This window comes from Penicillium paradoxum, assembly GCF_028828445.1.
Source record: "Penicillium paradoxum strain IBT 22861 chromosome Unknown utg000005l_segment0_segment0, whole genome shotgun sequence".
Taxonomy (NCBI): Eukaryota; Fungi; Ascomycota; class Eurotiomycetes; order Eurotiales; family Aspergillaceae; genus Penicillium; species Penicillium paradoxum.
Window position 1 is genome coordinate 1 of NW_026643183.1, and position 1,085,623 is coordinate 1,085,623.

General features: G+C 47.5%; 367 protein-coding genes across 367 annotated transcripts in view; 170 read left to right on the top strand and 197 right to left on the bottom strand.

Moving 5' to 3' along the window:
• Positions 1-52,220: 52,220 nt before the first annotated feature.
• N7457_005066 (uncharacterized protein) lies at positions 52,221-52,619 on the top strand (the record flags this gene model as incomplete). The annotated part of the gene is made up of 1 exon (XM_057176111.1): positions 52,221-52,619. One exon carries the CDS (start codon positions 52,221-52,223, stop codon positions 52,617-52,619), a length of 399 nt encoding a protein of 132 aa, XP_057030413.1.
• A 953-nt stretch (positions 52,620-53,572) lies between these two features.
• N7457_005067 (Mitochondria protein Fmp29) lies at positions 53,573-55,316 on the top strand (the record flags this gene model as incomplete). The annotated part of the gene is made up of 3 exons (XM_057176112.1): positions 53,573-53,658; positions 53,709-54,307; positions 54,391-55,316. The coding sequence occupies 3 exons, from the start codon at positions 53,573-53,575 to the stop codon at positions 55,314-55,316; spliced, it is 1,611 nt and encodes a 536-aa protein (XP_057030414.1).
• A 7,537-nt stretch (positions 55,317-62,853) lies between these two features.
• Positions 62,854-64,043, bottom strand: N7457_005068 (uncharacterized protein; the record flags this gene model as incomplete). The annotated part of the gene is made up of 2 exons (XM_057176113.1): positions 62,854-63,032; positions 63,227-64,043. 2 exons carry the CDS (start codon positions 64,041-64,043, stop codon positions 62,854-62,856), a joined length of 996 nt encoding a protein of 331 aa, XP_057030415.1.
• A 5,797-nt stretch (positions 64,044-69,840) lies between these two features.
• Positions 69,841-71,498, top strand: N7457_005069 (CRAL-TRIO domain-containing protein; the record flags this gene model as incomplete). The annotated part of the gene is made up of 5 exons (XM_057176114.1): positions 69,841-70,044; positions 70,105-70,602; positions 70,655-70,696; positions 70,777-70,876; positions 70,957-71,498. The coding sequence occupies 5 exons, from the start codon at positions 69,841-69,843 to the stop codon at positions 71,496-71,498; spliced, it is 1,386 nt and encodes a 461-aa protein (XP_057030416.1).
• A 1,912-nt stretch (positions 71,499-73,410) lies between these two features.
• On the top strand, positions 73,411-75,692 carry N7457_005070 (uncharacterized protein; the record flags this gene model as incomplete). The annotated part of the gene is made up of 4 exons (XM_057176115.1): positions 73,411-74,419; positions 74,473-74,890; positions 74,945-75,239; positions 75,306-75,692. Coding segments are annotated over 4 exons (2,109 nt in total), but the record flags the coding sequence as incomplete, so codon positions are not given.
• A 1,728-nt stretch (positions 75,693-77,420) lies between these two features.
• Positions 77,421-78,538, top strand: N7457_005071 (transcription factor domain-containing protein; the record flags this gene model as incomplete). Its single annotated transcript, XM_057176116.1, has 3 exons — positions 77,421-77,824; positions 77,885-78,123; positions 78,174-78,538. 3 exons carry the CDS (start codon positions 77,421-77,423, stop codon positions 78,536-78,538), a joined length of 1,008 nt encoding a protein of 335 aa, XP_057030418.1.
• Positions 78,539-78,772: 234 nt separating this feature from the next.
• Positions 78,773-80,383, bottom strand: N7457_005072 (uncharacterized protein; the record flags this gene model as incomplete). The annotated part of the gene is made up of 3 exons (XM_057176117.1): positions 78,773-78,916; positions 78,977-79,978; positions 80,051-80,383. The coding sequence occupies 3 exons, from the start codon at positions 80,381-80,383 to the stop codon at positions 78,773-78,775; spliced, it is 1,479 nt and encodes a 492-aa protein (XP_057030419.1).
• A 2,431-nt stretch (positions 80,384-82,814) lies between these two features.
• On the bottom strand, positions 82,815-83,339 carry N7457_005073 (hydrophobin family protein; the record flags this gene model as incomplete). Its single annotated transcript, XM_057176118.1, has 3 exons — positions 82,815-82,871; positions 82,924-83,009; positions 83,060-83,339. The coding sequence occupies 3 exons, from the start codon at positions 83,337-83,339 to the stop codon at positions 82,815-82,817; spliced, it is 423 nt and encodes a 140-aa protein (XP_057030420.1).
• A 1,065-nt stretch (positions 83,340-84,404) lies between these two features.
• Positions 84,405-87,049, bottom strand: N7457_005074 (ferric reductase family protein; the record flags this gene model as incomplete). Its single annotated transcript, XM_057176119.1, has 7 exons — positions 84,405-85,503; positions 85,569-85,690; positions 85,749-85,801; positions 85,865-86,094; positions 86,147-86,488; positions 86,537-86,577; positions 86,633-87,049. 7 exons carry the CDS (start codon positions 87,047-87,049, stop codon positions 84,405-84,407), a joined length of 2,304 nt encoding a protein of 767 aa, XP_057030421.1.
• Positions 87,050-88,366: 1,317 nt separating this feature from the next.
• On the top strand, positions 88,367-90,218 carry N7457_005075 (putative transcription regulator (RTG2); the record flags this gene model as incomplete). The annotated part of the gene is made up of 2 exons (XM_057176120.1): positions 88,367-88,464; positions 88,529-90,218. The coding sequence occupies 2 exons, from the start codon at positions 88,367-88,369 to the stop codon at positions 90,216-90,218; spliced, it is 1,788 nt and encodes a 595-aa protein (XP_057030422.1).
• A 622-nt stretch (positions 90,219-90,840) lies between these two features.
• On the top strand, positions 90,841-93,480 carry N7457_005076 (uncharacterized protein; the record flags this gene model as incomplete). Its single annotated transcript, XM_057176121.1, has 9 exons — positions 90,841-90,928; positions 90,978-91,273; positions 91,325-91,596; positions 91,652-91,854; positions 91,904-92,062; positions 92,118-92,215; positions 92,277-92,609; positions 92,666-92,848; positions 92,899-93,480. The coding sequence occupies 9 exons, from the start codon at positions 90,841-90,843 to the stop codon at positions 93,478-93,480; spliced, it is 2,214 nt and encodes a 737-aa protein (XP_057030423.1).
• A 1,789-nt stretch (positions 93,481-95,269) lies between these two features.
• On the top strand, positions 95,270-97,261 carry sidI (putative long-chain-fatty-acid-CoA ligase; the record flags this gene model as incomplete). The annotated part of the gene is made up of 5 exons (XM_057176122.1): positions 95,270-95,678; positions 95,748-96,045; positions 96,104-96,483; positions 96,537-96,866; positions 96,927-97,261. 5 exons carry the CDS (start codon positions 95,270-95,272, stop codon positions 97,259-97,261), a joined length of 1,752 nt encoding a protein of 583 aa, XP_057030424.1.
• A 994-nt stretch (positions 97,262-98,255) lies between these two features.
• N7457_005078 (putative pyridine nucleotide-disulfide oxidoreductase AMID-like) lies at positions 98,256-99,745 on the top strand (the record flags this gene model as incomplete). The annotated part of the gene is made up of 5 exons (XM_057176123.1): positions 98,256-98,463; positions 98,520-98,861; positions 98,934-99,291; positions 99,348-99,655; positions 99,708-99,745. The coding sequence occupies 5 exons, from the start codon at positions 98,256-98,258 to the stop codon at positions 99,743-99,745; spliced, it is 1,254 nt and encodes a 417-aa protein (XP_057030425.1).
• Positions 99,746-100,112: 367 nt separating this feature from the next.
• Positions 100,113-100,830, top strand: N7457_005079 (glutathione S-transferase family protein; the record flags this gene model as incomplete). The annotated part of the gene is made up of 2 exons (XM_057176124.1): positions 100,113-100,166; positions 100,219-100,830. The coding sequence occupies 2 exons, from the start codon at positions 100,113-100,115 to the stop codon at positions 100,828-100,830; spliced, it is 666 nt and encodes a 221-aa protein (XP_057030426.1).
• Positions 100,831-101,077: 247 nt separating this feature from the next.
• Positions 101,078-103,386, bottom strand: N7457_005080 (GMC family oxidoreductase; the record flags this gene model as incomplete). The annotated part of the gene is made up of 2 exons (XM_057176125.1): positions 101,078-101,850; positions 101,904-103,386. The coding sequence occupies 2 exons, from the start codon at positions 103,384-103,386 to the stop codon at positions 101,078-101,080; spliced, it is 2,256 nt and encodes a 751-aa protein (XP_057030427.1).
• Positions 103,387-104,159: 773 nt separating this feature from the next.
• Positions 104,160-105,620, top strand: N7457_005081 (uncharacterized protein; the record flags this gene model as incomplete). Its single annotated transcript, XM_057176126.1, has 4 exons — positions 104,160-104,268; positions 104,317-104,442; positions 104,504-104,572; positions 104,638-105,620. The coding sequence occupies 4 exons, from the start codon at positions 104,160-104,162 to the stop codon at positions 105,618-105,620; spliced, it is 1,287 nt and encodes a 428-aa protein (XP_057030428.1).
• A 202-nt stretch (positions 105,621-105,822) lies between these two features.
• N7457_005082 (rRNA (cytosine-C5-)-methyltransferase RCM1) lies at positions 105,823-107,607 on the bottom strand (the record flags this gene model as incomplete). Its single annotated transcript, XM_057176127.1, has 2 exons — positions 105,823-107,346; positions 107,410-107,607. 2 exons carry the CDS (start codon positions 107,605-107,607, stop codon positions 105,823-105,825), a joined length of 1,722 nt encoding a protein of 573 aa, XP_057030429.1.
• A 6,705-nt stretch (positions 107,608-114,312) lies between these two features.
• N7457_005083 (GNAT family N-acetyltransferase) lies at positions 114,313-115,019 on the top strand (the record flags this gene model as incomplete). The annotated part of the gene is given in 2 exon segments (XM_057176128.1): positions 114,313-114,792; positions 114,810-115,019. The coding sequence occupies 2 exon segments, from the start codon at positions 114,313-114,315 to the stop codon at positions 115,017-115,019; spliced, it is 690 nt and encodes a 229-aa protein (XP_057030430.1).
• Positions 115,020-115,543: 524 nt separating this feature from the next.
• On the bottom strand, positions 115,544-116,577 carry N7457_005084 (FYVE zinc finger domain-containing protein; the record flags this gene model as incomplete). Its single annotated transcript, XM_057176129.1, has 2 exons — positions 115,544-115,930; positions 116,152-116,577. 2 exons carry the CDS (start codon positions 116,575-116,577, stop codon positions 115,544-115,546), a joined length of 813 nt encoding a protein of 270 aa, XP_057030431.1.
• A 1,828-nt stretch (positions 116,578-118,405) lies between these two features.
• N7457_005085 (2-hydroxyacid dehydrogenase) lies at positions 118,406-119,449 on the top strand (the record flags this gene model as incomplete). Its single annotated transcript, XM_057176130.1, has 1 exon — positions 118,406-119,449. One exon carries the CDS (start codon positions 118,406-118,408, stop codon positions 119,447-119,449), a length of 1,044 nt encoding a protein of 347 aa, XP_057030432.1.
• Positions 119,450-120,383: 934 nt separating this feature from the next.
• Positions 120,384-121,538, bottom strand: N7457_005086 (mRNA splicing protein PRP18; the record flags this gene model as incomplete). The annotated part of the gene is made up of 2 exons (XM_057176131.1): positions 120,384-120,576; positions 120,631-121,538. 2 exons carry the CDS (start codon positions 121,536-121,538, stop codon positions 120,384-120,386), a joined length of 1,101 nt encoding a protein of 366 aa, XP_057030433.1.
• Positions 121,539-121,881: 343 nt separating this feature from the next.
• N7457_005087 (SAP18 family protein) lies at positions 121,882-122,712 on the top strand (the record flags this gene model as incomplete). The annotated part of the gene is made up of 1 exon (XM_057176132.1): positions 121,882-122,712. The coding sequence occupies one exon, from the start codon at positions 121,882-121,884 to the stop codon at positions 122,710-122,712; it is 831 nt and encodes a 276-aa protein (XP_057030434.1).
• Positions 122,713-123,223: 511 nt separating this feature from the next.
• N7457_005088 (uncharacterized protein) lies at positions 123,224-123,747 on the bottom strand (the record flags this gene model as incomplete). Its single annotated transcript, XM_057176133.1, has 4 exons — positions 123,224-123,277; positions 123,354-123,469; positions 123,637-123,672; positions 123,729-123,747. 4 exons carry the CDS (start codon positions 123,745-123,747, stop codon positions 123,224-123,226), a joined length of 225 nt encoding a protein of 74 aa, XP_057030435.1.
• Positions 123,748-124,176: 429 nt separating this feature from the next.
• Positions 124,177-125,089, bottom strand: N7457_005089 (glutathione S-transferase; the record flags this gene model as incomplete). Its single annotated transcript, XM_057176134.1, has 3 exons — positions 124,177-124,532; positions 124,616-125,001; positions 125,049-125,089. The coding sequence occupies 3 exons, from the start codon at positions 125,087-125,089 to the stop codon at positions 124,177-124,179; spliced, it is 783 nt and encodes a 260-aa protein (XP_057030436.1).
• A 3,714-nt stretch (positions 125,090-128,803) lies between these two features.
• N7457_005090 (uncharacterized protein) lies at positions 128,804-130,529 on the bottom strand (the record flags this gene model as incomplete). The annotated part of the gene is made up of 2 exons (XM_057176135.1): positions 128,804-130,380; positions 130,505-130,529. The coding sequence occupies 2 exons, from the start codon at positions 130,527-130,529 to the stop codon at positions 128,804-128,806; spliced, it is 1,602 nt and encodes a 533-aa protein (XP_057030437.1).
• Positions 130,530-131,193: 664 nt separating this feature from the next.
• Positions 131,194-132,011, top strand: N7457_005091 (ADP-ribosylation factor family protein; the record flags this gene model as incomplete). Its single annotated transcript, XM_057176136.1, has 2 exons — positions 131,194-131,242; positions 131,299-132,011. 2 exons carry the CDS (start codon positions 131,194-131,196, stop codon positions 132,009-132,011), a joined length of 762 nt encoding a protein of 253 aa, XP_057030438.1.
• A 461-nt stretch (positions 132,012-132,472) lies between these two features.
• Positions 132,473-134,136, bottom strand: N7457_005092 (phosphatidylinositol N-acetylglucosaminyltransferase subunit A/GPI3; the record flags this gene model as incomplete). The annotated part of the gene is made up of 5 exons (XM_057176137.1): positions 132,473-133,460; positions 133,506-133,894; positions 133,947-133,981; positions 134,031-134,062; positions 134,120-134,136. 5 exons carry the CDS (start codon positions 134,134-134,136, stop codon positions 132,473-132,475), a joined length of 1,461 nt encoding a protein of 486 aa, XP_057030439.1.
• Positions 134,137-134,429: 293 nt separating this feature from the next.
• N7457_005093 (putative ATP-dependent RNA helicase DBP6) lies at positions 134,430-136,904 on the top strand (the record flags this gene model as incomplete). The annotated part of the gene is made up of 1 exon (XM_057176138.1): positions 134,430-136,904. One exon carries the CDS (start codon positions 134,430-134,432, stop codon positions 136,902-136,904), a length of 2,475 nt encoding a protein of 824 aa, XP_057030440.1.
• A 946-nt stretch (positions 136,905-137,850) lies between these two features.
• N7457_005094 (glycoside hydrolase family 76 protein) lies at positions 137,851-139,404 on the bottom strand (the record flags this gene model as incomplete). Its single annotated transcript, XM_057176139.1, has 3 exons — positions 137,851-138,701; positions 138,770-139,213; positions 139,287-139,404. 3 exons carry the CDS (start codon positions 139,402-139,404, stop codon positions 137,851-137,853), a joined length of 1,413 nt encoding a protein of 470 aa, XP_057030441.1.
• Positions 139,405-142,417: 3,013 nt separating this feature from the next.
• N7457_005095 (putative C6 transcription factor) lies at positions 142,418-146,118 on the top strand (the record flags this gene model as incomplete). Its single annotated transcript, XM_057176140.1, has 9 exons — positions 142,418-142,585; positions 142,653-143,191; positions 143,242-143,281; positions 143,339-144,356; positions 144,404-144,726; positions 144,778-144,848; positions 144,897-144,986; positions 145,039-145,065; positions 145,113-146,118. 9 exons carry the CDS (start codon positions 142,418-142,420, stop codon positions 146,116-146,118), a joined length of 3,282 nt encoding a protein of 1,093 aa, XP_057030442.1.
• A 452-nt stretch (positions 146,119-146,570) lies between these two features.
• N7457_005096 (translationally-controlled tumor protein) lies at positions 146,571-147,324 on the bottom strand (the record flags this gene model as incomplete). The annotated part of the gene is made up of 4 exons (XM_057176141.1): positions 146,571-146,655; positions 146,706-146,877; positions 146,945-147,230; positions 147,310-147,324. The coding sequence occupies 4 exons, from the start codon at positions 147,322-147,324 to the stop codon at positions 146,571-146,573; spliced, it is 558 nt and encodes a 185-aa protein (XP_057030443.1).
• Positions 147,325-148,135: 811 nt separating this feature from the next.
• On the top strand, positions 148,136-149,459 carry sur2 (sphingosine hydroxylase; the record flags this gene model as incomplete). The annotated part of the gene is made up of 2 exons (XM_057176142.1): positions 148,136-148,823; positions 148,876-149,459. The coding sequence occupies 2 exons, from the start codon at positions 148,136-148,138 to the stop codon at positions 149,457-149,459; spliced, it is 1,272 nt and encodes a 423-aa protein (XP_057030444.1).
• A 666-nt stretch (positions 149,460-150,125) lies between these two features.
• Positions 150,126-151,370, bottom strand: N7457_005098 (uncharacterized protein; the record flags this gene model as incomplete). Its single annotated transcript, XM_057176143.1, has 1 exon — positions 150,126-151,370. The coding sequence occupies one exon, from the start codon at positions 151,368-151,370 to the stop codon at positions 150,126-150,128; it is 1,245 nt and encodes a 414-aa protein (XP_057030445.1).
• A 491-nt stretch (positions 151,371-151,861) lies between these two features.
• Positions 151,862-152,296, top strand: N7457_005099 (uncharacterized protein; the record flags this gene model as incomplete). The annotated part of the gene is made up of 1 exon (XM_057176144.1): positions 151,862-152,296. The coding sequence occupies one exon, from the start codon at positions 151,862-151,864 to the stop codon at positions 152,294-152,296; it is 435 nt and encodes a 144-aa protein (XP_057030446.1).
• A 639-nt stretch (positions 152,297-152,935) lies between these two features.
• Positions 152,936-154,320, top strand: N7457_005100 (uncharacterized protein; the record flags this gene model as incomplete). Its single annotated transcript, XM_057176145.1, has 3 exons — positions 152,936-153,366; positions 153,423-153,500; positions 153,549-154,320. The coding sequence occupies 3 exons, from the start codon at positions 152,936-152,938 to the stop codon at positions 154,318-154,320; spliced, it is 1,281 nt and encodes a 426-aa protein (XP_057030447.1).
• A 422-nt stretch (positions 154,321-154,742) lies between these two features.
• On the bottom strand, positions 154,743-155,682 carry N7457_005101 (RNA-binding signal recognition particle subunit SEC65; the record flags this gene model as incomplete). The annotated part of the gene is made up of 2 exons (XM_057176146.1): positions 154,743-155,158; positions 155,229-155,682. 2 exons carry the CDS (start codon positions 155,680-155,682, stop codon positions 154,743-154,745), a joined length of 870 nt encoding a protein of 289 aa, XP_057030448.1.
• Positions 155,683-156,340: 658 nt separating this feature from the next.
• On the top strand, positions 156,341-157,881 carry N7457_005102 (aminotransferase, class III; the record flags this gene model as incomplete). Its single annotated transcript, XM_057176147.1, has 4 exons — positions 156,341-156,350; positions 156,411-157,057; positions 157,126-157,578; positions 157,633-157,881. 4 exons carry the CDS (start codon positions 156,341-156,343, stop codon positions 157,879-157,881), a joined length of 1,359 nt encoding a protein of 452 aa, XP_057030449.1.
• A 187-nt stretch (positions 157,882-158,068) lies between these two features.
• Positions 158,069-161,201, bottom strand: ysh1 (cleavage polyadenylation factor subunit YSH1; the record flags this gene model as incomplete). Its single annotated transcript, XM_057176148.1, has 6 exons — positions 158,069-158,613; positions 158,670-159,318; positions 159,369-160,180; positions 160,256-160,590; positions 160,892-160,989; positions 161,049-161,201. 6 exons carry the CDS (start codon positions 161,199-161,201, stop codon positions 158,069-158,071), a joined length of 2,592 nt encoding a protein of 863 aa, XP_057030450.1.
• A 630-nt stretch (positions 161,202-161,831) lies between these two features.
• Positions 161,832-163,603, top strand: N7457_005104 (uncharacterized protein; the record flags this gene model as incomplete). The annotated part of the gene is made up of 2 exons (XM_057176149.1): positions 161,832-162,906; positions 162,963-163,603. The coding sequence occupies 2 exons, from the start codon at positions 161,832-161,834 to the stop codon at positions 163,601-163,603; spliced, it is 1,716 nt and encodes a 571-aa protein (XP_057030451.1).
• A 2,837-nt stretch (positions 163,604-166,440) lies between these two features.
• N7457_005105 (putative protein kinase (Lkh1)) lies at positions 166,441-168,721 on the top strand (the record flags this gene model as incomplete). The annotated part of the gene is made up of 6 exons (XM_057176150.1): positions 166,441-167,244; positions 167,309-167,390; positions 167,444-167,791; positions 167,850-168,312; positions 168,369-168,456; positions 168,527-168,721. 6 exons carry the CDS (start codon positions 166,441-166,443, stop codon positions 168,719-168,721), a joined length of 1,980 nt encoding a protein of 659 aa, XP_057030452.1.
• An 884-nt stretch (positions 168,722-169,605) lies between these two features.
• On the top strand, positions 169,606-171,220 carry N7457_005106 (amidase; the record flags this gene model as incomplete). The annotated part of the gene is made up of 3 exons (XM_057176151.1): positions 169,606-170,142; positions 170,262-170,988; positions 171,057-171,220. 3 exons carry the CDS (start codon positions 169,606-169,608, stop codon positions 171,218-171,220), a joined length of 1,428 nt encoding a protein of 475 aa, XP_057030453.1.
• A 108-nt stretch (positions 171,221-171,328) lies between these two features.
• On the bottom strand, positions 171,329-172,517 carry N7457_005107 (sideroflexin family transporter; the record flags this gene model as incomplete). The annotated part of the gene is made up of 4 exons (XM_057176152.1): positions 171,329-172,015; positions 172,070-172,164; positions 172,220-172,353; positions 172,414-172,517. The coding sequence occupies 4 exons, from the start codon at positions 172,515-172,517 to the stop codon at positions 171,329-171,331; spliced, it is 1,020 nt and encodes a 339-aa protein (XP_057030454.1).
• Positions 172,518-173,195: 678 nt separating this feature from the next.
• Positions 173,196-175,624, bottom strand: N7457_005108 (PHD finger domain protein; the record flags this gene model as incomplete). The annotated part of the gene is made up of 3 exons (XM_057176153.1): positions 173,196-173,382; positions 173,450-175,546; positions 175,599-175,624. 3 exons carry the CDS (start codon positions 175,622-175,624, stop codon positions 173,196-173,198), a joined length of 2,310 nt encoding a protein of 769 aa, XP_057030455.1.
• A 1,825-nt stretch (positions 175,625-177,449) lies between these two features.
• N7457_005109 (DUF2293 domain-containing protein) lies at positions 177,450-178,359 on the top strand (the record flags this gene model as incomplete). The annotated part of the gene is made up of 3 exons (XM_057176154.1): positions 177,450-177,662; positions 177,716-177,838; positions 177,910-178,359. The coding sequence occupies 3 exons, from the start codon at positions 177,450-177,452 to the stop codon at positions 178,357-178,359; spliced, it is 786 nt and encodes a 261-aa protein (XP_057030456.1).
• Positions 178,360-179,902: 1,543 nt separating this feature from the next.
• Positions 179,903-181,188, top strand: N7457_005110 (uncharacterized protein; the record flags this gene model as incomplete). Its single annotated transcript, XM_057176155.1, has 2 exons — positions 179,903-180,265; positions 180,346-181,188. The coding sequence occupies 2 exons, from the start codon at positions 179,903-179,905 to the stop codon at positions 181,186-181,188; spliced, it is 1,206 nt and encodes a 401-aa protein (XP_057030457.1).
• Positions 181,189-181,798: 610 nt separating this feature from the next.
• On the top strand, positions 181,799-182,194 carry N7457_005111 (uncharacterized protein; the record flags this gene model as incomplete). Its single annotated transcript, XM_057176156.1, has 1 exon — positions 181,799-182,194. The coding sequence occupies one exon, from the start codon at positions 181,799-181,801 to the stop codon at positions 182,192-182,194; it is 396 nt and encodes a 131-aa protein (XP_057030458.1).
• A 308-nt stretch (positions 182,195-182,502) lies between these two features.
• N7457_005112 (uncharacterized protein) lies at positions 182,503-182,796 on the top strand (the record flags this gene model as incomplete). The annotated part of the gene is made up of 1 exon (XM_057176157.1): positions 182,503-182,796. One exon carries the CDS (start codon positions 182,503-182,505, stop codon positions 182,794-182,796), a length of 294 nt encoding a protein of 97 aa, XP_057030459.1.
• A 622-nt stretch (positions 182,797-183,418) lies between these two features.
• N7457_005113 (uncharacterized protein) lies at positions 183,419-184,162 on the bottom strand (the record flags this gene model as incomplete). Its single annotated transcript, XM_057176158.1, has 1 exon — positions 183,419-184,162. The coding sequence occupies one exon, from the start codon at positions 184,160-184,162 to the stop codon at positions 183,419-183,421; it is 744 nt and encodes a 247-aa protein (XP_057030460.1).
• A 496-nt stretch (positions 184,163-184,658) lies between these two features.
• Positions 184,659-187,114, bottom strand: N7457_005114 (SDA1 family protein; the record flags this gene model as incomplete). Its single annotated transcript, XM_057176159.1, has 4 exons — positions 184,659-186,534; positions 186,588-186,875; positions 186,950-186,985; positions 187,068-187,114. The coding sequence occupies 4 exons, from the start codon at positions 187,112-187,114 to the stop codon at positions 184,659-184,661; spliced, it is 2,247 nt and encodes a 748-aa protein (XP_057030461.1).
• A 509-nt stretch (positions 187,115-187,623) lies between these two features.
• On the bottom strand, positions 187,624-188,640 carry N7457_005115 (40S ribosomal protein uS7; the record flags this gene model as incomplete). The annotated part of the gene is made up of 4 exons (XM_057176160.1): positions 187,624-187,826; positions 187,893-188,007; positions 188,067-188,250; positions 188,507-188,640. The coding sequence occupies 4 exons, from the start codon at positions 188,638-188,640 to the stop codon at positions 187,624-187,626; spliced, it is 636 nt and encodes a 211-aa protein (XP_057030462.1).
• Positions 188,641-190,736: 2,096 nt separating this feature from the next.
• On the top strand, positions 190,737-196,800 carry N7457_005116 (putative AMP binding domain protein; the record flags this gene model as incomplete). Its single annotated transcript, XM_057176161.1, has 6 exons — positions 190,737-190,796; positions 190,853-190,875; positions 191,013-194,881; positions 194,932-195,141; positions 195,193-195,796; positions 195,855-196,800. The coding sequence occupies 6 exons, from the start codon at positions 190,737-190,739 to the stop codon at positions 196,798-196,800; spliced, it is 5,712 nt and encodes a 1,903-aa protein (XP_057030463.1).
• Positions 196,801-197,786: 986 nt separating this feature from the next.
• Positions 197,787-199,772, top strand: N7457_005117 (sulfatase family protein; the record flags this gene model as incomplete). The annotated part of the gene is made up of 5 exons (XM_057176162.1): positions 197,787-197,942; positions 198,011-198,860; positions 198,923-199,140; positions 199,198-199,359; positions 199,419-199,772. Coding segments are annotated over 5 exons (1,740 nt in total), but the record flags the coding sequence as incomplete, so codon positions are not given.
• Positions 199,773-199,994: 222 nt separating this feature from the next.
• N7457_005118 (2-isopropylmalate synthase) lies at positions 199,995-202,130 on the bottom strand (the record flags this gene model as incomplete). The annotated part of the gene is made up of 5 exons (XM_057176163.1): positions 199,995-200,177; positions 200,232-200,937; positions 200,997-201,871; positions 201,929-202,073; positions 202,123-202,130. 5 exons carry the CDS (start codon positions 202,128-202,130, stop codon positions 199,995-199,997), a joined length of 1,917 nt encoding a protein of 638 aa, XP_057030465.1.
• Positions 202,131-202,737: 607 nt separating this feature from the next.
• Positions 202,738-204,294, bottom strand: N7457_005119 (threonine--tRNA ligase MST1; the record flags this gene model as incomplete). Its single annotated transcript, XM_057176164.1, has 1 exon — positions 202,738-204,294. The coding sequence occupies one exon, from the start codon at positions 204,292-204,294 to the stop codon at positions 202,738-202,740; it is 1,557 nt and encodes a 518-aa protein (XP_057030466.1).
• Positions 204,295-204,494: 200 nt separating this feature from the next.
• On the top strand, positions 204,495-205,922 carry N7457_005120 (uncharacterized protein; the record flags this gene model as incomplete). The annotated part of the gene is made up of 1 exon (XM_057176165.1): positions 204,495-205,922. The coding sequence occupies one exon, from the start codon at positions 204,495-204,497 to the stop codon at positions 205,920-205,922; it is 1,428 nt and encodes a 475-aa protein (XP_057030467.1).
• Positions 205,923-207,082: 1,160 nt separating this feature from the next.
• Positions 207,083-208,434, bottom strand: N7457_005121 (glycoside hydrolase family 16 protein; the record flags this gene model as incomplete). Its single annotated transcript, XM_057176166.1, has 2 exons — positions 207,083-207,994; positions 208,063-208,434. 2 exons carry the CDS (start codon positions 208,432-208,434, stop codon positions 207,083-207,085), a joined length of 1,284 nt encoding a protein of 427 aa, XP_057030468.1.
• A 1,646-nt stretch (positions 208,435-210,080) lies between these two features.
• agdC (putative alpha-glucosidase) lies at positions 210,081-213,170 on the bottom strand (the record flags this gene model as incomplete). The annotated part of the gene is made up of 7 exons (XM_057176167.1): positions 210,081-211,008; positions 211,085-211,193; positions 211,246-211,770; positions 211,886-211,918; positions 211,978-212,221; positions 212,284-212,891; positions 212,960-213,170. The coding sequence occupies 7 exons, from the start codon at positions 213,168-213,170 to the stop codon at positions 210,081-210,083; spliced, it is 2,658 nt and encodes an 885-aa protein (XP_057030469.1).
• A 745-nt stretch (positions 213,171-213,915) lies between these two features.
• N7457_005123 (NAD(P)-dependent alcohol dehydrogenase) lies at positions 213,916-215,073 on the bottom strand (the record flags this gene model as incomplete). The annotated part of the gene is made up of 1 exon (XM_057176168.1): positions 213,916-215,073. One exon carries the CDS (start codon positions 215,071-215,073, stop codon positions 213,916-213,918), a length of 1,158 nt encoding a protein of 385 aa, XP_057030470.1.
• A 1,722-nt stretch (positions 215,074-216,795) lies between these two features.
• On the top strand, positions 216,796-217,614 carry N7457_005124 (F1F0 ATP synthase subunit g; the record flags this gene model as incomplete). The annotated part of the gene is made up of 3 exons (XM_057176169.1): positions 216,796-217,042; positions 217,243-217,327; positions 217,383-217,614. The coding sequence occupies 3 exons, from the start codon at positions 216,796-216,798 to the stop codon at positions 217,612-217,614; spliced, it is 564 nt and encodes a 187-aa protein (XP_057030471.1).
• Positions 217,615-218,096: 482 nt separating this feature from the next.
• On the top strand, positions 218,097-220,238 carry rok1 (RNA-dependent ATPase ROK1; the record flags this gene model as incomplete). The annotated part of the gene is made up of 1 exon (XM_057176170.1): positions 218,097-220,238. One exon carries the CDS (start codon positions 218,097-218,099, stop codon positions 220,236-220,238), a length of 2,142 nt encoding a protein of 713 aa, XP_057030472.1.
• A 124-nt stretch (positions 220,239-220,362) lies between these two features.
• Positions 220,363-221,195, bottom strand: N7457_005126 (uncharacterized protein; the record flags this gene model as incomplete). Its single annotated transcript, XM_057176171.1, has 2 exons — positions 220,363-220,890; positions 220,998-221,195. The coding sequence occupies 2 exons, from the start codon at positions 221,193-221,195 to the stop codon at positions 220,363-220,365; spliced, it is 726 nt and encodes a 241-aa protein (XP_057030473.1).
• A 705-nt stretch (positions 221,196-221,900) lies between these two features.
• On the bottom strand, positions 221,901-223,072 carry N7457_005127 (S-adenosylmethionine-dependent methyltransferase; the record flags this gene model as incomplete). Its single annotated transcript, XM_057176172.1, has 3 exons — positions 221,901-222,646; positions 222,714-222,971; positions 223,042-223,072. The coding sequence occupies 3 exons, from the start codon at positions 223,070-223,072 to the stop codon at positions 221,901-221,903; spliced, it is 1,035 nt and encodes a 344-aa protein (XP_057030474.1).
• A 363-nt stretch (positions 223,073-223,435) lies between these two features.
• On the bottom strand, positions 223,436-224,293 carry N7457_005128 (ESCRT-I subunit protein VPS28; the record flags this gene model as incomplete). The annotated part of the gene is made up of 3 exons (XM_057176173.1): positions 223,436-223,843; positions 223,912-224,148; positions 224,204-224,293. The coding sequence occupies 3 exons, from the start codon at positions 224,291-224,293 to the stop codon at positions 223,436-223,438; spliced, it is 735 nt and encodes a 244-aa protein (XP_057030475.1).
• A 221-nt stretch (positions 224,294-224,514) lies between these two features.
• Positions 224,515-226,803, top strand: N7457_005129 (mRNA-binding ribosome synthesis protein NOC2; the record flags this gene model as incomplete). Its single annotated transcript, XM_057176174.1, has 1 exon — positions 224,515-226,803. One exon carries the CDS (start codon positions 224,515-224,517, stop codon positions 226,801-226,803), a length of 2,289 nt encoding a protein of 762 aa, XP_057030476.1.
• A 252-nt stretch (positions 226,804-227,055) lies between these two features.
• On the bottom strand, positions 227,056-229,623 carry N7457_005130 (uncharacterized protein; the record flags this gene model as incomplete). Its single annotated transcript, XM_057176175.1, has 9 exons — positions 227,056-227,617; positions 227,680-227,714; positions 227,774-227,784; positions 227,844-227,912; positions 227,975-228,143; positions 228,204-228,369; positions 228,423-229,270; positions 229,330-229,538; positions 229,599-229,623. 9 exons carry the CDS (start codon positions 229,621-229,623, stop codon positions 227,056-227,058), a joined length of 2,094 nt encoding a protein of 697 aa, XP_057030477.1.
• A 594-nt stretch (positions 229,624-230,217) lies between these two features.
• Positions 230,218-230,928, bottom strand: N7457_005131 (uncharacterized protein; the record flags this gene model as incomplete). Its single annotated transcript, XM_057176176.1, has 1 exon — positions 230,218-230,928. The coding sequence occupies one exon, from the start codon at positions 230,926-230,928 to the stop codon at positions 230,218-230,220; it is 711 nt and encodes a 236-aa protein (XP_057030478.1).
• Positions 230,929-231,075: 147 nt separating this feature from the next.
• On the bottom strand, positions 231,076-232,386 carry N7457_005132 (uncharacterized protein; the record flags this gene model as incomplete). Its single annotated transcript, XM_057176177.1, has 1 exon — positions 231,076-232,386. The coding sequence occupies one exon, from the start codon at positions 232,384-232,386 to the stop codon at positions 231,076-231,078; it is 1,311 nt and encodes a 436-aa protein (XP_057030479.1).
• Positions 232,387-232,622: 236 nt separating this feature from the next.
• N7457_005133 (ABC-F family ATP-binding cassette domain-containing protein) lies at positions 232,623-234,764 on the bottom strand (the record flags this gene model as incomplete). Its single annotated transcript, XM_057176178.1, has 5 exons — positions 232,623-232,991; positions 233,054-234,148; positions 234,199-234,298; positions 234,347-234,526; positions 234,586-234,764. The coding sequence occupies 5 exons, from the start codon at positions 234,762-234,764 to the stop codon at positions 232,623-232,625; spliced, it is 1,923 nt and encodes a 640-aa protein (XP_057030480.1).
• A 3,618-nt stretch (positions 234,765-238,382) lies between these two features.
• Positions 238,383-240,225, top strand: N7457_005134 (bZIP transcription factor; the record flags this gene model as incomplete). The annotated part of the gene is made up of 2 exons (XM_057176179.1): positions 238,383-239,343; positions 239,405-240,225. 2 exons carry the CDS (start codon positions 238,383-238,385, stop codon positions 240,223-240,225), a joined length of 1,782 nt encoding a protein of 593 aa, XP_057030481.1.
• Positions 240,226-241,334: 1,109 nt separating this feature from the next.
• Positions 241,335-244,442, top strand: N7457_005135 (ribonuclease Z; the record flags this gene model as incomplete). The annotated part of the gene is made up of 1 exon (XM_057176180.1): positions 241,335-244,442. The coding sequence occupies one exon, from the start codon at positions 241,335-241,337 to the stop codon at positions 244,440-244,442; it is 3,108 nt and encodes a 1,035-aa protein (XP_057030482.1).
• A 440-nt stretch (positions 244,443-244,882) lies between these two features.
• N7457_005136 (putative acid phosphatase) lies at positions 244,883-246,804 on the top strand (the record flags this gene model as incomplete). The annotated part of the gene is made up of 6 exons (XM_057176181.1): positions 244,883-244,972; positions 245,020-245,032; positions 245,090-245,124; positions 245,309-245,436; positions 245,498-245,832; positions 245,891-246,804. 6 exons carry the CDS (start codon positions 244,883-244,885, stop codon positions 246,802-246,804), a joined length of 1,515 nt encoding a protein of 504 aa, XP_057030483.1.
• Positions 246,805-246,947: 143 nt separating this feature from the next.
• On the bottom strand, positions 246,948-247,913 carry N7457_005137 (putative short chain dehydrogenase/reductase; the record flags this gene model as incomplete). Its single annotated transcript, XM_057176182.1, has 1 exon — positions 246,948-247,913. The coding sequence occupies one exon, from the start codon at positions 247,911-247,913 to the stop codon at positions 246,948-246,950; it is 966 nt and encodes a 321-aa protein (XP_057030484.1).
• Positions 247,914-249,250: 1,337 nt separating this feature from the next.
• On the top strand, positions 249,251-249,589 carry N7457_005138 (uncharacterized protein; the record flags this gene model as incomplete). Its single annotated transcript, XM_057176183.1, has 2 exons — positions 249,251-249,319; positions 249,377-249,589. Coding segments are annotated over 2 exons (282 nt in total), but the record flags the coding sequence as incomplete, so codon positions are not given.
• Positions 249,590-250,555: 966 nt separating this feature from the next.
• Positions 250,556-252,171, top strand: N7457_005139 (Aminoglycoside phosphotransferase; the record flags this gene model as incomplete). Its single annotated transcript, XM_057176184.1, is given in 3 exon segments — positions 250,556-250,614; positions 250,673-251,258; positions 251,272-252,171. The coding sequence occupies 3 exon segments, from the start codon at positions 250,556-250,558 to the stop codon at positions 252,169-252,171; spliced, it is 1,545 nt and encodes a 514-aa protein (XP_057030486.1).
• A 422-nt stretch (positions 252,172-252,593) lies between these two features.
• Positions 252,594-253,151, top strand: N7457_005140 (40S ribosomal protein eS25; the record flags this gene model as incomplete). Its single annotated transcript, XM_057176185.1, has 4 exons — positions 252,594-252,596; positions 252,664-252,718; positions 252,859-253,068; positions 253,129-253,151. 4 exons carry the CDS (start codon positions 252,594-252,596, stop codon positions 253,149-253,151), a joined length of 291 nt encoding a protein of 96 aa, XP_057030487.1.
• Positions 253,152-253,452: 301 nt separating this feature from the next.
• Positions 253,453-254,306, bottom strand: N7457_005141 (putative heme/steroid binding domain protein; the record flags this gene model as incomplete). Its single annotated transcript, XM_057176186.1, has 2 exons — positions 253,453-253,947; positions 254,052-254,306. The coding sequence occupies 2 exons, from the start codon at positions 254,304-254,306 to the stop codon at positions 253,453-253,455; spliced, it is 750 nt and encodes a 249-aa protein (XP_057030488.1).
• A 336-nt stretch (positions 254,307-254,642) lies between these two features.
• N7457_005142 (GTR/RAG family Ras-related GTP-binding protein) lies at positions 254,643-255,800 on the bottom strand (the record flags this gene model as incomplete). Its single annotated transcript, XM_057176187.1, has 3 exons — positions 254,643-254,811; positions 254,868-255,551; positions 255,607-255,800. 3 exons carry the CDS (start codon positions 255,798-255,800, stop codon positions 254,643-254,645), a joined length of 1,047 nt encoding a protein of 348 aa, XP_057030489.1.
• Positions 255,801-258,146: 2,346 nt separating this feature from the next.
• On the bottom strand, positions 258,147-259,530 carry N7457_005143 (uncharacterized protein; the record flags this gene model as incomplete). Its single annotated transcript, XM_057176188.1, has 2 exons — positions 258,147-259,113; positions 259,175-259,530. The coding sequence occupies 2 exons, from the start codon at positions 259,528-259,530 to the stop codon at positions 258,147-258,149; spliced, it is 1,323 nt and encodes a 440-aa protein (XP_057030490.1).
• Positions 259,531-260,173: 643 nt separating this feature from the next.
• On the bottom strand, positions 260,174-264,668 carry N7457_005144 (glycoside hydrolase family 18 protein; the record flags this gene model as incomplete). Its single annotated transcript, XM_057176189.1, has 17 exons — positions 260,174-260,486; positions 260,553-260,622; positions 260,689-260,722; positions 260,814-260,967; positions 261,026-261,151; positions 261,213-261,394; positions 261,454-261,809; positions 261,866-262,105; positions 262,165-262,236; positions 262,285-263,296; positions 263,363-263,500; positions 263,553-263,595; positions 263,661-263,760; positions 263,825-263,898; positions 263,970-264,082; positions 264,149-264,307; positions 264,369-264,668. Coding segments are annotated over 17 exons (3,486 nt in total), but the record flags the coding sequence as incomplete, so codon positions are not given.
• An 864-nt stretch (positions 264,669-265,532) lies between these two features.
• Positions 265,533-266,247, top strand: N7457_005145 (uncharacterized protein; the record flags this gene model as incomplete). The annotated part of the gene is made up of 3 exons (XM_057176190.1): positions 265,533-265,593; positions 265,652-265,803; positions 265,990-266,247. The coding sequence occupies 3 exons, from the start codon at positions 265,533-265,535 to the stop codon at positions 266,245-266,247; spliced, it is 471 nt and encodes a 156-aa protein (XP_057030492.1).
• A 1,259-nt stretch (positions 266,248-267,506) lies between these two features.
• On the top strand, positions 267,507-267,928 carry N7457_005146 (uncharacterized protein; the record flags this gene model as incomplete). The annotated part of the gene is made up of 3 exons (XM_057176191.1): positions 267,507-267,558; positions 267,619-267,774; positions 267,831-267,928. 3 exons carry the CDS (start codon positions 267,507-267,509, stop codon positions 267,926-267,928), a joined length of 306 nt encoding a protein of 101 aa, XP_057030493.1.
• Positions 267,929-270,548: 2,620 nt separating this feature from the next.
• On the top strand, positions 270,549-271,055 carry N7457_005147 (DUF504 domain-containing protein; the record flags this gene model as incomplete). Its single annotated transcript, XM_057176192.1, has 2 exons — positions 270,549-270,717; positions 270,784-271,055. The coding sequence occupies 2 exons, from the start codon at positions 270,549-270,551 to the stop codon at positions 271,053-271,055; spliced, it is 441 nt and encodes a 146-aa protein (XP_057030494.1).
• Positions 271,056-271,188: 133 nt separating this feature from the next.
• N7457_005148 (MIF domain protein) lies at positions 271,189-272,368 on the top strand (the record flags this gene model as incomplete). The annotated part of the gene is made up of 2 exons (XM_057176193.1): positions 271,189-271,584; positions 271,640-272,368. The coding sequence occupies 2 exons, from the start codon at positions 271,189-271,191 to the stop codon at positions 272,366-272,368; spliced, it is 1,125 nt and encodes a 374-aa protein (XP_057030495.1).
• Positions 272,369-272,970: 602 nt separating this feature from the next.
• N7457_005149 (Appr-1-p processing) lies at positions 272,971-273,837 on the top strand (the record flags this gene model as incomplete). The annotated part of the gene is made up of 3 exons (XM_057176194.1): positions 272,971-273,127; positions 273,193-273,251; positions 273,322-273,837. The coding sequence occupies 3 exons, from the start codon at positions 272,971-272,973 to the stop codon at positions 273,835-273,837; spliced, it is 732 nt and encodes a 243-aa protein (XP_057030496.1).
• Positions 273,838-274,256: 419 nt separating this feature from the next.
• Positions 274,257-274,931, top strand: N7457_005150 (CENP-X/MHF2 family protein; the record flags this gene model as incomplete). Its single annotated transcript, XM_057176195.1, has 2 exons — positions 274,257-274,823; positions 274,884-274,931. 2 exons carry the CDS (start codon positions 274,257-274,259, stop codon positions 274,929-274,931), a joined length of 615 nt encoding a protein of 204 aa, XP_057030497.1.
• A 139-nt stretch (positions 274,932-275,070) lies between these two features.
• On the bottom strand, positions 275,071-275,547 carry N7457_005151 (uncharacterized protein; the record flags this gene model as incomplete). The annotated part of the gene is made up of 1 exon (XM_057176196.1): positions 275,071-275,547. One exon carries the CDS (start codon positions 275,545-275,547, stop codon positions 275,071-275,073), a length of 477 nt encoding a protein of 158 aa, XP_057030498.1.
• A 643-nt stretch (positions 275,548-276,190) lies between these two features.
• N7457_005152 (MIND complex subunit MTW1) lies at positions 276,191-277,337 on the top strand (the record flags this gene model as incomplete). The annotated part of the gene is made up of 3 exons (XM_057176197.1): positions 276,191-276,244; positions 276,344-276,670; positions 276,741-277,337. 3 exons carry the CDS (start codon positions 276,191-276,193, stop codon positions 277,335-277,337), a joined length of 978 nt encoding a protein of 325 aa, XP_057030499.1.
• A 68-nt stretch (positions 277,338-277,405) lies between these two features.
• N7457_005153 (dihydroorotase) lies at positions 277,406-278,603 on the bottom strand (the record flags this gene model as incomplete). The annotated part of the gene is made up of 3 exons (XM_057176198.1): positions 277,406-278,338; positions 278,406-278,485; positions 278,549-278,603. The coding sequence occupies 3 exons, from the start codon at positions 278,601-278,603 to the stop codon at positions 277,406-277,408; spliced, it is 1,068 nt and encodes a 355-aa protein (XP_057030500.1).
• Positions 278,604-279,776: 1,173 nt separating this feature from the next.
• Positions 279,777-280,553, top strand: N7457_005154 (uncharacterized protein; the record flags this gene model as incomplete). The annotated part of the gene is made up of 2 exons (XM_057176199.1): positions 279,777-280,097; positions 280,164-280,553. 2 exons carry the CDS (start codon positions 279,777-279,779, stop codon positions 280,551-280,553), a joined length of 711 nt encoding a protein of 236 aa, XP_057030501.1.
• A 282-nt stretch (positions 280,554-280,835) lies between these two features.
• N7457_005155 (GPI anchored serine-threonine rich protein) lies at positions 280,836-281,502 on the bottom strand (the record flags this gene model as incomplete). The annotated part of the gene is made up of 3 exons (XM_057176200.1): positions 280,836-281,145; positions 281,222-281,320; positions 281,381-281,502. 3 exons carry the CDS (start codon positions 281,500-281,502, stop codon positions 280,836-280,838), a joined length of 531 nt encoding a protein of 176 aa, XP_057030502.1.
• Positions 281,503-283,689: 2,187 nt separating this feature from the next.
• On the top strand, positions 283,690-284,845 carry swc5 (putative Swr1p complex component (Swc5); the record flags this gene model as incomplete). Its single annotated transcript, XM_057176201.1, has 2 exons — positions 283,690-284,063; positions 284,170-284,845. 2 exons carry the CDS (start codon positions 283,690-283,692, stop codon positions 284,843-284,845), a joined length of 1,050 nt encoding a protein of 349 aa, XP_057030503.1.
• A 545-nt stretch (positions 284,846-285,390) lies between these two features.
• On the bottom strand, positions 285,391-286,365 carry N7457_005157 (T2 family ribonuclease; the record flags this gene model as incomplete). Its single annotated transcript, XM_057176202.1, has 4 exons — positions 285,391-285,440; positions 285,498-285,690; positions 285,773-286,067; positions 286,133-286,365. The coding sequence occupies 4 exons, from the start codon at positions 286,363-286,365 to the stop codon at positions 285,391-285,393; spliced, it is 771 nt and encodes a 256-aa protein (XP_057030504.1).
• Positions 286,366-287,072: 707 nt separating this feature from the next.
• Positions 287,073-288,811, bottom strand: N7457_005158 (MFS transporter; the record flags this gene model as incomplete). The annotated part of the gene is made up of 5 exons (XM_057176203.1): positions 287,073-287,588; positions 287,638-288,067; positions 288,116-288,248; positions 288,305-288,418; positions 288,481-288,811. Coding segments are annotated over 5 exons (1,524 nt in total), but the record flags the coding sequence as incomplete, so codon positions are not given.
• A 2,423-nt stretch (positions 288,812-291,234) lies between these two features.
• N7457_005159 (uncharacterized protein) lies at positions 291,235-291,537 on the bottom strand (the record flags this gene model as incomplete). Its single annotated transcript, XM_057176204.1, has 1 exon — positions 291,235-291,537. The coding sequence occupies one exon, from the start codon at positions 291,535-291,537 to the stop codon at positions 291,235-291,237; it is 303 nt and encodes a 100-aa protein (XP_057030506.1).
• A 9,042-nt stretch (positions 291,538-300,579) lies between these two features.
• Positions 300,580-301,803, top strand: brlA (C2H2 type transcription factor BrlA; the record flags this gene model as incomplete). Its single annotated transcript, XM_057176205.1, has 1 exon — positions 300,580-301,803. One exon carries the CDS (start codon positions 300,580-300,582, stop codon positions 301,801-301,803), a length of 1,224 nt encoding a protein of 407 aa, XP_057030507.1.
• A 4,381-nt stretch (positions 301,804-306,184) lies between these two features.
• On the bottom strand, positions 306,185-309,070 carry N7457_005161 (uncharacterized protein; the record flags this gene model as incomplete). The annotated part of the gene is made up of 3 exons (XM_057176206.1): positions 306,185-308,397; positions 308,450-308,662; positions 308,725-309,070. The coding sequence occupies 3 exons, from the start codon at positions 309,068-309,070 to the stop codon at positions 306,185-306,187; spliced, it is 2,772 nt and encodes a 923-aa protein (XP_057030508.1).
• Positions 309,071-309,795: 725 nt separating this feature from the next.
• Positions 309,796-311,164, bottom strand: N7457_005162 (uncharacterized protein; the record flags this gene model as incomplete). Its single annotated transcript, XM_057176207.1, has 2 exons — positions 309,796-310,419; positions 310,472-311,164. The coding sequence occupies 2 exons, from the start codon at positions 311,162-311,164 to the stop codon at positions 309,796-309,798; spliced, it is 1,317 nt and encodes a 438-aa protein (XP_057030509.1).
• A 383-nt stretch (positions 311,165-311,547) lies between these two features.
• Positions 311,548-313,338, top strand: N7457_005163 (translation initiation factor eIF2B subunit gamma; the record flags this gene model as incomplete). The annotated part of the gene is made up of 3 exons (XM_057176208.1): positions 311,548-311,598; positions 311,657-311,786; positions 311,882-313,338. The coding sequence occupies 3 exons, from the start codon at positions 311,548-311,550 to the stop codon at positions 313,336-313,338; spliced, it is 1,638 nt and encodes a 545-aa protein (XP_057030510.1).
• Positions 313,339-316,543: 3,205 nt separating this feature from the next.
• On the top strand, positions 316,544-318,920 carry N7457_005164 (uncharacterized protein; the record flags this gene model as incomplete). Its single annotated transcript, XM_057176209.1, has 4 exons — positions 316,544-317,455; positions 317,518-318,385; positions 318,446-318,816; positions 318,873-318,920. 4 exons carry the CDS (start codon positions 316,544-316,546, stop codon positions 318,918-318,920), a joined length of 2,199 nt encoding a protein of 732 aa, XP_057030511.1.
• A 2,399-nt stretch (positions 318,921-321,319) lies between these two features.
• On the bottom strand, positions 321,320-321,535 carry N7457_005165 (uncharacterized protein; the record flags this gene model as incomplete). The annotated part of the gene is made up of 1 exon (XM_057176210.1): positions 321,320-321,535. The coding sequence occupies one exon, from the start codon at positions 321,533-321,535 to the stop codon at positions 321,320-321,322; it is 216 nt and encodes a 71-aa protein (XP_057030512.1).
• A 477-nt stretch (positions 321,536-322,012) lies between these two features.
• On the top strand, positions 322,013-323,576 carry N7457_005166 (putative MFS transporter; the record flags this gene model as incomplete). Its single annotated transcript, XM_057176211.1, has 2 exons — positions 322,013-323,360; positions 323,410-323,576. 2 exons carry the CDS (start codon positions 322,013-322,015, stop codon positions 323,574-323,576), a joined length of 1,515 nt encoding a protein of 504 aa, XP_057030513.1.
• Positions 323,577-324,413: 837 nt separating this feature from the next.
• Positions 324,414-327,651, bottom strand: N7457_005167 (glycoside hydrolase family 35 protein; the record flags this gene model as incomplete). Its single annotated transcript, XM_057176212.1, has 5 exons — positions 324,414-325,176; positions 325,226-325,385; positions 325,439-325,732; positions 325,790-326,786; positions 326,848-327,651. 5 exons carry the CDS (start codon positions 327,649-327,651, stop codon positions 324,414-324,416), a joined length of 3,018 nt encoding a protein of 1,005 aa, XP_057030514.1.
• Positions 327,652-328,388: 737 nt separating this feature from the next.
• N7457_005168 (elongation of very long chain fatty acids protein) lies at positions 328,389-330,088 on the bottom strand (the record flags this gene model as incomplete). The annotated part of the gene is made up of 2 exons (XM_057176213.1): positions 328,389-329,231; positions 329,300-330,088. The coding sequence occupies 2 exons, from the start codon at positions 330,086-330,088 to the stop codon at positions 328,389-328,391; spliced, it is 1,632 nt and encodes a 543-aa protein (XP_057030515.1).
• Positions 330,089-331,119: 1,031 nt separating this feature from the next.
• Positions 331,120-332,669, bottom strand: N7457_005169 (uncharacterized protein; the record flags this gene model as incomplete). Its single annotated transcript, XM_057176214.1, has 3 exons — positions 331,120-332,346; positions 332,408-332,497; positions 332,568-332,669. 3 exons carry the CDS (start codon positions 332,667-332,669, stop codon positions 331,120-331,122), a joined length of 1,419 nt encoding a protein of 472 aa, XP_057030516.1.
• A 366-nt stretch (positions 332,670-333,035) lies between these two features.
• Positions 333,036-334,463, top strand: N7457_005170 (uncharacterized protein; the record flags this gene model as incomplete). The annotated part of the gene is made up of 2 exons (XM_057176215.1): positions 333,036-333,039; positions 333,907-334,463. 2 exons carry the CDS (start codon positions 333,036-333,038, stop codon positions 334,461-334,463), a joined length of 561 nt encoding a protein of 186 aa, XP_057030517.1.
• Positions 334,464-335,970: 1,507 nt separating this feature from the next.
• N7457_005171 (FAD-binding type 2) lies at positions 335,971-336,336 on the top strand (the record flags this gene model as incomplete). The annotated part of the gene is made up of 1 exon (XM_057176216.1): positions 335,971-336,336. One exon carries the CDS (start codon positions 335,971-335,973, stop codon positions 336,334-336,336), a length of 366 nt encoding a protein of 121 aa, XP_057030518.1.
• Positions 336,337-337,903: 1,567 nt separating this feature from the next.
• On the bottom strand, positions 337,904-339,465 carry N7457_005172 (uncharacterized protein; the record flags this gene model as incomplete). The annotated part of the gene is made up of 2 exons (XM_057176217.1): positions 337,904-339,101; positions 339,176-339,465. Coding segments are annotated over 2 exons (1,488 nt in total), but the record flags the coding sequence as incomplete, so codon positions are not given.
• A 1,741-nt stretch (positions 339,466-341,206) lies between these two features.
• Positions 341,207-342,442, top strand: N7457_005173 (uncharacterized protein; the record flags this gene model as incomplete). Its single annotated transcript, XM_057176218.1, has 1 exon — positions 341,207-342,442. One exon carries the CDS (start codon positions 341,207-341,209, stop codon positions 342,440-342,442), a length of 1,236 nt encoding a protein of 411 aa, XP_057030520.1.
• Positions 342,443-342,738: 296 nt separating this feature from the next.
• Positions 342,739-344,975, bottom strand: N7457_005174 (pseudouridine synthase PUS7; the record flags this gene model as incomplete). The annotated part of the gene is made up of 2 exons (XM_057176219.1): positions 342,739-344,710; positions 344,764-344,975. The coding sequence occupies 2 exons, from the start codon at positions 344,973-344,975 to the stop codon at positions 342,739-342,741; spliced, it is 2,184 nt and encodes a 727-aa protein (XP_057030521.1).
• A 1,721-nt stretch (positions 344,976-346,696) lies between these two features.
• Positions 346,697-347,025, top strand: N7457_005175 (uncharacterized protein; the record flags this gene model as incomplete). Its single annotated transcript, XM_057176220.1, has 2 exons — positions 346,697-346,760; positions 346,832-347,025. 2 exons carry the CDS (start codon positions 346,697-346,699, stop codon positions 347,023-347,025), a joined length of 258 nt encoding a protein of 85 aa, XP_057030522.1.
• Positions 347,026-347,528: 503 nt separating this feature from the next.
• On the bottom strand, positions 347,529-350,486 carry N7457_005176 (Hsp70 family protein; the record flags this gene model as incomplete). The annotated part of the gene is made up of 1 exon (XM_057176221.1): positions 347,529-350,486. One exon carries the CDS (start codon positions 350,484-350,486, stop codon positions 347,529-347,531), a length of 2,958 nt encoding a protein of 985 aa, XP_057030523.1.
• An 822-nt stretch (positions 350,487-351,308) lies between these two features.
• Positions 351,309-353,106, bottom strand: N7457_005177 (uncharacterized protein; the record flags this gene model as incomplete). The annotated part of the gene is made up of 3 exons (XM_057176222.1): positions 351,309-351,817; positions 351,869-352,301; positions 352,336-353,106. 3 exons carry the CDS (start codon positions 353,104-353,106, stop codon positions 351,309-351,311), a joined length of 1,713 nt encoding a protein of 570 aa, XP_057030524.1.
• A 2,203-nt stretch (positions 353,107-355,309) lies between these two features.
• Positions 355,310-357,045, bottom strand: N7457_005178 (misato family protein; the record flags this gene model as incomplete). Its single annotated transcript, XM_057176223.1, has 5 exons — positions 355,310-355,571; positions 355,645-356,165; positions 356,235-356,673; positions 356,722-356,924; positions 356,974-357,045. 5 exons carry the CDS (start codon positions 357,043-357,045, stop codon positions 355,310-355,312), a joined length of 1,497 nt encoding a protein of 498 aa, XP_057030525.1.
• A 353-nt stretch (positions 357,046-357,398) lies between these two features.
• Positions 357,399-359,483, top strand: N7457_005179 (uncharacterized protein; the record flags this gene model as incomplete). Its single annotated transcript, XM_057176224.1, has 1 exon — positions 357,399-359,483. One exon carries the CDS (start codon positions 357,399-357,401, stop codon positions 359,481-359,483), a length of 2,085 nt encoding a protein of 694 aa, XP_057030526.1.
• Positions 359,484-360,021: 538 nt separating this feature from the next.
• Positions 360,022-362,169, bottom strand: N7457_005180 (uncharacterized protein; the record flags this gene model as incomplete). The annotated part of the gene is made up of 6 exons (XM_057176225.1): positions 360,022-361,127; positions 361,177-361,462; positions 361,537-361,753; positions 361,820-361,889; positions 361,950-361,984; positions 362,060-362,169. 6 exons carry the CDS (start codon positions 362,167-362,169, stop codon positions 360,022-360,024), a joined length of 1,824 nt encoding a protein of 607 aa, XP_057030527.1.
• Positions 362,170-368,280: 6,111 nt separating this feature from the next.
• N7457_005181 (EXPERA domain-containing protein) lies at positions 368,281-369,125 on the top strand (the record flags this gene model as incomplete). The annotated part of the gene is made up of 4 exons (XM_057176226.1): positions 368,281-368,485; positions 368,541-368,704; positions 368,761-368,995; positions 369,052-369,125. 4 exons carry the CDS (start codon positions 368,281-368,283, stop codon positions 369,123-369,125), a joined length of 678 nt encoding a protein of 225 aa, XP_057030528.1.
• A 730-nt stretch (positions 369,126-369,855) lies between these two features.
• Positions 369,856-375,243, top strand: N7457_005182 (uncharacterized protein; the record flags this gene model as incomplete). The annotated part of the gene is made up of 1 exon (XM_057176227.1): positions 369,856-375,243. One exon carries the CDS (start codon positions 369,856-369,858, stop codon positions 375,241-375,243), a length of 5,388 nt encoding a protein of 1,795 aa, XP_057030529.1.
• Positions 375,244-375,656: 413 nt separating this feature from the next.
• Positions 375,657-380,755, bottom strand: N7457_005183 (SNF2-related protein; the record flags this gene model as incomplete). The annotated part of the gene is made up of 5 exons (XM_057176228.1): positions 375,657-378,279; positions 378,341-378,568; positions 379,034-379,786; positions 379,846-380,421; positions 380,472-380,755. The coding sequence occupies 5 exons, from the start codon at positions 380,753-380,755 to the stop codon at positions 375,657-375,659; spliced, it is 4,464 nt and encodes a 1,487-aa protein (XP_057030530.1).
• Positions 380,756-383,512: 2,757 nt separating this feature from the next.
• On the top strand, positions 383,513-384,798 carry N7457_005184 (uncharacterized protein; the record flags this gene model as incomplete). The annotated part of the gene is made up of 3 exons (XM_057176229.1): positions 383,513-383,604; positions 383,654-383,935; positions 383,994-384,798. 3 exons carry the CDS (start codon positions 383,513-383,515, stop codon positions 384,796-384,798), a joined length of 1,179 nt encoding a protein of 392 aa, XP_057030531.1.
• Positions 384,799-387,905: 3,107 nt separating this feature from the next.
• N7457_005185 (uncharacterized protein) lies at positions 387,906-391,966 on the bottom strand (the record flags this gene model as incomplete). Its single annotated transcript, XM_057176230.1, has 4 exons — positions 387,906-391,312; positions 391,368-391,496; positions 391,550-391,770; positions 391,839-391,966. 4 exons carry the CDS (start codon positions 391,964-391,966, stop codon positions 387,906-387,908), a joined length of 3,885 nt encoding a protein of 1,294 aa, XP_057030532.1.
• A 1,055-nt stretch (positions 391,967-393,021) lies between these two features.
• On the top strand, positions 393,022-393,391 carry N7457_005186 (uncharacterized protein; the record flags this gene model as incomplete). Its single annotated transcript, XM_057176231.1, is given in 2 exon segments — positions 393,022-393,227; positions 393,247-393,391. The coding sequence occupies 2 exon segments, from the start codon at positions 393,022-393,024 to the stop codon at positions 393,389-393,391; spliced, it is 351 nt and encodes a 116-aa protein (XP_057030533.1).
• Positions 393,392-395,053: 1,662 nt separating this feature from the next.
• Positions 395,054-397,840, bottom strand: N7457_005187 (ATP-dependent Clp protease ATP-binding subunit; the record flags this gene model as incomplete). The annotated part of the gene is made up of 1 exon (XM_057176232.1): positions 395,054-397,840. One exon carries the CDS (start codon positions 397,838-397,840, stop codon positions 395,054-395,056), a length of 2,787 nt encoding a protein of 928 aa, XP_057030534.1.
• Positions 397,841-399,709: 1,869 nt separating this feature from the next.
• On the top strand, positions 399,710-401,392 carry N7457_005188 (uncharacterized protein; the record flags this gene model as incomplete). The annotated part of the gene is made up of 4 exons (XM_057176233.1): positions 399,710-399,772; positions 399,833-400,015; positions 400,312-401,190; positions 401,249-401,392. The coding sequence occupies 4 exons, from the start codon at positions 399,710-399,712 to the stop codon at positions 401,390-401,392; spliced, it is 1,269 nt and encodes a 422-aa protein (XP_057030535.1).
• Positions 401,393-402,631: 1,239 nt separating this feature from the next.
• N7457_005189 (autophagy-related protein 27) lies at positions 402,632-403,772 on the bottom strand (the record flags this gene model as incomplete). Its single annotated transcript, XM_057176234.1, has 3 exons — positions 402,632-402,827; positions 402,915-403,425; positions 403,511-403,772. The coding sequence occupies 3 exons, from the start codon at positions 403,770-403,772 to the stop codon at positions 402,632-402,634; spliced, it is 969 nt and encodes a 322-aa protein (XP_057030536.1).
• Positions 403,773-404,705: 933 nt separating this feature from the next.
• N7457_005190 (tubulin-binding prefolding complex subunit GIM3) lies at positions 404,706-405,379 on the top strand (the record flags this gene model as incomplete). The annotated part of the gene is made up of 4 exons (XM_057176235.1): positions 404,706-404,723; positions 404,798-404,929; positions 405,005-405,072; positions 405,187-405,379. 4 exons carry the CDS (start codon positions 404,706-404,708, stop codon positions 405,377-405,379), a joined length of 411 nt encoding a protein of 136 aa, XP_057030537.1.
• A 686-nt stretch (positions 405,380-406,065) lies between these two features.
• N7457_005191 (Hsp70 family protein) lies at positions 406,066-408,198 on the bottom strand (the record flags this gene model as incomplete). Its single annotated transcript, XM_057176236.1, has 4 exons — positions 406,066-406,265; positions 406,326-406,764; positions 406,815-407,747; positions 407,809-408,198. The coding sequence occupies 4 exons, from the start codon at positions 408,196-408,198 to the stop codon at positions 406,066-406,068; spliced, it is 1,962 nt and encodes a 653-aa protein (XP_057030538.1).
• Positions 408,199-409,046: 848 nt separating this feature from the next.
• On the bottom strand, positions 409,047-410,394 carry N7457_005192 (uncharacterized protein; the record flags this gene model as incomplete). Its single annotated transcript, XM_057176237.1, has 2 exons — positions 409,047-410,163; positions 410,276-410,394. 2 exons carry the CDS (start codon positions 410,392-410,394, stop codon positions 409,047-409,049), a joined length of 1,236 nt encoding a protein of 411 aa, XP_057030539.1.
• A 772-nt stretch (positions 410,395-411,166) lies between these two features.
• N7457_005193 (proteasome assembly chaperone 4 family protein) lies at positions 411,167-411,944 on the top strand (the record flags this gene model as incomplete). Its single annotated transcript, XM_057176238.1, has 2 exons — positions 411,167-411,391; positions 411,696-411,944. The coding sequence occupies 2 exons, from the start codon at positions 411,167-411,169 to the stop codon at positions 411,942-411,944; spliced, it is 474 nt and encodes a 157-aa protein (XP_057030540.1).
• A 4,929-nt stretch (positions 411,945-416,873) lies between these two features.
• On the top strand, positions 416,874-419,252 carry N7457_005194 (transcription factor domain-containing protein; the record flags this gene model as incomplete). The annotated part of the gene is made up of 1 exon (XM_057176239.1): positions 416,874-419,252. The coding sequence occupies one exon, from the start codon at positions 416,874-416,876 to the stop codon at positions 419,250-419,252; it is 2,379 nt and encodes a 792-aa protein (XP_057030541.1).
• A 691-nt stretch (positions 419,253-419,943) lies between these two features.
• Positions 419,944-420,839, bottom strand: N7457_005195 (putative isochorismatase family hydrolase; the record flags this gene model as incomplete). The annotated part of the gene is made up of 4 exons (XM_057176240.1): positions 419,944-420,034; positions 420,117-420,336; positions 420,392-420,704; positions 420,750-420,839. The coding sequence occupies 4 exons, from the start codon at positions 420,837-420,839 to the stop codon at positions 419,944-419,946; spliced, it is 714 nt and encodes a 237-aa protein (XP_057030542.1).
• A 4,104-nt stretch (positions 420,840-424,943) lies between these two features.
• Positions 424,944-425,697, top strand: N7457_005196 (uncharacterized protein; the record flags this gene model as incomplete). The annotated part of the gene is made up of 3 exons (XM_057176241.1): positions 424,944-425,071; positions 425,128-425,295; positions 425,343-425,697. The coding sequence occupies 3 exons, from the start codon at positions 424,944-424,946 to the stop codon at positions 425,695-425,697; spliced, it is 651 nt and encodes a 216-aa protein (XP_057030543.1).
• Positions 425,698-425,949: 252 nt separating this feature from the next.
• Positions 425,950-427,239, top strand: N7457_005197 (uncharacterized protein; the record flags this gene model as incomplete). The annotated part of the gene is made up of 4 exons (XM_057176242.1): positions 425,950-426,051; positions 426,129-426,558; positions 426,618-427,141; positions 427,192-427,239. 4 exons carry the CDS (start codon positions 425,950-425,952, stop codon positions 427,237-427,239), a joined length of 1,104 nt encoding a protein of 367 aa, XP_057030544.1.
• A 471-nt stretch (positions 427,240-427,710) lies between these two features.
• Positions 427,711-428,948, bottom strand: N7457_005198 (heme-dependent oxidative N-demethylase family protein; the record flags this gene model as incomplete). Its single annotated transcript, XM_057176243.1, has 3 exons — positions 427,711-428,131; positions 428,198-428,320; positions 428,374-428,948. 3 exons carry the CDS (start codon positions 428,946-428,948, stop codon positions 427,711-427,713), a joined length of 1,119 nt encoding a protein of 372 aa, XP_057030545.1.
• A 3,285-nt stretch (positions 428,949-432,233) lies between these two features.
• On the bottom strand, positions 432,234-432,716 carry N7457_005199 (uncharacterized protein; the record flags this gene model as incomplete). Its single annotated transcript, XM_057176244.1, has 1 exon — positions 432,234-432,716. One exon carries the CDS (start codon positions 432,714-432,716, stop codon positions 432,234-432,236), a length of 483 nt encoding a protein of 160 aa, XP_057030546.1.
• A 588-nt stretch (positions 432,717-433,304) lies between these two features.
• On the top strand, positions 433,305-433,824 carry N7457_005200 (uncharacterized protein; the record flags this gene model as incomplete). The annotated part of the gene is made up of 2 exons (XM_057176245.1): positions 433,305-433,345; positions 433,500-433,824. 2 exons carry the CDS (start codon positions 433,305-433,307, stop codon positions 433,822-433,824), a joined length of 366 nt encoding a protein of 121 aa, XP_057030547.1.
• Positions 433,825-434,298: 474 nt separating this feature from the next.
• On the bottom strand, positions 434,299-436,377 carry N7457_005201 (MFS transporter; the record flags this gene model as incomplete). The annotated part of the gene is made up of 6 exons (XM_057176246.1): positions 434,299-434,954; positions 435,018-435,065; positions 435,134-435,509; positions 435,572-435,985; positions 436,055-436,242; positions 436,323-436,377. 6 exons carry the CDS (start codon positions 436,375-436,377, stop codon positions 434,299-434,301), a joined length of 1,737 nt encoding a protein of 578 aa, XP_057030548.1.
• A 1,477-nt stretch (positions 436,378-437,854) lies between these two features.
• On the bottom strand, positions 437,855-439,706 carry N7457_005202 (alpha-amylase; the record flags this gene model as incomplete). Its single annotated transcript, XM_057176247.1, has 6 exons — positions 437,855-437,879; positions 437,958-438,210; positions 438,262-438,571; positions 438,622-438,645; positions 438,707-439,273; positions 439,329-439,706. The coding sequence occupies 6 exons, from the start codon at positions 439,704-439,706 to the stop codon at positions 437,855-437,857; spliced, it is 1,557 nt and encodes a 518-aa protein (XP_057030549.1).
• Positions 439,707-440,807: 1,101 nt separating this feature from the next.
• N7457_005203 (DUF3632 domain-containing protein) lies at positions 440,808-441,623 on the bottom strand (the record flags this gene model as incomplete). Its single annotated transcript, XM_057176248.1, has 1 exon — positions 440,808-441,623. One exon carries the CDS (start codon positions 441,621-441,623, stop codon positions 440,808-440,810), a length of 816 nt encoding a protein of 271 aa, XP_057030550.1.
• A 1,319-nt stretch (positions 441,624-442,942) lies between these two features.
• On the top strand, positions 442,943-444,039 carry N7457_005204 (putative mitochondrial phosphate carrier protein (Mir1); the record flags this gene model as incomplete). Its single annotated transcript, XM_057176249.1, has 4 exons — positions 442,943-442,990; positions 443,046-443,116; positions 443,175-443,594; positions 443,655-444,039. The coding sequence occupies 4 exons, from the start codon at positions 442,943-442,945 to the stop codon at positions 444,037-444,039; spliced, it is 924 nt and encodes a 307-aa protein (XP_057030551.1).
• A 994-nt stretch (positions 444,040-445,033) lies between these two features.
• Positions 445,034-446,326, bottom strand: N7457_005205 (putative proline racemase; the record flags this gene model as incomplete). The annotated part of the gene is made up of 1 exon (XM_057176250.1): positions 445,034-446,326. One exon carries the CDS (start codon positions 446,324-446,326, stop codon positions 445,034-445,036), a length of 1,293 nt encoding a protein of 430 aa, XP_057030552.1.
• Positions 446,327-451,184: 4,858 nt separating this feature from the next.
• Positions 451,185-453,458, bottom strand: N7457_005206 (polynucleotide adenylyltransferase; the record flags this gene model as incomplete). The annotated part of the gene is made up of 8 exons (XM_057176251.1): positions 451,185-451,238; positions 451,379-451,496; positions 451,551-451,665; positions 451,729-452,344; positions 452,399-452,610; positions 452,667-453,041; positions 453,105-453,253; positions 453,310-453,458. The coding sequence occupies 8 exons, from the start codon at positions 453,456-453,458 to the stop codon at positions 451,185-451,187; spliced, it is 1,788 nt and encodes a 595-aa protein (XP_057030553.1).
• Positions 453,459-453,884: 426 nt separating this feature from the next.
• On the bottom strand, positions 453,885-455,307 carry N7457_005207 (homoserine acetyltransferase family protein; the record flags this gene model as incomplete). Its single annotated transcript, XM_057176252.1, has 6 exons — positions 453,885-454,018; positions 454,073-454,152; positions 454,238-454,385; positions 454,443-454,552; positions 454,611-455,106; positions 455,163-455,307. The coding sequence occupies 6 exons, from the start codon at positions 455,305-455,307 to the stop codon at positions 453,885-453,887; spliced, it is 1,113 nt and encodes a 370-aa protein (XP_057030554.1).
• Positions 455,308-455,820: 513 nt separating this feature from the next.
• Positions 455,821-456,615, bottom strand: N7457_005208 (flavin reductase family protein; the record flags this gene model as incomplete). Its single annotated transcript, XM_057176253.1, has 1 exon — positions 455,821-456,615. One exon carries the CDS (start codon positions 456,613-456,615, stop codon positions 455,821-455,823), a length of 795 nt encoding a protein of 264 aa, XP_057030555.1.
• A 1,541-nt stretch (positions 456,616-458,156) lies between these two features.
• Positions 458,157-461,469, top strand: N7457_005209 (Zn(II)2Cys6 transcription factor; the record flags this gene model as incomplete). Its single annotated transcript, XM_057176254.1, has 3 exons — positions 458,157-458,272; positions 458,339-458,388; positions 458,447-461,469. The coding sequence occupies 3 exons, from the start codon at positions 458,157-458,159 to the stop codon at positions 461,467-461,469; spliced, it is 3,189 nt and encodes a 1,062-aa protein (XP_057030556.1).
• A 1,272-nt stretch (positions 461,470-462,741) lies between these two features.
• N7457_005210 (uncharacterized protein) lies at positions 462,742-465,531 on the top strand (the record flags this gene model as incomplete). Its single annotated transcript, XM_057176255.1, has 1 exon — positions 462,742-465,531. The coding sequence occupies one exon, from the start codon at positions 462,742-462,744 to the stop codon at positions 465,529-465,531; it is 2,790 nt and encodes a 929-aa protein (XP_057030557.1).
• A 691-nt stretch (positions 465,532-466,222) lies between these two features.
• N7457_005211 (RNA recognition motif domain-containing protein) lies at positions 466,223-466,883 on the bottom strand (the record flags this gene model as incomplete). The annotated part of the gene is made up of 4 exons (XM_057176256.1): positions 466,223-466,427; positions 466,562-466,668; positions 466,743-466,815; positions 466,864-466,883. The coding sequence occupies 4 exons, from the start codon at positions 466,881-466,883 to the stop codon at positions 466,223-466,225; spliced, it is 405 nt and encodes a 134-aa protein (XP_057030558.1).
• A 529-nt stretch (positions 466,884-467,412) lies between these two features.
• N7457_005212 (thioredoxin family protein) lies at positions 467,413-467,779 on the top strand (the record flags this gene model as incomplete). The annotated part of the gene is made up of 2 exons (XM_057176257.1): positions 467,413-467,435; positions 467,485-467,779. The coding sequence occupies 2 exons, from the start codon at positions 467,413-467,415 to the stop codon at positions 467,777-467,779; spliced, it is 318 nt and encodes a 105-aa protein (XP_057030559.1).
• A 367-nt stretch (positions 467,780-468,146) lies between these two features.
• Positions 468,147-470,070, bottom strand: N7457_005213 (multicopper oxidase; the record flags this gene model as incomplete). The annotated part of the gene is made up of 3 exons (XM_057176258.1): positions 468,147-469,203; positions 469,296-469,770; positions 469,827-470,070. The coding sequence occupies 3 exons, from the start codon at positions 470,068-470,070 to the stop codon at positions 468,147-468,149; spliced, it is 1,776 nt and encodes a 591-aa protein (XP_057030560.1).
• A 1,175-nt stretch (positions 470,071-471,245) lies between these two features.
• Positions 471,246-473,831, bottom strand: N7457_005214 (putative homeobox and C2H2 transcription factor; the record flags this gene model as incomplete). Its single annotated transcript, XM_057176259.1, has 1 exon — positions 471,246-473,831. The coding sequence occupies one exon, from the start codon at positions 473,829-473,831 to the stop codon at positions 471,246-471,248; it is 2,586 nt and encodes an 861-aa protein (XP_057030561.1).
• A 257-nt stretch (positions 473,832-474,088) lies between these two features.
• On the top strand, positions 474,089-474,289 carry N7457_005215 (uncharacterized protein; the record flags this gene model as incomplete). The annotated part of the gene is made up of 1 exon (XM_057176260.1): positions 474,089-474,289. One exon carries the CDS (start codon positions 474,089-474,091, stop codon positions 474,287-474,289), a length of 201 nt encoding a protein of 66 aa, XP_057030562.1.
• A 3,127-nt stretch (positions 474,290-477,416) lies between these two features.
• Positions 477,417-477,938, bottom strand: N7457_005216 (uncharacterized protein; the record flags this gene model as incomplete). Its single annotated transcript, XM_057176261.1, has 1 exon — positions 477,417-477,938. One exon carries the CDS (start codon positions 477,936-477,938, stop codon positions 477,417-477,419), a length of 522 nt encoding a protein of 173 aa, XP_057030563.1.
• A 132-nt stretch (positions 477,939-478,070) lies between these two features.
• N7457_005217 (uncharacterized protein) lies at positions 478,071-478,982 on the top strand (the record flags this gene model as incomplete). Its single annotated transcript, XM_057176262.1, has 3 exons — positions 478,071-478,630; positions 478,680-478,757; positions 478,811-478,982. The coding sequence occupies 3 exons, from the start codon at positions 478,071-478,073 to the stop codon at positions 478,980-478,982; spliced, it is 810 nt and encodes a 269-aa protein (XP_057030564.1).
• Positions 478,983-479,211: 229 nt separating this feature from the next.
• N7457_005218 (uncharacterized protein) lies at positions 479,212-479,864 on the bottom strand (the record flags this gene model as incomplete). The annotated part of the gene is made up of 2 exons (XM_057176263.1): positions 479,212-479,806; positions 479,833-479,864. 2 exons carry the CDS (start codon positions 479,862-479,864, stop codon positions 479,212-479,214), a joined length of 627 nt encoding a protein of 208 aa, XP_057030565.1.
• Positions 479,865-482,860: 2,996 nt separating this feature from the next.
• Positions 482,861-483,910, bottom strand: N7457_005219 (uncharacterized protein; the record flags this gene model as incomplete). Its single annotated transcript, XM_057176264.1, has 1 exon — positions 482,861-483,910. The coding sequence occupies one exon, from the start codon at positions 483,908-483,910 to the stop codon at positions 482,861-482,863; it is 1,050 nt and encodes a 349-aa protein (XP_057030566.1).
• A 1,686-nt stretch (positions 483,911-485,596) lies between these two features.
• On the bottom strand, positions 485,597-485,842 carry N7457_005220 (uncharacterized protein; the record flags this gene model as incomplete). Its single annotated transcript, XM_057176265.1, has 1 exon — positions 485,597-485,842. The coding sequence occupies one exon, from the start codon at positions 485,840-485,842 to the stop codon at positions 485,597-485,599; it is 246 nt and encodes an 81-aa protein (XP_057030567.1).
• A 5,448-nt stretch (positions 485,843-491,290) lies between these two features.
• Positions 491,291-492,213, top strand: N7457_005221 (fungal specific transcription factor domain-containing protein; the record flags this gene model as incomplete). Its single annotated transcript, XM_057176266.1, has 4 exons — positions 491,291-491,671; positions 491,739-491,943; positions 491,994-492,172; positions 492,193-492,213. 4 exons carry the CDS (start codon positions 491,291-491,293, stop codon positions 492,211-492,213), a joined length of 786 nt encoding a protein of 261 aa, XP_057030568.1.
• Positions 492,214-492,605: 392 nt separating this feature from the next.
• Positions 492,606-493,865, bottom strand: N7457_005222 (alpha/beta hydrolase; the record flags this gene model as incomplete). Its single annotated transcript, XM_057176267.1, has 4 exons — positions 492,606-493,160; positions 493,208-493,299; positions 493,352-493,462; positions 493,514-493,865. The coding sequence occupies 4 exons, from the start codon at positions 493,863-493,865 to the stop codon at positions 492,606-492,608; spliced, it is 1,110 nt and encodes a 369-aa protein (XP_057030569.1).
• Positions 493,866-494,172: 307 nt separating this feature from the next.
• On the top strand, positions 494,173-496,122 carry N7457_005223 (flavin-containing monooxygenase; the record flags this gene model as incomplete). The annotated part of the gene is made up of 7 exons (XM_057176268.1): positions 494,173-494,350; positions 494,399-494,800; positions 494,855-495,183; positions 495,233-495,570; positions 495,618-495,765; positions 495,818-495,922; positions 495,973-496,122. 7 exons carry the CDS (start codon positions 494,173-494,175, stop codon positions 496,120-496,122), a joined length of 1,650 nt encoding a protein of 549 aa, XP_057030570.1.
• Positions 496,123-496,738: 616 nt separating this feature from the next.
• N7457_005224 (uncharacterized protein) lies at positions 496,739-498,035 on the top strand (the record flags this gene model as incomplete). The annotated part of the gene is made up of 6 exons (XM_057176269.1): positions 496,739-496,853; positions 497,001-497,117; positions 497,169-497,273; positions 497,333-497,571; positions 497,634-497,864; positions 497,925-498,035. Exons 4-6 carry the CDS (start codon positions 497,455-497,457, stop codon positions 498,033-498,035), a joined length of 459 nt encoding a protein of 152 aa, XP_057030571.1. The 5' UTR covers positions 496,739-496,853; positions 497,001-497,117; positions 497,169-497,273; positions 497,333-497,454.
• A 1,055-nt stretch (positions 498,036-499,090) lies between these two features.
• Positions 499,091-499,434, top strand: N7457_005225 (serine palmitoyltransferase small subunit family protein; the record flags this gene model as incomplete). The annotated part of the gene is made up of 2 exons (XM_057176270.1): positions 499,091-499,168; positions 499,216-499,434. The coding sequence occupies 2 exons, from the start codon at positions 499,091-499,093 to the stop codon at positions 499,432-499,434; spliced, it is 297 nt and encodes a 98-aa protein (XP_057030572.1).
• A 1,001-nt stretch (positions 499,435-500,435) lies between these two features.
• Positions 500,436-502,146, bottom strand: N7457_005226 (cytochrome P450; the record flags this gene model as incomplete). Its single annotated transcript, XM_057176271.1, has 3 exons — positions 500,436-500,594; positions 500,652-501,845; positions 501,898-502,146. 3 exons carry the CDS (start codon positions 502,144-502,146, stop codon positions 500,436-500,438), a joined length of 1,602 nt encoding a protein of 533 aa, XP_057030573.1.
• Positions 502,147-502,386: 240 nt separating this feature from the next.
• On the top strand, positions 502,387-503,658 carry N7457_005227 (amidohydrolase family protein; the record flags this gene model as incomplete). Its single annotated transcript, XM_057176272.1, has 4 exons — positions 502,387-502,576; positions 502,631-502,648; positions 502,701-503,458; positions 503,518-503,658. The coding sequence occupies 4 exons, from the start codon at positions 502,387-502,389 to the stop codon at positions 503,656-503,658; spliced, it is 1,107 nt and encodes a 368-aa protein (XP_057030574.1).
• A 333-nt stretch (positions 503,659-503,991) lies between these two features.
• Positions 503,992-505,665, bottom strand: N7457_005228 (tRNA-dihydrouridine synthase family protein; the record flags this gene model as incomplete). The annotated part of the gene is made up of 2 exons (XM_057176273.1): positions 503,992-505,455; positions 505,516-505,665. The coding sequence occupies 2 exons, from the start codon at positions 505,663-505,665 to the stop codon at positions 503,992-503,994; spliced, it is 1,614 nt and encodes a 537-aa protein (XP_057030575.1).
• Positions 505,666-506,067: 402 nt separating this feature from the next.
• Positions 506,068-507,629, top strand: N7457_005229 (WD40 repeat domain-containing protein; the record flags this gene model as incomplete). The annotated part of the gene is made up of 3 exons (XM_057176274.1): positions 506,068-506,092; positions 506,148-506,959; positions 507,015-507,629. 3 exons carry the CDS (start codon positions 506,068-506,070, stop codon positions 507,627-507,629), a joined length of 1,452 nt encoding a protein of 483 aa, XP_057030576.1.
• A 224-nt stretch (positions 507,630-507,853) lies between these two features.
• On the bottom strand, positions 507,854-509,276 carry N7457_005230 (tyrosine--tRNA ligase TYS1; the record flags this gene model as incomplete). The annotated part of the gene is made up of 6 exons (XM_057176275.1): positions 507,854-508,075; positions 508,132-508,361; positions 508,414-508,480; positions 508,539-508,603; positions 508,656-509,087; positions 509,159-509,276. 6 exons carry the CDS (start codon positions 509,274-509,276, stop codon positions 507,854-507,856), a joined length of 1,134 nt encoding a protein of 377 aa, XP_057030577.1.
• Positions 509,277-511,896: 2,620 nt separating this feature from the next.
• Positions 511,897-512,699, bottom strand: N7457_005231 (F-box protein; the record flags this gene model as incomplete). The annotated part of the gene is made up of 2 exons (XM_057176276.1): positions 511,897-512,614; positions 512,677-512,699. 2 exons carry the CDS (start codon positions 512,697-512,699, stop codon positions 511,897-511,899), a joined length of 741 nt encoding a protein of 246 aa, XP_057030578.1.
• Positions 512,700-514,065: 1,366 nt separating this feature from the next.
• N7457_005232 (uncharacterized protein) lies at positions 514,066-515,524 on the bottom strand (the record flags this gene model as incomplete). Its single annotated transcript, XM_057176277.1, has 5 exons — positions 514,066-514,228; positions 514,285-514,811; positions 514,859-514,909; positions 514,960-515,238; positions 515,285-515,524. 5 exons carry the CDS (start codon positions 515,522-515,524, stop codon positions 514,066-514,068), a joined length of 1,260 nt encoding a protein of 419 aa, XP_057030579.1.
• A 1,721-nt stretch (positions 515,525-517,245) lies between these two features.
• Positions 517,246-517,662, top strand: N7457_005233 (uncharacterized protein; the record flags this gene model as incomplete). Its single annotated transcript, XM_057176278.1, has 1 exon — positions 517,246-517,662. One exon carries the CDS (start codon positions 517,246-517,248, stop codon positions 517,660-517,662), a length of 417 nt encoding a protein of 138 aa, XP_057030580.1.
• A 109-nt stretch (positions 517,663-517,771) lies between these two features.
• On the top strand, positions 517,772-518,342 carry N7457_005234 (Nitrite reductase copper-type; the record flags this gene model as incomplete). The annotated part of the gene is made up of 3 exons (XM_057176279.1): positions 517,772-518,058; positions 518,120-518,254; positions 518,300-518,342. The coding sequence occupies 3 exons, from the start codon at positions 517,772-517,774 to the stop codon at positions 518,340-518,342; spliced, it is 465 nt and encodes a 154-aa protein (XP_057030581.1).
• Positions 518,343-519,563: 1,221 nt separating this feature from the next.
• On the top strand, positions 519,564-521,174 carry N7457_005235 (sugar porter family MFS transporter; the record flags this gene model as incomplete). Its single annotated transcript, XM_057176280.1, has 2 exons — positions 519,564-519,774; positions 519,823-521,174. 2 exons carry the CDS (start codon positions 519,564-519,566, stop codon positions 521,172-521,174), a joined length of 1,563 nt encoding a protein of 520 aa, XP_057030582.1.
• A 1,033-nt stretch (positions 521,175-522,207) lies between these two features.
• N7457_005236 (prolyl hydroxylase family protein) lies at positions 522,208-523,721 on the bottom strand (the record flags this gene model as incomplete). The annotated part of the gene is made up of 2 exons (XM_057176281.1): positions 522,208-523,379; positions 523,439-523,721. The coding sequence occupies 2 exons, from the start codon at positions 523,719-523,721 to the stop codon at positions 522,208-522,210; spliced, it is 1,455 nt and encodes a 484-aa protein (XP_057030583.1).
• Positions 523,722-523,888: 167 nt separating this feature from the next.
• N7457_005237 (uncharacterized protein) lies at positions 523,889-526,108 on the bottom strand (the record flags this gene model as incomplete). The annotated part of the gene is made up of 1 exon (XM_057176282.1): positions 523,889-526,108. One exon carries the CDS (start codon positions 526,106-526,108, stop codon positions 523,889-523,891), a length of 2,220 nt encoding a protein of 739 aa, XP_057030584.1.
• Positions 526,109-526,910: 802 nt separating this feature from the next.
• On the bottom strand, positions 526,911-527,862 carry N7457_005238 (uncharacterized protein; the record flags this gene model as incomplete). The annotated part of the gene is given in 4 exon segments (XM_057176283.1): positions 526,911-527,118; positions 527,187-527,332; positions 527,385-527,711; positions 527,731-527,862. The coding sequence occupies 4 exon segments, from the start codon at positions 527,860-527,862 to the stop codon at positions 526,911-526,913; spliced, it is 813 nt and encodes a 270-aa protein (XP_057030585.1).
• A 2-nt stretch (positions 527,863-527,864) lies between these two features.
• N7457_005239 (IQ calmodulin-binding motif-containing protein) lies at positions 527,865-528,460 on the bottom strand (the record flags this gene model as incomplete). Its single annotated transcript, XM_057176284.1, has 3 exons — positions 527,865-528,203; positions 528,262-528,336; positions 528,386-528,460. The coding sequence occupies 3 exons, from the start codon at positions 528,458-528,460 to the stop codon at positions 527,865-527,867; spliced, it is 489 nt and encodes a 162-aa protein (XP_057030586.1).
• Positions 528,461-529,141: 681 nt separating this feature from the next.
• On the top strand, positions 529,142-529,717 carry N7457_005240 (S-(hydroxymethyl)glutathione synthase; the record flags this gene model as incomplete). Its single annotated transcript, XM_057176285.1, has 1 exon — positions 529,142-529,717. One exon carries the CDS (start codon positions 529,142-529,144, stop codon positions 529,715-529,717), a length of 576 nt encoding a protein of 191 aa, XP_057030587.1.
• A 581-nt stretch (positions 529,718-530,298) lies between these two features.
• N7457_005241 (uncharacterized protein) lies at positions 530,299-531,785 on the bottom strand (the record flags this gene model as incomplete). Its single annotated transcript, XM_057176286.1, has 3 exons — positions 530,299-531,184; positions 531,236-531,647; positions 531,716-531,785. The coding sequence occupies 3 exons, from the start codon at positions 531,783-531,785 to the stop codon at positions 530,299-530,301; spliced, it is 1,368 nt and encodes a 455-aa protein (XP_057030588.1).
• A 295-nt stretch (positions 531,786-532,080) lies between these two features.
• On the top strand, positions 532,081-532,976 carry N7457_005242 (enoyl-CoA hydratase/isomerase family protein; the record flags this gene model as incomplete). Its single annotated transcript, XM_057176287.1, has 2 exons — positions 532,081-532,478; positions 532,535-532,976. 2 exons carry the CDS (start codon positions 532,081-532,083, stop codon positions 532,974-532,976), a joined length of 840 nt encoding a protein of 279 aa, XP_057030589.1.
• A 359-nt stretch (positions 532,977-533,335) lies between these two features.
• Positions 533,336-536,923, top strand: N7457_005243 (uncharacterized protein; the record flags this gene model as incomplete). The annotated part of the gene is made up of 8 exons (XM_057176288.1): positions 533,336-533,705; positions 533,757-533,861; positions 533,915-534,154; positions 534,202-534,348; positions 534,413-534,524; positions 534,588-534,717; positions 534,781-534,999; positions 535,658-536,923. 8 exons carry the CDS (start codon positions 533,336-533,338, stop codon positions 536,921-536,923), a joined length of 2,589 nt encoding a protein of 862 aa, XP_057030590.1.
• Positions 536,924-537,258: 335 nt separating this feature from the next.
• N7457_005244 (CaiB/BaiF CoA transferase family protein) lies at positions 537,259-538,818 on the top strand (the record flags this gene model as incomplete). Its single annotated transcript, XM_057176289.1, has 6 exons — positions 537,259-537,393; positions 537,439-537,510; positions 537,569-537,744; positions 537,796-537,893; positions 537,946-538,620; positions 538,676-538,818. 6 exons carry the CDS (start codon positions 537,259-537,261, stop codon positions 538,816-538,818), a joined length of 1,299 nt encoding a protein of 432 aa, XP_057030591.1.
• A 1,056-nt stretch (positions 538,819-539,874) lies between these two features.
• Positions 539,875-542,891, top strand: tyr1 (uncharacterized protein; the record flags this gene model as incomplete). The annotated part of the gene is made up of 10 exons (XM_057176290.1): positions 539,875-540,103; positions 540,158-540,282; positions 540,332-540,634; positions 540,684-540,947; positions 540,998-541,011; positions 541,114-541,194; positions 541,253-541,681; positions 541,762-542,056; positions 542,124-542,326; positions 542,375-542,891. The coding sequence occupies 10 exons, from the start codon at positions 539,875-539,877 to the stop codon at positions 542,889-542,891; spliced, it is 2,460 nt and encodes an 819-aa protein (XP_057030592.1).
• A 575-nt stretch (positions 542,892-543,466) lies between these two features.
• N7457_005246 (Zn(II)2Cys6 transcription factor) lies at positions 543,467-545,303 on the bottom strand (the record flags this gene model as incomplete). Its single annotated transcript, XM_057176291.1, has 6 exons — positions 543,467-543,615; positions 543,670-543,769; positions 543,828-543,937; positions 543,993-544,686; positions 544,737-545,023; positions 545,072-545,303. 6 exons carry the CDS (start codon positions 545,301-545,303, stop codon positions 543,467-543,469), a joined length of 1,572 nt encoding a protein of 523 aa, XP_057030593.1.
• A 914-nt stretch (positions 545,304-546,217) lies between these two features.
• On the top strand, positions 546,218-547,309 carry N7457_005247 (uncharacterized protein; the record flags this gene model as incomplete). Its single annotated transcript, XM_057176292.1, has 3 exons — positions 546,218-546,284; positions 546,339-546,708; positions 546,772-547,309. 3 exons carry the CDS (start codon positions 546,218-546,220, stop codon positions 547,307-547,309), a joined length of 975 nt encoding a protein of 324 aa, XP_057030594.1.
• A 247-nt stretch (positions 547,310-547,556) lies between these two features.
• N7457_005248 (uncharacterized protein) lies at positions 547,557-548,432 on the top strand (the record flags this gene model as incomplete). Its single annotated transcript, XM_057176293.1, has 3 exons — positions 547,557-547,766; positions 547,838-548,074; positions 548,139-548,432. 3 exons carry the CDS (start codon positions 547,557-547,559, stop codon positions 548,430-548,432), a joined length of 741 nt encoding a protein of 246 aa, XP_057030595.1.
• Positions 548,433-561,848: 13,416 nt separating this feature from the next.
• Positions 561,849-563,446, bottom strand: akr1 (putative aldehyde reductase (AKR1); the record flags this gene model as incomplete). The annotated part of the gene is made up of 11 exons (XM_057176294.1): positions 561,849-562,092; positions 562,151-562,266; positions 562,325-562,453; positions 562,509-562,573; positions 562,622-562,751; positions 562,802-562,874; positions 562,930-562,949; positions 563,013-563,097; positions 563,172-563,185; positions 563,258-563,345; positions 563,400-563,446. The coding sequence occupies 11 exons, from the start codon at positions 563,444-563,446 to the stop codon at positions 561,849-561,851; spliced, it is 1,011 nt and encodes a 336-aa protein (XP_057030596.1).
• A 774-nt stretch (positions 563,447-564,220) lies between these two features.
• On the bottom strand, positions 564,221-566,373 carry N7457_005250 (S53 family peptidase; the record flags this gene model as incomplete). Its single annotated transcript, XM_057176295.1, has 5 exons — positions 564,221-565,340; positions 565,398-565,518; positions 565,573-565,790; positions 565,848-566,111; positions 566,168-566,373. 5 exons carry the CDS (start codon positions 566,371-566,373, stop codon positions 564,221-564,223), a joined length of 1,929 nt encoding a protein of 642 aa, XP_057030597.1.
• Positions 566,374-568,301: 1,928 nt separating this feature from the next.
• Positions 568,302-570,478, bottom strand: fos-1 (sensor histidine kinase/response regulator Fos-1/TcsA; the record flags this gene model as incomplete). The annotated part of the gene is made up of 2 exons (XM_057176296.1): positions 568,302-570,213; positions 570,291-570,478. 2 exons carry the CDS (start codon positions 570,476-570,478, stop codon positions 568,302-568,304), a joined length of 2,100 nt encoding a protein of 699 aa, XP_057030598.1.
• Positions 570,479-571,957: 1,479 nt separating this feature from the next.
• On the top strand, positions 571,958-574,536 carry optE (uncharacterized protein; the record flags this gene model as incomplete). Its single annotated transcript, XM_057176297.1, has 6 exons — positions 571,958-571,996; positions 572,123-572,308; positions 572,358-573,685; positions 573,736-573,950; positions 574,009-574,278; positions 574,337-574,536. 6 exons carry the CDS (start codon positions 571,958-571,960, stop codon positions 574,534-574,536), a joined length of 2,238 nt encoding a protein of 745 aa, XP_057030599.1.
• A 217-nt stretch (positions 574,537-574,753) lies between these two features.
• On the bottom strand, positions 574,754-576,145 carry N7457_005253 (putative guanine deaminase; the record flags this gene model as incomplete). Its single annotated transcript, XM_057176298.1, has 1 exon — positions 574,754-576,145. One exon carries the CDS (start codon positions 576,143-576,145, stop codon positions 574,754-574,756), a length of 1,392 nt encoding a protein of 463 aa, XP_057030600.1.
• A 366-nt stretch (positions 576,146-576,511) lies between these two features.
• Positions 576,512-578,635, bottom strand: N7457_005254 (putative C6 transcription factor; the record flags this gene model as incomplete). Its single annotated transcript, XM_057176299.1, has 2 exons — positions 576,512-577,320; positions 577,381-578,635. 2 exons carry the CDS (start codon positions 578,633-578,635, stop codon positions 576,512-576,514), a joined length of 2,064 nt encoding a protein of 687 aa, XP_057030601.1.
• Positions 578,636-579,439: 804 nt separating this feature from the next.
• Positions 579,440-580,177, top strand: N7457_005255 (lysozyme; the record flags this gene model as incomplete). The annotated part of the gene is made up of 2 exons (XM_057176300.1): positions 579,440-579,577; positions 579,638-580,177. The coding sequence occupies 2 exons, from the start codon at positions 579,440-579,442 to the stop codon at positions 580,175-580,177; spliced, it is 678 nt and encodes a 225-aa protein (XP_057030602.1).
• Positions 580,178-580,573: 396 nt separating this feature from the next.
• On the top strand, positions 580,574-581,287 carry N7457_005256 (GNAT family N-acetyltransferase; the record flags this gene model as incomplete). The annotated part of the gene is made up of 2 exons (XM_057176301.1): positions 580,574-580,976; positions 581,037-581,287. 2 exons carry the CDS (start codon positions 580,574-580,576, stop codon positions 581,285-581,287), a joined length of 654 nt encoding a protein of 217 aa, XP_057030603.1.
• A 275-nt stretch (positions 581,288-581,562) lies between these two features.
• N7457_005257 (D-2-hydroxyacid dehydrogenase family protein) lies at positions 581,563-582,594 on the top strand (the record flags this gene model as incomplete). The annotated part of the gene is made up of 1 exon (XM_057176302.1): positions 581,563-582,594. The coding sequence occupies one exon, from the start codon at positions 581,563-581,565 to the stop codon at positions 582,592-582,594; it is 1,032 nt and encodes a 343-aa protein (XP_057030604.1).
• A 543-nt stretch (positions 582,595-583,137) lies between these two features.
• Positions 583,138-583,659, top strand: N7457_005258 (uncharacterized protein; the record flags this gene model as incomplete). Its single annotated transcript, XM_057176303.1, has 1 exon — positions 583,138-583,659. One exon carries the CDS (start codon positions 583,138-583,140, stop codon positions 583,657-583,659), a length of 522 nt encoding a protein of 173 aa, XP_057030605.1.
• A 180-nt stretch (positions 583,660-583,839) lies between these two features.
• Positions 583,840-584,610, bottom strand: N7457_005259 (uncharacterized protein; the record flags this gene model as incomplete). Its single annotated transcript, XM_057176304.1, has 1 exon — positions 583,840-584,610. One exon carries the CDS (start codon positions 584,608-584,610, stop codon positions 583,840-583,842), a length of 771 nt encoding a protein of 256 aa, XP_057030606.1.
• A 1,320-nt stretch (positions 584,611-585,930) lies between these two features.
• Positions 585,931-586,281, bottom strand: N7457_005260 (PEX11 domain protein; the record flags this gene model as incomplete). The annotated part of the gene is made up of 1 exon (XM_057176305.1): positions 585,931-586,281. The coding sequence occupies one exon, from the start codon at positions 586,279-586,281 to the stop codon at positions 585,931-585,933; it is 351 nt and encodes a 116-aa protein (XP_057030607.1).
• Positions 586,282-587,218: 937 nt separating this feature from the next.
• On the bottom strand, positions 587,219-588,494 carry N7457_005261 (F-actin-capping protein subunit alpha; the record flags this gene model as incomplete). The annotated part of the gene is made up of 6 exons (XM_057176306.1): positions 587,219-587,570; positions 587,668-587,805; positions 587,858-587,910; positions 587,971-588,171; positions 588,262-588,345; positions 588,438-588,494. The coding sequence occupies 6 exons, from the start codon at positions 588,492-588,494 to the stop codon at positions 587,219-587,221; spliced, it is 885 nt and encodes a 294-aa protein (XP_057030608.1).
• Positions 588,495-588,927: 433 nt separating this feature from the next.
• On the bottom strand, positions 588,928-590,869 carry N7457_005262 (uncharacterized protein; the record flags this gene model as incomplete). The annotated part of the gene is made up of 2 exons (XM_057176307.1): positions 588,928-589,689; positions 589,742-590,869. The coding sequence occupies 2 exons, from the start codon at positions 590,867-590,869 to the stop codon at positions 588,928-588,930; spliced, it is 1,890 nt and encodes a 629-aa protein (XP_057030609.1).
• Positions 590,870-591,288: 419 nt separating this feature from the next.
• N7457_005263 (Zn(II)2Cys6 transcription factor) lies at positions 591,289-592,992 on the bottom strand (the record flags this gene model as incomplete). Its single annotated transcript, XM_057176308.1, has 1 exon — positions 591,289-592,992. The coding sequence occupies one exon, from the start codon at positions 592,990-592,992 to the stop codon at positions 591,289-591,291; it is 1,704 nt and encodes a 567-aa protein (XP_057030610.1).
• Positions 592,993-593,328: 336 nt separating this feature from the next.
• N7457_005264 (polysaccharide deacetylase family protein) lies at positions 593,329-594,343 on the bottom strand (the record flags this gene model as incomplete). The annotated part of the gene is made up of 2 exons (XM_057176309.1): positions 593,329-593,762; positions 593,869-594,343. 2 exons carry the CDS (start codon positions 594,341-594,343, stop codon positions 593,329-593,331), a joined length of 909 nt encoding a protein of 302 aa, XP_057030611.1.
• Positions 594,344-594,498: 155 nt separating this feature from the next.
• On the bottom strand, positions 594,499-596,667 carry N7457_005265 (amine oxidase; the record flags this gene model as incomplete). The annotated part of the gene is made up of 3 exons (XM_057176310.1): positions 594,499-596,052; positions 596,119-596,550; positions 596,617-596,667. The coding sequence occupies 3 exons, from the start codon at positions 596,665-596,667 to the stop codon at positions 594,499-594,501; spliced, it is 2,037 nt and encodes a 678-aa protein (XP_057030612.1).
• A 543-nt stretch (positions 596,668-597,210) lies between these two features.
• N7457_005266 (putative alanine--tRNA ligase) lies at positions 597,211-598,005 on the top strand (the record flags this gene model as incomplete). The annotated part of the gene is made up of 1 exon (XM_057176311.1): positions 597,211-598,005. The coding sequence occupies one exon, from the start codon at positions 597,211-597,213 to the stop codon at positions 598,003-598,005; it is 795 nt and encodes a 264-aa protein (XP_057030613.1).
• A 247-nt stretch (positions 598,006-598,252) lies between these two features.
• Positions 598,253-599,373, bottom strand: N7457_005267 (phosphatase PAP2 family protein; the record flags this gene model as incomplete). The annotated part of the gene is made up of 4 exons (XM_057176312.1): positions 598,253-598,625; positions 598,687-599,026; positions 599,084-599,177; positions 599,233-599,373. 4 exons carry the CDS (start codon positions 599,371-599,373, stop codon positions 598,253-598,255), a joined length of 948 nt encoding a protein of 315 aa, XP_057030614.1.
• A 196-nt stretch (positions 599,374-599,569) lies between these two features.
• med7 (mediator complex subunit MED7) lies at positions 599,570-600,390 on the top strand (the record flags this gene model as incomplete). Its single annotated transcript, XM_057176313.1, has 2 exons — positions 599,570-599,833; positions 599,887-600,390. 2 exons carry the CDS (start codon positions 599,570-599,572, stop codon positions 600,388-600,390), a joined length of 768 nt encoding a protein of 255 aa, XP_057030615.1.
• Positions 600,391-601,077: 687 nt separating this feature from the next.
• Positions 601,078-603,924, bottom strand: N7457_005269 (putative C6 transcription factor; the record flags this gene model as incomplete). Its single annotated transcript, XM_057176314.1, has 5 exons — positions 601,078-601,339; positions 601,398-602,140; positions 602,188-602,837; positions 602,896-602,981; positions 603,770-603,924. 5 exons carry the CDS (start codon positions 603,922-603,924, stop codon positions 601,078-601,080), a joined length of 1,896 nt encoding a protein of 631 aa, XP_057030616.1.
• A 629-nt stretch (positions 603,925-604,553) lies between these two features.
• Positions 604,554-608,090, bottom strand: N7457_005270 (putative importin beta-4 subunit; the record flags this gene model as incomplete). The annotated part of the gene is made up of 3 exons (XM_057176315.1): positions 604,554-605,469; positions 605,678-607,988; positions 608,045-608,090. The coding sequence occupies 3 exons, from the start codon at positions 608,088-608,090 to the stop codon at positions 604,554-604,556; spliced, it is 3,273 nt and encodes a 1,090-aa protein (XP_057030617.1).
• A 708-nt stretch (positions 608,091-608,798) lies between these two features.
• On the bottom strand, positions 608,799-612,775 carry ncr1 (sphingolipid transporter NCR1; the record flags this gene model as incomplete). The annotated part of the gene is made up of 3 exons (XM_057176316.1): positions 608,799-608,902; positions 608,965-612,421; positions 612,509-612,775. 3 exons carry the CDS (start codon positions 612,773-612,775, stop codon positions 608,799-608,801), a joined length of 3,828 nt encoding a protein of 1,275 aa, XP_057030618.1.
• Positions 612,776-613,683: 908 nt separating this feature from the next.
• N7457_005272 (tudor domain-containing protein) lies at positions 613,684-614,716 on the bottom strand (the record flags this gene model as incomplete). The annotated part of the gene is made up of 3 exons (XM_057176317.1): positions 613,684-613,772; positions 613,865-614,597; positions 614,666-614,716. The coding sequence occupies 3 exons, from the start codon at positions 614,714-614,716 to the stop codon at positions 613,684-613,686; spliced, it is 873 nt and encodes a 290-aa protein (XP_057030619.1).
• A 1,444-nt stretch (positions 614,717-616,160) lies between these two features.
• Positions 616,161-618,050, top strand: yap1 (putative bZIP transcription factor AP-1/Yap1; the record flags this gene model as incomplete). The annotated part of the gene is made up of 3 exons (XM_057176318.1): positions 616,161-616,613; positions 616,677-617,833; positions 617,900-618,050. The coding sequence occupies 3 exons, from the start codon at positions 616,161-616,163 to the stop codon at positions 618,048-618,050; spliced, it is 1,761 nt and encodes a 586-aa protein (XP_057030620.1).
• A 1,187-nt stretch (positions 618,051-619,237) lies between these two features.
• On the bottom strand, positions 619,238-621,616 carry N7457_005274 (uncharacterized protein; the record flags this gene model as incomplete). The annotated part of the gene is made up of 4 exons (XM_057176319.1): positions 619,238-621,044; positions 621,157-621,268; positions 621,331-621,478; positions 621,608-621,616. 4 exons carry the CDS (start codon positions 621,614-621,616, stop codon positions 619,238-619,240), a joined length of 2,076 nt encoding a protein of 691 aa, XP_057030621.1.
• Positions 621,617-622,609: 993 nt separating this feature from the next.
• N7457_005275 (putative glutaminase) lies at positions 622,610-623,260 on the bottom strand (the record flags this gene model as incomplete). Its single annotated transcript, XM_057176320.1, has 2 exons — positions 622,610-623,040; positions 623,128-623,260. 2 exons carry the CDS (start codon positions 623,258-623,260, stop codon positions 622,610-622,612), a joined length of 564 nt encoding a protein of 187 aa, XP_057030622.1.
• Positions 623,261-624,535: 1,275 nt separating this feature from the next.
• On the top strand, positions 624,536-624,841 carry N7457_005276 (uncharacterized protein; the record flags this gene model as incomplete). The annotated part of the gene is made up of 1 exon (XM_057176321.1): positions 624,536-624,841. The coding sequence occupies one exon, from the start codon at positions 624,536-624,538 to the stop codon at positions 624,839-624,841; it is 306 nt and encodes a 101-aa protein (XP_057030623.1).
• Positions 624,842-625,056: 215 nt separating this feature from the next.
• N7457_005277 (AATF family protein) lies at positions 625,057-626,753 on the bottom strand (the record flags this gene model as incomplete). Its single annotated transcript, XM_057176322.1, has 3 exons — positions 625,057-626,464; positions 626,515-626,617; positions 626,684-626,753. The coding sequence occupies 3 exons, from the start codon at positions 626,751-626,753 to the stop codon at positions 625,057-625,059; spliced, it is 1,581 nt and encodes a 526-aa protein (XP_057030624.1).
• A 284-nt stretch (positions 626,754-627,037) lies between these two features.
• On the top strand, positions 627,038-628,313 carry N7457_005278 (Mrp/NBP35 family ATP-binding protein; the record flags this gene model as incomplete). Its single annotated transcript, XM_057176323.1, has 4 exons — positions 627,038-627,121; positions 627,244-627,379; positions 627,475-627,594; positions 627,655-628,313. The coding sequence occupies 4 exons, from the start codon at positions 627,038-627,040 to the stop codon at positions 628,311-628,313; spliced, it is 999 nt and encodes a 332-aa protein (XP_057030625.1).
• A 460-nt stretch (positions 628,314-628,773) lies between these two features.
• N7457_005279 (uncharacterized protein) lies at positions 628,774-633,035 on the bottom strand (the record flags this gene model as incomplete). The annotated part of the gene is made up of 4 exons (XM_057176324.1): positions 628,774-631,419; positions 631,480-631,589; positions 631,903-631,914; positions 631,967-633,035. 4 exons carry the CDS (start codon positions 633,033-633,035, stop codon positions 628,774-628,776), a joined length of 3,837 nt encoding a protein of 1,278 aa, XP_057030626.1.
• A 3,455-nt stretch (positions 633,036-636,490) lies between these two features.
• N7457_005280 (flavin monoamine oxidase family protein) lies at positions 636,491-638,608 on the top strand (the record flags this gene model as incomplete). The annotated part of the gene is made up of 1 exon (XM_057176325.1): positions 636,491-638,608. One exon carries the CDS (start codon positions 636,491-636,493, stop codon positions 638,606-638,608), a length of 2,118 nt encoding a protein of 705 aa, XP_057030627.1.
• A 695-nt stretch (positions 638,609-639,303) lies between these two features.
• On the bottom strand, positions 639,304-640,074 carry N7457_005281 (SDR family oxidoreductase; the record flags this gene model as incomplete). The annotated part of the gene is made up of 1 exon (XM_057176326.1): positions 639,304-640,074. The coding sequence occupies one exon, from the start codon at positions 640,072-640,074 to the stop codon at positions 639,304-639,306; it is 771 nt and encodes a 256-aa protein (XP_057030628.1).
• Positions 640,075-640,658: 584 nt separating this feature from the next.
• Positions 640,659-642,919, top strand: N7457_005282 (uncharacterized protein; the record flags this gene model as incomplete). Its single annotated transcript, XM_057176327.1, has 7 exons — positions 640,659-640,968; positions 641,019-641,314; positions 641,365-641,439; positions 641,498-641,725; positions 641,775-642,257; positions 642,308-642,612; positions 642,664-642,919. The coding sequence occupies 7 exons, from the start codon at positions 640,659-640,661 to the stop codon at positions 642,917-642,919; spliced, it is 1,953 nt and encodes a 650-aa protein (XP_057030629.1).
• A 1,743-nt stretch (positions 642,920-644,662) lies between these two features.
• aspf13 (allergenic cerato-platanin Asp F13) lies at positions 644,663-645,163 on the top strand (the record flags this gene model as incomplete). The annotated part of the gene is made up of 1 exon (XM_057176328.1): positions 644,663-645,163. The coding sequence occupies one exon, from the start codon at positions 644,663-644,665 to the stop codon at positions 645,161-645,163; it is 501 nt and encodes a 166-aa protein (XP_057030630.1).
• A 183-nt stretch (positions 645,164-645,346) lies between these two features.
• N7457_005284 (NADPH-adrenodoxin reductase) lies at positions 645,347-647,085 on the bottom strand (the record flags this gene model as incomplete). Its single annotated transcript, XM_057176329.1, has 3 exons — positions 645,347-646,219; positions 646,275-646,706; positions 646,789-647,085. 3 exons carry the CDS (start codon positions 647,083-647,085, stop codon positions 645,347-645,349), a joined length of 1,602 nt encoding a protein of 533 aa, XP_057030631.1.
• A 211-nt stretch (positions 647,086-647,296) lies between these two features.
• Positions 647,297-649,579, top strand: N7457_005285 (uncharacterized protein; the record flags this gene model as incomplete). The annotated part of the gene is made up of 3 exons (XM_057176330.1): positions 647,297-647,470; positions 647,525-647,713; positions 647,765-649,579. The coding sequence occupies 3 exons, from the start codon at positions 647,297-647,299 to the stop codon at positions 649,577-649,579; spliced, it is 2,178 nt and encodes a 725-aa protein (XP_057030632.1).
• A 2,200-nt stretch (positions 649,580-651,779) lies between these two features.
• Positions 651,780-653,663, bottom strand: N7457_005286 (Lectin C-type domain protein; the record flags this gene model as incomplete). The annotated part of the gene is made up of 2 exons (XM_057176331.1): positions 651,780-653,546; positions 653,601-653,663. The coding sequence occupies 2 exons, from the start codon at positions 653,661-653,663 to the stop codon at positions 651,780-651,782; spliced, it is 1,830 nt and encodes a 609-aa protein (XP_057030633.1).
• A 243-nt stretch (positions 653,664-653,906) lies between these two features.
• On the top strand, positions 653,907-655,259 carry N7457_005287 (Sec62 family protein translocation protein; the record flags this gene model as incomplete). The annotated part of the gene is made up of 4 exons (XM_057176332.1): positions 653,907-654,251; positions 654,320-654,374; positions 654,521-654,999; positions 655,065-655,259. 4 exons carry the CDS (start codon positions 653,907-653,909, stop codon positions 655,257-655,259), a joined length of 1,074 nt encoding a protein of 357 aa, XP_057030634.1.
• An 855-nt stretch (positions 655,260-656,114) lies between these two features.
• Positions 656,115-658,538, bottom strand: N7457_005288 (peptidase family M20/M25/M40 protein; the record flags this gene model as incomplete). The annotated part of the gene is made up of 1 exon (XM_057176333.1): positions 656,115-658,538. The coding sequence occupies one exon, from the start codon at positions 658,536-658,538 to the stop codon at positions 656,115-656,117; it is 2,424 nt and encodes an 807-aa protein (XP_057030635.1).
• Positions 658,539-659,043: 505 nt separating this feature from the next.
• On the bottom strand, positions 659,044-659,683 carry N7457_005289 (4a-hydroxytetrahydrobiopterin dehydratase; the record flags this gene model as incomplete). Its single annotated transcript, XM_057176334.1, has 3 exons — positions 659,044-659,193; positions 659,271-659,333; positions 659,414-659,683. The coding sequence occupies 3 exons, from the start codon at positions 659,681-659,683 to the stop codon at positions 659,044-659,046; spliced, it is 483 nt and encodes a 160-aa protein (XP_057030636.1).
• Positions 659,684-661,050: 1,367 nt separating this feature from the next.
• N7457_005290 (uncharacterized protein) lies at positions 661,051-662,918 on the bottom strand (the record flags this gene model as incomplete). The annotated part of the gene is made up of 3 exons (XM_057176335.1): positions 661,051-661,331; positions 661,385-661,429; positions 661,499-662,918. The coding sequence occupies 3 exons, from the start codon at positions 662,916-662,918 to the stop codon at positions 661,051-661,053; spliced, it is 1,746 nt and encodes a 581-aa protein (XP_057030637.1).
• Positions 662,919-665,085: 2,167 nt separating this feature from the next.
• On the top strand, positions 665,086-666,200 carry N7457_005291 (uncharacterized protein; the record flags this gene model as incomplete). Its single annotated transcript, XM_057176336.1, has 3 exons — positions 665,086-665,505; positions 665,570-665,966; positions 666,064-666,200. The coding sequence occupies 3 exons, from the start codon at positions 665,086-665,088 to the stop codon at positions 666,198-666,200; spliced, it is 954 nt and encodes a 317-aa protein (XP_057030638.1).
• A 3,340-nt stretch (positions 666,201-669,540) lies between these two features.
• Positions 669,541-671,688, bottom strand: N7457_005292 (carnitine O-acetyltransferase CAT2; the record flags this gene model as incomplete). Its single annotated transcript, XM_057176337.1, has 4 exons — positions 669,541-669,673; positions 669,742-671,404; positions 671,497-671,542; positions 671,608-671,688. 4 exons carry the CDS (start codon positions 671,686-671,688, stop codon positions 669,541-669,543), a joined length of 1,923 nt encoding a protein of 640 aa, XP_057030639.1.
• A 929-nt stretch (positions 671,689-672,617) lies between these two features.
• On the bottom strand, positions 672,618-676,446 carry N7457_005293 (uncharacterized protein; the record flags this gene model as incomplete). Its single annotated transcript, XM_057176338.1, has 4 exons — positions 672,618-673,638; positions 673,695-674,301; positions 674,364-675,620; positions 676,071-676,446. 4 exons carry the CDS (start codon positions 676,444-676,446, stop codon positions 672,618-672,620), a joined length of 3,261 nt encoding a protein of 1,086 aa, XP_057030640.1.
• Positions 676,447-677,311: 865 nt separating this feature from the next.
• On the bottom strand, positions 677,312-679,125 carry N7457_005294 (uncharacterized protein; the record flags this gene model as incomplete). The annotated part of the gene is made up of 2 exons (XM_057176339.1): positions 677,312-679,036; positions 679,093-679,125. The coding sequence occupies 2 exons, from the start codon at positions 679,123-679,125 to the stop codon at positions 677,312-677,314; spliced, it is 1,758 nt and encodes a 585-aa protein (XP_057030641.1).
• Positions 679,126-680,300: 1,175 nt separating this feature from the next.
• Positions 680,301-681,219, bottom strand: N7457_005295 (uncharacterized protein; the record flags this gene model as incomplete). Its single annotated transcript, XM_057176340.1, has 2 exons — positions 680,301-680,922; positions 680,987-681,219. 2 exons carry the CDS (start codon positions 681,217-681,219, stop codon positions 680,301-680,303), a joined length of 855 nt encoding a protein of 284 aa, XP_057030642.1.
• A 2,130-nt stretch (positions 681,220-683,349) lies between these two features.
• N7457_005296 (putative 2-haloalkanoic acid dehalogenase) lies at positions 683,350-684,136 on the bottom strand (the record flags this gene model as incomplete). Its single annotated transcript, XM_057176341.1, has 2 exons — positions 683,350-683,479; positions 683,535-684,136. The coding sequence occupies 2 exons, from the start codon at positions 684,134-684,136 to the stop codon at positions 683,350-683,352; spliced, it is 732 nt and encodes a 243-aa protein (XP_057030643.1).
• A 621-nt stretch (positions 684,137-684,757) lies between these two features.
• Positions 684,758-686,027, bottom strand: N7457_005297 (uncharacterized protein; the record flags this gene model as incomplete). The annotated part of the gene is made up of 4 exons (XM_057176342.1): positions 684,758-685,181; positions 685,240-685,684; positions 685,742-685,778; positions 685,833-686,027. 4 exons carry the CDS (start codon positions 686,025-686,027, stop codon positions 684,758-684,760), a joined length of 1,101 nt encoding a protein of 366 aa, XP_057030644.1.
• A 15,406-nt stretch (positions 686,028-701,433) lies between these two features.
• N7457_005298 (Major facilitator superfamily domain general substrate transporter) lies at positions 701,434-702,185 on the top strand (the record flags this gene model as incomplete). The annotated part of the gene is made up of 2 exons (XM_057176343.1): positions 701,434-701,709; positions 701,745-702,185. 2 exons carry the CDS (start codon positions 701,434-701,436, stop codon positions 702,183-702,185), a joined length of 717 nt encoding a protein of 238 aa, XP_057030645.1.
• Positions 702,186-702,496: 311 nt separating this feature from the next.
• Positions 702,497-703,180, top strand: N7457_005299 (uncharacterized protein; the record flags this gene model as incomplete). Its single annotated transcript, XM_057176344.1, has 1 exon — positions 702,497-703,180. The coding sequence occupies one exon, from the start codon at positions 702,497-702,499 to the stop codon at positions 703,178-703,180; it is 684 nt and encodes a 227-aa protein (XP_057030646.1).
• Positions 703,181-703,494: 314 nt separating this feature from the next.
• Positions 703,495-704,518, bottom strand: N7457_005300 (sulfotransferase family protein; the record flags this gene model as incomplete). Its single annotated transcript, XM_057176345.1, has 4 exons — positions 703,495-703,789; positions 703,838-704,139; positions 704,190-704,385; positions 704,442-704,518. 4 exons carry the CDS (start codon positions 704,516-704,518, stop codon positions 703,495-703,497), a joined length of 870 nt encoding a protein of 289 aa, XP_057030647.1.
• Positions 704,519-705,705: 1,187 nt separating this feature from the next.
• Positions 705,706-710,057, bottom strand: N7457_005301 (uncharacterized protein; the record flags this gene model as incomplete). The annotated part of the gene is made up of 5 exons (XM_057176346.1): positions 705,706-707,926; positions 707,986-708,070; positions 708,632-709,068; positions 709,124-709,856; positions 709,913-710,057. The coding sequence occupies 5 exons, from the start codon at positions 710,055-710,057 to the stop codon at positions 705,706-705,708; spliced, it is 3,621 nt and encodes a 1,206-aa protein (XP_057030648.1).
• Positions 710,058-710,387: 330 nt separating this feature from the next.
• Positions 710,388-711,945, bottom strand: N7457_005302 (acetylornithine transaminase; the record flags this gene model as incomplete). Its single annotated transcript, XM_057176347.1, has 3 exons — positions 710,388-711,449; positions 711,512-711,751; positions 711,814-711,945. 3 exons carry the CDS (start codon positions 711,943-711,945, stop codon positions 710,388-710,390), a joined length of 1,434 nt encoding a protein of 477 aa, XP_057030649.1.
• A 246-nt stretch (positions 711,946-712,191) lies between these two features.
• Positions 712,192-712,614, top strand: N7457_005303 (succinate dehydrogenase assembly factor 4; the record flags this gene model as incomplete). Its single annotated transcript, XM_057176348.1, has 1 exon — positions 712,192-712,614. One exon carries the CDS (start codon positions 712,192-712,194, stop codon positions 712,612-712,614), a length of 423 nt encoding a protein of 140 aa, XP_057030650.1.
• Positions 712,615-712,621: 7 nt separating this feature from the next.
• On the bottom strand, positions 712,622-712,852 carry N7457_005304 (uncharacterized protein; the record flags this gene model as incomplete). Its single annotated transcript, XM_057176349.1, has 2 exons — positions 712,622-712,715; positions 712,764-712,852. 2 exons carry the CDS (start codon positions 712,850-712,852, stop codon positions 712,622-712,624), a joined length of 183 nt encoding a protein of 60 aa, XP_057030651.1.
• Positions 712,853-712,864: 12 nt separating this feature from the next.
• On the bottom strand, positions 712,865-714,017 carry N7457_005305 (hydroxymethylglutaryl-CoA lyase; the record flags this gene model as incomplete). Its single annotated transcript, XM_057176350.1, has 2 exons — positions 712,865-713,689; positions 713,763-714,017. The coding sequence occupies 2 exons, from the start codon at positions 714,015-714,017 to the stop codon at positions 712,865-712,867; spliced, it is 1,080 nt and encodes a 359-aa protein (XP_057030652.1).
• A 267-nt stretch (positions 714,018-714,284) lies between these two features.
• Positions 714,285-715,652, top strand: dph1 (2-(3-amino-3-carboxypropyl)histidine synthase; the record flags this gene model as incomplete). The annotated part of the gene is made up of 2 exons (XM_057176351.1): positions 714,285-714,447; positions 714,505-715,652. The coding sequence occupies 2 exons, from the start codon at positions 714,285-714,287 to the stop codon at positions 715,650-715,652; spliced, it is 1,311 nt and encodes a 436-aa protein (XP_057030653.1).
• Positions 715,653-716,161: 509 nt separating this feature from the next.
• N7457_005307 (uncharacterized protein) lies at positions 716,162-718,650 on the bottom strand (the record flags this gene model as incomplete). Its single annotated transcript, XM_057176352.1, has 2 exons — positions 716,162-717,156; positions 717,219-718,650. The coding sequence occupies 2 exons, from the start codon at positions 718,648-718,650 to the stop codon at positions 716,162-716,164; spliced, it is 2,427 nt and encodes an 808-aa protein (XP_057030654.1).
• Positions 718,651-720,051: 1,401 nt separating this feature from the next.
• N7457_005308 (uncharacterized protein) lies at positions 720,052-720,642 on the top strand (the record flags this gene model as incomplete). The annotated part of the gene is made up of 4 exons (XM_057176353.1): positions 720,052-720,098; positions 720,159-720,248; positions 720,351-720,493; positions 720,578-720,642. The coding sequence occupies 4 exons, from the start codon at positions 720,052-720,054 to the stop codon at positions 720,640-720,642; spliced, it is 345 nt and encodes a 114-aa protein (XP_057030655.1).
• Positions 720,643-721,722: 1,080 nt separating this feature from the next.
• N7457_005309 (uncharacterized protein) lies at positions 721,723-722,715 on the bottom strand (the record flags this gene model as incomplete). Its single annotated transcript, XM_057176354.1, has 2 exons — positions 721,723-722,352; positions 722,413-722,715. 2 exons carry the CDS (start codon positions 722,713-722,715, stop codon positions 721,723-721,725), a joined length of 933 nt encoding a protein of 310 aa, XP_057030656.1.
• Positions 722,716-724,103: 1,388 nt separating this feature from the next.
• Positions 724,104-727,562, top strand: N7457_005310 (uncharacterized protein; the record flags this gene model as incomplete). The annotated part of the gene is made up of 6 exons (XM_057176355.1): positions 724,104-724,187; positions 724,260-724,277; positions 724,355-724,376; positions 724,446-724,602; positions 724,672-724,771; positions 724,833-727,562. 6 exons carry the CDS (start codon positions 724,104-724,106, stop codon positions 727,560-727,562), a joined length of 3,111 nt encoding a protein of 1,036 aa, XP_057030657.1.
• Positions 727,563-728,041: 479 nt separating this feature from the next.
• On the bottom strand, positions 728,042-729,029 carry N7457_005311 (F1F0 ATP synthase subunit 5; the record flags this gene model as incomplete). Its single annotated transcript, XM_057176356.1, has 4 exons — positions 728,042-728,155; positions 728,221-728,310; positions 728,373-728,687; positions 728,868-729,029. 4 exons carry the CDS (start codon positions 729,027-729,029, stop codon positions 728,042-728,044), a joined length of 681 nt encoding a protein of 226 aa, XP_057030658.1.
• A 921-nt stretch (positions 729,030-729,950) lies between these two features.
• On the top strand, positions 729,951-732,174 carry N7457_005312 (Zn(II)2Cys6 transcription factor; the record flags this gene model as incomplete). The annotated part of the gene is made up of 6 exons (XM_057176357.1): positions 729,951-730,082; positions 730,140-730,688; positions 730,745-730,896; positions 730,951-731,124; positions 731,188-731,523; positions 731,580-732,174. 6 exons carry the CDS (start codon positions 729,951-729,953, stop codon positions 732,172-732,174), a joined length of 1,938 nt encoding a protein of 645 aa, XP_057030659.1.
• Positions 732,175-732,785: 611 nt separating this feature from the next.
• Positions 732,786-733,825, bottom strand: N7457_005313 (Mob1/phocein family protein; the record flags this gene model as incomplete). Its single annotated transcript, XM_057176358.1, has 3 exons — positions 732,786-733,221; positions 733,277-733,370; positions 733,432-733,825. 3 exons carry the CDS (start codon positions 733,823-733,825, stop codon positions 732,786-732,788), a joined length of 924 nt encoding a protein of 307 aa, XP_057030660.1.
• A 574-nt stretch (positions 733,826-734,399) lies between these two features.
• Positions 734,400-737,021, bottom strand: N7457_005314 (putative intracellular protein transport protein (Sat1); the record flags this gene model as incomplete). Its single annotated transcript, XM_057176359.1, has 3 exons — positions 734,400-735,280; positions 735,334-736,413; positions 736,478-737,021. The coding sequence occupies 3 exons, from the start codon at positions 737,019-737,021 to the stop codon at positions 734,400-734,402; spliced, it is 2,505 nt and encodes an 834-aa protein (XP_057030661.1).
• Positions 737,022-737,442: 421 nt separating this feature from the next.
• rrg9 (mitochondrial ribosome assembly protein RRG9) lies at positions 737,443-738,315 on the bottom strand (the record flags this gene model as incomplete). Its single annotated transcript, XM_057176360.1, has 1 exon — positions 737,443-738,315. The coding sequence occupies one exon, from the start codon at positions 738,313-738,315 to the stop codon at positions 737,443-737,445; it is 873 nt and encodes a 290-aa protein (XP_057030662.1).
• Positions 738,316-741,613: 3,298 nt separating this feature from the next.
• N7457_005316 (WD40 repeat domain-containing protein) lies at positions 741,614-744,976 on the top strand (the record flags this gene model as incomplete). The annotated part of the gene is made up of 4 exons (XM_057176361.1): positions 741,614-742,156; positions 742,221-742,492; positions 742,545-743,384; positions 743,440-744,976. 4 exons carry the CDS (start codon positions 741,614-741,616, stop codon positions 744,974-744,976), a joined length of 3,192 nt encoding a protein of 1,063 aa, XP_057030663.1.
• A 602-nt stretch (positions 744,977-745,578) lies between these two features.
• On the bottom strand, positions 745,579-749,476 carry N7457_005317 (SPO22/ZIP4 family meiosis protein; the record flags this gene model as incomplete). The annotated part of the gene is made up of 18 exons (XM_057176362.1): positions 745,579-746,106; positions 746,159-746,449; positions 746,523-746,660; positions 746,720-746,883; positions 746,938-747,023; positions 747,083-747,269; positions 747,321-747,466; positions 747,522-747,652; positions 747,710-747,935; positions 747,991-748,026; positions 748,087-748,138; positions 748,206-748,272; positions 748,319-748,392; positions 748,453-748,708; positions 748,770-748,912; positions 748,968-749,018; positions 749,072-749,365; positions 749,440-749,476. 18 exons carry the CDS (start codon positions 749,474-749,476, stop codon positions 745,579-745,581), a joined length of 2,907 nt encoding a protein of 968 aa, XP_057030664.1.
• Positions 749,477-749,905: 429 nt separating this feature from the next.
• On the bottom strand, positions 749,906-751,920 carry acuM (gluconeogenesis transcription factor RDS2; the record flags this gene model as incomplete). Its single annotated transcript, XM_057176363.1, has 6 exons — positions 749,906-749,948; positions 750,003-750,199; positions 750,270-751,021; positions 751,078-751,367; positions 751,629-751,651; positions 751,765-751,920. The coding sequence occupies 6 exons, from the start codon at positions 751,918-751,920 to the stop codon at positions 749,906-749,908; spliced, it is 1,461 nt and encodes a 486-aa protein (XP_057030665.1).
• A 677-nt stretch (positions 751,921-752,597) lies between these two features.
• On the bottom strand, positions 752,598-753,628 carry N7457_005319 (uncharacterized protein; the record flags this gene model as incomplete). The annotated part of the gene is made up of 5 exons (XM_057176364.1): positions 752,598-752,750; positions 752,814-752,921; positions 752,981-753,145; positions 753,200-753,284; positions 753,378-753,628. The coding sequence occupies 5 exons, from the start codon at positions 753,626-753,628 to the stop codon at positions 752,598-752,600; spliced, it is 762 nt and encodes a 253-aa protein (XP_057030666.1).
• Positions 753,629-754,430: 802 nt separating this feature from the next.
• Positions 754,431-755,766, bottom strand: N7457_005320 (basic helix-loop-helix domain-containing protein; the record flags this gene model as incomplete). Its single annotated transcript, XM_057176365.1, has 2 exons — positions 754,431-755,653; positions 755,703-755,766. 2 exons carry the CDS (start codon positions 755,764-755,766, stop codon positions 754,431-754,433), a joined length of 1,287 nt encoding a protein of 428 aa, XP_057030667.1.
• A 1,254-nt stretch (positions 755,767-757,020) lies between these two features.
• N7457_005321 (cytochrome c oxidase assembly protein) lies at positions 757,021-760,451 on the top strand (the record flags this gene model as incomplete). The annotated part of the gene is made up of 8 exons (XM_057176366.1): positions 757,021-757,094; positions 757,174-757,285; positions 757,395-758,573; positions 758,715-758,827; positions 759,508-759,711; positions 759,771-759,840; positions 759,912-760,353; positions 760,405-760,451. 8 exons carry the CDS (start codon positions 757,021-757,023, stop codon positions 760,449-760,451), a joined length of 2,241 nt encoding a protein of 746 aa, XP_057030668.1.
• Positions 760,452-760,877: 426 nt separating this feature from the next.
• N7457_005322 (replication factor C subunit 5) lies at positions 760,878-762,229 on the top strand (the record flags this gene model as incomplete). Its single annotated transcript, XM_057176367.1, has 6 exons — positions 760,878-760,964; positions 761,024-761,646; positions 761,713-761,881; positions 761,938-762,036; positions 762,097-762,152; positions 762,205-762,229. 6 exons carry the CDS (start codon positions 760,878-760,880, stop codon positions 762,227-762,229), a joined length of 1,059 nt encoding a protein of 352 aa, XP_057030669.1.
• A 554-nt stretch (positions 762,230-762,783) lies between these two features.
• On the top strand, positions 762,784-763,334 carry N7457_005323 (uncharacterized protein; the record flags this gene model as incomplete). Its single annotated transcript, XM_057176368.1, has 3 exons — positions 762,784-762,833; positions 762,893-763,109; positions 763,170-763,334. 3 exons carry the CDS (start codon positions 762,784-762,786, stop codon positions 763,332-763,334), a joined length of 432 nt encoding a protein of 143 aa, XP_057030670.1.
• Positions 763,335-763,405: 71 nt separating this feature from the next.
• On the bottom strand, positions 763,406-764,292 carry N7457_005324 (mitochondrial 54S ribosomal protein uL16m; the record flags this gene model as incomplete). The annotated part of the gene is made up of 3 exons (XM_057176369.1): positions 763,406-763,575; positions 763,647-764,108; positions 764,163-764,292. Coding segments are annotated over 3 exons (762 nt in total), but the record flags the coding sequence as incomplete, so codon positions are not given.
• Positions 764,293-765,016: 724 nt separating this feature from the next.
• Positions 765,017-768,454, top strand: N7457_005325 (replication factor C subunit 1; the record flags this gene model as incomplete). The annotated part of the gene is made up of 5 exons (XM_057176370.1): positions 765,017-765,097; positions 765,202-765,226; positions 765,279-765,369; positions 765,431-767,811; positions 767,871-768,454. 5 exons carry the CDS (start codon positions 765,017-765,019, stop codon positions 768,452-768,454), a joined length of 3,162 nt encoding a protein of 1,053 aa, XP_057030672.1.
• Positions 768,455-769,346: 892 nt separating this feature from the next.
• Positions 769,347-772,026, top strand: N7457_005326 (Sin1 family protein; the record flags this gene model as incomplete). The annotated part of the gene is made up of 3 exons (XM_057176371.1): positions 769,347-769,369; positions 769,456-769,929; positions 769,980-772,026. 3 exons carry the CDS (start codon positions 769,347-769,349, stop codon positions 772,024-772,026), a joined length of 2,544 nt encoding a protein of 847 aa, XP_057030673.1.
• A 1,002-nt stretch (positions 772,027-773,028) lies between these two features.
• N7457_005327 (uncharacterized protein) lies at positions 773,029-774,027 on the top strand (the record flags this gene model as incomplete). Its single annotated transcript, XM_057176372.1, has 1 exon — positions 773,029-774,027. One exon carries the CDS (start codon positions 773,029-773,031, stop codon positions 774,025-774,027), a length of 999 nt encoding a protein of 332 aa, XP_057030674.1.
• Positions 774,028-774,357: 330 nt separating this feature from the next.
• Positions 774,358-775,700, bottom strand: N7457_005328 (legume-like lectin family protein; the record flags this gene model as incomplete). The annotated part of the gene is made up of 6 exons (XM_057176373.1): positions 774,358-774,819; positions 774,875-775,135; positions 775,197-775,278; positions 775,350-775,420; positions 775,522-775,545; positions 775,605-775,700. The coding sequence occupies 6 exons, from the start codon at positions 775,698-775,700 to the stop codon at positions 774,358-774,360; spliced, it is 996 nt and encodes a 331-aa protein (XP_057030675.1).
• A 368-nt stretch (positions 775,701-776,068) lies between these two features.
• Positions 776,069-776,485, top strand: tim13 (protein translocase subunit TIM13; the record flags this gene model as incomplete). Its single annotated transcript, XM_057176374.1, has 2 exons — positions 776,069-776,191; positions 776,246-776,485. 2 exons carry the CDS (start codon positions 776,069-776,071, stop codon positions 776,483-776,485), a joined length of 363 nt encoding a protein of 120 aa, XP_057030676.1.
• Positions 776,486-778,972: 2,487 nt separating this feature from the next.
• Positions 778,973-780,163, top strand: N7457_005330 (PRCC domain-containing protein; the record flags this gene model as incomplete). The annotated part of the gene is made up of 1 exon (XM_057176375.1): positions 778,973-780,163. One exon carries the CDS (start codon positions 778,973-778,975, stop codon positions 780,161-780,163), a length of 1,191 nt encoding a protein of 396 aa, XP_057030677.1.
• A 248-nt stretch (positions 780,164-780,411) lies between these two features.
• N7457_005331 (AAA family ATPase midasin) lies at positions 780,412-795,239 on the bottom strand (the record flags this gene model as incomplete). Its single annotated transcript, XM_057176376.1, has 2 exons — positions 780,412-787,236; positions 787,287-795,239. 2 exons carry the CDS (start codon positions 795,237-795,239, stop codon positions 780,412-780,414), a joined length of 14,778 nt encoding a protein of 4,925 aa, XP_057030678.1.
• A 245-nt stretch (positions 795,240-795,484) lies between these two features.
• N7457_005332 (uncharacterized protein) lies at positions 795,485-799,564 on the top strand (the record flags this gene model as incomplete). Its single annotated transcript, XM_057176377.1, has 10 exons — positions 795,485-795,603; positions 795,656-796,185; positions 796,245-796,348; positions 796,399-796,551; positions 796,609-796,723; positions 796,773-796,864; positions 796,918-798,334; positions 798,533-798,616; positions 798,740-798,930; positions 798,986-799,564. The coding sequence occupies 10 exons, from the start codon at positions 795,485-795,487 to the stop codon at positions 799,562-799,564; spliced, it is 3,384 nt and encodes a 1,127-aa protein (XP_057030679.1).
• A 790-nt stretch (positions 799,565-800,354) lies between these two features.
• N7457_005333 (uncharacterized protein) lies at positions 800,355-801,416 on the top strand (the record flags this gene model as incomplete). Its single annotated transcript, XM_057176378.1, has 2 exons — positions 800,355-800,857; positions 800,912-801,416. The coding sequence occupies 2 exons, from the start codon at positions 800,355-800,357 to the stop codon at positions 801,414-801,416; spliced, it is 1,008 nt and encodes a 335-aa protein (XP_057030680.1).
• A 794-nt stretch (positions 801,417-802,210) lies between these two features.
• Positions 802,211-803,835, top strand: N7457_005334 (YagE family protein; the record flags this gene model as incomplete). Its single annotated transcript, XM_057176379.1, has 2 exons — positions 802,211-803,705; positions 803,759-803,835. 2 exons carry the CDS (start codon positions 802,211-802,213, stop codon positions 803,833-803,835), a joined length of 1,572 nt encoding a protein of 523 aa, XP_057030681.1.
• Positions 803,836-804,859: 1,024 nt separating this feature from the next.
• N7457_005335 (uncharacterized protein) lies at positions 804,860-805,672 on the bottom strand (the record flags this gene model as incomplete). Its single annotated transcript, XM_057176380.1, has 2 exons — positions 804,860-805,165; positions 805,307-805,672. 2 exons carry the CDS (start codon positions 805,670-805,672, stop codon positions 804,860-804,862), a joined length of 672 nt encoding a protein of 223 aa, XP_057030682.1.
• A 436-nt stretch (positions 805,673-806,108) lies between these two features.
• On the bottom strand, positions 806,109-807,256 carry N7457_005336 (putative mitochondrial phosphate transporter Pic2; the record flags this gene model as incomplete). The annotated part of the gene is made up of 5 exons (XM_057176381.1): positions 806,109-806,160; positions 806,216-806,339; positions 806,394-807,044; positions 807,104-807,109; positions 807,166-807,256. 5 exons carry the CDS (start codon positions 807,254-807,256, stop codon positions 806,109-806,111), a joined length of 924 nt encoding a protein of 307 aa, XP_057030683.1.
• A 1,024-nt stretch (positions 807,257-808,280) lies between these two features.
• On the bottom strand, positions 808,281-809,560 carry N7457_005337 (DUF3716 domain-containing protein; the record flags this gene model as incomplete). Its single annotated transcript, XM_057176382.1, has 3 exons — positions 808,281-808,759; positions 808,818-809,153; positions 809,215-809,560. 3 exons carry the CDS (start codon positions 809,558-809,560, stop codon positions 808,281-808,283), a joined length of 1,161 nt encoding a protein of 386 aa, XP_057030684.1.
• Positions 809,561-810,153: 593 nt separating this feature from the next.
• Positions 810,154-812,104, bottom strand: N7457_005338 (putative C6 transcription factor; the record flags this gene model as incomplete). The annotated part of the gene is made up of 4 exons (XM_057176383.1): positions 810,154-810,201; positions 810,303-811,130; positions 811,198-811,932; positions 812,045-812,104. Coding segments are annotated over 4 exons (1,671 nt in total), but the record flags the coding sequence as incomplete, so codon positions are not given.
• Positions 812,105-812,893: 789 nt separating this feature from the next.
• On the bottom strand, positions 812,894-815,070 carry N7457_005339 (F-box/WD repeat-containing protein; the record flags this gene model as incomplete). Its single annotated transcript, XM_057176384.1, has 4 exons — positions 812,894-813,091; positions 813,153-813,864; positions 813,916-814,556; positions 814,621-815,070. 4 exons carry the CDS (start codon positions 815,068-815,070, stop codon positions 812,894-812,896), a joined length of 2,001 nt encoding a protein of 666 aa, XP_057030686.1.
• A 1,345-nt stretch (positions 815,071-816,415) lies between these two features.
• Positions 816,416-817,288, bottom strand: N7457_005340 (Mn(2+) transporter ATX2; the record flags this gene model as incomplete). Its single annotated transcript, XM_057176385.1, has 1 exon — positions 816,416-817,288. The coding sequence occupies one exon, from the start codon at positions 817,286-817,288 to the stop codon at positions 816,416-816,418; it is 873 nt and encodes a 290-aa protein (XP_057030687.1).
• A 1,051-nt stretch (positions 817,289-818,339) lies between these two features.
• Positions 818,340-818,995, bottom strand: N7457_005341 (RTA-like protein; the record flags this gene model as incomplete). Its single annotated transcript, XM_057176386.1, has 2 exons — positions 818,340-818,926; positions 818,977-818,995. The coding sequence occupies 2 exons, from the start codon at positions 818,993-818,995 to the stop codon at positions 818,340-818,342; spliced, it is 606 nt and encodes a 201-aa protein (XP_057030688.1).
• A 2,301-nt stretch (positions 818,996-821,296) lies between these two features.
• Positions 821,297-822,981, top strand: hat1 (histone acetyltransferase catalytic subunit HAT1; the record flags this gene model as incomplete). Its single annotated transcript, XM_057176387.1, has 4 exons — positions 821,297-821,315; positions 821,382-821,657; positions 821,713-821,977; positions 822,033-822,981. 4 exons carry the CDS (start codon positions 821,297-821,299, stop codon positions 822,979-822,981), a joined length of 1,509 nt encoding a protein of 502 aa, XP_057030689.1.
• Positions 822,982-823,525: 544 nt separating this feature from the next.
• On the top strand, positions 823,526-824,013 carry N7457_005343 (U6 snRNA-associated Sm-like protein LSm4; the record flags this gene model as incomplete). Its single annotated transcript, XM_057176388.1, has 2 exons — positions 823,526-823,528; positions 823,591-824,013. 2 exons carry the CDS (start codon positions 823,526-823,528, stop codon positions 824,011-824,013), a joined length of 426 nt encoding a protein of 141 aa, XP_057030690.1.
• A 337-nt stretch (positions 824,014-824,350) lies between these two features.
• Positions 824,351-826,375, top strand: N7457_005344 (pentatricopeptide repeat protein; the record flags this gene model as incomplete). The annotated part of the gene is made up of 2 exons (XM_057176389.1): positions 824,351-824,968; positions 825,026-826,375. The coding sequence occupies 2 exons, from the start codon at positions 824,351-824,353 to the stop codon at positions 826,373-826,375; spliced, it is 1,968 nt and encodes a 655-aa protein (XP_057030691.1).
• Positions 826,376-827,107: 732 nt separating this feature from the next.
• On the top strand, positions 827,108-827,548 carry N7457_005345 (uncharacterized protein; the record flags this gene model as incomplete). Its single annotated transcript, XM_057176390.1, has 1 exon — positions 827,108-827,548. One exon carries the CDS (start codon positions 827,108-827,110, stop codon positions 827,546-827,548), a length of 441 nt encoding a protein of 146 aa, XP_057030692.1.
• Positions 827,549-827,994: 446 nt separating this feature from the next.
• N7457_005346 (putative phosphatidylinositol-3,4,5-trisphosphate 3-phosphatase) lies at positions 827,995-829,745 on the top strand (the record flags this gene model as incomplete). The annotated part of the gene is made up of 3 exons (XM_057176391.1): positions 827,995-827,997; positions 828,045-828,129; positions 828,187-829,745. 3 exons carry the CDS (start codon positions 827,995-827,997, stop codon positions 829,743-829,745), a joined length of 1,647 nt encoding a protein of 548 aa, XP_057030693.1.
• A 1,662-nt stretch (positions 829,746-831,407) lies between these two features.
• On the bottom strand, positions 831,408-833,756 carry N7457_005347 (putative phospholipase A2 (PlaA); the record flags this gene model as incomplete). The annotated part of the gene is made up of 1 exon (XM_057176392.1): positions 831,408-833,756. One exon carries the CDS (start codon positions 833,754-833,756, stop codon positions 831,408-831,410), a length of 2,349 nt encoding a protein of 782 aa, XP_057030694.1.
• Positions 833,757-834,084: 328 nt separating this feature from the next.
• On the top strand, positions 834,085-836,082 carry N7457_005348 (EXO70 family protein; the record flags this gene model as incomplete). The annotated part of the gene is made up of 3 exons (XM_057176393.1): positions 834,085-834,368; positions 834,430-834,647; positions 834,704-836,082. 3 exons carry the CDS (start codon positions 834,085-834,087, stop codon positions 836,080-836,082), a joined length of 1,881 nt encoding a protein of 626 aa, XP_057030695.1.
• Positions 836,083-836,373: 291 nt separating this feature from the next.
• ade13 (adenylosuccinase ADE13) lies at positions 836,374-838,255 on the top strand (the record flags this gene model as incomplete). Its single annotated transcript, XM_057176394.1, has 8 exons — positions 836,374-836,425; positions 836,510-836,596; positions 836,676-837,403; positions 837,457-837,573; positions 837,623-837,695; positions 837,746-837,824; positions 837,884-837,948; positions 838,005-838,255. 8 exons carry the CDS (start codon positions 836,374-836,376, stop codon positions 838,253-838,255), a joined length of 1,452 nt encoding a protein of 483 aa, XP_057030696.1.
• Positions 838,256-839,348: 1,093 nt separating this feature from the next.
• Positions 839,349-839,627, bottom strand: N7457_005350 (uncharacterized protein; the record flags this gene model as incomplete). Its single annotated transcript, XM_057176395.1, has 1 exon — positions 839,349-839,627. The coding sequence occupies one exon, from the start codon at positions 839,625-839,627 to the stop codon at positions 839,349-839,351; it is 279 nt and encodes a 92-aa protein (XP_057030697.1).
• Positions 839,628-842,284: 2,657 nt separating this feature from the next.
• N7457_005351 (PDK/BCKDK family protein kinase) lies at positions 842,285-843,790 on the top strand (the record flags this gene model as incomplete). Its single annotated transcript, XM_057176396.1, has 4 exons — positions 842,285-842,396; positions 842,448-842,596; positions 842,663-843,651; positions 843,727-843,790. 4 exons carry the CDS (start codon positions 842,285-842,287, stop codon positions 843,788-843,790), a joined length of 1,314 nt encoding a protein of 437 aa, XP_057030698.1.
• Positions 843,791-843,802: 12 nt separating this feature from the next.
• N7457_005352 (uncharacterized protein) lies at positions 843,803-844,027 on the top strand (the record flags this gene model as incomplete). The annotated part of the gene is made up of 1 exon (XM_057176397.1): positions 843,803-844,027. The coding sequence occupies one exon, from the start codon at positions 843,803-843,805 to the stop codon at positions 844,025-844,027; it is 225 nt and encodes a 74-aa protein (XP_057030699.1).
• Positions 844,028-844,852: 825 nt separating this feature from the next.
• On the bottom strand, positions 844,853-845,876 carry N7457_005353 (uncharacterized protein; the record flags this gene model as incomplete). Its single annotated transcript, XM_057176398.1, has 3 exons — positions 844,853-845,215; positions 845,272-845,462; positions 845,645-845,876. 3 exons carry the CDS (start codon positions 845,874-845,876, stop codon positions 844,853-844,855), a joined length of 786 nt encoding a protein of 261 aa, XP_057030700.1.
• Positions 845,877-846,727: 851 nt separating this feature from the next.
• On the bottom strand, positions 846,728-849,004 carry N7457_005354 (SKN1/KRE6 family beta-glucan synthesis-associated protein; the record flags this gene model as incomplete). Its single annotated transcript, XM_057176399.1, has 6 exons — positions 846,728-846,788; positions 846,848-847,325; positions 847,383-847,905; positions 847,956-848,057; positions 848,112-848,289; positions 848,346-849,004. 6 exons carry the CDS (start codon positions 849,002-849,004, stop codon positions 846,728-846,730), a joined length of 2,001 nt encoding a protein of 666 aa, XP_057030701.1.
• A 1,312-nt stretch (positions 849,005-850,316) lies between these two features.
• N7457_005355 (uncharacterized protein) lies at positions 850,317-851,234 on the bottom strand (the record flags this gene model as incomplete). Its single annotated transcript, XM_057176400.1, has 2 exons — positions 850,317-850,594; positions 850,721-851,234. 2 exons carry the CDS (start codon positions 851,232-851,234, stop codon positions 850,317-850,319), a joined length of 792 nt encoding a protein of 263 aa, XP_057030702.1.
• Positions 851,235-851,621: 387 nt separating this feature from the next.
• rpL3 (60S ribosomal uL3 domain-containing protein) lies at positions 851,622-853,975 on the bottom strand (the record flags this gene model as incomplete). Its single annotated transcript, XM_057176401.1, has 7 exons — positions 851,622-851,877; positions 851,931-852,604; positions 852,685-852,841; positions 852,908-852,965; positions 853,047-853,078; positions 853,153-853,238; positions 853,826-853,975. The coding sequence occupies 7 exons, from the start codon at positions 853,973-853,975 to the stop codon at positions 851,622-851,624; spliced, it is 1,413 nt and encodes a 470-aa protein (XP_057030703.1).
• Positions 853,976-854,009: 34 nt separating this feature from the next.
• On the bottom strand, positions 854,010-856,713 carry cyc8 (putative transcriptional corepressor Cyc8; the record flags this gene model as incomplete). Its single annotated transcript, XM_057176402.1, has 6 exons — positions 854,010-855,517; positions 855,578-855,734; positions 855,791-855,883; positions 855,936-856,115; positions 856,179-856,465; positions 856,521-856,713. The coding sequence occupies 6 exons, from the start codon at positions 856,711-856,713 to the stop codon at positions 854,010-854,012; spliced, it is 2,418 nt and encodes an 805-aa protein (XP_057030704.1).
• A 6,887-nt stretch (positions 856,714-863,600) lies between these two features.
• On the top strand, positions 863,601-864,645 carry N7457_005358 (uncharacterized protein; the record flags this gene model as incomplete). Its single annotated transcript, XM_057176403.1, has 2 exons — positions 863,601-864,071; positions 864,139-864,645. 2 exons carry the CDS (start codon positions 863,601-863,603, stop codon positions 864,643-864,645), a joined length of 978 nt encoding a protein of 325 aa, XP_057030705.1.
• A 1,571-nt stretch (positions 864,646-866,216) lies between these two features.
• Positions 866,217-867,464, top strand: N7457_005359 (uncharacterized protein; the record flags this gene model as incomplete). The annotated part of the gene is made up of 1 exon (XM_057176404.1): positions 866,217-867,464. The coding sequence occupies one exon, from the start codon at positions 866,217-866,219 to the stop codon at positions 867,462-867,464; it is 1,248 nt and encodes a 415-aa protein (XP_057030706.1).
• Positions 867,465-867,704: 240 nt separating this feature from the next.
• N7457_005360 (3'-5' exonuclease) lies at positions 867,705-869,435 on the bottom strand (the record flags this gene model as incomplete). Its single annotated transcript, XM_057176405.1, has 1 exon — positions 867,705-869,435. One exon carries the CDS (start codon positions 869,433-869,435, stop codon positions 867,705-867,707), a length of 1,731 nt encoding a protein of 576 aa, XP_057030707.1.
• An 816-nt stretch (positions 869,436-870,251) lies between these two features.
• On the bottom strand, positions 870,252-871,409 carry N7457_005361 (uncharacterized protein; the record flags this gene model as incomplete). Its single annotated transcript, XM_057176406.1, has 1 exon — positions 870,252-871,409. One exon carries the CDS (start codon positions 871,407-871,409, stop codon positions 870,252-870,254), a length of 1,158 nt encoding a protein of 385 aa, XP_057030708.1.
• Positions 871,410-872,537: 1,128 nt separating this feature from the next.
• Positions 872,538-873,509, bottom strand: N7457_005362 (uncharacterized protein; the record flags this gene model as incomplete). Its single annotated transcript, XM_057176407.1, has 1 exon — positions 872,538-873,509. The coding sequence occupies one exon, from the start codon at positions 873,507-873,509 to the stop codon at positions 872,538-872,540; it is 972 nt and encodes a 323-aa protein (XP_057030709.1).
• A 1,070-nt stretch (positions 873,510-874,579) lies between these two features.
• Positions 874,580-875,371, bottom strand: N7457_005363 (uncharacterized protein; the record flags this gene model as incomplete). The annotated part of the gene is made up of 1 exon (XM_057176408.1): positions 874,580-875,371. One exon carries the CDS (start codon positions 875,369-875,371, stop codon positions 874,580-874,582), a length of 792 nt encoding a protein of 263 aa, XP_057030710.1.
• Positions 875,372-876,111: 740 nt separating this feature from the next.
• N7457_005364 (cytochrome P450) lies at positions 876,112-878,022 on the bottom strand (the record flags this gene model as incomplete). Its single annotated transcript, XM_057176409.1, has 7 exons — positions 876,112-876,505; positions 876,565-876,836; positions 876,890-877,134; positions 877,185-877,333; positions 877,401-877,592; positions 877,642-877,771; positions 877,830-878,022. 7 exons carry the CDS (start codon positions 878,020-878,022, stop codon positions 876,112-876,114), a joined length of 1,575 nt encoding a protein of 524 aa, XP_057030711.1.
• A 2,127-nt stretch (positions 878,023-880,149) lies between these two features.
• On the bottom strand, positions 880,150-881,630 carry N7457_005365 (FAD-dependent oxidoreductase; the record flags this gene model as incomplete). The annotated part of the gene is made up of 2 exons (XM_057176410.1): positions 880,150-880,840; positions 880,933-881,630. The coding sequence occupies 2 exons, from the start codon at positions 881,628-881,630 to the stop codon at positions 880,150-880,152; spliced, it is 1,389 nt and encodes a 462-aa protein (XP_057030712.1).
• Positions 881,631-882,822: 1,192 nt separating this feature from the next.
• N7457_005366 (uncharacterized protein) lies at positions 882,823-883,032 on the bottom strand (the record flags this gene model as incomplete). The annotated part of the gene is made up of 1 exon (XM_057176411.1): positions 882,823-883,032. One exon carries the CDS (start codon positions 883,030-883,032, stop codon positions 882,823-882,825), a length of 210 nt encoding a protein of 69 aa, XP_057030713.1.
• Positions 883,033-883,437: 405 nt separating this feature from the next.
• N7457_005367 (glycoside hydrolase family 95 protein) lies at positions 883,438-886,441 on the top strand (the record flags this gene model as incomplete). Its single annotated transcript, XM_057176412.1, has 11 exons — positions 883,438-883,576; positions 883,630-883,712; positions 883,773-883,857; positions 883,909-884,080; positions 884,153-884,869; positions 884,953-885,117; positions 885,169-885,221; positions 885,289-885,467; positions 885,521-885,689; positions 885,762-885,993; positions 886,078-886,441. 11 exons carry the CDS (start codon positions 883,438-883,440, stop codon positions 886,439-886,441), a joined length of 2,358 nt encoding a protein of 785 aa, XP_057030714.1.
• A 1,164-nt stretch (positions 886,442-887,605) lies between these two features.
• On the top strand, positions 887,606-888,885 carry N7457_005368 (glycoside hydrolase family 16 protein; the record flags this gene model as incomplete). Its single annotated transcript, XM_057176413.1, has 3 exons — positions 887,606-887,961; positions 888,017-888,476; positions 888,547-888,885. The coding sequence occupies 3 exons, from the start codon at positions 887,606-887,608 to the stop codon at positions 888,883-888,885; spliced, it is 1,155 nt and encodes a 384-aa protein (XP_057030715.1).
• Positions 888,886-889,193: 308 nt separating this feature from the next.
• Positions 889,194-890,297, bottom strand: N7457_005369 (DSD1 family PLP-dependent enzyme; the record flags this gene model as incomplete). The annotated part of the gene is made up of 1 exon (XM_057176414.1): positions 889,194-890,297. One exon carries the CDS (start codon positions 890,295-890,297, stop codon positions 889,194-889,196), a length of 1,104 nt encoding a protein of 367 aa, XP_057030716.1.
• Positions 890,298-891,418: 1,121 nt separating this feature from the next.
• N7457_005370 (RTA1 domain-containing protein) lies at positions 891,419-892,695 on the bottom strand (the record flags this gene model as incomplete). Its single annotated transcript, XM_057176415.1, has 2 exons — positions 891,419-892,122; positions 892,185-892,695. The coding sequence occupies 2 exons, from the start codon at positions 892,693-892,695 to the stop codon at positions 891,419-891,421; spliced, it is 1,215 nt and encodes a 404-aa protein (XP_057030717.1).
• Positions 892,696-894,788: 2,093 nt separating this feature from the next.
• Positions 894,789-897,228, bottom strand: N7457_005371 (NAD(P)/FAD-dependent oxidoreductase; the record flags this gene model as incomplete). The annotated part of the gene is made up of 6 exons (XM_057176416.1): positions 894,789-894,944; positions 895,038-895,470; positions 895,692-895,920; positions 895,983-896,559; positions 896,615-896,904; positions 896,967-897,228. 6 exons carry the CDS (start codon positions 897,226-897,228, stop codon positions 894,789-894,791), a joined length of 1,947 nt encoding a protein of 648 aa, XP_057030718.1.
• Positions 897,229-897,500: 272 nt separating this feature from the next.
• On the bottom strand, positions 897,501-900,240 carry N7457_005372 (putative sterol glucosyltransferase; the record flags this gene model as incomplete). The annotated part of the gene is made up of 6 exons (XM_057176417.1): positions 897,501-897,742; positions 897,793-898,397; positions 898,458-898,811; positions 898,862-899,386; positions 899,437-900,115; positions 900,168-900,240. 6 exons carry the CDS (start codon positions 900,238-900,240, stop codon positions 897,501-897,503), a joined length of 2,478 nt encoding a protein of 825 aa, XP_057030719.1.
• Positions 900,241-901,945: 1,705 nt separating this feature from the next.
• On the top strand, positions 901,946-903,424 carry N7457_005373 (uncharacterized protein; the record flags this gene model as incomplete). The annotated part of the gene is made up of 1 exon (XM_057176418.1): positions 901,946-903,424. One exon carries the CDS (start codon positions 901,946-901,948, stop codon positions 903,422-903,424), a length of 1,479 nt encoding a protein of 492 aa, XP_057030720.1.
• A 769-nt stretch (positions 903,425-904,193) lies between these two features.
• Positions 904,194-905,708, bottom strand: N7457_005374 (Transferase; the record flags this gene model as incomplete). Its single annotated transcript, XM_057176419.1, has 1 exon — positions 904,194-905,708. One exon carries the CDS (start codon positions 905,706-905,708, stop codon positions 904,194-904,196), a length of 1,515 nt encoding a protein of 504 aa, XP_057030721.1.
• A 1,405-nt stretch (positions 905,709-907,113) lies between these two features.
• N7457_005375 (C2H2-type zinc finger protein) lies at positions 907,114-907,766 on the bottom strand (the record flags this gene model as incomplete). Its single annotated transcript, XM_057176420.1, has 2 exons — positions 907,114-907,324; positions 907,390-907,766. The coding sequence occupies 2 exons, from the start codon at positions 907,764-907,766 to the stop codon at positions 907,114-907,116; spliced, it is 588 nt and encodes a 195-aa protein (XP_057030722.1).
• Positions 907,767-908,771: 1,005 nt separating this feature from the next.
• Positions 908,772-908,969, bottom strand: N7457_005376 (uncharacterized protein; the record flags this gene model as incomplete). Its single annotated transcript, XM_057176421.1, has 1 exon — positions 908,772-908,969. One exon carries the CDS (start codon positions 908,967-908,969, stop codon positions 908,772-908,774), a length of 198 nt encoding a protein of 65 aa, XP_057030723.1.
• A 670-nt stretch (positions 908,970-909,639) lies between these two features.
• Positions 909,640-912,509, top strand: N7457_005377 (cytochrome P450; the record flags this gene model as incomplete). Its single annotated transcript, XM_057176422.1, has 4 exons — positions 909,640-910,043; positions 910,098-911,234; positions 912,069-912,159; positions 912,228-912,509. 4 exons carry the CDS (start codon positions 909,640-909,642, stop codon positions 912,507-912,509), a joined length of 1,914 nt encoding a protein of 637 aa, XP_057030724.1.
• A 402-nt stretch (positions 912,510-912,911) lies between these two features.
• N7457_005378 (DUF3632 domain-containing protein) lies at positions 912,912-913,931 on the top strand (the record flags this gene model as incomplete). Its single annotated transcript, XM_057176423.1, has 2 exons — positions 912,912-913,281; positions 913,480-913,931. 2 exons carry the CDS (start codon positions 912,912-912,914, stop codon positions 913,929-913,931), a joined length of 822 nt encoding a protein of 273 aa, XP_057030725.1.
• A 686-nt stretch (positions 913,932-914,617) lies between these two features.
• N7457_005379 (SDR family NAD(P)-dependent oxidoreductase) lies at positions 914,618-915,465 on the bottom strand (the record flags this gene model as incomplete). The annotated part of the gene is made up of 2 exons (XM_057176424.1): positions 914,618-914,821; positions 914,872-915,465. 2 exons carry the CDS (start codon positions 915,463-915,465, stop codon positions 914,618-914,620), a joined length of 798 nt encoding a protein of 265 aa, XP_057030726.1.
• Positions 915,466-916,212: 747 nt separating this feature from the next.
• Positions 916,213-917,775, bottom strand: N7457_005380 (F-box protein; the record flags this gene model as incomplete). Its single annotated transcript, XM_057176425.1, has 2 exons — positions 916,213-917,284; positions 917,339-917,775. 2 exons carry the CDS (start codon positions 917,773-917,775, stop codon positions 916,213-916,215), a joined length of 1,509 nt encoding a protein of 502 aa, XP_057030727.1.
• A 143-nt stretch (positions 917,776-917,918) lies between these two features.
• Positions 917,919-918,157, top strand: N7457_005381 (NAD-dependent epimerase/dehydratase; the record flags this gene model as incomplete). The annotated part of the gene is made up of 2 exons (XM_057176426.1): positions 917,919-917,960; positions 918,014-918,157. 2 exons carry the CDS (start codon positions 917,919-917,921, stop codon positions 918,155-918,157), a joined length of 186 nt encoding a protein of 61 aa, XP_057030728.1.
• Positions 918,158-918,323: 166 nt separating this feature from the next.
• Positions 918,324-918,842, top strand: N7457_005382 (uncharacterized protein; the record flags this gene model as incomplete). The annotated part of the gene is made up of 2 exons (XM_057176427.1): positions 918,324-918,484; positions 918,548-918,842. 2 exons carry the CDS (start codon positions 918,324-918,326, stop codon positions 918,840-918,842), a joined length of 456 nt encoding a protein of 151 aa, XP_057030729.1.
• Positions 918,843-919,255: 413 nt separating this feature from the next.
• N7457_005383 (mRNA-binding protein RRP12) lies at positions 919,256-923,144 on the top strand (the record flags this gene model as incomplete). Its single annotated transcript, XM_057176428.1, has 3 exons — positions 919,256-919,318; positions 919,370-921,277; positions 921,336-923,144. The coding sequence occupies 3 exons, from the start codon at positions 919,256-919,258 to the stop codon at positions 923,142-923,144; spliced, it is 3,780 nt and encodes a 1,259-aa protein (XP_057030730.1).
• Positions 923,145-924,033: 889 nt separating this feature from the next.
• Positions 924,034-924,965, bottom strand: N7457_005384 (U6 snRNA-associated Sm-like protein LSm1; the record flags this gene model as incomplete). The annotated part of the gene is made up of 4 exons (XM_057176429.1): positions 924,034-924,207; positions 924,314-924,429; positions 924,481-924,549; positions 924,596-924,965. The coding sequence occupies 4 exons, from the start codon at positions 924,963-924,965 to the stop codon at positions 924,034-924,036; spliced, it is 729 nt and encodes a 242-aa protein (XP_057030731.1).
• A 198-nt stretch (positions 924,966-925,163) lies between these two features.
• N7457_005385 (uncharacterized protein) lies at positions 925,164-926,195 on the bottom strand (the record flags this gene model as incomplete). The annotated part of the gene is made up of 1 exon (XM_057176430.1): positions 925,164-926,195. The coding sequence occupies one exon, from the start codon at positions 926,193-926,195 to the stop codon at positions 925,164-925,166; it is 1,032 nt and encodes a 343-aa protein (XP_057030732.1).
• A 1,699-nt stretch (positions 926,196-927,894) lies between these two features.
• N7457_005386 (C2H2-type zinc finger protein) lies at positions 927,895-929,124 on the bottom strand (the record flags this gene model as incomplete). Its single annotated transcript, XM_057176431.1, has 1 exon — positions 927,895-929,124. The coding sequence occupies one exon, from the start codon at positions 929,122-929,124 to the stop codon at positions 927,895-927,897; it is 1,230 nt and encodes a 409-aa protein (XP_057030733.1).
• A 9,130-nt stretch (positions 929,125-938,254) lies between these two features.
• N7457_005387 (uncharacterized protein) lies at positions 938,255-938,934 on the top strand (the record flags this gene model as incomplete). Its single annotated transcript, XM_057176432.1, has 2 exons — positions 938,255-938,431; positions 938,533-938,934. The coding sequence occupies 2 exons, from the start codon at positions 938,255-938,257 to the stop codon at positions 938,932-938,934; spliced, it is 579 nt and encodes a 192-aa protein (XP_057030734.1).
• Positions 938,935-940,021: 1,087 nt separating this feature from the next.
• bro1 (putative signal transduction protein BroA) lies at positions 940,022-943,138 on the bottom strand (the record flags this gene model as incomplete). The annotated part of the gene is made up of 3 exons (XM_057176433.1): positions 940,022-941,164; positions 941,220-942,807; positions 942,861-943,138. The coding sequence occupies 3 exons, from the start codon at positions 943,136-943,138 to the stop codon at positions 940,022-940,024; spliced, it is 3,009 nt and encodes a 1,002-aa protein (XP_057030735.1).
• Positions 943,139-943,739: 601 nt separating this feature from the next.
• N7457_005389 (putative mitochondrial DnaJ chaperone (Mdj1)) lies at positions 943,740-945,511 on the bottom strand (the record flags this gene model as incomplete). Its single annotated transcript, XM_057176434.1, has 3 exons — positions 943,740-943,920; positions 943,980-945,232; positions 945,302-945,511. The coding sequence occupies 3 exons, from the start codon at positions 945,509-945,511 to the stop codon at positions 943,740-943,742; spliced, it is 1,644 nt and encodes a 547-aa protein (XP_057030736.1).
• Positions 945,512-945,932: 421 nt separating this feature from the next.
• On the top strand, positions 945,933-949,395 carry N7457_005390 (endopeptidase La; the record flags this gene model as incomplete). Its single annotated transcript, XM_057176435.1, has 3 exons — positions 945,933-948,906; positions 948,972-949,189; positions 949,243-949,395. 3 exons carry the CDS (start codon positions 945,933-945,935, stop codon positions 949,393-949,395), a joined length of 3,345 nt encoding a protein of 1,114 aa, XP_057030737.1.
• An 890-nt stretch (positions 949,396-950,285) lies between these two features.
• On the top strand, positions 950,286-954,044 carry N7457_005391 (protein kinase family protein; the record flags this gene model as incomplete). Its single annotated transcript, XM_057176436.1, has 1 exon — positions 950,286-954,044. The coding sequence occupies one exon, from the start codon at positions 950,286-950,288 to the stop codon at positions 954,042-954,044; it is 3,759 nt and encodes a 1,252-aa protein (XP_057030738.1).
• Positions 954,045-954,745: 701 nt separating this feature from the next.
• Positions 954,746-956,171, bottom strand: N7457_005392 (CobW family GTP-binding protein; the record flags this gene model as incomplete). The annotated part of the gene is made up of 5 exons (XM_057176437.1): positions 954,746-955,105; positions 955,173-955,780; positions 955,836-955,847; positions 955,904-955,987; positions 956,048-956,171. The coding sequence occupies 5 exons, from the start codon at positions 956,169-956,171 to the stop codon at positions 954,746-954,748; spliced, it is 1,188 nt and encodes a 395-aa protein (XP_057030739.1).
• Positions 956,172-956,467: 296 nt separating this feature from the next.
• N7457_005393 (Mob1 family protein) lies at positions 956,468-958,005 on the top strand (the record flags this gene model as incomplete). The annotated part of the gene is made up of 2 exons (XM_057176438.1): positions 956,468-956,698; positions 956,746-958,005. The coding sequence occupies 2 exons, from the start codon at positions 956,468-956,470 to the stop codon at positions 958,003-958,005; spliced, it is 1,491 nt and encodes a 496-aa protein (XP_057030740.1).
• Positions 958,006-958,327: 322 nt separating this feature from the next.
• N7457_005394 (HIT family protein) lies at positions 958,328-959,010 on the top strand (the record flags this gene model as incomplete). Its single annotated transcript, XM_057176439.1, has 2 exons — positions 958,328-958,390; positions 958,507-959,010. The coding sequence occupies 2 exons, from the start codon at positions 958,328-958,330 to the stop codon at positions 959,008-959,010; spliced, it is 567 nt and encodes a 188-aa protein (XP_057030741.1).
• A 2,250-nt stretch (positions 959,011-961,260) lies between these two features.
• On the bottom strand, positions 961,261-961,954 carry N7457_005395 (HD domain-containing protein; the record flags this gene model as incomplete). The annotated part of the gene is made up of 2 exons (XM_057176440.1): positions 961,261-961,868; positions 961,918-961,954. 2 exons carry the CDS (start codon positions 961,952-961,954, stop codon positions 961,261-961,263), a joined length of 645 nt encoding a protein of 214 aa, XP_057030742.1.
• A 187-nt stretch (positions 961,955-962,141) lies between these two features.
• On the top strand, positions 962,142-964,034 carry N7457_005396 (uncharacterized protein; the record flags this gene model as incomplete). The annotated part of the gene is made up of 3 exons (XM_057176441.1): positions 962,142-962,375; positions 962,427-963,495; positions 963,541-964,034. 3 exons carry the CDS (start codon positions 962,142-962,144, stop codon positions 964,032-964,034), a joined length of 1,797 nt encoding a protein of 598 aa, XP_057030743.1.
• Positions 964,035-964,423: 389 nt separating this feature from the next.
• N7457_005397 (Rad4 family protein) lies at positions 964,424-967,159 on the bottom strand (the record flags this gene model as incomplete). Its single annotated transcript, XM_057176442.1, has 1 exon — positions 964,424-967,159. One exon carries the CDS (start codon positions 967,157-967,159, stop codon positions 964,424-964,426), a length of 2,736 nt encoding a protein of 911 aa, XP_057030744.1.
• Positions 967,160-967,361: 202 nt separating this feature from the next.
• Positions 967,362-967,883, top strand: N7457_005398 (CoA-binding protein; the record flags this gene model as incomplete). Its single annotated transcript, XM_057176443.1, has 2 exons — positions 967,362-967,446; positions 967,504-967,883. 2 exons carry the CDS (start codon positions 967,362-967,364, stop codon positions 967,881-967,883), a joined length of 465 nt encoding a protein of 154 aa, XP_057030745.1.
• Positions 967,884-968,091: 208 nt separating this feature from the next.
• N7457_005399 (uncharacterized protein) lies at positions 968,092-969,165 on the top strand (the record flags this gene model as incomplete). The annotated part of the gene is made up of 1 exon (XM_057176444.1): positions 968,092-969,165. One exon carries the CDS (start codon positions 968,092-968,094, stop codon positions 969,163-969,165), a length of 1,074 nt encoding a protein of 357 aa, XP_057030746.1.
• A 472-nt stretch (positions 969,166-969,637) lies between these two features.
• Positions 969,638-971,008, bottom strand: N7457_005400 (uncharacterized protein; the record flags this gene model as incomplete). Its single annotated transcript, XM_057176445.1, has 7 exons — positions 969,638-969,907; positions 969,961-970,173; positions 970,232-970,351; positions 970,416-970,502; positions 970,559-970,636; positions 970,701-970,784; positions 970,856-971,008. 7 exons carry the CDS (start codon positions 971,006-971,008, stop codon positions 969,638-969,640), a joined length of 1,005 nt encoding a protein of 334 aa, XP_057030747.1.
• Positions 971,009-973,021: 2,013 nt separating this feature from the next.
• N7457_005401 (uncharacterized protein) lies at positions 973,022-974,327 on the bottom strand (the record flags this gene model as incomplete). Its single annotated transcript, XM_057176446.1, has 4 exons — positions 973,022-973,436; positions 973,492-973,865; positions 973,933-974,052; positions 974,145-974,327. 4 exons carry the CDS (start codon positions 974,325-974,327, stop codon positions 973,022-973,024), a joined length of 1,092 nt encoding a protein of 363 aa, XP_057030748.1.
• Positions 974,328-1,018,104: 43,777 nt separating this feature from the next.
• On the bottom strand, positions 1,018,105-1,018,869 carry N7457_005402 (uncharacterized protein; the record flags this gene model as incomplete). Its single annotated transcript, XM_057176447.1, has 1 exon — positions 1,018,105-1,018,869. The coding sequence occupies one exon, from the start codon at positions 1,018,867-1,018,869 to the stop codon at positions 1,018,105-1,018,107; it is 765 nt and encodes a 254-aa protein (XP_057030749.1).
• Positions 1,018,870-1,019,408: 539 nt separating this feature from the next.
• On the top strand, positions 1,019,409-1,020,133 carry N7457_005403 (uncharacterized protein; the record flags this gene model as incomplete). The annotated part of the gene is made up of 2 exons (XM_057176448.1): positions 1,019,409-1,019,540; positions 1,019,588-1,020,133. The coding sequence occupies 2 exons, from the start codon at positions 1,019,409-1,019,411 to the stop codon at positions 1,020,131-1,020,133; spliced, it is 678 nt and encodes a 225-aa protein (XP_057030750.1).
• A 1,008-nt stretch (positions 1,020,134-1,021,141) lies between these two features.
• On the top strand, positions 1,021,142-1,022,482 carry N7457_005404 (aminoglycoside phosphotransferase family protein; the record flags this gene model as incomplete). The annotated part of the gene is made up of 1 exon (XM_057176449.1): positions 1,021,142-1,022,482. One exon carries the CDS (start codon positions 1,021,142-1,021,144, stop codon positions 1,022,480-1,022,482), a length of 1,341 nt encoding a protein of 446 aa, XP_057030751.1.
• A 142-nt stretch (positions 1,022,483-1,022,624) lies between these two features.
• On the bottom strand, positions 1,022,625-1,023,029 carry N7457_005405 (uncharacterized protein; the record flags this gene model as incomplete). The annotated part of the gene is made up of 1 exon (XM_057176450.1): positions 1,022,625-1,023,029. The coding sequence occupies one exon, from the start codon at positions 1,023,027-1,023,029 to the stop codon at positions 1,022,625-1,022,627; it is 405 nt and encodes a 134-aa protein (XP_057030752.1).
• A 1,211-nt stretch (positions 1,023,030-1,024,240) lies between these two features.
• On the top strand, positions 1,024,241-1,025,194 carry N7457_005406 (uncharacterized protein; the record flags this gene model as incomplete). Its single annotated transcript, XM_057176451.1, has 1 exon — positions 1,024,241-1,025,194. One exon carries the CDS (start codon positions 1,024,241-1,024,243, stop codon positions 1,025,192-1,025,194), a length of 954 nt encoding a protein of 317 aa, XP_057030753.1.
• A 357-nt stretch (positions 1,025,195-1,025,551) lies between these two features.
• Positions 1,025,552-1,027,319, bottom strand: N7457_005407 (Amino acid/polyamine transporter I; the record flags this gene model as incomplete). The annotated part of the gene is made up of 4 exons (XM_057176452.1): positions 1,025,552-1,026,339; positions 1,026,403-1,026,980; positions 1,027,049-1,027,119; positions 1,027,182-1,027,319. 4 exons carry the CDS (start codon positions 1,027,317-1,027,319, stop codon positions 1,025,552-1,025,554), a joined length of 1,575 nt encoding a protein of 524 aa, XP_057030754.1.
• Positions 1,027,320-1,028,514: 1,195 nt separating this feature from the next.
• Positions 1,028,515-1,029,853, top strand: N7457_005408 (uncharacterized protein; the record flags this gene model as incomplete). The annotated part of the gene is made up of 5 exons (XM_057176453.1): positions 1,028,515-1,028,715; positions 1,028,789-1,028,893; positions 1,028,943-1,029,164; positions 1,029,214-1,029,356; positions 1,029,418-1,029,853. The coding sequence occupies 5 exons, from the start codon at positions 1,028,515-1,028,517 to the stop codon at positions 1,029,851-1,029,853; spliced, it is 1,107 nt and encodes a 368-aa protein (XP_057030755.1).
• A 2,550-nt stretch (positions 1,029,854-1,032,403) lies between these two features.
• On the bottom strand, positions 1,032,404-1,033,879 carry N7457_005409 (uncharacterized protein; the record flags this gene model as incomplete). The annotated part of the gene is made up of 3 exons (XM_057176454.1): positions 1,032,404-1,032,680; positions 1,032,729-1,033,749; positions 1,033,819-1,033,879. The coding sequence occupies 3 exons, from the start codon at positions 1,033,877-1,033,879 to the stop codon at positions 1,032,404-1,032,406; spliced, it is 1,359 nt and encodes a 452-aa protein (XP_057030756.1).
• A 1,048-nt stretch (positions 1,033,880-1,034,927) lies between these two features.
• arg2 (acetyl-CoA:L-glutamate N-acetyltransferase) lies at positions 1,034,928-1,037,195 on the bottom strand (the record flags this gene model as incomplete). The annotated part of the gene is made up of 3 exons (XM_057176455.1): positions 1,034,928-1,036,877; positions 1,036,937-1,037,083; positions 1,037,142-1,037,195. The coding sequence occupies 3 exons, from the start codon at positions 1,037,193-1,037,195 to the stop codon at positions 1,034,928-1,034,930; spliced, it is 2,151 nt and encodes a 716-aa protein (XP_057030757.1).
• Positions 1,037,196-1,039,409: 2,214 nt separating this feature from the next.
• On the top strand, positions 1,039,410-1,040,400 carry N7457_005411 (polyamine acetyltransferase; the record flags this gene model as incomplete). Its single annotated transcript, XM_057176456.1, has 3 exons — positions 1,039,410-1,039,802; positions 1,039,861-1,040,313; positions 1,040,365-1,040,400. The coding sequence occupies 3 exons, from the start codon at positions 1,039,410-1,039,412 to the stop codon at positions 1,040,398-1,040,400; spliced, it is 882 nt and encodes a 293-aa protein (XP_057030758.1).
• A 552-nt stretch (positions 1,040,401-1,040,952) lies between these two features.
• On the top strand, positions 1,040,953-1,043,220 carry N7457_005412 (putative GTPase NOG1; the record flags this gene model as incomplete). The annotated part of the gene is made up of 5 exons (XM_057176457.1): positions 1,040,953-1,040,973; positions 1,041,050-1,041,158; positions 1,041,273-1,041,374; positions 1,041,432-1,043,119; positions 1,043,179-1,043,220. 5 exons carry the CDS (start codon positions 1,040,953-1,040,955, stop codon positions 1,043,218-1,043,220), a joined length of 1,962 nt encoding a protein of 653 aa, XP_057030759.1.
• A 2,272-nt stretch (positions 1,043,221-1,045,492) lies between these two features.
• Positions 1,045,493-1,045,690, top strand: N7457_005413 (uncharacterized protein; the record flags this gene model as incomplete). Its single annotated transcript, XM_057176458.1, has 1 exon — positions 1,045,493-1,045,690. One exon carries the CDS (start codon positions 1,045,493-1,045,495, stop codon positions 1,045,688-1,045,690), a length of 198 nt encoding a protein of 65 aa, XP_057030760.1.
• Positions 1,045,691-1,046,987: 1,297 nt separating this feature from the next.
• N7457_005414 (sugar porter family MFS transporter) lies at positions 1,046,988-1,048,796 on the top strand (the record flags this gene model as incomplete). The annotated part of the gene is made up of 3 exons (XM_057176459.1): positions 1,046,988-1,047,201; positions 1,047,252-1,047,367; positions 1,047,435-1,048,796. 3 exons carry the CDS (start codon positions 1,046,988-1,046,990, stop codon positions 1,048,794-1,048,796), a joined length of 1,692 nt encoding a protein of 563 aa, XP_057030761.1.
• A 281-nt stretch (positions 1,048,797-1,049,077) lies between these two features.
• Positions 1,049,078-1,050,061, bottom strand: N7457_005415 (NAD(P)-dependent oxidoreductase; the record flags this gene model as incomplete). Its single annotated transcript, XM_057176460.1, has 2 exons — positions 1,049,078-1,049,968; positions 1,050,014-1,050,061. The coding sequence occupies 2 exons, from the start codon at positions 1,050,059-1,050,061 to the stop codon at positions 1,049,078-1,049,080; spliced, it is 939 nt and encodes a 312-aa protein (XP_057030762.1).
• Positions 1,050,062-1,050,485: 424 nt separating this feature from the next.
• On the bottom strand, positions 1,050,486-1,052,993 carry N7457_005416 (uncharacterized protein; the record flags this gene model as incomplete). The annotated part of the gene is made up of 4 exons (XM_057176461.1): positions 1,050,486-1,051,284; positions 1,051,408-1,052,226; positions 1,052,285-1,052,448; positions 1,052,508-1,052,993. The coding sequence occupies 4 exons, from the start codon at positions 1,052,991-1,052,993 to the stop codon at positions 1,050,486-1,050,488; spliced, it is 2,268 nt and encodes a 755-aa protein (XP_057030763.1).
• A 593-nt stretch (positions 1,052,994-1,053,586) lies between these two features.
• Positions 1,053,587-1,054,564, bottom strand: N7457_005417 (putative DSBA family oxidoreductase; the record flags this gene model as incomplete). The annotated part of the gene is made up of 6 exons (XM_057176462.1): positions 1,053,587-1,053,665; positions 1,053,720-1,054,036; positions 1,054,095-1,054,222; positions 1,054,290-1,054,330; positions 1,054,381-1,054,459; positions 1,054,531-1,054,564. 6 exons carry the CDS (start codon positions 1,054,562-1,054,564, stop codon positions 1,053,587-1,053,589), a joined length of 678 nt encoding a protein of 225 aa, XP_057030764.1.
• Positions 1,054,565-1,055,122: 558 nt separating this feature from the next.
• Positions 1,055,123-1,056,314, top strand: N7457_005418 (MBL fold metallo-hydrolase; the record flags this gene model as incomplete). Its single annotated transcript, XM_057176463.1, has 3 exons — positions 1,055,123-1,055,472; positions 1,055,536-1,055,676; positions 1,055,735-1,056,314. 3 exons carry the CDS (start codon positions 1,055,123-1,055,125, stop codon positions 1,056,312-1,056,314), a joined length of 1,071 nt encoding a protein of 356 aa, XP_057030765.1.
• A 111-nt stretch (positions 1,056,315-1,056,425) lies between these two features.
• N7457_005419 (uncharacterized protein) lies at positions 1,056,426-1,057,565 on the bottom strand (the record flags this gene model as incomplete). Its single annotated transcript, XM_057176464.1, has 4 exons — positions 1,056,426-1,056,544; positions 1,056,590-1,056,991; positions 1,057,055-1,057,433; positions 1,057,518-1,057,565. The coding sequence occupies 4 exons, from the start codon at positions 1,057,563-1,057,565 to the stop codon at positions 1,056,426-1,056,428; spliced, it is 948 nt and encodes a 315-aa protein (XP_057030766.1).
• A 656-nt stretch (positions 1,057,566-1,058,221) lies between these two features.
• On the top strand, positions 1,058,222-1,059,486 carry N7457_005420 (UDP-glucose:hexose-1-phosphate uridylyltransferase; the record flags this gene model as incomplete). Its single annotated transcript, XM_057176465.1, has 3 exons — positions 1,058,222-1,058,319; positions 1,058,382-1,058,566; positions 1,058,615-1,059,486. The coding sequence occupies 3 exons, from the start codon at positions 1,058,222-1,058,224 to the stop codon at positions 1,059,484-1,059,486; spliced, it is 1,155 nt and encodes a 384-aa protein (XP_057030767.1).
• Positions 1,059,487-1,059,734: 248 nt separating this feature from the next.
• On the bottom strand, positions 1,059,735-1,060,253 carry N7457_005421 (Erg28 family protein; the record flags this gene model as incomplete). Its single annotated transcript, XM_057176466.1, has 2 exons — positions 1,059,735-1,060,079; positions 1,060,191-1,060,253. The coding sequence occupies 2 exons, from the start codon at positions 1,060,251-1,060,253 to the stop codon at positions 1,059,735-1,059,737; spliced, it is 408 nt and encodes a 135-aa protein (XP_057030768.1).
• A 361-nt stretch (positions 1,060,254-1,060,614) lies between these two features.
• N7457_005422 (ketoreductase) lies at positions 1,060,615-1,061,833 on the top strand (the record flags this gene model as incomplete). Its single annotated transcript, XM_057176467.1, has 2 exons — positions 1,060,615-1,060,905; positions 1,060,970-1,061,833. Coding segments are annotated over 2 exons (1,155 nt in total), but the record flags the coding sequence as incomplete, so codon positions are not given.
• Positions 1,061,834-1,062,749: 916 nt separating this feature from the next.
• Positions 1,062,750-1,063,502, top strand: N7457_005423 (putative flavoprotein; the record flags this gene model as incomplete). The annotated part of the gene is made up of 1 exon (XM_057176468.1): positions 1,062,750-1,063,502. The coding sequence occupies one exon, from the start codon at positions 1,062,750-1,062,752 to the stop codon at positions 1,063,500-1,063,502; it is 753 nt and encodes a 250-aa protein (XP_057030770.1).
• A 3,394-nt stretch (positions 1,063,503-1,066,896) lies between these two features.
• On the bottom strand, positions 1,066,897-1,067,142 carry N7457_005424 (uncharacterized protein; the record flags this gene model as incomplete). Its single annotated transcript, XM_057176469.1, has 1 exon — positions 1,066,897-1,067,142. One exon carries the CDS (start codon positions 1,067,140-1,067,142, stop codon positions 1,066,897-1,066,899), a length of 246 nt encoding a protein of 81 aa, XP_057030771.1.
• Positions 1,067,143-1,069,399: 2,257 nt separating this feature from the next.
• On the top strand, positions 1,069,400-1,071,007 carry N7457_005425 (phosphotransferase family protein; the record flags this gene model as incomplete). The annotated part of the gene is made up of 1 exon (XM_057176470.1): positions 1,069,400-1,071,007. One exon carries the CDS (start codon positions 1,069,400-1,069,402, stop codon positions 1,071,005-1,071,007), a length of 1,608 nt encoding a protein of 535 aa, XP_057030772.1.
• Positions 1,071,008-1,071,612: 605 nt separating this feature from the next.
• N7457_005426 (uncharacterized protein) lies at positions 1,071,613-1,072,695 on the bottom strand (the record flags this gene model as incomplete). The annotated part of the gene is made up of 1 exon (XM_057176471.1): positions 1,071,613-1,072,695. The coding sequence occupies one exon, from the start codon at positions 1,072,693-1,072,695 to the stop codon at positions 1,071,613-1,071,615; it is 1,083 nt and encodes a 360-aa protein (XP_057030773.1).
• A 657-nt stretch (positions 1,072,696-1,073,352) lies between these two features.
• N7457_005427 (uncharacterized protein) lies at positions 1,073,353-1,074,651 on the bottom strand (the record flags this gene model as incomplete). The annotated part of the gene is made up of 8 exons (XM_057176472.1): positions 1,073,353-1,073,401; positions 1,073,460-1,073,596; positions 1,073,669-1,073,844; positions 1,073,898-1,073,966; positions 1,074,034-1,074,087; positions 1,074,153-1,074,253; positions 1,074,305-1,074,394; positions 1,074,464-1,074,651. The coding sequence occupies 8 exons, from the start codon at positions 1,074,649-1,074,651 to the stop codon at positions 1,073,353-1,073,355; spliced, it is 864 nt and encodes a 287-aa protein (XP_057030774.1).
• A 1,150-nt stretch (positions 1,074,652-1,075,801) lies between these two features.
• On the top strand, positions 1,075,802-1,076,408 carry N7457_005428 (uncharacterized protein; the record flags this gene model as incomplete). The annotated part of the gene is made up of 2 exons (XM_057176473.1): positions 1,075,802-1,075,956; positions 1,076,063-1,076,408. 2 exons carry the CDS (start codon positions 1,075,802-1,075,804, stop codon positions 1,076,406-1,076,408), a joined length of 501 nt encoding a protein of 166 aa, XP_057030775.1.
• A 914-nt stretch (positions 1,076,409-1,077,322) lies between these two features.
• On the top strand, positions 1,077,323-1,078,501 carry N7457_005429 (zinc-dependent alcohol dehydrogenase; the record flags this gene model as incomplete). Its single annotated transcript, XM_057176474.1, has 3 exons — positions 1,077,323-1,077,973; positions 1,078,049-1,078,403; positions 1,078,455-1,078,501. 3 exons carry the CDS (start codon positions 1,077,323-1,077,325, stop codon positions 1,078,499-1,078,501), a joined length of 1,053 nt encoding a protein of 350 aa, XP_057030776.1.
• Positions 1,078,502-1,079,390: 889 nt separating this feature from the next.
• Positions 1,079,391-1,081,063, top strand: N7457_005430 (aldehyde dehydrogenase family protein; the record flags this gene model as incomplete). The annotated part of the gene is made up of 4 exons (XM_057176475.1): positions 1,079,391-1,079,449; positions 1,079,515-1,080,716; positions 1,080,782-1,080,851; positions 1,080,913-1,081,063. 4 exons carry the CDS (start codon positions 1,079,391-1,079,393, stop codon positions 1,081,061-1,081,063), a joined length of 1,482 nt encoding a protein of 493 aa, XP_057030777.1.
• Positions 1,081,064-1,082,176: 1,113 nt separating this feature from the next.
• Positions 1,082,177-1,084,135, top strand: N7457_005431 (uncharacterized protein; the record flags this gene model as incomplete). The annotated part of the gene is made up of 1 exon (XM_057176476.1): positions 1,082,177-1,084,135. One exon carries the CDS (start codon positions 1,082,177-1,082,179, stop codon positions 1,084,133-1,084,135), a length of 1,959 nt encoding a protein of 652 aa, XP_057030778.1.
• Positions 1,084,136-1,084,722: 587 nt separating this feature from the next.
• Positions 1,084,723-1,085,623, bottom strand: part of N7457_005432 (SDR family oxidoreductase) — a gene marked incomplete at both ends in the record, with an annotated part of 997 nt that continues 96 nt past the window's right edge. The window contains 3 exons of the mRNA XM_057176477.1: positions 1,084,723-1,084,913; positions 1,084,978-1,085,294; positions 1,085,359-1,085,623. The exon at positions 1,085,359-1,085,623 is cut by the window's right edge and continues 4 nt beyond it. Of these exons, the coding sequence (XP_057030779.1) occupies positions 1,084,723-1,084,913; positions 1,084,978-1,085,294; positions 1,085,359-1,085,623 (773 nt within the window). The remainder of the gene's footprint in view (positions 1,084,914-1,084,977; positions 1,085,295-1,085,358) is intronic.

Here is a 1,085,623-nt window from a genome sequence, read left to right on the forward strand (position 1 = left end):
ACTTTCTTTATTTCTTTATTTACTAGTTTTCTTTATTCTAGTAAATATTACTAAGCCTATTTAGGGTATATAGGTTTAATTAGTTTACATAAGGTAAAGGGTATAAAATCTATCGTTATCTCTAGATCTCTTCTTCCCCTTTTCCTATCTTTAGTTTTCTCGTTATTACGCTCGATTCTCTTATACGTCAGTCTAGTAGCTAACACGCGCTACTATTCCTACCCCGAGTAGTGCGACTAACTCTAGCCCTACTATTATCGGCCCGCTACTCCTCCGCTATTCCTAGTCCCTATTCTCCTTACTACCCTCACTACTAGTCCCCTTTTTAGTAGGCTAAGCCTCTATAACCACTCACTCTATTATTAGTACTAGCTCCGGTCTATATAGGTATACCCTACTAGCTTATTATTAGTACGCCGGCTACCTATAACTAATGCCTAGAGTCTATCTAGGGGATAGCGGCTTCCCGCCTCCCGCCTCCCGCTTCCGCTTACTCTTTCTTTCTCCCGCGCGCTACTATTATACCTAGCTCTACCTTTAGGTACGCTCTCGCCCTTCTAGCCCCGCTCGAAGTCACCCCGAGGGTACCGCTAATATTTATATAATAGCCCGCCTACTTCCTTTAGATATACGCTACTACGTGAATTAGCCCGAGTTCCCCTAGCTAGCCGCGCTCCTACTAAGTATATATTATCCCTATAATAAGCCTAACTCTCTATCGCTAACTATTAGTGTTATACTAGAATATCTAACCTAGCTACTACCTACTTTTACCTCGACTACCTAGAGTAGTGGTAGGACTCCTTTAATGGCCGCCGCCCGTTTACCCTCTAGTATACCTATAAGTTCCTAATTACTATTCGGGGTATATAGCTATAGTACGTAGTGGCTATAACCGACCTACTACTTAGCTACGCGTTCCGTAAAGGTAAGGGCTATACGTCTACTAGATCCTTATACTAACTAGCTTACTATCCTAGTCGACCGGCTTACGTTTAGGTTTATTATAGTAGCTCGTATTTATCTTACCGCGGTATATAGTAGTACATAGTAGATAAACTAATTTTTTACTACTTACGCCTAAACTATAGTAAGCTCCGCTACTCGATACCTTATTAGCCGTACCGCCGGTAACCTAGGTACTTATATTAGCCTTATACCTAACGACGCCGGCTTTACCCGCTAGCGGGACGCCCTAGTAGAGTTCCGCGCTAATATAGCCTAAGCTATTTAGGATTATAATAAGCTAAGCTATATAGAGTTTACGATTAGGCTATTTATAGATACCTTCCCTATACCTAATAGCGGATAGTAGGTATAGGCTCTCTTCTTTCCCTATCTTTAGCTTTAATATCTATCGTTCTCTATATTCTTTCTCTATATTCTTTCTCTTATAGACCGGCCTAGGTCCTACTAAGTAGGTCTATCGCCGGGCGGCTATTAGTACCTCCTATAAGTGCTATCTATATAGTATTATATTTTATACCTAGGGTTTATAGCTATACCCCCTTTATATTATTATACCTAGACTACGATATCGCCTATAGACGGGTAGGTAGGTAGTGCCTACGGGCCTTATATAAGCGGGCGATAGGCACTATTAATACGCCTATCGATAGGCCCTACCTTTAGGGCCTATTATCTATAGACACTATAGGCGCCTATAGGCCTTTTTAGTAAGCAAAATTAGCGTAATACGTAATTTTTATTAATAGATTTTAAAGTATTTTAACTAAATTTATATTTTTTATATATTTATAATTATAATTCCGGATTTTTAATAAGATATATATAAATATATCTACTATAATTTACTATATATCTAATTTTTATATATATTTAAGATAACTTTATATAATAGTAGGTATCGTAGGTATACCTATAGGCCGTAGGCCTTATAGACGGGCACTCGAAAATCTAAATAGCCTAAGGCCTACTATAGACGGGCGATATCGTAGTCTAATTATACCCCCTCCGGGCCCCTTTTTTTACCCCGCTTTCCTATATAGCGTGCTACCTATAGTCTACTATAGGCTATAGCCTATACTATTCGCCTAATTTATACCTTATAATATACGATCCGCTAACGCCCTTCCTACTAAGGAGATAGTAGCTATAGGCTAAGGAGCTAGCTTAGGCTATTTAAAAACGTAAGGGTAGGGGCTATATATTCCGCCGATTAAGAGCGTATAGGGCTAGTAGTCTTACCGTATAAAAAGGGGCCTTATAATCACGAGCTATAGGCGCTCTATTCCGCGGAATATACTCTTATTGGGTCTATAGGAGTATATTTTAATTTTTACCTATTTACCTAATTTACTTCTTTATTTATCTAGGCGTAGATAGAGTCATAGAGATAATATAACTTAGCCGGAAAGGGAGTCTAGGCTATAACCCCTATCCTCCTTAAAAAGAGACTAAATCTTAACTTTTAAAGGCCTCCTTTTCCTCCCTTCTCTCCTCGTTATAGGCCTTAGTTAAAATACACTTAGTAGATAACCTCCCTCTCCTCTTCTCCTCGACTCCTTTACTATACCTATATATATATCTAGCCGCCGCTTGAAGCTTCCCTCGATAATATATACGTCCTTATAGCTTATCACTAGGTAGAATCGCGTAAGGTATTCGATATAAATTTAAAGCTTATACTAGGTTAATAAAGAAGTATAGTCTAATCTTTTTAAGGTATAAAATTAATAGTTAGTCGGACCGTTCTAGAGTATATAACTATAGTAATAAAGGACGTAAGCGGAGCTATGAGGGGTTATAATAAGCTTTCTTATATTATAATTTTAGTAATTTTATAGTATAAGGGAAAAGCCTTATTTTTATACTAATAACTCGGTATAATAAACCCCGTTTTCGGTATAAAACCCCTCCTAGGATCGATTAATCTTATATTTTTATATTAGGATAGTAACTAGGAATAGCTTTATAAAATTAAATAATAATAGGGTTAGCTAATATTTATAAGGTTTTAGTATTAAAAACTAGGAATAACTTTATAAAATTAAGTAATAATAGGATCTACTATATTTATAAGATATTAGTATTAAAAGCTAGGATTATATTTAGTATTACTAGAGGATTAGAGGTAGCGGCCGGTATATAGAAATATTAAAAGTCGTACTCCGTATAGGCTAGTTAAAGGCGGTAAACTAAATAGTAGGCGGTAATAGAAAAAAAGGGGCGGTAATAAAAAAGGAAGGCGGACTACCCTAGTTAGCGGGATAGTCGTAAGTTACTACTAACCTAGCTAACGCGCCTCCGCCCTTTTAATAACTCTCGCTATCTAGTAACTCCGGATACCTAATATACCCTTCTAATAACTCCCTCGGTCTTTTATTAATACCCTTAGTCTATTAATAACTCCCTCGGTCTTTTAATAACTCTCGCTCTTCTAATAACTCTCGCTCTTTTAGTAACTCTCGCGCTTCCGCCGGCTAGCCCTTTTAGTAACTCCGAATACCTCGTAGAGTCGCCCGCCGCCCTTCTAATAACTCCCTTAGTCTATTAATAGCTCCCTCGGTCTTTTAATAACTCTCGCTCTTTTAGTAACTCTCGCTCTTCCGACGGCTAGCCCTTTTAGTAACTCCGGATACCCGGTAGAGTCGCCGCCGCCCTTTTAGTAACTCTCTCGGTCTTCCTATAACTCTCGGTCTTCCTATAACTCTTAGTCTTCCTATAACTCTCGCCCTTTCTATAACTCTCGCCCTTCCTATAACTCTCGGCCTTCCTATAACTCTCGGCCCTTTAGTAGCTCTCGCCCTTTTTAGTAGCTCTCGCCCTTTTAGTAGCTCTCGCCCTTTTAGTAGCTCTCGCCCTTTTAGTAACTCTCTCGGTCTTCTAACTCTCGCCCTTTAGTAGCTTTTAGTAGCTCTCGCCCTTTTAGTAGCTCTCGCCCTTTTAGTAGCTCTCGCCCTTTTAGTAACTCCGGATACCTAGTAGAGTCGCTACCGCCCTCTAGTAACTCTCTCGGTCTTCTAACTCTCGCCCTTTTAGTAGCTCTCGCCCTTTTAGTAGCTCTCGCCCTTTTAGTAGCTCTCGCCCTTTTAGTAGCTCTCGCCCTTTTAGTAGCTCTCGCCCTTTTAGTAGCTCTCGCCCTTTTAGTAGCTCTCGGTCTTCTAACTCTCGCCCTTTTAGTAGCTCTCACCCTTTTAGTAACTCTCTCGGTCTTCTAACTCTCGCCCTTTTAGTAGCTCTCGCCCTTTTAGTAGCTCTCGCCCTTTTAGTAACTCCGGATACCTAGTAGAGTCGCTACCGCCCTCTAGTAACTCTCTTAGTCTTCTAACTCTCACCTTTTTAGTAGCTCTCGCCCTTTTAGTAGCTCTCTCGCCCTTTTAGTAGCTCTCGCTCTTTTAGTAGCTCTCGCTCTTTTAGTAACTCGGATACCTAGTAAAGTCGCTACCCCCTCTAGTAACTCTCTTAGTCTTCTAACTCTCGCCCTTTTAGTAGCTCTCGCCCTTTTAGTAGCTCTCCCTTTAAGCTCTCGCCCTTTTAGTAACTCCGGATATCTAATAGAGTCGCTACCGCCCTCTAGTAACTCTCTTAGTCTTCTAACTCTCGCCCTTTTAGTAGCTCTCGCCCTTTTAGTAACTCCTTCCTTCTAATTTTAACCCTCTTTAATAACCTACCTAGCGCGCCTCCTCCTTTAAGGAGCGCTAGGCTAAAACTTAAACTATACTCGTAAGACTTACCTTTTATTTTTATAAGCTCTCTTAGTACGACTTAGGGATAACGAGCGTAGCCTTTAAGCTTTCTAGGTATTTTTATATATAGCGTATATATAGTTAGCGAGGTAGCCTTAGTAAGGGTCGGGTATAGAGAGGTACTATTTTTATACTACTTTTACGCCCTTTAGTAGCTAGAGGGAACCCTCCCGCTAATATATATAAGTACTCTTATAGTCGTCTATATCTCGGCTTAGTATATTATACCTTTACTTTACTACCTCCTTACCTTCGGTCTCTTACCTAGTAGTCTATATTTTTATAAGTTATTATTTAATTATTCGCTAGGATAGGTTTCACTAGCTTCTTCGGTCCGATAGCCCCTCCCGCGCTTAGCGCTCTTAGCCGCGGTCGAGGTACTCGGCTACGCGGTAGTAGTGAGGAAGAGGCGTAACGCTCTCCTAAGGGGAACTCTAAGATAGTAAAGTACTCCGCGCGCGCCCCTACCGCGCCTAAGACGCCTTTATAGTCTACTCGTCGGGCTATATAGCCTCCCCCGCCTAAGTCTTTAGATAGTAGGCCCGGTAGCTAGTTATACCGTCTATATAGTAATAAGGAGGCCTATAAGTTTCGCTTAGCCTAAAAGCTAGTAGGTAGGTATTATCTCGGCTACGATCGCGGCGCTTCTACTAACTATAAGCCTTATAGGAGTAGTATATAGGCTAGATACTAATAGGTATCCTCTAATAACTACCCTCTCTATAAGTTATACTAATCTCTATTAGGCCCGCGCTATACCTATACGCGACGAGGTAGACTAGAGAGGAGATAGGGTAATCCGCGCTAATATAGTGAATTATACTCGTACTATTATTAGCTATCTTATCGGATATAAGGCTAGGTAGGGTAGTAAGTACGCGTCCTATATTAGGAATTATAGGCCTTTCAGGACTTATTAAGTGGTCTACCTCGAAGGAGAGGGATTTATATAGGATTTAGCCTATACTAATTATAGCTATAGGGGTAATATAAGTCGGTATTCTTTCCGTAAGACCTAGCGCTTCTAGATTTAGCCTACCTCCGGATAATAACGCTAACTAGGACCTACTATACTAGGTACTAAGCTATCCGAAATAGCTAGCTAAGCTTATTAATAAGTTCGACCTAACTTAGTATTCGTATACGCCTACTATAGCGTATACGCCTACTATAGCGCGTACGCCTACTATAGCGTACGCTTACTATAGCGCGTACGCCTACTATAGCGCTCTCGTCTTTTATAGTATAGCTTAAGGCCGCTAAGGCCGCTAAGTAATAGGCCGAGGGTATAGCGCCTAACTTAGCGCTTTCGTCTTTTATAGTATAGCTTAAGGCCGCTTAGGCCGCTAAGTAGTAGGCTAAGGATACGGCGAGGGCTAGTCTATAACTTAAGGAGGGCCCTTAGGAGGCCTCCCCGATACCTATAGTACGGCGGAGGCGGCGGAGGGGCGCTTCTAGTATAATAGGTACTAGTATAGCGTAGGCTAAGTAATATAGTATCGCTACCTCCCCCTAGGCCTCTCCTACTACTATCCCTAAGACTCCGCTACTAAGGCGTATTAGCGCTAAGCGCCGCGCTACTAAGACTACCCCCGCCGGGTCCCCTATATCTACTCTAAGGAAGAAGAAGAAGACTCTTATAGCGACGGCTATACCCCCGCTCTATACTCCTACTATTCCCCGCTCCGGCCCGGCTTACGATAGCACTATATATACGTCTCTATTAGAGTGGCCGGCGATATACCGTCTATATAATAAGGTAGATATTATAGAAGTATAGGAGCGGCTCTAGGAGGTTCGTCGTTATATTACTTTCGATTACTAAAAGCTCTAGGAGGCTTTAATAAGAAGATAGTAGTAGAGTACGGCTAATAATATAGCCGATAAAAGTAAGGAGGAGGAAGAGGAGGGGGAAGAGGCGGAGGAAGAGGCGGAGGAAGAGGCGGAGGAAGAGGCGGAGGAAGAGGCGGAGGGAGAGGCGGAGGAAGAGGCGGAGGAAGAGGCGGAGGAAGAGGAGGAGGAAGAGGAGGAGGAAGAGGAGGAGGAAGAGAGGAGGAGGAAGAGGAGGAGGAAGAGGAGGAGGAAGAGGAGGAGGAAGAGGAAGAGGAAGAGGAGGAGGAAGAGGAGGGTAGTAGCGCTACCTCTAGTAACCTCCTAAATATCGCTTAGAGGCTAGAGCTCGTAGGTTAGCTTAGAGGCTCCGGGTAGGGCTTTTACCGATCTTTTCTTATTTCGCTAGGCGTACTAGCGCTTTTCCTTATAGTTTTAGGCGCTTTTTCCTATAGTACTAGTAGTATATTCCTTATATATTCCTCTACCTTTTTAATTTTATCTAGACCCTACTAGCTTCTATAGGGCTAAAGAAGCCCCGTTCTATAGCTACTAGTCGCGGTAATCTATCTCGTAATAGATAGAGTACTAGCCCTTCCTACTAATACTCGCTAGAAGTATTTAAAGGGTTCTTCGGGATAACCTTTCCTACCCTTCTCGTTATCTTAGAGTCTTAGCTAATATATACGCTTTTTAAAGACCTAGCTAGTAAGGATAGAGGTAGTAGACTACGATAGACTAGAAATATATATATATAACTTAGCTCTACTATAAGAGCCTAGCTAGGGAGCCTTAGCCGAGTACTAGAAAAGTACTAGCTATATAATAAGGGTAATAAGGGTAAGAAATTTATACCTATAGCCTTCTAGCCTAGTAGGTAGCTAAATTATACTAGCGTAGTTAGAGGTAGAGCCTAGTATACGGTATTCGAAGCTAGATTATATACCCGTTCGTAAACTAGATTATTCCGAGCGTATAGTCTATATAGGGGTTACTATTCCTAGAGTCTTAGACGTAGCGAAATTCGAACGGGGTCGAAAATCTATACTTATCGCTATCTACGAGCTAGGCCTTAACGTTTTCCGAAACGTAAGTAAGATAGAATAGGGTCTATAGGATATTAACCGAAAACCGCGCGCGGGAGTATTTACAGCGCTCTAATTTATAGGGGGTATTATATAATATAAAGCTATATAGAGAGCTATAGAAAGTTAGCTCTAAATATATTACTAGACTTACTTAAAAGCCCCTTTAGGTACTTAGTAGTACTAGCTAATATTATTCTAAGAAAAAGGGCCTAGTAAAAGGCTTACTTAATAAAGGAAGTCACTTACCCCGTAAGTAAAGAAGAAAAGACGAAAGAAGAAAGCGAGGCTAGTGACTTAGAAAGAGAGAGCTAGTAGCTAGTAAAAAGATAAAAGATAGAAGGAGATAGTAGAGTAGTATAAAGAAAGAAAGAGGAGGAAGAGGAAGTTTAAAAAGGAGCCTTAATTTATAGGTAGCGGCTAGTATTAAACTAAGGTAGCTACTAAGCTAGGTAGAGGCGAGGACTATAATAGGCGTAGCCTACTATATATTTAGATTACTTACCTCTTTAATCCGCCTTCTTAACTATATTATCCCGGAAGAATATATAGGGTCTCGTATAGCCTTAAGGGGGGGGGGGGGGGGGTTGGGGGAAGAGAGGGCGGCGGGTAAGCCAATTCTACGATTCCTAATCCTACTAACGGAATATAGGGTAGTAGGATAAGCTCTATAGAGGTATATTAGAGGGGTAGCTAGAGGTATATTAGTAGAGGTATATTAAGCTAGAGGTAGGGGATTCTACCAATTCCTAATCCTACTAACGGAATATAGGGTAGCTACGGATAAGCTCTATAGAGATATATTAGAGGGGTACTAGCTAGAGGTATATTAGTAGAGGTATATTAAGTAGAGGATAGGTAGTAAGCCCCCGATTCTACCGATTCCTAATCCTACTAACGGAATATAAGGTAGCTACGGATAAGCTCTATAGAGATATATTAGAGGGGTACTAGCTAGAGGTATATTAGTAGAGGTATATTAAGTAGAGGATAGGTAGTAAGCCCCCGATTCTACCGATTCCTAATCCTACTAACGGAATATAGGGTAGCTACGGATAAGATAGCTATAGAGATATATATTCTATAAAGTATATATATCTTTCTCTTTAAGGGCGTATTAGGGATCTTACCCCCCGCGGGCGATATTATAAGGCGCGGAATAATTAATATAGAGCTAAGCCTTTATACTATTTAAGTTTTATCTTTCGTTAATCCCCCTCTCCCCCTCCTCTTAGTCTCTCGGTCTCTTAGTTTAGTCCCTTAGTCTCTTCAGTTCAGTCCCTTAGTCTCTCAGTTCAGTCCCTTAGCTCAGTCCCTTAGCTCAGTCCCTTAGTCTTAGTCCCTTAGTCTCTTAGTTCAGTCCCTTAGTTCAGTCCCTTAGTTCAGTCTCTTAGTTTAGTCCCTTAGTCTAGTCTCTTAGTCTCTTAGTCTAGTCTAGTCCTCTCTTAGTTTTAGTTCAGTCCCTTAGTTCAGTCTCTTAGTCCTTCTTCAGTCCTTAGTCCCTTAGTCTAGTCTCTCAGTCTAGTCCCTCTCAGTCTAGTCCCTCAGTTCAGTCCCTCAGTTCAGTCCTTAGTCCAGTCCCTTAGTCCAGTCCCTCAGTCCAGTCCCTTAGTCCAGTCCCTCAGTTCAGTCCCTCAGTCTAGTCCCTCAGTCCAGTCCCTCAGTCCAGTCCCTCAGTCTAGTCCCTCAGTCTAGTCCCTCAGTCCAGTCCTTCAGTCCAGTCCCTTAGTCCAGTCCCTCAGTCAGTTCAGTCTCTCAGTCCAGTCCCTTAGTCTAGTCTCTTAGTTCAGTCCCTTAGTCTCTCAGTTCAGTCCCTTAGCTTAGTCCCTTAGCTTTAGTCCCTTAGTTTAGTCCCTTAGCTTAGTCCCTCAGTCTCTTAGTTTAGTCCCTTAGTTCAGTCCCTTAGTTCAGTCTCTTAGTCTAGTCCCTTAGTCTAGTCTCTCTCAGTCTCTTAGTCCCTTAGTCTAGTCCCTTAGTCTAGTCCCTTATCAGTTTAGTCCCTCAGTCTAGTCTCTTAGTCCCTTAGTCTAGTCCCTTAGTCTAGTCCCTTAGTCTAGTCCCTTAGTCTAGTCCCTTATCAGTTTAGTCCCTTAGTCCAGTCTCTCAGTCCCTTAGTCTAGTCCCTTATCAGTCTAGTCCCTTAGTCTAGCCTCTCTAGTCTCTCTACTCTCTACTCGCCTCTCTACTCTCGCCTCTCTACTCTCTACTCTCTACTCTCTACTCTCTACTCTCTACTCTCTACTCTCTACTCTCTACTCTCTCTACTCTCTACTCTCTACTCTCTACTCTCTACTCTACTCTCTACTCTCTACTCTCTACTCTCTACTCTCTACTCTCTACTCTCTACTCTACTCTCTACTCTCTACTCTCTACTCTCGGCTCTCTACTCTCTCTCTCTACTCTCTACTCTCGGCTCTCTACTCTCTCTCTACTCTCGGCTCTCTACTCTCTACTCTTAGCTCTCTACTCTCGTCTCTCTCTACTCTCAGCTCTCTACTCTTACTCTCTACTCTCGGCTCTCTACTCTCTACTCTCTATCTCTCTTACCTTTTACCCTTTATAACTACCTTAGGTATAATCTTTATCACGCTACTAAGGTATATACTACTTATCTACCTATATCTATCTTACCGAGTCTAACTTTATTAATTAGAAGTTACTACTATTAAGCCTTTCCGCTAATCTAAGTCCTAACTATTAAGTTTAGACTAAACCCTTACTATAGCTATAGTAAGTAAGATCCTCTATCCCTTAGACTATACGCTAATATACTAATCACTCTCTAGCTGAAATTCGGGAAGCTTATTACGTTATTTATTACGCTATCTGTTACGCTATTTACTATAGTACTTACTATAATACCTAATATGGCGTCCGCTATAGTATCCGCTATAATGTCCGCCTCTATAATAGATATCCTTACCTTTATTAAGCGTATTAAGGAAATTCTACTAGGAGTACTAGAGGTTATTATTACGGCGAAGAGTATTCTAAAGGAAGTTAAAGATCTACTAGTGGCTACTAAAGAGGCACTTACTAGCCTAGTAGAGCTAGTTACTACTATAAAAGGCTTCTTCTAATACGCCTAATAGGCGCTCTAACGGCCTTAATCGAGTTAGAATCTTATACGCTAATAAGATAATCGGCTATTCTTTACTAGTCTTTCTTCCTCCTAATATAGATCTATAATTAAGCTTAAATCCTTTAAATCTACTCTACTTCTAAAGACTTTTTAGAGTAATAATAGTAGTAAATAGGCGGGGAGTAGGCTATTTATAGGCTTCGATAGGCTTTAGATAGGCTATATCTACTTAATATATAAGATCTAGCTAATAATATTACTTTAGATCCGCTACTTATATCTATCGTTTATACTACCGGCTTATTTTTTAACTATTTCCTCCCTTATTACCGGACTAACTATAGCCTAGAACTACTCTCGGGTCTTCGCTCTATCCTTGAGGCCTCTCGGACTAGACCTCGAGTCGTCTTATACTATCCTCTAAGGGACTCGTGTTATCCTTACTTTATCTTAGGCTACTCTCGAGCTCCTAACTCTTACCCCTTAGTTAATATTTCGATAGTATACTAACTAGAGGTATAGTAGGAGAGGTATATTAGTAGAGGCGTTTTAAGCGGACTCTAGAGGATAGCGGTAATAAGCCCCCGATTCTACCGATTTCTAATCCTACTAATGGAATAGAGAGGTAGCTACGGATAAGCTCTAAAGGTACGTAGGCTAGAGGTATACTAGCTAGAGGTATACTAGCTAGAGGTATACTAGCTAGAGGTATACTAACTAGAGAGATATATTAGTAGAGGCGTATTAAGCGGAGGATAGCGGTAGTAAGCCCCCGATTCTACCGATTCCTAATCCTACTAATGGAATAAAGAGTAGCTATAGATAAGCTCTAAAGGCATATAGGCTAAAGATATACTATAGATTAGACGTTTAGCTTAGCGTAAGGGAATCCTTTTTAGTACCTAAAAACGGTATAGGAGTAGGATATTTAGCTTAATCTTAGCTTCAGTAGGCTACGTCCTACGTATTTTAAATACTCTACCTAATTTTTAGCTAAAAGGATAGAGTAGGGTAGCTATAGGAGGAGGTATAGTAGCCTCTCTTTTTATAGTACCTTAAAGGAGTCTCTTACTTAGAAGGCTAGCTAGGTGCTAAGTATAGCTTACTCCTTCCTAGTTAGGAAAGTTTACGCCCTCCTTACATTATAGCCCTATATATTACCTTTCTCCCTTCTTTCTTTTCTTTCTTCTTCTTTCTCGTAGTCTATTCCTTATTTCTTTTATATCTCTAGTACTACTATTTTAGCTACCTTCCTAGTTTATTTAGCTTACTTATTACTTCTTTAACTTATATATTATTTCTTTATCCCTCTATCTTATCTTATATCCTCGCTTTCTCCTATCTCTTTATCGTTACCTAGCTAGTTATTATATAGCCTATTAAATCTAAGCGCTTATAAAAGGTATACTAGTCGGTTATCCGGTAATATTCTATAGTTACCGTTCTATCTCCCTTATATTTCTAAGAGCTTATGGGTATAGCTCGAGAAGGGAGCGTTATCTAGCTTCTCTACTCTATTCGAGTTTTATTATATCTAGGATTCCTAAGATAGGAATACCTACGTAACCTACTATTAGAACTAATAGGTCTACGAGCGGGTATATTTCTCCCCTCGATATTCTTCGTTCTTAAAGCCTAGTTTAAGATCCGGTTAGTAATATAGTTATCCTTTAGCTACCCGCTAGCCTTAAAGGTCACTAATATAAATTCCTAGCTATTATCGCGTAGTTTACCTACTTTTAGTGTATTTCCGACGCGTTTCGCCTTAGTCTATCTAGTAGCTCTCTAAAGACTCGCCTATCTCTCCTAAACGACCTACTATCTATTCTCGGCTATAAGCTCGAGCGTCTTATTATCGCCTTCTATAGACTAATATAAAACTATATCTCTAAATATACGGCTTAATCTAGACTACCTTATAGGGCCCCTCTATAAGTAGCCCTAGTTTTATTAAACTATATACTTTGATTGTACGCTAACCGTAGAAATAAATAAAATTTAGTCTAAAGATCGAGCTATATATAGAGGATAGATTTAGAATCGATCTCCTTAGTCTTTCTTAGTAGTGTATAATTTAGATCTTTCTTAGATAGATAGCCTTATTATAATTTCTTAGATAAAGCTAAAGTCTATAGATACTAAGGACTACGTTTATCTTTAGTATAGCGCTATAAAGCTTCTAAGGTAGTATATAGTAAGATATTAAGTACCTTATAAGCTACCTTAGCGCCTCTTCTCGGTTCCTAGGTTACCTCTACTTATTCCCTACTAACCTTTTTCCTTAAGCCTCTTAGTAGACTAATCTAGGCGCCGGAACTCTCGATAGAAAGTACTATTTACTTTTAGCTTTCCTCTTTCTAGGTAGCCGAATAGTATATCTATTCTTAATCCCTTAGTTTCTTCTTTTTTAATATAGGCGCCCTAACCCTTCTAGAAAATTACTAATTCCTTATAGGTCGCTATACCCTAGGTAAAAAAAATATCGTAGGCGGTAGCTAAAGTAGGGATTTAGCCGAATATAATAAAGGAATATACCTAAAGCGTAGAGCTTAGTACTCGATCTTCGTATTAGAAGCCTAGCTAGATAGCGAGGACTCCCTATATAGAGTAAAACTTAGAAGAAAATATACTAACTAAGCCCCTTAGCTCGTAGTTTAATTTAATTTAAGTAATTTAGGAATACTACTAGGAAATTAAACTCCTAATACTTAATTTATAGTAAAAGAAATTAGCCCCTTGATCTCTCTACTCGCGGAATACCTAGCGATCGTCTCTTACCTTATCGCTTCCTACCTCTAAGCTCTAGGTGTTAGTGTCGTCCTCGGGAGGAAAGACTCTTACCGAGCTCCCGAATCTCGATATCGCTAGAACCTTTTTAACTGGTCTCTATCCGCCGCGCTATATCGCGAACCCGTACTAGAAGAGAACTAATAGAAGATCGGAGTACTATAGTAGTATACTATAATATATATTATAGTAGTATATTATAGTAGTATATTATAGTAGGGCGTACTAATAGTATATACTAGTAGTATATAGTAGTAGTATATAATAGTAGTATAGAGCGCGCTATATACCTTATAAAAAATTACTTACTTTAATTCTACGGAATCCCCTATCCCCGGTAGCGGTGTCTTTAGTAATATAGTAGGGTAGGGCGTAATAGTAGTATATAGTAGTAGTATATAATACTATATTATAGTAGTAAGTCGTAGTAGTACGTATTAGTAGTGCGTGCTAGTAGTATATACTAGTAGTCTAATATAGTAGTACGTACTAGTAGTACGTACTAGTAGTTTGCGTGTAGTAGTATATCGTAGTAGTCTAATATAGTAGTACGTACTAGTAGTACGTACTAGTAGTATATCGTAGTAGTCTAATATAGTAGTACATACTAGTAGTATATCGTAGTAGTCTAATATAGTAGTACGTACTAGTAGTACGTATATTATAGTAGTGCGTATCTAGTAGTATATAGTAGTAGTAGTAGTGCGTGCTAGTAGTACGTAATAGTACGTAGTAGTACGTACTAGTAGTACGTACTAGTAGTGCATACTAGTAGTATATTATAGTAGTCTAATATAGTAGTACGTACTAGTAGTACGTACTAGTAGTGCGTACTAGTAGTCTAATATAGTAGTAGTCTAATATAGTAGTACGTACTAGTAGTGTATCGTAGTAGTACGTAATACTAGTAGTATATACTAGTAGTATATCGTAGTAGTCTAATATAGTAGTATATACTAGTAGTATATCATAGTAGTCTAATATAGTAGTGCGTACTATAGTAGTGCGTACTAGTAGTATATCGTAGTAGTCTAATATAGTAGTAGTGCTAGTAGTAGTAGTACGTACTAGTAGTATATGTAGTAGTCTAATATAGTAGTATACGTACTAATAGTATATCGTAGTAGTCTAATATAGTAGTACGTACTAGTAGTACTAGTAGTGCTAATAGCGCTCCGTGGTAGTACTTAGTGCGGAGCCTAGTAATAGGTACTCAGGGGTAGAGTAACTTAGTAGAAGTATACTTAAAGAGGGGGAGTAATAGAGGGATTTCGCTAGTCGTAGCCGCCGAGTTAAAAGAAAAGCCGCGTAGTAGGTATACCGCGTATAATATAAGAGATAGAGGCGACGGGCGGAGGAAGAGAGAAAGAAAGAGAGGTAGTAGGACTACTATAGACTTCTTATAAAGAAGCGAGGAAGACCCTATAGTTATAGCGAAGACGCCTCTTTAGCTACCTTAGCCCTTTAGGCTTTAATACTATTCGGGTATAGGCTACTACCTCTTTTTTTAGCTCTTCTCTAATAGAGCGCTCTAGCTACCATTCTATAACTCCCTTATAAAGAAGATTTCCTACTACCTTTATTTAGCTCCTTTATAATAAGGCGCCCCGCTACCTATTTTAGCTCCTTTATAAAGAGGCGTCCCTATAGTGCCGCCTCGCTATTCTACTATATTCTACCTCTCCTACGCTATAATAAATAAGTAAGTCGATGGTAGAGACTATTTATACTCTTAGATAGCCTACTACGAATTTAGCTATAATCCTATTACTTTAGGCTAAAGCTCTTTTATCTTATACCTACTATGATAATATCGACCGGCCTAGTAGATAAGCGAGCGCTAGAGGCGATATAGTAGTCTTTAGTACCTCTAGTAAAACTTACCCCTATTTTATAGAGTATTATAGATACTATCGAGAGCTAGCCTAAGGAGGAGCGATACTATTAGTAGCTAGAGATCGGTAAGCGCCTACTAAAGCTATAGAGAGAGAATATAGAAGCTATTTCCTAGTAGTATAACTACGTACTCTAGAGCGGTATCTAGAAGGCCGAAAGAGATGAAGCTAGTTTTCGCGAGGATTAGTAGACGATAAAGAAAGTCTATAGTAAGCACTAGTAGAACCTCGCCTATATCGCTATAACTTTAAAGAAAGCCGTCTCTAAATAGGGCGGTATAGAAGCTATCTCGTTATTTAAGTCTATCTATATAAAGTCTACGGCTAAGTAGGTTAATAAGCTACTTAATTAGGGCTTATCCTTTAAGGAAGTAATATATAGCCTAAATTACGAGATAGTTCGGAGACTTAGTACGGTAGGCCTAGGTTATAGGAGAGCGAAGCACCTAACCTAAGGTAACTTTATAAAAGCTACTAACTCCGCTGGCGCTAGCTATCTTTCCGCCTCTTAGTTTAAGCGGTATAGCTTAACGATAAGCCTAATCGGTTTACTAGTTAAAAAGTAGGGTCCTCCCTCTCCAGATATTAGAGTATAGGGGTATAATAGTAAGGGTAGAAGTGACTATAGCGAATCTCCCTAGCGTATCTTAGCGGCCGCGTAGGAATCTACCGATTCTATAGACGGCGTAAGTTACTAGTAAAGTAGAGAGACTAACTATATAGCGGAGTCCCCGAGCACTATAGAGGGTCTAAGTTCTATAGAGAGTCTAAGTCCTATAGAGAGTCTAAGTCCTATAGAGAGTCTAAGTCCTATAGAGAGTCTTAGCGCGGGGAGTCTTAGTACTATAGAGAGTCTTAGTACTATAGAGAGTCCTAGTACTATAGAGAGTCCTAGTACTATAGAGAGTCCTAATACTATAGAGAGTCTAGTACTATAGAGAGTCCTAGTACTATAGAGAGTCCTAGTACTATAGAGAGTCCTAGTGCTATAGAGAGTCCTAGTGCTATAGAGAGTCCGAGTCCTATAGAGGGTCTACTAATACCTCCCTCTACTACCGTAAAGATAAGGAGATAAGGAAGAAGAAACTAAGATAGTAGGGCGTACTACCGCTACCGCTAGGACTAGTCCCTAAGCCCGGTATAGCCCTATATAGGACCCTAGTAGGCCGCTTATTACGCGCTTTCTAAGTCGCTAATCTAGTAGTTTAGCTTAGCTACTCCTAGACCTATAGATTATATAAAACTAATTATCCTAAGGAAAGTCGCTCGAGCTTTAACGATATTTTTAGCCGATAAGCTTTACTTTACGTACGTAAAGTCTCTTAGTGCCTACCTAGGACTATATATATAGTAATTTACCTACTCGGACTTACTAAGGCGCTTAGTATACGCTATAAGGTAGATCGGGAGTTAGAATAAGTTTAAAGAGCTTAAGTCTAAATAGTTTATACTAAGTAGCTTCTTAGAGAGAGTAATATGAACCTTATTCCGTTTTATAGCTAGGGCGCTAGTCCTAAGAGTTACTAGGTTCTCTAAGCTAGGCTTAGACCTTATAGACGTTTAGTCGTGTATTTATAGGAGAGAGGACTCTACGGCCTAGGCTAGGACGGAGGACTTCGCTTAGACTAGTAGTATAATCCTCCCGAAACTTTTCGGCTAGCTAGAGGAGGATATCTTAGAAATAGATAGGATAGTAGGCCTCTCTTAGGCCTTAGGTTATCTAGTGACCTCGATAATATAACTAATCTAGATTGAGTTTAATATATATAACTACTACTACCCCCTCTACGGTATCCTAACCGCGAATAGGGTAGAACTATAATATATTTTACTTACTAACTTAGTAGCTAATTCGCTAAGACGTTAGCTACTACGCTATATACGTTACCGCTCGCCCTAACTACGCCTAGAGGTTAATTTCCTTCCTATACTATACTAAAAGCGTATACCTTAGGGAAAATATAGGATTCGTTTATATTAACTTAAATATTAGCGACTATCTTACTATAGGTTGAGGTAGGAATACGGTCTAAGGGTCTATATCTCTTACGGATAAGGATAGGGATAACTATACGATTATCCTACTAAAAATATACCTATATCTTTAGGAGTAGTAGTTAAAGATTATAAGCTATCCTAACGCCTAGGTATCTGGCTATATGATTATAATTTACCCCTAGATATAGACTAAGGTAGACGAAGAAGCGGTTTAAGACTAAGTTTACTGGAGCGGTTTACTAGACTAAAGACGTAAGATTAACACTTCCTACGATCCCCTATAGGTCTATAGGACTAGCTACCCGCCTCTAACGTACTATTATACTATAGTTCGGGGTAATCTACGAGGATTATAAGCGGGTTAAGATAGCGGAGGTAGGTACCTAAAGTAATATTATAGACTCCTATTAGGACCTCCGTCTCGCTACGCGAAAACCTTTAGGAGAGTCTAGTTAGAAGCGCTTAGTAAGCCTATATACCTTCCCGGCTATATCCTATCTTATAGGCCTAGGTACTTTATCGGATATAATACTTAGAAGGATTAGGTACTTAGAGTGGTTAGTGATTAATAAGCTAGATAAGCTTTTCGGGGAGGATAAGGTAGCGGCTTATATCTAGATCCTATAATAGCGCTATCGCGTAGCTAGGTAGTTTATCGAGGCGTTTTAAAGAGTTATTTCTACCGAAACGCTCGCTTTTAGGGAGTAGTCTTTCTTTTCCCTTCTAAAGGAGGGGGGAGAAATCCCTAAGCCCTATTTATACTTTTAGAAGGACCTAGGACGGATAAGGAAATAAGGGAAGGGTCAAGTGATAAGAGCGAAGATAATAGTCTAGAGGACTAAGTACGCTTTACTTTTACTTTTACTTTTACTTTTACTTTTGCTTTTACTTTTAAGTCTAACCTCGCTTTATATCTTTTTATTTAGGTAGCTATATAGCTATCCTCTATTTATCTCCCTACTCTTCTCTAGTCTTCTATCTTATTCTAAAGTATTATCTAGTGACTTTTTTTTCCTAGGTCTACCTTCCTTTATAGATCTATATATATAAAATTATTAATATTAGAACCGCGTATTCTAGACCTATATAGACTCTTAGTATAGTATTTTAAGCGGTTTAGTCTAGCTTCTACCTAGTCGCCCTAGAGAGTATTTATAGGATTACCCTCTACCTAGTAGATCGCGTAGGAAATATATATATTTTCTCCGACCTCCTTAGTAGTAATTATATTATATATTTCCTAACTCTCCTAGGCGTATGCCCTTCTTATAATTCGTAAGCTAGCTTCTTTATAATATACTCTCGACTACGCAACTACTACTTAACGAAAAAAAAAAAAAAAAAAAAATAAATTATAAGAAAGAAGCACTAAAAAAGGCCTAAGTCCTTCTAAGTTTCGAACTCTAGACTTCTAGGATAGTTTATAGCGGCTCGAGCCGCTCTACTAGAGCCTCTTACTATTTTATAAATAGAATTCTTTTTAAATCTAAACTCGTTTTTAAGGTATATTTAAGGTACCCCTAACGTTTTAAGCTATACGCGCTAAGATATACTTCTAGGTACTACTAATAAACCCGTACTAATTATACTTAAACGCTTACTTAGTAGGCTATAAGCCTATAATCTCTAGAATAGCCTCCTTAGGTATAGGAATTTTAGATATCTTCTAAACCCGGCTAGGCTCTTACTTAAAGTACGCTAAAATATACTTAACTTTATAAGGAACTAACGTTTAGTAGAGGTCCGAATTTCTTTTATAGCTACTAATAAGGAGCTTAGGGACGGTAACCTAGTAAAAGGAGTAGATATAAACCCGTAAGGCTTCGTAGTATTAGAAGATCTCGCCGGGATATCTTACTATAGATCCTACGGGCTAGGGAGATATAGTAGGCTTAGTCGGAGATAGGCTTAAGGGCTACGAGTTATCTTAGGGGGCGCCCTCGCTAAGAGCGGCTTCTATAATATCGCTACTAACTAAAAAGTTAGCTTAGTGAGCCTCTAGTAGTATAGTAACGGTAATTAGTAAACTTATACGATAGTAGGTAAGACTAGGGGCTAAGCCTAGGCACTAAGCCTACGTACTAAGACTACGCACTAAGACTACGCACTAAGACCACGCACTAAGACTACGCACTAAGACACGACGCACTAAGCCTACGCACTAAGCCTACGTACTAAGACTACTATACTAAGACCACGCACTAAGACCACGTACTAAGACTACGCACTAAGACCACGTACTAAGACTACGTACTAAGACTACGCACTAAGACTACGTACTAAGACCACGTACTAAGACTAGGCACTAAGACTAGGCACTAAGACTACGCACTAAGACCACGCACTAAGACTAGGCACTAAGACACGCACTAAGACCTACGCACTAAGACTAGGCACTAAGACTACGCACTAAGACCAGCACTAAGACTAGAGCACTAAGACTAGGTACTAAGAAGACTAAGATAGGCACTAAGACTAGGCACTAAGACTAGGCACTAAGATCACGGATAGAGGTAATAGGCGAAGCCTAGGCACTAAGACTAGGCACTAAGACTACGCACTAAGATCACGCACTAAGATTAAGGATAGAGGTAATAGGCTAAGATAGGGACTAGTAAAGTATACTAAGAGCGGGTATAGCTATAACTACTATACTACTATACTACTACTACGTACTACTACGGCTCGCTACTATTATATACTACTACGACTAACTACCGTAATATACTACTACTACTTCCTACTACTAAGAGCTATACGACCGGCGATATAGAGTTAAAAGACTAAAGTGTATTTAATAAGAGCTATAAGTATAGAGGGAGATAGAAAGAGAAAAAGAAGGGCCTACCGATAAGCCCTCTATAGCGCCTATAGGAGGGCTACTAGCCCTACCTTATCTCTAAAAAGAACCCTAGCCTTAGTAATTCTCTCTAGGTCGCCCCTCCTATTTCCTAAGCTAAGCCTAGGAAGATAGAGAAATAAATAGACGAATAAGCTAAAGGACCTAAGGCCCGGAGCCGTTAGTCTTAGAGATAATACTATTAAGTAAGGCTAGGACACTTCGGGGCCTACTACTACTTAGTTAAAGGATACGTAGATCGTAGGCGATTAAAAGGGACTAGAGGATATACTCTAGCTATATAGGGCTAATATTAGCGTATATACCGATAATTACGGGTAGGATAAGGCCTTTAAACTTATAGGGCTTAAGAGCTAAGCCCTATAGATCTCCGCTATAGTATATAAACTCTAGTAGGAGGTAGTGCTTATAGTGACTAGTCTTTTCGCTAGAAGGGAGGGCTACGATAGCCTACTTAAGCTATAGGACGTTCTTTTATACTACTCTAGCGCCGTTAGTAGGGCACTAATTAAGAGTATACTAGGAGCCCTAGGAGCGAGGCGGGTTCTTCGAGCGGGATTTCTACGGTCGGTAGACTAGGTATTCTCCTTATTAGCTTAAAAGGATTACTAGGAGTCTATCCTTAAGGCTCTAGGCTTCTAAGGGGGGCTAAGTCTCTATAGCGGCTAAGGTTAGCTAGATCGGCTTTAAGCTACTAGTCGCTAGACTTTGCCCTAGTAATACTAACTGGGTATCTAGGGTAGGTAAGGGTAGCTATATAGGATTAGGCCTACTAGTCTCTAGAGCTAGCCCTAGAGGTAGCGGCTAGGAGTCTATAGTAGGTGAGGGTAGCTATATAGGTTCGGGCCTACTAGTCTCTAGAGCTAGCCCTAGAGGTAGCGGCTAGGAGTCTATAGTAGGTAAGGGTAGCTACGTAGGTTCGGGCCTACTAGTCTCTAGAGCTAGCCCTAGTAATACTAGCTAAGAGTCTAGCTTAAGGACTAGCTATATAGGATTAGGCCTACTAGTCTCTAGAGTTAGCCCTAGTAATACTAGCTAGGAGTCTAGCTCAAGGACTAGCTATATAGGACCGGGCCTATTAGTCTCTAGAGTTAGCCCTAGTAATACTAGCTAGGAGTCTAGCTCGAGGACTAGCTATATAGGATCGGGCCTACTAGTCTCTAGAGTTAGCCCTAGTAATACTAGCTAGGAGTCTAGCTCGAGGACTAGCTATATAGGATCGGGCCTACTAGTCTCTAGAGTTAGCCCTAGTAATACTAGCTAGGAGTCTAGCTCGAGGACTAGCTATATAGGATCGGGCCTACTAGTCTCTAGAGTTAGCCTTAGTAATACTAGCTAGGAGTCTAGCTCGAGGACTAGCTATATAGGATCGGGCCTACTAGTCTCTAGAGTTAGCCTTAGTAATACTAGCTAGGAGTCTAGCTCGAGGACTAGCTATATAGGATTAGGCCTACTAGTCTCTAGAGTTAGCCTTAGTAATACTAGCTAGGAGTCTAGCTTAAGGACTAGCTAGGGCTAGCCTAAGCTAGGTACCTAGTTATCTAGACCTATGACTATAGAGTATATAGTAGGTAGCTAAGATAGTATTATAGCTAAGCTAGGCACTATATAGGTAGCGTTCGGGTAAGACTAGACTAGTAATAGGACTATTACTATCGTTATCTACCTAGCGCGGTTAGCGGTAATAACCTTGAAGTACTATAACCCTTTACTATAGGTTATAAGACGCTACGCTAATACTAAGTACTAAGGACCCGGCGGCTTAGTACTAAGTAGGCTATAAGAATTTATAAACCTATAGCGTTACTTTATATACGCTAAGATATACTTCCGGGTACTACTAATAAACCTATACTAATTATACTTAAACGCTTACTTAGTAGGCTATAAGCCTATAATCTCTAGAATAGCCTCCTTAGGTATAGAAATTTTAGATATCTTCTAAACCCGGCTAGGCTCTTACTTAAAGTGCGCTAAAATATACTTAACTTTATAAGGAACTAACGTTTAGTAGAGGTCCGAATTTCTTTTATAGCTACTAATAAGGAGCTTAGGGATGGTAACCTAGTAAAAGGAGTAGATATAAACCCGTAAGGCTTCGTAGTATTAGAAGATCTCGCCGGGATATCTTACTATAGATCCTACGGGCTAGGGAGATATAGTAGGCTCGGTCGGAGATAGGCTTAAGGGCTACGAGTTATCCTAGGGGGCGCCCTTGCTAAGAGCGGCTTCTATAATATCGCTACCGACTAAAAAGTTAGCTTAGTATACCTCTAGTATATAGTAATAGTAATTAGTAAACTTATATGATAGTAGGTAAGAATAGGCACTAAGACTAGGTACTAAGACTAGACACTAAGATTATATACTAAGACTAGACACTAAGACTAGGCACTAAGACTAGGCACTAAGACTAGGCACTAAGATTAAGTACTAAGATTAAGCACTAAGATTAAGCGCTAAGACTAAGACTAAGTATAGAGGCGATATACTAAGTAAAAGACCGGAGATTAAGGACGGAGACTAAGTACTAAGATTAAGGACGGAGGTAATAGGCTAAGATAGGGACTAGTAAAGTACGCTAGGCGCGGGTATAGCGTCCTTTTATCGTATACTACTACTACGTACTACTATAGCTTACTACCGTAATATACCGCTACTACGTACTACTACTATATATATCTGTATACTACCGCTATATACTACTACGGCTTACTACTATAATATACTACTACTACGTACTACTATATATATATATTATCGTATACTACTATATACTACTACGGCTTACTACTATAATATACTACTACTATATACTACTATAACGTACTACTACTATATACTACTACTACGTACTACTACCGCTACTAAGCCCGGCGAGATAATTCGGTAGAATAAAAGCGCGAGGCGAGTTTTTTTAAGGCGCCTACTATACTAGGTTTCTCTCTATAACTCCCTTTTTCTCTCCCTCCCTAGCTATATAACTACCTAAGCTAAGTTTTTACGCTCGATTTAACCTATAGAGGAGAGGCTATCTACTCGGCGTAGGGCGAAGGACCCCTAACTAAAAGGGACCTCCCCTATAGACCGCGGGCCGTATCGGATACCGAATACCTCCGGCTAAGTCTAGGCGGGAGTAGGCGGTAGGGTAGCTATATATATAGCCGGTAAGACCGATACCGCGAGATAGGTAACCTTACGCTAGGCCTCTATACTAGCCGTATAAAAGCTATACCTACCGAGGTAAATAACCCGTATACTAGTAGACGTCGCGATATCCCTTAGGCACCTATACTACTCTATACCGGACCCTATACCAGCCGAAAATTATATAACGTAAAATTCTAAGAGCTAGCTCCCTAGCTCCTTATAGCTCTACTACTTACCCTAGCTCTTACTCTAGTCGCTTTAATATTTTTTTTTTTACCGCTGTTTTACTACTATAGCTAGCGCTAAAGGCCGGAGCCCTTCTAGCCTACTAAGCTAAAGGCGCTTATCCCTATAAAGGGCTATATCTAGCGTAGCGGGAGGTAGGGGGAGGCCGCTAAGCTTAGGAGGTACGCTACTACTCGCTTAGGGCACTTAGACTTGAGGATCTTAGTCTAAAGTAGGTACTAGGCCTCCTCTTAACGCTTTTTTACTACCTTAGTATAGGAAACTAACTATTATAATATACTAGGCTAAGCGCTAACGCGCTATACGCCTCCTAGCGCCTAGTCTACTCGGCTAGCTATATAGTAAGAGTAGTAAGCGTCTTAAGGTACCTAGGCGATAGCTTATACTACTGGTAGTAGGCCCGCCTAAACTATCTCTATAGTAGTGATATAGAGGTAAAATACCTCCCTTAGTAGTTAGGGCCTAGCTACTTAGCCCTTACCGTAGCTAGGAGACTAGACCCTTAGTATAGGTAAGCTAAGTAGTAGCCTAGCCTAGCCTTCCCCTTAGCTAAGGGATTAGACCCTTGAGGTAGATACCTCTAGTAATATACCTTCCCCTAGCGCTAAATTATAGCCGCTATAAGATACTATATACGCCTCGCGATACCCTTACCTAAGCCGCCCCCGCGCCTAGCTAGATAAGCCCGCTAGTAGACTAGGCGCTAATTCTTACGCGACGCCACTATAAAGGAGCTAGGATATCGGTTAAACGGAGTACGCTATAGACACTCCGTACCCTAGTAAGCGTACTTGAGATTTATTAGACTATAACCTATCTAGTATATTAGATCTCCCGCTACCGAGCTCGCCGCTAATAGTACTCTTACTATAAAGAGATACCTCCTAGTATCGCGCTCTAGAATATAGCTAAGGCTCGAAAAGGGGCGCGATTCTAGCGGCCTTCTAGCCGTCTACCCCTAACCTAAGGGTAAGGAGAGCTCGCTCCTATATACTACTTAGATAAATAACTTTACTATTCACTCTATTAAGATAAATATTAAGCTCCGACTAGGCGTCTTAGAGGCCTTAGGCCTCCCGAGAGACCCGGTAAGCTTAGTAGCTAGTATAGTAGCTAGACTAGTAAGCTAGTAGCGGTACCCCTTTTAGAGTACTTAGTATCGTATCTAGTAGCGGTATACCTACTAGTCTCTTTAGCCGGCCTAAGGAAGCCGATATACTAGGCCTATAACTATCTATAGAGTCGGCCTTATAGCTAGCTAAAGAGACTAGCTTTTAAAGTCGGCGTACCGATACTAACACTATTAGGACTACTAAAAGGGTAGACTTAGTCTACCTAAGTATAGAGGCGGTAGGCTTAGAGGGTTAGTCTAGTAGCTTAGGTATAAGCGAGGTAGAGGTAGAATTAGATGTAGTACGCCTTTATAAGGACTTACCCTTAGGTCTTTAAGAGTCTTCGTACTATAGTTAGCTAGTAATACTAGCCTAAGGGGCGATAGCGATACGTCTATAACTAACGTAGCGCTAACTAAGTAAGAGCGAGGGCTAAAGGACCGCGAGAGATAGAGAGCCGATAGTATACCTTTAGAAGAGAGGGCCGAGTCGCTATAAGACGAGAGCTAGCCTTAGGGGTATAACCGCTAAGCTTCTATCGCTCGAAGGGTTTAGGAAGCGCTTCTAGGCGTAAGTATTAACGCTCTTACCTAGCGCCGGTATAGGGGCGTATCTTAGGATCGGGGAAATTCTGATAAGCGCCGGATTCGTAAGGCGATACGTGAGCTTAAGAGGAACCTACGCTAGCGCTAGCGACCAAAGAAGTAAAAAGTAGCTACCCGCTACTAGTCCCCTACCGCGGCTAGGTAGCTACTAAATATATAGTTTAACGCTAGGGCGAATACGTAGTAGGCGTTTATTAACGAGGATCGGGAGCTCGTACGGCGTAGACCGGGGCGAGACCTTTATTTTATAGTCGGGATAGCGTTACCTTAAAGGATAAAATAAGGAATATTAAGCTTAAGCTACTTAGGTAAGGGCCCCTAAAAGTAAAAGGGAGGTAGGTAGGATACTTATATATCTCGGCCTAGGGAAAACGATTACTTAGAGCTTCTACCGGTCTTTAAGAATATCGGTATCGGCTACCGTATTAAGGGGGTTACGTAGTTAAGGGCTTAGGCGATAGCGGCGAGGCTAAGGAAGACGAAAATCTAGCGTACCTTACCCGAGCCTAGATAGGCGGCTAGGCCTAGCTAGGCTAGTTAATTTTATACCTATAGAAATTTTACGTTTAGAAAGAATAAAGTCATTATAGGGTATTATACGCGTAGGGCTAAAGGCGGTAGATACGTCTAGCGGTAGTAAGTATATACCTAGTAGCGGTATAGAATATAAGTACACTATAGTAGTACGCCGTATTAGTGCGCTATAGTAGTACGCTATAGTAGTACGCCGTATTAGTACGCCGTATTAGTACGCTATATTAGTACGCTATATTAGTGCGCTATATTAGTACGCTATATTAGTACGCCGTATTAGTACGCCGTATTAGTACGCCGTATTAGCGCGCTATATTAGTGCGCTATATTAGTACGCTATATTAGTATTAGCGCGCTATATTAGCGCGCTATATTAGTACGCTATATTAGTGCGCTATATTAGTACGCTATATTAGCGCGCTATATTAGTACGCGCCGTATTAGCGCGCCGTATTAGTACGCTATATTAGTACGCCGTATTAGCGCGCTATATTAGCGCGCCGTATTAGTACGCCGTATTAGTACGCCGTATTAGCGTACCCTAGTAGTGCCCCTATACTATAAGGTAGAACCCCCTCTCGTATTCTATGGAATTAAAAATTACGTAGAGGTAGCGCGCTATATTAGTATACTATATTAGTATACCCTAGTAGTATACCCTGGTAGTACCCTATAACCTAGTCTTTAATAGGGTATTATAAAATAGTTAAATAGCTAAGATAAGATAAAGTATTAAGAGCCTAAAGGTAGAATAGTTAATATAGAGCTATCTAGATATCGGTAGGCTCGAAATCGCCTAGAAGAGTGATAGATTTTATAATTATAATATATAAGTTTCGTAATTATCGTAAGTACGGAAAACGCTAGATAGTTATAATTAATACGAGGGTATTAGAAGCTTAAAGGAATAAAGATAAGAAGTCGAAGTAATAACTAAATACCTAAGAAAGACTAAATTATCGCGAGAGAGTAGCTAGTCACTAGGATAGTAGGCTATAAATAGTAGTAAAGGTAAAGTAAGGCGAAACTAAGGTTATAATCCCTAGCCCTTACGATTACTTAGCTATAACTATCTACGGTATTTAGTTTTACTATATAGATAGGGGACTATATTAGGGGCCGATCTTCTAGGGCGTAGTATTCTCCTTATATTAGCTATATCGAAAGTTAATTCGGCTAGGAGAGATATTATAGTAGGCGAAGGAAGCGAGATTATAGAGGTCTTCGTTAGTATAGATAGTAGTAGAAACGGGGATAATCTTATAATTAGGGCTATAAGACTAGCTTATAAATCGTACTACTAAGCCGAGCCGAGCTTACGGCTAATAATTACTTTTATATTAGCGTCTTTATTATTATCGTCCTTCTTTTATAGAGGTATTTATTAGTATAGCTAGTAAATATATATAGAGTATTTAGGATATATTATATACCTAAGACTAACTAGGTATATATAAGAGTTAAGTGAAGTTAAGTAGAGCTTAAAGTTAGAGACTAGAGTTTAGTACTAAGTAGCCGATACCTATACCGCCGTACTAGACTAGAATCCTCCTAATATAAGATATAAGTAGAGCTAGTAACCTAATTCCATCGACGTAACTACTATATCCTATACTAGCTCTCTAGGTATAAAAGCTCCTAGAAAGTAGTTACTCTTCTTCCTTCTCTTACTATATAAGTAAGCTATCGACTATTATAATCTTTATTTATATTATTAGTTCTATCCCGACTACTAGCCTAAGTAGTGACCTAATATATCTTACTCTAGATTAAGCTTAGTAGTATTCCCGTATTTCTAGTCAATTCCTCTATCGACTACGTACGCTATAAGTTTCTCGAATATAGGTTATATTCGCCTCTACTCCTATCGGCGCTATCTTTATTTTTCTTTAATTCTAGTTTACTGTCTAAGCCTTACTACCCTTTCTATACCCGCCTAAGTATATCTAAGCTATTCGACTACCTCGATCCGACTCTATAGGCCTAACCTACTATACCCTCCTACTCCTCTATATCCCCTTCCTATAGCCTCTCTCCTAGGTCCAGCTAATAGGTAGCTACTACTATACTAGCCGCCCTAGTCGCTAGGCGAAGAGGCGATATAGTAGTTATCCTACCGCCTCTCTACGTTATCTAGTATCGGAGCTTTTCGATATCGCTATTCTAATAGCGGAAGATCTATATTCTTACTCCAGAGTAAAGATCCTAAAGTTAAAGTAGTTAGTAGTAAAAGACCTATACCCGAGTACGTCTAGGTTATCGCGCGATACTAAGGCTACCTAGTTAACCTTATAGATTATCTCCATATTAGATTCCCCTTAGCGCTCCTAAGTCCCGAAATACGCTCTAACGCTTTTAGTAATATAGAAGTCTATTTATATTACGTTCTATAGGTAGTATATAGAGAAGTAGGACTACGCCTATACTATTAGCTAACTAACCGAGCTAGTAATAGTTATAAGTACTACGCCCGCGCCGGACTCTATTACTTTCGAATTCCTTATCCCTAGGGCCGAAGTATTACTAACCGTACCTACTAGTATATAATCACTAGTAGAAATATACCCGCGGAATTCTAGCGTAGTCTATATTACGATATCGCTAGCTTAATTCGGATTAGTAAGGTAACCTACTAGTATAAGATCTCCCCTGAGTAAGTATAGAGCCGACCTTAAATCACCTATATAATAATACCTTATATATATAGTTAGCCTAGCTTAGCGTGCTAATATCCGGTATAGCTAAGACCGGTTACCGGCGGTAGATAGCTAGTAGTTCGAGCTTATATCTTATTTTCTTTTTTAGTTTCGTTCTCTAGCTAAGTTCCTCTTCTCCTTTCGTATTAACTAGGCTTTATTCCGCCCTTAGTCGTAAAGATCTATATAGAATTAGAGAGTGGCTATAATTTAAGAGTATATAGTTCTTTTAAAGTCCTATACTTTAGAGACTACTAAAGATATTATAAGTATAGATATAATCGTAGGCCTATTATCTTAAGGCTTAAGGCCGCTATATAAATACTATACGGTAGACTACCTACCTAGCTAAAGTGGTAGCGTAGAGTATTAATACGCTATAGTAGTACGCTATAGTAGTACACTATATTAGTACGCTATAGTAGTATACTATAAGGTAGAAAATCCCCTCTCGTATTCTACGGAATTAAAAATTATATAGAGGTAGTACGCTATATTAGTACGCTATAGTAGTATATCCCGGTAGTATACCCTAGTAGTATACCCTATTAGTACACCCCGGTAGTATACCCCGGTAGTATACCCTATTAGTATACCCCGGTAGTATATCCTAGTAGTATATCCCGGTAGTATACCCTATTAGTATACCCCAGTAGTATACTATATTAGTACGCTATAGTAGTACGCTATAGTAGTACACTATATTATTAGTATACCCTAGTAGTATACTATATTAGTATACCCTAGTAGTGCACTATATTAGCACTATATTAGTACGCTATAGTAGTATACTATATTAGTAGGCTATAGTAGTACACTATAAGGTAGAAAATCCCCTCTCGTATTCTACGGAATTAAAAATTATACCCTATTAGTATACCCTATTAGTGTACCCTAGTAGTAGTATACCCCGGTAGTATACCCTATTAGTATACCCCAGTAGTACACTATATTAGTGCGCTATAGTAGTACGCTATAGTAGCGCACTATATTAGTAGGCTATAGTAGTATACTATAAGGAGAAAATCCCTCTTATATTCTATAGAATTAAAAATTATATAGAGGTAGTACGCTATATTAGTACGCTATAGTAATATATCTCCCAGTAGTATACCCTATTAGTGTACTATATTAGTACGCTATAGTAGTATACTATATTAGTACGCTATAGTAGTAGTATACTATAAGGTAGAAAATCCCCTCTCGTATTCTACGGAATTAAAAATTATATAGAGGTAGTACGCTATATTAGTGCGCTATAGTAGTATATCCCGGTAGTACACTATATTAGTGCACTATAGAGTATATAGTAGTAGTATATAGTAGTAGTATATAGTAGTAATACGTAGTAGTATATAGCGGCTTTACGCTATATTAGTACGTAGTAGTAGTGCGTGGTAGTAGTACGTAGTAGTAGTACGTAGTAGTAGTACGTAGTATTCCGCTCTTAATAGGGAAATACTTAAGCTATTACTACGCCCGCGGCTTTATCCTAGATACCCTATAAAGTTAATAGGAGGCTAATAGCTATACGGATTATCTATAGCCTAAGTTTAGCTTCCTTAGCTCTTAAGCTAGACGTTTAAAACGTATATTACGGTTATTCCTCTTTCGGTTAGACTATATCACGGTTATTCCGTTTTAGGAATTATACTAAGCCGCTAAGCTTACTCTTTAGGCTCGAATATCTCGGCTACCACTAGTCCTATTAAGACAAGCTATATATCGTTAGACTCGTAAGAGCTAGGGGAGTCGACTAATATTAAAGGTATTACTATATAATCTATATATATATCCTACTTTTACTATGATTTTGCCTTATAGATTAGACTATAACCTATCTAGTATATTAGATCTCCCGTTACCGAGCTTACCGCTAATAGCACTCTCGCTATAGAGGGATACCTCCTAATATCGCGCTCTAGGATATAGCTAAGGCTCGAAAAGGGGCGCGATTCTAGCGGCCTTCTAGCTATCTACCCCTAACCTAAGGGTAAGAAGAGCTCGCTCCTATACGCTACTTAGATAAATAACTTTACTATTTACTCTATTAAGATAAATATTAAGCTCTAACTAGGCGTCTTAGAGGCCTTAGGCCTCCCGAGAGACCTAGTAAGCTTAGTAGCTAGTATAGCGGCTAGACTAGCGAGCTAGTAGCGGTACCCCTCTTAGAGTATTTAGTATCGTATCTAATAGCGGTATATCTACTAGTCTCTTTAGCCGGCCTAAGGAAGCCGATATATTAGGTCTATAACTATCTATAAAGTTAGCCCTACGGCTAGCTAAAAAGACTAGCTTTTAGAGTCGACGTACCGATACTAATACTATTAGGACTACTAAAAGGGTAGACTTAGTCTACCTAAGTATAAAAGCGGTAGGCTTAGAGGGTTAGTCTAGTAGCTTAGGTATAAGTGAGGTAGAGGTAGAATTAGATATAGTACGCCTTATAAGGACTTACCCTTAGGTCTTTAAGAGTCTTCGTACTATAGTTAGCTAGTAATACTAGCTAAGGGGCGATAGCGATACGTCTATAACTAACGTAGCGCTAACCGAGTAAGAGTAAGGGCTAAGGGACCGCGAGAGATAGAGAGCTGATAGTATACTTTTAGAAGAGGGGACCGAGTCGCTATAAGGCGAGAGCTAGTCTTAGAGGCGTAACCGCTAAGCTTCTATCACTCGAAGGGTTTAGGAAGCGCTTCTAGGTGTAAGTATTAACGCTTTTACCTAGCGCCGGTATAAGGGCGTATCTTAGGATTAGGGAAATTCCGACGAGCGCCGGATTCGTAAGATAATACGCGAGCTTAAGAGGAACCTACGTTAGCGCTAGCGACTAAAGAAGTAAAAGTAGCTACCCGCTACTAGTCTCTTACCGCGGCTAGGTAGCTACTAAATATATAGTTTAACGCTAGGGCGAATATATAGTAGGCGTTTATTAATAAGGATCGGGAGCTCGCGGCGTAGACCGGGGCGAGACCTTTATTTTATAGTCGGGATAGCGTTACCTTAAAGGATAAAATAAAGAATATTAAGCTTAAGCTACTTAGGTAAGGGCCCCTAAAAGTAAAAGGGAGGTAGGTAGGATACTTATATATCTCGGCCTAGGGAAAACGATTACTTAGAGCTTCTACCGGTCTTTAAGAATATCGGTATTAGCTACTATATTAAGGGGGTTACGTAGTTAAGGGCTTAGGTGATAGCGGCGAGGCTAAGGAAGACGAAAATCTAGCGTGCCTTACCCGAGCCTAGATAGGCGGCTAGGCCTAGCTAGGCTAGTTAATTTTATACCTATAGAAATTTTACGTTTAGAAAGAATAAAGTTATTATAAAGTGTTATACGCGTAGGGCTAAAGGCGGTAGATACGTCTAGCGGTAGTAAGTATATACCTAGTAGCGGTATAGAATATAAGTGTACTATAGTAGTACGCCGTATTAGTGCGCTATAGTAGTACGCTATAGTAGTACACTATATTAATACGCTATATTAGTACGCCGTATTAGTACGCTATATTAGTACGCTATATTAGTACGCCGTATTAGCGCGCTATATTAGTGCGTTATATTAGTACGCCGTATTAGCGCGCTATATTAGCGCGCTATATTAGTACACTATATTAGTACGCCGTATTAGTGCGCTATATTAGCGCGCCGTATTAGTACGCTATATTAGTACGCCGTATTAGCGTACCCCGGTAGTGCCCCTATACTATAAGGTAGAACCCTCTCTCGTATTCTATAGAATTAAAAATTATATAGAGGTAGCGCGCTATATTAGTATACTATATTAGTATACCCCGGTAGTATACCCTAGTAGTACCCTATAATCTAGTCTTTAATAGGGTATTATAAAATAGTTAAATAACTAAGATAAGATAAAGTATTAAGAGTCTAAAGGTAGAATAGTTAATATAGAGCTATCTAGATATTAGTAGGCTCGAAATCGTCTAGAAGAGTAATAGATTTTATAATTATAATATATAAGTTTCGTAATTATCGTAAGTACGGAAAACGCTAGATAGTTATAATTAATACGAGGGTATCGGAAGCTTAAAGGAATAAAGATAAGAAGTCGAAGTGATAACTAAATACCTAAGAAAGACTAAATTATCGTAAGAGAGTAGTTAGTTACTAGGATAGTAGGCTATAAATAGTAGTAAAGGTAAAGTAAGGCGAAACTAAGGTTATAATCCCTAGCCCTTACGATTACTTAGCTATAACTATCTACGGTATTTAGTTTTACCGTATAGATAGAGGACTATATTAGGGGCCGATCTTCTAGGGTATAGTATTCTCCTTATATTAGCTATATCGAAAGTTAATTCGGCTAGGAGAGATATTATAGTAGGCGAAGGAAGCGAGATTATAGAGGTCTTTATTAGTATAGATAGTAGTAGAAACGGGGATAATCTTATAATTAGGGCTATAAGACTAGCTTATAAATCGTACTACTAAGCTAAGCCGAGCTTACGGCTAATAATCACTTTTATATTAGTATCTTTATTATTATTGTCCTTCTCTTATAGAGGTATTTATTAGTATAGCTAGTAAATATATATAGAGTATTTAGAATATATTATATACCTAAGACTAACTAGGTATATATAAGAGTTAAGTGAAGTTAAGTAGAGCTTAAAGTTAGAGACTAGAGTTTAGTACTAAGTAGCCGATACCTATAACGCTATACTAGACTAGAATCCTCCTAATATAAGATATAAGTAGAGCTAGTAACCTAATTCTATCGACGTAACTACTATATCCTATACTAGCTCTCTAAGTATAAAAGCTCCTAGAAAGTAGTTACTCTTCTTCCTTCTCTTACTATATAAGTAAGCTATCGACTATTATAATCTTTATTTATATTATTAGTTCTATCCCGACTACTAGCCTAAGTAGTGACCTAATATATCTTACTCTAGATTAAGCTTAGTAGTATTCCCGTATTTCTAGTCAATTCCTCTATCGACTACGTACGCTATAAGTTTCTCGAATATAGGTTATATTCGCCTCTACTCCTATTAGCGCTACCTTTATTTTTCTTTAATTCTAGTTTACCGTCTAAGCCTTACTACCTTTTCTATACCCGCCTAAGTATATCTAAGCTATTCGACTACCTCGATCCGACTCTATAGGCCTAATCTACTATACCCTTCTACTCCTCTATATCTCTTTCCTATAGCCTCTCTCCTAAGTCCGGCTAATAGGTAGCTACTACTATACTAGCCGTTTTAGTCGCTAGGCGAGAGGCGATATAATAGTCTTCTTACTACCTCTCTATATTATTTAGTGTCGGAGCTTTTCGATATTACTATTCTAATAGCGGAAGATCTATATTCTTACTCTAGAGTAAAGATCCTAAAGTTAAAGTAGTTAGTAGTAAAAGACCTATACCTAAGTACGTCTAGGTTATCGCGCGATACTAAGGCCGCCCGGTTAACTTTATAGATTATCTCCGTATTAGATTCCCCTTAGCGCTCCTAAGTCCCGAAATACGCTCTAACGCTTTTAGTAATATAGAAGTCTATTTATATTACGTTCTATAAGTAGTATATAGAGAAGTAGGACTATACCTATACTATTAGCTAACTAACTAAGCTAATAATAGTTATAAATACTACGCCCGCGCCGGACTCTATTACTTTCGAATTCCTTATCCCTAAGACCGAAGTATTACTAACCGTACCTACTAGTATATAATTACCGGTAGAAATATACCTACGGAATTTTAGTATAGTCTATATTATAATATCGCTAGCTTAATTCGGATTAGTAAGGTAACCTACTAGTATAAGATCTCCCCCGAGTAAGTATAGAGCTAACCTTAAATCACCTATATAATAATACCTTATATATATAGTTAGCCTAGCCTAGCGTACCGATATCTAGTATAGCTAAGACCGGTTACCGGCGGTAGATAGCTAGTAATTCGAGCTTATATCCTATTTTCTTTTTTAGTTTCGTTCTCTAGCCGAGTTCCTCTTCTCCTTTTATATTAACTAGGCTTTATTCCGCCCTTAGTCGTAAAGATCTATATAGAATTAGAGAGTGGCTATAATTTAAGAGTATATAGTTCTTTTAAAGTCCTATACTTTAGAGACTACTAAAGATATTATAAGTATAGATATAATCGTAGGCCTATTATCTTAAGGCTTAAGACCGCTATATAAATACTATACGGTAGACCACCTATCTAGCTAAAGTAGTAGTGTAGAGTATTAGTGCGCTATAGTAGTACGCCGTAGTAATATACTATATTAGTACGCTATAGTAGTATACTATAAGGTAGAAAATCCCCTCTTATATTCTACGGAATTAAAAATTATATAGAGATAGTACGCTATATTAGTGCTCTATAGTAGTATATCCTAGTAGTATACCCTATTAGTATACCCTAGTAGTATACCCCGGTAGTATATCCTATTAGTATACCCCGGTAGTATATCCCGGTAATATACCCTATTAGTATACCCTAGTAGTATACTATATTAGTACGCTATAGTAGTACGCTATAGTAGTATACTATATTATTAGTATACCCTAGTAGTATACTATATTAGTATACCCTAGTAGTGTACTATATTAGTACTATATTAGTACACTATAATAGTACACTATATTAATAGACTATAGTAGTACACTATAAGGTAGAAAATCCCCTCTCGTATTCTACGGAATTAAAAATTATACCCTATTAGTATACCCTATTAGTATACCCTAGTAATATACCCCGGTAGTATACCCTAGTAGTATACCCCGGTAGTATACCCCGGTAGTATACCCTATTAGTATACCCCGGTAGTATACTATATTAATACGCTATAGTAGTACGCTATAGTAGCGCACTATATTAGTAGGCTATAGTAGTATACTATAAAGTAGAAAATCCCCTCTCGTATTCTATAGAATTAAAAATTATATAGAGATAGTACGCTATATTAGTACGCTATAGTAGTATATCCCGGTAGTATACCCTATTAGTGTACTATATTAGTACGCTATAGTAGTATACTATATTAGTATACTATAGTAGTAGTATATTATAAGGTAGAAAATCCCCTCTCGTATTCTACGGAATTAAAAATTATATAGAGGTAGTACGCTATATTAGTACGCTATAGTAGTATATCCCGGTAGTGCACTATATTAGTATACTATAGTAGTATATAGTAGTAGTGTATAGTAGTAGTATATAGTAGTAATACGTAGTAGTATATAGCGGCTTTACGCTATATTAGTGCGTAGTAGTAGTGCGTAGTAGTAGTACGTAGTAGTAGTGCGTAGTAGTAGTGCGTAGTATTCCGCTCTTAATAGGGAAATACTTAAGCTATTACTACGCCCGCGGCTTTATCCTAGATACCCTATAAAGTTAATAGGAGGCTAATAGCTATACGGATTATCTATAGCCTAAGTTTAGCTTCCTTAGCTCTTAAGCTAGACGTTTAAAACGTATGTCACGGTTATTCCTCTTTCGGTTAGACTATATCACGGTTATTCCGTTTTAGGAATTATGCCAAGCCGCTAAGCTTACTCTTTAGGCTCGAATATCTCGGCCACCACTAGTCCTATTAAGATAAGCTATATATCGTTAGACTCGTAAGAGCTAGGGGAGTCGACTAATATTAAAGGTATTACTATATAATCTATATATATATCCTACTTTTACTATGATTTTGCCTTATAGATAGCTATATAGTAAGAGTAGCGAGCGTCTTAGGGTACCTAGGTAATAGCTTATACTACCGGTAGTAGGCCTACCTAAACTATCTCTATAGTAGTAATATAGAGGTAAAATACCTCCTTTAGTAGTTAGGGCCTAGCTACTTAGCCTTTACTATAGCTAAGAGACTAGACCCTCGGTATAGATAAGCTAAGTAGTAGCCTAGTCTAGCCTTCCTCTTAGCTAGGGGATTAGATCCTCGAGGTAGATACCTCTAGTAATATACCTTCCCCTAGCGCTAAATTATAGCCGCTATAAGATACTATATACGCCTCGCGATACCCTTACCCGAGCCGCCCTAGCACTTAGCTAGATAAGCCTACTAAGGACCTTACTAAAGGCCCCTTAAGCTACCCCCGCGCCTAGCTAGATAAGCCCGCCGGTAGACTAGGCGTTAATTCTTACGCGACGCTACTATAAAGGAGCTAGGATATCGGTTAAACGGAGTATACTATAAATACTCTATATCTTAGTAAGTATACTTAAGATTTATTAGACTATAACCTATCTAGTATATTAGATCTCCCGCTACTAAGCTCGCCGCTAATAGTACTCTCGCTATAGAGGGATACCTTCTAGTATCGCGCTTTAGGATATAGCTAAGGCTCGAAAAAGGGCGTAATTCTAGCGGCCTTCTAGCCGTCTACCCCTAACCTAAGGGTAAGAAGAGCTCGCTCTTATACGCTACTTAGATAAATAACTTTACTATTCACTCTATTAAGATAAATATTAAGCTCTAACTAGGCGTCTTAGAGGCCTTAGGCCTCCTAAGAGACCTAGTAAGCTTAGTAGCTAATATAATAGCTAGGCTAACGAGCTAGTAACAGTACTCCTCTTAGAGTATTTAGTATTATATCTAACGGCGGTATACCTATTAGTCTTTTTAGCTAGCCTAAGGAAGCTGATATATTAGGCTTATAACTATCTATAGAGTTAGTCTTATAGCTAGCTAAAGAGACTAGCTTCTAGAGTTAGCGTACTAATACTAATACTATTAGAACTACTAAAAAAGTAGACTTAGTCTATCTAAATATAGAAGCGGTAGACTTAGAGGGTTAGTCTAATAGCTTAGGTATAAGCGAGGTAAAGATAGAATTAGATATAGTACGTCTTATAAAGATTTATCCTTAGATCTTTAAGAGTTTTCGTACTATAGTTAGCTAGTAATACTAGCTAAGAGGCGATAGTAATATATCTATAACTAATATAGCGCCGACTAAATAAGAGCGAGGGCTAAAGGACCGTAAGAGATAGAGAGCTAATAGTATACCTTTAGAAGAGAGGGCCGAGTCGCTATAAGGCGAGAGCTAGCCTTAGGGGCGTAACCGCTAAGCTTCTATCGCTCGAAGGGTTTAGGAAGCGCTTCTAAGCGTAAGTATTAACGCTTTTACCTAGCGCCGGTATAGGGGTATATCTTAGAATTAGGGAAATTCCGACGAGCGCTAGATTCGTAAGGTAATACGCGAGCTTAAAAGGAACCTACGCTAGCGCTAACGACCGAAGAAGTAAAAAGTAGCTACCCGCTATTAGTCCTCTACTACGGCTAGGTAGCTACTAAATATATAGTTTAACGCTAGGGCGAATATATAGTAGGCGTTTATTAATAAGGATCGGGAGCTCGCGGCGTAGACCGGGATAAGACCTTTATTTTATAGTCGGGATAGCGTTACCTTAAAGGATAAAATAAGGAATATTAAGCTTAAGCTATTTAGGTAAGGGCCCCTAAAAGTAAAAGGGAGGTAGGTAGGATACTTATATATCTCGGCCTAGGGAAAACGATTATTTAGAGCTTCTACCGGTCTTTAAGAATATCGGTATCGGCTACTATATTAAGGGGGTTATATAGTTAAGGGCTTAGGCGATAGCGGCGAGGCTAAGGAAGACGAAAATCTAGCGTACCTTACCCGAGCCTAGATAGGCGGCTAAGCTTAGCTAGGCTAGTTAATTTTATACCTATAGAAATTTTACGTTTAGAAAGAATAAAGTTATTATAGGGTATTATACGCGTAGGGCTAAAGGCGGTAGATACGTCTAGCGGTAGTAAGTATATACCTAGTAGCGGTATAGAATATAAGTATACTATAGTAGTACGCTATATTAGTACGCTATATTAGTACGCTATAGTAGTACGCTATAGTAGTATACTATATTAGTACGCCGTATTAGTGCGCTATATTAGTATGCCGTATTAGTACGCCGTATTAGTACGCTATATTAGTATACTATATTAGCGCGCTATAGTAGTGCGTTATATTAGTATACCGTATTAGTGCGCCGTATTAGTACGCCGTATTAGTACGCCGTATTAGTGCGCCGTATTAATACACCGTATTAGTACGCTATATTAGTACGCTATATTAGCGCGCTATATTAGTACGCTATATTAGCGCGCTATATTAGTACGCTATATTAGCGCGTTATATTAGCGCGCTATATTAGCGCGCTATATTAGTACGCTATATTAGTACGCCGTATTAGCGTACCCTAGTAGTACCTCTATACTATAAGGTAGAACCCTCTCTCGTATTCTATAGAATTAAAAATTACGTAGAGATAGCGCGCTATATTAGTATACTATATTAGTATACCCCGGTAGTATACCCTAGTAGTGCCCTATAACCTAGTCTTTAATAGGGTATTATAAAATAGTTAAATAGCTAAAATAAGATAAAGTATTAAGAGCCTAAAGGTAGAATAGTTAATATAGAGCTATCTAGATATTAGTAGGCTCGAAATCGCCTAGAAGAGTGATAGATTTTATAATTATAATATATAAGTTTCGTAATTATCGTAAGTACGGAAAACGCTAGATAGTTATAATAAATACGAGGGTATCGGAAGCTTAAAGGAATAAAGATAAGAAGTCGAAGTGATAACTAAATACCTAAGAAAGACTAAATTATCGCGAGAGAGTAGCTAATTACTAGGATAGTAGGCTATAAATAGTAGTAAAGATAAAGTAAGGTAAAACTAAGGTTATAATCCTTAGCTTTTATAATTACTTAGCTATAACTACCTATAGTATTTAGTTTTACTATATAGATAGGGGACTATATTAGGGGCCGATCTTCTAGGGCGTAGTATTCTCCTTATATTAGCTATATCGAAAGTTAATTTAGCTAGAAGAGATATTACGGTAGGCGAAGGAAATAAGATTATAGAGGTTTTTATTAATATAGATAGTAGTAGAAATAGGGATAATCTTATAATTAGGGCTATAAGACTAGCTTATAAATTATACTACTAAGCTAAGCCGAGTTTACGGCTAATAGTTACTTTTATATTAACGTCTTTATTATTATCGTCCTTCTCTTATAGAGGTATTTATTAGTATAGCTAGTAAATATATATAGAGTATTTAGAATATATTATATATTTAAGACTAACTAGGTATATATAAGAGTTAAGTAAAGTTAAGTAAAGCTTAAAGTTAGAGACTAGAGTTTAGTACTAAGTAGCCGATACCTATACTACTATACTAGACTAGAATCCTCCTAATATAAGATATAAGTAGAGCTAGTAACCTAATTCTATCGACGTAACTACTATATCCTATACTAGCTCTCTAGATATAAAAGCTCTTAGAAAGTAGTTACTCTTCTTCCTTCTCTTACTATATAAGTAAGCTATCGACTATTATAATCTTTATTTATATTCTTAGTTCTATCTTAACTACTAGCCTAAGTAGTAACCTAATATATCTTACTCTAGATTAAGCTTAGTAGTATTCCCGTATTTCTAGTTAATTCCTTTATTAACTACGTACGCTATAAGTTTCTCGAATATAGGTTATATTCGCCTCTACTCCTATTAGCGCTACCTTTATTTTTCTTTAATTTTAGTTTACTATCTAAGCCTTACTACCCTTTCTATACCCGCTTAAGTATATCTAAGCTATTTAACCGCCTTAATCTAACTCTATAGGCCTAACTTACTATACCCTCCTACTCTTTTATATCCTCTTTTTATAGCCTCTCTTCTAGATCTAGCTAATAGATAGCTATTACTATACTAGCCGCCTTAGTTATTAGATAAGAGACGATATAGTAGTTATCTTACTATCTCTCTATATTATCTAGTATTAGAGCTTTTTAATATCGCTATTCTAATAGCGGAAGATCTATATTTTTACTCTAGAGTAAAGATCCTAAAGTTAAAGTAGTTAGTAGTAAAAGACCTATATCTAAATATATCTAGATTATCGCGTAATACTAAGGCCGTCTAATTAATTTTATAGATTATCTCTATATTAGATTCCCTTTAGCGCTCTTAAGTCCCGAAATATACTCTAACGCTTTTAGTAATATAAAAGTCTATTTATATTACGTTCTATAGGTAATATATAAAGAAATAGGACTATACCTATACTATTAGCTAACTAACCGAGCTAGTAATAGTTATAAATACTACGCCTACGCCGGACTCTATTATTTTCGAATTCCTTATCCCTAGGGCTAAAGTATTACTAACTATATCTACTAGTATATAATTACCGGTAGAAATATACCTATAGAATTCTAGCGTAGTCTATATTATAATATTGCTAGCTTAATTCGGATTAGTAAGATAACCTACTAATATAAGATCTCCTCTAAGTAAGTATAAAGCCGACCTTAAATTACCTATATAATAATATCTTATATACGTAGTTAGCCTAGCCTAGCGTACCGATATCCGGTATAGCTAAGACCGGTTACCGGCGGTAGATAGCTAGTAGTTCGAGCTTATATCCTATTTTCTTTTTTAGTTTTATTCTCTAGCCGAGTTCCTTTTCTCCTTTCGTATTAACTAGGCTTTATTCCGCCCTTAGTCGTAAAGATCTATATAGAATTAGAGAGTAGCTATAATTTAAGAGTATATAGTTCTTTTAAAGTCCTATACTTTAGAGACTACTAAAGATATTATAAGTATAGATATAATTATAGGCCTATTATCTTAAGGCTTAAGACCGCTATATAAATACTATATAGTAGACTACCTACTTAGCTAAAGTAGTAGCGTAGAGTATTAGTATACTATAGTAGTACGCTATAGTAGTACACTATATTAGTATACTATAGTAGTATACTATAAGGTAGAAAATCCCCTCTTATATTCTATAGAATTAAAGATTATATAGAGGTAGTGCGCTATATTAGTACGCTATAGTAGTATATCCCGGTAGTATACCCTATTAATGTACCCTAGTAGTATACCCTAGTAGTATACCCTATTAGTATACCTTAGTAGTATATCCCGGTAGTATACCCTATTAGTATACCCCGGTAGTATACTATATTAGTACGCTATAATAGTACGCTATAGTAGTATACTATATTATTAGTATACCTTAGTAGTATACTATATTAATATACCTTAGTAGTGTACTATATTAGTACTATATTAGTATACTATAGTAGTATACTATATTAGTAAGCTATAGTAGTATACTATAAGATAGAAAATCCCCTCTTATATTCTACGGAATTAAAAATTATACCCTATTAGTATACCCTATTAGTATACCCTAGTAGTATACCCCGGTAGTATACCCTATTAGTATACCCTAGTAGTACACTATATTAGTATACCCTAGTAGTATACTATATTAGTACGCTATAGTACTACGCTATAGTAGCGCACTATATTAGTAGGCTATAGTAGTATACTATAAAGTAGAAAATCCCCTCTTATATTCTATAGAATTAAAAATTATATAGAGGTAGTGCGCTATATTAGTACGCTATAGTAATATATCCCGGTAGTATACTTTATTAGTATACTATATTAGTATACTATAGTAGTATACTATAGTAGTAGTATACTATAAGGCAGAAAATCCCCTCTTATATTCTACGGAATTAAAAATTATATAGAGGTAGTACACTATATTAGTGCGCTATAATAGTATATCCCGGTAGTATACTATATTAGTATACTATAGTAGTATATAGTAGTAGTATATAGTAGTAGTATATAGTAGTAATACGTAGTAGTATATAGCGGCTTTACGCTATATTAGTACGTAGTAGTAGTACGTAGTAGTAGTGCGTAGTAGTAGTGCGTAGTAGTAGTACGTAGTATTCCGCTCTTAATAGGGAAATACTTAAGCTATTACTACGCCCGCGGCTTTATCCTAGATACCCTATAAAGTTAATAGGAGGCTAATAGCTACACGGATTATCTATAGCCTAAGTTTAGCTTCCTTAGCTCTTAAGCTAGACGTTTAAAACGTATATTACGGTTATTCCTCTTTCGGTTAGACTATGTCACGGTTATTCCGTTTTAGGAATTATACTAAGCCGCTAAGCTTACTCTTTAGGCTCGAATATCTCGGCCACCACTAGTCCTATTAAGATAAGCTATATATCGTTAGACTCGTAAGAGCTAGGGGAGTCGACTAATATTAAAGGTATTACTATATAATCTATATATATATCCTACTTTTACTATGATTTTGCCTTATAGACTTATATAGGCTTTAGTATTTAGTGCGCTATTAGATATTAATAACTTTTAATATAATTATAGTAATTATAAGATAATTTCGCTATAAGATAGTCCTTCTACTATATACTTCTAATATTTAATTAAATAACGTAGTATAGATAGGGCTAATATAGTAGAATTTACTAAAAAGACAAGGTATGAAAGTATAGAAATCCTCTTTTTAAATATTAGGGGGCTATAGACCGATTATAGGGAGATATACTAATAAGCGTACCCGTTCCTACCTATATAACGTAGGGTATATATACTAGGTATTTTATATATTATAATTCTACTACTTTATACTACGTTATAGCTCTATAAATTCGGGATTTAGAGGATAGCGAGTGAAGTAAGCCCCTATATAAATTTTAAACCTAATAGAGGTAAATTAGGAGGTAAACCTAGGGTATATTCTCCGCGATAATAGATTAATAAAAATATATACGCTAAGAATTACGTATTAGGCATTCTATTACTTTAGGCTAGATTATAATTCTATAATATTTAAAATTTAGATAATAGCGAGTTAAGTAACTCCCTATCTAAAATTTAAAGGAAATAGAGGTAAACTAAGAGGATAACCTAGAGTATATTCTCCGCGATAATAGGTTAATAAGTATACCCGTAACCGCCTATTCGAGGTATATATACTATATATTCTAAATCTTCTAATTCTACCACTTTATACTAGGTTACGACTCTATAAATTAGGGGCTATAAGGGCGGCGAGTTAAATAACTCCCTATATAAATTTTATACTAAATAGAGGCGAACTAAGAGGTAAACCTAGGGTATATTCTCTATAGTGATAGGTTAATAAGCGTACCGGTTCCTACCTATATAACTAAAGATATATATACTAGGTACTCTACCTATTAAAATTCTACTACTTTATACTAGGTTATAATTCTATAAATTATATATTTAGAGGATAGTAACTTAAATAAGTCCCTATATAAATTTAAAATCTAATAGAGGTAAATTAGGAGGTAAACCTAGGGTATATTCTCTATAGTAATAGGTTAATAAGCGTACCGGTTCCTCCCTACGTAACTAAGGGTATCTATACTAGGTATTCTACTTATTAAAATTCTACTACTTTATACTAGGTTATAATTCTATATATTATATATTTAGAGGATAGTAACTTAAATAAGTCCCTATATAAATTTTAAACCTAATAGAGGTAAATTAGGAGGTAAACCTAGGGTATATTCTACGTAGTAATAGGTTAATAAGCGTACTAATTCCTACCTACGTAACTAAGTATATATATACTATATATTCTAAATCTTCTAATTCTACTACTTTAGGCTAGGTTACGACTCTATAAATTAGGGGCTATAGGGATAGCGAGTTAAATAGCTCCCTATATAAATTTTAAACCTAATAGAGGTAAACTAGGAGGTAAACCTAGGGTATATTCTCCGTAATAATAGGTTAATAAGTATACCTATAACCGCCCGCTCGAGGTATATATATTATATATTCTAAATCTTCTAATTTCACTACTTTATATTAGGTTACGGCTCTATAAATTAGGGGCTATAGGTATAGTAAGTTAAATAACTCCCTATATAAATTTTAAACCTAATAGAGGTAAACTAAGAGGTAAACCTAGGGTATATTCTTCGCGATAATAGGTTAATAAGTATACCCGTAACCGCCCGCTCGAGATATATATACTATGTATTCTAAATCTTCTAATTCTACCACTTTATACTAGGTTACGACTCTATAAATTAGGGGCTATAAGGGCGGCGAGTTAAATAACTCCCTATATAAATTTTATACTAAATAGAGGCGAACTAAGAGGTAAATCTAGGGTATATTCTCTATAGTGATAGGTTAATAAGCGTACCGGTTCCTACCTATATAACTAAAGATATATATACTAGGTACTCTACCTATTAAAATTCTACTACTTTATACTAGGTTATAATTCTATAAATTATATATTTAGAGGATAGTAACTTAAATAAGTCCCTATATAAATTTAAAATCTAATAGAGGTAAATTAGGAGGTAAACCTAGGGTATATTCTCTATAGTAATAGGTTAATAAGCGTACCGGTTCCTCCCTACGTAACTAAGGGTATCTATACTAGGTATTCTACCTCTTCTAATTCTACTACTTTGTGCTAGGTTATAATTCTATAGATTTAGGATTTAGACGATAACGAGTTAAATAACTCCTTACATAAATTTTAAACCTAATAGAGGTAAACTAAGAGGTGAACCTAGTATATATTCTCCGCGATAATAGGTTAATAAGGGTATATACGCTAAGAATTACGTATTAGGTATTCTACTACTTTAGGCTAGGTTATAATTCTATAATATTTAAAATTTAGATAATAGTAAGTTAAGTAACTCCCTATCTAAAACTTAAGGGAAATAGAGGTAAACTAGGAGGAGAACCTAGGGTATATTCTACGCGATAATAGTGTTACAACCCAACGTACGGAGTACGAATACGGTGCGCATATCTTATAGCACATATCGGGTATTTAGGTTGGTAACCTGACATGACGACCAGTTGGTCGTCATAGTGGCTCTTTTGGTAAACGCTCTACCTTACCATTACTTCCTACGTTTTGCAGTGGTGTCAGGCCCACTTGCCTTAACAATATGACGACCAACTTCGGAGACCCTGGGTTCGAGACATGCAGATGTCGAATTCGAATCTACGGTCTTTGCAAGGAATATCATAGAAATAGCCCCGCGCTAGATCTAGATATACACTTGGGGGTCTACGACCTAAAATACATATACCGATATCTTATCAGCACGGTAATCATACCGTTCAAGCTGCCTGTGGATATTCTATGCCTCGGGGTCAAGGCATCAGAAAGAGGGGAGATAATGTTACAACCCAACGTACGGAGTACGAATACGGTGCGCATATCTTATAGCACATATCGGGTATTTAGGTTGGTAACCTGACATGACGACCAGTTGGTCGTCATAGTGGCTCTTTTGGTAAACGCTCTACCTTACCATTACTTCCTACGTTTTGCAGTGGTGTCAGGCCCACTTGCCTTAACAAATAGGTTAATAAGTATACCTATAACCGCCTACTCGAGGTATATATACTATATATTCTAAACCTTCTAATTCTACTACTTTATACTAGGTTACGACTCTATTAATTAGGAACTATAGAGATAGTAAGTTAAATAACTCTCTATATAAATTTTAAGCCTATTAGAGGTAAACCGGGAGGTAAACCTAGGGTATATTCTTCGCGATAATAGGTTAATAAGTATACCTATAACCGCCCGCTTAAGGTATATATACTACGTATTCTAAATCTTCTAATTCTACTACTTTATACTAGGTTACGACTCTATAAATTAGGGGCTATAGGGGCGGTAAGTCAAATAACTCTCTATATAAATTTTATACTAAATAGAGGCGAACTAAGAGGTAAACTTAGGGTATATTCTCTATATAGAGGCGCTAATAAGCGTACTAGTTCCTAGTTATATAACTTAAGGTATATATACTAGGTATTCTACCTATTAAAATTCTACTACTTTATACTAGGTTATAATTCTATATATTATATATTTAGAGGATAGTAACTTAAATAAGTCCCTATATAAATTTTAAACCTAATAGAGGTAAATTAAGAGGTAAACCTAGGGTATATTCTATATAGTAATAGGTTAATAAGCGTACCGGTTCCTACCTATATAACTAAGTATATATATACTACGTATTCTAAATCTTTTAATTCTACTACTTTAGGCTAGGTTATAATTCTATAATATTTAAAATTTAGATAATAGCGAGTTAAGTAACTCCCTATCTAAAACTTAAGGGAAATAGAGGTAAACTAAGAGGAGAACCTAAGGTATATTCTCTATAATAATAGGTTAATAAATATACCTATAACCGCCCGCTCGAGGTATATATACTATATATTCTAAATCTCCTAATTCTACTACTTTATATTAGGTTATAATTCTATAAATTAGGTATTCGGATAATAGCGAGTTAAGTAAGTTACTATATAAATTTTAAGCCTACTAGAGGTAAACCGGGAGGTAAATCTAGGGTATATTCTCCGTAATAATAGGCTAATAGGCGTACTAGTTTCTACTTATATAACTTAAAGTATATATATTAGGTATTCTATCTATTAGAATTCTACTACTTTAGGCTAGGTTACGATTCTATAGATTTAAAATTTAGATAATAGCTAGTTAAGGAACTCTCTATCTAATATTTAAGCTTAATAGGGGTAAACTAGGATCTAAACCTAGGGTATATTCTCTACGATAATAGATTAATAAGTATACCTATAACCGCCTAAAGGACTAAAGATATATACGTTATAAATTACGTATTAGGTATTCTACTACTTTAAGTTAGGTTATAATTCTATAAATTCGGAATTTAGAGAATAGTAAGTTAAATAACTTTTTATATAAATTATAAGCCTAATAGAGGCGAATTAGGATATAAATCTAGGGTATATTTCTTATAATAAGGGCTAAAGAAGCGTACCCGCTTTTACCCGGTTAAGCTATTCTTAATAGCTAGTAAGTTCTATAATAAAAATAAGTCTATCTTATTTTACTTTATATTCTCTTTATTATTATAATAACTATTATTTTACGAATTAGAGATAGAAATAGATTAGAGCCGATAGTAGGATATCCTTAATCTAAAAATACCTAATCGTTTATTAATATAGGGCTTTAGACTAAATCTAAATTATATATTTTAACTATAAGTACTTAATTTAAGGGTTAAGACTTAAGTTTATATAATTATATATTATAGTTAAAAGGCTTTTATATAAATATATATTAGGCGTTAGGGTAGGCTAGATACGATATAAATAATCGTACTACTAAGATATAGTCTATAATAGACTTATTATATCTAAATCTAATAATTTATAAGTAATAATACTAAATATTATAGTAAGAAGGGACTTACGAAATCTTTATAAAGATAATATACTAAGTTTAGATATTAAGAATAAGCCGGTTTATAAATATTAACTTAGATATAGAATAGATAAAATTTAATATATATCTACGGTTAATATTTACCTTAATTAAAGTTCGATTATATAAATAATATATTAAAGCTTTAGAACGATATATAGAATTATACTTAGAATCTATAGTATATAGGAGGATAGATTATATAAATTAATTTCGTATTATAATTCGGGCTAATATAGCCGGGTATATTACCTTTACGGTACTATATTCTATATAAGTAAATTAACCGGGTACTATACCTACGGTTATAGTTACCGTCTAGTAATTAAGAATATTAAACTTAATCGAATCTTCGCTCGCCCTTTATATAAGATCCTTAATAGTTACTAGCTTAAAATTATATTAAATTTAATAGGACTTATTAATATTTAATATTCTAAATTTTAGAATCTAATAGACCCGATTTACGCCGTAAACCTAAGATATAAAGTTTAATAGCTTCTAATTATAGTCTATTATAGATCTAATCTTATTTCGTATACTATAGGAACTCCCTAACTTAGTTTACGTATTTTACACTTTCTAAAAGGGTTTTAGGTCTATAAATTAGACTAGAGTAGGATAAGTATTTAACTAAGCAATACTAAGAATTTAATATACTTTAAGGCCCTATAGCGCTAAGGATTATATATTAAAGTTAGGGAGTTCTAATTAGAAGCTACCGGTCGGCGATCTAATTAGCCTTACCTAAAGTGCGATTTTTAACTTTAGTTCGAGCTACTACCCTTTTAATAAGGGTTCTAAGTCTAGGATTTAGACGATATATATTTAACTACTTAGAGAAAGCTCTATAGAAGTTTTAGCGCGAACGGAGTTAAATTACGAGGTGAACCCTAGGTTACTATTTAGCTAGTTTTAGGCTAATAAGCGTACCCGCTCCGCCCTACTTAAGCTTCCGAATAGCTACTATTTGACTTTCGGAATTTCCTCTATATCCTACTAGGTTATAATCCTAAAAATTAGTATTTAGATAGAGATCTATATTATATATAACCTTATAAGTTTCTAAATAGGTTTAATAAAAATTAACGGGGTAACCTAGGGTATAGGTTTTACCTAACCTAAGGGGGCCCCACTTAGGCTTCCGCGAATAAAATACTTTAAATACCGGTATGTTTCGTACTATTAGCCTAACCTAGCCTAGGTTAGGCTACCCCTATGGGATAGAGTCTTCTTTTAAGATAAAAGGAACCTATAAGTAGCTTAGTAACTATAGATTAACGCTAAAAAGTTAGAGATTAACTTATAGATCCTACTCTTAATAGTAGTCTAGATAGTAGGCCTATAAAAAAATCGGAATCTATTAACCCTATTTTATTTTATATAGTTAGGGCGATTTTTTAGCTTTTTAAAAAATTAGGTAGACTATTTAATAATTAAAGTTAGATTTATAGTATTATTAGTAATACTACTTAGAACCTATATAATTAGAGTCTAATATTAATAAGAAAGATAAATAAATCTATACTAAGTTATATATCTATCGTTTCTCTATATAATACTAATAAGAGATAGAATTAATAGTCTTAGATTTATATTTAATCTTAAAGGATTTATTAGTAATTTACTTCTTCTTAGCTATATATAAATAGATAATATACTAATTTAGGTAATATTAGATAGAACGATTTTATTTTAGATATATAAAAGAACTAGAGTTTTAAATATAATAAGTAGTCCTAATAGGATCTATATAAAAAGGAGTTAATAATAGGTTAATATTAGAAGGGTTATAAATCTTAGATATTACTTTAGAAGTAACTAAAAAAAGAGGGTATAGACTAGTCTATAGATAGATTATTAATAGGATTTATATTATAACCCTAACTATAATTATAATTATAACTGTAACTATAGCTATAATCTTTTACTATAATAAAAAAAGATTTATATAAAAATAAATAAGACTTATAAAAGATAAAATAATAAAATATAAAAGGATCGTTTATAAAATATATAAGAAACTATATATAAATAATAACGAAATAATATAAAGGAAGAAGGACTATAGTTAGAAAATTAAGATAAATTCCTTTTTTATTTTAGACTACCTTTATTATAAGGAAGAAACTATATATATAGTACTTTCCCTTTTATTAAGGAGAATAAGTTATAAACCTTATATACTTATTAATCCTAAAAGTATTAAGTAGAATTATTCCTATAGCTTCCCTAAATATAGCTATAAAAATATTAGAAATAGACTCTAAATATCTTTATTTCGTAATAGTCTAATAAATATATCCTATATCCTTAGGAAATAGACTTAAAAGTCTACCCCGATCTAACTAAGTTAAACTATAACTATTAAGTATAGTTTATATATTTACCTAATAACTATTTATAAATTTATTATAACTTATCTAAAATAGCTAGATTATTATTAGAAAGCGAATTATTAATAAAATAGTTATAAAATATTTATAGCTTATATTTTCTTTATATCTATTAAATTCTAATATAAATAGTAACTAATAATTACTATATTAAATATCTATACTAAATTATATAAACTTTTAGTAACTTCTATATAGATCTACTTTAATAACTCTATTTTATTATTTAGAAGAACTTTTAAAAATTTTAAGATAGTAGAAAAATCCTAAATATCTCTTATTATACTAATAGATACTTATATAGAATAAATATAGATCTATTATAATAAAGATCTAAAAATATACTATATTATAAGTCTTCTTATCTATATAATATTATTTATAAAGAATAGATACGATTATATTATACTAATAAAAAATAGAGAAAACCTCTCTCTTAATAATATTAAAGGACTTTAAGTTAGAACGTAAGTAGCCTAGGTACTAGACTAATCCTAGTTCTAGTACTAGATCGCTAGTATCCCGCCCGTTAGCTACTACTATAGCTATACTAATAAGACTCCGGAAGATAGAGAAAAAGATAAACTTAATAGAAACCCTTCTTACCTTATAACTTATACTTCCCTTTATTTAACCTAAAACCCTAGGATAGGTTTTATAGAGAAGAGGGGATAGTTATTACGGTATTTCTTTATTATACTATTTTTACCTTAGGCTCCCTTTCTCTTAGACGGAGGAGACCCCTCCGAATACCCCACGATAACGGGATAGAACTAAGATAATCCGGTCCCGAGAAGCGGGGAAACTAAATCATAAAAGGAAGACACCTATACAGATAGGGAAGGCAAGATTCAGTCTTATAACCAATATAGAATCGAATACCCTTCGTTCTAACTACGTATCCCTCTCGTATCATTATTCACCTAGTCAATAAGTACTGCCTTGATAAATAGTTACCTTAACACTAGAAATAAACTATACGAGGATTCGAGGTCTTAGTAGAGAGGACGAAGCTAAGTGGTATAGCCTAATTATTTATAAAATCTATTACTAGCTCTTTAGTAGTTCCGGGTGTAGTAGGGTCAAATGGGGGTATAGTATCGGTAAGAGATAGCTCTAGCTCGGGGGCTCGAGGGGCTTAATTTAGACGATTTCGGAGGGGGTCTATAGCTATAAAGAAGTAGAAAGGTATAAAAATAAGGTATAGATAGGAGCACTAGAGGTTAGGAGCGCGGTAGGCTAAGATCTATCGATTAAGCATATCTCCCAAAACAGAGGCTATTTTGTGATTATATGACTAGTCAAACCCTATATCACTAAACCCCCTTTTTCGGTAGAAAAAAACTCGATCAAATCAATATCTAGGAATAGCCTTATTTTTGTACTAGAACTCGGCGAAATTAGTATCTAGGAATAGCCTCATTTTTGCACCAAACCCTTTTTAGTAGAAAAAAACTCGATGAAATCAACATCTGGGAATAGCTTCATTTTTGCATGATAGTATAGATAGCGTGCAAGATTCTACATTCGCGATAGGGTGCCCAGATAAGATTCGGGTACTGTCCAAAATACTAGGGGAGTACCATATTAAATACGACAGCCTATGAATAAATTATGGCCAGCGGGAAATATCCCAAAACGGGTTAGTCAATAGTGTGCCGGTAGTAAAAACAGTGTGCTCGTAGTCGGTCTCATAGTAAATCTCGAAATAATCCACTTATTACTGTTAGCCGCGCGCTATATGAAACTCTATGTTACATCTATACCATGCATTGAGAAATAGCGACCTATCAACCACTGGAAACTAGGCGCTCTTGTGATCAGATCATGCATATTCAAGTGAATTTTTTCCCCTTATTTTCCAATCATACTGGTATTAGGATATAGATACCGAAAGAGATATAAAATAGAGCTCGTTCACCCTCCTGGGTTAAGGATTCAGCATGTTTCTAGCGGTCAGTCCTTGAAGTGCCCCGAAATTCCCTTACCTTATTATATATCACCTTTTGGCTAAGGCGAGTCTCATTGTGGGAGAGAGATTCTTTCCATTCAATTAAGCAAGCAGGGCTAACCAACCTAGTCTACGAGCCATGTCCGGGCTAAAAAACTCTGGAAAGAAGGCGGTCGATGCCATCTTGAATCCACAAAAAATCGATGTTGCTTTCCAAAAGTTTACCAGACCGACCGTTGGGGCTGGCAAGACTATATTCCCGACTTCTCAACGGGACTTGAAAAATATTGGGTTCCATTTCGACCTTGGCGACCACACCCGTCAAGTGCCCGACAGTAGACCCAATGCGAAACCAGGCACTACCCGAACCAGCAATGTTATCAACTGGCAAGCAGCTGCGCAAGCTGAGTCAAAGTCAATCAAGGACTGGATTAGAAAGAACGGATCGCACGCAGTGATTCAGACACTTGAGGTCCCAGAAGACGCCACCAAGGAGGAGTTCGAGGAAATCCTGAGAACGGCAGCAAACAACCTCTAAGCTACCTATCTTGTTCAGGTCTCAACAGTCAACTTTTGTGGGCCTGCTCACGATGTGCAATCTGACCACGCGATTCGAATATGAATGGTACCTAGGTATTATGGTACCATTTACTCGGCGCCTCTCTCTTTCCTTCCTGTTTTGATTTTTTCCACCTATGCAATGTCGCCTCAATTGAAGTGTCTTTTGTAAGCTAGACCTTTTGTTATCTAGAAGAATACATATGGATTACACCTTGGTTTAGCCAAAAGAGAACGACTACCGGCACACTATTGACTACCTACACTCTTTTTGAATATTTCCCGCTGGGCATATTCTATTCAAAGCCTGTCGTATTTATTATGATACTCCCTTACTCTGTAGTATTTCGGACAGTGAGGAGCTGGTCACGATGCAAAGGGAAAAATTACTCACCACCAGGGGAAGGCATTATTTTTATTCAGAGGAGTAACCCCACTGCTGTCTTTACCATCATCGAGAAGTTATCAAGAATATCAAGTTTATCATCAAGTTTCGTTTCCGTCTTCATCAGTAAGACCTTTTTTCTATCAAAATCGTATTTGAGCGTCCTGTGGAGAGAGAAAAATAACCAATTCGTGACCAGCCAGTCAGGCTGAAGCCCTTCCGTCCGGTCGAGACGCACGCTCTGGTTGGACAGGAGAGGGTGCCAAGGAAGTGGAGGCCCGTGATTTCCTCCAACAGGTCACAGACCAGTATCAGACATCACGTGAAAGTAGTTAGCGGCTATGGACCTTACCTCAATTCCTAGCAAGCGTCCACGGCGTCAACTGATAAAGTGAACCTCCATCAGGCAACATCTCCATGACTGAATGTTTTTTTGCTACTTTTGTTTTTGAACAATGGTGAATTCCTTCCAGAGACTCGCTATTACTCGAAGTATATCATCCGCTCCCTGTCTGCGGAAACCGTTGGTCTGTTCCAGGCGGCCTGCCATGTCTGCTTCCTCCCGCAATCACCTATCCACCAGTCCACCAACATTCCATGAGGAATTCTTTCAAAACACATCACGACGATGGATGTAGGTAAAGCCTAGTATTACTTTAATCGTGACCACTAAACTCCAGCTAGATTCAACGAGACCGACCGTTTGAACGAACGATACGTCAAGTTTCGACCAACAGAGCTCCAACGGATCGCCGGCGAAGCAGTACAACAAGAATATTGCCCTGATATTATTAAGTTTGCAGAGGGAGGCTTTAACAAAGTGTTTCTTTTGCGAGCAAAGAATGGCCGTGAAGTGATCGCGCGAATTCCGACTCCCCTTGCTGGGCCTCCTCATTATACAACCGCCAGTGAGGTGGCTACTATGAACTTTCTGCGATCCATCCTCAAAATTCCGGTACCGGAGGTCTTAGCTTATTCAGCATCATCGGACAATCCCATCGGAGCGGAGTACATTCTGATGGAGCGAGTGAAGGGAGAGAGTCTTTCTTCACGATGGTTATCTCTCACTACCGACGAGACGAAAGATATCATGACACAAATTGCAGATATAGAGAGGAAGATTTTTGATTTCCATTTTCCTGCGTATGGAAGCTTATATCACAAGAGGGATCTTGACTTGGAAACCCAGATACCAATCGTGGAGGATTTCTGTGTCGGCCCTGTGTCTGCTCGGCAATTTTGGCATGGTGAACGAAGGAAACCCGAAATTGACCGTGGACCCTGTACGTTCCTCCCTTCCCCCGTTCCCCCTCTGTTCTTGGATTTTAGAAAAGTAATCCCCATGACCCGGACTGATTATTGTCAGGGCTTTCACCCCAGGACTGTGTTACGTCTGCGGCTCGCCGAGAGATGGCTGTCATTCAGCACCACGCCAAAGCTCAGCCTCGCCAAACTTTTCTTTTACCGACTAACCATGACATTCTTCCCTCTGAGCACACCTCGTTACTTTCGCGATTTCTACAATTAGCGCCTCATATCATCCGTCCGGGTTCTTATAGCGTTCCGACGCTGAGACATCCCGATTTGAGTCTGAGCAACATTTTGTTAGCCCCCGGATCAACCAAAATCATCAGTATCATCGATTGGCAGGATGCTGTGATATTCCCTCGCTTCATGCAAGTGGGTTATCCCGCATTCTGTGAGCACGATTCTTCCCAACCTCAAAGTATGCATATTCCATCTCTTCCCGATAATTTCGACGAGATGGGAATCGAACAACAGAGACAATGTAAAGCCGTCTTTCGCTTGCAAGAGGCCAACCTTTACTACACAGCCGCGACAGGCGTACACAATGAGCAACACATGGATTTATTGAGACTTCCTCATCTCGGAATGCGGCAGTATCTCCTTCGCCAGACAGGGTACCCCTGGGACGCAGACATAATCAACTTACGTGCTGCCTTAGTAGGTATCACTACTCCATCGGTATGGAGCAGCATCTCCTCGGCCGCTTGTCCAGTTGTGTTCAGCGATGAAGAACGAGAGGCTGCCATGGTTGAATCGCAAGAATGGAACGAGTCTGAACAGCTATTGTCCCAGGTTAGAGAATACCTCGATATAGATCTAGAAGGCGGCACCGAGCCAGATAACTTTGAGAGAGCGGTGGAGGGCAATCAAAAATTTCGTATGGAAATGGTTCGGCAAGCAGAAGTGGACCAGCGGGAGTTATGTTGGCGAAACTGGCCGTATAAGGACGATAAGGATGATAGCATGCCTCCTGGGGATATCTAACTTTTGATACGAATAAACTATAGTCCCTCCGCGAAAGTTTCCATTCGACCCGCACCCTATCAAATATATAGGTATCTCCCATTTGAGATTTTAGCAAATCGAACCTACGAATTTTAATTGAATACTATGTTGAGAGCCATCCCTAAGGCATGATTCTCTTATCCGTAGGATCAGCAACGCTACACCTCTTCTATCTTTTCCGCCGAAAAGCTCACTTTAGGGGCCAAATGAGGACTCCGATACTCGGCGCATGAAGGGGCATAAATAATAGGAAAATTACGATATTATTTAGATCTTTAGACAATTCTATACTTTTATAAGAGATCCTACTTCTAGTATCATTTAAACCTAATGCTGAACCCTATATGCTATATCATACCTAGACTTCTGTAGAACCCAGAAAATCCCAACCTAACCCAGACCTAACCTAACTTAGGTTGGGTTTTAGGGCCATACCTTCGTACTAGGGTTAGATCCGGGTTATGGCCTTTAACCTAGCTAGGTTATTATGGCCCTAAGTTAGATTATAAATAATATAAATACCTTAAATTATAGGATTTATAACTTATATAGATTTTCTTTATATATTTAAGTATTTACTTTATAATCCCTAATAGATAGAGTTATTTTTATATAGAATTATTTTTTAATAGGTCTAAGATTATTAATATTATAATACTAATAGATAAATAGTATATTAATAATTAATATCTAATTTAAATATATATAATTATTATCCTCTTAAGTTTTCTATTTTCTTCTTAAGCTTTATATCTAGGTTATTTTAGTAAGTACTAATAAATTAGGCCTAGAATTAATATTAATATTAATTAAAAGGGTATTATCCTCTAAGATACTATTCTCTTACTTTTTTATATTATTAATTAGTTTAATCTTAATAACCTTAAGCTTTTTATCTCTCTTTTTCTTTATAATCTTAATTTCTTCTTAGGAAAAGAACTTCTCTAAAAGCTTTACTTCCTATTCTTTTATATTAAATCTAATTATATAGAGGAATAATATTAGATCTTTAATAGTATAGGGCTTTATTTTAGGGTGATCATATAAAAACCCCTCATTGGATTATACCACCCCTTATTGGATTATACTACCCCTTATCGGATAATAACACCCCTCGTACTTGATTTTTCAGGGCTGCCTTCCTAATTAGGTCACCGCCTTCCCTAATACCTCACTATATTACTAACCGCCTTCTAAATTTACCCTATATAAGCCCTATAGGCTCTTCTCTACTAAAATTATTCCTACTTCTATCCTAGGATTATCGCATTTTATCTTACTATAACTCTATTAAAATAACTTCTTTATAACTTAACTATCTACTTTCTAACGACGAAGAGCCTAAGATCGTTCCTAAGTCGTAGATTAGCGTCCCTAAGTCTCTACCCGTACTACTAAGCCTTACTAGTCCCTCTATAAGCCTACCTCCCCTTAATCGCGAGTACTATATACTAGAGGCTATAATTACTAAGATTAATAGCCTCTATCGCGCTTAGAGCTATATAGTATCCGTCCTATAGTCTAAGCGTACTAAGAAAGGTATTAAGAAGACTATATAGCTCTACTATAATCGGGGTCGCTCCTAACGAGATTAGAGCCGTATACGGTATGACGATCCACATCATATGTCTTATTTGCACCTTCCGATCTCCTAGCTTGTTTACTTATTTCCTTTATCTAGATTGTTTGCTAGTTTTCCTTTATTCTTCTAAATATTACTAAACCTATTTAGGATGTGTAGGTTTGATTAGTTTATATATGAGATAGGGTATAAAGCCTTACCTCCTACTAGATCTCTCTCTCTCTTCTTTCCCTATCTTTGGTTTTCTCGTTTTTATACTCGATTCTCTTGTAGGTCGACTAGTAGGTGATATAAAACTAAAGATCCTCTTTATAAAGGCCTATATTAAGAAGGATACTATTTCGCTTTATAATACCGTATAGAGAGTTTACGTATAATAAGCTTATTCTTAGTGGAAGCCCGCTTTTGATTTCTCCTTTAGATAGCTTAGTATCGTGCTTCGGACGAATAGAGACTAGGCTACTCCGGGTTAGTTTAGTAAGCTAAGGCGGAGACCGACTATTCCCTTCTTTTCTTAACTTCTTTTTCCTTAATTTTTCTTCTTTTTTTCTATTATTCTAGGTATAGGTCTAGTATAAGCTTTTACCTAGCTTCCTTCTCTCGATCCTTATTAAAATAGATTAATAACTTTAATAGCTTTATAGTAAGCTTTATACTAAGTTTATAGCTATTATCGATAACCTTTAGTAGTAGATTCGATAGTTCGAGGTCTAGTAAACTACCCCCTCTACCTCTTCTTCTTTAAAATACCTAAAAGCCTCCCTTCTAGATCTAGAAAAGTTTAGTAGTTAGTTATTTCGTTATAATACGTAGGACGCCTCTATTCGTATAAAGTTAGCTATTAACGGACTCGCTATTAGAGATTTAATAGCTTAGTTTTACTATATCTTTTTTAATCTCTCGAGTTAAGTCTAAGCTATAGTTCTTCCTTAACTTTTAACCGTATACGACTCCGGTATTTACGACTATAATACTATTCTTAATTAACTTCGACGCGTTTACGATAATCTAAATAAGACTTAAGAAGCTAAAGATCGACTTCTTTCAATTAAGTAGGATTCCGATACCTTTACCACTTATATTACTAAATTTAAAAGAGTTCTTTATAAAGCTCGAGGATAAGAGTAGCCCGACGTTATAAAAATCTCTACTTTCCGTAAAGGTCTTAATACTTCCCTACGTAATAGACTTTCTTAATAGCTTAATTTACCTCGTACCTATCCCGAATTCCTTAAGATCGTATAGTAGCTCGCTAGTTATAATTTCTAGTTAACTTCTTTAAATACCTATACTAATAAAATAGATATTTCCGGTATTAACGTTAGTATACTATAAAGGGATAAGGACGAAATAGATACCGCTATTAAAGAGCTTAAGGTTAAGGGTACTTTCGACTACGATACTTTTATTTCTAGTCTTTAAATATCTAGGGACTAGATATATTCTTTCGTGGGGAATATATAACGATCTACGTTATATATCTTATTTATACCTTCCGATCTCCTAGATTATTTACTTATTTCCTTTATCTAGATTATTTACTAGTTTTCCTTTATTCTTCTAAATATTACTAAACCTATTTAGGATATATAGGTTTAATTAGTTTATATAAGATAGGGTATAAAGCCTTATCTCCTACTAGATCTCTCTCTCTTCTTTCCCTATCTTTAGTTTTCTTATTATTATACTCGATTCTCTTATAGGTTAACTAGTAGGTAATATCTAGTTCCTAATAGATTCTACTCTTTAGGGGTCTATAGAGACGCCTTTTAAACCTACTATAAATCCTAGGAACTCTACCTCTTCCTAATAGAATATATACTTTAAGGCCTTTATATATAGGTTAGCCTTTTTAAGGTTTCTAAGGACTTTTCGGAGGTATTTCGTATAAGATTCCTTTATTAGAGAAAACACTAATATATCGTTAAGGTATATTATATAGATTATATTAAAGTAATCTCTTAGTATATTATAAATATAACTTTAGAATATAGTAGGGATATTAGTTAATCTAAACGGTATAACTATATACTTATAGTACCTATATTAAATATAAAATGTAGTCTTCTACTTATCTCTTTTCTTAATATAAATTTAGTAATATATATCTTTAATATTAACTTTACTAAACTATTTAGCTCCCGCTAATTAATCTAGAATTTCTAAGATAAGTAGTAATAAGTACCGGTTTTTAACTAAGATTTTATTTAGTCTTTAGTAATCTATATAGAGATATAATCCGCTATCTTTTTTTAGAATAAAGAAAATTAGTACTTTTATAGGACTTTTAGATAGTTAGATTTATTTATTTTCTAAATTCTTATTAATATATTCCTAAAGTTCTTTAAATTCCTTTTAGGATAAGAAATAGATTAGTCTATAAAAAGGATTTTCTTCTAGTAATATATTAATAATATAGTCTATAGTCTTATTTAAGAGAAGGGTTTATATATTTTTTATAGAAAAGATATTATAGAATCTTTATAATTCTAAAGATAAATTAAGAGATTCTTTTATATTCCTATCCTCTTTATATAAAAGCTATATTTCTTTAAGTATTTTTATTATAATATAAATATATATATAATTCTTATATTCTTTTATAAACTAATATAAGATTATAGTTTTATAATTTAAGATATTAAACTATTATTTTTAGTTTAGTAAAGAGAGATTAATTTTTTAGTCGACTAAAATTATTATTAATAATAATATTAGACTACCTAAAATCCTTAGATTTTTATTAATAATAATATAAGATTATATAAATATCCTAATAATTCCTTTACTATCTATAATAGTTATAAGAATATTCTATACCCTATATATAGCTACTTCTTTATATCTTATTACTTTAATAATAAGAGATATAAGTTTCGTTTTTTAAAGTTTTTAAATTTTTATAAACTTATAACTAATAAGATCGACTTCTATATAACTATCTAGATTTATATAGATTTTAATTTTTCCTACTAAGATTAGGGTATAAAAATATATTATTATTCTAATCTAAGAGATTAGAGTAAGAGAATCTACTCTAACCTACTTTTATTTCCCTATTATTTTATTAAGGATCCTTTTACTTTTACTAGTTATACTTTTATTTTCTTTATTAGGGAGTTATTTAGATATTTATTTAAAAGATAATCTTTATTTTAATAGATATAATAGATAAGTTTCTTTCTTATCTTTTTATTAATAGGGTTTCTATTATAGTATTTCTTTATTATATTATTTTTATCTTAGGCCCCTTTCTCTTAGATAGAGGAGACTCTTCTAAATACCCTATAATAATAGGATAGAACTAAGATAATCCGGTTCTAAGAAGTAGGGAAACTAAATTATAAAAGGAAGATACCTATATAGATAGAGAAGATAAGATTTAGTCTTATAATTAATATAGAATCGAATACCCTTTATTCTAACTATATATCCCTCTTATATTATTATTTACCTAGTTAATAAGTACTACCTTAATAAATAGTTACTTTAATAGTTTTCTTACCTTTTTAATCTTAAGTCTTTTAGATTTCTTTTTTTAGAGGAGTTTTCGTTTTTATTATATTTTTTAAATTTCTTTATTTTCTTCTTTATATCTAGATCTTCGTACCCTAATTCGGTCGCTTTTTATTTAGATTTTATCTTTTAGTTTTAAAGCTCCTAGAATTTTAATATAATAAAAACTATCTCCTCTTAAGTTTTTAGAAGAGTTAGATTATATTTATAGATATAGGCTTAGAGTCTATAATTAAGTTTTAAGAAGAAGATAAAGGCTCTTTATTTCTTATTTTTTTTAAAAAATATTTTTCTAAGAGATTTAATTTATAGTAAAAGTCTTTAAGATCTTAATTATTTCGCTAGATTATTCTTTATATTTAATTAGTAATAGTAGTTTATATATTTATAGAATTCTTTATTAAGAATAAAGTCTATTCTTTAAAGTAAACTTATAAATCTTATATAATTTAGCTTAAAGTTAAAGATATTTTATCTAAGTAGTTATACTAAAGTTATTAATAGTTCTTATTTATATAGAATAGAGTATTAAGAATCTTTTATTTTTTAGTATTATATTTTTTATTTACTTCTTTAAATTCTAGATATAATCTAAGTAATTAGTCTTCTTTTTTTAGATTAAGAATTCTTTTATAAAATTAAAGTTTTTAAAATAGATTTCTTAATTATATAAATTTAATAAATTATTATAAATCTAGCTATAATATATAAATATTTTAGCTATTCTTTTAAGCTATTTAACCTTTATTATAAAGACTTAGAAGGTTTCTTTTTTAAAGATTACTAAAGAATTATCCTTATTTCGCTAAAGATTTAAGATAGTTTTAAAGAGTTATTAGTTATCTCTACTAATAGTAATAGGTACTTCTAAGAGTCCTAATAAAGATTAAGTCTTTTCCTTCTTTATCTTATAAATAGTAGGGTTTTCTTATAAAAATATCTTTTTATTACCCTATTAGGATTATAAACTCTATTTTATTATTATTTCTTTAGATAGTTAAAGAAGAAGATTTAGAATTATTAAAGTAACTATTTATTAAGATAGTATTTATTAATTATATAAATAATAATATAAGAGGGATATATAGTTAGAACGAAGGGTATTCGATTCTATATTAGTTATAAGACTAAATCTTACCTTCCCTATCCCTATAGGTGTCTTCCTTTATAATTTAGTTTCCCCGCTTCTCGGAACCGGATCATCTTAGTTCTATCCCGTTATCGTGGGGTATTCGGAAGAGTCTCCTCCGTCTAAGAGAAAGGGAGCCTAAGGTAAAATGATATAATAAAGAAATACCGTAATAGATATTTTATTAAGTTTAACTTACTATGCTACTAAAAATCAAATTCTTTCTTAATATAACTAAAATAAGGAAAAATTATTGCGGAGCGAAGCGAAGCAATTAAATCATAGGCTTCGTATATCACGTGACTAGGCCCATCCACCTGCGGGTCCGAAATCCATAGTTCTAATGTTATCGGTGAGAATCGGCAGAATAATTATTAGCTATTACTATAGTAGGGGATAGAGAGGGCTAGGGTATATCGGGTCACGTGATCTACCTAGAGTAAGAGCTAGGGCGGGCTAAGTAGTAAGGCGTACTATAGCGCGGAACTACCCTAGAAACCCCCTACCCCTCCCCCCCCCCCCCGGGTAGGGGGGTATAATTTAAATGCCCTGACTAGGAAATACTAAGCTTATAAGAGAGGAAGAGAGGGAAATATATAAAGGAGAGCAGTTTGATTTACATTTCGTCTATATGACCTCGGACTTAGTCGCTTCGCTCCGCAACTATTATCCGACGGCCGTAGGCCGTCGGGATCGCTAGTAGTGGTTAATTTAGATGAGTAAGGCACTTTATATAGAGAATTATGCAAAAGTTGGGTCTAATTGGGTTTTTATTAGGTTATCCGGTGAACCTAACGTTGGGTCCGGTGTGGGCCCGGGTCGGGGGTTTGGCACCGGACCCAGGTTGGGTCCGGTGCCGGGAGGTTGGGTCCGGTGCCGGGTCGGGATATTCGACCCAATTCCGGTGCGTGCGGAAGTCTACTAGTATCTCTCTTAACTAAATTATCATGATTTAAACCTAAATCAAAAACATATATATGATATTAAATTGAATTTACTATTTAATACTACTAAAATTAAGAGTTTTTGATATTATTTATAAGTAGAATCAATAATACTATCGATAGTGCGGGTTCTAGGAATGGCTTCATAAAATAGAGAGGCAGGGGTATGACGCGATCCTTTTTTAGGGGGGGAGGGCGGTAATAGGTATTTCATCATATGACTATTGATTATCATACTAGGCGGAAACCAGACCTACTGATATAGTGACTTTGGTAATAGTGTCCACGACAGAATTAATTACTAAAGGTGTGCCCATAGTATTTCTCTTTAATGAGCCATTCCGCCTATTCCCTAATCCAAGGCACCTCCTCAGGACGGTACTTATAAGCCCGAAAAACCGCATTACTTGGGTGACTAGACTCAGCCTTCTTCAACTCCTCCAACTCCTCCGCAGGCATGACTCCCTTGAATTCTCCCAATTGCGGTACAACATACTCCCAAACTACCTCACCTCCCTCGGTAACTTCCACAATCCGCCCAGTCAGAGCCTCACAAACCAACATATTCCCATTCCCCAACTTCTGCGCAGACCCCATGATCGGGGTAAAAAATCCCAACCCCCCGTCGATCGATCTTTATACTCCCACTTGACAACCTTTTCCCGCGAAATGACAATTGCCCGTGAAAACGGCACAGAATGCCCTGGTCTGAAAGTACCATCATCAAAAACCAATATATCCCCAGCGGAATTAAGCTCCTCGACACAGTGCTGCTGGCTCACTATCGGAGCAGACACATACCACAGCACCGCCCCCGTATCACGACTGATAATGAACACAGTCGATGCATTGCGCGACGACGCGATGATGTTTCCCTCTGAGTTGAGCGCAACACTGTTGATAAGCGGCCAGTGTTGCCGTGAATAGTTCAGATAATTAGCAAAGAGCTTTGGATCCAGATGGTCTATTGCGCGCCACGACCACAGGAGCTTGGCGCCAGATTGACCATTGCCACTGAAGTCCGCCGAGGAGGAGACACTGTTGGTTGACCATGGCTGCACGAGCTTGATGCAGTCACCGTAGATGATACCATTTGGGGCCTCGCTACCTGGAATCCCGCCCTGCACGCGTGATGCTTCCTCTGTGCTGAGCGGTTCTAGCGTCGTGTATAGGATCGTGTCGTCATCCAGGTGGTTTTGGTCATGGTGGGCCAATGGATCAGAGTATTGACGCATGATTGTTCCGTCTGGGCTGACTTGCAACATCATGCCGCCATGATACTTTGCCCATAGCGGGAATAGGCTGGGAGCTTCCGGGTGGGCGCCGTTGAAGGCGAGGTTGCCGCCGGGAAGGATTCGGGCGTGTCTTCCTGCACGATACGGAAGATTCCATCGATGTACCTCTTTACCTGTCGTAGAGACTAGATGAGCTGTCTTCGATGTTAAAGGTGCATATAAAACGTATCCCGGTGAGACACGCCGGACGTCAACTCCACGGAGACCGAGACCATGGCGTCGCAATGTGTGCTGCTCCATTGAAGATGGGTGGGTTGAAAATGTTGTTCCAACGAGGAGAGGAGACGCCAACGATAGTCAAGAGGATTTGATCTCCAGCAACAATAGAGGCAATGGATAGAGGTCATTCTTCTTACGGGATGTCGGTCCGGTATGCCGAGGGAATATCTTCTACAATTGTTTTCACCATGAGGCAAGAGGCGATCACTATGACGTGAGAAAGATCCTAAAGGTATCTCAATGTGGGCATAGATATCTCTGCAGTGCAATAAGACAGTGTCACTGGTACGGGCGACCTTATATGCGGTATACGTCAACGAAGTGTATTTATTAGATAGGCATGAGGGAAATTAGGTCCGTATCCGTTACTAACCCAGTTGACCTAATCGACTTATTGAATCAGAGTGACCTTGAAATCCTTAGGAATATACGAAATGACCGACGAAGATGTGAACACGGAAGACCCCACCTAGGCGTATGCATGGAAGAGGAGTATCATGACGGAGGCTAGATTTAGGGGTTATGTATACAGACTCGACAAAGAAAGCACACACATATAGATGTGATGTTGTTCATAAACCCATGTTCATAATGCAATCAGATGCAATAAAATGCAATAAAATGCAATAAAATGCAATAAAATGCAATAAAATGCAATAAAATGCAATAAAATGCAATAAAATGCAATAAAATGCAATAAATTAGAATGGAATTGGAATTAGAATGTCGGAATAGGATACAAGGTCTCAACTTGGCTACCCTTTGGCGGTGCTTGGCGAAAAACACATGGATGGTCTCGCAGACTTCAACGATGACGTGGGACTCCACGGATTTCTAGCATTCCCACCACATGGGACATCCATTTGAACGCGATGCGAACCGAGGGTCCGAGGTATCCATCTCGGCGAAAAGCTAAAAACCTGGGGGACTGACATCTGGGTCATGTCTAGCTAGACCTCCGCACCAGCCCGCAAAGCCCAAAGCCTAACCCGCCCTAACCCGTAAATGGGCTGGGCTTTGGGCCCGGTCTCTGGGCCTATCGGTGGCTATGGGCCTAGGGTAGAAGCCTACTGGGCTTTTATGGGGGCCTAATGGGCTTTAGATAATATAAACATACTAATCGTGCCAGGCGCCCAACACTACTCCCGTGGGTTGGGCGCCTGGCACGATTAATGCTTAGCGGATATATAAGTAATGTAGATTTTTCTAGTATTTCTAGGTATTCAGATTACCCCCTATATAAATTGACTATAGGTGTCTAAATTAACCAAATTGACTGAATTGACTAAAGAGAGATACTATTTGCACACCCCCAAAATCCACCTTTTCGCTATTTGCACACCTGTTTAAACCCTTTTAGGTAAGGTGCCTCTTGGCAACTGATTTCCCTCTGATTTTGTATTTTACACTGTATCCGCGTAGTACTCTCTGCGCCCTATATACGATATCGACGCCCCCTAGCCACATTATATTTCATACCATATCATGATATCGCTGTTGTAAAAAATGAAGCTATTCCTAGTTGCTGATCCCATACAAAAAGGGCTGATTTGATCGAGTTTTTAGGGCAGAAATGGGGGTTTTCAGTACAGAAATGAGGCTATTTCTAGTTACTAATCCCATACAAAAAGGGCTGATTTGATCGAGCTTTCAGGGTAGAGATGAGGCTATTCCTAGTTACTGATCCCGTACAAAAAGGGCTAATTTAATCGAGTTTTCAGGGTAGAAATGGGGGTTTTTAGTGTAGAAATGAGGCTATTCCTAGTTACTAATCCCATATAAAAAGGGCTGATTTGATCGAGTTTTTAGGGTAGAAATAGGGGTTTTTAGTGCAGAAATAAGGCTATTCCTAGTTACTGATCCTATATAAAAAGGGCTGATTTAATCGAGTTTTTAGGGCAGAAATAGGGATATATAGAGTTTTTATAGGGTGGTTATATAACTCTAAAATAGGTGTTGATTTTTAAAAATGGTGCTAATCGACGATTTAGCCCTACTTCGTGCTCTATACTCCGTATCTTATCTCGATATCCTTATATCTTTATATCTTTATATCTTTATATACTATTACTAGTATAGAGTATACCGATGTATCTTTGTACCCTCGCTACTAAACTATACCCCCTTTCTAGTCTTTCGAGTGCCCTCTCTAAGGAATAAGTATACTTAATAAGTGGGCTAAACTAAAAAGATTCGAAGTTATAAGGTTAAGATCTAATATAAAAGTAGTATATTTCTACTATAGTATTAGTCGTAAATATAGAGATAATCTTACCCCTACTAATCGGTAGCGGAAGCGATATATTAAAGTACTTAGGTATATATTCTATAGTACTCTCCGCCGTCGACTACTTCTTAGAGGTTTATAGGAGCTTGTGATTAAGGACTCTTAGTATTAATATCCCCCTACCGACCTATCTACGCTAAAGATATACTAATATACGGAAATCTAGCGGATACTCCCTTCTATAACTAGCTAAGTCTAGTAAGAGGTACTAACTTAGTATATCGTCGGCGCTTTACGTTAAATAGCGGAGGATAGTAATACTATATTATATATACGGAGTAGGGATATTAAGAACCTATAAGTAGGAATATAGCTACGATATCTTAAGAGTCGTACGCCTATCTAAGCTCTCCTTAAGGATCTCCCCTATAATAGAAATTAGTATATCCGCTACTAAGTATATATAGTTAATAACTCGCTAAATATCTTTTTTATTATCTATAAAATTAGTATTACTCTTCTATATACCTATCTATATATCCTATAGATAGACTATATATATAAGATTAATAAATAAAAGATACCCCTCCTAAATATTATTAGTATATCTACTATTAATAGGACTTTTTACGCTATATAGGTATTCTTTAGTAGTGAAAAAGAGATTTTATACCGCTTAGTGCTTAGTTAGCTAAAGGATATTTATTTATCCTTTTAAACTAGTACTAAGCTCCTAAGACTAATTTATACTAATACTAATAGACTATTAGTCTTATAAGATCTAATTACTACTAATTAGATTAATCGCTCTTAAAGTAGTATAGTAAATACTACTAAGCTTACTAATACCTAGCTTACTAGTACCTAGTTTACTAGTACCTAGCTTATTAGTACCTAGCTTACTAGTACCTAGCTTATTAGTACTTAGCTTACTAATACTAAACTTACTAGTACTAAACTTATTAATTTATAGACTATCCTTATAGATAAAGAATAAGTTTTATAAAATATAATTAACTATATATAGTTCCTATATATCCTATTTCCTAGAAAAAAAGCTAATAATTAATAGACTTTCCTAAATATAGATACTATACTTTATATCTAATATATTACCTATAATATAGAGAGTTATACTAGGCCTTATATTTATTATTATATCCTCTGTTAGCCTTCCGAAACCCGCCTTACTAACGATATAGTATATATTAAGATTAATATATAGTAGATAGAGATAAAGGATAACTAGTATAGTATTATCTATACCTAGGATACTAATAGTAAAACTAGAATAGAGGGTTAGTAGCTCCGGTTCTAGGATAAATATACTTACTTTCCCGAACTACTATAGTATATAGATATTAAATAGATTCGAGGGTATAGTAGGGCTTTCTTACGGTATTATACTAAGTATTTCCTATACTTTAATTAGATCTCTATATCTCGTATTAAGTCTACGTATTACTATCTAAAGATCGACTTTAACGCCTTAACTAAGGATCTACTAGCTTTTACTAAAATATTTAAATCTACGATTAAGTAATAGGCTATAGAGATCTCCTAAGAACTTACTAAGTAGTAAGGTTAAAGACTTATTAGTAGCCTCTTTCTCTTTATACTTATTAAAATAGTAGTCTTAAAAGACGCTATTATAAAGGTATAGTATATTTTTAATTACTATCTACTATATAGTACTAATAAAAAGCCTATTCTATTAATATACTCTTAGTAGTTAATATTAATAAAAAGAATACTATATATTTACTATATTAACTAGGCCTAAGAGAGTAGTAAGAGTCTCTCCTAGGCTAATTTCTACCCTTAGTAGTAGATTTAACTAGTAGAGGCTTTACTAGCCGGGACCTAGGGGGTATATATATACTCTCTAGAGCGGATAGTATAAAACCCCTATATTATACGCCCCTATAGTCGACTATCTACGAGCTCTTAGCCCTAGCTTCTATTATCCTAGGTATCTTAAGCCTTTAAGCGGTTAACTTACCGAGAGCTATTACGATTTAAGTCTATACGTACTAAGGAAACTACGATAATCCGGCGGTTAGGAAAGACGAGGTAGCTAGCATAGAGGTACGAGGATTAGACTATATAAGGGGAGACTATAGAGTTATTAGATAATAAGATCGCTATTAGCTAGGTAATATCTAGGAGGGGGTGATTAGATCTTAGTCTTATATATATTATATTAAATAGCATCTTATTTCTATACCGTATAGTAAAAATATAATATTTTTAGTGTAAAACTCCGTATTAAACTAGCGGCTAAATCGTCGATTGGCACTATTTTTTAAAAATTAACACCTATTTTAGAGTTATATAACCACCCTATAAAAACTCTATATATCCCTATTTCTGCCCTAAAAACTCGATTAAATTAGCCCTTTTTATATAGGATTAGTAACTAGGAATAGCCTTATTTCTACACTGAAAACCCCTGTTTCTACCCTAAAAACTCGATTAAATCAGCCCTTTTTGTACGGGATTAGTAACTAGGAACAGCTTTATCTCTACCCTAAAAACTCGATTAAATTAGCCCTTTTTGTACGGGATTAGTAACTAGGAATAGCCTCATTTCTGCACTAAAAACCCCTATTTCTACCCTGAAACCTCGATCAAATCAGCCCTTTTTGTATAGGATCAGCAACTGGGAATAGCTTCATTTTTTATAACAGCGATATCATGATATAGTATGAAATATGATGTGGCTAGGGGGCGTCGATATCGTATATGGGGCGCAGAGAGTACTACGCGGATATAGCGTAAAATACAAAATCAGAGGGAAATCAGTTGCTAAGAGGCACCTTACCTAGAAAGGTTTAAATAGGTGTGCAAATAGCGAAAAGGTGGGTTTTGGGGGTGTGCAAATAGTATCTCTCTTGACTAAATTAACCGTACGGAGTATATAAGATCAATAAAATTAAGATTTATAAAATTTGAGAAAAATGTAAATTAATAGAAAGATACACTAACTTCTCTCGATGTGAGATATATATATTTATATATTGATTCTATATCACCTATTGAACCCCCGTATTGGGCTAGATTAGGGCCGGCGCCGAGATCTTCCGCGGTAAGTATACAGACTCAAACATATGTAAAGAACAGACATTAATCAGCAGGTTTATAAGCGCTAAGACTATATTTATACATACAAATAGGCTTTAATGGGGGCCTTATGGGCCCCTATAATGGGCCATGGGCTTGGTTGGGCTTCGAAGGTAGGGCCCAACTAGGCCCATTGCGGAGGTCTATGTCTAGCTGCTTCTATAACATAGCTTGCTGCGGGTGACAGCGATCGACAATGGGAAAATCAAAAACAAAAAGCCGTCGAGCATCACGCTTGTCCCATTTTCGATTGCTTTAGGGACCGAGGCAGAGTCCGGGTGATCCGCTGAGGGGTTTCATGTGGATTTGTGACGATCTGCGATATCAGAACCTTTGTAGCTCCATGCTTTGTCTCGGCTGTCCCTTTATATTCTTCATGGGCAACACCAAGTCTGAACTCCTTTGTGTCGCGATTGCATGACTTCACTCTCGATTCTTTTCAATAGCGTCTGATTGTCCGCGACCAATATGGCTGCCGACAGACCGAAGTCGGGCTTTCTGGGCAATATCACAAAGGCGCAGGAGGCAAAACTACAATCGCTGTGGTCTGTTTTGCTCAAAACAGGGGAGAACTCTTGGATCAATGGACCTGTCAGCGGCTGTGTAGAGGAACATGCCAGTCCACCGCCTCCTCAAATACGACTTTCGCTGCTTGGTCGCACCCAAAGCAACGTCTCGGAAAAGGCCATCCCTACATCCAACACACCGTACTAACGAAATATTATGACACAGCTTGAAGAACTCGGTACAGGGGTACAGGATTTGAACGTGATTAAGAAGGCTCTCGCTCAGATCGCACCGGCTGAGCTGCGTACGGGCATACTAGATACCCTGAAGCACGACCACCCCGATGCTGTACTTCTACGATTCCTCCGTGCTCGCAAATGGGATGTTCCTAAGGCATTCTCCATGCTGATGAATACAGTTGTTTGGCGAGTGAAGGAGATACATGTGGATGACGATATAATGGCAAAAGGAGAACTGCATGCCCTCAATCAGACTCAAGACATATCTAGCACAAGTGAACAAAAGGCTGGGAATGATTTCATGTCTCAAATGCGGATGGGAAAGAGTTACGTTCATGGTGTCGATCGGTCAGGTCGCCCAATTGTGGTGGTGAGGGTTCGCCTGCATCAGCCCGGCACTCAGAGCCAAGAATCCTTAGAGCGATACATCGTTCATGTGATTGAATCCGTACGATTGACATTGGCTCCTCCCGTTGAAACTGCAGTAAGATCACTTTCCAACGACCTTAGGAGAAGGTGTCACTGATTAAGACTAGGCTGTGCTGTTCGATATGACAGGGTTCGGATTGTCCAATATGGTTTGTCGCTATTTCCCTTCTTACAAACCCCTTGCCATTCTGTCGCTGACTCTTTTGGTTCTTTCTTTCCTTTCCTGTAGGACTATCCACCTGTGAAATTCATTCTAAGGTGTTTCGAGGCCAATTATCCCGAATCATTGGGAATTATCCTTATTCATAATTCTCCATGGGTGTTTTCAGGTTTGTTTACTCTTTCTCGTGACTTTTGTTCTTGATCAATGTCATTTTGTCCGTTGGATTACTGAAATTTCATGGTATAGGCATTTGGAGACTCATTCGAGGCTGGATGGATCCCGAAATTGCAGCCAAGGTTCAATTTACGAATAGTGTCGCCGATCTTGAGAAGTTCATTGCTCGAGATCAGATCGTGGAAGAATTAGGCGGCAACGAAAACTGGAGATATCAATACGCGGAGCCCAGTCCCAACGAGAACTCAAAGATGAATGACACTACAACACGGGACGCTCTGAAAGCCGAACGCCAGACTATTGGCGATGAGTTTTTGACTGCCACCTCTGGGTGGATCGATGCGAGTAGATCCAAAGACCCGAGCAAAATTCAATCCAGCGAAGGCGAACGAGCTTATCTGGCTGAGCGACTCCGAGTCAATCACTGGAGACTGGATCCTTATACCCGTGCCCGTACTCAGCTCGATCGAACCAAGGTCATTCAGGAAGGTGGCAAAATTGACTTTCACCCTAAGGATATATCCGTGGGCAGTCAGAATGAAAAGATCAAGACATCCCAGCATATGGAGCATTTAGAACGAGTCAACGGGACTGAAACTCGAACTGCTTCTTAGATGTTGATGACAGATATTTAGCTCCGAATAGGGTTGAATGTTGATATGGGATTATCTTTTTTCTTCCTCCTTCCTTTTCCTTTCTTTTCTTTTCTTTTCTTTTCTTCTCGCAATATATGGACAATTATGCTTGCCAGCGGCTTAATGCCCCTGATTTTCCAGGCAAACACGAAAATGGCACACGGATACCTATATACATAGGTATGTTTCTGGCAGTATAACAGAATCCTCGCACAGTTCTTGCTTCTAGTAACACCTTTGCAACCTGGATAGTAGAGCCACAGTGCATGTAACTCTGCCTTGAGTCCTTGGCAATTAGTTCAAGTAGCAATCTTGGAACGTGTAAGACCATCTCTCCATATATCAGCGTCCGATCGTACCATTTTCACTATCATAACACATATATATTTTATGAAATTCGACTTATTAATTCGAATCGAATAAGGACAAGTTACATATAAACAGTGAAGATCTGATGACTTCATACATTCAGACTCTAGCCCATTATTTCTTTTGCAGTAAAATCGCCAAACTACAAACAAATTGTTGATTATCCTGTAGTTTCGTTCGATTCTGTGCCCTTTCCGAAAAGAGAGAGAGAACAAAAGACCCATTTAAAGGAACAATCCCCTCACGAGAGTGATTCCATATCAAGTCCGGGGGTTCATGTAAGTCGCTGCTATCTTCCCATAAGTCACGAGCAAATTCTAGGGCTTCAGATAACGCACTCACAGTGTCGAGTCTGCATGATATCTAACTTGTGCAGATCTTTTTGACATACTCCAGTCCAACTATCATGCAGTCTCGGTTTGATCAAGAGATGTTTTGATCCATCCCCTACATCGCCGATTGTCTAATTTTTATTTAGTGCAAACGGGATGCCTAGTAGGGAAGGTATAACACACGCTGACCCATTTTAGCTTTATCCAAACATCTAGTTTGTTCAATGCTGAAGACTGGCCCTTGATTTGCAGCGTGTCGTTGATGCTGTCGGCAAGGTTTGGCCCCTAGGAACCATATGCTGAAAGTTCTGCTTTTGGGTTTTTTGGTGGCTCTCGGTGCCAGAGACAGCGGGGAGCGAAATCAGTGATCATCAGACCTCCGCACCAGCCCACGAAGCCCAACCCGCCCCAACCTACAAATGGGCTGGGCTTTGGACCCATTGATGGGCTGTGGGCCTAATGGGCCTTAAATAATATAGACATGCTAATTTCTGGTAGATATATAAGTAATGTGGATTTTTCTAGTATTTTTAGGTATTTAGATTATGATGAGGCTACTGAGAGAGGGAGAGAAGAAGGAAGAAGCTATGATTCTCTGAAGCTAGCATAAACTAGGGACCATACAGTCCATAAAGACTAAGAAACTAGCAAACTAGCAACTGAAAGAATCCATCTGTCAGAGCTCAGTGTGTCAAACTAAACTGCCTGAAAGGGCAGGCATCAAGATGTGATGCAGGAACAGATTACCCTCTAAGCCCTAAATTAACCGGTTTCTTCCGCGGTAAGCTTATAGACTCGAATATATGTAAAAATTAGACATTAATCAGTAGCTTTATGAGCGCTAAGACTATGTTTATATATATAAATCGGCTTTATTAGCGGCCTTGTAGGCCCCCACTACTGGGCTGTAGGCTTGGTTGGCTTCGAAGGTAGAGCCCCTAGCCTAGTGCTGGTTGGGCTATGGGCCTAAGATCCGGGCCCAACCAAGCCCATTGCGGAGGTCTAGTAATTATACTCGTAGGTCGTTGCGAAATCGATAATTGGAAGTTTAACCAGTACATGCATTTCTTTTCACGTTAATATGTACCTAAACTTGAGCTCCGAGATCCGATCTCTTGGTCGGCTTGACGCCGTACGGTTAGACATATCTCGAGCATTGAAGTCTCAGGTGTCTGTTGCGCTCTCCAGCCAGAAACCTCCGAGCTCCGAGCTCCGAGCTCCGAGTCCCGATAACCGCCATCCATCTCAATCCTTCCTTTGACCACCATCGTCTAGCGACTTACACCATGGCAACTCCTCGCCGTAATGGCCAACTATCCTCTTGCGAGCCATGTCGTACATCGAAATTGCGATGCGATCACATAAGTCCCGTTTGTGGGAGATGTGTACGCCGCAATCTTCGTTGCACTTATCATCCGGCTCCGTTGACGCAGTCAACTACCGAAATACGCAAAAGAAAACGCCGCTTGGTAGGTGAGGCAGAGATACCCGTCAATATTGGTCGACTAGACAGTGGATCCGATATCTGGACTCGGAAAAGGACATCTGTCTCGGCCCCAGGATTTTTGGGACAAACTAGCTACTCCGACGCCTTCGCGGATACCAGAAACGAGCCTCTCGTTGGGGCTCAATTCCTTGCAGGCGATGATGATCTCCCGGTTGACCAAAAGCGCATTCATCTCGGTGCTCGAGTCTTAGTACTTCTAGAAAACCTCCCATTATACCGAGACGTGGTCACTGCTCGATTCAAAATATGGACGGGCTGGAGCCTTGGCTGGCCAATCACGAACATGGTATTCACAGTCGTTGAGAATATGTGGAATTCCCTAGAGAATGACCGAAAAGACACAAATACACGTGCTCTCCTCATGTCTCAGAGACTATTTGAAACGCATAGTCGGGTGCTGGAAGTGCATCCCTCAATGACCTGGCAGGAGTTCCAGTCTGCGACTTCTGGAAGATGGGAGCTGGTTGGTCTACTTTTCACTCTGACTGGTCTGGCCACAGACTGGGTGCCTCATGACGACCCTGTCTTCAAGCGTCGGGATACCATGGATCCAAAAAGTCTGGCTATCACCGCGACCGCGGTCGGGGACATATGTCTGCAGTTTTGTGATATCAATGGAATTGTGAACGATCTTGTGAGCTGGCTGCTATTGCATCAGGTCATACTCCTCGGCATAGTCTATGGTGAAAGTGGTGTGTTGCTCCAGTCTTTGTTGCATAGCAAGATTATCTAACGGTTTGCTTAGACTTCCGGCCGTGGAGAAAGCTGGGAGATTTATCAACAACGGTATTTGCCCTCGGGCTTCATCAGGATTCCAGCACCAAGGCTCCGTTTTTTCTTTCTGAGATGCGAAAAAGAACCATGGTCGCGGCATATACGGTAGACAAAGGGCTCGCCACTTTCCTGGGTCGCCCGCCGCTCATCAGCTGGCGTTATTGTGATATTCAAATGCCACTTGACTTGAGCGTTGATGAGATCTTCGCTGATTTAGTGATTCGCGACACTGCAATCGCCCGGTTGGACGGAAAGAGCGGATGGAATCAAGAATCAAGCTTAAAGAAGGGGGCATGGCCTCGACTCGCTTTGATCAGTAGTGTCCTTCGCGAAAAAGTCTTGGAATTGTCACTGAGTTGGCAAACTGAGAACCTCAGCCAGAAGGTCCAGTAAGCTAACAATTCAATCTCCTGCCATATTGAGGGCATAGCTGACGTTCTTAGGGATCTCTCCCACGAATGCCGCCAACTCCGACAAGCCCTTCCAGAATTTCTTCATTGGACTCGTGATGATGGCAGTGCCACTTTTTCCAGATCTCGAGTTGAAGACGATATCCTTTTCGATATCTATATAGGCTTTCTTTATAACGACTTCTTGCTTTACCGAACTCTTGGGAAGCGGACCCAAGCTCAACCCGAAGCAATCATCGGCGTTTCACGGGAGATCCTCAACGCGTTGGTCATTATGATTGCTAGGAAAACTCGCTCCGGGCATCCCATCAAAGATCTTGGTTTTAATGTAGGTTTAGCAGACCTTCAATCATGGAACAAAGCAAGAATGCTAAGATTTCAAAACACAAATTAGGTATGCTTACCAGGTCTCCCTTCTGCCGGGGTCCTTTGTGCAGAACTACTGCGTCGATCTCGCTCAACAGTGTCAAATTCTGATCTGGGATTTCCTCGCTCGGAGATCATCCAGAATTTGACCCTTTTCGCGGCATATCTGGATATCATCATTAAGCCTCATGAAGGCAACTATCGTGTCGCACAGCACGGTCGGAAAGCTATCCGCCATGTCTTGGACCAAGTCCTCTCCATCGAAGATGACCACGGAACGAGTGACAAATCGGGTCGTGACGACAACTTGCTAGATGATGTGAATATTGATGATCATGAATTGTTTCTTGGTTGGTTTGATGAGAATATGCAACATGCGTCTGATTCCTGGCTTGCGTGGGTCAATTTTACCTAAAAACCCTAGAATCTAATTAGCATAGCCTGGCACTGCTGGGATATTGGTTTTGAAATCCTAACGGAAGGATATGATGGTTCTATACATGTATGTTATATGTATCCCTTGGGTACATAATGTAGGTATTTACATACAGCCTTTTTGAGTTTTGCTGCAGAGCGACAACCATGGTTCGGACCTGTGAGAAACGCTGGAACGTTGCAGGTGGAACCTTGGAACCTTGGAACTGTAACATGCTGACATAGGACAGTAGTGGTCACGTGATACCCTTTGTTTGGCACTTGAGGTCGCAATGGTCTCCTGTGGTCATTGGGCCTCCCGAGCCCGGATGGAATCCCGAGCTTTCCCATGCTCTTTGCCTATAACGCCCCATTATCGTTATGACTGACCATTCGCCGTCCGAGCTCCAGAACAGAACAAAACGTCGTAAAATTGCCATTGCATGTGATGATTGTCGTGCAAGAAAAGTTCGTTGTGATGGAATCCAACCGAGTATGTCCTCGTTATGTCATTCGGGATGCGACCCGTGCTAAAACAATGCAGCGTGTGGACCATGCAGGAAGAGGGCCGACCAGGGCCTGCACTGTGTCTACACCGGGGAGCTGGAGAAGAAGCGAGCGAGGCAAAAGTATGTTCCCTAAATTTAATGCCTAGATCAACTAATTCATGTTTTTGTAGTTATATATCTGAGCTAGAAACTCGAATTCAGCAACTCGAAAGCCCCCAACGTTTCGAAAGGACTCATGAATCAGAATGCACGCCGGTTGGTAGATCGCAATATTACGGTTTCTCTATCTAACAGGCTCGACGTGTGTAGCGAGCAAGTATGCTCTCTCCGATACCTGGTACTTTGCAGTCCGGAACGCCCCGAAAGTATACGCAAAGCATCCCCAGTCAGGGTGGAATGGCCACACCCAACGTTCACCATCAAGGAGATGGGGTCAATGCGATGATGGGTACTGTAGAGGAAGAGCGTGCCAGTCAAGGATTCTTTGGAAGCTCTAGTGCGGCAGGATTCATGCGCCAGATCCGGACAGCGGTTGATAGAAGAATCGCATCACCTCACCGACGTCCTTCTATTCCTCACCCCAATATCCCTTCGAGCCTAATGCCTTCGCGAAGTGACAGGCATCGGTCATCAGTGGCAAATTATGTGCTTCCCCCGCGAAAAATGGCGGATAGTCTCATGGAAGTTTACTGGGATTACGTTTTCCCTTTATATCCTTTTCTTGTCCCGGCTCATTTGAAGGCTGAGTATGCGAAAATTTGGTCTGGTGATAATCTTGAATATGACGAAAATATGCTGATGTGCACGTTGAATGTCATATTCGCCTTGGCTAGTCAGTTGGCTGATTTTGTCCCCCGAAAGAGCGAGAAACATCGGCAGATGCTTTTTTCTCCCGAGCGAAAGGTCTGTTCCAGTTCAATCTCTGGGATACTGGATCCGCTGGTTTGATTCAATGCCTACTTCTCATGGCTCAATATCTCCAAAGTACAGATTCCGCGCATCAATGTTGGATTGTCACTGGGCTTGCAATCCGCAATTCTCGGAGTTTGGGACTTCATCTGCCCCAAAATATTGCCCGTTTTCAAAGTTTCCAAGACCAACAGCTAGCTCGCAAAATATGGCACGGCTGTATATTGATGGATCGGTATGCTGACCTTAACTCCCGGCGCTGCTGGCAATTTATATGATTCTGATTTCAATCTTTTTCAAGGGTAATATCAATGACATTCGGTCGCCCTGCAATGATCTCAAAGGTCTCAAGTGGCGCAGTCCCTTTACCAGCCGCCGTTGACGATGAATATATTTCATCAGGTTCCAGTGCACAGGTCTCCCAGCCCTCGAATCGGCCCTCAATGATGGCATTCTACTCCAAGTCCTTGGAGCTTTACGAGATAATGCACGATGTGCTTCTTAGTCAATACAAACCGATTTCCGATGATAGTATGGAAGATATTCATGACTTCTGTTTTGACAACGTTGCAAGCGAGGGAGAACGGACTATCTTTGAGCTTGACCGCTCTCTCACTCGATGGACACGAAGCCTTCCTCTGCACTTGCGTGGAGACTCATCAGTTATACCTGCAACCCCTATATTCTACCGGCAAAGCATTGTCTTGCGTGCGAGGTCAGTTATTTGTATCGAGGATGGATAATCTTCATGCAGCTAATCGAGATATTCCTCAAGGTTTCTCCATGTTCGGATGCTTTTATTTCGGCCAACTCTTTCCAAATATTGCGCCGTGCGGGATAACGCGACAACAGACCCGTTAGTGTCCACGACTAATTCTTTTCCACATCTTGTTGCACTGCAGTGCTCTATCATTTGTGTCAAATCTGCCCAAGAGTCCATCGAACTTATTTACAACAATGTCCCCGCTGACGGCACTGGTGGCCCGCTACCGGCTTGGTGGTATAACATTCTTTGTGAGCACAGATCTTCCTCGCGCTTTTGCTTTCCGTTCTGATATATCTAGACGTTTATACATCTGCGACTGTGCTCATCGCTGGCCGTTTGTGCTCCACAATACTTGCTGAAGTTACAGAAAGTTCCCTCACGCAGTCCTGGAACCATGCCTTGGAGATTCTTCGGAAATACCAGACTTATAGCACATCCGCTCGTCGCTGTGTGGCGGCTCTTGAGATTCTTTACGAGCAGGTTGCTTCCGAAGGTCTGCTGCCGATCAATCATGCGCCCAGTCATGGAACAGGCACCATCGCAAGTGGATCAAATGAGCTGTCTTTTGGAGAAGAAATGAATGCTGCGATCCTGGATACATTTGAATTTCCAGATTTTCAGGACATGTCATGGCTAAATAGCGTTCCAAATAATCTTTTTTAGGGTTTTTTTAGCTTCAAGATCCCGGTTTAAACACACCTACCTAGGTATCTTTGGACGCCTATTTCAAAATATTCTCCGTTGGCTCTCATTTAAGCACAGTATGATACAATGTATATCTTGAATTGCTGTTTGTCCTGGCTGAGACACATAACTTGGAATCTCCTAGGTCTTATTTCAGGGAAAACTAGGTAGACGGAAAAGCCATGGCGGGTCAAAAGCAGGAGCAGTTGCCAATCAGCGCTTCTCTGTACGGGTTGAGACAACTTGGACTGCGATGATAGGAAGTAACGCACATCCTCCGACAAGCGCCGCCATCACCCCAGCAGCGCCACCGAGTCCTAAAGTAGTGAACATACCTGGGAAATAAAAGGGGCCGACCTAGGTAGAAAGAAGTATATTAGTTGAAGGAAAAGAACAACATTTTTGGAGGAATCTTACAAATCCATAGATCTGTCGGCATACGTTCACGAAGACACCAACTTGACTAGCCCGTGCTTGTTTACTCTCCACAGCAAACGTTGTCAAAATTGTCGTCTGCATCTGGTTACCGAAACTTGCAATGGCCGCACCAACACACGGAGAAACGTTCCATGTGGTCGCATTCTGTAGCTGAAACCCCCAGGTCAAAAGTCCGGCGATTACTGTGGCAAAAGCAATATAGGAGAGCCACAGACGATCCGCCGGGCAAGATGCTCCTCTTGATTTGCGAACATGCCCTAAGAACCAATCGCATATAGGGCCACTGATTTGTTCACCCAATACGCAGCCGATGATGATAGCAATGAACTGTAGCCCGATCTGCTGAGCATCAAAGTGGAACTTCTCGCCAAATGCGATAGGCATCTCAACAATCAAGACGATGTTACCATAACAAAAGGTAATAGCATGGGCGCATGCTACCACCAGGATCCGGGGATACTTTGCCAAAGAAAACGGCGCAATGAAGTCGAGAGGTCTGAGCGACTGAGAGCTGATCTTTCGTGGGATCAGCTTGCTCCAGAAGCCAGCTTTCTCGAGCTCGTTATCTGGATTGTAGATAGTTTCATCGCCAATGGCAAGATATACCACAAGTTGGCAGAAATTGATGATAGCAAAAATCCAAAAGATCCACTGAACACCAATGTGTTTGATCACGAATCCCATGCAGAATGGACCTGCGGGAGTGCCAATGGTAGTCATCAGAGTCCACCAGCCTAGCTTCTTCCCTCGATTTTCGGATTCAGAGAGCTCTATTACTACACCACTTCCATTGCCAATAGGGGGTGAGATCAGAAATGCGGTGAGGACTCGAGTAGCCATTTGTGCACCGTAGGAAGTACACCTTGCCCCACCAATATTGCATAACATACTCCCCAGGACCGATAGCAATGTGACATGGTATCGACCATAGACGGCGGTGATGGGATTCCATATCAGAGGGGATAACCCAAGAAGCAGGATCTAGATGAAGTTTTCGATCAGCAAGTCTGCCACAGCAAAGACGCGAAGGATTTCTGGAGCAACGAGACACACTTGAGCTGATGTTAAATAACTGGCCTCTGGTACAGTGACCTGGTATTCCTTCGCGAAGGCATCATACGCAGGTATGATACCAGCTGCCATGAAAGTTCCCATCATAGAATGAAACGCTACCATCAGGATCTGCGCATTCTTCTTCCAATGGGGCCAGTTGCGGGGATTATGCGGGGATTCGTTCTCCCAGATTCCGTGATGGGAGATTTTGCACTCTCGGAACCTGATCGGGACATTTTCCAGGTGAATTGGGTCCTCGGGGACGGTATTCTTGATGTCATTGCTTGTTCTAACTCCGTTTGGGCCAATATTATCGGCAAAGTCATTCGTCATTTTGAGGTAAATGAATTGAAAAAACGAAGAAAGTGCTCAGAGAGTAAGATATTGCACCTTCTGTAGGTCTGCACGGATTCGGCTTGAAGTCGAGGTCTATATCCAAAATGCGAGGATTTGATTCAATCAAAGCAAAACCCCGTCAAGAATGCCACAACCACAGTAGAGGATGGAGGAAAGGGGGGATCTTAAATTCCATCTATTCCCCCCAGGAATACTGGGACCCCATGGGGCGACGGGGTGCCGATGGGGTGTGGGGATTTACCGACGGAGTGAGACCGCACTCATTTTGATCCACCATGTCTCCTATAAAATAATCTTATTGGAGTATCAGCCGACCAGGAACCAGTACTGATGTATATCGACTCAATTCCGCATGGGAATTGCCGATCCAGTCCTCCCAGCAACCCGAGGTTAGAGAGACGTATGCGTCGGACCTTGACCCGGAAGGCAAGCGGGATGTGACCCGGAGGACCTCAGATCCCTGAACATCCGCAGTAAGTCGATTCCTCATCCCCGTGAAGTAGTTCATAGGTTGTATGAATCCCGAGGAAGTCTGGGTGGTCCACCCAGTGATGAAAGATCTGGGGCCATGAAAACTTCTGGGTTTCAGTGAGACGCTAATTTCCATGAGTGTTTGCCATCGGGAGATCTGTCGGCAGTTTTTCTGCTTTTACGCAATTGACGTCAAAGGATTAAAACAGCACCTTAATTCAACCCTTGTTAGTCGAATTCCAAGTCCAGTCCAAGAGAGCAGTAACAGCAGCAAGACTTTGGAAATGACTACGGCTTAGAAGAACCCTGGGAGTGGTGATCTGTGGCCTGAGGCCAAAGTCGGATGCCTGGCTGGTTGCCTAAGGTTACTGCGGACCTGAGGTCGGGCATGCATCGATGTCTAATATATCGGGCAATAAGCCCACTAGGTCCTATGGTATTCCTCTACCTTATATCTCCTACTTATGTATCGACCTTATGAACTTAAGAACTAAGCTAAGCTGTAGACTGAGAGAGAAGTCCAACACTTATATATGAAGAAACAGATACTGTATCAACGCCTATGCAGAAGGCATCTTTAGGGACTTTGTTCGCCGTGACGCTATCATTCGTGTAGGAAAGCAGACTATAATGTATGAGACTAGGCACCCGTAGTATCGGCCCTACAATTGACTAAGCCCTGCCCAAAGGTCTATCTTTAGCCTAGCTGCATAGATTTTTCACGTGGAGTATAACATAACGGATAACTAGAACATCCATTTCACGTTAAGTTCGAAATAGATGTACAGCTGTTACAACCGAACGTACGCGGAGTACGAATACGGTGTGCATATATCTTGTAGCACATATCGGGTATTTAGGTTGGTAACCTGACATGACGACCAGTTGGTCGTCATAGTGGCTCTTTTGGTAAACGCTCTACCTTACCATTACTTCCTAGTTTTGCAGTGGTGTCAGGCCCACTTGCCTTAACAACAGCAGGGAACTGCCACATTAACCCTACACTTAGAGGTTACAAAGACCGCAGCAGGCACTGCCGATATATGAAATCCTGCCAGGCTACTCCGTATATATCTATATATATACCTACGGACTTATAGATACGAACCCCACACTCGAAGGCCATTTCAACATTCGTGCTAGTCCCTCACCCTTTTCATGGGGTTTAATCAATGAAGCAGTAAAATCATACAGTCCGCCATAAGCTACTAATAGGTTAGGGTCAGAATAGAGTTCCTACATATTAGTTATATATTGGCTGTATCTATTGTACGCGATTATACTTACCTTTCATTATAACAGACACCTAGACCCCCGATAAAGTTTGTATACAATAAAATGCGATCTGGTCAGAGATACTATGATATTGTTTTGATATGAAGCTTATCGCTCTATAAATCGAATGTTTCATTTACTATCCCACTTCAGATTCTAACGTATACCGCATGTTCCTCCGGAATATCTACATAGTAGGAAAATCATAGGATGATAACATGAGAAGACAATCACCGGCTCTCTTCCTGTTGGGTTCTGCGAATTGCAAGTACCTATCAGGGAAATTACATACGTGGACTCGAACAAAACGAGGTGTGGAATCAGCATTCGCTAGACAAGATAGAGCTAAGACGCTCTCTTCGTATTAAATTAAAGCAAGGGCCTTCCATTTTCGATATAAATAAATACATATGGTTAAAAGTCCCAAAGACTAGTGACAAACAAAAGGCAAAGGAATGGCAAGATCCACTCTCGGAGACCCAAGTTCCACAATCAGGGAGATTCTGGCTTGGCGAGGGTGGAAAAGAGAGGCCCTTGATGATGTTGTAAGTGTACATTGAATGATGCTCATTCTGCTCCCTTCCCGCAGAGACCGCCATATTTGACAAGGTTGGTGGTCATTGATATGTCCATGGCGGAAAGGTTATCTATGATGTGCAATTTACAGCAAGCCGCCGAAGCTGACACAGGGGAGAGCAACACCGACAAGATTGCCGTTCTGTGTGAAGGTTAGTCTGGTGGTTGTTGTCTCAGAATAGGGAAGCACATACAGCCTGGGAGTTGGAGTTCTGGCAACAGGCAATGTTTTGTTGGCAGTTCTTCTTGAGGAAGTCGGTCAGACCGGCAGCACCGAGAACTAGGTGATGGTTAATTCTGTTCTTCGGTTCATGGAGATTTGTTACGCACCGGAGACGGGAATGTCAAGTTGAGTGCAACCCTGGCCAACACCAAGACCCTCGCTGCCAATGGCACCGAGGACGTTGGAGAGAACACCGATGTTGTTCTGGGTGACGCCCTCATTCTTGTTAATCTTGTTGCAGCAAGACATCTGAGCACCATCACCGCACTTGTTGACAGCGTTTTCGACCTCGTTCTCGGAAAGGGGAGCAACGCCAGCGGCAGAGCCGGAGCCAGGCAAAGCCATGGCGGTAGCAGCGAAAAGGAAAGCAGGGATGAAGAACTTCATTTTGTATTTTGGCAGGACCAAGGGTTGATTGAAAAAAAGAGAGTAAGTGTGATTAAAGGATTGAAATAGTTGGAATATGACCGAGTTGGATGGGGATGAACAGCCCTGGGATGCTCATGGCCTTTATAGGTTTTCTCAAGCTCACTATGTTGTATGAGCTCTACCTTCAACTCAGATTGCTCGTCAAACAGGCCTGAGTATTGGAGCATACCAGAGGCTCCCATTACTGCATGAGAGTGGGTGATGCCGAGGATGGTAAGTGACGGGCATGAATTATTGCTTCTGGGCGGCAAAGTAGGTCTTGGCCAACATGGATTATGCGCTCAGTGATCCATCTTCAGCTTCACGATGGATGTATCCAAGTGGTTCCCCCTGTCGATCCATGCACTCTGCCGTGATATCTCCCATAGGCAAATGGCAAAAGTTGACAGATGCATAAGGATACTCCGTACTCCGTACCCCGTGAAGATCACACAATCACATAATACAACTCTCCTAAAACCGGACGCCTTGCTACTAGAGTATGCTTTGCTAATGGCAGCACTACTCCGCACTCCGTATTTGGCTTTTGCTTTTGAATCTGAATCTGCGTGTGACGTCTGCGTTCCCCGGGTGGATGTCGATGTGATCTATCACTTCCCATCACACCGATCTTCGATTTGGTTGGGCCAATTTTTCTTCAGCCCCGAGAAGAATAAAATATCTACGGAGTACTCCGTACGGAGTACAATTTGCTTGTTCTTTAGTGGAAATCAATAGTCGCATGCACAGTGGTGTGGGAACCTCCTGCCTTGTGCATCACACAGCCCTGTCAGCCACATCTCCAGGCCGAATACGAACTACTCCGGAGAGAGTGATCTTCAAGTCCCCGAAGAATATTTGCAGGATAGACGAAACGCGTGAAAGTTCGGGTTGATCGTGCTTCATAGATCACTCCATATAATAAAATCGAATTCATTTGCTATTTGCCAAATGGTTCGAGGTCTTACCATAAATATCTTCAGATGTAATCTACATGCATGGTTGCCATATACCTATCATAAAGTCTCCTGCAGACTCCCTTGCCTACCATGTAAAACACTCTTCCACAAATTTAATAGAGCGGTAGCCTTGCCGCATTGCATCATGTGTCGCGGCGCGTGCCTCATTTGCCATTTCAGGTGGGCCACAGACGAGAATCGCAAGGTTCGAACCAGCTGAGCACGCATCGGAAGCCCGCGTCATGATCAAGGATTGAAGGTGAGGCCGGCCTGACTGGATCTCATATCCAACATCGCGAAGATCGTCGGAGCATACAATGGGATCACGAGTAGCGTAAAAGGACGCACGGAAGTCATCCCGTCCCAGCGCGGGCTTTAGTTCCCGGCTGGAAACATCTAGGATAAACGCTGCTTGTCTCGTGGTCCAAACAAGCTCCATTTCTCGGACTCTTGTTTTCTCATTTTCGGGGTTATCGTCCCATCCTTCGACAGACCGGCGTAGATGATCCTGAATATATGGCACCGCCGACGCAATTCCCGTCCCACCCACGACAATCAACACTGATTCATACCTCCATAGTGGGAATGTTTCTCCATATGGGCCTTCAAGGAGGATGGTTGTCTCAGTTATCTCGGCTGGTGAACTCAAACATTGTTGTCGCAACCTTTGGGTCCAACCGTCATAGGGGCGGATCCAGAAAGTCAATTTGAGCTTCATAAGTCCTTTCTGGCCCGAGGGGCCATCCTTTGGGAAGCCTTGGTAGTCTCTGTCGGAGGGTTCGGCTGCAAGCAGCGGCACATGCGAAATGTCAAGTTGTTTGACCAGCTTGGTCGAAGTTGATGTCAAAGATGTGCTATCCCCTAACTCGTAAGACCAAGCTCCAATGGTGAAAGGATGGCTCTCCCAGCCAGCGAGCCGAAAGGGCTGGTATAAAAAGTAGTACTGTCCTGGGGACGGTTGTAAGGAAGGCATGCCCTGCGTGACCTCCAACCGCACTACATCGCTTCCTACGTCGTAGGATATGCGACTCAGAGAGCCGCTCACCAGACTTTCGTTTGACTTCTTCACGTGAAGGTTGCAGTAACATAGCCGTACGATTCGAAGAAATCGATCGACGACCCATATAGCTACCGAAGGCCAGAGGTACTGCCAGTACGCGTTCCCTTCGAATATCACTGTGTGGCTATCAATAGTTAGAAGGAGGGGGTTGAAAGAGAAGAGAAAGATTTGTCGGACTGTAGCACTTACTAAAAGCACGCTACCAGGGTGATAATCGAAAGCACGACATGGGCGATCAGAAATAGCTCATATGTCGCAATTCGGATCCGATCCAATGAGGTGATCAACAACAAAACCATGATCAACGTGCCCTAAGACGTCGTTTAGTCACTCCCCTTGCAGTAAGACCGGGGGGGAATAGCAGCGTACTAAGATACCCCACAAAACATACGTTTTCGAAATACCCTTCCAGGCTTTGCCCGCTATGATTTGCAACATCTGTAAGTGTTTTAACCTGCATTGGTGGTGGATGAGCCCTCACTTACTTTGGATGAACATGAAGAAGTAGAGGATAGAATGCACGACTGCCTGTAAAGTCGCAATCCGCGCAACATGGCGATGGAATATATTAAACGACGCAAAGCTCCACCCGGTCGCCCACTGGAAGATATTATTCCGTCCGCCAAAAAGCCACAGAAGGGGAAAATTCGCGAACGACATGATTCCAGTGCGATCTGCTGAGTAACGCAAGATCTGACTTGGGATATCGGGCCAGCTTAATTATCTGTTAGCATGATTGATGTCTCATATTTAGTTTCGTCACGTACTAGATGTTTCCAGGGAAGATTTCGTAGCCCACAACACTCAGTACGATACTGATCATCCAAAATCCCATGACTATGAGTGCCTCGGCTCTCGTTGGGAATGTGCAGCCTAGCAGATATCGACGCTTTGTTGTTGCCAGAGGAGATGGAACTATCAGATGTGTGTCAATCCAGTGAAGCCCTGTCCCCACCCACGGGGTATTTTCTAACATCCTCGTCAAAGGATATATATTGGATTCTAGCGCGCGCTCTGTGTGACGTTGCCGGCGGTAGAACATCCAGTTACTCCATCGATACAGCATGCCCATAAACAGTATACCACCCCAATAGGCATAGCCAATATAGCTGAATGGTCAGTTTCTACGTTGTGCTTGACGGCTTGCACAGACTTACCCAAATGCATGATGCGACCAAACTTCAAACTCCCAAGATGTCTAGAATGTTCGTAAGTTTATCTCTTTGCAATTGAAGAGCGCCATAAGGACTCACAATTGTCTTGAACATCAGCTCAAAGTAAGATGCGGAGAGAAGGACTGGCATGATCACTGGTTCGGTTCCTGATAACTCCTGATAATCGATCGTTCTCATGTTCCGTATTGCATCCGCTGTCAAATGCTCGGCGACTGCTTCCCTGGATAGAAGCTCCTGGCTCACAAATTGCTCACATTGTTCAGCCAACTGAGCCAGGCCTATCGCCCGTTCTTGCTCATTGCAGTATATATCTGACGCGGCATATATTGATGCGACTTTCAATGGATTCCGACATCCAGCCTCCCAACCTTTCATGGGAAGGCCGGCAAATGAGATATAGTTGTATGCTGAGAAGACAGTCGTCACACACCGCTCCGTTGAACCGTTGGCCCAGGCACCCTGGAAAAGTGCGATAAACACCCAACGGGGTAGCATAATGAGCTCCTAACTCGCAGGGTAGTTCGAAAGTGAGAAAATGGTGGGAAAAGGGAAGGCGGAGCACCGGCAGTAAGCCGAAAATCGTACTGATCAGGTGGAGCCATGTGGATCAGAAGTCTCTTAATAGGTATTCTGGATACTTAGACCCTTGGGATCGTGTCGAAGAAGTTCCCAGATGATGCGAAGGGGAGAAAAGAGGGGATTCCTATCTCAGGATTACATCTAAAACAAATAAAGAAGAAAAGCAAGCGAAGGAAGAAAAAAAAGCTAGAGGTGAGTTTATTTCGAGGAGACTCGTCTCGCCAAAAAGACTGCAATGTCTTGACAGCAGAAAATCTGACCAATCCGATCCACCTCGGATTTCCCTGGTCCTTTCCGCGTACAATTAGGTCCTCGGGGACCCTCGTCGAGCGTTGTCCCTCTCGACGATGGAAATCTCAATGAAACTTGAAATAATAAGATGAAGTTCTTAGTGATGTATTTCTACCTGATGATTGTAAAGACTGAAAGGTTCTCTCCGAAGTTGAGTCCTCGAGACTTGGCGGTCTGACGAATTCGGCTAAAAGAAATACGTCGTCCCTCCCATGTCTTATCTGATCTGATTGATTAGGCAAGGGCCACGTGATACGCCGATTGGACAGCCACCGACGGACATAAGGGGCCTTAAACTTACAAGGTCACTCACTTTTTATAGCGTCGAATATGAAAATGGTCTCCTCTTGTTGTCTTGCACACGATTTTCGTTGTTAATAAACATATGACCGGTATGTTGCAAGTATCTGTAGTGGACGTGTACCCTACGGATTACATGTAGATACACCTACAACTGATCGTTGAAACGCCAGCTTGGCGTTTTAGAAGCCAAATCTCCTGTTATACCCGATCGCTTAATGTTACGACTAATCGTTGAACCATTCATCTATTGAGGCAATATAGGTATGTAGCCCTTTGGTCTTTTTAGGAAAAGTTGACCAAGAACACCGATCATGTGATTTTACCCCTCGTTTTGACACCTGAGGCACTAAGTAACAAATCTTCTCTTGCTGAAACATCCATGTGCTACTCCACTCATAATGGACAGCCATATACTCCCCACTGATATCTCTATCAATCCTTAAATCGTCAATATCAGACTATTGCTCTCCTTCCATTATGGTCTAGTCCACGGAGTAGACACAAGCGTATCTCTGGGAGATCCACCGGCAGAATACCGGGCGGTCGAGAATAATGATGTCATCCATTTCTTTTTCAGATCCATCGCGGGGGTGCAACAACTGTGCGACTGAACCCCAGATAATTGAACTAACAGCCACCATGGGGGGAGGGGACCGAATTCCAGCAATGAATAAACAAATGGCACCATCTGATCCGGGGCAAAATTTATATCTTCATGCCGTCGTCGATCTAGGCAGGTAGGTATACCGCATTCTCCGGGTATATTTGATGTGGGATTGTTTGCTGACATTCATACAACAGTAATGGCATTCGCTGTTCGATTTCCGATCTCTCACCTCCAAGCACTCGAGTCATCCCTACAGTACACTTTCATCGGGTCAATATCTCACTCTACGAGGCCCAAATTGACCCCGAGTCGGGCAGCCGAATTCCTATCCCACAGCAGGTTATCGACCGAATCGTCAGTGCCATAGTTCGATTCCAGATTGTTTGCACGGAACTCAGCGTGCCTGCACAAAATATTCGAATCATCGCTACGGAAGCAACTCGGACTGCCATTAATGCCTCTGCGTTCATCGATGCCATCTGCCACAAAACAGGGATTGTGGTGGAAGCCCTAAGAAAGGAGGAAGAAGGAGTTATTGGAGCTTGGGGAATCGCTAGTAGTTTCTCAGATGTGGAAGGACTTGCGCTGGATCTGGGGGGTGGGAGCATGCAGATGACCTGGATCACTTCTCACACAGGCAACGTGCGCATGAGTTCCCAAGGATCGGTCAGCTTTCCCTACGGGGCAGCTGCATTGACACAAAAGCTGGCAGAGCTAAAAAGACACAAAAATAAAGAGGAAGCGCGGAGAGCTCTTGAAAATTTCCGCAGGGAAATGGCTGACAATTTTTGCGCCGCGTTTGATACTCTTGGTGTCCCTGAGCAGCTCATTCGAAAGGCTCGCGAGCAGGGCGGCTTCCCTCTTTATCTCTCAGGTGGTGGGTTCCGGGGTTGGGGCTATCTTCTGTTATATCTCCACCAGACCAGAGGTCAAAGTTACCCCATCTCGATTATTAACGGATATTCCGCCCCCAAGAAGGATTTCGAGGACACCGAGACTCTCAAAGAGGTGGCTCGGACAGCACACGAGATCTTCCGGGTCTCTGACCGGCGACGCAAGCAGGTGCCCTCGGTCGCCTTCTTGGTCAACACGCTGGCCGACTCACTGCCCCATGGAATTAAAGAGGTCCATTTCTGCCAGGGAGGTGTACGAGAAGGAGTCTTGTTCCGTGAAATGCTCCCAGTTGTCCGCCAGCAGGATCCCTTGGAGGTTGCCACGGCTCGATATGCACCGCCCTCGGCCCAGGCGCTGGCCGCTTTATTGCTATCGGCCCTCCCGCGACCATCTGCCAGCCGATCGTTCCCATCTTCCATCAGTCTCCATCTTGTTCAGGCCTTTGCCAATTCACTCTACTATCACGCTACAATGTCCAAGGAACTCTCCTCTAGTGCAGCCTTATACAGCACTAGTACTGGTTTTTTGGCCTCTACGCATGGAATTCCACACGCCCATCGCGCTCTCCTGGCACTCATGCTCCAGGAGCGTTATGGTGGAGAATTACCACCCAGAGATATGGAGTTGAAAACACACCTCCAGGGGATATTAACCCAGGAGGAGGTTTGGTGGACTCGTTATTTGGGAAAGCTTGGCCTTGTCCTCAGTCAGCTGTACCCAACGGGCTCTATTGACACCTCTAAGCCTCGGATTCTTCCATCGGCGCAATGGAAAACCGATTTAGGGAAGAAAGGCAAGAAAGAGGGCATGGAATTGATAATTGCCATTCAAAAGGTTGCTTACGACCCGACCCACCTGAAGCAAGAGCTTGAGCATGATGTGCAGAAAATCCACAAGGTCGGAAAACGAAAGAATTGGATCGGCGGGCGAAATGGCTGGGGCATCAAATTAAGTGTCAGAGTGTTGGAAGAGGATTTATTAGCTCGGTGAGTCAAGAAACGCGCGCCACGGAATCTTCTTCCATTATAAGTGTCAGTAGGACCTGATTTCCATCATCTCTTGTCATTAGTCCTTGTAGTATAAGCTTGAAAGATCTACGGCAGATATTGAGGGAGATTCCAGCCAATGATTATACATAGTCCATCGTGATTCCCTTCTAAAATCCGTATCCATTCTTCTTGCACCCGTGGGTTTGTGAGCCTGACTAGGCTGACAACCTTTGGGTCTTTTCAAAGCTTCTTCGCGGGGGTTCCAGTACGAAGGCGAAGCGCAATGTGGGCGAATGACTCGCGGGATACTGGATCCTGGCATCTTTTTAAATCCTGGTAGGGGATAATCGACTTCACTCTGAACCAAAGGATCAAAGGCATCTGGTAAGTAGAAACATAACCGTTCAGATGAACTACGCAGTACTCGAGCCCAATGACCGTGGGAGACTCCCAAGGTTGCCCCTGCACTCTGTACCCGTGTAAAGCTGATGGCTTGTCCCACGGATTCAGTCCGATGTTGCATCCGAATGACACCTCGAGTTGTTGGTGGAATCTAATCTGATGGTGTCTTATTTATCTGATCCTTTCTCTCGCTTCCTTGCTTCCTCCTACTCCATCTCATCATGGCAGTCACCGCGAACAAAGATCTTGGTGCCCTGGCAGAAACTGTTCGGGAAACGGAGGTCCAAAAAGGGAATAATACGGATTCTGGTAATTCCTTTTTGCATGGACTTATCTTATGATTCTGACATCGCCGCAGATGCAGATTCACAGACCGATCTTTTGCGAGCTGCTGGCATAGGCCTTGCTGAAGATGATCCTGCGGAGCCCATTCTCACCTTGCGTATGTGGGTGCTAGGAATTGCTTTTTGCATAATTGTCAGCGGACTGAACACACTGTACACTCTCCGTACACCGTCCTTGACAATTTCGGGCGCCGTGGTTCTCTTGCTGGCCTATCCACTGGGAAAACTATGGGAGAAAGTCATCCCAACATGGACCCTCCCGCTAGGTCTGTGGTCGTTCGACCTCAACCCGGGACCTTTCAACACGAAGGTAAGTTCTCTCGACACAAGCTCCACATTCAATCTAAGATAACCCCTTCAGGAACATGTGTTGATCTACATCATGTCTAACCTCAGTATCTATGTTCGTCTGGGTGCCGATGTTCTGACAGAGCAGCAAATGTTTTACGGTTACAAGGCAGGATGGGGATTCCAAATTCTCATTACCCTCTCTACATTCCTTGTCGGATTCTGTCTGGCCGGGTTATTCCGAGCTGTGGTAGTTATTCCTAGGGAGTTGATCTGGCCTGGAGTTCTGGGAGTGACTGCCTTAACCACCACTCTTCATCATATCAATCAGAAACAAGTCCAACGGTAAAAGTAGCTCCTGAAATCGTGATTTTGTTCCACTAGGACTGATCAATGATAGGTACAATACCTGGAAAATCTCCCGTTATGCGTTCTTCGCCATGGCATGCTGCCTTTCGTTCTGTTGGTATTGGTTCCCAGACTTCCTCTTTCCGGCACTTAGTTATCTCAGCTTTCCGTGCTGGATCAAGCCAGAGAACAAGGTGGTCAATCAGATATTTGGAATGCGTTCAGGAATGGGCCTTTTGCCTCTGACTTTTGATTGTGAGGGCCCTCATGTTGCGAGCTAATCATTCCGCTGACGAGCTTGCAGGGAGTCAAATATCCTATGTTGGGTCTCCCTTGCTCATCCCCTGGTGGGCAATTCTCAACGTCTTCGTTTCTCTGGTGTTCTGGGTCTGGATTGTGGCGGTTGCTTGTTATTATGCCAATGTGTGGAACACGGGGTATCTTCCTTTCCAGAGCTCTCAAGGTACAGTTCATCCGTTTCAACTCTTGCGATCACCAGGCCTGACCGGCTTCCACAGTATTTGACAATACTGGCCAAATTTACAAGGTCAAAAAGATCGTCAATGCGGCTTCAGCCTATAAGCTCGATGTCAAGAAATACCTTTCATACTCACCGGTAGACTCCATATTCTCATAAGCCCCATATTGAACTTAGGCTGACTTGAGGGAATACATAGGTCTATATGCCAATCACCTACGCGCTGAACATGTTCGGGCTGTCATTTGCTACCCTAAGCGCTCTTCTTGTTTGGGTACTTCTCGAAAAGCGTCATATCATGGCCGACGCTGCCAGACGCGTCCCTCGACTGGTTATTGCGTCTCTTCCCGGCCGTTTCAAAGAGCATGCTGAGGACAAGAGGGAAGACTGCGATGTGCCCATGTGGTGGTACCTGATTTGCTGCGTTTTGGCCTTGTTCATGGCAATGTTTGCGATTGAATGGTGGAACGTGGAATTAAGATGGTACGGTGTTTTGCTGGCATGCGCTGTCGCGTTGGTATTCTACCCTCCGGTGAGTTGATCTAGAGTGAAGATTCACATCATTCATCTCCAACTCACGTGTCATAGTTGGCCCTAGTCTATGCAACATCTAATCTCAAGATCAATATCGACATTTTCTGTCGTATTGTGGCCGGTTTTGTCTTCGAAGGCAAGGTCCTAGCTAATATCTGGTTCTTTGACATCGGTTATATCACGACCATCAAGGGTCTTTACTTTGCACAGGATATGAAACTAGCATACTATTGCCATGCAAGTACCCACCCCTTCCGCTATGGGCGAGTTGTATTAATATGCTGAAGATTCCGCAACGAAAATTGTTTTTGGTCCAATGCGTTGGGATGATTGTGGGCACGCTCTCCTCACTCGGCGTCCTTAATTGGGCCATGAATCATATCGGTGGGATTTGCACCAGCGCTGCTGTCAATGGCTTCAGTTGTCCCTACTCGAGCACCCACTTTAACACTTCTCTGATCTGGGGTGCAGTGGGGCCTCGACGCTATTTCTCCAGCCAGGTTGGCTATTCCACTTTGCTTTATTTCTTCATCATTGGGGCCATATTGCCTCTACCCGTTTATTATCTGACTCGCCGCTACCCAAAATCGCTGTGGCGAAAGGTTCATGTCCCGCTGTTCCTCGGTGGGTTGAATTACCTGCCCCCTGCGACCGGGATGAATTACGGCAGTTGGGCAGTTATCGGGCTCATCTTTGGCTTGCTTATCCGGAAGCGTCTGCATAGCTGGTGGAGTAAGTACAACTTTGTCCTGAGCTCAGCCATGGACTCATCTGTGGGAATTGCTGGTGTGGTGATTTTCTTGACTATTTACTTCACTGGAGCTAGCAAACATTTCAACTGGTGGGGAACAGAGGTCCACAAGGTATGATAGGGCCTCCTCAGCTTGATCCCTCACACTAACTCGGATCAGAATACCTGCGACTGGAAAGGCTGTGCGCATCTCTCTCTGCCCAAAGGGGGAAGGTTTGACGCATAAACCTCACGTTTTGCTTCTCGGACGCCCCCCATCCGGCGTGCTCTGTGGTCGGTGCTTGAATTTTGGGGAGGTTCAAGAAAATGAGCATGTTTTGCACCGCACAAGGCATCTGGGTGGGATTATTGACCTGCAACCCTCGACCGGTCCACTTTCAACAGCTGGACAGCCCAATATGTCAATGAGATCGTAACTATACCTAGGTAATGATAATGATAATCACAGCGCAACGATCACTATTCTCCCTCCTCCTCGAGCTATGGGATCCACGAATGAACGGATTCATCAAATCCCACGGATACGGAGTAGAGTGGCTCAAATTTGTAATGCTGATGAGCCATAAGTAGGATACCTAAGATACCTGCATATCCATACATGTAGGCAAAGTGCAGCCGAGGATTGGATACATACATGTACTTCACATACCTATATATATGTACATGTACATGTACATAGGGTATGTATGTACCTGCATATAGGTATATCCTACCTCTACATACCTAATGCAAGGTAGCTCCAGTGCAGAGAACCAAAAATTACGAAACATCAAGAACCACGGGCAAGTCGTATTAGCACGTGTAATCCTATTGTTAGAATACGTGTATTTAACAGTGGGGCCACCGTATCCCGAGGTCGCCGATGACGCCGATGTCGGGATTGATTAGATCAGTCCGATTGATTAGATAGACAATTCTCGACATCATGTGGAGGTACATGTACATGTATATATGCTGTGCATGTACTCCCTACTTACCTGTAGGTTTAGATGCAGGTGACGATGTGCGCATATATAAAAACACCGGGTCTTTTAGGGCTGCAGTCTCTGACACAGACGATCCGGATTCACAACCCTTGCCCCGCTATCTATTTTTTTAAAAAAAAGAATTAAGACAAAAAAAAAGGAACGGCGTGTGGTACCAAGAACCATGTCAATCGGAACCAATGTCTCGACCAAAACCACCTGCCCTTTGCTCTTATAGACTCCACCTCAAGACACTGATTGATAACCGCAAATTCTGCAGGTTATCTGATCCTAAGTGGGGTCTGTGCCACGAGGTTTCTTCAGTGATCAAAAACATGGTGGGAACACCCTCGGACTCTGACAATCAGTTTAGGAATGTCTACTACCGTGACAGGAAACTACCTAGGTATATTGGTACAAGATGATCGGGGACAGAAACCCCCCTCTCCCACCCCCAATTTTGAAATAATAATAATTCAAAGGTTGTATCCCTTTCTTTTCACGGAGAATCGCCATATCCGTTGTCAGTCCACCCTCAAAAGCCAAAGTAGGAGATACCACCGGCGTCTGGAGCCAGCCTCTGACATCCTCCAACGATATGACCTTGGATCAACTTTGCCCCGACCTATCTGCATGTTTCCCCGGCGACATATTTGACCTGCCATGATGCAGGGACCAGACCACCTAACACCTCGGGGCTTGTGTATTGCCAAGATTCGCTTGAAGTCCAGAGTGGAGTGTAAAACGCCAAGATTCAGCATCAGAGCCCAAGCCCTGAAAGAACCGTGAAATTACCAAAACCTCCGAGATGTGGAGCCTTTTATCTGATGGAATTAATTTAGTGGATTTCGGGATTTTATGTGCGAAATTTGGCGGTATTGTCGGCTACATCTATAAACCCGGCCTTTCCCTGTTTTTCCCTCAATTTTCGTCAAACTCATCATGGCGGCCCCGAGAAGTGTACAGCGCTTGCAGCAGACGCTGTCGCATATTCAGCCTGCCAGTCCGCAGCTCTCTATTGTCGCCGGCCCAACGGAGCCAGCGTTGCTGGACATCACCTTGGGCGAACTGTTGACTCTCCAAGCATTGCAGTATGGAGGAATTGAGTGCTTGGTCTTCCCTTGGACTGGTGCGCGATGGACCTACGGCCAACTGAAAGATGAGACCGAACGTCTGGCTCGGGGAATGTTGGCCTCGGGAATTCAAAAGGGCGATCGCATCGGTATTATGGCCGGTAATTGTGAGCAGTACATCTCGGTATTCTTTGCGGCCGCCCGAGTTGGAGCTATCCTGGTGGTTTTAAACAACACGTACACCCCCTCCGAGCTATATTATGCTCTGAACCACAGTGGTGCGTGATACCCACTTTCCATATTACTGTCCCCATACTGATCTCTTGTGTTCTTTTCGGGCATTTCAGGATGCCGCATGCTTTTCATGACACCTCGCATTGGACGCCATAATCTTGAAGAAGTCCTGACTGAACTCGGCCCGAACCCCAAGCAAGCGGCAACTTCGGAATCACTGGAGGAGATTGTCATCCTCCGTGGAAGTCACAAAAACTTCGCTACCTACCAACATGTCGTCGAGCGCGGCTTGTCGCAAGCAGCACATGTGCTTCAGGATCGCGAGGCCGAATTACGGCCGAGTGATGTCTGCAATTTGCAGTTCACCAGTGGCTCAACGGGCAATCCTAAAGCTGCGATGTTGACACACCAGTATGTGGAACGAGTCAACCCAGTTCTTTTGGTTCAACAATCGCTAATCTCAGTGTAGTAACTTGGTTAACAATTCGCGATTTATCGGCGATCGTATGAACCTCTCGTCCTTCGATGTTTTATGCTGCCCGCCACCTCTGTTTCACTGCTTCGGGCTGGTCCTGGGCATGCTTGCGGTGGTCACGCATGGGTCCAAAATAGTCTTCCCCAGCGAAACATTCGATCCCAAAGCAGTTTTGCATGCTATCTCGGACGAAAAGTGCACCGCTCTCCACGGTGTGCCTACCATGTTTGAGGCGATTCTTGCAGTTCCCAAGCCCTCGAACTTTGATACCTCGAACCTCCGCACAGGTATCATTGCTGGAGCGCCAGTCCCGCGACCACTTATGAAGCGCCTCTTCGCAGAACTGAATATGACCGAATACACTAGTAGCTATGGTATTATCCCTTTCCATCCATCTGCCTCACAAGTGTGCTAACCCACCCTCCAGGTCTCACGGAGGCATCCCCTACTTGCTTTAATGCCTTCACCACCGACAGCATCCACACAAGATTGACCACGGTCGGAAAGGTTTTACCACATGCTCGCGCGAAGATCATTGATGCACAGGGTAATATTGTCCCCGTCGGCCAACGTGGTGAGCTCTGCATGGCTGGCTATCAGCTCACCAAGGGATACTGGCACAACCCAGAGAAGACAGCTGAGGCATTCATCACCGATGCCGAGGGTGTGAAATGGCTCAAGACCGGCGATGAAGCTTCCTTCAACGCGGAGGGATATTGCACTATCACTGGTCGCTTCAAGGATATCATCATTCGTGGTAAGTCAGAATTCCATGTGCATCTCGACCGGCACGTTTTCTGACTCTGAGATCTTATAGGCGGCGAGAACATCTATCCTCTCGAGATTGAAGAACGATTGGCCGCGCATCCCTCAATTGAGCTGGCATCTGTGATTGGTATCGCTGACCCAAAATACGGCGAGGTTGTTGGAGCGTTTATCGCACTCGCTTCGGGCGCCGGTCGCCCGACCGACGATGAGCTGCGCGCATGGACTCGCGAAACTTTGGGCCGACACAAAGCGCCGCAGTACGTGTTTGTATTTGGCGAAGAGGGGGCTTCCAGCACGGTTCCTGTAACGGGGAGCGGCAAAGTCCGCAAGGTGGAGCTACGTGATATGGCGATGGCAGTGCTGGCCGAGCGCGAGAAGGCATAAACGGGGGAACGAAAAAAAGAAGAAGAAAGAAAGAAGCACGTGTTGTACAGTCTTCGTGTTGATCTATAGGTAGAAACTCGATTTACATAAAGTTCGGAATAATACCCCAATCCCTTGAACAAGCCCTCGGCTGAAACGATTTAATTAAGTGGATATCTTATCAGATTTCATTTTGATTGGCTCAGTCCCTCGCTTGTACCCAAGTGAAAGCAAATAACGGTGACGAAAGGCGGGTCTTGCAGCGAACTTGCGCCATTTTCCTCGCCAATGATACTGTCAGGTCCGACCGCAGTCCATGTCCACCCGAGCACCTGCTGAAATCAGATTAGATGTCCATCTTGTCTGATCGATGATCGCTGCTCTTTTGGGCTGGTGGCTGTTTTGAACCATGGAAGCTGGAAAGTGTGGCTGTTATTTACCGTATCGGTATTACGTCCTTACGGCCCGAGGTCTTTTGTTATGTAGGTTAGGTAGGTACCAGATACATAGTCACCTAGGTACATGGTACGAAGTAGTATAGTCCATTATACATCATAGCACACTACCTACATGTAGTAGGTACTAGTATGTAGGCTGATGTAGGGCAGATAGGGAATGGCCGCGCAGACGAGAAAGCTTCTGACATGTATACCTAGCATCACGTCGGTGCATTCCTTGTGTTTGCCATCCGCACACACAGAGGTAACCTTCAAACACTCGGTTGTCGGCAATGAGAATGCAACAATCGAATACAAGGGATCTTTCATCCTAAGATCTGACAATACGAGCCAAGACGTGAACACGGGAACTGTATATCCGAGGTCGCCTTCCATCTGATAAGATCCGGACCCGCACCGCCCGACGATATGACGCGGTTCTTTTTCTTTCCTTTTCTTTGCTTGTTTTATATCACATTTTTTCGGTTCTCAGTTGCTTTCCTTGTGCTGGCGGTTGTACGGATACAAATCCTTGCTTCTTTTACTTGATCCCTATATTGTATCCTTCGATCGACACCATGCCTTCTAACGATTTTGTCCGAACTGTATCCCGCAACTTTAGGGTACTGGTGATCGGTGGCTCGTATGGCGGTCTAGCTGCTGCATTGGCCCTCATTGATCTTTCCCAGGCTCGCCTGCCCCGTTTCAACTGCAACTCCAATGCTAAAGCCCCGGCCCATCGCATGTCAATCCAGATAACCGTGGTTGATAAAAGAGATGGCTACTGTGAGCTCCCCAGAAGATTGGCATTTTCCCTATCATTCCCCCGCTCACATGTTCAGTTCATCTCATCGGATCTCCGAAAGCTCTGGCCTGTGAAGAATTTGCTTCTGAGGCATGGACTCGTTTCCAGGACATTCCCGGGCTCAAATATCCAAATCTCAAGTTCATCCAAGGAAGCGTCAGCTCGGTTGATTTCAACGCCAAAGTTGCCCATGTGGTCGATTCGAATACCAATAGCAATTGTGCTGAGTCCTATGACTACTTGATTGCAGGCTCTGGGCTGCGCCGAAACTTCCCCACCGTTCCACAATCCTTGCGCCGAAGTGAGTTCCTGAAGGAAGCCAAGAAACATATGTCAGATGTGAAGCATGCTCGGGGGGGCATCGTTGTTATTGGAGGAGGTACGTAGCTCGATGACTCTTTCTCTAGGATCATTATCCACATCCGCTGACTTTGTCCCTCCCCGTGAATAGGTGCCGTTGGCGTGGAAATGGCTGCCGAATTGAAGATCCTCAATCCAGAACAGAAGGTGACTTTAATCCATTCTCGAAACCGCTTGCTATCTTCGGAGCCGTTACCAGATGACTTTGCCCGGCGTGTGGAGTCTATACTGCGTGAAACCGGTGTTGATATCATCCTTGGACAACGTGTTATTGAGACTACGGCTGTGGACACAAAGAATGAGAGCCGAATCTGGAATCTTACTCTCAGTGACGGTCGACTCCTCAAGACAGGTCATGTTCTGAATGCTGTCTCACAAAGCATTCCAACATCAACATATCTCCCCAAGGAGGCATTGAACGACGACGGTTATATCAAAGTACACCGCTCGTAAGGCAGCTCCTCAACCCCCATCATTCAAAGACAAATCTAATGTATCTCTATAGGCTGCAATTCTCCGGCGCAGTGCCTAACGCAGAGCACCATTGGGCAGTAGGAGATCTGACGGCGTGGGAAGGTATCAAGCGCTGTGGTGGTGCAATGCATATGGGCCATTACGCCGCCGTAAACATCCATCGGCATATGATGGCAGAGTGCACTGGTGAAAAGCCAGATTATCACACTCTGCAGCCATTCCCCTCGGTGATGGGTCTGGCTATCGGCGAAAAGGCCGTCAGTTATACCCCGGACGAAGGCACTCGCGAGGGGGAAGACCTGATGAAGAGCTTATTTGGGAAGGATATGGGGCATACTAGTACGTCTAAGACATGCGGAATTTTGAATTGAAAAGCTGACAAGGGTTGCAGTTTGTTGGAATTATATGCGTCTCGGTGAGGTATACTAGGCTAGTTCTCGCTGGGATGTATAGATGTGGAGGGGAGGTGATAATTCCACATCGGAGTCGGGGCACTTTGGGGGTTTCCAAGGTGGACTTTCAAATTGTTTCATAGTTAAATACCTATACGTAATAGCATCTGTGCGGAATAATTCCTACATGAACTAATTGCTGAAAAAGCACGAATCTCAATGGAATCTGACGACTTTCCCCCCGGCGCTTAGAAATCCGGTTCCACTTGCTTCCGCTTTGTTCTCCCATCACCACCTGGGGATCTCCAGCCCCTCCGGCTCGCGCTGGAACAGGGATATTTAATCAACATACATTTCCACTTGGTATCTGCTTACTCTTCAGTTTCACCTCATTTTCAATCACAATGGCACCATTCGGTACAATCTACTCTTACACGCCCAGTCCTCGGGTCATGAAGGTATAGCCAACACCATTTTACGAGTCAAAGCTCTAGCTAACACCCCTCCTAGGCCCAGGCTGTGGCCAACCTGAACGGCCTGGAACTGACAGTTCCAGAGTTTGCCATGGGTAAAACCAACCGTACTCCGGATTTCTTGTCCAAGTTTCCTCTAGGCAAGGTGCCCGCCTTCGAGGGTGCCGATGGAACCACACTGTTTGAGTCGGACGCCATCACCCGGTACATTGCCGAAAGCGGGCCGGCCGCCGATCAGCTGCTCGGATCTACGCCTGCAACGCGCGCCACCGTCCAGCAGTGGATCAGCTATGCACAGGGTGAGATTCTAGACCCGGTGACGCACTTGATCAGATGGCGTTTTGGTTTGGTGCCCTACAATGAGCAGCTTGAGGAGGCCAACCTCGCACGTCTGGAACGCTCGCTAGATTGTCTGGAGACTCACCTCAAGGGTCGTACCTGGTTCCTTGATGGTGAGAAGCTCAGCTTGGCCGATATCACCGTTGCTTCTGCCCTGCTCTGGGGTTTCTCCGTGGCTATCGATGCGGAGATGCGCCAGAAATACCCCTCCGTCGTCACCTGGTATGAGCGGACTCTCGAGGCCGAAGGTATCAAGGGGGCCTTCGGTGAAAAGAAATTCATTGAGAAGCGCCAGGGTCCCCAGGCTTGAAATTTGGGGTGGAAAAAAAAAACTGAGTATTACGATATTAGCACCCTAGCAGAGCAAGTACAGAAGGTCGTGCCAGGCTGTCCTCAAACATCTGAATGATGACAACATGTAAATCAATGAATATAACGAGCTCGGGAAATAACCTGCATAGATGTAATGATATCATAAGTATCAATAGCTGGCTTTCGAGCGATCCAAGCCACACAGTATTGATAAGAAACAAGAACCAAAACCCATAGTCACCATATCACAGACGGGCCATCATGGTGCCCTCCCTCCGTGGATTGCCCATTGCCTGCGCAATGTTCTGGCTGGCCCAGTCGGCGATTGCCATGTTGGTAATCATGGGGTTCACGCCGCTAGCGCTAGGGAACACCGACGCATCCATAACATACAAGCCATCAGCGCCCCAGACGTGACAATCCGGGCTCACTACGCCTAGCTTGGGTGATTTGCTCATGCGGCAGGTACCCATCTGGTGGGCACTCGCAAACATGCCACGCTCTGGGTCCAAGGGGGACTTTCGACGAAGCTCTGCGATCCAACTCTGTAAGGCCGCATCATTGACGCCTTCGGGTGCCTCAGGGTCTGAGGTATCAGGCCGGATAAATGGAGGAAGGTCTCGATAGGTGGTACGGAACTCTTTCGCACCTGCGATATATGCAATCTTGGCGGTAGCAACCAGGGCCTCCACGAGATTTTTACTATCAAAAGCAGAAATCTTATAATCAACCCGGCAGCGTCCATCCACAGGATCGGGGTACACACGGCCAGGATCGCGATCTTTGAGCAGGGGGATGAAGCTTGTGCTATGCCTAAAGTTGGCCGCCCACAACTTGTAGTCCAATGCATCCCGCCAGGGGAACATGGGCATAACTACGGGGGGCAGCATTGAAACTGACTCGATCTTTGCGCCATGCCCATGTCCATCGAGATCCTCAAACTCGGTGACAGCCGTTGTCAGTGCAGAGCCTTCCCAGGGGTATGTCTCTTCGTCAAAGAGAGCCATACAACCCAGAACTATATAAGACAGTAAGTGTCTGCAGTTTGTGCGGTTGGAAGGAGTTTCTTACCAGGATGAAGATACAGATTTCGGCCAATATGTGAGTTCTTCAACCCACTCCGTAGGAGAAGAAGAGGACTTTGCAAAGTGCCAGCGGATACAATTACCTTCTTAGCCTTGATGATCACCTTCCGCTCCACAAGACCTGGACCATTGAGGCCCAAATATGAGTCTCGCGACTTCCAAATTCCCCGCACGCCACAAGCAACCTTTTTGCCATTGACTCTGGTGAAAAGCACTTTCTCGGCACAGAATCCCTCCATGAAAATGGCGCCGGCCCGAGCAGAATCGGCAAGATATGACTCTGTTGGACCCTTCTTCCCCCCGGAGCATCCCATCGTGCAATAACCACAATAGTGCTCGCCGTTGCCTGTGTTTTGAGGTACTGTTTTGACAGCATAGCCAAGTTTCCGTGCGCCTTCAAGGATGACTTGATTCTGGCGGTTATGCTCAACATGCTCCTCGTTGACACCCATATGATCACAGACGCGATCCAAACTCTTCTGGAAGGCAAGGGAGGTAAAGAAAGGCAGACCAGTATCGGCCCATTCCTGTCGGACGTAGGCCTGTGTCTGTAAAGAGGCTGACCAATTGACGGTGCCACCACCGCCCCATGTTGAGCCTGCTAGGACTGCCATCGAGCCATCATCGCTGACAATAGCACCGCCGTTCTCAAACATGTTGACAAAACCCCCATCCGGTTTCATAGGAAATGTGTTGGATGAATAGGAGTAGGACTTTTCCACAACCAGTACACGGTGGCCCGCTTCTGCTAGATTCTTCGCAGCCACGCTACCACCACAGCCACTACCTACAATAACGACGTCGGTTTCAATCGTCTCTGGCTGGTCCCCTGGAGGCAACTGCAAAAATTCATACTGGAAACTGTCGATCGGCTTGCCATGAACAGGGACACGTGGGAACCCCAGCACTGAGTTTATAGTCGGACTGCTCATGATCCAAGACTTCTTGACAATCGTCGTGAGTCCTCGGTAGATGGCGCGGAGAGGGGGCAATCGAGAGTTTTCCCATCCATGCAGAACCTTTTCCCGAAATTCCACCGGCTGGTCCTGAATCGGGGTGATCGAGCCCGTCATAAGCAGCGAGCCTGCGCGGGTGTTAAGTGCAGTCATGATCAATCCAAATCCATTCCTTCCTTCGCCATGCACATAGTTGCCCAGGACTCGTTCCACTATGGCCCGGAATTGCGGGTTTGCTGAAACATCCTCATGCAAGTACTGCGCGGCAATGTTTGCAGCGTCGGGTCCAGGAATGAGCCTAGACAAGCGCGACACTGCGGAATCCCATTCTGCATCTGTTATCACTCTCTCGTTCGATGACTTGGCAGAGCCCGCAGTATGGATGGAGGACACGACTGCGTCGGCCAATGCATATAGAGTCTTCCACTGCAATTCTGAGAAGAAACTAGATGAAGGTGCTGGCGGGAGAGGCACATCCTTTGGGATGTATGTAGACACAGCGAGGGTGGGCATGTTGCAAGAACCGGTGCAACTCGAGCTCTCATACAGCAAACTCCCGGGCAATGAGATTATGAAATCAGAAACAAGTGCGGAAAGAAAGGAGAAGAAGTTGGGTCACGGATGATTATAATATTAGTACAACATAGTACTAGCTCGACCAGGATCCCCACTGTAAAGAAAGAAGTCAAAGTGGTTCATCTTTAGCAGGAACAATCACAGCCTGGTGAGAAAGGTCCAATGAGCCTCGGAAGTCCCCGCCATCATGCAATGGTCATTTCCGAATGGGGTATCGGACCCTCGCAAGCCTCACTCGAAGAATACCATGCAGTCAGAATCTGGGGAGAAGAGAGGGGGCGGCCTCGGTTTAGGAGTAGATGTTAAGCATGGGCCTTGTGACGGTGGGGGTCATTGGGTCTCGAACCAGTGAAGAGCGAGTCTCTCCATCGACCATTGGCCTCTAAGAAGATCCTATTTCCCCAATGTGGGGGAAATGCCGAGCTTCAACGCCATGTGAAATCCCCCTGTTCGGCATTGGCTTCAACCTTCGAGTTTCGAGTTAATCCTAATTCTCTGCGTTCGAACACAGCTCACAACGGTACTCTGCAAATGAGGTAGTGTATCGAGTGTAATGTCTATGTCGGTACTCTGTAGTTGGTAGGTAGTTGGTAGTTGGTAGTTGGTAGTTGGCAGTTGGCAGTTGGCAGTTGGCAGAAGCCAAGTGACAGTCATTTCTCCGACCCGACCTTCTCTCCTCTCCTCTCAGCTTTCCAGCTTTTCGGTTCAAAATGGAGCGCACTCGCTCGAGCAAATGCGATCTGCCGACAGAAAAGGTGTTCTCAATACAAATTGGGTCTGAGGTCTTCCGTCTCTCGGGAGCTTCAATTGCCTCCGATGGTCAGTGAGCGAGTCTGCTTCCTAGGGCCTGAGCTGACCTCCTGACAGCTCCATCTTATTTTTCACGATTTTTTGAGGATCAATTACGGCAAAGTCAAGATGTCTCTAGTGTGAGGACCCTCTACATCGATCGCGATCCCACGACGTTCCGCGAAATCGCCAGGCATCTGCAGGGTACATGACCTCAGAAGAGTCCATGTACATAACAATGACCCAAACTGATGATCGCATCCAGGCTACCATATCCGGCCCCAGGATGGCGCGCAGTTCGTCAAATTATTTGCAGACGCGCAGTTCTATACATGTGAGCCTCCTGTCACCCGCCCGTCCAGGTCTAGGGGTGAGTTGCTGACCAGTACTCTGTAACAGTGCCCCGGCTGATGTCCCAATTATTCGAGGCGGAGTGCTTCGTCCAAATCGGCGACCGCCATTTTCAAATCCCTCGCGATATCTTTTCGAGTCCCGGCGATTCCCCTAATTTCTTTACCCTTGGGTTCGCGGCCTTCTTTGCTTCCCCATCCGAAGTCTTCCCCGGCCTAGACCGTCAAGGACTTTTGCGACCTCCAGCCATCATTCCCCCCAGCGTCCCGAACCGGTCCGCGGATGTCTTTGACGAGCTTTTACACATGCTGCGCGGGTATCCGCTACACATTAGAAATGAGGATCATCGAGCGTCGCTCCTGCGCGACTGTCGTTACTTCCACCTCCGCGGCTTAGAACAGAAGTTGATTCCGCATCAAATCGCGACAAACCCTTTCAGCCAATCTTTGGAAATTCTCATACGGCTGGAAGATGTACGGCCGTCTGGGATTCATTTCGCCTCTGGTACAGCCTCTGGATCGCCTGAAGCGGGCGGGATGGTCACATACGCGCGCCCCTTTGTAGACGAGAACGCCGCTGATTTGGTAGTCGAGATCGGCGACGAGTGCAGTCTAATACATAGAAACACCATGCAGATCGAGTTTTTGGGCCTTTCGAAGCAAAGAATTGCCAGTCTGTTACAAACGGTAGGCAAAAGGATGAACCTTTCTGATCTACAGCCGCCATTGGGCCAAGGCCCACTCGAGCTGCGCATCGATCGTGAAACTGATCTCACTGTCGATGGTGAGCAAGACCCTCTGCATTTGACGATACCTAAAGCCAATTCCGAAGCTGGAGCAAATAGTGCGCCTCCAGCTAAACGCCCACGATCCGAAGCTTGGGACGGCGGGCCCTGGGTTGTTCGGACAGGGCAATGGCGACTGCAGGTGCAGCCGGGGCCTACTGGGGCATATAAGGTTGTCTTTTTTGCTGTCAAACTGGATATTTATACCAGTTCGCAGGTCCGAAATCGATCACGGACATTTCTTTAGCCACATTTCAAAATAGACCGTCTTGGAACGAGAGGGAGAGAGGGAGGATTAATTATCTACGACGAGCTGGGCTAGCTGCGTTCAATAAGAAGCAGAGAGATGACTGGACATTGAGACGTCCATCTGAGTATTTCTGCATAATATGACAGAAGAAGCGAAGGCATGATATCGAACAAACATGCATACATTAATATGACCATGTCTAATCCGAAAATCCTCCCCATTCTTCGTCTTCATCTTCTTCGCCATCTTCACCTTTGTCACTCTTATTGTGTTTATCAGTTTCATTTTGGCTCTCGCGCTCCTTTGCTGGAAGGAGCGGAACAGCATGATCAGGATCGCGGATGAACCCAGCGACGAAAAATCCTCCCAGACCTTCTGCATCACCTTGCCAGGAGCGGATGCACGCTTCCAATGCCTCATCGGGGAGATCAACCGTGCCCGATGGCCCCGTGTCCCCCTCGGCCGGCCTTTCCTCCCGCACGCCACGTTTACTCCAGCGACGCAAGCCATCCGGCTGCTCGTCGCGCCGCATAAGGCGCCAGCCGTGCTCTTGAGCAACCCGAGAGCGCAAAATCCGGGCTACAACCCCCTCATTCTCGATCAGATGGATGGAACAGGTACTGTATGTTACATGGGTTGCATTTGGGAAACTCAACGCATGCTCAACGATCCGCGCTTGGATACTTGACAGCTTGGCGAGCCGCTCTGGGTCAATGGTCCCATCAGGGATGTCATTTTCATCCGTGGGGGCAGCCTGCGGAACTCCGGGGGTAGCTTTTGATTGTTCGCCGTCTGCTTCGTCCTCGTTATCCGGGCGCTTCCGTTTCTTTCCATGAGATTTGGGTGCTTTGGATGGTGCCGGAGTTGGGAGTGTGAATTGAGGGACATCGTCACGGCCGATGATTCCACTGCCAGAACAACTGGGATCCAACAATAATCCGGTCACATTCTCGAACCGCTCATCTTCTGGGTCGAGGGCAAGGAAATCCTGACCTTGCAGCACGGTGACCGAGTCGGCCCCAGCCAAGCCAACCATTTTCTGCAACGTTTTAGAGCGCATGGTTGATGCATCCATAGAAAAGATCCTTTGCTTTTTATTCGGGCTGTTCTTGTGCTGTTTAGCCATGAGCGAAGCCAAGTGTGTAGTCTTGTTCCCTGGAGCAGCACAGCCATCAACCAAATCGCCCTCCCATGGGTCGCTGGGTCCCCGATCACCTAGCAGGAGATATGCTGGGAAGCAGGACGCTTTGTCCTGGAGAATTATCTCCCCATTTTTGTAGGCAGAGGAGGCAGTGAAATCTGCGCCGAAAGGAACCGCTACCAAATCCGGGATGTTAGGATCAATGAACAATCGAGGCTCTGGCTTTTGGCTCTCTAGCTCGTCCTCTGGTGCCAATTCCGCGAGGCTGTCAACGCGACGGTAAGATTTGAACGTAGTGCTCAACTGCTCTTCCAAAGTAGTACGGATATTGTTGATGCGAACCCAGCGTGGGTAAACAAAATGGCTCGTTCCATCGGCCAGTCGTTTCTCGCGAATGACCACGGCCTTGAACTGCTCGACGGACGCGCAGCCACGACAGACACGAGCCTTGGTAAACTCAGCCCTGAGTCTAGCCTTGTGACGCTCCACAGTTTGACGAAGTGTGTGAGTGGCCGGTGCAGCAATTCCTTTCTTCGCGAGTAAATGATCGTGCACAAGCAGAAGGGCGAGGAGTGGAGAGAGCTAATTGAAATTCACTTTGTCAGTCAGTAGGTATCTCCAGCGGCCGCTGTTGTATTATCTCACCTTGCGCTCTAAGGCGAGGATGCCTGATTTGTCAATGACTTCTGCCAGGACTGTGTCCCATTTAGCAGCCTCGGTGGTCAACGCATAGATCTGCGCCGGGGATGCGCGCAGGTTGCGGGCGCTATAAATCCGGGACTTGAACGAGCCTCCCGTGGAAGGCGCGGTCAAAATCGCGACCGCATCAAAATAGAGAGACATTGGGAATTTGGGAAGGAAAATTCGATGTTTTTCGCGATCAAATCGACCTTTTGATGTTTGTTCTGTTTGCACTTGGTTGTATACACCCGGCTGCCGCAGGCTTGAATCGGGGGACCCGACACTGGCTTATATTGATTCTTTGTTGTAAATCAGACTAGCTATTCTTCATGAGTCTTTGCTATCTACTCAAATCAATAATGGCTGGGTTCAATGCCTTTCGTGGCTGATCTTGGCACGATCTATATATCTGAATCCACCTGCACCCCTCCATTGTGAATATGGAGTACTATCTTTTCCAATCTTCCAATCCCCCAATGTTCACGGTGTTGAAGATACAGAGGTATGATACAGCATGTAGGGTTTAACAATGGGTTCAAATGATACTAGGAATAGGATCTCTCATGGAAGTATTGAATTGTCTAAAGATCTAGATAATATCTGCCTTTTCCTACTATTTATACCCCTTTGTGTGCCGAGGATCGGAGTCCTCAATTTGGCCCCTAAAGGTGAGCTTTTCGGCAGAAAAGACAAAAAGGGCGTAGCGTTGATAATCTAGCGGATGAGAGAATCCTGCCTTAGGCATAGTTCTTAACACGCCCCCTTAACGTGCAGCCGTTATATATCGTAAGATCATGTTATTAGGGACTAAGATAAATGAGGTTTCTTAGTTAAAAGGTATAGCTTTTAGACTACGGGAAGGTGCAAAACTAGCAGTTTTACACTACGAAAGACGTAGTTTTGCACTACGAAAGACGTAGTTTTACACTAAAAAAGACGTAGGGGTTTATTCTACCGAAAGTCTATATGTTTTAGGGTCGAGGTTTAAACCTACGATAAACTCTATAAATTTAGGAGCCCCGAGGGGCTTTATTAGTCTATCTATAATATTTTTAGTCCCTTTTATATATATAAGCTTGATTTTTCCCCTTTTAACTTACTCGCGGATCTAGTGCTAGTGTATATCGATATATTTTAAACGTCCTAAAATAGTAGGGTTCTTCGTTATTATAATCGTAGACTAGCTATCGCTATATAAAGGGATAAGGGGGAGGTCTATACTTCCTTAGTAAAAATTAAGATCTTTTAGTAGTTTTCGTAGCTAAATTACCTCTCCGCTAGTAATTAAGAGGGCTATATATTTAGCTTCGGCGCTTAATTTTACTATACTAGTCTACTTTTAAGATTTCTATAATATTAGACCCCCTACGAGGAAGAAGATATACTTAGTCCTACTTTTACTTTCTAGGGCTAATCCGTATAAGACGTCGATATACCCCTAGAGGTCCTAATTAGGTCTAGATTAGTATATAATTACGTAATAGCTAGTATATCCTATATAAGTAATTACTCTTTATACTAGATCCTCGTATTTAGCGTTTAGGTTTATAGTAAACTACGAAAGTATACTTACTACGAGTAAGAGGTCTAGACGTATAACTATACTAGTATAGTTAATTAAGCCTATATTAGATTAGTACTATTTTACTACTTTACTTATAGCGGTAAAGGTCTCTTTCTTTATTAGGATAATAGATAAAGAGATTATAAGTCTTAAAGTTACGGTTTTTAAAAACCTTTTAACGTATATTTTTTACGAAATTATTATTTTTCCCGCCTCTCTATCGTATACTATTTTTATTAAAAGATAGTAGGATAGCTCGCTAAGGTCCGACGTAGACTATTTTATCGAAATAAGATCTTTTATAGTTTTAATAAGATCCGCTATAGAAGTTATAATTAAAAGATCGTCGACGTATATAAAAATATAGATAATCGTACCGGCGCCCCCTTAATTATATTACGTATAAAGATATAGGTCGGAAGTAGATCGTATAAAGCCTTTTATTAATAAGTAGTCCCCTAATATATTAAACTAGTTTACTACTAACTATTTTAGACTATAAAGACTCTTTTTTAGGAGGTAGACTTTACCTTAGATCTCTAAAAAATCGGTATTATCTTCGAAACCTTTAGAGTAGTATATTAAGAGTCTCTCCTTTAGCGTAGCGTTAAGATATATAACGTTTACGTTAATATAGGCGGTAAAAAGCTTCTTTTACGTGATTATAGCGAGAAGGATCTATAGCGTGACGTAGCTACCTATACTAGTAAAGGTCTCGGTATAGTCTAGATCTTCCTATTATTAGAAACCTCTCGCTACCTAGCGAGCCTTAAATTTTAGGGGGTTTCTATCCGTATCGAGTTTTAGTTTATATACCTACTTACCGGTAAGGATATATATATTCTTAGCGGGTACGGGGGTAGGGATTATCTCCTAAGCTTTAATTAAATTAAGCTATTTAAACTCGATTTTTATAACGCGGTACTACTAAGGCTAAAGGGGTAAGTTATATACTTATCGGACTAATTTAGGGTCTTCTATCTATTTAGGGTCTATATTTTTTAGGGTTATTAGTAGAGGTAAGATTAGGAGATCCTTAGATAATAAGGTTAGTCTAGCTTATATATATAGGATAGTAGTATATTATACTAGATCCTATATACGTTTTTTATCTACCCGAGATATAATAGTATAGAAAACCTTATTTTAGATCTTATAATTAAGGTTAGCGAGTTCTTCGGTAGATAGTCTTAGTAGGTTAGCTAATAGGACCGATTCGTTACTAGAACTCTCGTCGATAAGTCTAAGATCTCCCTCGGAGTCTAAAAAGAGGGTACTTTCTTCGGCGGAAGAAGTTATAGGGGTCTTTTCGGCGGAAGAAATTATAGGGGTCTTTTTAGCGGAAGAAATTATAAAGTTTATATTATTTATAGGGTTCTTAGGGTCTATAAGGTTCTTAGGGTCTATAAGGTCCCTAGAGTCTAGGAATAGGAACCTAGACTATTTTACCGACTATAGGGTTTCTAGTAGGACTAGGAGATTAGGATTATTATATAGGGTCTAGTTATCTCCTTCGTTAAAAATAACGTCTCTCCGAGTTATAATCTCTCCCCTATTTCTATCTACGTTTAGACGCTAGATATAGTATTATATACTATAGTAGCTACTATACCTAATAAGTCTACCTATCTAGGCGTAGGGCTATAAATATCTACTTATTAATATACTAACTATAGCCCTAATCTCTTCGGGGCTTCTTATAACGTAAGCCTTACTACTAGGTATCTATAGGAATAAGATATTAGGTTTTCTACTAAATCGTATTTTATATAGTATCTAGTTTAGGAAACTATCTCTTTTTCTACCGAAATAGATAGTAAGATTATAGGTTATTATTACTATTTTTATTAGTTCGGGCTATAGTATATCTAGGAGTCTAGTATCGTCGAGGATAGCTCTAGTACGTTCTTATACTATTCGTATTATTCTTTCGACTTTACTATTTTACCCGTATACGTATAGTGCTAAGAAATATAGACGGGTATTAGTATCCTTAGCCTATTTTTATAGGCGGAAGTTATTAAACTCTCCTCCGTAATCTAATTAGAAGGCTCCGATCTCTAGTCTATTAGGCGGTAGTATTTTACTTCCTACTACTAGTAGCGGGGGGAGATCGGGGGTTATAAAGATTTTAATTATTATTTCCCTTTCGGCGGAATATAGTTTTACTACTTTAATTATAAGGTCTAGGACGAAGTCTTTATACGAGGTAAACTATATTTCTCCCTATCCGTCGAAGTTATCGATACTAATTATCTAGTATTAGTAGCTATCTCCCTAACCTCTAGATATTTTGCCCCTACCCCCTAGATCGAGGTATATAAGATCTCCTATTTTACTAGATCTATATAAAACTAGGGTTCTACGGGGTACGAGCTAAGCCTTTCTAATTTAGTAGTAGCTATAAAGTCTTTTAGGGGTAGGTAGGCCTATAATATTAATACCTTCTATAATTTTTACCGTTTCCTATAGGGGTTTAATCCCTATATAGTATAGTCTATAGTACTAGGTATCGATATTAACCCTATCCTTTTTAAGCTTAGTAGGTAGCTCGCTAAGAGAAGTCGAGGTAATCTCTAAAGACTATTATTTTAAGCCACTAGACGAGTTTATCTTCTATATCTTTATTACTCTACGGGTAGCGAGTATTTCTACCTTTTCTACCTAAGAAAAGGGTCCCTTTTTCGGCGGAATAACGCCTTTCACTAGTTAGCTAGGTAAACTTATAGCGTTTTCTAATTTTTACGTGCTTAGGCCCCCTAGCTAGGGGTAGGGGTCTCTTAGGATAACCTCTATATTATTAACCTAAGAAATTAGGTATCCGTAGGTAGTTTTTTCGGCGGAAATAGGAGTATTAGCCTAAGTTTTTAGGTATCCGACGCCTCCTACTTCCTATACTATCGTTAAAACTAACGTTTCTAGATCTAGGGTCTAATATCGGTATACGTAGCGAATATTTAGTATCTAATTTTTACCCTTTTATAGTCCTTTTACGAGAATACTACTATCTAGTTTCCGGAAAATAACCTTATCTCCGTATATCGCTATAATCCTATAGTTAGCGAGCCTAGGCTACGAGATAAGGTTACTACGGAGTTTAGGGAGATATATAGTCCTAGTGAGAATAAGATCTCTCCCTTACTTAGTCCCGTTATCGACTATAATCTTAACGTCCCCGATTATACCTTAGACTAGCTAGTTTATTAGGGCTATTTTAATCGTAGTAGTTAATAGTTTTATAGTGCTTAGTATAAAATAGTCTAGCGAGCTAATTATATATTTATCGTAGGCTATATCGTAGATCTAGTTATTAATCGAGATACTAGTTAAGAAGTTTTATACCTTATAACTATATTCGATCTATATAATTAGGGTTTCTATAGTCTATTTAGGTGCTAAATTAGGGTTTTTTAGCTAGTATTTCTTAGCGGGGTACCTCTTTTTTTTATAGAAGGTATATACTAATCCTAGGGGTCCTTATTATATACGTAGTCCTTATAGTTTTATAGGTTTATTAGTTTCTATAGATAAGGTCCTTATAGCTACCTTTTTACTAGCGGTAAGGTTATCTTCTTCTCTTTATAGTTCGCTATATAGGCGATTAAAGAGGTATTAGTCTAGCTAGTTAGTTAATCTATTAACTATTTTATCGTAGTTAAGCTTCTACGGGTGCTATTCTAGGCTATCTAGGTATACTATAAGTTCTATATATTTTTCGAGTTCGTCTATTTCTTATAGCTTAATTAGTAGACTCTCGATCGGGGGATATATAATAGTCTTATTAGTCTATATAGTCTTAAATACCTTAATTAGGGTTCTAATATTATAGACGCGGGATACGTATAGTACTTTTATTATAATAGCGCCTTATTCGGCGGTAAAAATATCCTTTATATTGTATTAATTTTATAATTCCTACTAGATACGCTCGGGTTTTAGAGGGCTCGGCGGTATAATATTTTTCGCTAAGTCTAGATATATAGTATTTAGGATAGTAAGCTAGGCTACTCCCTTCTATATATTTAGTATATAGTACTTCTTATACGAAGGGGGTAATAATCCTATCTTACCGTCGATAACTTATTTAAGAAAGTTTTAGTTTAGCACTTACTATATATTAGCGGCCTAGGTACGGTAATTATTTAATCCTATAAGTTTTAGTCCTTTATATTCTTCTTTTCTTTTAAATATTTTTCTAAGGTCCTTAGTAAAACTAAGGTATCGAAGGGCGTTTTCTTCCTCTTCTCGGGTATTATTCTTTAGGGTAGCGTAGCGGTTACGTAGTAAGAATATAGAGCTATCTCGATTAAATCGGTTTAGGTTATTAATCTATATTAATAGGACTTATATATTAGTCTCGATAGACTCGGAGACTTTAGCGGGGGGTCTACCCGCTACGAGCTACCTAGTTAATCCTTAGGGCTACTAGGTATAGAGATACTCGGTCGACTCGAGTTCTCTAGCTAGTTAATCCGTAGGGTTTAGACGTTATAGGCCCTAGCCGGGGTCTATATTTCTAGTACTAGCGGGAGCTATAGAACTATTATTTCCTCCTTCGTTATCGCTACCCTCGCCTAAGGCGCTACTATAGTTATTATCGGACCCTAATTCGTCTAGTCGGTCGGCGTCGGAGTCGGAGGGTTCGTAGGGTATATAGGGTATACTAAGTGCACTAGATACCCCCCTATCTCGCTAGGACCGTCGGGTGATAGGGGTTATAATAAAATTAATAAAAAAATAGGTAGATCTACGAGAGATCGAGAGGTATAGGTATAAAAAGTAAGGTATAAAATAAGAGGTGAGATATATATAAGAAGGAGAGAGAGATCCTAGGGTAAGGACCTATATATATAGGTCTAGGCAAAGATTAGATAAAAAGGTATATAGGGGTAAGTAAATATTTGCTAGTAAATATAGTAAATGGACTATACTACGTAATTTAGGTATTCCGGCTATTAGAGATAGCCGGGCTTATAACCTATTGAAGATATAGAGGTATGATATAGCATGTAGGGTTCAATAATAGGTTCAAATGATACTAGGAATAGGATCTCTTATAGAAGTATTGAATTGTCTAAAGATCTGGATAATATCTGCCTTTTCCTACTATTTATACCCCTTTGTGTGCCGAGGATCGGAGTCCTCAATTTGGCCCCTAAAGGTGAGCTTTTCGGCAGAAAAGACAAAAAGGGCGTAGCGTTGATAATCCAGCGGATGAGAGAATCCTGCCTTAGGCATAGTTCTCAACACACGGGAATTACCTTCAAAGTCTCTTGGCCCTCAATATCCTTCGCTCAATTACAATGGCACCAGCCTATACATTCAGCACCTCAATACAAGCCCCCCCAGGACCCAGCGCAAAGTTGGTACTCCCATCCCAAGACGCCAACTCCGATACGAACCCCACTATCTTCAACGATGCAATGATAATCCGCAAGCACGTCTTCATCGACGAGCAACAATGCAATGCAGACGCTGAGATCGACAGCGACGATGCTCGCAGCTGGCACTGGGTGCTATACGAAACCTCCACCGCGAGTTCCACGCCCGTGGGGGTGATTCGCCTCGTTCCCCCACCGCAGGCGCCACATGCCCACCTCACGGAACCATCAATGGTAGACGCACAAGCACCTCCCCAATACGACTGGATGCATGAGCCCTGTATCAAACTGACTCGGGTGGCGATAATACCGGCCTTCCGCGGTCTCGGGCTTGGGCGACGATTAGTGGAGACAGCGCTAGAGTGGGCGGCTGTGCATGCATCGGAAATAGGCGAGGCCGCGGTACAGATCGCTACTAGGGGGCGTCACCTGTCACTCCGTTACCATGGCAGGGGTTGGTTCTTGTACATGCTCAGGTGGATGTGGAGGGGATGTATGCTGGCCTTGGGTTTGAAACCGATAAGTCGCTGGGTCGGTGGGACGAGGAGGGAATTGACCATGTGGGTATGTTCCGCCGCGTCGTTCTGGTTGAAGAGGAATCTGCAGTGACACGAGCAGCCCAAGATTGATACAAAAGCTACGACGGACGATGGAAATTCTACTGAACACCAAGATAGAAAATAAAAAGCGCAAGGTTCAATATCAATGGACTCAAACTAGATCGAATCAGATCGAACTAGATATCAGCTGGAAAAAAAGCTGCAAGACTATCGTATTCCCTCAAGGTGGATCAGGAACAAGATAAAGAATAAAAATCAAATGAGATCGCCGCTCAACGAAACGCGACGGGGTATCCTGATCAACGCAAAGCAAAAAGAAAAAAAAAGCAAGCAACCGGGTCTCTTAAGGACCAGAGAAAAACCGTCTAGACATAGTGCGAAGGCACCGCAGAAAACAAAGAAACAAAGCCCAGGGCACAGAGCCCGTGAAAACTCCAGAGCCATGATCGCCAGTAGAGGAAGGGAAAAAGAAAACCAGGTCACGCGTGGACATGACTCAAGAATCAAGAAGATTATGAAGGTAAGATCAAGTGAGACGCCAAGCTGCAGCAGTCCTGCTGGCCACAGGAACCCGAAGAAACAGGGCCATGCAATTAAAAGGTGCTCCAGTTCCAGTCGCGAGGAACAGAGGCAGCAACCTCACCAGTCTGGCCTTGAGACTCGGAATTTTCGTCGGCATTCATGCCCTCGGAATCGGGGACCGAGACTCCAACCTGCTGGGCGTCGATGGTGTTCTGGATCTTGTTCAGACGGTCGGAACGGTTCTCTTCCCAGCGCTGATGGGCGCTCCAGCACAAATCGCAGGCACGGGAAGGAAGACCATCGGGGTGGAAGCGAGCGTCCTGGTCAAGCGGAACGAGGTGAGGAGTGTGGGAGGCGCAGAAGACATGACCACAGTGACGGCAGTGGTGGCGACGCAGGAAGATACCGAAGGAGGAGCGACAAGTCGGGGAATCGCAGTTGGAGGAGGCAGAGTCGGCCTAAGGGGTTCAGGTTAGCCGCTGTGTCATGTATCAAGTGACCAATGCCGGTCAAGGGAAGTGTGGCTCGAATGCGGGAGGGTTGAGGCGGTGGATTGCAGCACGATAACGAGGAATGACGCGTTCACACGCGACAATTGCTTTTGCAACCACACGGGAACGGAATCCAATGCCGACAAAGGTGTCGATGGAAGAAGAGGATGGTTTATGTAGATACTCACTTTCCAGTGTTCACGGGTGGGAGGGCCCGTCACAGCACCCAGCTGCTCATTCTTCATCCACTCATGCTGGGCGACCTGGCTGATCTCGCTGGACTGACTCTCCATTGTCGAGCGACGACTGATGGGTTCGGAGGTATCCTCGTTCAAGCTGTCGAGCGAGCCATGCACGCTACGAGGCGGAGTAATGGGAGACGACTTCTGGGGTCGCTTAGTTGGTCGCAGAGCTGCTGGGACGTAAAGAGGGCCCTTGAGGGGACGCAGCTGGCGCGACTGCAAAGGCAGTTGGTGCAGTGTGGCGGTGGTCATGCGAGGGGAGGTAGGGGAATTGTTGGAAGGCGTGTTAGAGGCCGAGTTGGATGGGGACGGCTGACCATAAACCGAGATCTGGTTGGCAGCCGTAGTCGAGGTCATCACATGAGTCGCCATGATGACAAAAAGATAACTGAGAGGAGAGAGGAAAGAGAGGAGAGTAATGAAGGGAGATGGAAGAATAATAGGATAATAAAGTCGGGATCAAGTTGAGTTTCGGATTGAGCTCAGCGGCGAAATGGGCATCTCCCAAAACACCGAGGGGCAAAAAAGGAGCGGTAATTCAATTATCGGCGATCAGAGGCGTCAAGGCCGTTCAGCCGGGGAAGAGAAGGGAAAAAAAGGTCGGCTGTAAGTGGCCGAAAGCAGTGGAGACGGGAACGTTGGAGCTACCTGTAGGTGGATGGAGTGGAGGGAACGGGTGAACAGTGAGACAGGTTGGGGAGAAGGAGAAGAAGAGAGGAAGAGGTTGACAAAAGGAGCCAAGCAGCAAGAACGGAATTAGTGAAGATCTTGTCAACAGTAAAAGGAGGTGAAGACAGGATTGCACATCACATTGCGACAGTGATTCTGGTTACGGAGTCCAGGTCTGCGACCTGGAGTACGGAGTACTTTCGGGTACTTCGTGGCGAGTACTACCACGCCGCAGGGGCCAAGTAGCGCTAAGTACTCCTGGCCCGTGACCTGGAGTACATTTCCATACGAAGTACTTCATCGATCTGTACGTACTTTTGTTTTGTTTTTCCTTTTTGTTTTTTCGTAAATTGCGTTCTTCTCTCGCACAGACAATTCCTATGAAATCATAATCTGGACTATCTCGACTTTCTTTTGACCGCCGTTTGGAAACGTAACTAGGATTTAGACCGGATGCTATGAAGACATGAGGCGGATTTCCCTTTGCGGTCTCTCTCCTCTCTCCACTCTCCACCCGCTCCGCAACGGGTCTGCAGTGCAGTTCCGACTATAATTCTGTTTGCAATCGATACTTGGATGTACGACATAGAAATAACCTACCGTACATGTACGCGAAAATCGGATAGAATCATGTTGTCCCTCTCCGGAGTACGGAGTCGATAGATCTGATAGTTCTGATTACAAATGCGTAGAAGTGCCTTTGCCTCCAACACCTTGCATCGCGCACTCTGCAAAAAGGAAGGTGCAACGGACCTCAGGTCGCTCCCGAGGTCCTTCCTCGGGAAATCCTGCTAGCGCACGGTAGCAGCCAATCAGACGGCGTGTGGCGTCTCTCTCTTATCATCGAGCGCTGATTGGTGTGGTTGGATCTCCGATGTTCCTATTGGTCGGTTCTAGTCGCCCATGGCGGACGCGTCGGAGCCCCGCGGAAGCTCTTTATTTCCGAGATCCCATTTTTGAGGCCATTCGAAGAGTCTCAATTAGGAATGAGCAACAGAGTCTCCTCCGAACACCTATCATAAAAGCGACCTATTATTCTCTACGGAGTACGGAGTACATCTATGTATGGTGTGTAGGAGTACGGAGTACCGGAGTACTCCGGACTTATGGACCTACATGAATGTTGTACATCTCCTCTGTACTCTGGAGGACGGAGCACTCCCTACAACATAATATGTTGTACTCCGTACTCCGTACATGGATCTGTTCAAATCCCGATTCCAAGATCTCAGGATCGGTGGAAGATCTACGGAGTAACAATCCCTTGGAATGCGGGAGGTTACAGTCGATTGGACATCTGGGGATATGTACCACATCCCCCCGGACATGGCATGCTCTGTCCGGAGTACGGAGTGCTCCGTCCTCCATACGGTGTCTGGGTATTCGACGAAAATAGCTGCGTGCAGATGTCATACGAGGGGGGGAAACCACATGTCGTCATGACTTTGCAATAGACCCGAAATGCACCGTCATCTAGCTATCGAGAGGTGTACCGTAGTTCAAAAAAAAAGCAAAACGCAAACCTACAATCATGAAGCTGGCGGTTTTTAGCGCGAAATCCTACGATCGCACCTATTTGGATCAGGTACTGGAGCGGAAGTTTCCACAGCTATGCACCATCGACTACCATGCCTTTGCGCTGTCCGAGGAAACCGTGTCACTAGCCCAGAATTGTGATGCCGTATGCGTCTTCGTCAATGACACCCTGGACGAGCGCGTGCTGAGGGCTCTCCATACTTACGGGATTCGCGCCATCCTCCTCCGCTGTGCGGGATTCAACCATGTCCATCTGGCAACGGCCGAAGAGCTGGGCCTCTTTGTGGCGAATGTCCCCGCATACTCCCCCGAGGCCGTGGCGGAGTTCGCTGTCGCCCTGATACAAACCCTGAACCGCAAGACCCACCGCGCATATAATCGTGTACGGGAGGGCAATTTCAACATCGAGGGTCTCTTGGGGAATACTCTGCATGGCAAGACCGTAGGCATTGTCGGCGTGGGCCGTATCGGCCTGGCAGCCGCGCGCATCTTCCATGGCTTCGGATGCCGACTACTTGCGCACGACCCATTTGCCGGCGAGGAGATTCGTCAGTATGGGACGCTCGTCGACCTGGATACCTTGCTGCAGGAGAGCCATATTGTTAGTCTGCACTGCCCTCTCACGGAGAGCACGAAGCATCTTATCAATGAGGAGACGCTAGCGCGCATTCGACCGGGCTCAATGCTGGTCAATACCTCACGCGGTGGACTCATCGACAGTACGGCGGTCATCCAAGCGCTGAAGACAAAACAACTGGGGGGACTGGCGTTGGATGTCTATGAAGCTGAAGGCGAGCTTTTCTATAACGATCACTCGGGCGAGATCATTGAGGACGATGTCCTGATGCGCCTAATGTCTTTCCATAATGTCTTGATCTGTGGTCACCAGGGTTTCTTTACCCGCGAGGCACTTGAGGAAATTGCCGAGGTCACCCTCGGGAATTTATCTGACTTGGTGTCGGCACGTCCATGCAAGAACTCCCTGGTCACGGAGGGACATCAACTTGCCCGCCGTGACACGGAGCCAGTGAGGCTTTAAAGGAGGCCTGTGGAGCCCACTTGGACATGGGCCATTTGTCGATACTTGATTCAGATACATAATCGAACACTTTCCAACAAAGTTTCATCGATATTTAAGTAGTAGGTAAACTTTTATCAAGTTATATTTCAAGTACGCAACGAACGAGTGCCCTGGGATTGATACAGGCTCCCCGAATAGGCTGTCATGGAGAAAACTTACACTTACTTCTTGGTCTATCTTCTCCATGATATCGAAATAATCAGAGACAACTTAAGGGTTAGATGAGCTTTAAGTTCTTTGGAGGCTTACATACCACTCTCCTCTATAGCAGGATCAAATACCAGCACCCTCAAAAAGATCAGGCTGAGAGCGTCGCAGAAGCAGTCGTCCAGCATCATGATTTATATAACAAGGGTCAAATCATCTTTCTAGGCCAACTGCTTCAGCTAGCAACTATCCTTGATAAGTCCACAGTCATTGGAGTCGTGATTTTCGACAATTGCTTCAAGACTCACGAAGATATAAGATCGGCTAAATCGTTGGCAAAGCAGACAATACTGGCTCCCATGTGAGCTTGGTTCGTCCTTCCACTATTGCAGATGTTTCTACGCATTTTCCTCGTTTGAGATGGAGTGAATGCTTCGCTAGCGCCATTCATGAAGAGAATTGGCTTAAGCCTTGGGGCATACACAACTACACTGGATGAGGGAGAGTTTGCTACGAAGATCCTGGGTACAACTCTCATGGCACCCTATGAATGATTCCCTTGCCAAGATTAGTACAGGTGTTGCTGAAGCTGAATCGCAGGGAATACCGCGTTATTAGGGTCTCTGATATGTTGCAGAAGTCCAGTTAAATTGGTCACGAGATTTGGAATTGAATACCGCGGACTTTTTACTGAACACATCTTCCATTTTGAAACGCTATGGGTATATTTCGGGTCCTCAACACATTAGCCCATGATCTGCAATTGATCCTCCGGTGGCCAGCGAACCTGTGCAAAGCTCAAGCAGCGCTTGATGCTTTGCAGGTATTTGCGAGTAATCTCATCGCTCAGAATATGTGCTTGTTGGTCACTCTGGTGTAATTTCTCTCGTGCAGATCGCTCGTGAATACCAACCATGGTCACACCAATGGGCCACGCTCTAAAGAGACGTTAGTATCATTTTCAATATAATAGTGCAGTCCGATCAACCTACGCTTTACCAATGCTCACTCGTAGATAAGCATCATTGGCGTCAACATATCGCCGCTGTTGTGCTTTGTGGACGATCTCAACAATAGGTTCCAGCAGGCCATCCTCTAGCTCGGACTTTTCGAAGAGGCGGAACAGCGGTGTCATGTTTTCGCGTGACTGAGTCATGGCGCTGAAAGCCTGCCTTCCCTGGAAACTTTCTCGCACTGAGACATCACGCTTTGCCAGTGCCGTTTCCCATTCAGACAAAACCATGTTGAAGTAAGACCCCAACTGTCGGAAAAGGAACAGGCGATTCTCCTTATCTTTTGGAATCTTTGCTGGAATGATCATCTGTCCACCAGACACAGGCTCCAAGGTGGTGGGAATAGGCCCGTCAGTGATCTTTTGTTTGGGAACCGCAGCCCGTTGAACTAAACGACGGTATCGTCGAAGGCGTGCTCGATAGTCCTCCCCAAACAACTGTATTGGGGCATTCATTTCCCGTAGTTTTGTGATTAGCTCCTGCTCCTCGATGTCTTCCTCCTCATCCCCATCGGCGGAGGTATTTTCAGGCAGCTCAGGCAGTCCGAGCCTCTGTCGCCGTTCCCGTTCTTTGGCCTTTTCTTCCGCCTCTCTCTTCGCCTTGGACTCCTCCGCTAGCCGTCGCTTCTTTTCCTCGCGATCTCGGTTTCGCTCCGCTTCCTCGTCATCAAGTTTGCGTTTATTCGCCATGCGTTCGTCACGTTCGCGTGATAACTGCGCTTGTTCTTCATTATAAGCTTCAATGCGGGCAGCTTCGACATCGCCTCGTCGCATATATTTCTTTGTGGGCACTGTCGGGGAGCCTTTTGCAGTTTTTTTGGTTGGCTTGGAGGCTTCGCTACCCTTGGCTTTGGAAATCTCCTTGGACATCAATGCGGCGAAGTCCATGGTGGCAGGGAGACACAGCACGCTGTTGAAATGATGCGACTGTAGCTGAAATAAAAAGAGGCGAGGAAATGAACAGGTTAAAGGTGCGTCACGGGGAAGATAAGGTGTGGAGATGACGGAGGAAAATAATGTTCGGCTTTGCACGTCAGAACCCGCGACCTTCGACGCCGCGTTGGGGTTCATCTCTAGTCAACTCCCCTCAACCACCATACTCCGAGTATCTACCTCCAAGAACTTTTATCGGAGCTTTAACTTCTTGTTGGGACTCATCTCGTTTTTCATTTCCTTCTGTTTTCTGTCCATTCTTGCTCTGTGAGCTGTAACTGTCAGCCTCCCATCCAACATGGCCGCTCCGTCGCGAGAAGGCCCCAAGCCCTCGATCAACCGCCAAACCACTGCACCCTTTCACCTAAAACTCTTTTATCGTGTCAATACCTTCAATCCTTTATCCGACTACAGCCTCCCCGTGCCGCCTCGCCGTGGAGGACCAGTCAGCGGACCAAACTCCATCCGTCCAACATCGCCTGTCGCAAGTGCAGCACCGCTCCCACAACATCTGGAAATCTACACATGGCAATCATGTACACTACGCGAGCTCTCGCAGCTCCTTACTTCTGCGCTTCCGACATTACTTCCTGATCCGCCTGTTGGCACCCGCCTTTGCTTCCGACTAATTTATCCCGACGCGCGCGGTGCCGCAATGGGTGGTCTCGATGCGCGTGGCCGATACTTGAGTAGAGATCTAGGCAGTGTTGTTGTTGGACCGAGGGATAGTCCGTTGCGCACAGATGACGATGAAGATAAACAGGAGGCACGACCTCGCCCGGGCTCGCTCCGCTTCCAAGGCTCCGAGGCCGACAGACCCCTACAGGATGTCCGATTCATCGTCGGAGACTACATTGAATGCGCAATTCTGGCACCGCTCGAAGATGGTTCCGTTGCACCGCCACTGAACGGCGCTTCGGGTCCGATCATGGGACCCAGAGGTGGAGGTGGAGGCGGCATGCGCGCGTTCCGGGACAATGGTTATCCTCGTGGGCCTGGACGGGGTGGTCCTCGTGGAGCAGGTGGTGATCGTGGACCTCCCCATATGCCCCGAGGAGATTGGCACCGTGGAGAGCGATTGCCTGATGGTGGACGAGGCGGAAGTCGTCACGGATGGACACCGTATTGAAGAACCCAAGGATCATCCAAAGTCAAAAGCGAGTCTATCAAGGGGCAATTAATACCCATGTCAAGCCATTGTATCATTATCAGGTTTAGCACGAATGGAATCATCAGAATCTACATCCAGTACCTGGGACAAGGGGTTTGTCAAGCGATAAGCTGGCATAAGATGGCGGAATTTTTGGAATATTTCGTGCGAGACACTCCCGGGTTATACATTTAAGCTCTGCGGGTGTTCTTGGTGCATTTCCAAGTTCCCTCCCAGAGCGCAAGGTCGTGAACGAAAGCAACAAAATAAAAAAATCCATGCGGTATATGCTTGTAATAAAGTACACGGCCCAGGCGAGGGCATCGGCACAAAAAATCAAAAAAAAAAACAGTTATCGAGTCAAATCCCCTTGCCACATGATCATTTCCAACCTCCGTGTGTAATTCTTCATGTAGCGCCGTATCAGTCACCACTCGGCACAAACCTGATAAAAGGGCGGGGATTTGATTTTGAACCAGTCGCTGAGTGTTTACCACTCGGAGATTGTATCTCCTCTGCGCTTGCCACGGAGATCGAACTTGCCCTGCGTCATGTTAGCGCGTGTTCCGCCGCGAGATTAGACCTCGGTTGCAATCCGACCACAATCGGCAATTTCATACATCGTAATTGTAGGCAAAATAGCCCAGAACACCGGGGATCAGGCCCATGTAGACAAATGAGATCACGGCATGGCGCGGGGTCCAGCGCCAGTACTTGTAACGGTTGGCATTGAGTTCTATGGGAGAGCCGTTAGCAAATCTTCTCTCGAAGCAGATATGTCGTAGCACGAAGTAATGGTCTGAAGAAATTGCGACCAAAAGCTAGCTGCATTCTAGGCCAGGATAATGCGCGAGTTTCATCGGCAATCCTGTATCGGGGGAGACGAAGTTGAGGGCCATGTACCGTAATATTTCTGGAAGGCCGGATCAAGGATCAGGGCTGGACAATGAGTTAGCAATCTAATTTGCTGCAATTGTAGCACTCTCAAAACTTACACTTGCTAGGACCAGCCATTTTTGTGGAGAGCTTTGAAGCGTGGACACAGAATGGGCGATGCTCGCAAGCGTTCGGGACTGAAGTTGGAGGTCACATGATGACTCAGCTGACGTAATCAGGTTTGGGTTCCAAGTGGACTGGGCAGTTCTACGAAGCTGTATAGGTATGGTCTACAGAATTGCTCAATATTGTACTCCAAACAGACTATGATTTTCTTATGACTTTTTTCTTTTCCCTGTTTTCAAAGTAGTGACATTGTTGATCTCTGTTGTTGACCTGGGTACTCCGTACTGTACAGGGGACTCCGCAAGGCTACATGTATCCGAGATCATCCGCCAATCCAATGTCGTCCATATCTCAGCGACGCAATGGGGTATAAACCACCTTGAAGGACTTGATGACCATACTTTATTAGCCACAATCCATCTCTGGTTCACGGCACAGCCTTTACATAGAAGCTGAGAACTTCCCCTCAATCTCCTCAATCTTCTTCACGGCACGCTGGTACCCCTCACTGCTCTCGAGTCGGTTAGCGTACTCTACAAGAAGAGGGTACTTGTTTCTGTTCTCTTGATCTTTCAGCGTTCGCATGGTCACAGCAATTACTGGGAAACTGAGGAGAATATCGGCAACTGTCAGTTCCTTGCCGCAAATGTATTGACCACTGTCGGGAGATGTGCGAAGCTGTTCCTCAAGGAAGGCGAGGTTGCCCTCGACGTTGCGAGTGAGGAATTGGTTCTCAACTTGCGAGGCCACAAGGTTGGTAATAGGTCGAACAAAGAATGGGGGAGCATTCCGAATGGCTGTCGGCAATGTCAACGGTGCTGGGGCCATCGTCTCCATACGAGACTATACAGGGGGACGCTCGGGACCAAGAGTGACTTACAGTCATTTACTAAAGTCATCACCAGGAAGGGCATGAGACTGCCTTCCACGTAATGCATGAAGTAGCGATAACGCATCCACTCCTCGGTCTCTCCGCCCACTTTGCCCTCGGCGCCGGGCGTGTATCGTTGCGGTACCAGCGTCGGCCGCGCGCTGCTGAAGTGGTCGCAAAGATATTCCGCGATAGCACCAGACTCCGCCAGCACCAACGGTTTGGTGGCACCCGGTGCTTGAATGGTAATCACGGGCGACTTGCCCAGCGGGTGGATCTCCTTCAACTCGGCTGGAGCGAGCTTGTCAGGGCGACGCTTGAAGGTTTTGAGCTCATATTTCAGCTGCAGCTCTTCCAAAAGCCAGAGTATCCGATGACTTCGAGATTTCTCAAGCCTAGGTAGTAGGTTAGTACAATTCTGAAGAAACTAGCTGAGACTTACCAGAAGAGAGTAATCTTGCAACCTTGGTTGTTATCAGCCATGATAGGTGCAGGCAAATCGTGTGTCCGGGGGATTTATACGGAGTAGGAAAGACGGGTGTATATGTATATTTTGCCTAGGTAGAGTGGACGCCCGCACGTGGATGATGTCAACATGGCCCGGGGCTTCCCAAAGGGGAAAAGGGGCCGAGATTTGCAGATCTCGATCTCGTTCATGATCTGAGATTCTACCATTTTCTCGAGCCCCTCCACTGCAGCTGTTGCTTTGATGGCTCTTTGCTCTCCTGTCTTGCTCCTTGCAGCTATTTAAATCAAGAGGAGATATGTGTGTATCTCGGGCGATGCTTCTATTTCTTCCAGGGAAATTTATACTCTCACAAGGGTCTCGGTCTCAATTTGCTCTTCGTAGTCCATTTTATGGGACGAGGGCCACCTGCACATAGGTGCTTACATTATTTATGGATAGCAAGCGTATGTACCTCATATTTACATGTGTCCATAATTCACATCTCTGCATAGATTATCTTCACTCTCACAATGTCGCGCCATGACAGTTTTAAGGTAGGGATATCTTGAATACATATTTATACTAGTCAGCACGTCTCTCTGATTTTGTTATATTGGTATTACTTCTAGTCCAGGGTTGTGATATACATGTTATTATCAAATATGTCGAAAACTGAGGTTCTCACCTACTACTCCGTACACACTTACAGGACCTGTCCAAGTTGCGCGTAGTACAAACAACCTTAAATCCCCCATATATCTATCTATCACTAACGTCAGCATTCTATACGTTGCAGTCTACGAAAGGGCTGTTTTATATCGGAGATCGATCGTGTGTGTTACGGGGTATGATTCCGGGTGATGCTAGTCACCCTTGCAGCAGATGGAAACCCACGTTTGGTTTAAATCTGTTGACCGATAATATATCGGCGGTCGGAGGCGAGTAATGGAACAAATTAAGGGCCATTTTGTTAAGAGTGATGCAAAGTGATAGTGAAGTGACGGGAACAGGTGACCTCGAGTGTCAGCCATTATATATAATCCAGCGTATCAAGAGAGCAATTGTTGGATTTAAACGTGTATATCTTCCTGCCCGAAAAAAGAGTTAGCATTCGCTCTTGTGATTAGCCAATATGCAACATTCCTAGAGCTGCCAAGCTAGCCCTCCTCTGTGCCTACACGAAGTTGAGGGATCAGTGATAATGAGGAAATGCAAGTATTAGATATCTATGCATGTGGTTTTCCCCTAAGTATCTATGACAGGGCTGTCCTCCCACCCAATTAGCCCCTGTGGCGCAATTGGATAGCGCATGCGACTTCTACCATCCTGGTTGTTCATCGCAAGGCTGCGGGTTCGACCCCCGCCAGGGGTTTTCTCTTTTTGTCCTTTTCATTTCCGTTTCATTTCCGTTTCATTTCCGTTTCATGTTTCTTTTTCTTTTTTCCTATTTTCTCTCCTTTCTAGTATCAAATTTATTTTCTTTTTGTCCACCACGCCAGCAGGGCCGTTAAAAAGCTTGTTAGATCTAGTAAACCCTACTCCACATAGGTACCTACATGTTTCCTATCATTATAAAATAATGCACGGATAGTGGTCGGTAATCATCAAAGAAGAGCATTCGAGAACATTTTCAATCCCTATTACCATTTAAGATGCCGATTCATACCGACAGGCGAAGGGGTATGGTATACTAGACAGGGTCCACGACCTAGAGTCCTAGACATGCCTATAGTGCAACTACCACCGATATCGTAAGACCGAGGGGGACTTAGTTTCCTTACACACGCAAATGTGAATGCGTAGGGAGTTATTCAAGGGCGCTACTAGACCTCTTATCTTTTTGGGACACGTTCCTACTCCAAGCAAAGCTCCAAGGTCCGATCCGCTCCTAATATTATTTACTATATTTGCGCATTTTCATATTGAACCTACATACATTGCAAGGAGCATATGTGTAACTGCAGAAGAGATTGAGTTGAGGGATCCATCTTAATAGGATTCTCTCGCTATATGCCAATCAATACCCAAATGCGATGAACTAATATATATCCCCGAGAACCAAAAGACACTTAGAACACCTCGCCAGCAGATCGACGAATTGCTGCAGTACCTAGTCCCACCAGGTTTGCCGAGGAATGGGATGTGAGATGCATCCACAAACTCTGTTCTCATACTAGTCCCCATCGTTGTTCTTTTAACCACACTCTTTTGGACGAACAAGAGAATAGCAGAATCTTGATTGCGACAAAGGTAAGTATTGAGTACATCTTTCCACGTTGCATAGGTGCAAGGACTGCGAAGAGTCTGATAACTGTGCGGCTTCAGGGCTGCAAGGGAACTCTCAATTTGAGCGGCATCACAATCGTGGTAAAAGGTTTCCTGGGGATTGGCAGGATTGATTTTCAATTTATCGTCGCTGACCATGAACCAAGGCAAATCATTGCCACCGAAGGCACCAATGAGCGAATCTCCTTGATAACGAAAGCGCACAAAAGAAGAGATGGGCGACACCCCCGGGCAGACCATTCTGTTGGCGTGTCTTGAGATCTAGCCTCTCGGTTGCCTCGTTTGCAGGTAAAAAGCCGTAAGAGTGGACAACCAAGACGGCATTCTGCCCGGAATCTGCCGTACCTTCGATTTGTATGAAGATGTACAAAGAGAAAAGGAGCCAAATTACTCTAATGACAGCGCCAAGGCACTTCCATCGGGAACTAAAGAAGGGGGCTAAGAGGGGAAGACCGTTCGACCGTTAAGACCAATCCAGTTTGCGTTACTCCGTAGTGAATATGGAGAAGACTCCATTAAGCAAGGGAGCCAAGAGGAAACAGTGGCAAATGGCGGAGAACGGGAGGATGATTTTAATTTGGTTCTTATCTGAGTATAATTAGAATGGAGTCAACCGTGAAATAGTTCGGTAGATCAGCGTGTCGGAGTATAAGGAGTATGTAACTATATAGCACGGAGGACATAGTCTACTTCATACGAACAAGGATATATGCGCTTGGGCTGCGAACTACTGTATTGTGTAAAAAGCGGTTTATGATTAGGCTTGTACTCTGTACTCTGTACTCCGTATTCCGAGTTCATTCCTTCCATCAATTGTTCATTGGATGTTGTCGGTGGCGGAGATTGCAATGATCGTACAGGTAGAGCACTCTGAATGTGTTTTTTTCATGAGCCAATCACCCAACATGTTGTACCTTTCTCCTACCCAAAGATACATCATATTATTTCCTTCCTCCATACGGAGTAGATAATTATGTGTTCTACTTAGATACCTACAACATAGGTAGAGCTCACAGAGCAAGCAATAGGAATCAGACGTTCCCCGTTCCGCGCACTTCAGAGGACCAAGGCCCAGGACATGTAACGACCAACAAAATACAAACCCACGAGGCAGCCCATTTGAATAACGAGATGAGAAGTTCACAGCCAGTTAAGCCCCACATTTCACCACATATTGCGCTTTCTCCGGATGAGACGATCCAAGTAACTTCTTTGCGAATACCGATCAGGTTATCCACTGAAGACCTGCAGTGGCCTCGGGAACGGAAAGAAGTCAATCTAAGGTTCGGGATCTTCCACCGAGTCCGCCTTTCCCCCTCGGGACTAGCATATATCTCTTCTCTCGAAATCCGATCCCGAGAAAGGAGGGCTACGGGTACAGAATGCATCAATATATGTCTCACATTATGTCTAGAATTTTACATTTAGGTTCGTGCTATACATGCATGTCGTCACCAAGAGCCTCATCGTGTCAGATCATTCCACATGCGAGAGAGCGCCTTCCACCAACCGCGTACAGCAGGTTGATCAGTGACTGTTGAAATTTTGCTGAAAGTGTCCTCGCGGGTCAAGTCTGAGACATCGCAGTTCGGGTATATAAGATGACCATCCATGCCGTTCATCACAGAAAGTGAAGAGCCATGCAGTTTGGCAGAAGACACAAAACTACCGCAGACACTGCGGCTGTCCCGTTCGCTGGTTATCAGATGTCCGGCGGTGTAGACACAACCGCCGAATGAAAACCTGACAAGAGAATCTCCAGTCAGGCTACCAATGATGAAAACTCCAGGGGCGACCTCGAGGTCTTCGATTGCTTTCGCACGGAGAGTCTGGCCGGTGACCGCCAGATTCTCTTGATTGCCGTGCCCCAACACTTCACAGCGGAGCTCGGGATCAAGGTAATCCAGCGTGCCTCGTCGGCCAGCAGCGTAAACGAGACCACCGACAGGCCTCGAGAAGATTGTTCCATCCTGGCGGCGGAATGTGACCGTGGCTAAATCGCCGTGGACTTCCACAGATTTTATTTCAACGTTAGAGTGGCCCTCGTAAAGGCCCTCCCAATCCCGACTTTCAAGGAATGGTGTTGAAGTTGCGCGTCGGTATTTTGGCCGCCGATCTTTACTTGCAGCTTCGGCTGCAAGTACGGCCCGTTTCATTAGACGATAGACACCGGCATACTCAGGATATGCTTGCTGATGGCAGGCCCGAAGAGGCGAAGGACGGTCGTTCGGGGACCACTTATATATGTGCAAAATCCGTTGGTCGGGGGAGGCAGAAATGATGGAATCGGCCGCGGAGAAGCCGGATCCAACGACTAGTAAGGGAACATTAGGCGTAGGTTTGGTCGAAAGTAACGGGCGTAACATTGGCTCTGGTGGAAGGGTTTCGGAAAAGATCCCGCTTGCCAAGACCAGGCGTTTGCAGTGAAGATCATGGGAACGAACATAAAAGCCGTTTGCGGTACGAGTGATGCCCTTCACTTCTTCCCCGCACCGAAAGGAATCATTGATACGAGCAGCCTCCGGATAAGCACAGAAGTAATTGGCAATCTCACGCCGCGTAGGCCTCGTGTATGATGGTAAATCTTTGCCCGTGGTCTTCTTGTGGTGGTTGGCAAAGGAATAACCTGGCAAGGACAACATTGCCGCATAGCTCAACGTCTGGATATCCCAGCTAGCACCCAGGGGGTCTTCTGTCCATTGACCTCCAGGGTTCGTGGGTTTTCCAAAAACAAGATGAGACACAGCCTTCTCAGGCTGAGAGCGCCACTCAATATTTGAGATACTACCCGGCTCGTCGACATCAACACTTGGCCGTACAAGTGTGTCTAACAAGACGTTCACCGGAAGGGCCTGAGTCGAATATGATAGACGTGAGGCGTTAAAGTGCGCCGTAAGAGACTCGACATCGGCATTCAAGATCTCCGGTACTGCTCTTAATTTGGCGTCCAATAAATGATCGGGATGCGGAGGATCGGATGAGTAGAAAGGAATATGGCCATGAAGGATGTATGAAAGAATCATGGCCGATGGCCCATTACCTGAAGAAGGTGATTCATCAGTTGCAAATTCCCAGGGAGTTCTGATGGCGCGGGGTAGCAGGTGGGACTTCATCAGAGCCCACAATTTCGGATAGGCCCAACATAGACTTCAAGTTAAACATACCGACGATGACGGTATCAATCTCCATTGAGGGCATATCTCAAACCAGTGATTTAGCGTGGAGCATATTGGTAGACATGCGACAAGATAGAAAAAAAAGATCGGGAGGTCCACCGATCAGAGCAGGACGAAGTCCTTGTCACACTGTCTTCTTGCCTGAAGTCGACAAGGCCATTGGGAAATACGACATCCGAGGAAGTTGAGAAGCAAGACGAGGGGAAACTTCGTATGGGCAAGGTTTCCGCCGATCAATAATCAGGCTGACAAACCTTGGGAATCGGATGTGGGGATAGTCGCCATTCTCCATTCGCCGAAAATGGACGATTACGGTGACTTGAGAGAGTGATTCCCAAAGGATATCTTGTCGGGGAAAGCATGCCATGAGGGCGAACTTCATCACTGCATCATATAGTACAGAAATGTCAGATGTTGCACAACCAAGACAGGAACACGACATGGACGACAGTTGACACGATCTCGCTGAGATCGAAACCCATGATCCCCCACAAACCCTAAGCCCTACTTCCCGGAAATGGATGAGGCTGGAACGCGGGTGATGAGGTTCAACCTGGGAACGTCACAAGAGGTCTTGGCTACGATGTCACGATTCCCATGTTTTGATACCATTTCCACCTAATTGCATTAATTGCATCAATTGCGCTTGGCCTTGAGCTCCCCTAGGGATCGCGATCATGTATCACCTGGCCAAGTCGCTGTACTTAGCCGCCACAAGCAAAGAAGGTATGGCTGCTTTAGTCGGTCGCATCCTGCTCAGTACTGATGATGCAGCCCCACAGAGTATTCCGTTATTCTGCTTGGATTAGATAATGCCGGCAAAACAACTCTCCTCTCCCAAATCAAGGCGCTCTACCAGCCTCGTCCTGAGGGTGCCCCAGCACCCAACCCCGGAAAAACCGTCCCCACTGTCGGCCAGAATGTCGCAACGATAGCCTTGCATGACATGAACTTGAAGATTTGGGATGTGGGGGGTCAGATCTCAATGCGCGGTCTTTGGCAGAGCTACTATACCAGCTGCCACGCCATCATATTTGTGGTTGACAGTGCCGACGTGGGTCAAGACCCTGACATCACACGACTTGTTCGGCGCACAAGCTCGGTGGCAGGCCCAGTACGCAACAGCACGCGAGGGAGTGCAAGCACAGAGGCATTCTCAGAACAAAATGTCGGAATCAACGCAGCCAGCAGTGAGTTCGGGCGATTAGACGAGTGCCGTCAAGTCCTTGAGTCGGTTCTACAAAATGCAGATGTGGCTGGTGTTCCTATCTTGGTCCTCGCAAACAAACAGGATCGCGAAGATTGCGTGGAAGTGGTTCGCATCAAGGAAGGGCTTGTCCGAAAGGTTTTTGAAGGAGAGACAGGAAGCGGCGTCCGCGATAGCCGCGTGCTGCCGGTCAGCGCGCTGCTTGGGTCTGGGGTTCAGGCGGCTGTTGAATGGGTACAAAGTCGTGTTAAATGGAACAAAGAAGGCCGACCTCCAGTGATGCGTTAATTTGGACCTAAGGCTGCCAAGCATTCTCGTACATGACGTTGAGCGCAGCATATATGCATCAAAATGCATAATGGCGTTTGTTAATGATAATTACATTTCTGGTAATATACCAACGAAGTACCTATATTGAATATCGTATCGGATTGAGCATCAGCTCCAGAATCAACACATAGTCAGAACAGTGTAAAGAACCTGTTCGATATACAGCTGTTGTCATGCTTGATGAATCAAATGATTGCAAGTACAAGTTTATGTCAAAATTTCGATTTCGCTTAATAGACATTAGCACAAGATATTATAGATTAATGGTAAGTACATGTATGTACAAGTTGAATAGGTATACAAGAAAGTGCTCAAGTGGGGTGATGGATCGAGGGTATGGGGCATCCACAGTAGATAAAAAGAAGAAGGAGGAGGAGGCAAGGTCTTGATCGGAAGACATTCAAAGACCCATCTTCTTCTCATCCAGAACTTCGGGTAGTGTCATGAAGTTTACTGGCGGGTTGTTTTTTTGGCCAACTTCGTGCGATATCAATGTTGGCTCGGGGGAACCACATCTCAAGGAAGACATAGATCAGGAAGTCAATCACGACACAGAGGCAAAACAGCTTGCCAGCCCAGACACCACAGCCGTAGTAACGTTTGAGACGGTCAATGAGTGCAAAGCTGCGAACGCGATCTCCGCTCGCTTCCCAGCCCTGGCCTGGGTAGTAACCATAGAATTCCTCCGGGCTGATATCACCAATGATGCCTTCGTAGACGCGCTCAGTGCGAGCGGCCACGTCCCGCCATGAATACATCATTTTAACCTGGTCATGAAATCGGTCCGTTCGGACCTTGTTCGACCGCAATGCTGCAATCGCCTTGCTGGTTGCAAGCACAATATCGTCCTCCTCTGGCTTGGCGAATGTAGTCATATGCTGGGGTAGCACTTCGGGTATGCCTCCGACTCGGGTACAGACCACGTACAGACCACAACTAGCAGCTTCAACAATAACCGTCCCAAATGCTTCTGTGAGACTTGGATGAAGGTAGATATCACCTCGCACCATGACATCTCGGACTTCCTCATGTCGGACCGAACCTAGAAGCTCAACCTTATCTTGAAGCACGTTGCGTTCCAGCATTTGCTCCAGGTCGATTGCTTTGGGTCCAGATCCTGCGATGATGAAACGAGTGTTGGGATTGGAGGCAAGGATCCGCGGGATAGATGCGATGAGGAGATCGGTCCCCTTATTGTAGAAAAGTCGAGATATCACCACAATTGTTATTGGATCATCGGGACCAATTTGCCTCGGAGACATTGGAGCATCGGTGGGTGAGCTTGGAGGTTGATCAGATGCACGGGTGTTATGTGACAAAGGACAGAAATTCTCCGCTACCACAGCGTTTGGGATAACCGAGACCATCAATGGGTCCAATGAAGCTCGAAGTACTGTATTTTCCTTGCTGCAAGCTGTTAGTTGGGCCAATGTACATGTGTGAGAGACCTACCAAGTGTGACTAACACAAATTGCATGGTCAACATCACTCAAAGTAAACTTGAGCAACTTGTTGGTGAGAATTGATGCTGCATCGGCGAATCCGAAGAGGGAATGATCCGTAAAGACGGTTCGCAGACCCATGGTGCGCGCGTGAAGGATAGCTTCTCCGCAGAAACTACTCAGACTAGCATGGCCATGGACAATGTCAATCTCCTCCCGGATGACAATATTGCGGAATATGGGGAAGAAGGAGAAGACGGTAGGGAATGTTGTTTCGCGGTAGATGACGAAGAAGGGAACGTGGAAGATCTTCAATCCATTCGTGAGGTAACGCACCCCAGTGCGCCCCTTATACGCATGGGTGATCACAATAACTTTGTGACCTCGATCGATGAGTTTCTGAGACGCAATTAGGACGAGCGAAGGTCGAGGGACAAAGCGATATGCTTACGGACGACAGTTGATATATGTGACTTTCAATTCCACCTAGACAATCAGCAACTGCAAGAGCAGCACAGAAGAGACAATAGCGTACCTGACTGAGGGAAAAAGAAGTCACTGACCATACTAGATCCGCAGAGTTGTTAGCAAGTAACTACAACTAGTAGATTGAGCAACACTAACGCGATGTTATACGGCATCGTGGCTGTGATTCTCGGTATGAGAACTCCGAGATGTCAGATTTGCCCTTCGTGTCAACCTCCTTTCCATGGCTAACAGATCTGCTGTTGAGAACACCAGTCCATTCGAGCCAACATACGCAGGAGATACTTGGACACCCGTGGGTCTCTGGAAGCTGTCCCGATAAGAAGGGGCGGTGACCTAGGCGGTGACGCTATTTTATGTTCTGTCGGCATAAAAGATTCAGAGAAAAGGAATTTGATTTCCGCGAGGCATCCAGCGCCAATCTCGTCATTCGCAGAAGTCCGCAAGAATGGCTGGCAAGAATACAGAGATCGAGTCTCCAAAGAAGGTGGATGTGACTCCTAAATCTGCTCAGTCTCACAAGCGCAAGAGAGATCACCATGGCTCTCAACCTGCAACTACTCCTACGCCAACGAAGAAGCACAAGAAACGCGAAAGCTTGCCGATTGCAGAAGTCGCAGACGATGGAAGCACCAAGAAGCGCAAACGCCTCAAAAATGCGCCTCAAGGATCGAATTCCCCGGAAACGTCCCGGAAGGAAAGTACTCTCTCGCCAAACCGCAGCCAAGCGGCTGTTGCAGACTCGCATAACGCAGTCCACGAGACGACAAGGAAATCGACAAAGGACAAACGAAAGAGCACTGGAAAGGATGACGAATCGGATGATTCGGCTACATCTGTAATTCAAGAACAAGTTGATGAAGATGTTGAAGCGCCAGAAGCCGAAAAAAGCAAATCGAAAAACAAGCATTCGGGGATCATGTCGAAATTCGAGCGCACTAAAACAGTTTCCAGTGCGAAAGCTAAGAAAACGGAACCTAAGACCGTCAAAGATGACACACCCGTCGTGGAAGCTGTCTACGCACAGGGTCTTGAACGGCTCCCTCAGCCCGAGAACCCACCCGAGCCAGAGCAACTCCCAACATATTCATCTCTACCCGCCTGGCTGGCTAACCCGTTGCGCAAATCCGCCCACGACACGCAGAAGTTTTCCGAGCTTGGAATTAAGCCCGATCTTCTCAAGGTATTGGAACAACAGAACTACAAAGAAGCTTTTGCTGTTCAGTCAACTGTGATTCCCCTCCTTTTGCAAGGAGAAAAGAACCACCCCGGAGATCTTTGTATCTCTGCAGCGACCGGGTCTGGAAAAACCCTTTCCTACGTTCTCCCACTTGTCACTGCTCTACCACCGAGACCTGCCTCCAGACTTAGAGGTTTGATTGTAGTTCCCACACGAGAGCTGGTGAAACAAGCTCGCGAATCTTGTGAACTTTGTGCTTCTGGATCCCGGCTTCATATTGGAAGTGCGGTCGGTAATGTGGCTATCAAAGACGAGCAAAAACTATTGATGCGTGGGGATCAGGTATACAATCCAGCTATTCAACAGCAACAGTGTGATGGGCTGGAGGGAAATGACTGGATGAATTTGAGCCTAGAGGATTGTGTTAGCGAGGCACTCGACTCTAATGGATCTCTTCCTGGTCACATCCAACGATGCGAGCCTAATGTCGACATCCTCATCTGCACTCCTGGTCGGCTGGTGGACCACATTCGCTACACCAAGGGGTTTACTCTCAAATATCTTGAGTGGTTGGTGATTGACGAAGCTGATCGTCTCCTGAACGAAAGTTTTCAAGAGTGGGTTGACGTGGTCATGAATTCTTTGAACAGTCGACAAGCTCCCGAGACCTTCGGACCTGGTGGCGAGCTTCTGTCCAAACTTGGACTTGCGATTGATGCCAAGCCTCCTAGAAAGGTGATATTGAGTGCAACAATGACTCGTGATATCTCTAAACTCAACTCCTTACGCCTTGCCAATCCCAAGATGGTTATCATCGGTTCTGAGGATGCGGCCATTGAAGAAGATCCCTCTGCTATTCATCCAGATGCTCACTTCGCACTGCCCCCAACTCTTTCCGAGCACATTGTTCAAGTCGGGGACGGATCTCTCAAGCCACTCTATCTATTGCGTCTTCTTCTGTCTCACATTGAAATCAGTGGAGATCGAGCTCCTGCCGTGTCTGATTCATCCGACTCCAGCAGCTCTAGCTCAGACGACGACTCGAGCAGCGACGACGACACTAGTTCCGATGATGATACTAGCTCTGATGACGACACTTCGTCTTCTGGTTCGGACTCGGACTCAGACTCAGACTCGGACTCAGACTCAGACTCGGACTCAGACTCTTCATCTGATAGTTCTGGTTCTTCAGACTCATCTGATTCTGACTCCGATACTACGGATCTTGTTCCCGAGCCATCGCGCAAGACCGTTCTGATTTTCACCAAGTCATCCGAGTCTGCATCCCGACTTTCACGCCTCATCTCGCTTCTGCACCCTCCATTGGCCAAGCGCATGGGAACCATCATCAAATCCAACAAATCCTCCGCATCTCGTAAAACATTGACAGCGTATCGACATGGTCGCATCTCAGTCATTGTGGCTACTGATCGTGCTTCTCGTGGTCTTGATTTGCAATCTTTGACTCATGTCATCAACTACGATATCCCAACGAGTATCACTACCTACGTTCACCGAGTTGGACGTACTGCCCGCGCCGGCCGTGAAGGCTCTGCTTGGAATCTAGTCGCTCATCGCGAGGGCCGCTGGTTTGCCAACGAGATCGCAGCCAGTGTGGATGGCCGAATTACACGTACATCTAACATCGATCGCATCCAGATCAAGGCTGATGCACTGGACTCACTTAAGCCCAGATACGCGAAGGCTCTGGATAAGCTTGAGCAAGAGGTCAAGCGTGGATAGCCTGGCATGATCTATGTATGCGATTCAGTGTATTTTATGAATCTTTATGTCTTGCTCTGCCTTCATAGCGGTCGTATCTTTGTATCATATGTTGACAAGCCTTGCAGTCTTCACGTTCACGTACTTGCATTTCCTACATAAGCTTAAACCTGTTCCACTTCAAGCGACAAGACTCTAAATGTTACCATGGCGATTCCATCACTCGTTCCTACGGGGTTAGATTCTATCACCAGAGGTACTTCGGTCTAAATTGGCGTGCAATCTCCCCGTTTCTCGACTTCAGCGGATGGCTTGGATATGCACGTCTAGCTTGCTCTGGACATGAATGCTAATATACCCCAAATCATCTAAGATTAGCTGCGACAGCGAAGTATTATACTGGCTATGACCCCAAGTATTGCGATGAACATTCAAGGCAAGGGAATGAATAATATGAGAATCAGTTCATTCGATCCTGCTGGCCATTACACCCCTATTATGTACCCCCTGTGATATAGCCGATTACTTGATGTTTTATGATGTTCGAGATTCTTCTTCCAACTAATGATAGGTAGCTCTCAGCACCTCAATGTCATGAAGCCACTCTCCCCCTCACGCATATGTTACAACGTAGTTGGGCGACTATCACTCGTGAAATACACTGTGGAAGCTAGTAACACCGAAGTGAGGGTGTTAGCCGCATTGTCTACCTTGTCTACTCCGGCAAGTGTGAACTGGCGATTAAAAATGAACGGTTGGCCGTGCTGTCATTCGGAGTGACAATGTTATCATTGCCCCTTGGTCCAAAGAGCAGGAGCCCGTTCTTCCTTTGTAGGGTCATGAATGGACTTTTAGTCTAGATATTGGAATCTATTTGCCTTCGATCATTGTCTATTTGTATTATGTATGGTAAATGAACAAATACACATGAAATCTAGGTATAAAAAACAATACAAGAGCAATTTAATCAAGAAATCATCATATATACAGCACCACCGATAAGAGAAACAAAACAAAAGGTCAGAATCGCCGCCCCAGCTTTATCACCGTTACCAATATGTTTAGTTGGCGTGTCGGCACTGGTATCTTCTTCATCAGTGCCTGCAGCACTGTTTCCTACGCTGCTTCCACCAGTGGAAGAAGTCAAAGGACCGCCGACGTCTGCGGCAAGGAGCCCTTGGAGCACTTCGAGTACACCCATTTGCTCTCCAACTCCAGTTCTGCCGTCATATTTGCCAGAGCTCCATCTGAAACCGCAAAATGTGCCGGTATCACCACCCTGACACTGTGCCACTGCAGCTTCCGCCGTCGGCCGAAGCTTGGTTGACATTATGGTGTCATACGTGTAGGGGGCATATTGGGTTACCTCCGCAAGCCACCTGCTTAGATATCCCTTGAAACTCAACTGATCAACGTTGCACTTGTTGATAAACTCGCAGAGTGGCTCATACATGATGTTCTTTTTGGAGAAGAAGTGATCAGTGGCCTTCAGAAGGCCATCCGTGCGAGCTTGCCAGACCGCGGATGTATTTGAAGTGTCCTCAGAGATCGACGATGTCCAATTATACATAACAGAGGCGCCGTGGAGCCAGACCCCTGCGTTGTATGTCCATCGATTGTGATCATGACTGGTGCAGTTGTCGGTTTCTGTTGTGCCATCGAAGATTTCGTAATTAGGTCCCACCAGACCAATATCTTGTGACCAGTTCCAAGCCTTGGTGGCCCATTCTGCGTATGTCTTGTTTCCAGTGTAGCGAGCTAGTCTCGACGAGATGTCGAAGAAGCAGCCATTTGAAATGCTATTTTTATAGAAATACCCTGAAGGACAGCACCAGAGCGATCAGCCATAGCCCTCTCAGGCGAGATAATCTTATTTGCAAACCTACCAGCATTCCAAGAATAGATTTGCCATTTTAAACCACCCCCGCAAGTTGCACTGTGCCATCGATGAGCCTGCCCATTGAAGACCGCCTGCACCATGGCGAGCCAATCCGGTGTGGTGTCGGGTGGACTAGGGAAGTTTCGCTCGGCGGCAATCATAGCACTGAGGGCCCAAAAACATTGATCATCGTTTCCCTCTGTGTATGTTTGATTCTTGGGCATGAAGTCGCCCTTGACTCCTGCCTGATGAACCATTGCCTGCAGGATGACATCGTTATATGATTCATCACCGGTATATGACCAGTAGTTGATCAACGCACCAAAGAAGGCGCCTGCCTCCCACCAGTAGTAAGGATCAGGCAGATTTCCTGGTGTGTCGCCGGTGTTGTTGCCTGAATAGAAGCTTAGAAGGTCATACGCAACCGTGCTAGCAGCTGATTTGATTGAATCTAGTTATTCATATCAGTAATTGCATGTCATACAAAGTTATTGTCATTCTCGGGAGAGTCGGCGAGTGCATACCAGGACTTCCAAAGTCGACCGCAATACCAGCTGCAGTGGTGTGTGATACGAGGAATGTGATACATGTTGAAAGCAGCCATAACTTGGAAAGTATCGATTGGGAGGAATTGGGCAACATAGGTAAAGGAGAAAATTTCATAGCCGAGTCAAGTCAGTGAACTCCTCGTAATGTTTGATGCATGTAGTCGTAGAAGTATGTCTAAAGAATGGAATCAAAGAGAGACAGAAGAGAAGAGAATCACAATGGGGAACTTCGAATAGCTCCCTGAGGAAATAACAGTAATAACCTTGGGGAACCATTTGCCATGAAAGAGAGATGGAGATCCATTGTTAGGATCTTGGCGGTTAGAGTGTGAATCATACACGAAGGCTCAAGAGCATCCAAGAGAGTCCAAGACAATCCAAGGGCGGCTGTGTTCGGATGCTGAGCCCAAACAACCTGCGCGGAAGTGCCTCTGACAGCATCAGGGGAAAGACGCTGCGTTTTCATTGCCTTTTAGCCCCTCCTTGCCGAGTGCCAAGGGTGCCAAAATTAGGCTGCCTGCGAATAGCTTCGATTTTGACCGCTTCAGGGGATGGCGGATGCTCTACGGAGTACAGTGTGTACTCTGTATACTCCGTAGTCAAGAAAGCCGATATCTCAGAGCACATTCCATCGAATGTGCTCCGTAGAGACATCGATATGACTCGGATGATCTAATCCGTACCGATGTTGCAGAACGATCGATCACTCCGATCTCAAAACAAATGAAATCGATTGTGTCTCCTTGGCGCCTAGACTAGCTCAGCCCACCTTGGCAAATTGGCTTCTTTGCTTTTGATCTGGATCCTCTTCACAGATTATGTAGAGAACAACCGTCGCGTGTAGCAGCCGATGTAGGCTTTGCTAAGGAGTACTCTGTACATACATCTGTGTCGATTATGATTTCGCGGCCCGATCGAGACAATGTCTTGTGGTCAATCTATAAGGCTGCTTGCTAGCGCTCTATAGATATGACGTCAGTGCTATATGTTATAGAAGATGAGTCGATTGGCGGCAAACTCGGTTCTCTGGGGATCTAGCCTGGCCATACAACACCAATATCATAAAAAACAACCATGAATGCCCCAAAAAGGGTTTGGGGCTGTACCTTGAAGCGACACACCTATACTGGATCAGACGACAGATGTAGTCTCACAACCCTATCTGCTCTTTCTGGCTTATGAGAAGCGACACAACCTCCTGGGGACCTCTATTGACGGCTGCTTGAAGTGCCGTTTTGGAAACACCCGCACGCACGGTGCTGTCGGCTCCTGTTTCGAGTAGCATCTGCACGATTTGTGTGCTGCCAAAGTGGGCAGCTGCATGCAAGGCAGTGCCATGAACTCTGCCCCGTCCGCGAATGTTAGTGCCATTGTCAAGTAGCAATTTTACAACATCAGCGTTACCTTTTATTGCAGCAACAGTTAATGCTGGGCCAAGATAGGATTCCACATGGATGTTGGCACCGCCCTCTAGGAGCATTTGCCCTATTCGCTGGCTTCCGCTGGCTTCCGTTGGCTGAAGCTGCTACAATCGCGGTGCTGTTCCCCTCATGATTGAAGTCCGCGTGACCGTTGAGCAATACTTGCACAATATCTTCATAGCCTTGGGATGCTACTGCGTCCAATGCGATTAAATTCTCATAATTTTCAGGATTGGGGTTGGCACCCTTGTCAAGCAAGAAAGTGACTAGGCTCCCATGGCCCGCTGATGCAGCGGCCGTCAAAGGGCTGCTATGTATCTCGCTCTCAGAATTTATATCGACACCATTGTTAAGAACGATCTCCACAGTGTCAAGATGACCTTTAACACATGCTGCGACCAAAGCATCTCCATACCATTCACACGAGGCATCCATATTGGCTCCCCACTCCAGGAGCAGTCTGCTCATTGCTTCATTTCTATACTCAGGAGCCATTGTAAGTGGGACCAAATCCTCCTGACTGTTTCCGTTTGAATTAGCTCCATGGGAAAAAAGTAATTGGGCGATATTCAAATGATTCTGTAAAACACCCCATTGCAATGCTGTCCAATGACTCCCATAACGCATATCCACAGGCCGGTGTTGCAAAAAGTAAGATACTGCCTTTTTGATGGCAAAGCGTGCAGCAAAACGCAATCCCTCCATGGTTTTTGAAAATTCCTGACTCCAATTTTTACCGAGTGAATTGCGTCCAACAGCGGATGCTGGTTCTGATGCTTTGGCTTTTGCTGGTCTTCCAAGGACCCTATTGCATTAGGATGTAAGTCCTCGGGCGCTCTTGCATGTATAACCCAATGGCGCACTGTATAGAGATAGAATGGATTGGCTTGCAATCGTTCTTCGAAGGCCTCGGCACTTTTTGCAATACCCAGATCCAAATGTGTCAAAGGAGATATATGGGGGCAAACAACACAATGACTTCGTTTTCAGCATTAGGAAAAAAGAATTGCTTCTTGCGCCGTAAACCGAACCAATCGGATGATCTTGCTCTCAATCTCAGTCGTAACGAGCCCAGCGCACACGGCGAGAATGTCTTCGACTTGTGACAAGTTCTCTTCGCCAAGGCTGGCTTGCCCTTCCTCTATTGCAAGTGCATGCTGGGGCTCCAATGCAGTGAGCGATTGGCGTGCGCATGTCAACCGCGAGAGGGTTTCCATTGCCAACCCAGTCTTTTCTCTCATCTGTCCTTGAATACGGAGTACGGTTCATTGTATTCGCATACGCATCGTCATATGCCGAGTTATGGGACCCTTTAGAGAGACGGCATCCGGAACACATGTCCGCGTCCAACTCATTTCAAAAGTAAGTCTTCAACTTTCTGCATGCACAGTGAAGCTCAGGTATGCAGCGAAGTACGCTGAAAAAGCTTATTGAAAATGGATTCTGTCAACATTGAGGAGTGGAGGGATACAAGTGAGCAGTAACTACGGAGTAGTTAACGAGTGATGCCTGTAAAGTTAGGCCAACTTAGGCATCTCTGCTGACTGCATCGAATGATCTGATTGGCCGCCCCTGCGATCGCCCGATAACGTCAAGGAACCCCCGCAGTCGGGGCGCCCTTTTTTTTTGTTGGGCATGACGCTTTCATGCTAATAGCTATTCTATTTGTCTCTCTTGCCAGGGACTATGAAGCAGGGCCCCCCCAATATCCAGCCCGGATCGGGTCCCTCTAACCCTAGCAGCTCGTGCCCTCCATCTTTGAAGGGACCGTTGGCTGGAGGTCGTCAGATCACCCGGAACCGCACAAGTTACAGCTGTCACACGTGTCGGCGTCGGAAAGTAAAATGCGACAAGGTAGCTTGATCTTATGCTCGCTCATAAGGCTCATGTCAGCTAACGTACATTTATTTCCCCGTTTTAGATACATCCGATCTGCGGGAACTGCGTGAAGAACAACACCGAATGCACGTACGATGTTCTGTCGCAAAAAGACGACAATGGGCGCGATGTGTCGTCAGAGCCGCAAGGCACTAAACGAAGGAGAGAGGCATCTCGGACTTTAGAGGCAGATGTGGATGAGCTCCAGTCAATTTATGGGCACTTGAGGCGAGGAGAGCCGATGGGGGAGAAATCTGACACCAATGCTATTGAATCCCGGCTTGACAAGCTCATGTCGATGATTGAGCGCCTTGGTGGGAGGGATCAAGCTCTCGGAGCTGTGGGGATGCAGGCAATCAACTCAGATCCGAAAGTGGAACCCCCGCAATTGGATGACCCACGGCCGAGCAATAGTCCGAATGGAAACAAAGCATCGTCACGGCCTTCCAGTCCACACCGTGGTACTGCAGAGTCGAGCGCCGATGAATTTCCAATCCCATCTGGCCAGGCCACCGACCTGGTAGATCCAGTTGGGAGCCTGAACTTGGGCCATTTGAGCCTGGAGGACGGTGGAAGGTCCACGTCAGTCACAACGGGCTCCAATGAAAGATGAATTTGCTGACCCTAGCTAGCTATGTTGGTACCACGTATTGGGCTTATATCTCTGACGAGGTGTGTTGTCCCCTGGACTTTCCCTCAAATAGACCCGTTTAACTAACTCGGGCCTAGATCAATGACCTCAATCAGTTGTTGAGAGATCAGAATCGCTCCCATAACCAATCTACCCTTCATAACCACGACGATGACACGATAGATTCATCCCCGAACGATCGAAAGTCATGGAGAGAATCAACAGGCAGCTTGACACCTTCAATAACGCCTAGGTCCCATTCTTTCCAACAATCCATAATATACCCGTCCGGTGACTCTCCTTCGGTGAATGAAAAGGCGGTAGAGCCAGACATGCTCGACCACATCCCAACTAAACGACAAAGCCATATTCTATACAAAGGATTTATCTCGGGTGTACACGCCATCAGCCCCGTGATTCACCCCCCAACTATCCTGAAACTCTACAATTCATTCTGGGACTGGTATGACTACAGCAGTTACTCCGGAGAGTCATGTCCGAACCCCTCATTCATCCCACTTTTGTACGCCATGTGGTATGCCGGCTCAGTGACGGTCTCGATTCGAACAATCAAGGCTGAATTTGATGCGTCATCACGGTCTACCCTTTCAACGATGTATAGTGAAGAAGTCATTAGGTGGCTTACAAAGATCAAATTCCCGCGTAGCCCTTCACTTCAAGGTCTCGCTGCTTATCTCATTGTGCAGACTATCGTCACGAAGGAGGAAGAGCCTTTAACCAGCAGCATATTCGTCAGTTTGGCAATGAGGGTCGCACAAACCATGGGTCTGCATCGGGATCCAGCGAAGTTTGGCATCGAACCTTGTGAGGCTGAGTACAGGCGCCGATTATGGTGGCATATCATGCACATGGATTGCGTGGTTGCGATGTCAAGCGGCCTGCCTCCACTTGTCAGTGACGAGAATTATTGGGACGTGTGTGAGACGAGCGAAATCAAAGATACCTTGCTTGGTAGTCCTGCTGCTGAATCGTATGCGAAACTGGTCACTTCGCAGAACCGGGCGCCCGACAATCCAGATGATCCAACTGTTTGTGGAGGACCATCGATGGTCAACGTCTATTACCTCAACGCTAGAGGGAAATATATCATGGCTTGTGAGTATATCCCTCACGTTTCAAGATTAATAAACTGATTTTATCAGGTGCTATCCGCCGAATATTAAAGATTCAGCTAGGAACAAAGCCCCTCACCAGGCAGGACATGGAAGAACTCCGATCAATACTCCTAGACTTACAGCTGAAATTGAATTCCATAATAAACAGAATTCCAGAGGCAAAGCATGTTGACAATTTGTCAACGGCAGGCCACGCTTTTTATATGTCGGAATCGTCGACGGATGGCCGCTCATCTGGCCCTGATCTACCAGGTGAAGGTTCCACTGGATGTTCAGAGCAGTATCACTCGCCAGTTCTGGTTTGCTTTCATAAATGGGCAAAGATCATCCTCTCTTTATATATTGATAAGGTGCGCTTTCTGAATCCTTGGTGATCCACAGCTCAACTGATCTTTCTATAGGCCTTCTGCGTAGCCTACCAGCCTTTTCTAAAGAACGCCCGTAGCCGGATATGGCCAGCGGCACGCCAGAGGTTAGCAAAAAACATCACGCATTGAGTTCCCCACGCTGATATTCACAGTGCTCTCCGACATTGCCATGGATTCATGAAGAAGTTCATACAACTTGCCACTGACCCTGATTTCCAGCCTTTCCACTGGAGCTGGCCTGGGTAAGCTTTTCGCCGGCGTGCTATTCAAGAGTCACAGCTAATATTTCTTCAGAAACCATCAGCCAATGCATGCTACCATGTATGGTCCTGTTCTCAAGTATTGGCGATGACGCTAATAAGGCATAGGATTATGCTCATCGATTTATACGAGCGACCTTATAGTCCCGAAGCATCCAAGTCCCGCGCGTTTATTGACAGCATACTCGCACTCTCTGGTCCAGATGGAGGTGTTGTAGGTGGTGAAGACGGTGTCTCGACACAACGGCCGTTAAAGGACGGTGGCCGTGAAGCCTGGGATATGATCCGCCGCCTTCGCCAGAAAGCTTGGCAAAAGGCTGGGCTCGATCCCCAGATGCTCTGGTCTGAAAAAGACCAGATCCAGGCCGGGATCGCTTCGCCGGCTGACTCTTACAAAGATGAGTACTCTTCGTACTCGGATCCATCCCAACCTAGATCCCCGGGTTCAGCCACGGCCGGTCATCTCTTACCGCATAACCCTCAACCTAGCAATTCCAGCAGATCATTCAACAACATCCCTCGCTCCCACATGTCTAGTGAAGATGTTACTTCGGGTACTAGAACCCCCTTGCAACACCAATGCGAATTTCAACATCACGATAAACCCTTGCCTGTGGCCCAAAATTCCCAGTTTCGCCCTAATCTCACAGGCTGTCCTATACCTCCCCTCACTAAGCCACCTTCATCCAATCTGGTACTGACCAGGGACACGCAACCGTCGGCGCAATATCTTGCATCCCTGGTCCCTGCTGTATCTGCTCCACAGCTAGAGTCTGATCTTACTCCTTCCGGTGGCACGTCCTTCATGGAGACTATTTCTCATGGATTGCCCATGAATGTGCCTACACCGCCATCGATGGTTGATCCCAACCTCAACTTCGACTGGGACCAATGGGACGCTGTGTTCGGACAACATCTCCCCGTTGCAGATGATCTCATGGAATTGGATCCTGTTTCCGGTCTTGATTTCACCAGTGGAAATGTCTCGACATATCACGGCAACAATCCTATTGACTTACCTACTTCGTATGGCAATGGTCCTCCGGGATCCACTTCGGATGTGAATACGCCATCATGGAACAGGAGCAATGATGGTGAATCCAAGTGGGCTTAGTATTCTTGTCACTCAGCCCAAAGAGATATATAGTGTATAGTTGTTATGTACAAATCTATCAAACAAACAGTAAATAAAAACATATGCATGATACATGATGTTGTAGCTGGTCTATGAGAGTTCGTAAGATTGACCCTGGGGGTTCGAATTGAAGTAATCTACTGTAATCAAGGAATACAAGACCAATGATGGCGGAGAAAATCTACAAAGTATAAGTAGAACAGGAAGCGTGGAAGATGAAATGATTTCATGAAGCGTAACTCTTGACGATCAAGGGATCACTAACGTGAGGAATGAGAAATGTGAGAGCGCCATTGGAACAGAAGGGCCCAAGGGATGGGGAATAAACAGCCGTTCCGTCCGAACTTCCCCACAATTCATCCACCAAGGCATGTTTGTGCATGCAGCTTATGTTTTGCTGCTGCCTGTTTTAGGATGGCATGAATTGCTGTTTAAACCTTCACGGCCTTGAGACCGTCAGCCCAAACGGTAGCGTAGGGTGTGACACCATCATCACGGAAGTCAATGAGGACGTGCCTAGGAATAGTTAGTTTGGGTACCCGAAAGATAGGAATATTTGAACATACATGGCGTCGCCGTCCATAGACTGACCCATGAGGACGTCGTAGTTGTCCCAGTTCTTGATAATCTTCTTGGTGGCGGCACCACACTTCTTCCTGAACTCCTTTTCGGCCTCCTCGGGATCTTCAGCGGCGGCGAACTTGGGCGCAGCGTTTTCGCAGAGCTTCTTGAAGTAAGCTAGATTAAGGAAGAATAATCAATGATTTGCGCACACCAAGATACAAGGGACAGAGGGCAATCTTACACTTCATGTGAGCCATGTAGGCTTTGGCGGAGGGCTTAGCACCGTCCTCGACCTTGAGCCAGTGCAGACGGAACTGATCCTCGATATCGTGGACCATGACGGCCTCGCCATCGCCACCGTCCTCATCATCGCCACCCTCAGCAGAGGGGTTGGCACCCTCAAGCTGGAAGTCCTCATTGGAGCGCTTCAGGTACTTGCGGCAATCACACTCCCAGAGGACATCAAAGTCCTTGTTGGGGACAAGGTTGAAGGTATCGGAGACGATCTCGTCGCCGGAAACGATATCCTGGGCAATTGTCAATTAAGATTCCAGAAAACTATATGAAATAGAGAAAATAGGGGGGAAAGGTCATGATCAAACGTACAGTGTAGATAATCATCTTGAACGGTATTATATGAGAAGGTAAGGAGAAAGAAAGTAAGCACAGAAAGGAAAAACACTCTCGAGGGTGGGGGGAAGAGGGTTTTAAAAAAAAAAAAAAAAAAAAATTGAAGAGCGGGGTGATGTTTGTTCGGTTTGTATTGTCTACTCCGTACCCGACTAGTATCGGGGAGTCTGGGCCACCGCCACTGGCAACGCATTAGCGCCGTAGTCGATACTTCAGGGTACCTCGGAAGCACAATGCACTTGGTAAGCAGCCTGAGGCCATTCGAGAGGGAAGGAGATACTGGGGATGGATGAGAACAGTATGAAATGATCGTAGTAACGTTGATTTTGGTCGACCGTTTGTACTGTTCGTCTTCGGCGATCTATAAGTCTGACTCAGCATCTCTGGTTTACCATACCATACCGTATAGGACCACTATCTCTTGGGTGATCTCCACAGATACCGTCTCCGGAAGTATTGGATTGCCTGTTCTTGGTCTCGCGCCACCCGAATCCGGGCATCTCCTGATCTGAACGTTGATCTTTTATCTCCCCATTCCCTCGTTCATTATTATCAACATCTCGTTTCCTTTTTTCCCCCTTTTTCCTCCTTCCTTTTGTTATGTATCAGGAGAGGTACTGATCGAAATCCATCCTGTATCGTGCCTACCCGTCAGCATCCGGTCTCCGACGTGGTTGCTGACGTTCTTTCTCTTTTCTTTCCATCTCTGGCCTCGGTCTCCAATTTTCCAATTGGGAGATCCTTTTGATTGACACAATCAATTTCCTTATATTCGAGCTTGGTGCATTGCCATTCTCACACCATGGCCGTGAACGCATCCGTCGCGTTCGATCTCCCTCCCCTACCAACCTACACCTTGACCACACGAGAGGATCTGCTCGCTCCTATCCCCGATAATATTCTCTCGCTCATATTACCCGTTGTGGCTTACTGGGCCCTGTCGATGATCTATCACTTCCTGGATATCAACAATTACTTCGTCCAATACCGGCTTCACACCCCCGCGGAAGTCCTGAAAAGAAACAAAGTCACCCGGTGGGAAGTTGTTCGGGATGTTATCTTACAGCAAGTGATTCAAACTGTGGCCGGTCTTGCTTTTATGTACTTTGATGCGGAGGAAACTGCTGGAAAAGAGGAGTATGATGTGGCCGTGTGGGCGCAGCGGTTGCGCATCGCCCAAAAGGCTGTTCCGTCATTATTGGCTCTTGTTGGGGTTGATGCCGTTAGCCTAGGGAAATCCGTGTCACAAGCTGGTTATACCATGTTGGCTGGAGCTCTGGCTGGTGGATCTTACCCCGGTGTGACCCAATACATGACTCTCGGCGGAGCCGAGGTCGTGGTGCCCGCCTTCACAAGCTGGGAGGTTACAGTTGCTAGTTTCATCTACTGGTATTTTGTACCGGCGCTTCAGTTCATGCTAGCGATTTGTATCGTGGATACTTGGCAGTACTTCCTCCACCGGGCTATGCATATGAACCGGTGGCTCTACGGTATGTGTAGTCCTTCGAGCTTGACTGATGGATCTTGTACTAACCATCACAGCGACTTTCCATTCCCGCCATCACCGTCTCTACGTTCCTTACGCCTTTGGTGCCCTCTACAATCACCCGTTTGAGGGCTTCCTCTTGGATACGGCCGGCACTGGTGTTGGATTCCTACTCTCCGGCATGACCACTCGCCAGGCCATGTGGTTCTTCACAATGTCAACTATCAAGACTGTCGATGACCACTGTGGTTACGCCTTCCCCTGGGATCCATTGCAGCATTTTACATCCAATAATGCCGCCTATCACGACATCCATCACCAAAGCTGGGGTATCAAAACCAACTTCTCCCAGCCTTTCTTCATCTTCTGGGATCGCCTTCTTGGCACTCAGTGGACTGGTGAAGTTAAGCTACGCTACGAGCGAGCTCGCGAAAATGCCCAGAAACAGGTGGATCTGGATGTTGCCCAGGCGCTTGAAACAGCCGCACCTGTGACTATGACAGTTACAGAGGAACATGAACATGAGCGGGTGGTGCTCTCGCCTGAGGGACCTGCGACCCGCACTCGGTTGCGCCGAAAGACCGTGGATAGTCTCAAGGGTCCGAGTCATGGCGTTCCTGGAAGTGTCCTGCACAATTAAAGCCGTGATGAAATGAATCCTCTGAGAATGTGTCTTTTTTTTTAATACTTCACCCAATCCCGTCCCTGGAGCTGCTGGTCGTCTCCGCCAGGCCGTGGGGGTTTTCGACATTTTTCTTTTTGTGTATGGGCTAGTGACCCAATGTATTAATACTTCAGAATGCGCCAGTCGATGCTTTGTACATGGTTTTCTCTATGACTTACTGTTAATAATGTCTATTCATTTTCTCTTTATGTCTTGCTCTCATGGATACTCGGCGTGGATTCGATTCGTTTGCAAATACCATGATCTCTTCCCCCCAAGTCCCTTCTTCCACCAGATCCATACAGCAAGAATAACTCAAGTCAGAATCAAAGTCGCAATCAATGACGAGCAAGCGAGGGAACGAAAGACAGGCACAAAGCGCCAAACAAAATGCCGAAATAAAGGAATAAAAGCCAGCGGCTCGGACCAAGCGATCACACCATATTTGACTGTTCACAAACCTGACTCCATGTTGTCCTCGCTGTAGAGCTTTCTGGCTTCCCGATGTGGCCTTGATCACTCTACTCACTGCTTGTGGAGTAGATCGATGAGGATGAACCCTCTAAAGGGACTTTGCCCTTTGCTCCCATCTATTGTTGAGCACTCTGTGCCCTGCAAATAGGGATTTCCTCCCATATTCTTCTACATCTCCAGCATTCCGTTGGCTTCGTCTAAAGTTCCATAGACAGCAATTGCTGCACTAGGTGAACGGGGTTTTCCAAGAGACCCGTAGATAGTAGTCGCACTCCACCCTGCCGCCCTTATTCCCAGGCCTTGGTAGTTGTCATCAGCAAAATCCATGAACCTGGTGACACGATCTGGATTTGGAGACCACTGGTGATCTTCACTCATGTGGCACGGTGACGTTGAAGCTTTCCGGGAAACTCTCGACGTTGGGCGATACAAGCCGAGTCCTTTTGTGTCACTGTCAGCACGCCGCGCTGCAAACGAAGAAGAAGATTCGGGGACATACCTTTCTGCCGGGTGAGGTGTTTTGATCGGTCGTGGTGGTTGCACATGGTTCTTCCGTGGATTATACTCATTGGCGGAGGTATGGCTGCGTGCATTCTTTCTGCTCTTCTTGCTTCCATCATTCACCTCATGCTTCTCGCCCTTCTCACGATTACTGTGCTTGTTTTGCGGATGTCTCGAGTTCACATGAGCCGGATCCTTTAACCAGGCTTTGCTGCAGGCTTTGCGGGTATCCTTGAGGATATATGCAAATTGGCTCGATGTACCATAGAGTTCATCCACATCATCAGGGAACAGGTCAATGCAGGCGTCGACAAATTTCATAAGCCTGCGTGGGACATGATTTACACGAGTCTGCGTGCGAGCGAGCAACGCAACGCGAAGATTGCGCAGTGCGTTTTTGTCACTCGCAATTCGAGCCACCATGCACCCCTGGCAGTCGCTGATTTCGTAGCGCCATGCATTTGGAGCATCCGGGTCGTTCAAGCTGGGCTTCTTCCACATACCCTGTATAGCCCGCAGTTGCTTCAGAATCAAATTGTCTAGAGGCTTCAACAGGTGCGGGTATGCGTCAAACTTGCGGAGGTGGTAACCGACCTCCCTTCTGATGAGATTGAACAAATCGTATATGAGATCAGCACTCAGATCCTGATGGGCATTGCACAAATCTTTGTTTGTTCTCGACCAGCGGTCACGGCGCATATTCTTTGGTAGAGCGTGGATCAGACATTTGACGATCTCATCGGCGTGTCTCGCTCTTGTGATATCTAGGTGCAAGATGTCCGTTAGCCGTTTCATTTCGTTCCTTCTCAGGTCAGTGACAAACCGAGCGTCTCCACGTCCCGAGAAGAGTCTTGCATGTTCACCAAATGTGTTTTGCCGAATGAGTCCGAATCGCCCTCCATCTTTGCCCATCGTTTGTGGCCGTTATGGAGCAGAGAACGGCGTTGGGGGTTATGGCAGAGTTCAGATGTTCTATGCTTGTCACAAACTCGACTAGAATGTTCCCACTGTATGTGTATGCCAAGTTGGGCAAATTTCGAGCAAGTGTTGAGCTTGTAGATGTAATCCCGGCTTCAGAGAGATATTTTTATACTCTCTGAAAAGGGATGAAGAAGACCGTGCTTGGCATGCTTTCATGCTGCTAATCCCCATTGAAAGTGCCATGATCAAAGAGAACAAAAGAATTGTTGGTGTTGGATTGACATTCTGTGAACATCAAAGAGAATCGGTATGGCTCCATGACAATGAGCAATGTCTCTCACAAAGAACAATCAAGCTATCTATAGCTATGTTCCTTCAAGTCTCAGTATATAGACTGAGTATTCTCTCTCTACGTCTCAGCTTTCCGTCTCGGGTTCTTTTCTTATTTTCTCTTCAGTCTCACCCATCTCTTGTAGTTCCAAATGGAAAACCAAGTTTCAGCCGTTGGCTCCTCTCAGGTTACAAAGAAAGCAAAGCAGTGCATCAAGCATCGTCGGGGGATGTTCAATTATCCCAATGGATGCAATATACGCGAGAACTACACTCCGGACGATGCCAACCAATGGGTAACCGTCTTCTTCAACTGGGCTGATCGTCTTTACAGCGACGAGGAGCTGATGGATCTTGTGATAGCTCGCATCAACGCCCGGGATGGCACCATTTCGTCTCAGCCCGTTCACCACGATATTCGATGGTGCTTGTCGTTATGTGTGCCAGGAAGTTGGCATGCCAGCGATTTCTCTATTGCCGGCACAGCGAAGGCTGTTGCGCAATGGTACCAGAGTGAGATGCGCCATGCAGGGATATGCATCAATCGAGGATATATGTTCCGTGATAATCATCGAAAGAAACATTGACTGTCGGACCTTTTTCGAGGCGCTCGTAGCATCGTTTCTGATTTACCACGAGAGAAACCTTGGAAGCCCTGCATATACATGTAATTTAGACAAGTTAGCCGCTAATCTCTCAGAGTTGTTATTGAACAGGAATCCGAGCTTTAGGCTCAGCTTTGTCGGTACTATGTTCTGGGCTCACCGGGGCTATAGCTGTGAAAGAGAGGCTTTGACCTTTCTTTCAGCTCGTATTGAAGTACAAGTAAATTTCACAGGGCTAGACACGGAGATCTCACCGCGGTCCTACATCTAGTAAATCCATTCTTAGTTTTATTTTGCCCCAGAAGAGAGATGCAGGGACTATATACCTAGGCAGAATAACCACCTGGTTAGTCTCTTAGGCGCACAGAGAAATATTAGCTGGGCATCTCAATAAATGAGATCATAGAAGAACCTTGGAACCGACAAATCAAATATCAACTTGATCACCTCGTATCGGCTCAGCTGTTCAGCTCCGAGGTAAGAAGTGTGTCGGCAAAAAAGGAAAATACACTATATCACATGACAGACCAGGCTTCCCTTTGGTGCTGCTTCGTCATCTTCATCTTCATCTTTATCTGTTCCACCTTACGTGTCTGCTCCAGCAGATACCTACGTTTCACGATGACCCAAGGCGAGCAGGGTACCCCGTTGCCCTACACTGCATCACCAATCAAGTTACTTTGGAGCGATGTGGGCCTGTTCTTCTCAAAGATATGGGCTCTTCCTGGAATACTGCTACCTCTAAATTTAGGTCGCGCCCGTTCGTTGGATGAGCTATATCCGTCGTTACGCAACGGAGCGATTGTCATGGTCCATATGTTTCTCGTGGTCTATCAAGTGGCTTTCCTGCTCTCGCTACCAATTATGGGGTTCTGTCTGGTTCCAGGCATGTTAATACTGGCTTACACTGGTATTGTTTTAGCCGTCAATTATGCGATTGTCATGTTGATGTTAAATGGCTTTCAGCGGGTCCTGGTATCCCAAGTGCCCGTGGTCGAGCGGGCAGGCCATGACCGGGAATGTTGGCTGTATATAAATGGAATTGCAGCTGGGTAAAAGACCTCCCTAGGTTGATGTGCTTTCAGTCACTGACCTGAGATACATATAGTCGTCGGTGGGTGCAGATGAATGTTGATCAACTGTCATGGACCTTTGGCCGCAAAGTAACCGGTGTGCACAATCGCACGTAAGTGATATCCTGATACCTAAACCTACAAATATTAATCTGAAGTAGTGCAGGTATTGTCTTTGATCTGTTAGAATGTCTGATCCAACGGGACTTTGCGTACGCCACGGACGACATACGAAGGTCTTATGCCTTGGTCAAGAAAGCTCTCCTTGACCCAGAATGTGACAAGGTGGTTCTGATTCTTCACAGCCAAGGTGGGATTGAGGGAGGTCTTATTTTGGACTGGCTTTTAGATGAATTACCACACAACCTCCTCCGTCGCTTGGAAGTGTACACATTTGGCAATGCTGCCAATCACTTCAATAACCCCCGGTGGACAAAGCCAGCAAGATCAGGGGCGGTCTCGACATCTGATCTTATGAATCAATTTGGCCAATCTATCGGCCACATCGAACATTATGCCAATGCAGGGGATATCGTGGCCCTGGGAGGCGTGCTCCATTTTGTGGACATCCCAAACCGATATATGGGCCGGCTCTTCGTCCGCCCGAGTTCGGGCCACCTGCTCAACATGCATTATCTAGACAATATGTTTACATTAGGGCCTGATAGGAAGGCCCTTAACTCCAATCCATTTATGGACATGGAAGTCGAACCATGGGCAATGGCAGGTATGAATGGATATGAAGGCCCTCCGCATCGAGTCAGGTATAGTCCAACCATAACCCGAGACGAGGCATTCCTTCCTGCCAAACTGAGCCTGCAGCCCTCACAACCAAATGGTATCAACAGAGTGCTGCGCGTCAAAGACTTCAGTCGTCTTTGGCAGTATAGAAATGGTGGGTGTCCAAAACACACGGAATATACTGATCAATAACGAAACCCATAAACATCTTCTTCAGTCAGAATCCACCCTTGCTCTTTGTTCTCTCCGATACTACAAATGATCATAGACGCATCTCGGCCTGCAGATACTATGTTCCCATTAGATAAAAGCCGCAACACAGAAACCAAGTGGTCATACAGATACAACGTTAGCATGGTCATTTCTGGCGTCCCATGTTTTGATTGATCAGGTTATTTGAACGAATGCCATGATCCTATACAGCCGTTTTCTTTGTGCAACGGTGAATCTTGAACATATTTAGGGATGGATGTACAATGAGATCAATTCAGAGGCAGTCCCGTGATATCAGGGAGGTATTCCTCATCTGAATTGCAGTAGAAATTAAGTAGAAAAAAGAGCAACGCCCATCGCCATACAATGCAATTGGAACACAGAACAAGGACACGCTAATTTCACGCCTTGCCCTTCTTCTTTTCCTTCTTTTTCTTTTCCACGGCACCCCCTGAGGGCTCGCCGCCCATTCCGCCCATTCCACCCAAGCCGCCCAAACTACCAAGCATATTGCTCAGTCCGCCCATCCCACCCATTTGGCTCATCATTTCTGACATGTTAGGCATTCCCTCCATACCCTGCATGCCCTGCATCTCGGCCATCGCGTCCTTGAGGGGGTTGTCACTGACACCGCCACCGCTATAGGCGGGCGAATGGATTGGCAAGACTTTCCCGATCTTCCAACCCCGCGGGGCAGGAGGAGCTGCTGGAAGTTTCTCGGGCATGGGCAGGCCACGGATTCGTAGCCGGTAGGGTGATTGTTCGGTAGTGGGGTTTGCTTTCAAGTACTGTGCGACAAGAATATAAAGGTGATGCTCTGCACAATATGGTCAGTCTATCTCCAGCAAAGATAATCACCCACTCCATCATAGATATCAGCTACGTACTGTTTTTGATCTTGGGGTTGGCCAATTGGCCGTTCTCGTTCTTGACCTGCACACGCACACGGCCGGGATTCGCCCAATCCTTAGGATGCAGCTTCTCAGGCTCTAGTCCTGCATTCAAGCCAAGCAGCTGGACAGCATCGACGATATCTCTGGCAAGAGGGTTTTCCACTGCCAGCTCCGCACCTACTTTGCGGCCCTCGGCGCGCGATCGAGTCTTATCGAAATACACAGGGTATAGGCATGAAAAGTGTCGAGGGATCTCGCGCTGAGGCTCAGGGACTGGCATTGATGGCATAGGGGTCTGTTGTTGTTGGGGTTGAGGTGCAGCCCTGGTCGGAACATTGACAGGTGCGATAATGGCATTGCGGGGGAGTTCCTCGTCAGAGTCATAGGATGGGGCGACCTCTTCAGGGTCAGAGTCAGAGACTTCTTCAATTTGAGCGCGACGCGACATTATGGTGGGTTGGATTTGGTGAATGGGGGAGATGTCTGGGGAATGCGGAATTGTGGCCAAGTCAGAGGGGCAGAATGCAGTGTCTGTGCGGGCGGTGGGAAGTGGGACACAGCCATGTGTATGTAGGTGTTGATGTGCAACCTCTAAGTGTTCAACCAGAGCAAAGTTTTCGTAGGTAAGTACATGGATAATTTGAGCTCATCTGATGTGGTTCTCTTCAAAGTCTGCTTTCTGTAATATCCCTTTCATGCTGTGTAATATGTTACCTACTTGTAAATAGCTATCCAACCTTAGTTTCAAGTATACCGTAGTATATGCACATAGCACACTCACAGAACCATTTAAGCAACCTTAGATATGCAGTATGAGTCATTTTCAAAGACCCAAGATTTGACTAAAAACTATATATTAATTGTACCAAATAGGCATATCGGAGGAGACATCGGAGTCCTTGGGCACCCCACGTTCGGAGCTCAAAGGTCCGTGCTCGGCTTTTCAACCAATTGGATTCTCGGCATCTCTTGTTCGGCATGCCGAACCCACTCCACCCCGCAAGACAGGCATTGCCTCGGGTAAAACCTAAGTCTATGGCTATATAAGAGGCTTTGCTTCCCGTGAAGTTCTTTCCTTCCACCTTGCATATATCTAATCTTCAATTATGACAGCTAGTATGTAAGATCCATGCAACATGTTGGCTTATCTCTCGTTCTAATATACATCCATTTCAGACAAGACCAGTGCCATCCTCCATCGGGATACAAGCTTTATTCCCAAGAAAGCCATCGGCGGGAAGGGGAGCTACATCTTTCTAGAAGATGGAACTAAGTTCCTCGATGCTACAGGGGGTGCAGCTGTGTCTTGTCTCGGACACGGTAACGAGCAAGTCACCCAGATCATCAAAGATCAGATGGCCCAACTGTCCTACTGCCACTCTGCCTTTTTTGGGACTCAGGTAGCCGAAGACCTTGCCCAATTCTTAGTGGAGTCTACTGGCGGAAAGCTATCCAAGCTTTTTGTTATCAGCTCGGGATCTGAGGCTATTGAGGCTGCACTCAAGCTAGCTCGTCAATACTACTTGGAGCTTCCAACTCCTCAAGTCCAGCGTACACGATTTATTGCGCGTCTTCCCTCCTACCATGGAACCACATTGGGTGCTCTAGGTCTAGGTGGCCATGTTCAACGCCGGCAGCCATTTGAACCCCTTCTCTCCAAGAATGTATCCCATGTTTCTCCGTGCTACGCGTACCGTGGTAAGCGGGACGGCGAGTCGGATGCAGACTATGTGGCACGTCTTGCAGATGAACTAGAGGCTGAGTTTCAACGTGTCGGTCCCGAAACTGTGTGCGCATTTGTCGCAGAGCCGGTCGTGGGTGCGGTAGGTTTCCTTCCATTTACTCCTCCGCCCACCTCCGCCCACCGAGACATCCCACTGACACTCTTTAGGCTCTCGGTTGCGTTCCTGCAGTACCTGGGTACTTCCGTGCAATGAAAGCTGTCTGCGAGAAGCACGGTGCTCTTTTCATCCTTGACGAAATCATGAGCGGCATGGGCCGCTGCGGAACCTTGCATGCCTGGGAGCAAGAGGATGTTGTTCCTGACATCCAGACTATTGGAAAGGGTCTAGGCGGTGGCTATGCCCCGGTATCAGGTGTCTTGATAGGTGATTCTATTGTCCAAACAATGGACAAAGGTAGTGGAATGTTCCGCCATGGCCAAACATATCAAGGTCATCCAATCTCGTGTGCTGCTGCGTTGGCCGTGCAAAAGACTATCCAGGAACAATCTTTGCTGGAAAATGTCCGGACAATGGGAGCCTACCTTGAGGCACAATTGAAACAGCGATTCGAGAGCCATCCTCATGTCGGAGATATTCGCGGAAAAGGACTGTTTTGGGGTGTAAGTTGCCTGTATTCTAGTAGCCGATATTGGTATGATGCTAAACATTTACAGATGGAATTTGTCAAAGACAAGGCTACAAAGGAGCCATTTGATCCTAAGAGCCGTCTGTCTTTCCGCATCCAGGAAAAGGGGTTACAACCAGAATACAGTGTCTCATTGTACGGTTGTTCTGGCACTGTTGATGGAATTCGTGGAGATCATCTCGTCCTCGCGCCACCATACATCGTGTCGAAAGAGGAGATTGATATTCTCGTTGACACTCTTGAGAAGATTCTCGAAGATGTATTTTCCTCGCTATAGATCCACTTTGATAGTCCTGCCTAGTCTGTGCAATACTTCAACCAATACATGTACCATTTTGATAATCTGAAGACTACGGGAAGACAGGTTTGACAAAACGATTAGATAGAAATAGATAGACACCTCGTTCAAGGCAAACCATGTGATTGATGGCATATTGCGTTATTATACAAGTACATAAGAGAGATCAACCCTGTGCCTGGATAGCAACCGATTTCTTCCTGGCAGCCAGTTCGATCCCCTTTGGTCCATGGACAGGGCCTCTCTGTGCTGCATCCCGAGAAATCGAGCTCTCTGCCCAGAGGCCAGCCACAGTCTCAATTGCCCGCTCAACGACAACACGGATACGGTCTCGCAGGACAGGGTTCGCACATTCGACTTCCAAATCTTCCAGCCACACGCGGGCAATGTGCTTGTCTACCCTAATCTCAATACCAGGGACCGGGATGCCCATGGTGATAAGACGATCCAACTCTGCAGCCTCGATATCGGCAATTCTTTCTTCGTTCATCTCTTCCCCCTCTTGTTGAGGACCGAGTGCGAGGTCAGCAGGGACTCGGGGGCGCTCAATTGGACCGATATTGTCGCCACCGAATTGGGCTTCGAGCATCATTAGCATGCGAGCGAGACGCTCCTCGGGTCCACATTGAGAATGAGGATTCGGAAGTGAGGGAATTTCCAATTCGTCATCGTCGTCATGGTGGTGGTGGTGGTGTTTGTTTTTGGCCGATTCTAAAATCCTAGCAGTTAGCACGAGTAAACACAAAAGAGAAGATACGGGTTCATACGCTTTACGGAGGCTGGACTGCTCTCGACCGTCAGGAGAACAGCCATCACCGCATCTGCCACTCCGTCGTTCATCATGTTTCCTTCCCATTCTAGCTCAACCTCACGGCTGCGTGAGTGGTGACGGAGATACACACATCCCATGACAAGGAACACCTGTGTTTCATCAGATGGAATCTCCTCATCGGCATCTTCTGGTTTTGTGGTATCGTTGGTGTCTGTGTTATTCTGGCTGTTGGTTTTAGTCTTCTCGCTGTTTTCAACCTCTTCAATAGCCCCAAAGGTTCCCTCGAGGGCCCATCTGATCAGGTCCATGCTCGCGGAGCTGAGCGTAATGTGTTGTTTGCAAGTAATAGTCGTAGTAGTCAAACCTGCATACTCCTGTAGATCGTCGGGCGCCATTAAAGACAGGTTGAACCCATTCTGAACCAAGACCCCAGCCATGAGTTGGGTGTCATCATTCTCCGATGGAGGCGCAAGCTCTGCTAGCTTGCCGACCACCTTGGCAATCTTGTCCTTCTTGAATGGGATGCGCACTTCGTCGCAGTTTGCTGGTGTGTACACTTTCACCTTGACGGCCTTGTCTGCGTTAAGGCTAAGCAGTTTCGACTTCAACCTCATCATCTGGTGTTTTTCGCCATGAACAAGAATCTTAGGCCAATTAGTAGGAAGTTCAACTAAAGGGTGGACGTCACACTTACCACGACTGGAGCAGCTACTTCCTCTATGAAAGTACGATTTTCAACGCCATCAACGTGAGCTGCAAAGCTGACCTCATCAACAGTACAGCGTCGGGGAATCATCACTTTCTGATCCTCGTCACTCGCTCCAGGGACACGCCCTCGACCGTGCCCGGCGGAAACCTTGGACATGACGGCGGGAATCTGATCTGGTTCATTGAGCAGGCCCTTGGCCATGGTCCCTTCAACGCTATACCCGGTCATGACAACCCCGTTGCGATCACTTGGCGCCCATCTTTCTAGAAGCTCACGGCTTGTTCCCGTTTGCAGCATACCGGGGGAAGCAAGCATGACACATCCTCCAACATCATCGAAGCGCTCCAAACTGCGGAGACTTCGAACGAAGCGGAAATCCCACGGTCCGACACTGACGCTTTTATTGCCGCTGGCCTCGGCTTCGGCCATGCGCTGCCGGAAGAGCCGCTTTATATTGTCGTTCATGGCCCCAATATATGTCTGGTAAACGACCATGCAACGCCGCGCCATATTTCCGATGTAATAAATTGGAAACTTCTGAAGTTCGGGGTGGGTTTCCCAATATTCATCAAGAATAAGAAGCAGTTCTTGGGCGCGACCGAGAGCAAACACGGGCATCAAAACTCGACCTCCACGGTTGAGAACGCTTGTGATTGACTTCATCAACGCGGCCTCACGTTCCAGTCGAGGGGGATTGGATGATATGCCGAATGTAGATTCTGTGATGAGAACATCAATCTTCGTGCCCTTTGGTACCTCGGCAGGAATCAAGTGCCTATCCTCCTCGCGAGAGTAGTCTAATGATGTCATTGGTCAGCACTTCGATTGTGATACTCCAACATATAGAAAAAGCAGCGAGGAAACAAACTCACCTCCGGTAAACAAAGTCACCAATCCTGCAATATCGATTTTGAACATGGCTGCGCCGAGAACATGCCCGGCGGGATATGGAGTGATACGGATGCCATTGATAGTATGTGTGGTGTAAAAGTCGATAGTTTCAATCATTGGAAGAGTAGACAAGTGGTCACGCTCGGTATATAGCGTCGTCCGTTGATCAGAGGAAGAGGACGTGTTGCTAACCCGGACATTGTCTTGGATGAGCCATTTGTAAATTGCTCGGGTTGCCGGAGTCATGAAGACTCTTCCCTTGAAGTTCGTCTTGCTGAGAACATATGGCAGGGCGGAAGAATGATCAACGTGGAAACTATACAGATCAGGCTGTTAGTCAACTGTGCTAGCCATGAGGCGTGCCGAGATAGAAAGCATTCGAATTGGAGACTTGAGAGGGTACAGTGATACAAGGAATATATGCATGGCATTGAATTGTATTGGGCTTGTATATATGCAGGGGGGTCGCTGTTTTCTCCCATCGGAGCAGGTCCAACAGAAGACTGCTAGGCAATCTAGGTGCCGCACATAGAACATCGTGGAGAAGTGTGGAGGGGGGTCCAGTTGCATTGGGCATGCTTGTGCATAGTATGTAGATAGAATAAATATCAACGTACTGGCTGATTAGGAGAACATCCACGGTACTTAGATCGAACTCATCAAAAAAGGGAAGTGCGGAGAAGCCTTCTTTCGCCGGGTGCATGCCTGCATCAAGCTATAGAACCCAACCGTCAGTATTTACAGCTTCCCCGTGTGATTTCAGCACTGGCTTACCATCACCGTCTTGCCCTTGTATTCCAGAATGTGGCAACTACGGCCAACTTCATTGCCACCGCCGAGACAGTAGAAAGCGAGTTCGTCTGATGGGTCGACGGGTTCATCATCGACAGCTGTACCCATCGCTGAAGCTTTGCGCTTGGCCGCCATAGTGTCGCAAATTTTATGGATACACCCAGATGGTGTCAGGAGAATGAAATATCTTCTTTGGATCTGAGCAACCTTGTTGAAGAGCACTTATTCCCGTGTTGTGAGGTAAAGTCCCAAGATATCAATAAGGGCTCAGCACAACGCCCATGGCTCGCATAACATAAACTAGAGTGGATTCAGTTACTAAGAAGCGTGTTAGAGATGTCAATGGCCTTGCGAGACCTGAATGTGATTCAATAGAGGAGTAATTTCATTCATCGCAGGCGCAGGCACTGGCACGCCTGGGCAGATTTGGAGAGCTTAGTCAAGCTTAGTCACGTGTGTCGCGATCCGCGATCCGCGGAGCAGAGTTCGACCACCTGGAAAGCTCCTTACCACATCACACATCACTGTCTTCCCGGTTGTTATTGTTTTCACTCTTAAACCAACATTCATACGATTCAAATGGTCGCATCTATGGTTTGATTTCAGTATTGAGATGCCCAAAGCTGGTGGAAGCTGGTGGTGTGAGCAATACGCTCAGTTTAACGGCCACGCGTGGACCTCGATTTATCTGAAAAGCGCCCACAGCTCGGCGCAATAGCGCTCATCTCGTATCCAAATCAAACTTGCTCTTACTTGACAGTCATCATGGCGCAAGCTCGGCATCCACAGCAGCAGCCACCCCCGCCGCAATTTTCCTCGCAACCTTTCTCCCCGCCCGTCTCATCTCCATCTCCAAATTCAGTAGCATCTCCTGTGAACGGAGGCGCTATACCTCCTCCATCCAAACGACCTCGCCTTTCCCCTCTGCCACCTTCTCAAACTCAGTCTCCATACGGTTCCCCAAGCTTCAATGCGGTACAACTGCCACAAAACCCGTCCCCAATGAACGGAGCACCGATGAATATGAGCATGAATATGAACATGTCTGCAACGCCTGCTCCAGCCCCTCCTGGAACTATGGGACCTCCTTCTCGTCCAGTGGACAAAACAACAGATGCTGCTGAGCTGACGGATGTCCTGGCATCATCTGGAATTGATGTGAGGGAAGAGGAAGCATTCCTCACACAGAGTTTTTCAGGGCAGACTGCGCAGGCGCAACCACCCCAGAGAGGACCACAGACTCAATATCCGCCACCTATCAACACCTCCTTTACATCTCAAGGCTCTACTCCGGGAACTCCGTCAGCTTCGACCAGCTTTGGTGATTTGCCTCAGATCAAACCCGCGATCACGCACGAATCATTCACCGATCAGTCCTCTCAGGCATATGTTCCCTTTAAAGACCCCAATGAGCCAACTCGCGAGGACACTATCGCAGCAAGGCGGGCACAGTATCATATTCAGGAACCATTTTTGATCACGAAACTCCTAGAGCAGAAGCTCCAAAAGCGAGGCTTTGACCTCGGTGTTCGAATTCCTTCCGAGGGCCTCTTTCATCCCGTGCCTGGCCGCCCACAGCCAATCGAAGTTACTGGTCCTGATGGTTCTTCCGTGGTGCGTACTGGTCAGACTATTCTCAACCAGGAAGGTGCTCCTCTCGTAGACATACTGAATCTTCTGTCGATATCCACCGAAGAAAGATTTAGGGGCATCATAGACTATGCCTCAACTCTTGCTCGAAGTCGCCGGGCCCATTCTCATGGAGTAGTACCCAGTGAGTGGAAAGATGTTGCAAAACCTCTTGGACAGGTTACGGGTAATACTCAAACCCCTGTGAAACGTATGGTTCTACTAAACCTTTCCACTTGGTTGACCTAACACTAATTCTTCTGACAGGCTCACATGCTGCCATTGAATCCCTTAGCACGAAATCAAATGGGGCAAGATATCGAACATTTATCCACCGAGAGAATACGCAAGAAGAAAAGCGTGCAGCCAAGCGTGCCAAACGTAACAGCAATGCTATTCTTGACGAAGCTGGTCGAGCTGAGTCCGTCGATCCCACTGGATCTGCGCCTTCGACCCCCATTGGTGATCGGGCACCTATTCTTGATAAAAAGTCAATGACCAAGAAAGAAGCGAAGAAAATGCAAGATTCCAAGGCAACCGAAGCCCAACAACATGCGCAGTCGGTGGAGACAGCCCGTATGGCTTTGTCTGGCGGTGGCCGCAGCATGTTTGGTGCCAAAAAGTCATACTCCTGGTTGAAGCCTGGAGGTAAGGCCAGTGGATTCTCGTCTCCTTCACGTCCGACTCCTTCCACCCCCACAGCCGGTCCCGAAAAGGCCAGTGCTGGCGAACCGACACCCAGGCAGAGTCAACGTCGCCTTGGAATATGGCGCGAAGACCAAGAGAAAGGGGCCGGTATCCAGGTTAGGGATATCTTGTTCATGCTAGAGGCCGATGGACGAGCGACCAGGCATGTGCAGCGGGGCTACCTGAAGGATCCCAAAGAGGATCGGGATCGTGGAAATTGACCAGGGCATAAATGTTTGTAATCTTATCTTCTTGTGTTGTTAATTTCTTTTATGACCCATAGGGAGCCTTCTGGCACTGCCTGGGCTTAAGGAGTTCTTGCATTCTCTGCGTGTATGATGGCGTCGGCAGGCTTCTGGGGGTTGTCAGGCCATGATCTTTAATTTCATTCAACTACAGGTTGAGCATCTTTCATGAACGCAGGATAGAGAAACTACAATCTTGCTTGTTCCTCAATAGCTTAGACGTCTCTCACCTGCCCAGGTGGGCATGGCCCTCCGATATGCCAGTTGCTGTAGCTGCGCATATTTCATCGACCTACCTACCTTGTAATGACTTTCAGTGCGATATGTATGGGTCAAAGGCCCACTTTGAACTTGAGACTTGATTGATAATATCAAAATCACTTTCGATGCATTTTCTTTACATCCATTCGCCCTATAACCTCATGCACCCGAGCCATTTCAACCTCGGACGGCATATTAACAATGGCCAAGTAAAGCATTTTCTGTTCTAGCAGCTTTGCCATCGGTGTCAGAAGATCTCAATTTTGATTGTCTTCCCCGGTTGTCCTCGACAAGCGCTGTGGCATACGCAGCCGAGTCAGAGGAACCATTCTGCCTGGAGCTGCAGGAATCTCGAATATCTCTAATCCCGCCGATTATACTTTGGATATCCAGAGGTTTCTTATATGGCGCATAGGGCGCGGGATGGTTATACTGTGATCCGCTTCTCGGGTCATAGCTGTTATGGTCAGCGTATAGATCATGGATATATAGACCGCGTGTAGGGGCAAGAGGGGAGCGAATGCTTCTTAGGGAATACTAAAGGTGCAACTCGGAAAACATATTCCCATGTGTTTGCCCATCGGACGATTTGAATTTATATGCCGCAGACGTGCTAACATGCCTGTGGAATCTTTATCAGCAGACTTAAAGATCATATAATTCAAATCCACTGTCGTCACCGGTGCATCCAGCAACTCTGTGTTCCAGGTCATGACCAAGCAGAAAAGTCCCCAAGGCCGGAAGAAGTCTTGGTTGATTTTGTCCATAAAGGTATTGACTCATGATGGATTGTGCCAGACTTAAGATGGGCTGACCCTCAACTCTTCAAAGTGATTGTGACGCTGAAACCGACTCTTAGAAAAATAAGCGCAAGCATAGACACCAACCAAGAGATGCTAAGCATTCTAGATTGTCCACGGGACGATGGGGAAATACTAGGGATATGGGGGCCTCACAGCCTCGTAGCCCCACGCTAAACCCACCTACATCCAGGTTGCTATATTGGGCTAGGGAGTGATATTTTCGGCATTCCTTTGTAAACAGACTCGTGGAACACATGATACATGGACCATCCACGGATGTATGGCCGATTAGGCCATAGAAGGCCTGAACCTTGGCAGTTTCTAGCTTATGTATGCATATCCGCTTATATATAGGCGTCGTCTCCGTTAAATTTCTTACGCGGGCTATGATGTGTATTTAGGGATTGAATGAAGTCATTTCATTTTCAATTGTCTGTTACTTGATCATTTGAATTCAATCGTACCCTAGGGTTGAATATGGATTCAGTAGAGCTAGAACCTCGAGTAAATTAACCACCGGGGCATATATGAAGTCGATCCACAATGGATATTGGTGACCTATATATGCGCATATCCATAGATGGACCACCAGTTACAGCCCCAGGACACGATTCGACCAGGCGTATCTGGTACGATGCGTAACTCCGTTTCCCCTTATATGCAATCCCAATCCCTTTCGCCCTTTCTTCTCAAACTTATGACCCATGAGATCGAACGTCTTCATCCGATACTCTCTCAGATATATCCTCCAGGGCTACAGGTGCTACCTTACATGTAGGTACATGTAGGTACATGTACCTAACCTGGATGCTGAGTCAGTTGGAATGTCAGGTGCCTCCTACGGCAGACCATAGTCGCCCACCACGGTGATATGGACTCAGTATTCAGTCGAGATTCGGTCGAGACTCAGTCGAGACTCAGTCTCCAGTCGAAAAGATCCCCTGATGGTCTTCTCTCCTTCTGTGGACTGAATTCGGCTAAGCCAGGGCTTGGACGCGATGCTCCATCGGTCCTCAAAACGCCCCTCAAGGCCTCTAGATCTCTTTGATTTCATTCCGAGACGGTGTGCGATTGGAATGAAGACATCATATCCCGCTTTTCTCTCCCTAGAAGCGCATGGACCTCCGGGGTTCCAGAGAGATTCACGGTTTCCACTCTGTATACCACATAGATCTCGTAGAAGGCCCCTTAATGGGTACATTGGGGGTTGGGAGGGAATTAGGAACTTGAAACCGATCCCACATAAAGATGAGCAATTTGTTCTCCCATAGAAAAGCCCTGGGCGTAAACGCAAGGAAATCCCCAAGAGAAAATCAGTGTTCAGTTGATCGGCAACGGGAACTCTCCGACTCTTCCATCATCACCCATCTTTGCCTCTAGGCCCTTTTCTCCCCACCTCGTTTACTCCCCAGATGTCGCCCAAGTTCTTACTCAATGGTCCTTGGTTTTCTTCCTTGTCTTGAGAGTGTCGAGGAAATGCAACTCGCTTGAAACACTGTCTTCACTTCCCCCCCCCGACCGCCTCAGCCCGTCATCTTCACGTCTCCAAGCCAATCTCCTTCCGGGCACTCTTGCCAACCTCAATCTCTGTCGGCCTGGTTCCTCTCTGGCTGGCTCGTCCTGCCTTGAGACCCTATCTTCACTGAAGGAGTGACGCGCGACAGGCATCGACGCCCGGTCACACATTAGACCAATCTTCTCTCCATAACAACTTTCTACCGTTCGTGTGACGAGATACCTTCGTGCACAATGTCCACCCCGTCCACAGCGACTGCAACGCATCCTTCTCATCATCAGGCTTACGGATACCCTCACCACCCCTCGTACCAACCGAATTCTTCCTACCCGACTTCGACCACTGCCGCAGGAACTCGTCTTGCGAATCCCTACGCCATTTCCGTCCCCTCTCCGACAACGACCACCCTTCCCTACACCCAACCCCCGAGAATTCCTCCCGCGACAACAACCCCGTCGGCTATGACGCAACAGAGTGGCTCCAGCGCGGCTCCCTCCCTGGGGGGCCGCAAGAAGAAACCGGACTGGACTGAGTTCTACAAGAATGGCCTTCCCAAGGAAGTCATTGTGATCGATGACAGTCCCGGACCAGAGGAATCTAATGGAGCCCCGGCTCCTCCTGCACATGCTTCTGCCATACCACCTTCTTCGGCTCCTCAGCCCGCTGGGAAGAGGCGACGCACGGGAATCGAAACCGCCTATGACCTGGGCCATTATGATCGCCCGTCCTTCTCAATAAACCCTCAACATTACGGCGAGGAATCATCGGCCACGTCACTGTCCACCGACCGAACCGCATCTTTGCACACAACAGCTCCGACATCGCTTGGCTCCCAGGGCAGTTCGGGGGCCAGCAATGGTGTATACTACGAGGATACCACCGTCGGTCAAAAACGAAAGCGCACCACTCGGAAATCCACGCGTGACGAGCAGAAACGGCGAGAGTTGGAGACCACAGGGGATGCTTTTCTGAGCTATATTCCGCCTCCCCAGCCGCCCATCAAGGCAAAGGATGTCCACGTGCCTGTCATTCGCGATGTGAGTTTCTAATTTCCCCACATCTTCCTACCATGCAATTCACTGACCACTTTCATTTTATCAGTACACAAGCTCTCAAAACAAGAAGTTTGACGACGATGATGGCCATTATATTGTCACACCCGATACGCCACTGACCGATCGATGTGAGTAGAGATTCCCCCCTAGTATCTGCTTAACCACGCTGACTGGTCTGAAGACTCTGTGATCAAACTTCTAGGCCAAGGCACATTCGGCAAAGTAGTCGAAGCCTATGATAAACAGCGCAAGGCTCGCTGTGCAGTCAAGATCATCCGCTCAATTCAAAAGTACCGTGATGCATCTCGGATTGAACTGCGCGTCTTGTCAACTCTAGCTTCAAACGACAAAAGCAATCGCAACAAATGCATTCACCTTCGGGACTGCTTTGACTTCCGAAATCATATTTGCATTGTCACTGATCTACTAGGACAAAGTGTCTTTGATTTCCTCAAGGGAAATGGGTTTGTGCCATTCCCGAGCAGTCAAATCCAGCAGTTTGCTCGCCAGCTGTTCACAAGTGTCGCCTGTAAGTTTTCTCGATCTACCTCTATTTCATCTTTCAGATTGACTGATTGGCCTGTTAGTCCTTCACGACCTGAATCTCATACACACCGACCTCAAGCCCGAAAACATCCTCCTCGTCAGCAACGCATACCAAACCTTCACTTATAACCGCACCATCCCATCCTCGTCACATGCCACAGCTCGCAACGCGCGGCAGCGCCGTGTCCTACTTGATGGAGAAATTCGACTCATCGACTTCGGGTCAGCGACCTTCGATGACGAATACCACTCCTCTGTCGTCTCCACGCGCCACTACCGGGCCCCTGAAATCATACTGAACTTGGGCTGGAGCTTCCCATGCGACATATGGAGTATTGGGTGTATCCTGGTGGAATTCTTCACCGGAGATGCCCTTTTCCAGACGCATGATAATCTTGAACACTTGGCGATGATGGAGTCCGTCATCGGTACTCGAATCGACACTGCTTTGGTGAAGAAGGTCATGTCAGGTGGCCGAGGTGGTAGTAGCAATTCTGCTTCAAAGTAAATATACTACTGCCCCGAGAACGTTTTTTCATGACAGGCGCTAATCTGACCAGATATTTCAATCGAAGCAAGCTCGACTACCCTAACAATGAGACCACCCGTGCCTCGCGGAAGTATGTGCGCGCGATGAAGTCTTTAACAGTAAGTGCTCCCCCCCTCTCCCCCAATATCTCAACCTGTTGAACCTTCTGGCTGATTGCGTCAACTATAGGAGTTCATTCCAACCAACACTCCATTCAACCGTTCTTTCCTGGATCTACTGCAACAAATCTTTGTCTACGACCCTAAGAGTCGGATCACCGCTAAGGAGGCATTGAAGCATCCTTGGTTCAAGGAGACACTTGTTGATGATGGCACGGAAGCTTACCGTATCGGTCAGGGCTTGCATCGCCAAGGACGCACATAGGCATCAGCACCCTCACAAAAGGCCAATCCTTGGCTTCTTCAACGGCATCAGAAGGGAATTCACCGGCGTGAATAGGATCCAGTCATGGATAGACGGCTTCATATCTTGAGGGTAATCTTTTTTTCTATCGCGAATGGGACGGAATGGTGTTTGCACTTGGGAAAATCATGATCACGATGTTTTTTTTTTTTTTAATTTCTTCTACCCGGGTTTGCTCTGCTACTGCAGGTGGTATCTCATACAGCCTTCGGTTGTCCGAGTCCATGGCACCACATGGCAAGGATATCCTTGACCTTGAGCAATCGGGAGTACCGCATGTATCCACGAGGACTTATCTCCTGGTACTATCCGGTTCGACCTTATTTGTTTGATCTATCCTTCTATCCTTCTATTCTTAAAGGTGTCTGTTATATGTTATTGTGCTTCTTTCCCTACGTTTGCGTCCTGTCTATTATTGGAATCCGGCTTGGGAGGGAGGGGCTTAGGTCAAAGCCGGAGGATTATACCATTTTCTTGTTTGTGGCGTCCAATTGTTAGCCGTATGGTGTGTATATAAGACATGGATGTCTTTTTTATTCGAACGCAGGGGGGTTTCCCATTCTCCTACATTTCCTCCCTTACCTTCTCTTTCGCTTCTCTTTTTATACATCGGGGCGGAATAACCCCAACCCGGGTGTTCTATATGGAGTTATACGAGGCCACTTGTTCGTTATGCGCCAATCGAGGAGAACGGGACAGAGTGTGGAATATACGCATAAGTAAGACCAAGCCAATTAAACCGCACATCTGTGTAAGAGGTGCATGAATTGCGCCGATCTCAAATCGGATCAACATCCGTGGACTCTGTTAGTCCCTTTATCCAGCCCAAAATCCAGGCTAACGCCATGATGCCCTCCCTCGCATGGCATGCGGAAGAGATGACAATCATCGAATTCCATAAGCTACTCCGCATAGATCCCTCTATCGGCCCAGAACTGGTCAAAAGATATCTGGAGGCAATCGCACAGCACGACGGGACCCTCAAAGCCCTCATCACAATAAACAGCGATGCCATAAAGATCGCCAGAGACAAGGCCATCGAAACAAGCGCTTTCAATAAGAGAGACAAGCCATTCCCTCTTTTGCACAGCGTCCCGATAATCCTTAAGGACAACCTCAGTACATCAGATTTACCAACAAGTGCAGGCGTGAAAGCCCTACAGAACCTTTACACGAAAGATGACAGCGAAGTTGTATCACGTCTACGCGCCGCAGGCGCCATCATCCTGGCCAAATCCAACCTCCACGAATTTGCTCTGCAGGGAATAAGCCTATCTTCGCTGGGCGGGCAAACTCTGAACCCATACGATCTAACCCGCACACCGGGGGATCCTCAGGCGGGACAGGCGCAGCGCTGGCCGCGAACTTCGGCCTTGCCGGATGTGGGACCGACACGATGAACTCGCTACGGTCACCCGCATCCGCCTGCGGTATCGTAGGGTTTCGACCGTCGACGGGAAGGGTGCCGTGTGCGGGGATTGTGCCTGTTTCCAAGACGCAGGATACGGCGGGGCCGATGGGGAGAAGCGTTGGGGATGTGAGGGCCTTGTATCGTGTAATGAAGGAGCCAGTTGGGGCGAGCGAGGGATTGGTGGAAGATGTATCTGCCACGAAACGTCAACCCGGTCGTCAAATCCGAATTGGAGTCTTGGAGGCATATTTCCAGCCCGAGATACATGGTGATATCGGTGCAAACACGGAGACCGAGTATCTCACCGAGAATCAGACAGTGCAGGACATTGTCCGGACGAGTCTGAGCTTGATACAACAACGGGAGGAGGATATCGTCTTGGTGTCCATCCCCCCATCCAGTCACCCAGACTGGAGTTCGGAAACTCTCCTCATCAAGGCAGACACGCAGGCTTTCGAGTTCAAAGACTGTCTCAACGAATTCTTACAGTTGCCTCTGATCTCATCCACACCACACCGGACACTTGGATCTATTGCTCAGAGCGGCGAGTTTGATCCAACAGCTATGACAGATGTCTTTTTTGCGTCGCTGAGAGACCCTGAAACTTTCTCGACGACAAGCGAGGCATATCGAAGTCGGCTGGAGCATATCACAATCCTCAAAGAGTCTGTAAGGCAATGTTTCGATGATTTCGATATTGATGCACTGGTGTATCCGCACCAGAGACAGCTTCCCGTCAAGATTGGTGCGAAGAAGCAGTCTGGACGCAATGGCATTCTGGCCGCGTTGACGGGGAGGCCTGCTATTTGTATTCCTGGTGAGGATTTGTAAATTTCGAGCTTTGCTTATTCTTGATTCGACATTCAACTAACGAACAGAATATAGCTGGATGGAGCCCTCGGACGGAATCTGCTGTGCTAGGCCTTCCTGTTGGGATGGAGCTGATGGGCCGTCGTTGGAAAGATGATGAACTGTTGGATCTTGCAGAGCGGATCGAGAGCGTTCTGAAAGGTAGGAGAGAACCTGCTTTAATCTGGGGGAGTCGATAGAGAAACCAGTATTGGCATTTAGAGACTAAAGACGGGTCTATTCATGTTGTGCCCTATGCAAAGATAATGTAATGTGCACGCTGCGAAACGCCAAAGATTTAAAGAAAATTACATTCCACGGTTGAATTCAACCATACCCTGATCGCCACCACGGCCCTGGAACTCCTCCTCAAGGCTGGACACGTTGATAGACTGGCGGGATGGGAAAGCCGCGAGCGCGAGGGGCAGTGCAAACAGAGAAGTACCCAGAACAAGGGCAAGGTTAACAGGCATGATCATATGAGGACGGGCTCGCAGCCAGTTCGTCTTCTCCAGACGAACAAGGATAAGCGGCGGCAAGACCATGATGGGTGTAGCATTCAGGACACGGGAGATAGCCGTCTCACCGACGGCAATGGTAGCAGCCTTCTTGCTCTTGCCGAGGCTCTGGATGGGTTCTGCGTCCTCGTTGAGTTCACGCTTGGCACGGTCAGCCTCGGACAGGACGGGGTAGACGTCGATACCCTGGCGGATTTCTTCGCCGCGCATGAGGAAAACGTTCAGGGCAGAAGCACTTGCGACGGCGGCGAAGGGGACGAGGCGGGAAAGGATAAGGCGAGTATTCGGGGAGATGCTCTTGAGGCGGGGGACGAGAGCATTCAGGCCAACTGCGACGGAGCAGGAGGCAGAAACGGCCATCAGATAGGACTTGCCGATCTGGGACATGGAAAGAGGGGTGGATTTGTTGGCATTGGCGTTGTTGATAGCGACATTGAGGGACTGGTTACCGATTTGCCAGAGGAGTGTGCCGGTGGTCTATATTGTCAATGCCTTTCTTTCAGATGTATGCCATTGGAAAGAGGTACTCACTTGCAATCCTGGGGTCAGCATGCCTGCAGTGACAACCAGGTTCGAGAGCACGTAGCATGACATGCGGAAGGGCAAGAAAACGGGGGTGCCAGTATCTGATAGACCCTAGGTTAGCCAATGGCCGATATGCAATGTTCACGGAGCCCATACCAGGGTGTAATGTCGCATCGACCACCTTCTTCGCCGACCACAACTCCGGGGTCATGGTTGGGATGCGGTTCTGCTTGTAGGAAGTGATGAGGCTCTTGGCGCTCTCGAGACCAGCAGATGAAACGAACAGAGTGCTAGCATAATGAACATAGTCAGTATGTACCCCAAGATTCCCTGAACTACCACCAACTTACCGAGGATCAGCAATGTCGGCGGCATGGCGCACACGACCCCAATAGGTCTTCAGGTCATATTGCGATGCGGGCAAGTCCCGACTGCCAGGGAGAGAGGCAGACATTGAATTGAGGGAATGACAAAGCACAAAAGACTGCGAAAGGACCAAAGAGAGTGTGGCGCGTAGAAGATAGGAGATCGCCTATGACTCCGCGGGGAGAAAAAGTAACTTTTTTTTCGATAAAAAGGGCGGTGAGCCGATAAGTGTGCTTTGACCAATCAGATCGCAGCCGATCTATATCGCGAAAGCTTAAACACAGCGCCTTCTCGGAACACAGCGATGGTCCAACTACTAGGTACGAGACCTACCTAGGTAATGATTGAAGTGAAAGCTCAACGAAGGAAAAATGAGAGAAGACCCGGTGAGGGTAAATAAGGTGGGTGTTTTTACAATCATGCAGGCACTATGATCGGGTTCTATTCCGAGACCGGGTCGCCACCCCGATATGCGGGGCATTGCCGTAGGCTACATAATGGAGATTTTGGGGGTATAGAGATATTTTGTCATTCTGGCTTTAACCAAGATTGTGAGGGAATAGTACATAGGTATCATAAGGGGGTCAATGGGGTAAGGGAGCCTCAGAACGGGGTCTGAGAAGGGCGATTATGGAATGGGGCAGGGTGGCCCAACTTATGCAGAGTATAAAAGAGCCCTGGCGGGAAAGAATCACACAAATGAAAAAAGAGGCACTGGTCATTCCAAGACATGCATGCATCCAAAACAATAGTCACTGCTTCAGGATTACCGGAAGCGGAATGACTTATGGGCCAAAGGAGAGGGAGGGGCTTGCGTCGTAGGGACATAGGAGGTTCGTGTGCGGTTCTGCCGTGATGGTGTTGGGGCACAGAAGACACAAACATAGACAGAGGGCAAATTTGCGCGCTCCAGCCCAACACATCTAGTGTGTAACCAATGCGTACAAGATTCGCTGATACGGTTAGAACAATAAATTTTTGTCATCTTGGAGATGGATATCGATGGCAATTGCGACTCACCATTGAATCATAAGATGGCCACCGTTATCCATTGAGCGGCAGACACATCGTGTACCATTGCTGGGATTGCTATGACGGTCCGTGCTGGGGGTTGCAAGATCGGGGTCAGTCAAAGTCGTCGGAGAAGCATTATGTCGGGCATGAAGGTCAAAATCACTGCCAAGGCGAGGTGGCGATGAGCGGAGATGAGCAAAGGTGTGGGACCGAGAGAGCCGGTTGCCGAATCCATTTGTGGAGGGTCGGGGACCCCGGCCACGTTCTTTGAGGACCTGTCGGAGAGCGGATTGAGCATCGCCACTGTCCTCCTCCTCTCCGGGCAAGAAATCCGATGCTACACTACTCTGGGTGTAGGTCGAGTCCGAATGCAACAGGGACGAATGTCGTTTAGGTGTCCGTTTGATATCCGGGGATCCTCGATACGTTGCTCGTCCGCTACCCTTAGAAGAGCCAGTCCAGGGTGACATCCGCTCGGAGTGGGACGAGCCGACGGTGGAAGTATATGAACCCTTCGAGGGAGGTCGAGAGCCCGAGTCACTCCGGGAAAGTGCAGGCCTTGGGCCATCATAGAAGGGAAAGGACGACTGAGCGCGATGTAGCACGGGATATTCAGAGAACTCAGCTGGATCTGCCTCGCTTTCGGTTGTAGAGCCATCTAGATCTAGACCGGTGAGGGGATCGGTCAATCCTGTGGGTGCCTCGTTGACTGGCTCCATTTCAGCTTTTGCACGGCCATCTCGACCAATTCGAAGCACTACAGATGATGACCGGGTCAAAGACCCGGTGGCAGTAGAGTTGGCCCGCGTCAGTGGAGCAGGACGCATGGGTTTCGCGGGAGACGAACGCCCTTTAGAGGGGCTTTTTCGGATCCCACTTGTTGATGCCATCATACCACCGGCTTGACTGAACGGCCGGGATGAGCTAGATAGACCATGATGTGTTAGACTACGGGTCAAACCTGGTCGTACGCCCCTCGGTGTGAAGTCGTCATCTTCCTCTTCGCTGTCGCTCGGGAAGGCAGCGAAAGGATCACGTCGTTGTCCATCTGATGCCTGTGCACGCAGAAGTTCTTCGCGCCTTGATTCCTCCGCCTGGTGGTGATAGGGCTGTCTCAGGCCACGAAGAGACCGTGTCTGTGGTGTAAGCTGAAGTCCACCAAATCGTCTCGCAGGGGAGCTAAGAAACAAGGCCGGATCCTCCGTTTTAGTGACTGGGAGCCGGGGAGATGTCGAGAATGGCGCAGGAAAGAAGGCAGCGTCAGTTGGCGGTGCTGCTGAGATCCCAAAGCCATTGCCAAAATCAGGAAGATCAATTGTACCATCAATGGTAGGTAATTGGGGGATATGGTGTGCAATTGTAGCGACGGAGGTCTGACGGGTATTGAAACTGCTCCTGTTGTTCGGTAAAGGGATTTCACTGGCTGTGTTTTCTAGATCATGATCCCAGAAGAGTCGTTGCTGTGGGAAGAAAGGTGAGCCCGTGGGGTCCAATGAAGCCAGCTGGAACAAATCGGGCGACGATTGAAAGTTGCCAAACATTCGGGGGGATTCTCCAAGAAGACGACTGGGGGTTTCCAAATGGCCCCCCATCCCCGGTGTTGCGTCCTGTGTATATCCATCGGTCTGGCCAAACTCGGGGATTTTCCGTCTCGATGCACTTGTCGGCGGCGGCGTTTGCATCGAGGCTGCTGACTTGGCCGAGCCCACTGTCCGGGGGTAATCCTCGCTCACACTCGGAAGAGGCTTCATTGGACGGATCCGTCTGGCCGTATCCGTCTCATCTGATACCCTCCCCCTGTAGTCGCCCGTCTCTCCATTTTGGCCTTTCGCCGCATTCGACGAGCCTAGACCAAATTTCTGCGGTGTGCGGAGGAGCTCCGGGCTCGAAGCATATGGATCGGAGGTGTCCCAGGTTACCCGGGGGTCGAAAAAGCTAGATTCGAGCTTGGGGGTCTGAAACGAGTCACCGAAGGTATTCGGGGTCCTCGTGGGAGTTTGAGGTTCGCCGTTGGGATAGCTGAAACTGAACATAAATGAATCCATGAGCACGGTATTCCCATAGCATAGCATACATGACAGGTTCACAAAGCACCGAACCAGACTAGATATGACATCCCCGCACGGAAGGGGGCTCTGAAGGGAGATTGGCATACCTGTGAACGGGGCGATCCCAACTCATGTCAGCAACACAGACCCAGCAACCATTGAAGGTCAAGCTGCCAGGCAACTTTGAGCGAAGAGAATGTGGAGGACAGGGGGTTTGGAGAGAAGTAAGATCATAGAGTTAGTCCATTTGACTTCCTAGTAGTTGTAGTTTGGGGTGTAGAGTGAGTGATGATCAAGAAGGGGTAAAGGAGGAATGCCTCGGAGTGGGAAAGACTTGTTTTTCTTTTGCTCTGTTTGTCGTTCTTTTTTTTTTAAAAAAAAAGGAATTTCTTAACGATTTGGTCTATTTTTGATTTGATTCCTTTACGTCTTTTTTTTTTCTTTCTCTTTTTTTTCGCGTGGGGACTCGGCTTTTTCTTTTTCTAGGCCTCCACTGTGAAGGTATCCACTGAGAGCTTCCAGGGTCTTCTAACGTGAGATGGAGGGCATTGATGTCGATGGACGATAAGGACCTATATGGAGTGGTGTAGGTACTATATGTACGAAGTAGCATGTTGTACGGAGTACGGAGTACTTGAATGCTTCATGCAGGAACGGGAGAAGTGGGTATGAAGCATGCGAATCCGATATCTCCAACGTAATAACATAATCTCCTCCGGTCCGAACTAGTAGAATCAGCCCTTGGGCAGCTCAGACCCTGTCGAGAGGCGCCGATCCAGGCCCAGACGAGATCGAGTTGGTCGGGGAAGCCGGTCCAGCTCTCTCACCAATGACGACATGTGACGCTCGGATATTGGTAGCAATTGACTGTGTTTCTGAATCTCTGAATCTCTGAATCTTCAAGTCCCTGGACAACCGACCAAGTATGAAGATACAAATCCGATCCTCGAACGATGGACTGCGGGCGAAAGGGGGAAACTCAACCTTTGTGTCGAAGGGATTCGGAGTGCTTAACCCCTGGCGGTCCTCTTGGCGTCCTCTGGGTGCCCAAAGTGGCCTACAATGTACGGAGTACGGAGTACGGAGTACCTGGTAGAGAGCTACTCCGTCCTTCGTAGGGATATTGTAGATCTACATTGGGAGTATATCGGTGTAAGACCTCCTTCAGACTCCGAGGCCTCCTTACTTGGATTCTTCACCTGAGGGATTCAGTGAACCTCTGTCTTGCATCTCAAACTTTGACCGATCTCACCTTGAGAGCGGATGATCCTAATCTTATTCCATTGGATCTGTCTCTAGGGCGATGCATCCGGCCAATGAGCCGTGGATATTCCGTACTCCAGCGCCAATCTCGCGCCCCGTCCGGAGTACGGAGTATGGAGCACAACGTAAACCCTTGCAATAGGATGGACCTGTGGATTCATATCTGGTCTGGAACCAGATCCTCCGTACGGAGTACAATCAATAAAGCGGGAACCTGCTTGGTACTACATACTTATGGAAGGCAGTTCAGGATGTATCAAGTCCGTCCGAAACAATCCTATGGGAGCAAGATTGGGACATGGGAACTCATCAGGAACCACTTCTGACGCACTTCTCAAATATGTTGTACTTAGAATGATCACATAGGTACGGAGGAAAGCGTAAGCGATGGATTGCATTTCTTCCGAATCCAACGAAGCCAGATTATGACCTGTTGGATGGAGTTAATTCAGGAGCCCGATTCTTCAGGCACCACTTAATGAGCCACAGCGCCACACCACAGCCACCGTTCCTGATCTGCTTTGATCGCCAACTGTCGAAGTATCAAAGAGCATGGGATGTTTCAGGTCCCAAAATAAACAGTATGTCACTTTGATCTCTATGTTGCCGGTGTTCCCCAGTGGATTTGATGTGCAAGTCACATTCCAACGCCGTGTCAACCATCCATCAACCTCCTTGCTCTATTGACATCCAACATGGCAACAACTAAACCCAAACCCCGCAAGCATAAGCCGCGTGCCAGAAAAAGAAAACGGTGTGTGCGCACTCGTGATGGTCATTCACGTCCAGGAGATGGAGGTAGCCCGGCCCAACCGCTCGCCGAAGTACCCAACGAGACGAAGAAGCGTCGCAAACCCAAAAGAGCATGGGTGGAACTCATTCCAGTTTCCAATGATCCACTTGAAAAGGTGAGCTGAGACTCCAGCAAAATTTGAGTGCATCTTACTCAACATCCAACCAGAACATTGTCGAATATGTACCTATGCCAGATGACTACGTGCTAGTTCCCAAGGGTGATGTCTATGTCACTCGACACTGTCGCAGCAAGACCAAAGAGTCCGAGCGGACTGTCTATGTTGTCTATGTAAGTTACAATCAAAATTATCAGATAGGACCCTGGAAGCCTGGAAAGAGATCACTAATAGTTCCTCCCAGAACCGCGCGGGCAAAAGGACTCTAGGGATTCGCGTGCCCACAGACATCCACAAAGAGGTTCTTGAATCAGCTGCCGCAACAAAGGAATCACGCGCAAACGCAGTACAAGTCCGGGATGCTAGGGATCTCTCTAAATCTCGAGATCTCCTCAAAAAGGAGTTCCCACTCATGCCCAAGGAGACCCTCAAAACCGTCCTGGGGCATGCGTTCCTCAAGGGATCGGGGCGTGTAGGGCGCACGGCGATGATCAGTGATGAGCAGAAAACGCTTTTGGCTGTAGAGGCGCATATTCGGCATGTCCACACACCCTACGAAAAGTTACTTGAGGACGGTGTGAGTCGAAAGGATGCTCGTGAGCAGGTCTGGTCTACCATCCAAGCGGTTGAGCGGGCTTGGCAAGGATGCGAGAAAGTTGAGACTAAACTGGCGTTGCGTCCGGCGAAAGATTAAAGGCTAGCGCTTTCTTTCTAGTGGGAAAAGGTGGATTCGCATTGCGGGATCAACGCGACGGAGCTATGGGTTCTCTTGTCCTTTTCTTTGCTTCTTTCTTTTTACTACTTGAACTTTTATTGGCGACTCTTCCAACACACCCAGATATCTCGTTCCTGGTGTTACTCTCTCTTCTATTTCAACGACAAGTCGAAACTATCAATGGCTGAGAGAAAATATGTCACAATAGCTTATGACCATCTATGTAGTCAATAATCTTATGTAGACATAATCAGCTAGACAGCAGTAAGGAAGGCAGTAAGCAAACGAGGAAAATAAACGCGAGAAACAGAAAACTGCATATGTAAATGAATAAACTATATAGCCCATCAAAGTAATCAGTTCCTATTGAGGCCCATAACTTGGGGATTTCAAAGCCCCTGTCAAAAGTATGCCTAGTGAGCAAGGCCGCGCAAGAAGATACCCCGAGGTCATGAGATTGTTGTATGTCATATGGTCCAATGTGTCCAATGGACTGCCCATGGAAGAAACAAGGGGTTTCGTTGACCAAAGAACATCTCGATCTTGTCACTATCAGCACTTTGTGGCTAGGGCTGGCCCGCCTAGTCGGAATTCATTATATGAGTTGCTGTGACTGCTTGAGAACCTTACTACCTTGTGAGGGCTTAACCATAGTGCTGATTTCTTTGTCTGAATTTTCTCCTTGATATGAGCACAAACTCATATATTTATTAATTGTAGTCTCCAACGATCTAGTAGGTGAGGAGGTAGGAGGTTGAAAAAGAATTAGTTGAAAATAGAGTTGAGCGAAAAATGGAAAGGGGAGAAACATGATCTGAATACGATAGAAAATTAAAGGTCCTGCCTACATGTAGCATGTGGAATTGAGTATTTTTTCGTCTCGTTTTAGGGGATGGTGAATGATCAGAGGAATTGAAGTCCCCGGGTCTTCGTCAGTACGAGATAGTAAACATCATGATGGTACCTCGGTATGGTTAGAGCTCGATCTTGGCTTAAAACATCTTGAATTCCTCAATTCCATCTTTCAATGCTATAAAAACATAGGTCAGCGTATATTATCATTTTGTACGGAGTATGTACTCCGTACTCCGTACTCCGTATACATAGTTCTAGATTAAGACTCTGCCAAGATATTGCCAAGGAATTCTAATGATTATCAGCCCCACGTTGATCTGGCCCTATTCGCTCAGGACGATGCTGGTCCTCACAGCCAATATCATGTTGTTCAAGGTAGTTGAACGGGTCACCTGTATACTGCCTCTCAAAGAGTACCTGGATACCTTACCTTCCCCATTAGGCAGCGGAGTAAGCCGACGATCCCAGGACCGTTTATGGGCACTAGTACAAAAGGAGGACTAGTATCGGGATCGTGACACCAATCAGAGGGACCCAATCGAATGAAGCCTTTCCCGAGTGTCATGCTGACAGCCCAAAAAGCAAAAACGTTGCAGCCTCTGCGCCTCAGGGCTAGAGACTAACCATCGTTCATACGCATTATGACTCTTGCACCTCACCGCCCACCATGAGGAATCGCTCGTTCCTGGGGTCCCCAAACCGGCACAAGTATGTCCTGGTGGCCATAATACTGATTCTCTTCGTTGTTTTCAGCTTTCAGCCCCCAAAATCCAGGCGAGACACTCGCACTACGAGAATTTACGGAGACGGCCGACCGCAATATCTTCACCACTCTATCTTTCGTGCGAACCCGGACTATGAATATGAAATCCAGCTCTCAAATGCGCTACGCACTGTTGAAATAGAGGGGCAACTGCACCACGATGAGGATGCGACAGATACGCTGTGGCAGATCATGCTACCAGGAGTCGATAAGCGAAGTGAAGATTCTATGCAGTTTGAGGGAAGAAACCCGGATTGGGGATATAAAGTAAGCCAAATATTGATCAAGTCATGTCTCAGTGATTGCTCATGAAGGCGAGCCACAACTTCTAACATTGCATCCTACAGCTCGTTGAAACCGAATGGGCTGACCAATTCATCACCGAGACACTCGCATCTATCCCAGACATCGCCCGGCTCTACAAATCATACCCGCACTCCGTCCATCGTGGCGACCTTCTTCGTTACTTGATCCTGTGGTACTATGGCGGTTATTATGCAGATCTGGACGTTTATCCCGCGCGAAGCATCAGATCCTGCCCTTCATTGCGTGACACCATCTTTGGAGGCAACACAGCCAACGCCAATGTCTCACTAGTCGTCGGGATTGAGATCGACGAGCCCTTCGCTTCGCCACAAAAGATGCGTGAGTGGCATTGGGCCCGGCGGTATGGCTTCGTTCAGTACACAATCTATGCGCCGCAACGGTTCAGTCCGCTTCTGCGGGAGATCATCGTCCGAGTGCTGTCCCATACGAAGCGGCGCGTTGATGAGAGCCGTTTCTGGAAGGGTGGATACAACGAAATGGATACGCTGGAGATTACCGGCCCAGGCGTGTTCACAGATACAATCCTCGATGTATTATCGGATACATTGCCATCTACACACCCATTAGTCCAGCAGTCAGTGGATGCGGATAGTGGACTCATACCGTCCTCGGCTTCGCCTGTACCTCGTGTAACATGGGCGCCATTCCATGGGATTCAAGAGCCTCTCTGTATCAAAGGCTCTGAAGCCAGGCCTGGTAAGCTGCTGGGAGGACTGTGTGTCTTACCAGTCAATGCATGGGGTAATGGGCAGCGGCATTCGGGGTCGAAAGACTTCAGTAATGAGCATGCCTGTATCAATCATCGGTTTGGGGGAACCTGGAAGCCCTGGAAACAAAGCTGGCACAAGTATCTCTTTGGATGACAGGATATGACTTTACGTATGGCGTTCTAGGATGTACAAGGATAGTGCTCTTGATTGTCTCTCCCACTGGAAACGATGGCGGAATTGAATTGTTTCAATGATCTTACTTTACTTCAAGATTCTCTCTCTGGATCATTCTGTATTGTAGCATTATGGAGCATTCTACACTATGAAATCGCCCACCCATACTAATCTGCTTCCAGCAACCATCTTGGAAGATGGCTACAACATGCCGAGCGACAATGTAGGGTAAACGATACAGGATAGCAAAAGCAAGCCAACATCAAGGTAAGATTGCTCGAATGTCTATCTGACAGCCAATATTTTCAAGTTGGATGGCTGGAATGAAGCCTGATACGCCAGGCACCCCTACTCCAGGCAGCCATGCACGTCGGCTGCTGCAATTTCTTATTTTGTTTCAAATGGTCTCTTTGAATCCCCTGTCATCTTCAGGGTCGTATAATTGTTCGACCAGCTGGAGGGAGTTCTCAGTATCCTCTCACATCATTCCCATCCGACTTATTATCTCCAAGGAGCAAAAAGGGTAAGCAAGCCCCCATGGCCTTGGAAGGCCCCTTCTAGAACAAGCATACTGAGTTTCATAGCTAGGATGTCTGCAAAGCTATTTGTTGTGTTCTACCGACCACGTTATGGAAACTACCTGCACTGGGCGCTGCATATAGAGCATAGGCAAGAGCATCAGATTCTCGAAGTCGACGGCGAACATCCACACTTTGAACACAATACGTTCATGGAGGATCCGAAGACATCAAAGACCTTCCTCCGACAATTCTTCGTCGCTGTCCTCAGAGAGAGCGATGTCGGGCGAGTAAGGAGTGCTGCACAGAGTGTCCCTGTGGACAACGAGACTGTTGAATGGGATTGTCATGATTATGTGCTGGAGGTTCTAGAAAAACTACAGGAGGATTCGATTTTGGATCAAGATGACGCAGACTATGTGGAGGTGAGGGAGATACTGATGGAAGAGAGGGGCGGTATTCTATAACCCTCATTTGAATATGCTCAACTTAATAGGGATTTACCCATCTATATATACCTGTACGGAGTAGGTGCATGTACTATGTGATCCTACAGCTGAAACTCAATGGGCCGGTGCCCTAAATGGTCTAGGAACCAACGTCATAAGCTTAAAACCTAATCCTCCTGTCAACCAGGGACTCTCCTCAGACGAAGGAAATGGACTAAGCCAAGTTGGGACTTCAAGCACTTTCCGACTATCTATACTCCTGGGAACATATTGTCTTTGGCGTCCTATCTTCACACTCTCTTTTCCCGGAATAAGTACACTGCACCATGGCTTCCAACGACACCTGGATAAATCCACGGATTCGGTATCGAATGAACGAACATGCACTCAAGGAAGATATGCAAGATTGTCCAGATATCGATTTGGGACATTTCGATGATGTGGACGTGGATTTTGGCGCAATCTTGAAGGATACTATTACCATTCTCAACAATGACAAACATCGCGGCCGCACAACAAAGACAGTGGTCGTGCTATCGGACAATCATCCTCTTCCTCGGCGCCCAAGATTCTTGCGGCTTCGAGTTTACTGGGCAAGATTGCGGGGTTGGCGGTTTTGAATGTACGGAATAGCTCAGGTCCGTGTCAAATGATATGGGGATATATATGTTTGGCAACTCTTGGTTCTTTTCTTTTTTTTTCCATTTCTTTCAACACACATGCGAGGTCTCCTATCTTGCTTACATATATGGATGTGTGACTCAATCTTGTTTGCTTTAAGAACATGCTCATTTGATTAAAGGGTTATTCTAGCTCAAGGCTGATGTCTGATATCATTGACAAATATTAATTTCAAATGTTTGCAAGCTACTTCCCAAGTAATGCCACACAAGACTAGATAGCCACAAGGAAAAAGTATAGCATATATCACATACATCCTTCGTGGATGAGGCCCTTATGTTGTATACAAGCCTACACATAGGGGTTCTCTTTAATTTTACTACATGCACTCCGTAGTACATAGTATATATAGAAATTAATCTCTGGCAAAGATATATCTCATTCACACTCACTGCACTGCAGCTGGGAAGAATAATAATACAAGACAATATGGTACAACATAGAACAATCGTGGGTATAATACAAGCCTGGAAAATGGAACCCGCTTGATTCCAGACCCAAAGACAAGCAAGAATGCGGGCTGAGTCGTAGAGTAAAGGAGAATAGAGAAGAATCAATGGTTCAAGCCCCATACATCCGCACATCCTCTGCCTCAACTTCTTCACGGCGACGGAGGAAAGTGGCTTCCTCAAAATCATCCAACTCCATGGTTGGCCGTTCAACCTTGCTGGGACGCACAGAAAGTATCCTGCGGCCCTGGCCGAGAGTTGGAGAGAGAATAGTTCGTCCATATGTGCTTTCACTCCAGGGGCCGCTCAGGCTTTTGGATAATTCCTCGGCATCGTCATTGATAAGCATATCACCATCTAATTCTAGAGGGCGCTTTTGACCCCCCAAAGCAAACGATGCAGTCGAGTCTTGGCTGCTCGATGGGATCGAGTATGCATCACCATCGTCAGTGACAAGGTACTCATCATGACTGAACGAGGATTTACCAGCACCAGAGAATGGCGACAATTCCGAGGGTCGACTGCCGTAGTAGGGTTGAATAGTGGGGGTCTGAGCGTCAGCTGCAGCGAGCGGGGCCTTCTCTTCTAGCTTGGCCATGTGGGTTTTGTATCCGTCTGCGACAGATTTCCGGACCCGCATTCCGACCGATAAAAGAGAAGACTGCACTGGGGCAGGAACGAGAGGGGTGGCAGAGAAGGTTGCTGCGGCGTAATGGTGGTGATGCGACAATGCAGGTGTATCAGAAGACACCGGTTCTGTGGCGGATGTAAAGAAGGATGTGATAGGAGGTTGGAAGCGTCGGCGCTTCGACAGGTCGCTGCTGCTGGGTGGCATGGGGCGGCTGATAGAGGGCATTGTGGAAAAGGAGGTTGTGAAGAAAGACTCGTGAATGAGAAGCAAAAAGATATGAGATTTCGAAAATTAGGTAGTGGTGTGTGCGCAAATTGACCACGGGGAAGTGACGTAGGGGGAAGCAAGGACTTGAGGAAGAAGAAAAGAAAAGAGGGTGAGGCTGCTCAGGCAACGGGGCGCCACTTAACGCGGTACGCGTCAATGGACGCCCTCGAATTGCGGACAATCACGTGAAATCGCGTCGGCCAACTACTCCGTACCTATATATACTCCATAGAAGCACGGAGTATAGAGCTGGATTATATAGTTCGTGCGTAGAACACTGTAAGCCGTGTTTTTGATTTACAACATGTTTTACCTGGAAGTCTCCGAGTAGCTATAGTAGCCAAGATACAGGACACATGTGTCTATTGTGCAGGCTTTCGATGTATGTGATGACAAGAATGATGTATATAACGAGCAATCATTATTTTTGTAAAAGGTGGCCCCCAATATGAGATCAGTTACCCACATTTCCTCTCCTTCCGCCTCTCTTACTGCGATCGTGATGCGCTTTAAGAACAGCACGGGTCTCCACCAAACTCCTCTTGTTCTTGCTGCGCGCCTTGCCCAGGGTCATGAGGAAGTTCTTACGGCGAGCCTTCTCCTTGTTGGTGGAACTCTTTCCTTGCTCCTCCTTGCGTTCCTTGCGACGAGCCTCCTTGCTCATGTGCTCAGAGCGATCAGTCTTGCCTTCCCGAGCGTGGGCAATGCGCTCCTCACGAGTGGCCTTGGCAGCAGACAGAGCAGCAAGACCTTCAATCTCCTCAGCGGTCAATGGGTCGTCGGTATGGCGGGAGGTCCATGGGGCAGCAACACGACCCTTGTTGCCTGGAAGAACTGCCTCGGCTGCTGCCTGGGCGCGAAGCTCAGCCAGTTTGGCGAGATCGGCAGGCGTGAGAATGCGGGTGGTAGCCAATTTCATGAAATCGATGGCTTTTTCGTCTTCTTCCTCTTTTTCACCGTCCTTCTTGGCTTCCTCTTCCTGCTTAGCCTTCTTTGAGGGTCCGGGCTTGCCCTCATCCTCGGAATCGCTCAGTACAATGTCAACATCGTCCTCCACATTGATCCATTCACCGTCGACATCACTGTCCTCGTCGTCTTCGACGTTCCAGGCTGCCCAAGCGGCTTCCTCGTCCTCCTCTTCATCATCTTCAGCATCTGATGGCAGACCCTTCTCGATGTTTTTCTTGCGACGTTCCTCGTCCTTCCACTTGGCCAAGAGTTCCAAGCCCTCAATTTCACCGACGGCCTGCTCACCATAACGCCTCTCTTGCCTCTCACCAGCGCGCAAGCTCATTGAAGCTTCCTTGCCGCGATCACGCTTCTTGAGCATCTGTGCACCAACATCACGGTATAGACTGAGAAGACCCTTGGAGGCCATCATGACACCCTTATCCTTACTCTTTTTGTACATGACAAGATCCTGCAACAGGGTCTCGTCAATAGCCAAAGGTTGACGGACACAGATTTCACGAATGGCATTGAGACCGGCCGTAGCAACTTCACCTGCTGATGCTTCGGACACGAACTCATTTGCAATCTTCTGAACCAGAGGCTCGAGAACATCAGGCGGCACCAAGTCGTGAGAAGCTTGGGCCAGGGACGCAAGGAACGAGGTCACAGATGGTTGGCGGGGTGTAAGGAACTTTTGGAAGTAAGAGTAGAGTGGCATGATGTGCAACTTGTGCAAGCCAACCAGACGGGACACCAGCTGCAGCACTAGGAGCTTTTGCTCCAACTTCAAGTGAGACTTGCTGTTTTGGAGATGCTTGAAGAACATGTTATCCGCGAATCCTTGAGGGTCGTGCAGCAAATGAAGCGCCGAGAAGTTGAGAGAAATGGGGTTGCCCTTCTTGCGCTCCTTGTTTCTGACTGCCTTGATGGCCTTTTCAGCAACGCGAGCCTTCTTTCTAGTCTTCTTGTTGATAGTAAGTTGGTGCTTCACCTGGCCAACGTTGACTTCTTCATCACTGTCTTCGTCCTCCAATTCCTCGCGCTCTTTATCGCCACCAAGGAAGAAACGAACTCCGCCAATGATGACCTTTTCATTCTGTGACAAGGCTGCCTCCTTCATGACCTCGACAGCTTTAGCCTCAGTCCAAATTTGACGCTTCCATAGCTCTCTAGTGATCTTGATTGCCCACAGGCCTTTAGCCGATGTGCGATCCGATGTGACCAAGTTGAACAGGACAGTCTGCATAGTGCGGTTCAGCTTGTGATTCGTGGTCTTTGCATTTGCAGTTCTGAGCTCAGAAAGAATCTTTTGGAACAGCAGAGCCCGCAGGGTCTTGCTAGGTGTAGCGACAAGGATGGGGAAGAGAGTGTGCAACAGGCTATAAGTAACGGTTAGAATTGACAGTTGGAAAGAAGGAGTGAGCCATCATACGTTGCCGAGTCCACAAGATCTTTCTTCTTCAACAGCACCAGACTTCCGACGAGCTTCTCCCGCAGCTCTGTCTCCAAAACCAGGTGGTGTTGCATAAGCATGTCAATGAGTTGTTGCGGGAAGTCCTTGCAGATTCCAGGGTAACAGTCGGCCACATGGGAAATGAAGTCAATAAGATCCCGAAGAGAGATTATACCGGTATCTGTAGCGGATGAGGGCGCCGCCATGAAAATCTCGCGATGAGATTCATATTGGTAGTGCTGGGCGCGGAAATCTTCAATGTAAGATCTGAATGGCGCAAGGCGACAATTAGTCCCGGTCGAATGCAATGGACGATAGAAAAAACTGTGCAGATGACTTACTTGGGATCTCTCTTAATCTTGTGCTGCAAATTAGGCCTGCGAAGCGCCAAAGATGTTAGTCGGACTGAAGCCTCTAATTGACGAGCGCATCGGCCAAGTCCAGAGACGGTGTACGTACAGGTCAGCCTCGACCTTTTCCAAGGCTCCAAGCTTTCTTTTCACCATTTTGAGGTGGGAAATATGAAATGTGGTGGTTGGGAAAGGTGTGTTTGAAGTCCGAAACTTTTTTCTCCGTATTCTGCGTATCGATAAGCGATGGAAAATCTCAACCTTGGCATATCAACTGGCTAGAACTTCACCGCGTTCCTATCAAAATACATATCTACCAGATAGCTCTTCGCCATTTCAATTTCCATATAAATACAATACAATTATCTCATTCCATTTTCAGTCTGTCGTTACTATGCTTGATCCATTGAAAAACTGAAACAAAAGAATTTTTTTTTTTTTAGGAAATGGGCCTTTACGGCCCAAGGTCTTCATGATCGCATCTCAACTACAAAGAAAGCCGTCCGAATGTGTTCCCTTTTAAGATCGTGCTTCCTTCTTGACTGTATCACATTATGTACAGCCTTGCAGATGCATGCGAATCCATTGAATCCCGGTTAAAACCCCGTCCACTCCAGTATACGTAAACAGAGGACCAAACGGAGAACAAAGCCAACACAACCACTTTACCGGTTGCTCTTGGCGACACGCTCGAGCTCGTCCTTCTTCTTGATGGCGTAGGAGTTGGAAGAACCCTTGGCGGCGTTGATCAGCTCCTCAGCAAGGCACTCAGCAATGCTCTTGATGTTGCGGAAAGAGGCCTCGCGGGCACCGATGGTGAGCAGAGAGATGGACTGGTTGACGCGGCGGAGGGGAGAGACATCGACGGCTAGAGGCGAGTTAGTCATTTGACACTAGACGGGCCGAGATAAGAGAGATAAGACTGTGCACATACCCTGGCGACGGACGGTACCCTGGGAACCGATACGGGTGGAGTCCTCACGGGGACCGCAGTTGACAATGGCGTCAACGGCGACCTGGAGAGGGTTCTGGTCGGTCATGATGTGGATCTATAAAATCGAATGTTAGTGCCCGAGTTGATAGTCGATCTGGTCGAAGTGGCACATACGATCTCGAAAGCGTGAGCGACAATGCGCACAGCCAGGAGCTTCTTTCCGTTGTTGCGGCCGTTCATCATGAGCGAGTTGGTGAGACGCTCGATGATGGGGCACTGAGCCTTGCGGAAACGCTTGGCAGCATAGCGACCGGCAGAGTGGGAGAGGTAGACGGGGGAGCGGATCTGGATGTAATCGCTGTGATGGCAGGTCAGCACCTCTGTAAAACTGATAGTCGCGTGATTGCCGGTCCTCGCATCTGCTGCCGATGTCCTGCTTTGTGCGCTGAAGAAAACCAAGTTCCAATCCCATAGGGTGTTGTGTTCCTTCGATAAGGAATTTCGATATCCCCCTTATGTTGCCGAAAAGTCTTCCCATTCCACCAATTCGACTCGGATCCTCGCACAAAGCAGGAATTCACTCGGCGCATAGAGGACCTGATAGAAAGACTCACGTCAAGGAAATATCCCGGATCTCGACATCATCGTAGCTCCACTTGTTGAACAGCTTGATGCTGCCCTGCTCGGCCAGAACCTCCTTGGGCAGGACGTTGAAAGAGGCGACCTCGACGTCCCCGTTGTCGGACATGTTGACTGTGCGGGAGGGGTTCGTGGGAAAATGACCGGGTTGTCGTTTGGTGGTTGAACGTCGATATGAGGTTGCGATTTTCGAGAGGCAGAACTAGTCGGGCTCATAAGCGAGCGGGCCCCGGGGGGTTTGTGTGTGCTTATGTAATATTCTTTCGAATTAGGGCAGGTGACCTAGTGACCTGCTATTAGTGCCTGAGGCCAACATTCAAAGTTCTGGCTTGGCGCTTTCTGGTTTCTTGTTACTCCTTATACCTTCCTTCCTTACCCACTTGATGCGAAATGACCATCGTATTGAAGGACGAGAAATTTCGTGTGCAATATGGCATTGTTAGCGTACAAGGTACTAACAGAATGTTAGAACCTGTATAACGATAGTATGCGGATATAGAAGTCCCCTATGCTGCTTCTCATTCTTAATATAGAATGAAAAGGACTATGTCTCATAAAGCGAAACCCCAATGGTGGTATCGGCCTAAAGATGATATACTGTGGCATTGGATGAAATATGGACTCCCAGGATGCAGGCACCGGCAACTTGTCGCTATATTCTCGAGATGAGGCGATAAATGGGATGCCATTACCACAGCTTCGAGTAAACATGGTATATGTATGAAGGAATAAGATAGCGCAATGGGATTCGAAAACTTGCCGAAACCTGCATGAGAATTATTTGGGAAAGTGACATCAAGACAGACAAAGATCGATGCAAACCAACGGAGAAGGCAGATCAACAAACGCATTCACTACAGACTAGGTAACCCATCACTTCGTCCTGATCAAACATGTTATCGCATTTGACGAGATACTCCTGCCTGGCATGAGTGGCGTTCGTATATATGCGAGAGGCTAGATGGGGATTTTGAAAGCTGATAGCTTCTTCGCAGTGTGAGTATTCTGGATGGAGAAAGCTTTCGGGCAAACTGCAAGCGTAGCATCTATGCAAGGCGCAGTTCAAATAATATGGTATTGTAGAAAGTATGGCCGGAACCAGAACCGGGAGCATGATATTGGTCTTTAATGGGATCCATAGATAGCTAAAAGAAGTCTGCGTATATTGTTCCAGGCAAGTATTCCGTATGGTCGCGTAGATAAGGTCGAGGTACAACCTTGTAAGTCTTACTCTGATAGATCTAAGCAATATCCCGCTTGGCCCCTCTTTGTCTCCATACTTGGGACTTATTTTGAGAAAACCTAAGATCCTGGGAAGTCCTCACCTCCCGATACACATTTTTGGTGCCCTTGAGGATTTCGAAGTATGCAAATCGCAGTCATTCTATCCCTAGCTTGTTGAGGAAGCAGTCCAGAGGGCACTCTGTACTCCGTATCCCTACCTAGGTAGGAATTGATGTAAATCATAGAATCTTGATGATCATGTGCATGGCTTCAAATTGAAATCGAACATCTACGAAGTCCGAGGGAGGATATTCTCGACATTAGATAGCAACTAACACTACATACACTACGATGCCTTTTTCTGCTAGCTTTTTTGGAACATCTTAGATGCTCATGGCTTTCTTGATGCTTTTCACATCTTGTATGACTGTTGTGATGAGTATGATCATTGTCCCAGTGCAGTCAAAATGCACAAGCTACTGACAGTGTGCATACACAATAATACACGGTGTACGGAGTAGTCGGTGGCTCATCTCAAGTCCGAGTCTGGACCGTAACACGCGATAGACGGTACCTGAACAGCCACAATCCTTAATTGAACTCGATCTGCGGATTAGTAGGCTTTGTGCTATCAATGCTGTAAAAAGTTCCCCGACCTATCTCCATGAAATAAACCTGAATATAACAACCCGAACGTCTGAATGTCTCAGTTGGGCCCGGCTCGCTTGACCGCCCTAGGCAGGTGACGTTGCGGCTGTCTTGCGCGGAGTCCATTAAGACACGACTATTGACTGCTTGGTCGACTACACCCCGGTTTATCCAACCTGCGGCTATCAGGGCTGCACTTGGCAAACCCGCTACCCCTCTCCTGCGCCCTTGAGACGCTCATTGCGATGAGGTGTTCCTGACTGCGTGCTCCCATCCCTCCCCCGCGCTTTCGACACGCTCCCCCGAATCAAGGCTTTTCTACATTCTGTCCAAATGGCGGAAGAGTCTCCCCAGTTTCAGGCCGCTCTGCGGAGTCTGGACCGGGAATTGGAGGTATGTTTATTCTGTGCACTTGCGGATTCATTTCGCTTATACATAAGCTACAATAGGAGGGCGATATTACCGAGAAAGGGTAAGCGATTTGAGATGATATGTTACCCCTCGCCGCGAAGGAAACGACAAGCCAATCGCTCGGCAATAGATATGCTTGACTCGACGGATTCTGGACCAGCAGATATATTCAAGTTCCGGAGAACTAACAACAACAAGATACCAGAAGCGCCGTACGGTCTTACTCTCTCAATACTTCGGCCCCAACAAGCCCCTTGAGATCAATCCTCAAGCCACCCCCGGCTATGAAGCATCATCGACCAGCCCCGGAGTGGCCCCGCCGGCGATTTTGAACGTTCGCCCACCAACTGCTGAATCTTCGATGCCACATATCGCTTCCCCCACTTATGCCGACGGTTACAATGGCCCACGGGGTAGCGGGGGCGCCGGATATAGCCAAGGTGCTGGCATCAATACACAGGATCAGCCACAGGCATCACTAGGGTCTCATGATAGAGATGGAATGCTCCAAACCCATGAACGAGTGCCGTCAGCGAGCTCCTACGACTCCTTATTCCTTCCTCGGCCCCCAGTCCCAGGGCCACAGGGCTTAGATGGTTCTAGAACGGCAACTTTGATGAGTCAAAACTACGCATTCAACCCAAACTCCCAACCTGAGTATGCCTCCACGCCCGAGTACACACAAGCCGAGTATGCGCAGGCCGAGTATGCTCCAGTCGAATATGCTCAACCTGAATATGCTCAACCTGAATATGCAGACGACGGCATGGGATACTACGATCCTGCTTCTGGAGCACCGACGCGACAGTCCACAATGCTTGATTCTCAACAGGGCTACTTCTCCGACTTTGCGGGTCAACAGCATGATGATTACAGAGATAGCTATGGAGGTGGCTTCCATCGCTATTCTCAGTCCGGAGAAGCTTTCTCGCCAACAGCAAACATAGCCCCCCCATTGATGCAGAATGCGGAATTTCAGCATGGGCCAGCCATTGAGCATCTACTGCCCCTCGAGCCTCGAGAGATTCCCTTCGCATTGAATGACCCTCATGACAAGAATATTCCGATGTCGAACTTCGACAACCTACCAACGGTCCTGCGCCACCGTGCTCGTGCTCATCCTAAGCAGGCAGCATATTGGGTACTGGATGCAAAAGGCAAAGAAGTTGCATCGATTACCTGGGAAAAGCTGTCCAGCCGTGCGGAGAAAGTTGCTCAAGTTATTCGCGATAAAAGTAATCTTTACCGCGGAGACCGTGTTGCTCTCATCTACCGTGAGGCTGAGATTATTGAGTTCGCCGTCGCACTTCTGGGCTGCTTTATCGCAGGAGTCGTTGCAGTGCCTATCAATAGTTTGGATGATTACACAAGCCTAAATCTTGTGCTGACCTCGACCCAGGCACATCTGGCTTTGACGACTGAAAACAACCTGAAGAACTTCCAACGCGATATTACAACGCAGAAGCTCAGTTGGCCACGGGGAGTCGAATGGTGGAAGACGAATGAGTTCGGTAGTTTCCATCCAAAGAAGAAGGACGACACGCCTCCGCTGCAGGTTCCTGATTTAGCTTATATTGAATTTGCACGGGCTCCGACCGGGGATCTGCGCGGTGTTGTGATGAGCCACCGGACTATTATGCACCAGATGGCATGTCTTAGCGCGATCATCTCCACTGTTCCCACGGATTCGAACGCTAAGCAATACGGGACCAAAGGAGAAACCATTATCAGCTACCTAGACCCAAGACAAGGAATTGGCATGATCATGGCCATTCTATTCACCGTTTATGGTGGGCACACAACAGTTTGGCATGAGGATCGAGCGGTAGAGACACCCGGTCTCTATGCCCATCTTATCACTAAGTACAAGGCATCAGTCATGGCAACCGATTACTCCGGCTTGAAGATCGCCACCTATAACTACCAGCAAGATCCAATGTCAACGAGACATTTTAAAAAGAATTCGGAGCCCAATTTTAGCAGCGTTAAGATTTGTTTGATCGATACGCTTACTCTCGACCCTGAGTTCCATGAAATCCTGGCAGATAGATGGCTACGTCCAATGAGAAACCCACGGGCTAGGGAAATCGTGGCCCCGATGCTTTGCTTACCAGAACATGGAGGCATGGTCATCAGTATGCGCGATTGGCTCGGTGGTGAGGAGCGAATGGGATGTGCTCTGACCCATGAGATGGATCCAGCCATCCGTGACGAGTCTAAGAAGGAAGACGAGAGCCTCACCAAATCTGAGACCAAAACTGGGTTCGGCAGCAGTCTGCTAGGTGGCGGATCACGAGTCTCTACTATCAAGCAGAGTCCCAAGAATGAATTGAGCGAAGTACTTTTGGACAAAGAGGCCCTGAAGACCAATGAAGTGGTTGTGCTGGCCATGGGCGAGGACGCACGAAAATACGCCAGCAGTATGCCGCATGCTGTACGCGTTGGCGCTTTTGGATACCCTATTCCTGACGCAACGCTCGCCGTTGTTGACCCTGAGACTAATCTTCTCTGTACGCCAAATGTTGTTGGAGAAATTTGGGTCGATTCGCCTTCTCTTTCTGGTGGATTCTGGGCCTTGCCGAAACATACAGAGGCTATATTCCACGCTCGCCCCTATAAATTTGAAGACGCCAATCCAACCCCGATACTCGTGGAACCCGAGTTCTTGCGCACTGGTCTACTCGGATGCGTGATTGAGGGCAGGCTATTTGTGCTAGGTCTCTACGAAGACCGCCTCCGCCAAAAGGTGGAGTGGGTTGAGCACGGTCAAGAGATTGTCGAACACCGCTACTTCTTCGTTCAGCATTTGACTGTAAGCATCCTGAAGAAGGTGCCGAAAATTCATGATTGTACTGCGTTTGATGTGTTTGTCAATGAGGAACATCTCCCGGTTATCGTTTTGGAGTCTTACTCGGCCTCAACAGCGCCAACAACCTCTGGTGGCCCGCCAAGGCAGCTCGACTCGGTTCTTCTTGATTCGCTCGCTGAGAGGTGTATGGAGGTTCTTTATCAAGAGCATCATCTACGAGTATATTGTGTTCTCCTCACAGCCCCGAACACTTTGCCGCGCGTTACCAAGAATGGCAGACAAGAGATTGGCAACATGCTCTGTCGCAAGGATTTCGAGTCTGGTATGCTGCAGGCTGTGCATGTCAAGTTTGGAGTTGAACGGTCAATAATGAATTTGCCCGTCGGTGTTGATCCTGAGGGTGGTATTTGGTCCCCCACCGCTCTAGCTTCGAGACAAGACATGCTTGCCTACCAAGAAAAGCAGTACTCGGGCGTGGATTATCGTGATGTTGTGATGGATGATCGAACTTCCACGCCATTGAACAATTTCAACACAATTGTCGATCTTCTTCAATGGCGAGTCTCCCGTCAAGCTGAAGAATTGGCTTACTGCTCCATAGACGGCCGCGGAAAGGAAGGAAAGGGCGTCACCTGGAAGAAATTCGACCTGAAAGTTTCTGCAGTCGCAACCTACCTGAAGAACAAGGTGAAGGTGCGACCGGGAGATCATCTCGTGCTCATGTACACCCACTCAGAGGATTACATCTATGCCGTACATGCTTGTTTGTGCTTGGGTGCTGTTGTCATTCCAATGGCTCCTATCGATCAAAACCGTCTTTCGGAGGATGCGCCTGCGTTCTTGCATATAATTAGCGACTTCAACGTCAAAGCCATCATCGTCAATACCGAAGTTGACCATGTTATGAGACAGAAGCTTGTGTCCCAACACATCAAGCAGTCCGCCCAAGTGCTTCGCATTGGTGTTCCCGCTATCTACAATACCACAAAGCCTTCTAGGCAGTCCCACGGATGCCGTGAGCTCGGCTACACTGTGAAGGATGCTTGGCTACAGGGCAACCAGCCCGCTCTGGTATGGACTTACTGGACCCCGGATCAACGAAGAATCTCGGTCAGTATCTCCCATGAAACCATCATGGGCATGTGCAAGGTTCAGAAAGAAACATGTCAAATGACAAGTTCGAGACCAGTGCTTGGAAGTGTACGAAGTACTTTAGGTCTTGGGTTCCTACACACCTGCTTTATGGGTATTTTCGTCGGTAAGCTTTCTGTTCTTTTTGGGGGTCTTCTGTTCTAATGTGATATCTAGGTGCCCCTACATATCTTGTTTCGCCAGTCGACTTCGCTCAGAACCCAATGACCCTCTTCGTAACTCTCGCTCGATATAAGATCAAGGACACGTATGCCACCTATCAAATGTTAGATCATGCAATGAGTGCTATGGCTGGAAAGGGGTTCCAGCTCCAAGAACTGAAGAACCTCATGATTTCCGCAGACGGTCGACCGAGAGTGGATATCTGTGCGTGCCATCCCCATTATAGCATGAAAAGAAGCTAATTCAACTGTACAGATGGGAAGGTACGCCTGCATTTTGCCAACGCCAGCTTGGACCGTACTTCGATCAACATAGTCTACTCTCATGTTCTCAACCCCATGATTACCACCCGATCATACATGTGCATTGAACCAATCGAGCTCTACCTCGATCTACGAAGCCTTCGTCAAGGCCTTGTCTACCCGGTGGATCCTGATGCCGACCCTACCGCGCTTTTGCTACAAGATTCGGGTATGGTACCAGTCAACACACAGATTGCGATCGTGAACCCAGAGACTTGCACTCTCGCGCATGTAGGAGAGTACGGTGAGATCTGGGTTCAGTCCGACGCTTGCGCGCAAGGATTCTACAAATCAAAACAAGATTTTGACGCCGAGCGGTTGAACGGCAGAGTTGCAGATGGAGATCCTAGTGTGCCTTATGTCCGTACTGGTGATCTTGGTTTCCTTCATACGGTTACTCGCCCAATCGGTCCTGGCGGCCAGCCGGTCGAGATGCAAGTACTGTTCCTCCTTGGCAGCATTGGTGAGACTTTCGAAGTCAACGGACTCAACCACTTCCCTATGGACATCGAAAACTCTGTAGAGAGATGCCATCGCAACATTGTGAATGGAGGATGGTAAGTAAATAAAGAGTGTTCTTCGCAGATTGTTCAATGGCTAACGTGAGGTTAACAGTGCTATTTTCCAAGCCGGTGGTTTGGTTGTCACCGTTGTCGAGGTTACCCGAAAGGCGTACCTGGCTGCCCTTGTTCCCGTCATTGTTGATGCTATTCTCATGGAGCACCAGGTTGTTACGGATATTGTCGCATTTGTTTCTTACGGCGACTTCCCTCGCTCCCGTCTCGGTGAGAAACAGCGTGGAAAGGTACTCGCTTCATGGGTAACCCGCAAGCTGCGAACTATTGCCCAGTTCAGCATTCGCGATCTGGAAGGTGACAACCCATTCGCGGAAATGCCGCAGCATCGTATGAGCCGAGCTTCCAAACCTGGTAGCACCATGGGTACCAGCTTCAGACAATCGACAATGAATCCCGAAATTGACACAGGCGTGCCTCGCTCCCCAGCTGGAGTGACACTGGAAGAGACCATTCAGCCCCCGACTGCTTATAATACCGACGGGGCTGCGTCGACGCCGCATGAAATCGAGACAGCCACGGACAATAGCGTGGTTGCCACTCCTGTTCCGGAGCCTAGTCCCGCTGTGCCTCACATCAAAGAGCCACAGTCTGCCACGATTGTAACCGAGTTTGACGATCGTCACTACAATACTTTGGAGTCAGCCGAGGGAACTTCTAACGCCGACCGTGATTTCCGCTTCAGCTTTGATATGGGCACGCCTAACCAACCTCAATCGTATGGATATCCTCCGGGCGATGAACGGCGAGAGTCGCTTCCCAGCCAGCAGGGATGGAACCCAAGTAGCGGCCCAGTTATTGGCACCGCTCATGCAGAGCCACCACGTCCACGCACACAGGACAGCGGGGTGATCGATGACTGGCCCCAAGAAGCTCTCATGTATCAGTCGGCACTAGGTGCAGAGAACGGCCAGGAGTTCCACCGCACGGACAGTAACCACGCTGCAGGGCAAAATCGTTACGATGGCCGCGGTTACGAACGTTGAGCTTTGATCGAGCACGTACATCGGTGTCTAGGACCCTGGCTGATCTTTTGTTCTAAAGCTGCCTGAAACGTGTTTGCTGTACGCCGATTTAATTCCTTCCCCCAACATTGCGATCTATTCACTTCTCCTCCCCCCCTCCCCCCCCCCGTCCCCCCCAGTTGTTCTTCCTCAATACCAATTTTTCCCTGTTTGCGATTTGTACATAGCCAGTATATCTTTGAATTGTGTGTGTAGATAATTATCCAGTTTTGATTTACATTCAAATCCTTTCCTTTACAGTCGATTATCTTGATGCCACCAACGCCTCAAAGCCGTGATGTCGACCCACCCCTAATGTGATCGTCCTTGGGCTCGCAATCAACTCATTTACACGTACGTCGATATATAGGATCTACAATGTATGGGACAGCTCTGCGATAACATCTAATTTTGCTGCGAATAGCTATTACGACCAACTCCACGGCTCAACAACATACGGCGGTTAATACAAGTCGTGAAGCTTCTGGGTTTGGAAGATAGATTCTACTAGTCAGTATCTTAACTGTCTTGCGGTCATACTACTATTCCAACTGGAAAATACAAAAGTTAGTGGAAAACAGAGATGACTACAACGAGATTCGGTCGAAAAACGAAAGTATAGATGCCTGTGAGAGGCTATCTTGACTCCATCCGTGCAGTGCAACCCTAACTATTTCTAATTGACAACTTAGATCCCTCCGAATATCTTGATTCCGCCTGAAATCCTGTAAGCATTGCCATGATATTCCCGAGAGTCTGCCATAGACCGTCTTCCCACTCATCGCCGACTTATCGACCATCATTATGCTCTGACCGAGCCAAATGATCGGCGACTATTGACGTGCAATTCTGTGGAGAAATCACACAAGAGCTCAGTTTTCTGGTCTTTTTCTTTCTCCTCGGTGACTTACGAGTTAGAAAGGAGCTAAACTGGGCTATAAAGCTGTCTTCGGCTCCCAAATTGAAGATGTAACAACTCCAGTTCAGTACCAGCAACCATGAACTTGCTAGGACTCGTGTTATTGGCAACCATGACAGTTGCCAAACGGCCTAATATTCTCTTTGTTCTGACAGACGACCAGGGCAAATATGTCGGTGGTTTAGAGCACATGCCCAAGCTGCAGGTGAGTCCATTCCCATCTCAACGAAAGCCCTACTTTTGGAATCGACCTCAATCTGACACCCACACAAGGAAACTCTCGTCCAACAAGGAACAAGCTACTCAAAACACTTCTGCTCAATAGCACTATGCTGTCCCTCACGAGCCAATCTCTGGACAGGCCGCATGCCACACAACACCAACGTAACGGACGTGGGTCTTCCCTACGGCGGCTATCCCAAGGTAGTCTCCGCAGGATGGAACGACAACTACCTGCCACTATGGATGCAAGAAGCCGGCTACAACACATACTACGTAGGTAAGATGTGGAACGCGCACACAGAGGACAACTACAACGATCCCTACGTGCGAGGCTTTAATGGCTCCGACTTCCTACTGGACCCCTACACCTACCGATACTGGTACGCGCGAATGACTCGTAATGGTGCACCGCCCGTCAAATATGATGGGAAGTACTCGACCGATGTGATCGCCGAAAAGGCCGAAGGCTTCATCGACGAAGCGGTTAAGCATGACCAGCCATGGATGCTGACCGTAGCACCAAATGCACCGCACTCGAACGGATCGCATGATTCAACGCGGAACGCGAACTGGTTTGGAGAGCCGGAGTTTGCGCCCCGACATGCAGATTTATTCAAGGATACCAAGGCGCCACGGGATGAGAGCTTTAACGCCCTGATTGAGAATGCGGTTAGCTGGGTGCAGAATGTGCCTGAGCTGAACCAGACGCATATTGACTATATCGATGAGTTCCAGCGGTGTCGACTGCGAGCCTTGCAGGCTGTTGATGAGATGATTGGGAATTTGATTGACAAGTTGGACAAGCTTGGGGAGCTGGATAATACCTACATCTTCTTCTCGACAGATAATGGGTATCATCTGGGTCAGCACCGGTTGCAGCCTGGTAAGAACTGTGGTTATGGTGAGTGATTCTCAATTCTTTGGAGTGTACACCTTTCGTTTGGAACATACTGACACTTACAGAAACCGATATCAATGTCCCTCTCATCGTCCGTGGCCCTGGTATCGGCAAGAATCAGACCTTGGACGCTATCACTTCTCATACGGATCTGGCTCCTACCTTTTTGAACTTAGCCGGAGCGAGTCGAGAGGGACTGGATGGCAAAAAGATCCCTACCACCATCGCTGCAAACACAGCAGATAATAGGACCGAGCATGTGGCCATTGAGTACTGGGGACTGGTGAGAAATTCACAAATCGAAAGGTTTCTTCGCACAACTAGCTAACTTCTATTCCAGGCCGTACCAGAAGGGATCTATGGATATGCCAGCGACAAGCTCGACCAGCCACACAGCAGCTACCAGCAAAACACATACAAGGGCATCCGACTAGTTGCCGACGACTATAGTCTCTACTACTCAGTATGGTGCACCAACGAGAAAGAGTTCTATGATCTAAAGGTATAGTCAGAAACCAATTTCGTTCAGCGCATCCAACAAGCCCTAACACAAGGACACAGAGCGACCCCCATCAGACCGTGAATCTGGGCGCCAATCCAGCTAAACATCCTAATTACAAGATCGGAAACTGCAAGTTACCGCAGATAATAAGCCGTCTAGACGCGTTAATGCTCGTGCTCAAATCCTGCGAAGGCGATGCATGTCGATACCCCTGGCAACAACTGCACCCGGCTGGGAACGTGAATAGTCTTGCAGATGCGCTAGATTCTGAGTTTGACACTTTCTACAAGAACCAGCCGAAAGTGTCGTTCTCTTCGTGTGAAAATGGGTATATCATTTTGGCGGAGGGGCCACAAAAGTTCAATTATTACGGGGCTAGTGAGAAGAGAGGATGGAGATTGTTTGGATGGTGAACTGCGCTTGCAATAGCCTCAGCGATGCAAAGAGAAACGCCCTTGATATTCATTATTTGTTATGGTGACCATGACTGTCACTGTGGTGTATACATTATGTCCGGAGTTCGAGTTTCCAAAGTAAAAAGTAGCAGTTGGAAATAGATTCATTCAAATTGATCATGGTATATGAATTATTGCTATCACTTTTGGTGCTTCATCTTTCTTGTTTTTTTGTTACATTTACATACTTTCAGCCTGTTTTGTGAGCTGCTCGATGTTGACCTTGCTGCTCAGACCGCCGATAGAAGCGGCGGCCTCAGGGGTACTGGCCAGCTGCTCGAGAGCCTGCAGGTCATCGCTGGTGAGGGTGTTGGAGCGGATGGGACGGAAAGGAGCCGGGGAACCAGCGCGGGAGGTGAGGAACTATGAACAATATGTTAGTAGTGATACACAAACAAATCAACGATCGAATCTTACCGAGCTAGCGGCGCTAAGCAGCGCAATAAGAGAGGCCTGGACCACATCCTGGTGGATGCCAACACCCCATACTTGCTCATTGCTGCCGGCTGCTGTGCACTGAATGTATGTAGCGGCCTTCACGTCACGACCGCGACCAATGGAGTGTTCCTTGTAATCGCGGACATCCAGATCGATACCGAGAGTGGAAAGTGCAGTAGCCAGGGACGAGATAGCACCTGGGCCGACACCGGTGATGGCATGCTGGACATTGTCGATCTCGACGATACCGGTGAAGCGACGCTTGAGGTTCTTGGTGTTGAGGGCCTTGCCGGGTTGGGGAGGAGCAGGGGACCGCGAGCGATCGGTGGTGATGCTGTAATCGACGAGAGTGAAGCGAGGGTTTGACTTGAGGTGGTAAGCCTCCTCGAAGAGGTTCACGATCTCGGTGGGCTTCAGCTCCCGGCTGACACTCTCGGTCTTCACTTGCACGATTTTGCTGAACTCGACCTGCAGCGCGCGAGGGAGATCCAGCTCCAAGCTGCGCAGAATAATCCAGGCGGCGCCACCCTTTCCACTCTGGGAGTTGACGCGGATGACTGCCTCGTATGTACGGCCAATATCTTGCGGGTCCAGAGGCAGATATGGGACTTCCCACTTGGTTTCCTCGTCGGCACCCTCGCCATCTTCGCGGAGCTTGAAGCCCTTCTTGATTGCGTCTTGGTGACTAAGTTTCAGAAATAAGTTAGTAAGATAGATAATCCACGTGGGAACAGGAAATCGAACCTTCCAGAGAAAGCGCACACCACGAGCTGGCCACCATAGGGTGCGCGCTCGTTAACGGGAATCTTGTTGCACTCCTCAACCACCTTGATAACTGAGTTGATGTCCGAGAAGTCGACGTTTGGTGAGACACCTTGTGTGTACATGTTCAGGGCGAGAGTGACGAGATCTACATTTCCAGTGCGCTCGCCGTTTCCGAACAGAGTGCCCTCTACACGATCGGCACCAGCCATTTGTGCCAGCTCAGCCGCAGCAACAGCGCAGCCCCGATCGTTATGGGGGTGTACTGAAACAACAAACTTCTCGCGTTCAGTCATGTTTGTGCAGAAGTACTCAACCTGATCGGCGAAGACGTTGGGGGTGGCCATCTCTACTGTGGCGGGAAGGTTGAAAATGATAGGCTTCTCGGCAGTGGGCTCCCACGCAGCCTTGACAGCCTGGCAGACCTCCACAGCGAACTCGGGCTCGGTATCCGAGAAAGTCTCGGGGGAGAACTCAAATTGCCAATCTGTGCCAGCCTGGGAGGGGTCATCCTTGGTGATAGAGCGGGCGTACTTTGTGCATTTAACAGCGAGTTCCAGACTCTGCTTTCGGTCCATATTGAAGATGATGCGTCGGAAACAGGGGCTAGTTGCGAGGTAGATGTGGAGGATGGCCTTCTTGGCGCCCTTCAGAGAGTCAACGGTGCGACGGATGAGGTCCTCGCGGCAAGGAGCCAGGACTTGGAGAGCGACATCATCGGGGGTGAGGCCGGGCTCTTCGACCAGACGGCGGGTGAAGTCGAAATCAATTTGGGATGCGGACGGGAATGACACTTCAATTTCTTTATAACCAATATCCACAAGCATCTTGAAGAAACGATATTTTTGCTCGCCATCCTATTAAGGCAATTCAGTCAATCGAGGAACATCAATTAGCAGTCAAATATGCCATACCATTGGGTCGGGGAGAGACTGGTTGCCATCGCGCAGATCGGTGGCCAGCCAGCGAGGTGGCTTGTTGATAACTTTGTCAGGCCATTGGCGATTAGGCAGGTTAAGTGGCTTGTATGGCGTATATTTTTTTGAAGGATCCTTGAGCCTTCACGGGATTAGTACAGACAAACTGCAGGTCAGGAATCACCACATACATCGGCATGACGGCGATGGCGGGGTACCGCGGGGGAGAAGTGGATAAGATATAGAAGGGGGTATCGCAGTTGGACCAAGGTAGTCTCGGGATTGATCTGAAAAAGAGCAAGAACTAGCTTTTAGAATTTGGACCAGCGAGTTCCTTTATAAAGAAAAGAAGACCAATGAAGAAAGGGGTGTATCCTCTGACTCAAAATCCCTGATCGTCAATGACGCCGATTTTTCGGCGCCGACAGCGGAGTCACGTGACACGGCCACTGGTCGAGTCAGCGCACGATGATCTCCAAATCTCACTTGGGATCTTGAGACAGACTGTCTGTCGTCGTATTGCCCACTGCTAACTTGTATTCTTTTCACTCCATTTAATATCACTCTACGGCTATTTGCGACGGATATCTGCTCCTACTGGCCCCATAGACGGCCCCGAACATCGGAGGTGTTTCTGGCCTGAGGCATCTACTCCGAGGATAGCCGCTACCATCGTACAACACAACACATCGGTGTGTGTCAGTTGGGAGTCGAATTCGGGAAACAATCGGTCTAATATACAATAGTAGAAGTGAATTGGGAATATGGTGTGTAGTCAGGCACGCTCAAAGTGACAACACACATGGTTATACAAAGTTCTTCTCGAATTCAACCAATAATGGATGAACGTCGTCCACGCTAAGCTTGACGGCACGGGGATCCTTCAGCGCGTCATCACCTAGTCTGGATTTCATCAACGCCCGCAATTTTTGGCCATCCTTGTCCGTCTTGCTCTGCATCTGACCAGTCACATCGACAGTGATTGCACCGTCAGCTAGATCCCGTGAGCCGAGGATGAAGATGAGGTTATACTTCATCTGTTTGGCACGTTGGATCTTCTTGCCTAGAGTTTGTGGGCTGCTGTCGACATCAACCAAGAATGTGGAGTCGACTGAAGAGAGTGGACGGGGCGACTCGGCGGTGCCATCATTGAGTAATGCGCGGAATCCAGCGAACTTGGCTAACGCTTCCCGAGCCTGGCGCACAACAGCTTCATCCTGGTTTACCGTCAGGATAATAGCTTGGCGAGGGGAGAGCCAGAATGGCCAGTTGCCACCATGTTCTTCGATGAGCAACGCCAAAAACCGCTCCAATGAACCAAAGATAGCGCGGTGAACCAACACAGGAGTTGCAACTCCAGGTGTAGCTGGGTTGTAGTCTGGCTCACCCTCGGCAACCTGGTACTCTAGCTCGAATCGTTGAGGCAGATTCATGTCTAATTGAATAGTAGAGAGCTGGTGGAATTTGCCAGCTTTATCTTGAAGCTGAATGTCGATCTTAGGGCCGTAAAAGGCACCATCGCCCTCATTTAGCGCCCAATCGCGTCCAGTACTATCCAGCGCTTCGCGCAACTGCGTCTCGGCATTATCCCACATCTCTAAAGTTCCGATATAATCCGTTTCCGGTCGAGTCGAAAGGACCAATCGATACGGACCGAGTCCGAAGGTCTTCATGGCCATATCCACGAATCCGAGCGCCGATGCGATCTCTGACTTGATCTGCTGCGGGCGACAAAAAATATGCCCATCGTCTTGATGGAAACGGCGGACACGTGTCAGACCAGTCAGGGATCCTGACACTTCGTTGCGGTGCAATGGACTGAAGTCTGCATAGCGCACCGGCATGTCGCGGTAGGAGTGATTTTGTGACTTGAAGAGCAGGCAATGCCCAGGACAGTTCATTGGCTTCAGTCCGTATGATTCGTCCTCGCCTATTTCACCATCTGCCTCGCCACTAGCCCCACGGCCAGTAACCTCATACATATCATCCTTGTAGTTCTGCCAGTGGCCTGATATTTCCCATAGCGACTTTTTGTAGATGGTCGGGGTTAAGACTTCACGGAAGCCGTATTGTAGGTATTGGGTGCGGAGGAAGGAGATCAGTTTATTGACGACATGTGTGCCATTCGGGAGGAACAAGGGAGATCCAGGGCTATAGACTGAGGATGTAAAAAGCTCCTGAGCGGTGCCGAGAGCTCGGTGGTCGGTGATCGGTATCGTTGGAGCTTCCGGTTTTGCCCTGTCAGAACAGGAGCAATGGCGAATTGCTGTGTATGACAACGGGCGCGACCGTGCAAACCGCCATGGCAGAGACTTCACGCCAGGCGTCAAGGATCGCGGTCTGAGGCGAAGCAGTGGGCGCATGGTTGCTGAAGAATCTCGATTCTCGGCCGCCGCGGTTTCTCCGATCTTTCTTTCCCCACCGCTTTGCGCAATGCTCTGGCGCTTGCGCCAGTCGCATTCACAGCGTACAAGAGAACGTGCAACATTCTTAAGTGATTTTTTCTAACTGATATATCTACTAGTCCATAAACCTCATAATGCCTTGGTGATATGTTCACGTCATGTCTACAGAACAACCTCGTATTTTGGATCGCCCGCTTGGCGAATCCTGGGTGATGGCATCGACTGCTTCTCTCAAGGAAAATGACACAGACTCCAAAGAAACAAAGGATTTCCACCACAGCAAAGTTATCACAGAGCCAGTTGATCCGGTATCAGAGTCACCGGTATCCTCAACGTCCTCGTCATGGACTATATCAGGCCCGGAGCTTATCATGCCCTCTATCTACGAAACGCCTAGTCCCGAAGGGTCATGGGTCGAATATGTGCGCACCCCGAAGAAACCAGGTTCAGAAGGCATGAAAAAGCGACGCAAAGTCTCCTCGGGTGGCGCAAAGCTACAACAGCAGGATCGAACCGTCGAAGCTAGTGATGGAGATGCTGGTTCTACAGAAAAGGCCGTTGCAAAATTCGAATCCAGATTTCATGGATATACAACCATCTTCCGCAAAGCAATCAACGCAGTCTTGATCGCTATTATCTTGCACCTGTTGGTACTCCCAGAAGTAGTCTATCAAGCCAAAGACCTCTGCCGGCTCCCAAGCATCAAGATTCTTTACCCTAACAGCTGCGTCACCCTCCCCACAATATACCCATCTCGCGGCGCCTTCCAATCGCCTCCCTCCGCAGACGAAACCCTTGCAACCTCTCAGCGGGAACTAGAGTCCATATTCGACACGGCTCTCGAAACTCTCACACCTCTGTCCGCAATCCTAAAACAAAGCGAAAGCATGCTCGCCGACCTAGAATCCCAACTGAAGTCAACCTTCCCAGACGCCCGAAATGCGCTGGACCTTGAATTCACCGGCGGCAACCAAGCCGTGCAAACAGCAGTATGGCAATTCGACTCTCTGCGAGCGGACCTACGCTCCGCAATTGACAGCCTGTTAGCCTCCCCACCAACTCCAGAAACCGGCGGTAGTGTAGCTCTTGACGCCCGACTCGCCAACCAAATGCGACGGCGGTCAGAATACCTCGAGCGACTGCGTACGCAAATCCGCAGCAAAGCGGACTCGCTCAACACGCGATTCATAACTTTGGACGATCACCTCGAAGCAGTTGACGGGATCATAGCACGGGAAGAACGGCGGAGCCCAACATTCTATAAGTACGGATCGTCTAGCTCTGACGATAGTAGCGACCGGTTGCACTCGATGCTTGACTCGCTCCCGCTCGGGTCGTTCGGGGCATATTTATTCCGGGCGCGATCGTCAGGAGATGCCGATGCCAATATCGCTGCTGTGACGGAGTCGTCATCGTCTGTCGCGGCCTCCAGTACATCCACAGAACCCAAGACCCGACCCGCGGCCACTTTTGCCCTGCTCCGGGTGGCGGCCACGCACCACCGTCCCGTTGCTGACTCGGTATTACGTCTATCACGACAACTAAGGGATGTGCGCCGTGCGACTGGAGCCGGGTCCACTTGGTGAATAAAGAGTGGGGGGAAGGTCCCATATCAACGGGGCTGAACGCTCGGAGTTTGATCAGGGTCCGTTCACGTTCATGAAGATTGAAATTACGATGTTCCAATCTTTCAGAGGTGTTACCATAGTTACAGTCTGTTTTTTTTCCAGTTTTTTTTGTTCTATTTTTCGGGGATTTTTTTGATTTTTTGGCAAGGTTTTTGGGCGTTTCAATTGCGCACATGAGACGAGTTGAATGCACAATCACGAGCCACGACTTACAGTATCGTTACCATGATCATTACTTCAATTATTGACGTTGCTTTCCACATAAAATCAATACCCAGGCATGTCGGTGTTTTCCTGCGTCTTGGCGTACATGCCCAGTGCATATCCACACCTTCTCTAGGGCTTCATATCCACGGTTCGTCTATACCAAGTGCCCTGATCAGCCAATCCAACTAAACAGATCTAATTGCCGAATCGAAAAGCATCCACAGGCAATTCAGACTGACATCAATCAAAACTACCAAATCAAGTTTTTTTCCGTTCGGGGTACGGAGTAAAATTTCTGATATTACTTTCGAAGGTTATGCCCAGCTGTGCCTAAATGGGTCTTCTCGGTCCTAAGGGCGGCATGAGAGTTTGCCCAATGCTCCTCCGTACTTCGTACATAGTGGGAGATGCACATGGACATTATAGCCCGAAGGCTATCGAGGTACAATGCATATGATTGATATCAACGCCATCCGAATATCCACATATAAAGTAAAGTTTGGGGTATAGAATGCATGTAGGAAGTATAGACTGCAACAGCTAGAGACAATAAGCGGTGAAGATATAGGATAGTCAATTCCATGCAAGATACTCCGTAGTTGAAAAGTCAATTGATTATTATTCCATATTTGCTCAATAGTAGAGGCATGGGGCTGATAGATACATGATGTCCGCCCAGAGAGTGCCCATGCTACCAGACTGCCCGGAAGCACATTCTAGGCAGCCCAAAAATAGGTTGCAGGCACTTTGGGCCGAAAGGACCAAGAGAAAAAGGGTACATCAGAAAAGGAAAAAGAGTTCAAACGTTGCATCCATCAAACCATTACCATATCCGGTCCAGCCAGTATCCTCGATTCGAGGCGCGTTTCCATTAATGATGCGTCAAAAAGCCAAAGCGCTCAAAAGGACATTTACAGCTGGAGCATGGCGGTCAACAGACCCAGAAGGGACACAGGTCCCAGGTAGGTAGCACCGATAGATGCACCTGCGTTGAAGACAGGGCTCGCGCTAGCGCTAGCGCTGGAGCTGGCACTGGAGGATGAGCTAGGGGAGCTGGGGCTGGAGGTGGAGCTGGAGCTGGAGCCAGAATCCGACCCAGAGGTGCTGGGGCTGCTGGGGCTGCTGGGGCGGCTAGAGCCGCTGGGGGAAGCAGCAGAGCTGGAAGTGTCGGCAGCACTGGAGGTGGAGGTGGAGCTGGACACGACGGTAGACTCAGCAGCCGAAGAGGTGGAGGTTCGAGTAGCCAGAGTGGTGGCGGCAGAGGAAGAGCTCTCGGTGGTAGAAGGAGACTCGGTGGTGGTGGAAGGAGACTCAGAGGTGGTGGACAAGGCATCCTCGGAGCTGGTGGTAGCGTCGATGGTGGTGCTGCGGGTCTTGACGGCGTCAGATCCGGTGAACTTGATGCTGTCGGAGGAGCCAGACTTGTCGGTCCAAGTGTAGGAATCAGCGGGGTTGTAGTTCACGATGTTGACACTCTTGATGTACATGGAGTAGGGGCCCTTGGAGTAATCGGTTGGGCCACCAGCCCAGTCAATGGTACCCTGGGGGTTGGTGGGAGCACCACCAGCCCAGATACCCAGACGAACGTTCATAGGAGTCTGGGGGTAGCGAGCGCCACCCTGGGCCTGGCCATAGGTGACAGTACGAAGAGGCTGACCATCAATCATCCAAACAATGGCTTCCTTGCTCCATTTGATGGTGTAGGTGTGGTAGACATCATGAGGGGTTGCCACAGCTTCCCAGCTCTCGCGGTCCCAAGTAGTGGTATCACCCTTTCCGAAGTAATTGGTTTCAATGCTGTCGGTCCTAGTACCCAACGCTTCCTGCATTTCAGTTAGCCATTATTCTATAATCATTCGGAGCCATAGGTTTGATTTTGCAAATTACATACCCAATCAATCTCATCCTTGTCATCCGATTGCAAGAATGCGGAGCTGACAATGCCTTGACCATGGGAAGTCTTCATCTCGATGGAGACTTCGCCGTAGAAGAGATAGAAGTTGCTTGTCAGGGTAGGGGCATCACCCTCCTTTTCGATAGTAAACACGGCACCATCAGCGCCGGTGGGAACTTTGCCGCCCGTGATCTTAAAGTGGTCGAGAGCACTGGGCTTAGTGAAGTCAAAATGCAGGTTGGACTCGGTAGAACCTGGGTTCGCCGGGCAAGTCTTCTCCATGGGGTTGCAATCGGAGTAAGTCTGAGCAGAGACCAGAGGGGCAGCCATGGCGAGCGCCGCAGCGGCGAGCTTCATGAAAGACGGCATGGTAGATACGATACGCGTCAAACGAATGTGAGTAAACGAAAGAAGCACCGACACCGAGAGAGGAATTAAATATGAAGAAAGAGAGAACTCAGGGAAGGTGGGAGGCTGCACTTTATCTACTCTTCCACTAGGCTACGGTCCATACAGAACCAGATACCCCGTACTCCATCCTCCGTCCTCCGTACTAAGTACAGAGTACAGAGTACGGAGTATCTGGTAAGACACTATACACTGCCACGCTACTAAAAAAAAAATCAGGAGGCGGGGACCGATATGCAAAGAAGAACGCAGCTGATTGGAGGACAGGGAGCTGAGACAACAGGGTACGACTGGGCAAGTGGACCTTTGACTCTCCTCTTTGGGCTCTTTGGCCTCATGGAGAACGATATGAACCTAAAGCTTACCTGATATGAGACTGTGAGGCTGGACATATATCTGAGCATCCATATGCAGATACGAAATGCACCGTCCATGTATGGCGTATGCAGCGACATCGTGACCGGCTCCCTCGTTCACCACGCACACAGGGCTGATCGGCAGATCCGGCCGATCAGTTACATCTATTACATCTGTTACATCTCTTACAGGGTAATCGTGATCACATCGTGGACTCCATAACAATGGCGATATGCATGTATGGCTGACACCGTATTCCAGGTGCTATCGTACGCCATGCTCACTAGACTCCAAAGCCGAGCCGAAATAGGTGGCCTTGTTAAGCGACCGCCAAGGAACTGGTCTTTCGAGTTTCGGATGTCTTACGGAGGACTCCGTACTGCAACCATTATTACCTGACTCTGAACAGGTTAAATTAATATTTACCCACTTGAGCACAGTGCTACTGCGGCCGCCGTAGTCTGGAGTACAAGGCCTCCATAGATCCGGATATGTCCTTGCTCCTCCCACGCGCATAAAATTGCCTCTCAACCCCAAGTCAGCCTCTGCAATAAGACTCACAAGACCAATAAGACTAATAATAACCGTTTGATACGAAGTCCGATCCACGGGGCTCCTATCAGATGACTCAGGAGCCTGTGCCTGGACTAGTGAGACCGTTACCTTCCGGAGACTTTGATTTGCTCTAAAGGGCGCTAATGCCTGTCTGTTATAGAATACGGAGTATGGAGTACGGAGTACGGAGTACTAGCCGATGAACTCGGAACATCCGAGTTATTCTTGTCTCTCTAAGACTCTGTCTAAAACCCGATGTCACAAATCGCGGCAGGTTGTCTTTCTTTCCCAGATCCCTCACATCCATGCGAGAGTGCCATGCAAGGGATGATTATATTGTTTCTATAGGGCACCTCTGCTTCAAAGAATGCTCTTTGTGCTTTGATACATATCATTTCAATCTTGACTACTCCGTACATACTCCGTTCTCGGTGGGGCTCAGATGCAGGAACAAGCGCTACTGAATGATCCAATCACCGCTGTCGACTTTACCCCGAAAAGGCTCGCATAAGGAGATTAAATTAAATTGTACTCCGTACGGAGTACGGAGTAGAGGAAGTGAAAGAGGGGAAATATTCACATGGACGTGGCCCCAGACAAACCTCAGCCATCAAGTTAAACCTCACCAGCCTTCCGACCCTAATTCAACCAATCCCTAAAACATAAGATACACAGAGTCACCTCACAGAGTCACCTCACAGAGTCACCTCGGTAGGTCCAGTCAGTTGAATCTGGACCTTCTTCGTAATGCTCTGTCTCTGAGCATTATAGTCACCATCCCGAGGTTGATTCTTCTGCCCAAGCAGCGTAACAGCCTCAATCACCACATTCGGACGATAGCCAAACCGGCCCAGGATCTTAAGCTTGCCGTTCCGGAACTCAAACTGAATCTGCGCTGCACTGTCCGGCCGAATCGATTCGCCATCATCGAGATAGAGCTCGCCCTCAGCAGATCCATCCGCTCCCGGCGCGATGAGAATCTCAAAGCCGCGTTTCCGCAGCTCCTTTGTCGTCATCGCACTCTCCGTCCGGAGCGGGAGGATACTGCCGCCACGGATATGAATCGGGATATCCGTGACCGCAAGATCGCTGATCGTCTTCACGGCTCCCTCGCCCTGCACAACAGCACCGGTGAACCAATCGTAGAAGAGATCCTTGGGGAAATACGCATCGACCGAGGTAGCGCCCTCTTCCGAGACGGGCGAGACAAGAATCGAATCACCATAGAAGAACTGCAGCTCATTGCCAAAGGTCTGGCTATCCTCCGGATAGACGTAGAACAGCGGCTGGAGGAAGGGGCTACCGGTCACAGTCTGGTGATGGAAGGAAGTATAAAGGTAATCAAGAAGACGATAACGGATATCGATGATCTTCTTCGCGGCTTCTGTCACGGTCGGCCAGCGATAGAATTCCTGTGGAATGGCGCTGAACTCGTTGTGGTTGCGGTAGAATGGGTAGAAGCCCCCGAGCATTGCCCAACGCGCGCACAGCTCTTCGGTCGTGTTTCCGGCGAAACCGCAGACGTCGCTGCCGACCATGGGGACTTGGAAGAATGAAGCGAAGGCGAGCATCTGCGCAATTGAGATGCGGTACTTCTCCCAGTCGCTGACATTGTCGCCGAGCCTAGGGTGGAATGCATCAGTATTCGTGTACGGAGTATCAGGCAGTCTACTAGCATTGGATCTTTGGGTTATCTTACCAGTGGCCGACTTGGGTGCCTGCTCCGGCAAAGGTGCTGCGCGTGATGACCAACGGCCGCACATGAGGTCGGCGCTTCAACATTGCCTCGCGGGAAGCCGAGCTCATCACTAACGTCAGGGTTAGAGAGGTCAAAATAAGCAATCAAGGCAAAGAACTTACTGGTGCCATAAAGATTATGTGTGTCATACTCGGCATAGCCTTCGCCGGCATGGATGAGGTCAGTGTCAATGGTCTTATTGCTAATTGAACCAGCCTCATTTGCAATCTGATAAGGCGGGTTGATCAGGTCTCGGCCAGGCAAGCCGATCTTCTTTCCCTTTCTTCCGTGTTTCGGTTTCCCGTTGACACTACGTTCCTCGATCGTAGCATCGCCTCTCTTGATCCGGTGTGAAGGTTTGCCGGATGAGGATCCAGGCTGGAAGTCAGCTGGGAAACCGGGGATTTTGCGGGGAGGTGATCGGACTGGTGGAGGCGCCGGGGGCAGATCATTCTGCTCAGCGTACTCTGCTGGGTTCGCGCAAGGGTATGGGCAGAAATTGGCAGCTTCGTTCATGTCGATCCAGAGACCATCGATGTCGACGCCGTCTCTTGCGCTGAAGAACCGCCTGAATTCTGAGTTCCAGTAACTTTGTGTATCCGGATTGAACCAGTCTGGGAAGACGGTTACACCGGGCCAGACGGCGCCTGCAGATGCCAGAATAGCGTGTTAGTCACAGTACATATGCAGGTACTAAGCTTCCTCTGGGAGTCTTGCCTTCATAGAGCTCGTTCTGTTCATTATCACGATACAGGAACACACCTTGGTCGGAACCTCGGTTGAAAGCACCGTTGTCTGGGAATAGGACATACTGTTAAAACGGAACTGCAAGAGCGTATGGTCATCGAACTTACCTGAGTGACTGACGGCCGGGTCAACCATCACAATGTATTTCTGGTGATGCTTGTGAAGATAGGAAACCAACCCTCGCATTTTTTGGAGAGGGAATCGCTCATCGTCGAGAGTGAAAACCTTTCGGGCATCCATGTAGTCAATGTCAGTCCACATAGTCTCGAGAGGGATGCCGGCACGGCTGTAGTTGTAGACCACTTCAGCGACGTCAAAGACATCCTGGTAACCATATCGGCAGTTGTGGTACTATAAGAATGTCAGTCACAATGCAACGCCAAGGTTTTGATTTTGAACTGGACGAAATGTACCCCAAAACTCCAGTAGCTCTGCATCACAGGCAGACCAACAACTTCAGAATACTGCTCGCTAACTTCCTTGGGCGTCGGACCAGCCATGAAGTAAAAGTCCAAAACACCTCCGAGAGTGTTATATTCGAGGTACTGCTTGCCATCCTCGGTCTTATCAATCTTGATGTCCATGCCATTTGAATTCAAGAAGAAGACGCCATGCGTGCCCTTCTCTCCACGGTGGTCAATGTAAAGAGGGTGATCACCATAGAGATTCGACTTCTCGGGAACGGCATAAGCATCGCGGTTCCAAATCGTGCGCGTATATTTCTCCGTGGGCAGACGGAGCGAGTCAGTGTGTTCGCCCAAACCATATAGATTTGGTTCATTGGGGAGCCAAGTGCGCAAATTCAAGTACTGGGACTGGAAGACGATATTGGTGTCAGAGGTGTCGAAGAGTACTTCTTCCCCACGTAGGACCCGGAATGAGAAGGGATTCTCCTCGAAGTCAAAGCTGAGGGCAGACTTCTTATGGTGAGCTCTTCCGCTTTCAGGTCTCGGCAGGACATATTCTGGGACTTGGTAGACCTCCTCCTTGGCATCGTAGATCATCACATGGAGGCGGTTATCTAGTAAATAGGTGCATGTAAGCATACATCTATACTTCGGGAGGATGTATGAGGGTCTTGCAGCATACCAGTTTGGGTCTCTACGAGAAGCTTCAAATTCGGTAGATCCGTGCCATAGGTGTTACAGGCATCTCCAGCAAGTTCAAGGTCCGCAGTCAAGGTCTGACCCAACTGCTTCACGTTAGAAGCCGTGTAGCCGGGACAACCCTCGAGTGGCGATGTCGGTTTCACGACAGCAGCAGCCACAAGGGGAGCCAGGAGGAACAACGTGCCTCTCATGATGGAAATCAGGCAAACGTTGAAGTACAACAGGATACACTAGAGCTCTGGGTGGATTTACAAGGGAACCAGTGCACCCTTTTAAAGCAGGATGCACCGGTCCAGATCCCAATTGAGGGGAAGGAGGTGCGGGGATTGTGATGTCGCATAGACCAAGGAGATCCCTACAGGCAGGGAGCAATTGTTGCATGATGAGTAGTATTGCATAACCTTGCATTGATCATGCTTCCACTGCACCGGCGATGTGCGGAGAAACGGGCAATTATCGGTTTCTCCCTCTTGGCTGTGATCGGACATCGCGAACTTCCCACGTTGTACTCCGTACATCGAATATACATCGACGGAAATCAACGTCGTACGGCGTGGCTCCAGATTCATACTAGGACCACCTAGCTTTTACTGCATTGGGTATGGGGACTGTTAATTCCCCGGAGTTTGCCCGGGTTTAAGCCTAAAGCAATGACGTTGTGAGAGATAGAGGGTTCCACATCAGGTCCTTGTCGGACAGGGTCTCCCGGCTGTACATCACCCGATTCCTTGAAGGCCTATATTTTAGTTAAATTGGTAATCTTATTGATGAAACAGCCATCGAATAGGCTTTCTATTCAGCCCAAGGGCTTTCTCTAGACATCATTCGTCATGGATAAAAAAAAGAAAATCGTCAACGCCATTGGGCCCATGTGATCCTGACCAGAAACCCTCTGATGTTCTCAATTACCGCCGTTCGTCTTTTTCGTTCTTTCGCTCAAACCTTCTGTCCAGCAGTGGCGGCCTTGACATCCTCCTCCGAGCTCATGATCTGTACCTTGATGGCACCAGTCTTGGGGTCAGAGGCGGTCTCAAAGGCCTTGAGGGCATCCTCAAGGGCGTAACGGTGTGTAACCAGCTTGCTCAGGTCAATTACACCGTTCTGGACGAGACGAATGGCCCGGGGCCAAGTGTTGCAGTAGCGGTACTGGTACTGCAGGTCGATCTCCTGGGTGCTGAGACGCATGAAGGGAATGGTCATCTCGTTCTTGCCGACACCGATGACAAAGACCTTGCCACCGAACTTGACACTCCAGATAGCAGAGTTGACACTGCTCTCAACACCGGTGCACTCCAGGGCCAGCTTGGGGCGTAGAGCATCAGGGCCAGAGCCCTTGCCATCATTGAAAGCATTGATGATACCTTCAGCACACTCCTCGGCTGACTTGCCAATCTCCACCTTATACGTGCGTACTTCAGGGGCCAGGCTCTTCGCGAAGGCCAGACGACCCTCGTCAATGTCGGTGATAACAATGGGGCAGGCACCAGCAGCACGTGCGCTGAGCAAACTAATCAGACCGATAGGACCGGCACCGGTGATGAGGAGCGGGTCACCGAGACGCAGACCACTGCGCTCAATAGCTGCCAAGCTCACACTGAGAGGCTCCAACATAGCACCAGCCTCATAGCTCATATTGTCGATCTTGTGGCACCAGATGGCAGGGTGGTTGACGTACCGCCGGAGCAGGCCATCGACGGGCGGGGTGGACAGGAAAGCGACACTCTCGCACCCGTTGTAGCGGCCGGTCAGGCAGGGCTCGCAGGCGTTACAGATAACGTTGGGCTCAACGGCGACGCGGTCGCCGACCTTGAGGTGAGTGACATCAGGAGCTACCGCAAGAATCTGGCCGGCCGATTCATGGCCGAGGATGTGGTCGCCCGTGACAATCATAGGACCAATGCAACCAGCGTGCCAGAAGTGGACATCGGAGCCGCAAATACCTGTGCTGCGCACCTCAACTGTGACCTCGCCGGGCTTCAGGCCCTTACCAGCATTGATGTCCTCTGCGGTTGGGGTGGACTCGGCAATCCAGAGGTCATGTTTGGGGTTGGTGTACACACCGATATTGGTCTTGGTAACAGTTGCAGATGCCATTATTGTATAGTCAGGGAGGGGAGCAAATAGATAGGGAATCTATGCATGAATGCAAGGCGGGAATAGCTACTTTAATACCTCCGAATACCCGGTGTCCAGGTGATCTCATATATGCGACCAGCTGTCCATCCAACCCCACGGTGATATGTACAGAGAGTAACAAAAAGTGGAGCGGAGGGGCATTCGATTTAACCGCGCGGGGGTCATTTGCTCTCTCCGGCTCAATCAGGAAACCCTTGCCCGCTCTCAGTCTCGGGCCGAGTCATAGAGTCGGCTATCGGTTAATTTTCTGAAGCTGTATTCTTCGATTTCCAGATGCCTCATGTCCTGCTCTTAAGGTATGGAAAACCAAAAGCATCATTGCAACTATCAGAGAGAACCTCTTCTCTGGCAAGATCATCGTGAAAGGCAATTCTCCGGTGGAGGTGGATTTCAAGTGGAGGAAATGCCTTTTTCCGAGCCAAACAGTGCAAACCCCGGCTTTCTTTTGACGGAGAACTGCTCTCCCATGTTGAGGATCTATATAAGTTCCAACGTTGCCCTACGAAGATATGTAGGGATCCTATACCCCTTCTTTTGCTCTTCTTTGAAGCCTCCCAGGATTGAGCAACCTCATCCAAATCCACTCTCTACATAGTAGTTGTTCTACCCTTTTTTCAGTATAAGGGAGAACTGTGTAACTTATCTTGTCATCTGACGATCGTGGATGGGTGTGAGACGAGAATGGTCCAGTCGTCTGGCCAAGTCCTGCACGATCATGACCTGTGCATGAGACTGGTAGCAACGGTTCTTTAGAAGTGCCATGGCTGTGTTTGTTACCCACAGATTTACATCACATGGATATAACATAAAGAGACAAATGTTGGTATTGGTATCGTATCGTTGATTATACTATTCCATATAAAAGCTAGCAGAGACTCAGTTATCAGCGTTGAGAACTGGCACATTAAGCTATATATAATAATAAAAAAAAGCACTCAAGCAAATAATCCTGGGTAGCTTCTTTGCCGGGTTCAATATCGTCCGTAATCTCTTCGGCATGTACTTCCTTGCGTAGATTGCCAGCCACGTGTTCCTATCATCGTATTGGATCTCTTGGTGAAGCACCTCTTTTCTTGTTCTTCCGAGTTTGGGCTTGGGAAACTCGAAAATCTGGCCCAATTTTTGGAGGTAATGGCGGACCGGAACGATGTTTATATATCTCATACATAAACCTTCGAAGCAACTGGTTTTCTTTTAGTTTAAAACCCAACCCTTACTATGAACAAGATATACCCTCCTCATTCCTATCTTATACTCAGACAGAAAAAAGATCCCCAATTCTTCTATCCGGGGTATTGTTCCAGCTACCACTCTGGTGAATGGGGATGGACGCACGTACAATGCTCTAGCATCTGGGCAGAGAGGCACCAAAGTTCCCGGCCACTTTCCAAATCTATACTTTTGAGGAAAAACATCTCTATTTATCTGACCTGAAAAAACGAATTCGCTCTAAACCTCTAACCTCTCTATGGAACCCCATGATAATGTTCACTGTAGCTGGTGTGAAAAGTGCCTCACGTGACCGGCACAATTCCTAACGTTCCCGAGTCAAATCTTCATCCGTTTCTGCCGTTGCGCGAGACTCCAGATCATTAGATCATACTGTTTTCTATCAGCGACTGCTTCGGGTGTCTTTCGCTTACTTCTTCTTTCTCACTCCTTTCCTCCGCAGTATTAAAAATGCCCGCCGCCACCCGTGCCGTCCTGCGGCAATCGCAGTTCCTGACCCGGAGAACTGCCGTCAGACACGCCTCGTCCACCTCGGAGGCTGCCTCCAAGGCCAGTGAGACTGCTGCCTCTGCTGCCTCCAAGGCTTCTGAGGGTCTGTCCAAGGTCTCTGCCTCCGCTGGTCCTGCTCTCTCGAACGCCGCTGGTGCTCTGCGCAAGATTGGTGGTCCCGCCGGCAAGGTCATCTCTTTCGTCGATTGTAAGGGACACCCTTGATTTTTCTCCCATTTGAATGATCGGCACGGAGTGTTGGATATGGGGTACCAATTGAGGGCGAAAGTCAACGATTGACCTATTGGCCCCGTCGGAGTTGCGGCCACTCAATTCCAACCTCCTTGTTGACTTCAATACGCGGATTTCATTTGTACCACGTGCCCAGCTAACCAACAATCAATCTAGCTATGATCCCCCCTACCGTCTACTACTCCAAGGTCGGCATTGAGCTCGGCAGACTGGTGTTCCGTGGCCAGAACATGGCTCCTCCGTAAGTCCGACTTCGTATTCGATGCTTTCGCCCCAATCTAACAAATCCTTCACAGCAACCTGGCTACCTTCCAGTCCTACTTCCAGCCCTTCATCACCAACCCTGCCGCTCTCAAGACCCTCCCCTCGCCCTCAACCATCCTTGCCCGTATCCGCAACGCCAGCCCCAAGCAGCTTGCCCTTGCCGGTGTCACCGCTGCTGAGGTCATTGGCTTCTTCACCGTTGGTGAGATGATCGGTCGCATGAACATTGTTGGTTACCGTGGCGAGGTTGCCCACGCGCACTAAATGGATGTGGATAGAAGAGAATCGTCCTTTCCTTTTTCCCTATGTTAATCTTCCTGCGCGCTGTGTATGATAGACGATGGAATTTAAACTGTTGTCTGAGATAGACCTTGTTTTTGCAATTCATTACCCGTGTTGTTTGTTCCATGAAAGCGTAAAAGCCATTGGTGTTGATGACGACTTGGCAATAGTACTCCGTACAAACCATAGTGTTCCAGGATGCTAGATCCCACCTACCTATTCTATTTTTTCCCCCTAGACTTCTTTGTAGTAATGTTCTGGCTTTCTAGGCTTCGATTCTAAGTCCAATTTCATACTCTATCTCTCTTATGCACGAACAATCCAGCCCTTGCAAATAGGTATCTTGTTATGTTTCTGGAGATCATGGCGTGCACAACGCTGATTGGCCCGGGAGCAAAGTCGGCGGACCACTTTTTTTTTCTTTGCGAAATATCAACGACGTTTTCGACTCAACCCCAAAAAGAATGGATGCCTTCAGATTGTTGACCCGGTCGTCTAAATTAAAGCCCGCCTCGGCTTCAGACTCTCGTCTGCCGTCAACTGGGAAGGCAGCCAATCCGCAGCTTTTCCGGACTGCGGAGACCGACCAGCTCGAGTCTGCCAAGCATGGCAAAAAAAGAAAGAGAGCCGTTGCCGCCCAACAGGATGAAGAAGATGTCCCTGATCTCGACTTTTTCAGTTCCAACAAGCGCTCTGCAGCAAGTGCGGCGGAAACCGCGGTTGTGACCGAAGGCGACGATGAGGAAGCCCCTGCAGATGCTGAATCAGATGATGATTCCATGGACGAAGTGCAGCGTCGCACAATCTTGAACTCACATATGATCAAGGTCACAGATATGCGCGACCTGGAAGAGATCCAGGCACAATCTACCACTACCAAGGAATCTAAAAAGAAGAAGTCAAAGACAGCAGAGGCGCCTGTTCTTAGTAAGAAAGAGCAAAAGCGTGCCAGACGCTTGTTCCCGCAGCCTCTGCTCAACTTCAAGGAGCTTCGGTCTAAATACAAGATCTCCTCGCGACTTGCAGAGAACGTTGCGGATCAAGGCTTTACAGTACCTACAGAGGTTCAACTTGGAACACTTCCCTTGCTCCTTGAAGAGACTTCTGAGCCAGATCTCTTGGTTGTTGCTCCCACCGGCAGTGGCAAGACTCTGTCTTTCTTGATTCCCGTGATCAACAAAATTGTTCGACACCACCACTCAAAGCCAGACGAGCACGGCATCTTATCTGTCGTTGTAGCCCCTACCAAGGAGCTTGCAAGCCAGATCGTCAATGAAGGCCGCAAGTTAGTGGCTGGAACTGGTGTTAAGATCACTTTGATGAGAAAGGGTATGCGCGTTGGAGATGATGGTGAAGCCAATGTCCTTGATGAGGACAGTGAAGCGTCATCTGGGTCGGAAGACGAAGATGCCAACAGCAAGCCAGCAAAGGAGCGAGCCAGCATTCCCGTCACTAAAAGTGATATTCTTGTCACTACACCCCTGATGTTGGTTAATGCTTTGTCTGCGAACCGCACAACTACTATGGCAACGTTACCTCTAGTGCGCAGTTTGGTTCTGGACGAAGCTGATGTCCTCCTGGATCCCTTGTTCCGGGAACAGACGCTTGACATTTGGAAATCATGCTCACACCCTGACTTGCGTGTTGGGCTCTGGTCAGCCACTATGGGGTCTAACATCGAGGACCTCACTAAGTCGACCATCAAAGAGCGACTGGAAGACCTTGGACAAAAGCCAAGCGAGCCACATGCACTGCTTCGTCTAGTTGTGGGGTTGAAAGACTCTGCAATTCCCAACATTGAGCACAAACTTGTGTACGCAGCAACAGAGCAGGGTAAGCTGCTTGGACTTCGCCAACTTCTTCGCCCCGCTGCAGCCTCAGCATCAGACATCCGCCTTCGCCCCCCCTTCCTCATTTTCACACAGACCATCCCCCGTGCGGTGGCCCTGCACTCCGAACTCAAATATGATATCCCCGCTGAAGCAGGCGGATCATCACGTATTGCCGTTCTCCACTCCGATCTCTCTGACGACCAGCGATCCGAAATCATGCGCGATTTCCGCAAAGGCGAGATCTGGATCCTGGTTACAACCGACCTGCTAGCTCGCGGTGTCGACTTCCGCGGCATCAACGGCGTCGTCAACTATGATATCCCCAACTCAGCAGCCGTGTACGTCCACCGCGTGGGACGAACCGGTCGTGCTGGTCGCGAGGGCGGTATCGCTGTTACCTACTACACCAAGGAAGACATTCCCTATGTCAAGAGCATTGCCAACATCATCGACGTCAGCGAGAAGCTGCGTGGAAAAGAAGGCGACAAGTCCATCCAGAAATGGCTGCTCGATGCTCTGCCAAATTTGAGCAAAAACAGCAAGAAAGACATGAAGAAGTACGGTGTCAAGGCGCGCCAGACCCCGAGACTGAATGATAAGGAAGAGGACGGCAAGGGTGCTCGTGGTATGAGGATTAGCACCAAGAGTGGCTTCGAGCGCCGCCTGGAAAATAACAAAAGGGGTGCTATTGCAGCCAGCCGCATCAGGAAGGCAGCTGCGGCAGCTGAAGGCAATACTAGCGATGCTGGTAGCTGGGCTGGATTGGATGATTAAATGCTCGAGTTTTCTGTACAGTATACTATTGGTACTATGTTATTCCCATAATCAATCATGATCATTTCATAAACACATCAAGTCATCCCACGGCTTAAATCCACATAAAAGATCTTTATATCGATCATGACTTCTGTCCCGCTCCCCCATCCGCTGTCGGCCTCTGGGCCTGACTCTGAGCCTGAGGAGCAGCTTGAGCAGGAGGCGGCGGTTTCTCTTGCACAACTCTCCTCACTAGCGTAACTGGCACAAAAGCACAATCCAACATATCTTGCTCTTCAAGGACGCGAGCAAGCTCATCACCATCACGATCAAAATAAAGCGCCCATTCACCCTCCTCTTCCTCAACCGCAATAAACGCCTTATTCCTCCCCTCAAGCGAAATGATTCTTTCCTGTTTACACCAGTCCCACGGCTCGACCACCTGCTCTACGCTCTGCGATCGATTGCCATATCGCAATTCATGCGTTTCTACATCCGCATAGATCCAATTTAGCAGAGGTGGGTCGTCTTGAACGTAGGTTGGGAGGCCGAGGCCGCGTTCCCGCTTGAGGTATTTCAATTCTTCTGGCTCTGGATATTCGATATAGAAAGCCAAGGCCGTGAAGGCTGGGGGATTGCGCTTAGAGGGATCTGAGTCGGCGAGGTAGACCTACGGAAGGAAATGTCAGTCTAATCTGCAATCTGGGCTCGAAGAGGAATGATAGTTCTTCTTCTCAATGCTAGATCCTTGGATTACTCTGACTTCGGTTTCCGTACCTTTTCATTCCTAACAACAACATTCATCCCATTTAACTCGCGGTCGTCATCTGTGTCCCCGTCGCATTCTGCTACGATATTGAACTTCACCATGCGGCGGGCATCTTCTTTGCGCTGGTTTGCTTTGCGCTGCTCGCTGGAAGCGAGGGATATACCTGTCACCGTCGGAATAGCGGTGATAGCTAGCATTCCAATCATTTTGTAGGTCTTTGGTGGGGTATGTGCTGGAAGGACTTTTGCAATGAACGGTCCGTGGGATCGAGGGCGAAGGAGTGAATAGTAGTCGGTAGAGGATGATGAAATATGCTATTAGATCGGAACCAATGCCATGGAATCTGTTTGGATATGATTTGGTCTCATATATCGGGCTGTAGGAATTTCAGGCTTGTATCCATGCGGCGTGTTGACTTGAATTCAGGTCTGTTGTCGCGTTAGGTCAACTTGCTTGGAGTGTTGGCAAAATTGGGGATTTGACTGACCCAACAGAACAGTATAATATCTGTTTCTTGTAAACTATGTAGAAAAGGCAGACAAGTCATTCTCCTAGACAGGATCTATAGACCCTGAAGAAGGCAGCATATGACAGAAGCAAGTAATCAAAATGGTGACACCGACGTCATCGCCACGTGATGGCCCTGTTGCTCCTCTTTTCAGTCGACCAACGATGTTGCTCCATCAAATTGATTTGATCGGAAAAAATGAAACCAATTAGTTTCTATCATTGAGAACTATCATGCGCTCGCGCCTTAAAAGGGATAGCGATCTACTGTATCCAACGATCTTTGATTTAGATGCATTGCTCAATAACCAAAATCTAGGAATCCCTCCTCTAATCTATCGTGTATCGTTCATTATTCGTCATTTCGTTTGGTCGCAATCCAATACGACCTGGGAATTCTGCCTTCACACCTTCTCGCTCCATCCCCAAATCGACCACCAGCACTTGACGGCCAGCGCGCCTCCGTCCGCGCTCTCCCAGTCATCATAGCCGATCTCCTCACCCTCCTCAATGATAGAAAGACCCAGCTCACCCATCCGCTGCCGGAACTCTTTCACCTGCGGCAGATATGCATCTCGCAGCGGCATCTCCGTTACGACTCGCGCATCAAGCCCATGGCTAAGCCAAGGCTTGATGGTATCCACCAACCATTTAGGGTGTTTGGGCGAGTACAAGGGATCCGCGGCGAGAATCACATCAAACCGCTCTTCCGCCGTTGGAAGGGGCGATGGCGAGACCGACCAGTCCAGTAGGCCGGTGGTCACGGTTGCCCCAGTCCTGGTCAGGAGTTCTACGTTCAGGGCAGCGTTGTGGGCGAGATTCGGGACGATCTCAGGCAAGTCGGTGAGGTGGATTGTGGCAGACTTGCCATGCAGAGCGGCAAAGGAGAGTCCAACCAAGCCTGTTCCGGCACCTAGTTCGAGTGCTCGCAGGGGTTTCTGGGGGTTGTATGTGGAGGGCCCGGTCGATGCCGAGGGAACGAGTGCTGGCGGTGATTCGAGGTTGTGGAGCCGGCGTGAGAGAAGGTACGAAGATACCCAAGTCTTCATACCAAGATTGTCGGCCGTGAGCGAGGGTTCGTGAAGAGTCAGTGTGTATTCTTCGCCGGACGAGGTGGGAATGTTGAAGATTCGTGACATTGCTGGCATCGCTGGTGGCAAATGAGTCATGATCAGCGTTGAGGAAAAACAATGCGAAATTGATGGAAGAGAGCTTACCGGTTCGACCAGACCGTTCACTGAGTCGTGCGGCGGCTGAATCCCAGATCGCCTCCCGGAGTTCGTCGGTATCGAGCCATGAGAGCGGGCTCGCAATGATAGATGTGAGATACCGAGTCACCCCTGCAGGCTGGACGGCGGGGCCTTTGACGACATCAGCGGTCGTGCCAAATGTGCGAGGCTTCAGACTTAGAAGAGCCAAGGCTTTCACGAGCTCTGTCCCGGAGGGCTTCTGGTAGAGCTGGGGGAGGTCAAGCACTGCGCTTATCAGTTCCAATTCGAGGTTATCTTTTGTGGACCGACTGGATCAGAGGGGTTATGAACTAACCATGGAGTGGTTCGTCTGTGGCACTGATCATGATGATAAATGTTAGGCTGTCTTCCAAGTGGTTTCTAAGAGATATGCAAAAACAGATTCGCCTTATAACTGGGAGAATCGGAGGAAATGTGGCGGAGAAAAAGAAAATATTCCCAAAGAGGAAAGGCTGGCGCTGTGGTTCCGCGGATCGACTATTGCCTAAATTCTAAGGCATCAACATCTTCTATACAACCCGAGAAGGATTCTGGTTTGCTTGGAGCTTTGTGGGAAAGGTGAGTATCGTAGATTAACCAAGACCAACTAGAGTGGGTATAATCTTTTAGGGAACATGATGTAGGAAAACAAATGGTATCTTTACTCCAATTGAACGCCTTGCAGATGCACAAGAAAGCCATTTCTCGAATCAATTCAATGTCGCTTTGAAGCCTTGATAAGCCTGTTCGATATCGAATGCAAGCTCACGCGCTTGATCCTCACTCAATTCTTCGGTGGCTCGCATCTGGTTCAATGCGATCAACCACTGAATGATCTTGCCGCGGTCTTCGAAATCGCTATCTGTCACTTTGTTCACAGACTGGATCACCTCCGACAATAGCGGATGTAATGCATCCTTTGATACCATGTTGAGTTTCAATGCATCGAGGAAGGTGATGAAGTTCTCCGTTGCCGCCAAAATCAGACTGCCCGAGGCACCGCCAACCGGCCCTGTCGCCGCTGTGCCTATACTAGGGGTTGGTGCACCGTGGGAAGCTTGCTCAACTGTTGCAGGAAGACCAATGCGCAATCTCTCTGTGGCTCGTGGGCATTCTAACTGTGTTGTTTCACTCGACGTTAGAGATGCCTAGGCATTTGCGGGGTAAAGTGGAAAGGAACACTTACCCCCCATGTCCGCTTGAAGGTTTCCAGGTCCACAAACTCTCGCGATACTGTTTCATCGCCAAGACTGGACTTATACTGCTTCAAAAGCCGTATGCAGGTCTCGGTATATTCCACCTCAGTAACCACGTCCTTAATGTATGCCTTCTCAAGTCCATCAAGAGTGACAATTATGCTATAAATTTCTGCTAGTGATTCGTATAGATCGCGTTCGACCGAGCTAGATGCCAGTTTGACTTCCTAAAATAAGTAACATCAGTTGATTTGACTATTAATGCGGAGACAAGCATCATACTTCATCAAGGTTGATGGACGCCGAGCGGGCGGGATTTGGTGTGTAGCTGTAGGGGGTTGGCGCATAAGAAAGTGGGCGTTGTGAGTACATGGTGGGCAATAGTCGCTATGTACAATAATCGTCAGTCGTTCATGAGTTCAATGGTGTCTTCTCCAGATGTAGTTGGAGCTTGTAGATTGGACGTTATCGCCCGAGGCCAAAGGCGGTCTGAAAGGCGGACCCGCCGATTTTCTCCCCAAATTTTTTTTTGAACAGCGATTTCCCGACCAAAGATACAACTTGCAGACTCTTTTCTGCAGAACTATCTCAAAATGGCCGGAGCCAAGAAGTCTACTAAGAAGTTCGAGAAGAACCATCTTCAAGATGTCATTGAGAGACGCAAGGCGAATGCCAAAATTAAGCAGAGACACCACCTGAACGACAAGCGCAAGGAAAAAAGTGCTGCTCGACGCGCCGAAGCCGAAGCCGAAGCCGAGAAGAACCCTGAAGAATTGAAGAAGCAAAATGCCTTCGCCGAAATGAACGTCGACGACTTCTTTGCCGGCGGCTTCGACATTCCCGAAGAGAAGGGAAAGAAAGCCAGCAAGAAGGATACTACCCCCAAGATCGGCAAGCGCAAGCGCTCAGAAGACAAGGCACAGGCTGAAGCTGAGGCCTCCGAAGGCGACAATGATGAAGATGATGCCGACAGCGTTGATGCCTACGACGAGCACAAGGATCAGTTGGAGTCATTGAAGGAAAAGGACCCCGAGTTCTACAAATATTTGAAGGAGAACGATGCAGAGCTGCTCGATTTCGGCGATCAAGGCGATCTGTCAGAGGTTGATGCTTTGAGCGAAAGCGAAGAACCCGAAGATGAGGAGCCCGCCAAGAAGAAGAAGAAGAAGTCCAAGAAGGAGGAAGAGGAGCCCGAGGATGAGACCTTGACCATTGCGATGGTTAAGAAGTGGCAGAAGTTGATGGAGGAACAAAACTCAATCCGAGCTATGCGCCAGGTTGTACTCGCTTTCCGCGCCGCCGCATATGTCAACGACCCCGATGCCCCCGAGCAGAAGTACACCATCTCCGATAAGAATGTGTACCACCAGGTTCTTGTCACGGCCCTCAACACTGTTCCCAAGGTTCTTGCCCACCATCTTCCCGTCAAGGAGAGCGCTTCCGGCAAGATCAGAGTGTCATTGGATTCGAAGAAGTTCAAGACCCTTACGCCTCTGATCAAATCGCACACTGCCTCCGTTCACCAGCTTCTGATCAACTTGTCCGATGCATCCACACTTAAGTTGACCCTTGCGTCAATTGAGCCCATGCTGCCATACCTGCTCCAGTTCCGCAAAGTGCTGAAGACACTCGTTAAGATCGTTGTCGGAATTTGGGCCGACGTTTCCACGGCCGATGCTACTCGTATCACAGGTTTCTTGATTCTGCGCCGCCTTATGGTTCTGGGAGATGCTGGTATCAAGGAGACTGTCCTCAAGGCCACCTATGAGGGCGTTGTCAAGGGCAGCCGCAACACAACAGTGCACACACTTGCAGGCGTGAACTTGATGAAGAACTCTGCGGCCGAGATTTGGGGCATTGACCAGAACGTCTCATACACAGCCGGATTCTCCTTCATCCGTCAGCTGGCCATGCACCTGCGCAAGAGCATCACCAACACCTCAAAGGAGTCCTACAAGACCATCTACAACTGGCAATACGTGCACTCGCTGGACTTCTGGTCCCGAGTGCTTTCACAGCACTGCGATGGCCTCGTCGAGGCTCAAGCCGGCAAGCAGTCCGCTCTGCGTCCCCTTATCTACCCCGTTGTACAAATCACCCTGGGTGCCATGCGCCTCATCCCAACCGCCACGTACTTCCCCCTGCGCTTCCAAATGACGCGCTCCCTGCTCCGCATCTCCCGCGCCACGGGCACCTATATCCCGCTCTCAGCTTCCCTCCTTGAGGTCCTTACCTCTGCTGAGATGCGCAAGCACCCCAAATCTAGCACCCTCAAGCCTCTGGACTTCAACACAGCAATCCGCGCCCCGAAATCCTACCTACGCTCGCGCACCTACCAGGACGGCATTGGTGAGCAGGTCGCCGAGCTCCTCTCCGAGTTCTTTGTCCTGTGGTCCAAGCACATTGCATTCCCGGAACTGTCCGTTCCCGTCATTGTCTCCCTGAAGCGCTGGTTGAAGCAGGTCTCTGCCCGCAGCGGTGGAAACAAGAATGCCAAGGTTAACCAGATGATCCTGCTGCTCGTGCAGAAGGTTGAGGCCAATGCCCGCTGGATCGAGGAGCGCCGTATGAATGTCTCTTATACCCCCCGAAACCGCTCTGAAGTCGAGACCTTCCTCAAGGATGTTGACTGGGAGACTACTCCCGTCGGTGCGTTCGTCAAGACACAGCGCAAGCTGCGTGAGGAGCGTGCTGCGGTCCTTGAAGAAGGCCGTCGCGAGGAGGAGAAGCGAAGATTGGAGGCGAAGAAGAACGGTGGTGATGATGAAGCTATGGGTGGCGTTTCTGGCAGTGAAGAGGGCAGCGAGGATGAAGATGAGGAGGAATTGGAGAGCGAGGAGGAGATTGAGAGTGAAGATGAGATGGAGATGGAGGACGAGTAAATTCCTCCTTTTTTTTAATTTGTATATCTCCTTGTCCATGTCCACGTCCCATCTACTCTACACGGTTATTGCATATGTCTACTTTCAATGTTGTTTACCAGGATACACTTTGGGTAGTTAGTCCTACAAAAGAATCATTTATCTCAACAAAGTTCATGATCATCATTGGTCTCGTAATTAAGCACTCTATAATCTAAACAATTTCCGAAATCAATCAACGAGCAAAAAGGGGGTATTTTAAAAAATGACCATCTAAACAGCCCCAACAGGGCCACGCTCCTGCGCCCAAGACCTAGCCCTATCCCTCCGCAAAGCAGCATCCTCCTCCTCAGCCCACGCCAAAGACTCACTAGGCAACATAATAGCCTTGTCGATAGCAACCGGCAAACCACGATGCCTACCACGTAAACAAACAGCAGCAAGAATCAACTTGCTAATAGTATGCCACGCACCACAGAACGAGTAGTTCTTCCCGGGGAACCCAAGACTGACACCGACACACCCGTAGGCAGAAACAACCTCAAAGATGATATTGAATGTCGAGAACGCCACAGGCTGAGATTCATAGTGGTCCGACTCAGCGATGGCGATGAAGAACACCGCCAGCGCTATCCACCACAGATCATGGCTAAGCTGGGAGCGGAGCTGCTGGTGGACGAAGTAACCGCGTGAAGTCTCTGAGGGGCCTGGACGGCCGAGGTGGTTGCGGATGAGATCCATTGCTACGTTAATGCGGCTGGTGTTTGCTGGAGAATCAGAGGTTTCATCGTGCGCGTAGATTCCTAGCGAACGCTCCTCGTAGACATTTGTGTTGCTATGCGATTGTTAGATTTGAGGCTTTCTTGGGTGTGAGTTCATGCTGTACTTGGTACTTACCGCATAGTGAGCGTTACTGGGTACGCAGAGACGTACTGGGTGAGTTGTTAGTTCGGGGTTCACTATACTTTCTCGGAGACTTGAACTTTCTTACCATCATGAGCACTAGACATTCTCTTAGCATGAGGATATTTCAGTTTGGGAAAGATACTAGAAGCGCTTACCATAAAGAACCAAAAGTCCTTGGCGAAGATCGGCGATTGTGACAACGTAGAAACCACCAGCGCGTACCGCTTTACTCGAGATGATTTGTTAGCTCAATTCAAGAGAATGATCCTGATATTCGTTGACAAACCTAAGGCTTGAAACAGTCCGTCCAATACGCGATATCCAGTTGGGAGGCTCTCGATATCCTCGTTTCCAATTGATAGAAGTTCGAATGCTGCCCAGTCGATGCCATTCAGAATGATGATGGTGCCGAGTAGGTACCACGTATGGCGAGCAGGGAAGAGATTGGTGTAGACCTATATCCATGATGAGCGTCTATATTCTGTAAGTTGTTATAGTATTGCAATTTGACTCACCCTTCGGGGATGCTGCAGGATGAAATCGAGGGTTATGCGCCATGACTGCCATTTCGGTCGGTCCGGAAGCATGATCCTCATAGTCCAGATGATGAACCGCAGGAAACATGGGAACAGAGTATTTCCAGCCAGAATGAGCAATCCCATTGTAATAAGTGGATAAGCGCTGCGGAAAGTCAGCATGATGGAGTATCAAATGTCAGGGTTTCGGCCACCTACTTCAATTGCAAAGCAGTCATGTTAGCATCGAGAAGCGACATGCCACTGTTCACAAAAGCCGAAACAGCGAAGAAAGCCCCTGTCCAGAAAGGCGAAAGGCCGTTCGTGCGGGTTACGGCGGGATCATTGACCTCCAGCCAGCCACCGACACCGATCATACCGAAGAGAATAAACAAGATAAAGTAAAGGAACACGATCACGGACAGGAACGAAACAGCCTTGTACTCTACACCACCCAGTTCCTCGCGCTCGGCCGCAGTGAGGTCGTGGAACTGGGAGTTGCGGGAGACCAGCCCCTTTGAGGCCATGTACTTCTGTGTGCCGCGGAGAATACTCTTGAAGCCAGACACCGAGTCTTCTTCAAACGGCGGCACATTCGGCGCTGCGTCACGAGGATGATTATTGAGATCCGGTCTCGCCCCAATGCCGGCCATTGGGAAGACTCGGTGCTGGTGAAGGCGGGGGGAAGTGCCGCCCACGGTTATTTGATCATCATCAACCCATGTATGTTCTGGACGGCATGATGGTTCTCCCGAGGCTTCCTTGACCAGTACGGATGTTTTTGGGCGTGGTTTACAGCCCTGTCCTTCCGGGATTTCTGTCAGAACATCAGTCCCCGTGCTTCCCTGGGCGGGTTCCTGGTCCGCAGGCTGTAGTTCAATCTCAACAGCCGAGGTGCGACGAGTAGAGCGCTCTCTTTCGCGCTCATCGGAGACACCCTTGAACTTTGCCTCAAAGGCCCTCTTGCGTACTAGGAGTACCGTGAGGGAGATGAGAATGGCATGACCCAGGATAAGCAGCGAGAATAACACTGCTTGCTGGAAGGTGTTCAAAGTCGACAGATCCACCTGATGATCGGATCATTAGCTCTGTTCAAATATAGCCATTGATGGGTTCCAAGTCCTACCGTATTCAGCCCAGCACCGGTCATAGCGCTGACGCACATGAAAATTGCATCCACATAAGCGACGCTGCGCCATGGCGTGGATGTTAAATAGAAAATGACACTGGTGATGATACACGTAGCGATGAAATAAAAATAGTGTAGCGTCAGGAAGTTCAACGGCGGGAGCACCGCTGATATGATGCTCCCGGTCTTCCGTTGCCACTTACGAGCTGTATAAGTAGCGAATTAGCGAGATTTGTGCGATTTGCAAGAAGTCCCCGCGCACATACAAGTTACTGAGGCTTGCATCGTCATTTGCTTGAGCAGTAGCAAACTGCCCGGATAAATCGCAGATAATGTATCCCCGTTCAGGCGTTGGCGATGTAATGATGAGGCTAATTTTGATGGCAGGGTTTTCACCAAAACACACACGCCCCAGAGAGGCCAATCCGACCTCCAATGGCAATTTGGTGGGGGGGGGGATTAGTTCATTTTAATTGTGTGTTTGAGGTAAAAACAAGAGAGGCGCAAATCTTCAATGGCTGAACGGCTAGGCCGGTTTGAGGTTCAGGAATTTTCTTGTCGCGAGTCACATACCAAGGGGGAATGTGGCTAGGTAGAGAGATCAATCTGCAAGGTCGATCATCGCTTATCAACAGAACAGTGAGAATCGAAAAAACAAAGCCTTGGTCTCAAGAGGAAAAGAAAAGAGAAAAGACAGGAAAACACGGTGAGCGGTCAAATTAACCCCGGCCATAGGGCTGAAGGTACTGTATACTAAACAAGAACTCCCTCGGCCCCTGTACCTGGCTAATTATCCGAGGTCTTCATATAAAAACATAGGATCTGAATCTGATCTATCTAATGTAGTAGTTCTAGCTGAATTCACCAGACTCGACCTTGGTCATTCTATACCAAGCTTTGTGAATCATCCCGCACCCAATGCCCACTCTTCCCGCCCTTTTTCTCCAACAGCCTCACCGAACCAATGACCATCCCTTTATCCACAGCCTTGAGCATGTCATAGATCGTCAATGCTGCTCCTATGGTAGCCGTCATGGCCTCCATTTCAACGCCCGTGCGGCCAAAACAGCTGACCGACGCCACGACATGCATGGCACCGTGATCGCTCTTCGAAATAGGCCCGATCAGATCCACACTGACCTCGACCCCAGTGATACCGATGCCCGGGTGACAAAGAGGTACGAGGTCCGGCGTCCGCTTTGCCGCCATGATACCTGCGATCCGGGCAACGCTGAATACGTCACCTTTGTGGGTGCCTTGGCCTTCGCGAAGGATTTCCCAGGGTCGTCCGTTCGAGAAGGAGACTGTGCAGGCGGCTGTGGCAAGTCGCTTGGTCTCCGGTTTTTCGGTGATCTGTGTCATGTGCACAGTCTTGGAAGGTGTAAGATGGGGGAGGTCGGCATCTGAAGTGGTAGGTAAAGAGGGAGATGGGCGAGGGTGAGAGTCCTCGGTCTCAGGCTGGGAACGCCCATTGTGGTAGAGGCGCACTGGGGAAGCAACAGGGAGATTTGAAAGCATGTGTACGGGTATCTTTGACCAAGGGCGAGTTCCCGGCCTCAGTGGATTGGGTATATTATCTAGTCCATCTATCAGCATGATGATTCAATGAATAATGTCCAATACATGATTTGTGTGTACATGTCATCAAGCAAAGCTCGCCAATCCCAAACAAATTTAACAAATGGCCATCCAAGATGAGTTATAAGTCATAAAACGTTTCCAATCATGAAAAAAAGGACATGGCTACCCACCAATCAAAATCATGGGCCGGTTCTTCATGTCCTTCAACTGTGCCATGCCAGCGTGTTTGGCCTTCTTCCGTTTCACGGCCATGCCGATGACATCGAGAAGCTCCCGCTCTCGCTCATTTACCAACCCGTCCTCGTCATGAAGACGGGCCGCCGTCTGTACTGTTTCCAACAGCTGCAAATTGTTCATTGCTTCCACATCGATTGGACTCCCACCATTTTCCTTGCGGATGATATCCCGTAAGGACACCTCGGAGTTACCGAACAAGCAGACTTTGAGATTCCCATCGCTAGTGATGCGGAGCCGGTTGCAGGTACCACAAAAGTTGTGTGTCATGCTTGTGATGAAACCCACACGACCTTCAAACCCAGGCACACAGTACGTCTTGCTCGTGTCGTTCTTGTGATCGGCGACTTTTTCGAAAGACGGATATCGCTCGCGAATGACAGCCAACATCTCTTGATACGAGAACATCTTTCCCTGATTCCATTTGTTTCCACCGAAAGGCATATACTCGATGAAGCGCACTTCAATCGGCTTCTCACGGCCTAATTCCACAAACGGGAGGATCTCCCGTTCGTTCATTCCCCTCATAACGACGCAATTGATCTTCAGCTTGATCCCCGCACCGACCTTGTTCATTTCCAGAATCCGGTCGATGCTCTTCATCACAGCCTCGAAACCTTTGCGTCTCGTCATGATCTGGAACTGGAACGGATCTAACGTGTCAAGACTCAGGTTGACTCCCGTCAGTCCGGCTTCCACCATCGGATCCAGTTTTCGATGTAACGAGATTCCATTGGTCGTGAGACATAGCTCTCGAAGCCCATTCGGTCGCAACTTGCCAATATCCTGCATCAACGGTACAATGTCTTTTCGGACCGTTGGTTCCCCGCCCGTTAACCGGATCTTAGTCACACCTTGGGAGACGAATAACGAGGACAGATAAAGGATCTCCGGGGATGTGAGCAGCTTTGCCGAGGGCGAGAGATCTATGCCCTCTTCAGGCATGCAATATAAGCACCGAAGATTGCATCGCTCGGTGACACTAATGCGGAGATAGTCATGTTGACGATGAAAGGTATCGGTGAGGAACTCGGAGAAGGGCTTCGCAGACTTGAGGGTTGATAACCTGGATGTTTCCGTCGAGCGATGAGAAGGAGGTAATTCAGGGGATGTGGTGACAGTGGCGTTCGGTGTTGATGCAGCGTGAGTGCTCTGGGGCCGAGTCTGTAGTGCTACTCGTCCCCAGGACTTGCGAGCGATCCTGGGGCAAGAAAAGATCCGCTTGCACAAAGCAGCCATCATAAAGGGTGTTTAGGGAACAAAGTACGGCATATTGGGGGGCGATTATATCCAAGGAGTCCTCCGCGGAGGAATGAGGGGAAATGTCTCTTATCGCGATGTCTCTCGGCGGGCTCCGTGCTGAGTCACGATATCTCAGGCCTCCCGAGGTCGGGACCCCGTTGGGGTTGCGGACTTGTCGCGAACTTGCATTTTCCTTTGGTGAAATACTTTGGTCAACTATATGACTACCTTCTCTATAACGCTGGTAACAACTTCTGCACTCGTTTCACAAGGCTCTTCTCGAACTGTTCCACCCCATTCTTCTGCTCGTTTATCTTGCCTTGTTTGACCACATAAACCGACCGACGCCTGGGCGTTTCTTCGGTTTCTTCCTCCTGTAATCCCTCGAAATTCTCATCAAGTTTGTGATCGGTGTCTCGTTTGCCCTCGATTACAGACCGAACAAGGAACCGGTCATGTGAAATCAGAAGCACAGCGCCATTGAACGATGAGAGAGCCGTAGCTAATGCAGTGACAGTGTGGAAGTCCAAATGCGTGGTGATTTCATCAAGAATGAGAAGCTGCGGTGCGCTCCAGACAATCCGAGCCAACGCAAGGCGGACCTATATATGACAATATTAGCCTGTTTCAAACATTTCATGTTGATCTTTGTTGTGCTCCTCACCAATTGTCCACCTGATAGTTTGGAGATGGGGACATCAGATACAGTGCGACCTGCTAGCCCCATTGAAGCAAGTAGACCTCTGATAGCACCCTCATTCAAGGATCCCTCGGTCTCAGCCGTCAACAAGCCCAGCGCGGTCAGACTAGGCTCGCCTCGGCCTTTTTCTTGCAGCTCTTCCACCGAATGCTGGCTATAGTAGCCCATTTTCAGCCGGGAATGAGTTGACACCTTACCCTTGGAAGGAGATACCTGCCCCGTCAGCACGCGGAGCAAAGTGGTTTTCCCCGATCCGTTGAGACCCATGATTCCGACACGATCACCCAGGTGAACTACCAAATTCACGTTGTCCAAGATGATGCGATCGGATTTCTTATACTGGAAGGCAATTCCTTCGAGCGAAACCAGCGGTCCAGGGAACCGTAACTCCGTTGCATCAGGCAAACTCATAGTCGCGCCCTTCTCATCCGTCGGAACATCGATCTCAGACCGATTATGGAGATGCCATCCGACCAGATCACGGTTCAGCTTGAATCGCCCCCCGGTCGCGCTGACTTGAAGACCCATCCGATCATCAACCTTCTTCTGTCGTGACTTGGCCTGTCGCATTTTATTTTCGTCGTTAGTCTTCTTTCCGATCTTCATGTTCTCCCGGATACTGGCTTCCATATGAGCAACCTGTCGCTCCTGGGCCTCCTTCATCCGTCCTAGGTAGAGCTTCTGTGCCTCGAAATCTTCCTCGTATGCAGATAGATTTCCCTTGAAATATGTCAGTTTCTGATCTCGAAGGATCACAATCTCTTCGCAGACAGCATTGATGAAATCTCTGTCATGTGAAACCAAAACGATGGTTGTCTCTGATGTTTCTCGAAGCTGTTTCAGATAGCTTTCTAGCCATACTACTCCTAGAAGATCCAGATAGTTGGTTGGCTCGTCAAGTATCATGATGTCAGGGTCTTGGACCAAAACGCTGGCTAGCATGCATCGCATACGCCAGCCACCCGAGAGCGTGGAGATTTTCTTCTCGAACCCATCTTCGTTGAAACCGAGACCAATGAGAATCTGACGGGCTTGCTGCTCCATGTCCACAAGTTTCATCTTGTTCCACGTTAGCAAAATGAATGGACGATCACTGTATAAGGACCTACATCTTCAAGTTGCGATTGAAGATTTTGTAACATCTCAACAGCAGCTTGGGTATCTGACTGGACTGCCTCCGGGTCGATTGCATCTACACCCTGGGCCAGCCTGGCGAAAGTTAGCTACGGTTCCTCATGCAAATGAATTCATTCTTACAGTTCTGATGCAGCTTCGAGTTTTCCTTCAGCAGCTTTCAAGTCCTTTCTCGCTTGTAGACCCCGGGCGCCACTCTTCAGACTTGCATTCTTATGTGCTAGGAACAGATGCTTTTCTGCTTTCTGATGTCGGATCTTTCGAATCGCTCGCACAGGCTGCATCGGATCCTCGGTGTCGAAACTTTTTGATAGAACTTGGAAAACGGTCAACCAAGTACATTGTCAATTAGACAGACATACTCACAGTCCGCCATGCGAACAGTTTCATTTCTAGTTTCATCACTGGTGAGAACGGTTTCCAAAACAGACTTGTCCTGGTTAAGATCGAGTCCATATATGTTGTCATCTTGGTCGTCTGTTTGCTGCAAAATTGCAATGCGAGTTGGGTGTGGGATGCCCGGGATGAGTTTCTGGGCCATTGCTCGAAGGAGTGCTGGAGAAATCAATACACAGGGCTTTCCGGAATGTGGCTTGTGAAGATCTCACTTGACTTCCCGGTCCCATTACGACCTAGTAGTCCATAGTGTACGCCTGCCTTAAGTCGAAGGTGGCCATCTGAGATGAGCTCTTTCCCTGCGGCCTTGGCCTTTGATTTGCCCTTGATCTTTGATTTCGCATTTTCCGTGGTATCAGGCGCAGATGATGTGACTATGATGTTGAGTCCATCTACATCAACCTATCAATAGATCGACTCTCAGTCTTCGTGTTCATAGAACCATTTCCAGATTGGTGCAGCTATCCATACCTCCTTCGAAGGATTATCATCTAGTAGGTGAAATCCTGTCTGCTTGCACGTTGCCAGAATTGACGGGGCGGATGTCATGACTTCTGCGAGTATGATGGAGTGTTTGAATATCAATTTCTTCTTTCTCCTTTCTTGAGCTCCAGGTGTTGTTAAAAGGCAACCCCCAAGCGACAGATCTGAAATAGTTCGGATCCGATCGTTTTAAATATCCAGCAGCTCTAGCACTCAAATCCAGTTTAATAACGTGATCCACACCGTTATAGGCCCATTGAACCTCTGAATCATCGAATCAACCGTACAAAGTGTATGAACTAGAAGTCGCTGGACGATCTTTCCCAGGTCGGGGTCCGAAACAGGAATAGCTCGGTGCCTGAGGCAGCTCCTGTCATCCTGCATTGAGCGCCCGCGAGACAGGCCACTCGATGAAGCATTTGCCCTCGAATGTCACTCGAGTTGTATGGTAGAAATTGTTAAGCCACGCATTGTGAGAAGTACGGTCCCACTTTGAGTCATAATTCTTGGCTTCTTGCATATTCCAATCAGATGAACCAACTAATATATACATCACATACACACGATATATAGTTAGTTACATCTCTGTCTACGTTGAATATCAGCACATCACACCACCATGATGTACTTCCTACAACCAGGCTTTATCGGAGGGCGGGAATGAAAGTTGATATGTAATCAACCAGGATCAGATGTAGAAGTTTTGATTTTAGAGAATTCTACAATGGAAGAAAACCGAATTCTCGTATCAATAATGAGATGTGGTGTTGAGCGCTGTTCATTGAATTTCTCCTCAATTGGACAGTAGGGTTGAGATTTATTTGCTAAAATCGAATTATATCGAATGGAACATAGCTCCGCCTAGGGGCTGAGTATAGTAAATTGTAGTCAAGGCGTTTGTTAATATATGTTGTACTCGCGAATATGCCTGTATGGATATCAAGGCAGCTATCTGTCTGCAATAACCAAAGAGTATTCAATGCCAGCCTTTGTCAATGTAGCAAAAAAGACGCATATGTATATATAATTTTCGCATACCTTTGCCAAATAACATATCAAGGATCCCAATATCGTGCCCTTAATTTGGTCACCGAGGCACCCGCCACCTGGGGTGATGTAATGCCGAGTCTAAGAGGCTGATAGGTCGAAAAGATTACGGAGTAGAGATTCCGTTTTCTCGACAACGGTTAGTAAGTATCATGCCCACGTGCATGTACCGAATCGACAGGGTGAGTTCTGGAGAGTCGATAGAGATCGAGCCGTGCCCTAGATCCACCGATCGAAACTCGGAACGGTTTGATGAAGGATCCCCACAAGAGCCGCACTCACAGAAAATTTGGAAACCCGGGTCCATTCGCCCCAAACCCAGCATATTATCGGTTATGTATGGGCATAATCCACATTGTTGAACTGCTGTAGACATTTTCGGTGTCTATTTAAAGCATGAGAATATCATTAAGATTTTGTGCCTAGGTGGCATTGAGACGGATAATTAACTCAGCCTCGTGTTTGGATGCAGAATACTGACACGAGTACGGAGTACGGAGTAGCAATGACCGTAGCCCGCATCGGCTGTACCATCGATGTAGTGGACCTTGGCAACAAAAAAAGGGCCGCCTCAAAGTCAAGAGACTTAGAGCAAAGTCCGTGGGTTGAAAAAGCGGGTATGACCTCTAAGATTGCTCCGCTATGTTTGTTATGTATGTTGAGTAAAGGTGTTCTAGGGCGACACGTCTAGACCAAATTGCGGAACAAACCATCACTAGGATCAGCCATTTGAAAAAGCGAAGATATTAGCGCTCTATAAGGTCGGACAAGCTAGCCCTTTACGGAATGGTTTCATCAAAGTCGGCCGACGATGCCTTTGTTGCCGACTCGCTTCGATTCCAGAAAACCTAATCGCAAGTTGGAAACCCTCGGACGCATGAGATAACAGTCCGCAAACTTACCGTTGCAATCGATTTGCCGCGATTTAGCCAATACAGGAGGCCAGTGTTAGCCGTGCATGGCCTGGCTAGACGCCGACGTACGTGCATCCTGGGAGTGATGAAATAAACTCTTCCCATGGTTAACCCGTACATGTAGAAGGCCAAGTTAGAAAAACTGCACCCTTGATCACAGTGTGTGTACAATGCACGGAGTATGGAGTATCTGTATCTACCTACCTACATGTATACATGTACATATGTTAAGGTGGTATGAGCAGATAGGAATTCTTAGCAGGGGTTCGACAATCTTGCGGTGCATATGTATTCATGCTGTATGTACTCCGTATTCGTATAATGCTAGGAGACAGGCGTCCAAAGAATTCTGCAGCCTATTCGATATCATGTCCGAGTCGCTCAAAATAGTTGGCTCAGCCCCAGAAGCCGCTAAGTGCAGTGATCGCCTTTAGTCTGTACCAGGCTGGTAGGTTATTTGCTCGGAGTCCTAACGGTGATATCTGAATATCCGGGGGTCTGTATGTTGTATATGATTATTCGCGCATATTTGTAGTTGGAATGTGGTGTCAAGGCAATCTGCGATAAACAGAGACATGGCACAGCCACCTGCGTCATGAAGGGAGATGTACCAAAAGGTACTTCCAGGCACAATCTCATGACAATACGTGTAACTCCGAGCCCTAACTTCCCGAGGTCGTTTTCCGAAGGCCAATGGAATCGGATAGTTCCTGCCCAGAGATCGGCCCACTTCCAAGGCTTGGAGTAGCGCTACCTAAAGTATCGGAGTACATACTGTACATACTGTACATGGAGTGAATGTCATGAATGTTAGTGACACTCCACCGCTTGGATAATTGAGACTCTCACAATGGTAGCACCCACATGACGATATGTATAGCGAAATATATGTAAGCGAAGGAGTCCGCACATCCATGAAACCTGGGAAGGCACTTGTAGCTGTTTGATCGGACATTGAAATTTGAAACATGGAGTGTATCAAGCGATACGGTATGGTAATCAAAGCCCCATCGAGTGGCGATGCAGCCAATGGCGGGATCGCATTCCTGGGGCCCCGCTGAGTCAGAAAGGACGCGCAAGCCCCGTTGCTATTCCGGAACACTCGTCTCCTTCCCCTGTTCCCTTGGTTCTCTTTTCCCTCTTGTCCATCTAGATCCGAATCCATATTCCATTAGACCTTCGTTTTTCACTTCATTATTATCATTACATTTCCCTCTTTTTGATCTCTCGTTCATCTATTATCATACTGCTTACACACCACGTATATTTAAAACATAAGCCTATCCCTAAACAGTCGGGGGGACAGGCTTCACATCAACATGGCGACTCTCGCAGAACATCCCATGCAAACGGCACCGGCCAATTACGATCAGGATCTCGACTCATTTATCAACTTCGACCAACTCACCTACACTACCGACCCCTCCAGATCAAAGATCACCATGACAAGTCAACCGTCGGTCGCAAGCACCGAGTTCAGTGCCAGCGATGCTCGCAGTGCTAGCTTCGCCTCAAGTGGCCAGTCCCCTCTCGCTTTCCAGGCCCCAAGCCACCAATACGATGAGCATAGACAGCAGACTGGTCTCCCACCCGGTGCTTTGTCCATGTCCTACAACCAGGTCCCGATGGGTTTCAACAACAGCCAGGGATTCCCCGTGAATGCTGAGGTGTATGCTGGTCATCACATGAAGCGAGAGGATGCACAATTCAACTTCAACACCGCACCGGTCCGGAACCCGTCGGAAATGGAGATCGAGCCCGAACAAATGAACGCCTCGCCTTATTTCTACCCAGCAAACCCAGGAAACAAGAGCCAATATGTCGACCCCAACGCTCTGGGAGGCCATGAGCTGTCCCAGGCTGGTCCGTCCACGCAAGTTGGTCGTATGTATCCTGGTATGCATCAGCAGCAGGCTGCTATGGCCAAAGCCCAACAACAGAAGCAGAATGAGATGGTCCGCCATCAGATACAGCAGCGTCCGGATCAAGTGTCCGGTGCTGTGCCCCAGACACGCGGTCCCCGCAACCCAGATCCCGTGGTAGAGGAGCGTATCTCTCGCCTACTCCAACAGATGCGACAAAATGCCATGGCCAATGGCGAGGGCTCCCCCAGCCCCTCAAACGGTATGCCACAAATGGCCAAGGCCCGCAAGGACGAGGCCGATATGGATGAAGATGAGCGTCTCCTCGCTAGCGAAGAGGGCAAGAAGCTCAGCAGCAAAGAGCGCCGCCAATTGCGAAACAAGGTCTCCGCCCGCGCTTTCCGATCTCGCCGCAAGGGTATGATTTTATTCACATTTGGATATGAAAAGCGTTTCTCTTATGCTAATGATATTATTAGAATACATCGGTCAGCTCGAAAGCGAGGTGGCTGCCAGAACCAACGAGGCTCACGAGGTCCGTCTCCAGAACCGCGCTCTTTACGAAGAAAATGCCCGTTTGAACGACTTGGCCCGCATGCTTCTGGGATCCCCTCATTTCTCCAACTTTCTGAATGACATGGGTGACATTATGCCCGCCCAATCCCAACAGCAACCTCAGCCTCAATCTCAGCAACAACAACCCCAGCAGGCCGTACCCCAGCCTAATATGCAGGCTATGCCCAAGGATCTCAACGCAAACCGTGGCCAGGAGTTCCAGATGCAGCAGAATCCCCAACCCAACATGGTTATGGTTCCAAACCAGGGCTTGGATCCCTCCAGCATGGGCATGAGCAACACGAGCTGGAACTCGGGAATTGACATGAACTATGGTAACACTTCGGTTTTTGCTGTCATGGAGGTCCCCGAGGGCCCGGCCCTCGATGTCGAAGTTCTGTCGGGAAAATCGGCTGTGTCTTTCATCCCCGAGAGCTCCAAGAACGAGCCTCCTATTATCAACAGTCCCGCCATTGATTCATCGGACTCGTCTGACATCGGTATTGCCAACCCTGATGTCGAGATTGATGAATCTGATCCTGCCTTTGCTCTCTTTGTTGATACCCCTACTCCTACTACTCCCCTCACCTTCGAAGGTGTCTCGACCGAGAAGACTGTCCAGTTCGAACTTGTCGTTGACAACTCCGACGTTAGCGCCTCGGCTAAGAGAACCTTCAACGCTCTCTGCCACAGTATTGATGCCGCCTTCGAGCGTGTGTCAGCTGTCACATCCCACCTTCAGTGATTCCCCATTAGCGTCCTGCCTTTGCGGCCTCAATTTCTTTGTATATGTGATCGCTCTTTTCTCCGGCATTCTTGTCTCATTTGTTTTTCCGTCGTCTTGTGACTATCCACACTGGAATTTCCTGCCATATTTTGCGAGTGATGGACCTTTATTTCTCACATGTTCTGGGGTGTTTCAAGGCGTCTCATTTACTATATCGTGCACCTCCCACGATGGAATTTCTTGGTGGAACTTTGGTGCTTAACCTACTGGCGTCTATGAGGGATGGAGTAAAAGTCCAAAGCCTGAGATATATGGCCATATGATTGTCTTTTATTTATTGCATAGCCTGTACTCGGGATGTAGTTTAGCTAAATAGAATGGACTTCGCTTTATCTCCTTGTTCTCATCAAGTGGCTCACTCACAGTGTTTGATAACTGTATTGTTCTACCCAGGTCAAGAAACCCGAGCAGTCTGAAGCATGGCAACACTTACACTGAATGTGAAAATGGCCCTTGTAATTGAGCGAAGTCCAGTAAGTCGACATACTCAGTACCCCGTCCTCTCTATACATGTACGTTGAGGTATGTCTCTGTCCTTGGCGGAACTGGATTGCCGCTCCGGCCATCGCGCAAAATTCGACTACTTTTTTTTGGGGGGCTCCACCAAATCGATGGTTTCTTTGCTACACCGGGACTTGGATCATTAATTCTTTATATTAATATCCCACTTGTCCTCCTCTACTCCTTCCAAGTTGGCTTCATCACGTTTGCGCGTTGCTCTGTCAACCGCAGCCACTCGCGCAGTCGTCTGGACCGCGTTTCCTCGAGCCTCAATCTCGCTTTCGACCCTCCGATCGTACGGCAGTGCTAGAAGCCGTGACCCCTCAAAACCCTGGAAACCGAGTAACTCACGACTGGGCTGGAGGAAGACATACAGCAATAGTTTATTGGCATACCAAAACAAACCATCGCCACTCCGAATCAGACAGCCTGCTATCAACCCAGACGCAGTTGTCATTCCAAATACGTGCCTGAACAAACGACGTGGAGAATCCGACGATTACTTGATTTGCGAGCCATCCAAACTCGAAATTATTTCAAACCCCCCATCTGCAGGAGCTCACCCGATGAAGTTCTTCTACCAGGTCATCACGACCCCAACGGCCGATACCCCCGGCACGGCCATCTGCCTCAACTTCCCGGATAAACGATATTTTTTCGGACAGCCGTCAGAAGGGTTACAACGCGCATGTATAGAGCGTGGCGTTAGGCTTTCTTTGCTGAGCGATGTGTTTATCACTGGACGAACAGAATGGGCCAACACGGGCGGACTGATGGGAATCATCTTGACTCTGGCGGACACACTGTCGGTTTCCAATGCGGCTATTGAGGAGGAAAAACGAAAGAAGGCCATTCGCAAGGCGGAAACAGAAGTCAAGGGCAAAGGAAAGGGGAATCACAGGGACCAATCACACGCACAACGACACGGGAAGACCTCCGTAGAGCGCGATGGTGAGGCTGCCGATCAGGAAGGCACTCTGACGATTCATGGTGCTACCAATCTTGCACACACACTGGCTACGGCTCGGCGATTTGTGTTCCGAAAGGGAATGCCGGTATACTTGAAAGAATACACCTCAGAGACACTCGCCAAGCAAGCATCTATCGGTGCGGAAGATCCGTTCGAGAAGCCTTCGTGGGCCGACTCTAACATAAAGGTCTGGGCTCTGCCTCTGAAGCCTTACTCACCAACTATGTCTCGAGTTACGCGGTCACAAAGTCCACGGAAGCGGAGCTTGGACGAGTTCCGGGAGTCTGCTCCATCCGTAGATAATCTAGACCAGCGTGCGAAGGACCAGTTGGTCAGGCATTCAATTGTTCAGGATATGTTCAATTCAACATGGAAGATGGATGCGCTCCATGAAACACCATTGGCTGAGGTCCAAATGCCAGCGGCCATGTTCATTCGCAACCCAGAGACGAAGGACCTTGAGCCATACAAAGGGCCATTGCCAGGCGGCGATGCGCCACTCCCAGATATCAAGGTGCTTGTTCGGAAGCCCTGGCCTGGTGCAACTGTTGAGAGCCTTCCGCCCACTACTCCCTCGAAAGAGGCAATCTGCTATATTGTGCGGAACCACGACATTCGCGGAAAATTTGACCCGAAAAAGGCTCAGGAATTGAATGTCGAGAAGGGCGTCAAGTATGCAGCTCTGACGAAGGGCGAGAGCGTGCAATCTTCGGATGGCAAGACTGTCACCCCAGATATGGTCTTGGGACCAACGCGAGTGGGAAAAGGCATTGCCATTATGGAAGTGCCTTCCTCAGAGTATCTCGAGGACCTGATCAGCCGTCCTGAATGGAAGTCGCCCGCTGTCATGACCGAACTAAAGGCCTTCATCTGGATTCTCGGACCGGGTGTTGCTGAACACCCCAAGTTCCAGGAATTTGTTGCCAGCATGCCTCATTGCAAGCACACTGTGTCGAGTACGGATCACTGCCCTAACTACCTGGCGTTGACCAGCTCGGCTGGCTCAACTCTCCGACTTGCTCGTTTGAGAGGTGACACCTACGCAGTTCCTGTTCATGATAATGTGACACTTCCTCAACCTGGTGCTTCTAATGCTGGCTCAGAATCTGCAATTGCTGCCCGCAAGAACAACTCTGTGCTTGAGCCAATTGAACCAGGTTTCATCATCGATATGGAGCCCGAATTTAGATTCAAGAAGGACGAAGCGATGTCCCGCTTCAATCCTGCAAATGAATTGAATAGTATCCCGCGATCTGTTCAGAAACGGATGGAAGTCATTGGTAAACGTGTGGCTAAGCCTGCTTTCCAAAAGAAACTGCAGGCGCAGCGGGAACAATGGCCTGGAGCCGATGCCGAGATTATCGCACTGGGCACTGGCTCCTCTGTCCCATCCAAATACCGAAATGTCTCCGCCACACTGGTGAAGGTTCCTGGGTATGGCAACTATCTGCTCGACTGTGGCGAGAATACTCTCGGTCAGTTGAAGCGAATCTTCGAGCCTGAAGAACTTCGCGAAGTGTTCCAGAACATGCGAATGATCTGGATCAGCCATTTGCATGCTGATCACCATTTAGGTTCAGCCACTGTGATCAAGGCCTGGTATGAGGAGAACTTCCAGAATGGATCTCGCTCGATCGCCAGACCTGAAAATGACATCGCCAAGATCCTCCAAGAGAAGCGGCTGACCGTTGTGTCTGATGATGGAATGATTCGCTGGCTTGAAGAATATTCCCAAGTCGAGGATTTCGGATATGACAAACTTCTTACTCTTTCGGCGCATCCTGATTCTCAACTCACCACCGTGTTTTCTCATCGCCTACCCGGTGGTCCTCGGGCTCAATTATCCTTCAACGACCAATCATCTCCCCTCACTCCTCTCCTCAAGTCTGCTACTGGCCTTGAAGACTTGCTCACTTGCCGCGTCAAACACTGCAGGGGTGCGCTGGCGGTGTCCCTCGTCTTCCCGAATGGATTCAAGGTCTCCTACTCCGGCGACTGCCGGCCATCGGATAATTTTGCCACCATTGGAAAGGGCTCAACTGTGCTCATTCACGAGGCCACTTTCCAGCACGACATGGTCGGATCGGCTATTGCCAAGCGACACTCGACCGCCACCGAGGCAATTGAAGTTGGCCGCCGTATGGAGGCGCGCGCTATTCTTCTCACCCATTTCAGCCAACGCTACCAGAAACAAACCTTTGTTGAAAGTCGTCTCACCGGAAAACCGCAGTCTGATCGGGACGTGGCCACCAAGGAGCCCGTGGATGCAGATATTCCCTTCGATGATCCTCAAGACCAGCCAGTGGCCCCCAGAGATGGCCCGCTGTCCGATGACATCCGTGTCTTCAGTTCTGATAAAGTGTCTTACACTGGGCCTGTTGCTGGAGCGATGGACTACATGCGGATTAAGGTCGGAGACTTCTCCCTTGCGCAAGCCTATGCCCCGGCATTGGAGAAGCTCGTCGAGCTCATCGAGCGGGCGACATTCGAGGATGGCGAGCGCGTCAAGAAAATACGCCAAGAAGAGGAAAATGCTCGCAAGGCGAAGAATAACAAAAAGTGGGCCAAGCAACTTGCTACTGCCAGCGCTGCGGCAGCGCTCGCTGCCACCGAGGTTAGTGAGGCCCCTACGGAGCCCACTCGGTCTGTTTGGAGTGCCAGTGAAAGCGAGGAAGGCTGGGAAACAAGTGACTACGAGGAGTGATCTTATCAAACATTGTATATAATATTAAGCTGTCAATATGCATTGCAGCAATTTAAAGACCTTTTTTTTTCCCCTTCATTTTCTCCAATGTCAAAGGAACAAGTCCGAGGTACGAAGTATGCATCGGCAAACATTCCGAGATGCGGAGACCAGATTTCTGTCATGTTGGTGCATTCCTAGGCCACCTTAGATCTTTGATAGATGATGATTACCTAGGTAAGGGAGAATTCTCCGTATAGGTTCATTTTGTCACCTAAATAGATTGAATTAGGTCGAATTGGGAGTTCAGGATGCATAGATGCCCTATGCAGCTGGTATAGCCGTTTTACCCCAACACATGCTTGTCCCCTCACCGCCCTGTTGGGGACCGTCTATCGCCCGAGTCAATTTCACTTTTTATAGATTCCTGGATACTTCTGTCTCCTTGACTGGTCTGCAAGATGACCACTCTTATTCCCCGCGAGCCTTATACTAAGGACGAGCTCGCTCAACTGTACCCGCGAGGCCTGAAGTTGCAACTGGTGCAAGTGGTAAGTGTTCCGAACCCCAACTATTGACGTATGGCTGACCAAAACAGTTCCTTCGCCATGGTGAGAAACATGTCTCAGTCCAATGCTGCTCTCGGAGGCATTTCTAATTGACTCTAGGTGAACGCACACCCGTCTCATCGCGATTCACAAATGTATGGTGCAATTGACTTCGTCATCTCCCAAGTCCGCTCTCCGACGGTCTCCGCTAACACCCCCTAAAGACAGGTCTAAGTCCATGTATGACTATGTTTCAATACCGATATTGGCTGAGTGTATACTGACAGATTCCACTGAGAAGACTGGCCGTATTGCGGTGTCGCAAAACGCATGGTGCAGATGGCTTCCAACAGCGATGACCTCTCATCATGGAACGGATTCCAATGGCACCGGAAAATGGAGTCATTTGGCAATAATGACCAAGCGATCATTACTACAGGAGCGGGAGGAAAAGCCGAAGCAATGTGGTAAGTTGCTGCGGAGTGCTTACCTGTATGCGAAAAACAAGCTAAATTGTCCTTTCTGAAGCTTGCATGGGGAGCTCACCGATAAGGGCCGTGAAACGACATATGCGCTCGGGCAACGGCTGCGCCATCTCTACGTTGACCAACTCGGATTCATGCCGCAGATCAAGCCCGATTCCGAAGATATGTACCTGCGCGCCACGCCTATCCCTCGTGCTCTGGAGTCCCTCCAGCAGGCATTTTGGGGCATGTACCCAGCGAGCGCGCGCACGCTGGACTTCCCGCCGCCAGTTATTGTTGCCCGTCAGGTCAATGAAGAGACTCTGTTCCCCAATGAGGGGAATTGTAGACGGTTCCGACAGCTGGCGCGACTTTTTGCCGACCGCGCGGCAAGCCGATGTATGAGCTTATCAGTCGGTTATCAGGAGAAAGGTTATCGCTAATGTTTGATATTTAGGGAACGACTCTGAACAGATGATGTACTTGAACAGCCTCTGGTCAAAATACATGCCCGAGGAATCGCCCAAGGTTGCTGTCGATGCTCACCCTCGTCTTTCTGGAATCATGGATACTATCAACGCAACTGACGCCCATGGCCCTGCCACTAAGCTCCCATCCGAGTTCTATGACAAGAAGGGTCGTGCTGTTTTGGACCGTATTGCGGTCGAGGAATGGTTTGCCGGTTACGGTGAGAGCAGCGAGTACCGCAAACTGGGCATTGGTGCTCTCATGGGTGATGTGGTTGACCGCATGGTCAGCACTGCCGTGGAGGGAGGCTGGCGTAGTGAGACCTCTGCGTCTGGATCAGGCAATGCGCAAACTGGCAAGGCTATCAAGTTCGCCATGAGCGGTTGCCACGACACCACTCTCGCAGCGATCCTGTCCAGTGTCGGTGGATTCCAGGATGAGTCATGGCCACCATTCACTTCCTCGGTTGCAGTCGAACTATTCTCCCAGACTCCTCGCTCGGATTCCAGCGCTGGCGCAATGCTCGAGGAGTTCTCCAACCCTTCCATCGCAGCCAAGAAGCCCGGTGTCCTCTCCAAGCTGTTCGGTAAGTCCACACCGAAGGAACCCATCACGTCCGAGACTGCGCGCACACCTCTTGGAGCCCTCCATGAGGGCGCTCGCGAGTCTCTTCAGAAGCACTATGTCCGCATTCGCTATAATGATCGACCTGTCCGTATCCCCGGCTGTGCCGCTAAGCCCGAGAACCACTTGCCCGGTGATGAAACTTTCTGCACCTTGGACGCCTTCAAGGAGATTGTTGACAAGTTCACTCCCAAGGACTGGCAAAGCGAGTGCACTGCAAACCTTGGCGCTGGGCTTCATGGCCCTGACGATCGGGAAAAGTCCCCGGCCGGCTTTTAGATTTCTTATAGACCGTAATGCTGTTATCTTTAATGAACGCAGATATGTATGCTTGATGTACGCCCGCCTTGTAAAATATATCAGCAATAGGTAAGAAGTAAATGAAATATCAAATCCCAAAATGCAGTAGATCCGCAGCCATCTCAACTGCTCTTCGCCTTGGCGTCCATATCAGCCCTGATCGCCTTCATCTTCATGGCGGCAAACTTGATCAACATCCAACGAGGCAGATAATCAAACGACAAGCCCTGCAGCCAATGCCAGAAATAAGCCCATACAATCTCCTGCCCACAGCCAACCCGATCCAACGCCGCACTAGCCAGTACTCTCGCCTCAGGGACAAACAAGGTACTCTTCACATCATACGCAGCAGTCCTCACCTCAGCAACTCGCAACCCCATGACCTCAACATCCTTCCCCTCGGAAACAAACTCCGCATACAGCGACTTTGTAAACGAATCCACAAATCCCTTCGTAGAGCTATAAATACTGATATATGGCAACCCGAACCCCGCGACCGAAGAGACATTCAGCACCAGCCCAGGCGCATTCTCTTCCAGCTGCGCCGCAAGAACACGCGTAATCTGAATAGCAAACGTCGCATTCCGCGCAATGGTATCCTGGACATTTTCAAAGCTATACTCCTTCAGAAGCGTAGACGGTCTGGTCTCACCACCGACGTTATTAATAAGCACGGTCAAGGCGCCAACACCAGCAGCGCGAATAATCTCGCGCACCTCGCCATCCACGGCATCGATATCAGCAGTCAAATTCTGTGCATCACGCATGATTACGGCGACATGCGTGGCGGGGAATAGCTCTTGGAGTTCGCGACGGCGGCGGTCGAGTTTCTCGGCACTACGACCGTGCAGGATGACATTGAATCCTCGCTTACAGAGCTCTTGGCTAAACCCAAATCCGATTCCGTCTGTTGCGCCGGTGACTAGGGCCCAGTTTGATTGAGTGGGGTTGTAGCGTTCGCGGAGGGTGCTGGGCAGGAGGTAGGTTGTTGCTTGGCGGGTGATGGATAGGGCGGTTTTTCCGAGGGTGAAGAGACCTAAGTAGGCTAATGGTTTTGTGTAGTTTCCTAGATCGACAGAGAAGGACATTTTGAGTGGTTGAGAAGGTGTTTGGGTGGTTGTTGCAGGGAATGTTTGGTTATTTGGGGCCTTGTTATCGGGGATTATGATATCATCGGCGTGTTAGCTCGATGGTCGCAGGTGAGCGATTGCAATGGCAACTCGATGAACAGACTGAAAATGGATGGTTTTCTCTGGGAGTCATTCACGGTCAAGGAACCCCCTTTTTATAGGGGTTGTTCAAGGCTGAATCGCTTCTCATTTCTTGACTTCGAATCGGTGATTTGGCTGTCTTCGGGCCGCCTTTCAGGCCGAGCGCCGATTCCGAGACTGCGATGGTACCTCATTATATCTCTAGTCATTTTCACGGGAGAGTTAGAGAGTATCAAATTTATTGATCTTGTCCAACGCCACACTTCCCTCGCTCAACCCAGAAATTTCCTACGCGTGACCAATACCACACCCATCTCTAGAGAATTGTTGAGGAAGGTGCCTCCAGGAAACAACCCTCTATGGCCTCTATACTTGCAGGCCTATGATCAGGACGACTATGGAAGAAACATTCGGTGGAATTCGGGAGGGATCAAGCCGCTGGACCCAACAAGGTCTTAGGAGTATGTTGAGACTAGCTAAAATAGGCAAAGGTGGTTGTGCATATATATACGTACTACAACAATATAGTAATGCTTCTCATTGTAACTGTTAGATCTCTCCCTCCTTCCATAGCTCAGCTAGTCTTCTACTTCAATAAACCATCTTCATGGTGCATCTCGACGTCTCTCTCAGTAGACTCTGACAGTAATCAAACTGCCCAGGTGGATAGAGCACTCGAGCCCTAAGGTTTCCAACTTCTAACTCAGTAAGTCTGGGACCTGTCCCGACTCCCGAGGCCGTGATTCGGGATCCCGAGGTGAGCTCCCGAGATGTTTGCAGGGTTCGCATCCACCTGGACAGTACTGCTAGGCTTCGCAAGCACACACAAAGAAGGGATAATATTTAAGCAAACCTTAGAATATCTGGCGCTCATGCGATAGATTCTCAGTTCTGCATAACTATACGGAGTAGCTAAGTGGTAGCTTGCACTATCCAACAAAAACCACGTGATCCCTACAGAATCTCAGAGGCGAGAGGATCACGTGGGCGGATGATTTTCCCCGGACCCACTTCCACGTCGATCTCCGCCTCTTGAAGCTCAGCCATTTACATAGATCAACAGCCCTGAACTCATCTCATCAGTACGCTTTCACACGTCCTAACGGCTATTCTACCACGATCATCATACCTCAGCTTGGTAGGCAGCATCACTCGATTACCTATGAGTTTTGTACACACCACTAATCCAAGCCACGCTACCTATGTTTCCTTAGCCTCCAACACCTCTCAAATCCACCTTACCTGCTCGTTCGCCTATTAAGGCTACCACAGAAGTTCCTATCGTAGCACTAATAAGAAAATTTTGAAATCCCCCTAGCTGAAGTCAAATCACTTACAAGTATCATTTCGGGAAGTTCATCGTTCCCCCAGGCTGGACGACACGTCCCGGGAGCCCTAGTTTTGAATACGAGTGGGATGGTGTCGATTCAGCGGGTCAAAAGATTGCTCGAGGCTATGATCTTACATCGGGTCGACTAATATTAGAAAATGACGATGCCTCCACAATGAGTTTCCAATCTTGTGATAAACTCTACATCTGGGATGTGCTTTGATATATTTCTGATATCATGACGTGTATGAAATAGCATCTCAGGATGTTAACGAAGTCACTCGTGTTCTGTCTAAGGAAGTAGGTCATAAAAAGTTACAAAAATGCCTTCTTGATCCAGTTGAAGACATTGCTGTCTGAGTATGATAGTTGTGCCAGCTTACGAGGGGTTTTGAGGAGGATTGGAAGAGGTCGCCTGGCCACACGAGCGATATGTATCGCTTTGTTTTGAGCGGAGTTTTATTTCTCTTTGCTTTTATTCTTGTTCCTTCTTTGGCTTTAGATCTCGGAATATAATAACCATATATCATTTTTGGCAAGCCTGAACCGTCTCTTGTTCCCGCTCCAAAGTCGATGAGCTCTTTGCCGCTAGGGGCCGTAGCCCCCTGTTCGTTGGCCCAAACATAACGTCTCTCTACGCCGATCAATATTATACTATAATTTAGTCCGAGTCTACACCCGGGGCTTCTTTCAGTTGGCATTCCTTTGTGCGGACCTCTGGTGTTACTATGTACCCATGAATCCAGCGCCGTTTTACTCTCTCTCTCTCTCTCTCTCTATATACAATCCCCCTAGGCATCTCACCAATATATCACCTACAAGCTGTATATTATTGCCTATACATATCTCAAGCATAGAACGACACAGGGTTCGAAAGACGAAAGAGTTCAAAGATGGATCCGCCACCGACGATATCGCCATCTTTCCCTTGAGCACGTACGCACCAAGGAGTCAAGTCCAAAGAAACATTGAAGTTTTAATGTGGATGAAAGAAAGGCATCTACGATGTAGGTTTGATGACTTTTATTCCTGTTCTCAGTGGAGCTAATCTCGGAACTTATTCATTGAAAGGCACACAATACCCAGTTCTTTCAGAAAAAGCCCCATCCTTCAACTGGGGGATTGCACCTGAATGACTTGTATTAGTGAGAAGTGCACGAAGGTCTAGGGAAAAGAAACCTCCATATAAATGTCTAGATTTGTTGCGCATCCTCTACGCCCTCGGACTTCGTCTTCAAAGGTACCCAAGTAGTTCAATTACTTGGTGCAGATAAAAACTACATACGCATTTCCCGACATTTTCCAGGGATTTTCAAACGCTAGAAATCACGGCACGTCGTTCACGATTCTCTGAGCAACTTGGACGGCTTGCTCAGGCAATTGTTACCTTTCCATCAGCCCTAGTGGATCGTGCCATATATCGTGATTACCATGGACTCGACTATATCTACGACGACGATGAATATGAAGATTTCATTGCAGTACTGGAGAGGCTGAAAGTGAGTCGTATCGGCCGACATGTGCAAGCGATCCGGGCAAAGACCCGGCCAAAACAAGAGAAGATTCCGGTCGTCGAAGTTGCGGAGCCTTCGCCTGGCGTCTTTCATGTTTCCTATCAGGTGAAGTTTGCCGATGGGGTCACCTGGCTTCTCCAGATACCAGCCGAGGGAACTCCAGATCAATTTAACGATGAGGAGGCCGAAGGCCTTCGCTCGGAAGCCGTGACCATGATAATGCTCCGGCGGGAGACAACCATCCCAATCCCAAAAGTCTTTGCCTTCGACAATACCTGTGCGAACGAGCTCAAAGTTCCTTACATTCTTATGGAGTTTATCGATGCCAACTCTCTGCTGGACGTTTGGCATGACCGGGAACGAAAGCGGAAAGCTGAGGTTTGACAACCAGGAGCGCCTGGTGGTTGAAACTGGCAAGGGGACGGGGTCATACACGGACCCCAAGAAAGCTTACACTAATTTCTTGGACAGGTGGGAAGAGCAGGATTATCCAACCGATAGTGGCATGAAAAAGCTCCTTCAGATGTTCATTAACTGGCTTCCTTCAAACCCCAGTGACGGAAGGCCATTCGTGTTGGCCCATACCAATTCTGCAATCACGAACTTCCTTGTCGCGGAGGATGGTTCTTTACGCGCAATCCTCGATTGGCGTGGCGCACAAATCTTTCCGCGGAATATAGGGAGCGAGTCCTATACAGGCTGGCTAACGCACGACTGGGCACCCATCTATTACTGGAACGAAGAGATGGAACAAGGAATAAAGGACGAGAATGTGGAATGGGAAGATTCACCAGTCACACTGGACTTTTATCGAAGGTTCTATGCGCGATGCTTTGCAGACCTACTGCCGGGAAGCGAGGGCGCCACAATTACTCGACAGTCTCTTGTTTATGGCAATCTAATTCTTGCAGCGAACAACCCGAGAATAGCGTCGGGCTATATTAAGCAGATCCTAAGGAATGCCGAGGAGCATTTCCAAGAAAAAGAGCCTCAAAACACTCTGCCTGCTCCATTGAATCCATCTGGGCAGAAACAAGATGTCAATGGCAGCAAAGAACACATTAATTCCGAAGGGGAGAATGCGACAGGGACTGTCGAATCACCCAATGCCGAAAATGACGATAGTGATGATGGGAGTGATGATAAAAGCGATGGTAGCGAACCAGACATTCAAGCAGACGCACGCTTTGATCATGACACGATTGCCACCGCTTTGGACAACAATAATCTATCCAAGAAGCATGAAGACCTTTTGAAGGCCGCCTTTCTCGATCTGATTGATTCGCTTTGAGACTGACTTCACAGGCTGGGGAGCAGGTGATGGAGCATTACTGTTGATGTTGAACAAGTAACGAGGAAAGGGATTAGGAAAAACACGCAAAACCAGATGAATTCAAAATAGATTTCCTTTGTCTTCGCGCTTGATTTCTAAACCGTCGATGTTAGTCCCCAATATCATAAGCTTGCTCTGAACTCCGAGGTAGTATAACAGTTGTAGAGACACCTGAGGCAGGATCTATGAACCTTGGGACAGGTAGATCCGAGGATAATGTCAGCCTCCTTATATAATCAGGATCAGCCAATCAAACCCCGTTGACTAACCGATCTAGGGCTTAGGGTTGAGGCTTAGTAATTGACCCACCGCTTCTCCCACAACTTGAACAGCTGCTGGACGTGGCCCTCTTCCTTTGAACATCCACCTCATCCGACAAAATGGTGAGTTCATCAGCGCCTCCTATACCACACCGAAAGACACCCAAACTAATCGATATGTGACGAATAGGCGCCCGCAGCAACCGGAGGCAAGAAGCAAAAGAAGAAGTGGTCCAAGGGCAAGGGTACGCAATTCCCATTCATGCGACCGTGACGATTTTCCGCCGAGTTTCCACAAAGACACGAGAGAAATCGTTGAACGAGCTGGCAATACACAGGAGAGAAGAGGAGAACATCGTTCGCTGACATATGCTTCGACTTATAGTCAAGGACAAGGCCCAGCACGCCGTCGTTCTCGACAAGGCCACTGCTGAGAAGCTCCAGAAGGATGTCCAGTCCTACCGCCTGATCACCGTCGCCACCCTTGTCGATCGTCTCAAGATCAACGGCTCCCTTGCCCGCAAGGCCCTGAACGACCTTGAGGCTTCCGGCCAGGTCAAGAAGGTTGTTGGTCACTCCAGCATGAGCATCTACAGTGCGTTCCCCTCCAACATCCCCCACCACCCCGAACTGCATCACTGATAACTTGTTTTAGCCCGTGCCGTCACCGCCGAGTAAACGTCTCGTCTCTCGTCTTTTCTCGCGGTTTTCTTTTCCTTGCTACGAATGATATCATTTACCATGGGAAGCCCGGCTGGGCATTGATGCGATGTGGATTAACGTCTGACACTTGGAAGAGTGTGGAACATTCGCACTCTTGGTTCACCTCAGGTAGTGCGAACTGAATCAAAAAATCTACAAAACTTCATGAAAAGGAATACGTCATATCTCGTAGATTTCTCTCGATCTCGACCATCGACACTATCAACCCATCCATCCGCCACGACAAGAAAACAAACAGAACAAAAGCAAAGTAGTCTTACGACTTTTCCACCATCGAACTCCTCTTCGGTCGCTGTTTCTCCGCCCCCTCACAAAGCGGCCACGCCTCTCCTGTCACGCCATCTTCAACCACCACCTTTCCAGCTTCGAAATACTTCTGATGATTCGCAAAGAACCCACCCCACCGTCTCACAGTCCCCTCGACCTTTGCTCGAGCCGCCCGTAACTCCTTCTCACGACGAATCTTCTTCTGCGACGATGTAATAGTCTCGTTCTCGACATCCTCAACAGGCATGAACATGGTCTCCACGCCGCGCATGTCCGACGTAAGATCCTCCTTAAAGCACCCCGTGACGAAAGCGCGCGTGGCGTCCCGCCCGGCGAAGAAGTTGTAGCTACCGCCCGGTCCGTAGATCATACGGTTTGCCGAGACGTCGTAGATGGTCCCGTTGACGGCGAGATAGACGGGGAGACTGGTGTCTGTGCCGTTATAAAGAGATAGTTGACTCGGTGTCAGGGCAACAGGGCCTTGCTGTATTCGTTCACAAATGTAGATGTTAGTCTTGGTTCTTTTTGGCCGTTTGAAACTGGCTGTTTTATTGTGGGAAACTTGTCCATTCTTGGAGATTCACGTACCACCCATTGCTTCACCACCGGCCACCGCGTATACCACGGTCTGTACCCCCATAGCACGGACTCGGATGAAGTCATATAATATGAGAGACCGCATGAAGCGACGATCAGGACGACAACCACGCGAATTATGTCCAAAATACCGATCCCGTGGTCTTCATCTTCGCTGGAGCTGGATTTCTCTCTGGCACTCGGCTGCTCGTTGGGTCCATTGGTGGATTTCGCTGTGCCTGTTGATCGCTGACGGAGTTCCGACATTTCGCTCTTCTGAATTCGATTGTGTTGTAAGATCAGAGAATGTCGATTTGGATTTTTCTAATCGGAGCTGTTCAGGGAGAACTGACAGAATCTGGGGAACACGGCCACGTTACCCAGCCGAGTGGATCGGACGACTATCCGTAAATATACGCTCTCACAAATACGCGTTTACAAGGGGGCTTGTTCTTTGATTTGAATTATTTTTTTGGTCTTGTTTCTCTCCATCAAGGTGTGATTCTCGCTAAGAATACATGATGTCTGAATTAATGAGAATCCTGCCCAGAGATTCGCCCTTTGTTTGCCATTTGCAGTTTGGACGCCTCAATTTAGTTCTCGTCACTTGCTTCCAGCGGCAGATCCCCTTTGTTGTACCGCTGACCCTTCTTCCCAGCTGCGCGAGAACACTTCATTCAGAGCATCTTGGAAAGTACGGCAGTTCATGTCAATCAGACCCCGTTTGTCCTTGGCTTCGGGATTGCGGATCACCGAAACTAAACATAAGTACCTGTCAAGTAAAGTCAATAAGCATATCAAAGTAAATACCTCACTAGAAGTACATACTTGTTCATCTCCATCAAGTGAATCATGGTTTGATCATGGAGCACCACGTGGCTTTCGGCTTCTTGGATCTGGTCGCCTAATCGCTTGCGGTCTGGGTGATCCCATGAGTACAACTCGGAAATATCGACTATGACATCGATATAATCAGAGCACATCTCATAGCAAGCCATATCAACAGGACGGGTATCAGAGGCGATATAAATTTTACTCAACACATCAAAGAGATATGTCTTTTCGAATCCACAGTTGTTGGCGAGTGTGTTGATGAGATTCTCAAGTGTGGATAAGTTGGGTATCAGCTTCTGGATCACTTTGCTGAAGGCCTCAAAGACCGAGTAATCATAGATGGATGTGAGATAATAGTGCACGGGCGCGTTCTCATAACCTGCATCACTGAGCTCATCGGAGATGCGTTGCACAATGTCCTGGAACGTGTCCGTGCGATACTCATCCGACAGCCCATCGACTTTGTGGATGAAGACCTCTATGTTGATTCCGGGGTAAAACTGCTGGACAGTCAGGATAGTACGATTGAGCCGTGCCACCGAGTCCAGATAGTCATCCTGTGCGTCGATCACCCAAACTAGGGCACCTAAGCTCCCGAATATATCCTCGAGGTCAAAGGCAGACTCAAAGTACTCGAGCTGACCCGGGAAATCCCAGACTTGAAAGTCCATGAAAGAGCTATAGATCTCAAGTCAACTTCAGGCGCATCAAGAACTCAGTCTTTGGAACTTACTGGATCGAGTCCTTTTGAATTCGAGTGGTAGACTCCAAGAAGAGAGTCTCATTAGGCGGCATCTTATGGAACACCACACTGGCAATAGAGGATTTCCCACTCCTAGACCACCAGTCAATATCTCCATGATTTGAGAGAGCCGAGGGAGAACACTTGCCGGCGGAGCCCCATGAGAAGAAGACGAGGTTTAACATCAGGACCCTTGGTGTTGGGCACAGAGGCTGATTTGGCCTGATTTGGTGCAACCGCTTGGTTGTTTCCCTGTAAATTATCCAGAAGGCTTAGCTCGGCTTCGGTCTTATGGAATGGATATTCATGCTGTTGCTTCCAAGACTTGAACTCAAGTCCCATGAAAGGACCATGAGGCCGGCTCACGCGGGCCACCGGCAAGTCGGACATTTTAATCAAACGAAAGGGGTATGCATTCTGGGCAAAGTGTCTGAACAAGAACAAAAGCAGGTTGCGATGAATCAGGATGCAAGATTCATGAAGCAGAGACAGGACATAATAAATCAAGGCATCACATGTCAGGGATGGAAGAGGGTATTGGGCAGTCAGCGAACCTAGCTAGACTGGGATCGATTGGGGAACAAGAAAGGCCTGGGGCTGAAGACAGAGACCCATAGATCCAAGGAAGCACAATCTCACGATGGCCCATTGTGACGGCGACCATAAGAAATGCCTCCAAATTGGAAAAAGGAAACATGCTCCTTGCTTATTCCAAAGCACATCTGGCTGTCCAAGCAGGTATCTTGCCCTTTTTAATCCACGAAGAAATGAAGAAGGCCCGGAACCAAGCAGCTGTCTCACAGGGGCCCGTGCATAGATGCAGCAGGATACAGTAACTAACCGAGCTTCGCCATACGGCCCAGCCATAAATCAAGGCATTATAGGGAGTGAAAGTTCGTGGGGGTGGAATTTGTAAAGCGAAGAGTTTCTTACCTCCATTGTGCGAGAGGACATCTAAATATAATATGTCAAAACCTGTGATACATACTGAAAATGGAGTGGGTGTACTTACTACGTAGTTTGGTGTGTAGGAGACAGGGATACCCATTTAAGACTCCGTGATCAAGGAGAATGACGAAAAGAACTAGTTGGGCTCAATTTAACAGCAAAGAGCGGCTTGTTGACATCTGCATGTGCTAATCTCGCCTAGGATGAAAGCCGCCAGGATTCTAGTTTGTCTAGGATGGTGATACAGGATCGGATACCTGCAGTCAGGCCTGTATCATCGCCTCAGGGTTGACCCAAGGAGAATAGAGCTGGTTGGCGCGACCACTCAGTAATTGTGCCGTTGTACTGTGTGAGGAGTGCGGGGGTTGGAGTAGTTCGGAGCTGCGAGGCGAGGCGAGGCGTAAAGAAACTGACGTGTGATATACACAAATAGCTCAGGAACTAACTTGAAAGAGATTGTTCAAAAGCTCTAATGGGGTTCTTTGGTATAACAGACTATTTGCCATGAAATTGTGGTAAAGAAGAAGATGGGGAAAGAGAGGAGACAGAACCAAGGCGGAGCCGTTATCGTGAGCTCCTATCTTATCGCCAATCGGACATAGACCGCCTTTGTATTCTGCCAGTATAGCCATAGCCATAGCCCTACACATCCATGGATAGACCTCCGCAAAGCTCATAAATGGGCCCCACAACCCTGTCCGCAAGTAAGTTACATAGTATGCGTTATCTGTAATAGGAAATAAATGGGCTTCAGCTACAGATTCTCTATTTAATTGGTTCAATGCTAATGATTGGACTATCTGGGACGTTTGTCTCCCGAATTCAGAGTCACTTGAGAATAACTTTCTCGGACATTTCAATGGAATCATCAGAGTTCTCAAGCAATGTTTCCTGATTCTATTGTATCCTAGCATTGACTGCTTCGGCCTAATTATAATTGTTGAGACCAGAGGTCTCGTGATGTTGAGACTAGAGGTCTCGTGATGTGCAGGCATCACCTTCTTAGTTAGATAGTCGGGAGCCGAGCTTCTTTCCCAATACAACTCTCTCCCTCCTCCCTTTCCGAGCCCCACTTCGTAGGTCTCATCAGATAGGAGTAAGATACTGTTACGCCTGTTCGCTCTGCCCCTCCCAGGTCTACACTAAAGCCCTCGGAACATGCTAGAACTACGATTTTTACGTATAGTGCCGGGGCGGCGAAGCTAAATAGTTTACCTATAATTCCGATAAATCCAAACGTGCTCCGCGGAAACGGGCATCTGGGTGTAGCAGGACCCACTATAGCGATTTTAGGCTGTTATCGTGAGATAGAGGGGGAGAGAGAGAAGGAATATTGATTATCTACTACCACGAAGTAGCTAATGAGGAGCTGGGGAATTGGAAGATAAGGCAAACACCTGGGTGTTGCAACATGTTACGTATACTCGAGCTTCGGTAACTAACTCCTGCAACGAGTTCCCCTTTGCTAGTACGAAGGAGGTTAGGTCAGGAGCACGTCGACGGTCTGTGGATTCGACTAATAATACCAATCTTTCCATATGAACACTCCTTTCGGGAATGGCCGTAAACTCTAACAATGCTCTCTACCAAGATTGCGGAACCTGATACTTCTGCCAATGCTCCAGAGTGTCAGCCTCTTTGAACTTTTCAATTCCCCCTGCAACCCCATCCTCATTCACGTCCCAATCACCCGATTCAACGCGGTCCACCCAGTTCAGCAATACCTTATGAAGCTGCACACACCGTACCGTTGTTGGCAAAAATCCACTGAACTGATATACCTGATATAGCTCGCAGGATACATCTGGAGCAGAAGTTGAAGAGAAATGGGACAAGGGAACACCATTACTGCTGCGTGCATATTGCTTAGCACCAATACCAAACGGTAGTAGCAATCGGCTCTCGTTCCCAAAGCTATTCGGTAGATAATAGAGTGTGGCCTCAATGTACAAGCCAGCGGGAATCACCCGCGTAACCCCATCTAGAAACCACGGCCGTGTCCAGGGTGAGTAATTTGTCCCATCTGCTCGAAATAGAAGGGCTGGCTTTTCAAGTTCACTGAGCATCTGAAAATCATCATGAGGCTTAGTGAATGGTTGCGATACAAACTCAGCTTGGGGTTGTATCCGTATCCCTGGAGCTATATAGTGAAACTTTATGCGGCGGGGAGGAACGGCCAAGAGAAAAGATCGGATAAACGAATGCTCTGTAGGCATCGAATCATCTATCATTAAGTCTGAGTATGGAAGTCTGATTTCTTCATTACTAGTGGTTGGGGGCAGTCGGGATTCAATTGCATCGAGAAGACGAGTGAAAGCAGCGACGGCCTTTTCAAGATCCCGCCGAGTGTAGTGATGGATCTTCCAGGGGTAGAACTGTTCTGGTAATGTATTTTCCAGCTCTGAAGATGTTGTCACTTTGCCTTCATCGATCATTTCAAGATAAGCCTGAAGAATGTGCTGTAAAGGCCTCCACGGCCATGGCTTTTCAGCATAACTCACATCTTCCCAGGTTGGAAAGAAGGCAGCGAGTTCAGTTTCCTGGTCGAACCTATTCCTATGTGAGTATTATCTCAATCCATAAGAACAGCTGATAGCGGATCTAAACTAACAAAATCCCGACTTCATCCTCATCCGTGGAGCATGTGGCTGGATAAAGCCACACAAACCGATCTCCCCATGTGTCCAGAATGGAGAATCGAAGAAGATCACGACTCTCCTGCAGCCCGCGAAGAAAGTAGAAGAAATGGAAATCAGGGTGTGAAAAAGGAACGGATTTGGCTAAGCGTAGAAACTGAATGAGTTTAGGACTTAGGCGGGAAGCGAGGTCGAATGACACCGGGGAAGAATTCTCCCACCATGTCTCTGACGAAAGGGAAGATAGATCTCGACCGGCACCAATCCATGCGTACTCCAAGATCTTGTTGTGACATTTGGCAGATAACTGAGGATCAAAAGAGGGCTGCATTTTGGTACGCAAGTACGGAGTAGGGCGGGTGCGAACGGTTGGAGGTCATGAGACATCATGTGGGATAATCATACCAGTTTACGAAGGGGCATAGCGGCCAGGGGTTGTCAACTGATGTGGTATTCAGTATAGTAGGGGTCCAATCAAGGGAGTTGAAATCTCTGTATTTCTGTATCCACTATTCTAGCAGGAAATATGACTTTCTGACTAATATCAAAAATACTGCATAGGCAGGATAAACTAAACTTCCGGTATGCCGATCTCTTGCTCCGACAGGGGTTAAATGCCTTAAAACTGAGGCTCAATGCCTGAAGTATGCCTGATCTTAGACTGGCAGAAATCTAAAATACCTGAATTACTACCTACCTCATAATGACTCGAAAATGATGGATTATGTAAACAAAATTTACGAGGCTATCCGAGCTGGAACCCGTAAGTTTTCGATCTTGATGTTTTCCACCGGCTTTAATTGAGGCACCGTAGGTAATATTCAGACACCAATACTACCTAATACAGCATCCGACCCCTGGCCACTACACACCTGCGTACATAACCCAACGTCCACCAGACACTCGCCCTTTAAGATGATTTAATAATGCCACTTTCGGTGTCCATGGCCGTGCAGGTGTGTTCGCCCATACACACTTCCAGTTTCCTGAGGAATTTCACTATCAAGTGGTTGGTGACTTATCGCTTCTGACTCCCAGTTTATGTAGTCTGAATATGTGGCAGGATCCGTTGGATTCGGCTCTGGCGGATCATTCTTTGCATTGAGAGTATTGGCTGCTTCCTCTGTTTCGGCAATGGCTGATAGGGGAAGATCTTGTTGGAGGACAGAGCGGGCTATCTCGCGCTTCAACCATAGCACGGACACAATATTTGTTGGAAGATTATTGGACGAGGGTGAAATTTTAAAATTGTTGAAGGTAGGCCAGTCGAAAGGGTGGGCATACATTCTGGACAGCTGAATGTGAGTCCAAGACTAACCAAGAGCGAAAGATAGCAGAGATGTGTGCACTCACGGGTCATCTGGTAATGCGCGGAATCCTTGGTCTGAAGCGGTTGTGCTTCTTCCATTCACCTTGTAGGTTGCTGTTCAGGTCAAACTCAGCAACCTATATACTCCATTGGATATTGGTAAGACCTGGGTTGACTTACCGAAGCATTCGCTGTTTGATGTTTGAGAATCAAACTATAGTATGGGTTAGTTTCCAACAAGGTAGTTTGACTTGAAATCAGACCCAATTGGAAGAAACAAGACATAGAAAAATAGGATCACATACCCCGTACCGCTCGATGAAATGATTGGCATTTACCATCGCACCTCCTCGCTTGTCGTCGCCGGGAAAGGGAGAGAATTTCCAAGTCACAGGCAGCTTACCCTTTCCTTCGCCGCGCAAACGCACACATGGGTCATAGTAAGCCTGCTTCCACCAACTCCAGTCTTGGCCTGATATAGTTAGTTCACGAGGTTACCTGTCAGTTGGGGTAATACACCGAGTAGTGCCAAGTGATTGGGAGGAACAAACCATGTAAAGCATTGGCTGGGCCATTGACCAAACGCACTATCTGATAAGCATAGTTGTTTGACTCTTCCATAGATGCAAGAGGAAACTCGTCACTGCCCTAAGCCCTTAGTAAATTATTCATGGGGGATAGTAGGTCATTGAGCGTGTGCTTACACTTCGCAAACGGACCGAGATCTGAATTTCCCACTCCCACCAACTAAAGACTTGTCCTTGTACCAGCGGGCTCCTCTCGCGTTGTTCCAAGTGTCCTTCATGGTCATTCCTGATCTGCCCAAGTGAAATACATTCTTCCCATCAAGACCTTTTTCAATGGCCCACCGCTGGTTGTCGCATATCTGCAATCATTAGAAGATACGTGTGGTGAGAAACAGTGAAGAGAACAGATGGTGAGAACCCGGAGACGTACCTCGTCAAAACCCCACCCATAGTTACAGGTGTAAGTGACGGCGCAATTTGCCCCCTCTTCACTATATTTCTGCACTGTGTAAGGCCCACGCATGCTATTCGCCTGCGTTGCTTGAGCCGTGGCAGTAAGCTTGGGGCTTTGCATCTCGGTAATACCAGGCCCAACAGCGCCCTGGCCAAATGATGACACTGCGGAAGCCATGACACCATTGACACCCGCAGCCTTTTCGTGAGCAACAACCTCATTTGGTTTGGCACACGGGTTCACTTTAGCTATATTCCAGTGGAGGTTTAGACCGATGGAGATCTTGACAATCTTACTAAATGCCCAAACAATTTGACCTCCTGTTCGGCGAGTCAGGAAGGGATTACGGATCAAACCGAAGAGCGAGATAACATACCGAGAACCATGGCGCCCAAAGTTGCTAATGACTTACACAATGCATCATCAGAAGACGACAAGCCACGTTTGGCGATTCCTTTGCGACCAACCTTGTCAGGAAAGTCAGGATTGGTATCGGGGGATGTGATCAAGTCACCGTCACGTTTTGTGATGCCGTTTTGCCCAATCAATTTCAATGAATCAGTGTTGGAATAGGAGGATGGCACAAATCCGGAGCAGCAATAGGACTGTGAACCACCTGGACGACATGAATGAGCAACTCGTATTACCCCTTTAGATCGAAATAACAAGACTTACCGTTGCAGGTCAAGTCATAGATAGCTCCCATCTCTGAATTGTCGACATATGAATTGGCTAGGTTTTCGAACCCTCTTGTTAGAATTAAATATTGGAAACTGAATATCTCTTGACACTCACAGTTCACCGCGACAAGATCACTTCCATCCGGACAGTAGCCGGTGGCGCAGGGCAAGCCCACGCCACGCCATCCATACCAGTCACAAGTGCCGGTATTCGTTCCAGGAGCGCAGCAGAGCGTTTTGACCTCATCACCATCACAATTCATATCGAGGTCAATTCCTGCCACCTGGCCCTTGGCATAGGTTTCAGAAATGAATCCAGCTACACACATATCGCCACAGAAGGACCAGTAGCATGAGTTCTGTCTGGTAGCTGCTGCTTCTGCAGTTTTTTGGAGCCCACGGAGCTTGGTGGCATCGCTAGCGGACACCCCATTAGCGGTTCCAATGCCCATCAAGTCATTACTGCTCTTGCTGTCTTGACTGTCGTGATCAACCGCCCAGATCATTGTTCCTCCGAGGCAGAGGTTATTCGCAGCACTAATCTTCATCTGCATAGTTTCACCGTCATCATAGGAGACCCATTGATCAGAATCCCAGGTAATCCACTTTACCGCAGCTTCACGATCCAACGTGGGTGTGAGATCATTGGTAGCAATGACACGCTGGATCTCCGCATTAGATAGTGTTCCTGCTGATTTTGTACACTCCCCTGCGGCTCCACCTTCACTGAAGATACAACCAGGAGTATTGCAAGATGAGTCCTTAAGAGTGAAGGAGCGTCCATACCAACCGAGACCCAGGTTGACCTTAGAGGGCGAGATGCTGCTACGCCAAAGCAAATCTAGACCAAGTTTGATCTCAGTCATGTTGGTGTGCGGGCGCACATAAGGACCGGTGAACTTGCTCGATGAGTCCCATACACCATGAATATCGTAGGACATGATGTTGAAGAAGTCTACTGAATTCTCCATTTCCGTGAGGTCAAACCAGCGAAGATACCAGTAAGAAGACGGCAGTGTAACACTGATCCCATACCTGTCTCCAAATGCCGTCTTGAGATCGCGGAGAAGCAACACGAAGTTGGCGGTGTCAGAATTGACTCCACCACGGTCCTGGGCTCCTGGATACTAATAAATTCAGATCAATAACAGGTTCAACCCATTTGAAAACAGCCAAAACATTTTCATGCTTACCTCCCAGTCAATATCAACTCCATCAAAGCCATAAGTATTCATGAATTGAATCAAAGATGTGATAAAGACCTGTCGACTTTTCGCTGATGATGACATGTCGCTGAAGGCTGTCTGGGTGTTAGGGGAATTTGTCGCATCCTATGATCTGTTACTAAAGCTTTGGGGGATGGCGCAGATGTTAGGAGCTCACATTGAAGGCCCATCCGCCGATAGAAACCCATGTTTCTAAGGATCTGATTGTATTTGCATTAGACCATGCAAAACAGTATTTTTGGGGAAAAGGAGCCGGGGTAAGTACTGCTTCTTCTGCTTGAGCGCAGTGAACTGTGAGTATAACGCAACATCACCCGCATCCATGGGGATAATCTCGAATGTTGTAGGGTGAAAATATACAAAGGCTATATCACAAGGTTAGGATTGTTTCTTGGAGCGTACACACGAGTCAATGTGTATGATATGTACCAAAATTCATATGTGTCATAGCAGTCACGTCAATATCGGAAGGAAACCGTGTGTCGCACGATCGTTGGGAGGCCCTACAACAAGTATGTCAGGAGAGTCACGATGATAAGGCCTTTCGCCCGTCTTTTTCGAAGGACATACTTACCATCCTTCGTAATACCCAATCGTCCTTTTTGTAGAGCTGGAACCGGAGCATGAGGGCTCCGGCACCGAGCCACATGTTCCGAACCCAGCCTGGCATCCATCGGCACAGAAGTCCTGTACAGTCAAGAAAGAGATTTAGCAATACCCTGCATTGACCCAACATAAAGACGAACAACTTACGTCTGTCGTTCCACAAAATCCATATTTCGAACAGCAAACCTCCAATGGGCAAGACACAGAGCCGCCCTCCGAGTATTCCCCACATTCAGCTTTTGCATTGCAGTTGGAGAGACAGACATCCGGTGCACACTGGTCAGGCGCATAGCCACATACACCTGTCTACAAAGGCCTTAGCGTTCACAAGTCGACAACTGTAAACAGATGATAGAATTATTCTCACCTTGCTGCAACAAGCACCATTAGCGCATGGTGTACCTGGAGCGCAAGTTCCTGTAGGAAGCTCATTGTCGGCTCGTCTTTGCAAACCGGAAGAAGAAAAATTCACTGATTGTAAGGCTTTTACCATAGGGTTTGCTGAGATTCCAGTCAAATTCTCGTAGAGAGGGGTAGATGGGTCATGTATCGCAACTCTAGCTTCATAGATGCTGCTTCCATTTTGTGCGTGCCATATTGTCGCATTCGTCAATGGCAAAGCTACGAGAGCTGTAATATACAGCACCAAACAGCGAGGGTAGCCCATCGTTTGCGCAAAACCAAAGTACTCTGACAGTGCCGTGGGAAGCCACGGCTACTACCTAGGTATATTATGTTCAGAAACATCGCTTGTAAAAACTAGTTTGGTTACATTCGAAATCGAAAACTGCTTTCTGTCAGTGGTGGACCTCAAGAATAATCTCTCATTTCCCTCGAAAAATCAAGTCAAATGAGAAGGTCTTAACTGAGACAAAAAAATCTAGGCTTAACCAAAAAAGGCGTTGCTGTTACATTATCAACAATCTGATTCTCTACTAAGGCTCTTAAGCGAAGAAAAACCTCTCTAGTGTGCAATCTAGCTCGTCTTAGTCCATCGTCGGCATATCCCGTACAGATGAGGATAGTGGATATCTAATTTCTCACTCCGTTGCCTTCCCGACTTGGCAACGCACTAGACATCCCGCCATACTCATTTTCGCCCAGCGGGAGCAGATTATTCGAAATCCGCAACCTAGACCCAGGGTGAGGGGTTTATTTACGAAAATGGGTGGCAAAGATAGCTTCAGTTCATTATTGCCAAGAGTGGAACCTAATTTCGCTGGGTTTTCGAATCCTTGCTAGTGGCATGGGTGTCTTCGGCTGAGAGAATATATGGTTGTCTATGTTGTAGACAGAAAATTCCAGCAAAGTTGACAGTACACCATTGAGTGTTTTCAGCAGAAAAAATGTTTTTGCAGATTCTAGCCTTGGGGCTAAGTCTCAGTGCCTCAGCTCAGGCATCTTTCCGAATCTATGATAACTATGACAGTCGTGTGATTCAGGCCGCCTTTGGTCTATCAGACCAGTGCCTACAAGCCTTGTGAGTGATGGTCTATTTCCAAGGTGTTCGGGTAGTTGACGGTATAGAAACATGACCATTCTCTGTGACAAGGCCACCGGAAGTAATGCAGCCGGAGGACCGGACAGTCTCTGTGAGTGGTTTTGTTTGTCGTTCTTTCATTCATTTCTTCTAAAGGCATACTCGTATAGCTTGGAGCGAGCAGAATGTGACTACTCTCTGTACGTCAGAATGCGGCAAGTCGCTGTCCTCTTGGAACTCAGCCGTCGAAACCAGTTGTGAGGGCGAGACAATTTACAGCAGTGGGACATTTATGCTCGCCCAGGCAATTCCCGCTCTCTGGGTGAGTGGCTATGAACTAGTTTGTTTGCAAGATAGGTAAGTTCAGCTGTGTTGATTGAGGTCTTCAGGATGCACCTGCTAACAAATTTGCGGAAGCCTATCAAACTGGTGCTTTCTAGATTCTCAAACATGGCAGGGCAGTGACTACGTAAGGTGAGTACATTCTTGTGTTTATATCTTACTTGAGTATAATCGAGCTGATGAGATCACGCCAATTAGATGGTCACCGGATGCATGCTATAACCAAGACGAGTCTGCCATTCCCGCGGAATGCTCTGATCCAGACTGGTCCATCACAGATATTTCAGACAGTATGAAGGATGTGACTAGATTATATGATCGAAGTTTGGTAAAGGGAAAATCACCACCCACTATCACGAGACGAATGTTAACAAATCACAGCTATGCAGTGAATGTTTCATCACAATATGGCGACAACGTCTGATGTCTCCGTTGCTGCCAGATGGCCAGCAAACTGACTATCTGATCCAACAATATGATGCCATCCAAAGCAAATGTTCCACTACGTTTCCCGTGACAGCATATGGTACCACGCTCTCAGTCGCTGCGCCAACACCTACATCGCTAAATGCAGACGCAATTGGAAGTACCTTAATAAGTGCCTCTCCTGCCTCGACTACCTGTCTCGGACAAATAGTACAGCCGTTCAGTGACCATCGTACGTGCTACAACATCTCTGATACGTATAATGTCAGCACAGGTGCTATAGTCGCGGCTACGGGAGATTATCTTTGTGATTTTGACTCCCCCATCTGTCTTCCTCTTCCATGCACTTTGGACACGGTTTGGGACAACCCTACATGGTATGCTCAAATATTCTGCCTTCTCATTGATAATGACGTCCTAGATCCCTTGCACAATGACTGACTGGCATGACATGACTTCAGCCAAGAACTTGCAGATAGATATTCCACTGAACGCAGCAATGTCACCCTGACACAGTTTCTTACCTGGAATCCCAACGTTCTGGGCTCGTGCGGTTTTCTCAATCACGCCCAGCGAGTGTGTAAAAGGTCGGTTTGCTCAGATTCTTCTTCCTTCCCATCTCCTTTCTTTCTCTAAGTGTGAATTGTGATTCATTGCGGTTCCTGTATGCTTATATTCACACATCTCTAGCCCACCTGGGGATCATTTCACGGCAACTGGTGTTATCTATGCGCCTACCGCGGCAGGTTCATACTATTCTACTGGTAATTCTTCACAGTTCAGGTGAACGTAGTTTCACCATTATATTTGGTCATACATCCGAGTGGGGTTCTGATAAATTTCAATGTGCAGCGAGTCCCGCCAAGCCTACCCAGTCGGGAACCACATCCGAATGTGGCATCTTCTATGATGTTGTATCGGGAGACACTGTGAGTGAATAATGATAACCTCATTGCCGGAGTAGATGGAAGGCTAATCTATTATATAAAGTGCAACTCGATTGCCTTGCGATTGTAAGCTGCGATCTTTAGATTTTTCTCGTTTTTCATTATTCTCCCTGTGACCGGAGCTGATCAACGACTACAGCGGTGTTACCTTTTCAGAGCTTCAAACTTTGAACACCTTTGTCAGTATCCTCATGCCAGCAGACGAATTCATATCAGCTAACGCATGGCTAGATATGGAATAATTGCACCAATCTCTGGCTTGGTAACTCAATTTGCGTTGCGCCTGTAACCAAATCAGCTACTTCCACTGATGGTACCTGCGGTCCTTCGAACGGAAATACAGTCTGCCCAGGAGTGGACAGGTAATCAGCCTCCGATCCGCTCTTTTATTCCCATATCAACATTCTACTGACTATTAACAGTTGCTGTTCAATCAATGGATACTGTGGTACAACATCCGCTTACTGCAGTGCAGGGAATTGCATCTCCGGTGCATGTGAGACGAGTCTTGCTACCACTGATGGCACCTGCGGCCCCTCTTGGGGGGACACAACATGTACTAACCCTAGTTTTGGTTCGTAAGTTTTCCAGATACTCGTCTTAGAACTTGAATTTGATTAACACTCGTCTGCAGATGTTGTTCGATCTATGGATATTGCGGTACCGGGTCCGACTACTGTGGACCGGGCCATTGTTACTCGGGAGAATGTGATGGCGCTAATGGGGGTCTGAGTATTAACGGGGAATGTGGACCGAGCTTTGTAGGTAACAAGTCTTGTGTTGGCACCCAGTTTGGTGATTGCTGTTCTACTTCAGGCTACTGCGGAAGCACAGTCGATTATTGCGGTTCTGGGAGTTGCTTCTCCGGGGCTTGTCTTTAACCATAGAGAAGGGTTGTTAGATCACCTGTGCCGCGGATCTCTTTTTCCAATGCTCGCATGCTGAGACCTCGTCCCCGGAGACGCGGTTATGATTATACATGAGAGCCTCAAAAGAACACGACATTCCGTCTGTGTGGATATAATAAAAAAAAGCGAAGAAGAAAAAGATAAAGGGGGGCACATCAAGATATCCTGTATCTACTTCACTAAATGTCATTCGGATTAGCACTATACCTTCATCTCACTCTGCCCTGTTAAATCAAATACATAAAGTTTTGGCATTGATAATGCGCCAGCGAATAAGCTTGTGCTTTTGTTGTTTATATATGAATAGACCTGGCAGTGACCCTCCGGGTGGTCCATGATCTTGGACCCTCCACCCGCCCCTCCGAGGGTCAGGGTCGCTCATAAGCGACCCTGACCCTGACCCTGGTTCTATGAGGGTCGCATGCGGGTGACCCTCCATGACCCGCAGCGACCCTCGGATGCATAAATATACAGAGCTAAGCCAAATTGGGATGTATAAATCTGCTTATATAATAGGATTTTCATAATTATTTTCATAAAATTTATTTTTATCATAAAACTTGCTTGTTTGTCCTGTTTGACGACCCTCAGGGTCACCCGCGGGTGACCCTCCGAGGGTCCAACCTCTAGGTGGACTACCCTCCGGGTCGGAAGGTTGGACCCTCGAACCGCCCCAGTGGCGGGGCGGTTCGAGGGTCGTGAGGGTCACCCGCGGGTCACTGCCAGGTCTATATGAGGTTTAGCTTGGAGGCTCACGATTGGTTGACGTAATTCGGTGACCTCGGGAGTGACCTTGCAGGGCTATCTACTAGGTAGGTATGTATGGATTTCACTCCATCCCACTCCACTCCACCCACTCCACTCCACCCCCACTCCACTCCACCCCACTGCGGCTCACCCGAGCCAATCAGCCTACGCTCTCACCGAAGAGCCTCATCTCTAGATTTCACCTGGCCATCCTTGTTAGACGGAGACTTGGTAGCATCTACTTCTCTGTGTCGTCCTTGGGCTGGTTAAAACCTCCAATTCGGAGACCTGCTTCTCCCCGTTAACCCTCAGCGGCCCGGACTAATCGTCGGCCCCACACCTCATTCCGCTGAGTCTCACGATTTCGCACCCGTAGCTAGACGGAAACCCCACGATTCTGCCCTGCAAAACCACGCACAGCCATGGTGTTTCCGCCGTCACCTCGACTTACACCATATCGTATGCAGCTCCCGATAGAGCGGTTCATACGATATACCATATAGACCTTGCCCAGGCCCGCCAAGAAGCCCGCTCCATGGATAGCCCGGCCTACTTTCTCCAAAATTTCATACAGCTTACTGTATAGCAGTGTACCTTGATCTCCAACCGATGAACTTAAGGAATACTGGTTGCCAATTATCTAACTGCACAGAAGAGAAAAATGAAGACCTAGATCTCCATTAATATTCAACGCTGTGATATAGCTCTATTGCCTGCTTTATCACCCGTAGGCAGGAAATCGCGCAGGATATTATTCTGCGGCATTGTGGCAGCAGAAAAGTCAGAGGTGAGCTCAGTGAGCTAACGAAGGCCAATTTCATCAAAAGTACAGTCATTTGGGCTTACTTCCAATTGCCAATTATCCGGGAGGTTATCGAACCAAGATTCGATAAAAACTTTACCTTTGAAAATAATGCATGGAGGTAGCACCCACCCCAAAGCATTCAGACATTCCAAGGTTCAATTGCAGTTACCAACTCGCGATAGGGAACTGTTAGTTAGGAGGGGAGAGGTCGAGGCTTATATACTACCACGCACAGGAGCGCAAAGCGACCGACTACGCTAATCTTGAATTATTATACACTAAACCTAAATAAGTTTAACGTACCAGTCCGATATGGTGTAGTGGCTAACATCGCCGTCTCTCACACGGCAGCCGGGGGTTCGATTCCCCCTATCGGAGTTTCTTTTTGATTTTCTTTTCTTTTTGCAGCCAGGCGTTGACCACTGTTTTTTGGCCGAAATGAATTCATGATATATTTGGCCTATCTACCGTGGCTAGTCATTCTTGTCTTCTATCAATTTTGATGCGAAGAATCACATCTATGCCACTTGCCCGAGAGGGTTGTGAGTCATAAAGCACCATAATAGCCCGCACTTAGACCACCCTTGGAAGCCACGGTCGCATTCTGAGTCATTGTAATTTCGATTTTGGCCTGTCACGCTCGGAATTAACAGTCAACCCGTCTTGCCTATGGGATTATGACTGGGTATGAATCATTTGGTCCATGGCGTCACGAAGCTGACGTTCGAAAAAGCAAAACAATGCACCTTGGACAGGAGACACCGTACTCCATAGCATCATCATCCAAGGTATATTGTATCAACACAAAATGTATATATCCAGCCCATATCTACCCAAGATGTAACACACTATTTCCATTCGAAACTCCTAGATCCCTTCGCTGGATGACAATATGTCTTCAAACGACCCCACACAGAAGATAGACGCTAATGACACGATGGAGAGGGATGTACCATCTCTGCCATTAGAGTCTATGGCCTCATCCTCGAAGCAGAGGCAACGAAGTTCTTTGCCCGACTATGACCCCAAGGCCGGCGAAAATAAGCTGCGTCCAGCTGGCAGTAAGTGATAGCTAGCCTGGACAACTCCCACGTATATATGTCGCGAAGGCTGACCGGACCGAGCAGATATTATAAATCGTATCAACTGGGATTCAGCATTTGAATGTAACGACTACATTATTGGATTCGTGGACCGGTTTGAAGGCCAACTGGAAGTCACCATGGGCAGTTGGAAGAAGGAGACCACCGATGAGGAATTTATTCCACAGCACCGGGTGCTATACATCAGACACACCAACGGGGATGTCGTGTGGGACCGAAAGAGACGAATCGATAAGATCTTTTGGAGTGGCAACTCGGCTTTTAAGGAGTTGGCGTTTCTGACTGGAACGGGATAGGGTTGCACCTTCCCTGCTGTTTACTTCGTACCTGGGCACCTGATAGGGGCCATTGTGTCATCTCGGTCATCTCGGTCATCTCTGTCATCTTAACACTCTCATCATCTCAGGCTTTATGCAATCAATGTCTGAAATGGACCCATCCAAGAAAAAACCATCATTGCCGCGCCTAACCACCAGTATACCTCTTCTCGAGCAATCCCCCAATGCATCCTGCAATGCTTTACCATCAAAGGTCCCTCCAGATGCCAGCGCCCCACCTATCATTATCCCAGAAAAGCCAGCGAGAACTCCATCAATGTTTAAGGAGGAGAAGCACGACGAGGAAAACATAGCGCCAGCCACACGTTTTTCGTCAGATGCAATGCCCATCTATGTCTCTCAGAAAAATGTGGACGATTCACCGTTGACCAAGGCAAAGAAATTGTACTATGACGACGCATTTACAGCCCGTGGATCCCACAATTCACCAAAGGACCGTGTCATGTATGAATCTGTTGTTGTCGTTGAGCTCAAGACCAATACCAAAGTATGTGATCGATCACTCTTGCTCGGTGATTCCTCACTGCTAACCTACTGGGTAGGCGAAGGAAGACACTTCCAAGCTATTATCGAATTTGATCCACTCCATGGCCCAGTTTTATCAGCGTCCAGAGACATCAATACTGGTGACTATCGACCAAAACGCCGACCTAATTTTCGGCACTAACCCCGGCTCGGCGTATCTTCTGAAGATTAGTGCTCTCTCAAGTTTGATTGGATCCCTCACCAATCTACGCAACACCAATCTCATTCAAGCAGCTATCCAAGAACTGATTGGCATCGCTCCAGACAAAGGAGTTGTCATATATACTCCAGTAAGCGAGGACAATCTTGCAACGAATGGGACAACTGCCAGAGCTGAGATCGATCGCCTGGAGCAAATTGACAGCAACAGCCCTTCATTCTTCAAGACCATTTCACGATCTATGAGTCGTCGCATCAAATCGAGTAGCGGTAACAGTGCTCCACTGTCGCTCACTTCAGTCATGAGTCCTGATAGCGCCACCACCACTTCAACTTCTTCCGCCGCAGTTGCTTCAGCACCGGCTCCCACACTGCGACCACATCAAGGAGATAATAAAAAGCCAATCAATCAACCAAAGTCACCAAAGGAGGAATTGGTCCAGCAGGTATCATCCAAGGATGAGAAAAGTGAACGAACCTTGAAGAAAAGAAACAGCTTCCGAGGGTTTGTCACTCGTCGCTTGGGTGAACTAGGCGAGTTAGCATCGAGGAAACCACCCAATGACTCCAAGGGAAAACAGGACTAATTTCCGTTTGACAATCACAGACGAAAAGCGAGCTCAATGCCTAGTGTATAGTATTTTTAACGTTAGTATGCATTTATCTCATCATGGCAGAGGCTCAGACACTACCTTTATTCAGATGACAATAAAACAAAATGTTTTAGAGATATACTGGGTCGATCAAGCTCGATTCTCCTAAGGACCACATTCTAGCCATTCCAAAGCATGCTACCGCACTAGGTCAGCTAATCCGGGGCCTAAATATAGACGTTGATTTCTCTCCTGGTAGTTACCTCCAAATGAATTTGCACTTTGCTCTCTTTATTGCTTTCTGCTTTCTGCTTGTGTATGTCTATGTAATACTTTATACACCGTTATGAGAGAAAAAGGCGTCAGGCGTCCTTGGTCACATGGTACAAGTGTGGTGAAACTTGTGTGTTATTTTGTTTCCAAAGTGAGAGAAGCGTCTGAACTTTCGCGTTTAGATAACACCCTTACTCTCTTGCAACCTCTTTTGATCTGCCTTCTCTCCCTTTTCCATGAAGTTCCCCTAAAGTCTTCATTGAGAGCATGGTCACATTGAAATCTCTTTGTTTGCTTGTTTTATTGAACCTATTCTAGGTATCATGGCTGGCACCCGTGACGACAAGGTCACTGCTATTGGCCGGACTGACAGCAATGATTCGATCATCCTGATGACCTCGTCTGAGTCGGCGACGATGGAGCTTATTCGGGAGAGTCCTGGCGATCTCTTTGACGCGCCTAATGGCGCTGCCTTAATCCGTACGGACCCTTGTATAGTGAACTGTTTATTTATGAATGAGCCCTTACTGACCATGCCTTGCTAGATGCGTGCAACTGCCAGGGTCTTTGGGGTGCAGGGCTTGCTCGTAAATTCCGTGACCGCGTTAGTCGACAGTCGAGTCACCTCACTTAATGCGAGTGGAATCTAGGACTAACAAAACAATGTTGAATAGTACCCTGCCGCCTACGAGATCTACCGCAAGCACTGTCTTCAGGGCCTTGAGAAGCCTGTCACCCATCTGATTCCCAAATTGAGTGACGAGGAATCACACCCCTCGCTGATTGTCCAGCAACCCCTCGGTACCGCACTTATTATCCCGCCTCAGCAGAGTGACTTTGCCCTCCACCGACGTCGTCATTGGATAATTTGCCTTTTTGCGTCGAATCATTATGGTAGCCGTGTTGATTCGGAGGAAATGATTCTTAACAGCACTTTTGCTGCCCTACGCCACATGAGGGAGCAACTGCAGGGTTCTTTCTATTCATCTTCCCAACCCGATAACGACCGGCCTATGGGCTTCTATTCCAGCCGTTTCTGCACTGGTTTGTTCAATATTCCCTGGGAATGCATTCGCGATTTGATCGTTAGGGTCGGTGTGCCAATCAATGTGTACCACCCGTTTGAGCCCAACACTCGCCGCGCACGCCCTCTGCCTCTACAGCGACCTGCCGAGGCTCGCCAGAACTAAGGCAACACATCAATTGCCTTCTTCGGGGACTGGAAATTCCGGGTTGATGTTTTCTACTGGAGATGTCTACGGCGGATTGAGGGGAAGTATCTCATGCCTGGTTCATTGCGGTTGTTTCGATAGTTTTGACATGCCTCGCTTTGTTCTCATTTCGAAATGAAATTTGAGGCTATGGATGCCACCAATGGTGTGCTTAACTACAGCACGGAAAAAAAAAAAAAAAAAAAGAATGAAATCCGTTAAGGCGTGACTGTTGTTGAAATTAAGTAGGGCGCCCCTCATCACCTGATAACGCGTAGAACGCGCCCGCGTTGGGGTATCCCCATTATCTCCGACTGTCATGACACTTTTCTTATTTGCGATGCCACTCTATAAACACCACACACCTTTCACATTTCACAAACATCTAGACCAGCACGATGGCCGGTGAGCCTAAGCCAGCTCAAAAGCGCCCACGCCTCCCTTTCAAACCTCCCAGTCGCACAACCAGTGCGGGACCATCCAAAGCAAAGCCAAAACAACCCAGCACAAAAGCATCAGCATCTACAACGGCACCCAAAATAACAAAAAACAAACCTACAACCCAAAGCAAATCCACAAGCCTTGGGAAACGCCCCCGAGCTGAATCTCCAGCTGATGCCAATGCCGTCTCTGAATCTGGATCAGAGTCGGACTCTGATGGATCGAGCCGCAGTCGCTCGCGTTCACTCTCTCAAGAGCCGGACTACATCCTCGCTGAAATAACAACTACACATCAAGAAGAGGACGTGACGTTCAGCGACCCCAAAATACCATCCAAATTGCTTACACGATTGCTGCACCAGCATTTTCAGAATGAAAAGACGAAGGTTGCGAAGGACGCCAATAACGTTGTGGCTAAGTATGTCGATGTCTTTGTGAGGGAAGCCATCGCCCGGGCTGCTTATGAGAGGGCCGAGTCCGAAGGAACTGCTGGGGGAAGGGGTGTTAGGGGTGGGTTCCTCGAGGTAAGTCTTCAATTCTCTTTACTGTGAAATTGGACGCGCGCATACTGATTGATCCCAAAGGTCGAAGATCTCGAGAAAATGGCGCCGCAGCTCACGATGGATTTCTAGCATTTCCCTTGATCCTACAAGGGGTTATGGTTACGGCGTTGGTTCGGTTTCATCATGTCATATTGGCTATTGTTTATTTATTGAGATACCACAGCAGAAAGCATGCAAGACATTTTCGTTTCTCTCTCTCCGATATTTTTCAAGCACAAGAAGCCCTCAAAAGCGAGATGTCGCGTGGGTTCACATACTCAGGCGGCTTTCCGACGGTGTGATCCTCCACAAAAGGTGGAACTGCTCCGAAGCCATTGGCATTGTGAAATAGAGCAATATCTCTGTTGACTCTCTTCGACAGCCATGCATTCGCCGCATAGGCCGTGTTCTTCTTGCTGAGATGGACAACAGCGACGGGGAGTTTGTTCTGCTCGGGCAGATGGCCTAGCTTGGCGTCGTATGTTGTATGGCAGATATCGAAGACGAAGAAAACTCGCGTCTGCCACTTTTGTGCAGCTATCAGCCTTGTTGTTGGGTGCACTTCTTGTGGGATATAGAGATGACTCGACTTGAGGAGGCGGATGGCTTTGGGTAGAAGAGCCTCTGGGTTGTTATGCGCTTTCGATATCTGAGAGCTCCGGTGCGAGACGATGACTAGAACCCGGAGAGGGTTTCCGTGGGACATTGTAGGCTATCGTTGTGAATAGTCCCCTTCTGTCTCTTTGGATAGTCCTTCACCAGAACAACGAGAAGAATATGTGAATTGTCTCTATCTCTCTATTTTGTCTTTGCTAGACAGCACGCTACTACATGAAAATAACTCAGGGTCTTTGACCGGTGTTTAAATATTTTTCCCCTGCTGATACACGGGGGGCAAAGTTCGGTGTCTTAGTTGGACTGAATGCTAACCTTCCAATGCCCGATAGTCTGGGTCGTTGGAACCGAAATGTTTACCAGGAAATGGTCGTCTGCCATTGCCTCAAATTCCATGTAATGCTGACAGCCACGTATAAAGGACTCGAGGTTCAGCTGGACATCAACGCTGCTGGGTACCTGGTGACTGGGTTGTAAGTCGGGATGGCACTCGTAGGCCAGTCTGACATGGAATTGTGTACCACGTAACAAAACCGTATACATCGGAGATGGTAAAACATTCCAGAATCAAAAAGCGCAGAGTCTCAGTACGATTTAAACCAAGGCCCGTCAGCAAGAATGTCTATCGCCGAGGTCGTGTGTAATTGCTCGAAGGCGGTGGCTCGTGGATTTTCTCCCCCGTGTTTTGCTTCTTCAACGCGTCAAGCCCGCCTCAGAAGACAAATCTTTTCGCGATGAATGATGAGACGACCTCCTTGCTCACTGAGCATTTCAGTTACACACCCCTAGTAAGTCAATCTAGCCCGATCCGCATTGAATGCTGTACGCGCGACCTGCAACTTAGGACCCACCCCTTGCGACTAGGCACATCGCTGACAGCTCCGTAGTCTCTTATAGACGACATTATCAATTCGATCAACAATTTGATTTACCAAGCCATCTCGAGCTTGGAAGCTGGACTGCTCAATACTCCCCCGGAACGGCTTGGCTTCTCCCATGACAGCAGCGGTCCCAGCATCGCGGAAACAGACGAGGACGGCAATGTGGTTTATCCCGAGGCGAAGCTAGAGATCGAGAATGGATTGCATCAGCTCGAGACGTTGCTTGAGGCCAATGTCGATAAGGCCTTCGACAAGTTCGAGATCTATGTGCTGCGCAATATTCTCACGGTGCCTGGCGATTTGCTCTCCTGGGTGCGGTTGAAGCATTACGAGGTATGTCGGGTTACTTCCGAATCTGTTCAAATAAATATGAACGGGAAAGTGTTAATGCACCTTGCTCTAGGGTCTCTCCTTCGAATCCTCACCGGACACGCCGACACCGGAAACCATCCACGCGCAACGCAAGAAATTGTTCGAGACGAAGAAACTGAACCGGTCGCTCAAAGAGGAACGCGCCCGAAACGATGCAGTCATCTCACAATTGCAATCTATCCTGTCAACAGTCAAGACGGCGAAGGTGAATGGCGTGCCCGTGGCGACCGAAAACAAGCCACTGGATTTGTCCTTCTTGACATCCAACCCAGCCGCACGCCAGCTTCGTGTCGGCGTCGATGCTGGGCCAAATGCCAAACCCACGCCTCTCACGACGAACACCACTTTCATTCTCTCGCAGCTACCCGCGCTGCAGACGACACTCGAACAGCTCCGGCCGAAATTGGCATCCCTGCCCAATGCAACGGTGCCAATGGAGACCAAGTCGAAGCGCGACGAGAGGAAGGAATACATTGAGAGCAGGATTCGACTACATCTCGAGCGAGCCGGTCAGCTTGCTATGGGTGACGACGGTAACCCAGTCGTCGCAGGCCGCAGAATCGACATTAGAGAGGCTCATGCCCTGGAGAGCGTGGCCAACATGCTTACGCAAGACAAGTCTGTGTAAGAGGACGTGCATGTGAGAAATGTTTGGATCTACAACTCTATTTTTGAATATGTACTGGTCGCTTTTTTTTAAGACCAAGAGATGCTCCATGTCTCCTGGGTCTTTCTGAAGGGAACAACGTCAATCTTGTCTGACTGAAGGATCTCCGAGATCTTCTCGCCCTTCTTATCGATGGTGATGAATTCCTTCTGCTCCTCAGGGAGACCATAGAAGGCCCGTCCGAACTTGCTCATAAAGCCCTCGACGATTTCTGGCGTGATATCTTCCTCCTTGAGGACACCGTTGTCGCAGGCCTGCTCGAAGGCATCGACGACAACCTGTGTGGTGTATGGCTGAGTGAAAACACCGGCAGCAATCTTCTCGCCACCACGCTTGGAGGCAGACGGGTGCGGGGCACTATCGGAGCCAAAGAAGAACTTGGGGTTACCTGAAACAGCGGCACGGAGAAGGGCGTCGCGATCGGCCGGGGTCTTGGCAACGGGCTTGCAGAAGCAGAATGGGTCACCAGCCCAGGAGTCGATGATGATGGATAGATGATGAGCTGTGATAGTACCGGAAACAGTGGGGCCGCACTTCTTCACAGCCTCCACAGCCGCGGCTGTGGTGCAGTGCTCCAAGATAATGCGCAGCTTGGGGAACTTGGAGTGCAGCTCGAAGAGCTTGGGAAGGAACCGCTCCTCCGCAGACAGGACCGTCACGTCGCCTCCGGAGGGGCTTTCTCCGTGCAGGTTCAGAATCATGTTTTGCCGCTCCATCTCCTCGAACACGGGATAGAACTGCGTGTAGTCAACCACACCGGAGGAGGAGTTGGTCGTCACACCAGCCGGGTAACTCTTGACACCGGTGATGCCGCGCTTCTTAGCTTCGATAATGGTCTCCGGGGTCACAGTCTCGTGGAGGTACAGCGACATCAGGAAGTTGACGTTTGGCTCGAGGGCTTGCAGGCGCTTCTGGTAGTCCAATGCACGGTCGACGGTCGTGATGGGTGGCACAAGGTTGGGCTATTGAGGTTGTTAGACATAGCTCAGAAAGACCCATTTTCCCGAGCAAAACAAAATATCCCCTTACCATAACGAAAACGGTGTTCACACCTCCCTGTCGGATAGTGGGAGTCACCAAATCCATCATTGGACCCTCACGAAGATGGACTATATTTGGTCAGCTTGCTGCATCTATCATGCATCAGTTCTCTCCCCGGAATTGTTTAGTACCATGGAAGTCGGCCGAGGCGGGGAGCTTGACTCCCTGTAGCTTAGAGAGAGGCATTCTGTGTATTTGATAACTCGTCAGTCCAGATATTTGAATTGAGTCTAATTGCAAAGCCTGGAGTATCCTTGCAGTTATGTTCAAAGGCGGGAGTCGATCTTCACTTTTGCCCCGCGGTTTTTCCCAGGTTCTGCCGGGGGGCGGTGGCAACCCCGGTTCCCCGCCATCGACTCCATTTTCCCTCAAAAGAGATCAACATGTTCATCAGCGAAATTGTCTTTGGGATTATGAGAAATAGATCCGGGAATAAGGATTTTCTCATCTCACCCGCAGCATTCCCTCTGCAGGGATGTTTTATCTCAAACTCCCTACAGAGTACGGGGTACTCTGTACTATGTGCAGTGGCACCTCTGGGGTAGTACTCGGAGAGGGACATGATATACAAGAGAACGAGGCCTAGATCTATTCATCAGATGCATGGGTTCCCCGAATAAGCACGACCAGGATGTGTGTTCCTGAATCCCCGTTGCCGCTGGTGGCCCCTGCTACATACAATGCTCGGCGCTTCGCCGCCGCCTATCAGAGGCCATAACCGTCACGCCCCCACACAAGATTTGGATATCTAGGAAACGAATCAGATCTATCTCTCCGTTGTTGGTCTGATGCAGATCCGGCTCAGATTCTATATTTGGGTCTGCTAGGCGCTTCGACGGTGTCCGTCCAACGATATCTCTGCCAAGTCTGCATGTTGGCGCCGAGACATTTTATGCTTCGATGTACTCCGTCCAACCCCAGTCCCAAGACCATCGTTTTACACTGCTGGGTGGTCCTGGAAATCTAAATTATGAGCCTAGGGCGAATCAGCACGGTCGCCTTCCCACCGAGGCGCCCTGCCTGTCTTTATCCAGTAATTTGGGCTGAATATCGTCTTCAGGGCACGCGCTCATTCGGCATTCTCAATTGTGATGGCAGGGCGCTCGCTAAGCCAGTAGCTAAAGCAAATTTAGGATCATCTTTTGACGAACATACATATCCCACCTGATCTCCGGTATCGATTATTCAAGATCAAGTTGGTTGAAAATAATACCTTCCCTTGTCTTTTTATCGCCCCTGAGGGGATTCTTCGTTCTTTCATATTCACTCCTGGGGGTATCCTTGCCGGGCAAGGTCGTTACACACAATTTCTCGACTATTGTTTCTCAGCTCACGCCCAACGACATTCTTTCTCTCATCATGACCTCAAACTCGTCCCTTGCCGGATCAGGCACCGCTTATTCTTCAGACATGGAAGAATCATCATTTCTGAAACGTAGTCGTGTCATTCACTTTGCACGGCTCGGTTTATCCTTCTTGACCTTCAGCATCGCTATTGCTGTCGTAGCATGCGAAGCCCCACCCTTGCGGCATTACAAAAATACCTCCCAATGGGCGAGTGCTGGTCTCGCACTGTGGCCTTTGAACTTCGATCTCCGCCCCACAGTTGCAGCCATTGCCTGTGGATGCATAATTGCCTTCTTGAACCTGGCTTACATTGCCGCTGCGCTCCTACCATCTGTGAGTTCCACCTCTCCTACTGGATATGTGACTACATTTGATATCATCTACTAACCCACATTCAAGCCGCACTCCCGCATCAAGTCTATCAACATCTACGCATCAGCCTCAGCCTTTGCTGGATTTGTAACCGCCCTAGTCGGCATCCTGTTTATCATCTACCTACCCTCTTCGGAATATCCCGCAGGTTTCAGCAAGAATGAAACTCTCCACAGCTGGACTTGCAGGTGGCAGAACGGGACAAGTAGTACCAAGAGTCCCCGTCACTTTAATCGTGACTGTATCAATACTCGTGCCGGGTTTGTCTTGCTGTGTGTACTTGTTGGAATGGAGGTCCTGATGGGCCTTGTTGCTGCTGCAGGAATGTGGTTGCAGCGGGATGTTTCTCGTCGTCGTGAAGCGCAGTTCCAACTTGAGAAATTGGAGGTTGCCACCAAGCATGTGTACCGGAATTGATGGGAGGCTGTGGTTGAAGATTGCCCGAGGATCTAGGGCCTTGTGAGCGTGGCGTTGGTGTCTTGATCTACCTGTATGAAATGATTTGTTACTACTATGTTGAATGGGAAGCATGTATTTGTGGATATCTATGCTGGGCATAGACTGATTGCGAATTGAATTTCCACCATTTTCATAATTGGAGGCTGGTCTCATTCTATGGTTATATCGCAAAAGCTTCAATGAAAATATGTAAAGAGCCGCTCTCAGCTTAAATATGACTTTGTTTTGGAGCCCGCATCTTCAAAATGCAATCCCTAATCCCAACCCCACGAGAGCCAACCAACTGCCAGCTGAATTCGCCGCCGCTGCCCCCTCCGATGGACTCGTCGACTTCTCGTGGGCACTTAAAGTTGGTGTCGGTGTAGCAGTAGTGGTAGCTATAGTATAATCTGTCTCGGTCGGTTGTGCGGCATTAGAGCCAGGACGAGTCCATGAGGGTGCAACGGTGGTCAATCCCACATCGTATGCATTCGCAGTGGCGCAATCATTCATGCTGAGGACTTGAGCGGCAGACCGTGCTGGGTCATCATCGGAGCAGTCTACATAACAACTATTTAGTTATGTCAGCACTCTGAGTTCAATCTTTGTATGGGATAACTCGTTGAAAGGTAGGGTCAGTCACTTACTTGGCGATATTTGCAGCGCCTGAACATTTGCAATCCCAGTCACTTTCGGAACATTGCGTGAATTTTACTTTCATGGCTGCGACGCATGAATCTACAAGTCTATTGCTGGTAAGTACCCACTCTTTAGGATCAAATATCATTGGGGGCTGAGAAGCTTACTTCTGAGAAGCACAATATGAGTTGCTGTTTGTGTTTGCAGATGTGGGCGTGCCATCTTGAGCGGCGACAAGGGTAGCTGATACAGCGAGGAGGAGAGAAATCTGAGTGGTAAGGAGATGCATCTTGAAGAAAGAAACGTATGTCTTAGTAGGTGGTGTAGGTCAAATCTGGGGATTTAGACTTCCAACAAGTATATTATACCCTCTAGGGGCGAAAGCCCAGGTTTTACACGTTACATCATCGAGTACAATGGAACCATTCGTCTTTCACGTTGTATCTATCTATTCCTGGCTGACAGGTGGAGTCTGAGGAAAGTCCCCACGTGGAAAAGTGCCTTGATTCAGGCTCTGTCCGCGCAGGCACTATACATGAGGTCAAGCCCAAGTGCTTGAACTCTACCTGTATAAACTTACATGAGATACACAGATCATACCGTTAGTTAGTTCATGTTGTAGAGACTTATATTCATAAAACGGAGTGTGTTGGGCTAATATGCTACCCCCACAGGCAATACGGTATCCTAAGGAGGATCTTCAACCCAGAGGATTCTAGCCCAAAACGGTGTCTCTGGGCCCAGTTAAACTTGCAAGTAACCATATAAATAGATGACAAGATGCTCTGTCGACATCATGACTTTTTTCGACGTCGCATTCCGGATCGGGATTACATTCCTTGATTCCCCTGGTTTTGTTGGCCAATGGCCGACTCCATAGAGCCGCATTAGGAATGTTCGAAGCGTGTACCTGAGAAGATCCAGGGCCATTGATTGGGCTACATAAAGATATGCATCAGATTGATTTCATAATAAATGACATATAAAGATGTTGAAATACGCATTATGGCTGATACTCGCCTTTACGGATATGATTAGCGAAGACCACCTCCCGAACTCACTAAGTGACCGTAAGTAGAGCACTTATATCCTCGTAGGGCAAATTTCATCGAGGCACCAGATGAATGGGTCTTACATGTTCATGCTCACAACGATTGTTATCAAAAATCTTCATCGTCTCCCACCAGGGTCACTGGCGATTTGTGATTATATCGAGCATAGCTCATGTGCTCGACGTACTGGCCCCACCAACCCCAATCATATCAACCTTGGAACGTAACCAACCCTCACTCAAAGTGTCATCCTCGACTGCCCGCGGTAATGAGAATGAAGAACAAATCCACTTGAAGATAAAGAATCACGAAGTACATTTAGGGTGTTGCCGGGTGATCTGCGGAAATCGGGTTTCCCTCGATGCCGAGCCGATTCGGGCTGCCTCCGGTGGAGCCGAACCAAAAAGATTCTGTTCCAGTGGAGTAGAACTGGCAAAAAATGATGACCGACGCAGGGATCGAACCTGCAATCTCTTGATTCGTAGTCAAGCGCCTTGCCATTGGGCCAGCCGGCCTTGTTGTATTCAGTTGCCATAATGTGTACTAAGTTCGGCAACCCAGTCTCTCCGAGTCTCAGGCATAATGGTATCATCGCCAGCCATCGCCAGCCACTTGAAGGCGGCGTGGAGGTCATGATATAACCCTGAATAGATATCGTTGAGGGGGACTCAAGATAAATGATCGGAAACTCATAGCCTGATATTTGTCGGGGGAAAGAAACCCTGGAACAGAAGTCGAAACAAAGTGTCGCCCAGACGGCGCTAAGACCTCTAGGGCTCATGCAAGGGACTTGAACACGACTATCACGTTGAGATACAGTACCATGGGGGACTTTTTGGAAGTAGTCATTGCAGCGAATGGGCTCGTTATTCCTCGGCCTTGAATCAGAGGTGTTGCTTAGTGCTAGTGAGGGAGGGAATTGAATGTAGGTATGTTAAGTAGACTTTGGCTATCTGCCGATGTGAGCATCATTGTAACTTGTGAAGCCGTGGATGCAAAGAGTTGGGTTGCGTTAAACAACAGCGATATGTCATCAGGCGGCTGTACAATATAGAAGTGAATACATGTAATAAATATATGTAGCATGTATGCAATGCAAAACTCAATCGAGTGTTGATAACAGAAGCTACAATGGCTGAGGGAATAGTCTCAATACAACCAATCACTAGCCAAGAAGTAGTCATAAGAAACAGGCACAGCAATTTCAAAATACCACCGACATAAGGCGGGGAAGATACCTACGTGTCTACATGTAGGAAAGTGATGTTCTGCACGTGATTGCATTTTCGTTATGTCGCAGCCAATGAACTCCCCTTCTCCGATAACGACCACACCGCCTCTGGCAGAACCTTATCGCCCTTCGAGACGCGCCGTCATTTGAGATCTTCTCTTGTCAAAACCATCCACAGCAAAACACATTGAAAATGGCAAAGGCTGCTGTGCCAATTACTGAGGATCCTGATGAGGAGGCCTATGATTCTGCTGAAGATGAGGATTTTGAGCTAGACGCCGCACAGGATGACTCCGATTTATCTTCCGACGCCGATGAGGCCGTGGAACCCGCAAAGAAGAAGCGCAAGACAGTCACTCAGCCACAAATCCCGGAAGCGGAGGAGCTTGACTCTGGAGATGAGGCCACTATCACGAAAGCGAGAGAGAAGAAAGACAAGAAGCGCAAGGGAAAGAAACCGAAGGGCAAACACGCCCGCGACAGCGACTCAGACGAGGACATCGACATTGACGATGAAGAAGGAGGGGCCGGGGGATTCGTGCGAACACGCGCAATGAGACAGCACATGTGAGTTTTCTTCATCGCAAAGCAGTTTTGCGATCAACACAATTCCCTTCTCCACATAATCTCTCATTTGCTTGCTATCTGATGCTAATATAGATTTCCCCCGCAGACAAGAAGAACGGCGCAAACCGCTAGCCAAAATTGATGGCGCAACCGTGGATGTCGACGCTTTATGGGAGCAGATGAATGCCCCTCAAAGCTACACCGGCCTGCAGACACCCCAAACCCAGCAGCCAACCGAACCCACTGCAGCTGAACCAACAGGCGAATTGAAAGCACAGGAACAGGTTGCCGGAGATGCCGAACACAAGACGGGACCCGCCGATGAGATGATCAAAATTAAGCGCACCTACAAGTTTGCCGGAGAGTGGACTACCGAAGAGAAGCTAGTGTCCAAACACTCGGCAGAGGCCAAGGTGTTTTTGGCAAGCGGGGAGAACGTCGAGTACACAAAGGAGGATGCTGCGGCTGCAACTCGTGCGCGTGGCCTGCAGCGACCGCTCCGCAAGTACTCCCGATTTGACCCCAACCCGCCCGGTTCAATTAAGAAAAGCTGGGAGAAGCAGCCTGTGTCGGATGACAAGGACGCGCGCGGACCCAAGATCAATACCGTGGAGAAATCTCGACTCGACTGGGCCGAGTATGTCGACCAAGCCGGTATCAAAGACGAGTTGCGCACGCACAGCAAAGCCAAGGAGGGCTACATCGGTCGTATGGACTTCCTGGGTCGCATGGAAGACAAGAGGGAAGAAGAGAGACGATCTGCACGACGCAAGGGAATCTGAAAAGCAGCTCTCGTATGGAGTGCACTTGCTATCCAAAACCCTTCTACCGTTTGAGATCCCTTTCCCTCACTGTGTGCTCAAAGGACCTGGTTCCTTCCGATATTGTGGTATGAGGGAACCCCCCTGTGTCATATGAACAACCCCAGCAGCGATATCTTTCTTCGGTCAACAGCTTGATCGATTCCGCTTGAAAGGATGGCATCTGCCTCACCGACCCTCAACGCATGATGTGTTCTACATCCACTACATGGAAATATCAATGGCCGAAATGCATTCATAAAGATCGCTGGCATCTTGCCATCAAGACTTCTTGCTTCCAAAGGAGCAGATAATCTACGGGCCTGCCGCAGAACCACCGGTCTACATCTATATCCATTGAAACATCTGCAATCAATGCCATCGGCAATTGTTTCAGATTAACGAGAATTCGAATTTGCACTACCCACATGTACTTTAGCAATAATCCAGAGATACCATTCCAGCCCAAATTGCATATGCAAATTAAGAAACATAATCATGACTGAAACAGCAACCCCATTGTATATTTACTTGGGCACATACTTGATGCCACTGCTAGAGCAACCGGAGTTGGCAACTAAAAGGGACCAACTGTCAGAAAAGCACAAATCAAATAATCCGATGGTAAACTTACGCGAAGCAGCAGCCTTGTACGTCCCATCAACAGCATTGCCCTGGACGTTATAGAAATACCAAACCTGGTTCAACTTGCCACTCGAGCAGCCGAGGTAAACCTCCGCGCCGTGCATCTTCGTAAGGGCAGCCTGAATCTCCTTGGAAGTGTAGGTAACGGAGTTACTGGGGGTAATGCCAGCATCGGCAAGAGCCTGAAAGAGCCGTCAGCATCCCGACAGAAACGGATATCAAAACCCCATCACACGAAGGGTAAAGCGGGAAGGGGGAGCCTACCTGGTATGTATCCAGTCCCTGGAACAAATCAACCACCTTCTCAAAGTAATCACCCACTTCTTCCTGCGCCGAGTAGCCGGAATAGCAGCTCGGCTCGATAGTGTTGATACAAGTACCGTGCTTGTTCCACTCGTGCGCCCAGAATGACTGGTTGTCCCCGTCGATATCCACCCAGTACTCGTCCATGTAGTCGACGAGCTGACTGCGGCCTTGCGCCTGCAGGATCGCTGTGATGTTGCTGTACGACCGCGACGAGTCGCAGCTTGACTCGTATGTGCCGTCGCAGTTGTCAGGCCTGGGGGTGGGTTTAGTTCCCTTGTATATTCTCTTGTGAGGGATGTGGGATATCACTATACGTACCACAGACCGTGGATGGTCCATGAGTCGTCGGGTCCAGTTGATGGGCTGGTGTCCCAGAATTGAGTCAATAGGAGGGCGCCGCCTGGATAGTTGAAGCAGCAGGTGGGGGTTGTCGAGGAGCTCACGCAGCTGTACGCGGTGTCGGTCCCGCAGGCTTCCAGGGAGGCGGTTGTGCCGCTGACCAGGGTCATTGCTGCCAGAGCGAGCATGCCCGCTGAGGGTTTGGGGGACATGTTGGGATATATATTGGAATAGTAAGAATTGATGAATTGGAGAGAAATGGAAGAGGACGATCCACGAGTTTATAGTTTTTTTTCCTCACCCTATGTTAAAAGCAGCCATGTTTCGACATCAAACATAGGTGTAGGAGACATAATGCACATGCACCAGATAGCATGCTGATTTGGTTTCGGACGTCGCCGCGTATGCCTATCGTCTGAAGATGAAGTGACGTGAAGTACAGTAGTGCCGCTAGAAACGGGAGACGATCATCGGGCGGGGCATGTCGAGTACGGACTCTTCGCCAATGATGAAACAGAGACGCACAACGGGCTCTAGCGCTGAATCAGAGGCCGACGGTCTTCGTCTGAAGAAGACCGATGGGATGTTGAGGTTGCATTGTCCGCGGGCTGCTCCTTCGGATCTCCGACTGTCGATTTCAACCCCGCAAGATTGAACCTGCAGATCGCTCCAATCCTGGCAAACCAGAACACTAAGCCCGGGATACCGCAAGGGGGATACTCGTTTTATCTGAACTCTGGCGTTGCTTCGCTTAAAGACATGGTGTGAGAATTTCCCGAAGGTGGGATGACACGCTACTGGGTAGATTCTACGGGGTTTCTCTTCTGCGCCACTTCTGCAGGACGACAGTGCGTTCTCCACATAAGAAAACCCGTGCCAAATCGCTTGGATGGGAATGAAATTGAGGGAAATCTAGAAGCTATTCAGATAACAGAGGTTCCTGCTCGTCATCGGCCGGGGGAGGTCCTAGGCGAACGTGCCAAACGCCGATGACAGCAACAACAAAGAAGAGAGCGGCTTGCAAGAATGGGAGGCCTGTCCACGCATACCCAAGATGCATGCCTAGCCGGAACAGGTTGGCAAACAACGGACCCGAAATGAGTGTCCCTACGCCCTGCGCAATAGCAATTGCCGAGTACAAGGTGCCAACGTGATTGGGTGGTACCAGCGAAGTGGCCAGACTGCGTGTGTTGACCGAAAATGCCGAGCCGATAGATAAAAACACCACACCACCGATCAGGATGGCCGGTGTTGGGGCCGCAAAGACAACAGTGAACCCGATGATGGATAATACACCGGTGCCTTTGCTCATGAACTTGTCGCTATATTTCCCGTGGATATTCAGATGTTTAGCAGCTAGAACGGTTAGAGAGGGCATGATAAGCAAGTATGTCGCGAGCGCAATGATCCCACGCAGTGAGATCAAGAGACTGGCCTGTGCAATTGTTAGTATCTGGGGATGAAGTGAGAGAAAGGGCACATACACGACCAATGCTCCAGTCGAACTTCTTCGATACATATTGTAGAAGCAGGTTTGTGCACAGTCGGCTCATGATTGTGACAAACAGCACGAGGACCATTATACAGACGTTGGAATCACCCCAAATACAGCGTGTTGACTCGATGAAATCACGAACTTGTTGGGTAAGCTCTTGCAAGATCGGTTTCTTACTCGGGGACTGTGACTGCCCGTTTTCATCATTTTGCTCTGAGCTGTCTAGGTTGACCCGCGGCGATTTTCTGGTTGGGAGGGTTTCCGGGAGGAACAAGATTGGAATACTTCCCACCAAGATCATGCATAGTGATAGTATATAGGGGAGCATTGGACCAAATGTCATCAGGTAGGCACTCAATGGTGTGGCCAAGACCTCTGCAATCTGGACGCAAGACTGTAACCGGAACAATGCAGTTGCTCTGTAGATGGGTTAGATTTGCACAGAAAGGCTCGCGACATGACAGTACCTTTCATCTTCGGAAAAAACATCGGTGACTATGACCAAGGAAATGGCTGTGACCACTTGTTCGCCACCGCCAATGATTTTGAAGACAGATGATAACCAGACCATCCGAAGAGGCAGGACATTGGAAAACAGACCTAACAGAGAGGCAATCAGTAAAGCATCCAAGGCAACCCCGGAATAATCCACCCACAAACTATTCTCATCCAAACCTCCGCAAGCAGTATGCCAATGATACAAAGATATAAGATAGGTTTCCGCCCCCACCTATCCGAGAGAATACCGTATGGAAGTGCGAGCAGAAGACCTGCGTTGGCAAAGCATCAGCCTCCACGCATCACTATATCGTATATTGTAGAGTTCCCATACCAGGCAGCACATCAAAAGTCTCGCGGTATCCTATCACGAGGGCCAATTCGCCCTGCACGGCCTCTGATTTACATGGATTGGACCCCGGAGGCCCCAGAGTGCCGTTCCCCGCCTTGTGGAGATCGGCCTGGTAGTTTCGACAGATGATATCTTCAAACACCGCCAGCTGCGGTGCAGCCGACATGTAGAACCCAAAATCGGCAGTGAGCAAGAATATAGCACACACGATAGAGATAAAGAATTTCCTCGGGTGCTGGGCTCGTGGTCTGGCGTGTGAGCCCAATAGGGGCTCTGTTTCGGCAGGCATCGTGTCCGCCGTGAAAGGAGTTGGGCTATTATATTTCAGCGCAGACGGGGGATCCCTCGTGGTTAAGAAGGAGGGTTCCTAGACATCAGGGATGAAATGTAGAGAAAAGGAATTGCCCCGTAAATTGCTGCCTTTGCTTATGCGAATGTCCCAGTCCAATGGCCGTTGGAGACCGTTGGCGTCCTTCGGCCCCCCGCTAATTTCCTTTGTTGAGCAATCGTCTATACATCCTTCCCTTCTTTTCTAAAGACGGATCCTCAATTTCGATTTTACCATTGTTCTCGGTTTCTTATTCCGATTGTTCTTTTTGGAAAATCCTGTCCCATTCTGCTGGTGTTCTGGAGGAAGATGCTCGGCATTCGTTATCTCTAGAGTCGGGGCTCGGAGCTCGGGTTCGGAGTTCGGGGCTCGAACTGACTCTCCAATGGACATGTAAGACGCCTTGATTTTCCTGTCATTTTCAGCCTCACAGGAATTGATCTCATTGCGCAGAGATCCGTGGCACAATATCCTGGAGCAGCGTCAACCTTCAGGTCCTGCCCGAGATCGTGCGAGGGCTGTTGTGCACCCGAATCAGCATGAACACTTGGCCCAAAAACAACCTGGCGTGCAGTGCAACCAGCCACATGACCTGTCTGCGGCTCTCGTTTAAGTCCGAGGTGCATCTGTCCATCCAGAGCACATAGTGAAACAGGCATCTTCCCAACAGGAACACACCCCTTCATGATACTTACCATCGGCCTGATAACGCATGAGCCAGTCTGTCCTTCAATACATTGACTCTTGACATTCATTAGCGCATGCATATTCTCTCTCCGTCATGAACTACCGGTACAGGGAAAATGTTCGATTACAAATTGCGACGCCACCCGAAGCTTCAATCGTCACCTCGCAGGACAAAAGTACCTATCGAGTTTTGTTGATTTGAATACGAAGTCCTCCGTACTCCGTACTCTGTGCATGTGCCCAATCTGCAATTTCCCGTCGCGCCTTCTGCGTGTGCCCGAAACTTCTCCTTGGGATTCCAAAGCCAGCCGCCGTGTTAGAGAGGGACCGAGTCTGCATCAAAATCAGGAGACATATCCAGACCCCGGGGAGTTTCTTCGGGGAATTAACTTTGGTTTCATTTTTTTCACTTTTCTTTATGTTCGCTGTTCTGGTGCATAACCCGAGTGGGCAATGGAGGTCCCTCTGTTCGAACCTAACCACGCAAACCAACCGAAAGGGACATGTACTGGAATTCAATCAGTGTATCTTCGCCGGGTGGGTTTACTGCACGCCGCATTGTACTGATCGAGTGAATTCATTGGAAGTAAACTCTAGGGCTAATGTTTCGTACTCCGTATGACAAACCAAAATCATAGGAAGCTCGCGGAGCTCATTCGACCTGGGACTCTTAACTCAATGCGATCCTACTAACTCAGGAGCGCTCGGTTTGGTTTCAATTCGACTAGGTGTACAGATCAAATGGAATCAACAGTAAACGCGACATAAAAAGTCCATTCTCGTGAAGCTGCCTAGGTGGTTATGGTTGGTGAACGAGCTAATCTTGAATATCCGAGTAGAATGGATAAGCTCCGTTTTACCATCTCATTCCGTCTGAACTCTCCATTTAAAGCTGTTCCTTCGTTCTGAGTTGTCAAAGGTTCCAAATTCCCCCAGATTCTTGAATTATCTTGATATAGAATCAAGAATTTCCTCACCCAGGAGTGGTGCAGGCTACTTGTCGATCTTGTCACTTATCCCTTCTCCGCTGACTTATTCGTCATCCTTCAACAACCATGCCGGGACTTGAATTGGGCTAGCATCGGATCCCAAGGAGTGAATAGATTTCTTGTCAAGGCTGGGGTTGTTTCGCAGGAAAGATTCCAAAGCCTATGCACCGGGTTTCCAGCCACCCGCTTGCCAAATCTTGCTTTGCGGAGTGTAAGTCAATGTTCCTAGCAGTTGCTTTGTGGCTCGAAGTTCACCAGTTAGCGACTCGGTCCAGGTCTTGGTCCATTGGAGGGTTCTAAGGGTTCTCTTAAGGGCTCGGTCCTGTTCGTCTCGAACTGATTCGGGGGAGCATGTGTCTGTTTGGTGTTGCTTCAAATCCTCGGATTCTGTTTTGTTTTACCGAAGCCCATGTGATATGCTAAAACTACATGAACAACCCGAAAGGTCTTTTAGAGCTCTAGCAGTCCTAATTCCACGCACTGAGATATGTCTGCTTTTCTGTTGAATATATCCATATGAAGCGAGGCGTGCTTATTGAGGCCCCGTTGCTCAAATCTCAAGATGGTAGGCGAGCAAGATGGAGCTGGCAGGCTAAGGGGCCTTCGTTTGCGGCTGACCTTTGAACGCGAGCCTCATTGATGTGGGAAAGCATAGGCAAGCAGTAGATCGAGCGTCCAACGAATGCTGGCTTCATTAAGTGAACTTTTGGAACGAGTGGCATCAGCTTTCGTTTAGACCCTCTTAAGCTCGGTCGGGGTCGGAATAGAAGGGACATGCGCAAGCTCATCGTCTTCTTGGGTTGCTCTTAGATGAAGTATCTCCTCGACTTGCTTAGTATCAAGGTCGCCGACGGCGAGGGTTGGCAGCTTCTGAGGTTTCCTTCGTGAGCCATAATACTTTTCTCTAAGTTCGTCTTGAGTCAGGCGACCGTCAAGGAAGTCTTGTGTCATGGTCAACACCTGCTGAAGTTCATTGTGCTGGGCCTTGAAAATGAGAATGAAGACCTTTTGTCGAACGTTGAATCTTGACGGCATGATGGTTTGACTTGGAGGATTAGGTGAATGGGAAATATACCGCCGTTTAAACAGGACACTGTCGCATTCAATAGATCATTGTTTGTAATGGTGAAAATGTGTCCACCCGTGTGACAAACCTCTTTACCCCAGAGCGAGATGTGGATTGTTTCCACCGAGATATGAATGCTTGATTATAGGCATTCGAATCTCTACATGGTGAAACTGGTTGATGTGTCCACAATTACCACGGGGGTGGTAATTGAAGTGTTTTTGGAAGCGTGGTCTTAAGATATCATGCGGAGGCCGGTGGTGGAGTGACAGACAATGACATCGATCTAAATTGAGTCAGTTGATTGTGCTCCCACGGTACTAGGTCTGAGTGTTCACCTTGGGTCATATCAAGTATTTGTGATTCGAGATTTGTAATCGGCAGTCTTCAAAAGTGATGTGAGATTCAACCACATTAGAATGCCACCCGACATCATGTCGTGACTCCCAAGCATATGGGCAATGGGTGAGAAGCAACGGTCACAAAGACCTGCCCGCCTTTTTTGTGCCCAAGCACGTCAAAGAATATTGATGGAAATGAGGAAAGCGAGGTTAACAATGATAGTCGATTGTTGTGGTTGGATGAAGAGAGGAGACCAGTGGGATGAGACAAGCCCGATGGACTTGGTGGCTGGGGGCTGGGGGCTGGGGGCTGAGGGCTGGGGGCCGGAGTCACCGCCCCGACGACCGCCCCGACAAACGTTGACAGACTTCCAAGGCGCTCCATTTCCTCTATACAATTCCTACTTCTGCCATTTATCTAAGGAATACCTAGGCCGTTATCATTAAAGTCTGATGATATATCGTATATACTGAGCACCTTACTTGAACACCCTACTATCGTTTCTGGCTAACAGTGTTTAGACTATCAAAATCCGGACAAGGCCTCATTCTTCATCCGTTGTGCATCTGCCAGGGACATGCTAGCAGAGCCATGATGGTAATAAGAGATTCTACCTCTGTTACCCTCGAATTCAAAGGAATACATCTATCTTTTGAGGTAGAACAGTCCCCATGCAAACCGGGTGTGATTGATCTGGGACTCAACTATCGAAAATCTCGGCCAGTTGGCCCGCTAGCCACCACGTCCTGGATAGGTTCAACCAGTTCCACCGTAAAGTGGACAACTCGAGAGATATTAAGCGAGAATATCACTCCAAAATCATCTTGCGAGCTCGTATTATCTCTGGATAGCGAGCTTGGGTGTGGCATAATCCCCATCGATGAGAATTGACAATCACTTCGACACCTATATCAAACGACATATAACGATCCAAGGCGCGATGTGGTCTTTCGGTCGAGTCTTCTGAGGCGAATAGATCATCAACTCTTGGAGTATAATGGATCTCTGGGCCATTCAGGGTCCAGTGATTTTCCTCGGATCTTATTGAAGATGATCGAAGAGATGTCGAGGCTAGGGCTGGCAGTCTCTGGGATATATTCGATGGACGACGGTGTATTGGTGATGATAGCTGACTCGTTTGTATCCTTCGGACTGGAAGTTGCGGAAACATAGTGGACAGTTGCATTAAGAGCAGGTAGAAATTACTATATTAAAAACGAGGTTCCAACCATGGCATGTCAGAAGATATACCATGTTTGTTGAGGTAGTCACAGCCTATCAGTTGTGTAGTCCTACAGACTCCCTGGTCATTCTCCGTATTGCTGGGGTTTCTTCGATCTCAAATCTTCAGACATTGGTGCCTAGTTATATCAAATGATACCTTGGTCACCAGCAATGAGCTCAACAGACAGTCATGAGTTGGAGCATATTCTTTGACGTCTCTTAATGTCTTGACTGAAGCCACATCCCACGTATTCGTCGGAAGTTCAGGCTTTCGAGGCAGTTTTAGTAGACGCGGCTGATGCCGGCAAAGCAAATGCTGGCCTGCGGGAAATGAACTGAAGCTTGTGCGTTTACCGTTCAAAACTTCTCCTAAAGCTTCGTCCTTGATACCTACGTCGGTCATTTTCGTGTCTGTGGACCGTGAAAACCTATGTATTAAATGAATAATGGTGAAGAGCTGTGTCGAAAAATGTAGACCGAAGATAAAACCTCTGTGTCTACGGGTTATGTGTTTGTGGATCACCGAATATATATCTACGTTCAAGGCTAACATAAGTTCATATATGAAAAGAGAATAGACAAAGACGTTGGTTAACGAGTAATATGAATGTGTCTACTGCTACACATAGATAATCACTCCCTGTGCAAGCGCTATCAAGTCCTGACGAACTAGTTCTGTCGATAGTTCCCAACCCAGTGGATGCCGTAGCAACCGGCACACCACATACACATCTACGGAATCAACAATAAACACCTGTAAGGCCTGAGTCACTCTAGCATTGCCGATAGACTCTCCACCAAGCCCACCAAGTACCACACTGACCCTTACTACCCAACTCAGCTGATACTGATGTCATCGCATTAGAGTTACGCACTATAGCTTCCTCAGGCCAATCTAGCCCAGGCCAACATCTCTGCCTAGAAACCTACACCAACCGCTTACTCCCAAGAACTCTCGTCGGCGACCGTGCCCAGCCCAAAGATACACAGACCGCGATAATCAAGACATGAACAATATAGCGCAACCCTCGCGAGTCAATGATCCGCGTCACAGGGCATTCATCCCAAGCTCGCGTCATGACCCTGTCTCAATTTAACCCGACAATCGCGAATCTAATACGGAGTGCACAGTATGAATACTCAACACGACCCATGCTTCCACGGAGTTCGCGGCTTTGGCAATATGTGGGTTCAAATGAACTGAAACCAAATAACAGCATGTAGGTTTCTCACGGTCGACGAGGTACCTTTGGCCAGGCGCAAGGGCCCAAATATATGATATCATCCAAGATTCCCAGCGATCAGCCCCCTCCCACTACCACCAATCAGAACTCGATCGACCCCCACGGCACCAGGTTAGACATGGTAGGTGCTCTGCAGGGCTGCTGCAAATCACCCATGCCTGACATTCTCCAGATAGTTCGATGTGCAGGGCCGATCCGGTGCTAATTGGAGGCACCTTGAGTCTAGCTCTTGGGAGATCATGGCCCACCATCCTGTATTAGGTGCTTCACTAGTATGGTTACATAAGATTGTGCGAGCGGCGATGCATAGTTCATCTAGAATCCAATTTGGAACCAAGCAGGTCGGTGTAATTGCGCTGGTATGTGATACAGGCAGCATTATTGCACCGCTGCATCTTTGGGACACTGTATGGAGCAAGGCTTTCCTTGTTTTTCCTTGTTTTTTCCTTGGTTTTGTTTTTTGTTTTTTTTTTAGGCTTTGTGAGTTGGATGTTGAATGTGCTCATTTGGTCTCAGTCGCGACTCGCGACTCGCGAGATTGCGGTAATGAGTACCTCGGTACCATCGTGGTACTATCGTGGTACTGCTCCATCACGACTCACATCATGCTGGGAGTAGGCAGGGACAGCCACACGAGGATGCTGGGGAACCCCCTGAAGGGTATCCGGGCTAAAAAAGAAGGTACACGGTCGAGCACCAATCAAAGACCGAAGCCAGGCAGATCGCTGGGAGTTGGTTCCTGGAAACGGGGAACAATCTATGCAAGGCAATGCAATGCAAGTCAGCGAGTATTCACAAATAGGAAAAGTCGAATGTTTTTTTTTTTTCGAATGCCGTCTGGAAGCGCCGTTGAAGAGGACAGCAAAACAAAACAAGCAAGGGATGGACAACGGGGTTCGTCCGAGAGACCCCCGAATGACCTCCGACTGCCGGGCGAGCAAGTACCCTTTTGGGCCTGGTGCATACATCCGGCCAGGCACGTACTATTGATCGCTTTTTGCAGCTTCCGATCTATCATCCTCACTTCCCATAGGCCGCCCCAATTTGGCCCTGCATCCGTTCTGGCCAGACAAATCATTGCCTGCAGTTTGCCAATTTCAGATTCGCTTGTCCACTGGGGCATTAATAGAATCTATGCCAGGGAACCCGGAGTAACGAGTCCCGGGTCGCTTCGCCGCCAAATAATCCTACGTCGTCACATTCTGAGTTCCATTGCTGCACCAGGGGATTACTTTATCTGGAGGGAAAGACATCTGATACCCAGATCCCATTCCAGCACGGTCCTCGATAATATGAGTGCCTCAGCGCTTTGGCACTGAATAACGATACCCTTTATTGGCAAATGGATATCGAACCTAACTTGGAGTATTGGTACGAGATAATAATCACAGCAAAACTATTCTAAAAAAGAAAAAGAAAAAGAAATCCCTCCAAACTATCCAAAGCGTACTCCGTAAACGATTCATGATTCGCGCTCGAAGCCGAACGGCGAACGCCGAGTGATAGACATTCGCAGTGCCATCAGCGGCGTTAAACGGACCTGCAGCACTTGCAGTACGCCGGCATAAACCGGATCTCAGCCTACAGAGCCGAGGGGAAAGCACCATGCATACCGCAGAATGTGAACGTCAATCAATGAGCAGGAAATGGAGGTGCAGACACAATAGTACACCCTACGTGACACAAGAGGGTATGCTGGCCCACAGCCTAGTGACAGCTCCGCATGAACGAGCCGAGGAAAGAAGTTCTTGCCAATAGGACAGTAAGGCAGGATAGGATGAATGGTGGGTGGGGGTGGGGGCTTGCATGTCATGTTCCAAGGTTGATCACCAGGGGTATGTGTCTGGGATGGAGTACTCCGTAATCGTACTTTGTACTTGAGCGGAATGGGTAATCCTCTGCGCTCTTCGAAGAATAAACAAGGATCTGAGAAGCTTGTGCAACTGATAGGTCCATTTTGGCTCCCGAGTACCTGGTTCCTGAGACCTCGGAATCGTGCTAATGCAGCTATTTGGGCGATCCCAGATAGAGTTCGCCAGTTCGGGGTTTGCATTGTGTGGGTTAGTTGGTCTATCATCTTCTTCCGTTTTATGGGAGATGGCAGTAGTTTGGAGTCTCGAACACGCAGTATACCCTGTACATGTGTGTCCCGTTTCGTGCCGGCCTATCTTAGGATCCACGAGGGTACGTAATGTGATCCTATCTTCCATGTCATTCTACGGGAAGGTTGGGAACTTGGCTGCACCTAGGAGAAAATTGTAACATCCCAGTCGGCACAATTGACACACGTCTGAAACCTAGCAATGCGATCAACAGGAGATTGGACATTGTTGAGAGCCATGAGTCGCAGCCGTCTCGAGGATCTACGCGGCCCGTTCAAACCAGCGTGGACGATCAGGAGCGAAAATCCCGCAGTCAGACTTGGTGGCGAGCTGATTGATGTAGATCTCGTTGGCACAGACAAGGCATGTACGAAATCCCGAATCGCCGGCTGATCACCCCAGATAAGCCACATCCCATCGACCGCGCCACTGTTGATCCCCGTGGCGCGACCGGAGGCCTGAATTACGCCTTTGCACGCTAAGGGTAACTGTGCACTATATGAGTCGATGCGAAGCGCAGCTACTATCGAAACCTTCCAGTTTTGGCGCCGCATTGAGAGTGGATTGGATGGAGATTTCGGCAGTGACTTGGGCTCGCGCCCGTATGGATCCTGGTTCCAAATACCGAACGGTCTGCAGATAGATCTGTAGTTCATCATAGTAGTTTCTAGCGTCGATAGGGCTACATATCGACCCAGTGGGTTCGTGGTGAAAGGAAGCCACGTATGTTGGAAGCTATCCGGTCAGACGCAGGGGCTGAGGGATCTGGGGGTTGGTTGGATTTCGGGATTCGGTCGCCCTTACTGCACCTGGATTAGTGCATTAGGGAAATTGGCCAGAAGCTCGGAGTAAGAATTATCAAGGTGGTTCTCCCTGGCTATTGACCGATATTTGCCTCAAAGTTTGTTAGATGGAGAGGTCGGACTCAGATCCAAGGAACCTAAAAAGGACAAAAAAAGAAATGACCAAAAAATCCCCCCAAAAAATCAAAAATTTCGGAGAAGCCGACTGAATAGAAGAATCAGCCAAGTCCTTGGGTATAATTCTCTTTCAAATTCTCGGGATTCGCAAGTACGATAGTTTTGGAATAATTGCAGGAACAAGACGCATCTTATCAATAGGAATGTGAAGAAGCACGTCAAACCGGTTTTCGAGCTCATGGGACGCGGAAAAGTATGCAGGTATATCAATAAAGCATGGCGAAGAAGGGCAGAAATAGCGATGCAAGAAATAGGGTAAATCGAGAAATTGATGTGGGGTGCTTGTCGAAGTGAGATCTGACAGTAGACACAGAACAATATAACTGAATAAGGATCGACCAGAAAACGACAACGATCGACAGAGAGTGCGGGGCCGCGCGAGGAAGAAAAAGGAAAGGAAGAAGCCGACAAAGCCATTATGGCCTAGTTCGAACCTAATTCTCAGGGTTGCATCATTTTCATTGCGGCACAATACGGAGTACCGAGTACCGAGTACCGATCAGTATTCTAAGATTGGGATGCCCACTTATCTTCAAAGCTCATATCAACCTGGGAAGCCCTCGATATACATCAGACAAAGTACCCCGTACTCCGTACAACCTCCTCAAATCCTGTTTCATCCCGACCCGCTAGATGGACCATGCAAGTATGATGTGATACACAGACGAACGACCAAGAAAAAGAAAAGAAAAAAAAACATGGCAGAATTGCAGGATTAACCGAATTCATAAGCCCAGTCGAGCCTGGCCGCCATTTCGCACGCCTGCAGAGACAAACATTCGAGGCCGATCGCTATCTGGACGGTTGAAAGGAAAACCAGCCATGGCATGGCACATCCAAGAATGCGAAACTTTGCCTGTGATTGTTAGCCACGGCAGGTGAACTGAGAAACAGATGCTCTCCAACCAGCACTCCCGTTCAGGTCTCAACTGACGCGTGATGGGTCAGACGCAGGTGCAGCTCAGGCTGATACCATCCGAACCGTTGGGGCGGATGGGCGGTTTGGCGTTTTCTCACGCCCAGCGGGCTGGATATTAGTTGTTCCCCGAGGCTTGCGTTCTTTGTGTTCTTTTGGTGCTTTTTTTTTTTGCTTTTTACTTCTTCTCACATTCCAATGAGGCCTGATGATGACTTGCAAGGTTCGGGATGAAGTAATGATTTGTCACCGGGGGCCCATAGGTAGCCCGTAGCGCCGGCTAAGACCCGATGGGCCGGGGAACTAGACCCGGTTCGGACTAGACTCTATCAGACCAAACAGAAACAAATATAACCAGACCGTCGGATCCAAGGAATTAATGTGAAGAGGGGGAATGCGGAGGTGGAAGCTCTGGAATCTGAGATTGCTACGCCGTACCAGAGTACGGAGTACGGAAGGTCCTGCAGTGTCAACTGGCTTTGCACTGGCAGTGGGCAACGTCTGACCTGTCGCAAAAGTACGGATGAGATCGATCGAAGCCTCCACACTGCACGTCCGAGCGAGCTCATATTTTTAATTTTTAATTTTTCATTCTTTTTTTAAGAAACCCCCATTTTGGTGCTTTCTTTTCTTTCCCAGGCGGAGATTACTCCCACAGAATCCGAACAACCTCATAGAGACGCCAGGGTATCATCCCCCTAGTGATTTTCAAAGTTTGCCTCATCTGAGACTCCGAGTGGAGAGGAAGATCAGGGTCTCAGATGGTTCGTGCTGGATGATCGACACGGCCAGAAAGTCCGGGGACACGATCGACCTGCATGTCCAAATAGACTCTGCTCACATTCCACGGAAGCTCAGAGGTACAGCCCAGACATTCCAATGTAGAGCATGCTTGAGTGCTGGACGGGATTGGCTGTAGGGAGTGGAGAGAAGGTTCGGGATGCATGATCGAAACCAAGGAAATGCGAATGAAAATAATGGACGGCGCAGCAGAGGCGAAAAGCCAAAATATCTCGAAAATGCCCAAAGAGGAATTAATCGAGGAATTAACGAAAGGATAAACCGAATTGGAATTAGAATCCGAATTAGAATTCGAATTAAATAATAAAAAGTAAAAAACCAGTAAAAACCAGAAACCAACAATAGAAATTCAAAAAAGAATTCAGAATTCCAAAAAAAATTCAACCAAATTAAAAAAAGAAAAGGTGAGGGATGGCAATCAATCCGCCGATCCAAGTCTCGCTCTGCCTCACCAGCACCTTCAGCCCAAAAAGGTACCAGGAACAAGCTTCCCACCTCCCCGTGGATCATTGCGTTCCATTGTCTTTTCCCTATAAACCCTTTGAGACACCCTCAACTTCCTCCTTGCCGTGTCCAGTTCATATAATCTCACCTTCTCCCCCTTCTGTCTGAGACCAACCTCCCCTTAGTACTCAACCATAGGTGCGCGTCGAAGGGTTTCTGACACCAATAACGCCTATCTTGTTCCTGGGACTCCATACCAGCCCATCCTATTGTCCCACTTCGGCAATTGTGGTTCATATTGACGCGAAACATCGCGCAAAAAGGCTCCAGCCCTCGAGGAACTCCAGCCGATCCCAGCCCACATCCAGCCGTTCGAGCCTTTGCCGCGGTAACGGAGGATCCCATAGTCTACATTCCTAGCCTTGCTTTACACCTCAAGCACGCGACGCGCCTCTAATTTTGTTCCAAACTTCTCATCCGGGCTTAGACCATGGCATATAGCTGTAAGTCCGATCTCCACCCTTCGGGATTCTATGCTGGACCAATTTGTTTATTTCTGCTCGTTTGTCCTCCATTCCCTTCATCATTTTGACATTCTTTCCTTTCCCAATACTCCGGGAACTAATCCACACTCTCTTGTCTTGTGCCTTGGCTTTCCTTTTTCATATCTCCTTCCATCCCTTGTACTTTCCTTTTTTTCTTCCGTCATATCCTTCCTTCAGTTCTTTCTTTACCTCGCTGTCGACCCTCATTCCACCTACTGCTTGCCTTGGGCTTGTGTTGAACACCGATAAACCAACCAGTTACTAAGACAAGTGCCCTGGACAGGTGATACCATCGACCCAGTTGCACCTCGATCTTTCAAGACAGAGGACTTAGACGACATGAGATCGCACGGACAGCAAATTTCCGATCGTTTGACTGTTGAAGTTGACTGCCACTCTCTGGGCTCCAGTGAATGCCCCTCGATGACTTCGAGCTTTTCTCCTTTGGACTCTCCACCCCCACCCCCACCAGTCTTTACAGTCAGGGCTCAATGGCCTCCCCCGTGTGGCACGAACACGGCCACTATCACAGTATGCCAATGGAGCGCCGTACCTCTGCGACGCCACTGCGGAGTGCATTCAGAATGGCCGATATCACTTCGGGCGAAGGCATGATGAACATGCCCTGCGGCAACATGGATCGACCTGAACAGATGTCTATCCCAGACTATCTTCCTGCGTATGAGGACCATGTCGACCAGCTCTGGATCCCTCAAGATATGCCAAAGACATACCAAGAGCCCCACTTCCCTTACCAGGCATCGGTACCCCAATACAGCCAGATGGCTCGCAACTACTACCATCGCCCGCAGCAAGCTGGATACCTACCCGAATCCGCATCCAATCCTTGCCTGTCACGTCCAATCTTCAACCACCCCAATGAACGGATACCTAACTCGGCCTCGATGTCCAACATGTTCCACTGGATGCCATCCCAGGAGTCAATGGTACCGCAAACCATCACTCCCGCCCAGGTCCAGCCCTTCCCTTCTGTCCCCGTGACGCCTCCTTCATCTTCGTATTCCGATTTCCCCACCAACATCCCAACCTTCAAGTCCCACACTCCTTCTACCCCGCACCGCTCTGTATCTATGGGTACACCCTCAGGGTCCGATACTCCCGTCAGCCGGATGTCTGCACACAACGATTACCAGGAGGAGTTCCAACTTTCTCCGGTCTACCGTGATAGCTTGATGCAACGTCATCGTCAGCCCTCACGCAAACCTTCCAAGAAGCAACTTCTTCGGTCCAACTTGAGCTTGGAAAACCTTCCGTCAATCATTAAGCAAGTGCAATTCAAGTGCAAGGAGCCCGGCTGCAAGGGTCGCTTCAAGCGCCAGGAGCACCTCAAGCGTCACATGAAGAGCCATTCCAAGGAAAAACCTCATGTCTGCTGGGTTCCCGGTTGCCACCGTGCCTTCTCCCGCAGTGACAACCTCAACGCTCATTACACCAAGACCCACAGCAAACGGGGCGGTCGCAACCGATATGTGGCAACCCTCGACGAGACCAGCCAAGATTTCGATCCCGACTTCCGTGGCCAGCTTACTCCTGACGGTCGCCCCATCTATGGCAGCAAACTTGAAGAAACCGTCCCCGATTGCGGTGAGCTGAACGTGGATAGTTGGGATGACTAGTCGCACCGCCGCCTCAACCAGAAAAAAGCAAAAACACCAATCCAAAAACGAAGAAAAAGACTCGAAAAAAAAAACACAACCAAAACCAATTCCATGCGACTTTCCAAAAGAAAATATGGAATTATAGAAACACCGAAATGTGGCCCTCATCGGGCCTGGATCTTGATACCCGCCTCTGGAGGATCGACTGCCCATATGAACATGGCAGAGGCACGGGCCAGACTGGCCGTTCTGGCGTTGTACATGTCTCTTGGAGGATCGGAGACTTTGATTTATTTATTCTCTTTCTATTGCATAATTTGTTTGGAGCCAGTGGGGGTTCTTGAATGGGATTTATCCGGCGTTGCACATGTTTGGGAGAGGATCGCCAAGATAATGAATTTGGGAGGAAGCCCTCAGGGGGTCGGCGGTCGTGTACAATTCGCTCCAACGTGTTGTTTTTATTTCTTATTTCGCATGTACTACCACCTACGATCGCACATTGGCATAATATACTCCAAAATCGAGACCAATTCACACTGCCCCACTCCCTCTGTACACCGTCAGCATCTCACTGGGGATCCTTCGACGTTGATCACAGGTCCTGGTGACGTCTTGGGCTGAATTCGCCTTCGTGATTCAAAACTTCGCCTCACTCAGGGCTCCTGTTTCCCGTCATGTCCGAATGTTACAGATCACACTTGGCCTCCCGATCGTGAGTTCCTGGATCTCTCCAAACCGATCTATCTGGTCGATTTCCGAGTGGATCAATGCGTCCTCAACAAATCGGGCCTCCTGCAGACATGAGCATGGCTGCACTGTGCGTCCTACTCGCCTCTTCCACTCCCACCTCTCCACATCTCACTCCTAACGATCTTCTTAAAGTGACATCGCCTGTTTCAGAAAGGCCATGTCATCACCTCTTCACCGCGGCTCTGAGTTATCCACTTTGTGTTCCCCTTTCCCTTCTGTATGTGGAACACAGCACCCCGAACACGCCGTGCACACGACTCCCAGCAACACACTCCACCTCACGACCCGCACCGCTTCCAATGTAATTCACATCGCTAGTATCATGTATCAAACCGCCATGTGGAGTCATGACCCGTTCTCTGAACTACCTAAACCCACAACCCAGAAACCTTGAATCTCCCATGAGTTCTATGTATAGCCTAAAAAGCAAAGATACGGCAATCAGAGCCTAAATACGGAGGAGGAACGAACCAAATACACGCCCAAACATGCCAGCATGCATGACCAAGGAGCCCACGGTCAAGAGCCGCGCTTCGTGTCTGGGCCTTCGCCACCGTAGGTCGTGCGTCACTCATTCCACATTCCCAATCTCCTCCTCCACGGGGCGTTGTTAGCGTGGGAAAAATCGACCCCAAAAAAAGAAAGGAGGCGATCCACCAATGCCCTATGGCTACGGAATATCGACCCGGTCTTTATACGGCCGAACGGCATCTTTGCTTTTTTGGCTAATGGATTCTTTGCGCATGGAACCCTCTGGTCCCCTTCTAAGCCTATCCCAGGGGTTTGGGTACGTCCTTTTGTTTTGCACATCATTGACTACCGGCATATTCCACTTTGACCTCCCTCATACTCTTCGACATCTATAGACCCTTGACGAGAGATTGTCGATAATAGAGACCAACCTGCCTCACCACCCAGAGTGATCCGATTCCCACTGGAAATCGCAAATCCCATGTCCACCGCTACACCGGTTCTTACATTTTGCGGTGTGGTCTCCAGACCCGACGTCAAATTAGTCCGATGCCCATGCCATGCTGCATGCTGCATGCTGTTACACGACGCTATGTATATGCCATGCCGAACAAATTGGGAAAGGGGGATGAGCGGGACTGAGGTCCGCGGTCTGTCGCATTTTTATAATTGGTGCTTCGACTTTGTATTTCCCCCCTGGGTCTCCTGGTAGGCCATGTATAAGACCCTCAGATTAACGTCCGGAACATGCATTCCCTAGGTTATGGAGCTATTGATCCCAAACCTTCTTCTTTGTGGATTTTCTTTGCTTTTTATCGTCTCGGCTCCTCAATCGTGCTGGACCGATCGGTCGGTGAAGTTCTTGGAGATGCCATGCAGAGAGATCTGACTGCACTCGAATCGAATCGGGAATTGGAGGATTCCTTTTTTTTTCTATTTTTTTTCTGCCTATTGATTTTAGTGACTCTTGTTTGGGAATAAACTAATATGCCCATTATCGATGCAGCATGTCCTTTCCACATTCTTAGGAGAAACATATCCAACCAGTTAGAAGATGCAACTACCACACCGTATCGCTTGGTCTGCGCGAACATCGACATGGATCTCACTGCGTGAAACATTAGTCAAAGTTTGTCAGATAGTCTCTAGCCAGAATGGTTCTCCTATTACAATGCCCAGTACTTGGTGCTAGTTACTCCGTACATCCTATGGAGAACGCGATCTACATCACAACTTCCGTAGTCCTGTGCCGGGATCCATGCCCTGGAATGTGACATTGAGTCTATCCAGCCAGTTCCAGGCATCATGATTGGGGTCTTGGTGGCTATGCGTGATTTCTTTTCTTTCATTTCCAAGCTTCTTGATTGCTGCAATGTAACGCCAGATATCGTCACAGCCGTTTTACGTCGAATCACCCGGGGGTCCCTGCTATTTGCTCGGCGGGGTCTCGGATGATCTACCCTACAGAATACACAACATAGACCTGCGTCGATCACTATCCCTGGTTTCGGGAGTTAGCGGTGACCTTCCTGGTGCCTGGGTCCCGCCTTGCTTGGGGTTCATTTGACATGCGTGACCATTAATCTCGCGTATGCTGACCCGGTTTGATGCACAGCTTGGCTACATATCGTGTGAGTCTAGATGGCATCATGGATTCTGGCTCGTGCGGACTTGGAACTCCTAACGACGCTTGGATGCTCTCATCCTGTATTTCCCTATGTCACTTGACATAGTGTTCCCCTGCCTTAGCACTTTCCGGTGCATCCACGACTCTCTCGCGCTCCGTGAGATGTATACCATACCCACTTACACTTGGTTGACCTAACCGGGAATATCCTTAGTCAGCATGGATCCCGTGCCCATGTGAAAAGGCTGACTCATCTCTTATGTAACCCCCGAGCTATAAAAACTCCGCGCACCCAATTCCCCCGTCTCCTCCCCGTACATTCTACCATATTGTGTCTTCCACATGGCAGGCCAAAGCCATTGCTCAACAGGATTAATGTCATCCATTGACCAAGGGCTTTAGCCTTGCTTCTATACACAAGACACCTCTGGTCTTCCTGTCACGACAGGGACTCAAGCCGTCCCGAGCAAGCACCACCGACCAGAGCCACAGTTTTTTTTTTTTTTTCTCCCCCAACACCAACCGGTCACTACCATATCCCTTCCCCTATACAGTCTCCCGTAGCACGGATGTCAAATTGCGATCCGGCCCTTTCATGGCCGAGGTCGTGCCGAAGAAGTGCTTATATTGAAATGGAGATTCGTCTCCCTAGCCAGTGAGTACTAGATTTTTGTCCTACGGTTCGCCCGAGGTGGCAAACATCCATTGAAGATCTGGGACATCTCGTCGCCGTAGAGTTTATAGCTTGGAATTGAAGTTCTCGTTTGCAATATTTGAATACCTACACGTAGACTTCCCCTGTAGCGATGATTAAGTCCGGGTTTAGGTCGGTTATTCGGTCAATGTTGCATCTGACACCCGCTGGGGAGTCGACATGCAGGTTTGATCGCACCTTATGTATGTTGTAGGTACGGAGTACTCCGTACATGTACGGGGTACCTACACCATAGCTATGATCAAGTGTTCCACTCCGGCACCATAACACCATAACACCGAGTAAGAAGAGAATCCAGTTCTTGCATTTTGTGTGATCAAATTCAGAGTATTTCCACAATTCAAAAGTCGACCCCCAAACCCCATGTTCGCGTCGTGATATCAAGAAAAAAAAAAGGAAAGAAAACTCCTGTACAGAATGGTATCGAGTCTGATAAATCCCAGGTTCCCACCGAAAGCCATGCCCAGATAGTACAATCGAAATAAAAAGAAGAATAAAGGGGGAAAATGACCATGGCAAAAATAACGCCGACCTCTCCGATCTCCACAATGTCTGGTCCCTGTACAAAACCCCGGGATTCAGAAAAAAACGGCAAAGTAAAACGAAGAAAAAAGAAGAGGGAAAAAACTTCAAAAAAAAAAAAACAGTCAGAAGCAGAGTGAGCTGCCCCTAACCAATGACCCACTGCCGTTGCGTAAATGCTCATCGTAAATTGACCTTTGGCCAGAGTTTATACTGGTGAAATGGTAAATGTGGGCAAGAGTGCCTGTCCAAACAGGCTTATCATCGATCTCGTACGTTGTTGGGTTATGTTAGTGTCGGCGAACGAATTCACATCAGTTGTTCATGCCACCCATGCTGTGCATTGAGCCCTGAGCTTGCATTTGCTGTGCTTGTAACGCAGCACGCTGTTGCTGCTGCTGTTGGCCACCATCTCGCTCGCGTCGCATGACCTCGGAGACCCAGGCTTTGGCGGTCTTTTCCAATCCTGGCCCATATTGCTGTGCAATGTTGGAAGGATATTGGTTTGGCGGGCCGTACTGTGCCATATATCGCGCCGACATATCGTGTCGCATGCGAAGCAGTCGTTGTTGGTAGAGCTGTGTGTATCTCTGGGCCTGATTCATGGGCTGCCCATTCGGACCCATTTGGCCACCATTCGCTTGGGCGGCTGCCATAAGCATCTGCTGCTGGGCCGTCAATTGCTGATTGCCTTGGTGAGGCTGATTCTGCTGGCCCTGCATCTGCGGGTGTTGCTGTCCTTGTTGTTGCTGCTTCACAATCTGCATCTGTGCATATTGAGCACGCATAAGCTGAGCCTGATATGCTTGCTGGCCTTGTTGAGGAACCTTTGGAACACCTTGATGACCTTGTTGCTGCTGCTGATGCTGCTGCTGCTGTTGTTGCTGAAGGAGTTGCTGTTGATGGGATTGAATATTCTGCTGAGCATGAACATTGGCCTGCAACTGGGCTAGCTGCTGCGGCGTGAACTGGTTGTGCTGAATTCCTTGCTGAGCCTGAAGAATTGCTTGCTGTCGCTGTTGCAGCATAATCTGCTGCTGGGGCGTGAAAGGCATGCCTCCGTTCATCTGCTGGTTGGTTGCCATGCCCTGGTTCATGACTGGAGTCTGACCCATCGAGTGGTTCGGACTGCCATGACCCATCCGCTGAGTAGGCGTAACGTTGCGCATAATCGGTGTGGCATGCGACATAGCCGGTGTTCCCTGAGTCATCTGCGGAGTACCGTGTCGACTTGGTCCTTGCTGACTCCTCGAAGGCGCCATTGGGTGGCTCATAACATTCGGGTGTGCATGCTGCAAGGCAGATGGAGGTCGCGGCGGACTTCCAGATCCAGATGCGGTCATGGTCATCGGAACCGCCTGCATCGGCATAGTATTACCAACAAGTGGTGATGAAATGGCATGCGGGGTCTGGGTACGTACAACAGGCGAAGACTGTTGGCCCTGGCTAACGCCGTTGGACTGAACCATGACATGACGATTCTGCTGTTGCGCGGCAAGCTGAGCCTGCGCCTGCTGGGCGGCAATTTGCTGTCTCCGAGATTCCTCTTTCGCGTGGTCCTCGGCTTGGCGCTGCTCAATCGCACGGCGGCGTTCTCTCTCCTGTTCCTGCTGCTGTCTCTTGGCCAGCTCTTGTTTCAGCTTCATCTCATGTTCGCGTTTAGCCTTCTCCTCGTGTTGCATGCGAATCGTTTCAAGGGTCTTGAATCGAGAAAATCGGGGTTCGAATGGTACCACACCACCAGATTCGTCCACACCAGCAGCCTTTGCAGCACCGCCAGGACCAGAAGCTGTCGGCTCCAGACGTTCGTCCATGATAAGCATGAACCTCTCCTCTTCGGCCGCCAAGGCTTCATCCGCCGCAAGCTCGGCAACAGTTCTCTTGCGGCGCTTGGGCAAGGGCGGCGGATCGCAATGCAGTGGGCTTTCCAGGTGCTTCAACAATTCCTGGGCAGCTTCGAAACTATGCACAGGATCCAGGAAGAGAGGAGGGGCCAATGCGTGTATCATTTTAGATTCACATTGCAAAAGATTTTCTGGCTCAACCAGCATTTTCTGTCTTTTTGCTGGTTGTCCACGGTCCAGTTGATTGCTTCCAGGGGCAGTTGGGGAACCAGAGGAGCTTGGCTGAGCAGGCGCTTTGTTTGCTCTTGGGTCCGGTGTGGTAACCAACAGTGTCAATTCTGCCTGCAAAGTCCGAGCAGTAGGGTGAAGCACCGTGGTGAATATCCGAGGCTTGACAGGAGCATTCTTTTGGTTTACATCGCTGCTTTGGCCATCTTTCTTTTCGCTCGTCGCCTGTCCATCCGGCTGTTGATTTGCAACCGGTGTCCCATCAGCCTTCGTGCTCTGCGTGGCTGACGTGAGCTGGTTTTGCTTTGGGTATGGAACATGAGCTGAAGGTGTAACATGTTCATTGTAGTTGTGGAGGGAGAATGGTGTATTGTTCTCGTTTGACGACTTTGCGGATGTCTTTCTTGCTTGCGCCGAGGCGGATTTGTGATCGATGACACGGACGATGAGGCAACCTGACTCTGTTAGTCAACAGTTATGGGATTATTTGCGAAATCTGGCACCTACCTTCGTAGAATTGCACACCGCCTCGCAAAAGCTCCTCAATCAGGTCATGCGGAACAGTCCCGGCGCGGATATGCTCGATGATGACTTTCATCTCGGAGTTGTAGGGAAAGCTACCATCTTGCTGCTCGAATCGAAAATGTGTGGGATGTAAATGCACGATGAGGGATGGGGGGCATTTTGCATATTTCTTGAGGATATAGGAGGTAGTTTTCACTGTAGAAACAAGGGAGTCAGTAATCGCGCATTGGCATTGCAAATGCCGCAGGACTCAATACCATATGGTTCTGGTGCCTTTTTCCCAACTCGATGTGCCTGATCCGTCACAGCAGTCCTCGTTACTGGCCGGCCAGAGCGCGAGGACTGATCCATGGGCCTTTGAGACTGGTTCCTCGTCCGATTAAGGGGGCCTTTGGTCATGGGATTTGCCCCATGAGTCACGCCATTTGTGAAATTGGAGCTTGTGTTGTGGGCAGCACTCGTAGGAAGAGGTTTTGTAATGGATGGGGGTGAGGAAGAAAGTTGCTGGCCTTTGGCCCCATTGACCGCGGCCTGGCCGAAAGGCGGGGGCGGCCGCTTCATCTTCTGGGTATGGGAGGCCGGCTTGGAAATTGCGGTCGCCATAATATCTGCGCCGATCGCGCAATCTCGGCGTGGCCAATGAGCTAAAAATGCGACTTAGCGGGATACCGATCTGATGATGTTGAATGAAAGCCGTGCTCGGGAAATGAATGAGATGGCCGATGCGCGAGACATGTGGGGATAGGTAGGGCGGCACCGGTCCCCAGCACAGCTGGAATCAATGCGAAAAATCGGCGGAAGATAGCCGAGGGAGCGTAAAGAATGAAAGAAAGAAAGCGCCCGTCCAATAAATCTACTGGGAAGGGGTGAATCGGGAAGCCGCTGGGCGAGGTCTTGCAGAGGTAGGTCAACTGATGATGCCAAGCCGTGGGTCAGCGTGAGGTAGGTCAGGTGACCATTACTCTTTTAGGACTAGTGTGAGGCCCCGGACAATGGGGATAAGACGACCAGACTGATGGAAAGGTAGCATATAGTAGAGGTAGCTGTTGTCTACCTATTCTATAAGAACGCACAATCTAATTCAATAGAGATATCAGACCTAAGTGACTCAACAATAAGAGTTATTTCTAGGGTTATGTTGTCAATAAGCGCAACGTGCGCCAGAAGGCATTATTCTGTCAACGATAAACTGTATCAAAACAAAGCAGGGACTCAGTAAACAGGGGAATAGGGTCAATCAATCATCATGGGGTAAAAAAAAACAGGTATAGACATGCAAGGAATCAAATATCAACATCAAAATCATCGGGGTCACAGCTTGATGGGGGCTAGTCCATACCACGCACTCGGCGTCGCCAGTCATCTCCGACCCGCACAACGTCAACAACGTCGATGCGCTTGCCGAGTCCAGTGACACCCTCCTTCTGCCACCATTTCTCTCCCTTTTCACCAAGTGCGGACTCGTCATCACTATCGATAAGCCCGCCACGGCCACCCTCGTCACCGACCACGACCATGACCTGGCGAACCCAACCAGCGATATGCTGGACAGCTTCACCTTGCTCCCCAGTCAAAGACTCCTGGACATAGACAAGGTCGGGGGACAGGTGGCGGACGAGGTGTACATAGCTACCAACGGTACTGAAAGGCATGATCATGGTATCCTTCTCGACTAGGGCTTGCGCCTGTGTGTATAACGTTCTGAAGAAGCGAGTTGTGCCCTCCAATTCGTCGTCTTGGCGCGGTTCCACTGCGGACAGATCGCCAGGAGTCAATTCTCCCGGAGAAGTTGCTTCCTCTGTGCCAATGTTTGAATAGGACGAGGCAATCGAAAGCGTAGGGCGAGATGAGCCTCCTTTCTTGATAGCATGCTTCAAGTCGGGGGCATATATCAACACAAAGATTTTAGAGGTTTCCATATCGACGTGTTCTGGGAGGTGAGAGAGAATCGACTGCGATTGTTAGAAAAGCAAGAAGTAAATATCAAAGGGAGGAACTGCCTACTGCATGCTCGGAAGTAAATTCGTCAGAGTCAGCTGATGAAACAGAGGAGACCACAATCGCAACAGTCTTCTTCTTCTTCTTGTCCAAGGAAGACTGGCCTGCATTTGCTGGGCGACCCGGCAATCCACCACTCATAGTCGGTTGCATGGTAGCTTGTTGGCTCCTCTCCTGAGCTCTGTTTTGAGCTTCCTCGGACCATCTCGAGTGGTCTTCGAAGTCACCTTCACCTTTGTTGTCTTCACGGATAGAGGTGAGAGCGCCGCCAACGAAAGCTCCAGCAGCGGTGACGCCGGCCACAACCCTTTTGCTGGCGCCGTCAAAGATCTGTTGAGGGCTAGGTGTGCGGCGCAAAGCACCTTGCATGCGAGCCATCATGCCATGATCATAGGGAGCATCTCCGGGCATAGCTTCTGCGCCTGCGCTTCGGGCATAATCTCCGGTAGCATAGGAAGGTTGAGGGTAGTCACTTCCAGGTCCGACAGGAGGTGGGTAAGTGCCATTACCCCCGTGAGGTTGGTCGTCATCGTCATCGTCATTTCTTTCACTCCAAATCCAAGCAGCAATGCTGATAGTGGCAATTCCAGCGGTCAAGGCCAAGGGGATCCAGTATCCCATGGCAGTTCGTCCACCGGTTGAGCTGAAACCAGTACCGGCTCCGCCGCGACGGCGCCGAGGATCTTGAGGGAAGGACATTGCGATCGCGGGTATTCAATTAAAGGTGGCGCATTTATTACTTATGAATCGCGGTCGCAATGACTCGCAGGTCGCATCTGACTTGTCAATTTGCAAAAGAAGGGGTTGGGAAAAGGGAAAGGAGGGAAAGGAGGCAAGCTGAGTCTCCCCTCGGATCCTAGAAACATGTGGCTGGTGATTGCCGCGGGTGTTTACTTCTGTTTGTCCTGTTTGCGTCTCCTGAATCTGGAGGCGGGTCAATCGATTATCACGTGAAAATGGGTCTCCTTGGTTACCTAAGCAGTTTTTTTGACTCAGGACTGAGGTCCGAAGCCTTATCGGTTTTCTTGTAGAAATAAATATACGACTAGGTGTGACTTGCCAGCATATTGCCAGTTTATACTATGCCTCACTCAGTACCTGTGCCCCCAACAGGCCTACAGGCCCTAATTCTTGTGAGAACATGGCGCCCCAAGACATGTGTCTGGAAAGAAAAGCTAACAAGCAAACAAGTGTGGCCCTGGTGTATCGCTAAATACATTCACTTCGAACCCCGAGGAATACCCCAAATGTCTTATCCCTGTGGCCAATCGGCCGATGCTTTGGTATGCCCTGGACTGGTCGAAAAGGATGGGCATTACCGGTAAGCGCACCTTCACTGTCGAGATAGCATGCGGGGCATTCCATGACGCCATCTGCTATATCGCAACGCATCGGATGGAGGGCTAACTTTCATAGATGTTACATTGGTCACTCCTCCATCTTCGCTCGCTCCCCTCCAGGCCGCGCTACGACAAAACCCGCACCTTACCTCGCTCTCCACACCGTCAGTTATCGCGCCGGCGGAACTTGAAATGACCACCGGCACAGCAGAGCTTCTTCGTCTTCCTGAGGTACAAGCCTGTATCAAATCCGATTTCCTCCTTCTGCCTTGTGATCTCGTTTGCGAACTGCCCGGGGAGTCTCTTCTTGAAGCCTGGATGGTGTCTGGCGGTGAAAAGAACCGCCGCAATGGACTCAGCATGTACTATCAAACCCAGGGCCGAGAGGAGAGTGTCAAGGGCGAAGCAACAGACTTTATTGCAGTTGCACCACTGGAACAAAATGAGGCTCCCGTCGTTTCCCACGCCGCACCTCGTTCATCACTCAGCAAACTCGTCCTCTCTATGCCCATGGACACATTGAAGGAAAAATTAGAAAACGACAAGGGCTTCCTTGTGCGCCACTCCCTGGTGGATGCGCATGCACAAGTGAAATTGCTGACCACCTACCGGGATGCGCACATCTACCTCCTTCCTTACTGGGTCAAGGATATGGCTCGGTTGAATGAACAATTCCAGTCCGTCAGTGAAGATCTGATCGGGTGGTGGGCTAAGTCTGAGTGGCAACAAGGCCTCAGCGATAAGCTGCAAATCAACAAAATCTTCCAGCAGAAGAGCCGCAGTCTAAGCCACAGCCACACACTAGGCGAGAGCGAGAGCCACGACGGCGAATCTCTCGACGGCGAATCGCTTGAGGAGGAGATTGATCTACAAAACATGAGCACCACCAAAGCCACCCCCGCCAAATTCAACACAGCCGCTTCCGAGACCCAATTCGCATCGCGTGTCACGACCCCAAGTTCGCAAACCGTCAAAAGCCCCAAGTCAAATCTGCCACCGATGCTCGCTTACGTGCAGAAAGACACCACGCCTTTCGTTAGGCGGGTGGATTCATCTGCCGTCCTTCTGTCCACCTCGCTCCGTCTTGCGAAGCTGGAGTCCATTGAAGAGGTTGGTCGGGTTGCTTCATCGGCATTCGCCCACACCTCGAAGGTGGCCAACACCGCCAGCATCGCACAACGCTGTACCGTTACAAGGGGCGACTGCCTGGTCGATAGTAACTCGACGGTCGAGGAGAAGTGTGTCATCAAAGAGACCATCATTGGTGCCAACTGCCACATTGCCAGCGGTGCCCGATTGACTCGCTGTTTGATCATGGACGGTGCCGTCGTTGGCGAACGCTGTCAATTGACGGGTACCATCGTTGGACGCCGCAGCAAGATCGGCCGTGAATCGGTGCTGAAGGACTGCGAGGTTCAAGATGGAAACGTCGTTCCTGACGATACGGATGCCAAGAACGAGAAGTTCATGGTCTTCGAGGGTCTTGACGATGAAGATGCTATGGATGCGTCGGAGGATGACCAGGACTATTGATCCAAGTTTGAAAGTATATTTATCCTGGCTAACACGTTTATGAGATAGGATCCATGACCTCACGGACATGAAAAAAATAGAATTTTATACCCCTGCGTCCATCAAGTTGTGAAACATCGGAACTTGCCTACCTAGTCTTTAGTTTCGGAAGGGAGAGTTATATGCCAAACGGGCCTGGTAATTCCTCACAAGTAGTATTCCGTACGGAGTTCCAAGTACAACTTCCAAGCCAATTCGACCAAGATAGACTGAACGATCCCTCAATCCTATAGTCCGTAGCTACCAGTGCAATCGAATGACCAATCTGCTCCACCCTGTGCTTCCCCGGACGCATGGCGGCGAACTAAAAGTTAGTGCTCCTGCCCACGCAAGCACTGATGCAAGTACGGGATCTCTTAGGACGTTAGCTTGGCAGTGGAGATGCGAGTGCATTAGCAGCTTGACCGGCGGACTAGTATCTGCTTTAGTCCATTGGCATATTGCAAGTCACTATACTCCGCACGAATGAAAAGCCCGGATGAACTTTTTCTACCAGTTCGATCAACCCATCCAACATCAGACCACAACATTCGGGATTTGGAACAACTTGATCCCGTGGAGTCTAGGAGGGCGGATACCGAAGAATCAAAAGGGATCATCGAAAGAAGTGACATCTCCGCATTTTCTTTTTTTTTTCCTGGGATGGCCCCTGATCAGCCACCAGACACCGTGCTTATGTCTAGCATTGAGCGTCGCACCGTTGGGATTAGGGGGGGTGCGTCTGAGACGGTCAATCCTCAATTAAGCATCCTATCGCACCCCCGTTTCATTTACCCCAGGGCTCTGTGCGCTGAAAATCGAATTCCTCCTGGGCAATCTAAAATGCACGCTAAATCCGTCCGGGAAAGGTCAGTGCCAGCCCCGTTAAGAGAACGGGGTGTCTCGGGGATTTTCTTTTTCTTTTTCTTTTTTCCATAAGAGAAGCAAGTGTAAGTGCTAGTTGGACGTTCCGAAGGCCATTCACTTCGATCAGGAATCCCATCGACCTGACTCCTGCTCAATTGGCTGCCGATCACGCGGGAACTCCGGTGGATCGACGAATTGGGTGGTTTGCAGCAAGTGGAGGCGCACGAAAGCGGGACAATTTTTGGCGTGGAGCTTTCGGATCCAAGATAAGAATGCCCTGGACTGGAACCAGACAGAAGTACTCCGTACTTCTGGAAACAAAGGGAGAGAGAAACAAAGAGGGGCAAATTCGTATTCTTCAAAGGACCCCCGAAGTGGCGCCGAGCAGGAAGCAGGACTCACGCATATGACAGGAACTCCCACGTCAAAAATGGACTTGAGGGCATCTTAGCGAGGACTTCGTCATTGTACATGACCCTTGGAAGTTAAACCACATAGGTACCTAGGTACTCCGTATGCCGTCCAAGGTGTCGCTTTCGATCGGAATAAATTAAGTCTGGATTCCCAATGGGGTTTGGGACTCGGCCATGAAATAACACGACAGGAGGGGATTCAGCCTCATCAGTGTGACCGTCGTCAAAGATGGAGATCCAACGATACATACGGTACGACAATTCGATTAGGTTCAGTGGAGGACCACCCTCAACCAGGGAACCAGCAACTTCCTTAAAGCTCGGTTACAGCTTGTTCTCTTTTTTCTTTTCCTTGAATCCCCTTGAGATGAGAGCGCAAAGCGTGCTATGTTACCTAGGTAATTGCCAAGGTACGGAATCCTCGGAGATAAATTGGTATACGTTTCCGGAAGCAGGTGAATGGATTATGCATTAAGTACGGAGTATGGAGTACATTAGTATAGTACCGTACATAGCAGAGTTCTGCCGAGTGCATGTGGATTCGTGGACCAGGATGGCGTCGTGACTTGACCGTGCAGTCGCAAATCGCGGGATGTCAGGGCCGATCAGATCCTACCTGAGTCAGGTTCAGATTGGGGGACATTCTGGACAGTCAGGTACCCGACATGGTACAAGAGACCAGAGTACAGGAACATCCACTACGTGTCGAGAGGACGGAGTGCTCCGTATTCCGTATTCCGTACTCCGTACAACGTGACAAGTTCCAGAAGATATCCAAGAAATCTAAAACCTCCCAAAAATATGCGAGGAATATGGAGACTGGTCAACGTTGAGTGGCTATGGCAATGTCTAAGAATATCAAGATGGAGCATTAAGGGGAAGACCCGCAGGTGTATGATTGGCACGTAACGGTGGTGTATGGTCGGGCCCCTTTTTATGAACGGCTTCAGGAGGTGTGGGAAAGCCTCGGATTTCAGATAAAATGAAAGACTGGAATCTCGGAGGGAGATTGAAGGGCCCGTTTAGAGCAGCGTAAATAGTAGAAGAAGTGTACGGCAGATGAAGCTCCAACTTCAGTTACGTACCATCGTGTTCCCTGCAGACGCATAATTCCCCTCAGGAGATTTCGGGTTTTTTTTTCTTTTTTTTTTTTTTTTTTTCCTTCTCAATTTCTCTTTGAATTGTCAATTTCACGGTGATTCCGGATCTCCCCCTAATCGCCTTCCCCGTCTCCTCCGTACAAGCGTGTTTACCGTGTCGTGATCTGCTCCGGAAACCCCTCCTATTTTCCCTTTTCCATCTCCCTCCTCTTCAGTGATCGCATTCACGTGTGCTGTCATTTGAAGGTCCTGGGGTTCTGACTTGTGGACTCTCTCTTTTCTCTCTTTTTTTCCTTCTTGTACATGGCTCTCCTATTCTAGAGGCGTCTATCCTGGAGATCTCTCCCTTCTTTCGTCTTACCTCCTTCGTTTCTTCCCACTCGCCTGGTTTCGAGTTTCATTCTTCTGGCATCGAGCGTGCTTTTTCTTTCTCTTTTTTTTAATCGTTGTACCACTATAGTTTATGTCCACGTTACTTAGAACAGGTATGGTTGCACCCCCTGGCTGACGCGGTCCCTGATCCCCCAACGTGCAAGGAAAAGGAAAAAAAAAGAAAAGCAAAGCACCGCCCCCTTTCCTGGCAAACTCCACCCTCCATACCCCATTGATGACGAGGAAGAATCTTATTTTGATGATGGATGACTGACAGCTCGCCTTGGACAACAGCATCCCGTTTCCTTCCTCGGATCCCTATTTGACGTGAACACACCTTGGGCTCGTATCCGATTGTTTTGCAAGCCTAGATCACGACCTCCCCAGACATTCGTGATTTCCATCCTTTTGACAATTTGCCCCGGAGAGAACAATATGGCTGCGTTGGTCCAAACGATTCCACAACAGAGTGGCACGGTACCTGTGCTTCAGACGCGCCCTTCATCCTCATCGGGCACCTTTTCCTCTCCACCCCAGAATCACGGCTCTCGTGTCCAGACTATGTCTTGGACAACGTTCAATGCTGGCAACTCTGGCAGCTATCGAGCGGGCCACCCGGTTGTGGCTCCCTACGGCTACAATCCGAACGTCGGCCATTCCAACGTCCAGAATCGCCAGTCGTGGACACCACACCTACGCCCCGAGAATCGCACCTTTTCCGCACCTACTACCCCACAGGTGCCGGTGAATCCGACATACACCGGTGCCAGCCCCCGATCCCCCCATCTTGCAGCTGGTTCTGTATCCAATTCTTCATCAAACTCTTCCTCCCGATCATATGTCTCCAAGGACGACAGCGCACTGCCTTCACGGCAACCGAGAAGCGACCAGCCGCTTCGTCCCCTATCCACGGCCAATCTCCCCTCCCCCTCTATTATGAACATCAATTCCCCGAAACCCTCCCCAAATCGGTATCGTCGTACGTCCCAACGAGCAGAAACCACCGCACCATCGCCCGCGGGGGCTTTGGCTCCAATCCCGACCGTGATTGTTGATGATTTAGGTGGCTCCCGACCGGTTCGATCGAACGCTCATAACCGGGTCTCCAGTGTGGATGATTCATCCCATGGTGAAAGGACACAGCCTGAGCGGTATCGACGACGAAGCCTCGGCAATATGGATGCGGCGGCATATCCAAACCTACAACTGGATTTCCCCACTTCCTCTCCTGCTCAATCGGGATCCTACGACTTCATCTCATTTGAGACCAATCCGAATCCCGTTTCGGCGCACTCTCACCGGGACAGCGTGGGAAGCGTTCAGTCAGCACACTCTTCGGCCTCATCGGTACGATCACTCCCCCTCGGACTCATAGAGATACCCCTCGGCTAACAATGTTGAACTCACAGGCACGAGAAGGAACACTACCTGACTCGAACCCTGTCACTGGCAAGACCGGCAAGCCCGAAGAAAAGCGCACGAGCAAACCCTCGCCATTATCCCAACCGGCATCGACGCAACCCGCAGCCCCTGAATCCAAGCCTCGAGCCGAACCCCAGAGCAAGCCCAAACCGCCCCAGCTGGATTCCCCCGCTGCCAAGCGTCTTACTGATTTGAAAAATGACCCACCGCGCCCGGGGAAATCGCGCTTGAGACGAGCTTTCTCTTTCGGCAGTGCCTCGGAGCTCCTGAAGACATCTGGACAGAGCAATGCTGCCAAGCGGGAAGCAATTGCCGCGGAACATGCCCGGCGTGAAGCCTTGAGGGAACAGCTGGGGCCAGAACAGGCTGCCATTGCCGAACAGCAGGAACGAAGCGGGCTGGGTGAAAGCATCTACTCCAACCAAGGCCACTTCTTCACCGGATCTAACGATAATCTGTCAGTATCATCGACGGCCTCCTCGGCATCGATGATGCTTCGCAAGATGGGTAAGGGCATGAAACGCTCTACTCGCTCACTGGTTGGCATGTTCCGTCCTAAATCAGTGGCGAGCATCAATTCCATTGAGGGTGCGGGTGTCGAGGCGTCAGCTCCACAGATCACTGTCGTGAATGTTGAGGCAGAACGGGAAAGCGTTGCTGTCAAACCCGAGCCTTCCGATCTCCCACGTGGTGCCACGGTTTTCCCCAAGGTCGACAATGCTGCGGATATCAGAAGATCCACTTCAATCCGAGAAAGAGCTGCATCGGAGAACTCCCAATCGCGTAAGAGCATTGTGGGAGGAGAACGGGAACGAGCGGAGATTCTCGCGGCGGTCCGGAAGGGCATTCTGAAGAGTATGTATCCCCATGCCACAAATCCTTTCATTCATGGCAACAAGTCACTGACCTTGTTAGAAACCCATCCGGAGCTTGGTATCTCATCGCCTGCAAATGCACTTGCCGGTGGTGACTCCCCTCACTCTAGTGCTCCCCCAACACCTGATGAGTCGTCACGATCTCCAGCTCACCAGAATGACTCGGTCAAGATTGCCGGTGAGGATTACTTCCTTTCGGCCGCAGGACGCTTTTCCTCCTCCGATGCGAAAAGTGCACCCCTTACCCCGTCAACTGTTGGTGGTAGAAATATCGTCTTCAGTCCTCGCATCCAGTTCCACGAAACCTGGCCCAGCGGCGAGTATGATCGGCGAGGAGAGATTGCGACTTGCAACCGTCTCACTCCCCTGCTCGCGCAGCAGATTCGTGAGGAGATTAACAATTTCAAAATGGTGAGTCGCTGCAACTCTCCCACACTTGGCTTGGGCCCCTACTAACAACGATATAGGAGATGGAGGTTCATGAGAATTCTAAGATCTACACACACTTCATTTAATTTTTGGGCGGGAGTATCTTGCATCGCTCAGTGATCTGAACCTGGCCAGCTGTGTCCAGGGCTCAATTCACCCAGCCTGCATTCTTGTCTAGACATGCATCAATTGCGGCGAAATAGGGTGTTTGATGATTTCTTTTTTCCTTTTCATCGCATGAACGGGGGATCTACTGTCCGACCGGTCTTAGTTGATTCACTGGATCAAGGTAGCCCTCTCTTCATGGCGATTTTGACCAATACAATCGTGCTTCTGGCGGTTATCCCCGCCAATTCAAAACTGGTGCGGCTATTATCGAAAATTCTTTGGTGGTCTCTAGACAGGCGCTGCTGGCGCCAGTCCACCAAAAAGCCTGGGATATTTCCCCTCTACCTTAGAGGATCTTGTCATGGGTGTCGATCTAATGAATGTTCCTCCTACCATCTAATCGGGGTGACGGTTCGAGTTCACTGCTTCTTGTTTGCTGCCTTTTGTTTCTAATCCTTCCCTTCTTCTTTTCTGCATCGTGCATCTGAGTCATTGTCATTGAGTACTGGAAGCGTGGGTTACTGGACTGTTCTTTCATTTTATTTCCATTTTCTCCTCTTCATCTTCCTCTTGTCCTTCTAGCACATTGTTTCGTCATGGTCATCACTAGGCCCTTTCATATCTATCACTCCCTAAGCTCCTCTGAATACAATGTCTGAGCCTTTTTTCCATCCTGCCTTGGTCTTTCAATTTGCATTGCTTGTATCTTTTGTGTGTTATATGAATGTGTTAAATGCATGATGTCTGCACATATTCAATACCTGTCATTACTCTATTCTGCTTTGGCTATTTGCTACCTACTTCTAACCAGGTGATATCGTAAGGTAATATTACCCGTAGAGGAAGCTACTTACGTATTGTCCAGCGCCACTAGTAGACCCAGTCTCTAAAAGAATGAGATGGCCGTTGCATTACTACCCGAGACTTGCTTATATGTGCCATATGGTGTCTAGGGCCTTTGATCAAGCCAAAGTGGAAGAAACCGCCTGTAGTGATAGTCCTTACATACAACGTAGAGTCAACCATTGCAATGTAAAAGATGCAATGATGAGATCGCCCTGGTAAATATAGGCAAGTCAACCGCCTATTAGATGATCAATGCCCTCTCTCTTTCAGAGGCTATCTGCAGACGGGGTGTTTGATAGTGCTGAAGGATATGAATTCCCTGATCCCAGAGATACGCATACTTCTTTCTTCTTTCCCCCTTCCATATATTCTCTATAAAACCAAAACTATCTTCCTGATTACTTCAGTAGCATCGCTATATACATACCTCTCTTCCTATTCACCTGCCACGCCCAAAATCCCCACACCGCTTGGTCCATCGCCCAAGATATCGGCGCCGGCTGCGGAATCATCTCCTCCATTGTCGCCCCCTGGCTTCAACAAAGTCCTCGTCCAGTATATACTATGTACACTCCTCAATGCTCATAGCGGAAACAGAGGCGGACGACGGCTGCTTCCATGATGCCGAAGCTACCACAGATACCCTTCGGACTGTCTGCTCTTTGTTATCCTGTGCTTTCTCATGGAGTGCACCTTTTTGGCATCTCTGAAGATGCTGACTTCTCGATGCACAACGAAATCATCGACCCCTACCACCACAAATAAGAAGGTGGTGGACAACCCCGTCCCCACTCGGGGTATTGGTGCTAGCATCCGGATAAACAAAGCAGAAAAAAAGAAAAGAAAAGACCGACGATCACGGAGGGACATGCGATATGAGGTACCGGGCACCGACGAAGCTAGCTCTTCAGCTCCATCCCCACATTTGCTATCCTGTTATGCATTCTACACATCGTTGTTAACGGTTCCTTCCACTTTACTCAACACCCTCCACGTCTATGGTATCTTGGGGGGGGGGGGGGTTCTCTTGGTTCATTCATGCGGGTTGCGTCTGGTGGATGTGTGTTTTCTTTGTCTTCGTCATCTCTTCTTTTTTGCGGTTTTCGGTCGAGTGGCTCCCTTCAAAGCTGCTTTATCTCCGCGAGAAGATACCTATGGAATTGAGTGGTTGTGCTAGAGATTATCTGGGAGGACTTTGGGGGCTGAGAAGATCGGCGTCTGATGGTAGAGCTTGAGGAGACGAGAGGATCAAAACCAGTGACATGTGGATGACTGTGTGTATAAGTAGGGAAGAAACTATCTCTGGAAATCCAATGTATGCAGCCTGTTTGTCTCAGCCCTGAGACTATAAAGATACTGGTTTATATACAGGATTCTGAGTCTGGAGGCATCAACGGATCTTCATATAAGCAATCGTAGAACCCTTTACATGGGCATCCAACCGGTATATATGACAATGCAGGATACACACATATGTAGTTTGGCTGTGATGTCTGTACTTTCTATCCATTGCTTGGCATTCCAGTTCTCTTCACCTATCTTCATCGCTTCGAGATGCCAGAAACGCACCCATGCTCCTGGACTGTTCGAATCCACCCCCACGCTGGCTGGAGGAATCCAAAGACCAGTCATAGCAACCCCCACGCGGGTGATCCTTTCTGCAATGCAACCTCCTGTTGCGGCATTCGCCCGTTCGAATGAGGATGTCCTCGGGCGCAGGTGTCCGTGAATCCGGGGTGATGGACATGATGGATGCCTCTTTGGTCTCGTCCAAGTTGACCCCCCGCATATCCACACCAATGGCTGCTTCTCCATCTCGCCTATCAACCGGGGTTTCTGCGGGGAAGACACGGCTTTATCCCGTCTAATGTGCCGTCTTGGAATCTCACCAAGCCTGGTTTTGGGATCGAAGTGGCATGTACCAGTCCAGTCTCGTGCTCGCAGTGCTCTCGGGCCACTGAGTATCAACGCCACATATTTCTTGTTCTGCAGAAGGGATTTACTTGTACGGAGTAAATGGGCTGTTAGATCCCACTTGCGCGTTTTTTTCTTGTTCTCGTCTCCCCTTCCATATATCCCTTGCTTGTTCGGGGTATCTTACTATCCACTTTGCCATATACTCACATCAGTACTCATATCTTCAGCTGGCTGGTTCGCCGTGTCATCCCAGCTCTCTCTTTGTCTTCTCATTTCTCCGATTGTTATACCCAAAGTCCCCACCAAGATGTCTCCGAGAAATGCAGACATCCAAGTGGAGGACGTTGACAAGTTCCGCACTGACAACGAAACAGTCGCCAACGCCGACAGACCAAATGCCCGGAAAGAAGCACCGGCCTATGTGGCCAACTTGACTCCCGAGGAACGTACAGAAGCTGAGAAAGCTCTTGTTCGCAAAATAGACATACGCCTCCTACCGATGATCATCATCATGTACATCCTCAACTACCTCGACCGAAACAACATCGCCTCAGCCCGACTAGCAGGCCTCGAAGAGGACCTAGGTCTGGAGGGCAACCAGTTCGCAACCTGCGTCAGCATCTTATTCGTCGGATACCTGTTGATGCAGATCCCATCCAATCTACTACTAAACAAATTCGGCAAACCAGCCCTCTACCTCCCCACCGCAATGATCCTGTGGGGAATTATTTCCACCGCGACAGCTGCCGCGAAAAACTACGCCGGTCTCGTCGTCATCCGCTTTTTCCTTGGTTTCGTCGAAGCCGCCTACTTCCCCGGCTGTCTGTATTTCCTGAGCGCCTGGTACACCCGCAAAGAGCTGGGTTTCCGCACAGCAGCGCTGTACTCGGGATCCTTACTCTCGGGCGCGTTCTCCGGTCTCATCGCCGCCGGCATCACCAGCAACATGGACAACGTGCTCGGCCTACGTGCCTGGCGATGGCTATTCATCATCGAAGGCGCCATCACCATCGCCATAGCCTTCATCGCCGTCTTCGTCCTCCCCAACTTCCCGCGCACCACAAGCTGGCTCTCCGAGGAAGAAAAACAACTAGCCGTCTGGCGGCTGGAAGAAGACATCGGCGAAGACGACTGGGTAGACAGCGAACAGCAAACCTTCTTCCACGGAGCCAAGCTCGCCTTCACCGATGTCAAAACCTGGATCCTGATGCTCATGATCCTCTGCATCGTTTCCTCCGCTTCAGTCACCAACTTCTTCCCAACCGTCGTCAAAACCCTCAACTACGGCGACATCGAAACCCTCTGTCTAACCGCCCCGCCCTATTGTCTCGCCGTGATAAGCGCCTTCGCCAACGCCTGGCACGCAGACCGCACAGGGGAACGATACTTCCACATCACCGCCCCGCTGTACATTTCCGTCGTGGCATTCATCATCGCCGCCACGACGACAGCCACCGCACCGCGCTATGTCGCAATGATGCTCATGGTGCCGTCTTTCTACGCCGGCTACGTCGTCGCCCTAGGCTGGATCTCGAATACCCTCCCCCGTCCGGCGGCGAAGCGTGCCGCTGCTCTGGCGGCGATTAACTGCGTCAGTAACGCCAGCAGTATCTACGCTAGCTATATGTATCCGGATTCCCATGCTCCAAGGTTTGGTATGTAGGTCTCGTTGCTGTGGGGGGTTTTCCAAACTGACGACTTTAGTGCCTGCGATGTCTGTGAACTGTGCCACGGCGTTTATCGCTATCGTTTCTGCTACGGTGCTTCGCTTTATGCTTGTGCGGCTTAATAAGAAGCTTGATCGGGGCGAGGAGGTGCTGGGCGCTGTCCCTGGTGAGGGGAGTCGGCGTGGTTTCCGCTTCCTGGTGTAGGATTTTATTACTTCTATTAGGATATATGGTAGGTAAAGAGATGGTAGAGAGAGCATAATATCATTGTAAGAAAATAAGCCCTAAAGAGATGCTGCAATATCTTGATGACTGGACAGGTAACTATGACTACCTTCCGCCTAGGGCAAGTCCTAGCCTAATACATACATGATATCCTGAGTAACTAGGCCCAGTTCCGCTGTACAGAGCCCTGTTACTCGGGTATACTTAAGGATACTTGTGCTAATGCTTGCGAGTTGAGGAGTACACGAACCCATTACAGAGAAAGGCATGTAAAGAAGTTCAACATCAAGATCTTGTATTATAATTCCCTAATCTAAACACAACCAAGAGCATCCCCATGACATCCTCCGAATCCACCTCCATTCCCACAGCTATCCCGGTGTCCAACGACGCAATCTTAGCCCTGAATCTGACTCTGGATCTGACTCACACCAGGATCCGAACCAACCGAATCCAAGCTACTCAAAAGGCCACGCAAGACCCCTTCAGCAATTTAGATCCAGTCGATTCGAGTTCCCAAGTACGAGTCAGATCCGGAGCCGGATCTAGGGCTAACACGGTGTGATTGAAACCAACGGGTCTAACCATAGAATGAGACGTGAGGCTACCAAAGCCACAGCTCAAAGCCACCAGCTCGAAAGCCTCTGGAAGAAAAAGATGAAGAGAGAAAGAAAGAAGAGCCCAAAAAATTCTCTTCTCTCCACTTTATACGCGAGGATCCACTAGCGCGGGCCGACACTGTGCCGTTGGAGATAAGTGTAGGGCCTCTCCGTACGGAGTCTCACGATACTATCAGGGCCCCCCTTTTTGATTGGATTAGGCAAACTTCAACCTCTCCTCCGTCCAGCCGGGTCTTAACCCCTCGGTATTCATAGATGCAACATCCAACGAGCTATCGGCAACGTAGTTAACCCGCCAATCAACCCGGAGACTAGCACCGTCTTCGCTCTGCGCCCAGATAGCTACGCCAATCGTGTTCTCGCCCGTGTAATCTAATATCCCCACCGGGACGGGGTATACAACCTGGTTCCCGATGTACGGGTTATACCGACCGTACTGATACCCATTGACGAACAGCTGTGCCCGGTACTGCGTCGTACCAGAGGTGGATAATACGAAGGAGATAGAGATGTCCGTGTGTGCAGGTAGAGAGAGGGGGATTGTAGTGCGGAAGAAGCGGACAGTCGCGCCCTGGAAGCTGAGCACGGATGTATCGGTATCTGTCCACGTTGAGTCATCGTATCCGGGTAGATGCCACCCGACTCGCTCGGCGAAGAGTCCGTCTTCGTTGTACACGCCGCGCACGGGGTCGAGGTTTGTTTCGCCGCCGGCGGTGCCGGCTAGACGCCAGTGTGTGAAGCCGGCGGAGCCGAGGAGGGTTGCGTCCAGGATGCCGCGCGGGTTTAGGGCGCCGGTGGTTTGGTCGTGGCCTGTGTCGTCGTGGAGGATGAGGAGGATGTTCGGGGTTGTTGTGCTGAGGGTTGCGTTTTCGAAGGAGAGGGTTAGGTTTGCTTGGGAGGTGGAGGCGTCGCCGAGGTGTGAGGCGAGGAAGACTCCGTTGAGCCAGGCGGACCAGCCGCTATGATGATCGTCAGTTTTATGATATTAGGATATTGGGTCGCGCTTACAAGGCGGATCCTCCTTGGACATTGATGAAAGCTCCGGTTGCTGTTCCGTTGAAGTAGCCGCGCCAGAGACGGACGCCGTTGTGGAATCCGTATTCGTCTGCGTATAGCACTGGGAGACTTGTTGGGGTCCGCGGGTTGAGCGTTGTCATGTGGTTGGCATCTATTGAAGATCAGCTGGTTCGTCTCTTGGAATCGGATAGTGGACAAACTTACCAACCCACGCTACACCGGAGTCATCGTACGTCGTGAACCGCTCTGGAAGACTGTCCTTTGATTTCCATGAAGTGAGAGCTGGCAGTTGGATGGCCTTTGGGCCACTGAGCGAGCCTTTGAGACTGCCATATTCAGTCGAATGAGTGTGAACCTTCTTTCCATTCCAAGTGACAGACTGGACTACCCTTGGGGCGAAGATATCTAGCGTTGTTGCATTGACAACATCTCCGGTGATTGCAAGCTTGGAACCGGACAATTTAGCACTACGGACAAGGTACGGGCCATGGACAAGAACTGCGAATGCAAATTAGCTTTCGCATCATCGGCAGAAATTGTGAGCAGCAGACATACCACTTTCTGTTTCCGGTACGAAGGGATCGTTGGTGATGGCTGGAGCCCAGAATTTATATGCAGACGTTCTATCCAACACAATGACTCGAATAGCATCGTCGAATTCGAGAACGGTCGTGCCAGCGAATTGCGTGAATGAGGTCGTTAATCCGCCATGTTCTTTATTGAACTTGACCCGTGCACAACCCTGGCACTTCTTGAGAGAACCTCTCTTGGCATCCTTGATAGCGAACTCGACAGACTCACCAGTCGGGACCCAGAGAACGAGTGTGGGCTTATTATCAAACACAACATAAGTTAAGACCTCGGCTGTGGAATACAGCAGCGTTTTCGAGCCGAAGTTGAAATCCGTCACAATGATCTTGGACTGATGTCCATTCAAGCGAATGGAACTCGCATGTTTGGGAATAGTCAAAGCACCCGCTGAAGTATTTACCTTCAAATGGAACGGCTCATTTGTCGCGATCGAAGTGTTCGTATGGAAGGTAGCATAGAACGCGGCATCCGTTTCAGGATTCCGAAGTTCATAAGCCCTCACAGCCGGGTTATCAGTATACTGCGTCCCATTACCAATCAACTCGGTCATGGTCAAGTCTTTTGCGGAACGAGTAAACAGCGCTAGCAGTTTAGTCTCGTGGTATTTCGACCAGATGGACCGGTCCTCTGAGATCGGCGCCGAGTAATCGTAACTAGTCGCCGTCACTGGCGCAGCCATAGCGCCGGGATTCTGTCCACCGAACATCATGTACAATGACATTGCCGTCACACGCTGTCCGATATTCCATCTGTAGAACAGGTTGGCGAAGTCGTCGCCGATGTCACCCGGACAGCCGCCTTCGGGTCCGCCCCAGGGGTTGTAAGAGCCGCCTTGGAACTCGGGCATGAAGCCGGGCATGTTGGGCTGGGACTCTTGGAAGTAGTCGGAGTAGTCCATGACTTGGAAGGGGACGTAGGCGCCATTCGTGGAGGTGCATTGGCTAAGATCGCAGGTCCAGCACTAAACCAGATCAGTTCTTCCGTGGGTTTTCATCTCTCCCCCAGATAAACGAGACACATACCGAAGGGTATGAATCAACACCAGCGACATCAACATTCCCACCCTCATCTGACCAATCCTTCCCCCACGAGTGGGTATTCATATTCGGATCATTGACAGTAAGCGGCACAGTAATACCATTTGTGCGAGCATTTGCCTCCAAGAGCTCCATATAAGCAATAGCAGTCTCATTCGGCACCCGTAGAGTCGGATCCCCGATCCACTGATTCCCATACTCATTCTCAATCTGATAGCAGATCGAGTTCTGGCCATCAGTCACCTGGTAACGGCTCGTGATCTCAGTCATTTCAGTAAAATACGGCGTCCAAGCATTCGTATAGCGAGTATCATCATTTCGCAACGTTCCATACTCACCCGTTGTGAGCCACAGCGGGAAACCGCCGGCATTGGCTTCGGCATTGACGTATGGACCGGGTCGGACGATGATGTACAGACCCAGTTCCTTGGCGAGCTCGAAAATCGGGGTTATATCGTGTGCGCCGGTGGTGAAGTCCACAGTTGCATTGTTGGGGGCGTGGTAGGCCCAGCTGGAGTAGAAGGCGAAGGCTGTGAAGCCGGCGGCTTTGATTTTCTCGAGGATATCGCGCCATAGGCCTGGGACTGGGATGCGCCAGTAGTGGAATTCACCGGAGAAGATGAAGAGGCGTTGGCCATGTACTTGGAAGCTGTAGTGGTCCCATTGGACGATGGTGTTGAGGCCGTTATCTTGTAGAGGCCATTGTGTGATGGCGTGGTTCTCTGCTTTGATTGAGGGCCCGAGGCAGGCGAGGAGGACTAATAGGCAGTTGAAGATGCGCGTCATCATCGTGGGCCGCGTTTGCAACTGCGGATGCTTTGAGGCATCATCGGGGCGACCAGGATCAATTTATAGCTGGTTAGATGGAGATTCTTTCGTCTGACCTCCGCATTGGCATGTAGAGGGGTACCCTCTGCACAAAAGGAGCCATAGGAGATTCGAGTACGGAGTACTCCGTACATCGGCATCAAACAGGGATCTAAGCTAGACACCGGTGTCTATTTTCCCTTTTCGTGTGCTGGATTTGTCGAATCTCCGGCGTTGAGTCGATGTTTTTCCTCCATTCACATTGCAGGATTCAGATTATTCCGGAGTATAGAGAGCGAAGTAGTAAGAATAATCAGCGTTGGACTTTTCAGCTATAATATAATACACCGAATTCCCCCATTACACAATAAACGGGTAATAAAGATATACAGAAAAAAAAAGAGAGAGATGCTTGTGCAGCAAAAAGCTCCGAATAACATCAAAGCAAGACGCTGGAAAAGCAATCAAAACAAAAGCCGTCGCCCAAGACACCTCCAAGTCTATCTGGAAGAAGACTTTCCCCCCATACAACCATGACTCGAATATGTTCCATCGGGAACTGCAGAAGCCAAAAACTTGCAGGGAAGAGCTGAACGGCGGGGGAAGACACCAAAGCAAAGCCATCAATTTCCACAGCCGAGCATCAAATCATAAATATTTTTTTAAACCCCCCAAAACTCCAAAATCTATGCGGTAGAGGACCATGCCGAGGTTGACGCTCAAGCATTGTTATCCAATACCCCGAAACGGTTCTCGTCCTTGGTGCTTGGGCTGGAGGATGTCTCCTTCTCAGCCTTTGGTTTCTTGGCGCCCTTCTTCACGGGGACCTTAGAAAAGCCCTCTTCAGACACCGATCGGCTGGAAGAAGCAGAAGCAGTCTTCGCCTTTGTAGCAGCAGCCGAGCGAGTGCGGATCGGCGAATCAGGAGCAATGGTCTTGTTCGCGATCTTCTGGACCTGGGCCTTGATGACCTCATCATCGGTGGTCACCTCGCTGTTCTCGCCCTCGATAGCAGCCTTGCGGATCTCGCGGCTCAGGCTCTTCAGAGCATCCATGCCGGCCTTCTCGGCGGCCTCCATGTGGGTGGGCTGCTTCACACCGGGGTCCTTACGGTTCAGGTAGGATCGGACAAAGAAGCGCGCGAAGAGGTAGGTGAGGGGAAGGAGGTAAGAGACGTTCAACCAGACGGCGAAGGCTTGGCCGGTGGTATCCATACAGGTAACCATCTGGTGAGAGTAGCCGGATTGCTGAACGGGAGCGACGTTGAAAGTAGTGCCAACGTTCTCGGCAATTCCTTCAGCGCCCGCAGCCCGGAAGGCCATCTTCTTCAACCAGGCGACGGAACCAGCCTCGGCGGTGGCAGTGGCAGCGATGGAGGCAGCCTTGGACAGCTGGTTGAGGGCTGCGCTGCCGGAGGGGTAGGGGATGGTGTAGTGGACGAACAGGTAAGCAGCAGCCATGTTCGTTCCGAAGACGAACTGGGTGATCTGCATGGTAGTCAAGCTGCGCTTAATGGCATTGGGGACACGAATGCGAAGAGCGGTAAGGGTATAGTAGGTATACTACAGCGAGGCAGGAGTTAGTATCAGCCCCTCGGGGTTCTGGAAGCAATGCGAATTAGCCGACTTACCATCATAGCGTGAATAGCCGAGTTAACCAGACAGAAGATCCAAATGGGAGCAGCCATGTAGCGGATACCAGCCCACATGCACATCATGGCACCTGCGTGGTGGTAGGTCTGCAGAGTCGAGCTCTTCTTGCCCTTGGCCAGAATGATTGCGGTGTCGACAACCTCGTAGAACTTGGACAGATAGAAGAACCAGCCGAAGTAGGCGAGGCCCTGGTTCCAAAGACGGCCGGCATCCGTAGGGTCGGGCATGCCGTTGGTCAACTGGAAGGCGGGGTTGGGAATGGACCATTCGTCGGTGATCGCGTTGTAGGTGGCGGCATTACCGTAACCACGGGGTCCATTGATCTTGCAGAGCGAGTCCACAACTCCAGCCAGGCCATTGGTATCATCGCTATCGGGGAAAGAGCCGCTGAAGGCCTGGAACATACCCACGAAGGTCCATGCGGAGTAAACAGCCAGGAACACATTGTGGAGAACCACGAACAGCTTGAACAGGGGGCTGTGACTGAACCCATAGGGCTTATAGCCGCGACGCTTGTTAATGCGATTGATCAAAACCACGGTGAGCGCATAGACAGTCGCGATGGTGATTGGTACCCGGACGTCCAGCACCTGGTTATAGAGATCGTTCGGGATGTTGAAGGGCTGCTTCCAGGTCGGGGTGTCGACGTGAGGCGCCGGAATGGTCACAGGGAGCTCATTGGGAGGAAAGCTGAGAAGAGAGGCCGGAGGAAAGGCAATGCGAACAACTGCCTGGCCAAACTCGGTGGGCACATTGAAATCGTGCATGATGAGAACGACGCCGAGTCAACGCGTGCACTCGTATAGGAGATAGAAGAGGTCTAAAGAAGATAAGAAAAAAAGTATAGAAGAAAAAAAAAGTAGGTAGAAGAGCAGTGGATCCCATTGATCAAATGGCCTTGAAATTTCTCAACAAGGGCAATGGCCGCCGATCTCGATCGCCCCGGTCTCGAGTTTGTTGGGATTTCCAAGTCTTGGCTCGTCAACGTGCCGAGGCATCTTTTCTCCAGATTTGCATTGCCTTTACATGACAGGTTTCGTTAGGTTTCTCTAGCTTTCTCTAGGATTCTTTCTTTTTTTTTTTTTTTTCTATGAGTTCATCTTGGCCTTGGTAGGTTGAGCTCGGCTCGTACCTACGTAGATATACTCCGAACTGCAGGTATAAATAGGGTGCAGGCAACGCCACTATCTTCCAGGATTGCCCCTCCAAACCGGATATCCCCGGACGACTCAGGAGCCAGTTGCACGGCGTCTAGATGACGCCGCCAGGATCTAACCTCCAGGGATCTGCTGCTGACTCATCGCCAGGTGAACGTCAAAACCAGGACGAGCGATTACGGAGTACATCTTCAGGTCATGGCCTTCAGCTGCTTGTTGGGATTAGCTGGAATCGTCCCAATATGTTGGGAATATGCAAATATACCATCACATGCAGCCTCGGTCATGTTGGGTAGGGCTGTACACCTCCGCTCGAGATAATAAGATGAGTACGGAGTATTCCGTGCCTTTCCGCATACTATTTTTGTACTCCGTATCCTCGATAACATAGGAGGTGGACAGTAACTACAAAGCTACAGGTAGTCGGGAGGCTTGAAAAGGGACCTGAACATCTCTATGGTGACAAAATCGTACAATGATCCATTCGTCCGGTCAACATGGTAAAGAGAATCCACCCAACGCCAGAAATGTACACAGAATATAGCTACAAGTACAGTTCTCAGCGGGGTTTAGTGCTGTGAGGGATAGGAGGAGGTGCTGGAGATGAGGGCGATGGAGCCTCAACGGCAGACGCCCGGAATTCAGCCCGCTTGGGCGGAGGCGGGGGGAGGGGCCTTCTTGCGTTGAACTTGACTCTGGAGATCCGGCTCGGTAAGTGATACCACCGAAGAGTTCGATTGGACGGGAGGTGAGACCGCGGGAGAGGTCGATGGGGCCATAGAGATGGGACGAGCAGGTGGCCGTGGAATGCGTTTATTGGCATTGGCAGAGAACTTGCGGTCCTCGACAAACGTGTTGAAGCGCGATGTGACACCACCCCACTTTTCTTTGCCCATTTCGATCTTGTCAGCATGGCGCTCACGGAAATTTTGCACCGAGGATGTGCCCCGCGCGGGCTCCGCCGGTTCTAAGTTCATACTAGAATGATTCGATGCGGGCCGGGCCGGAGGGCTAGGCGCTGGAGCAGAACCCGTGAACCGCGATGTAACATCACTCAACTTCTGTTTGCCGGAATCGATCGAATCGGCATGGCGTTCGCGGAAGTCACCGTACTTCTGTTTCCCCGAATCAATTTTGTCGGCATGGCGCTCGCGGAAGTTCTGGATAGAAGATGTGCCGCTCGCTGATTGCGGCTCAATGTTCGTCGAGGACCGAGTAGGTGGGGGTGGTGCCGATGGAGAACCCGAGGTATTCATTTGGGAGAAGCGAGACTGCAGCTCATTGATAGGCGTATGGGCAGGTGACTGAGCCTTCTCCTGTCCGATCCCAAAGGCAGGGACCGAGACGCCCGCGTTCGCCAGGCGAGATGTAGCATCTTGGTTGATGTAATCGTGGGAGAGTACCGGTGTAGGGGAATAGGCTGGAGGCGGATCGGAGCTGGGAGACCCGTTGCGGGCGGGAAGACGTGGCGGAGGCTTTGGTGGCTTAGGCTTTGAGATCGAGCTCGTTGAGGCGGGACTTGCGGAGTCCAATCGCCGCGGTGGTGGAGGGAGATTGTTTGTAGACAGGCCGGTTGTGTCCACGCGGTATGGGACGGGAGGCGGAGGGGGCTTACGTGCCTCTTCCTCTTCTGCTTCAACTTCTTCCTGTTGAAGTCTCTCCTGAGCACCGATTTGTTCCTTGCTCAATGGAGCCCCTAGACCGCGGCGGTCGGGTGTTGTTTGATTTGGCACTGCTGCCGCTCCATGGTAATTGATGTGTTTGGGAGGGGGCCCAAACGCCGATGGGTCTTTGAGAGATGACAATGGTTGGGAGACGTGATTAGCGCGATCGGGTTCGGAATTGTCGCCTTTGCCCATCCAGCCAGCCTGATAGCGAGAAAAGTCAACCTCAATGGCCGAGTCGCAAGTCCGAGCGAGGTGAGCTTACTACTTGGCCTCTGATGCCCCCCTGTGACGAGGAAGACTGTCCAGAGCCAGAGCCAGAACCGGTCTCCTTACCCTTTCCCATCCATCCGGCCTTCACGCAAGCATAAGTTAGCGACAAGGGTCGAGTTGGAAATCTGAGAGAGGGGTGAGGATGGGCTTACTACTGTATTGATTCCTTTGAAATCACCGCGCCAGCTCTCCTTGCTACCATCTTTGCCTTCAGGGTGCCAGCCACCCTTCATAGTATTGCGAAAACCACTCATGATGCCACAGAGTGCGGGGATGAGAGTTTCTCGATGGTCGGGAACGGGGAAGCTGTGACGACAATATCCCCACCGGATCACGTGTAATCAAATCGGGTAATTTACACGACACGAGCGCATCTCTCTCGAAGACATCAAAGTTGGAGAAATCCAAGAGTTCAGAGTGGAATGAATTTAAACTGACCGCGGCAGTTGCTAACAATCGATATGAACATTTAATTGTAAATCAAGTAGGCGGTCTGGCCCCATTCTGTTATGTACGGTACCTGGATGATGCAGTTATAAAACCACATGGATTTGTTGATCGATGAGTCAATGGACTTTGATGTACGGAGTATGCTTCTTTTGATACACATCATAGAAGCGATGAGTACGTGCCTTTTGAAGGATCATGCACTTTTCTCGGTTCTGAAAATGTCCTGGCAAGTTATTGCTCTATCTCATGGTACCTAGATGTAGGTAGAATACTCGGCAGTAACGATTCCTATAATCATCTTAACTTGACTTTAATCTAGGAGCTTCAAAGGATAGTTAGCTCGAAGTTATCTAACAGTCAGGGTACTCACTATCAAAATCATCCCTAGACTCGGTGCCCTCAAAATGGTGCATCGGTGTATGTATATTACCCCGTATAGGTCCTGGATCTACATAACTTGCTCTTAAACCGGGTGCATGGCACTATTGATTCGTACAGGTATGTTCTGGCATATGGGGTAGTTGGAATTTCAATCATAATAAAACCCCGGGAGAGAGTCAGCCCAACTACTTACTGGGGACTCCCTATATATCTTTATCACGGTTCTGAGTCCTCTCTCTTATACTTCAATCTGCAATTACCGTACCTCGAGCGGCCTAGGGGCGTTCAACCACCAAGCAAGCGTCAATCTCACACCTTGCCCACATGGGAAACTGGGTCCTGCTCAAGGGTTTTGCCCTCCAGCTCAGCATTCTATTTCTCATTGCCTCGTCCAGTGCTGCCCAACAATGTTACTTCCCCAACGGGGACCCAAGCAACGATGTGCCCTGCTTTCCTGACAGTTCTGCCTCGCATTGTTGCTCATCAAATGCCATATGTCTTACCAACAAACTATGCTTGTCTATGAAGCGGCCATATCACCTTTCGCGTGGGAGCTGCACCGATCAAAATTGGATGAGCGAGAGTTGCCCAAGGGATATCTGCGGTAAGTTTGGAAGCTTCTAACATAGCACCTGGTATATGCTAATCCTTCATTCACAGAGAAAGCTCAACGATCTTCTGGCGCAGCTATTATTCCGATTAACGGCACTGGCACGGACTGGTTATACTGTTGCAACGCCGTGCATGGCAATGGAGATGGCTTGGTTTGCAGTACTACCCAACGCGAGCCGCAAGACCCCTTCGAGGTCTTCAACAGTTACGTTATCCCTGGTGTCGCAGCGCTATCGAACCTAGTGAGGGACCCCGAGCATACGTCTTCTATTGTAGCGAACGGTACCATTACCGGTACTATGAAGAGCAACTGCACCAACGATGAGGCAAACAATGTCACTACTAGCAGCCTGAGTAGCAGCCCGAGTAGCAGCAGCTGCCACGACGTGGCAATCGGTGCAGGTGTTGGCGTCCCTCTGGGTGTCATTGCTCTACTCTCTATCGCCTGGGCGCTTTGGGAAAGGATGAAAAGAAAGAGTATGTCTCTTCAATCAGTCCAGCCAACTCAGTCTGCCAGTAATAAGTGCCGCAACTCGGAGCCGACTGAACTACAAACATTTTCATATGAGCCAAATGAACTGGATGGAAGCTCGCGCGGTGGGTAGCTTATACCACAAACACCAAGACATCAAAAGTGTTTGGTTAGAGGGAGAGGGGATTGAAATGTGATATTTGAATACCCTTCGAATATAGTGTCTATGTGCATCTAGCCTTCAACTTTGAGCGAATTCTATCGGTATCGAGTTTTATTTTTAAGACCTCGCCAAAGAGCGCGATATATTGGATGATAGCGCCTAAAACACCGTCCAGATCAGCAACTGAAATATCAACTGCTCACTCCATATCAGAACAATAAGATATGAAATAACCGACTCTCTCGTTCCAGCCCGGCCCTCGCCGTTAGCATTGCGAGCCACACGAATACCCCAGTGTAATAGATTTAGCGAATAAGAAGCTGGCCAGATGCTCTCTTGCAAATATCTCAAAATATATACATGAGGTTCGAACCCCATCACAACATATGCTGCGCTGAGAATCGACAGATTCCTACGAGCCACATCGCTGCACCTAAGGCAGCCCAATATGCAAGCGCTCTCCACTGGCCTTCATCTATTGGCCTTGGGGGTTAGGGATCGCCGATATCTCTGCCTCTCAAGATATCCGAAAGGAAAGGGAGCCCTGCAAAGTTGAAGGTGTATCTATCATCATTCTGCAAAATCGCTGAAATATCCAAGCTTCTAGCAATTCTCCAGCTTCCTGAATTATCAACCAGTATCGAATTAGCCCTTAATGAATTCCTTGTCCTAAACGACCCTGACAAGGCTAGTCTTCGCTTGCGTACGGCGGAGAAGATATTCCCACTTGTCTTTGGAGAAGATGCCGTAGTACGAAGCGACGTTAACTTCTCCCAGCGGAATGAAACAACTTGGTAAACGAAGCTGCCCGACGTCTCGATCTTGCACGTATTTGACTTGCGTCATATTGAAAGGTCTACCAACTGCCAGCTCAATCCCGGTATTATTCTGACGCCTCAAACACCCCAGGATGTGGGAAAGGGGCTTGCTCTCTGTCGTTTCCTTGACATTAAGTTCTCCATCCGCAGCGGTGGTCACCTGCATAACCCCGGATTTACGAGTAATGATGGGGGCGTGGTGTTCTCGATGAAGAAGTTCAACGCCGTTACGCTCTCTGGGGATCGTTCAACGACACAGATTGGTGTTGGTCAAACCTGGTTCGATGTCTACAAAGCCCTAGAAGAACATGGGCTGACAGTGACCGGGGGACGGCAGCCTACGGTGGGTGTTGCTGGTCTCCTTCTTGGGAGAGGTTTGGCTTTTCAGAACAGTGAGCGGGGATTGGCCTCTCACGGTGTCATTGAATGTGAGGTAAGTATTGAATCACGGGTCTTGATCCTGTGTGATGAGAATGCTGATGATACTGGAGATTGTTTTGGCAGACTCGACTATTGCTAAGGTTAATGCTACCAATAACAAGGATCTCTTTTGGGCCTTGAAGGGCGGGGGTCCTAATTTTGGTGAGACTACAGATCTTTCTGAACAAAATGTACCTAATTCTCATGTTTATATATCAGGTATTGTGACGAACCTCACCATGTCGACCATTTCCAACAAATTCTGGTGTGAAGGCCGAATCTACACACCTAAGGATAATGACAGCCTTTTCAAATCAGTCATGGAGTACCACGAAGCAAACGAGAAAGTCTCTAAGGCAGCTCTCATATGCCACTTCATCGAGGATATGACACTCGTGATTCTCATTTACGCTGACCCAGTCGAAGAGAAGCCCGCTGTCCTCATCGCCTTTGATAAGCTTGAGTGTGTCTCCCAGATGGTGCCACCCAAAGTGTCCACAATCTTTGACATTGTCAATATCTTCGCAAATATCACTGCTTCTGAATCTAAGAGTTATGACTCGTTCCTATCATACTCACAAACATGCCGCCTAATCCTTGCTTAAATAGCCATAATATGCGAACAATGTCAAGTTTTTTTGGCCTGGTTCTACTTTTATCTTTGGCTGACTCTAGCTAGGGGTCGTGATCATGATGGACTGGTCTCATCTCGAAGATGAGAGCACTATGCTGGAAGCATGTCGCAAGATTATCGACTCAGCAGAGGCCGTTGCGAAGAAGAACGGGACTTACCTTGATTTCAAATATTCGAATTATGCTTCGCGAGACCAGGATCCGCTCGCCACGTATGGATCTGAAAACTTGAAAGGCTGTCCCCGATAAAAGCATGTCTCGCAGCATTCCATGAGGCGTACCCAGCTTCCCCATGACGAACGAAATCACGAACTGAAACATCATACTCTTTTCGTTGCGCTTTCGTGGAGAGGAGTCCAGGATAAGACAGAGCAGTCAAACCACGAGAACAGAAAAATCTCTCGTATGCGTTAGCGATATCATACCAAATCGTTAGCGAAGCTCCAAAGTAGACCAACTTTTACACTCTCTTTGCTCCCTGAGGCGGGAAGAACAAATATTGGCAGGGAGTGTCCCCCGCAAGCTTCATACTCGCTGTTCAATCCGGCCGATTCTTGATAGATTGGAGTAGATGGCGGAGGCCACGCGCGCGAGCAATGACTGCTTGTGTCGTGAGCCCACGGCAGCCCCTCCAATGGGGAGACGCTTGAATTGACTCGTTTGTTTGTGATGATGAAACTCTGTCCGAGGCGGGTGACAGAGTCAATCTCTATTGGTGACTTTGAGGGTAAGTTGATGACATATTACACGCCAGAGCTCCGAAGCATAGGGAGTTATTGGGGAAAAACCTCTTGACTGATTGTCCTTGGTGATTGTAATTGGTCGAGCACCACGTGAACCTTCCACAGAACAAAAGCAGATGAAACAGGCCAAGAAAATAAGGACCGACAAGACAGAGAGGATGACAGGCTCCGCACCACGAGGAACGGAGTTTCTGGTCCTGGTGGGACATGGTTGGTGCATAAGCTGAATTTGAGATTTGGAAATCCCAGATGAGCCACAAGTGCGTGGGAAATGAGCTGAATTGGAGATGCCTCACTCGAAGTGAAAGAAACGGAGGTTATCATCCTTCTGAGGCAATCCGAGGCAATCTGAGGCAGCCTCCAGACATTGTGGCCTGTTGCTCGGAGCCTACTCGGACTCGTAACTTCCCCGATGACTGGCTAGAAGGACCGAGCACTCTGGATTTTTGGGTGTGGTCATAGTGGTTTCGGTCATGGCGACAGTGTTAGAGAATAAAAGAGGTAGCCTAGATATCCTAGCATTCCATGGGGTTGGGTTACCCGGGTATGGCAAGGATGCATAGGTAGATGTAAGAGGAAGAAGCAACCTCAGGACGGGAGGTGTGCTTAAGTACAAAGGCTGTCTCCGCCGTAGGAAGGCACGATCTAGGAAAAGGACAGAGCGATGGAGACTGTGAAGTGAGCGAGTATAGCTCCCGCGGGCGTTAGCAACTAATGGGGATAAAATATGATATTGATGAAAATGTGAGAAATATATGTGCCCCTCTAGTTGAAAACAGTATTGATTTACAATTGTCTAATCAAGGTTTTCTTGAAGAAACCGTCGACTGAGATCATTCTCAATCCATTGCTCAATTAGACCAACGCTATCCCCCACGAGATGGTCATAATTTTCACCCTGGGGGATAAACATAGACTGATGAGCCATCACTTCGTCCATATCTTCCATTAATATGGGCTGCCAATGGGAATTGTCATTGTATTTCCAATGATGCGACGGTAAAAGGATGAATTTGCGAAGTTGTTGTTTAGAAAGGTCCGTGGATTCTGATATTGAAATGGAGCCGCTTTCCTCTGAGAGGGAAACGCTTCCTGGGAGGGACGGGCTTTCTATGTGGTCAACTGAAGCTGCAGTAGACGTTGCAATACCTTTCTCTTCAGTTGAAAGGGGTTCATTCTCATCATTGACTTTTGCAGTAGTCAAGGAAGAATGAGAAGTGACGGACTTTAGAGTCTGCTCTTCCATTGACAATTTGCTCATTGAGGAGGTCGTTTCAGTTTCTTCACAAGGATCTAGCGTTTTTGAATATTCTTGTAAGTCGGTTCTCATTGTATCATTGGTCTGATCAATGTCTTCGGCTTCCTTTATGTGCTCTTCATCTTTTTGTGACTTCTTGGATTTCTTCTCTGATTTTTCCTTCGACTTCCGTGGCTTTGGTTTGCGACCAGTGCTCGCGGTATAGTAGTTGATAAAACGCACCCTCTCCGGGCTGGACTCAGCATTTTCCATCTCCATTAGGTGGCGATATCGCTGGCGAAGTTCTGAGTAATTATTAACGCAGCCAGCGAATTTCAAGGGCGACATGAGGCGATCAAAGATAGATCGTGAGAGATTATCCGTGTTCTTGTTCACAAAATGCATGATACCTTTCAGGAAGCCACGCTCAACCAAACGCACATCGTTCATGAACGGAGGGTCGAAATTGGGATTGGGAGGGGGAGGTTTGAAGGCTGGTTGCAAGCCTAAAGATTCTTGTTCTCCGGCGAGCTTCTCTTCAGCTGCTGGGTTTCTCTTTGGCATCGATCCCATGGTCCCAGTGGGTATCACGCGAGGATGGATCCCCAGGAAGGGGACATCAAATCCCACAATCCCTAAAATTCGATGCTTTGGGCGCCCGCTTTGTTGCAGACGTGCAACGTCGGCGGCTAAAATTCCACCAAGACTATGTCCTAGCAGGATGACGTCCAGATCATGCGCCTCATGTGGCGATATCCTAGAATTTCTCGATTAGCATACCTGGTTGCTGAATGTGTCCAGACAGAAGAATGTCGTCTCGTGATCACATACCAGGCGCTGAATTGGTCGACTGCTGTTTGTATCTCGCCCTGGGATTTGTATCGTGGATACATCCGAGTGTATACCACGTGTGATTCGCTCAGCGAGCCCGTTAAAAGGTCATGAACATGGAGGGGAAGGTCATGGAAGCTAGCTTCCGAGCCCATGAAGCCGTGGATGTAGACCAATAATAGCCTGCGCTTTTCTGTAACCTGGGATCCTCCGGGCCGTGATAGCGACAGGCTGGAATGAGAATCGTCGGTGCATAGATGAATATTCCCCTCCATCTCCACAGCTTCAAGCTCCCCAAGTACAAATGAACAGTAAGTATAGACAAACAGACTTCCTTTCCTGGACTTTGAAATGCGGGGGGGTTCCTGAGGAGGAGGTCGCCACCAGGGCTTACTAAGACGTCCAGTTGGCCCCGGGCTCCGGGGCGATCTTCACCACATGGAGATGGCAAAATAGTAAAGCCTGACAATGATCTCAAGCTGGTTTCCGCATTCTGTGTTAAAGCCCTTACTCCCTGGCGACTGAAAGAGAATGAGCCTTACATCATTTGCCTAAGAGTCGATACCAAGGGTCGCGGGCGTCCTGCGACTGCTTCATCATCAGATTCCAGATTCCAGAACTCCCGAGATCTCTCAAAGAATCTAACCCGGCCCATGATCCGTTAACTAAACCTCATCCTTGAGTGTTTTTAAAATCCCCTCTCAACTTTTTGAGATGACTGATTACACTGCATGGCTCTCGCACCGCTCCATGCTGCGAACATTACTCTCTCATAGAGGGGGAGCTGACTACAACATCCTAACGCTGTTAGGCCACCAAGGGAACTATCAAGGAGAGAAGCAAAATTCAAATATCCTTTTCCAAATAGAACTGGTGGCTTTGAAGCCTCCCAAGCGAGGTCTGACCTTCCACTGGGAGGCCTGAGCTGCCAGGCACTATCTCAATACTCCTAACCCCCGAGTCGTCCTTATACTAATACACCTTGATGGACCTGACTGGAGCTGACCTTCAGTTAATTTTGGGGGTGTTTAGGTATGTTGAGTGGATGTTTCTCGGCTTTCAGCAGTCCATATACTACAATAACCCGTGCGATAATGAATTAGGGCCTGTACTATTTGAGATAAGCTAGTTCATAGCCTAAACGCTGGCTTACACGGACTTTAAGGCATCCACTTGTTTCTCTGCACAATTTTATGACGCTAGAATAGAAGGCATGTTAAATAGACAATGAATGCTATGCCCAATTCGAAGGAATCTTTGTCTGCCAAAGATAGCCATCTACGATTGGCCCCCTACCCATTCGTATGCAGGGGGGAAGGACAACAACATTAAAGCAATAATCCAATAATGAAAATCCCCATTGAGGATATCCCTCGTAAGCCCGTCATTCTTCGGACCCCGACTAAACGCAAAGGAGTTAGGGTTCGCGCTGATCCTACGTGGCCCCATATTAGCGCGAACGTCCCGAGGTCGTAAAAATAGCATTCATGAGGCTCGTAGGGATTTGAATTCCAATGTTTCCTGTCTCCAGATAATTGATTCTGTAGTTATGTGGTGTTTGGTTTCTTCTCTCTGAGGAAACATGCTACGTGTGTCAGTTGAAAGAGACCAGATGAATAGGCGAGGGTTATTGACGCCGGATCTAGCGCCGCATATCCAAGCGCTTCTTTGTTGGCCTCATCTCGAGGGCAGTGCTTCACCCCACCATGGAGCTGATAGGCTGTACGTTGCCAGGTGTACATGTTGTCTTCTATTTCTCGGGTTGTAAGAATACTTTTGTATTCTTAACTTATTCATGCATTCGCTGCTTTTCTGACCATTTCTGATGCTTCCAAGCACGAGCATATAACGAATCTTATACAAAGAAATCGGAGGCGTCCTAAACCTGGCACTTAACAGAAGTATTCCTTTTTAGCGCCAGTTGTCTCTTTCGGGTGATCTTTTGTGGCACTTCTTTGTCTTCGCTTTGAAACCTTCGCATAAGACTTGGGTGCCCCGAAAAGCTGCACTCTTCAACTCAACATACCCACGATGGTGATGCTGTTTCCTTTCGCCATGGAGCCTGTGATCGACGAGGCAGGTGCATCAGGGCTTATGCCACCGGAAGAATTCGATACAGTGTCGGTGGACTCAGCGGGCCTTGATGGAGTGGTGTTCACGACGGTCGTCGAGGGACAAAACAAGAACTATGCACCAGCTCCAACAACATATGAAGATCCAACAGTCACGCAAATCCTTCCAACGGATCCATGGCCATCAGTCAGCGAGTTGACTGCATATTCAGCATCAAGCAAGACTCCAGTGGAAGTCGACACTTCGATCTATAACGCAGCAACTTCATATTCTCCACCTGCATCGCCGTCGCCGTCGCCTTCACCGTCACCCTCCAACTCACATCCACCAAAATCATCAACACTTCCATCCCCTACCCCCACATCAGCGTCAACGTCAACATCAACATCAACATCAACATCAACATCAGAATCAAAATCAGCATCAACATCAACCGAAACCCCCGCAGCAGCAACAACCTCATCAATAGACCCAACCACCTTCTCCGGCGGCACATCAACATCCACAAAAATCGCAATCATAGTGCCAGTCGTAATCGTCACCGCACTAATCTGTGCCCTGATATTCTTCCTCATCCGCCGGAGAAGACGCAGGATGGAACGCAACTCACTCCCCCCGCCATACGATATAGCAACGCGCCAGAACCCCGCCCTATCAGCGCAGGAACTGATGATTTCTCCAAAGTCGTCGACCCCAGAACCAAGGGGCTCGCTGTCACTCGCGGCAATGACGTCGCAGCCCATCCCGATTATCAATATCTCGCCGTCGACGGAGGAGCGGGGGCTGACGCCCAGTCCTAGTCCGAGCCATAGTCCGAGTCATCGCTCGGACTCGGGGAATCATGGGTCCCATGGGCCTGGTGGTTCGGAGGCGGAGCTTGGGGTTGCGGTTGCGGTGCCGGTTCCGATGGATCGGGGGCAAAGTACCACGGAGCAGGAGGTGAGGGGGCGAGTTGGATCGGAGACTTCGTCTAGGGCTCCTTCGCGGTTGGCGAGGATGCCATTTGAGGATTTCGAGGATGATGAGGTTGGGATTGGTGTTGCTGTTGGTGGTGAAGATGATGATGCTGTTTCTGATGTTTCGGATTCGGAGATACGTAGGGGAGGACGGAGGGAGTATGATGAGATTTCGATGGTCTCGTCGTTTGATGGAGTGTCGCCGATAAGCCAGCAGGAGAGAGCGCGGTTTCGGTGATTATATCGAGAAGTCTGGGGATTAAAAAGACGATGTGATATAACGAAGCTAATACCGGGACTGGAAGTTTCTTGTCTGTGGTTTTATTTGGGCTCTACGGCGTTTGATTCATTTTAGGGATGTTGTTTTGTTTGTAGGATTTCATGATCTATTTCTTTTCAGCGTATGTACTCGATCATGACTGAAATGACATGCTGACCATGTCGGTACATATCCAGTCAGAGGATTGGGAAGCTCAGTGCGATATAAGATGTAGAGATAACCACAAAGCCTGCTGGTAACCTAGCGAGTCTTGTTTATCTTCCGCTCCCGAAATCAGCCTGGTGAGCCGTGGCCCTTCCATGCGTCAATTCCCGAATGGCCATGGTGGCGTACTGGCTCGATCCCAACTGGAACTTCAGCACAACCGCCAGTTTATCAGGCGTGGCCTCGGTAGCCATAACAGTATCGACATCCTTCTTCTCAGCCTTCAGCTTTTCCAAGTCTGTCTCAACAAACTGCTCCTCATCCTTTGAATAAAGCTTCACGTCGAAAGAGTAATCATCTCCCACCATGCGACTGAAAATCTTGCGGTAGCTGCCGCTAAGACTGCTGTCCTTCCACTTGCGACGCATGTTGAACGCATCAAGGCCACCGCCCTGCTCGCTATTCATGAAGCGGCGATAGAATTCCTTCATTTCGTTCTCGGGGTAGATGATATCATATCCAGGCTGGGGAAGCACCAGGTCAAAGATAGTATATTTGCCGCTGGCTGCCTCTTCGGCAGTCAGGGCACGTGCCCGCATAAACATGTCCTCGGCCGCAACGGCACTGTCTTCGCCCTGAGGAATAACAATGATTTCACCATCGGCATCGACGGTTTCGGCAGCCTCGACGGCAGAGGCAGTTTCCTTCTCGCGATGCTCCTGAATAATGACGAGATCGCCTTCCACGACCCGGTCACCATAAAGGCGCCAACGCTCACTTGCAGCGAAATTCCAGACAAGGGACTGGTATGCGTGCACGTACATCAACCGCAGATTCCGGGGGATAGTCTGCAATGCACCCAAGTAATCATTTCGGCTCCTGCCAAGGTGGCGGATCAGATTGCTTTCGGCAGTGAACTTGCGGGGGATCTTTTGCAGAGCATCCGCGATGCTACCACCAGACTTGAACATGTTGATAGCCATGGCACGATCCTTATCATCAGTGCTAATGTTTGCGGTAGAGGAAGCACCCTCCATTGCGGCCTGAAGAGATGCAGGGTTATATTCCAAAATAGCATCGCACGCGCCCTTGTAATCTTCCTGCAGCATCTTGACACCGATTGTATCCGTTCGAGTGGCGAAGGTTCCAAATCGCTGGAGACCAAAGTAGTTGAAGTATCCCCGCTTGTAGAGGTTCTTCAAGGAGGTACCGACGACCTCGGAGGCCTTGGCAATCGCAGCCTGAGGATCGCTCAGGTCCAAACCGGGAATTTGAGTGTCGCGAAGAGTAATGTGGAACTCATTGCCCTGCAAATCTCCAAGCTCCAGACCGTGCTTGCGATACTCAAAGTCTCCGACGCGAGCGTTGCGAAGAGTCGAGTTCAACCGTGCAAGCCGATCGGCATGGACGCGCAGAGCACAGGCGCGCTGCGCGGTCGCACCTCGCCTATCCTTGGTTCCAGCAAACTGGAAAGACTTTGCGTTCATCTTCAGTGAGCGAGCGATGAAAGCAATAACTTCCATGGTGTCCTTGTTCTCCTTGTAGATGGTGAAATGGAGGTATGGGCCGCCAAGTTCTTCCCAGTTTGTTCGGTTGCCCTGGGTTCGGCCATTGTTGCCTCGTCCTCCGTTGGAGTCGCGCTTGAAACGGTTGTTCGCAGCGGTAATTGCCATCACTCCCTCTGCATCAGTAGTTGACTCCAGCTGAGAGCTGAAGATGCGACGAATGGCCTGGTGGATCTTGGTGCGAAGGTCGCGATCAGACACGCCAACGTTGATTTTTCCGAATTCACTAGGGCGACTCTTCGGCTTGGACATGGCATTTTTGTGGAGCGCGATGATTTCGGTCGCATGCTGAGCGCCAAAGTATTCGACCAAAAGAGCGTGGTCCTCTTCCGAAACCTGGAACTCAACTGGGGCTGCTTCCTGCTTAGCCGGGGTTTCCGCCTCGGGGGCTTTGGGCGCAGCCGCAGGCTCTGTCGCAGCAGGCGCAGGCTTGTTGGAACTGTTGGGCGCATTCGTGTTTCGGAGGTGAACAACTTCGCCGGTAGTCGTGATCTCATTGACCAGGAAATCTGTGTATCTGCGCGTCCGTTCTTAGCGCGATCCCCACAGGTGTATAATTGAATAACTCACCTCTTTTTCAAGATACCCGAGAATCCTTCAGTGTCGTTGCTCACAAACTCCGTGATTCCGACCTCGACTTCCTTCAGAGCTTGAGCATCTGAGACTGCGGCGGTGCTCGGGGTCTCGATTGCGCCATCGCCGACAATGGCGACCTCCGCGGAACCAGCATCCTCGGTCTTCTGTCGCTTGCGCGGAGACTCCATAATCTCTGGCTTCTCCATTTTGTATATCGTAATGGGTGGGGTTGACTGGAGGAGGACGTTGAGCTCCTGGAACTTTTCTTGACCAATTGGGTATAGCGCCAACAGGGCCAATGCGGAGAAGCCCTACTTACTGTATTTGGATGGAAAGTATATACTTCACTTCGAGTTCTACTTTATTGATCGATTGGCTCTTTTAATATGCAATCCTCCCGACCTGGTCTCTTATATAGGTAGCCCTGCTAGAACCTGTGGTTCATCTTCTTCATCAGACTTCCACGGAACTCATAGGCAGTCGATGATTCCTTCCTTTTCTCTCGTTCCTGCCCTCCTTCCTTTGCAACCCCCATTCTTTCCGCCAACCAACACGTACCTAAATAGAGGGAGCGATTAGGGAAATAGCATATATTATATGCACCTTATGTACATACATGTAGATGGCCTACATACATGTATTGGTACCTCCGGTACCATCTTGATCACTTCCCTCTAAGGGGAAGTGCGTTGACCTCTTGCGAATTCCATCGCATAGACCCGGTCTAAGGAAATACATCAGCACTAGATGGCAGGATCAGCTCAATTCTCTTTAGATATTCCGATTTCTGACTCAGTCTTCAATTCACAGTTGTGTCTTTACTCAAAGCCCAAGGACATCCCTAATAATTCTGTCCACTTTCTTGAGAAATCGGCCAAACCCTTACAGCAGTGTGACAATCTATTAATATAGAATACTAAACAGCCTATACACCACATCTACCCAAGTACCAGAGCAAATGATTGCGAGCAATTGTAAAAGCATCCCAGCCAGACACCGCTGATGCAACGACTATCACTTCGATCGAGTCTCAGATGTCAACGTGATACTCAACTAGACCATTGTCATTATGCAACGTTCCGTTGCTCAAATTTACCCATGTCTCACACTATTAGCAAGCGATATCCAGTTAATGAGGAGATTAGCTTTATTCCAGAACTGCAAGTTCTCCAAGCCTAGCCAAGACTAGATATGGGCCCGCTTTGAGCTTCAAAGTATCATACCTAGGTATTGGCCATAATGCAAAATGCTTGATTAAGGATATAACTACTAATTCTCCATCAGCCATCGTATCTCCACCGGTCAAACCGCTATGGACTTGCTCACCTCAGATCGAGAAGCGTAGTTTGCAAAGCAGCCGGACTAATTTGAAAACAAATACTTTATGGGATTCGAGGTGATCTATATTTAATCATTCAGTGATAACTCCGAGTGCGCCAATCCATGCTTGATATAGCCCGGAAAAGAATAAAGCAAGACAGATCTAATACTCGGGATGCATTGTATCCTGCCAGTATAGAATAACGTCCCTATTGCTTCTATACAGTGCCAAATCCTTACATCCAGGATAAATTCCATAGCAACGTGTATCAAAACCAAGACACTCACAAATTCCAAATCCAACGCTCCAGCCGCGCAAATGACTGGATATCACACATGCACCGTCAACTCGACCGAATGGATATGGTCAATCTCCGAACCGAGCTGAGAAGTCTCGTTCTATCGGTCTTGCACTCCGAAGGGAAACCAAAGCCGAACCTCGAGGTATAAAATGGGATATACGTCCTGCTATTCCGGTCAGTTCGACAGCAATCTAAACCATCATCAAAAGCATACTTCCATATTCCTTGTAAGAACCACTGCTCTTTCATGTTTACATATGGAAATCTAGCTAATGATTGACTGTGAGGAATAGCTCAATTCCAACATGAAGTCAAACTTCCTCCTCGTGCTCCTCGGCATGGCTCTTGCTGCTGTCGCTGCTCCTACCAGTAAGAGTCATCCCTACAATCCTGGCTGATGCTTCTTTTATGCTGCAGTATCTCTAATTGAATTCGAACAGGCAAAGACGGTGGTGTTGGTAAGGGCAGCGGTCTTGGCGGCGGTGGTGGTGACGGCTCTGGCCTAGGCGGCGGCGGTGGCGGCGGTGGTTCCATCGGCGGGGGTTTCGGGGGTGGCTTTGGGGGCGGCTTTGGCGCTGGTTCTGGGGCTGGCATTGGTGCTGGGGCTGGGGAGGGTAAGGGTGAAGGCTGGTAGAGTTGATCTAAAAGAAAGTTTGGATCTGGATTGATATGCTCGAGATTGGCTAGTCTGTTGAATACCTCGGGCAGTCGGCAACTAAGATTGGGAAAGAAATGTTTCGGCCTTGCTTGTTGTGTATCCATGATTTGATAGTGTCAGGGTCTACTGAGAGAGACGTCGAAATGCATCATGAAGATGTTGATTGAGGAAGAAGACTAAACTAAGCTATGGAAAGAGGGAGAGATCTGACATAGATGGTCAGAGGATGTGCTAGTATGGGATTACGGGTAGGAAAAGGTCTCTACATGAGAAGAAGACGGAATAAAAGATAATAAAACTGCTAACGCTCAGCCCAAACTCCATTGTAATTCTTTTTTTCTATCTTCCAGCATGTGGTGTGTGCATTGATACATGGGTTGCGTTAGAATGAGATGCTCTGTACGGCTCACGATTGGAAATATGAAAAGGGAAAGCCAGATGCAAAATATGTGGGCAAAAACAAAGGACAACAGGATACTTTACAGCTCATCTTTAGGAAGATCTCCGTTCTCCTTCTTGGGCTTATCCTGGCCCTTGTCTTTCTTCTTCTCGGCCTCGGGCTTCTTATCCTTCGATCCCTTCTTGCCATTGCTGCTCTTCTTCTGTTGTCCAGCGGCGGCAGTCATTCTCTCGTACATGCGGTTGAGGATGCGCTCGAACTCGCGTAGCCGTGAGTCAACCTCCACAACGGTCAGAGCTGGGTCATCAGACTCGGTAAGCTGCTCTTGCAGACCCAACTGGGTTTCCAGCCAGGGCTGGGTGGACTCATAGGCCTGGGTGATGGCTGTGAGATCGGCGGGCGTAAAGAGGGTGTACTTGGGGCCTGTAGGCTTCGCCGTCACAGCACTCTTGGTCGAGGTGGTTGAAGACGAAGAAGTGGAGTAGGGATCTTCGTCGAGATCATTGAGGCCTTCGTCCGAAGCAGACGGGGCCGGGGTCGATGAGCTTGTCTCAGATTCTGTTGAGGTGGAGGAGGCGCTTGAGGCTGAAATGGAAGATGAGTAGATCTGCTCGTCGTTTTCGATCTGGTTCTTGATCAATTCCTTCATTGACTCGGCGTTCTTGAGCATGTCCTGAAGCAGCTGTACACGTGCTGGGCGAGAAGAGCTTTCCTTCATCCGCTTTAGTGCAGGGCTGACGATAGCCTTCAGCTCCTTGAGCTTCGACTGGAAATCGGCAGTCTTAGCGTTGTCGCTTTCGTCAGATAGCCAGTCACCAGCCTCTGAAACCATCTCGGAAAGAACGGTCAGTTGATCCGGCTTGAGCGCCTTAACGAACTCCTCGTTATCTGTGAGGTCTCGGCTACGGTAGATGAAGGACTCTAGTTCATTAAGAGCCTCCTCGCGCAGGAAACGATCACGGTCTGATCTATCAAAGGCCACAAGGCGGGTGTTGATACGGCTGAGTTCTGCGGCTGATGGCGCTGGAGTTCCGAGAGCCACAGACTTCAAGCTAATCGGGATAACTTCCAATTTGACCTGGGGTGTAGCCTTTGCATCCTTGGTAGATGTAGTGGTGGTCTTGGAGCTGGCAGAAGAGGCAGTAGAGGACTCTGTCTCAGGCTCGAGGGTGATCGATTCACGAGGCTCGCCATCTTCGCCCAGCGGCTCCTGCTCATCCTTCTTGCCAAGACCGAAGAAGCCCTTGACATCTTCCACAATCCCCTTCTTCTCAGATTCAACCTCACAGCTGACAGTACCAGCCATGACCTCGGGAAGACCGTTCACAGGGCTAAGGCGGATAGTAAATTTGGTAGTAATGTTCGCATTAGTGCAGCCAAAGGTATCCTTCAGTTTGGCGACAGATGCGGTGAGGTTTTGGGTCTGGACACTAAGGATAGGCTGTTCTTCACTTTGGCCAACCTGCTGAGCGAAGCTAAATTCGAAATCCTCCAGGTTCTTCACAGTGACCTGCTTTTCGGGACCAACCTGGGAAGTGGCGGTGAACAGCTTCTGGTTTCTTTGCTTCCCATCAGAGGTCCACTTCAAGGAGATGGGGTATGAAGCGGCGTCACCAGCGCGAATGTCCTTGACACGGAAGCTGGGGCTCAGGGCAGCTCCCTTGAAGGCAGCACCAAAGACAGCCGCCTCATCGGCGTTGACGTTGGTTCTGATCTTCTTAGAAGAGCCAGCAAGGGTTTCCAATTGCTTTTGAACGAATGGAGTCCGAATGGCGCCACCGTGGAGCACAATGGATTCAATATCGTTCAACTGAAGGCCAGCAGCTGTCAGAGCCTGCTCAACCGGTGTTCCGATGCGAGCGACGTGCTCAGCAGCCATCTTCTCAAAGTTGGCACGGCTCAACTTGTACTTGAAGTTAACATTCTCGTCATACAGTCCCTCAAAGCTTGTCGAAGTTTCGGTGTTAGCGCTCAGAACCTGTCGGAGCTTCTCCGAATCCTTCCAGAGTCTAGACATGGTCTTTCCATGCGCCTTAACTTCAGCAGCGGTCACCTTGCCCTTGAGCTTCTTGTCCTCAACCAAGTGGGCGATCATATCGTTGACAATAAGATCGTTCAGGGAGTCACCTCCGAGTGACTTGTCCCAGCCAGATCCGACGACGTGAACTTCCTGGATAGTCTTGTTGAACTTGCCAATATCCTTGACCTTACGGCTCTGGAACCGCAAAACACTTGCGGTGGTAGATCCGGCACCCATGTCGTAGACAATGTGGTATTCGGGCTTCTCGCCATCGGAAACGCTGGGGAAAGTGCGGCTGGTTGCGTAATTCAAGCCAACAGCTAACCCATCACTGACAAGCGCTTGGATCTTCAGACCCGCCAGCTCAGCCGCCAATTCAAGGCTGCGCTTTTCCTCCGCGGTGTAGAACACAGGGTATGTAATGACCACATCACGGACATCGGATCCTTTTCCGGCCAAAGTATCAGCATTGGCCTTGATCTGCTTCAACTGCATAGCCAGAATCTCCTCCACCAAGAAGGCCTCTTTCTTCTGTGCCTCTCCCAACCGGTTGCTGCGGAGAGCGACAGAGCCACGACCCTCGGGGGCGGTCTCCAATTTCAAAGCAGGGAACCGGTTCCAATAGGTCTTGACTGCCTCATCATCTCCATCGTTAAATGAAACGCCCAAAAGCGTCTTCAAGTTGATGTAGACATCGTCCGGGTACCGAGCCGCAAAGGCGAGCGCATCACCACCATAAAAACGTTCGGGGAAAGACGCATCACTCTCTCTTGTAGGCTTAAATGCGATAGCAGCGGACTCCTTGCGCTTTGAATCTTTTGTGAGGACGATCTCGAGGGGGATGCCGGGTTTCACGAGGGCTGCCTTGAAATATTCGGTGCCGATATCGATGCCCAGAACGGCCGATCCGGCGGCCGAGGCTGGCCCAGCAAAACTGAGGAGAAATATGAGGAAGGGGAGGACCACGAAAGATAGCATTGGAGAGCTAGATAATTGTCGGCGATTTAAGAACGCCATGGTTTATGTTTATGCTCCGGACTGGGAAAGTCAGCCAAATCACCGATTCAGGTCTTAGTGGCAATCCCAACAACGCAAACTGACCCTCGTTCACAGTTATATAGGTAAACTAGAAAATCGATGCCAAATCGCTCCACCGTCTGGCCGAATGGTGTGTTGGGTGGAACCTTGGCTTTGCGCCAGACTGTAAATCGAAGGAAGCTATGGGATAGCTCGATGTTGGCGTTAGTGTAGGGGATGGGGGGTGCAAGAGAATGAAAGGAAAAGAACACTCGGAGATATGACTCAAAATCAAGCCATTTGGAAGCAAAGGGATACTGTGGCCACTTGGCGGTAACTTGAAGCTTGGAAGAGCTGTCGGATGAGGACACGGGTCATCATGCAAACATATAGCATTGTTTGATGTTTGCACTGCTTATCGTTATCGCCCTTATGTCATAGCCCTAGTTGGCTGCTAAAGTTGGAACAGGGCTGAACTATACCAGACGACATAATAACACTACCTAGACAGAATCTTGGGGTTTCGCTATGATAAAGAAAATATACAATCATTGAATATTTCACTAACTTGTATATATATGACTAGAATTAGGGTTCCGTAATCATGGATAAGGAGCGTCAAGTCGTCAAGAAAACCTATTAACAACCAACACCTTGCCTGGATCCAAGGTGTAAATTAAAAGAAAAACCGAGGCATCCTCCAAAACTGGATATTTCGAACGTTTTTTTTAGATATTTTTGTGATGTGTCTTTCGTGACTCAAATCCATCTTCTGGTTTGATATCATACTTTGCCTGACAGATCAATTTCCGGATGGGCCAATTAGAACAGAGCAAACAAAAGAGCGAGGCCAGGAATGAAGGCCGCTGCAGACTTCTGGAGAGTTGGGGCGCTGTTAAAGACAGGCGAGGAGGAAGCAGGAGGAGCGGAGGTTGAAGAAGGGATGGGGTTGGGCTCTTCTGTGGCGGGCTCAGTAGCAGCGGGCTCAGTAGCAGCGGGCTCAGTAGCAGCGGGCTCAGTGGCAGCGGGCTCAGTAGCAGCGGGCTCAGTAGCAGCGGGCTCAGTGGCAGCGGGCTCAGTAGCAGCGGGCTCAGTAGCAGCGGGCTCAGTAGCAGCGGGCTCAGTAGCAGCAGGCTCAGTAGCAGAAGGCTCCACGACAGAAGTTGTGGGAACAACGGGAGTAGAAGTTGGCATAATAGGGAGGATCGTGACCATGCCAGGGGGAACGCAACCCTCAGTACAGGTGGAGATAGACGTCACGGTAATCGTGCTAGTCTGGGTCACCGGGTGGGTGTAGGTTGACGAGCCGCTTGTGACAGTAGTCCAGGTCACTGGTTTTATTAGCATCTACAATTGACAGATCCGTCGGGGTTTTAACATACCTGGGCAAGTGGTGGTGGTGAATGTAGTAGTCACAATAACCGGAGGCGGAGTACTAGTTTCGGTCTCCCAAGGAGTGGTAGGGAGGGGCAAGGTGGGAGGAGGTGGGGTTGTAGTCGCCGGAGGAGGAGTCTCGGTATCAGTCTCGCAAGGGGTAGTGGTCGCCGGAGGAGGAGTCTCGGTATCGGTCTCGCAAGGAGTAGTAGTCGCCGGAGGAGGAGTCTCGGTATCGGTCTCGCAAGGAGTAGTAGTCGCCGGAGGGGGGGTTTCAGTATCGGTCTCGCAAGGAGTAGTAGTCGCCGGAGGGGGGGTTTCAGTATCGGTCTCGCAAGGAGTAGTGGTCGCCGGAGGGGGAGTCTCGGTATCAGTCTCGCAGGGAGTAGTGGACGCCGGGGGAGGAGTGGTGGTCGTATCAGTCTCGCATGGAGTAGTGGTCTCAACAGGCGGGGGGAGGAGTGGTGGTCTCGACAGGCGGGGGAGGAGTAGTGGTCGTATCAGTCTCGCAGGGAGTAGTAGACGCCGGGGGAGGAGTGGTGGTCGTGTCAGTCTCGCATGGAGTAGTGGTCTCAACAGGCGGGGGAGGAGTGGTGGTCTCGACAGGCGGGGGAGGAGTAGTGGTCGTATCAGTCTCGCAGGGAGTAGTGGGCTCGACAGGCGGGTGAGGAGTGGTGGTCTCGACAGGCGGGGGAGGAGTGGTGGTCGTGTCAGTCTCGCATGGAGTAGTGGGCTCGACAGGCGGGTGAGGAGTGGTGGTCTCAACAGGCGGGGGAGGAGTGGTGGTCTCGACAGGCGGGGGAGGAGTGGTAGTTATATCGGTCTCGCAGGGAGTAGTAGACGCCGGGGGAGGAGTGGTGGTCGTGTCAGTCTCGCATGGAGTAGTGGGCTCGACAGGCGGGTGAGTCTCAACAGGAGCCGTTTCAGTCTCGCATGGAGTAGTCTCTCCTGGTGGGCCACCACCATGGCCACCACCTCCGTGACCACCGCCGCCGTGACCACCGCCGCCGCCGCCATGACCACCACCACCGCCGTGACCACCACCGCCGTGGCCGCCGTCAAAGCCATCATGATCTCCGTCGTCTCCATCACCTCCATGATCACCGCCCCACCAAGGGTCACCGCCGTTGTGATCTTCACCACCGCCACGGACGGCAAGATGAGCCTCACCAGGGTTTCTGGGAGCAATGACTATGCCCGACGCCAGGGTCGCGGCGTAGAGCAGAACGATTGGAGCGCCCCTCATATTGGCAATTAATTGGTCGATGTATACTGAGGTAAAGTAATCGCGTTTGCAAATCAAGTAGAATATATTTGAAGCGAAGGACCACGAGGAACCGTAGCGAGAGAGTTCCTAATCGGGAAATATGGATTATCAAAAGTGTTCTAAGATCGGGGCCGGAAGGGAGGGGAAAAGGAGCAGTTTATATATCCCGCAAGCTTCAGGCCTTTTCAGAGCCCCAATTCCTGTTTGCCCGACCTAATGGCTCCGCTCTTGTGGCCATTGTCCTGGTGTGAGCCAATTAGTACAAGATTGGGCACTCAAAAAGACTAGAGTCAGAAAAAGTGGCGCTTTTTCTTCCAAAGCCAACTAGACCCGGCATGGACGATAGGTATCGATCAAGCAGCCGACCCGCATATTTCCAGCAAAGAGGCTGGTCATGATGTTGGATAAACCAGGGTCCGGATGTAGAGGTGACAGTTAGTGCATGTATTTCCGTACACAGACCAGGTACGGGGGGTTGAACCAATGATAATTGGCCAGGGTCTCAGATATTGTGGCGTGGTTCGCTGCGAGAGAGACGAAAGATACCAAAAAAAAAACATCAGCACCCGAGGGTTCATCGGCCAATTGACCCCGATGATGTAGGTTTCTTCTTGGCGTGCGATGCAGGAGATAGCTCTGGGATTGTCGTGGTATCGATGTTTAGGCATCCGTGGTGGGTCTGTGTTTTTTGTCTCTCATTCTCGTCACAGAGTACGGAGTACTCCGTACTCCATACCTCTCTGTCCTCCGTTCGGAGTACTCCCCACGGATTATAGAGTACATGGAGATATCCCAAAGCTATTCCGGTGTCATGAGACGAAGAACTCGTGAAGGTGAAGTCGCATAGCCCATGTGTTAAGATAAGATAAGTGTTTGTGGGGAAACCTCACGAATGGCAGGCGTGGAAATTGGGAATCTGGGCACTCGGGGAACAAGGCTTTGAAATAATACCGTCCCAAAGTGGGAAATTGGTATCGTTGATCAAGGGTCTGGAATCGTGTGTGATCGGAGAAAATTCAAGTTTCCGCCATGATGTTAGTACCTGTCGATTTCAATGCGTGGACAACATGGACATGGAGTGCGTTGGAGGTGCCCCTGAGGCCGCCTGCAGGTGAGGTTACATGCGATGAGAGTCCCCCGTGGGCCCATGTCGACCCTGTCGCCCTGAAATGTTGTTGGGGCGTGGCACTATGGTGATGTCAACGGCTGGCCCTGTTTTCTTCCTCTTTCTCTGTTTCTCTCTTTTTCTCTCTTTTGGTTTATCTTGGATTTCGGGCTGATCACTTTGTTTTTCATCTATTTCGAGATATTTCTATTTATTTCATTTCCCAATCTCCGGCCCTTGATCCATGAACCAATCTCCATTAATATACACATCATGAGACTGCCTCTCCCGCCCTCCATGGTCACCATGCATTGGGAAGTCCATAACATTCAATATATTGCTGTAGCTCCCATGATTGAAATTGCCAATGAGACTAATGACGCCCGGGAAAGAAAAAGAAACAACTCAATGGCGGGGTACTCCGTAGACAGCCCTTTGTAGATCGGAACACAAATCCAGACTACGGACCTCATATGCCCAAGAGCGTTGTACCGGATGCCGAGGATTCCTTCCCTGTTCTTTGTCCCGGTTCTTTGTGTTAGAAGTGATACAGCGAAAAAAAAACACATCAAATCGTTGTCTTCGATCTCAAGGATCACAGAATGCGGAGCTGATGCGGGGCTATTCCCAAGGAAACCCTGAAGTGTCTTATATATTTTGAGGTATGTCTTAAACTCTCCAAGAGCCACACTTCGGGACCTGAGAAAGGCCAGGAAAAGTCGCAGAAGTGCGGTGAAAGTCTCCGGGGGCTGGTCCGCGTGGTCGTATTCCCAGCCATCCAGGTGGCGCACGTATCCAGACCCCGGAAGAGATACTCCGTAATGGTGCTGAATTCGAAATGAGACTTTCAGCTAGAAATGCGCCAAGTGGACCTCGCAGAATCCTTCAGGGCCTTTTGCTCTTTTGCCGGGGCAACAATTACATAGTGCGTTGGAGTACGGAGGACTCTGTACGGAGTATATTCTACTTAATGGGAAGGTGATTATCGGCCGAGGCCGGTTATACCCTGGCATTTTTAGATTGCAATGATATCAACCCTGGTCATTGCAAGGTTTACGCCGGAGAAAGGCCTAACTTCTAATCGTCTTCATCGTCCGAGCCACTGCTCCACCCTGTCTCGTAGAATTCTCGAATCTCCCCGAGTCCATTGACCAGGGCCTCACGCTCGTCAACTGAGACCAGGCGGGCGGCAGTAGCCGAGATAGCCTTGATCTTTTGAGCTGTCCGCGTCGAGGCGGTCAATGCGGTAAACACGTTGACACCAGTACCTGCGTGGGCGGCGGAGAACATGCTGTGCGGGAAACTATCAAGGATAGGCATGCTGAGTGGTGCGTGGAAACTGTGAGGGTGGCATAGTATGTGAGCATCCGGGCTGAGACAATGAAAGCGAAGGCCGAAAATGAGAATCTTACCTTTGGAGCATAGACTCCGAGTTGTAACGCCTGAGTTTGCGAGTGTGTCCAATGTCCCTGTCCTCAACAGACTTGCTGTCCATTCCTCGCTCATCTCCACGGGTTACTTGGACTTGATTGAAAATATGGGCGCCGTTGTTGTACTCGCCGTCATAGGCGAAGTCGATATCAAATTCAGTTTCGGCTTTTGTCGACTCGTCTTCATGGGAGGGCTCCTTAGTGTGACTGTCATCGACTTTATTCTTATTGATTGAAGATTGCAATTCGAAGATGGTGTGCGTGCCATCCTCTCCCGCCAGAGAGGCCTCGAAATGCTGATATGGCCGCAATCGGGAAGGCAGCGTGACCGTTTCGATAGCCGAGGCTATCAGGGCGGTTTTCTGCCATTCTGATTGGCGATCGACATTGAGGTCTCCAGGTAACTTATGGGGAAGGTCAATAATCGGGGCATAGAGCGAGGCCTGTGGTGCAATCGAATAGAGTGACCTCGCCTTGTTCGTGTCCTTCTTGAACTGATGATGCTATACGAAGTTCGGAACTTAGCCAACCGAGCTTTCAACTGTTCAAAATGGCACCACTGTGTCACTTACCCGCTGTGTCCTGGTGCCATCCTCAATCGCCCAGACCCAAATACTTTTCTTTCCAAATTCGTCCCGCAGCCTTTCCATATACTGCGCGGAGAATCCGCCCCAGGCATCGTCTGACCCGGAGAACAGTTGCAGTGCCCGCAAGTGGTCACATTCTTCGATGAGAGGTCTCAAATCACGATCCAGCAAGTCATGCTCCTTATCAAGGTCCTTGAATAGCTCTTCTCCGACATTCCAGTCCTCGAAGGGCATAGTCTGGGAGTTCAATTCATATTCATTTAACTGAACGATAGACTTGGGATGATAGTACACGCGATTGTAGTCTGACCAGTAACGCACAGACTCTGAAGTCAAGCGAGGAGCTGGTGTACCCAAATCCAAGCTTTTCTGATAGTCGCTTTGCTGGATTGGAGTTTGCTTTTGAATTATTTCTCGCCCGTCCCTACTAGAGATTAGTTGAAAGGCTTATTCATTCATTTGAGCCGCATACCATAAGCCTTGGCCTGCGTTGGAGTCTTCAGTCAACTCATAGAGAGCATTATATCTGCGCAATGTTCCAAATCCGCCCTTCAGGTCATAGATTAATGTGCGCGGAGTGTACGTCTCGGAGCCGTCTGCGCCAAACCCTGGCCGGAAATGAACGTCATGATCAACAAGGGACTGTTCCGCATCGTTGTATGTGAAATATGATTCCTGGTTATATATCAGACCAAAACTCGTACGTAATTGATCCTGAAAGTACCTGTAGGTTCCAGAAATGAGTTGCTAGATAGTTAGCCCGTTGGCCAAGTTGAAGTGTAACAATTTCATGCATAATTAAGGATGCAAAGAAACAAGCCCAGTGTAGCCCCTCAGTAAATTTTGATATTGACGATTGGCAATCCTAAAGCGCACAGACACAACCAAAAAAGACGCTAGGCCTCATGTGGTGGAGTATCACACGTGATAATCTAACCATATTTGGAAAGACACATCGTTGTCACCAGGGCAACGGTCACATGATTCTTGCATAGCGGGCAATAAACATGTTTGTGTGGGTGCGTCACCACCACATAACTCCACAACGCCATTTTCCCTTGTGAGATCCCCTATCTTATTCTTGTGATGACTCTCTTGAGCTTGTGATCTTAATCGGCTGGATCCATCACTTGTCACGAAGTCACTGCGATGGAGTCTCCAACGCGTCCCATCCTCAGCCCTTCAAAAGCGCTCCATCCGGTCTCACCGGATCGCATGAATCAACAAAGCATACCTACCTCGCCCTCACTACCGGCTGATCTTCTCACATTACACCATAAGAGCACCCGAGGCGTCTCGGAAGTTCAGGCCAAAGTGGCCTTCCTGAATGGTCTCTCTCGAGGCAGTCCTGCCAGCTCCTCTGCCAACAATGCCGCTCTGCAAAGGGCTCTCATGGGGCGCGAGGAAGCCGAGTCAGCCCTAGCAAACGCTCAAGAAGACTTGTCTGAAGCCCAAACACGAGAGCGCCGAATCAGCGAACGCCTCGAATCATTGATAGAAGAGCTACACGGATCGAAAGAACGCCAGGCCCATGAACGATCGATTTTCGAAAAGGAAATCCGCAAGGCTCGCAAAGAGGCCTTCCGAGCTGGATCGAATGTGGTAAAACTTCAGGAAGAACTGAAACACTCGAAGTCAGAAGTCAAAGCGCTGAAAGAAGAAGTGGGAGCAGAACGTGATGAGAAGGAAAAGGCCAGACAGGAGGCATTCGAACGCGCCTATGCTCTCGCCGGTCTCACAGAAGAACTCGAGGTCCTGAAAGAAAAATTCCGTGCTCTCGAAGCCGAGAACCACTCAAGTACTCTTGAGGTCCGCGCTCATGAGATTCAGAAAGAGGACTTCGGCAGAATCTCATTAGCAGAGGGCGACCTGGCATTCTTGAACACTCCGCGGAGGCCGAAACGCGCCGCTGCAGGATCCATTCTATCTCCCGCTCCAGCCCACGAAGAAGAACACGCAGAAGCCACTCCTCCTAAGCGCCCGCGTTTGTCAGACTGTGGACCAAAGCCGGAGAGCGAACAACCTGAACCCGAACAGGCTCCTGCGGAGGTGGACGAAGACGCATTGGACACATTGGAGGAGATCAAAGAAGAGCTTGACTACGAGCGCCGTCGCAGAGTAGAAGCGGAGGAGATGGTGCATTTCCTGAACATCGAGTGCCAGTTCGAACGCTGTTCTTGCCGGATTGCCGAAAGCCAGGGCCGTCGGTACATCTACGATGCTGATTATTATAACAAAATCCAAAAGCCTCAAATTGAGGCCGAGGAAAGAGCCCGTGCTGAGCAGGCCCGCGTTCAAGAACCTAGTGTGCACCAAGTCCATTCTCATCCAGCTACAACCCCCGAAGCCAGCCCTCCCCCTCCACCACCTCCCGCTCACCGGTCTCCTGTCCACCCATCCCCTGTTCACCAGGATCCAACTCCCACTTCCCGGGTGCCCTCTCCTGAGCCAAGCATCCACCAAGAAGAACCCGAGCCAAGTCGAACCCCTCTGGCTGCGCCGCCTGTGCCTGTCCACCAACGCAACCCATCCAATGTGAAGCCCGAGCCTAAGGATATTCCCAAGATGCAGATGCCAGCAGAGCCTCTGGTTACGTTTTCGCCTGAGACTGGTACATTCACGGCATTCCCATCTCCTCTCCGAGACAACGTCAGGCCTTTGCGTTTGGATTTCTACAACACACCTGATCTCGCCGAACCTCAGCCCAATATGCATGTAGGCTGTACTGATAAGTCTGCATCACCCGATCAGCAGATTGACTCGTTCACCCCTTCTGGAGAGCCCGCTCCCATTAGAATGGCCCGGGCTCCTCCGGCAGATGGCGTCGTCAAACACCAATATGCATCACTATCCGCGGAAGCAAAACCGTCAAGACGCGTCGAGAGAGAACCCCAAGGACATCGTCAGGCCATCAACCCCCCAAAGAGGGCCCCCTCTCGACAAGAGCCACACTCACAACGCACCTCACACCCCGGCGTTCCCGATGTACCGATTGATCGCGAGCAAGCACTCGCTGCGATCAGAGCACGACGAGGTCGCACACACAGCAAGCAAAGATCAGTCAGTGCCAGCGAAGCTGGCCGCGCAGCTCGCATCTCGGCCGGATCCAACCCAGCCTCTTCTCGGGGACCTCGACGCGTTCCGAACCCCAGTCTTCGGGCTGATTCGAAAAGCGAGGGTGAACTTGGTGAACGCCGGGATATGAGTGCTCCTGTTCGGATGTTCCGACGTTAATGAACGCCCTGGGTTTTACAAATCCCAAGACGCGTGTTTATGTCTTTGTTTTCGCATGGTCTGCCGGTGCTTGTCGTTTTACATCTGATACCCCCCGGCGCTGCATCAATTGGTGTTTATTTCGTTTGCATGGTGATTGGAAAGCAATATGTTTTTTATGTTTTTATGTTTGGATCTTTCGGTGTTCGATGTCATGAATCTCAGTATACTTGCCATGGAACAACTTGCCCAACTCTTTTCCCTTCCTTTGACACAATTTCGGCTTAACAGCCTGTCTCTCCTTTAACATTTCCTATGTCTCTCTTTATCTTCTTCTCTATATACATTTTGTGACTAACGGTATTCTCATTCTAATTCTATGAACCATGATCACTGTTTTGATATAAGAATTCCAAATCATACATTCTAGAATCCAAGAAAGATATTATATCAAAATATCAACGTAGTATATTGACATACATTGTACAATATGCCTAATAACAAACAACCACCGATATCTTCAAAAAGACCTCAAATATAGACCAGAGAACCAGCCTCTCTACAAAACAGAGATCCCACAACATCTGATCCTCGCACTATCAACCTTCGCACTACGCCCCCACCACAAAGAAACCAGCTCCTCAACAAAGATCCGGTCGGTAGCACTCCAAACATCAAGCCCCATCTCCGCCATATCCGCCACCGTAATGGTAACAGTATCATCGCCATCGCAGTCCCGATGACCCGCTCTCGAGGCACGATGAGACCCGCTCACACTCGGCCGCTGCCGAAGCAGAGGCGAGGTTCCCTCATCACCATGCATGGAATCCCGGGACATGGAGAGCGACGCGTCCATTTCATCATCCGGATCATCATGGTATCCATCATATGCATCGTCGCTATCATTGCGCGCGATCGCCTCCGCCAGGGTGACGAAGATCTGCGACGTCAGACGACGGAAGTACGCGACCAGCGCGATTTCAGGCGGCTGGTCTTCATTTAGGGTGCCGGATTGCGCGTGCGGGTTGTAGGGGTGGGCGAGACTCTCGACGCTTGCCAGAAGGCGGGAGTCTTGTTCTAGCTGGTGTTCTTCTTCTTCTTCGGAGAGGCCGTCGCGGTTTTCGCCGGCGGAGGCCCACCAGATGAAAGAGGTGTAGGCGAGGCGGGTCCAGGAGAGGGGTTCGACGATCGGGCTGGAGGAGTAGGTTGAGTCTGTGTCTGAGGGGTCGGTTTCTGGGGATGTAGGGCGGTCGGAGGAGAATTGGCGGAGGCCGCGGCGGAGCATTGAGTAGCGGCGGGCGTCGCGTTGGGTTGCTTTTAGCTGGATTTGTTGGGCTTGGTTGGGTTTGCCGCTTGGGTTGTGGATTAGGGAGATCTTGGGGTAGGTTCGTTCGGCAGTTTGTTGGGTGTATGGTGCGGGGAGGGTGATGAGCACGTCGAAGAGGTCGAGTTTCATGGTTAAGACCGTGTCTGTGGAGCAGGCGATCCAGCTCGGGTCGGTTTCGAGGTCTACTATGCTGCGCGATGGGTCGAAGGAGGAGAGGTAGGGGATATCATGGATGCCGACGTTGAAGAGGGGGCGGGGGCGCATTGGGGGGATGCGATCGTCGGGGAGAAGCTGGAGGAGGGAGTTCGGTAATGATGCTAGTAGAGATAGATCATATACTGGAACTGGATTAGCAGTTGATCAAGTGAAATGTGCATGGATGCGTACCAAAGTTGCAAGATGAGTGTACAGGAGCCTCCCCCATGAAGAGAATCCTCTTGCGCAGCAAAGCTGCTCGGTAGAGGGGGAAGATCAAAGGACCAAAGCAGTCCATGAAATCAGGAAGCGATGAGGCAGGATGGAAGGGAGTCAAGGCCGGCCTGAACGTTTCCAATACCATTGCATCGCTGAAGGCGCGGTTGCGACTCGAGCGATCCGCTCGCTCGCCGGGCCGGAAACGAAGACTGAGAGGCGAGTCGAGGGGGGGAATCAGGAGCCGAAGAGTTAGATCCTCCTATCCTATATGAGTCCCAATAATCGCATAGGTTCTGCATGTCTGACATGTCCTCGCCGTATTTCCTATCAAACCAATGTCAGTCGGAACCTTGTCTGTTGCGGGTATCTGGGAATTACGAACAGCGCCAGTTCCTTGATCCTCGGGGCGTGTCGCCAGCTCTTTCCAAGCCTCCCAGTGCTAAGGGGCACCAGAACCCCGATCGCGAACATCCTCGCATTGCGTTCGGCCTCCGCGGCGGGGTGGTTGACAAACGCGCTGATCCCGGCATACTGTTCATGGACAAAGTATCTAGGTAGAAGAAATGCGCGTTAGCAAAATCTGGCGTAGGGCCTCTGAATATCTTGATCCACATACACTAGGTCTTCGTGCACATTGTGCAGCCCAGATGGCAGTGATTTATATTCCACGACTCCTTCAACCTCAACTATCGGGAGTTAGTATCGCGTGCCAGAACGACTATAGCCTCGGATAATTGATTGCTCACCCCCCGGTGCAGTTCGCTTCCATGATACCACATATCTGTTGTCGCAACTAGTTAGCGATGTGTTCCTGAACTTTACAACGGCGAAGGTCAGGGGCAGGAGTAGGCATTACCCGGTCCTTATGTCGAAGCTGATGACGAACAAGGCGACTATTCCCGGTGGCGCTTCCATGGAGGAACGGGATACGTCGATGCCCAAGGGTCTAGAAGGATTAGATACCATCGTCGAGGTATGTCATGGAGTGCGACGCCCTTTACGTAGGGTCGGGGAATCACGGTTAGTTGAGGGGTGAGCTTCGTAAGGCCCCGGGGAGACCTTGGCTATGCGGAGTTGTCGGAGCATGAGATCGGCATACCGGAAGTTTAGTTTATCCTGTCTACGCAGTATTTTTGATATTAGTCAGATAGTCATATTTCCTGCTAGAATAGTGGATACAGAAATACAGAGATTTCAACTCCCTTGATTGGACCCCTACTATACTGAATACCACGTCAGTTGACAGTTATAAGCCCGGTTCGCACGAAATAAGGCCGCTATTCGTAAGATATAGCGCCTATCAGTACCTGAAAACCTCTAAAAGCTATATAGTAGCCCGCTGAGGCTATATAGCACCTAACCCTAATAATGGAAGCATTAATAATTCTCTCCGCTATAAAGGGCGAAAAACTGAAGGATTCGCCCTAATGGCGTACCTAGTTCGCCCGGGTGAAGCTATATACGACACAAAAATAAGTCTGGAAGCACTATAACCTAGATACCCCCCCGATAGAGAGACTAGTTAGGAAAGAAGAGCCTATTAGGCCGGAATACCCCTACGGAGGGACCGAATCGGATAAAAGAGACTAGAGAGATAAAATAGATATCTTTAAAGTAGACTAATCGAAATAGGATAGGGAGATAAAAGGGCTTTCTAATATAAATGACTATATTTATACCTTCCTAGACCTAATCTACTATACCGCTATCACCGACTATTAGACCCCGTATAAGAGACTTATATACCTAAGAGATCGCTTCGCGAGATCGACTATATATAAGGAGGAAGTCCGAATAAAGTGGAAGGTTTTCGCTATTTAAAAGCCGACTAGAGATATCGAATAATAGCTTAAATAATAGAATACCCTAAAGGAGTAAGCTATTAGCCTCGGTATTAATAACGGAGACGTAAATAGGGACTTCCTATATACTATTAAAGAGGTCTTACCTATTTAGTAGTAAGAAAGATATTAAGAGATCGTTATAGATAAGAAAGTCTACTAAACCTATAATCTCCTCGAGTCGTTCCGCGTAATAAATCGAGAAATAGGGGTATAAAAGGTATTATTTACTATACCCCTAAAAGGGGCATTTTTAACCTAGTAGGGACACTAAGAAGTAAAGTCCTAGACCTAGTCCTAAACTAAGGAGCCGATCCTATTTAAAAAGAGGAGGTGCCTATATAGGAACTCCTACTATTTATATAAAATAGTAATATACTAATATCTTAATAAGGAAAACCGCCCCGAAGGGACCTATATTAACCCTAGGAAGCTAGAAAAGATTAAGTAAAAACTCGCTAAAGAGCCTACTTAGAAGAAATAGGTAGAAAAGAAGATAGAAAAGGTATAGTAAACTTAGTAAACTTAGTAACCTTAGAAGGAAGAGTTTATAAATTAAGTAAGCTTCGCTACCACTCTTAAGCCCTACACTATATAGTAGGGGGGCTAGTATATATATAGTAGGGGGGCTAGTATAAAACTATAAATACGCCCTCTCCCTTACTAAAAATAGAGAACCTATCTTAAAAGATAGATAGATCCTTAATATAGGATCTAATACCTATATCTATAATAATAGAGACCTTTTTATCGACTTTATACCCTAGATTTCGGATCTTACGACGGGAGATAGCACTACCTAGGTACTAGGAAAGGGGAAGGTTAGACTAGTAGGTAGATATCCTATAAAAGGCAAAATAGAGATTATACTTAGTAATACCCTCTATTCCCCTAGCTTCTATATAAACCTAGTATCCTATTCTATACTAAAAAAGAAGGGCGGAATATAGTGCTAGCGTATAAACTATATTAGGGACCCTAATAATAGACTAGTTATCTATATAAACCTTTAGGATTAGTTTAACCTTTAGATCTTCGATAGACCTAGGGAAATATAGCCCTAGTAAGCCTATTTCACGGAGAGAAAGTTAGTAAAACCTTAGTAATTAAGGGCCTTATTAGATATCTAGCACCGGAGACTAGCCTATATTAATTAATAAAGCCTAGTAAAACTCGCTACTATAGTAGATAGAGTTAGTTTTAATAATAAAGAAAAAGAGTCTACTAGAAAGGAGACCACGGAAACGTAGGTATTATACTAGATATATTAGCTAGATCGTATACTAAGGTAGATATTAAGACGCGCTATTAGGCGCACTTTCGGACGATTTAGAAGAGTATACTTTAATCTTATTTAGCTACCGCTAGTAGAGAATAAGTACCGCTAGATCTCTTATTTTTACCTAGAAGGTCCTAGATTTTATTAGCTAATAACCTATAAAATAAAGCCTAAGTGTTAGCTAGCGATTAATCGTTTTATAGAACTAGTAAGAAACTAATAGGATCTACTAATTAAAGCTTTCTAATACGATAATAAGTCCTTAGCTAGAAAACCTACGGAATATAGCCTTACTTCTAATAGTATCCTTATATATTATAACCCCCTAGGGTATTCCGAAATAAATAGTTATACCGAAAGATCCGGTAGTATAATTATTACCCGTATATATATACTCGTGCTTAAAGGAAAGCTCCTAAAAGATCTATAGCTAGAGGCCGCTAACGCTACGGTATAGTTACTAAATCGTATACCGACGTATATTACTACCGAAAACCGCTAGGTTATACTATAGGAGGAGGTACGGAAGGAGTTCGTACCGTAGGCGCCGAGGATTAACTTATTAAATATTAAACTATATAGAAGTTTAGTATACTATAGGATCGATAAATAGGTCTAGTCTAATAAAATAAACCTACGAGCTAAGATCGGATTCTTAGTTAGCTATATAGTATCTAATATCTAGAAAATCTGGTTTCTATATAATAGGAAAGTAAAGCCTATTAGGGATATAGTATTTAATAAAACTCGTAAATACACCCCTAATTATAATAGATATTAGCTTATTCTAATACTAATATAGTAAGAACCTTAGGAAATTACTATAGAAGAGTTTAACTAGGTACTCGATCGCGTGATAGCTAGTTAAGAGACTAGCGAAATAGAAGAGAGAGATTATCGAGATCTATAGGAAGCTTAGTCTAATAATCTATAAGAAACTTAGCACTATAATTATTAAGGATCTTATTAAGGATCTTAGTAAGGATCTTAGTAAGGATCTTAGTAAGAAAACTAGTAGAATATATAGTAGAACTCTTTATAGAGGGAGATAGCTAGTAAAGTTAGTTAACGAGATACTACCCTACTTTAGGGGGTAGACTAGTAAGTGGTCCTACCCTCCCTAAAAACTACGATTATATAGTAAATACCTAAAATTATATAGTAAATACCTAAGATCTATAAACCCCGAGCCCCGCTAGGTATATTTCCGGATAAACCCCTTCCTCCGCTCCCTATCACGCCGCCGTAAGATCCCTATACTACCCCTAGTTAGGGGGTGGATATACCGGAGGATCTAGTTAGCGACTAGGTTTAGGATAATAAAGATTTTCCTACTATAGAAGACGAGCTAGAAAGATAACTATAGGCGGAACTTCTCGCCCTAAGTAGATAAATTATAGGAGATATTAATACTAGTAATATTATTAGTGGAAAACGAAGGCGTTAAGCTAGGTAAGATAAAGACTATATCTATATAATAAGATCTACCGATATAGAGGAAGACCCTCCTATACTACTATATACTTTCGCTATAGGACTATATACTAAGAAACCTAAAATTAGACGTTATTAAGATAATCTCCCCCTAGTCCTAAAACACTATAAAGATATTATAAACTATCTATTTTAGGAAGGCTTTCTTATAGTAATAAGAAAGGAGATTAACTCTCTAATAGAAAAGGAAACCTATAAGATTATAGAGAGACTAAAGGATAGAGGTAAGCAAATACTACCTCTTATATAGGTATTCACCTATAAATGCGATTAGGATAGTTATCTAGTTAAATTTAAAGCTCGTATATACGTATAGGGAGACCTAGAGACTATTTTATACGAAGAAAAGAGAGCTACTACACTAGTAGTAAGGACTATAAGGATAATCTTCGCCCTTATTACCGTATTTAACCTCGATCTAAGATAGCGGGATACTATTACTATCTTTTTAAATAGTATACTAGAAAAAGAGGTCTATACCTAGATACCTAATAGGTTTAGACTACCCGGAAAATACTAGAAACTCCGCCGCGTACTATATAGTCTACGGATCTTACCTAGACTTTAGTAATAGGAAGTAGCTAGTGTATTTCGTAAGCTAGGACTATAATAAGCCCTAGAAGACCCTTATATCTTTATCGGAAATAGACTAATAGTCTTTTTCTATATTAATAATATCCTAATTACCTACTATAATAGTAGGGAGGCGCGAGAAAGGGCTATATAGCTAGAACGAGATCTAGAAGTATATTAGGAACTAACCGATTACGGAGAGGTAGTATAGTTTCTTAATATCCGTATTATTAGAGATAGGTAGTAAAAGAAGCTATAGCTTTATTAAGATAGCTATATAGTAAGTATCGCTATATAATATAATCTTATAGATAGACTAGCGGTATATACCCTAATACCTATCGAAGATCTAACCCTATTTTAGGGAGTAGCTATAGTATAAGAGATCCTATTATACTAAAAGAAGGTAGGATCTACTAGATATACTACTATAATTATAAGACTAGATACTATAAAATCGACTACTCGTCTAGTATAATATTTAATAAACCTAGGCCCCTAGTACTATTAAGTAGCTAATAGAGTTATTACCTACCTTAATTCTACCCGCTATCTCGCTATTAAATATAGCGTAGAATTAGGTATAGAAAGGGACTCTATCTAATTCGCTAGTAATACTTTATATAGGGATTACCCCGATAGAAAGAGCTCCGCTAGCTATATCTACTAGATATACGGCAGGCTAGTCGACTAGAAGGCTAGTAAGTAGCCTATAGTTACTACCTCCACTACTAAAGCTAAGCTCCTCGGTCTCTTAGAGACTATAAAATAGCTATAATAGTAGCGTAGACTTCTTAATACCCTCGGTTTTGTCCCTTCCTATTAACTAAGTATCGATTGCGATAATCAGCGCACTATTAGTCTTCTAACTAGCGAGGACATAGCGTTCGAGACGAAATTGCGATATATTAACATTTATCGGCACTAGCTCAGATAGGAAGTTAGGGAAGGAAGAATTAAGGTGAAATGGGTGCCGATAGCTAGCATAGCTATAGACGGACTCACAAAGTTGCTCACTAGGCAAAAGTATGAAGCTTTCCTCAAAATGTTAAGGATGATAGATATAAGCTATCTGATAGTAGGAGCTATTTGACAGCATAGGTCATTTGATCAACAAAGGGAGAGAAATAGTATGCCGACTGGGGTGTAGGAAGCAGCTAGACCATACTGGCCTAGCTGAGGGGGTGTGTCGGAGCATGAGATCGGCATACCGGAAGTTTAGTTTATCCTGTCTACGCAGTATTTTTGATATTAGTCAGATAGTCATATTTCCTGCTAGAATAGTGGATACAGAAATACAGAGATTTCAACTCCCTTGATTGGACCCCTACTATACTGAATACCACGTCAGTTGACAGGAGTTCGGCGCCTGAGGCAGCAGTCCGGGATCTATACTTGGCCATGTCGATGATCACTTTCCACTTGAGGACAATGGAGGCATATAATTAGATGATTATTTGCAATTGTTCCAATATATGGTACATGTCTCGAACTCTGGTTGTCAAGTACATAGATCATAGTCAGCTCACATACTTTAAGGCACCTAGGTACGTGCTTGTACTTCATGCCACTAGAAGAATGACCTATGCAGGACAAGCACAAAGCGCTACTGAGCTGCCCAGGGTTATTCCATGAACAAGTAGTATCATATGTACTCCGTATTGATTAAACGGTTTGATGCGCCCTCTGTTTACCCACTCTATTAAACGAAGCCGTTAAGCTTCAGATATTAAGCTTGTTATTGGCCGAACCCAAATCCACCCTCGGAAAAGCCAACCATTCTGACCTCTGTCCACCTTTCTATACTTCCAACGTTGGACCTTGTGTATGGTATATACTCGTGTGTTTAGGGCCTATTGACGATCTGGACCTTCAATCTCTGCTCCCAATATGCCCAGTCCTCCATCCCACCCCTATTACCCCCTCGATGCCAACATTGTGGGTTATGAGCCCAACCAATCTCCGGTATTGGAGCTTCTCCTCTCTGCAGGTGGAGCATCTACCGTTCTGCTTGGTGTGACTTTTGCCTTGGCCAGCTGGATACGCCCGACACTGCGCATCGGGGATCGAATTGCTATCCTGTGGTTTGTGCTCTGTAAGACGATGAAAGACCCGGTCTTGAAGATGGTCGATATTAACCAAGAGCACAGCTGGTACCTTGCACTGTTTCTTCGAGGGGTACTTCATGATCCACCATGATCATATGGCGTCTGCGCAAGATTTGTTCGGACAACTATGGAAAGAATATGCCCTATCAGACTCCCGGTATATGACATCGGACACTTTGGTGCTATGTATGGAGACCATGACCGTGGTAAGTCCCACTCCATACACAACCAACCTCAGGATACACCGCTGATTCTCACTAAGCTGCTGTGGGGACCATTGTGCTTCGTTGTTGCGTACTTGACCGCAACCAGGCATTCTCTGCGCCACCCAGTTCAAATGATTGTGTGCATGAGCCATCTTTACGGCGACACGCTGTACTATGCGACCAGTCTATTTGAGCACTACGTCCACGGGCGGCCCTTTTCCCGACCGGAGGCGTATTATTTCTGGGTGTATTATTTCTTTATGAATTTCATCTGGATTGTTGTTCCAGCGTGTATGTCATGCAGTCCCCGGACCGTTGCCCGTTAGAAGCTGACTGGTATAAAATAGATTATCTCTACAGCAGCATCTCCACCGTCTCGGCTGCACTGAAACACCAGTCGGAAAAAGAGAAGACTAAGTAACACCTCTTCCGTCATCGCTGGTAGCGTGCGGGTCGAGGCGCACATTGCAGTGGAGCATTGGGCTAGAAGTGAGTTGGCACACACAGTCTTAGGGGACTTTTTGAGTCAAGATGGAGGCTGGGAGCGATGCGAGGGGTAGAGAGGGGGAAATTGGCTTGGAGGTATAGTCTTAGATATGACGGACCTGCACCACCCTTGAGCGAGACTCTATTAATATCATCCATGATTCCAGGTGTATACTGCGTAGTCCGTAAGAAGATAGTCACCAAAGTACCAGGGCTATGACGCTCCTGCACACGGCACCTGACGCGCAACCCAGCACTATTAACAGGCCTGTCTCGCCCCGACTTATTTTCATTGCCAGGTCATCTTGAATATTCCACCGAGTCACCCGATCCAATCATGGGATGCTTCAAGTATTGAGTTCTCACATGTGCTCGATCGGCATCGATCAGGTTGGTTTCCCAGCAACCAACGTTAGTGCGGGAGAGGCTTATCGACCCTGTCAGCGCCCAACTTGACGCATTGTTTATGATCCTTGAAGGATTTTCTTGCGATCGTCACACCAAAAAGCAAATGCTTGAAATCTATTAACTCGATAGATCCTAGGGGGTTTTGGTAAGTAAAAACCCGTCCAGGTCAACCGTGTTCCCTGGATACCTGCTTTGGCAACAAAACCTCGAACCGGCCTCTGATGTTTGCCTCTATGTATTCGCGGTTTTAGGTACCGATGCCATCTCCTGCAACGCCACAACGTCCCTCCAATCGTGGAGGACCCGCAAAACCCACGCCGAAACCACTGGACATTGGGGAACCGCTGGGCGCGCACGACACCAACACGGTTCGCTCCAGAGTGCGAAAATGGCAGCAACAAGGTGGCGGGGTCGTGACAATCGACGACCCATACGCCGATGACGAAAATGATACAAAGCCAGAGCCGAAGGCTGTCAAACCCAAGGAGAAGCCAGAGAAAACCGTCAAGGACATCCCCGTCACGACAAGGAAGCGCAGTCACAGCACACCCCGCAAACGAGTGGTGAGTGACGAGCATTGGAAGCGAACGCGGAACCGAGCCTCGACACAATCTACGTCGCGCAACCTGCCCACACCCAAGCGCATATCGGAATACACTGTGAATGAGGGGCAGGCAAGTCTTGTACGGAACAGACACGACGACGGTGAAGATGACTTTGAGAAAACTCGCGATCTGCCTCGATTCCAGAAAAAGCGGGGTACTGCGACGGGCTCCAGAGGTCCTATTCGAGACACGAAGTCGGCCGGTGCACGAAAGCATATCGATACCATCAACGAGAGCGACTATGAAACGGATCATCCCAAATCCGTCGAACCCTCGGAGCTCCCGGACAGATTGAAGACGCGCTCGCCTCCGCCCGAGGATGCGTGGGCAGCGAGTGAGGCGGACTTCTCGGAGCTTTCGCGGAGACGCAAGCGCGGCCCAACGAAGCCTCCGAAGGGTGGGATATTCGCACACATGATTGATGAATCTCGAAAAATGTTCGGAATACCCGAACCTGAACCGCCGAGGCCGACACCTACGCCAACTACGGGCCGTGGAGCGAAAATCGAGGCGTGGCTTTCTGAGACTCCAGACCCGTTTCTCGATGAAACCGAATCCAAGAGTGACATGCCAGCTCCTCTGGATTTGAAGTCAGGCCGAGCAAGGCGATCGCAAAAAATGGCAGATGGAGAGATACCTGGCACTGAGTCTGAACCATCGACAATCAGCGAGCGGCGAAAGAGCTCCGAGTCTCGCCCAAAGAGCGCTGTGAGTCGGCACTCTAAAGGAAAGGAGACCTCTTCTTCCACCGACAAGCCCACCCACAAGCCATCGAAAACACAAGATGGCGAAGTAGCCAAGGAATCGAAGCGAGCAAGTATAGATGGAACCCCCAAGCCATCGAAACCACGAGATGGCGAAGTAGCCAAAGAATCGAAGCGAGCAAGTATAGATGGAATCCCCAAGCCATCGAAAACACGAGATGGCGAGATAGCCAAAGAATCGAAGCGAGCAAGTATAGATGGAATCCCCAAGCCACCGAAGACACAAGACGGCGAGGTAGCCAAAGAGTCGAAGCGGGCAAGCATAGATGGAATCCCCAAGTCATCCAACAAGAGCAAGGAAGACAAACCTATTCAAAGCAAGCCTTACGAGGATAGTCTCGCGCCCTCGGAGTCTGATTTACAGCCATTATCCGACGGCGAGCTGGAGATCTCGGGACAGAATGCATCTGCACCACTCAACCGCAAGAAGCCATTCTCGTCTACTGGTTACCAGCGTTTATCGACGATACCTTCTGCGGAAACTTTGAGCACTACTCTTACAGATATGCTTGAGCCTCCGCCGAAATCTGGTTTGACTGAAAGGTGCGAACCACAACTTGCTGAAGAAGCAGAAGAAGCAGAAGAGGCAGAGAAAGATGACCAGTTTGATCCGGACTCATTACCTGTGGTCTCCTCACAGCTCAAAAGACGGCTCACCAACCACAGCGACCTCATGTCTGTGCTATCCGTCTCAGCTTCGCGCAGAAGTACCCGATCGAACCGGAGCATCAGAACCAACAAAAGTCGGCTTGCTCACGCCACAGTTGACGATCTGCTCCACGAGCTTTCGGGCGACGAGACGAAATACATGCGCGAGTTGAAAACACTGGTCGGAGGCGTAATTCCAGTTCTGCTGACTTGCGTGCTCTCCCGCTCTGATTCGGCCATCGCCGCAGGCCTGTTTCGACCGTCTCTGGATCCTGAGGATGACTTGAATTTCTCAAAGCCGATCGTCAATATGGGAGTAGCGATCGAGCGTCTGAAGACCTTGCACAAGCGCATTCCCCAGGATGATGCAGATGCATTGCTTACATGGGCACAAGGGGCGCAAAGAGTCTACCGCGAGTACCTGAAGGCCTGGCGCCTTGGATTCAAGGACGTCATTGTCAACCTAGCCCCATTGGAAGAAGGCGAGGCTACAGATGATGCTGATACGAAAAGCCTGGATGAGGGTTTGGAGCGAGACGAAAATGGCGACATCGTCGACAGCGACGGTGAAAAGGTTGATGTTGCCTATCTATTGAAGCGACCATTAGTCCGTCTTAAATATTTGGCAAAGAGTTTCAAGGGTATAAATCTACTGGAACCGTCTCCAAAGGCCGAAGAAACCGCTGCCGCCTATCAAAGTCTTGTTCTCGATGCCCGCAAACGAGTCCGAGATGAAAGAGCGAGGCTGGAAGACGATTGCGCTGCAAGCATCGACCCAACACGCACCAGAGATCCAATGACCTTGGGTGTCCTCCGAGGGATCGGTATCGACCAGAGTCGCCATGTCCGCGCACGGGATTTCTTCAATCTATCTTTGTACCACTCAAGTGGGCAACTTGTAGATTGTCGAGCCGAGCTTTTGTATCGAGACAATCCCTCGAGCAAAGGTCCTGGCGGCGATCTCCTAATTTGTGAAATTGATCATTCTGATCGTTGGCTTCTCTTCCCTCCCATGGACCTTCGATGTGTTTCAGCCCGCAAGGGGGAATCCAAACATGAGATCGTGGTCATGCTGCGTAGCGCTCCCGGAGATCCAACTCGGTACTGGCAAGAATTGATCTCACTACGTATCGACGAAGAAGAAGTTGGAGCTGAGTGGATCTCATTGCTCGGATCAGACCCTATTCCGCCATCAATCTGTCGAAGCCAAAGCTTCATCAGCCGAGCCAAGCAGAACAGGGCTCGTAAGCCCGCTGCTGAGGGTTCTCCTCCTAGGCCAAACCCAAGTGACGTCGACATACCAATTGGAGAGAAGGCCGGTGGTAAGCGACGGTCGCTGACCTCCAAGGAGCCTTTATCTGAGCCAAGCACGATCGGCTCTACTCTGACCGATCCCAGGAGCTCTTTGTCCTCGATTGTTACTCGGGAGACTGATTACACCACTGGAGGATCCGAGCTGTCTGCAAAGCCCACTCGTCCTGATCTACCGCTTCTTCCTTCTACCACTTCTTGGGGTTCGCCAACTAGCGGAGATAGGACTCCCACCGGCTTAAAGCGGTCCAAGGCCAAGAGATTCTCTCGCTATGGAGAAAGCACGGCTTCTGATGCTGCCTCTCAGCTAACTGTGGCAACTGACAACGCATCCGAGCATAGCGCGCCTATAGTTACTTCTCCACAGGCACCAAGTACACCTACGGGAGGTAGATTCTATGGCGAGGAATCCAGGGACCCTGGAAGCAAAGCATCCCCGAAAGAGAAATCGCGCTCAAGGATTCCCCAACCTCAGAAGAAAACGCCTATCAAGGAGCCTGAGCCAGAATCTCCCAGAGTTTCATCTGTGCCCTCGGCCACTCTACCGCTGATTCCCAAAATCCGCACTCCTAGCAGCCAAACTCACCTGTCTACCCCGACAAGCTTCGGTCCTGAAGATGAGGAAGATTACCCCCCGCTTGAGTGCTTGCCCAAGCAAGAAGTTCCAGAGACACCGACAAGATCTAGAAGAAAGAAGTCCCGAAGACGGCGAAAGGATGACGATAGCCCTCCGCCTCCTCCGCCTCATCGCTCACCTAGCCCTGCCAATGGCAAGCACTCACAAACTCCAGTGCTTACACCCACCTGTGGTGGACTCAAGCGACGTGGCTCTTCTCCCCTGAAGCATGAATATGAGCCCTCCACGGCTTCGGATTACTCAGAAACCGACTCCGACGCTTCGACAGTGCGTCACTATTCCTACTCATCGTCTGAGTACTCAAGATCCGCCGACTTGTCCGACTCAGAGGATGATTACTACTCGGCCTCCGAAGACGAAGAACATGATACCCCCAAGCCAAGGGCAACCGACGTAATCACTGACGCCAGCTCTCTGTCGCCTTCAAACTCAGTATCACAAAGTGGATATCGTGCTGTACCGCTGCAGCCCACAAAGACTTCAAAGGCCATTGCCTCCGTTTTCGCCTGGTCAAACAAAGGCAGCTGGGAGACTTTGCTTCCTGGCGAATGTAGCATTGTTGTCAGTCCTGGCCTGATCGAAGCCTTCGCGATGGGCTCTGAACTCGAAGCCAACTCCGATCCCAATTCATCAAACCCCCTCATCTCTCTCGAACTGACGCCACTGGTTCCTATCCGCCGTGGCACGGCTATCGATATTAGCATTCGCTCTCCTCCCACCGAGCGATCTCAGATCACATCCAGCAACAACATTATGTTCCGGTCACGTAACCCTGATGAATGCGACGCCCTATATGGCCTAATCAACCAATCAAGAATCAACAACCCCACTTATATCGCCCTCCAAAATGCTCGCGGTCCATTCAACGGCCATAGTTCTACGTTTGAGCCAGCCGTGAAATCTAGCGGAGGCTTCTTCGGCTGGCCCCGCCGCAGGAAGAGCTATCGCGCATCCAGCTCCCCACGCTCTCTGGCTGAAGGGTCTGAAAGCAGCGTAGGAACCATGAGCAGCGCATTTTCCGCTCTCAAACGCTTCGGTACCAGCAGCAAAATGTTCAACATCTCTCGCTCAACCATCGAATCACGCACTGGCCGCGAAGGCAGCATCTACTCCGGTTCCGGGGATTCAGGCAATGACCCATCCCCCAACTCCGGCATAGGCCGTATTGCCGCAGCAATCAAGGGCGCCGACGGCATTGGTCTTTCAAACGCCAAGATCCGCCTGTACGCACGCGAGTCAGCCTCCAAGTGGAGCGACATGGGCGCCGCCCGCCTGACTATCATGCCTGGCCCATCCAAGAACCCGTCTCGTCCCGGCACTGGCGTCAGTGGCCGCGGCGACGGCACCACTCCGCATGGTGACAACGACAACGCGAGCGGGGCTTCGCCGCCCTCATCAGGCGCTGCCTCTCCTCGCGGCGCCCTTGCGGCTGAGAAGCGCATCGTCATCCGCGGTAAGACGCGCGGTGAGGTTCTTCTCGACGTCTGTCTGGGCGAGAACGCCTTTGAGCGCATTGCCCGCACCGGCATTGCAGTTTCCATCCGCGAGGAGAACGAAGATGCATCCATTGCGCAGAAGGGCGGTGTTGCCACTGGTTCTGGAAAGATATTTATGATTCAAATGAAGAGCGAGGCTGAGGCGGCTTATACCTTTGGGCTTGTTGGCAAGCTCAGATACTGATGTGTGATGTGCTGTGTGGGTTTTGGTCTGGGAGTTGGTGTATGTGTGAATGAATGGATATGGGAGGGGTTTTGTACTTTCCTTTCTCCTTTTCACCCTGATTATCGTCGGTCTTTATTGACTCGTTTCTTTTGTATATTTATATTTTGTTTGAATGATATCCTGACTGAATACTGCAGTCGCTCATATTCCCGTCTCTCATCCTCTCTCTTCATAAATGAAGTATGTCCTTCTAGATTGGCTCTCATATATTTTATTTTTACAGACTCAACTCTGTTTTTATGGTTGAATCATGCAAGTTCCATTATGTATGTCATTCTAGTCATGTATGTAGGTAGTATAGTGCAAGTAAATGAACACCATGTAACGTAAAACACCAATCCAACCACGCCAAATCAAAAAGTAGAGTGGTTCTAGCTCCCAATTTCCGCCCCATTCGTCTTCTTGAACACATACCCAATCAAGTTACATTCATCCTTCAGCATCGAAACAAGCACATCATCATCAATAGCAGCCTCAAGCTCCTCATCAACAGCCTCAGCCCCAGTGTCAGGATCAGCTGCAATCAGAGACGGGTCGATATGCGAGTACTGCGCCAAAGACTGATGCATCTTATCTTTGGGGTTATCTTCCTCGCCATCAGTGTCTTTCTTCCCCTTCCCAGTCATCTTAGCACGATGACTACCATCCCGAATAGACTGTTCCTGTTTCTCCATATCGACCTCAGAAGCCTTGACAAGCAGAGTCTGAGGCAGAGGCAGGGATTCATCCGAATCATAATCTTCGTCAAGGGGATCGGACAATTCACCCTCAGATCCAACAGCAGGCGTCACAGCACCAGAATTATCAGATTCAGGGATAACACCCTTTCCTCCACATTGACATCCTAGCAGTTCATGCGTCTGACAAGCCCGCTCCTCATCAAGTCGGAATAGATCCCTCAGCTCCGCAGCAGAGAATTGAGCTCCGCCGTTACTCTTATCTTGCATGACACTGTCTGCAAGACTAAGCTTGGTAACCTGTCTTTGCCAGATCTTCTCCTCAAGACTGCCCTTCAGCAAGACCCGGTAGATGCGACACGGCCGTTTCTGGCCGTCGCGGTGGATCCGGGCCATGGCTTGGATGTCCGTTGCTGGATTCCAGTCTACGTCGAAGAGGATGAGACGGCTTGCGCCGATGAGATTCAGGCCTGTTCCGCCGGCTTTGGCGGATAGCAGGAAGGCGAAGCACGAGCTTGCTGGGAGGCGGTTGAAGTCGTCGACTAAGCCTTGTCGTTTTTGGGCGGGGGTGCTGCCGTCCAGGCGGAGGTAGGGAAGGCCTAGGGAGGTGAGGAGGGTGGCAAGAAGGGAGAGGGTTGAGGTATAGTTTGAGACGAGGACGATCTTTTCGTCTGTCTTGTTGCGCATTGTATCGAGGAGTTGGTCGAGGACGCGGATCTTTGCACTGGAGGATGGGGATAGGTGGCGGTGCAGGGGTTGGGGAATGGAGGCGATGAGAGACGCCATGGTTTCGTTGGGAGAGTTGTCGTTATTTTTGGCTGTTAGGAGAGAAGGGCTGTTGCTGAGCTTTTTGAGGATTGTGATTAGCTGCAGCGCGCTTTCGGCGTTGCCCATGGCGGATTGGAAGATCGGGGAGGCAAGGACGGCTTTATAGATGTTGGCTTGAGGGCGGGTTGGTTTGCAGAAGAGAACATATTCGGTCTTTGGGGGGAGGTATTTGGCCAGGATATCTGCTGTTCGGCGGAGCATGAATTTGGAAGTGAGTTCGCGTAGTTCCTCGCCTCGGGACTCTCCTTTCTCGATTTCTTTCCTCGTTGCTTCTGGCTGTCTGCTTCGAACGATTGGGGTCTCAAATTCCCGAATGAAGGACTTGAAACTGCCTAGGATTCCTGGGTTGACAAGGTCTACGGCTGCAAAGAACTCTTTGAGATCGTTCTGAATTGGCGTGCCGGAGAGAATGACTCTCTTGGTGGCACTGAGCGACTGAATCGCTTGGCCACTCTTGTTCTGCAGCGTCTTGAGTCTGTGTCCTTCATCTGCGATAATGATATCGACCCCAGAGCTATTGGCCAAAGCTTCCTGGACCGTTCTGAGCTTCTCATATCCAACAATCATAATGCTATAAGCCCGGCCCTTGGTGAAATCAGTGAGACGCTTCCGCTTGTCATCAAAAACGAAAACTCCAATACGTTCATTGCCGAGCCATTTGCGGAACTCCTTCCGCCAATTATTGATGAGAGTGACAGGACACACAATCAATGCCTTCTTGATAACAGGTGGGGCCTCGAAGACGGGATTCTGTTTGAGTAGAGTCCAAAGCAGCGTAATAGTCTGCAAGGTCTTTCCCAAACCCATATCATCAGCAAGAATGGCACCTTCGCCATTGAACGACCGCATGCCCATGACACATTCATACAAGAACTGGACACCCTCGCGCTGATGCGGCCGCAAGTTCTTGGACAGAATAGGATCAACAACAACATCAACGATCTGCTTGCCCTTCGGCACGGACTTCGGCCGCGGCATAACCAACGCGCCAGCCGCCTTGGGATCATGGCGCGGAATGACTTTGCCCGCAACCTTGGGAGTAACCGTATTCACAAGCAACGGCTTTTTATAAGCCGTAAATGTCGCCGGCGCGTTCCCGGGGTTCGCATTGGGGTTGGTCACCAGAGCCAGCGAGCGCTTGAGAGACTCCGTCCGCTCAGCAGCCGTGGGCTTGCGTATCTCGCCCTTTTTGCGGGCAGGAAGAGCTGCTTTCTTTGGCGTGGATACCGTCTCCGGTGTAGATGTAGGTGTTGGCTTCGACTCCCCCAAGAACTTTCTACCAGAGAAATATTCCTTGCGAGATATCTCCGAGTCTATTTCGACCTCTTTGCCGGAGATAGACAGCATAGTTCCTGGCTCGAGGTCAGATTCGTGCATCTTCCGTCCCATCTCCTTCCCGGCAACATCTCGTAGATATACGAATCCTCCACTAAATGAGAGGATACCATCTCCGTCCCATGTTTTGTGCTTTTTGGCGGTTGGTTTGCGCCTGCTTGGGTCAGCTAATCCGATTCACTTGTTCCCACTGCGGTGGTTTATATGGGCCGTACCACAGAACATTGAAATATTTTTCATCCGATGTATCGTCTTTGACCCCCTCGCTTGGTGATAAATGTGTTGTACTGTCCAATCCTCGATTGTTGACCTGTAGAAGTGGCTTTCGACTGGTTATTGCTGATGCTGATTGTGCATCGTCGAGCACTGGTTCGTCTTCGAGACGGGGCTTTTTGGTAGGGCGGATCGGCTCATCGAAGTTCTCAGAAGATGGAGCGGGAGTCCTAATTAAAGGGGACTTGAAGGGCTTGAAGACCATGGCTATGCTGGTCTATTTTTTCCTTTCTTGGTAAGATTGCGTTGGGATGAGGACGCGACGGAGGCGCGGGACGCGTAGTCACGTGCTTTGTTAATAGATCGCCTCCAACTGCACCACAGGATTAGATCAAGAATCAGACTGATAGATTTGACATTATTCTAAGCAGAAGGTACGTAATTCTTACAGCAAGTGTATGGATTTGAAGTGACATGGTAGCGACAGGGGTGGTGGAATTATGCTTTTAACGAGGAGGTATATAAAGAGTTGGCAAAAAGCCCAACACAATAGACAAGTACAAAAGGGTGTATATATAACGTGGAAAGGGGCATCTGACAGTCATGAAAAGATCATCAATGAAGAAACAGTCATGCCAAGCAAAATGGAGTATGTGAAATCATCATCCCAATATCTTACACCAACACAGATTTACCGAGCATCATCGGCCAAGTCCTTGTCGGTCAAGGGAACATGCTTGGGACCTTCGTAGGAACCCTGGTGGATGAACCACCAAATGGTAATGAAGATTGTGAAGCCACCGGTCATCAAACTGGCATAGTTCATCGACGCAGCATCGGTAGGCAGAGCATAGGGGAAGCAGAAAATGATGGCGAAGGCGATGATGTAGACACAGGACAGAGAGTTGACGACATAGCCAACCTTGTTGTTCATGTGGAAGAATCCAGGCACAAAGGACGAACGGCGAGTCAAAATGTGAGGGAAGATGGCCATGAAGTACGACAAACTGGACAACTGCACGAAACATCCCACAAAGGCATTGAAGGCGGTGCTTGAGCCGAGATAGATACAGGCCAAGACGGTGATAAAACCACAGCAGGCCAAGGTGGCGTTGAAGGGGTTCTGGAACCTCGAGTTGATGCGTCCGAGCCACCCTGAGAAGGGAGTGGCGCCATCACGAGAGATGGTCCAGAGGGTACGGCCCGCGGTGATGTAGCAGCCAGAAGCAGTAATAAAGGTGGGCAGGAAAGCGACAACTAGAAGACCCAGAGCGCCACTGTTGCTACCAGTAGCTTGGCGGTAGATCTCAGCCAGGGGCAAAAGGCCCGTGTTTCGCACCGCATCGAGGTCATTAATGGCATAGAAGATGGCAATCATATACAAGAAGCCAGTGATGAAACCGACACCCATCTGGGCAAGCACAGCCTTGGGGACATTTCGGCTGGGCCTGTGATTTGATTAAGTCAGTATTGTTGTTGAAGGAAATGAGGAAGGAAGAATACTGACTTTGGGATCTCCTCAGCCAAGTGGGTTGAGCAATCAGGGGTGCCCACACTGTAGGCACCATTAAGCATACCAGCCACAAAGACAAACCCTTCCTGTTTATAGCCGGTGCCGTTTTCCCAAGTTTCCCACACGAGCTTGTTCGTCGCATATCCAGTTCCGTTCACATGAGGCATCACGGCACACACGATGATGGTGATGAACACACCGGCGAGAATAAAGAACATGCCAAGATTGCCAATGTAAGGCAGCCAGCGATTCATGAAGAGCACAATGGAGCATGTAACCCAGGTGCAAAGGATGAAGCTGAGGAATGTGTTCCATTGCGAGGGCACAAAGTCAGGGTGCATCAGGGCATACATAGCCACGGTCTGCTGGCCCATGATCAGGGACATTGACGCGGCACCGAGAACCCACGCCAGACAATTCCACCATCCGGCAAAGAATCCACACACGCGACCGTACTTCTTTCCCGCCGTGATAGTTGCCCAGTGGTAAACACCACTAGCTGAAGGCATGCCCGATGCCAGTTCGGCAATCGATGCGGCGACTAGCCAGTAACAAAAGGACACAGCGATACTAGACGATGAGTTAGATCGAGCTTATACATAGATGGGGAAGAGCCATACAATTCATAGAGAGCTCCGGCAAGACCGCCGTTACTCAAAGCAATCACGACACTACCTCCTTGGGCAATCCATGTGTTTCCAGTCGTTACAGCCACAGCGCAGATACTGATGAGGCTGAAGTTTCGTTCGAGTTCCTGACGATGGCCCGAGGCATTGACCAACCCTCCCTCCACTGGGCCATCGAAGGCATGATCCGGCGACGGTGTAACTTCCCTCTCAGGAGCACAAGGGGCGCCCTTCTCAGGGTAATCCCCTGTCTCACTCCCAGACATGGTACTGGACATATTGGTGAGATTAATTTCCTCCACAAACGAATCCTCTTTATTCCGGACAATAAACGGAGACTCCGGAGTGCTCCTTTTCCCCTGAAATGGTATGAAGGATGATATGGCAAGGTGCGAGGAGAAACACAAAGGGACGAGAAAAAGGAGCACCACGGGCGTTCTCCGTATAATATGCTCTCTCACGGCAGAGCCGATGGAGAGTCGGCTCGTTGGACGACCTGGGAATCCATGAATTCATCCCGACGATCCCCGCCCCTAAAGTCAATCTCCAGCCAATCATCAGACTTGACGAGCATCATCCGGTGGCTAACTAACTCGGAAGTGGAGGCATTCCGGAGCTCCCATTGGTTACAGTCGGAGGCAAGGAGACCCGTTGTACATTGTACTCCAACGGAAACTCCACTCACAACGCGGAGGCTGTCCAGCCTGCAGGACGCTTTTCCCAGAAGGGGAGCTATAACAGAAAGAATTTTCCCTCTGTTGGTCCGGCTGACTTTAACTTCATCTCTACCCAGGTACGGCTTACCTTTTCCCGTCTCGGGAGATGGACCTGGGGTAGTTGTGCTTTGCGTTTTTGGAATATCGTGCACGAGCTGTTGGATACTCGATGGAGTACGGAGTATCCATCGCCTGTTATGCAGATACATGGTGTATGATGCACGCCGTTGGTTGAACTCTCCGATAATTGCCTAAAACCCTATCCACATGCTTCCAACACTATGTGATGAAGACCTGGACTTGCGCCCCTGAGTTTACAGTGCACATAATATACAACGTACACCGGCGTACGGAGTTCTCCGCACAGTCTAGAATATACAGGCGAGACAGAGCCCAAAGAGATGACAAACCTCATACGCAAGCATAATTAGTCAACTAAAAGTAAGAGCGTGGGCTAACGGCGAATCTATGAAATCCTGAGTGGCCCGGAGATGTAGGTGGCACCATCGGGCGTAGCACCTTCCTATTCATGGAATGAAAGTAATACCAACTAACATTCGATGTGGACACAACAATCTATGTCTCGTAATTTAGCGCGGCCGGGACATCCTCCGTATATTGTTCAGCGTGTATAGGGCTTGGAGGCGGCCCTCTAGATCAGCCTCTATATCCACATGAGATAAAGGCCACAACCTCAACCTCAAACCACCCAATGGAGATTGTATCAATTGGAAACAATCAGAAACAATCCAGGCGCCGGATCTCTTGGCCTGAAACCAGAACGTTCTGTGCGCGCATCATCCAGCTGAGGGTGGATAAGCAGAGGAGGCGATTCCGATTTTAGTCCTAGATCTAGTGGACAGTGCTTGCGATTACGAGGTCCATCTTAATACTTTGCCTCGAGATTAATTAATTGCGACAATAGCGTCGAATAAAATAAAGTATGCCTTATTAAGGAGCCAAACGGGGAGTAATTAATGGTGAGGGGGAAAAAATTAAATTGTGAAGAAACTAATAAGTCCTCATCATGACTCAGTTTAGCGCCAGAGAATTATGCAGCTAGTAGTAGGTGCATGCCGCCAATCCCAATTCAACTATTCCGATCTCCTCATCAACCACGCGATATAAATCGCAGCAACAGTCGAAGTTATTCAAAAAAAGCCCCGTGAGAGTTCGATCCCAACTTGGATTCAGTTCATGCAAGTATACGTGTAGAGCCCCTCACTTAAGAGTCCCTACCCCATCATGATTACGGAGCCCTCCATACCGAGTAAAGATCCCCCCGTGTCCCACTTTTCAAATCCCTCACTGCCACTCGGGCCAACTAGTGTCTCATGTGTCCCCCCTCAACTCCGACGCTTGTGGCTAGTGGCAAACTGGGATGCCTGATCTGGCCGTTGATCCAGTTTTGAAAGTAACTTCGGAAACGACCCACGGATGAGGAAGACTAAATTCCGAGGTTAGGTGGCGCTATCTCTGGTTCGGCAAATGACAGGCACCCGATCTGGACATTATTCTGTACGGAGTACAACTACTCCATACTCCGTGTATGTATATGGAATTAATTGGCCTGTACGGAGTAGACTCCAATATTGGCTGATCTCTCAGCTCCTTCCACTGTGGGTCTCTCTTGCCCAGATAGAAAGTGCCATGACTATCGTCGCTTGAGGATGGTATGCTTTATCTGATTGGGCTCAAGAGTCGGCCGAGGTGGCTATGTCAATTTATGCCTTTACCGGATATCCTCTTTCCTAGTCGAGTAGGTAGGTAATTCTAGGTTTCTTCTAGAGCACGGCTCGGTATACGTTAGAACTCTGATCGTTCCCCGGTGATGTTGGGAATACTCCGTCAGGCGAATGTATAGAAATTAATAGTCGAGAATGGACCTCGGAAGAGGGGGAGGCGTTCATCGACAAGGGACAGGTGGACCACTACTCCGTACATCGGTTGGAATGACTGTCAGGTACGCAGTATGTACTCCGTACTCCATTATACATAAGAAAAACAACCAGATCAATTTCCCAAAATAATCCCAACCAAGGAACTCTCCAATCCTGCAGCCCCACCGTCCTGCAGCCTGCATATGCACCTACAGGCTACAATACCAGGGATAAGCCTTCGAAGTTTATCCTCAGGTGCATCTCACCACGCCCATGTACCTAGGTACCTAGTACCTCACATTGGCGCATTCGATCATTGGCATATGCACCCGGAAACCTTATACCGATCACTCCATCCGGCTACAAAATGTGAGCGTTACGCCTTTTTTTCCCTCGAAAAAAACCCCTCTCTTGCTAATCGTCATTTAGGACAAAACCAATGTCTGGTTTAGGAGGCGGCTTCGCCGAAAATTTCGCCCGTGAAACATGGGCTTTATATGCCGTCGGCGTACTAAGCGCTGCCTTGCGATTGTGGGTGGAATATCCGAATATGCGAACATCTACTAACTATCTTGGATAGCTTCGCTCGTGTCCGACGTCTAGGCATTGGCAATCTCCAAGTCGATGACTATCTCATGCTCTTCGCAACCGTCTGGTACACAATATTATGCGTCTCTTTAAATCAAGTCGCCTCCGGTGGAGGGTCAAACTTGATGACCGCGGAGGATATAGCAAACCTCACGGATGAGACCTCTGACGAACGAGTGCGCGGTAGCAAGTGGGTCTTTGTGTCAGAACATTCATTCATTCTCTGCGTCTGGAGCCTGAAAGCATGCATGCTAGTAATCTATGCTCGCATCACGTATGTTGCCCCTCAACACAAAGCGTTGGCCTGGTCTTTGCACTAACATCAATGACAGGGAAGGATTGAAACAGAAACGCTGGATCAACTATGTCTCTATCTACGTCGGACTCGGCTTTGTCGCAACCGAACTATCACTCTTTTTAATATGTCGCCCATTAACAGATTACTGGGCCGTCCCAACGGACAACCCCCAATGCTCGTCTTACCAGTACTATGAAATCGTGCAAGGCTGCATCTCTATTTCCGCCGACGTATTCATGCTCCTCATCGCCATCCCGATGCTGATGCAAGTCCGCGTCCCACTGAAGCAAAAGCTTATCCTGATGATTCTCTTCGGCATGGGAATCTTCGTCATCGTCGCCGCCGTTCTCAACAAAGTCTACTGTCTCGTCGAGTCTCTAATCTCATACGTCTACATGAACTGGTACTTCCGCGAAGCCACTGTCGCCATCTTGGTCACCAACCTACCACTAGTCTGGTCTCTGCTCCGCGACGTCTTCCCCGTCCTCAGAAGCTGGAGCGGAGGTTCCAAGCGCGGCGGCACTGACCGCTACAAGTCCAACGCCTGGACAAGCAAGGGAGGATCCAATCTGCCTCCCTACGGCCCATCGAGCCATCTTCACTCCGCAGACTTTACGATGCAGGAATTCCAACCCACGGCTACCATCACTCCGCAAAAGGCATCTGCTTCAGATATCAGCATCTCACCCAGCGATGAGCGCAATTCGAGCAGTGATGATGGCTCCGCTCGCGCCTTGCGCATTCGGCAGGATATCACCGTGACTGTACAGCATGACGCACGGCCAGACGATTACAACACGAATTCTTCGCACGTTACCCGCGCCCGAGAAGAAGTCTAATCGGCTTTCCGACCAACTCTCGTTCATACCTTCTTTCCTCTTTTTTTTTCCTTTTCTCCTTTTTTTTCACGAATCGACGAAGTCCCCGAGGATGATACCCCGTCCTATATCCATTTCACTTCTGTATATACTTACTTCGAGACCGCGTTTTTGGTCTTATTTTTTTCCTTTTATCTCTTTTGGGCCATCGGAATTGTTTACACCCCACCGAGGGACTTGAGGAAATTTAGACAAGGGGTTTGTGAAAAAAAACGCCCCAAATGACTATATAATAGAAACCAGATTGTTGTTTCATACATCTTCTCCACCGCCAGCCCAAAAATGCGTCTTTTCCTTAATTATCTGTATCCAAAACCCCCACGATCAGAGACTTAAGCGCTCTTCAAAGCCAACAGACGCTTCACCACACGCCGATCTCCCGGCTTCTTGCGTCATAACCCTGCTGATCTTATCGCTATCGGACAAAAATATTCCATAAAAGGAAAAGATTGACTTAGGGCGTTAAACACGCGAGCTCGGGTTATCGGATCATCCTAACATCCCTGCAAATGGAGGGGTTGCAGAATCGGTGCAGAAATCAATTTGGTGTTGGGGGCGACAACCGTCTTCTAGAAAGTTAACGCAATCTGTTAAGCACCGGTCCTTTGTACCCCTGTCCTACACCCCTGTCACTCGGTTCAGAATACCCGGGTTTCTAGCGACTAAACGGTAGCACTTAGGGCTGCATATGCAATATGTGAGCGGTTGATGCTAGTGGAATCGTCGGCAGTTGATATTATGGTTCATAGCATCCACCATCGTGACCTGCATATGACTATATAGTACCCTGTAACAACCTTAGATCCAGCGCACACATAGGTACTCCGTACATGTATAACATCATGTATGATGTGGGTATTCCCTTAGAACGTGAGATCCGGAAGAATAGGATAAATCGGAAAAATAGAAATTCAAAGTTCCAGGTACGGAGTAGGTACCAAGGTCCCCCCTTTCGCTGATCGGCCCCTCAACCCGGAAACCCTGGTCCAAGCCTCGACCCATGTACCCACCTGTGCGTCCATGGATCCCTAGCCGACATTTGGCGACGGTACCATGGACACGCTCCCTCTGGGCTTGAGGGGGAACCAGGACCAGCCGAACCCAGGATCCTCGCGGGATCGACGCGGAGAAAGCTGACGGGAAAATAGGGGACTGGCGGTGAATTTTCCTGATTTTACTTCCATGTTTATGGAATGATATGAGGCCTAGAACAATTCTGTTATATAACATCGATACTTCCGTACGGATTACTCCGTCCTCCGTACGTATTTCCTTTGAGGAAGAGATCTCATTTGAATGGAAATTTAATCTCTTTTACTCAGATAAGCCGCGCAAGGGCACTTAAACTGAGTTTTCGACCCAAATCCTCAATTCCCAATCAATTTACAATTCCTTTTTTGCCCACTTAGCCTGACTGTGCGTATCTAACTATCTGATCCTTCCAGAATTCGAGCCACGTGTACGGAGTACAGAGTATATTTCATTCTGATTATTGAGCCTCGGTCGATAGTCCCCCTTCGGGAAATAAGATTCGCTTCGTTTTTTTTGACATGTGCTGAAGGACCGAACTGCGCAAATTACTCGGAGAGGCCAAAATGGAATCGAACAATTGCAAGTGGATCTCTGGCAGTGAACTCTCCCAAGTCCGGTCTGCTTAATATTAGGCGCTATGGAGTACTCCGTACATCGCTACCTGATAACCGGGCTCGTTTCTGTTCTCTTCCCTTCTCCCTTTCCTCTCATCCCATACGGAGTACATTTCACAGAGTACTCCGTGACATACCTTACGATATCATATAAATTTCCCAATTTATTGCTATCTCGCTTCGGCCGAGGAGCGACGATCCTCGCCCCCACCGACACATCCGAGAAAACACCTCTCCGATCGCACCGGTGCTCGTGCATGTCTGTTCCTGGCCCACTCTGGGAAGACCGGGAGACTGGTCTGCTTACGGAATGCCGTCCCGAATACGAGGGTTGTACAACGTATACTCCACACTCCGTACGGGAAGCCTATCTTGCGTCAGCTTCAGATACGGAGTATACAGCAGAAGAACGTAGATATATACATCTAGCGTAAAGAGCACAGACTAGTGACAAGTCTTGCTACCGATTGATTTGGGATCGCCGCCATTATTCGGGAATATGGAAGCTGTATGGACGTGCATCGGTGAATTGGATGCATCCATTATGTCCTGCAGCGTCGGTAACGAACATCCGAGTCATATGAGATTTGGACATGGTGGCGTAGCGTGGGCTTTTACGGTCGCCACGAGGGAGATGAGCACTAGGACACAGCTAGGAGTTTAGGACCTCGGGGACGACATTTCATTTGCTGCGTTTTAGGATAAGACATTCGAGAAAGCTCTTTGGTTCGAATGCAGCTACCCCTGTCTGGGAGATTGCATTCCCGGGCTCCCCGGTGGCGCCTTCTAGGTTTCGAGGTTGGAGACTGGAAGGGTGTAAGCGGTAACCCCGGAAGTAGATGTTGCATTCGGGGCCAGGAGTCAGAAAGTACCTGATGTGCCTGTAACCTACCTACATAAGGTACGGAGTATATACCCATGGATCCATAGTAACGGGTACATGACTCAGGAAAAAAGTATCCTGCCGAGGAAAGTCAGTCTTGGTAGCCTGAAGCCTGAGGCTGTCTCATTATAGAGGATACATGTACGGAGTATACGTATATCGATCGCGTAATTCTACCAAACAGGCAGCTGAACACGCTCCAACTATTGAAGCTTAGTCTCGACGCCTCAGTCCCAAACTACTCGCAGTCCCATCCTGTCGGGCTCTTTATAAGCACACTCTGGTACGCTATTGACTTGGTTTGGGTCTAGATTCCACCATATCCAGTGCTCCAACATATTCGCAAGGACGTTGTCAACTCATCTCCGCGGCACCGGGATATGATGTACGGAGTACGTGGAAACTCTTATGTTAGTTTGAGATTCTGGGCATTTGTATTTGAAATATGTTTGTAAGCGAAGTGAGATGGCTGGGAGAGGAAACTAACTTGCATTATACAAAGATGACACACCTACTAGGGCTTCTAGCATGACAAACACTCAACATATCACTTCTTTTGTAATTCCACCCTGAAACCCCGTCTTAACCATTTTGCCTACCTTAACCAACATGTGTTCCTCATACTGGTCAAACAACTGTTCCTCGTAGCACACAGAATCCGACTCAGTCCAATCAGAAAATGATCTCAGAAACCTGGCAACGGCATGGTGCGCATTGTTCTGCGCCAGTTTGATAGCTCTAATATACTCTATCCGGCCAGGTCCCTCAATCAGAACCCCCTCATTCAACAGAAGTTGCAACATATCCAATCGGCCATGTTCAGCAGCACCCTCTAAAGCCGTTCGACCATACCTCTGAGATTTGTTGGCTTGGACGCTAGCACCTGCATCGAGTAGCTTGCGTGCAATTCCTATGTAGCCTTGGATTGCAGCGAACTGCAACGCCGTCGCACCACCGCGAGCCGCCGGGTCCTGATTCACGTTTGCGCCAGCTTGTAGCAGCAAGTCCACAAGTTCCATGTTTCCTTGCTTGGCGGCGCACTGCAGCGGTGTCATGCCGCCATACCCAACAGGGGGCTCGTTGACATCTGCCCCTGCTTTCAAGACAATGTCCACAACCTCTAAATCCTCTGCTTGCACTGCATGCCACAGAGTAGACTTTGGAGCTATGATCATTGATGTGGTTTGAATGTTCGCACCTGCCCTCAGAAGAATCTTCATGAGTTCTATGTTTCCCGCTTCACCGGCAATTTGCAACGCTGTCTTGCCGGGCACAGATATATCCCTTGATTGCTTTTGGATCTCGTTGACATCAGCTCCTGCTTCCAGAAGCAAATGCACAATTTCAATTCTCCCGGCTTTCGCCGCGGTCTGTAAGATCGAGTCTCCGTTAAAGGTTTCTGTGATGCTTTTGGGAGCGGGCTCGGCTCTCAAGAGGATCTTGATTTGTTCAATGCTTCCGTGTTGGATGGCGTATTGCATATATTTATGCCACTTGATGTGGTCAATGATGGGATCGACGCCGAGCAAAGTACGCAGTAGAGAAACATCGTGCTCCATCAATGCGAGACGCACAGGTTCTGAAGGCCGATTGAGGATTTTGTCAATGAGCAAGAAATCTTGATGTATGTCTGCATCGGCATCCAGCAAATCTCGGAAAAATCGTCTTTCCCAAAAGTGTAAGCTGAGCGACAATGCCCGTCCCTTCTCTTCCCTTGTCCATGTTGTTGCTCCCAAAAGAGCTTGTAGAATTGATTGGTTGCCCTGCATCACTGCCCATTCGAGTACGGAATCAAGGGGGTAGCATATTCGCTTCGAAGAGGATGGATTCCACCAGCCCAGTATCTCGTATGTGTGTGGAAAGAGCAATGACTTGGGTTTCAAAATATTCCGACCGCGACTCTTGATCATCATTTCTGGTGTACCACGTGGATCAATTCCATTCCTCAATAAAAGATGAATGAGGGCTTCGTCGTTGGCGCAAATAGCCGCCGCAATTACAGTTGGACAAGAGAGGGTAAATGGCCCGAACATGTCGATGAAAGTCGGCACAATGTACTCATCTTGGGTTGTTCGTGCTCTCCACATAATTGCATTAATATCCGCTTCCCTGATCTTGCCCCCGCGACTTATGATGTATTGTGCTAGCTTTAGGTTGCCACAGCACATTGCTGCTTCTAGTGGAGTTCTGATATTTGTCTCTGGCTTGCTGGGTGCAATTTCAAACGTCGGACCCTGTTGGTCCGCCCTGTGGCTCAGAAGAAGATTGATCAAAGCCTGGTTCTCCGCGATAATTGCAGCAATGAGTATCATTCGTCCATTGGCCGCAAGAAGTGGCGCCAATAGGCTGACCTGCTGCAGAAAGACTGCAGTCTCCACGCTGGCAATGAATGGAATCATATGTCCTACTCCTGTAGCGCCGCCGCGTTGCAGTAGAGATATCATCGTCCAGTTGCCTTGCATGATAGCCAATCCCAGTGCACTGTTAGGAAGACCCTCTCTCAAATCATTTGGTCGGGCTCCAAATCTCAAGAGCTGTGCTACTGCTGCGGTATCACGCTGCTCAGCGTGGTCCCACAGTTGAGAAGAGCAATAATTCTGCATAGACTGCTCTTCTGCCTTGGCTCCGCCAGCCAGTAGTATCTTACACATTTGAAGGTCGTTTGCATCTAAAGCTCGCTCGAAGAGTGTCTTGTGTGTCGTCTCATGTGACGCTCTGAATTCATCCGCAGCATGGAGATTGGCTCCTTTTTTCAGTAAAAGGGCAGTGGCCTCTGGTTTTCTTTCGTTCACGGCCAACACGAGCGGTGGTATATAGTTGCTTGAATCAATGTCTGTTCTATTGACAGTCGCATTTGCTGCAAGAAGTCTCTGCATCATTGGAACATCCCCTCTGCACGCCGCAAATCCTAACGCCGTTGTTTCATAGTTGCGATGAGATCTTGACCGAGTAACTTTTGGCCTTTTCAGATCAGGACTTTGCTCTGCTTTGGAATAAAGACTTTGATTGAATTGTATCGGGTGTAATGTATCGACGTCTGCACCTCGTGAAAGTAGTAGGGTTGCTAAGTCCGCATATCCCTTCTTGACAGCGTAACCAAGTAACGTGCCGTGTGTGTTCCGAGCAGGTCTTTCTTCAATGTCGAGACCAGCATCTAGAAGGACTTGAATGATCCTAGTCGGAGAGACCCATTGATGAAAAAAGCGCAGTGGCCTTGGTGGGAGTTGAACGCCATTGGAGAGAAGCAACTTGAGCAGCTCCTCATTTCCAAAATTGATGGCCAAACCAAGTGCTGATTTTCCAGCCTCTCTGTGGTTGAGATCTGCCTTATGTTTCAAGAGCAAGCGAGTCATCTCACAAGAAATTCTCGTGTTTGTCAGCCTGGCTGCGTGGACCAACGGGCTGAGGCTTGTCCCTTGAGCAGTTGTGATGGGTGAATCTGGACTCATCCCAGCTTCCAGCATGGTTTGAATGACTTCAAGATCCGAAGTTCTGAGGGCACATTCAAACAACTTTTCGGAAATTGCTTCGGCCGTTGCTCCCTTCAGGGATACTAAACGCCTCATGTTTGAGATGTTCAGACCTCCAAAAAGGCGTAGGATATTCATCATGACTTCGCCTTTTTTGTATTCATGCTCAACGTGATAGAAGGAAGAGTTTCCGTAATGTCCGGGAAATTGATTGTTGGACAAAAGAAACATGGCAATCTGCACGAACTCCTGCAGGTGTAACTCGCTGTTGCAGTGGATCTTCTCAGATACCACTTGGTGCTGGTTATCGTATTCTTCGGGCATAGTAGCATTCAATATCTTCTCGAGGGATCTGGCCCTCTTCTGGGCCAGCAAATTGCCCAGGACATGGGTCATCTCATCTCTCAGCTGTGTTTTCACTGATCCAGCGCTTTGAAGAGCAAGGGAATTTGACGGGTGTTCAGACAGCAAGTTTCCTGGGATATGTCAGTGAGATGATGAGTCTGGGAATGACTCTGCGGTCTTTCTCACCCTGCAAAGTCTGGGAAAGAGCGATTCGGGAGAAATAAAACCAGGGAAGATTTGAAGGCCATCGTGGTTGCCATGTCGTCGGTTCGGGAGAACAGACTATCACTCCTTCCGGAGTTTTGGGGGAAGGAACTGGGCGATATCAGATATGCGGTCTTGCTCAGAATGACCAAGTGCTTTCTTACCTGAAGTAAACTTCTCCATGGTGGATTCAAAGGCGTGTCGTCCAATCTCATACCGGACCTTTCTTGGTGGACAGCGGACTCCATTGATATACACCTCACTTTCCTTGCCATTCTCTCTCTTTCTCTTCTCCATGCGATGTTTGATGAACTTCCACTTCTCGGATGTCATTTTGTACTTCTTGAAGCCCCATCGCTCGAACGCTTTTTCGTACTGGGCTTTTCTATACGGTTGTTAGTGATCTGGCTGTTCATCCCCGGCCCACAGGGCAAAAGAAGAGAATCACGATACGTTTTTCGAAATCCGTGAGCTGTTGTCATGATCCGGCCCAGCTCTCTTTGCGTCTTCCCCTCATGGATGTATATCCGCTCGATCGTGGCCTTGTAGGGTTCCCATTCCGAGTAAGGCGCTGTCGACATCGCGAAGAATCAACGTGGAGAAGAATCAACGGGAAATATGGGAGTGAGGGGTTGGGGAAGAAAGTCATCTATCAGGGATGTGTCACATGGTCCCTCTTATACCCAGCACCGAGCAACGACCACATTCATACCACCGTGAGAGTACATACTCTGGTCAACATAGAACATCGATGACGGATAAGAAATCCGGCGCTTGGACCCCAACTGCGAGGCTGCGTCCACGTGCTGTGATTCGTGGAGGTCACTTTCGTCTCTCCACTTGGGCTCATTCATGCGGCACCTCCTACGCCTCTGCCATCCCCATTTCCGGGCTGCCTTCTCAGCTCGTGCGAAGAGATGAGATCATCAAAACGAGGCCTTTGATTGGCAGATATGCTTGACACATCAGATCCACGGGTGACCTGCGCAGGTCAATAAATCAACCGCTCAAGTAGAACACGAATGACCGGTGTGATGGATCCCATGAGAATTGCATATTACAGTGTCCAAAGTACCATTCTAGTGTCATTTTTCTCTTTCTCCTATTGTTGGATTGAAACATTTTCTTCCAGAGGGGCTGACGTTCTCACATAGCTGCTTGACATCCTTCCATTCCGTCTACATGCTTCGTACATGCGCATACCTTGAACGCGAAGCCTGCTACGTTGAAATGGATCAAATCCCTATATAAAAGTACAACGCATCCGACTTATATCTGGTAGCGCACAGAGATACACCCGATCAATCATCTCTATCTTCAGCAGCTTGAACATCCCTGCTACTGATCGTTATCTTATTGTCGCTGTTGTGCCAGTGGTGATATACAACTCCCGATGGCTCGGTCATCTCCCAATCTTTTATTAGACTATCCAAGTCCTTCCAGTCGCCCCGGCTGGAACATCGATCACTGGCCTCGAGGTTCTCCTACGCACACACCCTCAGTCTACTCGGTCGCAGAACCATATACTTCCTCCCCAAACGATCACACGCAACGTTCTCCCGCCCTACTTCATCTTAGATGCGGGATGTCCCCTTCCCCGTCTTCCTTTGACCCCTATGGCCTAAATAGGAAGACCATGCACCATTTTTTGCCCGAGAGCAATGGCACTGCTCAACGCTCCCCTAGGGACGATGTCGACTCAGGGCCTAGGGCTACTGACTGGACCGTCTCTTCCTCCGATTACCCCCTCAGTGAGATCTCTCGGCCAAATGTCAACGGTGATCTATTGTTCCATGCCAAAACACAATCTTACTATCGTAGTATCCGCAAACAAAAACCGATGTAAGTCTTGTTCATTCAGACCACTCTCCGGGGCTGTTTTGAGCCTGGGCCTCGTAAACCTTACTGACAGCGACGCTTTGATCTATGGGGCAGGCAACGTTCTTTCCGCTGCAAGTGGCAAGACTGCAGCTATTCCGGCCTGTTCTCCAGCAAAGGGGCAATGATGCGTCATCTAGAAACGCAGCATGTTGCCCCGCGCTCATTCGATTGTCCCGAGTGCGGCAGAATGTTCAACCGGAAAGACAATATGTGGGACCATTTGCGAGGGATTCATGGGAGACGAATTTGATGCAGGTGCTTTACCGGTCGAAGTTGACGTCTTGGAAGAGTATTGGATCTATAACCATACGATCTTAGCGTTTTGTTGTACAGATTAGGAGCGATGGAATTGGCCGGAGTTAAGGGTGAATGAGGATGGGATATCATACTATCATACTGGGGATTACACTGCATGTTGGGCAGCTCAACCTTCCCAGCGAATACAATTTTCTTATAAGATCATCGAGCTATCGATCTATGTTGTAGATCTCGTAAATCGTACTTTTGTACCGTTCTCTTCCGACAGGGAATATGTAGTCATACCTGTGGATATCTCATATAGCCTAGTGCAGGGATATCCGAGAGAGGACAAGGCTGGGCATTCTGGTAGCATAAATTAATTCGCCAAGAGACAGACAGGGATCTTTGAGAAACATTCTATCAGATATTCCCCCAGTCATCCCTGCTCGCCTAATGCGCTAATGCACCCGGCGCATAAACGAGATTGCCCGGGACGGGATCTTTGGGAGACGCCCGCATTCTTGTTTACGTGAGGGGCACTCAATGCCCAAGTAGGTCTTCTTACTTCCTAAACAGGCTAACAACCCGGAAAAAAGGACGGACAAAAACGGTTTTTTTTTTAGATCTCTCATGTGCCTTGGGTTCGCATAAAGTGGTGAAAGAGCAGCATCGGTATCATCAACTTTTCTGCGGCACTCCGCATAGAGCAACTCCCTACGTAAGCTCGGGAGAAGCCACCTTTAGTGAGGGATCAGGTATCAGAGGCTGCATAATACTGGGTATATGCCGTGATCCCAGTTGGGAGCTTGCTACGGAGTACTCCGTGCGGTTTCAGAGTGGAAGGGAAGAGAAGGAGGAAGATGTGGATGTTCAGAATAACGAGCAATCATAGTGAGATAGCAATATTCAATTCCTCTCTCCATATCTCCATAACACAGATAGTCCGTTGTAGATCCATCACCTAGACTATCGTCAGCGGTCGGGAGATTGCTTCATACTGGGAATACACCGTAGCTACATAAGCTTTTCAATGGCATAAGAATGTTAGGCATTCGATAAGAGAAAGAGAATATGAATCTCCAGGGTCATTCTACTCTGATATATACCTACATGTTTGGAAGAGGCAACAATGCTAAACAGTATTCTGATTTAAGTTCTGAAAATAACTAGGGCAACTCAAGATCTCGTGATAACTGTATGTACCCACTGACAGTAGGTGTTCTACACTGCAAGATTTGGGAAACTAAGTATGTATGAGCAAGTATGTATTGTTCAAGGCTGGAATAGAAAGTAAGAATGTGTATTAACACGATATTGTCGAGGCAAATAAGCCTTCGACCCAAGGACGTATCCACCGAGCGAAGACTACATAAGTACATTGAAAGCAGAATGCGACCAAGATAGAGCAACGCCATGTAAAGGTGAATAAAAGCAGAGGTGACAAGAAAAAAAGAAAAAGAAAGAAAAAGAAAAATCGTGAATCATCTCATCATCGCTCGGTATGTACAACTCCTGTTTTTATGGTCTTTCAAAAGATCAGAGACCGTCTAATCATCGTACAGGTCAGTGTCTTCGTTCATCGTGGAGTCACCATCATCATCCACCATTTCATCATCATCACTGCTCTCGTCAACGGAATGGTTAGGCAAGACCTCGATGCGGCCTTCGGGTGACAAGATGACACGAGCCACCTCTCCATCTTGGATGCTTCCGCGCAGGATGAGAACAGCGAGACGGTTGAGGACCTCACGTTCGATGAGTCGGCCCAAGGGACGGGCGCCATAGGCTGGGGAATAGCCAGCTTCACCGAGGTAGTCCTTGACATCATCTGTGCATTGGATGAGGACACTGCGGCCGTTGTGATCGAGCCGCTTCTGCACTTCACCGAGACGAAGGTCGACGATCTTGCGAATTTCCCTTCGGGTGAGACGGTTGAAGATGACAGTGCTGGAGATACGGTTGAGGAATTCGGGCAGGAAGTAGTCGCGGAGTGCACCCATGACCAATTCCCGGGTCTGGGGGTCAATGCGACCATCCTTGGTGGTGGGACGGGCGAGGAACTCAGCTCCCAAGTTGGAAGTCATGACAACGATGCAGTTCTTTGCGTCGACGATGCGGCCTTGTCCATCGGTAATACGACCGTCGTCCATGAGTTGAAGAAGAACAGTGAGGACTTCCTTCGCAGCTTTCTCGACTTCATCGAACAACAAGATAGAGAATGGGCGGCGACGAAGGCTTTCGGTCAGTTGGCCACCAGCATCATGACCAACATATCCGGGAGGTGCACCAATCATACGGCTCAGTGAATGTCGCTCCTGATACTCGGACATGTCGAATCGGATCATTGCCTTTGGGTCATCGAAGAGGAATTCGGCAAGCGCCTTGGTGAGCAAGGTTTTACCGGTACCGGAGGGACCGCAGAACAAGAAGCTGGGAGGTGCGTTGGGGTTACTGAGCCCTGAGCGCTGCAGGCGAATGGCATTGGAGACCGAGATAACAGCTTCCTTCTGACCAATGACAAGCTTTCCAAGGGACTTCTCCATGTGGAGCAGTTTGTCCTTCTCTGTGGTCTTGAGCCTGGTGACGGGGATACCGGTCCACCGGCCGACGATCTCATTGATTTGATCTGGACCGACTGCATCGGCAAGGAGTGCTTCACCGGCGTCGCCTGATTGAGCGCGACGTTCGGCATCGGCCTTGACGCGGTCGGCCTCCAGACGGTCGATGAGGGTTTTCGTTTCTGGGATAGCATAGTACTCGAGATCAGCAGCGGTTTGGGTGTCGCCCATACGTTCAGCTTCGTCGCGCTTGACTTTGAGGGAGTCAAGTTTGATCTTGGCATCCTGAACTTCACGGCTGCGCTGCTTTTCACTTTCGTACTTCTCGCGCATTGGTCGGAGCTCCTCGCCAACATTGGCAGCTTCCTGTTTGGCAGCCTCAAGACGAGCTTTGGATGCATCGTCCTTTTCGCGCTCGAGAGCGTGAATTTCGATTTGAAGTTGACGAGCCTTTCTCTCCAGAGTATCGAGGGCCTCTGGCTCGGATTCGCGGGTGACGCGGACTGCAGCAGCAGCCTCGTCAATCAGATCGACTGCAGAATCGGGGAGTCGACGGCCTGTCAAGTAGCGGGAGGCAAGAGTGGCGGCAGTGACAATAGCACCATCGAGAATGTTGACACCGTGGTGAACTTCGTACTTTTCCTTCAGACCACGGAGAATAGAAATGGTTTCCGGAACGGTGGGTTCCTTGACAAGGACCTGTTGGAATCGTCGCTCGAAGGCTTGGTCCTTCTCGATATACTTGCGGTATTCGCTGAGAGTGGTGGCACCAATGCAGTGCAGCTGACCACGAGCCAGCATGGGCTTGAGTAGGTTTGCAGCGTCCATGCCCCCTTCGCCGCTAGATCCAGCACCCATGAGCAAGTGGATCTCATCGACGAACAGGACGATGGTCTGCTTGGATTCTTCGATTTCTTTGAGGACACCCTTCATGCGTTCTTCGAATTCACCGCGGTATTTGCTGCCCGCAACCAAAGAACCGACATCGAGAGAAAGAAGGCGGCATTGAGCCAGATTGGCGGGAATATCAGCGTTGACAATGCGGCGAGCCAGACCCTCGACAATAGTAGTCTTACCAACACCGGGCTCACCGATGAGCACGGGGTTGTTCTTTGTGCGTCGGCTGAGAATACGAATAACGCGGCGAATCTCTTCTTCTCGGCCAATGACCGGATCGATCTTGCCCTCCCGAGCCAAAGAAGTCATATCAATGGTGAATTTCTTCAGGTTCTCATCCTCGCTTTCCGCGTCGGCAGTCTTAGAGTCGACCCGCCGTGTACCACGAATTTGCTGGACAGCAGTGTCGATCAACTTTAGGTTGGGAATATTGGCATCGCCCAAAGCGCGCTGGACTTGTGAGTCCTGGCAGACAGACTGAATGAGGTGATCGACCGCAACGAAGCTATCCTTTTGGGTCTTGGATAAGTCGGTGGCGGATCGGATAACTTTTGCGAGTTGAGGAGAGACACTCGGGTTTTCTGGAGGAGGGTCTTGACTCGGTAGGCGGACCAGCAACTTCATTAGCGCTCGGTCAAGAAGCTGAGCATCGCCGTGGGCCTTTTCGATCACCTGGCGGAAGAGAGGTGCAGTGGACGCATCGTGTGAAGAATGGGCACCAGAGGGAGTCTGTTGGTCTTCCGACTCGTCTGGGGAGGGGTTGAGTAATGCAACTGCCAGGTGGAGAGGCAGAATTTGGGAGTGTGCATATTGTTCGCACAGACTGCTCGAGTCGAGCAAGGACTTGTTGGCCCGATCTGTAAACTGAGCGCCGTTCATGTTGAACGGAATAGTGGGGTGATATCAGTAGGTGTAGATAGTGGAATTATGAGGGGTGGGATTCCAGTTGTGTCAGGCGTGGCACAGATGAAGAAGCCAGTATTTTGTATGTGAGCAAGTAAATTGGAGAAAAAAGCAGGCTGAAACACGATGATGCAAGTTCATATAGTCCTGGCGCGTGGGTTGGCCGAAGCTGCCACAAAGAACATGGCGTCACCACTCGTTTCCACCGCCTTCCAGAAACTGCCAGACGTTGCCTGACAGTTCCAGATGACAGGACACGTGATATCTCACCGATAAGCCACGTGTGTGTCACGTGACCTCCCGGTCACTGACATCTGGGCCCTATCTGCTCCGAGATGAGGTCAGCATTATCGGATTAAATCGCGCAAACCAGCAAACCATAACCCTTGGGTCTTCAGGCTCTCCATGTTGAAGAGATGATTCGGCGCTAACCCCTCTACTGGCGGGTTCTACATGAGGCTTGCGTATTGGTGTGCCTTGCAGTGGATCGTTGGAAACAGCCCAAGAGGCCCACAGGCCCTTACCCGCGAAATCCAGATGTGACCATCATCTTACAATATGCCACTGACGACTGCCCAGGCACCGTCGAAGCTCGGGGTTCGGGAAGCCCTTGAGAATATTCTTTTACCTACTCCGTACATAGACATACATATGTGGGTACTTACCTAGGTACCATGCCTTGCTTACATTGTATATCATTTCCCACGATAGCCGACGGAAAATGTCCCACACCCAGTCAATGACGTCAGGCGGGACATCCCCAGAGCAATGAGAATGCAAAGAATTCGATCTCGAACCTTAGCCAGGATCAGACCTCTGCAAGCACTCTAGCTATTCGGCCGTGGGTTATTCGAGGCCTTTTTCGAAACACTTAAGCAACTCTACTTTCACCGGGTCCCATGAAAGGGGAGCATCATTTCAGGAGCGTGGTGGATACTTGTTCCCGGCGCCTCCAGAAATGGATATCGATCCCTGCCGCTGCCCGCAACTTGTTTTCCAATTGGTCTTTCCACCACGGAAGGTGGAAGGCTTTTGCTATTTCATTTCGTGTCTTCTACTCCGTACAACATGAGAAAATAGAAGCGGAAAGGTTCCTGCGGGGCAGAGAGGGGCAAGAGGCTTTATGGCGTCCATGATTAGCTCCTCCGAATCCAAGGCGTGCTGAAGCTAATGTTGGGCACGCGTTCGAGGCTTTTGTTCGATGGCTTCAAGATATGCAATACTACCCGGACTATTGTGCTACTAACATCAACATTGTCCACAAGAGGGGGTCATGCTGCCCTACTATGCCTTATGCGTAACACGCACCCTCGACCTCAATACCCTCCTCTCTAGGCGATAAATGCTAAATAGGAGACAATCCCAATTGTTTCCTTTCTTTTTCCATGGTAGAGCAATAGCCAGCTCTGGATATCTCTCCGCCTCCCGAGGCTCTGAAAAATTAAAATAAATCAAGCCGGTTCTTGACCTGGTACCTTATGTCATTCTTCATATAAAGAGTTTTAGCTCCCCCCTCTCTCCCTGCATCTTCTCCATTATTCTCACGCCATAGTAATTGAATCTGAGACCATCAAGAAGCTCTCGCATTCGCTGCTCTATTGGGGCTCTTTTCTGGAAAAGCTAGCCTCGAGCCGCGCTACCCAAAGCAGAAAATCTTTAACGCGCCGCAGCTTAAACGGCCCGATTTCATTTGAATTATCCTGGCTATAATTGATCAAAGACTTGATCCACTGCAAGTTTATTTACGATTACCTTCAGCTCTTCCCCTAACCCGGACAATCCCCGGAGATTGCAATACTATCCCGGCCAACATTCATCTGTTGATCTTTATACACATTTACAAGGATGTCTGACAAGCCGATTTTTGTGGCCACGCATCCGAGAGCATGCTCCACGGCCTTTGAGCGAGTAAGAGCGAACAATCGATCAAAATAAAGGCAATTTCGAGCATTATCTGACTGGTTACAGGTCTTCATGACTCAGCGAGACACCATTCAGTGTGTCCATGAGCCGTTTGGCGATGCGTTCTACTACGGGCCGGAGCGCCTCTCCAGCCGATTCGCAGACGATGAACAAGCACGTCTGGATAGTGGATTCGCCAATTCGACTTATAGCACTGTGATGGATAGACTGGAGCGTGAAGCTACTCAGGTCCGACCCTTCTTTTTGCGAAATCTCTCGCGTTCTTGCCCACCCTCTTCGTAATGCTCTTCATATTCTCCCTTTGCGGATTGAATATGAGGGAAGACTCCTTCCCCATTTACATTTTCGGTCATTTCCCCTTCAGATGTAGCCCCAAGGCTGTAGCCCCAAGGCAATCTGTCTCCCCTTTCTCTGCACATTGTAAAACCACAGACTTGCCCCGGAGTGCTGAATGATCATGGAGATCCACATAGCGGACTGGAATATTTGCGCTTTTCTGTGAGGAGATACTTACCTTTTCACAGGGAAAGAGGATATTCATCAAGGACATCGACCACTACTTGCTTCCACCGAATGGCATGCCCGCAAGCCCTGCCCCATCTCTACTGCGCCTCAAGCGCGGTGTCGGAACCAATCGTGCCAATGGCTACTTACCCCAGGCCAACGGTGCGAACGGTGTCAACAGTGCCAACGGTACCGCGCACACCAACGGCCATTCCGGCACCCCGAACGGCCACACCAACGAGGTCAACGGGATCTCGAACGGCATGGCCAACGGCACGAACGGTCATCATGAGACCAACGGCTATACCAACGGGCACACCAATGGCTATAGTAATGGTACCACTAACGGTCACACCAACGGAGTCCACAAGGAACCCTACCCGTACGACACAGCCCCAGAGCCCGGCAACCCAACCGTCATGCCTCGCGAGCTGCAAGAGCAGTTCCACTGGGCCTTCCTAATCCGCGACCCGCACTACAGCGTGCCGTCGTACCTGCGGTGCACAATTCCACCTCTGGACGACGTGACCGGGTTCCACAACTACGACCCGCTGGAAGCTGGGTACGACGAGCTGCGTAGGCACTTTGATTTCCTGCGCGAAACCGGTCTTGTCGGCCCGCGTGTAGCGACGCGCCCGGAGCTGGATGCCGGGAACGGTGACCAGGCGACTGCTGACAGCACTGGCGTTGAGGTTTGTGTCATTGACGCGGATGACATGCTGGATGAGCCGGCGAAGACTATTGAGGCTTTCTGTAACAGTGTTGGTCTGCGGTACAACCCGGAAATGCTGACGTGGGATACCGAGGAGGACCATGCGGTTGCGAGGAATGCATTTGAGAAATGGCGCGGGTTCCATAATGATGCTATTGAGTCGAAGGCGCTGGTGCAGAGGCAGCATGTAAGTTGTCATTCTGTTGGTGTGGGAAGGTGAGACCTTGGGCTAATAGTTCTGGTAGAAACGTGCTGTCAAGACTGAGGAAGAATTCGATGCTGAGTGGCGGAAGAAGTATGGCGAGAAGAAGGCTGCTCTGATCCGGCAGACAGTTGATCGCAACATGGCCGACTACTTGTACCTCAAGTCATTCGCCGTGAAGATCTAGATTGAATGAGGGAGCTTGGACTGGGGATGCGCGCAGTCCTCGGGTCTCGGGACATTCCTATGAATGAGAGTGTGAAGTGGAAAGAGCAAGAGGAATATGCCCATGTTCTTCCCAACTGACCGCTCCTTTCGAATGATGAGAACGATTTGATTTGGATGACGCCATCTCCAAGAGGATTGGTTGATGACCGTAACGATGTTTGCTGCAGTTGCATCTATGTTTTATCCTGCTGCTCTTGTCTTTTTCGAGATCAAGCATGTTTGATTCAATCGAATGCTAGCCTAAGATATGCGATTTATTTCTGAGCCGCCGAATTGGGACTTTCAAGGCGAACGATAACATGTATCACTAAGCATCTCGTCCTTCCCTATTGCCAGAGCTTCATGGCGGATCCTCCAACATCAAAGTCTGTATGATCAACGGCAGATGTATCACGCCAATCCCTTCATCTTGTCTGTCAGTTCATAGCAAGCTTGGCATCAGCCCTCTGTTTACCATAAAGAGCTCACTTGCTTGGAAAATTGGTTAGAATCCGTACTGCGAAGAATTTGTCGAACCGTCGGCTCGAGCCATCAAAGAAACCATAATGGGGATAGTATGTCATATTCTATGAGTGTCAAGACATCCCAGCTAGGTGAGAGTGCTTGCATACGATTGGTTGACCGAGGAATAAGAGATGGTAAAGTGTAGGCCAATCAGAAGAATATTGGACCCAACAAGGGTAACAAGGAAGAGAAGATAGAGGAAAAGAGAGATGCTCTCCGACAAAAGTTACATGTACAGATCACGCAACCTAATCTGAGCTCTACACCCGAATGCGAAGCTGGATGTGGCACGCACTGGTACAACTATATGAAGTTGCCGATGGGTGGAAGCTGGTGGCATCTGTTTAACCCCTAGAAGATATACTAATCTCGCAGACCATTTGGAAAGTGCTGAACGAGGCATATTAGGTCTCAGAAATTCAGGAAGCCCAGAGATGATATTGAACATGATCATAAGCAAATATGCCCATCGAGAAAACAGCCTCCGAAGGAGGTATATCATTCGTTATGGCCAAGCATATAAAATCCGCACTCATCTAGCGCCATACAAACTCATTGAAAAACATTTGCAGAAACAGTCTGCAATCAAGGCAATGAAATCCCGGCCAAACCGCCCAGTAGGAACAAAGGATCGTGCATCTTCATCCAAAAGTACAAGTGACTATAAGTCGCAATCTATCCAAGCCAAGCGGCTTCATACCGCACTGTAGCCACCCCGGGAACCCGCTCCTTGAAGGGAATTGATCACACGGCGGATCCAGTCCTGGAAGAGGTATGGGAGCTCGCGGATGGTGTCGCTGTGCGGGAGGAGGTCCCAACCACGGGCGCCGTAGCGGTTGTAGTTGAGCCAGGAACCGAAGATGAGGTAGGCGGCGATGCAGAGGAAGGCACTAGGTGAATTGATCAGCAAAACATTCAACAATGTGAAAGAGGAGGAAGAAGCGGACGAAGTCGCTATAAATCAGGGAAATGCTCACATGATGATCAACCAGGTGAAGAAACCCCAGCTGTTAGAGCTGGGCGCATCACCCTTCTCTTTCTCGTACTCGTCGCAGGCGTACTTTGTGCGCCAGTCCAGTCCCAGGATATAGGTATCATCGTCCGACGGGCCAAAGCTCTTGAACTGCAGACTGCTGCTGTTGCCCGCCGGCACAGCACCATCGCCTTCACCCTCTGCTCTCCGTCGGCGCTCTTTTGTTTCCAGGTCATCGGCGAGCGAGCGCAGACCCTCCAATCCCGATCGCTCGTGGTCGCATTGGAACTCGATGATAGCAGCTGCCTTCTTGGCCTTCTGGTCATTTGTATCTCCCTTGTATGAGCCGCCTTCCAGTCTGATGCGGAGTCCCTCAGTCTCCGGGTCGATTTCCTTCAATCGCTTCATCTCGGGGTTCGTTGATCCTTGGCCCGCGGGATCGAGACCGACGATCGGGAAGCCGAACGTGGAGCGGCCGTTTCCGTCTTTTGCGGATCGGTGTACGAATCCGCAGACTGTAAAATTGCATGTCAATTAGTATGAATAGTTCATGGAGCAGACTATTTCGGCATGGTCGCGACTCCCCAGCCTGGAACGTACCATTTTTGCTAGCTTCGCACGTCGCGTCGCCGAATCGGGCTGCACCATCGAGGATATTACAAATGTTCAATCGGTAGGTTGTATTCGTCACAAAATTGTCTGTCGTCACGCTGTGAGTCACTTCATGGACGCCCTTTAGGGGACTGAGATCGTATTTGTAATTGTTGATCTCGATGTGCGCGCAGTCGAAACTGGATGCGGATGCGACGCTTGATAAAGCAGCAGAAAGGAGGAGTGAGACTCCGCTTAATTGTAATCGCATGATGATCGATGTGAGCCGCGGTCTGGGAGGGAGCGATGGAAGGGCCGATGAAAGCTGAGATGAGGCTTTCGGGTTGGAGCTCGATAGCTCAAGTAGAGACGGTCACGAGGGCAGATGTACACAGGAGTGTGACCGGCTGCACTGGTAACAGAATCGAGGTTGTTGCAGAGAGACAAGGTTGGTCTCTGTTGTGAAGTTGGGGAGATGGCGATGACCGGGGTTCCTGCGGAGGTGTTTTCGTTTCTCCAAGGCGGTGTTTTGGCAACGCTACTCGGTGCAGTGTTGAACGCCCAACTCGATGGGAATGTGCCTTGGACAAGTTATGAACTGAGCGTTCGGGCGCTTTGGTCTATTACTTCTTCTTCTTCTTTTTTTTTTTTTTTTTTCTTTTCTTTATATAGAAAGTTGCAATGATGTCACTCCGGCAAAGTACCCGATAGACTACCTAACCTGACCTACCGCATACAGACAGGCTCAGAAATAATATCTCAGTCAGAATGGGCTCACAAACCCACAGTATCAAGTCTCTCCAAGCGATATTAAGAACATACAGACTGTTCCTAGCCCAGTAGAACCCCAGACCAGGCACACAGGTACAAGGTCCAAAGCCTAAAACGAACACAGATAGTATAACAGAAGAACCGCTTGCGAGCCTCGGAGAGAAAAGCCAGAGAATCAAAGACCCCATACAGCACTTCACCACACAGTCCAAGTGCTTCTAATACCCATACCAACCCCATTGCCTACGTCTAAAACGTTGCTTCTCATCCCATCGCCAATCCGCGCACGGGCCACCCACTCAAACGCGATATCAAAAGCCCGAACCAACCAACTCCCCCCAAATCGAGGCAACAGAGCAATCCCTAAACACAAGAAGAACAGACGATCTCTCTCCACAGAACCACACAATTCTGCTCTCCCTACACAGCCAAAATGGTGCAACCCCGCATGGTAGGCTACCCCTCCAAGCCCACGCGCGACCCCGCCAAATCCCAAGCTCGGAAGCTAACCGGGCCAACGCGCAGCTTACAAAAGCCGACGAGGCGTCAGGCAATGATGAGAATGAAGTCCACCGTGAGGATCAGGAGAAGATTAACCGGTTCAGTCGGTTGCATCAGCGCGAGACTGTGCTCGAGGAGCAACTGAAGGGGAAGCAGGTACGTCTCATTTTCTCTTAAGAATTGAATCACGTTCCCGTTTATGTATAGAATAACTTGCTAACTGGATTACAGAAGGATAAGGAGGATCTGGAAGAGATCTCGATGGAGCTGGAGCTTGCCGATGAAGATGAGCTTGTGCCGTATGCAACACCCTTCTCCTTTTCTTTTTGAGATGATTACCTTTCGTTGTTCTTTGCAATTCTCGTTTTATGCTGTTCGAAGAGCAGAAGAATAATCACTAATGGCCGCTATAGCTACAAAATCGGCGACTCATTCTTTCAACTGCCGCTATCAGACGCCCAGGGGATGCTCTCGACGTCAACAGAGAAGATCGACGCAGATGTTTCGAAGCTGGAAGACTCGCTCGGCGAGCTGCGCGATGAAATGCAGCAGCTGAAGGTTGCGCTGTACGCGCGGTTTGGTCGCAGCATTAACTTGGAGACCTGATTGGGATGAAATAGATGTATTACCACGTTTGTCTTTGTCTCTTCGGATTTCTCTTCCTCGACGTTTCCATTCCCAACCCAAAACATAGGGTGGGGATACAACATTCTTCATTAGTTAAACACCTATAATACGTAGAATGGATGAACCCGATCCAAGATCAGGACCGACGCTTTTGCTTCACTAGTATCCTCGGGCATATGGACATATATATATTTGCAGAAATCAAGTATTATAAGTAAGATGCAGATCTCAATTCATCAATATCATTCAAGCAAAACGTAATAATCAAGAGGTATCTAAGAGGGCGAGAGAAAAAAAGAAGAAAGGAAAAGAAAAAACCAAGAAAGAAGAAAGACAAAAGAAAGGTATCCCGCCGCCAGCACATAATATAGACAACAAATGGGACCACGATTCTGTGGCATATATTTAGGACTGGCACAGGAAACTGGAAGAAGCAACACAGATAACGCCTATGCGCCGATGTAGTGAGAACTGGTCCTCCGATGGAGAGTAAGTTTTTGACCAGTTCATTGACCCAAGAGCGACAGAAAGAAATTCGAATCAACAAAACTCCGAGTTGTGACCAAATTTCTGTTTCCCAATGAGAATGTTCCAGGGCTGATGGATGTGTAGATGTATATACATCCGCATGTTTTTTAGGTTTTTCTTGTATCTCGTTCCTGTCATCACCGGAACTTGGCACGGCAGCGGCCCATGATCTCGTTCTGGCAGACTAGTTCGGCGCTGAATTCGCTGCCGTCTAGCGTGAGATAAATATCGAAGTAGACACGGTAGAAGACGCCCTGGGGTGTGTCCATGCGCTCAAAGTCGGTCTCTAGGTTCTTGCGTGATAGATCGGATGTGAGTGTGACGACTTCCTTGATGCCTAGAGAAAGAGTCAGTGGTTGACACAAGCTATAAGAAGAAAGAGCAAGCTCGAACTTACGTGGATCCTTGGTGTATTCGGGGCATACATCCTCATCACACGCGTATAAAACATCCTCGTACATGAGTGTGGCGCCAGGTGCGACCTGACGGAAGAAGCTGACCTTGACCGGCTCGCCAATTCTGACACGTTCCCCCTTCTGGACGAAGATCTGACGGGTGTACTTGCATCGATCGCGTCCATCCAAACTGGGCACACGGTACTGTTCCGGGTGATATCCCTCCTTGAATGGCTGGAGTGTGGCCATCAGGTAGTGTCGACGGGCCACGCGATGGGTGATAACACGTTCAGTAATACCTGCTGTAACTGCACCCTTGACGATCGCAGCCACAGAGTCCATAGGACGGACCACCTTGGTCTGGTACTGAGGTGGCACGTGGAGTTTGATCTGCTGGAAAAGATATTCTGAAGCACCGAATCCACCGACGACCAAAACATTCTACAAAATTGTTAGGTTTAACGTGAAAGGCTAGGTCGAGTGCCTCTTACCTGAATCGGGCGATTTTGTGCCTGGATAGCGATAATCTGATTGCGAACCAATTCGAGGATACGGTTCACGACAGGCTCGAAGCACTGAAGGATCTCCTCGTTTGTGAAGGTCATATAGCCTTCCACAATACCAGCTTCGGGGAAATCAGCCTCAATACCCACATCCACTGCCCATGTCTGTCCATTGTTACGGAAATCTGCCTTGATACGATTCTCGAAGTCCATGATGCATTTCGCGTAGACCTTGCCCGCGGTCCGCGATGCATCTGGCAGCTTCATCTTCCGAATCTTTGCCCGCAAGATGTTGCTGAAATTCCGGTTCAGTGCCGTGGAGCCGCACGAGTCACCAGAGCCGGCGGTACATTCCATCACACTGAAAGGCTGCTCTTCCTCGACCTCGTATGCAATCAAATCCACGGTACCACCACCGCAATCCACGATCAAGATGGCATCGCCCACCTTCAAATTAAGCAGTCCGCTCTTGGCACAGAACAATGCCGCCGCTTCGGGCTCCGAGACTAGCGTGAGACGGTTATCGTTCTCGTCGCGCAAAAAGCCAGCCTGGATAGCAGCGGTTCGCGTTGCAGCCTTGCCGGCATCGTTCCAAATAGCTGGTACCGTCAGGTAATATCGGATGTTGCGCTCCTCGCGCGTGAACACCTCTCCCAGTGTCTTTTGCAACTGAGCGCGCATGGCTTGTCGTAGCTTGAAAAGGTAATCGGCAGCCACGTCGATTTCGGACTTTCCGGTAGGAAGGGGAGGCAGGTTGATGGGGTCAATGTAGGTATTTCCGGAAAGCATCAGCTGGAGCTTAAACCACTCGACCTTCTGCACGTTGGGTTTGGGGTATCCGGTGGGGGCGAGAGCATCGGCGATGTCGGGGCCCCATCCTACCACCTTTTGGAATTGGTCATAGTAGAGCACGGTAGGGATCTAGTCGGGAAGCCACTGGTCAGATTCTCATTCATGGGAATCACTTGTTAAGCGCGCTCACTTTTTGTTTGGTGTGGGTTCCGGCACCCGGCCATTCTGTGATAATGTCCTCTCTTGCCTCGTTGTTTGTCGCGAACGCGTATGCGACACCAGAGAAGGTCGTGCCGAAGTCAATACCGACAATCAACTGAGCCTTGTTGTTGCGCCCGGCACCCTCGATCTCGACCGCAGGGTTGCGCCCGGGGTACTGGTTATTCGACATAGGGGCTATGCTGGGAGCCATGGGATGCATGCCATAGCCTGGTGGGCCGTTCATAGGAACACTGGACGGGTTGTATGGGAGGTTTGTGGTGAGCGGCGGAGGATGACCGCGCTGCCCTACTGCCGGGCTAGTTGGGCGGTTGTTCATTGAGTAACTCGGCGGTCGGCCTCCTTGTTGTTGGTTGTTCATTGAAAGACTTGTTGACGAACTGTGGCCGGATGGGGGTGGGGAACTGGGGGTTGGAGGAACGATCACCGTGTTCGAGGGAGGATGTGGCGGACTTTTGTCTTTCCTCTTCCACAAGTTGAATCGGGAACTCATGAGGTCTATGTGCGGCGACAAGGGAGAAAAAGGAAAAGGGTAAGAACTGGAAGGGGGAAAGGATGAAAGAGGGGGAAGTGAGGCTGAGGTTTACGAGGGTTTATTGTGGAGATCAAAGAGACCTGAAAGAATCGGGTTCACGAAACAGGAACCATAAGGGAGGTGTTAAATCACAGAATTCAGGAATCACAAAACTATTAGTACCTGTCTAGGTAGATCATAATAATATAGAGGGGAGAGATGCAGTTTCGAACGACAGGACCTCTAACTATACTTAGCAGGTACCATGTACCCCATTTATGGAGCCCCCCAAGCCCCCAACTCATGGTCTCGAACATGAAATGCAGTTAGTATTCATGTTCATATTTATGTCATTTTCAATACTCTGTACATTCCAATCGCGTTTCATGTCTTTTTCTTGGGTTCCCCGGGATGTATTATATATGTTGTGCAATGGATTCTATGTACAGCGACCTCAAGGCATCCGGGGTACTCTGGAGAACGATACAAGATGCAGTATTCCAGCTGCTTCCGTCTATTTACTCTTGGCTGAAGCGTTAGGCTTCTTTGTTCCGTCGATTTTTGGCCCCCAAACCAAGAAAAGGAGGGGCGAACACAGCCTTGTTATGTATGTTATAGGTAACTATGTGTCTCAGTACTTTACCGAGTACGGAGTACAGGGGTTATATTTCCCTGCCACTTTCCGACCAGGCCCTTCAAGCCCCGGCCATTTTTCGCATCACCCAGTGAGAGGGCCGGTACGTATTCTGAAGCATGCTGTTGGGATCCTGAATATAGCCGCAAGCCCGCCGATCCCCACGTTTCTCGAGGCAGAAGCCCATGCGCTCCACAAGGCTCAGCACTTCGTCCTCGGATAGTTCTACATTTCCGGGCTCGCCAATCCCAGCCCCCTCGTGTCCGACATCGCTTGCTCTGCGGGAGTGACCGTCATCAAAGTGCCACAATAGAGGACCAATGTTGATCCAGAGCCCATTAGGTTTGAGGCTGTGCCGAATCGCCTCAATGTATCGAATCAGGTTTGGTGCGGTGTCGATGAAGAATACAGTAGTCACTGCATCAAATGCCTCTTGGTTATTCGGCTGAGTATATAATACGGTGAAGTCCGCGGCGGACATGGACATGGAGCCCAAGCGACGCCCATCATTGGCAGCCTCCTGCATGGCAAATCCGGGGTGTACGTCAGGGATCATGACTTGCCGTAGTTGCTGAGCACGAGATTGGAGGTTGGAGAAATGCAATGCAAAAGGATGAAGTGCATGCTTGGACGGTCCCTCCGTGTGGTTCAGAACCCAGCTACTGGCAAGCAGCTGATGGTAGGAAATCTCATTTCCCTCGGCGTCATAGCCTGCCATGCAGATATCGAAGACTAGACGACCTAGGCCCGCGCCGGGGACCAGAACGCGGATTTCCTCGCCGCTGTCGCGCCGTGTTTGGAACTCATTGTGAAGATCCTGGAGAACGGGGTCATAGCAGACTTCTCTCTCAGGTCGCCCTTCGAGACTCCAATCTCTATAGAACTGGCGTATCGTTGAGTGCGCCTTGTTGACGTCTGATGAAGTTGCTATGTCATGCCAATTTTGAGTCGGGTCGCTTTGGTCCGGGTCTGCAGGAAGGCCAAATGACTCCAGACCTATCGCAAGGATTGCATCGGCAATATCGGCGTTGACATCAATAGCATCGTCCACTTTATTGAAGTTATCAAGGATGGAGAATGGGGGTTCCGAGAGCATCTGCCAGTGCGCCGAGGGCAAAGCGTAGAAAGCTTGCCGCCGACGATGAGTGGTATTCATATGAGCATTCCGTCGATATTGTCTGAAAGAGAGTTAGTCAAACTATTCGAGGTTGTAAACAATCGGGTGCGATATAACAGTTCAGAGGCTGCAAGTCAATGCTTTTTTTTTATTTCGACTGTCTACCTACGTACCTGAAGGAATCTAATGCAGCAAAGAGCACCCTACGCTCTTCGGGGTCCGCAAAAGGGTCAAATTCCCCGCCCCAAGTGCTTTCCTCCCCGGCTTGGGGGTGTTGATGTTCAGATGACATGCGGGAGTTGTTGGACTACTCTACGTCCAATAGTGCAGTGCAAAAATACCAAATCAGACACACTGTGGAACCAATATCAATGAAAAGGGCAAAATTGCTGAAAAGCGACACAGGAAAGACTAGAGAAAGTATATGGAGGGGCAGACCAAGCAAGTGGGCAAATTCCTTCTTAAAGCCACTACTGACTCTAATTGGTCCAATTGAGTCTACCGCCCTTGTTTCCGCCTTTCGTGAATTGTCATTACTTCGACTTGGATGACAGTTAGGAGGGAGGGGGAAAGGCAATTCTGATAGCAAATGCCTGTATCCAAAATGAGCTGTCTGAATAGAGAATTTCCATCTATTTCTCAATCATTGCATGGGCAAGGCAGGTAATCCGGCTCAGTCAATCCTATCTATATTTGATAGGAGGGGGGGGGAACGAATCAATTAAACGGATATCGCATGCATCAAACGGGCTTTCCATAGTTTTGCGTATATTCATTGGATTGCACAGACCCAACTCTACTAAAATACGCAGCATAGAGTTATCTTCAAGATGTAAAGAAGGCATAGATCACAGGGATATTTTCTGCCGGCAATAAAATGTTGTCAGCCAATAGGAGCTGAGTCACGAGGGGCTGTTGTCGTCGATTGTAGAGGCCTCCCAGGGCGGGGATTCGATATCAATATCCCAGCCCTTCAACCATTGTCTGGATTCGATCATCGTCTACATCACACTCTTTCGAACTGGACTTTTCTTCTTGTCCACAGAACTAAAATAACAAGAGCCATGGCGACCGAAGCACTGCCAGCAATTCCTTCAGCAGAGCTAACCGCTCCCAGTGTCAAGCCTCGAGAGGTTTCATTCACGTTGCCCAAAGCTCTGCATACAACGGCACATGTTCACCTGAACTTTTTGGGACATTGTGCCATGGTGTTTTTAGCCACATCCACACCGGGTGACTCGGGTGGCTCCATCAAGCCCATGGGGAGCTTCGTTTACGCCATGCCTGATGTAAGTATCTTTGCTATCAACGTCGAACTCCTTTTGCCATGTTTCAAATGCAGGAAATGCTCTTCGTGTATACTATATAATATGCAATGATCAGTTCACTGTTCGGCTTGGCTCTAAAATGACCCTTCTCTGTTCGGAATGAAGAGGAATCTACTGCAATTTGCGATCTATTACCCACCTTCGAACTCCAATCAGGCAGAAGACTTGCCATATCGAGCAGATATCCCCAAATCCTTTTATCTTCTTTTTGTTGCTTTGAATAGAACTGATTGCATTCGTGGGCATGTTTCTGACTTTAATCCAGCGCACATCACCCAAGTCAACAATATCAACAACACTCTACACATCAGCGTCTAGCATTGAATACACAACCCGCATAGCCAAGATCCTGGCTAGAAGGTTTTCCATCCCGGTCTATGTTGGGTGCAGTATCGACCCACATGCCATGGGTCTCGAAGTCGAGGAGGAAATGGAAGGCCTCGCCAAAATTGTCAACGTGATCATGGAGCAATGGGAAGAGCACAAGCAAGAGAAGGCTGGGAATACCGAATAATTCTTTTTCTATTATATACAAGCACCTGCCAATCAAAATCCATATGTCTCATTGGGTCGCGCTTTCCTCGCTTCGTTCACCATGACTTTCTCGCTCTTATGTGTCCAATATCATACGGAAGAATCCATAGTGTCTATCTCCTGGTTCCCACTGGTCCTGCACTATTTGTTTGCCTATTTTCTTTGTTTTCAGGCTTCCTCTAGCTGTATGACCAGTTCCCCCACTCTTTTCCCAGTCCATGAGGATCTGTCTTCTTCTTCTTCTTCTTCTTCTTCTTCTTCTCCTCCTCCTTCTCCTCCTCCTCCTCCTCCTCCTCTTGTACATCAAGCTATCCTCATCCTGGCCGGGGCAACTATATAACCCAAACACTTATAATCTATCTGAGAGTATCCTTTCTGAGTGAACAGACTGTATTTTACGCTCGGCAACACACTCTACTTTTGGTAGAGAGTGACATACCTAAGTCAACCTTGCTTCCTTGCACCGGTCACGAAAACTTCCCCCTCAATCTACCTCATTTTCATCAACAAATCACGACACCAAATTGAGGAGTCTCAAGCATGATATGCTCCTCGGTCGAGGCGAAGGAGAGCTTCTCGCTAGAGCAACACATATCAATATCAAGATTATTGAGGTGCCTTTAATCATCATATCTCTTCCTTTTTAAGACACTCGTGAGAGTGACTTTGGTTTCAACAGCTGAGAGGGATCAGAAGTGCGGCGATGGTTAGCAGTAATGCGCTGACCATCAAGCATTGCCGCGACAGCCTTTGAGTCCAGGCTGCCACCCAGAGAGTTTATCTACATGGGTACGTGTAGTTACCATTCCTCATTGGATTTCCTCCATCCGCACGTCTCACTAGATATCTTGTTACTTGACAAGTTTTTGTTTGCAAGATGAGCAAGAAACAATCGTCTATCTTGGGTGTTTTGCTGCTGACCACAGTGGTATTTCACCGAGGTAATCATGGTCTCTACTCTTTGTCATGATACTATTATGAACAATAACACAACTACGGTTTGGGAAGGCCTCAACGCTCTGGGACTTTATGCGACATTCGAATACATGCGGTCTTGCTCATGCTGGATCTACTACGGGAGCCCCATACACGAATAATCATTCAGCAGATATGAAGGAAGCCTTCGAGAAGTCATGATGCAACCTGCCCGATGTCGAGCTTGTTTGGGTCTCTGGAGGGTTAACACCAATGAACAATTCCTTTTAGGGCCACCACGACAAGAGGATCAGAAAATTTGGTCCTCGGATTTCGAAAAAGCCCAGTCCTGCAAAGTCTCGGCTTGTTTTGTCTCTGTTGTTGGTGTCCATCGTCTAGAATGATAACGTTAGCCGAAAGGCTTTGCAACAGGAGCTCCCAGGAGAGACATTGAGAAGGATGGGACAGTGGACATCTCGAGATTACATCTGCAAAGAGAGCTAAGACGATGCCGATGAGAAGATAATCCAAAAATATTATACTTCTCTGGTAGTATTCGAGACTTTTGCTATAACCAGGGACAGAAAACAAGACAAGCAAAGAGTCAGGTCTGTTAAGATTTTATCTACGAGTTTTCGTACGAAATAAAAGCATCGATATTTGCGCATTCCCTGGTTTGACATCTCATCTGCATATTCGATTTAATGCATATTGAGAGAAACAGTGTGCCTGTGAACCACAATAGTCCTGCGACGACGTAGCACTTGGCACCTGGCACCTGGAGATGGGGATGTTCTAACGAATCTGCGCTGGAACAGAGTAAGCTTCTTGGAATCCGACCTCAACATAGGTTAGCTCTAGATAAGGGTTGTAATATGAGAGACATATTTCCTCAATTGATACCGCAGCATAATATGTACTATCGATGATGGATATCACCGTTGCATCTACAGTGGACATGCTTACGACTCCACATTAGCAGCGTCAACACCTCACTTGCATTTCAATAACGCCATAATGAAACCCACAAATGATTCAGGATCCTGCAAGCGGAGTCCTCCGCTGAGACATCTCCAAGGGAAAGACAAAAATCAAATGAAAAGTCCACTCGGGTCCTACCCGAAGCCCTTAAGCCAGTGCCTAAGTAAGGCCCCCAAATTGATCTGAGACACATCCGCCGACTAGCCCACGGAAGACATCGGGAGCCTCGGGTGACCACCGTGACAGTTGACTCGCAGAGCAAATCGGAATGACTCGGTTAACGGGTGTTTCATCTCGATCGTTGCTCCCGCTGTGGGGCATTGACCGATGGCTGCACGGAAGAGTTTCCAGGAATGCTCCTTTGAATGCGAGGATGAAAATTTCAGAGGATGACGTTTGTCATTGCCAAGAGGTGGATTTTCACCGTGTATCCCAGACCGATAGCATGGCTACAATATGGGACGTTGGCCGTCTCTCAAAAGTGGACATTGTGGGCTCGATTTCCACATTCGGGGCGCGTATTTAGAGTGTTCTCCATGGGCAGGTTTTGGCCCCCATTTGTCTTTCGTATAGATTGGTCATCTCGCAGTCAATTGCCGTGACGTATGGAGGGATGTATAACGTACCACCTGGTACTCCGTACTGCGTACGGAGTACGGAGTATGTCCCAGGTGCGGCAATTGATAGTCCACGTGTCGACCCCTGACGAGCCCAATAGGAAGGAAGATTGTAGATTAAGTGACTGCACATCTAATGGAAGAACTACACCGCAACTTCCCGAGTCCCAAGGGGGGGAAAAAAGCACCTGTTCGACGCTAGGTGCAAGCTAACAACGGATATTTCTGCAGGGATTGACAGGTATACAGGCAAGGTCAATGCGCGCGAGGCATTCGTACCGACACCCCCTGCATGTTCGATGGATCATAATCCCGGGCGGCATGAACCGAGTGAGCTTCTCTATTATGGTTAAGCGTTAAGCTCGTGCATACGGAGTACTCACAGCCCCTGTTACCCAGACCGGAACATGACTTTTTTTCGTATGATAGTACCTTTGTACAAATTAAGTTCGACGGTAGGGCCCCATAAGTGTGTTAGTCGCAGTTGGCGTCGGAGGGAGTCCAAGTACGGAGTACATACTCCGTACCAAGCCTATCTTCTAACCGAGGGTGTGCGGGGAAAAGAGGCAAGTTTCGATGGCGACATTGAGAATGGTCCCCGCTAGTACGGAGTACAAGTGAATCTGCAAGGGCCGAATGTCATAGAGCGATACGACCCGGTCGGAGGTGTTGGTCCTCTTTCCCCCTTCTTCTCTGATTTACTTGGTGAGCCGATCGGATTGCCAGGCACATCAGTAACCTGGCAAGGTTGGGGCCTAACCAAAGGCGGCTGAGGCTGTCTGTGCTCTCTTTTCTTCTTTTTGGTTGCTTTCCCCCTGCACAGCATTTCACAGTTCAACATGTGTCCTGTGACCAACCCCGGGCTCGTGGGGACAGGGGGCCAGTGGGTTCCCCCTGGATATATTATCCGTTCTGTCTCGGCACCACACCCAGTCCGGTTGCAACCCCGGAGGCCGGGGTTGCCAACAGTACAGAAACGGGGGTCCAGTTAATTTGGACTATATTGGAGGACCAGAAGAAGGCGTAAATCTCTTTCCATGCTAGTCTCGAACCCTGAGTAAGACGTAAAGGCAAAGTTCGGTTAAAGCTCGGGAAACTCATTCAGACTGAACAGGGCTCTGATAGGCGAGCAGATCCTCGGCAGTGGCCTCAGTCAAAAAGGATTGGCTCTTGCCACTGGGTCCCGGGCCAACCATCCGGCCTATTCCATGTGGTCCGGTGCATGACTTCCGAAGTCGATCATCAGGGCTTGTGCAGAAGATGAAACGAAGAGGAGGCGGCACGGCGGGCGCCGAGATCTTCGTGGTCCACGTATTCTCCGTTCCTTTTCCTTGTTTTTTTTTTTTTGGTCTCTTTCGTGTCCGAAGTCATTTTCCTTGGGGTTGTGATGGGGAACCAACGCCCTATCGCTATAAGGGTACTCCATACGGAGTATATTGATCGGGCTCCGTTGAAGCCCGCGGAGGTACTCTTGGATCGTAGCCCATTCCAAGTCTCCAGGTATCTTCTGTCAAACTAAGTGGGACCTGTGATGTATAGGTCAACACTGTGGGAGCCACCTTACACCGGATTGAGCGAAAGAGACAAGGTTCATCAAATACCAGGCGCTTAGTGGACCGCTGGGACATCAGTTTCTTCTGGTCTCCAACACTGCCACTGCCGATCTCGGGCTGGTTTTTTTGGAGGTCTGTTCCCCAATGTGATTGTCGTGATGGACAGAGTACGGAGTACTCCGTGGTCTGTCGACTGTCGACTGTCGACTGTTGACTGTGGACTGTGGTATGATCGAGTAATGAACAAGCAAAGAGGATACAGTCTATTTTGGGCTCGGGCTAGATCCGTCGGCTGCAGATTCCGTAAAACCAATGTTCCCTTGCAATATTCTCCGTGATCTGAAGTTAAATTGGTGTATAGCATGGGATTTTGAATACGGGACCCTGATGGAGTTAGGAAGATCGCAATCCCTCTCTCTCTCTCTGCGTCGATCTGGTTCGCTTTTTTTGCCCTTTTTTTTCGATTTCCCGTTTCCCTTTTTTTTCTTTTTTTCTTCCCCTCGGAGTCTTGTCATCTTTGGACGTCTTTTGCATTCTCGATATCCCCTTTCTTCACAAGATTCCTCGATCTTCACTTCCCAACCTCGGCAGTTGCATACTTCCACAACCCCGAGTGTCTGATTACTTTCTTGTTATTTGCTATCCTTATTTCTCTCACCAATCTTCAATCTCCAACATGGCGCAATCTTTGTGCGAATAGTAGGCTGATACCTTGAATGGCCTTGGGACCTCTGTGGCGATAGCCCTTATCTGAGTTGTCTAGGCCTCTCCACGCTTTCTTTCTTTTGCTTTTCTGTTATATTTGCCCTTTCGCCCATTGTCGTGGGATTACATTTCCCTGCCATGCAGTCTTCTCATTATCGTGGTAACCCGGGCTATGAGCTCCCACCCGTGCAGTCGGTGACGTCGGGCGCATTCCCGACTCCCGCCTTGCTTTCCGCTCCGCCGAGCAGACCTGACAGCGGCATGCGAATGTCTCATCTCTTGCAGCCCATGCCGCAGCAGCTAGCTGCGCCGGCCACATCACCATACCCGCGATTTTACGACTCGGCCTCTGGCTCACCAGCCGAGAGCGGTGCGCTGCCCGATGCGCCGCCACTGGGCTCGGCCCCAGGTCTCTACCAAACCAGCCCTGGACATGGACCACAAACCGCCGCGCAATTACAGCAGAAGCGCGCATACCGTCAGCGTAGAAAAGATCCTAGTTGCGATGCTTGTCGCGAGCGCAAAGTCAAATGCGACGCCTCGGAGTCGTCCAGTTGCACCGAATGTAACAATCGCAGGGTCCACTGTCAGTTCACCAAAGAAACGAATCGCCGCATGTCATCAATCAAACAGGTCCAAGACCTAGAAAAGCAATTACATACCACCAAACAGCAATTAAAGCACCTCCAGACAGGCATGATGCGACCCGATCGTTTGATCGATGATGATGTTCAGCAATCGATGATCAAGTTGCCTGAAATCGAATACCGACCCGTGCGCCGATCCAAGGCGCCCATTCCACAGGACTTTTCTGGTGTGCGCTCTAATCTTCGCCATTACGGCCGTGGGATCATGAAGGTGCCCCACCCTTACTGCCAACAGGGTGCAGAGTCATTGGTGACTAGCAATGCGCCGGAGCTGCCGCCAAAGAATCTAGCAGATCATTTACTGGCACAGTATTTCAACTGCATTCACTCGATACTTCCCGTGCTGCACTGGCCCATATTCATCGCAGAGTACGAAAAGGTTTATCGGTCGGGGTCGTTATTAGGTGTCTCGAACGAATGGGCGGCTGTGCTGTTTGGTGTATTTGCCTGCGGTGTCATCCACACGAACGAGCCGAATCGGGAAGAAGAAGGCAAAAGTTACATACGCACATCCTGTGGGATTATCGATGTTTGGCACGACCATTTCAACCTGGATCGAGCTCGGGCGGCGCTTCTCGCAAGCATCTTTCTTTACGAGGTCAATTCCAAGTCCGCTAGTTGGGTGTGGATTGGTTCGGCGGTGCGCGTGGCCCAAGAGATTGGGCTGCACATCGAATCCGGGCCGTGGCCTGCAGTCGAAGCGGAGATGCGAAAGCGTGTGTGGTGGGGGTTATACGCTTGGGACAGATTACTCGCCCTGGAAATGGGGAAGCCAGTGTTGATCAATGACCAAGACTGCGATATTGATCTCCCCTGTCCTGTAGATGAACAATACATCACAGAAAAGGGCAATGTGCCGGACAGCCAGCAAACTACACCTCTGCTAGCTACGATTCATGTCGTCCGATCCATCGGCCAACTCACGCGCACTCTTCGCTCAGCAACCATCAGCCCCGCCACCCTTGAAACCTTCGAACTACACTTCAATACCTGCCTCGCGACATTCCCCGCCCAATTCCACCCCAAAACCGACCAGGATCTTGACCCGCGCTCTCTCGCTCCGGTAATATACCTTCAAAACGCCCGCCTTCTCCTTCACCGCCACAACATCTCCCCATTCTGTCCAGACATCGTACGCTCGTCAGCAATGGATTACTGTGTCTCCACAGCCCTCGACACAGCCAACATCCTCGCCCGCTGTATGCGCAATTACCCAACTCATCCCGGATCGCCGGGTGTTAATGACCCTCGATCTCTCTTCGCTTCCTGCGCCAGCTCCCTGCTCTGCACGCACATTTGGCGCTGTACGCTCCTCCTTCTTTTCCGCGCAGAGTACGCAGCTGCATTGGCCTGCGTACAAGCACTCGCATCGATTGGCGACGTACGCGCCGTGAACGCAGCCTGCGGCCGCTATCTCGCTTTCTTCCTGCGCCGCCTCGTCCGAAACCGTCTCTCCGATAACCATGCCCCTGATATCGACCGCGACGAGGAAATGATGGCCTACGTTTCGGGCGATATGCAGGGAACTAGCGATGGGAGCTGGGTGTGGCATGGATCCGAGACAGGGTCTCAGCTGGGGTCAATGGGCATATCGACGCCTGCTTCTTCAGGCCGTCAAGCTGAGCTAGATGCCGATGCCGAATGGACGGGATGGGACTGGATCGAGAAGACCGTTCAAGATCTCTTTACCGCACAACATCGGTATCAGCAGCAGCAACATCACATGGCCTACGGGCAAAGAGACGTTCCCGCAGGACAGCTGAAGCAGGAGCCTTCTTCCTCTTCTACTCTTCCGCCAGAACCGGTTTCTGACACAGACAGACGGTCGGGTTCGGCGCATTCACGCATGACGATTGCTAGCATTATTTGAGCGGGTATTTCTATTCGTTGACATGTTGCTTTTATATTCCCCTCTACTTGTCTTCGGGGTTCGTTGCATCGAGACCACGCTGTATTCCACATGCGACATTTAATCCTCGCTCTCTTCACGCGCCTACGTCATACCCGTTCTCCCTCCACCGATCGCATATCATCACCTCGCTCTATCGCGCATCGCTCTTGACCAAGGTCTGGAGCTTGTGCGAATGAGTGTGGGTGGTTTTTCTTTTTGCCACGGTGGCTGTTTCTCATTTGCTGCTTCTGGATTCTTTATATCCCTGCTTGCAAATATTGCATTGCCGATACCCCATGCCCAAGTACTTGTTTATAAGCTTTCTTATCTTTGTTTGTATATATTTAGCAACACGTTATCACATTCCAACGAAGAGTTTCAGTCTTCGCTCTTTCTCTCTATGCGATGATCGAGTTCTCAACTCCCAGCTACAACTGTAATCACAAAACCTGAGCTAATCCCCCAATATTGCGAGAGGGATGGTATTTGAATCAATATCCAGACTCAAACTCCTATTTTCTAAAGAAAACTACATATCAGACACCCAAAGACCAAAAAAGCAGCACTTTATTTTCCCCCTTTTATCCTCTCATTCCTCTATCCCCCTACAGTCCTTCTTTCCTCTCTTTCCCAACCACCTTGATACTCACCATCAACCCCATAAACAAATTTAGATCAAGCCCTTCTCAACAGGGAAAAGCGTACCATTCTGAAGAGCCCCGGCATGGTGACGCGCCACAAGACCGTAAGCAAACTGATACCTGCGCAAGGAAAAAAAAGCGCCAATCGTTAGCAAATTCCACAGAACACTCCCCAACCGAAAAAAAACAAAGAATTGCATACTTATCAAGGAAGGGCAAAACCTCAGTCAGACCAGGAGTCTTACGCCAATCACGCATAAGATCACAGACAATCCCAAACAGACCCATAAGCGTAACACCAGCCTTCTCCATGCGCCGATTCGCATCCTCCGCAAGACGGATATCGAAAGTCCCGCTAGCATCGGTATTGGCGAAGACCTCGTATCCCGCATCAACAAGCGACAGAGCGAGGAAAGAGGTGCCTGAGATGAGGTCTCAGCACTGCATTTCTTTTTTGGGGGATTTGGCTTGACTTACAAACTTCCGTAACGATGCCGGCGATGATCAGCTGCTTCTTGCCGGTTGCTTTGACGGCAGCGCGGAAATCCGCGTTGTCCCAGGCGTTGACTTCGCCCTGGCGACGGACGAGAGTTGCGTTGGGGTGCATGTCCATTATCTCCTTGAGCATTAGGCCGTTGGGGCCGGCGTCGGAGGAGGTGGTTAGCACGGTTGGGAGGTTGAAGACGTTGCCGAGAGCGGCGTGGCCGAGGATGTTGTTGCGGAAGTCGTTTGTGTTGAAGTCGCGCACGACTTGGGCGAGGCCGACTTGGTGGTCGATGACGAGGAGGGCCTGGGGTTGTTAGAGTGCTCGGTATGCTGGGGGAGGTTGGCTTACGGCGTTGTCCTTGTCTAGTCTGTTCCAGGCTTGCGCGGGGATGGAGGCTGCGAGCAGCAGGGCTGCTTTGATTCCAGCGGAGAAGTGCATTTTGGTGGAGATGCTTTTTGGAGGATGTGGGAGGCACTGGGGATCTCTGGGTTGTTTGGATATACTTTTGAGATTTGGATATGAATTTGCTTTTATACCTCGAGATGAGGTCTTTGCGATGCTCCTGGACTCGGCGTCCCCGAGATACAGTCTCTCTCCGGGATCTCATAATCATGACAAAGTCTCTGGTTTTGCTGACTGTTTGATCCTGTGTTGTGGTATCGGCGTTGTTTGATGCCAGTGCGTTGCTGCCAGTGCTTGAGGTATCCGAAAAGGGTAACGGCCATGTCTTGGCTTGCAGAAACGGCTAGACAGGGATCCCGAAGAAACAGTCGTATTACGGGGCTTGGAGCTTACAAGATTGTGACAGGGCGTTGGAGTAGAGAAGTATCTATTCTCCTTTATTTTGAGTCCCTAACCCCGGAGGTAGCATGCTCTAGTTTTGTCCCGGCGGGATGGCATGCATGGAGAGCAGCCATCGTTGGGTTTTCGGGTTTCTGGTTTAAATTACCCCGGTATAGCTCATCGAGATATATTTGTTCTCTTTCTGTTTTCGGTATAGAGGTTTAGTTTTGACTTTGGACGATGGCACATTGTGCAGTTGTTGAGTTGCAGTCGAAATTAGAGGGCATTCCTCAAGAAGGGAGTGGATAAGCCCTCACAGTTGGCTCCTATTGTGGAGTAATCTACATCAATATACATATTTCTTCCAAGTACATCAGGACTAAACTGGGTCTCGATTGACTGTGTAGGTAATGTTTGCACCATCCCGGTATCCTTGATATAAAGCCCTCTGTCACATGCAGGCATCGCTTCATTCCTGGCTTCGTCTGTATAAATACTTTTTCTCCCTGGCAATTTATTTCGCCTTTGAACAATATCTCGGGTGATTTCCGAAACATTATCTCGGACTGTCAAGGACCGGGGAAATCTACAATTCCCGGGAAAGGGTGAGGGCCGAAGCCACCAAATCCCAGAACTGCTTGGTCGTTTTGAGTTTTGATTCAAGCCATATAGAGCATCACAGATTATGAGCCCGATTTGCCGGTTGAAGGTGACTGTTTACAGGGACTGCGAAGGGACTAGTGACCTTGTAAAATCCCATGGTTGGATAACAATGATACATACGTGGCAATACTATGTCTCAGTATGCCTTTCTTGCAGGCCACAAGGCTATTACAGGGGGCCACACAATATCTCTCAACAAACCCGAAAGCCAGGGTGGTTTGAGGGTCCAGCAGATCCACTCGCACTCGATATTAAACGGAAATTGAGTCATGGCTGAACTTCCACCTGTCGGCTGGGCAGGCCCTAAAAAGCCAGATTTGTCTCTCACTTTAGCGTTATTTAGTGCTGTTTAGCTCTGTTTAGCGTTATCAAGTGTCTCACAGCATGGACTATAATCTGTCTGTCAGCATGTATCAGCATCCCGTCACATTAGGCTAAACATGCACTTCTCCAAATGAGCTCAGCTGGCCAATGAGTATATTGTTTTTGGTTTGCTTTTCCTTTTTTTTCTATAAGTTTCGCTTCGTCACTCGACTTCAGTCCCCGGCACCCTGATTCACCCACATCGTCACCAACACAATGCCAAGTTATGCAGACACCAACAAGACATAATCCTGGTAATTTATCCCTTCACATGGGCTATCTTTCTCTTCTTAACGCCAAACTCTCGTATAGCCAGCTGGAGGCTATTAGTCTCTGGCAGCCCCATTTGATAAGGTACTAGCCTCGCCGACATAGCCAATCTGATGCAAACCTAAAGACCTGATCCAAGTTTCCGGGTGTGCTTATGGGATGCTTAGGGTAAGAGTTGGCGATCTCCATAGATGCCATCTACCATATAGGATATCTAGACGAGCCACTTCCTGCGGAGCGAATAAATAACCCGTTTTGGTCATGCTCACGAATCAGGTCCCGAGAATCTAAGACATATGCTTTCCTATATGCCCGTCTTCAATACGGATGGAGTCATGTTTGAGATTCTCGAAATTTCCGACGGAGATGCCAGCTTTCTGTCATTGATTGTGTTTCACTATCCCGCATCTAAGCCAGTGATGATGCTACGCTGTATTTTATGACTACCTACTTGTCTTTATGCAATATAGCGGTGTGAGATTACTTTGTCGTTTTCTCCTTTTTCAGTGGAAATGGCAAGATCACCCGCGCCTTGAACAGAAGTTACTAGAAACTACGCTACTTGAGCTCGCGTTGCTATCTGTTGCCAATCTACTATCCACATCTTGTTTGTTGTGAAACGGCGGAAGCTGGACACCTCCCAACACTAGTAGAATTGGGAGGCTCTCTCCTACAGTCACTGATCCCACGACCCGCTTAGGATCTGTTCGATTCGAGTAGAGTAGGCGATGGCACGTGTTTCGGTTAGCAATACTAGCCTTGAAGGTTGTTCCGACATCGGTGTTGAAGATCAGGTTCTACAGTCATCCATCATTGCACGTTAATGAAAGCATATGAAATTCGCAATCTTGTTAGGAGGTATGTGTGATCCTTCCAATGTGGATTAGTGTTGTTTTAAGTCTAATATACCAGTGGTATATGTATGCTTCCATATGAGCACACTAAATCACAACAATAGCGAAGATTCGATCAGATTTGATGCTCTGGGAAACTACTTAAATAGGACTATAAACATACCATCATATCGAGCTCATTGTGAAGCAGGTGAATAGAAACGACCTAGATAAAAGTATTAAGCACAAATATCGAACATTATCTGCAGGATATCTAGAGGCAAGATGACACATAGAATATTTTCACAATGTTCCTGTGTCTTCATGGGACTTGAGATTCCTCGCAGATGCTCCCCCATCGCGCTGTCAGTGCTACGCTAATTTGGGTTTCGGGTTGGCCTGCGGACTCCGTCGGAATCTCTATAGAAGCTGTATTATAAGGGGCTTGGTTAGTGCATTTTAATTTAGACGGTTGCATGTCCAGTCTGACTGCATTTGTCAATGTGAGACCGGCGCTTACAGTCGCAATAAAATCGAAGACATCCAGTTGAGGGTGTGGGATAGGGACGAAGCAAGGTCTACTCCGTACAAGGATGGACTTAAATTGCAGGTCCAGGAAGATCAAACAAATTTCCAATTCCAGGTTCTCTTTATCTTACATATGCCGACTTCTATCTGTGAAATTACTTCCTCGAGATCAGATACCCCATTTAGATGTCTGCATACATAATGTTGGACAATCATCACCGTATATTGAACTAAACACGGTTGAAACAAAGTTGCGAAAAAAAGATTTATAAGCTTTATAGGTTGAGTGCATAAAAACTGCAAGTAGCAATAACATATACTTTGTAACAGTTGATCCTTTCTGCTGCATTAATCTCATCCGCTATTTCCCTAGCGCCCACTGATTACACGAAGTGGATAGGACATCACTTGCTATAAGATTTCTATAGAAAGGAATATCTAAAGATATGTCCCCTCCACTTTGGACAATCATCAATCAGCCTTTGTACCTATAGTACTACATCTCCTAGCGAACTATAATCAGGCCGCAAAAGGCAGCTAGGCACGGCGTACGGAGTAGATCAACAAGGGATGGTTGCCGGTTACTTGCAGATGAAAGATCAGCACAGATGTTGGCTGAGTCGAATTGTCGATCAGGAGTTTGGACTTGGTTCATATTTAAACTTCAGAATCTGGTGCTCTCGTGTTTAAGAACACAGTGCACAATAGCCATTGACTATCCACTAGCCATGCCTTTCATGTAGTTACCCTGTAGAGATAACCTTCGCCAGAACTAGATTCTCAGGCCATAACGGTTATCACCGTTTATGGGCATTCTTCGCGACTGACGCGTCGTCAGATCGTCGCAGCTAAGAGACTACTGCAGGCCGGTTTGCCTAAATGAGCCTCTTACAACACAGAGGGGTCACGGACCGCAGCTGCAGTTCCTCCAGTTCTGCTTCCAACCTCCCCTCCGCAGGAACTCAGCTCTTTACTCCGTTGCCTCGTTGGGGAGCGTATCCAACTTAACACTTGTTTTTGAGTTTTGCTTCTGCTGCCCGCTTCCTCCATCTCTCTGCCACCATTTGGCGGTCGTCTATGCACGCTTGGCATAAGCGTCAGTATGCGCATTTCCCCATATAAAGCAATATGGACTACCTCCAACCAGACTAAACCCCGGAACGATGCGACCGAGGTATCCTGGCCATGGAAGTTGGCAGCAGCTTCGTTTGCGGCTTTGCAGCTAGTGGGGTCAGTTTGATATCTCGCGCGCTTGACTCCACTGCTAACTATAAACCCCCGTGTAGGTATATGATGCTGGCTGTGATAATCGGGTATCCTCATGAATTGCGAATCGATGCCACGGCTACTAATGTCTGTGCCTTCGTGTTTATCGGGGTATCCCACGCTATGTCAGTCCTGATTGCCTTCGCCCATCAGCACAGACTACGCTTCCTCCTCCAGTCGATCTTCATGTGAGTCCGAAGTGAGGATGTCTCGTATCGGAGACTAACGGTTGCAGCCCGTGTTCGATGGCCGATGTACTCGCGCTCCTGAATATCCTGTTTCATATCCATGGACGGGGCACACAGATGAATACTCTGCCAATTGTGGGAATCTGTCTCCCTACAGCCTTTGCTGTGTGTTATGCGACCGCGGCAATGTTGATATATCGCGAGTGTTGCCGTCACCCAGGGGAGGAAAGCACACTGCTACTTAGTGACGAAGAGCTGCAACGACGCCAGCTGCTTCGTTTATTAGGGGAACAGAATCACAGTGCGCCATCGCCTGAACTGGTACGAAACACTTATCGCTTCGATTTACCACAGGATGAAGCGGCGCAGAAGTACTGGAACTCCCCTGCAACCCCGTTATAACCTGCGAATGTTTGGATTGTATGAGTACGAGCATCTAATTAATCGAGTAATTGAAGTTGGATTATTCATTAATGTTGATTCCCACTGACGAGTAGCATCTCTCGTAGTCCTGATTAGGAGTCATCGCGAGCTGGACCTCGGCTGTTCCCGCGAACACCGAGCGCATTTAAAGTCCACGACACTTCCCTCAACCTCGGCGACCCCGGGATTTTTCATTCAACCTCCTTGTTCTGTGCCTTCTGATCTGCAAAGATGGCCAAACGCGTGACGCTTTTCGATCCCCCCGCGCAGGACCATTCCAAATCTCTTATCGAAAATGTCCTCGACCTGACGCCAGTGGTGGACCTCGGCCCAGTATGACCTCACCTCGAATGTGTATATCGCGGAAACGGACGGCCACATTCTAACAGGCCATTTCTTTTGCTATTTAGGACGTCTTCACCAATACCCGTCCGCTATGGCATCCCCCCGGAGCTCGAGGCATTTACGGTGGCGCTGCGATCGCGCAGTCCCTATCAGCAGCCATGCGGACCGTCCCCGCCGACTACGCCGTCCACAGCATGCACTGCTACTTTGTGCTTGCCGGCGACTCCGAAATCCCAATCCTATACCATGTGGAGCGCGTCCGCGACGGCCGGAGCTTCATCACCCGAACCGTGCAGGCGCGGCAACGGGGCCGGCCGATCTTCACCACCACGTTGAGCTTCAGTCGCGTTGGCAGTGGTGGCGAGAAGACGATCCACCACGCCGTGTCTAAGCCGGAGGTCCCATTGCCCGAGGATGCCGAGCCGGGAAGTTTGAAAGCCCTCAGCAATGCGGGTGGGGGTCCGTTTGAATCAAGGAAGGCGGGCATTGTGAACCGTAGGTGTTTCTCGGCAGCCCTGTATTTTCGCATGTACTAATGGCACTCGCGATGATAGGCACTTCCCCCAATCCAGAAGATAAAAAGATCCGCCGATATATTCGCGCCCGAGGCGCAATCTCCGAGCAGGGTGGAAACCAGGCCCACTTGTCGGCATTGGCCTATATCACCGATAGTTACTTCATCGGCACTGTCGCCGTCGTCCACGATATCCCACGATTCTCTTCCCCTGCTGAGCTTGAGAAGCTTCTGAACGCGCTTAAGAACCCATCTGATCTTGACGATGAGGATATCCATCGGGCTTTGAAGGAGTTGAAAGAAGAGGAAGCTGCAGAGCTGCGTCGTCGTGTAGAAGGTGCCTTGAATAAGGTCGCGAAGAGCAAAACAGATGCAGATCATAAGGAAGTTGGCATGATGGTCAGCTTGGACCACTCTATTTATTTCCACAATCCGCGTGCCTTCCGTGCTGATGAGTGGATGTTGACCGAGATGGAGAGCCCGTGGGCTGGCGAAGGACGAGGCTTGGGAATCCAGAAGATTTGGTCCAAGGATGGACTGCTCATTGCTACTTGTATGCAAGAGGTATGTGTGTCCTGTTTCATTCTGATAAAGCCGAAGCTAACTGATCATAGGGTGTTGTGCGGTTAAAGCAAAACAAGCCGCCGTTGTCGAAGATTTAGAGAGTTCATGCTATACCCCTACTTTGCAGGAGCATGCTTTCTCCTGTCACCGCCACCTTATTCTTCAATTCGTTTCACATATCTTCAATTATAGATTTGGGCGTAGTCCCGGCTTCCGGTGGATTTCTTTTGTACTCGAAGTTAGTTATCTTCAGCTAAAGCTCTACTGCACAAACATTTTCTAATTCAATAGAAAAAATCATTCTGTTTTCGTCATCTCTGCTAGCTTCAATAAACACATTTGTCTCATAATCTCGTCAAATCGAAGAAAGCACATCCCAAGTCCAATTTCCCCCATTGAGCAGTAAACCAAAAAAGACGCAACAGCAAAGGTTTTACACACATAGCCAGACAAGAACAAAAAGAAACACACCTTTTGTTGCGACAGAAAAAAACGATAGCCGACCCATTTTTGATCTTCCAGAGCCAAAATGCGAATAATAACGACAAATATAATACTACAAAGACATGTCAAACCTCGATTTTCAAGTCTTGCTTCTTCTCTGTTTCTCCGCGCTCCTCGCGAACTCGTGTCTGGTAATATTCCAGGACTTTGGCGCCCCAGACGTCTTTTCCTTTATACTCACCCACATAATCAGGCCAAGTGCTCATCTCCTTGGCGAGATTGTCAAACTCGGTCATTGGGAGCTCGTCTAGCGGCGTGAGGTACGTCTTCACGCCGAAGACGATCGCCCCTGTGCGCGGTAGTCGACGGAAGGTTTGCCTTTCCCGGCGAATCAGGATCTCTGATGGGAGTGGATTGGTTAATTCTTTCTCGCAGAGAGCACCGGGTCGGTAAAGGATTTCAGTGAGATTTTCGTTTGGCGCCTTGATTTCGACGAAGTAGTTTGATCGTTCCATTGGGGAGGTTGGGGTGAGACGAGCGAGGAATCTGGGATTGTTAGGATATTTTGCTTGGGGAGGTGTTGATTTCTTTTGAATTTGCAAGTCTACTCACTTGCTGACCGAGTTGGCCACTTGCTGGTGCCATAGTGGCACGGGACCATGCAGTTGAGAGATGGTCCAGCCAATTCTCTGATTTACGGTCCATCCCGTTGGGAAGAGGCTCGCACTCGCTGCTCTGGTTTGATTGTTAGATTTGGGGATCTCTGGGTAGATGGGGGGTGGACCTACAGGTAATATTCTCCTTCCTCGTTCATCATCAGAATACTGAGGTCCTCCATCGTGAGACGGACAGCGGCCTCGAGTGCTTCGGTCAATCCTTCGTTGGAATCTCGCCCGCTGACGGTGAAGGTATCACGAGTCATCTGATTGGTGATGTTTTTTTTCTTGTCTTGCATTGACATGGTGAACATGTTGGGAAACCTTTCGCAGAGGAAGTCCGAAACCTCCTCCAATGCTTCTTGACATGGTTCCATGGACTCTGGCAGACAACGCAGGACGTTTTCTCTTTTCTCGTGCAGTAATTGGGTCCGCACCCGGTGCTCGTCCATATAGTTCTTATCGAGAGTGAGCCAGTTCTGAGCGTCGAGTTTGCGAATGTCCATCATCACGCGGTATCTCTCCCTGCCCTTGATGGGCTGGGCTGGGTACGGTGCCATACGCTGGACATCAGATGGGTTCGACGCCTCTTCAGAGCATTTTTTCCACCCTAACTTTTGTGACAGCCATTGGAGCAGCTGTTTCTGGTGTCTCACTGCTAAAAGAAAGACGCAGATCGGAATGGCCACGAGTGAAAAGACGGTCATAGTTTTCCCAGGATTCTATGTCTTCTCAACCTTCTTTTCTTTGATGGAAACGACAAATCAAGAGCGCTGAAAATTCCACCGAAAAAAGTAAAGAAAGAAAAAGGGCCTGAGCATGGTGGACTAAGACCTAGACCGGTTGGTATAAATATCATTCAAGATGGGGGTATGAAGTCACCTCGGGACCACCGAACTAGCAAGATCACCAGACAAGACCCAGGTCAGCTCGACTAGTGCCAGGCAAAAAATAAAAATGGGTAATTCAACGGTATGGCAGCTGCATTCCACATTCCTGATTTAGCGAACTGGTGCGGAACTGCTGTGATACGCCCAGGGATTCCCCGCAAAACAAAAAAAAGCCTCTGCCGGAGAGTATTGACAGCCACATGATCGGTGTTTTTGGGGGCAATTGGGGATTGCTTTTTGTCCAGCCTTCAGGCGAAGTGACAGGGCTGTGCACTCATAGGGTGGAGATGGCAAGCCCTTCCTATCTCGCTCTAGACCTTACCCAGACCCTACTAACACCCTACTAACACCCTACTAACACCCTACCAGCCATGGCTTGGAAACCAGGGCCCAGCGATGGGCTCGGGATTGCCCCATAGCCCCGGGCCCCACGATCTAGGCACCGGATGCCTTTAGCTTCAAATCGTCAAGCTCTCTTATAATGTCCGTGCGTATGAACAGGGCCGAAAAAAAAAAGATCGGGGCTTTCCCGGATATTGCCGGAGAGACATCTGTCTAGGAGTTGATTCGAGCCGCGTATGGCGGATGCCAGCAATGTCATGTTTGTCTGTACGGAGTACGATGGAGTCAAAGCCGAAATGTTTGATTCTGACTTCAGCTGGGGATCGCCCCCCTTCTCAGGCAATGCCTAGGGGGGGCAAGATATTAGATCTGACTGGCCCGAACCCCGATCTAGCTCACACATCACATCACCCGAACTAGGGCAATGGGCACATGTAATTAGTCCGACGTATCAGAGAGCCTCGTGGGGTGGATAATTGAGGGGCGTTCTTTTGTTCGGAAGAGGTCCTTTCTCCGAATTCCACGATGCGATATATTGTGGCCACGGGATTCACGGTTCTTTCCTGCGATGCTACGTTGAACAATGTCCTTACATCTTTCTTTAACCCGGTCACACTCAGCTCTCCAACTCGAGCTGGAAAGTATCCAAGAGGGAACAAGGCAAAAGGCCACCCAAATGCCTTTTGAGAGGCTCCACAGACTCCATCTGGGGTTCCCGCTGCAACCGCACATCCCCCTTTCGCGAAAAGCGCGTTTGCCGCTATTAATGTACGCCTTGTGCGTTTTTCTTTTTTTCGCTCGGACCCGCACAGTACGCAAGCTCTTTTTCGGTCTGATTTTTAGGGGGGGTTTCCTGCTCTGGGTGTCGCCTCCACCGTCATAGCTCCCACCCCCACGCTGATGCCCCCTGCTCAGGTCATTCACGCAGACCAGAACCAGGATCCAACGGATCGATCTACAAAGCATAACAGGTTGTTGCCACCGGTCTTTGGTCTGCTCATTTGATTCGGAACCAGGCGAAAGGGAGAACCCTGTACGAAGTACGGACTCGGTACTTCGTACTGCCTTATGATGTACCTGCGGCGTATACATCATGTACTCCGTAGCTAACTTCTTTGTATTCACTCATTTTCCAATCGCAGAACCCACACCGGCCAATCAATGCGGAAAGAATAGCTCCAAGGCGTTTGGAGGAGTCTGGACCTCGACCGAAATCCTTGCATCCATCAAACTCTTCATCCTGGACCTGGAGTGCAGTGGTTAGAGTGCAAGCCAATGCAAGTCACCATTCGGGGCTTTGTCAATTGCCCTGTCAGATCCTCCACTGTGCCCCCGATTTGGATTTTGCATTTTGCCTTTTCGTTGGCATTGCCTTTTGCCCTTGCGCACAGACGGTCTCGCATCAGCTGCCTGCACATAATCAATTGCTATGGATCACAACGGGAGCAACGGCATTTTGGTCCGAGATGGTCGTTCTAGCCATGTGGCCTCGTTGAGATGTATATCTTAAGTGTGGTATTCCCCCTCATATCCGACACACGCTATAAATGGGGCTGGATCCTTTGCATTGTTCGCGCCCCAGCCGAGCGCAGCCCCCAAAGTATGTCTTCGCCGCCGCAAATATTACCCCAAAGAAGGCCTGGGTGTTTGCCATCTCCAGAGCTGGGCTTGCGGCGGATGGGTATTGCCGAAGGAACCGCATTCTTGATTATCACATGGCGATTTTATGTGTCAGGGTTGGTCTGTTACTTGGAGTACATAGTCGTAAGACGTGCCCTCCATCTGTCCAGACAGGGGTTGTGGTTTCTTTATTGTTGTAATCATCAGAAAGTGGGTGTGGGAGGTTCGGCTATAATTGGAAGACGTGCATCATGCTCTCCCAATTGAGGTATATTTTGCGATGCAACGGCACTGACATCTGTTGCAGTGCTCGTGATGCTTCTGGGGTGGGCGAGAATGACAGTGCATGCAAGCTCAGAAGTCGAAGAGCATTCTTCCCGAATAGTTTTGGGGATGACAACAGTCCCTTCATAGCTTGAATCCCGGTCTGAGAAGACGTTCACCTACCCGCCAAAGTATCTCTGCGTTTTCTTTCCCACAGGCATGGTCTGTTTGCTGTTTTAACTGGCCATCACTAAGATATGAGACCGGGGATGCTGGATATATGTATATGTTACTTGCACATTCAGATGAAACCACGAACCCGAGACACTTGTCTTCGAGCTCAAGATCCAGAGCCGCAATTGAACTAGTAGCATAACCTTGCTGGAGGGAATTCCTCTCTGCATTCTCAAGATTGGGAACTAGACGTCGAGTAAGTCATGGCAGTCTCTCAAGAGAAGGCGTATGTACCCACTGTTTTGTGGATTTTGATGTAACATCCGAGATCCACCCAAAATCAACGTGGCGCTGGAGATGTGATGCAATACCTAATTCTTACTAGACATCATTCACTGTTAGCCTCTCACGGGACATGCTTCCAGGTTCAACGGAGAAAGCAGCGACTTGTTCACTTGGGATATTCATGGCCCTATACGGTCATTGGGATCAATGCTGTCCTCGACTATCTATATGCTTTGCAGGTACCGTAAACAGCTCCATTCTATCCAGATGACAAGTTCGGGTGTTAACAAGTCCGATCTTAGAACGCTCGCAGCATTGCATTGATGATGCATCTCGGAATCAACGTTGTCGAATTCAATCCCCTCAAATCGATGTGCAGAGCTGCTCACACTGACGATACATGCCCCGGGACCTGCGTCACGAAACCTGGGGAGATACGAAACCAGTAAAGAGAGATGGACCAAAAATATTTGTCCCGAACTGTACCTCCAACCCATCCTTCGTCGCGCTACACGGATAGGACATGACGGCGGCATTGCTGGCGAGAACATCAATATGGTCGATGTATCCGTTGATCTTATTGGCGGCTGCTCGCACAGAGGGAAGATCACTCAAGTCCAAAACAATGGGGACTGTCTTCAGTGCCAGACTGGTATGAGTGATCTTTTCAATAACCAGTTGGATCCTGGTTCGATTGCGACCAGCAAGGATGATAGTGGAGGGGGGTTGGGATGCTAGACAGAGACCTTTTTCTGCGCCAATTCCATCGTCACTGGGCCCGGTGATTAGGAGTTTTTGATGTTGTTGGAGCGGGCTGTAGTTGTGAGGCGTGGAGAGAGGTCTTCTGGAATACTCGTGCACGACTGCGTTTGCTGCCGACGACCACGACCATTTGGACATTTTGAAAATTGAAAGTTGATTCTTGATGATCAGGGGATCCTCTGGGGTCTTTGTTCATTTACATCCTGCTGACAATTCGAAGAATGATCGGAGAGCCCAAGCCTCTCGGACTTGAAGTTCTCAATCTCCTAACTCCGTCACTGTCAATGGAGGCGATCTAGGGAGGTCCTTTTGGTTAATCCTTGCTATGCCATTGTGACTTACAACTCGTACTTGAGATAACAGTCATATTTATCATATTTACCGTCGATACAGCCAGATCTTATGATCGAATTGTAAATCTGGCGTCGACTTGGATGACCCAATTCAGCTTTTAATGCTGCACTCCCAGCTTCATGGATCACTTGGAGCGTCGCTGGCATGACAATCATCAGAAAGACAATCTTGTCTAAAATATTGCCATGAGACTCACTCCGAGAAGTTTTCTCGGGGTAGTGCAGTCATTCTCATCACCGCCCTCAGTGGTATCACTTTTGTGGAGGCATGAGTAATGGTCTACTAACCGTTGGACTACCTACCATCGAGATGGACTTGAAATAGCTGATAATCTACTTCTCTGGTGAGTCGAACAGTTCAATCTGACCCGCAATGACAACGATCGTAATTCTTACACTTTCAATTCACTCCAGGTCGGTATCAGTTTATCATAAGATCTTCATATTTGCTGCCTTCCGACTCAATGCTCGTCTCTCACAGTCTTGCAACAAGATCTATCGGCCCTCGAAGCAGATCTTCGCTTTCAGTCTAACGTCATCATAGGGATAGGTCTCAATCTCGGAACAGGGTTGCTGGCTCCTCGCCGGCACGCAGATCATCTGGTGCTCGTCACCAGATTTCTCAGTGCTGGACACCCAAGACACAGGGCCTCGCAGGTGCGGTCTTCAATACCGTTGCACAATTTGGTACTTCTATCGAGCTCACCAGCCTTGCCATCATCTCCGCTGGTGTCATGCAGGGATCTCGATATTCTAATAAAGACTCGCCCAAAGCATTGATGGCTGGATATCGAGCTGTCTTCTGGACTTGTTTTGCCTTGATGATAGCAGCCTGCGGCGTGGGGACTTGTGGATTACGCAAGGTTGAAAAGGTAGGTTTGAAGCGAGAGTAGATAATGGAAACAGCAAGTTTGATTAAGACTAGACTAAATGCGCTTTTGGGGTGTTCCTGATGGAAACTATGAATAAAAATTTCAGTACGAACGCTCGCCCGATGCAATTTTCGATCCCTGGTAGGAGAATAGTGAGACGCCTCGGAGATGGGAAGAAAGAAACCAGAACGTAAGGGGAAATAGCAGGCACCTGTGCGTTTTTCTTTTCCCCCTGGTAATGGGAGGATGCTTCAATGCAGCTGGTGGAGGTCCTGTTTTGCTTGAACATTAGACAATAATATATGGTCGTGTCATTCGCCTCATGAATAGAAGAAGGAAAAGAAAAATCAAAAACTTTTGGATCGCCAAACCGATAAACCAAATGGACAAGCCATGTGTGACTGCCGCTCACGTAGCTCTTGTGGAAATGAGTCCCTCGTTCATCGGAAAGCTGAGAGATGCTCAGCCGCGAGTACACATTTGCTGGCAAGTTCTTCAACAGATGATGGACGCTCTATCCGTGCGAGCAGTGTCGATTCTCGACATTGAAACTCCAGTATTGCGAGACGGGATGGGCGCAAGGTTATCATCACCATTGGCCATCCGCTCCTCTCGTTCCAACTCCAACCGCTCAGCCTCCTTGATGCGTTTGAGCTCCTGGCAGAACTTGCTGTTAGCTCTGATACGGTCACCATAGCGAATGAACGCAAACGGAATGATAGAGACAGCAAGACTGATGAATGCGAGCAAGCTGCAAGCCCAGGGAACGCCGAGCCGGTTGAACATCGGCTTAGCTGCGAGTGGAAGAACAGCACCCAGAATGCTTCGCGTGCAGCTTGCGGCAGACTGTGCGCTGGCAGAGAGGGTTTCATAGGCGTCTGTTAGGTAGTTCAACATGGCCATAAAAATCAGCAAATAGCCCATGCCGAAGGGGATGCCGGAGAGGAAGGGAACGACCCAGTGGATGTTTGGTGAGGCTGTCCAGCCTACCCAGAAGAGGGAGATGACGTATAGCGGTCCACCGATACAGGCGAGTGGGAGTCGACGGTATTCTTCAATGAAGGTCCAGCTGGCGTTGCGGGCTTTCGCTCGGGCTAGGTAGCCATCATACCACAAAAAGACGAAGCAAGCGAGAACGGCGCCGATGCCGACTATTCAAGGTTAGAGTTCGATTCTCTGGGCTTAGAGGCTGTATTGATCATTGATCTACTCACTGGGTAAAAACATTAAGCCGGATACTCCAGGACTCATGTTATAAATGCCTGTATAGTATTCGTTAGTCTGCTTCTTTGATATAATGTTACATATGCTAGCTGGACAAATCACCAACCTTGGAAGATAATTGGATATGCCTGGAAGTAAAGGTAGAAAATAGCGTATGCGAGAGCGAGATATAACGAACTCAAAGACACGATATACTCATGTATGATCATGCGGAAGGGTCGTGAGATTGTGATCAGGAGCATTTCTCGCAGGTCGCGGCTCTGAACGTCCAATGGCGATACTATGCTGGAGTTCCCTGTCTCTTTGCGTAACTTTTGTGCGCGGCGCTTCAAGATGACTGGTGCATAGGTTTCAGGCATGAAAATAACCAATGGAAGACTCGCTCCCGATAGAATGAGTCCGATCCAGAAGCACCAACGCCAGCTAACAACTGCAACGAAACCAGAAACCCATGGTCCAATGATTGGCCCGAAGGTTGTACACTGTTAAGAGATTAGCTTCTAATGCCCGAGCCTCTCCATCTGGATATCTGCGGTAAACTTACCGCCATGAAGTAAGCCATCAAGCGACCTCGCAATGTCGGGTCGTCGTGAACGTCTGCAAACAGTCCGCCGACGGTAGCGATAGGCGCCGATGCAACCATGCCGTTGAGCAATCGGAACACAAGCAAGGAAGCATATGAGTCTGCCACAGCACACGCCAGCGTGAATACCATGAATAAACAATAGGCGATAAGTAGAGGTTTCTTCCGGCCAAAATACTCGGAGCTAGGACCCCATAGCAATGGTCCTAGAACGTAGCCGATGAGGAAGATGGAGATTGGTAAGACGAGGATTGTTTCGTTGGTGATGTCGAACTCTTCGGCGATCTGGGGGATGGCGCCGCTACAAATCGATGAGCCGATGGTACTGTTCAGGACCTGCATGACACCAGATGTGAGAACGAGGAACTTCCTTCTCTGTTTGAACGAATTAGTTTTCTTTGTTTTCGCTACTCATATCGAGCAATCGACTGTTATTAGACATACCGATCTCCAGTTGACAGGATTTTCAGGGTCATTGGGCCCGAATGTAACAATTGTTTTTGAGGCCACCCGGCGGAATCTGGAGTATGAAGGGTTTCCATAACGTTCTTGGATGGGCTCATGATCAATTTCTGAGACTTGACTCTCAGCTTCATGGGAGTGTTGTGACTTGGAGGAGGCCATTATATTCTCTATGCAGCAATCTTAGTATTTATTTTGAACTTTAAAAGGTACAAGATATCAAGCCTCGGCAATGAAGAGGACGACTAACCTGTTTGGGAAATGACCTTCTCCATATTCTGCTCAGAATTGAAGTGATCCGACATCTTGATGGCCTTGGCTCATTCACAAAAGTGGTGGTTCGGGCGCTAAATGAAGATCCAGGCGGGACACAAGAGTTATAAAGAAATCGAGTTGGAAAAGGATTACCCTCATAGGTCCTAGTGCGTGTTTTGACTCAGGCAAATAGAGGGCATGCTTGACTGTGGATTCGGCTCCACATCTGACAAGCAGTTTTTGTTTATGCGCCCTAAATCTGACAAATGGAGCCTATGTGCTCTGTGCGAAGCCAGCTGGGAAAATGTGACCAGAAAAATTCCAGCCTGTCATGTCACATTGGGTACTCAGAGTTGTTGATCAGTAGACCTCGCTCGGATAAGACGGCTTTTCCCCAACTTTTAGGCGGGAAATTAGAGCCAAGATGATGCAGATTGCTAAAGTGGCGAGGCGAAATATGACCGTACGAAATCACATGGAATCTCGCACAGTAGACCGATTGTCACCACGCCTACATTATGAGCCGGCGTCTCTCACTCGGGAAAATACCAACACAAGCTGCGTCGACTTGGAGCTATGAGAAATTTGAAGCAAATATATCGACCGCATGCATCGAATCATTTGGAAATTTCGATGCGTACGAAGTATTGGGGAATGCAAACCCTGCCGATCAATCGATCGGTCTTGCACTAGCAATTGCGTTAGTTTGTCTCCCTTGTGCTGTTAGTGTGAACCAATGAGGTGAGCTCAAGCACTTGTTCCCATGATGAGCATAATTTGCGCAACGGAACAATTGGCTCAATCAGGCTATAGCCAGTCCTTGGTATAGGGGAACTCCTGGAGCGGGGACCCCAAGGCTGGGGGGCGGTGGGTTTGACTCATTTTCCCCCTCGGGGAGTGGTCCCGAAACTCCACATCTGATGAACAGTCAGCAATCAACAGTGCCCTGAAGCAGCGTTGTGTCCTTAGACCTTGCGCCGTCTGGTGGGTACAGAGGTACACATTGGGCATGTCCCGAGGTCTTTTCGGGTGTCGGGCTGGCGGTCAAGCCAAAACTGCTCGTCGTTTTCGGTCACGCTCGTTGACGAGTTCGGCCTTGTGGCCGATCTGCTCTGATCTCCTTTAGTCACGATAACACCAATCTAGAACGGTCTGCTGCAGCCATAGGTAGGGGAAACAAATATGAAAGATAAAACGAGGCCTAGAAGAGATTATTGCTTGGAATAAGGGCGCTAATTACGTGCAAAAAGCAAAATGAGTCCGAGATGGAGGGGATGAAGTGTGTTTTTCTGCCTAAGGCAGAAACGCTCCGAGAGAGTTGGTGCCTTATTCCTTGCCTCACGAAGTAGAACTGCTATAACAAGGAGGCCGACACGCATTTGAGGTACATATATACATGTAGACAAATTCCATCCTTGAATGCAGTAATGCATACTCATCAGGTTCCAATACATACAGATATCAAAGCTCAATATCGAGGACTATCTATCATTAGACGACCATATGGACATTCTCTCGCCTGCATTTCTAGAGACTGTAGATGTCATGGTTGCTGATTTAATATCACCAGTTAGTATCAATACATAATAAAAATCATTTTATGCATCATGAGAGAGACAATGGAACTTACAAAGACCGATTTATGTCACTTCTTCCCTCGGCTCGAGAATCGACCCAAACACTGACACTCATGGCAGCAACTGGAAACACGCCGTAGCCGCGGTTATTAATATGGACTGTCTCCTTTCGCCACCCCAGGATGTCCGTCCATATTTTCCCGGCGTGGTTGTGACCAACAAACATGCGTTTATACGATGAGCCACCGTTACTTAAGATGCAGGCGAGACCGAAGGGGTATTTGTGGTTCCCATAACGCACGAATCCTGCATAATTCATAAGAACTGCTATTTCATATTCAAGGGAATTATACTAACCAATGCAGTTCCGTCTATTGAAGTACTCCCGCTGTTCTCCGTGTGCATACAGCTTGCGGGCACGCGTGAGTAAGGGAAGCTTTCCGCTGCATGATGCTTCATGTTGAGGATCGGGTCCACCGTTAATCCCATAGAGATCTCCGTAAAAGATGCACGGCTGGCCTTGGGCTCGAAGAAGGATTAAAGCATATGCTAAAGGTTTAAAGAACGGTGCAATGATAGTCTGAGGAGACCCTAAGGCATCAGATACCAAGCCCGTACAATGGTTCAGAGGTCGATTAGGGCTCACCTCTAATGACTGTCCAGGTTGCTATAGAATTGTCAGCTCGACTGAATCTATGTGTAGGGAGCTGGACATACCGTATCATGATTGCCAACAAAAGTCTACCGACGATGGTCTTTATAAGCGATAATTCCTTCTTTCCACAAGATAATTGGGTCTTACTACTGCATGCAACGGCGCCTTTTCCACCAAGGTGCCTTTGAAGATCTTCCGTAAATCCCCACCTGCAATTTTGGAGACAGCTGCAAAACGGCCCAAGAGCGGCACATCGAACAAGGAGACTTCGTAATCCATTAGTTCGAGGTATCTCAAAAGGAACCTGACTTCTCCTCTCCAATACTCTGCAACGAAGAAGTAATCAGCGCCAACTGTATTGCGTAGATGCTTCACAAACATATTCTGGAAACCGGCTGAATAATGCTTTGCTGCATCAATTCGCATGCCACTGATGGGCATTTCGGTGCCAATCCACTCCCCCCATTTTAAGATGTCAGCTTGAACTTCTGGGTGTGAATGATCGAGATCGGCGAACATCAGGTAGTCATAGTTCCCGTGCTCATCGCTCACGTCACTAGCCAAGTCTTTGTTTTGTCCCACAATCTTGTATATTGCGTGTTGTTGGCTTGCATCGTCCCAGTCCACACCGGTAAAGTGTTTCCAGTGGTATTTCATCATGCTGTACTTCCCACCACGGCCCGAAAAGTCGAACCCGACCCAACCAGCGATTGTCTCGGGTTGGGATATCTCAGTGTTCCGATCTGTGGATTCGTTAACAACTATCAACGTTTGTCTCCGTGGCAGAGGAAAACTTGCCTTCGGGGTCCATTCTGATGACCTTGAAGTCTTCGGTCAAATCAGCCCCGGCCTTATGGTTCAAGACTGTATCCCAGTAGATCCCAACGTTCATATTTCGTGCCGCCCATACCAGATTCTGGAGTTCTTCCTTCGAGCCCCATCGCGTGGCTCGGGCGCCCTTTTGATCAAATTCCCCGAGATCATACAGATCGTAGATGTCATACCCACTTCCAGACGGATTCATCCCCTTGCAACCAGGAGGAATCCAGATATTATCGACTCCGATATCTTTGAGGTCAGGGAGTGCCTGGTGCAGGCGCCGCCAATGACATTGATCAGTCGGCACGTGCCATTCGAAGCCCTGCATCATAAGTGTGTTTTCGGAGGGAGACCATGACGACGGTTTCTCATCGAGTCTCACGGCATCTAGACAGTAACGGATGGGTTAGTTCATGGGATAGAAGGACTAGAGTTGAAGGAGGCAGTGACCCTCAGATTCTTTCGTGGTCCCTCGGCAGATCTTAAAGCAATCGTTTAGGAATGACAACATTTGACTGGTATCTCTTTTGCAGACATGAAAGTATCTATGTAAGTTTGGAGAAATGTGCTCCGTAGGTAGGTCACAGTGGTAGTGAATGAAAAAAAAGATCATAGTATATCGCAACTCTCTAATATATGACAGATTCCAGCAATCAGGACCTAATGGAACTGACAAGTGACACTGAGGCACCCTGTTGTGCGAGATACATTGACTCTTGGAGAATGGAGATTTAGTAGGTTGGACTTAGGGTGGGCGTAGCAAAGTTTGGCCAGTTTCAGAAGATCAAATAAATGCTCAAAGAATATTTTCTGACATTCAGAGATACTTGGGCTTCCTATTTTTGCTTGTTCTCATAGAAATCGGGTGTTTGTGTAGGCTGTCGCAGCTGCACTGTGTTAACGACTCTCAGGTATGTTCAGTTATGTTCAGTCCCTAGTGAGCTTTGTACAGAGGGCCAATGCAATGAATCAGTGTCACAAGTATTTGACGCGTTGACTTGGATCTACTTGGGCACAATAGATAGGAGTACTAGAGAATGGCAGTTCCGTAGTACCTCCAACTTCCTACTCCTTACTCCGTACAGCGAGTACAAACACCCGTGGACCTCGGATCGTGGGAATGAAAGTCAAATTCAGCCAATCGGGTGACCGCTGAAGGTGGCCAAGCAAAACCGAGCGGTTTTATTCGTCGAGAAGAAACGATCTGCTCGAGAGTAAGATGGCTCTTGAATTGCCTCAACAGCCTTAGCAGAACAAGTTAACAACAGGCGGTAGCAAATAACAACGTGTCCACTGTGTTGTGGGGACATGGCCTGTGCTTGTCTACAGCGTGCTTTTGCGGCCACTCGACCCTTTCACTATTTTATCCATGTTTCCCCAAAGAGACAAATCACTTGGTCAACGAGAGCTATCTAGGATTCAATCGCGATTACATGCTCTTCGCCCGGCTGTCCCATCCCTCAATGCCGTACATCGTCCGCTCTGTCTCTCTTGCTGATGCTCTTACTGCATCTCCAATCTCAGCCTCCATACCAGCCACCTCCCCGAACCTCTCTCGCCAAAGCTGCCACCTCTCTTGACAGAAGCCATGTTTCCCTTTCCAGAGTGGGCCTCCTTTCCCCAAAGCCCCGCCGGAGTCGCCATCAAAATCCTCATCCCATGAATAGAGCTCTGCGCCGAGAATATCGATCCATGCAGCGGCCGCAGGGATCAGCGCTTCTAGATTCTCTGGAGACAACTGGTCTGTTGGTGTTTCAAGTGCGCTGCGCAGTGTGATTAACGCGAACCATGAGTATGCGAATACAGGTTCTTTCGTTGACATCAAACTTGCAGCGAATTTGTCCCGGTTGATGATTTTCGCTATCGCCGTTTTTCGACTGTCCGGGGGTCCAGCGGGTACAGTTGCATTCCACTCGTCGCGGAATTGCCAGCCAAGCATTGGCAAGTCTTTCCAAACCCGCATTTCGTAAAGCAGAATGGGATCTCCATTTGAGTCTTTCTCGTCCGGCAATTTCGAGAGTTCGACGAGAAATGCGACGAGCTTGTAACGGTGCTCAGGAAACTCGTATGCACATTTCAGTATCAAGCTCCACAGGCTAGTAATGCCCGCTTCAACGTCTGAGCTGTCTGCTACTGAGATCGACGCCACTTGCTCGGCGGCTTTCTGTGTAGATATACTGTCGCTGAAGAGGTCTTGCAGGACAGCAAATCGAGAAGCAAAAACATCATCGGTGAGAGCGACCATTTTGGAGGATGTGTGGATTATATTTAGGACTGCATACAGGCTGATTTGGAATAATTGACCGATGTAGGGAGGTTGTCAAATGCTCACACGAAAGTCGCGGGGTTTGATAGTCTCTTATCACGAAGCGGGGGTCTTGGGCATGTTATTGTTGAAGGCTAGTAGTACTACCTGGTAGGTAGCTCCGTGGCCTTTATCTGCCAATGTAATTGGTTCTGAGTTAGTTGCATCTGTGATTTTAGTGATGTGACCTCGGAATATCGTTCGAAGGCGCTAAGCAGAAGCGCTCTAGTCTTTGCTATCTCATTTTGCCCTATCACCTCGAAATAATCAAGGCCAGATGTCATTCCTGTGCCTTGGATGAGGAAATAAGGAAGAACTTCGGAATTTTCTCGGTCTGCGCCAAAGGTCTCAGAGTTTGTCCCTTGGCAAGTCAGGATTCCAATCCTTGAACTACAACGTACCTATGTCTCTCGCCGAATGTACGTAACTACCCCAAATGACCTTTCATATTAGTCAAGAAGTCTCGCTTCTGATCAAATGACCAGGAAAACTCTTCACTCGTAGAATGTCGGCTCTTAAAGCCAAAGTCACAGATGACTCCGGACTGATCTCCCTAGAAATGCCTAGGTTGGTATGTATAAATATGTAATAGGCATTCTGGCCGCAAATATCCACTTTGTCATGTCAGACTACTACGTGTCCACCTGTGACGTAGGGAGAAGTGTGGCTGGTGAGAGCCCTTTTCCTATTGTTCCACGCAACGTGGGTCTGATATTGCATAGGGGTGTTCTGCTCTGGTCGCCCTGGCTACTCCGGACTCCGTATACAAAATATACCAACTGTACCGCAAACACCGCCAATTCCACCTCTCTGAATCTCGGATCAAATCTAGGCACGCCCTGAATCTAGTCCAGCCTAAAATACAGTCCTATCAAATTCTTGTTTTTGCGGTCCGTCCTCCCGCTTATTTCCGGCGCGACACGGGTCAGCTCCAACTATGTAGCAACGTCCTCAATTGAGCTCGATAGTCAATTCAACCTCCAGTGCTAAATGAGACCATCGCGGTAATAAATAATAATCCCCTCGACCTGTAAAAGATCTGCGAACGAGACGCTGTTCTGTTGACCGGGCGATCGGAGTTTAGTGGCTTATGCTGCCGAGCGGCTCCTGCATTGGCGAAAAGTTTTCGGGTTCGGCGGCCCCATCCCTTTCAAATCCTTTCTTCTTTTCTTTCTCTCCCAAAGGCTTCAATTGACCTTCACTTTCACCCTCTCCTCTCTTAACGTTTTTTTCTTTTCGTTAATTTACCCTCTATCACAATGGCCGCCCCTACCGCCCCCAAGGAGGAGATGAGCGCTCTCAACCTCGTATGCTATTGACCCTGAATCTTGCTCATGCCTCCAACTGACTCTGTGCTTTTAGTACGCTCGTTTCTCTTTCGCCGGTGCCATGTGCTGCGCTATCACCCACGGTGCCGCCACTCCCCTCGATGTGTAAGTTCTGTCCAGCAATCGCACGCGCAAAGAATTCCCGCTCATCTCCGGTCCACAGCGTCAAGACCCGTATTCAGCTTGACCCCGTCACCTACAACCGCGGTATGCTCGGTGGTTTCCGCCAGGTCATCCAGAACGAGGGTGCTGGCGCTCTCCTGACTGGTTTCGGTCCTACCGCCGCCGGTTACTTCCTCCAGGGTGCCTTCAAGTTCGGTGGATACGAGTTCTTCAAGCAGCAGTCCATCAACGTTCTTGGCTACGAGACTGCCAAGAACAACCGCACCGCTGTCTACCTCGCCTCCGCCGGTGCCGCTGAGTTCATTGCTGATATCGCCCTGTGCCCCCTTGAGGCCACCCGTATCCGTCTTGTCTCCCAGCCCACCTTCGCCAACGGTCTCCTCCCTGCCATGAGCCGCATCCTGAAGGAGGAGGGCATTGGTGCCTTCTACTCCGGATTCGGACCCATCCTGTTCAAGCAGTAAGTTTTGTTTTCCCCGGTTTATATCTCGCATCTTCCCTCTAACCTGATTCCCCATAGGGTTCCCTACACCATGGCCAAGTTCGTCGTGTTCGAGAAGGTCTCCGAGGCCATCCTCGCCACCGTCAACAAGGAGACTCTCTCCGACGCCGGCAAGACCGGTATCAACCTCGGTTCCGGTCTCGTCGCCGGTCTCGCCGCCGCCATCATCTCCCAGCCCGCCGACACCATGCTCTCCAAGATCAACAAGACCCCCGGTGCTCCTGGTGAGGGTACCGTCACCCGTCTCATCAAGATCGCCAAGGAGCTCGGTATCCGTGGCTCTTACGGTGGTATTGGTGCCCGTCTCTTCATGGTCGGCTCCATCACTGCTGGTCAGTTCGCCATCTACGGTGACATCAAGCGCATGCTCGGTGCCACTGGTGGTGTTGAGATCGGTAAATAGAGAACTCGAGTCTAATATACTTGGGAGGATTATAGAGACTACCCTTAGAATTCTGTTTGTTTTACGCCTTGTCCATCCCCCACACACGATGTACAATATTTTGTCTCAGTTTCCTTTCAAAAACAAGCTCGTCTTTTTGTCACCTTTACAATCATCCTTCATCCCCTTCGTAATGTAACTGTTGGAATTCACACTAGATGGGAATGGACAGGTATGTCCAATGTCCGTGTCTTTGTTGCACCGAAGTGCTTCTCAAGTTGGATGCTGGAGGACGGGCAGTCTTGTCAGCTCTCTTTTTTTAATTTAGCTCTCGGTTCTCAGGGCTATGTAAACAGGTTTGTAGCAGTAGGTATTCCTCGATTTATATCACATCTCTTCTGTCCCCTTGGCTACATGTAGACCATTCCGCGTACATCATTCATCCATCTAGATCTCAGAAAAGAATCTAAATTCCAAGCAGGAGTCTTGGGAAGCATGGCAGTGCTATAATCATCCATGATACTGAAGACGAGCTAGTCGTGTGGATATAAGAAGTAAGTTTTGATGGCAAAGTGGTGGTAGAAAAGATCATCAATGACTGGAAGCAGGTAAGTCATCTAGACAGCAGGCAGGACACCAACAGTAACTGGCACCGCTAGCTATGGTGGCTGGTTTGTTGTTATCTTGTCAATTTTAGTGTGAATAAGAGGCATATTCAAAGGCGGCCTTTGGCAAACAGTGACAGGAAGTCTGAGTCGAAGAAGTAAATTCAAACTAAAAACATAGCCAGAAGCGAACGATGAACCAAAAAAAAGATGCAGTACTCATACATAGGGAGGGCCAGTGGCTAAGCAGCGCCTTGTCGCTGTCGAAGCGCCATGTCGCCCGCTAAGCCATAGGCCCAGTCCCCAAAACGTTGCCATATACGGTTCAATATAAGCTCAATTGGAACAAACGAACGTTCAAACGAAGCAAACAGATCGGTGACCATGTGACAGGCTATCTCAAAGAGGTCCTATGAAGCAATGTCCCTGACAGAGAATCCATCAACCCCCAGGCCGTCCTCCTTTTCCACTATGAAAGAATGATACCCGATATAATAAGCGTGCCCCTCCACACAGACTCGTACGCTCTGCTCCTTTCCACTTGTACTAGCATCTTGAAGGACAGATCCGACAAAGCCAGAGAGACCCCTATATGCACGGGTCACAAGCGAATTATAGACTCTCTTCTCGCCTCTAGCCAAGGACCCTTTGGCATATGCCAGAGCCACCCTCGCAGCGACACAGCTTCCAGTCGGAGACCGGTCAATTGCCTGGTTCGCAAAGAAGCAAAGACCTGTCTCCTCACTCCTAGCATCCAGCTGCGCATGGGCAGCCGCCGTGCCCTCCGAGGCACTGACATGTCCGAGTCGTGTATCTGTGATCATGATCCCGTACAAGAACCCTTCCCCAGCAGTCCGGGCATCCTGAGTCAAATATTGCAGGTCTGGGTTGTTAACCACCGCCTCTTTCAGCAACTTCGACGCATGATCCATATCCTGCAGTTGGACCTCACCGAGCCCACCAGAGAACCCCAATTCCTCCGCACTAACCATACAATAATACGCACCCCCATAAGCAAAGTCCACCGTAACAGCAGTCCTACCACGAAGCTCAGCCCAACGATACTTCTCAGGCAGAGACACCTGCAACGATATAGCAGTAGCAAACGACGGCACAGACACAAAAGAAACCGGCCGCGACGCATCCGACTTCCCAGACTCCAATGTGGGGACCGTAACCTCAACAACCCCGCACGGCGCATGCAGCTTGAGTCTCGTCGTCTGAGAAACAGAATCATATTCCAACTGTTTTCGACGAGGGAAGATCTTCTCGTCAACATCAACAAGGAACCGACCCAGCGCGATCGTCGCATGTCCGCACATAGTCGAGAACCCCTCGTTGTGCATGAACAAAACGCCGATATCGGCTTCTCCCGAGCTGACCAGCTCGGTCTCTGGACGTAAGATTGCGCCGTACATGTCGTAGTGGCCGCGCGGCTCGAGCATGAGGAGTCGACGGAATTCGTCGAATTGGGATTTTGCTTGCGCTCGTTGTTCCAACAGAGTGCCAGTTAGAGGTGGGATTCCGTTCCAGATTATTCGTGTTGGCTCGCCTGCTGTGTGCATTTCGACGCATGTTATTGGTCTGATGGGGCTTAGCACGCCGAGGGACTGTGGGAACTCCATGTTATAATGTTTGAGGTGGAAGCTTCGAAGTTTGCTCGACGTGAGATGGTTGGCTATAGACAAGTATGCCTCATTCATGGGGATCGGCGATGGTTTTATAGCCCCTCTGACGTCGGAATGGGGCCCCGATAGTTCTAGATACTGCTTATTTATTGGCTATAAGAGGCAGGCGGGCACTTGTCAACTGAAGGGCGTGGGCATCAATCGTTTCTCGAATATACTTTCATTCTTACTTGTATGTACTTCATTCCAGTAATTGTTATCGATTTTCTTGTTTTCACGGTTTTTCTGGATTATTCAAGGTGATGTTGCATACCCTTGGGGTATACCTCCAACTAGCCCACCTGAGCTGGTTGCTCGACAAAGGACAAAGTTCAGGGAAATCTGCACGATAACCATTATTAAGTACGAGGGCAATAAATCCAACCCCAGGTTTTGACTTCACTAAGTGGTTTTAATGTGACATCAAATGGTGGCTTAGACCACCCACCAGTATAGCCTTACAACGCCTAAGAGGCCAAACCCCAACCACAGACAAATCTACATGAAGTATAATTGGCTGCGTATTAAGAGAAATATATTGGCCACGTCCGTTTCTGTATCCTACATTAATGCCTGGAGAGTTATTGGCTCGCAATCATGTACCGGATTACACATGTGTACTACTGCAGGTACGTGATCTAGACACATTGAACAACACATAGCAAGAGTTTCTGGACAATTTCAAAGCTGTTCCCTCATCTACCTGATTGAAATTGACCAGAGTCCTAAGCGCAAAGAGCATGTATGTCTTATCCTCCAAATTTTCTGTTTAGTATCTTTGCTTCCTCTAGTTGTTCGGCTATCACTTAACATTGTTCTCGGTACGGAGTATAGTGTGTCCTTCTCCTAAACCACCGTTCTCCGTGGAGCTGGCTCTTAATGGTTCTATCACGATAGATCTGTCAGCACATCCCAAGTCTTGGTATTAGTGTTAGTCTCACAGTAGGTTTGGTGGCATCCTAACTCACACTACTGGTGTTCGATATAGATCTACATCGTGAACAATTCCACAAGCGCTCGCTTTACTCCAGCCGTGTTAGTTATTCCTGATCCAAGACAAAAAAAAGAAAGTAGATAAGAGCGCTATTTTCCAATGCAACCGATAAGACATGTTAAGATCGGGCATTCTAGTTGAAGACTGGCAAAAGCAAAAAGGAAATGCTCACACTCGGAGTCGAACCGAGGATCTCATCATTACTAGTGATGCGCTTTACCACTAAGCCATGCGAGCTGTTGATTGGTTGCTGCTGCTATCCGAGGCATCTTATAAGATATTGAGACCGGGCACTCTAGAAAGAGAGACAAAAGCAAAAAGGAAATGCTCACACTCGGAGTCGAACCGAGGATCTCATCATTACTAGTGATGCGCTTTACCACTAAGCCATGCGAGCTGCTGATTGGTTGATGTTGCATTCATTGACCCTATACAGGTAATCACATTAGACAATACAGCCAGGAAGTATATCGGCTCATGTGCGATGAGCATATACCGTCGTGGTTTCCAACCTGAGGAGGCTCACCATGAAGGCCATGGGGGGAAAGGTGTGGGCAAACAGCCGAGCTAATCGAAGCGAGGCTAGTGGGGTTGGTATTACTCCACTCGATGCTTTCGGCGAAAAACGTGTCGCAACATGAAGCTAAGTATGAAGCAAGTCACATTTCTCACGAGATATATGTCCCTCCCTGTCGGAGGGATAGTTCAGTCTCCGAATAATTCAGAATTAGCCAATTGAGGACTAGAGGACAGCATTGGACCTACATCGGCAAAAATGACGGTGGACTCGGTATCAAACCTTCAGGGCTATGTATAGATGCCTTGCGATGGATGAGATTTCATAGGTACACGCTGCGTTCCCTCGCTGGGATGATTACTGCCCGTTATTGGATACTTGCGATATCGTGGCTGTATTGGATGATCTGGATTGTTACTTTGTTCTGGATGATGTAGCGAGTGTGGTGTCTGGACTAGGTAATCTCGCTGAAGGCAGTGACCCTAGTCGAATAAGTTCATTCATGGGCATTGAGAGGGGCCGATGTACCACCTCCCATATTGAATCCTCGGTCTGGCTGAGTGACCCTATGAGGGGAAAAGATGGTCTAGGAAGCTGAAGTACGATCCTTGCTAACTCTCCATATAGATTCCCTAGTTCGCGCTCATCAATGTTCAGATCAAGAATTCCCCGTGATGCTCTTGGGTAGCCTGGTGTGTTAAGGACATCGTACATATTTGTATGATGGTCTACATATTCTATAATCACAGAGGGACCTAGTGCTAGATTGCTGTCCTTTTTAGTGCTCCAGTAGAGGATCAAAGAAACCGGGATAGAAGTGTGATCATGGATATATCGTATTACAGTAACCTCGTTGCGGACTTTTTCCTTAGGAGACATGGTGGCCCCAGGCTGTGGGAGGCGCGTGACTGCCGAGATATTATTCTTGTATGACATCTTAAATGATATATTGAATGTTCCCCTGTCTAGTAGCCTGGATGAATCGGGTTTGTCTGGGTTGTGGTGTCTGATAGGGAAGTTTCCGAGCGGTCTCAATATTTCCGGTCCAAGAAACTTGGGTTCCCAAGCTTCAGATATTTCCTCACTTTTCCCGAGCAACATCATCATAGCACATTCTTGGTTGCATATCTAAGATATTTACGGAGTAGAGGTGATTGAATAGTGCCGCGGGGTTGTGTGGTTGTACTGGGGGATAGGAGCGAGGGGAGATTATAGGAAAGTAAGTGGAGTTGGGGTTTAATAACAGGGTTATTGTCATCTTATGATCACTCACACGTGCATCTACTAGGCTAACTAGTACGGGGTACTCCATACTCCGTATATTTATCCGGGTAAGAAATTATGACAGGTCCTTCAAGTGTTGGGTGTGATTCTGCTAAATATATATCTGGCTCTGATCCTACACCGAGAAAAAAGAGGTACATCACAGGACAGGCCAGGATGAACCCACCGAGTTATCAATATGATCTCCAAAAGTCCTAAAAATCCAAACCAAGCCTTTCCCCCTCACCGCAAAGCCAACAGGCATGACATGACTTTACATTGAGCGGTGTGCAGAGACCGCATTCCCGTACGGAGTACGGAGTACAATGCAGAGAATTGGCATCGGTGAGTATACAGCTCGAGCGCCACTATAATCTCAGCACATGTAGGCGTCCAACGCCATACCTATCCCTATGAGCTCCGAAAAAAAAAGCCCTGCGATTCGCATGGCTTGTCCTATAAGCCCAAAAATGGCCCATGCAAAGCGCCGCGATTGGAACTCAAGGCTTGATGCTCACCATCTGCTTCTGCAAACTGCGTCAGGCCATGGGTGATCCACGAAACTCTGCAGAGTATCCTCCCATCAGCCATTGGCTCTGCAGTATATATTTCCATTCCATGCAGTCATCGAGATTAGAACCGAATGAGCACCCACGCTCTATACGTATATTTTTAAAGTATCGTCTTGTTCCATAAATCCACCCTGAAATATGTCACATTTGCAGGTTGCATGTCATCAGATGCACGATGTAGATCCTACAACATAGAGTGCATCATACCCGCTGTTGTAGTCGTACTAGCTTATGTATCACATAGATGGCAGCTATCTCAACCAATCAGCTCGCATGGCTTAGTGGTAAAGCGCATCACTAGTAATGATGAGATCCTCGGTTCGACTCCGAGTGTGAGCATTTCTTTTTTTGATTTTGTTCGTGGAAAATCCCCTCATGTGGGCCACGGTGGGTTGCCAGTGGCGGCATCTGTCGGAGGCATTCCCACTGACGAATTGGGTGTTGCATACATATCTAATTCCGAGACTGAGTGGGAAGATATGCAAGCTCAACTCTCGAAGTCTGGAATTTACCTATTTTTTGTATTGCCAAACGATATTCATAAAGTAAGTACCTATGTGCGTTCGGGCCTGTCTGTAATTGAATCAAATGCTAAAATCGAGAAAGCCCGATATCAACCAGCTCGCATAGCTCAGTTGGTAGAGCGCGTGACTAGTAATCACGAGGTCTGTCGTTCAAATCGGCATGTGAGCATTTCTTTTTGCATTTCTTTTTTTCTTCCGAATTTTGGTTCTCATACCTGAGTGCCTCTAGGTAGTTATTTGTTAAAATCGGTATGAGTGAAGTATCTAGAACGGTACAGAGTAGACTGGGATCACTAAATTAGTCGCAGCGTGGGGAGGGCTGGAGTTGTTATCCTGGGTCTTCTAGATGGTCAAGGTAAGCCTTGAGGCTGGGAGGAGAGGTACCTGACGAGCTTGTTTATTCCAAGATTGCCCTATAGCCCTTCCCTGAAGGTTTCTAATGCCATCGATATGACAGTCTTTGTTCCAAGCATCCCCACAACCAGTGGAAATGCGATACACTACGAAGTAGAATATTTGGATTATATTTAGCCCACATACTGTGAGACACGTCCTTGCATTCAACTATTTGAACTACCTGCAAGAGGGCAAAGGAATAGGTCCAGCGTGACTGAGTGGCCACCTGCTGCACCGAGAACGATAAACTACACCAATCAGATATGCGAAATAAACCCGGCCCATAGAGAAATGCCGTAAGGAATAGGCCCCATAGGAGGCGAATTGCAGAAAGGAAAGGAAAACGAAAGGCGTCTAGTCTAGCTGCTGGACAAGCAACACAAAAGACAAGAGACAAGGAGAAGAACGAACCCACCTTGTGCTTCGAGGGCACGGGACGTTCGCTGTAGAGAACCCTCATACACGGCGAGAAGTTAGAAGTTCGGTTTGTGGGAATAGATGGAGCTGCAAACTGCAATGTTAGGTCAGAGACCACGGGCAATTTGAGGACGATTTTTTTTCTGTCATCAATTGGATATTGGGGACCAGCCCCGGCGGGATGGAGGGAGCGAAGATTAGACGAGGTCATTCAAGCAGGGGTCGCGGAGGTAAATTGGCGTTTGGCGGCGCCTTCAGATGAACCCTGGGAATCGAGGTTGGTATTAGTTATTCTTACTTGTCGACATCCTGGGGACTTCGTTTTATCGCAGGGCGTTTCATAGCGAATTCCAGGGTTGATGATTTGCCAGATTAGGCTGATCTTGCTCTTTTCTGTACACTTACGTCCAACTCGCCAATGCTGCGTTTCTGACCGGCTGTCTCCGATCGTTTGACAACCCTCTTCTTCGGACGGGACGGCCGAGTCTCACCAGGCTGGAAGACATCATCGGGCAGATCGAAGCTGGGGAGAGTTAAATCGGAATGGCAACATGAGATCGGAAGATGGAGAACCTACTTGCGAACATGGGTGACGGCCAATTCCATAACTTCATCCTGGTATCCTGGCCAGGAGGTGCAGGTTGATTTGAAGATCTGTGAGTCGGTCGATATATCCAGGGATCGCGATTGGCCTGTAAAGAAGAAGAAAAAAAAAATTAGATAAGTCATGCAGGGGGAGCGGTGTGATTGATTACCTGGCTCCAGAGGTTTCAACTCCAGGCCGATATAATAAGTCGTTGTATAGACGGTTTGACCATCAATTTTCTCCTCGATCTCAACCTTCGCCGGCTCTGGAACTTCTGCGTTTTCCAGGGTGTTCTGGATCGCGGCTTGGTGAGCAGCATCCTTGGTCTCATCAGTCATTTCAGTCTTGGTGCCTTTGGCCTGGTGCTGCGTAGACCCATTTTTGACTGCTTCCATATCTTGCTCGCTGTGGATGGTATGGATTCTTTCGAATCCCTTTGGGAATGGGTGAGCCACTGCAACAATCGGCTTGCGATCTAGTGCACCAACGAGGTGACGAAGCTTGGACTCAACAAGACCCGACCACACAGACTCGGCCTCTTTCGTCTTGCTAGAAGCAGTGATGCTAAGATAATACTTGTAGTCCTGGGTAAAGAAGGTATGGCGGGCGAATAGGTCCTCCCATGAGAGCTGCTTCATGAAAATCTTGTCAACCATATCACCACCTCGCTGTAATTCCCTGAGAATCACGGCCTTGGTGGACAAACTGATGTTGTGGGTTGCGCACATAGAGGGGTATGCAGGAGTGATGATGGGCATAAGATGGAATCGATCACCGTGGTAAATCTGATGGTTCTTAGCCGAGATAACCAACGAAAGTATTCAGTCCTTCATGCTTACCTTGGGGTTCCAGACCTTGATCTGGAGCGGTCCATCCTCGATCTGTTTCAACAAGACAGGCTGCGGCCAGTTCCACTTGTTCATAATTCGGAAAAACTTCCCCACAATGACGGAGCCAGTTGCTTGCGGGTATAATTGACAAACTCGTGCCACCAGCATCGCCCACGCGACACCACCCGGAAACCCGACAATGTTCGAGTAAATCGCTCGCCCTAAACAGATATATGAGCGTGTTTGTACCGTGACGAACATATCAAGTACCACTTACGTTGGGCCCAGAGTTTGATTGCACGCAATGCAAGACGGAATGTCTTTTGTTGGGGGACAAGCTCCAAAATCTCATCTGTCACACGAGTTCCATTGAGCGACCGCACCTCTCTTTCGTCCAGTCCCCTGAGATAATCGTTGTTCTTCAGATCCAAGTTCATAGGGATCGCAGGAACTACCAAACGAGCAAAAATCAAATCGATACTAATTCCGCACAGCTCGAGCTTGATAATTGGAACGAACGCATCCGGCACAGGGGTCATTTTCTCAATAGCTCCCTCGGAGGCCATTCGCTGCAGGATGGGAGGAAATTCGGCGAAGAAATCATCGATCACAACATGCTTGGGTCCGACGACCAACGTATCAATATCGGAGCCTGCAAGCAACCATCGTCAGTGAGGACAAATTAAAGTGGATCCATACATATCCAACAACTTACCTGGTCCATATACACCCAATCTATAACTTCCATAGGTGAAAATTTTACCGCCGGAGGCTTCGACAGCAGCCGGAGACAGTCCCTTCTTGCGACTGACAACTTGAACGAATTCCACTGTAACACGCTGAAGCAACTGGAGCACTTGTTTTCTACGCAGCACTTGTTAGTTCCGCAGCGCTTGCGCCTCCGTGAAATGCGAACACACCTCCGTTCCGTTTCAGTCGGCAGCTCAAAGTTGTTCTGAGCCTTGAGTTCGGCGATAAGATCGTCATTCGCGGAGATTTCATCTTTGGTTGGCAGGACAGTCGAGATCGGGGGTGTAACACCCCATTGTCGGACAGGCGGCGTAGCCATCGTGGAAAGAACCCGGGCTCGTGAGGGTCAGGAGCTAGTCTCACAGGTCGTGAGAAGATAGGGATTAGATAACAAGAGAAGAGTTGTCGACAAGCTTCCAAGGCAATCAGCCTAGCAAAACACTTGAGGCCGCGGTTGTAATTAAGGTAGAGCAAATGGAGAAAAATACAAAACCGTGCGACAACAGAAGACAGCAACAAGGAAAGAAATGGATTTGGAGAAGCCGTGCAGGGTTCATTGGCACTTCCAGGGCACCAGTCCGGGAGGCGCTTATTCATCCCACGTGACATGGCCGTTCCTTCCATTCCAACGGATTGGGTTTTATAGAATTATCTTTCTATCACATACCAGAACAACATCTTATGGCCCTATTGCACACCTAGATAACTGTAACATCTCCATGTATTTGGCTAATGGCTACTATAGTCAACTCAGCGTGCTTTGAAGCTTTTTGGTCAAAGATTCGACATCGTCACCTTTGTTGTCCGCAAAGAATTGGGTAAGCTTGTTATCAAGCCACTCAACGTCCTCCTTGCTGTCACCGGGGCCCCCTGCCCAGTCTTTTATCAAGTTAGCTTCATACTCGTCCGAATGTCAAGCATTGGTAGACTCACGACCCCAGATTGATGGGTAAATATCCAGTGTTCCAACACCTGGCTTCATGCAAGCAACCTCATACTCGGAGTCTTCTGGTCTAGCATTCATCAAATTTCAGCTTTTCTCTTTCTCTCTTTCCTTTTTTTTTCTGTTCAAGTTGAGAATATGTGATTTGGACTTACGGGAAGTAGAGATCGGTGTTTGAGGGTAAAACGAGCGCCTTGGCTTTGATGGATGCCATCGCTCTTTCAAAGTTGCCGTTGTGTGGCTCTTGTTGCGAGACATCGCCATTTTGCCAAGTCTGTAGCATAACTAGCAGATTTTCGGGTTCTTCAAAAGCAGTTGTTAACCATGAGATACAATTCAGTCGTGGCAGGCAAAGAATACCTTTGGAACAAGCCCATTTTTCCCAGAAGTTGACCATGAAGTCCTCAAGATCCTTGAACCCTAGGACGGTTTCATATAACCTTTGTCGATAAAACGCCTGGCTGAATCCCCTGTTGCTGACGTGTCAGATATGGCATAAAGACAATGGTCCAACACGGAGTTTCATACCATCCAGCATACACACGCCCCATCGCCTTGAGGCCAACATCCTTCTCTTCAGCTGTCCATGCATGCGCCTCTGTGGTTTCTCTATTGATGCCGATCTTTCCCGTCCCCGCAGAACAGCTCTTCTTCACTGCAATCAGGGAGGCTTTGACGCCCTCCAGGAATACCTGGTTGTGAAGAGAAGTTTTCGCGGAGGAACAAAACGGAACTACAATGTCCATGAAGTCGGGATACTGCGTTGCCCACTGAAAGGTCTGGGCTCCTCCCATAGACCAACCGATAACAGCGCGCAAATGCGCAATGGCGAAATGCTTGGTAACTAGCTCATGCTGCGCCCGCACATTGTCGTAGAACGATACCTTTGGGAACGGCCCCGGGTTCGGCTGGTTCGAGGGTGAGGAGGACTGGCCATTTCCAAAGAGCGCAGGAATGATGATAAAGAATCTCTCCGGATTCAGGAATTTGTGCTCTCCGATTAACCAGAAATTGTCAGAGATCCCTAGAGATAGGGTTGAATTAGTACCGCAGAGAATGCAGGATCAGATGGAGGCATACTTCCGGAGAACCAGGTTGGATAGACGATTGCCGGAGACTTGGGATCGCCGAATGTTTTATATGCGATATGGGCATTTTCGATCTTCTCCCCGCTTTGGAGCTGCCAGTCTCCAAGCTTGAAAGTCTCGTATTGTTCCTGTGACATGATAATAATCCTTTGATCTGAAGTTGAAGGAGGATGAACTGATACTAAATACAGTAAATCTGGATGTTTCTGATTTATAATTCCCCCAAACCCCGCTTTGCCCTCCATATGAGACACCGTTGGAGTCAGAGCTGCTTATCCTCCGTCAATTTGTCATGAATAGGTACAGGTAAATGTGGAGTCTCTAGCGACCTGGATGTAGGAGGGTATCATCGTCACATCCAATACTCAGCGAGGTTTGTTAGCGCAAAGACTCCCCAGCTCAAATGTATCGCCATTTACGGCCCCGCACATGATGGTGCTCTGTCGCCATCTTTGCCGTCTCGCTTCGGCAATACAATGACTACATACATATGTACTTCCAAGTATGAATGAGATCTTTGTATAACGGAGAAGTGCGTATATGAAGTCAGTACAATCATCCCAAAATTCGTATTTACAGGGAAATCGTGCTAGAAAATAGGCGCAGAATCTCTATACTCCTGTCTACCCCAAGACCCATAAATAGTTGAATCAAGAGCTCTCGAACTGAGGCCTAGGAATTTCAATGGCCTCGGTTGTTCGACCATATGAGATACCACCCAAGCGACTGATAGGCTTAAGAACCTTCAAATCCACGACATTCCTTTCTTCGTTGATAGCATCATCGCGAACCCAGAATCGGACGCCCTCAATAATAGCCAGGACTCCAGTTTTCTTCCCCGGGGTGACCCGGCTCTCAAACTCCTTCGTCTCAACAAGCTTCCCTTCAATAGACAGAATGGACTCCTTGACACGGGCGGGCTTCACAACCGAAGTAGGCGCCTGGTGTAATCCCGAAGTCTCCCACTCGGACACGCCGTACGGAGCATTGATAGAAGTAGAGTTGGCTGCTTCGATGAAATGCTCTGAGATAATATTGATGACACACTCTCCAGTCTCGTTCAGGTTCTTCAAGGAATCCTTGGCTCTCTCCATCGACCCAGAGAAGCCAACTGTGAACATCGGCGGGTCATGGTTGATCACTTGTGCGTAGCTGAACGGGGCGAGATTCGTGGATTTGCCATCCGCAGACTGGGTGCTGATGAGTGCGATTGGGCGTGGAACCATTCCTGAGATCAAGAGTTTGTAGTTCGACACCACGGGGCGGCCTTCCTCGTGAGGATCGATCTCGACATGGTCTTTCTTCAAGCACTCGCCGCTGTCATTCGCGCCATCGCCCTGCTTCCATGCGGGGTTCGGGGACTTGGTGAATGTGACTTCAGCGTCGTGGCGGAAGTCTGGCCGCGAGGCTTGGATTTGCTCGAACTCCGGTCCGACTCTCAGCATCGTGGAGGTGTAGCTGAAGGATCGACTTGAGTGGTTGAGTCGAATTGGTGCGAGAAGTGCTGTAAGAGGAGTAGGGCTTAAGATTATAAATCAGCTGTGCTGTCCACTGTTGACGTAGGCTGCCCCACGGAGCTGCATGGTGACTCTCTCCGAGAGCGCGAGGGCTAGAGACCATCATTTCGGTCTCGCTAGAATTGGGTTGGGATAATTACCGGAATCGCAACATTGAGACGCTTGGAGCAGTTTGGAGACAATTTTCCAGTAAACAGCTTAGGACGAATTATTCCGATGAACTCTTATCGCGTTATCACCGAACTGCTTAGCGCCACGGGTCTATGACAGGGATATTGCCACGCTCAGTGCGCGGACACGTCTCTCTACCGAGTCTCGGGCCGATTGCATCTCCCGGGAGACAAACACGCCGTTTTCAAATCGAACGTACGGAGTACGTGGACACCGTACGGGAACATATGGGATTCCTAACAGAACGGGTTCGGTTATAGCTTTTCGTAGATCGACTTTGTCAAGCTATTGGCATTTCTCAAACCATCTCTCAAAATTCGGATTCTTCGCATATCATACAAAAAAGATCATAGTCTTCGCAATTCCATATGTAACCGGGGCCGTTGGATTCGGTTATTAAGGGCTTCAATGAGGGCCGTGGAACTTCGAACGTAGATGTTCTAGAAACTGCTTCCGTGGCATGAGTTCCAAGGTTGTGTAAATTTCGCATTCTAGAAGCCTTCCACTAAGATCTTCGTTGGACAAACAACAATAATGCGAATGACTCCTACTTTCGTGACCTTATATAACTACATGTACCTAGGTATATATATGGTACTCCGTAGTCAGGCCCGATCACAAATTGGAAACGCGGGGGGAGACACGGGCGCAAACCCACTCTCCCCAGACTCCATTTGCCCCGGAGTCTGGATTGGAGATCGGCTCATTCTCCCAGTGTGATTGTGCGCCTTTTCCCCAACCGACTCGCATACCCTTTGGTATCGTATAAAATACACTGCCCCACCATGATATCCCATGACCATCAGATCTCTTGTCCCTGAAGGCCCGAACGGGAATGGTGTGGCTCTGTTTGCGGCGTAGCGGTCAAGGGGGAAGGGGCAAGGACGCCGATGGTTTCAATCAGCCTGCGAGATAATTACCCATTACCTTACACATACATCGTGAGTTTTCCACGCTGAATTGTCAATGTGCATTTTGTTAGAGTGGCGTAGGACAAGCGAGGGAAATCACGAGGCCTTACTCCCCTCTTCCCCAACTTTTCTTCCTCGACACTTCACACATACCATCTGCGTCTTGATCCCTTATTGGCTTCAGAACAGTGCTCCTCCCGTCTCTTTCCCTCCTAATGAAGTTTTCACTCATATCCTCTCGCGATATTCTCTACTTCACCTGTCCGATCACCCTCCCTGAAGCTTAGAAGTTGAGCTACTCGCGCCCCGGAAACCGCTCACCGCGTATAAGTTGGGAGTGTGGAGGTACCCAAATGGGTCGTAATCACGGATAATTTTCGGCTCGCTATGAGTCCCCCTTCTCCCAAGAAGAAGAACGGCGGCAATCCTTCTGCCCCGAGACAAATCCGTTTTGTCGCAACCGACGGCCAGCCGCAAACCAAGCGCCGCCGCGTTAATGCCGCGTAGGTGGACCGTCTGGAATATGATCAGTCAAAATAGACGCTGACGTCACTCTCGTTTTGATATAGTTGTTTAACATGTCGCCGGCGTAAGATTCGATGTTCTGGGGAACAACCAGGTAGGATTCGCCGGATGTTTCGCTTACCGATACGTTGCTAATGGACCTATGAGGGAAGTGTGCAAGACTTGCTCCGACTATAAGCATGTCTGCCTTGGATATACCGATTCGACTGCCCACCTGCGGACGCAGTCCGACTCCGCATCTCGGGCCCCGCCGCGCTTCTCCGCGTCAGATGAACCGACAGCCCAGCACGCTGCTCGGGTAGTCGAAAGCAGCTCCCCTGAGCCAGCACTGGCGGCAATAGCGATGACCACGGCCACCGTGGATAGCTCTATTAGGACGAAAGTGCCCGACTCGAAGGACACACCTTCGTTGAAGGATGTATCCTCACGTACAACCAAGCAATTGGAGACCCAAGCCGTTGGGGATAGTCCGGAGAGTGGCCGTACCTCAATCAGCTCGGCAAGCCGCACGCATGTGCCGTATTTTCGATACTTTGGCCCTACCGCGATTGTACCCGGGTTCAAGCAGATGGTTGTGCAGGTGCGAGGCTCTCGCAGGAGCAACCCGTCCATGTCATCAGATTCTCCCTCCCCACTTCGTAGTCCTCGATATTCTGATCTCCACACGAGACTCATGATCTCTGCCGCGGATACTCGCGACAGTCGTGATGCGAATATCCCATTTTATGACCGTGATGATATGTGTCCAGTTTCAAATCTTGTATCGCATTTATGTGAACTCTTCTTTGCCCACCTAGGGTGCAGCTTTCCTTTTCTACAACGCGACAGGTTCCTCCAAGATCTCAAAGAGAAAAAGGTTGATACCATGTTGGTAGATGCAGTGTGTTCGTTAGCTGCGAGGTTCTCATTGCATCCGCTACTTGGTCCTCCACAGGCGCAGCCCATCGATCGCTCACAGCCACCACTCGAAGCCAGAAAGTGGGATCGAGGTCTACCATTTGGTCATCGTGCGATGAGCGCGCTCGTGGATGTATTGCCATGCCCGACTCTTTCTGCCGTTCAGGCCTGCCTGTTACTTGCCTACGAGCAGTTTGGCTCGAATCATGACAGTGGGCTTTGGATGTACCTCGGAATATCAATTCGTATGGCTCAAGACCTTGGGCTGCAGAAGTTTCAAGGCCTCAAACATAATTATGGACAGAGCGGCGTCACTCCAAGTGAAGTCATGACAGGCCACGCTGGGAAGTTGAGGGAGGAGCAGTACGATGACGTTGATGTGCATCTAACACCTAAGGCGACCCCACAGCCCTTGATTGCGGAGCGTGCCAGGGAACGCGAGCGTGTAGACTCTTTCTGGAGCATCTTCTTCCTCGACCGAGTCATCTCTTCCGGTACCGGGAGACCAGTGACACTACGTGATGAGGATATTGAACTTTGTTTTCCTCTTCAATCTGAATCACAATTGCCGAATGGGTGGCCCGCGCCTTTCCCCCCGCTTATTCGGATTATCCATCTGTATGGCAGAGTCACCGATCTTATCAATGGCATTCAGGATGTCAAACATGTCACACCGGATACATTGAAGATGTTGGCTGGAATGGAAAGCGATTTGACTGGGATCTATCAACGCTTATCTCCAAGGCTTCATTTCAATGCGGCCAATTTTCAGGCTTACGTGAAAGCCAAGGAGGGAACCAATTTCATTCTTCTGCATTTTTGGTTTCATACTCTCATCGTTCTCCTACACCAACCGACTTTGTTGAACTCATTTGGTGGATCAATCCAACACCTCTATCCGAATAGCCGCGAGCTGTCCATGTCCTCTGCCAAAACTATCGCGGATATCCTTTCCTTCTCGGAATTGGTCGATGGGAAAAGCTTTATCGGAAACCCTTTCACAAGTCAGCCGATGTACATTGCGGCCTGCGCGTTCCTCATGGAGAGTGCTTACTATGCGACCCCTTCCTCGGGCACTGACTCGACTCAACCTCAGCCATTATTAGCGAATCAATCCAGTGGATTCGTGATGCCCACAATGGAATCTTCTAATGGAACAGAACGGAAGTCTACCGCGAAGCATATTTTGCTTGCTTCTGCCGCCAAAGAGAATTACCAGCGTTGTTATAAGGCTTTGCAAGCACTCAATGCATATTGGGAAGGCACTGGGTATATTTTGACAGTACTGGATCAGAAGGCCAAGGGAATTGTGGATCCTCTTCTTTACACCGTGGAGGATATGGAAAACACCGAAGGCATTAATACTGGGCAACAATCCCTTGGGCCTGGGGCTTGGCGTGCGAGTAAAACACTAGCAGAGTCTGAATCCGATGTAGAAAGACCAGCTGGCGTCGCGGATATTCCATTGGATGGCAAGTGGTCACCACATATTGATCCAAGTCAAGGTTTGTTGAACCCTCCAATGTCCACAATCGACATCTTACTGACAGATCGTGTTTTGACAGCTATTGGCTGGGCACTTACCGGGGCGACGAACTCTTCACAGCCCAACTTGAGTCTGCTTTATCAGATGCCCACAACCGACACCGAGTCCACACCGGACAGACCAGCATACTCGTCGCAGTACAGCCACAGCTATCCAATACTACCATCGAATGGCAGCGAAGGCCCAAGCTCCTCATACCCCCAAGCCATTCCGTCGGCCACCTCTCACGGAGAAAGAAAATCCTCGCTCACAGCCCAAAATTCAAAATACACCCATATTCCATCCAGAACCATTACTACCGAGCCCCCTTATTATATGGGTCTGCATTCGCCATACCCCGAATCAAATACACGAACGACACGCCCCATACAGACAGTATCGCATTCATTTTCCGGTGTAACATCTGCTCTTCCATCCTCGCAGATCGATGCCCAGCCTTCCGCGTATGGTTATTCAATGCCTCCAGCGACGGCCGAACACCCAAGCAGAAATCAAATGGTATCTGGCGGCCCAGGCGCCGATCTTCAACCCACAATGAACGATACCAACGGGATGATAATCGGAAGTCACGACGTCGATATGAACTCACTCCACAATCAGGATTCGTTCCCGTTCGTCAACGGCGAGATCCTTCCGTGGCTGGAATATCTCCCTCAAGATGTTCTTAGTTTCTTCGGCGACCATCAAAATTACCCGCTTATGAGTCCTGACGATGTATCACGGCCTCCTTAATATTCTACATTCCGTTCCTCTTCTCGCACATATGTATATAGCTTTTTCGAGCGGGTTTGTGTTTGGCTGGGGATCCGCGGCTGGCTTCTGCTTTTGGTTATCAACTCAGGACACTCTCGTTAGATATGGCGAGAGCTGTGCTTTTTTGGCGTTTTTTCCCGGATGATATCCTTGGCTCGCGTTAGATTTCCTGGGGTATGGCTTGTATCTGTGCAAACTAGCCTCGCCATGGTTGGCCTGGTGCTCAAAACATTCTGCACGATGATTATGTGTATTTATAGCATCTATGGATGCAGTATTGTTGAGATTTCAAACAGGAGTTTCCGAGCAGCATTGATTCCTTTGAGATCTCACCGTTGCGGCGTCCTCTTTTCCATCCCGCTCGCCCAAGCCCCTGCTCAAGCATAATAAGGAGAATCGAGAATAGATCTCGAGAGCCAATCCTATAAATTCAATAGGATTTTCAAGCTGAGATATTAAGATTGCTCCCAGATGGAATGTTGTCCAAATTCATCGTCAACTATTGATCTTTCCAAGACTAGGTATAGCACCGAGCGATTTCCTGATCTTACGAGTCAGAATCTTGCCATTTCTGTTTCGAGGCGGAAATGAAGCATTGATTAGGTATCTTGACTCTAATATCCCATGACCTGCTAAGAACGGCTGTCGCAGTAACTTGATCTAGGCAAGTAGAGGATCAAGGCATTCCTACCTGTGGCAGAGAGGCACCTATGACAGGAGATTCGGCCGGGGCTAAACCAGAAGCAGCCCTATTCAGTGAAATATGAGCCAGATATGTATACAATTCCAGAGCTTGCATATTGCAGGACATAGGTGGAGGCGCTTCCATTTATGTCGGACGTTGGTGTACGTGTGACGTACATGTACATAGTCGTTGCCAAGCGCCATTGAGGTATACATCAGTCATGGTACTGATTCAGTCGATTAGTCTCGACTTGTTTTCACCTTTTCCAGGTTTTGTTTCAGCGCGAGTCAAGCTGCACGCTATCACTGGCCCTAGGAGCAAGTATGTTTCCCAACTAATATGTCCACTACCTATTCACCAGGGGATTCTGTGGCGCGATGATCGGCGCGTCAGGTGTCGGTTGCCCGGCACAACGGGCGGTGAACGAGCTGTCAACAAGCCGATTGCAGGTGGCTTGAAGATTCCACGTTCCCACAAAGGGGGAGGCATGTGAGATCTAACTTAGATCTTCTTGAATACCATCGGACGTGTCAGAAATCTCCCCTCTACCGTTGCATAAAAATCCCATGGCGCGATTAACTGACGACGGTCAAGACGCGGCCAGCGACCCTGCAGAGATTCTAAGTCCACAGCCATTTGTTCCTCCTGGCAAGGGCTTTCTCGTATCCTCTCTCGAGTCCAGCAATGAGACCTATCACCAGGAGAATGCCCAGATGACCCCCGCCCAGATGACCCCCGCCCAGATGACCCCCGCCCAAGACTACGAATACAACTCCTCACCGTCCTCCGCGCGCCACTCCACAAGCGAGGTCTTTGGCCATGAAATGGATGATGAACTAGAACAGCTAAAATCCAGAGCATCCAGCCGCTCATCACTATCCTCAATCCCAGCCTCCGTCCTCATCCACCCAGTCGACCACATGAAACAAATGCCCGACATGGACATACACGAAAAGATAGCCGGTTACAGAATCGAGGCGTCCGAAGCAAGTTTCGGCGATTTCAATGACATACCCGCAAATATTCGCACGATTCGCCAGCGCGAAGCAGCTTTTCGCAAACCAAGCTCGGTCAGAGCGATGCAGATGCATACAGAGGACGAAGCCGATGACGACGATTATCTGACACCTCCACGCCGACGGCAAGGTCTCCGATCGCCTGGCTCATCGCCGCTGAAACGCTCACAATATTACTCGTCAAATGCATCGAAACAACCAAAGCCGAAGAAGGAGGCGCCGCTTGTGCTGTTGCACTGCACTTTGCTCCCGCCATCTCTTCCAGTCCCTGGAGCATCTGATCCCAGGAATCAGGATATCCTGGAAGACGAGTTGCCGGCAGCGTACTGGAGACGCTGGCGGCGTCTTCAAGACCGGGTTGGATCGGGGGTACTTCGGGATCGCGGCGTGTTGATCTCGCATCCGGAGGATCTCTACGACATGCTTGAGGAGCGGCTTCTGGAAAGCTTGGAGCTGCAGCGGCCACGTCTACAAAATGGGCACTTCTTGGGTCATGACGACCACAGCTCTGGCTCTGGATCCGAGGGAGATTTCTCGGACATAGGCGAGAGCGAAACGGACGGGGAGCAGGGTGAGGAGTGTCCCGATTGTGGAACTCATGTGCGTCATGGCGACAGTAACCGCAAGTGGGAAATTCGCGTCTTCGCTGCCAACGGATTGATGCGCGCCGGGGCGTGGTCCGCTGCTTGGCACGATATGGAGAAGGTGGATGTCGAGGTTGGGCTTTGGTTGCCTTCTGATGTCCGCCGTGGGTTGGAGAGGAGGCTCGCGGAAGCGCAGATGGCCGTTACCGAGCGCGCCCAGGACCAGACGTCGCAGATGCACATGCACATGCAGATCTCGTCGTTGGTGAATCAAGACAATCAGGTTCCTCAGGATATTTTGGAGTCGCCCAGGCCAAGCCATGCCCGTATGATCAGCGATGGGGGCTCTCTCCGGTCTGACGGTATGTCGTTTAGACAGGCTTTCCCTGAAGCTCAACCTCAAGCTCGGATTGAACATGTGCCGGAGTTTAAACACGAGAGGAAAGAACATGAAGTTGCTCTTTCAACTCTCCTTGTTAATTATATCCGTGTTCTTGCTGCTGACAGGCGCAATATTGCGTTGGTGATTCTCAGCGTCCTCGTAGCTTTTCTAGCTTTTGGGTCTTGTGAGCAGCCAGCGCTATTTTACCCTGATCTCGGTTCTTTCTCGCAGAGCATGTCTCATGATATCCCGAGCTCCCCAGCTATGAGCTTGAGCGTGACTTCGTCTTTGTCGGATTCAGCTCGCTCCGTGATCTCAGTCGAGGAGACCAATGCACCAGTCTTGAGCTCAAATGATTTATTGCCAAGCTCCAAATCCATGCATGCTGCTCAAAGCGAGACACCTCCCATGTCTACTGAGACAGTTGAGTCTAGTTACATGTCTGATGGCTCTTCTGAGCCTCAAATCGTGTCTACAGAGTCTGTGGAGCCTACTGAGACAACACCGTCCCCACTCATAGAGGCTACTCAGTCACAAACAGAAGAGACAGCATATGTTTCATCTTCCTCTGCTTCTGCTGTTGAATTCTCAAGTATACCAGAAGAGGCTTTGGAGTCTACAGCGACTATAGAACCCCAGTCTGAAGGCCCAGCGGAGGCTTCTTTAGCTGACACTGTAGACTCTCCTACTGTGTCTATAGAGTCCGCTCCTTCCTCCGCTGACTATGACGAAGTTCCAACTCTGTCGGATGTCTACGTGGAGACTGAAACATCGCAATCTGAGAGTGCAACAGATTATCCTTTGGAGATTGAGACCTCTCCTGCAGTATCTTCGGAATCTCCTTTCTCCTCTATCGATGCTACCATTGTGTCTGAGGAGACTGAGGTGTTTACAGAGACTACCCAGTCTCCGGCTGAGGCCACAATAGAGACACCTTGGATTGATGCTGTGGAGACTCTTGCTGCACCTGCAGAGCTCACACTATCGTCCATTGATACTGCCATTGTGCCTGAGAATAATGTGGAATCTACGGAGGCCACCCCGTATCAGGTTGAAGCCACGATAGAGACCCCTTCGGATGACGCCGAGAAGATTCTCGCTGCGACTGCAGAGTTCACACCCTCATCCATTGATACTGCCATTGTGCCTGAGAATAATGTGGAATCTACGGAGATCATCCCGTACCATACTGAGGCCACAATAGAGACCCCTTTGGTTGACGCCGTGGAGAGTCTTGCTGCACCTGCAGAGTCCACGCCCTCCACCGAGGATATTGATTCTCCCACTCCTTCGGATGTGGCTACCGAGACTGACCTACTTCAGTCTAACACCCATGAAGAAGACGAGGAAAGAAATGAAGAGCAAGCATATTGATTTTAGGAAAGAAGACGTCCCCTTTCCCAACCTTACGACCACGACTGGAATGATATCAGGTGAAATGTTCGAAGTTATACGATATTTACAATGTGATTTTTGATTTTGACGCTTATTTAGCCATAGTTCCTCCCATTTTATGTTCACATTAGCGAGCTCTGCTCATTCCTGTCTTGAAATGGATGCCAAGACGCCATATGTGATGTCTCCACCCCCGGGTCCCGCTCTCGCTTAGTGATCGTCCTTTCCCACATGGCGAATGAGTAGATTAGATGCTGTCTGGGATATCAGATCCGGAGAAGTATCTATACCAGGTACTTTCGATCTGCGGAAATAGACAACAGAGACGACTGGGGCCCATATGTGCTGGCCTACGTAGGCACTACATCTTATGCGACCCGTGCCCCAGACAATGCGGGGCAAGCTAATGCTACGATGTACATCCCGCACAATGCAGGTCAGAAAGCACAGCGGACAAAAAATGATTCAGGCTCGATTATGGATTATCGATTAGCGGTAATTGGCTTGTTGAACGAGTTCGATTCTGTAATGGGGAGTGTTCAAAGGAATCGGTTTGTGAGATCTCACTGGCCCAGCGAAATTTCCTCAACGCAGCATAAATCACAACCTCGGAATAGTGCAAATCACCCTCAGACCTTCATGAACTTCGTAACCGTGAAAAAAAGGGCATTTAGTAACCACCGTTGTATCCACCCTGGCCGCCGCCGTAGCCACCTTGACCACCACCGTAGCCCTGGCCGCCGCCGTAGCCGCCCTGACCACCGTAGCCACCGCCGCCGTAGCCACCACGGTAACCGCCGCCGCCGAAGCCGCCGCGACCACCACCGGCAGCGCGCTCAGTAGCCTTGTCAACACGGATTTGGCGACCGTCGAATCTGCAAAGAGATGACCGTTAACAGATGTCGACTCGATGCCGCCACGTCGCGTCCGAAGTCACGACACACCATGATGCGCGCTCGTTCAAACGCGAGATTTGGGATCGCTCAGAGTTAGGAGTTAGCTTGCTTACTCCTGGTTGTTCATGGCGTTCATAGCAGCAGTAGCCTCATCTTCGTTGGAGTAGCGGACGAAACCGAAACCGCGGCTGCGGCCAGTATCACGGTCCTTGACAACAGTCTAAAAAAAAAAACAAAGAAAAAACGTCTTAGATTTTGCCAGGTGTCAGGTTAGGAGATTAAATGGCGACTCACAGCATCCTCAACAACGCCGAATTCCTCGAAGCGCTGGCGCAGACTGTTGTCGTCTGTGTTCCAGGAAAGACCGCTAGAGATGATCAGCAAGCGCGCCAGGGAGTTTGGGGAGCGCTCTTACCCAATGAAAAGCTTCGACATTTTGATGAAAATACGTGGAGAGAAGCAGAAGAGAAGGGGGGAGAAGAGAGGTGTAAAGAGGGGCACAGCCGAGCCTGGTCTTAAATACAACCCGGGACGGAACAACATCACCCCACAGACTCCTCGTTTTTCAGGCGCCGCATTTGATTTGGGTGATTTGGTTTTGAACGGTTGAGAGCGCTGCTTGGCTTTAAAAGAGGGTGTTCTTTGTGTATAACCTCTGCCTCGAATATGAAGTCGGCCCCGGTGCCCCATCGCCAGGTGGATCCCCCATCCCCACGCTGTCGACGGTGGCGCCCTAAGACTCGCACCTGTGCCTGGTTGTTTTGCCATTGTAGTCCAATGTACCTCCGATCCATGCATGTGTACATCCATGGGGTAGTATGATAGACTAAATATAGAAAGACCAGAGTCGCCCTGTCGGCGTCATCATTATCCGATTTGCATCACCCCACCTTCATCAGAAGTATAAAGTCCCTCCAACACAACCTTCCATTTCCCACTTCCCATCCAACTTCTCTCGATCAAAATGCCCGTCACTGAAATTACCAGGTCCGTATCCCCCACAGTCTCGAGCCGGAAAAACTGACCCCTCCTCTAGCAAAGCCGACTTCATGGACAAGATCCTCGGCTCCGAGGATCCTGCTATCCTCGACTGCTACGCCGAATGGTGTGGTCCCTGCAAGATCGTCGCGCCCAAGCTTGATGCATGGAGCGAGGTCTACCCCCAAGTCAAATTCTACAAGGTGGATGTCGAGAAGGTTGAGGATGTTGCACAGGAGCTCGGTGTGAGGGCGATGCCTACATTCATGCTCTTCAAGGGAGGACAGAAGGTCACCGAGGTCGTTGGCGCAGTTTTGCCAGCCATTGAGGAAGGCATCAAGTCTCTGCTTTGAAAAACGTGAAAAAAGACTTGGTCGACTGGTCGCTTTTTTCTTCTCATCTCTGCCATCGACCAAAAATTGTTCAGCGTGTGACTCGATCCGGTTATTGATCAGTTATCATCCTCTTCACTACTTTTTAATGAACATTCTTATGGGGATTTCTCGCAAATCTGGCTAGTATGATATCTGTAGGGTCTCGTTATTGCTTGAGCATTGGGCTTCGGTGTATACGACACTGGACCTTCACCGTGCAACCCTGAGAGAAAATCTCAAACATCAGCCCATCAATGATTCGCCTCCAAAATACCATTCATGTACTCTCCCATATTCTAGTCCGCCATACACATCGACTGCCGCGTCTCCTATATACTCCGGGCAATCAAAACCCGGAATCATTCAAATAAGTCGGCGGGATGGTCGGCCAAGCATCAACTCCATCCAACATAGCCAAGACCATCCCTCCACTCTGATGAACCTGGATATGGCAATGCATCAAGAAAGCACCTGGATTAACAACATGATATCGTAAGGCCAGCCAAGTCGGCCCCGTAATCGATATCGGCGTGTTATAAGTATCCCGATACTGCGGTGTCTGCAAATTGAAGCTCCCAGGAATCACCTGTACCGCCTCCGCCACCGAAGACCAATCAAAAGTGCCATTCCCTTGGCCAATGATGAAATGTTTGTTTGAGTGCTTGTGAATCGGGTGCGCAGGCTGCAGAATCGTATCGACTTGGATGATCAGGTCTACCCAGGTATTGTTGTTTGTTCTGATGATCAGGTCGCTGGGGATGGAGGACTGGTTGAAAAGCAAGGGCTGGGATTCTTCGAGCGCGAGCCCGTAGCTGGAGTTGCCGAGTCTCCAGCGGTAGGCGGTGCCGACTTGGCTGACGTGGAGGAAGAATGTTTGGGCTATGTTGTTGGATGGGGCCATTGCGGGGAATGGGACGACTAGTGACTCGTTGAGGAAGACGGTGTCTGTGGTGGCAGGCTGGTTGTTGACTTGGACCCAGGGGTTGGAGGGTCTGTTCAGCTCGGGCTGCCCCTGGTAACGCATGATTGCGGTTGTGTTGAGGATCTGGTTGACGCTGGCGCTGACCATGCGTATGGTGTAATCGCCTCCTGGTTGATCCAGGGGGACTAACACAGAGTAGCGGTTTGAGTTCGGGATACTGACTGCATTGACCTTTCTGGGTTCGATATACCGTCCGTCAATGGCATAAACCCACATGAAGTGCTCGTCAATTGAGAAGGTGAGTTGCAGCAAGCCGGCCGTGCTGATGAGATCCCAGCTCACGTACTGCTGGCTTGCGTTGACAGTGAAGATCTCACGGGGCCCTTGAGACGGCACACAGCCCTCGAACATGGTTGGGAGTACAGCACTGTAGTTTTTCGGAAAGTCAAATACTCCATCGGTGATGTTTGGTGGGAAACACCTAGTGGGAATGTCAGTCAACTCATGTATTCACCATGATCCATACTTTTCGAGATATTCTTGAATAAGACTATAAGAGATCCATGTACCCACCCCAAATCCGTTAAGCTCCCATTACCAATCATCCCCCTCTGGGCGGGTGTTGTCAATGCGTCAATCTCAGCGCGCGGCAGACAAGTGATTGACCCTTTCCCATTGATGAGCAAAGCGTTGGCGCAGAATGCGTCTGTACCAGAGGCTACCTCGGCAGCCCAGATCTGCTCCGATTTAAGCACACGCCATTCCGAAAGCAAGACAGGGCGTGTCCCACGCTCTGCGTTGACCATAGCATTCAACTGGGCGGGATTGGTTGTGATAAGGCTGAAAGGTTTTTCCACCGCAGGAGCCGGAGTGATATAGATAGGTCCAAATAGTCCATCTTCAAGGGAACCACGGTGATGCGCATGATACCAGTAGGCGCCGTACTCGGTTGCTGTCCATCTATACAAAAACGAAGTGTTTGGTTTGATAGATCTTTGGGAGACTCCTGGGACTCCATCAGACCAAGGCGTTCCCAGTTGTTCAATGCCTATGATATGATCAGTCCATGAATGTGCAAAATTGTCAATTGAACCAAATTCTTACCATGGAAATGGATAGTGGTATTGAATGGGCATCGGTTGTCGACTAAAAACCGAACATCGTCACCCTGATTGATCTGCAGAGGTGGACCAGGAAACTGGCCATTCGTTGAGATTACTGGCCTAGTTACTCCTGCGACAGTTCTGTTCGACCAAGTCAACGTAACTGGGAAGAATACCGTAGCCGCAGATGCCCATTGAATGAGGCATAGAAGCCGAAGAAAGAAACCTCCCAGCGAAATCTCCATTGCTGAATATGAAACACGACAGGTAATCTACACCAAATTGAATGTGCTGTTGCGAATAGTCCCTACTTTCCATGAAACTGCTGTGCCCTTATATGGGGCCAGGGAGAGCCATAGGACGTTGCATGAGAACATGCGTCTCAATTCCGTCTGGAAGCATAGTATGTGGGTCTATCACATCAGATACAAGACCCTCCATGGCAGCTGCTTGCTTGAGATCCCGTAATAGCGCAGAGCAAAGGGATAGTCTATGTCCATGGTGTCATCGGGGACCACCCTCTCGGGGGCTATGCGTAGGGAAACTCCGACCGATTATTGATATATTGGTGATGGGTCTTAGATCGAGTTTTGGAGCTAATCCAATAGCAAGTAGTGATAAAAATGATACAATATACTTGAATCTGCGCTAGCGAAGCTGATTGATCATAGCATGCTGCGAATGAAGAACTCAAAGGTTTGGGGGGGGATTCAGATCCCAAAGAGCCGGTAATTTCGAACAGTAATGTGGAAATACTGCAAGGGTTAGCCTGGGACTAAATTTGTCGCGTGTAAGCCAGAAGCTCTAAGGTCGGTCCGAAACAGGAAAATTTGAGCCTCGGCACGTTGCGATGGCGTATCCGAGACGAATCGCGCGTGGTAAACACAAAGCTTCCATAGCTATGAGGGAGAAGCCTGACTAGATCAAAGTTTCGGCAGCCTGCATGTCAGATAAATACAAGTCAATATCGCGGCTTTGGAAGATGAAGTCTCGGTCTCGATCATCATCAGGCCAGGGGTCAACCAGTCATAGCGAGGTGGAATCGCAAAAGGATCAGGCAAACGCTCAATCCTGGACAGAACATGGACGCCACGTGCTTCGAAATGTATCAAAATCAAAGTATGCGTTTCTCAAGGATGAATCAAAAGCTTTGGTTGTAGGATTGAGTGCAGGGTATTTGGAACGAGTTGGATTCCAAATTGACCCATTCACAAGAATCGGTTGAAGCTGCCTGGATGGAGCTGTGTTCTAAAACGAAGAGAAAGTAAAAAATGTAATAGATTTTATTCATTGTCGTCCGTATAGTTTAAGATGCGAATTATATGCCATTGAACAAAATGAAATCAAAGAATTCCGTAAATAACTTTTTTTCGTGCGATGCAAGCATCGGCATCGAGAAAGATAATGACCATCACGAGCATCAAAAGTTGCCAGGATTGCCAAAAAATCCAGCTAGGCCATGTTGGGTACCATCTGATACAGGCAGGTGGCCCTCTTTGAAATTCTGAATGACCATTGGGTCTGGAACAGAAACCTCACTCTTAGGAGGCTGGGAAATAGCCTGACTGAGTAAGCTGGTGTTTTGCCATCCTTGTTGTCCGGCACATTTTTGACCATCAGCGCCAGCTATATGCAAGCCTTCCAAATCATCGGAGTTAATTTCGCCATAGCTGTCATTCAGTCGTTGCAGAAATTCGGGATCGAAGCCCATTTGTACCAAAGGGTCAGTTGCCATTTCTCCTGGCACAGATGCAGTGGTCGGAAGACTACTAGCCCAATCCGTAGAAAATGACGGATCTGCGCCAGCTGAAATCATCCCTGCACTACCAGCATAGCTGCCTGAAAAGCTCCCCGGTCGACTGGGTCCGGCGGAGGAAAATCCAGTTCCAGGAAAAGCGTGGCTTCGAACACTGGGGCTGGAGACTGCAGGGCTATAAATGGCAGCACCTTGGCATAGTGTTCGAGCTAACATATTCATCTCCCGGGGTGCAGCGCGAAGGCCACCATTGACAGCAAATGGGGGTTGCATCCCCAGATCAGCAAACTGGAGGTTCTCATTTTGCACGGCAGTTTGCAATCCGCAATCACGCTTTAAGACGTTCAGCCAAACAATATTGTCTGCGCAGGTCTGGTTCCAAGGATCGTCACACCCATAGATGACAGTGCGAGCTTCTGCTTGTATCATCTGATCTGTTGGAATAATGCCTTGGGCTTGTTGGTTTTGTATATAGACAGTGAGTTCACGAGAAAGACGATGGTAGCAATTGACATCGGTAGGGACAGGAAGCTTGAGTGCCGAAGCATCCCAATCATCTCCCTTAGCTTGCTCAGTGACCCAGGGATTAGGGGATCGCCACTCATAGTCAATCATATATGGAGGAATGGCGTTTTCGACACGAGCTTGAATGGAAGGGTCAAAGCCCCAGTCCCCTTGCCATTGAGCCATGCTGGCTCCATTTTTGAAATGGCCAGCCAAATGGTCCACCCGGTCTTTCCAAGTTTGGAAAATAGTGCCGCAGAATCCACAGCGGGATTTAATCTGTGTGATACTACTTTGCCATTTCTCCATGCACGGTTGGAACTTGGCGTCGTGCATCAGGCGGAGGTGTTGGTTGAGATGATCCTTACGGTAAAATGTTCTCTCTTGCACTGGTTTCTCCTGACAGCTGATGAAGTTATGTTCTTCGAGATGTTCGGCGTCTGGATTAGCTGCCAAGCAGAAGACACAAAGCGGTATACCGTTCTCGTCAACTGAACCACCATGGGGAGAACAGGTCCATTTGTCCAAGATGAGATGGATAGATTTCTCGTGCCGCTGCCAGTCATACTTAGCATGGAATGAGTCGGTACAGAAGGTACATTGGAAAGGACGAGCAGATTTAGCTTTTGAGTGGGCCAATGTGTTGGCAGGTACTGAAGTCTTGCGGCGACGGCGACGTTCCTTGCGGTCCATCGAGCCAAATGATAGAGATGATCGGTGAGAGAAGGCAGAAGCAAAAGAAAGGTCGGATATAGATGACCGACTGGTATCCAAACTACTGGCAGAGGCGGTGCACAGTATATGTTCGGAGCTAGCATCCAGGCTTGACTCATTGTTACTAGACCCAGGACGCCGGGGCCTCACGTGACTCGATGGGGCCCGGCGTGGACGCGAGGGATCGAATGGCGGATTGGCCAAAGCACGGTTAATATCACTGATCGTGGCGGCTTCGTTTTCGGGAGGTGAGTATTTCCAACGCTCGAGAGGTGTCATGAGAGATACGTCGACAGACTGCTTCTTGGGGATGTCCACCGCTCCTGGGACGGGAGAACTGCTTCCAGATGAGGAGCGAACTTTCCCGCGCCGCCTAGCATTGGCGAGCCAGTTGGCAATTTGAGTTCGCGTCAGACCGGTGTCTTGCTTGAGGTCGTCCTTCTCTTGCTCGGTGGGATAAGGGTTCTCGTTGTGGTCTCGCAGCCAGCCCTTCAAAATGCTGATTGCCTTGCGTGAGAATCGAGCGCCGCTTTTCTGAGATCTGGCATCTTGGTCATTTGAATATGCGTTGTATGAGAGTGATTTGAGGGCTTTCCTTCCCGTCAGGCTGCCCATGGGAACGTGGGCATTCTCTGACACACTATGTAATGTCTGGAGGAACTTTCCAGAGGTTTTGGCATGGGTAAAACTGCATTCACGATAGAGTGAGATACAGCAGGTGCAACCATAGTTAAGGGCACCGCGCTTTGCAACAAAGCAGTCCAGTCCCATTCGCCCGCAAAAGTCGCACGGTTCCTGGGCCCGGAACATGGGATAAACTCCATCGGAATCGATGGCTTGTCCGACATGCATTTTGGACTGGTTCAGTACCAGGTCATTGGGTAACTCAGATACCTGATCCTGCATCAAGTCATTGAGGTCGGCTTCTTGTTCTTCGGCGTCGCCGAGTTCAATATCAATTGAAGCGACGTCTTCATCTTGCTGGTAAGAGCCGTGCGCAGACGAGGCGCCCTCGAAATCAAAGTACTCCATGTTGCAAACAATCCCAGAGAGAAATGTTGCACAGCGAGCAGTGTTTCAGGGTCAATCTGGGGTTTGAAGAGAAGGAGGACACGGTGGAAAGAGGAAAAGAGTCGGTCAAATAGAAACTGGCCGAAGCTGCCTTGGTCCGGGGTAAGAAAATGCCCACGCTAGATGGCTATGTAATCAGGTTGGGTGGGGCTTCGTGAGCTTGGAACCACCTGGACCACTCATCCGCAAAGACAAAGTGGTCTTATCAGTAAATCGGCATGGGCCACACCAAGGCAACCTCTCCTGTCCGCAGCAAGCATTGCGGTCACAAGGAAGGGCGAAACAACACATCGTATGTTATTGCCGAGCTCGGGGTTTGCAACTATCTCATCCGACGTGGGAGGGCCAAAATGCAGAAGGAGTTCCGAGTGGATGACCAGGATCAAAACGGTTCGTGCATCTGCGCGCCCTTCGAATGACAACGCCAAGCCTAATCGGGATAAGCGCAACCAATACGGGGGTCGCCAAGAACTCCGGTGGGCTTCAGGGAGAAATGATTCATCTCTCCCCGCGATATCGGACGTGGTCTGCTTTTTGAGACCACACTTTTAACCCTTATGTTTCCATTGAATTTATTTGAGTTCTCAATGTGGCGCACACCGTCCTTGGTATGTTCCATGATTGTGGAGTCGATTCCCGAATGAATATCATACGAAAAGGCGGCGCCGAACACGAGATATATATCTGTCGGTAATGTGAATACTCCGTACTCCCACCGAGTTTGAGTGATTCGAGCCTCCACGTCAACGGATACGAGACCACACGAGTCAAAACGAGCCTCTACAAGGATTCACCATCACTATAGGTGTTGGCCTTACACTTGGACCACCCTTCTGCCCTTGGCTATAATCCACAAATCATGCAACATAGCCCGACATACCTCATTCACTAGGATGAAAGCAATGTAAGTTCCCAACCGTGGCCATTCCCCGTACTTCAAGATTGGATTTCTACAAACAAGAAATCGATACCTGGTGTTACCGAGTCGAGGTTACATTTGACTGCCTACATGTGGGCATCAGGGATGCGAGATATCTCGGCAGCATCTCGCAACATGGCACCGTCTTTGCATGTCGGTCCGTACGAAGTACATAAGCACAGGATCCTGACATAAGAGTCCCAAACCGACTGTGATCTCCAAAGAATATGTCAAATCACTATTGCAAGAGGTTTGCCGTGGCCACTGGAGGCTCCACTCCATCCCCACCCCACAGAGGCCGATACATAATATTATTTTCGGCCCGAGTCTTCAACAAAATCCGATATGGTGTAGTGGCTAACATCGCCGTCTCTCACACGGCAGCCGGGGGTTCGATTCCCCCTATCGGAGGCTGAAGCAGCGTTTCAACATTATCCGATATGGTGTAGTGGCTAACATCGCCGTCTCTCACACGGCAGCCGGGGGTTCGATTCCCCCTATCGGAGACAGAAGAAGCACCTGTTTCATATACTTTTTTGAAGCATATTTTTGTGCTATGGCGGCAACGTGTAAAAATTGGCGGGCAGCCACACAGAAAACAAGCACCTGGCTCATTTCCTCAAACTTCTTTCTTTTCTTTTCTTTTCTTTTCTTTTTTTTTTGGCTCTGACTTCATCTAATGGAATAATTAGTCTATAAATCAGGCAGAAAGCAATTGCTTAAAGCCACAAAATACCTAAAAAATACCTAAAAAAGTTCGATATTCAGAGTCTTTAAGATCAACTAATTGCTCCCATATGCCCCTCTCTTTATCAAAATTTACACATAGAAAAAGCCCTTGCCATGAATTAAGGTTTTCTCCAGGGACCAGCACTTCCCTGCTGCCAAGCTATAGATCCCACGAAAGGGGACAACATACCCGTTAAATGGACCTCTCAAAGACACCACAAGGCCTTAAACGCGGCCGATTATACGAAAGATCCAGTCTGCGAGCCTGCTTTCCAGGTGGTTATTCCAAAGTTAGGTACGTTACTTATTAAGGTCCATGTCATCATAATTATAGTTCAGACGCCGAGAATTTCTACCGGCTCGAAAATACATGACGTACAACATAGGCAGTCAATTCGATTTCGCTTGGAACGAGCTCCTAAGCGCTATCTACACACATTCGCATACATTCTTCTTTCCCTGTTATAAACTACAGGTACTCTAGGAATTCGGGGATGAAGAATCTAAGTGTCGAGAAACCTTTCATTGATATAAGCTAAAAAGGCATATATATACATGCCTGGCAAATCTTGGGCACAACGACGTTCTTTCCATATACCAAAGAAAGCAAATCGACTCGGCGGATCATTGCATATATACTCCGTACGTGTATGCAAAAAAATAAAAAAAATTCAACTCCGATAGGGGGAATCGAACCCCCGGCTGCCGTGTGAGAGACGGCGATGTTAGCCACTACACCATATCGGATTGTTACATTGAAGAATTAGTCTGATTCAGTTCAGACCCTTCTGGTTTAGCGCTGACAGTCCCTGTGCGTGCCCGCGCCTGGTTCTATAAAGACCCCTCCATCGCCCCAGCTGACTTCTATTTATTTTTCGCCCGCCCGCTTCTCAGCTCGCCCGTCTTCGTCCCGTGCTCTGCTGATGAGGCATTTCTGCTATTGATCCGGATCGCCGAACTCCGTAACTTCTGGTGTCCCTTGCTCGACCCCTCAACTGCAAACTGCGCTGCTTTCGCTCATCTGGCCCCATTCTCTCAGCTCCCACCATTACAATCGACATGAGGCAATTTCGCTCTTGGTCTGCTGTGCCGACCTGTGGATCCGTCGCCTCACACGCCCATCGGCTAGCCAATCGTTGACCTTCCGTGCATCTACGTACACGCCCGACGCCCCTTTTAGATAATCGCCTTTGCGAAGCGGGGCTCCAAATCTGCCTTGCGGATGCGAAGGCCGCGCGGGACACTTGTCAGCCTGGTCTGATAGCGTTCGCATCATTTCGGGATTCAAGGAAGGACTGATGGGAACGACTGGCGAGCAGAGCTCAATCAATCTAGTGATGATGACATTGGGCGATGATGCGCAGACTTGCAGTTCTCTAGGAATAGCAGCATCATTGTGGTATGATCTCGGGAATGCGGCCGTCCAAATCCCGGGGATCTACGCAGTCCCGACCCGTGTCACCAAATGCGCTCTGTGACCGAAATCCGTCGGTTGCTCTAGAGCTTGTGAAGGAGGGCAGTCCCACCCCGGTCTTCCTCAGTTTGAAACGACACAAATGCCATCAGCCAAGGTTGATAAGGCCCTTACTCGACCTTTACATCCCCAAGGCAGGTTTAGAGCCCCGCTATATAAAGGCGATTGTCCATAAATGGCGCAGGGTAGATACATCGCTGCCCTTAGGCCACTTGACCTGTCCAACAGATCCAGCCGAGTGATGATGAGATAGTTCAAGTGCTGAAGGGAATGACAGCCTGAACGCAGATCGGACCTTACCCTTCACCTCCAGGGCCCAGGACAGAAGACGGAACGCGCAGGACGGACGAACACGGAGACAAACGGGCCGCCCATCATCTCCAGTCCACGCGACGCTATTGCTACAGGAGTAAGCCATGTTTCCTCATCCGTCTATCTCGTCCTCTATACCAATCAATCGAGAGTGCGTGCTGGCAAAGCGGCTAGCTTTGTAAGTTGGCGGGTTGTCATTGCTGCTAAGGTAACATGTAATCTCGGTCTGGTCAAAGACGACACTACTGCATGAAGCGGAGGCATAGCAGAGATCTATGCAGTTTTCAAGGGTTGAAACCGACTCGATGTTGAGATAAGGCGTGTAGTGGCGCATTCTATAGCACATGTAGAAAGTCTGGTTATCTTGTAAGCGGCTGACTCGATGCTGACTCGATAGAAAGATATTAGAGATACCGTATAGGCTGACATAGATTTGACCATTGGCCTCGGGACAGGTCATGCTGCAGCGGCTAGTTGTTATACTGGGCTGCTTGGTGGCGGGAGGGATAGTCGAGAAGGCATAAAACTGGCTTCCGTAGGAGGTTGGTTGGAAATATCCGTAGTCGAGGAGATTACAGTAGAGGGTGGAGGGCTCGAACGAGACACCAGAAACCGTCAAACAAACAGTACACATAGCTGAAAGAAAAAAGGTTTGCCGCAGAACCGGAGAAATTAAACTTTCTTGGTCAACATGCGATCACTATCAAGTTACTCTTCTACCCTCACATTTCTTTTACCCTTTGTCCCCATCTCCAAGCTACCTGCCATGGATTCATCAATGGAATATCTCACCGATCTTGAAGGAACACAGGTCACGTTTGATGCCGTTGCGGAACCACCGTTCAACTTCCCCGCCCAGAAATGGATAATACTTGAGAAGCTCGGGGAAGAGTCGAATCGCCTGACAAAGGAAGACATCACCGCGGAGCTCGGACCCTCAGACACCACCGGGAAGTTCCTATGCCGACCTGCCAGTGAGGTAGACGACAACAGGCGCGCATTTTTACGCATTTACCAACAAGTTCCTATAGCTGGAACTGAAACGAAGAAGGCCGCCGTACGGGCTAGCCAGGCCGTCGACACCCCTCCTGACCATCCAGAACTGATCGCTTTCCGGACATTCATAAAGCTAGACTGTGACGTTGTTCCTCGACTACTAGGCTATCAACAGCGCCAGCAAGACCACGACGAGGGTGTTCCCGGGGGATATATCACATACATTCTATGGGAAAAAGTCGCCGGCGAGTCTCTTAATTTGACCGAATTCTGGAGGCTCCCCTTTGCCGATCGCCAGGCCATCCGCGATCAGTTTCGCCAAGTCTATACGTATGATTATCTAGTGACCACAGCAAAACATTGGGCTAACAGAGAGCAGAAGGTTTTTACTATGCGGTTACATGCCATGCATGGCTGGTCCATCGAAGATCATTTATGACAAGTCTAGTGGTCAAATGTGTGTCTATGCGAGATTATCCATGTGGAATATTATAATCTAACTATCTCTAGGCACATCTGCGGTTTCAAACTCGCATCTCCGTTTGACGAACCTCAACAGTGGGGTGATATTAACTACTTCCAATACGGACTCATCCAACCCTCCGATAGCCGATTCGACTGGGAAGGAACACCACCCGAAACGGCGGATTGGATCGAAGATGTCAACGGCTGGACGTGGTGAATATGGAAACAACCACAGCGGGATACAGTGCGAAGTATGATCCGCCATCTTGTTCCTTCCTGGCTGGCTTAGTAGAAAAATATGAACCAAGGGATTGCTGCAGGTGCAATAAAGGCGTACTATGTCAGATGTTACTTGCAATTTATTGAAATCTGTCTTCATTGTCTCAGGTTCTTGCTTGCATGACTGTATTTGCTATACACGAAAGTATTTGGGCAGCACACTATGATTAACGCCGTCTGATCCATTGACTGCGAGGAGTGGGATTGGAAATCGGCCCCTGGGCTTCAGCAATGGTAGCAAGATACAGAAGACATTGATTGAAGGACAACACAGGTCCGGTAGACTGATTTTCGGGGTCTAGAGGCGCATATCTGACGGATGATTTGATCACGGGGGAATGCTCAATTCTCCAAGTTGATCCGACCTGACTTTGTCGTAAGAATATGGTCTGGCGGTAATTGGTGATGAAGCCATACACACAACCAAGGTCTAACATGTATGAAATAGGTTGCGCAAGGACCTCTCGCAACAAAGTTGAATTTGTAGCACACAAGTCAAGTCGATGCTCCATCAACCACGGTACCTTGACTTCGCCGACAACTCTTAGTTGCTGCGCATTGGCGTTTTGCAGATCGGGTAAAGAGAGCATGACCACGTCGGGGGTCTTGCTGTATGCAAGTCCAGTGGACTTGAAGTCCCCTAGTGCTATATTGATTGATTGAGCCTCGAATACTGCACCAAGGACCTGTCCAGCAGCTTGCTGGAATCGAGCATAAACCCCGGCCTCATCTCCGACGAAAACTTTCTCATTGGTGAGATTTCTGGCTTGGATGCTGATCTGAATCACCCGGTTACTTCACTGCTGTGTATCGTAGACATTTTTGACAGAAGTAGTGAATCCTGTCCATGGCAGAAGTGGGCCAACGAATCGTATTTTATGAAGCGCGCTTGACGTCGTCCGGTTATCACTGACGAGGAGATCGGGGAGAGGTGAGACGATAATGTCACGGGGGCGTTTCACAGAGGGCATCGTCTAGAACTTGTTTGCTTGAGAGGCTGTCAGTATGAATTTCAAATGCTAGCGACGCGCATAATTTCATACAGTCACAGTGTTCAAGATCGAGTGATGCAGTGGTGCAAGGATCGGGACTTGAGCTAGGTGGTGAATCGATCTGGTCGTAGAGGGGACTGTCTGAGTCGCTCAACGTGGTTCATCATCCACCTCTTTCCAATTTCACCACCATCTCCGCAACCATTCTCCCATGCAACCCGTCAGACCAGCTCCACCCTATCTACTATTGATAACGGTGGGCTTGGTAACTAGGAGGCCATCGATAGCACGACACAAACATCCATTTCAGACACATAGATGAGGGTAAAATTGAAGCTCTACACTAAAACTTTTGTATTCTATAAAATTGTCACGCTTTTTAGTGGGTGGGGCAAAGCCACGACTTTCACATCCTATGTACGTATTTTACCGATAAAGCCTTCCAATCCCTGGAAAATTTCTAACATTCTCTCATACGGTAAGAATGGAGCCAAAAGAAAATAGCAACCGCCCTCCGCATAATTGTGTATCCGTGTTTTCAAGGTCAAAAATGGCGATACACGTCTTAAGAGGCCTACGGCTGATCTAAAATCAGCCGTCTCAAAAGGCCCCCAAGGCCCAAAGATAGTTGGGCAAGAATTAGTCTTGCAAGAAGAAGGCAATACACTGTTTTTAGACTCTCTCACGATCGGAATCATTGTAACTTACCTGGTTGACAGGCCATACACCTGCATACTGTATAACTTAACATTATTGTAGAATATAAAGGTAAGTATGTCCTAAATAACATAAAGACTAAGGCTGTTATTCCGCTCGGTATGTATGTAGGTAGGGCTAAGTCGAATCAGAAGATGTATCTATATCTATCTGATATATTAATTTACTTATAGTACTCCTTTATTCCGCTATACTTTTACTAGCCTATACCTCACTCTTAATAGAAGCTTAAGGCGACCTAGATCTTTAGGATATTTTACTATATAAAGTGCCACGTCTTTCTATTTTAGGGCGTCCCCGATATTTTTATATGCATTTGACTTAATTAAAGTACTAGGTTGGGCTGTTAAAGAGTATATCATTTTGTGTATACTATTTAACTAAAGAAGAGTCCGAAAGTGTCACGGAGTCCCCCAGGCGTTAAGGCTCGCTCCCAGGCCTCCAGGGTTGATCATCAGGTATCAGTGAGGCGCTGTCGAACCGATGGCGTATCAATGACGAAGCCTCTGTGGGAACACGTTAGTTTGGGTCCGCAACCCCTGACCCTCATGTTAAATACTTGTTCGTAGGAGAACCTCTTCAGTTCTCCAAGAATCAGTCTCTGTATTCAATCCCACATCTTGTCGTCCAAGACATCTTCATCTTACCTAGTTGACAGGCTCTATCCTGTAAACACTAGACCTCTTATTCTTACAGAAAGGTAGGAAAAGATAGATCGCATATAATAAATAAATGCTAGGTAGTGAATAGAAGGTCGTTAATATTAATAAAGGGTTGTTCTTTCGCCTCCTTATTAAGGCCTTATTCTTTAGTAAAGGTGTTAGTAGTTAGTTATAAAAGTCAATTAAATCTTTAGTTGTCTAATAAATAGGGAAGTTAAACTCAGAACCTACATAAGTCACCTTCCGCGATAATTCTAAAGGTAGTGAGTGTAACGGGCCAAGGCCACATTGAGGCCCGGGCTATGCCCGTACAGGCGTCGAAACGCATGAGTTTCGATGGCCCATAGAAGATCTGCCGCCAAGGCAATATAGCCTCACCGCCTCGAAACACGACCGCACCATGACGATCCGCCCCTTTGTTGACAGATCCTTAAGATCTATGTAAACAGCATGCAGACACCGTCCAATTAAAAATCGATTCGACTGTAGCCCTTCACAGTGAGCGTTCTGTTTCTTCGCGAACCTATATTCTCCAGAAACGAACTAGAGTAAGGAAGCCTAACTAATACTCTAAGTTATGGTTTTTATAATAGTAGCCTTTAATAACTCTTAATATAAGATTTTCTGGTAGGAGCCAATAAGTGGGATCTGGAGGATTGAGATTGCTTGTAAATCTGCCATAGTGTTAGCTAGAGAGCTATGTGTAAGAGAAAAGGATGTGTAGCAACTTTTGAAAGTTATGTTTTGCTTCTCTTAACTTTTCTTTTGTGGGAAGCTCAAGATCTGCGTTGACTTGCAGATCAGACTCTCGAACGAACGAATTCCAGTCCATACTGAGTAGGTGGCCTCAATGCAGAGAATGATTCAAGGTTAAAAACTAGACCAGGTACACTTGGCCTTTTGTACTATATTTCTATCTATCATACAAGCGCTGCCACGACTCTACAGGCAGTATATCGAGATGCCACGCCCAATCACATTTTCCGATGTTCGCGCTGTTGTTCCTGAATTAGTCTTGTGTCGACGCTAGTGACACGCTAAGTTGACCACGATGCCTAGGTGAAAACACCACGATTTTTCGATTTCGGACCACGCTATATCGTGGCTATTCCACCGTCACTGCCTCTAACACCATATCGGACGGGCACTACGCAATACCCTCTTAGGTTTAGTCTTAAGTCTTCCAATTTAGCGCCTTCGGTCCTTGTGCGTTTCTTGTAGCATGTGTATGTTTGTCGTATTCTTGTGGATTTGTGCGGGTCACATTCCAGTAATATAGATACAGGTCTAACCCTAATGCATGAGTAGTGTGTATCAGGATGACAGAACAATACCATCAAAAGAACAGGTGCTCCAACAGCGTTCCCGTGCGTGGTTTTATGAAGGGCACAAAAGACACATAAGCTAGAGTCACAACACACAGCAAAGATAAATCAGAAGGTTGGTCATAATTCGGTCTGCCTGGCGAGGACCAAGACCTGATGGTCGGTGAACACAATATCGTGTTCAATGGGGGGGTTCGGCGGGCGCCTCATTAGCAGGCCGAAGTCTAGACGCAAAGGTCCACCATGAACAATATTGCCCTCAACATAGAGATGTTGAGAAAGCTCCAGCTGGGAGGGAGGGGGGTTTATTGTGTTGTGGCCGCTTTGGCGTCGCGTCTCCTTCCAGACTTCTATATCCACTCTATAGACGGGGCTCTTCTTGACGTAAATAAGCATAACGAGACCGGGTCTGGTGGGAGGGTTTGCGTTCCACCAATGTGCATCTTGGACAAGCTGGGCATACGATTCCGACACACCGACCTCCAGGACGAGGGACGGAGCCGGTGTATCTCCAGGGACCAAGCGAGAGATCGGGCAAAAGCAATAATCGGGTTCCTTCGACGTCGAGTTTCCATGAATTCGACTCGACCCAAACCCGCAAAAGTCTTCATTACAGACGCTGAGATTCATTTCGAGCATGAGGCGTACGAGAATCATCCCGAAGGTGGCGCAGATCCCCTCGTGCTGAGGGTTTGGCATGATGCGGTATAATACACACCGCTGCGTAGCCCAGAGCGTTGCGGTTACTCCGGAAAAGAGATCAGCGTCTTCACACAACCGAGAGAAGGTTTTGTCGTCCAATTGTTTGGCTAAGAGGTATGACTTTCTCGGCGCATGAGAGTCTCGGTGTCCGCAATGTTGGTCTTTCACCCTATCAATCGATTGTGACAACTGGTTCAGCGACGGGTTTACGAGCGTTACCGTGAGCGCTGGGTTGACTCGGGGGTGTCGGTTTGAGGTGCCCTTCACGGGCATCTGAGAAGATGTGAAAGAGGTGCCGGTGGAGTGAGGCTCTGGCAGGGTTGACGAAGTCGACTGTCCTGGCACGTTGACTGTCTTGTCCGGGTTGACTGAGCGGGGTGGGTTTGAGGTGCCCGTGGAGGGCACCTGAAGGATTGTGGGAGTAGCGTTGGTCGACCTTAGTTCTGGTGAGATCGAAGCACAAGGCATGACTGACGCGTTGTTAGAGTGGGAAAGGTGACCGAGAAAGGAAAACAAACCGGGTGGGCTTTGGGGGTTTCCCTGGGCTTCCACGACAGGAACATCCTCTCCTTCCATCGTGAGGTTTTCATATGTTGGGAAAGCGCGACTTCGAGCTCTGAAATCCCTGGATTCTGATTACTGCTTCGTCCTTCAGGGTAGACTGGAACTGTTAATTTCAGCTGGTGATGATAGTTGAAAAACAAAGATCTTGAGTGTGGGGGAAGAAGAGAAAACGCACCGAGGGATCGCGGGGATCAACCTGTCATAGCTACGAGAGATCACATTTTCAGCAGGACTACAACTTACACTCGCTGATATGCATTAATGACTGACGCTAATCGCCGCTGATGTGTAATATCCGTTGACTTAGTTTAGTGTTCCTACTGTAAATCAAGATAGGTCATTTTAGATCAAAGGATGACCATCATTATCATCTACTATTGGCACTCGTAAAGTCCCGAACAGCGCAAATTTATACTCGGAAATTAGGCAGGGCCATCATTCCTGATTTCTGAAGTCATATGGTCAAACCTTGGAATTCCTACTGAGCTGGGGAATTGACCTGAAGATATCAGCCATCTCTAGATCACTCACCAGTCCAACAGAGCGAATGAAGCTCCATACGCTCAAGGTTTGGAAGAATCGGACGCGGTGCCGCTGCCTTTTGGACTCGCTTCCCAAGCCTTTTCGCCCAAAATCCTTTCTCATTCACCCAATGATCGCAAGTTTCACAATTCTGCCTATACCACGGTACTCCCTGGACTCTACCGTATATCAACGGCGAATAGTAAGTCAGCAATGGATGCAGATGAGCGAGTGCAAAGTTGTAAGCCTGCTGACAACGTCGCAGCAATGGCAACACGCAGCGATCCCGAATTCGCCGCCTTCGTCGCACCCGAGCAGGGGAAAGAATAAACAGAAGAAGGGTGAGGGCAGTGAACGCTAATATCGCAGACCGAGCGCTAACATCAAAAGTACCTATAGTAGACGATAAATGATTCCTTAATATAAGAGCCCAACGTCATAATTCTATAATAGCATACGATTCTTAATAACTAGCAAATAAGCAATTCGAACCGATAGACTTCGTATAAAAACCACCGTTACCTCCGTCGACGAAGGGAGGCTTGCATCAAATTTCTCAAAGCTTAGAGATGGGAATTATGGCTTATTGGGCCCATCGTCGTGATCCTCTTGTTCAAGATAAGAGGATCCTTCAGATACGGTGTCCTTCGCTCCTTTGTCATCACGACGGTGCAATGCGGAAAACATTTTCTTCAAGCCATCCTTTGTCGACCTTTTCTCATTTGGTTTTCGCGTTGCTGGTGTTTCAACCTTCTTTTCTCGGTTGACATAGCTCCAGGGTCCTATTGTGACTCGGTCGCTTCTTTCCAATCTGCCCAAGGGTGTTGATGGGAGTGTGAAAGGTTTGCAAGAGGACTTCTTGCAGGAGATCGGACTTGGAGAACTTGGCAATCGCGGGTTAGATCGTATTGGAGGCGTGAATGGAGAGGTATGTGAATCCAGTTTCAAGTCACAACGCTCAGTGGCAGCCCACAGGAAAAAGAAAAACTGACTGGGTATTTCTAGACGGACCGTCACTTGAAGGTAGGTGAATTCGCTGGGGGGCTATGTGAAGAGGCCGCCAAATCGTTAGGGCTCAACCCCGAAACTGCGGTTGGAAGTGCTGTGATCGATGCGTACGCCGGATAGATAGGCCCCGTTACGCACCTTTTCCCATGCAACGACGCTTGTGCCCAAAGCCTTGGAATCATCCTTCAACATTTCCAGAGCCTCCTTTACCCAGGAAACACAATTCCAACCTGGTTGGCCTTGCCTGATAGGCGTATTTCGCAGAATTTTGACTAAGCGATTTCCATCTGCTACCTTCCCAACCATAGTAATGGACCCCTATACCATCCTCTGCTTCAACTTTTAGCCCCACGATCAAGGCCTAGTGATATCTATCTCAGAGAAGACATCGGTCTTATAATCATTATTCGCCGAAGAAGGTTTTGCATAAGAAACTCACGTGTCTTTCTTGCCTGCCATAGTAGGATTGCCTCCGCGTGCATAGAGAGCAACATATAGACGATCTTTATTAGATGGCATTGTGCGAGCGATTGTGGAGAATATAGCTAGAGTTGGCGCCAAGTGAACCGGATAATGTTCAAAGGATGCTTGGAAGTAATAAATAATTCTTTAAAACTAGTTTACAAGTGACTCTCTAAAGGGCTTTATATCTATGTATCTCCCTAGTTGCCCAATTAATTACTAGAAGTCGTAGCCGCTGTCCGTGTGATGAAAAGTGATGAATGTTGACTTAAAGCTTATATCCCAATCAACATTTCTAACAATACATACAAGCGAATGGGCATTTAATATATGACAATGTAACATGCTCAGAACATACGTTCGAGACAGAGCAAACATAATATTTCTATAGAGATAGAGCTACTCTGCTTATATTTGTATTTGTGGTGAAGAAGTGAAAGCTTGCTTCAAACTGCCGTGTAATGGGGTTTGCCCATAACAAAGGAGTTACTGGAAGACGAAAGATGAGGCTGAATCGGTATAGAATCGGCGTCGAGCAGTCTTGGGACATGTAGATACTACTAAGCCTCGCGGGGTATTACACCTCACTCGATCCCAGACCCAACCTGGTTCTGACAAGAATCAGTCTTGTTCATCAGACAATACTATTGATCCTCCCCGTCTCTATACCGCTGCCTTGTCGTATACGTGTCCTTACCGAGTTGACAGGCCTTACACCTGACAACCGTAAGCTTTTACATGCCGCCTCGTTTGTTGCCTCCCCCCTTGTCTATACACGCTCTGTTCTGATTGCTGATCTCCTTTTGTGTTTCTTCAGTTAGCCTAGATAGTTTGAATGAACTCGTTCTATTCATTGGCTACTTACTCAACTCATTCAAGCAAGGCTCAGAACATGCAAAGGCTCACAACATGCAAAGCGCGCGTTACCAGTGTTGCTATTCTGGGAGCAAGGATAGGAACTGCACCATATGGTTCATCTGCTGCTTCCACCTTTCTCTGCCTTAGAGCTGCATAGACCGCCAGAAGCCTTCACGTGACACGTATCCATCTCTGGCTTTGGTTGAAGATGAGTGCCGTCGGCGTGATGCCCACACTGTTGGCGTTTCGCCTAGTATGCCGCAATTGGGGTACTAGCAAGCCAGGAAGGTCGCGTTGAACTGTATTAAATAAGGTCAATCTGTTCCCAAAACGTGACGTTAGGCGGGTAGTTGGGGCTAGACAGAAAACCCACGCATCTGCCACAAATATTGTAGATTTAGCCCGCTAAATCTTCATTCTATAAAATTCCGAGGTGCAAGGGGCTTCGAGAGGTAGTGTATCGATCGTATGATTATTGTCAATTCAGTCAATTCAGTCAATTTGGGCAGTCAATTTAGGGGGTAATCTGAACATGTACTAGAAACACTAGAAAGATCTGCATTACTTATGTATCTGCCAAGCATTAGCATGTTTGTATTGCTTGAAGCCCATTGCGCCCCCATAAAAGCCCAGCCCATTTGCGGGTTGGGGCGGGTTGGGCTTTAGGCTTTGCGGGCTAGTGCGGAGGTCTAGTGATAGGTATCTTTCTACTAAGAAGTTTTAAAGCCTCATTCCTCCAGTCTCACGAAACATTATTGGTCCAAAAGGGGCTTAGGACCGTTTAACTCAAAGCCGATATGCGGCTACATGGAGTATGTAGGCTTCAAAAGAGGACTCTAGCCATCGCAGTAACAACGTACGAGAGGGGCACAGTCCCTACTTTCTTAGCGCTTAGCCGACGTGTTTGACCCGACGACTATGTCAATGGATAAGGGCTTCAGAACATTAAAACAGATTCACTCACTATCAGGTCCAATCGCTGCAGTAAGTCGCTTTTTGATATTTATTATCTATTGAATGATAATCAACTTTTATTTTCTCTACATGCGAAGATAACGTGGATCTATAAACAGGGGTCAACTATGTGAAATCAATAAGAAGTTTGTTAATAGCTGCATAAAACGAGGCTTGATACTTTTGTGTTACGCTTAAATTGTTGAGACTAATTGTTCTCTAAGCACTACCGATCTGCAAGTAGGGTATTTACGGCGGTCTCTAGGGCTCAAACGGCCAACGACCCGACAAGCGATAATTTTGGATAGCAGAATAGAATTCAGACCCACAACTACCAACACAAACATGATTCAACGGTCAAAAAGCTCGGCGAGGGAGAATGAGAAGAGGGCTGCTAAAGATTCCTAGGTGGTAATACCAGAGAGGATGAGGTCTCATTGCAGCGGGGATTTTTGATAAGTCTTGATCTCCTTTTGGAGAAGAATAAGAAAAACAAAACGTACATATTTGATGCCTCAGCGGGGTTTTGCATATTGTGTTATATTGATTCCAAAAGCAATTTTATACTCCACTTCCAGAGCGGATACAGACTAGCGAATTCGTTTCAAGGTACTCATGCTGTAAAGCAAGCTTAGCATTAAGATACTCGACTAGGTACTAGGGAAGGTTTGAAACCTATATCGCCGTACTGTTCAGTAGAGTTCTCAATAATTGCGTGGCGTCATAATGAGGCGTACGTTAAGCTGGCTATGGGTCCCCGTTAAAGACGACTCGCCATTTCGCCTATTCTTTGGAATCTTACAGAGTATTTACGCTTGTCGGCGAGAATTCAAGGCTCTTGAAAATTTCTAATTCGAACCGTCGGACGTCCTTGCGCTGCCATGGGCTCTTCTGATTATACGCATACCCTTTCCAGCTCTGAAAAGGGCGACGAGCTATCGGATCCCAAGATGCTATCTTTACCGGGGGACAAAACACCAGAAGAGGCTCGTCTAGAGCGAGAAGGATGTATCAGGAATCTCCAAGTGTTTCGATACAATCTCTACCAAAAAGAGCCAAAGGTCCATGATTATGACAACTTTGCCCACCTACTCCACCACGAAGAGGCGCTGCGAAGGAATTGTCAAACGGAGATTAGTTTACGACACAATGTGAAGAATAGTCCGAGTTTCTGGGGCACTGGCTCTCCAAGCTTTGAGGATGAGATGAGCACACTCTACCAAGACAATTGGATGCAGACACGATTCTGGTGGTCTGCCCGTGGTTGGATAATTGGTACTTCTGGGCCCTTACAACGAGCATTTGAGTTATGGAGATCCAATTCTTTGTGGTACATGCATCCAATTCTTGTTGAAGACTGCAAGTCTAGAGGCGGGTGTTGTGGTCGTGATTGTGGATGTTGTCTTGATGCTCAACGTGCAAATACTTCAGCCGGGGTGCTTGGTGTGGGACACTGCACTCTAGAATGCGGATGTTGTATAAGATCGCGTGGCTTTGAACTGAGTAAGGAAAGGGAAGAATACCTTGTTGATTGCTTCTCATTTGATAATCAGCTGGATACTATGGATCATGAGGTCGATCCTTATCGGCGCCGAATTTTTCTTGCCTCTATTTGGGGATTGAGTGTGGACGATAGCTAGGCCATCCATGATGGGATTCAATTTCAAAATGTTGCTGCTATGGGACTTCCTGTTGATGCATCACATCTTGGTGTCGGCCCTTTCAGGCAGTTTGGTTTGACAGACTAAGCTCCTTTGACAGATGGACTCTTTCAGTTGCTAGTTTGCTACCTTCTTAGTCTTGATGGACTATATAGTCCCTAGTTTTTGCTAGCTTCAGAGAATCATTGCTTCTTCCTTTTCCCTTCTCTCACTCTCTTAGTAGCCCTATCACTTCTAAATAAGGGAAGTGAAATTTGAAAGAAAATAGAAACTAACAATAAAAAAAAAGAAGTACTACCCCACGACTGCTATGGTTTGCTCTCGTTTCATGTACATTAACTATAGGGTCTGATATCGGTCAAATGAAACCACCACAAACAAACCTCCTGGGAGTCATGTCCAATGATAAAAGACTTCTACCCGGGGTTTTTACTAGGTCTGTGGGGATATACATTCTCTCGAGTTTGAAGTGGTGCTCCCGTGGCAGCAGTCGATTTAGTGTGTCTGCAATGGAGGCGGACCGTCTCGACAGCTGGTTATACCTGTAGACTTACATGGGACCTCTTATATAAATCAGAAACAGAGCCTAGCAGTACCCAAGGTAGCCCTGGATTACTATGAAAAGGACCTGAGGTTAGGAACTGTCAGATCTCTCCCTCTTTCCATAGCTTAGCTAGTCTTCTACCTCAATCAACCATCTTCATGATGCATCTCGACGTCTCTCTCAGTAGACTCTGACAGGAACCTTAGTAGCCAGTTACCAGCAAGCGTATTCGGCGTACAAGGGAAGATTTGAAAACCGAATGGATATTCCGAAGAGATGTGTGCTGAGACAGCGGTTATCTAGATCAAATGACATTTGCTTACAATTATTTATTAGTAGCACTACTGAGCCAGTTGCCGCTGGCGCTGTAGATCTTAGTATAGCCTAGGGTTCCACCGCCAACAAAACCGAGGCTAATAAAGCCGACATCCCTCTCGCATTCATGATCCCATGCTCTTTGTGTCTTGATAATTTCGCTTTGTCTTCTTCTTCACTACCTACTACATATTTTCATCCATATCCGAGTCCCGGAGTCTACCTCCTCCCTCCATCAGATCTACCCCGCCTTCTCATCACAGAGCAACGCTCCGCAGAGGCCAGCCAGAGGCCCACAGCTGCACGGTTCGGTAACACCGTCATTCACAAGATGTGATGGTTTTATACTGCCCCCACGCGATTTCGCTGACCACCTCCTTGAATGCTTTTGGGAAAGGATATATTGCATATATCCTTTCTTTGATAGGCCGACATTCCAAGAAGCGTATGAGAATATCTGGGCGCCCACAATTCGTCCACTGCATCAAGCCACGGAACTGAACGTCGGGCTAGGGGATCGTATGAATTCGGGACCCACATCGATTGTGTTCAACTGCGCACTTAATACCATGTTTGCCCTCGGGTGTCACTTGTCTGATTCCCCAATCCAAGATCGCGAGACACTGGTAACCCGGTTTTTCCGGCGGGCCAAACAGCATATCGGAATAGACATGCTCGACATACAATCTATCGGCGTTGTCCAAACATTGTTAATTGTTGCTTTGTTCCTCCAGAGCACTCCTTACCCTCATAGGTGTTGGAACTCAATCGGGACAGCATGTCGTTTAGGCTTGGGTCTAGGATTACACGACGTCCAATTAGAGAAGTTCAAAGCTCCACTGGAACAAGAAATCCACCGGCGAACTTGGCATGGCTGTGTTATGATGGATATGTATTAAAGCCCTTTGTTTGGTCTCTTACCGATTGAAGTAACTAACTATTCAACACAGGACTGTCAGCATGACATACGGACGCCCTAGTATGACTACCCATCTTGAGACTATCCCATTGCCCGGGATGCTTGATTTAGAAACTCGGCAGGATACAGAAGGACCCTCGCTGGTCTCTTTCTATATATCTACGATCGAGCTTTATTCTATTCTAGATAGGATTCTATCCGACGTATATAAAGCCTGGCGGGGTAGAACTAAGGAGCCCACACAAGAGCTGAAGCAGCCCGGCCCCGGGCTTGACTTAGTTATCCAAATTGAGGACCAGTTGCTAAGATACCAAGTTGGAGTACCGCCTCACTTGAACTGGTCGACTTCCTATGCTTTGAGATCGGAGTTTTCAAATCACTCGACTATTCAAAGACAGCGCAACGTTCTCCATCTACGGCACGTAAAACATTCTCTTACAATGGAGGGTTGATCCTTGTTGACAATTGAGCAGATTTTTGCATCTTCAGATCCTCCTATATCGACCAATATTCACACAGCTCTGTTTTGGTCAACAGCCCGATGAGCTCCTTTATACCAACCCTGATTCGCTGCATTCGTTCATGCTCTTAAAATGCGCTTCCGGATGCATTCAAGCGGCAATCAACCTTATCTCGCTTGTCCACAAAACACACAAGACATCGACAGCGGATACATGGTGGTACAATGGCTTTTGTGAGTACCAAGTGTTACACTTACTCCCGCAGTTTCTAACTTCCATGCAGATACTTCTACTGCTGCGATGGTTCTCATTATGTCTTACAAGTGTCGGGTACTAAGGGATCTCAAAGATACCGATATTGATCTTACATGGCAAAAGGCCGAAGCCATCTTACAAGATATGGTCTCGTTTAGCAAGTCAGCCCGGAATACACTAGGGTTCCTCCAGACCATTCGGACCCAGGTTTGTCCTGAACTGGATAGTGCAAACCCTCCACTAAATAGCAACCACGTGTCCCGGAACCTTTTCTCGGACAGGCAGAGACAGAGACGTCGGCTCCGTTCGACTCGGGACAAACATTCAGTATGGAGGGGGGAATTTCGGTGGGAGAATTAGGATTCCTGGGATCTTTCGAATTTCACGAAATCCAAGACTGGCTTCCACAGGCTACATGATAGGGTTCGACGCGTGTGGCGGTTTCTGTGGTTTTCTATCTTTATACAATTCTCTGGCCAGAATATGAACCTAATGAACATAACAAATCATCACAAGCATAGATCAAATCCAAGCGATGGGTAGCAATGGGTTTCATATTGACTACTGAACCCCAAACATCACTGCCTCACATACTCCAGGAGCTGCGGCGAAATCGGACGGAAGGAAACGAGCTATATAGTTAGGCTATCTGCGCAATAATCCATTCCGTGATGAACTTTGTCGTTTTGCCGGGCGGGCGCTTTGCCATGAAATCCATAAGGGGCACATCATGGGCTTCCTTTGCTGCCATGCAACCGGTTACTTGTGCCTTGCCCTTCCGTCTCAGCACATCCAGTAACTGAACATTATGGTCCCAGAAAACCTCCTCATCACCAGCAGTGATAAGAATGTTGCTCACAGAGTCCAAATCATTCCACCATTCCTCGGGAACATCCAGCGCCATTCCCCAACCATAGCCTTTTGAACGCTCCTCGTACCAGGATGAACCTCGAACGAGCAGATCTCCCCATTTGGCAACAACTTCCTTTCCAAGAACATCCACGCTGAGTGTCTTCTGGTAAGAACCCGCTTCGACATCGAAGGACGCGAGAGGGGATACCAAAAAGCAGCCTTTAATCTTCTCCGTGGGCTTGATCAGAGTGCTCAAGTCTGCCCCGCCAGGACGGGGATGATGAAGATGTGACAACAGAGATAATGCAAGATGGCCACCTGCGGAGTCGCCGCCGAAAATGATCTAATTCTTATTTAGACAGGGCTTGGATTGGATAGCTGAGAACTTACATTTCCGGGAGCATATCCAGATGCAAGCAAATGCTTCAAGGATACAATGGCTTGGTTCATTTGACGAGGGTAGGGACTGTCAGGAATCAAATCTAGGCAAAGTTAGCTGCTTGTCAATGACCAAAGAAAAGAGGACTTCGGAACCGTATTCAAGTACGCAGATATCTAATTCAATGCCTGCCTTTGTAGTTTCATCTAGGATATGTGCCATCCAATCCAGATGACCCGGTGAGAGAGGCATAACGTATCCGCCACCTAAATATTGTTATTTGGTGTGTTCAATATGAGAATTGAGGAGAGGTTTACCATGGAAGAAAAGAAGAACATTTTTCCCTTTCTTCTGTCGCAGCCACAAGATTCGCGTTTCTCCGTCTGCTACAGTCTCGATGATGGGCTCAGATGTGTGTGGATCAACCTTAGACCATGCTAGATATGTATCCCTTGTTCCTGGGAAGATTGCTTGGATTTGATATGGTGGTACGTTGGCCATCAGCGGACGTGCAAAAGCATTCGTGAGCGCTGGACCGAAGGGAAGCTTATGATACCATGCTCGCACGGCTGCTTTGGCGATATTGAAAAGTCCTGTTGGCAACAAGCAGAATAAAAATTTGAGAAGCAGTCCCACCTTAGCTGGAGCGGAGAGCTTGTTGGGTGCCATAGTTGCTGTAGTTGCTGAGAGGGTCAACAGACGTGTACCTTGACCACTTCGGAACAATCTCTCAAATCAGAGCAGTTCAAGTGAAACAGCATCTGGGATATGAGCTTACGCCTCGTAGGTCATGGGACTGGGGAAAATGAGGGGGTGCGCCACTAGTCTGGAGGCACCGGAGCGTTCCGACGATGCGGTCCATAGCCGACAGGGGCGTGTCGTGAAGCCTCGGTATCGCAAGGCAACAAATTGAGCGTATATAGCCACGGTGTTTGCTCTTTGAAATCAATCACTGGGTATCGTCAAACAGAAAGCCATGGCAGACGAACAGCAGACGATAGTCCCAACCTACAGCCAGTTCGGCTGTATTGGCACCGGGCTCAGCGCAATTGCTCTTGGCGCTACACTCAAGCGATGGTACCAGCTGGACGACATCAAATTCTTCGAGCGACATGGCGATTGCGGTGGAACATGGTATATCAGTTCCTATCCTGGTAATTTCAGGTTTCCAATTCTTCGCGGATAATACTAACAGCTCACAGGATGCGGATGCGACGTTCCAAGCGCGCTCTACAGTTTATCATTTGCCCAGAACCCTGGATGGACCAGAGTTATGCCTTCCTACAAGGAAATCAAGGCTTACCAGGATGAAGTTATCAAAACATACGGGCTTCTTGAGAAAATGACCTTCCGTACCGAGGTACAGCAATGTATCTGGCGCGACGACGCCTCGCGGTGGCTGATGATCATGCGCAATCTGGACACAGGAAAGGTTTCTCATCATGAATGCCAGATTCTGTTCTCTGCAACTGGGCAATTGGTGGAGCCTCGTCCATGCGATATTCCTGGTGCTTCTTCTTTCGAAGGCAGTCTTTTCCACTCAGCGCGATGGAATCATGATGTGAAACTGGAAGGCAAGAACGTCGTTGTCATTGGAAATGGATGTAAGTTGATCCACTGCTTGTAACGATTTAATTACGCTGACAGCCAAAACGCAGGCACTGCTGCTCAGATTGTTCCATCCATTGTGGACCAAACTAAATCCCTAACCCAAATAGTCCGCACCAAGCATTGGATATTTCCAGCACTCAACTTTGAATATCCAGCTGCCCTAAAGTGGATTTTCCGCTGGGTTCCCTTAGCCATGAGACTGCATCGTTTGCATATTTTCTTGCTTGCGGAGAGTGATTTCCGTCTGTTCCCCATGACCAAGGCGGCAGCCAGACTCCGTGCAAAGCGTCGACAAGGCGTGGAAAAATACATGAGGGAGACAGCCCCAGAGAAGTATCACGACCTTCTAATCCCCGATTTTGATGTCGGCTGCAAGGTGAGTCTCCAGCGGCCTGCATACAACAAATCATAACTCACATCACCAGCGCCGAATCTTCGATCCCGGCTACCTAAAGTCATTGCACAATGAGAAGCTGCTATTGACTGATGCCAAGATTCTCGAAATCACACCCACCGGGATTAAAACCAGCGATGGATTTGTCCCCGCCGATGTTATCGTCCTCGCCACTGGATTCCAAACAAACAAGTTCCTCCCATACACAGAGATCCGCGGTCGCAATGGTACAGTTGAAGAGCATTGGGAAAGATATGATGGGCCGGGGGCATATAACTGCTCTGTTCTCAGTGGATTCCCGAACTTCTTCATGTTACTGGGCCCGAATGCAGCTACGGGACACACCTCGGCTTTGATGGCCTCGGAGAAGTACGTGTCTTACCTTCAAGTAATTCGTGTTGCGCTAACCTTTTCAGCTCGGTGAACTACGCCCTTCGTGTGCTCAAGCCTGTGCTAGATGGAAATGCAGCGTCTATTGATCTCAAGCAAGAAGCGGAGGAAGGATACATAGAGTGGATGCAGAGTGCTTTGCGGAAGAGGGTGTGGAATGCGGGATGCGCTTCGGTAGGTGGATCTCATGCGCATCGGAGTGTTTATTTCCGCTGACAAGAACAAGTGGTATGTCACCGAGAAGCAATGGAACGCAATGGCGTATCCATGGACCCAGGCACATTATTGGTATCGGAGCTTGTTCCCTGTGTGGTCCCACTGGACACAAAAGGTATGTTATGCTTAACTTTCAATGGTCGGCATGTACTAACTCCTTTTCAGAAAATCCAAAAACCTGCTAAAAAAAGAGGTGGACTCATCTGGACAATGGCTGTTCTGGTTGCGCTAGGAGCAGCGTTCATCCGCCCAGAGGATATAATTCCTCTTTGGACCTGGGCTAGTACGGAAGTGAGAAGCATGATAAAGCTGTAGAGTTTCTTTCTTTCTAAAGTAGACTTGCATGCGTTGCAGGCTACTTCCGTGTTGTTTTCAAAGAATGTTTTATAGTTTGGGCGATTTGGATTTCAGTTGACAATGTGAATTTATCTTCTCTCACTTATATACTCCCTTTGAATGTGGCGATGTAGCCTAAAACTTCAGGCTGACACCTCAGGTTTCTAGAGATGGCTTCTTCTTCCATTGATATGGACATAAGTAGTCAAGACATATCACTAAATTCCCCCCTTACCTACGTTCATGCCCAAGATAATACGCGATAATAGACAGCCCATACAATCCCTCAAGCCATAGCTTCAAGACTACTACATGACTCTATGCAAGCTTGCAAAATACGTAATTACGTGAGCTAATAACCGGAAACTACCATAAGTACGCGTGCTGCCTCGGTCCTGGCTGTCTTAAACGGATGAGTAGCGCTTGTACCGTACGAACAGTGCGTTCTTCGGGATGACCCCGAGCGGCGGAAGCAACCCGTCACGGTCATCTTTACAATTGTCAAGCACATTGATGTCTATAAGTAATGAGTTGATTTGCCCTTCTTGGGGTATTGAAGAAAGTATACAGCATCATTGGTCACACACATAACGCGATGGGATCTCACCGCGGCATCCTTCCAAGGGAGGGGCTCTACATCGACCCGATTGTCATTTTGGCGAAGAAGACAATCCTCCACCCAATATTTGCTCTGTGTGTGTTTGCGTTCTGTAAGCTGAATGCTTCAGAATGGCCTGCTTTTCAAACACCGGTTCTATATGGGACTATATTAAGTCTTGCTCTGTGGATCAATGACTTTCTCAGTCACAAAGCCAGAAACAACTGGACCACTGACTCTAATTGGGAATGGTCTAAAGAGATCGTCGTTGTGACGGGGGGTAGCAGTGGTATTGGAGAAAGCGTTGTTCGGCGGCTCGTAGCGGATGGCGTACGCGTGGTTATTCTGGATGTAGTTCCAGCGAATTTTACTTCCGGTGAGTGCTGTGGTCTTTGATCTCGGCTTCGATATGCTGATGATACCACAGGTAGCAAGCTTATAACACACTACCGGTGCGATTTGAGTGACGAATCCGAGATTCGTGATGTATGCAATCGTATTCGAAAGGAAGTCGGTCATCCAACAGTCCTCAGTACGTAAAAATACAAAAGAAGCTCCGAATACCCTGGGTAGCGTGATTAACTGCCGCAGTTAACAATGCTGGTCTATCTCGTGGCCGCACTGTGTCCGAAGGGACATACCATGATAACAGCATCACGATCCGAACAAATTTATTGGCACCGTTTCTTTTAACGAAAGAATTTTTGCCCAATATGATCCAGCATAACCATGGCCACATCTTCAACATCTCATCCATGAGTGCTTTTGTCCCCCCGGCAGGCCTCGCAGATTACGGTGCCTCTAAGGCCGGTCTGGTAGCCCTTCACGAGGTGAGCATAATCCCTGAACCCTTTACCTATACAAAGAATCCTTGCTCAAGCGAACCATATAGGCCCTTGGTCTGGAGATCAAGTATCGCTACGGGGCACCCAAAATCCGCACATCGATAGCCGTTCTAAGCTTTACCAAAACGCCACTTTTCAAGGGGGAGACCAATCAATCGGGCTTCTTGTCTCCTCTGATGCATGTGGATACAGTGGGCGATGCGATCGTTGATACACTGTATAGCGGCTACGGCCGGGATATATTTTTACCAGGAATATGCGGGTATCTTACTGGCCTTGTAAGTATTGTTCATCTCGAGATCACAACCTTGGAAGTGGCCTTTGCTGATTTCTCATAGCGACAAGCGCCCCACTGGTTGCAAGAACTGATACGTGGTGGGTCAGAGTCCCTGAAAGTGGATTTCAAAGGGCGGCAAAAGATCAATCCAACAACAGGGAAATTGATGTAGATATTGTCTAGTGGTTTGATTCTGTCTTTCTTCTGCCTTGAATCTGGGAAAACCGTGGAACTGCCCATAGAGGAGTTGAGCCACCGATACCAGTAGTTTACTCCTATATTAGGTTTAGTCCAAAAAATTGAGATGGTGCGTTGAGACTGATTAAAGCTGCAATGTAGGTGCCTTTTACCGAAATATGTAGCTGTGAGACTAATCCTATAATGATGTTAAGTCGACCCAGACGGATAATCTTGATACCTGGGATGGTTGACATATATTGGACTTCTGAAAGCTCATATGAGTACTTCCAAACTATTTCCAAGGGATAATAGTAAATCCTAAGATAAAGATAGTTGTATTAAAGCCACATGTATCTACAACATACATGCGCGGTCAGGTGTACATTGAGTCTGAGGGTGGGCAGCCTGAGGCATCAGGGCAACAACCCATTGAGCCGATCTCTCCAACGGCTGTAGGAATCTGTCTCGTAGTAACGAGAGTGGACACTGGCGGGCAACGCTCGGACCGTTTAGTTTCTTTGATGCTTCGCTGATGCCTAATCCAGCGTAGCAGATCGCCATCCAGATGGAGACTTCGGACCTATACGGCAGGGCTTCCCGGGAAGACAATTCGACGAATGGATGTAGAAACAGGTATTTGTACTATTTGTACTCCATACGGAGTACTCCGTAGCGAGTACTCCGTATGGAGTCCAAGACATGGAGAAATGACGTGACTCTCATTCCTCAGGTCCAGCCAGCCCTAGATGGTGGCTAGATCCGGATCCGGATCCGGGGAAAAGTGCGAATAACTTCCAAGTTTTAACACCAGCGGTCAAGCCCTACAAGTTCCGGTCACTGCCGGCCGACCTAATATAGTGGTCCCGGGCCCAAAAATTGGAGGATGATCTTCCCAATTGCCTGTGAAGTTAACGTTTGCGGTGAAAAAGGCAAAAAGGACGCAAGGGCTCATTTTGAAGTCACGGGATTCAAGGCGTCGAATCCCTTCCCTCCCAGGGCTGAAAATATAAGCACTGTTGACATATCTTCGGTTGTCGCGATCCGACGATGGCGACCGAGGGACACCCCTGCTATTCACGCCTTCCTCACACCTCCGCTGAGACGCGGCAGTGCATGAGCTCACTAGTAAGTCATGGACCCTGCAACCGACATCGCTATACTGACAGGACCAGCGTCGCAACCCTTGTTGGCGCCTCGTCGACCGCGTCCGACTGGAGTACTATCGCTACGAGGTCACTTTCGGATTGTACGTAATGACCCCTCGTGAAAAGTTCGTGGTCAACAGCGTTGTCTCCGTCTGCATCGCTCTCCTCCTCTGGGCTCTCCTCCAATATTTCCCATCCCTCCTGCACCGAAAAGTCGTCAGCGCCCTCCTGATCGTCGAGGGATAACAACATTGAAGTATGGGATGCGGTGTTGCGAATACTTGATGAGCAATAATGATTTCAGCTTATATGAGTTGTGGAGCATGGTGTGGTCTTTCATAACCCACCCCCGAAAGCCACCTGCGACACTCCCACACTCCTATAACCTACTCGCTCGCTCTCCACGAACCGGATGTTTCGTGTTGACACATAATATAATGTCTTAATGCTATGGGTGCTCTTCAGCAAGTTGGATTTAGCTAGATATCGTCGCATTAGCGTTGCAAAGCCAATTGAAAAAAACCATCCCCCCTCTGTTGCGGCCTAGAACGTATCCAGAGTCGGTCCATACTCCCTAAGGGACCAACTGACGTAAGTTACTAGCGCCGATCTTTTCGCATCGCAAACCTTGTTCAATTCAAGCGCGAGGTTCTGCAGTGAGCCAGTAATCATTCGGGTGAGGCCTATAAAGCAGTATAACGGCATATGCCGCGGCGGAGGTCACGATATATCTGTCTATGCCTACAACAAGGATATGGAATAGAATGTACTAACCTGGCTTTCGCTACGGAGTACTCCATACATAAGCCCTGTAGCAAGATCGTTGGGTTTTCAGCCCGAAGAGTGGACCTCATCCCATCGGCAAAATCGGAACCGTCGCCTGATGCCATTTCCTTGCTTTCCGACGTATGTGCCGAGTTCCGTGTTAGTGGCTACATCGAATTTTTTCTTCTCGACTGGCCCTGTTTGTTGCGAAGAGGCTATCCAATGTATGTACCTTGAATTGACGTCACAGGAGTGCAACCTTATTGACCTGAACAATATGTACCCACAACATAGGTACCCGAACCACAGGGCTCGAGAACCACTACGACTTAGGTTTCCTAGCAGTTAAAACGACAAAGCCAATGAAGTCCAAATCTGATACGATAGCCGAAGGGGTCTTGGGAAACCCCCGCAATGCAATTGAGTTGTCCTTATCATGACTAACTTTGAGCAGTCCGCCGTCAGCGTCAACAAGGGTCTCTCTACTCGTCATTCAGGCTCTTTGCAACTTCCAAAACACCTTCTCGGGTTGCCTCTTCGATAATGAGTTTGGCGTGCTCTTCACTCCTCACCGTCACCTTCACTGGGAAGGGCTCGTCCGTACGATGATGGTTGAGTCGATGTGAGTCAAATGGACCATCCTATTGCAAGTGTCAGTTTTGACCACCGAAACCGGAACGTAATTATCATAAACTTACCGCTGCGTAGTCATAACACATTGCCAGTCGAGCGATGTTGATAAAGAGCCCTCTTTGAGCAAGACGGTATCCTACACAAATACGTCGACCACCTCCAAACTGCCAAAGCCCATGCGCAGCATCGGTCTCATGTCCATCTAGCCATCTCTCGGGTTTAAAGGCTTCTGGTTCTTCGCATTCATTGGCCACTGGAATTCCATTAATCACAAAACCAACACCGGCTGGGAAGTGATATCCCTCGAATTCCAAATCCGTTGTCAGCACATGGTCTGGCGTGAACGGAAAAATCGGTCTCCAGCGCAGAATCTCTTTGATTATGGCACAGATGTAAGGCAATTGCTCCATATCTGCGATTCCAGGTAGCCGTAAGTTACTTGGATCGGCTGCACAGATCCGGTCCACCTCTGCGCGTGCCTTTTGGAACACATCTGGGTGGCACAATGCGGACATGACGAAGATATTCAGAGCTTCACGAGTGGTATCGCTACCTGCCTCGATGAGCTGCATCGCCACATACATAGCCTCTTGGTCATCGCCGGTAAACTTGGTATCTTCGTGCAGGAGAACATCCCGGACGAATGACGGCGGCGCAATACCCGCGTCGATCTGCTCGCGCGCCGGTACCCACCACGAGCGAAATACCTCGTAGTTCCACTGGCCCTGCTTTTCCCAGTGTTTGCGCCAAAATTGCAGGGGCTTTGGTAGTGCATCTAACTCGGGGAACCAGTCAATCAGACTGGACCCAATACTCCCCACGAAGTATGTGACCGAATCTTGCAAGGCAGCTAGCTCTTTGCCGGTCTTGACCAGACGCTCGCCTAGTGCAATGCGATGCACCACTGAATTGGCATACCGATAGTGATGGGAATACCACCTCTTCGGCTTGTAAAGATACTCGGCCAGGAGCTGGGTACTTTCCAACTCCTGCCACGAGCCATATTGCTTCAAAGCTGTGCCGCTGAGCAGAGAGTGCATGACACGACGTTTTTCTGTCCATCCTGAAGGCGGGAGTAACAAGGAACGGCCATTACGACTGACGATACCACTCGCGACGGGCATGGGCGATCGACCATTTGTGATTGTTCCTCTTTTTGCGATAATCTCCGCCACGACGCGTTTGCTGTTTAACATAACCCACGTCTTAGATCCCATATGCAGCGTGGTCATCTCACCAAAGCGAGCGAGGTCTGTGTGCTATATGGACAGTCAGTCTGAGTAGCATAAAAAATAAGATATTATCGCTCACTACTGTGGAGTTTGGATCGTCCCGTGCAGCCCTCATCACACTAAGACTCCCAAATATAGGGACCCCTCTGGGTCCTGGGGGAAGCCGCCACGTTTTTCCCGGCGGTGCTCGACGCTTCCCAGTTGGCGTGAAGATTTCCCGTATGATCAGAAATGTAGTACCCAGACATACTGCGATGGCCACCAACGTCGCGACGAAGGGGTGACTGGCAGCATAACTCGCGATTCGAGCGTGAATGGATGGAGCCATTGGCAGTCAATGCAGGCAGTCGTGTTTTGACAAAAATAGCATGTTATTGAATTACAAGTTTATATTCTTGTTGACACTCAAGCCCGGGTGCGTTCCGGTTTGTGGGGAAGCGGAGGAAGCGGAGGTTCGGATCATTCCGTGCCAGTGACGCACTTGCTCCTCTTCTACACGCGTACCTTAATATGGAGTCTACCCCGGCATGGGCCCATGTGGAAATCCCCAAGAGCTCTCACTGGCATCATGGTGCGCCCACTTCTTTCGGCTGTTCTGGCCCTTTTGCTGGTCGTGTACTTCCAAAAAGAGGCAATCAACAACATGACCGACGAGGCAACCGACTGGCTACAGGACAAGGTCCTGGAATGGATGGACCCGCCCCCTATAAACAAGATTGATACGCACCATCATTATGTGCCCTCATTCTATAGCAAGGGTATGCCAACTCTAAAGCCCCACAATGTGCACAATCTAACCACTACTTCCACAGCAATTGCGAAGGCAGGAGGTAAATACTTTCCAGCTATACTTCCCCAATAAGCCAACTGACGATATCTCAGGGGATCCCAGCGGATGGCCCACTCCATCCTGGAGGCCTCTACAGTCAAAGTTGCTTATGAAACGGCTCGGCGTACAAACATCGATTCTCTCTGTGACAGCTCCTGGGGCTTGTATCCTCCAAGGACAAGAATCTTTCGACTTAGCACGGAAACTCAATATATATGGCGCTGAGATGCGAGACAAAGATCCCCAAGCCTTTGGTTTTCTTGCGTCACTCCCGAGCCTTCTAGATACGGAGGCCGCACTTGCGGAACTGACCTACGCTCTTGATACGCTGCACGCAGACGGCGTCACCTTGTTTACACGCTATGGCCCAGGGAACGTATATCTGGGACATCCTTCTCTAGAACCAATCTGGGCTGAGCTCAATCGCCGGAAAGCTGTTGTTTTTATTCATCCTACACACCCGGCTGACACGACACCTATAAATAAAGTGCTCCCGCAGCCTGCCGTTGACTACCCACATGAGACAACCCGCACTGCCATGGATATGATCACCCAGGGTACACTGCGCAAGTTCCCGGACTGCAAGGTTATCCTCTCACATGCAGGTGGTGCCTTACCCTATCTTGTAACGCGCGTGGCTACCCCGATGCGCAAGGCACCCGATTTTGCAGTTAACTTGCGCATGGGAACCACGCATTCCCAGGTGATGGAAGACTTCCGTAGCTTTTACTTTGATTTGGCGCTGTCGACAGCGCCATCTGTGCTGGATATGGTCTTGAAAATGATCCCGCATGATCATCTTTTGTTTGGGGTGAGTTACTTTTCATGGGACTAGTCGTTTTGTGGGCTGTCGCTGACCTCCCGATCAAGAGCGACTTCCCATATGCTCCAACCTCAGCATATCCGGCATTTTTAGAAGATTTGGAAGGGTATGAGATGGATGCAGATCTGAGGGAAAAGATCAACTTCAGAAATGCCCTCGATCTGATCCCAAGATTACGAACTGAGTAACTGTGCCTAGCGGGCTGGGGACAGGCTATGTACGTCTTTGTGGTTGTTCGGAAGGAAAAGGTACCACGAGGATACTGCGGAAGCCAGTAGTGTTTGAGGGCAATGAAATAAGATATTTTTGACTAACAACCAGGTCAATGGGCGAAGAATCACTCGCGTATTAGCCGTTCAGTATAAATTCAGTGGGCATTTTCGTTCAAGCTTTGCGATACATTCTATTATTTCTTCACATTTATTAACAACGCTATAAAAAATCAAGTCCATGAAGGATCTAGTTTTGTACACATGCATGTACGCTGGTGAATGGCGGGCGAAGGATGAATATTCACATTTCTACCCACTCACAAGAGCATCCGGCGTCAGCTTGGTAGCAGTAACGGCAGCGCTTTCGCCTGGTGTAACAGTGACCTCGGCAGCAAGAGTGTCCAAGTTTTCGGCCTCCTTAGTCTCTTCGTTCTTATTCTTGGGTAGGGGCTTTGTGCCCTTCTCACGCATAGCTCCACTCTCAAATGCTTCCTCGGGCAAAGGACGGACGTAGGGCTGACAGATCCACCAAGGCCTTCCATATTCCGCGATAACTGCTTTAGAGCCCTTCAAGGACTCGTCGGGTTGGCTCTCAAACTTCTCGGGGGAAGCTTCGTACTCCTGGAGCCCACCTTTGACGGCCTTCTCGAGGAGGGTCAGGGTGTGTTCGAAAGCGGCCATGTCTCCTGGTATCGATTTTGCAAGAGCATCTCGAACGTTGGTATGCGTTGCGACCATTGGTCGCAGAACTTGGAAGAGGTGGCCTTGCATGAAACCCAGGCTGGGAGAATTGGACTTCTTGCTCTTCTCTGCTTTGCTGCGCTTTTGTTTCTTCTTCTGGGGGCCGTCTTCGTGATCGTTTTCTTCGGCATCATCTGTTTCTGCAAACTCATCGACTGGGTCAGACGGTAGATAAAGCGGCTTCCTTTCTGGCGCAGGTTGGTCGAGAATATATTTATAGATAATATCAAGGTATCGTCGCATGATGGCATCGACTCGGTAACCGCCCTTTCCATCTCGTCCACGCCAGTATTCTCTCCCTTCGGTTCCAACAGGGGGCGGCTTGCTGAAGATGGATGGATCGGATAGGTTTCCCTCCGCACTCATCACGGCGTCGGCACCTGTTGCCTCGAGACAGGTTTCGATGTCATCGTAGTTAAGAATGTTTCCATTGGCAAAAATCACAGTGTCCGGGGGTAGATTGTCGCGCAAATAGCGGATGTAGCTCCAATCTGCAACTCCGGTGTTGTGGCCCTTTTGCTCCCGTCTGCGGCCATGCACGGTGATGATACTAGCACCGGCGGAGAGAATCATTTTGGCGTACTTCAAAGTCTGTTCCTTGTCCTCCTGGATCCGGAATTTAACGGTGACAGGGATTGAAAGTTCGGTGTGCAGCCGGTGTACAAGGTTATAGATCAAATCCCAATCTTCTTGAAGGAAAGCTCCATAGTGTCCCCTTTTTGCGATACCCTGCGGGCAGCCGAGGTTTAGATCCACAGCATCACAGTGAGGGGCGACATGGCGGGCGGCTTCGAGGAACTCATCGGGATTGTTTGTGCAGAATTGAACGAAAAGTGGCCGATCAATTGCAGGGTTTCCATCAAGGAATAAATCATCTTGACTTCCTCCGATTGCTTTGCGTGTAGGCTGGAAATGCTGGTGGCGCACGCGCTCTTGTTCGCCAAACATGCGTGCATGGAACATTGGGGAGTATGCGAGTAAGGGTTTCGGGTCATTAGGAGGCATGAAGGAGCGTGTGAGCATGCGCCACGCCTAGATGAACCATTAGCATTGACCTGCAGAGGTGGTAAGTACCTTGAGCGAAAGACTTACAAACTCGGATCTGTCAACCATTGGGGCAACGACATATTTTGGGCTACCGATGCTCTCATAGAACTTTCTTCCGAAGAGCTTTTCTTTAGTCTGAGGCGCAGCCGCGGAGGTCTGCTCGACGGTCTTCGGCGGGGTTGTTGTGGATGCCATTTTTGAGAGGTAGGACCGTGGGAGGTGTCGGGAAAATCGGCCCAGCGAAGGGCTGAAGGGCTTCAAGATACCTATATTGACTGCTGAAATGAAACGCCTGAAATTGGTCAATGATTGCCTCTGGTCGCAAAGCAACGGAGAAGCAACTTTTGCGAAAAGTACAGTTATCTCGGTCGGAATTATAATATCCCGGCTTATCTTATCGCGATTAGAACGCAGGAAGCTGCGATCAGGAAGCCTGGGAAGATCGGGATTGATCCTGGAGACGAAACATATTTGGATGCAATAAGATAATCTGTCATAAGAAAATGAGACTATAAAGGCTATATGTCAACATTTTGGAAACACAACTCATTTTTTCTTTCTTAATCGCTGACTACCATCGTCTTTCTACTACCAACAATGAACGCGTCTTTAGGCCCTGGAGGTAAGTCTACCTAAGGATATAATCTTGCGATGGAACATTTCTCACGATGTGATAGGTCCATTAAATGTCTTCTTCTCCGAGGATGGGTTATACGCTGCCCATGTGAGCGGAAAATCTTTGATTGTGCACTCCAACGTAACTTCAGAGAACCCAGAAGTGCAGATCTCGCGCACCAAGGAGAGTGCACTTAAATCACTCAGATATTTCAACTCCAGAGATTCCATCGGTTCGTCATTTGACGAAAGCGCCTCTTGGCGGCGAATTTTGACTGCCAACGATAACCGCATTTCGGTCTGGCAGCTCACTCCGCTTGAAATAGTTGCTGAGATCGGAACCCTTGAACCAGGAGCATTGGCTTTTGACTTCGGCGCCGACGAGAATGAAGTACTTGTTTTTCATGCGTGGAACACGAAGTTGAGCATCCACTCATTAGAAACTGGCCGTAGCTCAGTCATTAAAACACCGAAACTGGCCCATCATCTTGGGTTTGGCTATCGGCCGGAAACCAGAGAACTGGCCATTCTTCTGAAACCGGAGACCTCAGACCTACTGACTGTACATGAGCCCAAGTCTTATAACATCATCAACAGAACTGTGCTTCCAACAATTGATGCACAAGGATTGAAATGGAGCCCCGATGGGAAATGGATTGCCGTCTGGGATACTGCTAGTGCAGGCACAAAGGTGCTGATATTCACAGCGGACGGTCAACTCTACAGGACCAATGACGGACCATCTGGGGTGGACGATTCCTTCGACCTAGGAGTGAAACAGATTGAATGGAGCCCTGCTCCTCGCCAAGGAATTTCAGAAATATTGGCAGTGGGGAAAGTCAACGGCAACATTGATTTACTCCGAACCCGCACTGTGAGTTATCATCCCAAAGGTCTCCCCCATCATTTGCTAATCCTGCTCGTCGCAGTTCTCTTCCGCAACGACTCTTTCACATATCTTCCACTCAGACCAGCAATGTCACGATATTTGGCGCGAGAGATACACTAGTGCCACAGGGGACGCTGAATATGCTGAAGCATCTTGCTCCTCGGCATTCAGCATGAGCCCGGAGTCGGCAGGACCTCCACGAGGTGTTTTGACTATGACCTTCAGCCCGGACGGTCATCTTCTTGCCACTGTTGACACTACAAGGCAGAATGTTGTTTGGATTTGGTCATTAGATGGCACCCCGAAACTTATGTCAGCTTTGGTTCACGAGCAACCGGTGCGGCAGGTTGTTTGGCATCCCTCGATGCCACAACTCTTGATCAACACCATCACTAATGCATTACCTGCTATTCGTTGGTGGTCACCACATGATCGTCCACTGATTGCCCGCGTTCCTGTCCAAAGGAGTGAGAGTGGGAAATATGACGTGCGATGGGCTGCAAGTTCAGATTCAGACTCATCATTTTGGTTTGGGTCCACAGAAGCACATGTTATCGGATATTTGTCCGCTCAAGAGGGCGCCGTTGAGTTTGAAGTGTTGAATACGGTGGGCAGTAAACTCGGCGAGGGCCATGGAGGCAGTTTGAGCCGATAGTTCTAGGTGATAATGATAATGTATATTGTACCACAATGCGCTAGAAACAAGCTCGCCCAGTTTTGATATAGACAACTATCACCAAAATAGGTCTACTTACTCCCCACATCCTCTGCGCTAGATGCCTTTGAAGATCACTGGTCTAGGGGTATACATAGTGCGACATATGTACTCAGTCATGAATGTGTGGGATACCTGTTTCTTTCTCTTCGTCGATACATATCTTAAGCCTTGGGGCGCTCTGGGATGCCCTGCTCCTTATTAGCTCCAGGGAAGCGGGAACCTCTGTCCTTGACCTTCTTTTCCTTCTTTTGTACAACCGGAGGTGGGTAAGCCTTGAGGGTGATTTCCTGCCATTCGGGTGACTCTTCGTAGGCTTTGCGAATGGGTGCCATGAGACTGTTCAGAGCTGCTGCTGCTGCAGGCTTCAGAAGTTGGGGAGTTAACTGTTGTAGATGATCGTTAGTAAGTTTTTGGGAGTGAACCAAAAGCCTAAACATACAATGTCGTTGGTATAATCATCCTTAAGTTGTTGGATATCAGTGTAAACAAGGGGTTCGTCATCCCGGCGTTCCACGCGGAAGTCTTTGCCAGCGAGAGCAGCTGCGGGTAGTAAGACAAATTCCACCATAGCAATTATGCCATTGTTCTCGACGACTCGGGGGGCCGCTTCCGATTTACGGATCTTTTTAGAGACAGCCTCAGGTGGGTCGAGGAGGTCGATCTTGCTATCTAGCTAGGAGTTAGCGTGGAATCTTCAAGAAAAGGCGAGATTTTCATATACCTTCGATACTAGAGCTCATTTTGCCACCGCTTAGGCCTGCAACCATTGGAGTGATAAGATGGGCACGCTAAGAGTTTGAAATCATTAGCAATATTCGGTGACCTTGACATAGATATATCCCCTACCTTGCGGTATCCGAGTTTAGGTAGCCATTCTGTGGCCGCTGTAAAAAGCTTTCTCTGATCAAGACCTATTTCCCTTTGTTAGAAATAGTATGGATATATAAGTAGAGTTGGACATACCGCCTAATTCAGCATCGACCTTAAGGTACTCCTCATCGAGGACTTGAAGGATCGGGTAGAGAAGGCCGCTCATTGGGGCATTAGTAGATTGTTTCACAATCTCTGCACCGGCCTTCCTGCAATCATGCTCAGAGGTCATGGCAGCAAGCCGGTAGACGTCCATAACATACTCGGAACTCCGCTGGTAGGAACTTCCGAGTACGAACTCGAGCTTCTCCGTCGACACGCCCACAGCCTCCAGAATTCCCCTGATAATCTTCTCGTAGTATTTGACACGGTTTTCGACCAGTTCGAGGGGCGCCTTCATTGAATCCAGGAACGCGTGCACGTCAGCAAGGAGAATTACTACCTCACATTCTGCCGCTAGTAGCTGGGCGATCTTGAGTGCGGCGACAAAATATCCGGAATGGGGTCTGCCAGTGGTAGCAGTGCCTAAGAAAGGATTAAAAAATCCACGTCAGTTCGCTATATTAGATGCTAGAAGGTAGGAAAGAAGTCATTACCCCAGTACACACGGGGATTACGCCCCTCAGCAAGGATATTCTCGATCAGCTCCGGATTGAGAATCTCGCCGAGATTGGCGCGAATGAGATCGAATCTTGACTCCGCGGATAACGCCATTGTTAGATTGATTGAAGAAGGGGCAACGTTTGAGGGGATTGATTCAAAAGAAAACTCTCAATCACCCCGCAATAAAATCTGCACCTACTTACAACATGGGTAGGCGGTCAGGCGAGGGTGAGTCACCATCACGTGACTATATTAATTATGTGGCTAAAGCTTGAGCACCCTTCATGCTACCGCCTTCCTAACTAGTCATACCGCCTACTAGATGTGCTACTTACCGCCCGCTGTGACTAGCCTTGTGTTTGATTGGTGAGGATTTGTCCAGCAGAATAAGGAGGGGTATTACTATCTACATACTTCTGCCGACTGACTGCAGCAGCCTTGAGATCTGCAGCTATTGAGACAGTGGTTAGTGCCTCAGATATCGACACCCATAGATAGTAGCATACCTAAACCAGGAGCTCTTTCTCCTTTCCAAATATAACTCTATCCCTCCTTCTATAGGACTGACTGATATACTGAGGGGATAGAGTTTTACCTCACATTTCTTTTCGGCGGCAAACATTCGGCCAATCATTTTCATTGTTTTTATTAAGAACATACCCCAAGTATCTTTATCTCACATACATACCAGGGCCATACGGAAGTCATGGAGGACTGAATGAGCCGCCATGGCAATTGGCTTTTTTGAACTGGCAGAAAAATTAGTCATCTGCCGTGTTTAGTGGACCCGGGACTTTGTATAGTCTTACATGACTCGAACTATGACGTAATATTAAAGGCACTGAATCAAAATGAGCACTCGGGTAAAGTGTACTAGATTAGTTGGTATAATTGATCGAATTATATACTTGATAAATCGGTGTATAAAGGATAGAGCTGTGCACTAGATCAAACTGCGTACTGGATAAAGCTATGCGCTGGGCGAAGCTGCGTGCTAGACTAAACTACGTACGGGCAGAACCCGGTATACTACGGAGTACAGTGCTCAATAAGAAGGTTCAATGGACAGCTTATTCAAATAGCTCATAATGCCTTCTATTCTATGGCAGAACCCATGAAGTTAAGAAATAATTACCCGGCCTCGGCGAAAAAATGACTCCAGGAGTCAGGTGGCAATGGTATACGAAGCTGAACCCGGGAAAGAATGGAAGACCTATCTTGATTCGTCTGCCAAGGGTTCGAAGAATATTGTCTGCGCAGCTAAGCAGTCCACCCGAGATCAACCAAATTGCCGTTACAACCTAGTATCTTCCCGTGAGATTTAGGACAGAACTCGAAAGTTGCAGAGCCGACTGGAATGACGAGGGCTAGAATCATCGACACAAAAACGATGTTAGTTGGGGCAAACAGAATGCACCAATGATAATATTTGCCGAGCAGGGAGACACGCCAGAAATTACGAATGCGACTAGCACCATCGTGGCGATCACAGGAAGAATTTAAAAGCAAGAATACCAGACGGGCTTTATCATACCACCTTGCACGGAATATGATCGCTATCGATATACTCAGGTGTTGAAGAAATACTTCGGGAAAAACATCCATGTCATTACACAAGGCCAGGTTCCACAGCCATATGATGACGATAAGCCCGCGGAGGTGGGTTTCAACTGTTGTTTCCTGTAAAAAAGAAGTCATCGGATGAAGATGAAGATAATGAGGAATAATAGATGTATCATGATCAATGATAAGAGCGAAGCAGAAATTTGGGAGACTGATTAGTGTCACCAGTTATTATATCCAGATCAATTTGCATGTGGATCAAATGCTATGAGTAGCGATCAGGAGAGATAAGTAGAGTTAAAAGATTCAATAGCACTCGGAAACTCACTATATTTGAATTCGAGGTAAGTCTGCATAGCCAGAATATAAATGAAGGGTTCTGGTATCGATTGGCATGAGGAAAGTCTAAGCGTAGCGTTGCAAACTTCTATAGAAACTTTCGATCGGGAGATATACGATTTTCGGTCCAGAGTCCATTAGAAAGCTCGTCAGAAACAATCTGGAAGTGAATCCCTTCCTGGTCACAGGCAGCCCGCGCAGCTTTTGCTAGCGGTACCGTTTCAGTATCTTCAAAAAAAGGTTCCCATCTTCGTATCCACACTCGCTCCAGACGAGGCATGTGTGCTTTTAGCTTTCGCGCGTTATACGTGACTAGCTGTGTGATTTCTCCGGCGTGCCAGGAGTCATAATCAACCGGGGCATAATCTGACCTGAGACATAATTGCTCGACGCCTTCGGGTAACCCCGATACTAGATCACTCGAGGGCTCCATCGACCATCCTGCGAGTATATTTACTGGTACTTCAACAGAACGAAGATTTGGAAAATCCTTCAGTAAACCAAAGAATGAGGTACTGAGCCCGTGCTCTTCTCGTTTAAGGTAAAAATCCCACTTGCCTTGCGGATAATATTCTATACCAAAAGAGAGACTCCTGAGGGATTCTTTGGCATACTTCAGGCCTTCAATTATTGCTGGTCCATCCTTTAGAGCTGTCTCCTTGCCCCATCTGTATGCCAGTCCCAGGTGGAGGGTCTTCAAGGAAGGAGCAAGAGAAAGGATATTGGGAACCTGAGCCTCTTGAATGGTTGCTCGTGCAAGGATAAGACGTTCAAGGCGAGAAAGATTGGGCCGTCTATCAGGCAGTTTTATGCCCTGTTTAGTACGAAGCTATATTTTAAGAGACCGGAGAGCCGGCAGGTAGAACCAAGCAGAGAATTGCTCGGGGTTGCACTCAGGATAACCGGGTTCTTCCCAAATCAAAGGTTCATCGAAGTTCATTTCGTCGTGGCGAATATTCGCTCCGTAATCCACATTCGTGAGTAAATCAAAGCGTGAAAATTGCTTTGAAGGCGAAGAGAGCGCATGGCGTAGCATCAGTCCGGGAAACCCAGATTGCCACACAAATGAATAATCAAGAGACAGTGATTGAAGATTGTGAAGTTTGGAGAGAAAAATGGACACAATGGCATAAGGGTTTCCATTCTCGAGAGCATAGGCCCAAGTATTAGCATCTGGGAACTCGGTGGTCTTCACGACATCCTGGGCGTGCGCCAACACATCCTGAAAATGCGCGATCTCCGCTTTGCAATCTGTCACGCAGCTTGGAGGCGTCCATGACTCAATCGATGAATCGAAACTCTTTTGTGTCACAAGACTAAAATGCCGAATATCATATGCACGCTCTGGCTTCCATAGTATAGTGCGAAACAATAGAAGGATTCTTCTGAAAGGGATTGGATCCCATTCCCAGGCGATCCTTTTAAAGAGCAAGGGCTCGGCAAAGCGGCTCATGCTCTGAGAAACGAAAAGAAGCGACCAATGATCTTCTGGGGAGAGGCACTCCAAAATTTCGAGCCAGCAATCGCTGGGTAACGAAGGCGCGGGGCTTCATAGATGTTAGTGGGGTTTCGGTAATTGGAATTAGGTTATCTATTAGGCAGAACTGACCATATCATGGAACTGCCAGCCATATTTGAGTCGTGAGGATGTCAAAGGTCAGAGGTACCTAGGTACTAGTGGTCAGGGACAGGGGACAGAAGCTGTAATCAAGTGCAGGTTGTTGCGGCCTCTTCTGGCCCCCAACCCCTGGGCCCCACGGTGACATTTTGAGTCATTTCAAAGACATGCCATAGCCGCAATTGGTCCAGGAACTTTTTAATTGCTCAGAGGTTTGATCAATGTGCTTTTATATTTCTTGGTGTTCTGTCCATTATAACGTCAAATAACACCTATAAAAGTGCATGTAAAAGTCTGTAAGAGCTTTCGCATGCTGGAAAGGATGATCAAGATGTTCATATGATGATAGCTTAAGGGGAAAAAAAACTTCATAACCTGATGAGGGTACCGAGAGAGAGGGAGGAAGAAGAAGGAAGCTTCGCTTCTCAGAAGCTAGCAAAGGCTAGAGACTATATAGTCCATGAAAACTAACAAACCAACAAACTAGCAACTGAAAAGTGAGTCTGTCAAACCAGTCTCTGCCTGAAAGGTCAGGCATCAGGAGATATCTCGACATATTATGTTCTGGCTTGAGGCCGATTGTAGACCAAAATCAAGGGTAATAGCTATACAAGTGCTGCAAATGTGGGCAGCGCTCAGGTGTCGGTTTCAATCAAATTCGAATCTGCTGGCTGGGAGTGCTTCGTCTCAAGCTGGCAGCAAACTAGAATACCTGAATTACCATAGCAGAGATCTTAATAAATGCCCAGCCAAGACATCGAGGCCCAACCTTGGAAAGCTGGTTGGTCAAATAAAGCTTTTTAGATAGTCTGCCGCGCTTAGGGCGTCGCGATGGCGTTTTCGTAATCTTTCTAGTGGTCTTTGTGGTTGTGTGCTGAAAGGACTCTTCAGAAGTCGTTTGTACAGATATCTTCCAAGGTTCTTGACTTCTCAAGAATTCTATGGTAGGAATAGCTTCAATTAGTGGTTACGATCTAAAATACAATAATGAGTGATTATTGCGTCGGAGCCTTGGGATGGTCATGCATCGGGGTCTGGTAGATCAAACTTTGACTTCAGCGAAAAGATTGTCAAAGAATCAACCGGGTCTCATATCGAAAAAATATATGTGGATTTGTGAGTAGGTGATTTTTATGAGATTATTCTCAGCTGCTGTGACATTCCTCGCCAGGGGGCCTGCCTCAACGAGTTTGAGGTCCTGTCACCTGTTAGGGGCTGGTTGAGTATTGGCTATAACACGAAGAGAAACTATATCCAGACTATTGTCATCTCATAAGGTGACAAGAGATCTGATTTTTATGAGTTCATCCTATTTAGTTAATCTCTGAGAATTTACTCGCTAGATTTTCTAACGACACTGCCCTCTTGCTTCTTCGCATATCAGCCCTCCCAGGTCACTTCCACAATGGAGAGATATGACTTGGATGGCTGGTATATTCTCACAATGTTAAATCGCAAGTCTACATCTCTAAAAAGAGATTTCCAATCATCTAGTGTGCGCTCTTGAGCATTCTGCAAAGCAAGCATGTACATATCGTAATCCCTGGTTCTTTCTATTAGCACATAGTCCCATAATGCCAATCAATATAAGGTTCGTACCGTGCCTCGCGCTCTTTCAAGTAATGTGATTCTCCATAGCCGGGAATGATGCGATCATTCAGTATTACCTTGGCCCCGGGCTTCAGGGCCGGTATCAAAGCCTGCAAAATTTTCCGCGCATATTTATTGGACCAGTCATGCAGTACATGACGCAATAAATAAACATCAGCGCCGTGTACCGGTTGGCTTTGGAAAAAGTCATGAGTTTGGAAGCGAATACGATCCTGGAGGTGAACCGGCAAAGCTTGTGCCGCCTGAGAGATAACCTCGGGGCGATCTTGTACAATGCACTGAACTGTAGGGCAGTGATCCGCGAGTGCACGGGCGATGTGGCCGATGCCACCGCCTACATCGACGACCGTGATATCTCCAGATCCGAACGGAAAGTGATCTACTAGGTACTGCGTGGAGTAGCCAGGTAGCTGAGCGAGCCAACTCATGGCTGTAGCAAAGGTCTTTGCACGTTCGGGCATGTTGGCAAGGGCTTGGAAGACTGGGAGGTCAGTGCCATTTTGTATACTCCATCCCTGCTGCTATTAGCGAACTTGCATGAAAGAGTTACTGGAATTATTACGCTATGTTGTGGCTCTTCAGAGTCATTGTTTTCCGATACAGCTTCGGCAATCTGGGATATCAGCTTGGTATCAACAGAAGCTTGGTATACTTGTGGCATACCTTAAGGGCACCAGGCATGGTCTCGCCAAGTCCGACAAGCATCCAAGAACGCATACCCTCATTTTCTGTCAGAATACGAGAGCCAGCTGTGTGGATGAAAAAGTCAGGCTTGTCTTGGAAGAAGACATGATAGGTGGCGGCATGAGACACCAATCGGCGAACAATATTTTCACTGCGATTAACGCGGTGTGCTAGATCCTTGATGGTTGCTCCCTCACTCGGAAAGTTCTCAAAGACCTTCAGGCGAATCAAAGCCAATATACTCAAGGAAGGGTTACGCTAAAGAGGTTAGTCTGGTTGAAAAGTGGAATGTCTTTGGACTCACCAATTCAGGACTACCCAAGAGTGCTGGGTCGGTTAAGAGATCACGTAGCTCATCTAGTAAGCCCAGGAGCTTCATGCGTGCGGCCAGGACATTTGAATCCGGCGCATCGGTCTGCAGCACAGCGGGCAATCCATGCTCAAAAGAAGGCTCGGGAATTCCCTGAGAAGAAAGATCGCCTGCTAGGCTGCGAACAACATCAGCAATCTCAGTAGCGCGGCTGTTGAGGCTTGCACGGTCCATTGAGGGTAATGGTGAGGTATGGGTGTGTTGAAATTGATTTTGCGAATGGCACTTTCACTGAAAGGGAACCACCACTTCTTAAGGGACGGAGCTTGCGGATGGGCACGGAATACTCCGTACTTTGGCCGGAAACTAAACCAAATCCTCAGCTGCTCGCTTATACAGGTATGGCATGGTTCTTGCGGAACAACGGGAGCAAGCCCCGGGAGTATCTGACCCCTCTTGGTTTTTGGGGCCGTCGCCCGGTCCTCTATTCAAAACGCGCTACCGTAGTCTGTAAGCCACCTGAAACGTGATAAAAGGACACTAGGGCCATTCTCCGCCTTTGGAGCGAGTCATGCTTCAAAGCAGGGAACTTGAAGGCTCATATTCTCTTTTCAAGGCCTTCAACCTTCGAGTCGATTGCAAAATGTGAATAAATCGTTAAGACCCGTTTCGCATGATAATTGTTGGGGGTATCACCGGAATATGGCGTAGCCGGGCAGACCAACGCTGGTTCTAACGACTGTCTTTAGTTGTTGAAAATTGCAGAAGCGAGCGTGTTGATGACATGCTCGATTGTCTTGGGCTAGCTTTCCCCACTCAAGTGTACGTATTTCCACTCTACTCCTCATCGCAAAAAAGGGGGCTGATTCAGCCGTGAAACGGGCCTATCAATGGTCAGTTCTGTGCCATCGCAGAGAAGAAGGATGCTGAGAATAATTGGATTCTTCTGGTGAACATGCTCGTGCAAGATACAGATAGACCATACATGCATGACCTTATCGATGTATACATCCCAACGACGAACATTACGAGAGAATGGCAAAGGTCTCATTTGAAAGCGTCCAGGAAGAAAGAGAGAAGATAGCAACACAGTATGGTGTTGGTTGACTCCTGCCAGATGATGGATGCAGGGGGAAAGAAGAAGGAAAGATGCTGTGCTGGAGAGACTGGGAGTCATGGTCATCTGATCTCCCAACATAGCGTATGGGAAGCGAAGGCATAGATTGACTGTACGAGATCTAAGTCATGCCGCGTAGCCCCCCGATATAGGTATCTATTTCAAAATATAGGATCCCTTGGATGGTGTGACCCGCGTCTGGCCCGGGACCTACTCTCAACTCTGAACTTTGTGATCATAGACATGGCACCTAGCTAACTCAAGTAGGCTCTTAGATAGACATGTAAGTTTATATCTAACCTCTAACCAATGAATCATCCCCGGGTTTTTTCGGTCGCGTGTTAGACCTCTGTAATGATGACGCGTTGGATTACCTAGATATTCAGCTTCTTACCAAAGGACCCCCAGTTATACCTAGATCATACACCTTTTAAGGCAAGGTAGTTTAACAATATTGTTCCTGAGTTGGATTATTCTCGCGAGGATCCTCTTACGTTTCACGCATAAGAGAAATAAGTAGTTTTCGCGCTTCGGCAACGAATCTTGCGAATCAGGATGAACTATTCGCGTATGATATTGAACTCCTCAAAACTGGTGATAGGAGGCAGACGGTTTCCCACTAGAAAAATCAAAAGATCTTTCTCTCCGTCTTTCCTTGCACCATCGTCGTCACCACTTTTGCAAACTAGAAACAGGCAGCGCAGCTATCTCGACTAGCGAACCCAGAATTCGGGCAAATGTCTCTCCAGCTAACGTTCGATGGAGATCCTTCCTTGCTCTATATGCCTCAGTTGCCTTCGGTATGGTCATATACTTTCGACGTCAGGGTTCAATGCGGATGGACACAGCCAAGAGTGAGGAAGTAAGAGGGCCAGACCCAACGCTGGTGCCTCAGGCGAATGAATCAGCGCAGTTACATTCGAGATCTTGCAGCGACCCCAATGGAGGATCGAATACCGGTGTTGACCTCCCAATAGAGGAGGCTGTCTTGACAGGAGCACCGAATGTACCTCCACCTAGAGCTCGCAATTACCCTGTTCTCTTGCGAGTGCCGTTGACAACTGGGACCAAGACAAGACAACTGACAAGTCAGTACAAATACGAACAATGGAATTTCAATGGCATTGTCCCAGGTCCGTTCATCCGAGCTCGCGTCAGGGATGTTGTGGAGCTGTCATTGACGAACCGCGACGAGACAATTCGCACAATATTGACTGCCATTCATTCCTGGGCCCGGGAGGAGGTTCTGCGCTGACAACAGCAGAAGAAGGTCAGACTGAGACAGTGAGATTCCGCCTTCAGCGTCCGGGCCTTTATTTATACCATTGTGCCGCGGCACCTGTGCCAGTACATATTGCTAATGGATGTATGGACTCATGTATGTGGAGCCCGCCGAAAGTGATCTCACTCCCGTAGATCGGGAGTACTATGTGATGCAGAGCGAATTCTATCATGAACCTCCGGAAATTGAGGATGATGGGAACCCCTCATCCACGGTAGAGTTCTCGTATCCAAATGCTCTGCGAGAGGAACCAACTGTCGTTGTCTTCAACGAACGCGAGGCCGCGCTGACGAGAGACCAGCCGCTTAAAGCTTCCGTGGGTGAGAGCGTTCGAATATTTTTTCGGAAACGCGAGGCCAAACCTTACAAGTTCGTTTCATATTATTGGGAGCAACTTTGCAAAGGTCTACCGTGATGGCGATGTTCTTAGTCCTCCTGGACAGTTTGTGCAGACTGTTAGTGTCCCCCCAGGCGGTTTCCCAGTGGTCGATATGACAATGCTGTTTCCGGGGACATACACGCTCGTGGACCATGCCATATCTCGCCTCGAAAAGGATGCTGTGGGGTATTTGAATGTAACCGGGGAATCGCGAGATGACATATACCATAGTGAGGAGCCGCCTGCTTGCATCGGCTGTAAATTACATCCTTGATGGCGAAACTGCATGTGTGTTTTTGAACCCACGGTTGCTATTCGTACCCGTGTATGGTCGAGGAAAGTGCTTCTTGTGATGGGCCGTTGATGGCCAGCTTCATTACTCGCATGATATAAGTTACTGTTACATAATGTTACTCATACCAGGAGAATCGTCGTGACTGTCCTCGAGGAGTCCACGAGGCCGCGAGGACGGATCTACAGGATGAATTTGTATGGGGAACCGCATTATCGATAACTTAGACCTTTGTCATTGAGTCCCGGAGTACGGAGCGCAGAGTATGGAGTAGGTACCTGGCAGATGCTTTGCATTTATGCACTGCCCTGAGCCTTGGATGAGGTGGTCTATATATTACACTTAGTCCATCTTACTGTTGATGAACCAGCAAGTGTCGGCTAGGGTGAAAATTAGGTTCTCCGTTTAGAAACTAGGTACTTTGTTTTTGCTTGAATAGGTGCACCACATGATATCCCAGCTGCCCAGGCGCCCGAAACTCTATGTTGTATAAGCGCCCAGGGGAGGCCCGGGTGAGACATGCAAATCATAAGCGGCCCGAATGTGGGGAAGCCCGGAACGAGCGCTTACCCAGTATCGGCTTAGATCGAACCTTCACTTTCTGGGGTACATGCCAAGCTCTCTGGACGTCCTCGTCTACGAGAACGATAGAGGGCTCTGTTGATCGGGTCTGGAGACACTGATACCTGTACCTAGGCCCTTGGATACCCTATAGTATCTGCTACTGTACATTCTGTATACATGTACCCATGGCCCGGTCCAACGGAGATCGGGAGATAGTTCTTCCGGGGGGCAAAAGCGGCGAAAAACTCTGCTCCCCCACACGAGGAGACTATCCACATGTTTGCCCCAGAAGCGAATGCCCCGGTGTTCACACGTTGCATTGTTTCGAGATCTTGCAACCTTAGGTGTTTCATCCTGTTTGTATAGATGGAGCTACCTCGGTATCCTAGTAGGCAGGATCAATAGACTCCCGAGGTCAGTCAATATGGTCAGACGTCGGACATCGGAGGTCGAGGGCCCACATAGAGACCCTCACCCGCGTTATCATCGGGGAAGTTACATGATTCCATCAGTCAAAAAAAAAAAAAAAAAAAATTCTCTGCCACCGCCTCCACCGGCTGGTTCTTTGCCTCGAAAATAGTTTCACCTTTGGACTTCTTTTGGATTTTTACATGGTAGTATCCTCAAGATAGTATCATCATGGGTTTGCAGCCGTATTTTGGTCTTCGGGGCAATGCCCTTCTTCGCGCCGCAGTCTGGCTGGTCGTGTGTCCAACATTTGCTTGCTATGGATACAACATGAGTGTCGCCGGCGGCCTGTTGACCCTCGAGACTTTCAACAATCAGTTCCCCAGAATCGATACAATCCATACCACCGGCGCTGAGAACAGCGACAATTCTCAAATTCAAGGTCCGTCAATCATTCTCAGATCGTTGGGCTTTGACTGATCAGGAACAGGCACTGTCATTGCCCTCTATAGTGTCGGTGGTATCTTCGGTTCCCTGTCATGCATTTACCTCGGTGATCTCTGGGGCCGACGCAAGGTTATTTTTATTACCAACCTCATTGCGATTATCGGTGCTATTCTCATGGCCACATCGTTCCAATTCGCCCAGTTCATTGTCGCGCGATTGGTGCTCGGCTTGGGTATTGGTGGATGTATCGCGACTGTCCCCGTCTGGCAGTCTGAGATCTCACCCCCAGATAAGCGAGGATCCAGCGTCGTCACGGATGGTATCTTCCTTGGCGCGGGTGTCACTGTAGCCCTCTGGATCGAGTTGGGTTTCTTCTTCGTCAAGGATAACTCCGTCTCATGGCGATTCCCTCTTGCCTTCCAAATCCTCATGTCCGCCACTGCGCTTATTTTCATTACTGTGCTGCCCGAATCTCCTCGCTGGCTCATCAAGACCGGCCAGGTGGAAGAAGGACGCAAAGTGCTCGCGGTGTTACTCGATACCGACGAGAATTCGGACACCGTCAATGAAAGTGTCGAGAGCATCCAGAATTCGCTTTCCGGTACCTCGGGCTCGTGGACGAGATTGTTCAAAAACGGCAAAAAGCGAATCTTTCACCGCGCATACCTGGCTGCTACGGGCCAGATGTTCCAGCAGATGTGCGGTGTGAATCTGATCACCTACTACGCAACGGTCATCTTCGAGGAGTACCTTGGAATGACCCCTGTGAAATCTCGCATTCTCTCCGCTGCGATGACTCTCATGCAATGTCTTGGTGGCTACCTCGCATATTACACCATCGACCGTCTCGGTCGCCGGCCTCTGATGCTGTGGAGTGCTGGAGCCATGACGATCTGTATGGCAGGTCTTGCTGGCACGACCTCCCCTGCCGCAGCCGACAACACAGGTGCTCTTGTCATGGCTGTTATCTTCCTATACTTCTTCCAATTTATCTTCACTGTCGGCTTCTCTGGTTTGACATTCCTCTACGCCGCGGAAATGGCCCCTCTCGAGGTCCGCGCTGCAGTGAACGCAATCTCCACCGCCACTGTCTGGAGTTTCACCTTTTTGATTGCGCAGGTGACGCCTGTCGGCTTCGCAAGCATTGGAAACCGTTACTATATTGTTTTCGCCGTCATCAACGCCGTCATCGTGCCCAGTGTGTATTTCTTCTTCCCCGAGACCAAAGGTCGGTCCTTGGAGGAAATCGACGAGATTTTCGCGCAATCGAAGACCATCTTCGATCCCCCTCGTGTGGCTCGAGCCATGCAAAGGCGCGGTGCGAATCACTCGGGCTCCTATGGCGGTAGCAATACTGGCTCTGATGAAGAAGTTGTCCAAGAAGTCAAGGTATAATTGACCTTTGCCTCCTTGGATGATCTTTGAGATCCAAGGGACCGGATTCTTGCGATCAAGCGAGTCCCAACCAAAATTGCGAACATGATTTTATTGTACAACATAAATATCCACTAGCTTCAAATGTTGCTTTTGGGTTTCATCACTGGATGCTTCAAAAGCCCTACCTCTTTTATAGACTTACCAAAATAATTTTTTTTGCTCTACCCTACTAGAGTCTTTAATTTTTAAATATAATGAAAAATATAATGAATTGGTTTATCTTGTTCTGTCTTGGAACTCATCTTTCATGGTTTATTTAGCTCTACGTAAACGGCGTATATATTTTTGCTATCCATGAAATCATATAACATTATATGATATCTAGGTAAAGCACTGGCGATTTAGAAGAGGAATGGTCCTCCCGACATTTTATATGCCTGAAGTGCGGCCTGTTCCACCTGAAGTAGCTTGATTATACCTACACATGCACCTTAAGACCACCCATACTTGTGGGAAACAAAGTGTATAATATAATAGGTATACCTTGGTAAATATCACCCACTAATCAAGCATTAGCTTAAGAGCAATGGCTGAAACAAGAACTCACGAAGTGCAAATTTGTAATTTGTTGTGGACTGTCTGGGGCAGACGCTACATACCCATGTGCTTGGTATGTAGATTTAATGCTCCCGTGGAAGCTCTTTTCAAGCATCTCACATATTGTATTGATCGCATGTACCTATTTTGCGAATACTGGAGTTACTATCTCATGTAGGTATCCACACATAGCTACCTACCTAGGCACAGGTAGAAAGGGCGTCAGTAGCGCTATTGCTAGATTGAGCCTCTCTCCCCCCTTAATCCTACATGTTCGCCTGGGAAATTGTCTGGATTCTGATGTTGTATAAACTGGTTTATACCAAAGCATTGAACACTACGTACACGCATAGGTGGGCGCTTTGGTTTTCTAATCATCGAACACTGCTGGCACAACCCTATGTAAAGACCGCTTTCATGTTAAAATATCAAAATCTAGATAGTCATCTTCTCATTACTCTTCGGAAGGTTTCACATCATACTCTACATCAGTCCGAATGATATATTTCGCGCCCTTCCTCACCCCCGTCCCTTCATGTAACAAGGCCCCATTCGACTCTCCGTGCGGGAATATAGCAACAGCTCCCATCACAGGTCGAACGGGGTATCCATTGAGTGTTCCTTCCCGGGCAGCTGGGAGGAAGAACGTCGTCTCTCCACCTTCAAACTCATCGTTGAGATAAAGCAGGAAGGTGTACATGGAGCTCTGCTTTTTGTCTTCCGGAGACGAGTCGTACACGTACGTGTCATCGGGGAGGATGCCGGATGGTGGCCATGCACCGTCAATGTGGCAACGATATTCCGCGCCCGGAACGTACCTGTATACGCGGAAGCGACGATTGATGCCTCGGACCAGACGACCATTGATCGAGGGTGGTACGAAGGGGGATATTCGTGCCCAGAGCATATCGTGGAATGTGGTATCGATGATCCAGTAGAAGTTGTGGGCAAGGATGCTCACATCCCCATCTTCACGGAGGGGTGCATCGGGCAAGAAATTGACAGATTCACCGGCAGCGATGATTGCCTGGCACTCATCGGCGGATAGAACATTGAGGGCAAGGCCAAGACCAGGCACAGCGGGGTGAGGGTGGTATGTGATGGAGGGACCGATGGGGGCGAGTGGGACGGCGTTTGGTGCAGTGGTGTATAGGATAGCGGGGTGATGATTCGGAGGTTTGCGGAGTGGGCCGGGGGTTTGTTCGATTATGCGGAGGGCGGATGGATCCTTGGGTGCCAGGTTTAGGATAGAATTGTCGAGGACTGAAGCGTAGATCGGGAGTGATTCTGTGGAGGGACGGAGGTCCCAGATGGATTGGAAAGCGATAGGAGTGTTTGCGTCGACAGCGTGCGTATGAGTATCAATCGGTGTGCTGACGCGCAGAATGGCATCGAGGACGCCTAAGATTTCCAATTCCTTCGAAGTGCGCTCAACGGGGACATGATCGTGGGCTTTAGGTTGCGTCGAGAGGCCACTGACAACGTCCAGATCTCGCACCCAGCGACACAAGGCTCCGATCTTGGGTTGCTCCCCTCTGATCCTCATCTCGGCAAGCAAGATCCTGGCTTCAATATATTTTTCATCCACCAACGCACCCGTTATCCGCGCGGTCAAGTTTGCGCCCTCTATTGGATAGTTAGCCTTGGGTGGTTTTTTTTCGAGCAAGAATAACGCAGTAGCATACCGGCAGTGTTGACTCCCGTGGTACATGTCTGACGGAACTCATAGATTGCAACTCGGAGGTCCTTGCATGCCTTTGATTTAGTTAGGCCGGGGTATTCTGCAAGTGCCGTGAGCGTTTCGATAGTGATATCAAGATCCTCGTCTGAGACGACCGCATTGAGATGTGTGGGCTCTAGAGTTTCGCCATCAGGAGGCGGTGTTATGATCGAGGCTGGTTTGGGGAGCTTCTGTGGAAGATCGGCTTGCGCAGCACGCTTGCGCTTAGCGGCCTTGGACTTGGCCATGTCTATATAAGATGTAGATGTGATTCGATAATGGTTTGGCTCTTTGGTTTGAAAGCCCAGGTGGACTCCGGGGAAATTTTGCCCTTATGTAATCATTGCCACTGCAGGTGCCGGACTCGAGCTCCGAACTCCTATGGCACAGTCCTTGTTGAGTACAAATGAGATCTTCATTGAGCATTGCTAAATTCTGGCAAATCGTACACATTGTCTGGTAGATCTACTCCCTCCTGTGCTGTCAAAATGCCGAACTCGTGTGTGAACCCGGATCCCGTGTCACTCTGCCCGTAGAAGCCCACAATAGCCTCACCATCTCCAGGCTCAAGCGTGATGACGGGTTCGTCCTCTTCTTCGCCATCGCCGTGGTAATTATAATCGTTGAGATGACCCCACTCGTCTCCATTGCTCAGGCTCATGCGGATACCCGCCAAACTCCCCCACCCGGAGTCATCCTTGCGGATCCTGACTCGAGTAACCGTCTGATTGACGGGAAGGTCGCGTCTTTCTGACTCGCCTCCGCCAAATACATGCGGTTGACCGGTGTGCCTGTCAAGCATAGGGCCACAGTTGGCAAAATTACCGTCGGCGTAATATACGACCGCACCGTCCATCGTCGCTCCAACCCGGAGATCAATTGATGTCGCACGATGAAGCTGGTTATCTCGGCCGCGGCGGCGGAGAAGCATAGCCCATCGGACAAACTCCCTGGAGTCTTGTGCAGCTTCAACATGCTGAGATCGGACAGATTGTTTGTGAATAATCATGTTGCTGCCCGGGATCGTGATGAATGGCCTCTCCTTGAGCATGGTCCATAAGTCTGCGATTATGTGCTGGTTTCCATTCATTCCAAGAGCGGTAACCGTCAAAGGTTTGCTTTGGTCGAACTTTCCACGAATATCATCCACCCGCAGAGTTTTCTGGTTCTTGTACTCAGGAGAATGCATGAAATCATGGATTATAGGATCGTCCGTGCCGCTCTGCAGTTTTACCTGTGCAAGGCCTGCTTCGGAGGACACATGAAGACCCTCGTTGCGAGAATCGTCGTTCTGAATTGTGTCATCGCGATCGGTTCCAAAATCAATCTGAATTTTCACTCTCGCACACTGGATGGCAGTTGGTATGTGTTCATCTCCAGGAAGCGCGAAGTGCGGCATGAGCCTGAATTTGAGCGCTTCTTGTAGATCCCATTTCGCATCATTTTCAATGTCGTTGTTTGTCTCATGGGCGACAAAGTTGATTCCCCAGGCTTTGCTGTATCCTCTTGCCATAATCCCAGTTGTGTGTTGAGCGCCGAAGGCATGGCCGACCTCGTGCAAAAAGGCTCCCTGGCCGACAAAACATGCGCCACGCATTGTTTCACATTCACCATTGTCGTTTCCGACCGTGCTGCCCGTGAGGGACATATCTGTCAGACAAGCAGGGACTTCTTCCAAGAACCGTGGCCAAGAGTAGGTGAGGTGACTCCCAAAGATGCCTAGCGATATACCATCTGGCTTGTGGCAACCCAATGCTGCATGTCCCAGGATCATGGATTTGGCCGTTGAGTAATGCGTATCTAAAATCATGCCGGCCACCACCGGGCGGCACTTTGCTTCAAAGGGAGGACCGAACTTGGCGAGTGCGGCTTCAAAATACCGGTGCAAGCCATCCCGATCCCGACCGTGGGGATTTTGTTGCGCCACGTCAGCGTGTCTGAGCTGGGCAACGGTCTTCTCCGACGGGATAATATGAACTTTTGCAACGGTACCCATGTCCCGACTGTTGCGGGAATGTGCTCGGTGAGATGCTTGCACAGTCATATTAGGAGACCACTCTTCTTCCAGGCGAAATGAACGTCTCCCCAGCCCCTTTTGGCGAAAGTCTTCTGCCGTAAGAGCCTGCCACATGTACGCTGACATGCGGAGCTTGGCTATTGCTGCGTCGATGCTACTGTGTGCAGTCGAGATGGCCCCATATTTAGCTGGAGGGCAATCCGTGAGGAGAGGCGAATCCTTTGCGACAAGGATCGCAAGATGTAGGGGTGGCAATTGCAGGAGGGGGATGTAATTCACTGTCACGCGCAGTGTACTTGAGATTTCGCCCGCGTGGTGAAGATCGAAAGTAATCACATTGGTTCCTGGTGCAAGGAGTGCAAGTGCTCTCCACTGGCCATTGTTCAATGGCCAGTGATGGGCAGTCTGCGCTCGGTGAAGCATGTCCGCAGACGTGACAGAAACGAAATTAGTTTCGGCAGAGTCAAAAGCCTGACATTCGCCATGGATTAGGATGCAGGTTTGATTTACGGTCTCGCCGTCATTCAAGTTGAGGATCTTGAATGGGCTTGGTTGAATAGGTGTCGGCTTGACACGACCGTTGGGCTCGAAGGCAGGGGAGGCTGAGCGTTTTGTCATTGTCAATATCTTTGTGCATGAGAGAAACACAAAATGAGAAAGCTTCCAAGCGTGGGTTATATAGCTTTCCGGTACAGAGCTGGACTCCACAATGTCCGTTCCTTTCTTCAGGCAACCGCCTGCTGCCTGGGGCCGGGGCCTCAGGCAGCTCTTTTGGAGACAAAATTGCCGACGATTTGTCCCTGCCCTGTTTGTCTAAAAAGGATCGAAAGTCCAATTATAGCTGGATCATATCAGAAATAGAATCAACATTCATAGGTGCCACGTTATGTGGGTGAATATTCAATGTGGTTTAGAGAAACTGAAACTTTTGTACCTTAGATATCATGTTTGTACGTTTTCACATCCCAAAGACGCTCGATATGTTTTGCTTTCTCTCAGGCTAAATGCGCCTTTTTCACATCAAACCTCCTGTGGTACGTATTTGAATTCGATTCAATTCTTGGTCCTTGGATCCATGAAAACCGCACCCAGCTGCATCAGCGAGCATCTCAAGCACGATAACGTTGCCTTTAAGATCCATAGACTGAGGGCGAAACCACTGCGGGCATATTTTATCGACACTGATTCCGGCTCCGGATGTTCGGTCTATGAGAACTTCCACATTGGAAGACTATGAGAGGCCATCGAAGTCGAAACGAGCGAGAATTTGGTTGAAAGGCTAGATATCTAACACTCACTATGCTCGGCAATGATTGGAGGTATCGTGTTTGGCTTGCGGCCCGGGGGGCCGCCTTCATGGGCCTGGGGCTGTCCGTGAACCGCTGGATGTTGGACAGTATGAAAAAGCCCGTAATGGGTATCACTCTTCCGATGTATGCAAGTTGGTCTTGGATTTTTCGAACCTTTCATGGATCGCATGCATCTTGCGTTTTGTTTTACTGTATCCTTGAATTCCAGCAAGCATGATATAAGACTTGCTCATGGAAACATGGGACATATCGACACCTTGCTGCTGTAGGGCGTGGTGGAATGCCCGAAAATTAGCGGCTGGAGGCCGATAATGACCGCTAAGAAGCTTAGCATGAGTATGATCAATTCCGAAACCCGAATTTTTGAATTTCGACATTGAGCTTACCTTAATGGCGCCAAGCTTCGAACTTGACCGTTTTCGAACTTGATTATTCCAGCCGCTGCGATTCGAGCACCACGAAGGAAAGATGAATGCTGAAAGGCACCTGATTTCTTGATGCCAATGTATAAGCGAAAAGAGGTATCTGCAACCTAGAAATGGGTTAGTTCATATTTCACAGCCCCAAGTCTCCATTGTACTCACGAACAGCCATGTGTCTTCTTTCTTAGAGGACTTGCCTAAAAGTCGTTTGAATGCAACGGCCGGATTGGCATGCACAACTTTCTTCATCAGCTTCGCGGCCTTATACTCCTCATCAGTAAAAGGTTTTGGGTCTTGATCTGAAAGTACACTGTTAAGGCTCTCCGTTGTGGATGACGACGAACATGATGACGAAGAGCACGATGGTGGATTTGAGGTGGATTCCGGTTGTAGCGTTGTCGAGTTTCCACTGAATTGAGGAACATCTTCTTCGATGCCGACAATGCCCTGAAGACTATCTTTGAAACGTGCAGTACTTGTCCACACCAGCTCATTATTTTTCGCCCACCTGAAAAGCCCCCCTCTCGTCGACCGTCACCAGGTAATCCCTACGCTCGTCGCGGGTGAGGTAGCGGACTTGGTCTTTCTCCAACTTTTCTCGTGGACACTGGGGGATTTGCACGTTTTTGCCGTCACCCATATCTAGCCAGAAAAAAAGTTTTCGTTCGACGATGAATTGCGCCAATAGCTGTGGTACCATCGCAGATTGCTTCCATGTCGGTGTTTGAGATCAACCATCTCTAGGAAATATTGTAAATCCATCATCTTTGCGGTTGCTCCCGAGGTCATTTCCGTGCTACGTTCGGACCCAGTCCCCGGAGAATGCGAAACTGTTGAAATGCGATCGTCGCCGCCGGCGCGCCTCGCGACACTAACCGCCCGTTGCCAGTTTCGACGAGCTTGGTTGAAGCCATCTTCACCAGGAGCCACATGAGGCCCAGTGGGTTGATAGAGTTGATGCCATTGCGCTTCTCTGAAAGCCTAGGGGGTGGGAACAACAAATGAGACTGGATTCCATCCGAGAAAATATTGCTCATACCTCAACCCAACGTGTGGAAGAAGCCAACCCAAGCCCCCGCAGCTCGCGTCGCGTCCGATGACCACGATAGGTCCTCTAACCGATCAGCCTGAATCCGCACTCCAGGGCCATGATTACTGTGTACCTGAATCGTTCGCGCGGCCCATTCTTCGGTGACGTCACCCGGACGGGTCGTCACAACGTCGGGAATTTTGGTCATGCAGAAGAGGTAAGATGTAGGTGAGAGGGAAAAGAAGAAGATATGATTCAGAGGATTAAGTGGAGGCCGAAGGGTCCACCGCCAAAATCAATTCAGGGGAGATCAAAGCACCTGAAGCAATCGAAACAACAGAATGTGAGATGGAGCTACGTTTTTCCGCTCTCCTCCTTTCTTGCTCTCTTGCGCATTGTCAACATTGTCAACATCGTCAACATCGTCAACATCATCACAGAATATATGACAGATCATTTCCATCCTGTTCGCCGTAATGACAGGACATTTCCAGCTCAATTCCACCTTATTCCAGTATGTTCCCGGGTTCTTCTCTTTGCATACGGTGTGAATTGGAGACACCCCAGGTATGTATTGACAGACCCCTCACAATATTCTCTCGGTAACGATGCCGAGTCCTTGACAACGGGGAAATTATTTCCACATTCAGCGTTGATCCCCGAAATAGCATCATATCCACCTATAGTGTCTCCGTTCCACCTTGCCCGGGATGAATTGATCCGATCACGCTTTGAACTGATACCCCTCATGAGGAGAACCTGAGTGAGGGGATCGCGCTATACATATGGCCTCCTCATATAAATTGCGCGCTTACATCTTGATTCCCATTTTGATTCTTTTATCTGCTCTGACTATACCAATCCGTTATTATTCTGCACATATCTTGCCATGGCCCCCTCTCTCCACCCTCTCATCGACAGCGGCATTACGCTAGGCTCTAGCACCTTCGCCGGTGGAAAGCTCCACTGCCATTGTGCGTCCAACCAGGTGGAGATTACCCTGAAAAGCAACGTCGCCCACAATCACGCATGTGGCTGCTCTAAGTGCTGGAAGCCAGCCGGTTCTCTATTCTCTGTTGTTGGCGTGGTTCCCCGTGATGCCGTCTCGGTAACGGCAAACGCATCAAAGCTTTTCATTGTGGACAAAGAAGCCATAATTCAACGATATGCTTGCAAGGACTGCGGGGTTCACCTCTTCGGTCGTATCGAGAAGGACCATCCTTTCAAGGGACTCGACTTTGTGCATGTGGAATTGTCCGATGAGAAGGGCTGGCAGGAGCCCCAGTTCGCTGGGTTCGTCTCCTCCATCATCGAGCAGGGGTCGCACCCCAAGGAAATGGACGAAGTGAGAGCCAAATTCAAGGATGTGGGATTGCAGACGTACGATGTTCTTTCGCCCGCTCTGATGGATCTGATTTCCACTTTCACTGCGCAGAAGTCGGGCGTCAGGTTTGCCAATCTGTAATTGAAGTGTTATGGCGTTGGCGATATTGTATTTTACGATGGTAGCTGAGCGAGATAGTTTGTAACTTTCTGTTCTGGGACAATGATGAAAAGGAGTGGTGCGCTAGGATGTTGTCAGGAATGTCCTTGGGTGAGATCACGAATCAACAATGATTTCTTACTTCAATTGCAATGTGCCAGTGAATATCAGATTGTTGAGTAGGTGCATTGATAGATCACAAGAAGCACAGGTCTGTTTCTGTTCTTATTGATATGAAGTAACTGGAACGGCCTTAGGCTCCAGTTCATGTCTATGGCTCTCGCATGTCTATTTCGCTGTACCTAAAGGGAAAGCCGCGAAGAAGACAGGGGAGGATCATACAAGCTACGGTCCTCGTAGAACAATTACTCAAAATGATGGCTGTGAATTCATCCCTAGCCGATGCTTTCAATCAAAGATGAGAGCTATGTCCTGATCGAATTCATCACATTTCACCCAAAACTTCAAATGCCAGGTTATTTACATAATAACCGATCCTATTCACAATTTAACTCGTCATATGATGCTATGAACAGCCTGCCCTGGTCCTTGCATGTCTCGGGTCATATGCGGGCTTTGAGCTTCGCTACCGTTTCTTGTAGCGGGTAATCGTGCTTCGTCTTGCTACGGACGCGTTCACCATCCTGGGGTGTGATGTATCGAGCTTCCACTGCCGGGTTGTACCCAAGACCGGAAATCTTCTTCACGTCTTCATCTGGAACAGCACGACTGACTTGCCCATCGGCTCGCTTATAAACAGTGACGACAACTGCTCCTCCCAATCCAAGATTGTGCTGCAAAGCGACATCGGTCCCCGGAACGAGACGATTGTTGGCCCAACCACGGAGCTGCCAGGTAAGCTCCGCGCACTGAGCCAGCCCTGTGGCACCAAGAGGATGACCTTTGGAGATCAGCCCGCCGGATGGATTGACGACCAGCCCGCGACCCCCATACGTAATATCTCCTCGACGAACCATTTCATGCGCTTTTCCCGGCTCTGAAAATTCAAGTGCATCGAGGAGCAGAAGTTCGTTGGTGGAAAAGCAATCGTGGAGTTCGCAGACCTTGATATCTTTTGCTCCCACCCCGGCCTCCTTCATTGCTAGTTGGGCGGCTTGACGCGACATATTGAACCCGACAAGGTCTATGGCGCTCCGAGAATATACTTGCGGGCCATCAGTCAATATTTGTTGACCGGCCATGAGGATAGCTTGGGATTTGAGGTGAGGACGGGCATCCAAAAACCGCTGCGATACAATAACTGCCGCGGCAGCTCCGTCACTCGTTGGGGAGCACTGCAATTTGGTCAGGGGTCCATGGATTTGTGTTTTCGGGTCCATAATCTGGTCCAGGGAGTATGCAGTTCGGAATTGGGCGTATGGATTCCGCTGCGAATGTTCATGCGACACTCGAGCGATTTCAGCAAAATCCTCGGCTTTGGCGCCATATCTATTCACGTGGTCAGTAACAAGCTATTCGCTATGGGCTGGGCTACCCTACTTGTCCATATACTCTTGTCCGGCATTACCAAAGTACTGCGCGTTTCGGGGACTTGGGTGTTTCCCAAAAGTGTCCTCCATCATTTTGGTTGATGGCCCTAGTGGACTGGGCCGATCGTCCCATACACTCTTGATGGATCCCGGGCGCATCTGTTCAAAGCCGACGACAAGTACACAGTCGGCCTGGCCTCCTTTGACCAAAGTACGTGCTAGGTGAAGGCCCGTCGATCCAGTAGCACAGGCATTGGTGGTGTTGTAAATTGGGATACCGGTCATTCCTAGCTGGTACATAATCCGTTGACCAGAGCATGTATCGCCATAGCAATAACATGCAACCGCTGCTTGTACATCGTCGTAGGTGATGTGTGCGTCGATGAGAGCTTTGACTGCTGCCTCATAGCCGAGTTCTGGATCTAGGAGGAAAAGACCCGGTCAGCCTAGGTTTCTATATGTACTTGGTACACGTTATTGAAGAACTTACATTCCCGTGTGCGACGTGGCTTGAGGAACTGGGTCATGCCCACCCCTAAAACATATGATTGAGAAGCCATGGTCGGAAAGATGCGTGTTAAACCCAAGTGGGAAATGTTCGTTTGTGTGCATATATACAGGCATGCGACTTAGCCGAGCCTCCGAGGCATCTTTGCTTCCCCTCATTGTCTTTAGAGGTTATAAAACCGACTGTCTTTTATACTATGTACCCACTTAGCACAACATAGTCTCTGGGTATTCATCCTGTTCCCCGAGACTAAATTCCAACGTTGTCCATATAGCCGATCTAACTTTCCCCGCATTCTCCCCACATAGCGTGCCGCCTATACAGCACCTCATTTGGAGTGCAACGCCATGTCGGATTTTCTTCAACCACCGCCGCCAACAAATGTGTTCCAATTGTCCTTCCCCAGACCGAAAATATTACTAGTGACGATCAATCGTGAGAAACAACGAAATTCACTACCTGCCGAGGCTCATTGGGAAGGCCATGCTATATTCTCTTGGTTTGACGATGAGCCCGGTTTGCTAGTGGCTGTAGTCACTGGAGCTGGCGACAAAGCATTCTGTGCCGGGCAGGATTTGGCAGAACAGGCTTCTTCCCAGGGGCCTAAGACGGCGGCCCAGATCGCGGTGATGAACCACCCGCCGACGGGGTTCATGGGCCTTAGTCAACGCAGAGGCAAGAAGCCCGTGATCGCTGCGGTAAATGGCTTTGCGCTAGGGGGTGGCTTTGAGATATGCCTCAATTGGTACGTTCGGGATCCAACCGTGGTTGCTATGTCTTTGGAGCTCACCTTTGGTCCAGTGACATGGTAGTTGCATCGCCTCAGGCTCTATTCGGCCTGCCTGAAGTTGCAGTGGGGCTCTATGCTGCAGCTGGAGGCTTGCCCAGGTTAATGCGGATTGTTGGTCTTCAGCTCGCCTCTGAGATTGCGATGACCGGTCGCAAATTGACGGCCAGAGAGGCGCTGGAATATCGGCTTATCAATCGAGTCTCCCAAAGCTCTCAGTCGGTTGTTGACGAATGTCTTGATCTAGCGAGCCAGATTACCAATTTCTCTCCAGATGGCATCATTGTAACGCGTCAGGGACTACGCGAGGCGTGGGATAATGCAAGTGTCGAGCATGCTACTTCGCGGACCAGGCATGAATACATAAACCGCTTGGTTGCGGGCGAGAACTTTAAGATCGGAGTCCAGGCGTTCGCAAATAAAACAAAGCCGAAATGGGCTCCATCGCGTCTATGAGATTGCCACTTTGATCAAAGGAGCGTTCCAGCCAGAGATCGGCCGGCGATATTGATATATGGACCATCTTTTAATGCATCCTAGTGTTCTCAATCCTTATCATAGTCAATGAACAGATTTCGTACTGCCACATGTGACCTTTTACACTACTACTAGGCCGGTACTTGTGTATGAATCGACGCCAATAGTAGTGTGCCTTACTCGTTATAACCCCGCAGATATAAACCGATCTATGATCATCATGTGTTGCTCGGGCCGAGGGATGTTGACAATTGACTCTCCACCCCTCTCTATAGTATTTCTGTATATTCCTGCAATTCCAAAGTAATGGGGTGGATTTCTCTTTTCAATTTTACAATATGCAGCCTGTCATTATTGGTGTCGCTGACATCAAAAACCGATCTCTCGCGGTTGAAGATGCCAAGGAGCCTGCATCCTTGATGCTAGAGGCTATTGAAGCTGCTATCAATGATGCAACCACCTCAGATGAGGCCGCCCAGCTACTTCAAAAAAGCATCGATAGCCTCAGTGTTGTGAGGACTTGGACCTGGGATTATCAGGACTTACCCGGATTGTTGGCTAGAAAGCTCGGGGTCAATCCAAAACACCAAACATATAGTGAACATGGGGGAAACATGCCAGCAAGATTCCTGGACGAAGCTGCTCGTCGAATTGCGATGGGAGAAATAACTGTAGCAGTACTTACTGGTGGTGAAGCCCTGGCCTCTTGTGAGTGCAGATGTTTCTTGGGGGCCTCGCGCCTTGCTGATGAGTGAACAGTGGCCTCATGCGTCAAACATGGCAAAATGCCACCTCCAGGCTGGACTCTCCCAGCTCAAAGTGTAACTGACGTTTTCTCCCCTACCAACATGGAGCTTAGCAAAGGTTCGTGTCCAATTTTCAGGGTGCGAACTTCTACTGATATTCTATATCACTAGATATTGCAGGACTTCACTCTGTGGGATCTCCGATCCATGTATATCCACTTTATGAAAATGCGTTCCGAGCCCACCGTGAACAGTCACTCCAAGAAAACCACAACGAGTCAGCAGCACTTTACGCTTCATTCAGTCAGATTGCGTCGCAAAATCCATACGCCTGGAATTACGGTGCTAGAGTCGAGAGCGCTGTGTCCATTGGCACTGTTTCTAAAAGGAACCGCTTAATCTGCTCTCCATGTATGTCTCATCGGCCATTCCAAGCTATTAAGGCTTACCCATCTCAGATCCGCTCTTGATGAATGCTTTCAACGCTGTGAATCTATCATCGGCTTGCATATTGACGACATCGAAGTTCGCAACCCAGCTTCAGATTCCACAGGACAAATGGATCTACCCGCTGGGTGGTGCTGGGTTCACAGAGCGTGATCATTGTAGGTTTGTATAAATCTAGATCCAAGACCAAAATCTCTAATTCGAATCTTCTCTTTTGCTCAGTCTGGGAGAGGCCGAACTTTTTTGAAAGCACAGCAATCTCGAAGTCTCTAGATGCATGTCTCGGTGCAAGTCAACTCACGCCGAAAGACATTGATCTCTATGATTTTTACTCGTATGCAGCTTAGCTAGAGATTCCAAAACTCCGATGCTTCTTGGCTGACGCTTTACTACCTAGATGCTTCCCGATTGTACCGAAACTTGCGTGTCATCACCTAGGAATGTCTATTACAGACCCCCCAAAGCCTATCACCCTGCTCGGCGGCCTTACTTCCTTCGGGGGAGCTGGGAATAACTACTCTATGCATGTAGGTACACCTTCCTCTTGTCACTATTAAGAACTACTTTTCTCACCTTCCGATTTTATGTAGGCTATCACTGAAATGACTCGCCGGCTGCGCCAAGGCCCCAGTCGCAACGGACTCATCCTTGCCAATGGTGGTGTGTTATCATATCAGCATGCTATTTGTATCTCTTCTTCGCCCCCGGAAAAGGGGAGCCTTTATCCCGAGATCAAAGCTTTGCCATCCACCGAACTAGATCCGATTCCCTTCTTCGACTACGAGGCAGAAGGACCGGCAACCATTGAGGTCAGTCTCTCACATTCATATCTACCTGCTATGCCCAAGGCTTGCTATTCAAGGTGCTGACTGTGGCTAGACATATACCGTTGAATTTAATCGAGATGGCACTCCACTACGGGCTTATATCGTGGGCAGATTGAGTGATACTAATCATCGATTCCTGGCTAACGAGGGAGATCAGTCGACTCTCTTACGCCTGTGTTCGGGGAATGAGGAACCCATCGGGGAACTTGGTGTTGTTCTTCCTGATCCCCTGGGACAAGATGGTCGGAGAAGAAACCTTTTCTCTTTACATAGCACATCTAAGCTGTAAGACGAATCATAGATGAATGAGACCACGAATTCGATTCCCAGTGGAGCTTAGACTTGTGCTGCAAACCCGCTATTTTATATAGATCTCCCTCGGACTCCCGATCAGGGTGTCCAGTTCCACGCACAGACTGGGATATCCCAACCCCTCTTTATGACCTCGCTCATTCTCGGCGTTCTCTACTTCCTCGGTACAATCAGAACTCTGGGGCCATAGGGTTGTGGCATACGGCTATTTGGGAGATTTCCCTACTTAGGTATGTTGTATCATCTCACTCTCTCATCATGATTCTGCCACGTGTAAGGAGCTAGATCAGATTGACGTGCTTAGATATATGTATCTAACCTCAAGTAGATTGGAGCAATCCCCCGGATGTTCTCCTTGAAAGCCAGTGCATCATACCGCATTCGATCACGACCGCTACACGCGCGTGCGACCGAGTTTCTCCAAAGCCATGACCCTGATCTATCCGAATCTCAACGGACAGTGCGGGAAGCAATTGCCAAAATATGTTCGGATTTCCCAGACAGTTACTGGGCCACAGTAGACGAGTCGCATCGATTTCCGACCGAGCTCTACGACGCATTGGCACGCCAGGGCTGGTTGGGCATTTGTCTGCCACAGCGATACGGAGGCTCTGAGCTCGGGATTTCCGAGGCAGCAGTGATGATGCAAACCGTTGCAGAGTCAGGGGGTGGAATGACAGGTGCCTCTTCTATCCATATGAATATCTTTGGTCTGGAGCCAGTTGCCAGGTTTGGGACAGAAGAGCAGAAAGAACGGTGGCTCACTCCACTCATTGCGGGTCAGCAGAGGGCTTGTTTTGGAGTCACGGAGCCAAACACGGGCTTAGATACCTTACAACTACAGGCGACAGCACGCCGATCTGGGGATGGGTATATACTGTCGGGACAAAAGGTCTGGATTTCCACTGCCCAGAGGGCTGACAAGATTCTCATTCTTGTGCGCACGACACCCCGCGACCGAGTGAAAAAGCCCTCCCAAGGCCTATCCCTGTTTTACACCGATCTGCAAGTGCCTCAGGTCCAGATCACGGAGATCGCGAAGATGGGCCGCGCTGCTGTTGACACCAACTCTCTTTTCTTCGATGACTGGCATGTCCCGGCGGCGGACCGTGTAGGAGAAGAAGATGAAGGCTTTCGAATGATTCTTCATGGGATGAACGCAGAAAGGATTTTGATCGGTGCAGAGGCTCTCGGTCTCGGTTTTGCGGCTTTGCGTCGTGCGGCTTTATATTCCAATGAGCGCTCTGTGTTCGGGCGACCGATCGGTCAGAACCAGGGAGTCCAACACCCTCTGGCAGACAGCTGGATGAAACTGGAAGCAGCGCGTCTGATGATCTACCAGGCTGCCCGTCTGTATGATCAAGGCTATGTAGACGGTGAGTATGCCAACGCAGGAAAATACTTGGCTGCCGAAGCCGCATTTGAAGCCTGTGAGCGCGCGATCTTAACGCATGGAGGGATGGGATATGCGAAGGATTACCACGTTGAGCGGTATCTTCGAGAAGTTCTCATTCCCCGGATTGCGCCTGTTAGCCGGGAAATGATTCTCAACTACATAGGAGAGCGTGTGCTTGGTCTCCCAAAGTCGTACTGAGATGTTTCCCAACTGGGCCAACTACTGTGATCTTCGAGGTCTGGGAGATTGAAAAGTCACGATATGAGCGCTAGATCGAATATCGGTGAATTTCGGCCCTTTTCTAGATCTAATTCATACTTCGGCTGCCTTGGGCTGTCTATTTACCGCGGTCCATCCCAATATGCGGGGAAGCTGTTTATAGATCAACATGGGGAAGTTGTTTGAGAGGAGATTCCTTTTTTACTCCGTGACTCAATATCCGAATCTCAAAACTTGACTACCTACCTGAATAGACTATGTCATTGATCAGAATTGTTTTGAAAGGCTGTCGCTCAATGGGCGCCACACAGATAATGAGGTATCACAGAACGCATTTCGATTCATTCTTGTTGAAGAATCAATCGCAGTCCCGCTACACTCACACTGCAAATCATTCCAAAGGGCCCTTGGCAGGAATTCGGATCCTAGATCTGACGCGTATCCTCGCAGTAGGTGAATCATTGTGTCAATGATGCACAACTGACACCGTCCAGGGACCGTTTTGTACACAAATCCTGGCAGATTATGGGGCGGAGGTGCTCAAAGTTGAAAATCCAAAGGGAGGCGTATGTACTCACTTCTTGAGACAGTCACTATGTTTCTTTCAAAACCAACTATCTCTAGGATGACACTCGCTTGTGGCGAACGGCAAAAGAGGACCCTATTTGGAAAACCACCGACAAAGATATGTCTGCATACTTTTGTGCGATTAATCGAAACAAGCGGTCAATCACATTGAATCTCAAACAAGGAAAAGGGCGCGATATCCTATTCGAGCTTGTCAAAACGGCTGATGTAATGTCAGTGGTTCTCGGCCTCAAAATCACCACTGCGCTACTAATTTGATACAGCGTGGATAACTTTCTCCCAGGAAAGATGGATAGCATGGGGATTGGGTACGATAGACTGCGAGAGATAAATCCATTGATCATCCATGCAAGTGTCTCTGGTTAGTCTTTCATCGCGATGGCATATGAACATTGGTCTTAAGTTGGATATAGGATACGGTGCAAGTGGTCCATACTCCCATCGTGCCGGCTACGACGCCATTGCTGCAGCTGAGGCTGGTATGCTACACATCACCGGCGAGCGTGATGGACCCCCAACACGACCTGGCCTTGGTCTCACTGATATGAGCACCGGTCTGTACCTGCACGGGACTATCCTTGCCGCTCTCTACTCCCGTAGAGATACCGGCCGCGGGCAGAAAATCGACGCATCCCTATTCGAAAGCCAAGTGTCTCTGCTATCTAACGTGGCAATGTCATGGCTGAACGCGGGCGAACATGCGGAACGATGGGGGACGGAACATCCAAGTATCGCCCCATATCAAGCTTTCAAGACAAAGGACGGCCACTTGGTTCTCGGTGCTACGAACAATAATCAGTTTCAAATACTTTGTCGGTTGGTGCAGCGACTGGATATGGTGACAGACCCACGGTTTGTTGACAACAGCTCTCGCGTCCAAAATCGGACCAAACTCAAAGAAATACTTGAGCCGATCATCAGTGCAAATTCGACGAACGACTGGCTCGCTCGATTGGAGGGCAGTGGCTTGCCATATGGCCCTATCAACAAAATCGAAGGAGTATTCTCGCACCCACAAACCGCTGCCAGGGACATGGTGCATAGTATTCCCCACGGAGCCTCAGTGTCGGGGCATATCAGAGTACTGGGTTTGTTCCTCGCCGGAGACTTTTGCCATGTCACTGAATGCTGATCATTGTGTAGGATTCCCTGTCAAATTCAGTGAAACCAAACCTGCAATCCGACGGTCGCCGCCGAGTCTTGGGGAGCATACCGATTCCACATTGAAGGAAATGGGATTTTCGCCAAGTGAGATCGCAGTGATGCGCGCACAGGGTATTGTGTGATCCATACTGCGTATTTGGTTTTGGAATGCCCCGGGCTCTTTTCTTTATGCATCTCCAGATCCAGTATTGCCATTATACGGAGTACGGCGTATATGATTGGATTTTGCCTCCCAGGTACGAAGGATTGTTGCTGATCTTCCAAGTGATCTAGGCCTGCAGAAGCCAATCGAGGTCTTCTGCTTCTCCTTTGCCAGTTTGTCTTTGTGTTTGATTCCGTTTTCTTCGGCTTTTTGAAAGGTTTAGCGGCTTCTCTATCTAGTCCTTGACTACTGCACTGTCGATATATGACCAGGGCGTTCCTTTGACCTCAAGGTGCTTCATCGCCTCATATACGATGCAGCTGCAATGTGAAGTGCCAGAAGCAAACAATGCGATACCAGAGCTGACCGTATCTAACCAGAACCGCTGCTGGCTTAAAAGCATCTGGGCGCAGCTGAAGTGATAAAGTTATTCCCATTTTGGAAATTCATATGCATTCACGTCGGAGATCCTACCTACCCCGTCCTTCGGACTAGTTCGTGGCGAGCTGGGACCCCCAGTTCGCGCCAACTGCCAAGTACGCGGCCCAAATGAGAATCCCGTACAACGAATGGTGATGTCCGAGACTGGCGAAGTCTTTTTCTCGGATTATCAATGTGATCGCGACATCCAGCTAGTAGAGGAAATTTTGAAGTCGACTGCATCGATGGGTGTTACGCAGGAGCGAATCCTAGTGTTATTCGCTCGCCATTTGTTTCCTCGCGCTACACCATGAGTAGTGACATGCACTTCTGTTCGTAGAGCTGAAAGGTACTCGCTGACACGAGGCTTGCATTGAATGTGACAAGAGGACGACTGCACCAATGTGGCCCAAACCCGCATTCAATGTCGATCAATATCTGCCTATGCTGTCCCACCTCAGTAGAGTGGATTGGAAATTCTATAAAAAGGCCAGCTCGAACCGGAGCAGTGGACTTGTCCTGCTTATAACTTCGAATGCACCTCTTCGGCCGTCTGAGAAAAAGATCCTCGAAACGAAGTATTGCTAGTATTGCTTCAACCGTTCAGCCAGATAAAATGGCATCCGAATCTACTGCGCACGACTATTACCAGATCAAAGCTCGGTTTCCAGCCAAAGATTCCAATCCTGATGACGGTGTCAACCGGAAGGTCTTTGTCCGTCAGGACATCGATGAATGGAGCGGCAAGAAATCTAACAAAAGGCAAGTCGATCTGTTCATCCTGGCTTTGGACAAGTTCCAGAAATTAGATCCTGGGGAGAAACTCTCCTACTTTCAGATCGCCGGTGAGTTCTAATCTCTGCACTTGGCATCGCATATATTAATTTGGATCGGACCAGGTATCCATGGACAACCCTTTGTACGATGGGATGACCAGAGCCCAGAGCCCATGAAGAATGGTTACTGCTTCCACTCCCATGTGATATTTCCTATCTGGCACCGCCCATACGTGTTTCTGTTTGAGGTAAGTCTTCATCTCTGAGGGACGTCCGACGTTACTGATTCCGCCATAGCAAGTCGTGTATGACATCATGGTGAAGGACATTATCCCCCAATTCCCCGAAGCCCATCAGGCTGTGTGGCGTCAACAAGCTGAGTCCTGGCGTCTTCCCTTCTGGGATTGGGCTCGGAACGGCCGCGTCCCTGACCTGGCGAAATATCCTACCATCACTGTTCCTAAGCCCGAAGGGGGTTCGGTACGAATTAACAATCCCCTGTTTCAGTTTCGCATGCCCACAGACAAGCCCATGCGCAGTGAGGGCGTCGGAACTGAGAACACATGGGAGAACGACACGGAACAGGAACAGTATAAGAATGTAGGTGAGATCAGGAATTTTATGTGAGGGAATGAGCTAACAGAATCAGTTTGGCAATGCAATCGGAACTAGCCGTTGGCCCGATGAAGAGGATCAAAATCCCACCAGTGAGGGTTGGCGACATGGCGTAGTCAACAATCGCAAGGTGGCAGATGCCTTCAATGCGCATGAAGGCTACAATGACAAGAATCATGGTCCTGCAGCTGAAATGGTGTATCGACTGCTGACCGTCCCCATGGAGTACACGACCTTTGCAAGTACAAATCCAGCCTCGAAAGACCAAAGTGTCGAGCAGGATCTGAATATTGAATATGTGAGTGCTCTTTAGCATCATCCGAGCTTCAAAGCTGATGTGAACGTTAGATCCACAACAACATGTAAGCCACGAACTCGAGTTCCCTCGAAATGTGTCTGTATATACATATATGCACTTGATCGATCACTTCAAAGACTGACAACGCTTACTCGGTTTCTCACAGCCACGGTTGGACAGGTGATGCAGGGCATATGGGAAATGTGCCGGTTGCCTCGTTTGATCCATTGTTTTTCTTGCATCACTGGTAAGTTCAACCGATCTGATTATCTGGAGACATATCACTTATTCCAGGACTCTCCCAGCAATATCGATCGGCTTTTTGCAATCTGGCAAGCACTCAACCCCGATAAATGGCTGACCAACATTCCTGCCGATAACGCGACGATCCGTGATTCACATGGCAAAGAACATGCCGTGAATGGTAACACCCCACTTCAGCCATTCAGGCAAGATGCCGAGGGTAATTATTGGACTCCCGATGGGGTAAGATATCCCCCGAATCTGGGATATTCCTATCCGGAGCTGCCGCGGTGGGAAAGCAAATACCGCCAGGAGGATGGAACACTCAATCAAGCCCTGTTCCGAGAGGACATCACCACCATAATCAATCGCCTCTATGGTGTGTCGCGTGATTTAGCATTGGACCCCAAAGTCCCACCTCCGAAGGGTGTGGACGCTATTGAGGGTGGGCTCCGAGTTACCGATTTTGCCTTCAGCGTCCGGTTCTTGAAGTATGTTGTCTTTAAGATTCGAGTTTGATATCTGGGTCCCCCTCGCGATGTACCATAATAACTAACTATGGATGATCTAGATATGCATTTGGAGGGCAGCCCTTCTGGGTCAAATTGTATCTTGCCCAGGAGGATGGTGTTCAAACTCCACTCACAGACTTGATCGCCGAAGTATATAACTTCAGCCAAAAGCCCGAATTGGATGGCTCATCGGTCTGTGGAAATTGCACAAAGGGACAAAAGTCGGGTGTCAAGTCAACCGCGTATATCCCAATCACCCCCGTTCTCTACAAACTTGTGAGAAGTGGACGAAAACTGCAATCGTTAACACGCGAGGAGGTTCTAGCGTATGTTCGAAAGCGAGCATACTGGCGCGTATTCAAGGCAAGAGAACCGAGTCATTAGCTCACGTTTTCGAGTGTAATTTACTAATCCATCACAGCATGGAAAAGAACTTCCCCGCTATGAAGTTGAGAAACTGGAATTGGAGATCATTGGCAGTAGCAATGACACCAAACACTTCGAAAATCCCGCTATCCTACCATCCTTCGAGAACTTCAAACAAGAGCCGACCATCAGCGGTGGTGCGGATGGAGCGCTCGATCCGGAACTGAAACAGCCAAAGATTGACCCGCCGGCTCCTCGGTAAGTGCTACATACAGAGATTGAGCGACAAGTGCTGATTCTAGTCAGCCCCAAACGACCACGAGCGAATCTCTCGCTTCATGGCAGTCTTCGTTTCCAGCAGACCCTCAAGGCCGACAGTGTCATTCTCCTGGAATCGTCCAGCATGGACCCCGTCAAGCCGAGCGAGGGTATAGACATGACTCAAATCTCCATCACTGATTCAGAGAAGGATACCATCTTCCACATCTCTATTCGACGAGGCCAAGGCCAAATTGTATTCAATTCCAAGATCGGTGGATCGTGGGGCGAGGAGCAACGCATCGACATTGACCGACGATTCGACAGCGAGGATGGTGCGACAATTCTGATACACGACCAGGGCGATGGCTTCGAGGTTTCTATCGATTGGGTCCACGCAATTTGGTTTGCTAAACGTGTCAAGGATAGGACTCCACAAACGATTTGGTATGACCTTGGCGACAAAAATGGCACTTCCATTTTGTCCGAGGATCTTGAAGTGCGCACCTATCCTTCGATGAAGGCCCTTTTCCTTCAGAAGTATTCTCACGAGGAGGAAAATTAAAATGGCTTCGATCTGATCCAGAGGCTAGAATTTAGGGGGACGTTGAGAGCTTTGGGGTATCTAGATATGTGTGTATTCTTTGGCAGCAATAATGAGAAGATCAACAAGGATTGCTTGACTTATTTGGTAAACACAACCACAATATATCTTCATTTCGGGATGTAGGAGTCTGTACGAAAACTTCCAGATTGATCGATCTTCCCGATGGAGTAGCAATGTTTAGCTGGGTTAAGCCTGATAGAAGATTCTTTCGTAAAATCCATGTTCACCCGGAGATATTTGGACGTTGAAAGATTCTCAAGCTTATGACCGTGAGGCTATATGGAATGCTATACAATTGGCAACTTCCAAAGGAATTGAATAGCTTCGTGTAGCGCGGGTCGTGCGAGCCAGTACTCCCGTGAAAGCTGGACATCTTGGTTGTAAATGTTGCTATCATATATTATCATGTACTCCTCTAGATCCAGACGTCAAGTAGATAACAACGGTCACATCCTTTCAGCCTCCATGGCCTATATATAAGGGATCCATATTTCGATGTAAATACCATTCAAGGTTGATATCATCTCATCAGGTCAGGCCTCTTCTAACGCAGCTAGCTCGGTCCATTGGCGCTGTAGCTCCTCCATTATCCATGAAGTACGCCAGCCTAGCACCTTTTCAACTCGAATCAAGAAGTCCAATGATCCTTGCTGCTGAAGCTTTTGTCGAAGACAGTAGCCGACTAAAACGAGATCAGTTGTCAAAACGCCATCAGAAATATCAAGGGAAAACGCACAGCGGTGTAACAAATGCGACGCCATAAAATATGCATTCTCAACGCTTTCGTTCGATATCGAAAGACCAATAACCACGACAAGATAATCAGCGATCGTTTTCTGTGATGCGTGAACGTTAGCCTGTAGATCCAAGAAGTCAAGCCTTTGGCACGCCTACTTCCTTCAGTCGTCTTGAACGGGCCATCTCATAATCGCTCATGTGAGGTGATGAAGCCTCGGATAAAGCAAGGAAAATACACGCTGAGTAGTAATATTGCATTCCGATCACTATAGTGAGACTGAATACACGCAGGTCATTTAATTGTTGAGACTAGGGACTCACCTGCAGGCGGCGATATCATCCAGAGCTCAGGAAAAGGCCGGCGAGCCGCCACACTCGATGCTTGGTACCAAATTGGCTGCCAAGTTGGTGGTTTAGTTTCATTCCACTCGTTCACGCAGTTTGATATGCGATACCAATCCTCTCGGTTGACAACATTCCCAGGCGCATCAAAGTATAGCTGCAGTATGCGTGCGCAATGATAGATGATCATACTCGCGCATGCGGCATCATCTCGGCGGTCAAAAATTGACGAGCGCTCATAGTTTTGCATGTCTAGCTGCAAAGGCTGATGCTGTACCACCGATGCGTAAATAGCTTGTCGCAAGAACTGCCAACTCACTGCCTCTGCAACTCCGCCAGAGGATGCAGAGCGGGCCATGAGATTCACCAGACGATTGGATCCAAGCAAATGGAACTTCTGGTCAGTATTGTTCTCCAGCTCTTCGTATATCCGAAGAATCACAACGGTGATAAGCATATTCTCGTCGTAGTTTGTCTCGGCTTGGTCCAGTGCCGCAATCAATAACTCTAAGCATTGTCCATGATAAGCCGAAGCCTCCCAGTCATTGTCGTTCGTTACAATCGCATCGTGTCGTGCAGATAATGCCAAAATAGCTTTCAATACCATTTTATTCTTCAACGCGCGTTTCGGAACTTCGGTGCTGAAGTGTGAGTGGACATCACAAATATCGGCCTAAAACAATCAGGAATGTGAGCACAACATGAAGCTCGCATGCAACTCACCCATGGTGCTAATTTCTGAATGAAATGGCGCACCAAGAATGCCTCTCTCAGAGACAGTGCAGATTTATCATCTGGATCTTGGCCAGGAGAACTATTTTGGCGGCCGTGATGAGGGTGATCTCCATAAAGCTGGCCGTGGGGATGATTTTGGTTCGTGGTATGTGCGTGAAGACCTTGAGTTTTTCTACGAGTACTAGGGCTCTGCTCTGACTCTAGGCCATTTTCTTCTTCCCATTCACTCGGCAAATCTGCAACTAATCCATCAGTCGCGTCAAGGACGAATGTCACTAGGGCTCATCAGTATGGAAGCAAACCCAGGTGTTAAAAATTCCTACCAGGTTGTGATACGTCCACCCAGACTTGGTCATCCTTCCAGTCAAGCTTAAACAGAGCAAGCGCTCCATTGATTCTCTGATGAACGTGATGCACAGACTTGAACTGGAAGCGGGGATCGAGATGACACACCCGACCAAGTCGTGAACATGGAGTGCAAGATGATGCGCCGGTAGGAATCACACAGCGTATATGGCGATGGCGGCACCTTGCACAGCCCTTACCTACTCTCATGGGGATATCTAATTAAGATGGCTACCTCTTAAGGTTTATAGAGCAGAACGGGTACCTGGCTACATGTATACGTTGTATGGAGCTTCCAAACACACCTTCGGACCGCAGGACTCACCCGTGGATCCGTGCTCGGATGCCCCCGCAGCTGCTGAGTCATTATGAGGGGAACCTTGGAACGCTTTACCCAAAATCTTGGGCTTTTGGCTTGACGTGCCGAATCCAGAAGGCGGTCTAGTAAGGTACATTCTTCAATACGTGGCAATACATACCCTTACCATTGCAAGTCTCCAATACAACCTGGGCAGGTACATGGACCATGCTTAGATGAGGTACCGGGTACCTGACATACAGGTACCATCATTCTTGTCCGAAAACCTGAACACCAGGGATCGACCCGGTTCACTTAGGGCATCTGTGCAGCAAGGCGGGAGGGTTCCAGATACTTATCTCCATGGCATCCATTGTCTGCCAGTCGTGATATTCAGAGGAACAATACCAGCGCCAATTAATACCTGGGTATTCTTCGATGGTCTCAGTGATGTCAGTGGGGATGATGAACGGAGTTCAATTCTGTTGCCTACTGCCCTTATTCCACGCGATTGGAAATAGGACCGGGGACTTTGTGCCACACAGATATATCTCATGTGCCAAGACCGATGATCAAACCATCCAGCGTAGATTTTAATCTTGGACCGGCACCTCATAGGTAGATGACGAAGAGGAAGCGTCGAGGAATACCATTGGCATCACCCCGGAGAACCTAGACCCTGATGCTCCCGAAGAGACGACATCGAAACTCATCGCCGAGATTTTGACTGCGCCTCACTCCATATTATCCTTAAAACGTCACTGCCTTCGCGCGTTGAAAGTTGCTCCTGTAAATAATTGCAGCTTTGCGCATCACACCCGTACGGATGATTGTCCTCTACCTTCTCGTGCTTGCCAGTGCATGGCAAAGGGTGATCGCTGAATCCAGCTCCTGTAAATGACGCTAGTGTCTATTTTTATCCGCAATGCATGGCTAATTCCTCTTAGGTTCAGGCAGTGTAACCATCTCAAGCCAAAGCGATGCCAATAATCTGACCAGTTGCGAGACATTCGAGGGAAGCATTACAATATCATCGGTCGCCAGCGGAGTGATCAATATCAAAAATGTTGAGGAAATCAAAGGCGCATTCATCGCAGAAGATGCATCGGAGCTCACGGAAATTCTCGCTCCTGATTTGGAGAGTGTACAGGGCGCGATCACTCTAAGTAACCTCGGATCACTCACAACCATCACGATGGGCGAACTATCGAAAGTCTCTAGCATGACGATCACGGGGAGCCCGAAGTTGAAAAATCTTGCGTTTCAGGAGTTGGAGGATATCGAAGGGCAATTGGAATTGGTCGGATCGTTCGAGAGGTATGATTGTTTGCAACAGTTTGCGTCGTCTTCGAGATCTGCGGATGCTGATTGATATATCAGCGTGTCATTACCCTCACTGAACCAAGTCAAAGGACGGACAAAGATCACAGGCAGTAGTTCGATGTCATGCAGTGCATTCGACAGTTTGAAATCCAACGGCGTCTTCAAGGGCGACTATTCCTGCTCGGAGAGCTCGTCCGGCCTGAGTGCAGGAGCTAAGGGCGGCATTGCAGCAGGTGTAATATCGGGTGTAATTTTGATCGTGGCGATTATCTGGTTTGTGCTTCGACGGCGGCGCCAGAAAAAGAGGGTTGAGAGTGTCCAATCCATTGTTGCATCTTCATCTACCTCATCGCCTGTCATGGTGCATGACGAAAAGACGCCCATTTCGACTCGCAACGTCTCGCCCCAAGACAGTATATCGCTTCCAAGCGAGCCACAGACTCTGTTGCCTAGAAAGCCAGTGGGATCTGCTGTATTTTTGGACAGTCGCTCTCTTTACGAGGCCCCAGGCGCATCCCTTCCAGTCCAAGAGTATCACGAATTGGACGCGGGACCAGTCTCGAGTTCACATCAGCGACCTATCAATGCAAACTAAAACGATGCATGCACATGACTCGTGAAAGGAGTATAATCTGGAAGATGAATGGGAGAGCCGGGAGATGGCATGAGTGGCACCTCATGCAGTTTGCACGCACCTTGAACTATACCCGCTATTGCAAGCGGCATTTACCAATGATATCCCGATATATGTTTGTATATCAACGCAATGAATCTTTTACCTTGCGCATTCCTTTCAAATCCTGACTGATCAGCATACTGCCCCGGATCAAAAATCTACTCTGATGGCTGGGGTTCCGGGTACCTGTCGCAAGCTCTTCGACACCCCGCAACACAGTGGCTCCGCTTGGTGTATTCACTGCTTTCGTGTCTCTCTTCGTGATTGGGATGGTGTAGATTCGTGGGATCAGCCTTTCAAAGTCGAGTGTTATCGAGACGCTCATATGTCGCGCCGTTGCGCACGATGTAACACGGCTCGAGGCAAATGTGAACTGGTATGTATCCAGCAGGCCTTATCAATGACGCTTCAGTGTTGTATCGGGACTGTGTCAAATAACTTCTGCAGCTTTACGAAGGTATTCGTGGTCATGGATATGAGTTCCACGCGGCTGTCGCATGGGTTCTTCGCTTTTGGGAGAATGACGAAGGCACATTCGGGATGACTGAGACGGCCGCATTGCACTTAGATCCGGAGGATATCCAGAAGATCGCCGTCGCGATCCGTGACCTAGGCGCTGGACTCGATTCTTTGATCAAGGCCCATGCTAGTGAGCATGGTATAACTAAGCGAAGCGCTTCGGCCGTGCGTCTTCCCTGATTCTATTTTGATTTGGTACCCTTCTGTTGACCTTTCGATATTTTCCTAGCAGTCCAAGAAGGAGTACCAGCAATATTGTGCATCTCGTACCCGTCTGATGGCTGTGCCCACTTCTCTTCCTGCCCTTAGTGGGAGTGCTTCGCACCCGCTTTCAGTCATCTTTGCTCAGAAAGCGACTACATACCTTCGTCAGGATATCCATACTGATTATGGTCTTCCTTGGTATGTGTCTTTGATGGCATTCCGGAACTCGATTCTGAGTATGGCGCCGGACTTTGAGAGTGTCACTGTGAATATGTCTCAGTTGACCAACGACTGGCCTCTTCAGATCGAGTTGGTGTAAGTGTTAATGCAGTATTGCAGCTACATCCAAAAGGAAACCTCTATTAGAGACCAGCCAGTTGTCATACGTTGGCCTTTGCACCCCCATCCACATAGACTAATAAGCGAGCCTCAATGTTTAGCTTGGAAATGATGGATATTAACTGATCATTTATACCGGATTCATTATATGTACGCGTACGGATCCAATTCATATAAGATTTTCGGCCGCCCACGGGCGTCCTCTTATCTTTTCACGATGCTTCATAGCTTAAACACATAAGTCATAATAGAATAGAGAAACATAGAGTGCCGCATGAATCAAGCTCCAGTAAAAGCAATGTCCCGTACCCCATTTCCTTAAGAGCGAAATGTCGCTCCATCAACAAAAAAGGAGAGGCCCTATGTTTTCCTCGTCACCTAAGCCTAGTTATATAAAACGTATATTAACGTAGCTAGTTGTCTACGTATCGAAGTAATATGTTTAGAATACCTATCTCCGTATCTTATAAACCTATATATTACCGTTAACTAAACTAATAAGTACGCCTATTACTTACGCTTATTACGCTTCCTCGTACTATTATCTTACTCTACGTTATCTATAGAATTATTAGTATTATAGTCGGATTTAAAAGCCTTACGGGGATCACCCCCTCTACCGCGAGAAGAAGCCTTACGCGTAGCTTTAGAACCCGACTTAGATATTAAGTTATCCGACTAATTAGAGGAAGAAGTATCCGACTTATTAGAGGAAGAGATATCCGACTTATTAGAGGAAGAGGTATCCGACTTATTAGAGGAAGAAGTATCCGACTTATCTATAGATATAGATCTAGTATCGGATAACTTATAGTCTAAGTAGGAGCTAGCGTGTATATATATAATAGACGTATTAACCGGTATAGACGGAGATACGTTAAGAACTAAGATAGGGGATAAGGAAATATACTTACCGGTTAGGCTTATACTATTAGTAGAGGGAGCTTAAGTAGTTAAAGGTTATATCCCCGAGATAGTACTAGGTACGCTCTCGTCGTTATAGTTATTAACCGGAATAGCTATCTTCCTCTTTCGCTTACCTAGGATACTTTAAGGAGTGTTAGTAGTTCCGGGGCTAGTATTATAGGTATTATTATTTACTAACTTAGTAATAACTACTATAGGAGATATCTAGTATCGATATATATAGGATCCGATAAAATCGCTAGCGATCTAGAGAGTTCGACCTAGTACTAGAACTACTTTCTAAGATTTAAACTTACCGATACTAGGTAGAATATATACTATAGTAAATATAATAATATTAGGCGTACCCTTATCTATCTTATCTAAAGCCTTAGCCTAGTTATATACTAATAATTAAATAAAGAAGATACGTTAACTTATAGTATTATCGTAATTAGTAAGTATAACCCTAATAAAGACTATACTAGGGTAAACTATATTTAGTATATAGACGTTAAACGTTAGATCTTTAGGATCACCTATTATCTTTTAAAAATATTAGTTATAGGGTAATAAGATAATAATTTTATTTTAATATACGGTAATAGCTAATCGGCTCTTACGGTAAGCTTCGGAGGCCCGTCGACTTATATTATAATAGAGAGATAGCCTATATAGAAAGCGATTATATCCTTCTAGAAGTCGAACCGGTAACAGTTATAGTAAAGAATACCGAAGGTAGGATCGTTATCCTAAAGTAGGCTAAGGATATCGGTAATCTAATAACCCTTAGTTCGACCCTAAATATAGGTTTTAACCGTAGAGGAGATAGTAGGGGCTCTATTAATAGTAATAACGCCGGCGAAGAAGTAGATAGATTACTAAAGAGAAGATATAACGATTGACTATCTAAAATAGTAATTAATGCTATATATAGTAAACGATAAAGTAAATATAAATAAAGAGTGAAAATAGAGTTAAGATAGAGTGAATAAAGAGCGAATAAAAAGCGAATAAAGAGCGAACAAAAGCGAAAGGAAAGACTTAGGTTAAGATATATACCCCTTTTAAAGCGAAAAAAGAGAATATATTACTTATTATTGTTCTCGACGCGTGCCCGTATACGTCTTTTAGTATCTATAACCTACTCCGCGCGCCGACGCCGACGTAATAGCTATAACGGACGCGATAGCTATCTTAAAAGCGCTTTAGTAGTATTATTATCGACGCTCGAATTATTAGTAGTTATATAAGGTCTCTAGAAACTCCTTAAGATCTTAGGATATACTACGTTTTATATAGTACGCTCCTTATTCTCGGGATAGAGTAAAACCCGTAGGTTTTATATAAACGTAGTCCTTAAGAAGGCGACGTAAAGCTATCTATAGGAAAAAATAGGAACCCTAAGATTAACGCCTATATAATCTAAAGATTACCCCTATAACTTATTAATAATTATAAAGAATAAGAGTCGTATAGGAAATTATTACCGCTAAAGTATAAAAGGGAATTCTCCTAGGTTCGACGGTAGAAGTAACTAGGGGATTAGGCGATACTTACCCCGGTATTAGCCCGTAGAAATTAAAACCTCTAGATAGCGCGATTAAATACGCGTAATAATAAGACGTATTCTATTATAGAGCCTATTTAGAGGATCGAAGTTCCGTAAAAGCGTAATAGGTATACTAACCTTTAAGCGAAAGTAACCTAGCGGAAGACCTAGCGTTCTCTAGCGGCGGAGATACTTAATAGGGTATTAAATATTATTAGCTATATTTATATTATAGGTATCCGTAGAGGGAAGCTACTATTCTTAGCTAGATAGCCGATCTAGTAATATATTATTAAATATATTAATATTAGTATTCTAGGCTATTAAAATAGCGCGACCGGTAAAGAAATCTACTATCCTAAGGGGATTTCGTAGAGATAAACGTTATAGATCGGTAAGAAGGTAGATTTATTAAATAAAATACTCTATATCGATATTATATTAGATATAAGGCGGTATCTTAATTATTCTATATTAAGATCGGTCTTATAATATTACGTTTAACTAATCTACTAGAGTTTTATTATTACTAGATAAGCCTTAGAGCTATATATTCCTTCGGAGGGAAAGAATTTTTAACGACGACTATACTTTAGTATACTAAAGGGTAATACTAAGAATTATAGCGCGGTTACTACCTAGTACTATAGGTAGGTACTATTAGAAGTCTCTACTAAAAAGTATAGGGACTCCTCCGAATAGTTATTCGGCGCTAGATATACTATACTAGATATCGGTAAGTATTTCGTCGACTATATTAAAGATATAGGAATATAATATTAGGGTTTTATCCTAAATAATTAAAGAAACTTCTTATATAAGCTTAGCGAGCTTACTACTATAGGAAACCGCGTAAGTAGATACCTCTATAGTTAATATAGGAATTTTAAATATCTTATACGTAGTACGGCTACCGGGGAGTAGGATAGTAGCGACTCCTATAGAAGTAATATATAGAACGATCTTTCCTTAGGAGCGATAGTAAGCTATAAGCGTACTATATAAAAACGTTTTCCTAGATCCTCCTAGACTATAAAGGAAAAAGCGAGCTTTTATAGGATTAGAGTTAATCTTAGCCCTAATTTCCTCGAAATACGTAAGCTATTCCGGGTTATCCTATAAACTAAGATACTATTATTTAAACTCCTATCGCTATTAGCTAGTATTATAATTACGGGCCTTATTAAGAGCGCTATTATTATAATCGAGAAAAGACTAATCCTTTCCGATCTTTAGAAGATTATAGTCTATAAGTATTTTCCTATTCGGATTAAGAGTATTTTAAATATAGTATAGAGCTAAAGAACGGTATGAATCGTTATTTAGAGGATTAAAATAGTAACCTTGCTCTCGATAACTAAGCTAGTGATCTAGCGTAGTTAACTATCGTATTAGATTATCGGAAAGAGACTTAGAAAAGCGATCCTAAATATCGCGAGCTACTATAAGACTTAGCGGTACGTAAAAAAGAGTAGCGGAAAATATTATACGTAATTCCTAGCTAGTCTTAAACTATATAGTATCGTTAAATATTTTTACCTATTTATTACTCCGTATAATAATATTACGTGTATATATAGCCTCCTAAAAAGTAGGGTATATAATACCCTTAATAGTACGTAAGTTAAGGAAAGACTTAGCTCCGCGCGTAGCTATTAATAATATATAAAGGTAGAATATATTACTACTCTATTACGTTAATAAGTTTATACGCCCGATCTAAAACCCTTTTTAATATAGCTTCTATTAGTATTTAGCCTAGACGAAGTGTTCTAGAAACTCCTTATATAAATACTAAGAGGTATTAAGGTTATTATAGTACTATTTAAAGTATTTAAGTAAAGAGAAGATACGTATATTAACCTACTTAGCTAATTTAGTATTAGTAAGCTCCTTACTAAATATAACGCTATACTTATTTTCTAGATAGATAACTAATAATATAACTCTAGGTCTAAGGCGATTAATAAGAAACTCTAAAAGACGCTAGGCTACCTCGGAAACGCTAATATAGCGGCTATTAATATATTTCTTCGATTTATTAAACTCGACCTCTATAGTTATACGATTAGGGCCTTTATAAAGATACTTATAGAGGTATCGAATAGCCTTAATTATATTATAAATCTCGATATTAATATAGGCACTATACTTATACGTAAGAAATAGGTTATATAGTACTACCTATTAGTTTACCTTAAGCGTAAGGGTCTATCCTTTACGTAGAGGGTCCTTAATAGTAAGAGTAGTACCTAGGCGGCGGCGGTACTCCGGATATCTATCCTCTAAGATTATTATCTATTCCCGTAAAAGTTTTAGATAGCGTTTAGAATATATCCTTCTACGGCCGCCGAGATCCTTTATATATAGAGCCTTTAGGTTTAGCTCGCTATATAGGTTATAAATTATACTACTCGCGATAATATTATATAATCTTTCACTACTATAATCGGTATAGTTAGATAATTCTATACTAACTACCTTATCGATTATAGTAGGATTAAGGAACCGGCTATTATATTTAAGCTATACTAATATATAGGTATAGGGTAGCCTACGCTTCTAATATTCGATTATATAGATAGTAGTAGTATAGGGCCCGAAAATACGCTCCTTCTTAATATCCTTAATTAGCTCCTTAAGCTTTATATAGAATACGCGAGAGACTAAATCTAGACGGGTATAGGAATCTTAGAGAGGTATACGCTACGTATCCTTAAATAATTCTCTCTAAATCTTATCCTAGTTTAGGTTAGCCGTAAAAATCAAAAATAGCGTCGGTTTACTATATTATCCTATAATAGAGAGCGAGTCCCGGAATTTACGTTACCGGTAGCGAGCACTCCTAATAAAAGTAGTAAGAAGAATAATACGCTTACCGGTATCGACGGTAATATAAGGATAACTAGTAGCGGCTCTCGTAGTATCGAGGGTAGTACGTATATAGGAGTAGGAATCTATACGTAATTCCTTCTAATTATATTAGTTCTAATCTAGTCGCTATTTCTCGACTATAATATATAAATTAATTAGGAATTATTACTAAAGTCCCTCGCCGTAGTAGAATAAATTAAATTTACCTTCCTATATATATATATACTAATAAGACTATATCTAGTTTATAAGATTATCTTATATATATAGGATACCTTATTAGATATTACTACTTAGATCTATCTTCTAATAATACCCGGCCCCTAACTTCGGCTAGAAAAGTACGTAGTATAAAGGGAGATATAATAGATACGAGTAGTAGATAGATATAAGAGTACGACCCTATAAAACCTATACTCGACCCTAGAGCTTATTAAGCCCTAGTAGTCGCTATCTACTCCGCTAAATATACTTAGTATTATAGAAGGAAGGAGTATAACTAAGATATAGCCGAATATTATAGGAACTTAGCTTATCTATCTTATCGGGGATATTAGGTAGAAAACCGCTAAATTTATAGGTTAAAGTAGGTATATTATAGGGGCGCCTACCCGCTACGTTAGGGACTAAACGTGCCTATATATATCGGTAGGATTAGTAAATATATTTCTAGGGTATAATTAGATTCTAATACCTAGGGGTTAATCTATAACTTAGGAATATTAGGCTACTTCTGTAGAATATCGCGTACCTACTTAAAGAGATCGATAAACGGGTTATAGTTACGTATATATTAATCTAGACGTTAGAGAATCTACCGAATTTTTATAGACTACGGGGAGTTATATCGGCCTAATCGAATATCTAGGGCCTCTTTAGTTATAGGAGTAAGGTAAAGCTATATATATAACGTGGTAGTAGATTCTAAAGGGCCTTAGTAATAGTATAGTAACCTATTAATTTAAAAGATATACGCGGAATCCTAGATACGATATTAGCTTACTAGAGTAAGAGACTATAAGAGACTATAAGTTTTTTATCTATACCTAAGCGGAAAGACGTTTATCTCGATTATAAGCTATAGAGGTAAATACTAAGCTAGTATTAATAGAGCGAATATTACTCCTAAAGTATTTAGAATCGGTATCGTTAATAGAGAAATACCGACGTAGTATAGAGTCTTACTTAGGTATTAGGATATCCGGTAGTTTAAGACTAATACTAGCGTTCTTATAATATAAGTTATAAAAGTCTTTACCGCGTACTCTCTTTACCTTTACTAGCTAATAGAGAGCTTAGTAGTAGGAGTAAACCTTCGTTATAGTCCTAAAGTTAGATATAACCTAAGGTTAGCCCGAGGAGCGGAATACCTTTAGGGGTATAGCGCTAAGATCCGAGATATAACGATATACGCTATACTTAGTATAATTAGAGTATATATAGCTAGAATAGATAGAGTAGTATCTAGCTAGACGACTCGTAGATCCTATCTAGTATATATTATATATAGCGTATCTAGCTACGGCCTACTATATAGGTAATAGTATAGAATATAAACTATATATTTAACCCCTTTCCGGACGGCTTTAGACCTAAGTACGCGGGGCCTATTAACGATATAGAGGATATCGGGTATATACCTAAGAGGTATAGATACCTTAACTATATAACTTATAGTATCGTAGGTTATCGATATATACTAGTTCTCTAACGCGACGTATAGTCTTATAAGTACTATATCGGGAGGTTTAAGAGGTAGTATATAGTATTTAGTAGCTATATCGATTATAGAAGGAACGTTAGGAAATAGGGTCTAATATATTATAGAGTAAGAGGGAGCGTAATAATAGAGTAGTATAAAAAGAAAGTAAGTAACTCGAGCTATACCGGTTTTTTAAACTTATATAGAATAGGAAGTATAGACCTCTATAGACGCGGTCTAAGAAGTACTAAACTATACCGACCTACTTAAGGCGCGTTACTATCCCCTATACGCGACGCGCTAAAACTTCTTAGATAGGTAAGGTATAGGGTAGAAAAGAGATATAAGGCGGTAAATCGAAAAGATAAATACTTAGCTATTACCTAAACTAACTCTTCTTCCTTTTCCCCTTTAGCTCTTATCGTCTCTATACGATATTACCTCCTCCTTCTTTCCTATAACTATTATATCGTTATAGAAATAGAATATACCGATAATAATATAACTAAAAAGGTAGCTATCCGCCGGGGTATAGCGGGTAATCCCGAGTATAAATAGCTAAGGATAATACTACTATCCTTTTAGACCGCGTTTAGTAAGGGCTCTACTATAGAGCTCTATACGTATACTAACTAACCTATTACTAACTAACTTAGTGCCGAGTATATTAGAAGTACTATTCTCTTCTACGTTATTAAACTATAATATACTCTCGTAACTTATAAAGCGTAGATTATAGATATACGCTTACTATCCTAGTCTAATAATACTAAAAGCCTAATCTTAAAGCTATATAGCGATAGTAATAGTAATAAGGAAGGTAATATAGATAGTAAAGGCGATATAGATAGCGATAGCGAAATAGATAGTGATAGCGAAATAGATAGCGATAGCGAAATAGATAGTGATAGCGAAACGGATAGCGAGCTAGATAACCTAAATACTATTAAGTATACCGACTCTAGTGCTTATATATATATTATATATCTCGAGGATTAGTTAGATAAACTTATATATAGGCTATTACTTATACTATATATTATTACTATTATCGGCGGATCCTATACTAAATATTTCGATAAATACTAGGCCTATATTTAGGTAAGTATAGAACCGGCTAAAGAGACTATAATAAACGCTAATTATAATTATTTATAGCTTAAGCCTCCGAAGATAAAAATTATCCGCGTGTAGAAGTAAAAACTTAAAGAATCCTATAATACCTTAGAGTACGGAACTAAATCGAACGTACGTATTTATCTTAGAGGCGTGATCTAGTAGGCGTTATAAATATAGCGGAAGGGATAGGAGACCTTATAGGAGGCTAGGGAGACCGGCTAATAGACCGATAGACCGATAATCTCTACTCTTTAGTCGCTCTTATATAAGCCTCGCTAGACTAGTATACTAGGGCGACGTAACGATAAATAATAAAGAATAAATTCTATATAAGGTAGAGAGAGAAATTAGATATAGAGTGAAGTAGTAAAGGTAGAGAGTAATATAGATAAAATAGATAAAGATATAAAGTAGATATAAAGGATTAGGGAAATACTATATATATACTCCTAGTTCTAATAAAATAATAGAAATATTATCTAACTAGCGTTATTATCCGAGGATTACTATATAGGAACTTTAGAAGTCTCTTCGGATTATATAAATATATATACTCGGGAGCTACCTATTTATTTATAGGCCTCGAGCGGGATACTACTATATATAACTATATAGTAAGAAGGAAAAAAGTGTATTTATATTAATAATAAAAGGAGAGGGAATATATACTATATTAATCTTATATCTATTAGAAATAGATACTATAGTCTAACTAGTAATTCTACTAACTTAATATATATTTAAATTATTTTTTTATAAAACGACTAGTTCGAGCCTAGCCTATTTCTTTTTTTTTCCTATAGCGTTAAAGGAAGCTATACTTCTAAACTTATAATATTTATAGTCTAAGATAGGAATCGATAGTAAAGTCTTATATATAATACTAAACTAAAGTAAATAATTAAAAAAAATTAATATTAAAGAATATATAGAATATATATATTTTTATTAATATATATAAATTATTTACCTATAATAAATATATTATAGACTCTAATAATCTTATAGGTTCACCGAGATAGCTAATATATTAAGATCCTCTAATAAGAGTAGTATTTACTAGTAGAAGTAACGCTAAGTAGCCTTATAATCCTCCTATATCTCGCGTTTAGTAAAACCCTATACCTTAACGGTTAAACGCTATAGCTCTACGCGAGGCCTATATAGAAGCTAATATAAATTACTACTAACGATTAGTAAAGAGTATATATCTAATATATATATTAATATTTACTTATTAATAACGTATAAGGTCGGCACGCTAGTATAGTTCTATAAAAGCCCGCGGATTAGACTTTAGTAGGTTATATATATACTACTTAGTATAGTAAAGATTAGGTATATATATCTAGGGTACCGGAAAAGTATCTACTTTACCTTTAGCCCTAGTCTATATATAACGCTTATAAAAGTAATATTTACGACTTAACTACCGAAGATACCTAACGTATAAAGGTATTATATAAGGGTCTATAAATAGCCTATCGCGGCTATAATCTATAAACCTATAGTAATTATACTTCGGAGTAAGCGCGTTAGCTTCGAGGGGATATCTATTACGAAGTTAGCTTACGTATATAATAGTAGCACTATTAACTTCGTCCTTATATAAAGCTCCGTCGGTACGAAATATAATCTTAGTAGTAACTCGACGACTTAGAGATAGATATAGTATAAAGATAACTTAGAAAGAGAATAATAAAAATTAGAAAAAGAGCTAAGACGTACCTACTTATAGGTTAAAGGTAGTAGTACTTCTATAGATTATCTAGTACGATATCGGTTAAAGCGCGGTATATACGAAATAAAAAAAGGAAAGTTAGTACGGCCGCGGTAGATACTTAGTAGATTAGCGTCTCTAGTATAGAAAACTCTATATAAGCGAGAGTAACCGGTCGTCTACTAAAGTATAAAAGATAGAGAGAGCGAAAAGTATAGGTTAGTAAGTTTATACTATCTACTATTATAGTATATTATAGCGAGAGTCGTTTTAAACGCGCTTTTCTTAATATCGCCGCCGCTATATAGGAGGTAGCTATAGTATAGAGGGAAGAGTGCTAAAATACTAACGGAATATAGTCTACTATATAGATACTAAGTACTTAGATTAATACGTAATAATAGACGTAAATATAATAATTAATAAATCCCTTAACGGCTATAATCGATACGTAAGATATTAATAATATACTAGCTATACCGATAGTAGAGATAGTAACTAGTATACCGCTATATAGAAGAGCCTCTATCTACTAACCGCGAACCTTATTAGATATTAATAGAGGTTCTAAGCCCTACTAGATAGACTAATCTTAGCCTACCGTTAATAGAAGTTCTAAGCCCTACTAGATAGGCTAATCTCGGCCTACTATTAATAGAAGTTCTAAGCCCTACTAGATAGGCTAACCTTAGCCTACCGTTAATAGAAGTTCTAAGCCCTACTAGATAGGCTAATCTCGGCCTACCGTTAATAGAAGTTCTAAGCCTAAGCTAAGCGTTAGTTAAGCGCCGCTAGTATCTAAAAATCTATATCCGCTACTTCTAGGTATAGAAGTTATATATATAGGTAGAAGAAGATATACCGCTATATATCTTTATTAAGGGCCCGCGGTAGAAGAAGTGCTAATACTACTTATTACGCTAAATATAATATATACTAGTAAGTTTATACTATTATACTAATAGAGTATACGCGACTAATATAACTCCTATAGATACTATATAGTATTATAGAGGCTATAATAGAGCGTAAATAAGAGATAGAATTAGCGTAAGCTAACGGATAGAGCGGTATATAGGAAAGTAAGCTATTTTTTATAGCGTATTAGGAGGTATTAAGTTAGTTATAGTACCGCCTAGTTATATAAGATAAGCGAAGGAGGTAGCGTCGGGAGGTAAAATAACGGAAGGAGTAGAAAAATAAAGCGGATATTAATATATATATAGTATTAATTTTAATAATAGATAATAACCTAAATAAATAAAATATACTCTATAAGAAATATAGGTAATATATATAATAGTAGCTATCTATAGAGCTATTCTATACCGTATCTATATCGTAATATTACGCCGAGACTATAAATAAGCTATAATAGTTTTATATTTTATATATATTATAGCCTTATATATATCTATAGTTAACTATTAGAGTATATATTAGGAAATAGGATATAGGAAATAGTAGAATACGATAATATACTATATAGCCGTCCTATATATTATCTTTATATATAAAGTATTTAATTAATAGTTCCGTATACCGTTACTTATCCTAAAATACCTAATAGTAATAGGTATTCTTATAATATTACTTATAGTCGAGATAATACCTATAATAGATATATAACCTTATAGACGTAGTATTACTCCGTATAATCGAAGGCTTTACTCTTTCGTAAAGCTATAAAGCCCGATTATATAACGGGGCGGGAGTCTCGTAAGATAGACGACGTATATACTACTCTATAATAGATATATAGGTATCCCGAGATATATTATCCGATAGTATTAGGATAGGCCGACGATTAGTAGGAACTATAAAAAGGGGCTAAATTAGAAGTTATAGAAGATAATAAAAATAAAAGGAAAGAATTATAAAATATAGATACTTATAGTAGTAGTAGTATCTAAGACCGGGTTATAGGTAGCTAGTTAATATATCTTAGATATAGGGGAGGGTATAGACTACGTAGTTAGCGGTATCCGAAGTATATAGGTAGTCTTAGGGAGAGGCTAAACCGGTAGACTCTAGTTAATAAGTTCTTTAAATTTATTATAAGACCGCTTACTAAGGTAGGTAGATAACGTTATAGAAGAATATATAATCCGGTATATAGTAGAGAGATATATACGGAGTACGTAGGAATATAGGAATATAAAAAGGAGTCGGAAGGTAAGCGGGGAATATAGGCGATATATTAGGGGAAATTTAGATCTAGCCTAATAAACTAATAAATACTAACTAAATATAGAGAAATATATAAGCTATATATAATTATAATCGTATTTATAACTAATTAGAGTAGGTAGGAAAAAAACGAAAACGGGCGGAGCGGGAAAAATATTAACCCTATATAGGATATAATTATATCCTACTAATACGTAGTAGATATATTATATATACGAATATACCCCTTATTATATACCTATACGCCGACGATTATATAATATACTAATATACTAGGTCCCTTAACTCCTAATCTAATAATATCTCTAAGGCCGGGAGATAGATAGACGGAATATATATTTATATATTATAGATATAATATAGTACTTAAAAATAGTATATAGCGTTTCGATAAAGTCGTATATATCGGATCTAGTCGTTATATAGGATACGAGTATAGTAGATAGAATAGCTTTATAATATATATTTATAATCTATATAGAAATATAATATATCTATATAACTAAAAACGATAGATAGTAGATAAAGCGTAGGTATATATCGCGTACTATCGCGAGATAGTTAAAAAAGAGGTATTCTACCGACTTAGTAAAGATATAGAGGATCTTTACTATAAACGACTTAATTAGTAGTAAGTGTAGAGGGAATAGGAGAGTAGGAGAGGGATAGATAGAGGGAGATAAAAAATAAGAATATATATATATAGAGAAATATATATATTTAGTCTAAATATATAATACTATATTAGATATACGATTTTATCTAATATATAAACTAAGATATATACTAAGATAAAAAGATTACTACGATAGAGGATATATAGAAGGACGTAGTACGTAAATAGATAGAAGAATGTAGGTAGCGGAAGGAGTATTTATTATTAATTATAATTATAGAGATAGTGTGGTATACGCGATACGAACGCGAGGGTAGCGATATAAGCGCGAAACGTACGCGAATTTCAAGGTTAGGGGATATAGTGCGGAGTAGAAGGCAAGACATAAAGAATAAATAGATAAGAGTATTTATAGAAAGAAGCGTATCATAAAGTATAGCCGATAGAGGATGAATATAAGATAAGAATAATATGAATATGAAGATAATCTTTTGATGGGGTGCGGAAGTGGGAGACTCGACCACCGTACCGCAGCGGGCAGAAAGTATGGACTAATGAGAGGATGAGAGAGCGGACGAAGGCGGTCTGGAGACCATAAAGTCTAGCAAAGTAGCAAGACCACGATTCATTCAGTAGATTCCATGAAGCACATAGATCCATCCACCTTATTCATATTGGTCATTATTCCAGCACCGGGAAAGCAAGCCATCTCCTCGCTTAGTTGCCCAGAATGACCTTGTGGTCAGCGGGCTTCTCCTCGGGCTCGCCGAAGATATTAATGTTCCAGCGAGGCTTGTTGGCAGTATAGGGGGTATTGTAGCGCTTTCGGTTCTCACCTAGAGCACTGACCTTCTGAATCTCCTCAGCGGTGAGTTCGATCTCCTTGAAGTTGTCACGAATGCGAGAAGGCGTGACAGACTTGGGGATAACACTGTGTCCTCCAACCTGAGACCAGGCGAGACTTCAAGACTGTTAGTTTTCACTGGGCTCTCTCAGGGAAACAGTATGGATAATCTTACATGACGTGGGCAGGGGTGACTTCCTGGCCGGTGCGCTTGGAAACAGCCTCGGCAACTTCCTTGACCTCAGGGCGGGTGATAAGGAGAGGAATGTTGAGCATGTTGTTACCGAAAGCCTGGAGCTTCGAGTCAGCATTGGCCTTCTTTGCTATCAACCCAAAGATGGATACATACGGAGTAAGCAGTGATGTGGATTCCCTTCTGTTGGCAGTACTCAATCAGATCATTGCTCTGGAGCACAGGGTGGCGCTCGATCTGGTTGGCAGCAGGGACGACACCGGTGGCCTTAATGAGAGCCTCGAGCTGTGGGCTGGATTAGCGGACAAGTAACAGATTCTGGAGAAACAATGATACGAACATGCTCGATTGTGTGGTTGGAGACACCGATGGAGCGAGCCTTGCTCTTAGGGAGCTGGGTCATGGCTAAGTAGAGTTAGTCATGTTTTTTTCTGCTAACCGATATTCACTTACCCTTCCAGGTGTCCACAATAGAGACACCATCGTCAATAATCACATCACCGCCCTCAACGGTGCTGTTGGCAACCAGGGGGAAGTATGAATCACCCTTCTGGAAGGCAACAGGCCAGTGGACAAGGTAAAGCTGAGTTGGTTAGCGATGCTTAGCAAGTTCAGTGAATAAAATCTCCATACATCGAGGTAGTCCAACTCAAGCTCGGCAAGGCAGGCATCCAAAGAAGCTTCAACAACCTCGGGGCGGTGCTGGCTGCATGGGGAGTCAATCCTTCTGTAATATCAATAGGTATTGTATCATAGCGTACCTGTTCCAGAGCTTGGAAGTCTGTAGAACCACGTATTAGTTATTTAAACGCTGCAAAATTATCCAGTATGATGATTTACTCACAATAAAGATGTCTTCACGCTTCAGACCGGGAACATCCTTGTAGGCACGCTTGATGCCCTCGGCCACCTCGCGCTGGTTCTGGTAACTGGAAGAAGGTGGAGGTAAGCATGGCGCATCTACAACGGGAGGGTTCGTGATGAAGTTATCGATGCTGCATACATAGTTGCCAAATCCTAGGATACGTTAATGAATGATTCGACATTGAAAGAGAACGATCAAAGAACGATCACGATAGAAGAACATACCAAATGGCGGTAACCGGCCTTCAAAGCCTCATAAACAGCCTCGCCGACCTGACCAGGGGCAGACTGCCAGGTACCAAAGCCCAACTGGCTAAATGTGTGTCAGTAATGGATTCTCTCTCCCTCTTTTGGAGCATCTACTCACGGGATCTGGTGACCGGAGTTGAGAGTGACTTTCTTGCCGAGAGACATTGTGTGATTTCCAGAGAGAATTGGGGGGAGTGAAAACAAAACAGAAAAAACTGGGGAAATCCCGCGTCTTAACTCAAGTTCTCCGGCGGGGCTCCAGACTGTCGACATCCCACGCTGCCCCTCTCGGAGTACACTCCACCGAGAACAATCCAAGTTCAAGCCAAGATGAAGAGACTATACAGCATGTGAGTATATTAGGGTATATTTCCATTCAATCTCTCTCTATAATATGTGTTCGTTTTTTGATTGCTGCCAACTAGAGTACTGTATATCGGCACATACATGCCTGTATGTGTTGTATACAATAGCTTCCCAAACGGGTTAGTGTACTTTCGGCCGTGGTGTGCTGACTCAGGAAATGATGTCATCCACGTCTCGGATTACACAACCAAAAGGAGTGGGGGATCACCGTAAATACCGCTTCAGACTGGTGCATGAGATGTGGTTTACGGAGTAGAGCTAGATATATATACACATGTGCATACGGAGTAGTATCTGCTGAATATCAAGGGATACTCACTCTCCAGCCTTGAAGGGCTCACCACGCTGAACCCGGCAGAATCCCGAGAATCGCATCAATTCTTCTGCCGGCTTGGCATCTCGGACCAACTCCGGCGTCGGCTTGTCGGCCGAAGACCTGGCACATCGAAGTTCTATTGATGGCTATGGGAATATCCAATCCTTTATTCCAGGAGTTTGCGTCAAAATTGCAAGTTTCGAGTCCATTAGTCGGATTTATATTCACAAAACGAGACTGTCCTTGGTAATGCTGATCTACTGGCCCATAAAAACCCTGAGAAGTTCGGGATAGTTCGGGGTACCCAAGCCGGTCACTGGATCCCAGCCCTCTGCCGCAGAGAAGCCATTGGTGTTGCAACCCGCATTGGTACCCTTGGTGACATCGAAGAAAGCCTCTGGATGGGCATACAAGACAGGGTTCACAAAGCCGACGGTGGATTTGCCAGCGGCCAGTCGCTCCTCGTTGATACGCGTGAGGATTGCAGCGAATACAGGTGCTGAGGCCGATGTACCCCCAATCGATGAGGGCAACCCTCTGTTATAGATGATCACCTTGTCCCCAATAGCAGCAACATCTGGATAGCCACGTCCAATGCGGTTGTAGATCCCGTTATTCTCGCCGAAGCTACTATTGTCCACGCTCTTGTAGTATGGATACGAGGGTTTGGCCTTCGCAAAGTAGTCGGCAACAGCCTGAGCCTGGTAATCAGGTGCCTTGTAGATATTGCTGAACCCGCCACCCGACGGGAATCTAGTCACAGCTTGTTCATTGTGATCTTCTGGCTCGGATCCCGAGGGGATTTCAGTGCCTCCTACTGCAGTCAAGTAGGGACAAGAGGCAGGAAAGTCGGGAGCGAATATTCTGCCATTCCCGCCAAGGCAGTTGCTCGGAGTGGGATCACCCCCTCGTCCGGCTACACCAGAGTCTCCCGAAGCGACGACCACCGAGACCCCCATTGTACCAAGCTTCATGAATTCAGCACACTGGCGGCGCTGGTAAGAAAGGGGGAGATCCGCCTCGGCGGAGCCATATGAAATGGAAATGACCTTGGGCGGATCATACACGCCACACTGTAGGGAGCCCTTGTAGCCTCCCTCGGCCGGATTCGGATATGAAGGGTCCAAGGGCGAGATAGTGCTGCAGTAAGAGCCATCGATAGCATCCAAAAATGTGTTAAGGAAGCCTTTGAAGGTATAATCATTCTCGTAAATCATATCATCAGATTGGAAAAGGATCGAGTTCTGCGGCCAGATGATAGGATAGGAAATCTGGAAATCTAGATCGGATTCGGCTCCAGCATTGAAGATCTCTGCCGGAGCCTTGCCACCATCAATTGACTTGAGCGTCGGGTGAGTGCCTGTGGGGATTTTGCTGCTAGATAGTCAGTTCAGAATTCATCTGGAACCGATGAAAATGTACAAGGTAACATACGAGTACAATGTGGAGAAGAACAAGTCCAGATCTTCCTGGGCGTAGACATCTCCGATACCTTCAAAGATTCCCAGTTCGTTTCCTTTGGTGGCGGAGTGGCCCTCACTGATGTTATACATCTCTATATGCTTGTCAGAATATCCGGCGCAAAAGGACTTGCAACGATATCATTTACTTTGGATGCATTGAGCTGTGATGGCAAGAGAGCAAAACGATGACGCCCCACTCAATAGCTCTTCAAATGGCATGAGGATCGGCTCAAGGATAGGGGGAAGCCCGTTCCCAAACCGTTTCTGTTTGACGTTGGATCTCCGGACAGCGGTCACTTCCCGGAGTGAGATTCCTGGAGTAATATAGTCGACATGTTCACGTACAGAGCTTGGGAGGTGATATCTGTACGTAAAAGTCAGCAAGGCTGCATTCTGCTGACATTAATTATGAAGGCCTTACTCTCGACAACCCACGTGCGATCGGCCTGTTTCAGCATGCAAATAGACGTAGTACTTTGTACGTAGCAATTCCTCCAACTCCTCGACATCCGCATCGAACTGGATCCATTGCTTGTTGACTGACTGTGTGATGCGATCGCCTGCAATTCCAGCCGACTCTAGCCATGAACGCACATCATTCACGCTCTTTTCAGTTGGGGCGAACAGGTCATGTACTTCATGAGCCGACAGGTGTTGACCATATCGGCTTGAGGAGGGGTTCGATCTAACCAGATCTTTGTCAGCCCCAGAAGATCAAACATCGAATGTGTAGGTCCATACAAATCCATGAGCAGGTCATGCCCATAGTCTAAGTTAGACTGGGTCAGCCCGATTCGCACAGGCAGTGACACATTCCCATCGAGCTTTTTGCCTTCAACCCAAGCTTTTGGGGTGAAGTCACGACGCTCGTGCAATTGGTAATTGTGGGCGGTTGGTACAGCAATCGCGCTCGCCGCCAAAGCGCAAATCAGGATGAAAAATTTCATGGTGATGATCTCCGGAGTTTGCCGGTTCAGCTTTCACCCTGGAAATTGCGATCTGATTCAGAAAGATCAGACTCATGGGGCCAGCGGGGACCGCATCATTTATAGGATCACCTATACCGCATCATTCTCCGCCTATAATCCATCTCCCGAATCATCTCACACTAAGAGAACAAATACGCCCATAGCGCATCTATTGTCAGCGAGCCTTCGGCCGTCGAACCCAAACTCCCATTAGTCGATATTCTCTCTCTTGGTGAAACCGTGATAAGCGTTTGGGGCTGGGCCTGGATGGGGCTTTCAGGGTCAAGGGTCATTGATTCGGTGGGCTGGGATCACCCAAGAGGAAATGCAGCCAGTCGATCACTGATGCTAAGACACCGACAGGAAGGCAGACGGGGCAATGATAGAGCTTGTCATGCTTTGGTGGCGTTAACTCTGCACTCGACCGCTCCCTGTCTTCTGATTCGTGTCTGATCTGAGAGTTGGCCATCCGGGTAAAGTTCCTATATTGTACGGAGTGCCATTCATCTACTCTGTACAAGCCCAAATCAAATCGGCAGCTCTCGGAAGGTTCAAAAGGATATTAGGGGTCACGAGGGGGGGCCATGTGAATATTATTGACACGGAGAGTATATCTTCTCGTGATGTGGTTGCTTTCTTCGGCGACTTTCAATAATCGTCGTCCCCGGTTCAATCGACGGCGGAAATTCACGGCATCCGCCGAGTGCATTGTTGGCCTCGTGAGAGATTCCTTTTTCAACCTCCGAGCAAACAAGGTCTTACAGTCCGAGAGGACAGCCTCGGGAGAATAATGGCCATCGCCTTATGTGAACAAGAATGATCATAGGCTATGCATAGGCCAATGTGTACCTCGGAAGAAATCCGCCCCTGGGGGATTGACTTGCGAGAAGACCATGAAATGCGACCGATTAAACACAAAATCCAAGAACCACTGATTCCCCGTGCTCGTCTGTATTTGGGTGTGGGGACAGTGCTTGGTCTCTCCTAAGAATGCCTCCGTTGAATCTTAATTGCAAGATTCTCACTATGATTTGATGCCGAAATGAGGTCTATGATCCTTATTCCAAGCCCCTGAGCACCCCCGCATTGACAGATGCCGATCATTGCATCCTAGCCAAGTGAACAGAGGGCGATGCTTTACTCCATAGGTCCAAGTTCGTTCTCAAGCTCACTCAACTAATAATGCTGAAGTATCGACTTCAGCTGAAAGTTCCAGAGCTATCAGAACAACCTGCCTTGGCGAAATGATAGCAAACCCAATGTGAGCACTCGAGATGACGTCGTACCGACTTGCAAGGGAATTATCCCTCACGGATACTACAGAAGACCAGATTGGCATTGAAGCTTGCATCGCAGCCATCATCCACCCACTACGCGGCTGCCTAAACTCCGCATACGGACGATGATCTCAGTGGCATTGAAGGTCTGATACAGGAAACCAGAGAACAGATGCAACGTCGCGGGCAGAAACACGGTTGCATGTGCCTTCTACAGGCATGAGTCATGCGAGAAAAGGAGGATAGCTCCATTCAAGAGAGAGTCCATTGTAGCTCTTGGGGCATTTCAAGCACCGGGCTACAATGTATAGTAACTGCGGATGGCCTCGGCAGTTAGGACGCGGGTTAATGATGAACGATCAACTTGAGATCTCAATGTGAATTAGGCGCCAGCACCCAAAGGCACTTGCAGATCAGATTTGAGGTCCGTTCACTCAACTGTCATCCAAAGTTCCACTGTAAAGATTCGCTATGACCATCGAGGCCCGAATTCTCTGTTCCATGACCCCGGCACGGGTATATTTCAACTTCCGTGTCTTGGTTGCGGGAAGAGAACATTCAAACCGATGAAGTGCTATTCGGAGGGGATGGGGGTCATGGTGCCCCCCTCGACTGGGGGTAAGCAACCATTCACGACCCGCACCATTTCCATAATAAATCGACCAGCTGTTGTCGATGCAATGGTTTAGCAATGTAATCGTCCATCCCCTTGGCCAGATATGTCTCTGCATCCCCTTTCAGGGCATTGCCTGTCAGTGCAAGAATAGGCACGTCGACCTTCATCTGTCGAATGTGTTCCGTGGCGGTCAATCCGTCCATGACTGGCATGTTGATGTCCATCAAAATAACATTGTAGGTCAAAGGCTTCTGCTTGACCATTCGCACTGCTTCCGCGCCATCCCAGGCTGCGTCAACACGCGTAAAGCCCAGGCTGCTGAGAAGCTTCAACATGATAGTTTGGTTAACTTTGTTGTCTTCGACTAGGAGGATGTGTTTATGTGGGGCGATCTTTTGGAGCGACGCGGAGTGATCGGACGCCCCGGGTGTAACAGGTGGCAGCCTGGGCTTTGTTGACGATATCGGGGAGGTAATACGAGACAGCTTAGCTGTCATCCAGAACACACTACCGGGTCCTTCTGGGTTGGCATGGAACCCAATCGCTCCATCCATCAATTCTGCCAGACTCTTGCAGATCGAGAGACCAAGACCAGTGCCCTGGTATCGTTTGGTGGCGGTGTCCGCAAATCGAGTAAAGGGGGTGAAAAGGGTGCTTGCGGCATCCTCTGGCACACCGATACCAGTGTCTACCACTTGGGTAGAGATCACATACAGATCCGGGTTCTTTTCATCGATTGCATAACTAGCATGGACTCGAACATGACCATTCTCGGTGAACTTCACCGCGTTTGTGACTAGGTTTTGCAAAACTTGGCGGAATCGTAGTGGATCACCTTTCAGATTCGCAGGGAATCCCTCGCTGACATCGCCTGAGATTTTCACTCCGGGTTTGAGCGCCGACTGACAATTCCGAACCACGGCAGTGATCACATTAGGGATGTTGAGAACATCCGGGTTCAAGGGAAAGGTTCCCGACGAGAGTTTCGAATAGTCCAGCACATCGTTGATAACCTGTAGCAAAATAGATGTTGAATCTTCAAGGATAGTGGCAAATTCCCGCTGCTCATCATCCAACTCGGTCCTTAATAACATCGTCAAAGCCAAGAGCATCCCATTCATCGGGGTGCGCAATTCATGGGACATGTTAGCTAAAAAGTCAGACTTGAGCTTGGCGGATTCTTCAAAGGCATTGATCAAACGGGCCTCAGCCGCCCGGCGTTCTGTCAGGTCGCGAGTGACTTTCACAAAGCCCACATGGCTGCCATGCTGGTAGATGGCGGTGATCATGACATTAGCCCAGAATCGGCTGCCATCTTTTCGATACCGCCAGCCCTCATCCTCGACCTTTCCTTCTCGTAGACAGACCTCTAACTCGCGGGCCGGCTTATTGATTTCGCGATCGTCGCGACCGTAGAAGATGGAGAAATGCTGACCGATGATGTCGGATGACGTGTATCCCTTCAAAATAGCGGCTCCGGAATTCCAGGTCGCAATATGGCCGCGCGTGTCCAGCATGAAAATGGCATAATCCCTGACCGTGTCGATCAAGATTTTATAGGTTTCGTTGAGGTAAGTTTGTTCGCTAATGGAGCGCGACCTTTCCCGTTGGCGGTGCTTGGCCCGCTGGGCTTCCAGGAGTACGTAAATTAAAACATCATCTTCAAAAATTGGCGTCACGCTGAGTGAAAAGAATGCGTCGGGTTCTACCACATAAACGCGTTTAATGACCTGTGCTTCGCGGGTTGATATGGCAGTGCTGAGGGCACCGCTCAGGGATGCGATGTCGGGGGCTGGGAGGATGGAGGGGAGGAGGTCGTAAACGTTCGAAGTCAACAGTTCTTCTCGCGGCCTCTTGAAGACTTCCACATGACTGTTGGATACTTCGACGACTCGTAGGGTGTCATCTAAAACGAGAGTAGGTTTGCTGCGCAGGGGGCGTTAGTAATTGGATCTTCTCCACGGGGAATCCCAGATTTCGATGTCACAGAGGGCGATTCTCACGGTGTCAGTCGATATATGCGACTCAAGGATATGTTATTTGGCTGTTTAGCATCGTTGTCCGGTTTCTGGAGCGGTTGCTGGATGGCAAGATTTAAATCGTTTTCAGCCGGAGGAGTGAGCACCATAGCGACATTGTTCGTAGGGCGGCACTCGGCGATTCTCAGATGAAGCATCTGATCCACAGGCATATCGCTGACAGCCTGGATGAATGTGAGGATGACATTCAAATGGTGATGTCGCGAAGGGATATGAAAATGTCAAGAGACGCAAAGCAAAGCGAGTGGACGGGACCGATCCCCGGCGGGGTTCCAGACCGAAGTGGATAAACGAAGCCAAAAATGTCCAAAATCAAGGAAATCCAGATGGATCGATCACAAACCGAGGGTAATTTTCTCCATGTAGCCGAGATTCACAGAATCCACGTCATTGGAATCCTGCAATATAGCTTTGGACAATTCTTATACATGCAGTACGTGTAGAAATAGGAGTATCAACGGTATATATCTCCCCAGTACTCCAGACAAGGCCCCGTCCAGGCACACGCCCCTCTGGTGGCGAAAAATGACGAGGGGAAACGACTAGAGCCTGGCCCTACTACGTTTTTGATTCAAGGATATCCCTGCACGTTGTCTTACATCCACTACGCTGACTCTTCCCGTGGCCAAAATCCCAGGTTTATACTACATTGTAAGGGTATCTAGATGGGCTTACAAACACCCTTACATGGGTGTCTCACAGTATCTAGACTTGGGTATTCGGGAATAATCTCAGGAGCTAACTAAAGCGCGCGTGCAATCTCCATTTGACCAGCTAGGGGTGGCCCAAAACGGGTTGGACGACTCATACCTCCACAGATGGTCTTTTTGCTTCATTCCACCCAAGACCATCTCCTTAGAGACGGGGGAATCACATCGCCATATTCTTTGTCATTTAGAAAATAGAGAATACCGCATGGGTTAATTACTAGAAACACATCTGCCCTCGAGAAACAGCGACCATCCAACACCATGGGGAAGCCATTCATTCACCCATTGCAATAATAAGCCCTAAAGGTTCTCGGGTGACCAATGGCGTTCGAAACCCCCCAAAATCCGGTACAAATCTGCCCCTTGGGAGAATGATCGGCCTGTGTGGTTATGTCCTTAGGGTAAGACCCCCAAGGTGAATGAATGCCTCTATAGAGGTCGTGGGCGGGGGCGCGGAAGAGGACGGAAACAATAAGTACGAAGGACGAAGGACACATCTAGGCCCCGAGGCACTTATACCTTCAAATAGCTCGTCCAAAAGGGACTCTCTTGGTATTCACCTTCATCCTTTGTCTGATACCATCATGCGAGACATGAACCACGATGGATTCAGAGAGGTCTGGGGGATCAGGGTATGGGCAATAAAGTGGGTCACGTCCTCTGGCACGTCTTTTCGCTCTTTTCTCCTCATCCGTTGCCCAGTCCTTCGTATACAACATATAATCAGACGAGAACGCGGACTCTAACAATCCAGTCGCACTTCCATGGGGTACTGGACCATCCGCTATTGGTCTTGATTCCTGCGGGCTCACCACCCTGCTCCATGCAGCGGAAGTGTCCCAGTGACGCCTTTTAGCTCTCGGTCCAAGCCGACTCAATACTGGACGAACTTGGGCTCGAGATATTTCTGGTTTGTCCAGAATGGAGACTGAGAAACGTCGGGGATATTCATGGAGCCAGGTGGGTGTCATCGCAGTTGATCCCCACTATAGTCGAGACTGTTGTCTATTTTTATCTTATTTTTTATTCCTATTCGTCGATTAGAGACATACGCATCAATTTGAATTAATTGGTTTCATATCCTAGGACGTCCCTGAAGATCGGCGTAATGAGATCGCCATTCTTCAAGACCGAGATGCCGAAGAGATCTTGCCCTATGACGCCGATGATTCGCCTTTTCCAGAAGTGCGGGCTGTCATTCAGCCAGTCAATGACTTGACGCTACCTGTAAATACAGTCCGTATGTGGACTATTGGTATTGCGTTTACTATTGTATGTTGCGTCCGACCAGGCGATTGTCAAGGCACGCTAACTCCTGCAGGTCGGGAGTGGACTAAACCAGTTCTTCAGCTTACGACAGCCCAGTGTGACTATCAGTGCTCTAGTGGCACAATTACTGGCCTTTCCAGTAGGATGTGCCTGGGCGAGGTGGACTCCTCTCGGAGTGCTGAATCCCGACCGTCGTTTCAATATCAAGGAGCATGCCTTGATCACCATCATGGCGAACGTCTCAATTGGCTCTGCTGCTGCTACCCAGGTAATTGAGGCCATTGTCAAGTTCTATCACATGCCATCGCAAGGCGGGTTTGAGGTGCTATTGTGCATTACCACGCAATTATTTGGTTTCGGTTTAGCTGGTCTGGCCTCGCGGTGGCTGGTCGAACCGGCATCGATGCTATGGCCGCAAGTTTTGTCCAATGCAGCACTTCTAACTACTCTCCACTCTCGCCGCAATACTATCGCAGATGGATGGCGGATCACTCGGCTTCGCTTTTTCCTTTATGTGTTCTTTGGGAGCGCAATCTGGTACTTCGCCCCGGGATATCTCTTCACGGGTCTCAGCACCTTCGCCTTTATTTGCTGGATTGTGCCATCCAATGTGGTAGTAAATCAGCTCTTTGGGCAAACCACCGGACTGGGTATGTCGGTATTGACCTTTGACTGGGCCCAGGTGGTTTATGCCAACCACAGCCCCCTATTAGTGCCCTTCTGGGCTGGTATGAATGTGATGGGATCATTTGCTCTCTTCTTCTGGCTCGTGTGTCCCCTCGTTTACTATACCAATACTTGGTATTCCGCACACCTGCCGCTTCTAAACTCCAATACCTTCGACAACACTGGGAGGCCTTACAACACCAGACGTATCATGGGCTCTCGGAGTGAAGTCAACGAAAGTGCTTATCGGGACTACTCCCCGATGTTTCTCCCTGCCGGCTATGCGATCACATTTGGTGTCGCCTTTGCTAACCTGACAGGTATTTTCTTCCATGTCATGCTATACCATGGCAAGGACTTGTGGGAACAATGGAAAGGCAATAGCAAACAAGACGTTCATAGTCGACTCATGTCTTCGTACCAAGCTGTCCCCTGGTGGTGGTCCGTTGCAATCACTGCCGTGATGTTTATATTGAGTATTGTGACCAACGAAGTGTGGCACACGGACCTACCAGCATGGGGTGTATTTGTGGCTTTCGTATTACCAGTGGTCTACTTTATTCCTGTGGGCGTCATCAAGGCCCTGACGAACATCAGTAGCAACCAACTCAACCTGCTCACGGAATTCATTGGTGGATATGCCTTTCTCGGACGACCAGTGGCTAACATGGCTTTCAAATTTTACGGCTATGTCGCTGTCCAACAGGGATTGGAGTAAGTGCTGTTGATGCCACACAAAAGAGATTTGATTAACACCATACTAGATTCGTCGCCGATATGAAATTGGCTCATTATATGCACATCGCACCACGGCTTCTCTTTGTGGCTCAAGGCCTGGCCACACTTATTGGCGCCGTTGTTCAATGTGGTGTGACAGTCTTCATGATCACCAGAATCGAGGACGTGTGTACCCCCGAGGCAGCTGGAAATTTTATCTGCCCTCACGGACAGGTCACATACTCCTCGTCTCTCATTTGGGGTGAGCTATATCGTCTCTTCACTTTCCTTCCACCGGTTCATAGCTGACATATTTTCAGGTGCTGTTGGTCCAGGTCGATTGTTTTCTGCCGGGCAGATATATAGCAATCTGCTTTGGTTTTTGCTTGTTGGACCAGCAGTAGTAGTCATTACCTATCTCCTGGGCCGTCGGTGGAAGTCCCTCAACTATATCTCCTGGCCCGTTGCCTTCGGTGCAATGAGTCAAGTCCCACCTGCTACTGGTATCAGCTTCTCCTCGTGGTGGATCGTCAATCTCATATTCAATGGCATACTCCGTCGCCGGAAGCCTGCATGGTGGTCCAAATACAGTACGTCGACTTTTCCTCTTTCTCCTCTATTTTCGCCTTCGTTGCTGATTGCCTGCAGATTATGTCCTATCCGCCGCGCTGGACTGTGGCGTTGCAGTCGCCACAGTTATTATATTCTTTTGCATCACTCTCCCAGCTGGTTCATTGAGCTGGTGGGGTAATAACGTGTCTCAAACCACAGCGGACGGTAGAGGCACACCCTACAAGGGCTTACCAGCGCAGGGCTACTTTGGGCCTCCGAGGGGAACATGGAACTAATCATGAACCCTTGACTACTGCTGAATTTTAGCTTCTCCCGACACATATTGCTATCGTTCTTTACCTTCCTTGTTTACACACTATATGTTGAACATACAGGAGGCGGACACAATCTTTTGGATACCCCTGCACATTCGGCTGTTTGGCATGACGTTTCTTCTCATTTCATGGCTCATGGACACGTAAAATATCGATCTTCACGAAGCAAATCTGGCTATCAAACTTTGACCGATCGCCCACCTACATAGACTTTGGCAATATTCCGATCATCCCCAGTCATCAGAAACTTCTCGAATATTGTTTGAATACTATCTTCCTCTTCAACCGGGCTCATCACTCCTGGCTGATCAAGATCAGTAGTGTGAATTTCAAGCGCATCGAACTCTTTCCCAACGGCAAAATTACCGACTCGGTCATCGAGCCCACAAACTTGGGCACCACCTAACGTAGCAAGGAAGAAGCCTTCATTCATGGAAAGCGCAGGATCCCGTCCTTGGGTCAACATCTGCTGCGCATTTGACACAATAAAAGCCTGCTTCATAGCATCCAGTATGGATGACGAGTAACCACCGCCGCTATCGGTGCCCAGACCAACTTTGATACCACGGCGCAGATATTCCCGCACAGGTGCCACCATGAACTCTTGCATAGTTGTATTCGCGATCGGGCAATGAGCAACGCCACAGCCAAGTTCCTGGATGCGGCGAATTTCACTCTCTTGTAGGAAGATGCAGTGGGCAAGAATGGAGCGATCATTCAGTAGACCGTATCGCTGATAGAGATCAGCTTCTGTGTCAAACTCTGGGAAAAGTTGGCGCGTGAACTCGATCTCCTGCTTCGCTTCATTGAAATGCGTTTGGATTGGGAGATCAGGATGTTCACGCGCGATAGCACCAAGCCCATCCAGCAACTCCGGCTCACAGGATATCGCAAATCGTGGGGTCAGTATCGGTTTCACCAAATGGTATGTTGGGTCAATCTTTTGAACGTGGTTGATGAACTCTCTCGTCTCGTGCAGCGAATCCGACACCGACGCATCCCGATACCAGTCCGGGGCATTCCGGTTCATGTTACACTTGCCCACCAGCGCGCGCTGTCCTTTCTCAAGGCAGACATCGGCCAGGATCCGACTTGCGCGACCATGATGAGAGCCGTAATATGATGCCGTAGTAATGCCTTGTTGCAAAAAGCCTGACACGCAAGAGGCGTACATTCGTTTGGCATATTCCGGGTCTTCAAACTTCGCCTCGTGGGCAAACGTGACCTTATTCAACCAGTCAAGCAACGAGATTCCTCTTCCGACGCCACGCTGTGCCCATTGGGGTGCATGGTTGTGAGTATCAACAAAGCCGGGGCATAAAAGCTCCCCGCGCTTAAGATGCTTCACCGGGAAGACGTCGGGCGTGTAGCCATATTCCGATGCAATGGCGTTGATCTGTTGTGGTTCCACGCCCGCTTGTAGTGCCTCAATCTTTCCATCTTTTCCCACCAGTACGAAGCAATTCTCTAGGATCTCGAGGTCATCCAGACTTTGGGAATGGATAACTGTGCCGTGAAAGGCGAGGGGAAGTCCCGATGCCGGGGTAGTCCTCGTATCGAGTTCTTCCATATTCGATGGAAATTCAGTAATCAACGCTTGTAATTATTCCGAGGTAGCAGCTAATTTCCCACGATGTCCATTTACAAAGTTGATGTCGAAGGAAGAGTGTGGATGCCCATGTGTCCAGGTGAGTTGAGGGGCATTAATAATCGGCATATGCACCGGTCTCTGCCCAGACAGCCGGAGGGAGTTGGGCATCTTCTTTTCTGGCCACTGAAGTCTTCGCAGTCATTGGGATATATCCTCAATTTAATGGAGTCTGGTTTATAATTGTAACAAACTCGCAGAATATTAACATGAAAAAAGAAAAACCTGATATAAAACTCCGTCTACCTCCAATAGAGCACGGTTTAATATACAGAGAAAGAGATTCGTTCAAAGGGTATAGTAGGATGCCATCTCTTCCTGGAACCAATTGTACGAGTAAAGGAGTTGATCTGCCATATGTGGATCGATCAATGGAACAGTTCCACTGTCATCAACGAGTAAGACGTCGTCGAGGACAGGAGCGAGTGGGACCGGGGGTGGAGGGGGTGGAGGGGGCGGAGGGGGTGGAGGGGGTGCAGTCAAGGACATTGACGGATGAGATGGTATGAGTGTAGGGGATAAAGCTGGCGGCTGCGGTTGGTAAGGATGATGATGATGTTGCTGGTAAGCCATTTGGCTGAATATCATTGTGCTTTGGTGCCGGAACGTCTCTGCCAACCGATCAACCCCAGGCCGGCGCTTGCCAAATTCTTCCAAAAGTACGACGACCGCCTGAATGCCACGACGCATAGTCTGTTCTTCGGGCTGCCAGGGGGGGTTCTGCGATTCGCGTAAGGAGCGCGCGTTCTGCTCAAGGCACCACAGGATAGTGATACCTGCAAAATACAATTGACTCAATGTTAACCAGATCCATTTCAGCTTGCCTACCGAGTAGCTATCCCAATAAGATCGAATCACCTGGATGCTAGAATCACCGCAACTGATAATACTGATTATATCGGGAGTCGGATTGCGAGGGCTAGGACGGTACATCAAGAGAATGGTGGTGTAGTAAAGATAATCGTAATAAGAAGTGGAATAGAGAAGTGCCGATGGATACACTGGAGCCATCATGCGCCAGTCATCGACCTCTCGGCGGAATTGACTGAGCATAGCGGTAGCTTCTTGGGGTGGGAGTCGTGGCAGGCTGCTATATACTACCGGCGAATGGTCAGAGTAGGAGAAAAGGAAGCATATCGCACTTGGGCATCACTTACAGTATTGATAGATGCGCGAAAAGATCCGCCGCAAGCGTATCACCTGCAGAGGAATCGTCGTCGCGCTCGCACCAGGCACCTCTGTTCCATCGTCATTGAGCTCTCGCAAGAGGCTTACACTAATATCTTCGTCGGCAATTCCCAGTGGACGCCCCAGGGTGCTGGCAATGAGGCGATCCAAATTGTAGAGGCTCCAAAAAGCACGCTTAGCCATCTCTTCTTCAGCAATGCTAGGGTATGCCCGCATTTTATGAAGACCGATGCTAGTCGATAACCTCATCGCCGCACCGAGGATATGCCAAATGCTGGGCCCAGCAGTCGCAAACATTGTATACAAAGCCAATCCTAGGAGCGCCCGCACAGCTGCCAAGTCTTCATTCTGCAATGCCAGTGGGAGGGTCTCCTGGCTGGCATGATAGAAATCGGCAGCCTGCATCGGGTCCGCCGACCCAATCAGAAGCGAGATGGCAATGACAATATGATAAGTGTTATGTGTTTCCGGCGACGGAATACCACCAGTATAGATGTGGCGCAGATAGCTCATGAACTCCGGACGGGATAGGAATGGGTATTGGTAGCCCATGCTATCAAAATATTGTCCAGCCAACCGTTCAGCTTCCTCCAGCGACGACAAACGTAGGACCCGTGGAGCGGAAGATGGTCGCGCGACCGACGGTCGGCGATGCTCGAGCTGATCGCGGAATATTTCACCCACGTTGGGGAGCTCTGGGCATACTCCGGTTGACGCCTCCGAGGGTCCCGCCGTCACAGAAGAGCCAGTGCCTGCAGGGCTAGGTATTGAGGTTGTAGAACGATTTCCCCCGGTCGCAATCATTGTGGGCACCTGGTACCACCAATCCGGATCTCCCTCGCCATCTAGTGGTGTGCCGGTGGGTAATTCCGCCACAGAGAGGCCCGACTTGCGTCGGACAACCTCCTCCAACCATTGTACACGTTTCTGAAGATTCTCGAGCTGGTCCCGGGGCACGGAGGCGCTAGCGACTTGAGGACCGGGCGGGGGGATGGTGCATCGGACTCCGGCGCGAGTGCAGGCCGAGCAATTGGGGTATCGGAAATCGCATTTCTTCTTCCTTTTGCGACAGAAATCACAGGCTGTCGACACACGTTTGCTGCGAGAATGACCGGGCACGTCTATATGTGGAGGTTGGGATTCAGAGGGCCAGGTACAATTGATCGAGTCCAAACGGAACTTGCCCAGTTGATCGCGGAAGTCCTTATTGCCAGATGAGCTCATGGTGCCACAGGGCCACTCAAGCTCTCCATCCCAAACACATCGACCAATGTCATTGAAAGAATATAGTGAAGGCACATCAGAAGAAGAAACAAAAAGTGGGGGCAAAAGAAGAGCTTGGCTTCTTCCAAGTTACTTTCGCTTACGGAGTAGTCGACGTGCCGATCACCAGAAAAGAAACCGGTGCCATTCTGCGAGTTGATTCGAGTAAATGGTCAATGGATATGAGAATATATTGATCTTGCATGATCTTCCCCTGTTTCATCAGGACTTTTGTTTCTTAGGGTTACTTTTTCGGCACTTGATGGCTGAAGCGATCTGCAACGCCCGGGGCCTCCATACACGGACTCCGTACTCCAAAAGCAGAGATTCTTCAACGGCTATGAAGGCTTCTTGGTGGGAAAATCGGTATGCATATCTATCATCTCCTGATAGACATTCCTCGAATCAAATCCTCTCTTTCGATATCAGCCCACTGCCGGCGACCTCCGGATGCTGTACGGAGGACTGGGGCCTGAACGACCCTAGAAACTTCACTTGAAACGTTGGGACAACATCCAGAACTGATCGACATTTCCCCTACCTGAGTGGGATGAAGACTATGCTTTGGTGTTTCTGCTATACAACGTTACTACTGCACTATGCTCCCTGTCCCCGTCTTATTTTGGGAGGCCAAGGATGCAACTATACTCGGCTTATCTGAAGCTTCATGGCCAGGAGGAACATAAATAGGCCCATCTCCCTCAGATTTGGATATAATCTATTCAAGACAATACATCCTTTCTTTTCTATCATACCACTGCCACCATGAAGATCAACTTCCTCTCCGTCCTCTTCGCCACTGCTGCCAGTGCCGCCGTTCAGGGCTTCGATATCTCCGGCTATCAACCCACCGTGGACTTTGCCGGTGCTTATGCATCTGGTGCTCGCTTTGTCATGATCAAGGTACGATTCCCAAGGTTCTTCATGCAAATACTTCCTCTGTCATCATACTAACCATACCAGGCGACTGAGGGTACCTCTTTCATCTCCAGCTCTTTCTCGAGCCAGTACACTGGTGCCACCAAGGCCGGTCTGATCCGGGGTGGTTACCACTTTGCCCACCCCGACAGCAGCTCCGGTGCCGCGCAAGCCACTTACTTCCTTGCCCACGGTGGTGGTTGGTCCAACGATGGTATCACCCTGCCCGGTATGCTGGACATTGAATACAACCCGTCCGGTGCCACCTGCTATGGGCTCAGCGCATCTGCCATGGTCGCCTGGATCAAGGACTTTGGTAACACCTACAAGGCCAAAGCCGGTCGCTATCCTATGATCTACACCACTGCCGACTGGTGGAACACTTGCACTGGTGGCAGCACTGCCTTCAGCGCCGACTACCCCTTGGTCCTGGCTCGTTACGCCTCCTCTGTTGGTACCATCCCTGGCGGCTGGCCCTACCAGAGCTTCTGGCAGAACTCCGATTCCTACAAGTATGGAGGAGATTCTGAGATCTGGAATGGCAGCGAAGCCAATCTGAAGATCTTTGCCACCAACGCTGCGTAAACTTGGCCAGTTTCGACCGAAAGTGCCCATGATATGTATATATATTGTGTACATAAACCCATTGGATTATGATCTTTCTTTGTGGAGATCAAAGCCCGTTCTCTATGCTATTCTCTCCCGGTCGTATATGATATGATAAATTTGATCGTAGATGTGCGAATGTAACTACGCCGATATCGTGACCCCAGAAACAAAGTCTTCGAAAGGCATGCACCGTTCACCATCCTCCACTCTGCAAGAGACACATTGAGATCAGAGGGTGGGGGCCGACTCGGGGTCCCGACGGGGATTAGTGCCCCTCAGACAGTCCATCTGTGGCATTTAGGCTATCTTGTATTCTTGTATTCTTTGATTCTGTCTCCCGATTTTTTCCCTTCTGCTGTGAATACAAAGGAGATGGATCTCATTCAATATGCCACCGAAGCCGATGGGCCAGGACTGGCCAAAATCAACGTCCAAAGCTTTCTAGGCCGTCGTCTCCTGGAAGAAGTTTTCCCGGGGACCAGCCAGGCCAGAATGCAGGAATACAAGGGCATTGTGGCAATGAAACACTTGGCCACCCCCAATACACATGTCCTCAAGATCCATGACCCAGCCAGCGGAGAGCTAGTGGCCTATAGTCGTTGGCACCTTCCAGACTCATTCGGTCAGAGTCTGGTTCCATTGAGTGACCAGGCGGCCCTGTTCGCCAAGGACCCCCTTCCGTATGCACCGCAGCCAATGAATGAGGAGATCTTTAGGGCCTTCAAAAAGCTTCTGGAAGACTCTCGCAAGCGATATACCACAGAGAACGATATGAGTAAGTGGCTTAGCCCCCGCATTCACGCTTTTGAGGATCATGACTCACATACGTCATTAGTCCTCGATTTATTAGCAACCCTGCCCGGATACCAAGGGCGAGGCTTCGGCTCTGCTGTTCTGAAATGGGGGACGGAAAAGGCCGACGCCTCTCAATCGCGCATTTTCCTTGAGGCAACGCCCGAGGGTATTCCCCTATACCTCAAACATGGATGGAAGATATTGGAGGAGGTAACTATTGACTATGCAGCATTTGGAAGTACAGGAAGCGAGTCTTTCTCCTTGATGATGAGGGACCCATTGCCACAATAGAACCGTCCATAATCTATCTAGGACATGTACCTAGGTAATGTACATATCGATCGGCCATAGCCTCTTGCTTTCATATTTACCTCAGAGATTAAATGTCCTATGAATGCACTTCAGTATATACATGTCTCGCCTATTCTCATAGTTCGGGTTCGTAATCTTCGTCAACTCCGGGGGATAAACGGACAGCCGGGCACGTCATTTTCCCCCGCGGGGAATTGGTCGCATTGATGAGCATTTGGCCCCCTCGCTTTTACTCTGAACGACCACTTTTCACAATGGCTCAACTCAAATTTGCAATCCTTGATGACTACCAGGGCATTGCGCCTGCCTATTTCACTCATCTCGAATCGCGAGTTGAAATTTCCAGTTTTCCCGAGACCCTCGACCCCCGCGATCCCGCACAGCACGATGCACTCGTCCAGCGACTCCTTCCCTTCGATGTCATCCTGGCCATGCGCGAGCGAACACCCTTTGCCGCTAAAACAATTGCGGCACTCCCCAATTTGAAACTCCTTTTGACTACGGGAACCCGCAACTTGGCGCTCGACCTCGAGGCATTTACACGTTCCAACGTGGTTGTTGCAGGTACTGAGGGTCGTCCCCCTGGTGTCAATTCGACGGTGCAGCACACATGGGCGCTGATCCTGGGACTTGCTCGGAATATAGCCCGTGACGATGCTGCGGTCAAACGTGGTGCGTGGCAAGGCTCTCTAGGTGTCAACTTATCTGGGAAAACACTAGGGGTGCTCGGCTTGGGAAAACTAGGATCGCAAGTAGCCAATATTGGAAGTCTGGCATTTGGAATGAAAATCCTAGCATGGTCGGCCAACTTGACTCAAGAAAAGGCCGATGAGCAAGCGAAAGCTCAAGGTCTGCCGGCGGGAACCTTCGCTGTTGCCGCATCCAAAGAGGATTTCTTCGCACAGGCTGATATTGTCAGTGTACACAGTGTGCTATCGGATCGGAGCCGTGGAATTGTTGGTACAGCTGAGTTGGCGAACATGCGATCCTCTGCATTTATCATCAATACTTCACGTGGGCCTTTGATTAACGAAACGGCGCTCCTGGAGGCCTTGAATGCGGGCCGTATTCGTGGCGCTGCACTTGATGTCTTCGACCCTGAACCATTGCCTCTTGATAGCCCGTGGCGTACTACCCGCTGGGGACAAGATGGACGCAGTGAGGTGCTGCTTTCGCCCCACATGGGATATGGAGAGGAGGAGCTATTACGAGGCTGGTATCGCGAAACAGCCGAGAATTTAGAGCGGTGGTTAGATGGACAGGAATTATTGCGCAGATTGAATTGACAGACAAGAGCAATACGTTGTATACAAAGATGGAAATATTATTGCGTCATATCACATGCATGTGGCATGTAGATCAGGAACACTCTGAAACATTCTGGAATTCTACTGAAGAACTGGAAGACATTTTGAATTTTTACCCATTCCCTAAATCCAAAGTCCATCAGGTAATCCCCTTATCATACGTTTCAGAGGATCAAGCCGAGAATGTGACAATGCGCTGCAAGTTCTGCGTGTGGAGACTCACCGAGTAACGAATGTGTACAATCGTCCGTTAGAACAGCATCTCCCCACACTCACGAGTCTAAGCACAAGGATATGAGTGCGGGTTAATATCGCTTGAAACCCCTCCAAGTGTCGTCACCTGTAGCCTCGGCCGCCCGAGGACAAAGAGAGTTTCTCTATTTCCCTCGGTTGAAGGGAGCAATGTGGTTTCTTCGACGTAATAAAAGCCCTGGTCTCCCCTCAGTTCCTATTTCCAGTTCCCATCTGTGATCACCAATATCCCAATACCCAGAAAATCCCAACCATCTCTCTTCTCAAACTATGGCACCATCCGCTGACCCCATTCCCGTGGCACCCCTTGCCAACGACTTCCCTCCTCCGACTCATCCCGAATGTCTGCGTGTGGATCGCAGCACCAAAGCATTTGGCAGCGGGGCTTACTCGCTGGTCGACCTCCCCGCAGGTGCGGTCTTCGCCAAGATCACCACGGCTACACCCGGAAAGAAAGCCTACACGAGCGTGCAAACAGGCCGCGACACCCATATCGAACTCAACTCCGACCTAGTCTTCTGCAACCACTCATGCGCCCCGTCCTTGGTCTTCGACATGGCTCGCATGGAGGTGCGGGCCGTGGACAATCGCCCTTTGAAGGTCGGTGATGCGCTCACCTTCTTCTACCCCAGCACCGAGTGGGAGATGGACCAGGCATTCCAGTGCAACTGCGGGGCAGGCGACCAGGTCTGCAGAGGCTGGATTTCTGGGGCCAAAACCATGTCCGCCGACGAATTGGAGGGCTACTGGCTCAATGGCCACATCTCGGAATTATTGAGCGAGCGCAAGTGAGAACAAGTTTGGGGCTGGCACCCCAAGCAGTGGATTAGAACACGGGTTCAGAGCCCAAAAGGAAGCGTGGATGATATCTTATAAAGAATAGATTCTAGCGTTAAAGCGAATTGACTATCTAATCCAAGAAACTATAACTGCAATATACGCGCGCCATACTAGTAAACATTCATGAAACCCTCAATTGCCAACCGCCCCCGCAATCACTGCAAATTGAGCCATCCTGCGTCGATCAATCTCCTTCTTCAGCATCATTAGACAAGTCGCAACGATGATCGTCTCGTCAATTTCAAGGGCCTGTGCTACAGCTTCATTGATCTGCAATTCACCCCCATTGCCCGCAGTACACCGCGATGTGCCCGGTGTCCGAGTATCCTGACCGCGAACCAGCTGCGCAATCCTGCGATCCTTGCGATCTTTGCTCTTTTCTCCGGCTTCATCCGCTGCGCGGAAAATAATCAAATTGATTTTCTGTCCATCTGCTCGTTTCTCCTTGGCATATCCCCATTCAAACTGTTTACCTGTAGGCATAGCGAAGCGCATCGTCCGCGAAGTCCATTTACCGGCAACAGTCACTTCCTCGGGCGGATTACTAGACGTCTGAAGTAGGTGCATCACAGGATCACGGCTCGGACCGAAGAAGTATTCAGTTCGGATAAGGCTTCCGCGCTTCGGGTGAGACAAAACTGCATTGCCTGAGCAGCGTTTGTCGCGTTTGGAAACATAGGCCTCGGTGCCATCCGGATTATAGACAAAAATTTCTGTCTGCCGAGGTGGTAGTGGGAGACGAAAGGCGCCGATCCCTTGAGCATTGACGGTCAAGATTCGCGACGGGCAAAATGAGCTTGGACTATCGATAAGCGTGCATGAAGTACTGGTGGACCTCACAGACAGGGCTGAAGAGTGGATCTCCTTGTCCTTAGCCTGAAGAAATGTAGTTGTAGTAGTCATTCTCAAGTATGTTATGTCTGAAGGACCTTTCCATGTAGCTTCTTGGGCATCTATATATTGTCTCCTTTCGATACGAGAGTTGCCTATTTGGGTAAACCGTTTAAGCGTGATCCGTGGTTCAAACGAACTCTATAACGCTGCTTGGCGCTCGTATTTCCACGGCTCAGCCTCGGTACAATGACATCACCCAGCTATCTACATCCTCGTATCTACCTACTCCGTACAACAATGGCCAATATTTTCTCGTTTGATCGAATCTCAATACATCCTCGAGTGGTCAAGGCAAACCATCTTGTATGGCCTACCACGTCAGCCCACACCAGTCATGGGGACATTTGATATGTCCCTCGTTATGATGAATCTGACCAGAGGCAAACGCTCGCTGGTAAACCTTCATGGAAGATTCTAATCTTAGATCCCATGCCTTTTCTTTGTTTTGTTTTGTTTTGTTTTGCAATGCCGCCGATCATGTGTGAATTTCCTTGAGCCTCGCTCGCATTGCCCCATCGTGTCAGTACATGCTCCGTGTCTATGGAGTAGGTACTTAAGAACAGAACCGCAAAAGGGATCCCGCGTGGCCCATCGGGTCACCAAATCTATTGATAAAAATTCTAAGTCTTGAGGAAAGGGACTTGCAAGTTGCAACCCCGCTGATCAAGTAGCACTGCGCTGGGTTAACGAAATCTAACCGAATCCTCACCCTTTACTTTGGCACTCCCAGGCCCCTACGGAAAGGCGCCCGACCAACAAACATGTTAGATTGCCTTGTCGGAAGACACGACAATATGCATCTGAGATTGTGTCTAGGTACTTTGTACTTCGTACACCGGCTTCGATTTCTAATCTGTCGGGGTTGATGTTCTTCCTGATATGGTATCAGGTAGGCACATATCCCGGACAATTAAGGTCCACTCCTGTCGCCCTGACGCATGTGATTGGTGGAAGAGTGCATTCGGCTAAGACCGGCACACAACAAATCTGCTCTGTCTGATAATGCCATCCGAGGCAGTCTCTTCCATCAAATTGGGCTTGTGGTTTAGTGGTATAATACTCCCTTAGCATGGGAGTGGTCCGGGGTTCGATTCCCCGCGAGTCCATTCTTTTTTGTTTTTGCTTTTGCTGTATCATGAGTCGTCAATTGACTACTCCGTACATAAAATTTTGTTTGAGGCGGGCTTACAGCGCGTTTGAAAATGGTTGAGTACATAAGTAGTATAGGCTGGTCATGATTTAGGTACCTAAATAAGTCTCTGAGATCCATGGATATAAATCTAAAAACCCCTCTCTATTGACATCAACGAGACCATTTCGACTTTTCAATCACACTTGAGCCCAGATATCTTGGGCAGTGAGCAATGTGCTCAACACCATGGTCGATCCAATGACCACGTCCCCGGTGGGCATCCATCCCAGATGCTGCAATGGAATAAGCAAATCACAGCCATCAACTACGACCCGCTTAAGCTGAGAGGCAGTGACAGCCTTGGCCGGGGTAGACTTCTCCGATACAGCCTTCTGGTTCTTTCTCTTGCCGGTCTTCTTCGGCTGTTCGGTTGGGCGGGAAAGCAGAGCCCAGATGCCTCCGGCAATCGAAAAAGAAAGCGCATAGAACCAGAAAGTATTAGCCTGTTCCATGATCCGGTCATTCCAGGGTACTGCATGGACGCCCATTGCCTGAAGCTATTTTATCTTTGTAAGTGCCGGTCGTCAAGGAAGGCCATAAGCAACATACCATAGTTAGGTCCTCGAGGAAAATATAGAGGCCAAAGCAAGTACATTTCGCGAGTTCAAGGAGCCCAGCCACAGAACTGAAGCCATCTTTGCCCAACAATGCAGCCATGCGGCGAAAGAAGTCAATGAAACCAAAGAAGCGGAAGTATCTCCGCGCTGCACAGCAGATCCAATACATATCAGTCTATATTACAATCGAGTGGGGCGGATATCCATGAATCAGACATGGCCTCCAACTTACTCAATGCCAATTGCAGTTTAACCGTTGTCAATTGCACTGCCAGAACGCTGCTCACGGTGAGTGCCGCGACAACCTGTGACACGCATTGGATCAGACGAAGCGTCTTCTCGAGGCCAGCCCCCGATTTAACAAAGCTAGAGAATTTTTGGATCATCGCCGCGGCTCTGCTATAATCTCTGGGGTTTATACGCTCGGAATGGATAGGGGGTTGAGATTTGTGTGTCGAAGGCTTGGAAGTGGGCTCATCGCACCTCCAGGCTGCACGGGCTGGCAGCTAGCAGTTTTGCTTAATCAGCTTCTGCATGTAAGTTCGAGGACTGATTAATATGACTTGAGTTTAATGTGCGTGAATATCGATTATCGTCCAAAGTCCGCTTAAAAATATTGCGGGTGAAATTGAAATTATTTGGTTGCTGGGTGTTGGTTGCCGGGTGCTGGAACTATATATAATGCGACATACGCAACCACAAACGCTAGCAGAAAAGGCTTTGTTCTCGAACCCAATAGGAATGATTCAATTGAAACGCAAAATTGACAATGCTTGCAAAAGAAAAAGGATATATGAGTCAATCGGTTATTTATCATGAGCAGGTTCGTCAAAGCACCCGCTCGACAATATTTCCAAGTTTGCTTGCTCTATCGCCCTTTGCCGCCAGAAATATCCTGACCCAGACGATATCCACCGACCTTCTCCCACTCCACCTTCTGTCGTGTAATGGGAAGTTGTCTGCGCAAACCCTTGAACACGCCTTCGGACGTTTGAACAAAGGCCCGGTTTAGCGCCTCCTGATAATCGCGCTCCGCCGCAGCGATTCGCGAGACAATTGATTCGGCCGACACAGAGGGGATGTTGATGTTGATGGGCTTAGTAGTGTTGAGTGCCACGTTGCCATCTTCGTAGTAGTGCACATCAACGTGAATGTTACCGGTCAGGGTAGAGGACGAGGAGGAGACGGGAAGTTGGTAAATTGCGCGGAAACGACCGTTCCTGTGCGATAGAGCGGACAAACATCCCCGAATGGGGAAGCGTCCATAATGATAAGTTCCCACCCAAAGTATTATTGACAGAGATTGTAACTACTTACCAGAAGTTGTTGGGAGAGTATCGGTTGGCGACCAAGATAATGGCGACGGCGGAGTCATTCTCAATGGGGTAGACACCATACGAGCAGTTGGGATAGTGTTCACGGGCGTGAGCACCGAACGACTTGAGGAGCGATTTGCTAATATGGTAAGCGGGATATCACGAAAAGTCCATTGGTCGTCGTTTCTTACATCAAATCCGCATTCTCCGATTCCAGAGGGTATGATTGTGCTGCAGAGGCAGTCTATTGTCGTATACGTGGTTAGCATTACTGTATTGTTCCACCCGGTCAGACCAGACATACCTGTGTAATGTGATCGACCTCGAACGAGGTTTGGCTTTCTGGATCGAAGTATCGGTTGTCGTCTAGCTGGTTAAATTCGCTAACGATGACCTTTCCAGTCAAAGCATCAGCTTCACCGCAGAGACAGATTACTTCCGGACGAAACCCACCTCCTGGCTTGATCCCGGCAATTTCACTGTGGCGAGCTGCGTCTCGTTGTATCTTTTGAATGCGGGAAGAAGAGATGGAATGATATCTTCACCCTCGGACGTCAAGGCTTGTACATCTAAGCAAATGGCAGGGATCAGCAACACCGTTCGTATAAGGATCAGGACTGCGAGAATCGAGGGGAGTGTAGGATCCAAAGAGCGATTTACCGGCGACAACATCAGCGAGCTGAATCAAAACATGTTAGCGATGTTTATTCAAGCTTCCGGCGGATGAGGACTAGGAAGCGGGGGTTCCTGGATCAGTGTTGACGTGCGTACCTCTCCGGGCGGGGCACCCTCGATGAAGGAGGATGCCAGTTCAACGGTGGAAGCCATGGCGTAAGAAAATATTATCGACGTTTGCAATATCAAGCAAGAGCTTCGAGTTTCAATTGAAGTCACTGAGAAGCACTGTGGTCAGAAGTGGTGATTGGAGTCTGCGGAGAGAAACCGAGCTCTCGGAGGCGGAGAGTGATAAGCACGTGGCCTCCACGACTATACAGCCATGCCATTACGCTATAGGGATTTAAGACCTTCAAGGGATGTGAATGTTTACGAACGCAAATTTAATAAGCAATGAATCATGTCCATCCGTGTACTATTAATTGAGGTATCTGAAAATCGCTAGAATAACGAGGGTGTGTATCTTAAACATTCGTATCCCCCTCCAAACACCATGGCCTGAAACCCGAAAACAAACGACCAATATGCTCGTGGACCAAATAGTCCGAAGAATAACAAATTATGAATCGCGAACCTAAAGCTCCTTTCAATCAATGCTCATATTCATAAAGCCATCACTAGCTTCGGTCATCCCCTGTAGACCGACACGTTTCATACCTCCAGCATGAGGGGTTGTTCGGCTGACGGATTCCGCACTGAGTCGCTCAGAGAAAGGTGCACCAAGCCCCGGCTTTGGTGGTGGACCCCAGATGTTTGGGCCCATGTCATTGACATTGTTGGAGTGGGTCATCACCGGGCTACTCTGAGCACTTACACTGGGCGAAACAGCCCGGCGCTTGAAAAGATTAGGATCAAAGTCATCGTCACGACGCCTCTTGCGACAAATCTCCCCGATGCTTGGCATAACAGGCGCATGGGGGGTAGAGGAGCGGGAACGTGGCTTGAATGAGTCTGCCGTGATAGAACCAATGGTTGTAGATGGAGTCATATCCATGCACATCTCGTCATCTGCCACAGATGAGGGGCCACCCTGACGAGCCGGGGGTGGAGTTCGATATCGTCCATCGAACGAGTTCCAAAACTCCGCGCCAGAATTGCGACTGGCTTGCTTGCCAAAAGTGTCCGAAGATGATGCATCTATCTCCGTCTTGATAGCTGGTTCATCGGCCTGGGCCAAATCAAAGGAAGAGGGCTGCAATGATGTGAACTCGCCTAGTGCAGGAGTTGGTTCAGGCTCGGTGTCACGGACCTGCCGGACGACTTCTGCCTCTCGTTTCATGTCACTATCAACTGGAGCACCTTCCTCCATCAAAGCGGCGCGAATACGTGCGAAAGTTTTGGTTTTGGGCTGCCATAGAAGTTAGCTTGCGCATCTTTGAAGCAAAAGTGCAGCGACTTACGAGTAAGCTACTTCGTCGAGTCACGGCACGACGGATTACTCCTAGAGGCCCACCACCTTCCGAATGTGGTGTGAAAACTGGGCTTCCACTCCGCGTCACGCGATTTTCACTATCGTCACTCATATCGGACAAACGGAGGTCGCGGGTACCGAAGCTGAGACTCTCTCTTCGGGAATGCACAGTATTTCGTGGGGCAAAATAGCCTCCTGTGGAGTTCTCAACACTCTTCAATATGGGTGGAGAGTGGGGGGTAGGGCTAGGCTTCGAACTGTTTCCGCTGGCACTGCTGGAGCTGTGGCGGCTACGGCCTTTTCGAAAGCGCGCACGTTGGAAGCTCATCAAACTGGCAGCGGCTTGTGAATATCCACCCATCCATTCGTTGCCTGGGCTCTGGATATTACTAGCGAACGGACTCGGTGCGCTGATGCGCGTTGCCTGCGGTGTGTTGATCATGATGTCGTCGCGGTCCCCCATCGACTCATCTTCCTCGCTACTGCTCGTGTCTGACTCCATCATATTTACACTCGACATAGAGCTTGATATCGTGGTACGGTCTACCGGGCCTGATGTTGAGTAAGGTAGGATGGATGTCGCTCCGATTGATCCGCGTCGTGGAGGAATTGGCATGCCCCGCCCTCCAACGATGGGCGATGAATCCGGCGACGATTCGGCGAGCGTAGAATGGTGAAGATTTGTACATGCGCGTGAGAAGTCGAGGCCCCGAGATCGTCGTGGAAGTACAGATCCCGGTGATCCGTAGGTATGTGATGGGTCGAGTTTGGGAGAGAGAGGGGCGCGGTTCGTAAGTGAGGGTGACACGGCGGCGGGTTTGGTAGGCAAGTTTAGTGAGAAATTTGAATGAGGTACACTTGATCGTCTAGGAGTAGCGGGAAGAGAGGGGATCGCATTATCGTCTTTGCTCTGTGGACGACTGAGGTCACCGGTAGATGGTTGGGTGGAGGATGTCGGCCTGGACGCATCAGACAATGATCGCGATTTTGGGGAGCGCGACGGTTCAAGTTGATTTTCCGAATCAGATTGAGGTTGGGCTAACTGTTGGCTAAGCTTGCTTTCAAACCCATGGACCGATGCGCTGCGCCCCGGCGCTGATGGTCGCACCTGCGCCATATTCAAGTTAATTTGATCTGATTTGGCGATATAGAGCAAGGGCGCGTGGCGAAGGGCATCATCCACCTGCACCAAGGCTGGAAGATGGAATCAACACCACAATTGATGCTCAAAGAGCACATGCGACGTGCTTTATAGTCAAATATACACAGTATCCGGATCGATGCGAGGTCTACATTACACTGCAGGTCGCTGGCTCTGGGCGGTTAACGAGATCAGATGACCCACGCTAACCCGATCCGGCCACACCCCTCTGTATAAATCCTTCCTCCAGTGGGCAACAGAGAATGCCGGTAGAAATTCTATACAAGTATATATCCAATGTTGGAAGGGATTTACAATCAGTTGGAGAGTCTTTATTTGAACGGACGTTCAATGTTTGCCTTTTAATGTACAAGATTGGCCATATCCTCGCCGCCTCACGCTAGACTCATAGCATTGCTAATCGGCACTACATGCCATTCCCAATCATTGCAATCCGTCTGTAGCAAGGCTACTTTGTGAAGATCCAGATCGCGTCTCTGCCATAACTTGGTGATCACGGCACGTGTTCTGGCAATGTTCGAGATCGTTGAATCTGCCATCATGGCCAGAGAGCGTAGCACAATCGCTCGTCCGGATCCTGACTCCGATTGAGATTCCGGGAAGAGCTCATCATCAGAAGGATCAAGTTCAACGGCTGCCACAAAGACTGGCCATGTGACATTGACCGGCAATTCACGCTGAAGCAGGTCTGATATGTGTTGCAAAATTTGGCGCACATATCTTTTCACCAAAGGTGTGGTAGGGCCAGCTCCATACAGAGCACAATGTAGGTAAAGTACTGCAGCCAGCCGTTTAGTATCTGCGACCAGTGCGAGTATTTCGTCGTCGCCCTCTCCCACTTCTTGTACTAAGTCTTCAAGCTGGCGTTCAAGGGAGGCTGCACGCAGTGAAAATGATGCCTTGTCCGCATCGGATGTATTTTGTCGCCTTGTTCGACTCATATCTGTGATTTTAGCCAAAATCGACACCAACTCAGGACTGCACCCCATCCAAAGATCAATATTTCGCTCATCCGGTTTCCAGTAGTCAGTACCAAACAAGACCTCTTTCGCACAAGCAGTTCGACCCATGACATCTTGGAAGGCGAAGAATTGCTCTGCAAAACTCGTTACAGGATCTGACGGGGCTTTTGGCCGCGCCAATGTGATTTGCTGTTTCCGTCGAAGTCGAATTAAATCATTGGCACCTTTGAGATGGATTGTCCATTGCTGATCGCACTTATCCACTATCTCATATAAACATAGCATGATCATAATAACCAGTACTTCTGGGTCCATGGAGCAAGTCAGATTTCCCTCTGACGACAAGCGTTGACGGAGGTCCCTCAAAGCCTCTGATTTATAACGTAGGCCGAGGGCACTATAGTTTGGATTAAGCCGTGACCAGTGACACGCCCCTAAAGCTTGTATAGCCTTAAAAAGTGTAGGAGAAGCGGTTAGGCAGAATGGCAGAATCACAGAGGCAAACGGCGATGCCAATGTAGAGCTGGCGGTTGTGCGAGGGCAGACTTGCTGGAGGTAGTAATCAAATAGTTCTCCATGTCCAGATTGAGATAGCTCTGGAAACAGTGCAAGCGACGGCGGAAGGCTTGAGTTGGAATTTGTGGTCAGCCATGTGAGATGTGGAAAGTGTTGCAACCAGGACCATAGTTGGTCATTTTTTGAAGACGATGCGTTTTGGGCAACAGGGATTAGTGCATTGAGCTCATCGAAGTCAACAGTCACTTCATCCGGGCGTTCGAATGTCGCAATACCACTGTTTATGAAGCCCCATAAGCTAACATTTGATCCTGGACACCACTCGTACTTTTCCGCAGAAAGTGAAGCGGGCGTAGGCTGGTTTGCGTCGCCAGATTTGCGCCATACACCTGCGCGACCAAAAGCTATTCCACGACTGACAAATTCTGATTCCCATTTCAGGACTAGATTCTTCGTGCATGGCAGTCCTTTCTCGCTGCAGCGCGTGCAGATCGGCTTTTGGGTGTCACATCGGACGCGACTGGCTCGGCATTCTTTGCAGCCATCGCGGGATCGGGTCTTGACCGGACCCGAACGGTCGGCAGCTTTCCTTCGTGGCATCCGGTTTATATTATATTCAACTTCACATGGTCTGATGAATTAACCCTGTTAGGGCGATAGGAGAGCGCAGTTGACAAAAAAGAGTCGAGGTCCACAAGGTGGCGGATAAAAGGTAGCCACCCCACAAGGCCCGGAAACGACTTTTATACTCGATTCACTCGATTCACTCGATTTGATTGACATGAGCACATGGGGATATTCTACTAAGGCTCGCTTTGATAATGCATGCTTAGTGCTTGCTATCACAGTTTTCTTTACGAGAGGTGACATAGATGCGCTGACTCCCCTAACAAGAATCGAATTTTGTTTCTTTTGTTTTATTGATACATACTGTGTTTAAGCATCCTGCTTCTTTTTCCATTCTGCTGCACATTCTCCAAAGGTAATGAATTCCACCTCATCGCCCTGCTGCTTGAGCCAAGAGATCATCCGGTCGATCATCCCGACGACATGGGCCATTCCGCTGGTATCGGGGTGCAGGATCAAGGGGAACACAAAGCCTTGCTCGGCATCTTCCTCGAGTGCCTTTTCGAGAGCTTCACTATAGAGAAATTCAAATCGCGACTTCCAATTCTGCTCAATGGTGATCGGACTCACGAACCCATGCGAGTTCTCTGCTGCCGGGAGGAATTGCATCGGCGTCATATCCTCCATATACCAATTGCAGGGAATCTCGACCAGAGTCTGGGGAGTTCTAGGTGCTGGGGTGGGGAGAGGCTTCATCCAAGTAGAAGCAGACTTGGTAGGAGAGAAGTCAATGGGCTTGGGTTCTGACATCCGAGGGACAAAATACAGCGCAGAGTCATGATGCGTGAGAGATGAATCTGGATAGGATTTGAGTAGTCTGGTTGTTATAAAAGGATAAGTGAAGCTTACCATATAAGAACCCGAATTCTTCCAGAACCTGTATGGTGTGCGTTCGCAGTTGATATAACGGCGCTCTCCACCCTCGAGGTTTCTTCCCCGTCAACTCGGTCGCCAGTTGCACACATTTGGTGATGACTTCTCGCTCCTGTGATTCGGTCATTTGGCTCGATCCCTCGTGGGCATATCCATGGCAGCCAATTTCGGCGCCCGATTGGACAATCGCTTTTGTTTCTTCTGGGAAGGACTCCATGGAATGACCGGGCACAAACCAGGTCACCGACGAACTAATTCCATGTTTTTTGAAGAGACGCAGTAAGCGTGGGACTCCCACTTGAGCAGCGAAAAAGCCACTGCTGTAGTCCGCCAAATTGGTTGTGGCCGACGCCCCGGTGCCTAGAAAGCCGGAGACAGCATCGAAATCCACGGAGAGAAGGACTTGGACTCTAGGCTTGCGCTGGGCAGGGAGTAAACTTGGATCTGACATTGTGAATCACAATAAAAGCTATTCCGAGGGCTTATAACACAGAAGAAAGAGTCCGAAAGGGAAAATGAAAGCCAACCCGATGGTGGATCCACCCCCGCCATCCTTCATCTGCGTCTTTGTGTTCTTCTCTTCCACCTCTGAATCATCGCACTATATTAATGACCCCGAGAACAACATGCCGCCGACTCAGCTTCATCAACCAGGGTACTCTGGTTATTTTTTTGAGTGGACACGGCAACATCTAAACTGGGGTTTCCTGTAAAGAAGTTGACGGGTTTCAGACCAACCACCATCTTCTCAGAGGGCATCACTGGCCAGTCCTCAATTCTCGGGTTATGGGTCGAGCCAAATGTATGCCAAACAACAATGTCCTCATTCCGCACCGCTGTCTCGGCATCAGGGTCGTTTTTCCGTCGAGAAATCGACGAGTGGATTCCTTCGCCGCCAAGAGACTGCATAGTATGCCTCCCGGCTGGGAAAAGCTCATCATCGCGGTACCGAGTTACCCAGACTGCATGTTTCGTATATTCAGATCGCTTTGCATGGAACGATTCGGGATGGGCTAGCAGCATTTGACTATAGCATGGGAGAAGCTTGAATCCAACCGGCGTACCGGTAATTGGATTGACTTTCGCCTCGTTGATGATCTTGAATGTACGATTCTGATTGAAATCCAGATCCAGTCCCCCTTCCTCAGTCACAATATTTGAATGTGTTTTGTATCCAACTCCGAAAGGATTTTGAACCGATGGATCATTGAAGGGCAAAGGATGAGATTCTTCAACCTGCAATGAGTTTGCAACTCCATCAATTGCAGGATCAATACGAAGGGAGAATAGGTGCTGGTGGTATGGCGCAAGGACACCGGGGGCAACAATAGTGCCATAACCGACTTTGTCACCAATGTTGATGGGGGTAGTTGACAAGATTCCAGTGGCTCGAACCTCGTAATGAATCGAAGCATCCTGGCCAAAGTGGAAAGCAAAGATGTACTCATAGTTGCTGACCGTGATGATCGTTTGCAAAACTAGGATGCGTGACCTGACTACCGCGGCATTGCCTGTACGGAAGTTTGTGTGCTTCCATAGAATCCCATCGTCTTGTTCATGGCAACAGACGACATTGGGCAATTTCAGTGGCTCACCGGACGAAGTGTTGTGCCATCCGTCGAAATATTTGATCGTTCCAAGACAGTCACATCCAAGAGATAAGTTGTTGGCGTTTATCCCAGCACCATCGTTCCCGAGATCAAATGCTGCTTTACGTGGGAAAGGAGCCCGAGGATCACCATACGGCACAAACATCTCTGACAAAGACAGACGATAGAAGAGACTGCGACTATCGTAACGGATATCATGCAAGGTGAGACCCTCACGATAGTTGAATCCCACGCGCATCGTCCATTTCTCCCAAGTCAACTGATTTCCGTGTGTCTCGAAGGACACACCTTCCGGTTGAACGACCTGGTAGGGCTTGGTGGTTGTGCGTGGCGGTGGCCTTAAACTGGGATGATATTCACTCATGGCAGTAGAATGAATCTTACAGGAGTCGTAGGGGTGTGCTTCCTCACGAACACTCTCACTCTCAGAGGAAGGTAAATGATAGACCTTGGTAACCTGGAGTTGCTCCGAGACCTCTGCACACAAGTCAAGCGGGTAGGCATAGTAGTTGGCGTCAGGATTATCCAAGAGTCGCATATAGAACCAACACTATGCATCGATGTTAGTTGGGGTTGGAGTTGTTGAGATCTTCAGACCATTGAGTGTATTACTGACCATGCTAGTCCGCTCCGACATGTCGTTCATACCGTCGGTGGCATAAGCCCATGGTTCAACAACGACCGAGGCACCTTGAGGTAGACGCAATTTCTTGACCTCTAGTTGCACCCTCTCATCTGCCATACACGCATCTTCAACCGCTTTCATATAAGCCGAGTCGATGAATGAGTGCTTTCCCACCAGGATCTCACGTTGGGTGACAACGCCGCGGTCGAGATCTACCAGCAGCTCAGTGAGTTCATTTGGGCCAGAGTCGCCGCAAACGATCACTTGGACATAAGCGATACGAACCGGTCGGGAAAGCTGGGGTTGCCCAAGATGTTCTGTGTCCAAAAAGGCTATCATCTCGCGCTTAGGTGGTTCTTTCAAGGTGATGACGCGAAAGTTGAGGCATTTTCCCTGAAGTAGCTCTCGTACTACTTCTGCTGCCTACAAGCTGGTCAGTTAAATATTCAAACTTTCTAGAAGAGTTCCTTCGGTATGTTGTATACCCACCTTGGTGATTTCCGAGGGACTAAGAGGGTCAAAGGGGTGCGTAGCGGACATGATGGACGCAGCAGGTAATTGGAGAAGAAGAAAATAATTTCGTTCTCACCTGCATAGAGAATATATACAAGGACACACGTAAAAGGTCCACGATGCATTCCTTCGAAGATATAAGTATAACCGACCACCTTGGCTGGTATATCGCTAAGGTAAAGAATAGCCGGACCACCGCTTATCTTCGACTCCAAAGGCTAGAGCCAGTGGACATGCTATTATAGTGGGATTCTCTGCACTTGTGGATATGGAGGACGTACGATCGGTTCGAAGGAATATATTAAATGCTGAGGCTCATTGGTCTAGATCATATCTTCGCAGTGACATAGGGAATTGGCAGTTGACAGGCAAAAAAGAAGTAGAAAATAATTGAAAAGACCGCTGAACAAAGACATTGAAAATAGATAGTTACTGATAGGGCCTAGGATCCAGCATCTTACATAGTAGGTAGCAGATCATCATGAACTCCCTATGGACAACATAGCGAGCGGTACTCCATGAGGCAGATCCCGTACCCCGCCATTCCTCTCCCAACCCATTCAACTGGCCATGGCTTCCACTCGCACCGTTCTTACATACCAGCATGATGCGAGTCTGCACACTCTGGAAACCATCATAACGGCTGTATCCCCCTTCAATGCGGAAGAAACCCACCAACTTTTCAAAGATGCCACCGAGAAACACCATGTCATTATCACCGAGAAGACCATCTTTCACCCTCAAGGCGGTGGCCAGCCCTCTGATACGGGTCTCTTGAAAGGTCCATCAAGTAGTTTCGCAGTAACAGCTGTTCGCATGGATCCCAATGGGCGAGTACTGCATCTCGGTGTCTTCGAGGACTCGGCGTCCATTTTCAAAGAGGGCGACACCGTCCAACAGACAATCGACGCGGAGAAGCGTCTCCTCTATTCTCGTTTGCATACTGCAGGCCATGTGCTAGGGTCTGCAGTCCGACATTTATTGGAAAAAGAAATTGAGGATTTCGATGAACTGAAAGCCTCGCATTTTCCTGACTCGGCAGCCTGTGAGTTCCGGGGCTCAATTGAAGGCAAATGGAAGGACTCCATCCAACACAAGCTGGATGGGTATATCGCTGCCAAGATGCCGGTTCAAATCGAGTGGTGGGATGAAGAGGATTTCCGCTCGCGGGGCCTGGAGCGATTGATCCCTGATCGCAGTTTGGTGCCCGCGGGGGAGAAGTCTCGTGTGGTCAATATCGTCGGCGCGGAAGTGTATCCCTGTGGAGGCACGCATGTAGATACGACAGATATATGTGGGCCGGTGACGGTGAAGAAGATTTCAAGAAAGCAAGGAAACTCACGAGTCAGCTATGTGGTCAAATGAGCTTGGCTCATTTAATGCTGTTCGAGTATTCGGATGACCCTTTTAGACTCATATAGAAGACCCCCAATAAAATCCCAACGCCATTTGGCTTAGATCTCAGCCTGAGTTGAGCTTCTACCTCGATAATGTGATATGAATTCTACGTGCGAGAGCAAGAACCCGACAAGGATCCCACGGCCAAAAGGTCTTTAATAATGGCAAGTAAGTGTACAAGGTAGGAACATGATCTGATGACTATAAGCAGATCCTAGGTTCTGGATGCCTCTATGTCTTGGAGCTGATAGCTTTCCTCCAACGAAGGACCAGCCCGTGAATTGAAAGGGCTCACGAGAGCCTCTTCGTCATTCAACTTAGCAAAGCCGTCCGGTCCAGCAAGATCGGCTTTATCATAGGGAACATCACATAGGACCGACCGCAGTGGTGGGTAGTAGCGGCGATACGAGAACCAGGCTATCAGCATGCCCAAAAGCCCGCCGCACGTCACATCATATACATCATGTCGATAATCAGCCAAACGAGAAATGGCGACCATCAAAGCACACAGCAATGGGAAGAATGCGAGTAAACAGCGCCCAAGATCGGTGCGAGGTCGGAAGACGTGCATTTGACCACACAAGAAGCTGTAGGGTTGCTGTTGTTAGATCTCATGTGACAAATGTTTGTATTTGAAGAACCACGTACAGATATAGATAGCCCAGGCCACCAAATGAGAAGCTGCTATGCCCGCTGGGGAAACTTCGCCAGCCCTCTTGTAAAATGTGCTGGTTGGATTCTGTACAGACAGTCCATGCGACCAACACATTGTTTGATGTCCCCCGGGAAGGTTTGCAGCGCGACAAAAGATCAGGACGTGGTCTTCCCACCGCATTCTTAATTATATCCGTCAAGAACGAGGTCAACATCAAAGCCACAAACAGGCCGAGTACTGTCACTTGTGTCTTTTGCACCCCGGCCCGAAACATTGCGGACCAAGCGAGGATAATGAGGAAAGGAATCAAGCCAGCGAATACGATGGACCATACTATAATTTCCCATCAGAACCAGAGGATCCAGACTATGCTGTTAGTAATTGACTTACAAACAGGAACTCGTTCGTGGACAGCGAATGGGTATTGAATAGCTCTGTTATCTAGCGAGAACATGCGATGGAATGGGTTCACAAATAATTGGATCTATTAGATTGTCAAAAAGTGGTCACATCCAGCTCTTATTGCGTTCACGACCTACCAGTACCCATCCTGCCACTAGAAACCCCAATGCAATGTAGTCGGCGGCATAGGAACGTTGCGCAAAGCGCGCTGCAGCGCCTGCAAGTCCAACGCGTTGTAGAATTGGAGTTGGCCCGTTCCCCAAACCGGTGTTCGGCATCTTGCGCAAATGCCAAAGACTTTGTCTTCAGCTGAGCATGTCGTAAATTGCGGAGGTGAAGTTGGCATTCGACATTGCGGAAGCACAGACCACGTCACCGCCCGACCTCTTCCTCCGGTCTTTCGCAGACAACGACAGTGACACACTTGACTTTGTTCTTACATTTCCAACTTCCTTCGCCGTTGAGCCGATAGTCATGGCTGAAGAGGGCCAACAGCGACCCGTGAACACGGCATTTGCGCCACCGCCGCCCTTATGGAAACACTTTACGCGCGAGAATATCGACAAGCTGGACGAGATCAAAGCCGAAGCTTCCAAGGGTGAAGACGGGCGGCCGAATAAGAAAAAGCAGTGGACATCAGCAGAATTGCGCGCTCTAGAGCTACCTTCAGAGCTCCGATACCTCGTGCCGCCTAACATCCCTGACGGGCAATACAGTGTCTTTGGCGAATTGCAAACCGTTCGTTTCCCGATTCCAGAGTCCTGCACCCAATAATGCTAACTCTAGATCAGCTATCTACTGCACTACCCTCACTACAGGAACAAGGAATTGAACAGCTCTACCCAGAACCCTCTACAGCCGACGATTCTTCGCAGCCCTCCCCTCCCCTCAACCACGCATACTACCTTCTCAAAATCAGCAAATCTCTGCTGCTCAACTTCCTGGAATTTGTCGGTGTCTTATCCGTATCACCTGAGCAATTTGAATCTAAAGTCGAGGATCTGCGCAACTTGTTCATCAACGCCCATCATCTTCTCAACCTCTACCGTCCCCACCAAGCCCGCGAATCACTCATCATGATGATGGAAGAACAGCTCAAACACAGCCGAGAGGAAATGAACCAAATGGATAAAGTCAAAGCGGAAGTGGAAAGCGTCCTAGAGCAATTACAACTAGAGGGTACTCGTGCGGACGCAGCTAGGTTAGAGCAGGATACCGACCACGCCAAAGCGCTGAGAGAAAAGGCCGATGAGCACTCTCGACTGATTTGGGATCTATTGGATAAGGAAAACTGAAGCGAAAACGGGTCGCTTTTTGAAATTTGAATAAAACCATCCTCCCAAGTCGAATGGCTGGATTTTGCTTGGCTATGTGTTCAAGCGTGGCTCTATCGTGAAGATCAACTTCTACTTGCACGGCTCGGCGCAGCAGAACTGCAAACGGAGAAATCGCTGTCATTCAATAAATTGCCGCGCAGAGTCACGATTCCCAAGCGTCTCAGGGCCTTGGAAGCTCACCTGGCTTTGGATTGGCCCATAACACAATGCTCGAATGTGTCTGAAAAAGGGCTTGAACTGCCTAGATATTTTCGGGCATCCGATCTTTTGCCAACCCGGCTATTACCAATGGGCCTTCATAATAGACCACCCCGACTATCTGAGCTCGAATGCCTCAGTCCCATGAAATTCACTCGGGCAGCCAACAACATGCCGGGTTGCCATAGATCTGTCAGGGAACTATGCATGCAATCCGAATCTGCATCACTATGTATACTATGTATACTATGGAATATAGTTCGATATAGTTCTATCGAACATTGCGCTCATCTCTACCCGAATGCAATACATTCAGATGACCGAGCGTCTTTATTTCTATCGAATTACATATTTCTATTAATCCTAAGTATCGTAATCCATGAGACTCCCCACGCTAAAATGCAGCCAGTGACATCAACCCACAGAATGGGGAAAGCGATGTGTAAATCAATAAGAGGCAGCGCGCTGCTCCGCCCACGCCTTGTCAATAGCACATTCAGCCAATCGCTTCAATTCTCCGATGAAATCAGCAACAATTTTGAAATGCACAAGCTCATTAGCAGGCAATTTTCGTTTGAAGATACGCTCAATCATAACAGTGGCGACATTCAATCGGCCCAAATCTTCGCGCGAGTGTGGGTCCAATGGGTTCTGGAGGATGCTGCAGAAGATTGTGAGTAGCGCAGACATTGGATAGAAGATGAGAGTCCTGGGATGAGGTAGCTTGATTAGCTTGAATTCCAAAGAGCATGGTGAGGATAACATACCAAAAGACCCCGTCGGCCACAACATGTTCTGCCGCCTCGAGGTAGCATAGACTTGATCGACTGGCTTCTACTGAGAGTGCCATGCTTGAACTCACTCCATCCATCATGCCGCTTTGCCCTTGGACCCACGCCTTGCACCGTGCACTCGCTTGGTGAATGATTGTCATGCATAGGTGATAATTTAGACGCAGCATGACGGAATGCATGCCCATGTTTGGATCGGACGTCTCGGATGAGAAAGACATAGTTGGGCGCCACTTTGGAGGGACTGAAAGCCGCCATTCTTCCAGGCTGTCATCGAGTTCTCGGATGGACTTGAGCAGCTCGGCATCTGATTTTTGGAGGCTGCTGACTGAGTATAATTCTCGGTGTACTCGGGTCTTGATGATACTGAGACGCAAGTCGAATGGAAATACTGGTCCATACCATGGGGCATCCTCATCCTCCACGTCTAAGAACGCCCGATCGAGATATCCCGCTGGAAGTGACAGATCACAATTTTCGTCCGTAATAGTAGGGGGTTGTCCGGTGCGCAGTGCGAGATCTTTATCAATTGTGTAGCAAATCCAAAATAAATTTCGTAGTTGTTGGTGTTGTTGGTGGTGCTGTTGTTGGCTGTGAGTGTCCGTTGAGACGGCTGGACTACTAGCAAGATTGCCACCAAGCATGAAAATGAGTCGGGCAGCAATCGCCGCATAGTAGTTAGTTGCCCGCATGTTTCCCGAAGATAGCTCGAACAGAGTCTAGTTGCTGGTCAGTCATCAATGGCACGCCCGAGTGAGTCACTCACCAGAATCGTCAAGGCCTGTGCTGCGTCTAGACTGGCAGGCTCTTGTAATACTTGCGGCATGAAAAATTGCGCCTTTGTGGCGAGTATATCATGGTCGATAGGTGGGATATTAGCTGTTGCCCTAGCAAGGTCATTGACCGGAGGGAGACGCGAAGCAAAGGTAAGAAAAGCAATGACGCAAACTCTGGCGCTAGCTTGGCCGTATTTGAACGAGGAGGATGGTTGACGGTAAGCCCTGTGGATAGTCTCCGCGAAAAGTTCTGGATCCATAATCGGAAAGATGCGCCGCATCACCTTGCACCTCTCAAAAGCCTTGAAGTACGCCTGCACGGTGTCCCAGTCAGGAAGCTCAAAGGAAGTCCGAGTGTTCATGTTCATCAAGAAAGTGTTATAAGTTTTCCCACGCTCTTTATCCCATGGTACTCGGGTCGGGCTGAGTTTATCAACTGCGACATGTTGTCCTGTACGAGCTTTGATCCATTCCTGTCCCTCGGGAAACAACGACGGCGTCCCAGTGATTAAACTAATGACACCCAGCTCTTTGCCAGCAAAGTGAACTCGTACTGACGATGGATCTGGGGCCTGATTGGTGCCCGGAGAGCTGCTGGCTGTCGTGGTAGCCTCAAGAGATTGAGGTGAGTCCCCAGGCACTGCTGCCAATTAGTTCAGGTTCGCTCTTGGATACACACATCTAAAGAAGCGCTTTACCAGAAAGTTGATCGCCTACGAGATTTCCCGCAAGAAGCTGCTCGATGCGACTGATTCGCTCTGACAGCCGTGAAACTTTGGGACGTCTAGTTCCAATGTCAGTTCGAAAATCTAAAACCAAGCTCGAGATATAGACTTACCCTCCATCATCCGGATTTTTTCTTTTCCTCTGCACGACCCGCTGGAATGTACATGGAATATTATGGTGACTACACCAATTACACTTTGGCAGCTCGGCATCACATTTGATCTGGACCAGTTGAGCGACAGATCAGGAGTTGATGACGTATGACTTGCCTTTCTTTTGTAACAGGAGTCACATGCACGAGCCGTCCGCTTTGGGGGCTGATCGGTTGAGGCATTGGATGGGGAATACATTGCAGGGCATTGCAATGACTCTGGCCATCGATGTAGAGAATTAAGCTCAAAGGCCTGGAGGAGGCAAAAAGGCCCGGGGCCGCTGACAAAGGTTCCGCTGACTCAGCCACGGGGAAGCTGGAGGTTCTCCCGATACAAGGTCTAGCCTCGTGCAGTCTACGTCCTAAGGGAACAAGGGACTGGTTAAAGCAGTCGAGATCAATAGATTCATCTTCCACGTGAAGAGTTCTATGTATCTTGAGGAGGATGAAGCTCCATTGCTGCGTCAAATCTCGTCTTATTGGGGAGTACCTATGCCATAGGCTCCCGACCGCCAGAAACCAGAACAGGAACCCCATTAAATGCCAGTCTCCCCAATGTACTGAGCCCTGATCCACAGGTGCTCGACAGATAATGCCCCCTATTTGGATCCCTCATCATGCCATTGAATCATCCTCGATCGGGAATCCCAAATATGAAGTTAGAGGGAGGATGCGGCGGACGGCTCGCAGCTCACATCACAGTGCATATACAACAATCGCATTCTTCGTCGCCACAGTCACAGCCAAAGCACGGCTTGGAGACTGATTTAATGGGTTTTTTGATAGAGCTGCCGGAGCTGCTAGAAGGAAGGGTGCAATCGAACGGGAGTGAGATGGAGGTGACGGCCATGGCGGAGGTAATGCCCGATTACCTGGGTAGATCTGGGAGAGATACGGTCAGATTCAAAAGATTCCCTTGAGAGTCGGAGTCTCAGATATAGCATACCTTCAGACAAGGAAAGAATTACAAAGATCTAGCGAAAGCAGCGGAGGTTGGGGGAATGAAGACTGGAGAAAGTGAGGACCGAACAGGCAGCCATATATCGAATGCACCAACTTGCAGAGCCCAGGGATTGAAAACCCAACGAGATGCACGAGACACAAGCCCAACATAAGCATTAGATCATTGCCTGAAACAAGAACGTTGGAATCTCGATGTTATACTCTGCATCTTGATCGGACTGGAGCCACCCACGTCACAGGATTGAGCTGAACGAAGTCCTAGTACTCCACGGCGAACACATAAATCTATACAAGGAGCTAAGGATTACTCGTGAGGCGCTACGTCTTAGGAAATTCAAGGTAGAGTATCAAAACATGTAGTCATTGACAGTATGTACAACAGCAACTTTTGAAGGGGTTCGTCAATCATCGCCGCAGTGACTGGGGTATCGTCTAGTCATCTTGGGCTTCCAAGCCATCCGTCTATCCATTATATAAATCCTTTTTGGTTCATCAATCCATAACAAAGCAGTCCGCTTACAGCTGCTCAACCCAGGGAGCGGCACCGGGCTGCATCTGGTTCAGCCACTTGACGAGCTCAATGAGCTCAGCACGGCGCTCTTCCTCCAACTGGTCCTCATCACCAGTCAGGACGGACTGGAAGACGGGAAGGAGGCTGGGAGTGAGCTCGCGGATGGTGGCATCCTCCCACTTGTACATCTGGCAAATCATACGGTAAAGGGGCTCGTTCTCCTCAAAGTCGTTCTTCAGGGGAAGAATGTTAACCAGGGCAGGAAGAACATCCTTGGTGGGAACGCTATCGCGGTAACGCAGGATCATGCGGCTAACACAGCCAGTAGCATTGTCCTGGAGACGAGAGACATTCATCTGAAGGCAAGACTCGAGACGAGAAAGGATGGTGGGGATCTCCTTGCTGATCTCAGCCTCAGCGTTAGAGTGCTGGATGAGGCGGCCAATAGCATAAGCAGCGTTGGACTTGGTCTGGGAATCCTCATCGGCGAGGCGGTGAAGGAGCAGCTTCATGAAGACAGGGGTGAAGGGAGTCACGGCAGCGCCCATGCCATTGATGCACTCAGCAAGAACACCGACAGCGGTGGCGCGCTCAAGGGACTCGGTGCTACCGGCATAGCGCAGGATAGTCTTCTCGAACACTTTCCAGAGTTCAGCGAAACTTGGGCCCATGGCAGCAGCCATGCCGGAGACAACATCCAGAGCAGTGTCAACAACAATCCAGTCAAACTCGGAGCTTTCCTCGCCGGCCTCAAGAGTCTCCTCCTCAGGACCGAACTCCACCTGGCAGATATGCTGCTTGGTGATGATATCAGTGACCATCTGGATAACGTTGTGGAGCATGGTCTCATTGGCAATGAGGGCAGGACCGCAGAAGCGCAGGTTCTCAGCCATGTTGCGGTTGATGTCAGCGACGGTAGAACTATCATTTAACAGTCAGCAATCAGGTCCTCAAATGTATGAGTGATAGAGAACAAGATGATAGAAGAATTTCTCAGAGTGTAGACTTCGCCGTTTACATCAAGTACGCCTTTGGCGTATCAAAGTGAGCTGGGTTAAGCGGAAAAACATCATCATAGAAATTGTGGGCAACGTAACCAAGGGATCGGGGAAAAAGGGTTGAAACATACCGGTCATCCTCTTCAGTCCACATTTTGACAGTGGCAGTCATGAGAATCTCACCAAACTTCTGGACCTCCTTGGCAGGCTGGACCTGAAGGGGGAGACCAGGCTGCCACTTGGGCATCTGGCCGTTCTCCTCGGCGATGGCAAAGAGCATGGCGTAAGAGCGGTGCAAAGTGCTAATGGTGCTCTTGCGGACACCCTCATAAGGGTGCTCACAGAGGGGCATCACATGCTCAATGGTCTTCTCAAAGTAGGGCAGGAACGAGCTGCGGGTGTGGGTAACAAGGTCACCGATGACCTCAACAGCGATTTCCTTCTCAAGAGAGATAGGAGTGGTGGCAGTGATGTCATCCCAATCATCCTCATCTTCGAGATCAATATCTTCAATTTCACCATCATCCTCATCTTCAGCACTGGCGATCTTGATCTTACGGCCATTGAAGGTAACCTCTTGGCCAGCAAGATCCTTGCCAGCGCTGCCGAAATCGACATCAAGGTCATTCTCGTCCTGCTCGAGACAATCATAGAGGCCCTTGACAACACCTTCGAGGAAAGGAGAGAAGTGGTCACCGTACACCTTAGCCATAGCACCCCAGAAGATGTAGGTGCTCTCCTTAAGACGGGAGTGTCCAAGGTGGAGAGCCTCTTCAGTGGCACGCATAAGGGGCTCCACATAGGGCTGGTAGCGGTCGGGACCAGCAGCAGCAGCCATCTCACCCATAGAATCGGTGACACTGGCACGGAGATCGAGCTCGTCTTCGCTGTCCTTGACGGTAGCGAACTCTTGGAGAAGGTGCATCGACTCATCGAAGAACGAGAGGAATGAATCTCCAGCAGAAGAGGCGAGGGAGCCAAGAGCACCGGCAGCGAGGGCCTTGATCTTGAAATCGGGGTGCTTGAAAAGGTTGTGAAGGATAGGGACAAGTTCGGCCTGGTAGGGAGCAACATCCTTCTCGTCCAAGCCATCGACAACGGCATCAATGGCACTGATACCAGCCTTGATGATATCGAGTGTGGGGCCTTCCTCCTCACCCTTGTACTCTTGCATGGCGCTGGCCAAGTTCTGGAAGAGCAAGGGCATGAGACGAGCGTGCTCAGTGCTGAGATCCTCAACGAGGTCCTCGGCCAGACGAGCAACAGCGTGCAAGGAAGCTTGGCGCACCTTGGGCTCTTGATCAGCAAGGAGCTGGAGGACCATGGGGAAGATGTCCTTCATCTGGGTGCTGATAAAGTCAGGGGCACCCTCAACACACATGCCCAGCGCCATGATACCGGCGCGACGGTAGTCGGGGTCGGCGTTGTTGAAGTATTGACCAAGCGCGTGGAGCAAGGGAACAACGACCTGGCTAGGGGGCAAGCTCTGGGAGAGCATGTCCAGGAGACCGAGGGCAGAGCGGGCAGGTGTGATATCATCATCACCAAGAGCGCTATCGCCCAGCTCGGTAACGATTTGGAGAGCAGAGCGGGTGAGCTCCTCACCAATGCGCATGCCCTGAACCTTGAGCTTGCGGTATTGGATAGTCTGCATCAGGAAGCTGATGGCCTGGGTGCGAACATCTTCATCGACTTCAGTATTGGCAGCGATCTGGTTCATCAACATAACCAGATCCTTGAGGTGGACGGTCAGCAAGGCAGGGTCACAGCCAAGCAAAGTCTGGAAGACCTCAAAGGACTGCAAGATGTGATCCTCCTCCTGCTGCTCAATGGAGTGCTTAAGGATGTCGACCATGGCGGGAACCAGAGCCTGGAAAGCCTTGACAGGGGCCTCATCCTCCTCAGAATCAAGGTGCATACCCAACTTGCTCAAAGACATGAGAGTGTTGATGCGGACTTCGGCACTCTCGGGGTCTCGGATAGTCTTGTTGAACAAGTTGAAGAGGTCCTGGAACTTCTCCTCGAATCCTTCACCGAGAGTATCGAGAATAGTGAAGAGGATGTAGATGGCGACAGCGCGCTCACCGGCATTGCCACTGTTGCCAGCCTGCAGCAGGAGGTTGGGCAAGTCGGCCCACTCACCATCGTTCAGATCGATCTTAGCGATAGCAGAGATGATTTGAGCGATAGAGTGCTGGACGAGGGAAGAGCTCTCGCCCATGGTAGATCGGAGCAGCTGTTCACGGATCTGGGGCTTCTGATTCGCGGGCACCTTCACCCAGTGCTTGGCAACTAGGGTCCGGGATTCCACAGAAGCGAGCTGGCGCAGGTTCTGATCATCATGGCTTGTGCAAATCTGGATGAGGAACACAAGGGACTCTGGCTTGTTGTAGAATTCCTTTTGCAAGACTCCGGTGGCCTCCTTGAGACTTCCCTGGGAAGCTACATGACGGGGTCAGCGAGAAGAACATTAGGTTCGACGTTGCAAGACGACTCACGATCCAGGATAATCTGCAATTGTTGCAGGAATCGCTGTTGATCCATGATGGAAGCGAGGAATGTGAAAGGGTTTTCTCGGTCTTTTTCTTCTCGACGGTCTCAGTTGCCCAAGGTCTCAAATAGAGACGCAGGCGGCAGAAAGAAAGATTGAGCAGTCTGTCTCAGACAAACAGCTCAAAGGGGGTATCACAAAGCAATATGGACAGGAAAGAAAAAAGAAAAGAGAGATGAAAAAAAAGGAGAGTAGTGGGGGAGAGAGAGAGAAGAAAAGAGAAGGACAGAAAAAAAAAATTTAGGGGAGTGGGCTGGTGCCTAATTGGGCTTAGCGCGGGAACAATTGTCAACACGCGGGATTTTGGGCAGAGATTTTATGACTTCATGTTCATTGGATATCAGTCTGGTCATTCTTTGTTTCTTGGGCAGTAGTTGATCATGAAGACTGGAATTGAGATATGATCGTTTCCCGGCTATGACTACATACAAATGCAGCTTCCATCCAACCTAAAAAAAAAGATGCAATGATATCATCCACAGGAACAAAGACAGAGAAAAGAAAGAAGATAGTAGAAAGATCCTAAGCCCGAAAACTCCTATTCCATACTACGTCGTTTGTAAACCAAAAGCAAACCCCAAATTATGGCGGCATGTCCATGATGACACCCGTTGGCAATAGCTCGTGCATATACGTCCCAACCGTCGTGCATCCGGTGAGTTCCAGAAGACCCACTGAGTGAGGCCCCAGGCAACCGGGTGCTAATATTCATCAGAATCATAATCATCGTTCAGTAGCGATGAGCGATAGCCGCGGGAAGCAAGATTGGCCTCGAGGCCACCGTCCGATGCAGGATCAAAGTAACCTAGGTCAATTAGTAAAAGCTCTGGGTATATAACATCAGAAAAGGGGGCCAGTTGCACGTACCACCACCACCAAAGTAACTGAGGGCGACGGGTAAGAAGATGAGAGCATGGACAGCCGCAAAAACGACCAAGGCCAGCCATACGCGGAAGTAGTAGATCTCGAAAATCTTGCTCCGAGTGAACGCCAAGACGCACACTCCCAGAAGTTTTGTCACAGTGATACCGCTGAAAACACTCCCACCAACGTTGACCAACGCCGTCCATGCTCGAGCATCCTTACCACGGAATTCGGCAGGCACCTTATCCATAATAGGTCGAGCGGGGAACATGAATGCTCGGGCAATGTGAGCACAGAATTCAACACCGATACCCACACAGATAACCAGATTGACAAGAGAGACGGCATTTAACGAGACGCCGGCGATTGCCATCGTGCCAATGATGTCCACGACTATCATTACCACAGTGGTTGTAACAACAGCGCCTGTGGCCACAGACCCAAGGATCACAGAGGTCAGGATGAAGATGATAGCCACGGCTGACCCAAGAAGGGTACCGGTAAGTCGTACAATCGAGACATATTGATCGAAGAAGATATAAAACTTCGAGTATGGGAAAACATCGATATCATGCTCTTGGGAGATGCTATCTGCAATCCGGCGAGCCGCGATATACGCCTCGATGAATTCACTCTGGCTCCGGAGGGGCGTGTGACTAGTACGGAAATGACTGGCATTTATCGTCATGTGCTCCTCGTCAATGACCAAAGCATTGCTGTAGGGTGCTTTGCCACCAAGAGGACAAGAGGCATCGGTGGGAGCACCGATCCATTTCTTTGCATAATGTACGAATTCAGACCCTTCTGGCATCCCCGAAAGAGAGATATTCCACGCAGGAACACGATTCTCGAAGCAGAGCTTGCCATCCTCTTTGCAGCAATCTTGCTGGGGGTTCAACCAATAGAAGAAATCATCGACCCAGCTGGCGGCAGAGCCTGCAAGATAAGAAACATCTGCGCGCTTGGATTCTTGCTCGAGAATGAACGGCAGGGAATATTCCTCGCAGGTGGTAAATCGCCCACAAAGCTGTTGCTGGTGACTTCGCTTTGTGACGTTCACATCCCGAGTCACAAAGTAGACTGGAGGCCCTGCGCCAAAATATGAATCCAGGTCATTGAAATATGAAATGAGGTACGAGTCTCTAGGGAGCGCAATCCGCTGATCTAAACCAAGAGCAACCTCGGGAATAAGAGCAAGACCAGCAGTCAAAAGGCCCAAGAAAAAGATAACAACGCCGACCTTTACCCGACGATCCAGCAGGAAGGGCGCGTATACCCGCCGGATGAATGTCTGTAAAGTACCTTCTGCCTCCTGACCATCATAATTTTCCTCGGGAAAGCCGAAGGAGTTTGCTTTTCGGACAGTCAGACAAGGAACACAGTCCGCACGAAGACTTTGCACACGCCTTTGATTCAGAGCCAGGACGGAGATGAACATGGTCATTTGAAGAATGGCGTTGATAAAGACAGCGCCGGCAGCATAGGCGGCAAAGTTTTTCACAGCAGGCATGCCAACGAAGACGCCCAAGGCAAAGGCCACGGTCTCGGTCAAGGCAGACAAGAAGATGCTAGGTCCGATCCGACTGACTGCTCGGGCAACTCGCTCGTCAACTTCTTCGTCGGGGTGGCTGATATTGACTCGCTCGAACTCGTGAACGATCAAAAAGATATTGTCTACTCCAACTGCCAGGACCAAGAACGGAATCACTTCAGCTATGATCAAGGTCACCTTGACTCCCGCCGCAGAGAACAGTCCGACTGATGCAGAAACAGACATCAGAACAATGAGGATCCCCACAATTCCCAGCGTGAATTTAGACTGAACGAGAGCATTGGACGGGTTGGTCAACAGAGACCTCCAGGTAATCGTGACGGAACCCAGCGCCATTGAGGCATAGAAGAACATAATCAGATAACTGATGACAACAATTCTTGCATCTGTGTTGGTGGACTTGTTCAATTCTTGCTCCAAGCTGGCCTCGGAGTTGAAAGACACGCGAAGGCCTCGCTCGGCAGCTTCTTCTTGGACCACCCCGAGAACGGCTTGGAATGTGTTCTCCCAATCGATGGCTCCTGCCTCTTCTTCTGTTCCTTGTGCGTAGTTGTTCACTACCCAGGTCACGATGAGTGCTTGGGCATCCAAGACATTCCCTGTATCTTCATACCCACCAAGAATCATTTCGGGCTTGAGAGGCTGCGAGAAATCAGGAAGACAGCTAGGGTCTCCAGGCGATTCTGTACAGTGATTCAGTCGGTCCTGCCATGTATCCGGGTCAAGATTTGAAACGGAACCACCGAAATACCCAGTGACTGATTGCACGACACAGCCTTCTCCAGTGGGGTTAAAACAAACGTCGTCTAGACTGAGAGCCTTGTTTAAGGATATCACGCGCCGCACACGGGACTCAACGTCGAACCACCAATTGAGAGTTTCATAGTCCAAAAGAGAGCGGGAGTCGTTCTCTGGGCGGTTATTCACCAGGAATACCTGCTCGGCTCTATAAAATGGACCAAAGCTCTGATCGAAGAAATCCTTTTCCTGGGCCGCCGCAGATGACGGGCTCACCCAGAGTCGCACCGGGTCAGTTTCTACGGCAAAGCGTAGCCACCCTAGGCTTAGAAGCGCCACCCCAATGATGCTAGAGGATATCGTAATTGCTGGGAAGCGCGCACAAGCTCCACCAATTCGATGAAACAAGACTGACAACAGAGAATTGAGCTTGTAAACCCCCTGTGGCCGTTCCATATATCCTCCACGGTGCACGATTTCCCCTTCGTCCTCATCGTCACTGGGCGTGGGATCCTGCAACAAGCGCACTCGCTCTGGTTTGCGGAACCGGCGTTCCTTGTATGTAACATAAGTGGCGAGAGCAATGACAAACAAAAGGAATATCGAATAAACAAGAATGACCGCAAAGGACAGACATGGTAGAAGGCCTACATAGCATATTTTGTGGGGAGAGATAGTAGGTAATTCAGGACACACATCAGGGCAGTCCACGCAAGAGCATCGGAAGGATTCGTCCTCGTCATTGCAGGCTTTCGGCTTGATTGACAAAGCCTTCATTCCTTGTGCATCAGATCCAGTGGGCTCTGTGTGATAGTTAATCTGGAATGGGCTTCCAAGAAATTTCTTATCACCTAAGAATTTCAGGAACTGTGTATAATCTTTCGCACCACCACCGATAAAATCAATGGCTTTGCCACCCGAAGCACCGTTCTTGACATTCTTGCAGCTATCGAAGAAACCGCTCTGGTACTCCTCAGACCAAATATTGTCCAATTCGGTCACCAGTCTTTTGCCGGAGCTGTGTTCTTCCGTCTTCGTGACATTGACGAACAGTGATTGATCGGGAGAGCATGTAAAGGTACAGAAAATGTTGAAGAAGTTATCTCGGCAGGCAGGGCAGGATGCGATAATTCCCTCGGCTAGTTTGAGGTTACTTGAAAGCGAATCAATCTATAGGAGGTTTGTCAGCATCTCGATACCCCCATAGCGACTATGAATCCGGCGGTGTTGCTAAAATGCGAGGCTGTTGTTTCTCACCTGTTCATCTCGACAGCAGACCGGTCCTTCGCTCCATTTGCTGCCACACAGATTTACCAATTTCTGGCGTACTGTATCCTCCGGTTGTTGTGCAAGGTCATTATCGGGGCAAGGCAGTTCTCCTCCGAAAATTGACTGCTTTCCACAATGACCACGAATAGCACAACGACCTTTCTCATGGATTTGGGTTTCGCCCTGTGCACCGACAAGCGTGGGCGTGACAGAGCCCAGCCCAACGATCAGAGCAATGGCCCTAGGTAACCACATCTTAAGGGAAAGGCAAGAGCAACCCAAGTCGGAACCCTGTATATCAGTCTCCCAGTCGCGATGTCTAGGAGAGCAACACTTTTAATAGTCGTAAGGTTGGGCCATGCACCTGTTGGTCGGTGTGGGGAAGATTGTAGGGCCAGGCCGAGCTGGCACAAGGAGGGAATGTGAATTCAAAATAGAATAATTCGATGCTGAATACACAAAGTAGACTAGAATCAATTATCAAAGCTTCACAATGGCTATGGCGGAAGGCTGAGATAGAGAGAGCAAAGAGAAGGGGGAGCCAAAGCAAGCTTTCAAGGGAAAGAGAGTGACGTGAAGGCGGAGACCCGCGGTACATTGATCCCCCGCACGGGCTCGCAACCACCCGTAGTACTGGACACTAACGTCAGGCACATCGATGCGAGCGCCTGATGATTTGGCGATGTCGTGGCGCGAATTAGCGGACATTGGTTTACTCTGTCTCCTTGGCATCTAGAACCACCAGGTTTTGTTCTAATGTGCTGTGTTCCTTGTCGCCACTAAAGAGACATGGTTGCTGATCCATTCGACTACCATCAGCTCTAAGCAGATGTTGATACCTAGGTAGAGACCTACATGTTCCTACATGGGCATGGCCTCAAGTTACTTTTCAATTAATCATGACTTCATTGTAATAATACAAAACATAGAAAAGATTGACTCCGAGCTGAACCCCCATTCTATGGACAGGAACTCCGAGTCTCAAGCGTAAAGAGACAAATATGCTTGTGCGTGCATCGCCAATGATTCAGTTAGCGACGAAAACAAGTATGAGAAAAACTCAAAGAGATATCATCAAATGCAACAATGGAGGAAAAAATGACATAGCCATTTGCCCGAGCGGGATCATCACAATACGGGCCTGGCAACGTAAGATATGCAACCTAATAGCCCTCATCTTCGGTCTGCTGGTAAACATGGCGAGTACGGGTCGGATCTTTGCGCATGGTCTGACCGGATCCTGTGACACCCACTAAGAGAAGAATAATATTAGTATCCATTGAATAAAAGACAGAGAGAAACCTTGATCTGGGAATATCATGGTTCAATAGGATTTTCCCATACCTCGAGCGTTGAGACCTTCGCCCGTGCGGAACATGCTGTCCTTCTTGCCAAACTTGCCCTTGCTTTTGACCTTGGCCTTTGCAGCGAAATCTTGCCATTTGTTCTTGCCTGCTTCGAGTTCCTTGTTCGCCTTGACCTTGCGAGGCATCTTGGCGGGACGAACTAGTCCGTCACCTGCCTTGTTGGGTTCGTTGCGAGCCTGGGTAGCCAGTGCGGGATTGATATCTGCCGCGGCGGAGATCACACCGGGGTGAGCGGGGGCGGGCGAGGGAGACGCCGAACTGCCTGGGGTTCCATCAGCCTTGCGCTTTCGCGAGTCAGTGCCAGAGATGGGTCGGATATCCTTGGCTGTCAAGTTTTCCACCGTTGCATATGACTTGAATGAGACAAGGTACACGGGGTTGGTAGAGGAACCGGTGATGGAGGTAATTTTGGCTGGGTAGAAAGCATTGTCACCAGAAACCCAGCGCGCCAGGACGGTATCATTTACGGAGAAGGATAGTGGGATATCAGGGGCATTTCCCACAGCTGTCTCCTGCAGGTGTTCAGTGGATTTCTGGGCACTATTCTCGTTGAATCGGCTTTCCTTGGGAGCGGGTTTGGTCGGCGCGATTCGTTTATTCTCGGCGATTTCAACTTCGGAAAGGGCAATGAGATCCTCAAGTTCAGACTTGAGACTCTGCAGTTCCTGATTCTCAGGATCTGCCTGCAAGCCTGATGCAACCGTCTCAAGCTACTGGTTGTGTTAGTGGCGTGTCGCACGCGTGATGGTCGCTCATTTGATCATTTACGGCAACTGACCTGGTGCTTGTACTCCTTCACATCTGCCTCCATTTGAGCCACATCAGCCATGATGAAAAATTGATTCTGAGTCCCCTACAAAAATAGAAAAAAAGATCCGATAAATCAGGCGAGCAATGTTCGAGTTGGATGAGGAGTGAATTGCGGAGAAATAATCTCCATGGCAAAATCGATCGAACACAAATCACGTGCATTTTCTCACCGCCTACTATCAATGTATTCCCTAGATACAGCACCCGAGGTTCTTCTACGATTGACGAAGTATTGACGTGATGATATTGGATGTATTTTCAAGGATGTATCTGGAACAGATGGTATAGCCCTGCATGTAGAGTGATGTACGTGGTTGATTCCTAGAAAGTGTGTTATATCCCCTACGGTGACCCTGTAGGTAAGTACATATCCAGCCTTGGAGCTGTCAAGACCGAGACCTACGATAAGCAAAAGTCCGATAACCCACTTTCTGCGGATCGACAGCCGGATATGCATGGGGTTTATCCACGGAGCACAATGTATGAAGTACCTAGTTATGAAGTATGTGATACCTACATCTCTGGCGCTAGGTCCTCAGTGTACCCCATTCTATAAATTCAGGCTGGATCTAGGGATCCGGAAGTGGTAACGTCATCCAATGGCCTCCCCGACGTTATGTATTTGGAGACCCGTGGGTCCAGACCCCAGAAAGTCGGAGCCAGATCGGTGCAATTATGTACGGAGTATATAGATGGGAGACGGTCTCGAAAACACGCCAAGGTGCCAAGGTCGTACTTTAATGAAAGATGAGTCAGAGTACGGAGTAGCTTGAGGATCATAGTTCCATGCTGTGGCTCCATACACCGGAGATATCGTATCCAGGACAAGAGAATGTCCTCGTAGAAGTGGAGAGAAAAGAGGGAAACTGATTTCAAAGCAGCAAACCTGAAGAGGCAACCCCGTCGGCCAATCACATGTTCCAAACTCCTCACCGCCGGCCGCCGATCGTCCTCCCCCCTCCAATCCTCCAGTCATACTCTCTCGTTCATCGTTTCTCTTGGATTCTGCAACGTCCCATTTGATTTGATCTAACTGTCCCGGCTTCATATCAGCCTCGTGGTTGCCTGAGCCACATTCGACCGCAATCTGACTAGCGGGGATTCTATTCTCGCCTCAGGCCCCTCTCGAGAGAGCCGCTGGAAACCTTTCTTCCTCTTTCCCCTCCATATCCATTATCACCCCATATCACCACAAGTTTCGCCTCCCAGTGTGTCATTCTTACTCGCAACTGGGATTGAACAGATAATCGAATTTTTGATCTGCCTCACCCACTCCAGTTGTGAAGCCAAATTGGGAAGATTGCATTATCCATCCCGTCGTTTTACGGCATCTATCAATACTTGTCACGGGCGGGAGGCCCGGTTGGATCTTGCATTGAACTCCATTCATTTCTTACATCTCATCTCCTACGACCTCTGTCCCCTCGTCTCTCGACCCCCTCATTCGCTGGAAGTAACTCGTCATGGGTGATTACGATCAACGATACCAGCAAGGTCTTTACCTTTCTCCAACCCAGCAAGATCTTCTGCTTGCTGCTCTCACTTCCAATAATCCTAGCCAGAAGCCTCAAAGTAGCACCCCTCACATTAAGAACGATCAGAGCCCCGATCAAAATTCCTCCACTGGCCTTAGTGCTCCTCCTTCGGGCGGCTTTGACAATGCCCATGCCAACAATTTTGGGTTCGGAGATGAGGAAAGTCCTTTCTTGGAATTCCCCCCGGACCTAGATTTTGATTTCCCGGGCTCGGCCAACTTGATTGGTGACCTACCAGGGTCGACCGACTATGATATCGGCGAGAAGCGGAAGTCACTCGACGGCAAGTCGGAAATTGAAGGCGAAGAGACCGGAAAGAAGCGCAGGGAAAGTGAGGCTAAGAAGCCTGGTAGGAAGCCGCTGACTTCGGAGCCTACTACGGTATGCCACTCTTGCTACACACGCAAGTTACTGGGAGTGATGTCATATACTAACTATGAGCAGAAGCGCAAAGCCCAAAACCGGGCTGCCCAGCGAGCCTTCCGTGAACGTAAGGAGAAGCACTTGAAAGACTTGGAGGATTCAGTGGAAAGGTTGCAGAAGACATCGGACATGACAAATCAAGAGAACGGTTTACTGCGTGCTCAGGTCGAGCGATTGCAGGTCGAGCTTCGTGAGTACCGAAAGCGCCTCTCTTGGATGGCATCGGGATCAGGAAATGGCATTTCGGCTTTAAGTTCCAATTCCATTCCCAATGCACATTCCAAGGGAGCATATGGCCTTCAGAACAACGAGTTCCTCTTCGATTTCCCCAAGTTTGGGGATTTACCCGGTGGCCATCTTTTCAACGGCCAAGCCAATAAGAACGACCAACCCAAAACCAACGATAGCATCAGTCGGGCCCCTGGTGTGTTGGCTCGCGACAATCCGAATACTCCTGTATCCCGATCCAACTCGTATGCCAACCCAAACAGCTCGAAGTCCAATGGAACACCCACCAGTACCAGTTCCGCCAAAGCCCCCTACTCTGGCTTCAAGTCTTCCGCAAACGAGAACTCCGCCTCGGAGAATTCTCCATCATCTTCGTCTGACTCGCATCAAAGCCAGTTGTTGTCCTCCAACGGTACTTCCCCAGAACCGAGTCTGAATTCTCCAGATGGAAAGTACCGCGAGCTAGGACCAGGCGACTCTTGCGGCGGACATGTTACGTCCGATGGCGAGAAATCCTTCTGCGAGCAACTTGGTATGGCTTGCGGCAACATCAGGAATCCCATCCCAGCGGTCCGCGACAGCAAGTCAAAATCCCACAGTGTTACAAGCAGCCAACCGACACCAATTGATGGTCCAGCAGACGGTCAAGCCATTCACGACTTTGGTATTGACTGGATGGCCCATCAGAATGGCGGCCAGTTTGATCCAGTGCTGTTTGGTGACTGGCGGGAACCTCAAGACGCCGTACTATCTCAGGACTTTGGCTCCTTCTTCAATGAAGCCTTCCCTCTGCCGGATCTGGGTAGCCCCTCTCACAACCTGAGCGAAGTCGCTAGTGACGCGGCAGTCCCCAAAAAGAATCTCGTCGCTCAACTTGACAGCAAACTCGAGGAGGATGAGGTCGTTCCAGGCGAAGACCAATCGCAGATGCTGTCATGCACAAAGATCTGGTATGTTCATTCCAGGATCCAGCAAACCACTATCCCAAAGCCTACTAACCTCATATGTCTTTATAGGGACCGTCTTCAATCCATGGAGAGATTCCGCAATGGCGAGATTGATGTCGACAACCTCTGCTCGGAACTACGTACCAAAGCACGATGTTCTGAGGGTGGTGTAGTCGTGAACCAGAATGACGTCGATGACATCATGGGACGAGTCAAGTAGCGGCTCGCTTTTGCAATACTCACCATCGCTTTGCTTCAGCTCGCATTCGGGCTTATTTTACGACTCACGGACCACACAGCAACCCACTATATTCGCGCTCTATTGTTTTCTACGCATACCCACCATCGATTGTCATTTATGGGAGGAATCCTGCAGGGCGTCATGCATACAACGCAGGATCGAAAGAGTTAACTCATTTGGGAGGGGAGAAATGATTCCGATTCCGCGGATTTTTGGTGTTGGAATTGATTTATGAAATGCCCATAGTTGGCAATTTATCACTGTCTCATCTTGAGGGAACACCTACATACATTTTGTTTCTCTCATCTTCTCCCATTTAATTTCCTTTTTCTCTTTTTTTTTGGTTTCTCCTTGTGTTCTCTTTCATGAATTTTTCTTTTCTTTTTCGACTGCAGTAATTGCCATTCATTTGTTTGATGCTTTCGTTAAGTTCATCGAGTTTGGCGAATGGGAATGCTTGGTTGGTCTTGAGATCTAAACCAATGCAGGACATGAGAAGGGCACTTCCCATGTCTGTTGTACGGGAAGGAAATATGGCAGGTTTGATTCGTTGGCGATGCACAGGGACTGGATGGCTTGAACTGCTTTTACAATGTTCAATGTACAATTTTTTCTATCATAAACATTCTCCTTGACTGTAAATTGACCAAGCGTCCCTCGCCCATCTACATTCTAAGATGCAGCTGGAGGTTAGCACACAAAACAACCTCGGGGATCTACAGTCTCAAGAGCTAAAAGCGAAGCTGTAAGGGTATCGATATGGTCCAGAGAAATAGAACTAAAGTACAAAGAGAAACTGGGTGAAAGGGTGTAATCCGTTTGTTTTTTTTTTCTTCTTTAAGATGGTTTCTGCATCTTCCACTCATGCCTTCTGCAAACAACAGAACACTCTCTGAGGCTCACTGTAACACCCATTTCAGTCTGAATCGACGCTTAGATTCCTGTTCAGATCCTTTCGTGGCCTTGGTTAGACCTGGGAACAAAGAACAGAAAGTGAAGCAAGATCAGACGCAAAACACAGAAATTTTGCAAATGGGAAAAGATAAAAAAAAGACACAAAAGAATTAGAGTATCGAGCGGTGAACGTGAGACATGTAAAACCAAGGCGATCGCGAATTGTCGATGCCCGGGCAAAAATATGGAACTTGAAATTCCAGGATCACCGATTAGGCGTCACCAGATGCAGCAGGCTTATCGCTTGAGGGGGCAGATTCGCTTGCACCCGCTCCGCTCTTGAAGCCACCACGAGCCCCTCCACGTCCGCCGCGTCCTCGCTCACCGGTGCCACGGCCGCCGCCACGACCACGACCACCGAATCCACCACGGCGACTGCCGTCGCTATCACTGGCGCTCTGGTATCCACGCTGGCCGGCAGAGGCTCCGCCACGGGTGCTAGCCTGCCACGTTCCAGCATTGCCGACAGCACGACTGCTGCGGTCCTCGAAGAACTTGAAGTTGGGCTTACGGGGCTGACCGTGAGGAGTAGAACCAGGCTTCTTCAGCTCAATGGGCAAGTGCTCCATGGCAGCCTTCGCCTCCTCGGGACCCGAGAATGTCACAACGTGATTGTATTTGCCAAGCTTTTCAATCTTGGTAATCTTAGATCTGTCCTCCTCAGCAATCAGATCCCGGACAACCTGCTCATTATCGGCACTTGTCACGAAAAGGGCATTGGTGGGCTTCTTCTCAACCCGGGGCACAGGTGACTCGCTTGTCTTCTCATGTGGGGTGGTACCATTAGTATCGACAGCTGCGACCTTCTCTTCTCCGGCAGGTTGGGCGGAGGCGGCAACAGGCGGCTGTGGACTAGCGGACTTGGGAATCACGGGAACAGGGGAGGCACGGGGTCCCTTCTGGCCCTGGGGAATGGGTGCACGAGCGGGAGGGGCTTGTCCGAATTGCGGAGCCACAACGGGGGTTCGAGCAGCGCCGGTAGGAGCGGGCGAAGCAGTGGTCGCCGGGAGGCCGCTAGAAACAGGTTGAGGGGCACCACCAGCCTGGGGCTTGCCAGTGCGGTGAGCGAAGTTGAATCCTTGAGCCCGCATCTCAGTCGCGATGCGTCCGCCTTCAATTTCAAGAACGAGATAACCGAATGCAGCATCGGCCAAGTTAAAGTTCCACATATTCTTAAATGCACTTTCATCGACCTGACCAGCAGCGTTGCCCGCAGCCACAGGGCCACCGAATGGGTTGCCACCATTGGCAATGGAGGGCATCTTGTTGACAACATCCAGGGCATTCTCCAGGAGAGTCTTTTGGCCATCGTTAGAAGAGATAGCCGACTCAACCTCGCCTCGGACGGTCTCCCAGACATCGGTGAATGACGCCTTCGAGGCAGCAAGCTTTCCACGGTAATGGTCCAAAGATGGGTTCACAGAGAACTCATTGTACGAGGAGCCGTAACGGAAATGAAGACCAGCTGAAATGGAGAAGTCGGCCTTAAGTGTAACGGAAAGCTGATTCAGCATGCCCTCACGAGCAGGGGAAGCATGTGTGACGAAGACACGAGTCTCGGAGGGGTCGTAGACACGATTGGCAGTGTCTATCAACTCACCCATCTGCAAGAGAGTTGTCCACATGGTACCCTGGCCACCGGCAATAGTCGTCTTTCCCTCTCCGTTGTCAAAGAGTTTATGCATAACAACGGCGCCTCCCAGACCAAGCAAACGTAGCTTAACACCGCCAATATCGAGGAGACGGGAGTTGGCTTCGTCGATAATGTGTAGCTTGTCGACCTTGTACTCGCCTGATCGGAACTTCTCCAATACGCGCACGTCTTCGCAAGCACCCCAAACTGTGTACACCGGAACATCAAGAGTGATGCGCTTGTCGAGAAGCATAGAAAGCTCGGAGAGGGGCAGCTGCTCGGGAGGGAAGCGTTGCTTAATTGACTGTTGAGGAGGTACCTGTGCGATGGACCGTTTCACGTTCTCGGGAAGGAGAGGGGAGTATTGTGCCACATGCTTCAATGTCCTGTTTATAGGTCCGAGATTAGCTGATGCTGTCCATTACATTTCGGTGTTCAGCGAGCGGAATGCGTTGGGTAATGGAGACGCGCCACTAAGCTCGGGGTGTTGACACTCACTTATCTGCGATGCGCTCGAGGGAGCTGTCATCATAAAATCCGAAATCACCTGTGTGGATGATGTGGTCTGCGCGGGCCTGCTTCGCCAGCTCATTCAGAGACTTCAGGTTTCCTGATTCATCAGTCGGATTAGCATCGCTTCGGCAACAAAAAATAAAACCCAAATATAATTACCTCGCACATCCGCGATGCACAGGATCCTGGTAGGTCCATTCTGAATAACACGGCCGTTGTTAGGAAGCAGCGGCGTGGCACCGGGGACAGGGCCCGCAGCCGCACCATTCGGAATAGGGTACCCTTGGGCACCAAAGTTGGGGCGGGGCTGTAAATAGACAGGAAATGACAAGATTAGCTTAACTCTCAAAGATCTCCAATGTGGACATTTGTCACGCGCGATTAGAAGCTGGGGCTGATCGCAAATGCGAGGGGACGAGGTTAAGGAGCCACTTACAGAAGCCATAAGGTGTTGGGTGAGAATCAAAAGGGTGTCGATGAGGAATGTGGGGATGTGGTTAAGATGAAGGAGGGGCGGAAGAAGAGAGATGAAGGAAGGAGGACGATGAAGCAGGTCGAGGGGAAAAAGATGTCGAAGATGCACTTTCTCGTCGATGAAGCAACAGGCGTGACATGGAGATTAGGTAAGCCGCCCCTGGGCCCGCACCTTAGATCTACAACATACAAACAACACCGTTTGTCCCCATATCAAGCTTGGTTTGACGGATTCAATTGCGTCTGTTTTGTCGCATTTTATCGAGGTACTCTTTTTGACTACGGTGAGTATATGATGCTTCTTTTCTGGGCAGAGTTATTATCACCCGAGACATAGGACAATCTGCTCTTTGAAGGTCGCTTCTATACCTCATCGAATATTCAGTTTAGGATAGACTCACTACGCGCATGTATACTTCTAAATGAGCTCTAAGTGAGCAGTACCCAGGTAGGTTGATAGGTTTGAACCTTCAAATTTTACTTCTTAGGTCGCATAATGACATGGGATGCTCATTGCCTGACGACCAGCGTCTCAACATTGCTCTGGGTGATCACCAGAATGCGATCATGGTATCTCAAACATCTCGCTGATAAGCTCTCATGGTGCTTCGCGATAACTAGATTGAGACTCAAGGGATCGAGGACCCTCAAGCGCCAGCAACGCAAATTGTTCACCGACGGTCGGACGGGCCCAACACAAAATCCGGTTCCCAGGCTCGTTTCCATGGTCAGAACTCGCAACATATCGATCAGAGAGTGGCCCTGTGTGTTTCCCACTGGTCATGAATGTCCATAGATCTTCGATGAGCCCGTCCCTTGTGCTCATATCAAAGGTGCCAGCCAGCCACATGTTCCAATCTGATTTGGCCCAGTATTGACGATTATCGAGGGGCACACCTCATTCGCCTCAAACAGATGTGAAAAAGTCACTCCCCATCTGAGAAGCAATATCCGGGAAAAGATGCTATGGGGTCTTCCAGGTATCTGGCCGGCCAGGATATTCCAGAACGAAATGGGTCTGGTCTTCGTCTGTTCCCGACCCCCAGTGGAAGAAGGGATCCGCAGGTCCATCGCTAACATAAGAACAGAGACTATTTCCACCCATCTCTCCAAACGCTTTGAGACCGACAGCGGCCTTGATCGCTAGGTTCGTCTCATTGGCGAGGGCTCCCGCTGCATCCTTAGACGATAGCTGGCACACAATGTCAATTCTGTTATCCACTAAATAGTCTGCATACTTCGGGATTATCTCCAGATACTTTGGGGCCCCGCGGGTATTGCCAGTGACCAAAGTATAGGCAGCAGCCAAAATAAGCAGATTCCCACACTCCTCGATGGACATAGGCTCTGCCATCTGGTCATCGTGGCCAACGGCATGAGGATAATGAGTGGCTCCTGGCCAGCCCAAAACTGGGGCTCAGCATACGGTAGATGTTGTACCCGGTCGTTAGACATCCATGCCGACAGATACGTGTTACGTACTGCCAGCGGGTAGGACGGAGGAAGTACAGGGTGATGCGTGAGTCGTAACAGAGCCGGGGTTCGGGGAGAAAAAAGGCAGCGCCAATGTATAGAGCGAGCTCAAACTCACTGGGCTCAGTAGGTCAAATCGCATGCTTGACAGAGCGCAACTAATCAAGCAGCATGAATCAGAAGGACAACTTAAGTACTGCTGTCAGTTTTCGGACTCGCATATGCTGCAGGTTTCTCGACTGCACAGAGACAAGACTGTTGATTTTCGAGCAGCTGAATACAAAATCATCTAGGACTACCGATCATACCGTCATATATGGGGAACCCCCACATTCCTCCTGTTTTCTCGCAGAACACATGATTCGGGGGCTTGTTTTAGAGTGAGAGCGTCGATATCAATGGGCATATATAAACTAGTGATCTGCTAGTATGGCCAGGAGTCTCTGCATTGGACCTGGGTTCCAACAGCCGATGTACTATATCCAGTCTCTCTTCCAGAGTAACTTTTTAAAGGTCTTTTTCTCCTGCCGCTCCAACGACTCCATATCATGGGCTAGAGTTGCATGTCTCATCCCCAGAGTAGATCATTAGCTCCTCATTGGAGGGCTCACTTATTCCGCCGCGCGCTTTTCCCGATCGTCTGTGATAATGATTGCCAACTTGCCCTGTGACCTCGATAGGACCAGCACTAGGCCGAACCTTGAGACTTTTGTAGAAATCACAGTAGTCAGAATAGCTGGCGGCGATGGCAATCTGCACGTGCATGAACGGGCACCGCTTGGAAAGAAGCCTCAGTGCCGATGAGTTTGATTTGAGAGGTCACCATATAAGCCAGGGCATACAGGGGGGGACTTCGGTGGATGCTCCAATGCCATTAATCAGGACATGGCGGGTATATAATTGCCGAGCCCCTACAATAAAGTCGATCTGCGCATCCAAGGAGTTTCTCGCAGGCAGGATACCTCGAAAAGTTGCCAAAGATGAGAAATAAGGGGCAAAAGCCGACTAAACTTCCAAATCAATACTACTAATGTTGACGAGATGAGGAAGTTTCATTTTTAAGTGTGCCAGTAGAGGGCATCTCGGCGCATTTGGTGGCAGGAGGCACGAGGTCCCACCCCCTGGATTTAACCCCCCTCTTTGCTTCTTTGATCATTCGACTCCCATCATTTCTATCACTTGGACGGAGTACGGAGTACATTCTACTACAGTACATACAACCCTGTCTGAACCAAACAGTTTTCGGTACTTGACTCCCCGCAAATTCAACCGCTTGCCAAAGCGGAGCCGTTTCCCCAGTGCCGAGGACATTCGCAGATTGGTTCTGCCCCAAGTTGTGCTCGCATCAAACACACCTTTTGGGTCTTGGATCTGCTGAAAGTTGCCAAATTACTTTAATCAAAAATCTTTGTCGAGAATGGGTGCAACCAAACAGCACGAAAGCACAGAGCCGCTGCTTGCGCTTGCCAGTGGCGTTCTGCCCTCGTATAATGACGTGAGCGACGCTGTCATCATAGATCAAGATGGGAAACCTCAATTCTTATCACCAGAAGAAGAAGCAGAGCGCCGGCAGCGACTGGAGCAAGCAGTGCGCGAGAAGATGTTAGGGTTACCACGGACGACAAAGTTCGAATGGCATCAGGGAACTTCAGGCACTGGACGAACTGCGAGCGAAGAACTACAGCTGCCGTTGTATACGCCCCGGGAAGACAAGCATGAATGATTTTCTGTCAAGCGCAGCTTGGATATGCCAGATTGGCAAATTTTTGGGTTCCCTACTTGTACATGAGCTTGTGCGAGCAGAGGATGACCTTGCAGTACACATCATATATACTGCCAGAAGAAATTGTACCATTGAATGCACAGAAAGTTCGCCTTTTGAGATTGGTGGCCGTAACCACTTATTTGTACAAAATACGTATGTGAATGTATGCAAGACTAGTTCCGGAACAGTCTCAAGCCTCCTTCCTCACGATCAACCTCATCCTCATCGCTGGCATCCTCATCACCTTCGCCAAGTAGTCCACTGGCTGTTTTGCCGAGCAGAGAGGCAAAGAACTCATCTCGTGCGCGCGTAGTCCAGGAACCACGGTCATCGGGGGCCATGAAGTTCTGGAGCTTTTCATGCACAGTGTACTTCATCTTGCGACCTTTGGAGGCACGGGTATCAATCTCTCGCTTCACCTTATCGTTGCGCATACCAGTGATCGGGTGAATGGGCAGGCGGGAGGGCAGCTGTTGCAAGTTGTCAAAGCCGCTGGTCATAGAATCGGATGAGGACATGCGTTGTTCAACGAGATCACGCAGAAGAGTCTGGTAGAAAGCACCGTCATCGTAAACAGGTTCTTGCTTGTCAGAAGTGCGAGAACGTTTGGAAGATCGCTCTCCAATCTCTGTGGCTATTTGAGCATCGAGGACGGCTGTGATGGTCTGTTGGCGACCTGAGGTAGAACCGAGGAGCTTGCCTCTGGCGTTGGGGAGAGATCCAGAAGTGCCTCTGACTTTCGAGGACCACTTGTCGAGGACAGAGCGACGGTGCGAGGTGGACTCAGATTCCAATTCAGCCATACGTTCCCATAACGAGGCGGAGCTAGTAGTAAGAGAGGCGGGGGAGGGTCTCTTGCGTTTTTTGCCCTCTTTGGTGGCGGCGTCTGCCAGAGCAGAGCGTAAGCCTTCGAGGGTAGACCATAATGCCATTGCAGCAGACTCCGCCGACTTGATTGCTTCCTCATCAACCACTTCTTCTTCATCAATCTCCATCGACTTCTCTTCGCTTTCATCACTCTTCGATCCCAAAGCAGCAGCAATACCGTTGATAGCTGTCAATCCACCTTGAAGCTTGATCCGCGCGTTGAGGAGGGCGTCAAAAGTGGTACGTTGTTGCTTTACAGCCTTTCCCTTCGTAGCATCGGCCTTGGCTGCCGAGGATATTGTTGCAGCAATGGCTTTCTGATCAGTCGCCATTAGTCTCCGAATCTCGTCTCGGTCTCCGGACCTTGCGCCGCCATCATGCCGGCCATCCTTATGGGCCTTCTTGGAGTGCTGTTCCACTACCTCCTCGTCATCCTCGAGTTCGTCCTCTTCATCGTCGGTGCTCTCGTCGGTGTCATTGCCGCCACTGTCGTCTGCTTCCTCGTCGGAACTCTCCTGGGCAAGGGCGCTGTCGTCGCTGACCAGGCTCTCGGAGGCAGAGAGGTCATCTAGGCCCTCGTCTTCCTCGTCGGAGTCGGCTCCCGTGCTGCTCTGATCTTCTTCACTTTCAGCGCCAAGCGCCGCCCGGCTCACCCGGGCACCGTCATATTGTTTCCCCAGCGGGATGGGGTCGTCTTTGCGCAGCTTTGCCTTTCTATTTGATTATTAGCGCAATGCCAATAGCAAATTTTTTACTTGACGCACCCAACAGTCTCATAATGCTCTCTCCCAGTAGTCACTTCATCTTTATCTTCACCTTCCTCGTCACTTGATTGTTGACCATTATCAATATCCTCGGGATCGAAGTCTATGCTACAAGTTAGCGCTCGATGTCCAGCATCAGGGTCAATCTGTGTAAACATCGGTTTCTTACCTTTAGGAGTTGGGTCTTCAAAATCAGCGAGCTGCTCAGCTAGCGAACGACCTGCGCGTGGTTTGCCCATGGTGCCTGGTATGTGGAGAGAGAAGATGGCTACCGCGCAACTTTTTTCTACAATTTGCCCGGATAACGGATAATCACTCCTATCTAGGTTTAGCGCCCGAAGGCGGTACGGCTTCGTGTGGGCGGTGTTTAACAGTCCGCTCCTAGCCCGACGGGCGGTCGAGTATTCTGTCGGCAGTATCGCTGTGGGTATCTTGCACTGCATGTTTTGGAGCTTCTTGTGTTGCTCACCGATCAATTGGTATATCGTCCTAACTTCTGGCTTATATCGTTAGATTTGCCAATATGTTGGCTTCTCCAACTAGTGTCATGCCTAAATGCGCAAGGTTTTTTTCCACTTGCCGAATGCTTCAGCATGATAATCCTCTGGTCAGTCTCACTTTATGTCTAGGGCTTCAGTGATAGTCCTTAAATTCGCTGGCTGCCCACTAGAGCCCTTTTATTGACCTGTCCCCCAATTACCTTCTCCTGCATCGACTGACTGTTAATAGGGACTCCCACGCTCTGGTACTCCGCCAACTTTCCGTTCGCGCCGAGGGCTTCCCAAAAAACGCAAGATTCGAGACGTCAAGAAAGTTGTTGCCGTCTCCTCGGCAAAAGGAGGAGTTGGAAAATCTACAATAGCTGGTGGGTCAAAGCTCTACATCTATATCCATGTTTCGATCCGAGTCGCCGGAGTGGAAGGTCTATGGATAGAACAATCGCTAAACATATTCTACCAGTCAATCTCGCGCTATCATTTGCTCGCCGTGGCATTCGAACAGGCATTCTTGATACCGATATATTCGGTCCTTCTATCCCGACACTTTTAAATCTCTCTGGCGAACCCCGCCTCGATGAAAGTGAGAAACACATCACCATCCTAGTGTTACCGTCCTCTCCATACTCATAAACATTTTCAGATAATTGCCTCGTGCCTCTAACAAACTATGGGCTCAAATCTATGTCAATGGGTTACCTCCTACCCCAAACCCAAGCTGACAGCACAACTGGCGAACTACCCATGGACACAACACCTATCTCATGGCGCGGACTCATGGTGACAAAAGCCATGCATCAACTCCTCCACTCTGTATCATGGGGTCCACTTGACGTCCTCATTCTCGATCTTCCCCCCGGAACAGGCGACGTCCAGCTTACAATCAACCAAGAAGTGATCATTGACGGTGCGGTCATTGTATCAACACCACAGGACATCGCACTGCGCGACGCAGTGCGCGGCATTGGGATGTTCCAGCGAATGGAAGTCCCTGTGCTCGGAATGGTGCGTAACATGGCTTATTTCGCGTGCCCAAGCTGTGGGGAACAAACTCGTATATTCTCGCATGGAGATAGTCACCACCACGCGCACGGTGAAAACCATGGTGTTGTGGCGGAGTGCAAACGGCTTGGAGTCGACTTCCTTGGTGATATCCCTCTCGATGCCAAGGTGTGCGAGGATGCTGATCGTGGTATGCCGACGGTCGTTGCGGAGGAGAGTGTTGAGCGCAGTGCGAGACGGCAGGCTTTCCTTGACGTTGCAGAGCAGGTAGCTCGGAAAATTGGTCTTGATTGGCGCTGAAGGGTTAGTTTGTCTTGGTCGTAGACGTTCATTCAAAACTACCGTGTATTATTATTCTAGACTTCAATTATCCGGTGGCTGGCTACTGGCTATTCCATCATCGACTGGATTTCTATATGAGAACTCAATGTGTGGATATTTCTGCTCGCGATTAATCTAAAGCTAGAAAGAATTGATCTACTCTCTAAATTGGGGTATGTATTGTATGTGATCTCCAGCATCATCCCATCGATATATGAGGGGTTTAACCACCAGAGGCTTGGAAGATGATTGTTCAGATCGGGTATATCCAACGCAGCAAAACATGGAAATAACAGATAGAATGCGAGCTCAAAGGACAGAGCTATAACTGAGCGAGCGATTATATATCAACGAAAGTGGTTAAATATCATGGCAAAGACATTTCAAATCCTTCAAAATCAAAATATAGATGATGGGTAAATGTTCATAGATGGCAATGCTATAAGCCTTCTTCGGCGGTTTTGAACACCTCTCTGTCCGGCATTTCAGGACGGTGCGACATGGAGTCACGACCAGCAGCAGATAACACAGACAAAGTATCTGTAGACCGGCGACTGTTCTCACCAGCCATCATCGGGGGCACAACACCCCGTGCACCCGTCACAGCGCGGGTGCTGGCAGTATCGGATGCCATATTCGCGCAGGTAACTGAGTCCTTATCGCCACCAACGGTGCTGGCAGTTTCCGATACCATCTCGCTTCGACCGGCGACCGAGCCTGCAGCGGATGATGGCCGAGTCCTGCTGTGAGCTGAGATATCCGATTTCATTGGGAGAGTCCCCGCTGCGTGGAAGAGAGCTCTTGTGCTGGCATTCTCGTCTGTGAATTTGTGATTATTCACCTCGGGCAATACAAGAATCGGAGCAGCGCTCTTCTCCGATAGCGGTCGGGACGCAGTCTCAGGGTCCGTGGATATTCGCGCAGTGGAAGACTCCCTATTACTGGGGTGTTCCTTTTCATCCCATGTAACTGCTGTGGGACCAGTAGTCTGCGATCTGTCTCGGTCGGGACCTTCGTCTGACTCCTTTTCAGTTTGTGGATTGGTCGCCGGGGTGCTAGACCAGGTTCCAGCCTGCCCAGCATCAACGCTAGGACGGGTGGAACGTTGACCTGCTTCTACAGCCTGTGCCTCCCTTTCCATCGTGCGCTCGTCATGCTTGCTTCCCCAGCCACTCCAAAGCATCATGCCATAATTCTTTTTGGCATGTCGTTGCGGTAATACTCCAGGAGCAGCTCGTCGGGCGGCCAAAGAGCTCGGTGGAGGACATTCTCCATCAAAATCTTGGAAGCCATGCGCCAGTTCTTTCAGACGTCGGCTTTGAACCCGAAGCTTTTCCTTTGCAAACCTGATGTCCCATTCGTGCTTTGCATCCAACCACTTTTTGACGAGATCGGGATTGATTGCCCCGACTTGGCCCGGGGGAATCTCTAGCAATGGGTAGGAAGAAGGAGGTCCTAGCGGGAAAACATGTCCGCGTTTATCGATTCGCTGACGTATCATATGTTCATGGAATGCTGGAAGGGGATCCCCAGCCTTGCCGACTGAAGAGGGCCCAGGTCCCTTGGGCGAACCGTTCAATGCGACTTGAGGCACCGGAAGATCTTCATCTTCTGAGCTGCTTGACGAAATAGGGGAGAAGGCACTCTCATCCTCAATTTCAACCTCTCCATTCTGCGCACGTGCCAAAGCCCAAGATCCAAACTGCGAGATGGACCTGAACATGTATTTAGCCGGCTGGGTAAAGCTCAGGGTGGGAGCCACATGGCATAGATCATCCCAGACTTGGAGTTGTACATAAGTCGGTTTATATTTGTTCAAAGCCTCCCGATTAGGATCATTCTCATCGAGGTACACGTCACTGGGTGGGTATGCTTTCGGGTTTGCTGCTTTGTGGGCGATATAAAATTGCTCGTCACGAAGCATCTCACCACCGCCACTCAATATTTGTAGAGGAGGAAGACCACCTAGGGAGGGTTGAAGCACGGGCGAGACAAGAGGGTGGGACATAAGTTGGTTGGTCGTGTACATCTGAATTTGGTCCTTCAATTCAACCGTCTGCCCATCCAAAACAACATGAATATTGTCGGGTTCGCCATGCAAAGTGGCAGGGTCTGTGGTTTGCTGTTGACCAGGGTATGCATGTTCAGATGGAGGTGGGGTATTCTCATGGACAGTATAACCGCGGATGGCAGTCTCTCCAGCAGTGCTGTTCGCGTCGGGAATAGCCTTGTTGACATCTTCAGCCGTGATCGTTGGTTGGCGTGACAATTTCTTCATTTTCAGTATATCATCCGCGTTGGGAGGGGGCCAAGCAGCCGAGGGTTTATGCCGGAAACCATGGGACGGAATATAATCGCCAGGATTATCCGCCACAATACTTGGGAAAGAGTGTGTCAAATCGACCCAAGGCGAGATCAAGATGGCGCCTGCGGGCAAGGGAATGCCTTGGTCTCTCATGACAACCAGCATCGAAAGAGCCATGCCTCCGCCTGCAGAGTCACCAGCAATAATGATTTCCTTCGATTCATATGACTCGAGTAGCCAAAGGTAGGCTGCTATGCAATCATGTAGGCCACATGGAAAAGGGAACTGCGGTGCTAGTCGATAAGCCGGTGCAAAAACACGCCCTTTTAGCTTGCGTGCATGGCGCTGCATCATATAACGATGGGTGTCTACGCTTCCAAAGAAATAGGCACCGCCATGGACATAGAGCATCACGCGGTTGCAGTGCTCATTGGTCTTTTGCGTTTGGTTGTAATGGCTGCGCATCTCTATCCACTCTCCCTTCAGCTCTTCAGAGGGGCCGCGCCATTGCCACCACTTCTCTCCTCCCACACGTATGACACCTTTGGGTCCCAGCTGCTTTGTCACGGCACTTGCAGCAGAGGACAGGTAAACATCGGGGATCGAAACCGTTTCCGTTCTCACCCAATGTGGACTTGGGACCCATTGACGGGTAAATGCCTGGAAGTCTTCGATAGGGTGTTTGGATGCATAATATAGGAATTGACGAACGATCTGGATACCTTCATCGTAGGTAATGTGCACAGTAGGTTTGTTATGTCGCGATTTGCGATGCAGGTACTATAAGGCCATACGCGATCAGTCAGACAGCCCTAGCCCTGCACTCTGACAAGAACTCACATGACTGATCAGAGTCTGAAAAACAGTCGGGGTCAGTGCTACACCTAGTGCGACTGTATGTAACGGCATAATGGCTCTGTTGGTAGGGAGTAGACCGGTTGTCGCGAAGTCTAATCAGCTAATATTCGCGTAGATTTAAATAACCAAATGTAAAAAAAGAGGGTCCGATCGCAAAATACTCCGACGTCATTAAGGAGAGAACGGTATTAAGCGAATGTCATAACGGAGGGAGGTAGAAACGTGAAGTACCCAACCAGACAACCAGACCGACGAGGAGCCAGACAGGGGGGATGATGTCATAACGTGAGATGGCCCGATCGGGGGTTTATGTCTTTTTATGCTTTTTATGCTTGTTTCTGTTCACTACGTACATATCGTGCAATTATGCAATTTTTATGTTTCTCTTTGCTCCCCTGTCCTTACCAATGGCGTCTTCTGGGTCTTGCAGTCCACAAAATTATGCCAATATAGACCACCCCGACGATACCAGCCACAATGCTGGTTGCGATCATAGCCCCACGCGGCCCTTGCGCAATCCTAAACCCAAGCCCAGCATTGATGATTCCCAAGAGTATCATCAGTCGTCCAAACCACCGGTGAATATAAGCATAAGGTCCTTTCCCGCCTGTCTTTCGGAAGAATTGGTGCTGCAATAGGCCCATTGCCGGTTGGAACAAAACAAGGCATGTGACAACGATTATCCCGAGGATCGCATGGTAAGAGTCAACCAATTCCAGCTGTCGGGCCAATGAAATACCAAGGCCAAAACCAACAATCACTAGTGCCAGAGTGATGACTTGGAAAGTTCCATGGATTCTAACGGGCCATCGCGAGGGCGATATATGAAGTCCGAGTGCAAAGAAAGGGAACATGACCACAAAAGCCAACACCATGAACACAGCATGAGCCGTCTTCTTCCTATCGATCGTGTCTTGGAAGGCTGCAAAGCTTGGATCCTCTTTACCGGAGGAGATGGTCGAGCGGGATATTTGGGAGAATGGATTCGCTGAGCTCCCACCCGTCGCCTTTTTCAAGTCGATGGACACTACGCCGTGATCATCATGGTGGATGATACTTTCAGTCACACTGACAGAGTTCAGTGACGGTCCGTACCTCACAGCCCATATCCATGAACTGGAAGAGCTATGCACATTTTCTGCTCCCCCATTCCATTTCATGCATGTATCACATCGGACACTGGCGGTAACGACTCCGTTGTGCACACCGCTCCCATTCAGAATCGTGATTTGGGCGTCTTTGTTATACAAAGGCTCAATCTCACTGACACCCGACCGCGGTGAAACCGTGACCTCGTTCCCAGATGTATATACGACAAAGATATTAGCACCTGCCATCCGCGTTCCTTGGCCCAAGCCAAACCACTGCACTCGGCGGGTAGCGTTCATCTGGAAATACATGGGACCCGATCCCGATTTAGCTGTGTCCTCAGGAACATTGATGCTATAGGTGAGATCATCGTTGCCTTGAGGGTGAAAGCTCTGGACTTGAGCCAGGACAGGAAGGGCCCATGAGAGCCAAAAGAAAAGGCGGACCATTCTTGAAAATTGAGGGTGAGCTCAAGAAGAGAGACCTGCTTTTAATAAATAATGACAACTCAACTCCAGTTGTTGCACGGTTGACATATGAACCAGGCTGGGGCCAAGACTTCTGATTGATAATAACTTTCCCATTTTCTGCATTGAAGTGGGTGCCACCTGTCCAACCTCTGGAAATAGCCCTGAAAATAGCCCTGGAGCATCTTACGAGTTACCTATTGGAGTAGCTTCAACTGACAATCTATTCCCTTTTTTGCGGGAGTCCAAAGCCCAAACGAATGATGATACGCGCGCTTTGCTGCGCCCCCAGGGATGTCAGCTTCTGGAGTGGCGATCAGGCGTTCAAGGTGCTTCCCTGTCAGCTGACAGGACTTTTCTCATTCAAGGGCACAGCTGCTCTCAAGTACGGAGTACGGAGTATTGGAGTTGCTTTTTCTTTGTTCAGGGGAAGTGTAGTCGATCCAATCGCATTGCAACCATGTAATCCTGCCAGGATTTCTTTGTCCAGTTCCGACTGGTCAAGCCTTTTGAGAGAGCTGATGCAGATTACTTAGGTGTTATAAGAACGTATAGCTATTTAGCTGCCATAATGTGTATAGCTGAGCAGTGGCTATGCTTTAGTCTTTACGGAGTATGTAAAACCCTGTCTCGGTGCAGAGTGGCTTGAGGATGACCTCGGGATACGCGATACTAAGGTTGACCCCGCGGGGTAGAGGGAAGTATAAATGGCAGAAGAAACCAAGTTTATGATATCTACATTTTATTTAGCAGATTACCTTTCGACTGCATACTCCTTCGACCGAAATCATGAAGAACAAATTGGGTTTTCTGCTCCTAGGACATCAATCCATCAACGCCTGAATGCAAACTCGGACGGTATCAGTAGGATGACTACCACTGCTGCATCATCAACTGCTACATTATCGGTATCGGGAAATCTCAGCACTTTCACTGTCGGTGAAGATGGTGTCACCTTACCCGCATACATCTGCTGTCTCCCTGGGGGGAAGGTCGAATCCCATTCCGACCTGCAGAGTCATTCAGTAGTAGAAGCCTCAGTTGACAACCCTTGTCATTCAAGGGACACCCCCGACTTTTCAAAGAGATGTGCTCCGACAATCGAAGAATCAGCGGGTTATGCACTGCCTCCAGGGTCAGTCAAACATTACAAGTAGCCGATTCTAAGCTGTGAAATCCAAAAGAGACCTGCCGTGTCCCCTATAACCATCCATGGCCCAACTTCTATTTGGTACTACTGCGGTTAGATTGGCCAATTCCAGTCCAATGTAGTTAGTGTTATCAATCCACCGTAAGCATATCATCATTTTAGTGGGACAAGCTTGGCATACTCATGTCTTGTCAGCTCCAATGATCAAGACAATCTGAATGTTTTCAGAAATGCTGCTGCAAATGCAGAAGGCAGCACTATATCTGAAACCTTTCAGGACGACTCTCTTGGGACATCTAACAAGTAGCCGCTAGGCAGCACGATCAGTGAATTGAGAAGCATAACAACAGGCTCTACTTTAAGCCCAACGAATGCTCCTTCTACAATGGGTACTGCTATAGGCATGGGTGTTGTTATGACGTTGTCTTGCATTATCTCTCCCTATGATATAGGGTTATTTTCAACACTCACATTGGCCCAGATTCAAACAGGGTGGTTCCTACCATGGATATGTCTCCCGTAGATCTCTGTATCATAATTTGAGTTCACTCGTTTCAACGGAAAGAGATATTCATGCTTCTGTCTCGGGTTCTTGGCTCGCATGCTCTGAAGTGTATTCAAGGTGGCACAGATGGGACAAGCCACGTTCGAACGCCCCGATTAGTCGGTGACTTGTTTTGTCGGTTCACAGCAGGCTTGACGCGTAATAATTTGACAAAGGGATATATAGATTCACTGCATACGGCATAGCCACAAGACCTTTGGGGCAGGTGCAAATTTAGACTTCGTCCGCAGGAATGCATGAGACGCCGAAAACGAAATTCGACATGGCTAATACCCAATGGCAAATACGCACTGAACCCTCGGCCCAAACCCGATCCTCAAGTCCGCAACCATTGCTTTCCGGGCAGCCCGTAGTACACATGCAAGGACTAGCCACATGATTATGTTGGCAGAAATAGCACTCACCGAGGTCTGCAATTTTTGGCCAAACATGTCAATAAACAAATTTAGCATTGCTGAGAAGCAACAATGTAGTCTACTCAGGTTCCTAGTAAGACGATTTCCCCCTATACTATCAAGTGTTATAAGAGAATCAATAGTTGAGACCCCATGGTACGTAAAGGGAGCAAAGGAAGTACAGTGTATTTATAAGAGCTTACTAGCAGTTTCAAGTCACTGTAATGGATGAACGAGGTGGTATCGCTGACATTGATGTCGAGGGTTTGATCGCGGGAAGAAGGGACCTATACATTCACATCCATGGATTATGTACATGATGGCCCATCCATGACGTCAGATATAGCCGTCTAGCCGAATGTGGCCTAGTGGCCGCTGGGCCCATAAATTCATTGGGCGCTAGTCGATTTTGGGCGACAGCTATACTTGGAAAGTTGAGGGCATCATTTCTTGTCATTCTTTCCTGCTTCATAGTCCGGACTCTATCTCTTATATTTCACACTCAACTTCTTCCGAAAAGTAATTACCAAGCATTTTCCCCTTCCAACCTACAAGTCCTTAATTCTATCCCTCACACTGGGCTAGGCTTGAAACACGGGGTTCGGCCTATCTCATAAATTTAGCAAATTGGATTTTTTGCCCATTGAAGGCCCGGATTCCAGCCAGAGAAAAGAAAAAGCCCTGGTGGAAGCAGATCAATTGACAGGAGTCCACTGATGAGAACGACCGATGTTATGCCGCCACTTTGCTTGTGGATGATCTGCTATATGAACCTCTTTTGTTCAAAATACATTCCTCTATCTGCCTATGTATCTATTTTGTAGATCGGCACCTGGAATTTTATGCTACTTTATCTCTCTTCTTAAATATAGATATCAGAGGGTTGGTTCAGTAACTACGACGCGGCGGATCAAACAAAGCTGTATATCTCGATATGGTCGTGATCTGGCATACTACACAGCTCAGAAATGTCCTTGCCAATACTACACCTCTATTATTCTGGATTCCTACGGGTGTGTAAGTACCAGCCGATCTCTGCTAGAGTCAGGAGCGATCTGTCAGTTGGATTGTTGATCGTCAGCCACAAGGTCCGCACAACCAGCAAAGCAATGTCTTGGCTTTCCACACGGTACTCTCCATGACACTTCAATCCGGTAAATAATCCCAAGCTTTATGGAAACAAAAAGAAAAAGCGCCTGGTTGATCACAGTGGACATGGTCGATCGCATTCTCGCGCTTGTCTTGGCACCGCAGAAGGTCCTCAGAAGTATCGAATGGTGGGATACGCTCATTTGAGTGCGAATATAAAAGCCAGAACTCATCCAAGATGCTTGAATCCACCACTTTTGCGATGCTAGGCAAATCGTCTCTTGTCGTTGCAACGTTCATTGTTGCCGTTCCTGCACTTGGCGCTAACCATGAACAAGGAACAGCAAAAGTGACAACATCCGACATAGTTCGAAGTGGCGAGTTAGCCAATGTTTATCTCGATTGGAATCATCGCCCACCAAGCTTGATCAAATCTGTGTATGCGCCCTGTGGTAGCGAGAGCTCTTCGACAAACGAGCAAATCATCGGACAATTCTCAATCAGCGAACATCCTCCACAACGACTGGCCTGGGCAGTCCCGGATGATGCACCAACACATCATTGTGTCTACATTTTCGGATCCGACAATCGAAATGGGACAGAAAGGCTCTTGGGCAAAAGCAATCCCGTCTCTGTGCAGAAAAAGCTCAAGAAACGATCCACCGCAGACGCCAATATTCCCTTGTTGAAAGACTTTGATGCACAGGGGGCTTGGTTTGATGGAGTAGCCAAAATCAAAAGCAAAGTGGAGAACAATGGAGGAGTGGCTTCAAAAAGCTCTCCCAAGAATACATCGATTGCAATTGTTGGAGGCGGTATCTCTGGGCTTGCAACGGGCTTGATGCTGGACAGCATTGGTGTACACAATTGGGAGATTATCGAAGCCAGCGACCGCGTCGGCGGCAGGTTCCGGACGAAGTATGTCGCGGGCACCCAAGAATGGGCCGAGATGGGACCGATGAGACTTCCACATTCTGTCACGTACAAGGATGATAACGAGACGCTTTTATATTCCGACCATCAGTTGACATTCCAGATGGCCAACATCTTGAATAACATGAACAAGAATGAGTCTCAGTGGAAAATTGACTTCATTCCTTGGATTCAACACAGCCCCAATGAGCTGTATGATCGAGGGACTCGCCGCCACCCAGATGGAAGAGTCCCAACACGCGCTGAGATTGAGGAGGACTCGAGCCTAGAGGACCCGCCCGCAATGACCAGCGCCGAATACAGCAATACCGAGAACCAGATGGACAAGATCCTCAAAGACAAAAAGACCTTGAAGTCTCTTCAAAAGGATATCTGGAGAGCCCATAAGACGGCCATGGACCAAGGGCTCGATGACTGGAGTGAACAGGCCATGATGCGCCATGTGTTCGAGGCCAGTAAAAACATTACGGACGAGATTTGGACATCATCAGACTACGATGTGTTCTGGGATGAACTACATCACAACTCGAATCTCGGCCTTGATGGAAGCAAAAACAGCATGGGTGAGACGGAATGGCTCTGCATCGATGGAGGGTTCAATCGCCTGTCAGACGCTTTTCTTCCTCACGTCCGTGACAGACTTACTCTCAATCGGAAGATCAGAAAACTAGAGTCAGTCCAAGGCGAGGATGGCAACACTCGTACTCGGTTGTCGTGGTATCCCAGCGTCTCGAATCGTACATTCGAATCCAAAGAGTACGACTACACAATCATGGCAGCGCCTTTCACCATGACCCGCTTCATGGACCTGCCCAAGTTCTCCTCTGTTCTAGATCGCGCAATCAGCGAGGCAGGTCTGCGATTCAAGTCCGCATGCAAAGTAGCCCTTCTCTTTTCCGAAAGATTCTGGGAGAAAGGCGACCGACCGATTTTCGGCGGCTACTCCAAACCATCAAGTGATTCAGTCGGTGCTCTCTACTACCCAGTCTATGGGCTCAATGAGTCCCGCCCCGGTCTGATCATGCACTACCGAGGTGGCGATTGGAGCGACCGGTTTGTCAGCTTCTCCGATGAAGAGCACGTCCAGACGGTGCTAGATTCGATTGTCAGTCTGCACGGTGAACAAGCGCGCGAGCTCTATACTGGCGACTATGAGCGTCTCTGTTGGCTTCAGGATGAACACACTGCAACTTCTTGGTGTCGACCGGATGTTGCACAGCATCAACTCTACATTCCGGCTTATCATCAGACGGAACATAACACCATTTTCATTGGAGAGCATACTGCTCCAACTCAGGCGTGGGTTAGCTCCTCCTTGCATTCCTCAGTCCGCGGCTCGGTTCAGCTTCTTCTGGAATTGGGCTTAGTGGATGAGGCTAAGGAGCTTAACAAGCAGTGGATGGGAAGATGGATTAAGTTGTAAGACTCAAGATATTACGGCTTTGTCATATCATACATCTCAAACATTTGATCCATCGAAGAAAGAATATTTGGTTCAGCATAAAAGTTGGTAAACAGTCTCAGGTACGAAAGTATATAGCGCTCAGGAGTTAGTTCAATTCAAGTCGACCTCATCAGCTAGCTGCCTGTATGTGTCTGGTTTTGGACCGCTCTCGACGTCGCTCATTACTGTATTGTAAATAATAGTTTCTAAATGTAGCTATTGAGAATGGAGGATTATAGATGTAAAAGTTACTTGTAAAAAGACCACTAAAAAACTTCACAAGGCCGCAAACACAGCCAACCATATGAAACGCTTCGTTTTGCCGGCTTTCCAAGGTCGGACCTACATACCTCCCTTAGCTATGCACTTATTAAGGTCTCTCTGTCATCTTAATTCAAAAGCAGGCATACCTATTCAGGTAGCTAATCCAATTTTAATCGAAATGTCAGAGATCCACGAGGGAAGGCAGATCTGGGAAAAACACAGTCTCTGGATGATGCTATGGGATGAAGGAGGAAGACTAGAAGGAGATCAGGGAGACAAACAGAGGATGGTCATCTGACCATCCAAACACGAAACCAACTCCCGAGCGCTATACACCTTCGCACTCAGGACAACCAGGTGACTTGGCTAAGTATTTCCCCCTCGGCGGATTCCTAAAATACATATCCTGTCTACCAAGGCACAATATCTCCAGTCTCTGTGACAAACTTTCCCGACACATTTGCTCTTGTAGCACTGTCAATGACTTTGAGCATCCCTTCCACGCTGTCTTCAACAGTCAATGGTGGATCATGAGGATATCCCAACTGCTTCGCAACAGAATATCCCGCGCGCGTTTGCACCCAGCCAGGATGCAAAGCAAACGCAACTAAGCCATCCGCCTCATTCTGGCTATGAAGAGCCTTGGTAAGCCAGTTGGAAGCTGCTTTACTGGGCCCATAAGCCCCACCGGGGAAAGGTTCCTGTTGACCAACCGAACCAACCGAGGAAGATATCACTGCTAGTTTTGGCGCAAAAGCAGATCTCTGCATCAGAGGCCAGAATGCTTGGAAGACAAGAAGCGGGGCAATGGTGTTGGTTTCAAATGATGCACGGAGATCTTCCGCTGGAGTTTCAACGGCTGGTATCATTGGCGTCGCGCATCCGGCATTGCAGATGAGCACATCTATGTGTGACACTGTACTGACAGCTGCGGAGAACGTCCGTATAATATTATCGGGGGGAATTGCGGTTGAAAAGTCCAATTCGATGATGTGAAGTATACTGTTTTCGCCCATCTTCACATCCTCGATTTCTGCTCTCAGGCTTGTGGCGGCGTCTGGACTGCGCACGGAGGCCACGACAGTAGTGGCAGAGCGCTCTAGGAGCCGTTTTGTCAGTCCAAGGCCGAGGCCTCTGTTGGCACCTGTCACAACATATACTGTGTTCACAGTTGAAGCCATGGGGAAGTGAAACTTGACGTGTTAGGTCAGAGGGGGAGAGAGAGGGACCAAAGTAATATGGCCCCCTCTCATACGATGCAACTTTCTTAGGGCTGTGTGTGAGATTCACCAATCAGGGCTCAATGCATTACACCAACACACCTGGGCAGTCAGCTTCTTACAAACTGCCCGGGTGAGCCTAGAAATGGGCCCCTGAGGTCACTTCTGAAGAAATAGCACTTGCATGTTGACAAGATTGGTATGGCTCTACGCCTCCACGCAGTCAAAGCCTATCGAAGCTCGACACCTCCAGATAACCCACGACCACTCACAGTCACCAACTGCCCCTAGGCGAAAGCACGTAGCCCGAGCCGTCCCCCTCCTTCTTCCGCTAAATTATTACTCGATAATTTTCAGGAGAAACCCAGCCAATTCGAGTGAGAGAACAGATCTGTGATATGTGACAACCCGCCCCGGCCCCCAAAAGAGGGGTTCAAACTCCACCGTTATATCTGGAAGTTGGAGGTTAGAGGTGTGATTCGGACGAATTTATTTAAACCCGAGCACATCCAGTCTCAAACAAAACAACCAGATGAGAGTACATCATGGTTCTCATTTTTGGTTTTCGCCTGTGGCGCGTTTGTGCACTAATTCTCGTCTTCCTGATCCTGACTATTTCTGGCGCTTCAACCATCGACAACGGTAGGCTGTTTATCATCAATGGCTCCAATTACTATGCCGGCGATGCGGTATCGAGGATATCATTCTCGGATCTTGATACGACTCATTTGGACGAAACCGTCCCCATGACGCTCATTCGGACAGAGGAAGCTCTGCTCACTACGACTAGTATCAAAGAAATCATTTCGAATTATTCCGTCACTGATGATGTCTTTCAGCTTGAATTTCTGAAGAGTGGGCAGATCTCTCTACTTGCAAAAAGTCTTTAATTGACCTCGCAGCAGTGGTTTTCTTGGTATACGACGGAGATAGCCAAGGCCAAACGGACGCTTCTGTTCATGAAGTTCTCCAGGAAATAGGTCATAATCGGATTATAGCCTCTGCAAACTATCAATCTACGCCGCAGATCGTACCCGCCAGGCTGCTCAATGATCTACCAAAGGGACCATACTTTTATTCACCGCGGACTGGAGAGATCTATCAAGCCTTTCGTCTCTATTCCGATCATCAGCTAGCATTTACTGAGGGTACCCTTATCGACGGGGCCGGCGGGTTCAAGCCTCTGCCTGCAATCACATCGGTGAGTAAAATTGTGATATGTCTCAAGAGACCTCTGCTGATCGGCTCCAGGGTGCAATGACGAAGAGTATCGCTGTACCATCAAGGCTGTATTATACACCAACTTCAACAAAACCACTGGCCGGGGTAGGTCCGGAAAAATAAATCACGGTGATCTAATTCAATATCTAACTAAAATATCAAGTTGCGTCTGGGCGTGAAAGATATCTTCCACATAAAGGGACTGCGGACCAGCGGGGGCAATCGGGCTTTCTACGATTTATATCCTCCGCGAAATACAACCGGCCCTGCACTTCAAAGACTCATAGATGCAGGGGCCATTGTCGTGGGTAAAATGGGCACCGTTCAATTTGCGAACGGTGATAATCCCACAGCCGATTGGGTTGATTTCCACTGTCCTTTCAACCCCCGAGTAGGTCGTCCCATCCGTTTCTAAAGAACTTCACTAATACCCACTTCAGGGTGATGGCTACCAAGCCCCCAGCGGTTCGTCGTCAGGATCTGCTGCCGGTATTGCCTCCTATGACTGGTTAGATATTGCCATAGGCAGCGACACCGGTGGCTCGATGCGCAATCCAGGCGGAATGCAGGGAATCTTTGCCAACCGCCCATCTACCGGAGCTGTATCTCTTGACGATGTTCTACCACTTTGTTATGCACTTGACACTGCCGGCGTTTTTGCTCGCAATGCCGCCACCTGGTCGAAGGTCATGCATGCCTGGTATCAGAACTTTACAGACTATACAGAATACCCAAAGAGGTTATTCTACCAGAACTCTTCTTTTCCTTACACTAACACAACAGCCGGTATGCTTTTCGAGGAACTAGTTGTGAAAGTGGAAGACTTTCTTGGCACGAAGAGGGAGTATGTTGACATTGCTTCGCAATGGGAGAAAAGTCGCCCTCCGGGAACACCCTCAACTTTAGACGGCTTACTAAAAAAAGTGAGCTCTCACATACCTGAAACGTATCTTCAGACGCTGATCGTCGATAGACATATGCTTTGTTAGTATCCGTCGACCAATATCGCTCCTTGGCATTGCCGTTCTACGCAGACTATGCAGCCCAGCATGACGGTCGCCGACCATTTGTGAACCCGGGTCCATTAGCAAGATGGGCTTGGGGTCAAAAGAATGGTGGCAATGCCGGATATGACGAATCCTTCAAGAACAAAACGATCTTCAAGGACTGGTGGGCAACAAATGGATACGGAAAATCAGACAGCAAGACTTGCTCTGAGGGTATATATATTTATCCTTATAGCATTGGTGAGACTCAGTATCGGAATGTCTATTCGAGGTGAGTCCATCACGCCAAACGAATGACATGCCGGACTGCTAACGTTGGCAGTGGCCCTTCTGACCCTCCGATGGGATTTGGTGATCCTCGCATTTCCAACATGGCCGACACTCCGGATCTGGTAGTTCCTGTGGGGGAGATTCCCTATAACTCTACTGTCTCTCTGAAGACGGAGTTTATGCCAGTCACGATGAGTTTTACCGCAGCCAGGGGCTGTGATCTGATGCTGGTCAATCTCATCGAGGATTTGGAAAAGGCCGGGATTTTGAGGCCAGTGAGCACGGGGCCGAGAATGTATCCAGAATAAGTCGGCGGAAAATCAGAGAGTGTATCTTCACAGATACATGGTTCAACTCTATAGGTAAGACATTTTACTCGGTGCGCTTCTTCTCTACAAACTTTCAGCTACGTGAAAATGATATCAATGAAGATACCTACCGAAAAGGAAAGCCTGGAGCTACACAGATTGGCGTAGCCATAGTCCCTTGTTCTCTTCTTTATAGATGGTGAAGAAGGGAACGCTCGATGGCAGTGCACTCTCTGGTACACGGGTCGATTCAGCAACAGCATCTAACAACTTACCAACTGCCGTAAAGAATAGTAGGGTATGGAGGGTAGTCCATGGAGTCAAACCAGAGGGGTGTAGGTGTGTGTGTGTTCAATCTGTATCTACCTGCTATATATATCCTCATGATGCTTATCTAGCGAAAATGCAAATGTGCAAATATCAGGATAGGGATCTGACAGTAGTGAGAACAGGACCTAGATCCCCACTACAATATATAGACACACTCGAGACAGCCAAGATCCTTCCCTTCTCGCCCTTTAATCTCGAGGTAGTATCTGCGCGTAGCCTCCCAGCCCAGCATATATACGTATGTACTGGACCGAAATCTATAAGGTGGGATTGAAATTAGTTTAATCGTGTGGTGCATATTCAAACTTGCACTGGGAAATAAATAGCATACCCGGATCGGCAACAGCTTCATATTGTACTAGGGGCATATTAAATCCACACATATATATACCGGCCCACAAACCACCCAGTGTTTATCTATGATTGTTATAAAACCCGTGCTAGTGGAGCTCCGAGTATGATGCTATCCAAAATCTACACAGAAGAAAGTGAATTTAAACCAGATATAGTATATCAGTCCGACCTTGGTGTTGATATCCGGCTGGAAGCATAAAGGAATATTCCATTCAACGTATTTGTGTAAGTATTATAATAGTACACAGCTCTTCAACAAACACGTCTCCGTGGCGCAATTGGTTAGCGCGTCTGACTGTTAATCAGGAGGTTGGAAGTTCGAGCCTTCCCGGGGACGTTTCTTTTTGTCCTTTTGTTTTTGCTCCGTGTCCACATCCACGTACCTTACCTACCCATCCAAATTAGATTCTCTTTCCTTATTTGCGTCATTGCCCTCATATTCAATTCATCCCTTGCCGTATCGGTTATTCCTGTTGCCTTTTTTTGTCAGCGGCATATCAATAAAATTGACCGCCTCCATCTCCGATGAGACTAAAATGGGGCTATGACTATCTCCGTTCGTACTGCGATGCAACCTCGAATGCAGTCGCCCGCAGGAAGAATACGGTAACGAGCGCCGAGTCTCGCGTGAGCAGAGTGTGGATCGGCTTCGCAGTCCTGGGCGTGCAGATCGCATGCAAATATAACCACGGAAAATGCGCCATGTCTCAGCCTGCCCGCATGCTTCTTAGTACCCCCCCACATTGATCCTCGATCTTATTGACTTGGTTTCTGAGCCGGAATTCCCTGAGAGTATCGGCTGATGAAGGGCCATAGATCAGGCTATATCCGATCTGGGCTGTGTTACCGAAATATCTCAGACCTGCACCGCATGCAGGCTGCCAGCAAAGAGGATACGGAGTCGAAAAATAGAACAATCTTGGATGGGAGGCCTGGTAGATCGAGACAATGTAGTATATAAACCCCGTTGAGCGGGAGCAGAAAGAAAACAACAAGCCATCAAAACAACCTGTCTATCTCACAACCTCATTCAATCATACCTCCTCCAAACCCTCCAAAATGAAGTCCACCATCGCATTCGCTTCTGCCTTCCTGGCAAGCCTTGTCGCTGCTGCTCCTGCCCCAACTCCAACTCCAACTCCAACTCCGGCTCCGGCTCCGGCTCCAGCTCAGGCCGCAGGACAAACAGTATCCGTGTCCTGGGATGCCGCGTACGATGTTGGTACCTCCTCTCTGGCCACCGTCACTTGTTCCGATGGACCTTATGGTCTCCTCCCTCGAGGCTTCACCGATTTCGCATCACTGCCAATCTTCCCTAATATTGGCGGTGCGCCAACCATTGCGGACGGAAACAGCCCCAACTGCGGCAAATGCTATGAGCTGCACTATTCGTTCGGCAACACCGACAAGACTATCAATGTCATTGGTATCGATTCCGCTCCAAGTGGCTTCAACATTGGACTGCAAGCCATGAATGCCTTGACCAATGGCCAGGCAGAACGCCTCGGTCGGATTGATGCCACTTATGTGCAAGTCGATGACAGCGTGTGCGGAATGTAAGGGATAGACATAATCTGCATGGGGGCATGACGATAGAGGAAAAAAGGAGCAGAATTATGCATAAGAATGATGAATCATGCGGGGAATGAAAATGAGGATTGGAGTGACATAAGGAGCATTCTGTTATTTGAGATTTGTCCAATTATGCACATAGATAGTCTTTTTTTTATATAGACAGAAGCATCAATCAAGCACCTGCAACATTTCTTCTACACGCCCAAGCTTATCCCGGGGTTTGCCCTTTTGTTGACCTCGCTCTCGCTCTGCGGCATCAATTCGTTGCCAATCTTGCCAGGACGTAGGGCGTAAACCACGGCGCTGGGCCTCGGACTTGACCCCCTCCCAGCCTAGACCGCTGCTATGATTGGGTGCATGAAGCAAGGACTTTGAACCATCATGCTTTGCCAGGTCTTGCATAATAGTATCTGCGGTGGTGAATGCATCGGTCATTGTGGAGGCAATTACACCCGTTGGGCCTCGCTTCACCCACCCAGCACAGTATAGGCCAGGTAAATTGGAGATGAGTGATCCATCCGGTAATTTTTGAGGCTCGCCCTTGTTTGACAGACTTGTTACACGGCCGAATCCGTCATTGGGAATAATACCGCGCTGTGCGTCAAAGTCGATGCCAAGATCTTCGAGCCCCGGAAGCGGAAGGGATTTGTAGCCCACGCTGCGGAAGAAGACACAGGCCGGCAGATTGACCTGGGCACGCTTCCCGCTCGAGAGGTGCTTGGGAAACACTTTGGAGCTGGGGCTATGCGGGTCGGATGGATCGAGCTCATTGCGCGAGAACTTTACATGAGAAAGATGGTATGGGTATTCTGGCGACCAGTGTAGTGAGTCAGGCGCAAGTAAGAAGTCTAGAGACCAGGACTTAGGGGACGTTTGAGGATCATTGGTTGATCCCTTAGCTAGGAGTTGCATTAATCGCTTCTGTGCCCGAGGTAACGCCGATACCACTTCTTCCGGTGGGAGAATATCCTTTCGGACAGGATCAAAGGATACACCTGGGAGTTGTAGCATTTCACGAAGTTCTTTGATGGTGAAAGCGGCCTGGTTTAAGGTAGTCAGTAACGTGTGTATAGATAGCTAGTCTTGTATAGCTCACCTGGAGAGGTCCTCGGCGTCCAACAACTCGCACCCGCTTGATTCGACTCGTGGAGAGCTTTTCCACAGCATAATCTGCGATATCTGTTTTTTTAAGAGTATTCACATCCGAAAGAAGAATTCGGGCAACATCGAGTGCAACGTTTCCCTGTCCGACAATAACGGCGCTCTCTCCGCTCAGGTCGGGATCGAGATCTCGGTGCTCAGGTAGGCCATTATACCAACCCACAAAGGCACGCGCAGAATGCACGCTATGCAAAGCTTTCTCCCCAGGAATTCCAAGCTCTTTATCTTTTGTGGCACCATACGCGAATAAGATGGCATCATAATGTGGCTTCAGGGCAGCGAGCGGCAGGTCATGTCCGAGATCGATATTACCGACGAAGTTGAAACGCGAGGACTCGGCCACTTCTGTGAATTTATCCTCGCAGTTCTATTATTATAACCATGAGCTTATTGCTACACACAATGTTGGATGTCGCCTCATGGCTGAATCGCAGTATACCATGACTTACCTTGACTTCGGGGTGGTCTGGGGCAACACCATATCTAGCTAGGCCGAATGGCACAGGCAATTTCTCGTACATATCAACTATCGCGTCTTGCTGTTTGGCTAAAAGACGATAGGCCGCATAGAATCCCGCCGGGCCGGAGCCGACAATAGCCACGCGAACGGGTCTATCAGTTTGCGCGACATGGCTGTTGAAGCGCTTGGACGTGAACTGTGATGCAAAGCTCTGGTGTCGCAGTGGAGGCCGGCGAGTAAGTCGCCCAGTGCATTGAGCACATCTAAAGGCTTGATCTAGGCGCATGGTGTATGCGGACCGAGAACCCGTGCAGGTCATCGGAGATAATGAGATAGTGCACGTGACGTTATCGGTTGCCCCGGGCGACAATCACATGTTTGCGGTTGTAGGCGCCCATCTGAGCACATCCCAGTAGCTGACAGTCGCATTCCAGATTCCTCAACATTCCTGTTCCTTTGCTTCGCGTGGATGCCACGAGAGGCCTTCAGTCGCTACCATGGGGAGATCGTCGCCTCCATTCCTCTATGAGCGCCCGTCCGCCTACAATTTCAAAGGTCCCACCGATCGCGGGTTCAACCCAAGAGCCGTGACAGAGGCGAGCTGGAGTCGTCCAGCAGAAAAGCCCAAGAAAAAAGGACCATTGGTGAACCTCAATCGCCACCCTGATACAGTATGTGCAATTCTTCGGGAATTTGTGTGGGGTTTCTGCTAATGGCGGATGTAGTGGGGTTCTTTTAATACGGTCAGCTCATTTACACCGTTGAGCCACAAGACAAAGAATCGAGTCAAGTATGCACGGGCAACGCAGCTAGCTCTTCGGGTACTTACCCTTTTGGGAGCCCTTGGTTCCCTATTTTGCTCTATCGTTATCAAAGGAGCTGCAGCGACTGTCATCTGGATCATTCGCACCGGCGTGAGTAGGGTTCACTCAATGAAAACTGTTTTCCGCTGACCACTATCGCAGCCCATAGTCGCGATCCTCCATACAATCTATGGAATCTACCATAATTCTAGATCTGCTCTCGCGCGACCCGCCGGTTCTCAAGCCAGCTATGGACTATTCGCTTCCATCCTGGATCTGGGACTCATTGCATTTTATGTGTTTACAGCGTTCATGGCGTTTGGTGAATGGAACTCCAACGCATATAACTGGAGTACTCTGTTCAACAACAGCGACATGATCATCAAGATTTCTGAAAGCACCTTCATCTTGGCTCTCGCAAATGGCGCAATGCATCTCGTGTCTCTTGCGATATCGATTTTCCTTGCTATTACCTTCCGGAAAATCTCTCGCCTGCCACCTGATATGAATCCACTTGAAGACAACCTAACTGCACGCCCGCGCAAGAGCCCCAAGGAAGCTGAAGTGGAAGAAAAACATCTTAGTCAATCAACTTTCAATTCCACTGCCGAGGACCCGCTCATCGGATCTCCTCGCAGTGTACCATTCATGCATACACGTGAACAGTCACTTGGTGGTGACTCCAATCGTGGGTCTATGGGCATGGTCGATGAGCATCGACATTCCCAACCCTTCTATCAACACCGCCTATCGCACTTGGAATCCCCGACAGAGCCTTCCAGCCCCGAGATGTTATTCCAACACCCCGTGAGTCAGCCCTATGACATCACATCACAGACACTTGTCCCGGAATATCGAAATGTTGCCTCGCATGCTCCTGAGATCATCAATGCTACTGCTCACACGCGGAATTTGTCGTCACGTACTGCCGATCGATCAGATACCGTCAGCCCCTTGTCTGGTAACTGGGTGGCATACTCTGAGCGGTCTCTATCGCCAACGGGGGATGAACAAGATGCAAATGAGAATACTCTCCGCCAGTCCTCTTCTGTTTACAGCCGCCAAACTAACAAGACTCCTACATCCACCGGTAATGGTATTCGAGACTGGTTTGCTTACGGTTCCAAGCCAGAGCCAAGCATCGGAAGTGCCATTCCAGAGGACGTCCGTGGAGAGTATGCGTCGCTTGCCATGCATGAATTCTACGGCCTTGATGACAATCATCGTGAACAAGATGTGGGCGATCAGCGCATGGATATCTTTCCCGATCCAGCAGAGCACAACGACTTGGACGATGAGCATGATGACTCGATTCCATTTAATCCGCTCATGCTCAACCCACCAACTCCGCAACCTATTCTGACTGCGCAGCCCGAGAATACCGATCCTGTGCGACGTATTGCTTTAAGTGACAATCCAAATCTATCTTACAACGAGAATGCACAGCCCATCTCAGTGCCCCACGAAAGCCCCATCCCTAGTTCGCCGAAGAGCCGATTCTATGGCGACCTAGACGTGGATGGCAAGCCTGGATTGGACACAACCCGCGAGCCAAGTGTTCAAATGGCCCGCAAGCCCACCAAGCTGATCAAGAAACGCAGCAGCAAGATGTCTGCATATGAGGCGCTTAAGAAAAATGACAGCGATGAGGAAGATGGAAACCTCTCAGCTAGGATGGCTGCTTCGCCTCGCGCGACTGAAAGTGATCGCAAGGGTCGTGTCGTGAGCAACACCGGCGCAGACACTGGCCGTCCAGGTGTGGCAGCTGGTGTTGGTGCCTCCTTGTCCTCATATGGGAGCTACATCGCCGGTCTGGGCGTTGGCCGCCGCCGCGATGTGAGTGGTAAAATTGCCGAAGAAGGGCGCAGCGATAACGTCCTCGATGAGCAGCCCACCCAGGAGAATATCAGCCAGGGACAGACTCCTAACGCTTCCTCCTCTCGGGCAGCTGGATGGGCTCGCTTTGCTGGACTTTGAATGTGATATCCATGATCTTTTATCTGCGGAGTTTATGGGTTGTTTTTATGAATGGCATGCAGCGTAATGCTTCTATTTGGGACTGCTTATATCCCCTTTCTGTTGGTTCTTTTGGAAATATGTGATCGGAATTGTTTTGATGTACTATGAATTTATCTGTGATGTATGTAGTTCTGAACCTCGAATGAATAATCTGATAATCTTTTTTCCTTCTACAAGAACACCAAAGAAGGGTTGAATATCTGAGTCTCTTCCTCAAGCTCGGTATTCTTGAGAGGATTTCTTTCTTTCTCCTTTATCGTCTGCCCGGAACAAGCCCAATTGATGCCCAGAGTCTCTCCCTGTATACTTCAAAGGCAGGAACGACAACCGAACCAAGATGGACTTACGAACTGAACAAAAACAATCTCTCTTCTACGCCATCCTGGATGTATCCCCTTGAGTACAGCAAGACAAATCGTACTACTGTAACGATCACATTGAAACGAGGCCGCCCGTCAACTCATCCCCTACCAGCCACAGTTGAACGCGAGAGATCAAACTCCCAGCGACACCCGATGTTCATAAGATGGGTATTAGGTATATATAGCTCTTCGCCTATACATGTATCTTCGATTCATCCATGGGTCCATTGTCACCACTCGACGGTTTGATCAGAACAGCTTCAATTGTCTCTCACTGATCTCTTGGTCTACAGTGAGTATTGCCAGGATTCCAGCTGGAATGTATCTTCTTCAATGCATGCTACCTATACATAAACTCGAAGACCAGCACAATCGGCCAGGAATCAAGGAATTTGCCAATCTGAAGCACGAGTAATCTCTAGATATCAAACCAAGGAATATTGGTCTTTACAGCCGTGATCGTGCCTTCCTCTACCTGCAGATAGGTGGATATACAAGCAGACTTCCATCCCATAGCAGCGTAGGTCTGTACAGAATGTCATACGAGTTACAATGGTACCCATGCCCGATACCATCGGATGCCAGTCATCTCTGGCTTGCCGCTTTTGTGGTCACAGGCGGAACATTGCCCTGGCTATCATCGTGTGTCTCATTGCTTGGGCAATCAAGTAGTTATCCCTTGAGCATACCTTTGTTCGCTTCAACCAGTTCGTGCTAATGAGAGATATGTGTGTGTGTATAGACACCACGCCCGCCAAGCACTCTTGAACCATCCTCAACGCGTCCGGATCGATGAATACCTCCGGGCGTTAGAGGACGAGGAGCAGAAGAGAAAGTGGTGGTTTTGAACGACCGGTGAGTGACTTGAAGGACACCTATGGGAAGTTTAGGTTTTCAATACCTATACTAAACAGGGTGTGTTCCATAAGATCCTGCCGTGTTTAAACAGACAAATGTCCAGACTGGCCCTGGCTTGGGCTTACCTCCCGCTGCCCATATCGCTGTCTCTAGAGCTTGTTCGCCTCACCCAGGGCAATCACCTGCTGCCCCAAGCCAACGACAAAGGTGCCAATGCTGCCAAGATCGCGAGCATCCTGATGGGGAAGAGGGATAAAGGAAGAAGGGATGTAGTGTCTTGGCCAAGGCACTAGCAAGAGGAAGAATTCGAACCCAATCGCTGAGTGAAAAAGAGCTATGCAAACATCAACAGCATATGGCGAATAGCGAAAAAAAGCTATTCCAAGCAATAACTCCAGGAAATCGACACGGAATTGATGCAGTGAGCAGCTATGCACATTGCTGAAATGAACCCGATGCCGAATCTACAGCTATGTCTATGGAGGGAGCAAATTCAAGATGGATCATCTCAGTTCTTGAGATTGCGACAAAGGGCAGTGAATTCAGTCTGGGCTGAGCGGAGACAGAAAAAGGAAGGGCTTTGGTTCTGAGGGAAAAGAGAGAGCTTTTCCTCCGACAGATCTTGTTGCTCGTCGTTCTTTGTTCAAAACACCTACCCTGGAACCGGCCAGGATGGCGTGGCTGGCTTGATTTGTCTTTTATCTGGTCGATTGACTTGTCTTCTACTTAGCCTGTTGGGTATTTTGGGTATTAGGGCTTTATGTTATTTGTTTTTTTTCTATATTGTTATAGCAACAGTCCTCGCCTGGGCTTGTTTCATGTTATTTGGTTATCCACACTGGAAGTTTCAGTTCCTAGATTCTCCTATTAGTATCTAGTCACCTCCAGGCGTGCCAGGAGAGATATCACCGAGTGCTGGTTGAACTGTATAAACGAACTTATGAAGGTACACCCTCATATTCCCATCCTTCAATGACACGCTTTCTGCGCCGAGAGTTCCGGCGGTTGGCATTACACTTGACAAAGAAAGTCAAGGCTGTGATAATAAGAATAATGATAGCCGCGATCGCGGAAACAAGTACAGTTTTGCGCTCAAGTTGCTGCGGGTCAGAGGCATAGGGACATTTTGCCTCATGGCCACCAGATACCCAGCAGGAAGTAACATCAATGGAATTGAACTTCAAATAGACCTCTCGCTGGACAGGATTTGTGGATCCAGGATCGATCGTTGTCTTCGGCAGAGAGAGAAGATGGTTGTAGAGGTACGTATTTTCAAGACCAGTGCGCGGGACTGCAAAACTTGATCCAGGTGGACAGGTCCCCGAGACGTTGCCGAAATATGTAGGAGAGTCAGATAGAACCCAGGAGAATGGCGAATTGCCGATTCGACAGGCGGCACGGCGCTCGTCGGTGCAGTTCGTGGACCGCCAGTGGCCATCGAGCGTTAGATCCATGATCGCACAGCGGTCATACTTAGGATCACCGTCGCCGCCGGCATACTCCGCGTCTTGTGGCTCACCAATAGCCCAAGCCCAAGAAGCCGAGAGGGAGAAATTGCGATAGTGCTCAACGTGCTCATCAGCAGTCTGACCGAAGAGGGTGGTGTTGAGTGTTGGCGAAAGACCACAGGCTGTTATTTCAGAGAGGACATTGGACAGAGAGGCCATAGTTTCATCGGTCAACAGACCATCAGGAACAGGAATGACATTCGACATTGCCCATGATGAGTTGGTTTGAGATACATCTGTGGCCTTGGGCTCATATCGACAACCCGATGTGAGAGTGCCGTTAGTTGTTGTGAAGGGCTTCAGATTAGAACCCAGATGCCCTGGAGGGAAAACCATATTTTTTTCCGTGGAAAAATCATAACCCGTCAGTTGGGAATCGATAGAGCCATATTCGACAAGCACTCGATCACGTTTCGCAAGTTGAATGTACTTTGAGGATGGCCAGCCATCTGGGGTACTCTGTTCGCCTGCTTCATTTTCATGAACGGTAAAGTACTCTGTGATAGGCATATAGCTCTGCTCGACTTGATACCATGACCTATTCAGATTGCTTCGGTCGGAAACAAGCTGCGCAGGGCTGTAGGTAAAGTCGGCTAGGGCCGTTCCGAAAATTGAGCCAGCGCGTTCTGTTTCAGATGGCATTTGGGTCCCTTTTATGGCAGAAGCGGGCTCATCTGGCGTAGATTCGCTTGCGGCGACATGAAGATTAAGGACAAGATAGGTCGTATACACGGTCAACTGGGAGTTTGTGTCCCGGAAATAACCCACAAGCACTTCCGACAAGGTGTCAGGACCAAGGCCATCGGTGCATCTATAGGAGCCCAGCTCATATAGGGTGTGTCCATGTGAATCGCTAGCGCTGGTAACAGATGCAGGGTCTGCGCTAGCGCCAGTGGTTGTGGGTTTCGCTGTAATCGTTGAGGTTTGCGAAGCCTTGTTCTCAGTAGAGGTCTCCGAGGAGATGGTCACATCAGGATCAACCGGAACAGACACCGGGCAGAAAGACCAGGCCCTACGATCAACCGACCAATATAGATCGACAACCAGCCGTCTGTACCCGATTGCTAGGAGGTTGGAAAAGCATTTCGCAGCGGACACTCGGTCATAGATCCGATTTCCGAAGCAGGCAGCTGATAGAGACACGGAGGGATTTGTTACAAAATTAAGTGGAATTTGACCGGCGACGTCTCGTTCACTCTATATCAATCTCAATTAGCACGCGCGGGGGACATTAACTGCGAAAACACTCACCAAAAGCACAGCCACCCAGGTCGCGTTTAACAGGGTGGCCGCAGAGTCATATTGGGTAGACATTGAGCTTAGACATAGAAATAACTGTAAGGCGCATTATGGGGTTTACATAGAAACGCGATGAGCATGCATATGATGCGAAGGGCAGAGTGAACCGCTTGGCCGGGGAAGTCGGTAGGGCGGACAAATCAGCTGAGTCAATCTGGCCACTTCTCTTTCTCTCACTCACACAGCTCCTCCCCAGCTTGTGCCTTTCGCTTCCTTTTCTCTTCTGTTTTAGTTGTTCTATCCAATTTCTATTTCAAAATGGCCGCGCCCGGCCAGCCCAGCCCTCAGCAGATGGCGGCCATGCAACAGCAGTTCGTCGCCGAAGCCGCCAAACGAGGGTTGACCCCCCAACAGTTCGCCGCACAGCAGCGTGAACAACTCACCGCTGATGCTGCCAAACTTGGCCTGACTACTGAGCAATATGTCGCGCAGTTGCGGATGCGAGCAATGCAAGCCCACCAGCAACAACAGCAACAGCAGCAGCAGCAACAACAGCAGCAGCCCCAGGCTGAACAACAGGGTCAAGCTACGCCAGAGGGACAACAACAGGCTCCGTCACCCGCACCCCATCAGCACCAACACCAACACCAAACCACACAACAGGTTCCTGTGAACCCTAATAACCCCCGGACCCAAAGGCATTGGCAGTGGCCAATTTCTTGCGGTCGCAGAACCTTAAACCACGCACATGTATCATGGACGGACAGCGCAAGGACATGTTCAAGGGTAAGCCAGCGATTACACCCCAAGTATCTCATGGAACAGGCAAATCTAACATGTTTTCTTTCAATTTAGTCAAGCGCGCAATCCGAGCCATTGAATCCCCCGCCTACGTCAAAGCCGCCTCAAAGAAGAACTCCCTCCTCCCCCAGTGACCGACCGCGCCTCCGCCGAGAATGTGTTCAAGCTTCTTCCCCTTTCTCTTTTGGCTCTCCGAGTGAGCAAGGTCGACCCTCACGAAGGCCACAACCATGCCAAACCTAAGAACCGCACCAAGGGTCTGTGGACCGTGAAGATCGAGCAGCACCAGGAGACCGATCCCATGATGCATTATGTGTGGCTGTACGACGGCCCTCAGTGGAAGCAAAAGGCCATGGCCGCTGCTGTGGTTGCGGGTATTTTTGCGGTCGTTCTGTTCCCGTTGTGGCCTATGTTTATGCGCCAGGGAGTGTGGTACCTGAGTGTTGGCATGATGGGACTGCTCGGTCTCTTCTTCGCCATGGCTATCTTCCGTTTGATTCTGTTCTGCGTTACTGTCTTCACTGTTGCCCCGGGTCTTTGGTTATTCCCCAATCTTTTCGAGGATGTTGGATTCTTTGACAGCTTCAAGCCTCTGTGGGGCTGGCAAGAGGTATGCTCCTCTCTCCTCTCTCCTCTCTGTTTCAGGCTAGGGCTAAACTAACTCCAATTCTATAGACCAAGAAGAGCAAAAAGTCCCGCAAATCCAAGGCCACGGCCTCTGCTCCCGCTCCAGTGACCCCAGCCCGCCCCTCCGCCGCTTCAGCAGAAGCTCCCTCGGCAACCACCTCCTCTGCCGAGCCTACCTCAACCCCATCCGCCGTCGCAGTGCGAAGAGATCTGAGCGCACGCGTGGAAGAGGAGGCCGAGTAGTGTTACTATGTTCTGAATGATATCCAAAGCTGACAGATGACAAATAGTCTGCGGCTGGTGCCTTTTCTTTTCTTTTCTGATTTACTTAGGTGCCTTGCATGGGATATTTCCGCCCCTTAAGATTTCTCTTATCCATTCCGGCGTTTTGGATCTTACTCCTATGAATCGATATCATCGCAAAGCCTTTCTTTCCCTGGGTCTCAGGGCTGTATGTAGTCACTACCATAGCCAAAAACTAGCCGTCTCTGTTTGCACTACAGTATACAGCATGGAATTGATGTAGACTTGTTCTGTTGAATGATGTAGATAGTAGACATAAAGAAAATCCGATGATGAACCGGGTGCAGCTCTATTTTATATGCCCAATGCAAATCCACGCTGGACCCTAGAAATTCCCCACGACTGGAGCAAGTGACAGAAAATAGATAGAAAAGACAGAATTGAGAAGAGATTAGGGAGCACAGAGGTTCCGATGCAAAAGGGAAAATATAATAAAAAAAACGGGGTATATACAAGAACAAATGCCCGAACGTGATATGCGAGACGAAGGGAGGTAATGGGGTAGTATAGACAGATGAAAGTTCTGCACAGAAAGGTGGATGTTGCCATTTGTGTGCAATAAGAGAATGAATATGACAGACCCTCGGATATGCAATAAATGCACAGGGTATTGGATGCCGAGGCCTCAAATGCCAGATGCAAAATGGTAAAGGAAATGGTATACGGAATGTATCTCAGGGTATTTTCATGGAAGATAGGATCGTAGCATGAAGGGAAAGTCAAGGGGCGTGAGGGGTATTGATATCAGGTGAGGGCAAGGTCATGTATGTGATGTTGAGTCACAGAGAGGGTCATTTAGACAAGGGAACCATTGACCAGTTTTGAATGGTGAGCATTTGGTGGTACATCGATTGGAGCATCGATACTGCTCCTCGGTAGATCGCCTACGTGATCCCGTACTGGCTGGGATCCGTAAAAGCGTTGCGTTGGGGACGTCGAAGACCAGGGAGATAGCGTCTGCGGAGTGGTCGTGGTCGTCGTGGTAGGAGTTATGATGTGGGCGCTAGGAAGGGGGAAAGCAGGGATGGAAGAGGGAAGTTTAGGGAGTGGACATTGAGGAGGTGGAGCAGATGGAGGCCCAATTGTTAAACCAAGGCCCGGCATGCTTTTGCGACGCAGCCCATTCGAAGGACCTTGATTGTCGGGGTCCACAGCAGAGACTCTGTGGTGCAGTGTTGGGTCTGGTGACAGAGGAACGATCGGGGCTGGAATGCCGCAGCTGGTTTTGGGACATGTGCCGGAACGAGCAAGCTGGCTAAGAGGGCGGGAAGAAGCCCTGGGATCGGGTAAAGGTCTCGTAGGAGGTGCTGTTGTGGGCACACGGGAGAACTTTTGGGTGGTCTGGGCTGAACGAACGGTCTTGGTCAGAACATCCTCGGAATTTGTCGCCCGCAGTACGCGTTTGGGTTCTGATGAATCTCCATAGCGCGAGCTGCTGGCGCTGAATGTCGGAGAGTGCGGAGGAGATGCAAAGTTCGCCATGTTTGGGTCGGTCTCCCGACGTGCAAACGCATTGGTTGATGAAGGAGGAGAAACGTGAGAGATAGGGATCGGTCCAGATCTCGGGACAAATTTCTTACTAAACGAGGGAACACTAAAATTTGGTGCCGGGGGTGAAGCACAACGGATGATAGCCTCGGGAACATTGGCCGGTGGATGAGTTGGTTGTTGATCCTCGGTGAAATCAGCGATGGGGGGAGGCTGAGGTGGCGAGGACGTATACAATGACTGCCGTTTCCCATGGCTAGAGGCGGGCAGGTTGCGCGTGTGGATTCGGTCGAGCTCTTCTGGCAGAGGTTCTTCAGATCTGAACACACCGTTCCCCAAGGGCGGAGAGTTGGGAATATTCGAGGAGGTGAACGACGAGGAGCGCATGTCAGAACCATTGGTAGGATTTGTGGCCTCAGTCCGACTAGTTGACACCGATCCGGACCGAGATTCAATTATCGAGCGACGATTGACCGACACATATGAGCTGCGACGAGATTGCCATGTCGTAGCACTGACAGACTGACCATCCTCCTCCTCGGTAGGTGATTGGAGGGTTTGGGGCTGAAGGAATAGGCTGGAGATGCGATGGGGATCTTTCTTCACCATCTGTCGAACGCTCGATTTATTCCGCAACTGAGGCATTGTGTCATCGTCATCCGAGTGCTTCTCTTCCGTGATCTTGCGTCCCCCTCGTTTCTCGATCTCCGTTCTAATCGCCGCTAACCAAGCTATCATAGCCTCGGGGTTATCAAATACGAGAAGGAAATTCCGCGAAAACCGCCGGGGATTAGACTTGTGGAAGCCAAAACGCGAGAACCGAGGCTTGGGGGCCTCTGGCACGATGGAATCATCAGCCGTCGGATTGGAAGAGACCTGGACCACCCAATGTCTCCCAGGAATCGCGTCACTCGCAAACGCAACAGAATTAGGACCTAGCAGCAACATCCTCTCCGGAAGACGGTCATGCTTTCCCTCGCCTGTATATTGAAGGATGTAGCCAGCCGTTGTGAGGACATATATTTTCTGCGTCCATTCTACCTTGTTGATGGTGCCCGAAAGTGTCCGAAGATGCTTCTTTTGTTTTTGTTCCTTCTTCCTGCGAGCGGCATCCGCTGCGTCATTCTGCTCCAGGGGGTTGATGTGATTCTCGTCGGTAGAGCTTCTTGCAGTCGTAGCATGGAGGTGTAAGATGTAATTAGGTGAGATATTAGGTGCCGTCAGACATTCATGCTTGGTGGATTGAGGATAGGCCTGGAACAATGGGGGAGGCTTCCATCCATACTGTTCCTGGGACGCTGAGTTGGGATCCGGTTTTGGGCGGGGGACCTTTGAGGTTCGAGATCGTTGCTCCGTTGGGGAGGTAATGGTGGCATTTGTATCTATTGTGCTCGGGCTCATGAGCGAAGGTGACATAGGGGCTCCGGAAAGAATGGCTGTTTGAGGCTCCGACGGCTGTGCTTCTACAATCTCCTCCAACTTGGGCTCGGGAGCCGCGCGCGACGCCTTGTCGCGATGGAAAAGGTTGCGCAGAGTTGTTTTGGACGATTGGCGTTTAACCGGTTGAAGCGGAACCGGACCTTCTGAGCCATTGGTACTGGGGTACTCAGTTGGCCGGGGGCGTTGTAAACGGGATTTGGATGGGGCATCTGGTCGACTGAAGTTCGTCTGCAACGGCGCCAGTCGATGCCCTCTGCGCTCGCCAATTGATGCCTGGGCATCTGGATCCATTGTCGCAAGGAGCGTATGCGCTCACGGAGAGCTGTCAGGGCAAAACAAAGCAGAAAAAGGAGCGACAAGGTTTGATTACAAAGGGCAATGATCGTCGGAATGACAGGCGGACGTGGGCAACGACTTTTCCGACGTCATCGCAGGTCAAATCAATTTCTCAGTCTCTCAATTTCTCAATTTCACGGAAGCGAGAAAGGACTCTTTTACCGTGTGAAGACGTTCATCCGAAAAAAAAAAAGACCCTGCCAGGATTTCAAGGGGAAATTTGCATTGAGACTAGTCGCAACTGCCGGTGGGGGGATCTACTGGTGATAGTGTGCGTCCACGGGGGGGCCAGACCGGGGATAAGACACAATTTGTGACAGAGAATATGACCAAAATTAAGGCGAATACGGAGTACTCCGTAGTCCCCCAGGCATTATTAGCCCGGTGAAAATAGAAGAAAAACTCCACCTTTCGCCCCAAATTCGAGAGGCCCGGGGAGATCCAACGATACATCAGAGCATTAGACCGGACCACATTTCAATCCCTGACCAGGATCAACCGCACCCATCAGGCCAGCGCCCTGGTCACAATGCTGCGCCATCGCAACATCTTTTTGTGTGAACCCCCGTGGACGATGGGTCGTCCAGTGCACGTCGACGGAGCCAATCCGCTACATCGCGTTAGCCTTAATTTCCTTTTTTTCTTGGGTCCAGGCACCGAGATTCGATTTGCTAATTTGGAACTTACCACCGTCATAGTGGGATGATGTTTCTTGGACGCGCTCTCGGCCGCCACCATATTAACAAACGCCTTTAATAGATTGTCAGCTTGGCCAATTGCGGTATAGGCAGATGCAGCCCCATTCCAGAGATGACCAGAAAATCACTCACAACGGCCTTAAAATAACTCTTAAAGTGGAATGTCTTGGTGACCCCCATCCCATCTCCATCCTGCGACCAACCCTGCTGCAGTAGACTCTCGGCGTCGCGAGCCAGCTGCTGCGCATCCTCGCCCTCGGCGAACTGAAACGCGGTGGATGCCATTCTCGGGAAGCGTCCGAGGGGGAATACAGGTGAATGTAGACGCGTGGATAGTCCTGGGCGAGGTTGGACGCTAGAGATGCGTCTCACACAGAGACGCATAGGAGTCAAGCTGTTCATTTTCTATTGGTCCGAGGAGTTGGAAGGAAGAGAAAGCGGTGTTTTTGTTCCTGAGGGCGCACGGGCCAAGGGTCTTATCGGTCTGGTCTTAAATTGCTTCTTATTCTCTTCCTCTACCCCTACAACATTCATATAGCGTTGGTTTCTGATTGATGAACCGATCGGACTAAATCGCAATCGATTGGAAATCCCAGATTCAAGCGGGGCGTTGAATCCTGAATCCATCCACTTGGCCTGAGATGGCCATCTGATATAGATTGCCCGAAACCCACAATGGAAATGGATATCCATGGAGTCTTGATCATACCGGGGAATTCCAGGTAGTTTCCAACAGAATCCGCCTGGGATATATTACTGAGCGGAGGCATTCGCAGGGACCTCGTCCGCACCACAGAGTGTATGCTTGCATGTACCAAGACTCCTATGAGCCTGCAGGGCCTACATGGTACATATGCACATGGAGCATGAGAATATTGCAGATCCAATCCGGGTGAGGTGATATTAAACTAGAATTAACATTTGACCCTAGTTCACAGTGTCTGGGTTACTTCCGAGACAGACGCCCCGAGCCACAAGCCATCGATGCGACCCAAGCTCGAGGCCTAGCAGTCTAAAAGGGAGTAGCGTTTCCTGACCGGGTAGTCAAATCATTGACCCTTCATCACATTGACTCCATGCTTTATACGGACCGGAAGCGGCCGGGGACAACCCCAGATTCTCCGAAGAATACCACATCGTCTCGAGCTTGTTCTGGGGGTCGGGTCCCATCAAAGACCCGGTGTCGTACTAGCGTGCTACTGCATACTACTGCATACCCAGCATAGAGCTCGAGATCGCCACAGACCTCGTGCTCTGGAGATGCCTCCCCATTCTCAACGGTAGATCATTGCTTGTCTAGGAAAATAATAACCAAACCCCTGTCATTTTGACTCTACTGTAGACTCGCCATAATAACAGCCATGGAGCAATGTGACTAGCCAATAATAATGGTATCATTCATAGCTGGTATCGCTGAGTCGCGACAACGCTTAGCATACATAACCCCCCTCAGATCATAGATCTCGTCTTTCAAGTTAAAGCAAGCGCGATAAAAAAGAGAATTAGTGTATAGGCCTCCTTTTCCATCGCAATCCAAATCCCCCCTTGTATTGAGAGCGCGCAGGGACAAAAAGCCACAGCCCGGAGGTGGGATATCCACCGAGCATTGGGAGCTATAATTAAAGTGAGCTACGCACAGCGCAGGGCTCGTGCGATTGAAAACATGCAGAGGGAAGAAATGTGAAAGTGCTCATGAATTCATACAGCGATTCCAGCCCGATGGCTGTCCCCAATGAAGTTGAGTATCCACAGCAAAGATCGGAGAACGATCAAGCATTGACATTGATGCTGTTGCGGCGCGAGTTGACTTGAGAGTTGACTCGTGAGTTGCCTCGACTGCCGAATCCTGGGCGGATGCGGAGGTCCTGTTGAGAGCGTGCATATGAGTTCGCGCGAGATGCCTGGGGAATCTTTGATCCTCGTCGGCTCTCCGACTGTATTTGGTTTCGGGCATCCTCAAGCTGCTGCGCGAATGGAGAACGCTTGCGTAGTGCCGGACCCTTCCAGTAGATGATATAGACCGCAACAACAAGTGGTACCGAGATGCAGACTGGAAGAATATTAGAAATCTTGGAGAATAAGTCGAAGACAGAGTGGACTTACAGAGGATAGTTGAGGCATTTTCAAGATGGTACTTGCCACCGATATCTGTCAAACATTGTCAGTGTGAGGTTGCAAAAATAAGATATGATTCCTGAGGTCAACAGGACTACTTACTTGTGTAGAATGGCGTAGCGGGAATGGTAAGCACACCAGCAAGGAAGTCTCGAGACCATCCGTTACCGCCAGTTGCAGAAGCAGAGTATGGTCCGTAGGCGCAAATCATATAGTCGATAGTGGCCATGTAAATTGCGTAATTCGCAATGCCGATGATAGCGGAAAAGATCATAGATCCAATCCAGTGACATTGAGGCAAGCTGGTCCAGGCGAATCCGATCAGGCCAATGGGTAGGCAGGGAGCAGTATACAGCAACCACCACAAGCGCGACTCGTACTGAGCCCGTTCGCTTTCTGGATTTTCGCGTCGCTCTCTGATATTGCGTTTGATGACCGGGAAGAAGGAGAACCAAGCGATGAAGTATCCGACGACGATTGGAATGAAAGCCAGACCCTTTTGCCATGTATTGAAGCCCCATTGGCCGTACACAAGGGAAAGCGACTGGATGAACATGAAAATGAGGGCGTCGCTGAAACCACTCAACAACGACAGTACCAATACAATGGGCTCAGTCAGGAACATCTTGAAAGGGCGGATCCAAGTAGCCATGAGCTCACGAGGAGGGAAACGCTGGCGGAAAGATATGCCCTCAGTGGGACCGTAGATATGAGGGTTCTCGCCGGACTGGCGCATCTTTTTCGCAATTTTGTCCATCATCACGGTTGTTCTGGTTTCTGGGACGAAGAGGAAATGGGCAATTTGCACGAAACCACCGAAGATCAACTGGATCCAGATGTTCCATCGCCACGGCAGGAAAGCTTCGACGAAGCCACCAACCACCGGACCAAGCACGGAGCCGCCAACAGACGAGAACACGACGGCGGCCACGGCGTATTGTTGGGAATCGGGCTCCCACAAATCGGCAATCATTCCCAGGGTAACCGAGCCACCCGCGGATGAGAGACCACCGAGGGCACGACCGACCATGATGGAGGCGAAGTTGGGTGCCAGAGCCACAGGAAGCTGCCAGATATTGACGAGGAACAGAGATGCCTGGAGAATGGGTTTGCGACCCAGCTCCTCACTCCATGGTGCCCAAAGTTCACAACCAAAGGCGTAAAGAACCAAGAAGATCATCGCACCACACCGCGCAGCTTGCATGGAAACATTAAACTCCTCCGAGATTCCAGAGGCTGCGTTCGAATACAACGATGTGTTGAAGTTCATAGAGGTTTGCACAAGAAAGATGACGGTGATGATGGTCCACTTCTTGGTTTCACTGAACGAGTATCCCAGTTGATCGTAGCACATGTCCTCAGTGAGCTCCACTTGACCCGGAGCCGAGGGCGACGGCGAGGCGTCCTCCAGCTGATCATCCTCCAATTTTTCAGTGGCAGCATTTACCACAGCTTGGGCGTGGGCTGCTTCTGCAGCCAGCACAGGGTCCCTCATACCGGGCTTCTCGGAGTGGATCGCCATTGTTGATTCCAGTGACGTAGAGCGGGAAGTATAGTATAGGTAAACTGGCAACAAGACCAGCAAGAGTAAAAGAAAAACCCCACAAACTGAGGATGGTAGAGTGTGGAGAGATCAATATAAAGGAAACGGGGAAAAAAGAGACCACGGGGGACAGGCAGATTAAATACGGAAACGGTGAAAAAGGCAAGTGCCCGATGCAAGCAAGAGCCAAGGAACCCTGTTTTGTACAGTTTGCGTACACTCCCAGTTCCAAGGTTTTTACCTTTCGCATTACCTAGGTACAATTCATTCGGTCGTCCATGATGTATTACGGTACTATACTGTACCTCGTGTTACCCCCATACTCTCCAGATGTCTGGCGGGATGCCGATACCGTGATACCCACTTCTTTTCTCTTCCCCAGACTTTCTCTCTCTCTTGGCCACATCAGATCTACAATGCACCTCCTATGCCTTCTTCTTGTGCGTACCTGATTACCATTACAGAAAACATAAACCGTTGGGGATTCCGGTCTCCTGGTGCCCCTAGGGCAGAGTGGAACCGGATTAGGAAATCCACACGGATTGGGGTAAGACCCACCTTGGAGAACGATGACCGTGGTATTTGCCCCCAGTCTCTGGAGCAATGGCCTTCCCCGGAGACAATACGCTCTGGGCCGATCGGAATGTCCCGTTTCGGGTTGATTTCGCCATGCAACATCAAGTCTACATTAGCCTACGGGGTACCAAGTACAACATGAAGGAGATCGGGACGTCAAATCCATGTGCCCCGCTAGGCAAGGACTCGGGATTATTGCCGACCGTGTACCGGGCCGCATGGTTCTCCATAAAGATTATACGCGAAACAAAGGCCCATCTCAAAATAACGAGTGATTGACAACACCGGGGAAAAAACGCCCATGGGTCGTATCGATATTGACGGGTTCCTGTTCAAACAAGCCATTGCCAAGTCTACTTGGCTGAGCGTGACGTCAAGACACACAAATTAACCAGCGAAGTTGAGATCTTAGAGCACCTGGGCAGGTACATACTGCGGCTAAAATGTACTAAACTCACCATGGCGTGTTCCATTGCGGGCGTGGCGTTCAGACGATCGTCCCAGCGCCGAGGCCACCACTCTTGTTCTGACGCTCGGGGTATGCTTACCCTGCTCGTGAGACTGGTTTTTTTTTTGTTACTTCCATTCACTGGTCAGCCTTGAACGTCGGGCCGATCATCGAATCCTTCGATCTGCAAACAACATCCGATTCGGCGCTTGCCCACTCTTGATTTCCAGAACGCTGAGCCGAAGGCTCTCGATGACTTGTCGTTCACACGGCCGAGGGAAGACCTGATCAGAAATCCCTTGCAGCACGTCTTTGCTGCTATAGGCAGTATGTAGTTCTTTCCGTTGCCCATTGGGGGAAAAGGCCAGAAACAAAGTTTCTCAAGTCACATCCCCCAAGGGGGGACCGGGCTTACAACACACATTGTCCGCAAACAGCCACGATCGCGGGCGCACGTCCCTGGGACCCGGATTGGAGATGCGCCCTTACATTCCTGCACATGGCAATTCATATCGTATCTGAAGCGCCACGCGATTCTTTGCGATTTTTGCTGATCTTTGCGGCGATCCCCGAAACATTCTTGATGCTCATCCATGTACAAGGGTGTACAGCCGGAAGCCGCTTTCTAGATGTACACACACGACTCAAAACATCCAACGAATGTTAATTTGGCGCCACCCGGAGACGCCGGCGAACTCTTTACTGTAAGTTTGCCATACGAGTACCCAGGGGTACAGGGGGAAGTTGCTCATGGGGCTCGACCTTGGTACTTCGAGTAGTATAACCCATGTTCCGGAAGAATCCTATAAGCCCCGAGAAGGGAAGAATGCATACTAAGCCACTCGGGGTGTAAAGAGATCTAGAGCGGCTGTGATGAGGATGTGACGGTATGTACTCCTGCCCGAGAGTATTCTATCTGTTCTCCTTCCCAACAAAAAAGAAAAAGACTGTACCAGTTTAATAGCCTCAGACATGAGTTTACAAACAAAATTGGATCATGTGATCCAACCCCGCGAGAAGGACACTGAGTCAGCAGGGCGCCTCACTGGGGCTGACGTACGATGTAGATTAGAGCTTCCATCATCACCATAGTCTTTGACATTCAACTTTTTGTACATGAAAATGCCACCAGATTTGAATTCTCTTCCTCCATCTCGCTCGTCTTCAATATCATCCTCGATCGCGCAACGCAACATGGCTGCTACTACCGGGACTGGCCCGGCGCCCGTGAACCCCAATACTGCTTCACCAAGGACCTCCCGTGGCTCGAGCATAGGAGGGAGACTATCGGTATCTGAGCGCCGTCGGTCCACGGCCGGCCTGAATCTAAATCCGAACGAGATGCAAGGCACCGGTCCGGGACATAACGGCGAGTACCCTGCTTCAGACCACCGCAGCTCTATCGGACATGCATTCCGCACCGCCAGCCCATCTAGCCACGGTGGGAGCCCTATCTTTGCAACAGCAGATCCCCATCATCAGCGGGCACCCTCGCTGGGAGAATTGCACCAAGAGCTGGAGCAAGAACAGGAAGCACAAGTGGTGAGTGGATCGTCATCTACAGACGCTGGATTACTCTAAGCTGACCAACTCGGGTTAAACACAGAACCGATTGCTTCAAATGATCCGTAGCCAACAGGCTCAGTTACATCAATACCAGCAACAACAGAACCCGCAGTCAACAGCGGCAATCGATGACACAACACCGGCATCGGAACGGTCAGCATTCTTTCCACCGGTCCCTGCGGCACCGCCAGCCGGCAACAGATTATCGATCTCGTCCTCGTTCTCAAACCGAAGACCGTCGAGACCCTCTAGTCAGGCAGCATCGCCGAATCTGCGGCCATTAGACTCGCGCGGACCAGAAGGCGTGGAACCATTCCCGGGATTGCGGGATAATCTCTCTCGGCGTGGCAGTCGAGATGAGAGTGCATTTTACCAGGCCGAAGCTAGTTCTTTAAGCCGAGAAAATACCCTTCTTCGGCAGCGAATTCGGGAACTAGGTAAGAGCTCCTTGTTTTAGCGTTCATTGATTCTGCGGAGTAACCCCACCCGCGAGGTGGGGATCTATTCAAGCGCGTGTACTAACTTTGTCTGCAGAGAGACAAATCGGAGAACTGTCGGCTGCCCAGAGTGCACCTTCTGCGACAACTGCTTCGGGCATGGCGTCTGGACAAGCGGAGGCCGAACCCGCGGATCTGCCTGCCATCGCTTCAACCCGAGATGGCAAAGACTGAAAGGCCCATCCCCCACGAGCCTTGAGCCGTTGAAGTAACCCCACGGGGCGATTATTGACACATCAGAGAATAATTCGCATGTCGTCCTAGTTGTTCGTTGCTCTATCGATGCATTACCGTGACGGAAATTAACCACAAAAAAACCCCCCTTGAGCCCTAAGCAACAAATGTTGCGTGATTTAACAATATTGGCGTCTAGACTTTTGTTAAGGGTCATCGAGTCTTCATTACTCTGGCTGATATTCCATGTTTCGGGGCCAGATGCGGGTGCATCCATCGTTCTTTTATGGGAATCTGTAGTGTGAATCCTTGCTGCTTGACCAGAGCTGCCGTCCTAACAATGTGACTATGCGTGGAGGAGTTGTGGTAGGCTGTTCCAAGCTTGCTCTCACTGATTACTAGCAAATTCTCCCCGGGCACTGTCGAGGTCCATACCCAGGCAACGGGCAGCCTTGAATTGATGTAGAAATACATATTTTGATCCGTTGATACATACTCCTTGACAGTACATGGTGATTTTTCCTTCATAACGTTATACTCCGTAAATGAATCGCTAATTCAGTGGCTCGATCCTTTGGGGTCCACTTGTAAGGTTTACAGTGCAATTTGCCAAAATGTCTCCAACTTAGATTAGGATAACCTTATAGGCAAAGAAAAACGGCAAAATAGCCATAGCTTCATAGTTTCAATCTCGCCGTCCAGTGTAGCAAGCCCTTTTGTGCAAATTTCATATTCACCAAAAACAGAAAGAAATCAAAAACCCAAGAACTATCCTAAAACCATGATAACAGTCAAAGCAGAGGATGAAAATGGACGGTTTCATTCACTAGACATGTCTCAATCTGCCAATCCATTTTAGTAACAGTCAGTATGATCTCAACTGTATGAACAACAAGAAGTATCATAAAAGGCCCTGCCACATCAGTGAGCAATCGCAAAAAGGCCAAGGGAATTTGACAGGCCATGCATAAATGCAACCGGGGCAATCGGCGGATAGTAGCCAGCTCTGGCCATCATAAACTGCAATAGTATAAGGTGATTCAGTACAATCATAGGTACCACCGGTCTGGTCTGGCAAGAACTACCGACAACAGCTCTTGCAGAGATCCCAGTAATGGCCAGTCCAGAAGAAAGGAGTAGGATTGGAGTTACATAATGAGCAGTAATATCCATGGATGGATATATGGGAACAGTATAGAGGTATACAGATGAGGATAGAACGATCTGATACTATACAAATTGCATCGACCTCAGCTAAGCTTCAGCGAGATGATATTTTAATATAAACTGCATTTGCGGTGTACTGGGCACAGCTCATCATGCTGCAGTGGACATGGCACTGCTGTAATCAAGTCCCCAAGTCTACCGAGGAGGAGGAGGATGAGGAGGAGGAGGAGGAAGCATAATTAGCACTTGATATCCAGATGTCCTAGAGATCTTTAGATGCAATTACAGAATTATTTTTCATACAATTCTTACTATATCTTCCATATTGTCCTAGCCAAATATCAGTTAGAGCCGTTGAACCCTCGAGGCGAAGAGATACCTAATAAGGCCAATCGTCCAGAAACACACTACACTTTCGCTACAATGGATCCGTGGATACAGTCCTGGCAAGGTATCTGATTGGTGCCATCTTGATTTAAGGTTCAGAGTGGAGCACATAATCTGGAGTAAAATCACCTGATGAAAGCACATGATACACCCAGGGGACGGTAAATGAAGTCCTTCCAACAAAAAAGATAGCTGCAACGGTAAAGTCGTTGACAACTTGACCCCCTGCACAGGCGGTAGTCCACGTATCTCCTGTGACATGGGTTTAAGGGAACTCAGATATTCAACGAGGTCTGTAAGGGCCCCTATGAGTTTCCCCGGACTATTTACACGGTACCTATATGTGTACGTCGACATAACTCTAAAATCATGTAATCCTGACACTATCATTTACCCTTCGACGCAATTTGATTTAAAAGGGAAACACGTTTCTTGAAGCTCGCATGATCTCATCCAAGCTTGGGTAGAGACTAACATAATAGTTGGAATGGTAGCATCATCATCCTACAAGAGGACGCGTTACTAGGCCATACCAGACCGTGAGCATACCATCATGCTCAATGTGACTATTTCAAATTACAGACGACTGATTGATAAAGTCGCGGTGAAGCCTGTGTGCACGGTCAACAGGCTAATCACGAGGTTGCCATCTCGGTGCATCTAACGAATGCCGATGATCATTTTGGAAAAGAAGTCATTCATCTTGTTCTATATTCATTTGAGATCCCTGGCAGCTCGTGGATATCACAGATGTCTGGTCTATCCAACCACTTGGTATGAGCGTTACTCAATCCCGGGATTTATGTGCCGACAATGCGGTGCCAAAGGAAATGCTTCAACGGAGTATCCAATTGATCCTAGTATCCTTGGCATTTCTACACGAGAACAACATTGGCCACAGTAGTAGGTAAGCTCTAACAGTCACTGAATTGATATGAATTAACAGACTCCAAGGAATCGATGATACATCTACCCTCTCACAGATTGAAGAAGACGAATCTCAAAAACCAGCTAGAAAGGTCCTAAATGACCGTCAGATCTACCTCTCTTGACCAATGCCTGTAACAAAAGCATTACCCATCCTTTCTGAGCAAGATGAGGCCAAGATCGTGAAACCCCAAACGAAAAGGTGTCATAACGCCTGCTATCTACCGCGCTCCAGAGGTAATCCTAGATCTAGAATCGAACAACAACAATTGGAATCTGGTCAATTGGTGTCACGGTCCGTTCTATCCGGCTCTATTCATCGACAGAAGCCCAAATGTCCAGCGATATTGGAATAGACAGGATAAAGTCCCATCTCCCTCTGTTAACTGACTATTAAGAAAGAACAGCCAAACTGGACAGGATCTGTGCCTATAACAGCGTAGTCATTCGAAACATTGTGGCAAGAATAAAGCGCTATTTCTCAATTTCTCGCGCCGAACTTTGTGCTGGCTTCGGCCGAAGGACTCGTCTATGATGATTTTTTTAATACAAGCACTGAAAGCATGGAGAATCATGAGAGGGTAATCTAATTTATCCCGATTCAATAGCGTGCCTATTTCTGCAAAGGTCATTGTGATCTGTAAAAATGTACATTCATATCCCATCTCTGCCGGCCTATAATTCTAAAGAAATAGAAGAGAAAAGCAAGGGATGAATCAAGTTGATGTACAAATCATAAAATGAGAAATGTAGATACATTCCAAGAAAATCAAAGATATATTTATCTATCGAGCGCTGAAGGAAACAGAAATCCAAAAGCACCAAAGGAAACAAAAACCGGGTATATGCAGGGACACATTTACAGCTTCGGCTTCTCAGCCTGGGCAACCAGGTCGGGCATGAGGAGGTCACGAAGCTCAGTGGCAGCCTCGTTGAGGTAGTGGCTCATGCGATCGGCACCGAGGCGCTTGCAGACGATGTTGAAGTTAAGGCTGGGAGAGAAAAAAGGATTAGCATGTGTATAGGAAAAATAATTGGAGAGATATAAAGCAAGGCATACCTGTTTTCGTTGATCATGTAGGCAATTCCGAATCCATCGTCAATGACCTGGCTCCATCCGTATCCGTTGAAGTACTCGGAGCTCAGCTGGGAGGTGGAGAGGTACCAAGAGCCGGAGTAGGTGTATGCGGGATCCTGGTAGAGCTCGGGCACCTTCTCGCCGGGCTGGAGAAGCTTCTTCAGACCGAACAGGTGACGGTCGACACCGTGGCCGGAGCTGGCCTCCTGGGTGTACTTGGTGTGCTGGGCGAGGGCGGCGCGGAACAGCTTGACGACCTCCTCGCGGGGGGTGTTGTGGTCCTGGTGGGCCTTGCAGAAGGCGACGCTCTCATCGGAGACAGTGCGGGTGGTCTCGGTGCGGCCTTCGGCGTACTTACGGGTGGAAGCGGACTCGTAGGTGGGGCGGTTCTTGCCGTACATCTTGAAGTAGGCCAGCTGGATGGTCATCTGGACGAAGGCATCGGGGCTGCACTTGAACTTCTTGATCAGACCCTTGCCGTAGCCCTGGTAGGCCTGGACGACCAGCTCGTGAGCGCCGATCTGCTTGCGGTGGTACTGGGCCGCGAAGTCGATGGCCTCGTTGGCGGCATCATTCAGCTTGAAGTTGATGGGCTTGGGGTCGGCGAGCTGGGAGCGCACAGACTTGGCGGAAAGATCGATCTTCTTGTTGAAGATGACGTTGTTGACGTGGTCATTCAGACGGTGGGTGGGGGTGCCATCCATCATGCTGTGCTCGCCAGTGAAACCAGCGGTACCGTTGTCGTTGATGATGAACTGCAAAGGCTTATCGAACCAGCGGTTAGCGCCGTCACCGTGCCAGTACTGCACGCAGCGCTCGGCCGCAGTGACAGGTCTGGCATCGTCCAAGCAAACGACGAAGCCGGCAGACTCAATCTCCTGCAAGGCGGCCTCGTTGGAAGGATCATAATCGACGAGGGTCTTGCGGGCAGCAGTCCAGTGATCACGGTCGGCAGCAGTCAACACACCAACCGGGCGGGCGGGCTGTGCGATCTCGTAGATGCGCTCGAACTGCTTCTCCAACTCGGAGACGTTGAGCTGCTGGCCGTCGACGATGAGAGGGATCTTGAAGAACTGGTTCTTGCGGATAGCCACGATGTGCTGGTTCTCGGCAGCAGCGTACTTGCGGGGGAAATCTTGGCCCTCGGCGGGGATACGGCAGCAGTTGAACATGTACTCGTAGGAGCTCATGGCCTGAGGCTCCTTGCGGAGGTATTCGGGTTCCAGGGAACCATCATCAACCTGGGCCTTGAACTCGAGTGCAGCAGTGGTAATAGCGGCAGCACGCTTAGCGGGGTTGCGGCGCTCGCGGTCATCCCGGTAGGAGTAGAAGTAGGAGACGTAAGGGACCACAGGGTCACGGTAGCCCAGGTAGGCGGCCTGGTTCCACCATTCGGAGAGCCAGTTCTTAATCTTGGGGTCGGCAGCACGAGCCAAGAGACGCTTCTGGAGAGATTCACCCTGGCCACCAGGGCGGATGAACTCCTCAACGGCGCTCTTGGTGCGCTGATACTCGGACTCGGAAACAACCGCGTGCACGGACTTGAGGTAACGACGGCTGGTCTCTTCTAGGGTAGGAACGGGGAGTTTAGGGAGAGAATCTTCGAAACGGAGCATGTTGCCCTTGGAGAGATCCTCCTTGTATCCTGGTCTTTCTGTCAGCGATCTCATTCCTCCACATTGCGGTGCGGATGGACGAGGGATAGCCCGCGTTGCGCCAGAGGCATGTGACACTCACCCTCAGGGACTGAAGATGCGGCGCGGCGGGTAGCCATTGTGAGAGTCTGTATACGAGTCAATGGATTGATTCCAAGATTTCAGGAAATGAGCATAATTGGCGAGAACTCACTGAGCGGGCGAGAAGAGGGTTGGTCGGGAGCCGTTGCCTGGACAGGGTGGAGAGACGGCTTTTAGCAGAAGCAGTGAACATGCCTCTGGTGTGTAGAAAACAGAAATTTGGGGTATAAGAAGAAGAAAAAGGTTGAGTGAACGTGAAGCTTCAAGGAGACGTAATAAGAACCTTGGAAGAGACCGGGGCAGAAGCCTCGGCTGGCGGGGAAGCCGGTAAAACGACGGTACCGGGGCACTTCAGCTGAGCGTCGGGGGCCGGGTGGTTTCCCACGGATATTAAGCTATTCAAGCGGAAAATACCGAGGCAGGGTTGGAGATTCTTCAAGCCCTTACCCGTTCCTTGACTCTTTCTCTTTTCTTCAGAGTCTCTGCGTTCTTTATACAGAATCTCTCCCAGGTTACCAAGTATATATTACGGAAATACGCATACCAGACCCACCGTTCTGAGCCTCGGTCCATTTTCAACGATGCACTTGATCGGTCACAAGGAGGCAGATCAGGGGGCATTGTCATTCGATTGTCTAGTTCAAATAGAGCACGGCGTATCTTTGGTGGGATATAGGGATATGGCACTATATAGACACCCAAGAGCCTCCGAAAGGGCTTCATTTACTCCGGTTCTCCGGGCGATCACTGAATGCGGGGAGACTGGGAGGTACTAGGCAAGTATATGCAGGAGACTGTCGAATGAGAGCCTCCAAAACCGCAGTGGAAGAGACCAATATGAGAACATGGATGTCGAGTTAGATTATGTATATGGGAAATAGATAGGCCCCCTCCCTTTCATCCGTTCCCGTTGACCCGGCCACGAATAAAAATGCCCGATATCTCAGTCAGATGGTAAATAGACAGCCATCCAACGCCACGGTCCAGAATACAAAAAAAAAAGGAAATAAAATAAGAGGAATAAAAAACAAGATCAAGTCATAGAGTTTCAGTATCATGTAGATCAAAGTAAGTTCCACAAGTCAGATAGGCAAATAGTCATGGTAAGCTAAATAACAGGCATCATGAGACTGGCTGCACGGCTGCCGCTTGGTCCTGACCATCGATGGGTCGGGACACTTGAACTCCACCGTTGCGGAGCTCGTCCATCTTCGCCATGGCAGGCCCAGTACAGATGCGACCGGTCTGCATGAGCGTGCGGAGACGTTTGCGACGGGCCTCGCCGCTGCGTTCTTCGCCGCGACCGACACCCTCGTCCACCCAGTCCACGGCATGGATTTTGAAACTCATGCCATCGTGACGACCATCCCATTTGCGGGATTTCAGGCCAAACATCAGGGTAGTGTCGTATTGAGCGATACGGGGGAGAACCAGCAGAGTGATGTGCAGGTCCTTGTCGGCGGGAGGTATCGGCGGAAGACGGGGGCCCTTGGCAGGGGTATCAGCCTGAGTGCCCTCGGAAGTGGTCTCGGGCGGTGGAGGCGCGTGCTGATAGGTATCTTTAATCTCGAGATCGAGCATCGACTCGTCCACGTCGTCACCCCATGCACCGCGGATGAAGCCGGAGTGAATGGCAGCGGCGACGGGGTCCGAGTCGTCTGTATAGACGCCAGTGCCCCATAGGGCACGTCGGGCACAAATTTCCTCCCGATGAGAATGATCGATTCGGAAGCGCGGAACGCGAACAGTAAAGGTGCAATTCTCGCGTTTCTCGAAGCGGGGTAGAGGTTGGGGGGTTGTGGTATATCCAAACTTGGAGCTTTCCGTGGAAGAATTGGCAGTGGGAGTACCCACTCGAGGCGTGTAGAGCGTCGAGCCGAGATGCTGTCGAGGAAGATGGGCAACGCTGGACAACAGCGGCTCCAGATTCACGGTGGTACGAGGCTCGCGAATTGGAGATGCAGCTGGAATGGCAGCTGGTCGAGGTGGATGGTGATGATGGTGATGGTGATGTTGATGTTGATGGTGGTGGTGTCCGGCAGAGGGATCTGCTGGGGATATTCGGTGGAAGAAATTCGTAGGACGTTGAAGGGAACTCAGAGTAGCTGCGTCTTCATCTGCCTTATGACGGTGGTGGTGGTGGCTGGAAGAATGTTAGCATCCGGATATTATGAACTGTATTGATTAAATAGAACATACTGATGGTGATGGTGGTGGGAATGCCGAGAGCGACGGGCATTACGTGCTGATAGTATGCCGCGAGTGTCATTGGCCTCGATTTCCATCTGCTCTTCGTCTCGTGACTTTCTCGACCGTCTGCCGTTTGTGGAGGATGGCCGAGGAACCTTGGATGCATCATCCGTGCCATCCCCATTTATCGAGCGACCAGTGAGGCTATCGCGTTTAAACGGACTTGTGCCCAACGGCGTGGAAGGGCCGCTGCCACCAGTAGCTGCAGTTACGCCACCGACACCACTTCCAATGCCGGAGAATACGCGCCCCAGTTCATTCTTGATCGCTGGCTCTCCAGCAGGACCGATGAATGGAGCTTGAGCGCCTTGGACGGCTTGAGGAAGCGGCGAGGCACGGCCGCCACGCTTACCATCCGCGCCCACAGCAAGAAGGCTGCGGTGATGGAGTAGCTCGTCACTTCCCTTGCGTCGTCCCTCATCAGCCAGCGCTGCCAGGCCAGATGATGCAGCAGCGGTTGATGCGGTGATAGCTGGGGTTGAGCCCAAACGAGGGGGTTGGGTTTGGTGCCTCAGATATGGATCGTGAGGCGGGGGGTTGGTTGATTGTTTCGTGACTGCAGAGAGACTTGCGTTTGTCTGTTCCCGCCAGATTGCGACCCCAATGATTTAGTGTAACTTTGAATGGCCCCGAACCCGAAGGCCGATCCATGCTCTGGCGCAAGGAGGCGCTTGCTTTCCGGCGACGGAGGTTGAGAGCGACCGTGATCCCAAGTAGAGCCACTCTGAGGACGTTCAATGGGTTCGCGTTCACCGTAGTGAGAACCGTAGCGATATGACCCAGGCTGGGACGCCTTAGGATCGGGCCCATGAGTTGACGCACGCTCTCGATCCCGCTGTGCAGTTTCCTCGGAGCGACGCTCACCAAATATGTTTCCAAACCGACCATGCTGTGGCTCCTGAGCACCGTACGACCCAGATGCAGGCCGAGGGCCAGGCTCAAAGGCGCGATCTGCCGCCCCTCCACCTGGCTGAGAGATCGGACTGTAGCCAGGGGGCCGTGTGGGTGCGTCAGCATGTGGGGGTTGGCTGCTGGGCCGAGCGATCGGTCCGTTGAGACTCATGCGACGAGGTTCGCTGAACGGTGGTTCAGCCGTGGAGATTCGAGGCGAAGGATGCGTCGAGTGCGGCTTTTCAGGATACTGTGAAAGCGCCGAGCGTGTCAAGCCCCCGAATACTGATTGCTCGCCGCTCAAAAGGCTCGAACCTCCTCCACCAGACCCCGACCGGTATGTACGTGCGCCTTGGGGTTTGGAGAACGGTTTCTCTGGAGTATGTGAGCGGCGCAATACAGAGTTGTCGAGCGGCGAGGGTCTTGCCGGGGCAGTCGGCGGAGACATAGCCGCAGATGATGATGACGGCGGCGCGTTACCGAATATCGATGATGCGGGTGGTCGCGAAAAGAAAGGCGCAGTTTCTCGCGCAGGCTCTCGCGGATCGGATCCTAACATAGCAGAAATAGACATACTACTGCCGGGTCGGTGCGCCTGGCTGCTAGGTACATCACGCGACATCAGAGAACCTGCAGACGCGTGGGCTGATTGGGCTCGCGAGGAATAGGAGTATGGAGGGGACGGGGGTGGCATTTGGCGACTGCCAAACGCGGGAGGTGCGGACTGTTCGCTCGGACCTATCATACGGGACAAGGTTAGCAAGTGGTTGTGGTGATAGCCAAAAGATTCCACGATGACCGCGCATGTCCCGATCGGATGAGTGACGCATTCAATGTGTCGCGACAAGGACGGTTGCACGGGCTCTCGGGCCCAAATCGGGTGCTCACCAGGTATGCCGGAACTTCCACTGCTGCCCTGGGAAGTACGACGCGCTGGTTCGGGTTGTGAGGGCGTGTGATTCATAACGGAAGCACCCAGGATCCCTGTGAACGAGTGAGCAATGGTTCAGAAGGGAAAGCAAGGGCCAGAACGAGGAGAACCCGTGACTCCGGAAGCTCTCACGCTAGTCCAAATAGGGTAGGGGCTCCTCTGGCCACCCTATGCCAGATCTGGACTAGCGCTCCCGAGCTGTCGTCCAGTCGATCTGCGCCACCGGGGAAAATCCATCAGGGGCAGTGTGTTTGGGCAAGAGAAAAGGGAGTTTTCGGGTGGATTTCACGTGTCGCGTGGTCTTGATCAACCGATACAGCCGTGCCCCAGATACAGGATTTCCTCGGATCGCGCAGGGGGGGAAATAGCAGTAGCAAAGTGGAGGCGGCCAGCCACGGCACAAGTCCGATCCTTGGAATCTGCAATCTGGGGCATCCGGAACCAGGCCACGCGAGGGAAGTAAACACAAGAAACATCAATAAATAGAAAAAAAAGCTGCCTACCTTCCCTGTATCGAACAGCCTGTGGCTGGGAATTATTCCTGCGATGTGTTTGTTCATGGCTCCTCGTCTCCAAACTCCCGTGGCGACGGTGTGATTGTGTCGGGCCGTTCCTCGAGGAAAAGTATGCGCTGGGGGCGTCTCCGCGTTGAGAAGCATGTGACGTCCGCGAAGCGGCTGTTTGGTAGATCTGCGAGGGGGAAGAGGTCGTGGTCGAAGAGGGGGGATGGTACGGGCGATGGTTGTCGGTCTCGAGTTGACCACGGGACTCGTGAGAAAAGGGCGCGAACTGTCGTGGTTGATCAGAGCGAGATTCTTGCGAGGCCCCCAGAGGCGATGGCCGTGGCGGATATGAGTGCTGTAGCCGTCGGTAGTCCATGATGCTCTCCAAAAAAAAGGCGTTGGGCAGCAATTAGAGGAAAATGGAGATTTGACGAAGAAGGGTATAATAGAGGAAAGAAAACAGAATGGCGGTGGAACGTATGCAAGTCCAGATGAAAAGACCAGAAAAAGGCCAGAGCTGAGGGCGCAGGATCAGCGGTTGATCGCGCGACCCGACGGAGATAGTGCTCACAAGACGGCAATGGGAGCGTGCAGCAATAGGGCAGCAGTGAGGTGGAAATATCAACTCAGATTACACTTCCGCCAGGGTCACAGAGATTTTGGTTTTCCTGAGTTGGGGGAAAAGAGAGAAAAAAACGGTGAGTGATGACGGTGTCTTCCTTTTAGCGCGACGGGGCAGGGCCAAGACTTGATCGTGCATGCGGGGATTGTGTACAGGAGAGTAGATGCACTTCTACATGGCATCCGATGTGCATTTACCTGCAGAAGGTGTGGGAAATAGCAAAAATAAACACCGTGCTGGATTCTAAATCCGATCTTTTCCAGGTTCAATGTCCAGGATCCCCATCGGTTGACACACTCTGTCACCGTGAGTACGACCAGTTCCTATGGGCTTCTAGGCCGGCTTGGAGATATGCATATGCAGGACATGTGCCAACGAGAGGGAAAAAATTTGTACCCCACTAGATTAATGGGCCTTTGGGCATCATTCGCTTAACGCCCAGTTAATATATACCTTCTAGATCTAATCCCTATACAAGAATATATGTACCTCGGTCTTTGGGTACAATGCAGATGCACAGAGCCTACGCCCCCGCCAAAACAATGAGAGAATATGATAAAAAAAAACCCCACGCTAACCATCACAGCAAACACAATATTTAACTCTGGACCGTGGAACTTCACCTCGAGTTCAAATGCAATCGACGCTTCCACTTCATGCGACTCTTGGCCAAGGCGCGCTGAGTGCGCTCGAGTGGGTAGTTGACGGGAGACTCACCGCCAGTGAAGATAAAGAAGTCATAGAGGAAAGCGCCCATGAAACCACCACTCAGCGCTCCTGCCCAAGGCCCGTAGAACCAGTATGGGTCAGTGAACAAGGTGTTGGGAAAGCCAACCGCGAGAAGCGCTAGCCGAGGCCCAAAGTCCCGACTCGGGTTGAACGCCGCCCCGGTCTGATAAGCAAAGCACATAGTCAAACAAGTAATCACCAATCCAATGATCAACGAGTTCATACCGGCTCCAGCGGGTGCATTTTGGTCATCACCTAGAGCGAGGACGGTAACGACCAGAAAGGCGGTGCCGATAAACTCGTTGAAGAACGCCGTCGCCGAACCAACCCACACCTCCCGTGAATTGGTCACAAAGCTGTTGATGATGTTGGTATCCGGATTGAGGAATAGATAGTGCTGAATGGATTCATAGTAAATTCCATACGCGGCAAGTCCAGCAAGGAACGCGGCGAGGAATTGGGCGGCGAAGTATTCGGGCATTTTGCGTTTGGGGAAACCACGGAAGAACCACAGCACCATGGTCACGACCGGGTTGAGATGGGCTCCGGAGACACCACCACAAATATAAATGCCGGTCATAGTCGACAACCCCCAGGCCCACGCGGTGGTGTTGGGGTTACCCTGGTTAGCGATGGTGACCGACAAGTCAACACAGAAACCCATAGTGAGCTGCACAAACACACCCAGGGCTTCGGCAAAAGCTTCGCGGTGATGTGTACGGATGACAGACCAGGTCGTATGGTTGTTGTGGACTTCGTCCTCGACTAATTCCTGCACAAGCGGGTGCAGGTCCTCCGGGTAACTCGCCTTCTCCAATTCAGGAACATCCAATAACACGTCCAATCTAGCCCCCATGTCGTCACCATCTGCCAGATTGGCAGTCGAGGTCGGCTCCATCGCTGGCTCAACATTCTCCTGGGAATCACCCTCATGCAAAGTCGACAGTTGATCTGGCTGGTCCCAATTCGAAGGTCTTACACGAACCGACGAGCTGCGCGAGATACGCGAAGTCTGTCTCGCAGAGGGGCCATCACCAGCGAGAATCTTGTTCATGAAGTTATTCTCACGTTGTAAACGAGCATCCGCGACCTGCGCGGCCATCTTGCGCGGATCGGTCGTCTTATCGATTCGACCCTGTTCGATATCGTTGGCGTCCACATCGAGTCCAAGTCTCTGCGAGTTTTCCGTGGGCCGCTGCGCATTTGCCAGGTTCTGCAACAGCTCTTCCTTGGTCGGGACCATGCCCGGCCGCACCACACGGGGCAGCGGCTTGGCCAGAGACCAGACCGGTCTGGCATTGGAGGCCTGTTCATATGAAGGGTTCAAATCCGAGTAGCCTGGTTGCACAAAGGGCTCCTGAGCTAACCGCACCTGGGGCGTTTCATCTAGACCACCTAGAGTGAACTTGCCCTGTGTGCGCTGGGCTATAGTCGTGCGGGCGGCTGTACTGGGAATTGCGCTGATACCGCTGCGTCTTGAGGCAGTCGAACCACGCCGGCGAGCAGTAGTTGTGGCCTCATTAACCCCAGACATAATTCGTGTCGGTGCGATGAGATCCGCATCGCTAACAGCTCGGGCTCGGTTCGGCGATTGTGGTGGTTGAGTAGCATCGGACTATCAAACATGAGGCGATTAGAATGTGGTATTATCGCGGGTTTGTTTGCACTCACTCTCGCCCTTTCACGGCCATTCTGCCCTTCCATACTGACTATGGATTACCCGGGGGGATCTACCCTTGACGATCTTCAAAAGACAGGATAAAGATCCACTGCCCAAAAAAAAAAAAAAAAACGGGTATGTAATGAACAAAAATCCAACAGAGATCGGGAAAAAATCAACCATGACCGGTGGAGAGAACCATTTATTGAAAATCACATTCGCCCTCGAGCGATAGGAGGTGACCCAGTTACGCAACGACCAGAGGATCTTCATCGAGCTCCTCAATTGGCGATATGGGCAAGTGGAGCAGATCCCAGCATATCAGCAGCCGACGATCGGTAAAGTGTCTCAGGGTGAGATCTCATTTGGCAGTCCCTGTCCTGGTCCACTGTGTAAACTCCGCAAAAGCTTGCCCATTGAACCGTTGCGTTCCGGTATTCGCTATGATCTGTCGAGTGTTTCTTTGCCGTGATAACCGCTTGAGGTTGAATTTGTCAAGTGGGCCGTATCTGTGCATTTAGAGCAGGGGAAAGCTTGGTGTCGAGGTCTATCGTGGTGTACAGTGCAGGGTCTTGACGCTTGGCCAATGAGCGTGGTTCCCCGTTACAATTCTCTCGATCCTGGGATTCCTAGTTGACCTGGTCGACTTGGGACAGTGGGCTCTCACAGAGTTTTCCCAAAAGCAAATTGAATTCCCTTTTTCCATTTTAATCCCATGTTTCCATTTTAATTCCGTGGCCATTTCCATCTCTGCTGCCGGGATTGCCGTACGGAGTAGATCCATCGCCATTTCCGTCGACATCCGTTCATTGGACTTGGGCTATATATTTTTATCTTTTCGTCTCTCCTTTTTCAATATTTAATTTGCCCAAATTGCCGAGTCCGCTGGTATCGGCCTCTACCGTGGTAGACCGGTTCGCCACGCTTTTTCTCCATTGCCCAGCACTCCAGTCAAACCCATGCTCAACTACGTACAACAGACAACAGACATGCAGTGTGTACTCCGCACATCGTCTATGTTGGCGATCTGACATCACGCATTCACGGGAGGCTGCAAGCGACGAGACCGACGTTTTTGATAGACGCCAAGAAAGTGGATCCCCCCTGGAGACATGCCAAGCTACACCTTCCAAAAGACCTCGGATCATCGTCGACAGGCGGATTATGAGGGAAAAAGAAAAGGGAAACTCAAATCGGGGATCGCAGAAGTCAACAACCCTTATGCTATACAGATCGGCGCGAGATGTCGGAGACCATCCTGCGTCAGATCACCCGTCGTGACCCGACCTTCCGGCAAAACGGACCAAAAGACATCGGAATAAGAAGGATGGATACAGTCATTCTCGGACAATTCCTCCCCGGTAACCACGACAGTCACAGCGCGCCGAACAACATCCTGCCCATTCCAATGAGACAGATACCCCCGCTGCCGGAGAGTGGCGAGTTGTGCAATGAGGTGAGGGTAGAATTCGGGAAGCGGTGTCTTGGCATCAAGCATCAAAAGGAACGTCTGGTCCGGCGTTTCGGAATGCGCAGAATCATCCCCAGCGTCGAACTTCGCCAGAAGAGGGTTGAGACCGAATCGCTGCAGGAAGGCTTCGGTCTCGGGTCCCGCAACAGCGTTCCCGATCTGCAGCTCGCCGTTGTGCATCCAAACGGCCGTTCGGAGGCCTTCGCATCCCCCGTTCAGAGAGGACTCCAGTGCATGTGGTCGCGTGTCTAGTATAGGGAAGGTACAAGCACCATGCCCAGTGTGGATGGGGGTGTGCGGTGTGGATTCATGAGGTAGGAGCGTCGTTTTACTATTGGTTGGGAGCAACCGGAGGCACTGGAATGCGGCTCTGGGGAAAGAAAGGGGTCAGACTGGGGATACCTAAAGGTAGGCGATGTTGCGATAATACTCACAGACACGCGATGATAAGACATCCAGCGCGAAGGAAAACGGCCTTCCGCTTTCCAAGCGATTCGTCAAGGTAAGCTGACAACCCCGGGATACACTCTGTCGGATAAGATCGTAGGGGGTGATCATCAAGTAGCCATGGATCATATTCAATCTTAGTGTTCGATTCCAGGTCCAATAGAGCCTCCTTTGAGACTTCCATGGCAGCCTTCTCGTCCGATGGATCAATCGCTCCCATGGCGATCTGCAAGGGTGAAACCTCCTAGGCGTGATCTAGCTTGTATGGTCCAAGGGCAAACCAAGCTGCAGCGGGCAGAGTGCTCAAGAATACGGAGTGCGAGGCACATGGTATATGAGTTCCGATCTCCAACGAGACATCGCGCAGTTGTGCAGTGAATTGACCAGCACGCAATCATGATTGGCGATTGCATGGCGTCGGTGATCGTCTCACGTCTCACACGCACAGCCTTCAAATCAACGAATTACACATGGAGATGATTCGTATTCACAAGACATCTTTGAATGCATAGATCCACCTTGCAAGCCCGGTTCAAACTGACAAGCATCTCCTCCACTTCGTGTTTTTGACGCCAAGATGCCAAGACCGGTCCACTCATTGACGTTGTGCTTCTTCGATCTGAGCTCATGGATGTTCGGATGCCAAGTTACTCTAGTTCTCGCTACAGATATTTCCAACGTACATCTATGATACAATGAACATCCAGGATTAGGAGTGGTTTAAAGAAGAGGAAAGCCGGACTCAACTAGCGCAGTTTGCGGGCATCGGTTGGAATAACACGACCGAAACAATACATAACCAATGATACAAAATTCATCTGATCGCAAACGTGATATCACATATAAGACTGGAGGTCATCTGGGTTGCATGGTGGATCACATCTTTCAGCCCTATAATTCTCTTTTCCACAGTCCAACGAGAGCAAAAGCCCATCGCATGCCAGCTCTTTCGCGTCAGCCACTCTGATCGACCTTCTCTCGATTCCGAGGCATTCTTGCTGCCAAAGGTTCACAAATATTGTCACCTCTCGGAGCTCCGAGACAACGTTGCGTGGAGAGTTGAGAGTATCTTTAACAAAAACATGCGGTAGGATAATGGATTATTTGACACTGGGGTCTTGCCCCAGCACTTGGCTGCGACAGCGAGACAAGCGATTTTACCTTTCCAAGACGATGTCAACATGTCCATACCCGAGTCCTAGCGATTGTCACTCAGAAAAGCCAGACCACATTGTAAGCCCATAGTGGTGCATGTATGTCATCAATAACAAGCACAGATTTTCGAGTTTGACTGCAAGGCAAGTTGCGTCACTGGCTCTCAGCCAATTCGTCAACCTTGGAGTTGACCAACCTTCGTCATCATCTTTTAATACCCACCGTAGTCAATTGTATGATTTGTTCATCGATGGGAAACGTATTGGACTCCAGTCTCATCGCAATCTTATACCAATTCTGTAATTGAAGCAAAGTCATAAAATCACCAATCTCCTCGTCATTGACGATGGTTCCCCTAGAGCCCTTGATCTCCCTATCATCCTTCGCGGCTGGTAAGATTGCCCATCTTTGGTTGAATATGCCGAGATGGGAGATTCGACCGATTCATCATTGCTATCATATTTTGCGGGTTGTCGGGCCACTCGGATTTGGGATTGGAAGGCAAGTCCCATGTGCACATTCAACCATCATTCTCTGACCGTATCATGGATTAGAATTCATGGATTGAGCTCCTATGTGTCAGGCGATAAGCCTTACTTTGTTTGATCATTGCGTCGAGCATAACTCCTGACCTCATTGAGGGCGAAGAGTTGTCAGAGCCGACACGGAACCGGAATTGTGTAAGATCTGATGTATACGAAGGATGTTCTTTGGGCGGCTGGGCAAAGTGGAAAAAAAGAAAAAGAAAAGAAAAGCATAAGACAAGTGTCTGTAGAGTGTCTGTAGAAGTGACTTTGGAAGGAACGTCGTAGTCTCCTTTGAAGAAGGTGCTAGCCTCCAGGCTGTCAGATTCGAATCCATGTACTCCGTAGGCATCGTTGACATGGAGGTGTCAGCTCCGCTTGATGCTGATCTCAAGGTCAACAAGGCCGAGGGGCCTAGAAAATGACATTCGATATTGCGGAGTATCTTTGTATCTCTTGACTCATAGAGCAGGTACAGAGACCTAGATATAGGTAGTTGATATTTGAAAGAAGATGATGAAAAGAGGGCGACCAGTCAAGGAAGAATGTTGATAGGAAAACTACACATAGGGATAGGAAATGTCTACTATTCATACAAGGTAGACTTGAAAAATCCGACTAAATTCAGATGATATGGACATTGGTCTATGGAACCCTTGAGTACGAGAAGTTCAAGAAGCCGCTTGATGAGCGATAATCTTCTCCGCCATAGCTGGCAAAGTATCCTCCATCACATCCATTTCTCCAAATAGTTCCGACAAGGACTCCTTCTCCCACACAGAGCAGTATGCTCCCTTGAATCTACGAAGTAGAAATGTCAGTAACCGCCCACCACAAATCAGGGTGATACACATACCCAGCCCTTCTCGCCGCAGAGACATCCCACATATGCGCCGCCGCAAACCAAGGCGTCTTCCCATCATTCTCCGACTTCAACTTCTCCAACAAGGGACGATAAGCCGCCAAGTCTGGCTTACCGACACCGACGTCATCACAGGAGAGCAAGTTCTCCGCAGGAAGCTCCACTCCCGCCTGCTTGAAATAGCCCCCAACCCGGGTGATGTCGGCCGCTGTGAACGCCCACACCGTGAATCCAGCATCACGGAGCTTCTGGACACACTCTGCAGCCCCAGGACGGAACTCAAGAAGTTGGTATTCCTCCATGATATACTCCAGATCTTCGGGGGAAGCCCAGGCTCGCGGCTCAGCGATACCGGCCATCCAGAGTATGCGGTAGAAAAGACCGCGGAAGACTTCACCAAATGGGGCGTAGCTTTGAGCGAGACTGAGATTGGTATACTCACGCTCGGCTACCTCCATCCAAGCATATCCTAGTAGACGAGGCTTGATCCCCTCTGCTCGCAATCGGTCTCCTAGACGGGCATCAATGGCATCGAAAACATGGTCATAGGCCACGAGGGTGCCGATGATATCAAAGACGACGTGCTTAGAGGACATTGCTCTATCTTGGAATTGGCGTTGCTTATCAAGGATTTGGAGAAGGCGTCTTCTTCAACAATTGAGAGTTTTGTCTATGCCCCTTGGCTGTAGAAGGGAAAAGTAGTATTTAGTCTTGGGATGAGGCAACAGGAAAGCAAGGAAGCTGGTGAAGTCAATAGTTGCCGGTGAGTCACCGATGCTCATCTATTGTATTCACCCCAAGGCCAAGAGCGTGTGAATTACATGTACCCCGCTCTCGTTGAGCGGGGGAAAGCTCGGCCGGTTTGCAGGTTGGAGGTGACAATGAGAGCTCGCAATAGGCAGATATCTGGCACTATGCGAATGATTCGCAGCGACTCAACCGTGTGTCTCCACTGGTTTCCCGGTGCACGTCCTGATTATTTCCAGGGGACGGGATGTGACAATTACATGAAACCTGCAAATTGATATGCATCTGTCATCAAATATTGCTCGCCTGCACAGGTGAAAGACCGAGCTATTTCGTTTCTATTGTCCAGGTAGTAGCTCCAACGAACCTTGCGACTGGCATATGAACAAATGAGATTTTGATATGTGGGAGTACAACAAAGGAAATAATTTGGTCTTACCAAATGCTACAGCGTCACTAGTTCCCAGTACTCAGGTCCAAGAGACTGTAATATCCTCTTTGATCTGAATCCTCGAGTTCGACGATCTCACATCATCCCTGCTATTTTTCCCACGCCAGAAGTTCAATGGCCAGCCGGGGAAGCTGGTCAGTTGAACCTCATCCCCTTGAGACTCATTCTCCTGATCTTCAGACATAGAATCCTTTGAGCCATGGATCTGAGAGCCTCCTGTTTCGTAATATCCATCCTTCTTCTTGGTGGCCGACCTTTTAATCCCCAGGGCGGTCCACCAGCGGCGAAATAGCGGCGAAAAGGTAGGTAGACAGGCACAGAGAATTCCAATGAAAGGCTCAACACAGGACCAGACAAATACCGGGGCGATAGTCCAGGACGGGTCGTTAGAGCGTATGTGTTTGTGCAAGAAAACAACGCGCACAATACCGGCGACACAGACACTATGTTGATATCTCTGATCAGTATAACCTCAAATGACACCAAGAGACATCAACTCACAAGCTACCGAGCAGCAAAATACTGGTGACAGCCACCCGCTGCGTCTTGGGCATTTGTAGTTTCCAAATAACCGGAGCCGGGACACACAGAATCATCACATCAATCAAGACGGCAGCAATGCCATTGATGAAGAAGAATTCAGGAACGTCTATACACTTCCCTTCAACCATCGGATCGGTATATTGGTGCCAGAAATAGGACACTGGACGACACGCAACGGCAATGGTGATGACCACGGCGAAGAAGTAACCCAAGATGATAGCCATGGCGAAGTACAGGGACCGATGAAGGTTGAAAATGCGACGGTAGAACATCATGATGGACGATTTGGTCAAAGTGACCGTGGTCGAATAAATGAACATATGAGCGAAAAGCAGCTTCCAGAGCGCGATGAATTCGGAATCGGTGAGCGATTGTTGGTGCCATCCATTTTTATACTGAACACCTTCGCCGAGAGTTAGTAAGGCTGCAATGTCGGACGGGAGATCCCACCTCTACTCACTGATGATCACACATATACCGGAGCCGTAAGCGAAGAACTAGAAGATTGGTCAACAGCGCGATCAAAGTACACTGGTCTTTGCCCGACTCACCAATGCAGCAAAGATCAGAAGATCATCAAGACCGAAATTTGTCTGAGATGTCTTGACACGTATATAGATGCGCAGGAGAACCGCCAGGGTTCCAATGACCATCAAGGTAATGGCCGCACCAAGCATCTCAGGTGTTTGGTTTTCAGCGAGATTCACACCACGAGGCGGATACCCAGAATCCCCAGGAATTGACATGATAGACAGGGAGGACATGCCTCGTAAACCATGTCTACAAGTTGGTATGTCAATCAGGAAACTCCGCAATTCACGGGCAGTACACTCCCTAAATATTCCATTCCTGTCTCAATATCGAAGGATCCATATTGTGTTGAGAACCATGCCTGAGGCAGGATTCTCTCATCCGCAGGATTATCAACGCTACGCCCTTTTTGTCTTTTCTGCCGAAAAGCCCACCTTTGGGGGCCAAATTGAGGACTCCGATCCTCGGCACACAAAGGGGCATAAATAGCAGGAAAAGGCAGATATTATCTAGATCTTCAGACAATTCAATACTTCTATAAGAGATCCTATTCCCAGTATCATTTGAACCCATTATTGAAACCCTACATGCTGTATCATACCTCTGTATCTTCAATAGGTTATAAGCCCGGCTGTCTCCAATAGCCGGAATACCTAAATTGCGTAGTATAGTCCATTTACTATATTTGCTAGTAAATATTTGCTTACCCCTATACACCTTTTCATCTAATCTTTGCCTAGACCTATATATATAGGTCCTCACCCTAGGATCTCTCTCTTCTTCTTACATATATCTTACCTCTTATTTTATACCTTACCTTTTATACCTATACCTCTCGATCTCTCGTAGATCTACCTATTTTTTTATCAATTTCATTATAACCCCTATCACCCGACGGTCCTAGCGAGACAGAGGGGTATCTAGTGCACCTAGTACACCCTATATACCCTACGAACCCTCCGACTCCGACGCCGACCGACTAGACGAATTAGGGTCCGATAATAACTATAGTAGCGCCTTAGGCGAGGGTAGCGATAACGAAGGAGGAAATAATAGTCCTATAGCTCCCGCTAGCACTAGAAATATAGACCCCGGCTAGGGCCTATAACGTCTAAACCCCGCGGATTAACTAGCTAGAGAACTTAAGTCGACCGAGTATCTCTATACCTAGTAGCCCTAAGGACTAACTAGGTAGCTCGTAGCGGGTAGACCCCCCGCTAAAGTCTCCGAGTCTATCGAGACTAATATATAAGTCCTATTAATATAGATTAATAACCTAAACCGATTTAATCGAGATAGCTCTATATTCTCGCTACGTAACCGCTACGCTACCCTAAAGAATAATACCCGAGAAGAGAAAGAAAACGTCCTTCGATACCTTAGTTTCACTAAGGACCTCGGGAAAATATTTAAAAGAAAAGAAGAATATAAAGGACTAAAACTTATAGGATTAAATAATTACCGTACCTAGGCCGCTAATATATAGTAAATACTAAACTAAAACCTTCTCGAATAAGTTATCGACGGTAAGGTAGGATTATTACCCCTTTCGCACGAGAAGCACTATATACTAAATATATAGAAGGGAGTAGCCTAGCTTACTATCCTAAATACTATATATCTAGACTTAGCGAAAAATATTATACCGCCGAGCCCTCTAGAACCCGAGCGTATCTAGTAGGAATTATAAAATTAATACGATATAAAGGATACTTTTACCGCCGAATAAAGCGCTATTATAATAAAAGCACTATACGTATCCCGCGTCCGTAACGTCGGAACCCTAATCGAGGTATTTAAGACTATATAGATTAATAAAACTATTATACGTCCCCTAATCGAGAGTCTACTAATTAAGCTATAAGAAATAGACGAACTCGAAAAATATATAGAACTTATAGTATACCTCGATAGCCTAGAATAGCACCCGTAGAAGCTTAACTACGATAAAATAGTTAGTAGGTTAACTAACTAGCTAGACTAATACCTTTTCGATCGCCTATACGGCGAACTATAAAGAGAAGAAGATAACCTCGCCGCCGGTAAAAAGGCAGCTATAAGGACCTTATCTATAGAAACTAGTAAACCTATAAAACTACGAGGACCCTATATATAACGAGGACCTCTAGGATTAGTATATACCTTCTATAAAAAGAAGGGGTACCCCGCTAAGAAATACTAGCTAAAAACCCTAATTTAGTACCTAAACGGACTACGGAAACCCTAATTATATAGGTCGAATATAGTTACGAGGTATAAAACTTCTTAACTAGTATCTTAATTAATAACTAGATCTACGATATAGCCTACGACGAATATATAATTAGCTCGCTAGATTATTTTATACTAGGCACTACGAAACTATTAACTACTACGATCAAAATAGCCCTAATAAACTAGCCGGTCTAAGGTATAATTAAGGATATTAAGATTATAGTTAACGACGGGACTAAGTAAGGGAGAGATCTTATTCTTACTAGGACTATATATCTCCCTAAACTCCGTAGTAACCTTATCTCGTAGCCTAGGCTCGCTAACTATAGGATTATAGTGATATATAGAGATAAGGTTATTTTCCGGAAACTAGACGGTAGTATTCTTATAAAAGGACTACGAAAGGGCAAAAATTAGATACTAAATGTTCGCCACGTATACCGATACTAGACCCTAGATCTAGAAATATTAGTTTTAACGATAGTATAGGAAGTAGGGGGCGTTAGATACCTAAAAACTTAGGCTAATACTCCTATTTCCGCTAAAAAAACTGCCTACGGATACCTAATTTCTTAGGCTAATAATATAGAGGTCATCCTAAGTGTTAGGACCGGCGTGCTAGCGGGTCCTAGTAGATAATATAGAACTAGAGTGAAGGAATAGTAGGGTACTAGTATATTTATAAACTAATCGCTAAAGAGCTAAGTTCCCCTAGTAGTCTCTATATAGATAACCTTTAGCGGGTCACGGGACTAGGTCACCTAACCCGGTAGGACTTAGTCTCCCTAGTGCGGTCTCTAGCGGGGGGTTATACTACCCCTACTAGGTCACGGGTTCTAGGTCACTAGACTAGGCGGGATCTAGCCTATAAGGCACTCTCCTAGTAGAGGGTCGTAATATTTTCCCCCTCCTTAAAGAGCTACGTCCTCGTAGCTAAGGGTCGGGGTTAAGAGTCTCTTATAGTCGAGATAGGAAGGGTTCGAAAATAGTATATATATCTAGCTATCTAAAAGAGGGTAATTTATCTTTATAGTGGAAGGTGTAGATAGACTCAGAGCTTTAAGCGTTATCTCTCTTCGTCGCGTATAATCTAAGTTCTTTATACATTTTTCACTTATCTCTCTTCGAGTTATAGCTTTCTTCTTTCTACACTTCCTTATCCTTTCGCTTTTTCTTCTCGTAGCTTTTCGTCGCTTTACTTTTCTTCTTATAGCTTTTCGTCGTCTCGCTTTTCTTACTATAGGTTATTTCGACTTATTATAATAGCTCCCTTTCCTCCGGTCGCGAGTGCGATATATACCTCTATTAATAATTACGCCCCTCCGGCTATCGTCTCCCCTACTAACCCTATAAGTGCGTAGTATCGGCGTTATATAGACCGTCTTAGATATAACCCGGGGTATATATATATCCCTCCGCCTAGCGGGATTAATATTAATACTCCCCGGTATAACTATTATACGAGGAAGCGGTAGTCTTATATAATAGTAAGTGTAGGCCTCCGCTCGTATTAGCGGTTATTAACGTTCCTTAGGTCGATTCTAGGCTCGACGCTTAAGCTAATACTTATATCTTAGCGCCCCGTACTACCCCCGCGTAGAATATATCGTTCCTTACGATTATATAGGGGTTTCGAGGTACGCGGAACACTTTAACTCGAGATATCTATATAGGTATAGTTACACCTTTCGGTCCTCCTCGCGTTACGCCCCCTCTACCTCCCCTACCCCCTCCGCCCCCTTTAGCGTAGGTTTTATTAATAAGTCGGGTTATAGGTTAGCTTCGGGCGCCTCCTCGGGCTAGGTTACGTATATAGCGGTAAGGATATAGGCGTATCTCGGAGGTTACTCGTCTAGTATAGGTAGTTATTACGTTATATCCTTAGAGAGTGTTAGCTATATTACTTTTCGTCTTATTTTTCGGCGATAAACTCCTATATATCCTTATTATACGTCTATAGTCTCTTTAGGATATTTTTCGTCCGCTCCTTATCTTTATTAGTATTCTAGATCCTCCCCTAACCTATCTATAGTATATACTTACGTAGCTAGTTATTTTCTAGGGGTCCGTTCGGTAGTTAGCTATCGGGTTCGGCGTTCTTAAGCCTACTCCGGTCCTTCTAACCTTCCCGGAACGTATCTAGTAGTAGATCTTAGGTTATATTAACTTCTTCTTTACGGATCTTCCTTAGTGTATTATACACTCTAGCTATTCTTTCTTCTTATTATAGTAGCTCTCGAATATTAGTATATCTTCTACGTTTTCTCTCGGCTCCTAAGTATTTTCCTTATACCTATATCCTCTCTATTTAATAAGGTATTTAGCGCCCTTACGGTTATCGGTAAGGATCTTCTCGATCTCCTATTTAGGTTAGTTATCTACTAGTATAGGATCGGGCCGCTCTTAAGTTTTTAGCGGATCTCCGTAGTATAGCTCTAGTATTAAAGTATATTACGTAGGGTAGATCTTACGGTATCTCGGCGTAAGGATTAGCTAGTATACTTATTATCCTACTATACCTACTATCGCGAAGGGTCCTATATAGCGGTTATCTAGCTTTTTATACGGTCGTCCTAAGTTAATATACTTATTTCTTAGTATAACCTATTATCCGATTACGAAAGACTTCTCTATATATTTCCTATCGTAGGCTCGCTTTATTATAGTTTTCGACTCTTCTAGGCGCTTCCTTAGTATTTCTCGTATCTTTAGTATTTCCTCTACGCGGCTTTCGGCGTCGTCGTAGGTTTCTATCTTCCTATCTAGCACTAACGTTCTTAGTTCCGGTTAGAATCCTAGTAATACTTCGGCCGGGGATATTTTTAGTACGCTATAGGTAGTAGTATTATAGACGATCTATACGAGGGGGATCTATCTTATTTAGTCGTCCTAGCACTAACTTACTATATTACGTAGGTAATACTTAATACTCTAGTTTTATCTCTCCGTCTACCCGTCGGTTTATAGATAATAGGCTATTAATAGTCTATATCTTATAGCGAGGAGGTAGTAGAAATAACTCTAGAATTTTAATATAAAGACGGTACCTCTATTACTAATAAGGTTTTCTAGTATTCCTTATAGGGGTATAACCTTTTCGTAAAATAAGGTTACGAGTTCTAGCGAGTCTATATCCTTAGTGTAGGAAATATAAAGGGAATATTTTAAAAATAGATCGACTATAACTATAATTACGTCGTAGGCCTTCCCCTCCTATTTTAAGGGTAGTAGGCCTATAATAAAGTCTACGCTTATCTACTAGCCTAGTCTCTCTAGTACTAGTAGTAGTTCGAGTAGTCTATATAACTTATAGCGTTTAATAGTATTAAACTAGTAAATCTAGTATATAAGGACGTAGTCCTATATATCCTTAATAAGGGTTTTCTATTAGTATTTACGTCTAATAGCCTATAGTGTTCTCTTCCTCGTATAATAGCCTACCTATAGATCGTCGTAGTAGATCTTTATAATTTCTTAGTAGATTGCGGGTTCGTCTTTAGGAATATAGACGTAGTTATTATATCTTAGTAGTCTATCCTAGCTCCTTACGCTCTATCGTGTCTTCGGGGGTTATTTAAAGTCGCCGGTTTCCTATACCCTTCTAAGCGTATTCCTATAGAACTTATTCTTCGCCTATATCTTAAGTATAAGTTCTACTATAGTTTCTAGCGGCTCGTAGGTATATACGGTTTCTCCTTTAGCTACTTCGCGTACCTCCTTTCGACTCGGTAGTCTATTCGTCGCGGGCTTAGTAAGGATCTCTACGTATACTATAGTTATTATAGCGCCTAGGTATATTATATCCCGTAGATCCCTTTAGTAACTAGCGCCTTTACCGATAGTCTCCTTAAGTCTCTATATAAAGATATTACGACTTATAGCGTCCGGTAGCTCGTCTACTATATAGTCGGGTTATCTACTAGGAGCGTCTATAGGGTTCGTTTTCCCCGGGCGGAATATAATAACGAAGTTAAAATCTATAAGGTATTCTACCTAGCGTATCTAGCGTCTTATAAGCTCCTTAGTCGTTATAAATTAGACGAGATTAGCGTAATCTATTATTATTACGATCGGGTGCTTATTTCCTTCGAGGAAGTAGCGCTATTCCTTAAACCCTATAAAGATTACTAGTATTTCCTAGTCGCCGATCTAGTAATTTCTCTCTACTATTAATATCTTCCGGGAGTAGAAGGCGATAGGGTACTAGTATCTATCTTTATAGAGCTATAATATAATTATATAGATAGCGGCTCCTAACGTATCTATTTCTATTATAGTTTTTAGCGTAGCGTCGAAGTGTATAAGTATTAGCGTAGTTTAGAAAGCGGTCTTAGTCCTTTTAAAAGCTTCTCGCGTTTCTTCTATAAAGACGAACCCTTCTTAGCGCTTATTTCTTCCTTTCTTTTATACGTCTAGCCCCTTAATTAGATTATTAAGGGGGGCGCTAATTATTAACTATTTCCTAATAAAACGTCGGTAGAAGTTAGCGAAGCCTACGAACTACTATATATCGAAGATATAGGTCGGCTCTAGCTACTAGCTTATTATTTCTACTTAGGTAGGGTCTATAGTAACTCTATAGCGGGAGACGATAAAGCCTAAGAAGTCGACCCTCTTTATATAGAACGTATACTTACTAGGTTTAATAAATAACCTCTACTTAATTAGGCATTCTAGTACTTCTCGGACGTAGTATACGTAGGTCTCCTTATCCTTCGAGAAGATTAGTATATTATTAAGATATACTACTAGGTAGACGTTAATAAGTCCTACTAAGGCTTTATTAACGTACGTCTAGAAGGTAGCGGGAGTATTCGCGAGTCTAAACGGTATTACCGTATATTCGAAATATCCGTAGCGGTATCTAAACGCTATTTTCTACTTATCTCCCTATTTTATACGGATCCTATAGTAAGTATCTTATAGATCTAGTTTAGTATAGATCTATACTCCTAATAATCTTATTAGGGACTTATTAATTAGTAGTAGAGGGTAGCGGTTCTTAATAGTGATTACGTTTAACCCTCTATAGTCTATATAGAGTCTAAGCTTACCGTCTTTCTTCGGTATAAAGAGGATAGGTATACCCGATTAACTCTTTAAGTATCGGATCTAGCCTTTTTCGAGGTTCTTCTTAATATACTAGCGGAGGACTTCTAACTCCTTAGCGGATAGTGTATATACTAGCCTCTAAGGGGGTGTCTTACCTAGTATTAGCTCGATTACGTAATTATACTCTATATAGGTTAGAAGGGCTATAGTACCTTCTTTACTCGCTACGATAGCTAGATCTTAGTATTCTAGCGGGAGTTTAGTTAGGGGTTATACCGGATAGGGGGTCCTATCCGAGCTTTATATTGCCCCTAGTATTACTATAAACTCCCCGGTAATCTTATTAACGTCTAAGTATAGCTCTCCGAGTATACTTTATAGTTTTACTTCTTCCTCGAAATCTTCTAGCGGGAGGGTTTTAATCTCTAGCGGGGCTATATTTCTATACGCTTACTTATTAGTTACCTAGTTAATATCCGGATTCACTAGTCTAAGCTAATCTATTCCTAGAATTATATTATAGATCGTTATATCTATAGCTTTATAGGTTATTTTAATAACTCTACGGGTTCTATTCCGGTTTATTAGACTAAGCTATACTTCTCGACTTCTATATAAAGGGATCTTATACCCGTCTACGGCTTCTACTAGATAGGTACTTATTATATATATCTCTTCTAGGTTCTCTTTTATCTATTTCTAGCTTACGAAGCTCTAGGTTACGCTACTATCTATTAGTATCTTAGCTACCCCCGTTAGGGCTCTAGTCTTAACGTCTAATATTAGTGCGTTATAGATAAGTACTCGGTATACTCCCTTACGTTCTCTAAAGAGAACTATCCCTAATACTATAGGAGTCTATAGTATAGGGTCGTCTATTTTTTTAACTCTTCCGCGGCTATAGTATTTACTATAGCTTTCTTATAGTAGTCCTTCGTATAGTAGCCCGGCTTACTATAGAAGTTATAGAATTTACTATCTCCGCTCTAGTCTCGTTTAGACCCTATAGTAGCTTTTCTACCCTCCGTAGTAATCGTAGCTTACTATACGGGGAAGGCGCTATTTTCCTTAAAGGGTCTTCTACTAGATCCTTACGAGTCTATAGTATTTCTTAGCGCTATCTTCCTAGCCTCTCTAAGATATAATATCCTACCTAGTATTACTTTCTTAATTTAGTTATAGAAGGCTACCTAGTCGTCCTATTAATCTATAGCGGGGGCTATAAACCTCCTTACTTCGTCTTATATCTCCTTAACGATATCTATCTCTAAACAGTCGATTCTTATCTATCTAGTTAGTGTATCTTTTAGGCGGTTATAGAGTCCGGTAAGCTTTAAGGCGTATTAGTATATATCTTAATACTTAGCTTACGTTATTTACTATTAGTTATATTTAGCTTCTCGCTATATCTCGATAGGGTCGGTGACCTAAGCGAGCGCCTATATTTCGAAGACCGACTAGATAAACGTCGTACCTAGGTTATTCCTACAGTATTCTATCTATATTATATTAACCTTCGGCGCTAGGAACTTAGTCACTTAGTCTACCTTACGTACGTTACTAGCGAACTAGTTAGGGTATCTATTCTAAAAGGCTTCCTAGTTCGACTTAAAGAGATTATATTCGCCCGAACTCTTAGCTCTATACGTTATTATATTATAGGGTATATATAGTTCCCTCGCTTCCTTCTAATAGGATAGGTAGCCTCCGGCACTTTCTTACAATATAATCGAGTTCGTATAGGTAGTATCGGGTAGTTAGTAAGTAGTTTAGCTAGTAGTACTACCTAGCGAACCCTAATAGATCCTAGATCCTTATATTCTCGCCTATAGGATTGCTACGTTTTCTTCTTCGTCTTATAGCTCCGCGCGGATCCTATTTTTCTCCTTTACTAGAGCTAGACGTCTTTTAAGGGTCTCTAACTCTCGGAGTTCCGTCTCCTTATCTACCTCGGTCGGGGTTATCGGATCCGGCGGGTTTCCTCCCTAAGAGTTATCGTCGACTCCCTATATCTCTGCCTCTTCTAGTAGGGGTTATAGGGGTCCCGGGACGTCGTTCGTTTCCGCGATCGGGGCTAAGGTTCCCCTTAGGCGGTCGCTCGTACGTCGAGTTATCGATATTACGTATTCTAACGGTCTAGTTTAATTAAGATTTTAGCGATTAGAATGTTAGGACCGGCGTGCTAGCGGGTCCTAGTAGGTAATATAGAACTAGAGTAAAGGAATAGTAGGGTACTAGTATATTTATAAACTAATCGCTAAAGAGCTAAGTTCCCCTAGCAGTCTCTATATAGATGACCTTTAGCGGGTCATAGGACTAGGTCACCTAACCCGGTAGGACTTAGTCTCCCTAGTGCGGTCTCTGGCGGGGGGTCATGCTACCCCTACTAGGTCACGGGTTCTAGGTCACTAGACTAGGCGGGATCTAGCCTATAAGGCACTCTCCTAGTAGAGGGTCGTAACACTAAGAGACCCCTACCCCTAGCTAGGGGGCCTAAATACGCAAAAATAGGAAAACGCCGTAAGTTCACCTAGCTAACTAGTAAAAGGCGCTATTCCGCCGAAAAAGGTAATATCTCTTCCGCCGAAAAAGGGACCCTTTTCTTAGGCAGAAAAGATAGAAATACTCGCTACCCGTAGAGTAATAAAGATATAGAGGATAAACTCGTCTAGTGGCTTAAAATAATAGTCCTTAGAGACTACCTCGACTTCTCCTAGCGAGACTCCCCCTAGTGAGCCACCCACTAAGCTTAAAAAGGATAGGGTTAATATCGATACCTAGTACCGTAGACTATACTATATAGGGATTAAACCCCTATAGGAAACGGTAAAAATTATAGAAGGTATTAATATTATAGGCCTACCTACCCCTAAAAGACCCTATAGCTACTACTAAATTAGAAAGGCTTAGCTCGTACCCCGTAGAACCTTAGTTTTATATAGATCTAGTAAAATAGGAGATCTCGTATACCTTAATCTAGGGGGCGGGGGCAAAATACCTAAAGGTTAGGGAGGTAGCTACCGATACTAGATAATTAGTATCGACGACTTCGATAGATAAGGAGAAATATAGTTTACCTCCTATAAAGACTTCGTTCTAGACCTTATAATTAAAATAGTAAAACTATATTCCGCCGAAAAGGAGATAATAATTAAGACCTTTATAACCCCCGATCTCCCCCCGCTACTAGTAATAGGAAGTAAAATACTACCGCCTAGTAGACTAGAGATCGGAGCCTTCTAATTAGATTACGGAGGAGAGTTTAATAACTTCCGCCTATAAAAATAGGCTAAGGACACTAACACCCGTCTATATTTCTTAGCACTATACGTATATAGGCAAAATAGTAAAGTCGAAAGAATAATACGAATAGTATAAGAACGTACTAGAGCTATTCTCGACGATACTAGACTCCTAGATATATTATAGCCCGAACTAATAAAAATAGTAATAATAACCTATAACCTTACTATCTATTTCGGTAGAAAAAGAGACGGTCTCCTAAACTAGATACTATATAAAATACGATTCGGTAGAAAACCTAATATCTTATTCCTACGGATACCCGGTAGTAAGGCTTACGTTATAAGAAGCCCCGAAGAGATTAGGGCTATAGTTAGTATATTAATAAGTAGACATTTATAGCCCCGCGCCTAGATAGGTAGACTTATCGGGTATAGTAGCTACTATAGTATATAATACCGTATCTAGCGTCTAAACGTAGATAGAAATAGGGGAGAGATTATAACCCGGAGAGACGTTATTTTCGACGAAGGAGACGACTAGACCCTATATAATAATCCTAATCTCCTAGTCCTACTAGAAACCCTACAGTCGGCAAAATAGTCTAGGTTCCTATTCCTAGACTCTAGGGACCTTATAGACCCTAAGGACCTTATAGACCCTAAGGACCTTATAGACCCTAAGAACCTTATAGACCCTAAGAACCTTACAGACCCTAAGAACCCTATAAATAATGTAAACCTTATAAATTCTTCCGCCGAAAAGACCCCTATAACTTCTTCCGCCGAAGAAAGTACTCCTTTTCGGACTCCGAGGGAGATCTTAGACTTATCGACGAGAGTTCTAGTAACGAATCGGTCCTATTAGTAGACCTACTAAGACTATCTACCGAAGAACTCGCTAACCTTAATTATAAGATCTAAAATAAGGTTTTCTATACCACTATACCTTAGGTAGATAAAAAACGTATATAGGATCTAGTATAATACACTACTATCCTATATACGTAAGCTAGACTAACCCTATTATCTAAGGATCTCCTAACCTTACCCTTACTAATAACCCTAAAAAATATAGACCCTAAATAGATAGAAGACCCTAAATTAGTCCGATAAGCACGTAATTTACCTCTTTAGCCTTAGTGGCACCGCGCTATAAAAATCGAGTTTAAATAGCTTAGTTTAATTAAAGCTTAGGAGATAATCCCTACCCCCGTACCCGCTAAGAATATATATATCCTTATTAGTAAGTGGGTATATAAACTAAAACTCGACGCGGATAGAAACCCCCCTAAAATTTAAGGCTCGCTAGGTAGCGAGAGGTTTCTAATAACGGGAAGATCTAGACTATACCGAGACCTTTACTAGTATAGGTAGCTATATCACGCTATAGATCCTCCTCGCTATAATTACGTAAAAGAAGCTTTTTATAGCTTATATTAATATAAACGTTATATATCTTAACGCTACACTAAAGGAGAGACTCTTAATATACTACCCTAAAGATTTCGAAGATAATACCGATTTTTTAGAGATCTAAGATAAAGTCTACCTCCTAAAAAAGAGTCTTTATAGTCTAAAATAGTTAGTAGTAAACTAGTTTAATATATTAGGGGACTACTTATTAACGAAAGGCTTTATACGATCTACTTCTAACCTATATCTTTATACGTAGTATAATTAAGGGGGCGCTAATATAATCGTCTATATTTTTATATACGTCGACGACCTTTTAATTATAGCTTCTATAGCGGATCTCGTTAAAACTATAAAGGACCTTATTTTAATAAAATAGTCTACGTCGGACCTCGGCGAGCTATCTTACTATCTTTCGATAAAAATAGTATATAATAGAGAGATAGGAAAAATAATAATTTCGTAAAAAATATACGTCGAAAGGTTCTTAAAAACCGTAACTTTAAGACCTATAATCCCTTTATCTATTATCCTAATAAAGGAAGAGACCCTTACCGCTATAAGTAAGGTAGTAAAATAGTACTAATCCGATATAGGCTCGATTAACTATACTAGTATAGTTATACGTTTAGATCTCTCACTCGTAGTAAGTATACTTTTATAGTTTACTATAAACCTAAACGCTAAACACGAGGATCTAGTATAAAGAGTAATTACTTATATAGGACGTACTAGCTATTACGTAATTATATACTAATCTAGACCTAATTAGGACCTCTAGGGGTATATCGACGCCTTATACGGATTAGCCCTAGAAAGTAAAAGTAGGACTAGGTATATCTTCTTCCTCGTAGGGGGTCTAATATTATAGAAATCTTAAAAGTAGACTAGTATAGTAAAATTAAGCGCCGAAGCTAAATATATAGCCCTCTTAATTGCTAGCGGAGAGGTAATTTAGCTACGAAAACTACTAAAAGATCTTAATTTTTACTAAGGAAGTATAGACCTCCCCCCTATCCCTTTATATAGCGATAGCTAGTCTACGATTACGATAACGAAGAACCCTACTATTTTAGGACGTTTAAAATATATCGACGTGTACTAGCACTAGATCCGCGAGTAAGTTAAAAGGGGAAAAATCAAGCTTATATATATAAAAGGGACTAAAAATATTATAGATAGACTAACAAAGCCCCTCGGGGCTCCTAAATTTATAGAGTTTATCGTAGGTTTAAACCTCGACCCTAAAATATATAGACTTTCGGTAGAATAAACCCCTACGTCTTTCGCAGTGCAAAACTACTAGTTTTACACCTTCCTATAGTCTAAAAGCTGCACCTTTTAACTAAGAAACCTCATTCATCTCAGTCCCTAATAACATAATCTTACGATATACAACGGCTACACGTTAAGGGGGCGTGTTAAGAACTATACCTAAGGCAGGATTCTCTCATCCGCAGGATTATCAACGCTACGCCCTTTTTGTCTTTTCTGCCGAAAAGCCCACCTTTAGGGGCCAAATTAAGGACTCCGATCCTCGGCACACAAAGGGGCATAAATAGCAGGAAAAGGCAGATATTATCTAGATCTTCAGACAATTCAATACTTCCATAAGAGATCCTATTCCCAGTATCATTTGAACCCATTATTGAAACCCTACATGCTGTATCATACCTCTGTATCTTCAACATATTGGGCTAGCCCACCTGTCAGAAAACAATGGTTCCAGAGAGTGGATATGGGGCAGAGGGAGACTGGGCCTCGTGAAGAATCCATTGTCGCTTATAGACGATGGACTCTTCGGCTCTACTACTTAGCCCACGGGGATTTTCTTTGACCGAAAATCGGGTTCGAATAAGATATAGGCTTGTTCAAGTACTTCTGTAGGCCCTGAGCTGGTGCTAAAGCCAACAACTGGACAGCTTCCTGTCATACTGGACTACGCGGCAGTGGGCTCTTCGGTTCTACATCCCGCAAGATTCGGGGTTTACAGCTTGAAGCGGAATAACGAGAACATATCCATCCAATCAGCAAGCTTCTCGAGGATCGTCGCGAATAAATCCCTGCTGAAGATCAAGGAAGAAAAAAAAACCAAATCACACCAACTGCTGATCCATGGACTCTGACAGCCACCGGTGGGGCGAATTTCATCTATAAAGCCCTAGTGGAGCCCAGCGACTGGTCTGGCGCATTTTCAAACGCCTGACAGGTGAAACTAAGCCCAAGTGACATAGTTCATTCCCCATTCGGCGATAGGCGCGTGTCCGGTTCGACCCCCTTCCCTGTTTTCTTGGGGTTCTCAAACAATGCGGGTTGGTTCTGCGAGAATAGCCGCGTATTGGTGAGACAAGGATTGGCTACTTAATCTCTTGTTAATATGGATGTCGGCGGAATATGAGTCGGATATCACCTTTCCGGTAGAGCTGTCGTATGATACCTGTAGACAAGACAATTTTAGCCGTAGGAGGGAGGCCTCCCACTGGGCTTCAGATTATGACCAAACGTTGGGTTCAAAATGCGTATTAGTGGAGGAACCATTGGTGTTTTGTGCTCTCGGCTAACTTGCGGATCTCCTGGTTTGTGCTGTTGTACCTTGTCGCTCCTGTCTCTACATGTAGTTATCTCTCTGGGGAAGGAGAGGGGCAGACTTACACCCCTAGGAACATTGTTAGGGCTGGACTGTGTCCACACACCCAAGAGGGTATCTTCCCTTAATGCGTATTTGGTAATTCGGCAATGCAAATAGTGGCTCCATCGGTTTGAGTTGCTATGCAAAGGGGGCAGCATCTGGCGTCTACGTGTGGAGGTGGGCTGAGGCTAATTCGTATTTAGGAGGCCAAGATATAGTTACTTGGCGGCAATAGTGCCTGGCTTAGGGCAAGAATTAGAAGTTACTAAGATTTATTCGAGTAATTTTATCTTCGTGCCGGCTTTTGGGCTTTGGTTATTCATACTTTATGTAGTATCATCGTAGATGTGTCGATTAATCACACCACACTGTCTCTTGGTGGAAGAGCAAACTCCTTTGTTTAAATAGGCATCTGATAGATCCCTTATTGTCAAATATCATTGACAGTCATGATAAAGTGAATAAGAGCATATATATAAGGAGCTGTGCGGGCAAAACTACCCGTCAATGTCTCCATATCACTTCTGGACCTTAGCCCAATTTTCATTCCAACCTACGCTATAGCAACAAGCATTATATTGATATATCATACCCTGCCAGCTATGACCTGGACACCCTGGAGGCTGTATAACAGGCCAGTGAATATCCTCAGTAGGGCCAAACCGGGTTTACGAGGGTTTTATGTAAAAAGGCCTAGTCAAAAGGCCTAGTCGAAAGACAATCTTGAAGCTCGTCAAGGTCGACGGGGGTTGACTACTCCTTTCCTCACAAGTTATAGCCCTTATCTCACCTCTCCCCATCACTTCCCACCACCCTCAACCTTGTTGTATTTGCCGTCATCCTTCATATTGACTTTGAACACTGCACATTCACCTTCGCTATTTTCGAGAACACACGAAGATCTGTTATGCAAGATGGAGCGGGCTCTAGATCAGATGCAGCTTGATGAAAGTAATCAAGTTACCGGACTCCATCGGCTGTATGTACCGCCATCGCTCATAGCAACGCACCGGAATAATACTGCTATAGCCAACCTACCATCATCATCGCCTCAACTACCCCTCGGGGATGTTCACACGCTGGCCCACAAGCCAAATCAGCCGCATTAAGGTGGAGAATGCTGCGAATGCGCGATCACCCAGTGTCTTCCGCCTACCACGGGTCGACTGGCGCGTAGTCAGGACTCGAAAATTCATCGCCCATGCTCTCAGTGCAGCTTTGCAATCGGCAGCCTACTACACACCCGTGTTTTTCTTCGCCTCGTTTGCACGTACACTGGGATATTCCCAAACATCATCGGTGAACTTTATCGCCATCTCTAACGCTACAAATGCATTCGGCAAGGTTACCATCGGATATGCAGCAGATCGAATGGGAAGACTGAACATTTTAGTCCCGGCAACGCTCATCTCCGCCATTTCTGTCCTGGCATTATGGCTACCATCGTGCTTGTCGAACACTCAGTCTACTGGGAGCACTCTTTTACCACCTTTATCATCTTTTACGGTGTGTTCGCTTCGGCATACGTTGCCTTATGTCCGACGGGCCTCGTAGAGCTGTTTGGGGTGCAGAACCTTGTCAGTGTCAATGGCCTGCTGTACATGGTGCGAGGCTTTGCAACGCTAGTCAGAACCCCAGTCGCAGATGCCTTAATCCGTGGGCACAACCAACAAAATATTGGACCACCGAGCTATGAGAATACCAGTGTCATGGTCGACGTTCTGTTGGTTGTGGCAACGCTGGCGGTGGTGTGGGCGCAGTTAGAGGCAGTTCTCACCCTTGACGGTACCCAAGCGCGCAGGAGGAAATGGCTGGTGTGAACGCCCTAAGATTAGTGCCCTGACAGAATTCCCGAAGTCGCATTTGGAATTGAGCTGTACATTCGCTAGATCTGCTATTTCGAAGCAGCGTATAAAATCTCCTCTCATGTCATCACATTCAAAGCCCCTTTTAGATCTAGAGTACTGCAATATTTCATTCGTGCAAACCCTAGACAGGCCATTACGGGCTGTATACTCACCAAGCCTAGGTATCCTTGCTTGTGGGTGAATTCGAGGCAGCAGTCCCTCGTGCGGGGCAGGACAAAGATAAAACTGCCTAACCGCACACTCCCAAACTACCACTCAACACTATGGCGTCTCTTTCTCACGGCCTTTCAATAAACATCTACGGTCGCGGCGACTCCAAGCTCGGCGATGGCCCTTCGCACATGGGAGTCGCCATCTACAAGCACGGCTCCTCAACCTGCGAAATGCACCACATACGCAACCCTACAGACGAAGACTTCATCTACGATCCACGGACACAGCCGCTCGAAGACCCAGTCCTGAAAGGTCGCTGCGAGCTTGCTTCTCTCTCTGCCGAGCAGAGCCAACAAACTGCGAGTCTGATCACCGCGTTTGGGAACGACGAATCTAACATACCCGAGTTCGGGATTGGCAATTGCCAAGACTGGGTTGCTGGTGCTGTTCGAATGCTTGAGCAGGCTGGTGTTGTTCCATCTGGAGAAGGGGAGTTCTGGAAGAGGATGGTTAATCGGAGTTCGGAGGAAATGAAGAATGAGTGTCTGCGGGCGGGGAAGAAATGGATAGATGGTCCAGAGTCGACGTATGAAGGAGAGCCGGATGCAAGATTTTTCGATCGAGAACAGAGTACAGTGAAGCCTGTGGGGAAGTTGGTTCAGAATGAGGCTTTTTGGGCGCGAATGCAGTCGCTTCTGGGACCGACAGGGAGTGGGGAGAGGGAGCATGATGCGACACCTGTTGAGCGGCCGTTTTATGTGTCGAGTCCTTTCTTTAGCAAGATGAATGAGTGAAACAACTGAACCCTCATTCAAGTGTTACGTTATACATTACTACTGCTTCAAACTTAATATGGAGCTACATATTGTAAACCGATGATATGATGGAGTCTAGGGAGCAGGACCACATGAGCTATAAAACGGAATTGGACGCTAGTTCTTGGGACAAGATACTCCGTGGTGGGATTGTGGTGCATACGCACTATACTGACCAATTTTGGTTGAATGTACTGACACTCAGATTCTGTGAAATCATGCATGGGACTTGGGTTGATAATGTACAAGCACCTGGTAGTTCTGACCGCTGCCGAACATCTCCAGGTCACCTATCAGTAACCCGTCAACGCTGCGAGAGCTGACGGTCCATACTTCACGGCCGCCCAGCCGAGAACTCCAACCGTTGAAATAGCAACAGCACTGAATCTCATGATCGCCGCGTTGATCTTCGGTTGGATAAATCCTTCGACCATGACCTTGAACTTCTCGGGCTCGTTGCGACCAGGATATGGTTGCTCTGGGACCGGCACACCAAGGAATGGGCAGATCTTCTCCCAGTCCAGTCCGTCTTCCAGTTGGATCAGGCAGAGACGATCAGCCGGGATTATTTCCTTTACTGCCTTGATGCTGGATAGCCTGTTAGATCAAACCCGTCATTCTGGCTCGAAAACATACTAGTTGCGATAGAATCTGCAAAGCTCTTCTATGTTTCCTGGTGCCCTGGGGTATGTCCCACCCGCGATCGCCCGATAGATGAGCACATTGAGGTCCAAGAACTCATACAGAGTCGAGTCGAAGTACTTGATGATGTTAAATGGGAATGTGGTCGCCATCGTGACCAGCGTGGCTGTGGTGTTGTTCATGGAGGCCGCCCATTTTTCGGGCTTTCTCTCGGTGAGAATGAACTTGACATTCGGGTCCTTGGTATAGGCCTCAATGAAGTCTACTCCGATATAACTCGGGACCTCGACCAGACACTGTTGGAGTAAGTTCGTCGGCCGATTGTGCGCAGAAAGAGCCCACCCACGTCGTAATCACCCAGCCATCTTTCAAAATCGGCTGGGGTGTATCTCCTGATTCCGGATAGTCGGTTGTAGCTAGCAGTAACGGCCTCGTTGAAGATTTTCATATGCGGCAAGCCGTGGATTGCACAGCACTCGTAGATATGGTAGGTATTGTAGCCCAGAATTCGCATGGCTTGGTATAGTCCAAGGGTGCCTGATCTACGTTGCCATCAGAGATCCTTCCAGTCATTCCAATTTGCAACGCTGTCGCTTACCGACTTGGACTGGCGACAATCACTTTCATTTGCCGGGCCTCTGCCGGCAAGGGAATTTGGTCAACCTTGCGAGACATATCTCATTTCCAGGATAGAAGCTTGGATTGCAAAGCAGAGAATATGAGAGTTTTGCAGAAATAGTCTTGACGTGCCCATCTTCCTTAAATAGACCGCACTCCTGACAGTACACCGTATTACGTAGGTGCAAGCGCTAAATTGTATTCGGACAAATGAGAATGCCAACCGTCTACAGGAGCTCCAGCTGAAACCTCAACGTCGAGTCACAGCAAAGAGCCACTCTCACTGTATTCGCTCCAGCTCACATTTTAGTCTGCCTTGTAAAGGTCCGAGACACCTTGGACGTCCAACGGGGGGATGTCTTACGTGTCCGATACGAATCCCCGTCAGCAACCCGGGGGCTGATATTTAAACAGCGAATGTCCCGACTGCGACCCTATCGTTGTCAGACATAGCATGTTCAGAACCTTCTATATGGGGGCAATTTACTACACTATGCTCAGGAATAATGAAGGCGTTACGCCCCATCTGGGAGAAAGCTTAGCCTCACAGCTCCAAAGCCCTACGACTGGGAATACCATGCCCCTGCATGTGATCTTTGACTTGAGCAGTATCATCTCTCACAGTACGGAATACGACCTATAAATATAGCCTGATCTGTAGGGCTGAGTCGGCAGCTCGCAGGGCTACTAACCGAGATCTACTCCGTACACTTTTTATGATCTCCTTGCTATCCCTTCCTACATTTCTCCCCCCTTCGTACTTTCTATGTGGAGTAAGGAGAATATAGTGACCACTTTGAAAAACTATTGTACTCTCCCTCCTACAATCTGGAGTATATGATTCCACATAGTGAAGAGAGTAGCAGCCTTCTGTATTCAAGTATCGAAGTTTCCCTACAACATAGGGAGACCTCCAGATAGACAGACACGCCAACCCTTTTCCTTCAACTCTTACATTAGGAGACTCTCTTCTCTCTGCCCCTTCTCCATGCTTCATTTACGAGTCTTAGAATTGTAGTCTCGATGATCAGAGAAAAACTGTGATTCTTTCATATCTGAAGACTGTTGTTAAATGGGGTTGAGTATTACGTCCGTATTCAACTAGTCGAGCCCAGTATTATCGACATAGAACCAGTATAAAATGATCCAAACACTCTGTAGTTTCTAGAATATGCTTAAAACTAGATAAGCTAGAACTTCAGTCGTCACTCATAACTCTATGTATTGTATGAATATGTCAGATCTCACGGTCCGGGAGTCTGTGCCCCTTCCCCGATGCCCATCAATCCACCAGCAAGCCCATTCATACGTCGATCTAGCAGATCCTCTTCACTATCCAGAGACGCAATGCTTCGTCCCCGGGATCGAACTGCACACGGGCTTTCAGGGGCACTATTCGTTTCATCAGGATCAAACCGATCCCGCGAACGACCCGCTCTCTCTAGCTGTTGGAGCTTAGCAATGAAATCGTCCTTGGCGCTGCGATCATCACCCAGCGATGTAAACCCAGTGAATCGCGAGGAAGCAAACGATGAACGTGATCTCCTCCGCCGTGTTCGGAGCTCGGGCCTTGCGTTTACTGTCTCCTCGTTCATCTTGGTCATGCTAATTTCCAAGGGTCGATCGTCATCACCCGAGGACTCGCCAGTCAAGCCCCGATGATGATTGCGTCCGCCAGTTGCGGGGGTTGCTTCGCGGTTTGCAGAGCCAGACCACTTGAGGGAGACACCCAAGTTGTTCGCAGCCCGTTCACGTTCAAGCAGATCAGTCTCGGAGTTGTCGCTCTTGATATTGTCAAATAGAGTCTCGAGCCAGTCTGCGTTGCGGTGGATGTATTTCCAAGCGTCCGGGAAGAAACCGGCCATTTGCATGAATCCGTGGGATACTCCGGGTATCAGGGAGATTTCGACGTAGTCTCTCTCATTGAATGGACGTTTCGTCCTCTCCAAACCAAGATCCTGGCGTTCACGGAAGTGATGCAGCTTTGCTTGGCGCAGTCTGCCTGCAAAAATTACCGTATCATCAACTAGCGGATCTCGCTCCCCAGTCATGATATATGTCTTCGGGAAGCGAGCGAGCAAAGCATCCGGAGCCAAAACTGGAGATAGAAGGAAATCGGTGTTGAAATCTGGACGATGGTGGGGCCCAATGTACAGAATAATCATGGCGCGTGTCATTTCAGGCGTGAGGATGCGATCGTGGACATATGTGATCATGGACGAGACCGCGAGTCGGGTCTTGATTGGCTTGACCTCATCTTCTGATTGAGCAGCAAGCTTTGGAGCGAGGTCTTCGCTCTTTTCAAGTTTTTGCTCCAGAGATTTGGCGGCTTTGGCGGCCACATTAGTGTCTTTGGTATCTTTCTTCTCCGGTGGTGATATAGCAGTGAGATCCTCAACCGAATGACCTGGGGATGTGTAGGGCGTGAGTTTACGATATTGATCCTGCTTCCGTTGCAAGACGCCGCGATTTGTCTGACGTGAGCTCTTGTCTTGGATTAAAGACATCTGTTCATCACTCATCCAACTCTCTACCCTCATATTCAATGCAGGGTATCCCAAAACTAAACCATCGGGAGCTGGAAGCACGTGTTCTCCACGCCAGCCCCGAGCCATCGCTGACTGCAAAATCATCAAGGTCATTCCCACTGCCAAATTTCCACCGGCACTCTCGCCAGTAACAAGAATACGAGGACGTGTCTTCCCACTCAAACCCATGCAACGACCATTGGTAGCGATGATGCTATGGTAGACATCATAGCACTCATGCAGTGCATAGGGATATGCAGATTCTGGCGCTTTCTGGTAGTCAATGCTGATGACAGGAACCTTGAGTCGCCCAGCCCAGGACAGTAACTTGTCCTCTGAATTTCTAGGGCTCATAGCCACAAACCCACCACCGGGTACATCAAACACGACGAGGGTCTGGTCTTGTAGTGCGCTTAGAGGCCCATCAAAATACAGCCATGCGTTCACCGGCTCAGTGTAAACGGACTGCGCGGGGCGAGGGACCCGAATCGCCCGAGGCGGAAACCGAGTCATTCGTGGACGTAGCAGTTTCGCCAATGTCCACAGGTAGGGGCTGGTCGCCTTGTTCCATGAGACACGCAAATGCTCTAGGGTCAGAGTAGCCCGGACCCGGCGAACTTTCTCATCTGCTTGTTCGGCGGCAATCAGATAGTAAACCGTAAAGACCAGCGATGCGATATCCCTCAGCCATTTGGGTTTTATGTTCATGGCGGTCCAAAATCCAGCATCTAGACCGGTGGTGATCCATGTTGCTCGGAAGAAAGATCGCGAGTACATGTTTGCCAATGGTTCAGGACATTCCAGGCCGACTATTTTGGCAAAGTTCCTGCTAAGATAGAGCCAGAGGAATATGATGACTGTGGTTTGCCATGCTGTCAACTTTCCTGTAAGACGGGATGAGAGAGATCGGATGAATGGTGGCCCATGTCTATCTGCTCTATTGGATTGTTCAGCAGTTAGCTCCCCTGAACCTCATATTGACTGGACATGATGTACCTTAATAAGTAAATCGACCAAAACGAGACAACCGCAAATACTTGGATCTTGCGGAAGCGGGTCGAAGGCCTCCCCAAAACGTGATCTAGACATCCATTAGTCTAGTGGGGTGCAAGTTAGATGCCAGTTGCCATACCTATCATATCCCAAAGTGAGGGCCCGGTCTAGGTAGTCCAGCCTGTGAAGTGTAGTCTATGTGAAACCAAGATAAGAATGCATGAAGGGATGAATGCAAAGAATTAAAGTCAACAGAGTGGAAGACCAAGGACAAAGAGAGGTCCATTTTACAAGACAGTCACATTCGACAACGTAATTCCATCAATCAGGTCCTGGTGATAGCCCTGGAAAGTAATGGCAGGTCATCATTGGAGAGCGCCCAGTATCGAAGGGGAATCACATGTCAACAGAATCCCACCTTCACATGCCAGTGACGACATCATCTGACAACTCACGGCCACTGCATTTGTGCTTTCTGCTTCATCTTTTATGCTTCATGGCTTGCTATATGATTTTATGAAGACCACAAAATCCCCGAAAATGTGCATTAGTATCTAAGTGTGGTATGCTCTATTCTATGCCTTTTGTCGGCAATAATCCCGCCCATGTCTAACTTGCCAGTTGCACAACCAGACCTCCCACCCCATACTAAGAAAGCCGGCAATGCAGATTCCACCGGAATCACTGACAGTTGTGGCCCCCAGTGAGAATTCACGGTCCTCTTTAGGGACTCGGTCAGCGATCTCAGCAAAGGTATTGACATACACCACTCCACCAAGCAATCCCTCCCAGAAAACAACAAGGAATACGAGCCATATACTGGGAATGAAATTGAAGAGCGCATGAAGAGTCAGCACCGCAAGATTGACCACCTGCAGGAGGGATGGCAGATATAGATTATGGATGCGGTAGAAGGGCGTCGAGGACCGGGAAATGAAAACGCCAATCTGGTAGATGGCATTATAGGTCGGATAGAAGGAGCGGAAGTGCTCGAAAGGGGATTCATGCAGTGGGAAGAGCAGAGTCGGAGCAACACCTTGGTTGATCACATACTCAGCAATATAGACCAGTAGCATCGGGACCATGCTAGATATCTGTCAGCCCAGATATAAAAACAAAGCGAGAGATGTCAGATACTTACAAGGGAATAAACAGCCCTTTGACGCGATGTAGATTCGTGCGCACCTGCTCTTGCCAGGGAGTCGGGCTGACGTGAACAGGTTTATGGACATCTGTGGAACTGCGCGACAACCCCAAGAGTCCCTCGTGTTCTCCGCCAGTGCCATCCCCCATTTCATCTTCTTCCATATGTCCACCACCCTCAACAATGCGATATCCATCCACGCTCGCTTCGGCAGATCTCAGGGGAGATTTGGGGAGCACCACGAAGAAGCTCACGACCATGACAGCAGGCAGACACGCTGAAAACAACAGTGTGGTACGAACAGAGAACCCCAACGCCGAAGTTGCAAGGGCATAGGCACCGGCTCCGATCAGCCCAGCAGCGCCAGTACCGCTTCCCCACGCTGCCAGACTAAATGGGCCGTAGAAATGGGTTAGACCCATAAAGCTCAACTCTCCACCACCGCTGGAGAAGCTAGCCAGTATGATCCCTGCAATTTTGGCCGATATCGTCCCACCATCGGTATAGCCTGGACTCATAGCCACAACTAGCATGCCCACAGCCGATAGGAAAACGAAGACCAGGATGCGCATCCAATACGGGACCAGATGGATGAAGTACGGGGCGACAAGCTTGGTCGCAAACGAGGGAATCACGTCCGCGAGGAGAACGACGCCTTTTGGCACATCGGGTCCAACTAGATCTACAGCTGCGGAAAGAATGATCACGTATAGAACATTGTTGATAAGACCTGTTGGGTACGGGGGTCAGTTGAGCTGATCATCTGGGCTACTCGAGTATGCGCACCGAAGAGCCAGAAAGCAATGCAGACCCTCGGGTCTGCACCACTAAAGGCATCACCAAAGCGAGTGCTGAGACGAGTCCAGAGGGAAGGGTGGTGCTCTTGGGAGGAAAGCGTCGCAGCATCCTCATCAGACGCTGGAGGAGGCATTCGGGAAGTTGCGTTGGGGTTGACGAGTGACTACAGCGAAATGACGAGAGAAGCCAAATCCATTATGTTCTAATCCAAAAACAAAGATAGAGACCTGAAGGAATACGGGAGTCATGTTGAATCACGCGCGAAGAGTGACGACTCCTTATCTCCACGAGATCCACCGCCTTCCGCCCAACGCGTGGCTGAGACTTGGCTCTCCACTTTGGACACTTTTCCTTTATTGCTCTAGTTTCTATAATATGATGCAATGGGAGGCTAAATATCACATCCAAGATGGTATCGGGAAAAACAAAGTCGTAAGCAGCGTTCAAGGCAGGACACTTATGACTAGGCCACGACTGAGTCCACAGCCTGCTCCAGAATCCGCAGAGCAGACTGAATCTGGTCCTCAGTGATCGTCAAGGCAGGGACGAATCGGATGCAACCGTTACCAGCAGTGATGATCAGCATGCCACGCTCACGGGCGGCAGTGATAATATCACCAGCCTTAGCAGTGTACTCTGGGGTGAGCTGAAGACCCAGGATCAAGCCGCGACCGCGGATCTCGGAGACCACGGTAGGGAACTTCTCCTGCAAAGCCTTGAAGCCCGAAATGAAGAGCTCAGACTTGTCCTTGACGGACTGCTGGAGCTCCGGCTCAGCGAGGCGCTCAACGATGTGGTGAGCGACGCGGCAGGCCAGAGGGTTACCGCCGAAGGTGGTACCGTGATCACCGGTCTTAATGTGGTGGGCAACGGTCTTGCCAGAGACAATAGTCGCACCGATGGGAATACCGTTACCAAGGGCCTTGGCGGTAGTCAGGATATCGGGGTGAGCAGCCTCGCCAGAGGCAGGGGCGAGAGAGGGGTGGGCATGGGCCCAGAGAGAACCTGTACGGGAGAGACCGCACTGGATCTCATCGAAGATCAAGACTGCACCGGTCTCATCACAGCGCTTGCGGAGAGCGGCAAGGAACTCAGGAGTAGCGATGTTGACACCGCCCTCACCTTGGATGGGCTCGACGATAACACCGCAAGTCTTATCAGTGATCAGGGTCTGAAGCTGCTCGATCTGGTTGTAGTCTCCGTACTTGAATCCGGGGATCATGGGCGAGAAGGGAGTCTGGTATTTGGGGTTGGGGGTGGCGGAGAGGGCGCCCATTGTGCGGCCGTGGAACGAGTTGTGGAAGGAGACGAACTCGTGCTTAGCACCCGAAGGGTCCAAAGAGCGTCCGGTCTTGCGGGCGAACTTGATTGCAGCCTCGTTGGCCTCGGTTCCAGAGTTGGAGATGAAGACCTGGGAGGCATCGCGCATAGCACCGGACTTGTGAGTCTGCTCAATCAGCAATTTGCTCAAGGCGCCGGTCCAAGGGTTGTGGTAAAGGTTAGAGGCGTGAATGAGGGTCTCAGCCTATTTTTCAGAGTATAGAATTAGCAACTGAACGATGTACAGTCCATGGAAGCACTGCGCACCTGCTCCGCAATAATTTTCGCGATCTCCGGGTCACAGTGGCCAAGAGAGTTGACCGCAATTCCGGCCGTCAAGTCCAGATACCGTCTGTTCTCCATATCCCACAAATAACAGCCCTGTCCCTTCATCATCATTGGAGCTGGGCGGACATAAGTTGGGACCATGAACGGCGCACGCTCATTGATAAAGGACGCGGTGACCGAGTCGGCGGAAGGGTCGGGGTTGGGAAGAGTCGTCTGCGCCTTTTGTGCAACTGTTAGTCCCAGAGCTAAATATGTTTCTGATCTGAACTAGTAGCACGTACCTTAGACCGGGTGTTCAAATCCTGGGGGGCAGTGGATGTGGTTGCGAATCGGCGCTGTACTGGTGACTCAAGCGCAGCAACAAATTTGGAAGCGCGAGGCAGACGGCGCGCGGCCACACGGAGGGCAGACATGACTGATTTTGCTTTTGAAAAAACAAAGAGGAGACCAAAGAGCTAACCTGCAGCAAAATAAAAGAGAATCGTAACCAACGTCTGATCGGATCAGTGACCAGCCGGGAGAAATTAAAAACGCGATATCGGGATCGGCGGTCTTAGTCACATTTGTGGAGCGAGTCAACATCCCGAGGTCCCGATATCTCCCCGTACAACTTCAGATTTGCCTCATTGGACTTGTCTTTTCTCTCATACCAAAACACAATGACATACTTCCTCACTATTCGCCGTTCAATTCTCTCGGCTGCCACAGCCCGCGGCGCAGTCCGCCCGCTCTCCACAACACGAGTCCTGCGCCAACCGAGCGACGATGGCAAACCCATGCCTTTCTCAGACTCCCCGGCTCCCCCACGCCTTCCCAAGGAGGAACAAGAGATTTTCGAGCAACTCCAGAAGCGCTCAACTGGCGCCTTCAGTACACCTCAAGTGAACCAATCTCCACAGGCCGAAATCCAGGCAGACGGCAGTGGTGGCGAGCTTCATCCCGATGCGCCAAAGGGACTGCAGCCTGAGTTCGAGGGCGAGACGAACCCTAAGACTGGTGAAGTGGGTGGACCAAAGAACGAGCCTCTGCGATGGGGTGCGGGTAGTGATTGGAGCTATGGTGGTCGCGTCACTGATTTCTGAGTGTACTCTACTTGATTTGCATCATGCTGGCGTTGGTATTTCTTGTCGAGGGTTTCAATATCTCCATAACCGGAGATGGAGAAATGAGGATTTGATTGCACCTGAAGTGTACATAACAAGATGGCCTAAACTGACAATTCAAAGCATACTGACGGGTCAATGTTGGGTTCGCAAATGCATTAAGTCCGTTAAAATTCATGGTTAATCCGGATGAAGACAATGGGAAGCCATACGCCATGGTGAAAATCGATCAAAGCGACGCTTTTTCTCCCAGAAGACGAGCAAGAGTGGCCTTCCCAGCCCGACTTTCATTAGCCCGGCCCAACTCCCCACTAATCCAAGATCCAATCTTCGACATCTCCTCCAGGCTGATCCCCGTGTGCATCCCAAGGCTGTGAATTGTGTGCACTAGATCCTCCGTTGCCACGTTCCCGGTCGCGCCCTTGGAATATGGGCAACCACCAAGTCCACCCACGCTACTGTCGAAAATGCGCACACCATGCTCTAAGCCGACAATTGTGTTCACCAGAGCTTGTCCATACGTATCATGGAAGTGCAACGCCAAGTCGGTATTAGCAATACCGGCAGCCTTGAGCGCTTGCAGAAGCTCCATGGTTCGGGGGGCTGTGCCCATACCTGTGGTATCTGCCACCGAGACTTCATCTGCCCCCATCTCCAACAGAGTGGCGGTAATATCGGCTACCTTGACGGGATTCACCTCCGGACCTTCGTAGGGACATCCCAGTGCAACAGACACATACCCACGTACCCGGATATTCTTGGTCTTCGCTAATGATACAATCGGCTTGATGCGCTCGAGTGATTCGGCAATGGAGCAGTTGGTATTGGCTTTAGAGAAAGCTTCCGTTGCTGCAGCAAAAAGAGAAATCTCCGAAGTTGTCGCTGCCGTCGATGTCTCACCGGTCGCGTCAGCAGGGACTCCCGTTTTCTCAATGATGTTGACCAGGTTCTCCAGCCCTCTGATATTGGGAACTAGGTAATTGTATGCAATTGTAGATGATGCTTTGGGTGGCTTTGTGAGAAGATGCTCGCAAATTTCAGCTGTGCTTGCCATCTGATTGATAGCAAAACGATCAGTCTCGGCCTATCATCGTCATATCACACGATGATCCTCGGCGATATCATACCTGTGGTACCCATTTTTCGGGCACAAATGAGCCAGCCTCGATGGTGGTAACACCTGTCTTAGCAAGTCGCTCGATCAATTCAAGCTTGGTTTTCATTGGAATGGACTTCTTTTCGTTTTGCAGTCCATCTCGAGCGCCAACCTCCACAATGCGGACATGGTCCGAGGTTAACCGCGACTCGGTTGCGAAGCTGCGTACAGAGATTGGGGGCCGCAAGGCGGAGAACAGACGCAATCTGGGGCTAGCTGCAATCATTATAGAGGTAAGGACCAAGCTGAATAGCCAGAAGAATGAGAAGTTTACGGGAACTCGCAGGAGAAGGAGGGCGAGCTCTAGGAATGCGAGAGTAGGAGGCCGAGATGCGGAGAGCGCCTTACCTCTTTGGGCCTAGTGGATCACCCCACCTACTGCTGAGTCAGTCGGCAGAAAAAAGAAGTGGGATGATATTGATCGTCGAGATCAATCAGCGAAAAGTCCAACTTTCGTTATACTCTTTTCTATATTCAGATCAAGCTGGATATCATGGAGTCAACTGTTCCCACACCCTCGATTGAGGATGGCTCACAAGCCCCCAGCCAGATGAGACAGCCAAAGAAAAGATTTGTCGGCCGACGAACAGCAGATGCGCAAGCCCAGAAAGATACGACCAGCCAGAAAGATGTTGAGTCCACGGCGCTGCAAACAGGTACATATTGGCGCGTTGATCAGTTGGGATACATATACTAACTTTCAATTCCTTTAGCCGCTCCTCGACGCACCCCCCGCACCCTCAATCAAGTGCCAGCAGAGATTCTGAACGATCCCGAGATTCTCGCGGCGATCGAGCTGCTCCCCAGCAACTATTCATTCGAGATCCCCAAGACAATCCACCGAGTCCGCACATCGGGGGCCAAGCGAGTAGCCCTCCAATTCCCCGAGGGACTTCTCATCTTCGCAACGACCATCTCGGATATCCTGACCCAATTCTGCCCGGGAATAGAAACCCTCATCATGGGCGATGTGACCTACGGCGCATGCTGCATCGACGATTATACAGCACGAGCACTGGGCTGCGATCTGTTGGTCCATTACGCACACAGTTGCCTGATCCCGGTCGACGTAACAAAGATCAAGACCCTTTACATTTTCGTGGATATCAGCATCGACACAACCCACCTCATCGCAACACTAGAACGCAACTTCAAGCCGGGCCAGTCCATCGCAACAGTGGGCACAATCCAATTCAATGCGACGCTTCACGGTCTGAAACCGGTACTCGAACGCGCAGGCTTCCGTGTCACTATCCCGCAAATAACACCGCTGTCAAAGGGTGAAATTCTGGGCTGCACATCGCCTCAACTCTCAGATACAGAGATCGACGCGATTCTCTACCTCGGCGATGGCCACTTCCACCTCGAATCCGCCATGATCCACAACCCCTCCATCCCAGCCTACCGGTACGATCCGTACTCGCGGACGTTGACTCGCGAGAGCTATGAGCACGAGGAGATGCACACGATCCGACGAGACGCAATTGCCACAGCCAAGACCGCACGCAAGTGGGGAATCATCCTCGGCTCGCTTGGTCGACAAGGTAACCCGCACACAATGGCGATGATTGAGCGACACTTGCGCGAGCGCGGGATCCCAATCGTGAACCTTCTTCTCAGTGAGATCTTCCCTGGCAAGCTAGCCTCCATGGCGGATGTAGAGTGCTGGGTACAAATTGCTTGTCCGCGACTGAGTATTGATTGGGGATACGCGTTCACACGGCCGCTGTTGACGCCGTATGAGGCGCTGGTCGCACTGGGGGTGCGGGAGAATTGGGATACGGCCAATAATGGTGTATATCCCATGGACTTCTATGCGAAGGAGGGTCTTGGACGAACAAGGCCGGAGCAGGCTGCTTGATTATGAGAAGTTGTTGCAGTCGGGCTCAGATCGGCTGTTAAAAATAGACAAAACGATAGATATACCCCCCATAGGCAGCAGGACTGGCTCTTGAAAGGTCATGACAACGTTGGAATGATATAAACGCTGATATGCATCAACCCTCCTGTGTAGATGTCTTCCCTCTTCGAGTTCTGATGGTTTGTTCCTTCGCAATTCGAATCACGACCTTCCTAGAAAGCGCCTGTAATTTGTGAGACTTTCAACCAGAAGTTCGTTCGTCGTGTATCTTATGAGGGTTATCTAGGTACATTCACCATACATGTTGACCTATAGACCTGGGAAAGGCGCTCTTGGGGGAGAACCTGGAGAATAAGATAGAGTATACAAGGGGAGCAGGAGTATTAATAAACGCCGGGCTATCGAAGGCACCGGCGAAAGACATCATGAGGCATTTCATTTCGAAAATCAAAGAACAGATCCCAACCAAATACAAAGTTCATAATACAAGAAGTGAGCTCCTGGGCCGATCACCCCTTCACATCATCAGCACTATCAGTGTTGAAATCACTAGCGCTACCACGCCGAAGAGAGAGGACATTCTTATTGGCCAACTCATCAGCGGTGCGTTCAGCAGCCCGCCACCGAGTAACAGCCTGTTGAACATCCTCAAACATCTCCAACGAGTCTTGGATGATACCCCCTTCATCGACGTCGCCCATCTGAGTGCTTTCGCGCGAGCCACGATCGCTAGACATGGGGAAGGCGGGGCCGAATCCTCGCTGGGGAATTGGATTGAACATGATAGCGTTGGCAAACATGCGGATCAATTCTTTCTCCAGTTGTGCGGAGTTCACAATGCCCTTGGGTGATATGAAGTCTTCATTCTTTGGCAACATGAGCACGCCGCCTTTTGAGGGCGTGCCGCCAGGAACAGGTGACTCTCCATCTGCAGCTGGGGTGCTGACTGATTCCGCCGCGGTGGCGACGGCTTTGCTTCCTTGATGAATGGCGGATTTGATGGATTTGAGATCTTGTGGACGATAGATGAGGTCGTGGTAGCCAGGGGCGTCGCGCTCCCCAATTGGTTTGGCGAAGATGGATGCGAGCTTGTGCGTAGCTACATCGTTCATGATCGGCGCCGCAGTCCGGTGGAAATTGCGTGTAGCCATGACATATCGGGTTGTGTCAAATTTTGGAATATCTGCGGGGTGGGGTTCTGGCTCGAGTGCTTCACTTGCTCCGCGTTTACGCTTTGTCCGCGCTTTAGGAGTCTCATCATCAGCTGTTGCAACTGCACCTTTCCGGCGGCCTGTTGGCCGATATTCCCGCTGAGTATCTTCCGACGGTGCAACAGACCCATCACGCGAAGCGATGGATCGCCCGCGACTCCGGGAGGAGGCCGAGCTCACGGCACGCGTCCTTCGAGTTGGAACCGACTTCTCGGTCTTTATAATCGTAGCAGGTTTGATCTCGGGCTGACCACGTCGCAGTTTCTTGTCCTCTGGAGATTGACCTCGCTGGCCTAATTTGATTCTTGGAGGGGGGACATTTCCATCGCATCAACTGGTGATTGGCTTCTCTCACTAATGGGACTAACATCCTCTGGTCGTGGTCGTACCGGTGAGTTTGGAGAATGCGGAATGCTCGCACGAGGAGTTCTCTTCCAAGGGGTCGAGGAACCCTGCGTGTCAATTGAGAGGCGTGGATGAGAGGCTCGCGATTCGGAGAATGAGGGGAATGTAGAACTCGGGGTTTGAGAAATACGGGGGCGCCCAATTGGGACAGGAGTGTGAACAGCAGGGGGGATGGCGCTAGGTGTATGTGGAACATGAGGTTGAAAGGGAGCCTGGGTTTGGGGCCCTGGCAACGGCTGGTTCAGTAAAGGTTGTGGTAAGGGTCGCTTCGTAGTCTGAGCTGCTTGTCCGGGTGTAACGGTACCCGGGGAGACGGCGGGATATGGCGAGTGGGGAGAAGGATCAAGCTGCCATTGCTGAAAACTCGGTTGGGCAGGGGTTCGCTGGGAGGCTGGCACTAAAGGGCTAGCCTTGACTGGAATGCTTGACGGAGGTGGTGGAGGATTAGCACGGGGGGCGATTTGCGACGGATGTGCCGGTGTAATTCGAGGCCCGGCTGGTGTAGTTGGAGGAGCTCTCTGGGTAGAGGGGGCAAGCGGAGGTTGGATAAGCGGCTTTGGTAGGGGTTGAGTGACGGTGGGTTGCGGTTGCGGTTGAGATATTTGCCCGGCTAATCCTTGAGGTTTGGGAGTTGGGGTTTGCACCTGGGGAAGTGGGGCGGGGTGTTGAGTGACAGGAGGAGCAGCTTGTGGCTTTAGACGCTCGTTTGAGGGCACGTTTATTGCAATGTGCTGTGGTGGTTGGTCAGGCTTTGGCTTTTCCTGCGCGAGCGGGACAGTCGCCGCAAGAGGTTGACCTATTCGATCTTGGACATCTTGACGCGGCGTTTCTTCCTTCAGATCAGCCCCCTTCGCCTCTATATGCACCGGCTTCATAGGCTCAACCGGTTTAGCTGCCGCAACGGCTGCTTTATCGTCCTCCCTGCGTAGTCGTTCCAGCTCCGCTTTGATTTCCGTGTACCGCTTCTCATCATCCCTGATTTCCTTGGTGACCAGATCTCTGTATTTGGCATAAAGATGTGCTACCAGTTCTGGAACAAGGGTAGTATGGGTGAATCCGCCAGTCAATCCGTCTGGTCGCGGACTGGAGATCTTGCGCTTTTTCGGATTAGGTGGACTGGATCCATCTGCGGGTCGGCCATTGACCGACAACGCAGCATCACGGCCAAATCCATCGCGCATTAACGTCGCATACAGATCTTCCAACGCCTCCGGGGTCAGGCGGTCGGCATCGAAGTCAACATCCTCGCGCACGAGCTCATTGTTGCGCAACAGAGTCGAGATTGAGCCGAAGCTAGAGGGTCGTGAATCCGAAGTCGCTAGGGACTGGAAAAAGAGAAGCGACTCAAACGAAGTGTATGCCGACAGAGGAGGCATCCCCATTGCCCGTCCGGTCGGCCACTGGGGGAAAGGGCTTTAAAGATAGGGGCCACGGTGGTGGGCGATCCAGGTAGTCAGTGAAGGTGGTCGGTATCGCTGAAAGGCGAGCTCCGGGAATTAATTTAGCTAGGACTTAAGAATAGCAAACGCGACAGGCTGGGAACGCAATACGCATAGCCCTTCAATCCATCCGCGCGAAAATTTCGAAGAAAAAAATGAACGGACGGCGACCACAACGGGCCACGAGGGAAGAACGCGTGGAAACTAGGGTCTCAAACACGGCAAATAGATGAAAGACCCTCTGGAAATTGAAATGACGATGAAAATGGGAATCGAGATTGGAATGGGGGGATGGAGTTCACGATGCTGTACTGTATGGTATGGGTCATGTGACCAGTTGCCAGGGAGGAATCTGCCAGAATGCCATGCGAGTGACTCCATCAAGGGGCCCTCACGATCTATACGATATATATTGTTTCGTTCATCTATATCGGAAAGCATGGACTTCTTCAGCCCTCGATCTTTATATTCCAGTGGATTCCAGTGCATGAATGGAGTATGAAATCACCTCCTCCGTATGGGTAATTCAATAATGAAACCCCCTAATTGCCTGGAACCCCACGTCTGTCAGGGGGTGTGGTCTGCCTTATAAAGGACCAGAGTAAGACACCGGTATATGCTGAACAGATACTCCGTACAGGTGAGCCTCTATCTCTAGCTCAATCGCTTTGGAGTATAGAGTCCTCCGTACTCCGTATATAGTAGACTATAATATCCACATCAGGACAACAACGGTGGCAACCATGGACGGCGACCGAGTTCAACCCCTGAAACCCCCTATATCTGAAAATGCGACACATAATGGCGTCGATGGAGCCAGGACTTCTGTAATACAGCTGTAACACTTACAAGCTCTCTCCTTGCGGTGGATATGGGCCCTCCACGAATTACCGTGCCTAGTAACATAGTCGGTGGGCTATGATCATCTCTTAATTTCGCACTTCTCCCTCTTCTTCTTTCCCCCTTAGCTTTCTGGCAGGTCTCCAAAGTTCTTTGCTTATCCCTCTGATCTTCTTCTCCGTACTGATACACCTACTGCTCTCTTCGGTATTCCATCTCCCCACTAGAGAGTGCCTTATCTGTCGTGAAGTATAAGAAAACTGACCCTGATTTTCTCCGATCAGGCGCATTCAAACAGACCTTTCGGTTTCATCTGTGATTCTCGGCTGGTCCTGGTCTCGACAATACTCCAACTGCCTAATTTCCTAATTATATGCGCCTTTTCTCTTGCCCCGCTTGATTTAGTCGTCGCACATCTCTCTCTTCGTCGATTCTACAGCCGTGGAGATCAGCCCGTGCTGTGATACCACACAGTCAAACCCATCATACACCTACCATATCAAAATGTCTGATATGGATCGCGAGTGGAAGCCGAAGATGCGGCCGCAGTCGTTCGTTTCCCTATATTGTCATCGGATCTCGGGATAGTGGCATTAACCGTGACCGGATAGGACCATGGCGCAAGCTTTCTCCTCGGCATTGGACAGCGCGTTCATGCTGGATTCAGATGTTAACGACCTTTCGCACACCATCGATCAGAAGTGAGTAGCACTCGATCCCTGTTCCCTATATATCGCATGCAACTCGCGTTATCATCGTAATATCGCAATCATCTTTTTTATTGCGCTAACCTGGACCTTAAGGAAGCAGCAGATGTTGATCCAAAACCGTGAGTTGGAAGAGTTGCAGAATCGGATCCGCGAGGCCGAGAGACGCCTCCAATCCCAGGCTGCCATGGGTGGCTACACTTCGTCCCAAACTAGTCGAGGACAAGGCCAGTCAGCTGGTGAGCGCTCGTTCTGATCTTTTTGCGGGGCCGATTGATATAGTCGGCCGGTTTGCGCTATGGCGGGATCTGACTGTATAACAGCTTCCCAGAGAGGATCCAACAGCGAGCAGCAGCCTAAACAGTCTGAGCAGCGGGGAAACAACTGAATTCCGAACATCTGGGAATCTGAGAACATCTGGAAGGCCACATAAAGGCCACCAGTCCCGGAGTTTGGAACTATGTTAAGGCTTGGATGAGCGTAGCAGAGAGGGAAACTCTGCGATCCGAAATATTGGACTCGCGCCGCGTCTGAGTAGACGCAATGTTCCAGGCATGGTTGTTTTTATTGGGATGATTTTTTTTTTCGATTTGCTTTTTTTTTTTTTTTTTTTGGCATCCTTTGAGAAACCCCTTTGTATGTATTTGGCCTCGGAACCTACCTAAGTAGGTATTCCTACGGCCACCCCTTGTTTGCACTGCTACGGCGTAAACTGCGATTCATCCCGGGTTTTTGCCTTTGTCTCTGAAATTGGAACTCTTCAATCAGACTTGCGGCCAGAACAGAGCATCTGAATATCTTTACTCTATGGGGTATTTCTGATATCAGACCTAGATGCATGTACTTCTGTACGAACATATAGCTCTGGTCCTGTGAGGCCCGACCCGATAAGCAGTCGAGAGGCCAATGGGCTTCTTACCGGCCAATCAGAGACTGGTAATCAGAAATTGGGCGCCCAATTATCCACTCGATGCCGTCATTGTCCCTGTTTTCCTGAGCACGGGCTTTAGGGAGAGGTGTCAGCCCCGGTGTATGCACGATAAACATGCCTCACTTCACATCAATCCTCCCATAATTTCAATATTGGTGACAACTGAAATCTCCCTAGCCAGCGCTACCAGACCGAGAAAGTGGGGGGGGGGGGGGGGTCTCACGATTCCCATAACCAATCCTCTCTTGACCTACAGAGACAGCAACAAGTCCTAGCATCAAAGTCTACTCATTCGCACCACTTCTTTCTTTTGAAAAAGCTATGTCATTAGAAGCTAAAGGATAGAGATAGGGTCCAGCAATGGTATAAGTTTACAACATTGTGGTTTTCACCAGACTTCTCCATCCATCGCCTCCACGGCTTTCAAACGGACCCTGTAATTGCTGGGATCTAGTATGTGAACTCAAAGAGGCGGTTTCCCTCTTCTCTAGGGGACACACTCTGGCATCTTTCTCAAGTTCGACGTGATTTTCACCATTAGCACTCGTTTGCTTCGTCCTGAGGATCACTCGCGCCATACATTGCACTGATCCTCGAGAATATCCACTGCATCTCTAGAAGATGCCACGATGGAAGTGGGTATTTTTTGGGGTCAGAGCTCCACATAGCGATGTCTTCTCCACTCATGAGGTCCTCGCCATCGAAACAAAATAATTTGAGCGGTTGACTGGGACAATAGTCCAGCTCTTCAAGAGAGGGAAGATCAGGTTTGCTTGCAGTATCAACTAGCTCGGAACGAAAGGTCTTCGGTACATTTGACTTCAATGGTAAATAATGGAATTGCAATCTTAGGTGTGTTTGATTTGCGTCCAAGAAGATAGGTCGGAGCGCAAAGCCGCATCTATTCCACAAATTATGCGGTCCGATGTGGAGGGTAATATAGTTTTCAACCTTTTCTGTGTTGATCAAAGACTGTCTATCGGGCGAGAACTCAAGGATTGATTCTTTCCACGCAGATACCTTCTCTTCGGTCCACAACATCGAAAGAAACCTCCACGTTTTCGCGCCATCGCTGCCGTTTAAAGAGTAGGGGAATATGCGAGCCGGAACAAGACCCGGCTGTCCAGTCTGAGTAAGGATACATATGTTATTATCTATCTCTAAACTCTAGAAGCATGTTAGCTCTTTCATTATTTTCACGGTTCCTGCTGGTTCTAAGAGACAAACCGCTTTTGCAACCTGTTGATCCCGAGGTCCCTTGAGTTCAAAAGCTCTGGCCCCAATCAAACACGGATCGGGAATCAGGTTCATGATTGAATTGTATCGGAGTGTCTTGTCGATTTTGGGATCTGCGAGAACCTCCAAGCGGGAAATATCTGCCAGCCATAGACAGAAGTATGTGTCCCTTGGGAGCTTTGCAAGTTCCGGCGAGAGCGCAACAATGGCTTGAATTAGTTGCATGCGGCGGGGATCCTCGAATTCGGCATAAATAGTGCCTTCATTTGGATTATATGGGGACGCATTTTCCATATTTGCCTCGTATCTAAGGCGCCGCAGAGCAAACGTGAATCCGGTATGAAGAGATCAATGGGAGATAGGAGATGTATGGAAAATGAAAAGAAGAGAGAGAGAGCTGGATGAGAAACGAGAAGAGGAGAGACAAGATCGAGCTTGTATGAAAGATCAGAGTATGGTGCTTTGAAGGAGTTGTCGTATTCATCTACAATGTAGGTAGGAGAGCAATGATAGTGTGAGGCCAAAGGAGGCACCATGTGCAAGTTATGATCAATGGCCCCTATATCGGAATTTCCTCTCAGAGCTGATACATTAAGTATACCCTAAGTGATTAAGGGCTTGATCATTGTCACTATCATTTCATTATCAACCCTCCAGTCTCTTACCACGCAGCCTCTAATTTTGTTAGGCCTCTCTCAAAACAAGAACCACAAGAGAAGCCCAAAATACATGTGAAAACAGCCTTGATCGTGGACAATAAGTGTAAAAGCAGTTAAATACACAATAAGCTGAGCGTAGGCTCTAATCGTCACGAATGATTCGGGAAACGAACACTTGAAGCCACACTACTACTACAAACAACTGTGGAGGCGTCCACGGGTATCAAAAACTTGGTCCAATAAGCTTCATCACCGAGACAAATCTACCGCCACTCCCGCCATGCATGGAAGCCGTGTAGGTCGGTGTATGGTCCGACAAAAATCGCACTGACCTTTGGGGCACTACATAGTTGGAGTCGGGCTAAGCGTTTACGAGGAGTGAGAAATTAAGTTCACAGTTTCCACAAGTCTGGCACTAAAGAGCATCTGGTTTCGAAGCAATGTCAAATATTTTTACACCCAAAGAGGACGTTGGTAGGTTTGATGGGCTAGCTGTGGCTGGATTTCGAATCTCCGAGTAACATCCACTTCTTTGCCGCTAGCCTGTAGTGTGTTTTTCTTTCTTTTGTTAGGCTCTTCCCTTATCCGTGGCTTTGATGATGTATCATCTAGCATGAGGCACATCTGCAGGTAGCAATGTGATAACGCCAACTTAGGGCAAGGAATCACAGTGCAGATGGAGCTGATGCAGCCGATGCAGCCAGTGGAGCTCACTGTCTTGGTTTCTCAGGCAGCGAGAGCTATTTATGCGAAAAAAAAGTCAATGGCACGTAGGCTTCGGGGGGCAGAAACAAGACTGGGCAGCTTCTAGGCCCGAACCGAACCCAACCAGCCAATCAGAGAGCTCAGTTAATCCGACCCGAGTCTCCACCCGATCGTCTCCACCCGACATGGATTCACGTCATTCTGCTTTGGCACGGCCCTTTCTGCACACCCCTCTCTTCCCCTCCTCGTCTTTTTTTTTCCTCTTCTCTTAATCCGAGTTGCCAATTCTAATTCAGTTCTGTCTGTACAATTGCCATCATGGTGTTAATCGACGGGAGAGAAGTGATCACCGAGGAGGAGAAGCGCCTAAGAGAAGACCGCGAGAGAACTAAATATTGGAAGGTATGATCCCTGCCAATTTTGGAAGCTTACATTGTATCGAACATGCTTGCTAACTTATATTCCGGAAAAAAGCGATGGGGACCATACGTGGTAAGTTGAGATACCATACCCCCCGATCGGTCTAATGACTATGTGACAATGCTAAAAGCTCTTTTTCATTGCTACAGGCGGAAAGACAGTGGGCCACAGGTGAGAGCTTGCAAACCCTAGTAGCAAACGGAGAGGCAGCAGGCTAACCCTCACTTTCTCATGATGTAGTCAGAGAAGATTACAGTGAAGACGGTGATGCCTGGAGCTATTTCACCCACGATCACGCAAGATCAAGAACTTTCCGCTGGGGTGAAGATGGAATTGCCGGAGTATCAGATACACATGGTCTGCAGAACATCGCTTTTGCGTTTTGGAATGGAGAGGAGTAAGTCGAGACCCCCCATCCCAACGCTGTGGGTCCAACTGCCCCGCATGGAGACTGACTGGGGTACAGTGACTTCTTGAAGGAACGTCTGTTTGGTTTGTCGAACCCTCAAGGTAATCATGGCGAGAGTGTCAAGGAGGCCCATTTCCATGTGGACAATACGCCCACGGTAAACTCAATGTCCAATCCCATCCAGCTCTTGCCCCTTGATACTGACCTCCAGCGTATAGCATTCTTACATGAAATTCCTTTACAAATACCCCCAGAGAAAATTCCCATACCAAGATCTCATTGATGAGAATGCAAAGCGCTCACGATTGGAGAAAGAGTATCAGATCCTTGATACTGGTATTTTCGAAGAAAATCGCTATTGGGATATTTTTATTGAGACTGCCAAGGAGGCCGATGACGAGGAAGAATTGTTCTTCCGTGTCATTGCGTACAATCGTGGCCCAGAGCCTGCTCATTTACACATCGTCCCTCATGTCTGGTTCCGAAACACATGGGCGTGGGACGGGGGACAAAAAGAGAAACCGTCTATCAAGAAAGAGGGACCACTAGTCGCCAAATCAAAGCACGAAAATATCGGCGAGCGATATGTTTCTTTTGCACCCTCGCCTCCCGTCGGATCCAGCGATGATGATATCCAGCCTCAGATGATGTTCACGGAGAATGAGAGTAACAACAAGGTCCTTTGGGGTACCGAAAACTCCACCCCGTACGTTAAAGATGCATTCCACCGACACATTGTCGAAGAAGAGAAGGGTGCAATCAACCCAGATAACGAAGGTACTAAGTTTGCTGCTTGGTACGCCTTCAATAATGGCGAGGGAGTCCCTCCCGGAGAATGCGCCGTCGTTCGTTTCAGAGTATCCCGCAAAAAGGAAGAATTCGTTGACGAAGAAGTCCTTGATGATGTGATTGAACAGCGCCGCGCCGAGGCGGATGACTTCTACTATCACATTAACCCCCTCCCAATGAGTGACGATCTTCGGAACATCCAGCGTCAAGCATTCTCTGGAATGATGTGGTGCAAACAGTACTACAACTTTATATGGGACCAATGGAGTAACGGTGATCCCGGGAAAATTCCTCCCCCAGCAGGCCGAAAGGGTATTCGTAATGAGCAGTGGCGCCATCTCTACATCGACGATATCTTATCGATGCCAGATTCTTGGGAGTATCCATTCTTCGCCGCATGGGACACTGCATTCCATTGTATCCCGCTGGCCATGATGGATCCTGATTTTGCAAAGAAGCAACTTGACCTTCTCACCCGTGAGTGGTACATGCACCCCAACGGCCAGCTTCCTGCGTACGAGTGGAACTTCGGTGATGTGAATCCTCCCGTGCACGCATGGGCCGTGTTCCGTACGTTCAAAATTGAGCGTAAGATGTACGGACGACAAGATCTGGATTTCCTAGAACGTGTCTTCCAAAAGTTACTTCTAAACTTTACCTGGTGGGTGAACCGCAAGGATTCAGGTGACAAGAATGTGTTTGAGGGCGGCTTTTTGGGACTTGATAATATCGGTCTATTCAACCGCTCAGAGCCATTGCCTACTGGCGGTGTGCTTGAGCAAGCTGATAGCACAGGCTGGATGGCTTTCTACAGTCTGACTATGCTTAACATTGCTCTAGAGCTGGCCAAGCACCGTCGCATCTACGAGGACATTGCATCGAAGTTCTTTGAGCATTTCCTGCTCATCAGCGATGCAATGACCTTCCGTTCGGGTGATGACACGGTTCAGTCCCTCTGGAACGAAGAAGACAACTTCTATTACGATGCTATTTCCTATGGCGGACCATGGACCCAGCAGCTGCCTATCAGGTCCCTTGTTGGTCTGATCCCTCTATATGCAGTGCTCACCCTAGAGCCCGAGCTCATCAAGAAATTCCCCTCGTTCAAGCGGCGAGTGGACTGGTTCATCGAGAACAAGGCAGATGTGGCCGAGCGTAATATTGCCAGCATGAAGCGCCGCGGCAAAGACGACCGACTTCTGCTAGCACTCGTCAGCAAAGATCGCTTAATCAAAATCTTGGAGCGAATGCTGGACGAAACCGAGTTCCTCTCTAAGCACGGTATTCGTTCTATGTCGAAGTTCCACGAAGATAACCCATACTCCATGGATGTCAACGGACAAACCTTCAAAGTCGGATATGTTCCTGGCGACTCAGATTCCTCGCTCTTCGGTGGTAACAGTAACTGGCGCGGACCCATCTGGCTCTGCGTTAACTTCCTTCTCGTCGAATCCCTTCTTCGCTTCTACATGTTCTACGGTGACACACTGCAAGTCGAGTGCCCGAAGGGCTCAGGCGACTACATGCACCTGGGCCACGTAGCAGAGGAGCTACAGCACCGAATGCAGCACTTGTTCGCACGGAACGACGAAGGCCGACGTGCCGTGAACGCTGGCTCCGATCTCCTTGACTTCGACGAGCACTGGAAAGACCATTTATGGTTCCACGAGTTCTTCGATGGCGACACCGGACGTGGGCTGGGCACATCGCACCAGTGCGGATGGACTGGACTGATTGCAAAGGTCATCCACGACACAGGCATTAACTGCCGTCTGCCACAGACTCCGCGGTCACCATTTGCCGCAGCATCGCACTACTTCGATGACATCTTCTCTCGATCCGGAAGACCGCGTGGCTCTGGCCGTCCCTCGATCCGCCGCTCTTCGACCACCCGTTCCATCGGCAACCGTAGTGACTTCTACTCTGGCGCTGCGACTCCAGCTGCATCGACTGTCTTGGACGATGAGGACTATAGTCGCGGTCCTAGTCGAGTGGGCAGTCGTAGAGGCAGCACTGCGCACCCTGATGATGAGGAACTTGTCAACCACTACGTGGAGAGTCAATTGCAGCGGGTGCGCAGCTCGGCTTCGATTGCTGCGTATGAGGATGAATTTGAGACGAAAGTCGATAAGGAGAACGGGCAGAATGGACATTCTTAATTTGGATGGTTTGTTCATCTCTTCTGGTCGTCATGTTGATTTGCTTCTCGCCTTCTCGACTGATCACCTTCCCATTTGGTTGCATCCGAACACGATTTTCATGAACACTCTGGTTTTTGGTTGAAGGTTTCTGGTTCTCTGTCTTTCTTTTATATACATCTTGCATTTCCTGCTGTCTATCATTCGTAACCCATTCATATTACCTGAGTATGGCCTTGACGAGCTAGTGCATTTGATAGCCGAGTAATCGAGTTCAATATGATTAGTTCGCACAGGTGGTGTTCAGCAACGGACCGCTCTACTCTTCTACGATAGACACCAAAGATGGATGAATTTGTGCAATTGACAAGTAATGAGAACAAAACAAAAGGATGAAAGGGGAATTTTCGAACCCCACTTTTCCCTACGAACGCTACCGTTCATCCGGGACGATATGCTATAGTCTAACCATCCCCTCAAACGCTGAGGCTAATTTACATTTACAAAGCATCGGAAAGAGCCTTGTTCATCTTGGCGATCTTGGAAGAAACGCTAAGGTCAACGGTGCGGTCGCCAATCTCAACGACGAGTCCACCAACGAGGTCGGGGTTGACCTAAGAAAGGTTAGCAAGCGACCACCAAATAACACATTGGCAATAATGCATCGTTCATAACTTACCTTGGCAATAACCTTGAGCTTCTTGCCCTGGCTGTACTGGGACTTGGCAACGGCCTTCTCGAGACGGGAGAGGGTCTTAGCATCGAGCTCCTGGTGAGATCGTTAGACTATGGTTCTATTTGCGAAGCGAAGAAATAGGTGGAAATCCGTACCTGAGCACTGGTGATGTTAAGGTCAATCTCGCCGCGGTGAGCACCCATCAGGGTAGCGAACTTCTCGCAGACACCCTCGAGGGCACCGAGACGGTTGTTCTCGGCAAGGGTCTCGAGGAAGTTCTTGAGGATACCGGCCTTATCGGCACCGGCGACCTTAGCGAGCTCCTCAACGATGGACTTCTTGTCGGCGTTGCTGAGGGTAGGGGCACCGAGGATGTTGACGAGCTTCTTGTCGGCCTTGATGATCTCGCCGAGGTTGGCGATGGCACGGGCAGTCTGGTCGAGAGCAGAGGACTTGGTGGAAGCGGTGTACTAGAGAAGAAGAGAAAATCTATGTTAGAGGAATACAGTCCCGAATATGTGTGTATGTTTTGTGATGAGAATTGCTTTTGAAGAAGTTGTACACGACTGTGCGGGAGGGGTCGGGGAAAGACGGGTTTGCGAGAGGTTGGAACACGGTCGCGTGCAGGACCGGGCAATGGAGGTGCATACCAGAGCAGTGGCGTAGGTGCCATCAACACCGAACAGAGCGATGGGAGCGCGGGTCTCCTGGGCCGGGGTGGCATAGGATCGCAGGCCGTTGACGGCGGCGGTGCGAGGGACGGAGAGCTGGGTGGCACGGAGGCCAGCGCGGGCGAAGCGAGCGGACATCATTGTGCAATTGTCTGGAGGAGGACCTCGAGGAGAGAGGAGAGACACAGAGGGGTTGGATGGGAAGGTGATATCGAGCGGCTGTTGCTTTCGTTCAAGGATGCAAGGTTGAGAACGCCCGGGCCGAATGTTCCCGTGGTCACGTGCCCAGATGTCACGTGTATATAAATCCTTGGCGCAGTTACCCCGTCGCAATCCGTCCTTCGTCCTTCATCGTCGCCACAAACCTTGGAATGACTCGCGCGTGACAGCTGGACGCTAGTGGCCGTTAATGTCTTGTTGAGACTGTCACACGTGTCAGCCCATCAGCCCCGGGGAGGTTGATGTGGAGTAATTATTCCTTGATTTTTAGTAATCTCATCTCGAAGTAGACCTCAGTGTCCCTAGGTGCAACCCTATTGGCATGATTTAATTGCAATCTATACCTCCCACTGACCAGAACCGGTTAATTTTGAACGAAACTATATGTGATGGACGTGACGAGCAGGGATATAGTACACCCATTCCCAAAACGGCATGCCAATTCCTGTTTTTCTCTACTTGTTGACTGGCTATTTCGTCTCGTTTGAGCTCCGCTTGGGTTTCGGGGTTGATTGCCCAGACGGGAGACCTAGGAGGGTCCAATCCATGAGTGGCTTAGAGGCAGGTTTAGGCTGGCATTGGTGCATCTTAGCTGACTTGGGAAGGGACCACACACTCTTTGCCAGACCAAAGAAAATGAGCCTGATGGGCCTCATTGTTTGCCTTCATCGAGGCTAAATCACAACGATCCAATCATCGCCCAGTAAGATTCTGCCGAGCCACCATTAGTTACAAAGTAGAGAGGGGGTGGAAATACATATCCGGCTGGGGGTTATAGTCCACGGCCATTCGCCGATTTTGCCCAATTCTTTTAACAACGCGATACATTTGAGACTTGACACCATGTCTTCACAGAATGCCAACCAGGCTCTTGCTCCTGGACCAGACTCAAAGCCCCCAAGTGGAAGACACCCACTACCACGTGGTAAAAAAGCAACTACTGCCTGCGAGGCGTGTCAGAAGCGAAAGTCAAAAGTTTGTATCTTTCTTCTCTCGACGAGGCTGTGGAGAGTGTTTGCTAACGGGAGATAGTGTGTCGGAGGCAATCCTTGCGCGCCTTGCCAGAAAGCAAACACAGAGTGTAAGGTCAATACCGAAAATGATGGCCGGCGACGAATTACTTTGAAACGCAAGATTGAGTCATTAGAATTGGATCGCGATCTGCTGGTGCGACTCGTCGAGGCTATTCGCAACAATGATGACGAACAGGCCCCCGACGTGCTCAATCTGATTCGCAGTAACGCGCCTCTAGACGAGATTCGGCTATGCCTGGCTGACGCCCAGAGTCCCAGCGATGCATACAATGCTCGAGTCTCAGTGCCGAAAACCTCCCCGCAAAGGTATATGGATGTAAACAGACTTGCAGATATACCTTTATTTGAGGTACCTGCAAAGCCATGGACGACGGTTACAGCAGATGATGCCTTTGTCTCGCATCTCATTTCGCTGTATTTTACATGGCAACACTCGATCTTGAACTGGCTCGATCGTGACTTGTTTCTTGCTGATATGAAATCTGGTAATCTGGAGTCCCGATTTTGTTCGCCGTTGCTGGTCAACAGTATGCTAGCCGTGGCTTGTGTGGGTAATCCTGATTCGTTTCATCGGCCTCTCAATTAATGCTCCCTGATATCAAGATCTACTCAGACTACCCCGAAGCATTCGCTATACCAGGCGACCCTCGATCGCGCGGAGACCATTTCCTCCAGGAGGCAATGGCCCTGATGAAGAAAGAGGAAGGCCGACTACCGCTGACCACTCTGATCGCCTGGGGAGAAATATACACCAGGTAACTTCCATCCCATATATTTTCAACGGATCGGGGTCTGACTCGCATAAAAAGTGCTTGTGTGACAGGCAAAGACAGACTTGGTTGGCAGTATCTCGTGGAGATATCAGACTGTGTCCGTCAGATTCTGCAGAAACGACAGAAGATGATCGCAGAAGCCAACGAGCAGGGCGAGCAAATGGCAAGAGCGATCGACACGGCAGTCTATGGTTTGTTCAGCTTGAACCCGTAAGCCACCTATTCTTGGAACAAAAAGAGACAGAAGATATACTAAACCTATACCTCCGCTAGGATTGCCACCCTAAGTTTCCAAAAACGATCAATCATCAAGAGACCAAGCGAACTTGCAAGGTTCCCCGAAACCCATGATCCAAATGATACTTGGATCCCTTACCCTCGTCAGGCTGAGCCTGTCCCAGCCCATACCAACTGTATTCTCAACGCACAATTCGAACAGTCACTGATCATGTGGGAGATATCTGACTACCTGTTTGGCGACGAAAAGCCCGACAACATTGACCTGGAGAAGATTGATTCCTTCCATAGCCGTCTCGAACAGTGTGCAGCAAAACTACCTGAATGTATCCGTTTAGGCAACACGCCGACGCCCGGTGCCATGGAGCTGCAGTAAGTCCAGATCCCAACCATTGCGAACCAAGCCAAACACTAAATCACCAGAAAAGCATGCGATACTACATGGCAATCTTGATCATGTTAGGATTCATCGTGCCAATAGTGAAAGAGCGCGACCTGGCCATCCAAGAGCGAATCAAGAGACTGCGAATGTCTTCAGCTCACAACATCGGCACGATCTTGAACCGACTACGTTCCAATTGGCCAATTGAGTGCATACCAATGGCGACCATGCAATACGCTACCATCTCACTATTCACACTGCTCGACGATATGGAAGACGAACGCAACAAGGCCGTTTTCGTGGAGATCTTGATCCCTCTTCGTGCACTTGCTCGCCGCTGGCAGTTCGCGAAAGGAATGCTTCGACTTGTACAGCTTACAGCCATCAAGCAGGGGGTGCCACTTCCCAGAGACACAATGGTTCTCTTGAAAGATTTCGAAGATGAGCTTTGGAAGACAGGGGATCGGGAGCGGTTCAGCAGTCTTTATCCGAACTTTGCTCTCTCTGTCAGCCAGAGGGGTGCAACTGATGATGTTGATGAGGTTGAATTGGATCGATTCCTTGATGAGTGGGATAGCCTCAGCTTGACTGAAAGGCCGGGAAATAATGGCCACGTCGGGATCAAAGTGGGGGCCAAGTAGAGATTGAATCAAGGGTTGTGTATATGTGTACATTTGTATTATCTCTATTTCTTTTTTGCATATCATAGCAAATCTACGTGCCATTTTTGCTTCTTAGCATTTGATTTTACCTGCCAAAACAAACCCCATAGCATATTGGAAAGGGATATATTCCAAGATCACGTCCATGTTTGTATTCTGCGCCGAAACGCGCTTGTAGATCACAGTCTTTAGCTGAGACATCCCGAATACGCATCAGATCAATCAGATCCAGTTGATGCCTCAGTGTTGTATCTCCACTCGAAGGATCAACCTGTTCAGGTTAAATTGCAGGAACAAAGAGCCTGGGGAGTATCAGCTCAGGTTTGAGCCACTACCTTGGCCCTATGGATGTCACCTTTACCCCCATACAGAGTACTAGAGCAGGAATGAAGTAGGAAAAATATCCATGCGATTTACCATTTCAATCTAGGCATCAGGTCAAGCCCCTAACGCCAAAAGTCCAAGCTAAGATATTGCAATGCATGCACCGCACCCGAAACGCCATTGAGATGCCCTTTTCCTCCATGAGCCAGGATGGCTAGGGAGTTCAGTTCAGATGCGAATGGAATTACCACCCGATTTTCTGACTCTTAGTCACTGCGCAACATACTATCCACCAGATCACCCAGCGGACCCCAGAAATCCTTTCCGCTGGCCAATTTGTGCTCGTCAATGAACAAGACATAGTGCTTGAAGCTGGTGTTGAGGTGAGGTTCGAGACCGAGGTGCACCACTACGGGGTAATGATGGCAGTAGATGTGAGCGTAGACGCGATATAAACGCTTGAAGATCTGGCGAAGAAGGCTGGGGAAGGTCTTGGGGAATGGAACGCCTTTAACAAACAGATAGGTAAGCAATGGGACTAGACCATGAGACGGCGAGGGAATCATACCAATTCGACTAGGGAACATCTGTTCGTTGTCGACGTTACCCTGGACCCAGGACATCAAGTGTTCGATATATTCCGGGGCAGACATCTTGGTCGGGCGCTTGTAGTTCTCCGAGTCTTGCCAGAGGTACTCGAACCTATTGGAAGTTGTAAGCCGGAGGATCATCAACTGCCAAAGGAGAGTAGCCATACTCATCTGTGGCCTTCATCTCGGGACATGTCTGCGGCGAGCAGAACTCAGTTATTGAGCCGTAAAGAAGGTTGATCTGGTTGTAGAAGTCGACAACTATATCGCCCAAACATTAGCCAATGGACGCAGTACATCTCAGTAAGGGTGGGAGTCTTACTATTCACGGCGAGCCATTCATTCAAGTCCTCGCCTTCGGGCAACCTGACGGCCTTGCGCAAGCTTCCGCTTCCAAGTGTGGCTTCCGCGAATTGTCGTAGCTGGTAGCTACTCGTGCCCTTCGCGGCCGAGCGGGGCTTGAAGGGAGCGCGGGTGCGGGCATTACTGGGAGGTGTTAGTCCAAGACAGCCTTGTTTGAGTGCGCGCACCGCGGGTGACAGGTATGAGGGAGGCTCCAAGAAGGGGACATAAGAAAAGCGAGTGGTCTGATACAGGGTAGGGCTGGTAGAAGGGGACTTGGATTGCGAGCAGTGAGAGGCACTCTCTCCAGGGCAAGGAACATGAGCAATAGGAGGGGTAGCGGGGACAGACATGGTGGTGATGAATGAAGCCATCTTCTCTCAGCCTCGAAAAAAAAAAGCAATCCCTCTCGGTAGGGTTGTATTCGGTGGGGATTGCGCTGATCGCGAGGTGCCTACATTCCAATGTCAGTCACGGGTTATCGTCCGAGATTGAAGGGGTGCAGAAGTGCAGAAGTGCAGGTTGCAGACTGCAGTCTTTCGGTGTCTTACCTGGGTATCAACAATCCTGAATGATAAATTGGGATGAAACAGAAGAACGCGCAAGGAGAGAGATGTGTTATCGGGGGTTCAGCTCCACCCAGCTGATACAGTGAGGCCTGATCTTGACCGCGTTGCCCCAGTTACCAAGCCCTACGTCAGAACTATAAGAACTATAAGATGAGAATCGAAATTGCGATTTGATGTAAAGATCTACCCATGTTCCTCCCTACATGTAGTCTTCCAGTTACAGGGAGTTCTTCAAATCCAATATCAATTATACATTGCAGTCCGGGAGCCCGGTGGGCCCATATTTGCAGGGAGTTTCTCCCATAACACAGGGGAATATTTAGAAATCAAACAGTATAAATCAAACATGACTGCAAGGCAAATGTGTACATCTAGAATTCTAGATCGGGTAGCCCTGATTCTCCTCTGGCAGTCGTTCTCGAACAGTTTCTCCATACACAGTCAGTGGGATAGAGATTTCGAACGATTCGCAGTTCAAATGCTCCATGGCACACAACAGCTGGCCACGATCATCTGACGACAAAGTCTCGAGCAATCGGGTTCCCGATGGTGGGGTCCCTTGATCGCCTCGAACACTGGAGGTCACAAATTCGAACCGCAGTTCCCAATCGAGAGTCACGCCACTAGTCAGGATGGAAGGCGTGGCTGCAACAGGGATAGCAGGGCTGAAGACTACGCGGGTGGCATGGAGTGTGTTCTCAAACAGAGAAGCATGAATGCGTCGCGTCGTTCGGTGAATGCTGGCATGGGATCGAATGGCCAAAGTAGGAGAGACTTTTTCAGATGTCTCTAGCGAGGCACGGACTGCATAGCACGGAATGGTAGCATTTCCAAAATCCATAGTGGCGATGACAGTCTCTCCAAGCCGATGAACTGGTCGGTTTAGAACAACCTCCGCAATGCGTTGGCCTTCACGAGCGATCTCAAAGCGATTAGGGCTGCGACGAGAATTCATAGCCTGGTTACTGCGGAGGATGGCAAAGTCAATGATATCTTTGCTGGAAAGCATCTGGGGCAATCCCTCGACGCTAGGTCGTCTCGAGGGCAGAGCGCCAGGTGGAAAGAGTGTGTTAGAACGCGCACGTTGCTCTAAGATTTCATCCACGTAGCTAAGGAAGTCCGAGGCAGAGTGGTTAGATTTGCTGATACTTTGCTTTCTCGCTATCATTGGGATCACGGGCCCGACCTTTTGCACCTTTGCTTCATCCCGTAGAAGAACATAGGGTGACATCAAGTCATGCCCAAGGACATCTCCCTTTTCTGGGAAACTGTTAACTCGTGGAATAGAGGACAAAGTAAAGGGTCTAGCTTACCATTCACGCCGCTGAAAACACGGAAGGGTATATTGATGCGGTTGACCTTTTGAGGTTCGTTGGGCCCGCTAGGCCGCTGAGTCCCAATGACCAAATTATATGAGATTTTGATAGCTTTGCCTTTATGACTCGCCGGGAGTCCTTTAGGAAGAGAGAAAGAGAAGGAATATGACTGTTCCTCCCCCGGTGCCAGTCGAAGGTCCACAAAAAGGAGGGATTGCGAGGTGGACAACAGCGGGATTGATCTCGACGATGTTACGCCACGCATTTCGCGTAGTCCATCCAGTTCGTTATTTGAGAGGAGGCCATTGATGGATTCTTCAATGGTGTTCCATTTGAGTGCACCCCAGAATCCACCTGTTTTGCGTGGTCGCTCGGCTGCTGGCGGTGCGCGGCCAGGAATTCCAGCGCCCGCTTGCCCGCCGACAACTCCTTTTCGTTTGACTTCATCGAAAGCCGCCTGATTCACCAATGAACCATCGACTGTGAAAGATGCGCTAACTTGCGCATAGCCCATAAGCAGCGCCTGGCTGTTAAGAGCTTTGGAAGTAGGTGGAGCTACGCTCGAATGATTTCGCATATGCCGCATGGAAGGGAGAGTTCTTGCACCCTGTACCGAATAGTTTGTGTACTCAGATCCGAGAGTCTCAGTGGAGTGGTCACTCACAGAGTAGAACTCCCCGCTACTCCGGCTGCTCGCATTCACGCTTGTGGCTGATATAATCCGAGTTAGTTGTTGGTGCGCTGGTCCGGTAAGACCCTGCGCATCTTTAATAGTTGATCTTCCTCCGGTTGATGTTGTGCCATTGGTGGTTGCCGACTTCGGCGACGGAGTGCGCACGGTTTGGTTGTTCGTTGATTCGGTCGGAGGCGCGGCGGGAAACTTGAAATCGAGGGCAGGCGGTTGGGGTCGCCGTGAAGGCGGGCGCAATGGCTCTACTGGCCCTACTGGGCTTGTGGCTAAAGAGCCGGGGCGGTTGGATCCCCCCAAATTGGAGGTATCAACTCTGAGGCTGCCATTAGGATGCTCGCTAGGAGCTTCTGTCAATGGGAAGGGAAAAGCGTGAGAGGGAGTTCTCGCTAACCAAGGATCTTTATTAATCTGATGGTCTTTAAAAACTCTTGTTAAATGTCCAGTACGTACCTTTCTTGTAAGAATCCTCGTAGCTATTCTGTCTCCGTGGCAGAACCTGGAGACTCGCCGAGCGCCCGTGGCCCCTGGCCGGTAGAGATCGATTATACTGGCGCGGGGAAGGCGCCGGATCGGCTTGACCTTCACTATCAATCGAGAGAATGGAAACGGATCGTTGATGGTTGTGCCCTGGTTGCCACGTTCGCGGTGTAGAGGTACCGCTGTTTGGGGGAAAACTGTGGGAGCCAACTAACGGCGAGCTCAGAGAGGAGGCTGTGCGGTGATAAGGCTTTCGCTGCGAGCTGATCGAAAATGATCGCCGACCGGAAAATAGAGCCTGGGGTGATTTGAATCCAAAGAAAGTTTCCGAGTTCGGGTTAGGTGTGCGATTCGCGACTCGAGAGACCTTTCGTGAATGTCGACCTTCTTCGCCCCCATGATGAGCGTCAGGGCTAGTATCTGCCACGTTCTTGAACGTTATAGTACATTCCACATCCTCTCCTGCAAATATTGTCTGGTCCTTCCATTTCACGAAGACCTGAATGTTGGATGGCATGGCGGTCGTGTCAGCATGTGGGCTGCAGTTCGAGGGGGGCTCTCAAGGCCTAGGATGAATTGTCGGCACGATGAGCTGTAGTTAGGTCGAAGCTTGGTGAAATGTGCCGACAGGAGCATTCTGTCAACCAGAATGAACCATGTTGGTTGTAGAGTTGAAGATGTGTTGCCGAGGGAATTGCGTGGCGGTGATATCCTTGCACCTAGCTCCACCCCAAACTACGGGATACTCAATGACATATTATATCCACCCTTTCAACCTGCGAAGACTCAATGTTCTTTCCAGGGCTGCAAGTACATGGGGGTTTTTAGTTAAGTGTCTTATGTGTTTAAGATAAGAAGAGAGGGAGGAAATCTAAACTGATATTACATATTGTACAGGGCGCAAACTAATCTAAGGACAGTATAATGTACACAAACGACTATCTTCGCTCGCGATTGTTGTCATCGTACAGCACATGGAAGTCTGAAACAGGTCGCGTGCGATTGGTCGAGGGCCGAAGACCAAGCTCTGCCATGCGACTCCAAATTCTATCGTGTCGGTTCTCCCAGCGCTTGCGCCGACTCTCCATCTCATCCTCCGACGGGCGCCATTTGCTCTTCAAGATTCGACGAATGGCTTCCGGGGACACCTCAAACTCTTCCGCAAGAACAGCGGTCGTGAATTTCTCGGGGGCTTTCGCATGAAGGGTACGGATTCCATCGAGCGCATCAGGCGAAAGCTTCTTGGTCGGATTCCAACCCTCGGCAAATTTCTCTTTCAATGCCGCTTTCTGCACTTGCCAATGCTCAGGCTTTTTATTCCCCCTTTTCTCAAGATCCTGTTTTGCTCTCTCGGCCATGTCTTGCCAAGCTCTGCGAGGTTGTTTTTCGGCTTCCCTGCGAGTCTCGTTGCGGAAAGCTCTGCGCTCTCTGTCGGTTCTTCCGGTTCTGATTTCTGAGCCTCGCCGCTGACCCTTAAACTGGCCCTTATGTGTGTTCCATCCAGTTTTGTTGCCTTTTGAATCGTGATGTTTCTTTCTCACTGTTTTCTGTTGAGGCACAGGGGCATCGACGCCGGCCGGGGCTACAGAGCTTGCGTGCTCTGATTGTTCATTTTGGGAATCACCGAAGCGCGAAATTGAAGTGAAAGATCTTTGCAATGGAAGATTCGAGGGACAAAGACCAGAAGCAACAGGTCGACGATAAGGAATTATTGATGAAGCGCCGAAATTACTGGCGCTCTGAGAGTGGAAGACATTGCGCAAAACGGCAGGTAAAGCCAGTCTCGATGAAGCAGTGCATGTGATGGCCATTGTAGGAAACAACCGCAGCCTAAAAAAAAAGGCAAAGTAGAGCAAATTTGACGATGGATGAAGGCAAGAGCAGAATGTCGAGTGAAGGGAATTTGGTGGCGATAAGATAAGCCTCAAAATAAATGTTGGCCTGAGGGATCTGGCATCAACTCATCTCGTTCGACGAAATTCCAATCGATTTGGTCTTACCAAAATGCTATTGGTTGCAAATCTGGCTTTTCAGATCTGTTTGCACAGGTTGATGTCTTATGTCCACATTATTTAATCTAGCAGAACCCACCAATGCAGCTTTCTATGGCCAAATGAGACATTGTCGCTGGGATAGCACATAACTTACCTCTCTGGTACTATCGGAAGCTTTTGGCGCAGTTGAGCTCCTCAAGAGCAAGACTGCTCTGTACTGCGTTGGAACAGGGGTCCCCTAGGATCGATATTCTTGTAATGTTATAGCCAAGGGGCCTCGGCAGTCATTGATGGACAGTCTGCTCGTATGACCATCAGCTGAAATGCCAGGTGAGTCGAAGATCTCGGGCAGAGCTAGGTGCTGTTCCGCGATGACTCGGTGGGAAATTCTCTGCCAGACGGAATACTCGTCAGCTATGAAGTAGTGTCTCTGTTCTGAGGACCGGGGAGTATTTTGCGTGAAGGATACAAGCAGCACATTAGGAAATTCAAGTCTATTGGGTATGCGGTTCTACAATGGATAGAGAAACTGAAAACACCTAGATTCGCCTATTAAGAAAGGCAGGAGAGGATCTACTGCTAAGCAGAAGTCAAAAGACTTTAACAAACTCGCATATTTTCCAGGTTGAGTGTCAGATCTCTCCCTCTTTCCATAGCTTAGTTTAGTCTTCTTCCTCAATCAACATCTCCATGATACATTTCGACGTCTCTCTCAGCAGTAGACTCTGACATTGAGATACTCCATACTCAGCGGTAATGCTTTCGCAGCTCCTTCGTTTTCGAGGCGCAGCATCCTAAGTATCTGTTTGAATAACGCCCAATGCAACTTCCTGCTCATTTCTAGCCTCCGGTGGAAGCTCTGGACATCCTTGTTTGTTTGAGTCTTTGGAGGTTCTTGGAAGTTTGCTACGAGCGTCTATCGTGTACCATGTTTGGCTATTGTCCTCAACAAGCTCCCATTCGATGACACACTAAATTGTTTCTACTAGACAAGCCCTACTATGGGCACTGCTAGTGGTTTGAATTCCATTCTTGACGATTATGCCTCCATTGAAAGTCGATTGGCCAGTGTGCTTCAAGAGTTGTTCGTGACAACGCCCGAGCCCTTTCCCGCCCTGTCTGGGCACATTGATTTGAAGCTTCAATCCCCCATTTTTCTGTGGAATGAATCTCCGTTAGCCCTGCTGCGGGATACAAGGGGCCAAGTTACGAGATGAGCTGGAAGTAACGTGCAGTTTAGAGTGTGGTATTATCTATAGCATTCATTCATTCCTTCATTAGTGGTCACCGTGGGCGTACTGAACCTCGTCTCTTGTGGACTGACAGAGCGTTGAATTAAATGAAATAAGAATCATCGCCTGGAAGAAAAAAATGACGTTGCGAATTCTGAAAGGGTAGTAATGGAATAGAATCGCTAATCGAAGAGCCACGTAGACATTTTCGAGCGGGAAAACACAATGGCAAGTCGAAGTGGAAGAGAAGGTAGATAAGAGTGAGTTGGAAGATGGATAAACATCAGATCTAAATATTTGACTACATACAGGTACGAATATGTCATGATCTCTAGGGCAGTGACATTCTTTGTGATATGATCACCACATAAGAGTGCGATGTTCGTTTTTATAGTCAGATTGATTCGTTATGGAAGCAATATATAGATTTTGAACTAATTCAACGAGAAGTTTTAGCAAATGATATAGGCCCACCCAATGAAAAATCCTTCAATAAGGTAGCTATGATCAAGACTAAAATGAAGCTGGACTAGCTTGGTTGATTGGAACTCGCATGTGTATACTAGTTAATTGACCTACACTGTTGCAGAATATATATACAAAACCAAATCATCATACTCCTGCTTCGGGTCAATGAACTATAAGTTGCCTGTTCACCTGTCATGATTTCCAATTTCTCAAGCCCAAAGGAATAAATAGACAAGGGTCTGGCAAGACATCATGCGATCATAACTGTATGGACATGAGGAATCACCTGACAACCAACAGCCTAGATCAATGTTCAGCACCCAAACCATCTAGATAGAGATTGATGATTATGTAGCTAGTTGAATAAAGCAGTGAGACGCGAGATTATGGTCCAGCAAAACATTTATAGTCAATCTTATAGAAGAAATATGGGTTTTGGGCCAGGACTCTAGAACTTACAGGTTACACGTACATGAGACTTCCCTTGGAGTTGATATGTATGATAAGGCTGCGAAACATATGAATAGTCATTCCTGTCTAAATGGTCACAGATAGCAATAGATTACAATGGATTGTATCGTAGGTGAGTTTCGTATGAGCAATTGGGCAGGGGAACTATGGGTTGGAGTTAGGGCATTGGGGGCCACGAGATCGGGGGATTCGAGACACGTGCAACTCAGTCGAGGCCTTCCGAAGTTGTACAGGTCAGAAGACTGCTCTCAGATCAAATACCTCTATTTTTGAATTTCTTTTAGATCTCCTTTGGGCCTGTCCTCATTTGACCGGGGACACACATCCGCAGCGTATACCTTGCAGCACCAAACATACCCCAGCCATCAAAGCCCACGAGCCCCAAAAGCCAGAGGCTTAGTGCGGCGACCTGTGCGTACACGACCCACCGTTCATCTCAAGCTTTTTCGCGGATCGAGCAAGACGGGCAGAGATCCAGGGCCTGCAAGGGAGAATCCGTTCCTCAAGTACAAGCAGAGGTCAAATCAAGGGCCAATCAGCAAGCAAAAGTCCCAATTTCCCATGAAGCTAGGGGCAAAGTAGAGACTCAAGGCTCAGATTCCTCCGCTCAACTGGAATGACCTTCTTCGCGCGGACTGAGAGCTTTGTGTTAATTACCTTGTTCTCATCCACCATTACGCCCTTTCAAAGCTCTAGCTGAGTACTAGACGCTTTTGTTGTGCATGGAGATTGGGCCTCGCTGATCAGAGCTTCAATTCAGCTTGCCCCCACTAATTCCACGATCCTCCCGCACAACTCTCTCCTGACCACTCACCTCCACAAAATTCCTGACATTCGGTACAGCCGGTCTAGCAGCAGGGAACCAATTTGATGAAATCACCTTGAAATGCAAACACCCCGCGCACTCAGGGGACCTTGAACCACCGATCACCGCCCCCGAGGATATGTCTTCCACCACCCCTCTTGGTGCAAAAAGCAAGCTTGCTGGACCCGGTGCCTCGTTGAAAATCACTCCCTCGAACTCTCCAATTCTCCGACCTGGCAACCGATCTCCCAGCAAACCCTCCCACCAATCCTCCTTATCCCTCCAAACCGTTATCGGTACAACCACAACCACCCCCAATGGCTTCTCGAGCCATGACATGAGCAAGAGTTTTGCGCTTTGCGCTGGATCAGCAGCGGTTCTCGCAGAATTAGACGAAAATGACAACATTACCCAGCGTTTCTTCCGAGCCCGCCCCTCTGCAACCAGTGTGAACCCGTCAACTTCTTTTTACAACCAGTCAACTCCACCAGCAACCCCGGACCCAAGATCACGATCGCTTTCCCATATACGGTCCAATCCACACCTCAATATACCCAATGGATCTCCATCAAGCGAAGTCGTTGACGCCGGTAGCCCTCGTGGGTGGTCCTCCAGGGAAAGAATCAAAGCAGTCACGAGTGTCTCGATCAGCCCCAATGGAAGATTCCTTGCAGTTGGAGAGGTGAGTGGAGGATATTGATAAAAGTGTGAGATGTGAGACCGCAACACCAGCTGACGACGTGAAGACTGGGTACAACCCTCGAGTTTTAATATTTTCGACAGCGAAAGATGCTTTGCCGGATATTCCATTATCTATTCTAAACGAGCACACGTTCGGTGTTCGCGGCTTAGCGTTCAGTCCCGACTCCCAGTATTTGGCAACGCTCGGCAACCCCAATGATGGATTTCTTTTCATCTGGACAATCAACCTCAAGAATGGATCGGCCAAGCTACACTCCGCTAACAAATGCACCGCGTTTATCAAGGATATGTGTTGGGTTGGTCAAAGTCTGGTTACGTATGTTGAATCAAGAGGCAGTAGTTAGCAATCAACTAACCCCTTCATTTAGGACTGGTCTACGACATGTTAAGGTATGGCGTCTTCCAACGGTGGTGCGACCTATGTCACCAACTAAGACACGGCTGAACGTCGAGGGAGCTAGCCCTTCGCCCAATCCTGCCCCGAAAGCACTTTCTGGCAGGAATTGTCTACTCGGTGCCCTGGGCGACAACACCTTTACTTGCGTGAGCAATATCTCTTTTCACGAGGCTGTAATCGGTACAGACTCTGGCGCAGTTTGTTTTCTCGATGACCGTGAAGGATCTCAAAAGATGACCACAGTGAAGCAACTTGGCTTCGGTATCACCTCGTTAGCCGTGGATTTTGACCAGGAATCAGTTTGGTTAGGTGGGCGCGGAAGGCAAATGCAACGGGTGCCGTTTGAAGTTCTACGATCTTCTAGGACGTCGATTCCGGCGTCTCCTACACGCCTAGAGAAGGGTGCGTCTGACAAGAAAAGCAAGGCACCGGCAATTACTTGCATGGGATCTCTTCACACTCATCTGGTTACTGTTGAATCTACCCGTGCGATTCATGTCTATCCGATTGACACTCTACGCGATGACGGCGAGCAGGAAGAGGGTGAGGCTTCTATGCCTGCCCACAGAGATCCTATTCTTGGAATTTGCCGCATGGATTTCCCCAACGACTTGTCCGCAGACTTCTTTACCTGGTCTCGCAATGGTTCCGTGAACTTTTGGGATGCCCAAGGAAAGTGTCGAGGATCAAAGAATATCGACCTCGACCAGTTTCCAGGAAATGATGAGGATGCAGCAAATGAACTCAAAATTTTGCGAACCGCTGAAAATACGGACTGGTTCGTCTCAGGTGACAAGTTTGGCGTATTGAGGTATGTGCAATGTCGAGACACCGGGTAGATTATTCAACTCACGCTTTTGATATAGGACTTTTTCGAACACCGACTGGGCTTGCCTCAACCAGGTACGTGCTCATGGTGGGGAAATCACAGATGTGGCTATTCAAGCAATGGATGATTTCTGGCTCATAGCTACATCTGGTCGTGATCGGATGGTGCAGCTCTTCGAGAAGCGAGGCACTGAATTGTACTTGGTTCAAACCATGGACGATCACGTCGGGGCTGTTGGACAATTGATGTTCATCAATGAAGGCGAAAAGTTGCTTTCGTGCTCTGCTGACCGCACTGTTGTCATAAGAGACCGAGCGACGCGCGAAATGGATGATGGTACATCTGTTGCCTATCTCATCTCCAGAGTCATCACTCAAAAAGCGTCCCCCGTGTCCATGGCATTGTGTCCAGACGACTCGAACATACTATACCTTTCTACCATGGACCGTTGTGTTTCGAAATTTGACATCCTCTCTGGGCGCCATCTTCACTGTTTCAAAGCATCTGATTCGGAGACAACTGATGCGGTAGTCTTGGGTTCATTGACCGTCGCACCCGAGATCTCAGGTCAAACACCGAAGATTCTCATAGGTGTCTCGAGCACCGACAAATCTATACGTATATATGACCTGGAGCGAGATCAGCTCCTCACTGGCGAGTTTGGTCATACAGAAGGTGTGACTGATGTGTTACTTCTAGAGAAACGTGATACCTCGGATGGCTCTCAAATCAAGCGCACTGTAGTCACTGCTGGCATGGATGGCATTCTGATGATATGGAACTTGTCAGTCCAGCAGCATGTCTCCTCAGACCCCACCGGACGTGATGACGATGAAACCCCTGCAAAGGAAATGACCGCAGCCAGACCTCCTCTCCGGAAAGTTCTTTCTCGCAGCGAGCTTGCTGGGTTTCAGCGTCCAGATAGTCCCAATCCCCTAACACCAACCCCTGTCCGAGCGCACTCTCCAACCCTACCCCGCAAGATGTCACGACTATCTTTGGCACCATCATCACTAAAGAACCATGCCCGCTCAGAAATATACTCGCCCCCCAACCGCACGTCTCCAACACTAGGTACACCTCATGATCAAAGACGGCGGTCCCCATCACCCATGAGCCCCAAATCGAAAATCTCAACATCCAGAAAACCAGCCAGCACAAGGACCACCAATCGCCGCACATCCCACGATTTCCGCAACCGTGGCAAACCAACACCACGCACGGAGTTCGGAGGCCTGGACATGTCTACCGAGCAGCTGTGCCGCAGTCTCCGCGCCTACCGCAAGAAACTCCACACCTCAAAACAATGCCCCCAGGCCCAAAAGGAGCTCGAGCGCGAGCTCAGTCTCACACTCCGCATTGTGAGTGATCGCGGACAGAGTAGCGATGAGAGTGGCGAGACAGAGACGGATAGCAGCGGTAGAGATATGGAGGGGCAGCGAAAACAAAGCATCTCGTCTAACTCCAAGTCGCCTCGCGCTCCCCAACGTATGCCCTCCACCCCCTCTTTACGAGAAAAGGGCATGCGGCAAGTTTCGCGGAGCCGCTCCTGCGATGCAACTCGAGACGAATAAACCGCACCGGCTCACTGCCGGGCAACTATATTATGCTTTGTGGAGCAGCATTGCCATTCTGGTCCTATATTTCCCTTGGTCACTTGACTTTTATTTCTCTATACCGGCTTTTCGGCCTGTGCATTCTCTTGATTTTTTTCTTTTCTTGTTTCCCATCTTGCATCTTTGCATCATTTACTGGATTTTCGGTGATTTGGGCGATATTCCTTTCCTTATTCCATTTTCTCCCTGATTTCCTAGAGATCATTACCCTTCTGATGATACCCACATTTACCATTTGAGGCTATAGGCCGTCTTACCATGAGCAAGTCTTCTCTCTTCGCATTTCTTTTGGCCAGGAAAGCATAATCATACACAGTTTCATTCTTTTTTTGAGTTTCGTAAGTTTTGTCTTAGAAGTCCATCATAATTCATTCGATCCACAAATTGGTTCCTCCATCTTGCCCCAAACCATCTTGTAATCTCATTCAATGAAGCTCCATCAACCCCCCAAATAGACACTTTCAAGCATCCAGACTCACTTGATCCATTCCATAGGCTGCTCGCATCACCCATTCAACCGACCTCTTTAGGTCAACATGATCTAGCAGTTCCTCAAGTCCTTAGACACTAATCAGACTGGATAGCCTGTTTCGAAGCACCCTGACCATGGCCTCGCCCTCAGAGCCAGGCACAAGCTGAGCAACACTAATCGCCTTGTTTGCCCAACGCTGACACTCCTCGTCCCTAGTAACACGGTAGAATTCACAGGCCTTATTGAACGCCATGGTGGCAATCTTGATCAACTCCGGGGTCGGATATGTAAATCTGCCACGGAAAGGATAAAGCTCTGAATCGCGCTGGGGAATACCGAGACTGGATTGCTCAGATTGTTCTTCACTTTTGACTTCTGCCTCCGCGGCTCCCATTGCGATGACCTGGTCGAGCACTCGTTCGGCGACCTCAGGATCGACCATTTCAACATTGAGGTGGGCAAGTCCAGGAACGTCTTGCACATCTAAACGTGGTGCTATGGCCAGGATGAACAGACAATGTAGATAGCGAGGCAGCGCAATGCGGGGATTGTATTGCCATGAAGTAATGGGCAATCCTGAAGTGGCCTCTGCTGCCCCGAGTTTGCTGACGATTCGCTATTATATGTCAGTATAAGAGCTAGAATTTAAGCTAACAAAGCGAGCGCACCTTAATGATTTTGACCGCTAGTGCGGGTGGTAAGCTCAGTTGGAGAGTGAGATCCATGATCGGCGCGTGAAATTTCGATTTGGGGAACGCATCATCGGATTCGGATATTTTTGTGACATCTTCCCACTGCTCGAGATGCATAGCAGCCTCGAGGTCGAAGAATTGCGCGATATCATGGTGTCGGTCTTCTTTCACATGCACCTCATGATCTGACTCTTCTTCGCCGTCGTCCCAGCCGAACAAATCATCTAGTTCATTGAAAGAAGTGCGCACGTTCTCGTAGTGTGATTTCTGGTGGTGATCAGTATGGCCGTGGTATAAACTATGATGACATTTGAGAGTAGCATTCTCTTTTGACACGAACCTTCTTAGCTGGATCAACCTCGCAGCGAGCCTCAAGTGAGGAAACAAGAAGACTGAGATAAGCAACCGCAAAAAGATGTGGCCTGGGTGCTTTAGAAACTGTTTCGGGGTAGGCAATCCGACGATACTGAAGCGCAAACTGTGAAGATGTTAAACAAGTATAATCGGAGACATGTTCTGCATAGATATCCAACAAACCTCTTTTGAGTATTTTAGGACAGGATCAGTCCACTGAAATCCAGAAGATTTGCTAAGTTTCAAAGCAATCTTGTAAGTCGCGAAGTAGAGCCATTGCAGTTGAGTGACCGAGACCTCCTGTGCACCTCCTTCAAATACGCTGGTCTCTTTGACAAAAGACGAGGCTGGTGGACGGTTAGTGTCAAGAAGCGCGATAGCTTAGGGAGGGGAAGACAAACTGCTCTCAAGTACAGTCTCAATGTGTTGACCAAGCCTTTGATTGAAGCCTTTGGAGAGCTCTTCAAGAAGAAGCGTAATTGCAAACCTGTGTACGGTAGAAAAGTCAGAGTTGTAGAGAACTGCGCTGATTACAAATGTCCTCACATGTAATGTTCAGCAGCTGAAAAGTCGTGATGATAAATATCATCTGAGGTCAAGCACTTGATGAACTGTTCAAGACAGTCCAGCACTTGTTCTGGTTTGTGCTGTCGCTGGGCTTCCATTGCACACGATAGTAGACTCAGTTGCTTTTTCGGTATAGGGTCCGAAGGGAAACCGAGACGGAAAAATCCTTTGAGGTTGTTAGAATAGGTCAAAAGCGCTCAAATTTGGTTGTACATACCAGAGACATCTCTTTCCTCCAACATATTTAACCTGTAAGCCAGATACATCCTTTGGAAATCCCGTGGATTTTGAACCAGACCCCGGTCCATTAGCGTTCGAGCGTTATCGATGTATCCATTATGCAGATAACATGCAATCAGCTTTCTAGAGAGAGGTCAGATAGAGCCGCAAGACAAGTGTCGATCTATGTTCAACTGACTTTTGTATTGTGATCTGAATGCGCGAGGAGCAATTTCTGAATATCATGGGGACAGTGCAAATGAGAAGCCATCGCTGTCCAGTACAATAGTCCTGTTTGAGCATTGCAGCACCTGTCATTTTCCAGAGGCACTATACACTGCCAGTCAGCTCTCTTCATTAGTGGTGAGGATGATAATGATGTCTTACAATCATGGCGGCTTGAGCTGCGGTGGCACTGAGCGATGGATATCCACTGCTCTCTAGTTCCTTAAGCATATCCTCAAGTGTGCTCATATGAGTGGAGTCAGTATCAGAATCCCGTATTCTGCTCAAAAGAAGAACGAAGCAAACAAAGCATTTTTCTCTCCACTCGCTGGATGGGAGAGGGCGCGTGAGTAAAATACGAAATGCTTGGATTCCGTCATCCAAACCACTGGATATAGGTCAGCAACATTGCTCACGGGCATGGAATACTTGTGATGCAGTACCCTGTCTGGCCCAAAGATCGGGCGAACTGAAGAATTCTAGACTCATAATCAGTGATTCATGAACAGATGTAGGCCAATGCTGGTAGCAGGACTCACACTGGCATGCTCGACTCTGTAAGGATCATCCCCTCAAGAAGTCTCTCGAAACCTAGGGTAATATGATTAGCGCAGCTTAACTAGATATGAGGAACAGTCTTTACCTTGTATCAACTCACTGATACCACCATTATTGTGTCCAACAGAAAGGTCAAGAAGGATCACCCCGGGTTGCTGTGGGTAAAGCTAAAAGGTCAGACTCGAGTCACCCTGACGATTTCCTCGAACATACTTCTCTCAAGATGAACATTTCACTTGTGCGAATAGCGATTGCTTGGGGCGTTTTCAATTGGGTGCAAGCCACAGCTGCAATATGTTAATTGGGGGTTTCAGCTTTCCCACGATATTCATTCCCAAGACACTAACCAATAGAATGGCGAACAATTAAGTTCCATGAGTCAAAGGAAGGGAAAGTCATCTCAGTGGAGATACTCAAGAACTGCAAATGTTCAGATGCTCTTTGCAGCCATGTAAGTGCAGTCTCGGACTGGCGCAGTGCAAGAGCCGAATCACCAATAATGAAGCAGAGCTCAAAAATCAATTCTCGATCCTTTGATAAGACTGGCCCAGGAACTTTGGAAAAGAAAAGCTCGGCGAGATCTGGTCGGCGTTGTAACCAGGCCTATAAGCATGCGTCAGTTGTCGTGTCAGAATAGAAAGGTTATCCCAGTTTTACGCCTCACCAAACGACAACGAAGGAGATAGTATCGTGTGGTAAGGGTGCGGTTGATCGCCGGATCAAGTTCAAGACGACTGGGCTGGACATTGGCGAGTCTCTGGGCGGCGCACGACAGGATATTCAGCGCAATATCAAGTTGACTATTCACTGTTTTCGGCGTCAGATCTGATACATTCATCAAGTCAGATCTAGGATGAGGTACCAAGACAAATCTGTGCAGCACTAAGAGCTAAATCCAGAGCTCTGAGAGATCCTGTAAAAGATTAGTTTGATTTATTTTAACGTCCCTCAAGTAAATTCACCGACCTAAGAGGTCGGCAGGCACAGCTTTGTTCAACACCGCAAATGCAACAGCTCTCACTTTTGCAAGCGTTTGCGAATCGTCTGGATTGTCAGCGCGCGAGAGTGACACCTGCGTGCAGGTATTCCAAAGCAATGTGCCAAGATTGTCCAGCCTGCTGTTTCCCTGTGGCGTGTTTCTGGAATTGAATGGGTTGCGATTGAGATTGTTGTCTAGTGCAAGGATGATATCGGGACTAAGAAGAGGCCCGGTGGAAGCATAGGGCGCGGATATTGTTGTCTGCAAGAGAGTCACAATATCTAGTAAGGTAGAAGACCATGATTATTAGTTGTTTCACCCAAATATGGACGTGATATGCAGCTATTTTTTGTACCTGTCAGGATCTTGATTGACTGAAGTGGTTGCGCCATAGCGAAGATTTAGGATTCGCGAAGACGAGAAAGAAAGAAGATGGAAAGGATGAAAGAGGTGATAAGAAGATGAAGACGATGAAATAAACAAGAGTGGGATTGGGAGAGAGAGGAAAGGGTGGGAGTGTGGAGGGACAAGACGGAAGAGTTGACCTCTGAGTCGCGGACACTGCAATCCAAACTCCAATGCTCGTATCGTCTATTGACCGTCGCAAATCCTGGGACCATACACTACACGGAGCAAAATTTCTTTTACTTTATAGATATCTATCCAGACGCCATTCCATTCGAAACAGACCGTTTGATATTGTACATATCCTTACATTTTTGATAAAGAGCACAGCCAACCCTCGGGGAATCAGTCGAACAAAAGAGAATGGCAAAGAGAGATCATGTATGACATAGAATAGATCAGTCTCGCTGAGAGTGTTATTTATCGATGGGGAGGAAGTTCCCAACGATAAGTGATGGGCTGCACATTATTAGTTCTAGCACGTCAGTGTCAAGAGGATAATTGAAGACTTACATATTGTGGCTGTCTCGTCTGATCGTGAATGAAAAGCAGCAGGTAATCCCACCACTCGTTGAATTTGGGTTAGGACTCTTCAGTGTGCAGCTGGTGAGCATGGCTTTCTGAGTATTGTCAAAAGCAATAGCCCCGAACTTCTCCCAATAGCTCACCAGCTGATCTTCCACAATGATCTCGTGGATAGCAAGTTTGCCCTACAGGAAGAAAACATGTGAGTAATGTGTGATGGGCCGTGGTTGATTTTCATCCAAGTTCGGGACTCACATCTCGTAGACCCTCAACTGGGACATCAATCAACTGTGCCATCTCATTGTTCCCTCGAAAGATCTCGCCTGTTCGACGCCAACAGCAGGCGGGAATAGCCATACTGGCAAAGACGCGATCATACTCCATGAGACTTCGCTCGAACCACATCTCAACCAGAATTAGTTCGATATCAGTCAAGCTCTGCATGCGTTCTCGGAACTTGGGCCGGAACTTGTCGAGCTGCCGAAGAATCTTTTGCCGAGATATTTGTTGCATGTTCTTTTCCATGTACTGATTCAATCGCGCATATCCCTTGACATAGTTGAATGGTTTCAGTAGTCCGGCATCATATTTTGCTTTGAGGAGTTTGTTCATCCGCTCCTCCGGTGGATCAGTCCCTGCCGGATCGGCAGCAGTCATGTAGTATGTTTCCCGGGCTTTGTCATTGCCGACTGTTGAGGTTGGTCGTTGAATCGATTCTCCTGGTAATCCGTGGCTATGTGCTGGCGGTGCGAGATGTGTCGAGGGAGGTAGGCCATTCGGTAAACCTATGCCGCCCATCGAGTTCATCAATGATGAGTCGGTGTAGATGCCCTGCATATCTTGATTTTGGAACATTGCCCCGTCGTCCAAGAGACTGTTACTGAGAAAATCTCCAAGCAAATTGTACTCGTTGGTGACTTCATGTGCATTAAACATGTATGAGGGATGGAGAGAATGCATATCCTGGAACTGATTTTGACCACCTACCCAGTCATTGTATTGCATGACTGTCATACCACATCAGCCGAGTCCGCGGACAAATCAAGTTTTATTGTAAACTCACGCTGAGAGTTTGCCTCAAGGCCCTGGCCAGATACGGAAAGATTTCCAGGTGGCACCGTTGAAGGTGGGTTCACAGCCGAGGGTGCGATGCCGATCGTAGTATCCGGGAATGGTTGCTGACCAGCAGCATCGGCGACGTCGATACTCCTAGGCATGCCTTGTACAGTGCCCAGTTCATTGTTCGACGAGCCTTCCTCGTCTGCAGCCGAATGTTCGGGTTCGCCACGTCCGCGCTTGGCAGTTTCCCTCGGCTCATCATGGCACAGGTGACCGATGTTTCGCTTTATACACCTGGTGCAGGGACGTTCCTTCATAGATTGAGACAGGTCAGCTGGTGCAATTTATTTCCCGCAATTCTGCGTAGAGGGTTTCAGACGCGACGGGTCGCGAACGGGGGAAGGGGAGGCAGAAACGTCGTACCGAGTCGCAGGTCATATGCTGTAACACACGAACAAACCCCCGTTAGCAAAGCCATTTCCCTCATTGAATATGTGCGAGTGCCTGTCGCAGAAAGCGACCACGCATAAAGCATCCTCGAAGACTTAAGCTTACCGAGCGGCGACAATAGACACAAGCTAAAATTGTAAAACCCTCATTAGCGAAGATGTTCTACTCGTTATGCGCAACAGAATCGACCGCGCCCGGATCCCTGTCGCATGCTGCGCAACGGCACCTTACCGTGATTCACCTTCCGGCGCTTCTTAGGACTGGAATGACTCCCCGAGCCGGTGGTTTCGGCCTTGGCCGCAGATGTTTGCGAGTCCTTGATGCTCGTATCCTTCCCTGCATCAGCGGGCCTGGCCTTCACGTTGGAGGCGCCCGGCGGCGCATTCTTTTCGGTCATTGCGCAAGTGTTTGGCAAAAACCACCAGGGTGGGAGTGAAATGGCTGCCTGCAGACCAGTGGTTTGTAGTAGAGTTGGTAAACGTCAAAAAGTTCTTGGGGATGGAGAAAGCGGAGTGACCCCTCCGACCTGCTCCGCATGGGGTGCTGGTCTTCGGGCACACGCCACTTTCGGGGCGAGACCTCGATTGAGTGATTACGTTTTCTGCGTCTTACAATTGGCTATTCTTGATTTAGAACATATGCACGGAATATGCAAGATGTGTCATTGATAATTGACTAGTGATTGTCTAATTTCATTCCCATCACACATTCTCTATGCAGTGGAGCCTCGGGTTGGCTGGCAGATCATCCTGGAAGACTCCCCAGATTGGACAGGGGCTGTGTGATACTCTCTGCATTACCTTTTATATCCTAATTTAGGATGGTTAATACCGAGCTCTGCATTGGGACATCCCTCATCAAAGAGGTGTGCGTCCCATCGCGCCCAGTTTCCCTGAGGTATCTGGCGAATGCATTAGAATCCGAGGACACGACACGGATTTCCACAGGTGAAATGTGGTGGTTCGCTTTCTCAGTAAGCGCAAGTCCGAGGTTCTTCATGTGCCAATAAGCATAAAAATGCCGAAGTGGGTGTATGTTGTGGCTCTTATGGTGTGATAGGCTCCAATGGGGCATTCAATCATTGGGCGTTGAGTATAAATCCAACGCAGCTTGTGAACGAGTGATGGCATCACCAAGTCCCACGAAGGGAGCTGTATTATTTTGCATAGATTGAAGATGACCATGCAGTTGCTTCATGAGACCTTGGACCTCTGGGTCGCCGTTCAACTAAAATCAAACACAATTGTAAGTCAACAGATCAAGCATAGGCGGTTTAAACTCAGCATATACCTCGTCCAGTGTTACTTGGCTATCTTTCGAGCCCAGAAGCGTGAACTCCGAGGACAGAGAGGCCTCGCTCTGCGGAAGCGCATCCAGCTGTCGGAGGACGGGGTGTTCCTGCGTTTCAAAACATTAGCCCCAGTCATACTTAGGACCAAGCCGAGTTTGCCGCATACATTCTTAGTCTGTCGTTTCCTTTCAGCCTCGGCCCGTTTGGCATTCTTGTCCATTTCCTGTAGTGACTTTGTTTCCTTGGCCAGGAGTGCCTCTTCTTTGGCAATCTCGGCTTTCAGAAGATCGACGCTGTCATTCATCGTGGCTAGGTGCGCTTCAAGAGACCGCTAGAAAAGAATTAGTATGGAGCTGTTGTCAATAATCGGTGACAAGTCGCATACATGCTCATTCAGGGCAGATTCATAGTCAAAGTTCGATTCCTTCGTTATGGGCGGAAATGGCATTCGAGGGAGTCGTTTTCCCAAACTGAAGCAAAACAGAATATAGAATCAGTATACCAATCCCTCGAAACGCTGAGAGCTTTGCTTGGAAGCTTCCGGATTAAAAATGATGGCCTACTTTCGCACAACTGCTTGCACTGCACCCTGCGCCTCGATGCGCTTGCGCTCGTTCTGATTCCGCATGATCACCGGTCGCTCGAGAGAGTGAAACATGTCCCGGACCTTTTCCTGGACGGGTTCTGGCAAAGGAGCCCATTTCGACTTGATGGTCTTCTCTGGGACGCGGCGGATGTGAGGTTTCAGATAAGCGTAGCGCTTAGGATCCTCCTCCTCGGCGTCTTGAGCTGTGTGTTTTCGTTTTGGAGGCATGGTGCGTTGGGGGTTCGAGCTGTCGAGGTTCGGAATTAAGGTTGGGGGGTCGACGCGTCTTCACATGCAGGCAAAACAGAGCGGTGGGGACCAGCGGAGATAGCGCATTTCCACATGACAGCAGGAGTCTTGGCCAATCCTGACGTCAATCAATATGCATAGGATGAAACAATATTAAATGTCTCCTTCAGATGTTTCCTTTAGATGTCTCCCGAGGTCCTTTCAGGGACTCAGCCTGATACTGTGACCGAGACACCCTTGCGATGTACGGCTGCCTGGAAGATACTACATAGTACATCCTAGGTACATGTAGACCTGAAGAGCACATGTACAGACTTAGGTACACCTGCATGTACATTTAGGTAATAGTTTACATAATTCAGGAACATCACCTGCGCAGCACTGTAGTCAACGGCCATTGCTTCATTCCTTATGTTAAATGTCAGCTACATACTAGCCTACATCTCTACAAGGAGCCAAAGCCATACGGAAAAGATTTAAAGTATTTCCTGCCCATAAAGGCATTTCAAATTATGCACTAGGGTATCGATATGTGCCGAGGACCAGCCTGAAGGTGACTCGCATCACCTACAGCGGTTAGATGGGGAAAAAAGGACTGGAAAAGAGCACGCAGATAAAGGAAATGGTATCTTGTGGCCGGAATTTGCGAAAATGTAATGCCAACTCGTTTGCATACGCAAAACTGTCCGCCCGCTGAAACGCTTGCAATCCCTGCGAAATAAAGAGGCAGGGGGCAACCATGAGATCATAAATTAAGGTTGTGATCATATCACAAAGGCTATCATCGTGGCATCATCAAGCCATTGATGCCCTTTAAATCACGGAGTTGATTTTGGAGGATGTCATTGCCCTGGAGTAGGTCTTCAAGCCAGTCAGCGGCTCCAGTGAGCATGGCACTTTTGCTAAACCCGCCACCTCTGAGTGCAGGCACCAGCGTGCACAAGTCCTCAAAGCCTTGACGGATGAGGTTCCGGCGCTTCTGCTCCGAGAGAATGTGGTTGGTCCTCTTCTGCTCTTCTGTAAGATTTTCTCGTGCAGCTTTGGACCCTGGATGTAGTCGGGGTTTTCGAGATATATCCGTCGATACTCGTCGGCCTTTGACAATGGAACCTCTGGACTTTCTTGACTGAGGTCTAGCGTCATCGTCATCAGAGTATTGGTCCCCTTCCTCCTTCAGGGCTCGTTGCCGTTTTCGAGACTGTGAGGCTTCATCTGGGACAGCACCACCTCGGAACAAGGGCCGCTGAGGAGGAGCTCCTATCATGTGCTCGGGGCTGGGCGCTCGTGTGTTTGCGGCACTGCTTTGCGGCTCAAAACAATGGAGATGATCGAGCAGGTCATTCGTCCGTTGTTCCTCATCGGGCTGGTCAGGAGGACGAAGATACCCTTGATCCATGAAACTAGCATCTGAACCCCAGCGCAAGCTGCGGGTCTTCCTTGATGGATGTTGGTCCACAGGAATGGGGTCACGTACGTCAAAGAACATCTCCGAGGTATGATATCCAGTCGGGACATCAGCCCGGGGTGGAGATGAAGTTGAAACCTGTGCAGGATTGGCAGTATGATGGCTATTCAATGGTTGTGTCCCAGTGGTTGGAAGAGAGTGTCCCGCGAAAGCCTGATGTGCTAACGAAGGCCCTACCTCTGACCCGTTTAAGCCACTCTGGTAGAGCATTGACGCAGCAGCGAATATATCCGAGCTTGTAGGGTTGCCTGCTATCATCCCACCAGCTGACTTGCCCATTCCATGTTGCTGGAATGAAGGCTGTGATAAAGAGGTGGTCGAGCCCTCAAAGTTGGGTGGCAGCTCAGCTGACCAGTCAAAGTTCGGAACGCCATGTTTATGTTCTTGTCGCATCCAAAAGTCATTCGTAAAGTGGTTCGCGTTCATGGTAGTAAAAAAGTTATCGAGCATATTGGATTCATTATCATCAAGAAGAGAGGGCCCTGGAGGGAGAGCAGGCGCTTGTTCAAAAGGAGTATCCATAGGGGAGAGCCAAGAGTCTGTAATCGAATTAGGGAAGAGAACAAAACAATGCTCGAACTAACTTACATCCGAATGGAGCAGCCGGAGGAGATGTGCGCTCGGTTTGAACTTCAGTCCCATGCCCATTCATTGCGAAGAGTGGTTCAATATCAGAAGAAGTTGTATGGGTTTCGGTCAACGAAACTGTTGCTACTCCGATGTTCAGAATAGCATCGACCGAGGCGATACTGTCATGCCTTGAAAACTGCAGAGTGTATGCAATCAACCCGATAAAGAAGGGTTGACTCCACAAACGAGGGACGCGGGGGGTTGGTTTTGATCCAAGACCACGGGGTTCTCTCAAGGCTGATAATGCGATTCGATAAGATCTAGCCGTTTCGGCTCGGCGCAATGAGGGAGAATCAGGAAGGTCACGTAAGCAGAGAAGAAAAAAGAAAGAAGAAGAGGATCATGAGAATTCTAAAAGACAAGATCCGTTCTGGGGTAGAAGTAGAGTGGAGAGTTTCGCATCAAAGCAATCGTCCTGTTCGGCCTTGACCTGATCACATGCAAAAATTTGAGCGCGTGACATAACGGTACCAAAGTTACCAATATTACACCCGCTCCGTGGTGGCTTGGGAGGTCCTCCGGGTATGTCATACGTTCCTGGGGGAAAGCTGTTGACCCCCGGAGAACCTCCCCGAGGCCCTGAGACCAACCGGCTTGTCTCCAGTGGTGAAAGTACACGGTAAGTACCAACCTATGACTATTTTCTCCCTCATACATCCGGAATACATTGCATTTTCCCTAGGCACATCTCTGTCTATATTGCTCTTTCTCTCGGTGCAAGAAAACCAAAAAAAAAGCCATAATTGGGTCAGTGCGGTTCATCTTGTTTTGGAGTCCTCTCCTGGGATCGACCCCTATTGGACTCATTAAATCATCCGTGGGCCTTGTGCAGAGTAAGGCCCCGCAATCCCGACCATCGTGCTCCAACAAAAGCCCATCACTTCGGATGATCGTCCTCTGTTCTCTTACTCGGTCCGTCCCCTGGCTCTGGATCTTGTCGGCGGGGGTTCTGTCTTTCCAGGGACCGAGGTCCAACCACACCCTCTAACCCACCCACCTCTACAAACCCCTACACGGGATCCACGGTTGATCTGGAACTCCAGAATAAAAGATCGTGCTGCTGTCAACCTCCCTCTGTCGGAGAATACTACCCAATTTTCGAGAGGTGCCATTGTAGGTCACCCGCGGACAAAACTAATTGGGTTCTTACCTTCACCTAGTGGGCTGATTGGCGAGAAAATTCTTGTGAATCCCACCAGAGTTTACATTTCGCTGACCCCTCGTCACCGATTAGTTCGGGGAACTGTGATGTTGACACCTCCCGACGGATCATGACATGAAGGTTTCCGGCAGCATGGAACCTGCACTCCGAGGACGCCATGGAAGGGACGACGTCCGGATATTCAAACCGTAGGTCCATCCGATCTCTTACCCTTGTGGCTTGGTGCAACTGTGTGATCTAGGGAGCTATTGCTGATTGTGACTGTAGCCTTCTTCGCGCCTACGCGCTCGGGTACCTATCTTCTGTCACTCCGAAACTAGTGGCTTATGTACGCCGACTAGGCAATAAGCACTGGACAACCCGACAGAAGCTCCGAGAGGTACGTTTTGGTCATTCCCCGATGTAGTCTTTTGTGGATGATCTTCTCATAACACCATTCCCCTATGATCTGGCAAGTGAATTGTTATAGCTAACATGGCTTTGAATAGCTAGCTAAAGTCTTGACCGGTCCTTTACGTCTGAACAGTTTTCCAACAGTCTGTGCTTCCTTGGTCGGTGGCTCAACCCTACTACCTATAGGACTGTATCGTCTATGTGCATTGATCGCTGTAAAACTTTCCAAAGGTGACGTTCGGATCTCTGGAAGGCTCGATCGCTTGATTCGATTCGTTGCCACTTTCATATCTGGATGGTTCAGTTTCCAACTTCTGAACAGAAATCGCATCTGTCTACCAATTGAAGATGTCAGAGCCATCCGGATGTCCGCAGATCAGGGGAAAGACCCTCAGGTTCTACCTGATCCGCTGGAACATCACCGCCCGGAATTAGCAGGGAGGACGATGGACCTGACCATCTTCATGGTCACAAGAGCCGTGGATGCGGCCGCGTGTTTTGCATGGAGTCGCTGGTCTCGTCGCCGCCGGGCCCAGAATCGCTGGACTCTTGTCGAATCACTTGTGCCCAGCTCCACGGATGCAACTGTCTTTGCTATGAGTTCCGCGATAGTCATGTGGGCGTGGTTTTACCTCCCGGAGAGACTGCCCAACACCTACGAGAAGTGGATCGGGCAAGCTGCTCAAGTTGATTCACGCCTAATCGAAGCTTTGCGTCGTGCTCGACGAGGAATCTTTGTATACGGAAAGGACACTGGCCAAGCATCTCTTCTTCAGTCGATGTGCAAAGACTATAATTGGCCAGAGGTATGGGGAGACCCGGCGAAAGTGAGTCCAATCCCTTGCGAAATGGTACATATGGGATGTGGTCCCAATTGTGAGAAACACGCACTGTATCGGTTTTTCAAAACCTTTAAATTTGCCTGTGCAACCTATATACCCCTACAGATTGCGTTCCGACTTAGCGGAATGAAATCTGCGACTGCCCTTCGCCGGGCCCTCACTGATGCAGCCCAATCATCTGCCTTCCTGGCGTCTTTCGTCAGCTTATTCTACTACGGTGTCTGTCTCGCTCGGACACGACTTGGACCCAAGATCTTTGATCTAAAGACTGTCACTCCGATGATGTGGGACTCTGGGCTCTGCGTCGGCGCGGGATGTTTCATGTGTGGCTGGAGTGTATTGGTTGAGAAAGCGCGGAAGAGGCAGGAGTTGGCGCTATTTGTGGCACCACGGGCTGCCGCCACGGTTCTGCCACGGTTGTATGATAAAAAGGTATGCATCGGACTCTCGCATCTTCTGCTCACGCCAGGGTTACACCCACGTCCCCTTCAACACCCTTCCCAATGCCCTCAAATTAGCCTGTGATAGGCTCAAGATTATCACAAGGTACTGACGCGTGTTGATGTTTCCCAGTATCAATACCGAGAACGTATTGCCTTTGCGATTAGTGCTGCTGTTCTCATCACTTGCCTCCACGAACAACCTAGCATGGTTCGAGGAGTTTTTGGTCGCATCACTTCCAAGGTGTTGAATTAAACTTTTCCATTGGTGAGATGCTTAGCTCAATATGTATCTATGTATCCAAGCCGTCAGACAGTTGTATTAGTAACGGTTATGTATTTTGAACTCTGGGGCTGGGCTGGGGGTGTCACCGCGCTGTATTATCTTCCAAGGTTTCCTATTAACATTGCATTTCCATGAACTGAAAGGCGTTCCACTAGACCTTTGATCGCATTGGACATGAAGGTAAAGAGGATATCTTATGATTCTCTCCTAGTCTTCTACTTCTACATAAAATGGATCTATCATTTGGCCTGTTTTCTAGGGCATGGCTCCATGAACGGCAGCAACACTAGACTCATACTTACACAGGTACGTATAGGTATCTACGTCAAATATACTGCATGTTGAACAAGAGAAACAGCGAAGGAAATCATGCAATATGATAGACTGCACATGTGGATAAATTTCCCATGACAGATATACTGTGTAAGTAAAGGAGCTATTCACATCCATAAATATGTACATACGTGTAAGATCAAGATGCCATGTGTACATGTAGATATTCCTCGCCGTCTACATCAATGTAACGTGACCCCAAAGCTTAGGGCTTATCGATAAGCCGCTGTTTCGGACTGATCACGTGCAGAGGATTCCAGGGCTGGATCACTTGAGACCCCAACATGCAATCCGGTTGAAGTCATAGAACCATGTTTGCACGATTAATCCCCTCGCTGGGGCGCTCTGCGCTCACAGGAACAATTCCTCAGCGATCATTTTGTTTCCGGAAGAACGCTTTCGAGGCTGAGCGGAGATACTTCTCGAGTAATTTCTTGCGTCACGAACAACGCAATTCATCTGCAGCGCCTTTTAATACCCCAGAATCGCAAAAGCGCAATACCTCTACTATGTGCGCTGTCACCGAGCTCAGATTTGGGAGATATCATGGCTAACGAGTTCCCTGGTCAGGTACTATACCATCAGCATGATCCTCGGAACTGTTGCTCTCGCATATGGATCTGTCCCTCTTTACAAGATGGTATGCGATGTTTCTGGCTGACCTAGGCTATTTTTGATGTGAATGGAAACTTACAGTCATCTCAATTACAGATTTGCCAACAGACTGGTTGGGGCGGTCAGCCCATCCTCACCCACCGCAACGGCGACGGCGATACTGCTGAGCGTGTGAAACCAGTGACCGACTCCCGTCGTCTGCGAATTACCTTCAATGGCTCCGTATCGGATGTGCTTCCTTGGAAATTTACTCCCCAGCAGCGCGAGGTCCGAGTGCTGCCTGGAGAGACCGCACTAGCATTCTATACTGCAACGAATAAGGGCCCGCAAGATATCATTGGAGTCGCAACATACAGTGTGACACCAGGTCAGGTTGCGCCATACTTCAGCAAGATCCAATGCTTCTGCTTTGAGGAACAGAAGCTTAACGCAGGAGAATCAGTTGACATGCCTGTCTTCTTCTATATTGATCCTGACTTTGCTACTGATCCTAATATGAAGGGAATCGATACTATCACGCTGTCATACACCTTTTTCAGTAAGTTTCACATTCTTTCTATGCGTGTTGGCCTGGATTAACCTTAAACAGAAGCGAAATATGACGACAATGGTGTTTTGAAGCCAATCGCATCATAAGAAGCTCATCTCAAGACGCATTCGAACTCCTTCTCTCTGAATATGTGATTCTGCATAGAGTTCCAGGATATCTGAATGGTGATCCAAGAAACATGATTGGTGTGGTCCCTATCTCGAAATCATCTCATCTCTTCAAGCAAATCTTTGTACTATACATCTTGGGGTTTGGCGGAAGGCTGCCAAATGCCTAGAAAATTACATAGCTGTATATATTGCCGAATTTATTCATATGTGATTATACAAATTCTGCATTTGACCCAAGTTCCTTGCAGTACAGTGCTGTATGGATCCATATAGTGGGATCGTGCACGGACCAGAGATTAATTAGGCGCGTGTCTGAACGCGTTCTCCAGTCTGCCATCTTCAATCGAAAAACCGGCACCTCGGATTTGTGATCACCCTGGGCAATTTTACAAAGTTCCCAAAATGGCTCTTCTTGTTGATAAGCTGCGACCACGCACCCTTGATGCTCTCTCGTACCACCCCGAGCTGTCTGATCGCCTGCGGTCACTGGTAAGAGACATTCGCCTGCAGAATACGAGCTTCATTTTGACGCAAGAGATCCTCGTTAGGCACAAAGCGGCGATTTCCCCCATCTACTAGTTTACGGACCCTCTGGAGCTGGAAAGAAGACACGGATAATTGCGACATTGAAAGAACTGTACGGCCCCGGTGTTGAGAAGATCAAGATCGACGCCAGAGTCTTCCAAACAACAAGCAACCGCAAGCTGGAGTTCAACATTGTCTCATCCGTCTACCACCTTGAAATCACACCAGCAGATGTCGGGATGTATGACCGAGTAGTCGTCCAGGAATTGCTCAAGGAAGTAGCGCAGACGCAACAGGTGGATCTCGGCGCGAAGCAGCGGTTCAAAGTCGTGGTCATCAACGAGGCCGACCATCTTACGCGCGATGCGCAAGCCGCCCTCAGACGTACTATGGAGAAATACAGTCCCAATTTGCGATTGATTCTCCTAGCCAACAGCACCTCCAACATCATTGCGCCAATTCGTTCTCGAACCCTGCTGGTCAGGGTTGCAGCACCTACCGAAAATGATATTTGCACTGCGCTCAGTGCTGCAGGACAAAAGCAAGGATGGGCCGAGTCAGAAGTTCTTAACAAGAGAATTGCAAAGGAGAGTGGGCGGAATTTGCGTCGTGCCCTACTGATGTTCGAGTCGATTTATGCGCAAAAGTGAGTTTGTACCTCGTTTTTCTTTCATTGGCCCTGATTTTGTCGACTTACGTTTTCGGAATCTAGTGAAAAAGTCACAGACAATACCCTTATTCCGCCTCCGGACTGGGAGGCCCTTATTTCCCTAACGGCGGATGAGATTTTGGCCGAACGGTCACCGGCTCGACTATTGCAGGTTCGCGCGCGTCTTTACGATCTCTTGACCCATTGTATCCCCCCTACAACGATTCTGAAGGTGCGTATTCGTTTCCGGTCGGAAAACACTGGGCATATTTTAATCTTTGATAATAGACCTTGACATTCAAACTGGTCGCACGGGTCGACGATGCACTGAAGCCAGACGTCATCAAGTGGTCTGCGTTTTATGAGCACCGTATCAAGTTGGGAAGCGTAAGTCATGTGCGGCTATCACCGCCAACAAAACACATACTAATGTACATTTCAATATAGAAAGTTATCTTCCACCTTGAAGCTTTCGTGGCGAAGTTTATGCGCATCTATGAAAGGTATGCTGTTCCCGAATCACCCAACAAGGACATAGAGCTAACAATGCACTAGTTATCTGATGGGCATGGACTTTTAATCACTCATCACCAACAGACGGAAACAATGGATGAATGACGATGTGTACACCCAGGTGGGTTTCAGTGAGCATGGGGCGAGGAAAGTGTGGTCTGTCATGACGCAGAATCAGACTTCGAAGTCCCCGAGTATTCGAGTCAATTTTAATTTCCCGGGCGCATGAAGGCAGTTGCCGAGGAGTATTTGGGCGTTACATCTTGTCGTTGCATACTATCTCTGTGATAGCCAAAATATTTGGACATTTGACTTCTCAACCTTGCGGTAGTCATGTATGTCTTTGAACAGTTCAGCTAGTATTGCGAGGGACGAACAGTCGACGCGGAATATCCAGTACGGGGTCATCCCAATCGTATTTGAATGTATCCATCCCAAACTGTCTCTGTAGACCAGAACTTGTGCTCCAATACGTCATCACATCTCCGTCACTAGTGGTCTGGACTACCCACTCCAAACGTCAGCTTTCAACTGTCAATCAAGACTACCTCCTGTTATATATATCGCTCGGGCTATCATTGTTTCGTCGATATACATCAATTCCTAGCAAACAACATCGAAATGTCGGACTCTAGACTTGTGGATATGGAACCTGGCGGCGAGAGCACTCAGTATGAGATACGCTAGCATCACTTCTAACAATCTTCCTTGGCTGAGACCTAGAGCATAGATATGAATCTATCCGCCAATTCACTAAGAGTCCCGTCAAGCAGACAGGACAATTGGGAGGTCTGTCGCGCTCTTCGAGTTCGCGTTCCCCATACCAAGAACTGACCTCATTAGGCGGCGTCCGCCACACCACGACTGAAGCAAGCCCCAGTCTAGGAACACACGCCCCAGCATCTACCAATGACGAGTACTCCCAAGCGCAGAAGCTGGGTATGGGAGTATTCAGCGAATCAGGTAAAGGTAAATGCTGAATATATTTTCCTTGTCTAAACTCCTAGTATCAAGACAAAGGACCATCAGAGGAGCTCATGCCTCGATGGATCCTAAAGAGACGCAAACAGCTGATGATAATGTACAAAGATATGACACGTGACGAGGACGATGCAGTGGCCAAAGCCCGCAGACAGCAGGGGTATGGGCCTGGGTCTGGTGTCGGCGCTTAGTCAACGAAGACAAAAGCAAAGGACATGACCGAGAGGAAAATGGGAAACGGTATCATGCGGGAAACGAGAATTTATTGGGTAGAGTCGGAGCTCGAGGCGCTCTTCGGAGGTGAAGCGAGGTCATTGGTACCGATGGGTGGGTTTCTGCGCGCCCGCTTGAGGGATTCGAGAGTCACACCATTTCCAAGCTTTGTAATACCCACGACAGGAGGGTCACCCTTGTTGACGAATTCCCAGAGACCTAATCAATAACAATAAGCATCTTTCATGCGCAAGACAGATAGTAGAGAAGGCGGAAGTGGCATAGCATACCTGGCAATTTGTGACCGGCCAATCTGAATGCCTCGCGGGCAACCTTTTCGTGAACATCTCCCTTCAATTCGAAGACAATTCGGCTCACGGGCAGTCGGACTGTCCAGTAATCGAACTTACCCTTACCCTTACCCATACGCTGCTCGTTACCCTTGGTGTAGACACCGATGTTGGCGCTGACACGCTTGTACAGCTTGTAGTTCATTCCTCGTAGCCGCCGCTTGATAGTCTCTTCGGCGATCTTCAGTGCCGATGCGGGCATACGGCGGTCGTGGTCTTTCATGCGCAAACCGAAGTCTCCCCATACAACAGTTGTTCCTCGGGTGGAACCGCCGGTGGCGACGTGAGGACGACCCTTAGGCGACTTGGACTTTTCTTGGAACTTCGGGGTCAGCCAGTCAAGGGCGGGCTTTGTGGTAGAGAAGCATCGCGATAGTGAAAAGGTGGCTAGCGGTCCAGACACTGTCGCGCTGTTAGTCTTTCGCTAGGAGGTTCTGGGAATTGGATGACTCGTACGGGTTGGCCGCGTGCAGGCGGAGAGTGGACCAGCGAACATCTTGAGCTGTGGACCCATTGTGAGGAGAGAGACGACGTGATATCTACTGTTGCGGAAGGCTTCGTTACTCCGGCACATTTCGATAATTGACGCTAGTCCCAAAGGGGAATGTCACCGTACACGTGATATCAATGTAGTTTCTGCCTTATAGATCAGGTCGCAATTTGTTGCCAAAAAGATATATGTGATATTTTTGTTTTTTGTGAAAACCTCGAGCCTAACATCTTCTCCCTAGAAGTGATTCGCTCCAAAATGTCCCAGGGCTGGAAAATTGAGCTACATACATAACCGCACAAGGGAAAAAGTAGAGAAAGTGGCACAAAAGGAACACGAGACGACCAACTTTGTATAAAGATTAGTGATGCTGTATATATAGGAGTTTGGCTGTCTTTTCTTCTCTTCTCCTTTCTCTTTTTAAACATGTTTCTCTCCATTGCCTTCGACCTCCTACATTTTGTGTTTCCTACGTTCATTCTATCCTCACAGTCCACATGTTCCGGCAGAGGCCACCGCGCATCCGGGTCCAGATCCACCTCAATACCCGAGAAGAAATATGATTGACATAGCATAAAAGCAAAAGCACCGCGAAGCTACTTTCGATCTGTCGCCTTTAGCTACATACTGCACCGTTGCAAGTGATATCCGCGCTAGTTCCAAATAGGAAGAAAGTGCTCACTTACGTCAGCCAGTCACGTCTCCCCGGAGCGTGGCGCGTCGTTCGCGATCTAAAGCTGCAGCGATAGCCCGGTTGATCTTCAATCGACACCTCAGTTTACAGCTTCTTGCCAAACTTTGTTTTACTGATTGTCTCGCTATGGACATCCGAAATTTCTTCGGGGGCAAGTCAAGTCAAGACTCCAGCAAAGCTCCCGCGAAGCCCGCGGCCAAAAAAGAGGTAAGCTGGTGCCTTGCTCGCGAAAGGAGATTACGTTTGCTTTATATATGGTCTACCAATTTCCAGTTGAAGATGCTATTCTAACCTTGAACTCAACAATGCAGGACCCCTCCGCCTCAAGAAAGCGACGTATGTTCTCCATAATCGATGCCTCAGCGCCGCAAGTCTAACGTGAGAATAGGTAGCAGGAAGGTTGTGGATGATAGCGACGAGGAAGAAGATGTAGCACCTGCCAAACCATCAACTACAAAAGCGAAGCCCAAGACTCAATCGTATGTCCATTCTGAGCTGAATCATTCCGTATACAAGGTGACTGATAAACCGTCTTTCCAGAAAACCGCAAGAGAGTAAAGAAGAACCTACGACTTCCTCCGATTATTTCGCTTCCAGCAAGAAGAAGACACGTCCTACCAAAGCAGCTGAACAGGCGCTGTCAGATAACACCAAGAGTGTTGCGGCAAGTCCCAAACCCAACAAGACTGCCGAAGAACCTGTGAAGAAAGGACGGACCGCTACTCGAGGACCGACAAAGCAAGCTGCCAAAATCCTGGAAGATGAAAATCTCGGCGACGATGATATTTTTGCAACTGAATATGGAAAAGCTGGCAAGGGAGACGACGCTTATGTCGCTGAGGACGATAGCGACGAGGATAGTGACTTTGAAGTGCTGGAGGTAAAGCCAGTCGCTCCAGCATCGAAGAAGACGCAAAAGAAAAAGCCCTCTCACGACGAGGACGACGACGTAGTCATGGAAGATCTTCCCAAGGTTCCTGCGGTGAAGGCCCGACCGGGTCGCAAACGCAAGTCGGAAGCTCTTATCGACGAAGAAGAAGATGGTGACTACCATGAACCCAAAAAGGAAACCAAAAAAGCAGCCCCAAAGGCAAAGCCCTCAGCACCACCAGCCGCAAAGAAGCAAAAGGCTAGCCCTTCAAAGACCAAGAAGGACGACAAGCCAGAAAGCAAAGAGCTCCAGGATATCTTCGATAGCATCCCCACGGTTGAAGCCCCAGAACCTCCTCAGGGAGAGCCAAAGAAGTTCAAGTTTGGAGCACAAGCAAGCCGTGATCCGGGAATGACTGGAACTAAGGAACTGCCCGTTGGTGAAGAAAACTGCCTTGCTGGGTTGTCCTTTGTCTTCACGGGTGTTTTAGAATCTCTAGGTCGCGATGAGGGCGCGCAATTGGTGAAGAAGTACGGTGGCAAAGTCGTGGGGGCTCCTAGCTCCAAGACAAGCTTTGTTGTCCTTGGCGAGGATGCCGGTCCAAAGAAGCTTGAGACCATCGCAAAGCACAAGATCAAGACCATCAACGAAGACGGTCTTTTCGAATTGATTCGACGGCTGCCTGCCAACGGAGGCGATGGAAAGGCCGCCGAAAAATATGCCGAGAAACAGAGAGCCGATGAGGCCAAAGTCCGTGCGATGGCCGCCGAGATCGATGCAGAAGAGAAAAAACGAGAAGAGCAAAAGCGAAAGACAGCCGCAACTTCTCAAGGACCCAAGGCAACCGCCACCGCCTCTCAAACACCCCCTATCTCACAGCCAGTTTCATCTGGGGAGCTTTGGACCACAAAGTATGCCCCAACGTCCATTGCTATGATCTGTGGTAATAAGCTTGCGGTGGAGAAGATCCAAAACTGGCTGCGCAATTGGTACAACAACGCTAAAGCTGATTTCAAAAAGGGTGGTAAGGATGGCTCCGGTACATATCGCGCTGTCATGATTCACGGCCCCCCTGGGATTGGCAAAACCACAGCGGCCCATCTTGTGGCAAAGCTGGAAGGGTTTGATATCGTAGAGACCAATGCCAGTGACACCAGAAGCAAGAAGCTTGTTGAGAACTCTACTCTGGGTGTGCTAGATACAACATCGCTGCAAGGATATTTCGCCGGGCAAGGCAAGCAAGTTGAGGGTGAGAAGAAAAAACTTGTCCTGATCATGGACGAGGTTGATGGAATGTCTGCCGGTGACCGTGGAGGCGTGGGAGCCGTCGCCGCCATCGTCAAAAAGACCAAGATCCCAATTATTCTTGTCTGCAATGAGCGAAGACTTCCCAAGATGAAACCCTTCGACTTCATTACCTATGACGTACCATTCAGACGCCCTACTGCTGAGCAGATTCGGGCAAGACTGTCCACCATTTGCTTCCGAGAAGGTCTCAAAATCCCGCCTGCTGTTCTCGACGGGCTCATTGAGGGCACCCATGCCGACATCCGCCAGGTCATCAACATGCTGTCCACCGCGAGACTAGACCAAAAGACCCTTAATTACGAAGAAGGCAAACAAATGTCGAAGGCATGGGAGAAGCATATTATTCTCAAACCATGGGATATCGTCAGCAAAGTTCTCAGCGCCCAGATGTTCTCCCCGAGTTCCACCTCCACCCTGAACGATAAGATCGAGCTCTATTTCAACGACCATGAGTTCAGTTACTTGATGCTTCAGGAAAACTATCTTAAAACCAAGCCTGCCCTTGCCGGCAAATACCATGGCAAGGAACAGCAACTGAAGGCGCTTGAGCTACTAGACAATGCCGCCTCGAGTATTAGCGATGGTGATCTTGTTGACCGCATGATCCACGGCACCCAACAGCAGTGGAGTCTAATGCCCACCCATGCGGTCTTCAGTTTTGTGCGGCCAGCTAGCTTCCAATTTGGAAACTTCAACGAGCGGCCTGCATTCACCAGCTGGCTGGGTAACAACAGCAAACATGGTATGTTCGATATTCTAATTAATCATCTCTGTGCACTATCTAACTAGATTGTTCCCTAGGCAAACTGTCCCGATTCGTCAAAGAGATTCAGGGCCATATGCGTCTTCGTACCACAGGTAACCGGGATGAGATTCGTCAACAATATATGCCTCTGCTTCAGGAGAAGATTATTCGTCGAATGGTGAACGAAGGCAAGGAAAGCGTTGACTCGGTCATTGATTTCATGGACGACTACTATCTCACCCGGGAGGACTTCGATGCTATAATGGAACTCGGACTAGGCCCCATGGATGAGTCGAAGAACAAACTGGAGACGCAGACCAAGGCCACATTCACCCGTCTGTATAACTCTCGCTCGCACCCCATGCCATTCATGAAAGCCAGCAGCGTCGTGGCGCCCAAGAAGGACCCCAAGGACAAGCCTGATATCGAGGACGCCATCGATGAATCTGATGGAGAGGAGGTTGTCGAAGAGATCAAGGATGATGCGGAAGAAGAACTTGATCTCAAGAAGGACAAGTATGTGAGCTTACCGAAGAAAAAGAAGGCGCCGGCCAAGGGCAAAAAGACCAAGAAGGCGGCCGATGATGTGGATGACGACGAAAAGCCGAAAAAGGCCCGCAAAGGTAAGGCCAAGGCTTGAAATGTCATCATTTTTGTAACATATGTATCACGCCTGTTCGAGGAAATCGAGGAAGCATGCGTTTTAATGGTGTCATCCGGTGTATTTCAAACTGATCTCTCTAAACACGAGTCTTTTTTGTCTTCTCAAGATGTGTTTTGCACTCTCCTAGTATCTGTCTTATTGATTTGATTGCATCAAACAGTAGCACTCCAGGGTTGCGTTCCTCCATACCTAAGTATCTACCCCATACTCCAAGTACTCCATTTACTCCATTTAGGTTATGTACGGAGTACCTGCTCACGTCTAAGCATCCAGCTTTGTTACTTTCATGACTATTCTGCCTCGGTCCTTGACTCCCCCAAAATGACATTTTCAGGAGACAGCAGAGGACACTGTTAGATGAAAGAGATGAAAGCTATTTTTAAATTCGAGGAAGAAAGGAAGACACTATAACTGGGTACCTGAATTGGCCGGTGAAAAACTACGGTATGTTGTAGAGAAAACGATTTGAAAATGGTGGGACATTCTGATTTTGATAACAAGTCCAATATAGAACGTTGTACTCAATTAAGAATGATATCAAAGTCTCTTCACCGTTCTCATGAAGCGCGACTCCTGTAGCCATCAAGCCGGCCGTACTCCGTATGTCGAAAGGGGAACCCCTTGGCGGGGAACCGATCTGCGGAGACCGAGACACTTCCCTTCTCTTGCTTCTGGACCCTCCTTTCACGATCTCGATCTTTACACCTATTTTTCCAGGCTGGTCCTGTATGAGCTAGACTCATTCGCTTCCATTGCTTGACTCCATGCGCTGCGAGCTTTCGCTGTGAGATTGGCCTGGTAACCTCGGTCGCTACTGCGCGGTAGCCTCTGGATCTTACGGACATATGTCCTCGTGAGAGTCGGGAAAATGTCTCTTCTTCACAACGAAGAGTAAGTCGCATTCGATCATTGCAGACCGATATCCCTCACATCGCCACTGAAAGGTCTTTAAGGATCAAGAACTAACCTGACCATAGCTTCACGATCTGGCAATTGCGTTCCTCGTATCTCTCGACAATCAAAGATGGAATTGGCGACAGACTGATTAGCGTCAACGACTCCGTTCTGAATACACCTGGCTTCCGCGCCGCGGGCTGGTCAACCGCTTCCGCGTTTCCCAATACACACAGCTCCTCCCACTTGAAGCGCACCTACTCCCCTCCGATCCCAACAACTGCAAACGTCTCCTCGGAATATTATAGACTAGCGGAACGGAATGCGAAGCCACATCGCCATGATTTGCAAGGGCTCGGGTTGGAGGACGGCGAAGACGACGGAGGCATGGTGACCGGCAAGAGCCATACGGACATGACTGCACGGCGGAACCATGCGCGCATCGGGAAGAAGAAGACTCGACGAGAACGGCGACAAGAGAGACAAGCGGAAGCAGAGGACGATGACAGCAGTGATCTGAGTGATGATAGCGACGAAGACGGAGATACTATTGGCAGGTTGGTAAATTGTTCGGTGGTATTCTACCTCACTATCTGACAATGAACAGCGCTATGGATCAGATTAAATTTGACAAGATGCCTATCCGCCGAGATCGAGATGACTCATCTCCAAGACGTTCTGAAGACCAGCGCGAGCGGCCAGAAGTGATGGTCACTTCTGCGTCCACACACAATGTTGCAAATCAATACAACCAAATGCCACTACGCCCTCGTCGAGATACCACCACTAGCAGTGATCTATCGACGGACAACGAAACCGACCACCGAGGCTATAAGCCAGGGCAAGTTCAATTCTCCAGGAGTGATCAGATTGTCGAAACTGCACGTAGGCGGCGTGAACGAACTGGCAGTCGGGGCGCAGAGAGTCTGGCCCTCGGAGAACTTCACGAGGAGGATGAGGATGAAGATTCCGGCGCCGAATCAGTTGGATCTGCGATATCATCTGATTTCGATAACACGGCTGGATCTGGCTCCTTATTGCTGGCGGGCGTGGCGGGCGGTTTGAATTTGTCCTCGCCAATGACAATGATGAACAAGTTGCCCTCGGGCACAGGACCGCAGAATAGTTCACCGCGCAAGCATCGAACACCGGCTCCTGCATTGCAAGATCTTCCTCCTCCACGGCCTATTAGCATGGTACAACCCGTCAGTTTATTGACCAGCCAGCTAACATCCCGGAAACGTGCACCAAGCAATCCGTTGGATAAGTTTGTGGTACTTTCTGGGCGAGGTCAAGACGATCCATTGCATTTGAAGATCTACCTTCCCTTCTCAAGTGACCCTGAAGAACCGCTGGATTTGCCACTCACACGCGAGTCTAAGCTTGCAGAACAACCTGCACAAGTCACAGTTGCTGAAACGATTGGTCTTGCTCTGTGGAAGTACGCGGCAGATTCCCGCGGTCCAGCAATTGGGCGCGAAAAGCTAATGGTGAACCGATGGACGCTGCGCATGGTTGACGATGGTGAAGTCGAGTATGACTTCCCAGCGCTGGGACGCACACTTCCCATGACGGATTTCACTTCAAACAATAACCAATCGGCCAAATCCCGAGGTCGTTCAAGGGGCAAGGCGTATGACGAATTCGCGCTGGTCGAAGCATCGAAATCAGAGTTTGAGGAGAACGAACGACTGTATCCACAATTCAGTTCCAGCGTTGGGTCAGAAGAGGCTGATCAACCTGCAAATCTCGCAGCATCGGGAGCTCAATCTGTACAGCAAAAGACCCTCGTTACACCCACCCGGTCCAACCCAATCCTGGGTCAGCCATTTTCATCTGCACTCAATCACAGCACGCTTACTCCTGCGGACCGGCCTGCAGTACCTATCTCGCATGCTACACCTCGCCTTGGTGTTTCTAAGACATTGAAGATCCGTTTCGTAAATACGGAAGCTTCTGCGCATGTCATGACCATCAACACATCTACTGACAGTTATATAGCCGAGATCCTGGACACTGTATGTAAACGATGGGGTCAGGATAAAGGCAACTATCTCTTGAAGGTGATGGGCTCGAACACAATTGCTCCACTTGACCGCACAGTGGAGGCACTAGGCAGCATCACGGATCTTGATCTGGTGCGTCGTCGCTTCGGTGGCGGCCCTCTCGCACTAGGAACCTCGCCAGGCAGCTCATCACCAAATGCACCGTTGATGGTGGACACTGCCGACGCGACAACGTCCAAGAAAGGCAAAAAGGAGTCCAAGAAGGGCGCTCAGCGCATGCTACCTTCTTCTTCTCAGAAACAAGACCACCTCGGCGGGTATTACCGCCGCTACCATGTATTCCGCAAACAACCCATGTCATTCACGGCATCCAACCATCGAATCCTCACTTTTGAAAACGATTACATGCACATCGTCCCCGGGGATACAGGCAAAGCAGTGTCCGGTGGCAAGACACGGTCAATCAGCTTCAGTGATGTGATTGGGTCCAAGGTCAGCCGTCGGCATCCCAAGAGCTTCCGGGTGATGATTGTGCGTGGCAATGATGCCACGGAGCAGAAGCGCTACGACTTCGAGGCAAGGAATACCAACGAGGCAGTGGAGATTGTGGATGAAATTAAGAAGAACATGGCACATTATCGCATTTGATTCTTTACTCTTTTGGGCGATGGAATCGTGTTTTGAGGTGTTGGGACTAGAATGGCAGGCGTTGTACAGGCATACCGTGAATTGCACTTTGTTCAATACTCCAAATTCAATCAAGCTTTCATTCCATTGATTGTAGAAATACGGTGGATCCAAAAATAGCCTATCAGATGCGATATTCATAGATGCATGCTATGCAACTACAGCTAGAGTTTTTGTCATCTAACATCTTTTCTCCCTTGAACTTCCTCCTGTTGACTATTAAGGTTGATATCACATGATGTACTGGCCCACCCTGTACGACCCACATAACCCAACCTTAACCTAAAAGCGAATGATCTGGGGGGTATGTACGGAGTATGCACACGCCGTATTTAAGGCTTGTGTAGACAACATCATTCTATTAAATAAGTGGAGTGGTCAAATAACCCCTGTAAGCATCAAATCTTCTAGTATGGATTTGAAGGAGAGATTGAAACACTTTGAAAGTTACAGGCTTTTGTCCCTAATCGGGTACCTACTCCATGTCAACCATGCTGTTTGAATCCTTTAAGTTTCATGTATTATTCGGAGCGGCATGTATATCCTTCATATTTGAAGATACAATCGAGTGGAATGTGCGATGAGGCATGAATATAACCAGTGGCTCTGTGCATAGATCATCCAAGGATTTCTTCTTTCTTTGTTCTAGCAAATTAAACATATCATAGGAAATGTAGATAACAAGATGTAATTTCCTATAAAAAGCCTAGAATAAGAGGAAGAAGCATACCTAAGTGTGTTGTAGGAAGAAGAATAGGTACATTAGGCACATGGGTGTGTGGTTGGAACGGAGATAAGATGACTAAGACTGTTATCACCGACCCTGAACCACCGCCCGCGGGCACTTTACAACTCCTCAGGTCGAAGACCCAAGTTTCATCTCCCACTGCCCACATTGCTTGAGCGCAACTTCATACGATGATTTTGATTTAGCGCTCCTTTTACACATGAAAGATTTCCACAATGGATCCAGAAGTCCCTTTGGCTCAGGACCCCGGAAGATCATCTCAGCCACCAAAGCCTCGAGTCGATGAATACACCAACGCAAGCCGCGGCCGAGGAATCCGCTTCAAAAGCAGCTCATCTCGACATTCCAAAGTACATAAAGATGACAGCAGCCATCGACACCGCAAACGGTCCCACCACCACCGGCCGCGCACATCAGACAACAATAACGGACACTCCAAGCGGCGATGTCACGATGACACCGAAAATGACGCACCCGAACATTCCAACATATCAACAGCAGACGCCTTCCGTGAGTCTCTCTTCGACGCGCTAGGTGATGATGAAGGCGCCCAATACTGGGAACATGTTTATGGTCAACCTATCCACAACTACCGTGTACCGGAGGTGCAGAAGGGCCCAGATGGTGAGCTCGAGCAGATGACTGAAGAGGAGTATGTGTCATACGTGCGAGCGCGGATGTGGGAGCGGACACGGGAGGGCATGATGGAGGCGCAGGAGCGGTTGCGTGCAGAGCGCATGCAGAAAAAGAAAGAGGAGGCGCGGGGGCGGGCGGAGGATGAGAGGAGGGCGTTTGAACGCGCGATGGATGAGAGTCTACGGCGAGGTGCGGAGCGCAAGAGAGCTAAACGGCCTGAGTGGAGTGGGGCTTGGGCGAAGTATCTGGAGAGATGGGAGACTATTGGGAAGATTGGGAGTGGGGATACGGAGAATGGCTCTGCTGCTGAGTCGTTGCGCAGTTTGATTTTCTGGCCTGTTCATTCCGGCAAGAGGGCTGATATTCAACCCAAAGCCGTTGAGGAATTCATGCGACATGCCCCTGCGCCTGCGGAGTTTCTCGGTATGCTCAAGACGGAGCGCATTCGCTGGCATCCGGATAAGATCCAGCATCGGTATGGTGCGCTTGGGATCGACGATGATGTTATGCGTAGCGTCACGGAGGTCTTTCAGATCGTGGATCGCTTGTGGAACGAGGAGAAAGAACGACGAACATAAGGATGGGCTTCGGACCCTTGGAGGGCGCCTTGAACTGTTACTTCTACTAAATTATCGATACCCCGGGCATCAGGCTGCCCATTATGGCACAAAATTGAATGATCATGACTTATTTCATTTCCAAGATGAGAAGAAAGAGAAGAAAACAACGAAAACTGCTGTGGGAGAACAACGTAAATCAAAATCAAAAGCAAAGCTTCGCACGGGCTATGTATGCAAGATCCCTTTCGTCAGACAGGAAGTGGGAAAACCCAGACATCAACTTTGAAATACACAGGTGTGATTTCTGCGCTTCACCAAATGTCCATACAACGTAAATTTAAAGTAAATTTAAAAACGGGAGGACCGGACCTTGGTCCGGTAAGCGGTCCAGCCAGAGTATGCGCCGACGATAACGGCAAAGAACATCACAACCTTGAAAAGGAACCAAGTCCAGCTACCCTTCTCCTCGGGAGCCTTGATAGGCTTGACGGGCTTGGCAGGAGAGCGAGAGCGGCCCTTAGTCCGATCATCTGGCGAGCCCTTACCGGCGCTGTTGGGGCGGTTCAAGGAGTAGAGGTTCTCGGACTTGAGAGAGATGATATCGTGGTTGTCGCTCAGTTCACCGGTCTCGGCAGAGAGACTCAAGTATGAAACAGAGGGGATGGCAATGTTGGAGTCCTCGGCGGAAAGAGTGAAGCATTCGGTCCATGAGTCTTCAGTCTTGTACTGAAGCTCCAGGGACAGGGACTTGTCCTGGAAGTAGGTGAGGCGGGCTTTGGTGGGAATGGGAGCGCTACGGAGACCACGAGCCTGAACAACAGTTAGAAGCGCATTCAAAAGTATCTGCAAGCCAACGATAACTTACAGAGCAACCAGCCAGCTCGTTAGCCTTGCCGTCATGTGCCTGGTCGTAGGTAGTTTGCCCATCACCCATCATGGCCATGACGTAAGGGAACGATACACCGGGGCGATTGTTCTTGTAGGTATCGAAGAAAATACCGAGGCCTTCGAATCTGTCGGTCGAACCGAAGACAGGGCCTTGTGTGGCGCGCTCTTTGGTGAGCCAAAGGGCAAAGCCATCTCCGTGCAGATTACCAGAGCCATGGATCTCGAACTCGAGCTCAATCTAGCAAATATATACGTGAGCTTTGCGCGCATGTTTTTATTCGTCCGACTTGTCTATTTACCTGCCAATTTGTCGCAGTCAATGGCACGCGGGAGGCGATCCATCCTTGCTGCGATGGCCGGTCAGCCGTAAGGCGGATGTACCTGAACACGAGGGCGGGAATCAGTACTTGAATCTCTGGAATAATTCACCTGGATATATGGAATATCCTTACTTATCAGCGCGGATTACTGTATCTCCTCCGAAGTCGAACCAGCGGCTTTGGAAATCCGAATCGAGATATGGCTGTTACTGGCGGTCAACATTGATTTGCTCGGAGCACTAGCTAGTGTGCGGCTTCTTTTTTCGAGCGTCGCAGCTAATCTAAGCGCAGAATATTATCATACCGGAGAGAGGCTATGGGTGCGGAGCTAGCAAACATTCAAAGTCAGTACCTCGGCCTCGAATCGAGTCCACATTGAGCACATACAGGGATGCTTTTGATATTGGTGTCGTCGTAGGCATTCACGGGTAAAGCAACCAGGCCTGCGAAGCAAAGAAGCGCAGAAATGGACGGAAGACGCATGTTGAAATTGAATTAAGGCCCGATGGAGGGGAGCCCAGGGTGTTTCAAAGATAGACCGGGGGTGGGATAGACGGGGGAGTACGGTGTCACCAGGACCCGAAAAACCCAGCGAGTAGAAAATAAGAAAAGGGGGTCGCAAGAGAAGTTAGAACAAGAAAGAGTGAATAGGCGAGGTTCCTGAGGCGCGGAGACAAGGAGGTGAAGTATACAGCTTCAATGGTGTTCTGCTAAGGTGTCCACATCGGCTGTGGCGCAGCACACCAGCCACATCCCTGCACCTCAGATCCTGACGAAGTCCGACTCTCCTCGATTTGATTCTATCCCAACCATTCCATTGTCCCATATCCCCTCGACCTCACTCTCTCACAATGTCGTCGATTTTCGGTTCCGGTCCCACCGCTCCCCCTCAGACCTCCGAGGAGATCAAGGCTGCCGTCGTGCTCCAGCTCCAGCAGGAGGCCGCCATGTCGAACGCCCGTTCCCTGATCGGAGTACGTCACCACCCTTGATGTTCAATCTCGACAACAAACTAACCACAACCATAGAAAATCAACAAGCACTGCTTCAAGGCTTGCGTTCCCGCCCCCGGCTCCTCGCTCTCATCCAAGGAGAACACTTGCCTGTCTAACTGCATGGAGAAGTACATTGCCATGTGGAACGCCACAAACAAGACCTACATCGCTCGCATCGCCGTGGAGACCAAGCGTATGGGTGGTCAGGATGCTGCTGCCATTGCCTCTATGGCTACCGGCGTGCCCGAGGGCGGCGGTGGTATTCTGGGCTAAATTCGGTCCATCTTCGAATCAGAAGGAAGCAGGACAAAGGACGAAACAAGAAACGAGAGACACACAGAGCTCTTGTGAATGAACTACTGTACGATAGAAGCGGCCTGGTAGCCCGTGTATAATATGGGTGTGGCCTTTTGTGCCCCAGTGGTTGGAGAGCTTGGGAATAGATCAGGTTTCAGAATGAATCTTTGTACATCAGCCAGGCAATTGAAAGAAAGAAAAAAGGACAAAATTCGATTGAAATTGCTAAGGAAAATGATGTGCATATAGAGGAATATGGGTTTTCATATAATGACTCCTGGTTTTTCACGACTCCTGGGTCAATCAGTTCCGGCCCTCCCCCGGAGTGCGGACTTTTCGTCGCGTCATAAATCATACAAGCACCTTAGAAGTCGGGGAAAAGGTGACCGTATCTGGAACGAGTTAGTCAAGCGTTGCGAGTCGGATGCAAAAAAGTACATACGTATCCTCTCCTTCTTGTCCATAGTGCTCTGTCTCTTCGGGGTACTTGTCGTATTGGCTTGCATCGCCCTGTCCACCCCGGATGGGTGGGATATATGGCGCGTCGATATCTTTACGAGCGAGTCGCTCCCAAGTGACCTCTGCAAACCAGGAGTGGTTCTTGACATCACTCGGGCCACCATGCAAGTTTCCAAGGCGCTTGGTAAGGTCGGATGTGATCAGCTGAGAGAGCAGATCGACGGCATCGGCGTGCAAGTATGGAGGATACTTGACTTTACCGCGCAGGATATTCTCGTAGATCTTGACTGGTGATCCACTGTCCCAGAAGGGAGTGAAGCCACACAGCATTTCAAAGATTAAGATTCCCAGTGACCACCTGAGACCGTTAGAACAATCGGATGAAAGCATTGAAAAAGAAGAAAAAGAACTGACCAATCAACTGATTTGTTGTATCCTTTGGAAGAGACAACCTCGGGTGCTAGATAGTCGGGGGTACCACAGAGGGTCCAGGTAATATCGGGCACATCTTTAGCAAACCCAAAATCGGTGATCTTTAGATGTCCATGGCGATCCAAGAGGAGGTTTTCCGGCTTCAAATCACGATAAATAATCTGGTGTGAATGCAAATACTCTAGCGCCAACGTCACCTCCGCGGCGTAGAATTTGGCCACCGGATTGGGGAATCGCTATTGACAAAATCAGTTCTTTGTTCTTACATGATCGAAGAAACTGATTTTGAGCGAACTCACTTGTGATTTTCGCAGCAAACTGAACAATTCACCGCCCTCCACAAAGTCCATGACCATATAGAGGTTTCGGGAATCCTGCCAGGTTCCCCACAGTGTCACGAGGAATGGATGGCGAACTCGATTTAACATACGGCGCTCGTCATTTGTGTGCTCGATCTGCTTCATCTTGACCACCTGGGCCTTCTTCAACACCTTCATCGCATAGAAGCGATGATTGTGGTTAGACTGCACCAGGTGGACACGACCGAAGCTTCCCGTTCCCAATGTGCGCTGTAGTTGGAAGTCCTCTTGTGAGTACTTTCCCTTGGTGACGCGCTCCTGCCTGGGCTGCTCCTGGTGTATGATATGGTCGATGCTGGCGGCATTTTCGTGTGTAGCCGAACCCGTATGCTGGGGCGAAGCGTGCGATTGTGAAGCGGGTTGCATGGATGCGCCTGAACCGTCTTGGTTCTGAGAATTCGATTTCCCAAAATCTTGCGAATCCTTCGTTCGCCTCTTCTTCAGCAGACCTCCTAAGCTCGGCATGGAGGAAAGATTAAACAGGCTTTGGGGCCATTGGAGGGGGGAGGGTTGGAGAGAAAGCTGGAATGGGAGGTCCGGATTAAGTGGGGAGGGGCAGCGGCCAGAATGACGCATTGATCTTTGCCGATGGACTACAACCCTCGTCCATTGAGCTGATCCGGGGTCGATGGTGGTCTATTGTTCGCCTCATTTTGGCCGATTTGTGCGTTTTGGTCTCTTCGGGCACTCTTATTTCTCTCTTCTTTTCTCCGGTCTCGTATTTGGGCTTATCTGTACACAAAGGATCACGGGCGTCAGAAGATCAGTGAGCGAGCTGAATGCACTCCAGATGATTCAGTCAACTCGTGCTAGGTTCTACCTAGGGAGCCTATCTCCTCGGAGGACTCTATTAATCTAATCATTTCTTGATCTACTCCGTACACTGCACAAGATGCGGAGAACCCGGATGCTGATGACGTTACGAAGTGATGCCATCATCCCTGCTGCACTGTTTCACTGTTTCACTGTTTCATTAGGGATGCACGTTAGCCTTTTGATATGCATTTTTCGGACATTTTCCTCTTTGGTCCAGTCCATCCCGTGGCCTAGTCCACTCTGGAATCTTGTCTTTTGGCCTCTCGATCTCCAACCCTCGATCGGGCTGCTTATGTAATTTGATGCCTGGAGATTCGGGCGCCCAACTACTTGCCCTCACTACGAGCTGCCCATTGCCTTCCCTAAATAAACAACCATCTAACATCCTCCTCCCGTCATGGCGATAGTAGCATATTCAGACTCTGAAGGCTCAGATGCTGAGCCCGAGGTCACCCCCATCCCCCAGATCAATAAGGCAAATGGGCCTGGATTGAAGGCCGGATTCCAGGTTGATCCCAACAACTCGCGCAAGATCCGCATCGCAGTTCCTGAAATCAAACCTACACATCCATCCGACCAAGACGACCAAGATGGTCCGCGCAAAAAGGCCCGTCTAGGCGGCGGAGGACTTTCGGGATTCAACTCCTTCCTCCCAGCGCCGAAACGAACGGTCGAGAAAAAAACACCAGTGGCAACGACGCGAAAACCATTCAGTCTCAAGACAGGAGCCGGTCCCGGATTTGATCGCACGGCTGATGCAGAGATGAAGAACGACTATGCATTCGATAATCTAGCGGGTGGTGGTGTGGAGGACACCATACCTACACCTGGTAGCTTGAACCCCGATACTGCGCCAGATGCCCCAGCAGAGACTCTGAAAAAGCCGGAGGATGTCAAATTGAAAGGAAATCCAATGATGTTCAGACCTTTGTCTGTCGGACGACCTCAAAAGAAGAAGAAATCCACTAAAGTTGCTGAGCAACCGACACCTGGTCCATCGAAGCCTACTCCACCTCTACAACAGGCGGCAACATCACAAGCCCCTGCACCTCCTCCACCAAAGCCCAAAGTCAGCCTCTTCTCTTTGTCCTCAGAGGAGAGTACTTCTCGAACGGAATCGGCACCTGGACTAGCAGCAACCTACCAGCCACTGGTATACAACGCCGAAGGTGACGAATCATCTGCAGCCGGACCAGTACCCACTGAGTCTGCAGGTATTCCCGCAGATTATTCAACTGCGACTGCGGTAACAACAGTCTCATCCAACCCCACATCATCACTGGATAGCATCGCCAACGATCTCAATTTATCCAAGTCTGAAAGACGCCAGCTCTTTGGGCGGAATGCCACGTCGGCGCAGTCACAAGTGCGCACCTTCAACACAGACGAAGAGTACGCCTCGAACCAGGTTTTGGCACAAGGCGATTTGGCTGCAGCCCAGCACAACCCTGTGCGCTCCATTGCGCCGGGCAAGCACACCCTTCAGCAGTTGCTCAATGCTGCAAGCTCCCAGAAGGATGCACTGGAGGAAAGCTTTGCAGCGGGACGCAGAAACAAGAGGGAAGCTGGATCCAAGTACGGATGGTAGTTTTAACATACGACGGATCATTTGGTGGAAATTTTTATTAAGCGTATTAGCATCAAGATACCATATTACAATTTTGTAGGAAATGTCATACGAGGAATTCAGCACAACTAAAGAAATGCACATTCGGCTGCTATGTATCACAGTTCTAAGATCTATCATGTACAAAAAGAAAAATCATCCCAACGCCATGAAATGTAACAAAACAACTCCAAATAGACAATCCCAACACCTTTTATTTTTTTGGAGTATCAAGACGACACATCCACAACTTCGGCAAACCACTGCTTCAGTGCAGTAGCCAAAACAGAGGGCAACTCCCTCACATCACGAACAACGAGGTAGTAAGGGAAGGGGAAGTGCTCGAGGTAGCGCTTCATCTTGAGCTTCATCTCACCACCAGAATTAGGATCGGCCTCAAAGCTAGCTTGCGAGAGATCCAAGATAGAGCTACCCTTAACAGCATCGACGATAATAAAGACAACCATGATGCGCTCTTCAAGCGCCTGTCGAACAAGGCGGCGAATAGTGTCATGGTCTTCGCAGATACCATCAGAGATAATCAACTGAAGCTGCCAGAGATCAGCAGAGCCAGAACCAGGCGAGCGCTTCCAGCGAGCCTCGCGGAAGAGAGCGATAGAGTCGGCGATCAGCTTGCGCACATTAGTGCCGGTTTGCTGGTAGCTGAAATGCTGGAAGACCTGGGAACCTGCCTCGGAGGAGAAAGGCTTGCCGAATTCGTGGGCGACGCGGACGTGGTCTTCGTTACCGAAGCCGAGAACGCACAGGTCGCCTGCTTCCAGCATGCTCAGACTCTTCGCAACGAGAGCCAAGGTCTCGAAGGCGAGCTGACCACTGCCGCTTTCCAGCATGGACTTACTGTCGTCCACGGCCAACATGATCTGGTAGTTGCGCTTGGAGGGAATAGAGCGGCGCATCCAGATCTTGTCACGCTTGTACTGAGACGCGATGTATGGAATGATGCGCTTGATGTTCAGGCGCTTTCCGGTGCGGAAGTCACCGCGCAGCTTGGTAGCCATCGTGGGCGCGAGGATAAGACGGAGTTGTTCGGTCAGAGAGAGGGAGAGGTCATTTGTGGCGGACTCGTAGTGCGACCAGAGGCGGCGAGCTTCGTCTTGTGGGGTCAATGGGGGAAGCGAAGAAGAGAGGTGGATTGCCGCGAGTTGCGAGTCGACTTCGTCGAGCTCCTCGTTCAACTCCTCAGCGCCCTGTGCATCATCTGTGCGCTCGTGGGATGATTGGCCGCCAGGAATGAAGGCGCCGGCGGACTCGTTGTCAGCCGCGACATTTTCACGGTCGATTTGCATCTCATCTTCAAGCTGGTTGTCCACGGCCTCTTGCTGCTCGTCCGACACATCTGGGAGAGCATCGTTCTCACCAGGCTTGATGTCAGACTCTACACCCTTGCTTTGATCGAGGGCTTGGGTTTGATCCTCGTTTGCTTGTCCAAGAGCCTGGGTGTCTGCGGCATCGTCGTCGTCCTTGAGGTGCTCGAACTCCGCATCGGCCATGTCGGTGTCTTCGGGCATCTTCTGAGTATCCTCTTCCTCTTGGGACGGATTGAGGATCTCCTGTTGTCTTCGGTGCCATTGCTCGAGGATATCGCCGAGCTTCTTGAATGCCTGCATCTGAGGTTCGTCTGGTCGGTTTTCATCACCACCACCAGCGTCTCGGCTAGGCTTGCTCTCCTCGCTGTCCTTGGCGGCACCGGTTTGGTCGTCAACGTTGGCACTGGGATCGGTCGAGCCGCTCTCCTGCTGAGCGTCACCCGAAGCACCCTTTTCTTCATTTTGGTCTTGCTCGGCTCCAAGGCCACCAGTGACAGCTTCACTAGGAGCGACATTGTCACCTGCAGCGTCATTCTCATCACGCTGTGCGAGGAAGTCATCTTGCTCAGGCTCCTCGGGGTCTTCTCCACCAGCTTCCTCTTCCTCTTCTTCTCCTCCGGCTTCGGCTTCATTGGTATCTTCCGCATCATCGGCCATCTCTTCATCTTCATCGCCTGGGACTTGGTCATCTGGTGCCGCCTCGGCATCTTCTTCGCCGGCATTGTCATCGGCATCTTCGACCTTCCCTTCTTCCTCGGGAGCAGGACCAAAATCGTCATCAAGATCGTCCATGCCTTCATCCTCATCCTCGCCATTGTCGTCCTTGCCGTCCTCACCATCAAGTTGCATTTCTTCGGGAAGCTCAAGTGTTTCTTCTTCCTTTGCTTGAGGATCGGTGACATCCATTTCCTCACGGCCAATTGCCTCGCCCTCGTCTTCGGGGGCTTCTTCATCATCTGTTTCCTCCTCTTCCTCATCCTCTCCTTCCTTTTCTTTTTCTTCGCCCTTTTCACCATCCTTGTTGCTCTTCTCTTCCTGAGCAGCAGCTTGTTGTTCGGCCTCTGACTGGCCCTTGCCTTCTTCGTTCTCGGTGTCCTTCTGCTGATCATCGTTCTCCCCGTCCCAGAGCTTTTCATCGACAGCACCTGGGTCGAGGTCATCGACACTTCCAGTCTCTTCGTCGATATCGTCATCGCCTTCGTCGTCACTTTCATCATTCTCTTCTTCGTCGTCCTTGCGATCTTCGGCGTCACCTTCCAACTCTTCCTGATCCATGTTGACAGCATCCTTGGAATCTTCCATCTCATCGTCACCATCCTCTTTCTTGTTCTCCTGTTGCGCCAACTCGGATAGATCTTCGTCATCACCGACATCTTTGCTGATATCTTCCGCACCTTCGCCTTCACCAAGACCTGTTCCACTCTCCATTTTGCCTTCCTTGCCTTGATCTTGGGATGCCTCGGCAGGGCTGCAGAAGCCTTCGGAGGCGACCTGGTTGAAGGTCTTGGTCAAGATGTAGGATGTCTTACAGACCTCGCGATGAACTGCGATGAACCGATCAGCCAGATCCCGGCAGATTTGGTAGTATCTGTTGGCGATGGGCAGGATACTGGTGATCAGTGCAGCAGCAACGGAGAGGCCGCCAGCGGAGTGGTCTTGTAGGCGGTGCAATGAATCAAGCACAGTCTCTAATGCGGCGGTGATCTCGGCGAGATGGACAGACTTGATTCCACGAGAGAAGAACTCATCACTTCGCGAAAGCAATCCATCATAGGTGATCGCAGCAGGCACATCCTTCAGTTTCTGAAGACCAATGAGCATTTTGTCGATGGCAGTCAAAAGGCTGCTGTCGAAGGCTTTAATGGATAGGCTATTCTCCTCATTGACTTCCGTGAGAGCAGCAACATTTGCTGTGGCCCAAGGTGTGATTTGATTCAGCGCGAAGGACAGATCGGGGCGGGCTTGGTTCCACTTTTGCATGTCAGCGGCCAACTCGTCAAGCGACGATCGTGTCTGCTGAGCAATCTCGTGGTGAGCCTTGGACGCAATTCTGGTGGGAAGCATGGGAAGCTCTTCGTGTGACTTGCGCAGGCTATCGAATGATGCCTTATGGGCGCGTAGTTGTTCCACGATCTTGGATGCATCAATACCCGAGAACTTAGCATGCACGCCAATGACCATAGCAGCCAAGCCAAGGATAGGAGCCAGCCAAGCGACGATTCTGAAAAGGTTGGTTCGCTCTTCCAGTGCAGAAGCATGATCGTGCGACAGAGAGTTCGAAGCCGCTGTCCAAAGGTTCTGCACCTTGTCAAGCGTAGACTTCAACTTGCCCAAGCCGGTGAGGGCGGGCGAAATGATACCTCTCTGGCGGCGGATGGTGAAGACAAGATGCTCAATGGATCCCATGCTTCTGTGAACTTCGACATTGCTTAGCTCCTCAGAATAGTTGCGAGATGCCAGGCGGGTTTTGGGAAGGAGATCCAAAAGTCTGTGGAAGTACCAGTCGGCGCTCTGAACTGCAGTTGAGGTTGCAGCACCAGCCTCGAAGGCAGCGCTAGTAGCGAGAACCTGCGGGACTGTTGCTTGAGTCTCGATGATGCTAGTTCCAGCGTTACGCTTCACGCCCATCTCGTACAGCTGCTTCAGGGTCTCGGCATAGAGACGACGTTTTTGGGACTTGAGGTGCTGAACGTCCTCCTTGTTATCCTCGTTCAAAACCTTGGGTGTCTTGGACTTGAACTCATTCATGCTCTCAATCACAGATACGATAAAGCTGTTGAGGTCCTTCGCAATGTCGAACTCGGCTGGGATTGAAGTATACAGGTTCATCATGTTGTTGGCCGTTCCATCCGGTTTCTGGAATCTGAGCGCTCTGGTGGACCACAGCTTCTTGTCGTTTTGGCAGATGGCCATTGCTTCAGGGAAGGCGGCGGTGGGACGGACTGGCTCTGCTTGAGAGATTGAAGTGATCTCCTCGGTGCTTTCCGGAAGGCCTGACTCCAAGACCGATTGAGCCGGCTGGCTGAGGGCAGCACGGTACTTTCGAACCAGCTTGAACAACTTGACATGCGATCTTCTGGCGCTTTCCCTCAAAGCCACAATGTTGACATCTTTCCAGCTTGCAAGCTGGATTTGTTCCTTGATATCCTTCTCGAGAGCGGACCGCTTCTCCGTCAGATACTTGTCCACGCCAGGCTGGAAGGGTCCATAGTGGTGCAGGAAGTTGTCTAGGGCAGAGACGAGTTGTTTGAGGCAGGGATAATCTTTGGTGAACAATTCAAGCAATGCTTGGAAGTTAGCAACCAGCTGCAGACGGCGAGCAAACTGGCCCATGGTGGTAGACTTGAAGAATTGTTCCAGGGTCAAAACCAAGTTTTGGGTGTGTTCGGTCATATCCTGTTCGCCTGCCTCGACCATCATGATGGGAGCGCCGATAAGCGCTTCGTAGGCGATGAACCACCAAGCACTGACCTCGTCCTCACAATGCTCTTTCTCGATATCCAAGAGCTTGGCCCAAGTCGATAACTCAAGGCGGCGCCAGCTGATGAGGAGACTTGTAATCTCATCATAGACAGTGACAGCGGAGTATTCTCTGCTAGCCACAGTCTGCCACTCGTGCACGTAAGAATGAAGCTTTTCAACCTTGGTCATAAACTTAGCAACAGGCTCGGTGTGCTTGAATTGAAGGATCTCCATGCAGCATTGGATGACATCAGCCAGAACAGCATGTTCAGGCCAGGCAGTCTGGATTTGAGCAAAGCGGGCCTGTACGGAAAGCGTGAGAGCGACTAGCTTTCTTGCTTCTCCAAGATTCGAGTCGGTGTAGAAGTTGTAATTCTTCTTTCGGTCATCGGTTCCCTCGCCTATGGCATCGTCGAGAAGCAGGAGAACAGCAGGAAGATGGGTTTGGGGTGAAATTGGCGACAATGAGGTCTTGTTGTCAGACCAGATCGAGCCCAAAAGCTGTCCTGATTGTTTAACGAATGTAGTCAATGCAGCACCATTATGGCCCTTCGAGAGGATCTTTGCATGAAGCGAAGCAAGGCGCAGAGAGATAGCTTTGGGGTCAATGCGCTCAGTGTGATCACCGTTCCCTGTGTCTTCAGCAGACTCTTCATCGAAGGTAGGGAAGAGTTCGTGTAGCTCAGCTTCGTTGACTTCTTCTTCCTCTTCCCAGGATCCCTTGAAGCGGTATAGCTCTCCCTTCTCGGCTTCCATTTCCCGATCTTCCTCGAGCTTGGCTTTCCAAAGTTGATGGAAGTCGGCAAAAATGCGACGAATGATTTCCCGCCCAGCTTGCGTATCCAGGATTGTGGAATCCGCATCCTTGGCTGCCCAGAGGGCCGAGAGTTCTTGGAGACGCATTTCGTTTGCATTCTTCGAGGTGCCTGAAGGCTTCTCATCTTTTTGAGCAAAGACGGGATGAACGATTCCACCTAAGAATGGTGTTCGCTCACTCAAAGCCTGAATATCGAGGATATCGCCAGAGTTTTCTGGTTGGCTAGAAGCCAAGATGACACCAAGGTCTAGAAGCTGCAAGAAACGAACAACCGGCACAGTGATATCGTCATAAGATCTGTAATGAGTGCTGAGACGGCTGGTCAATTGTTTGATGTTATTGCGGAGCAGTTGGATCATATCCTGAGATTCTGATGAAGATTCAGCAGACAGGATCATTTGCTCGGGATCTCTCTTGAGAACAGAGTTGATCAAATTGATGAATTCTCCTTGCAAGAGGCTCAACTGCGACTGCTGGGGCCGATTGACCAGTGAAGGGGGCGGAGCGGAACCCAAATCGCGAATCTCATCATGCAAAAGCTCAGAGCGGAGGTTGGAAACTTGGCCAGTGAAAGTCTTTTCAAAGGCAAGGATTGCTGCAGATTTGGCAGTGAATTCTTGAAGACGTTGAGAATGACGTTTGCGCTGAACGACAAGACCGAGTGAAGGGTCAAAGGTTTTGTCGGGCACAAACAACCGCAGTAGGATGACTGCCAATTGAACCGCTGCCAGTCCAGTGCTTCGGATACTCTGCTGCTGGTTTGATGGCTTCGTCCGCAAGGAGGAAACAAGAGCTGGCAGAGCCTGCTCAGCGAGAGGCTTAAGGAAGTGCGCATTTGGCAAGCTTTGGTCCAATTCAACTTTGACAGATGGTTGGTCAACGCAAAGATCCCCATTTTGAATTGCCTGCAGAATCGAGATGAGATGCTCTGCCGAACGAGGCTCGAAGAACTCCCTATGACAACCCACCAGTTCGGCAGTGAGTTTCGCGATAGTACGTCGGAGATCCATAGATTGATCTGTTGCGATCTGCTGACTGCTTAGAGCAATAGCCTTGGAGAGGGCCTGTTTCTCTGCCTCGAGCATGTCCATCTGCCCCAATTTCGTATTGCTGATGGCTGTCAACCTATTCAATAGTGACAGAGAGACAGTGCCTCCAGTTGCAAACGCAGACTCCGATTTGCTTGAAGAACCCGCAAACAGTGAGATTCTATGGAGAATATTTGGCACATCGCTCTGGAAATTCGATGCGTCCAACGGACGAGCTGTACGACCAGCGAGAAGTGGCATGACTGTCTGGATGACAGCATCATTGACTGGGTTCTGGAAGAATGAGGAGATGTCGTGGTACTGGCAAAGAGCTTCAAAATCGTCGGCGAAGTATGGATACTCGGCTGACTCTGAGCGACGGACCGCATGAGAGAGCTCAGCCACAGTTTGTTTGATGCCCTATTAGATGTCAGAATCTAGAATGTTAATGGGAAATGAGGGCAACATACCTGAACAAGTACATCACCATCAGCGCCATCACGAAGGATGAACCGCTGGGCCTCAATCAATGAATCGCGCACACGACTCAATTGGGACAACTCCACGCGAGTCTGCAAAGCCAAAGTTGTGAATTTGAAGACAGTTGACTCCAATTCAGTCAGGGAATCCAACTTATCCTGAGAAATAGGAGTGACGTGTCTCCAGGAATCCCATATTCTCTGCATGCTAAGACCGGTCGTCAAAGCCCATCCTTCTTGGAAACGATCCAAGGCCTGCGACAGAGCGACTTGAAGTGGTTTGAGCAAAGGCGAGGAGTCAAGCAACGACCCACAGATTTTGCGGCCCATCTGTAGGTAGACTTGGAACTCTCCTTCATCAACCTGGCTCACCTCTGTGGCTCTGTAGATGTCCCAGCAGAGACAAGTCACGGCTCGAATTGCAGCGACAATGACAGGGCCCTTGAGAGATATCTGATCCAAAGACTGAATGTAATCATACAGAGCCTGTCCACAATCGGACAAAAACGAGGCAACTGGTTGCGTCGTGTCTTTCATCAGCGCAGGAATCCGCTCAGATGCCAATGATCGCTCCAAGCGTGTCATTTGGCTAGGTTTCAATTCTTTACCAGATGCATCAGCTCGAATCAACCCTTCTCTGAGGCGGTGAATATCAAGTCTCAACTCCTGAAGATAGGCTAGAACCACCAAGCAGGATCGGAAATCTCTGGTTCCTGCGATGGCGAGAAGAGGCTCGTTTGTGAGCGGGTGAAGAGGCTGTAGCATTCCCTGGATACCAAGGTGAGCCCCTCCGAGAACAATCTCGCCAGTAGCAATTTCAAGAGGCTTCCATTGGTTGTTGTCGTGGAACAGAGAGGCATAACGCTGCAGCACATCGGATGACCGCATCTTTCCTTCGTGATCAGAGTCAATAGCCACACAGCTGTTTGGTGACTTTTGGAGATAGGACAGATCTGCTGGCGAAAGATGATCCAAGCAGACCTCAAGAGCATCTTCAAAAGTGGACGGTGCCAATGAGGTGTCCAAGTTCCAAATATGGCGAAGTCGATAGATGAAGGATTCACAAGTGTACGACGGGCCCACAGTGGGTTTGATGTCTTGTAGCTCGCTTGGCAAGAAACAAATCTCGGTACAGCGGTTTCGCATGGCACGAGAGAGCTCACCATTGCGGGGATCCATGGTTAAGAAGAGTCTGAAGTTTGGATGGGGAGTGATGACTCTGGCAGATCCATCTTCTGTTCGCTGCTCATTAAGAATGAGTGTGCCATTCGGCTCTGTCAAAGAGTTCAATCGGTCGAGGACAGATGGGTTGCACAGGTTGGCATTGTCGAGAATCACCCAGTGTCCATGTTGAACAGCTTGGGTGAGGACACCCTCCGTCCATTCAAATCCAACCTTCATTTTATCAGATTGTTGGATGGCATTCAACAAGTTCTGTGCTCTATCGAGGAATTGTTGGTAGGCTGGGTCAGAAGAAGACTGACAAAGGCTGGAGAGCGAGGGAATGACATTCTCCAACGAGATGTCTGCAGACTGGAAATGCTCGCAAATACGGAGGGCGGAAATCACAACATCAGATACATCACCTGAAGCAAAGCAGTGGATGAGCTGATTTCGCAAGAAGATCTCGATGTCATGAACAAAGCCTGAAACCTCTCTGCGGTGATCGATTTGCTCGAACCCACCAATAAGATCCATGGTATCTGTGTCGGCACTTAGAGCAAGCTCGACCAGGTTTGCACCGTTCACAGCAGCCAGCTTTCTGATGAGAGTGGTTTTGCCACACCCAGCAGGTCCGACTAGAATGCTCGGCCAGGAGTTATCAATACATAGAATGAGAGACTCGACAATGTGGAGATCCTTGGGCAGCATCCTCATGTTCGGCTCGGCCAAGCGCTGTAGCAAAGGATCACGGGTCAGAATACTCAAGCCGACCTGCAAGTACTCAGGTGTGAGATTGTGGAAATAACTCTTCAATCCAGTGTCAGAGTCCGTGAAGACACGGTCATAGATCTGGGAAACCAAGTTACGATCCTCTTCGCTTCGGAATCGCTGGCTGATGATGATGTCAAGGAAGTGCTTGGTCTGGATCTGCAAATTTCCTCGGTCGGCAAGTTGGAGCCATCGCTGGATATCTCGAAGATTGACCTCCCATGGGCCGCCAACCGCGCCCAGCCGGCGGTCGCGTGTAATGGCTTGGTTTAACAAAGAGATGAAATCGACAAGTCTCTCGGTTTGCAGAGCGGGACTTCCAGGGAAAAGTCTGGAGCAAATAGTCTTCAAGTCATCATCCGTGAAGCTGTCTGCATAGACAACCGTAAATCGGTTGACGAAGGATGCAGGAAGACCCTTTCTGCCACCACCCTGGTGGTGAGGGTTCTGAGCGGCAAAGAGAACGAAATCGGGGTGTCTCTTGAATGTTTGGTCCAGCTCAGCGATGTACACTTGCTGTCGATGATCCAAACAAGAATTGAGACCTTCAAGGACAGATTGCGAAGCCAAATTCATTTCATCCAGCAAAACCCAGTCACCACGCTGCATAGCTCGCAGGAATGGTGCGTCACGCCAAGTGAATTGTCCCACATCTCCTCCCTCTACTGGCACATCAGAACCGAACAAATCCGTAAGATCTGTCTGTTCTGAAAGATTGATTCGCGTGAGAGGCTTGCCAAGAGCTCTTGCCAGAGCTGTGACAAGGGTGGTCTTACCCACACCTGGGCTTCCTTCCAGGAGAATAGGTTTTGAAGACTGCAAACCACGAGCAATTCTCACAGAGTTGGCAATTGTAGTCGGGGCATCCATTGTGAACTGAGGATCGGGATCTGCGGTGCCAGCCGTAGGGAGAGCGAATGGTCCCACACGCAGAACGCCAGGTTCTGCGGAGACACTGGTCGATTCCCAGTAAATCTTGGAAGCATCGACATTAAATAACTCGCTCAGCTTGGTAAGGCACGATTTACGGTTACCATCCAGATTGTTGAGAGATATGGCAAGCATTGCAGCTGGGTTAGCGCCTAAAGTATCGACAAAGACCATTGCGGCACCTTGTATGATAGCGAATTGGGTATCCGTGCTTTGACATGTGTTGATGAAATCAACCCAGGCAAGCAGATCACGGAGGGAGAGCGAAGTAGTAGAGGTGTTTTGGAAGGTTGTTTTGAACCACTTGGCGAACTGGAGCATAGCTTTGGCCACATTCTCCTGCTTCAAGTTCAATCTCTGAGAGAGAATTGGCAGGATATCCTCATCATCAGACAGCTGAGGTGCCCAGATTTCTGTCATACGATTGCGAAGAGCAGCCGAAAGCTCACGTTTTCCGTAATCACCTCCGGGATTCATGGTCGACAAGAACTGGAATCCGCCATCTGCCACGACCATAGAGTCAACTGGGCCCTTCTCGGCGAGGAGAATCGACCTAGCAGGTTCCAGAACACTGTTAAGTCTCTCAAGAACGGAGTCATCCGCAAGAGAGATTTCGTCGAGCAGGAAGAATTGACCAGTCTTCATAGCAGTGATCAGGCTTCCGTCAGACCATTCAAACAAAGCATTGCAACGAATAGCATTCTTTTCGATCTTTTGCAAAAGAAGTTGGTCCTTAGCTTGACGCTGCTCCGCAGTCAATGCTGTGAATTCCTGCTTCAACTCCTCGAAAGATGCGCCGGTTAACTGCCCATGAAGAAGCATTTCAAGGTCATCGACAAGCTGTTTCTCGATGGCCGCCCGGTTTCGGATAGGCCGTTGAGCACCAATCAAGTCGCCAGTTTCCAAATTCACATGGGCATTGACAATAAACAACTCGCGCCGGAAAGCTTCTGCGACAGCCTGGCAGAGCTGAGTCTTACCGCAACCAGTTTCACCAACAAGAAGGACTGGCTCGTTGTTCTTAAGGGCTTTAGAAACGAGAACGAAAAGACGTCTCATAGCCTTGGTCCACACAATACCAGCCGGAAGTTCGCTCATCTGAGGAACGTTCTTTTCCAGCTCTGTGGAGCTGTACAAAATGTCCTCATCTAGTTTTACCTTCATCACTTCCTCAATCACGGCCTTAACCGCAGCCTTTTCCTGGGGATTGCGCACACGCTCGCCAAGCAGCATATAACCATTGATTGCTAGCTGCTCGCGATCATCGGCCTCACGAAGAGCCCATCGGAAAAGATCACGCAGGGTGGCAAAACTGTTCTTTTGCTCGAAGAGTCGATTGGACTGGCGCAGTAAGGACAGTTTCCGGTAGACGGCAACAATACGCGTGCAGAAGGAGGGGGCGATCTGAGAACGTTCCTTCAAAATGAATTCCAACTCGCTTTCTGGGATATCATCGAAGTGCAGCTCGAGGAAACGATTCCTGAAGGCACGGGACAAGACCTTTCGGCCACCGTACAGACCAGCAGGATTTTGCGTGGCGAATAGCATGAAGTTGGGGTGTGGGTGAACGACTTCTTGGGTCTCGGGGATGAAAAGCTCGCGGTTGTCGTCGAGCAGTCGATTAAGGGCTTCGAGAACATCAGAAGGTGCCAGATTCAGCTCATCCAACACAATCCAATAACCGTTCCGCAGCGCCTCCACCAACACACCCTCTTGATAGCGCAGGCTTCCATCGTCCGAGGAGACATACGATCCCAGATATTCTTGCAGATCTGTGTGCTCATGGTTGTTGATTCGTACGAATTTGTTTCCAGACACCTTTGCCAGATACTCGATCATACTCGTCTTTCCGGCTGATGTTGGACCTTGAAGCAGCACAGGGAATCGCCGAGTCGAGCTAGCCCGCACCAGATTCTTGAGGTTCTTCTCGATGAATGGGGTGATAATGTAGTGAGGTTGCTCCTCCGGAACCATAGGACCGCGGCGCATCCAGTAATGCTTGAACTGCACATAATCATTGCCATCAGTTGGTGCACGAGGAGTCTGTCCAAGAAGAGATCTTGCGTTCTTCGCATTGCCAAAGATATGAAGCTCAACCAGAGGGATCAAAGCCTGTTCGGAGTTCAAACTCAACACGGTTAAGAAACTCATACTGAAACCCTCAAAGATTGCCCTGCGTAGCCCATAGACATGTGCGTGATCAAGGACATAAATCAAAGCACGAACAAGGGTACGGATACTGAAATGGGGTCGTTGTCCAGCTCCATCGGTGAGCTTGTTCTCGTTGCTGAGCTTCTTGGTCACCATGTACAGCTGTGCAAGATCCGGCACAGCCCGCTGATCACTGATTGTCAAATCACCGAGGTATTTCTGGATCAAGGCCAAGAGATCGTCCAAGTCACTATCGGGTGAGTGCACATAGAATTCGGTGAAACGAGATCGCAGGCCTGGGGGTAAATCTCTCTTTCCAGCATCCGTGGCAGGATTCATAGCGCCGAAGATACGGAATTCCGGGTGGCCGAAGACTCTCTCGACATCACCCGCCTCAGAGAGGAGAACAGACGGTGATCCTTCACTGCCGTGGTGCAGAAGACTGGCAATGTTCTCAAGAGTATCAGGTGAAGCCAAGTTAACCTCATCCAGAAGAACCCATTCGCCATTTCGCAGGGCTCTCACAATTTTACCCTGAACAAAGGCGAAGGCGAATTTGGCATCGCCTTGTGAGACTTGAGCTTCGAAATCTCCGAGCTGGGTCGCGAAGCTCTCCCATCTTTGTCGCAAGTGCTGGTATTTGGGAGAATCCAGCTTCCGCTTCTTGGCTGGCTGTTCGTCTCCATTCTCGGAGTTGGCGTTCGGTGGATTAAACACGCCATTAGCAAGACGAACAGCTTCATGCCATAGGTTAACCAATCGCACCCAATTCGAAGAAGCAGCACTCTTCGATATCGAGGACAAGAACTTTTGATTCTTTTTGGCTGAGAAAGTCAGTTCAAACAGTTGGGTGAACTCATCCACCATTGGAACCGCCATTGTACGAATGCTGACGGGTTTAAACCCGCCCAGCAGATCAGTGCTTTCGCTCTGTTGTGACAAGTTCACTACCGTAAGCTTCTGGCGCATCAAAGTCGCAAGATGTTGAATGACGGTGGTCTTTCCGATACCAGTCTCTCCGACGAGCAAAACAGGTTCTGCCATCTGAATTGAAGCGGCAACCTGCTCCATAAGGGACAATGCCGCTCGAGTAGGAGCAAATCGTGAAGCTGCTGCGGCTAGCTTCAATGCAGATCCACTCGGTACTTTAATCTTGTTACATGTCTCTCGGCCAAGAACAAGGCTGTTATTCTTGTCGGTATAAGATGGAGTTCGTTCTTCGAGGCAGTATTGTGCGCGCTGGGGGGAGATCTGAAGCGCTTCAGCCACAACGGCAGCAAGAGTGCTCTGCATCGACTTCTCGGGCAGATAGTTGAGGAATACGTCAACAACATCCAGGAATATTTCATCCTCGGTGCCCTCGGACGTTGGCTCATAGCCGGTCTTCGCACCCATGCGTTGAAGACGATTATGCAGGCGGCTACACAACTTGATCAAATCACGGAAGCCCGGGGTACGACCTTGGGAGCCCTTAATCGCAAGGCTTCCATGGAATGCAGAGCATACTCGTGCGTAAACGTTCATGATGGTTGGCACACGAGACTCGAGCAAGGGGAATTTTTGCAGGATAACATCACGCATCTCATCTACGACAAGAGACTTGACTTGCACTCTTTCCCAGAGTCTGCTTCCAAGCATTGAAGTGCTTGGTGCAATCTCCTCGCCAGCAATGTTGTACGAGGACTTCATGGTTGCAATGATTTTGAAGCCTTCCGCACACTTGATCCGCTCCCTTCGGCTAGGAATAGTAAGCTCTCCTCTCTCAATGATCGGAAGAATAAGGCCCATTACTTCAGAGGGAGCGCGATCAAGATCTTCGATCAACACCCAGCGGCCTTCGCGTGCAGCCTTGGTCAATACACCAGGCTGCCAAGAGAATGCTCCCGAGGCAGATGAAGTGGCATACATTCCGAGCAAACTCTTTGCATCCGTCTGCTCGTTCAAGTGAAGCGTAACCATGGATTCAGCTTGGCCCATGGTGGCGGCTATGTCGTTAATCAAGGAGGTTTTCCCCGAGTTGGGCAAACCGACCAGCAGAATGGGTTTATCTCCGAGTAGTGACCCTGCAATACGGCGCAAGTTTTCAACTGTGGTCTCAGTCTTGACGACAGACGAAGAAGCCGGGGGCGTATCTTTCAATCTGGGAATCAACACTCCGCAGATCTCTGCCGTCTTAGTTGTGAAATATTCCCGTGTCCTCTCGACCAATGCCAGAGTGTCGGTTTCTGTCCTAGAAGATCTCTCGTTCTGAATAGTTTTTCCAAGACTTTCCCATCGCCTCTCTTCCCATAATCCTAGCAGGCGATAATCAATCATAGTGCCTTCCCACTCTCCTTGTATGGGATCGGTTCCAGTGTTGACGCGGATCATCTTCTCAGTTGCCGCATCTGCTGCATGCATATATAAGGCAAAGCATCGTACGGCAAGATATCGTGTCACTTGGTCTTGAGATTGAAACAGGGACTGAAGTTGAAGCGGTGAAACGATGGGGGAGAAGGTTTCAAGATCAAAAGAAAGAAGTCGGAATAGGGCGAGGAGTAGAAGTCGAATGCTATGTTGGTCCAACTGTAGCAATGTTAATTCTTTTGACATGGCCAAGGCCGCCAAAGGTCCAGTCTGTGATGAGGCATATTGACTGGCAAGCGACCGTAGATGCGGCGCAAATGGTAAAATCTGCGCAAAGGCCGCTAATACATGAATGTAGTCGGCATGTAAGTCCGATTGAAGCCATCGAGCTGCAATATCGACAAAAATCGGTTCGTAGAGCCTGAAAATGCTCTCGGTAAATTCGTTGTTTAATGCGCCAAGCGCAAGCGCATGGAGGTGTTGAGTCCCCGATGCAGTCCGAATGAAAGTCGAGATTCCACTCGGGAGCTGCTCGAGCAGCTCGGACTCAATAAGAGTCCTCTCATAGACCGGCCTCCGATCCATATTTAATTCGGCCGTAAGAGGAGCTCCTTCGTGAAGTTTGGAACAAGAGAAGAATTCCGCCTCATCGGCTTTCCTCCAACTTTTTTCTTCTGCCATCTGTGGCGCAGCCCCGCCGGAATCTCTCATACACCGCCTTCTATCGCGGAGCTTGCGCCACAATTGCGCGTCCAACCAGGGTGTTCTCGAAACAAGCTTAATTAGGGAGATGCCAATATCGCAATATCGCGGTTCATTTATGTTGCACGATGCCAATGAGTGGTCATGGCTCGGGTGGCGAGGGCCAATCCCGGACGCAACCAAGACCTGATCAGGATTACCTTCAGCCTCAGGAAGTGAATCGGGAAGCCGAGGGGCTACATGAGCCGTAAGTTGAGACTCCACCTTCCCTCACGGTGCTAATTATTTGCTTTATTTAGAATCTCCTTCAAGCGGAAACAAAAACAACGATCGCGGTTCAATCTATCTAGCCTTCTCTCCCCAACCGCTGGCGGATCTGATACTGGCTTTGGCTCTTCCGCGCCGCCAGGTGGTCAGAACGGAGATGCATCGCCCCTCGATCCTTATGGGCCGATAGGATTCAATGGTGCGCCAGAGGGATCAAAGGATGGTGGGCCGTTAGACTGGTATGTCGAAGGCCCGGGACGACGTGTGGGTTATGACGACTTCACTGCTATTGATTGGATGTACGAGTATACAAAAGAGCGGCAAAGGAAACGACTACTCTATGCAAAGGGACAGGGTCTTTTAGGTCATGCTCGCCGTCTACTCGACGCAGGCAATGTCTGGCTGGTTTTGATTACAACGGGTATCGCGGTTGGAATCATCGCTGCCTCTATCGATATTGCGACAAATTGGCTGGGCGATTTGAAGAGTGGATATTGCAAAAATGGCAGTGGAGGAGGCAAATTCTATTTGAATAAGAGCTTTTGCTGCTGGGGTCTTGATGGTAAGCCGATGGCGTCAAGTCCCAACATGTCTCACATGCAGAATCTAAACTGAGTATAGATCACTCCAAGTGTCTAGACTGGACACCTTGGGGCAGCGCTTTGGGAGTGAGCTCCGGCGGAGGAACATATGCGGTTGGATATGTCTTCTATATTGTATTTTCGGTAATGAGACCTCAGCATCTTACTTTGAAGGGTCTATTGACAATATCTAGGTTTTCTTTGCTGCATGTGCTTGCTTCCTGGTGCGGAACTATGCCATTTATGCTCGACACAGTGGAATTTCCGAGATCAAGACGATACTTGGTGGAACTGTGATCAGACATTTCATGGGGCCATGGACGCTTGCCATTAAATCACTGGGTCTGGTAAGTCAAGCTCGCTGTTGTTGAAACCTATAAGGCATTTTTGCTGACCGTAGCCAGTGTCTCTCTGTTGCATCAGGTTTGTGGCTAGGGAAGGAAGGCCCGCTCGTACACGTTGCATGTTGCTGTGCGAATATTCTGATGAAACCTTTCGACGGACTGAAAGGCAACGAAGGTACGTCAGCGGTTCTCCGTTGGTCTTTGCGCGTTTACTCATGTCACAGCACGCAAACGGGAGGTCCTTTCTGCGGCTGCTGCCGCGGGTATTTCAGTCGCATTTGGAGCACCTATTGGAGGTGTTCTTTTCAGTTTGGAGGTAAGGGCTATTGTCAACCTCCGTGCTATAAACTTTCCTACTAATTCTTCCAGCAACTTTCATACTATTTTCCAGATAAGACGATGTGGCAGAGCTTTGTTTGTGCTATGGTTGCAGCTGTCACTTTGCAAGCCTTAAATCCATTCCGCACCGGCAAAATCGTGCTATATCAAGTTACTTACACTCGAGGGTGGCACCGCTTTGAAATTATCCCGTTCATTATTCTTGGCATCATTGGTGGTCTCTACGGTGCATTCCTCATTCGCGTAAATACGAGATTTACCAAGTGGAGACGAGCTCGAACTTCCTCTCACCCAATGATCGAAGTGGTCGTCGTGGCTCTCATTACAGCTTTGGTTAACTATCCTAACCATTTCATGCGGGCTCAGAACTCGGAGCTTGTTCAGTCGCTGTTTGCCGAGTGCAACAGTGCGACATATGATCGATTTGGCCTTTGTGCAACAGGGTCTGCCTCAGTCCGCGTGGCAATTTATCTTGTTCTGGCTGCGTTGCTTGCCTTTGTGTTGGCTTCTTTGACATTTGGTCTTGAAATTCCTGCGGGTATCATCCTTCCATCAGTGGCCATTGGTGCTCTCTATGGACGTGCTCTAGGTATCATGGTCCGCATGTGGCAGGAAGCTTATCCGAACGCTCTTCTGTTTAGCAAATGCGAGCCAGATATCCCATGCGTAACGCCTGGCTTATACGCCATTATCGGAGCTGCTGCTGCTCTGGGTGGTGCTACTCGAATGACGTTGTCAATTGTCGTTATTATGTTTGAATTGACTGGGGCGTTGACATATGTGATCCCAATCATGATTGCCGTGATGTTGTCCAAGTGGTGTGGTGATATCTTTGGAAAGCGAGGTATCTACGAGTCATGGATTCGGCTGAACGAGTATCCTTTCCTCGACCATCGCGATGACACAACTCCACCAGATGTATCTGCGCACAGTGTCATGACAGGTGTGGATGATATCAGCATCATTACCGCAACCGGCCACACTATTGCCTCGATTCGCAATCTCCTAGCTAACACTACATATCGCGGATTCCCCGTGGTATCAGAATCATCGACTCCCATCCTCCTGGGCTACATCACTCGCAATGAGCTTTCTTTCGCTCTGAACTACTCAACTTCCCCAACTACCCGTAACTTATCCGAGGAGACTCAAGTTTTCTTCTCGCATCAGCCTTTTGCGGATCCTGTTGATACCCTTGATTTACGACCCTGGATGGACCAGACGCCCATGACCTTGAACAGTAACATCACTTTCTTGATTGTTCTACGAATGTTCCAACGTCTTGGCTTGCGCTATGTACTGTTTGCCAACAAGGGCATTCTACAGGGCTTGTTGACCAAGAAAGATGTTTGGTCGGTGCTAAATGGTGTCGAATTTCGCCGGGAAGAAGCCCTTCAAGATGAAGAATGGCGGGATTTCCAAAATACCCACGAGGCTGAGGAAGTTGGTCTGCTCCATGGAGACGATAGATCCAGTCTCGATAGTTCCTTGAGGCGAGACTCCCTTTGATGATATTTGCTCCTATTTTGCTTTGTATATTCTTCGATTCTGTTCCATTCTTCTTGATGTTCTCTTGGAGTCTCGGGGGCAGGTGGTTCATCTTTCTTCTTTACTTCAACGAAACTAGCTACCATTGTGGATCTAGCTGTCAATATCAGGAATATCATGGAAATTTTCGAAATTCCCCAGCTCCTCCAAGGCCAAAGCCACATCATGGAAGCACCGGTACGTGAGTTGATGTACATACGTAGAAAAATATCCCCACCGCCTTTTTCCCCACATATTTCTGCTGGTCTTAGAATCCTACCGCCTTTTAATCCGCCTATCATGTCTACGCCTACTGATCTTCCAGTCCTCAACAAAGTCCAGCCACCAGACGATAAAATGATGATCGATCCTTTTGAGGTGCGCATGCGCTTCACTACGCAGCTGCAGCATCTCAGTGCAGCTGTCACATCCTCGCAGAAGGCCGCCCATTATGCTCTCAAGTACCGCGACCTCGATGAAGACCTTCACTCGTGCATCCTGGAGCAACTTGAGCGAGTAAGAAATACCAACATATCTCGTGTCGATTTATTCTGACTATATGCACTTTTAGAATAACATGAACAACCGCGCAAATATAATGTACTTCATCGAACACCTGTGCGAAATGGCCATCAAGGAAAACTACCTCCCATACGTGCGCATGATGCAACGAGACATCCTCCGTGTGGTGGACTCGGTTGTTCCCCCTGACGGCACCGGCGCGGCCAATGTCAAGCACGTTCGCCACGTATTAAACGGTCTCCAGGCCAAGCAAGTCCTCAGCGCCGAAACCGTTGCTGAAATTGACGCCGCTCTGAAAGACCGCGAATCCCACCCCTCCCACCTCGATCTAGAACAAGAAGAGACCGCAGAAGGCGGCAAATCGAAATCAGAAAAGCCCCAATTACGCCTCGACAGAAAACAGATCGAGCAGCGCATCGAAGAGGACCGTGAGCGCAACAAGCGTCAGCGCGAGGGCATGTGGGCTATGACTGGCAGCGATATCGATGAGTACAACCAAATGTGGGAAGAGCTCAGCCCAATTGGCGAGGACGACTTTATTCGATCTCGCGAGGAGGCCTTGGAGCGCGCCGAGTGCGTTCGCAAGCATGAGGATTTTTACAAGACGCTTTACGGTATCCAAAGGTAATAATTTGGTGGCACATCTCTTGTTGTGCTTTGCATCATGAGTGCTATAACTCACGGTCTAGGAGTTCAAATCGGGTCTCAATGGGGTTACGGTATTTTAACGGAGTTTGTACACAGCGTGGGATATTATTAGCATCTAGTGGCTGATGTTTTTCTTGGACCAGACCAAGTTCAATTTGAAATTAACAAGATGATCACATTCTTATGAGAAGTATGGCATGTTGAAGATGTGTCGAAGTGTTTGTTTTCTGTGGTGTCAATTCAGAATGTCAAAGTCCCTCTTCTTGCGCTGGGTACTCGCCTGTATATGTCATAACTTGAGAAATCACACCATCAATATAAGCGTGTGCGTAGTAGATAGACAAGTAAAAAACCCTTCCTACGAGGGACTACATGGACGGCCTCGGATTTGTTTTCAATGCATAATAATAGAAAACCTTGGGTTATATATTCTTGATCCATGCATCCATTTACGCAAGTTGAGATATATCGGGGTTTGCGCAAAATTGGGGTTGGCGCTAGACGGTGTTTGACACAAGACAAGTAGATATTTAATACAGAGACAAAGCCATCATACACAATAATAAATCCACGAGGAACATACCAGGTTGTTCAGTGCAAACTACATAGTGCATGTGAAGTAGATGTGGTGGAGTGATAAGTGGCTTATCGTCTCCGCTCTCGGGAAATCCTCATCGCCGAGATTTTTTTATTTTTGCTTCACCTCGTAACTTGAGGGAACTGCTTTTCCCATTTGGGCTCGCTACTCTAATTACTTTCTTTTCCACTCTATGTTTACGCACTTGGTAACTGCTGCCAAGGGTCTATTTACGCGACAGCCCGAAGAACAAGGAACACATTCTACTGGCACCTCAACTGCCTCCAATCCCAAGATGGCGACAGGCACCCGACGAGCAAATGTTGCGCCCGAAGCTGCGACTAGTGGAAAGCGCAAGGCTCATTCAACAAGTGCTGGCAAGACCGAAGACCAGCAGACCAAGCGCAGAAGAAGAAGTGACCCAAAGGCTGGAACCGATGAAGGTGCCACAAAACACACATCCGGAAAGCTATCCCAAGTAAATGGCGAGAAAGCATCGGCGGGCAAGAAGATCCGATTCGATAGCGAAGAACCTGAATCATTTGAAGCACAGCCAGAAGAAGTTATGGAAACACCAGCCCAGGACGATGAAGATGAAGATGATAGCGATGATGACGCGCCAGAGACTATTGATAACTCTGCTCAGCTGTTGAAAATGAAAGAGCAGGCCAAGAAGCAAGAAGCAGCGAAGCAATTGTATGTGTGACACTTGAATGTTGGTATAGTCGACTTGACTAATTATATCTACAGAGAAGAGCAGCAAAAGAGGGACAAGCGACGGAAACTCGATGAGCGTCGCAAGTTGCAAGCGCAATCGAATGTCAAGGCCAAGGAGGCCGCGTCCGACGACATGCAATCCGAAAGCACAGCTACTGTTCAAGGCATAACCACTCAGGATGCACGACGAGCCGCGCTTCCTGCTTTGCTTCCAGATGATATTCTGAACGCTGAATTCGCCATTCGCCCTCCCACACCCCCGGCCGAAGATCAATTCGCCCTACCCAAAAAGTCCAACAAGTTAAGATTCCTGGAAAAGCATGACAAGCTTCCTAAGGATATCAACATGGGAGATGTCTCTATTCGGGTTCTTGATGCGCCATCATCGAAGAAGTCCTCAAAGCCCGCACTGCCTCCTAAGGTCTCCAAGGCTGGACGAAACCTCAGGAGCAGCATGCTTCAGAAGGCCCGTAACACAGCCCAGGGCAATGGCCTCCGAAAGAAGACAGGCGGTCCCTCTGCATTTGTTCGCCGGTGAAAGTGATGACAGCATTGTATGGCCACCAAAGCCATTTGTTTCTCCAATTCCGCAGATCTTGAAACGGCTGGAAGTTTACCTGTACGACCTGGTAGTGTTAACGGGGAAAGCGCGCTCATTGCATCAACTGGTGCGCCTCCCGGGAGTTTGCGATGCCCATTGGCGCAAAGTGAAAGTCGGTGTCGGTCATGTAACCAACCCCGCGCTTCCTGCAGCCGGTATGTGATTGATCAATAGAATTGGGGATTTTTATCCGACTGTTACTAGGGTTGCATGGTGTTCGGTGGGAGTAAAACCTGGTCTTGGACTCGATTTTGGAAGTCTTGTATATAGGATTGTGTCATTTATGCCAAGTAATGCCTGGCAATCAACTCATTCAAAAAGACCAGTCATAATTTAGAATCACTCAAAACATGTTCGGGTCATCGTCAGTCTCTCGTCTTTCGTGGTGGCTTGCCAATATGTCTACCTAGATGGATTGATGTCGTTTTGGGATCCTTAACACGGAGGGAGGATCACAGGGGCTAAGAATCTAGGGTAGAAGAAATACAGGAGAAGCCACCAACACATACAAAGGTAGGAATCAAGGACTGGCGAAATGGTGTCACCGAAGGGAAGTACAGGGCGCCAAGGACCGCAGATTCCAACGATTATTAAGGCGGACAGCTCCTGGGCAGCTTCCTTGACTTCCACAGTCACACTCTCTTTGCTTTCCTTTTCTTTTTTTATAAACCCCTTCGTCAATGGCGCTTGTCGTCTAATTGTCTAATTGTACACCTCTTATTTCACTCGCCATGGCGCCTGCAGAGAATTCTCCTCTGTTGCCCCAGCATCAGAACTCGGCTTCCAATACGTCACCACGAACAAACCGGACGCCGCGCTCGGTATCCTTCAACCCGCTCACGCAGATTAGCACTTATGGGGGTACTGCCTCTACTTCCGATTCTACATTTCGACCTTTGCAAACCGGTTCACCTCCCGTGCAGAATGTCAATACCCAGGGTGGCCAGGCCCGTCCGAGCAGCCAGCCCATGCTATCAGCGTTGAACAGCAAGCTTCGTCGTCGTAATAGTCATGGAGCTCCCTTCAATGCCAACTCGAATCCCGTGCATGTGGCATCCAAGATTGGGCCACAGCGAACGACAAAGAAAGCGCAAAAATTAAAACTGCTGCCGGACCCTGTGACGGAAGAGGAAGAAGGGTCTGATGGAGATTTCCCACGGGATGTCTATTCGCAAATCACTCGCATCAAGGATCCTGCTGCACGAAGCCATGCTGCAAGACTGGGAAAAGCTGATCGCGATCGTATACCCCGAGTGACGGCTTACTGCACGGCCAATTCGTATCGACTCGAGGGCGTTATCAAGTTCCTCAAGTCGCGGAGCAAAACTCGCGGAGCTAACCCAAAGCTGTACGATGAGTGTGTCTACTCGCCTTTTGATTATCAATACGAAGAAAAGCAGAACGGGGTTCGGTTATTTCAAGACCATAATGGTAATGGGCACCATGAGAGGAGACCCAGTGAAAGGAGATACTCGGACAGCGCAGTGGAGGTTGAAGACAATAAGAAGACCAGAAGAGATGATTTGATTGATCTGCACGATGAGGGCAGTCATTCAAATGAGAATGAACAACCAGTCGTCAAAGACACCCCCGATATCGACACCACAATTCACACTCCTGAGGTTTTCCTCTTCGACTACGGAACAGTCGTAATATGGGGCATGTCACCCGCGCAAGAATCAAGATTCCTATCCGATATCTCCAAATTTGCCACCTCCATACTGAGTCCCGATGACACGCAGATTGAGAATTTCAATTTCTACTATGCGCGCGAGTACCAGGCCAGGATCTACAACGATTTCATCTCGCTTCGCGACCCACGCAACCACATGGTCAAGTTGGCGATTTCTCATGCTCTAGCACAGTCAGTCAAGACCTCGCTTTTCGAGGATCTTGTTTCAGAAACAATCACCGACACTGCTCCCTTACCTGCCCAGATCGCGCAAACTGGTAGCGTCAACCTCACTCGCCGACAGATCAACATGCAGATCGGAGAACTCTTCATTCTCCGCATCAACATTCACTTGCAGGGATCTGTTCTCGATAGCCCAGAGCTCTTCTGGGCAGAGCCGCAGTTGGAGCCTGTCTACCAGGCCGTCCGGAGTTACCTGGAGATGGACCAGCGTGTCGGTCTGTTGACGGAGCGATTGGACGTCATTGCGGATCTTCTTGCAGTCCTAAAAGATCAATTGACACATCGTCATGGCGAGTACCTCGAGTGGATTGGTAAGTCTCAGTGAAACCTATAACAACCGGCAGAATCATCTAACAAACAATAGTCATCGTCTTGATCGCCGCAGAAATTCTCGTAGCTGCCATCAATATTGTCGTTGATCTCTATGCTGGAGTTGATTAGAGACTCTGAGACAGAATGTGCTCATCAACTGTTACATTCTTGTCACGATCATTCGAATTTGCTGCGATAACCCGATTATCATGATATGAATTACCGGCATATGTCTCATGCCTTGCCATGCAGCCAGCCTGCATCGACTATCGCAAAACGAGCATAGCAACATGCCAGGGTCAACCACGCCAATCACAAAATCATAACTCGCAAGCAATCCCAGCAGTGTGGGAGTTCCCAAAACACACATCCAGTCTACGCACCACCCATCCTCGGTCGTATCCTTCATGTGGCCACTCTTTCCGTTATTTGTATCATCTTTCCAACCCCGATGAGTCTTCCCCTGTACATGAAAGAAGACATCCATATCCAGATAATCATATCCCAGTCTTGTTTCCAATAACATGTTGTCTTTTCTAATGGTATCGGAGTTGATGTGGGTTTGTTATTGCAACAAAAGGCCTGGGGATATGGCTATTGGCCCCTGTACAGATGGGATGGGGTCAATCAATTAAAATTCTATTGAACTGTTGCGACCTTCCTTGTGTACTGGCCTACGGGCACTTTCCTCCACAAAACAGTATATATGTATGTACCCTTTGACCTCTAACAGTGAGATAGCTGCATCTGCGACGCACCAAAATATCCAACTAAGCAAATCCACACCCCAGATATTTGCATTCATCTACATCTACATGATTATTTTTCTAAACCCCACGAGGCTACAATTAGACACAAGTTGCTTCGACCATGCTTTTCAACATGGAACTCAAGTGAATTTCATATCAGACGTGAACGCCAGGAGGCCATAGAGTAGTGAATAGGCCCAATCACGGGGCACACCAAAGGGGATAGAAATCAAGAAACACTATAAGCAAAACCAGCACCGCATCCAAACCCGATGCATAAGACCCTCAGACAAGAAATAAAATAGAAAAGAGGACGACCAAAGACTTGACTTGGCGAGGAGACGAAGGAGAGAAGAGAGAAAAAAAGGAAAGAACAAGGAAAAGGGAAAAAAAAAGAAAATAAACTAGAACTGCTCAACCTTGGTCTCCTTCGGCTCCTCCTTATCCATATCCATAGGCATAGGCCCATTTTCAGAACCGGCTTCGACGGCGGCGGGGGTCTGGTCAGCAGAGCCGCCACTGCCTGTCTGCACACGGAAGGAGTGGGTGAGGGACTCCTGGGTAGGCGCTGGTGCGAGACGGGGTAGGGCTGCACCGGCAGGATCAGCAGATTCGGGGTGTCCATCATGAGGGTGATCATCGATAGGGTCATCGAGACCGGCGGCATTGGACTTGCGAGAGCGCTTGACGCGCAGTGGGCGTTCCTCGGGCTGAAAGAGAAAACAATCGTTAGCTTGAATGCAACAGCAGATAATACAATGGAATTTATGAAACTCTAAATAGATCAGGCAATGGAAAGGTTGGGTTTGTTGGAGATGTATGGAAGTATGGAACTGCGCATTTATACGTACCGTCCGTGGTTGCTCATCAGAGCTACCTTCAGTATCGTCTTCCAGGTGTGCGCCTGTTGCTCCCTGTGAGCCGGTGGTGTTCATCATGGCGGCGGCGCGGGCACGCAGCTCCGGGTTCGCTGCACCGGTCTTAGCCTCGTCGGCCATGCCGGTGACTTTGGCTAAACGTTCGAGTAGCATGCAGGTCTCGAGGCGCATTTTTTGGATATATTGAGAGCCACGACGGTTGCGGGTACGCATCAACTCATTTTCAGCCTCGATTTCCGCAAGACGCTTTTTCAGAGCAATGCACTTGCGCTTGTAAGCGATCTCCACGCTGGGGGGATTGGCCGGTGGGATGGATGAGGGTTGGCGGGAGGCGTCCATTGTGGTGACGGGAGGAGGGGAATTATCCGGGCTGGCGTGAGGATAGTAGATGGGGTGACTGGATTGCGAACCCAGCGATGTAACTCAGGATCCTTTGTCGGAGCTGACTGCACGATGCGAAGGGGCGATGCAAAATCGGGAGAGGTAGGAAGCAGGAGCGGATTATCTGGCAGGCCAGTATAAATAGTATATCCAGCTGGGATTGATGGTTGATGAGTCGTCCGCAACGTGGATGAGTCGATTGACTGGAATGGTGGGCCTATTGAGCACCGAATGGAGGTCACCAACAATGCGGATGATCTCCAACATTATTCTGCCCCGATATCAAAGGCGGTCTACAGAATAGCTCATTTGTTGTTTATCATTTATCCATTCAAACTCCTTTGCTATATACGATTGCTCCGAGGAAAGAAAGAAAAAGAAATTCCAATGCTATCTAGTGGCCTCCAGTGGTGGGAAGACCAAGGAATACCTTGAAAGAGTCATAACTGCGTGAAAATTAGCATCATTCACAGCACGGCAAATCAAAGAGGAAGCACTTACATGAGCCATTGGAAACCGGTCAGGGTGCCCAGCATCACAATACGGACAGGAAGACCATTCCACAGACCAGAGAAACCAATGTTTCCGTAGATCCGGGACACAGCAGTCATCGCACCTTCACCAGCTATAAAAAGCTGTTAGCACACATCAAGACTGCAACCGAAACGGGAAGACCCACCTTTACGATCAGCGTTCAATTTGCTGACCATGACATCGGCCGGATGGCTGACAATGGCACAGAAGATTCCAGCAATATAACCACCCAAGAAGCTGACACCGGTCTGGGTCAATTGGCCATATTCTTCCTTGGGCTTACCCATGGTCTGGTAGATGAACTTGACGGTCTCCTCAAAAGTGGCAAACTTGGTCATAGTATAAGGGATCTGTCGTGCCCACAAGGGGTAAAGTCCCTTGTACAGACCGCTGAAGCCTTCTTTGGCGACAATCTTGCTCCAGCCCTCGCGCATAGTGGAAGCAAACGGCGGCAGGGTGGTCTGCATGCGGACTTTGATGGCCTCCATCGGACACAGAGCCATATCGGCGAAGAACTCAGCAGAGGCACTAGCTCCGAGGAAGACCAGGGTGCGGTTCGAGTCTGGGAACATCTGGTTTCCATACAGGTTCTTGAAGTACTCGTATAACCCGTATTTACCGGCACCTTGGAAAGAGTAGCCCAAGAATGTTGGGGACCAGCCGAAGAAGATGCCGCGCAGGCCTTCCTTGGACATAATTGTACGCCATGCTTGGAGGTTGGAGGTGTAGATCTTTGGGTCAACCTGACGACGGCATTTCACGAGATCGAGGGGTGTGACAGCTGTGTGGGTTGGCCCTGTTGGGAGATTGGGTGTCAATTGAGGGTCAGTAAGATGTTGGAGAGCTGTTGCATACCACAAGCTGGGACAAGGATGTTAGCATTTGTCTTTTTGGCGGGACTGGGAGATTGGGCATACCAATAATTCCACCAAAGCCACAGCTGAGGAAGTACTTCATGGAATTGGGTTCGATCTTCCCGAAAGGGAGCCTGCGTTCCTGTGTAGCCATGTTGTCTCGACTGCGAAGCAATATGCAGATCTATCCAGGGGTATCTAGAGAGGGGAGAGATTCAAATCTAAAATGCAAGTGTGTAGTGTTCCAGGATAGTATCTCGGGAGGTTGTGATGTCAGTGATCCGCAAACGGACTCGAGAGGCTTATCTCCGCACTTCCACTTTATACGTTCCAGGCGATCTCATTAAACTGTTCATACTTCTTAAATTGTTGTTATTAGCTTGGATCTTCTTGTCTTCAACTATAATTATCTATCATATCGACAATACTCATATGAAATCTCATCACCACAACCAGTGATGACGTCAATGATATCCGGAGTACCCGGTGCAAAAAATATGTAGTATGTCGATGAACTCCCTTGACGGAAGCCGAACTAGCCGGCCCTAATCCAGATGCATAAACATGGATTTCAGCTACACCAGGGGCAGTTGTGCATTCCATGGCTTTCATACGTTGTCATACTTATGTGCACACAAATACTCCTTATCAAACGCGTATCTAAGCTTATCAAGGTGTGGCCCTTGCTGGAAGGACAAGCTTTTTGGCCTCCTCTCTTTAAGATCCAGGTCAAATTGAGAAGTTACATTCTGAGACACCTTGTTGAATAAGTTTTTCATTTACAAATGCCCTCAAATGCCCTCAAATGCCCTCAAATGCCCTGAAATCTGTATGATCTACTGTCTGAGCTTGAACGAGTCAGCATTGGCACCGATAAACGGCTTACTGGTCACTGACACGAGGAACCGATCGAATCATTTCGAACTTGAATAATAACTGGGACAAGAAACCGATAGTGGCGGTACACCGTATCTACGATAGAAGCAAGACATTTGACACAGGTTCCATTCATTAAACGCTATGCTAGATAACAGCATGATGGCGCAAGAGAAAAACACACACACCCAGACCTGGTACAGCAAGATTAAGTACATCCATATTAGCATATTAGACTTAGAGAACAGCCTCAGTCTCGTGGTACTTCACAACTGGAAACTTTTCAATCATTCTGGATTCGCTTACTTGGCGAAGACATTCTCATCTTCCATCTCCTCATCCTCGTCCAATGGGTCCAAGAATCCTTTCTCAAGCAGAGCCAATTTCAAGCGCTGGTGATCCTCCTTGACGCGCTCGAGGATCTGGGCAATATCGTGGTAGGTAGTAAGAGCAAAGGTCTTGTCCTTCATGCGGTACACGTCGGGATCCTCAATGGGCGAGCGATACCAGGTATCATTGAAGTCGAGTCCACCATTCTTCAGCTTGCCAGGGACGCGGCCATCGAAGTCCTGTGCAGAGGCATCGATACGACGCTTCTTCTGCGGTCTTTCGCCGCCCAAAGTGGCCTTGGGAGGCCATTTACCGTTCGCATCTGGCCAGATAGGGGCCACAGCATCCTCCTTCTTTCCGGCATGATAGATAGGGAGCAGTTTGTTAGTGGGATCATATCGAGTCACAGCTTCGGCGACCCACGAGGGGACATTCAAGAATCGGTCCGGGCCTGTTCGACACATCAGTATCAGTATGTTCCCCCGGGCTAAGTGTGGAAGGAGACTTACGCAAAGAACATCTACCAGCGTCGGTCCTATAGACACAACAGATGCAGGCCCAACTCCATTGGATGTGGTTGTCCATGAAAAGAACGCGGCAGTTTTTGAATGGACCCTTCTCTTGGGCGCAATTGGTGCATTTTTCATCTGGGGGACCTTGGACGCCACACATCTGTCCCAGCGTAGCACGGCGAGTAACGGGAGACTTCAAAGGCCTCGGGCGACCACTCAGCCAATCCACCTCAGTCCGCTCCGGATGCATATCACGCATTTGCTTTTCGTGCCGAGTTAGGAATGCGGATAGAAGAGGGGTCAAGGTAATAGCATCCAGACCTGAGAATTCGGCTGTTGGAATGGATTTGTTAGCAAATACGTTGCAAAAAAGAATATTATGCATAATACTTACGGTGCTCAACCTGCTTCTCCATGATCTCCTTGAGCTCTGCGGCGGTACGGCGTCGAACTGACGGGCCAGGGTCGTCCTGCTTCGTCGTGGAATTGACAGGAGTCCATTTTGGTCCTTCGATCTCGGGCAGATTAATTTCAACATCGTTGGCCTTGGACGAAGACTCCTGGGGAGAAGCGGGATGGTCAGAAAAGGACGAATTGGTATCTAGTCCGAGTTGGGACGAATGCTGAATGCCATCACAGCTGTCGAGGGCTGCTTCAGGGACGACAGTGCTGGTTGCAAAGTCATCATCCTTCGGATTGAATGGCTTCGTATTATCGTCTTCAGCAACGGGGTGAACCATCACGACAAAGGTGACCTGCGAGCTCGTAGAACGAGTCCGAGGTCTAACAGTGTGATGAATGGTCAGAGGGTTAGTTTGCAGGAGTATAAACAACGCTTTCGCGTGGTAGAGCGTCACATGGAGCGCGAGGAAGATCTCGTTTACACCGTTTACATCGTTTGTCAACACATCACCTATCTAGGTCTAGAGGCAAACCACTCTGCTACCAACCTTTGTTAGGGGACCAGCTTATCTGAGCTCTCATAGACGACAGCCACTAGTTTGACATTCTGTATATTTATCAGTCCTCTTAGCTAGTTGGGATTACCTTGCCAGTTTAGCATATCTAGCTCCCTGATGTTTCATTCTGGCATGCATTGTGACCCCCCTTTTGAGACTATCACGACAAGAATAATTTGGACCGCCTTGATTAGTTTAAAGACGGCCATGTAGTCGTCCTACTTGAGCTCTATCATGATACTCTTCTGGTCAAAAGAAAGGCAAACATGTTATGTATAGATGTACACATTAACGTGTGGTCCAAAAGTAGTCGCTATACTCGTGCTGTCAGGGTTCCTTGCTTTAGGGCCTCATTCGAAAGGCTGGGACTTACACATGGACATGTCCTTGATCATGAAACTAGACAGAGTGATTGTTGAGCTCTGAAAAGGTATAAATTGTATGTTATGGCGTGTGATCACGTCTCTAAATTTTGAGTTCGAAAGATGCCAAAAACCCGCTGTCATGGCAATGGTCTACAAACCTCGTTGAGACCAGAAACACTTGTGGAGGAGGGGTCAATAGAAGTTCCTAGTATCTCATTCTGCTCTTCGCGAATGCGCTCTGCCTCATGAGCAAGAACCCAGGCCAATCTAATGCCCAGCGTAGACCCGACACGGGACAGCACGGTACGGATCTGCTCGGCCTGCACCGTGGTCGGCATACCGGAGGAGAGAATATACCACAAAGGCCAGAGCAAGCCATAACCCTGGACAGCGCGCATTTTCCTTGCGCTATCCGACTTATTGGGGCGGCCAAGGGAGTCGACCTCTGCTAGCGCAAAGGGGATGCTACGGCAAACATCTGTTGTCAGTTCGCGGATGGTGGCTCGCAGACTTTCCTCTTCAAGAACAGACTCGGACTTCGTATCAAAAGTGCCGGTCTCAGGGGAGTTGGAAAATTGTTTATTGGCCTCTTTGATGGTGGAAAGGGCGGTGGTCAGGCCGAGGAAAAGCTGTTGGAGCATCACGCGCACTGAGCGGTAGTAGTTCCAAACGACGGCAAGGGAGATGCGGGTGTAGGTCAAGAGGGGCTCGCCCTTCGCAGAGTAGACGACTAGTGGGAGCCAGCTATCCGGAAGGGTCTGTGTCCATTGTGAAAATTCTATATCACACTCGCGGCCAGCCGCGATCCATGATTCGACAGTTGCTTGATCTGAGGGCTTTGGCGCAGAGCGGATGGCGACAAATAGCTGGCATAGCTTTGATGCTGCGATGATGAGCCGATCAATTGGATTGTTGTTGTCTAGCATACCGAGAACCCATTCGGTATCGAAGCGGGGTTTGTCTCCCAGTGCGAGGATTTCAACATACTGCAAAAACGGTCAGTTGCAAGTAATTATTGATGGATAGCCCCGCTAGGGTTATTCTTGAACATACTGTGTGGGCATAAGCAAAATTGACCATATCCCGACTATGTCTATGATCCATCTGGGCCTCTCCACGGAGTTTCATCAAAAACTCGAAGCCAGCCGTATGTGAACTGAACAATCCATTCCGTTGCCCCGAGATATCTTCATATAACGAGAGCAAAACAACCGAAGCAAATGTCTCGTCTTTGGCAGCATGGGCTGGAGACACCAATGCCGCCTGTAAAGCCCGCAACGCCCGCCCATAGCCCTGCTGTGCCCTAATCATAAGAGGAGGCGCATTATTAGCATTGGCCAGAGTCATCAGCGATGTGGCATCGACGGCCCACCGTAAGCAGGATGATGCCGATTCGTCACTCTGGCCAAGCTGGCGAGCGTACAGCGGGGGCACATAGGCGAGATGCCCGCTATCTTCACCCTCTGCTTTGATAGTGTATTGGTCAAAGAAATAACACAAAGCGCGCTCTTCCCAACTAGTATCCGCTGGCGAATATAGCGTCAGAGTAGGCTTGTCATGATGTTTCCCATTGAGGGATCGGCGCCGACGGCGCGAGACAACTGCGTCCGAGGTCAGAGAGCTGCCCAGGTTGTCACTACTGTTGTTGTTTGTATTGACGCCAGCACTGCTCTTCACGAGAGGCTCGAATTTCCTGTTCTCATTGCGAAAGACAACATCAGGCCGGTAACCTGGACATGGGCGGCCATAGATGACGCAGTTCCGGCATCCCGGGCGAGCTTCATCGCACTTCAGTGATATTTTAGCATTGATCACTTCATCATATGCTCAAGCTATAGGTACAATGCAGGTATAAATCGGCAGGGGAAAAGATGAAACAATATTGAAACTCGGGACATACCTTTATCTTCCGCTTGCGACACAGGTAACATCCGGTACTCGGCTTGCCCCCATAGACCATTGTTCACCCGCAGACCGTCGTCCGAGGGAGCTTGTATACTTGCAGATACTTGGACAGAAGCAGTAAAGGATACTGTGGGTCACAGAGAGGTTGTGATATTGGTTCCACAAACGTCACAGAAGATGGCCGTGTTTCATCGGTTATAGCGGGATCAACTCGGCTGCCTAGTCCGAGCAGAGCACATGTACATCTTACGGTAGGCGTAATTAGCTTTTCTAGAGCGAGTCCCCTGTGGCTTTCAACAGGCAATGATCATGTTCAGGTCTACATTTCAGATCCGTCCGCGGCAATTCTGCGACTTCCAAGGTTCCGAGAGTTCCGCTTAGTCATGTTACAAGCCGGCCCGCCCGGGGCTCGAAATCGACCGAGTGGATATTTATACTCAGGAATGTAGATGATATACGAAGTAGATTTCACCTGACTAGATGGTATATAGAACATTCCAAGGGTTTCCAGAAAGGTATCATGTGCTCAACCACAAAACACTCCGAAATGGCCGATAATAAAAAAACCAAGGTAATAGAAAAACAGATCTCACAACTCCAGTTTGGCAGCTTCACCAGTCCGGACAAGAAACCATGACAGGGTGACCAAACAGACTTGCAACACCAAATATGCAACCAATCGGTGCTCTACAAACACCCAGGCAGGAACGCCGGCAGCTCATTCTGAAGAGCATCCACTGTTGACAAAAACCCACCGCGCTCAAAAAGATGGGAGATAAACATGAATAAATGGATATGCGTGATCGTTAAATGGCAGGATATCAAATCAGTAAATGCTGAAAAATTAGGAGGGTGCGTCTGGCATGAGTGCATCACTATCAGTGCCTGATGGAATGGATGAAGGGGGGTCGGAGGACATTGCTCGATGGTGGGATGGGGCGGCTAGGTCGCTGTCATCAGTAGATCTTAGACCTGGAGTGCTCGAGGTACTCTCGATGGCGGTATAATCGTATTCTTCTGGTGGCGGCGAGAATGACCAGACCTGTGGTAGGTTAATAAAAACATACTTCCACGAAGTGATCGGAACAGCCATCGCCACGTACCTCCATAACCGTGCGGCTAGATCGGCTCGCCATGATCACCGCTTTTTCATCCTCAAAAGCAACTCTCCAAACCGCCTCGGCGGGGGTTGAAAGTTCTCGAAGTAGCTGACCAGTCTGTAGATTCCAGACCTTGACACGGCCATCGCTGCCACCACTGACGATGCGGGTCTTATCAAACTGGAGACTGGTGACACTGTTGTCGTGGGCCGCAAGACGGTGAATCGGCGCCATCTTAGTCAATGACCAGACACGGACGGAACCATCAGAGCCACCAGTCACCAGCGTGTCGTCTCGCATCTGTAGTTGACCAACCAAAGATGTATGACCTTGCAGAATAGCATGGCACTGTCCAGATTGTGGGTCCCAGATCCGAACACTAGTATCCAAGCTTCCCGTCGCGATCCGCCGGCCATCAAAAGCAATAGCGTAGATTTGACTGAAATGCCCCTGAAGAGTGCGGAGCCAGCGACCTTGGGAGATGCTCCATATGCGTGCAGTCGTGTCATAGCTACCTGACACGACTAAATCACCGTGAATTGCAAGGCACCGCACGCTAGCTTGATGTCCGACGAGAACGTGACGACAACTTCCCGAAGCCAGATCCCATATCCGAAGAGTGGTATCTCTGGATCCAGAGATGGCTGTATTAGAATCGGACATCTTTAGGCACCGCACAGTTGATGTGTGACCACGAAGAAGATGAATCGACGCCCTATCGTGCGTTAGTCTTCGTATCGTACAAATCACGGGGGTTCGGTCCTACCCAGTAGCCATGTTCCATACTCGAACTTCGCGATCGCAGCCTCCGCTGACCAAAATATCGTCCCACGGGACCATTGCCCATACTCCCATCACATGGCCCTGGAGCGTCTTTTGATTGTCGCCGTTAGTATCGTATACATGGATTTTCGCATTATCCAACGCAACCACGATGTATTTCGGAGTGAGATGAAGACTCGTCACCACTCCCTGGTCGGGAGTGATATGACGTTGGGTGCAGCGGCCACCCTTATTCCATGCCGACTCAACCATATACTTTTGCTTGAACTGTGAGCGATAAGAGACAGGGCGTATTCGACGTCTTCGGGAGAAGCTTGTCGGAGGCAACCATTCTCCGGAAAGAGTGCGGGGTAGATCCGGTGTGCTCTCAGTGAACTGACCATTTGACGCGGTCAAGCGCCGCTGCAACCCGCTGAAGGTGCGTGCACCAGAGGCCGACTCGACGGGATGGGCGGTGAAAGGGTCGACGAGGTCCCCCTCGTCTTCCAAGACCCTTCGCACCGAATATGCATGTTTCTCGCATAGATTTTTCCACGTGATGTCATCATTTAATAGTTCTCGCCAGCGCCGCGATACTTGTGACGCTCTTGCGAGAGTCTTGGGGTCGTCGATGAATGAGAGTACCTAGTAGACTCGACATTAGTGTTGTGTAGTGTTGTGTAGTAAAACTTAAGACAAGATAACATACTCTTAAACATAGTTCATTGGGGAAAACCTGGAATGGATCTTTTCTCAACCTAGGCCCGACATAGCTCGACACAAAGCTCAACTGTTGGCTGTCGCATACGTCCAAGAGACCTTCCAAGAGTTTCTGTTTTCGGGCGTTGGATAGAGTACTGAAGTGGATACGGAGGTTCAATAGGAAGCTACTCTCTTCGTCGTCAGACGAGTGCCAATTCGGAGGTCGTTGGTGGGGGGTAGGGCTAGGTGCGGGCGTCGGGGGAGATGCGGGCGCCGAAGGAAGTAGGTTGGCAGGTAAAGGAGTGACGGTTTTCTTGGTACTGAGTGATCTGGATGGTGTGCTGGCGAAGCTAGTGACCGTGTCGTGGGGCGGTTGGTTGCGAGATGCCAACTGCTCTGATGTGTGCGCATTTGACCCATCTGTCATGTCGCTGAATGATGCCCGATGGGAGTCCATGGCGACAGAACAGGGGGGGGGGAGAGACTGCCAGCGTCGAGTATGATCCTCCCACTTGTCCGGTTCGTAGTTACTGATGCGACACACTAAGGCTCCTAGCGTTCGCAGCCGGCATGGAGTAGTGAGGGAGTCGGGCGTCAGGACTATGATGTCGGAGGTATGAGGAGAGGCTGGCGAACGGCCGAGGGAAAGAGGGAGGTGAGACCAATAATCCTCCGAAGGTTTCGAGGTCGCTCGTTTTTTCTTTGAAGATAAATCTCTTTTTTTTTTCCCGGGATCTTTTCCCCCCTTTCACTGAATGTTCCAAATCAACTTCCAATGAAAAAATCAGACGATAATGATGAAAAGGGACATTCCATTCCAAGCGGAGGTGTCGTGATTCTGACAAAGCAGCGCTTCTCCGGACTAATCAGATGGGAATTATATGGATCTTATGCATCCGGCACAGATCGTCTCCTTTTCTGCATCTTTTTGCCTGCTGTTTTTGCCTTCTGAGTTTCTTCTCGGGTCATGGCAAGAGAGGCAACGGAGAGGCGCCGACCGGCTAAATCCGAATCGCGGAGAAAAGGAGAGGCGCTTTGGCCCGAGACAGGCTCGGCTTCATTGACTCGCCTGGGATATCGTGAGACTAAGTAACTCGCGCAATCGATCGCGATCGAGAAGATGAACCCAAGTCCTTGGGTTGGTATGCGGCTATCGGCATCCGACCATGGAACAACTCCGAACCGGATGATTCAGACTGACGAGACTGACGAATCTTGTCATCATCCCCAGATGACATTCTGATTAAAAGATGAGCGATCCCCCCGGGGAAACCAGTCATCCCAGCGGGGGCTCGTCAGGCCTTAAGTAGGGCGAAGTGACGCTACGTAGATGTGATTGTGAGATACCCATGCAATTATGACCAACATAAGACACCTTCCCAAATAGCAGTTATACAAGGATTCTATTCAAAAACATCGTATCCTCCCTCATTCCAATCTGTCTCAGCTATAACAACCAATAGTCTTTCAACTGTATTTTGCAACAAATGGGTATAAGTTCCCCTAAATCCGACTGTTTAAAAGCGCAAATGTAACAACACTGCGGCATAACCCTAAGAAATGTATGCGATACTTGCTCAATGAGCATGTCCAATCTGTAGGAACAGTGGCAGGATCATGCCCAGGACAGATGCAATCAAGTCTCTCATCGATTTATCTGATCCATTCTGGTCTCGGTCGCCGTATCCGTTGACAGGAAGTTCACGTGGTGACGAGCCAGGGCCATTTTCTTGCATGGTGTGCATTGCAACATATCTGGACAGGTTAGAGAGGAAGGATCAATGCACCTCAGAAAAGAAAACTCACAAAAAGGTACCCCCAGAGAAAAGCAGGAGCATTCCTGTGCGCCAGTGAGTGCCTGCCTCATCGGCGCTGGAGGATCCCATCATCTGTACAAAGAGGAAGGTAGCCAGTGCACCAAAAGGAGCTGCAAGACTGAAGACCAGCAGGTGCGCTCTTGCGGTGCGACTCGACAACCCCTGTCTGAGCAGGACAGACGTCAATCCAAAAGATGCCGGGGCCTTGTGTACCATGATCGCCAAGAAGATGATGAAACTGAGTCCAGTATCCGAGCTGGAGGCGCCCAGGGCGATACCGTCCGCTGCGGCATGAATAACCAGGCCAGTCGTGGTCGCAAAGCTGTGTCCACGTCTAGAGGCGTGGTTTGTATCCAGTAGCCCACCCTCGCGCGAGGGGGACGAGCCGCGCCGTAGCCCGGATCCAAGATTATCCAATGAAATATGGTAGGGCGTCCGTTCGTTTTTGGTTGGCGTCGCGAACTCAGGCACTTTATCCACGAGGTACATAAGGATGAACCCACTGATGAGAGCAATTCCGACCCACGCATGTGGTGAACTCTCCTCGTCTTCGTGACTTGATTCCTTGCCCGATGTCTCTCCTGTCGAATCATCCTTTCGTACATAAAGCGTTTGTGACTCTTCGAAGTGTGGGTCTCTTTCTAAAAGCAGATTCGCGACAGAGGCATCGGACGATAGGTTGGAGGTAGTGTCATCGTTGGAGCCAAAAGTGGCTGGCACGGCTGGGGTCTGGTGCTGCCATTCGACGGCAATGGCTCGGGTATTGTGTTGCTTGCGACTGAGGGAGTTTGCGCTGTAAAGAGTTTCGATGCCCTCGGGAATAATGACGATCAAAGATGTCCCCACCAAAACGCCCATGCCAATGGACGATATTAACCGAAGTTGAGATGGGGAAAGTGTAAAAGCGAGAGGCAATGAGCCGACGACAAAAGATCTGCCAGGAAACCAGAGCATTAGCTTATATTGAGTTGAAGGGTTTAGCCAAGTGGCTCACGTAATTGCCATCACAATGCCCAGTGCGAGCAGGGTGAAGAGTCCCTCCATGATGTTCTCGTTCGCAGTTGACAGCTCTACAGGTTTTTCATCATGAGAATTGGAGATGGAGTCCAGAGAGATTGGGGTGCGGTTGCGTAAGAGGCCAAGGTGTTGGATGGCGGCAGATCGGGACCCACGTAGTCAGGTACCGCTTTCGATCAAAACATACCAGACACTGAGAGGGGCAAGTATGGAGGATAAATGGAATGATAGTGTGGGATAGGGGTTATTCAATTTGATATGCTCCTTGGAAAAGGTCAATGCATAGGGCTTCTAGAACGTGTTGTTAAACGTTGATATGATCCCCCAGCACACACATCTGGCCTTTACCAGGGATTCATGCAGCGTACACAACTGCCCGGCTGCTAACACCACCTCAGCTTTAGTCGCACAATCTCTTTCGCTTGCCTGCTACAGTGCTTTCTTTGTCTAACTGAAAGAATCATAAAATCATAAAATCATAAAACCCAATGGTATTCTCTGTTGAAGCCACACCCGCCATCTTCGTCGAGGTGCGCAAATACTCCCGAGATTGGAGTCAAGACTAATATGATGAGCAAGAAGCATGTTGCTCATGCCCCTATGTCAAAGAGATGCCAAAGAAAATATCCAACCTGAAGATCACACCCTGATCTAACCCCGTAATCCGTGGCGCATCTGGATGTCAAAGTCATGGCTACCGTGTGCACCCTTTGGCAGTCGGAAGCCCAAGTACGGCAAATATCTGCCTGGATGCCAGAGCACAAACAGGATGACGCATGGATAGATAAACAGAGCATCGAAGACATATAACGGCCACTCGTGAGTATTCAAATACCCCGTCGTTCCTTGGGTGAATTCCACAAGTCGATAGACAGATCGGACCTGGTAACAGTCAGCAAGTGAATTGAGTAGCAGCCCTGGCCCAAATACTGACAAGGATCAAAATCGTGGTCAGATTGACCACCCGCAAAAGAGCAGGCCAATTCTTGTCCTTAGCAACGCCATCAATCATGTGCTCCTTCACCCCAAGGCTTGCATACCGCTCATCAAGATACTTGGTGAAGCGCCGGCAGGTGAAATTGAACCGAACAGCCGCGACAGCGAACAAGCCAAAAGCCACCAGTTGGATGATAACCCCAACTTGGGCAACGCGTTTGCCTGTATTGAGCGTGTCTTCAGAATTCTTCTTAGCCACATCGACTGCAGACAGCATCAATGCACCGCCAAGCTGGAGCAACAAAGCGATGATATCGCATCCGACAAAAATGGGCGTGATGAATCGCGGAGACACCCAGCAAAGCCGAAAGGTTCGTGCTTCTTTAGGAACCACAAGGAACAGAATGCGGCCGAAAACGATATAGCAACAAGCGGCCATGAGGACAGGTGCTAGGATGAGGAGTGAAAACTGCAAGGCGTACATAGATCTCTCAGTCACATCTTTGGCCGAGAAACAGCGACCGATATATCCAGCAGCCTCCACTAGATTCTGGGTCAGCTTGAAAAAAACGACAGACCATGTTCATACGTACTGGCTGCTGCTATGACCATGATGGACCAAACAGATGCTCGATATCGGATGCATTGGGCGACGGTCAGGAGAAAGGCGAGGCCGTACAAAGCAGCAGCCACAATGGCCACGGTTAGCGAGGGGCTGTAGCGAAAGAAAGACGGACTCATTTCTCTATGGATGACACGTTCAGTGAGAATAGTTGCAGAATCCTGGAAGGGTTGCGAAGAGAAGGGATACCTGGATTGTGTTCTCTGTGCATAGATGTGAAAAAGACATGACGGGAGAGAGAAGAATAACAGACGAAGTCTTGAGAAAAGAAATCAAATGGGTCCAGTACGTGTTGGGTTCAGGCACGTTGACTATTTCCAGGGTGACTACGTGGGCTACGTGAAATATCTGAAATGCTTAAACTGAAACCTACACATCTGACACACGGCAAGTACAATCACGAAACCTTGGTATTCGGACTTTTCTCTTACAATGAGCGCCGATATTCCAAGGTTTGTCTACGAGGTAAATCATCTATAATCTTCCATTCAATCAGTGGATCGAATGTCCGAAGTGACCTCAATCATTAACTGAAGTGGACATTGTGGGCTCGACTGGGACGGAAAAAGCTGAGATCTATACAAGTATCACGAGGTACAACCACTTGCTTGTCCCTTTGACTGACATCATCTCTATCTGTCTGTTGAGGCGTCTTTCCAAGGGTCCCCTTTGGCCCGCAGAAGAACTGTGTATCCATGAGGAAGAGTGCCAAAGTCACGAAATGTCCTCCAAGTCCCGATCAATAGAAGCTTCCTCATATTGACGCTGTATATGTCCTTCAAAGGCATGGCATTTGCCTCATCTCATTCTAAGTTTCGGCATTATCAACTTCAGTGTAACTGGGAGTATGATTCAAATATCTAGGCATCCATCAAAGAATGTTGTTTTATTTTTGGGTTTGAACTGATGAAACGGATACGCAAGCAGGAAATGCTCATGCAAAGCATCCGCCAAAGGCCTAGGTAACCCGAGCCTCCTTACTTCTCCTCTGTGTCGAGTCTCACCGATGTTCTGAGTGTGCAGAACTAAACATAAGATATCCGTACCTAGGTATTTGGCCGTGACGGTCATGCCAACGAAGATCATTGTATATGCTAGATCACGGCAGCAACAAATCTGAGGTTTCGTGGATACTGTGCCGATACTTTTCCGAACTTACAATCACAAGCTGAAGCTACGATGTTTTCTTGTGGTTATTGCTTGTGACTACCCTCGTATCATCAACCTGAGCGCCCCGTGGCTGCAACCTTGCCTCACACTTGAGATACATGGATTCCTCAAGCCCCCATTAGGCGTGCAGAGCTTAGACGGGATACTACGATGCAATCACTACCATTACCAAGTTTTGGGGCTAGCCTGAAGACTTTCGAACTTAGTAATATGAGAGAGAGCCCTCGGAGTGATAATCCTTATTTGGATAGCCTCATCGGTCATTTGTCACCACGGACTCCCGTCTACCTAGATCATTCGTGCTTTCTCCGCAAGTTCGTCGCCTTTTCTAGGCCCTTTCGCTTAGTCCATTAACTAGTGAGTTATTTGAAACCTCTGTAAACACTGCAAACCTAGGATGGGGGGACATCAGATATCGGATCTCCTTCTATACATGAAATAGAGGATCATATCAATCGTGCTTGTACCTCGCAGCGTCAAATGGACCCTAAGGCTAATTTGGGACCTAACATTATCAGTCACCTCAATTCTCAAGACCTTGCGTGGCCATGCCTTGCTCTCGGTAACTAGGTAAGGGCTTTCTAAGGACCACAGGATGGGTTTACCTAGTTATACTAGCAAATAGTCTTTGAAGGACTCGGCGGACAACGATCTCTGCGCAGCGCCAGTGAGGATTGTAAGCCAACGCAATGTTCTTCTCTTGGATCTCTTGCCAACATGATTTGCCCGGCGGACACTAAAGATTCGTGTAATCTATATTTGGCATACCGTCCGGGTGCGTTGCTATCTGAGTTTCAAAGCTTTATAAACGATAATCGAACGACAGCAAGGCATGGTATAATTCGATAGTACTTGGCATATGAACTGCATTTAAGGATCAGAAATCTATACCAATCAGTAGTATTTTTGAGAAAAGAGGAGCCAACGATCTCTTCACGTATGTGTTTTTAGGGCTGGCGATGCCAGGGCCCACCTCCAAAGCGGGGGCCAGTCCCGATTAGGTAATTCTGATTCGCGCGGGCCCAGAGGCGCCGGGGCGCGCGCCCGTGGGTTCGCGTCTCACTTTAAACCTCAGAGCTTGCTTGTCCCATTTGACACTCACCTTCCATATCTTTGTCAAAATGGCGAGCGAAGCTGGATGTAAACTCCCACTCCTTTCTCTCCATCCGATTTCAACAAGTTAGAAACTGATTGCGCCTTACTTAGGGTCTTGCGATGCCAACGATGCGGTTCATGTTACCGTCATCCAACCGGGCGAGAAGAAGCCGAAGACACTTTCCACGTTCCACCCCCAATTCACCTATCCAATTTTTGGCGACGATGAACAAATTTTCGGCTACAGGGGTCTTATAATTCGCTTGCGCTTTGCGGCCCACGATTTGCGCCCTCATGTTCACATCTCCTACGACGAAAAGTTCAAGTCAGTCGGTGACACAACTGCTGTCGACCTTCTCGCTACGTTGAAACCATTTGTCCAGCAAGGTGAGTCTAGCCTTTGCGACACTGTCTATGGCAAAAGCTAAGCACGGTTGCGCAGAGGCCTTCGCCAATCTTCCAGATTATGAGAAAGCTGTTCAGAACGACCCAGACGCCAAAGACTTTAAACCTCCGGGCGAGTTTGTGATTGGCTATGAAGTGAATGACAGGAAATATGAGATCTGGTCTGGATCGCTAGGAAACCCAGAAGTGCGCAAAATCCTGGATCGCATGCAGGTCCTTGTGTCCCTCTTCATTGAAGCCGGAACCCCTTTGGAGACAGACGACCCGGAATGGACCCTCGATCGGTGGACAGTATACTTCGTGTAAGTATTGTGCGATTGCTCTAGTATCATGGCTTTTGACTAATCGGAGTTATAGGTATGAAAAGGTGACACCTCCAACGCCAACAGGTTCATCATATTCGATCGTGGGGTATGCCACGACGTACCGCTACTGGTATTACCACCGGGATCAATCAGAAACACCCACAGTCAAAAACGACGATTTCCCACCATCAGAAGTCAACATTGCTGAGCTTCCTGCCCGGATTCGCATTGCCCAGTTCCTTATTCTTCCCTCACACCACCGCGCCGGTCATGGCACTCACCTATATACCACAATCCACGCGGCCTGCATCGCAGATCCAACCATTTTGGAACTAACCGTCGAAGATCCCAACGAACAATTCGATGCGCTCCGTGATACAACGGACTATTGTCTGCTGCAGCCGGAATTCTTGAAGCATGACGTGACTCTTAATCCCGACCCTCTCGGGGCGTATTCTCAAAAGAAACGCCCTCGCAATGTGCCCACTTCCGCCCTCATTCCCACCAAACTTCTCCTCGATATTCGCAAATCATTCAAAATTGAACCTACTCAGTTCGCCCACGTTTTGGAGATGTACCTCCTCGGCCAGATTCCTCAAAGTCACCGCCTGGCCGGCGGCACAAATCTTGCTCGGCTATTGATCAAGAAGTATAAGGCCGACAATGAGGATGACCGACGTTACTACTGGTGGCGCATGCTAACAAAGCAGCGTCTCTATAAGAAACACAAAGAACTCCTAAACGAACTGGAGCTTCTGGACCGGGTGGAAAAGCTCGATGCCACAGTCCAGAACGTGGAGGAAGGCTATGAGATTACATTAGAGGCACTTGAGGGTCGCTTGTCAGAGGCCGAAACAAATGAAGAAGCAGAGGCAAACGACCAGGCCTCCAAGGCCCCAACCGGTAGCCGAGACAAGCGTATCAAGCGCAAGCTCACGGTCATGGACGAGGATGACGAGGAGGAGGACACAGCAGAGCCCGCTAAGCGACCGAAGGTTTAACATCTTCAAAGCTTTGTTATGGTTAGCTTCACTCGAGTACTATGTAATCTATTCTTTGGGTATGGTTTGAACGAGGAAAATGGACCATATCTACCTAAGTTAATGTAACCTGGCATGTACGTCTCAACTTTATCATTGCCAAGATGACCTCTGTATCTTACAAATAAAAAAAGATATTATTGATAACTTCGAGGATTGGTCAGACACGCAAGCCAGCCCTGGAGTGGGCATAGGATACCTACAACATAGATCTTGGAGCAGCAATTTGATACGGCATTTCATTCAAACCTACTACGCAATTTCGCCGTTCTCGGCATTTCCTTTTTCCGGATTCCTCATCGGCGCATCTCATGGAGCTTGCTTCCAGGGCCCATTGCTATTCTAAACATCTCCAAATAAAGACGGAAGCCTCTCCATTGGGTTCTATTTCTGATACACAACTTGCAATCCCAAGGCTTTGGACCTAAGCAATCCGCACTATTCCAAGTGTGCGTCATCTGAACAGACCTCCCACCTTCATCCACATCGTCGATCGCATTCTACAATGGTAAGCCCTAGCCTATCTCAGACGTCCTTTATGAGTGCTATACTAACTGAATTCTCATTCAGCTGCCTCTTGGTCTTCTTACGGCCGCACAGGGCCATCCCATGCTGGTAGAACTCAAGAATGGCGAAACTCTGAACGGCCACTTGGTCACCTGCGATAACTTCATGAACCTTATCCTGCGCGAGGTAGTGCAAACTAGCCCCGAGGGTGACCGCTTCTTCAGATTACCTGAAGTCTATATCCGAGGCAACAACGTGAGTGCCCTGACGAGCAGTGGACTCGCCCCGCTATTTGGCCGCATACTAACAAATCACCAGATCAAATACCTACGAGTGCCAGAAGAGATTGTCGAAATTGTGAAAGAACAACAACAGAACCAACCACAAGGCCGTCGTGGTCACGGGCGAGATGGTGATCGTGGCCGCGGCCGGGGCCGTGGTGGTGGCCGTGGTGGTCGCGGTCGGGGACGAGGCGGCCCCAACTAGATATAAGCCTGTTTCTGCATCAATGATTTTAAGAAGACGGCAAATGAGATACCCCCGGAGGAGACGGTGGTAAGGTCGCTCGCAAGGTCAGGAACTGTTTGATCGAGCATGGCCGTGGCGTATCTGGCTCTGTATTTTCACGGGATCTGGGTCACTTGGTCGATTTACAACTACCTCTGAATGTTTTTTTTTTTACCAAAGGATACAAAAGGGATCCATTAATATCTGTAAAACCCAAGCCAAATAGAGTAGCGTGTAATTGAACATGTCACGTGATATCAAATGCCAGATCAAATAGGCGGAGGCTTGCCTTATGATCAATTAAACACAAACGGATATGGCGCGGCGGGCGTTAGTCCTTGATGGACTATGGTACTCCCTCTGTCCATCTTTCAATGCCCTTAGCCTCAGTCGATCAACAGCATTTCCCGGATCAAAAGGACGAAACCCGAAGCTACCCTCTCTGCCTTCGATCTCAAGCACGAGCTCGGTTTCGCACCGATGCTACAATACATCAGCCGGCGACAACGGCAAAGTCCCATTTAATGAAGCACATCACAATGATCACAACGGATTACAAGAGCCAGGCGAAGATGAATACCGCGACTCTCGCTCCTCTCGGAATCCAACAAACACCGACCCGCGACGGAAAGCTCCGCTCTACACACGAACGCATAGGGTGCAAGACGACCTCCTAGGAACGTCGAATGAGGGACTAGAAACCCGACTGCAATACGTGATGCATAACAAGCCAAACATGCGACACATAACGCAGATCCTGCGGCTGCTCATTCGGGACCGCCATGTCCAGCCGAATGCCCGGCACTACAAGGCACTGATCCTTGCAAATACCGATAATGAAAGGGGCTCACCGGAGATTGTCCGCAGGCTTCTAGATGAAATGGAGAACAATGGCATCACCGCCGACTCCGGTACACTACACGGCGCATTGCAGGTAGGTTCGAAACAAGCTATGAATCCGAATGGAAGCTAACGATGAAACCCTATGCAGGTCCTCGCTGTACACCCAGACTATCTTCTCCGACAAGAAATCCTGAATAAGCTTCGCGGCCGGTGGCTCACGCTGAGTCCAGCTGGGTGGCATTTTGTGGCGGCGGGTCTTCTGCGTGAGAACCAGCTCGAGCTCGCGCTTGAGCATGTCGCTCTGATGGAGCGCAAAGATATAATTGTGGAGAATTGGCTACACAGTATAATCATCTACACGCTCTGCGATCATCGAGAGTTGGACGAAGTGTATAATCTGATGCGTGCACGCGTCGATCAGGGCCATGACATGACCCACCGGCTTTGGATGCATGTGTTGGCCGAAGCAGGGAAACACGACCACTACGATATGACTCGCTACGTGTGGCGGCGCATGGTGGAATTGGGCTACATGCACCCGGCTATTGAGATCTGCGATGACGTACTGAAAATCGCTTCCAATGCGGGTGATACAGAATTGGCGAGCTCTGTATTCCGTTACCTCGATGAGCGTGGGACTGCACTCAATGGCAGACAGTATGCACGACTCGTTGAGACGCACGTGGCAGCCGGTGATCTGCCTGCTGCATTTGAAACGCTCTGCACAATGCACGAAGCTCAAATCTCTCTGACGGATAGCTCTACCGAGTGTATTCTTGCGTACATGATTAAGAGTAAAGTCGATCGGCGGGAGGCGTGGCAGATGCTCAAACGGCTGAAGAATGCGAAGCGAAGCATCCCCATTGACTCTGTCCGTGTCATCGCAGATCTCTGTGAACACGATGCCCACGAAGATCCATCCGTCGTGGATGATGGCGTTGGATTCTACAAAGAGCTCTATACATTATGCCCCCAGGGCGCAGACGTTCGAGTGTACAATGCTCTCATTCGGATGTGCCGAACGGCCCGCAACCGCGAATCGGGTATGTTCCTGGTGAAAGAGATGGCGTCACTTGGGGTAGTACCGAACGGGGTTACCTTCGAGTCCATCATCCTAATGTGTTTGGACGCCGGGAATTTCCGATCGGGTTTCATGTACTTCCAGGATCTGATCAAGCGGGAGGCCTCACTCAGCCATGAAACGCAGGTAGAGATCCGTTCGATCTGTGCTGCATCTGTGGACGAGTTTGCGATGCGACTGCAGTATCACCCTGTTATTCGAGACGACGTGCGAAAGCTAGACGAAGAGCTACAGCAAAAACAAATGGAGAGAGAAGCGAACGAGAAAGCCGGTCGTCACCCTATACCCCCTGCTGTTCGTCGATTGAATATGTCAACCGAACAGCGACGCGAGTACAACAAAGAGCGTCGAAAGCAGAAACGTCGTCGCCTTGCCATTGAACGAAATATGAAAGAAGAAGGCTGGTATGATTGGTGAGCGGATGGCTCTGAGATTGGTGCAGCAAAGTGGAAGTGAAACGGCTCTACTCCGTAGTCCCTTGAGATTAAGTCTCAATCTCGATCAGAACTTTTTCTTTCGTTTCTCGGTTTGTCGACGGCACATTGCCTGCTATCTGCAATGAAGCTGCAAGCCACAACAGGAACAGCACACAGCCTTGTTTGTGGCGTATCGCACCAGCTTGATCTCGGCCAATATGTAAATATCCTGTACTATAGTTCTTCCCCTTGCACCTGGACTCTGTACTACGCAAACATTTGCCCCCAGCATCATAACTTTTCGTTTCCAGTCTCTTCCATCATCTGCTCAATCCTGAATTCTGCATCCATCTGTTCCCTGTTGGTGGGTCTGTACTATAAATAGTTCCCCGCCAAATTGAAAGCCCATGACGGAGATGGGGGCAGCATCGGACAGTAAAGCACTGAATAGAAACACAAATGATAGATGTGGCAATCATTCCGAATTCAAAGCGAAATCAGAAGGCCGTTCACAGTGTGCCGGAATCCCCTGAAAATGATCGGCGGTGGGCTACCGCATGCCAAGGGCCAAGGGGAAGAGAAGCGCCATCCTGGCGCCTCTTCAACTATATAATTCTCTCAACCTCTCCCCTCCTGATTTCATCAACAATATTGTACACAATTGTATATCTAAGCATCTTCTCTTTTCCTAACCTCAAATACTTAATCCACGTTCCACATTCCACATTCCAAAATGCAACTCACTGCCATCCTCCCCATCGTCCTGGCAGGCCTAAGCGCTGCCCTCCCCCAACCCGCTACCCTCCAGTCCAACACTATCACCGACGATATAATCTGGAGCGTATCCAACTTTACCATTGGCTGCTCCCAAGGTGGCTGCACTTTTGCCTACGACATCGTCGGCCGTGAAAACTCCCAGACCCCCAAGTTCCGCACCCACTGCAGCGGCATCGAGAAACAGAAGGTCAAGTGTGATGACGAGCACATCACCACCACTGTTTCCCCAGCGGGCAACCCGGTCTGGAAAGTTGAGGTCATTCACTCTTGGAAGAGCTGGCTGACTGATGCCTCGCTCGCCACCTGGTGGCAGCAGGGCGAAAAGGATGTCACCGTTCCTGACCGTAACCCGGTCCGGTTTGTCATGAAGCCTACCCAAGAGTACGGTATTGCGTAAATACCGGTGCTTAAATGCACCCATATCTCATCTCGTTGGGACAAAAGAAATGAGCTGTTAATGTCATACGTTTATTTGGTTGTGAATGCGGGCGCTCGACCTCTTGTCTGCGCAATTGGACTGGGGATTTTTCCGGTTGAAAATACTTGGCTTTGCCGTGTACTTATTTTGGAACTGTACAAATCAATCGAACTTGTTCTACGACTACATAACAATGTACCTACCTACATAAGGTATGTACATGTAGGTATGTAGGTACATGTAGTTTAATATACCAAGCTCCTAGTTGCGGGAGCGGTGACATCATCCGCTGCGCCTCAAAAACACTTCTCCAGATTTCGATCACTGCTATTGTCACTGTCGTATACTCTGTATAATCAAGTTACATTCTCAAATAGTTCATGGGATAACACCCTTTAACTTTCACAAGCAACATACTCTTGCAAATGGTACGCTTGGTCGCAATATGGATCCAGCCCTGAAGCTAACATCCCAGTCATCAATTCTCCGCCAGATAGTCGCAGGCCCAAGACAACAGCACCCGGAGGCAGGACTGGATCTCTGCTACGTGACAGACAATAGTAATCCACTCAATCACATCTGTCAATCACAGAATACCCAACTAACACCATCCATAGTCATTGCAACGTCCGGCCCCTCAGCAACGTACCCGCAGCGCGCCTACCGCAACCCACTAGACGAGCTCGTCAGCTTCCTGGACACCAAACATGGCGCAAACTGGTGCATCTGGGAATTCCGCGCCGAGGGAACGGGGTACCCGGACTCAGAAGTATACGGACGCATCCACCACTTCCCCTGGCCAGACCACCACCCACCGCCATTCGCGTTGATCCCCCACATCATGGGCAGCATGCGGAACTGGCTAAAACGACTAGACGAGAAAGAAGCCACAGACGCCGAAAAGGGCGAGCGGGTTGTCGTCGTGCACTGCAAAGCTGGCAAAGGGCGTAGTGGGACGATTGCGTGCTCGTACCTGATCAGCCAGGAGGGGTGGAAGAAGGAAGACGCGCTGCAGCGATTCACAGACCGGCGCATGCGAGTTGGTTTCGGACATGGTGTTAGCATTCCCAGCCAGCTACGTTATGTCGGGTATGTCGACAGGTGGGCGAATCAACTGGAGAAGCGATATGTCGAGCGGCCGGTCGAGATTCTAGAGCTTCATATCTGGGGTCTGAAAGATGGGGTGAAGGTTGCGGTGGAGGGGTATGTGGAGGAAGGGAAGAAGCGGAAGTGCTTTCATCAGTTCCGTCGCAATGAACGTACCGTCGTGGAAGATGGGAGCTCGACGTCCGAGGAACAGGATAGTAATGGAAAGGGGAGTGATAAAAAGGCAAAGTCCAAGATTAAGCAAGCCGCCACTGAAAAATCACCCCCTTCATCCGCTACCGAGTCCCCGACAGCATCGGGATCAGATATCTCCGCTGCATCCACGTCTTCACTGGGCCATGGTGTCTCCGCAATGATCTTCAAACCGCACAAGCCGCTTGTCGTTCCCGGCTCCGACGTGAACATCGAGTTTGAGCGGCGCAGCAAAGCCTCCTACACAGGCTTTGCAATGGTGACTTCTGTCGCGCACGTCTGGTTCAATGCGTACTTTGAAGGCGGCGCTGAGCACGACTCAGGCGTCTTCGAGACGGAATGGGATGCGATGGATGGGATCAAGGGGAGTGCAAGAAAGGGGATCCGCGCATTGGAGAAGCTGAAAGTCGTATGGCGATATCCACGCTCGGAGACTCTGGATGCAAGTGCAGCTGGCAACGGCAAGGGCAAGGAGGAACGGAAAAAGAGCGACGACGTGCCAGCTGCAGGCATACCCATCAGCGAGCCGAAACCAGGTGATGCCATCCATGAGAGCGATCCGGCTGACTGGCGCGGACTCCATGGGGACAGAAAGGAAAATGAACCCTTGTCGAGCACTGGGTCACAGCAAAGCAGTTCTACAAGTCTCTCAGACAAGACTAAGGAATTTGGCCATGCACTAGAGAAGGAACTTGGATTGCGAAAAAAGATGGCTGATAGTACAGATGTGAGTCTTGCGGGGAGTGATGATGAGACGAAAGTTACAACCGATGATGAGGGGAGGAAGATGAAAGTCAAGAAAGCGGATATTGAAGGGCTCGAGGGAGTCAAGACGCATTATGGGAATACTGAAGAGGGCGAGAGCAAGAAGGACTAGAGCTCTAATGGGCTGATGAGGTAGTATTATTCGTGTGAGTTGAACATACTGCATCTCTGAATATGTACCTAGGTAGGTATACCATTGAATGGGTTTGATTTGTATTCCAAGGTCACATATTTGTTAGAAAGAATCCGTGGAAAAGAAAGCATCCAACACTTCTAAACAAATCCTAAACAGACCCCAATTCCAAAGTCCTGAACTCAGAATATGGTATGTACAGTCTCAGCCATGATCCTAGGAAAATCCCGACTTCAGCATCCCCTCATCATGCCTCTCACCTCTCTATTTCATTGAGATCAAAAAAGCGCTGTGCTAACCGGATATCTACATGTAGGTATACTACCTGATCTCGTAACTATATCACGCAAAGATGCAGTGCCATGGTTGAGCCGCGGAATCACCTCCACTGCACTTGCCTATAACATTGCGCACTGTATCTTCACACCGAAATTGCGATAGCAATCATAAAGACAGCTTCTACTCAGGCTCGTCCTGAGCCTCTCCTGCAATCGCGAACCTCGGACCGGGGCTTTCGAAGAAGACTCGTCACTGGACAAACTGAGAACAAAAGCCAGCGCAGGCATTCGCAGTCAAAAGCCCTGTGAGAGATGGCATTGGTATCGACATGAAAGCTACCATCATAGCAAACTATCTGGAAGACTTCGGGCCGATGCATTGTACACTTGACTATTGTGCTCTTGCAACTGCTTGTCAGATCGCCCTTGAAGGCCGTGGGCCCCCAGATCTCAAAGAACAGGTAATAGGCACTATTGCCTGGCAAGAAGCCTAGGTGTATCGTGTTGACCAGTTACTGGGACTTCTAGCTCAGCAGGAACTGATCACGGACATCATCAGCAAGGAGCTAGCCAAGCAGGCATTGACGGATCATCATGAAGATATCGTGTTCCCCATTGTGGAGAGGCTTGTGCTGAACAGGAAGCTGGATTTTTGTATACTGCTATCCGGATGAAGACCATGTTGGTGTCCACTTCAATGATGCAAGTAGCTGGCTGGCTGATGTTCTGGCTTACAACTGGCTGATGTACCCAGATGGGTTTGACCTCGATTGTGTGGAGAAAGAGATGATTGAATTCTTGGCTTAGTTTGTGTGTTCATCACTCTTTTCCCACTGATAGGTAGCTTTGTCTGGGTTGCTAGTGGATTAATCGACTTGATACTTGTTTACCGCGGATATGCCGTGTAAAAGGCGTAGCAGTGGTTGATTCGGTGTGATATAAAGAGTACACTATTATACAATAATACGGAGTCTCCTGTGACTCGTCCGGTACCTAAGAATCAAGTTCTAGCATCTTTCTAAATCCATTTACCTCTAAACCCTCATTCTCATCATCTGGCGCCAATATTAACATTGCGAGCCTCAGTCGCAGTAGCTCCCTATCTCCGAACATACTCGAGTCCCAAACATGTTATAGTAAATTAAATGCGGGTTCACTGAAATGATCTTGTTGATAAAAATGCAGGCTGGTAACAGAGATCTAGGCTGACAAAGAAAATGGAGGCTGGTAATGAATATGTAGGCTGATGATGGAAATAGAGCTGAAGATGGGGATGCATATACATGTTATTATTGTACCAAATGCAACTTTCACCAGTCATTCTTGACTAGGCAGTTATTAATCGAGGCGTAAATGAGCGGATTTACAAAGGCACAAAGCCTTCCATCTTCTTTCGATGTTCTTGCGCCTCCTTCTTGAGTCGATCGGACTTCTTGCGCTCGTAAACAGCGCGGACAACACGACGGGTTTGCTCTTCGCCCTGAGAGAAGTTGGCCTTTGCAAGACCAACGACGGAATCAATCTGCTCCGGCGTATAGATGAAGTTCCAGGTAGATAGGAAGTCATCAACGTCAGGGTCGATCGAGTTGGGGTGTGGCGCGAGGGGCTTTTCTGGGTCTTTGGTTTGAGGGCTACCCTGTCTCATAGACTGAATAGCTGCTCGCGGACGAACGTGAGGTTTGGAAGGGAGATCTGGTGCATCAGGGTTGGGAATCAAAGGGAAGTAAACCACAGCGATCCCGGCGTCTGGACGCATCAGATGAAAGTCCGATTCTTTCTGATCCTTGTCGGTAGATGGATCGAAGAGTCGTTTGGATGGCGGAGGTTCATCGTTCGAAGTTCGTTCTTCTGTGGTGCCAACCCAGACGTTGCAGTAGCTCAGGTCTGTACTGGAACTGGGCTTTTTGTCACCGGGCGATTTGTTGCTGGAATTATTTCGGGCCTTGGTAAGATTCTTGGCTATTTGATCGTTGGTAATGTGCTCTGGCTCGCGCAGTGCTTTCTCGGTATCCTCCATGCTAGCCTCTTTGGGCCATCCGGCGCCAACGGGCCAACCCTTGACACCGCGTTGTCTGGCGTATCCGTCGACAACAGAGAGCCAATTCTCTTGTTTAACATCGGCAGATGCATCAAATGCGACAATTATGTCAACATCGCGTCCAGGTCGGATGAGCGGGTAGATTGGAAGGTTGTTGCTCATTCCTGCATCCATGAGACTCAAGTGATCGTTTTTGAAGATCGAATCCGGGCAAGAGTCCGGCAGTTGATCTTTCATGCCCATTACGAAGTTAGGTATTCCCGCAGGATCAATGGGATGCACCTTGATCAGATCTTGGTTTTTGCCTTGGATGAGAGAATCGATTCCACCGAATCCAGCCAGGCCTTTGACCAGAGGCCGGATCTCCTTGTAATAGTGAGATAATGTTGCGCAGAACGCGCTTCCCCACACTCCCATGAGCCCTGGAATCCTCAACTCTGGGAGGGGAAGATTGTCCGCAAAGACTTCAGCGCGGCCCGCATTGAAATGACGGCCCAAAGCCCAGGTAGGAATACCGGCGCCGAGTTCTTCACAGAAGAATTCGTAGGGGGTAAACTCAAACCACTGGAACCATGCCTCATTCCGTGACTCCCTCATCAATTGTTCGGGTGTGCGATGCGCTTTGTCATTTTCGTTTTCGAGGACCTCGACAGGAATCTCATGTCGCACTGCCGTGTAGATGGGGAGCGGGTGGGCCCCGTCCATTAAATTGACTCGCTGGTTCGACAACTTGAAATCCCTATCTGAGATCCCCAGTTCTCCTCGCGGGACTAAGAGTCTTGCTGCGAGCAGCAATCCGTAAATGTCTACCAGCCCAAAGTCCGCTCCGGGGTCGCCTTTGAGCTTTTCCACAAACCCGCTGAGAAGGTATTTGTTCGTTGGAGCAGTAGTGAGCAGATCGAGAGCTGCGGGCGGAAACGCAATGTGCACACCAAGCCGACTCTTTAGATGATCGACGAGTTTGTCAAAGTCTCGCTGCCCAACGGATGAATGGTACAAAGTCTGCAGCCAGCAGCTTCCACTGACACCAGCTGTGTAGGTGATACAATCCCACAGTCCTGCTTCCTGTGCTGCTAGGTACGATCCGGTACCTGCAACTAGAGCGCGCAGACCACCTCCCGAGCCACACATCGCAATAACAGGTACATCGTCTGGGTGGATGTCCTCCTCGGGAATGTCAAGGTAAGATGACAATGCTTTCATAACCCTTCGTTGTCGTTGCCGTCTGAAGACTTGTTCTTCATCGCATAGATCTCCACTCACTCGTACCCTGGCCTCATAGAGAATTTCAGGGTTGATATCGGGGTCATGTGCCTCCCTCCAGATATCGTCTGCCAATGAGCCGGGAGAAAGGGAGAGCTCTCGCTGGAGCTTTTGAGCGGTAATTGGGAGGAATCTTGCCCAATCTGGGGTAATCAAGTTGGTAATACTACCCACATCAACCCAACCAGTGGTGCCAACGATTTGCTTAACTCCATCATCCTTAGAATCTTCGCTATGACCATCTGACCCAGTATTGGATCTCCCAGACTCCGAATCATTGGTATACTGTGTTCGAGAAGTCGTGAACCGAGCTCTTGATTGTCCGGGGTGTGACCACTCCCCCGCCGTGTATGCAGCTAGGGCAGCCGGGGGTACCGCCCATTTCAGACGGGTCGCCCTTGCAGCACACATTATTGACGGGGATCGTGGCACAAAGTAAGAGGTCTGCAGCATACAGTGGGATCCATTGAAGGATTCCCAAAGCTTGCCTGCCTCTTCCAACTTCACAAGCCCGCATGACGTTGATGCACGTGATAGTGGCACGTGATATGTCCGGACTAGGCTGTTTGTGCCGAGTGGCCGCTTTGGAGCTAGTGTGGCGGAGCTGCTTATCACTGGAGCTCGGAGGGGACAATCAACGCCCGGGCATTTCGGTTGCTTATGTCCTTTGGCGGCCACTAATGAGATGTGATTTGGTCTCCTTGTGTTGATCTCAGCTGCATCGCTCATACAATTTACCATGGTGACTTCAAGGAATACCGCATACGCTGAGGAGAGCGCAGAAGTTGAGGTCCTGTATGCCAACCTAGAGAAGCTCAACCGACTCACCAAGAAGATACAAGGCTCTATGGTACGCTTGGAGACAGGAGGCAAAGTTGTCAAAGAGGCTATTGGTCCCATTTACAGCAATACTCAATCCCTACAAATCACCAATAGCAACATTGACAAAGTCAACGACGCTATCGACCGCCTGCGCCAGCCTCTCGATGCAAAGAATCGGGAAGATGGTATTATTCGCGCAGGGTACGTGTATTTTGCCGCCATTTTGAATTATATGTGCAATCTTTGGCTGAACGATCCCCAGACCGCAGAGCTCAGGCCTCACACAGTACCTGTCGGCGATGAAACGTGTTGAGAAGGCGCTGGTCGACCTCAATACCACCAACCTTCGATCCAATCAGAATGCGATCGCCGACTTTAATTCTCTTCTAAATACCGGAAGCGCAAAACTTCAAGATATGCTACGGGCAGAACTGAATCAGCATGCCACTCCGATCGAACCCCTACATTATCTGACGAAAGGTACGCGTGTCGCTTTATCATCCATCTTAATCGAAATTAATTCGCGACGTGTCCAGATTTACCCTTCCCATCCCTCCCCGCCGAAACAATATCCCATCTGGCACCTTTATGTTCGGTGGTCGGCTCCGCGGCGATTCATGGATCTCAGCGCGGCAAGGGGGATAACCCCGCACTGAAAGTATATGCGGAGGTACGAGGGCCCTACATCACAGCCAGCTTGGAGAATCTCGCCATTGCATCCCTCAATACAGTCAAACGCCGGGTCGCCGATGGCCCCTATAAACAGGGTACCAATGGTATTGGTATCTACTCCAATGCACTGGAGGCTTTCATAACTACCGAACACGCCATTATCGTGCAGATGTTTACTGGAGATCAACAAGGTCTAGCGTTACAGGCCACCTTCCTTCCAGCTATGGGTGAATACTCCAAAACACTGCGCGAGCTCAACCAGTACATAAAGGCCAATCTGATGACGGACTGCTTCCTGGCCTTTGAAATCATTGAAATTGTGACCGCGATGTCATATCGGATTGATTCCAAGGCTGCGGAAATGAAGAGCCTCCTAATCGAAGCTCTTCGGCCTGTACGCGAGACTGCCAAGTCATCCCTCTCCGAATTGCTTGAGGAAACGAAGCGCAAAGCTGCCACCATACCTCTCCCACCGGATGGCGGATCAGTGCCTCTTGTGGAGGAAGTGATGAGCTCACTAGCCACGTTGACCGGCTATTCGGGTCCTTTGGCTTCTATCCTGACATCGTTGGGAGATGGAAATTGGCGTGCTAAGTCTAACGCCGCCAGCTCGGCTCCCCTGGATGTAAATCCAGACAGCGGTACTCTTCTGTCGCACTTTATTTTAGACATGATCGAGGCCTTGATGACGTCTCTAGAAGCTCGTGGTCGGACTTTCCATCGATCCAAGGCGGCACTTGGTGTGTTCCTGTCCAACGTGTTCTTTGTGGTCGACCGATCCATTCGACAGAACCCGGAACTGGCTCGGTATCTGGGTTCTCCTGACAGTATCGCCAGGATTGACACTTTCCGCAAGCGTGCGACGTCTACCTACCTTGATGCATGGAAGGAAACATCCCAGTATCTCCTTGATGTGCAGTACACCTCTCGTGGAGCTCAACGCAACTCCAGTGGCAACGTGGATTCAAGTGCGATTGTCAAGTCCCTGTCGTCCAAGGATAAGGATGCGATCAAGGACAAGTTCAAATCCTTCAATGCTAGCTTTGATGAGATGGTGGCCCGGCATAAAACCCTTCACATGGAGCGCGAGGTGCGCACTGTGCTGACTCGTGAGCTGCAAGCCGTCCTCGAGCCCTTGTATGCTCGCTTTTACGATCGATACGTGGAGATCGACAAAGGCCGCGGCAAGTACATCAAGTACGACAAAGCAAGCCTATCGGTACAGCTGGCGCAGTTGTCTTGATCGCCCTGAGGGCGCATTTAATCACGAAGGACTGCGATTTATACATTGTACTAGCTAATATCATAATATACCCGCGGACGACCCTAGAAATCCAGGTTCATTGGCAGATCTCCCCATCAAACCATATATGGTCATGTGATATGTAGATCATCTCCGATAACGTGACTGATAAGCCCCGCTAAAATCGGACTGGAGCAAAAACCTTGATCATACCATAGCCTTCTTCGCCGTTGTTCAATTCCTCCTGTTGCTCAATTTTTCGTTTGAGCGTCTTGGAATATAATCGACATAATGTCCGGAAGCAACGATGTCTACCAGACCCCCCTCAACTCGCGCTATGCGAGTAAGTTGGTCCCAATTGCCCCTCCATAGGAGGGGCAACCCCGGAAATTGTGTAGACGGTCGTTAACCATGCTCAATTGATCAGGCTCTGAGATGAAGTATCTCTTCTCACCTCGCAAGCGCTTCTCCACATGGAGACAGCTTTGGACCTGGTTGGCAGAGGCTCAGAAAGGTACGGCAGACTCGAGCTATAGCCGACATCGGATGTAGTAAAAGCAAAGACATCCAAATTGACTGAATTCTGGCTACAGAGCTTGGACTTCCTATCACCGCCGAGGCCATCGAGCAGATGAAGGCCCACCAGCTTATCCAGGATGACGAGTTTGCTGTTGCTGCCGAAGAGGAGAAGCGCCGGAGACACGATGTCATGGCCCACGTCCACGCCTATGGCCTGGTTGCTCCCGCTGCCGCCGGTATCATCCACTGGGGTGCTACCTCCTGCTACTGTACCGATAACGCCGATCTGATTCTGCTCCGCGACGGTCTCGACATCCTCATCCCCAAGCTGGCTGTCGTCGTCGACAAGCTGTCCCAGTTCGCTCAGCAGTACAAGGACCTGCCTTGTCTTGGTTTCACCCACGGTCAGCCCGCCCAGCTGGTGACCGTTGGCAAGCGTGCTTGCCTGTGGATCCAGGATCTGCTTATGGATCTGCGCAACCTTGAGCGTGCCCGTGATGACCTGCGCTTCCGTGGTGTCAAGGGTACCACCGGTACTCAGGCATCTTTCCTGCAGATTTTCGACGGCGACCACGCCAAGGTCGAGAGCCTTGACGAGCTTGTCACGGAGAAGGCTGGCTTCAGCTCTGCTTTCATCATCTCCAGTCAGACATACTCCCGTAAGATCGATGTTGATGTCGCCAACGCTCTCGGTTCTTTCGGTAGTACTTGCGAGCGTATTGGTATTGATATTCGTCACCTTGCCATGCTCAAGGAGGTTGAGGAGCCTTTCGAGAAGGACCAGATTGGCAGCAGTGCTATGGTGAGCGTCCTTGTTCATTGTGTCATTTGAGAGGTTTTGCTAATAATCTGTAGGCCTACAAGCGCAACCCCATGCGCTCTGAGCGTCTGTGCTCGCTCGGACGTCACCTGCAGAACCTCCCCAAGGATTGCTTGGACACCTACTCTGCTCAGTGGTTCGAGCGTTCTCTTGTAAGTATGGTCCAGCTCTGGTTTGGAGCTTTATATTGACTTTTACTAGGATGACAGCGCTATCCGTCGTATCAGCATTCCCGAGCTGTACCTGACTGCCGACGCCTGTCTCATCCTCCTGAGTGAGTTTCCAGTCTTGTTCTAAACTTATCACGAAGCTAATCAGTATTAGACAACGTCTCCTCCGGCTTTGTCGTCTACCCCGAGGTCATCAAGCGTCGCGTCAATGACGAGCTCCCCTTCATGGCCACGTAAGTATTCAGCCAGCAATTCCATGAATCATATGGATATCACTAACATCATATCGCAGCGAGAACATCATCATGGCCTGTGTCGCTAAGGGTCTCTCCCGCCAGGACGCCCACGAGGAGATTCGTAAGTCCCACCTTGTCTTGATCGTCCCACCTGAACTCAAATTCTAATGTACGCAGGTGTCCTCTCTCACCAAGCCGCCGATAACGTCAAGAAGCAGGGCAAGGACAACGACCTGATCGAGCGCATCCGCCGCACTGCCTTCTTCGACCCCATCATCCCCCAGCTTGATGCCCTTCTGGATGCCAGCACCTTCGTCGGCCGCGCTCCCCAGCAGGTCGAGAAGTTCACCAGCACCGAGGTGGCCGCCGCCATCAAGCCCTACGCTCAGGTCATCGCCAAGGGTGAGACCTCTGCCCTGCACGTCTAAGCTGCATTGGTACAATCGTTTAGGATTGTACACGAGTTAGAATATGAAAACTTTATGATAAAAAGATGAATGTGATGGGAAGATGGGAGATATCAAACTACCCCACGTGGGGGGGGGGGGTGTTGCCTCATAGATTGCAGAGATGACGGCCGGTTGATTTCTCGTGTATATTGAATGCCAAGCTGTATGTTGAAATTGCAATCCAGAGATGGATCCTATTTCCGAGTGCGTAGACGAGGTGGGAAATTTCCCACTGCCCCACTTCCCTGCTTCCCCGATGCCCCGCGTTGCACATCCTCTGCGAGACACTGGAGGTCTAGATAGGAGGGATCATTCGCGAATGTTCCGAGGACAATGGACTCGAGTGGTAGATATGAGGCAGACCGTATAAGGTTGAAGTTGGATATTGAAGAAGAGGTTGTTAACACCATTCTAAAAGGAAGACTGGATAAAACGATATAGAGACCCAAGGAGATCCAACGCTTGTGCCAGATGTATGATGCAGAGAGAGAGGCTATGCGTGAATGCCACTTAGAACCCGAAAGAAATCGACAATTGAACCGCCCATGAGAAACGAGAGAGAGAGAAGCAGAAAAAAAGAAAAAGTGGGACAACGATGCTCAGGTTATCCACCTGGTAATCATAAGTATATGCAATAGAACGCTGTAAACATGCAATCGTAACAGTGGAGAGGATGCGAAGGTAGACTCGACAGAAAGAGAAAGAAGAAAGAAGAAGGCTTCTTCGGGAGCGCACTTGGGCACTGCCAATCGCGAAGATCAGGTATGATCCAATCTCCAGAAGCCCAGTAAAGCTGCTTAGTTCGACCCCAACCGTCTTCCCCCCGAACTGATCAACAGTTCCGAGGTCACGGAGAATCTCCGGGAAAGACTAGGCCGAGTGATCGAGCACTCGTGAATGCATAAGAAAAAAAAAAGACCAAAAACGCGATGCATCTCTGCCCAAGAGTCGCAGACCTAAATGTATGTTTGGGGCCAAGCGCAAGCGCAAATTGGTCCTCCCCACTCCCCAAGAGCCCAGTCCCAGGCGAAAATGCGACCCCACAGGGAAAAGAAAAACAGGACTTCTAATCTTAGTCGAGTTGAGCAGGTGGGGTGGATTCGGAATCGGACGGGGAAAATGGTAAGAAGAGGTCGCGGACTAGCCAGAGGATATAGAGCACGCCGAGCACCCACAGCGAGGCCATGAGCTTGTACGTTGAGGAGCGCCATGTGACGCGACGGATGAGACGACGGCCATTGGGGCCTTCGATGGGGCCGCGGCGTTGACCGTTGGACTGACCGTTTAACTGCATGAAGGGATGAGCGAGAGCCTCGTTCATCTCGCTATGCGATATTCGACGACGAGACATATTCTGGCTGTGTGATTTGCCGGAGGGTATCTTGTTCGGAAGGGAGGGGTGACGGTATGTTTCTTTTTTTTTTCTTCTGTATCCCGAGGGGGAAGAGGATTAAGTATATAAAGCGCAAGGAACGAAGTTGGTTTTGGCAGGGCTTTTTTTTTAAGAGATTTAGGGTAGATGCTTTTTTTTTTTTTTTTTTTTGATGTGAAATTGGTTTTTTTTTTTTCTCGCCAACGCACACACACAAAAAAAAGAGGAGGGGCCAAACAATGTCAGCCAGTCAGAAGCAACAATTGCTAGACAACAGCAAGAGCTCGAAAAGGGAATCTTGAGTCTCCAGAAAGCGGATCTCGTGGCCGGGCGAATGGGCAGGAGACGTGGCCCGTTGCATCTTATGAAGACATAAGCCTTTCTCTTTCCCTTTTCCTTTCCCTGGTGTTTCCAAGCTTCCGTGTCTATGAACCGGAGGGAGTATATCAGAATGCAATATACTCTAGAGTCGAAGAGCTGAGAGGGAACCCGATCCAATGGGGGAGAATCCAGGCAATGCGAGATAACCGCTAGACAAATGTCATTTCTCTTAGCTCCAGAAAATCAAGATGCCTATTGAAAGGCTAAAAAGGAGGGGCGAATTGGGACAAAAGTACGACTGGGTCCAGGTACTCGGGGATGCACGGTCCTATGCTTTTCTTGGTCTTCTTACTTGTCCGGTACTTCCTCGATATACCACCCTATCTGCCCGAAATGGGGAAATCTGGGGTCCACCGTATATCTACGGATACAGGTGGGCGTGAGAGGGATCCCCCGAACATCCGAGTTGACTGCGTGGGCGTATCAAACAAGTAGACATCATATCGAGAGTGTAGAAGGGAAGTGCTTACATTCGCATGAATGCCTCCGATGCACGTCATAAAGGCGTTGAACGATATTCTTACTGCAGGGGAGAGGGCTTGGAAATCATCTACATACAACATAGGATGCACTCTTCACCATTCCCTGGCTTGCCGGGAGTCTTCTGGCCCCCATCCCCCCGATAGGATGCAACATTCTACCCGAACGGCCAGTGAGACTGACTCTGATATATCTTGTCCTTTCTGTCCTCTGGATCAATGGCATCGTCCACACCGGCGATAGAGCCCCGTTCACGGCTAAAGACAGTGCATGTGTTCTTTCTCGGCATCCAAGAGACAAGGTGTTGTACTCGACTAATGGATGCGGACCACTTTATATTAGCTCATTTCCAGGGAGCGGGGAGATCCCCACTAGTCCTCAGAAGGTTATTGGGTACCAAGGGATTGATGCCTGCAAATCCTCGAAATCAACTCATAATAGCCGACCCTGGAGATATCCGGCTAGGCTAGTTTCAGGCTCGTTCGGAGTGTGTCATCCACACCCTTGTAGCCATGTATACACACCAGACCTCGGATACCGGCCCTCAGGTCTGACTGTATTCACCTTAGGATCACCAGGTGGATATGAGAAATGTTGGCCTCAAGGGAAATATGTAGGGCTTCTTTTCATCTGAAACGTGATCATCTCGCTAATGATGTGCCTAATACACTACTAATAACCCTAGTCCTTAGAACCTATCACAAATTGGGCATCTTTCTCACGCTAAAGGATCCGAAAACCAAGACTTGAACCGCTAGTCCCCTCGTTGAGGCGGTTGTGCCTTTTGGGTAATTGCCAAGAACGATGCTGCAGGGCAGTACCTACATGTAAGTCTGCTAGAAAGTGAGTTGTCCGAAGCTGCAAGCTACACACTCATGCATAGATGCACATTTACTCGCCTACAAAGCCAAGGTAAATTGAAGAACTCCGGGTGAATCGCTTCCTCGGTGTTTGAACAACTCGGGAGGAGCTTGCAACCTGGACAGCAGCAACTCTTGCTTACATCGATGGTTCAAATACTTCTCTGGCAGTCAGAAGATGAAATGTTCTACAAGATATCCCATCTCCAAGTCATGGCTATGATCAGCGTCATCTCGGCAAATTGAAGTAGGTCCATCCGACGTTCACATGTCCTCAACGGATAGATTTGGCCTGTTTTTTTGCTTGAAAATGACGCGCTACAGAGCTACTGGAAACTATCGGAGCACAAATGCAACGTTATGGAGAAAACTGAAGGGACGGGAGAAAAGAGCAGAGGATCTACGTCCTCCGGAGGCGGGATGTACATCGTACATGTTACCGTTGCGTATTCCAACGTGCAGTGGATCCTGTCATAGAGGCCTCAGGCATCCAGGCATCCAGGCATCTAATCACGCCTCAGGCCAGCACATTATGTCATAGGGGACCGGATCCATTTGGAGCCCACGGGTGAACGGATTCCCTTTGAACTGCACCTCGAAGGGGCTTTGAAACATCATACGACCCCGTCTTTGTGGCTGTAATTCTAGGGATTCAAGAAAACCATCGATCAAAGACAACTCATCATTTCCTTCAACGACTTCCAGACGCTCGTGTGTGATCGTGTGATCTTCCTCCGATCTCCGGAGCGCAAGCGGAGAACCCGGGGGCGCCGCTCAACCTCGGTAGTTGAAAACGTTTCGGCGATTTGCATTACTCACACTCATTCTCCTCCTTAACACTTCTCTTTCTGGGAGACTCTACGCTTTCTAGAAAACAAATCCTTTTTTACAGGCCATTCGGCCTATACACCCACCATGTGGAAGCCTTCGGAGCGGCTGATGGAAACCATCAGACACTATGCCAGCTTCCCCGCAACTGGTGTCTCGCTGAGGCAGATGGTCCAATTCGGCGACCGTCCCTCGACAGGTAAGAATGTGTCGGATATCTGTCGAGGACCAATGTCTAATTCTCATTTAGGCACCCTATTCCGCGCCTCTCAGTTCCTTTCCGAGGAGCTCCCCATCCGTCTCGCACATCGCGTGCAGGATCTTGGAGAGTTGCCAGATGGATTGAGCGAGATGCCATCGATCAAAAAAGTCCAGGACTGGTATGCGCAGTCCTTCGAGGTATGCCAATCACCGATCACCCGTAGAGGATCATCCGCGGAATTCCATACTGATCCGAAAATCCAGGAAATCATTGCTCTCCCACGCCCGAGCCTGACTCAAGAAGTGAAAGCGCGCCTGTTGCGACCCGGCCGGATGCCCGGCGGTCCCTCGAAAATTCTTTCTGAAACAACTCAAAACCCCAGCGTTCGCGAGGGCCAGTACCGGTCATCCGTGACAGTCGGCAATGGAAATGGTATTGGAAAAGCGCCCGCAGCAGGTCGTCGGTATTTCTTCCCCGCGGATGACCGCGGAGACTGGCCCCCGGAACTTAATGACTACAACCAACGATTCGCCAAGACACTCCAGCAGATCAAGCGACGCCACGATGGGGTCGTGACCACTGTCGCGCAAGGTATTCTCGAATGGAAACGCGTGCGGCAGCGCATGCAGATCGACTCCACGATTCAATCCTTCCTCGACCGGTTTTATATGTCAAGGATTGGTATACGAATGCTTATAGGTCAACACATCGCACTCACGGAACAAACGCACGTCAAACACCCCAACTATGTCGGAATAATTTGTACCAAGACCAATGTCCGGGACATTGCGCTTGAGGCCATCGAAAATGCCCGCTTTGTCTGCGAGGACTACTACGGACTTTTCGAGGCGCCCAAGGTGCAGCTGGTTTGCAAGGAGGACTTGAACTTCATGTATGTTCCGGGACACCTATCGCACATGCTCTTCGAGACCCTCAAGAACTCGCTCCGGGCGGTCGTCGAACAACATGGTGCCGATAAGGATGAGTTCCCCGTGACTAAGGTAATAGTAGCCGAAGGCAAAGAAGATATCACGATCAAGGTCTCCGACGAGGGTGGTGGTATCCCACGATCGTCGATTCCTCTGGTTTGGACCTACATGTACACGACCGTGGAGCAAACACCCAACCTGGACCCTGACTTTGACAAGAACGACTTCAAAGCACCAATGGCCGGATTTGGATATGGTCTGCCGATAAGCCGCCTTTACGCAAGGTATTTCGGCGGTGATTTGAAATTGATAAGTATGGAGGGGTATGTTCTTTCCATCTTTTTTTCTCTCTCTCTCTCTCGTTTTATTCGACTCTTGCTAATTAAAAATCTTCACAGATATGGGACCGATGTCTACCTCCATCTGAACCGTCTCTCTTCGAGCTCGGAGCCCCTGCAATGACAATCACCCGTCATGAGAGACGGTCGGGTCCGGATCACCACTTCGCACCGCCTGCACCCCATTTACAATGACCCGGAATACAAACCCGCGCCTGCTCGAGGACTGACGCTGATGAACGCCCAGGCGCACCACAATCGCATGCTCAGCCGAGAGGTCTCGGAGCGTAAGCAAGTTGGAGACATAGAGAGTCTGTTCCACTCGGAGAAGCGGAACAGTGGAGAGGAAAAAGAGATGTAAGACGAGCCTTGCTTGGCTTGGTCTTGGCTTTTGCACTCTATTTCCTGATTGGTTCCCCCCTATCTTTTTCTTGTTTACTCTCTCTTCCTCCGACGTCCATGGCCGCCACATCTGTCGGCTGTTCAACCAAGACTGCGAAGATATGAGTTCGCAAGTACCACCGCGTTGCCTGAGATGATTTCTCGGGTAATATCCCGGAGATGGAAGGAGAGGGAGAGAACGAACAAAAAAAAAACTACACCAGAGAAGCAGCTCTCTTTTCTGGATCTTCTCGATGATACCCCTTTCTTCTTTCTTATTGTTTTCTCCCTCTTTCTCTCTGGGTTGGTGGTCCTGTCGTTGGTTTGAATTTCTTTGTATAGTACTTTTCTTTTATATCGGCTTTATTATCAGTTTTAGCGAATACAAACATTCTAGTATCATCTCTGTCTCGGGTAGTTACTAGTCGAAAATATGACCGGCTGAGGGTATATGCCAGGTTTACGAACTACATCAATGGCCTTCGTTTGGAATCTCTTACACCCTTTTCGTGATCTTCTTTGTGGTACCTATTTCTTCATCATACCCCTGCAAGAAGTAATTTGGTATCTTACGAAGCCCCAGAAAGAAGTAAAAATCACACACACTACTCACACAGACAGCAACCCTCAACATCCACAAGATCCTCCTCCATTAGTAGTATACTCCACAATCAAATATCCAGCAAGACCAAAAAAGCATCATAAACTTAAAAAAAAAACAAGAATAATCAATTCTCAAAGCCATACAGAAAAGAAATGATAGATTCAACTCGCTAGAAATAAGGACAACAACCATTCATGAACATCATAACTCATCGTCATCCCCTCCTCCCCTCAATGGCGAACCAGACCCAGACCCAGATCCCGAGCGCGACCCAAACGCAATCCCACCACCCGAAATGCGCGGTGAAATCGTACCAGAGCCAGATCGCGAAGCAGATCGGGAGCCAGGAATCCATTTCTTCTCTCGCAGATGCGCAGGCTGGTGCCAGCCGTGGTCGTTGATATCACCGATATACTGACGGACGCGTCCGCGGATCAGGGATCCCTCGCTGCCTTTCCCGTCTGGGGCGATGTAAATGCGCGGGTCGTAGATTTCTTCTGCTTTTTCTGGGTCGTCCGGTTCGAGGTACTTTGCCATGAAGCGGCGGCGGGTTTGCGGGATGGTCTTGGGGGTTTGTTAGCATTGCTATAACTGGGTTTGGGGGAAGAGAGAAGACGTACCTCGTTGTTGGCGAGGGCGTAGGTCATAAGTAGTTCTCTGCTTTTGAGGACGGCTAGGGCTGCGTATTTCTCGTCGCTGAAATCGGAGCGCAGGCGGGCTTGTTCCTCGAAGGGTGTTAGGGGTTCTGTGTCTGGGACTGTTCGGTTGTAGATGACGTCGTGGGGGTTCTGGGAGCGGTTTGTTTGTCTTCCTGGTTTTGGGGGATTAGTTTTGAGGGCTTTGCTGGGGATGTATGTGGCTTTATATGCAAGTTTGGGGGTATAGATGGGCGTGGCCGGTACAGATGTATACGGGAAATTGGGTGGAAATAGATAATGCTCAATGTGGCTCAGATATTGAGACATCATAGAAATGGGATAAAGGATGACTTACTCCCGGCAGCTTCATTTGACACATTGGCATCCACGCTCCAGCCCTCCACGAGATTGGTGGCAAAGTCCATGTCTTCCATAGGTTGTACTCCATTAATGTCATCATCGTCAAAGAAATCTGCTTGTCTCGTTGGAATACCGGTAAGAGAGTCTGACATGTCAAGCTGCATACCACCATCGGAGTCTGATTCAAAGTCCGAATCCCCTGCCATCTCCATACTTTCAACCGGCATGTTTGAAATATTGAAGTAAAATGTGAGACAATTTCAAAGAGAGAATGAAGATAGACAGATTCAAGAACGGAACGAAGTTAAACAATGGTCTTGGAGGTAGACGCGTGATAGCAGGATGTTGTGTAGACCGTTGATTGGCGTTGTGATTGGGAATCAACCAATGACCGTTAGAGACGGAAAGATTGAGAGAAGCTCAGTGGTAGATCTGGAAGCTTGGTCTCAATTATACAATTGACCGGGTTTCTTATGTATGGCTGAGTGTAGCATCACCTCAGGATGGAGATCTATGGGCGGTGTTGGTGTGATGGCGGTATGGGGTGTTAACTGCCAGATACGGGCTAGATGGAGTATTTGTCGCCTTTTGAGAACGGACAGGCTCAGGCATCAATGTTCAAAAATCCCCGATTCCAGCAAAGACAGAGGTACTGCAGAGTGTCGATGAGATAACCTCATGTCTTCAATGTTCTTGGCGTGGTTCCCGTGCTGTGTCCTCATTCGGAAGGCGGTCAGGTTGTGCTGTCCATTGAGCCGTCTGGAGCTGAACCCCTTGATTAGGCTTAGCGGGTATCAAGGGCAGAGATGCAGGCTATCAGCCTAACAAAGAACACTTTTATTCAGTCCTAGATGCTATATGAGAGTTCTTCTTCTTGTATACCTTGATTGCGACAGGATTTGAGCGCAGGTTTGCAAGGAGAGTGGTGAGAAGGGAAAGAATCACATTTGAGACAGTAAAATAGATAACAAAAATGAATATGGATGGGATGACCAAAACCCCGACAACGCCAAAGCACAATGCCGCTAAAACGACCATCAAATTATAACAAAAGAAGAGAAAAGAAGGAGAGTTGGGACTAGTGAGATGGACAATCATGCATGTAAGAGTTTTTAGGCCATTCATATCCAGCATGGTTCCTGAAACGGGTGTTAGTAAAGTGCGGACAAGAATGACACAGCTAGCGATGGGAACATACCAAAGTGTAAAGTTGGCATTATCATATGCTTTGCGATGTTTCTCAATATACTGGGTCGTTTCATAACCAGGAGGGTCACAAGTCACACTCTCATCATCCGGATCTTGGTAGATGCGGACGTAGTCGAAGCGTAAGTAAGCAGGCATGTAATCGTGAATACTCTTGTTCTGCGGCGCGAAGTTATCCGCCATACCAAGGTTCATAATTAGGGAGAGAGGTTCAAGTGGAATAGTGCGCTGTCCGACGTTTCCATTGGGCCCAATGGCGCGGGCATCCAGTGTCCAGGTCTTTTCGGCGCCCACAAACCAGGTAACCTCGCCTTCCGCTCCCGGAGTATACTCAAAGGAGTACGTTTGATATTCTGTCTCATTGTACCAGCGAGTGTTCAGGTTGGTAAGACCTGACATTGCTTGTTGGTACACGCCACCTCGGTAGGTGTTGATTTCAGTGACACGGGGATCGTACACGGCGGCGAAGTCTAGGGATTCGTAGTTTAGTCTATGTATTTGCATGAAAAGGATCGAAGAATACTCACCATAGTCTGGCATGTACCACAAGTCGAATGGTGCAATCTGCATACTCTGTGATGCACTGCCAACGTATGGACCGCTGTCACCATACAATGGGGCAGTGCTTCCTTCAAGAACATCGATTTCGGGAGCACTGCGAGCAAATCCAGGAGTAGGATGATCAGAGCCAGGACAGGCACATCCTGGTAACCTCATACCGGGCAGCCAGCTGATTCCATCCGGAGCACTTTGATTCGGAGTGATACCCGCATCACAGCCATCGTGATAGCTGTACGGCCACATACCATCGGTAGTAGCAGCATAACCAGGACGACCGAGATTACCCATTGCCCAGAAACCAGGCCAGAAACCCTCGATGTGTCCATCGCCTGGAAGTGACATGCTGGCTTCGAGGCGGCCTCCCTTGAAGCAGAGCTTGTTCCAGCTCTGGACCATACCGGAGCGATATTTGAGGTCGTGGTTTTCAAATTGGTCAAATCGAAGTACAAGGGTACCTTCTGATGTAGTTACTGCATCGGGATCGTACCACTATGGATTGTCAGTGTTTGAGTGGTGCTTCGATTTATCTTTGAACTAACCTCTTTGTCCGCTGTGACTCCATACCACAGATCCACAGCTTCAAAGTATGGGTCATCGTCTTCGTAGAAAGTTCGACCGGGCATGTTGAATTCATCAGAGAACTATGATGGAAAATCAATAAATTGCGCCTGTCAACGAGATCTCGGGGAACTTACCACTAGCTTCATATCCTTGCCATTGAGGTTCTTCTTGGTAAGCGCCTCTTTAGGCGTATCAGGGTCAATCAGGCCTCTGCGCAGGTTCTCTAACAGTGGTCTGTCCCCAACCTCCAAACACAGCGTGTCTCCAGGGTGACACACCCCGGCCGGTTTCGGAGGACCTCTCAACCATGTTCTGTAGCCACCAGTCAATCACAGAGTCCCTTGAACAAAGCAAAATGACAAACTCACATGAGAGGATAACCAATGAAAAGCACAAGCAAGCCTAGTGTCAAAACCAGCAGACCACCGACATTCAAGATACCGCGTCGATTCCAGATATCACAGTCTCGATCTTGGTCCGCCGGGTCCGGGTTGTGCATATCGTCATCCTTCTCGACATCCTCAGGGAACAAAAGCAATCCATCAGTCGGCATGATATTGAACTTTTCCGAAACGGTCTGTGTATTGACATCGTTGTCGTCACTGCCAGCGCGCGAAGGACCTCTCGAATCACGGAACGGATCCAAGGGGAATGTGCTCTCGCGGCTGATAGAGCTGATACTCGAGCGAGATCCAGACCACCGGTCTGGAGACCGGGGCCGATCAATGTCACTCGCACTCTGTCCTTGCGAGGGACGCAACTTCGGAGGCAAGAGGAACTCCGATGATTCAGGGACATTTGACACGCCATACGGTGACATCCCTTGAGCACCTACTGGCAGCACAGGATCAGGGCCCTGCGGCGTCAACGGCCGGGGGAAGGTACGCGATGTGAAAGGGGCGTAACCCTCATTTGAGTCCATAAAAGGATCTTGCTGGCCCGAGTTGAGTCGGATGTGAGGCATTGCCTTCCCTTCTGAACGTATAGAACTGTTGTCCGACATCTGATCGCCGGGTTGCAAGTTCATGGTTGGATGATTCCGTCGCGTTCTTTCGCTCTTTAAATCCCTGTTTTCTTCGTCAAGTCACTCTATGCAAACGGTTTTATTGCATCAGTGGTTGATGGAATCCGAGGTCCGGGTCGTTGGCGATATGATACGATATCCTGCTTCTCCTTCCCACCGGTTGATCACGACACGCTGTCGTATATATTTTTTCGCCTAACGGTAATGACTGGATATCTGTGTGAAGAAAATGCACAGTCGATGAATGCAATGCTCAGCAAAAGAACGGACAGAGCTGGCTGGTTGACATCCAATCTCCCTCGGCGGCACGGTAGTTGGGGACAAACAGAGTCTAAACGGAGAGAGAAAGCCAAAACCAGAGGACAAAAGAAGAGCCTAGATGTTCCGAGGGGTCAAGGTTGTTTAGGGACACGAGGAGGCCGGAATGACAGAAGCCCAAGGGGGCAACCAGTGGTATGTTTATGCCTCTATTCCCAAGCCTTGAGATGAATTGTGGATCGGAGCGTAGGTATCAAGGTGCTGCATTATATTCAATAGACTGCATTTATCTTCTGTATCGCGCAAGTTATTTAATTCAATTGATTCAATTGATTGAAATAGGCTGGTAGCCTTTGAGACCTACCCTGCCTCTCAGGCCCTGGATAGGACTATTCTAGGGTGTGGCATTCCCATTGTCCAGGGCCCCGAGGAATGGCCGGTCATGAATGTGGGTGGGAATTCGGAGATCTGCATGATCGTAGAAGTATCGTGAATCGGCTACAAAGTACAGTAGTCTCTGGTGGCCGACTGTTTGTATAGAGGGTATCGAGAGTTGTTGAAGCCAAGTCCACACCAGCGGGGAAGATGAGACATGGCCGGACCTTGATTCGGCGGCAAGTACTCAGATGCGTGTAGTGTAGACGATCAACTATCAACACGGTATTTACTTGGAAAACAAAAAAAATTCAACCAACTTTCTATTCTTCCAGGCAAATTAAATCAATATGTCTGACACAGCCGTCGACACGCGTCCCACCGGACCCCAACACCCATGACTGAAGAATGCGTCGAATCCCGGACTACTATTTAGGAGCATCTTTAATGAAGGCTAAAGCAAGACAAGACCCTATTTTCTCATTCCATACCAATCAATATCACTAAGAAGAAGGCAGTGAGCGGTCTATGTGGAGCTTCCGGCCTTCTTAGACAGCCAACATGTCTGCAATTCAGAACTCAGCTATAATTCAATGCTTCTTATTGCATTTAGAGTCTCATATTTCAGGAGAATAACGGCTATGTATTGAATAGCAAATGATAATCCATACTACCTCGACATTTACGACTCAACAGCCTTAGCACGCAGACCGACAAGACGACTCTCAGGCGCATGAAGCGCCAGAACCCAGTATTCAATCTTAGTACTAGTTTGTTCAACCCGGTAAACCTTCAGCTCCACAGCAGACTTGTCAGCGCCCGAATCATTCTCAACAGCCGCGGCGCGCACAGCATCCAGGGCGGAGGAGTACTGGTTCTTCGGGTCGAAGGAGTCGGGGGATAGACTGGAAATGGACTGGGATAGGTCGTTATCTGGGGAGATCAGAGAGGAGAGCTGGTCTGCAGTGAGGGGGGAGGTTGGTTAGTAGGTAGGCTCTAAGACATTTCGATTTGATTTTCACAAGGGAGCAAGTGCGCAAAAGAGGGGAACATGAAGGGAACAGGGAAATCGAGAACAGGACATACCAGCGCTGGGCCATGCCCCCTTGGCGGCACCATCCCACTTTAATGCGACAGGCTCAAAGGGCTCGTCTGTGTCGGACGTGTAGTATTCGTTGACGGACTGCAGTGGCTTTGGGACAGAGAGGGAGCTGTGCACGGTCTCGGTTTTTATGGTGTCGGTCCCTTGCGGGGCTTGGCCACTGACATCTGCGTTGGCCTTGTCCAAGAAGGACATGTAGGCGTCGTCGGAGGACATGGTTTGTGTTGAGGTTGAGAAGGGACACTGGGTGCGTAGAGTAGAGCTGGTTTGTAGTCGCGGTTTTGAGGTTGCGGGGAAGTGGTGAATTAGGTGCTCTGTGCTCGCGAGAGTTCTTGCGCTTGCTTGGTGTGGCAAATGGTGTATAAGACGAGGCTGGGTTTGGCGATGTTCGAGGTTAGAGACTGGTCGTATGGCGTGGGATGAGGGTAAGCAGCCATTTCTTGCTGAAGCTGGCAGGGGAAAGTGTGGGATGACGCAATGGATCTTGAGCGGGCGCATATTGTTTCTCTACTGGTTGTCTGTAGTCTGATTATTCTCGACCGAAGATATTTAAAGGCTGACAAGAGTGTGATCAATTAGGTCTGGCACAAAATATATATTCCTAGAGATCAACCAAGAGAGAGAAAATTTACAAACAGCTCGGTTCTTCGGGGACTACAGTACACCCGAACCACATTCAACAATATATACATACAGTGATGGCATATATATTCCGAATTCCAAGAAGCTCCAAGAAGCTAACATACATAGAAGAAAGGCAAGGCAGCTAGACCCTCAATATATTATACATATACACACTACCTCTACATGCAAGATCGTGAAGGATATTCGCTTTTTTATTGAATATGAAACGTTGCACTATCACCAACCATAGGCTTAAACATCTTAAACAGTCTCCACAAGGTCCTTCTTGAGGGTACCCATGAAGGCCTTCTTCTCCTCGAAGGTCTGGAAAGCACCGTGACCGAACTTGGAGGAGGTATCGATCCACTTGAGCTCGACCTTCTCGGTGGCCCTGCGGCTGGTCTGGGGGTACAGAGTCTTGCGCAGAGTCATAACACGCTTCTTGACACCGGGAACGGAGCCCTTGACCATGACGAAGTCGTTCTTGACCTCACCGTAGTGGACGAAACCACCCATGCTGGAAAAAAAGTTAGAATGAGAATACAAACAGAGAGAAAATGGGGAACATACGGGGTGATCTGCTTCTTGGAGATGTCGAACTCGGTGGAGGCGTTACCCTCATCAGAGCCCTTTCCAATGCGGAAGATCTTGTGGTTGCAAGAGGTACGGTGGTGGTAACCGTCCTGACCGGCACGGGCAACAGTCCACTGGACGTGGTTAGGGTGCCAAGCACCAATACAGGCGACCTTGCGCAGACCCTTGTGAGTCTTGCGGGGCAGCTTGGTGGTACCCCAACGGGAGGTAACACCGGAGAAACCGTGACCCTTGGTGACGGCAATGACATCAATCATCTCGTCCTTCTCGAAGATGGAGTCGATATCAATGGTCTTCTCGAAGAGGTTGCGGGCGAAGTCAACCTTGTCGGCGACGGAGCCACCGTTAACCTGGATCTCCATAAGGTGGGCCTTCTTCTGCTTGATGGGAGTCTGGCGGATCTGGGTGTGGGCGAGGACACGGACGACAGTGCAGTACTTCTGGATGCGCTCAAGCTCGCGGGTGATGGAGGCACCGGAGGACTCGGCGTGGGACTTGGCGTACTTGGTGAAGGCCTTCTTCTTGGACTTGTACCAGTTCTTGTAGAAGCGACGCTTGACCTCATCGCTCAGGTGCTCAGCCCAGACGGTGGTGAGAGAGCGGAGACCACGGGGAGTCTCGATGTAACCGACGACACCAACGGCAACGAGCTAATAAGAAAAATATTTGTTAGTTTCTTTTCGTCGTCTTCGTCTTTCGCTTCATTTTCGCAGAACGGGGGAAAACCTACAGGAGGAGTCTCGATGACGGTGACGGCCTCGACAATCTCCTTCTTGTGCATCTTGGCACCGGGACGGTCGAGGTCACGGACGACGGTGGTCATACCAGCCTTGTAACCCATGGAGGCAGTAAGGTGGACGGGCTTCTTGGCGTCATCCTTGGGGAAGCTGGCGCAAAAAGTCTCAGTACAAAAGTCCTCAAAATCACCCCAAACTCATTCGGAAAGTACTGACCTCTTGACCTTACCACGGTGGCGGGCAGCGCGCTTGCGCGGGAGGTAGGCAAGGGAGCCTGGAGATAGAAATCAGTATATTGCACACACAGAGGCCGAATTTCGAAATTTCGATATCGAGGGAAAAGGTGATCACGAACCGTGACGAGGCGCTTCGTACTTCCGGTGACTCCTGAGAAACGTAACCAGATCAGCAATTGTATTCAATGGCGACTGTGTATGCCTGCTCAATGGGGGCCGACTCACATCTTGACCCTGTTGTCGTTAGTCGTCGGTGGTGGGAGTGACGATCTGGAAATGTCGAAGTTGATTTTGCACGCTTGGTGTGTGGGCTAACCTAAGCGAGACTCTTGGCGTGGGAGCCTGAGGCACCCCACAATAATCCAAATTATCTAATCCAGCCCTGGTCCTTATCACGTGCCTTCCAGTTTTTGCGCCCACGATTTATGGGGTCTTGCTGCTGCCAAGGCAAACGGCTGGCACTATGGTTTGAGGAAATCCACATTGTGGGCTGGAAATTTACCTTGTGGATTAAGTTGTAATGGGTACTCTGTACGGAGTACGATACACATACAAAGACAAGCTGTCGACAAAAAAAAATGTACATTGTAAATTTACTCTCTACCAGATTCTAGAGTTCGGAATGAATGATTTGCTTCAAGGGTGCCTAATGGTCCATAAGAATTCACAGTGAAATGAGACTAAGAAATCATAAAAAATAAGAGAACGAACAGACATGACGAGTATTCAGCGCACGCGCTTGAAACCAGAGAGTCATCGTAACTCGCACATTCATACCGTACATCACACACTTAAAGATAGGAAGGACAGGGAGGAGAAAGAAAGTGAGGTATTGAGAATTTGCCAATTTGGACCAGGTTATACAAGCCCGGTCGGGAGAATAAGTGACTTTTTATACCGTGGGCTCGCCCTTGGAGGGGGTACCGGCACGGGCATTGCCGGCGCCATTAGTGCCATTGCCAGCTGCGCTGCCGTTGGGGCTGCCTTTGGAAGCGGCGACCTTTTTCTCTTCCTCAACTTCGTCATCGTAGTCCTCATCAACATCCATCTTACGCGCCGGGGGTTCGTGGGTAGGAGGAGCCTCAGGGCGAGGAACTTCTTCCTTGACCGGGGTGTTGGCAGAAGGAGGTCCAGAAGGGGGGGGCGTTCGACGTGGGAGCAGCAGCCTCAGCCATTGGGGGAAGGCTAGGACCGGTAGAAGCACGGGGAGGCATGTCTTGGATCGATGGCAGGGTAGGAGGGTGGTGGGCGGCCTCTGAGGGGTGATAGTTCTCATTGGCGCGTCGGGCATCCTCGCGGCGGGCCTCCGAGGAGCTGCGTCGTTGCATCTCGCCAGGAGAAGGCATACGGGCAGGTGGGCTCGGGCGGCGGCTATTTTGGTCATCCAGACGGGCGCGGGTCTCATCACTCGCAAGCTTCTTGATGGGACCATCAGCCTCCCATTCGCGGCCGCGCTTCATTGCAGAAGTGGGACGATCTTCGCGATCACGGGCGGCAGCCTCAGCAGCAGTAGCAGCTGAAGGAGGAGCCGGGGCACCAGAGGCGATGGAGTTACCACCCGGAACTTGGGGGGGGAGGGTGGGACCGGGGTGGAACTGTTGGAGAGGGTAACCTGATCCTGGTGAAGAGGGGCGCTCATCGCGAATCGGGCGGATTTCAGAAGGAGGACTGAAAGGACGACCCTGGTAAGCGGAAGGGGGAGGAGCACCGCCATTAGGGCCAGGAGGTCCAGGGGGGCCAGGGGGTGCGACGGGCAGACCAGTTGGCAAAGCACCCCGCGGTGCACCAAAGGTGTTGCCACTGCTAGCAGCTCGTTCATGGCCAGGACCAGGAACATTTCCAAGCTGGGGTAGAGTGTGGGGGGGGGGGTAGGTGTTGGGATCACCCATCTTGGGCGACCGAGGCGCGCCACGGGGATCTGGGAACGCGCGACCGGGCTCCTGCCGCGGGCTTTGGGCAGGAGCACCGGGAATTCGAGCATCTCGCTGGTCAAGTCCGTTGGATGGCGGAGCTTGACTCTGGGACTGGAGCTCGTTGATACCACGATTCCAATCGGGAATCTGTCTTGGAGGAGCAGGAGCCTGGGGAGGGGGGCCAATGGGAGCTGGTGCACCCCACTGAGGGGCTGGAGGCGCACCAACACCAGGTGCCTGGTAAGCCTGGGGGTGAACATCCTGGGGCTGAGGAGCGGGAGCAGTGGGCGGCTGTTGTCCTGCTGTGCCAGCAGTTAACTGACTTTGAAGAAGCTGCAGACGAGCCTTGATGTGAACATTGCTCGGGTCAAGATCTGCGGCACGTCCATAGGCATCCAAAGCATCGGCGATCTGGTTGTTGCATGATTCGTACAAGGTTCCTAGGTCATACCAGACTTCAGAAATGTAAGGGTTTAGGCGAATCGCACGAGAGTAGGCATCGAGGGCATCGCGGTATTGGTTGATTTGATAGTAAAGAACACCGATCGAGCACCAGAAAGTAGGGTTGCGGCCATCGCGGTAGACAGCTTGCTGGTAGGCTTCATAGGCCTTGGGGTATTTGGCCATGGACATGTAGCACCGTCCAAGGAGATACCAGCTTTGAGCGTCATTGTTATCTGGTGAGAGTATTGATTAGTTTCAACGGAACAGACCGAAAGAGCCATTAGAGAACTTACCAGCATTGACAGACTTTTCCAGGAACTGGATAGCCTTCTCCTGGCTCTGGAAAGCATTGCTCTGCTGGTGGTAGAGCCAACCAAGTTGCTGGAGGACTTTAGCGTGGTTTGGATCCCGCTCGAGGACACGCTGGTAGGCGGATTGAGCAGACTCGAACTAAGATTCAATTAGCACCAAATAACACAGAACAGTAGAGGGCAAGCGTGACTTACGTCTTTTTGTTGCTCGTGAACATGGCCAATCTGGAACCAGATGTCCTCTTCGGTCAAAGGCCGTGGAGGATCGCTGACAATGTATTTGAAGCACTGTGGGCGATTAGTCATGGCACAAAAGCCCATACTTAAAACGATCACATACCTCCAAACTTTGGTTAAACTTCTGCTGTTGCTTGTATATGATTCCCAGACGGAAGTAAATCTCATTGGCCTTCTCAAAGTCAGGCGCCATGCGCATGACTTGCGAGAAAGCTTCTTCCGCATGATCCAGAGAACCATAGCGGTCATACAAAATACCAATTCCGTACCACAACTTGGGTTCCTAGTCAGGGGAATTGGAGTCAGCAATTGAGGTTTCAGGGGGGGAATGTCCGAGAACTCTTACCTTAGGGTCGCGCAAGTGGTAAAGAGCTTGCTGGTAAGAGGTGTATGCCTCTTGCAAATTATCCATCATGAGATGACAGTGGCCCAAACTGCCCCAGGTCTCTCCATTGCTCGGGTCCAACTTCAAAATGTTCTGCAGATACTCAATCGCTTTGGGGAATTGCTCTTTTGTTCGGAGAATGCACGAAATCGCGTTCATGGCGGAGATAGACCACTGGTTGTGACGCAGGGCCTGCTCATAGGCATTCATCGCACCTTCGAGGTCACCCATCAATTCGGTCAAGCCACCTATCAATGAAATCGTGAGTATTCGTACGTTGTCTACTATCGCTGGATTCCTTACCTATTGAAAGCCAAACTTGCTCATTGAGCGTGGCGATCTTCTGGGCTGTGGTGAGAGCAGGGACTCCCTTTTGGCCTTGCACAGGAATTGAGGCCATGTGTCCATTGGCCTGCGCCTGCGCATGCGCCGCGAGATGCGCTGCCGCATGGTGCGGAGCTACACCCGCAGTAGGCGATGGTTGAGTATGAGACATGGTTCCCGAAAAATGTGGTTATGATTTGGGTTGAAGCGTGTCGCGACCGAACTCTCAGCAGGGTTTGCGACACACGATGATGCAATCTAAGACTACACCACTCTTAAACAGCGATCAAATCCAAGTTGTGATGGTGTACGCGTGCACGCCAATCCCAACGCGCAAGTGCCGATCGATTTGGCCGAGCAAAAGAGAAGAGTCGCGAAAGAAGTAGAAGTTCCTCACGCGACACTATCCAGTAGTGAAGGGTGCCAGTGGATTTTCCAAGATCGACTGGACCTTGGCGCTACCCGAAGATAAATGAGCGGCGCGAGATGGCAGTGACACAATCTCGGGGGGCAGCGGGTGAGGTCACAGCTTTGTAGAGCTGGATGCGCGAAGGTAAAAGAGGAAAAAAAAATAAGATATAGAAAAAAGAGGCGAAGATACAAGGCGATCCTGTGGGGAAGGGGGAAGTCAGAATTGAAGGTGATCAGAAAGCCTAAGGGGGAAAAGAGAGGGAAGAGTCGAGGGGCTGGCAGGAAAGGTGAATTTCGCCAAGAGACGCTAGTGGTTGCGTAGCTCCCGGCCGTCACCATTGATTATCTAATCCAAGCTGACGCTCAGGAACGGCTTAGCGTTGTGGAGAAAGATCTGGAGGCGGTTATGCTCTTTTTTTTGGGATTTTCTATTTTTCTTTCAGTTTTCTGTTTTGGTTTTTTTGCCCTCTTTTTTCCCTCCTTCTTTTCCTTCTTTTTCTGTTTTTCTGTTTTTCTCTTTTTCGTTTTTTTCCGTTTCGCTTTTTTCCTTGTTACTCCATCGGATCCATTCCATCAACGTCCTTCAGTGAGGTCTCCACCCATGATCTCACGAAAGCATTGGAGACATGGAGATTTTTGGAAATATGTAATCCACCCAAACTATTGAAAATGAGTTCTGCAGGATTTTCTTTGTTTTTTTTTTTCGCGCTTTCCATTTACCATGCCCGCTATTTCTTCCTCATAACACGAACACGAACCCCCGGCAAAAGACGCCGAGTGGCGCCCCATTAGTGGGCCCTCGGGGTGGACTCCCCCGTGGTTGCCTCTAAGGCTCTAAGGTACGCTAGTGCGACTGCTCTCCGTGCCACAGGACCGTGCAGCGGCATTGGGCCTTCTCGGTAAGCTCCTACAACTAGATCCCTGTCCACCCACTCCCCCCCCCTTTTGCCCAGCACTTTAGTACTCCGTACTATCCGCACCTAATCATATAACAAAGAGGTCCAGAATCATTTGACCAGACTTTCTTGGTCCTTCGTCACATTGTCTTTTGTCTTTTATCTTTGGACTTTCTCTTTTTTTTTTCTTCGAATATATGTATATTTTTTTTTAACGGTGAACAATATACACTCCGTATGTCTACGTCAATAGGCTGCAAGACCAGCACAGACCGACCAAACTCGGAACCGTGCAGAGTGCAGCTGTCGAGTGACCCTGTGTCTCCTTTTTATTTTCTCATAATTTATCTCCGGGCTACATTAGTGGATGTACAATCCAAGTAGCCTAATCCGTACAACAGACGGAGTGTACGGAGTACATCCTCCTTCTCCCCCTTGTCTTGGACTTAGGAAATTCATGAATTTGACAAAGTACCATGCAGGGCTCCTTGACTTGCATACCTACAAGACCTAGTGCATTTCGCCCCTTCCGTCATTTTCTTGTTCCCGCTTTGAGTCTTACCGTAACGGGCCTAGCGTTTCCCTCCGCAGATTTTAATTTTAATCAGCCACAGGCCACAGGCTCTCGTGGCTAGTGCAGGTGGATGCGATGATCTTGATGTGCTTCTGTGGAGACTCCCGGATGTGACAACACCTGGATTTCCGACTTTTCGCCATGCCCCCTTCTCGCACATTGCAATTCCCTTTCTCTCCACTTACTCCGTACTTGGTCATAGCTGGGAATGTCAATCTCTACACCGTCCCATAGGAGATCCATAGAAGACTCCGTATATCATATTGCACCTATTTCCTGCCAATCTATTTTGTGATGGGCTCCACTTGTGCGTGCTCCAATCTCCGACAGGGTTTGCTAACCGAGCCGCCATTGTCTGTGCCGTTGAGGATTCTCGTGAAACGGGTGTTCCCCCAAATAAGCCTCGGTCGGCGACATTGATGTCTTACATAGACGCTTCCCACACTGCGAGCTCTGTCAACTGGGGTTTCACGGCCGCTGGCGTTATTTTAACTTGCCGACCGAGTCAATCCCCTGTGACTCGCGAGCGGTGCACTATATTCTGCCCTTTAGCCTTTCTGTTTTTTCTTCCCCTAGCACACATCTCTACCTCCCAAGGCGGACAGGGTTCTCGCCGAGCCTTCTTACTACAAAACCAAATAATACATAAACATAAAACTGTGTACACTGCCCAGGGACTGCAACTGCAAATCTCGGAAGCATGTCAAAGCAAAAGCACCCCCGGGAACCACGGCAATGTCCCCGACCAGAGAGAGATCAGCCGCGCGCATGCTGCTGCACTGCGGTCCATCGTGTGTCCACATGTGGAGACGGTCGGGCGCCCATTATTTAACACCAAAAATAAATAGGTCCTCCAAGCACAAACACCCCCTCCCCTGCGACGGGAATTTGCAGACGCCATGCTCCGAGGCGGTGGGTATGACGGTGCGACATGATTCCAGGGTTAGAATCGAGGCAGGGGTCGTGGGCGTTGGGAAACAAGGCTAGACTCGTCAGGATTGCATACGGTTGAATCAGTCATGGGCGCATCCGAGTCGACCAGTGGGAGGAAGTCGTCAAGCAAAGCCACTTTTCAGAGAAATTGAGTTCCCGTCTGTGCTGTCGCCGAAATTCCGCCATTCGTCCGTGAAGATAACGACGGCCCCCAACGCCTAGAGCCCGTACGGAGTCAGATCGTATGGGAGAAAAAGCAAGATCATGGGGGGAAACAGGGGGAAAAAAATCATAATCGTGAAAAGAAAACAAAATATAAGAGTTTCAAGTCATGTCTTGCCAAGACTTGATAGTGCAAACCTTGGAAGTACAGGGATTGAAGACCGGTCCAGTGAGGAGAGAGTCGATTCGTACGACCTCGAGACAGTCACAATAGATGCGTCCAATTTCGATGATAAGATAGCTTCGGATCGTGGGGATATGGGCCTGGGGGCCATTTCCAACCGGCGTGATGCAGATGCGTGGTTCACGGACGGAGGGGTCACAGATGCCACTTGTGTCAGGTACTTTCTGTTGGGTAACATGTCTGTGTTGCCATTCATGTGCTGGCGATGGAACACGAGGGATATAAGTCTGGAAATATAAGGCGTCTGCGAAGCCGATTTTGGATGCTTATCATTTGACTCTGGTAAGGTTGTGTGTGCATCGACTGTATCAGGGTCTCATGGCCTCATGGGCTGCATGGGGTACCCCAGGTGGGCTCAAGCCTTTCAACGCGGGTTCCTTCAGGTACCGCTGAGCCAATAATACTCTGCCGTAGGCAGTTATTGATGTGGGCTGAGTCGGCTAGTTGGCTTTCGAATCTCGCCCATCACATCTTGCTCGCTGTGGCGGCAAGCCTTGGCCAGCCACAAATGAGCCCCCCGGGGCCGGGTTTTAGTCGGATTTGCGGTCGAGCGTGTGCTTTGTTATTCGAGTAAACTCGGATTGGAGCCGAGATGGATGATTCGTTGGAACTGACACGTTCGTCGTTTGATTCGCTCATTTATCCTTTTTTTGGTTGGTTGCGTTTTCCAAACTGGGGGACAGGTCGTATATATGTTTTCAGCTAAGAGGTCAATTTTTCATTTCGCGTTTCCTTTATTTTCCTCTAGTTTGTGTTTCTAACCGCAAATGCAAATAAAAGTCTACCTATAGCACATAGGTACATATATATCTCAAATACCCATACTCCGCATTCATCACCCCCATCCATCGGCTTCTACGGAGTACTCCGTACTTCCCAATGCAGGCAAATTTGTCATCGTACATGCTTTATCGATATGTCCAGGGGAATATATACCATTTGAGACTATCTTGCTCACATGGAGCCTCGTTATCTGTGGAGTACGTAACTGAGGAATATATTGCCATCAGGTGCTCTATGCGTTGCCTTTGCCAATGCCTTCCATCTTACTGGGTATAACGGTTGTTGCTGGAGGGAAAGAGGTTGCAAAAAAAGAAATTAGAGGATATCCTCAAGCAGGGTATTCATGGTATCGATTCTATAAATCCAACTGAATATTGACCTAGATTACAGCACAATGAAATATGATGATATCCACAAAATCTACGCGGCGATAGCCCCTATTGTCAGTCAGTCTCAGCCAGTAAGAGCGCCCGAGAAATTATCGGCAATAGAAGAACCCATCAGGGGCTCGAGTCTCAGATGCGCGTCTTGTGAAATCCATGGCAGGAGTTTGAGTAAAATGCTATTTGCATGAAGGAGGCCCCCGCAAATCAGACATCGATGTTGTTTTGACAAGCAGCCAGCTATCCTTTATGAGAGCAAGATGATATAGGAAAGGAATACGAAGTAATCCATATTCCGTATTCCGTACGGATTACCATGTAGATAGCATCTGGCTGATAGACATGAATTGCATAAGCTCAGATCCCACACGGCAAGCCGACCTGAGAGGCAAGCACAAGCCCTCCCAGCCTTATGAAATGTCAAGATTGGCGAAGGTCAGAATATTGACGGAATGAGATATCGACAACTCCAGCCATTTGTTTCTCAACCTCCAAACTTCACGTGTTTGGATCAGTGCGATGCGACCGAGCCGGCGGAAAGTTTGGCGAGGGGACCGGGGCGTTCGCAGTCGGTAGATGATGTGGAATCCTGGATGTAGTGAGAATTACCACACATGGGTTGCTGAAATATCCTGGAGGGCAAATAACGTGACTTTATTGTACGACGGTTGATACCTCGCGGGACAAACAACCGAAGGAAAGGGATGGGAAGGATAGGTGCCCAAGGAGGATGTCGAGCGGGCGCTGGGATTTCAAGGGACACTGTTGTTTTCGAGCGGTCGAGGTACTCCGTACGGAGTACTCCGTAGAGGGTGCTGCCATACATGCATGTACCTGTCAATTCCCAGGGAAATTTCCGGCGAATGATATGCCCGACCTTGTACGGAGTAATCTCATCCAAGATGACAGGTCGTAAGAAGTCAAATGGCTGTGAGATTTGGGAGATTACAGGACTTCTGATCACTGCAATTTGCACCTGGAAAACCCGTACGGAGTACTCCGTACAAGACAGCCACCTAGGACATAAGCACTCGGTACCTACTCAGTACGTGCGATTTTGTAGGTTATAACCCCTCATGTTGTGTGGTTTGATTAGAATCTCACCAAATTTTGGGGGGGGATATGATTGATCTACAATCGTCAACCGCCACCTGTTATGTCATGGCGTGTCTGGGGGTTCTCTCCATACGGAGTACTGGTTCAGTGGTCGAATCATGGGCTGAAGCCGAGGAAAAGCACATGACACTTGGCTTTTCTTGCGCCAACCTCAGTCCAACATGCCGAGACATTCTGGGTATCTCACACAGCGGTGGAAGGAAAAGTAAGAGCAGGTAACCTTGGGACAAGGAAGGCGAGGTTGCAGCTGCCGAGCACAGAACACGCAATCGGTCGCTTCTGACCGCTAAGCCAAGCAGAGAATACGGGATGTGTGTGCAATGCCTAGAAACATGATACCAAAGCGTGATCAGCCAAGATATGAACTCCGTCGAGCAGGAGGAAAACTTTCGATCTGAAGCGGTCGTGAAGGGTACTGATTCGTCAACATGATCAGTTTCTCTTGGACGGGACAGCGGAATGAAAGGATCAGAGAGCCAAGACTTCCAAGACATTTTCCTGCCAGGGTCTGGTATCTGGGGGAGTATAGGGCCGTCGAAGATCTAACTCACCTGGGCATGTTTGGGGTACTGTCTTCTTATTGATGTCAGCCTTGTAACATCCAGCCCCGGACCAATTATTGACGGAGTTTAGGTAAAAGATATTGGACAATGCAGAAGAGTGAATTATTTTCTTCCAAGACAAAACTATGCCAACACCCGCCAACCTCTGGGCGTCTGGGCGTTGACCCTCGGTCCTTGGGATACTGTGCCGACCCCTGAGTTGATCCGTCCAGGGAAGTCGTAGCACTGCGAGACTCTGTGAGACTGTGATACTTGATTTTGCAAATCTCATCAAAAAACCCCCAAAGCATGTACCTTCCCTTGCGTTAAAAATGAATATATAGGTTGCGGGATTGGATGCAAATCCAGGGACATCACGTGCGTACAACTATTACCGCCAAGACCCCAGGCTTCGTCTCGTCGCGGATCACCACGCCCCCGACAGCCAATCAGAGACTGAGCACTTCCCAATACATTATCCCCGATGGCTGCTTGGCATCTTGGCGGACGGTAAAATCTCGTAATTCCTTTGCATCCTCGAATACACTCGTCATCTCACGGTAGGACAACTTCACATCTTGTCCAACACAAAACGAACCCCGTCATCAAACATGCGCAAGATAACGACGGTCAAGATATGAGATAAAAGGATCAGCAGGGTGTCCAATGATTCTCGTACTCCATACAAGGCTCGACTCAATGCCAAGGGCTCGGCATCTAGGCGTCTTGGCGAGAAGGACTGCAAACAGCAGGAAATGTTCCTCCGCTGTCTGGCACGGCGTTTCCTGGGCGTTTCCTGGATTTCCGCTCTTTCAAAGCTGCGGCTCTCCGTGGTCATTTATAAATCTCTCTTCCGCCCTTCCTGCCCGCCCTGTTCCCCCTCCGACTTGTCTACCGGGAGCCCCCTATGCCAGAAAGATTACAGAAGTCATGCGGTGAATTCCAGATACAATAGTCGCCCTCTGTGCGTCTACCTTGTACGACATCGTCTTCACCTACATTTCCCTCACCAGCCATGCGGTCGCCGGAGATGTCCTATAGTCCTGCCTACTACCAGGAACAAGGACCCCTTGGAACAACACACCCTCACAGCTCGATCGTCACCCCTCCACCGGCCGCCTGTCGATCCCAAGAACAATCTGTATTGGGCCACCCCATAGGCGGGTCTCGACCTATAACTCCTGTATCAAACCACGACACCAGCCCCCGCACCTCCGGTTCACGAGCACACCGTGCCTATCGCAACCAGACGCTGGAAGGATCCTCTTGGCCCCGGTCAGACCCTCGGGAGATCAACTGCATTCCGGCCGGCGGTCCGACATCAAACGGTGTATATAAAGAAGAGCGGATCCGGAGCAGCTGGGCAGACAGGCCATCACTGATGTCGGGGGGACATTCTAACCCTAGTATAACCCGAACCCGAAAGCGAGGTGTTTCGGATGACGAACTAGTCACCAATGATGGTCAAGATGCTCCTCTGATGCTAGTAAGTACACCATACAGCAGCCTAATAGAGTCTTTTTTTTTTAAAATATACTAACGGACATTGGCAGCTTCGTCTCAACATTGTCCCGTTCTACGCGTTCGGTGCTGCCCTATATTCTATATTCGCTCTCTTCTTCGCCCTTCTCGTCTCGCCTTTTCGCCTCTGCTCATTCTCCCCATACCTCCGATCAACACGATTCACATCACAGCTCTGCGATCTCCTATCTCCTGTCCTCCATATCCATGAACGACTCGTCTGCTTGCAGCCACCCTCAGTGAAGGAAAGATCATCCTCCACCCAATGGATCCGCTCAGAGCCAGACTCAGACCAACCGTCAGTGGTATCTGAACGGAATGAATCCTACTCTATCTTCGCTTCGATCGCCATCCTTGTTCTATCACCTTTCCTCAGCATTGTGATTCTCCTCTTCGCATGGACAGCCGCATTCTTCTGGGTATTCACCATGGTTCTGGGTAACCCAGATGGCACCGAGCGCAAAGACGATGGTCGCACCGCAGTGCTCGGAGTCTGCAAATGGTGGCGATCATGGCTCTGTAAAGCTCGGAAGTCATAACAAGACTCATCAAAACCTCGCTCGCATAGCGTGGTTCAATGCGTGATTACACCTTCGTTAGCTCGACAGAAGCTACATACTCCTTTTACCTTGATATATTGTCCCGCACTGCATGATACCCTCCCACCTCGGTACATGGCGCACACCGGGAATACGTGGAACGACCTCATTTTACCATACTGTTACTTTACCATTCATATGCCGATATTACCTTAGCTCCTGGCGGTTATGACTATACACATTCTGACACGGCGTCTGGGATTGGCCCTTCTTTTCTACACGGCGTCTGGGCAGGCGCACAATTGCTTCTCGAAACTCCCTCGATTTGTATTCTTTGGCTTTTTTTTTTGCAGATTATCGGGGCTAGGTTGATGATTCCCTATCGGGCTCAATAGACCTTTGAATTCGTCGTGCTATGTCACCCGGTGGGAATCTACGACTTACCTTGAAACTGTACTTGTATGTAATTTATCTGCTAGTGGAACTTGTATGTATGTACTGCTCTCGAGTGTGAAATTGATACCCGGGTTTGTTGCTTTTGACTCTGGGAATTTGCTCGATATAAACACTGTAAGATGTTGTCCTTAACCACTCAATTAGCGCGATGGATGGCAAGGGCAAGGACAATGGTTTCACATGATCGTTTTATAGCCTGGTAGATCCCAATATGGTCTTGAATCCGAAAGTTGTAATCGAGATTCTGGGTGTGTTGCGCAGGAAAAGCAGGGCAAACACACATACCCAAGTCCAACGGCATCTCACATTGTGGAGCCGATTGAGCTTTCGTTCGAATCTGGGGTTTAGGTTGTTAAGGTTCTGAGGATATGTGTTTATCCTTCCTGATCTAGACTAGCGTAGCTTCAAAATGTTGGTTCGAACCAATGATAAGGAGTGTAGTCACGTGACAAGCCCACAGATATCTGGCCAGGGTGATGGTCCCGAGTGTCGGTTATAGGACAGTGTAAGAAATACCCATTAACAAAAAATTGTTCTGTGTGGTCTAGTGGTCTTGAGTCTCGCCAACTCATGGGAGCGGCCCTCCATTTGTCGTTGCCCTTTAGGCACCGGTTGCCTAATTGGGTAGCTTCATTTACCACGGGTCTCATGGTTCGATTTCTCCCGTTGCGTTTTGGACCTTTGGACGTTTTGGAGCGACGACAGGGCATGGTAAGGTTGGCCGGCGCGCCTCCTAACCGTGCCTGGAGTTTTTGTCGCCTAGAATTTTTTTTATCCATTCTTGATTCCCATTTTTGAATTTTTCCCGTTTAGCGGGTTCAACCGTGTAGAAATAAGCGTGTTGGAGGTTAGCACGTGTCAGGGCCTTGTGGTGCCTGCCTTAATGCCTGGACCAATGATCATCTGCATACTCATACGATCGATTGTCTATCCATACATCTGTTCTAGCCAGACTTAATATGTGTCTCTACAACCAATTATGGCCTTTGGGACCCCTGCGGACCCCGGCAGCCCCTGAGTTATGTAAGAAATTCCATTTCTTTGATGAGCTAGAAAGCCTTGCACCTTTGGAACACTATCTGAACGCACTTCACTTACCTCCATAAAAATGAAACATGTACCCCACCAAGGCAACTGGAGGCCCTGATCTCAAGATATCCATCGCAGCACCCCCGGTATGGACATATTGTGCGGGCGACACCATAATCGGCAGTGTGAACCGCAGCTCACACATTGTGGCCACCGATGCCGCCATTTCACTCTCCTTGATAGGAGTTTCAAAAGCCCGATTAATCACGGACGGCTATCCAACCGAATCCACCCATTATGGTGATTGGCACCTTTTCAAGCTCCGATCACAAATTTTGCGGCGTGGGCCCATCCACATCCCCAAGCCCAGCAGTCCAAGCGACTGGATCAATATTCCCTTTTCTTTGGAGATCCCTGAAATGACTTCGTCATCAGCACTCCGCAATCACGCTCAACTCGAAACTTTCATCTCAACTGAGGATATTTACACCCAACACCCTTTACCGGGAACTTTTTTCACAGAATGGAACAGTGCCAAGGTCTGCATTGAGTACTATCTCCAGGCCAAGCTGCGTTATATGCGCAAAGGCTCATGGCAGGTCCAACGCGCGATAGCGCCTATCACATTGGGTCACCCGATGGTAGACCCAGCGGGCATCCGCTTTGCGCTGCAGCGATGCAGTGCCACCAGCAGGGTGCGCAGTCAGCGATTGCTTCCATCAATGCAGGACGTGGATTTGTCCTTTACACAGAAGACGCAGAAATTGCTCGGTCTATCGAGTGTTCCTGGGTTGTGCTTTCAAGTTGTGATGAGTGTGCCGCTCGCTATTCAACTTGATAATCCATCACCAATACCGTTGTTTATTAGGGTTATTCCTGAGTGCAATGGAACAAGTGGTGTTATTAAAGATGTTGTGCAACAAGTCCAGATCATCTCGGTTAAGATGGTCATTCTTTCGAAGACTGAGATCATCCTCAAACCCAGCGAGCTTAGCCTTTATATCGCCCCCAAAGATGAACATGTTTTTGTTCAGCCGTTGGGTCTGGGGCAAGCATTCGGAGAATTGAAAGATCCTGTTATCACGTCGGTCGGACCAGGCGATGTGCCGGCTGATATTGGGAGTTTGCTTCAGCTTGTTCTTAGACATGACGGTCTGTGGAGTAATGGAAAACGTTTTGGTCCTTTGGCTAGCATTCAGCCTAGTTTTGTCACCTATAATATCAAGTTGAGTCACTCGATATTGTGGCAAGTCTCTCTTAATATTGCCGGGGAGACACGAAATGTGTCAATGGAGACAGACGTCACCGTGTACAATAGCGCCTTGAGGTTATGATGTTGTTAAATTAAGCTTTATACCCCTGAGTGGCGATGAGACCATGAATATGTACATATGATTCCTGTTGCACTGTGTTGGAAACAAAACAATGATCGTTGCATTTTTGCCTATCCTATGGCATAAAGCACCGAGAAAACGAGATTGAACAGCGCGATGATTGCATGGCTGGGGATTCAAAAAAGATTTGTCATGATATTGTCCAAAACCAACAAAAAAGTATAGATAGACGTAAGAGGCTCAAAAGAATGAAGCGGCCGCCGCTTCAATGCTCACACGCTCGTATCGAAGGTCCTCATCACCGACATCTTCGTCCGAAGAATCAGTAGTATTAATTGGCTCATCATCAGATAGACCAATGTCATAAATATCCAGACCAGGAAGGTCGCGGGATATCATTTGGAACTTGAACTCCATCTCGTTCTTTCTCTTTTGTTCCTTCGCCTCCTCCTCCGTGGCCTTCTTCAACTCCCTCTCGTACACGCGCACGGCTTCCTGTTCCCGGGCATTGTCCGCCCACACCTTCAAGTGCTCCGGGTATCTCAGACACCAAATGACGATATCTCGTGTTGCATGTGCATCTTCAAGGGCACTGTGGCCCTGTTTTCCAGCTTGAATATCGTAGTTGACCAATTCACTAGCAAGAGTCTTCAGACTCCATGTGCGGTTGAGCGACTCAGTTGCGTGTACAGTATAAAAGACCGCTTCGCTGGTGATGATGGAAGAATCGACAATATTCCAGTGAATGATACCCAAGACATCGAGATCATTGTTGAGAGAGTGACCGATAAGAACAGTCTCGCTATCCATGAACTGCCATAACTTCGAGCGTGCTCCTTCCCAGCCATTCAACGCCGTCCCTTTCTTGACAGCTTTGTTCATGGCAAGACAAGTGACCCCGCTGAATCGCGAATCCCAGTTCACAACTTTCGATTTCGGCTGCACATAGTTGTCGATGAGCACCTCGCCAGTCAAAAAGTCAATTGCAGTTAGGAAGGCAAGCTCTCGACGCCCAGCTTCCACTTGCACCATCTCGCAGTCAAGGACGATTGCGCGTCTTCTCGGCAAGCCGTCCGAAGAGCGAGGCACTTGGCGGAAATGCCCTGTTTTGGGAGGAGGCCTCCTCGACGGACGTTTGTTCTTTTCGGCCAAGCCAGCCCTAAGGACGAAGCCTCGTGTAGCTAGACGGGTATCTGAATGGCAGCGCGCCGCTAGATAGCGGAATATCAGGTTTTGCTCGAGCGGTTCAAGGGTGACATGGTAATTTGCGTTTGGGGTAGGGGTGCTTGTCGCATCCCATGGGTCCCTAGGAGCCTCTGGCCTTTGCGGTGGAAGACGTGATGATATCTCAGTTGATACAGGCTTTGGAACAGCTTCCGCAGACTTGACAGGCAGGAGCTCTGACCGGTCCTTGGACTTCTTAGACTTCTTAGCCTTCGGAGCAGGTTCCACAGGCTTGGTAGATAAGACCTCAGCACGATCCTGGGGTTTCTCAGGCTTTGTGTTCTTCGGAGTTGGCTTTGCTGGCTTGATAGAGACAGGATCGGCATGGTCTTGGGACTTCTTAGACTTCTTGCTCGTTGGGGCTGGTTCCACAGGTTCCAAAGATATGGGTTCAGTAGGATCCTGGGATTTCTTGAATTTCTTGGATTTCTTGCTCTTTGGGACTGGTTCCGCTTCCACAGAAAACAATTCAGTAAAATCCTCGGGGTTCTCATATTTCGCGCTCTTTTGGGCTTGTTTTGCTGGCTTGAGAGACTTGAGATCGGGACCATCTAGGGGCTTTTCATGCTTTTGGGAGTGTTTCAGCAAGGCGGTGATATTGCCGAAAGATCTGTCGCATGGTATGCAAGAAATTTTGTGACCTTTAGACTCAAAATGGGCTTTGACGGCACCGAGACTTTTGAAGCCGCCTCTCTGGCATCCGGGACAAATAAATAACTTGTCACCGGCTATCGTAACTGTAGCCATGATGAATAAATATAGAATGCCAAGATTTCTCAGAAATTCCGCTGTCGCTCCCAAGAAGGAGAATTAAACGCAATTCGGGAGTTTGGAAAGGACAATATGTGTTTGTATTGCCTAATCGAGCCCACCAGTTCTGGAAAGTAGGTGTGATGGACAAGGATTGATACCCGACGTGCACTTCACTTGTGTGACCGGTGCGGGCGTTAGTGGGCAAAAGACCACAACAATGAGCGAGTTAGTTTGGAAAGTCTGTTTTGTCGAATACAGGCTACACAATCAGTCAAAAATGCCGAGATATTGACAGCGATATTGATCCCAAGAGGGATGAGATTAGCCTTCGAGCCGAGATTCTGCCCAATTTCACCGGGGTGGATTGGAGGCCTGAATCCTCAGGCCATTAAGGCATCCATTCGCCTGTCACCAATCACCTTCAGACTTGAAAAGTTATACTCAAATTGCAGATATAAAAGCGTCTAATATACTATCTAGATTTAAGAGCAGCAATTCTACGGTCGTTCTGAAGGGGCAAACATGATTAAGCCTTGACTATCTCATATTTTCAGACAGATACTGTTCATACTACTGTTCATACTTCAGGTACATACCCGCTTATCATCTTGCGTGATACGGAGATACCAAGAAAAAAGTGGTTAATTTGACTTTAAAGACGTGCAATGTATGAGATTAAAAGGGATTTCTAATGGTGTAATTCTTAATGATAATACCGAGAAGAAACCCGATTTAAGAATGACACAATCATAGTAGCCAGTATGAATCAAATCAAAAGTGGTTAGTAAACATGTGCTGGTGCCCAGGTGATCAAAAAGGATAGAGCGAATTCTCTCTCTCCTGAGTTTCCTCATATTCCCTGAGATATTCCTCTCGAATTCTTGCCTCCCTATGCGCTTGAGCCAGGACCTCCTCGGCGTTCTGTGCAGACCTTGGATCTTCGCATTGTGCCAACTCCTGTGTTAGTTCTTGATCTAAATCATATTGACCGGCATACTGACCATCGTACTCACCAGCATACTGACCATCGTACTCACCACCATACTGACCATCGTACTCACCACCATACTGGCCATCGTACTCACCACCATACTGCCCATAGTACTCACCAGCATACTGACCATCGTACTCACCACCATACTGACCATCGTACTCACCACCATACTGGCCATCGTACTCACCACCATACTGCCCATCGTACTCACCACCATACTGGCCATCGTACTCACCACCATACTGACCATCGTACTCACCACCATACTGCCCATCGTACTCACCACCATACTGGCCATCGTACTCACCACCATACTGACCATCGTACTCACCACCGTACTGACCATCGTACTCACCACCATACTGACCGTCCTCTTGACCATACTCTTGACCATCCTCTTGATCATCCTCTTGACCATCCTCTTGATCATCCTCTTGACCATCCTCTTGACCGTCATCTTGACCGTCACCTTGAACGATCGGCGCTGCTTGAATGGCTGGTGTTCCCCGAGCTGCTAGGCCCGGAGCGGGGTGATTAGTATCAGTACGCATCTTACTTTGGGCTGAGGAATCTCTATCATCTTCTCCATCGTCTTCCTGCTCTCTCCCTCGCTTAAGTGCAGGTGCAGGTGAAGCTCCAGTTGCTGGTGAGGGCAGAGGCAAAAGCGGAGGCGGAGTTGGTGGAACAAGGTACTTTCCGCTCCGAGCCACTAATTGTTGCTTGGGAGCTGCTAGTCCCCAGTTAGTAGGCTCGTGATTGATATAAAATAGATAAAGCTCCCATAGATGCTTGATACTGTCGGCTGAACTAAGATTTCGAACCTCTGCTGGTAGCTGTACTGCCGGATCAATGAATCCTTCTTTGAGGGCGCCTTGTTGGGTTTTGGATCTGGACATATTATCAGGATTATTTCCAATGGCAACCCAGTCAGCCATCACTCGATCATGAACTGTATGTAGATGGTCTAAAATCATTGTTTGGCGCAAAACAATGTCTCCAGATTGGGGAATTTGCCAGCTACCCTCCCAGAGATTAAATGGACCCCAGAAACGTGGCAAATGGTATGCACTCAGACCCCTGCGAAACGAAAATTTCGGCATTTTGAAGGTAATATATAATGATAGATAGATTGTTGACCCGGATTATTGAACTGTCGAAATAGTTGTGTGTGGAAGTTATCTGAACTTATAGCGAGGGTTTGGCGACTCTTAAATACTTCCAAGACTCTTTGTGGCCTAAAGTGAGGCTATGAAGAGTATTGCTTTGAAGTTTGACAGTTATAATACATTGTTTCTATTCGAGGTCAACAAAGAAATGCACGAAGGGTTTAGATAAGGGTGACTTTGAATCCTTTTGTGACCTAGTGTAATATAATGAAAGAGTTGACTTCGAAGCTTAACAGCTTTACTACATTGTTTCTATTCAAGCTCAAGAAAGAAACCAAGCACTCGAATAAGAGCAATTGGGAGTCCAGTCTCACAACCAAAACAAAGAGATAATCAGAAACCACCTTCTTTTCAAAGATAATGAAGCACTTGGACTTTCTAAAAGAGAAATTGACGGAGGATATTGATCCCAAGAGTGATAGCAGTAGACTTCTAGCCGAGGTTCTGGCTAATCCCATTAGGCTAGATCCTTGGAAAGGCTGACTTGCGAGACATGCTTTTCTCAAATATGGATAGGCTATTACATGTAGCAGAATAATCAATTTATACTGGTCACCCAGTAATGCCTGAAAGACCTAAATCTCAACGGAATATGGTATTGTTTACCACAGGCAAATATACACTATCCCTTTAATTTGAAGCCTAATCCCAACTCGTGTATGTACGCTATGTGATGAGCTCGCCTTTCGCCAGTACGGCCCTGGAGTTGTTCTCATACGGCTTTGGATATTTAGTTATGTCAGACCTATCTCAAGATTTGCCTTTACGTTGTATATATAAAAAGACCTATCAGATCTAGCTTTAGAACGTTAAGTTCATATCTATAGATACTTGTCATTCTCCAATATAATATATAACTTGTTCTATAGATTTCTATTCCTAGTTGGCGTCGATATCTACCCTCCGATCATAAGGCAAGTTCCATCCCTTCCAAGCTTACTTTTCCCCCTCGGCTCCAGCCTTACCTGCACCTTCACCTCCGTGGCTAGCGCCGTCGTCATCCTTGTCTTTGGGCTTTTTGGGCGATTTCTTAGTTGCTGGACCTTGTGGTGCTGGATCAGATGGATTAAGGAGTGCATGAATGCTACTCTTCTTTCGGGCTGGGGCACCAGAATCATCATCGTCTTCCTCCTCTCTCTGTCTCTTAGTTCCTGTTGCAGGTGCAGGTGCAGGTGCAGGTAGTAGGGGTGCAGGTAGTAGGGCTGCAGGTCCAGGTCCGGGGGCAGGTCGAGGTCTAGCTGCAAGAACATGTCCAGGCGCAGGGCCAGGGGCAGGCTCCAGGGGTGCAGGTGCAGGTCCAGGCCCGGGGCCAGGTAGTAAAGGTGTAGGTCTAGCTCTACCCGCAGGTAGTTTTAGTAGGGGTGCTAGTCCAGGGGCAGGTCCAGGTGCGGGTCCAGGGGCAGGTCCAGCAGGGGCAGGATTAGGGATAAATGTAGGAATTACTAGTGGTGGGGGCGCTGGTACAGCTGGTACAGGCGCAGTCTTAGTTGCCTTTGTTGCCTTAGATGCAATAGTTGTATGAGCCGACGTAGCAGGTGTTAGTCCCCAGTTAATGGGTAGAATGAATCTGTTATACCGATAAAATTGGAATAACAGATCAGCAGCATCCTGTGGAGGAAGAGCTCGAATAGGTGCTGGTAGAGGTACATTTGTATCGATTAATTCATTCTTGATCGTTGCTGTAATAGTGGCTCCTCTGAGGAGGTGTTCAGGGTCCACCCCCTGTTGGACCCAGTAGTTTGTCACTCGAGTATGGACCGTATGGATATGTGTCATAACCTGAGCTCGGTCCGCAATAGTATTTGGACTCTGGTCAGTCAAAGGAAGACCTAGCCGTTCCCAGAATGTCGGTATATGCTTCTGGCTCATGCCCTTACGGTAATTTCGAGGTAGTTCAGCGTTAGACATTATGAGAAAATGATATACAGTGGTAAATATCTTTGGATTGGATTGGATTGGATTGGATTGTGAAAAGTGAGAGTTATGATAGAGCCTGGCAGCTATTATATACCGAGACTTCTTTAACCGAGTATAAAACAATGAAGCATATGTATGGCTTTGAAGCTTAAGTCAAATATATTATTCATATTTCACATAAAGAAAAGACATAAAGAATTCGACCGGGAGGAACCGTTAGGACTAGGTTCGATTAAAGCAAAGAAACAAAAAAACAAAGAGATATATCAAATTAGCTATTTACTCTCTATCAACCATAAAGCCTTTATTTGATTCCTAAGTATTATATTCAATTTACAATAGAAACGACTTGAAACAAGATTGGTTCCCGGATAAGCTTAATATAGCCATAGTTGGAATTATCACAAAGCTTGAATCATTCCTAGTAAAATCCAAAAATAGTTTCGACATTGTATGCGTATGTACCCACACATAGGTACATGTACATACCATAAAGAGCCAGAGGGATCTAATGTATTAGGTAGGTAATTCAAATAATTTTGGGAAGGCACTGGAAAGAGATAATAACTACAGATCTACTAGTCGCTCTAGGTAGTTTATATTGATACATAGATTGGCAGCGAAAGATCACAATACTAGATCAGGAATGGCTTGCCCCGGTATGAAGACTGGCAGTGAGCCACCTTTCGCTTCTGATAGGATTGAGAATTACTCCTACATATCTTGGTAGATCCTGGTAGTACCTAGCAAAAGCATTCAGACGTGTGTAAGGAAATCTGATTTTATCTCCATCTATAGATCTTGCAGGTTGCCAGGTTGCCAGATTAGAAAATATCCAGATTATAATAGTAGAGTAGGATAAATTGATGATAATTACTGGAGATCTGGATAATACAAAGAGGGACTATCAAGTGATATATTCATTGCATTGCACTGCTATTAGAGAAAGATATAGGAAACTAAATCTACAATATCCGAGTGATAGCTTAAACTCTAAGACTATCTCAATAGGTAATTTTTGCCAAAAAGGGTCCGAGGCCTGTGTTGATGGTAGTACCTAGTTAGTTTGCTGGAGGTCCAGGGGCAGGTCCAGGGGCAGGTCCAGGTGCTGGTGCCAGCGGGGGCAGCTGCATATTCATGAGCTGGCCTTCGAAATGCCCGAGTTGTGCCTTGAGGTAACCTATGTGCGTTGCGTTTGGTTCTTCCTCTGCCTCCTCATCTGAGATATCTGCTTGAAGTTGGCGCACCTCGTCCTGAATTTCCCGCTGTGCGAACACTGATGGTTGCCCTAATGTTGCGGGTAGCAATGGGGCTTCCTTCGGGGGGTCCCGTGCCAACCTCGGTAGATCCTGCCCTGTAGCTTTGAGCGCGGCTGTTGTTGCTATGTGTGTGGTTACTTGCACTGCTGCTGCTTGTGCTGTTAGTGCTGTTGCTTGTGCTGTTGCTTGGGCTGCCTTAGCTAGGCTGATTGCCTTGGCTTGTCGTGCTTCCTTTGAATACTTACGCGGTACTAACGGTGCTAGTCCCCAGTCAGTAGGATAACGGCATCGTGAACAACAATAAATATTGAATAGAGCCTCGCCAAGAGCAGCTGGAGTCATATTTGGGATAGGCACTGGTATCTGTGGTCCTAAAGCACCAAATCTAGTTCTCAGTGCCTCTTTGTTCGAGCGTGATGTTAGGAAACCCTTAGGATTGGCATTATCCTGGGACCAGGCATTAAACACCTGATCATGAACTCCACGGATGAGGTTCAAAACAGTAGCTCGATCAACAGGACGATCCCAGAGATTAAGTACATTCCAAAAGCGTACTTCGTGGGACTTAGCCATACCTTTGTGGAAATGAACCATTTTGAAGAATAGTCAAGTGATATGTAGTACGGGATGATGATGTGTAGTGTGGATGTTATGTAGTATTAAGGATATGTAGCGTTAATTGTGGAATGTGTGATTGATCGGATGAGACGGTGTAGAATAGATATCTGGAACCACGAAAAGAGTTGTCTCTTATATCCCTCGAGGTACCTTTGTTGTTAGTTCATAACATGGCTTTGGAACTTGACATTTGGAATACCATTGTTGATGTTTGCCTTGAGGGGAAAAGAAACAAAGATACTTGACGAGAAGAGGCCTAATTTGCAGTGAAAGAAATAATGATATAATAAAGTACTGTTTGATCATCACTTGCTCCCTTTCATAGACGTATAAAGGACACTCCTTGCGCAGATACTATTCCTATAAAATTTACCCTATGACAGGAAAGAGACTTAAAGCCTTTCACAGCGAAAACTAAAAATACATACCTAGGCTAGCATACAATATTGATAAGTGCTCAGCTGGATTGATAAGATCCTATACACTGTTTGAGTAAAAGAAACGTGTGTAAGGACTGAAACTAAATCATAGTAGAATTAAGAAACATCCAAGAAGTACCACCCTTCTGATTATATTCTAGCTTCAAATAATGACTAAGCAGATTTTGATTTTCATAAAAATACAATAAATAATAAAATATGATGTTCATTGAGGATTATCTAACACAGCAAAATGGAATGAAGCGTATACATCCAGATATGTATGCGAAGCATAATCTACACACTGGCGAGATGTTCAGCATCACTCTTCTCCCAAGGATAAAGCTGCTCAAGTGAAAGGATAAGCTGTCTATGTGCTGCGCTTCGAGGCTGAATAGACAACTCAAATGGAGCTGGATGGCTAATGACACCCGGAAGAAACTTGATCGGGATTTCCTGAGGCACTCCGTCTTGTATCGGCTTCGATATATCAAAGACAGCCAGAGCCTGTGCGACGGTCAGGAATATATTTGAATCTGCCAGCAATCGTCCAGGACAGATCCGACGCCCAAATCCAAACACAAGCCCACGTGGGTCGCGCTCTGGGATATGGCCATCAGGAGTGGCCAAGAAGCGCTCAGGCTTGAAGGTCATAGGGTCATGATATATATCTACATCATGAGTATACGCCCTAAAGTATTGCATTAACTTCAGGGCTCATTCAGCTTGGAAGCAGGGGGAGCAGCTCACCATATGTTTGCAATTATCGCCGCTCCTTTAGGAATGAAATAGCCCTCGAATGTATCGTCCTCAATTGACGTGTGTGGTAGACTCACAGGCACGACCGGATGCCATCGGAAAACTTCCTTAATCAATGCATCCATGTAAGGGAGACGCTCTCGATCTTGGAGCTTTGGTATTTGATTAGGCCCGAGCACTGCGTCAAGCTCTTGTTGAGCCTTGCGCTGTGTGTCTGGAAATAGGGCCATCGCCTGAAAGAAACTCGAAAGTGATGAGACAGTCTAATATGTTTGTTAGATTGGTCGAAAACACGCTTTTTGGATTGTATCCTCACTGTATCTGCACCTCCACCGTACAAAGCCGCGGCTGACCATTCGATCATATTCTCTTCCTTAGTTCCCGGCTCCACTGGGTTGTTGCGGAGAAGATTGGACAAAAACGATGGCCTGGACTGACCAATACTCATCTGCCGTTTCACAAAAGCGTAGGGTGTTCCACTGAAGGCCTCTGCCGTTGCCTTGTAGTCTTTTGCGATTCCAACGAACCCTGCCCCGGGGAACCAAGACGGTAGATATTGTACTGATCAGATAGTTAGACAGTAGTCTCACAGCCGTTGAATGAAGACCCACGGAATGGAAGAAATTCAACCGCCCTTGTTGATTGCATTGCCATCGAAAAGTCCCCCATCGCCTTGTCGGCCATGTCCACAAGGGGGTCATGATCATGGGGTTCAACATTATAGCCATAAGCGATTTTCAGAATGACCGATCCAGCCTCCCTGATCACAGTTAGCATCCTTTGAGTAGATGTAGCAGTTTCTTAGTTTAGTAGAGGGATAGTCTCACGTTTTGATATGCCGCTGAAGCTCCTCTGGTTTGTCCAGCACTCTCATCAGGAACCGACTGACTTCCGTTGCCTGAACATCATTAAAGCGGGCCATGGAACTTTTCGTGCCAATTTCCTGATGCATGAGTTTTCGTGTTTTTCTTACAATAGTTGCGTCTCTGAGAGCTCCCAGAATGCTGTGCCAGCCCGACCTAATAGAATTAGCTATTACTATCGGATTCAAATGGTGGGTCTATCTACATTTCAGCAAAGACCAGCCTCGGGCGCGATGAGTGTATTCCAGAACGCTTTTCTAGCAGCCGCACAGCTAGTTCGGCATCGTTAATAATGATGAGATTGTTCCCAAAGACATTCAGTGAGCTGATAGGGCCTGGTTCGGGGGCAGTCAGCACTACAACCTATCCTCTCTCAAGAGGAGTCAAAGTCACCGTATAGCTCCTTATGCTTCAGCCAATGCAACCACTCTTGTCCATCTACTGTTGGAAGATCCTTGAGATTCCCAAAAATAGGCGTTGGACGAGGACCGGGAGGAAGAGGCAGGGTTTGTCTCTTGCGGCGCAGAACAGTAAGAACACAAGCCCCAAAGACAATGAAGAGACCTAAGCAGATTGTGAAAAACATTTTCGATAACAGTTCGAGATCAGGAATCGAAACGTCAGATGTTAAGAGAAGTATGTAAATTTGAAGTGCTCTTCAGTCCCTTGTGAAACAGGGCCTTCACACACCTGAAGACCACACCGCTATATCATATGTACTCCGCACCTTGTACCACCGAGGTTTATTAGCTTTTGGAGTCCTCTATGAGCGTAATGTTGCAGAACATATGCATCTGATGTAGCATCTTTGGCTACGACAGGTCCTTTCAACGTAGGGGAGGTGGGGCGAAGTGGGCTATCACCGAAGATCCTTGCCCTAACAGCGACTGCGATTGTTAATCTACATTTTCAATACTCCGTACAGAGTACTCTGATAGGTAGTCTCGTATTCTTCAGCAATAGGCTTGCTGAAGTCCTGCTGCTGTTCTATCGTTTTCCAAGTCTTGTATTTGAGCTGGTTAAAAGAGTGCGTCTGTCTGATTGAGCAGCCAGGGATCTAGAAATGCTCTAGATAGGCTAGCTCAATACAGGCCTGGGAAGAAACTAATTATATTGACTAGCTAGAAAAGGAAGGGAAGGGAGGGAAAAAATGAGAGGGAAAAAAGGAAAGGGAGAGGGGAAGAGGCAGAAGAAACTATCTAGGATGGGTTCTGTCGGCCTAAGGCACCCATGCGTTAACACATGCACATATTACAATCTCGTAGATGTACTCCGTACAAGTCGATAGATAAACTCCTACTGGAGATCAAAAGAACGCACGATAAACTTTGTGACATCATGTGCGAATTATGCCCCGAGAGCCACATGGGAATGACCTCGGGAGTATGCCAACTCTCACATGTCTATTTCTCTCATGTTTTGTGCTCGTTTCTCCCAATTCATTTCTGGGGTTACGTATATGTCTTTCCTCGGCGACGATGAGATATTGAGATATGGCTTATTCGAGCCTTGCAAATTCGGCGGCAAAAGTGAATCACTTGAACCCACTCATCTGAGATGGCGTACTATGTGGGATCGCCTCGAAAGCACTGGATCCGGCCTGGAATATAGAAATCGCGCGGGATACATACAACCTTCCGAATTTACTAGAACATCTCAACAAACTCTTTGAGGCAGCCTACAGCAGCAGAAGTCCCAGGTGTAGGATTGTCGTGAATGGTCGGCCTATTTTTGCTGAGCATACAGAGGCATACCGATGCATCAAATATCATTAGTTGTCCATGGTGTGTTCCGATCTGGTTCATTCGGAATCGACAATGGCGGAGCTGGACATTCCACATCATGAGGAGGAATCTAAATTCGAGTTCTGGAATCAGTGGTCCGACTGGACATATGGGCTTGTGCCTTGAATGCGACGATTGGTTTGGAGCCACTATATGGATGTCTTGAGTTAGAATTTGTCGCACCGTAGTCTTGCGAACATCCAAACATGGGATCGCCTGCTGGATATCGAGAGTATATTCTTCTAGGTTGCTCAGAGGCTAGCGTGGCTTGTATAGACACAAGTACACTCCAGATCATCTAATCTGATTTGTTTGTTGGACTCCATTGTTCGCCCGGATAAGCGCTGAGAAGGTTCCTCGTCACTAATCCGCACACAGATAAAGGCTTATCCTACTGTGACGTTGGGTATATATACTACACTTCCAAGAGTGTCGCTGATATGGGCTGTTCTCCGATTTCATTCGGCTAATGCGTCGGCCTCGGTTCTTGGCTTCGGGGCCCGCGGGATGCGAAGCAAAGCAAATCGGCTGTCAAGATTGATACATCATTGGGATGGTGGGAATGACCGGATCAATTCTTCATTGGAGCGATTCTTTCTCGAGTGGAGTACCTAGTTTGCGGGGTAAACTAAATAGATTTAGTAGTGATCTTGGACGTCAGGCAATACTAACGGTCTTGTTGAAGGAATCTGAATATCGAATTCTATCTCAGTGTCTGAGGGATCTATTAACCTCTGACTGCTACCGTGTAAATCACATCGATCAATCAGTGGTTTTGATTCTTACCTCATTTGGAAAGATATTCGGAAATTTACAGTGAAAACTACTCGTTGAAGTTTAATCTATTGTATCAAAAAATGTCATATCATTGGCGTATCATATGTACAATCGTTCTGTATGCACAACTACATGTAGGAAATGGCCAAGACTCAGAGCGAAGCGATGGCCCCTAGTCCCACTGCCCCAGATCCTTGAGTGGCACCCTTTTCAATGCTCATCTCATCATAGTTGCCACCAGCAGGCAACGCCAGTTCTTGAATACTTCCTTGTTTGCCACTTTTGACCTCCGCCGCTAGACGGTCAAAGTTATCCTCGGCTGTTTTGATAGAGTCATGACCGACAATCCATGAGAAGAAAGGAATAACGAGAGAGGTCGGATGTTCGCGAACATATTCCGGCGTCCAGTCATTCTTGTGGTAGATATCGCGGGTAGAAATTGATCCTTGGCGAATTACATGGGATCTGTTAAACCGGATTCGTTCGAAGACTTGTAAGGCGAGTTCGATATCGCCTCCACACTTTTGCAGGCACACTGCGACAGTCGCGGCATCCTCCACAGCTTGACAAGCCCCTTGACCTGAGGTTGGGAGGTGACAATGGGCGGCGTCACCCATAACAGCACACCGCTTGGATGGTGACAACCAGGTATCGATGGCATCACGCCAAACTAGTTTATAATCTGTCAAGCGGCTCTCTGGAGTGAACTTCAAAAGCTCGCTCCAAATCTCGGGGAATCCGGCCGCTTTCAGATAATCGGCCACGTCTTCCTTTTTACCAGGTAGGGACCAAGATTCACCAATATCTGCATCATCCAAGTGCGTGAGAACCCAGGCACAGTCCCTAAGTTATGATCAGCTGCTTCCCAAGAAAGTTGGGAGTGAGATATATTCATGTTGCTTAAAAAGAGATAAGTAAGAACGAATTTAACATACCGGCCTTTATTCCAGGTGTAGACCAATCCATGCAGATCGCGTCCAACCCAAAAGCGTGTCTTATCCTCTTCAGGATCTAACAGCTCACTGAGAATCGGATTCCGCCGCATTTCATCCGTGATTTCAAAGAAGGCCCGGAAAATAGCATAGCCACTGTTCACACGGCTCTCAGGCAAGCCCAACAACTGATCACGAGCCAGGGATTTAGGCCCATCGCAGGCCAAGACAACGTCTCCGAGAATCTTTGAGCCATCTGCAAGGACCACTCCACGCTCCTCTTCAGTATCTAGATACTGAGTGACATGCTTGCCAAACTGCAGCTCAACCCCGATTTCCACCGCATAGTTGTAGATAATCTCATGCATAGCTCCGCGATGTCCCGCGAAGACACCCCTGGAGAACTGTGATTGCGGCCAGGGATCAGAACGCAGCAATTCATTCTTGGCATTGTAATATTCCAAAGCCTTTGCTGCATTCACTCCGGAGGCATTGAGAGCAGCACCAATTCGTCCATTTGCCCAAGACTCAAACACGTTGCCACCATTTGGGGTAAAGTCGAGGAGATCGCCGTGATTACTCGGTCCAGGGTAGGCCTCGATGAGGATAGGATGCATTCCACGAAGCTTACATTCAATGGCGGCCGTGAGGCCGCAGAAGCCGCCACCGACGACAATAACGCGAAGCTGATCCGAAGTCATGGCGATGGAAGAGCTTGTTGAAGAGGAAAAAACAGGCCCAAAGCAATGGGTCAGCTGGTTGATATGACTTTGTAGGACCTGCGGATTGTCCCATGTCCCATCCCTTTTATGTCTTTCAATACGCGGGGATGATATAAAGAGCCCTTCAAGAAGCCCTAGCCATAGGGGATGTTTCCGCGTCAGAGCGAGAACCGCCAACGTTCCGCCCCCGGACGGACTAATTCTTGATAGGACGAAACTTAAGATGAATCTCTTCCATTGAAATCCATTCAAGAACTCCGATGACCACGAATATGACCTGAGGCTTTCGAGGAAATAAGTTATGCCCAATTCCCGAGGCAAGAAAATGGAGTGCATCATGCCATGGTCTTCTCGGTGAATGTGTACATTGTGGTAGGCCACCGAAACGGTCAGGCGTTGAGCGTCACATGATTTATTCCGTAGCCCTTGGGTGCTATTATAGGCATAGAAATTAGTTGATACCGTTAGACACTGCACAGTAGGGGCCAGGGGGATGAGGGAGAGAGTTGTGTTGGGAAAGGAGACGGAGTTGTCAACTTCCCTTTCTACATGTCTACGGGTGTGGAAGCCTGAGGTACCGAGGCCATTGTATTTCCCCACTCAACTGATTCCAATACGGGGTAATGGCTACCTCACGTATGCACTCACCCAGAGTCACCAAGCGACACTTCAATTTAATCATCCAAAAGTCAGTTCGCATGAAACTAATCTGAGACGGTGTTGGCTAACGACTCCCACCCCGAGTTTGGGCTGAACCCGTGTCTCGCTCACGGCCACAAACGTGCTATCAGCGTTGCTCCAGACTGGTCGATCGGAGAAAGACCGAGGTCAAGATATTGTGGCGTCGAACCTTGGAAGAATAATGATCAAAGTATGATATGTGAGGGAATCAACAATCTTGGAATGGCTTTTCGGAACATCTCCGCTGGTGCTGGGACACGGTATTGCCCATAGCAGGAGAATCATGAATCTGGAAGGTCAAGTTCAGGGCAGTTCTTCTAGAATACCCTGCGTTCTGAAGAGAAGATAGGAATAGCCCCCAGCAATATGGGCTCGTGTTGGGGGCGGCGATTGGTACCTGCATGTTTGTGTCGAGGACAAACCACGACACCTCCCCAACCAAGGTGATTTGAGAGGAACAGTTCATCACCACACGATGCCTCGTCATCGATCAGTTCTTCATCGCACCAGCCTTTCGCGAGTGCATCACAGAGACATAATGCGAGTCTTTGGTTAATCGACGGCGAATCGCGGGGATGTATTTCAGCTCCGATTGCCATGCGAAATATCGTTCAAAAGGATCTTGGTAACCACCAGTTATATCCTGAATCGAATGATAATACTCCGCATCGGTGTGACGGATGTCGATCTCACGCCGCATTTGGTATTGTCACATCATCTGGCCCCCTGTGAACTGCATATTGATCTGATGCGCCCCCACGACCTGCAGAGAGGGGTCAAGGAGCGGGCAACAGTGGGAAGATTCACAAGGAAAGTACCTAAACAGGAGTGATGGGTTGCTTTGGAAATTGACTAGGCGTTCAGAACTGCAGATAGTTAATTTGTCTATATTGTGCATGTAACATTCTCCGCGCCCAGGGCTATTGACTGTTACATCAACATTGCGATCGGCATCTCGGGTGGTTGAGCTCAAGCCGACGAGATTGCCCAAGGAGACCGAGTATAAACACCGCTTCCCTAGAGATCGGATGATGCTAATTGCATTGTGTCTACTCCCGAACACCAGTAGCTCATAAGCTACTAGGCCCTGTGTTATCTTTGCGTCATGTTGATCCCCATGGGCATTGCGGTCCTTTGTACCAATGTAATTGGTACAGCGGCAAAGCAACTATGGTCAACCGAGGCGGCTGATAAGTCGAAGATCGAGTTGACAGCGTATCCTTTGGGCAATGGAAAACAAGGCGGTTAGTATTTTCTTGACTTTTCTTGCTCAAACATCCTGACAGACTCCACACAGCGCTGCCATTGGGAGTTGCAGGAAATGATATCGTATACTTCAATCACGATAGCCTGTGGTCAGGCGGACCGTTTGCAAACAAGGTTAGATTCTCCCTTATCATTCTTATCCCAAGAGATGGGAGCTTATCATCAGACTGGTAGAGTTATGTCGGCGGAAATCCTGGATCTTCGCTTGCCGGAAATCTTGCAGGGATTCAATCTTCCATCTTTGAAAATGGAAGTGGAGGTCAGTAAACTGAGTCTCAACGATAGTCAATTTTTGCTTACTGTGCTATAGATGAATCTGCCTTGTATGGTAGCACCGCTGATTACGGCTCGTATGAGCTGTTGGGACACCTTAGTGTCAACATTTCTGGAACTGGAGATGTCACCTCTTATAAACGCTCCCTGGATATTGATACCGCCATCCATGAAGTTTCTTTCAAGTCCAACGGAGCAGACTTTAGAACGTAACAGCCCATTACACTTCTCAAGGCAGCCAGAGGGCTCTGTCGGTTTGAAAATACTGACAAGTGCTATAGTGTTCAATTCTGCTCATATCCAGCACATGTCTGCGTCTACTACATCGAGTCTTCTAGTGCATTGCCTGATGTAACGTTTAGATTCGAGGATCCAGAACGAACAGACCCAGCCTCAGAGATGACATGTTCTTCCGCGGAGGGTGTCCGACTGCACGGCCAAACAAAAAGCAATGCTGGCGAGGGGGATATTGGCATGTTATTTGATGCGCATGTCAAAGCCGTTACATCCTCATCGATAAGCTGCACTTCGGAAAGGGCGAATAAAGTTACCGGAAAAGATGCGAAAACGCTGCTGCTGGTTATTGGTACCGGCACTAACTACGACCAGAAAAAGGGCAACAGCGATAGTAACTACTCTTTCAAAGGATCAGATCCATACCCCGATATCCTTTCTTCTGTTCAGGCGGCGGCCAAAGAGGGATATGACTCCCTTCGCAAAAGCCATATCACCGACCACCAGTCATGCATGCATCAATTCACCTTGAATCTTCCCGACCCAAAGTCATCTGCCAATGTCGATACAAAGACACTGCTCAATGGCTATACCACCTCCGAAGGAGATCCATTTGTCGAGGGATTGATGATTGACTACGGAAAGTACCTGTTTATCGCGTCTTCCAGACCAGGATCTCTACCTCCTAATTTACAAGGAAACTGGGCAGCCAGTGTCAAGCCTGCATGGAGCGCGGACTATCACGCTAATATCAATTTGCAAATGTACACATCCCACTCAGCCTTTCATCTTTTATTGCTCTCCTATGGAGGACTAGAGCAGGGCTAATCTGCTATCTTCCTCACAGGAACCATTGGCACACGGAGATGATGGGCCTAGGAAAGCTTATGGATCCCCTGTGGGAGATGATGGAGGATACGTGGGTACCACGCGGGACCGAGAGCGCGAAGCTCTTCTATGGCGCAGAGGGCTGGGTTGCACACACCAATCTAAATATCTTCGGACACACAGCGTGAGTGAAGGCAAAGGTCCTCTCATTACCTTCCTGCTGACACAATAGCAGGCAGGAGGACGATGCAAGCTGGTCAAACTACCCCGTAGCTGGTGCCTGGATGAGTAAGAGCCCCTTTTGACAGATCTACTTGAAAAGCTCTCTATATACTAATAAAAATACTCCATGCAGTGAAACATGTGTGGGATCGATATGACTATTCCCAGGACAAAGACTGGTATCGATCTTCGGGATACCCGATGATCAAAGGAGTGGCCGAATTCTGGCTCTCGATGCTGACACCGGATGAGCATTTCAAAGACGGCTCTCTAGTTGCAGTTCCTTGCAACTCACCAGAACATGGTCCCACTGTAAGATATCTTCCAGAGTCCGCCCAGTCAGACAGCTAATCTTCCCAACTCAGACATTCGCTTGCGCGCACTCTCAACAGCTCATCTGGGAAGTCTTCGATCATGTCATTAGAGATTGGGATGCTTCTGGTGACACGGATCAGTCCTTCCTTGATAGCGTAAAGACGGCATACCAAAAGATCGACAGAGGCGTTCGGGTAGGCTCATGGGGTCAAATTCTGGGTAAGCATATTCTTCCAGGTGTTGAGGCTGTCCTTTACACGTGCCTGAAAAATATACTGACCTATAATATAGAGTGGAAGCTAGAGAGAGATCAGAAGAACGACACCCACCGTCACCTGTCAGAGCTCTATGGCTGGTACCCGGGATACTCCATTTCCAGTGCGTACGCCGACAACCAGACTGTCAAGAACGCTGTCGCTACCACCCTCTATTCACGCGGTGATGGCACTGCCGATGCGAACAGTGGCTGGGAGAAAGTATGGCGTTCTGCATGCTGGGCACAGCTCAACAACACCGATGAAGCGTTAGTCTTTCCCATAGTTGAAGCACCGTTTCATTCCGATATACCCGAGACTATAGCTAACTGAACTTCGTTCGGTGAGAACAGATACAAGGAGCTGAAGTACAGCATTGATGTGAACTTCGCAGCAAATGGATTGTCTGGCTACGCCTCAGGCGGAGAACCTTTCCAGATCGATGCCAACTTCGGTATCTCTGGTGCTGGGCTCGCCATGCTCGCGACTGATCTCCCACAGGTGCTTGGTGATAGCAGTACTCACAAGATTATTTTGGGTCCTGCAATTCCTAACGCGTGGGCACCAGGTTCGGCTCTGGGCTTGAAGCTCCGTGGTGGTGGCAGTGTGGATTTCAAATGGGATGACAATGGTAGTGTGACGGAAGCCACCCTACATGCCCGTTCCCTACCTGTTGTGGTCTATAATCGGGACGGTAAGGTCTTGGTCAAACATTAGGATTTTGCACATTTGGATTTATCGTTCGACTCAAGCACCCCCGCCGGTCTTAAAGATGACTATGCGGTATTTCCTTCGTTGCAATTTACTATGCAGACCACAATCTGAGAATGTCCATTAATCCAATTTATCTAATCGAGTCACCGACCATCAGCATATTAACTATTGACTGCCTCCCAACTATGTGTTCAGTCTGCACAAAAAAACCTAGATAAACAGACCTAGATAAACAAACATTGGGAAATATGCTAACAATCCTGTAATACTGTTAGGGTGAAAAAAGGCACGATGTTTGCATAGAGAAAAGATAGGATTAGGTACCACAACGTGACTATTCTCTGATCTCTTTTGCTCGTTTTGCTCTTTTACACCGGGACACAGACGTGGCATGCTTCCTGATTTGCCCTTCTAGGGTAGCTATATATCGTCATCTCATCTATAATTAATTCTAAAGTCTAAATATAGAATTTTATGAGCAAAAGTATTTGCTTTCTATAAAAGATCGTTTCTATTAAATATTATTATATAACCTTATCGCAAAATTATACCCTGTATCTAGCACATTCAATACCTTTTGGATCTACTATGAATCATGGGCTGTGGAATATTATGTCTATCTCAGGTGTGGAGATCGCTTCCTAGTCTAAAACGCCGAACATACGATGTGCAACGTACATTTGAAGAATGTGAAATGTGTTACTATTTTTGTCTGATTGGTCTCTCTGCATACTGCATTTCAAGCTTGTTCCAGTCGACGTCATATGCAAGTTTAGAAGTACTTCAGGCAATTTGATCCCAATTCCCTAAAAATGAAGGTTTAGTCTATATTGTGATAAATTGCATAATAGAAACTACCCAATAGTTCCACTTCAATACTAGTAGTTATTATCAAAGCTGTTGAAAAGCCGTTGAAAAGCTGGACATAGTGGGTAGAGATTCTCAATGACATCGCCCTGGACCTCTCCCAAATCGCCCCACACCTAACGCGTGGCCTGCTTCGTGACCGCGAATTTTGTCGAAGGCTGGTAGATATTGCATTTTCCTGATTTGCATTATCTGGAACTTCAATGCACCTGTCATCTACTTGATCTTCGCGCTGTTCTCTCGACCCGGTCGCGTGAATCTCGTTGGCGCCAACAATAACAACCCGACCGCGTTTCAAAGATGTACCATAACCCTCATGCCCAAGATGATGGGCAGTATGAATATGGAAGCCAAACAATGAAAAATGGACCCTCGGCCAGTGCACCCGCTTACGAACCATGGGACACGGACGGAACAGACCGATACTCTAAATGGGACCCGCGGGGGTGGTCCTTGAAGAAGAAGATCTTTCTAGCAGCCGGCATCGTCGCCGTGATCTTGGCGGTGATTCTAGGCGCCGTACTAGGAGTCCGAGCCAATCGATATCCCGACTACACGAGACTGGAATACAGCCTGAAAGATAGCTACTCCGGATCTTCCTTTTTCGATAATTTTGAATACTTCACTGCCCCAGATCCGACCCATGGATTCGTTCAGTATGATTCCCACATGCCAAGAATGCAAGATCATATTAACTGACATCTATTCTAGATACATCGATCGCCCGGCATCCGAATGGATGAATCTAACGCATGCCACCGATACATCTGCCGTGCTGAAGGTAGACACGAAATACAGTGGAGCAGAAGCTGCGAACGGGCGCCAATCCGTGCGGATCACGTCCACGAAAACCTACGCCAATGGACTTTTCATTTTTGATATTATCCATACCCCGTATGGATGCGGCACATGGCCAGCCTTGTGGCTAACAGACCCGGATAACTGGCCCGAGCACGGAGAAATCGATATCATCGAAGCAACCAACGCCGGCACCTTCGGAACGCAATCAACACTCCACACATCCAAGGGATGCTCGATGGACGTGAAACGGAAAGAGACTGGTTCTGTGAAGAACAAGAATTGTTACTATGAGGCGAATGGATATACCGGCTGTGGCGTGAAGGGAGATGAGAGTTCCTACGGCCCTGAATTCAACAGCAAGGGCGGCGGTGTAAGTGTCTTCCCAGCAATCGATGAATCTAGGATTTGTGGAAAGCGGGTATACTGATAATTGCGCATAGGTTTTTGCCATGGAACTTCGCGATGCTGGCATCCGCGTATGGCAATGGGTTCGTTCGGAGATCCCATCCGATGTCACATCGGGGAACCCCGATCCATCAACCTGGGGCAAGGCCTTTGCGGATTTCCCAAGTACGAAGTGTGATATTGGCTCCCATTTCAAGAATCAGAGTATTGTTGCGAATATTGCGTTGTGCGGTGACTGGGCGGGCGCGGATAAGTACTACACGAAGCAGAGTAGCTGTCCCGGCGACTGTAAAGCATTTGTTCGGGATAATGCGTCTGCCTTTGATACGGCGTACTGGGAGTTCGGCAGCTTCAAGGTCTATCAGGCTTCTTGATTCAGCGATTGGGCTGTGATGATTCGCTTTGCTCTGCTGGGATTTTCTATTGCTTTTGGGTCGTTGTTAAGCGTTTAACTGGTATATTTTATTTGGGAAGGAGTCTCGGCCGGGGAATCACGATGCTTTAGGGCTGGATAGGGACGACCTTTCATGAATGCAATGTCATGTTTTGCTATGTATTATTGAATGACGCAGCACAAGACCGATGCTCGAAATTTGATTTTGGATGTTTCAATATTGCCATGAAGCAGCGTAGCACTCATCTCGTGGAGGTTATCTGACCAAAAGGCATCAAGGAGAGCCTCTTATTGGACCTTCCCCCTCGAGTCAACAGGCCAAATCTCTTCGATGATACCTCCACGATGGGCGTAGTAGAAATCGTGAAGATTTACCGTGGGGTCAATGTGACTCGGCACCATCTCAATGCGATCACCAACGGAAAGCGCAGGCGTGCCCTCCTCCCAACTCAACGAGCCATGCTCGTCACCAAGAACACCATATGTATATCTCGGATCTTTGCACTCCGCAAGTCCGCTGTCCGTCGTCAAAGACTTCAATCCGCTATCGATCGTAACCGACCGGGGACCTTGTTTGCTCAGGACAGTTGACAGGATTGTCAAACTGTTAGAATAGAATGTGCCGACCGCATTCCGATAATCCGTATCCATGAAGATGAACGACCCGGGCTGGAGCTCAGTGACGCCCGGTACTGTAGCGCAGAACTCGGCTGTTCCAGTTCCACCGGTAGTCACGACCTCAATGTTGAAGCCCGCCTTCCGCAAAACATCCGCGGTATTTGTAAGGATTTCCATAGAATGCAAGCATTGACTCTTGCGATCTTCCTTATCATGCAAATGCTGCAAATGGCCCTCATATCCGTGGAGGCCAATCAATTTTAAATGCTTCAGACCCTGCACCTGTGTGGCTAAGGTCATCACGGGCTCACCGGGCAAGACACCAGTGCGATGCAGCCCAACATCAAGATCAATCAAGACCGAGATAGGTTCCTCAATACCAGCAGACGCTAAAGCGTTGTTGATAGCAGCTGCACCAGCTTCGCTGTCAACAACTATCCGGATCTTCCGGTGTTTGCGGTACAATTCCACCAGCCTTTGGACCTTCGCGGGCCCAATGACCTCACAGGTAATGAATAAATCGTCGAATCCGGCCGCAGCAATAACCTCCGCCTCGCTCACTTTGGCCACGCATCCTCCCTTCGCGCCCGCCTTGACCATCTTCTGCGCCAGGATGGCGCTTTTGGTCGTTTTCAAATGAGGGCGGATATCGAGGCCAGTTGGCAAGAGCTTATCCATCAGCTTTTTGATGTTGGCCTCGACGAGATCGAGATCTGCAATCATAGACGGTGTGTCAAGGGTGTCGACACTATCGCCGACTTTAGGGGAATACATGGTGGATTCGGTTGGACGAACGTCAAGACGAGCTTTGTGGTGGTTCTCGCTTTAACGTGAGAATGCGATCGGGAATCAGCTGGCCTAGGGGTTTCACGATTTATAAGTAGGTGAGAGGACGCAAGGGGCAGAGACGTACCCCCAAGCTGTGCCCCCGCACTAAAGATGGTCTTCACCACGGAGTGGGGGCTTATCGGTGGATGCGGGGTGCCCTTGACGTTGCATCGGAGTGATGGCCGGATGAAGCCCGTATTCAGGGGCTGTCATCCCCCATTGCGGATGATACATACCCTACCACCCGCATTCGGCTGTCATCGACCCTGTCTACCGGCGATCTCATCGAGGCCTCCCGGGCGTACCGAATCCCATCCGGCCGGTTTCCCTTTTGCGCAGCACGGCACGTGTCGTCTTTCGTGGATATGATAATATAACCCCTTGACGCCTATGAAGGTGACGAGGTATATGTTTTCCGATATCCTCGTAAAGGCTTTGGATGGCCGGATGTGATGTGCTGGGATTGTAAGTTTTCAAATGAAATTGGATTCACATGTGTATAGGCAGCCATCGTTGGCGTTACAGATGGCACCAATTCATCGATTCATTGTTCAGGTAGTTGGAATGGCCTAGAAATGCAATCAATGGACCTCGGGTGCATCTTGTAGCGAGCAAACCACCAGATAGTGCTGCGTGTTGTCTGAATTGAGTCACAGCCCTCCTTTTGATACACCGGAAAGACTGCATGGCACCTGCCTAATTGGAACCTTTCGATGTGTATCGGCAGAGCACAATTGGAAGCTGCGAAGAAGTTGTTTACGAGGGCGACTTCCCTAGTTGGAAAGACAAAATAGGCAGGTGGCACCGACACAAACTATGCAAATTCTGTGGACAGCAACGTCAACGATGGTCATTTATTAACAAGATTCTTCAGAAAAATGCTATTTATACTACTTTTGAGCGCCGTGGACATTGCAGCTCGGAAGAAGAGATTTGATATGTCTAAGTACAAACAGATCCAGTTATGCTTCGTGTATATTTTTCTGCATCGTGTCTCATGCAAGAACAGGTCCCAGGTGGAAGAAGTGTCAGGTTTCTCATCGACGGGAGCTATATTGCACATCGTGCTAAGGCAATGCGCTTCGGACGTGCAGTGGTACATCCTCGCTAAACCCGTCATGATCTGAGACCCTTCGCATATTCTTCTTCGCCTTGCTGCGCTTCCGCGAAGATCGACAGCAACAGACACAGCCATTACAGCACAGGATCCTTCCAATACCAGTCGAGGGGATCTTAGCGTCTGGGCCCTGTAAAACGGCCCCAGGTGGCGCGACGTTCCAAACGACAATGGCCAAAGCCATGGGAATACCATCAAACACATACATGTACCATTCACGGTACGGGATGGGATTTGACTCCGAGTAGCCACCCGAGAACTCCACCAAGCGGTAAATGATGCGCACTGTGATGGCAATGAGACTGCCATACAGGGCGTAGAGCAGTCCACGCCATTTCCTTTTGTTTTCAGCCAATTGGCATCCCCGATCCAGGTTCAGCATAGACCGGTGGAACTGCACGACCAGTACCAGAAAGCAGACAATGAAAAATTGTTGGATGCCAATTCCACCCATGTATATGTGAATCCCTTTCATTTCTGCCCCGCCGCTGCCGGTGGCCATGAAGCCGCCAATGGCTTGCACGACGAAGGCTCCAAAGTCGAGGAGGACAAATATTTTAGCCAGCAGGGAAGGCTTGAATATTCCGATACGACGCTCGGGAAGAAAAAAGTTGACCATCCGAGCAAAGACCATATAGTCGAATGCATTCACCCCTGTACTCGAAAATCAGTATCATGTATTTGTGAATCAATGGATGAGGGGTGATAGATCGTACATAAAGGGGCCAGTAGAACAAAAATTTGGGTGACAATCAGTTGACCCTCATCTTGCTGGTTGCGAGTGCTCAGTGCGCGCACCGCATAGCTCACAGTCTCCCACGAGACCCCCATGAGAATGACCCAAGCAAAGCCCGTCTTGTACATGACCGCTTGGACAACGTGGACAATCATCATAACCCCGAAAATAGCGGCGGCAGCAACTGCGGCTTTGAACGACGGGTAATAGAGGTACAATGCATTGCACTCCGATGGCGGAACCCAACCATTCTTGTCAGGCGCTATGGTAGGCGTACATGTATTGGTGGGCAGGTCTAAGCTCAAGGTCAATTGGAAGCCTGTGGCGGTTGTTGTGGTCGCTGTGGTTGTCTCCGGATTGATCATGGACGTGGTGAATGTGGCTTCTCGTGGCCACACTTCACGGTGGAGAGTAGCGGGTTGGACTGGGGAGGCCACAATTACTACTGCTGATAGTAGCACGAAGAGAATTCCAGAAAGTACAAACCGCATAGTTAAAATCGATAAACAAGACAAGCCCAAAATTGTATAGAGATCATGGCAGAACTGCATGTAGGAGTTGGTTTGGTTTAAATAACTGCCGGCAGCCTGGAAGGATGCAACTATTCACATCTTTCTGGCTGCCTGGGGAAGTAAAGAGGCTGTGGGGCACGGAACATTTGAGGTTAAAAATAGCTTATGGTTAAATCGACGAGGAAATGATACCAACAACGCTGTCGAGGGTCTAGAAGTGATCCTCACTAATTACAATGCCTACTGTGATACGGATGAGAGATGTAGTAACTAATGTAGTTACCTAGATCTTCGGATAATTAATACGAGCCTTTATATAACTCCATCCAATTGGAGATGCCGGTAACAAATCTAGCTGTTCCAGAATGGGGCCAAATTCGCGGAATTAGTTGAGTGCATCCTCTAGTGCTTGGACCAGTCGCCTAGTTTTACCGAGACGAGAAAGAACACATCTCAACATGATGCAAATCCCGCTGACTCTTAGCACACATGTCGTTATCAACTGGGCCCCAACCCATTCTGAACGGGAGCAAGCAACAAACTTTTTCGACACTTCAATCTTAATCTATTACAGTGTCACTCAAGGTTGCATAGGCCCTCAGGCCTGGGTGAGTCTGTCATCGTTATTGACGTGCAATGGGCTAATATTTTGAGGGATTGGGTATCAAATTCCGTCGTGTTGACTGCAAGGTTTTTGTCGCGATCGTGATAGTCACATACTGATTGAGACCATGATGAACCCAAACTCATCAGTCTCCTCCAAACACTTTTCGGCTCTCGCATTCATGGCAAGTTCGTGTCCAATCTTGCCAAACTCTGCCTACAAACAGCCCCGGCCACTTCACCGTGACAACCAATGAACATGCCGAGTGTTCCAACCTTCCTCCGTTTGCATCTGCCAGGGCACTTTTGTCGCCGGTGCAGGCAGGAACCCGAGGTCTATGCAATCGAAAAATGGCACCTTATGCAACACCTAGTATGCCCAGTGGAGGAGAAACAATGACAATCGAGACATTCCCCTGCCCGGACCATTTATTGGATGAAGAGCTTACAAGGATGTACCTGGGTATTTATTATCCTCGTTCCCCCTCGCCTGTCGCATTTGTTCTTTGTTTTCCTCTTCATATCTGACTTCATTGACCCCTTAGTCCCGAGTCAGTGTCATTATGACTAGCAATCACATTCATCCATCTCAAACATACCCTGGCTTCATGTCACCTTCTGCAAGGAGGACCAGCCTGACTGGAAATCAGCATCGACGCCATGATAATACTCCTCGACCGGCAATGTTTGATTTACTCAACGACTTGGAAACAAAGTCGAAGTTCCTCGAACTATGCATTTGGGTCTTCGATTGCATCCAAATGCAAGTCGAAATGAAAAACCTTTTCAGATGCGTTGACGAAAGAGGTCACGCACTAGTACATCCATTGCTAGCTCAACTGAAGTTGAATCACATAAAGGTGAGACGACACTCACAGTATCCTTAAGAGAGGGGCTTACTTATCCACGAAATGAAATATTTAGGGAATTACATATAAGATATATCGAATTACCGGAAAAATCATGCTCTGCAAGGCCCATCGCTACCGCACCCTTTTGATCCCCCTATCGATTGGGCCGGGCAGGAGAAGCATAGCTTCGGGGGAATCGGTCTCAAATTTGGGGCTGCTTACGCCAAGATATTCCGTGGAGATAAAGGATCGCATCATCGTAGATGCGCTTATGGATTGCCTTATTCTTCTTTGGCCCGAATCGGTAAATATGATGTCCGGCCAAACGGAGCAGTGGACGGACATCTCTTAGCATCATCGGGATAATAGAGTCGTCTAATATCATGGAAGGCATGGTATCAAAGATTTGTTCAAATCATGTCGAGGACCGCCGTGCCAATAACGTGCACAACAGATACATGTATTTTATAATACCACATGATACAACATACAAAGAAGCAATTGAAAGACCTTTGCGGAAATTCCTAGAAAGTCATGTATCAATACCAGTAATCAATACGCACGTCCACAAAATCAGAGTTTGAATAGCACGACGCGCAACGCTTCCACGCTCTGGAATTACTTCCACTTCCAATATCCAAAGCCCAGAAGAGCAGCATGGACAAGCGAAGGAATTTCCAAGAGCTGCCGACCGAGCCACACGGCATTTTCTGGCAAAATGACTTCATCGATGCCGAACACGAGCAACGACTCGTCAACATCTTTACCAATGAGCTAGAATGGCCAGACCGCACAGGTCGTGTCTCACTCCACTACGGCTACAGCTTCGACTATAAGACATTCGGGATAGACCCGGAGATTCCATACAAGGAATTCCCCGAGTGGCTTCGGCCGCTCATCCCGATCACCGAGGATAGACCCCCAGACCAGGTCTGTCTGCAGTATTATCCTCCCGGCGCGGGCATCCCTCCTCATGTAGATGCCCACAAACCATATGACCAGCTCTATGCGCTGTCTCTTGGTGCGCCGGCCATGATGGTGTTTCGCAGGGGCGAGGAACGCATCGAGGTTGATTTGACCCCGCGCAGCATGATGCAGATGAGTGGGGACTCGAGGCTGCATTGGACGCATGGTATTAGAAAGCGCAAGAATGATACTCTGCCGGATGGGACGGTGAGGCCGCGTCAGAAACGGTGGAGTATCACTTATCGCTGGCTTAGAGATGGGGAATGTGAATGTGGGAATTTGGAGCTTTGTGATACTGCCCAGCGACGGAATGGCATTGAGAAGGAGAAGAGATCTTTAAAAGCATTGGCTGAGAAGGCCGCGCTTGAGGAGGCTACTATATAGCTCTCGTTGGGCTGGGTCCCTAGCAGGTCTCGGCTTTAGTCAGTTATTGTGTAAATAATTTTAGAGCGAAATATACCCGGAGGCTGTGTCAAGCTCGAGTCCAAAACACCGGATGACACCCGAGTTGCGAAAATTAAGACAGCTTGAATTACTACGCTAATGAACTTCTACCCTAAGATATCATCAAAGACCGGCTCCAGCCGAGCCTCTGATGTTTTGTACAACTCAGGTAGACCAGTCTCCTCAAAAGTGACAGATTTCTGTGCCATATCTGCGACAGCCTTGCCAGACAGGAATGCCACAGGCATACCGTGGCCATTGAATCCTGCGGCGATGAACTGGCCAGGTTTGCCTGGAATGCTTCCAACATGGGGCAACGAGTCTGCACTGTATCCCATGACTGAAGCAGCGATGACGCAGGTATTAGTACGTGGGACGTTGATATACGGAGTTTATACTAACCACCAGCCCAGACACGTTTCACTTCCGCTTTGCTATCCTCCCAACCAAGGAATGTACGTTGCATATACCCATCGAAGTAATCAGCGGCTACTGTAATCAACTTGCCATCATCGGGATTATTATACCACTCTTCTCGATCGTTTTTGAAAAGATATGAGGCCCCGCCAACAATGAGTGACCCGTCTTTCCGCGGAATTTGATAAGTAAGTGCCCCGCGACCGGATCGGATCGCGTAGGTTCCTGGCAGTTCCTGATGGCGCGCGCCCGGTGCGGCGGCTATGTGTGTACAGATCCCCTTGCAAGGAATGATGGCCTTGCAATATTCGGGAGCTAATGCACTTGTAAATGCATTGGTCGCAAGGATAATCTTGCGTGCATTAATGACTCCGCGACCAGTTGTGACCGGCCAGAATCCGTCTGCATTGGGCGTTTCTGCTATTTCAGTGACCAACGTGTTTGTCTGCAGGTTCAGGCCGTGGGAAATGGCAACCCGAATGAGATGCACGATCAGTTTATAAGGCCAGAGATGTCCCGCTGAGAAGCTGAAGCCCCCCTTCGCACCTCGGACGTGAGCAGTCTTAAGGTATGAAGTTAGAGTAAGAGTGGAAAACATCTCATGCTCAATGACTTACCTCCTCAGTCTCGGCTTGAGACATGTATTTGACATCGTCCATAAAGTCGAACCCTTGGCCAACCAGATAGTCATAGAAAGCCTTCGCCTTCTTAAGTTCATCCTCATCGAGATACATATCGAAAGACCGGGTAAATGTAAGGTCACAATCAATATTCTCTTTGCGAACCAAATCCTCAATGATCTTCATGTGCGAAATTTCATAGCGCACGATCTCCGCCGCTGCTTCGATTCCATAGCGCCCAGCAAACAAGGCCGTTGCCGAGTAGATATCTGGTCTCAAATGGCCACCTATGAATCCGAGAATGAGAGAGTAAACACGACTGTGTCTTTCATAAACCAAGTGTGCTCACCATTACGCCCGGTGGCGCCGGAGCACAGCTCTCGGGCCTCAAGCAAAACCACGCGTGGGGCCTGTTCTTGCCGGTTCTCAGCGAGCAGACGATAGGCGGCTGAGGCACCCACATAGCCACCGCCGATGATCAAAATGTCGGTTTCCTCTGGAAGATCTGGGGTACTTTGGTGATTGTCGAGGGGGTCGGGTTCCGTGCGCCAGAATGACTGGGTATACCCCGCTGTTGGCCGAGGAAAACATTTTCCAGTGTGCGGAGACATTGTAGTTGTCGATGGGTTGTGATGTGATATGGATTTCAGTAAGTGCAAGCACAAATTTAGGTGGAACTTGGGAGTAAAAAAGTGAGAACACTCAGCTTAAGGCGTCATGTTGTGATCGCCCAGACGCTGCAGTCTAAAGCGGACGGGCCCGCCCTGCGATGACAATCATACGGGGCTACAATGTGGTATTACAGGTCCAAAAGGAACTTCCATGTTATCTCTGAGTGGCTATCCATATCCATGATGTTGCTATGTATGTCTATCTAATGTGCTCAATGTGAATCTGCCCGCCCCAAGTTTGCCGAGCTTGTGGTATTCAACGGCTGCCGCTGATGAGCTTCGAATGCCTCAAGTATATCAGGACAGCTCGACTGTGCTTTGGCTGATTGTCTAGCCAAATACTCCGACTCTTTCAACCGAGCTTTCACAAGCTGTTTTCGAGTCTTCGAATGGATAGCGGAATGTAAACTCTTGGCTAGGCCCTGTCCTGGATAGGCGACGAGTCCCAATGCACCTACAGTGCATCCGTTAGCCCACGGCAACTGTATAGCATCCAGAACATACCTGATGCGGCTTTTGTGCCCATTCCAATAGGTCCTTTCACAAATCCTTTGATTGCACCCCGAATCCCGTCCTTTTGGGCACCCTCGTAAGGCTGTCTGAAGATATCAGTAAGCCCATGTGAGAACCCATGTGCAAAGTTATCTGAAGCCGCAGCAACTCCAGACTTGAAATCCCGGATATTGTCGTAGTCTTTTACCTCTTCGCCATAGAGTCTAGGAACCGCTCTCAGACCTTCGTTAACAGCACCAGGGATGTCTACCAGTACACCTTTGTAGTAGTACGCGATGATCTTTCCAACACTCTTGGCAGATCCTCCCACAGCCTTTCCGGTGACTTTCCAGTCCTCGTCTAGCTGATTTCTCCCAGTGCGACTTCCTGTGCTGCCTGCTGCAGGTGAGTCGCCAGATGATGACGGGTGGGTAGACTCTATGACCACGAGCTCAGGCTCGCTCTGTTGACGGGCACGACTGAACTCTTTGTATGGTCGAATGACGATATCACTGGAAGCTGTGAGGATGTCTTTGTACATCCCTAGTACAGAAGATGTCCCGCCAGTAATGGGGTCCCATCGTCGCGTCTGGATGAATATCGAGTTACTCTCGTACCTTACTCAGCATTCGGGTTAACATAAGTAAAGAAAGAACCAGAGGAGTATATTTGCTCACGATTTTAGGTCTTTCGGATCAACCCGTGAGTTCTCAATCAGGACTCCTGCAGCCATTTTGGATAGGTTCACGGGTGGCCGGCCACCTTCTTTCAATTGCCACGCAGCCGGTTCGGATTCGAGGAATTTGCATCGCATTTTGTCAACTGGCAAGTTGCGATGGAAAGACGCGACTGCTGCAGAAACCCCATCCTCCTGACTCATCTGACTGGCCAGATCAGCAGCCGCAGTCAGAGTGTCAGGATGCAGGCAGAACCGAATAGCCTCTGCTAGATTATCGGCGTTTAAAGATCGGTGTGGAATTGGCATTGGCCCAATGCCGCGAGACGCAACCATATTTCCCCAGAATAGTTGGCTGCCAATCGTTAGCCAAGCATTCGTCAAAATCAGCAACGAATGACATACTCTCCAAAGAAAGGTACAATGAGGGATGGTCTTCCAAATCGAAGACCACATGCTGTAGTTCCTGCTCCTCCATGATGTACAACCGCAGCTACCTTCTGGAATAACCATTCATGCGGACAGTCCCCAAGATAAAAGATCTGATCATCCGATTGTGCTTCGCCAAGATTGCTCCAGCCGCGTGATATAATCGCACGGCCACCCCAGGCTCTGACTGCCTTGACCAGTGTCGCAGTCATAGCTGGGGGATCCTCAATGACGATACTTCCAAACCCAATATAAACAGGCGGCGGCCCGTTTTGAAGAAAGGCGTCAAGGTCTGGTGGCGGCGTAAATTCCGGAGGAGAGCGAAAGAAAAAGCCACAAACATCAAGATGCGCCCGCCAGTCTATCGGTTTAGGCATCAAGGTAGGGGACCAACAATATGTGAAAGGCACTTTCAATGTCTCTGCTAAACGGGGACCTTCTGTAGCTGATATAGCTTCTAGGTCAATTGATCTTCTCCAATCATTGATCACGTCTCCCAGGCTGTGGCAATGTCAGCGCATTCCAGTAGCTGAAGGGTGTTTGGTTGTTACCCTTGCCATGTCAGCCATTCGACAATGCCATAAGAAAGATAATTAGCCATCTTCGGCTCCGTGGTGGAATATTTCAAATTTGCCAAAGGGTGCGGGAATGATCTTGTGCTAGTCCAGGGCATGGTAAACATCATATGCAAAGGAATTCCAAGTGCCTGTGCGCAGTGAATGTGGGCGAAGCTTGGTGGATTCGCAATAATAGCGTCCGCCACGAACGGTGTCTTTGTCACCGAGTCATCCTCAATACAGGACTCCCAACACCCTTTCAGCATTTCAGCTACCATGACACGCTTGCGCTGAATATCACCTTCTTGGACGGACTTCATCTGTGGGATTAGTCCTGGATTCTTCACCATGTAAGCCATCAGCTCCGATGGATCTCCTCCGATAGAGTAAAATTCTAAACCGGAGTCGCGCACAAAGCTCTCAAATACACCATGAGTTGCTAATCGTACGCGGTGTCCATGGCGCTGAAGTTCGTTGCCGAGTGCGACAAAAGGCTGAACGTCGCCACGACTGCCAACGACTTGAATAACGATATTGAGCTCGAGATTGTAACCATCCGCAGAAGAAGGCTCCTGTTCTTGCTGAAAATCCTGCTCTGTATGCAAAAATGGAATCAACTTGGAAACTTCCCGACCCACTTTGGAGTCCAGATTGATCTCAATGCGACCATCATCTTTACAAGGTTAGCATGTCTTTGTTGTGAACCGGTTAGATGGCAAGTATACCTTGAACCTTGGTTCCATCTTGAGTCGAGTGGTTGCGTTCAAGCGTAGAGGGTCGGTGGGGTGCTTCTTCCATGACTATTGCTGGACCAGGTGGCAGGTGCAGCCTAATGACATCACAGGGAGAAGAGGGCTTTATTTGATGTGCACCAGGCTGTGAATTACTGAGGATGACTAGATTGAAATGCTAGATCAAGGGTATATCACAGAGCTCGGCCTTTGCTTCTCGGAAGAGGTAATATTGAGACAAATGATGTTCCTAAACAAATATAGACTATGGTTCCTCTTGAGGCTTCTCGACCAGGGACGAGTGGGTCCGTACTGCGGTTATGCCACGTGATTGGAAACACAAGCCAATCGGATTCTCTCAAGGGCAAAGCATATGACGACATCTCTGGGGAAGGAGCAGTTTCTGCCTGAGGTGTCAACGCCGCCAATCACCACAGCCTGTCACCAGTTTGTCATTGAACCCTCCAGGGGTCATGTCTGGAGGTACTCATTTCTACACCTTTGGGGCTAGAGTGATATCTTCTCTAATCTAAATGATCGTATTAGGTATTTTCGGCCATGAAATACCTCTCCGGTAGCTCGAACTGCCAAAGTTGAATAAATGACACCTGTTACCGGCGAGTTGGTTCTAGTGGTCTTTTTTCTTGAACCTCTGAGTTTCTTCTCGCTGAATTTCCTAATATTATGGCCTGTGTACGGATAGATTCCGCTGTTCTTATACTGTAACAATGACGTGAGTCCATTTGCCAACACTATCAGGGGATGTTGGATGCCAGTGACATCCTCCATGGTGTGGATATTAGTGCGATAGCGGATGTGATTTATCACACAGACTAGGCCAAAGAACTACTAATACCAGAATCGATCTAACCGACGTACTTTGTACTTCTTATCTGTTCGCTTTGCGAACCCAGTGGCTTGGCAGATGATATTGGTTAGAGCCTAGGGTGCTCCGTATACGGAGTACGGAGTACTAATCCGCAGTGGTTGATGTGAACCTTGTCGCCTGGCACTTATGTACAAGCCCAAGGACCAATTATAGCTTCTTCTCCAGAGTACGGAGTACTTCGAACAGTGGTGATGCGACGACTTGGTCACGGGACACTGCCATGCATATATACATAATGCAACTACTCCGTACTTTGGTCTGGTTTCAAAGCTCGCTAAGGTTGAGTTACTCCGTAGCCCAACCAGCAAGATTGCTGTGTGTCTAGGCTTCAATAACTGCATGGTTTGTGGAAAGGTGTCTCATTGGAAGATCTCACTCAGATCGAATGTGAGATCCAAATTTCTACGGGCGTGAGCAGGTATTGCATCCATCCGCTGCCACCCGACGCAGCTGAAACTATAAACGGATAAACTGGCTAAAAGGGAAGGAGCAAGCGGGAGACAGCTCACAATTGTATTCCACCGCACTCCGTATCCCATGCTTGGAACGGAGTGGAAAGGCGTAATCTCGGCAGCAGGGCATACCGAATTCACTCCGGAGGTCTCCGCACGGAGTAAGAAGCTCAAAATTGAGAATCGCGTGCATAGAATCACGCCGAAGAGCAAGGCCACGAACAAACTCCCCTGTTGTCGCAAGAAGCATCCCAAAAGGGTAAGGCGGGTGCAAGGCGAACAAAGAAATTAAGTTCAACGAGTCAGCCCCGTGCCGCATCGGCCCCATTTCCCCGGTTTCCGGGGTTGCTTATGAGCCATGATGCTCGCAACATATAGAGTCGGTCAAAATTCAATCTGGGATGATTTCTACAAGTTATCGGCACACAATCATGTATTTCTTGGATCTTCCCGACGAGATCTTAGACCACATCATCCACCACCTAGAATGTGACTCGGAAGTCAATCTCCTAGCACAAACAAATCATCGGCTGCATCGCATCGCCAGCGGTCTTCTCTGCGAAAGACAGCCAGCGATAAATGAGAAGGAACTGAGAGAGGCAGTTTGCGAGGGCCACGTGTCCACGGTCCGATGGCTCCTCAATAATGGAACTCTCTCCGCGGGCCAACACACATCATCCAACGAACTTGACCCAGGCAATGAGAGCTCAATTGACATAGAGAATCTGATCATTGCAGCCGTGGAGAATAACCATCCGGACATCCTCCTGTTCCTTTTGCGCAACAGTGACCGCGAAAGATTACGCTGCCATTCATCAAGAATTGCGCGATATCTTCAAATTCACATGCATCTGGACTTCACGACAGAGTGCCGCGAGAAATTACCATTGAAGCGTAACTTGGCAATAGAAGAGGCAGGCACGCATGAGTCGCTTCCTCGTGAGCACAACGCCATGGCATTACTACTGGAACTCCGGCCCGAGCTGAATGTCAATCTCACCTATGCCAACAGATCAACTATGATGATGGAGGCAATGTGGCGATTGGAATCCCCGTTGCGCTTGGTCGCTATGTTATATCAGCATGGTGCCGATCCTAGCATCGCCAACTTTAACGGGGACACTGTGATGACTCTAGCTGCTAAATATGGTCACCTGGATGTTGTGCGTTTCTTACTTGAGAATGGAGTGCGTCCCGACCCCGTGCGCTACAATGGCTCCTCTTTAGGACCACTTCTATTTGCGGCAGAATGGGGACATTCGGAAATCGTGGCACTCCTGCTTGAGCATATTGACATAAAATCAAAAATTTCATCTGCCATGGAACAACAATGGCTCTTGATTGCAGGAGCTGCAATTGGGAAATACAACCTCGTCGAGGCAGTCCTGGCTTGTGGATGTTGCCCTAATACAAGAATAAATAAATATGAATCAGAGAGACACAGATGTCGCGGTCCACTTTCATGGACAGCAAAAAGAGGAGATAAAGCAATGATGCAGCTTCTCCTCGAACATGGGGCTGATCCCACCGGAGCAGCTGAAGTCCCCGTCAATTGGCCAATTCTCCAGGCTGTTGTGAGAGGCTATGCCGACATCGTTGATTTACTCCTCGACCATGGAGTCAACCCTAATGATGAGAAGTTCATCAGCACGAAGAAACCACTTCTCGCCTGGGCTGAGCCTCACCCCGAAGTCTTCCAATTACTCTTGCGCCGAGGGGCAAATCCACACTTCCAATACAAATGCCAGCACAGCGAACGCATGATTACTCCCCTAATATCTGTTCTACGAGCTAGGAACTACACTTTGATTCAAATCATGAAAGACGAGGGCGTGAAATTACGCAAAGGCGTCGTTCAAAGTGTCAAGACGCGATATACTGGGAGCCGGGATTCGATTGGTATATTGTGAAAAGTGCGAAGGATGGGGCACTTGTAACGTGGAATTAACAGCGTTTAAATGAACCTTGAAGATGGCCCGGGGATATATGTTAATGACATATTTATGCTATCGTCCCACCATGGGATGTGGTATCCTTTGTGTTATGTATGTAAACTTCAATGGTATCCTGATTGACAATTCCCATCACAGGCCCACGACGATCCTAGCCTCGGAGCAAGTGAAACAAATCTGGTACTCTTGTCTCAATAAGACTCGGCATTGTCACTTTTTGTTGCTGCCTTTGATATTTCTAGGTGGTCTTGCCATTAGCCGCTTTTCAGATTATTTTGTTGTTCCCTGAATCCCAGCTGAGATATACCTAGGTATTTGAATAATAATCAAGCGAAAGCGATATAAAGGTCTATGCTATATAGTAGGAGAGACAGCCTGTATATTCATTGTGGCTCAACCCTCGGCCCCCCAAACCATTTATTATTCTATGAAAAGTACGTATAGCAGCGAAGCTTTATATCCTGAATAGAAGATTTATTCAGAGAAGGTCCATAAGGCCAGCGACAGAAATTGATCTTTAATTCAAACGAAATACAAATGGGTATTCTGTCAATAATCCAGACAAACGCCAAGCAATTACGTGCACTCTGTAGTACATACATCTCTCACTGATCCAGAGATCCATACATGGCACCACGATGAGACAGTTTTAATCGTACGTTGTTTCGGTCTGTACCACCGGTCCCAAGATGGTAGTGTAGAAATAAAGACCAGTGGCACTCACTATTCAGCCGTAGAGCTTTCTAAATTGCGGGTCCATATCCAGTATTGGCCATAGCGAATCATCAAGGGTCAGATTGACATCGATAGCACACGGAGACCCTCCCTTGCGTTTATTTCGACCCACTTGCTCCTCAGTAGCCATGACGACTGCCATACCATCTACCATATAACTTTCACTGAAAGCTCTCGCCACCAGAGCAGGCGTGATAGGCTTGCCATCCTCGCAGACATCGAAATCAACACCAATGTACGGGTTACTTCGAGTCCATTGGCTAATGGCGAAATTCCCTTCACAGAACGGATTTTTGTATCTGATATGACTTTTGTCCGGCTGTGCGGCAATCCACTGGAACTGCTGATTGATCTCATCTGGATCGACTGAGCGAATTATCAAATGAATCGCTTTTGCTACCTGCCAAAGTGCGCCTTTATTGAGGATGCGGTGCGAAGGAGAGAAGCTGGCGCAATAAGAAGCGTTGGGGAAGTAACGGGCTGGTAACTTCAAACGTGTCGGGTCACGCATGTCAATAGCTGCCCAGAAGCCGCGATGTGCCTTTTGCCATTCTCGGTCTGATGACACACTGTGGTCGTCAAGTGCTTCAATTCTGGCCTGATAAATCTTTTGGAGGAGATATGCCGAGAGAGCCTCGAAAGTGGAGACCCATGACTGACTCTTTGGGTCGGGATCTGTTGCAGTTTTCTTGAGTTCAATCAAATCGTCACTAGAGAAGCGCAGGACTCGACCGGACACCTTGGGACGATCCTCAACCAAGGATGCAGGCTCTTCCGTGGAGTTCTCATTCAAATAAAAGTCCGGAGGCCTGAACTTGAGGACTTTTCGTTTTGACTTGGGTGACATGTTTTTTTGATCTCGAAAATGTGAGCGTATCTCTGGCGGGAATACGAGAGTCGGTGGCGATGAATCGCGTAGTTGTCGGTATATTTCAGCGAGGTCGCGGACCAACTGTAAAAAGCCAGTGGCATCACAGACCATATGATGAAGTCGAATGCCGAGTCCAACTCCTCCACATGCGAACCGGGTGTGCTGAATAGCAAATATGGGATTGTAGGGCACCGCCCCGAGTGAAAAATGGAAAATGGGAAGAAGTGAATTTCCAGAACCCGGCAGCTTCTGCATCAGTAATCGGCGTGATAGACTGGATGACGCGATGTGTCTGAGCTTCCTGCTACATTGAGCCTCCCAAAGCTCAGCACCGGTACCCAGGCGACTGATCTCTGTAGCTCGAGAGATAGGGTTTCCCTGTAACCGACCAGTCAGATGTGGATAGTAATCGAGCAGATGCGACACTGCCTCCTTCAAGCGTTCAACGGAGAGAAACGCGTCTTGCGGTAATGACGCGGGCTTTCTATATACAAAGATAACTTCAATGACTGAGAATGCGGATGTAGTAATGTCAATTGCGCCTAGACTGAATGGGGAGTCGAGCGCCGCGACAATTGCCTCATTTGCGCAATTAAGCGTGTGCCGCGTGGTGACGCGGACTCGGTCGGATACCATCACGGGGATTGGACGGTGTGAGAACAGGCGAGACCAACGCGATAGCCAGCTTTCAAGAGCACTCAAGCAACAAGGGTAGCCGACTGCTGATTTGGTGATGCGTCGCGCAAAGCAACTTGAGGAAAGTCCAGGGCGCTATAAGATAGCATCTTCTTGATGTTCGATCAACAACACGGAGTTACCTGACCTAGTCCTTCTTTCTTTTTGCATTTGAATGCAAAGAAAGAGATAATGAGCCATAAGTGCACGATTTCTTTTGCTGCACAAAGCATCTAAGCTAAAAAAAAAAACCGAAATCAAAGAAAACAGGTAAATAGTGGCGTTGACACTGGAACAAAGAAGTCCCATGTTTGGAGGTCGGCCGTGTCACGTTCAAGTGTGGCTCACTCAGTTCCAGTTCGGGCCTTGGAGCGAGAACTACATGAAGATAATCTAGGAGTATATATACATATGTTTCAATCTCTTAGGGCGGGGGAATTATGGATCATGGCTGTTTTTATCAATCTTCAAGAAATAGGTGCCCCAAGATGATATTTTGCCAACGGTGGACATGAAGGACCGATATATTAACCCACAGATATATATTCAATTGGTCTTTTATTTGGTAACACTTGCTCTTCGGATAATCGATCTCATCCTGAAATGATCCATAGATATGTTCCTCAAACCCCTGAACGACACTGTAATTGAGGGTAGTTGTTGAGATGTCTCTCAGTGTTTATAGTTTCTCGGATTTGTCTTTGCGGACGGAGTGTTGTTTGCTGGTCAGGGGATATAAGTGAGCATAATGGTCTCTTTTCTTTTCTAGCTCCAGAGGGACGGGAAGAGAGATTCCAGTGCACTAAATATATGGTCGATTGGAATTTTCAGAATGAAGAGCGGGGCAATGAACGCTCATGGAGCTCGTGTGTGCCTCGACTTGTTGCGACAGAGATAAAAGCTAAGACTCGTACTAGATACACAATCAACTGGATAGACACCGCACACTGAAACTTCTATAACAGAGGATTCAAAGAAAGAAGAAGAGAAGTCGAAGAAAAGAAGAGAAGAACAAAAGAAGGGAAGAACAAAAGAAGGGGGAAAAAGAAGAAAAGCAAGAAAAGCAAGAAAAGCAAGAAAAGCAAGAAAAGCAAGAAAAGCAAGAAAAGCAAGAGAAACGAACACAGGTATGCAAAGCTCTACCTACGTATGGATGGGGACCTCTGAAGAGAAAGACGCCATCCCCACGCCAACACCCACAAGGAACACCTTCGAAACACAACAGAACTGCCGGTGGTAGTGAAACCCAGACATGACGACTTTTGTAACATAATGAAAACCTTTTGAGGACCATGCACCAATACACCAGAACACGAACAATAATCCATCAAACCCAGCTTGATCAACGCAAGAACCAAGAAGAAATTCAAATATTGGTGCGATGAATGCTGCGGATATGCGCGACCAGATTATCCTTGCGGTTGAAAGACTTCCGGCATTCTCCCTCGTGACATTCAAACAAGCCAGGAGAGATATGTTTTGTCTTGATGTGTCGAAGAAGGGCTGCCATCTGGGAGAATCCGCCTGTATATTCGCAGTGCTTCCACTGGCACTTTAACGGACTACCATGGCGAGATCTGCGTCAGAAGAATGTGAGCCACATGCTGAGATAGTGTCCAAAGACCTAGGAGAGAAAGCTTACTTGGCAATCATCGGGGCTTTACCATATGATGTAGGCTTTCGAAGGATACCACGGCCAGTGACCGGTGCGTACTCTTGTTCAGGGGACATGATTGCAGAAGTGATGTCGGACGCGGCATCTTGGATGTCCAGACCTGGTGTATCGACGGCGGGCTCCTCGTCGATCGAGGGGCCATTGTCATACTGATCATCGGTCATCGCATAAGACGTGCCAGGTGTGGTTGGGACCACAGGATTCGGGGTGAGGGATACCGATGGGGATTCAACAGTCTCATAAGGAAAGACATCGTGGGGAGGTGACCACTCGTTAATCAAGTAGGAGAAAGAGGGGTCAGCTCCATTCCACCCATCATCACCCTCTTGTTCAAGGTATGACATGTCACCAGGATCAAACGCTTCTGTCTTGGTGTGGGTCGTGGGCAGTTCCCGGGAGCGGATGATCTACACAAATGTGTATCTAACTTCACCCAGACAAGAAAAGGTGGCGAGCTATCCAGAAAGGTGGGGGAATCCCGGGGTGTCCCATGGCTTATAAACCGGGGGAAAGTAGTGAGGGACCTGGGTGCCTTGCGAGGCATTTTGGCAGATTTTTTCTCTCTGGGTGCCAAAGCCACACTTCAACGTGATTGGCAATCTCCTCATGTACTCTGCGGGGAGTCTAGCTCAGGGTATGGCGCAGGCACGATTTGCAGAACTAACCATCTCGAGATGTCATTGGAGGCAGACCCCTCCCAAATTGTGCAGGTGCCTTGGAACAGCGCACGATCAAAAGAGCCCCGAGCGATTGTAATTGGCTTCGCAGCCACAGAGTGTGGCTGGGTATTTTCATTAGTTGGCGAAATCGCGATCTGACCAAAGAGCATTCCTGGTCATGGCCTGAGCGCCTTTTTATTTCGTCGCACCCCGCGCCTCGACCGACTTTGGTCCCATGCCGTCATCCAGGTGCAGTAACATGACAAGACCACCTCTGACCAACCAGCTCGTGGAGTTCTGAAGAGATTTCAAGAGGGTGAAACAGGGTGAAATGAGAAAGAGGGAGAGAGGGAGCCGGGGGAGGAAACCATATCACCAAACATCCTGGGTCTGACCACCTCAGGACTCTGGCCTCAGGCGAACATCTGCTAGTCAGGGAAAATACATTGTTAACCAGCCAAATGTTCCATGCATTATAATAGATCAAATATAGTCATCGACATGATCTTACAACGCGATAATTGGGCAGATTATATCCTTGCCACTCGGTGGCAGATCCTGCAACCCGACATAGTCACCGATGTATCCCTCACGCCCAGGAAGTTCAGGGAAACATTGTAACCCTATATTCTCCATTCAGCCATGAGAAAGATCAGAGAATACATCAAGATGCACCACGAAAGATCCCATCTAGAAGTGATTCTGGACCAGGACTTCGTGAAACTTCTCGCCCGATGATTCTTTGTTGCCGGTAGCAGCCTCAAAGCACGTGGGAACAACATCGAAGAGGTTGAAGGAAATATCATCAGCGGTTTCCATCAGCTGATCGAGAACCGTACCCATCGAGTTATTATATAGGGTGGAGGCTAGCAGGCCGCGCTTGCTCATGAGTGACGAGCGTATCGAGGAGTTTTTCCATATATTGGGAGAACTTTTAATGTTAAGCCGAGAAATGAAGCAATGGAATATGAACGGACTTACATCACTGAAAGATTTACAGATTCCCTCCTCGTCGGCATCACCATATTCAGCAGCCTGGCGCTTCTTTTTGGATCATCTCCCTCCGCCGGCAAATGATCTGTATATACCTTTCCTGTTCCTTGGATCCCTCGGTCCTCTCTGCCTTCCTTGTCATCTCCGATGATATACAATCGAATGATGTCGAGAATTTGACCGGATATTCTAGTGATGGTGATATAGGGGCTATTGGACCCATCAATGTGACGTGGAGCAGTGACAACATTGGAAGTTGTAGGTCGAGTGACAAGGCTCCATTGACTTCATCATTCCATGGATCTTCGACTGTAAGGTAAGAGCTCTGCTCAGGTTGTACGCCGAGATTTACTTTGGGATGCTCGCGATTCATTCACATGATCTCCGAGCCAATTCGGTGCCAAGGCGATCCTCCCAAAAGTCCTCTCGGGTCCCGCGGAGTCCGCGAATCGGTTCTGAAACGAAAGTATGTATATAAGATCCCTACTCCGTATCTCTACTTGAAATGTTTTCACCCATATTAATTTTGCTCCGATGGTCATACGTTATTCACCTATATCCTAGGATGTATAGCTTCAATATTCTGCTCGCTATCTTTATCACGGGCTATGTCTTGTACTATGGCATTACCTTCATAGTCGACCGACGCAAAGCAAAACTGCTCGGCTGTCAACCAGCTCATTTGCAAAGAAACCGACTTCCTCTTGGATGGGATCTTTTACAAAGGCTTAGAGCAGCCACCAATGCTGGGAACCTACCTGAAGAAATGTACAAGATGTTTCAGGAAGAAAGACACTGGACATTCAAATCCAGTATGCTGGGTACCACCTTTGTCCAAACTGTTGAGCCCAAAAACATCCAGGCTCTTCTTGCCACACAGTTTGAAGACTTCGAACTCGGAGATCTACGCCGGCGAGCATTGTCCCCAATGTTGGGGAACGGTATCTTCACAGCAGATGGGAAATATTGGTGCGTTATAAAACGTTGGAACAGGTGATAGGACACAGTCTAACTGTAGAGCAGGAAACATTCCAGAGCCATGATCCGCCCCCAGTTTGTACGAGACCAGGTATCAGACCTCAAGCTCGAAGAAGTACATGTGCAGGAGCTTCTGCGACAGTTACCAACGGGTCTTGATGGCTGGACAGGCCCAATAAACCTCACACCTCTCTTCTTCCGACTCACGCTCGATTCTGCGACCGAGTTCCTTTTTGGCACCAGCGTGCATTCACAGCGTCAGCAGAGCGAGAATCATGATTACGAATGGAAAAACCTCTCCGCGAGCTTCGATACTGGGACAAGGGTGTTAGGCGAGCGGAGTCAGCTACTTGAATTTTACTGGCTCTGCAATCCAAAAGACTTCCGTGATAGTATCAAAGAGGTGCATCGCTTTGCGGACTTCTGTGTTCGGGAAGCACTCGATCGTTTCCAAAACCCGAAGACAGAATCCGCTCCGACATCTGCACCAAAGGAAAAATACATTTTCCTTGACGAGTTGGTCAAGGCCACCAAGGACCCTATCGAGTTGAGAAGCCAACTCTTGAATGTGCTTCTTGCCGGTCGTGATACAACAGCAAGTCTTTTGAGCTGGACATTCTGGCTGTTGGCACGTCACCCACTCGTGTTTGATAAGCTTCGCGAAAGTATTCTCAGCGATTTCGGCCCCCATGAGAAGACAGAAAAAATCTCCTTTAGTTCACTCAAATCATGCACCTATCTTCAATATGTGCTGAATGAGGTCTTACGTCTTTACCCCCCTGTTCCTATCAATGATAGGCGAGCTACAAAGGATACCACGCTCCCCTTGGGAGGTGGAGCCGATGGAAAGTCGCCCATATTTGTGAAGAAGGGCGAGGAGGTCCTGTACCATGTCTGCGTAATGCATCGAATGAAGGAGCTCTGGGGTCCGGATGCAGATGAATTCAATCCAGAGCGTTGGGAAAGTCGTAAGCACGGCTGGGAGTATTTGCCTTTCAATGCCGGTCCACGCATTTGTCTGGGGCAGCAATTCGCTTTGACGGAGGCGGGCTATGTGATGACAAGATTGTTGCAAAGATTTGATCGATTACGCCTTGACAAGGAGTCCGGTATGCCACCGGCTCATCGCTTGGGTCTTACAGACGCACCTGAGGAGTACACGATATATCTTCATGAGGCAAAGTAAGATTCGTCTGTCTAGCTAGAGACGAGGCTGTGATTTACCTTTTTTTGCCTTCCTTCTTAGGGTACATATTAGATTTTCTTCTCCCATGAACCCACAATTCCAATTCTGTCCTGCTTGACGCTAGAATTTATAAGAATCATCCTCTATACACCTATGTTCATTTACAAAGATCTTGTTTGTACTTGCAAATCGACTTACTCATTGCATAGATGGTGGAGGCGTCCGCGGTGATTCATCCTTGATGCTTTTGAGGGAAGTCATGAACCGGGCAGCTCGCAATGAAGCGCCTGATGAAGTGTTTGATATAATCCGGGGGGCCAGTACTAGTAGGTAAGTCTTGTCGTACAAAGTTCAAATTGATCGATTCCTCTCTCACGAAGGGCGAGTTCTGCTCTGCCAAGCAAATGGGAAAGATTCCCAAAGACTTGTCACTTGCTTCGCAAAAGGCTCCCAACGGGTCATGATGCCAATAATTCTTCGCTGCTGGATAACGATAACCCATGCAAGATGTTAGCATTTCTCATCCCTCGTAGCCGCGATAACTTTCAATGTTCAAGACTAACATGCGCAACCCAGACTCTTGATGGCAACACGTGAGGAATCCGGCAGTAAATGCAGGGCTGTTTTTCTTCGCTCCTATGCAAATGATCTAGACGCCCCTGACACGGATCTGGCGAAGATCAAACTATGGGAGGCTGCAGTGCCAGTAATTTGAGCCTATCAAAGTAGGCCGGGTCAAGCTTGTGGATGGTGGACTGCTTGCCAGCGATGCACTCGGATGGTAATGACTTCCAAGGATAGAAATCACTAACCCAAGCTGACTTTCGCAGGCTTTGGACCGAGATTCTCAGTGTATACGGTCCAACTCGCGAAACCGATTGTCTCCTCAGCATCGGCACAGGAATGGGATCTAACGTTGCGGTTGCTCGCCCGGACTCGATTTCAAAAAAGCGATATCGAGCGTTTCCGAGATTGCCACTAACATTGAGGACACCAATATTCTCTTCTGTGCGCTCGTCGGTGCCTTTGCGCCGCATGCCCAGACCAAGAGATACTATCGACTGAATGTCAGAAAGGAGCTCCCTGAACCGGCGAACCCAAAAGAGATACTGGGTTGGCTAACCCAAAGCAAGACCGTGGAAGGCGTTCCCAAAGATGTTGAGGACCGGGGGTCTCTTGACGATGTGGATGCAATTCCCAGACTTGAGGAGCTGACGATTGAATGGATCAAGAAGCAGAAATTAAGAAAGCTGAAGGGCGTGACATCTTGACTCTGAGTCAAGAGTGAGGCCAGAGTGAAAAATAGTGTGCAAATTTGAGCTTTTTATACTTGACACTTCCATGTCTTCGTAGAGATGTTACTGGACTGGATTAGGAGGCATAGGCCAATACCTAGGTTTATCCACAAATCCACATCCCACAGACTGTACGCATTGCACCTACGTACTTGAGTCATCTGTTCGCCCAATTTATATTCTCACTTGGTTTAAAATTACATGCTAGGAAATTTCTTGAAAACCAACTGCTTCACCCCTGCGGATATCGACAAGCCCCCGGTCTCACATCATTTGCCGTACCTTTCTCCTGTATCTTTCCTTCTTTCGACCTTTCCGGGCTACACAGTCTCAATTTCCCTCTCGCTTTTTTCGATTATCTAGCCCACTCATTCCAAGATGAAACGTCTCCCCCAGATCAGCGGCCGAACGAGGGCTGGCAGCAGCATCGATAAAGCGACTTCTAATAAGAATCTCCCAAGTGAAACTCAGCATTGTCATCACGACCAAGAGACCGTGACAGCATACAGATGGGCAGGCTCTCGCTATACAGACGCGAAGGCGGACCCTATCATACGTGACTACCTCAGAGAAGGATCCGACACTTCACTGTCCACAGTCGTGGAGTCTATCACAAGCCTGCTGCCGAAGGAAGCTCCTCTGTCGGATGATGTCGCTGTATTCGGGGAACTTATTTTCGAGCTGTCCAAAGAACTCCCCTACCAGGGCTCATCACATGCAAGGCTGGTACAGCTCCTAGTGGCGCTCGGTAATGAAACAGCCTTCATGAATATTGTGGCAAGTGCATCAGCCTCCGGCTGTTCCTACAAGACTAATGCTAACTTTCGACTAAGAATGGAAGTGTCTGCCGCTTTCAACGTCTGAGGGAATATATCGTTGAAAATTTGAACTGTATGAGATCCATGACCTGAATACAAATAAGAGAAGTACTGATATCCCATCATAGCTCTGGAGCCTCTGGAGGAAGACCCGTGTGCATATGTCAACTGCCATGCCTTCCTGGCCCGTCTTTTCGAGGCTCGCATATTTCAACCCGATGCAAACTTCGCTGTGTGGACAATGCGCGATTCTCTCGAGAAGGACTTGAGTAAAATTGACATACAAATCCGCAGCGCTTGGATACTGGCTGCAGCGCAATGGATTCTCTGGCAGGGTCGAACGATGTTCAATCAAATCGCCCCCTCGGTGATCAGCAGAACTAAACCAATCTACAGCAGCATGTGGGCAGGAGGGCCACTTTACCATGGTGATAGTACTCTTTCTATGCAACGATGGCGCTTCTGGAAAGAGTCTTTCCGCAAGATATCCGAGGGGTCTGATGTCACTGATGAATGCAAAGATGCAGCTGCACAGAGTGTGAAGCTCATGGATGCCTATGAAAGTGTGCTCAGATTCTAGCACGGTCATCGGGATATGGTTTTCCCGCCAGGAGTAGCCATGGTTTCAAATGACTATGATCCCTTTCTTGGGGTCTTTGACCAAGTTGAACACTCGCCGGATGGTGCAGCAACCGCGGATAGTCACACCCCCCTACATGTAGGCCTGTTAGTTAGGCTATTTACACTGGACCTTCAAAGCAGAATTTAAAAAAACAAGTGCAAAAGCTGAGATGAAAAACAAAAATGAAACGTCAGTTGCATGGTTCGAACATGCGCCCGCGAACGGACGTGATGCCTAAATTAGGCCCTAGGATAGGGTTATTCAAGTCACGCGCCTTAGACCACTCGGCCAAACTGACTGTTCATGTCAGGAGGCCGCTTAGCGAAATTACCAGGACAAAGAATGCGAAGCGAGCTTTGATAGTGACTCTCAAGGGAAAATAATCATTCTCTACATGATAATGGCTTTCTCTCGATAGAATTATCTCAGATTGCGCTGGCTACATTCAATGATATCCGCGAATGCCAGATTGCTTGATTAGTAGCACGGATTATCAACTGGTCTACCAGATCCTCGTGCTATTTCAGCTGTGAATTCAGAGACCATGACATTCATTTACTTTAATTCCAACAAAAAGGCACAATCTCACTCTTCATCTGCACAACTGACATCCCCTCATGAACATCGGTTACGCTGCCACAAAGCTACTGATATCTTGAATTCGCCAGATACCCTCCGTCAATGAGTAGAGAGGTCCCATTCACAAAAGAGGATTGGTCCGATGCAAGCCACAGCGATCCCTGCGCAACCTCATGGGGGTGTCCCATACGATTCAAGCTAGGGCCCCCGCGCGCAAATTCTTCGGCGCCTTGACTCCTGGTCTCGAGCCACGCAGCTATCATATCAGTCTGCTTGATATTAGTATCCATCCTCGGAATCTTTCACGTAGGGGACTTACATAGATCGGTCCTGGACAAATAGCATTTACGCGAATGCCCAACGGACCACCCTCCGATGCTGCATGTTTGGTCAAGCCCAACAGTGCATGCTTACTCGTCGTATATGCAGGGATATTCGGCGCCGCAATGTAAGCGCTGGTAGACGCAATGTTGACAATAGATCCCTTGGATCCCTGCTTCTTGATTTGTTGCATTTGGTACTTGCAGCACAAGGCCGTACCATTAACATTGATATCAATCACTTTGCGCCAATAGGATTCATCGAATTCAGCAAGAAGATTTTGGTCGGGCGGCGCGCCTGCGTTGTTGATAGCTACATCGAGTCGTCCGAATGCGCTGACTGTCTGCGCAATGAGATTTTGCACATCTTCTGATTTGGAGATGTCGGTTTCCACGAAGCGAATCTCTCCCAATGCTGACAGTTCCTCGGCGACCTTCTGTCCCTGCTCTGCTTTGATATCGGCAATGACTACCTTGGCTCCGGCTCGAAGGGACGTGGAGGCGGTTGCCTTGCCCATGCCCTGGGCACCACCTGTGATAATAGCCACTTTGTCCTTGAGGACGGGGAAGACGGGTGCTTCTGGGACATCCATTGTTGTAAGCTGATGATTGATTAAGTTGGAGCAGGAGACGGCAAGGGAAAGAGGAGAAGGAACTAGGTCTTGAAACTAAGTACTCCGTAGGATGAACCAGCTATCTTAGATAGCCATAAGACGCCTGTAAATAAACCAACGCATCGGGGCAATAATTGGACATTTCAGGACAGAATAGGTCTTGTGCTGCACCATCAGCTGTTTTGGGCGCCATTTTCGTTCTTGAAAGTTCGACCCTGAACTGGATGGATGGTATAAGTCCTGCTCAGAAGTCTCGGCACGAAATTTGGGCCAATGCAACCAATGATCTTGTTTGGTATCTGTTGGTGAGGTGTGCTCCGTAGTTCTGTGTTGTATGGCGATCGTCCACTGTGCAACTTCCGCGGGGAAGCTAGCAGGGATCTTTGATATCAAACAAAGAAAATGAAAGAGTTGTACCAGTAGCGGTGAGAGCCTGGGACACTTCATGGGCAAAATGCGCCGAGGATTCGAAGGAGGAGCAACTGAGGAATAGTAGAGTGAATTCTTCCTATGATCGGAGTTCTACTCCGTAGGGCTCATGGTCTACTCCGTATCCAGCCTAAGTTAAGGGGTTTGTCGTGCGAGGAAAGAAGGCCAAAAAGTAAGACGCTTGGGTAAAATAAGTACGTCTCCTTATGTGGCAAGATGTGGAGATGATAGTGATGTCAATTTCAAAATGGGATCTGGGGCTTCAGGTCTAGCATACATATCTCATTTCGGTGTTGACTAATCGCTATCATATCCAAGCTCGCTCAATGACCACAGCAAATGACTGTCATCATCTGGGTGCTCGACGGGTTCAGCATTGGGTATCAATTTCTCGACTCCCTCGAGCCCTTTGAGTTGGGATGATCCAGACTTGTAAAAGGCCATCAGGGCATCCATCTGTTCATCATGTTCCGAATTCTCGCCCTTCTGGTATCCTCGGACACACAGATACTCAAGGTTATCTGGTAAGCAATCCACCAAATTCACCTTTTCCTTGGTCTCGTTGGATGTCTTGCTGACACCACGGGCGAAATACAACAAGAAGTTTATCCCCAAACTCAAGCGCTTCAAGACCACGAATTCTTTCAGTGATCCGCCATGTGTCCATATCGATCTGAGGAATGCAGCTTCATCTTCATCAATATCTTCTTCAAAGGGACCCCCGTGTTCGTTATACTGAAGCTCTCTCCATTCCTCGTCCCCGATGTTGAATTCATGAATTTGATGTTCCACGTCGACATCAAGGATTTCCAGTGTTTCCTTGTTTCGGCAAATTGTTTTGATGAATGTTTTGGGATTGAAGTGTAAATATCCTCCTTCTTCGCTGTCTCTTCCTCCGATGGAATAGCGGAACTCCGTGAGGATCTTGCATGACCATATCACTCGTGCCAGGTAAGTAGAAGATACCGATGAATGGAGGATAGAGACCCGGCTGATGTTGGAACATTGATCTTTGTACTCAATTGCTTCTATATCCTCCATCTCTATTATATCAGCTCGTACTGATTCAATGGAGAGAAGATTATCAAATAGATTCAAAGCGTCGTAGAAGATCATTCGGCAGTAGAAACGACCATCGTCCATGGAACTACCGCTCTTGTTGAGTAAGTAAATGCTGCGCAGGTTGCGGAGATATGGCTTTTCCTCGGGGCTGGCATTGGCCTGTTCAAGAAGCTTGAAAAGTGGAAATTCGATGTCTGAATGGCCAATAAAGGCAGTGGTCATGGTCATTGATACAAGATTCGGTGATACCACAGCCAATATGGCAGTCAAAGCTTGACTGATGAAAGTCCAGCGAGTTTTATTCAACCTATTTATTCAGTCAGATATTTGCTCGGGGATCAATGTCAGACGGGATTCTCGCCTGTCGTCGCCAAATATGGGTCTAGGTATTTCGCTCCTCTGCATAAGCATATTGACGACTCGTTCCTCTTTAGGGCCTGTGAAGCCGCCTATCCTGACTGCTCTCCGCACGAGGCTCATATCCTCTTTGCTCAAATCTCTCTGGTACTCGACTTCCTCCCAGTCCTTATGCCAGCGGACAGGCGGGCAGCATTCGATGCAGCTCACGTACTGTCCTAATCTAGGCCGCCTCAAGATATCCATCAGGAGTTCAAATGCATTTCCAACATTCTCTTCACCCAAGGAAACCCTAATTCGGTGGTACTTTTTGCGCATTGCCATGTCACACATGGCGTGCAGGGTGCGACATTGGATTGAGAGGGCGGCCACATCGCGGTGGGAAAGAAGATATGAGAGAATCCGTTGATGTATCTCGAGGGGTAGAGCGAGAAACGACATTTTGTCCGTCAAAGTGGAAGTCAACGTCCTTTAAGAGGAACATGTACTTGATCTCCCCCGAAGAGGACTAGCTTAGGCACCCGCGGTGTTGCCTGAGCCTTGGCATCGCGATGCTTTTGTCTCAGTCGATGCGTCAATTCATAATGCAAGCTTATAAGTTATGGAATATTCTGGATTGTGGAATAGTATGCCCTCTACAACATTACTGCCTTCTTTGGAGTTTGATCGCTGATTGAAGTATTTTCTTGCGGCTTATTACATCCAAGTCACTGGAGCTAGAGTTCTGGCGGGCCCTGAGGTTGACAATGGCTCATATGGCGAGCCCTCGGATCGGATTTTCGATGATCTGGATAACTCTGCAGATCTTCGGAATATGATTTGAGAATACAGAGATCTTCGAGTGGGGGATAACTACATTCTCGACTTGGGATCAGATGGCCCGAAGACTGCCATCCTGTTCCCTGCCATTATATTTGGCACTGGTAAAGGTCCTGTGAATCAACGCAGTATCCAGATTCCCTCGTTGGCTCGGGCGTCCCTGCTTCAACATGTTGCTCTATATCTCGGCAGGGGACTTAGTCGACAGCGCATTATTCACGTCTCGGATTTGGCTGCGATTTTTGTCAAATTGGTGGAACGTGCTGTCAGTAGTACCTCTAGTCCTTTCTGGAATGAAAACGGCCTCCTCTTTACAAAAGATGGCTTCAACGTTAGCTGTTGGCTTTTTATTCTCAGAATTTCGGGTGCTAATCTCCTTTTTTCTCTTTCGGAGCTTCAAAGACATCGCTTCGGTGATTGCCAAGGAAGCCCACAGTCTTGGTTATATCGATTCGCCGAATGCAGTACGGTCCATGAACCTTGATGAGGCCAACAAGGTAATACCAGGTGGAAATGCGTTCTTAAGTACTAATGGGCAAGGACCAGCTTTGTGGGCTAGAAAGCTGCTAGGATGGCAACCCGATGGGGCGATACCTTTTGAAAAAAGAAACCAGTTCGGGATACAATCATTGCTGAAGCGGCACAGCTGTGAAAATTACCAAAAGAACTTCATTATGAGCAAACGCTGAGTTAATGCTCGTACTAGAATCTAGATACATGTTGAGCGGATATGATTTGTTCAATGCCTTCAGATCATGTTCCGGGTAGGATCTGGTAGTTGGATTCTGCTTTGTTTCGTGTTGGATATCACCACCGCCATATTAGAGGCTACCAACGTCAGTTCCATGAACTTTCCAACAGGCAGGCCGTCTCAATTGCCGACAAATTAATATATCAAACATGTACGGAGTAGTATCGTAAGACCAGGGGAACAAATGCATCCAAAACGGTTTGTCCCTGTACCGCCCGCATGTCTGACCGCCTCCCGATTTGCCGGACTTTACTTTTTTTCTACGAATTTTATCACCGCCAAACAGCCCTCTTTCCCAATCCAATACATTGCTTTCTTTGACCCTTCTCCACCTCGTCGTCAGCAATCATCATGGCGACTCTGGCGGAGAAGCTTGAGAAGATTAAGTCTCCCAAGCTGCAGAACCAGCATCATGTGAGTTTTCCTCCCATCGCTTACTCGACCAACACTAACACCCATGAATAGACTGCTGTGGTGCTTTCTGCAGTTGAGGATACTCTCCGTGATCAAAAGGCAGACTTCTCACCTACCGCATATTTTGCTGCTCTCCTTGCATTGCTCTCGCAGTCACTATCCGCTTCGCAGGGCATTGTGAACAAGGATTTGGCGACATCCGTTGTCTACCTTCTCGATATCACCACCGTCTACGTCCCCGCCCCGATCCTTTGCGCCAAATTCTCTCAGATCCTCGAAAGTCTCGCACCTGCACTTTCTCTCCCCGAGGTCGAAGCCCCCCTGCTGCGCCCCTCAATTGGATGTCTCGAGTCTCTCCTTATTGCCCAGGATGCGGCAGCATGGAATCTTCCCCACACACAGGTCGGCCCACGCCGAGCAATGGCAGGTCTGCTGAGTCTCTCGGTTGATCACCGCCCCAAGGTTCGGAAACGTGCCCAGGAGGCTCTGGTCAAGGTTCTCAAGGCTCCCCCGCCCAGCCCGTCTTTGGACCACCCCGGTGCGGACATGTGCGCTCAGTCTGCGATGAAGACTCTGGGTGATAGCATCTCCGCGGCCCACAAGCAGAAGAAGGGCCGCCACGACGCTCAAGGCAACAATCACGAGCCACTTATCATCCACTCATTGCAGCTGGTTAAGACCATTGCCTCAGCGTCAGGTGGTTGGCCCAGTAAGAAGATCGAGCCCCTCAGCGAACTCCTCATGAACGCATCCCGCTCCAGCAACGAGTACATTACCATGGGTGCCTTCGAGGTATTCGAGGTTATCTTCGAGGGAATGGCCGATGAATTCTCATCTTCCAAGCTGCCTCGTCTCTTGGATGCTATCTCCGAGCTCAAGCCCGCGCAGAACGATTCGCAGCTTCTCCCGCCTTGGATTGCTGTGTTATCCCGTGGATACGATGTGGCTGCTCAAATCACCCCCGAGGATACCTTTGAGAAGTTGCCCGATCTGTTCGCTTTGATTTCTGGATTCATGGCCTCGCCTTCGAGCAACATCCGCGTTTCCGCCTCCGAGTGTCTGATCTCATTCCTGCACAACTGTATCCCCAACACCGTCATCGTAGAGCCCTCCGTCTATGATGAGAAGACCTTGGAGAAGCTGTCCCGTGCGGCCGTTGATCTTCTGTCCGTGAAGTACCAGGCCGCTTGGAAAGAGGTGTTCAACGTCTGCTCCGCCCTGTTTGATTGCTTCAAGTGGCGATCAAGCCCCTACCTTGTCAAAATTGTCTCCACAATTGGTGAGCTGCGCAGCAACGAGGGCTTCCACGGTAAGAAGGAAGCCGATGCCGTTCTTGGCAGTGCCATCGAGGCCATGGGCCCCGAGGCCGTCCTGGAGATCCTTCCCCTCAACATTATTGAACAGAAGGGCGGCCAGCCTGGTCGTGTCTGGATGCTGCCTATTATGCGTGACAGTGTGACAAACACGAACCTCCGCCACTTCCGCACCGAGCTCGTTCCCCTGAGTGAAGCACTGTACCAGAAGGTGGTGAACTACGGCGCCGCTGAGAAATCTGTGGAAGTGAAGATCTTCGAAACCCTGGTCCAACAGACCTGGGGTACTCTTCCCGGCTACTGCGAGCTGCCGCTTGATCTCACAGAAGCGTTTGACCAGTCTTTCGCTGAACTGCTCTCCAACGTTCTGTACAAGCAGACTGAACTGCGTGTTGATGTCTGCCGTTCTTTGCAGAACCTGGTTGAGTCGAACCAGGCTATTTTGTCTGTCGAAAACGCCGAGGATGATCTGATTCTGCAGCGCCGCATCACCAAGGCCGAGGCACAGAAGAACCTCACTCACCTCGGAGGTCTTGCGAGCAACTTGCTGGCTGTCTTGTTCAACGTGTACAGTCAGACTCTTCCTCACTACCGCGGCTATATTCTGCAGTGTATTAATGCCTACTTGAGCATCACTCCCGAAAATGTAAGTTTCGTACCCAATTCTGTGAGCAAAATAAAGCTAAACTAACACCCCGTCACAGGAGCTGAATGATACTTTCAACCGCGTTACTTCAATGCTCGAGTCCTCTTTGGTTACCGAGCAAGAGACAGCAGCCAAGCAGGGTGCGCCGTCTCAGGGCTCGTCTGACAAGATGCCCCCGACCTCTCACACTCTGATTGACCTCGTTATCGCGATGTCAATCTACCTTCCCCGCTCCAGCTTCGGTGGTTTGTTTGCCATGGCGGCCACTATTCTCAACAGCTCAACCCCCAACCCGGATCAGCAACTCATCAAGAAGGCCTATAAGTTGATTCCTCGTCTTGGATCAACTGAGACTGGCCGTGCCGCTCTCGAAGAGCGCAGTGCAGAGTTGCAGACTCTTATGCTTGCCACCACCGACAGCACTCCTGCATCTGGTCGTCGCGACCGAATGCTTGCTATCACCGAGATGATCAACCACCTGCCCACCTCGGATCTGCACTTCATCCCGGCAATCCTGTCCGAGGTGGTTCTGGGCTGCAAGGAGAGCAATGAGAAGACACGCACAGCGGCATTTGACCTGCTGATTATCTTGGCCAAGCGCACAATCGACTCCGAGCGTAACCCTCCCGGCACCGTCATCCGCAGATCGCTTGTGCCAGGTGTGGCGGCCGATTTGCCCGATGCCCCCGCTACACTGGAGGAGTTCTTCACAATGGTCTCAGCTGGTCTGGCTGGCTCGGCTCCTCACATGGTCGGTGCCACTGTCACCGCGCTTTCACGACTGTTTTTCGACTTCCAAACACAGCTTCAGCCTGAAATGCTCAAGGAGATTGTTGAGACCGTGGAGCTTTTCCTTACCTCCAACAACCGCGAAATCGTTCGCTCCGTTCTTGGCTTCGTCAAGGTTGCAGTTGTCGTTCTCCCCGATGAAACTCTGCGTCCCCGTCTGAACTCCCTGGTCCCCAGCCTTATGGCCTGGAACAAGGAGCACAAGGGTCGTCTCCGCAGCAAGGTCAAGGGCATCATCGACCGACTTGTGCGCCGATTCGGTGCTCCTCTCCTCGAGGCTATTGTCGGCGAGGAAGATCGCAAGCTTGTCGTCAATATTCGCAAAGCCCGTGAGCGCAGCAAGCGCAAGAAGAAGGAGAATGCCGAAGGCGAGGATGAGGACGACGAGGAGAAGGCCGCCAAGCGTCAAACCGGCAATGCCTTCGATAAGGCCGTGTACGGCTCTGACTCCGACTCCTCAGATGGCTCCGACGGTGACAGTGATGTCGATGTCGACGATGTCGCTCAAATCAAGGGCCGCAACTCTGGCAAGAAGAGAGCCGGCCAAAGCACCCAGTACATTCGCGAGATGTCTCCTGAAGACAACCCTCTGGATCTGCTCGGTTCCAACGCTCTGGCCAGCATCTCCACCACCAAGCCCAGCCAGCGCTTCCTCAACACCGGCCCCGGCTCGAAGAGGAAGCAGCGCTCTGCCAAGGTCGACGCCGATGGCCGTCTTGTCCTCGGCGATGACGGCGATGTCGTTGCCGACGATGTTGAGATGACCGGTGCCGCCGACGGTGGTGTCAACGCCTACCTCGCCGCCGTCAGCGGACCCGATGCCGTCCGTCGTGGCCAGAGAGGCAAGGTCAAGATGGGCCAGTCCTCCAAGAAGAACGCCGGCGACAGCATGGACGTCGATGACGAGGACCTGAAGCAAGACCTACGCGCTTCCGGTTCCGGACAGGCCTCGGCTCGTCGTGGTCTCGGTGCGCCCAAGACCTCCGGTGCTCCTGGCGGTGGACGTATCGAGAAGCGTCGTAACCCCGGCCACGCGCCGCGGACTAACAACCGCTCGGGATGGGGCAAGAAGAGGTAAGCCATCTTAAAAAAAAATAGGTTAAATATATTTTATTTAGCCCCTAGGCTGTGGAAAAGGGCATCTAGCAGATCCTGGAGTTATTGTTCTGTGGGATTTTTTTTCTCTTTTTTGTGCCATCTGGTCTTCGGTCCCTGTCGTGCTTGGTCGTTTCTTCATAATACCCTCCGCTGTGGTGATTCCGTCGACTCTGGGCTTTTTTTTTGTGCTCTGTTTCTTTCTTTTTTTCATGATATGATTACGATTCTGTTCAAAAGTTTCAAGTTCAATGGACATAGATAATGTTTGACTACATCATCGTAAAGTAGCCCGTTCTGTATGTGCTAGATCTCATCTTTGCCATCACACCGAGACGTCGTCTTATGGCGGTGGTATATTACCCCATGAGTACAATAGTCCGCTTCACTCCAGCCATACAAATCCCCATCAATGCAGTATCACTTATCATATTCTCATTTGCAAAGCGGTTTATCATGCACAAAAAAAAAAAGTGTATCGAACATATCAATCAGAACTTCATGAAACCCGAGCCCAGGCAACTCGGCAGCATTTGCCCCGCCCATATCAACGAGCCAAGGGCATAAAGATGCAGGACGCAAAAAAAAGAAGACAAAACACTCGTCCGCACTAGACCAGCGGAGACACAACCCTAGCCAATGATACGCCCATGAGCAAGGGTTCCCCCGACGCCATAATTCCACCGAAAACTCCCTCGCCGATGCAATCCAACCGCCGACGTCGCGTCTGCCCTAAGCCCGGGGAAGTCGAATTGCGCAACTTCCGACTCTTCAATCCGGGGGGGATGTCGTGGATAAATATGAACCCCCGTGGAATCAGAGAGCATCCGTCTCAACATCCCAGAGGGGGGATCGTATCCAAGGACAGAAGCTTAAAACAGAATTTCGCCGCTATGCTCAGGCTCAAAGCCCAATGCCTGCAATTCGTCATACCGCTTCTTATCGCCCGTTTTCCGCTTCTCTTCTTCCTTCTTCTTCAGCGCGAAGACTTCCTCGAATGGAGCTCTGCTCAGACCGGGTGGGATGTCGTCTTCGCGGTCGAGATCCTAATATGCCAATTAGCGTTTGTTTTTTCTCTTGTTTCGTTTTCATTCGCGGATCCTGTGCATGTGTGCAGACTCCGAATGCGAATATAGAGGATATTTGCCATACCACTTCGCCTAGTAGGAGGACGTTCTCTCCGCGAACGATGAAAATACCACGGGATACATCGGCGTACATCTGTCCGGCGTAGATTCGCTCAACGGTATCCTGGAAGACGAGGTTCGCTGTGATATACATGTCAGAGAGATCGCAGCTACGGGGTTGGGGAGACGTACCGAACTGGTCCCAGCTGCGCAGGACGCCGATGAGTTTGCGGCCGTCGCGGAGGACGAGGACGAGTTTTTCTGGGGCGGTTAGTCTGTGGCCTTTGGCTTCTGGTCGTCGACGTACTATCTGTTAGGTCGAGCAGCTGTGCGGCGGTGGTGAACATCTGCGGGGGTAATTGCGGGGGACCGCCTGTGGGCTGGGGGCCTGCTGGGCCGAGGGCATTTTGGGGGAATTGTTGGGTCTGCTGGGGAGTGCGCTGGGCCGGGGCAGGGCTTTCGTTTAGAGATAAACGCTCCATGGTCTGTTGGCGGGGGGAGAAAATCCGAGAGGAGGTGGGGAGGGAGGAGGGTGGGAGATGCGGCGGCAGGTCCGAGGGAATGACAAAATGGAAAAGGGCAGCCTTGGGAAGAGAGAGATTGAGGAAGTTGGATGGGAGAAGAGGCGCATTCAATTCGGCCTCGAGATGCGATGGGAGGTCGCAAAGGGCCGTCATCGAGGGCGGTGAGTTTGTCTTGTTTGCTCGGGATTTCTATAGTTGCTATTTACTCACAATCATTTGCATTTTTAAGAGTGAAACTGACAAGAAAAAAAGTACATGCTATACAGAAGCGAAAGGGGGAATATTCCAAAATCAAGAAAAGACCAAAAAAATCACCACAAACAGAAGCCAGAAGCTGGCTACTGTCTATGTCTACACAACCCCAACACCCCTCCGCTGTCCCCGCATCCTCTCCTCCCGACGCTTACTATACGGCGCGCAATACGGTTCATCCGCCGAGCCAATACTCGCCCGAACACCATCCTGCGAGCGATGATAAGCCGGACTCGACGGCGCAGGCGGCAACTGCGTAGCCTTAAACTGCGCGTCCGTGATAATCCGCATACCGTACAGATATCGCATGAGCTCGAAATCCGGCCGACTACCCGCCAGCGTCTGGCCATGGCTATAATGGTCCCCAGCGACATGGTCTAGCATGCGATGCCAGGCGGAGGGGAAGTCGAGAAGCGGCCTGGCCACGTCGATGAGGTTCGCGGCCTCGACATCCTCGAGAAGCGGCGAAGACACTGGCTCCACGATGCCATCGACGAACTTGGTATTCGGACACAATGGACAGCGCGCGGAGGACGGCGTCGGGTGGGATCGAAAGTGGCTGAAGACGTGGGTGCGCCATTCGGCCTCGTCGTCGAAGGACTCGTAGCAGTCGAGCATGTGGAAGAGACAGGCGTATGTGCGCTGCTCGATGCTGGACACGGAGGCTGGTGCGGAGGGCGATGTGGACGATATAGATGGCGCGGGGCATGACAGCGAGGTGCGGGCTAGTGCAGGTTCGGTGGTGATTAATGGTCCCATGCGAGTTCCGTCCAGGGCGTACATCGCTGCGCTGTTATCTCGTGCATAGTCGAAGCCGGACCCGAAGCCGGGTCTGGTGTCTGATGATGAGATCGAGGTTGATGGCGATGCGCTGGATAAGTCTGGCATGGGCGAGGATAGGCCGGTGAGGATGATCCCCGGTTGCTTTTGCTTTTGCGAACGGCCGAAAGTCCTACTTGAAGTAGTGGTGGTACTTGTGGTACACATGCTGAAACTGAGACTGCGCGCAGAGCAAGATCGGCGATGGACTCGTCCTAGTTCTCGGTCCCGGTCTCTGTGAGAGCTTGGAACGAGATGCGGATCGAAGTCGCCTCGAGAGTGATCGAGGCGTGCGGGCTTGCGCTCCGACATGCTCCGTGCGAAGATGGGATGTGAAGTCTATGGTGGGATACGGGGGAGGAGTTCGCTGAAATCACGTCAGAGTCCGCGAGAGGGGGGGCTTACATAGCAATATAGTATAAAAAGGTACCGCAGGGAAAGGGAAAGAGACGATACACGGGAACGAAATGGGAAATACATACCCCCCAGATTCCGATATCAGATGGCGACTAGAAATCCCCTTGCAATCAGATCTGCGAGAGTCAGTATGCATAACATCCCACATCGCATGTTCTGCACATACAGGGTACTGCCTCGAGGCGTCTCTGCTTTCAAGCCGGGGAATCCATGGGCTGGGCTCACTTTCTCGACTTTCTCGACTTTCTCGAAACGATGGAATTTTCCAGAGACTCCCTGTGCCTTTTTTTTGCGCGCTAAGTAAGCTCTTGGAGGGGTGGGCGGGGGCGTTTGGAGCTAAGTGTATGGTCGCAGCACGGGTCTACTTCAGGGCTAATTGCGGATAAGATGCGAGATATAGGTTCTGGGTATACGGCAGACTTGGAAACAGTTGGATTCTTTCATTTCAACTATACTTAGCCAAAAAAGAAGCCCTTTGATGCACGCAGGTCTGGGATACAATGCACGGGCACGGGCCTGCACGTTCGGGTCTCGCAGGGTCACAGGGATCATACGGTTTGGTCTGCAGGAGGTGCTTAGTTTTCGTGTCCTGGAGGATTACCGGGGACTACGACTTGGGTTGTCTTATATGGCCCCGGTCCCGGGCATTTCGTCATTGTGGATATATGGCATATTAACAAAGGAACCATTGCTCCGTATACGGAGTATGGAGTATGGAGTACGGAGTACGGAGTAGACAATATCCAGCCACAGAAACTTACGGTGGAGTTCTAATTAAAGTGCTACAAGAAACATCGAGTTATCTCCGTTTGTGGAGTATAGTCAACATCTTCCCTAATAGCACCGACGTCAGCTGAATGGTTTCTTCACAAAAAAGGCAAAAAAGCCATGGACAGGGTTACCATCGATCTAGATTGGCGATTCTAGACAAAGAGCAAAAGAGCACATGTACCCGTTCAGTTGACATGTGAATGTCTCTTGGATCCTATTCTTAGGTGTGGCAGTTGCAACATGGTGGCAGATTCTGTATCCTTATATACACGATAGACAACCCCTAATAACATACCCCCTAATAACATACCTCCACTACATACTCTGTGTACATTGTCGGAAGACCACATACAAGAGTCACATTGCGGGGAGATCACATGCGATCGCAACCGATCGACGTCGATTTGATAGAAAAAAATGGTCTGTGAAATTTCTTCATTTTGCTCATCCACGGGGTGGGGAGGAATTAAGTAGGAGAAATAGATATAGAAAAAAAATAGGGAACAGGTGGAAGTGAACGAGACCACAGGTCTCAAGAGAGGAGAATGACATAAAAAAGCAGGTCTTTCGACAAGAGAATTTTGGAGAAGTATAGAAAGAAAGAGAAAAAAAAGGTCTCCAGAGAGGAGTGAACAGCCAAAGGTTAAAACATCCCAATCCGTCTATTTGGTGGAAGCGCCTCAGATAAGAAAAATCAAGAAAAAAAAACCGTCCGACACCGTTGATGCCCGCAAGCCAGAGTAAAAATGCACAAGTCTATATCGTTTCGTGGCGCGCATAACATAATTTTCGAGGCATAAAGAGGTTGCAAGAAGTGAAGTGTTTAATACCGGTCTGCCAAATCACCCCCAGCAACGGAGTTGTTGCCTGACGAGTTCATCGAGGAGAATCCAGTGGCAGGGTTGAGCATGTCCTGCACCGCAACCTTGGGGATCTGAGGCACAGGTAGTTTGCGCTGTGTGCCATCAGGTTTCGACATGATATCGGAGATTGTTGGGCCCATGTGACCCTGGTTGGGGCTGTAATAACTGGGGCCTTCGGGTTGCGGCTCCATTGGTGCCAACGCAGGGGTGTGCTGGAGAGACAAGTGGCGGATGGAGGGCAGATGCAACTCGCTGGCACCGAGGGGGCGCAGGCGGGGCGAGTGTGCAGGGGTAGCCAAGGGAGTGTGATCGGGGGTAGGAGACAAAGAATCGTGAGAGAAAGTAGGAGAAGAAGGAGCAGTGGAGTTGGGGGAATTGGGACGGGAGCGCTTGACACGGTGGCCATAGCCATCATCCTCATCATTGGAATGCGAACGAGTCATGTTCTGCGAAATTGCATAGGCTGAAAGAGAGGGGAGACCACGGCCAGTGCCATGGTGGCGGGAGCTGAACATTTGGTGGCTACGCGAGTGATATCCCATGTGATCATCACGCTCGACCTGTGACGCAGCTGTAGCCAAAAGGTTGATGTCCATTCCAGAGGAGGCTCGCTCAGTGGCGCGAGAATAAGGGCCAAGATTTGAGCGCATGTGGTTGGCATAGTTGGAGAAGGATTGCGGTGGTGAAACATCCGGGGATCCAACCTGGGAAACAGGGGCAGAGCGAGTAATAGGCTTGCTGGGAGGGGGCATCATGTTGGCAGCATTAACCATGCCGGCGTCCTGACCGGCGGCAGCTGCGGCTGCGGCTGCCAGATGCTGAGCCTTGTTACTGCGGCGCGAGTTGGGGTTGTTGTGAATGCGCGAGTGGCGAGTCAATTCGTCTGAACGACTGAAACGCTTGGTGCAACCGGGGAACTGGCAGGCGTGAGGCTTTTCGCCAGTGTGCGTCCGGATGTGTCTCGTCTGGTGCTCCAGGCGGTGGAAGGCACGGTCGCAGAGAGGACACTTGTAGGGCCGGGGCAGATCCTGGCGGACCTCCTCAGTCGCGGGGCGCGTTCCCTTCATGAGGGGCGGTAACAAGCTAACGGAAGAAGCCATTGAATCTCCTGGGGTCGAAGCGGTCGAGTCGGAAGTTTCGTGCGGATTGAGTAGATTTGAGAAACCCACTGAAGAACCCGGCGGTGGCATGTGAATTCCCTGGGGGCGAGAGTTTATATATGGTCGTCCTGAAGGGGGACCGATGATTTGTCGCAGGGGTTCCGAGCTAAGATCAAATTAAGGTCGATCAAATTTGGAGTAATGCGCAGGGAATTGCTAGCCCACTATAACCAGTCTGTATAGAGGGTAGTAGGCTGTGGGGAGAAATGATCAAGAGAGAGGAAATAAAAAGGAAGAACCTGGAGACGACGATCTGGGGAGGTACATATAATATAAAGAGGAATGGAGGGGGAAGGGAGAAATCGGGGAGAAGGGGCAGTGTCGGAATCGGACTTGGAGAAACGAAAAATTCTGAAAAAATTCAAGTAAAAAAAAAAAAAGCAAAAAATGAATTTCTAAAATAAAATAAATCAAATAAAAAGGAAAGAAAAGCTGAGACTCCAAAGGCCAAGTGTGGGGGAGAAGAAGGGGACATGGGGCAAAAAGGGAAAAGTGGGAAAATGGAAAATTTAGGAAAATCCCCAAAGGAGAAATCGGAAAAGAAAAAAAAAAAAAAAGAAATGTCCCCCGAAAAAAAGAAGCGAAAAAAAAAAAAAAAAAAAAGACGTCGATCGTCTTACGAGTGGGGGTTGTTGCTTCTGTACACCGATCAACTTCATCCGTTATATTGCTACGCTAGAACGGACTCCATTGAGCAATTTAATACTCCCTATCTCGTAGGCTCCCTCTAGTACTCCAACATCCAAGAATGACTGAGTATACCTACGTAACTGCATAGATGAAAATGTGGGGACTCACATTTTTGCTGAAGAACCGTGTGGCGGGCGGTGCGTGTCCCTATCCGGCTATCGCGCCTCTACGGAATCCCCTTGCCTTGTCCCTTATCTTACAAGGGACCGTTTCTACTGGCTTCGACTGGATTCGGATCCCCGGATTCTGGCTCGGGATGACGAGCTCAGGGTGAATGAGCAAAAATGATGGCATGCGGGGAGAAGATGACGAGCAGAATCTGGAGCATCGATCGTATGAGACCTTCAGATTCATCCCTCTGAGGGCAGATATCAACAGGTTGAGACTCTGGAGTCATTGTGTCCGACCAGTCCAGACCACCCCCCCCCCCCCCCCCCATGTACATGTAGGGGAAGATCCTAGCATCTGATCCTGTCACGGAGTGACGATAGCGAGGATCATCGATGATGTCGACACCTGAGAGCGCAATCTCGAAGGTTAAATTCTGTAATGATTTAGTCACGCGAAACCCCCTTGACACAAAAGAATCAACAGGTCATCCAGTATGAATCGACGAAAATGAGTCGGGTCCCCCCTCCAATTGCGATTACCTTGTGCGGCATCACCATCCGGAAGATTCATACGCCCAAACCCTATATCCAGAAACAATCCTGGGACGCTCCACTCGAGTTCGCCGACAATCCCCCGGATTTCGGGGGAAAGGTCGTTTATCTACATAAATTCTCCAAACGGACCTGGTTACGGCTCCCCAATTTTGCTGTCAAGCGATAACCCAGATGGGGAGCGCTGATAGGCGCGGATCGTCCAATTATTGATAGTCCTGATGCACCTGCCATGCAGCCTCAAAGGCGCGTATCTCCAGGAGGCCGGAGATGCAAGTTGTCAGCCCCTGCACAGTGAGCACTGGGCTTCGGACACCCTTGGCGGCCAAGTACCCAAAGTACCGGGGGAGGAGATTTCCCTTCCTGACCGGTTGAATCTCAAATCGTAATAACCGGGGTCTGGGGCGGCTGCGATGCAGAAAAAAAAAATAGATATATTAAATCAGGCAAACAAAACATCATGATTATTATGATTATTACTATGCAGCCTATCAACGAGCAGACTTGTGACACGGGTTCTCCTCTCCCAAGAATCATGCTACACTTGTATCAGACCAGGTCTGCCCCGGAGTTCCCCCGGCTCCTGAGATCCCCCGGGGCTCTATCTGTGGAGATACCAAGGAGCCAAGGCCTTGAGGACAAAAGGGCCGAGGTCATGAATTGCGGAAACGGCAAGGATAAAGAAAGATACGCCCATTCGGCAACGCCGTCCCGCCGAATCTCCGTGGTGTTTACCCATGTGCTGGGGCCGAGGTGTTTGGTTGGATCACACGTTATCTCACTTCCTTTTCTCCTTTTGAGACAGGGACTCCCTAGGCAACATAGATAACAGCGCTCTAGACACTTTGATCGGCTGAACCTGTGCATGGTACTCCGTCGACTCTGTACTCCGGTATAACTGAATATCTTAAAATCTACGGTGCAGGGACCAACTTCCTTTAGTGGCAGATCTTACGGAATTTGGATTTCTTCTCGGAATAGCAAATTCAGCCGATCCCCGCAGTGGTCGCAAACAAAGATCAGGCCAGATTGATGCCGGCCCGACTACCGAGCTGGACTTCCCCGTTCTGAATTTGGAGGGACAAATAACAAAATAATCCGTGTACACCGTATGGAGTACGGAGTACGGAGTACACTGCCCCCAGCTGAAGCTCGTCTCCACGGGGTATGGCACCATGGGGAACCGCGGGATTCGGAGTGGCGATCTACATAGTCTGATCATTTATTCTTCCAATATTCAATCTTTCCAAGAAGCAGGTACCATTGCATACTCCATACTTAGGCAATCACCCGCTTTTCACCGATTTTTGAATTTTTTTATTCGACGTGTACTTCGTACATTCGTCCGCAGAATATGAAACCATTGGCGCTGAGTGCCAGTTGTTTCTGTTTCAAGTGACGAGGTCATACGGAGTACACTCCAATCAATAATGCGATATAAAAATGGATATCACAGAATACAACACTACAGCCAACCCAGGAATAGCATTGAACTGTTTCATCCCAATGCTCCAACGTATCCGGAAGCTCGTCTCACTTTCCTAATCCAACCGTTCCCCTAGCCTTAGCGAAGATCCTCGATCAAAACAGATCCACAGAGCTATTGACCTACTGCCATTTTGAACAAATACTCCGTGGGGAACCCTTCCAAAACCGGTAATTCCCAATACCCGACAGCCCCCCCGACAGCCTCCATCCCACAAGCAGCCTAATGGTAACCTCAGCTCTAGTTCCTTTTTCCCACGATCGCCGAAGTCTATCAAGCCGATATATCCGGGGATAGACCCCTCCAAGAGTTTCCTAGATAAGTATTTCATCGCGACTCCGCACCCCCGCAATTTCCAGCGTATCGCTGGGAAGCACACCCGACACACGATCTGCGCCTGACATCTCGCTGCAAATATCTGCCCTTGATCGTCACGATCCTATAGGATTCTCCGATATCGCTGTCGTCATGGGGCGTTGACCTCGGCGATCTATCACGCCATCCGGGGAAGCAATGGTATACGGAGTACGGAGTACGGAGGACGTACATGAGTACGACGTACCTACATATAGCCCCAGCATGTCCGAGATGTACAGCTCAGAGTAGGCGAATGAGTTGGCAATCCGCCCTTCGCGCCCCCAGCATTCCCACTTCCCTACTTTCCGCGGATCCCTCTCCCACCCATTATCTGGCATGCAAGACCCGCGCACAGGGCGGGTACGTCGATCCTAGACAGGAGAGAAAAAAGCAAAAAAAAAAGCCCACAAACAAAAATAGGCCTTAGGCATGACAAAATGCGAGACAAAAGAAAATTGGAGAACAAAAAAGCAAGGGGAAACGACCCAAAGGGGAAAAAAGAGAGAAAAATAAGACCAGACGAGAAAAGTCCGCGCGAGAATGCTTGGGGAAACATCCTGGGAGATTTCCCCCGGACTCTCTCTCCGGTATCTGTCCGGAGGCTCATGGCCCTGATTTCTCTTGACAAGGACCTCTTTCAGACTCGGGAGGTGTATCTCGTCCCAGCATGATCTCGACCAGTGAGATCTATTTCTAGTACCTAACGGTTCACTATCAACCCCGCCACCACCCCAGATCGTCACGCAAGATACGGAGTAGCGTCGGTTCAAGCCAAGGGTTCTGATTATTTTATATATTTCTATTACTCACACCCTACCTGGAAGCACTTTCCATCCCTCGAAGACGCCCTACGACTGGCTGTGCTACGAATCCAATACGGTGTGAGTCATGACGTGCTCACGCCTCTTAACCAGCGGAGAGTCGGATTGGGAGAAAAAAAAAGACCTATCTAGGTAGTCCAAACAGGGGGATCCTCGAGTTCGCGCTCCGTTTCCAATCGCCCTGCTCCGCGCCTAGACTTGCAGTCTTGCAGTCTTGCTGCCTAGAAGACTGAAACTTCTACCCATCCGACGACGCGCCACCGGTCAGCAAAGACAAAGACGCAATCTCGCCCGTGTGGGTGGTCATCGATTGGCCACAAAAAGGGGGGTCACGGTTATCGTCTGAGGTGGTTCAGGTGCAATTTACGGTTGTATGTAGTATATCCCCAAGTCAGTACGGGGTAGAGTAGTATATCTTGAGGTCACATTCGTGCTTGGCAGGTCTCAATGCGGGGAGAGGGAGTTGCCAAAAGGGAGAATCCGGGGTAGGTTTGGCTTTGGAGCAACATTCCACAGGAATGAGGGGGTGTCCTTTCGGGTCTACAACATGACACACACCGTGGGGGGGCGTACGGAGTCAAGAAGACACATATGCCACTTCACGTAAGAGTAATGTGTTTCTTTTTTCACAGTGCAACCCTGAGGTGTACCTAGGTTTGCATGTGGTTTACCTAAGAGGCTCCGAACTCTCCAGCTGGGTTCAGCTCGTTATACACACTCACTTTCCTTATTGCCCCCACACGCCAAGGCGAGTGATCCGCGATCCACAGCTTCTGGAACACACAACGCCCTGGCCCAATAAGCGACGCGAATGTCCTCACACTGATATCACCAATATGCGGGGCCGTCATTCCGGAGTCCGCGATCAGGCCATTGGTGGGATTTCGGTCTTTTTCCGGGTGAATATACCCTATCTCTGAGATTATCTGGAGAACATGTGATATTCTGGGGAACAGATAGGATATTTCCCTGGAAAAAAAAAAAAAAAAAGAACCAAGACAGCATTGAGGGGCAGAGGCGTCCGATACCGTGTCCAGTTCCCGGTGAAGCCCATCCCATTCCCACCCTACTCCATTGAGGGGGGGGGTAAGAAAAAAGGGAAAAAAAGATTTGCACTTTTTTTTTTCTCTCATATCTCCACTTTGAGCGATTTATCGCTGTTTCTCTTACCCCATATTCGCCTGCTCCGAACGGAGTACCGCTAGCGCGGAAGAGAAGGATACATTTCGGAAGAGCATACGCGCTGGGATATCCACACCGTGGAAGTTTCGTTTGAATAAGCGTTACAATCAGGTACCATATGCAGTCGATCACTTAGTCCGAGATGAGACAGATGCTAGCTTTGGGATAGTGTGCTTCGGGAAACGTTAAAAAGTGTATACAGGGGGCGGAACTACTCAAAAAAAACAGGGGGTGGTAGGGGGGGAAAAAAAAGTACGTCTCCTCTACGGAGTACGGAATACTCCATACCAAGACCTCAATCACACAGTGGGATCCGGGGCTTGAAAAGGAACACGCAGAACGGGTGTATCCCCGAGGATTAGATAGCAATTATGTATTTACATTATTTGCTGAGCCCCTCCCGGCCTCGCTAGCACGTGTATGGGGTTCAGGGTTTGGGAATGTTTTATTGAACGCACAACTACGGGACCTCCGGAGTTCCGTATTCCCAATTAGGATATGATGAAGCGGGGTCCAGATCTCCAGGGGTTAGAGCTGTTCACATGCAATCATGTGTCTTGGGAGATTGCGATGATAAGAAGAATGTGCCCATGTCTGTGGCAGGACTCGGATCTGTGCCGGTATGTGACCTGGATAACGGGAGTTCAAGTACGAAGTACCGAGTACCTTGGGGAGTACTCCAACGATGTCGTCATGGCCATGTGTTGTTTCTCCGGATTTTGACCTGATAAGGGATGCAGATAGGAGGTACGGAGGACACGTTGAGAACCCGAAACTCCATACTCCGTCCACCCTACACCGGTGTATAACGTTAGACTCTACGCAATGACGACACTCAACCTAGACCATTCTGCTGCAGGTACAGCACATCAGGGCATCAGCCCATAGGGCTGGGTTGAGGCACTTCCCCCTCATCGGGTGTTCTCGGACACCGTTGTGCCATTTTTCGCACAAAGCTTGCGAGCTGGCATTCTCCCAGTTGCGGGGCTTAGTGTCGATATGGGACCAAGTCTATCGAAACCCCACGATGATCAGGGGGCGTTTTAACCCTTGGGAAGAGGAAGGTGTGCCAGGCCTTGGCTTTCTAGGTATTTCGCCTCACAGAAATTCGCATAGCCAGCGGAGATTCTACGGAGTATGGAAAGAAAAGGCAGATCCAGGCAAGGACGCTAGAGCAAATTCAAGGCAAACTTTTTTTTTCAGCACTAAGTCGAGTCCCAAAGAATCCCAAAAGGGGCATCCCGGTGAAACCGCGGGTGTCTTCCGTGAGGCCTTTTTTTTTATCGAATGATTTTTTTTTCGTCTCAGCCATTTCCCGTCTCTGGGGCCGATTTACGCAACTCGGGCGAAATCTTCGGCATTCCCGTGCCGATTCGGTCTCGTCTAGACACCCGTGCCGGTTTCTTCTATTTCAATCCCTTACAGGCGAGCATGCCGTACTGAAGTGGTAACTCCCCACACGGGCCCTGTTATCATCCCATACTTGTATGCGCCGTACGGGGGGGTATGTATCTCGAGAAAACTCCTTACCGCCGAGCCCCTGCCACCACCCCGAGATTCTTCCGAGGCTCGGAAGTTGTGAGAGTCTGGGGTGAGCCGTGGGATGATCTTTGCGGACGTACTACCCATGCAGGTAATCAGGTCATCTCTCCTAGGCCATTTTGGTCTGAGCTGCAGAGAATGCTTGTCTGCATCTTATTATTGGATTTTTTTTTTCGCCTCTGAAGCCTCGGGTTGAAAATGCCTCGGGATAAGGGACTTGATGGAACTTCCTCGGATATAGTTAGGTAATACTATTCTCTTTTTTTGCCTCTTCAAGTGTGTGGTTTCGCATGTCCTGTATACTCCGCATGTAGCGGTGAGACCGTGTGGAGTGCAACCCGTGGAGATCAGATAAAATTTTCACTGGAACTGGTGGGTGACTTCTCTTGACACATGAAAAATTGTCTGGTTCATTCCATGTGGTTTGCATATCCAAACTTCTGGCCATAGTGCTGGCCATAGTGCTGCGCAAATATGAATGTGAAGGCACTAGACCTGGACAGGGCGCGTTTGGACACGCACAAAATTCAGTCTCAATCAAATATATCGCTTGGATCTTTTGATCTTTGTCCTTCGAGCAATTACAATATAGACCTCGGAAACTGGAAATTTCCCCAGAGCAGAGGCAACCCCAAATGGGCATCGGGGGCTCTCTTTCGCCGTCGAGAGATGGAATAGTCAATCACACGTTCCGTCGTAAACTTTTCTCATTTACATGCACCCACTTTGCTTCGTTCTCTTTCTCACTCAACAACAGACACGTCATTCCGCTTATAGTTTTTGTTTAATCGTGTCTTCAATGTTCCGTCGTTCAATCCTTCCGACACGTGAAGCGTGCACCGGGTGGCTTGCAGGGATCGTTCATGCAAGGTAATCTCTGCAAATACAGGCCGAAGATGAAACGGTGACCATTTCTGATATTGGCTTGGTTGGCATGATGTATCATCTTTGCAAGGGGAAGTATGAGCTATCCATGCAATGACTACCTATCTCATCAAGCCCCATATGAAAGGACAATATTTCCATGCCATCTTCAGCCTCCTGCATCTGCGTGTCCGAATCTAATTTCATGAACAGTATCAGGAGATCTTGGTACTGTGCACCTCTTCAATACCATGGATATACCATAAAGCAGTGATGAGGTGTCTGAAGGACCTCTACATGCACTAGAGGCACAGACTTGACCGAACCGCAGCCTTCTCCCCGATCGAATGCTCTGGAGCCACTTACCATCTCACATCCTGTACCAAGTACGAGTAGATGCGGGAAGTTGTTGCGCGCATCGCGCATACTTTTCTTTGTATAGATGACATATCTTGCCGACTAGCCAGTCGGAGGTGACATCCACGATGACCATTACCCAGCCTCCAGCCTTGCTCTCTTGGGGGAATCGTATGCATGATCGTTGCAGGACGTACAAAACCACCTTCACGGCATCCGGGGGGATTGAACAGCGGAACTTTGGAGACATAATTGAACAAAAGCTCAGGGCTGCCTTTGGTATCAACTGGACCGGAGAGGAAAAGAAGAGAACAGGACGAGCCTCCCAGGGAACTGCATCTTGAAGCCGTTGTTGTTGCTTTCTGGGGCTGGTGCGACTGCAACGGGGAGTCCGACCGTGAGTGCATGGAATTCAAGGCCAAGATATTGCTCAATCTCGTTTTTGATCTTCAATCCATGCACAAATTGGGCAATGTCAAGTTCGTCATGGTCTTCGTGTTGTTGAGATCATGTTTCCCAGTTCAATGTTATCAACCTTTGTATGCTTCAGCAGCGGTACAGGCTGTAAGTATAATGCATTCAATCCAGATACTGGACGAGCATGTTCTTCTCTTGCGCATGCTTCAGATACAGAGTTGGATATTCTGATGATGCCAGCCCGATACTACAGTGTATGGACTGGGTTCGCGGTCACTGCTCGGAGATCGTGCGGTCACTGATAAGCCGATAAGAGATAAGCCGGACAGAAGGCGAGCAACTTCCGAGGTGCTAATACTGCGAGTCCAAAGATCAGACACCAAAGGAATTGCACATCTGGTCCAGTTGTAGCTGCGGTGGGATATACCCTTTTCGTCCGTTCATTTGTAGACTCGAGGACTCTGCCGTTGGGGGTCACAGGAACCAGGGGACCCTGGGCGCGCTGGAACTCTCAATCGTCTCCGCCAATCAGATCTCGTCTATCTGCGTGCTTGTCGCCTGAGGCACTCCACCTACAAGCGGAAATGACGTTTCTGCCACGCCCGGCCGCTCGGGGAGACGAGAATCTCAAGTGTCGAGTCCAAACTACCAGCGCCATCCACCCAATTTACTCTTTACAGTGAATCCCTGTATGGTCTGATTCGATTCACATTCCCCCAATTCATATCCTTGACATTGAACAACACCCCTATTCCAATATCCCTCCAGCCTCGAGCTCCGCGATGGCACCCCCGCGCCAGCGAACCACCGGTGTAGTAGACGACTCGAGATCCGAAGCCTCGAGCGGCACAAGAGAATACCAAAAAGGCAGCAAGTCTCGGAGACCCGCAGCAGCCAAAGAAAAAGTTTCAGTCACCAGTGCACCCATCATCGAGCAACACGTCGAGGAACAGCCCCGAGTACGTTTCTTTCCCATTAAGAAGAGAAAGAAGAGATTGATCGCAACCCGACTCAATCCACAAAAGACACCACCCAACTAACCTCACTTCTTCCACCACAGCTTCCCTGGACAGATCTACCCCTCGAAATCCTCCATTCCTACCGCCATGTCCACAAACTCCCCACGCCCTCTGCCTACTCAAGCGACTACTCCCGCATGATCCTCTCCCAAGGCGTCGGTCTCCGCTCGCCGACTTCCCTCGCCGCCCGTCGTGCCCAGACTCAGAACCATTCACACTCCCATACCCACTCGCACCGAACACATATCTCAGACTCCCGTGCGGATTCGACGCTGCGCCGTGTCGTCGGCCAGGACCGTGTGAGCAAAGACCAATTCGCGCTTGTCGTGCGAAAGCACTTCAACAGTGCGGGTCTTTCGGAGCAAGAAACCATCGCGCGGTTTCTATATACCGTGCGCGAGGACCGGAGAGGGAGACAATTCCGACTGCGGTTCCAGCCCTAAGGTTGAACGGCTTTCTTCCTCTGTTCTTCTGCCCAGTTTGTTCTTACTTTCTTTTGTCCTGCTATAGCAGGGAAGGTAGAACTATACAAAGCTTAGGATAGAGTTAAGGCTGTTGTTCTGCTCCTTATCCTACCGTGGTGCAAGCGTCCTGGTTGACGGTGCGGTGTGGTGAACATACATTGCGTGTTGTGTGGTCTTGGTTCGCTGTCCTTTCTTTCGGGGATCTGGCGACCAATCCTCGTCTTTTGATATTAAGATACCCATTGGCGTTCAGTGTGTTGGTCTTGAATGTTTTAGATCTTTATCTCTTGGTTTCGGGTGTTACGTACTTTTTTTTCTTTAACTGTGTATACATTGCATATATAATTCTACCACCCTCTTTGTATTTCCTTTTCCGGGCAGAATACGTTTATATTTAGTGGCGATTTCCGTCGCATACAATACTTCTTCGTGTTGTTGGAGGTGCTTGTGACTCTAAATCAGACAAATATATATTAACATGAGTTTCGTTGTCGCTCGAGTAATATATATTATCGCCGTCTAGGTACACCTACTTGAACTCGTCAAAGCAATTCAATGACCATGGTCAACTACTACTACTAGATGTACAACATACATAATGCATGTATATTGCAACGATCCTTGTCATTTAGAACCGGAAATATGCATAGCACCGCATTAAAGAAACCTTAATTCGAGGACGCAGGACTTCCTACTCGCTAGTATATAATTCAATCATCATGTACAAGAGAGCACAACGTGCTCCTTAGTAAGAAAAAGGGGATAGAAAAGGCAGAGATATCCAAACCGAAGATGAGAAAACAACATAAGAAGCCTCCCCTAAAAGAAGAAGTTCAGACGACAACACAAAAACATCGCGAGATAGCAGAGAATCAATCGAGGGCGACCTCGGAGCGAAAGGTGTAAAAAGTAAGTAAACGCCAAGATATATGCGTCCGTCCACCCTCGGTCCATGTTCCATATTCCATACCCCATTTTGCCTACTGCGTCCAACCTAACCCAACCCAGCTCCGCCCCCATTCCATCATATAGTCAATGCTGAGTGTCCGATGCAGGGAGATCACATTTACTTCCACGCATTGAGACCGGCCCAGGGATCAGCCGAGGCACCAGGCTGGGGCTGCGACGGCGGCTGCGATTGCGAGGGGGTTTTGTGATGACCGTATGGTCTGACCTGCGCATAGCCACCGGGACCAGAGGGGTATACACCTGCCGTAGGAGGATACGCAGTTTGCTGGGGACGCGGCGGGGGTGGGGGCGGAATGTAGCCTTGGGGAGCCATGTAGTGCGCGGACGCAGGGGTAGCACCTGGAGCAGGTGTGCTGGAGTTTGAATAGCCGCCGTATGGGGCCGGGGTCTGAGAGAAGAATTGCTGGTTCGGCGGAGGAGATACGGGCGTCTGGTAAGGATATGCCATTGGGTTGTAGCCCTCGGATAGTGGAGCTGCAGCGCCCTGCTGGAAGTGCTGGGCTGGGTAGCCCCCCGGAGCAGCCCCCACATACTGTCCATACGGAGCTGGGGAGTGTGAGAGGGGGGCGCCGTGCGGTGGAGCTCCTGCCATGGTGGGCGGATAGCGGGGCGACATCTTTGGAGATGGGCCGGTGGTTCCATACGCCGGCGTCTGGACGGGTGGAGGAGGTGACTTGACTTTTGAGGGGGGTTTTGCTTGCGCTGTGGACGGTGAAGTCGTCGAAGCTTTCGGTTCCGTCGAAAGCCGTTCCATCAGCTGGCGCAGCTTCTCTCGCTCGCGATCTTCTTGCTCTGAGACACCACTGGCCTTGTCGCGCTCGATCTGGCTGAGAAGCTGTGCACCCTCGGATCGACGATTGTTGATGAAGGTTTCGACATTCTTGCGGAGACTGTCGACGTTTTCGCCCATGTCTTTGTAGAAAGTCCTTGCTTGGTTTATACCCGACGAAAGGCCATGGAAGGCCTCGTTGACTTTCTTGTATCGGGCCATCACAGAGTTACGTTGCCTGGTGATCGACTCGTACTTTGACTGTTCGGATTGAACACGCTTGTCTTGAAGAAGGTCGCCATATATTTTGGTGAGTTCCTTCATCAAAGATGATTGCTTGTGATTCGCTTGCAGAAGCCTGTTCTGATGCGGCCGGAACTTTTCGAGCTCAGCATCAAAAAGTTGAGATTCTTGGCCGGTGATCGACTTTTTGTTCAAAATCAAGACGTTCGAGATGTCATCAGTGTGAACCTAGAAGCGCAGATAATCAGAAAGTTGTCGTAGAAAAACGCACTAGAAGGCTCACCTTATCCTTGAGATCTTTGAGCACTTGGGATCTCTCTCGCTTCACCAGATTCAGTTTCTTTAAGATCTCCTCCACCTTGGCAAACTGTTCTGCAACAGAGACGCCACCCTCATCATAGACATCATCCAGGAGAGTACCTTCTGTTGGACTGGTGACACCGTTCTTGCCTTTGCTATGCTTTGAACCGGCTTTGATCAATGCTCGCTGGAAGAGAACATCGGCCTCATCTGTTTCACCAGCAGATCGCATTTCATCGAAATCACTTTCATACTGTCGCAGTGTGGAGGACAACTGAGAATCACTAGCGCTGGCCTCATTCACAGTATCCCGATATGTTCGGACATCCCCTCGGAGGGTGGTGTTGAGTCGAGAGCTGGGTTGCTGGCTCCAATCTCCCCCATATTTCGAGCGCATCTTCTCGCACACACTCTCCTCTAGATCTAGCTGCTTTGAGCACTGGTCTAATTGAGACAGCACTTCTGCCTTGCGATCTTTCAACTCATCGAATGCTCTGTGGAAGGGGTTGTGGCCAGCGAGTTCTGAGCACCAGCGACGGAACTCCTCATCCACTGACATCTCCTGGTTCATACCTCCCTTCAAAATATTGAGACTGCCTGGCAGCTTGAGATAGTCTAGACTAGCAGCCATCTCGCCATTGGCAGTTTCGACCTTCTCAGTCTCGGCTCGAATCAACTTGGCTTTTTCTTCATCATAAAGACTAGCGGTCTCAGTGACAGACATGGGAACTAGCTTTTGGAAGATATCAGGCCCGATGATTCGTTGAATATCTTGTCCCTGATATAATTCGCTAACCGGAATCGCCTTAGCAGCAGGAAGCTTGGCAACCGCTGAAAGGCCAGCCTCATTAGGAACTGGTTGATGGTAAATATAATCATTGTCTTTGATCATAGTGGCAAGCAGAGCCTGTAGATTTGTTTGGTTATGCTTGATGAGATCCACCAGATTAGATCCTGACTCAGCTGTTAGATTACTGGTCGCTGGGGCCGAGGAGGGAAATGTTTTTGCCCAGCTTAACGCAGTGGCAGCCTGCTTGTCGGCCATCTGTAGACGAGCAATTGCAACTCCATGCGATCCGCTCTCACAGTCAGCTATGGCTTGATAATAGGATGCTACTGATCCCATATGTGCTGCCTTTGCTTGTATAACAACTGTCCAGACTTTGTCAAACACATTCTTGCCGACGAAATCCTGCATTGTCTCAGCACCCTGTGAGTAGAGGTATGCTGCCTGTCCGGCCAGCTTGGCCAAGAACCCTGGCTTCTTCTGGTCTGCCACTTGTTTTTCGAAAAACACCTCTTGGGCTTGAGCTAGTGTGACATGAATTAGTGTCTTGACAGTATCCCGGTTTAGGTCGGTCGATGGCGCATGTAAGAAGTTCTCATTAATATATGTGAACATTCCAGCGGATGCCTGGAAGGAGTGATAGGCCGTCTTGACGCCTGTGTCATCGGCCCGGTTTTGGTTTGCGGCATGGCAAGACAGGACAGCGGAAATGTTGAATATAATGGATGCCTTTTCGTATGCCAGGGAGTACTGAGAGGTAGGCTTATGAGTAAAAGCATCGTACCTAGCGAATAGTAATGTAAGCAAGAGAAAAATTCGCGGAGAAAAACGACCTACCATGTGAACGAGATCTTGATGTGGTTCTCATCCACGGGGAACCTAAGATCCAACAGCTCCAGCTGACCATAGTATCGATACAGCAGATCGCGACCGGTAGCACTATCTTTTCCTGCACCCCTCATGTCCTGGCGAAGCCGGTTGAGAGTCGCGCATTCTTGGCTGTACCGTTCGGGATCCTCGCCATAGGTTTGACGAATGTAATCCTTGAGGGGTTGGATCCAATCGATCTCGTTGGTCTGCTTCAGTGGACATGAGAGCATCGGTGACTGAGCCATTGTCGAATGGTTGTCAGGAGCAGTATGCTCCCATTCAACACCACGAAAACGGTATGAGGCAAAAACCCGCGGGGCAGGAGCAATCAGGAGCTCTGTGTTTGAGGGGGATCGGAATCGAGGCTGTGGGGTAAGGGAGGCGGAAACTTGGCGCCTGGTGGTCCCTAGTGTGTCAATGACGTCGGTCGATCGAGTATTCTTCAATGTCGGCAATCCAAATGGCGGGAGATTGCGAGAATGTTCTGAGAAAGGAACAGAGTTGCCTGGAGTGTGAAAGTATTGGAGAAGGGAGAGGTGGGATGTGATGCCCGTGACCGTGCTTCCATCGGCGCCAAACCCCAAAACACCACACAACTAGAAACCCATATAGAACACAACCATTGGACAAAGCGTTATTGAAGTGTCATAATTCTATTTGTGCATAAGGGGGAAAGGTACGGTTATAGTCAAAAGAAGTAGAGAGCTTCTTGGACATCTATCACTCGATAATAATACAGTATTCTGCCCCCAAGACCTAGGCAGAACAGGTCCCCAATATCGCCGGCGCTATGACATGGGTGAGGTAAATACAAACGGATATAGAGTACATGATGATTTACAGATTTTAGCTCTTCTTCGAGCTATCCTTGCTGGCATCGCTGCCAGCATCTTTGTTTTCGGTGTCCTTCTTGTCAGCCTGGGATGGCTTGCATTCACCGTGCTTCTCTGTGAGTCGATGCCAGACAGACTTCAGGAATCCTTCGTGCTTATCCGCGTCTTCAGCGTTACCGGAAGCAGAAGAGGAGCTAGTAAGGTAACAGGATCAGTACAAAAGTCCATATTCATCATGGGCTGCGCAGCTTACCTCTCCTTGCTAAAGTTCATTGTCCGTTTCGCTGTCTTATCATCCATCTCGTCGGCGAGGACTTCCAAGATGGTGCGCTGGTTGCCTGTCAAGTACTTGGGCATGGCGACCTTGAACTCAACCTTAAGATCGCCATTGGGAGTGAAACCGCGCGCACGGGCACCAAGCTTCTTCATACCCATTCCTGACAGAGTGATTCGGTCACCGGTACCGGTACCGGTAGCCACCTTGACCTTCACTTGGTTATCGAGAGTTGGGATCGTCACCTCACCACCAAGGATGGCTGTGGTAAGAGGGATTGAGGCTGTATACAGAATGTCGGATCCGGAGCGGCTAAAGCGGTGGTCTGGGGCAACTCGAATAGAGACGTAAAGATCACCGGGCCGAGTACGAGCATTGGGAGGAGCGGCGGTTCCAGTTGGCGGAGAATCACCTTCTCCAGTGACTCGCAAGCGCATGCCATCCTCGAGACCCCCGGGGATATCGACCTTGATAGACTTGCGCTCCCTGGTTACGCCGTTTCCTCTGCAAGGGCTGCACTCTGACCCGCGGGGAACAGACATGCCGGCACCTCCACAAGCGTCGCACGTGGCGGCGACTTGGAAGCCTCCCTGCATCATATGGACGCGGGTACCAGTACCGTTGCACTGACGACACTGGGAACGTTTGGCACCTGCCTTCAACCCATCGCCTTTACAGGTTCCACACTTGGTCAATGGCGTGATGACGATTTCCTGAGTTGTGCCCTTCGCAGCATCCATGAATGAAATGTTGGTCTGCACCTCAATATCTTCACCAACCAAGATCTGTTCTTGGAAAGGATTGCGCCCGCCCCGGGGGCCACGGCGTGCTCCTCCAGTGAAGGCTCCAAAAAGGTCTTCGAAATTTATGTCGCCGGAAAAGCCGCCGCCAAAGCCACCACCACCGCCAAATCCGCCGCCAAAGCCGTGGAATCCTCCCGCACCAGCGAATGGGTTACCGCCGCTGGGATCGAACCCGCCATTCTGATCGAAGGCGGCCGAACCGTACCGGTCAAAGTTCTCTCGCTTTTGGGCGTCGGATAACAACTCATAGGCTGTCTGGGCCTCGGCGAACTTGTCTTTGGCTTTGGGATCTTTGTTGGTGTCGGGGTGATACTTCTTGGCCAAGCCGTAGTACGCCTTCTTGATGTCGCCAGCAGATGCTTTCTTATCCACGCCGAGAACCTTGTAGGGATCGGAGATAGCCGCAAGAGGAGAGGTAGTGTGGAAGGCCTATCAACACAAAAAAAAAACAAGTATAATTTAGCAATTAGACCCTAGATCTTGATCGAAATAACCTACCCTAGCCGATATCACCAACGAGTCCTTTCTCTTGCAAACATCCTCCCGGAGACGCCGAGCCGGGGAAGCGGAGACAGTTGCATGATAGTTTCTTGTTTGAGTAGATGCGCGAATGGTATTGTTGGAAGTCTGTTTTGAGCATTGTCGCTGGGTTCGCAAAAGACGCGCGGGGATAGCCGCGGCCTTGGGGAAAGCCGTAGATGGATTCATGGATAGTAATAGCCGAACGACGGTTGGACGGCAGTCGTAGATGCCAGGATGAGGACGGCTGTGCGATGGAGGGAAAGCTGCGAAAAAGAATGGAAATTTCAACCGGGAAAATAATAGTTTTTAAGAGCACCAATGACCTTCCAAACCAGATTGAGCTGCTCTCCTGGTCACAGAAGCTTCGAGTTCTTCGGAGAGAGAAGTTTCTCGGAAAAACGTGTGTCCGGACGATGATGAAAGAGTTGCTTACCGAAGCAAGATGGATGCTCCGACTACGGAATTCCAGCTTCCACTCTCCCCGATTGTGTCTAATACTTATTGCTATCCTCCTGGAGCTGTGCCACGGGCTGTCACTGTTCTTTACCGACACCCTTTTTCTTCTCTTTCTTCCATTGCCCGCGTGTCCAGCGCATCCTCCAGGAGCATGCTCCGCGGCCAGACCCTCCCCTGGAGAGCTGCGCTCCATCAAACACCTCGACCTCTCCTCCGACGGCCATTTATTGCTTCACCCAGATATAATGCAACCTTCCGGTCAACATTAAGTTCGGCCCGTCTTGGTCGCTCTCTTCCCACGTCTTCCCGCGGCTTCTCTGTAAGCTCCATTCAGCGGAGAGAGAAGCCCCCACCAGAGGACCCCAAAGATGAATCGGAAGGAAAGTCAGAGCAAGAGACGAGCCAGGATGATCAAGAAACGGAACGAGCTCCCGAATCCCGCAGGAAAGGACCCGATTCAGGGAAGAATATCCCTTCTGCAGATCAGGTAGCCCCCGTGCGGAGAAAAGACCGGTCGTCTGATAAAGAGCGCGGAGTAGAAGATGGACCAAAGAAGGAGGCCAATGCATCAGACGGAAAGGGGAACTCGAATGACACACCGTTGCCCATACCACCAAGTGATGGCCCGGCCGACTCCAAACCTAGCGGCGCAAGCAGTGGCGGTAATAACGGCAATGACGATGGCGGGAAGAAGGGCAAGAAGGCTTCCGGAGAAAAGGCTTTACAAAAACCAGCAGTCCCAGATGTCTACCCACAGGTGATGGCAATTCCTATCGCGAAGCGTCCACTATTCCCTGGCTTCTATAAAGCGATCACTATCCGCGACCCGAATGTCGCCGTTGCGATCCAAGATATGATGAAACGGGGTCAGCCGTACGTCGGAGCGTTCTTGTTCAAGGATGACAATGCCGATGGCGATGTGATTGAGAAATTGGATGACGTTTACGATACAGGAGTCTTCGCTCAGATCACCGCCGCATATCCCCTCCGTGGGGAGGCAAGCGGCGTGACAGCAGTTCTCTACCCCCATCGCCGTATCAAGATCTCATCGTTAATTCCCCCCGGAGACAACAAGGAGGCTACACCCCCGCCCGTGCCTACGTCGGAAGACAAGACGACTGAAAAGCGAGGTGATGTCGTGGCCAGTTTCGAAGAAACCGCTCCCGAGCCTGCCCCCAAAGACCATTATGAACCCACATCTTTCCTCAAGAAGCACTCCGTCAGCCTGGTTAACGTGGAAAATTTGGTCGAAGAGCCGTTCGATAAGAAGAATGCAATTATTCGTGCGGTAACGAGTGAGATTGTTAATGTATGCAAGGAGATCGCGACCTTGAATCCTTTGTTCCGCGATCAAATCTCCGCATTCTATACCGATCAGTTCCCAGGAAACCTCAGCGACGAACCTGCTAAATTAGCCGATTTCGCTGCCGCTGTATCTGCAGGCGAGCTTCATGAAATGCAGGAGGTTCTCGAGACGATGAACATCGAGGAGCGTCTTCCTAAGGCACTTATCGTTCTGAAGAAGGAGTTGATGAACGCTCAGCTACAATCAAAGATCACCAAGGATGTTGAAGCCAAGATCCAGAAACGCCAGCGCGAATACTGGCTGATGGAGCAAATGAAGGGCATCAAGAGAGAACTTGGCATCGAATCCGACGGAAAAGATAAGCTTGTCGAGAAGTTCAAGGAGAAGGCCGAAAAGCTTGCCATGCCTGAGATTGTCAAGAAGGTCTTCGACGAGGAGCTCAACAAGTTGGCACACCTTGAGCCTGCCGCGTCCGAGTTCAATGTCACCCGCAACTACCTGGATTGGCTGACCCAAATTCCATGGGGCCAGAAGAGCGTGGAAAACTTTGGCATCAAGAATGCGGTGAGTGTCTTGGATGAAGACCACTACGGATTGAAGGATGTCAAGGATCGTATCCTTGAGTTCATCGCCGTCGGCAAGCTCCGTGGAACTGTCGAAGGAAAGATTTTGTGCCTTGTTGGCCCACCCGGTGTTGGAAAGACTAGTATTGGCAAGTCCATAGCTCGCGCGCTGAACAGACAATACTACCGATTCTCCGTTGGTGGTTTGACCGACGTCGCAGAGATCAAGGGCCACCGGCGCACCTACGTGGGTGCCCTGCCTGGACGTATCATTCAAGCTCTCAAGAAATGTCAAACTGAAAATCCTCTGATCCTGATCGACGAGGTTGACAAGATTGGGCGTGGCCACCAAGGCGATCCGTCCTCCGCTCTGCTCGAACTTCTTGATCCTGAACAGAACAGCTCATTCTTAGATCACTACATGGATGTTCCTGTGGATCTGTCCAAGGTTCTCTTTGTTTGCACAGCAAATGTGACCGACACTATTCCTCGGCCCTTGCTGGATCGTATGGAGCTCATTGAGCTGTCCGGTTATGTGGCAGATGAGAAGATGGCCATTGCTGAACGATATCTGGCTCCCGCCGCCCGGGAGTTGACCGGTCTGAAGGATGTGGACGTCAATCTTGAGAAGGAGGCCATTGAGGAGTTGATCAAGTCCTACTGCCGTGAGAGCGGTGTCCGCAACCTGAAGAAGCAAATTGAAAAGGTCTACCGAAAGGCAGCATTCAAGATTGTGCAAGACCTTGGCGAGGATGTGATGTCCGAAGAAGCGGCACTGACCGAAGAGGGCAAGGCTGCTCAAGAGGAGTCGAAGGAGCATGAACCAGCTGATCCGGCGCAAGTTCCCATTGAGCCAGAAAAGTCGACCACAGAGATTCCTCGACTCGCGCTCAAGGTTCCTGAAAATGTGCATCTCAGCATCGGCAAGGGAACATTGAAGGATTACGTTGGACCTCCTGTCTTTACCGCCGACCGCCTGTACGACCAGTTCCCTCCTGGTGTCACCATGGGTCTGGCATGGACTAGCATGGGCGGAGCGGCTCTCTACGTCGAATGTATCTTGGAGAACGCGTTGAAGCATAACTCGCGTCCGGGTCTCGAGATCACCGGAAACCTCCAAAACGTTATGAAGGAGTCTACTCACATTGCGTACTCATTCGCCAAGTCTGTTATGGCCCGACAATTCCCCGAGAACCTGTTCTTCGAAAAGGCCAAGGTTCACCTGCACTGCCCTGAAGGCGCTGTCCCTAAGGATGGTATGTCAACCCTATATGTATTGTTCGGTATTGTTCTAAGTTGGCGGCTAACTCGGTTTCAACAGGTCCTTCTGCGGGTATCACCATGGCCAGCGCCTTGCTGTCTTTGGCCCTTAACCACTCCCTTGAGCCCACCGTTGCCATGACCGGTGAACTCACGGTGACTGGCAAGGTCCTGCGCATTGGAGGTTTGAGGGAGAAGACGGTGGCTGCCCGTCGGGCTGGTGCCACCAAGATCCTCTTCCCTGCAGATAACACATCCGACTGGCTTGAGCTCCCAGAGGTATGTCCTAGATCTCCACCTCTCTTACGATTACCGCTGACCACTTTATTCAGAACATCAAGGAGGGTATTGAAGGCCACCCGGTGAACTGGTACTCGGAAGTCTTTGACCTTCTTTTCCCCAGTCTTGACCAGGAGGCTGCCCGCACCGTCTGGCAAAAAGCCCTGGCTAAGCCCGAGAAGGCTAGCCGCGATGATGAAGAGTAGTATGATTTGGTGCTTTATGTCGTATATACCTGTGTTTCTTTTTTTTTCCTTCTTGTATAGCTTGTGTACATGGCGTCTTTGTCACGGAATGCATGGTTGGAGTTGAAGGGACTGTTAGTAGACCTTTTTTTTCCCATGTGCTGAGAGACTCCAAAAAAACCATTACTCCACTCCAGACAGGTGTAGTTCATGTATAGTATGGGTAATATTGTCAATGATAATGCAATGATAATGGCATGACTCACATGAATATCACTGAGTATTATCATCGACAGAGCTGTCGTGTCGTATAGATTGACGCCAAAAAAGCAGGGCGTATTCGGAGCCCCCAATCAGGCATAAGGGTCAGGCCGCAACGCATCCTGGAATTTTTAATCTGTGCGCGTTTCGATGAATCATATCTTTATTCCATCATTTTTCTCCCTCACCCTTGTGTCCGTTAGAAGGGCTTCTGATTGATCTCCTGCAAGGTCCTTTTGCCTCCATTCGAAGCCTTGCAGCGGAAGCATCTCATCACCGCTATCGAGACTGCAGCCGATTTCCCTAGGAGAGAAAAAAAAAAGATTTAGAGGAATAACAAAACAGCAGAAAAGAAAAAAGAGAAAAAAAAAGAGACTTATAGCTAAGAACCTCTGAATCTCTCATCTTGACCGACATCTCCCCCCTTTACCCACATGAGTTTGTGCTGGGCCCCCAGCCTCGCCCATTGCAACCCGACGTTGTGCGACCTGTGGACGTTGGACTTGAGCCCTCTCACCTCTACTCCGTACAGACTACGTGGGAAGTCTCGGTCGATCTCACCTCTAACCCTGTGTCAATTCTTATGGACATCGGAGATCTGGACAGTGGGGTGTTCGAGTCGTTCCTAACACGACAGAGCGACTTGCCGAATGGCCATCTCTGTTCCCAACACTTGTAGCCCGCGGCTGGCTTTTCTGGACGACCAAGGCCCTCCCCCAAAGCAGAGCATGTGGCACCGATTGGGGTTGCGAAAATTATGGCAGGGCCGCGATGATCGAGACACATCTGGGGAGAGTCAAGATGAGATTTCTCCCCCTTCTTCTGACCACTCGCGCGCCAAACAAGACAACCTGACCCGTCGAATCTCGCGAAAGGTCGGCGTTGGTCTTCCACGAACGCACTTCAAACGACAGAGTTCCGATCTCGAGCGACTGGCTCCCCGAGAGCCTGATCACCGTCGTGCCCTCTCCGCCGACCGCCGCCCCTTGAGCTCCGAAAGGACCAGGTCTCCACCGCCAGCCGTGGGCCCCAGACAATCTGCGCCCGAGGTTCAGTGGCTCGGCCCGCCCACAACCACCGATTTCGACGCCCCCGACCTCGAATCCGAAAGCGATGCCCCGATCGACGATATCGCCGACTGGAACCCCTATCCCGAGATGAAGGCGGATACGTTTGATGACCCGGATGAAATAATTGATTTGGATATGGAGCTGGAACAGCGGTGGATTTTAAACCTGAGCATGCACTTCCGGGATCGCTCAGAGCGGGAGAAGTTCTTCGTGACATACGCAGAGACCCCGAACCGATGGCGCCGAGTCACCATTTCCTGCGACTACCACAATGCACCACCCGATTCGTTGGAGGGAGAGCTGAAGGAGCTGCGGTATCAGCGCGACAAGTGTGCGAAGATCTACGAATCGATTCGCGAATCCCTACTCGCAATCCAGTTCTACGAAGGTGTTACGAACCTCCGACTCGAGACAAGCGACGGCCGCCTCCACGTTCATGTGACGGAAGACGTCAACGAAACAATTCCATACCCGCCCATTTCCAGTATCAGGCATTTGGATGGCGCCCCATGGATTCCCGAGCACTTGCTACACTTCGAATCCCATTTATCCGGCTTTGTTTACAAGATCAACTTGAATGGTCGTTTCTATATCAAAAAGGAAATTCCCGGTCCGGACACTGTGGATGAGTTCCTTTACGAGATTAACGCTTTGCATGCGCTGAAAGGCCGCCCTAGCGTAATCCAGGTGGAAGGGATCGTGATCGATGAAATGCGAGGTGTCGTCAAGGGTTTGCTGATCAGCTATGCCGAACAGGGTGCACTGGTCGACATTCTATATGAGCAACGCGGGAAAACGAGCTTTGCACGACGCGAGCGATGGGCCAAGCAGATTGTCCAGGGTCTCTGCGAGATCCACGAATCGGGCTATGTACAGGGCGACTTCACGCTGGCGAACATTGTGGTGGATGCAGATGACAATGCGAAAATTATTGATATTAACCGCAGAGGATGCCCAGTTGGATGGGAACCGCCAGAAATCGCCGCTAAGATTGAGAGCAACCAACGCATCTCCATGTATATCGGGGTCAAGACCGATATCTTCCAACTGGGCATGACCCTGTGGGCATTAGCGATGGAAGAGGACGAACCTGAGCGACAACCGCGACCTCTTCGACTCGGCGATGATGCAAGAATCCCGGATTACTTCCGACGCATAGTGGATATCTGTTTGAGTCCGGTGCCGCGCCACAGGCTCTCTGCGAAAGAGCTTCTGTCCATGTTTCCCCCACTACTGGCAACAAGGGCATCGACGCCAGCCCGGCCAGTGGAGGTGATTGATAATGATCCTCGACATTTGTCAGTCCGAAATGACTGGGTCCAGCCTCGGCCCACTGGGCTTAGGCTGGCATCGCCAGAAGACATGATGCCGCAAGATGATGATTATTACCCCCGAAAGGAGTTTTTGGAGAACTCCTATGGCGGTCTGCAGCACCCCATCTTACCTGAACACCACGATCTCGTCAAGCGATCAACAATAACTCTTGCAGACTCCAATGAAAAAACGGGATTCTCATCTAAACCATCCTCTTCCTCCACTTTGAATCATCACGAATCCCATAACCATGACACATACATGGACCTCCCTGGCAAATCCAATGATCAATCGCTACCCAGCCCGTCCTACGACAATCAAAACCAGGAAGCTGCTTCGATTGCCCAGACCAGGTCAGTAGGCAACGGCTTCCACGACTATCCCATTGATCCGCCAGCCTACCTGGACGAACCTCAGCATCTCGAAAATGTCACCCCGAACAACCAACAAGAAGCACCCAATGGACCAATCCATGATCACCCCCCAACTTGGATCGGCTCTGTAATCACCACACACGCATTCCCCGCTACCAGATACGTTTCTGGATCGCAAATTCAGGAAAGTCAGAATCAAGAAAGTCCAAGAGCCGATGACATGTGTGACCTCGAAACCTCGGCTTTACCCATCAATCCTACTTTGTGTGATCCCGTCACTCTAACGATGGCCAAGAGCGCAACTTCCTCAAGTGTTCCGTCTTCGATCAAACCTCCCAAGCAGGACAATACGGATCGATCATACGAAAAGACAGTCAATGATGAGATTGACCTCGAATCCTCAGTTTTGCCTCTTAGTCCTACTTTCCGTGATTCCGGAAGTTTTCTCAACTCTCCGAATGCCCCTCCATCGTCAAGTTCTTCTTCTCCTGAGCTTTCAAAGCAGAAACGTGTGGATTTACCACATGCAAATACCTATATCAAACCTAAGCTTACCGAAACTTCCTCTACAACATCATGTCTGTCCCATTCGGGATTGCCTATCAGCCCTGCTTTCCGTTCTTCTGGAACTCCCATCAGCGCTGAAGGCATTTCTTCGACACAGGGTCCTTCATCTGTCCAATTGCCGAAGCAAGATAATGTGGATCAGCAATATCAAAACGCCGTCAAAATCAGCCCCATATCCACACTGCCATCAGACTCAACATCCCCCGAACCTCTCTCAAGATCGCCTATCAATCCTACCCTCATTCGTTCCTGGCCTTCCATAGACTTTGAGAGCTCCCCTCGCTCGACAAAGGCTTATATCGAACCGCCAAAGCAGGAGTCTGCGTATCTCCCACCAAAAGCCTCTGGTATTGAGCTCAAATTTACCGAGCCATCGCCCGCAACATCATCCTTGTCCCATTCAGATTTACCTATGAGCCCTACCTTTCGTTCTGCCGGTGCTTTCCCCGACGCTCTAAGTATACCTTCATCACAGGCCTCTTCTCCTCACCAAACGTCAAAAGAGGAGAACGCGGTTTCGTCACGCACAAGCGACCTCAAATCCACATCTCCTGTGCCATCACCCCCTCCCTCACCCCGCTTTTCTTCGGCATTGCACATGTCGAACCTCCGCCACAGAGGGGCATCCTTTGGTTCTATAGGCCCACCATTCGCAAGTCCATCTGTTGTTGGCATTGGTTTGCTAAGACGCCCATGGGATCAATCACCTGCAAATAGTGCAGATGGTCATCTCACACTGACTCGGCCATCAAGTCCAACCTCGTCCCTTGGTAATTCCCAGGCTCCCGTTAAGGCTTCGAACCTCCTTACACCGGCGACATCCTTTCACATCGAACCTCAGGGAAATGCAACAGTGGACCCCTTCATCTCGAAGCCCCCTGATGCCAAACCTATATGGACCAGTCTACCAGACCTAAATCCAAACCTGCTGAATTCGAAGTTGCCTATCAGTCCTGCACATACGAACTCAAGGCCCACTTCCATATATACCGAAGCAAGGATAGCATACACTCATGGCTCACCGTCAAGTCAGGCCAACCCGAGCCATTTGACCCAGGCAGCTCTTTCGTCGAAACGCCACTAGTATTCGATATCCCCTCTCAGCCAAACAATATTGTGCAAGCCCTTACAGGCAAATCTCACATCTCCAATCAACGCCAGATCTTTAATATTTTTACACAACAATCTTGCTACATTGGCCGGCACCCACGACGCCACGACCCATTTCTCCGAACGAGCCCCATATTCGGGGCCGAGCACTCGATACCCATTTGATTTGCTCTGCTTGTACAGTTTATGCCTCGTCGTTTGCCTCGTGTTATTGAGCTTTTTTGGAAGCATTCACACCGATGGCGGGCGAAACCCTGGAGTCCTAAAAAGTCTTTCCTTTTTCTTTCTTCTTTTGCATTTTGGCGGATCTTACCTGGTTTAGTTTTTTTTGTTTTTTGGTTGGCTTTTTATTTTGTTACTTGCTTTGTGGGTTTTGACTTATCCTTCCTGCTGTTTATTTTTTTTTTTATGATTTGGTTATTTTTCGTCGGTGGAGGCCCTTGTTCTGCGTTCTGGTGTTTCTCTCCCATAAGTCGATGTATATTGATGGGATCTTTTTATACCTCTTCTTGTCTGACAGGGCTGTATTATTTTTTTTTCCGTTATTTGGCAATGCAATTCTTGGTTAGCATTGACTTTGGCATTTTACTCGTAACTAGACGCTGTTCTCACGATGGATTGGTGGCCTTTGATTTGATAGAATATGTCATTTTCTTCATTATCCTCTATGGAGATTTATTTCAAACATGATTCAAAACTCTCCTGCCAAGGCTCTACGCTTGACCCTAGTCCTCGTCCAATCAATACGATCTTGCACTGAAGTGGCTTAGACTTATCCTCCGTGTCTATAGGCTGTGCATCTCGGATCTCAAACACGTCCCGTACGGCTTGGATAACTCTGCTCGTGCCATTGTCCAGGATGAGAATACCCTTCAACCGGTGGACCTCAAAGTTGTCTGGGTGTGGCTCAGACGAGGTTGACTGAGTAGGCACGGGGAAGGTTGTATCCCACAGAACAGAGCGCAACCAGGCATCCACGCGGCCTACCTTGTCTGCCGGGATTGGAGGTGTAACAATAGCAGTGGTAGAAATTGCCTAGGTATGGGTTAGTATCACAAGAAGGCTCTCCAGTTGTAATAAATAGCAAATAAATCAAACATACCGGGTCCATGTGGCTATGTCCCTTCTTACTGAAGTCCAACTCTGCCAAGTGATCATACGCATGCAAATCCAGCACAACGCCCTCAATTTGCGGTGTACGACTATGATCCGTCACATGTATCTTCGCCACGCTATTAATAGAGGTAACGCGATCCCGCACAGCCTCCAGCTCTTCTGCCGTAACGAGATCCGTCTTGTTGAGAATGACCACGTCGGCATGCGAGATTTGCATGTGGGCCATAGAAAGCACAGGACCAGACCCATGGTCGTGGTTTGCGTCATGAGACTCGGCCTTCTCCTCGGGTGCTGGCTCATCTAGCAAACGCATGATGTTCTTCGCGTCAACAAGAGTGACAATTCCATCGAGATAGATGGAACTTCCGAGCCCTTCGTCCATCCAAAAGATCGGGGCGATGTTGCCCGGGTCTGCCAGACCGGTCGTCTCTAGAAGGATATAGTCGAAGGTACCGCGGCGTTCCATCAAAGACTCAATGGCCATCACGCCTGAATCTTTCACAGAGCAGCAGATGCAGCCGTTGCCGACTTCCATCCACTCAGTCACTTCTTGGCCGCCTTGGTTCACTGTCATTGGTTTTTCAATGTCCATTGCTTTATGATCATGTTAGAATACAAGTCTTTGGTTTGGTTTTATTGGTCTTCTTACAATCACCGAATTCTGCGGTATTATTAGCAGTGTATCTCATATATAGCGGCCAGACGCTGTAGACGAACCGTTCATAATCACGGCAATCTTTTTGCCGTGTTTTTCTGTCAAAATATAGTTTAAAAGTGTCGTTTTGCCAGCTCCCAGGTAGCCTTGCCAGGTCGTTAGTTTCTTTTCTTACTTCCAGACATCAAGGTGCTCTTCTATCATACCAGTGACCAGAGTGATCGGCACTCGAGCTGTCAGTTCTTCATCCACCGATACCTCGTCTGCGGGCATCGCAGACACATCGATAAGCTCCGGAGGAGCATCCTCATCTTCGAAATTGGCAGACATTATCTTTGATCCTTTGGATACTGCGTTGATCTATAAAATCAAGCAGAGTCAGAGGAAAGGGAAAGCTCGTAGCTGCGTCAGATGACGTTGTTGCCCAAAATAGACGTTAGGGTACAGGGCTCGGGCGGTCAGCCGTTGTTATGTTGATGGTTGTTATCTTCAGCTTCTTGTATGCTCCCAGTACTCTACATTTTCTTTCGTTGACGCAGTTTAACAGGGCGTCTAGAGACCTTTCACTCTTTTGTTTCTTTCTCGGTTTCTTTCGTTTCATCTAGCGTCCGTGTTATTCTACCGTCATGACTGCTGCGGGAGTCTCTCCGTCAAGCTCCCCGCGGCTTCCCAGCCCGCCTCCGTTCACTGAAGTTCAGATTGGACCTCAGTCGCCATCTGTTGGGGAGTCCTTCGGCCAAGATTCTGATTTACTCGGCGTTCCGATGGGAGAAGACGAGGGCTCGACGCGCAGAATCAGACCAGGGACTAAATCCGCCGATATGGCATTTGGTCCACCGCTGATTCCCCTTGCCCAGGTAAGTCGCTATTCACTGAAAAAACTGGGTATCACTAATAAATGCAGCTTGACTCTCCATTTCAGCTCCAGGAACACCTCAAAGCTTTGTACCATCACTATACGAAACCCGAAGGATCTGACATGGTCGTTCCGATCAACCGCAAGGTTGCGATACAGCTGGCAGATCCCCCAGAGGGAGTCGATCGATCACTTTGGCTATACGAATTATGCCGATTTCTTACTATGAAAGTTAATAACCTGATCATTGCCTTTTTCGCCGAAAGCCCGCCTTGCTCGTCGCAAACGTGCCCTGAGATGCGAGCTTCCGAGTGGCAGTATCTCTGCGCCGTGCACGACCCACCCAAATCTTGCTGTGCAATCGACTACTGTTGCCATACCTTGGATTGGGCCACTAATACTCTCACATCGCCGAAATATTTCCCCAGCCGACTTACGCTTGGCTCTGAGAATGCCGGAGGTCCTCAGGCTAGCATGAGACACTTGACGAACATATTCCGCCGCCTTTACCGCATATTCGCACACGCATGGTTCCAGCATCGGGATGTATTCTGGGAGGTGGAGGGTCACGATGGTCTCTATGTGTTCTTTAAGACTGTCTGCGACATGTACAGCCTCATCCCGCAGGACAATTACACGATCCCCCCTGAGGCCGAAGGCCCCGATGCGATCCCGCAGCCTGAAGAAGAACCCGTTGACAGCAAGCGTCTGACAATTCTGCGCAAGGACGGTGAGAACCCATTTGCTGCCGTTGCGGAGAGTCTGGATCCGTCGCTTGGTACTGGTGCAACCACTCGTCGCCACAAGCACAGTCCTTCGACTGGATCGCATGTTACAACCATTACAGAGGGTCCAGAGGATTTGGAAGAGAGCCCCCAGACGCCATCACCCCTGCGTGAGGCCCTGGAGCAATCACCCGAACCGCGCCCTGTCTCCGTACTGGAGATTCCGACTGAGGGTGCTGCACCTGCCGCTGCGGATGAAGACTCTACCGAAGTGGGAGAACCATCCGAAGACCCTATTGTGGAGTCTCAAGAACAGGCACTGGAAGAATCTCAGGAGCAGCCATCTGAATTGCCAAAAGATCAGGAAAAAGTTGAGAAGACCAATGAAAACGAAAAGCTTGACACCGAGAACTCAAATCCGAAGATAGAACCATCCGTCGAGAATCCCGCTATCGAAGACAAGGAAGAATCAACTCCTTCTGAACAACCCGAAGACAATGTTGAGGTGACGCCCGCGGCGCAGGATTCCTCAACTGTCTCTGAGACCAAACCAGAGTCGGAGAAAGCGAAAGAGGAATCCTGAGCTCTACACCCCTTCATGCCCATTACACTCTCATGATAATTGACTGTACCTTTTTTTGTTACCCATGCGATTGATGAGTCGCAATTTGTTAGCTGTCGAATATTTTCTTTGTAATATAGTTCAGGATTTTGTTTATGGCCAATGTCAATGATACCCATTCTCCTGTACTTTCTCAATACCCCTGAGTGTCTGTAGATCTCAGCCCTGTCGAGATGATCCTGATATGCTGATAAGCCCTTATCAGCACCCGGGGCGACATCATCGGAAAACCGACGCGACAACCCTCGCGCAATCGAGCCCAAATCCCATGTCCAATTCCACAATGTCACCTCTCAAAGGCGCTACGGCGCCAATCCAGTTTGGCTCATTTATTGTCACATCACAGGTAAATCTACCCTCACCCCAAACACACCCCCAATCTCCCAACACCAACATCGCAAAGCCCAGACATATCCCCAACCAACCCATACTATACCACTTTAGCTGACCCTCCTCAAACAGGTCTTCTACACAACCCCCCTAACCTTCGCCCTGGTCAACCTCAAACCCATCCTCCCAGGCCACGTTCTCGTCTCCCCACGACGAATCGTACCCCGCGTTGCAGACCTGACCCCCGCAGAAACAAGCGACCTCTTCCTAACCGTCCGGCGCATCGGACGCATGGTAGAGCGCGTCTACGGCGCAACAAGCCTCAACATCGCCGTGCAGGACGGCGTGCATGCAGGTCAGAGCGTACCGCACGTTCATGCACACATTATCCCGCGCAAGAGGGCTGATCTGGATCATGCCGGCGGCACAGATGCGGTTTATGACCTGCTGGATGGGGATGAGGGGGATTTGGGGAAGGTGTTTAAGGATGCTGCTTCTGAGGGACAGGCGAGTGGGAATTTGAGGTCGAGGTTCCCCGCAGTGGATAACGATGCGCGGAAGCCACGTGGGGAGGAGGAGATGAGCGCTGAGGCAGAGATGCTGGCGAGAGAGATGGAGAATGAGCCGCTTGATTGATTCATTTCGAGGTTAGTATATAACATTTTGGAAGATTGTGATTATTTGGATTTGCTGCTGCTGGCTCCTCGCTGTCCTGCGATGTATTCTGAATTCACTGTGAGGGTTATTCGAGACATCGGAGGATGCGGTCCTCGTGGGCGAGTGACTCAAGGTGTGGCTTGACTAGCCAAGTTGAACTAAGCTATTGGAACGGCTGGGGAAGAAATTTGGCTCCAGATAAGGAGATATTTTCTTCGATGAGAAGCAAGTCTTCACAGCCACTTGTAACTGTATATCACCCGGCCGCGACTGAGAATAGATAGACTCTAAAATTCAATTGGTGACATCCTGCCTCTGCTATTCAGACTGCCCCTGGTTCGTAGTTCAGCGATCATTTGTCCGAAGTCTAAGGTGAGCCCTGTGCCTTGTTCCAATTTTTATCACACGGTCACTGTACTGGTTCGTCCAAGAACCCGGGATTCGTCGAGTAGGATACAATGCTGGGTTCTGTTATTCTAGTTGCATCTCCTGGCTAGATGTGTAGTGTTGCGGGTTCAGTTAACGAGTTGGCTATATACTGTGAACTTTGAACATGTTATAGAAAGCGATGTAGGTAGGAAATGACTTGCACTGCCCCGGTCAGCAAGTCATACAATATCCTGGAGAGGCTCCAGAGTGGCGTATATGACACGCTCATAACATAGAATGAGCTGGCCCGGTGGGCAGGGCTGTTTTATATCAGAGAGGACTGTAAGTTGAACTAGCCAAAGGCCTTGAGCCACTTATCCAAGACGTTTGGACTTTAGAATGCGTACAAGCTCAATCATATCATATAATGTGGAATCTACTAGGTATGCTGTATCTTTTTACGCATGCGGCTGTGCTGTCTACAAGCGCATATAGCCCTAACTGTCTATATAACTGTCTGCTCGTTCTATCAAACCGGATAGGAACTAGGGAATGGTCCTAACTAGTGCCCCGGTGGCTATTCTCTCACCTGATCCTATTCCAGTGCCCAGTTGCTCCTTCCACATTTGTTTGTTTGTGGTCCAGCACCCGTGCCTTCCTCTTTGAGAAGGAACTCGTCGCCCACCCGGGGACCTCGTCGTCGCCTTCAGCCTTCCCAAACACATAAATACCTCCCTCTCCCCCAGTTTCTTCTTCTCTTTTTCTTCCTTCTTCCACTCCCCTGCCCTCCACTCCGTTTTGCATGTATTCCCGTCCCCCTTCCTTTCCTTTCTCATCTTTCTGCCCATACCTAATTCCTTCGGTCACCTATCTGCCTGGCGCCTGTGACGAGTGCTCTCTGAGGATGTTTCCCACTTTGTATCCTTCTCTAGGGACTGTTGATGTGCCGCAGGAAAGGTTAGTCACGAAGCATGCCAAGGAGACACGTGCTGAAACATGCGCCTTGTGTTCAACACACGGGGAAGACACTCTTTCGGCCGCTGCGGATACAGCCCGTCCTGCCTGCGGATTCCACTGTTACCTCTCCAAGCCTTGACCCCACTCCTTCACTGCCCGCCACTAACTTGCCCGGCCCCAAATGAAGAGCAATCTGAGGGTTTCCCACTTTTTCCCCTAGGGGACAGGGATTTCAAAGGGGTTGGTCTCGACACGAAGCGCGCCTTAGTTCACGGACACTTCCAAGGTTCTTTGAGTGTGGATACGGTCCTTCTTCCTGGTTATCCTTGTCCTCCTCCGATCCTTGACCCCATTCCTTCATTACACCTTGCGCTTTAGGAGTCTTACCCAGTTGCATGGGGCCTGTATGCAACACCTGAGCATGACTTGCACCTCTACGTGGTGTTCAGGATAAGTAGCCATTGTGGTGAAACCAAGCAAGTCTGTATATAGCATTCACAGTGAGGTTTGATATCTTGATGATTCTTTGATACATGGTAGACATTGTGCCTTTGTAGATGCCTCTGTAGTCTTAAGTCCTCTTTATATCCTTCTTGTAGTGGGGATGCTACATATCTTGCCTACTACCAGGTTCCTTGATGTGTGTCTCCAACATCTGGTCCACTCTACCTCGAAGCTGGTCTCTCCTTTTCTCTAGTACTATTCTCCATCAGAAATTTCGTAGAATTCATGTATTCTCATCACTCGTTCTCTATGGCATCTAAAGTACCCGAAAAGAGAAAATGCAAAAGTAAAATGCAGAGACAAACGCCGAAAACGCAATGGTTCTCAAAAATGATAAGCCCCGGCCATGCCCGACTCCCCCGTCACCCGATTCTTGCTGCGCGCAAACTGCATGCAAATTCAAGGAGCTTTCTTCTGGGGTCTCTCTGCAATAACATCCGCAGCCCAAGCCTGAATCTCGGGCAACCGAATGCGCTTAGCAACATGGGTGAACTCAGTGAGATCAACCTCATTCGAGTGCTCATACTCAACCATCTGCAGCAGGAGCTCCATCTTGTCGATGTCATGCACGAAATGAGCCTCTAGGGTCACATCCTCTTCGTATTCCTCGAACACGCTCTTGATCTCCGCGCCGGACAGCATTCCTCCGGGAACCTTGCCGAGGAGAGTGGTAGCGATGTATTCCATGACGGCGGCCTCACGGCGAGCCTTCTCAGCCTTGGTGATGTGGTAGTCGACCGGAGTGATATCGCCGACAAGGGCTTCAGCCATATCGTGAACCAGGGCCATCTTCGTGCAGCGCGGGATGTTAATCCGGGCTGCCAGGGTGGGCGGGGCCATCATCGTCATGATCGACATGCGGTACATGTGGTCGGCGATCGACTCGCCATTGATACCAAAACGGCGCCACCCCTCACGCTTGGTGGTCTTCAGGCGCTCGATCAAGTGGAAAAATGGGACTGGCGACGTAGAGTTCTCCTCCAGAGGGCGGGGGAGGGTAGATAGCACTGGGTAGGTTAGCTTTGCGGGGTCTAAAATGAGGTATTTGAGACTTACCGGACTCAAGAGTCCACTTGGTCTCGTCGGTAGCCATGACTGAAAGGCTTGAAGAGAAGAAATGACTGGAAACAAGAAAGAAAGCAGGAGGACCGGAGGATAGAGAAAACAAACGAACGCAGAAACAACGAATGCGGGACTGATAGGCGCTGCAAACAATGCAAACTTCCGTTATCTATGTTTACTCTCCGGCGTGCGTTTACTGAATACCCCTTCGACACAGGATGGCTGCGACAAGACCCCTTCGGCCCAAACCCCTGGACTGGTCGGGCCCCTCGCATCTGGATGTTTTTATCCGCAATCTGAAGCTATTGCATCTGGATCAGCGCGATGACTGGCCCGGTATATCTCTCCGCGCATTGTCTGCGACAGCTCAGAACCAACGTCAACGCATCCGTCTCATAGAATGGGCACTGTACTATCTCTATTCCATTTGGGACCCAGAAGGCGCCCAAAATGTACGATGAACTATCCCCCAGCTTAAGAAGCCTACTAAAATTTTCTTGCAGAAACTCCGGCCCTTCTTCCCACCGTTAGAATCCCTACAGTCTGTCAATCTCCGCGCAGCCTTATTTCGATGCCTAGGCGAATTAAAGAAAAATGGAGACCTTGGAAGAGAGTTTGTGCTTCGAAAAACTATGCTGGATGATTGCAAGGGCGAGAAATTCGAGGAGCTACTCGCTGGATTTTCGGCTGTAGTCCTTCGGAGAGTTGTGGCTGTGTCCACCGACGAGATGGCTTGGAACCCAGCCACGAGAATATCAACTGCCACATCTATAACCCCAACAGACTATCAGAATCTAGTTCCACTCATCCTTGCGCATCAAGTTTCTCTCAGTACCGCGGGGGAACGGCATGCGCGCGTTCGAGATGCGTATGATCGGTTCGCACAGCTCCTGGACGATAAAGGGGTCGAGTTGACCGAGCGTGCGAATCAAGAATCCGGCGTTAGCAAGAATGGTGCGCAACACGGATCCGCGAGTTTAGTACGTGAGGTCCAGACAAATTGGCTAGCCAGTGAAGAATGGGCCACTGCGCTACTTGAAGGCGGGTCGCAAAGCAGCACCGACGCTTTTCTGGAACTTCCCTTTTCCAAGGCGTTGGCGCAAGCAACAGATTCCGATGTGGAAAATCTCCCTCATATGTTAAAGCCGGACCTAATCCTTGATTTGGAGGCTCGCGTTTTACTGCAACGGAGCCGACTGCACAAATGGCATGAGTATAACAAGTCGCTCTCGAAGGAAAGAGGCACGGATGAAACAAGCACAGCTCCGCCTAAGGAGCCACGTATGCTCTTCCGAGATCACCAATCTCTCACAGTGGCCAGTATATCCAAATCAGTTCGCCAACCTGGCGATCGTGGTCGGATGTTGAAGGGAGCAGATAAATATCTCCTATCATCTGTAAACGAGGCTCTCGCCCGTATCAACGGCAAGTCTCGTTCAAAGACCGGGGCATCCCTTGCCGATGTGAGAACGAACAATTACCTCCGATATGAAGATTCAGTGGAGGCCGTTAGCTCCCCATCAATAGTGGCAGAAGAATATCACCACACCCGCAGCCCACCACCAGAGCTGGGTACCTCAGAGCCACAACCTGAACCTGAACCTGAACCACATCCAGAACCAGCATCAGAGTGCATCCAGCCTTCCCCTCCAATTGTTCGCTTCTTCCCAGACATCCCCTCATCAGAAGATGAACCAGACCCCGAACCCATCAAACGCTCCCATACCCTAGTCGAGCGCACGCGCAGATCAATGTCCCTCCTCCAACCCGTGCCCCACGAAGCCCCACGTCCACGTCGCCGACCCCGTCCATCCTACCCAGTGAACCAATTCGTGACGCCGCGTAAGGCTTCGGGTCAATCAGCTCGCTCGATTGGAGAGCGCTCGCGCGCTTCAACGCCGCAGGATAAGCTCTTTGAGGAAGATGCTGAGTATGATAGTGTCTTCAAATCACGGCCACGCGTGGCGCTTAGTCCCATTTCCTCGCCGGCTGTGCATGTGAGTCCCTCATTTGAAGATGAGAGTTTTGCATTGGATTACGAGGATGAGAGTGAGGGTGGGGAATGGGGGGAGATCGATTCCCCTTTGGCTGCTCCACGGTTGAGGGCTTAGGGAGTCGGTATGTGCAATTATACGATGTAACAAATAATAAGTCCATTGCTGGATATGGACAGGGAAATGGGTCTATTGTACTTAGCTTTGGGGGGTGGATGTGAGGTATTAACGACTGTACGATGTCGATATCACTTAATTATGAATGAAAAGTCTTTTACGGTTTTTTTTTGTCTATTGAATTACAAAACAGGATAGGTCTTTGATTGAGCCCATTCTATCTGAAACATTATATTCGTGACATGTCGTATTCGTCTTTGATGCTTGGAGTATCTCGTACAAAACTCTACCTCAACTCTAGATCGTCGCACATGACGGTGCACATAAGAGATAGCTAGAAATATAAACATTCCCTTGTGGAGGATTTGTTCGTTGAAGATGATAGTCCGTCAACGGCCTCGCGTTCGTCGTGTCGGACGAGGTGCGTATTCTGGCTCGGACTCTTCATCCTTGCCGTCATCCAGCTCATCAGCCAAGTCCGAGGAGATAGACACGGGCGGAGATGCTGCAGCCCGAGATTCAGATTCCACTAGTTCGTCATCATCAGCATGAGTATGAGATGGCCCTGCGTGGCTCTGCTGCTCATCATGATGCTCAACAATCAACCCATCATCCACATCATCTTCCTGACCAGGAAGAAGAAACCCGCCACCATGATCAATAACATTGTAAGACTCCTCCCGATCATGCATTTCCTCATCTTCATCATCAAGATCAACGTCTTCATCTTGTTTCTTCTTCTGCATAGCGAAAGGATTATGCGAATCCCGTTCCCGATCAGCAGCCGGATCACCACCACCATACTCATCCCTCACCCGCTCCATAATCCGCAACCCGAACAGAAACTTCCGCCAAGTCTGTAAGATCCTCTTCTCAGCTTTCAGCTCCTCTTTCTTGCGCTTCTCTGCAGCATCAATGCTCCAGGCATCCCTAAGCAGCGACTCATGTTCCGCAGCAATGACAACACCCTGAATAACCGGGACAGCCATCTTCGACCCAAACTCGAATCCCGTCACTGCCTCCGCATAATCGATTCCAAGTTTCTTGCAGATACGCACCGTGCCGGATAACGGGACATGCGCTGCACCAGCGGGGATCATACTCGGCACAAAACAGTCGATGTTGCCGTAGTCATTTTTCGGGATGCGCCCGTCTTGGATAGGCGGCGGGATGATGAACTCTGTCTGGTCCCGCGCGTACAGTCCCTGCAAGGGTTTCTCGCCAGTCTGGCGGTGCAACTCTTCAACTTCGCGCTTGCGAATCAGAGTTACGGCGCGGATGGGCACCCGCTTGAGTGGTACGGCGCCTGGTTTTGTCTGGCGGCCTTCTTTGTGCCAGCTTTCGGCGGAGAGGCATTTCAGTACGTCTGCGCGCCGGAAGACGGGTTCTTCTTTGGCGCGGGCGCCTTTGCCTGCTGTGAAGGTTCGGACGGGCTCGGCGCCTGGTCGGAGGGCTTCTTCGCGACGGAGGAAGCGTTCCAGGACGAACTCGGTTGAGGTCCGGAGACTTTGGAGGGTGTCAGTCGTTGTCGTTGTTTTCTTTTTCTCTGGTTGGTTTGGTTTTAGATCCCGGGTTTCTTCGAGTTCGTCGACTGCTGTTTTACTTTTGGGGGCTCGTTGGTAGCCGCGCATTACCATCCCGAACCAGTCGAATGCGATGTAGTGTCCCCGTGGACCTACGGGGACTTTTTCCAGTGGCATTCGGAAGCCCTTGGTCTTGCCGGGCCAGGTGCGTCGTCGAAGGTATCGGGTCGTGACCTCTTTGGCGGTGCCGTCTGCCGAGTGGGCAACGACGTAACATATGACTTGTTTGGCTCGGTCTGCTTTTGCGCCTCGTGGCTCGAAGTTTCCTTGCACATCTGTATTGCCAAATGGTGCCACTGGATTAGATAGCACAAGCGGATCGACGGATATAATCTCATTTGTGATAGGCGAGGCAATCTCAGTCCAATAGATAGGAAACGGCAGATCCTTGTCAAATTGTTTGCGCTTTTCTTTCGCCGGTGCTTTGTCTTCGGCTTCCTCGGTCTCAGGCTCGGATACTTCCAACTCTGGTTCGTTCGTGGGTTCCCTCCGATCTAATTCTGGCTTGGAGGGTATGGTAGATGTGTAGTTCTCTGCTTTAGTCCAACCGAAGCCCAGTGGCTGAAGACTAGCCACAAGCCTGGCTTCGATTCCCAGAGCTCGAATAAGAGCTGTGAAAAGTTGGGCTCCAACGTCTCGCGAACCCTGCATACGCTCTGCAGTCACACGAAATTCATCAAGGTTAGCGATGCGCTCACCATGATTCTCTGGATCATGCTCTTGTTCGCGAAAATCAGTGATTGCAGTTTCAAGAGCCGATACCGGTCGGTATCCATACTTTCGTAGTCCTGGCGCCGTGATATGAAACTGCTTCCTCCAGTATGCGACCAGCACCTTGATTAAGGTGATGATTGGATCGCCCCGGCTCATATCTGGCTGGCCTGGTTCCAGTCGTTCAGAGTCAGCACTCCAATCTTTATTCTTCTGGGCTTTTTTGCCCTTCTTCTTCTTTGGTGGTTCTGGTTTTGGCTCTGGGAGTTCTAGACCCGATGCGATGCGCCATTTTTTGACTTCTTTGTGGAGTCCATCCGGTAGCCTTTTGCGCAAGATCTCATGGACCTTCGAATCGTTGCTCCAGGAATTGCGAATCGCATTATGAAAGAGCAAGCACTGGACATGCATACAGTGAGTTGAGATTCGAATTTGGCGCTCTATCTTGCTGGGCCCTTTCTTCCCATCCAAAAGATCTGACACGTGGGTCTCGTTTTTATCTAGAGTCAACTCTAGATCTTGTAGCTCTGGAGCTGCGACACTTGGCGTCGTGGCGCTAATTGTCTTCGTGTCGATCGCATCCTCCCAGTCAATATCCTCCTCTTCATCTTCCTCAGATTCCTCAGATGCCTTGGTGGTACTGCCATTGTTCAGAAGTCCGTCAGGCGCGTCGCTCAAGGATGAGTTGGAATCGGAGTCGGAGTCGGACAGGTGGAAGGGGGCCGGCGCTGGAGTTGGAGCTGGAGCTTGGGCATTAGCGGGCCGGGCCTGGCGCTTGGCTGGGGGCGGGTCCTCAGAGGAGACTCGCTTGCGGGGGAGAAACGGTGGCATGCGAACGAATGTGGTCTGTAATTGGAGGTGAGTTGGGTCGCCGAATGTCGGAGATGGCAGATGAAGGGAGATCAGTCGTCATCGGCTGCCGAGGTTGCGCATTGGGATTTATTCTCCCGTCGATTCCGTGCAATCACTATTCATCCTCTTAAGAATAACTACGGAGTACTATTGCATCATTGATATTATTTTCCAAATTGCCATGGCAGCAGTCAAGCGCTTCTTCTCTTCCCCCCGCTTTGCGGTGGCGGGGGCCAGCAATGACGCGCATAAGTTCGGATACAAAAGTAGGCGACTCAGCTACAGCTACAAGATGAACACGTTGACGAACTAACTGTCAACAGTCCTTGCCTGGTATCATCAACACTCACTGCCAGTGACGCCACTCAACCCCCGAGCAGCGCAGATCACCCTCCCCTCGCGTGCTTACGATACGGTCCCCTCACCGGCCAGTTTGCCATCCCCGACGCAGACCTCCCTGTCTGTGGTGACTCCTCCGGCTGTGACCCTCCAGCTGCTGCAGGAAGCCTACACAGTGGGGATCCCTGCAGTCTGGTTGCAACCAGGTACCTTTGACGATCAAGTTCTGGAGTACGCTCATAGCCACTTTGAGGCGGTGATTGCCGGAGATGGAGGACAGGGCAGCGAGGGATGGTGTGTGCTAGTTGATGGTGATGAAGGACTGGAGGCTGCCGGAGTGCAATGGACCAGTCAGAGACTGTAATTCTAAACAAGCCCATGATAATATCAAGGGGGAGAGAGAAGAAATCGAAATGTGAGACGTAGGAGAAAGTAGTAGGGCAAGACTAATCCTGTCACGGCCAACCAACCTCTCTCTTTTTTTTTTTTTTCTTCTCCAGGAAATCTTCCCTTTTTCTCCTCCGACTTTTGTCTTTAGTTTCATTTTCACTTTCTTCTCATTCTTTAAAAACATGCCCGATATGCATGCTATATTCAACTCTGGCTCACCACCTAAACTCGACCTCTCCAATGCACCCTCTCAGATGTTCCAGGTGCCAGCCACCACGGCTTCCTCGTCGCTCTATTCTCTGTCGCTTAGTCGCAAGCGCCCACGCCGGAATACCGAGAAGCTTTCATCGCATTTCGAGACTGAATACAATAGTAGTTCACCAATGATTCATTCCAACTATCGCTCAGTAGGCGGAGGAAATGACTTCCACGCCTCCGCCGAGCTGGATTACCGTCCGAACCGCTACCGCGAATCATTCCTCCCACCTTCCTTTGATTCCGGCGACGAGTTCATAAACCCAGCCGCTTTGAATGGAACCAGTCGCAAGCGCAGCCGCCGCGACTCTTGCATCGCAACTCCAAGCCCCGATAGCCCCAACACCACGACAGCGCCTACAGGCTGGGGCCGGACCGTCATCAAAGCCGTGAGCAAAGTCCTCGATCTATGCTGGACAGGAGCGTTCCGGGGATTCTATGCAGGAGGAGGACAGGGCTATGACATGCCACCAGCAACAGCAACAGCGACAGCCACAACCGTCGAATCCAGCTGGCAGCCCTCAGCCAACCCATCGGCTGAAAAACAAATGTACAGCACAAACGCATTCTGCTCGACGCCCGTTCCGGGACATTTTGCAGATGAAGAAATCGACCGCAGCTGGGTCTTTGTGTCCGAGAGCTCCGATCCCTTTGTGGGCAGCAGCGCGTTTGCCAGCCCATCGCTTCGCACACGGCGCGCTTTCCAGGCCTCGACTCCTCGCCGAAGACCCGCCGTGATGCCCCGACTAAAACGAGTCTCTTGCTCCTCGGGACCTCAATCGCCAACTAAGAGCCAGGGCTTGCCATCTCCTCGGTCAAGGGATGTTCCTGGATCTGCGGAGATACAGCGACAGGCTGCCAAGATCCGTCGCAAGGAGCGGGAAGAAGATGCCAGTATCCAGCGCTTGAATAAGCAGTTGCAGGCGATGATCCGTGAAGGTAAGGAGGCCTTAGGCACAACGGTAGTAGTGGATGATTTGGACATGTATGACTCTGAGTAGGTCTCCTCGCGGCTGTTTCGGAGTCTCTTGTTCCATCTCAAGTGGCTTGTCTGCATTTGCTTTCATCGCGTGTAACGACCTGATACCCCCCATGGACGCTCTTTAACTGGGTAGTCCGAACCGGAAAAGCCGGTTCCGCTCTGACTACGATTTACGACCTCGATGTCTTTGGTGTTTTTTGCCTCGCGGCTTCATCTGTGTTTCACTACAAAGCAGGACTTTCTGCTTCTTTTCTTGTCCAAAGTTCCAAATTGAACGTCATTTATGCATAATGAAACCTTCATTCCATGACAACGGAAACCATTCGACTTGGTTTGAAAGAATAAGTAACAACTCAATAACAAAATCATCCTCCACCCTAAATTATCATCGACTAGGGCCGATGCATTTCATATCATAAAATCCTCATAACGATCCTTTCGACTAACCAAAAGGAAGAAAACAAGACTTGCGAGTCCAGTATGTGAACAGCTTACTGGGAAGCACCCCTCTGGCTTTGCTCAGCAGCAAGACCAGGGCCTGAGTGGGGACCAGCACCAGATGCAGGATCAGGGGGGCCAGCAGTGGAACCATCCCCCATATTAGTAGGAGAGTTCTGACCAGGCTTGTGCTCAGGGGCGCCAGGAGTGAGCAATTTGGTCACTTTTCCGAAGACACCACCCTGGAGGACAACATCAGTCAGCGTGGAACCCTGGATGGGAGCTGATTGACGGGTCTCAAGCTGATTGGTGTCACGACGCATCTAGCGGTATATTAGCTTCATTATTTGTGTCCACATCGTTGGATACCACTTACAGGGAACAGGCCGAGACCGTGCTCGGAGTTGCCTTTAATGCCACCGAGGCCCTTGGGGCCCATCAATCCAGCGAGGAGACCACCGGAGTTCTTGTCCTCCTTGCCTTTCTGGGCGTCGGAGCCCGGCTGGTTGCTCTGCTGAGCCCCATTGGCCTTGGGGGAAGCAGCTTCATTAGGATGGACCTCATCACGCTTGTGGCTCTGGGTCACGGGCTATCGTAACTGTTAGTACTTTTCTGAACTCGACCATAATTTGTGTTCCTCAACTTACACCACCACTAGTCAGTGAGTGCAGAAGCCTAAACACTCCCTTCACATCGCCCGCATTCTGGCGGGTATCAATGCGCTTAGCAGGAGTCTCAGTCTGTTGGTGGGAGGGCTTGTCCTGGTTCTGTTACATGTTAGATTTTGCATGCTTGTCATCGGGTTCCAATGGTTTTAAGGATGTGTCTTACCATTCCGAGCAGTTCTCCAACGATAGGGATGCCATTGAGGCTGCTAGCCAAGTCGCGCTTGCCGTTTTTGCCATTGACCACCTCGTGCTAAAGCCATGTTAACGTTTTGTGTCTTTTGGTGACTGCGGGTTGGAAACGCCTACCTTTCCAAACAGACCTCCCACAAGTGGCAAGCCACTGATACCCTCGCTGACAATATCTCGACGCTCCCTCTGTTGGCCCTATTCCCACAGTTTGGTTAGTACACTCCTTTCTCAAAATCCATCAACTAGGTGTGGAACTAACACTGCCGATCAGTTTATTAAGGATCGGGATTTCGTCGATGACGTTGTGGTGCTCAGGCCTTTCAGTAGCGCGTTTACCGTGATTCTGTTCTCGCAATACTATTAGCCGATACTCCTCCACATATCCTGCCCTCTCTGAGATATCGGAAGTCATACCGATCCGAGAAGAGACCCAACGAGGGGAAGCTCCTCAATGAGGTTCTCATGCTCGGCTGAGTCTTTCTGTATGGCACGGCCGTCAAGCTGCTGAACCGGGGCTGCCAAGCTGACAGCGGCGAAAAGCGTAAGAGCATAAGTAGTCTTGACCATCGTGTCGATTGTATAGACGTATCTTTCGTCAAGTCTCAAACTGAAAGAGAGGAAGTGCCGACGAGCGACAGCGGCAGTAAATACAAAAAAGAAGGGGTATCAAAGAAGGTCTCTGGGAATGCGCAGTCAGCTCAGGGGATACCAGACTGTTTTTAATCCTCTCAGGACGGATCGCCCTTTTGACATTCCCATGACTGGGATGAAGGGATGTCGTCAGGTTATGCCCTCAGCTGCCCGTGCGGCGATATCAACATCCCTCGCGGCAACCATTCGTGGTTGTGTTGACTGCTCTGACAGGATGGCTGAATTATTTACTCCTCCGGGAGGAATGCCCTAATGCTTGATCTTGACTGATTTCTCCGTCGATCATGGGTGCACCTTCCTGCTATGCAAGGGGTGATCCTCGCTGATCGTGGGAGGCGCTGTTAGGTTTGGGACCTGCGCTGCTGATGTTTTATGCCCTGGATGTCTAAGTCCGTGAACTCCTTCCTGGGAGTTTGATTGGTGGTGGGCCATGTGCCCCCTAGGAGTTGTTTATTCCTGTGAGACATGCTTCCTTTAACTTAACACTCCTTGTGTCTGTTGAAGATCATTCTCTTGGCTGTGACCAACAGTCACTAAAGGCTCTTTTACCCTCACACGCTAGTCAATCAAAAAGTCCACCTCCTATAGCGATCCTATAGGATTTCTGAATCAATCATAGGTTTCTTTCTCGCACATTTCTCCAGCTTCGCAGCATTATGATTCGCATTTCCTGTTCGTCTATCACACAAGGCGGCCAATTGGCCTAGTGGTAAGGCATCCGTTTCCGGTGCGGGAGATCGTAGGTTCGAATCCTGCATTGGTCGTTCTCTTTTTGCTTTTTGTCTCTCTATCTGAGTAGAGAGAATACGCAAGAGGAAGGAAACTTCAATTGATGGTGATGGTTGGAGGAGGGTGGCTTGGTTTTTTGTTGGTGGGTTTGCTTTTTGCTACTCTGGCTCGCATTAGCCTTCTTTTTATACCTACCTACATGCTAGGTATTATATTCTACTTTCACATCACTGGATTTATTTTTTTTTTCTTTTACTGTCTAGCGTTCCACCATATACCAACCAGTCAGTCAGTGAGTGGTCCATTAAGTGCTCGTCAGTATCTAGATGCCTGAAGTATATACACCGTTCGTAAGTATAAACTATCTACCTATAGTCGAACCATGTGTTGTACGCATACATGTCTTTGTCTTTACCCCGTACTGCTATATACGTTAGAAGTCAACATTTACATCCTTATTACATGCAGCAACTTAGCATTAATGCGATTCAAAGCAAAAATTAATTACTGTGGTGGCAAAAAAACCATCCTTCCCTCTGGAAGAGAGGAGAGGGGACAAAAAAGATAGCGACCAATGCAGGATTCGAACCTACGATCTCCCGCACCGGAAACGGATGCCTTACCACTAGGCCAATTGGCCAACTATATCAGTTGGGATGAAAATCGTTTCCAGCTTTGGATATATAAAGCAAAACAAAATTTACCAAATTGAGAGTCATCCATGAGCGGTCTTACGCCAAATAAATTTTCCTAGAATGATTACGACGGGAAATAGACTATTTTATTCTCGGTATAAAGATCAATCTTGATCAAAACTAAATAAATTAACCGCTATAAGTTTGTTTCTGTGCGCTTAATGTTAGTATGGTGAGAGTATATAACAATATATACCATTAAGCTGGTCACCCAGCTTCGACAAATTTCTTTTTCATCTCGTGCTTCCTCGATGACCAATATCCGTATGAAAGGTGATCGCAGCGATACCACAAGATAGATGGTTAGATATACCGAGATACTGGAAAGGGCGAGTATGACTAGTACCAGGGGCATCTATCACTCCAAGCAAACCCAGCGTTATACTTGCCGTATGGTAGACACTGTGGGGGATAGATAGTAAAATAAACAAGACTTATACCGGGCACCAGGCCCGACCTCTATTGTCAATATATTTGAACTGGAGATAACATGAGAAATACACCTTCAGACCCGCCGTACAGGTGATTTATCAAATCTCGCCGAACCCCGCGACGAATGAATTTCCCAGTCCGAAGTGACTTGAATATGCCCAGGAGCAAGGTACCCCATTTTTGCCATGAAAGGTTTAGCAACCGTCACTAAAGGCATCTCTGGCTCGTCTAACTGTCTCCCGGAAATGACCGTTGTCCTCCAGTACCTCGCAAAGTTTAGCTCAGAGATAGAAGGGTGGAATGCAGACGGGAAAGCCGAGAGTCGGTTTCGCTCAACGGGCGATTGGGGTATCGGAAGAGATGCAGCAATTATCCCTAAAGGGAGTATAATGCATGAAAGTATTGACTTCCTGGCAGAGCTGTGTGTTAGGTCGTGTGGGTCGACCTCAAACCCGGGCGTCAGACGAATAGCAATAATGGTAATGATTCTGAAATGCCGGTCAGTCATTCTATCCATACTACTCATGCCGGGGTATCACTTACGCCAACCCTAGGATTTGAACACACCCCAGTGCAGTCCTCCTCGCCCACGACAATGGCATGCGCCACAAAAGGGGAATGGGAAGGATCAAGACAAGGAAAGATAGAATAGTCTCACTTGCATTGACACCAATGTTCAATGTTTCGTGATCACCACAATATCCCGGAGTGTTGGTGAGCCATGCTCTCTTCGGCGGGGTGCAGAGGAATGCGGTTGCGAACAAGCCCGCAATACAGAGCGCTGAGCATAGAAACATGAGGCCATACGATAGTAGGATGACAGCAAACTGTTCGAAGTTACGCACATAGTAGTGCAGAATTGATAACTGAATCAAGGCGATCACCACGACCCAGAGAAGATCACCCGCATATATAAGCTGATAATGGGATTAGTTTGTGAACAGATTGAAATGCATTGTATAGATGCTATCCATCATCACCTACCTTGTTGAATCGCACAAAAACCTCCGTCCCTGCGACCTGGGCCACTTCGATGGAATGCAGCCCCATTCCACACAACACGATCAATAAGATTTCCACCACATAGCGACCGACTAGTAAGAACTATATTGCCATTGTCAGCCCGGTTGAATAATTGTGGAGAATCACCACCACCACGGATTGTAGATAAGAAAAGATGAAATAGATCGCCCTACCGTCGCAACTATAATCAAGAAATCATTCAACTGCAGTGAAACCCGCTGTAATCGTCGCGACCATAACCGCAGACCGACGATCAAGAATGCAATTAACAAAAGGACCGACTGAACAGCGATATCAGTCTTTCCCAAGGTATTATGACCAAGGGAGTGGACAAGTGTGCCGGATAGAGCCGCCATGGAGGAGAAACTGACTCCGAAGTACAATTTTGAAGAGGTGATTATTTTTCATTCCGAGACAACGCCCGTGGAATATGAACGGGTGAGAGACATGGGACAATGCTGCGGCCTAAGGAGCGCATGAGGGCGGGGCGATAGAATCAAGTTCAATACCCAAAGGCACGGCATTAAAGACACGGCATTTACACTACAAAGAGTAAGATCGCCCAGGGGAGCAAGGTCCGAGAGATTCGATTCCTGTTACACTCGCAAAACATGGCAAAGATCTTGGGGTTTGGTGTTAAATATGAAGTACTCCCCTTGCAGATCAAGTGGGGAATGGGAGTATACTTCTCTCTACTATTTGCGCAATATATATTAGAGTCGGAATCCTGAGTGTTGCTTTACCTCGTGGGAATTTCGTGTGTTAATAGTGCATGCAGGACATCGAACTGTGCGTAGTTATCACGTATTCAGAGTCCGAAGTTGACCATCTAGATCTCGTGGAAGCCGAGGCCCCTAATTTATTTCTGACAGCCGCGTTTCAGATGTCGGGACTAACAAAGCCATCGCATCATACTACGGGCCCCCACTTGATTATGATCTTCACCGTCTCTTAATTTTCTTTCTAGCGGTCTTTTCAATTGGGAAAATTGAGAAGTATCAAGTTAGCTGCCGCAAGTTTCTCCACTACTTGAGATAGACGCGGTGATATCGAAGCATCGAAGCATTCTCAGTAGAGCTATTGCTGAACTGCAGACACGGGCTAATCAGATGTAGATGAGAGATGGATGAACCAATCAAATGAGGAGCAATAAGCCCTAAGAGTCAACCTGTACTCCGTATTGCTACAGCTATTGTTACTATGTATCTCATTCCCATATGCCCCATTCACAAGATCTCATGTGACTCCGACGGTACCGGTTCTAATATCCACATGCAATTATTGGTTCTCAGTAGTATTTGTGATACATCTCGATACAAAATTTGTCTATATCTGCGTCAATAAACATGTGGGGTGCTTACTCTCGCGGTTACTCCCGATCGACGAAAGTCTTGATCAGATAGCGTACTTTCGAGTTGTCAAAAAGAGTATGTATGTACATCAAGTTCCTATATTCATGTTTATTCAATGGGAACTTGACTACTATATATCTATGTCAGAGATCTACGCAGGAAGGCAGATCTAGGAACCTAGTATATAAGGATATAGTCCTATATATCTTTAATAAGGCTTTTCTACTAATATTTATATCTAATAGCCTATAGCGTTCTTTTCCTTATATAGTAGCCTACCTATAGATCGTTATAGTAGATCTTTATAATTTCCTAATAGATTATAGGTTCGCCTTTAGGAATATAGACGTAGTTATTATATCTTAATAGTCTATCTTAGCTCCTTACGCTCTATTATATCTTTAGTGTTAAGGTAACTGTTTGTCAAGGCAGTACTTGTTGACTAGGTAAATAATGATACGAGAGGGATACGTAGTTAGAACGAAGGGTATTCGATTCTATATTGGTTGCAAGACTGAATCTTGCCTTCCCTTTTCCTATGGGTGTCTTCCTTTTATGATTTAGGTTCCCCGCTTCTCGGGACCGGATCATATTAGTTCTATCCCGATATCGTGGGGTATTCGGAGGGGTCTCCTCCGTCTAAGAGAAAGGGAGCCTAAGGTAAAATAGTATAACAAAGAAATACCGTAATAACTATCCCCCTTCTCTATAAAACCCGTCCCGGGGTTTTAGGTTAAACAAAGGGAAGTATGAGTTATAAGGTAAGAAGGGTTCCTATCGAGTTTGTTCCTTTCTCTATTTTATAGAGCCTCGTTAGTATAGCTATAGTAGTAGCTAACGGGCGGGATACTAGCGATCTAGTACCGGAACTAGAACTAGTCTAGTACCTAGGCTACTTACTATTAAGGTAACTATTTATTAAGGCAATACTTATTAACTAGGTGAATAATAATACGAGAGGGATACGTAGTTAGAACGAAGGGTATTCGATTCTATATTAGTTATAAGACTAAATCTTACCTTCCCTTTTCCTATAGGTGTCTTCCTTTTATGATTTAGGTTCCCCGCTTCTCGGGACCGGATTATATTAGTTCTATCCCGACATCGTAGGGTATTCGGAGGGGTCTCCTCCGTCTAAGAGAAAGGGAGCCTAAGGTAAAATAGTATAATAAAGAAATACCGTAACAACTATCCCCCCTTCTCTATAAAACCCGTCCCGGGGTTTTAGGTTAAATAAAGGGAAGTATAAGTTATAAGGTAAGAAGGGTTCCTATCGAGTTTATTCCTTTCTCTATTTTGTAGAGCCTCGTTAGTATAGCTATAGTAGTAGCTAACGGGTGGGATACTAGCGATCTAGTACCGGAACTAGAACTAGTCTAGTGCCTAGGCTACTTACGTTCTAACTTAAAGTCCTTTAATACTACCGAAGGGGAGGTTTTCTCTATCTCTTATCGGTATAATACGATCGCGTCTATCCTTTACGAGCGATATTATATAGATAAGAAGACTTATAATACGGTACGTTTTCGGGCTTTTATTATAATAGATCCGTACTTATCCCGTATAGGTACCCGTTAGTATAATAAGGGATACTTAGGATTTTTCTACTATCTTAAAATTTTTAAAGGTTCTCTTAGATAATAAAATAGAGTTATCGGAGTAGATCTATACGGAAGTCGCTAAGAGTTCGTATAATTTAGTCTAAGCGTTTAACGTAGTGGTTATTAGTTACTATTTATATTAGAATTTAGTAGGTGCGAAGAAAATATAAGCTATAAGTATTTCGTAGCCGTTTCGTTAACGATTCGTCTTCTAATAATAGTCTAGCTATTTTAGGCGAATTATAATAAGTTTACGAACGGTCGTCGGGCCGATATATAGACTATACTTAATAGTCGTAGTTTAACTCTATTAGATTAGGGTAGACTTTTAAGTCTACTCTCTAGGGATATAGGATATACTTATTAGACTATTACGAAATAGAGGTATTTAGAGTCCGTTTCTAACACTTTTATAGCTATATTCGGGGAAGCTATAGGAACGATCCTACTTAATACTTTCGGGATTAACGAGTGTAAGAGGTTCGTAACTTATTCTCCTCGATAAAAGGGAAGGTACTATATACGTAGTTCCTTCCTTATAATAAAGGTAGCCTAGAATAAAAGAGGAATTTATTTTAATTTTCTAACTATAATCTTTTCTTTCTTTACGTTATTTCGTTATTATTTATACGTAGTTCCTCGTATATTTCGTAGGTAATCCCCTCGTATCTTATCGTCTTATCTTTTTACGAGTCCTATTTATTTCTATAGGAACCTTCCTTTATTATAGCGCGAGGTTATAGTCGCGGTCGCGGTCGTAGTCGGGGTCGTAGTATAATTCCTATTAACGACCCGCCTATAGACTAGTCTATACCCTCTTCTCCTTCGGCTACTTCTAAGATAGTATCTAAGATTTATAACTATTCCGATATAGATCCACTATCGACTCCTCCTCGTATAGGTCCTATTAGGACTACTCGTTATACTCGAAACTCCGGTTCTTCTACACGCCCGAAACGAAATCGTCCTATCCGATATCGCTTAAATTAATACGTTACCTATTTATATATAGCTAAGAAGAAGTAGGTTACCGATAAACCCCTTAAGGTTAAGTATAAATCCGAGGCTATTAGTTCTATCTCTTACTAGTATTATATAGAGAAACGATAGGTATATAACTCGGTATAGATTTATTCGCCTTTCTTATTAGTATCGGACCCTAATCGTATAGGTTCCGAGTGGTATTACCGGTAATACTATAGATCTAACCTTAATTATCGAATAGTCTACCCGATTTTTCGAAAAGCTAGAGGATCGCCCCGACTATATAGAATAGGATAAGGTTAACGGGTCCCGATTTTTCTATAGGCCTACTATCCGGGCTACCGTTAAGAGTAGGATCCGTAGGTTAATCTCCGACTTTTCTACGTTAATCCGTAGTTATCGAGCTACTTATAGTTTCCCCCTATCTCGAAAGAAGACTCCTATCGTAAATATTACCTTCTCTCTTTTAGGTATATTTCCCTAACGAATCGGTAGGATATCGCTAACGCTTATAAACGGTTCCTCTCTTCTCGAAGTCTAACCCCTTTACCTCGCCCTAGTCTTTTAGCTATATTAGCCGAGTAGAAGGCCTACGACGTTTCTATTCGCTACTTTATCCGCTATAGGGATTCGGGATATACCTTATAGAATACCGCGAAGTATTCGTTTATCGGGGATTTAATAATAGCGATTATTATAAGTGGTTAAGATACCGATATAAGCCCTACACTTTCCCTTAGTATCTAGGCTAGCTTTCCGATTATACTAGATATACTATAGGTTCGTTATATATTCGGTATAGTTTCCGGAATTATTCTATTTTCTCGTTTTTAAAGGTTATTTCTTCTATAATATCTCGGAGGTATTTCGATAGTAAAATAAGCTCGTTTCGATCTAGATTTATTATCTTCTTTTTATTAATAGGGTATTAAATTTAACCGTATACTTTAAGCTTTCTTCTTCTTTTCCTTAAGTTTTCTAAAGGACTTAATAGCTTCTTTTATATTTCCTATATTTTCTTCTAGGATCTACTAATTATATTTAGTAAGCTAACCCTTCTATTTCACTAAGAAGTATCTCTCCTTATTAAATAGCCTTTCGTCTTTAATATTTTTAATTTCCTATTTATCGGACTCTTTAAGTTCTAGTATTAGTAAGGTTTCGGACTTTTCTCCCTTCTATAGTTCTAGGAGAGAGATATAGAATACGTTATATATCTTATCGTATTAGTTTAGGAGACTTAACCGGTACGCCTAGGATCCGATAGGGTTTAGGACCCGTAATAGTCTAATATATCTTAGAGCTAGTTTCTTAGTATAGACTTTAAACTTTAGGTTTCTTATTAATAACCCTACTAAGTCGCCTTTTTTAAATACTATAGGTTTATAAACGGAGTTAAATTATTTCGCGGATAATTCGGAAGCTTTTTACTATCGTTCTATTATATCTTCCTATAACTTTTTTAGAATCTCGATTCTTTTAGTTACGGCTAGGACCTCCTTTTTATACGTTTCGTCCTCGGAACGTATACGAAAGTTAGGCTTATAGCTTATAAGAGCTATAAATAGAGAGTAGCCTATAGTTATATTAGGCGAGTTATTATAGGCGTATTATACTATTAGTAGTAGTTTTAGCTATATAAGTTACTCTATATTAATAAAATATCTAAGATAATATTCTAGCGTTTAATTTATACGCTCGGTTTAACTATCCGTTTAGGGGTAAAACGTAGTAGAAAGGCGTAGTTTTACCTTACTTTCGTAGTATAGTTAAGACTAAAATTTACTAGTAAATATAGGGCCTCGATTAGATATAATACCCTATAGGGGTCTATAGCGAAGTTCTACTTCTATATAGAAAAGCTCTATAAGCTCGGAGGCGTTAATTAATATAGAAACGGTAAAAAATAGAGCCTATTTTATTATCCTATTAATAATAATAAGGATACTATCTACTATATCGTTTTTATAAATTATAGGTAGTAATCCTATAATAAAATCTATCGATAATTTAGCGAAGGGTCGAGTAGGAATCGGTAGTGTTCCGAGCACGCTATATAGCCGATACCTCGGAGCTACGTTTTCTTAATATACTATATATTCGGATACGTATTCCGCGATATCTTAGTATATATTTTACTAGTAGAAATATCTTTATAGTAATATTAATATTCTATATTTACTAAAATATCCCGCTAGGGTATTATTATAATAAAGACTAAGGAGTTTTTTCCTTAAGTTCTCCCCCGCGGGGATATAGAGTCTTTCTTTATACCTTATAATACTATATAGATCGACGCCCTAACCTTTATTGCCTAGTTTCGACTAGGAAATAGTAAGTTTTCGGCGGCGTATCTTAGGATCGCTATCCTAGATTTTCTCGATTAGGTTTTAGAGATCCGGTTATACTTCCTATATATATACGGATTAGTTTCGGTACGTATACTTAACCGTTTTATAGGGTATCTATTAGTCGCGACCTAACTCTTCCTATATAGCCTAGTTAGCTACTTCTATATTAGCTTTATCGCTATTTATACTAGTCTATTCTAGATTAAACTAGGATTTACCGGTATATAAATCGCTAATACTTAGCGATTCGGCTATAGTAATACTCCGTTTTAGTAGTATTCTAGTAACGATTCTATTATATAATAGTCTAAGTAGATCTTCTACTAAGGCGTCCCCTAGTTTTAGATCTACTTTTCGGGATAATATATCTATAGGATTTATTTTTCCTAGTCTATATTTAATAAAAAAGTTATATAGGGATAGGAATATATACTATCTCGCTTATCTTCTATTTAGCTTTAGCTATTTTATAAAAGTCTATAAATTTATATAATCGGATAGAACTTCTATAGGTCGGATACTTCCTTCTAAATAGTATCGCTAATATTTAAACGAGTAAACGATAGCGAATAGTTCTTAATCTAGGGTAGAATAGTTAAGTTTAGCCCTACTAAACTTTCGGGACTAAAAGGCTATAGGGTACTATTTCCTATCTTTATCCTTCTAGGATATAATCCCTCCTATTCCTTTATTAGAAGTATTAGTTTCTAATCGCGTATCCCTTTCTAGATCGAAATAGTATAGTAGTGTCGGTAACTAAAACGCTATAATTAGATAGCGAAATGTAAGTCTTTTATAGACGTTAAGTTAGACTTATCCGGGTTTTCTTCTATTTTTTAACCCTTTTAGTAAGGAAGTTAATAGGAGTGTAATCTATGAAAACCGCGGTATAAACCGATAGTAAAAGTTATAGAATCTAATAAACACTTAGATATTATAATAGCTTTTAGGGAGTTCCTAGTTCCTAATAGATTCTACCCTTCGGGGGTCTATAGAGACGCCCTTCGAACCTACTATAAATCCTAAGAACTCTACCTCTTCCTAATAGAATATATACTTTAAGGCCTTTACGTATAGGCTAGCTCTCCTAAGGTTTTTAAGAACTTTTCGGAGGTATTTCGTATAAGATTCCTTTATCGGAGAAAATACTAGTATATTATCAAGATATACTATATAGATTATATTAAGGTAGTCTTTTAGTACGTTATAGATATAACTTTAGAATATAGTAGGGGTATTAGTTAGTCTAAACGGTATAACCGTATATTTATAGTGCCTATATCGAGTGCGAAACGTAGTCTTCTACTTATCTCCTTCCTTAATACGAATTCGGTAATACGTATCTTAGATATCGACTTTACTAAACTATTTAGCTCCTACTAATCGGTCTAGAATTTCTAAGATAAGTAGTAACGGGTACCGGTTTTTAACTAAGATTTTATTTAGCCCCCGGTAGTCTATATAGAGACGTAATCCGCTATCCTTTTTTAGAACGAAGAGGATCGGTGCTTCTATAGGACTTTTAAACGGTCGGATTCGTCCGTTTTCTAGGTTCTTATCGATATACTCCCGAAGTTCTTTTAGTTCCTTTTAGGATAAGGGGTAGATTAGTCCGTAAGGAGGGTTTTCTCCCGGTAATATATCGATAGTATAGTCTATAACTTTATTTAAGGGAAGGGTTCGTACGTTTTTCGTAGAGAAGATATTATAGAATCCCTATAGTTCCGAAAGTAAGTTAGGAGATTCTTCTATATCCCTATCCTCTTTATATAGGAGCTATACTTCTTTAGGTATTTTTACTACAGTATAGATATATACGCGGTTCCTATACTCTTTTATAAACCGGTATAGTATTATAGCTTTATAGTTTAGGGTATTAAACCACTATTTTCGATTTAGTAGAGAGAGATTAATTTTTTAGTCGACTAGGGTTATTATTAATAGTAGTATTAGACTACCCGAAATCCTTAGATCTCTATCGATAATAACGTAGGGTCGTATAAACGTTCTAGTGATTCCTCTACTATCCGTAATAGTTATAGGGACGTTCTATACCCTATACGTAGTTACTTCTTTATATCCTACTACTTTAATAATAAGAGGTATAAGTTTCGCTTTTTAAAGTTTTTAAGTTTTTACGAACTCGTAACTAATAAGGTCGACTTCCGTATAACTATCTAGGTCTATATAGGTTTTGATTTTTCCTACTAAGATTAGAGTATAGAAGCGTATCGTCGTTCTAATCTAGGGGGTCGGAGTAGGGGAATCTACTCCGACCCGCTCTCGTTTCCCTACTATTTCGTTAAGGATCCTTTTATTTTTACTAGTTACACTTTTATTTTCTTTATCGGGGAGTCGTTTAGATATTTATTTAAAAGGTGATCCTCACTTTAATAGGTATAATAGGTAAGTTTCTTTCCTATCTTTTTATCGATAGGGTTTCTACGCCTTTTCGACCTTAAGTCCTTTAGATTTCTTTTTTCGGAGGAGTTTTCGTTTTTATTATATTTTTCGAACTTTCTCTTTTTCTTTTTTATATCTAGGTCTCCCTATCCCGATTCGGTCGCTTTTCGTTTAGATTTCGTCTTCTAGTTTTAAAGCTCCTAAAATTTTAATATAATAGAGACTATCTCCCCCCGAGTTTTTAGAAGAGTTAGGTTATATTTATAGATATAGGCTTAAAGTCTATAATTAAGTTTTAAGAAAAAGATAAGGGTTCTTTATTCCTCGCTTTACTTTAGGAAATATTTTTCTAAAAGATTTAACTTATAGTAAAAGTCTCTTAGGTCTTAATCGTTTCGCTAGATTATCCTTTATATTTAGTTAGTAACGGTAGCTTATATATTTATAGAATTTTTTATTAAGGATAGAGTCTATTCCTTAAAGTAAGCCTACGAACCCTATATAATTCGGCTTAGAGTCGAAGGTATTTCGTCTAGGTAGTTATACTAAAATCGTTAGTAGTTCCTATTTATATAGGATAGAGTACCGAGGATCTTTTATTTTTCGGTACTATATTTTTTACTCGCTCCTTCGAATTCTAGGCGTAGTCCGAGTAACTAATCTTCTCTTTCTTAGATCGAGAATTCTTCTATAAAGTTAGAGTTCTTAAAACGGATTTCCTAACTACGTAGGTTTAGTGAATCACTACGAATCCGGCTACGGTATATTAGTATTTCGGCTACTCTTTCGAGCTATTCGATCCTTATTATAAGGGCTTAGAAGGTTTCTTTCTTAAGTATCACTTAAGAATTATCCTTATTTCGCTAAGGATTCGGGGTAGTTTCGGAGGGTTATCGGTTATCTCTACTAGTAGTAGTAGGTACTTCCGAGAGTTCTAATAAAGATTAGGTCTCTCCCTCCTCTATCTCGTAGATAGTAGGGTTTTCTTATAGAGGTATCTCCTTATTACCCTATCGGGATCGTAAACTCTATCTCGTTATTATTTCTTTAGGTAGTTAAAGAAGAAGATTTAGAATTATTAAGGTAACTATTTATTAAGGTAGTACTTATTAATTAGGTGAATAATAATACGAGAGGGATACGTAGTTAGAACGAAGGGTATTCGATTCTATATTGGTTATAAGACTAAATCTTACCTTCCCTTTTCCTATAGGTGTCTTCCTTTTATGATTTAGGTTCCCCGCTTCTCGGGACCGGATCATATTAGTTCTATCCCAATATCGTGGGGTATTCGGAGGGGTCTCCTCCGTCTAAGAGAAAGGGAGCCTAAGGCAAAATAGTATAATAAAGAAATACCGTAATACTTACGTTCTAACTTAAAGTCCTTTAATACTACCGAAGGGGAGGTTTTCTCTATCTCTTATCGGTATAATACGATTACGTTTATCTTTTACGAGCGATATTATATAGATAAGAAGACTTATAATACGGTACGTTTTTAGGCTTTTATTATAATAGATCCGTACTTATCCTATATAGGTATCTATTAGTATAATAAGAGATACTTAGGATTTTTCTACTATCTTAAAATTTTTAAAGGTTCTCTTAGATAATAAAATAGAGTTATCGGAGTAGATCTATACGGAAGTCGCTAAGAGTTCGTATAATTTAGTCTAGACGTTTAACGCGGCGGTTATTAGTTACTATTTATATTAGAATTTAGTAAGTACGAAGAAAATATAAGCTATAAGTATTTCGTAGCCGTTTCGTTAACGATTCGTCTTCTAATAATAGTCTAGCTATTTTAGATAAATTATAACGAGTTTACGAACGGTCGTCGGGCCGATATATAGACTATACTTAATAGTCGTAGTTTAACTCTATTAGATCGGGGTAGACTTTTAAGTCTACTCCTTAGGGATATAGGATATACTTATTAGACTATTACGAAATAGAGGTATTTAGAGTCTATTTCTAACACTTTTATAGCTATATTTAGGGAAGCTATAGGAATAATCCTACTTAATACTTTCGGGATTAACGAGTGTAGGAGGTTCGTAACTTATTCTCCTCGATAAAAGGGAAGGTACTATATATATAGTTCCTTCCTTATAATAAAGGTAGCCTAGAATAAAAGAGGAATTTATTTTAATTTTCTAACTATAATCTTTTCTTTCTTTACGTTATTTTATTATTATTTATATATAGTTTCTTATATATTTTATAGGTAATCCCCTCGTATCTTATCGTCTTATCTTTTATAAGTCCTATTTATTTCTATAGGAACCTTCCTTTATTATAGCGTAAGATCGTAGTCGCGGTTATAGTCGTAGTTATAGTTAGGGTTATAGTATAATTCCTATTAACGACCTATCTATAGACTAGTCTATACCCTCTTCTCCTTTAGCTACTTCTAAGATAGTATCTAAGGTTTATAACTATTCTAACGTAGATCCGCTATTAACTCCTCTTTATATAGGTCCTATTAGGACTACTTATCGTACTCGAAACTCCGGTTTTTCTATACGCCCGAAACGAAATCGTCCTATCCGATATCGCTTAAATTAGTACGTTACTTATTTATATATAGCTAAGAAGAAGTAAGTTACTAACGAACCTCTTAAGGTTAAGTATAAATCTAAAGCTATTAGTTCTATCTCTTATTAGTATTATATAGAGAAACGACGGGTATATAACTTAGTATAGATTCGTTCGTCTTTCTTATTAGTATCGGACCCTAATCGTATAGATTCCGAGTAGTATTACCGGTAACGCTATAGATCTAACCTTAATTATCGAATAGTCTACCCGATTTTTCGAAAAGCTAGAGGATCGCCCCGACTATATAGAATAGGATAGGGTTAATAGGTCCCGATTTTTCTATAGGCCTACTATCCGGGCTACTATTAAGAGTAGGATCCGTAGGTTAATCTCTAACTTTTCTACGTTAATCTATAGTTATCGAGCTACTTATAGTTTCCCCTTATCTCGAAAGAAGACTCCTATCGTAAGTATTACCTTCTCCCTTTTAGGTATATTTCCCTAACGAATCGGTAGGATATCGCTAATACTTATAAACGGTTCCTCTTTTCTTAAGGTCTAACCCTTTTATCTTACCCTAGTCTTTTAGCTATACTAGCTAAGCGGAAGGCCTATAACGTTTCTATTCGCTACTTTATCCGCTACGGGGATTTAAGATATATCTTATAGAACGCCGCGAAGTATTTATTTATCGGGGATTTAATAATAGCGATTATTATAAGTAGTTAAGATACCGATATAAGCCCTATACTTTCCCTTAGTATCTAAGCTAGCTTTCCGATCGTATTAGATATACTATAGGTTTATTATATATTTAGTATAGTTTCTAGAATTATTCTATTTTCTCGTTTTTAAAGGTTATTTCTTCTATAATATCTCGGAGGTATTTCGATAGTAAAATAGGCTTATTTCGATCTAGATTTATTATCTTTTTTTTATTAATAGGGTATTAAATTTAACTATATACTTTAAGCTTTCTTCTTCTTTTCCTTAAGTTTTCTAAAGGACTTAATAGCTTCTTTTATATTTCCTATATTTTCTTCTAGGATCTACTAGTTATATTTAGTAGGCTAACCCTTCTATTTTACTAAGAAGTATCTCTCCTTATTAAATAGCCTCTTATCTTTAATATTTTTAATTTCCTATTTATTAGACTCTTTAAGTTCTAGTATTAGTAAGGTTTCGGACTTTTCTCCCTTCTATAGTTCTAGGAGAGAGATATAGAATACGTTATATATCTTATCGTATTAGTTTAGGAGACTTAACCGGTACGCCTAGGATCTAATAGGGTTTAAGACCTATAACGGTCTAATATATTTTAGGGCTAGTTTCTTAGTATAGACTTTAAACTTTAGGTTTCTTATTAATAACCCTACTAAGTCGCCTTTTTTAAATACTATAGGTTTATAAATAGAGTTAAATCGTTTCGCGGATAATTCGGAAGCTTTTCGCTATCGTTCCGTTATATCTTCCTATAACTTTTTTAGAATCTCGATTCTTTTAGTTACGGCTAGGACCTCCTTTTTATACGTTTCGTTCTTAGAATATATACGAAAGTTAGGCTTATAGCTTATAAGAGCTATAAATAGAGAGTAGTCTATAGTTATATTAGGCGAGTTATTATAGGCGTATTATACTATTAGTAGTAGTTTTAGCTATATAAGTTACTCTATATTAATAAAATATCTAAGATAATATTCTAGTGTTTAATTTATACGCTCGGTTTAACTATCCGTTTAGGGGTAAAATATAGTAGAAAAGCGTAGTTTTACCTTACTTTTGTAGTATAGTTAAGACTAAAATTTATTAGTAAATATAGGGCCTTAATTAGATATAATACCCTATAGGGGTCTATAGCGAAGTTCTACTTCTATATAGAAAAGCTCTACGAGCTCGGAGGCGTTAATTAATATAGAAACGGTAAAAAATAGAGCCTATTTTATTATCCTATTAATAATAATAAGGATACTATCTACTATATCGTTTTTATAAATTATAGGTAGTAATCCTATAATAAAATCTATCGATAATTTAATAAAGGGTCGAGTAGGAATCGGTAGTATTCCGAGTATACTATATAGCCGATACCTCGGAGCTATATTTCCTTAATATACTATATATTCGGATACGTATTCCGCGACGTCTTAGTATATATTTTACTAGTAGAAATATCTTTATAGTAATATTAATATTCTATATTTACTAAAATATCCTATTAGGGTATTATTATAATAAAGACTAAGGAGTTTTTTCCTTAAGTTCTCCCCCGTAGGGATATAGAGTCTTTCTTTATACCTTATAATACTATATAGATCGATACCCTAACCTTTATTACCTAGTTTCGACTAGAAAATAGTAAGTTTTCGGCGGTATATCTTAGGATCGCTATCCTAGATTTTCTCGATTAGGTTTTAGAGGTCCGGTTATACTTCCTATATATATATAAATTAGTTTCGGTACGTATACTTAACTATTTTATAAGGTATCCGTTAGTCGCGACCTAACTCTTCCTATATAGCCTAGTTAGCTACTTCTATATTAGCTTCGTCGTTATTTATACTAGTCTATTCTAGATTAAACTAGGATTTACTAGTATATAAATCGCTAATACTTAATAATTCGGCTATAGTAACACTCTATTTCGGTAGTATTCTAGTAACGATTCTATTACGTAATAGTCTAAGTAGATCTTCTACTAAGGCGTCCCCTAGTTTTAGATCTACTTTTCGGGATAATATATCTATAGGATTTATTTTTCCTAGTCTATATTTAATAAAAAAGTTATATAGGGATAGGAATATATACTATCTTACTTATCTTCTATTTAGCTTTAGCTACTTTATAAAAGTCTATAAATTTATATAATCGGATAGAACTTTTATAGGTCGGATACTTCCTTCTAAATAGTATCGCTAATATTTAAATAAGTAAATAATAGCGAATAGTTCTTAATCTAGGGTAGAATAGTTAAGTTTAGCCCTACTAAACTTTCGGGACTAAAAGGCTATAAGGTACTATTTCCTATCTTTATCCTTCTAGGATATAATCCCTCCTATACCTTTATTAGAAGTATTAGTTTCTAATCGCGTATCTCTTTCTAAATCGAAATAGTATAGTAGTATTAGTAACTAAAACGCTATAATTAGATAGCGAAACGTAAGTCTTTTATAGACGTTAAGCTAGACTTATCCGGGTTTTCTTCTATTTTTTAACCCTTTTAGTAAGGAAGTTAATAGAAGTATAATCTACGAAAACCGCGGTATAAACTAATAGTAAAAGTTATAGAATCCGATAAATACTTAGATATTATAATAGCTTTTAGAGAGTTCCTAGTTCCTAATAGATTCTACCCTTCGGGGGTCTATAGAGATACCCTTCGAACCTACTATAAATCCTAAGAACTCTACCTCTTCCTAATAGAATATACACTTTAAGATCTTTATATATAGGCTAGCTCTCCTAAGGTTTTCGAGAACTTTTTAGAGGTATTTTATATAAGATTTCTTTATTAGAGAAAATATTAGTATATTATCGAGATATACTATATAAATTATATTAAAGTAGTCTCTTAGTACATTATAGATATAACTTTAGAATATAGTAGGGGTATTAGTTAGTCTAAACGGTATAACTATATACTTATAGTACCCATATTAAGTGCGAAACGTAGTCTTCTACTTATCTCCTTCCTTAATATAAATTCGGTAATATATATCTTAGATATTAACTTTACTAAACTATTTAGCTCCCGCTAATTAGTCTAGAATTTCTAAGATAAGTAGTAACGGGTACCGGTTTTTAACTAAGATTTTATTTAGCCCCTAGTAGTCTATATAGAGACGTAATCCGCTATCCTTTTTTAGAACGAAGAGGATTAGTACTCCTACGGGACTTTTAGATAGTTAGATTCGTCCGTTTTCTAGGTTTTTATCGATATACTCCCGAAGTTCTTTTAGTTCCTTTTAGAATAAGGGGTAGATTAGTCTATAAAAAGGGTTTTCTTCTAATAATATATCGATAGTATAGTCTATAACCTTATTTAAGGGAAGGGTTTATACGTTTTTCGTAGAGAAGACGTTATAGAATCCCTATAGTTCCGAAGGTAAGTTAGGAGATTCTTTTATATCCCTATTCTCTTCGTATAAGAGCTATACTTCTTTAGGTATTTTTACTATAGTATAGATATATATACGGTTCCTACACTCTTTTATAAACTAGTATAGTATTATAGTTTTATAGTTTAGGGTATTAAACTACTATTTTCGATTTAGTAGAGAGAGATTAATTTTTTAATCGATTAGGGTTATTATTAATAGTAGTACTAGACTACCCGAAATCCTTAGATCTCTATTAATAATAACGTAGGATCGTATAAATATTCTAGTAATTCCTCTACTATCTATAATAGTTATAAGGACGTTCTATACCCTATACGTAGTTACTTCTTTACGTCCTACTACTTTAATAATAGGAGGTATAAGTTTCGCTTTTTAAAGTTTTTAAGTTTTTACGAACTCGTAACTAATAAGGTCGACTTCCGTATAACTATCTAGGTCTATATAGGTTTTAATTTTTCCTACTAAGATCGGAGTATAGAAGCGTATTATCGTTCCGATCTAGGGGGTCGGAGTAAGGGAATCTACTCCGACCCGCTCTTATTTCCCTACTATTTTATTAAGGATCCTTTTATTTTTACTAGTTATACTTTTATTTTCTTTATCGGGGAGTCGTTTAGATATTTATTTAAAAAGTAATCCTTACTTTAATAGATATAATAGGTAAGTTTCTTTCCTATCTTTTTATCGATAGGGTTTCCGCGCCTTTTCGACCTTAAGTCCTTTAAATTTCTTTTTTTAGAGGAGTTTTCGTTTTTATTATATTTTTCGAACTTTCTCTTTTTCTTTTTTATATCTAGGTCTCCCTATCCCGATTCGGTCGCTTTTCGTTTAGGTTTTATCTTCTAGTTTTAAAGCTCCTAAAATTTTAATATAATAGAGACTATCTCCCTCTAAGTTTTTAGAAGAGTTAGGTTATATTTATAGATATAGGCTTAAAGTCTATAATTAAGTTTTAAGAAAAAGGTAAGGGCTCTTTATTCCTCGTTTTACTTTAGAAAATATTTTTCTAAGAGATTTAACTTATAATAAAAGTCTCTTAGGTCTTAATTATTTTATTAGATTATCCTTTATATTTAGTTAGTAATAGTAGCTTATATATTTATAGAATTTTTTATTAAGGATAGAGTCTATTCCTTAAAGTAAGCCTATAAACCCTATATAATTCGGCTTAGAGTCGAAGGTATTTCGTTTAGGTAGTTATACTAAAGTCGTTAGTAGTTCCTATTTATATAGGATAGGATACCGAGGATCTTTTATTTTTCGGTACTATATTTTTTACTTACTTCTTCGAATTCTAGGTATAGTCTAAGTAACTAGTCTTCTCTTTCTTAGATTAAGAATTCTTCTATAAAGTTAGAGTTCTTAAAACGGATTTCCTAACTACGTAGGTTTAGTAAATTACTACGAATCCGGCTATAGTATATTAGTATTTCGGTTACTCTTTCGAGCTATTCGATCCTTATTATAAGGGCTTAGAAGGTTTCTTTCTTAAATATCACTTAAGAATTATCCTTATTTCGCTAAGGATTCGGGGTAGTTTCGGAGGGTTATCGGTTATCTCTACTAGTAGTAGTAGGTACTTCCGAGAGTTCTAATAAAGATTAGGTCTCTCCCTCCTCTATCTCGTAGATAGTAGGGTTTTCTTATAGAGGTATCTCCTTATTACCCTATCGGGATCGTAAACTCTATCTCGTTATCATTTCTTTAGGTAGTTAAAGAAGAAGATTTAGAATTATTAAGGTAACTATTTATTAAGGTAGTACTTATTAACTAGGTGAATAATAATATAAGAGGGATACGTAGTTAGAACGAAGGGTATTCGATTCTATATTAGTTATAAGACTAAATCTTGCCTTCCCTTTTCCTATAGGTGTCTTCCTTTTATGATTTAGGTTCCCCGCTTCTCGGGACCGGATCATATTAGTTCTATCCCGATATCGTGGGGTATTCGGAGGGGTCTCCTCCGTCTAAGAGAAAGGGAGCCTAAGGCAAAATAGTATAACAAAGAAATACCGTAATATTTAGGGGTTATTCGAAGTTATTAGTTTCCTATAACCTTTTAAGTGTATTCCTATAGAACTTATTCTTCGCCTATATCTTAAGTATAAGTTCTACTATAGTTTCTAGTAGTTCGTAACTATATATAGTTTCTCCTTTAGCTACCTCGCGTATCTCCTTTTGACTTAGTAGTCTATTCTCCGCGGGTTTAATAGGGATCTCTATATATACTATAGTTATTATAGCGCCTAGATATATCGTATCCTTAGACTTCCGTAGAACCTAGAAAAAACCCAACCTAACCCGGACCTAACCTAACTTAGGTTAGGTTTTAGGGCTATACCTTCGCACCGGGGTTAGGTCCGGGTTATAGCCTTCGACCCGGCTAGGTCGTTAGGGCCCTAAGTTAGGTTATAAATAATATAAATACCTTAAATTATAGGATTTATAACTTATATAGATTTTCCCTATATATTTAAGTATTTACTTTATAATCCCTAATAAGTATAATCATTTTTTATATAGAATTATTTTTTAGTAAGTCTAGGAATATTAATATTATAATACTAATAGATAAATAGTATACTAATAATTAATATCTAATTCGAATATATATAATTATTATTAGGACCGGCGTGCTAGCGGGTCCTAGTAGGTAATATAGAACTAGAGTGAAGGAATAGTAGGGTACTAGTATATTTATAAACTAATCGCTAAAGAGCTAAGTTCCCCTAGTAGTCTCTATATAGATAACCTTTAGCGGGTCACGGGACTAGGTTACCTAACCCGGTAGGACTTAGTCTCCTTAGTGCGGTCTCTAGCGGGGGGTTATACTACCCCTACTAGGTCACGGGTTCTAGGTTATAGGACTAGGCGGGATCTAGCCTATAAGGCACTCTTCTAGTAGAGAGTCGTAATATTTTCCCCCTCCTTAAAGAGTTACGTCCTCGTAGCTAAGGGTCGGGGGTCGAGGGTCTCTTATAGTTAAGGTAGGGAGGGTTCGAAAATAGTATATATATCTAGCTATCTAAAAGAGGGTAATTTATCTTTTTAGTAGAAGGTATAGCTAGACTCGGAGCTTTAAGTGTTATCTCTCTTCGTCGCGTATAATCTAAGTTCTTTATATATTTTTTACTTATCTCTTTTTAAGTTATAGCTTTCTTCTTCCTATACTTCCTTATCCTTTTACTATAGCTTTTTCGTCGCTTCGCTTTTCTTCTTATAGCTTTTCGTTATCTCGCTTTTCTTACTATAGGTTATTTCGACTTATTATAGTAGCTCCCTTTTCTTTAGTTATAAGTGCGATATATACCTCTATTAATAATTATACCTCTTTAGCTATCGTCTCCCTTACTAACTCTATAAGTACGTAATATTAGCGTTATATAGACTATCTTAGATATAACCTAGGATATATATATATCTCTCTACCTAGCGGGATTAACTTTAATACTCTTTAGTATAACTATTATATAAAGAAGTAGTAGTCTTATATAATAGTAAGTATAGACTTCCGCTTATATTAGCGGTTATTAACGTTCTTTAAGTTAATTCTAGACTTAATATTTAAATTAATACTTATATTTTAGCGTCTTATACTACCCCTATATAGAATATATCGTTTCTTATAATTATATAGGGGTTTTAGAGTATATAGAATACTTTAACTTAAGATATCTATATAAGTATAGTTATACCTTTTAGTCTTTCTTATATTATACTCTCTCTACCTTCTTTACCTTCTCTATCTTTTTTAATATAGGTTTTATTAATAAGTTAGATTATAAGTTAGTTTTAGGCGCCTTCTTAAGCTAGGTTATATATATAGTAGTAAAGATATAGGCGTATTTTAAAAGTTACTTATCTAGTATAGATAGTTATTATATTATATCTTTAGAGAGTATTAGCTATATTACTTTTTATTCTATTTTTTAGCGATAAACTCCTATATATTCTTATTATATATCTATAGTCTCTTTAGGATATTTTTTATCTACTTCTTATCTTTATTAGTATTCTAGATCCTCCCTTAATCTATCTATAGTATATACTAATATAGTTAATTATTTTCTAAAAGTCCGTTAAGTAGTTAGCTATTAGGTTTAGTGTTCTTAAGTCTACTCTAGTCCTTCTAATCTTCTTAGAACGTATCTAGCGGTAGATCCTAAATTATATTAACTTCTTCTTTATAGATCTTTCTTAGTATATTATATACTCTAGCTATTTTTTCTTCTTATTATAATAGCTCTTAAATACTAATATATCTTCTATATTTTCTCTTAACTTCTAAGTATTTTCCTTATACCTATATCCTCTCTATTTAATAAGGTATTTAGCGCCCTTATAGTTATCGGTAAGGATCTTCTTAATCTCCTATTTAGATTAGTTATCTACTAATATAGGATCGGGCCGCTCTTAAGCTTTTAGCGGATCTTTATAGTATAGCTCTAGTATTAAAGTATATTATATAAGGTAAATCTTATAGTATTTTAATATAAGAATTAGCTAGTATATCTATTATCCTACTATACTTACTATTATAAAAGATCCTATATAGCGGTTATCTAGCTTTTTATATAGTTATCCTAAGTTAATATATTTATTTTTTAATATAATCTATTATCTAATTATAAAGGACTTCTCTATATATTTCTTATTATAGGCTTACTTTATTATAGTTTTCGACTTTTCTAGATACTTTCTTAGTATCTCTTATATTTTTAGTATTTCCTTTATACGGCTTTTAGCGTTATTATAAGTTTCTATTTTCCTATTTAGTACTAATATTTTTAATTCTAGTTAAAATCTTAATAATATTTTAACTAAGGATATTTTTAGTATACTATAGATAATAATATTATAAATAATCTATATAAAAGAGATTTATTTTATCTAATTATCCTAATATTAGCTTACTATATTATATAGATAATACTTAATACTCTAGTTTTATCTCTCTATCTATTTATCGGTTTATAAGTAATAGACTATTAATAGTTTATATCTTATAGTAAGAAGATAGTAGAAGTAGCTTTAGAATTTTAATATAAAGATAGTATCTTTATTACTAATAAGATTTTCTAGTATTCCCTATAGAGGTATAACCTTTTCGTAAAATAAGGTTATAAGTTCTAGCGAGTCTATATCCTTAGTATAGAAAATATAAAAGGAATATTTTAAAAATAGATCGACTATAACTATAATTACGTTATAGGCCTTCTTCTTTTATTTTAAAAGTAGTAAGCCTATAATAAAGTCTATACTTATCTACTAGTCTAGTCTCTTTAGTACTAATAGTAGTTTAAGTAGTCTATATAGCTTATAGCGTTTAATAGTATTAGACCAATAAATCTAATATATAAGGATATAGTCCTATATATCTTTAATAAAGGTTTTCTACTAGTATTTATATCTAATAGCCTATAGTATTCTTTTTCTTATATAATAGCCTATTTATAGATTATTATAATAGATTCTTATAATTTCCTAATAGATTATAGGTTTATCTTTAGAAATATAGATATAGTTATTATATCTTAGTAGTCTATTTTAGCTCTTTATACTCTATTATATCTTTAGAGGTTATTTAAAGTCGTTAGTTTCCTATATCTTTCTAAATATATTCTTATAGAACTTATTTTTCGCCTATATCTTAAGTATAAATTCTATTATAGTTTCTAACGGCTTATAGATATATATAATTTCTTTTTTAGCTACTTTATATATCTTCTTTTAACTTAGTAGTCTATTTATTATAGGCTTAGTAAGGATTTTTACGTATATTATAGTTATTATAGCGCTTAGGTATATTATATCTTATAGATCTCTTTAGTAACTAGTATCTTTATTAATAGTTTTTTTAAGTCTCTATATAAAAATATTATAACTTATAGTATCTAATAGCTTATCTACTATATAGTTAGATTATCTACTAAAAGCGTCTATAGAGTTCGTTTTCTTTAGGCGGAATATAATAACGAAGTTAAAATCTATAAAATATTCTACCTAATATACTTAGTATCTTATAAACTCCTTAGTTATTATAAATTAGATAAGATTAGCGTAATCTATTATTACTATAATTAGGTACTTATTTCCTTTAAGGAAGTAGCGCTATTCCTTAAACCCTATAAAAATTATTAATATTTCCTAATCGCTAATCTAGTAATTTCTTTTTACTATTAGTATCTTCTAGGAGTAGAAAATAATAGGGTACTAATATTTATCTTTATAAAGCTATAATATAATTATATAGATAGCGGCTTCTAATATATTTATTTTTATTATAGTTTTTAATATAGCGTTAAAGTATATAAATATTAGTATAGTCTAAAAAGCGGTCTTAGTTCTTTTAAAAGCTTTTTATACTTCTTCTATAAAGATAAACCTTTCTTAGCGCTTATTTCTTCTTTTCTTTTATATATTTAGCCCTTTAATTAGATTATTAAAGGGGGCGCTAATTATCGACTATTTCTTAATAAAACGTTAATAGAAGTTAGTAAAGCCTATAAACTACTATATATTAAAGATATAGGTTAGCTTTAGCTATTAGTTTATTATCTCTACTTAGATAGGGTCTATAATAACTCTATAGCGGGAGATAATAAAGCCTAAGAAGTCGATTCTTTTTATATAGAATATATACTTACTAAGTTTAATAAATAATCTCTACTTAATTAGGTATTCTAGTATTTCTTAGATATAGTATATATAGGTCTTCTTATCTTTTAAGAAGATTAATATATTATTAAGATATACTACTAAATAGATATTAATAAGTCCTACTAAGGCTCTATTAACGTACGCTTAGAAAATAATAGGAGTATTTATAAGTCTAAATAGTATTACTATATATTTAAAATATCTATAGCGGTATCTAAATATTATCTTTTACTTATCTCCCTATTTTATATAGATCTTATAGTAAGTATCTTATAGATTTAGTTTAATATAGATCTATACTCCTAATAATCTTACTAGGGACTTATTAATTAATAGTAGAGAGTAGTAGTTCTTAATAGTAATTATATTTAACTTTTTATAGTCTATATAGAGTCTAAGCTTACTATCTTTCTTTAGTATAAAAAGGATAAGTATACCTAATTAACTCTTTAAGTATTAGATCTAGCCTTTTTTAAAGTTCTTCTTAATATATTAGCGAAGGACTTCTAACTCTTTAGTAGATAGTATATATATTAGCCTCTAAAAAGGTATCTTACTTAGTATTAGCTTAATTACGTAATTATACTCTATATAGATTAGAAAGGCTATAGTACTTTCTTTACTTACTATAATAGTTAAATCTTAGTATTCTAATAAGAGTTTAGTTAGAGGTTATATTAGATAGGAGATCCTATTTAAGTTTTATATTACTCTTAGTATTACTATAAACTCCTTAGTAATCTTATTAATATCTAAGTGTAACTCTCTAAATATATCTTATAATCTTACTTCTTCCTTAAAATCTTCTAATAGGAGGATTTTAACCTTTAATAGGACTATATTTCTATATACTTACTTACTAGTTATTTAATTAATATTCGGATTTATTAGTCTAAGCTAATCTATTCTTAGGATTATATTATAGATTGTTATATCTACAGCTTTATAAGTTATTTTAATAACTCTATAGATTCTATTCTAGTCTATTAGACTAAACTATACTTCTTAGCTTCTATATAAAGGGATCTTACGCCTATCTATAGTTTCTACTAGATAGGTATTTATTATATATATCTCTTCTAGGTTCTCTTTTACCTATTTCTAGCTTATAAAGCTCTAGATTACGCTACTATCTATTAGCGTCTTAGCTACCCCTATTAGGGCTTTAGTCTTAACGTCTAATATTAGTATATTATAGATAAGTACTTAGTATACTCTCTTACGTTCTCTAAAAAGAACTATCCCTAATACTATAAAAGTCTATAGTATAAGATTATCTATTTTTTTAACTTTTCTATAGCTATAGTATTTACTATAACTTTTTTATAGTAGTCTTTTATATAATAGTTTAACTTATTATAGAAATTATAGAATTTACTATCTCTACTTTAGTTTTATTTAGATCCTATAGTAGCTTTTCTACTTTTTATAATAATTATAGCTTACTATATAAAAAAGGCGCTATTTTCTTTAAAAGGTCTTCTATTAGATCTTTATAAGTCTATAGTATTTCTTAGTATTATCTTCTTAGCCTTCCTAAGATATAATATCCTATTTAGTATTACTTTCTTAATTTAGTTATAAAAGACTATCTAGTTATCCTATTAATCTATAATAGGGGCTATAAACCTTCTTACTTTATCTTATATCTCTTTAATAATACCTATCTCTAAATAGTTAATTCTTATCTATCTAGTTAGCGTATTTTTTAAGCGGTTATAGAATCTAATAAATTTTAAGATATATTAGTATATATCTTAGTACTTAGCTTATATTATCTATTATTAGTTATATTTAGCTTCTCGCTATATCTTAATAAGGTTAGTAACCTAAGTAAGCGTCTATATTTTAAAGATTAATTAAGTAAATATTATATCTAGATTATTCCTATAATATTCTATCTATATTATATTAACCTTTAGCGCTAAGAACTTAGTTACTTAGTCTATCTTATATATATTACTAACGAATTAGTTAGAGTATTTATTTTAAAAGATTTCTTAGTTTAACTTAAAAAGATTATATTCGCCCGAACTCTTAGCTCTATATATTATTATATTATAGAGTATATATAATTCCCTTACTTCCTTCTAATAGAATAGATAGCCTTTAGTACTTCCTTATAATATAATTAAGTTTATATAGATAGTATTAGATAGTTAGTAAGTAATTTAGTTAGTAGTACTATTTAATAAACTCTAATAGATCCTAAATCTTTATATTCTCGTCTATAAGATTACTACGTTTTCTTCTTTATCTTATAGTTCCGCGCGGATCCTATTTTTCTCCTTTATTAGAGTTAGACGTCTTTTAAGGGTCTCTAACTCTTAGAGTTCCGCCTCCTTATCTACCTTAGTCGGGGTTATCGGATCTAGCGGGTTTCCTCCCTAAGGGTTATCGTCGACTCCTTATATCTCTACCTCTTCTAGTAGGGGTTATAGGGGTCCCGGGATATCGTTTATTTCCGCGATTAGGGCTAAGGTTCCCCTTAGGCGGTCGCTCGTATATCGAGTCGTTAATATTACGTATTCTAACGGTCTAGTTCACTTAAGATTTAGCGATTAGAATATTAGGACTAGCGTACTAGTAGGTCCTAGTAGGTAATATAGAACTAGAGTAAAGGAATAGTAGGGTATTAGTATATTTATAAACTAATTACTAAAGAGCTAAGTTCCCCTAGTAGTCTCTATATAGATAACCTTTAGCGGGTTATAGGACTAGGTTACCTAACCTAGTAGGACTTAGTCTCTCTAGTGCGGTCTCTAGTAGGGGGTTATACTACCCCTACTAGGTTATAGGTTCTAGGTTATAGGACTAGGCGGGATCTAGCCTATAAGGCACTCTCCTAGTAGAGGGTCGTAATAATTATTATCCTCTTAATTTTTCCGCTTTCTTCCTAAGCTCTATATCTAGGTCGCCTTAGAAGGTACTAGTAAATTAGGCCTAGAATTAATATCGATATTAATTAAAGGGGTATTATCCTCTTAGATACTATCCTCTTACTCCTTTATATTACTAATTAGTTTAATCTTAATAACCTTAAGCTTTTCCTTCCTCTCTTCCTTTATAACCTTAATTTTTTCTTAGGAAAAGAACTTCTCTAAAAGCCTTAGTTTCTACTCTTTTATATTAAATCTAGTTATATAAAGGAATATTATTAGATCTTTAATAGTATAGGACTTTATTCTACTATAGTGGTAATAATAAATATCCCGAGCGGTATTAAATAGATATTTAATATCTATATTAGTTACTAGGAAAGAGAGTATATTATAAGTAAAAGTAATAATTATTAGAAAATAAGTATAGTTTTCTCTCTAGAATATAAATAAGCTAATATAGATAATATCTATCTAGGTAAGTAAATTTTTAGTATATAAATAAAGTTTAAACTTACTACTATTAAGATATTAGATTATTTTATCTAAAACTATCTAAAAAGGTACTTTATCTTTATCTAATATCTTATCTAGCTTTATATTTAAATAAGTAATAAGCTATAAGCTCCTTACTTTTTAGTTAGTAGAGAGAAGCTTCTTTTAATATAGAATTAAGGCTTCTTAAAATAATCTTTAATATATATTATACTATTCTTAGTCTTAGTTACTAGTTAAGAAGAATTTAAATTTATTTATAGATATAAATATAGTACTAATTATGTATATATATTTTTAAATATTATTAGTCTAAGAGTAATACTTATTAAGCTTTATATATCTAGTTTTAAGTACCTATAATATATCTTTTTTCTATAGAACCCGCTTATATTAGAGCTAGATTATTAAATTTTTAAGATAGTAAAATAATTTATTATAGATCTTAAAGATATAGTATATTATAATATCTTAGGTCTTAGAGAGCTAGGTAGTATAATTAAAGAATAGCTTAGTAATATAAAGAAGATAATAAACTTAACGCTATTCTTTACTATAAAGTAGGAGCTTTTTATAGTTATATTTTTAATAAAATAAGATAAAGAAAGGCTATAGTTATAGTACTTAACGAAGTATAAGAAATATTAAGTTCTAATAAGTTTATATATTTTAGATTAGTATTAATTTTATTAAGGTTATCTAGAAGCTATAAAATATCTCTTAGCACTAAGAACTAATATTAATATAGATAGTAAGATAGTAAATCTTATTTAAGATAACTAAAATATTATATTTTTAATACTATATATTTATATAGGTTAGGTTTAATTACTTCTCTATCTACTTTATCTTAGTTAAATTATTTAATAGAGCTATCTTAATATAATTAAGAAGCTAATTTAGGTTTAGTTAAATAATATAAGTAAAATAAAGAATTTAGATAATAATAATATTATTAGAGAGAGTCTACTAAAAAGAGTTTACTAAGGTCTTATTATTAAAGATATTATCTATTATTAAACTAAATACTCTATCTTTAAAATTATACTTAAATAAAGTATCTAATAGAATAGTATTTAGATTCGCTTTAATATATATATTATAAAAAGGCTTAAAACTAAGAAGTATCTTATAGTAGACCTAATTAGAATTAATAAAATAGCTAATAATAGTTATAAATATTTATAAAAAGGGAGATATCTAATAGTTAAGTATAATTAATATTTTTAATCTAGAAGATAGTAACTATAGAATATATTAATACTAGTCTTTAACTATACTCCCTAACTAATAGTAAATAGTATTAGATAATAGAATTAATAGATTAGATAGAGCTAAATAGGCCTTAGTAATTATATACTTAAAGATTAGATATTTAATTAAGTAAAAAAGTAAGCGGTTTAAAGTAAGAAATTATAGGATATCCTTCTCTTAATCTTCTTATAAGAAAGATCTATTTTATATTAAAGGATCTCTTTAAATAGTAAAAGAATTAGAACCTATTAGTACTATTAAACTTTATATATAATATTAAATATACCCTTTTTTAAAGGAACTTTATAATTTTAGATTTCTTCCTATCTCTAAAATATATATATATAGTAGTCTTAAAGTACTTTTATATTATAGATATACTATAATAATATATTTTAGTTATATTATAACTTAGTATAGTTAAATAAGGATACTTTAATATCTTTCTATAGTATTTATATATAACCTTTAGTATACTATTTATATTATATATAATCTAATAGTAGTTTTACTAAACCTCTATATTATAAGCTAAGTCCTATTTAAACTTACTTTTCTAACTAAAATTAGTTTATAGCTACTAATCTATCTATTTAGTATATATTATTTAGTTATAAAGAATAAATACCTTCTTTCGATCTAGACTAATATACTAGAGGGAAAATAGAATTAGAGATAGTTTAATTAGATATCTAAAGCTTTTATTAATTATAGAATAGCTTAAGAAAGGAATAAGTAATTAAACTAATAGATATAAGATATTATTAGCCTTTTCCTTATAAAAAGATAATATAAAATTAGATTATTAGCTTTAAGATATAGATATAAATATAGTAAAGGAAATAAGAAAGAGATATTATAACTTATAATTAAGAATAGTAGATAGAGATTAGAGATAATAGATTAAATAGACTAAGATATTAGCTTTATATTAATTAGCTTATAGACTTATAAAATATAAAGTAAATAGGCCCTTATATAAAATCTAATAAAAACCTAATAAAAATCTAGTAAAAATCTAGTAAAAACCTAATAAAAACCTAATTCCTATATTAATTTAGAAAATCACTTAAGAATTTTTTACCCTAAATACTTAGTCTTAACTAAATACTTTAGAATTAAGGGATTATTAAGTAAATATAATAATATCTAGGTACTAATAATATTTATTTTTATTAGAAACTACTCTCTAATAAAGAAGATTTATAAAATTAGACTAATTTACTATTATTCTAATTATTTCTTTAGTATTAGAAAGACTACACTAGAACTATATATTATAAATATATATTTCTACTACTTAAATATATAAATTTTCTAACCCTACTAATTATAGTATTATTTTATAAGAAATTTTATATTCTATTAAGTAATTAATATATTACTAGACCTTAAATACTAATAAATAAGGATATTTTATTAAGTTTGACTTACTATACTACTAAATATTAAAGTCTTTCTTAATATGACTAAAATAAGGAAAAATTATAGTGGTTAATTTAGATAAGTAAGGCACTTTATATAGAGAATTATATAAAAGTTAGGTCTAATTAGGTTTTTATTAGGTTATCCAGTGAACCTAACGTTAGGTCCGGTGTGGGCCCGGGTCGGGGGTTTGGCACCGGACCCAACCTAGGTCCGGTGCCGGGTCGGGATATTCGACCCAATTCCGGTGCGTGCGGAAGTCTACGTATCCTATAGATCTCGTTAGTAGAGAGCGCCTTTACTAATAGATTCGTCGAGTCTTTATATAAAGATTGTTACGACCCTCTGCTAGAGAGTGCCTCATAGGCTAGATCCCGCCTGGTCCTATGACCTAGGACCCGTGACCTAGTAGGGGTAGTATAACCCCTAGCTAGAGAGTGTATTAGGAAGACTAAGTCCTACTAGGTTAGGTGACCTAGTCCCGTGACCCGCTAAAGGTTATCCCTATAGAGACTACTAGGGGAACTTAGCTCTTTAGCGATTAGTTTATAAATATACTAGCACCCTACTATTCCTTTACTCTAGTTCTATATTACCTACTAAGACCCGCTAGTACGCTAGTCCTAATATATTTAGTATTATTTTCTTAATTTAGTTATAGAAGGCTACCTAGTTATCCTATTAATCTATAGCGGGGGCTATAAACCTTCTTACTTTGTCTTATACCTCTTTAATAATACCTATCTCTAAATAGTCGATTCTTATCTATTAGATCGGCGTATCTTTTAGATAGTTATAGAGTCCGGTAAGCTTTAAAGCGTATTAGTATATATCTTAGTACTTAGCTTATATCGCTTACTATTAGTTATATTTAGTTTCTTATTATATTTCGATAGGGTTAGTAATCTAAGTAAGCGCCTATATTTTAAAGATCGACTAGATAAATATTATATCTAGGTTATTCCTATAGTATTCTATCTATATTATATTAATCTTTAGCGCTAACAACTCTATTACTTAGTCTATCTTATATATATTATTAGTAAACTAATGAAGATATCTATTTTAGAAGGCTTTTTAATTCGACTTAAAGAGATTATATTTACCTAAACTATTACGGTATTTCCTTATTATATCATTTTGCCCCTTTCTCTTAGACGGAGTATTACGACCCTCTACTAGGAGAGTGCCTCACAGGCTAGATCCCGCCTGGTCCTATGACCTAGAACCCGTGACCCAGCAGGGGTAGCATGACCCCCCGCCAGAGACCGCACTAGGGAGACTGAGTCCTGCCGGGTCAGGTGACCTAGTCCCGTGACCCGCCAAAGGTCATCTATATAGAGACTGCTAGGGGAACTTAGCTCTTTAGCGATTACTTTATAAATATACTAGTACCCTACTATTCCTTTACTCTAGTTCTATATTACCTACTAGGACCCGTTAGCACGCCGGTCCTAATATTCTAATCGCTAAATCTTAATTAAACTAGACTGTTAGAATACGTAATATCGATAACTCGACGTACGAGCGACCGCCTAAGGGGAACCTTAGCCCCGATCGCGGAAACGAACGATGTCCCGGGACCCCTATAACCCCTACTAGAAGAGGTAGAGATATAGGGAGTCGACGATAACCCTTAGGGAGGAAACCCGCCGGATCCGATAACCCCGACTGAGGTAGACGAGGAGGCGGAACTCCGAGAGTTAGAGACCCTTAAAAGACGTCTAGCTCTAGTAAAGGAGAAAAATAGGATCCGCGCGGAGCTATAGGACGAAGAGGAAAACGTAGTAATCCTATAGGCGAGAATATAAGGATCTAGGATCTATTAGGGTTCGCTAGGTAGTACTACTAGCTAAACTATCTACTAACTACCCGATACTATCTATATAAACTTAATTATATTATAAGGAAGTACTAGAGGCTACCTATCCTACTAGAAGGAAGCGAGGGAACTATATATACCCTATAATATAATAACGTATAGAGCTAAGAGTTCGGGCGAATATAATCTCTTTAAGTCGAACTAGGAAGCCTTCTAGAATAGATACCCTAACTAGTTCGCTAGCGATATACGTAAGATAGACCGAATAACTAAGTTCTTAGCGCTAAAAGTTAATATAATATAGATAGAATACCGTAGGAATAATCTAGATACGACGTTTACCTAGTCGGTCTTCGAAATATAGGCGCTCGCTTAGGTTACCGACCCTATTAAGATATAGCGAGAAGCTAAATACGACTAGTAGTAGATAACGTAAGCTAAGTATTAGGATATATACTAATACGCCTTAAAGCTTACCGGACTCTATAACCGCCTAAAAGATATACTAACTAGATAGATAAGAATCGACTATTTAGAGACGGGTATCGTTAAAGAGGTACGAGACGAAGTAAGGAGATTTATAGCCCCCGCTATAAATTAATAGGATAACTAAGTAGCCTTCTATAATTAAATTAAGAAAGTAATACTAGGTAGGATATTATATTTTAGGGAGGCTAGGAAGATAGCGCTAAGAAATACTATAGACTCGTAAGGATCTAGTAGAAGACTCTTTAAGGGAAATAGCGCCTTCCCCGTATAGTAAGCTATGACTACTATAGAGGGTAGAAAAGCTACTATAGGGTCTAAACGAGACTAGAGCGGAGATAGTAAATTCTATAACTTCTATAGTAAGCCGGGCTACTATACGAAGGACTACCGTAAGAAAGCTATAGTAAATATTATAGCCGCGGAAAAGTTAAAAAAATAGATAACCCTATACTATAGACTCCTATAGTATTAGGGATAGTTCTCTTCGGAGAACGTAAGGGAGTATACTAAGCACTTATCTATAACGCACTAATATTAGACGTTAAGACTAGAGCCCCGATAGGGGTAGCTAAGACGCTAATAGATAGTAGTATAACCTAAAGCTTCGTAAGCTAGAAATAGATAAAAGAGAACCTAGAAGAGACGTATATAATAAGTACCCGCCTAGTAGAAGCCATAGATAGGCGTAAAATCCCTTTATATAGAAGCCGAGAAGTATAGCTTAGTCTAATAGACCGGAATAGAACCTATAGAGTTATTAAAATAACCTACGAAGCCGTAGATATAATAATCTACGATATAATTCTAGAAATAGATTAGCTTAGACTAGTGAATCCGGATATTAACTAAGTAACTAGTAAGTAGGCGTATAGAAATATAGCCCCGCTAGAGGTTAAAACCCTCCCGCTAGAAGACTTCGAGGAAGAAGTAAGACTATAAGGTATACTTAGAGAGCTATACTTAGACGTCGATAAGGTTACCGGGGAGTTTATAGTGATACTAGAGGTAATATAAAGCTTAGATAGGACCTCCTATCCGGTATAACCCCTAACTAAACTCCCGCTAGAATACTAAAATCTAGCTATCGTAGTAAGTAAAGAAGGTACTATAGCCCTTCTAACCTATATAGAATATAATTACGTAATTAAGCTAATACTAGGTAAGATACCCCCTTAGAGGCTAGTATACGTACTATCCGCTAAAGAGTTAGAAGTCCTCCGCTAGTATATTAAGAAGAACCTCGAAAAAGGCTAGATCCGACACTTAAAGAGTTAATCGGGTATACCTATCCTCTTTATACCGAAGAAAGATAGTAAGCTTAGACTCTACGTAGACTATAGAGGGTTAAACGCGATTACTATTAAGAACCGCTACTCTTTACCGCTAATTAATAAGTCTCTAGTAAGATTATTAGGAGTATAGATCTACACTAAACTAGATCTACGAGATACCTACTATAGGATCCGTATAAAATAGGGAGATAAGTAGAAAATAGCGTTTAGATACCGCTACGGATATTTCGAATATATAGTAATACTATTTAGACTCGCGAATACTCCCGCTACCTTCTAGGCGTACGTTAATAGAGCCTTAGTAGGACTTATTAATATCTATCTAGTAATATATCTTAATAATATACTAATCTTCTCGAAGGACGAGGAGACCTATATATACTACGTCCGAGAAGTGCTAGAACGCCTAATTAAGTAGAGGTTATTTATTAAATCTAGTAAGTATATATTCTACGTAGAGAGGGTCGACTTCTTAGGCTTTATCGTCTCCCGTTACGGAGTTACTATAGACCCTACCTAAGTAGAAACGATAAGCTAGTAGCCTAAGCCGACCTATATCTTCGACGTATAGTAGTTCGTAGGCTTCGCTAACTTCTACCGACGTTTTATTAGGAAATAGTCGATAATTAGCGCCCCCTTTAACGATCTAATTAAGGGGCTAGACGTATAAAAGAAAGGAAGAAATAAACGCTAGGAAGGGTTCGTCTTTATAGAAGAAGCGCGAGAAGCTTTTAAAAGGACTAAGACTACTTTCTAGACTACGCCGATACTTATATACTTCGACGCTACGTTAAAAACTATAATAGAAACGGATACGTTAGGAGCCGCTATCTACGTAATTATATTATAGCTCTATAAAGATAGATACTAGTACCCTATCGCCTTCTACTCCCGGAAGATACTAGTAGTAGAGAGAAATTACTAGGTCGGCGACTAGGAAATACTAGTAATCTTTACGGGGTTTAAGGAATAGCGCTATTTCCTTAAAGGAAATAAGTACCCGATTATAGTAATAACGGATTACACTAATCTCGTCTAATTTATAACGACTAAGGAGCTTACGAGACGCTAGGTATACTAGGTAGAATACCTCGTAGGTTTTAACTTCGTTATTATATTCCGCCTAGGGAAAACGAACCCTATAGATACTCTTAATAGATAACCCGACTATATAGTAGACGAGCTACCGGATACTACGAGTCGTAATATCTTTATATAGAGACTTAAGGAGACTATAGGTAAAGACGCTAGTTACTAAAGGGATCTATAGGATATAATATATCTAGGCGCTATAATAACTATAGTACGCGTAGAGATCCCTACTAAGCCCGCGACGAATAGACTACCGAGTCGAAAGGAGATACGCGAAGTAGCTAAAGGAGAAACCGTATATACTTACGAGCCGTTAGAAACTATAGTAGAACTTATACTTAAGACCTAGGCGAAAAACGAGTTCTATAGGAATACGCTTAGAAGGGTATAGGAAACCGGCGACTTTAAATAACCCCTAAAGATACGATAGAGCGTAAGGAGCTAGGATAGACTACTAAGATATAATAACTACGTCTATATTCCTAAAGGCGAACCCGTAATCTACTAGGAAATTATAAGGATCTACTATAACGATCTATAGGTAGGCTATTATACGAGGAAAAGAACGCTATAGGTTATTAGATATAAATACTAGTAGAAAACCCTTACTAAGGATATATAGGATTACGTCTTTATATACTAGATTTACTAGTCTAATACTATTAAACGCTATAAGCTATATAGACTACTCGAACTACTACTAATACTAAAGAGACTAGGCTAGTAGATAAGCGTAGACTTTATTATAGGCCTATTACTCTTAAAATAGGAGGGGAAGGCCTACGACGTAATTATAGTTATAGTCGATCTATTCTTAAAATATTCCCTCTATATTTTCTATACTAAGGATATAGACTCGCTAGAACTCGTAACCTTATTTTACGAAAAGGTTATACCCCTATAGGGAATACTAGAAAACCTCGTTAGTAATAGAGATACCGTCTTTATATTAAAATTCTAGAGCTATTTCTACTACCTCCTCGCTACGAGACGTAGACTATTAATAGCCTATTACCTATAAACCGATAGGTAGATAGAGAGATAAAACTAGAGTATTAAGTATTACCTATATAATATAGTAAGCTAGTACTAGGACGACTAGATAAGATAAATCCCCTTTATATAGATCGTCTATAATACTACTACCTATAGCGTACTAAAAATATCCCTAGCTAAAGTATTACTAGGATTCCGACTAGAACTAAGAACGTTAGTGCTAGATAGGAAGATAGAAACCTACGACGACGCTAAAAGCCGCGTAGAGGAAATACTAAAGATATAAGAAACACTAAGGAAGCGCCTAGAAGAGTCGAAAACTATAATAAAGCGAGCCTATAATAGGAAATATATAGAGAAGTCTTTTATAATCGGATAATAGGTTATATTAAGAAATAAGTATATTAACTTAGGACGACTATATAAAAAGCTAGATAACCGCTATATAGGACCCTTCGCGATAGTAGGTACGGTAGGATAATAGATATACTAGCTAATCCTTACGCTAAGATACTATAAGATCTACCCTATATAATATACTTTAATACTAGAGCTATACTATAGAGATCCGCTAAAAGCTTAAGAGCGGCCCGATCCTATACTAGTAGATAACTAACCTAAATAGGAGATCGAGGAGATCCTTACTAATAACTATAAGGGCGCCGAATACCTTATTAAATAGAGAGGATACGGGTACGAGGAAAATACTTAGGAGCCGGGAGAAAACGTAGAAGATATACTAGTATTTAAGAACTACTATAATAAGAAGAAAGAACGGCTAGAGCGTATAATACGCTAAGGAAGATCCGTAAAGAAGAAGTTAATATAACCTAGGATCTACTACTAGATACGTTCTAGGAAGGTTAGAAAGACCGGAGTAGGCTTAAGAACGCCGAACCCGATAGCTAACTACCGAACGGACCCCTAGAAAATAACTAGCTACGCTAGTATATACTATAAATAGGTTAGGGGAGGATCTAGAACGCTAGTAAAGATAAGAAATAGACGAAAAATATCCTAAAGAGACTATAGATATACGATAAGGATACGTAGGAGTTTATTACCGAAAAATAGGACGAAAAGTAATATAGCTAACACTCTCTAAGGATATAACGTAATAACTACCTATACTAGATAAGTAACCTCCGAGATACGCCTATATTCTTACCGCTATATATATAACCTAACCCGAGGAGGCGCCCGAAGCTAACCTATAACCCGACTTATTAATAAAACCTACGTCGAAAGGGGCGGAGGGGGTAAGGGAGGGGGAGAGGGCGTAGTATAAGGAGGACCGAAAGGCGTAACTATACCCGTATAGATATCTCGAGTTAAAGTGTTCCGCGTACCTTAAAACCCCTATATAATCGTAAGGAACGATATATTCTACGCGGGGGTAGTATAGGGCGCTAAGATATAAGTATTAGCTTAAGCGTCGAGCCTAGAATCGACCTAAGGAACGTTAATAACCGCTAATATAAGCGGAGGTCTATACTTACTATTATATAAGACTACCGCTTCCTTATATAATAGTTATACCGGAGAGTATTAACGTTAATCCCGCTAGGCGGAGGGATATATATATACCCTAGGTTATATCTAAAACGGTCTATATAACGCCGATACTACGCACTCGTAGGGTTAGTAGGGGAGACGACGGCCGGAGGGGCGTAATTATTAATAGAGGTATACGTCGTACTCGCGACCGGAGGAAAGGGAGCTACTATAATAAGTCGAAATGACCTATAGTAAGAAAAGCGAGACGACGAAAAGCTATAAGAAGAAAAGCGAAGCGACGAAAAGCTATAAGAAGAAAAAGCGAAAGGATAAGGAAGTATAGAAAGAAGAAAGCTATAACTCGAAGAGAGATAAGTGAAAAATATATAAAGAACTTAGATTATACGCGACGAAGAGAGATAACGCTTAAAGCTCCGAGTCTATCTACACCTTCTACCATAAAGATAAATTACCCTCTTTTAGATAGCTAGATATATATACTATTTTCGAACCCTCCCTATCTCGACTATAAGAGACCCTCGACCCCCGACCCTTAGCTACGAGGACGCAGCTCTTTAAGGAGGGGGAAAATGTTACGACCCTCTACTAGGAGAGTGCCTTATAGGCTAGATCCCGCCTAGTCCTATGACCTAGAACCCGTAACCTAGTAGGGGTAGCATAACCCCCCGCTAGAGACCGCACTAGGGAGACTGAGTCCTACCGGGTCAGGTGACCTAGTCCTATGACCCGCTAAAGGTTATCTATATAGAGACTACTAGGGGAACTTAGCTCTTTAGCGATTACTTTATAAATATACTAGCACCCTACTATTCCTTCACTCTAGTTCTATATTACCTACTAGGACCCGCTAGCACGCCGGTCCTAACACGGAGGAGACTCTTCCGAATACCCCACGATAACGGGATAGAACTAAGGTGATCCGGTTCTAAGAAGCGGGGAAACTAAATCATAAAAGGAAGATACCTATATAAATAGGGTGTTAAGGTAAGTGGGCCTAATACCACTATGCAAAACGTAGGAAGTAATAGTAAGGTAGAGCGTTTACTAAAAGAGCCACTATAACGACTAACTAGTCGTCATATCAGGTTACTAACCTAAATACCCGATATATACTATAAGATATACGCACTATATTCATACTCCGTATGTTAGGTTATAATATAGGGAAGGTAAGATTCAGTCTTATAACTAATATAGAATCGAATACCCTTCGTTCTAACTACGTATCCCTCTCGTATTATTATTTACCTAGTCAATAAGTACTACCTTAATAAATAGTTACCTTAACACTAACTATTAGGGCCGGCGTGCTAGCGGGTCCTAGTAGGTAATATAGAACTAGAGTAAAGGAATAGTAGGGTACTAGTATATTTATAAACTAATCGCTAAAGAGCTAAGTTCCCCTAGCAGTCTCTATATAGATAACCTTTAGCGGGTCACGGGACTAGGTTACCTAACCCGGTAGGACTTAGTCTTCCTAGTGTAGTCTCTAGCGGGGGGTCGTACTACCCCTACTAGGTCATAGGTTCTAGGTCGTAGGACTAGGCGGGATCTAGCCTATAAGGCACTCTCCTAGTAGAGGGTCGTAATATATTTCCCCCTCCTTAAAGAGCTACGTCCTCGTAGCTAAGGGTCGGGGGTCGAGGGTCTCTTATAGTCGAGATAGGGAGGGTTCGAAAATAGTATATATATCTAGCTATCTAAAAGAGGGTAATTTGTCTTTATAGTAGAAGGTATAAATAGACTCGGAGCTTTAAGCGTTATCTCTCTTCGTCGTGTATAATCTAAGTTCTTTATATATTTTTTACTTATCTCTCTTCGAGTTATAGCTTTCTTCTTTCTATACTTCCTCGTCCTTTCACTTTTTCTTCTTATAGCTTTTCGTCGCTTCGCTTTTCTTCTTATAGCTTTTCGTCGTCTCGCTTTTCTTACTATAGGTTATTTCGACTTATTATAGTAACTCCCTTTCCTCTAGTTACGAGTACGATATATACCTCTATTAATAATTACGCCCCTCCGGCTATCGTTTCCCCTACTAACCCTACAAGTATATAGTATTAGCGTTATATAGACCGTCTTAGATATAACCCGGGGTATATATATATCCCTCCGCTTAGTAGGATTAACGTTAATACTCCTTAGTATAATTATTATATAAAGAAGCGGTAGTTTTATATAATAGTAAGTATAGATCTCCGCTTATATTAGCGGTTATTAATATTCCTTAGGTCGATTCTAGGCTTAATACTTAAGCTAATACTTATATCTTAGCGCCTTATACTACCCCTATATAGAATATATCGTTTCTTACGATTATATAGGGGTTTTAAGATATATAGAATACTTTAACTTAAGATATCTATATAGATATAATTACGCCTTTTAGTCCTTCTTACGCTATACCCTCTCTACCTCCTCTACCCTTTCTATCCCTTTTAATATAGATTTTATTAATAAATTAGGTTATAGATTAGCTTTAGACGCCTCTTTAGGCTAGGTTATATATATAGCGGTAAGGATATAAGTATATCTTAGAGGTTATTCGTTTAGTATAGGTAGTTATTATATTATACTCTTAAAGAGTATTAGCTATATTACTTTTTATCCTATTTTTCGGCGATAAACTTCTATATATTCTTATTATATATCTATAGTCTTTTTAGTATATTTTTCGTCCGCTCCTTATCTTTACTAGTATTCTAGATCCTCCCCTAACCTATCTATAGCGTATACTAGTATAGCTAGTTATTTTCTAAAGGTCTATTCGGTAGTTAGCTATTAGATTCGGCGTTCTTAAGCCTACTCCGGTCCTTCTAACCTTCCTAGAATATATCTAGCGGTAGATCCTAGATTATATTAACTTCTTTTTTATAAATCTTCCTTAGCGTATTATACACTCTAGCCGTTCTTTCTTTTTATTATAGTAGCTCTCGAATACTAGTATATCTTCTACGTTTTCTCTCGGCTCCTAAGTATTTTCCTCGTACCTATATCCTCTCTATTTAATAAAGTATTCGGCGCTCTTACGGTTATTAGCTAAGATCTCCTCGATCTCTTATTTAGGTTAGTTATCTACTAATATAGGATCGGGCCGCTCTTAAGCTTTTAGTAGATCTCTATAGTATAGCTCTAGTATTAAAGTATATTATATAGGGTAGATCTTATAGTATCTCGGCGTAAGAATTAATTAGTATATCTATTATCTTACTATACCTACTATTATAAAGGGTCTTATATAGCGGTTATTTAGTTTTTTATATAGTTATCCTAAGTTAATATACTTATTTTTTAGTATAACCTATTATCTAATTATAAAAGACTTCTTTATATATTTCTTATTATAGGCTCGCTTTATTATAGTTTTCGACTCTTCTAGGCGCTTTCTTAGTATTTCCTATATCTTTATTATTTCCTCTATACGGCTTTTAGTATTATTATAGGTTTCTATCTTCCTATCTAGTACTAACGTTTTTAGTTCCGGTTAGAATCCTAGTAATACTTTAACTAGGGATATTTTTAGTATACTATAAGTAGTAGTATTATAAACGATCTATATAAAAAGGATCTATTTTATCTAGTTATCCTAGTACTAGCTTACTATATTATATAAGTAATACTTAATACTCTAGTTTTATCTCTTAGTCTACCTATTAGTTTATAGGTAATAGACTATTAATAGTCTATATCTTATAGTAAGGAGGTAATAGAAGTAGCTTTAGAATTTTAATATAAAGACGATACCTCTATTACTAATAAGGTTTTCTAGTATTTCCTATAGAGGTATAACCTTTTTATAAAATAAGGTTATAAATTCTAGCGAGTCTATATCCTTAGTATAAGAAATATAGAGGGAATATTTTAAGAATAGATCGACTACGACTATAATCGCGTTATAGGCCTTCCCCTCTTATTTTAAGGGTAGTAGGCCTATAATAAAGTCTATACTTATCTATTAGCCTAGTCTCTCTAATATTAGTAGTAGTTCGAGTAGTCTATATAGCTTATAGTATTTAATAGTATTAGACTAATAAATCTAGTATATAAGGATATAGTCTTATATATCTTTAATAAAGGTTTTCTATTAGTATTTATATCTAATAACCTATAGCGTTCTTTTCCTTATATAATAGCCTATCTATAGATTATTATAATAGATCCTTATAATTTCTTAGTAGATTATAGGTTCGCCTTTAGGAATATAGATATAGTTATTATATCTTAGTAGTCTTAGTAGTCTATCTTAGCTTCTTACACTCTATCGTATCTTTAGGGGTTATTTAAAGTTACCGGTTTCCTATACCCTTCTAAGTATATTCCTATAGAACTTATTCTTCGCCTATATCTTAAGTATAAGTTCTACTATAGTTTCTAGCGGCTTATAAATATATATAGTTTCTCCTTTAGCTACTTTATATACCTCCTTTTAACTTAGTAGTCTATTTATCGTAGGTTTAATAAAGATCTCTATATATATTATAGTTATTATAGCGCCTAGGTATATCGTATCCTATAGATCCCTTTAGTAAATAACGCTTTTACCGATAGTTTCCTTAAGTCTCTATATAAAAATATTATAATTTATAGCGTCTAAAGGCTTATCTATTATATAGTTAGGTCGTCTACTAAGAGCGTCTATAAAGTTCGTTTTCCCTAGGTAGAATATAATAACGAAGTTAAATCTTATAAAGTATTCTACCTAGCGTACTTAATATCTCGTAAGCTCTTTAGTCGTTATAAATTAGATAAGATTAGCGTAATCTATTATTACTATAATTAGGTACTTATTTCTTTTAAAGAAGTAGCGTTATTCCTTAAACCCTATAAAGATTATTAGTATTTCCTAGTTACCGACCTAATAATTTCTCTCTACTATTAGTATCTTCCGGGAATAAAAGGTGATAGGGTATTAGTATCTATCTTTATAGAGCTATAATATAATTATATAGATAGCGGCTCTTAACGTATCCGTTTCTATTATAGTTTTTAATATAGTATCGAAGTATATAAGTATCGGCGTAGTCTAGAAAGTAGTCTTAGTCCTTTTAAAAGCTTCTCGCGCTTCTTCTATAAAGATAAACCCTTCCTAGCGCTTATTTCTTCCTTTCTTTTATATATTTAGCCTTTTAATTAGATTATTAAAAGGGGCGCTAATTATTAACTATTTCCTAATAAAACGTTAGTAGAAGTTAGCGAAGCTTATAAACTACTATATATTAAAGATATAGGTTAGCTCTAGCTACTAGCTTATTATCTCTACTTAGGTAGGGTCTATAGTAACTCTATAATAGGAGATAATAAAGCCTAAGAAGTTAATCCTCTTTATATAGAATATATACTTACTAAGTTTAATAAATAACCTCTACTTAATTAGGTATTCTAATACTTCTTAGATATAGTATATATAGGTCTCCTTATCTTTTAAGAAGATTAGTATATTATTAAGATATACTACTAGATAGATATTAATAAGTCCTACTAAGGCTTTATTAATATACACTTAAAAAATAGCGGGAGTATTAGCGAGTCTAAATAGTATTACTATATATTTAAAATATCCGTAGCGGTATCTAAACGTTATTTTCTACTTATCTCCCTATTTTATACGGATCCTATAGTAAGTATCTTATAGATCTAGTTTAGTATAGATCTATACTCCTAATAATCTTATTAGGGACTTATTAATTAGTAGTAGAGAGTAGTAGTTCTTAATAGTAATCGTATTTAACCCTTTATAGTCTATATAGAGTCTAAGCTTACTATCTTTCTTTAGTATAAAGAGAATAGGTATATCTAATTAACTCTTTAAGTATCGGATTTAGTCTTTCTCGAGATTCTCTTTAATATACTAATAGAGGACTTCTAACTCTTTAGCGGATAGTATATATATTAGCCTCTAAGGGGGTATCTTATCTAGTATTAGCTTAATTATATAATTATACTCTACGTAGATTAAAAAGACTATAGTATCTTCTTTACTTACTATAATAGCTAGATCTTAGTACTCTAGCGGGAGTTTAGTTAGGGGTTATACTAGATAGGAGGTCCTATCTAAGCTTTATATTACCCTTAGTATTACTATAAACTCCCTAGTAATCTTATTAATATCTAAATATAATTCTTTAAGTATATCTTATAGTCTTATTTCTTCCTCGAAGTCTTCTAGTAGAAGAGTTTTAATCTCTAGCGGGGCTATATTTTTATATACCTACTTACTAGTTACCTAATTAATATCTAGATTTACTAGTCTAAACTAATCTATTTTTAGGATTATATTATAGATTATTATATCTATAGCTTTATAGGTTATTTTAATAACTCTATAGGTTCTATTCCGGTCTATTAGACTAAGCTATACTTCTTAGCTTTTATATAAAGGAATCTTACGCCTATCTATAGCTTCTACTAAGCGGGTACTTATTATATATATCTCTTCTAGGTTCTCTTTTACCTATTTCTAGCTTATAAAGCTCTAGATTACGCTATTATCTATTAGCGTTTTAGCTACCCCCGTTAGGGCTCTAGTCTTAACGTCTAATATTAGTACGTTATAGATAAGTACTTAGTATACTCCCTTACGTTCTCCGAAGAGAACTATCCTTAATACTATAAGAGTCTATAGTATAAGGTCGTCTATTTTTTTAACTCTTCTACGGCTATAGCGTTTACTATAGCTTTCTTATAGTAGTCCTTTATATAGTAGCCCGGCTTACTATAGAAGTTATAGAATTTACTATCTCCGCTTTAGTCTTATTTAGACTTTATAGTAGCTTTTCTACCCTCTATAGTAGTTATAGCTTATTATATAGGTAAGGCGCTATTTCCCTTAAAAGGTCTTTTATTAGATCTTTATAAGTCTATAGTATTTCTTAGTATTATCTTCTTAGCCTCCTTAAAATATAATATCCTACTTAGTATTACTTTCTTAATTTAGTTATAGAAGGCTACCTAGTTATCCTATTAATCTATAGCGGGAGCTATAAATCTCTTTACTTTATCTTATATCTCCTTAATAATACCCGTCTCTAAATAGTTAATTCTTATCTATTTAATTAGCGTATCTTTTAGGTAGTTATAGAGCCTAATAAGCTTTAAGATATATTAGTATATATCTTAATACTTAACTTATATTATCTACTATTAGTTATATTTAGCTTCTCGCTATATCTTAATAGGGTTAGTAATCTAAGCGAGCGTCTATATTTTAAAGACTAACTAGGTAAATATTATACTTAGGTTATTCCTATAGTATTCTATCTATATTATATTAACTTTTAGCGCTAAAAACTTAGTTACTTAGTCTATCTTATATATATTACTAGCGAACTAATTAGGGTATCTATTCTAGAAGGCTTCCTAATTCGACTTAAAAAGATTATATTCGCCTAAACTTTTAGCTCTATATATTATTATATTATAGAGTATATATAGTTTTCTTACTTCCTTCTAATAAGATAGGTAGCCTCTAGTACTTCTTTATAATATAATTAAGTTCGTATAGATAGTATTAGGTAGTTAGTAGATAGTTTAGTTAGTAGTACTACCTAGCGAACCCTAATAGATCTTAGATCCTTATATTCTCGCCTATAGGATTACTACGTTTTCTTCTTCGTCCTATAGCTCCGCGCGGATCCTATTTTTCTCCTTTACTAGAGCTAGATATCTTTTAAGGGTCTCTAACTCTCGGAGTTCCGTCTCCTCGTCTACCTCAGTCGGGGTTATCGGATCCGGCGGGTTTCCTCCCTAAGGATTATCGTCGACTCCCTATATCTCTACCTCTTCTAGTAGGGGTTATAGGGGTCCCGGGATATCGTTTATTTCCGCGATCGGGGCTAAGGCTCCCCTTAGGCGGTCGCTCGTACGTCGAGTCGTCGATATTACGTATTCTAACGGTCTAGTTTAATTAAGATTTAGCGATTAGAATGTTAGGGCCGGCGTACTAGCGGGTCCTAGTAGGTAATATAGAACTAGAGTAAAGGAATAGCAGGGTGCTAGTATATTTATAAACTAATCGCTAAAGAGCTAAGTTCCCCTAGCAGTCTCTGTATAGATGACCTTTGGCGGGTCACGGGACTAGGTCACCTGACCCGGCAGGACTTAGTCTTCCTAGTGCAGTCTCTAGCGGGGGGTCGTGCTACCCCTACTGGGTCACGGGTTCTAGGTCGCAGGACTAGGCGGGATCTAGCCTATGAGGCACTCTCCTAGCAGAGGGTCGTAACACTAACGGTCTAATTTAATTAAGATTTAGTGATTAGAATATTAGGACTAGCGTACTAACGGGTCCTAGTAGGTAATATAGAACTAGAGTAAAGGAATAGTAGGGTACTAGTATATTTATAAACTAATCGCTAAAGAGCTAAGTTCCCCTAATAGTCTCTATAGGGATAACCTCTAGCGGGTCATAGGACTAGGTCACCTGACCCGGTAGGACTTAGTCTTCATAATACACTCTCTAGCGGGGGGTTATACTACCCCTACTAGGTCACGGGTCCTAGGTCATAGGACTAGGCGGGATTCAGCCTGTGAGGCACTCTCTAGTAGAGGGTCGTAACATTAGAGATACCTAAGACCTCAGTGATTCGCCCCACGTAGAAAAACCAGCGTCTGTTTCTTCTTCGATCGTAGCCTTAACAAAGCTTTCCACTAGTGCCTGTTCCAGTGGATAGTACAGACTGCTATAACTTTGAAACCGCGTTGTCTGCGCTGTATTTCCTATTCTAGTCGAAGGGTGGTGGGTATCTTCTTAGAGAACATGCGCAAAGGAGTTCGGAATTTGGTAGAGGTAAGCGCTAGTATTCATAGAGATAATCATATATATGGAGTAAATCACTTCGAAGGCTAAGCAAACATCCTGTAGAGATCTGCTATGCATTTAGAAACCAAGTCGCATCTTCTGCAGCAAGCATTCCGAGGTACCATAAAGCTAGGAGTACCGATAATTCTCCTACACCTCCACCTCTCCAGGGCACAGGGGTGGAGACCGCCAGGCGACCACCTCCCTCTAAACGCTTGACAGCAACAAGCTCTGTATTCGTCAGAATATAGCCGTACCGGGCATTATGCTGGCGCATGTAGAAATTAACCTGAGCCAAGACTTGCTTGTATTCACGCTGTTCTGCAAAAGTCTGGGAATACCGCCATGAAGACTGCCATTTCCAGGATACCTTCAAGTCCCCTGGAGCTCGGTTGGAACTCGAAGTAGCGCCGACTGCTATGAAAGCAGTATCGGGTCGAAACAAATCAATTATATACGCCGCACTTCCTCCATCGAACGTGACTGGCGAGAGTCGTCGCGTCGTAAGTTCGGATGCAAGTTGCTCGAAAGCAGCCCGAAGTGACCGCCTTATACGAGGTAAAATAAGTTCAGCAAAGCGTAGCTGAAACTGAGACTCGTCTCTTATTGCCGCAGGTGGGGATGCGATGGGATCGGGCTGAATCTGTTTCGATCGCAACGGAACACCATATTGCTGGATGATTGCGGAGTAGTTGAATTCAGGCCAAGAAACCACCTGGGTGATATCCGCTGCACCATAGCGAGGATTTGTCGTATTGCGAGATGGTGCAGTACCACCTACGGGAATTGGTGGAAGGCCAACGGAAAGGTAATTCAGCAGAGTTTGGAGTACCATTTCAACGTATGTGCTTTATATAATATTCGAGTCGAAGGAATAAAGTGGGAAAAGAGGAAATGTGCATTAATATATGAGAGACATTAAAATAATAAAGCTAATCCTCTTGAGTTTTGTGCGTAATGTTTTTGACCCCTCCTCTCTCGATTCTTCGGACACGCGCCGGCGCCGTCTACCCCTTAATAGAACGCTAGCGGAGTCACATACAACACACGGCGCTCTGGTTGGATGTCCATGATCGCTTCGGCCGAACGGCGATCGTAGGCCTTGCCTAGCGGCAAAAGTAGCTAAACTCTCCAGGAACCCGCCAATCCTCCAATGGTTTTTAGAATTGGCCTGTAAGAACACATTCACGTTTTGGTCGATGTATGTCATTCAGAATCCATGGTTGAGATCCCGTCCGGAAGATGCGGGGTAAATTTCGGTTAGATAGTTCTTCCGCTATCCCGCTCGTTCTGGTTCACTCACGTGAATTTGTTCGTAATCAGTCAGGGAGCTGGCCGAAGTCGACCACACCTCGGTAGATTCTTAAAACAACAATGCGCCCCAGCAATCAAGGCTCGCTGGACGTTGTACCTGCCGACATACGGATTGTTAGAGAAATAGATCGTTCCGATGCGTCTTCAGTGTTTGAGATAGAACTCGAAGAGCGGAAATATGCTATGAAACTTGTAAGTCGTCTCAGCTACTTGCTCTTTGCTTGTTACTAACGATTCAGTTTCACAACAACGGGGATCTAGGATTTGCCGAGAATGGTCGAGACCTAAATCGATTCCGCTGCGAACTAAACGCCTATATGAATCTTCGGGAACACGGTGTCTGCGAGAGGGGATTCGTCCCATACTTCTACGGCCACATTGATCGAATCGACCCTACCGCGTTCTATCCAGCTTTTCAACACTTTGCGCACGATAAATATCACCCTAAAGCGATACTACTCGAGTATCTTCCGAATGCCGAAAGTTTGAATTGCGAAAACTATTCTGAGCCGTGTTATCACAGAGCAATAGAGGGCATGAAGCAGATACACGCTGCTCACGTTCACCACCGAGATATATACCCCAGAAATATACTCGTTGTTCCAGACGTTCAAAGGCGGATGATATGGGTCGATTTCGATGTCGCAACTACGTTTTCGATTGAGGGGCCAGATGAACAGCGGTTGAGTGAAGAAGAAGATACGCTTGTTGCAGAGTTCGGGGAACTTTTGGTTTGTCCAGCTCTGGCTTGTCATGTGGATGAAACTAACTACTTGATTATCTAGCGAGCAGACCAAAGACAGGGTCTCTGTAAGAATACCAAGTGGTATTAGTGCATTTAAGCTAGATGAAAGGAAACAATTGAAGGTTAAACTATGCTTAATTTAAATATCACTAACAAAAATATACATGCGCACCATGAGGACCTTTTCTAGGATCTATAATTCACCTTATAGACTCGTAGCCGTTCTTCAACAAAACGACGAGCTACACTAATTATCACGCCCTGGTTGATAAAGAAGTTCGGGTCTTGGTCCTTGTGTATTTGCTTGAGATCCAGGCCATTTGTCAGGGCGATATCACATGCCCTTCTTGATGTTATCTTTATATATCTGCGTGTCCACCCGTGATATCTGCCAGTCGGCATACTCCATCACTGCTTTGTCAAGCGGAAGATCTGGAATTATAATATTATCGACGAGTTTCAGGCCTTGGAAGGGCAATAAGGGCGGGGAACCTGCTAGTGAACTCATTTCGGATAGCTGCGATTCCTGACTGTTGTATTTTTTTGTTTTTTGGCCGTGTCGAATATGTTATGAAAGGAAGTATGTGTAAAACCTACGGCGTAGTCAGTCAATTTAGCTGTATTAGGTGGCCAATCGTAGCCCTAGTAGATGGCTCGGGCTGTGATACGGTTTCCGGATAATTTTCACCCTATAACCTCTTCTATACCCTTACAATATGATCTTTGCAAACAAAACGAAAAATACATACGACCATAGGGTGTGGAAAATAGGGCTTCCCGTCCGCTCAGCCGTACTCAAGCCACACGCCGGTGAGTTAGTAGTTGGGTGGGTGACCACCAGCGAATCCTCACTGTTGTATGTTTTTTTTGTTATTGTTATTGTAGAGTCCACTGGCATAAATAAAGTGAAAGACATGGATAGAGTTGAAAGAAAGAAAGAAGAATACCTTCGTGGCCCGTGACTTTCACACCGCCTGTGTTCGTCAAGTCCTCAACTTTTTTATATTGGTCACCCTTCATTCATCAGACCAGTATCTCATCTCCGATAATGGCAGCGGCGATAGAGAAGCAAAAGTCCCTTCCCATGGATAGACCCGATGCTGAAACATGGAATCGTGACCTGATGGAGGCCTTCCGCCAGGCGCTGGAGAAGGACCCCGCAACAGACCTTCTATCCGTTGTCGGGAAGAGATATGTCGCTGCACATCGTGCTGGTCAATACGCCGGTCTATCTGAGGCGGCTCGGCTAAACTTCGAAACCATTGATCGTCTTCAGGATCGGGCACTTTCCCGGCCCGAAATCAACTTGCGCGATATTTTCCCTACGGACTACGATCGCCAATACAGATGGGCCAAGCCCAAGAAAGAAGAAAAGGCCACATCCCTAGAAAATTCCTCGCCAGCGCGGCAACTAAAACAGCCCCTCGACTGGCTTCGCAAAATAATTGAACCTGTCAACACCTCTAGCATCATCTACCCACTATCTCCCCAGGCGTCAGCGCTTCTCAATCAGCACCGTACGACGGATGATTTCTCCGAGGAATCATCCATGACGGCCGCTTTGAAAGACCTAGTCTTGAACTCCGACATAATTTTCGAACTTAGTATTAGACGTGGTGCTGTCGTCAGGTGCAGTGACGACCTTGTCATCAAGACCTTTCCCAGCAGTCGGGATCTTACTGAATACCACAATCTCCAGTATCTCGGTGAAAATGTCCCCGACCTACCAATCCCTAAGCCCCATGGTCTTATCATGCTTGGTAGTATTGGTGCCATGTTCATGTCATATGTTCCGGGGACCGCCTTGAACAAGGTATGGTCACGCTTATCCCACGAAGGGAAATTATCCATACAGAAACAGCTGGACGATATATTCTCTCGTCTTAGGGACCTACGTCAGGAGGACGGAACTGAACTTGGGGGCGTACGCGGAGAAGGAGTCAAAGACTACCGCATTATGGAAACCCTCGCGTACAAAGGCATAACTACAGCCAGGGGTTTTGAGGAGCTACAGTTCTCGGCAAAGCATCGCGCCAGTCCTTCCTACGTACAGTTACTTCGGTCTTTCTTGGATGAGGACAACAAAACCCTGCAAGGGTCCGTATTTACGCATGGCGATTTGAAGAAATCCAACATCATGGTGCAGGAAGATCCAGGAAATCCTGACTTTTTCGTGGTCACCGGGATCATTGACTGGGAGGACGGCGGCTTCTATCCTGAGTACTACGAGTCCACGACACTGTCGAATGGACAGAGCATCATGTCTGACGACGATTGGTATCTGTATGCGCCACACTGCATCTCGGCCTTACGGTTCCCTGTACGTTGGCTAGTTGACCGACTTTGGGGCAACCTTTTATGGAGCTGGAGGACTGACATAGTGCGATAAAACTGGGGGACCCCTGTCTCAATCGATCACAATACAGAACCTTAATGAAAATATGCGACAATCATCTGAGAAACCTTGCAAACCTCCTTCCGTTCCCTCTACTCTCCGAGATCTCGTAACAATATTTGTTCGCACCCAAACTTCACGCCCACGACTCCCGTTTGGCAGCGATCGCCTCGCTGTTCATGATGTACTCACCGTCCGTTGCATCAATGATCAATGCACGCTCGAGCCTTTTCAAGATATCGAGGACATAATCCTGGCAGCTCCAATCTGCCAACTCATTGCGGATAGGGGTAGCGCGTGCGATGTTTTTGATGATCTCGATTTTGCTCGCATCAACTTGACAAAGGCACAGAAGCTCGATAAGGGAACTCGAAATGCGTGCGTCCGACGGTGTCCTTATATCAGGGAAATACTTCTGACGGGCAACGAGGACGTGAATGATCGTCTTGTCGTCATCATTGTCGGCTTCAAGGTAGAGGCTCCAGTGCATAATGCCAGGGTTATCATAGATGGCTACTGAAAGAGGAATAGTGAGAGCCATATTATCGCGATTTCGAAGACTGGTTCAGGAATACGAAAAGCGAAGATAAGAAAACTTGGAAGAGTAATTATCGTAGGAGTATCTTTTTATTTTCATGAATGAAGAGAGAGGGCTTTAACAAGAGGGCTTCCTCTAAGGCAGGCTGGTATATCTCTCTGTTTGTAGCGAGAAAGGAGAAGGTCGAGAGAGTATAGAGGTCGAATATATACTCAGACCCCACGAACAAGCCCGGGGCTGTGTAGCGCCCTCGAAATTTGATTGCCAGTTAAAGTATCATATTGAGCGAAGCGCTTCCTAGGTTGACTTCCCAGGTTGACGGCTATATAATTCGTGTTTCCGAAACCCCAATAGAGAACCGACCCAGGAGATTGGTAACCAGTTAGTTGATGGTCTGAAACTGTTTCGCCAGGCGCCCTTGGTGGTCTAAGCCCGTGATCGCAGTCTCACAATAGCCGCCTGTATATAATGCTGCAACCATAGGCAAGGATGGTACGAATAATCCGTCCCAAATCGCGTTCCCGCGTCCTTTACCACCCAAATCCTGCCGAACCTAGGGGTTTCCCATTTGCAAACAACCAATTTACGATACAGTGTTGATCATCGATACTCGCAGTGGTTTACAGCGCCGGTGCATTTGCCGTCGGAGGTTGTCCAAGTGGTATAGCTTAGCACCGGAAGAAGCGGGGGTATGGGGCTGATCTGTTGGGGGAGACGTCGGATTCAGCCTCAATCTAATAACATTTTGAACATTCACAGCGAACGTGGGTCGTTAGCAATCACGACACAATAGGTAAAGGGACCGGACTCCTCAATATAAGATTGTTGGTTGCACGAACATGCTGGGGTCCTGACAGGGTCCCTATATCAGTCTACTATCTATAAAGATTATACCTTCAATAGTACAGCCCACAATTATCAACTGCCGAATTAATACAATGCTTCCGCTCATATTAGAAGAGCTTTTAGGGTGAGCCTGATGCCCAGGCACAGTCATAATGAGGTAATCTTCCGAAGTCTCTACCTACATGAACATGAACCTCTAGAAAAAGTCCCTAAAGGAAGATGATTCGCGGCTCTCTATACATCTAAGCTCATCTTACATTAGACAACCTGGGAAGTTTGGTGTCCCCCTCACAGTGCTATAATAAATCCCCTCTTTTCTTTGCATCGCTTCCTCTATACATACACCTCTCTTTTTCCCAAAAACAACGATGGTCGAGCTTGATGACAGCGCCACCCAACATGGCGCGCAGGATATCGAAGGGCTGCCTCCTTCGGTTAATGTATATCGCTACAAGGATATGAATGACTTTTGCCAGGTCATGTCACTTGAGCGTTATCGCCTCAATGGTCCTTTCCGTGCTGCAGGAAATACACGAGCACAGGCCACTGATAGAAGTTGCGAAGGACGGCAAGGGCATCTTACTATGCTACCACAGACGGAATGCACGCAAAGCGACCACACTATCTTCATCATTGAACCTTCAACTTTTGCACACGACTTCCTCAACCCGTTAGCAGATCTTCCTTTTCGCAGCAAGATATCTTACAGTCCGGAAACAAACCTCCTTGTTGTGAAGATGCCTAGACCAGCCCACGAGCAAGCGACACGGGCTTTTGAAAATATGCTCAAATCGGCTCTTCAACCAATGGCCCTAGATAGAGCAATTTATTGTTGGGGATCTACAACATTGACCGGTGCAGATGGCACAACCAAGGAGGCAGACGGGGGATGGAGTCCACGAAGGCCTCCACCCAGAGCTCCAAAGAGGCCTTCGATTGTTTTGGAAGTTGGATCGTCGCAAAATTCTGCAAAACTTCGTCGGGATGCTCACTACTGGGTAGATCCAGGAAAAGGGCAAGCAAACATGGCTATCACCGTCAAAATCCACCCCACCAAGCCCCAGATCAACATAGATTCCTGGGAGTGGAGTTTCCAGAGCTCCCGAGCCATCCAACATGCCCACTCGACTATATCTAAATCCGAAAGCAATATTCTCTTTGATCCCAACCAACCTGCACCACACCTCCTTATTCCCTTTGAATTCCTATTCCGGCGGGAAGTAAAGGAGCCCAGAGAGGGTGACGTACTTTTGCCGACTCAAGAGCTCATCGAGTTCGCAACTTTGGTCTGGGAGATGCAATTCGAGAATGAACCAGGATGAAGATGGAAATGGCTTTCCTTCCCTCTGCGCGCCCCTAAACTAGCTATCTCATCAGGCGAAAGGCAGCGTTTTAATGCCGCGGCTAGATTCAAGACAAGCTCAACCCACAGTGTTTTTAAGTGAGTGTGTTAAGGCACGAAAGTTATCTTCTCGGGAGAAAAAAGTACGTGGAGGATGTTCAAGTAGAAGGGTGTATTATAATTTGCTTAAATATATCTAAGGTATGCCTCACGAACACCGAATGGAGTGATCTCACGGCTTTTGAAAACTGCGCCTTGGACATGGATAAAAGTAACTAGGTACACGAAGAAAAGGAAAAAAGGGCCAGGTCATAATAAGCGCCAGCTATACACCAATCTAGTCCTCACGTTTGACATCCACAGCTGGACCAGAATACTCTTTCCGTCCCTTGATGAAATACATGATGAGACTGATGATGAAAACTGCACCAAAGATCACGACACTCCAGTTGAAATTTTCAGGAGTGACGGGCAGCTCACCTGGCCAGAATGACCAGAACATTGCGAAAATGGAGTAGCACAGGCCAATGATGTTCACAGTCAATCCCCATTTTCCGTTCAGAGCCCACCGACCAACGGGGAGGGTATTGGGATGCCAGATCTTTCGCCAGATCATACAGGTGATCGAGACCACATAGGTGTACATCAAGGCAGCGGTGTTGAGAGAGATGATAGCGTTAAAGGCAGTATCAGAGCCGATGTTGATCAGAGAAAGCAGACAACTAATCACGCAACTGAGGGCAATAGCATTAACGGGGATTTTGCGCTTGGGGTCCATTTTGGAGATCCATTTGGAGCATGGAAGACCCTTATCACGAGCAAAAGCCCAAGTTTGGCGAGAGGTGGAGGCATTGAACATAATGTTACTGAAAATAACAGGAATCAAGATGACAGCTGTCAACCCATTGACTCCTGCCATGTTGGTAGCCTGCTTGAACACGTAGAGGAATGGGAATCCGGTTGGGTCATCAAGAGAATCCTGTACGGATGGGGTGGCAAAGAGGTAGGCAATGAGCAAGATAGCAGCCATAATTCCATTAATGAAATATCCCCAGGCCATAGCCCGTGGTACGTTTGAGCCGGCGTCCTTGATTTCTTCCGACATATGGGCACACGCATCGGAACCTAAGGGCTAGTTAGTCTCTTTTCCACGCACTTCTCTCTATATGAACAACTGTGACAACTTACTCAGACAACCGTAGATAGCTGAGATTTGTCCCACCATCACACTCACTCCCATTGTAGGCAATCCTCCAAGGTTTTGCCAATCTGCGACAAAGACATCTTCGGCGGATCGGTGAGGAGACATGGCCCACAGGACGATCAAGATCACTGCCCAGCAAAGGATGTGAAGAATCATCAGGATGTTACTCAAGACTGGCATCAGATCTGACGCATACACATTGAAAACGTATGATACAAGAACCATTGAGAACACAAGGAGAGTGCCCTGCCAGCCTTGGGGATCGTAATCCGGGTTGCGAATAGTGATCAATCCCTGGATAATAGTGCCGGTGAGGAAGGACCCAGAAGCTGTTCCAGCTTGCCATGCCAGTGTGGACATCCAGCCAGTGACGTAGCTCAGAAACTTCTGGTGTCGAGGCGACGCAAACTCCGATACCCAATGATATTGACCTCCATCCGTAGGTGCCATCGAAGCCATTTCCGACAACGACGCAATGATGAATCCGAATCCGATAAATGTCCATATGTATGACCAGAACATGCCTGACAGACCTCCATTCTCCAATCCCTGGTAGTCAGAGCTGAAAGCAGTTAGCGTGAATATTCTGAACGTCTTTCGCTTGAAGAAAGCATATTTTAATTAACTCACATGATGAGATATTCCCAAGTGGCTTGCAGGACGGATGCAAAGCTCAATGCTGCAAGAGGTCGCATGTTTCTCTAGTTGAAGTCGCGTAGCATTAGCGATAGATGTCATTCCGGCGAAAAGTGAGTGAACAAACCTTGAACTCTTGAATCTTTCCCATGCGATGCATTTCATCCTCGTCTCGTGCTGTTCCGCCTTCTTGGAAGGACCCTGAGCTAGGATCTGAACCCATATCCAGCGTCTCCAACGCGGTCGCTTTGGCTGAAGGTCCCATAATTCAATGAATACCGATTCAAGCAGACGAGTGACAGAAAAAGAATTGGATTCACAAGGATGGAGGGGCCATGGGGATAAAGTACTAAATTCTACAACATCGACCGAGGGGCGGAAACTTCCTTGCAGTGTACCACGCCTTACCAAAAGCTTGCATGCCGGCTAATGAACGTTCAGTTGGTGTGTTTCGCCTTAAAATCATAACATAATGTGAATTTGTTATCGGAGCCTAGAGCGACATTCGTTACCGAGAAAGTCTGATTTTTCAGCACTAGACCAGGGCTGCATGCACCAATTCCTGCGTGCATTTACTAAGTGGGGATAATATACGGAGTATGGCCATAATATAACAATGTTCGCTGTCTTAGAAGACAATCAAAAGTCTTGTCGATATAAGCCTGGAGGCTCTCCACATGGGGGCCAAATTGTCTTATTGGCTTCGCTCGTGCGCCATTGGCGGGCCTCTGATTGGACGGATTGCCACGGGAGCGGGAGGGTCCCACGGGTACAGAAATCTTCTTCCGTCTTGGTTTTTCTCCTGGGAACCGTGCGTCTACACTTCGTTATAACTTATGCATTCTACCTTCATTTTACATAGTTCATCGACAGGAATGGCACAGGTCGGAAAACTCGGGGAACTCTCCAACCCAAAATCAGAAGCTGGAGCTCTGAGGATTGGGGCGACGCGTAATTTAATATGAGGAAATTAAATCCTAATCCACGGCCTGAACCTAGTTAGTACATCTCGCTTCCCTTAGCTTTGATTTGACTCGACAATGGATTATAATCCCTGCAATTCTGCAGTCCTTCTGCAGTCCCTTCTCTAGTTGACTCCGTACGCCCTATGTCCACTCTACGGAGCACGGCATATTCGGGACTCCGTGCGGAGCACTTTTGTCTTCAACACCCTGGTCATGTTCGGTACTAGGTACTGTACGGAGCACTTCGTACGGAGTACTCCGTAGCCCATTAGGAGCCAACTTGATGACCCTGCATTTCCGAACAAGGGTTGATGGCCGCATGTGTCGTTTTTGCCATTCGGCCCCAAGTACTTTCTATTTCACAAATTACTGTTTCTCTCCTGATTCAATAATTAAAAATGTTCTCTGAATTCTCTCTCTCTCATATTGTAAATGTGAACATTTTCCGATCCCAATTCTTTTTTTTGACGGTTTGTAAACCGATCTTAGCTTGCTATGTCGGCCACTTTGACGACATTGCCTTCGGGCGTGAGCCCTCCTCTTACGACGGATAACGAGTATAACCATAGTGGACTGGTTGTGGTCATCACCGCGGTTAACTTGTGTCTGGTTTTGTTATCGCTTGCAGCGCGCACTCTCAATCCATACCATAGGAATAGCCTGCAGCGAGATAATTACATTTTTTATACTTTCGTGGTACGGTATTATCTACCCTCATTGGAAGCTGACAATGTTCGAGCGTCTTGTCTGTGAGCTAATAGATTAATAGCTTGCAGCGATTTTCCAGATTGTGATCGTGTTTTGCCAGGTTCACTATGGGTGGGGAACTCCGATCGAGGATATGGATACCACGAGCAAAGAGCACATGTTGAAGGTAAGTCATTCTGGAGTTTGGATCTTCGACATTATCTAACATTACGAAGATAGTGTATACTGGCGATATCTTCTCCATTATTGTGCTCGGTCTTTCAAAAATCACAGCCTGCATATTCTATGAGGGCCTGTTCTCCCAGATTCATCATCGGATTTCCTATGTCATGCTTCTGGTGATGGTCGCGTGGACAGTATTATCCGTCTTACTGTTGGGGATTAGGTGTTCATCTAATCCCTGGTCCGAAATCAGTGCTGCTGAATGCAGTGCATTGGTATGATCGCCCCTTCCGCAAATAAGCCCAAGCACTGACCAGAATATAGGGTCCCCGCTGGGAAGCCATTACAGCCCTCGATATTTCCACCGAGATTGTACTTTTCGTGTATGCGGCACTTGCAATCCATAAAGTCAAGATCTCGACCGAGAAAAAGATTGTCGTGTTTTGTTGTCTCGAGAGTCGGATACTGTACGTCTCTTCACCAAACCATTTGGGAAATCCTTTTATTAACACATTTATGATTGGATAGACTCGTCCCCATCGCGGCAGTTCGTCTATACTTCATCCTATCCCAAATCTCCTCGGAAGATCCAACTCTGCGTGGGTCCTACGCCACGGTCTCAACGGAGATATATATAGGGCTAAGTGCCGTCTGCCTCTTGACGGCCTTTCTCAAGTCCTTGGTTACAGTCTGGGAGGATGATACGGGGATAAAATTTGCGTATCGCGCACCGCCGAAGTCTGACTCCCGGTCGAGAGCTGCTGCGTCTAGGAATATATCGTCTCACAGGCTCTCTCGTAATCTGAGGATTGAGCGAGGAGTAGAGGGCTGGGAGCGAGAAGAAGACCCGATCATCGAAGCATCTGAGGGTGTTCGAGGGTTGCAAATTATGAAGACTGTACATTTAAGCGTGCGAGACGAATCTATAGAGCTATCGGAGCATGCGAGACCGACGGGTGTTTAATGAACTCTTTTTCCAGTCTATTGCATTTGGACTAGCTGACATGAAACATAGAATCTGACCTCGGGAGTCCGGTTGAACCTTGGAAGATCGACAACCACGATGGGTATCATATTGGAACTGGCTCTAAAAAGGTTATCCACATAGTACTTCATTAACAAATGCTTGGTAAACTTGCATATTCGACATGATAATGGAAGTGCACTAGGTCTTTAGGAACAAGAGAAGGCCAATCAAATGGATATCAACAGCCAAGTGGATGTTAATGCCGGATTTTTTACTTTGCGATCATCCCCAATATTACATTAAGCATATTTTGATAGAAATAATAGTTCAAATGCAACTAAAATGCTAGTTTTTAAGCTTAATATCTCCGAGCTAAGGTACATGCCGAAGCTGCGCTGATCATCAACCTGAGTGGATAGTCCTGCGGCTCCTAGTTTATATTTAGGGGATTGTTAATGAGACAGCCCTCTTGGCTAATGGGACAGCCCCTACCTGAATTTGGCCTGATTCCTGCCTGATTTCTGCCTCAATCATGGATATCCTAGTAGTAATCCCTAACCGCCTTTTTCTCATGATCACCGCTTTCGCTGGTTAATCATAATATCACTAATAGTACCTTAACTTATTATGTAAATCCTTAACAAAATTAAGTACCACTTGTAAAAAGTAGACTTTATAAAGAGCAATTTCGATTCTTAATTACGCCTTTTAACCTACGTTTCTTCCTACTAAGTTCTACTTATCATTTTACGATAGTAAAATCATAGTATTATAAGGGAGTCGATATTATATAAGAAATGTGGGTTTAAATAGGTGTGTAGATAGTAAAAAAGTGGATATTAGGGGTATACAAATAGTAAATCTCATCGGAATTTATATTCATATCTAGAAACCTAGCTAGCGGAAAATAATTCTGCTAAGGTCATATGATATCAGGCAGGAATCAGGCAGAAACCAGGCAGGAATCAGGCCAAATTCAGGTAGGGGCTGTCCCATTAGCCAAGGAGGGCTGTCTCATTAACAATCCCCTATATTTATGCAATCGACCTCATTGGGTAAATTACTTTATGCAGCATGACTCAAGCTATATGTAGTAGCTTTATCACTGATTCGGTCTCTCCAGCGGCTGGTGCTAGCCATGTATCTCGATGCAGCTACTAATTTCCATCAACCGACATAGTAAATCAGTACGCATCTTACTAGTGATAAACCGAGGTCAGTGCGATCAAAGCGCAGGGAAAAGGAGGTTACATAAAAATAAAGTTGCACCAGAATGGACAAATGTAGTTTCGGTTTCAAAGACATGGCGAATATCGGTCTTATTCAAGGGACGAGATTTCCTGCCACACAAACCTCGGGCAGCACATCACTAGAGCCTCGCTTTGATCCAGAAGCTCTGCTAACAGCGTAACCGGGTTGGCCCAGGTGGCGATGTCGGTAGCCCACGAATTCGTCCGGGTGGAACGTGTGGTACTGAGAGTACCCGAAAAGGCTAAGGATTTGTCGCCATCGCGGGAGACAATTCCTACGATTTCCCATCCAGATGGAAAGTGCAATCCTGGGGAGTAGTATGCTTGATCGTATGTTGTCATAGGGTTGGGACCCAGGGTAGTGGATCGGGAAGTAGTGCCTATCGGGATACAGTCACCAACGCCGTCTGTGGAGCATTGCACCCCATAATCAAAGAAAGCATATGTTTGGTTATGTCCAATCCTGTATTTCCCTGTGGCAGTGGCACGGCTGGCTGGCGCGGTGAAGGTGGTGGTTATCGGCCCCCAGTTATTGAAGGTATACAGTATATCCGTCGGTCACCGTGATGCTAGGCATGGTTGCGAGGGTGATATGAATCGAAAATGAGTTTTTTTTCTCTCAAGTGAAGTGAAGAGAGTAGGACAAGGAAACTAAATCGGTTTTGGAGCTACAAAGATAAGGGGGGAGCTCTACGGAGTATGTAGTTAAAATGCAAAACAGTCCAGGGTCAGCCATCGGTGGCGGGAGAATACCGCGAAAAAGCTTAGGGGCCAAGCTAGGGTGTCGTTACATAGTGATTAGAGATCGTGGATAGTTGCGCAAACAGATCCTATTGATCAAGGTGAAAGGAATACTTTTTCGACTAGTATGGGGCGCCCAGAACAGTCTTGCTGACACTAAGTCTGAAGTGGGCTAGCTGCAGCTTTTCAAAATGTGACTCCGAAAAACCGGGGTTACAAAGGTTTTTACCGGAGATTGGCTAAGATTGGCCAATTTGTTTTAGGGCCTAGGAAGGTGAGGAGATAGAGAAATTGGTTGCACTGGGTTGGATTGTAGTGTACGGAATGCTTTTCCTAGCAAGAAATAGGCTGATATCGAGGCATAAGGAGAGTACACATACGATTGAGCGATGGTTTTAAGACGTATTTGTTAGTTGTTGGAGGCATTAGACTACCTGGGTATGATCGCAATGTGAAGCCAGGACTTCAAAGTGAGAAATTATATACATGAAAGAAGATAAAATAAAACACTGGTCTTGGGGGAATCTTCGGGGCTATCATCGATTGAAGTGCCTCTTCACAGCATCCACATGGTTGCCCCAAACACTGCTCCGACAAAAATGGGTAGGCTTGGCATATGAAGAGAAATAGCACCGTTGACGTCTGTGGAGTTCTGACAAAAATCCCACGCCCGATTGTTGGGCAAACGACCCATATCCATGAGCTCGAGGAAGGGCACGCAAGTAAAGTTCGTGGTATTTGCTGTTGGAACGACCGTGAATGTCTTTAACACCGATGGAGGAGGTGTACTGTCCAATGGGGCCTTTTGTTGAGCGACAAAAGTATCGCTTTGTCTACAGGTGAGCGATCATATCCACTACAAGCGAGAGGGCAACACTTACAAGAATGGGTTTCCTACATTAGCTGGGCCAATGTAGATCGAGGAGATATTTGTTGGCCAGTACCAGGTCTGAACGCGCTTGCCTTGCTCATTATCACGGTACATTGAGGTCAGATTCAAAGCCGTGGCAGCACCGATGTTAAGGTCAAAGCCCCCTGTCCAGTTGACGGCTTTAGGGGGCAGGGTGATATCTTTGAGAGCGCTAGACGAGACGTATTCAGACACCTTTAGAGAGCGAAGATTATCAAACCTGATATCCAGGTGCTCGATGGAAGCTTCTAAAGTCAACTCCAGACTATCAACCTCGAGTGACTGTAAATCATCACTATACTTGATGTCTGTATTGCCTCCGAGAGTAAAACTTCCGATTTTCATATCAGTCGTTGAAGGGCCACCCAAAGTCACGGATAAATTAGTGAAGACCCGGAGATCATCGACGGCTTTGAACCCAATAGGAATAAAGTCGATGTTTGGAAAATCGCCCATGAAAGTGGCAGAGGTTAAATTGAGTGGCCTCCCAGACAAACTATCCAGCGTGTCGACATTCATCGATGTAAGATACATGGTTTTCACATTGCGTAGTTCTTTGTGACGAAAAGTGGTGACATTAGGCAGCGTGAGCGACAAGGTGGATACGGATTCCAAATTTGTGATGTCTAGATAGGTGAGTTTTGTGTTATATTCACCTATGGCGAAGCGGTCTTCCACATATGTGAGATTGGGAAGACTGAGAGACATCAGGCCATCCAGGCCCCAAGTTCCAAACGAGACTCCCCCTGCTTTGTTCAAGGTTGAGCTTGACACGGTATATGGGGGATAACCTTCCCGCGCATATCGATCTTCCATTAAAGACTCTCCGATCGACACTATCCCGTCCAAATTGAGATGATGTATCGTATTATTGTCCGTGAATGGACCGATAACAAGGGAGCCTCCGACTTCGGGACAGACGTGACGGAGGGCTTCTGCCATATCTTCAGAGGTGATTCTGAATGAACCATCGCAATCGACCTCCAATGCCCCTATTAGCAGCGTTAGGACAGACATCACGCCAATGCCAAACTCTTCCCCAAACCCGGTCTTTCACTCACTAGAGCAGGGAAGCGAGGCAGCTAGCAGCCCCACGATCAAGGAGGAGCTAAATCGGAACATATTGCAGATGGAAGAGTTAACAGGTTGTAGATCAAAGCCAAAAACCAACTTCAGCTAGGCATCCTACTCGGTATGGAGTAGTAAATTCAGTTTTGACCCCTAACCAGGAACATGCGGCGAACCCCGTCTCTTATTTGTTTTCGCCCCTGCAGCCAAGCGGCCTAAAAAAGCGGAACGTGACATCGCTTCTATGGCGCCGCTGGAGTCCGAGAGCCGTTAGAGCTGGTGATTGGAGCCGGGCTGTCAACGGCCTTGGTCGGGCGCACTTCCGAGGCTTGGCACCCAGGGGATGTCTCACTCGAGAAAATCCGAGAACATTACGGAGTACTCCGTACGGGATATGTACTCTTGCTGATTATTGAGGCTAGAATGGGGCGGCCTTACTGGTGGGTCTGCGGTTCGTGATCTCGTGCCTGATCTACCTGGGGTATCTGCGTCTTGACACGGAGAAATCCGTATAGAGCACGGAGACCTAATAATCTCAGTCAAATTAGCGTTCTCTGACCAGCATCCTATTGTTTTCCTTGGGCCGCCTTTTACCTCGGATGTTATCGCCTGTCCTTGAAGAGCCTCCCCTGCTCATAATGCCATAGATGCTCAAGACGTCGTATGCGAAGCTCATAGCCTACCTAGGTATAGCGACACATACAATAGGTCACGTGAATCGCTTTTAAGCGATTCACCTACTCCGTACTCCGTATCGAGTGGCAAATGCTATTGTGGTGGTCCCATGTTTGTATAAAGCATGCTAACCGGAGGATCATTTGTTCTCTCTCGCCTTCCTACAACGGTAGTTGGGCGTCCTAGCAAATAACATAGTACTCATCATAATAGTAGACCAATAGACGTTTATAATTTCGCTATAGTTTTCTATGTTTAGTATCCCTTCATATGTACTTTTCCGGTTCTCACTCGTGTCTCGAGTATAACAAAAGACATTACAGACATCACTGATTATGGCAACCATCTGCTCCTCTGCAAACCAACCACAAACTCCAGAACGATCGGTACTAACCAACATCAGTGTCCCTTTCTATCTACAGACACATCAATCAACAACACTTTTCGTATCCGCCCAACTAGGCTGAATAGCCCGACAAACAGCCTCATAATCCTGGAAGCGCTGGGAATTCTCCACAAGCCCAGGCGTCGTCCAGAACATCGTCCAGTTACTATCAGCCAGCTTCCAAGTACCCGACGAGCGCTCGAAGTACCATTTATTCACGGGGTTGTCCATGCGGCTGCGCCAGCAGACTCCGTTGGGGAAACAGGTGCGCACCATCGCATTGAACACAATGTCTGCGACGCCGCCCGCACCCTGGCTCCGCTTCAGTACGGCAAATTTATCCAGATAGGGCACCATGCGAGCAGCACTGGCTTCGCTTCCATCGTCGGGAACACCTGGCGGCATCTCCCAGGTCAGGATGGCGCCACCTTCGTACTCGCCGGCGACGATGACACCGGCGATGCGACTGTTCACGCGGTCGAGGTAATTTTGAACGTCGAGTTTGCGGTCGAAGGAGTCTTCGATTAGGGTGACTAAGCGGGGAAGGTCGATGCTGGGGTCGTTCAGTCCGAGTCGCGGTTGGATATGGGCTGACCAGGGTTTTGTCCAGGGATTTGGGAGAATCGTGAGGGGCATGCCGCGTTTTATGAAGGTCGTGTGTGATGTAAGAGGGCTAGATATACTGAATGATCCGCTGTTGAAAGCGCCCCGTCGACCCGGGGGAAGAGAAGATGAGAGTAGAGGCTTGTCGGTGAGGAGGTGATGAATCAGTGGGTTGCGCTGTCGACGGGTTCCGACGGCTGACAGGTCTGAATCGGCCGCTTGAGGTGCGCGAGCTGAGTAGGAAACCTCTTGTGGGGAGGTGATAATTCCTGAAGAGGCTGATGGTAGCATGGCTAATGCTTGTTGGGATAGTCGGAGATTCTCTAGATGGCCATCTAGCAATTTTCCCATTACCTTGCCGGCCGGTGATTGGCCAGGCTCATCTGGTTGTCCAGGTGAGACGACTTCACGATTGACAAGTTTCGAGAAAGGATTGCTTTCCAAAATTGGGTAAGTGGCTTCAGTGTTGACCTGCTTTGCAGCGTTGTTGTTTCCGGAAACAGAATCTCGTGCCTGGCAGAGCTCATCTTTGATTTGATCAAACTCTTGCTCCATGTTAATGAAGACGTGCGACGACTGTGGGCCTTTGAACGCCGGAATACCACCAAGCGCATCGAGAACAATGACACGGTCCACCGATACCTCCCTCTGTAGAGTATTGATTCTCTCGGCGGTGATTGATGGATCTTCGTCTGGGTCTGGAAATGTTGATAATCCAGCTAACTCTTTTATCAATGTAAGGACCGCATCATTTGCTGAGACTGAGACAGCTCGTGGGCTGTCCTCTGTATAAGCAATCGGCGTGATAAGAACAACATTGCCTTCCCGAAGGGCGCTCAAAATCACTTTCCGAGATAGAATTATGGGTTGACCTGAGCCCCGCTCGGGTAAAGACAACGCTGAGTCGAGACGGAATGATTTTGAGTCGGGCTGCCAATCGACGGCCGCTGATATCCGATTTGCCTGTTCGATGGCCATATGCCGCATAGCAGCGTCGTCCATCTTCCCGGGATCGACTACGACGCAGCACCCCATGCCCAAGCGGACGAGCTGCGATAAAGTCTTCGCCACTCCATTGATAACTGAATCATCGAGAAATTGCGGCCTGGTGATTTTTATCACTGCCAAGTGTAACCTTTCGGAGATGTATTGCGCTTCCGGGGTAGGAGTCGTATCTTGTCGGAAAACAGGACTGTCGTACACTGCCCTGGATGCACCGTAGAATGAGCCCAGGTTAACACCAGGAGGTACACATACTGATGCGGACTCTTTCGGGGGCTCGGATATAGATTCTAGGCTCGATCTAGCGGGGTTGGCCTTAAGCCGAGCTAGGTACGACTTAGCTTCGCGCTTAGTTGACGCAGAGCTCAGTAAACTAAGAAAAAATTCCTAAAACCAATAAAAAGCTGTTAGCATATGTCACAGAGCAATTTCCGTACCTTACATACCTTATCGAGTAGTTTCTCCTTTGCTCGATGGCCAAGGCGATCTTGGCTTTCACTGCTGCCCGAGAACTCGGCGAATTGCTGGGCTTGGACATTCAACGCCTGTACCGGGCGCGCCGTGGCGGGGTCACTAGGACGGGCGACATGTTGCTGCAATCCTTTAGTCAATGAATGAAGACTATTAAGGCTGCCTGCCGGGATTGATCACCTTCACCAACGATGATTTAGCCGTTCGGGTCCATTTCAGTGTTCGGGAGCTCATGGTTCAGGGCTTTTTGCTCCGTCCCAGCAATTGATGTGAATGCAAGAGCCTCGGAGGAGCAATCTCACCACTGATCAATCGAGAGCACAGCAGGATAGAAAGGCTAGAGTGAGTCAAGACCAAAAAAAAGAAAATAACATGGAATGACGCATCCTCGGTAGCCGTTCACCGCCTGTGGATCACCGAGATTGATAAGAGAGGCATTTATGGTGTCCACTACTGTACTTCAAATATTCTCTAGGTTACTACTATACAACTTTTACTAGACGGTATGTATTTCTGTGTAACAAAACCAAAGGTTTTCTCGTGGGTACTTTTGATCATCTGTCTTGGTTGGAAAAACTAGGATGGTTCGTTATCCTGCACTACCTACAACTACATGTAGATATTGTGCCTAAGTCTACCAGGATATCCAAGTCCATTCTGTGTGCTGCTAGAATATATTTAGGTATCTTTTGTGGGGACAGGCTCCTTTACAGGGTATTTTACCAACCCAATCCGAGTGTATATGTATGCATCTAATTTACTCCGTACTGCATATGGCCTTTCCATCGGTCCAATTATATTGCCCAGCAAATCATCCACGCATGTGCCTGCGTAAGGTTTGTAATATTGGAGCTTGCCTTTGCAGCGTTCTGAGTGGTTCTGGCTAGCTCAAGTGCATACGTCAAATGCAGCTCGAGCCGACACCGGAGATCCCGTATCGTGCTAGATTCAATGCATGGATGGTGATATATATATTTCCAGCAACACCACAAATTTGTTCATGAGTAGAAAAATTCAGACAGAGAATTCACAGATGAGTTAATGTTCTTTCCAATTTAAATAAAAAGAAAGAAAGAACGTAAAAAAGATATTGTACAGGATTTGTCTCAACTATACAAGGGACAAAAAGATATGCAACCTGTGGGAATCGAACCCACGCCACTTTCGTGACCAGAATGCTCACTGATTTGCTCAGTGAAGAAAGATGTTTCTTGAGTCTGGCGCCTTAACCGCTCGGCCAAAGTTGCTATTGAATGAGTGGAGAATGTGAAATCAAGATACAATTGGCCAAAAGAATTATTATGAGTTTTGTGTGGTGATGATAATAATAGCAGCAGAACATATGAAAACGTACATGTATGTAGGATACATTGGATACCAGACCAATGATACATCTCAAACATACCTCCTAGATACCAGGTATGTAGGTACTATGCCAACGTTGTAAGGTATAAGAAAAATAAAAATGAATTATCCACGGATTCTTGGTAATTATTCTTCATGTTGCATGGCAATCGTCTCTTCATGTGCTCCGTATCTAGGCAGCGTCGCAAGCCTCGTTACAGAACCATGATGTTGGAGTCAGATTTTCTTTAGATAGCCCTGACTTATACCTACATACTCAAGTAGGGGCAAATGTATGTAGTGATCATCTACCCCGTATTTGCGGTAGCATTCGTCAAAGTCTTGGTGTATTACGTAGGTCAACCAATCCCAAGGACCAAGCCAAGAAGAGGCGTCTAACTACTCCGTATTCAGATACATACTCCAAAGACGATGTAGACATAACGCTATGGGGCTGATTGTGCAAGTGTTCTAGAAGCCGGAAATCGACTTTTTACCGTGTAGACCGCTTTGGGGCAAGGGTCGCGGTACGCAAGGATACATCGGAAATGACGAAGCACCCGGCGAGAATAGGGTACTGATAGGTTCCTGTACTTTATCGGCTGAACCCCCCTCCAAAAGTTCCTCATTCTCCGACTCGTTCTTCACGTCCAAAAAAAACAAAAATACCTATTTTGCGTTCTTCCCAAATTGCACCTTGAAAAAATTGTCTAAACCAACATTGAATGTAAGCACTGCCTATGTTGCTCTAGGGCTCTTTCCTTCCATCTTCACCTTCGGTCGCAACACCCCTCCTTGCGCACAGTGTCGCAGATTCTTAATCTGTGAATTGCCAACATTGGCTCGAAAATACCTTCAAGGAACAACTGAGCCTAATCCACCGTCTATCCTGGAAACTGTCACTGTTTCTTCCATTTGATATTAGTCCCAATCGATTTCATGAGATTAATCCCCACCGTTCTAGATTCGTCTCTCCACGCCACCAAGCCGGGTCCCCCCTGCACTCCGATCGATCGTGGCACCCTAGCTCTGTCTAACTCCCAGAGATCTCGAACCCAACTACCCTAATCCTCGACCGATCAGTTTATCTCTCAATTGCTCGTCATGTCTGATCACACCGATTATTCCTCCGAGTCCATGCCTGGCCAAGACAACGGGCTGAGGCCGCTTTCCAATGTAGACGAATTGTCTCTGGGAAACCCCAATAACAGCGACTTGTCTCGTATCATGAGCCGTGCTGGTATTGCAATGGCCAACGGTTTCCCACTTGACGACGATGAAGATGACGATGACGACGAGGTAGATGAGGACTATGTCGCGGTTGACCAGGACGACGCGAATGATTTCCCATATTGGTTCCGTCGCCAACCCACTCACAATCGCACAAAGTTGGATGAACTGCACCCTTTCGTCCAATTGCTCTCCACATCAAATGTCGAAGACTGCGTGAAGGTCGAGGCAGCTTTCCCAGAGCCAGAGCGTTGTTCCCACGACAAGGTATGGTCGCTTCAGCGGACCTATGCGGAAACACAATCGCTGACATTTTATTTTATAGTTCATTTACCGTCTCACTAAGTGCCCTGAACTCAGCCTGGGTCTCTTCACTCTTCCTCTCCTCGCAGAAGGAGAACCCAAACCCCGCCCCACGCTTGTTGGGCACATCGTTTCTACTCGTACCTCAGAGCCTCTTGTGACAGACCGATCAATGCGACTTCCTGCCAATTGGCAAAATGAGCGTTGGACTCTCGAGAATGGGGAGGCCGTTGGCCACGAAGAAGGTGGCAGCACGATTGCTATTCATTCGCTTGCTGTGGACCCTGAGCATCAAGGCAAGCAGGTCGGCAGCACGCTGATGAAGTCATATATCCACCGCATTCGTGAGGCCCAGATTGCTGAGCGCATTGCCATCATTGCACACGATCACCTGATTCCCTTCTACGAGTCATTTGGCTTCGAGTCCCGTGGACCCAGCAAGTGCCAGTTTGGCGGTGGTGGATGGTTTGATATGGTATGTCCTCTTCTGAACATAGAAAGCAGTCTGTGTACTGACCGAATTTAGGTCCTAGAGTTTGGCCCCGAGCCTCTTGAGGAGTAAGACCTTTCTGGGTATTCTTTTTCTTTTGCATCTTTTCGGCGTGGACTGTGCTAGGCTGCTGAATGTTCCTGGGTTTATCATCCCCTCTCTTACGCACATTCATGCTTTTGTCCTATGTCGAGGTTTGGTCATACGGGCTTTTTAAAGAGGAAAAACAACGGAGTTTCTTCGGGTGGCGGGATTGATAACCATTCACTTTTACGAATCTGGGCGGAAACGGATTGGGCATCCCGAATCGGACACAAAGGCTTTGTGTACCATAGTTGACGACAATGCGATGTATATGAGCATGGCGTTGAATTATGAACAGACATAGACAAAATAAGATATATAAATTCCCCAGTCTGCGCAGACTCGTGCATCTTGTGTTCCGGTGCAAATCACGTGACTCGCCTATCAGAATCCATCCAATCCTGGTCCCCGCATTTATCTTCCGCCCGGCAGAAAAAAAGGACTGCCAACAATTTTTTCGCGGAGAAAAACCCACTCTATCAACACCCATTCACTCACGGGATTACTTCAAGAGTCTGATTTGACTCCTGACTGCCCATCATGAAGACGACTTGGAAGGATGTGAGTTAATGCCGACTGGTCGTTTCCCGCCATTTCTGGCTGAGGAGATTGCTAATCTATTTTCACCGCTTGACAGATTGCTCCGGTTCCAAGCCATCAAGAGTTTCTCGATATTGTCCTTAGTCGGACTCAGAGACAGCTTCCCACACAGATTCGTGCCGGCTTCAAGATCAGCCGTATCAGAGGTATGATTCTAGTCATTCTGTTTGATTCGAGATAGAGACGGCAAAATGCAGAAAAAAAGTTATCGCGGTTATCGATAAAGCACAATCGCTGATCGAATTTTTTTTACCCATCAGGATTCTACACCAGAAAGGTCAAATATACCCAGGAGACTTTCGGCGAGAAGTTCCAGCACATTCTCGATGGATTCCCTCGCCTACAGGATATTCATCCTTTCCGTAAGTTTTCCTCCTGTGGCGATCATGGCTATTTGAGTGGGGTCTAATATCCACCAGACAAGGATCTGATGAACACCCTCTACGATGCCGACCACTTCCGTATCGCCCTTGGTCAAGTTTCGACCGCTAAGCACCTGATTGAAACCGTCTCTCGCGATTACGTCCGTCTTATCAAGTATGCGCAGTCTCTGTTCCAGTGCAAGCAGCTCAAGCGCGCTGCTCTCGGTCGCATGGCTACTATCACTCGTCGCCTGAAGGATCCCCTCGTTTACCTGGAACAGGTCCGTCAGCACTTGGGTCGTCTTCCTGCGATTGACCCCAACACCCGTACTCTCCTGATCTGTGGTTACCCCAACGTCGGAAAGTCCAGCTTCCTGCGCAACATCACCCGCGCGGATGTCGATGTTCAACCCTACGCTTTCACCACCAAGAGTTTGTTCGTCGGCCATTTCGATTACAAGTATCTCCGTTTCCAGGCTATTGATACCCCCGGAATTTTGGACCACCCTCTGGAGGAGATGAACACCATTGAAATGCAGTCTATCACCGCCGTTGCTCACTTGCGGTCCGCCATCCTTTACTTCATGGATCTTTCCGAGCAGTGTGGTTACTCTGTTGGCGATCAGATTAAGCTTTTCCACAGCATCAAGCCCTTGTTTGCCAACAAGATTGTGTTCATTGTCGTTAACAAGATTGATGTGCGCCGTCCCGAGGATTTGGAGCCCGAGTACCAGGAGCAGCTTCAGCAGATCCTGAAGGCAGAGGATGTTGAGTTGCTGCAGGCTTCTTGCACTACCACCGAAGGTGTGACCGCCGTCAAGAACGCTGCATGTGACAAGCTCCTCGCTGAGCGTGTTTCCCAGAAGCTCAAGTCTGGCTCCACCTCTGCCACCCCCAGTGGCCGTCTCAACGATGTTCTGTCCCGTATCCACGTTGCTCAGCCTATGGGTGGTGTGCGTGAGACCTTCATTCCCGAGGGCGTCAAGGACCTCAAGAAGTACGATAAGAACGACCCCAACCGCCGCAAATTGGAGCGCGATATCGAAGAGGAGAACGGCGGTGCCGGTGTCTACAACTTCGATATGCAGCGCGACTACACCCTCGCCGACTCGGAGTGGAACCACGACAAGATTCCCGAGGTCTGGAAGGGCAAGAACATCTACGACTTTGTGGATCCGGATATCGAGAGCAAGCTCGCTGCCCTCGAGGAGGAAGAGGACAAGCTCGAGGCAGATGGTTACTACGAGTCGGACGAGAGCGTGGAAGATGCCGAAGATGCCGACAACCGTTTGAAGGCGGATCTTATCCGCGAGAAGCGTATTCTCATGCGCAACGATGCCAACATGCGCAAGTCTCTCAAGAACCGCGCACCCATCCCCCGCAGCGCCAAGGCCAAGAAGCTGTCCGAGATGACCAAGGGTCTCAACTCTGCTGGTTACGACAACTCTGCCGCTGGCTCTCGTGCCCGCGCTAACAACCTGGTCCGCGGCCGTCCTAGCACCCGCGAGGCTACTGAAGACCCCGACGCCATGGACGTCGACGATAACCCACACAAGGCCCTTGCTCGCGCTAAGAGCCGCGCCCGCACCACACCGGCGACTGATCGTCGTCACGACGGTGTCACCACCTTCAGCAACCGTGACAAGGCTGAGCGTCTGGCTAAGCTGGGCCAGAAGAAGATGAACCGTATGGCTCGTGCTGGTGAGGCTGATCGTCACACCACCGCGTCTCTCGCCAAGCACTTGGTATGTTCTTTCCAACCCAATCTATTATTGTGTGTATATACTAACCCTTCTCTCTTTAGTACTCCGGAAAGCGTGGTATGGGCAAGACAGACCGTCGTTAAAAGCCCCTCTGATGCTGAAGCGGATGCGGATGAAACGAGACCCATTCTTAATCATTGTCCATTGGTTTCGATACCGGGTGCAAAATGGTGTTGGGCGTTTATTTTTTTCATTTTCCGAGTTTCTTTCGTCCAAATGTTCATTTGACGCGCATTTTTGGTTTCCATGACTGTTCACTGTGGACGATTTCAAGTTTTATTTGATACAGTAACGATTTGTGGGAGTTTGTCCTCCTGGTCAATAGGACAGAAAAGTTCTTGACTTGATGATCTCGCATATACCGCCAATACAGATGATGATCTTTGGTTTTTATTTAGTATCACATTCGGGACTTGGGTCTGTACATGTCATGCATGGAGGAACCTTTTGTCTCTTCAGTGTCTTCTGCATTATTAATAAGCCTTCTCGTATGCAATTCTTCAGGCAGGTGTAGCATTATAAACAGTAACCTTAACCTTGAAACATCATCCCCTGGCAACAGACAGAGACTGAGGTGGATCCCTGTAATGTCTCACCAGTCCCTAGAGGTCTGGATGCCCTGGTGGTCTTCACAAAAGTCTCCAGACCGGTGGCCTGACAGTTGATAAAAGCGAAAGAATGTTTCGCCAGTCATAAGATTTCTCCTCTTGTCCGTTCCAGGATAGCCCGGTTTCTGTGTACAACATAGGACAACCTCGGAAACCAAAAGACTGAATCAATACACGCGCAGCATGCGAAAGAACAAGCAATCATTTGGAGTTGGCACATGTTTGTACCTGGTTTGTCCGAAAGAAGGAAACCCTTCGGAAGGGTAGGCAGTACCATCAAATCAAACTTTTAAGCATACAATCAAACTCAATGCCATGTTCTGGGATGAATATACGACATAGAGGCTCCCACTCTAGGTTGATAGGTATGAACAGCATATAGAGTTCCGAGGCGAACATGTATAATAACCATAGTATAGATCGAACTCAGCAGACTGAGATCCAGTATTCAGTAGTAAGTGGCCTTTAAGCGCAGACTTAGGGGTTGACATCCAGCCCCATAAGACAAGCATCGCAAACAAATAAGGGTGAAGACAGACCCCTTACAATCTCCCTTATAGCGGTGTGACAGCCATATGTCGGCTACCAACCGCACACCCGGATACATGTGCAGAAGAACCATGGTATGTTGCATATATCAATGGGGAAAGCGCGATTTTCCGAGCCGATTCCCGATGAAGGAGAAGGATGGGGACGCTGAGTATTGTCACCCGCATAATGGAGTCGTTGCATTCCATAGTGGAGGGGAGAAGACGGGGTTCCCTATTTAGGATGTTGTATGCTGGATACATAGTACGTTATGTTGTATGTTGTACATAACTACAACATGTATTGTATCTGATAGACGTCATTGTGGTTGTCTGCAGGGCCACTTTCGCACTATTATATACTAACTACTCCGTATACCCTGCATGTGGATTAGTGGTCAATGTTGATTCAATCTACTATTACCAAAAGCTATTATGTATTTCATTGACCTTTTCCTCATCCCCCCCTAATGATAGTGATATACATACTAGGCTTGCATGGAGCTACGTGTGCTGTGATGAAGATCTGATATTCTGACGTAAGGTCTATGGCATACCTAACCCCTCACGCAGGATTTTGTTGAAAAGGTATCGGTGTATAAGATGCACATGGGCAGTGTACACGGTTATCAAAGGGCAATTTCTCTGTCTCAGGGTCCAATTTGGTTGCTTCCTAGACACCCATTGCGAAGTACACCCATTCAGAAGACAGGTGGAGATTGTTACACCCGGTCGATTTCATCGACAGATTTGCCGGATAGGCTGTTCATCATACAACCCGCACGTCTCCTACCCGGGGCTGCCCGACGAACCTGGACCGATTCAGTGTAGCATAAGAAAACTCAGCTCACACAGGCAGAGGTGCCAGTGATAACGGAAACCCGACGCTGATTGGCCCATTGTCTATCTTTTGCCTCCTCCCTATTTTTCAGTTTGGGCTAGCCCAAGGAGGTTTAGGGCTATGATCCACATAAGACCTACCTTCTTTGGATTTTTTTGTACAGCTCTAGAGCGCTTAGGTGGTCTGACCTTTTAGTCATTATCATTAGCCCTTAAAGTCAGAGTTTTTCCCAGGAGGTTCACCGTCGAAAGAGCTTAATAATAGTGGGCCTGACTCTTGGAAGGATGCTTGCAACAGGGATAGCGGACATGTGGCCGATAACAGACATACCAATGGGTGGCAAAACAAACAAACATAGAAACATAGGAATGCTTCTAGAATGGAGCATTCTGATCCTAAGGTTAACATGGATACTCCGTACATTCCAGAGGTTATACATGCCAAGATGTTTTCGGCATTGCAGTCGGCTTTGACCGAGGATCCCGACTCGGGATCGCAATCGGCTCGGTCAGGTATCGGGATTGACAAAGCGCAACAGGCACTCGGTGTGCCGATTGAGAAGGTGTGGATCCCGTAGACAGCCCAACCGATCATAAATCTCTGCGCGGGAGTCGACCGAAGCCTCACCGGCAGTGGGTCTGATCAGGGCTGACAGTCCAGCTTCATGCTTATCAGCATCTTCCGTGTCGCTGGCATCAGCTCCATGAGGATATAAAATGGGACTGCATCCCTCCAGCGTTTTCATGGCCCCTTTTGCCCATCACTTGGTCTAAAGTTGCAATCAGCCATTTTGATATTCCAAGCCAAGCTTTTTGGTATATGATCAGCGCTCTATGACCGGTTCGGGTAGAGTGCATAGTCCACGCCTCTGACCCACTTGTTAAACAGAATTCTCAGTATTTTGATTGACTGCCTTTTATTTTTTGTCTCTCTTTTTTAACTTGTTTGCGCCTTCTTTTTTTGGAATCCACCTGGTTTCAGTTGCCATTTTCGTGTACGTGTAGAGTCGCGAAATTAATCCGAAATCTCTGCATAATTGTCCAATCTATACCCTGTACCTGGATCCTCTTCACGAAAACACCGTCGGCACAGAAACCCGTCCCATCACCTAGTTTATTATGTCACGTTCTTTTGTCTGAGTGATTATTCGTGTACTCCGTAGCTTGCAGAGCTACAGTTCATATCATGGTCACCATTACGTAGAAGTATCCGTTTATCCGCCATCAAACCAGCCGATTCTAGTACCCACGCCATCCTTGGCCAGGCACTGCACTCTCATTCGTACATTTGTACTCCGTACCTAGGACCCAGCTCACTGACTCTCGAACTTTTCTAGAAGGTGGCAAGAAGGTCGGGTGATCAGCCAGCTTTTTGGTTACATGCTTCGATCGTACACTGCATGCATTGTATAGTTGCCGGTTTATCCTGAGCATCATGACTATGCTGCACACAGGTCCCTAGGTATTCTGTGTATGCATGCAAGAATTCCAAGAGAGTATAGATCAACAATAAGCAATGTCATGGACGGTTTCGCGTGGACACATTCCGAATACCGTACCTGGGTAGATCGGTGTCTCCCCCCTTGCTCCACTAAAAGGAACCCTCTAAACACGGAGTACATGGCGCTAGAGCCAATTGCCCATGGAGTACTGAAATTTACAACCCCATTTCAGCGAGGAAACTAGAAAACGTGGGACACTAGATCCGGGCCCCCGTTTTTTCAGGCCATGGTACCCCAAGGGGACGAGACGGCAACCACAACGGAATCCATTTGACTATTTAGACCCATTCCTTTCCCTGCTTTTTTTTTCTTTCCCCATCACATCTTCACATATTCTTTGTCACTTCTGGTTACATTCGTGGATCAATCGATCATGGGTGTCTCTTCCTTTATGGACAAGATGAAGCCTGGAAAGGCCGAATCTGTTTTCTCTTCCCAGGCTGCGACGCCTGCTCGTGCGGACTCTACCTCTGCCGAGAAAGATAACCTTACGCTCGATGACAGCCCTGTCAAGTACCTGACCTGGCGATCCTTCATCCTGGGTCTGTGTGTCTCCATGGGTGGTTTCATTTTCGGATATGCTACAGGTATGTGTCGCACAGCCTTGCCACTATGAATGTAACGCTAATGACTCTAGGTCAAATCGCGGGTTTCACTACCATGGAGGACTTCAAGCAGCGTTTCGCGGAGCACAATGCCGCCACTGATCAATATGTCTTCAGTAACGTTCGCAACGGTTTAATTGTTGGCCTGGTATGTCCAATGTTGATGCATTATCCCCCATGCCGTCATATCCACATGCTAACTATAAATCCTCCAGCTGTCTATCGGAACCATGATTGGTGCCCTGGTTGCTGCCCCCATTGCGGACCGCATTGGCCGCAAGTTCTCCATCTCTTTCTGGGCCCTGATTCACATCGTCGGTATCATTGTGCAGATTGCTACCACCGACAAGTGGTACCAGATTGCCATCGGCCGTTGGGTCGCCGGTCTGGGTGTCGGTGCGCTTTCCAGCGTCGTCCCCATGTACCAGTCTGAGTCCGCTCCCCGCCAGGTCCGTGGTGCCATGGTCAGTGCTTTCCAGCTCTTCGTCGCCTTCGGTATCTTCATCTCCTACATTGTCAACTTCGGCACCGAGAGACTCAAGACTGATGCCTCGTGGCGCATCACCATGGGCATTGGATTTGCCTGGCCCCTGATCCTCGGTATCGGTACTCTCTTCCTGCCCGAGTCTCCTCGCTTCGCCTACCGCCACGGTCGTACCGAAGAGGCCCACGATGTCATGTGCAAGCTCTATGGTGTTCCCCACAACCACCGCGTTGTTGCCCAAGAGATGGCCGATATGAAGCAAAAGCTTGAGGAAGAAATGGCCAGCGGCGAGGCTCCCTGGCAAGAGGTTTTCACCGGTCCCCGCATGTTCCACCGTATCATGCTCGGTATCGCTCTCCAGTCCTTGCAGCAGCTGACTGGTGCCAACTTCATCTTCTACTACGGAACTAGCATTTTCGATGGTATCGGTCTGGACAACTCCTACGTCACTTCCATCATTCTGGGCGCTGTCAACTTCGGTATGACCCTCCCCGGTCTGTACATTGTCGAGCACTACGGTCGCCGCAAGTGTTTGATGTACGGTGCTGGCTGGATGTTCATCTGCTTCATGATCTGGGCCTCCGTTGGTCACGAGATCATCAACGTCAACCCTGCTTCGCACTCTGCCGGTATTGCTATGATCGTCTTCACTTGTTTCTTCATTGTCGGATTCGCCACCACCTGGGGTCCCATCGTCTGGGCCATCTGTGGTGAGATGTATCCCTTCAAGTACCGCGCTGTCTGCATGGGTATTGCTACTGCTGCCAACTGGACCTGGAACTTCCTGATCTCGTTCTTCACCCCCTTCATTGACGGTGCTATCGACTTCCGCTACGGCTATGTCTTCGCCGCCTGCTGCTTCGCCGCCGTCCTGGTTGTCTTCTTCTTCGTCAACGAGACTCAGGGTCGTACCCTCGAGGAGGTCGACACCATGTACGTTCTCCACGTCAAGCCCTGGAAGTCCTCCAGCTGGACTCCTTCCCCCGGTCTTGTGGACGACCTGCACCGGGGTTCCATTGGAGCTGCCAAGGAGGGCGAGGCCGGTGCTAGCCAGCACCAGCACCATGACGAGTCCAGCGAGATTCGCGAGTAATGTAATAATGGCTCAAAGGATAGCGCCGATTGGCGTATCGCTTTTTCCCCTGCGTTTTTCAAAAATTTCTGTGTTCATAATTACCTGAGGGCTACTTTACCTGATTAGTTGCGTCTCCACGATATCCTTAAGGAGACCATGATTTAATAGCATCAAAGCATGCATTGCTTTGTCAATATTCTCTTGTCCAAACGTTTGTAGATCGTCTTTGCTAGTCTCATTACAAGACTCTATTTGATGGATCCTCGCTCCATTAATTAAACAAAATTCGGTGGAGAGACTCACTGGTTCTCAAACTCCATCCCGGCTCCCTTCCTCACAGCTCCATAAACAGCAGCGATATCTCCCTTCTCTCCCTTCTCAGCTTTAACATCCCGCAACAGCTCATCCGTAACCTCAACATTCCGCATCCGCAATCCCCCCTCCCTCGCAATCCCAGAAGCATGTCGCAAATCCTTCCTCGCCAGATCGACCGCAAAAAGCGGCTCCTCCCTCTGATAATAATCCCCACTCGTCATCCGCTCCGCATAATTGGCAAACGGACCCGGCGCAAAAAGCCCCAACCATTCCTTCAACGGCCCAACCCCAAGCCCCGACGCCTCAGCTGCAACAAGCGACTCCGCCAACACCCCAACCGTATTCAGAATAAACGTGTTCCCTAGGACCTTCAGCGTAGCCGCCTTCCCCACATCAATATCCGCTCCACTCCCCCCAGCCAAATCAATCGTCTTCTTCGCAACAACCCCATCAAAGAACCCCGCCACCTTCTCAATCGCTTCCCGCTTCCCCGCCGGAACCACTATCATCTGCCCCGCATCCGCCATATTCGGCGCCCCGAATACCGGACACGCCACGAACCCTGCCCCCCGCGCCTCGAGCGCTTTCTCGACTCGCCGCGATGTGTCCGGGTGCACGGTCGAGCAGTCCACGAAGGTCTTACCGCTGAGATCGGCGGGTGTGTCTAGGATGGCGGAGACGATGGCGTCGAGGGCTGCGTCGTCCCCGACGCAGGTGAAGATCACGTCGGACTTGGTTACGGCTTCGGGGATTGTGCCTGCGACTTGCGCGTTGGGGAGTTTTGCGGCGTGGGTCGTTGCGCGTGCGGCTGTGCGGTTGTACAGCAGGATCGGGCCGCGCTGGGGCCCTTTTTTGGCGATGTTGAGACTCATGCCCTGGGCGGTTGTTAGTTGTGATTGCATTGGGGGTTGGTGACTTACTCGGCCGATGTTGCCGAGGCCGATCCAGGCGACGCGGGGTTTGGACATTGTTGCTTTGGATTGCTGTTCGGAGGAGTTGGGGTGCAATTGTGAGATGTAGAAATGTAGAGAATGAGTATGGGAGTTGTCAGTGGGACTTGGATTTTGTGGGGTAGACGTGGGGAAGGATTAGGACTTAGCCGGGGCGTGGGGATGTTCGGAGTGAATCGGTTTGGGAGGTTCGATTTGTGTAGAGCTTACTGTTCGGCGGGGTTGTCAATACTGTCTGGTAATTGCCTCATCGCCTGCGTACGTACATGTAGTGAGTCATTATGTCCGAAGGTCGAGATTCTTATCCCCGAGCGTTGAGACTTCGGAGGATGCTACGAGCTGTTTCTTGCGTGACCTGATTGAATCCATGTTTGTACAGAATAATATTGAACAAGCTATCGACACATCGAGGGATCTATCTAACAAAAGTACATGTAAGTATTTACTGGTATTCCCTCCACTGTTCAGCCTCATCAACATGTTCCGACGTGAAGCTACAGTGCCCTATAGGACCATCGACCACAACCGCACCCCACCTCACAGGCAAACGAGACATGTCTGTATTCTCGTTTTCCGATTCCAGTTCATCATCCCGATGCTTCCCGGGACAATTAGGATCGAACCTCGGATGACAAGCAGCAGCAATGGCCAAGCTACAACTCCCCGCCACTGGCATAGCCGACTTAAACCGGCGGAAACCAAGCCCTACAAGGTAGAAGAACATGACGCCTCCGACGATGATCGAGATCATCATTGCAAGAGGCGAGAAGCCACAGGTGGTCAGGTCCCGCCCCGGATCACGCACCATATCGGCATCAAAGGCCTCAATCCCGACCATGAAAATGCTTTGTGAAATGAGCCAGTGGAGCACGCCTGAGAATACCAAAAGAGGCGCTGAATAGCGGTAAGGGATGGAGAGGAATTTCTTGCTTTGCTGGGATCGTTGGCGGTTGTTTGAGACGCGGAGGCCCTTGTGGCGGATGGCGTAGGTGCTCCATTCGGCGGCGAGGGTCATTGCGGTTAATACGGAGTTGAAGGCGAAGTAGATGAAGGAGAAAATAAGTTGTGGGGCATTGGCGATGATCACGTTTGGTAGGAGTGTGTTTGGCCAGTGGTTGCCTTTTATTAGGGTGTCGGCGAGGATGGCGCCCAGTTCTTGTTTCCAGATATCGATTCCTTCTTCTATATTTGCCAATGCGAATACTAAGAGGCAAATAGATGTAGTAATGGAAACGACCAAGCTGGTAAGGGTACTTAGTGCATGTAATCAAAAGAAAAAGAAAAAGAAAAAGAAAAGGAAAAGGAAAAGGAAAAGGAAAAGGAAAAGGAAAAAGAATGAAGCTAGTACAAAGCGTCTGACTTACAGCGAGATACTGGATGTCCACCGGGTATTGGAGACTGCCGAGCCCCATCGCCTTCGCCTTTTCGGGAAGACCTCTGGCATAGAGTCTTTGAGTAACATTGAGTCCCAATATTTTACTTCTCGATGGGTGAGAAGACAGTACCCTTGAGAGTGTGGATCTGGACGGCGGAGGAAAGAAGCAATAGCATCGCCAATGGTCAATAGAGGCGTGTCGGCTATCATGAGCCACATATACAGCAAGATGGCAGATTTGACGACATTGAAGCCGACAACTATCAGCGTCAGAGGCAGCGAATACTGTAGCTTACAGTACTGGGGCGCTTTCTGAGCAAGACAAGAATCCACCTTGTAGGGGACATCGTCAACCATCCAATCGCCATTTTCGATGCGGTCTCGTGCCAGAGGAATGTAAGAGCTTGTGCAGAAGTTCTCGGATTTCCAAGCGTAGGTACATATCCACTCGTACGGGCCACCATCTGGACCATGCTCGTTTTCTAGGGGATTGAACACGTGTTGGGTATCGACAAAGGTGTATGTGTTGTTGTTTTCCATAGCTGAGTTTATTAAGAGTAGTTTGTTGTATGTGGATTGGTAGGTCTTCCCGAACGCATTGAGGCAGTCGTTGTTACTCAGGGGCGTCACTGCCTTAGACCCGTTTTGTGCTGCGTAAAAAAGGCCTTGCAGTGAGTGATTTTTGCGTGGCGTTATGTCTGTTCCTGTCAAGTTCAAATCTGGCCAGTCCTTTTCTGCCAATGATCCACTGCCAGCAAAGACATCGTAGGCAGAAACTGCGGTTGTTTGGTATATTGCAGAATTGTAACTATACCGTCAGTTAGGAAGACACCATGAAGATAAGCACAAGAAAAGGAATTCCCTACATCAAATGGAAGGGAAGCGAGGAAAACGCTAGACATAGCCACAATACTGAGCGTCCTTTGGAGACCCGAAACAGATTTCGCACACTAGGCACTCCGATGTCTAGCCATCGTCCAGCTTTATGTGCTTTGTCAATCACTTGTCTTGTTGGGGCAGCCAGACATTGCTAGTAAAATATGTTAGCTTGCGACTCAAGCATATGGACTATACATAACCATCTCATACCATTCCATAGTTGCTGGCACTAAGCAGAGAAGTACTCAACAAGTTAATCAGTAGATGAAGCCCAACGCCCAAATGATGTACTTTCTCGCAGTCGCCTTCATATAAAACTGTGTTTCGGCCGTGATGTTTGCCAAGCTCATTATACTCCACCTGATATTGATGAGAGTAACGCTCAATATCCTTTTTCTGGGGATTCGCAGCAGTGTAGATCAGGAAGCCCACATTGAAGAATAACACGACCAAGCTTGCCAAGAAGGCCATAAGAATGGTGAACTTCCAGCCTTCGAGTCGTGCATTGCCTCGGCGAGCTGGCGCGCGTCGCGCGGATTTCAGTGAAGCCCGGGCATTGAAGGACCTTTGCTCTGAATCTGTTGCTGAATCTTCGTCCCAAACATGCGGGATGGTTATAAGTGAATCTGCGCTCTGGGACCCATGGGAGACTGGCAGTAACTCAATTTCACTCTGCAAGGCCCTCCTATTCGACATCCTACCGTACGAGCCATCTGCCCCAGATGTCTCGAGGCCGTTTCGTGGGGAGGCAGGAGTGGCTATAGGTGAATGTGGGCATTGGAAGAGTTTGAAATGTCACGCTAACACGCGGAACGCATGGGATGTGCCTCGACACTAGTGGCTAGGTCGTCACGGGGCAGCGTTTGGGGGCCGGAACTTGAGAAATTCGCTCCAAACGCGGTAAAGCGTCAGGGGCTTGCAGCATATGCGGATAAAACAATTAAGCTAGCCTATCGGATGAATCAGAATAAATCAAAGAAGCAAGATGGGCGAACATCAAGCCCCGCTGCTGTCGGTATGTATTAGTGTATCCTGTTAAGACTGTGCGTTGAAATCGTGACACTTATTCTCTTGGCATCTTGCCATCGTCACTATGGCCACAATTATACAATTGGAGTCGACCATGGCCAAGAAATTGTGATATTGTTGCATATGACAGAGTTATTGAAGAAATACGCGGAAATGATAGATCTAGGAATATTCCTGAATATGGTGCGCGAGCTATGTAAGGTGAACCCACAACCTTGAACCATCAAGCCGAGCTGGCACCTCGAACTATTCTACACAATCTAAAGTTTCGCCTTCTCCTTCTCAATAATAGCAACATCTTGGAATGGCAAACCGAGGTACATCCACATGTACGCGAACCTGCCACAAATAATCAGCATCCATTCATCCTGCAAAATACCACACCAGACTCACCGATCACTACCAAAGAATGGCTCTTCTTTGCCTTCGGCGTTTCGCACCCAGAACCAAGGCGCCCCATAGGCACCTTTGTCAAGTGCGATCTGCGTGTTTGCTGTCAAAGCCTGCTTGATTTCCGGGCTCGACGCCGCGGCAAGGACCTCCTTAATTTCCGAATCAGTGTACCCATTACTCTGGAGTACCTCGGCTAGTTTCTCAGGCTTGCTGACGTCGATGCCCTTGTAGTACATGGACTCCCACAGCGAGAGGAAGGTTGTTTCATACTTCTCGCGTGGGAAGGTACTTTTGATGTAGATCATGCATCGTTGAGGCTACTTGGTCAATAATAGCTCGGTGTAGAAAAAAATAAAGAAATAGAAAGATACTCACCAAGATTGACAGAATCGGGAAGAAATCTGGCGTTGTGATCTGTGGAACTCCGAAGTACTTACATGCGCGCTCCGAGTCGAATTTGCCATACGCTGCTTTGGCGGGAAGTGTCCAAGGAGGCTTGTTTCCTATTCACATTATCAGCCATCGCGACATAAATTGATTTAACAAAATCCACGAGTATGTAGTTTGTACCTGAAGCCACATTGATACCGCCCAAGAAGACCGGGTGGAATCTGTTTGGCAATTAGTGCACGCCCGGTGTTAAACCAAGGAATATGCGTACTCAATCTCGACGTCATGCGACTCTAGTGCTTTGCGATTCTTCCTTAGGTAAAGCGCCGCATAGTACGAGTATGGCGATACTATCGCCGTGGTGGTCAGCGAATGGGATCCACGGGGCGGTTAAAGGGGTGGAAACTGGAGGCTTACATACCGCAGTCGAGGTAGGCGTCAATCTTGCCAGACATAACGAATATCTATCGCAGATTAATGGGAAAATATTGTAATCGTACCAGTAAAGTGTGCGCAATCAGCGCTCGAAGATGAGTTGATCAAGTCGTATATAGGCAGCGTGGAGGCTGGGGAAGGCCGAGGTGGAGATGGACCGAGGCCCCGATGATGAGTGATCATTCCCTTTTTTTCCTCGATATGTCAACATTCGGTCTCATCGACTCTTATATTGACCTGTCTGCGGTGTAAATTAAGTTGATGAGAATCATTTAATTCATTGCAATAGAGTTGTGCACAAAATGAGATTATGATGGATATTTTGGATGCTAATGCTTGTCTTGCGCGCACTCGTATAGCTACATAATATATGGACCATAACAAGGCTAGACCTTCAGTCTATTGCGAGCCAGTTACGCCTTTCAAGCTCACGAATCACGAGAATGGTGAAATCCCACAACCCCGCACCCCGCGAACATGAAAATCACGATGGCCATCGTCTGTCATGACTGCAGTCCCATCAGTGTTTATCCGAAATTTTCAAATAGCTGGAGTAAGCGAACACGCTAGATACAACCATGGCAGGTCCTATCTTCGACGTGCCCCGGGGCACCCAAAGTGTCCAGGTCCGCATTATAGATACCACGGTGAGAATGAACAGGTTCCCGTTGAAATTCCTCATGGAGCCCCCAATGGAAGGAATGACATATATGCCTGAGATTCCAGCATGGTCTTTCCTAATTGAGCACCACTCAGGTCAAAAGCTCCTCTTTGATCTCGGGTTGCCACGGGACTTGCTCGCATTTTCGCCATTTGTGCAGCAGATACTTGAGCAAGTAAAGGCAGAAATCTCAGTCGAAGAAGAGGTCATCGATATTCTGGAGAAAAATGGAATTGCAGCAGATCAAATCTCGGGTATAATTTGGAGGTAAGTTGTGATCCCTGTCAAACGTGAGAGTGTGCAATGGGGATTAACCGACATGCTCGGTAGCCATTGGCATTGGGATCATATTGGCGATCCCTCACGCTTCCCGTCCTCAACTGAGTTAATCGTCGGTCCTGGTTTCAAGAATGAGTTTGGTCCGGGCTACCCGTCAATCCCTGATTCCCCAGTGCGCGAGAGTGATTTTGCGTAAGTTCCAAAATACCACAGCCAATCTGCTAATACGCAGAGCTAACACTATGAATAGTGGTAGGAACTTGCGCGAGATCGACTTTACAAACGCACGGAAGACGGGCCAGTTCCGCGCCTTTGACTTTTTCGGCGATGGCTCTTTCTATTTGATGGACACACCAGGTCATGCCGTGGGCCATTTGAGTGCGCTGGCACGCACGACTACCAACCCGGATACTTTTATCTTCATGGGAGGTGATTTGTGCCACCATGGTGGTGAAATTAGACCCTCAAAACATATGCATCTTCCTTCTGATATTCCCGCTGCAATTCCAGCTGCTATCCTACCTTGCCCTGGGGTCCAAGCCTATGAGCAGCTGTTGGTCCGTCGGAGCGGCTCTGTTGATAAACCGTTCTTTTCTCCAAGTCCTATGGTTGGCTCCATTACTGAGGAAACTATTCGGACGATTGAGAAAGCACAAGAGGCGGACGCAGAGAGTAATATCTGGTTTATTCATGCACATGATGCGAGCTTGCTTGGACGTGTCGATGTATTCCCACTGCCGGCAAATTCTTGGAAGGAGAAGGATTGGCGCAGGGAAACTCTCTGGGCTTTTCTTCGAGACTTTGACGTGGCCATTGAAGCAGAAAGATAGAGCAGTGCTTGGTGTGTCTATTGTTCTAATCTTGCTTCTCTCAGATATGTAAAAATATACCATCGACTATGTATCAGTATATGCCACCAGGGATAGAATTTATGAGAATACTCAAGCTAGTAGAGCTGGAGTTGGAGCCCCAATTACAATTGCATTGCTTTGATGCATTTCCTGTTCCTCCTTTGCCTGCTCAACAACTAGCAGCAAGCGCGTGGAGCGGATGTGGAGTTCTATTGAGTCAACACGCGATCCCCTTCGCAAGAGTGGAGACTCACCTTCCAGAATCACTTCATATCCCACCCAAGCATTATCATCCCGGTCATCTTGATGTATCAATATAGGGAAAGATGGATTCCACGCCTTGGGTCGCACGCGCATTTTCAACCCAACGGTCTTGCCAGTGTCCACCCATAGTATATCATCCGATGATGACGACACCGAAACATTCGCAGAGCCCTCTTCCCGGGCAGTCTCGGTAGCCTTCTCCATCTTCCTACTTTGACGATGCAGCCAGTCTCTCCACAATCGAACAAACCCATCTTCAATAGTTGACGCAGACAACAATAATGAGGTCCCTGGCCTGACCTGCACTAGATTGGCAACCACACACAGCTGCGAGAAATCCTCATATCCATCTATTGTGAATTCACGGATGACTGCGCTTTCTTTCTCAGCGCCTCGGTTCCCATTCATGTCAGCACGTATGAACCCCACCACCCCCGGCAATAGAAGCATCCTACCTTGCGACAATCCTAAATGTGCATTATCCCCCCGCTGCTCATCTTCTTCATCTCTGCTTGCCTCCGGTCGAAAGCGTGAGTATAATCCCGTTACTCTACCCAGTTGTTGGGCGGTGTTGACATCCTCATATAACGAACCCGCTCCATCATGACGGTCAGTTAGTCCATCTGTTCCAAGGTATTTGCAGAAGACGTGTGGCTCTGTAAGCTTGGAGCTAGGATGAAAGCATTCCAATAATAGAGTGTACTCCTTGAGTGGAGTGCTCAGGAGTAGACGGTAATGGAGTATTCTTAGGACTAGTGCGTGGAATCGGTGGTTGACGGATATGAGTGGGAGAAGTTCTCGGGTTGAGAAGTCTGATAGAGTTTCGACAAATACCTATTGGGAACTTTAGATCCATACAGCATACGATATAAACCTGGGGTATGCTCTGCTTGGCAAGACTGAGTTGGGTGGTCGTACCTCGTTGGGGAGGGAGTCCAGGGATACTGCGGGTTTGGCGGGGCTCATGGTGATTAATGATTCAATGCACCAATTGCGATGTAAGATGGGACTATGGATGGTAACTAGTATATTGCGATGACCAGAGAATGTAACATGAGACAATAACAAGTAGTGCCTGTAAGTTGTACTGTGTTGGTCCCTGGCAGATAGAGCGATAAGTGACGTCACATGGCTGCGGGCATAAATTCCCTCTTTGGGAGTGGGAGTCCACAATGTGGGACACGGGGTTTCTGAGTGGCCGCCTACCGGCTAATTGCGGCTTTGAACTGCCTCTCTCGGCTGACGACAGGCCAAATATCCCGGCAGCGCGCGTTTCCCCGGAAAACTGACTGCGGGATGCCGACCGATGCCCGTACGGCTCACCGAGAAAAGACGGAGATGACAGCGCCAAGATGTTCTATATCGATATACTGCTGAATGAGTTCCCGATATTAGCCTAGATATGAACCAGGCAACATGGGCACATCAACAAATTAATATCTTATATTACCTGGGTCTCGCTTAACGGGGAGTTGTAACCTGGCGCATCGTCCTCCGGAAACCCCGCGCCCCTCCCCACCCTTGGCTATTTACCCATGGCCTGAAGTTTTTTTCCTTCTCTTTTTTGACCTTCCCTTTCTCCTCCAAGGTACTCTTTCCTGTGATCATTGCAATCGTTAATCATGGAAAACGTACTCGACGACATCTCCCACAGGAGATATAACCCACTCCGTGGCTCCTCGATCTTGGTTTCTCCCCACCGAACTAAGCGTCCCTGGCAGTGAGTACCGCCAAGATCGGAAAATGTTGCGCAACACAATAGCTAATTAAACAATCAATCAGAGGAGCGCAGGAGAGCCCCTCCAAGACTACCCTGCCCGACTACGACCCTAAATGCTACCTCTGTCCCGGAAACGAGCGCGCCCAGGGCGATACCAACCCCAAATATGACAGCACTTTCGTATTCGTGAACGATTACAGCGCTGTGAAAGAAGAACAAGCGGCATATGAGCCCTCAAATCAGGATGGTATGTGTGATTCACCAAGCGCATTCGCACCACGCTCACAATTCTTAGAACTTGAATCGCGCTTCCTCAAAGCCGAACCCGTAACTGGCAAGTGCTACGTACTGACCTTCTCATCCGCGCACAACCTTACCCTCGCCGACCTTGCGCCGCGCGAGATCGTGCCCGTGATCGACGCCTGGACAGAGATCTACACCGCGCACCTGTCCCCCACATCCCCGCTCGTGAAGAACGCACCGGCAACAACATTGCAGCCAAGCTCGCACTCAACCAACGTGACCAAGCCTAAGGAGCAGTACCGCTACATGCAGATCTTCGAGAACAAGGGTGCAGCTATGGGATGCTCGAACCCTCACCCACACGGACAAGTGTGGACGACAAGCTCGATGCCCGAAGAGCCTGCGGCCGAAATGGTGCAGCTGACCAAGTACCGACAGCAGCACGGCGGCAGCCACATGCTGGAGGACTACGCTGCGCTGGAAAGCCGCAAGCAGGAGCGTGTGGTGTTCGAGAATGAGGCGTTCCTGGTCGTGTGCCCGTGGTGGGCGACGTGGCCGTTTGAGACGATGATTGTCAGCCGTACTCATAAGCGTGCGCTGGTTGATTTGTCTGAAGCCGATAAGATGTTGCTCGCCGAGGCGATTGCGGAGACGACCCGTCGCTATGATAATCTCTTCGAGACGCACTTCCCTTACAGTATGGGTATTCACCAGGCTCCTCTTGATGGAACTCCCGAGGAGATTGAGGCTTCTTACTTGCACTTGCACTTCTACCCGCCTCTGCTGCGCAGCGCGACTGTGCGCAAGTTCTTGGTTGGTTATGAGCTCATGGCTGAGCCTCAGCGTGATATCACTCCCGAGCAAGCTGCTGCCAAGCTGCGGGCTTGTGGTGGTGAGCTGTACAGGAAGAAGATTGATTCATGAAGGATCACCAAATCAAGGAGTAAACAAACAAAAATTTATATACCAGGTTGGACTACGGTTATAGTTCTACCAGAATTTGAAACAGCATTGAAATCCACACGTATAAATTATATTTTCCAGAAGTGATAAGTTATATTCGAGGGTTAATATGCAATGTCCAATTCCTCCATTGGCAGCGACCCCCGTGATTTTATTGAGTTTAATTGGTAGAAAAGCCTCGAGCTATCCTTCCTTGCAGGTCGGTATATTTAACCCAAGTACGCGTCACGCTGGTTGAACATCATAGCGATCGAGCATGAGGCAACAATCAGGGGGCTCACAAAGCGGCCCTTGAGCGAGGCATTGCCGAAGATGAGCTCGCCAACGAAGTGTGTCAGCGCAATGGCGTAGGTCCACATGGCAAGGTCGTATGCGACAGGGTTGTCCATGTTGTAAGCGGCAGTCATGCGAATGACCGCAGAGAGGAAGGTCCAGGTTCCGAAGACGCGGCCGGAAAGCGGGCTTGCGGGGACTTTGCCATTGCTGTAGAGTTGGGAAGTGTATTCTGGCGAGACATAGGCTTGCACGCTGTTAAGAGCGGAGACTACCGAGACCTAAAACAAGAGGTTTATGGTTAGTTAGGTTGTAGAATGGGAAGATGTAGTAGCTAGGGGTGCGGAGTGGGCGTGTTGTTGGCCTCCGGGGTGGAGCGGGCATAGACTTACGAAGACGAGCCATTTGGGCAAGATGCCCTCGTATTGGGGGAGATAGGTAAGGAGTTGAGACATTTTGGGAAGATCTTGTGTTCTTGATCTGAAGGAAATGGTTGCGCTGACTTGAGGGAGGCCAGGCACGGGTTATGGATTTATGGAATGGGTTGCCTTATTATCTGGCAGAAAACTAGTGTACTGGACGATGTACCTCCACCTGCCCATGTTGTGTTTAGATGAAAATTGTGCTACAAAGACTGCTCTTCTCAGTGATAATCCGAGGATTTTACATGGAAATATCCAAAATAGCATGTAATGAAATACATAGTATATAGAGAGATCATTGTATACACAGAAGAGCAAGGACAGACCATAGATACTAATTTGGGAGGCGGAGAGGAGGGCGGTAAGGCCATTGACCAATGAGATAAAGGACTAGGCCGCCCGTAGCCGAGGATGTTTTGAACTGGCGTTGAGCCTCCCCAACAAGAGTCGCTGGTCTACTTTTTTTTTCTTCCTGTCACAGGCTTTTCCGTACAGGCGTTTTCTATTCGATATGGATTTGTCAAAGCATATTGGATGCCTCTCGCAATGGCCAGCCCATATCGCCCCAGGCCTGCCTACTTATGGAGCGCTGTTCCTCCTGGCGACTGGTGGGCTGGTTATTGCCTACAAGGTCTGGACGTTCGTGCGGGTGCTTCTTAGCCTGTTCGTGCTTCCCGGCAAACCGGTAAGCAAATTGAAATATAGCAATTTCATCAATGGAATTGATGCTAACAAGAAGGATTCAATAGCTCCGCTCGTTCGGTCCCCCTGGTAGCTGGGCCGTGGTGACAGGCGCCTCGGATGGCCTGGGCAAGGAATTCGCGCTGCAATTGGCAAAGTCAAAGTTCAACGTCGTTCTCGTATCCCGCACAGCTTCGAAGCTCGCAGCTCTGTCGGAGGACATCGCCAAGCAGTTCCCCCAGGTACAGACCAAGACGCTGGCAATGGATTTCTCGCGCAATGCCGATGCCGACTACGAGGCCCTGAACGAACTTGTCTCCCAGCTCGACGTCTCGGTGCTGGTCAACAATGTTGGCCTGAGCCACTCCATTCCCGTTCCATTCGCGCAGACCCCCGCCGCAGAGATGGCCGATATCGTCACAATCAACTGCACCGGTACCCTGCGTGTCACCCAGCTTATCGTTCCTGGCATGATGCAGCGCCGTCGCGGTTTGATTCTGACTATGGGCTCCTTCGGCGGTCTCCTCCCCACTCCCTTCCTTGCCACTTACTCCGGCAGCAAGGCTTTCCTGCAGCACTGGTCCACCGCTCTTGGCGGCGAGCTAGCCCCCTATGGCATTGATGTTGAACTTGTTCAAGCCTACCTGATTACCTCTGCCATGTCCAAGATCCGTCGTGCCTCCGCCTCTATCCCCACTCCTCGCGCTTTCGTTCGCTCTGTTCTCTCGAAGATCGGTCGCAGTGGTGGCTCGCCTTCCTACGCTTACAGCTCGTCCCCTTACTGGAGCCATGGTATTATGGCTTGGTTCTTGACTTCTGTTGTCGGAACCATGGGCGAGTTCGTTCTCGGACAGAACAAGTCTATGCACGAGAGCATCCGCAAGCGCGCTCTGCGCAAGGCTGAGCGTGAGAATGCCAAGAAAAGCACTTAAATTGCTCGATTCGCCGCTATGTGGAGCACAGGGAACATGCTCCGAGGGCTGTTCTTTTCTCCTCGGGGGTGATTGATGTATTATTCGAAATGTATGATGGATTGGAATGGGAAATGTACTACCGGCTATTAATACAAGAAAAAATGACAATTATAACCTGAACTGTTTATTTGAGGTTTGTTTGATAAGACCATTAGCATTGATGGCCACAGATCATTGATTCAATCCCCCAATTGTACACTGTCTGCATTGTCTGCGTCTGAGAAAGCGTCATACGTGCTCACTTGCCGCACGTACAAGTTTCTGACGTACATGTATGCACATGTGCATCTATCGAAATGGCGCGTGGGCAACGACGGCTAAATGCAGCCCGAACATGGGCACCCCCTGCAGCCTGGCCTTGTTTAATAATTCGACGTCCCTAACAACATAGAGCGCTCATGATTATCGCATCCATATGACCCACAGTAATCATGATCCATTGCGCCATAAGAAAAGCTCATCTCGTGTTCTAGCTCATTCATGGTCAACATGGCATACAACATGGTATAGTTTTGGAACACAAACTTGCCGGATGCTTGTTATAAAATCAAGGCTCTTCTCAACAAGACAACCATCGATCCCTCAGTCATCTTCCCCAGTTGCTGAACATGCAACTGATTTTCTTTCTCTAGAAGGATACTCTAAATGGTCAATCCTGCCCGATAGGTACATTCCTCACTTGGGAATGTACTGACCTTGTGCACACTGAGCCTTGGGGAGTAGCGTCAAGGGCAGAATCCTTATCTTATCGTACACCCCGCTTCTCACGATCTCAACAATCCAACCTCGAGAGCTTCGACGTAGTGTCTATGACGACCTGTGAATGACCTCGTACAGCTAAGCTTCGCCCAGCAAAGCTGCCCACATACCAATGATGCCTCAAATGACCGAATCCGGCGGCATTGATGACGCCCTAAGCACCGAACCAACACCCACTGGAGACCGCGTTCACCTCCTGCTTGCTGCAACAGGCTCAGTCGCGACAATCAAAATATCCAACATCATCACCGCTCTCACCCCTCACATTCCCAAGCTCTCAATAAGAGTCATACTCACGACCAAAGCCCAACAATTTCTAGCTGGCCAGTCCGCCGAGCAGCCCACCGTCTCTTCCCTACTCTCCCTGCCCGGCGTGGAAGCCGTCTATGACGATGACGCCGAGTGGGGACCAGAGCCCTGGCGCCGTGGTGTTGACATTTTGCATATTTCTCTCCGACGCTGGGCTGATATCCTCGTCATTGCTCCTCTTTCTGCGAACACTCTCGCCAAGCTCGCCAACGGGATCAGCGATAACCTATTGACGTCGGTGTGTCGGGCTTGGGATACAGATGGTCAGGTTGACGGTAAAAAGAAACGGATTGTGGTTGCTCCGGCCATGAATACGGCTATGTGGCGGCATCCGGTAACGGCTCAGCACATCCGGGTGCTAGAGCAGGACTGGGGCGTGAAGAAAGATGAAAAGACTGGTGAGGAGACTGGTTGGTTTGAGGTTTTACACCCGCAGTCGTCAAAGATCTTGGCTTGTGGAGATGTAGGGAGTGGTGCTATGCTGGAATGGACGGAGATAGTCAAGATCATCGAAGAGCGGTTAGGGTTGAGTGGTCATACTTCAGGCCACAGTAATTGAAAAATTTCCGTGTTTATTTCCCTTTGATTGTGGTCAATATATCATGCTTTAGACGTATTATTCAAGGCTGTTGGTAAATAAGTGTGGAGAATCGTCGTCACTGTGCATCAGTTCATTGACTCGTTCGTCCATACCGTGATGATGCTAGTAACCAAGAACGTCCACAATGTGACTCAGGTAGTGACGGGAAAAAAAGAAGGAAGAAAAGCCAGGCGTGATGAGAATCTACCCGTGGAATTAAAATCACAGGAATGAAAACTGCAGAGTGCAATGTGAAGACGAATCTGATGATCTATGCCAATTCTCCTTCTCTCAGGGTTTTAGGTACAGGTGATGATGATAAGGACGATGAGTTTATTTGCCCAATATGGCTGACTTTGCACACGTACTGTTATTTGGATAGCGTCCTAAAGCCTGTTTTGGCAACAATTGATGATAGTGGTGCATCCCCAGTATACAAATTCATCCTGCAGACTAGTCCTCGTGTCGTCCATGGGGGATCCCCATGGATACTATAGGACTTTCCACTTGAAGGATAACGTCACAAACCCGCTGGCAGTACAAAGAAGACAAAAGAAAATGTAAAGAAAGTCAACCCGTGAAGGGCCATATAGACATGTCTGGCGTTCTCCCTTGGGTGATGTTATACATAAGCGATGAGAAGAGTAGTGGGATTTTAAAGAACTAAAACTGAGCCTATGAACAAAGCCCTATGTATTTATTAATTGTTACTAGTTAATGGTAGGATAGAATGACAAGAATAATTTTCCCTTACGCCTAGTGATACACGACGCTCCAGATGACGCCACTAATGTTCAACTGATCGGTTGAATTTTATCCTTTCCAGTATATAAGCGCTATTATCTTGACAGAAAATTCGACTCACTTACTCCGAGAATCTATATTCGCCGATCAACACCGTGGGAGGAATTGCAACACTCGAAGCCTGTTCTGCGGAAGCAAACGCATGCCAACAAGAGCCTTAGACTGTCAAATTGTCCGAAGTCATCGTGATATATTCGGTTGCTCATATGGGTCCGGAAATTATCTAGCTCACTAAGATATGGGATATGAATGAATGTGAGAAGGGTTTCTAGATCTTCCCGTTGATTCTAAACCGGAGTAGCAGTTATGAACCAACGTCTGTTTGCTGATATTGCATTGACAGCAGCGGATTTTTAGGTGAAATTTGTGCGTATATCATGTGCTAGATGTCGGGGATCAGTTCTTTATGCAATGGAAACTAAGAGGAATGCAAGAGCTTTATACCACCATCTAGAACAACAACTTAGAAAAGGTCTATGCGGTGCGAAAGACCATTACCACAATAAAACTCCGATTTGAATATGCTATACAGTGTCGAGACCACATATTTCTGCTCCAGGGTCAACTCCAGGGTCAAGAAGTGGGAATTACATGACTGGCCACGATATCTGCATACTATGAGAATCCCTGAATCAACCCTCCTTCATAAATACCATTTATTGAAATCAATAGAAAGCGATTGATAGTTATTTCTTGTGTATCTCATATCTCATCAAGCCATTGATCCATGAGTGCTTCTACTATCAGCAATCAATAGAACTTGGATAAGGAAATATCATCGGAAGCGACGATAATCAAGGTTGATTTCGACTGTTGTCTAAATAAAGTGGAAGATCCAGTTGTCGATATCGTAGCTAGAGCTGCTTCCGTACTTTGAGGAGTGTTAATCATTGTCGCAAAGGTCGTCAGTGGATTTCTAAGACCCATCTCATCTGCAAGAATTCCACCAAACGAGCATAGGAGTGCGTCTGAAGAGACGAAACCAGTACGAGCTAGGAAACTACCCACGTGTTTGATAGAGTATGATCCCCAAAGGCCGATATTTCCACTCTACCTACCGTCATTTGGAACTTTTCGGCTACAAGACCTATTCAATTGAAGGCTGTGAACGATATTTTTAGACGAACTTTGCCGACTCTTTAGAGGTCCTTCAGTTGTGGGAAATGTTCAAGTTGACAAGTCCTTTCATCTTATTTATCAACGATGCGTAAATCACAAAGCATCTCGACCGCGGAAGAATACTAACGGACTGAATATGCTCTTGACTACAAAAGAGTATTGGAGCCTCATTTCAAAGCTCAGCATTGACATCGCAAATTTGCTTTAACATGAGTGCCGCGCGAGAAAACAAGAAAACACGCCCGTGTGATGATAGCATACAGATCAGAAGCACACTTCACTTCATATGAGTATTTCAGGTTGATTGATCCCTTCCACCTGTTCAATCTCTTCTGATAAAACGAACGTCGGAGGTTTGTTTCTTGAATTGTTCGAGTACCAAGATAGAGAACGTATCTTCAAGCACAACTGGTCCCTGATTTAGCACGACACGAGAGGGAAAGCGCTCGAACGAGACACCGAGTCACCGAGTCACCGAATTCAGATCATAGCAAGATTTTAGCCTATACACGAGTGATAATGTGGTATTGAAATCAGTTACAAGGGGAAATGAACGGACATTCGTTCCGCCCATTGGAATTATCAATCAAGTGTTGAGGGCTGGGTATGACACACAGCGAATGCAGTCATGTCCGATCACAACAAAAAACTGTTCAGTCACTTCATACTTAGAAGTGTGGCAAGAAACCCCCTATACTTACAGCCCAAATGGTTATAACATCCTCATACTATGTTCTCATATTAATTTCGGATGATATATTCACTTCGGTTGTATACCACAAGTACAGGGTGCTCGGGCACACATGATACACCAATTCAATATCAGATTGATGTTACCTCACAACTTTATCCGATACAGTCAAAAAAGTCTCTTTTGTAGGAATGCATGATACTACATCAGCAGTTTATAGATAGCTGTTTGGAGTCAGGTGACTCCTCCTTCCTCGCCGTGCTATAAGAAGCTCTTTCTTCTAGATAGTTTCCTTCCCTTCTTCTCTTCTTTAGACGAATACAGGATTTCTAGTCTCTCTCTCTCTCTTCGTAGCGTAGAGTCTGGTCCTCTCTCTCAATAGCCTTCATTGCTGGTTTGGGAAACCTGACAAATTTGGCCTCTTGGTCAACTGGATTTCTTAACAATCAAGTGCCGAGGCGCGCTAGCGTTAGACGCTTGTCACGATCTTGTATGTATAGATATTCAATCGCCGGTGCATCAAGGTTCGCAAGAAGATATCAATTCTTAGTTATGCGAGGATTGATACATGTGTATGTACATACTGACGATACAACAATGACGAAAAAGCAAACGGCTATACTGATCTCTAACATGAGAGTGAAACATGAAAAAGGCTAAAGAGCATACACGTGTGGTTTCAAAGAAATAGGTACGATTCGAAAATGAGATATCTCAGCTTCGTATGTTGACGACGTGTACATTCAAAAGGCACCAGCTTCACTTTGTGGTATATTCGTTGGCAATTTGTTCCGTGGCATGGATCCGCCTCTTTTCAGACGCTCTGCCGGCACTTTCCATCAAGTTGCGCTCTGTGGGATTGGCAAATGTACTATTTTGCTCATCGTTGAATATATGGCCGCGCTTTCCCGCAGAAGAACTGCCCGTTTTATTCAGTTCGGCTGCCTGTTTTTTCGAGATGTCTAGCTGGTAAGACGCCGAGTCACGATCGGTGTTGCTCGTCATGTTTTGAGCCGTGGCTGAGCTGCAAGAAATGTATCAGAAAAGTATAAAATGTGAGATTAGAGAAGAAATGACAAGAAGAGCATACATCAATGATCTAAGTGAGGGAAGATCTTGAGGCTTTTTAAGCTTGTCTTGGGTTGAATAAGAGGTGATCGGTATTCTGAATATCTACCAGAGTAACAAGTTCAAGGAATTTTGAATAGTAGTTAAGCGTTCACTGAAACCTGATCACGAAAAGATGGATTTTGGTCCATCTATTTATACCTGATGTAGGAAGAGTAGTGATTAAACCACTCTTGTTTTGAACATACAATTAGATCAACCGGAAAGGCAGTCACAACGGGAATCAATTACCGACTTGAGGTTAAAAATTAAAAATAAATCAAGAGAAGTGAAACAAACCATTGGTATGTAGGCTTGTGACTACCTTCGGCGTTCATCCCCTAGAGCCAATTGATTGGAGAACTTACGCGCTTATGGCATGAACAACATCAGAAGCGCTAATGGAAACATACCCCTATCACTAAGTCTAAGTACGAGGTGTAAATGATTTGCTAACATTGACCCACGTATGTGTCCAAGAACTTCTTACCAAGGAATGAAGAAGATGATTTTGTTAACCAATCCAATACATGGGGAAGTTTATTGTCTCGGAATACCATTTAATAGGGAAGTACCTACTTTGCTAGGGTAACAAGTGCCGTATTCAGGGATATAATCTCATCACAAGCTATCACGCCCAAAGATTCGCTACAAGTACATAAGCCATGTGAATCACACGAATCACATGTTCCCTGATGCATGAGGTGGCTAGGTACATAGCCAATGAGCCTATGTTTGTCTCAGTACATAGGTACAAAGTGGAAAACGTGTATTCCGTAAATTCTGTATGATTTCTCACAGGACCACAATATCCCCACTAGAGACCACAAGAAACTATTTATTTTGATAAATTTTACTCCGTACAGAGTACGGAGTAGTCTATGTATATTAATGCGGAGACTTTCGGAGTACAGACACTCTCTATTTATTAATTAGCAAAGGATAACTGTAGGAGAAATCTATTCGGAGTACCAAGGATCTAAAAGCCTTAGAAAATGAGGCCTCTAGTTTCAGGGTAAATTATGTTGAGTCAAGAAAATTCTTTTCCGTAGATAAAATGCGAATATTCTCCATAGCCATTGCACTATCAAATGAAATTTCTATGTGGTCTTCGGAGAAATTTATCAAATTATATATAGTATATATGTGAAGTCCATATTGTCATTAGGGAAGAAAAAGAAGGCAAAATTTAGCTTTTCTGGTATGATACAAATTGGAACATATGTACGGAGTACATCCGTAGGTACTCCGTACAGTCAGCATGTACCTATGTAGGTAGGTACATGTAGACATAAGTGCCCAGTATCCCAAGGTGTGCACCCCCGCCCCACACCACACCCCTAATTTTACATAATATTCTGCCGGCATAAAAACTATCCCATGTATCGTTATTGCCCCTAATGATGAGATATATGTGCCGGGAATGGTGCTGGGAGGTAAAATATAATAATATAGGCTTTCTATCCCGAAGAAGCAGTTTCGTGTACAGTTTAAAGGTGTTCTGGTCATAAACAATATGTACCCGTGTCGAGAAGGCGGTATGGGCGGTGAACAATGTAGGGCCAAGAGGGGTGCAAATACCCTTACGTGCAGTCACTGTACTGTCGAGGTCTGGTGATTCCGCAAATGTTTTTTGAAACTCTTCTGCTACCGCCTTCCTAAGAAACTATACCGCCCGCTATCCTTAGGGTTTAAAGTGGTGGAAATTTGCTGAGCAGAATAAGGGATGTTACCACTTTTATGGGACTGATCGTACTCCGTACAGAGTACATATCTGTACGTACCTGTACGGAGTCCTCCATAGGTACCTTGTAGGTGGGTAATTTCCTGTAATAAGTGTGACCGGGGGAAGAAAAAACCAAAGCTGAAAAAGATCGCCATTTTCTCTACTGTTTATTGTTTCTGTTTCTGCCTTTTTCCCCCATTGTATTCTTATTTCGTATCTTACCCCATAAGAACACACTGGTCGATAAAGCGAGGAAGTGATGTGTTTCCTTCAGGGTCATTTACGGTCATGTGATTTTATATTTAACCCCAGCCCCAGCGCCTCTGAGTACCCCTATTCAAGCTTCTGTTCCACTGTTTCCGATGGTACAATTTACCTTCTGGGTCCAATTTTGACGTACATATCGTTCTACTTTCGAAAACACCAACTATGCAACCACACATATGCTATGATGATGTTGCCTGGGAAAAGAGTGAGGAAATCGCCGATACCTGGGTTGATCAGTTCTTTGATCCCAGCATCTCAAGGCCGGTCGGAAACTTTCTACTCAAGCACCATAAGCCAGATAATCCAGTCCGGTTTGATATCTTGGACAAGGGTACATTCAACATCTCCCTTCGGATGACATACAAAACCGGTGCCGCCATCATACGCTTCCCTTTGCCCGGTGCCACTATGTTCCCGGAAGAGAAGCTTCGATCCGAGGTCGCCATTATGCGGTACATTCATGACGAGACTCCAGTCCCGGTACCCTTTGTTCTTCACTGCGGCCCTAAGAAAGACAGTCCTTTGGAGCTGGGTCCCTTCATTATCATGGAGTATATCGAACATAACTCGAATATGTACGACCTACTGAATATTCCAAATTGCCCAGGCAAGGAGAGAGGAAGGCTCAACCCCAGTATCGATGAAAATCTTCTCCAAACTTTATATGGAGAGTTGGCTACCGTTCTTCTGCAACTCTCCCAGCCATCCTTCTCGCAGATCGGGTCTTTCAGTCAGGTTGATGACTTTACCTGGGAAGTCTCTAGTCGTCCGTTATCAATATATGCCAACGAACTCGTCCGATTAGGATCCCTACCTCAGTCGAAACTTCCAAGTCAGAAGACAACCTTTATCTCAGCTTCCTCGTACTTTGAAGCTCTAGCGGAGACTCATATTGCTCATCTCACATTTCAACGTAACGACTCAATCGAGTCTGCGGATGACTGTCGACGAAAGTTCGTCGGAAGGCATCTTTTTCGCAAACTAGCCCGCGAGCGAAAGCTCACCAAGCGGTGGTCCGAATTCGATCAAGGCCCGTTCAAAATTTGGTGTGATGATTTCCGACCGGCCAACGTTCTCGTCACTAAGGATTTGAAGATTGCGGGCGTCGTGGATTGGGAGTTTACATACGCGGCCCCAGTCGAGTTTTCCTATGCGCCGCCTTGGTGGCTTCTCATCGAAAGACCTGAATACTGGTCCAAAGGTCTTGAAGACTGGACTCAAGAGTTTGATCGCCGTCTTCAAACATTTTTAAAGGCAATGATTGATCGCGAAGATGCCGCTATGATAAAAGAAGAACAGCGATTGTCTGGTCCAATGCGAGAAAGCTGGGAGAGTGGAGACTTTTGGGTCATGTACGCAGCGAGGAACAGCTTTGCTTTTGACTCTATTTATTGGCGTAAAATTGACCAGCGCTTTTTTGGCCCTGTGGGGGATGTTGAGGATGCGTGGAGACAGAGGCTTGACCTCCTGAGCGACGAGCAAAAATACGAGATGGAAAGACTTGTGGCACAAAAAGTGAAAGAGATGGAAAGCAGGGTTTTGGCGTGGGACCCGGATGAGTACACTCTGGCGCATATAGACATTGCGCAGACTACTGCTGAGAAAGATGCCGAGAAAGTCGAGGGGGTCGAGGAAGAAGTTCAGAAAGAGGACCTCACATCAGATGAAGGCAAAATGGATGGAGCACATGACCTTGAAGCAAAGGCAAATGCATCTGATGTCCAGCAGATATCAGAAAAGTTGGCTAATCTTCCAGCTGAATTATCATGAGATTATCTCTTGATGAATTGGAAAATCCCCGGGCATTCCTATGAACTTACTCAGAACTGCACCTGTTTGATGATAGAATGGTTAAAAGGTCTAATGAGAGGACTACCCATACATAGATACTTCTTCGAAGCTTCGATCGAGAGCGTGTAGATACTATAGAGCCGCAAGCAGCAGCACGGGCGTGAATGGTGTATTTATCAATCCCTTTGGGACGTGTAAGATGGCTGATTATCCCGCTATCTGGCCTGGCTATAAGAGGTGGTGGGGGCCTGACCACCCGGGTACCCATGGGTAGCCTCACAAGTCCTTTATCCCATCTCGAAACACTTTTCCTACTGGTGAACTAGACACGTTTTCCCCCATCTCATGCAATACATTGAACCGAAACAGAATCTAAGAGACTTTCTGGGAGTATAGACGCAATTATAAACCCAACTACCTCTGTATACGCTCCGCGGCTCAAAGGTTTGTATATGTTTCAGTTTCGGGATTCGTGTTCATTGAATTCTGAATGTATTCAAGAGGTAGACTGAGGCCTGAATAATCTCGTTGCCCCAGAGGAAGGTCCCGCCCAGAGAGTTGATTATGGGGTTTCTCAATATCCGTTACAGCTCAGTGAAAGCTTCGGCCGAATTGGGACCGTTTTCAACAGCGCGGCCACCATTCTGCCCAGACGAGGAAGGGGGCGGAGGTAGAAATCCTGCCTCGATGAGATTTTGGATATTGCCACGAATGGCATCCAAGACAGAGGCGCTGTCCATATCGGAATTTGCTGTTGAGCCAACCGACTTCAGCTCCTTCTCGAGGACATGAAAGAAGGGAAAGAGAGGATTCGATTCTGCTTCGCGGGCGATGGTAGATCTGAGGTTTCCAAGCCAATGAGACTCCCTCAGAGGTCGTAAATTGTATCCAAAATCTGCGGTCAATGAACCCCAAAAACTCCCTAATGGGAGGCCGTCCCACACCGCATCCATGATTCTGGAATGTGATCCTTCAAAGATGGCAGTAACGACCACCCTAGCAACGCGTTCTACGTCGGAGATGTAAAGCCATTGGGAGTTGGCATCAGCATTGTAGAATCCCATTCTCAGGTACGCGGCTACCAGTCGCCAGATGAAATCGGTTTGTACCGGCGTTGGGTTCGCAGCTGATCCGATCATATAACCAGGTCTAATGATACGGATTCGTCGTCCCTGAAACGCAGGACAGTCCGCGCATCCACGAACAACTATTTCGGAAACAAGCTTTGATTGAGTATACCCATTTGTCAATGCCGGCTCGCCATCAGTGGAGGCATCTCGCTGATGGAAATTTGGGGTAATACCACCTGAAACATACAGGAATTTTCCGATAGTCGAGGATTGCGCAGTTATCTTTGGGAGATATGCCGTCGGATTCACATTAATGCCTTTCAATGACCTGTAATCGTAGTTATATTGTACTAGCGCACCGCAGTGAATGACAGCATGAATGTTATCGGACTTGGGGGCTCGGCCAACTAGCTGCTCACGGGCCGATAATGGCAAACTGAGTTGGTGTTCACTCAAGTCACCACACCAGACGTGTATTCGGGAAAGGTCCGGGCAATCGGCGTATCTAATTTCACCATCGAACAAATGGAAGAGTTCTTGAGTGATCCCTCCGACGGTGGCGAAATCCCCTTGACCTGCAACCAGATTGAAGCACATCCCTGGTATAGGAATCAAGAGACGCTAGAATTTTTACATCGGCGTGGGATTTTGGGAATGGTGTATAGCCCCTTTGCCCCTCTCAAGTGGGAAACGAAGGGCGCCGTGGTTGACTACACTCCATTGAGCCCCCGCAGAACAACCTTAGTGAATGATCCCAAGGTATAAAGTATGGCCAAAAGAAGTGGTTTGAATACTGGTCAGGTCCTGCTAAGTTGGGCTGTTCAGAGAGGGACTATTCCAGTCTTCCGAAGCAAATCCGCACACCGACAGCGAGTGAATCTGCAGTTGAAAAGACTCGCGAGTGGAGACATGGAGGCCCTTGACGGGATTGATATTGGCAACGAAGGAATTTCTACAACCTTGGAAGTATTCCCGGGTCTCCGTTGTTATGAGTAGAGAGAGACATTGAAAAGATCCAGATGGCTTGATGCATTCAATGTTTTAAGTTTTAATCCTCGACTTGCGGTTCATTTCAATAAAATACATATTGCTCGGCGATAGATGGGAATAAATGCAACCATACTTGTTGTGGCGTCTTCCCAACCGAGCACTTCAATCCAATATCCGATATGGCACACACGGGGTTGACGATGGAGGAGGCATAACATTAGCTTCATATACCACCAATCACCAACGGATGTATTATAAATCGTTTCAACTGTAGCGATCGCTCGTTGGCTGTTCAATATCGGCTCGCTCTCCCCTTCCGTTTGATTAGATTTGATTAGAACAAAATCTTCAATGCCTTCCAGAAGACTTACTTATTTTTATTGCGAGTCCAAGCTTTCGACAAGTCACCAATTGGCAAATCGAATGGGAAGTCCAAAGATTCGAATAATTGAACAATTAACAGATAGAGGCCAAGTAAAGTAGCAACAAAAAGTGAAGCTCCGGCGCCCTGAGAAAAGACAATGGGGTCAGATTCCAGTCAAAATAGTAACAAAATCATCGAACATGGCAGCATACTCACTTTCACACATCGATTACCAACAACTGCATTCTCGTGGCCTAGTTGCCAATAGGCCGCAGAGAGAAGCACGAAGACCAGGAATAGGAAGAGGAAAAGGAATATGTATACCACATTGATGCGTATCGCACAGATCATGTATACTAACATCAGAACGGCCATAGTTATGAATAAAAACGCTGGTATCATTAGAGTCGTTTTTTGGAGTGTGAGAGAGCTTGGCTGCACTTACCATAGGAGTTCATGAATCCTTCGCTGGCTAACCCAGCTGTTGTATCGGTGGTGGACTCGGAATATGGAGCTGTAGAATATGAGCAATCTGGCATCTGGGCTGGGATGGAATGGGATATCGGATTGAAACAACTGACCGGCTGCATTGAAGGCCGGAATCATAGTGGCTGCAAATGCAAACCAAAATCCGCCTTGATAAAGTATTAGTGTCGCAGACTAACAGTTAAATCATCGCCCATGAGATATAAATACTTACCAATAGTACCAAACACGACGCAGGGAAATGTGTTTCCGATTATCCACTCAAGAATACTTGTGATAAGCAACAAAAGACCACCAAGGAACATAATAGGTCCGCTTTTTAATATGTTAGACGAGCCTTGATCCTAGGATTATATGGTCTCTTACATGAGGGCAACTCCATTTCCACTAGCCCCTCCCCAGGACATCAAAGAGCACGCAAGGGGAATGGCGGTAATAACAAAAGCTCCTAGTGCTCTGTATATTGAACGATGTATGCAATTAGATCAAAATGACATACATGGACCATGTTATGTGAAGACTCACAATGGCGTCGGATTGCCAACCTTCTTGGCTAGTGACGATTGTTGAACCGTCATGCGGCTCAAATAAAGTCTTTCAAATTGCTCAGACGACAGTGTCACCGAAGTTGGGACTGTAGTAAGATGTAGTGTGTTCTCCTTGTCTTGGATAGTCACCTTCGACTCGCCATTCTGACTGATGTCACTGTCCATTGTTTTGGGATGAGCTGGCTGCCTCTAGGGTCAAGAACAAAAGATTATACTATATCAGTCAATTCAAGTGAAGGAAGGCTCCTTGGACCGAATTTTAAAGGCCATCAGAATCAGGAGACTCAGGAGACTGTGGGGTTTTAATCATTCTCTACATTTTCGTGGTCGGCATTTACTATGGGGTGATTGATGGTTGTTCACGGCGTTGTAAAAAGGCCCGCGCATAAGCAGATTACTTTTCACCGCGTCCAACCGTTCATTGACGAGCTTTGCTGACTCGTAGCACATTGCAAATTTGAGTAATTCTAGAACCATGAAATCAATGACTGCTGGAAATGGACTGTGAATTCCCTAGCTGGCTGAGCAAAGATTGACCAATGGATCAAATCAATGCGCTGGGTCCCGCATCCCGGCTGGTCAACTTGCCAAAGAAATCACATCGGGGTTTTGGAGGCGTAGGGATGAGAAAAAGAAAGCGACTATTCCAAAATAGCCGACGGGTGTGAAAGGAGCCATGCGGATCCGAAACTCATGCGGAGCCGCTCGGGTGAAACAGGTGAGTGCGATCAGGCCATTCTGGTGGATTTCCCCCGCATTCTGCTGGAGATCGCCCCGCGTATTTGGATCTGGGGACTGGGGAGGAGCCTAACCATTTGGGATCCCAATCGCTAGGATTACCATATGCGGAGCCGCTCGGATCGACGTTCCAAACGCAAGGCCATTTGATGAACTTGTATTCATTATTATGAAGTTCTTAGTGCCTATACCTTAGCCGATCTCACTAATGAGGATCTGAAACCCATTTGCGTTATTTATCTTCACAACGCGCACTTGATCTAAACGAACATAAACATCGATCCCAGGTTGCTCGCAAATATAAACCTGAGACTGTGTTATTTTTCTACCTTGCAGATCGGGCGTTGCGGAATCTCAAGATGACTAGTCTGAGCATGGCATCTTGCACCGAAATTCAAATCCAGCGAACCCGCAGAAAGGCCAGGAGGTCTTGCTTGTATTGCCGAAAGGCCCACAAAACCTGCGGTGAGCTCAGACACCGGCCTTTCCCTATTGTGCCGACCACGTTTCTTCCGAGACATACTGACCGAAGGCACTAGGAAACGAACGTCCTTGTGGGCAATGTGTGAGACGTAATATGGCATCACAATGTGTTGATGGCAATCGCCAACCACTTAAATATCTCCGTGAAAGCACAAACAAAACAGCCAAGGTGGGTTTGGGTCGTGGGGTTCCTGCTCTGCACCAAACCCAACATCAACAAGGAGATCTTCTGAATGCTGCAGATTATGGGTCAGTTTGATTCCTATTCAGAGCCCTCGATACTTTTTGTTAATATTGAGTACAGCGGGGCCATTGAGCATGAAGCTAGCAATAATGAACACTTCCAAGGCCACAGAACTGACCCATTTGAGGAACTATTTGATCAGATGATTGATTCGAACTTTTTCCATACCGAGAGGTTGAGTTTCAAGTGTACAGACCAAGATCCCGGGGATCTTATCGTCGCAGAAAACGATTCTTGCGTCTCTCCCTTCCCAAACGCTGAACACTCGACGTGGACAGACATATCTTCCAGCTCATCTGGAGATAGTGAAGTAGGGACCCCATACCAAGCTCAAGAGAACAGCCTAGAAAACAGCTTGGCACACCTAAATGAGTATACAAGGGATGAACTTTATTTCGGATTTTCTATTAGCAGTGGCTGGTCGAGCACATTCTTTCCGCATGGAGACGAGAGATAATCCCGAGTTTTCTGAATATAGCAGTTCTAACACGCCAATACCTTTAATACAATGAGATGACTGAGGGGAATAGAGGTTTCTTTTATCCTTAATTTCCAGAAATCTCTCCCTTGTTGAATTTTGCACATCGCCATCCGCCTGCTTTTCCCACGTCGTTTTTCTCCCCTTTTTTTGGTTGCTGTATCACTACTAATTTGAGCCTTCAATTATCGATATACCCATAGTTTCTGAATTACCAGAAAAAATTTTCTGGCTCCAAGACTTGAGATATTTTAACCCCCGCGATATTATTAGACTGAATCATGTGTCCGTCCTCCCTGATTTCGCGCACCTTAGCTTCAATCCTTCCATTGGTATCTAGACACAGTAATCTCCCTTGATATCCTTCTTTCATCGTATGATCTATCAGAGCCATATCAAAATTCGATTCATTCAGAGTAGTGCCTAGCTCCAACAGCGTTTCCGAAAGTGAGAACTTCCCGAAATCGGATATGAAAGTGGGGAAGTCAGAAAATTGCATCCAATCGCCTTAGTTGCCCGTGCGGCTCCGCATGGCGGGCCGTGCGCGATCTCCGCAAACCTTCCCCGCGTTAACTTTGCTCCGCCCCAGCTTCGGAAGTCCAGATGCATGACGGTTCCTGGATCGAACACAATGATCGCCAAATCTACAGCGGTATCCTAGATCATCGACTAAAGTTAATGCATTCCGGTCATACGACCTAATTGCCTCAGATAACAACCAATATGGCAATTGAAGCGACAGGTCCCACCTCGCCATTTTTAGCTTGAACATCAACACCTATTCTCAACATAATGAGATATAAAGGCCCAACTCACGCCCAGTCAGGGACTATCCACTCATCAAAAATTAATTCTCTCATTCTTACTCATTTTCACTCATCTCAAATATCAACATGTCTATCCCAGAGACCCAGTGGGCACAGGTTGCCGAGAAGATCGGAGGACCACTTGTCCTCAAACAGATCCCTGTTCCCAAGCCAGGACCTGATCAAATTCTTGTCAAGATCCGCTTTTCAGGAGTATGCCACACCGACTTCCATGCGATGATGGGTCACTGGCCCATCCCAGTTAAGATGCCTCTTGTCGGTGGCCACGAGGGAGCCGGTGTGGTCGTGGCTAAGGGCAATCTTGTCAATACCTTTGAGATTGGTGACCACGCTGGAATTAAGTGGATTAATGGCTCGTGCTCGGAGTGCGAATTCTGCAGACAATCCGACACTCCTCTGTGCGCTGATGCACAACTTTCTGGATACACCGTCGATGGTACTTTCCAGCAATATGCCGTCGCAAAGGCCACCCACGCTGCTAAGATCTCAGAAGGTGTCCCTCTTGATGCAGCAGCTCCAGTATTGTGCGCCGGTATCACTGTTTATAAAGGTTTGAAGGAATCCGGCGTTCGTCCCGGCCAGACGGTTGCTATTGTCGGGGCAGGTGGAGGTCTTGGATCCCTTGCACAGCAGTACGCAAAGGCTATGGGTCTTAGAATTATTGCTATTGATGGAGGTGACGAGAAGAGAGCTATGTGCGAAGAACTCGGCACTGAGGTACGAGCGTGAACCCTACAATACTCTTTCATCTCTCTACGTCGAACATTGAAACTGACAAAACCACAAAACCAGACTTTTATCGACTTTACTAAGTCCACAGACCTTGTTGCTGACGTGAAGGCCGCAACTCCGGGTGGCCTTGGCGCTCATGCCGTTATCTTGTTGGCTGTCTCGGAGAAGCCTTTCCAGCAAGCCTCAGAATATGTTCGCTCTCGGGGCACAATTGTTGCAATTGGATTGCCCCCCGGTGCGTACCTCAAGGCCCCAGTCATTAACACGGTCGTTCGTATGATCACTATTAAGGGAAGCTACGTTGGAAACCAACAGGATGGTGTCGAGGCTCTGGACTTCTTTGCCCGAGGCTTGATCAAGGCTCCATTCAAGCTGGCTCCTCTGGAGGATCTTCCCAAGATCTTCGAGCTTATGGGTTCGTCATACACTCTCCTCTGCTGCTAGACTCAAAGCTAACTTCAGATAGAACAAGGCAAAATTGCCGGTCGCTATGTGCTCGAGTTGCCGGAGTAAATTACGCTTCATCATGGATACATAGTGTTATGGGCACAGGTTATAAACTAAGGATATGCTGGACATAGTTGGGAATACCTTTTTGCGAATTAATGTGATGTATGAATTGAGATACTGAATTTGATTGGCTTTTGACAATGTGCCTCCTTTTCCTGCCATTGAAAATAAGAAGGATGTTGGTTTTGGGTTTTTAGAGCTGGACTCCGCATTTTGGCGGTCTCCACCGGGCTTCCACGGCTCGCGAAACCCGAGTTTGTGAACTGCAGTGTTCCACTGGGGAAGCCAGCAGTTCGATCAAAGATACCTAGAATGCCTACCATGCGTCATATCAAAACTACCAATTTCATCAGAGGCGTGACGCTTCATGATTCACTTTGTACAATTTGGCTAGATGGGAGATACCAGTTATATTCGAAGCATTGCGCAAGTACAAAATGCACATGAACTGTAAACCCCAATAAGATCTTCAACTTCAGCATATATACCTCTGCAGAGATATGTTGAGATCCAATTGTTCAGGAGAAGTGGCGACACGAAATAAAGATGACTGAACAGGACGCCTCACTCCGTCTGTAGCCAATCTACCACGTCAAATCCCCACCGCAAACCACTAAATCCGCACTTTATTTATTTCACGCTTTCAGATCCCGACTAGTGCTGATCTTTCGGACGAAAGGAACTCTAAATCGAAGGACACCACCGGGGAAAATGCGCTGCTACCCCAGACAGCGAAAAACAACGGGCCGGTCTTTATCGACCTGGGGCTTCCCCCGCATTCCGCACCGCCGATGAGAACCGCGCGGCCCCTTCCCAGAAGCTATATAACAGTCCCGATTATATCTCCTCTTCTCATCATTCTATATCATCAACAAACTCTCATTCTGCAATCATGTCACTCTTCCAGCACATCGAAACCCCTGTTATCACATATGAGCAGCCTTTGGGACTGTAAGTTCGTCCAGACAATAAGAAATATCATCTTATCTAGGCAATGATCTGACAAAACCCATCAGGTTTATCAACAATGAGTTCGTCAAGGGCGTGGAAGGGAAAACCTTCGAGACTATCAACCCTCATAACGAGAAGTCTATTGTAGCCGTACACGAGGGGACAGCAAAGGATGTCGATATTGCTGTGAAAGTTGCTCGCGATGCACTGAACGGAGAGTGGAAGCAAGTCACACCATCTGAGCGTGATCGTCTCCTCACTCGTCTAGCAGACTTACTGGAACGCGATATCGAAATCTTGGCCGCTATCGAAGCCCTCGATAATGGCAAGGGTGTGACAATGGCTAAAAACGATGTTAACGCCTCCGCGGGGTGCATACGCTACTATGGTGGCTGGTCAGACAAGATTTTTGGCCAAACGATTGACACCGATACCAATAGCTTGACCTATACCCGCCATGAACCAGTGGGCGTCTGTGGCCAAATTATTCCGTGGAACTTCCCGCTTCTGATGTTTGCCTGGAAAATTGGCCCTGCTCTTGCTACGGGAAATACCATCGTTATGAAAACGGCTGAGCAGACACCTCTTTCGGCGCTTTATGTGGCTAAGCTTATCAAAGAAGTGGGATTCCCCCCTGGCGTGGTGAATGTTATTTCAGGATTCGGAAGAACTGCAGGCGCGGCGATTGCCTCGCATATGGATATTGATAAGGTCGCTTTCACTGGGTCGACCCTGGTTGGTCGTCAGATCATGAAAGCAGCGGCAGACAGCAATTTGAAGAAGGTAACCCTGGAACTAGGTGGCAAGTCACCAAACATCATTCTTCCAGATGCAAACTTGGAGGAAGCTATCGAATGGGTCAACCTAGGCATTTTCTTCAATCATGGACAGTGCTGCTGTGCAGGCTCGCGCATTCTTGTTCACGAAGCTATTTATGACGAGTTCCTACAGCTTTTCAAGAAGCGAGCAGAGCAAAATAAGGTCGGAGACCCGTTCCATGCAGAGACCTTCCAGGGACCGCAGGTGTCGCAGGTCCAATATGACCGGATCATGACCTATATCGAGGAGGCAAAGGGTGCAGGAGCCAAGGTAGTCACAGGTGGCGACCGTCATGGCACCGAAGGATACTACATCCAACCCACAATCTTTGCTGATGTACACGAGCACATGACAATTGTGAAGGAAGAGGTCTTCGGACCTGTGTGCACGGTACAGAAGGTCCACAGTGAAGAGGAGGCTATTCAGGTGGCCAATACCACAAACTACGGTAACTACTACGCTGGCTCACTTTCAATCTGGTTCCCGCGATCTGACTTGATTGATCAAACATAGGCTTGGCCGCCGCTGTCCATACCACGAATATCAACACTGCCATCAGAGTATCAAACGCCATCAAAGCAGGGTGAGTCAATTTCAACACCAAAGTAGGTCTCATGGATCGGCTGACGTATCTCTCGCGATAGAACTGTGTGGGTCAACAATTACAACACCCTTCACTACCAAATGCCATTTGGTGGCTTCAAAGAATCGGGATTGGGCCGAGAGCTTGGATCATATGCTCTAGACAACTACACTGAGGTGAAGACCGTCCGTGTGCACCTGTCCCGGGCGTAAGCCTGAAATAGCTGGAAGGATTTCAATTGTTTTTACTCCGTACGTTTCAATCAATAGCATGTAGCGCCTGCTCGCTTCTTTTTTCCTACGTCGTATCCACATCCGGCACACACAACCGTGGGAAGTCGTGTATGATTGGCTCGGTACAACAATTCACCGACAATTTTCTCAGGATTCGAGGCACATCGTCTCAAAAAGATACCACGTTGTGCGCTGTAGCGTAAGATTAGCCGTTAATATCCCGTCATGCACTTTTCGTACCTGTTTGTTCAAGTCACCACAGTTATTTTGGTATAGAACCGGCCTCGTATGATCTGAATTACACACCTCCGTACTCCGTATATAGCTAGATGTAGCATGCCATCTCGGTTGGTGAACCAATTATAGTTCCACTGGGCCGAAAAGGAGTCGTGCCGGTGCCGGGCGCCAGCTTACCCCGGCTTACCCCACCTCCGCAGAGTTCACGTGAAACCCCCAGGGACTGGGAATGTTGATCTGGGGAGATCATGGTACTTTTCGTGACTCCCCTGCATATTGGTGTCGAAGCATTTCTCCCTCGTCACCACTCACTAACCCCCAATACTACATCCAATAATTCCCCATGGAAGACCCCCGCCGACGCCAGCTGCATAGCTGTGATCCATGTCGCAAGGGCAAAAGAGGCTGCGACGCACCTGTTTGTTAACAGATATCTATGACATTGATGGCGAAGGCTGACTCCTATGCTCAGAAAGACCGACAAAGAACCACATTCAGTTCTTGTTCGAACTGCATGCGATGGAAAAAAGAGTGCACATTCAATTGGATCAACTCGAAGCGAGTAGACTCAAGAGAGATTCGCAGGCGAATAAAATCCCACAACCTAAACACAACAAGCGTGCACTCTAGTGGTGAAGCCCTTGATAATTTACTGCACTCTTCACAAGGCTATCTTACGAACCTGGGAGAATTGCTCAGCCCCCCGAGACCTCAGATTACGCCTCATCCTCGCCCTCGTCGCACCAGGAAAATCACATTCCTGTGGCATTTCCCGTCCATAATGCAAGAGTTAGCCAAACCCAACCATTCCCTTGGACAGTGAGCATTCCATGTGGTTTGCCAACAACTAGCTCAATGCCTCATGGATCTCCGGATTCCTCTGTGGAATCCGATGCCCAGAGTGGACTTTTTGACCTGCCAGCAACTTCGGTCGAGACCTCGTACAGCTTGCTCCCACAACGCGGATATGCACCTACCCCCAATCTCATATCAACGGTTCCGGCGTGGAAACAGACCCAACAAAAAGATCCCTCCGATTCCGCGTCTGATCAGAGCTCAAAGACAACTCCACCATGGAGCTTTTGCATTGCTTCCGAAAACGCAGCTAAGCAGAATGCCCGTGCGACCATGTCACGCAACTTGATCCGCATATACCACGACAGCTTGGAGAATGCTTTGTCATGCTGGCTGACAGAGCACAATTGCCCTTACAGCGACTCGATCAGCCAAGTGGTTCCTCGCCGAGAGATGAAAGAATGGGGTCCGAATTGGTCAAATAGGATGTGTATTCGCGTCTGTCAGCTGGATCGCGTATCTTCTTCATTACGAGGCAGAGCCTTAAGTGCAGAAGAAGACATGAAAGCCGCCCGAGCGCTTCATTTGGCAATTATGTCATTTGCATCGCAGTGGACGCAACATGCACAAAGGGGCGCTGGTGCATCGGTTCCCTCGGCAATCGACCAGGATGAGAGATCAATCCGACGGAAAGTCTGGAATGAAGCACGACACGCTTTGGACAACTCGAGCAGCATTCCATCTTTTCGTATTGCTTTTGCAAATGTAATCTTTTCTTTGACGCAAAGCCCGCTGGACAAAGAACAGGATGCAGGCTTGAATGAGCTTTTGGAAAATGATCGTGCACCAATATTTCTGGAAACAGCCAACCGTCAAATATTCACTTTTTGGCACAAGTTCACGAGAATGCAGCGAGAAGCTACTTCCAAAACGAGGGAGCTTGGAAGAAGTCCCATAGACCCAACCACGGCGAACGCTCGGGGGATGCCACAACCGTCAGAACCTCTACAACTCGAGCCACTTCTGACTAGCCAAGAGCACCGCACCACACTAAGTCTCATGTTCTGGTTGGGTGTTATGTTCGATAGCCTAAGCGCTGCGATGTATCAGCGCCCTTTGGTTGTGTCGGATGAGGATAGCCAAATTTCTTCGTCGTCACCCCCAATAGCCCAACCCGCAGATCAAGTTTGTATTAGTGACTGGGATAAAATCAACCGACACGAGAAACCGGACGTGTGGGGTGATTTCTTCCTTCGCTCCTCGATAGCACGTCATGAATCGAACCAAATTCCGCTGAGGTGGCCATGCTCCTACGAAGAAGCTGCATCCATACTTTCAGAGGCAACGCCTGTCAAGGTTCTACTCTACCGTCGAGTCACACAGCTCCAAACCCTTGTCTACCGAGGGGCAAGTCCTGATCATCTGGAAGGTGTCATCCAGAAGACCCTCCTGGTCTACCAACACTGGGATTCCACATACCAGGGGTTCATGTTCGATTGCGTCACCAATCATGAACTGCTTCCTTCTCGCATACAGTCATGGTATGTCATCCTCGACGGCCACTGGCACCTCGCCGTGATGCTGTTTGCAGACGTGCTAGAGAACATCGACAAATGCAGACTCGGTTCTGATGCTGCGCGTGAGGCGCGGCGAGTTACGCACTTGATTTCTACTCTCAGAACGGAAAATGCATTGGCAGTCGGTGGACTTGCCCGGGCGTCAATACAAGGGCATGACTCGTTCATGAATCGTCATTTCCATGATTCTCTCAGTGAAGTGGCTTTCCTAGTCGAGCCGTGGACAGCGGTACTAGTTCATTCTTTTGCCAAGGCAGGATACATCTTGCTAGAAAATTTGGACATCTCTGCAGATCAAAATGTGTATACTGAGTGTCTACGGCAGAATTGTGAGTTCTCAATTCGTGCGCTCCAATATCTCGGCAGAAAGTCCGATATGGCCTTTTTGGTGGCTCGGAATCTGTCAAAATCTTTAGAGGCAAATTTAGCCTCGTCATCGTGAGAAGGGAAATTGGACAAATTTGACCGTTGGTTCTTTTAACACTACAATAACAGGTGTTGGAGAAGAGCACGCAAGAAGTAATTGCAACATCGGAAAGAACCCCCCGGATGATTCATGCGAATGAGTTGGTCAGAAACTAGCCATTCGTCGTTCGTTCATTTTTCACATTCACTGAGGCATTATTGTTTCTCTTACATGTGGGGCTTACGGAGATTTTAACAGATTCTAGGCTATCAGATTCTTGCTTTCACTATAATCTGGGCGAAAATAACTCGATCCAAATGAGCAACTACAGACTAGTAAGAATTTTCGGGAATTTTCATTCAAATATAATTAATTCCGCATATCTATGTAGCTATACGCCAGAACTACTCTTCAAAGAGGTGATTAAACTGTCTAATCCGCTTCCTCACAGCTGCAAAGATGATCCCACTTAGCTGGAATGGGCAGATCACTAGCTGATCTCAGTCTATCTTTTTCTCTCATTGAGAAACTTGATGAGACCTGTCTGGTTTCTCGGCATCTACACGATGCCACTAAGCCTGAAATACGCGGATCCGGTGGGTTTGGATGATGGAGCCCCGGGCTTATAACCACTGCTTATTTCCAAGATGTGAGACAAATGCACCACCGAACCCATCCTCAATGCTAGCCTTCTCCCAGGTTGACCTGACATGTCGGATAGATTCTTCCGGGGTGATCGGGCCCTTGAAGTGAGGCGCATATTTCACGAGCTTGCCCATGAATTCTGTCAAGCCCTCTATCTCTTCTGGAGTGGCTGTGGATATGCATTAATAAAACGTTCAGATATCACAATCTTGATGATAAGAAGAGATACTTACGATCCGTGTGGCGGCCCACTTCCACTAGCCCTGGACTGATGCTCATGAAAAGCACACCGTCTTTCTTGTATTGCGCGTTGAACTTAGCCACAATGATGTTCATGGCGGCCTTGGAGGCAGAGTACAAAGCACCAAGATCCACCTCGCAATCGTTGGTTAGGTTGAGGTCGGCCATACCGGTGGAAATGGTAATAATCTTCTTGACCGTGCCTTTCAGGACAAGAGGGAGGAAGAGGTGGAAGAGGTGGATATTGCCGATGACATTGGTGTCAAAGAGCTGCGATGAAACAGCATCTACTTCCTCGACCTTTTCACTCCTGTTAAACACAACGCGTTAGCAACGGACTGCGTCCGGCATTATCCAGAGGAAAGTAGACCCACAATGCGCCGATGGGTCCAAACCCGTCCAAGGAAGACACCAAACCTGCATTAGCCACCAGGTAGTCGATGCCACGCTCGCCAACAATCTTGGTTGTGTCGGCAGCGGCTTGCTTTAGGCTGGCGTATTTGGTGAGGTCTCCGTGCAAGATGTGGATGTTAGGGCGGTCACCTAATTCCGCAGCTATCTTCTTCTCGGTGGCAGCTGTATCGCGGACCAGACCGATAACCACGTTCTTCTGATCCTCGGAGATCTGCCTAAGGAATT